The sequence below is a fragment of the Vanessa cardui genome, chromosome 8 (assembly GCF_905220365.1).
Source record: "Vanessa cardui chromosome 8, ilVanCard2.1, whole genome shotgun sequence".
Taxonomy (NCBI): Eukaryota; Metazoa; Arthropoda; class Insecta; order Lepidoptera; family Nymphalidae; genus Vanessa; species Vanessa cardui.
Window position 1 is genome coordinate 11,136,012 of NC_061130.1, and position 1,153,433 is coordinate 12,289,444.

A 1,153,433-nucleotide genomic window follows, 5' to 3' on the forward strand; every position below is an offset into this window, starting at 1 on the left:
TATATTTGAGTCAATTTAAGCAACAACAACAACAACAACAGCCTGTAAATTCCCACTGCTGGGCTAAAGGCCTCCTCTCCCTTAGAGGAGAAAGTTTGGAACATATTCCACCACGCTGTTCCAATGCGGGTTGGTGGAATACACATGTGGCAGAATTTCTCTGAAATTTGTCACTTGCAGGTTTCCTCACGATGTTTTCCTTCACCGCCGAGTACGAGATGAATTATAAAGACAAATTAAGCACATAAATCAGCGGTGCTTGCCTGGGTTTGAACCCGCAATCAACGGTTAAGATGCACGCGTTCTAACCACTGGGCCATCTCGACTCTTAATTTTTAAGCAAAGTTTTTACCAAATGTTTAATCTAGAAAATAATGGTCGTGATTTTAGAAACCATTGTCTAGAAACACCAGCCAATTTTTTTTCCTATGTTTCCGTACATTCGAGGCGAGGACCAATATGATATTTTATTACAGAATAGCTCATACCTACAGACATTTTATATTTTTTGGACGAAGTTCTTTAACGCGACTTACAATGGTGTGAACTGGCAGAAATGTATCTCAAAAAAGCGAAGAAGAAGAAAGAAAAAGAGCGTTTTGACCCTTTCAGACAGCCTTTACCGGTCATTCTAACTATTTTTCTTTATATAGTTGACCGCACGGACTAACTGATGGTACCTATATGGCCACGTTCTCTAATGACTTAGTGCTGTCAAAAATATTTTAAGAAAAAATTAAGTTTTTCTTCAACTAAAAATTACAAAGACTAAACGTAAATTTCAAGTTATTTTAACAAAAGTTAGTAGCTTTAAGTATTGTACAATAGACCATTTAGAATAAGACTCACATGCCTGTCGTAATTTAATACTTATTAATGACAAAATTAAGCGATTGCTATAAAAATATACAAAACAGTTACGAGGAACTTCATGTGCCATTAGAAAGCAGATACGACTAACATAGTTACATAATAATATCTTTAAACTTATTTAATACCCAATATTTTGTTTGTGACACGAGTGCCAATTTATTGTAATACATTATTTATTATATTTATGATATCAAATAAACGATCGCTTGCGAGCTCATATGGAATAGTAGTTAGAATACGTGAACTTCATATTTTGTATGTGTGTGTGTGTATTATTTTTCAAACTCAAACATTAGCTAACTGTAACGGAGATTTTATTTACGGACAAAAGTTTGCCGGGACAACCAGTGCACTCTCGCCAATCCTACATTCGGGAGATCGAACGCAGAGATAAGCTTTAAGCACTTACAGAGGCATGGAATTACAAACCGAACCGTAACTCCAGAAACTAAAATAACTTAAATTTTTTTATATATATATTATAATCTACTATTCACAAAAATACAATTAACAAACAAACACAATTATATTTAATAAAAATAACAACAACATAAAACAATACTTTAAACATGCAACTGAAATTGAACTGAAATCCTCTGTCTAAACTAATATGCCCGTCGCCTGCCCGCCTGTCAGATATCTTCTGTAACGTTTCGTCGTATGTCCGGTGACGTCACTTCATTTTCGTTCAACACGGCCTCTCCTGACATGAGAACGTCCTCGTTCTCTTTTCTTGAATTAGGCTGTACTTCTCTGCTAGGACCCGCTCCTGGCGAAGTACTAGATTGAACACCTCCAGTTCCAGTAACTTGATCTCGAGTGGTCTCATCATCTGATGAGACTGCAACTACAGAAAAAAAATATAAAACATCTTAGAAAATAAATTACGCTGTGAATCTATTCCTATTAACAAGTGAGATAGAGGCACAACGTGAAGCGTATCTCACAAACTAAACATAAGGGAGGAAGCACTACGTGAGGTTGTCCCAGGCGTACGAGATAGAGGCACGACGTGAAGCATATCTCAAAAACAAAACATAAGGGAGGAAGCAGGCCGTGAGGCTATCCCAAATGTACGAGACAGAGGCACGACGTGAAGCATATCTCAAAAACAAAACATAAGGGAGGAAGCACGAGGCTATCCCAAAGAGGCCATCCCAAATGTACGAGACAGAGGCACGACGTAAAGCATATCTCAAAAACAAAACATAAGGGAGGAAGCACGACGTGAGGCTATCCCAAATGTACGAGACAGAGGCACGACGTGAAGCATATCTCAAAAACAAAACATAGGGGAGGAAGCACGACGTGAGGCTATCCCAAATGTACGAGACAGAGGCACGACGTGAAGCATATCTCAGGTACATAAGACAGAGCACAGGTGTCAGGAGTCCACTCGCCTCACCAAGGAACCATAAACTCAGCAGCCGCTCGAGAAAACTTCCCATAAGAGCCGGCCAACAGCTCGAGTTCATACCACCCCTTTTGTTGACGTACTTAAGTATACTATTGCTCTCTTATTATCTGCAGGATGTTATTGTAAAAGCACCGCAACATAGCCAATTGAACTCGCATTAGTGTGGACTTCAATTGGTAACTGCGGATCATAGATCGCGAGAGTTGGTTCATTAGTGAAATATTCAATAATTTCCGCGTTCTTGGTCTTCTCCCCAGATAAAGAGAACATCTGGCAAACATGTTGTGTCTGAACGCTCGGCTGTACCTGACCCTGAATAATTGTCTAGGAAAGGAACACTTTCTTAAATTAATAGAAAATCCGGCACGTATTAAATTATTCAGTACGTTAAATACTTAAAACAATAAATTTCTCCTTAATTGTGTTACTCATAATCAAAATATCATCGATATAGACTATAAACTTTACCAGATTCCATGTGATGACGAAGTGTGTTAAAAATTATCCACTGATATACAATCGGGGCAATCGTTAACCAAACACAGGACTCACATAATCAGATACTGATTTACCAATAATCCTTTGTCAAGTAAATCCATGACATGTCCGCACGCGCAAAAACAACGCCTAAGAAAGACTGTAAGGTCGATAATTTACTGGCTCCTAACTTTTATGTTGAATGGACATAGTACCTGTTTTGACAGTTGAAGTTGCAGTTTCCGTTATAAAATAACCCAAGAACTTACAAATCACTTCCTGTAAATGTTTTAAATTCTCATCAATAAGTTCGGTTTTTAAGGGTATCAATCAGACTCAATCGTAAACACATCAGTCACCTCATTGGAAATATTTTTTAAATATTGGCGATCAAACGTACAACCATATTTAACTCCTTCACGGTTAAGTACAACAATACCTATAATTACAGAACTGTTCATAAATTCTGATGAACTACGAATAATTCAACCTCTAAAGTACTTTCATCAAACTCAATCGGTGAAGTGACATATTGAGTAGTTTCTATTTCTTGTCCTCCTATACCTCTTAAACACGAAAACATGGTTTCCGAACATAATCAAAATGTTTCAGTAAAGACAAGGATATCAAAGAAATAGTAGAACCGCTGTCAATTAGAATGTCTACTGGCACGCCACATATAACTGCTACTACCACATCACTATCGCGTGTATTTCTTTTTTCCTTACAGAAGTTAACATTGTCTCTATTTCGTGTTTCTGACTTCAATTTAGCAAAACAAGTGTCAACGCGATGACCAGACTTTTTGCAAAAAGAGCTCGCTCTTTGCTGGTATCGTAAAAGATTTTGAATTAGAACTATTCACATTAAACAGTTGACCTTGTTGACCTGACCGACCCACTTTGGCTTTCTTTTTACGAAAAATATGTCTATGTCCTGCATGGTCACAAGTAAAACATCTACCATCAACAAATTGACGTTTTCTATTATTAGTGTTATGACTATTAATTTTAGCAAAATCCTATCCTATAGACCCGGAAGCTACCACATTGCTTCTAGAAAAATCGGGTGTCACATATATAGAAAAGAATTCTATCAAATCATTAGTCATTAATTTAGCGTTACTCACGGCAGCGCGTATCTGTGGATTTCTGATACCACGAAGTATTATTCCAGAAATTAATTCATCACTTAATCCTCTTACTACCCTGAGACGAAGTAATGAACGACGTGCATAATCAGCATAAGTGAGATAATTATTTGAATGTATTCATGATATCAAATAAAATATTTGCAACATCGGGTTTTTTAGGACATAGTGGCTTAAATTCTCTCTTAAAATTACTCCAACTACGATCTGTTGTAACCCACTCATTAAATCATAATCTAGCATCACCTTAAACACAATTTCCTATACGAGGGAGGCATTCATTCCATTCATTAATTGCTATCGCGGGATCTACTTCACCGCACCAAACATCGATGTCATGAACACCGGGATCAAAATTTGAAATGTAAAATGAATGATTTACCAAAGTATTTATAGAGCAAAATGCATCTACAATGCACTCAGTGGTAGTCGTTTCTGCATCAGTGATAGCACTCACAGATTGCGTCCTCGACGAAGACCCAGCGTCTGCCCCTTCCACACCCTTTGTCATCCGCGGCGTTTGTGTGCTGTGTAGGTCCGGGAGTACCTGTGGAGTCACGGCTTCCGACGTTGGCAACGGTTGCACATTATTACCTTCTAATACATGTAGACGTTCAAGAATTAAATCCATTTGACGTCTAACATTGCTGGATGACTTGTCACAATGTCGGCCATGTCGACTTCGTCCTTTTTCTCGACTATATCTTTCACGTTTTCGGTCTGACATTACAAATACATTACCACTACTAACAACGGTAATATAACATAAAATCTGAAATCATAAATTCAAAGTAGTCATCGGGTCTTTAAAGAAAATAAATTTTAAAACATTAAAATCAAAAAAATATTTGAACAATCATATTCATTAAAAAATAGAAGAAAATGTCAGAAGGCGAGTTGGATAGGACATCAGCCCTATCCCACTTCTGATATAATCTACTATTCACAAAAATACAATTAACAAACAAACACAATTATATTTAATAAAAATAACAACAACATAAAACAATACTTTAAACATGCAACTGAAATTGAACTGAAATCCTCTGTCTAAACTAATATGCCCGTCGCCTGCCCGCCTGTCAGATATCTTCTGTAACGTTTCGTCGTATGTCCGGTGACGTCACTTCATTTTCGTTCAACAATATTTATTTGTACAAATGATTTATACATACTAATATTGTATTAATGTCAATAATGTGCGTTGATTAATTGAGTATCGGTGTAGTTCAGATTTGTCAATGTATATTTTTGGTGTAGAAATTTGTGGACGTTAGAAGTGGTAAGTATTTGACAATACTAAATCAAATTACACGAAATGTATAATGTCGTAAATATTTTCATGACGTTTTTTGTATTAAAAAAATCTTATGTTCTAGGACTTCTTAAAATGAAGAATGTGAGCAATAGTAGTTTGTAAACATCACAATTTTATGGCATTCATATAGATAAGTTGAATATTGACGAAATTCAAAATAATAACCTCACGATATAATAACGTTAAATATAATTATCCAAATAAATGGATCATGATCCACGACTATTTTATTTATTTAGTTATGATAAGACTGTCACGTTTTAATTTTGCACGTGTTCAAATGAATAACTGCCAACGATTGATATAAGATTTAATACTTTACTCTAATAGCATATTGTTGTAGCGTTCTTAATATTTAAGATTATTATTTCACAATATATTCCATTTTACGTATTCTATCCTAGATTAAAGTTGGATACATTATACATAATGTTTAAAGAAATAAAAAAAAATTCAAACAATAAATTTACTAGCAAAAGGTTTAAGCTATTGTAAGACATAACAATATTTGTTTTAACTGGGCTCTATAATTTAGATCGTGTATTATTTTCTACGAGTCAATTAATTTTTTATCTGTGTAATTTTGATTTTGCTTTCCTCTAGGAAATTTTAAATATAGATATATGTATATACATAATTATAAATGCCAATAATATAGTGCTAATTAGAAAAATCCGTTGCAATAAAGTAACAGCAATAAATCAATTTATTTTAGCAATGTCTTCTAATGACAAAGCTCACCATCAATAAAAGGTAAATTATTTGTTACTTACGATTAATAAAATTTATTTTAGTTTAATTAAGTATAAAAAAAATATAAATTATAAAAAAATAGTATCATTATATACAATAAATTTATCCATACAACTGGCAGACTAGAACAAATAAAAAAAAATAAAAATAAAACAAAAGCGCGCGAAATTGAAAAAAGACGCCATTAATTTTGTTTTTTGGGCGCGGACTGTAAGTCCGATATTGGTGCGACTTGTAATTTGTTATAAGTGTTATTTGTGTTTTATGTGGATATATAAGCGCAACTGAGTAAGTAATTTACTTCAATATGTATGATTTTGATTTATTTATGTTATAATAAATTCTAAGTTAGGACTATTTTTTGGTTTGAATATTATTAATATACATATATTTATAATAACAATAAAAATATTTATATTCTATTTTTTTTTAATATTATGTTAATTGTACTGGTAAAATCGAACTCAATGACTGACAATGACACTGGCTCTCGTATTCGATTCGATAGCCAAACAAACGGAATAAAAAACAAACAAGAAAAACCGGCGAAAGAAAACTCAAATCGAAGTTCATTATTTTTATCCTCTTCTAAACTTTTTTCATTTTCTAAAGACTTAGTATTTAAAAAAACTTGGAAGTGATCGTTACATTCCCAAGGTTTATAGACGAATTGTATAAAAACCTTTACACAGAATTATTTTTTGCACATTTCTCAAACCACTGGTAAATCACACATTTTCTCTGATTCGAAATATAAAAACTGTGCCCACTGACAACACTTGACTTCGTACGTCTGAAAATAGAAAATAATTTTAAATTTAACTTCTACGAAATAGGTATTAGAAAAAAAAATACAATAGGTAAAGTCGTTCTTAAGTTATGGCGTGATCAAAAGAATTAGGCATTAATGACTACATCTGTATATAAAAAATAACAGCTAAAATATAATAATCACATTAAAATCAATCAAACCGTCTCGAACATTCCTGATAATAACATATTTTCATTGAGTTTAATAACGACAATGTGTCGTCCCGATAAGCGTTAATTCTTATTTTTTAAATAAATCGAATTCGAAAAAAACCGAATTTAGAACGTATTCCAAAGAAGTTTAATTTGTTACAATACAATGCAATTAATCTTTTCATCTACGATTTCATTCTCACTCCTATTTTTACTAGCCATTATATATCATGGTCGAGTTTCGACCGATGGGCTTACTTACTTACTTACGTTATCTCAGTGTTCCGTCACAATGAAGTTCATTCATTCAACTAGTTTAGTAATAAAAAGGGCCTACATACTCCGATGTCATGGACGGCAGCGTAATAAATGAGTAAGGCTTCTGTTTACGAATACTAATTTTATTGTGACGAAAGACTTCATTTGAAGGATTATTTCAATATAATTATTATTTAATTCGTCTTAGGGCTTTCATCATATGTTCACCGCTAAACAGACATATTTAAAATGGTATTGTTCTGGTTTGAAGAATGAGTGAGCTAGTGTAACTAAAGGCATGAGGTCTCATCGTCTCGTCAAGGTCGGTGATGGTGATGTAAGGAATGATTAATATTTGGTATAGCACTAATGTCTTTAGGCAGTGACCACTTACCATCAGGTGCCTCATTTGCTTGTTCGCCAACTTATATTATAATATATACTAGTATAGGTAAATATTATAATGTAATTATGATATTTATATTTATTTTAGTAATTTTATTTAATAATGCGCAGAGTTCTAGTACATTACTATCTCATTATCTTTCTCGTTCGAACCTAATCCCGACAGAAACAACTGTTTCTTCTGATTGCTTCTTCTTGTTTTTTGTTTCAATGGAAGTAGCATATTTTACCTAATTGTGACTTTAAAAAAAATAATACCTTATTATGACGACCTCTGTGGTCGAGTGGTGTGTACACCGGTTTTCATGGGTACGCCACTGTGAGGTCCCGGGTTCGATTCCCGGTCGAGTCGATGTAGATTACCATTAGTTTTCTATGTTGTCTTGGGTCTGGATGTTTGTGGTACCGTCGTTACTTCTGATTTCCATAGCACAAGTACTTCAGCTACTTACATTGGGATCAGAGTAATGTATGTGATGTTGTCTCATATATTTATTTATAATGATTCGAATTCGTGGGGCTTGTATCAAAACAACATTAAGTTGCCATAGAAAATAATAACTATTGGCCCGCTCAGTGGAAAAATTTATGAGCTCTTCAATTGCTACTTATATGTTCCTAGAAGATAATTGATATATTTTGCCATACGTATATGTATGTAGAGCTGAGATGGCCTTGTGGTTAGAACGCGTTCATCTTAACCGATGATTGTGGGTTCAAACCCAGGCAAGCACCAGTATGTATATGGGATTAATTTGTATTTATAATTCGTCTCGTGCTCGGCGGTGAAGAAAAACATCGAAATGAGGAAACCTGCATGTGTCTCATTTCATCGAAATTCTGCTACATGTGCATTCCACCAACCCGCATTGGAACAGCTTGGTGGAATATGTTCCAAACCCTCTCCTTAATGGAAGAGGATCAGCTTATCCCAGCAGTGGGAAATTTAAAGAGTGTTACTTTACTTATATTTATGTATATAAAGATGCATGAAGACAATAAAAATACATTTACATTAACTATATTATTTTGAATGTTTTTTTCAGTTCTGTTAACATAAATCATTCGACGGCTTCAGAAAATTTATTTCTGGTAAGATCATATTGTATACAAATAGACTTAAGTAACTTATTACAAAAAACATTTTAATTAATAATTAACAATATTAATAAATAACACTCCTACTTAATAGAAATAAAAATTTTAAGAATAGGTATTAAGTTTTATTTGACAGATTTACATAAAAGGCAAATAATATGGCACTTCATAAAATTTATAAATAGTAAAAATTATATTTTATTGTTTTGTTAATTACAATTACTAAATTGACATTGTTATAATTCAGCAGTGCGATTCTGTAAAAATTCACTTCGTAACTCACTCATGACATGTTGACAAGTGACTTAGCGATTCGCACTTTTGTAACTTGTATCTTATAAATCTGATAGTCGATATAACATTTAACATACTAACATTCACTTATATTCTGCGGTGAGTTTCGAGTTACTTTTTACAGAATAGCCAAAGCCAAAGTTTATTAATTTTTATTTATAGGCGAATAAAAAACAACGCAATCATCGATTACTTTCATCTATCAGAATATAGCTTAGGATAAGTTGAATGTTTTTAGAACCGTTACAAGTTAAAAGATTACAATCTTTTAACTTTTAACTGTATAGCGATACGATTTCTACATGACGCCAATATGTCATGTAAAAAAGAAATCGTTCAATATTTCGTATCTACGATTTTTTTTTTAAAACTATTGAATTCATATCAATTTACCCTGCAAGTTGTTTCTACACTATTATTTATTTAATAAAGTTTCGATTGATTTTAAACCATTCATAGCATATTCCAATCGGAGAAGAAGTTAGATAAACTAAACTACAGAATGACATAACGAATGCGATTTGTAAAATATAGCAGAGCGATGTTGTGCGTCACAGTTACTGATTAAAATATCATTTTAGGTAAACAACACTAATCCAATTCGTTAATAGGACTTCTAAATTAAGTAGTTTTTTATTTGAACTGTGATACTTAATGTGTATTGTGTATATGCCATTTATAATTTATTTCCTTTCAGTCATCTGCCTGTCTTTATACAAACTTACCTAAAGAATGACGTTATACATTTGCAATAAATATATATATTTAAATACACAATATTAAATAGGTTTTTAAATAGGAATGTTGACTATTCATAAGTAAACAAATAAGAAATTAAAAATTATTGTAAGCACAATAAATCTTGATTACAAATTTACAATCGTGATTAAATATTTATTAGTTTTGAACTAGTTTCTAGGCAGAAGAAACCAAGAGAGATAAGGAAAATATTACAATGATATTAATTATTATTATAATTGATCGAAACGGAACGGAGCGAGATCATTATTTTTAAAACAATAAAAAGTATGAGCGTAAATGGGTATAATCTAAGGGTACCTAATTATTTTTTCTTTAAAACATCTCAAATTACGACGAACATGATTCTTAATAGATTCTCTCTAAAATTGTATGCTGATATAGCCAAGATTTACTAAATATTGAATTCGCAATTGGTAGGTATATGGCAAAAGATACAGCAATTCAATATCAAGATTTATCAGACACTAATAGGACAAACTAAAAATTAATAGGATAATAAGTTTAGTAATAATTTACGCTAACACATTACATTAATATCGCTTTGGCTATTAAGGAATTTCGTCAAACCTTTCCAACATAAAAAAGCACAACCAAACATAAAATATCACTTTCTCTTTCTGATACATCAATCAGATATATTTGTTTCATTCAAGCTTATCCCAACCAGTGAAGTTCGCTCCAGACGCTAACTAAGCATCCGAGGTGATCGCAGATGATTGAACTCGGGAAAGGTAGAAACTGTTGTCGCTGTTCGAGTATACCTTCGCACTGGCTATTGGAGCTCGGCGTTCTAGCTGACTCTTGACGTTTACATGTGTGAATGAATGGACCTATAATGTAAATAGTTCAAATCAAAATTACATTATTATTTTTACAACGACTTCGCAACGTAACATCGAGTTAGGTACCTATCACTCACTTATCAGTTATTCTTATTATTATGATTACTTTCTATTGTTGTATTCCAGGTTAATAGGTAAGTGAGGCAGAGTAACTAAAGGCAAATAACATCTTAGTTTCCATAGTTGGCGATTGGCGTATTGGCTATGCTGGGATTGTTTAATGTTTCTTACAGCGCCAATGTCTATTGGCGAGGGTAATCACATAACATCAGATGCACGCCCGCTTGCATATAATATGAAAAAAATTAAAACTATATTAAATTAAAACTACATATAAATCAATCGGTACATCCCTACTCGTTGAGTTAATTATGTACGTATATACTACAATCAAATTTCTATTAAGGCAATATCAATATTTATAGCATCAAATTATTAGCTGCAAAACATTAAACAGACACGAGAAATAACACCAGTAACCCACCCATATGTATAAAAAATTTACACAAATTATATATAAATTAATATATTATCATTCAAGATAATTTAATTGCATGCATGTTGTTTATACATGTGACTAGACTTCCTTCCGTTGACCTTGAAAAACTATCATATAATAATAATTAATGCGCTTGCCAAGTGTTATAAAAATTTGCCTTGAAATATTGTTGACAATTGTCCATTTTCAATCAGAAATATATTATATCACTGTGTGATAATCACAGTCGTCCACTACGTTCTAAGGAATCTTACCTTCTTTCTTTTCTTTACTCATACTTCCGGTTTCGTCTGTAATTCCTACACAGTTCAAACTGTTCGATTGTAGTATAAACTACTTGAACAAAAATGTACATATACTTAGGAATAGTTTTTTAGTTACCATTTTTCTATTTGCACTATTATTATTATTTATATATTCTTACTATAGATAATATATATTAAATGTGTGGATACTATATGTATATGTACGTATTTTCTTTTATTGCTTTAATTAAATTCAAGACAATTCCTAATTACCGCCTTCATGGATTTCTGTTTGACCTAAAACTTGATTGGCAGAAAGCGCCTTCAGGCATTAAGTCCGCCTTTTGTCACATTTAATATATGGTGATCAATAAAGTATTTAAATGAATGTCAACTTCATTCTAGATATATGTTTGCTCTGAATACATTTTCCGACTTTTTACTAAAAACAGGGAAGAATTGACGTACCTGTATTTAATGATAAAATAATTAAATATTCCTAATATATACTGAATATTATTAATTTATAAAAACCTACTTCGTAAATTTAATACATATACGTCATTATGTAAATTTATTTATCACGCATCATTGATAAAATGAATAGTTGATAAAATATTATGAAAATAATAATTTAATTTTAATTATTGCATAGATTATTATTTATGTAATTAGATTGACGAAATCTTAGTGTCCGTGACAGCTAGTCTTGACACTTGCCAAACCTCATAAAAGTTTAGTATTGTGCGTGTACAGTTTTGACAGTCTATATAGACATATCAATAATCATATTTAATATTCCATGCTACGTGTCAAATTTATAAATTAATAGCCAAAAACAGCCGTGACCAAAAAATAAATAAGGAACATAAAATGAACCCATTCAACATTAGATTACATTATTTTTTTGCCTTCTTAAAGCCTTTGTCGAACGATTTGCTAAATGGATACAAAAAATCTACTAACTAACCTAAACTAACCTACTAGGAATATTTTTATAAAACTGTTTTTGTTCATAAATCGATAGCGAGTGTTATTTGTTACAATCAAATGAGAATTTCGTATTTCACCAGAGAATATAAGCGAAACGTAATTTTTAAATAATTTTATATTTATTCCTAATTTTCTTCAGCTATACCCAATGGATATCAGTGATTTGAATATCAAACGAAATTTATCTTCAAAATACGTCGTACATTTTCCAAAGGTAAATTTCTCTTTGAAGGTAACCCGAGGTTAAGGTTTTTTATCGAGTCAGTGGCGGTGACGGATTCCTGCATAATAGCCATATCGAATACAAAGCAGGAGGCTTCACCCGAAAAAGAATCTAATTTAAAAATAAATAGCCTTCCGAATAAGACATGTATAAGATAGTGCACGAAGTGTAATAATATATGGAAACAAAGTCTTTTCTTATAAACGTGAGTGGTTGGAGCAGTACAATATACCTATACATTGTTTATTTATTATATATTGTATAATTTGCATTATATATATAACATATAACCTACGTGTCACTATATTGAGCCTCTTTAAATAGAATAGTTATTATTTGGAAATATTTTCGATAAAAGATTTTTCCGTAGGTAAATTCGTTTAGGCGATGATATGGGGCGTAAAGTGGCTGCTCAGAACATCTGCGATCTCAAATTTCATTTGTTCTACGTATTTTCTATGAATCTATGAAGGATGTAATCAAAATTTCGAACATGCTAGTAATCTTGTTTTCTATGTGTGCTAAACAATTGACATGTGAAAGGAAAGAAAAGGAAATTAGACATTGTAATGTATATGTCGAGAAACCTTTTTACCTTAAATCTTATTTTCCAAAATTACAATCTCGGTGGTTTAGTATTTCTTGCGTTACTCGGACGATGGACGACTTATATACAACCAAGACAGCCCAGTAATAAGACCACGTGATAATCCAAATCAATGTAAGCTGGGTCACCCTATTTTTATCAAATTATTTTGTATGTATATTTTATCTCGTTGAACGTTGTTAATATCGTGAGTAAACCTGCTTGTATTGGACACATTCCTGTTACGTTACGTATAATCCAGGTCGACCAACCCTCATTGAACCCACTAGGAAAGCGACACCTCATAGTAGGAGTAGAGGCAATCACTTTACTTTTTCCATCACAATAACATGCACTTTTAAAAATAACATTAAACTAAAAAATGAGGAATAAAATATACAACTTATATATTATCTTATTATTTTAATTATATTATTTACAAATCAAGAGACTGTAAAACACAAACGTACGAATAATTTATAATTCGAATCAATACATTGCAATGTATCGATAACGAATCGATTATTTATTCATCTATTGCAAATTTAAATAAGACATCATTATCTTTCACACAAATATCACAGATTTACATTTTTATTTACAATGTTAATTAATATTTGTACTACGGAATGTAACTGTACAAACATGAAAGCTAATATAATACATAGGGTAGGTAGGTACATGTGGATTTAATTAATATGTTTATATCATTTATGTATATTTTATATAATTTATCTTCTCCTGTAGAAACCTCGGTAGAAATATCTTGGTACACCTGAGCCTGTAACGAAAAAAAAAGTTTTTAATGTGTGTATGTTTATGTATAACTCGAATTCTCAATCTGTATTTTGTTGCATTTTATTCGAGTCAAACATACTAACGCACGATATTTATTTTAATAACTTTATACCACATTTTAAGTTTGAAATTAATAGGTAAGAGCGAATGTAAGCTTGTTAAAAACCTTGATCAAATACAGATACAAAAAGTACCGAATTACAACTGAGTTTTTGTTAAAAAAATGTTAGTGTTCTATTCATTAATATTCTGGGTTAAATATTATAATATTAAAGGTAAGTCAAGCGGTTTTTCAAATTGCTCAAAAGCATAATCTTTAATTTGTTAGTATTTATATTTTACAAAAGTCACTGAATCCTCATTTAATTGTTCGATTACCGTATCATAAAGTCACAGTCAATAATGTCATTGAGATAATGTTTTTATAAATATAATTAATGGTGTGTCTGTTACTTTATATTATTAGATACCTTATTTAAGTACATAAAAGACATATGTTCTCTAAAGACTATGAGACCGAGACTCTTAACATTATTTTATTTTTCTTAAAATCTTATCGTATTAAAATCGTATTGAACTAACAATACGCATAAGCTGTTTCGTAGTATAAGCTACAAACGTACTCGGCTGTTTCTTAACAGAAAGCATTTGTATTTATGTAATTTCGAATCGTTCTAAATATTATAAAAGTACGAACGCAAATGTATAGTTGCAATATTATATACAATGTTTTCTTGATGTTTTCAATCTCAGCGAGAAAATTAATTTACGTCTACTTATATTAGGTCTCGCTTAAACGATAACAATGTTTGTTTAAGCGCATTTAGGGGATAGAATTGCTTGTCTCGCGTCAAATTTCACGCTCGTCGGGACGGAAATGCACAAAGTTTCCTTTTGTGGCGTTTCTCATAACTTGATTTGTGACGGTGCAACCCTTCAGGGCGGTTCCTGTGAGGCGCCGCGGCGGCGAGACGGGCCATTTCCGCAATGCAAGACGTTTGATACATATGGCGTATTTGATACGCGATATTTGGACAGTTTATGTCACGAAAACGTTTCGTTTATGCTTTTCAATTCGTTATAGAGATGTGAAGTTTAAATGTTTGCACTACATTAAAAATAGTCATACAATTGAGCTAAATTTAACTTATATTTAGAATAACATTTATCAGCCTTGCGTAAAAAAATCAGGAAATGTACATTAGAAATCGTATTCGTATAATACTTATTCATGAAATTAATCATTGTATGGCTGCAAATATTTACATTTCGTGTAGTTTATATAAACTTTTAAAGTTTTTTCATACCTGCAAACTTTTATAACAGACTAATAATTGGTTTTCTAGCATACAATGATATTGACTTATCTAATCTTAATGAAATATTAGGCTCATAATTTGCATTCATTTTACTGACGGACTCCGCAGTCAACTAAATAGTTTTCAAACAAGACGTTCGTGGTTTACGCGTATTTTCTATCTGTGCAGATTGCATACTCAAATATGTGAATATAAAAAAAAATGTATCGTAAAGCAATTGTAATCTACTCCAATGTACTTCATTTTCGACAGCAAACTAATTGGCTTCATCCTTTGCCGGAATACGTATCCACTGCATTTCAAGGTCTCAATTTTCGTTATTAGACCGCATTGCATTACATATGTTTATTTAGTGTGCTAATGAAAGAAAATCTTGTTAAATAATTACTATCAAACACAGCACTAAAACTAATTTGAAGAATTCTACTCATTTATAGGGATATATTTTACTTGACTTAACTTTACCTGGCTTTCAACAAATTGTATCGACTTGGAAATGTTTCTATAAATTATGATATTGTTAATTAGCTTGAATTGTAATTAAATTAAAAATAAGGTTGCCTAAAACCTTGCCTAAAGTAACAAACGTGGAAGTTCAAATAATAGAATATAATATAAGTAAAAGTAAAGCATAATTAATATAGGATAATTAAAAAATAATCAAGATATCACACATTACCAAGCAAGAGATAAGTTAATACGTTCTCTAGTATTAAAATAGAAGCTAAGGCACGTTTAAGACAACTAGATTTAAGTAGCCCAAAATAGAGAGGGCAGGCGATTTTCGAAGATCCCTTTACTTGCAAGATTCCCGCGGTTAACTGATACAATTTATTTAATAATATAACATACGATTATTTGGAATAATAAAATGTTTTGGAAGCTACCAGATAAATTTAAGGACAAATATTAATTATTAAAAATAAATTATAGTATTAATATTACATACTTTATGATCTGATGGAACATGATTGATTTTGTTATATATCTATATATCTAATAAATATAATATATATAAATCGATTTTTATAGAAAAAACATATTACGAAAAAATAAATACTATTAAAATATTTTTAATTCATGTATATTTTTTATTTAATTAATAATTATAAATTTTATTTTCGAAAAACTTTCGTCAAAACTTCGATGATTTGTACACCTGTGTCTAAAATATGAAAGAAATAAATGGAGATAATAGCACGAAAGAAAAAAAATGCCTATCGTTACGTCGTCGTTCCTTCGTAATTTTATAAAGGTTCTTATAATTTAGCATCAATAAATAAAGATCAGCCATAAGACGCTTCAAAGACAACATTATTTTGAATACCATTAAAATATTTATGTAGTTAACTTTTTAATATCAAGGAGAACGTGTACCTTATTATATATTCGATTAGGCTAGTTATTGGATACATAGAGCAGCGGTTACGTAACGTTATTAGATTAAAGTAACCAAATGTGACTATCCCACTGGTAGGCAAAGACCTAATTTCCATTTTAAGGGAAGGTTTTTGAAATTATAACATACACGTGGAAAAATTATATTTCTTGCATACCGGCTTCCTCACGACGATTTTTATCATTTCCACGTACGCGAAAACTGTTCTTGACTTCATTTTTTAATTATAAAAAAATATTAAGTAAGATTTTATAAAAGGAAAATTCATTTAAAATAACAGTAATTGAACTAATTTAAGAAACAATCTAAATAAACGAATTGTACTAAAATGTATTTAAAGATATACTATGTACATGTAAATATCACTTGTAAGTCATAACAACGGCAGTGCAATTATTATGAATCTAATATCTACCGTAATTATCTTTCGAAACAACAAATCGTTTTGTTATTAAATATCACTTGTAGCGCAACAAAATTTAACACAAACACAAAATTTCTTGCAGTTCGTATTCAAGGTACAATAAATGTATTATTCATAGATTAAAAGGTGAAGTAATACTGACTTAGATAAAACGAGTAGTCGACCTCAAGCCGAAATAAAAAATATAAATATTATTTGCATCTGTTTTTTAAAATTTTGATAGATTTATAATCATTAGCAAAAACAAATCGATAATATCTATTGTAATCGATTTTGGTGTGAATTCAAAGAAAAAGTACAATATTATTTATTCCTCTGGCAGGATATAACATTGTAACATAAATGATAAATTTGTAGGTCAGTAATGCCAAGAGAGGATATACTTCCGTTTAGCCAATACCGATTAATCGGCATTTTGAACTACATATATATTTAAGTGTGTTAATAACACTAATAGTTATCGTACTCTATATTTAGGTTTTACGTTTACATCTAGAAAATAAATAAGTATGGTTTTCAAATTTATTGTAATAAATACTGATCTTAGAGGAATATTTTTCGTACAAATGTTGTAAGCCTTGAAAAGATAGATAAATACTTTTTGTTCAATAGCAGTCGTTTCTTAGAATGTGATAACGCTCGAATAGTGTGACAGGGCACAAAAACTGTCATAGAAGCGAATTACAAGATAAATATAAATACCATTTTTGTTTTCCCTACCCGAGAGGGTGTTTTTATAAAGCCTAAGGTGGAAGGTAGTACCCGCCCGCCATAACCGTATGGCAGTATGACCATATTCGTTATTATTTAATTTTGGGACTTTCGTCTTACACAGGTAGGTCAGTCCTATTCATTATTAGTTTATATAAATGTATAGCAAAACTCAAACAAATAAGAGCTATGGACTAAGCGAAAGAAAGAGAAAAGAAAATATTTAAAAGAAAAAATATCAATGTAAAATAGTACTCTCTCAAAAGCTATTCAATAATAATAAACATATAGAATAGAGTACGAGTAATTTCATCAAGACAACTATTTAAACGTCCCTACTTATTGCTCATTATTCCGACTGTATTGATAATCAAATTGCTAAATATTTAAGCACTTAGCCATTTTTCTTAAAGTTTTGCATGAAATCGGGAAACCAATACAACTACATTAATTATAACGGAACAGCGATCCTTCTTTTGTTCGAAAGTCACATCCTAATGTACGTAACAAGTATGTAGTACGTAACAAGACAAATTTGATTTACTCTACACAAATTGCACATTTCATTGTTTTAATTTGAAATCGAAAGAACAGAAGTTTATTTTATTTTACTACGATGACGAAATTCTTAGATTAAATATCTATTAACGTTTTTACAACCAAGAAAAACCATTATAATTTGAGCTCCGATATCAAGTATTATTAAGATAGTACTTTCAATCTACGATTACTGGTTATAAGTTACCAGTTTCATAAAGATCGAGTTATGATTGGGCGCTTCGCGTAAAATAAATTTTCTCCGAACGACCGATTGTAAAAAGCAAATCTTTGTCCAATTATAAGTATTCTCTATTTTTTGTTATGTTTAATAACTTAGACAGTGTTAGGAAGTTTGAACCGAAAATTTCACAATAGAAATCATGCGATGTTTTGTTCGGTTTTATTGCTTATTCCTTATTATTTTTTAATATAATTAAATGTCGAGCTATTCTATTGGTATCAATGTATTATAAAAATCTGTAATTGCCTTTATTACCAAATCAGACATTATTTTTTGCGTTTTTACTTCAGAAGTCCATCATTTCAAGACAAAATTATGCGAATTGAGCTAATCCTAATATATAATTATAATCCTAAAAGGCAGAAAAGCGACCATGAACTTCGACATATTTGGCATTTACTATTTAAACTCGGACAAAACCGCTGTTCGTAGCTAGTCGATCACAGTAATGTATTTTTTTATGTCATAATATTTTTCTGATGCATGAACCAATTAAAGTGATAAGAATTGGAAAGTATTACGAACGGTTAAGATTTGGTTGCTCGAGTGGTTAATTGGTTGATTTAAACTATTCGAAACGACCTTCTACATTGTGTACTATTGATTGGTCACTGATAAAATTGTATTAAATTTCGTACGTGCAATTATACTTAAAATAAATTTGCCTGTTCATAATTACTTTATTTTAAATAAAATACTTCAGAAACTGTAACCACTGTTTTTGCTATCTCAATACATTCAATTTATCTTCTGAATGGATTCGGCTATTTAAAAAAAAATCAAATCATATAACATAAGGTATACAAAATATGTGTTTATTTACATAAGAATTATTTATTATACATAAGACTTATATACGAAATCCTTCATTAAAAGTTTAACACCTTGCTTTATTGCCTCCGCTAGTGCCAGGAGCCCTATTCCACTTTTGTCCAAAGGTTCGGAATTGCGATACAACAAAATGTCCCTAGCATTATTGCCAGTTTTCGCAGTCATGATTTGTACAGTATCTATTTCTAATTTTTAATCGAAGGTATACTTATAATATATACTATTTTCGACGAAATTAGAGAAAATATCTAGTAACACATCATTTCTATAAAAAGTGTGTATAACATAAAAATAATTACTATAAATAAATGCAAACGAAGTTGTATATGGTGTACGTTTTAATTTAATATATAAAAAGGTTCGTCTTGATTTAAAGGGAGTGGTATTGTATTATCATGGTCGAAAACACTTTAACCCTAACGAATTTATTTAAAGAGCACACATAGCCCGCGTATTTTTGAAAGCAAACATATAAATATGCATCAGATAAACATCGCATAGGCCCGTTCCGAAATGGGTTCTAATTAATTTTACACAAACTCTTTTATTAAACCATCTATACGTTCTCAAACGATGTATTTATCTGTATGTTTCTTCTATAACATATATTGCAACACAGGTTTGATTGGATATACGTTAAACGATAGCTTTTAAACGACAGGATGGTTCGAACATTAGATATTTATTTACGGTTCCGCACCCAAAGAGTGTCAACGTTATTACTAAGAATACGCCACCAGATTTTCTGTCCCAATACTTCAGAATCGTGATTCTACGGAAGCAAAAAATTCAATTGAATGTTTAGAGTAATTAATTGATTTAATTGACATTAAATGAAAATTTAATTAAATATGTAACTATCAAATTACGTACAAAGAAAAAGGAACTAAAAGTTCAAACCGAAGGCAAACCAATCTCATATAATAAAGCACGAAAAATATGGATAATGAGATACCAATTCCTCAATAGGCCGATTCTTACTTTTTACACTGAATAGCAATTATTTGTTGTATTAATATTTTTAAATATTTGCTTTCAATCTATTAATTTTATTTATCTTAATATGTGTTTCGTGAATTGTGTGAATGATAACAACAATACAACTGGAAGATTAGTGATTAATTCCCAGAGAACCGAAATTACGAACAATTTGTGAAATTCCATTTGCACTTGCCACGTGGTCTTGATTCGCACATTTGATTCCTAAATATTTCTATATGAATTGTGATAAGCCTTAAATTAATTAATTTAATTATTAATTCATTATCATCGATCCTTATTCAATACGATTATATAAATGAAAATATAATAAAAACATCTTAAAGGTAGAAAAATAAACTGTGATAACCTAATAATCATACCATAATATTTAAATTTACTATATTTATCTTTTTTCGTTTTATATTCTAGAGATTAATTTAAAAATAAACCAAACACAATATGACTATTGTTATCTATACGCCTAAATGCATATATTTTACATAGATTAACATATATGTCTATTTATTATATCTAATTATTTAACGTTTTTTCTACTACTTCCGCCATTTATCTTGATTTCTTCTAGTTTGCTGTCATAAATATTATTAATAAAAAACAAAGTCGGCCATCAAACATAGTCGAACGTGCTACTGTTCCCCATGCTTTTGATATGTCAATTTCATAATTAAAATGCGTTTGACCGTGTTAGAAGGGTCTGTGAGATTAAGGGAGTCCAAATTAAATGTTTGGGACGAGTTAAAACTGCGTGTATAAAGTCATCGAGTTTTGCCAAATACAATTAAAAATATGCGAGATGAATAATACAAATTCAATTAACGTTTTGTTTATGAAAATTAAATTATTGTTATAGAATTTTTAATACTTATAAAACCATTAAATATATATTTAGTCAAATAATCTATCTCGACTTTAGTAAAATTCATCTCGTTTTTAACGGTAACGAAAATATTTCGAGTGAACTTACATGTGACAGATCAAGTCGTTACAAGCATGCTAAAATGAGCTCTAAGCCATATCAAGTACCGAAGAAGCGTGGAACAGCAGTGGAAAATTTATTACAAATCTAACAATATCGTTTATCCGTATCAGAACATCGGCATCAGAATGCAACTAGAATATCGTCATATGATATTTAAAGTACCTACAAGAGAAGAATATCAAAGCTACAGAGCTAAGTAACATTGCAACATCGATCAAGATTAAACAGTACTAATAAACTACATAGATTGATATCTTGACAACAAAAGGACGAAATAAGACGTGCAGTCGATAGGAATGTAACCAAATAAGTCTAGATCCTGTAATCAGGCTCACCGATCTTGTTTGTTTGTATCAAATGCGTTTCGCTTACCACGTTTAAGTGGATTTATTTGTACTAAGATGCATTATACTAATGGGTCGCCGGCTATTATTCAAAATATTTTTAGGTATTGTGAACCCAGATTTTATTTTGATTAAATTTCATTGTAAACTACAAGTCACTCATCTACATTTGGCACCAAAATAATGAAACTTTGTTTGTATGAAATTTTTAATGTCAAATATTATACAGTAGGTAGGTTAGAAGTGGGGTTTGTCAATAACTATTTACTTTAATTTTTGTTTGCGTCTTTTCCCCTGCACTTTAACCGACCAATAACATTTTTTCGCTCTCTAAAATTAATTGTTTTACAGACAAGAATCATTTTTATTTTTCTGCATATCTACGGCTAGAGCTCTTCAACATGACACCATAGCCGACTTTCTATGTGCTGCTATCGTTCCATAATCACAGGGACAAAATCGGTTTAAGCTATTAATATATGAGATACACAAAATTGACTTTGTCTGTTGTGACTTGTATGTATGACTGTTTATTTACAAACAAGCTTAAACTCCAGGACATAGATTTACTTTTTTTTCCTATAACCTGTCGACTAAGTCACCTGTAAAATTATGTAACGTCCTAATACTGGATAAATTCTATTTAACTATTTTTTTTATTTGAATAATACTATAACACATTGGAAAGCAATTATTTCTTTAACGATTTACCGTTATTATACGACAACTATGTCTAGTAAAGGAAATTCATATTTGCTCTAAAAAATTCCAAATAAAATAAAATAACAACAATTATAGCGAAAATTAGATTACGATAAAAACTCAATCAATTATATAATTTAAACGACACAAACGAGACAACTGCAAAAAACCTACAGCCGACAATGTTCCGGTAATATACTTACCTAATTTGTCAAATCAGGAAAATAACTAATGAAATATTTGATACAGAGACGTATCGAATCGTGAGCGAACAGCTGACGAAAAAAGATATTGTATACTTATTAATAAATTCAGAGGGAAACTAGTTTAGTAATACGTTGATCCGGCATTGCGAAGGTCATACTGTCGCTTACACGCTGCCGGAACGGAATTGACAAGATTGGGCGCTGCTTGACCGCAGACCACAATGATTCATAAGAAAACTATCTCTACCGTACACTTAGAACACAGAACGTCATTTCATACCGTGCACTGCAGTTTAGTTTCTAGTAGGCTACCCATTCCGATTTCACACATAGAGGACCACGCAAGTCTTTATTAATATAGATAGTCAGTCATATAGATAGTCTTTATGAAGATAGACAACCGAAGATAGAGTAAGGAACAATCGCAGACATACGCAGTACTGTTTAACTCACTAATGTTTCGTTACCAACGGTTGCAACAGCAACACAGCACACAGCATGCAATAGAACACAAAAATACAAAGAAATATTATTTATAAACTAATATAACTTATTTTATGTTTTATTATTAATTTATTAATGCAGTGCAATAATTAAAAAATAACATGCAAAGTACTTAAAGGTTCTAATAAAACAGGGTACAATTCTTATTTTTTTTATTTTAAAGTAATAAATATTTATTTACATCGATGACATTTACAGCTGTACAACAAACAATAAAACTTAAACAATATTTAACATTAAAGAAAATGCGATCAAAAACAAACATCCCATGTTATGTTGTTTCCAAGTAATTATAACTATTGTGCTACAGTTCATTAAAGATTTTTGAGTGACATGTTACATGCAATTGATTGAGGAAGGTATGGATACGGAGGTACAGGGGCAGTAACTAACATGCATTTCTATCTATTATAAGCATTCACAACTTATGTACACTTATTAAGAAAATAAATTATAAACATGCTGTTTGATATCTCCTAAGGAGATGTTAAGTAAGTGTTTGCAACAATGTTTGAAGGGCTTTAAATAATCAGAAAAAGACATAGAGAAATCACGATGAAAGAAAAAGAAATAAATTTGTAAGATACTTAATACTAGAAGTTGTAAAATTATGAAAATAAACGGGTAACAAAAGAATATACAATGAAATAGATTATACAGCTAATATGACGTTTAATTTAAGAGTAGACAAGAAGAAAAAGAGTAGAAAAATTAAAAAGCAACTACAGTCATTTAGATAGATTGTTTAGAGAATGATTTCTGAATGTCTCTTTAAGTGCATCAGCTACTAACTAGTATTTGCTACAGTTTTTGTTTCTAACGTCGGTAAATTTTACCTTGACTCGGGGGCTGGAAGCCATAACCCGATGCACCAGGGACTACTCCGCTGGTCTGAGAGGGGTCGCCGGGAGGCGAAGGTGGGAACACTACAGGGCCTGGAACAAGAGGATTATTGCTTAAAACATATAATATAAATATATTTGTAATTCGCTATATATTATTAGTATATAAATTAATTAATGTGTCGGGACGTATGTTAATCAAATTAAGTTCGTTTTATTAAATTACTGAACTAGAATTATAACGTTCAAAATTTTTGATAATTAAATTTTAGATAACTTATTTAAGCTAACGTTTATAGTTGGGTTAAATATATTAATATAGTTATGTTACTGTGTGTATCTACGTAATAATTTATGTATTATTTTATGATACTATAAAACCGTATTCCTTCAAAACTTTTACTTAGTCAAATATTTTATAGACTTTTGAGTCGACTTGAGACATAACTATACACACTATTTTTTTTTTAATTAAATCCGATAAATGCAAATATAAATATATAACAAAGAGCAATAACTTATCAGCAAATCGGAACTAAAAATCAAACATATCCAGACCAAAGTCAATAATATATAGCGTATAAACGTGAACAACATTCTTGACAATGCCCTCCAAATTAATTTATTACAAAATAAATTTAATTTACAACAAGGCAAAATTTAACAAGCTCAAGATCAGAAAAAATACACAAACACATATTTAACAAATTTAACAAATATTTTAAAAGTAAATATATAAATAAAAGCGTTTTTAGGTATATGACTTCATGGTCATCATTATTGGATATGGCATTTAACTTTTCAAATTGTCATTTGAAATCAATTAGGCTCTAAGATTTTAACAGATAATGTCAAAAAAGCTAACTGCTAAGTGTGATCAACACGATTAAACACTTTCTTCATCCTATCATATAGAACGATTAAAAAAATAATATTTGTGCCTTCTGGGCCACGAATATAACTCTGACAACTTTATTTAGTCAGTTTATTGTTCATTAAACGTTACGGTACAATCCAATTATTGTAGGCCTGTCGCGAGATTCGAACCTTAGGATCTGTATACCTCCGGACCAAAGTTTTTTTTTTTATAAAATCAACTTAACTAGCTAAATTCACTCATTTATTTCCACACGATGATGCTAATGTTAACCAAGAAAATAATTAAAGAGAGTTTTTTTAATAATATTTTGTAATTTCATATAATATTATAAGATCATTAAACAAGCAATAAAACGAGATTATTAATTATAATTTATTTGATTATATATTTTGCAAAGTATCTTGATACGATAAGAATGTATTCTTAATATCAATCTGTGGATAAATATAAAGATAAACTTTCAACGCATTATCACGATTACCAATAAATTAACTCGTAACTTACTTTTGCTATAATATGTATGTGTTAAAAACTTTCGTATTGCATAAACTTCGAAACTCGAATGCGCGACATCTTTAGTATATCTTTAGTAACGTTAAAATTTTTAATATTATGTGGTTTCTTTAGATGAAAAAAAAGTAAATGATAACATGAATGGTTCATTCAACTCGTTACGTTTTAATTTTTTGGGGACATAACTCCAGCTATTATGTATATTATTCGTAAATGTAAAATGTAAATCAATTTACCAATGACCTAAACTTTTAATCATCATTACAATAAACTAATTATAAATGATATCCCTACGCTATTTTATCTCTTACTACCTACGCCTTATTTACATAAAGGCGTAAGTGGTTTTATATATTTGGAAACATTAACTCCATTGTTAATTATATATCAGATCGATTTAGTTCAACTAAATATGATGTTACGTTACAAAATATTTAACTAGAAACAAGCCTAATTATACTAAATAAACAACGTTGTCATTCAAGGATATTAAAATAATAATTATAGCAATATTATTGCTTCAATACTAATGCAATTATAACTCTTATTATTATGCAAATAAAGGCTTAATTGCAATAATATTTTACATTCGTACAGTGGGCGTACAGTTAACATATAGACGGTAGATAATTAAAATTTTGCAACTCACCAATGTCCACTATAAAAGCTTTCAAATAGAAATTAATCAGAGGCTACTCACATTAAATATAATAAATAAATCAAAAAATGTACATATATAAATAATTAATAATAGTATTACTAAGTTTTGTCTTCAGTATATCTATTTAACTACCTAATTATGGTTTCTTTTTACGACTTGCATCGTTTTAAAATGCCATTCAATATTTATGACAATGTAATGACTATACTCTATTAAATGTGCGTAAATAAAGTTGTGAGGTGAAAATCTACCTTGAAAATAAACTGTTCATTGTAATAGGCACAAGGGAATATATTTTTTTACCTAATAACCTTTGTAAACGGTGTCGCTAGAGAACAATAGATTTAGTCATAAATGATACAGACTTTCGAACAGGATACTTAAACGCTAGTAAATCGATTTAAGTTGTTTAAAATACTTCGAGTATTATAAATATACAATTTACTAAAAACACCTTCCGGCTTCAATATATAAATATATAAAGTATCGATTATTTGAGACAGAAATTATATTTTTGATTTCGCCAAATTTGAACACACTGCGGATAAAATTTATAATACTATAAAGAAATTAAACATTCCTTACACAGCCAATGTGCCACCAACTTCAAAAACAGATATGTTATACCCCGTGGCTGTAGTTACACTGGCTCCCTCACTTTTATAAGTGGAATACAACAATATTATGTTTTGCTACTTGGTGATAGAATACATGACGAGTACTGGTACCTACCTATCCAGACGGCCTATTTTATCAAACATCCATCGTAAAGAAACCTCCTTGGTGTTGGATGAAATTTTGTTTGTTCCTTTTCTCACTTTTAGGTCATTAACGCGTTTTACGCGTTTTTTTTTGGCATAAGTAATATATTAATTGCATATTGCTATGCGAACAGCCTTCCTCGTACAATAACATAATTATGTCAGCACACGCGTGACATTGAATAAATCAAGTATCAAAGCGTGTCGAGAGATTGCAACTGAATACCAAGACGTCTCGAACTACCACTATGAATGGTCTTTAAAGGGATGAAATCTGTCAAAAATCAACACGACTTTGCATTAAAGATAATCAAATCAAAATAAAAAAAAGACTAGATTGTGGTAAATCTAGACGACAGTCACTTACATAAAAAAAAAACTAAAAGTGTCGAAAATCGAAGAGTAGAAGCAACCAATGAATAAAAATTGAATTCAATGAAAAAAGAATATGCAAATACTACAGAAGTTACGTATAGTTAAATCACTCGAGTGTAAGCCTCAATACCAGCTATTAAGACTTGTCTATATCGAAGAGAACGTATTATTGATCCTGATTTGGGCTGTTATACTCGCAACAATAACAGCTTATGGTAAGTTACACATCAAATAAAGATTTATTAGACATTTCAACAATTATGAAAAAATGCAGCTTATCGTTTTTCCTTACACTTAAATATTACAAATACGCACATTATCTAATAGTTGCTTAAAAGATCATTCTTTTTACGCCTAAAACTTAATAATAGTAATTTTTAATAATTAACTACACGCAAATAGTAGGTAATTGCTATCTCTGCAATATGTGCAATATTGAGAAATGATTGTTTTATGCGGGATCTTACAACACAATACAACACTTGTTTTGTTTTATTACTAACGGCAACTAAATTAGATCTAATTTATTTTACGATTTGCTTAAAATGCAAATTGACAGTTATTTATGTACAAATGCATAAATAATTGAAAATATCAGACGTATATTTTTTTTAAATAATTTATTGCTGGTCGTTTGAATAATATACATTATGATAGAACAACAAAAAATGATGTTACAAATTATAATGCTCAGCTTCATTAAAAAACGTAAAGAGAATCCTCCAAAAAGGTTTTTATGAGAGCTCGTCTGCCAACCATCCAAAAATATAATGAAATTCAGTCACAAAACATCAATAGCTATAAAGTTTTATCAAACTCGTTATACGCGCAACAATTAATTCTGATTGAGGGATGCCGTGTGCAAAACACTTGTGCAACGTCCTCGACGGTTTTTGCTCGGCCGAGCATGATTCTGTCATTAAACGGACCGGGACCCTTCTAACAATAACCACGTATATGATATGTCGCGCGAATATTTGCCTTCGTTATTCTGAAGTCTGATTTAATTTGACTTTTCTCTTCGGGCAAATACGGATCATATATGCATTAAACTTTTGTGTGTATTAAACATCTTTATACATACGTTTTTTTATGTCTATGTATGTGGTACAGATTGGTCTATGTTTTTGGTACAGATCAAGATCGATCTGTCTGTACTGCCTATAAAAACCTTTTATTAAGACTGGATATCAAAGATGCGATCGTCAGCAGTCAAAGCAGATTTAAACACAATGGTTGATAGATCGATATATCGGAATAACGTTATAAATCAAGCATTGGCACCATTTATATCATACAGACTTGTTTCGGTCTGGAAATTATTCCAATCTAATGCGTAACTGATTCGCCTGTAAAGGTCGCGAGGATCAGATAACTACATCTCTTTAAAAACAAGTAATACGATAGGTCTTGATGAAAGGAAGGAGTTCCAGCATTATCTATTACTGAGTGTATTTATAGTAAGAGGACGTAAGGACTTATACCGTTGAATCTGCTAATTTCAATGGAATCAGGAGCTAATAGTCCGATTTGTTTTTTTTTTTTTTTTGATTCGATAGCCCGATAGTAGATAGATTGAAGAATCTTATAAACTATAGAGCTATAAGCTATAGAATTTAAAGACATTGAAGAGAATATAGTAAAATTAATATTAAAAAATTATCAAATTAATTAAGGCGAAAATAATATATTTTATTGCTCTATGAGGAGACATAAACTTAATTAAAATATTAATGTAACGATATTACTTAGACAAATAGTAATTTATGAATCGAGCAACGGCGCTAATAGATTAAGATAAGGATTCTAAATCGTTTTGTTATCTATAATTAACTACTTAATTTATTTATTAAATAGATTGCATGTGTATGATTTAGTAACTTATGAAGGAAGTGTTTCAACAAAGATTAATTAGCAGGGCTCGATTCTTTAGAAATTGGACTAAATAAATTTAACTGGTCGGCCCCTTTCCTGCCTTCAAACAGACCAGTCTAATTTACATTGGTTTGCGTAAACGTTCATTTGGCTTCAAGTGGTTAAATTACGGAAGCCGCAACCGTGAAAAAAACTGGGGCATAAAAATGCTAAATAATTAAAATGCATTGGCAAATGTGGGAACCGATGTTGTGTCCTTCGGTGTGTAACTAGCAAAATTTGGCGGTAAATTTTGTAACATAATATTAGTCGTAGAAATCATATAATTAATTGTATTGAATGAGACTTATTCTAACTGTGAAAGTTATTAAGCCACTGAACCGACTGTAATTAAATTTGACAAAATTTTAGTCTAACATTTAGATAAGAATAAAGTCTTACCAACATTATGTTTTACATGCTAACGTGTGTTTAGTTTACATGTTAATAAGTTTATCTAAATTGGTGGTTTTGGATAAAAGGGTACCCTCATATATTTGTATAGATATAGATACCAACGTATTCTTAGTAAAATAAATTAAAAAATCTAAATAGGAAAACAAAGACAACCACGAACGATGTTGAAAGTATTTGCGAATGCAATGTTTGCTTTCGTAATAACCTGAACACATGTCGTTACAAACAATTAGTCGAGTGCAGTCGTTTCTATATTTGCCACAAAACATCAGATACCACGCCTTTAAACGTTTCTTAATATCCTTTTGTTAAACTATTCTATATATGGCTATCTAACTTCTATTCTATTCTAAATCTGACCAAAGTCAGTCAGGAATTTTCACGAGTAAATGCAATTTAATTACCAATAATATTGAATAAATGGAATATTACAATATAAACGTTACATAAACACTTTTCGTAAGTATATAAATCTGGGCCTGAGAGTTTAATTTATAGTCTATGTAACTAAGCTTTAATTTTAAAATAAATCTGAAGAAATAATTAACTGTTAAATTTGATAAAATTATTTGAACAAATCGATTTATTTATATTTTATATTATTATTTATATTTTATATTATATTTATTTATATTTTGATATAAATTAGTATGTAATATATTTATGTGAACATCTGAAAAGCCTTCCTTTTATATATTAATTGGGGTTGTAATCTCTTTAGTTGGTTAGATTAATTTTAAATCAAATTAAAAACTATTTTTATTATATGTATGTTATCGAGACAACAGACTAGTTATTGATATTTTGCAACTACATATTTTATGTTTGAAATTAATGTGTTTTTTTATTAATTTGCCTTATTTCCATTTTGAACTATAAAATAAATTCATTAAAATGATTTACACGTAACTTAAAGTAAACCTTTGTTGCATAAATTTATTATACATCTGTATATTGTTTTAATTACAGTAATTGAGCAATCATTCAATTATCGACTATTAGAATACTGAGAACAAATTATTGTTTTCTTATAAAATATATCTTTAAAACGTTTATGCATTATTTTAAGCATCGTAAAATATATTAGTGTAATAATTATATTATATTATTATACGGTCAACGTGTTCATAGCAATCAAAGGATATTTTAATTTGATATGTTTTTTTTAAATTAATTAATGTAATATACCTACTATTTGCCTTTAGGTGTCATTAAGCACAGATAGCTTTAATACATTGTATCTGTCGGATTATATAAAACAGATAGGTGGTCCGTTTGCCGTCTGCTAACCTTTATCATCTTATATTTTCGAATCCGATAGATGGCACTGCCAGTCAATGTATTGAGAATTTTCTAAATTCATAATACGTATTTCTCATTGTAAAGTAAGGTTGAATAGATCTCTGCAGTCAAGTATTTGTGACATTAAAAAAACTATTATATACTCTTACCAGATGTGAACGCAAAATTTATGGTACACAATTTTTTTGTGCTAATTTGAGTCAAAAAAAAAATACAGCCTACGTATTAGTAATGCCCGGCCCTAGGAATTACGTTGCGATTTCTTTTCGTTCATTATTTTAATATTAAATAGACTTTATTATAATTATAATGTGATAGTACCTGTGTTGGCCCTTGGATCTCTAGCAGCTGCCGCTGATAAAGCATTTAAACTCGGAGGTCCAAAGTTGGTCGCGAGGTAACCGTCTGAGAAACCAAGACCAAGGTGGTTGAACTGTGCCGTTGTGAGTAACGCGCACGCGCAAAGAATTAACGCCTGTGAACAAAACAGAAAAAATAATTAAACACCACTTTATTTATCAAAATTAAAATTAACCGCCCTATAAATATATTTACATCATAAGATACAGTTAAGAGTTGAATTGCATACTAAAAATATATAAAAAAATTATAAAAAGATTTATTTATTCCAAAAATAAATCTACATTTGTGTCGAAAAACGAATCCAAAAATAGTAATGCAATGTTGCGTAATATTTTTGAGATATTTTGACAAAATAAGCGTTGATTATAAAATCTTCTATTAAAATAAAGGAGCCTCGCTTCAATATACAGATGATTAACATATTAAAATATTTAACTAATATATTCAGTGATGTAAATATTTACACACATAAACAAAAATTTATTGAGAACCGATAAATGCCTATAAATAACCATCAAATGTATGGTTTTATCCTCGATAATGACAAATAAGAACGACAAAATTAGCAAATGTTTACATTATCAAAAAAAAAAATTCCTTGTGATATCAGATATAATACAAATCTAATATATTGAGGGTAAACACGCCTTATCTATATTACCTGCCCTCCTATCTACGCATCTGATTTTCTGTGGCTTATGGTAATACTTTGTATTTTCATGTTCCACTCTGAAAGGTGCGTGAGCCAACAAAACTACAGTCACAGGGGACATAACATGTCAGTTTCAAACGTGAACCTAGAAGATTAGTGTAAGAAATTTTTAATATTTCATACAGCACCAATGTCTATAGTAAGTTGGCCCATTTGCCCGCCTAATTATATTATATTAAAAAAAAAACAGCCAAAGACCGAGTCTACAAGCAACACGCGTGACGTTATAATCGTGTTATTATTATTAGTGCATAATTAATTCGAATTTCGAACGTGAAACATAATGAATACAACATCAAATTAATCAATATGTCGATCGTACTATTATTTGATTTCTTCCGTGACCTTAGTACAATTCGTGGCTTTCAATTTAATTGCTCATATAAAAATACATTCACTTTGTAATACTGTAATGCTATTGTTATGTTGATATTAAAACACCGTTCTCTTAGCTATAAATAATTAAAATAAAGGCTGCGTTTAAAATTAAAAAAAAAACTAGGTTAGGTTATTCTTATCATACATACTTGTCAATTAACTACACTGAAAACGGATACTGAACTACTGAACGTTAACTTATACTAGAACATGCATCGTGGTTTTGGGAGGTGTATATAATATAATTAGTCTATATATCATTATCTGTACATCGAGCTTCCCGCTTTAAAAATACTAGTGACGCGACAAGTTAATATTATCGTATTAACAAAAAATAATATTTAATAAACTTAAATTTAAGTCTGTTTTTACCTGTTACAAAAACGATTAAAATGAAACAATTATCAAATTTAATCATTTAATTTAATATATAAACACAACATTTAAACCAGTTCTCTATTCACAGTGCTAAGATTGTAAGTTTTGCAATTCCGCAATAGTGAACGGGAACCGCGGAAACTGTTATGTAATAAATGCACATGCGCAATTTGCCTCCGAACGTATGAACTTGATATGTGACCTTAACTAAGGCCTGCTGAAGGCGGGCCACTTATGAGCAGTGGGTCATAGGCCTATTAGTCATCTACATTTCAAATGTAATTCAGGTATTAGATATATAAATCATAGTTGAAATTTAGTATGAAATTAATTTAGTATAATTATCTTGTATTGAGAACTAGTGACTCAGTTGATTGAACACGGAACTTAATGGAAGGTCTCAGGTTCATATCCGGATATGTATAGTTTAATTATCATATGATTATTTATGTATTAATAATTTTTATAATCGATTAATAAAAAATATGATGAGTCAGTTGAAAATCACATATGTATATGTACATATATTCAGACTCCAAATGTCCTACTTTAAACAAAGCGAAGCCTATGCCAAGCAGTGAAATCCAAATATCTGTTTTATATTTTTAATATAATTCTATTTGTGACGTGTTAAAAAGAAAATACAGGTTATATTTAATAAAACAAAATATAAATTGAAACATGGCTGATTAAAGCAAATTATTACATATAAGTTTATTTAATTCATTAATTTTATTTTTAGAACGTATTTTTAATGTACCGTAAATCTATTAATTATTAATATAATTTTGTGTTTATTGGTTAAATTAGAACCAATTCATTTAATCTTTATAACTAATAAACATAAGCAAAACATTTATAGTATAATATATTTAGTTATACTTTATCCGTGAAAATTATTTCATAATTTATGCTAATTCAAATTTTGTAAGAGTGATAATTTGTTGCATGAAGTAAATAACATAAATCTACACGTTAAACGCCTACTCGAGTATACCAATACTGATTTACACTATAATTGATTTGAAAGTATTACTTTAACAATATTTCCTAACTTTTAAAAGGCTCTTTATAACTATACGAGTCTAAACTAAAAGGTATTGAACATGACATTTTAAATTTCTTCGATTCTTTGATTCATGGTAACCTCCGGCTTCTAAAACGTTGATCAAAGTGAGATTAACTAATTCGTTTTGAGTCAAATGGTCATTGGCCAGTAGCAGCTGACGAAATAGACAACCAATTAGTGATGACTTTTAAGTATCGATAGTTGAACATCTGGCGCGATTAGAATATCTGTGTATATAAAGCACGTAGCTTTATCTTGTTATTACTTTTAGTTTGAAAGAATTTTATTTGAATATTTATAATGGAAACAACAAGCGACCCGAGATGTCCCAGTGGTAACAAAGCGTGCATCTTAGCCGGCGATTGCGGGTTCAAACACAGGCAAGTACCATTTCCATGAGTTTCATTTGTGTTATTAATTCAGCTCCTGCACGGCGGTCGGCGTTGACAGAAAACATCGTAAGGAAACCTGCATGTGTCTAATTTCAAAGAAATTCTGCAACATATGTGTCAACCAACCAATTTTATTGAAATATGCTCCAAACAGTGGGAAATTTACAGGCTGTTGTATGTAAAAATGCAATGTATAAAAACAATATATAGTATAAACATAATAAACGAAATAAATTCGTATTGTAATTCAAAAACCTTAGTTTTAGATACGAGTAACGATAACTTATTATATTGTATTGTTGAAATGATATTTTAAATTTTAATTAACAGTATAATGTTTAGGTATGATAAAAATAGCGGAAGATATAAAATAAATTATATCAAAATTATGAATTAATTATAACGGAAGACTGATATGTCCGTACACTTTTTATACGTGTACGTAATATGTCTAGCTTGTCTACCTTCTTGGTTTAGTATCTTATAAGTTCGCAAATCCTGGGATCAAATCCCAGAGGACATCGTTGAAAAGATTTAACTTGTTTTTTTTTTCAATAGAAAACTTCAATAGCAGCCTGCCTGCACGCCAGAATGAGAATTGACAGTGTTAGCATTCCTGAGCCTTAGAAGGTAATTTGAGCCTGTCTCTAAAGCTTTTCGTTCAAGATTATAGGGTTACTACTCGAGAGGGTAGAGGGAGATACACTTAGGTCTTTGGGTACTCGCCCTTGATAGTGGCTGCTGTGGCAGAAATCAGTCAGGAAGGAACAATATCTAATTAAATAGCAAACTGATGTACCGCAATATTAATTCAATACCAAAAAGTTTAACTAAAGATAACTTTGCAACGGTATTGTATACATTTGATCTGACTAAACATGAAACCATGTCGAAGTAAGTTTACAGATCGTATCTTAACGCTGGAGGTTGTTTTATCGTTAATGCTCTTATCAATACTACACTTAGCTGAAACTTCCTAGACTGCATTTAAGTTCAAACTTGCCGACGGTTTGTTTCGAAGTCAATTTGAATATTAAGATAACCATAGCGCAATGTTTATAATTTAAGGAATAAATTATTTCTAAAGTAATCGCAATAACAGCTCCGAACTACTTTCTACGTTTCAGAATATTATTGCTAACAATTTATATTAGCAAAGACTTAAGGACTTTTTTCCTACATATATCAACTGTCATGGCGATGGAACGGTTTCGAAGTGTAGCTATATGCATGTGTGCATGGCAAAAGTTGTCAAATGCACTAATATTAAACTATAAGTATCATATATGTACATAAAATCTACGTTTAATTCTTATTGAATACAAATACTTAGATATGATGTATCCTAAGAACATGTCACTTGAAAACATAATTCGATATTATTATAAACGTATAAGTAGTTAGTTTTAAGTCCTCAAAGCAGTTGTATAATACCTTTTTTTTAATCTAATCTAATCTTAGTAGGTTATGTCTTTTTTATACACCATTTATAAAGGTAACACTACAAAACAATATGATATCGTATTTATTTCCAAAAGTCTTTTTGGTAGCTAGCCTATTTAAATGGGGCGGATATAATATCTAATACTTAGATTAATTATTTTTGTTAAAGCTTTTAAATTTTGAATGCAAAAATGCTTCGTAATAATGATGAAAAACGATAAATTATTGATTATTTTAATGTTTCACAATGCTACTTAAGATATTTTTTCAAATACATATAATGTATAAATGTCCATTATCTTACGCGATAGTTTCCTAACAATCAGCTGTTGTTACCTAATTGTAGCTTACTTCACGGATAAGTAGAGTCTAAGTTACGTAATATGCTCTTAGATTTAAAATTTTTGATCTTTGTATTAAATCAATATTAATGATTTTTTTTTTATATATTGTGAATCGTTTTGAATTAATTATGTTAAGAAATAAGCAATTTATATAATTACAAAAATCAAAGAGTTATGAACTATAAATTTCATTTAGTTCATATAATATAGTGAGTATTCTAAAAATAGTCCAATAAAATTGTAAAACATATTTATTAAAATTTAATTTTAACTACGTTAATTATTGGTCACTGGCAACACCAAAATTGCAGCACAATACTGCAGAATTTTAATATATAAAATAAAATAAATAAAATAAAATTTAATACGATTTTCATTCAGTGAACAATTGTATCAATTATAAAGTTCCTTACAATACTGGAGCAAGGTTTTATTACCTAATTATTCTCATAAATTCTTCAATCTAGGCACAATCTAGCCTGCATCCTTACAAGGACGATTACGTTAGCTACGTGCGACGCCTGCCTATTATCGAGATCACGTATAAACTAGTCAAACTGTTGAATATTTCATAACACTAAACCTTAACCGTATTAATATATTCCTTCATTTAATAGATTTCATATAAAATATATTCAAACCGAGAATATTTTTAATTACGGTACCCACTATGCTCACATACATTTAATAATTTTAGAACAAATTACATGATCATTTTATGCCAACTTATGATTTACATTCTTTAATTAATATTACTATTTATCTCTTTCTGCTAACAGCGCTTTGATATTCGTAAGACAAGACACAATATGATTGATTTTTTTATGGTATAGGTTGACAGACGAGCATAAGGGCCATCTGATGGTAAGTGGTCACCATCACCCATAGACAATGACGCTGTAAGATATATTAACTATTCCTTACATCGTCAATGTGCCACCAACCTTGGGAACTAAGATGTTAGGTCCCTTGTGCCTGTAGTTACACTGGCTCACTCACCCTTCAAACCGGAACACAACAATACTGAGTACTTTTATTTGGCGGTAGAATAACTGATGAGTGGGTGGTGCCTACCCAGACGGGCTTGCACAAAGCCCTTCCACCAAGTGAACGAATCACTCCATAAATAATATGTATACGTAAAGCCGTTGTAGGAAAACTGAACATGTGACTTTTCAAATAAAACGATGTCAATCTTTGTGTCAAATCCACATTACATAAAACACAGAAATGACAAATTCCTATGTGTATTCTTAACATAATGCTACATCGTGAATAACACATGCATTCCAGTGGTTAGTTGGGCCTTCACACGGCCGTGCAGCCGAAATAAATGAAGTGTGAACGCCTCTCCGCAACTAACGTCGATTGTAATTTGCCCATAAACGTATTAAGTTGTAACAATATCCTGTAATTTGATAATAATCTCGATCTAAAGTATAACTGTTTCGTTAAACGCAAAATTGATGTGTACAATTATTTAAAGTGATAATAATAGCAAATCAATGAACCCTCTCTCTGAGAGTAATGTAATTGTAAGAGTACCTAATATTTACTTATGAAGGGGCATTTACAGCGTAACTTTGTAACAAAACCGGATTCCAATCGTTCTCTACTCGACTACTATGCATAAAACAACTTTACCCTATAAAATCTATAGCATTTCAATTCCCCAAAGTAGCGATATGAATTACCGCGTAAAGATAGATGTTGTAATATCTTCGAAGTCTTTACGGACCTAAAATACAACTTTCCAGAACATTCTCATGATAATTTATTGCAAATATTTATAGTGCAACACAACAAATTAAATCAATGCGTAAAATATGCGTTGCAATATGCATGGACAGCAACTAATGTTGCAAAAGAGAGCGTACAATAGATGCTTTATAAAATGCGCAAAGTACATGGACTGAATAAGGGCTTAAGATAATAAGAACTTGTTTTTCTTTAAGTAGGTTGAAGTTAAGTGCCCATTAAACGTTGTCACGTGAAAGCATTGTTTTCGATACACGAAAGAAGTGGTCGGAAAATGGTTCCTTTTAATTTGAGTATTTTTTTATTAATTTTATTAATAATGATATTAAAATTTGAAAAATATCAAGAATAATAGAATTTATATTAAATTATGCTTCCGTTTAAATTAAATACAAGAAAAAAATATGTTCAATAATAAAATGAATTTAAAATGACTAGTTTTTGTTAAGAAAATATCATCAATTTATAATAAAATTTTGACACTAATTACGTCCATTTAAAATTCAAATGATCGATACAGTTATACACGCAAAGGATTAATTCATTTGCTAACTGATTAGTAAATCGGTCATAATAAGGTAAGTATGTCAAGTTCGTGCAATTATTTCAATAGTCAATATAATTTGCAAACAATTTGCACAATTAGTATGATTATATGGTGACCAAAAGGCTAGTTAAATACCTAAGTCATGCAAAGGTAGTCGTTTACACACAACTTGTAATGCAATTATATCATATATAGAATACTGTTTCTCCCTGATAATCATTCGTATTATTGGGTTCCGGCTTACGTTTGAGAACCAGTGTAACGATCGCTCAATCGAAATTAGATACGGCGATTATGATTAGTGCAAAAAATATCACAAGCCCGTGAACTCAATTATCAATCATTTTTTTTAATTGACATTAACAATTTTTATGATTATTTAAATAATTCACGAATAATAATTATCATATATCATGATCATTATAAAATAATAATCTTTTCCGCGTAAAAAAAAAACATCAAATAACTAGTTTATTTTTTTGTCTCAATATTATAATATTATATCGTATTTATTAAAGGAAGATTAAAACCAATTAATCAAAGGCGTTTAAAATTTAAACTTAAATGTGTTTTATATGTAAAGCAAGCCATAAACTACTATCATTATTATGTATTGAAGTATGTTTAACTTAGGAGTTTCTATTAATAATTAAAGATAATAATATTATTAGAATTTGCGAGTAGCGACTTATTTAGGTTGGTATTTATGTAACCATTTACATGTGTGATATATATATATTACACATCAAAAATCAGGACTTTTCAAATATATTTTGTATACTATTATGTAATATATTTGTATAACTAACATTTCACATAATTTTTATCCTTCTCTAAAATCACGGGAGATAGATTTTTATTTAATTTACGTTAAAATATATAGTTTTAGCAATAATCGTTTCATCAATTTACAGTTGTATCATCACATTAAGCATCATCTTTAAAACTTTAATCATTTAACTAAGATCATATAGAACTAGTGTATCATGATAACCTAGCTCATTAGTTAGTATTCAGGATACTATCTGGTGTTAAGCTATTTTCTTGTTCATTTATTAGTTATTGTTCGATCTAGAACAGAAGCATAAAATGTTTTATAAGATATCATGATCTTGTATTTATGTATCAATTGTAAATCTATTATTATATAAAAATCTTATATCTAAAAAACAGATCTACATTTATACTATTTATTTACTATGTTCTAAAAAATTACACAATATCTCAATGTATTGTATATACGACCTACAATTGTTTGACCTCAAATAAACTTTGTAATTTAAAAAAAGAACATTATCACTCTATCTTCAAGTATAAACAATGCTAATAACACGACAACGCTGTATTCAATGTTGTCGCCTACATAGCGAAGGTTACCCAAAGTTTTAATATACTCTGTTTCCACGCAATTGACGACCGTTATGCCACACCTAACATATTTAGTAGCAATTCAACTATAAAGCAATTTTGGTCTTGTAACAATCGGTTATAAGATTGCCCGTAAGTAAATGTACTTGAAGGCCAACCGCTGACCCCCATGTCTGCAAGTGCATAAAAAATGCCGTTTTCTGTCAGCGATAATAACAAAATGATTGACCGTGTCAACGATTGTTGACTATTATGACTAATTGCATATAAATGAGATTCATCGATGAATGATAATAATTTATAAAAAATAGCAACACAAACTTTTATGCAGCAGAACAGGCAACATTTTCCAATTTTTCCATACACAATATCAATCAAATTATCAACCTTATAATAAGCTAAACGTGAAGTATTAATATTGCTATTACACAATATACTACTACATATATCATGGCACTCGCCATGAATGGCCATCGCCTCGCCCATACGTCACAGTTATCGAAACGCCCGAGGCGATAATACATGTTAACAAACAGACGACAAATTTGTCGTAAACATCTTCTTTTACGCCTTCGTAATAATTTGACTGGACCACTTAAGCTCTACATTACTATTTAGGTATATCAATAACAACCTATACCCTTATACTTTTACGATATATTAGTACTTAATGCTTCATATATGGACAAACAATAACTTATTTGTGATCGCAACTTCGTCTGAACGAACAATTGATATACGTATAAGCTTTATATATTAATTTATAATTGTGTAGGATTGTTTTAATACACATGATACATATAATTCCCTTATTTAAATAAAAAAGCATTTAAGTTTTTATATTTATAACATATTAAAATGATATTCGAATAACTATTAATAAGTCGCTCGTCTGCGAACGCGAAACCAGCGCAAGCGCATATTAACATACTCGTACACATACGCGGCGTGTCCACAAACCGGTCGCAATAACTTCCGTCTTCCGCGATATACAAGTTATTTAATAATAATTTGCCATGATATATTATTCATAAAAAAATATGTATTATGTTGCGAACGCCTATTGATGGATTACCAAAATTATAATAATGCGATTAAAAAAACGTATAAAAGGCATATTGAACTCGTTATCAAAAGATAATATCTATGTTTGACTTATATTAATAGTGTGCTCTGAATTAAGATCTTAATGATTTACCATTTACATTACTTAAGATAATACTAGGTATAATACATCAACGCTTTATACACACAATCGCCAATTACAGCAGATCATTTAATCGAGGTCTAAAATCGTTTTATTACGAGTTTATTGAGTGCTGACAAAATGAAATGTCAATTGCTAACATTGAGTTATCATGCATTAAATTGTAACAATTTATCTCGAACTGATTATCTAGTTACTTAGTTAATCTAATATGTACCAAGCAAAAAAAATAAACAAATTAAGTTCATTTGTTGCTTTTGTTCCTCTTAGTTTCGCTTGTTTGATGATTCGGATTAATTATTCTTATTGCAATACATGCAGTCTAACTGAAAGCTTAATTAACGTTTATTACGTAATAAACTAGGACAGAGCCCCAAATTGGATTGCTCTCATAACGATATGATTATGATAAGTAAATTATTTCGACCTTGAAAATGACTTATAAAAAACTAGTCTTATAATTAATCATATGTGACAATCTTCCGCAAAATAAAAGAATTAGTTGAGGTCGACGCTTATGTAAACATGAAAACAATGACAAGGCCTTTATCAGTATTACAACGATATAACCAGTGCATTTATAGTCGCCTTGACTCTTATAGCCTGAGGTCGACCATAAGAATTAAGAAAAGGAAGTTTATACCTGAACAATGCAATGGTGCCTTTATACTTTATTCACAATTCATAATGGTTTTTTAATTTCTGACTACGCTTAGCAAAGGATGTACGGAGATCGTCATTGTAAATTGCCATTTAATTATTTAATCGATTGCACAATACTTGATATGTATTTTTTAATTGACACATGAAAAAAATATCTTGCCAATTTTATACTAATAATGTATACAACCTTTTTCTTAAAATAATGTAAAAAAACAACTGCTAAATAACCAGAAAATGTATGTAAAGTCGTACTAAAAACGCGGAAATGAGATATTATGAGCGTATGTTCATTGGTACAGTATAAGATTCGTATTAAATGATACACCGAGCACTTTCTACGTATATACTAGTAATGCGGAGTATTTTGTGAATGCGCCTTCAATATTACGCAACACTTGCAACACAAACATCTCGACTGTATCATTAAAGGCCTATTATTTTGGTCACAGAATGTAATGGCTAGTCCAAGGTAAGACATACTGTCACGTGCACGGAATAGTTCGTCCACAGTTACCAAATTTTGCCATCACCTGTCTACATTTAACTGGTCATATCTCTAACTGTACTTACTACTTGTAATACTTCGATATTTCCGTAGAATTCATTTTTCGAATTTCAATTCCATTCAAATTTTTATTTTCAATTACATGTGGAATATCAATTGGAAGCATATTATATTATAAATGAAAAATAATCGTCATATTCCATGTGTTTAAAATAGGTCATTAACCCGCTACCTAACTGAAGGTCTTTTTTTACTCATAATCACGAGTTGCTTCAAGCATCTCTCAGAAGTGTTCATTAATCTATAGTTTATTACTAAAGCAATTTAGTAAGAAATCGAAAACCACAACTTCACGCCTTATATAAGTACGTTCGATATAAATACTATTGATATGATATAAGTATGATACTTGTTTATATTTTAAATTTCGTATTTAGAAATTGGAATATATTCATTTTATGAATTATAAAATGTGAAAAATATTTACTTTTTTAAATAATAATACAATGTCTACCTGCTACTTAACGAGTATATATGAATATATGAAACTGACCGTTAATGTTCAATTTGCTCTGCAAATCTCGAATATAAATTAATGATATCATATCAAAATCAATATCATCCAACGTAATTGACAAAAACATAATTCGTGGTATCGTTTCAATATTTTTTTATATCGTAAAAAAGTCCGAATAACAATCCTAATATCGAAGCGTAATAAAAAGTTCGAAATTGTAGACTGACCAGATAATATCTAAACTGATAGTATTAAAATATATATGTACTGTAACAATGATGATGTACTTATAAAGTTAAGTAATATGTGGTCATACGATTTGATGCTATGCGATTATTATGAGAACCAATCGTCTTTGTTTCAAGCGGACACCAAGCAAGGTACCTTGGCCGTAATTAATCAACTCCTTTTGTTTGATAGATGCACATATAATATTTGACCCACTTTTTATATTTTATAACATGTAAACGCCATGCTGTGTTTGATATCAATTAATTATATTAATAAAAGATTCTTCAATGTTACTTAACCAGGAAACTTGTTCAAATTTGGGCAAGATAGTCACGTTATATTTGGCTCAGTTAATGAATAATTATTTTAGACACAATTGCAATTGACTTATAATATCGCCAAAACTCGTAATTAATAATAAATAAATACGCAAATATATTGAATAAAAAAATGATTGGAAACAGGTCCTCATTAACTCATCACGAGATATCCTTAACATTTATGTAATGCTATGACGCAATAATTTTGATGTATAATAATTACAAAAGAGCACTCGAACGAAACTGTTAACAAATTTTCAAAAGCTTAAAAAATATATATACTTAAGCATATTGTGTAAGTATATACCTATAAACTGTTACAATCGAATTTGAAGCGATAGTATGTTTTCTTACCATTTAACGTAAGCTGTGTGACACTAATATCGCCTGCTTAAGGCTAAGTTGAGATATTTGAATATTACATAAATATTGAGTTAAATTAAAAAGATTTGCATGATCTATTCTAAATTCAAATAATCTTAGCCATAGGCCGTAGCACCTTGAAATTATTTATTAATCAAAAACATATTCAATATCCAAGTAATAAAATATTAATAATTAATCTGTCATTATTGATTTTGATTTTATTTATTACATTTCTAAAAAATACCTAAGTAATTTGAATATTTAATAAATAATTTATTTTAAAAATTATAGTGCGATATTAGATGGCATCCTTTGCGCGTTAAGTGAATTACTCTCATAGAAAAGCCCGAGTATTTTTTTTTTCAAAAGATTTTCTTATTTTTGTCATTTTGACATTTCTACTATTCAGTTCACTTTATTTTATTCAATTTTAGATTATTAACAACGTATCGTCTTGACAAATGAAATATAAAAAAATCGAGTTCATGATATGCATATTCCCTTGAAACTGAATTAACAATGTAAATAGGTGAAATTTCTCACAAAAAATTAGTGCCATTGTTAAAACTAATATTAATTTAAACAATTAAAACAAAGAACAAACGCAAATTCGTAATAAACGCATATTACTTGACTGCATAGAATCAGGAAATCTATTATGTAATACGAAGTATACGATTTTGCACAAAACGGACAAATTACCTTTATTTACTTACCACTACTATAAAAAAAAGAAACATCTAATATTACGATTAATAGGTTTATAGATGGTTTGTATATAATTACCTACTACTAAATTATACTTATAGAGATTTACTTTCGTATCTCACCCGTTAATTATTGTCAACCGAATAATTATTACTATTCTAATGCTACAAATTTGTTATATGTATTTTATATAATTCTAATGTTTACATATTTAATAAATAAATTGGAATGTGATAATTATTATCTGTTACATATTAATAACTTATGAATATTTCAGTAAATATTATAACGATAAAATTCGTCTTTACGGATGAATATATAATTACTGAATTTGGATTTCTTTATATATATTTTTTTTTTACTTATACAATAATTTTAATCTGTGCCATTCGATTACCAAAACATTTTGTACATCAAGTATTGAAAGATTAAATTAATTCCTATTTTTCTGATTACATCAGTTTTAAGGAAGGAATTATTAAGAAGGCAGGAAATAGAATAAGTATTTACTCGTATTAACATACATTCCACGCAAACAGTTTCTATACCATTTCTAAACGTAATTTAGCGTTCGAAATTCAAATATTAAAAAAAATTCATTGGTGTGTGACGTAATGAATATTTTCGATTAGTAATTCGATATTTAAACGTAATCGAATTGTTTTCTTCGAACGGTATGTTTAGTTGCTGTTTGACATGAGATAGACATCACCGTAAAGCGTTTAACAAGACCACTGATTATATCAACTGGCCCTCGATTGTATCTAACATTAACGAAAGGAACATTCACCTATTTCGCTAACAATCAATCCTGTCTATGCTAGTCATAATAATACCCCGAGTTTGAGACCCTTGTTCGATCGTACTTGCCATTTATTTATAACAAGGCAATTTTATTTAATACATTTTCATAGTAATGTTAATGTAGGTAAAAAATTGAACTATTTTTAACATGGATATATTATCTTTCTAGTCGTCTATTATCTTTGAAGTTATTGTTTCTCGGTTGTTGGAAATTTTTAATTTCAATTCATTAATGTACTTGAAATTGTTCGATATTGTATTATAATTCAAATTAAAAAAAAATCGGGAGTGCACTGCTTCATTTCTATTATAACATAGTGAAGGAGAAATTTGACGGCTTTTTTTAATAATTTTAAAATTTTACTAGAAATATTTACACGTGACCTAGTTTTTTTTAATTCTGGTTTCCGCGATGTTAATTTGCTTAATCTGTATTGTACATGTACTATGTATTGCTTATAGACTTGCTGACCACATATGTTTATATGTATAAGTTCCTTCAATTTAATACGATAGAAATAGATATCTCTTATGCTATAACGGATATAAATTTATTAAGCTTGTTATATCGTCGTCGTATATTATATATTATTGTTATTTTTAAATTTTCTGTAAAATTTCTTCTACTTGTAATTTGTAATGTAAATTCATAATTAGTAATGATAATTTTTGTTGACGCCTTTTTAATGTTTCCAAAAACTACTTTTAAAAGAAAATGTAAAGGGATGTTCAATAAGTAAACATTTTAAATGTTGGGCAATATTTGTAGCAGACGATTATATTGAGTAAGGTCATGGAATATTTAACTGTTAACATTGTGACGCGAAACGTTATTATGTATTCATGAATGTATTTTTTTAAATAATTTATTTAAAAAGCTATAAAAATATAAATAAATAAATGTAAATAAATTATAATTTTTTCCTTTTATAGAATCAATTTTTAGTATATATATAAAAAGTAAGACTTACGACTGTGACGTATTTAGTCATGCTGGGGGTTATCTTGTCACTGTCACAGAATCACTGGAGCGGGGCAACGCACGCGCACTGACCGTCGGCTGCGTCCGAGTTCCGACTGACTCTAACTGCTGGAAAATCGCCGGTCTGCAAAACCAAACGGTGGTGGTACAATTACCGCACGATGCCGCACACCACACAAATCGACGGTTTTAGATCACGCGTCTAATAAATTATGAAAATCGTATCGCGTGGATGTGGAAATCGTTTCGCAATTGACCTTGACGGGGCCGATTGGATTGTAATTTTAATTATTTTTTTTCACGTTTACGTACTGTCTTAGTAGCGGGGTGTTTGCTGTTTGCGCTTGAGTCGGGTAGTACGCGCTTCAGACTCGAGATCGAGTTATATAGGACAGCGCGCGACCTCCGATTTGCTGGAAGTACGCGTGTTACCCTCGCTGAAGATTACACGTAGACACGAATAAGGTTGACAGTGTTCACTATCTGTCTTAGTTTATATTTAGATTTTAAAACGTAAATCATAATTCAAATTATGTACAGAAATATTTTTGTTTAAAAAATTATCATACAAGTGCCATAATTCTATTTAATTTTGTCAAATTTAAATGTATAATCAGTATTTGAACCAAAAATAAATTAATCTATATTTCGAATTTCCTATTTTAAAAGCTTTTGCCATATTATGTAATATACTTTAAAAAGTTTCAAGAATCAATTGAGAACATAAGAAATATCCTTTTATAAAAATGTGAAATTAGACAATACAATGGAATACGCATAGCATTGCATATATATTTAATTATTGTTAATTAAAATAAAAAATAGTTTGCTTTATTTAATTTCAGTTTTTGATAAATATTTTAATTATTGTCATTAATGATTTAAGCAATGCGAAATTACTATTCACTATACTATAACTAAAACTATTCACAACGTATAACTAAAACTATCCTAATAATAATCATATATTTAAGGCAAACATTTTAGTTATTATTTTTACCAGAGCCATTAATATTATTGCGTTAATCAAGAATTTATATTATCGTTTTTTTTAATAACTTGCAATACTTAAATGTATTGCGTATCCTTATTTCATAATTTCATATTGTAAATCCTTTATATGTAGGAGGATACGTTCTAATTAATTATCTTGTAAGTAGTTGTAGAACGCGGCATCGCTTGCGGTCTGGTTTTAGAAATAAAATAAGCCTATGTCCTTCCTTGGAATTCAAACTTGCATCATGTTAAAATTCATTGTATTCGGTTCATTAGATTGACCGTGAAAGAACTACAGACAGACAGGTGGACAGACAGAATTACTTATATTAAAATATTAGTTAGTATTACATACAGTTAGTGGTTATGTTTGTTTGAACAAACTAATCTAAGGATATACTAGTCCAATTTCAATTAATCTTTTTGGGTTAGATAGCACATTTATTATTAACAGCCATTGATTATTATTAAATCAGATTGTGACCAGAGGGGAAGGAAGGTTCAACAGTGTCATTTAACCTGAATGAAACCGCGCAGACCAACTGTTCGATTTTAGATTTTCTGATATGTTGAACATATTTACATAGGTTGATATAGGTTCCACTCTACGTTTATAATCTATACTTATAATAAATGTGAAAGCAACCCTGTCGATCTATCTGTCTCTTTAAACTAACGAACCGAATTTGACGAAATTTGCTATGAAAGCATACTTGAACTCCAAATATGGACATAGCCTAACCCATGAAAACCAACCCCCTAAGACAACACGCCGAATATATGGAACTAGTTCTATATATTCACTTCCAACAACTTTAACATATACCTAATCACTCAGATAAGGTGCTCTTTTTTAAAAAAGGCGAATAGACCTGATAACCTGATGTTCGTCATACACCTACTTACCTAGTTACCGTATACTACTAGGTACATACCTCAATACACAAACAAAATGAGGGATATTCGCTTTTAATAAAAAATATACCTATATATTAATATTGATAGACTACTTATATCGTTTTATTAAATTTTATTTCTTGTCTACAATTTAAAAAAAAATAGATTTTTTTGCATGCTAATAAAGAATATAAATATTTCTTAATGAATTTTTAAAATATTTCTTTTTTTGCAACAGAAAAATAAAGAACGCCAATTAAAAAAATGTCTAAATTTTTGCACATTCGAATCGCGAAATATATTTTTTAAGCATATTTTTTATTCTTTAGTATTGTACTTACTTATAAAAGCTACCTATAAAATTCTTGTGGTATCTTTTGAATTCATCATTTAAGGAAAGTCCATTATACTGCAGACAATGGGTTTTACGCTATTTATACAAATTGTAATTTTTATTGTTTTACAATAAAATAAAAAATTATATTATAGGAAAACCAGTAAAAAATTAGGTATCTCTCACAAGCGACCGCTAATCGAAACAAAAACTCAACTAGATTATCTAAAAAATAATTGACGTTTTTAAATTTTTTATAAAATACATACTAACTTACAACCCATTCTAATGTTACGTCTAAATATGAGACATAATTGTAATTAAAATATATTCCATAAATAACACAGATTAAAAAAAACTTGTTGTTATTTGTAGGGCGAGTAGCGAGGTAGCATTTTTGAAGCCGGAAACAGTTTTGTTTATAATTCGTAACGATTTCAGACGTCACAAATAGAATAGACGTCACCACTGAATTTACTATAGTCTACAACTGAAAGTACTGTACCAATGCCCTGGAAACCTGCATGTGGCAGGTTTTCTCACGATGTTTTCCTTCACAGCCGAGCACGAGATGAATAAACACAAATTAAGCACATAAAAATTCAGTGGTGCTTCCCTGAGTTTGAACCCTCAATCATCGGTTAAGATGCCGTGTTACACGTACATTTATATACTAGAATAAAAATATAAGCACTTATAAATGTATTTATAATACCAAAATTTATATATATTTATGTAAAATCATAATGAGTAGCAATATTTTTGCCGGGGAATTACTTATATCCCCAGAGTTGAGCGGGAATTGCCCATTGGTTAAAACAAGTAATAATAAACCCGTGAGTGCAGGTTCAAATTCTTTTTAGGGTTCCGTACGTCTGAATACAAAAACGGAACCCTTATAGGATCACTCGTGTGTCTGTCCGTCCGTCGCTTACAGGTAATTATCTCCGAATCTATTAGACCGATTAAGTTGAAATTTGGTACACATATCAATTCCTGTAACCCAAATACAAAGGTGTGACGTGAGCAGATGAAATCTGTATATGGGGGGTCATTTTTGGGGGGGAAGGGGAAAATTTAAAAAAAATTCTGAAAACTGCATCGTATGGCATATCAAATGAAAGGTCTTGTTGAGAAGATCTTAAATGTATTTTTTTGTAATTTTAAAATAAACAGTTTCCAAGTTATTCAAGAAAATAGACGAAAATTAACCATTCCCCCCCCCCTTATCTCCGAAACTACTGAACCTAAAATTTTGAAAAAATATGTAAATTAGTTGTCTCCTTATAGATGATAGGAAAACCTATAAGAAGTCCATGATATTAAAATAACATGGTAAATCACTCAATATTATGCGTACCAACTTACATTTGCAGGTGGAATGTGTGGGAGAACATATTTTAGTGACCACAAACAAATTTGGGTCAGATTTAAAAAAACATGATAGGTAACATCGTACGGAACCCTCTTCACGCGAGTTCAACTCGCACTTGTTCTTTTTTTTTCTTTATAGTTAATCTCGGAATCGCATATCAAAGGAAACATTATGAGCTGTATGGGTCTAATGAACATTTGTTACGTGTAGTGGTGGTACCCAAACCCAGCAGTGGGATATGAACAGGATATTACCACCTTAGTTACATAGGCACTATTTACTATCCAATGAAACGTAAAATTTTAGTAGGAGAAGGAAAGCAATACCCCTGGAGATCTAAACTGGAAACTACGGTTTTAATTAAAGTGTATTATTTTATTACTTCTTTACGCGCTTACTATTCATACAATAAGCAGATATTACCAATTTTACAAGTGATTCATTAAAATTGTTGTCGTAACGTAATTAAAAATATAAAAATTATTATTGGTAATTCGTATTTTTTGCACTTTGTTGCTAATTTTGCGTAATTATTACAATTCATTTGGAATTTAATAATTACTTTGATGATTGATGAAATAATTTAAGAGGAATTACTGACAATGAGAAATTATTTTCAATAGCGATTAGGTAGTTATTAAAACAATCAATAGATTTTGATTTTATTTCATTTTGGATTTGTGTAAAAGGAATATTGATTGACAAAAGAATAATTAGCGTCAAATTAATACGGGAGTCGATTGCGATGATAATGTTCTCCATAAAAATTCTCCATTCTTCTTTTTTAACCAAAAAAGCTCAAGGAAGACGATAGAGAGACAAAGCAGAAGATAAAGATTGTAATACACATGCGTTCGCAAGCACGGGTACAATCTCTATACCTTATCTGACTTCATCTGATTGGATTTTAATTTTTTAGAAAAATAATCCCGGTCTCCAAGCTGCCAGTAATATTCAAAATAGAAACAACTTAAGTGTTTTAGTGGCGAGCCCAGGATTTTAGAACGATGGGCCTCAGAATCTACAGCTTATTTCGGCAACAAAGCTTAATTTAGCAACCGTTTAACAAATTATTAGTAACATTCAAAAATATTATCGAACTGGCAATAACTTCCTACCTATATATAATAAGAATATAATAATTAATGGTTTTACTTAAAATTTGACTTGTAAATCTAGTAACATATATGTCATGTATAGTCATAATATAAATCAAGTTTCGACTGGTTAAATTTTTTTAACATTCTACCTGAAACCGTCACCTTGAAACAGGAATGGCGTCATATTTCAACTAAGATATATTAACGATCCTTCTACATTTCTATAAACTATTTGCAAAATTTATATTTTAATTTGTTATGTACATAAGTCTGAAACATAAGAGCCAAAAATTATTAAGATTATTCATGATTGGAAAAGGCAAAAACATGTTTATGATAAATAAATAGATTTAATTTTTAAGACAATAGGACCCAACATTTTACCGCATAAATTTAAAATGGAATGTTGACCATTCGCGACTAATTTTGGAAATCAAGTCCTGCCAGTAGAGGTGATGAAATTGTTCCACCTACAAACGAAAATTACATTTGTGTACCAAATCTTATACTACAATGGCGTTTTTTGACAAATAAATTGAACTTGAAAGGCCTTGTGGGATCACTGTCATTCATATCTATCCGTCTATTATATAATATCAGAAGATCTACGATTACCACAATAATATTCCAATGTATCGTAAATAGAAATTTACAACAAATAAGTAATTAAGGCACTTAAATTATTTGAATTTAAAAATTATAATAATCTCTTGTTCCGCAATATTAAGAACAGTTAACCTTCCGCCTTAAAATTAAATTAAACAAACTGACACAGATCAACAAGATAAAAGATATAGATATATTATTTGTAAGATAAATTTTTGACGTTCTTGGAACTTTATAGAGTAGTATTAATTTCAAATGGTTGCAATAGAAAAAAATCCGGCAGGTTTATTCTATTTAGTAGTAGCGCTTTGTAAGATATAGAAACCTAAAATACATAGCAACCTTTAAAGGGAATATTACGGATTTTTGTAAGCTTATCTGGATTACCGAGATTGGTACAGTATTGGAGATGTAAGGTATGGTTAATGTTTAATTTTTAGTAGTGTCTTTTGCACCAGTGGTTCATAAATTATTATTTTACAGACACTCGATATAAAGTACTATCAAAGTATTGGAAGAGTTTTAAATTTCATAGACGATCTCCTTATACTGTCCATCACAGTTATAGTTTGATTACTAAAAAAGATATGTTTCAAGCATTCTTCAGTAAACATAAATTTAAAAAGTGCACACTTTTTACCGAATCGGAGTAAGCAAAGCGATTAAAAAGCGGGGAGGGTATGCCGAGTCCAATTTAAAAAAAAGCACTGGTCAAATTACTAATACCCGTATATTTTACAAAATTAGGTTCAATTTGTCCGTTGTATACAAGATTATCTGCTTGTTATTGCATCAACGCTACGAGTTGAAGCTGATTGCCTGCTCATATGGAAAGTTCAAGATGCATGTTTGGTACTGAGATACGACGAGTGAACGCCGAATGCTTGCTCCACCTGCTTTCAGAGTGACGTCATGCGAGTAAGTGCCGTCAAACAAATGTCCGTTCCTCTGACGAAATAATAACAGCTATGCAAATGCCTCTGACTTACGATGGAAAATGTATATTATAACTTTTTATATATTTCGGAAAACTTATTATTGATAAGTTTCAAGGAACATACATGGTTATTGGTACAATGTTTCATTAATGCATCGTTTATTTATATTTAAACTCCTAATTTTTATTATGTGTGTTGTTTTGGTAACCTGTATAAATATTATTATTCAATTTATGTTTTTATCCAAGTTGGGCCTAAGTATTGATACATAAACCCGTGTTAAGGTGTAACCTTAGTTACAGCCTGGACATATTATAATTTCAAGTTGTGGAAAATGATTATTCAGATGGAAACTGGACCTGGTACGTCATCCGATCTCCAAAAACGCTGTGGTGGACGAGGACGATCCACTAACGGAAAGTGCCGTTTTACTACATTGAAAAATAAATTGTGCTGTATGTATAACTTGATAAATGACTATCACGAAGACTTGGGTTTACTTTTTTGGCGCGAACTTTGGATGCTACGGATAAACTATTTCTCACTTATGCAACATTAGTTGTTGCCGTTTTAGTTAATTTTCGGTATTAATTTTTATTTACGTAATGAAATTAATGTTATTGTTATTTGTTATTATACTTTGAGATTTTATTATTAGCCGTGACTTTTTATAAAGTTTTTTCAATTCTCACGCCCCTAAGAATATTATATAAACTACTCTGAATAAGTCTTATAACTATAAAACTCTTAAATACTTAAATGTTTTCATATCAATCGGCTGAGCAGATAAATATCAAAAGTAACGTTTTTATAAACATTCGTTTTACTATCACTACAATCTTATTTACTAAGCATTTCACAGCTTGTATAAAAAACGTGACATGACTCTTCATTTTCAAATTCAAATACTTTTTGCTTTATAAATTAACATATAATACATTTGCTAGTAAGAGTTCTCTGAATTCAATAACCGATGCGAGATATAAAAGACGTACAAAACGTACTGTCGCAAAAATGAATAAAATGAAAATAATATAAGCCGGAGATCCGGCAACGCGAAACCCAAGACGTAATATTTTATAACGTTGATGATTTTGCATACAACACATTAACATGTAGGTACATAATGCTTGTGGCGGAGCTTAATGGCTGAAACGAAATGGCTGAGTGTTAAGACCACGTGAATCTTCACCTTAGATTTTCAATAGAAGTCGGACAATCACCACTTATTTTCATATACATAATTTAGCCCAAGTGTGGGACTTACTGGCTGTTCCTGGAATAAAGAAAATTATGGATAGTAATTATTCTTGCCAAACAATAATTCATCATCCTTGGAGGGTTAGAGATAAAAAAAGGGTTAGTACGAACTTGACAACCATTTAATAGTAAAAGAATAGAAACTGGATGGAGATATTACAAGAATGATACAGTATTGACGACCTCCATGGTCGAGTGGTGTGTACACCGGTTTTCATGGGTACGCCACTCTGAGGTCCCGGGTTCGATTCCCGGCCGAGTCGATGTAGATTACCATTAGTTTTCTATGTTGTCTTGGGTCTGGGTGTTTGTAGTGCCGTCGTTACTTCTGATTTCCATAACACAAGTGCTTCAGCTACTTACATTGGGATCAGAGTAATGTATGTGATGTTGTCTCATATTTATTTTTTATTTATTTCTAAATTATGAAAATTCCCTTAAATTTAAATTTAAATTTAATCAAAAATCATTTAATAATTTTATATATTGTAAAATATTTACGAAAATCCGGTTTAATATATGGAATGCGTTTATTGATTTTTCATTACTTGTTCCTGTCAATACTGCGGACATACGCCAAATGAGTAACACTCATCAAGGCACTTTGCTACAGTGAGTGTCAAACTAATTATACGCATAAATATTTGCAGAACTGTATCGGTAAAAATATTTACATACATTAATTAGTTGAAAATAAAAGATATGATTAAAACTCCTCGGTTGCTTGTTCCATGAACTTACACAAATGTTTTCTCCATCCTACGTGACATTGGTAAAAAAATCCTGTTGAGCTAAAATAAATCTAAGAAATGAATTGAATTATCATAGAGAAACTACACTACATGGAATGGGACTTGATAGACTTACTGCTTGTGTGATAATAAATATTACTTTCTGGACTTTAAGTTACTAGCACAGAATATCCCCTAGCACGACTCTAACATTACGAGCTGATTGAAGATGCGTTTCTTTATTCAACTACTCTTGATACAAATACCTCTTTACAAACAAAATGACAATCCGTTACTTTTCCGATGGGTATGTAATGAAGACTCCTTTATATTGTTTATTAAAATTAAAATTATTGAATAATATAATTAAACCACATAAGATTTTACGTTTTTTTGTGGCCGACTGTATGAGAGATTAAATAAAACTTCCGCATGTCCATTTGTCTGGTATCGAAGGTGAATGCCCGCAGGCTGGGTCGACAATGCCACGAGACATATAATTCTTAATCAATTATACCATGATATCGCCACAGCTTCCATGTGTAATTTCCAGGTATCACCGTTTCCCCACCCGGTAATCCCCAATATGATTAGTCCTTGACGAAACAGATTGAATTTATTTTGCAAATTAAGAAAGTTACAAGTACTAAAGATTTTTTTTTTCTAATAAGGACTGGCCAATTAGGCTCCCGTTTGTAAGTTGTCAACTCATCTATAGTCATTGGTCCAAAAACACAAAAAAATATAATAAAAAAGATATTTGATTAGCGATGATAGCAATCGTATCCTAAATGTCCTAAATAGGTTCATCATTCAGCGGTTTTCTAATTGGGTTTCAGAAACCAACGCTTATTTTCAACGATACCCTATGCAGCTACATACTGTATATGACGGACTATGACAATCTGTCTTTTAATCTATGATATAAATATTTAAACATAAAATTAACATATTAATATTTATACATGTACTAAAAAATAATAGTAATATATAAAATTAAGCTTAACTAACAAAAGAAATAATTAAATATAAATTTATTTTTTATTACGCTAATATATAACTACATACGAGTCGGAAGGAAGGAAAGCAAGGTACCAATATATAGGCGTCGATTAAATATTATTTAACGTATATTAAATTACTTGTCTAAGTTAACACAAAGTAAAAGTTAATATACATTTGCTGGTTGGCTCGACGGCTCTCTTGAAAAGACGCTGTTCCAATAGGGGTTAGGTTACAGATGTCTTATTAAGCAATCAATATGAAAAAGTCATAAAACCTAAAATCACATTAAGGTATCTAATTTGAAATATAGTCATATTATTTCTATCTTTATTATTATGTCTTTCCAAATTGGTTACATATTTTTTGTCAATCGATAAATGAGTTTAATGTTCTATATTGAATAAAGACTTTGACTTTAGCTGACAAAGAATATATTTATCGTTAAGTTACGCTCAAATAAATCAAAATATATTTTACTGTTATATAACAAAAAGCGTAAATAATCTTTTCAATGTCTCTTTTTTATATTCAAAGAGAGAAACCTTTCGCATTCTATTATCTTATAAACATGAGCGATTCCTTGACCATGAAAATCGATATTATTATATCATTAATAATTCAATAACGTATATTAATATAGATATGAACTGTTTTTTGCAATGAGGTTTTGATACGTTATAATTATTATTTTATGTACGCACACATATGCCATTATATACATACACATTGTCACACATGTACAAATATATGTACATTAGCCTATGTGTGTTAGGATCCGTATAAGTAAGATATTTTCTAGTTAATTATTTGTTGTCAGAATATAAATTGGCAACAAATAGTACCTTCCTATATTTTACGAATAATACAGACACATATAATTAGTGATGCTAATAAAACTAAGAGCCTGTAAAATTCTCACGGCTGGACTAAGGCCTCCACTCCCTTTGAAACGAAGGTTAGTAGTATATTCCGCTACGCTGCTCCAATGCGTTTGGTGGATTCACGTGCCCCGTCTGTTCGTCATATGCTCTTTCATAGTCACACAACTAATCGAAATTTGGTATGAAGCAAGTTTAACACCGAGGCATTAATTTAGGTTTCAGACTGGTAAAATTCTAAGGCCTACCTTGGAGTTAAAGCTTAGTTCATAGACTTTTTTATACCTACGACCAGACTACCAAATTCTAAAATGCGAGCCAAGCCAAGGGCGTAATTAATATCCTAGTCAGAACTTATTCTACAATATATTATTCAAAGTTATAAGGAGAAATGTTACTTTATGTAGTATTAAATGAATTTCAGGAAGGGTAATGGAATTTGGCACCCATTTAGATCTCACTTCTTTAGTCGTTGAAGTCAATAACCAAGGTATATTTCATAATACTGAACTTGGCTCTCATTTTACATTTATATTTTTAATGGAGTATCACTACTTTTTGTACATAAATTATTAGTCGGTTCTTATTGATAACAAAATTAACACCAAATAGTTGTTGTTAAACTATTGTTTAATTCTCTTTGTTATGTTACATTCTATATTTTTGCACGCATTCAATATCCGGATTTTTCATGTTTTTTATTTCATTTGACCAAGTCGGTGCGGTATATCTTGCGCAGACGGTTGTACTCTACAATAGAGCTCTCTTTTGTCTTAATTTGACCTGAAACTAAATTGATAAGATTGTACCTCATTTAAGGTTTAACCTCTGAGATAGGCCAACGTAAGCCTGCCCTTTACTAAATACAGAGGAACTTATATCGAGAAGATCACTGTCAAGGCTAACGTGCGTGCGATTCGTGAATAGTAGTAGAATATGACAAGCAAATAGAGACTTGTTCCCAACTTAACATCTAAAACTTAGTTTTTACTCATTCCAGTTGTTCAATTAAATTATGTTTAAATTGTATTGTAATTTTAAGTACGCTATTGCTTTTGTCGACGTCCCAATATACCTTCTCTATTTTTCAAATGGATCCATTCACAAGTATTTTGCTGACATCAGCATTCTTGCTCGATACTCTTCTTCCAAACAATAAGAATCCCCGCTTGGAGCGCTAGGGTACATACTTCAATCATCTTAGTTACGACATACATATTCTACTACAGTCACACGAAACGTATTTGTTAAGAATATGCAATTGAATGGAAACTTTGTCGACTTTGAAGTCGAAATAATGCGCGGTTTTCGACATATTGGTAGGTGACTAAGGGCTTTCATTGGAAGACATTGGAATATTTCTCTGCGTGCTGGGACACGAAATGCTTATTATTATTATTTTTAAAAACATAATGATTTTACACCATTGATGTTTGCTAATAATGGAAACAATAACTCAATACAAAATCCCAGTTAATAACGTAATAAATAAGTGCTAAAACGAAATAAGTTAAATTAAAAAAATTAGGGTGGTATTCAACTCGTTATATATTCACGCTAAGATATAAGTTTTAATTAAAGGTTCTTACATCATTTTTACAGTTATTACAGTAAAAATTATAACTAAATGATAAAAATTTACCAGTTTCAGATTTTTCCCTTTATATTCGCCTAATTATTTACCTGTATGCCAAATTTGAACTTTTTAGGTCACCTGGAAGTGGGAAATATTTTTGATCAATTGGTCAGTCAGTGATAAAAATGACAATTTTTGGACATCTAAATAACCATTTGAGATGTGTTTATGAAATTTGGAGTACATCTGTATCTCGCAAATCTTAATATATTTCCCAAATTTGACACGTTTATGTCAACCAGTTTTTGAGTTAAGAAGGGGTCAAAAGTGGCTCCAAATGATTCGTGTCAAATTACACTCGGTGCTACTCGCCAGTTCTGTTACCTGAACTTGACTGACACGCTACCGCGTGTCTAGATACATTTGTGTAGCACACAACGACGACGAAGTAGACGCGAAATTCGAGAGTCCACGCAGAAATATCTTAAAATTTGAGAAAAAGAAATACGAAATTGGCGTCAATAATTATAACGTGTAAAGTACGCAAGCATCAAAATGGCTTGTTTATTTTAATATAATATATTTACAACATTTTACGGTCGATTTGAACATCGAGTGACTTAATTACTTGCTTTGCTACTTCCATAATGAAAAGCTTTATGATCGTTGAAAAAAAGTCACTGAACGAAAAATAAACAATGTATAATATGTATGCATACAATCTTTATTTCACCTGTTAACTTTTAACTTTTTTTGGAAGGCAATAAACACGGTAAGAGTTTTAAGAGTGTAATGTCTTTCGTCAGTATAATCAAAGCAAAATATTCAACTAAATCACACGATCAGATACTCCAAAGATAAAAGTAACAGTTAAAATTGAAAGTGTAAATATTTTATTTTTATAAAAATATATTTAGTATACAAAGTAGCGTTATTAGCTTACTCGTATCTGTTTCTTTTTTATTTAATTTTGTAGTTGTTTAAACAATAGACAATTGTGTTTTTTTATTATCTTGATCTTATTGCTTCATACTAAAGTCCAAGAACTCAACGAGTTACTATAAATTGAATTAATTTTTCTCAGTGTTTGTTAAAAAAATGCGTTCGCCGTGAAATAAGTAAAAAAAAAGCTGTTATGATATACATAAACGATTAATTTTAATTTTATTTGTTTTTCTTATATTGTATTGTTTGCATGCATAAATACTTTTTAGAGAAAACGGACAGTAAATTTAATTAAGGCTATTCAAGAAAAAAAATATGGATACAAAATTAATTCATATGTTTATTAAGAAGAAGAAACGGAAATCTGATCAAGGTTCAGCGATTGGAGGAGGGCATTAAACTGACCGTATGTATTTTTTATAAATTATTCGTTATGTATTTGCGTTCATGCCTTTTAAATTTTCCTTATTGATTTTTTTATATATTAGTATATTATACAGTCGATTATAAAACGACTATTATTAGTTATAATCTTGTGTCTTTATGATTAATTTGTGGATGCATTAAATCGAGTCAGCTATTTTTGCGATAAAATACAAAAGATAAAATATTCAAATTGCCAACCTCCTAAGCAAAGTTCACCTATCATCCAGAAGAGTCGTTCCCCCAGATTGACCCAACAGTATTTTAACGCTAGGTATGTAACCAAAATCTAACTAAACTGGTTGTATACGGTTAGATAACGTAACACTTTTTTTTTTATTCGTTCATAAAACTTGTTACAATCCTTAAAATGTTAAACTTAATATAAACATGAACATAGATTGAAACTTTCTTGATATGAACGCAGCATGCGTATATATAAGTATCATGTGGTGTATAATCAAAATTTTAAATAACTAGGCATTTATGTTACATAGAATTAGTAGTAGAAACTGGATTTTTTTATGATATAGGTGTCAAACGAGCAGGACAATCATCTGATAAACGAAAAAGTGACTACTATCGCCCATGGATATCTGCAAGGGCTGGTCTTTACGAAAATCTGTAGTTTCTTTTGAAAGTTCCCAAGTCGTATCGTTCTAGCGCAAGCAGAACCTCGAATCAATTTATTTATTGCATAATCTTATGAAATGTCTATTTTAAATAAAACTCGAATATATTACATAACAAGGCAGCGGATAGTTATGGTTCTAGCCAGGTTGAATGGCCAATTTTTTTTCGTTCAGTCAATTTGTTGTCAAATAACAAAATAATACCAAAAAACCATGAAGGTTTACAAACTAACAACAATTATTCGCTCACCTTCGTTCGTCACACATTTTTGTTCGACCTTCGCGGAACATTGAACTTGGAAGGAGTCAGTTAACATTGACCTAATTCATACGATCGATGGTTTGATAATCGTAAACACAGCGACCATCCGTCACAAATATGTCGTAACATACACGCGCATGGTAGCAGCAACTTAACAGTTGATCACAGCCAATAATATACTTGAAAAACTTCCATATTTTTTTAAAGTATCTTAAATCGAGTAAAGAACCTCACAAATTAATCCTTACCTACCTTATTAGGCTAATATTTCTACATCGTCAATATAAATTACAATCAATTATATATTTATTTCCTGAAAAGTGACATATTTCCTTGTATTTTTAAAGTACCTACATTTTATGACAAACGCGGTAGGTATACAATTGTATAAAAAAATATATTAAAGTTTTAGTACATAATCAAAGCAATTAAAGTTAACTACGAACTGCTTAAAAAAATGCTAAAAAATATCACTTAGCAATTCGATATTTTTTGCAATGACAATTATTGATATTGAATTTAATTTCAATATAATTTTATCAATAATGAATGACATTAGTTCTGTTCATTGTAATATAGCGTTTATTTCGAACAATACATGGTTTGGTTTTGATTACAAATGGCGAAGATCGTCTCACGGCTAAGATGCGTCTGAAAACCTTCACCTTGTCAATTGATCCAATGAACCATGCCGTGCTTTGTAAAAATATTACTTAATAATATTGAGGTCAAGTTCATCGGGCACGCTTCAGTTACCACAATTATAGAGTTTGCTATCTTTCGTTACGGTATTACGAGTGCCGGATATAATGTCGAAATGTAATATAATATATTTTTCACTGCGACTATTTAATGGAATGCTTTTATAATAAATGTTGTAATGACTTATATTTTTTTTAATGTATCGTTGTACATATGTTACAACGGACATTCGGATTAAGTACTGTTATTGATATCCCGTTATGACTCAACTTGTTTTTATTTTATTATAAATACAAAATATTTTATTTAAAAAAGAATAATTACACATATTTGATAGAAAACGAAAAAACTACCTAATTTGTCTTTTGAAAAAGTTCTGAGATTTCAGGGCAGCTTTTCCTTTATGGTAGGGATCTGTACAAGCTCATATGGTATGTTATAGGTTGTACCCACACCACTCACTCTTATATCCCATCAATATGCTCCACTAATTAATAGGTCAAAGGTGAATTAGCCGATGTAGTTACAGACATAAATAATGTTTTTTTTTATGATCTAGGTAAGCTTCGGGGTAAATGAGCTACCTGATGATAAGTGGTCACCACCGCTTACACAGTAAGAAATATTAGCTATCACTTAGATGGGTAATGGGCCACAAAATAATGCCAATTTCTTGTGATAGTGACCATATTTACCATGAGACAACACATTTGCCAACTAAATATAAATGTTAAAATACCTTACTATCTTATATTTATCAATTATTTTAAAAGTTAAGTGTAAATTTCTGTATTTTCTTTTGCATTATTACATTGTATAAAGTAAATTTCAATTTATTTTCACATTTTTAATTGTAAACATTCATGTGGAACAGATTGAAATAAACGGATCCAATATAATAATTGTTGAAGAATATATTGATACCTCGAGTCTATCAGTAGACTCGTGTCCATTGTTAAAACGGCGAAAGCGTGTCCCCCTCCGCTTCGAAGTGGTGGGGACACTGGAGGCCTCAGGCGACGTGGCGCGAACGCCTACGCGAGGAACGGCACGTGCGCAAACGCTTTACCGAAGCTATCATGCCTCCGAAGCCTGGATGAAACAAAAGCGACGAGTCCTTTTTGAGTCCTTTCGACATATAATAACTAAGGTTGTTAAAAATTATAAGTGTCGACGACTAGTGAAGAAATCCGTCGAGGCTCATATCCCAGAAAACGATCAAAAATATTCTATTGTAAAATTTAAAATAATCGTTAAAGAGCGTTTGTGTTCTAAATGATATTACAACAAAAATGATTACTAAGTTGATTGCACACCTTGGTAATGAGATGACACAAAGGCTGGGTCGCCTCTAGGCTGTTTGAAATAACGTAAATATATTTGTACATGAAATGAATAGTTGTTAAAATGAAATTAAAAAAATCCTGCTGAATTTTTTCTTATTTCAACAAATCTCTGCCACATTTGTAACCACCAACATGCATTCGAGTAGCGTGGTGGAATATGCTCCAAACCTTCTCCTCAAAGGGGGAGGAAGCCTTTGTCCAGCTATAGCAAAAATAGGCTTTTAATGCATAAGGTTCCATACAAGGCGACAAGTACTCAGTTTCCTTAAAAAAATACATTTTAAACATCTTCAATTACATTTCTACTAATACTTTCGGTTACTTTATCACAAGGCTGAGAACCAAATGGTGTTGCATTTCACGTAAAACGAATTAAGTAACGTTATTAAGGATATTTTTTTTATTTTTATCTATCATCTCATTTTATCTTCTCCTTAAGAAAGTATTTCTGCATAGCGTTTTTATATAAAAAAAAATATTCTAATAAATATAATTGAACATCAATTTCGTCATTATTGTATACGTCATAATAAGTTAAAGTTAGTACATAATGTAAGTTGTCATGATACCAACCAGACCAATTGATCACGGTTTCTCAATTTGTGCGCAAAAATACGTGTAGTCCCAACTCCTTTACTCATATTTCTTGACAGAAAAACCTAAAAACTTTTTATTGTGCCCTGGTTTGAGCCTAGGACTGCATCCACTAAACACAGACCACCAAGGCAGCTCAGCATATGACACATCCACAAGGAAATGTCATACTTAAACAATTTCTGACATTTCAAGAGCAGCATATGAGATAAACGATAAATGTTAATTAGGACACAATTAATATTATCTTTGGTAAGAATACATTTAAAAATAGATAAGGCAAAGGAAGGAAGCTATCGAGTGACACAGACCTTGCTCCCACTTCCGACGCATAAAGGAACTAAGATATCGACCTTAGTCTGAGTCATGACCGATATAAAAGTATTATAAATGTAATGCATGCGATTTGACAGATGTTACTATCGAGTGAAATACTTGTTTTAATAACACAACCAGATTATTTGACGACCTTCGTGCTCGAGTACACCGGTTTTCATGAGAACGCCACTCCGACGTCCCGGGTTCGATTCCCGGCCGAGATATTGACGGTGGAAAACGGTCATTAGTTTTGTATGTTGTCTTGGCTCTGGGTTTTATGGTACCGTGATTTTCAATAACACGAATGATTTAGCTAACTAGCTTACATTATTGGGATCTGAGTAATGTATTTAATGTTATCCAATGTTTATTTATTCGTTAATTCGTAAAATCGTTTGTCCCGACTATCAACGTGCAGACCCAAATAACTGATTCCAGAAAGCTGCAAGTAGGACATAAATTTATTTTATAAAATAATTTGAGATATCATTTTTAGAAATTTCAATGTTAATTGAAGCGCAAGTACTATATACAAGTCCTATGTATGAACTTAACTCGTATAAAATCGTGACGGGCAGCTAGTTCTTACATAAGTTTATATTCATAAGATACGATTTAAAGGTGAACACATGTGCTGAGTACATTGTATATAATAAGAAACACTTTTTGTTGCGTTGATGGCATTGTATTCGTATATAAATGATTAATGAGGTACAATCACGACGACGGACATGGCTAGTTTGCAGATTATTATTAGGATATACTTATTATTATATTTTTATATTACAAAAGAGAGTTCTCCGGTCTATTATTAATGGACAAACAAAGTAGGAATACTTACTGTTTCTCGGTAGTATGCGCAAATGAACCCGTAATGTCCCTGAAAAGACGGAGTAGATACTGCTGATCTGTAGTGGGTATTAGAAACGCGTAAAAGCGTTTTTCCAAGGAGGAAAAAAATGTTTTTTTTTAATCCTACTTTAACTTGAACTTACTCACACGTCAATTTATAGTGGTACTCTCTCTCTCACTCTCTCTCTCACTTTCTATTTCTCTAACTCTCTCTCTATCGCTCTCTCCCTCTTATTACAATCTCTTTGCATCTCACCCATACTTGAAAAAGTTTTTATCTGAACAATTTATTACTATCTTATGCTTAATTTTATTGACTTGCATAATTTGACAAAACGAAAACAATCTTATAACATGATTAATATACATGTAGTTACAATATTTATATATACATTCTTTGTTATTTATTCATCATACAACATTTTAATGATAAGTTTAAACAGACGTATATAAAATTTCAAATATGTTTGGTATCCATGTTAGCAGAACTACTTTTCGCCATTCATAAATCATTTACATACACACATATACATTTACACACACAAAGACATCAGGTAATTAATAGAAGAAGATAATTGAAATGATAAGTTGAAAGAGTATAATAATTATTAATCTAAAGACAGTAACGAAATCATATGAAAAACACTTTAAATAATTTAGAAATTTTTGAATTGGCAATTTTTATTATGATTTATTTCACTGCAGTGTTGCCAAACCTTGTCCCGCCAAGTAATTATTAAAATACTCGAGTTAAATACAAGGGCATTTAGCGCCTAATTGTGAAATACAAAGAAACATTAAACCCACTATACGTTGCATAAATCTTAAGCTGCTTATTTTTATTGAGAGATTAAGTGCGTAGTAAACATTGAACTCTATCAAACGTTACGACTACCGAATTTAAGAATCAAACTGGTTTAGATACTATTATACATTTAATACTATTGTATTGAATCACGATTCGTAACAAAAAGATGCTATATGCAATCTACGAACAAATATTTATAAGATTTTTGAATGAAATACGTATTTATATTCAAATATACGTAAAGATTGCATACATTATCTCAATATATGCAATCTTTGCATAGATTTTTCAAACATAATATTTATTTATTGATATTAGAACGATATTATAGATTCAGTCGCATTCTACTATAATTATCAATTATAGGTAGCCTTGTGATTGTCTCTAGTTAATTTTAATAATGAGAACAAAAAATAGATGAATGTACAACAAGTCTTATATTAATATCAATCTCGGTACATTTAGTCAAAAAATTGTTATGTAATATTTTGAATAATTATTTTGCTCATTGTGATTTAAACTCTGAATTTAATGAAGTAATCAGTGTGTTATTTTACAAGAAATCACTTTGTATCTGAATCTTGACAAATAAAATGCCGATTTATTATGTTACTAATTTAGATCTTTGTTTTATTTGTCTTCATGAGTTTTTTACGAGCTATTAAAATTCGAGGGATTAGCATTCCTTTTAAACTAGGTATGGTCATTGAATCTAAGGTATAGCACTTCGTCTCCATATATCCCAAAAATAGAATTTTTTTCATAAAGCGGATAGGCGGTTGGAAAAATGTACTGATAGTTTGTAAACACCAACGCCCATAAAATTGGCAAAACCATTCCTTCCATCGCGATTATGTCAAGCCTTGGGAACTAAGATTTTACACCTCTCGTGCCTGTTCACAGGTTCACTCATCCTTCAAATACTTAGTATTACTGTTTTATTTGTTTATGTTATTATTATGGCAAACGAGCAGGTGGTTCATATGATGAAAAGTAATTACCACCGTCTATGAACATCTGCAACACTGGGGGGCATGCAGGTACGTCGTGTGTTTTGGCGTGTGCTAGCTTGCACAAAGCACAGAACTTTGTAATAATACCACAATGGCACCATGTCAATATAATTTAGCGGCATGAGTTGGTTTGTTTTTGTCTCTATCTATAATATATTTCTATTGCTCCTGCGGTACCTAGAGGAGAATCAGCTGATTAGTGACCGCCAGTACGGTTTCCGTCGGGGTCGCTCAGCCGGTGATCTTCTAGTTTACCTTACTCACAGGTGGGCTGAAGCAGTTGAGAGCAAGGGGGAGGCATTAGCAGCCAGCTTGGACATAGCGAAGGCCTTCGATCGCGTATGGCACAAAGCGCTTCTTTCGAAGCTTCCTTCTTATGGGCTTCCCGGGAAATTATGCAATTGGATTACCAGCTTTTTGGCAGATCGGAGCATCAAGGTCGTTGTCGACGGTGCATGCTCTGACTTAAAATTCGTCAATGCTGGTGTTCCACAAGGCTGCGTCCTATCACCCACTCTGTTTCTTCTGCATATCAATGATTTGTTGCAAATCGGGAACATTCATTGCTATGCAGACGACAGTACCGTTGACACCTTATACACCGGCCGCGCTAATATTTCTCGGGAAAACGTCGAAGAAAACCGGAACAAACTTGTGTCTGAAATCGAGTCTTCGTTAAACGAAGTCTCGAACTGGGGCCGGCTAAATTTAGTCCATTTCAACCCCAAAAAGACGCAAGTTTGCGCGTTAACCGCTAAAAAAACACCATTTGTCGTATCTCCACGATTTGAGAACATCCCGATAGCCGCTACAGGTAGTATCGGAATACTTGGCGTTGATATTTCGAGCCTCGTTCAGTTCCGCGGTCAATTGGAAGGCAAAGCCAAATTGGCTTCAAAGAAGCTCGGTGTGCTCAGCAAGGCGAGACAGTACGTCACGTCGGCCCATCGCCTAAAACTTTACAAGGCGCAAATTCGGCCTCACATGGAGTACTGCTCTCACCTCTGGGCGGGTGCTCCCCAGTACCAGCTCCTTCCATTTGACCGCATCCAACGTAGAGCGGCTCGAATTATCGACGATCAAGCCCTTTCCGATCTCCTTGATCCTTTGGCTTTGCGTAGAGATGTTGGATCACTCTGCATCTTCTACCGAATTTTTCACGGGGAATGTTCCGAGGAATTGTTCGGATTAATCCCGGCTGCTGAATTTCACCTTCGGACATCTCGTCAAAATTCTAAGTTTCACCCGCACCATCTTGATGTCCGAAAATCCACAACAGCGCGATTTCTTAGACATTTTCTGCCTCGCACAACCACTCTGTGGAACCAGCTGTCGCCGGCGGTTTTTCCGAACCGATACGACATGGGAACCTTCAAGAAAAGAGCCTACTCCTTTCTCAAAGGCCGGCAACGCACCTGCAAGCCCCCTGGTGTTGCAGATGTCCATGGGCGGTGGTAGTCACTTTCCATCAGGTGAGCCTCCTGCTCGTTTGCCACCTATTCCATAAAAAAAAAAAAAAAAAAAAAAAATTCATTGGCTGAACTATGATTGCACGGTCATTGGTCATACCTAAAGGAACTTAGCACACTGATAGTTGAAATATTATTTTATAAATAAATAAATATGAGACAACATACATTACACTGATCCCAATGTAAGTAGCTTACGTAAGCACTTGTGTTATGGAAATCAGAAGTAACGACGGTACCACAAACACCCAGACCCAAGACAACATAGAAAACTAATGGTAATCTACATCGACTCGGCCAGGAATCGAACCCGGGACCTCAGAGTGGCGTTCCCATGAAAACCGGTGTACATACCACTCGACCATGGAGGTCGTCATTTAAGCATATAGTCAGCCTATATATTGACAATACGCAAAAGTAATGAAAAAAATTGACACACTAAATAATTTCCGCCTACTCGAGTACCAACACTAAATAAGTTGCTGTGCTATTGCACTAAAACCATTTCAGTAATAGATCTATTCACTCACGAAGGCACGCCCCTTCATGTTAGACTATTGAAGTGCATTAGTGATTGACGCTCTCGCTTACAAGGTCTTAGTGTGCGTGAGATGACCAATTTACGAATAAAGTCAGCGTCAAAATATACAAATTATATCATATTATGCCGATAATAGCCCAGAGGTTAGAAGGCGTGCATCTGAACCGATGATTGTGCATTCAAACCCAGGCAAGCACCACTGAATATCCTTATATGTACTTAATTTGTGTTTATACTTCATCTCATACTCGGCGGAAGAAAAACATCGTGAGGAAACCTGTGTGTATTCCACCAAACTGCATTGGATCGGTGTGGTGGATTATGTTCCAAACGTTCTCAAAGAGAGAGGAGGCCTTAGCCCAGCTGTGGGAAATTAACAGGCTGTTTTTGTTGTTTGATGTTGATAAAAGCTCATTTTTTGTCATGGAAGGGGTCGTAAGTGAACAGATACATCATAGGATTTAAGATAAGAATCACGATATAAGATTAAAAATCACGTACATCTTTATCTTTCTTCATTTGATTTTTGATAACAAATTTAATAGATAATAATAATTTTATTGAAAGAAAAGAAGGATCGCCTTTAAAAATTTAGCCGCAATGTTCTGCATTGAAGTTATGGTTTATGTAAATATGTATATATTTCTAATTTAAATAAATTATTAACATTAAAAAAATATAACTCCTTTATATTTGTCTGTCTTGTAATATTATTTAGTTTTAATCACTTTTACATCTAGAACAGTTCATTATTTAAAACGAACGAGCTCTTACCATATAGTAAGTAATAAATATACTGACTATTTATGGTTATTGTAATTTTTTAACGATAATTATTTTTATGACATCTTAGGTACATATTCAATCATAAGTACCCATTCATCTTATTTAATAAGTAAGCTGTTTATTAAAAGAGTACCTGATATTAACTGTTATAAACTTCTTTGGAATAGAATATTTGATAAATGATAGCTACCTACGAGTTAGAATAAAATTCGAGAGGGCTAAACCAAAGAAAACCCATCATCAAGGTTATAAAGTTATAATACTTACTAATGTCCAATATCCGGATTTCATGCACAACAGCAACATGCCTCCTGCAACTTAAAAAACGCAATTTCTTTTCCTTAACACAATGCTGTTCTCTTATTCTTAATAATCGTACATTAAATTTATAATTGCAAATATATGTTAATAACCAAGAAAATTAAGAACGATTAAATAAATATTATAAGATAATTCGAAAACTAGGTCAATTTAGTCAATGTAATATCACTTTCTAGAAAGGAATCATTCGTGATTAAATCACTCACGCAATTCATTTTTTGTCTCAAGGTAGGTATATTTTTTTTTTTTTTTATTCACGTAGGCTTTTATAAGCACTTTAGAATCGTCTTTTTACAATTAAGTGAAGCTACCACCGGTTCGGAAAGTAGATTCTACCGAGAAGAACCGGCAAGAAACTCAGTAGTTACTCTTTTTTAACATTTAAAAAAATACAACGTCATGTTAATTAAATACAATTATTTCAATTAATGTATCCTGCGAATGGAAGTCAACAGGTATTAACTCCACACTTTTTTATCATCTACAAAATCTTGTATCGAATAGTATGCTTTTTCTACCAATGTATTTTTAACAAACGATTTGAATTTACTAAACGGCAAAGTTAAAAATTTCTGCGGAATTTTATTATAGAAACGGATACCTTGCCCCAAGAAGGATCTATTGACTTTGCGGAGTCGGAAACTTGGCGTTATAAGTTTATCCTTACTTCTAGTGCATATACAATGATTATCACTGATTTTATCAACATGATATTGTTGTAAATATATTGCGACGCAAGAGTGAGTATTCCTACTCTGTTAAAAACATCCCCAAGAGAGTCTCTAGCTCCAAGATTATAAATAAACCGAATTGCTCTCTTTTGTAAAATAAAGACAGATTCAATATCTGCAGCGTTACCCCAAAGTAATATGCCATATGACATAATACTGTGAAAATAACCAAAATAAACTAAACGAGCGGTATCAACATCAGTTAGTTGTCTAACTTTTCTAACCGCGGATGTTGCGGAGCTGAGTCTTCCTGTTAGGGATGATAAATAAGAAGTCCACTGAAGTCTGGAATCCAATTCTATTCCTAAAAACACCGTAGTATCAGCTACTTCAAGACGGTCACCATTTAAAGATATATTATAATTTTGCTTGCTAACATTAGGTAGGGTAAAAACTACACATTTTGTTTTTTGAGCATTCAAAACTAAATGATTTACTGTAAACCAATTGTGTATCTGTGATAATGCACCGTTCACATCGTCATAGTCATTTTTTTTCCTGTCAACCTTAAAAATCAGCGAAGTATCGTCAGCAAACAACACTATATCACAAATACCCTTAACATAGAAAGGAAGATCATTTATATATACTAGGAATAGAAAGGGACCCAAAATTGAACCTTGTGAAACTCCCATTTTTAACGTAGATCCAGAAGACTTTATTCCATTAATGAAAACTTGCTGGATTCTTTGACTTAAATATGAAGCGATGAGATCAAGAGCTTTACCTTTAACACCGTAATATTTGAGCTTATAAAGAAGCGTTTCGTGTTCTACACAATCGAATGCTTTAGATAAATCACAGAATACTCCAATAGCGTTCTGTGATTTCTCCCAAGCATCGTAAATATGTTTGAGAAGCGCAATTCCCGCATCAGTTGTCGAGCGACCTCTTCTAAAACCGAATTGCTCACCATGAAAAATAGCATTTGTACCGAAATGGACGAGAAGTTGATTTAAAATATTTTTTTCGAAAATTTTACTTTTACATATTAGTTTGTGGGTCGTATGATACTTTTATTCGAAGGTTTTTTATGGAAGATATATCCTTAGGAACTGAAATAGATTTCACATAATGATAATCGTTCCTTGTGGATATAAAAGCGTTAATCTTAATAAAAAATGTGTTCAATGGGTGGTAAAATAAGAAATTCGGGAATATTCTTTACATTTAGGCAATGAAAGTTGTAAAGATTCAACAATTAAATTTAGATTATAAACAAGATATAACAACAGGATGCGAAAAAATGAACTTTTACTGATAACTTTTAACGTCATTTCACATTTGACAGATTTGACACAATTTGATATAAAAACTAATCGCGAGATTAACTTGTGTAGATAATCAAGACTATGGTATAATCTTATGTTAATCAATTTAATTTACTTTTTAGTGATTTAAACTCACAATCGTATTCTCAGGAAGTATTTTGATACGTATATTATAGGTAAGTATTAAAAACTTACTCCGACATGATATTGGTTTACAGTTACATCACTTTATTTTTTGACTTATTTTAAGCCCTTTCACTTGATATTCATATTGCAAAAATAAAGTAATAAAAACTATCTGTTATTTTGGGTACTAAGCCAAGCAATTTAGAATGACATTATATAGTCCACCCTGCACTTTCATTCAAACTGAACGTGTATAAGAAATCAATTCAATCGGTTAAGGATATTTGCTTCAGAATTGGTTTCCAAGCTTTAAAAGTCCGCAATATTGATTAAAGAGTGACATCACATTATTTTTCGAGTTATTCGTAGCAAAGACTTTTGATTGAAACCAATATTCCAGGAGCTGATTTTTCAAATATTTATTTACTCTATTGCACACCATCACAAAACTAAATTTGACATTTCAATAGACAAAATTTGCAGGTGGTGCATCAGACGGCCTCATGACTAAAGTAAACCCATCCAGGCAATCTCTGGGCATATGACTGATTGTTAAATTAATCAGAGTACAGCGTTCATAAATGATAGATTTTCATGACTGTCTTGAAAACAGTATTGACGTATTGTTGTGATCCCCGATTAAAACTCGTAGTAAAAGCCAAACCCGTAAAAATTGTTACAGTAAAATTAGCGATAGGATTTGTTTATCTATTTTGATTTATTACAGATAAAAATAGATTTAATTATTGACCGTTATTGTTAATAATTAAATCATTAGATACTAGACACGCAGTCCGGTGCTAAGTGTTAAATGTGCGTTTCATATTCACAACGTGTTTTTACATTGTTCGAAAACAAACTAACGTTTAGTTTTACCATCTGCCTGTTCGCTTATTGTATTAATATTTTCCCTCTGACTAGCACGGCCTATTTGTACAGCTCTTTAAATATTAGTAAGTAACGTTAAAGTCAGTAATTCTAAAAAGTAAATTTATAAAATTGCAAAAATATCAAATCGTGGTTACTTCGTCAGTTTAATGTCTGAGGTTTCGGAACTTGGCAAGGCTTATATTATTTAATTACCATTGTAAATGTTTCCAGAATCTCTGGTATACGGTATAATTATAATCCGTGTCTCAAGTTTTAACCCGTCTTTATTCATTTATAACCTGGTATGAGGCGCTAAGCACTGTAAGAAATACTAACATTTGCATATCGAAAAAGTGCCCAACAATATAGGAAGATATAAAACTCTGTTTCTTCTTTTCTTCTACGATTCATTTACAACACCTATAAATCATAATATAGTAACACAAAGTAAAATACATTTTCAGTTGTAAAATTATTAAGGGATTTGCCCAAATTGGCTTACAAGACAAGCTGTTCACCTTAAAGCTTTCGATTGGAGCACAACCTTTCATTAATCGATGCTTCCAATAATAACTGCAATGTTCCTTTGTGTAACCTTTGTGTAATTTATGTGGTAGTCGTATTTCCCATTAACGCAACTAACAATAATTAGCCTAAGAAACGCACATTCATTTTGACTTAAAACAAATGAAGCAAAATGAGTTTCTGCAGCGGTGTTATTTTCACTTTTGTATAATTTATTAGCACTGATTTTTATGGTATAAGTTGGCGGACGAGTATATGAGCCACCTGATGGTAAGTGGTCAACATCACCCATAAACAATGACGCTGTAAGAAATATTAACTATTCCTTACATCGTCAATGTGCCACCAACCTTGGGAACTAAGAAGTTTTGTCCTTTGTACTGTAGTTACACTGGCTCACTCACCCTTCAAACCGGCACACAACAATGCTGAGTACTGTTATTTGGCGGTAGAATAACTGATGAGTGGATGGTACCTACCCAGATGGGCTTGCACAAAGCCCTACCACCAAGTACTAGGTTACACCAAGATTAGGTGTGATCATATTATTCATTTACGTAATTTTCAAATATTATTAAAAACACACGTTCATAATATTGACTTGATAAAAACGAGGCAATATATAAATCAGTTTATTTTAATACATGTATTTGCAGTAAGAATCATGGCAAATAATACAAAATGCAAACACAAAAAAAACACACAACATAATATACTTACTAAATTTAAATTAGTTCTCTCTTTCTTTCGAATGGCAAAAAAATTGCAGCATTTTATTTGTTTTAAAATGTTCTTTGAATAACATACGATGACTTACATAATCGCTTTACAGGCCTCTTTCCGTATTATCAATTTCAAATGAAGATGAATACAATAATATTAATGAACATGTGGCTACGGATAATTTTTCTATTTGATTCTGAAAACAAACGCGGCGTGTGAACATAGAAACCCCCGCAGAAGCTGCCAATAATACATAAGTATAAACTGCATAGAAATATTCCTTTTAAGTTTTTTGTGATGGTCACATTATCAAGTACGATGAGCTGATTTAAAAAATAATGTATTATTAAAGTTCATACTAATGTAATTTAGTAAGAATTAGACGATTTATTACTGAATATCTTTTAGGAACAAACACACTAACTTCACACTTCTATTATTATATAGATTATATTTCATTATAAATTCAAGTTGAGTCGAACTGACTCGAAGTATGTAATTCGTAATTGATATTTGTAACGATCATTAAGCGCGATAGGTACTGTTTTTCATAATGATCAAGGTCGCAGATCATATCTGAATTTTAATGTGTTCGAAATCAAAATGACACCGCAAACACTTCGTCAGGTAAATCATTCAATTAATTTATTTCAAAAATATATTGTGTTGCATTTCGTATTGAATATTTTGTTGTTGTAGGTCACTTGCATTAAATGTATATAAAGTTTTAATGTTTTGGAAAACATAATATAAATCTGAATAGGTCCTTTGAAGAAAAGTAAATTTGAGATGAGTATAAATAAATGTACAAAACGTAATGAGCGCAGTGTTACACATTAAAATCTTACTTTTCCAAATATGTAATAGAGATTCGGTATGGATAGGTGGCAATTACTATCGGTAAAATGCAAGTGTATAATGTTGTTTGTTCTATAAAGTGCAACGTACAAATTATAATTTAGGAAAGTGTGCAAAATTCCTTATTTTGGGTTATATCTTATGGATGACCAGTGAAGAAAGTACTACTTATATGTGTGTTAATCATATCTACAATTACGACCCTTTGTTAGTATATATGTTTTATATGTTGGGTGTCAACACTATCAATACTACTGATCCTGCCTTCCAAATCTTAAAATGAATATTTATTTTCAGGTGCTAGTTGGCATTAGCCTAGCAATAAGCTGTATATCAGATGGATTTATTTTCGGTCAGATGTCTGGAATGATCAACGGCTTACAATCAAAAGAATCAACCATTACTTTAACTAGTGAAGATATTTCTTGGATAGGTTTGTATCTCAAAAAGTTGTAATAATGAAAATTACCGATCGACAAAAATTGTGAACGTTTTTCTATTGATACTACTTTGTGGTAGATTTCGGTGTATTAAATCTATAATTAAAAATCACTACTTAGTATTGGTGTGTTCATACATTGAATGGTTAGTGAGCTAGTGTAACAAGATACATGTACAGGTAGGTACATGTGTACGAATGACTTCTAAATTTTTAACGATACGGTGTTGACATAGGGAATAATTAATTTTAGGCAGCGCCTGTTTTTTGCTGGTAGCTATAGTCGACCAATTCATTAATCCACCTTAATATATATTTTTTACAAATTTCCAAATTCATTATTAATTTTAAAAAAAACTCAAGATTTTGGTGTACGACGATGTGCTGAAATGGTTAACATCATATTTCCTTGACAGAACTCAAGCAGTTTCTGTCAAAGGACACATCTCTAGTTTCGTCCGCATAGCATCTCGGGTTCCTCAGGCTATATCCTCAGCCCCCTTTTATTTGACATTTTTATTAATGATATACTGAAAAAAATTAAAAATCCTAACATACATACATTTACATATACCGATCGTATAAAATATTTAAAATCATTAATTTCGAAATGTTGGTTTTTCATATTTCGATAGGGAAAAGACCTTAACATATAAATACTAATAATAATTGTATAACGCGTATGTAAAATCTATTTTGGAATTTACTTAAAAATTTTAGAATCCACAATGCTGAAAGTTTATTATATAGCTGTCCAAAATATGAAGATTAAATTTATTAGAAGATTAACACATCAATTTATAATAAAAAAAATAAAACATATATACGAGTATAAACAAAACAGTTCATTTAAAATAAAACAAATAAATAAGACATTCGACGAACATATTTTATTTTTATTTTTTGATCTTTAAATTACAGTGTACATTTTCAACATCAAAGTAAGAATAGGGATATTCAAAATATAAATGATGTAAAATTTCACGCAGCTTCTGTGCGTACACATACTTACAGTTTCAATATCGGTAATATACTCATATTTTGTAACTCATCATCATCCTCCTGCCCTTTTCCCAATTTCATTTGGGGTCGGCGCAGAATGTCTTCTCCTTCCATACTTCTACAAGTAACATTCTTTCTAACCTTTTGTAACTACAAACAATTATTTAATAAATTAAAGTTATTACAAGTAATTTCTATACACAAAGAAAAACCTGCTATTCGATTAGAAAAGTATTTCTACTGGTATTATAACCAAACAATTTATAAAAAAATCGATTCCTTAAAACTCATTTATCATTAACGTGTTTTGTTTCAGCTTCAATAATTAACATATTTTCTATAATTGGCTTCGCAGTAACGGGCACTATCACAGATTTATTGGGACGGAAGAAGGCAATGACTGTTATTAATTCGACAGTCGCCGCGTGTTGGATATTCTTGTACTTTGCCAAAAATAAGACAATGCTGTTACTGTCCAGATTAATATTAGGAGTTTGCTTTGGCGGTGGTATGCTATTAGTATTTATAAATATAGGTGAATACATAACTCCTTCTATTAGGCCTATTAGCATTAACTTAATAGTATGCGTCGGTTGTCTTATAGGTACTACATTAGGGCATACTTTAAGTGTTTTATTTCATTGGAGATATGTTGCCCTTATGGATATCATTCCTTCAGGGCTAGCAACAATTTTACCATTATTTTGGGTTGAAAGCCCTACATGGTTAGCGTCAAAAGGTAAATTTGATAAATGTGAGAAAGCTTTCAGAGCTCTGCATCCCTTAAATAAAGACACTGAAAATGAATTGAAATTAATTTTAGCGTATGAACGGAAGAAACAAAACGAATCATCACATGGAAATTCAAAATTCGAAGCAATTAAAAATCTATTCATGACATTAACAAAAAAATACTATTGGAAAATATTTGGGATTTGTGTAATTTCAAACATTTACAGAATCGCAACCTGTAGAATTTTATTCAGCACTTTAGCCATTAGTATGTTACAAGACATAACGGCTAGTTCGGATATACTTCTATTCACGTTAGTCATTGATGGTCTGACAACCGTCGCTGCAGTTTCATCGTGCGCAATTTTAGTTAAGTTTAAAATAAGGGATACTCTTTTTGTATCGGGTGTAATAGCAAATATGTGCCTAATAATTTTCGCATTAAGCCTTTATCTGTGCCCTGGCAACGATTTTTATTTGTCTTGGCTTAAAGTTTTATTAATGGCTTTGTATTTTATGATCGTTACCGCTGGGCCGTACCCTGTTCTTGACATATTAATGTCTGAAATATATCCTCCAGAAATGAAGTCGTGTTTAGCCGCCGTAACAGGTTCAGCTGCTTGTATATTACAGTTTATTTGCATTAAATTTGCTTCGTCTATGATTTCAGAAATGGGATATCATGGATTATTCTTATCATACGCTACTGTTATATTCCTTTGTCTTATATACTTGTGGTTTTACTTACCGGAAACAAAGGGTAGAACGTTGCATGAAATTGAGTACTTCTTTAAAAATGGTACGTTTGATTATAACAAAGAAGCATTTAATTTGAATCAAACAAGCAATTTATTAAATGATGTAAAGTCATGAAAACTAATTAGTAGCCGGTAATTAAATATATTGGAGTTTGTAGACATAATATCAGTAAGTCTAGTAAATTAAGTATTTAATTAATTAAGCTAATTAGATTATTACTAAAGCGAACTGAACAATATTTCATTCACGTTTATCACGTTTGTTGAATGATGACACAATATTTATTAAAACACATAATGGTGTATGTGTTTTTCAAACAATGTAAAGAAACGAGAGAGACAAAAAATGCCATTGCCACTCAACTATCTACAAACTAAACCTAAGAGACAATTTTCTGCTCGAAGATCAAACACACACACCATAAAAGACTTCACTTGTAATTTGTAGAAAATAAATGCTTTTTGAATAAAAAATTTAAAGAAGGAGAAATCTGATATTTTTATTAATATTTCTAATCGTGATAATTACTTTAAAAAAATTTGGTCTTGCACTATCTTTCTTGCAACTTGAAAGCCTTACCAAGAATGGTGAAGGTGGCACAGTCTAAGATTCGACCTATCCATCTTTGTCTACCCTCAACCGCACCTAATATTTCCGTCTTCCTAAACTAGATAAAATTCTAACAGACTTTCTAATTAGAGTCGCCAATAAAAATAATCTTAGACAACAATGCTAACATGGTCACTCTAAATGACTATCTATAAACCCAGAATTATTGTGACAGTCACCATGGGCATAACATCTAGATCCTGAGATGACGATGAAGAGAGGTAAAAGAAACAATAGTTGAATCAAATCATTTAACAAAAGAACATATTTCACGCAACTTTATGTAGGTATATTCTAATCGCATACAAATATTTAGAAACCAAGCTGATTATACATAGTTGCTAAAAGTTTACACAAAAAGCTAACGTAGAAAAAAATGTGTGAAAAAATAATCATGACTATCTGGAGGAAAAACATTCTTGTTTTATACTTTATATTAACAAAAATAATGATATTGTTAAACTTATTTCTATATCTTAATAACAGATTCCTGGCTCCCGAACTAGTATGAACAGCGTGTCAGAAGTGAGCTCTTAGACATACAATCACTTTTTTTTAAATAGAATTAAAAAGGAAAACAAACCAAAATGTAAATATTGCACAAAAACATCTTAACTAATATATGTTAACGCAAATCAAAACTAGGAGGACAAAGCTAGGAGTTTGAGTTTTCTGAGACTAATATTAGGCATTAGAACAAGCTTAAATTCGAAATTACAAGCCAATTGAATTAATAGTTTAGGGTTTACGATCGATCAAAGTTACACCATTTTGTCACTCACTGACTCACTGACCGATCATCAAAAATCTAAGGTTGTTCTAGCAGACTTAGAAACTTCAAATTTTGCATCAAGATCGGTCATTAGCCACATATAAAGGAAAAATTATAAAAACATTACAAAATAATATACCATAGAAAACAATTTTGTTTAGATTTTGACTGCATTGTTAACTTTGTTCGTTGTTTAAGTATACAGTTGGATGAATACATACATAGAATAGAAAATAATAATATGAATATAATACATAGACTGAAATTAATACAAATTAATACATGAAGTTCATAATTCTTTAAATTTTAAAGCTCCATTGTATAGCGATAAATATTGTATGCGCGCTCGGGCTCCGGAGACAGCAATGGCTGAATATATTCGACTCCGAAGTATATATCGCCCAGACTTATCTACCTTAGAAGTAACGAAGCCTCAGAGAAGAAACAAAAGAGATAGAGATAGCGAATGGGTTCTACACAAGGCAGTAGCTGAAGTCCAAGAAATTATGAGGTAACCTAAAAAAAGAAGAAAGAAATACACTTACAAAAACATTAAATGTAAAAAAATGCCAAATCTCTCGATGCAGCCTTTCCATCGTAAAAAGTTTAGAGATCTCATAGAAGCCAAGTCCTATTCAAATTATTATGTAGTTATAAATCAACATTTAGTAATTGTATCAATAGTTTTCTTTATATCATAATTAAACTGACACCGCCGTATCGAGAAGCTGAGCACCGTACCCCTTTGTACGCACTGTGACGAGTATGACATTAACACAGAGGATTTCTTTTAAATATTGTAAATAGTAAACATTTGTTGCGGAATACTTTACTTAAAGGTGGCCTGTAATTTTATTATACATATACATGAACATTTTCAACAATACGCATTTATTTGAATAAAAACGAATGTAAAAAAAATCATTAATAGTAGATTATTGGCTCTAAATAAATTATTAGTATTTATTAGATTTATCACCTCGTCATGTAACATGTACTCATAAATTTAACGAGGTAGTATCGGAAAATGATACAATCTAATAAATAATATAAAAATAAAAATGTTTTATTGCGGACAACTTTGATCCATAAAATTTTTAGTAAATAGGAAATAATTTAAAAACTTATATCTACGTTAGTAGCTATACAACAAGTTAGACAATTAACTGATATTGATACCGCTCGTTTAGTTTATTTTGGTTATTTTCACAGTATTATGTCATATGGCATATTACTTTGGAGTAACGCTGCAGATATTGAATCTGTCTTTATAAAGAGCAATCCAGTCTATTTATAATATTGGAGCTAGAGACTCTCTTCGGGATGTTTTTAACAAAGTAGGAATACTCACTGTTGCGTCGCAATATAAATATATTTACAACAATATTATGTATCATGACGACCTCCATGGTCGAGTGGTATGTACACCGACCGGTTTTCATGGGTACGCCACTCTGAGGCCCCGGGTTCGATTCCCGGCCGAGTCGATGTATATTAACCATTAGTTTTCTATGTTGTCTTGGGTCTGGGTGTTTGTGATACCGTCGTTACTTCTGATTTCCATAACACAAGTGCGTCAGCTACTTACATTGGGATCAGAGTAATGTATGTGATGTTGTCTCATATATATTTATATTTATAATTATTCACAGTAACATTGATCACTTTGATAAAATCAGTGATAATCATCTCCGCAAAGTCCATAAATCTTTCTTGGGGCAAGTCATCCGTTTTTATAATAAAATTCCGCAGACATTTTTAACTTTGCTTCTTCGTAAATTCAAATCGTTTATAAAAAATACATTGGTAAAAAAGGCGTATTACTCGATACAAGATTTTGTAGATGATAAAAAAGCGTAAAATTAATACCTGTTGACTTCCACGCAGGATATGTTAATTTTAATAATTGTATTAACTAACATAACTTTGTATTTTTAAATTTTGAAAAAGAGTAACTACTGAGTTTCTTCTCGGTAGATTCTACTCTCCGAACCGGTGGTAGCTTCACTTAATTGTTAATTGACTATTCAAAAGTGCTTGTAAAAGCCCATTTGAATAAAGATTATTTTGATTTTGATTTTAATAATTTAAAACTAAAAAGGACGTATTCCTCTGTTCCATTTGGCTGATCAGCGGACAGTCTCTCCGCTGTTGGCAATTTCGCTCAGAATCTAATGTTTGTCTACTTCCATTAATGGCGTCATTTATGTAAATAAGGAAGAAAAATGATCAAAGAATAGGTCCTTGATGGACCCCCTTTTCAGTGGTATCACAAAATTAATCAAAATAATGAAATGAAACGTTTTAATTTATACTACATATGAAATTAATAATATCCTGCATCACCCGATCAAAGAGTAACTACAAAAACTGAGAACACTCTAATCATAAATAAAGTAAAGTAACAGCCAGTAAATTTCCAACTGCTGAGCTAAGGCCTCCTCTCCCATTAAGGAGAGGGAACTAACTCTAGTCATAGTTAATTATTATTCCATCCTTTGTTTCATTTTTAGTATTTTAATTTTTCATTTCATGACAATATTTTGCAATATAATTTAAAAGTTTTGTTATATAAACAATGAATGCCGTGAACTAAGTTTTAATCTAACTTTACGCAATTTTAAAAGGTCCGTAAAGATGTTCTATTTACACATTTTGGTTACCACTGCGCTTATTAAACATTTACACTAAATTAAACGAACGGAATCTAACGGAACTCCACGAACGAATGAAAACAACAATTGTGCAAGCTGTACTAGAATATTCTTCAGACAAAAAACATACAGGAAAATTTTAAACTACATTAACCGTGACATAATTAGGTACTTTTAGGTGATTGACTACGACTCGTGATTTTTTCTAAATATATTTAAAGAACAAACACGCCAATTTCACAGTTCTAATAGATATTGAATAAATTTGACACGGCTTTAAAGTACATATTATTACCGTTCAACTCAAAAGATATAATTGGTCGACGATATTCAGAAAGTTTTTATTTAAGTAGACAAATATTAACATGTTGGTTGTTTTGAAAATTTAAAAGTGCGATGCTTTACACACCGCAAACACTTCGCCAGGTATACATATATATTTGTTTTACTAACATATAACTTTCTAGTCTGTTGTTTTATATAAAAATAATATAATATAATTTTAGATAAATTTGGATAGGATGGTATTTTAAATACTTAAGGAATTTTACAATACATTTTTTCGGACAAAATTAAAGTAAATACCGTTAAAGTGGAAGCAAAATAAAATCCTAGACAATATTTTTTTATTAAAATTTAAACCTATGTATTGTAATGATATATTACTAATACAAATTATTAAGATATATTTTCAGTAAGCTCGTCTCACCCAAATACTTAACGAGTCTTTTTGTTAATAATATCGAGTTTTTAACGACTGGGTCAAACATATTTTGTTGTCATCTTCTAATTTTTTGACTATATCGTATCTACAATTTAATCCCCTTTTTTTAAAATTATATTGATTTTATCTACTAACTAACTAACTCAATTGAAACAAGTTTCATCATTGACTTCAAATTCCCGGACTGAAAATAGTTGAACCATATTTATGCCACTCTTACTTATAGTGAAACAAGTCCATGAAGATCGTGGTCTGATCGTAGTTTTTAAAATGTCTATTTAATGGTATCAAAAATAGCCAGATAAAAATAATACAACTAAAGATATTTTATTGCATTTTAATATATAAAATACCAAAAGACTCTTTCGACTCAAATTTGTTAAATGAAGTTGCCAAAACGGTGTTATTTGGAAAAGTTTATTTGAATGACATAGGTAGGTCGGGCACCTGATAGTAGGTGGTCACTATGGCGGCGCAAGATCGAATCTTAATGTTAGCAAGATGCAGTATGCGAGGTTTTGTTTTTTTCTGTACTCTGATTCCAATATTATGTTGTACTTTTTCAAATTTCGGGCGCGAGGCCCTTTACCCCGCGAGGCCGTGGCTGCTTGTTACCAGTGGCGGCGCAAAATCGATTCTTGCTTTTTTCAAACTTGCCCACACGCCCACGCCTTACGCCGCCACTGGTGGTCACCACCGCCCATACACTTTAATGCCGTAAGAAATATTAACTATTCCTTACATTGCCAATGTGTAACTTACATATCTTGGGAACCTTTTGTTGTGTCAACACTGTTCCTGCACAAAGCCAACACAAAACCAAGCCAAGCCGGTATCATTTTGGCCTTTTTAAGTATGTCCAAAATCATAGCATCAAAAATAAAGAAATAACGCTTTTTTCAATTACAATACATATTATCTTCTATAGAAGATTAATTTGAGCCAATACTAACTTCTAGGAGATTAATAACATTTAGGGTTTGGTAAATATTAAAGTACATCATGTTCTATTAAGCCTTTATAAATGTATATATTTTCAGGTGCTGGTGGGCATTAGCCTAACAATAAGCTGTATATCAGATGGATTTATATTCGGCCAGATGTCTGGAATGATTGATGGCTTACAATCAAAAGATTCACCTATTGCCTTGACTAGTGAAGATATTTCTTGGATAGGTTTGTACCTGTTATAAAACTATAATATTACATTATTTCATTTTTCTAATATCATTTCATTATACTTCTATATTTATTATTTTTCTAAGTATCAAATTTAAAAGCATCAAAGCAAACATCCAACAATAACCAAACAATTGATATAATATCGTATTAATCCAGTGCGAATGTTGTAACATATTTCGTGAAATCATTGTATACATTTGGAAATGCAAAAAACATTAAAGTATTTATATGAAAAGATCAATGTCTCAGTAACCAACAATGGTTGATTAAAATGCATAAAAGGTAAAGTTTAATGAAGCAACAAAAAAGTATCTAAGTAGTTAACATATATCTCCTATGTCGACGCAGAGCGGAGTTATCGCAAAAATACGGAATTCGACTATTATTTGCCACAAAGCCTTATCCTTAGCCTTATTTTAACAGGAATTATGATGAACAATTTGCTTCATTAAAACAGTGTTTCTATCATTATAATATAAAACAATTTCATTGTAATATACCTACAATTTACACGTATTGTTTCAGCTTCTACAATTAACATTTTTTGTATAGTCGGCTTCGCAGCAACGGGCACTATCACAGACTGGTTAGGACGGAAGAAAGCAATGACTGTTATTAATTCGACTGTGGCGGCGTGTTGGGTATTTTTGTACTTTGCCAATGACAAGACAATGCTTTTACTGTCCAGATTAATATTAGGAGTGTGCTTTGGTGGCTGCATTTTGTTAGTGTTTATCAATATTGGTGAATACATAACTCCTTCTTTCAGACCTATCAGTATAAACTTAATATTGTGTGTGGGTTGTCTTATAGGTACTACATTAGGGCATACTTTAAGTGTTTTATTTCATTGGAGATATGTTGCCCTTATGGGTATCATTCCTTCAGGGCTAGCAACAATTTTACCATTATTTTGGGTTGAAAGCCCTACATGGTTAGCGTCAAAAGGTAAATTTGATAAATGTGAGAAAGCTTTCAGAGCTCTGCATCCCTTAAATAAAGACACTGAAAATGAATTGAAATTAATTTTAGCGTATGAACGGAAGAAACAAAACGAATCATCACATGGAAATTCAAAATTCGAAGCAATTAAAAATCTCTTCATGATATTAACAAAAAAATACTATTGGAAAATATTTGGGATTTGTGTAATTTCAAATATTTATAGAATCTCCACTTGTAGAACTTTGTTCAGCACTTTAGCCATTAGTATGTTACAAGACATAACGGCTAGTTCAGACATTCTTCTATTCACGTTATTCATTGATGGTCTGACAACCGTCGCTGCAGTTTCATCGTGCGCAATTTTAGTTAAGTTTAAAATACGCAATATTCTTTTTATATCGGGTGTTATAGCAAATTTGTGCCTAATAATTTTCGCATTAAGTCTTTATCTGTGTCCTGGTAACGAATATTCTTTATCTTGGCTTAAAATATTTCTATTAGCTTTGTATTTTATGGTTGTCACCGCAGGGCCGTACCCAGTGCTTGATTTAGTGATGTCTGAAATATTGCCCCCAGAAATGAAATCATTTTTAATTATTTTAATAGGTTCTGTTTCTTTCACTTTCCAGTTTGTTTCCATTAAATTTGCTGCATCCATGGTAACACAAATGGGATATCATGGATTATTCTTATCATACGCCGCTATAGTGTTCCTTTGTCTTATATACATGTGGTTCTGCTTACCGGAAACAAAGGGTAGAACGTTGCATGAAATTGAGTACTTTTTTAAAAATGGTACGTTTGATTATAATAAAGAAATGTTTAATTTGAATCAAACAAGCAATTTATTAAGTGATGCAAAGTCATGAGTTATGTGATTATTGGCCGACACATTTAAATTTAAATAAAACTTTATTGAATTAATAAGAACTGGAAATGCTAATTACTTATGAGATTGTAAGGATTAAGACATGAACATTCAATTTTTACAAATATGTATGTATATTTAATTTTTACAAGTATGTGTATAAGTGCAATAAAGAAAACGATTATAATAACAAATATAAATAAAACGATATAATTTTGTGACATAAAAAATTAATCAAAAAGAAAAAGATGACCGAAGAAGCATTTTCAAAAATTCATACTGAATAAAATGTAATGTAAACAACAATTAAAATTATTTTAACTAATTATTAACTATGGAAAGTACTGAAAATTGTTTTAGATACCTAGGCTAATTAGTTTTTAAGTAACAAAAGCAACAAATTTTCGACGTAGGTACTGAAATGCGTCTTCATACAATCTTTTTAACAATGTATATATATAAACAAAAAATAGTGTTGCACATTTTATATCTGAATATCCAACGTAGGACTTAACAGTATGCTGAAAGACCTGCAGATTTTTTATGGTTACAACATAGCAACTGTTGGGATCAAATATTTGTTAAATATGTAGTATTATGGACCTATGTATTCAGGGCCGTCTTTAACCTTTAGGTCCTGGGCATATTAAGATAATGGGGCCCTATGAGTTTGACAGAACACTACGCGATGAAAACAGATAATTAAAGTAGAAAACAAGGTTACAGATTGTTTTACAATCACATATAATACTTATTTATTTGATATCTCTCGCGGGGCTCTGGGTACTCGCCCAAAATGTCCAATGGAAAAAAATCTGTAAGCATAGTATTTCATTATACTGATTTATCAACAGCAACATTTATCAATCCGCAAAAATTGTTTTAGCACCAGTTGCTATGCTTAAACCGTAAAAACCCTACCGATTAACGAAACCCACCAAAATGGTACACTTAACACACGTAACAACTGACGTAATAATATTATATTAGTCAAAATATATGTACCGAGTTTGTAAAATAAAGTTGCTGTTTATATAATAATCTTGATTAATCTTGTTTGTTGTATGTTGTAATTTAATGTGTGGATGTTGATACCAAAATATCGGTAATGTGGATTTTACAACCTTAACAGAACTGAAGGTTCAAATCAAGACATGTTTCGTCCGTTTATCTAATAGTATAATCATCAAACAAGAAAACATATGTGATCTTGAAACTTCGAAACGAATTTCGGTACGTATTATTGTAGACTATTATACTCGTATATTATTCAATGTTATATGTAGTCATTAAGAAAATAAAAAATTCTGAAGAAAATGTGTTTTTCCTTTATATCATTGATATGTATTGTATTTCATATCGCGGGTAAACAATTGATAAGTGACTAAATAAAATTAAATAAAATCAAACACTAGAGTATACATATGTAGGTTAGCCGAATAGTAAAAGATCGCTGTTGCCTATAATTAAGGAGATGGTGGATTTTACTGTTTCATGTGACTTATCGGGTGGTATATTCCACATATCGTAATCGTTTACCACATAAGAAATATAATGAAGCATGATTTTTACTTTGATTACATATAAATTAAAATACCAAAAATATTATAGACTAAGACTCTTTTTGAATGAAATGCCCTTAATAAATAAAATTGTAGTGCCCAACTAAGCCAATATATTTTATATACAGATAGAGCGCTATTATTATTTGTAAGATATGTTAGTAAATTCCATTCTCTAAATTTAGACTATTGAAATGTCAAGCGTGAAATTTCAAATTCATGTAGTTTGTCATATTCTATTACAAATTTAAGATTGAATTTAGTAATCACAACTCATTAACATACTTTGAAAGAGTGCCAATTTTTTAATTATCCATGGTACTGAATAGGCCTTAATTTTCAATTCACAAAATTCAATGCATATATTTGTCAATGTAACTAGCTTAAATCATGCGTTACTTTAAAGTATTTTTAAAATTTGATCGCCTCGCTTATCTTGTGACTAAGTATAAGGTCACTGATCCCGAGGTTCTAGGTACAACAGCCCATATCAAACCAATAAAATTATTGATATTTTTTTTCAATTATCTGAATGCATCTGAGATCTGTTCGGTCGTGTATGAGTTGACATCCTGACAGTTAATGAGAGTGTGGAAATACAAAGTGTGCCTATAACAACATACATAAAAATATAGTCAGTCATAAAGTCAGAATGTAATAAAAACGTAATTGAAAATAATTTTCAACAGACTTCAAAAAGGAGGAGGATTCCGCAAAGTCTATAAATCTTTCTTGGGGCAAGGTATCCATTTCTATAATAAAATTCCGCAGACATTTTTAACTTTGCCGTCTCGTAAATTCAAATCGTTTATAAAAAATGCATCGTTAAAAAAGGCGTATTATTCGATACAAGATTTTGTAGATGATAAAAAAGCGTGGAATTAATACCTGTTGACTTCCAGGCAGGATGTATTAATTTAAATAATTGTATTAACATGACTGTACTTTTTTTAAATGTTGAAAAAGAGTAACTACTGAGTTTCTTGCCGCATCTTCTCGGTAGAATCTACTTTCCGAACCGGTGGTAGCTTCACTTAATTGTTATATGACGATTAAAAAGTGCTTGTAAAAGGCCACTTGAATAAAGTATAATATTTTGATTTGGATTTTGAGGAGGTTATCAATTCGTCTGTATTTTTTTTATGTTTGTTACCTCATAACTTTTCACTGGGTGGACCGATTTTGATATTTTTTTTGTTTGAAAGGTGGTGCTTGCCGTTTGGTCCCATTTTAATTTCTGTTGTAATTCCAGTTCTGATGATGGTATACACATGAAAACGATATAAGTCTTAAACTTGCATGTTGAAAATTTTGCCAACCAATTTTGATAATTCTTTTTTTGTTATAAAGGATATACTTCAAGGGTTGTTTGGTGAAAGTTTGGTACGGTTCTAAGAATAGGGTCCATGACAAAGTAACGAAAAGGAAGGGAACGGAAAAATTGTGAGGAGCACGTTAGCGACACTCGGCCGAATCATTTATATAGGTATCTAGACATTTGTGTCACCTTCCGTAACGTGGTTATGTTCATGTAATTGTCATAGTCGAATATTATAATCAACTAGCGACCCGCACCGGTTTCGCACGGTGCAATACTATCACATTGCAAACATCTAAAATTAGCAATGTTACTTTACTATATTGTTCATATATTATATACACAAAACTTCTCCTCTAATCACACTATCTACTAAAAAAACCGCATCAAAATCCGTTGCGTAGTTTTAAATATATAGGGATATAGGGACAGAGAAAACGACTTTGCTTTATATTATGTAGTGATGGAACTTCTAAACGGCTCACAGTTAGGGTGCGATATGGGACAGAATTTCTTACGGTCTTTAAGCAAATTTTGTTTATGTGATGTAATGTTATATCGTGTACGACAAATACCTATTAGCTCTTTTGCAAAGTTTTTCTACTGAGGTCGATTACAGCTCTTTCGAAGGTGGTTCCTTGTAGTTTATGGACTGTAACTGACCAGCTTAATAATCGAGCTGTGACTGTGACTATGTTTTTCGATATTTTCGTTATAATTTTTTTTTTAATTTAAAGCTGCAATTAAACAAATTAATGTACACTAAAAAGTAATAAAAATAATTGCGTATTCAACGTATTTTTTAGACTCCTAAGTAAGATGAAATGAAAAATATTAGACTACTTACAAGTCGATTTACGATTATAAACGCTGAATATGCAATTATTTTAACTTTTTGACGCTTCGACATATATTTATATATTATTATATCCTACTTTTCCTCCGTTTAGTTTCACGTCTACCGAATGTGATGTTAAAAAGAACATTATGTCTATATCCTCGAATGCTGTTGGTACAGACTGTATCAGCCGTAATATGATACTTCCCATCCTCGATATTGTGATTCCCATTTTGACCCATATCTTAAATTTTTCCCTTACCTGCAGCAAGTTTCCTGATACATGGAAGGATGCGCAAATTATCCCCATCCCTAAAAAAGGTAATCCCTAAACAGCTTCTGATTTCCGTCCCATTTCAATTCTTCCTTTCCTATCCAAGGTCCAAGAAAAACTCGTCTCACACCAACTAAATAGTTTCCTTAATGAGCATTCCCTTCTCAATCCTCTCCAATCAGGTTTCCGAGCAGGTCATAGTACGGCTACAGCTTTAGTTAAAGTCACAGACGACATTCGATTGGCCATGGATTCCAAACAACTCACAATCTTAGTGCTTCTTGATTTTAGTAACGCATTTAATTGCGTTGACCATGACATCTTGTTGAGTATGTTATGTTCTTTTAACATATCTCCATCCGTAAAAGACTGGCTTCAAAGTTACCTCAGTGGTCGAAGACAGCGAGTTCGTGTGGACGAATCATACTCGTCATGGCGCGAAGTCCGCGCTGGGGTACCTCAAGGTGGCGTGTTGTCTCCCTTACTTTTCTCAATCTTCATTAATTCAATTACTCATGTCATCTCTTCTCTCTACCATATGTATGCAGATGATATTCAAATTTACCGACACTCAACCCTTGATAGATTAACTGATGCTGTCGCTGCCATTAACAATGATTTGTTGGCTATCCATAAATGGAGTCAACGGTATGGGCTCAACATCAATCCCGCAAAGTCACAGGTCATTGTTATTGGTAGTCCGGCCATGATGGCAAGGGTTGATTGGGCGGAGATGCCACGTGTTGTGTACAATGGCACTAACTTGTCCTACTGCTCCACTGTTAGAGACCTTGGCATACAGCTTGATAGTACTCTCTCCTGGTCGGAGCATTTAAAGCAGATTGGAAAAAAAACATACGCCTCCTTAAGTTCTTTGCGACGACTTCAAAATGTACTGCCAATTCCTACCAAAACTATGCTTGCAAACTCTCTCCTTCTTTCAATACTCGATTACGCGGACGCAAGCTATCTTAATCTAACCGAGGATCAACTTAATTATCTTGAGCGATTACAAAATCTAGCTATTCGGTTTATTTTCGGCCTCCGAAAGTATGACCACGTTTCAGAGTTTCGTTCAAATCTCAAGTGGCTTCCTATACGCCGTCGCCGGAACCTGCATACTCTTTCTCTTCTGTACTGTGTGTTATTTAATCCAAATGCTCCTCATTATCTGAAGGAGAAATTTGAATTTTTAGGAGACCAGCCTAGAATTCGACCAACACGTAGGCTCGTACTGAAAATGCCCGCTCATAACAGTAAATTTTACAGCCAGTCGTTCACTGTTCAGGCTGTAACTCTTTGGAACGACTTGCCATTGAGTATTCGACAGTCAAAAACATTACATACATTCAAAAACGCTGTTAAGAACTACTATCTCTCATCATAGTAACGATGACGACATGATTTTAATACGTCATATATGTATGTATTATGTATATTATATATGTATTTATTTATATGTATACTTGTATGTATGTATGTAGTTATATGTATTCATATGTATAAATGTAAGTATGTATGTAGGTATTTATTGATATATGTACGTATGCACATTATTGAATATTTATTACTGTTATTTATTTATGTATGTGTTTAGCTTGTATTTATTTTAAGAGTAGTTATAATTGCACCACCCTATACTCTCTTCCACAGACAACTTTCTAACCCAAGGTAGTCTGGAAGAAATGGCTAGTAAGCCATAAGGCCGCCTTTGTTTCACCATTAGTTTTTAGTTTGTGTATTCTGTAATCGTTTGTAATTGTAATTGTGGTGTACAAAAAGTGTTAAATAAATAAATAAATAAATATATATTGTTGGAATAAACATCTAAGTCGAATGACATATTAGTGACGTCACATAAAATGTTTTCAAGAAAAAAAAAAGAATGGGCGGGATTATCATTTAATACGGTTTAGGGTTATTATTGTTGGTTATTTGTGTTGCAGATTTAATGTTTTTCTTTTATGATAGATTGATTGTTTTTGTAAATTAAAGTTCATTGTTTTTAGAGGTTAGACTATTTGTTTTTTTTCTTTTTGTGATTCCTACTTCTGGTTCTAAAAATATCTTTTCTTGCACCCAAGTACCTAGTATATGACATAACGATGACGACAAAAACTTACTACTTTATATTCCGATCATGGTGAATCAATTAAAATTATAATAAAAAACGAACATGTTTTATGTATAATAATTTATTGCGGACTCGTTAAACTAACGTATAATATCGTTCAGCGTCCACCAAACGCTATATAATCTTAACGCTAGTTAAAAAATTGGCATAAAATAAAAATATATCTATATTTCACTTGAGGCACAATAACATTTTCAGTATGATACACACTTAACTATCTTAAGTAATTGTATATCGTTTACATTTGTAAGTTTAACTTAGATTTGATAAGTTTATCGATATATTCAGAAATCGATTATACAACTAAATTTGATTACAACACTAGCAGCTATTCCCGGCCTTTTTATTCTAACAATAAAAAAGTAATGGCATTATCTGGTCTGATAAGAGAATGAGTATGAGAGACTTGAACGAAAATTAAATTTAAATATTTACATACTGTTTATTTATATTTAAGGTTTCATTGAGGAGTCGTTTTCTTTTAATTCGTGTTATGTTAAATATAAATTCGATTGAAACGAATATAATTTAATAATATGTACAGTAAACTTACAAATGACGATCTCGTGTATAACACATTCTCACAGTTTCATTGAGACCATTTACCATGTTTGCATTGAATTCGATTTTTATTTGTCGTTCAAAATGTATATATTATGATATTTATCCCTTTAATATTTTTAAAATATCAAGGGCATATATTTATATAATTATATATGGCAACATCAAATCGAATCCAATGTTCGTTTAAAACATGGCAAGAGTCGATGTATGAAGTATTGGAAATAAGTAAATATTACTGAAGAAAAACAACAGCGTTCATTTGTAATGACTTGTCTTTAAAAAAGAACAATAAATCAAACTGTTTATAGATTTTTAAGTCTATACAATAGTTCAAACTCACGACTCTTTTTTTTAAATAAATATAAGGAGAAGGAAATGTTTTAATTCACGAATACGAGATAAATGCAAGTTGCACTCACACATCTAGTTACAACCAAGACTCAAGTACAGACAGTGGAAATTATCAATTTACGAAATATTCCAATTAGAAATATAATATTAATATCCAACTTTTTTTGTAAATATTTTTATTATTATAATAACAGTCCACTGTATTAAGATCGATTTTAATTCCAGTTACAAATAATGTGTTACGGGGTCATTGAGTACGGAACCATAAACACGTGAATTACACACGAGATAAGATTGTAGATCAGGACACTTGCCAAGTTTATCATTAAGCCCGCTTTTCACTATGGAATATGTTATATTATATCCTGGGATATAAATTTATATCATAAAGCAATTTTTTTACACTAATTTTTACACAGGTGACTTCTTCAACGGTTTTCAAATTTGGAACAATTTTTAAAATCTACTTGTGTATCCCTAAATTTACCTGCCATATTAATTTCATAGTTTATTTATACACCCATCTCTTTTTTAAATAAGTACTTTATACTTTTAATAAGGCCTTCGTTTAAAGACACTGTCATATTAAGATACATAAACCACTATTTGCAGTCATAGTTCGTAGAATATAAGATAGTAAGATGATGATAACATATATTTAATTCCAAACAGTAAAATTTCGGTCGTTCGAGCTTTATTTACAAATTATCCGTTCTCAAACTCTAACACACATCTCGGCATAACTATATATCTGCTAGCAAATGCGTGGTCCTAACACTCAGTTCACTGCTCGAAAGTGTATGAAATTTATATCTCGGGACAAAATATACATGAAATTCCTCAGTGAAGAGCAAGCTTTATTTCCTAGATAGAATAGTTCTCATAGAGAGGGAAATGTCTTCGTCGGTGTCAGTCGGAGTCGCTGCCCGACTCGGACAGGCACAGGTCGTCGTTGAGCACGTCGCTGGGCAGCGCCGCGCCGCCCGCGCCCCCCGCGCCCCCCGCGCCGCCCTCGCCCGCGCCTGCGCACGCACTCGTTAGCACTCCCCGCCACGCAGCCCCAAGGTACATACCATCGTAGTGCCCAGGGATTAGTTTAGGGTATTGACGATATAAGGTTCTACTTAATGAGATACTTCTTTCAGCACCGTTGTCAATGGCTGACGTTGACCATTTACCATCAGGTATAAAAACGAAATAAAAAAAAGATACATCAATTAACTGCCTTGTTGCTCTGGTAGCTTGATGTTAGGCTTCAGATCTTAAGGTCATAAGCGCAAATCCTAGGTTGAGGAGTTGAAAAATTATTAGGTTGTTCTGTCGAAAAATAGTCAGAACATTTCGAAGTCGATATACTTTTCCGTGCCTCGGAAACAACGTAAAGCTGTAGATCCTTTCTTTCTAAATTTCTATCGTATGGGATGCCATCCCGTCGAGATTATGAGTGAAGAAATGTGTGTTTGCAGACACTATAATATAACCTGCGTAATTGGCTGGTGACCAAAATATTGACATATTTTACACGCCTTGTTACTAGATACTGTCAACAAAACAGTTTTCTAAAAATGTTGCAACATGCAAGTTTGTTATCATTACTCCGATTACCGTTCGTGAGCGAGTGGTGCGCACTGGAGTCGTTGTCGTCGCTGTCGCTACCGCTACCGCTATCGCTGTCACTGTCACTAGATGAACTCGACGAGCTGTCGTCTTGCCGCGACACCTAGAAAACATTAGGTCACAGTATAGACTTATATATTATTATTATCCTATTTTGGTGCTTATTTCTAGAATGAAATGACTAAAACATTAACATTTAATTAACAAGAACGCCATATGAGACACAGATTGCGACTCGAATTGAATATCCTAAATACTCACAGCGGAGGGAGGTTGCGGAAGGGGCGCGGGGGGCGGTGCGTGGCGGGACGCCTGAGGAACATGCGCAGACACATGCGGCGGCACGTGTTGCGGGACATGCGCATGTGGGGCCACGTGAGGTTGCGCATGTGGGGGTATATGTTGCTGCGCATGCGCATGTGCGGGCACGTGCGGCGGCGGCTGTGGGGGCGGGGACCGCGGTGGCGCTTCGTCAAACCCTATCATAGGCAGAGACGCGAGGGTGCTGTTGCCACCGGCTGACCATCTGATGAAGAGAGATAGTTGATTATTAATAAAAAAATGCACGAGCGATAATTTTAATGCATCCGTCGGTGCTTGTGTAATTATAATGTATACGCTATACTTACGGAGCCTGTGGCGGAGACGTTTTGACTCGCGGGGGAGACCTGACCATGTTCTGTGATTTCGGCGCTGCATGGTTAAATCGATTCTGAGTATTCTGTACACCGCTGGGACCTGCAACGAAGAGATCAATATACACATGCACATAAAAAGTATGATGTAAATTGGCCTTTTGTAATATATAAAGATTATATAAAATACTTAAAGAGATGGGCTATAATACAAGCCCGTCTGAGTAGGTACCACCCACTCATCAGATATTCTACGACCAATTTACTAGCAATATTTAGTATTGTTGTTTCTTATTTGAAGTGTGAATGACATAACATTTGAGGCGCATTGGTGTTTTATATGGAATAGTTATTATTTTCTACAGCGCCAAATACACCAATGGGCGGTGGCGGCTACAAACAAGAGATCCATTCCGCCTACCTAGTATTTAAAAAAACAGACCTGTGTTGTTGGCAGTACGTCTGTTGGTAGCGACGCGAGTGCGAGACGTCGATCTCTGAGTCGTGTTTGTGAATTCTGTGGTCACGGGAGTCAATGGTCGTTGCTTCTGGTTTGTTTCTTGTCTGGAAAATAAATGTAACTATGTAAAAGTACTGTACTATTAAGCAGTTACAATTGTTTTCTTGTAGTTTTTGTTTTTTAAAGACCATAATAAAAAAATGGCTCATGTTGCATCAGATTTGATTTGATGTATAAGACTATAAATAGTTTTGTAGAAGTGGAAAGAGATAATTGCCAGGAGAGATGTAGTATATTGCATAATAATTAAACTTCAGCAGCATGACTATGGTTGTATAGAAAGAAACACAATCAAATAGACTATCTATATTTGGTAATAATTATTTTGAACTTGCATATAAGTACCATAATAAATATAACCATGTCTTTACACAAGTATGTCAATTATTTCTAAATGGGATTCAAAATAATTAAAATATTTCTGTGGAAAGTGCATTTTTTTAAATATCCTTAAATATATTTTTTTATAGAATCCACAGATTTAGAGTTGTGAAATTAGTGGAAACGAAAATGTTTCACTCAGATCGCGGTTCGCCTATTGCTGAACCTAATCTTGCACAATAATTGCAACGCCAATCATTGTATTTAATATATTCTGTCTCAATGATTCTTATACTGACATATATCTTTCACTCCAATATTATTGATGTTTACTGATTGAATAATTTTAACTTGTACCTATGTAAATGTAGGTGTTATGGTTGCATTAAAACAATACTAAATTATACTAAATAAAAAATACTTACCTCGTTTTTTTTACTTGAATATTACTTGAAAGCTTTTCCAATGTTATCTCTCCAGTAACTCTATCTATTATCAAAACACATTCTTTTGTATATGGCCGTTGACTTCCTTTAAATACTGTCTGTGGGACTCCAGCACCATCTGCAATTCAATATGACATTTACATAATGGGAAAATATTTTATAAAGTAAAATCAGCGAATATAGAAACTATTTTTGGACTATGTGTTATATTATACATAAAGCTTAAATAAGTATGAGGAATCATAGAAACTTATGCACACTTAACATTAGTTTTTATTAAGAAAGTAATTGCATTAATAAAAATATAATTGAATGCTCACTTACCTAAATGTGGCACAGTTACAGTCACTTGATTATTAGTCCCAACATCAACTGTCGCCATTTTATTGACATCCACCGAAGCTGGCTTGAAATCATCTTTAAAAAGTATTATAATTGTAACACATATCAATTTGAATAATATTTCATTTATTACATATATTAAAAAACAAACATAAGACAATGTTCTAGTTCAGTAAAACATATTTCTCAAACTGGTTTTAAATTTCCAGGATTACAAAACAAAACCAAAATTAAACAAACAAAGTTTAAAAAGCATTGTGAGGAAACATTATCTTCAAGAGGCTTTTATCCAATCCAGAAATGAAACCTCAACTTGCTATCCTTTTTAATTTTCATACATAAGTTAGAGAAAGCAATTTCTTTAATAGAAATTTTATAACCAACTTTTATTAAGACACATTCATTTTGAAACTGTATAAGTAATAAAAGTTTTCCTATTTTTCTATTCTTATTTGTATAAATCCTTATTTAGTAGTATACTTCTGTGAAGTTATTGCATATGTTGTTCAAATTGTGCATAGTTAAGTTATCAAGTATGACTGATAAAGTTAATTATTATTGATAAGTTAACAGTATAAACAACTAATATTGATTATGGAAAAAGAAGTTACTAGATAAGTGAAAATTTATGTTCAATTACATAATATTGTAAGAAATACCTTTTTTTTAACTGAAATTAAGAGGAAAAATCATGTAGTATATTATGTGATATATATAATTTAGGTAGTTGAAAGATTTGCTATATTTCCAATACTAATATGATTGTATAAATTGCCGTATAACTGTATTAATACTTAAGCTTTTGTTATTTCATTAGGGTAGTAGTACTATCTATTTTGAAATTGGAAAATAATTTCTGGCTTCTCTAAGTCTCATAAAAAAAGGTCAGAAATTTTATTGCTCTATTTTGGATCAATTTCTACAAAATATTACAAGTTTATCTTAGAAAATGTCTGTTTAAAATATGTGTGTTGAATTTTTGTAACAAATTAACATAGATACTACTAGTTAAAATAAAACATTTTAGTGTAAAAATTAAGTGAAGGCCAATTAGTATACAAATTAAATAAATGGAAAATTTATGTGTATAAACAGGGTAACCTAAGGTATCTAGGTACATAGTTACATGAGGGTAGTACCTTCAGCAAAAACTTAAGTAGTTAATAGGTTGATTCTTTAATTCATATTTGATGTTTTTAAATTAAAATACCAATGGTAGTAAAGGAGTTATAAAAAATATCATACAACTTACACTTAATAGTATGATACTGAGATGTCTTATTGTTGGTGAAGCTTGTGCCTAATTTCAGCTCCCTTACATCATAGTTCAGACTATGTTTATCAGCCATCTTAGCTTTTCTCTGCCATATGTTTGCACCTATAAAGAAAAAATATGGAAATGTATTTATTTGATTAGAAACTTTATATACAAAATATAGTAATGGAGAACAGATAAGTTCTATATTGTAGCTCAAAGATGTGCCTTCATGCACTAAATTGTACTTATATTCCATACATTTTTAATATATTTTAAAAGAAACATTATAAGGTACAACAGAACTTTTATTTTGTCCTAATAAATACAAAATAAAAAATGTCATTTGATTTATTTAAAATCAAACTGCTTTCTCTGAGAGTTTATATTTGTTGAATATTTTTTTTTATTTATATTACGAAATAATAATTTATGTGCTTTCACGGACTATGTCCGACACCCAAAAACTTAGAAAGGTTATGTGTCTGTTGTTTTTCTCGAGATTAGTGTTATGCATACGTATTACATTCACTTAACTACAGCTGACAAGCGAAAAAATTATTTTTGTCTAATTCAAGATTTTACTTTGATATATTTATTGTTAAAGTACGAACCATATTAATACTATTAATGCCATCGATTTTTATATCACTGACCATTTAAAAGTAATTAATAAACGATCAAATATACAAAATATGGCTAAGTAATAAATTTTTTCTTCGTACTATACCTTTGATTATTTCTTTCACCAAGGTTACACGTTGCTTATTCTTATAAAATTAATTTCATAATCAGCGAGATATTGCAAAGTTTTGCATTGCTAATGTGATTCTTTGAATCAAGAAAGATTGAAATAGTCCAAAAATTAGACATTGACTACTCTTTCGACCTAGTTCTCATGATGGACACGACGGTTGACGGCTGATCGGGTGACAATGACAATTGACATTTCAACAACCATAGACGCAGAACGTAGAAAGGTTTTTTTAGAAACGGAGGTAATACAACATTGACTAAAATTCTCAATACTTGCTAATTCACTAAATATACCAACTTATTATAACCAACTTTTTGTGTAATTAGAAGATTATGAAACGAAAATATTTCTAATGAGTCAATTAAAGATCGTCAGCATGTTTTCAATTTACTTTTAATTGGACTAAGACATCCGACAGCGAGATAATTATTGTGACAGTGCTTAACATTTTCTGTTCCAGGTACGAGAATGAGTAAACCAAAGTAAATTTAATAGAAGAATAAGGAGTAACACAATACACAAAGTATATTAATAATTTGATAAGCGCAATCTACTGTGATGTGATTGTTGATTGCTAGGTGGTTTTGATCGCTTACCGTCATATATGTCAATTGCCCATATCTATTTTATTATTAATAAATGTTAAATATTTAATAAATTTCATTTTACAGCTCAGTTTTATATAATGATGTGTTTTTTAAAACAAAGTTGTATTATTTACATTTAAAACTTATATTTACTTTTTTGTATTAACGACACACGTTATTCACAGTATTTGAGTATATTATACTCGCAAATATTTACTAATAGATTAGATTTTTATAAATAAATGAATATGTAATAAGCAAATTTTACAAGTCAAACTAAAAATATCCATTATTTGACTTCTTTTTTCTTGACATTTGACATTTCTTTCTTGTGCTGACGAATTATGTCAAAAAAGGTTTATTTTGAATTTATTTTTGCTGTATAAAAAGCAGGTATTTTAAAAATAAGGAAACTAGTATTGCTAACTTAGTACACATTTTATATTAATATTAAAATTATTTTTTTATATTTTAACATAGGTAATAGTAGAAAAGTTTTATATCAATCATATACGAGAACTCCCTAGAAACCATTGAAATTGAAAGTAAACAAAAAATGAAAAAGTCAATTACGCTCGATATTGATCCAACAATAATGGAGAAAAACATGAGGATTGTTAAGGTATATATAGAAATTAGTATAAAGAAAGAATAATAATAAGTTTTTTCAAAAGATAATTTTATAGGAAAAAATAAATTTTAAAAATATGTCGTTGTAGACATTATAAACATTCACCTTTTTGAAGTAAACTAGATAAGTATGTAATTATTCGTCTAGATACAAAGATAATATCAATTTTTTCTTAACAATTTTAGGAAAACTCTGTAGAAGAGGAATTTAATAAAATGTTGGCAGATACAGTACCGACACAAATTGTTAAACCAAGGCCAGGTAATTAACAAATTTTATGTCTTTTTCAACAAAAATAATAAATGAACATGGAATATACAGTGTGAAAGAAATTGTTGTCGCTCAATCAATTGATACTTTATGGAATTATTATTTTCATTTCAGGTTTTTGTGTCAAAACATTTACTAAACCAGACAGCAAAAAAGTATTTGTAAATGTGTGTCTAACTGAGGCTATACCATGTCCAAGAGATATAACAAATGAGGAATTAATGCAAATTTTAAATTCCGAAGACCCTTCAAGCTACAGAGTACCAATGAGTATTGGAGAGGGACGAACAGAACAAGACAAATCTGGAGCACCAGTTACTGTCTATGATGTTGCTGTGAATCCAGACTTTTTTTCCAAAATTGAAAAAGATGATCTCTTCCAAACATTTTTCCTTACAGTTGTTTTTGAAGGCTTACAAGATAAATATCAATTTGAATTGGACATGCAAAGATTTACAATACTTAAGAATAGAAAGTCAATCGGAACGCTGCAGTCCCATAGAATACAAATTCGGGATGTTAAAAATTGTGAGCAGAAAACGAAACCTTTAATTGAGGAAATACAGAAGCCAGTATTGAAAAAAACAGAAGTCTCTGCACCGAAGAAAAAACAGTTTATTTATAGGCTAAGGAGAGAGCCTCCTACGGGAGAGATAAAATATTTGTTAGCAGAATTCATGATCCCTGCATCAGTATGTATTCAGATTTGGTCAAAATATTGTACTAAATTTTCAAGTTTTCTTTTTTTTTACATAAAGTTATCATACAGTTACATAAGTTTTTTACATAAATTTTACGTAGTGTTATCATCCATTGTGTTAATATACAATAATATGTGTGAGTACATACATGTGTTGGTAAAACTTTCATTATTATCTATTCTAATATTATAAATGTGAAAGTAACTCAGTCTGTCTGACGCTCTTTCACTACCAAATGGCTGAATTTGATCAAATATTGTATGTAGCAAATTTGAAGTCCAATGAAAGACATAGGCTACTTTTTTTGCATAACACATGACAACCAACTAGCATATTACAAATTGTAGATCTAAACTTACAAGTACTACTTACTAGTTTTTTAGAAAATGTTGTCATTGCTTGTTTTAGTAACTAATATCAATCCCTTTTTAGGTTGACTTGAAAGATTTAAATTTAGAAATAGGTGAAGATCGATTAGTGTTGGCTTCAAAGGACAATTATGAGTGTGTGGACTTCTTTTTACCCTGCAGCGTTGACCAGGACATTATTGACGCAGAACTGAATAGAAATAAAGATGTAAGTACTGTGATAAAACATAATAATCTTGATTACATTAAGTATCTATAAGAATAAAAGTATGGATTTGATGCAGAATATTTATAAGCTGAGATACACAGAGGAATAAAAATATTATTTGAGTCAGCTCAGTCAGTAGTCATCACTCTAATACTTCTCTCACAGTGCATTATTACTCAAAAAACACTTTATTGCCCAACTTTAGGTCCTGAAACACTAGATATTGAGTCTTATAGTTTATAGTGTTATCTGATAAAATAATGTTTTGTCATTTCCTCATTAATTTGAAGGCTTGTGGTGACTTTGTCAGTATACATCTGTAATTCTGTATTCTGTACAAAGAACACCAAAAAAATACTAAATTATTCAAACATTAAGATACTTTTTTTTTTAAATGTAGCAATGTCCCATTTTAAGGAATTACTAATACCTTAATTACCCTGCCCACTAAAATAAAGTTAGGTACTAGGTGTGTGCATAACAATAGCCCAAGGGGTCAGGGTTGAGCCTGTGGCGTCATACATTGCAAGGCAACCAATATTATGTTTTGATTTCATTTGTAGCAAAAGGAACGGCAATAACATTTCAGTGAAATAAATATCTTTTTAATGATGATTGTATGTTTCTTAAAATACCTTTCATTACATATTTCAAATTACTTGTTTTGTTCCAGATGCTGAGTGTGAAAATGCCTATTATAAATTAATGTTACAATTTTTTCTTTATTTCATAAATTGTGTTATTACTCAACTGATTAAAGGTAGAAAAATAAATAATCTTTTATTTCCTAATAAACTAGAGACATATATTTATTATTGTTCACATTATTTATAGGGAGGATAGCTACACATGATTTTTTAAGAAACTATGGTTACCACCATCATGATTAGATACTAAGATATTTTTCGACAATGTGAGTTATTGAAAATGGAATAATTAAATATTTATTGTTATTGTTGACAACGATTGAACAATCGGTCGTCATTACATAGTATAAAACAAAGTTACTTACTGCAGCCTGTCCGTGGGTATGCTTAGATTTTTAAAATTACGGATTAAGATGCGGATTTTTAATAGATGGAGTGTTTCATGAGGAAGGTTTTAGTGTAAAGAAACAAAAAAAAATCTGTAGTATATTTAGTATCAGCACTGCATCCGTGCGAAGCCGGAGCAAGTCGCTAGTAAGCTATATTTTTAACCAAAATATAAAAAGTCTTGATTCTTGCTAACAGAAGAAATTTGTTATAAGGTTATCTGGTTTACCAGCTTAAAGCAGAAGTAAATCGCTCATGGAAAATGTGTTAAGTGGTATAATGTGGAAACTAGAAATACAATAAAACTTTATTAAAATTTTAAATCGGGTTTAATAATAAGCGTGAATAAGTATCACTGGTTTAATATACAGCAAAAAAAGGCATAAATAATATTTACAATATTTTTTTTCGAAATACACATATATTAAAAATATTGTGAAATTATGTCGTTGTTTATATGATACAAGAATAATGCAAAATGGCACATACAGGCAATATTTTTTTAGTTTAAAAAAAGGCGAAAAAAATTCATTTAAATATTTTAATTATTGATTCGTAAGTAGTAAGTAATAGATGTGCACAAAAATTTCCTCGAACATGTCAATTAAAAGAAAATTGATAACACTACATAAATACATCATATTTTGGAATAATAAATTCTTGTAACTTAAAAAAAAAAACTGAAATTTATAATTATTACTGATATGGTTAGAGGAAGTAGAAGGCGTAGTTTATAACTAATTTTTATTGTTTTTTACACTTCATTGAACAGTTAATGTAAGGGTTATTGGTTAAATTGTGATGTAAGCCCTAACAATTTATTTGTTGTTAACATTTATTGCCGTTGAGCATTGCCATAAAATAGATATAAAAAGTTAAAACTTAGGTATATGATACAGATAAAAAAATATCTTAAATAATATTAATGAATTAATGTAACGCGAGGAAAATGAATAAAGCACCGTAAGAAAATTCATACATAAAATTATTCGGTGATGAGCAACACAGTAATGTATGAATCTAATATCGATGTTTTCTTTAAATTGACTGGAACATTGCAAGTGAATTTTTCTGACAAGAACTTTCCAACTTGGAAAAAGAAGGCTTCTTTTTACACACAAACAAATGCTCTATATCTTCTGTGCCATTACATAAGCATTGAAATTAACAATAATGTCTTAGTTTCAAACCTTCTCCTCAAAGGGAGAGGAGGCCTTTAGCCCAGCAGTGGGAATTTACATTCAATTTACTTGGGCCACGATGCAACCTTACCAACATCAAGTGGTTTATGAACACTCCTTCATCACCGAACAGCGAGCGTCGTTAAATAAATTAATTTACATAAATGCAATATTAAAGGAATGTTTGTTTTTTTTTGGTTGCAAATTGAAATATGATCGATGTGCAGCCTTAAATTATTTATAAAATTATTATAATACACTTACTAAACTAATGTGTTACGATTTAATAAATAAAGAAGCAGCGAAATCGAGAATAGTTTAATTCTAACGATTTTTAGATTGAATTCTTACGATTCATCTCTAGTAATGAAAAATACCTAAAATTGACCTCAAAACGCAACTAATGAGTCTTATAAAAGTTTTCCAAAAATAAATAATTGTACCCAAAGTCGCGGATGTTCCTTTGACATATCCAAATCTGTTCATGCATTTGAAACTCATTGAGGAATTAAGAAAACAATTAAGAATACATGAAAAAGAAAATATATCACCCCTTCAGATATTTATGCAACGATATGAATACTTTTTTCTTACAGAATCATTCAGATCTAATTAATAACTAGCATTTAGCATAGCTAATTCGAAATGTTAGAATTTGTATTATAGTACCGTCATAAGTCGAAATAAATAAAGTACTTGTAGTTCTGTGTAATATGGTGCCAATAACTTAATTATTATCTGACCTTTAGTTGTAACTACTGTTAAGATATCCTTTGAGCGATTTGTAATTACGTCTAATTGGGTAATTAAAGAAGTTATTCGATGGTTAAAATACACCAGTTGAAGCTGTTGAATTTAAACATAAGAAAGAACCTTTGGTCATACAGTACGGATACGAACAGGACAGATTAAAAATTGAGATTCATAATTATTCGTAAATGCACAGATTAAAATAATATTCAAAGAAATACCTTTTCTAGAAATATCAACATATTTATCGGCTATTCTCCATTTACAATTCGTCTATCACAGCCGTAACTTACCAAAATGACCTAACCTACAATATTCATAATTTATTAAAAATGAAATTCTATCTTAGACCTTATCGGAGATTACTAGTTTGTGCTAGTCAACAGAGTCGTTTGTAGAGCAATGAAAGGGCACCGGATCGGAATACGTGTAACACAAGTACACAACTTAAACTTACTTATAGTTCAAAGTACACATTCATGTCTTTAGCATTCAACTTTTGAAGTGTGTTTTTTGTACGGCTTTTAATCAAAATAAATCATCATTAAAAAACTTACATGGTTTTATATGCAAGGAAGTACACTAAATTGTTTTTATATCATAATAAATAATATTTCATGACAACAAAATGTACATGACATTTTAATACCTCCTTAGTTATACGACAAAAGAAAGACTATTAGTATTTATTACACTAAACCCATACATATCAACATCAATAAAACCATAGTAACATTTTAGTTATTTTGTTATTGTATATAGTCATTATCAAGTTATAAATTGAAGCTGCAATTGTTATTTTACAAGTATTTACATAATGATAGGTATTATTGTAATGATCTATTAATTACGAAGGCGTCCCTTTGCACTAAATAAACGGCACAGTTAACGGCACAGTTAGAGATCTCAAAATATATATGCGTAAAATTAACATAAGAGTAAGGATAGCAAAACAGTTACAAATTAATTGAGATAATATGATTTTTAAGATCTATAGTATTTGATCATATCATATTCTGTGGAACATCAAATTAATTAAAATAACTTAAATAACTAATTATATACATATATGTTGCTGCTGGATTTATGATTTTAGAATTAGATGTAGTAAACGCATTACAGTATGCAATTATTCAAATTATAGTAAATATAATATTTAATTTCTTAAATGGAACAGTTGTAAACACTTCCCTTTTCATTGTTACGTTCAATATTAACTTGTTTGTTTATAAAAAAGGGCTTTGTATGCGTTCCATATTTAAAATTAGAAGAATTTCCTTCAAAATCTGTTATAATAGTTAATTCACTAATATTACGATGAATTTTATCTACATTTTGTAAATATCATTAGAGTTCATCTCTAAAATTTATATGACTTTTGATTTCAATATTATTTATATCCGGGATTTCATTATACCTCGTCAGATGAGGTTTAATTTCTTGTATGAGGCGAGCGTAATCCTTCGGTTGGAATGTAACCACGCGAGTGGTGCTGCGTTGGTCGCGGTTGAGGTACAGTTTGACTGTCGGGTAGCTCTGGATGTGCTCGTGCTGGCAGACATTCCTCTCGGTGATGCAGTTCACTTTGCCGAACTGCAAGCTGTTCTCGAGGTGCTGGAAGACAATTAAACTGGTATAGAAAGCGAATCGATTATGTAAAAATGACTGGTTGCAAAAAAAGATTACTTAAAATAGTAACAGCCGTTACATTTCCCACTGCTGAGATAAGGCCTCCTCTTCCATTAGGGAGAGGGTTTGGAACATATTCCACCACGCTGTTCTAATATGGGTTGGTGGAATGCACATGTGGCGGAATTTCGATTAAATTAGACACATGCAGGTTTCCTCACGATGTTTTCCTTCACCGCCGAGCACGAGATGAATTATAAACACAAATTAAGCACATATATAAAGTGGTGCTTGCCTGGGTTTGAACCCGCAATCATCAGTTAATATGCACGCGCTCTAACCACTGGGCCATCTCAGATCAAAGATTACTTGATCTACAATATTCAAATAAAACTAAATGAATCTCCAGTATATATACTTAAGGTTGGAACAGCTTGATTTTTTTTCTTTCTTATTTTTATTTTGTATCCGAAACGTGCGACTTTTCCTATAATGCAAATAATATCCATAGATTATAATGAGTATTTTCATAGACAATAATACTTACATATGCAGTGATAACAAAGTCAGGATACATGACATAGCAGTGGTGGCATCTGGGCGAATGGAAATAAATCAGCCACGGTTTCTTGGTGCTGAAACGAAAAAAGTAAAAAATTATGTTACTTAATATCGCATACTTTAGGATTATTCTTGATTATTTCTTTGTCTTGGTGTTGAAAGAATCAATCACCTTCAACAAACCGTAATAATCAATCAAATATACTTTGTATTAATAAACCTTAGTTTTTACAATCACCATAGAAACTAAAAATAGGAGTTGGTTGTTTAATGTAACATTTACCTTTTTAAGGTATGAAATGGTTCAATTTGAGTTACTTTGTTTACTTGTTCTCATTAATGGTAACCATAAAAACTTCAATAAAATATGTATATGTTACCTACATTATACATAGAATTTTTCACTGACAAAAAAAAAAAATAGAAATAAATATGTAATGTACCATCAGATTATTATATAATTAGCATTTTTTTTTTCCAAATCTATATATGATGAGTTTTCCTTTATTGTCATTAGAATATCAAGTAATCTTCGGCTTATTTTTGTAGAATATTTTTATGAATTATGTTTTAAGAACGAACAACATAGACAAAATAGATTTACGCAAATATATGATTTTAATAATGACCTAATGATATTCAGCATCGTATGGTGTCTTACCTGCTAGGATATAATTCTTCGGCTATGACGTGCTTTGTGAAAGACTGCCAGTTAAGTTTCGAAACTTTGTCGTATATGTAATCAAGCGCCCAGTCCAGGATGTAAGGTGCTTGCGTTTGATGCTGCAAGCTTATTCTATAAGAAAAAAAATGGTTAATTTCAATGAAATATCAGCAAGAATGTTAGTTAATATATATTCCTATAAACGGTAATGCCTAACACTGTTCGTTTTAGGCAGGGTATATTATATTTTATAAGTATAAAAAACTACTGATTCTCTTGGCGGTTGTACTCAGTAGAATCTACACCTAAAACCGGTGGTAGATTCACTTTATATAGCATTGTAAAAAAAAAACGATTCAAAAGTGCTCGGAAAAGCGTACTTGAATAAAGTATTTTAACATTTTAATCAACACCGCAGTAAATCTTATCACCAAAAGGTTTGAAGTACATTACAGAGTGGCATCATGCTACTCTAAACTGGTCTTGGGGATTTAAGTTGACAAATATAATACCAACGTATTAATGTGACTGTTCGCATCGAGCGGGTAAATTTTAGCGACGGGGCTGCGAATGACGTCACAGATTGGGAGCTGCAGCACGCCACAGTCGATCAGCCCCACCTTCACGTAATCCAACGGCTTCAACTGCAGACATAAAAATGTATTATTTAGGTACCTCATTTAGTTTAAATTATTTTATGACACTTCACTTCTTTGACGACCTCTGTGGTCGAGTGGTGTGTACACCGGTTTTCATGGGTACGCCACTCTGAGGTCCCGGGTTCGATTCCCGGTCGAGTCGATGTAGATTACCATTAGTTTTCTATGTTGTCTTGGGTCTGGGTGTTTGTGGTACCGTCGTTACTTCTGATTTCCATAACACAAGTGCTTCAGCTACTTACATTAAGATCAGAGTGGTGTATGTGATGTTGTCTCATATTTATTATTTATTATTCTTTTATTTTTTTTGATATAATAGTCCATTAACTCTGAGCAAGCAAATTTCTGTGGGTACCACTCACTCATAAGATATTCTAACACCAAACAACAATACCCGGCTCTGTTGTTTTGAGGCAGTGTTGAGTATTAATCATGCAATTGTCAACTATCTTATTAATTGACTAAAAAAGTAAATGCAATTAAATTAATTACAATTTAATTAATCGCAATTACACTTTTAATTGCACCTCGCAATTAAATTAATTTGATTAACGTAAGTCAATTGCAACTTACAATTAAAATAATTCAAGTCTTTTATTTGTTGCTATCATATTTATTTAACTACATAAAAAGATGGGGGGCACTATTCTACTACCCGGAACCACACGCCACACGGGTATATTGAGAGGGGACGTCCGCTCACCATCAGGTGGTCCATTTGGGCGTGCGACTAGCGAGTAATAAAATACATACCCGCTTGGCGACGAGCCTCCACTCGTGGCGGACGCGGTCGCACGCGCGCCCGCAGCGCGCCGGCAGCAGCGCGCACGCCGCCACGCGCGCCCCCCCGCCCGCCGCCCCGCCGCGCTCCAGTGCGCGCGCCTCGTGCGCCGACAGCTCCAGGTCTGCAACGCGAGCCGGCTTCTCAGTGACGCACTCGGAAGTCGATTTTGGTAACACTCCCGGTCATATTACATGACATTGATTTCCTTTCAAGTACGTACGAACAGACTTAGATTTTTATCAGAACACCCGCTGAGTTTCTTACAGGTCAGGTCAAGTTATTACACTTCTTCCGTTATTTATTCCTTGCCTGCTTCTTTCTCTTCCGAACCGGTGGTAGTATGTCATTTGAATATCAATACGGGTAATGCTTATATACTGAATAAAAGAACATGATTTTTTTACCGGATGATTTTTCCTATAAACTACCTACATCATTTTCGCATACCTAAACAATAAACATGTGAGAGTTTATCGTTCTCACCATCGGCTCTAATTCCATTTAATGAGACGAAAAGTCATTGTAAAGTAAAGTGTTGCAATAATATCAAGAATAATAGTAACCCATAATATAACTCACCGGAAGTTTCTATGAGGAGTTCTATGAACTCTATGATTTCATCTTTGTTCGAATCTCCGACATATCTAAATCTGTTAGTGCCGTTCTGTACGAGGATCACGGGTTCATCCTGTGCCACTTCACGACAGTACTTATCTGTGGTAGAAGTGCAGGACATAATGCCGAACTGAAATATAAAAAGTACTCTTTAAAATATACAAAAGACTAATAATAAAAAAAAATATGAAACTTCTGAGAAGTAGTAATTTATAGGATTATTTAAAACTATACAAAATATTTATTATATTTAGCCTTTATGTATAGCTTACGTGCATTAGTATGAGTAAGTAACGATTTTTATATAGCGTTTTAGTGTTTGTGAGAAGTCTAAAAGTAAGGTCAGCAAAAAATACAAATTAAATTATATTTTTTAAGAAAATCTTATAAAAAAAAGTCGACTATTTGATGTGGAGGGGATTAGTTACATCATATATAACAATTTATAAATTGAATATTACAAAACTTTTAAAACACATGACAAAGACGCCGAATATTCACTATTGGAGTAGAGACAGGCCAATCTGTGCTATCATTTTCTGGTGTTTGGCAAATTTAATAAGAGTAATATTATGAACTCTTATAACTTACACTGATTCCAGAGTCCAACAATTCAAAGCTAGCCTGAGTGAATGGTTCCTCCAAATGTTCCCAAGAGACTTCGTATGGTGCTATCAGTAGTACCCATGTGCCCATTTCTGAAAACAAAACAATTTTAATATTTATCAATGAAAGTAGAAGCGTTACGGTTAGCTACGCTGCAATGGAAATAATTGGACAGCAGTAGGATTTTCATAAGATGATTGTTAATAAATTAAAAAAAAATTTGATCGGATAAACACTAGTTATAAATCAAATCAAATCGAATCAATTTATTCAAGTAAACTTCACAATTAAGCGTTTTTGAATCGTCAATAATCAAATACTACCACCGTTTCGGAAAGCAGCTTCTAGCGAGAAGAAACGGCAAGAAACTCGCATAGTTGCTCTTTTCAAATAAACACATTTACAATGCTGTTATTGACAGTAATTAGCGTCTTATGATGGAACCTGAGCCTAACTCCAGGCGTTTCTTTCTAAAAAGTACTCTTTTAATGAATAGTATGATTTATTTATTAATTTAGTCTTAATAATATTTTTAAATTTTGAAAATGGTAAATTGATTATATTTTCCGGTATCTTATTATATATGCGTATACGTATATATTCGCAAACATATGTCATACGAGCAGTCTAAAGCTGGCTTCCCACGGCCTGATTTCTCACAGGTCAGACCGCGCCAGGACAGACCGATAGGCCATGGGAACCGTCGCATCTGATGTGTGGCCTGCGGTGGCCTGATGTAACCCGTTCGACCCATCGGAAGTCGGTAAGTTCAAAGGCGCGGCGCAGCGTGGCACAACGGTGCCTGTCGTGGCCTGTACGGGAGCGTGTGCGTCGGTTGTAATCGTTCATTTCACCTGCGGCCGTGCCTGAGAGTACACGCACATGATGGAATGGACAAACGAGCTGATATTTGAGTTTTTAACTCTTTATGAAAATGAACCGGCGCTTTGGAATAGTTTGTCGCCTCAACATAAAAATAAAAATGATGTCCATGATGAATGTCAGTCAACAGGCCGACAACTGCCGTGGGAACGCTCAGTACAGGCCGTGACAGGCCTACACAGGTGGGGCAGCGCCTGGTGTGGCCTGTCGCCTAGCGGGTCGTGGGAATCCACCTTAAGGTACGCTGCGTACCTGCGGCGAGCACGCGGCGCAGCTCGGGCGCGGACAGCGAGTGCAGCGCGCGCGCGGCGGCGGCGCGGCGCAGCGCGGCGGGCGCGGGGCGCGCGCGCTGGAAGGCGCCGCCCGCCTTCAACAGCGCCCAGCCCGCCGCGCGCTCCCACTGCAGCGAGCGGCACAGCTCCTCCAGCGCCGCGCAGTCCAGCACGCCTACGGGGTTACGCGACATTTATTCTATCCCGACAAAAAAAAATACAGACGAATTGATAACCTCCTCCTTTTTGAAGTCGGTTGAAAAGGGGGACTGAAACTTTGACACCGAAATGCACATAGCACTTGGGCTTCCGCCTTTGTCTAGTGGGAATTGTTATAAGGCTCCAAATGAAGAGATTTCGGGTTTAAGCCCTCCGTCAGGTTGATACAAAGTTATTGGGTAGTGTAAAATCTGAAGGCGGGTACACTCCCAGCGTTGGAGAGCACACAAATCATTGGTTCTACGCCTAAGCTCATGTTGGTATGGCGGTTTTGCCAATCCGTTAGATTATGAGTGAAATAAAGAATGCACCTGTGTTTACAGTCACACTTTTACACTATAATATGTTCATTTTAGTTGGTTTTGGCTCCCATAAAATTATCCGCCGTAACGGAAATGGAGAATGTTCACTAATTTTGATTATTAGCTATATATATAGTAGAAAGAGTTAATTCGATACGTCAATTAGTTTCCGAGTTATAAGTAAAACAAGTTGTAACGCACGACGCGGGCTGCCGGTGACGGTGTGACGTCATTGTACAACACGCTCAGTCTGGCTCACTTGCATCGCCCGCAATTGCGCGCCCGCGCCGTCGATATTATACCTAAATACTTTTAAAAATGTCCAATCCAAATACTAGGAAATCATGTGCTGTGCTTAAATGTAAAAATACAACTACCAATTCGCCGGAATAGTTGTTTTTTATAGTTCCAAAAGATGCTAAAACGCGAAAAATATGATAAAAGCTATGAAGCGATTAGATCGATTACAATAGCGTATTCATGGTATACCTCGTCTTATGTATTTCTCATCTATATCATGCACTCCCTGAGGAGCGGAATAAGAAAAACGACCTACGGTCGACAAAGTAGACTAGGCGATGGAGGTCATTTATTCCTTTCTGAAAGAAAACTTCAACTAATGTCAATTTTCTATTAGCGAGTTAATGAACCAAAAAAATTGAGATTTCGTTCCTGACATCAGAACGGTTAAAAAACACTTGCAAGAGAAGTATGGAGACGACATTCTCATAATAGAAAAACAAATCGTGATTGCATGGTGAGCTTGCGAAATACCGGTTTCAAAATACTCTTTGCGGAATGGTACGAAGAAAAAAAAGGATAATCACGAAGAAAGATTAAGAGTTATTCGCGAAGGTGCTGCGATAATCCGTGAAAAAGAAGAAAAACGTGTGACAAAAATGACCATGTGTAATTATGATTTTTTATAATTATTATGATTTTGTAGGTCGCAATAAACTCTATAAGTTTCATTACAGTAATTTTTCGATACTGTTTTTGTATCGAAATCTCGATAACGGTGATCGATACATGAAAAATGTATAGGACCTTAATTGTAGATCGTACGAAAAGCAAAAAAAAAGTATTCCATAAAAAATTTCGTATCTCGATAGGGAACCGAGTTATGATAAAAAGTGATACAAAGCGGCACGCTTCCCGCGCGGCGCGTTGTGAAATGACGTCACAGCACTCGCGTGGCTGTTAGCGGGACTCGATATGTTTCGAAACTTTGAATGCCTATAAAATCAAAACTACTAGGTTTTTTTAAGTAAAACAAAAACTAGTGTATTTGTATACGTACAGGCTTTACTGAGAAAAAAATTCAAGTGATTTGGCATACCTAGTAACATTCTCCATTGGCTAGACGACATCAATCAACTTACCAGAGCTATTTATATTTATTATATTAGCTATTAGAAAATTATACTAAAGATAAAAAAATATTTATTGATTATAAACATTTTGCACAATTTCAACCACTCGCATTTCATAAATCACAAGCTAAAATACTATTTGTGAATTTTAACTTACCAAAGTTCATTTCAGGTAATGCTATTCGCAATTGATGTAATAATAATGTGTCATCATCCTCTGGTGTGGAGAAATATAAAACCCAAGGAGTGTAATGTCCATTGCGAAGATTGTTTCTAATTTTCTGGAAAATATATTTTATTAAGCATCTATAACTTATTTGACATCAGGCATCTTTTATATCCTAGAGATGAATTCCTTAGAACTCCATGGATTCACCGCAAGGGAGCCCGTTTCATGTGCTAACAAGAGAAACTCAGAACTATTCCCAACACTTTCCACTTGGAGGTTTAAGGAAAGTATGTCAAGAAGCAATACGCATAATTCGCCTTCACTGATTGTGTTGTGAAGTATTTAGCCAAATTTAATTGGAGCCTATTTTAGATATGTTTAAATATAGAACTTTCTAAAGTTCTTGATCCTCAGTCTTATAGAAAGTCATAGAAATATTTTGCTGGTTATTTCTCTTGCTTATCGCCAAATTCTTACCTGTAAAGTTTTCAATCCGATTGTCTCTATTTTGGGTAACATTTCGACAACTTCTTTAATAATTTCCTTTTCATCTACGCTCGATATCTCTTTATGATTCTTATTGTATTTGAACACAATTACTGTTTCAGGGTTATTGCTTATACGTTGCCTAATACTTTCAGCTATGACCACAGTGGCAAGACCATTCTGAAAAAAAATAATCTATGAATAATGACTGTAATTCCATTTAAATATATATAAAATAACAATTATCTATCTTTATCTACTTATAATAACGTAAAAACTTATTGTTAAGAGCTATTAATATATTGACTTTTTTTGAGCCTTTTCTTTTGTTCTTCACATTTTAAGATTAATCCTTAATTAAATACATGTATAAAATTAAAAAAAGCTAATATATTTTGTACTTACAAGATGGTAAGCAATTCTCAAAATTGCATATTTGCCTATACTATCTTCATTTAAAACATATAATATAGGCTTATCAGTGTTCAAAACTTGAGTTATTGTGCCCACATGGACTCTACTGCGAACAAATTTTATTACAAATTCTTCAAGAGCATCAAATGTATGGGCACCATTGTAACGAAGATAATTTCCAGTCTTGCCCTGATTTAAAAAAAGAATTAAATTGGAAGACTTAAATTGGAAATCAAATAAAAAATATGCACAGTATAATTTAAACACATACTTACATTAGGATAAAATAGAAGTGTAGGATAGCTACCAATCCTCATATTATTGTAACAAAATGAATTATAATACTTGCAGTTTACAGCTCCTACATTTATCTAAAAGAGACATCATAATTGAAATTTATTGTTTTAATAGTATAGTAAATTAAATTGTAGCTAAACGGTAAAATAAGAGCTTACGATTCTCTCATAAACTTTAGCCAAAGTTTTCCAGTGTTTGGCTAAATTTTGACATGGAGGGCAGAACGGGGAATAAAAATTAATGAAGGATAATCCTTCACCCAAATACGAATCTGAAAAAAAATAACACATCAACAAAAACATGGTTATATTATTCTGAAAGGGATAATCTGGGAATATTAACATATTATATTATATTTAGCTTCTTAATCTATTTATTTGCTAATAATTAACAAATTTAGAATAAAACAAGACATTATGAAACAAGTGAACATAATGTAGAAAATAAAGAAAGAAAAAATTTAGACTATACTTACAGAAGCCATCTGCAGATAATGTTTTAACAAATGGATCCTCATGATATAGTCCATTGAAATACAAATCATTGTATTCACTTTGTGAATGGTAATCATATTTCCTAGTATATGATTGCTGTGATCCATATAAATCATATTTATGTCTCTTCTGAGGATCCTTCAGAGTTTCATAAGCCTCTGTGATTTCAAGGAATTTCTTCTGTTCACCTTTGTCCTACATAAAAATATTAGTAATAAAAATTTATAAATATCACACAGGAGATTCTTAATTTGAATTCAATGTTTTTTAATTATCATTAATATTTGTTTTTAATTTATCATTCCATTTTTTTCTATGAAGCTGTATAGTTTCGAGAATAGACTTTAAGTTAATGTGTTTAGATTGAATTTTCTGTGTCATTTCTGTATTAAATATTTTATCAGCAACAATTCATCAAGCCTCTAAGATAAGTGACCTGATTACACTTTAACGGATTCTGTATTATCATGTTTCATAAGAGTACAAGAACATGCAATATCTAATGTTCACCCACATTCTGCCCACACAAATTAAAAAACACATGCCTAATTTAATCCAGAATTTTCTAAGAAAAACTAGGAATTTACTACATTTGATACTCAATTTATAAAATATGGAGACTACAAAATAAAAAAGCAATATTTTCTATGGATAAACTACTTTTAATAAATCAATTAATTATATCAAACAAATATTATTAAAGATTTAGTTAAAATGTTTGATTTGAAGCACTTAATGATTTTTCTACAAAATTTGATTATAATCAAATTCTTTACTCACAGAATTTTTATCAGGATGTAATTTCACAGCCAGTTTTTTGTAAGCTTGTTTTATCTCTTGTGTTGATGCTCCTTTGGCTACCCCTAATAGTTCATAGTACGAGACATCGGTTAATGCACTTTTGGTTAGTATCAATAGGACTAGAATAAACTTAAGCCTGAAAAATAATAATAGGAAACACACTATATTTACAAAATAGTCCAATTTTATATTTTCCACTAAGTGTTGTTGTTTCGTACTTACATATTTGATTTACGCTATAACTATATAGGAATTGAAATCTTAAAAAAATATATATTATACGCTTATGGTACATAGGTTAATAGTTAATTACATTCAAGAATATTGTTTTCCCATTTAGGAATTAGGATTTTTTTTGAGAATAGAGAAGTACTATTGAATTTTGAAAGTTGAACTTATTTCTTTAATTTTGCTTTTGAAGTTTTGACATGTACGTTTTTAAATTATTTCTTCGTGGAAATAGCTAAGGCAATACATTATACTGCCACGTTTTATTAATTTGTAAAAAAGGTTAAAGTTTTAATCAGAATTTTGATAATTGTTATAGAATATGACTAAAACTTAATTATTTTATAGTCCAACTCCAACCATTTGCTCACTTTTTGAAGAAGTCTTTGTTAAAGCGTAACATTTATCGTTACAATCATTGACACTTATTGACATTATGTAGAATTGATTTTAATTCCGATCTTTAAATAAAAAAATAATAAATAAAAAATCGCTGTTTTGTTGGTAGTTTCTACGTATGTTTTTTTGTATTAAATAAAAGTTATAATTTTGCTGATATGTTAACTTTAAATACATTTTCATGGATTTTTTATGACAGATTTGTAGTATATATATCTTACATACACAAATATATTTTACAATTATTGAAATTTTATGATTTTTTTAAAATGTTGAAATTAAATCTTAACATTTTGTTTATAGCGTCAAAATTAAAATTAGTCAGATATCCTTCTCTTATAAATTAAACATATACGTAAATCAATACTAAAATAAGCTTTTTTTCCTAATCTTAATACATAATAATAAAATTCATGTAAAAAAGTAAAAATTTTATTTGGTTGTTCAATTTGCGGAACACAAAAGTCAATAATTTAAAAATATTATTTTTTTTCTTAAATATGGCGGTATTCATTATAAATTATATTAATAATTGATTTGCTGGAATAGATTATCCTGTTTTCATTCACCTTTGTAAAGGTTATTTTTGATTTATTAATTTGCATGTCATAATCACTGAGGCCCATAATCTAATATAATATTTATGATGTACCGAAAGATATTAATTATTGCGTTTACAAAATAAAGAACTGGTAATGTTTACGAAATTAAAATATGTAACTTATATTAAATTAAATATTATCTTACATTACTTTTTATTTTATTTATTTATTTATTTAACTCTTTATTGCACACCAAATATACATAAAGACACAAAATATATTTTCATACAAACGAAATTGGCCAAGCAAAAGGCGGTCTTATGGCTTATAAGCCATTTCTTCTTAATTTTTATACTACTTTTTTTTTAAAATGAACAGTGTGGTTTTACTGCAACTGGCAGCAAAAATCGTCGAAAATTCTGTGATTTATCAAAAGTTGTGCATTTAGTAAATTGGCAATTTATCGGTATATGTATGTCTGTATATACGCTATGAGGAGTATGAGGCAGGGCCGTAGCCAGGATTTCACTTCGGGGGGGGTTCAGGGGGTTCGTGCTCCAGAAAAAAAGCAACAGGTTTATTTTAAAATAAGCATAAATATATTAAAATTATACATAATTTATACGGATTTATTTTAAAAGACAACCTACGACATTTTACGTTATACGGGGCAAACGAACAGGAGGCTCCACTGATGGAAAGTGATTACCACTACCTATGGACATCTGCGGGGCTTGCAGGTGCGTTGCCGACATTTAAGGAAGGAATATGCCCCGTTTTTTTAAGGTTCCGAAGTCGTATCGGTTCGGAAAAACCGTCGGCGAAAGCTGGCTGAGTTGTTGCGCAAAGTAGAAATTTTCTTAAAATCGCGCTTCTGTATATTTTTAAAAATCAAGGTGATGTACGTGAAACTTTGAATTTTGACGAGATATCCGAAGGTGAAATCTGATTTTTTTTTATGGTTTAGGTTGGCGGACGAGCAACAGTGTTGGTTAGTTGGTCACCCATAGATAAGAAGCTGTAAGAAATATTAACTATTCCTTACATCGTAATTGTACCACCAACCTTGGGAACTAAGATGTTATGTCCCTTGTGCTTTTAGTCACACTGGCTTACTCACCCTTCAAACTAGAACACGACAATACTGAGTACTGTTATTTGGCGGTAGAATAATTGATGCGTGGGTGGTACCTACCCAGACGGGTTTGCACACAACCCTACCACCAAGTAATTATTCCTTGGAACATTTCCCGTGGAAAATTCGGTAGAAGGTGTGATGAGTGATTCCAACATCTCTGCGCAAAGCCAAAGAATCAAGCAAAAGGTCCGAAAAGACTTGATCGTCTAGAATTCGAGCCACTCTGCGTTGGATACGGTCAAATGGAAGGAGCTGGTACTGGGGAGCACCAGCCCAGAGGTGTGAGCAGTACTCCATGTGAGGTTCGACTTTGCGCCTTGTATGGCGATGGGCCGACATGAAATCCTGTCTTGACTTGCTGAGGACACCAATATTTTTTGAAGCCAACTTGGCTTTGGCTTTCAGTTGACCGCAGAACTAAACGAGCCTTGAATTATCTACGTCCCGTATACCGATACTAGCTGTGGCGCCTATAGGAAACTTCTGAAATCGTGGAGATACGACAAATTGTAATTTTTTTTAGCATTAAACGCGCAAACTTTCGTTATGGGGTTGAAGTGGAAGTTTAGCCGAGGGTCCGTAGCTTCTTAGTGAACCGGTGAAGGGAGCCGGTCTACTTCCCAGCCATCAGATATGTTAATAGAGTAATAAAGCAATCATATATGGATTAGTCCATTCCTAAGTTTAGCACGCCCCAGTCCGAGAATTTGTATAATGAAGACTCGAATTCAGACACAAGTTTGTTCCGGTTTTCTCCGGCCTGTGGGCGGTTTATGAGGTGCACTGTCGTCTGCATAGCGATAAATGTTACAGTAGTCACTGATATGTAGAAGAATCAGAGTGGGTGATAGACCGCAACCTTGTGGAACTCCAGCATTAACGAATTTTAAATCAGAGCATTCATCAAGTATAACGAATTCAATGCTCCGATCTACCAAAAAGCTTAATTTCCCGGAAACCCGTAGTAATTACTCTCAACTGCTTCCATCCGTCTATGAGTAAGCTAATCTAGAAGATCATCGGCTGAACGCCCCCGACGAAAACGAGAAGGAGGTGATGGCTTATAATTAATTGGACGGGTCTGGGCGGTTGCCTTTTTTAGGGATCGGATGCACCAAAGCAGTCTTCCAGAAGATACTCAATTAAACATACAGGGTTATTGGTAATTCGACGTATTCTCGTTAGGAGGTGATAGGGATGACTATTTGCAATATTTTTAACCACCATATGCATCCTGTAAAAGTGAACCATCTTTGAGTTATCACGTTTTTTTAGTTTTTTTTTCAAAATTTGTCAAAACTTCAAATATTTATTTAAATAAAATCTACTTTTGTCTTCTGATTTATAAAAACAATTAAACACTGGAAATTTTTCTATATTTAAACAATAATTATCGGTCCAAATTTAAAAATGCGTGACGGAAATCCATATTTTTTCAATTTTTCCCACATAATGCCTTAAAAACAAAAAACTTAAAAACATAAACGTTAGCTTTCCGAAAATGTATAAAAACTAGGAATTTAAAAGTTTTTTTACTTTTTTTTTTATTTCAAAACAACCGAACTTAAATGATCAGAAAGGCCGAAGGTGGAAATTCGTGCTTAAAGTAACTTTTTAAAAATCCTACAAAATTAACTAATAATAACATCCATTGAAAAAAAAAATACTTACTTATTTAATTTGATTAATAAAAAATTAAAATAAAATTTAGAAACATAAACAGTTCAATAGCAAGTCATAAGTAAGATATTTTGTAATATACCTAAATAAAGTTTTAGCAAGCGAATTAACAATGTACAGCACATACAGCACGTTCTACAGAGAATAATGCAGGATTCTATCCTTACTCGTGTTCTCACGAAGAGGTCCCTGAAAGGCGAGTTATATATATACGATAACCACGACCTTTCTTGACTTAGCGAAAAAAATTCGGGGGGGGTTTGAACCCCCAAAACCCCCCGCTGCCTACGGCCATGGTATGAGGTGGTTATAAGTAGTAACGTGGAATATTGTTGTTTCATAATATTCATTTTGAAACAACAATGTTTGTGAGTGCAAACCCTTGTCGGTAATTTTCAGTCAGTTATGACATAATCTACCCATGTTTATGGGCAATGTTGACTTGATTGATGTACATATAAGTATAGTATATCTATACTTATATGTACATTAATCAAGGACTTTTTTCACAAAAAAGCATAACTTTGCATAAGAAAATTGCATGGATTTTTTAATTAAAAGTTATTTGTTTACATCTTCGATAAGAATAGGATGTTACTAGTATTCTTTAATTATATAAACAGAATCACCGGGTTGAATTCCAATTTTATACAATTTAAGATGGTTTTACCGTAACACAACTTTCAACCACGATGTTATAGTCTTAAAGATAGAGTGCGATTTTGGAGTCGTGCATTAGTGATGTTTTTATTTCCTATGGCTGACAGCCCTTATCAACCGACTTCCAAAAGGAGGAGGTTATCAATTCGTCTGTATTTTTTTTTTTTTTTTATGTTTATCATAACTTTTCACTGGGTGGACCGATTTTGATAATTTTTTTTGTGTTTGAAAGGTAGTGCTTCCCGTGGGGTCCCATTTTTTTTAAATTTTTTTCCGATGATGGTATCCATATGAAAACGACATAAGTCTTAAATTTGCATTATGTATATGCGCGACAAATAGGTGAATAACTGAAAATCACGTTAACCAATTTTGATAATTCTTTTTTTATTATAAAATATATACTTCAACGTTAATTTGGTGAAAGTTTGGTAAGGTTCTGAGCACAGGATCCATGACAGAGTAACGGAACGGAAGGGAACGGAACAATTCTGAGGAGCACGTTAGCGATACTCAGTCGAATCTTTTATTTATAGGTTATTTGGATATTTGAGTCACCTTCCGTAATGTGGTAATGTTTATGTAATTATCATAGTCGAATATTTTAATCAACTAGCTACCCACCCCGGCTTCGCACGGGTGCAATACTGATACTAAATATACTACAGAATTTGTTTATTTACGACATCACATCGCAAACTTCTAAAATTATCATTGTTTCTTTACTATATTGTTCATGTATTATATATACAAACCTTCCCCTTGAATCACGCTATCTTTTTAAAAAAACCGCATCAAAATCCGTTGCGTAGATTTAAAGATATAGGGACAGAGAAAGCGACTTTGTTTTATACTATGTAGTGATGGAACTCCTATACGGCTCGCAGTTAGGGTGCGATATGGGGCAGAATTTCTTACTATCTTTAATCAAATTTTGTGTATGTGATGTAATGTAATATGATGTACTACATATATTAGCTCTTTTTCAAAGTTTTTTTGCTGAGGTCGATTACAGCTTTTTCGAGGGATCCTTGTAGTTTATGCCGCATGACGTATTAAAGTCGCATTTTGGAAAGTCTATTTTTGCATTATTCGCAAGTTTCCTTTGAAATTGTCCTCGAAGTAGTTTCTGACTCATATAAACGGAAAGCTCAATCTATCCATATTAAGAAAAATTAGTTAGTCAAATTCACAAGCTTCACTTAAAATCAGAAAATAAATAAAAATTTTAACAAAAAGAAAAACCGACTTCAAACAAAACACTATTTAAAAAAAAATGAATATGCACGAAAAAGTAATAAAAATAATTGCGTATTCAACATATTTTTTAGAGTCTTCCTAGGTAAAATGAAATGAAAAATATTAGACTACTTAAAAGTCGATTAACGATTATATCATGTAGTTATAATTATTGTTATATTTGGAGTCGGTGTCAGCCAATAAAACCCTACAGTATATCTATCAAAAAACAATACGAGAATACTTTAACAAATATGTTTTTTACAAATTACCTTTTACAAAATAATATACTGGATCAATCAAGGGGCTCGTATCGCTTCTTTCTTTTGATTGTTGGGGCAAGGGCACCGTGGCTGACACCGGCTCCAAATATACCAATAACTATAACTACATTATATAATCGTAAATCGATTTTTAAGTAGTCTAATATTTTTCATTTCATTTTACCTAGAAAGACTCTAAAAAATATGTTGAATACGCAATTATTTTTATTACTTTTTCGTGCATATTCATTTTTTTTAAAATAGTGTTTTGTTTGAAGTCGGTTTTTCTTTTTGTTAAAATTTTTATTTGTTACGCACTAGGGAAACATGACGAAAGCGAGATAACATTTCTTTCCGTTTTATGAATTATAATAGAATTTAAAATGATAGGATCCCGAATGATAAATATAGAGGAAAAAAAATAAAAACATAGATTTCATCAATAAAATAAATATATTTTTCTTATAACTACAAGAATAATATATATACGAAGGGATTAAAGACATTTTGTAAGCGAGAAGAGAGCGGTTACGTTCGGCGGCGTGGAGCACAATGTCATAACTCATAAGCCGATATTATGACGTTATATGGTTTTGCCATCATGGCCGCCGGCTTATGTGTACGACTCACAAAATGACTTTACCTCCAAGACACGCCAATAGATTTTTTACATCAAGAAAAACAGTTGTGTAAATAGCGGTTTCACGGTATAAAATATTGGCCGTCGTGTCCCTTGTTACGTTATCTGGCATCCGTGTTACATATCGTCCTTATTTATATTCCAAATTGTGTCACTAACTAAGTAATTGTCCATTGTGTGAAATACTATAAAAATGCTAAATTTGAATAACTAAAACTAAATTGTTACAACTACAATTATAGTATCCAAGAAAAATATTTCTACTTCTTACAGTGTCAATGAACGCTATAAATGTAAACAAATATTATTACAAATATTCAACTTAATAATACGAAAGGAAGCGAAATATTTATTAGAATATATATTGTTTTATCACAGATGGGTGATATAGAGATATCACAATTTCAGTAAAACGTGACATGGTATGTACATACACAAAATACGTAAACGTATCGTTGCACACACTAAAAGTTATGATGATTTCCTGCCTTTCCTACTACATTGCTTCATCGCGTTAAGGATGCTATCATATATCATTTTTTTTAATTCCTGTGTTTCGATTTAATTCTAAGGTATGTTTTGATTTTGAAAAAATCTCCTGCTTTTAATGTTTTTGTAGGTATATATTTTGTATGTGCGCTAATATCAAATTGTTTACAATTAAAATGGCTGGGTATTTATTAATACTAATGCTATAAATGCGAACGTAACTCTGTCTCTTTCACGCGCTAATCCACTGAAGCGGTGTAAATAAATTTTAGTCCAAAGAAAACTAGAATACCAAGGAAAACGTTTTTAACATCTGACGACCATCCCTTTAAACGAGAGTGACAGCTAGGTTGTTTAAAAACCATCAAAGCTCGAATACGAATAAAGAGAGGTTTCCTAAACAGAAAGAGCGTTGTTTAAAACGGAATCCCTATGTCGCCCTTCGACGTTATCCTCGTAAAAGTTACAATTTTCTTTTGACAATAAGTTTGTGGCTTATTTCACAAAGCGGTTCTAATACTTGTTGGCGGACAGAGCACCATCATAAAATTTTTAATTATAGACTAATATAACTATATAGTAAAGAAATTTTTAAGCAAAATATGTATCGTATCTTGATGTATAATTTCTTTTTAATAATTATCACAAAATAATTGCATCTTATAAGGTGCAGGAATAAGTGTGTACTTTTTTTCACGATTTTCCTGACAGATATTAAATGCATCAGCACATGGTCAATTTACGTTGTTTGCAAATCGCATATCATCGCTCATCATTAAAAGTTAGGCAGAAGAACCTGAGTCCGATTTAATAATAATGAAATTCTTATTACTTTAAAATTAGGACATTGACATGTGTAGTAAATATTCACCTTGACTAATGTGTGGGTTACAAGGCTAAAATATTTTTGTATATCTTATTTAATACTAACAAACATAGACGAAGGCTCTTGCGGTCTCACACACACTGGCACACGTATTTCTTTCGAAACCGCACACGGCGAAACGTACATCACAGTTTGGTCCACGCGTTCCATTTGCCTTTTGTTTTTCAATAATCTTATATAGTATACTGTTGACCATAAAAAAAAAAAAACTCAAAATGCCTTTTACCCATACTAAATTAGTGTCTTTCTTTTACCTATTCCGTTATTATTCTTAATATCTCCATGTCGCACGTTATTTAATGTAATTAAATAAACAATACAAATATTTAAAACATATTGATTCTTTAAAGCATATTTATATTTCTTTTCGACACAAAAGGCAAGTTTTAATTAACCTTAACCTAACCTCTTACTGTAAGGAATAAATTTGTATATTTTATAATTTTCAATTGCTTCTTCCACAGCTATTTTATTTTAATTTACTTTCCAAACACCATATACATTAAATTGAAATAAATAAATATTTTACATAAACGTACATATAATATAATCGTTTAGGTTTCAGAACAATCAGTTGTTTAATGTACCCTACTATATACCTAATTTTACCAATTATTAATATACATTTGCTTGTTCAACATATACATGTACAATTAACATAATGTATTAATATAATGTATCACTGCAATTTAATTAATTACATTTTAAGTCTATTTCGATTTGGTAACTTTCCTCCGTAATGTAAAGTAAACTATTATCCTCAATACTATAAGTTCCACAACTAGGATAAATATATTCATCCAGAAATTATCTTGCTTAAATCCCATTTCTTTTATAATCTCCTTTGGGTACCTGAAACAATACGGAGTAATATTAAACTACTTGAAACATTTTTAATGATTTTGAATGTGATGGTCATATTTTTGGGATTTTAGTGAAATCTTTGAACCAATTGTCGTCACGTCGTCGTGAAAGGTAAAAACGGGTTCCGTTAATTCTCAGTAAGATTTACTTTCAAGCAGTGTTAACTGTACATTTAATTTTTGCAATAACTATTCAAAAATGCTCGTTAGAAAGAGTATGGAATGTCGGTTGTTTATTTTGTGCATAGGGATATCTAATATGCCCTTCACGTGTTCCTTTCTTACTACATTTCTTGTTAACTAAACATCATAAATAAATAATGTTTTTGGTCTAAATTCCAATATTATGATGGTTTGGTTATATATTTTACGAAAAAGGTCGACGCGTTAAGGTTCTTACCTCATATGACAATACAGTTCGCTCTCCGGGCAGTCTAGGGGCGCCCTATTGTATGCGTAGAGTGACAGAGCAAGGGCCTCGAACACATATTTGAGGAACGAGACGAAAGATATGTACTGCATAAGAGGTGACATGTGAGACGTCAACACCAGAAATCCCGCGAAGACGATCATAGCACACGTCGTGATAGCACCAAAAAATGTCCCGTTCTGAAAAAGCATCAAAGAGCTTTGAAGTAGAATATTGAATACGCTTAAAAAGAGCAAACAAAGCAAAGTTTTTTACGTTTTGAGCAAATTGAAATGGTTTGTCCAATATTGATCTATACCAATAATATTCTTTTAACAAGTTTAAGAAGATTATCTAAATCTGTGAGGAGAAAAGTTTACAATACAAGTTAGCACTTACGATGGCTTGTACACACGTGCCAATGAGATTTCCTATAGCATCAGCCAGTAGAGTTACATTAGCTAGAACTAATACAAACATGGCAAACCGCCATAGTTCTGTCGGCTGACCAGATAGAAGGTACGATGGTGCTGAGTATACTATACTAAATGAGATCTAGAAAAAAAAATGAAAAATTATTAAAAACAATATCAGAATGTAATCTTATGCCGTAGTTATTATTCATAATTGTTATTCCACTTTGTTATTCATAACTTTGATAGATATGTCTGCATATCAATCTGGTATTTATGTTGCAGCCAACTAATCAAATTAAATATTCAATGAAACGCCTAGCCGCTTTATAAACTGCGAAATGACTTTAGAAAATCCATCTTTCGTTCATTAAATAGATTCGTTTGACTCCACTGTTTTATTTTTATATTGCTTAGGTGATAAATACTGACTCTTTTCAATTAATTACACTGTGTTAGGTTATTACTTAGGCGTTTAAGTGATTGACTTATTTAATTAGGTGGCGGTGACATTTATATTTTTATCCTTGCCTTGTACATTTAATTTTAATTTTATGAGATATCAAAGATTATTTACATATTAGCTGATTATAATGTTATTTATAATTGTTTAAACAATATAAGCATAAGATTAAATATTTATTTTTATAAACACTTAGATAATTTTTTACCTGTAAAGGTATACTGGTTACTAATGTAGCAGCATAGTATGTTTTGAGGTTATACCAATTATTAAAACTTTCCTTCTTTAAAACGGGTAACTCATCTGGAACTGTAAAAACAAATTTAAATGAAACTTGTTAGTTCCAATACAATTACAATTTGGACTAAAATTATAAACGGACAGAAGATTTAGAGACAAAAAATCTTTTGACAGTGAATATATTAATACGCGAGTTTTATGATGAACTATCTTGAATTGATTGAATTATCTTGAACTCGTTATATGAACCCAAACACAAACACCTATACAAATTTTTGACGTGTGACGCTAAAATCACTGATGAGTTATGGTTTTTCCAAAATTTCCAAAACGGCTTACAAGTCTTATTGTCTAAGTACTAAGTAATCTCTTTTGTATTTTTATCAATACGTTTATTTTATACAGTACTTGCTAGTATGTATGTATGTGAGATTGATATAAGAACATACGTTAGGATAAGTAAGCTTTGATCATTTTAAATTAAGTTTTGTTCGTACAAAGTTACTTACATTTAAGCACGCCAGGCATCATCGAAGTATAGCAGAGATAAGAGGCAGAGATGATGAGATATCCAAGATTACTGAAGGTCTTTGATGCATCGTTACCCATGTACTGATAGAATATACCCATCAATATTCCAAGAGCTATATGTAATAATATCTTTAGATGTGTAACTGTCTGTAAGGAAAAACGAACTCATAAAGCTTTTATATAAGTAACTAGTGAACAGTCTATATTAATATGTGTATCTCGTTTTCGTTGTCTCGCGATCAAAAAGCTAATGCAAATTTGATTATTTTTTATAGGAAGCAAGGTTGGACTTTAAGATTAGGGCATATTTTAAGCCTAACAACTAAAGAACAAATCCTCAATGCCAGCGAAGCCGCAGATGATAGCTACAATTTATATGTTCCATCGTCGAGAAGTGTTCATATATTCATAGAGTTAGCGTGACACGTCTATACACATAACAAAATTGGAGTGCCTGTTTGTAACTTTAAAATAATCGCTTCATACTCAATGCATATGTTAAAAATGTTATTTTGGCATATGTACCGTGTATGCTAAATACAAGGTACATGTGCCAAAATAACATTTTAATGTTATTTTGACATATGTACATTAAAATGTTATTTTGGCATATGTAAAATAACATTTTTATCAATTTTAGTCTGTCTATTGTTGTCTTGTTCGTTTGTTTGTTAATTTTAACGAGACTTTTACTAGCAGATAGTTCGTGTAATAAGGAGTAACTTTGGATACTTTTAAAAGTAGTAAGTTATAGTAAAATCTACGAAATAACCAAAATAATAACATTTTTATTGCATACAAAACCGCACGAAGTCGCGGGTGCAGTTACTTTGTTAATATATTTGAAATATACTAATTAGAAGTCATATTACATTTTTAAAAATGAGATTAAAGTATCCTCTTTGAACTCGAGTTTGTTGGCCGTCGCCTCCATCCTACACTGTCTATTGTGTTAGACTCAATCGCATTATAAATTTCAGAATTCATTTAAAAATTTAAATAAGTAACCATTTATATCTAACCTTTTCATATTTTTCATGAATATTTATTGACTCATATTGGAAGTTAATAATCGGAAATTTTAAGTAGGTAAAATATTTTTTATTAATCTAGAGATAAAATCAATGAAATTTCCTTTGGAGGAAATAAAACTCACCCAATCTCTATAAAGTTGAATGAGACATCGCTTAAAAAGCACATTAAATTTGTATAATTCCGGCGGATTGTTGACGACAATTGTTAATTTGCCGCATGAAAACTTTGGAGGCACTTTCGGAGATTCAATGAATGGCTTTTCGTTGAAGTAGTGGTGACTGCAGATTTTCGCCGCCAAAAACTCATTGAAATTGCCGTATTCTCCATTGGCTATCTCCAATACTACAATCATAATTATATTGAAGACGTTTCATTGTCAACAACAGTAAAAAGATCAACTAACTACAAGGTATTAATAAAATAAATGTATTTTAAAAATAATTAAGTGTACACACAAACATGACGTAAGTAAGTACTTACTGTAATCGGCCGGGTTATGATACTTAGGACACTGCAGACCTAATGACGCTAGGTATGGCACGGTGTCTTCGCTCGGGCCATCATAGATACATTTTCCTTCGGCCAATATATACACCTTAAACAATTTTAAGTTCAATATTACGTAATATCGAACATCCTAATGTAATTGTAATGTAACGTAAATTGTGAGAACTGTGAGATATATATCTCACAGCTGGGCTAAGGTCTCATCTTCTTAGGGATTGGGTTAAGTGAATATTCTATCACGCTGTATTGTGTGTATATATGTTTTTCATCATGATGAATTTCTTCAAGATCGAGTGTAAGAAGAATTATTATTTATTGAGCTTACCTGGTCAAACATTTTGTATAATGATGCTGGTGGCTGATGTATTGTGAAGACGACTGTCCTACCCGACAGAGCAAGTTCTTTAAGCATCTTCATGCAATGCGCTGAAGTCGTACTGTCCAGTCCTCTTAAAAAATAATTAATTAATTGATTACGTTTGTTTGTAGATAAAACCCCGAAAAGTGAAAACCTAGGATCGAACTCAATTTCGGGTTTCTGTACCAAAATAAATACCGCACACCAAGGAACCGGCAAACCGGGTGAAAATCAGCGAGAAAAAAATGTTTTTGTTCCACATTGATTTCAATGCAAACATTAAATTCTACCTGTGACATCAAACATATGTATATTTTATTCGGTGTGGACCCTATCAAAAAAGTTTTTAGTTTTATAATATCCTATAGCACGAACCATCCTTAATATGAGTTATTAAGCAAATATTTTATTTATGAGCACCTTTAAATGTTATAATTCAATTTGTGTTTTTTATGTTGACTGTAACTGGCTGGTCTTGTATCTTGAATTTATTTTATGTTTTATTTATTACTTAATAAAATGTAAAATATTAATTATAGGATATATCTAAACTTTTTTTAATGAATTGAATAGATAACTATGTAATAAAATACAGACAAAAACAACGTACATACAGTAATTAAAATCATTAATCAACTATATTATATTTATATATATTTTCTTATGCTAATAATTAATGTGTTTAATATTTGTATATCTAAAATTGTAATCAGTGTTTTTATTTTATGTTTTTTGTTCAAATGTATCCGCTTGTGTTCACAACAACTATTGTCAGTGATGACTTGATAACAATGAGAGAAATATTATTAGTTAAACAAAAAAAATATGTAAAGCAAGAGAAGACACGAACTAATGATAGACACGCTTAGGGTCAAATTTTCAGTTCAAAGTTTTTATTTAATTAAAATATTTACCATGGTTAGTATCAAATATTTAAAATAAAAGCGTATTTAATATGTTATGAGTCATCTCAATATTATTCCTAAATAATTTATCTTCGTATTTACATATAATAATTAATACATTAATAATTCGGCTATAATGAGAATTTTTGTCAGAATTTAAAGCCGGTCAAAATACTCGAGAACCCAGTAGCGTCCGCAAAACACTCAGACCTAACACAACGCATAATTACGAGTATATCCATGTTTTGAGCTAATAGTCTGAACCGGTATTCAAGATAATAGACCGTCAATTATATAAAAACATTTTTAATTATTGCTCGACTCAGGAAATTTCTTAAGGACTTAATTAGTATGTTGTTTTATTTTTTATAGACCATAATGTTGTTGATAAATCATTTAGCAGTTATTTTCTAAACATATCGCTTACCTAGCCTACCTAGAATCTGGTATGTGACACAATGTCTGAGTAAACATGTTTTGTAAACATAATCCAATACTCGAGCGTCACCTATTGTGCGTTGACAGTATGCAACAAACCTTCAGAATATAAGCACCGACAGCCTATTTCAATTGAAGCTGGCGTAAAGTTGAACAAGCCTTAAATATAGGGACATATTCTATTGATTTTATAGTAAAGTAAAGTATCTTTAATGATGTTTCGTCAATTCATTTGTAAAATTGTTTATTTTTATTTATCCTCCTGAGATTCTATAGAGAATCCTACTAATCCTATACAATAAGTAGGAACAACAACAGAAAACTTATACATAATGTTTTTTTTGGAAAATGCGAAAGTATCTCTGTCTGTATGTTGCCCTTTTATTCCCATCTTCAATATTACGAAATTTACACTTAAACGCGAGCAAAGTCGTGGGCGTAAACAATGTATAGGCGCATAACGGTAGATTATGTAGGGGTCCCCTGTCCAAATAACCAACACGATAGGATATTTTCGGTAGTGAAAAATAAATGATGTAATATGATAAAAACTAAAATTTGTATAAAATATGCTTAAAAATAAAGGATAAAAGCAAACTATTGCTTTATTATACATAAATTAGTAGTCTTAATTTTTAAGCTATATATCACTTGATCTAAAACACGAGCCGACAAGGTGAGACATAATTGAGGCAAAAACTGTCAGTTTATTAGCTTTATTTATAAATATATAAAGGGCAAAGTATTAATAGATTAAACATTCAATTAATCCTCACATAATACCTATATACTTTAACTACATTATTTGACTTTTAGTTGATAAGCATCTCGTTTTGTTTTAGAGTTCCAACCGAACAATCTATATTCCAATATCATCTGGCACTTTGACACACAATTTTTCTGTAGTTTTAATGCTATTATTTATACAGACACTACACAGGAACGATAGCGATTGTAAATCATTATTTTTCCAGATTTTTCTTTTTTTAGTTTTGAAGTTTTATTTAGTTAACGTTGAATGCGTGATTATTTATATATGCACGATTGTTGTTTTGTAGGAAAAAAGATTTAAAATAAGTATTTGTAAAACATTTAATTAATTGGGCAAGGAAGCGTGTTTATTTTACCGATGTTTTTCTCTTTTTATTAAGAAGATTTTGAATTACTTATTCAGATACAATATAATACCCTGTTAATCAAAAATAATTAATCATATGCGCAACATTCTGAACTTTGGAAGTAAAATTAAGTGGATACTGGATTATGTATGTTAGCTGATAATACTTACGTAGTTGGTTCATCCAAAAAGATCACAGGCGGATTGTCAATGAGTTCAACGGCTATGGACAACCGTTTTCTCTGTCCTCCTGACAGATTGCAACATCTTGTATTCTCTGTACCCGTCAAACCTAATGTTTCAAGTACATCACTTATCTAAAACAAAAATTAAAATTATTATTTTTTATGTATTTCTAGATTTTTACGTTGTTATCTGTATTTGATGTTTTTTTTTTATTATTAATTACATATTTATTTTTATGTCTACACCATAGTAGGTAACCATGGCATTAAATTTATCTGTTTATTTTTTTCTACTGGAATAAATAAGGAAGAAGAGGTAGGTTAAGTTAGAATAATCAAATAAATAAGAATTGTATTTATTGACCTATAAAATCAAATTACTTCGTTGGGCTAACAAGTACGATGCTCACCAGGTCATTGTATTAAGACTTTGAATTCGAAAAAAAAATATTAGGCATTTGTAACTTACGAATGAGCCAGTGTAACTCAGGCTCGAGGGATGTTACATCTTTGTTCCCGAGGTTGGTCGATATTGTAAGCGATGTTTCAATTTTTTTATAATGTAAATGGCCGACGGTAACCAGTAACCATCAGGTGGTCACTGGTACACTTACCACCAACAATTTTATAAAAAGGCTTGCTCGTGCCTTGGAAAGCAAATGGGCTATGCGTTTTCAAGTTGTATTGTGTTGTCGTTGCAATGGACTATACCTATGGGTTATTTAAATGACAACAATGTTTAATTGGATTTCAGCGTTATGTACGACTGCGTGAATCGTGACGTGAGGTACTGTCAAAATGTCGGACAAAATATCAGAAAAGGTATGATCACGGTCGAGACTCAAATGTAATTTATTATATACAGACCCGTTTTTTTGTCAATACATAAAAAAATTTAATGACAAATATATCTTATAATTTTGACCTCAGCGTCAATTCTTGTAACAAAGTGTTATTTAATTTAATCGAAATGTATTCGTTGCCATTCAGCCGTTTTCCAATTCTACAATCATAACCAGTTGCGATCCAGTTGCGGATCGATCAAAGTTGGATCAATAAATAAAATTGGGCCTAAATATTGAAAACTGAATTTCTCGGTGGTTCTTCTCAGTACAAACTACATTCCTAACCGGTGGTAGCTTTACTAATAGAATTTAAGAAGACTTAGAATGTTTAAACGTACTAATTAATACTTTAAAACTGTTTGTAACAGCCCACTTGAATAAAGTATATTTTGATATTGATGTTTTTTTGCAAGGAATAGTCGAATGAGTTCCGAATAGAATCGTTTCAGGAACGTATCATAACTTTAATAATACGTGATATACTCAAGCCCGCCTGGGTAGGTACCAAGATACACATTCATTACAACTTACAACTGCTGTACTAGGTGATTATAAGCTATTAAATATAATAGTGTAAGACTAAACTTATAACATTTATTATTTATTTGAATTCAACTATGTAAATTTAACGTAATTATGTAGTTAATTTTATGTGTTTATAACATATTGTGCTTTATATGATACACATTTATGTTAATATTTTTTAAGTAGGTATATGTTTTATGGTTTTTAACGTGACACATAGCAAATGATAAGGCAATTAATTACCGTCTTAAATATAGTAAGGCTATCATAATAGAGGTATGACGAAAGAAAAAATTACATTCAAATGATCTAATTCTATTTGTGATTATTACTTAAGTACCCACTGAAGTAATAACAAAGTATTTTCGATAAATAATTATCTCGGCTATCTCTATAATCCTAAAATAAAGACTATTGGTCATTGATATCGACGTTTCTAACCCTTGGCCTGCGTAAGCTGTATGTTTTAAACAAAATCGGACGTAATGGTAATATCATAATTCTAACTTAAAACAAAAGCGAACAAATTGTTACCAAATTTAAAATACCTCATTGGGCAAATTAGTAGCTTGTAAGACCGCAGATTCCTTAGCCCCTGGTAAAAACAATATCGGTTTATTAAAAAAATATTGGGTTTATCTAGAATTTTGTTTAACTTCGGAAATAACACGAAGAAAAAGCTCATTATCCCTTCGGATTATGATTTTGAGAGTACTGATAGTGAACAGTGCACTTCTGTATATCCGTAACTAGTTAATGAGTCTGGGGAATAGCCGCCATAGACTATATCGGCCAAAAGAATAGGTATTATTATTATCATCGAGGATTTTTTATGATATATATTTTGACAAGTCGTTATATCTGTTCAAGAAGTTGGCGCTTCCAGGTTTAATTTATTGGCGTGCATAAGTACGAGAGACGCTCAAACTTACAAGATTTCTTAGTGTGCGTACATATTTTTTTATTGGAAGCTTAGGTAAGATTAAAAAGACGTTAAGAGTTTAATAGGTGCTTTATTTTAATGATTTTAATTTTTTATCAAGTCAAGCATTGATTATTATTATGTATTTTTTATTGGATACTTACACGCAAACCGATCATCACATATTATCTGAATTATATTAGATTACCATTACAAAAACAATAAATTGTACGTGGACTGTGATTTTGATATACATATTTTGTATTGCTGTGAGTCCGTTATTTTTTTATAAAAATAACTACTAACAACAATAACAGGTTGCAGGCCACTTGAAGAGGACTATTATTCTTATAAGGAGTGTTCTTTGCCTTGTACTAAGAAAACCCTCATAAGTGTTTGTTTTCTATGTCTGGTTAAATATTACCCTCATTTATCATTTTTAAAAGGCTGCCTTATATAATTCCGACGTAACTCAATTCATAAAAGGTAAAATAATGTAAATATTAATTTGTAGAAGACGGTTCTCTAGTCAGACAACTAGGTATGGTGTTCGTTTAAATGTTACTTGAGCTGCAAAAATATGTAAGAAATATAATTATTATTATACATTTATATAGTTGTCAATGAAAATTATCTTACTAATGTTATAAACACGAACCTTTGAACGGTCCATTGTAATCGATCACACTAGATCGGCTGAGCGGATCTAAATGAAATTTGGCAACAAAGATAGATTATAATATTGAACTATATTACAATAATATTGCACACACGTTATAATTTTCTGTCGGAAAAATACTGACTAACATATTCCACCACCTTAATTCCTTCAAAGGAACAGAAACATGTATAGCCTATATGAGGTCAACCGCCTGTCTTTCTAGGGTAGACTTCATCTTACCGTCAATATTTTCATCGCGTTATATATAATATAAGTATCGTGACTGATAATATTAGTAACAGATCGTTTTAATTTTAGCATTCCTTTCGATGTTGTTCTATATCATTATGGCTCCGTTCCGTTACTACTGCCAATTAATCTGAAGTATATATTATTTTTGATTTGTCCTTGATAATAAATTTTTGCAACATCAACTCCTCGAAATATATATGTATGCTTATATTTATCCATAATTATTTCTGCAAGCCAATGATTTTGGTAACTTATTAACAAAATATGAATGTCACCTGAACGATTTATGATTATATTTGATGTAACTATTGGTAAATTGGATTATATAAATTCGATACGAATAATACAACACGATTTTACAGCACATTTAAATGGAAAAATTAGATTGTCAAACATTTCCTGAATACGAAATATTTGTGGATAAATTTTCCTTTGACGTGCAGTAGGTATGTGATATTTAAATGATATATCATATAATTTGAATTTTTTTATAATCATTTATTTGTGACTTCATTAGAGATACTACTAAAAATTGGAGTACATTTTGGTATTCGTTTAAAGCCAAAATAATAAAAAAAATGACCTACTATTACATTTGCTGTGTCGAATGTCAGTCTTTTGATCTTAGAATAAATTCCCTGAGTCCAGAGAGGTCTGAAAGGTGAGGGCATCGCCTTTCAGACCTCTCTGGACTCAAATGAAATTACAAATTTTAGGTATGTTTTCATAAATTTATATTTGCTTTTGTGTATTTCATGTTCATAATATTTTTCTTTCAATTCAAATAAATTTGAACATCCCTATCGATTTGATACTAATGATTTAACACTGCGAAAAAAATGCGTTCTAAAATCAAATTGCGAATATTTAACTACCTGGATTAATAATGGGATAATTAAAGTTTCGTACATCCGATAAAAAAATCCTTATCATTATTACTCTCGTGTCTGTTTTTTCCAAGAAAGGCAACGTTTACGAGTACTTATTTTTTAGGATACCCCTTATTAAGCTCAAGCTAAATTGATACCCATAATGATAAATGGTTACTGATCCCTACATGAATTATGCTTATATCCTGACATACGAGATATACATGATTATACATTACCACATCTTTTAAAATAAAGACTTAATGCTTAAAATACAAAAGCTTCCAAACTGATTTCATACGGTTTTTAACTATAGACGGAATTATTTATGAGGAAATTTTAAATGCATAATTCATTAGGTTTCGAGTACATTAAATGAAATGTGACAACGATTTTCGAATGTTTTGGAAAGACAAGTAATAAGTCTGCAATATTTTGTATTCTTATGTAAACGTTTGTATATTTCAATTACATGTTCATTACGTAGAAAAAGTATTTAAATTTATTATTATACTTACAACGGATTCTTTTAACTTTGCCGTTAAACAATTGCCAAGTTTCAGATCAGCAGCAAATTTCATTAGTTCTCCGACTGTGAACAGTGGGTTAAGTCGGTCATCCTGCAGTATATAGCAAGATTTCTTACGGTACTCCTTCAGGTCTTGGGACTTTTCGTTCCTTCCTAACTCGCATATGCTATCGCCAGCTCGAATTTTACCTTTGACTCCTTCAACCCTAGAACAAATCGATGAAAAATATTAATTTACTATTTATTTATTTTAATTTACCTCGAATATTCATGAGCTCATCGTCACGAATATAATTACGTGGAAAAATAACGATTTCGTCGAAACCAGTTTACTGACTTTTTATTTATCTCTGTCGGTTTATTCTCGTTAGTTTTAATTATTTTTAATGCAATACAAATTATTATAGATATTACTATCTGTCAACGTGTAGCTACATCCTACCTCTTTGCTCTTTAAGATCTAGATCTAGAGCAAAGTCAATGGTTATTCAAGTTATAAGCTATATAACTGAAATAAAAGAGGTTTTTTAATTACATCAATCAAATTATAAGATATAGGAATAGCATTGACGTATGTGGAGAAACAAGAATAATATTTAAAATATTCTTTATTTTATTTTATATATAAGTATTGTGATAAATTAAAATCTTCCAGGTATAATATAAAAAGAGTTATGTGATGCAAGAGATAGCATTTTTTTCTATTCAGAATAGTAGGTTCTTGAGTATACTGCATGCATATATACTCCAGAATTAAAATATAGACACATGAGAAGCTTAATTAATTGATATTCACCAACGATTCTAATATCAAAAAAAGTAAATGATTTTGATGTTTCCAGTTTTATTGCGCATCTGTTATAACATATTTGGTTATATATTTTAGCCAATTTAATGTTATGATTTGAAAAACTAAATCGGATTTGCATGTTACACTATAATTATTAAATTTTATATGTATATCATTATAAGTTTTAATAATCGGTTGACTATTACAATTACCGACAGATTTTGGCTCACAAAAACGATGAGATGTCTGTTTTTTTTATATTCAAATAGAAAATCAATATTACCAATTATATAATAAGTATATATATTTTTTACCAAGCCACGGAACTGCCTTTATAGTCCAAAGTAGCCAGATAAAAAATAATAATAAGAATATATTTATATATATGAAACAGACTGTATCATTGTAGTAAACATTATAAAGGCATATGTAATCCGCACAGCTGCTACACATGGTCATCTAGCGTGCTGTCAAATATATAGATGCTATCTTATGATAAATACTCGAATAATCTTATCAAAAATATTCATACAAATCTGTAGATAATTATTACATTTATCAAATAAGTGATATTCCATAAATTTATATTATGTTTATTTTAAACACTACTTACAATTATTTCGCTAATTTTACACCTTAGTCAAACCTGATATTATGACACGAAGGTCAATGAGTACTTTGCAATTAAAATAATTGGATATTTTCCTTTATTTTTTTAAAAGTAAAATTATTTATTTTGTTAATTGTACAAGTTCACAACTTCACTGATTCTAGTTGTAAAGACTACTCAGATCAAAGCAAGGGTATTTGAATATATACTTAATAATTTATTATTAATTCTATATTTGTTTATTTCTGTCTGTGGCGATAGCTCAGATAGCATAATCGCTACCCGCGTTTATATCATTAGTTTATTTATATATAATTATAACGTTAGAGATTTGTTTAATTTATAACGTGAATATTTTCGTCATTAGCATCTTTATTTAATTATTCTTTTTGCATTAGACTTGTTGAAGTTTATCTGTATCAGACAGTGCACACACTAGTATAAACTTGTAATAGTTAAAATATGTATTATTATACTAATTAATCTAATACAGATGAAATAGGAAGGAGTTGAATTTACTAAAATATAAAAACTATATCAGTACATTTATTTATTTTTTTCTTTTTAATGGCATAGGTGGCAAACGAGCAGGAGGCTCACCTGATGGAAAGTGACTACCACCGCCCATGGACATCTGCAACACCAGGGGGCTTGCAGGTGCGTTGCCGGTCTTTCAAAAAGGAGTACGCTCTTTTCTTGAAGGTTTCCATGTCGTATCGGTTCGGAAAAACCGCCGGCGAAAGCTGGTTCCACAAAGTGGTTGTGCGAGGCAGAAAATGTCTGAGAAATCGCGCTTTTATGGATTTTCGGACATCAAGGTGGTGCGGATGAAACTTAGAATTTTGACGAGATGTCCGAAGGTGAAATTCAGCAGCCGGGATTAATCCGAACAATTCCTCGGAACATTCCCCGTGAAAAATTCGGTAGAAGATGCAGAGTGATCCGACATCTCTACGCAAAGCCAAAGGATCAAGGAGATCGGAAAGGGCTTGATCGTCGATAACTCGAGCCGCTCTACGTTGGATGCGGTCAAATGGAAGGAGCTGGTACTGGGGAGCACCCGCCCAGAGGTGAGAGCAGTACTCCATGTGAGGCCAAATTTGCGCCTTGTAAAGTTTTAGGCGATGGGCCCACGTGAAATACTGTCTCGCCTTGCTGAGCACGCCCAGCTTTTTTGAAGCCAATTTGACTTTGCCTTCCAATTGACCGCGGAACTGAACGAGGCTCGAAATATCAACGCCAAGTATTCCGATACTACCTGTAGCGGCTATTGGAATGTCCTCAAATCATGGAGATACGACAAATGGTGTTTTTTAGCGGTTAACGCGCAAACTTGAATCTTTTTGGGGTTGAAATGGACTAGATTTAGCCGGCCCCCATTCGAGACTTCGTTTAATGAAGACTCGATTTCAGACACAAGTTTGTTCCAGTTCTCTTCGACGTTTTCCGTGTGTATAAGGTTTCAACGGTACTGTCGTCTGCATAGCAATGAATGTTCCCGATTTGCAACAAATCATTGATATGCAGAAGAAACAGAGTGGGTGATAGAACGCAGCCTTGTGGAACACCAGCATTGACGAATTTTAAGTCAGAGCATGCACCGTCGACAACGACCTTGATGCTCCGATCTGCCAAAAAGCTGGTAATCCAATTGCATAATTTCCCGGGAAGCCCATAGAAAGGAAGCTTCGAAAGAAGCGCTTTGTGCCATACGCGATCGAAGGCCTTCGCTATGTCCAAGCTGGCTGCTAATGCCTCCCCCTTACTCTCAACTGCTTCAGCCCACCTGTGAGTAAGGTAAACTAGAAGATCACCGGCTGAGCGACCCCGACGGAAACCGTACTGGCGGTCACTAATCAGCTGATTCTCCTCTAGGTACCGCAGGAGCTGGCAGTTAATAAGGGACTCCATTATCTTGGAGAGCAAGGAGGTGATGGCTATAGGCCTATAATTGGACGGGTCTGAGCGGTTGCCTTTTTTAGGGATCGGATGCACCAAAGCTGTCTTCCAGGAATTCGGGACGACGCCTAATGTGTAGGATTGCCGGAAAAGACGCGTTAATACCGGTGCCAACTCGGGAGCACATGTCCGTAGCACGATTGTTAGAATTTATTAGTAGATAAGTAAAAACGCGGATGGCCCAGTAGATTGAAAAACACAAAACTGTGGAGAATTTCATCATTCATCTTATGCAACAAGCCTAACGCGCAAATATTATTTAAAAAAAAAAAACAACATCGCAGCATTTCAAACTGTGAGTACTGTGATTGCGGACTTTTTTTTTCTTTTAAGATATTTCTTATATTTCTCTTTATATTTGTTTAGATTATTCCTGACCTGTTTCTGAAAGGTCGTTCAAAGTCCTTACTATAATTAATCACCGAATTAAAAGTTAATTTATACAAAATTTAAAGCCGAAACTTTATGTCGCTAATGGTAGATAAACAAATGTATTCCATTTATGGATCCATAATAAAAAAAAACAAAGCTATTAAAAGTTGGCGTTATTTCTGGTTTTATTTTCGCAAAGAGTATTTAGTAGTTTAATTCGGAAACAATAATATACATATATAAGGAGGCGATAGTGTGAAATGTGTTTTTTTTTATTTTTATAATATTACTATAGAATGTTATGAAAATTTATGTTATATTGAAATACTGTATTGTCTTCGACATAATAAAAATGCAATAGAACACAATATAGACACGCTACAATTGAAAAATATTTATTAAATGATATTCGTGTTTTATATAAAGGGAACAAGGTGTAGCTTCTAAGATGTCAAATGTAGTGACTAGTAATTAAGCAACCGTAAGCGGTTAACAATGTTATATTATACCAGAACCATAGCTTCGGTTGTTAATAATAGTATAGTACTTATATTACACGACAAAGATAGTATAAGTTACGAAATTGATTACCTACCTTGAATAAGGTTGTGCTTTTATTAAAATTTATAATTACTCGTAAGGACATAATATTAAAACATTCACACAAAAAACAACATTCGTAAGTCGTTCAAAAATAATTATATATACAATAAATCTTTATTTTATATTGTAGGAACCTTTTCTCGCATTTATATACATTTCGGTTAACTTTACAATAGGCCCTCTCCAAAAGGATTCTTAGAAGAGATCGCCGCTTTGGTGATAAGGCCTTATGCGCCTAATGCTTAGTACATAACGACTTTTGATTGTGTGTACTTATTATATATAATTTATATATTGTGTTACGTAAAGAGCAATAAAATATAAAATTAATAAACTTACGAAAAACCGGTGAGTGCGTTAAGAAGCGTTGTTTTTCCGGCACCAGACGGGCCCATGATAGCTGTCAACTGGCCTGATTTGAAGTGACCGGATACATTTGTTAAGATGGTTTTTTTTTCTGAAACACAAAGTTTTTTTTATGTAACAATATACGAATAATACCAATTAATTTAAGCGATATGCACATAAAAACAAATGTAGAAGTCAAATTAATTATGTTATACTGGTCTCGTTGAAAATGTCATGGTCCGCATTATTATATTTTCTTAATATGAACAATATTTAATTGAATAATTATTTACGGCGGCGTGAATCTCATTAATTCAATTCGATTTACTTTTTTGTATAACATAAATATTATCCTTCGCTTAAGAGTAAATTAATACTCTCAAAAATATAACCCAAATATATATGTAGGTATATGTTATACCTATATATAAAATAAAATAATGACGCCTGTAGTGCAGTTTAATTGTGATAAAGTTGTATATAACAAAATAAATATTCAATAATATGTATATGTAAATAAATATAATTTAATATGTGATCTGGTAATTTTAGATATGTGTATATAATCAAAACGCTTTATTATCAGGACGAGTGAATATTCGTATGTCATTGTTTATAATTACTGTTTGTCGTAATACTGAATGTAATCCTGATATTTGCCTATACGAAATTACTTAGCCAAACGCGATAGATAACGTCATGTTTTTTAATGATATACGTAGGTTAGTGGAAAATGAGCAACCTAATGGTAAGTTGTCACGATGAACCATAGACATTGATGCCGTAAGTAATATTAACCCTTCCTTCTATCGCCAATGCGATACCAGCTTTAAAATCTCTCTAAAATGTTATGTCCCTTGTATCTGTAGTGACTCTGGTTCACTTACTCTTCAAAACTGAACACAACAATACTAAGTATTGCTATTTGTCTATATCTGCTGTATGGCGGTCACAAAGTCCGACCACGAAGTAATTCCTAATATATGTGTATTATATTTATTTTAACCCGTCATACGATAAGTTACGACGGGGTTTAATGAATGAGGGACCTCGACCCCGCCGGCGGGGTCGGTGTGTGTTAGATAGAACTGTTACCTAACGTGACGCTTATACCTAAGCTTCACGTTAGGTAACAGTTCTCAGTAGTACGGGTCACAATGATTTGAACGTTATCTAGAATGAAACTAATTCCTCGTAGTTTTATATCCTTTAATATCACTGACTGGACTTGAATGACAACTAGAGGCGTTGTTTCCTAATCCCTATTCAGATTTTTGCGTTCTAAGTTACGGTCAGATGACTACAACCTATTTAGTCGAATGACAGCAAGCAAGAGGTGACGGTTGTTGGCAGCAGCGATTGTGTAGTTTGTTATAAAACTACATTTTTATTTGATGTGCACTTCGTTTACACTCTTTTATTTAATAACTACATATGATTAATAACTGTTTTTTCTTGTTAACATATTACTTTACGTAAATTACATAGGTACGAAAGACATCTTGCCATGCCAATTCGCTCATTCGTTAATAGATTTATGTTTATATAAGAAGCCAAAATCATAGTCAAAATGTCATTATCATTCAATACATGAAGAATATATATATATGTATGTAGGATAAATGGATGGATATAGAGGTAGAGGACGGCCAAAGAAACGAAGGATGGATAGTGTGAATGAAGATATTATGGTTAGAAAAAATGTTACTTGTGAGATAACATTCGATACAGAAGTATGGTAGGATAGGACATGCTGCGCTGACCCCAAATAAAATTAGGATAAGGACGGGAGGATGATGTTGATGATTCAATATCTGTAGAAGTTTTAAACTTGCTTTTTGATAATCAAGAATCTATCAATAGTTAGGAAATAAGCACCTTGGAAGAACCGGTGGGCGTAAGAAACTCAACGGTTTTTAAATATCCTATTTTACAGTTGTTGTTTTCATACAATAACAATAAATATATTTTCGTTATTCGAAGTCGCCTGGAGGCAATCATCTCACTTCCATGGTGCAATCGACCAAGAAGTCATTAGTTTGGTAATATCCAGTCAGAATCTTGGCATCCGATATAATCAATAAAACAATCTATACAAAAAACAAAAGGATTCCAACATTTTGCGCAAAGGCGCAAAAGGTAGAAACACAAACTGCATATATACCGACAAAGTGATTTTACTTTTAAATATATTTCGAAACCTCACACAAACACAAATTAGTACATTGTGTAGAAAAATAAATGACAATGAATACATATACATAATACAAATTTGAACTAAATTATAAATATTTGCATTTGGAACTATTGTTTGTTAATCACCCCAAAATAAATAAAGCCGTTGTTTAAAAACATTATAGGTACAACAAAGCGGTAATGAATAAGTAAACTACTTAAGAAATAAGATCAAATAGGATTCTGTAGGTCTATTCTGTAACAAGAAATTCGAAACTCACCTCACAACACGACTGTGAAATGTCAGAATGTGTCAAAAATGATTCAGATGCACGTATCAAAATGGCATATGACTGTAAATTAGTTGTCAAAGTATCACGAGTGACAGACGAAGTGAATTCTTAAAGAATCGTATCACTGAATCTAAATAAAAAATCTATTTGACCCAATATTTATTTTTTTTATTTTTATATATTTTTTAAATAAACTATGAAGGTTTCGTCTGAAAGATATCTTCCACAACGGCCAATCTCAAAAGAGTAGCCAACTACGCTGGATATATACAGTATTCAATTAAATGTACATATACTCTATTACTGAACTCTCATAATCCGATAGGTAGGCAAATTTTCAACCGGTAAAAGTTCAGGCGTTGAAACAGTGGCTATGCGTGCTTTCCGAGACCCCGAAGAGTACACTTACAAATTTTAGACTAAATTTTTTTTTTTTTTTTTATTTTAATTTAAAGTCCTACCTGGTAACCTAGGATCTGTGATCTTATATCTAAGCAGTAGACGAACGAGGCACTGAAAATAAGTGTTAGTAAGTGAAACTGACGCGATGTTAAACAAGTCGGACCTTTGCAACGAAAGTCATATTTACGATTTTAACAATTTTTTTTTTTTTTTGAAAATATTTAAATATTTTTGTCGCGTTTAATCAAACATTTTTTTAGGTATTTCAAATGCTATGGCAAGTTTTGTTTTGTTTTAATTTCATTGTAAACTGATGAAACCTGATAAATTTATAAATGAAATGTCAAGTAGTTTTCTATAATAGGCCAGTAACTTTTTTCCGATCTTTAATTTATTAAAGAATTAAATTTTTAATAATAATTTAATAAAAAATTAATATTTAATTAATTTATTAATTTTTTATCAATAAATTAATAATTAATAAATAAAAGAATAGTATTGTTATCGCCGTCTGATTTCCGGTCAAATTTCATCTCAACGGATGGCAGCACTGTGCAACGTGAAGTTCGTAGGAGGCAACTACAGGGATACGCTAGCTGAATCGGTTACTTCGGAATAGTGCATTGGACAGTGTAGACGTGTCTTTGTTGCCTTAGTCATTACAAATTATATTAAGTTATAAGTGTGTATAGTGTTGTATTGTGTTGATTAATAAAGTAGTTAATATCAGAAGTGGTTAAAGTAACGACGCCCAGGATGCCTCGTAAACGGCAAAAGAATACGAAACGATCACGGAGGCACTCTTCGACTTCTAGTACGATATCATCATCATCAAGTGATGAAAGTAATTATCACCACAGAAGTAAGAGGCACCGGCACCGTTCGCCTACTGTGAGTCAAAATGTTTTATTATCGTCTGTTATACCTGAGTTTGATCCCTTGTTAGATGATGTGAATATGTGGATAAATGTTATAGAAGCAAACGCGGGTAGTTTTGGCTGGTCAGATCAAATGATTAAGTATCAAGCCCTCCAAAAATTACGTAATACTGCAAAAACTTGGTACGATTCCCTACAAAAAAACGAAACTAGTTGGACCGATTGGAAATGGAAAGATTGGCGTAATAAACTAAGAGATACCTTTCAAATAAAACGTAATGCTTATCTTTTGCTTAAAAAACTTTTGGAAACCAAACCGACTGAGGGTCAATCATTATACGAATTTTATTTTCAACAAAAGAGTAGAATTGATAAATTGCATTTAGAGTTTACTGAAAATGATATAATTTCCATAATCGTGGGTACAATAGGCGACAGTAATTTATCTATGGCGGCAGAAGCAGGTAGTTTTAAAAATTGTGACGATCTGGCTTCTTTTCTTCATAGTAAAGTTCAAGTAAATTCGAATTTTAAGCAGACCTTATATAAAAATACAACTTCTTTTCAAAACCAAAAATTGCCTTACGATAGAAAAACTGAAATAAATATCGATTCTTCTACAAGTAAAAATTCGAATAATACGTCGTATAATTTAATAACTTGTTACCGTTGCGGTCAGACGGGGCATAAACGTAATTTCTGCTCTATTCAAGATAATGTAAAATGTTCACATTGTAACAAAATTGGTCATTTGGAAAAAGCTTGTAAAAGCAAATCTAAAACTAAGACTGAAAACGAAACAGAGGTTAAATTGTTGAATATACCCGCCGAAAAAAATAAATTTTATAAAACTATTTTTATTAACGGTAAAAGTTGCAAAGCTTTTATAGATATGGGTAGCGATTGTTCTCTGATTACTTCAAATATAATTAATAAGTTTGGTTTAAAAAGTTATCAACTCAATAGCCCAATTAATTTAGTTGGATTTACAAAAGCAGTTACGTTTACAGTAACGGAAGCTCTGGACACGTTAGTTAAAATCGATGAAGTTCAATTGAAGATTACTTTGTACATTGTAGAATCGATTACGGATTGTGATGTCTTGATTGGCCGGAATTTTACAGAAAATGAAAATATTATGTACATTCGCGTTGGTTATACTCTGAAGTTTGAATATACTAAATCATTGCATATTTTAAAAATTACTCAAGATACGTTAGACCATTGTAATTCCACATACAAAAATATTCTAAATGATTTATTTAAAAAATATTCTAGTTGTTTTTCGGAAGATTTATCGACATTAGGTAAAGCATCATGTATAGAATTAGAAATAGAACTTACTACTACAAAACCTATTTATCAACGTCCCTATCGAATGGCTAATCGAGAAAAAGTAATTACGCGAGAAATAATTGAAGATTTATTAAAAAACGGTATTATTCGAAATAGCAATTCTCCATATGCGAGCCCAGCATTATTAGTTGACAAACCGTCAGGGGAAAAACGTTTATGTATAGACTATCGCCAGTTAAATAAAATCACAGTAAAAGAAAAGTATCCTATGCCAATGATAGAAGAACTCATAGATCGATTACGCGACTGTAAATATTATACTTCGTTAGATTTGAAAAGCGGATACTATCATATTACCATTAAAGAAAAAGATATACACAAAACAGCATTCATTACGCCTGATGGACACTATGAATTTGTTAGAATGCCATTTGGGCTTTGTAATGGGCCAGCAGTATTTCAGAGACTAATGAATACTGTTTTAGGTGAATTACGTTTTGATCGCGTTATTTGTTACATGGACGATTTGTTAATTGCGACTAACAGTCTAGAAGAAAATATCACTTGTTTGGAAAAGATTTTAAGTATACTAAGTTCTCACGGTCTAACACTTAATTTAAATAAATGTTCTTTTTTTCAAAATAATATTACTTTTCTTGGATATGACATTTCCGAAAATAACATTCGCCCTAGTTCAAAGAAACTTTATGCTATTCAGAATTATCCTATTCCCAAAAATATTCATGAATTAAGACAATTTTTAGGATTAATTAATTATTTTAGAAAATTTATTAGAAATTGTGCGTTAATAAGCAAACCACTTACTAATTTATTAAAAAAAGATACAGTTTGGATGTGGGACACGAAACAGGATCAAGCTGTTTCAGATTTAAAAAAATATCTTATTAATAATGCGGTGCTTAATATATTTAACCCAAATTTACCTACAAATTTATATACTGATGCCAGTCGTAATGGAATAGGATGTATTTTAATGCAATTAACTGATAATGGGGAGCGACCCGTACATTTTTATAGTCGTCAAACTACAAACGAAGAGAAATCATATCATTCATTTGAATTAGAGTTATTAGCCATTGTTGTTGGACTGCAAAAATTCAGACATTATTTACTAGGAATAACGTTTAAAATTACAACCGATTGCAATGCTGTTAAATATGCGTTAACAAAGAAAGACATTATTCCACGAATTAGTCGATGGGTCCTATTTACACAAGAGTTTTCTTTTGAAATTAATCACAAAGCTGGTTCACAAATGCAGCACGTAGATGCACTTAGTAGAAATCCCGTCAAAAATGATAACGAACAAAATACAAGTAGTGTATGTACAATAATTACAGAAAGTGATTGGTTATTATCGGTACAGCTTCAAGACCCGGATATAAGTAGCATTCGCGATATTTTGCAATCAGGAGAGGCCGAGTCAAATAAAGAAATATTTAACAATTATGAGTTATTAGGGAATAAAGTATATAGACGAACTGAATACGGTAGGAGATGGTTGGTACCAAAACAGTGTATATGGCAAATTATTAAATTAAATCATGATAATATTGGTCACTTTTCCGTTGATAAAACAGTTGAAAGAATTAGGTCTCTATACTGGTTTCCGCATTTGAAAAAGGTTGTTACAAAATACATAAAAAATTGTCTTTACTGTATTTACTACAAAAACATTCATGGTAAGAAACCTGGTCAGTTATATCCAATTCCAAAGTATGCCAGGCCTTTTCACACCCTACATCTTGATCACTTGGGGCCGTTTGTAAAAACTACTCAAAATAAGTCCTATTTATTAGTAATTGTAGATTCTTTTACGAAGTTTGTTTTTATATCTGCTGTTAAAAATACCAAGAGTAAATTAGTTGTCAATGAATTGGATAAAATTTTTAAAATATTTGGTAATCCGAAAAGAGTAGTATGTGATGCAGGTACCGCTTTTACTTCAAAATTGTTTACAAAATATTGCGAAGAACGAGGTATTAGACGCCATATTGTAGCTACAGCTGTGCCACGTTCAAACGGCCAGGTTGAACGCTACAACCAAACGATATTGGAGGCTTTACGTACTATGGGTGCAAATACTGATTATAACAAATGGGATCAACATATCACAAGTATACAACAAGGTATTAACAGTACGATCAATAAGACCACAGCAGCGATACCGAGCGAAATATTTTTCGGGTACCGCTTGCGAATGGATGGCGACATTGTTGTTGATAATGATGAAGAACAGTTAATAGACGTCACACAACTGAGAGGCAAAGTTGATGCTAATATAAAAATGAATGCAGAGAAACAAAAACATGCATTCGATTTAAAACGAAAAGAAGCACCTAAGTATCAGATTGGTGATCTTGTCGTTATTAGAACGGCTAGTTGTTCAAATGATGGTCAAAGCACGAAGTTGATGGCACAATACAGAGGTCCATTTAAAATCACGGAAATACTGGGACATGATCGTTACAAAATTACCGACATGAGAGGAGCGGAAAGAAGTACAAAGCCGTATAACGGAGTAACATGTGTGGAAAATATGAAACCATGGATAAATCTGCAAAATATGACTAACTAACCGGATGTTATCGGAGGTAAAACATAGGTATTGTAAGTATCTTATAAGTGAGTATTAATTACTATAAAAAGCTTTTTAAAAATAAGATTATTGTTGTGCTTGTGTCTTATGTATTTACTGTGAATCAAACAGGATGGTGACGGTGCGGTTGGGACCCCAACTTGCAGCAGATATCTGTGATGAACACTGTTGCAAGGGTAACATGGTGATATACGTTTAGAGTGGCCTCAGGCATCTCTATTCCAAACCATGATGAACAAGCTAATCGATACTTAGTATGATTGCTTATATACCAGGGGTCTTCAACCGTTCCATCCATGTGTGTTGTTATATGAAAATATAAACACTATATAAAATATAGTATAGGGATGTGACAATTTATGTGTATGAGACTAATTGAATAACTGATTGTTCTAACTATGTTCTATTTCTGTTACAAGCAATATAACACATCTATACGCGGTCGAGGACGAACGCGTGAGCAGGAGGGCCGGATGTTATCGCCGTCTGATTTCCGGTCAAATTTCATCTCAACGGATGGCAGCACTGTGCAACGTGAAGTTCGTAGGAGGCAACTACAGGGATACGCTAGCTGAATCGGTTACTTCGGAATAGTGCATTGGACAGTGTAGACGTGTCTTTGTTGCCTTAGTCATTACAAATTATATTAAGTTATAAGTGTGTATAGTGTTGTATTGTGTTGATTAATAAAGTAGTTAATAGTATCCTAATAAAAAAATAATTCTTTATTAAATTGCAATCAAGAGTCCTCTTTATTACATCTACGGATCGAGCTCTTTAAAATAAGACAATAACCGATTTTTTATGTTCCCCTATCGTCCCATAATCGCTTAGTCAAAAATCCGCGTACGCAATTAATATAAATTTAGGAGATGGCTTTATCTATACAACTGGCTAGAAGAAATAAAAAAAGACTAAAAAAAAACAAAAGCGCGCGAAACTGAATAAAGACGCCATTAATTTTCATTTTTTGTACGCGGATTGTAAGGTCGATATTGGCGTGACTTGTTTGAATTTGTTATAAGTGTAATTTGTGTCTTATTTGGATTTGCAAGCTCAACTCTGTAAGTAATTTCCTTCAATATATATGATTTTGATTTATTTATAGATATTTTCGAAGTTAGAACTATTTTTGGTTGATTGCTAAATTATTTAAGGCAATTTATATTCTTGACTTGTTTCAATCTGTATGCTAAACATATAAGATTACATGTATTATGTTATTATATTTAAAAAAAACTAGATCACAGTAATAAATTAATTATTAATAAAAAAAATATTTCTTGTGTTAACGACTACTTAAATATTCAGAATAAATTTTTGCTCACATGCTTCCTTCATGCTTTACGATATTAAATATACATGGTGTTTTATCCTTTGTAAATAAACGATTTGAGCACGAGATCGAGCTATAAATATATTTACAGTAAATCTTAATTATTTTTATAGCATTAGTATTGATATTTGCTATAGTCAAGTTTATTTGGTTGTTTATGGCGAATTTCCCGGCTTAATATTTGGGTTACTTAGTATTGAGTTTCAGTTTGCGTGAGTGAGCTGGTAACGATAAGCACGGGGCACATAACATCTTAGACATCGCCAATCTCTATGGGCGGTTGCTGCCACTTCCCATCAGGTGGAACACACGCTAATCCGCCTATTTGAAGAGAAATGAACTCAAATTCATCATCAACAACAACAACAGCCTACAAATTTCCCACTGCTAGGCTAAGGCCTCCTCTCTTTCTGAGGACAAAATTCTGAACATTAAAAACAAAGTCTATGCATCATTTGAACTACTTCAATTATCTGTGTGACTTCTTGGATATGCACATAATTGTATCATTTATTTTAAATGTATAACTATATACCAATACACAATCAGAGGTTAAGGGGACTACAGGAGCTAATTGCCCTTGAGAATCACGCGCACACATACATACACTAACGAGTCTAACGACAAAAACGGCATGTCCCCGCGCGCACTACGCTTAGCGAGGCGGCGAGGTTACGCCTGAATATTCCAATAGATGGCGCCGAACCGCCGCGCGCCGCGCCGAGCGAAAGCGAAGCGAAGTCAATTCTATCAATTCTATCAATCATAGATTTCATAAAAATAGACAGGACAACAGAATTATTTTAATTTCTTTGTGTCATTTAAAAAAATATGATAAAATTAAACAGAATTAATTAAACTTAAATTATTATTATTTTATGTACAAAAAATAGTTAATTTAAACATTTTTTTCTTTAATTTTTACTGTATCAATTCAATTAGTTGTAATACTAAATATTAAATCGTACCTATTTTTAAATTTTGTAAGTTTGTTAAGCGATTTATTAAATAAAATTGGAACTGTTCGTAATTTGTACACTGACAAAAAGCGTAGAGTTTGTTCGTTTTACTAATATCGGTACACAAAGAAAAAAAATTAAGTTAAAAAAGTCAGCATCAAAAAGTTACTATAAAAATAATATTGTCAAGTCAGTTTAGTAGAATTATTGGTTAACTCGGTCAATCACAGTGGGTTTAGTCATAAATCTCATAAAAATAGTTTGGATATTAGAATTATTTGTATTGTTTTTGACTGATATTTGAAATAAAACTGATTCAATTAAATTCAAATATTTTTATTTATTTTTGGTTTAACAAAAAAACAAATAAATTTCGTTTCAATTTTTTTATTAAAATATTTTTTTTAATTATTCGTTCGTCGTCGTTCGTTATTAAAATATCTTGGATACTTGCAATCAATATTTCACCCACTTTCACTGAAGCTACGAGCTAAAATTTTTCAATTGTTACTATTTCCAATCTTTAAAAAATATTGAATTACGTATATGACACTTCTAAATATTTTAGTACTTTGGTTCACAAAAATTACATATTTCAAGATGGCCCAGTGGGTAGAACGCGCGCATCTTATTGCGGGTTCAAACCCAGGCAAGCACCACTAAATATTCATGTGATGTGCTAATTTGTATTTATTTATTTTTTTTATTATTAAATTTCATCCATACATAACTATATTTCCTATTATACACAAAATTGATAAAATTAAACTCTAACGTAATAGAAATAGCTTCCGTGTTATTTTTTTTCGATTTTCTTAATTCTGAAAAAATAAATGCATAGTTGTTAGGAATTAAATTTTAATAATTATAAAATATATGTATATTTTTAAATATAGTCCTTTAAAAATAATAAAATTTTAGTTCAGAGTGCGGGGATCGAACCCGCACATTCATCTTGGACTTGCTTGCATTGACCAAATACTCCATGGTGACTGTAAGAAATCTGTCGAAAAATCTGATTCTATGCGAACTAATTGCATTGTTTTTAATAAATGTTTCCAATAATCATTATTTATAATATATATATGTTTACTAATTAAATACTCTTACCTTTTCATATTATCTTTCATATGTTCGGCTTTTTAATTTATATGAACGTTTTTTAGTTTTCTTCACAGATTGTACTTTATTTCCCATGTTTACAAAATTAAACTTTATAAAAAATAACTTAACAAAAAAAATAAATGGCTAACTACAACTAGACTATTTTAACTTAATATATTTATTTACATAAAAGAATAATATTCGACAATTAATTTACAATTAAATTTACACAAAAATAAAATCTACGAGATTTTATTCGCAACGATGCGGTGAAAAGAGCGACACGTCTGTATAGCAACAGGCCTCGGCCAGCAGTGTCTGTACGAGGCGCTCACGCACACATGCTTACGCATTTTGGTCGAAAATAAGAAAATCTGATTTAAAAAAAATCTATTGATTTTACTAAATGATTAACATAATAAATTTTTAGTATATTGTTTGTAGAATAATCTGACAAAAGACCAAAATTATTGAAGGTATATAAGTGTAGTTAAAAAACAAAAAAAGACTTTTTTAGAGGTAACTTTGCGATTTTTTTCTATCGTACCAAATTAATTACATCATGTTTTCAACACAATTAATAACTAGCATCTATCCTGATGATTAACATATATTTTTTTCATTTGGTTTATTGCATTGGATTATATACTTTTTGGCATTTTAAAACTTGCATTTAGCTCATGTAGTCCCCTTAACATGTTGCTTTAATTGAATTTAAATTTACACAAAAATATACAGTAAATATTTTTGCATAACTAACTTGATTTTAATTTGTTTTCTATGTTGCTGTACGGAAAATGTTTGTCGGTATAAGGTATACGGAAGGTTTAGTTGACGTAGTTTTGTACGCACTTCAAACGTTTTCAAGTCTTTGTTGTCATGCTAAAGAGAAATGAAGCTTAATTGTAATTAGTTTGATACGAGCAGAGCATTGAAAACAAGTGTTAAAGGCAAAAACAAATATAATAATTAGTTTGGGGTATATGTGATTCTAAAACATAAATTATCTTAAGCCAGTCGATAAGAATTATAATTTATTTTAAAACTCTGATGCTGATTTGATATCTCTCGATAACATACGCGTGTAATTTTTCATAACAAAAACATTTTAGGTACATTAGAAATTATATTCCACATTTTACTTACTTACAAGTTATACATTTTGTTTACAATAAGTTTGTTTATAATAATAATGTGATATTTGACAAATGAGAGTTTCATCAATAAAGTTTATTTGAACTCAAGATATATTGTCCATATTTATCCTATCAGAACTTTTCATCTTAAGTTTGATAAATATTAGGAAAAGGACCGTGAGAACTAAGCCATATCCACTTAGAGCTTTTATCCAATAAAATTTGTTGTAGAGTCGTTTTTTTTACTTTTGAGATCATTTAATTCAATAGAGATATTTTAATTTTGATGTTTAATAAAAATAATATTCGTATTTTGATATGGCATTGCCATTGCAAGTCATACCTATGACACAATACAAGATTATATTGAAAATAAAAAAAAAAAGCTAATTGGTAACCTCCTCCTTTATGAAGTCGGTTGAAAAGTCTGGCCTTAGTATGAATTTTGTAATACACAGGATATGGAAAATGTAATTGTACTTTATTAACATACTCTGGAATTAAAGTGATGAAAATTGTAATTGCTGAGATACTTGCCGGTTCTCCTCGTGGAATCTACTTTTCGAACTGGATAGCTTTACATTTAATTTAAAACTAACATTCAAATATGATTTTATGCTGCTTGAATAACTTTATTATTATAAGTTATATATATTATTATAAGTATACTTATACTTAATTTTATAAATATATATTTGAGTTTATAATAATAATATTTTTCCACTAAAAAGAATATTAATAAAACTAAATAGTTAGAAAGATGATTAAGATTGGGAGGAAAAATTTTTTTAGTGTTTATTTCTTAAGTAAACTATTTAATTAAAGAAGAAGAAAAATGTGGAATTGTGATGTGTTGTACCGAGTCCTTATATACTATTCTAGTATGGTATATAGGTAAGCGCTCAAATAGTCCACCTTGTGGTAGGTGGTCATCACTACCCAAAGATGTAGGCACATCGCAGCCTATTGGATCTTATATGACCAATGCGTCGTCAACTTTAGGAGCTAAGGTGTTTTGCACTGGCTCACTCAGTCAGACCAGAACAAAATATAAACAATTATCTTTCTAGGCTAATCATAATTAACGTTGAATGGGTGAGGAGTATCGCACAAACCATTCAGCAAAAAATATCGCTAATAGGTTTTTGATTAAAAAGGTTTTAATCATATGTATATACTACAGAATTACAGGACCCCTTCAAATATCGATGCTTAGCATAATACATTATTTATATAGTGTATTATGTTTCACCTATGTAGCAGTTTTACCTATTAGAAACGGATACAATTATAAAAACTATAACTATGCCTGTACAAATGTAAACTAAATAAAAAAATGTTTATTTACTGATAGTGATTGTTTTTGATGATGGTTGATAAGCAATTGGGGTTAATGTATTGTGTTAATTTTTATTCAATGTTGCTTGTTAATCTATGTTGCTATATAACTAATGGTTTGTGCAAGGGTACGCAATACAATTGTCATTCACCAATGAACCCGTGCATCTGTAACACGTAACATCGGTTATATTCACGTGTTCAACCACTGGTAATCTTAAGTTAAATTTAAAATAATTGTATTCAACTTTCATTTTATTTAGCGTAAAGTACAACTACATACCTATTTTGCAGTCTAGATATAATATTGATAGGGCTTATTATTCTAAAAATAATGGCTACAGTGAAATAGTTCAATTTTAAATAGTAAAATATATATATTAATGAACAAAAAATACCTCTTTACTACATCTATATGGTTAAATATTTAGGGTTTTATCTTAAGGTTGTATTTACACTTAAAAATATAACATCAAATATCAAAAGTTAATCATTTTGATTTCGGTCAATATTTAATTAAGAGTGCGATATACACAATAATATAAACCTATAGTGAATTACTGGAGGTACTGACGAAATACTGCGAAATGATAAATAAAAAGTAAAAGGTATCAATGTAAAAAGTAATTTATGTTAAGTAATAATTTCCGTCTTTGAAAAGTCAAATCATCCTTCCTTGAGCATTAAAACAAAAGGGCACATGTAGAACACGGAAACAGAAGCGAATGTAATTTCCCGGATAGTGCAAAACGTCACATATTTTTATTATTAACTAGCTGTACCCGCGACTTCGTACGCCTTTAAATTTTACAAAATAGTTATTGTGGACTAACCTAAGTTACTTCTTATTAAATTAGCAGTCTGCCAGTTAAAGTACGGTCTAAATCGGTCCAACTGTTCCAGAGATTAGGCAGAACAAACAAACATAGACGAAAATTATAAAAAATGTCTTATTTAATTTAATTTAAATTTTACTAATTAAACGTCGAAGAAAACCGGAACCAACTTGTGCGAACAAACTGAAATCGAGTCTTTGTTAAACGATGTCTCGAACTGGGGCTGGCTAAATCTAGGCCATTTCAACACCAAAAAGGCGCAAGTTTGCGCGTTAACCGCTAAAAAAACACCATTTGTCGTATCTCCACGATTTGAGAACATCCCGATAGCCGCTACAGGTAGTATCGGAATACTTGCCGATGATATTTCAAGCCTCGTTCAGTTCCGCGGTCAATTCGAAGGCAAAGCCATACTAACTTTAAAAAAGCTCATTGTGCTCAGCAAGGCGAGACAGTATTTCACGTCGGCCCATCGCTTAAAACTTTACAAGGCGCACATTCGGCCTCACATGGAGTACTGCTCTCACCTCTGGGCGGGTGGGGAGCACACACCCAGAGTACCAGATCCTTCCATTTAACCGTATCAAACGTAGAGCTGCTCGAGTTATCGACGATCAAGCCCTTTCCGATCTCCTTGATCCTTTGGCTTTGCGTAGAGATGTTGGATCACTCTTCTACTGAATATTTCACGGCACACGTATCATACGTATTGACGTATTCATACATCGTTAATTACTACACACACTGACGGGAATAGTCGTTTATCGCTTCATTATAATATTTCGCATGCTCCATTTGCTTTTCGTTTTACGATCAAGTCCTTGAGTTTTAGGTTAACGAGTATAATTAAATTTAGAGAATACGTTTCGCTATGTCGTTTTTTAAATTAAATCTCATGTTAAAAAAGTAACTTGATAAATAACATTATAAAGCTGATCAAATTAAGTCATTTGTATATAATAGTTGAATTTGACGAATATTTTTTGTTAATTAACATATCATTATGTAATGTTATTGTCAGAAAATGGGTAAGATTTAGTTTTTTATTGTTAAAGAAAACATAATAAATTTAATTTAATCCTATAAAATTGCGACACAAATAGATTGCCTACTATGAATTTGTATGGAAGATACACTGTTAATATACTACAAGGGGCGAATCCTTCCAAACATATACATTATCGATACGTTCCTTGCCCTACTTCGACTGTTACTCAGAAAAAATAAGCGCGTTTTAATCGCAACTGAGGGCTATTTCTACGTATTGAAGTAATATTTTTTGTAGAAGTGTTCGTTACGTAACGCGTTACGGCGCCTTCGGCGTGGCTTCCGTTTTTCGTAAGCATACGGCAGTGATTAGTTTAGATATTTTTTTTATAATGATTATATTCCAATCCATCTTTGACGAAACCTCTACTGCATCGATGCGTTTATAATGAGTCGTCTGAACAGCAACGATTGCGTTTTGATTTGATTGAGATATTATTTAGGAGAATTGGATTCCAGTACATGACTACAAACACATAAAAAAGAGCTCATAACTTATGTTTAATTCATCAAATCTAGTTTCTAGTCTAACGCACAGACGTATGACGTATAGTCCAATTAAAAAAAGACATTAATAAAAATTATAGAATAATATTAAAATGTTGTAGTAGTAGTTGTAAGTTGTAATAATTATAAGTACTATTCGATTATGCATAAATTATAATTTAATAGGCGAATATTGAGCTTGATTAAAACGTCTAATAATTTATTGTAATTAATTAAGTATATAAAAATATCCGCCAGTAAGCCCCATTTTTTTTCAATGCATTTCATTCTATGTAATAATATACACACAGACAATTTATATTTAATATGTTCCGTCACAAGCCATCGCTTATATTACAACGCAACAAATAATGTTATTAAACTACAAACACGGCCCGAGTTACTATTTTAATATTTAAATTAGGGCATTAAATTAATATATATTAACTGTTATCAGGCGCGTTATCTAATTTACCACATATTTTTGGCGAGGGCAAATCTCAATGTATCTCATAAATTTTTTTATTAGTTACATTATTATTACATTTAGTTATTTTTATGGTAAAGTTTGACGGACGAGTAAATGGACCAGTGTAGAGCAGAGCAGTTTTGACTTGATGGTCCCCACTTTCTGTTGACAATGGCACTGTAACAAATATTAATTATTCCTCAAATAGGCAATGCGCCAATAACCTTGGGAATAAAGATCCTTGTGTATAACTACTGGAGTTACCCTTTGGCGGAGAATTATCTAATAAGTGGGTGGTACTAAGCCCTACTAACAAGTTACTATTTATAAACCTTACATACTTATAAACCTTTTTTTTAGTAGTTGTGACATGCATTTTTTTAGAAGCTATAAGAATTGCTATTGTTAGATTTTGGTAATGTAATTATTCTTTGTTATTAAATGTCATCATGTTATAATTTCCCAAGCATTCCGGAAGTTATACCATATACGAAGAAAAAAATTTTTGATTGAATAATTTTTGTGTTTGACCGAGGTCTTAGCCTTGGCATCGCTTTGTTCAATGTTCGGCCTAACCTTCAGCTTCCGTCAAATATATTATATCGTAGAGTTTATATACAAGTGCAACCAATCGGCCAATGAGGACTAATGGGTGATATGACAGATGTGTAGGTACATAAAAAAACTGATGAAAATGATTGCTATAAAGTTTTATTGTTAAGATAAATTCATTTTTATGTAATAGTTAATAATTTAAAATAATTTAAAAGTGAAAATAATCATTTGTTCTACCACCAAAGTCACTCAACATTTTCAGCGACTAAACAGCAATATTTAGTATCTCTTTCGGTCTGAATGGTGGTGATTCGCTGGAAAATGGATATATCATCTTAGTTATGAAAGTTGTGGTTTTATAAAATACAATCATGATTTTGATTAATTAGTTATTTAATGTTGTAATTTAAGTCAACTTAACCATATATATATATATACATTATATATTACATGAGCCCTCGACTGATGCCACAATGATCTTGACTTTAATTTGTTTAAAAAAGCTCTACCACTTACCTTTTTTTTAAATTACCCTCGAAATCAATTTATTTTAATAATTGTATAGAAAGAACGAAAAATGAAGAGTTTTCGTGTTCCAAAAAAATATTTTTTTTGAGAGACTCGAGACACTGGACAAAAGTGATAACTTAAACGAATCCAAGTTAAACTTTAAATGTTGAAATTGTTTAACTTGAAAAAACTTAAGTTTTTTAGTAATATTTCATGTACATTAATATGATAATGTGGCAAGGAAATGTTATTCATTGATAAAATCTTTTATCGATTATAAAATATATTTTATTCGTAGATACAATTCTTAAATATGTTTTATATAACGTACAATATTAGTATAATTATTGCCTGCCTAAAGCTGCCGTATGCGCATGAGAAAGGGAAGCCAAACAGATTGGCGCCGTAACGCGTTACGTAACGGAGCGGTTTACAACTTCCCATAAGAAGCGAACGCTGGCTGTCACTTAGAGATACATCAAAACAATGTAATATAAAACTGTTGCCCTTAAAGAGGCCTAAAGAAAAGTCTACACGAGCGTGTGTTTATTTTCCAAGGCACGCTCATAATAAATATTTCTGTCAATTATAGATTATTGAAATTATGTAGCCCAATGGCGAAACCATTTATAGATTATAGATGAAAGATATTTACATTATATCATTCAAATGAACACTTTAAGAGATTTAATCGACTTCAAATGACGTGCAACTAAAAAAAAAACGTTTGTTGCGAAACGGGTAGTCGAATAATTGTAACAGTAAAATTTCGACACATATTTATCTATTTTTTAACACTTCGCAAAAGTTCCTTTATAAAATCATATATAACAATAAAATAATATTAACATATATAAAATCTCCCGTGGATTAGAACGTTAGTCAGAAGGACTGAAAAAAGCAGTATCGTGTAAAGAGAGAAAAAAAGTGACATTATTTTGTAAAAGTTTTTTTTTTGCTTTTAATTATGCCAAAAGGACACAGATTATTTTGCCAATGTCACTTGTGATGGAGAAGACACGATAGAGATTGATCGGTACGGTCGAGGTAGCGAGCAAAGATTTTTAAATTAATTGAACTCTAAAACGTATATCATACTTGTATATATAATTGCCTGGAGGTATTTATAAACTATATAAGTAGGTACTTATTTCCCTAAAATTGTTTTAAAATAACCAGTACGGTAGTAATAGATAAAAAAAAATGTTCAAATAGGAATGTTAAATTGGTAGTTATACAAGACTATTGATATAACCTATTTAGTAATCAATTTATGCGGAATTCTTGCTTTGTTAATGTATAATTAATAAACGTCTTAATGAGGTTAGGTAAGCGTAGAGGAAAAGAATTTGGTAGCAAAGGTTTGTCCAATGTTTACTATACAACTTAGTTACCGAACAAAAGAAAACTCCTTATAAAACATTACAATGCTCATTCTTTTTGGCTAGAGGTAAGTATCATCTTAACTAATAGTGGAAATACGCAATAAACTCTGTCTGTAGGTCTGTCTCTTTGTTGATCTATTTGGACATGCCTAACCACAGAACTGAATATGATGTAATTTTATATTAAGCTAAATTTTTATAGTCAATAGCTGACGACAATTCTTATGTTACGACCAAATGCCTAAAACACAAGTGAACAGTACAACAACTTTTATAAAATAAATGTTTTAAAAAAACATTTAAAATTATGTACCAGAAAACTAAATATCACCGTATCGTCTTTAGAACTACGCATCTATACTTGCTAGAGTCCAACCTCTCACAACATTTGACGTGGATAAACGGAGTATCTAAAAGTGTAAATATAGATGTTTGTAAGTTTTTTATTTAAAAAAAATTTAGCCGCTACAGAAGCGAAGAAAGACGTAAGAGATATGTATCAAAAAGCAAGACCAAAAACAGAATGAGCTCCTCATAGTCGACAAGGCACTCGAGGGACACTTTGGACCCATGGTCTTGATATTGTGTATTATCAAAACCTGGGAATTCTTAATTATACCTTACGTCAATGAACTTCAAGGTATTGTCAGAGACAATCTCTTTAAGTTAACATATATTAGACAGTATTTCATGCACACCATCTCAAAATAAAATATTGTGCACACACAAACATATACATATATGTATATGGACGTATTCTCTTACTAAAGTCTACGGAGATAAATACTTATCCAGCAAAGTAATGAAGTAACTGCATCTAAATTAAGTTATCTCGACAACTTAACCTAAGATCCCGTCCTTAAGTCATGCCGTGGTTGCAATATCATATCGCAGCATATTAAAGCCAAGACGCGTTGGGTATACAGGCGAAGAGGCAACAAAAGGGACCTACCAATGAGATTTCAATCTGAAAATGGCAATCCATATCAATGATTTGATAATAAACATACTAGCCATATAAGTATGCCATTCAAAGGCTCAAGAAGACTCCATCAAGGACACAATCCGAAAGTCAGTCTGGAATCTATAACAGGCATTTATATTGCTTATGATATAATATCATGGATAGAAAATAAATCCTCAAACTTAAATTATGATGCTGTCTTACAGTAAAAATATGCAGGTATATAATAAAATACATTATTGGTGGAATTTCGACAATTAGGACAACACTTAAATTTAAATCAGTAATTTAGGGATCAATTCTATTAATAAATTTTCATAAAGTGAAAATAAATCCAATGCACAGACGTAATCCTTGAATATTTTCCTATACTACTTATACAACTATATAGTTCCGGTTTGGTCGAACTTGTTAGAATGGAAACAGGAACGCTCCGTAACTTTTATAAATTAGCGAACTGGCCCCAAAAAAGATAATAATTAGTGAGTTTCAACTTTTAATGCTATCCTATTTTAAGTGCATTCACAAGATAAGATACCGGAGGTGTATACAATGAGTCTTATTAATTTATTTAAATACTTTATTGCACAAGGTATGACTTGATGAGTACATTTTTATAACGAAAACAGGTTAATGCAGAAATAGACAGAGAAAAGAGATACAACCTTTAATATAAGAATATTTAAACTAAAGTATAATATTAAACTACACATAACTGCATCCTAATTATAATCCTAAATATAATTATTATTATAATATGTCTTATTTGTACGTCTAGAAACAACATATGTAATTACTTTATCATGAAGCCGCTTGAAGAAGCATAAACAGGTAATGAAATACTAGATGAAAATCATTATTAATTATTATAAACTCAAGTTCTATTACTCATGTAGAGTAGTTCAGTAATAACGTGATCTGTTATTTGAACATATGTTTCCTTTGAATAAAGGTTTCTTATCAATGTCATGGGCTCATGAACTCCAGAGTTCAATGTGAAATTGTGACCCAGATTTACAAATATAAAATAGCACAAGGATTTGATCGTATAGAATTGTCAATTTAGGGCAGTTCCTGAAATTATGAGTAGCGATTACAAAATATGATAAATTTTCTAATCGCAATGTTATGAAATACTTGTTTGTCGCGTATTAATTACATCATCGTCCACTTGTATTAAATCAAAATTACTTAATCTCACCTCGATCAGTGTTTCAGAAAGTGTTGTTAGTTTCGTTTGATAAAATACAACAATAATAAAATATTAGTGAACCGTTCTTGACCTTAAGGCGCTCTTTTATCAAAGTAAATTTATGAACGTGAAATAATCATGCAATGTGTCATTTAATGGTTCCGTTTATATATGTACTTATCCGTCGTAATTATCATTACATAATATAAAACAAAGTCGTATCCCGATGTCTGTCTGTCTCCGTGTATACTTAGCTCTAAAACTACGCGACGGATTTCGGCACGATTTTTTTAATAGATAGAGCGATCCAGAGGAATGTTTATGCGTATAATACGTGACCAATATAATAGAGAAACACTGATAATTTTAAAGATATTAATGTGATGTTGTAAATAAACACATTTTTTTGCCGTTACATTGCAGACGCTGGCTGAACTCTACGAGATAGATCAAAATAATCTACACAAAGTCCACGATGGTATGTATGTCTAGCTCTTCGGGATAATCCGTAATAACCATTTTAAAGCTTTTTTTTTACGGGGAATAATGAGTTATTCGTAAAAAGATTTTAAACAATACAGAATTACTTCTTATCCAATTTAGTACCTCAAATGTATAAATCTATGTATGTTGCGGTTCATATAGATAATTATGGGTCTTTGCTGCATCTAAATTAAATGAATATTTTGACAGATATTACACATTTAAGAGACAAATTCGTTTGTATTTGAACCTTGTACAAAGACATTCTGTAGTCAACTTAGTATCAGTATTGGAGCCGTGCGCAGCCGGGGCGCATCACTAGTAACTGATATAAGAGAGCCGTATTTCCATCGAAACTGTTTCGCAGTTTGTCATTATTTATTTTTAGACACAAAGGCAAATATATTTTGATTTAAATAAAAAGTAGTGTGGAATTATTATTATTGCGTTTTGGATTGTTTTTGTTAATTATGAGATAATTATTGGTGACAAATATTTATTTTCAGTACAGTAACAGCCTGTAAATTTCCTACTGCTAATTCAAGGCGTCCTCTCTCGGAGGAGGAGGTTTCGGAGCTTATTGCTAAAATGTGGGTTAGTGCATACACGTTCAGAAGCCCATAAATTCGTTGAGATTTGTCGTATGCAGGTTTCCTTTACCTTTAATTAAACACATGATTAGTGTTCAGCGGTGCTTGCCTAGGTTTGATGAGGAATAGCTGCAATTAAAATTTTGAATGAAATAACAGTATGTCAGGAACTCAGGAATGTTAACAGCAACATAATAGGCTTTTCAGTCGAAGGTAAGTACCATTCACTAATACCGCTGCAAATAGTAGTACTTAATACGTCTTATTCAATTGCATTTATAAAATAAAACTGTATGTATTGCTACTAAAGCAGTAGCAATTTTGGTTTGAAACAACATTTCGCGCTCCTTTGGGATAAACGACGATTCTTCGGGCTAAGACCTTTAAGTTATTATTATAATAAGCTTGTATTATTTTACTAACTACATATCACCTAATAATCTATGCAAGCTTTATCGCCAAACAGCAATACTCAATATCGATGTGGTCCGGTTTGAAGGGTGAGTGTGCTAGTATAATAACAGGCATATCTTAGTTTACAAGGTTAGTGGTACAATGCCGATGTAAAAAATGGTTTAATTTTTACAGTGCTATTGTATATGGGCGATTGTGTCTTCTTACTATCAGACCCATTTGGTCGTCCGTCAAAATATATCATATTTTTTTTTTAATTATTGCATATTTATTTCTTTGTTTCATTTGAAAGAAATTCTAATTATTTTTTTTTCAATAAATATTAAGTCTACTGTTGTATAATCATTGAAACATATAACGTTACAAAATATTTAAGTATAAACAAATTCAAAATAAGAAAATGTTTCCCAGACCGAATGGTGATCAGGAAACTGAATAGTAGTTATTTTTCCCTAGTCTGTAGGTACATCATATTTCATTGCAGGTCAATTATTCATAAATAAATAATTAATATCATTAATGATCATAAAATCCAATCACCTCTGTGACTTTATAACTTAATGAAGGATCTTATTAGCATTTTTTACTAGTAGTTATGATTTTGAGGAACACATATCAAAGAGTTCTGGTTAAGTTTAATAAAATATATATTTTAAGCCATATGATGTAGCTTTATATGGATATAAGGACCAAATAAGTAAATGTGTATCAGGAAGTTCCGGTCTTCATTCATTTACTAAGAAATATTCTACATAACTAAGATACATAACATCATTAAAAAAACAAGATATAAACTAATAGTTCAGTCATGAAATCAATTTAGATAAGTATCTCGGAAGTCCATATACCTACCCAGATATTTTATTTTGACATCCTTGTATAAAAACCTAAACATGGATCGCGACAGCCTTTAACTAAGGTCAAAGATCAAAGTTCACAAAAATAGGATAAAATTATCTACAATATTTGTTTGAAATATATTTTTATACCTTCAATGGTTCCCGAAATAGAGGGCAGAGAGTTCGCAGTGTTCATCTATGTAGAGGATCATTTAAGGTCAACCGGTAGTCAGAACCAAAAAACGTCACATAAGAACTATAAATTATTGATAAATTTATATATTCATTAATAATTCTCATTTTTTTTTAAATATCAACATTTTTTTTCATTAATAAACAATCTTTCTATTCAATAACACTTATAACACTCTTGATTTAATTCAGACACCATCATCTTCGTTATGCTCTATACGTCAAAATAACAGAACTAAAAAAATCCTGTTCATCTCTTCCAAAAGTTTATCAACATTTTAGTCGTGTTTATTAAAAATTTAAAACTTGGTTAGGGAATGATTTGTAGCCCCAGGAACGGGGTTGGATAATGCGTAACGAATTTCACGACAATTTGTATAAGTTTATACAAATTTTCCTGATCTGGAATTCTAAAGTGAAACTACTGAAATGACTGAAATAACAGTAAATTTTAAGTATACTTTTCATCAGCATTACTTTGTATGACTTGGACTTAATTTCTATGTTTTTGTTACCGGCGTTTGTGTATCAAAAGAGGAATTCTTCCAACCAAAACCGGCTTAGTCCGTAGATGAGAACTCTTTACAAAAAATCTAAGTTCTACTTGAAAACTCTGCGATTTGTATTGCTTAAACATACAAAAAACTATACGCATTGGAAAATACTGTAGGTACAGGTTAACAAAGCCGTGTGCATCCCTTGTGACAACAAGTTTGCAAATTGTGCATTACTTGTCGCTTATTAGACCTGGTTTCCTTACATCATGAGATTCCCTAGTGAATAGTGAGTATGATATGTAAATATATTAAAACATATATAAAAACGTGTAAATTAATTATGCCCATTGAGATAATACATAAAAATATGTTTAATAAATATCTTTAACTATATATGTATAGAGCATCAGTTCATATTAGAGAATTTATCAAAATGGTTTAACAATCTAGTGAGCAATATATAATTAAATTTTTAATTAGTTATAAGTTGGTTTGCAAATTTAATGTACGCTGGGAATGCTAATGTTTGTACATATATTTTTTTTCGTCGAATAAAAACGTTGGATATAAAATTGTCTATTAAGTATTTTGGTACGGGTATTATATTACAGCATGTCCAGTCTTTATATAAGTTAACCTCATTGACTTCAAATATTATGACTAGTTTTTGTTACGTTACTTGAGAATGAAAAAAAATATTTTTTACTGTAAAAAAACTGAAATAAACCAGTCAATTTTATTATCGTGTTGTGCGTGACAGCTATGTTTGGCACTGGCCAAGTGTCACACTACTTTACAAGTGTACGTGTACTTTTGGGCACATTTTTTGGAGGTGTTTTAGCTTGTCATTCTATTTAGGCATATAAAAAATCAAAGCAATATATAATTATTATTTTTTTGCTGGAAAAATACACAGATTGGACATCCATCATCGTATTATCGGGTTTATTCAGCTGATACATTGTGAATGATATAAATAACTACTGCTCGCCATCAGTCATCTTTAATTGGTTGCACATTGCTTTGTAGCTTCAATTGTCATATCACTTCAATTAAAACTTCTACTTAACTTGCTTAACAATCGTACTGTTAATTAATTGACGTTTTTGCACTGATGTCCGTTAATTTACACAAGCCACGCACACACTCCGTAGAGCTATTCTGTAAATGAAAAATCGAAGCTTTTCAAAAACCGAAGAATACTTTGGAAAAATGAAGTGTGTGGTAGTACATTTATGGAACAATATTGTCAAACTCATCGAAATGGTGTATCACCTTAAGTTGGTCGTCAATATTTCATGAGTGAGCTCTTAGAGATCGGTTCGCCAAATTAACTATGATCTCCCAAAATTAATAAGTCAAGACAAGATATAGGAAAGCCACAAAGCGGAAACAAATAGTACTTAATATGTTTTTTCACTTCGTTTCTAAATATTTTTCGTTAAAAATAATATTAAACAATATATGTTTAATAGACATTCACATAAATAATTTTATCTAAGGCGGTTAACTAGTGCATAGTTCTGCACTCAAGGGCTCAACGTAAAGAAATATAACGCACACGATTACCTCCGTCTCAGACGTGAACAAGCAATTTTATCAAGCATGTTTATAATTACAAGATATCCTTTCCGGTTTCATATGGGTAGAATAAGTAAATAATAAAATTATATTAATGGACTAAAAGATTATTTATTTAATTTTATCATTTAGCAACTTATTCGGTTACGCAGTATAATTCAATAAATTTCATTACAATCGGATGTATGTTTTATAAATATAACGGACAATTAGTAAGAAACATACTTTTTTGTATATGTGTTTAAGTAATTAAATTTAATTAATATTCTGTGTGTATTTATGTTATCTTGTTTTCATTTATAAATAAATGCAGCGACAAGAAAATATAAGGTGATTTTATAAATATATTATTCAAGGATACAATGAAATGTTAAAAATAGTGTGATTATATCAAATTATTTTATTACGAAGGCTTTATTCGTTTTTTGCGATACTCGTATAATTATAATTGTATGCTGTTAGATAGGCTAGCTAAATTACTGTCATGCATTGCAATGACTCTTTGAAAGAAAATTGTAAGCAATTATTAATAATGGATATTCGCTTATTACGCGTTTAGAAAACTTCTTCAAAAACCTTTACTCAAATCAACAACAGCAGTAAATATCATCGAGATTTCAAATCAATCGTGATAATTCAATAAATGCCAGTCAATAAACTTTTATTGTCCTCAAACATATTATAACTATACCTGTGTTGAATGCAATGATTTACAGAGAGAGATTAACTCAGATGCATTGCAGCCCAATATTCATGTTTTTATATCGGGCTTTTTAATATTTTAATCTTAAATCCGAAGTGGAACGTCTTTCGTCGAAGAGCGGATATGCTTAGGAAATTTATACAAGTCGAAAAACAATAAACAAGTAAAGATTACAGATTACAGAAATAAAAGCAATTTATGTTTATTTTAAATTACAGATGAATGGTTAATTGCTTAAGTTTTGTTAAGTTATTAAAAAAAAAACTCGACATATGGAAGCAGACAATTGTTTAAGTTGAATGGACTTTGCGAAGTCGGAAACTTGTTACAAGTATATTCTTTATTAATTAATTGTGTTTATAAATTCCATGTCATAGCAAACTGTACAATCCAGGCAGTCAATGGTAGAAGCATAACGATATAAAGATAACACTTCCATTATTATTCGAAACTAAAATGTATCATATAAAACATATAAGAATAGTTTTTGTTTTTATATAGCTTTTAAATGATATTTTCATTCTGCTTCCAATAAATTAACAAAACGAAGATACTTCCATCATATGTCTAAAGCCGATTCCATTGTTAGAAGAAAACGAATGAAATTCTTTATTGTTCAATTGACGCAATTTTTAAAAAAAAATATTAGTTCAATAATTATTTTAGATCTCATGTACATGATGAGATCTAAAATAATAATCTCGAATCCATTAAGAATAAATGTGGATTAGAATAAAACATTTAAAGGTCGGAAAAAGTATTATAGGATTAAATAAAATTCAGTTGGATGGTACTATTTAAGTGGAATAATATTTTATTATGATATATATTTATGCTGATTGTAGTTATCATATCAGGTATACTTCATATTTGATCATTCTGTAATTGGAATATAATATACTTGCTGTGCCTGCAGATTTATCCGCATTTATTTAAGTTTGTAACTGTAAGAGTTTTATTATTACTGAAATAAAGCTATTTTTTTATGGAATATTGGGTCAACACATTCAGACTTTATTTATTACACACAAACATTTTTCACTGTAAAACATTTTTTATTGTCAAAACATCCCCCCTTAAATAAGCAGTTGTTTTCAATAATAATATTTAAATATTATACTTAAATACAATTTAAAATCCTTTTGCCATGATAACTTTAACAAAAGGGTTTTGATTTCCAAAGATAAATTATTAATACTACTTGTATCAATTTCAAGTCTTTTAATTTAATAACAAGGATTTTTATACAAAATCCCAATATCTTAAAACATTAGGTTTGAAGTTTCGTAAAAACAAAATGAATCGTTTCCGAACTATAATTAGTGAAGAACAGAATCTGAACCGCCATAAATTAGGATTGACCCAGTCTAGATTATTCGAGGATTTGTTGAAGATTTTTACTTAAATTCTAGTCTAGTCTACGTTAAATGTTTTTTCCCGTGCAAGTTTTTCTTAACGTTAATGTACATTGTTTATCTGCAGTTAATCTTCAAATATAATAAAACGAATCGTATTCCTTTACTTAAACGGTATTTCAAGTTTTAAATTACTATTGCAATTATGTCATTTTTAAGTATTTACAGATGTTTGCTTCACCCGTCTCATTCAAAAGACTACGTAATATACTTTCCATTGCATCTAAGATTGCGCTTGACCTTTTTACCTATTTTTGATAACATTTAAAACTTGCCATCATTATGTTACATAGTAAATTGAAAAAGCACTTTCAGATATCTACATTGATGTTATAAATGAGAAAGTAACTCTATCTAATTTTCGTTTAAGGTCAAACCTCTGAATTTGTTTTGATAAAATTTGAAATGACCCAAGCTTGAAATCCAAGGATATAGATTACTTTTTATATGTAATACCTAAGAACGCCGCGACAAAAACATGCGGTAGCAGACGCGAACATTAACTGTTGTAAAGTATTCTTAATATTGTTGACGTAAATACGACAATTTAATCGAATTTCGAAAAATCTTAGGTTTTTCCAATTTCTTAGGTCTTGGTAGGTATACTTTCGTTGTATTATAATAAACAACATTGTTGAAACATTATACAGCGTATTAATAAAAGCGAGTAAAAGAGCGGCTTTAGCTGTTACCTTGAGAGTTGCCTTCAATCAATAACAATCCTTGAAATTATCTTACGCTTGTTTTTCTTTTCAATGTGGATAATTTTCCATTAAATTTATATTATTTGAAATTTCTTACTTTGAGCGTTGGACGTGCTCACCCACAAGTTAATATGAAAATAATAAATAAAAAACACGTTATGTTTTAACAATGATTATAACTCGAATACATAATTATTAAGAAAAAATTGGTCTAGTGCTTAATTAGAATCAAAGATTCTTCTCACTTCGAACGACATCCTAAATGATCCTCTGCAGTATCACAGTCATTAAATACTCTCGAGTAGATCTGACATGTTCCGTGGGATAAGATTTCCTCCATCATTCTGATTATGAATTTTAAGCCGATTATCCCATTGCAGTTAATCGTGAGCGACGAAGCTATAGGAACCTTAAATATACATATATTATGTTCTATTTTTTAGTATATGTCTGGCGACTTTGAAACAAAGAATTTAAGCACATGTTTGTTATTATAATGTGGCAATACGTTGTGAGCTAAAAGTGAACTCTTTACATAATTATGCGGTTGTTTCGTAATTAGTGAACGATTGCACATTTTTGAAATAATATTATTTCATTAATAAAATACCTAAGCGTTATACAATAGTTCATTTACTTTTACTAAATGTATTCATTTAGTTAAAGTAGAAGAGTACAATCTATGATAAATAAGTTATTAAATATTATAGGTTGTTAAATTTAACAGAGACTGCGTATGAGATTATAGTTTGTACAAACACAGATATACTTTCATGATCCGATAGGACGGCAATCTGACACGATCGGAGAGAGTAGTGGCGAGGTCAATGACCTTATATGTTCACCTTGGAATGAGTGTGTAAACTGTAAACACTACGACCTTCCGAATTCCAGGCTTAATATATTTTACTTATAATTCTTTATTGTCCACCAAAAAATACAAATGTTCCAATAAAATTGACGTAAACGTTGCATGACGTACAAGTAGCGATTTCTTTCCGACAACCTGGGCTGAAAACAAGGCCTATGAATATATATGTACATATGTATATCTACAATAAAAAAAAATGGATCATCGTATTTATAACATAAAGTACATAATAGTCCATATAATATATAACAATTGTCCGAAAACAAAGTAACAAAATACAGACGAATTGATAACCTCCTCCTTCTTGAAGTCGATTGAAAATAATTTGAGTGCTAAAAAAATTGGTGCTTTTTTAACGCATTCTATTTTTAAATCGTCTTTATACTAAAATACATCCAAGATTATCTCCAGTGAGAGCAGGTATACGAAATATTAACCAATCTCAAAAATAAAACTACTGAAATTTTGGTATAATATCTTATTACTTTTTATTGGACATACTTGGAATTTTCTGATCAGCATCAAACTTAGGTGTGTCAGAAGAATAATTACTATAAAAAAATCCACCAGGCATAAAACCGGGGTATCAGTATGAATGAGGCATAAACCGTATAACCAGGTATATGACACGACTGTTGAAAGTTATGGTGCCTTCCTTTTTTATACACATATACGTGTATATAAATCCTTTGTTCACTTACTGGCTAATACCATTGGTCACAAAGTGAAAATAATCAGTGGTAAGTTGTCCTTGATTAGTATAATCAAAATTAAAATATATTTTATTCACGTAGGCTTTTACAAACAATTTTGAATCGTCATTTAACAACTATATTAAGTGAAGTACCATCGGCTCGTAAAGTAGATTCTACTGTGAAGAACCGACAAGTAACTCAGTAGTTACCCTTTTTCAACATTTAAAAATAGTCATGTTAGTTAAATACATTTATATGTGTATATAAAATATCCTGCCTGCATAGTAAATACTAATATTACTATGATCTAAATTTTGTTGGTTTTTTTTTGTTAGTTATAACATTGCATTCAACCCTATCAATAAACAATTTTAAGCCTTTTTTGAAGATAAATAGAGCCATTTATAGAAGTTGAACACTTAGTTTTAGAAATACTACGATACGATACTACATATTATGTTTATTACTAATTATTTACTTCATAATACTAAATACTAAGAACTAAAATACTAAAATAAAATAAATACTAAAATTTTGTATATAACTCTTAGTTCCAATAATTTAATGTCTTTAAAATTCAATAAAAAAAAACAGTGCATCGGCAAATATCTTCGCAAATATATTTGCTGCACCTTCCTTAATACGAAAGGTTACTTGAGGTTGCTTCACTTCTTTTTTATCTTTTCAATTAAATTATAGGTTTTTCCTGTAGAAATATTCTTCAAAGATTTATTAGTTTAAGGCTTAAGCTTCTTTCCTTTTATATCGATATTGATCAATTTAAAGATTCTCAAGAATGTCGAAACAAAGACGACGAGTTTTGCTTTCGATGTTGTATGAGGATGTTTTGCGTCAATTAATCTACTAAAACCATTTTTATTTTTAATTAGATAAATATTCAAGTTTGGTCTCCTTTCAATTTTCTAAAAATAATTTCATGTTCTGAACATGGAATAGTACAATACGGGTGGAGACGAAAAGTAAATAAAAAAAATTCAATCAAAAACGTAATTACGGAAAATAGCACACGACCTTGATCCACAAGATACATTGATTTACCAAAAAAAGTGTTCAAAACAACTTAAAAGGAAACGCCCACATCGCGTCGTCGATCCATAGACGTTATATATCTATTACGATTAGATTAGACTTGTAATAATTGTTATTGTCGATTAATTCGTTTATTTATTTTTTTTGCTACAATCACCCAACGTTGGGTGGCCAAATAAAGGTGTTATTTACATAATATTTATCCCGAACAAGTTGAACAATATCAAGCTTGGCGTATAAACTCCAACTAAAAATTTAATTTTATATTTTTTAATAGAATACCTCTGATATTTGGAGTAGACGCAGCCGATACAAGTACGTCGAACGTTATCTATGTCTATGACGTATGGGTATATTTATTATTTCCTAGAGAAATACCTGTATTTAAAGAAATAAATAGTAAAGCTTGTTTGTTACTGTAGTGACTAGGGACACAGACACCATTTCGGCGCAGGTTTAGTAATTTTTCACTGGCAGTTAATGTAATGTACTAAAAACATTTCAATAGCCGTGTGAAAAATGTTGAAAAGTTTTTTTTATGACGACAAAGGTGTCAAACGTAAACGTGCGAAAATATATGAACTGGCCAATGTAAACATTGCAATGCGTCCTCGTAAAACGGATAAAGCTGTTCTCGTGTGTTCGCAACAAATGCAATAGGCCCAGTCTCCATTGAGGCTTCCTATCTTAGCCGACTCGTGTCAATACATTATAATAAATAGTTTATACAATTTTATTTATTTATTTATAGAATTTTTTACTGATGTTTTTAATGTTCCGATTAATATTGCTCACAAGGGATGGAGATTGGAAACTTTTAAATGGATTTTATTTAATTTGCATACATTTAATTATATTTATATTACAATTATATATAATAAACTCATATTTTGTTATTGTAACCAATGTTATAAAAACAAGTGTAACCGATTTCAGAACGTCATTCATAGTATGGCTTTATAAAATTATATAAAAGTTTTCCCGCTTAAAATTAGAAATAAAAATGACGGTTGACCGATTTGGTGTAAATAGGAGATTTTTGACAATTTTCATTTTATTTTAACCTCAAGTTACCTTCATTACTTATAATAAATTTATAACATTTAAAAAATTAAAATAAAACATTCTGTGTTCTGGTTGTATTCATTAAAATAGTGCTTGTTTATTTTAATTAAATCAGACTGAATTAGAACGGAGAATTCGGAGTTGGCATTTTACGTGTTGTTTAATGTGCTATCTACCTAATTGTATTGTTCCTTGGTGCCAATAGGTGCCATATAAAGGCAAGCTATTATGCATGTAAATATTGCTTCCTAAATATTTTTTTTGTCATTGATTTATTATGCATAGTATTTATATTTGTGGTTACCGGATAAAGAAATCTAAAAACATCAGTTATGTGTCAGAGTATAATTACAACTACCAACCGGTCCAATGTGTTGTCAACCATGACCATGTCACGTGTGTTGTGATCACAACCGTCACAACTATTATTACCAATTGGGGCCACAAAATACAGTAACACCACCAGATTTTTTATATCATAAAGAAAAATATCAAGTGGTATGTTTTGCAAGTTAATTTTCTGTGGAAATTATTAAGCTGTTTGAGATGGAACACTTTATGATAATTATAAGTTATAAATATATATATTTCCCTATATTAAATTATAAATGTATAATATATTTGTGTATATTGTTTGCCACATAAGCTACATGTATAAATAAAGATGAATGTTTGTATGTTTGTCCTCTGTGCGTTTCTAAATTATGCATCAGATTTTTATAAAACTTTAGTGAGTTATACTGTGTACGACCGAGAGGGATCTAACAAAACCTAACACATAAAACCTTCTTTTGTTATTCCAAATTTCCAATTTCGAATTTGCGCCGACTATAAAGAGAATTGTGTGCGAAGTCGAGACGTATAGTATAGTTCTCCAGATCAATTACAAAGATACCTTGCCGCCAGGTAATTTAAACAATATTTAATGATGGATGTTCAATTCAATTTGAATTTGATCTTGAGATATTTTCCTTAAATATAATAAAAATACATTTTATATGTATATTTTTATTACATATTCACGATACGTTTTAGCTTTTGAGTTTATGTGTTTTTTTATTGTGTAAATCAATTGTTGTTCTGGGATTCCCTTATTATTAAGCTTACACATAAAATTGGCGGCTGATATGTTTATATACAAATCTTTATCTACAAAATAATGTAGTTTAAGCAATACAGTATGTCTTATCTTTTAAAAATAAAATTACATAAACACTTTAATACTTTAATAAAACTTTATATAAATAATCTATTAGCTGTTGGTTGTTTTGTTTACAATAATAAGATAGTCGGAATCTGTTTTGATTTTTAACAATCATGAGGGATCAAATATCATGTAAATTATATGCAAAAATATTCAATCTTTTTTTTTGTTGAAATATAATTATTCAATGATTTTTATTAATGATGCTCGTTAGTGCTGATATTTTATAAATAGCTACACATATATATGTATGAGATGTTAAAAAAATAGTATTTTATCTCGTTTTAAGGAAATTCCTATTCCTAACTTGGCTTCAATATGTTTATGATAGTCTCACAAATTTAAATTAAGAGACAAAATATGAAACAAAAACAAAAAAGCTGTGATAAAATAGTCCGAATATATGTTAAAACAGTGGTTTTTTTATACTACTTACTTTTTGTCAACAATCCTGTAGACACTTCCATTGTGATATTGTTGAATCCAATATCAACATTAACAGGAGGCGGCACATTTATTTGAAGAGTTCTACAGTCATTATGTTCCTTTCCACGAACTTTTTGTCCTAAACCTTGCAACAAAGCTAACGCACTAGCCATATTTATAAAACACTTTTTTTTTAATGAATCAAACAATATTCGATTTCATTATTTGGAGATTTAAAATTAGATTCTAATTTTTTAATTTTTAAATGCAACGAAATTTGTTATTTCACTTAATATTATTTGTTGTTCGATTTTTAATTGACGCGGCGTTCGTTCTCGAATCACAGCAGCTTTCTATGAACGCGTGAAGCAAAATGCCGTTTGGTGCGTACATATACATTGCCAGCAATTATCTTTGGCGCTTGGATCAAATTAATTATCTGTTCGAGTAACACATACTTGTACGTATATTAAAAGAATGCATACTACATTGTTACTTTGCTTTTCCTGTGTGTAAATCCATCTCTGAATTAATTGATGCTTTGTGCAGTTTTCGTAGAGTGTTGAACCTTGCGTAAAGTTTTGTGCCAGAGACCATCAACAAACAACATGTGACGCATGATACGTGTGGGGTAAATGTATATAAAAAGAAGGAAAAAAAGCGCAGCAACGAATGCCGGTCTATTGCGCTTTTATATAATTATAAATACCAATTTAATGCAACCAATTATTATTGATAAGTAGAAGTAAAAATTATTTATTATTGTATGATGATAAATTGTTTTTATATTTGCATAATTTGTCGATCGAAATGTTGTAAATTGAGTAATTGAAGTTCATGAAAGTTGAAAACGATACGATTTGTTTCTTAAATCGTTTGCAACTATTGTGAAAATGTAATAAAATATTACGATGCGCTAATTAAAACCAGTATCATTACCACACACTTATAAAAACGACTTTATCGTTAGCTACAATTATTAGCGCTTATTTAAATTTGAATGCTAACTATTACAATTACGTAATTATCGTGATAATAACACGTTTTGAAAAAAAATTACGCCTTATACCTTATATAACGGATTGTATGGATTTGAAGAACCTTGTCTACGTTCTAACTTATACATAAATATTATAGAAAATAAAATAATTTTACGTCAAGACGAGAATCGTGCGTTAAATAGTATAACCGTTATGTTTTGTGACAAATCGTGTTTATATAATTCGTCATTGCACGGATGAGAGGGAGATATTGCGAGAATACCGCGAACTGGGATCCCCTCTCCGTGATCTACGTGAAAGTAACCCAAGAAGAGGTTACCCCAAGCAATGCCCTGATTTTATTCCGATATAGTTAGATTTTACCGACGCTATTTCTGTTAAATTATAAGAACTAAAGTAACTTGTAAATGTCCCACTGTTAAACTAAAATATATATAAAACCTCTCCTTTTGAGGTCAAGGATTGTAGTTTACAACATTGCTCCAATGTGGGTTGATGTATATCAAAGTTCGTTCTGTATTGCGGCTGATGTTTATCCAACATTTATGTAGGTTATCTGACGATATGTTCCTTCACTGCCGAACCCGAGGTGTATAAACACAAAGGAACGCTCAAAATTCAACAGTATTACCGAACCACTCCACAACCAAACTAATGAGTCAACGCCGGTCTAACAAAGCGATAAAAAATATGTGACACTGTATTGACCCTTTATATTTATATTTACTGTTATGATTGTATTCAAATTCCTTAGAAATTGCTCAATCAAATTATAAAGTGTTACAAAAAAATCATATGTACAGAACAAACAAACAACAGCCTGTAAATTCCCACTGCTGAGCTAAAGGCCTCCTCTCCCTTTGAGGAGAAGGTTTGGAACATATTCCACCACGCTGTTCCAATGCGGGTTGGTGGAATACATATGTGGCAGAATTTCTATGAAATTTGTCGCATACAGGTTTCCTCACGATGTTTTCCTTTACCGCTGAGCACAAGATGAATTATAAAGACAAATTAAGCACATGAATCAGCGGTGCTTGCCTGGGTTTGAACCCGCAATCATCGGTTAAGATGCACGCATTCTAATCACTGGGCCATCTCGACTCATATGTACAGAAAAACCTTAAAATCAGTACTTTATTTGTTTTGGCACTTTTTATAATAACATGTGAAAAAAAATCTGAACCAAAACTTTCGTTAATTTTTACCGGTTCCTTTAAACAAATTATTCGAAAAACCATGTCTGATAAAAAATAATCACTTGGAAAAAATTTTACATTACAATATTTGGTACACATGACAAGGTTAAAGGTGTTTATTTGTAGTGGGATGTACCGCTCTTCAATATACCGTAAATTTATAAATGAATATACCTAATATTGTATACTTGCTAAAAAAACAGAAGCCTGCGACTATATACCTAAAGGTGCAAACATAGTTTGAGTATCGTCATAAACATCGTGAAAGCATAGTTAAAAATGTGTGTCATTCTGTCAGTAGCTATGTATGAGTACGTGTGTATATGCGTGTGTATGTGTGGGGTTCTTATTAAGTCATTGAACTCAGTTGCAATAAACAGTATATCATGTTTTGAAATTACGAAGTATGTTGTCTAACCGCCAGTTTCTAAAACGCAGATCAAAGTCAGATTTTCTAATCTGACTAAATACTGAACGCTCATTGGTCCATTGCGTCAGCAGTTGCCATCGATCACTAACCGTTTAAAATCTGTCTTCGATAATAATTTCAGTGGGTGATAAACAGCAAAATTTTAAAATAAATATACGTACATCAGAAACCATAACCTACCATAATTGAAATGTATTAATCGCATTAGATTTTTTTTAAAAGAGTATTTTATATTAGCAAATTGTTTCAAAAGGGATGGCTTTGCTTAGTCAGCACTCACTCATTCATCTAGATGATAACAACCTGTATATTTTTATGGAAGGTTTTAAAGTCCGTTTAATGATACGATGTTAAGGTTATGATAACAGTACATTATTCACTATACATTAAGTAAAATTTTTATTTTAAAAACATTATTATGGAAATTTACCGACAAATAGTAAATATTTATTATGATAACGCTTAAACCTTATCAATGGTCAGTGTGTATAAGAGTTGAGTTGTTATACTTAAACCAATTTTAATTATTAAATTTAATTAGTTTAATTGATAAATATTAAGTTAAATATAAACTAAAATCGGCAAGAGTATGGTACTAGAAATAATGATTATCAGTTGTAGGTATATTTGGGGTGTTGTGGTTGGAAATTTTTTAATGTGAACACAAACACTTTATTTAACTTTAATTTATAATACTTGGTTTAATATTATTGGGGTTGGTGAGAATCTACTTCACAGTACATTTACCTAGAAAAATCTTATTCAATATTTGGGGTGTATGTACGAGTACATAAAGCGTCCAAAAGTGACGTTGGTGGTGGTGTTACAGCTTTACAAATGATTTGAAGTTATGTCGGTACATAACTTCCAAAAATTCGGCGGAATTTCATTATAAAAACGAATACCTATCCCAAACAGGATTTATTGACATTCCTTTGGAGTCCGAAACTTGTCTTTATAAACGACTAGTCTCGTTTTATCCTTATATCTCGTGTACACACAATGACTTACTGATTCTATCAAAATGATAAACGTTACTATGTTAAAGACATAACATAGTTGTTAATATATCATGACGCTATAGTAAGTATTCCAACAAATTATTAAAATTATCCCGAAGTGAGTATCTAGCTCCAAGATTCTGTATAGACCGAACAGCTTTCTTTTGTAAAATGAACACAGATACAATATCTGTAGCCAAACCCCGAAGTATAAATCATGCCACAAGTCCTTATACTATGAAAATAACCGATAATTACTAGACGAGCGGATCAATAAGAGTTAGTTGTCTAATTTTTCAATCCTAAATATTTTTATCTGATTCTTTCTGTTACGTACGTTAAATGTGTATTTTACTGAAGCTTAGAATTGCTTGTTATTCCTAAAAACACGTAGCGTCAGTTAAATCAAGATTATTATTCTTTAATGATGTATTATAACTTTGCTTTATAACTTAAGGTACGACACAAACTATTATACATATTTTGTTTTTTTTTTTTTTAATTAATAACTAGACTACTTGTCATGGACCAAACGTGTTATCGTGATAATGCAAACTACATTCAAATATTACTGGCGAAGATACAAGGACATATTAATAATATATATGTCAAAGACACCGATTTCCCCGAAGCTTAACATTTAGTCCAAGAATTAATCAGTCAGTGACGAACATAATTATTATGTACGCGAAAATTTGAAGTCTCGGTAATTTTCTAACAAATTTTATCGTCAAAGCAATAATCACTATATTTCATTGATTTTTCTCTACATTTCATTTCAATACACTTAAGTCCCAAAACATAGGCGAGTGTTTTGATTGCCTTCTTAAATAAATGTGAATTATAACTCAGGCTCAATTTTTGATTATGATTCCGTAAAACTTTACAGTTTTTCTTTTTATTTTTACTGAACCGACGCGGAAAAGCTGATGCGTAGATACTATTCAAATATTTGTCTCACATTCCAACATCTATTCCATTTCCGTTTCAGTTGAAAAACTTAAACCTTGGATAAGTTGTCACCTCATTTTATTCCTTCCACTAGTTACAGGGTGAGTTGGTTCTGTTTTTACAAAGAAGATCAGAACAGGGGTTCAACGAGGAAATGCTGACAGTATTTTTGTCACCGTACCCCGGCGTCATAATTTATACCATAGCTAATTTTAATTGTTACTTGTGTACATAATATACTTAAGGCCTTAATGTAAATAAAACCTTTTTTTGCAGTTGTTTTCGATGACAGAAATATCAACACTTCACATTCATGAATATTTATTAAGATTATATGTCTTTATGTTTTTTTTCTAATGACAAAGTCTTACCGCAAGAATGTAGTTAAAAAAAAATAATAAGAATAATTTTTATTCAATGTATTTAATCCTAAATAAGATTTTTCGTTATTTTATTCGGGACATATTTATGATGATATACGTATGAGACGAAGTTGAATGGTCAGAGACACACCTTTTTGGTGGAGTAGTAATGCTATGTCAGTATGCTACAAATTCAGTCAGAAAGTCATTGAATTCATTGCAAGGTACCTATTAGAGTTAGTCAGGGCAAGATTGACAATAAGATAAGGTTGTATCTGAGGAATCCGGCTAATTCGTGCCCCTTTTTGGTCTTATTATCCAGGTAATACCAGCTAATAATAAGGTGTTTTTCCTTCCTAATTTTGTTGTTTTATTTAATATCTCATATCTGCACATCTTATATTTATAACAAACTGTGCCCGCTACTTTGCGCGCGTTTGAATAGTACTGAAAATTTACAAATACATAATTGTAAAATGATTCGTATATCTTTTAATATTTGATATTTATATTTTTTCTAAGTGTTTTAATTTGGTTTTATATTTTTCCAGAATATACATCCGAATAAGCAAGGTATTTTCTAAGATTTTATGTAGACAATATTTAATACGTATTTATTGAGTACTAAGTAAATCTCGGCTGTAGCAGAACTAACAATACGTTTAAAGAAAATGGTCTAACTTTCATAGATGTAATTGTGTAAAGGAGAACCGGCATATCAGAATTTTTATTAAATAAATGTTAAGATAAAACCGCTGTTCAAAATCAGAATGTGCAAAACGTTGCCAGCACTTGACGTATTATATTTTTTTTTTTGAGCCGTAAAATCAAATGAGTCAAAAACTACCTTGGCAGGATTTTATTTCGCAGTAATGTTTTTCTTTATCTATGAACTTCGAATTAAAATGTGTTGCTCGACTTAGTAAAAACCGGTATTTTCAAGCCAACAACAAAGTAGAATATAAACAGTCGCAGTCCATTGTTTCCCGTAATTAAAGTTGACGAGTCGTATACGTACTAACAGTAAAAAAACCGAGTAGGAAATTATTTCCTACTAATTACAGTTTATTAAATAATTAATTTGTCTTGCTTACTAATTATGCTATATAAAATCGAACAAATAGTTTAAAAAAAACTTTACAATAATAAATCATAATAAAATGTAAATTGTCACACACCATTTAAATGTTAAAAGTTAATGGATTACCATAATTGTACTACATTGTCTAATCCTTTGCAGAGGACACATAATTTATTCTATAGCAAAAATATGTTATGAGATATTCTTGAAACAGACTATTAGCGGTACCTATGTACTTGACTATTGACTCACAATATCATTTGTCACTAGTTATATAACACTTTATTTCGAGATATCTGTATTTCGTTGATACATTTCAAAATTAACGTTTGACTTTAAAAAATTAAGCAATATTTGTTTTGTTTGCTGAGTTTTTTGGCAATGTTTGAATACTATTATTAAGGAGGCTTATGCAAATTTTTTCTCAAGCGTTCAAAGTCAAATAAAAGTTAAGCAAAGACAAAAACTAATTTTCATATTATTTATGTTAGTAATATGTCCATTGATTGTCAAAAAATGTATCACTGATAAGGAAATCTATCTCACCTGAGAGGACACCACCTTCTCCACGCGGTGAAAGATCTCATCGGCATAGAGCAATGGTTCTTCATATATTTATTTTTGCAACGGATTCGTTTAATTCCCAAGGTTTCCTCCCTAACATTTTTTTTTAATTTACAGTAGAACATTTTGGAATGCTTTATGGGTCCGGTTGCAGAAGTGTTTGTATTGTCTAACAAAACGAACTTTAACTTAAACGGGTAGCATTAGTTACTTATCGTGTTAAGGTACTAATACATTATTGCGCTTCTTTTACTTTTTTGCGAGCATCACATTTTTATCAATCATTTTTATTTAAATAAGTGGTGTTGATGAAGACATAACGTTTAAAAAAAGGCGAGCTGTCAGCCTACTACCACTGCTGAAGTAAAAGATATCGAAATACTTTCTCTCCCGGTGTTTGAAATGGGATATTCTACCGCCAAGTAGTAATACTTAGTATTTTTGTGAAGGTTTTCTGATAATTGAAGGGTGAGTGAACAGGCATAAGAGATATAAAATCTTTGCTTCTTAAGTTATGGAGCTTTGACGACGTAAGGAATGCTTAGCATTTCCTACAGTACCGGTATTTATTTACGTTACCATCTGTTGGCACATTTTCAAGTTCGCATATTTTTTTCCCCCGTATAATGCGCTAGGTACGTGAGGTGGGTCGGTGCTAAGAACGCCTGGTGTGCTTCACATTAGAATAGCCACCAAGAAAACAGGGGCACCGAATATGTCTCTTTGGAGGGAATCACGGGATCGCTTGCGCTACCATGAAATCTCGACAGTTGGCTTACCTTTGCGAGCCTAGCTGGAGATGTTTCCGGGGTATAGAGAATCTGACTTCTCCAACACAGTGTGACTCACCGACAGACCTATCTAACGGGTTATCGTTATCATAAAAAATGATGGTTATTTCATACCTAATAATATTCTCTGTAAAATATTAAGTCTTACTACGTATTGCTTAATACTTCACGTAAGGAAGGAATTTCATTATAATTTTCTCCCTTAAAGGTCTTCATTATCATAAATGTCAAATTATTAAAATTAGCTTTGGGTGCTGCACTTGATAAGGTCAGGTTAGTTAAAATATTAAGTTTATGTAAATTATTAATCATCACACTCGTGAATCCTGGAACGTGAACACAATATATGAATTTATTGATAATAATTTAATACTGACCGATTTTGACCACGGCATTTTTAACGGCGACTAGCAAATAGCAAAATGCGCATAGTACGTGATAGTGTACATGTTTGCAAATAAAAAAAATATTGAATTTGTAAACTCACTCTACTAACGAGAACAGGCTTCAAATGACATTGATAACTTATCCGGTTTTGTTATTGAGCGCTTGGTAACGGATTTTTATTATGTTTATTAGCATATTTTTGACACTTTGGAAAGATGTGTGTACTATTTTGGTTGTTGACGTATTAGATATCGATCTTCTATTGTTTTTTTTTGCTTTTAAAGATAATAATGGACAAACTGTATGATTTGTCTATTTGGTCCCGTTAGGTCGATAAGTCAGCGACACCTAGGACAGATATTTCGACCACTTAAAAAGAAAACTAGCCATTGTTTTCTTCAATTTACTAATTTATTGCCATCGCAATAAATTAATTTGACACGTACACAACAAACATTAATGGAAAACATTTAATAAGCTTGATGATTTTTCCATTTTTGATTTTTTTATTCTAGCATCATATAGGTTATAAGCACGTATAATACGCGAGAAAAATCACTAACTGAATCTGAAAAATCGATATATATATAGGTACAAATTCCGAAAATCGTGTACCTTAAAATTATTTAAGTGTGTTGAATAGAATAATCACGTGAGGTCGTGATTGAGGTACTCATGTTCGAATTGATGACTTCGCTCCACGAGGACGGTATATTAATTTACGTTTATTATAAATATGTTTTACATCATTTGTGTAAAAAAATCATTTAAGCGTCAGATTCAAGAGAACGCTGTCACAATTTAACTAATTAATGAAACGATTTAGATAAAAATAAAAAGACCGGGCCTAATGTCGTGCCCCAGGAGAGACCTATGATAGTGATGAATAATTAAGAAATACCTCGCAAATTGTTATCAGACAACTATCACATTACAACATATTCTTGTTTTTAACTTTTAATAACTAGTTCATTGCGTTTTAGTGATGTTACGAAATTGATACTGGTTTATTTGTTAATGGTCCATGAATTGCATATAACGTACGTAAAAATAATCCCATCAAAAACATTAAATGTAAAAAAATGCCAAGTCTCTCGATGCAGTCTTTCCATCGTAAAAAGTTTACAGATCTCATAGAAGCCAAGTCCTATTCAAATTATTTTGTAGTTATAAATCAACATTTAGTAATTGTATCAATTGTTTTCTTTATATTATAATTATAGTGACTTGGCAATGAGCACAAATTAAAAGCTGCTTGCTGCCTGGAATTATGTGCAAAGGTTACTGACGAGACCTGTGATCAGATTATTTGTTAATTTTTATCATTTTTCCTTTATATAGGCTAATGACCTATCTTGGTGAAAAATTCTGCTAGAAGTACCTTAGATTTTTGATGATCGGTCAGTGAGACAGTGAGTAACAAAATGATGTAATTTTGATCGACCGCAACTCCTAAACTATTGATTCAATTGGCTTGTAATTTCGAATTTAGGCTTGTTCTAATGCCTACTATTATTCACCGAAAACCTAAACTCCTAGCTTTGTCCATGTCGAAGATATAGGGGGTGCGAAACAGCCGCGAATCGCTTCGAGAAAAGATGGTACGGCCGTGCCCGTTTTGCTCGAGACTTGGCTGGTGCACTGCCGTGCCCCCAGATCACAATTAAATTTTGTATTCCTTTTAAAAATATAAAGTAATTTAGGCAGGTTTTAATAAAATGCAGTTAATTAAGTCGGTTATGATGTTTACACATAATTTATAAAATTGTTTTCAGACATTGTCACTCTGTAATAAAAAGTAACCAGAAATAGCAACCTCCTTCGTCTTCGTCTTTATTTACTCTGGCTTACTTAACACAAGAGTACTAAATATGCGGTGAGTGGGTTGTGCTTTGCGAAAAGCTCTATCAAGAAGTAAATCTTTAATGTAAGTTTTGTTCATTGTGTGAAACCGATTGAAAGCGTAGTAACGAGACTATTCAGGTTAATTATAATATGTCACAAATAATTTATAATTATGAAAAAGGAGTATTTTTTTATAATGCCGAACTAAAAAAATACTAAATAAATATATTATAATTAAGAATGTTTCGTTACGGAGAAGGTAGTAATTGATAATATAATTGAATAAGCCAAATGCCGACTAATGACGTCATAAGCGTAAATTTAATGTTCTAGTAAGTAATAAATAAAAGACTCGTTTAATATTACGTCTTCTGCAAATACAACCAAATAGCGCCGTCCTAATCGTAGTAAGATCTTAATTTGTGTGTGTGTTATTTATTTTATGCTTAGTGAAGCATATCGTTAGTTAACCTTCATGTCACAGATTAAATCTTTGTTTTTTCATCCTACGCAAACCCGTTCTTTCCAATTCCCGCTACACCGTCTCATCCAGGACATGACAGTGTTCCTGAAAGAGGCTTCTCTCCCTACAAAGGGTTTCCTACGGAGCATCTCCTACGTGGTTGGTCTCTTTCGACAACGTTTCATACAGGGCACGCATGTGACATATTTTGAGCGGATACCATCGTCACGTTACATCTTATTTTACCCAGGTTTCCTAAACTACCTGTGTAGGTTGGTGGAAGTGACATTCATGTCATAAAGGCATTGATAGCTAGCAGAATGGTTCGTACAACAAGTTTCTCTTTCTTCGTAAACTATTCCTTGTACAGAAGATAGCACTACGTTACTAGAAAACACCAGTGTACAGGAGCAATGTTTCCCTAACATTAGTTAGACATTGTTCCTGTACTGATATTATCTAATACTGATGGAGCATACTGGAATAAATTTGTTTAGTCATAGCTTTCTTCGCTTCGTATGGGCCGTGTCTTCGTTATTTAAATTTAAAACTTAAGACTAAAGGTGTAAAGCAAAAATTTTGTTTGTCATGTTACCTGGTAATAAAAATATGCAGGACATCAAACCAAACTCTTCTAAATTTAAGATATCTTTGTGGAGTTAAAAAGTTAAAAGTAAGAAAAAGGCAACCTGTAAAATACCAATACACCTTGTACGATTTCGGTGAATTAACTTATTTTTTTAAATATTTTTAGTTACATTTAGAAAGTATAAGGTACAAGTTTTGGTTAAGGTTGAACTGACCAGGAACTTCAATGTCAATATGGCGTTGATTAAAATGTTGATATTGACCTACTGTAGTTTGAACATTATGATGAAATAGCGATTGGCCCTTTATGTTGTTTAGTAGATGGCATCATAAAATGTATGTTTCTATGGTATAAAATTTATAAATACGGCGCTCTTATTAAGACAGTGCGTTTAAGGAGTTCAAGTTTTGCAAAAAACAATCTTATAAACCTAGAAAGGATATTTTCAAGACGAATATCCCAAGGGGCTTATATAGGTAAGTATATAAATAAATGTATGTAAGGTAAATCCATCACCAAAGTGGATCAGTTTTAGGAAGAAAATATGAGTGGAAGTTATTTTTGAAATTTTTTGTGTAATTTTAAATTCGTCCCCACCGTCCTTTAGACCTGAAATCCCTTTAGAAGCGTGAAAAATAGGTATTTTTCAAAAATTTTGTTATAGGGGAAAAAAATTCTAATAATTTTCAAATTTTAGCATAATTTATAAGAGCATTCTAGGAGAGATACCTTTTTTTTTTGTTGCGATCACACACAAAATGTTATTAAGGGGCTTCAGACGCCTATTTTCCGTGGCATTGAAAAGTGCTGCAGTTATTATTCTTTTGCTGTTGGTCTGAAAAAAAATTAACAAATGTTATTTGTTTATTAACGAGAAGGATCTACCTATAAAATGATGACAAAGTTCAAAAATGAAAATTTATTCTAAAGGTCGCAATTTTGACCTTTTTAGGGTTCCGTATCTCAAAAGGAAAAAACGGAACCCTTATAGGATCACTTTGTTGTCCGTCTGTCCGTCCGTCCGTCCGTCTGTCAAGACCCTTTTTCTCAGGAACGCGTGGAGGTATGAAGCTGAAATTTCTCAATTACTCAGGTCTACTGTCCCTTGAAGCTGTGAAAAAATCAAACTTCTAAGCCAACGCAATCAAAAGATACAGCTGTTTATGCCGCAAATTTTCGACACTTGCAAGGGAATCAAAACCTACAGGGTGCTTCCCGTGAACTCAGAATCTTGAAATTTGGTACGAAGCAACGTCTAATAGCATAGATAAAGGAAAAATTACGAAAACCATAAATTTTTAGTTACATCACATAATATATACATTTTTTTAATAATTTTAAACTTACTACCCATTTCCTCATAAACGCGTAGAGGTATTAAATTGAAATTCATACCAAATACTCAGGTCTATAAAACCTTTAAGCTGTAACAAAATCAAACTTCTATGTCAACGCAATCAAAAGAAACGCAAGTACTCGCAAGGGAATCAAAACCTAAAGGGTACTTCCAGTCGACCTAGAATCTTGAAATTTGGCATGAAGCAACTTTTTATAGCACACATAAAGGAAAAATTCCGAAAACCTTAAATTTTTAGTTACATTACAAAATATATATTTTTTAATAAATATAAACGTATTACTTTTTTCCTCATGAGCGCGTAGAGCTATCAAGTTGAAATTCATATCAAATACTTAGATCTAATTGCCTTTAACCCGTGAAAAAAAAAAAGAATGATATGTGTTAATATAAAATAAAGGATTACTTAAACGATAAAGAGATCTTTGTCTTAAATTTATGCTCCTCCATCTTTCCCCATTGTAATGTTATGAATTTCATTTTGCAATAAAAATATCATAGTTATGACTCGATTGTCGTAATGAACGAACTTTGTAAACCTTGCAGGTTTGTACGGAACCCTCGGTGCGCGAGTCCGACTCGCACTTGGCCGGTTTTTTTTAACATAATTGACCTCTTAAAGGTTTATTTACACACTACCGTTCAAACTTTAGGTACATCCTTCCGATAATGTAACTGAGTGTGATCTCCCAAAATTTCATCGAAATCGGTCGATAACTTTTGGAGCTATACCGAGAGCAATTTTTTAAAACGTTGTTTCGAGATAATCGCGTTTAAAGTTTCGACGTGTGAAAACTAGTAATTGTAGTGTCTATATGATTAATCAGTGATGCTAGGCGTGTACAGCAGACCTGAATCTGTTTTTCGGGCAACGTTTCGTTCCGTATAACCTAACTATTATTAAAATTCTTCGAAACATCTACCTGGTCAAAAAAGGGTCAATAAGGGTCAGGGTCAGGGTCGGTCAATAAGCATTGTTATGTAAAGATTTTTCCGCCTCTAACGGTTCGAGCTCGTCGCTCCGCTCTACACTATATGCAATAACTTCGCAAATATTCTTTATTTCAGGTTTTCCTTTGGTCAGTATATTTTTTGGGTATTATTTTATCGAAATTGGTAAAAAAAATAAAATAATTTATAATTCTAAAGGGATTTCTGGCCGTAAGGGGGTTACGACATTGCTCAGGCCACATCACAGTGTGTGTCAAACCCAGGTGTACCCTCAATTACCTGTCTGTCATAATCCGTTTTTAAGGCCAATCCGACAGTAGGAAATAGTCCAAGTGCAAGACCATAGTCTTGAAATGATATGCGAGTTTTATTATTCATTACAGCGTCAACTGTCTATGATGGCAAATTGAATTTTCACAAAATGTAATAAAAGGCATTTCCATTTTGTAAACATTTTTCCGCATAGAGCAGGTAAAACCATCAATAAAAACCTGTTATTATTATTACACCTACTTGTCTGTTATATATACAACCTTGGCAAGGAAATTATCTTAACCTTAAATTAAATGTGTAACTTGTCGTCTTGCTGTCGATGGTATTTGTTTAGGGCTGTCAATATCTTAAATCTGTGAGTATGAGGGTGTGAAGGAAGTATAACGTGGGTTTGGTGGTACAGTATGTCATGATCTCACTGGGCTTGTGAAAATGTAACTAACATTTTAATATAAATTGTATTGTACCAGTATATCAACAATTTTAATAGCAACTATTTTTATTTAATCATTATAACTTAAAATATATGGAACGACAGGTGACTAAAGGTCTTCTCATCGACGAGTAGAGGTCTCAATCAGTAGGTTTCCAAATATTCTCGATCCTTCTAGCTAATTCACTTTGGTTTGGTGGATTTATAAACTAAATCAACTGCTGCCGACTCGAAGACTAAACATATTCCCACGTTCTGTGTTCGAACACAAGATCAGAATGAAAAGCAAACAGACAGCCTTGATGTTGAAAGTGTGTACACCCGCAGAAAATACGTAAAACCTTTGGTCTGGTGACTGAACTCTTTAAGGATTACGCATTAGATTGTGTGATTAAGAACATAGAAAGTGCACCTTGAGATTGGTTACCGTAGCCGTATTTGGCTAAGATAATATCATCATCATATAAAGATTAACATCCTGAGTATATTGGCTTTCTCACAATGTTTTTGCATTTCGTGAGAACTGAGACGTACTATCCAAATCTCTCTAATATGAATTGTTCTTGTTTCAATATATAAAACTATTACAGTACTAGAGCAGTTCATTAAGTCAATGATTTAAAAAAAATATCAGCCCTAAAAGCAAGTAATTTCCGCTTTCATTTACATCACGTTAAACCTATCCAACCTTGATGGAATAAAGTGTTTTTTGTTTATCATTTTATTTCTTTAAACGACAACCCTCGACTTGACAAACAGGCGATGGCTTATCGGATGTTAGTCAATCTTTATAAATCTATGTTTGTCTGTGGTTTCGTAAACAGGTCGACTGATTTTAAAGTTTTATTAAATGAACAAAACAAATATACCGCATTCGATCTAGATAGATTTGATGCTCGCCGTAATTTTCTTGCTTCTTGAAAAAAACTCGCCAATATAGCACAGCAAGGAAATATTTTATTTTCATTATCCTCCTGCCCTTATCATTCCTTATTAGACGGGAACTAAATCAGAGCGTTAGCTGTAGTTTGTGCTAATGATTTAGTTTTGACGATGAAGCATGAACTTATTTCAACTCAAGAAATTAAACACTATCATCTTCTATACTTTATTTACGTAATATTTAAAATGTTTTCATATAATTTATTGAATGGTGCCACCATTATAATGTGAAATGGATGAATGAAATATAATTGAACTAATAGTATGTTTGATATTTTATATACATACTTATCTGTATTCACTGTATTAGAAGAATAAATAAGAATAAGAAATATAATATTTTCAAATTAAAGTTCTAACTCCTAAGTTAGAGATCATTGTCATCTTTGTCTAATTTGTAAACAATTATACGGTATCAATTACGTAAAATATAAAATATAAATAGCAATTTAAAAAAATGCTTAATACATATCACATTGCTACTGAATTTTATAAGGAGATAAAGTTAAAGTATTTTTTTTTTGTAAGCGTTTACTTCTCATTAAAAAAAATAGAGTATTTCAGTTCTACCGTTACATCAGTGCTGCAGAAACAGCTTGAAGGATTAATGATGTATAATGACGGCGCTATGGATGAATAAACGATGGCGCTGGTGTCGCAAAAGGAAGCACGTTTGGTTTAAGCTTTTTCGTTATGGAAATTTCGAGCTTCAGAATCAACTCCATAGACGGCCGGAGACCAAAGTGAAAATGAAGAATTAAAACCTCTTAAGAATGAATTATAGGCCACATGTGAGAGTGGATCCATCACAAAGAACTTCGGAGATGAAAAGTGAACGATGGGGACCTTATGGTTTTAGTGAATCGGACTGGAAACCATGACACAATAATGAAGGGATTTAAATCGAATAATTACTTGTAATGAAAAGTCAATACTATAAGATAATCGGAAGCGCTCGTCACAATGGCTGTTACCTAGAAAGTGCCTTCAAAGAGTTTATTGATTCTCGCCCCTATTGTTTTTTTTTAGAAAAGACATCAATTAACAAGATATGTGATTGCAAAATTGCGTAGATAACAACAGTGCATACTTTGGTGAATTAAACTAAGTATATATAACATAAATTATTTAGAAATAACAAAAAAATGGACTATATATTCTTTCCGGATAAAGCGCCAATTTCATACGTAAGGACCTAATAGTAACAAATAATAAATTCAACAAAAATTTATGTATAATATGTTGTTAAGTCCTAATTTTTGATAATTTTGTTTATATTAATAATAATACGATGACACACAGGCCTGGCCGGTGTCTTTCACATGATACAAGAATTTTGTTCATGCGAAAATAACTTAACTTTAACATACATTAACATTTGAAATTTATATATTTTTATTTTTTATTTATATACTTTGCATTATTTATAGTGACTCTTACATTTAGTGGAATTATATTAACCTTATTATGAAGACAAACATGGATTACGATCATCAGTAACACGCTTCCCTTCACGATTATTGTCCGAGGTCTGAAGTTCAGTCGTAGTATTTTATTTTTTATTATTCTGTCATTCAAGTGTAACTATTTTGTTTTGATATCATAATGTTTTGTTAGGATAAAATTTTATATTTTTTTTCTATAGCAATTATTTTCACTAAGCTGCAGTGGATATATCTAATAAAACTATTACTTCAGGGAAAAAAAAAATATTTCAAATATATATAATATATTTAGGCGTTGTTTTGTATCCAAGATGTGAAGCGTGATACACGAGCGTTGACACCAGGGTAACGAGCCAAAGCGCATCTCTCTCCCCAAGAGCACACACCGACAACAATGTTGTTGTGGAGCAGAGGACCACCGGAGTCACCTTGGCAAGCGTCGCGACCGCCAACGTCGAGCCAGCCCGCGCACAACATGTTAGCAGTGATCGTGCGACGGAGCTCCAAGTAACGCGTTCTGCATGTGTTCTGGTTTACGACCCAAACTTGGACGTGACGAAGCTGTTCAGAAGGGCGGCCGTTGAACTGAAATGTAATTGGTTATATATTAGTTACATAAAGTTTCGGGCTTATTTATCATTCTACATAAAATCCAAAATTAGTTTATCAAATATAATTTCATTTAATGTTGAGACCGCTTTAATAATTAAAACGTTGTAAATTGTCTAGTTTATATATATGGAAACATTTATATTTTTAGAAACATTATAAAATACACAGCGCACTGAGAGGGGATGATTTGAGACTTACGCTGGTATGTCCCCATCCGATGGCCATCACGGGCTGATTGTCGGCGACGTTGTAGTTGGCGCCGGCGATGCGCGCTGCACGAACGTTGTTATTGAAAGAGAAGGCGCCGTTGATTCTCAAAACGGCAACATCGTTGTCTGCCGTCTGCCTTACATAGTTGGGGTGTCTAATGATTCTGTTCGTAGTTAAAACAACTCCGCCGCTGTTGGCATTAGTGGAACCAACGCGTACGCGCCATTGGCCAACTGAAGATCTTTGGCTGAAACAAATATCTTTAGATATAGATATATATTTAAACTAAGGGAAGAAATGAGATGTCGAAATACTTAATATACCTATGTATGTAACACTATATTGAAAATATAACTAAGCACAATTACTCTTATAAACCCATCTTGTTTGAGTTGAGCTGTGTGGTGTGTCATATTGCAACTCATATAATATTTAAAAAAATAGTTTCTGAATAACTCTTTAAAACACTTTAAAAATTATGGAAATTCCAATTTTGTTTAATCGTGCCACGGAATCTTAAGTACTTGGTACTACATATTGACACAATGAGACTCATTATCCCTGAGACTCCAACTTACATATGATACAGGAAATTGAAATTTGTTTGTGAACTTTTAGTTTTTAAACTACAAGGAACTCACTCAAAACAATGGGCAGCAGTCAACACGGCTCTGTTATTTAAAATAGAAGAACCGCAAGCCTGTATGAACGTTCCAGAGGCTGACGATGATGAAATCAGAGCGGCACTGAATGGGTACCGATCGATCGACGTCACGGAGCCTCCAACGATCCTATCGGCTGCAGAAAGGAATCATTAAACAAAACTTAAATATACATAAAAGCAGATCTTGATTATTTAGAAACCAGAGTTATAAAAAAAAGATCACGGGGTAGCAATGCATTGTGATAAATTAATCTATTCAAGAAGATAACTCACCAGAAGCCACTGCCAGGCTAAGGGCTAAAACGATGAGAGCACGCATTGCAACTGTTAACAGCCTGTTATGTTGACTGCCGGGATATTCACATCACGGGATATTTATATAAAAAAGTGTCATGTTTGTGATGGATTGAAACAGATTTAGATGTAATTTATTACATTTCAATCAATAATCTTTATCCGAAGATAATATATCCTTTTTTGACAAATGACCAAATATTTTGTCATTATCATCTCCCGGTCTATAACGGTGTCTGTCTATCAGTCTGTCGTTCTTTCACTACCGAACCAATATACTTATTTTGATAAAATGTAGTATGAAGCAAATTTGAACTCCAAGGAAGGAGATAAGTTAATTTTTTGCCTAAAACATGACAAACACGTCCTAAAATGCGACCGGAGCCACGGGCAACTATTTGACTATAAATTAAAAGTAAAATATAATGTTTACAACAATAGTATTTAAGATAATTTACCATGCCAACGAGAGCGGAAGAAGCTATCAATAAAAATCGTTTTACTTAGTACTAATATAATTGTTAAACGCAGTTATAAATATATGGATATTATAAAAACAATCCAAAATATTTTTATCATCTGATTTCGATAAATATACGCACATTTGCGAATGTTTTGAAGGATATATTATCTCCGGATAAAGATTATTGATTGAAATGTAATTACATCTAAATCTCTTTCAATCCATCACAAACATGACACTTTTTTATATAAATATCCCGTGATGTGAATATCCCGGCAGTCAACATAACAGGCTGTTAACAGTTGCAATGCGTGCTCTCATCGTTTTAGCCCTTAGCCTGGCAGTGGCTTCTGGTGAGTTATCTTCTTGAATAGATTAATTTATCACAATGCATTGCTACCCCGTGATCTTTTTTTTATAACTCTGGTTTCTAAATAATCAAGATCTGCTTTTATGTATATTTAAGTTTTGTTTAATGATTCCTTTCTGCAGCCGATAGGATCGTTGGAGGCTCCGTGACGTCGATCGATCGGTACCCATTCAGTGCCGCTCTGATTTCATCATCGTCAGCCTCTGGAACGTTCATACAGGCTTGCGGTTCTTCTATTTTAAATAACAGAGCCGTGTTGACTGCTGCCCATTGTTTTGAGTGAGTTCCTTGTAGTTTAAAAACTAAAAGTTCACAAACAAATTTCAATTTCCTGTATCATATGTAAGTTGGAGTCTCAGGGATAATGAGTCTCATTGTGTCAATATGTAGTACCAAGTACTTAAGATTCCGTGGCACGATTAAACAAAATTGGAATTTCCATAATTTTTAAAGTGTTTTAAAGAGTTATTCAGAAACTATTTTTTTAAATATTATATGAGTTGCAATATGACACACCACACAGCTCAACTCAAACAAGATGGGTTTATAAGAGTAATTGTGCTTAGTTATATTTTCAATATAGTGTTACATACATAGGTATATTAAGTATTTCGACATCTCATTTCTTCCCTTAGTTTAAATATATATCTATATCTAAAGATATTTGTTTCAGCCAAAGATCTTCAGTTGGCCAATGGCGCGTACGCGTTGGTTCCACTAATGCCAACAGCGGCGGAGTTGTTTTAACTACGAACAGAATCATTAGACACCCCAACTATGTAAGGCAGACGGCAGACAACGATGTTGCCGTTTTGAGAATCAACGGCGCCTTCTCTTTCAATAACAACGTTCGTGCAGCGCGCATCGCCGGCGCCAACTACAACGTCGCCGACAATCAGCCCGTGATGGCCATCGGATGGGGACATACCAGCGTAAGTCTCAAATCATCCCCTCTCAGTGCGCTGTGTATTTTATAATGTTTCTAAAAATATAAATGTTTCCATATATATAAACTAGACAATTTACAACGTTTTAATTATTAAAGCGGTCTCAACATTAAATGAAATTATATTTGATAAACTAATTTTGGATTTTATGTAGAATGATAAATAAGCCCGAAACTTTATGTAACTAATATATAACCAATTACATTTCAGTTCAACGGCCGCCCTTCTGAACAGCTTCGTCACGTCCAAGTTTGGGTCGTAAACCAGAACACATGCAGAACGCGTTACTTGGAGCTCCGTCGCACGATCACTGCTAACATGTTGTGCGCGGGCTGGCTCGACGTTGGCGGTCGCGACGCTTGCCAAGGTGACTCCGGTGGTCCTCTGCTCCACAACAACATTGTTGTCGGTGTGTGCTCTTGGGGAGAGAGATGCGCTTTGGCTCGTTACCCTGGTGTCAACGCTCGTGTATCACGCTTCACATCTTGGATACAAAACAACGCCTAAATATATTATATATATTTGAAATATTTTTTTTTTCCCTGAAGTAATAGTTTTATTAGATATATCCACTGCAGCTTAGTGAAAATAATTGCTATAGAAAAAAAATATAAAATGTTATCCTAACAAAACATTATGATATCAAAACAAAATAGTTACACTTGAATGACAGAATAATAAAAAATAAAATACTACGACTGAACTTCAGACCTCGGACAATAATCGTGAAGGGAAGCGTGTTACTGATGATCGTAATCCATGTTTGTCTTCATAATAAGGTTAATATAATTCCACTAAATGTAAGAGTCACTATAAATAATGCAAAGTATATAAATAAAAAATAAAAATATATAAATTTCAAATGTTAATGTATGTTAAAGTTAAGTTATTTTCGCATGAACAAAATTCTTGTATCATGTGAAAGACACCGGCCAGGCCTGTGTGCAGGGCCGCCGTAAGCGGGGGTGCGACGCGTGCACCGAACGCGGGCGGCACGTCCAGGGGGCGGCAAATTGAGCAATACATCACGTACCTAATTCAAGTAATTATTATAATTCCCACAAATCCTTAAGTAAAATAAATTATTCAAAGCATTGAAAAATATCGCACTCAGTAAAGTTAAAAGTCCGTCGTCTGTAATCCTATGAAAAACAATACTGTCGAAGTTAGGAGAATCCCCTTTAAGCTTTCTTATCAATTGGTAAATTTGGTATCCGTTACTTGTAGTAGGGCGTTGTCGTAGGGCGGCTTGAAGGGTATCACGCCGTAAGTTATATTGGTGGTCGCTCGAAATAGCAGAGCTACGGGCACCGTTAAACCGGGCGCGGAGGGCATATGTTCGCTGTCGCAGGCGCAACGTGCTTAACGCAAACTTAGAGGTACACCTGTGGGCTGCACATCGTCATTTGAAAAAAGAGTTAGAAAAGGCGTTAAGTAAACAGAGAGCAAAGGGGCGCCCCTGTCGTGGTTTACGTGGTTGAACATACGGCGCTCCTGTTACGGAATAACTACCGCCAGATCTCCTGCGACTGATCGGGGAGCTATTTCCGGGAAAAAGGGCGGGTCATTCAACCATCGATGCCCTAAAACACCCTGAAGACCCGGACAATGGAGGCGGTGGTCCAAGGGAACGTAGTCCTAACGGTATCACCGGACGTGGCGCACGACTTCAATAGTCTTCCTTTTTTTTTTCTTAATTTAATTTACGGCATACACGGGCTCATAGGCCTTTTTTATATTTTACATTTATACACTTTGGCGTTTTATACTATATATTTTTACTTAACATCAGCAGATATTCGCTAGACTTCAAGCTCGCCGACTTCCATTCGAGACCATAGGACCATTTCGATATCACGAGTTGCCTTCCTATCTCAGAAGGCCGTTGGGGTATACATCCAGGATCAGGTGATCCTTTGGGAGGGGGCGATGGACGACTTGTCCGGCGTTTGAAGTTGGTTTGACTGGCTCCTGCGGGCACCGACCTCGCGCGGGATGGGTGTGTTGTGTCACGGTGACGGGGCGAACCTTTCAGATGGCGGCCCTAAAGTCGGAGTGTCGCTCACGGTGGATCGAATCGAGATGCTGGTCTTGATGGTTTCTCTAACTAAAACGGAGGGCCTCCTAATTCACGGTCCTTGCTGAGGTCTCCTCGAGGAGCGTCTACCGCCCTCCAAGAGACGGCAATTAAGGCGCAGACACATATGAAGGATCAGGGCCTCATCCTAGATTGAGCTTCGTGCAATATTTTGTCCAACTCAGCTTAAGCAATCCAGCCCATTTCCGGTCACTGCTGGATATGTCCAGTCCTCTTCAATTGCACACCACTGAGATCGTTCTTGGGCTACTCGCATCCAGCTCCTACCAGCCGTCTTGCGTAAGTCGTCACTCCACTGTGCCCGAGGATGTCCAACACTACGTTTGCCGAGACGCGGTCTCAACTCTAAAACACGTTTTCCCCAACGGTTATCGGTTCTGCGACAAATATGGCCCGCCCACTGCCACTTCAGCTTATTATTCCGGTGAGCTATGTCGATGACTTTGGTTCTCTGGCGGATCGCCTCATTTCTTCTGATGCGATCCCGCAGAGAAAAGCCGAGCATAGCCCTTGCCATAGCACGCTGAGCGACTTTAAACTGGTGGATCGGCCTTGCCGTGAGTTTCCACGTTTCGGCTCCGTATGTCATGACGGGTAGGACGCACTGGTTGAAGACTTTCGTCATAAGGCACTGTGGGATCGACGATATAAAGATTCGACGTAATTTTCCAAACGCTGCCCAACCCAGCTGAATTCTTCTATTCACCTCGTCCTCAAGGTTGTTTCTACCTAATCGCAAAGTCTGCCCATGGTAGATATATTTTTGAACAACTTCGAGGACGGTACCGTGTATCGCAATCGGTTCCGGTAGAACATGTTCATTGAACATGACCTTGGTTTTATCCAAGTTCATCCGTAGGCCGATACGCATAGAAGAATCAGCAAGCGTCTGCAAATCTTAAGTGAGAGATGTATTCACCATTGATGTTGATGCCACGTCCTTTCCAGTTCAGCGTCTTGAACATATCCTCCATTGAATTAGTAAACAATTTGGGGGAAATAACGTCCCCTCGTCTCACACCTTGATGCAATGGTATGGGATTTGTTTGCTGATTCTGTACTTGGACGGAAAATACACCTATTTGGTTGGACTCCCTTAATGCTACGAGCAAGGCTCTTATCTTACGGGACCGTGGGAACAGTGCTGCTGACCCGCTTCGCCGAAGAAGACCAGTAGAAGGGGTCTTCGCTATGGATGTCTTCTCCTCCCGCCATAATTTTCCCGGGGTTAAGGGTTTCTGTACCCTGAGAACTCCCTAGGAAGTGGAACTCCGCAGAGGTGAGCCTACCGTTAGGAAGTCACGGTAGTATGCACAAAAGATTTCGTAACATCCTCCAAAAAGACAGAGTGGGTCGCTAACGTTGATTTTTAGCAGGTATACACCCCGCCCCCCACTCATGTGGAGGAATAGTGGTATGCGTTTTTGCAGCAAAAAAAGGGCGGCATAATAGGTATTGCACGCGGGCGACAAAACAGCTAGCGGCGGGCCTGCCTGTGTGCCATCGTATTATTATTAATATAAACAAAATTATCAAAAATTAGGACTTAACAACATATTATACATAAATTTTTGTTGAATTTATTATTTGTTACTATTAGGTCCTTACGTATGAAATTGGCGCTTTATCCGGAAAGAATATATAGTCCATTTTTTTGTTATTTCTAAATAATTTATGTTATATATAATTAGTTTAATTCACCAAAGTATGCACTGTTGTTATCTACGCAATTTTGCAATCACATATGTTGTTAATTGATGTCTTTTCTAAAAAAAAACAATAGGGGCGAGAATCAATAAACTCTTTGAAGGCACTTTCTAGGTAACAGCCATTGTGACGAGCGCTTCCGATTATCTTATAGTATTGACTTTTCATTACAAGTAATTATTCGATTTAAATACCTTCATTATTGTGTCATGGTTTCCAGTCCGATTCACTAAAACCATAAGGTCCCCATCGTTCACTTTTCATCTCCGAAGTTCTTTGTGATGGATCCACTCTCACATGTGGCCTATAATTCATTCTTAAGAGGTTTTAATTCTTCATTTTCACTTTGGTCTCCGGCCGTCTATGGAGTTGATTCTGAAGCTCGAAATTTCCATAACGAAAAAGCTTAAACCAAACGTGCTTCCTTTTGCGACACCAGCGCCATCGTTTATTCATCCATAGCGCCGTCATTATACATCATTATTCCTTCAAGCTGTTTCTGCAGCACTGATGTAACGGTAGAACTGAAATACTCTATTTTTTTTTAATGAGAAGTAAACGCTTACAAAAAAAAAATACTTTAACTTTATCTCCTTATAAAATTCAGTAGCAATGTGATATGTATATGTATTAAGCATTTTTTTAAATTGCTATTTATCTATACTTATAATAAATCTGTAGGGATGTCAATTCTGTACATGAAATATTTTTCCAAAATAACTATCAGAGGTTGAAAAGGGGTCGATACTGATGGCAAAAATGCAATCAGTAAATTTTTTGTCTGTCTGTTTGTCTGTCCATATAACCGTTATAGAAACAAAAACTACTCGACGGATTTTAACGAAACTTGGTACAATTATTTTTCATACTCCTGAGCTGGTTATAGTATACTTTTCATCACGCTACAGTCAATAGGAGCAGAGCAGTGAAGGGAAATGTCGGGAAAACGGGAGAAGTTACACCATATTTTAAGCTTCCGTTGCGTGTACAACCTTAATGGTTAAAGCTACATAGAAATAGTGTATTACGGAAATGTTCTCCTTATAATTATGTAAAAATTATCCCATGACAGCCTTTGTCTATCTTTTATGGTTGACTCACAATAACTCGTGTCACTCCCAATAGCTTAGTAGTTTGAATTTTAGTAGCTTTCTGATTATATTTGTCTATTCCTGCGTTTATAACACTCTCAATTATCCCAAATTAAAGAAGTTAACAGTATTAACTATTCCTTAAAATAGAAGCATAGAAATCGGTATAGAAACACCCAAGTTATACATGAAATACGCTAATAATAAAGCTATCGCACGTGAATACTAAATCTATACTATTATATAAATCTCTAGAGTCTGTCTGTACACTTATTTTTGTCGTAATTCGTCATATGTATTCTTTTTGTGATTGACTGACATAATTTTTACCATTTTTGACATTTTTATCTGTCTGTATGTTTTGCTATAACTCAAGAACAGGTGCACCGTGCATCTTTATAAAAATTGGTATACAGGAAAAACATGTGCTTGCACAAATGATAGGATGTCTATATACAAAAGTGGATGTGTTTGTATGTGTGTCATCGATAAACACAGAAACTATTTGATCGATCATTAGGGCGAGCGAAGCGAGCCCTACTCTAATTCAACAATCTGTACATTTTTGTGGTACACTTTATGAAAAAAGTATCACGCCTTTAGATTTGAAATTTAACATAGTAATTTAGAATCATGTCTAGATGTGTTATTTATCATTAAAATATCTTTTTTTTTTAAATATTTTTTTTAAAAATACAATTTGTATATGGACACTAATGTTAATATACTACTAATTTACTAATATGCTACTAATGCCATCTGTCGAAGGCATGTATCAACTAAATTGTTTAATATACTACTACTAAAGCCATCTGTCGAAAGCATGTGTCAACTAAATTGTTTCTACTATTAGTAGAAACAGGTAGAAATAGCGTCAGCACCATAACAACAACACTACAGATTTTAAAAACAACGTCACTGTTGGTTTATTGTGTGAAAACTAATTATTATTGCGTGAAATATTATTTTATTGCTTAATTTCTCAGGTGTAATATTGATTAAGAAAAAATATTAGGTAAGTGCGTATGATCGTAAGTACCTATGATAGAATTTTATAGAAAAATGCTATCCATTATCCAGTTGTATCTGACGTAAAACATGTTGGTTTAAATGTTTTATTGTTATTGTTGCAGCGAAATGCCACGAAGACGCACGTTAACTGGCCGTAAAGAACGCGAACATAACCGTGTTTCAATGAATGATTTAAGAGAACGTCAGTAAAGATCTCGAAATATGGAATCTAATTTTCATCGCGGAAATGTTCACTTTTTAGAGTATGCCGTTAATTTCGAAACTGCTCAGAAAAATTTGGAGTTAAAACATTGCAATTTATGTCATCGTCGTTGGTTCGATTTACATACTGAAGAAGACGGACTTTGTGCTCTTTGTCGTAAATTTCAAGTAAAAAATGAAATGAATATATTTTCTACAGACAATAATATGGACCCTGGTCCACAACCTGAAGTTTTAAAAAAATTAACATTTCTTGAAGAACAATTAATTGCTCAAGTTCATCCGGTTATAACAGTATATAAACTTAAAGGTGGTCAATTTGGATATAGTGGCCAAGTTATCAATTTTCATCAAGACATTACAAATTTTACTACCTCTTTACCTCATTCTATTGATACTATTTCAAAATATATTTTTGTTAGAAGAAATTATGGTGAAGGATATAAAGATTTTATTGTAAATCGTGATAATGTTGAGGCCGCTTTGATATATCTTAAAAATAATAATCCTTGGTACCGTGATATAACAATCGACGAAAATAATTTACAATGTTTACCTAATAATGAAAGTATTTTTCAACAAATTGTATTAAGTCAAGATAGACAACAACTTTCATATAATTTAGATAATGAGGATAATGATCAAAATATATTATATGATAATGTTTATGAATCTGGAGCTCCAACGGTGACTTTTCAGTGTAATCGTAAAGCAGTGAATAGTGTACTGAACATTCAGGAAGAAAATGATAGATCTGGTGTTTTACCTTGGCCTATATTGGATCCCGTGCCAATCAATGAATTTACATGTGATGGATATATTTGCAGAGCATTTCCAACTTTATTTCCTACTGGTAAAGGTGACCTTAGAGATTCAAGAGTGCATAAAATTTCTAATAGTGAATATTTTAAATTTCTTATGATGTATGAAGATGGGAGATTTGCAAAACATCCAAGATTTAGATTTTTTGCATTTAATAGTATGATGCGTTGGACAGCTTTGCAGAATGGGAGTATTTGTGTCAGAAAAAATTCACTTTTACGTAATATTGAGACAATTGAACAACTCCGAGAATTATTACAGCGAGAACCAATATTGTATAAATCAATTTTATCATATAATACTAATTTGAGATCATCTAGCTCATATTGGTACGTGAGATCTAGAGAGTTAGTAGATATGATTGAAGAATTAGGAACTCCAACAATATTTATGACATTGAGTGCAGCTGATTTATAATGGCCAGAGCTGTATCGTATATTGGATCCAGACTATAATTATGCCGATCTCAATCAAAGCAGTGAATTTATTCGTAAATCTAAATTATTAAATTCAAATCCTATGATTGTTTCTTATTTTTTTAAAAAGCGATTAGATACTTTTATGGATCATTTTGTTAAAAAATACTTTAAAGTCACAGATTTCTGGTTCGGTATTGAATTTCAACACCAAGGTAGTCCGCACATGCATGGTCTTTTCTGGTTTGAAAATGCACCTGATCTTAAGAATCTCAATCCAAATGATATTACAAGAATTAAAGAAATTATAAACTACTTTGATGAGTTCATATCTACATGGCATCCAGATCCTTCTCAAGTTTATGATATACATCCATCAAAATTACATTACTCTGATATATCTGATGAAGATGTTGATTACAATCATTTAATACGAGCTGTACAAATGCATAAATGTTCTAAAGCGTATTGTCAAAGAAAGAAAAAAAATTCTTCTGAGACTATTTGTCGTTTCAAGTATCCGAAAGAATGTGTCAACGAAAGTAAAATTCAATTTATTCAAAATAACGAAATAGAATATATTCAATTAATTATCAAAAAGAAATAATTCATATTTAAATAGTCACAGTCCACAAATTTTGAAAATTTGGCGAGCAAATGTTGATTCGCAAGCCATTGTTTCTATTCATGCCGTTCTTAGATATATTGCTAAGTATGCTAGCAAAGGTGAACCAAGATCGGATGGTATGAAAGATTTTATTCGACAAACAGTACAAGAGTCAAATACTAATAGTAATGTTGTACAGATAATCCAAAAAATTTTGATAAAAATGTGTGCTGAACGTGACTACTCTGCTCAGGAAATATTTTGGATTATTATGGGTTGGCCTTTGTATCGATCTTCTCGACAATTTACTACTATAAATTTTAGAATATCTGAAACATGGGAATATCTGGATATGAATAGTGAAGATGGAAGTATTTTTGTTTCGAATTTTTTGGAGAGATATCAACGACGACTAGCAGAATTTGAACAAATGTCTTTATCTGATTTTTTTACAAAAACTTATAAAAGAGGTTCAACTTATAGTATGAGAAAAGTACCTTTTATTCTTAGAGTTATACCAAAAGTGAAATATGATCCTGGCTGCATAGATAATGAAAATTTTTATAAACAACAAGTTATATTACATGTTGCCTGGCGACAGTTAAATGACCTAAATCCTGACAATAATACTTGGAAGATTGCATATGAACGTCATTTTAAAAATAGTAATGATAATAGTCTTAGTTATGAATTGGATCAAATGTTACAAAATTTAGAGAATGAAGAAGATTATGAAGTAATAAATACAGTTCAAATAGAACAACTACATGATTGGATGGAAGTAGCTGCTGGACCACAAAATATTAATCAAGAAGATGATTTAGGTAGAAGAGAAATTGATATCCGATATCAATGGCATTCTATTTCAAGCAAACAACTATTGAATTCATTAGAAACATTTATTGAAAATGAAAAAATTGCAAGAAATCAAAGAAACCCTAACATAAATAATCACAATTATTTGTCAAATTTTGCTTTTTCTGGTGAACAGCAAGAAGTGATTAATATATTTGAAAATCAACTTAATTATCTACAAGGTTACGAGGAAGAACAATCTGTAAAAAGAGTGGTTATACAGGGAAAAGCTGGCTCTGGAAAAAGCACATTGATAAATTACTTTACTTTTCGATTGAATCAAATATTGGGATCATCATCTTATAAATTGCTTGCACCAACTGGTGCTGCTGCTGTGAATATTAATGGTTCGACAATTCATTCTAAACTTTTATTGGGAGTAAATAAAACGTTCAAAGATCTCGATTTACATGCACTTGCTAATTTTCAAGAAGAATTATATGGTTGTAAATTTATAATTATTGATGAAATGAGTATGATTGGATGTAGTCTTATGAGGAAAATTGATTAACGTTTACGTAGAGCTTTTCCTTCAAGGCAAGATGAACCATTTGGTGGATTATTTGTATATTTTTTTGGAGATATTAATCAGTTGCCACCTGTAAATGATAGGCCGCTTTATAGTAATAAAACTGAAGGAAGTGAATTTCTTTTAGAAGGAAAATTGTTATATACATCAAGTATTCAAAAATATTTCTTTTTATCATCATCATTTCGACCGAATGAATCTCAATAAGTTTTTAGAGATATACTTGATCGAATTAGTAATGGTGAATGTACGGTAGAAGATTACAAAAAATTAATGACACGGAGTATACAATCATTATCATTAAATGAACGGATTTTTTTCAACAATGCCATTAGACTATTTGCAACAAACAAAGATGTAAAAGAATTTAATCATCAAAAGTTAAAAGAATTACGTCAACCAGTTGCTTATATTCCAGCTTATCACAATTGTTCCAAGGCAAAATCAGTAAGTGCAGAATTATTAGGTGGACTTGAACCATTTATTATTTTATCGATTGGATCTAAAGTTATGTTACGTTCTAATTTGTGGGTTGAAAATGGATTGGATTATTGGATGGATTTATTGGATGGATTTAAAATTTGAATTTTTTTTGTCGTATGTGTTATTTATAGAAGTCCATATTAATAATTCATATATTAAAATATACTTTTAATAATATTATTCATTATTAATAGTATATATTATTAATTAATAATAATACATATTATTAGTTAATAATAAATAATATTATTATTTATTATTGTTAATAAATTATTACTAGGTAGAAATACCTCGCGAGCCCTCACAAAGCTGCGCTTTTTGCTAGTTAAGATCAAATGAATAAAGAGATTATGCTATCTGCCCATTGATCTAACTCGCCACCAGGTAGCGCTGCGATTTAAATATATCTACACCGTTCAACCCATTGTCACGAAAATGAGTACGTACAAGTATTTTTTCACGGAAAAAGTGATTATTTCATCCGTCTCATTAAAAATAACCAACAGATGGCCCTTACGAATATCACGATGCATTTCTATGCCGATCAACCGATAAGTATAAAATATGAAATAAAAAATGAAAATCATTGATCATCATTCAATCAAATAATTTATATAAATAGAAACCACCATGCCATTGAAGAAACAAATAATCGGAACATCAACAATATATGCGCAGCGTCATCCAAAAGAGCTACGGAAACAACATACCAACAAGAAAGACGTTTAGAAACAAATAGAATCCGAATTTCTATTTTGAGAGTTGCTAAAACAGTTAGTCAACGTAATGATCAAGTTCCAGATCTTCGAACAAGCATCTTCATCAAGAGATACTGAAAAACCTGACGAGCGAGCCCAACGACTGGATGATCAACGATTAAAATAGACTCAGTCAAGAACTAGAACCAATCTCAATAAATCCCGATGTGATCATTGGTTCAATGAATATAGTTTGCCCATATTGTCACGCTATGATGTTTAAAATAAACTGCTGGTATAGTGCTACTCCACTGGCAAAATGTATGTACCACAACTGGTTGAACCACCAGATCCTCTTCTTATCTACCTTATGGGAACTACTGAGGGGTCTGAATTTTTCCTTAAGCATATTAGAAATTACAATTCTTGCTTTGAAATGACATCATTTGGAGCAACAAATATTATACATTTCAATAATTTCGCTTCTACGTTTAAAGTGTATCATATTACTGGTTCACCTCTTCCAGTATCTAAATAAAATCTCCAGTTTTTGGAAATGTATTCCATGGACAACGTAGAAAAAGATTGATCTTCAATGCATGTTCAGTACCACAACTAATCGAGAAATCATCGCTAAATTTAGGATTAGGTATGCTTTTTGAAAATAAATGTTTAGTTAAAGATTTTAAAACTGCTCTAGAAGGTGAAACAACAAATAAATCAAAGTCATTATTAATGAAGATAGAACGTCATTGAATGCAGAGCATGAAAGGCGTTTTAATGCTGCCGTAGCTCCTGAAGTCACAACTGTAGTTGTCGGTACAGAAATTACAAAACAAGGTATTGTTATCATTAAGCGACAGAAAAACAATCAAGGTGTCGCTGAAACACATCAATCGTATGACAATTATTACGATTATCCAATTATAGATGGATATCATCTCGGACTGTATCAAAATATTCTCACGACAGGTTCTGTGACATCGAAGAGTTAATTGTATGGATTTTTTTGCTATCGTATAATGATTAGAGATAATCAATCTAACCATATTCTGAAGTGTCGTCAACTGTTTTAACAATTCATTGTTGACATGTACGCTATGGTCGAGAACGAACGATTAAACTACATTCGATACAACCAATCAAAACTCTGAGCCAAAGAGTACATTTATTTACGAGATACAATCTCGAATGATAAAGTAGCTGCTGATGTTAGACAAAGATCTTCGTACAGTGGAAGTCCAAGACATATGCACGAATATGCTCAGGATGCTTTGACGTAGTTCGCAAGTATTGACAAGGTTATAAATGTAATAACATCGATATTCGATAGAACCGGACAAAAGAGGACGTGTTGGTTAGATGCAAACTTTTACAGACTATAGAAATTTAATTAAAAATTTCATCGTACCTATAGAACATCGTATAAGTTTATGGGTCTTATGACCAATCTGCAGCCTATCGAGAATATCATTGAAGAAGATGAAATAGATGACGAATATTTTTTTTTTAATAATTTGATTATGTAGATCTCGAATGATTCTTTATAATGTGTACATTGTTTACGATCAGTAATTAATTACAAAATGATTTTTTTTTGCGACTACTGCCCAGCAAAGCGGGCGGGTATAGCTAGTATTTTATATTTTACGTAATTGATACCGTATAATTGTTTACAAATTAAACAAAGATGACAATGATCTCTAACTTAGGAGTTAGAACTTTAATTTGAAAATATTATATTTCTTATTCTTATTTATTCTTCTAATACAGTGAATACAGATAAGTATGTATATAAAATATCAAACATACTATTAGTTCAATTATATTTCATTCATCCATTTCACATTATAATGTGCCACCATTATAATGTGAAATGGATGAATGATTCCATTCTATAAATTATATGAAAACATTTTAAATATTACGTAAATAAAGTATAGAAGATGATAGTGTTTAATTTCTTGAGTTGAAATAAGTTCATGCTTCATCGTCAAAACTAAATCATTAGCACAAACTACAGCTAACGCTCTGATTTAGTTCCCGTCTAATAAGGAATGATAAGGGCAGGAGGATAATGAAAATAAAATATTTCCTTGCTGTGCTATATTGGCGAGGTTTTTTCAAGAAGCAAGAAAATTACGGCGAGCATCAAATCTATCTAGATCGAATGCGGTATATTTGTTTTGTTCATTTAATAAAACTTTAAAATCAGTCGACCTGTTTACGAAACCACAGACAAACATAGATTTATAAAGATTGACTAACATCCGATAAGCCATCGTCTGTTTGTCAAGTCGAGGGTTGTCGTTTAAAAGAAATAATAAATGATAAACAAAAAACACTTTATTCCATCAAGGTTGGATAGGTTTAACGTGATGTAAATGAAAGCGGAAATTACTTGCTTTTAGGGCTGATATTTTTTTTAAATCATTGACTTAATGAACTGCTCTAGTACTGTAATAGTTTTATATATTGAAACAAGAACAATTCATATTAGAGAGATTTGGATAGTACGTCTCAGTTCTCACGAAATGCAAAAACATTGTGAGAAAGCCAATATACTCAGGATGTTAATCTTTATATGATGATGATATTATCTTAGCCAAATACGGCTACGGTAACCAATCTCAAGGTGCACTTTCTATGTTCTTAATCACACAATCTGATGCGTAATCCTTAAAGAGTTCAGTCACCAGACCAAAGGTTTTACGTATTTTCTGCGGGTGTACACACTTTCAACACCAAGGCTGTCTGTTTGCTTTTCATTCTGATCTTGTGTTCGAACACAGAACGTGGGAATATGTTTAGTCTTCGAGTCGGCAGCAGTTGATTTAGTTTATAAATCCACCAAACCAAAGTGAATTAGCTAGAAGGATCGAGAATATTTGGAAACCTACTGATTGAGACCTCTACTCGTCGATGAGAAGACCTTTAGTCACCTGTCGTTCCATATATTTTAAGTTATAATGATTAAATAAAAATAGTTGCTATTAAAATTGTTGATATACTGGTACAATACAATTTATATTAAAATGTTAGTTACATTTTCACAAGCCCAGTGAGATCATGACATACTGTACCACCAAACCCACGTTATACTTCCTTCACACCCTCATACTCACAGATTTAAGATATTGACAGCCCTAAACAAATACCATCGACAGCAAGACGACAAGTTACACATTTAATTTAAGGTTAAGATAATTTCCTTGCCAAGGTTGTATATATAACAGACAAGTAGGTGTAATAATAATAACAGGTTTTTATTGATGGTTTTACCTGCTCTATGCGGAAAAATGTTTACAAAATGGAAATGCCTTTTATTACATTTTGTGAAAATTCAATTTGCCATCATAGACAGTTGACGCTGTAATGAATAATAAAACTCGCATATCATTTCAAGACTATGGTCTTGCACTTGGACTATTTCCTACTGTCGGATTGGCCTTAAAAACGGATTATGACAGACAGGTAATTGAGGGTACACCTGGGTTTGACACACACTGTGATGTGGCCTGAGCAATGTCGTAACCCCCTTACGGCCAGAAATCCCTTTAGAATTATAAATTATTTTATTTTTTTTACCAATTTCGATAAAATAATACCCAAAAAATATACTGACCAAAGGAAAACCTGAAATAAAGAATATTTGCGAAGTTATTGCATATAGTGTAGAGCGGAGCGACGAGCTCGAACCGTTAGAGGCGGAAAAATCTTTACATAACAATGCTTATTGACCGACCCTGACCCTGACCCTTATTGACCCTTTTTTGACCAGGTAGATGTTTCGAAGAATTTTAATAATAGTTAGGTTATACGGAACGAAACGTTGCCCGAAAAACAGATTCAGGTCTGCTGTACACGCCTAGCATCACTGATTAATCATATAGACACTACAATTACTAGTTTTCACACGTCGAAACTTTAAACGCGATTATCTCGAAACAACGTTTTAAAAAATTGCTCTCGGTATAGCTCCAAAAGTTATCGACCGATTTCGATGAAATTTTGGGAGATCACACTCAGTTACATTATCGGAAGGATGTACCTAAAGTTTGAACGGTAGTGTGTAAATAAACCTTTAAGAGGTCAATTATGTTAAAAAAAACCGGCCAAGTGCGAGTCGGACTCGCGCACCGAGGGTTCCGTACAAACCTGCAAGGTTTACAAAGTTCGTTCATTACGACAATCGAGTCATAACTATGATATTTTTATTGCAAAATGAAATTCATAACATTACAATGGGGAAAGATGGAGGAGCATAAATTTAAGACAAAGATCTCTTTATCGTTTAAGTAATCCTTTATTTTATATTAACACATATCATTCTTTTTTTTTTTCACGGGTTAAAGGCAATTAGATCTAAGTATTTGATATGAATTTCAACTTGATAGCTCTACGCGCTCATGAGGAAAAAAGTAATACGTTTATATTTATTAAAAAATATATATTTTGTAATGTAACTAAAAATTTAAGGTTTTCGGAATTTTTCCTTTATGTGTGCTATAAAAAGTTGCTTCATGCCAAATTTCAAGATTCTAGGTCGACTGGAAGTACCCTTTAGGTTTTGATTCCCTTGCGAGTACTTGCGTTTCTTTTGATTGCGTTGACATAGAAGTTTGATTTTGTTACAGCTTAAAGGTTTTATAGACCTGAGTATTTGGTATGAATTTCAATTTAATACCTCTACGCGTTTATGAGGAAATGGGTAGTAAGTTTAAAATTATTAAAAAAATGTATATATTATGTGATGTAACTAAAAATTTATGGTTTTCGTAATTTTTCCTTTATCTATGCTATTAGACGTTGCTTCGTACCAAATTTCAAGATTCTGAGTTCACGGGAAGCACCCTGTAGGTTTTGATTCCCTTGCAAGTGTCGAAAATTTGCGGCATAAACAGCTGTATCTTTTGATTGCGTTGGCTTAGAAGTTTGATTTTTTCACAGCTTCAAGGGACAGTAGACCTGAGTAATTGAGAAATTTCAGCTTCATACCTCCACGCGTTCCTGAGAAAAAGGGTCTTGACAGACGGACGGACGGACGGACAGACGGACAACAAAGTGATCCTATAAGGGTTCCGTTTTTTCCTTTTGAGATACGGAACCCTAAAAAGGTCAAAATTGCGACCTTTAGAATAAATTTTCATTTTTGAACTTTGTCATCATTTTATAGGTAGATCCTTCTCGTTAATAAACAAATAACATTTGTTAATTTTTTTTCAGACCAACAGCAAAAGAATAATAACTGCAGCACTTTTCAATGCCACGGAAAATAGGCGTCTGAAGCCCCTTAATAACATTTTGTGTGACCAAATATTTTGTCATTATCATCTCCCGGTCTCTTACTTTCACATTTATAATATTAGCATAAATTAATGAGTATTTTTTTTGCTGTTATAAAAACAGCAACGGTCTCCGAATGATTCCAACAACGAAAGGTTTTATTGATGTACCCCGTTCCCCATTTTATGCCATCGCTTTTCTAAATGTATCCTCTAGTGAAACCTCTCCATTAATTAATTCAGTGGTGGTAATCAAGTTAGTGGCAAGATATATCTCGGGGTTAATGAGGGAGTTTCAAAAGGATTTATTTTGGGTGCATGACTTTATTTCATTTACAAGAATTACTAAAAGTTATGTTTTTTTAAATAAAAAGACTGAACCAAAGACGATGTGGAAATACCTTTTTCTGAAATTTTATATTGGATTAGTAGCATCATCATCATCACTTACTACTTATAAATATTGGATCCTTACATATGAAATTAGTTTTACCGTACTGACGTCACTTTAATTTAAATATATCCTCTTTGGTTAAGAATTCCAAATTCAAATTTATAAATCTATTTTGTTGGCTTTTGCATTTGAGTTTTGACAACTGTCTTTCATTTGTTTGATCCTAAGTATTTTTTTCTTGGTTTCTTATATTTTACGAGTACGAGTTTTACCGAGGCAGCAGTGCTGCGGAATCAGCTGGATAGAGAAAAGTTGTGTACGGTGCTGGTGTCGCGAAAGAAAGCACAGTTTTTAGTTTCAGCACTTTCGTTCTGGAAATTTTGACCTTCAGAACTAGAGACCAAAGTGGATAATGAAGAAATAAAGGCTATTGTTATAAACATTAGATTTATATTTTCTTTAACTTTATATTACCTATCTGTGTAGTTATTCATCTATAATCTGGAGTGATTTCAGATAGCTGCAGGATTACGGGAAAGTAAAAAAATTGAACGATGAATGAATTGAGGAATGTGAGTGAGTGAATGAATTGACACGCGTCGAGTGCACAATCGACTTTGCACAATCGACACAATAATGAAGGGATTTAAATCGAATAATTACTTGTGATAACGGTGGATACTGTACGGTAGTCGGAAGCGCTCATCGCAATGGCTTAACCTTGGATACCAGGCCAAATCCTAAACGAAAATTGAATTAGTAAAAGTTATTTGTGAGTGTTTGGTGGACTAGTGCCGGTGACGATCACTACCGCTTTCTAAAACAATCCTCTAAGAGTTTACCATTTTTTTCCGGAATTTGGACAACTTTTTACGAAGAAAAAAAAATACAGACGAATTGATAACCTCCTCCTTTTTGAACTCGGTAGAAAAGCAGTTCATCTTCGATGCGGTAGTCCAAACAGCCGTCATAGAGTTAATGTTGCAAGACTTTTGTTTATGCGGAAATAACTGAACTGCTTTTTAAAGTTATGATTTTTTTTATTAATAGCCTTAATACTTTACTTATTTAATTGCAGCAACTCTCGCATTTAGCAGAATTGTATTCATATTTGAAGACAAACAAGGATTGCGATCATCAGATACACGCTTCGCTTCATGATTCTGGTTGCGGCACGAAATAACACAACCGATGTGATCAATACCTTCTTTAATTTGAACTAGCGACTCGCCCCGTCCTCGCACGGGTACAATAGTGATACTAAATATACAACAGAATTTGTTCATTTACGACATCAAACTACAATTACTAAAATGATCAGTGCCTATATATTAAAAAAACCGCATCAAAATCCATTGCGAAGTTTTAAATATTTAAGCATTCAAAGGGACACAGGGACAGAGAAAGCTACTTTATTTTATACTATACAGGGTTATTGGTAATTCAACGTATATCCGTTAGGAGGTCATAGGAATTACTATTTGCAATAATTTTAACCCCATATACATAATCCAAAATGAACCATTTTTAAGTTATCACGATATTTAGCTTTTTTCAAAATTTGTCAAAAATGAACTTCAAAAATTTATCCAAAAAAAGTATCAAATAAAATCATTTTTTTTTGGATCTTTTTCAATATTTTAACAATAATTATTGGTCCAAATTAAGAAAATGCGAAGCGGAAAACGTAATTATTTTAATATTTTTTAGATGTTTTTTCCTCAAAAATGCCTTAAAAACTATAAAAATCATTATGAAACTTGGCGCGCAGGTTATTTTAAAACCTGTATAGTGTATTTAATCATCAGAAATATTCATAAAAATGATTCTATATACACGAATCCTTCAAATGTGAGATCACTCTAGCTTGCCTGCCTTGTGCCTGCCCGCAGTCTACTGAACTTTAGTCGTTGCGTTCGATTTTTTATTTTTCTGTCATTCATTTATAATTATTTTCATTTTGACATCATATCTTTTTCTTTGGATAAAATGTTATTTTTTTTGTAATTATTCTTATTAAACTGCTCTGGAAATATGAAATAAAGTATAACTTCAGAGAAACAATTAAAATTTATTTCAAATAAAACATTTAAGCGTTGTTTTGAATCCAGGATGAGAATCGTGATACACGAGCGTTGACACCAGGGTAACGAGCCATAGCGCATCTCTCTCCCCAAGAGCACACACCGACAACAATGTTGTTGTGGAGCAGAGGACCACCGGAGTCACCTTGGCAAGCGTCGCGACCGCCAACGTCGAGCCAGCCCGCGCACAACATGTTAGCAGTGATCGTGCGACGGAGCTCCAAGTAACGCGTTCTGCATGTGTTCTGGTTTACGACCCAAACTTGGACGTGACGAAGCTGTTCAGAAGGGCGGCCGTTGAACTGAAATGTAATTGGTTATATATTAGTTACATAAAGTTTCGGTCTTATTTATCATTCTACATAAAATTCAAAATGAGTTTATCAAATATAATTTAATTTAATGTTGAGACCGCTTTAATAATTAAAACGTTGTAAATTGTCTAGTTTATATTTATGTAAACATTATAAAATACACAGCGCACTGAGAGGGGATGATTTGAGACTTACGCTGGTATGTCCCCATCCGATGGCCATCACGGGCTGATTGTCGGCGACGTTGTAGTTGGCGCCGGCGATGCGCGCTGCACGAACGTTGTTATTGAAAGAGAAGGCGCCGTTAATCCTCAAAACGGCAACATCGTTGTCTAAGGTGCTCCTTACATAGTTGGGGTGTCTGATGATTCTGTTCGTAGTTAAAACAACCCCGCCGCTGTTGGCATTAGTGGAACCGACGCGTACGCGCCATAGGCCAACTGCAATCCTGAAGCTGAAACAAATATCTTTAATTTTAGACATACATATATTTAAACTAAGGCGAGAAATGAGATGCCGAAATACTTAATATAACTAATCAAAATTACTCTTATAAACTCGTCTCGTTTGAGTGAGGCTGTGTTTTGTGTCATAAAGCGACTCACATAATATCCAAGCAAAACTAGCTTCTAGATTGCTTTAGCGACTTTAAAACAATTTTAAATTTATGGAAATTCCAACTTTGTTCAATCATGCCACAGAATCTTAAGTACTTAGTATTTCATATTGACACAATGAGACGCATTATCCCAGAGACTCCAACTTGCATATGATACGGGAAATTTAAATATTGTTTTTAAAGTTTTAGTATTCAAACTACAAGGAACTCACTCAAAACAATGGGCAGCAGTGAGCACGGCTCTGTTATTTAAAATAGAAGAACCGCAAGCCTGTATGAACGTTCCCGAGGCTGACGATGATGAAATCAGAGCGGCACTGAATGGGTACCGATCGATCGATGTCACGGAGCCTCCAACGATCCTATCGGCTGCAGAAAGGAATCATTAAACAAAACGTACATATACATGAAAGCAGATTTTGATTATTTAGAAACCAGAGTTATACAAAAAGACCACGGGTTAGCAATGCATTGTGATAAATTAATCTATTCAAGAAGATAACTCACCAGAAGCCACTGCCAGGCTAAGGGCTAAAACGATGAGAGCACGCATTGCGTCTGTTAACAGCCTGTTGGGTCGACTGCTGGGATATTCACATAATGGGATATTTATATTAAAAATGTCATGTTTGTGATGGATTGAAACAGATTAAGATGTAATTTATTACATTTTAATCAATAATCCATAATCCGGAAAATTTATTTTATTCATAAAATTCGCAAATATGCGTCTATTAATCGAAATCAGACGATAAACATAATTTGAATTGTTTTTGGGGATTGCATTAGAAATTCGCATCCCGAATTTAAGGTTGGGGAAGGGGTGGGGGGTAAGGGGGCGTGGTGTAGTACCTACACCACCACTCCCCCCGCGCGGAAATCATTAGTTTTTTTTTTTTTTCAATTTTTAAATTTCAATACTAAAATCATCAAAATTCGTACTGTTAGTTAAATTTTAGAAGGGGAGAGATATAAAATTCCAATTATTGGTATAAAATGTGATTTCTGGCGCTGCGCCGGCCGCTGCCGCGGCACGCTCGCTTCGCTCGCTCGGCTTGCGCAGCGTTTGGTCATAAAATCTAACCTAACCTAACCTATCCTTAGCTACTATAACTATCTACTATTTTTGTTGCCGGAGTGGCTTCGCCACTCCTGTGAGGGGGCTGTTAATTTTGAGTGAAAAATAGAAACAACAATAGGTATATTTTAGAAATTTATAAGAACCATTTATCTGTATATATACTTGACTAAATTTAATAATGCGATAAATGGATCTTTTTTATATTTTATGTTATATTGTATTATATTATCATGTTCGTAAAATCTTCTGGGTGATTATTATTTTCTTTACAAAAGAATCGCTTTACTACAAAATTAAATTAAATTTTTACACGTTTTTTTTACTATAAATTAATATAGTATTTGTTAAAATATAATACAGAAAAAGCTAATAAACATAAAAATAATGATTTAAGGTTAATTATAATGTAAAATATCGATCCGTTGCACGTAACTTTAAACGCACATTAAAAAAAAACTATGGGTTTCCGCAGGTTGGGAGTGGTAAATTTCGAGAGAGGGGAACAACCTCTTTAAGAAACAACCCCTACTATCATCAAATTCGGGATGCGAATTTCTAATGCCGACCCTGTTTTTGTAATATCCATATCTTGAACCCTGCTAGACAATCATGTTAGTACTATAACGCTGTGTAAAATGATTTTTATCGATAATTTCTTTCGCTCTCGCTTGCATGGTAAATTGTATGTGGTTCTATGTGTGATAATTTTCCTTGATCTGAACATTTGAAAGTTTTCTGTGATCCTGGTGAAAAAGTAAATAGTATTACCCTGCAATAATTATTAACACCATACAGTTGACTAACATTGGTACCTAATTAGAACCGGTAACGTTAGAAATCTGTTAATAAAAAATTATAATCTGTTATTCATTCAGGTTCAGGCATCAGGTTATATCTTGCAACCTGTTCTGCATCCATGATCGTTTTGACAGCAACAGCATTACTTCAGAGCAGAATACCACTTGCCCAGGAGGTTCATTAAAGCATCTTGAAATTTAATGTCGATATTATATTAAAAATAAATAAAAACCGGTAGCTTCCTAGCATGTTCTTCACTTATAGTTTTATTATATGTGTTTCTAAAAACACAGCATTGTTTAAAGAAGCATCTTATCATAAACAATTCTAAAATAAAAGTTCATCTTACCTCTCTTTCCATCTTTTGTTACCTTTTTCTTCCACACACAGCAGAGCGAGCCATCTTGTTTCGGATTTGCGGGCCAATGACATTGTCAAATCATATCGTTTGTAAATCTCAATTTTAAAATTTTCAAGTAACTCATAAGATATTTTAAATTAACATGGTTATTTTTGTTATTACTGTTAGTAAATACGGTATATATTTAAATCAAAAATAAAAATACATGGTAGGTATATATCATAACGAATGACTATCATAAACGGTGAAGGTAAGGATATGAATATGTCGGATGTCGCTGCTTCCCATGGGATCGGTTGTCTCGACAAGCATCTGAGGTGCCCAGTGAACGGAGAGGTTCTTCTTCATCTTCGGAAAATGAGGAAGGCTTGGAATCACCTCCACCTAATAGAAAACCTTAGTTTAAACAATGTGGGTCGGACCCGCGAGTGGATTCACTAGTTAACCGGATAGATTAAATATATTATGGCACTGACTCAAAATTCACAACTAAATAATAATGTGAATCCCATTGGTGTGGGTGGGTAGAACTGAAGGCCTGCGAGTGAATTTTTAGTAAATCCTTGTTCTATTAATAAAAAGTTGTAGATCGGGGATTTTAACACAGAGTTTGGTGAGAAGTGGGTTATTCCCACTTCTGTATCCAACAGTCAAATTATTAAGGAAATTTGTTAAAAAAATATCCACATATATGATTACAATATTGCAGGATCTAAAAGATAAGGGAATTTTAGAAACACAAAGGAGTTTAAATACAGGTTTCCTATCAATGGTGTTTTTGCTTCCAACATTCAATCTAAAAGGGGTTAAACCGACATATTGCAACAAAGCATTTCATAGATGATATAGATTTGTGACAAGGAAACGTTTGGATGATGAATATTTAATTTAGGTAATAGCCTAATTCCACTAAAAGCTTACCTACCCTTTGGTATTTCGGCTGCCCCCGGACATTTCTTATCAAACTAGATCGCAGAGTTCCTGCGTACCAAAAAGTATCGGGGTATTGGTCCAGCTGGACGGTTTTCTTTTGGTCAACCACTACAAAGGTAAACCATAACCACCACCACAAATATTTTGCGCTAATTAAACAAAACGTAAATATTAATTGTTTTTTTTTCAAAAAAATAGGCCGTCTAGCCTTTAGTCTAGATACGACAATAAATATAAACAAATTAATAAAGAGGTAATAATAGAATCATATGGCTTGCAATTTATTAAGATACTATTTTTTTATGTCATAATGTCGCAAGCAGCAGCAGCAAAGCAAAGCAGCCGAACTCTTTGAGGACTGCTTTGGTGCATCCGGTCTCTAAATATGGCAATCGCTTAGACCCCTCCAATTATAGGCCTATAGCCATCACCTTCTTGTTATCCAAGTGGATTCAATTATAAACTGCCAACTTCTGCGATACTGTCAGGGTCGTTTAGCCGGTGATCTTCTAGTTTACCTTAATCACAGACGGGCGGAAGCAGTTGAAAGCAAGAGGGAGGCATTGGCGGCCAGTTTGGTCGTAACAAAGGCGTATGTCACAAAGAACATATTTAGAAGCTTCCTTCCTATAGGCTTCTCGGGAAATTATGTAATTGGATCACCAGCTATTTGGCAGTTCGAAATATTAAAGTCGTTATCTATGGTGCATACTTTGATATGAAATTCGTCAATGCTGGTGTTCCAGAAGCCTGCGTTCTATCACGCACTGTGTTTTTTCTGCATATTAATGACTTGTTGCAAATCTCTAACATTCACTGCTATGCAGACGAGAGGCAGGCAGGGCGGGCGAATATTTCTCCGGAAAAACCGAAATCGTGTCTTCATTAAACAAAGTCTCGCTAAAAAATTACGTTTCGTCGTATCTCCACGATTTCAGAACATTCCGATAGCTGCCACAGCTAGTATCGGAATATTTGGCGTGGATATCTTGAGCTGCGTTCAGTTCAGTCTTGGCAACGCACTTGCAAGCCCACCTGTTTTGAAGATGTCTATGGACGGTGGTAATAAGAAAATAAAAAAAGTTGTCGGTTGTCTTTTAAATAAATTTCTGTAAATTATGTAAAATTTTGATACATTTATGCTCATTTTAAAATAAACCTTGGTACTTTTTATTTCTGGACCACGAACCCCCCAGTAAATGAAACCCTGGCTACGGCCCTGGAACAATACCCTACTAGTTATTAGTGAAATGAGGACCTATGAAGTAATTTCTAATATTAACACAACGAACTATGCGTTGGGGTAAGATCGGGTCAATAATACCAGCGAATATGTAAAGGTTATTATTTTTACGGTAAACGAGTCTAGTTCGAGTGTCTAAAATCAATAATTTTCGAAGTTATTCACACTTACATCGCACTATGCGTTTGGAAAGATCGTCAACGAAGTATATAAACAAATAAACGACATATTTTATAAACTTTTATCGCCTGGAAAAAACTTAAACCTTGTGAATTAAATACTTATAAATAAGTATAAATATTAAAATTGATAACATCGTCTTAATTGATAACGTAAATATTCAAGATATTTTGTATTATCTATTATTTACTAATTTTGTAGTACTATAGTACTACGTCTCTTCGGAATTGGAGACGCCGCACTATCAGTACATCGACATCTGATTTCGTACCTGAGACCTCTCCAAGCATTAATTCAGTGGTTTTAATCAAATAAATGGCAAGATCTCTCGGGGCTACTGAGGGAGCTCCAGAAGGATTGATTGTTGAGGCGCATGCCCTTGGCTGACACCGACTCCAAATATAGCAATAATTATAACTATTGCTATATTTATTTATATTCATTATCGTAATCGTAAATCGACTTTTAAGTAGTCTAATAATATGATAACCTCCTCCATTTTGAAGTCGGTTGAAGCCAACAGCCAACAGGCGCAGAAGAAAATGCTCTTTCAGAAATGTTTTATTGGATTAGTATATCAATAAGTCACTACTAAATAGTAAATGGACAAATGACCCGAAAAAGATGTGGGAATTTATAAGTTAGCTGATAACAAAATAAAATATAATCAACAACCTCCTAGATTCGAAATAAAATCGATAGCTTTAACGGACAGAAATGAAATTGGTGAAGCATTTAATAGCCGCTAATAAACCTCAGACCCACGGAGTGACCTCGGAGTCAAACAGACGAAATATATAACACTTTATCTTATGTCGACCAAGAACCTCAATATAAATTTGCTAATTTTGATATATGCACAGAACAAAAACATATCATCATAATAAAGTGTCTTGATGTAGACCGTAGTACACGTATTAATGGCATTAATGTTAAAACTATGTTATATTCAAAAGATCTCACTTCTTAAATTACACATTAAAATTCATAAAAATAAATAACTTACACATTACAATGTGTAAGTACACATTGTAATGTGTAAGTTATTTAGCTATATAAATTCATAGCACTGGACACATTTCCTGATAGCTTAAGAATAGTCAAAATTAAATCAAGTCTGGTTCAACAACAAACTGGTTCAAACAGAAAATTATCGTCCAATTTTAGTATTACCAGTACTATAAAAAAAATTCAAAAGGGTTATCTACAAGTGACTAATCAACGCTTGCACAAGTTGCAATATTTATACAAGCGACAGTTTGGATTTAGTGAAAAATCTAGTACATTATCACCTGTAATTGACCTTGTTCGTAAAATAAGCAAATAAATAGGAAACAAAAATATATGCTTAGGTATATTTATTGACTTAAAAAATTATTTGACACGACAATACTTCTGACTGCTAAATTATGTAACGTAAGAGTATCTGGACCAGCCCCTAATGTACTCAAGAAATATTCATAAAAATGATTCCATGGACAAAAAAGCAACTTCAAAAATGTATTTAAAAAAAAAGTATCAAATAAAATCATATTTTTTCTTTTGTTCTTTAAAAATGATTCAACACTGGATATTTGTCAATATTTAAACGATAATTATTGGTCCAAATTTAAAAATGCGAGACGGGAAACGAAATTATTTTAATTTTTTTTTTCCTCACAAATGCCTTAAAAACTATAAAAATCATTATGAAACTTGGCCCGCAGATTATTTTAAAACCTGTATAGTGATTACTTCAATCATCAGAAATATTCATAAAAATGATTGCATGGACACGAATCCTTCATATGTGAGATCACTCTAGCCAGCCTGTCTGCAGCATCTGAAGTTTAGTCGTTGCGTTTGATTTTTTATTATTCTGTCATTCAATTATAATTATTTTTATTTTGATATTTGTATATTTTTGTTTGGAGAAAATGTTATTTTTTTTCTATGGTAATTATTCTTATTAAACTGCTGGGGAAATATGCAATAAAAGTATAACTTCAGAGAAACAATTAAAATTTATTTCAAATAAAAGATTTAAGCGTTGTTTTGAATCCAGGATGAGAAGCGTGATACACGAGCGTTGACACCAGGGTAACGAGCCATAGCGCATCTCTCTCCCCAAGAGCACACACCGACAACAATGTTGTTGTGGAGCAGAGGACCACCGGAGTCACCTTGGCAAGCGTCGCGACCGCCAACGTCGAGCCAGCCCGCGCACAACATGTTAGCAGTGATCGTGCGACGGAGCTCCAAGTAACGCGTTCTGCATGTGTTCTGGTTTACGACCCAAACTTGGACGTGACGAAGCTGTTCAGAAGGGCGGCCGTTGAACTGAAATGTAATTGGTTATATATTAGTTACATAAAGTTTCAGTTTTATTTGTCATTCTACATAAAATTCAAAATTAATTTATTAAATATAATTTCATTTAATGTTGGGACCGCTTTAATAATTAAAGCGTTGTAAAGTTAAGCGTTGTTGTTGTCTAGTTTATAACTATGGAAACATTATAAAATACACAGCGCACTGAGAGGGGATTATTTGAGACTTACGCTGGTGAGTCCCCATCCGATGGCCATCACGGGCTGATTGTCGGCGACGTTGTAGTTGGCGCCGGCGATGCGCGCTGCACGAACGTTGTTATTGAAAGAGAAGGCGCCGTTGATCCTCAAAACGGCAACATCGTTGTCTAAGGTGCTCCTTACATAGTTGGGGTGTCTGATGATTCTGTTCGTAGTTAAAACAACCCCGCCGCTGTTGGCATTAGTGGAACCGACGCGTACGCGCCATAGGCCAACTGCAATCCTGAAGCTGAAACAAATATCTTTAATTTTAGACATATATTTAAACTAGGGCGAGAAATGAGATGCCGAAATACTTAACTTAATATAACTAACCACAATTACTCTTGTAACCTACTCATCTCGTTTGAGTGAGGCTGTGTTTTGTGTCATAAAGCGACTCACATAATATCCAAGCAAAAATAGCTTCTGGATTACTTTTAACGACTTCAGAACTCTTTTAAACTTATGGAAATTCCAACTTTGTTATTTCGTGCCACGGAATCTTAAGCACTTGGTACTTCATATTGACACAATGAGACGCATTATCCCTGAGACTCCAACTTGCATATGATACGGGAAAATTAAATTTGTTTATGAACTTATAGTTTTCAAACTACAAGGAACTCACTCAAAACAGTGGGCAGCAGTCAACACGGCTCTGTTATTTAAAATAGAAGAACCGCAAGCCTGTATGAACGTTCCAGAGGCTGACGATGATGAAATCAGAGCGGCACTGAATGGGTACCGATCGATCGACGTCACGGAGCCTCCAACGATCCTATCGGCTACAGAAAGGAATCATTAAACAAAACGTACATATACATAAAAGTAGATCTTAATTATTTAGAAACCAGAGTTATAAAAAAAGATCACGGGGTAGCAATGCATTGTGAAAAATCAATCTATTCAAGAAGATAACTCACCAGAAGCCACTGCCAGGCAAAGGGCTAAAACGATGAGAGCACGCATTGCGACTGTTAACAGCCTGTTGGGTCAACTGCTGGGATATTCACATCATGGGATATTTATATAAAAAGTGTCATGTTTGTGATGGATTGAAACAGATTAAGATGTAATTTATTTCATATTTATCGATAATCTGTAATCCGGAGATTACATTTCATTCATAAAATTCGCAAATATGCGTCTAATAATCGAAATCAGACGATAAAAATAATTTGAATTGTTTTTGTAATATCCATATCTTAAACCGTGCTAGACAATCATGTTAGTACTAACGCTGTGTAGAATAGTTTTTCTTGATATCTTATTTCGCTCTCGCTTGCATGGTAAATTATCTAGGTTGTAATAATATGTGTGATGATTGGTGGTGTGATAACATTTTACTATAAAGTCAAGGAATGAATATTTTTTCGCTGTTACAAAAAGCCAACGTTCCCTATTTTGTGTCACCATTTCTTTCTGTATTATTTTAAATACACATAATTATAAACATATTCTGAAGCAAATGTAAGAATATCCGTTTTATTAAAAACTTCAAGAAGGATTCGCAACTTTATACATTAAAGTAAGTTGTTTTTCTATTTACTAGCAGTTATTGATATACTAATTTAATATAAAATTTCCTACAGAGGATTTTTCAAATCGTCAGATTTTGACTAGTGTTTTTATTTGGCATAAATAAAAATATTAACAAAAGGAAAAACCGACTTCAAACAAAACACTATTTTAAAACAAATAATTTAATATTCAACATATTTTTTAGTCCTCTTGAGTACAATGAAATGAAAAATATAGACTACTTAAAAGTCGATTTACGATTATATAATGTAGTTATTGTTATTTTGGATTGTTATATGCCGGTGTCAGCCAAGAAAAGCTTTCTCGCTTTCTCTGTCCCTATATCACTATATCTTTAGAACTACATAACGGATTTTGATGCGGTTTTTAATAAATAGTGTGATTCGAGGTGAAGGTTTGTGCATATAATACATGAACAATATAGTAAAGAAACACTGATAATTTTAGAAGTTTGCAATGTGATGTCGTAAATAAACAAATTCTGTAGTAAATTTAGCACCCGTGCGAAGCCGGGCGGGTCGCTAGTTGATTATAATATTCGACTATCTGACAATTACATGAACACACCCATGTTACAGAAGGTGTTTCAAATATCCAAATAAGCTACAAATTAAAGATTCGGCCGAGTATCGCTAACGTGCTCCTCAGAATTGTTCCGTTCCCTTCCGTTCCGTTACTTTGCCATAAATCCTATGCTCAAAATCTTAACAAACTTTCACCAAACTACCCTTGAAGTATACCCTTTAAATAAAAATAAGAATCATCAAAATTGGTTGGCGCAATTTTGAGTTATTTATCACGCAAATATATAATGCAAATTTAAGACTTATATCGTTTTCATATGGATACCACCATCAGAACTGGACTTAATTAAAATGGGACCACACGGGAAGCACTAGCTTTCAAACAAAAAAAATGATTAAAAATTTAAAATCGGTCCACCCAGTGAAAAGTTATGAGATAACAAACATAAAAAAATACAGACGAATTGATAACCTCCTTCTTTTTGAAGTCGGTTGAAAACAAGAAACTATCTACGACAAACAATTTGTCATGGTCATAACAAATATAAACCAAATCATTTATATAAATGATTAAAGTTATAGGCAAAAATAGATCCTCCTGGAACTCTCTTCTTAGTACTGGGAGATTTCTTGCCACTTAATTGATTGCCAATACTGATTTAATTAATGAAGAGACCAGGTAAACCCCAGATGTAATTCCCTAATATATTCGTAGTGTTGCGTCTCTAACTCCGTAGCCTGTGTTTTATGTAAGTTCTGCTTAATATATACTAAATTACGTGATGATGATTAAGCAATATATATTTTCATTATGACCTGTTTACCCGAAGGAGCAAATAAGTACGGTATGAAAAAGTTCAATGTACTAGTGGGCTTTAAGCCCAGACCTTATTTGCACTCTGTGTTTTTATATGATAGCTTAAATGGTAGATACTTTGATACGAAATAATATTTTTTTATTATGAATGTTATTGCACCTCAAGGATCTTATAGGTAATAATATAATTCCATAATAATACGTAAATTATATTAATACTCGTAGTTAGATGATTTAATAATAAAAATTCAAATTTTACATGCATATGTTTATGTAATCATTGTATGCTATATTTGAATCTATACTTATAATAAATCTGTAGGGATGTCAATTCTGTACATGAAATATTTTTCCAAAATAACTATCAGAGGTTGAAAAGGGGTCGATACTGATGGCAAAAATGCAATCAGTAAAATTTTTGTCTGTCTGTCCGTATAACCGTTATGGAAACAAAAACTACTCGACGGATTTTACCGAAACTTGGTACAATTATTTTTCATACTCCTGAGCTGGTTATAGTATACTTTTCATCACGCTACAGTCAATAGGAGCAGAGCAGTGAAGGGAAATGTCGGGAAAACGGGAGAAGTTACTCCATATTTTAAGCTTCCGTCGCGTGTACAAGCTTAATGGATAAAAGCCACATAGAAATTGTGTATTACGGAAATGTTCTTCTTAAAATTATATAAAAAAATATCCCGTGACAGCTTTTGTCTATCTTTTATAGTAGACTCACAATAACACGTGTTACTCCCGATAGCTTAGTAGTTCGAAGCTTTCTGATTATATTTGTCTATTCCTGCGTTTATAACACTCTCAATCATCCCAAATTAAAAAAGTTAACAGTATTAACTTCGTGATTGCGGTGACTATAGTTGTAATAATTCAGAACATAGAAACACAATAACAAAATTGTACAGTGACATTGTTCAAGCTTTGATAGATGCCTCCGTGGTGGGTCGAAACAGTAGGTATCGTGTAAAGAAAATAAGAGTGATAGGTTGGAATAAACATGTAGCCGAGGCGCACAGGGAGGCAAGACAAAAATTTCAATTATGGCTGTGGTATGATAAACCAACCGCAGGATATGTTTATAGGGAAATGTGCGAGGCTAGAAGGATTTTTAAATCTCGTTTATGGTGGTGTCAAAACCATCAGGAGCAAATTAAAGCAAAGCAAGCCTTCCCTCCCTGTGAGTATCGGTGGTGAGTGTAAGCCTGAAAAGATTCCTGATCTTTTCATGGATCACTTTCGCGTAAAATCACCACGAGGGCTTTCTCAGTCAGTGATCAATGTTGAGTCCAGCGTGGAAATGTGTATTAAGTTCAAATATAACAAAGTTGCACATATAATCAAACATATGACTAGAGGTAAATCCCCGGGCCATGATGGACTTAGCATTGAGCATCTTCAATACGCTGGGCCACATCTTCCCAGGGTTTTGTGTATGCTGTACAGCTTTTGTTTGAGCCATAGTTTTATGCCTGGCGAGATGATACGTACGATAGTTGTGCCTATTGTGAAAAACAAAACTGGCGACTTGGCTGATAAAAACAACTATAGACCTATTTCGTTGGCTACGGTCATCTCGAAGGTGTTTGACAGCGTGCTCAATATAGAATTAAATAAATTCATAAAACCGCATGATAACCAGTTTGGATTCCGACCTGGATTGTCTACGGAAAGTGCTATACTTTGTGTTAAGCATGCTGTCACATACTATACTAGGCGTAAGACTCCAGTTTATGCATGTTTTCTTGACATGTCGAAGGCATTTGATCTGGTTTCGTACGACATCTTATGGCGTAAAATGAACGAGATTGGCATACCTTCGGAACTGACCAATATCTTTAAATTTTGGTATGGAAATCAGGTCAATAATGTCCGACGGGCAGGAGCATTGTCACGTCCATATGGGTTGGAGTGTGGAGTGAGGCAGGGAGGATTGAGCTCGCCAACACTCTTTAACCTTTATGTAAACGATTTTATCACCGAGCTTAGCAGCACCAGGATCGGCTGTTACATAGACGGTATTTGTGTCAATAACATTAGCTATGCCGATGACATGGTGCTGTTGAGTGCGTCTATTTGTGGTCTTAGAAAACTGATGGCCAAATGTGAGGATTATGTGGGAGGTCATGGTCTTAACTATAATGCAAAGAAAAGTGTAGTGATGGTTTTTGAGGCCGGAGGTAAAGTGCCAAGTAGTGTACCACCTGTAATGCTCAATGGTACAGCACTGCAAAGGGTTTCCCAATTTAAATATCTTGGTCATATATTGACCTCAGACCTCAAAGACGACGCTGATATTGAAAGAGAACGGAGGGCGTTGTCACTGAGAGCGAACATGCTGGCTCGCAGGTTTGCGCGTTGTTCGGAGAGTGTCAAGGGCACGTTGTTCAGAGCATATTGTATAAATTTCTACACGTGCAACCTGTGGGCCAAGTATTCGCAAAAGTCGTACAACGCTATTCGTGTTCAATATAATAATGCTTTCAGGGTGCTGATGGGGCTGCCCCGATTTTGTAGCGCATCAGGGATGTTCACGGAGGCGCACGTGGACTGTTTCTATACCACCATGCGTAAAAGATGTGGAGCCCTGGTGCGCAGAGTGCGGGGCAGTACCAACAGCATCGTGAAACTAATCGCGAGCAGGCTGGACTGCACATATGTGGGTCACTGCTGCGCTATTTCTAATGGAATGGCGCAGAGGTGACTCACATATCTTAGATTCATATTTTTTTAGGTTAAGTACTAACATAGACATTTAAGTTTATTTTTGTATTACTAACAAAAATGAGTCAATGATACTCGAAATAAATAAATATTATTATTAACTATTACATAAAAAGAAGCATAGAAATCGGTATAGAAACACCAAAGTTATACATGAAATAAGCTAATAATAAAACTATCGCACGTGAATACTAAATCTATACTACTATTTAAATCTCTAGAGTCTGTCTGTACACTTATTTTTGTCGTAATTCGTCATAAGTATTCTTTTTATGATTGACTGACATAATTTTTACCATTTTTGACATTTTTGTCTGTCTGTATGTTCTGCTATAACTCGAAAACAGATGCATCGATCTTTATAAAAATTGATATACAGGAAAAACATGTGCTTGCGCAAATGGTAGGCTATCTATATACAAAAGTGGATGTGTTTGTATGTGTGTCATCGATAAACTCAGAAACTATTTGATCGATCATTAAGATTAAATGAATAAAGAGATTATGCTATCCCCATTGATGTAACTCGCCACCAGGTAGCGCTGCGATATAAATATATCTACACCGTTCAACCGAATGTCATGAAAATGAGTACATACAAGTATTTTTTTACGGAGAAAGTGAATATTTCAAACGTATCATTAAAAATAATCAACAGATGGCCCTTACAAGTATCACGATGCATTTCTATGCCGATCAACCGATAAGTATAAAATATGAAGTAAAAAATGCAAATAATTGATCATCATTGATTAAAATAATTAATATAAATAGAAACTACCATGACATTGAAGAAGCAAAAGATCGGAACATCAACAATATATGTGCAGCGTCATTCAAAAGAGCTACGGAAACAACACACCAACGAGAAATACGTTTAGAAACAAATAGAATCCGAATTTATACTTTGGTAGCTGCCAAACCAGTTAGTCAACGTAATGATCAAGTTCTAGATCTTCGAACAACCATCTTCATCAAGAGATACTGAAAAACCTGACGAGCGAGCCCAACGACTGGATGATCAACGATTAAAATAGACTAAGTCAAGAACTAGAACCAATCTCCTATGTGATCATTAAATTCCGATGTGATTGAACCAAATTCAATGAATATAGTATGCCCATATTATCACGCTATGATGTTTAAAATAAACTGCTGATATAGTGCTACTCCACTGGCAATATACTCCATTGGTATTTACCACAACTGGTTGAACCACCAGAACCTCTTCTTATCTACGTTACGGGAACTACTGAGGAGTCTGAATATTTCCTTCAGTATATTAGAAATTACAATTCTTCCTTTGAAATGACATCATTTGGAGCAACAAATATTGTACAATACAATAATTTCGCGTCTACGTTTAAAGTGTATCTTATGATAGGTTCACTTCTTTCAGTATCTAAATAAAATCCAGTTTCTGGACATTTATTCCATGGACAACGTAGAAAAAGATTGATCTTCGATGCATGTTCAGTACCACAAGTAATCGAGAAATCATCGCTATATTTAGGATTATGCTTTATAAAAATAAATGTTTAGTTAAAGATTTCAAAACTGCTCTAGAAGGTGAAACAAAAAATGATTTAAAGTCATTATCAATGCAGATAGAACGCCATTGAATGCAGAGCATGAAAGGCGTTTTAATGCTGTCGTAGCTCCTGAAGTCACAGCTGTAGTTGTTACAGAAATTACAAAACGAGGTATTGTTATCACTAAGCGACACAAAAACAATTAAGGTATCGCTGAAACACATCAATCGTATGACAATTATTACGATTATCCAATTATGTTTATACGAGCAAAAGATGTATATCATCTCGGACTGTATGTTAGTTGTATGTACTTTTTTGCGTATCGTATAATGATTAGAGATAATCAATCTAACCATATTCTAAAGTGTCATCAACTGTGTTAACAATTCATTGTTGACATGTACGCTATGGTCGAGAACGAACGATTAAACTACATTCGATACAACCAATCAAAACTCTGAGCCAAAGAGTACATTTATTTACGAGATACAATATCGAATGATAAAGTAGCTGCTGATATTGGATAAAGATCTTCGTACGGTGGAAGTCCAAGACATATGCACGAATATGCTCAGGATGCTATGACGTACGTTCGCAAGTATTGACAAGGTTGTAAACATCGCTATTCGATAGAACCGGATAAAAGAGGACGATTTGATGCAAACTTTTACAGACTATAGAAATTTAATTAAAAATTTCATCGTACCTATACAACATCGTATAAGTTTATAGGTGTTATGACCAATCTGCAGCCTATCGAGAACATCATTGAAGAAGATGAAATAGATGACGAATATTGTTTTTTTTTTAATAATATGATTAGATCTCCCATGTTTTTTTCTTTTTATTTGTTTCTTTATTATTTGTACATTGTTGATGATTAGTAATTAATTACAAAATGAAAAAGTATTTATTTTTCTGCGACTAATGCCCAGCGAAGCGGGCGGGTATAGCTAGTAGTTAATAATATTATAATGTTACTTGTCAAAGCCAGAGCCGAGATGGGCTAAGAGGCGAGGTAGCTTAGTGGTTATAAAACGTAAATCATCACCGATGATTGCGGGTTCAAACCCAAGCAAGCATCACTGGATTTTCATGCTTGTATTTATAATTCATCTCGTACCCGGCGGTGAAAGAAAACATCGTGAGGTAACCTGCATGTGTCTAAGTTCAACGAAATTTTACGACAAATGAATCCACCAATGCGATTGAAGCAGCGTGGTGGAATGCTCCTAGCCTTCTACACAAAGGGAGATTTACTGGCTATACCGATACATGGTATTGTTATAAACAAGTGCCGATAGTGTTGCATAAAAATAACTTGTTCTCAAGCTAAAATATCATCGGTTCGACTGGCGAAACTGGAGGAGTATTTCGTTTTAAAATTTGTGCTAACATATGAATTTTACTTTCCAGTTTAATATTACAACGTTTCATCCTATTAGATACAGTACCGGATTTACCAATAGGCTAAGTAGGCTAGAGCCTAGGGCGGCAGATTTAGAGGGGCGGCAAATTTAGCCCAAATTTGTTATTATCTTACAGATATAAAAATACTTATAGACCGGGAGATGATAATGACCAAATATTTGGTCATTTGTACCAGTGTGGCGGTTCTTTAGGGGTCTAATTACGTAGAGGCAAAAAGGAAATTGATGGTCGTAGCGCTCGCACCGGCGGCCCAATCGCGTGGGCTTTAATCGAACGCATCGGAAAAATAACGAGTGTCGAAGGATTTGTTCCACAAAAATGCTTGTATTTTCAGATAGTCGAAAAAAAACGAAGTAGGCGCTAGCGTAATGCCATACTTCTCGGGTGTGGCTTACAGCCCGCCATACCGACGCGAATACATTAATTTTAATAGAACAATTCAACCATTTGTACCAGGCTAATTTTTGGATAGCTAATTATCGTCGAGTAGCCATTCACGAAAATCACCTTGTCATGCTTTTCCGAAAGTTCCCAATGGCCGTCATACCACTGCAAAGAAATATTTTTTTTTCGCCTAACGATTTGTACCAGTATTGCATTTGAATTTTTGGAAAGTATTAGGCAAAATGTGACCGTTATTATTTTTCCCATACTTCTAGCAGGGGGGAAAAGTGCTGCCATACTTGAAATACTTATTTATTTAACAGCTTTTTAAAATACGACTGTAAAATACGTAAAATCATTTTTTAAATCACGACATCATTATTTTCTCGTCATATGCATGCAATTGTATGTAAAAAAAAATATTATAGATTGTACACATGGGGCGGATGACTGTCGGACTTGAGTTAAAAGGTGAAAAAGAATAAGAAAATTGGATGATGATGATGATGATGAAGGGTAATTAATTTAAATTTCAAAAGTTTCTTTTACTTGGTGGTAGGGCTTTGTGCAAGCCCGTCTGGGCATCCCGCTCATCAGTTATTCTACCGCCAAATAATAGTACTCAGTATTAGTATATATATTATTAGCTGCTTTCCGAAACGGTGGTAGTATTTAATTGCTGACGATTCAAAAACGCTTATTTGTGAAGTTTACTTGAATAATTTGATTTGATTTGATTTGATTGTTGTGTTCCGGTTTGAATGGTGAGTGGGCCAGTGTAACTACAGACACAAGGGACATAACATCTTAGTTCCCAAGGTTGGCGGCACATTGACGATGTAAGGAATAGTTAATATTTCTTACAGCGTCATTGTCTATGGGTGATGGTGACCACTTCCCATCAGGAGGCCCATATGCTCGTCGGCCATCCTATACCATAAAAAAGTCAGTAGGGCCGGCAAAAATTGAATAGCCTACTAGTTTACTAGCGGCAAATTTGTAAATCCGCCACTGATTGGATATATAAACACAATAGTAAACGTACTTTTTTATATTAAAGATGTACTTATAGCAATATCATTTTTTTTCTGTTATGTCATGTTCCCATATAATACTTTAAGTAAGTATCTTCCCGGGTTTGGTCAAAGGTAATTACCTCATTAATAAAGCCATTAGTTCTTCAATTAATCTATTATCCTTATGCTCTACATACATTGAATATAAATTAATTCATCGTACAATCTTTAAGTTCATTTTCATGGATTGCTTTATTTTTTGAGAAATGAGGTTTGATCAAATTCTAAAGGCTGTTAGTGTTCCTCGATGACACAAATAGCCTTTTCGTTTTCATCACTACTCATCGAATGACTCCACAACATCTTGAAGAACAATCCACTGTCCTAATGTCTCGGTGTTTATATAAAAATTAACAAGTTTGCTCTTAAGTTCGCTATTTTTTCTCATAATTGATTTTATTGCCTATCACTTTCCTCTTTTTCTCGGAACAGTTTGTTCTTTTAAAGCATATCAATCATGCAGCGTCAATTTCGATTTAGCCTTTGTTTTTTTTAAGTTTACGACAACAATTTTTAATGGTTTTCTTTTTTTTCATAAACTTTTGAGTTTATGAAATACATCTAATCCTAAATTTTCACCCTCTTACTAACAATCCCTATTTTGGAATTACGATATTAGTACTTTGATAATATTTCCTCGGTCGATTACTGATCAATTAATCTCTCGATTAGTTTATCCAGCTAGGCGTGTACCTGTGTCACCTTTTATCAAGTACAGCACGGAGTAGCAACGAGAACTAAGTCAGCCTCCTGTTTTTCTCACATACTAAGTTATTTTAGTGATTCAATGTAAATCGTAATAGTACTCGGGACATGACATTTATTAGATTCCTTATTATTAAACAACAATTAGTAATTACACTATTATAATTAGTGTATTTAGTAATTAGGGCGAGCGAAGCGAGCCCTACTCTAATTCAACAATCTGTACATTTTTGTGGTACACTTTATGAAAAAAGTATCACGCCTTTAGATTTGAAATTTAACATAGTAATTTAGAATCATGTCTAGATGTGTTATTTATCATTAAAATATCTTTTTTTTTAAATATTTTTTTTAAAAATACAATTTGTATATGGACACTAATGTTAATATACTACTAATTTACTAATATGCTACTAATGCCATCTGTCGAAGGCATGTATCAACTAAATTGTTTAATATACTACTACTAAAGCCATCTGTCGAAAGCATGTGTCAACTAAATTGTTTCTACTATTAGTAGAAACAGGTAGAAATAGCGTCAGCACCATAACAACAACACTACAGATTTTAAAAACAACGTCACTGTTGGTTTATTGTGTGAAAACTAATTATTATTGCGTGAAATATTATTTTATTGCTCAATTTCTCAGGTGTAATATTGATTAAGAAAAAATATTAGGTAAGTGCGTATGATCGTAAGTACCTATGATAGAATTTTATAGAAAAATGCTATCCATTATCCAGTTGTATCTGACGTAAAACATGTTGGTTTAAATGTTTTATTGTTATTGTTGCAGCGAAATGCCACGAAGACGCACGTTAACTGGCCGTAAAGAATGCGAACATAACCGTGTTTCAATGAATGATTTAAGAGAACGTCAGAAAAGATCTCGAAATATGGAATCTAATGTTTCATCGCGGAAATGTTCACTTTTTAGAGTATGCCGTTAATTATGAAACTGCTCAGAAAAATTTGGAGTTAAAACATTGCAATTTATGTCATCGTCGTTGGTTCGATTTACATATTGAAGAAGACGGACTTTGTGCTCTTTGTCGTAAATTTCAAGTAAAAAATGAAATGAATATATTTTCTACAGACAATAATATGGACCCTGGTCCACAACCTGAAGTTTTAAAAAAATTAACATTTCTTGAAGAACAATTAATTGCTCAAGTTCATCCGGTTATAACAGTATATAAACTTAAAGGTGGTCAATTTGGATAGAGTGGCCAAGTTATCAATTTTCATCAAGACATTACAAATTTTACTACCTCTTTACCTCATTCTATTGATACTATTTCAAAATATATTTTTGTTAGAAGAAATTATGGTGAAGGATATAAAGATTTTATTGTAAATCGTGATAATGTTGAGGCCGCTTTGATATATCTTAAAAATAATAATCCTTGGTACCGTGATATAACAATCGACGAAAATAATTTACAATGTTTACCTAATAATGAAAGTATTTTTCAACAAATTGTATTAAGTCAAGATAGACAACAACTTTCATATAATTTAGATAATGAGGATAATGATCAAAATATATTATATGATAATGTTTATGAATCTGGAGCTCCAACGGTGACTTTTCAATGTAATCGTAAAGCATGAATAGTGTACTGAACATTCAGGAAGAAAATGATAGATCTGGTGTTTTACCTTGGCCTATATTGGATCCTGTGCCAATCAATGAATTTACATGTGATGGATATATTTGCAGAGCATTTCCAACTTTATTTCCTACTGGTAAAGGTGACCTTAGAGATTCAAGAGTGCATAAAATTTCTAATAGTGAATATTTTAAATTTCTTATGATGTATGAAGATGGGAGATTTGCAAAACATCCAAGATTTAGATTTTTTGCATTTAATAGTATGATGCGTTGGACAGCTTTGCAGAATGGGAGTATTTGTGTCAGAAAAAATTCACTTTTACGTAATATTGAGACAATTGAACAACTCCGAGAATTATTACAGCGAGAACCAATATTGTATAAATCAATTTTATCATACAATACTAATTTGAGATCATCTAGCTCATATTGGTACGTGAGATCTAGAGAGTTAGTGGATATGATTGAAGAATTAGGAACTCCAACAATATTTATGACATTGAGTGCAGCTGATTTATATTGGCCAGAGCTGTATCGTATATTGGATCCAGACTATAATTATGCCGATCTCAATCAAAGCAGTGAATTTATTCGTAAATCTAAATTATTAAATTCAAATCCTATGATTGTTTCTTATTTTTTTAAAAAGCGATTAGATACTTTTATGGATCATTTTGTTAAAAAATACTTTAAAGTCACAGATTTCTGGTTCCGTATTGAATTTCAACACCGAGGTAGTCCGCACATCCATGGTCTTTTCTGGTTTGAAAATGCACCTGATCTTAAGAATCTCAATCCAAATGATATTACAAGAATTAAAGAAATTATAAACTACTTTGATGAGTTCATATCTACATGGCATCCAGATCCTTCTCAAGTTTATGATATACATCCATCAAAATTACATTACTCTGATATATCTGATGAAGATGTTGATTACAATCATTTAATACGAGCTGTACAAATGCATAAATGTTCTAAAGCGTATTGTCAAAGAAAGAAAAAAAATTCTTCTGAGACTATTTGTCGTTTCAAGTATCCGAAAGAATGTGTCAACGAAAGTAAAATTCAATTTATTCAAAATAACGAAATAGAATATATATCAAAAAGAAATAATTCATATTTAAATAGTCACAGTCCACAAATTTTGAAAATTTGGCGAGCAAATGTTGATTCGCAAGCCATTGTTTCTATTCATGCCGTTCTTAGATATATTGCTAAGTATGCTAGCAAAGGTGAACCAAGATCGGATGGTATGAAAGATTTTATTCGACAAACAGTACAAGAGTCAAATACTAATAGTAATGTTGTACAGATAATCCAAAAAATTTTGATAAAAATGTGTGCTGAACGTGACTACTCTGCTCAGGAAATATTTTGGATTATTATGGGTTGGCCTTTGTATCGATCTTCTCGACAATTTACTACTATAAATTTTAGAATATCTGAAACATGGGAATATCTGGATATGAATAGTGAAGATGGAAGTATTTTTGTTTCGAATTTTTTGGAGAGATATCAACAACGACTAGCAGAATTTGAATAAATGTCTTTATCTGATTTTTTTACAAAAACTTATAAAAGAGGTTCAACTTATAGTATGAGAAAAGTACCTTTTATTCTTAGAGTTATACCAAAAGTGAAATATGATCCTGGCTGCATAGATAATGAAAATTTTTATAAACAACAAGTTATATTACATGTTGCCTGGCGACAGTGAAATGACCTAAATCCTGACAATAATACTTGGAAGATTGTATATGAACGTCATTTTAAAAATAGTAATGATAATAGTCTTAGTTATGAATTGGATCAAATGTTACAAAATTTAGAGAATGAAGAAGATTATGAAGTAATAAATACAGTTCAAATAGAACAACTACATGATTGGATGGAAGTAGCTGCTGGACCACAAAATATTAATCAAGAAGATGATTTAGGTAGAAGAGAAATTGATATCCGATATCAATGGCATTCTATTTCAAGCAAACAACTATTGAATTCATTAGAAACATTTATTGAAAATGAAAAAATTGCAAGAAATCAAAGAAACCCTAACATAAATAATCACAATTATTTGTCAAATTTTGCTTTTTCTGGTGAACAGCAAGAAGTGATTAATATATTTGAAAAACAACTTAATTATCTACAAGGTTACGAGGAAGAACAATCTGTAAAAAGAGTGGTTATACAGGGAAAAGCTGGCTCTGGAAAAAGCACATTGATAAATTACTTTACTTTTCGATTGAATCAAATATTGGGATCATCATCTTATAAATTGCTTGCACCAACTGGTGCTGCTGCTGTGAATATTAATGGTTCGACAATTCATTCTAAACTTTTATTGGGAGTAAATAAAACGTTCAAAGATCTCGATTTACATGCACTTGCTAATTTTCAAGAAGAATTATATGGTTGTAAATTTATAATTATTGATGAAATGAGTATGATTGGATGTAGTCTTATGAGGAAAATTGATTTACGTTTACGTAGAGCTTTTCCTTCAAGGCAAGATGAACCATTTGGTGGATTATTTGTATATTTTTTTGGAGATATTAATCAGTTGCCACCTGTAAATGATAGGCCGCTTTATAGTAATAAAACTGAAGGAAGTGAATTTCTTTTAGAAGGAAAATTGTTATATACATCAAGTATTCAAAAATATTTCTTTTTATCATCATCATTTCGACAGAATGAATCTCAACAAGTTTTTAGAGATATACTTGATCGAATTAGTAATGGTGAATGTACGGTAGAAGATTACAAAAAATTAATGACACGGAGTATACAATCATTATCATTAAATGAACGGATTTTTTTCAACGATGCCATTAGACTATTTGCAACAAACAAAGATGTAAAAGAATTTAATCATCAAAAGTTAAAAGAATTACGTCAACCAGTTGCTTATATTCCAGCTTATCACAATTGTTCCAAGGCAAAATCAGTAAGTGCAGAATTATTAGGTGGACTTGAACCATTTATTATTTTATCGATTGGATCTAAAGTTATGTTACGTTCTAATTTGTGGGTTGAAAATGGATTGGTCAATGGAGCTGTAGGTTATGTCGAAGATATAATTTATGAAGAAAATTGTAGTCCCCCTGATCAAATGCCGCGAGTGATAATGGTCCGATTTGAAAATTATTCTTATTCAACTTACGAAAATAGTGGTTATATTCCAATATTACCCATAACTAAATTTTGGAAAAATGGAAATACCAATTGCTCAAGAAAACAATTTCCATTACAATTAGCTTTCGCAATTACAATTCATAAATCACAAGGTTTAACATTAGATAAAGCTGTTGTAGATATTGGAGAAAAAGAAACTTCTATTGGTTTAACTTATGTCGCGTTTTCAAGAGTAAAAACATTTGAAGGATTAGCATTAAATAGAAGATTTATTTATGATAGATTAAGTAGTATTAAAAACTCAAATATGTTGAAGTGTAGAAAACAAGAAGAAATCCGTATGAGAAATGTAAATGCTTTGATACAATAAAAAATTTAAAATTTGAATTTTTTTTGTCGTATGTGTTATTTATAGAAGTCCATATTAATAATTCATATATTAAAATATACTTTTAATAATATTATTCATTATTAATAGTATATATTATTAATTAATAATAATACATATTATTAGTTAATAATAAATAATATTATTATTTATTATTGTTAATAAATTATAACTAGGTAGAAATACCTCGCGAGCCCTCACAAAGCTGCGCTTTTTGCTAGTTATACTAAATTAGGAATTATTTTTATATAAAAGCGAAGTATATACAATACACATGTTTTATAATTGTTAAAGGTAAATAAAAGCATACAAAAACAAAAACATTTAAAAACAAACTATTAAATTATTAGTGTACTGTTTTCCAGCATTAACTACTTCAGTTTGATCTTTTGATTATTTTTTACACCGAACACCGAACCGGTCACCGAACGAGTATATCTCGGACTTGCGAAATCGAGCAACCCAAAGAACAGATGGAGCAATCACAAAGAATGAGGACGTAAATGTGAGTATGGCGAAACTATGTGGATCACAGTCATAATCTGAACAAACTTAACTAAGGCGATCGGCAGAAGACATGCGGGTTTTTTCTATCTTGACACAAGGCAAATAATTAACAATGCAAACCAATAAATGGAAAATTTACATCTGATTCCTTTGTTTATCTAGCATCCGGGTATGAACCCGATACTACAGTAAATATTACGCTCATTCGAAAGTAGAGATTAGTGAATCATTTTACGGTTTAAATTTCGGAGCTAATTGGAATTTTAACCTGTTGCTGAAAAGTAAATTCGAGCATTTAATTCATATTTTTAATCATCCAGGCATCCTTCGGAGCAACAGAAATAGTAAAATGTATATGTTAAATGCTCAACAATTTTCTTCAACGTTTAAAATTAAGGACCATGATAAAATGGGCTCATTGCTCATAGGTCAAACGAATCGCTATATTTTTACAATTTTACTTAGATACTTAGTACTTTATGGGTCGTGAGGACTATAAGAAGGATATTATTAATCAAGATAAGGAAGTACAATTAATAATTTTTTTTTATTGGCCGTTTTCGTTTACAAATTCATCTTTCAGTTATAGACTTCCACAGAAAACTATAATTCTAAAAGTCTATTTTATTTGACTACCAAAATACTCACTAGGATTTTTTTGTGGTAACACTTTTGCAAATCAGCAAGTAAATATATTGAAAAAAAAATTAGCTGTGCCCGAGACCTTGTACGCGTTTGAATTTAACAAAAAAAAAAAAAAATTATTGTAGCCTAAATCACTCCTTATTATATCAGTCCCGTCAAAATCGGTCCAGTCGTTCCAGAGATTAGCCGGAACAAACAGACAGACAGACAAAAATGGTAAAAAATATTATTTTGGTATATGTACCGTGTGTATACATATGCTTTGAGTAAAAAAGGGCTACTTTAATATTACAAACAGAGAATCCAATTTTATTATAGATAAATGTACTTTACTGACATACTCTATAATTAAAATGGTGGAAAACAGTCATAATACCTACTGACTTTTTACATCGAATATTTTCCTTTGCTTTGTTAAAAAAAAATCCCGTCATCATTAGTTTCGATAGAATTTAATTTCCGAACCGACAGTAGGTAGACATTACATGCAACTGAAAATGTAACACGTGATTTGATATAAAACAAAATCATGCCGGCTCGGAAAAATACAGAAGGGCGACGTGTAATCTAATCGAATCATAATGTTTACGAATATGACAAACGTTTTATATGGAATGTTTAATCTTTAATCCGAAGCGGAGCCAGTAGCTACTAATGTAACGAAACTCCTAATCTTCGTATCACGGCGACTTATTCCTTATCATAACTTGTCAAAGCACATGCACACAATTATCAATATTTATATAATTACAAATATTAAAATGGATAATACAGTCTTTAGTTGTTATCAATAAACAACATATTATACATTATCTGTTATTATAAATCTTATAGTATTTTCTTTTGTATTAAAATATTATAATAATGAAAACACAAACAATAATGTTGTAAATATATCGAATTAAATGTATAAACTATTTTTTTTGGAAACGATTAGGTTGCCTTTAAAAATAGTCGTGACCGTTTTGTTTGAGATATACACTAAACAGGTTTTTTATGGTTGTACATTATATATCAATAGATATACTATAAAAAGTCATAAACAAAATATCAATATAGAACTTAGATACAATTCAATAATAAAACTAAATTATTACAATATTAATTAGCAAAAATGCAAGTTACAATTAAGATTTTTTATAGTCATTCTTTGTTTGTGACGCAATCTTAGCTTTATCATTTGGATTGGCGTTTTGGCGATCTGACGTGATCTTAGCGCCTTTGGACTTTGTTCTGGGTCCTATACTAGAACACATACCGATTTTTTTTGTCTTGTCTTTGGGAGATAGTTGTCTTCGCATTTAATACTAACTGGTATGCTAGTTAACAGTTGATATATGTTGTAGTCATTTCTTAATCTGTCAATTTAAATTATGTTTTAAAGAAGTTACCAAATAGTCAACAAGACTTCCACAATTGTGTAATTAGAAATATCGCCAATATTAACTTCATAATTATTATTTTTTATTTCAAAGACAACTAATAGTATATTATATAATTCGTACATTATAAAACCATTTACAACCCCAATAAAAATGTAAAAAAAAATCTTATTTTATACACAACAATGAACGTTATTTTTAATTTAATTAATAATTAAAAGCAGTATTAAAATAACATTTTAAATGTCCTGCTGCTGGTCTCCTTAATAGTTGTTTTTTTGGATAGGTTTGGAATTGATTCCTCAATACTGCTCCGATGTGAGTTGCTTAACACAACACAGGCTCCTTATAGAATAAAATTAGCCTGTTCTAGCCATTAGCCTTCGATATAATTCACGATCATTACTATTTGTATTAAGTTTTTTTATTTTATTTAATACTACTTGGCACCTAGTAAACATTTTTCGAAATCTAGTATATTTAAAATATATTGGTACGGTATTCTGTGCTCGAATGGTCTACATCCGAATACAATTCAAATAATCTACTTCTATAATGTTTATGTAGAAGTTATTCGTATAACTATTTCGTTACTAATTAGTAAATTGCATGTTTTATTTTAAAATAATTATATGTGCAATAAACTAAAGATATCGCGTACGTGAAAATTCACTAAGCATATTAATCGCATAAAAATTATAGATATCTAATAGGTTTTTTAATGTTGTGCCACATTGCTTAAGAGCTTAATTTTCAATCAAGATTTACTTATGTTAGCGGTGTGTTCTGGAATTTTCGATTCATGCGTTTATTTATCACAATAATACGTTTATTGATTAATTTCGTAACTTTGGAGATTCCTGAAAAGAAAATGGTTACTTTTGTTAATGGAATAAACTAAATGCCTTATCTATATCAATAACAAAAATTTTAAAGTAACTTGTCTGTGTGGCGCTCTTTCACGATCAAATCGCTAAACCAAATTTGATGAAATGTATGAAGCAAACTGGAAGTCCAAGGAAGGAGATAGGCTACTTTTTTACCTGACACATGGCAACCAGCACCCTGAAACGCGAGATAAGCCGCGGGCGGCTACTAATGTAATATAAATTAATGCAATTATTTATCAATGCAACTGGGAACACACTATTTGGATTCGTGTTGTAAACCTTATTAAATATTTTAATTCAAATTGGGGTCCATGTCAGTCGTGGTTCACCTGAACAACGCGGCCGGCTTGTGCTAGCTCGTCAACCACGGCATAAAACTGGTGCGGAGGTATGCCGCAAGGCCGCTCCTGGTAAGTCTCAGGTGGCACAGGGCGGAACATGTGAGTGGCATCGTTGGCGATAGTAGAGAGAGGGCTAGCTAATGGGACCTCGCAGGTGTTTTACCCCGGTGCTCAGCCATCTTATCCGGCGCAGCGTGTCAGCCGTTGACATCCAGCCTCAAGCGGCGGGCTCGGGGAGTTCGTTGGGTCCCACGTACCCGTCCCCCAACCGGCTGTCATGCATGATGCATTTCCTCCTTAACTAAAAAAGAAAGGTACACATAGGTACAATGTACAGAAACTAAGTAAAATTTAATCCAGCAAATGGGCCACCACTTCATTGTAAATTGTCACTGCCTGTAGACATTGTCACTTACATCACTAATGAAAAAAATAATGAAAACTTTGGGAACTAAGATGTTATTGTGCTTGAGTCTCAAATAAAAAATAAATTTTTGATTATGGCAGCCAGTAACATCATTTATACGTTTATGTTTCCATTGCAATGATTACATAGAAACTAATTTTCTTCATTTATTATTGAGGATTTTTCCTTGACATTTCCTTGAGGATGAGACCCCTTATGTCGTGTCGGCAAACGGGACTACCTTTATTATACTGTCATGCCTCCTTTTCGTCGCCGCATCCTATTTTCTTGGGTGCACGTAACGCGTTTATATAATGTAGGCTGTATAAATTTTATTTATTTTACTCCTTTTTTGAATAATTTTCTTTAATTATAACTTCTTCAGTAACCATCAAGGTCGATGTTCCAAGTATTCTGATGGATTCAATTTCATTCAATGGATATAATATATATGTCGCAAGCAATTAGCTTAATCAGTCATTTGATAGAACGCCTAGCCACTTTTCTAAACGGCGGTGTTCAACTAGCGGTCTGAATGATAATAATCAATCAATATATCTTTCGTTCATAGAATAAAGTAACATGCTTTAGCTCTCCTTTTTTGAAATTGGTTAAAAAATACCGACCTCTATTTTTTGTCTTCTCACCTTACCTAACACTAACCTAAAATGCTTCGTTCCTGAGATGTTGGCAAAAATAAATATTATAATTGTAAATTTTAAATTAGGTTGTTTATCAACAATTTCGAGAGTAATAGCATACATCCCTACAGAGTCAGTTTTATGACAATTTTGCGCAATAAAATGTATGAATATGAGTCTCATAGCCAAATGATTAAAAGAAACCACAAAAAAACATAGTAGTTGTTATAATCAGATATATATATATATATATTTTATGTCCACATGTAGGGAGTCCCTATTCTATGAATGGAAGATGTATTGGCTGTCATTCAAGCCCGCTGTTCGAACGCCGCCCATTAGTAAAGTGTCTAGGCTTTTAATTAAATAACTAACTTAAACATTTGCCTGCGACAAAGATATAATACTTTAATCTAGGTGATTAAACGGATGAGGAAAGGCGGATTAAATCACAAAGCCACGGCATTAATTCAAATAATTTATCTTATCTAATAGATATGTATTTAAAATTGGGAAATCACATTTTTCGTAATGATATGCATGTGTATGAAGTATGTTTATACATATTAGGTAATTATATTTACAAAAAAAAAAGTATTGGAGATTTTTCACGATTGACATAACATATTACGTTCGTTTTTATATATATTTATCGTTTGTCTATTAATTTGTCTGTAAGGTTGTTGTGTTATGGACAAATAATTTTGTAGGTTGACGTCTGGGCGACGAGTTTAATCAGGTAGATGAATGAATTAAGTAATATTAATATAAATTAAAAAAGCAAATGCCCTTGTATAATTAAACATCATTTATAAAATATAACTTATGTTCAGAATATCAGTAATCCATCATCCGCGCGATCGAAGTGGGATGCGATCTTGTAATTGGGACAAGGGCAATCCGCCTTAGAATCTCCGCCACAATAATCAAAGTTCTGAATCCGATTGTTCAATATTAAAATAGAGTATCGATTTCCATTTTTTTTCCGGACTTTGGACTTCTTACAAGGAATAAAATTCAACTCCGATGTGGCAGTCCAAACCACTTTCAAAGAGTTTATTCATTCTCGGCCTGATGGTTTTTTTAATAAAAGGATCAATGAACTACCTATGAGATGGCAAATGTGCATAGATAACAATGCTGCATACTTTGATTAATTAAATATATTTTACAAAACAAAAACTTTGTATTCTTCCCGTACAAAGCACCAATTAGGTACTTATGTAAGGACTTAAATATTTAAGGCATTTACGAAAACGACACTTTTTCACTTATGGTTAGCTCTCCCATGGTTTTATGGTTTGAATTTAAAGAAAATAGCCGATCTATCGTTAATCTTTTAATTTATTTTAAGATTTTATTTAAATACACCTTATCCAGTAACGGCAGCCCCGGCAGCCGCGGCTGTGGAAGTTTTGGTTGGTAGGAATCCCGCATTATTCGGTTTCACAGCGATTCGGGCCCTGTTGAAGCAAGGTCCGGGGAGTGCGGTGGATGTCGCAGATATTCCAATAGTAGCTCATTTTACTTAGTTGTTGTTTGTAATGCTGTGTGTGGTTTTACGTTGTCATGAAGCAGCAGTGGCCTAGAGCGTTTAAATAATGTCGGTTGTGAAGCAGCTAGTTCTTGCTTACAAGGGCTGCAGTTGTTAACAATAGATATCTGCCGTAATAGTTTGGCCAGATTTTAGAAAGCTGTAGCTAACGGTACTAGTCTAGTAGTTTGGAGCAGGATTTGGCTGGGGCTCAAGCCAAAATTCGATTTAAATCTTTTCATTATTGTGTCGTGTGTTCGATTCGCTCAATCCATGAGGTCCCCATCGTTCACTTTTTATCACTTAACCCCGAAGCCTGCAACTATCTCTAAAATTCTTTGTGATGGATCTGCTTCTACAATAGCCTTTAATTATTATCTTTCCTCTTTGGTCTCCGGCCGTCCACGGAGTTGGTTCTAAAGGTCGAAATTATCAAAACGAAAACATTGTAACCAAAAAAGTACGTGTTATTTTTTACGACACCAGCGTCGTGCCCATCAATAAACTTTAAATTTATTTCGATATTCCGACCGATATATCATGTTTTTCATTGTGCGGTAATAAGAAAAAGTAATGAGGAAAAAAATGAATGATATCAACGAATTTCTAAAATTGAATTTCGAATTTTTAATCAAAGGCGAGATACTTCAGATCAAAGTGGTAAGTAAGATAAAACGCTAATAATAATTCGTGAAAGCTGGACTTGACAGAAATGCTTCACGCGCAAGGTTTTATAACGGTCATCTCCTTTGAACATTAATACACACAAGAAACATTAATAGCATTCATTCATATATTTACTAAATGTAAGGATATTGTGTGTATGAGTCAGCTTTTATTTGAACTACAGTTATTTTGAATTGAAAGTTCGTAAACACGTTGCCAGTCTTGGACAGACAACATCGTGTAAAAATTACTAGCTATAGCCTTATCTGACCAAAAAAACAGGATATATCAACAGTATATTCGATTTATATTTATGTCCCTGTCCAACTCATAGTATTATGATATAAAACATCAAAAGTTTTATCATATGTTTATGATAAATAGATACATTTTTGCGAATTTTGGCTCATGACATAATTACATTCTGGATTATGGATTATTGATAAAAATGTGATAAATTAAATCTTTATCTGTTTCAGCGCATCACAAAAAAGACAATTTTTATATAAATATCCCATGATGTACCAGCAGTCGACACAACAGGTTGTTAACAGTTGCAATGCGTGCTCTCATCGTTTTAGCCCTTTGCCTGGCAGTGGCTTCTGGTGAGTTCTTCTTCTTCTTAATAAATAAATTTATCACAATTTATTACTATCATATATGTTTCTTTAGTATATGGCCATTTGAAGGGCTTTAATTTGAATGAATACTGCCAAAAAGAAATACTCCTGGTTTGAATGAAATTCATGAATATGTTTCGTGTTTGATGATTAAAGTTTCTTTACAGCCGATAGGATCATTGGGGGATCCACGACGACGATCGATCGATACCCATTCAGTGGCGCCCTGCTTCTATCGCCCTCAGGCTCTGGATCGTTCTGGCAGTCTTGCGGTTCTTCTATTTTGAATAACAGAGCTGTTCTAACTGCTGCCCACTGTTTCGAGTGAGTAAATCGGTACATTCTGACGTTGTACATGATGATTTATGAAATCTTGAATGGTATTATGTCTATTAAATGCTCATACATCTTATGACTCGCCTTAATTTAAATATATTTCTTACATAAGTGACATTCGTTACAGCCGATTCCCATCAACTTCCCAATGGCGCGTACGCGTTGGTTCCACTAATGCCAACAGCGGCGGTGCTGTCTTAACAACGAACAGAATCATCAAACACCCCAACTATGTAGCGAGGACCTTAGACAACGATGTTGCCGTTTTGAGAATCAACGGCGCCTTCTCTTTCAATAACAACGTTCGTGCAGCGCGCATCGCCGGTTCTAACTACAACGTCGCCGACAATCAACCCGTGTGGGCCGTCGGATGGGGACTAACCAGTGTAAGTCTCAAATCATCCGCTTTCAGTACACTGTGTACTTATATTGTTTTTGCAGTTATACTTGTCATTTAACAATGCGTTAGTGGTTAATGTGCTCTCAACAATAAATGAAATTATATTTTAATTATTTAATTTTGAATTTTATGTAGAATAATAAATAAGACCGAAACTCCATATAACTAATATATAACCAATTATATTTCAGGTCAACGGCCGCCCTTCTGAACAGCTACGTCACGTACAAGTTTGGGTCGTAAACCAGAACACATGCAGGACGCGTTACTTGGAGATCCCTCGCACAGTCACTGCTAACATGTTGTGCGCGGGCTGGCTCGACGTTGGCGGTCGCGACGCTTGCCAAGGTGACTCCGGTGGCCCTCTACTCCACAACAACATTGTTGTCGGTGTGTGCTCTTGGGGACACAGTTGCGCTTTGGCTCGCTACCCTGGAGTCAATGCTCGTGTATCACGCTACACATCCTGGATTCAAAACAACTCTTAAACTTTTTACTTTAAATAAATTTGAATTATCACTCTGAAGTTGTACTTTTATTGTATATTTCCACAGCAGTTTAATAATAATAATTACTATGAAAAATATAAAATTTTAGCTTACTAAAATTATAATGATGTCAAAAAAAAAAAAATTTAATGGCTTGACAAAAAATTCTAAGCAACTCTTAATTTGAATTTTTAAAGTAAATGTAATTATTACTACTAATTCATGATTTCATTTTACAAAAAAAGGAAATTGAAGTAGCTAGGATTGATTACAGATATAAATTGACAAAAAATTAGGTATTTCCTTAACAAACAAATATTCATATTATAATCATATCGTGATTGAAGCAGGTAGCTTTTCTCTATAGCATATCAATCGTTTATTCTATAAATATTTATGTTAACTAGCTGTTGCCGACGACTCCGATCGCCTATCTTTAAGAACGAGCTCAAAAATGGGTGTATTATAATATATATTATAATATTGGATATATTACTAATTTATAATTTTATTTGTACAACAATACTATGTATTTACGTATCTGTAAATGTATCGTCTCCAGTAGAAATATGAAAACTCTAATGCATTTATAAAATCTCGATATTTATTATCTGTATATTAAATGTTATGTTCCTCTTTTCTTGAGAGTTTTGATATTCTTGTGTCGTTCACGATTATCTATTATTGTGCTCCACTCTTTAAGCTACTTTATTGCGCTCTAGACTGCGTTGTTCGTCCCTTTTATAAGCTCTACTGTTGTAAACTATACATTTAATATCTAAATCTATAACAGCTTAAGCGAGTATCTCTATTCATAAATTTTCCGTTAAAATATGATCTTAAAAATTACAAGTTTGCATTGGACATTGAAATTTTTATTAGAAGTCGCCGAAACTGATCCATAATTATCTTTCATTATAAGTTGTAAATTTCATAACCCGTAGCTCTTTTCCATTTTTGCAAATATCTAGTAATAAACAGGGTCTTGACTGTAGGGGTAGGGTGGGTTATTTAAAATATCGAAGCCCGCCTTATCGTCGCGTTGTCGTGCAGAAGCAGCACACCTTTTGTCAATTATTTTTGTCAATTTTGTCAATTCTTAGCCAATACAAACCAGAAAATGGTTTAATGGTTTGTAAAATATATTAATGTGTATGTTTTATTATAAAAAGAAATAAATAAAAAAAATAATAATTTTCTCCGTCTTTTCTCTTTAATGGCTTCGTTTAATTCCTCTAATATATAAGCTTAGTATTTCCCGCTTATAGCTTTACCTTTACTTTTATAATTAATCGATATATATTTTGCAAAAAATCTGTTGCCATGAATTTCCCAGCTGACAGTGACACCTTCATCTTCTTTGGAGGCGTTGTTCACATTTTATTACATTGTATGGAGTCGTGTTTCGACGCAGGTTGATAATAATGAACCCAAATTTCATCTCCAGTAACAAGCCGAATTAATACACCATACTTGTCTTCGTTGCAGAGGTCCAAAAATGCATGTGAATACTTTACGTGTTAGTTTTTGTTTTTGCGGCGACATGAGCATTCTCGGCACCTCTCTTGCGCTGACCTTAGTCATGCCAAGTTGATCATACAGGATTTCAAAAATGGTTCTGTCGCATCCCAAACGTTTCTGCCAATGCCTAGCTGGCATCCCGCAAGACAGGCTTGCCTAGTGCGGGACCACTGGATGTTTTGCGACTATGTTAACTTTTCATGTCAATAAATTTATTTTTATTTTATTTTAACTGTTTCTTTTTTAATTAGGCTTCGACGAGTACAAGTTTCCTAACTTTTTGGACACTATAAAAGTTATTGATTTCGGGAATTAATTGATACTTTTTGGACCCCGGGGTCGTCTTCAAGTAAATTCCTTCCTTGTGCTACTGTACGCCATGGTTTTCTCAGGCAAGAGTAAGCCGATGATATCTCATTCAGTATGGTCGGAACTGATTTTCCTTGTTTGGTAATGAACTTTAAAACGGTACGATATTCGAAATTTTGCATATTTCTCTTTTCACTCCCAATTATTTTGCTTGGTTGCAAACAGTAATTGTTTTATAATAATGAAACCTCGTATTCATACTAATTATGAGTCACTGAACACGTTACCATCTTAAAGAGCTTAATCATCCCCTTTCAACTCTCTCATTCTGCGATCCTAAAAACACAACCTCGTATATTTAGTATCAGCATTGAACCCGTACGAAACCGGGGCTGGTCGTTATTATTTGTTTATAATTTATTATTAGTCTGCAAAAATATTATAAATTTAAGAATTGCGCTGTCAGCTTTAACACGAGATTATTTTAGATGATTGATATGTGTAAAATGTTGTTTAGAACCAAACTAGCTTACCTCGTTAATTTATAATTTTTATAATGAAGCTATACGAATATGAAAATGCACATTACTTTAACTTGCCTTTTGTAAAACGAAATAGTCATCAATATTAATCAGCGCCATCTAGCGAAGTATATAAGCATTATTATGTGTAATACAGTACGCTTCATTTATTTCTTGTGAATTAATCAATTAAGGTTATGCCGTTCAAAGATAGATGGCGCTGTATTCATTATTATTTTATGAATGTATTTCAAATAATTGGGAATTCATGCAAAGAAACACTGCTTGTACTTTCCTGCTATTAATTATTAGTAATATTATGTTACTATACACGCATGTACAGAAACAATACATTAATTCCCATTATTCTATATATTGTAAATATGTTGGCACGATTCCCAAATAATAAGACAGACTTTGAATAAGAATCTTAGCGTCATATCTCTAATTGTCAGATATTTAAATGTTCTAATAGAGTCCCTATAAAGGTTATTTGTTGATTTGTCCATAAAACTGTTATTAATTCATTGTATTAAAATAACTACATGATTAAGATGAAAAAAGATAATCCTTCTTGATAATAAATAAATACATTTAGTATAATAGATCTTAATACAAGACATTACAAAGTTCACAATACGCCGAAAACTCACTTCACTGCTGTCGTACTCCACTTAAATTATTATTATTAGAAACAATAACACGACCGGCTAATTAAAATGCCATGACAAAGGAAATTGAAGCAAACAATTTGCAAGACGCATCGCTTTGTCAACACGTACCTATTGTATCTCAATAAAGAGCATTGTTCACACCGCTCTACCGGCCGACGCATCTCATAACAGCAGTCATTATGTCCACATATTTACAAATTAGCGTGATTCTGTACGTGTAATTATTTACCATATAGACAAAAGATATCAGATAGGCAGCTGCGCGCGCGCATTCAACCGCGCGACGTATCGGATAGCGCACGCGCGTAAATATTTTTTTGTATGTGAAATAAATCGATACGTAAAAATGATGCTCGCTGGAGCTGAAATAGTGAAAGAGAGTGTAGCATTCAAGAAAGATGATCACGGAAATTCCGCGGCCGTCATCGCACCCGGACCATCCCAGCCTGGGACTACGGGCCTCACCCGGGTACCAACTAAGGAGCCCGTTGACATCCAGTTCACAAACGTCACTTGCACCGTTTCACTGGGAATAAACAAAGGTATTTATTGTGCACATACTATTTCCTTAAGTAGAGCTCCGTATTATTGTTCATATAAATCGACTGTTAATTAAATAAATAATTAGTATACAACAATTTCGAAGTAATCTTATTTTGAAGCGAATAGTATAGGAAATAGACAAATTAAATACTGATAAGTAATTTGTTATTGTCGTGTAAAGTTGACTGTCGATTTACAAATATATGATGACTTTGTTAATAAAATAAGGCTGACTAGGTTAAAGGTTACTAGAGATCAGCAAACGAAGGTAAGATTTCAGAAAAACATACGTAACGATTTCTTTAAATTCTTGTGTCATGGTTTTATTACATATAAACAAATAACTCTATCTAAATGTCAACAATAAAGTGCCGAATTAATAAATATTTATGTAAACAAAGAAACGCGTTATTAAAGCGGAACAATTGAAGACAAAAATTTTGACTTGTGTTTATATATAACTTTATAGCATTAAATCTTATTATAATTATGTAACTTATCATATACTGTTACATATAATGATGTATTTTCTGACATAATAACACTGTTATATTCTATATTAAAATTTACTATATACATTAAACAATCGTTTGATGCTGCGATCGAAATTAAGCACGTTAAACTCAGAAATAACCCTTATATGTACGTTTGTAAAGTAAGAGTATGGAAATATCCTTTTACTGGGCTCAAGCAGCCTCTACTTGGGTATCTTTTTCACCTGCAACCTGTACCAAAAGAAATTTTCATCCCCAAGTTATTTATTTCCTTTACCGAATTATTACACAAATTAAGCACAATTGCACGAAACACCGTTAGTGCGAGCTTAAACTCACAACTTTCAGCTCATATTCACGTACTCCAACAAAATGTAACTTTACTCAAAAAGCTCGCGAAATAGCTTCGATAGAACCAATACTGACTCACATTGCGTATTCTGCCGCCAAAATAGTAATATTATACAAAAAGTAATATCACATTTGACTATACATAAAGGAGTATTGTATAAATTGAGCGAATATGTAGGTAATGTTTTAAGTAGTTTTAGTTGTGTGTGAAGTTTAACAAACCGTTACACTACATATAACTATGATTGTGAGTTTGTATTGAGTCAATTATTTGATTTGAACAATTGTTTGTGAACCGATTATATATTTATAAACACGTTTGTGGGACATTGTTAAATATTTCCAATTATAGAGTAGGAAAGGATGATTGTTATTTTTAAAAGAACGAATAGCTCCAGTTCGTTAAATAAAAAAAAAAACAGATAGACAGCAATAAATATGTACATATAAAGACGCTTTCGCCGTTTCTTCTGAACTACATTTATTTCCTTCCAAAAACACATGTGTTTTTAATTAATAAGCAATTGGTTTGGCATAGCATTTTATTTATACATACATAGCGATTAGCATAGCATTTTATATAATCGCAATGAATGTATTACTTCTATTAGATTATTATATAAAATAATTTTGGAAATATTTTGGCTCAAAATGTGAAATTCTAATTCGACCAGAAAATAAGTAGCTCAATTTCAATCTGAAGTAAAAAACTAGATGTGATATCAGAACCGGTACTTAAACATTTAAGTTGGATGCGAGTACACTTCCTACTGATACGTACCTAGTTAAATATCTATCTATATATTATAAGGACAATTAATAAATAGGCTTAATAATTAAATTACCTTTGATCAATTACAACAAACTTATTTTTATTCTGTTCTATTGTTGTTGCTATAGTTCTTAAAAGCTTGTTAAAATTATTTCAAATCCATGCCGTACAAGCTATACGCCCCAACGAAGCACAGGTACAATAACTCTTAAACTAATTTTCTCTTATAATATGGCTGTTTTGTACAAAAACTTATAATCTAGAATTAGAAATATGGTCTTATCTCTCTTAAATGGTGAAGATGCATCTTGGGAGCAAGTTACCCGCATGCAAGTTTTTGAGTCGCCGTGATTTTTACTAAACTTGTTTCCAAGAAGAGCCGAGCTTAAAAAAATCCTGTTAAGAAAATATAATGGGACGAGAACTTTTCGGAAATCACAATTTATCGTCAACTTTATAGACATATTTTAGTTTCTCGTTGTCATGTGTAAAAGTATTTACTTGAAAGATATAAAAATCGATTTTTAAATTATTAAATAGTGAATTAATAATGTATTTAATAATAATAATAATTTATTAATTTATGTAATAAATGGAAATGCACAAGTAAAAAACATGATCGTTATAATATTATTTTCTTAGTTCTTATCATTATCAATGTAAATAATGTGATAATTTATCATTAAGGCCGCTAGTGATTTCAATCTTAGAAGAAAAATCGATATTATTTATCTATTTAACGATCTAATTTAGCTGTAGAATTTCCAATTATAGTAATTAATTTCAATTTAAAAAAGTAGTTATTTATAAATAGTTATAAAATGACGATGAACATTTATATAAAAAATAGAATTGCAATGATTAATATTAGCTAATTAGGATTAGGAATATTAAATAATCATAAATTTGAGTTATTCCGATAGAAGGATCAGTAAAATAATAAATATAAATAACAATGATCGATATTACTTAATTAAGAATATTAGTAACTATTATAGGCTTGTGCACATCCCATTTTGCCTTACTATTTCTTAATATGTACATTGTCCATATTACGCATTTCGCTTGTATATATATCTAAAGATATAATAAAAAAAACCGTAATAGGATAGATAAGAATTGAATATTTCAAGATATAAACAATACGTAATACTTTTCGAAGACAAAATATACTATATCTAATTTATAGTATATTTTGTCTTCAAAAAGTCGTATCTAATTTAAGAAAATGTAATCGTCAAAATAAAAATAAAAAGTAAAGTATCTGTTAATAATACTGAAAATTTAAATAAAAAAACTTTAAAATGTTGCATTTATAAATATTACTTTTGTCCTCCCTACTACATTTTATTAAAAGCATTTCTGTTGTTTACGTAACTTTTCATATTTATAATTAACAGTGATTGATTTTATTCCAACAATATTGTGTAAATCCATAATAGGTAATATTCATTATTAAAAAAAAAAAGTGTATAAATACCCGAAGTAAACAAACTTGTACCACCTGGTTCTGTCTTCGCGAATTCAATACTTTCCTTGAACAAGGAGTTCGCTTAAAAACTCCTTGAATAATTTTATCTTTGCCACATCATAAAAACGTTGCCTAAAGAGTCGCATTATTGGCCTATGTCTATTATAAAAAGTGAAGAGTTAGTATGTTTTGATTTCCATGCGGGATATGTAATAATCAAGAATTACTTATTTTTATTTATCTATACTTATAGGGTACATGTATCTCAGTAGAATATACATATTTATGTAAAACATCGATTCAAAAGTGCTTGCAAGAACCTGATTTGACATATATTAACAAAACCATTTTAAATCGAATCATTCGATTGTAATTTGTGATATCAACTTTTTGTGTACATGTTCTTTGGAATCATGTTTTAAGTTTTTTGCCTCTCCTTTACAATAAAAACTATAAAAAAACAAACGACTTTTTTATGTTGTCGTTATAATATATCGATGATAATTTTACTTTAAGATGATGCGACTTGTTGACCGTGGACTGGAAGCTGACTTTTGACTAACCTACTGACCCAATAGCAATAATAACTGATTGAACGGTTGAGAGATATTATTATGAAATGAGCCACATGTCAACGTGACATAAAAGGAATGATGCTTACTAATTAAGCTAATTTTCCTGTACTTTATCCAATCAATATAATTAAGTTAGCACAAGTACATCGTTTTATATCATTATTTTTAAGGATAAGAGTTCACTGCTTAAACCTTGATTTATTAACACAAATTAATAACAGTGCTTAAAAATATACAAATATGAATTAAAGATAGTTACTGTACAAATCTTGACCGCGTGGAATGGTAGCGAGAATGCTAGCAGCATTTCCCCATTGAATCGCAATTCCGACCCTCTGGGCTAAAAACGACCAGGCCTCCTATCACCAGTGAAGGCAATAACACGAGTTATACTTTTAATGAAACTTTTTGCACCACTACCCCAAGGCCCAAGTATTTCGATGGTAAAATTTAATACAAAATGAAAATAACTGGAAGTTGACCTCAAGCCTTTTTATTTTTTGTTGACTCTTTCGTAAATATACAATGACAATGTTATAAGCACAATCAGTCATTTCTTACGCCTTCGATACACAATCGACCATTAATAACAAGCCTCTATTAAAATTGGCTCACTGATGAAACCGGAAAACAGTAGACAAAGTATTACAGATCAATTCATTCACAAAGAACACCTCCTCCCTCCCCCTCAACGTTATATTATAATCGGTGAATCTTAGTGTGAGTGAGTTACGCTTGTGCTTACGAGATGTCGTGTGACAACCGGAACAAAATTTAGAAAAAAAAAACAGTTAGATTACATTATATAAGATTATTAAATTAAAAAACCGATAGCAATTCAACAAAAAGAAACTATAACTTGACATCAAATTTAATTGACATCAAATTTAAATTGAAAATCACATTAGAACTTCTATTTTAAATTTAAATTTTAAATCATTAACGGTTCAAATATTGTACACGTAGTATTAGCAGATTTGCTTACTGAACCTAACCTTAATTACATTGTAGGTTGTAGGCTGAGTCTCATCAAGACAAAATATCGGATCAGAAGACTAATATAATAAGTTTTTTTAGAGAGTATATTATATTATAATTTAGATATTATTTTCCATTATGGATTTAGAAAAAAATGATGTTTTAACGTCGAAAAACTATAATCGGATCTTTAAAAAATTATAGTTAGTTAGTATGTAGTTGAGTGGATTGGTGTTGTATTATGAATAAAGATATATTAATCAAGAAATATTAGTGTGAACAAAAACTGAGCATATTAGAATAGTTAAATATAAGGTTTATTTACTTTCATTCTTTCTCCTATGATTAATATTTTGTAGAGCGCCAATATTTATATTCTTTCACTATAACCTATTATTTTTCGTATGGATGTTGGTTTTAATAAAGTTACAGCAACAGAATAATCACTCGGCAGCCCATTAAAATCAGTCTCTGCCTGACATATTGAGGATTACTTTTGGTACTCATTATAAATTTCATACAAATCTGCGATGTAGATTACTACCAAACAAATACTGGAGTAATATTTTCATATATTTTAAAATTTCTCACATTCTAGAAATCCTACATAACTATCAATCTTCTTAGGTATCAATATACCGAAGATTGTTATCAATATATAAAATGATTGTGATATTTGCTTTAATTATATTATATTTCTTGCTTTTTGTTATTTTAACTTCCTACATAAGTAATGTGTTCAATATGGATTTGCAAACCAAAGTGCAAAAAGTATAAATTCGGTTCTAAATTATGTTGGTAACTATAGATTTTTTCCTCAGATTACAAATCGCCAAAGTTTTTGTTTTACATTTGTTGTTGTTTTTTAAATTAAAAATAAATGGTACTATAAGCATTTGGGTTTTTCAAATCACGTTAACACTTTAATTGCTAACAGCATCAAGCGACTTGGGACAGAAATTAGCGTTTTTCCGTATAAGTCCTTCGTACACAAACGAAAAAAAGGTTTTATTTAAATGTTATAATGTAAAATCGAAACTCGTTTAATGTTTTAACTCTTATAATATTAATAATACTATGATGTATAGAATATTTAAGGTTTTATATTAAAATATTAGTAATTCTTATGTAAATAAAGTCAATCTGAAAGGTTGGATTATCGATATAGAGTTATGTGTCAGTATCTATGTGTATAGTTCTATATTTTATCGTTATCTTATGATAATTGCCAAATTCTTATCATATAGTATGAAGCAATTTACTCTTGAAGGTCAAGTAATCAGTGTGTTGCAATTGTCTGAGTTTAAATTCATGTATCTAAGGGCCGACGCACTCGAACAAAACGTAAAGTATAGTCAAGGAATGGCTTGTTAGTATCCCACAGCTGGGATTCCCTTTGAGGAGATCGTTCACTCTCATACATACAATACTTAAATGAACCTTTGCCGCAATAAATCTACTGCACTTCCACCTAGACAAATAGAACAAAAAGGTCGCCTTGTATAATTATACAATTAATTTATTATTCAATTGCAACAACCATTTTATAGAGAAACAATTAAATAAGTACGTTGCAACATAATAACATGGAATTACATAATTTATTCTACATTTATTAACTGGAATTAAAGATTATATGAAAATACATAATATTTAATGGAGAATATTGTAATAGAAAATATGCCGATTCAATGACCTTGTACATTCAAAATAAACTTTAACTGTCGTTGCATCTGAGGTCAATCAACTCACCCGTAATAACGTTTCCTGTTCCAGCTCTCCCCACTATACTGGAAGTGGATAATTGAACCCCCCATGCTATGCCAACTTTTTATTTCCTTATTCACATATCTTATTTTAAGATATTATGCGTAACACATAATATGAATATAGAATATACATATGTTTAACGCAACTAATGTCCACATTCTCTTTGGCAATTTAACCGCGCAGATTAAATAGAATATAAATATAATAAATATTTGACGAGATCACATTACTCTGATCCCAATGTAACTAGCTAAAGCACTTGTGTTATGGAAAATCACAAGTAACGACGGTACCACAAGCACACAGACCCAAAACAAGATAAAACTAATGAATTTTGTTACATCGACTCGGCCGGGAATCGAACCCTTGGAGCAGGGTACTCGACGACGGAGGTCGTCAATTAAAATCGATATATGCAGTGTGCAGACTAAACAAATAGGCTTTTATGTTGGTTTTACACGATCGTTACAAAGGTTTCGTTTGTGCATGCTTTGCCTTCAATGTAAACAAAAAAAAAAATAGAACAATGATATTTATATGTACACAAGAAGAGCTGAAAGAGAAGAAAGAACGTTTCCTGACCAATTGATTTTTGCCTCTGCCGTTATAATAATCTGTGAACTTAAATTATGTCTGTACTTAAAACATATTCAAATATCTAAATTTAAAGACTGAGGAGGCCGTAAATTGGATGCCGTGTGAACTTATTGAAAACCAAAAAAAAATCTCATTAATATATGTCTTCATTAGTTAAATTGTAATATTAGTAAAATTAAATTCCGTATCTGAATTCAGCCTATTTATTTTTTAAAGGCCGACAATGCACCTGCAAGCTTGGTGTTGCAGTCCGTGAACGATGGTAATCACTTTCAATCCATATTCTGTACTAAAAAAGAAATATGTTAGTAGAATTCGTTTCAATATTTTGATGTTCTACTAATAAAATTAAAAATAATCATAAATTTCTCTAAAACACCAATTTCCTATGACAGACCTCGTCCACTCACGACCCAGTGGTTATTTTTTTTTTAATTTTTACTAATAATTCTATTAAGCCTTAATTAAGCTTAAACCTAAGCCAATGGATTGGTTTCGAACCTGCAACTTTACATCGATAGGTTACCATTGCGCTATCAACGCAGATTGCTCAACAGATACTCCACTTTGAAACTGTAATTTTTCATTCTTATATTATTTACTTTACTTTGTGGTAGGGCTTTGTGCAAGCCCGTCTGGGTAGGTACCACCCACTTATCAGTTATTCTACCGCCAAATAACAGTACTCAGTATTGTTGTGTTCCGGTTTGAAAGATGAGTGAACCAGTGTAACTACAGGCACATGGGACATAACATCTTAGTTCCCAAGGTTGGTGGCACATTGACGATGTAAGGAATAGTTAATATTTGGTGATGGTGACCACTTACCATCAGGTGGCCCATATGCCCGTCCGCCAACATATTACATAAAAAAAAATTATGATCCTGTCATTTTTAGTAATGTATGTAATTTCTAGAATTCATCGAGTCTTTTGAATCGAATCGATCATCGAATCTTCTGAAACCTGAATCGAAGCTTCTAGTTTGACAAACCTCACTGACCAGTAGATAGCAGTTCATAATAGTGACTTTTAATTCTATTTATTAAATACGAGAAAGGTTTTATATAGTATTTATATTTCTTAGGTATTCTAACTTATACGGCAATTTGTACTTGTTGTAGAAACCGCTGGTTAATGTTAAGGTATTTAAATATATAATTAAGTTTTAAAATTCATGTATATTCAAGTTATTCTTAAATGAAACGATTTCGTTACTTTATCGTAACATCTATTTTAGTATATAAGTTAAATATTGTTCGATAAATAAAGTTAACTAAATGTAACCAGGTCGCTGACCAGATGGTGTTTAGGGTTCCGTAAGGTAAGGGTTCATTTAAATGTTTAACTTTTTTATTTATTATTTTACTTTCAAATTGAATTTTATAACAAAAATATAAAATACTTAATTAGTTAAGAGTTTGATTTTTTAGAAAATCAAACTCTCGATACGTCATTGAACTAGTTAATTAAAATGCATAGCTTTATAGCTACGATTCTATGTAGAGTAGAAAAAAGCCGAAAAGGAACGTAATATAAATTACGATTCGTATTAAAAAAATACATGTAATAATCATACATCTGTGTAGTCAGTATGAAAATCTATAAGTAATGACTTCATGCTTTTCTATCATTTAATCATCAATCATGTACCGTATAATGATACACTTTTTTCCTATATGGTTTTTAAAAGATATTTAAAAACCAACAAACCAAAAGCTCTTACGTTATCATTTTGCCAGTATTATAAATGGTTTAGAGTAAAAAAAAAATAGTTTTTTAATAGTATATTTCGCTACTGAAGTTTTTTAATTAGGCCTATGTTGAGCAATGTGGTGTAGGCTAATATAGCTCTGTAACAGAATGCATTGACAAAATAACTTTAAATATTTACCTATATAAGGAACCCATCCGTTACGAAAGAACACGAACTTGCCCGAATCACATATTAAAGAACACGATTTCAACCTTCACACAGATAGAGACGGATTATTGTACTACTTACTACCACTGTAGGTAATATATCATTCTCTATAACGAAGTCAGTCAATCTTATAACATAATTATATGAATGACACGTTATGTATTTAGTGTTTGTTTTATTTTGAATAGTTTTATTTGAAGTCGAACGTTAAACTTAGTATTTAAATCTGCTTTCTCCATACTATAATAAGGAGATGAGTTCTTGTATATAACAATTTGATTATCTGTAGATTGGGTTTATGTTCATAAATAACTACTGGCTCGATCCCGAAAATTCGCGTTTATTCAAAAGATTTTTTAAGTATATACTTAAAATAGATAGGTAATACTTAGGTAATACGATACTAAATATAGATAAATCTGATTTCATTGTAAACTGTAGAAAACCTTTTTTAAATGAAAGAGCCGCTAGTATAAGATATTTCTAATGACATAAGGCATTATGGACCGCTTACTACCCGGAAGGCTATTTGTCCGTCAGCCTTCCAAAGCCATCAAAAATAAACAAAAATAAAAACACATTTTGTGTTTATATAACATTAATAATAAATAATTATCTTTTTCATAGTAATGTTTCCTTATTGTGAGCGGAGGACATAAATTCAAATGAGATAAACATACAAATGCCATATTAAATAACAATTTTAATTCAGTTATGCGATGTATTCCAAGCACGTCGGCTTCTGTTGGACGCGCGCTACAGTTATGATGATAAAGCCCATCACCATAGATATCATCAGCACATTAATGTCAAGTCAATAGATTATCTCCTATAGAAAGAGATTCTGTAAGAAATCACTTCGTATCTCACTCCTAAAATATTAATAACTTACGGTAATACGACTTCGCGTAAGCCCGTCCAGGTACCAGTCGGCATTCCGCCAAACAGCAATACTTAGTATTGTAGTTATACTCAATGTCTTATATAACACTCGGACATTTCAAACTCTTTATATTTTAATTTACAGAAGTATCTGTAAAGTTGTAAATTGCAAAAACATAAAATTCAACTCTAAAAAGCTGGTTATACTTCAAATAGCTACTTAAATAATGTCATAAAGCAGGCCTTATCCAAAACGTGTTGTATATAGTGTTATAAGTTTAATGTATATTGTATTACTAGATTTTTTTAGCTTGGATTTTAGATAACAAAACCGATTCTTCCAACTAATATAAATAATCTGTTAAGTATGACAATGTTATCAATGATGGTTTTCTGAAATTTGTTGCTGTAGTCGGTGTTTTTTATTATTGTAGTGACATTTTTCTAGATCTAAATAACATAATGTTATTTAGATCTAGAAAATTGCCCTGACACAAGAATTTTGACCAATAAATTACGACATTTCCCAAGACGAACTACGTCAAAAAAATTAAATCAAAACACTCTTATTGTGCACCATAAACACATGTCACTTTCAATAACGATGCACAAGATCTTATCGCTAATACAGACATCTTCCAGACAACCTTAAGGTAGAGGAAAGAAACATAGCTAAAAAAAGGGGTATGTACAGCGGAGAAAAACATACAATATGTAATATTACAGTGAATATAAATTACGACATCTTAAACATATTTCGTATATATCACTTACTACGCTACATAAGACTCGTTCAATTAATACGTAATGTAGGCTGTAATTTATTACACTATTGCTCGAAATAATCGTATACAGGCAGACTGCTGCCAGTCATCAACACCATTATCTGCTAATTTTCAAAAACCGGTCCGCTCGCGTTCCTCGTCCGTTGTTACTCCAAAGTGCAGAAACATAGCACTTTAAACGAACTTCCGCGTCTCTTTGTTCGTGACAAAGCAATTGTTTGTTTGTTTTAAAAGTAATCCATGTTGATAATGAAAAATTTGTTATTTATGTAACCGTACTAGTTTAAACCATTCATCTTACACGTGTTTGAAATATAAAAGTAACATATATGTTATTCAAGATTGTAATCTATCACTGTGCCAAATTTCAGGTAAATTCTTTCAGCCATTCTATTGTGAATAATTTTCAGAAATTTATATACCGAAACTTAAATTACACATACACTTTATATATTTTTTGTATACATACGAATTTGTGCGTTGGAAGCGTCTGATGTATTTAGGAAGTTAAGCAAGTGTAAAGCAGTCAGTTTTCCGTTAGAGGAAAATTTGTAATATATAATTACTAGACATGAGCTCATGTCGTGCGGACTCCGATTCTTTGTATCAAGTTATGAAAGTAACCTTGTAAATAATATAATGAACTTTTAACTTCAATAAAGCTGCTGGCACTAGGAAAAATAAATTTAAAATCAACTTGTAATAATGATCCTGTTCGTTTTTTGAAATTTAATACCAAGTCTGTTAAAAAAATTTTTACAAATAAAAGACCGTGAATATTTAAAAACTGTAAAATAAGTCTATAATTAGATGTGTCTTCATTATAATTTATAATTTTAATTAGGATTACATTTTGGAATCAGCGCCTGCTAAAAGTCTTTCAAGATTCAATTTTATTGTAATATACTAATTTAACAAATTTTATAAATATGAAAATTTGAATGGATGAATTCGTAAGTCTTTTTTGTTATTTGCCACCGAGACAGATTATAATATTTAATAACATTTATTTTACTTTTAGCCCTGCAAAACATTTCGTACGGACTTGTATTGACTAGCAAAAACCACTTAAAACGAATTGTTTTTTTTTAATTTTTTATTTAAAAAAAAGAAGATTTAATATAGTTCCATTCTATGGCATTGAGTGACGGAATCGAATGTATTCGCCACAAAATGAATAAATCGAAAATAAATATTTTATGAATAGGTAAATCGAGATGGTAAAAACCTTGCATTCGCTCAAATATCAATAAGACATAAAACAATCAACAATATAAAACGATAAAGACTTAATATATTTATCATTCTTGGTAATCCGACATGGAATCCGTCGGATGACGAACTCGCTTCAATATCGTACAATCGGTTCTTACTCTATTGTCGAGATCCATGTCTTCCACAATCCGAGAGTATTCATTATAAAGTCCCATAATATTGCACCGTCCATACCACAATGGTGCACGAACCGCCAGGCGATTTAAAACGTCGCAAGTTCGATCGTGACTCCATGAACAATAAACGCCCCTAGGATGTGCTTTAACTTAATCGGAATGATTAATTCCGAATCTTAAATAATTTTAAAGAATATGGCTCCTAATTCTCAAAATTCCTCAGAACGTAATTGTACTTTTATTTTCTTTTTTTGTTGATTACTCATTAAAAACAATCATATTACATACTTGTAATTATATCACAAATATACTTCCTGTATATTAGCAGCTTATTTTCTATTAGAACGGTACGATGACTTAAACGTATATAAATAATTCTCTAATAACTATGTCACTACTACAATGATACCGGTAATCAAAACGTTATCATAAATTTTACTCAAATTACTTCATGATGAACAAAGCCTTATTTATCACAATTAATGTTGACGTATTCTGTTCGTATTGTAACACATCCGGCTATACGGACTTTAGACTGAAGATTATCTTTAATTGCAGGCATAGTACACATGAGTGTAACATGTCTAATCACGAACGCAAAATAATTGCATGATTTATAAGACCTTGCTTAGGTCTTTAGGACGAGGAAAAAAAGTAATGCACGGCATCAACTAATTTATCAAAATTTGGAACAAAAAACCTATCTCACTTTAACTACGTTCAGAACCACATTTAAATCTCAATCTTACTAGAATCGATTAAAGGTAAGATTACGACTATTTAGGTATGCAGATTTTACCTAAAGCAAGCGGTAAAATTATTTTAATTGGACACATAGGGGGCATTTCGTATACCAACGAAACAGCTGTCGCAATACTGCTCGTGCATATCACCATGGATCACTTAATGAGATACACCGTCGTGCCATCGCCACAAAATACGAATATATGTAACATACAAACAATGTCCGCTTTTAGAACCAAACGATATGCACATAGAGATGATGGAGCAACAAGAAAGCCATGAGTGATGGGATGTGTCCTTGTGTTGTGTAGCCGGTAGAGCTGTTGAAGCTGGAAAAACAGCTCACGATCTTGATACTCACTCACTTCACCTAGCGGGTATAACCTTTTGGGATTGGTGTGAAAATATTATGACCGTCATCTTGATCGTAGGTCGTCAAATACCAAAAAATAATTAAAGGTTATATAAGAAACTGGTCGTCACTTCTGGCGTCCCAAGGAACCAAGGTAACGCTTACTTCACTCAAAAACTGGTCTAAGTAATTCATATTTTTCCTATCATGTATAATTTTGTGTATAACATCATTGACTTTGTTAAATTAAATTTTAAAATATATTTTTAATTTATTTACTATGTTAAATTTTAATTGAACAAAATAAAGCGATCAATCATCATAAAACATATTTTTCAAATACAATAATTTATTGCAACTTTAATAGTAATGCTAGTTAAAACTGAAACTGATATAGTACATCACAATTTTCGTAAAACCGATTACATCCGAAGTAAGATAATTCAAAATCATCAATCTTTATTTATTTCTTACGCGAAAAGGATCTTTACTAAAATATAAAAAAAAATAATATCATATAACCAAATACATTTGCCAAATTGTTGTAGTTGTTATTTAAAATATGTCGATGGTACATTTAAATGGTGTCGTATTATATCTGATGATTGTCAAGGATGCTTGTAGCCGACAATATTTCGCACCATTTATTTAATCTAATACGTGGAAGTAAAAAAGTCGTATCTAATTGCGGATGTCGGTTGATATATAATTTAATTCATCAAATGTTTATATGTGTTATAAACACATGTATGATGTCCGTATTTCGTGTTAGATAAAAATTATAACTTGAATTTAATGCTTTAATAATCTCGGTAATATTTTGTCGATGCTTAGTGATATGACTTTGTGCATTTCCGCTGGGACTATCCCCTCATCATAATTGTCTTCTACCGCTAAACAGCAACAACAACAACAACCTGTAAGTTTCCCACAGCTGGGCTAAGGCCTCCTCTCGCTGTAAGGGGAAGTTTTGGAAAATATTCCAACACGCTGTTCCAATGCGGGTTGATGAACATGTGGCAGAATTTCTATGAAATTAGACACATATAGGTTTCCTCGCGATGTTTGCCTTCACCGTCGAGCACGAGATGTAATATAAACACAAATTAAGCATATGAATATTCAGTGACGCTTGCCTGGGTTGGGACCCGCAATCATCGGTTAAGATGTACGCGTTCTAACCACTGGGCCATCTCGGCAGAAACAGCAATACTTACCTGTGTTGTTACCATGTAGTTACACTGGCTAGAGTTATTAGGTAGAATGTACAATGGTTGGTGACGCATTATTGATATGGGAAATAATGAATATTCCAAAAATAACCTATGTTAATAAATAAATATGAGACAACATCACATACTTTACTCTGATCCCAATATAAGTAGCTAAAGCACTTGTGTTATGGAAAATCAGAAGTAACGACGGTACTACAAACACCTAGACCTAAGACAACCTAGAAAACTAATGATAATCTAAATTGAACGCACCGGGAATCGAACCCGGGACCTCAGAGTGACGTACCCATGAAAACCGGTGTACACGCCACTCGACCACGGAGGTCGTCGGAGATTGCTGTGCCACCTACTTGACAAAAATTACAAAACCTACAAGTAAAGAACCTTTGCTGTCGATGCTTCCTAGTTACTATACTTATATATTTAGTAAAACGTAATTAAATTTTGTTATCAAAAGTTAGATAGTTTAAAATTGACGTGACAAACAAGCGACCTCAAATACATAATGTGTTTGAAGGAAAGGAAGACATTATTAGTGATTAGGTATAAATAATTAACTTCTCGATAAAACAAGCGTTTCCTTTACAATGAAACTTAAATTTGTTTAAATTACTTTTTTTGTCTTACGTTGCCCTATCAAAAACTTTACATTAAAAATATATTAAATATTTGTAATTTAAGATATAATTTTCAGCAAAAAAAACAAAGGAAATTTACAATAAAGGAATAATTACACTTACAAAATAAAATAAAACTAAAAATTTCTTAAAATATACATTTCTACCGTAAAGCTATGAATTTACATTACATTCATAATATAGATATTTTACTATATACATAGTCATGTCATCACCCTAATATATTAACAAAAAAAATTAAACTTTATTTCCTAATTATTTCCATGTATAGTATGTTTTAATACTTATCTGTAGTATAGGTATTTGGTATCCGAGTTGCAATATTAATTCTATAAGTTTATTTGTTTTTTGTGTATATTTTGTTGTTCTATTTGGAATAAATATTAAAGTAAGCATTTCACAAAATAATTATACCTATATTATAATGCGTACTTGTACAGAATTTCATAATAATAAATAACATGGTTAGTGAAAAACAGATATAGCTGCATTACATAGACGAAATACAGCTGACACGACGAACGACGAACTAGCATTTGAAACTTGACACTAGAAAATAGGAAAGTAAGATTATTTTGCAATTTTTAATTAGGCCACTAATTTTAATTCACATTCATATTTTGCATTCGACTTATCGTACATACGCGGAAAACATCGGGTAATTAAACCTGCATGCAGCAGGAAAAATATTACCAAATTTGCATCCGACCGCATTTTGACAGCATTGCTTTAATATTATAAAGCAATAGCCCTGTGGTATATTGTAAACTAGCCCCGACCCGGCTTGGCATGGGTAAAATACTGATAAATAATATATAAATTAATATACTACAAATTATGTGTTTATTTATGAAATATCATTAGAAACTTCTAATATTATTGGTGTTTCTATATATAAAAACGAAATAACACACACTGATTATTTACGAAATCTTAGAAACTATAACACCTACCCACTTGAAATTTGGCTGGTCGAGAGTAGAAATCCGCTAACAACGGACTTTACGGACCGTCTCTAAGGAACGAAACCTAACTGTGGTTGGTAGTATACCTACATTAAAGTCCTGAGTCATTCTCCGTCAGATACAAGCGTAGCAACGCACGGCAGCGACCATGCTGCAAAAGCGATCCCGCAGCCACTCCGCTTCCGTGCTGTTGGCGGCCATCGCATGGGTTTTTAGTGAGTACAATCTCACATAACCCGACATCTCTCCCAGGAGTTGGAAATCTATAAAGATTTACCCTGCGTCAACAAGAAAAAAATTGGTGTGGTGCCCAGGTTCACCGGACTTTCCCACTAAAAAAGCAGCGGTACCCTCTCCGTCTTTTGGCTTCCGCTACGGGATCGCTTACACATGCTAACGTGGCGCCCTGACGGCCGGCCCGCCTATGCGGGCCTCCAACACCTAGGGAGGATTCCCGGGGTACTGAGACCCCCTAGTCCCTGCGGCACCTATTGAAGCGGGGGGAGAAGGTTTTCGTCCTCCTTGGTCGTCTTCTGAGTTCAATATTACACCTACTTTATGTATTCATTATTATCTGGTATCTTTGTTTCGACCTTGTTATTTTAATCGAAATTTTTTTTCTAAGGCAAGTTCCATAACTCATTAATTAATGGTCAGTTTTTTTTCTTATTTTGAAACTTTGAGTTCAATTTCTCTCGGTCTGTTTATCGATCTTTAAATTTAGCTTATGTTAAGATTTAAAATGAAGTTATGTTATTACTCACGACTTGGCTAATAATGTAATATAACATAAATATTAAAACTAAAAATTATTCATTTAAACTGATGATATATGTAAATGTGAGACATTAACTAAAATAAAACATTAAATAAAATAAAATTATTTTATTCCATCAACCGCCAAACTACAATGTAGTATGTTTATGGATTAAAAATTGAATGAGCCATTATAAAAATATTGCCGGTCTAAGTAAAGGCTTACACTTTAGCTGGTCCATTACGGCACAAAAATATAAGAAGTACAATACCAATCGACTTGTAGTGACATACATTTCGGAATATATATTTACCGCATTAAAATCATTATCAATGTTATAGGTATTCTGACTCAATTTTGATTATGATAATTTAAACATTAATAAACTGATACTGATTGGGCAATTAGTAACAAATGATAACGATTTTACAATCGCTAATTGTTTAAGATACGATGTTATACATGGACTTCGAACAAATCCAAATTTAATTAATACGGTTTCATTGTATAAGAAGAATATTCACAGGCTTTTTATTATTCATTAGTGTTATTTGTAAATGACAAGTAATAAACAATTGTTACAGATGTCATTACAGATTATAATTACATGACGCGTATACTGAAGTCATATTTGGTTATTCTGGTTCATTATGAGCCACAATATTATTGTAGTTTATGGAATATTAACATAATTAAGCTTGTAGATAACAGCACTTATATGTCACTTTTTCACAGAACAAATAACAACAATAATTGCTTTATTCTATTGTTATTTGGGGATAGATTGATAGATTAACTAATATGTTAATGTGGTCGTGATAGCTAATCAGCCACTATATTAGAGTATTCAACTTATATGATATGTTCTAATTATATGAAGTGTTAAAAATACGAGAATTATTTATTTAGGTTCACAAATTAAGCATTATTTTATAATAATATTATAAACATTATAAACTGCTATTCGAAGGGCATTTTCAATCATTCATTAGGAAATAGAAAGGTCAAACGATAGTCGACACTAAAGTATCAACATACTAGAGTAGACAAACAGCGCGACCTTAGAATAGAGATTAATAGCAGTGACATCAAAAGTTACATAGAGGTTCAAATCATAATATTAAAAACCTCTATGTACTTTGGTGTTTTATTGAATGAATCATACCATTGCCGTATATAATTAATATTGTGAGTTTTTCTATACCTCAGATTCTGAACGTTATATCTTTTTTTATTTTGGCTCAGGTATAATTTCATATGATATTAAACTTGAATCGCGATAAGCTTGGACCACGCGATATGACAATATTTTGAATTAAATATTCCGATTTAAAAACATATTTTAATATCTCAATATTTTATTATTGCACTCGCATTGTTACAACCAGGAACAATTTCGGAATACATTCATTAAATACTTTTATTATTCCAAGGCCACTTCTTAAACTTTTTTATTTATTCATTTTATTATTAAATAAAAATCATATGAATTTTACGTCCTTATTCTTTTCATTTATTTACCGGTTTTATCATCAGATTATCTTATTTAAACAAGGAGTTTAAATTATTCAATCAGGAAAGCTTCAGCAGTTGAGAAAATTAAACAGCTCTACAAATATATAATTTCGTAACTGTAATCCAACAGGATACAATTTTTATTATAACCCTGGTTGTCTGTAGATGATATTAATGGAAATAACTTAACCAAAATACTCTTAACCTGTCTCTGTTCTATCAACTGGATATAAAGGTAAAGTTAGATGTCCTCCATTGTGAAGGACATGTAACTTTACTTTCATACTTAGGCAATCCTAACAACCCAATTTGAAACAGCAAATTTTATAGACTGTAGCTATGAACCTAAACTACATCATTTGTAGGATTTTGCTTCAATCATTTCTGCTCATAGTCCGTAAAATACGGTCATATTGAATGATTTGAAATTGGATAAATTTATCTGTAAACCTCGATGCCATTACTAATGCAATAGTTCTTAGTTATAACCTATATTGAAAATAGCAAAATGTTTTGCAAGTACAATCTATGAGATCCCGGATGTGACCTTATCGACGATTAGTGATATCTCACTTCATTCATTTTGATTACGTAGAAAATGTCACCTACTTATAATTATATTATGTTAATTATTCGAGTGTTACCCACAAGCTCATCACGACATTATGCAGTTGATAAACAAGATTATTAACTACAAAATAATCTATGTAAATGATACAACCGTTAGTTAGTTAAAAGGTTTGGTGATGATCTAATTAGGTTTAATGATCGAACACGTAATGATAGGGAATCATCGTTATAGTACGGTCACATCTGTGAGATTGCGTTCATCACGTTCTCTCTGGTGTGTCCGCTTTCTAAGTGCCGCATTGCATGCTTTAATAATCTTACAATGCAATGATTTTATACCCTAGCGACTATTAATAAAATAAGTTCTTAATTAGATGCAAATTAATATTATATTAAAAGTTTATAAACTTTATTTGCATACATATAATAAAAGTTTAATTGAAACATTAATGCTTTAAATGATGCATTTTACGACGCCGTAATTAAACAGCCCAATAAGTTATATTATTCTTTTTTTATAGACATATAATTTAAATGATTTTTTTTTATATTAGAATGTAATACAAGCACATTAACATAAAATAACATAATTAAAATATAACAAGGAATTTAATTATATAATCGTATCGATTAAATTTGATTTATCAAACACAGTTTATAAAAATGTACACAGATTTATCATATTGCCTTGTAATATGTATTTAATATTGATAGGCCTGATAATAAGTGATTAGGTACTTATTTTTATTTCTATAACACGGTCATAACTTTTAGCCATACATTGTATAATAAGTATGGAACTTGGACTTTAAAGTAGACTGCAGTAATATAAAGATAAAACTTAGGCATGATTCCTAGTAAAAATACTAAATTGCTGTTTGTAGGTCGAGTAAGAGTTTTCCATCATGCTACTGCAATGCTGGCTAGGCCTTAGAAGGCCTAATACCCTTTCTTTTACTATTTCGTTTCCAAATCTATTCCTTTCAAAATAAACCTCAGCTGATCGTAACTGAGGGCCAATTCTACGTATTTATATTCACTATCATATTATGCCGATTATTTCAATCTATCTTCGACCGAACGGCAAGTGGATTATTGCGTTTAAAGAAACGGCAACGATTACGTTTCGATTCAATTGCGATCGAGGGACAATTTGGTAGTTGAATTAGCGCCCACTTTTCGTAACAATGTATTCTTCTACCACTGAGGTCTACAAGATTCACGTGTTACAGCCATCTTGTCACTCTTACTATAAAAAAAAAACTAATATAGAAATCTATTGCCATCCCTTTATATTAGATCAACCACTAGAATAGTGAATCGATTCGAAACAAGTAGCAATATACTTACTATTTAGGGATCGAGAAGCTTATAAGCTGGTGGTACCTTCATTAATAACATAGCTTTACCAAGTCTAAAACAAACGATAAAATTATATATCCGGGCTCATACTAAAATAATTCTTATATTAATACGTTAGAGATTTAAGCAACCCTTTTTTAAGCATATTGTACGCACGTTAGAGTTTTCTAATAGTAAAAGTTTATTAAGGCGTTATAATTTTTTATTATTAGGATTCGTTATGGTCGAATATTAATGAACAAGGACGATTATTATTAAACAATACTATTATACCAATACAGTATCGTATGTATGATAATGTAAGAACAATTATTGGATAACTACTTGAATTTTTATAAGCTAATTTTTTTATAAGTTGGAAATTGGAATTATTTATTCCACGTCAAAAGCAAAACATCTGATTTTATTTAGAGTCATGCAGAACTTAATAAAGCCATTGTTTTATTAATACATTAATTATTTTCTTTTAATATTTGCTCTGTGCAGGTTTTCTGACAGCGTTTTCTTTTGCCGCTAACCACGTAATGATCGTTAAATAAATTTAGCACTTATTAAGTCTGTGGTGTTTGCCCTGAATTGAACCCGTGGCCTTAATTTAAAATCAACATGTTTAGTCTAGTAAACTATTGATACTGGATACGCTAAATAAACAAAAAGATTGTCAAATAAAAATTAATTCAAATAAAAACCTATAATCCCGTGTTACTTAGAACTTGTATTGGTTAATTATAAATATAATTGCATATGATTATTACACATTTAATTAATTAAAGAGAGTAACTACAAGTTTCTTGCCAGTTCTTCTATATATAATCTACATTACAAACTGAGAGATTTTTTATATTAAATTTAATCTTAGTAATATTGACTTACTACTTTCATTTTAGTGTCCGAATGTATAAAAAAAGTAGGATATAAAACAAAAATTATCAGATAAATACATTTTCAATACAAATACACATTTAGTAGGTGTATTGTTTGATATCTCGTCACAAGTCGTGAAGGCAATTGATAGTTGAAGGTCCTTGTCCGTTGAAGAACACGAAGACAAAGGCGCACGTGTTGAGTTTGGTCATAATACAAGTATCGCAAACTTTATCACGATGTCAGTGAACGCGTGACGTAAACACTGATAGGAAAATAGGCCGCACCGAAATATATTGACATATAAAGACTTGTTCACAACTTCACACATCATTAAGAAAGTAATAAGCATCGGCCTTTTTACTACAATTGTAGCCTAATTGAATTAGCATTTGACATCGACAAAATATATAAGTAGCAATAATATTGTTGGTTGCAATTTGCCTTCAGAAATCTTGCGGGAAGTTATCAAATCTCTAAAAATCATCATTCTCGAAACACAATTTATTAAAAAAGTTTATTAAAAAAATGAAAAGTGTTTTCAACGTATTATTTTACGTGTTGTTTATTTATTTTATATGAATATTTAAATTAATTTTGTTATGCTCTTGACCGTATATGCAAATCATCTCGTGCAATCATCTGCTATATTTGCTGCTATATATGCTCTATATCCGAAAAAATATTATAAACGGACACTTAATTTGGAAATCATAATGTATAAGTAAGTATAAGATTTTAACTTTAAATATTGTAATGTATTTTGAATATATAAATTTTATAATTTGAATTGTTTCGAACTATAAAATTCAAACAATTATAAAATTTATATAAGGACTTGGTATTAAGTTTAAAGTTTGTTAATTTTTTTATAAAATATTCATTTATAAAAATTTGCTTGCTTGTCGTTAACGCAAATGATTAATTCACACTTTAAGCTTCCTGTTTTCTTATGTTAGCCTAGTACCAGACTCGTATAATGCTGCTATTTTTCAAAAAAATATTATTAATAATAATTTATTTATAAACTGTTAAACTGCTAACGCACCTGATTAATTTGGTTTTAGATTACTTTAGATTTTACTTCAATTTGGATTGTTATCAAATTCCCAAAACCTGTATCTACCACAAATATATAGTGCTTCTCGTTAAAGTGTATCAAAGCAATATTATGAATGCAAAAAACATCTCTTTTTAACCGACTAAATAAAGGAGGACGGATTATTTTTTATTTGTTATTTCCGAACTTTTGTTTGGGTTTCGATTTTGATGATTCTTTTTTACCCAAGCAAGGTATCCATTACCGCAATGATGCAGTAGAACTTCTACCCAAGTAGATATGTAATTAAAACACCGCATTCTGATGGTAAACCCTGAGACATTGCCAATGTTGTTTCTCCTTTGCGCTTGTAATTTTTAAATTTTTACAAAAGTATTAAATCAATAAATATTGGATTCCAGTTTAATTATTTGTTCCGGGTTTAACGTAATGTTACTCAAGCAAATATTGACTCGCATCCTCGGTTTATGACTTGACTTCAAATTTGGTCATTCAAAAATAATTCTCATTCACTAGCATCACTAGCAGATCAAATACATAACTCGTTGGTCTTCTTCTGGATAATAAAGCGCGAAGGGTCAAGGCTCCAACGTCTGAAATATTTGCGGATCATGAGAATGACAAAGAGTGAGTGCACCTGTGCTTGTTTAAGTGACACATCTGAGATACTGCACATATGTCATACGTGTATCATATGTATGTACGCGTTGTTGGAGAGACTCCCTTGAAAGTAATCATAGCCGAAATCAGTTAAAATGGGGACGTACTTGTACTTTACTTGTTGGTAGGACTTTGTGCAAGCCCGTCTGGGTAGGTACCACCCACTCATCAGTTATTCTACCGCCAAATAATAGTACTCAGTGTTGTTGTGTTCCGGTTTGAAGGGTGAGTGAGCCAGTGTAACTACAGGCACAAGGGACATAACATCTTAGTTCCCAAGGTTGGTGGCACATTGACGATGTAAGGAATAGTTAATATTTCTTACAGCGTCATTATCTATGGGTGATGGTGACCACTTACCATCAGGTGGCCCATGTGCTCGTCCGCCAACCTATACCATAAAAAAACGTCAAATACGGTACACACCGTAATAGTACAGTGACTTAGTGGAGTAATTGCAAGGCTAAGGCAGTTACGTTTGTAATAGTAGTTAGTACTGTTGAATCCTTGATCCTCATTATTACTAACAGTCAGTCTTAGTCTTTATCTGATTTGACATACTTTGCTTGTTTTTCCACAAAATTTAAGGAAAGTATCAGCAATAATAAAAAGGTTTAATTTTAATGTAATCGCTAAACGGATAGTTAGTACGCTTTGATATATGAAGTGAATATTATGTTAACATGAGAAGGTTTTTAATTTGATGGCGTCCGGTATGCTGAACAGGCATTGTTTACAAACCTACTCTGACAGTTAAACATTTAACGTAAAACATAAGTAGTTATATACTATTTTAACAAACATTTTAGACGAGTTCACTGTCTCTTCATAGATATATTAACTTATTCAATGCAAGCAATACTATTAGTTATTTTATTAAACGTTCAATTAAAAAACAAAAATATGCTTAATACATCAATTGACATAAAGTTTTGGGTTAGAGTTCATCAAACTGTAGCATAAATAAATGAAAAAAAACTCAACGAACTTAGTTTCACAATAACAGTTTTGCGCAATTTTACACTATCATTATAGGAGTGGGTGTAATGTAGGTCAAAACTAAGCGATTACAAATTACCTATGAATGTAAACGTACAAAGTTCACACTTCACTCATCACTACAGCTGATCTACACTTAACATATATATATTTTTAAATTATCTGTAATTTTCCGCATTGTTAATCTTAGCATTTATGTCATGAAGATCAAAGTCCAAAGTATATATACAACATGTTTACGTTAATTAAAAAAAAAACGGTTTTTTTTACACCTAGTGACGTTGGTAACATTATACAATCGGTAACAACACTTCATTCTTGTTTATTGGCCGTGCGTAAATATTATCGATAAGATTTAAAATATTAAAAGATATTTTTTCTAGGTTGAAATTATAATTGACATTCAAGATTTAAATAATAATATACAATTGTAAATTTTAAAACATATGATCGTGTGGATTGGTGACAAGAATGCGAGCACTAAATCAATTATTTTAATATTATTTGCAAAATGGAACGTCAATTAAATAAAAAAAACATAAACATATGTTTCAATATATTACTTTAAGAAACAAAACATTGGTGGTCCAACCCGTGGTCGGCAGTGTTGTGTTAAATACACAATAGTCTTTCTCAATAAATGGTCTATCTAACTCAAAATATTTATTCGATTCGTTTTGATTATGCATCGAATATTAATTGGTATAGCTTAACGCGAATATATTAACAAATACTTCTAGTTTTATATCTTAAAACAGATTACAAATTATGCTAAAGCACTCGGATTAGAACTTAAGAATACTGTTATTAGTAGAAATATGAAGGCACACAAACTATTGCCATCTAACCACTTACGAATTATTAAATTGTAATCAAGACAGCATAATAATTGGAATAATAATGAAAGCGTCCGTGATCTACGTCAGCGAACGGTCATAATACAACAATTAAATAAAATGAGAAATATACTTGTATTAAAACCGAATCGACCTCATTTTCAAATACAAGAAATACCACGAAATCGAGAGATACGAACCGACGTATATTCTGAGAAATATGATATCCGCGAGTATGGCGAGGTATTAGTACCGAGCTATAAGTAAATTCATTATATTGCATTAAAAAGAGTAGCTAAGATAAGCTATTAAATCTCTCAGCTGCTGCTCCTTTGATGTGTTCCAACATACTGTTCAAGCTTTTAGTGGATACACGTGACACATTTCATTTGTTTCATGTAGATTTCCTTTCTCAAGCATGAGGCTATAAAGACAATTTAATTGCTAAAAACTCATACTAAATGTAAAAATTAAAACCAATTAAACTTATTGCAAAAAAACACGTAAGTATTTTTCTGTCTAATATTCTATATTCAAACATTCTGTTATCTCAGCTATTTTAGTTATTTATATATTTATTAGGAGATTAATACTTTATAAATACTGTTAATAAATTCAAAGTCATGGAAACTAAATAATAACTATATAGAAGTACATACTTAATACAAACCCATAATCACGATTTATCGTTAAGCGATTATAAAACTTCGATCCGCAGCTTCAGTTGCGTTATTATTATTTCTGTTTCATTTAGATTATATACATTTCATTAGATAGCATTGTATTCTATGATTACTGTTTCAAACCTTTAAGTCGAGGCATTCAATTAATGCCATTATATACAAAACGGGCCTATTTAACATACAAATATATTTTCAAAAATACATTTGGTGGCTGTGTTCAAGTGTGAATATACATATTCGATTGCTCACTAACAGACATCGTACGGTCTCAACCGGTTCCTAAAAACCTACAAACATCAAATTTCCTTATATACCTACTGTAATTAAGCACTACAGAAAATCATTCCACTAACTGCTAGTTAGGAAAATGGTATGGAAATAAAAATAATCAGATAGAACTGACTTCTGTTTATTAATTATTATTAGTTAGCCCTATAGAGTTATGTCTGAATAAATATCCGTGTATTCTTCACAACCGTCAAATGATAAACGGTCTTAGGGGAGGTTCTAGAATATTCATGACAAACAGGATATAAGAATACATCAAAGAACATGCTGTATATTCCTATAATTAAAAATTCACGATAGACAAGATGAGTAAAATGCAAACGAACATACTATACTACAATATAAAAAAAACTCTGACAACTTCAAAAGGTCGCATACGTCAGTTATCCCCAATAAACAAACAGTCACAATGATAAAAAAACAAATGACGAATTTATTTCTATATTTAAAATAAAACTATAATTATAACTTCTACGTATTACTAAATGAATCTTATTTAATGAAACAGGACGAATGTCATTAATATGAATATGTTGTTTTTGTTAAAGGAACCAAACAAATTCTTCATGGAGTCAACGGACGTCTTCGGCCAAAACAATTAATTGCTATCATGGGTCCATCAGGCGCCGGCAAATCTACGTTATTAGATGTTCTATCCGGCTACAGAACTACCGGTGTCGGAGGGGCTATATTTATCAATGGACGTGGAAGAATCATGAGTGAGTAATTGGTTATGTTATAATATGAAAAATTAAAAAAATTACATTTTTTTGATGACGAAAAATATAAAAGTAAAGTAACGCCTTTAAATTTTTACTCTTCCATTAAGGAGAGAGTGAAATTATGATGTTCATAAAAGAACTTATTCCAATAAGTTCTTTTATGAACATCATAATTTCAATATATGTACACCCAAAAGCCTATTCTAATCAAAGTTTTAGTGATTAAATGTCTTAGATCTTCCAACCTATTTGATAATAGATCTGTTAAGAAGATAAAATTCATAATTTATGTTTCAAAAATATATTTACAGAAAAATTTAAGAAAATGTCATGCTACATCCAACAAGACGACCGACTTCAAGGTCTTCTCACCGTCGGTGAAAACATGACAATAGCAGCCGATCTCAAACTACCGACAAAAATGGACAAGTACGAGAAGGGAGAAGTGGTAAATATAACTTAACATTTAAATGTCCTAGTACCATATATGTACATTTCGTTCTATTTGCACTAAGTACATAAATAGACAGAACAAAAGTAATGAAATTATACCATATTAATAATATATTACATTTATAAATGTTTTATTTATTAATAAGTTTCAAACAATTTTTTTTAAATGAGGTTTAACGTATTTTATTTTATTCATATTGCAATATTTTATGTGCAAATTATAAGGTTTCTGTTTTTATTTTATTGTAACTTTTGGAATTCATTTTAGATTGAAGACATTCTGACAAATTTGGGTCTATACGAGCATATGAACACACGCGGAGCTCAACTTTCAGGAGGGCAACGAAAGAGGCTTTCCATAGCCTTGGAGCTTATCAACAATCCCCTCGTAATGTTCCTTGATGAGCCAACCACGTAAGTTAGGCTGTTACTTTGAAGTCATTCATTACATGAAATAAAGTTTACACCACCTTGTATATAAAATAACACCATAAAATACTTTTTCTGTCAGTGCGCGTTTGACTATGGGATCTAAATCTTATCTATAGTACTTAAATTATACATGCATCGTCTAACTATTGAAGCAATAGTGAGTGGTATCACTCAGCCAGTCTAGTTAAATTGATACATAAAGCCGATGGTAGGACTTTAGTTAGGGATATAAGTTAAACTTATTACGTTTTAATACTGTATAAGGGCTATTTGGTCTAACTGTGTTCGTAAAGTCTTTTTTTCTTGTTTATGTATGTCTGACAGAGTAATAATATAAACGTCACAGTTAATATACTTATATTATTTTTATGATCATAAACGTACAAATCTTTGTTCGAATGATTTTTTAAAAAACACACTACCTACGTCAGACACCCTCATAATACAGTGATCATTAAAGTGTAATTTTATAAGATATAATAATAACAGCTCTAAATTTTATTTCATACGTCTCATTACTTAAACTAGAAAAGGTATTTTGATTTTAAATTGTTTAATGTTTTGTTTTCTCCAAAAGCTGGAGCCCCGCCTTGTTGAGCCAAGCCTTGGCGAATATGACGAAAGTACTTAATTTCTTATTAATTTATTTCTTTAACAGGGGTTTGGATAGTTCATCGTGTAGCCAAGTAGTTCAACTCTGCCAAAGCCTCGCTCACCAGGGTCGAACAATCGTGTGTACGGTCCACCAGCCCTCTGCCACATTGTTCGCTCTCTTCGACCAAGTTTATGTGCTATCAGCTGGAAACTGTTTATACCAGGGTACTACGACGAACCTAGTCCCATATCTGGAAGAAGCTGGTATTCCTTGCCCGATTTATCATAATCCTGCCGATTACAGTAAGCAGTTTTGTATTTGTCTTTACGTAATTATTTTAAATAAATTATAAGATTCCTTTATATATTCTTTATCAGAGAGTACATAAATTGAATATATTTTTAAACTTATCAAATGAATATTATTAGTGTCTATGAATTATTAATTTAATTCATCTTCTCGTATTTACAGTTATTGAACTGGCATGTGGTGAATACGGCGAAGATAAAATACCGGTCTTGATTACAAAGGCTGAAAATGGAAAAGCACTACAATGGTTCAACGATCATGAGACTATACCTACGATGGAGTTGCTAAGAAAACAGTATCCATTAAGTGTAATGAGGGATCAAGATACAACTACAGGGGAAGAGGAAACGCCACAATCCAATCAGAGATCAGTGCTCATTAAACGAGGATTCCTTAAAGCAAAACGTGATCCTGTAAGTAAAATGAGAACCAAACCAAACGCTAGTCAAATATTGTTAATCATATAAAAGGATGCAACTCTTCTGGTACATAAAATCGCCTCATAATAAAGTTTAACTTTTATATTCCTAAGCAAATATAAATCGTAATAAATCGCATATTTAAATAACCAACACATGTTAATATCTCGTAACTTTATTTAGAAATTTCAAAGCTTAAAAATAGTGAGAATTTGTTTTATAATTAATTTTATTGATTTGACTTGTTTTCAAATTTTTCAGACGATGACACATCTCAGGCTGATGGTGAACGTAGTAGTGGGTATTATGCTCGGAGCTCTCTTTATAAATGCTGGGAATGAAGGCTCTCGTGTTTTGGAGAACTACAATCTTCTATTTGCAATTCTCATGCACCACATGATGTCACCTATGATGTTGACCATTCTTACGTGTAAGTGGATTTTGCAAAATAAGTGTAGTTAAATAATACTATTCTATTTTCTCTATTTTATCTTTATTTTGTGTATTTCATAAAAAAAGATTTCTTTAAGTATTGAATTAATGTTTGTCAGGTATAACTTTCTGATAGTATTCACTTTAAAGGCCTTTTTTCAATATAAATGAATCAAGACCATTACGATTAACTTATGTAAAGAGATATTATTTTGAATGTAACAAATAAAATATTAAATCTTTTATTATGTAACACTTTTTGATTTAATGGTGAAGAAATGGCTTTAAATCACTTGAATTTTCTCTTTTCAGTTCCATCAGAAATGTCGATACTATTAAAGGAACACTTCAACAGATGGTATTCTCTCGGTTCTTACTACATTTCAATAACAATAGTGGATCTACCAATTTCTGTGAGTAAATAATATACATTTTCAACTGTACCTGAACTAATTGTTCCTCTTATAACCTGGGTGCCTACAAACGAAGCGTGAAGCGTCATCTTGCGGGCCGGTATAGCGAGTGCTTAGGCATGACTAGTGCAACTTAGTCTTGCTCACTGTACTGGTCGTCTTGGCATTTGGACTCCACTTCTACTTACCATCAGGTGCCATGCCACAATGACACGTGATGGTAAGTGGAAGTGATAAGTGAATATATATAAAAATAGTCAAAACTTTTAGGCTTAGTAATATTCGTGTAATGTCATTAAATTATACATATAACAAATAAATATAATTATAGTGGTATTAATAGTTGCTCTCTTATAAATTTCAGATAGTATCCTGTGCCATATTCAGTGTGATCGTTTACCTGATGTCGTCTCAGCCGCTTGACATAGCGCGCTTCTCCATGTTCTTCGCCATATCAGTTTACACCGTGCTGGTCGCGCAGAGCTTCGGACTTATGGTCGGAGCAGTCTTCAATGTTGTTGTAAGAACATCTATTATTCATTAGGATTAGTTTTTATAGTTTATTCCAATCGAAGGAGGAATCAAGATAAATAAACCAATGTCTCATATTTAAGGACTTCATGTTAATAATTCTTCATAAATATATCTGAATTTTTATGCTTCAAAAGTTCTGTTAATAAATAACTTTTGGGGCGTTCAAAACGTCATAGATTATTCAAGCTCTCGAATTTTATTGCGTCAATTCGATATCAAATATTGTTTATTTTGCTTTTATTGTCTTATGGTAGAATAGTAGTAGTGGCTTAACTAGTTTGTTTCTTGACCGTAGGAATTCCTTTTTAAAATATATTTTTATAGTTGCTACATGTTGCTTAAACTAATAAGTACAATTTGAGTTTAATAGACCTATTTGCAAGTATGTGGAACAGGAATTGAAGATTGTTTCATGTTTTGACAAAAAATCAGAATATGACATGTATAAAAAATATTTTACAGAATGGAACATTCCTTGGGCCAACATTGTCCGTGCCAATGATGATGTTTGCCGGTTTCGGTGTCACATTACGAGACCTGCCGCCGTACCTGGCCTGGGGCTCCTACGTATCATATTTAAGATACGGATTGGAGGGCTACATTGGTGCAATTTATGGCCTGGATAGACCCACCTTGGAATGCAATGAAGCTAAATACTGTCACTACAGGTAAAATTCATAAAGATTATTATTTTACTGTCTATTATGTTACTAAACTTTTGATATTGACTTCAAACTAATTATGTACTATACTCGTAATACTTTGTAAGACTCACTCTGTTGAAAGCCAACTTACCATGATTTGCTAATTTAATGTATCTTTTGAATATTATATAATAACGACTATAGTGTACGCCTGATACTCTTGAACGCGTTCTTCTGTTAGTTAGTTCCTACAAAATTGCTGTGCTGAAATGATATTCATAAAAATTCTACCTGTTGATTAATTTCCAATGAAACTGCATCAGAAACTAAATCATCTTCGTTATTAATGGTTTTGTATAGTTGGTAAGTGAAAGAAATTGGTCCAAGACAACATTTAATTTCAAATATTTTTGTCAGGTATCCTCGCACGTTCCTGAAGGAAATCGCAATGTCGCCAAACATGTTCTGGTGGGACATCCTCGCCCTAACAGTGACGCTGCTCGTTTTAAGGACTGCTTCATTTTTCCTGCTCAAATGGAAACTCAGTGCTGTCCGATAAGAATTATCAGCATTCCTTACTTATAAATTACATAAATACAGATATGTTGAAAATATTTCAATAGCATTAGTATCGGATTTTACTGCTCAATTTATTTATTTTTAACTAATAGTAAATTCAACTAATCACCAGTTTCCGAAATAATGATGAACTCAGATATTTAGCTAAATACTGAACGTTCACTGCCTACTGTGGCAGTGGCGGCAATCGGCCAATAACGAATGGTAATTGGTCGAATAAATTAAAACTAGTTAATCTAACGTCGTCATCAATCATTACCAACGTTCCAGAAACTGGTGATAAGTTGAGATTTATCTAATGAGTTAGATTTATTAACATAATTATAAAAAAAATATTATTATCATAAAATGACTTATTTCTCGCCAAAAAATTACGAATATGTATGTAGCTACATCATTCCAAATGATTGAATATTTATGAAAGATAGTATTTATATCAACCGATGAAGCGGTTTTATGATTAGACAACTTTGATTACTTCGATTTTATCAACTTCAAATGGAATTTAAGTAAGGAAGTTAAACCATTGCTGTACTTATTTCAAAATAACGATCTCATAAAAAGCGAACGAAAAACTATCTTCCATTCATTCAATCACTTGCCAAATTATCTCGTTATATTTAATATAAAAAGGCAATATTTACTGTGCCGTTTATGAAACGAATTAACATTCATATTACTCGTCAAATTGATTTGATATAAAAATAAATTAATTATAATTGAAATTAATGTTTAGCTATATAATATTATTCTATCAATTTCATTTATGAAATAAAATGAGATTAATTGAGAAAGATATTATAACGAATATATTGCTCTGGTATGTTATGTAACAAAATATTTTTTAAATTATTATTCAAATGTACAAATAAATTCGGTTGAAATATAGGGTAGTGATTTTATCAATAAAGGTGTGATAATTTTTACTCTTAAAACAAATATAAGAGGTTATTTTTCTAAAAATACCGATATCAATATGCAAATAATATCGCTATTTATTTAAGCCATGAGTTCTGTGATAAATAGCAACGTTATATATCAACGTTATAAACAACGTTGCTAATGTTATATTGACGAAAACAACGTTATGAAAGTTAGCATTTTATACAATTCGTTCAAAATAACGTTATCATTTTATTAATCATAATAATATAATACTTAATCTATATATTTTTAATAAAACGAACGTATATTGATACTTTGTATTAGAACTGTTTATCAGTAATATTAGGTACTTGTTGAAGTTGCGTAATTTATAGGATGAAATATAATAAACATGTGTATCGTTTATTTTTTTAATTTGTAAATACTATTATCTAAAATAAACAAATTTGTATGTCGGGTTGAATGTTGTTAGGATTGAAGATTTAATTACTTGCATGTGGAATTATTTTAACTAATTATTTAGTGGCTTAATTTTATGTTAAACATTGCGAGATGCACTAGATAAATAACAATGGTGGCTCAAATTAGTAGAGACGCTGCATTACAATATAATAATGAAATCCCTCCCGATATTGTATAAAGTAGGAGTTAGGGGAATTTTATGTAATTATATTTGTGTCATAATTTTATAGCAGTTAGTGACTTTTAAAATATTATAAAGCTAACATTATAAGCGGTGTATCATTAAAAATAGTATAATTATAAATGGACTAACTTTGACGGGGGAACTTGTCGTAAATTAGAGTTCAATTACATTCTGTCTTGGGGAAATCGTAGAATTAATTACGAACTAAGACCAAAGATTTTTTGTCTAAATTTATATCGGTCCGTGATCATAAAATTCCTACAATAAGTACAATACGATGCATGAATTTTTGTTTATAACGTTTAATGATATTCGAATGATTATGATAATTTTTAATGATCCAATTGGCTTTTTTGAAATTTAAAATATTTTTTTTAGTTAAAAATTTTGTAAAATATTGTTACGCTTTAAAAAAAATGTTCATTTTATTATCTGTAAGAAAATTTTATAAGACTATTTAAGGTGAAGTGAATTATATATACGTAAAATGTCAGTACTGTTAACACCGCCATTATTATTTTTTCATTTTATTGATTTATTATATCTTTTGCCCAAAATAATTCCAGACAAGTTGAACTGTTGTTGTGTTCCTGAACATGCTTAAAAATATTGTCAAAAACACAAACATGCTCGGGTATAATGTATATGAGGGTAAATGATTATTTTTTCAATTAAATGTGTCTTTCATAGAAGATATAGCTTTCTTAAAGTGGAATATTTAAAGTAGCATTTTCAATCAGTTATACAGTTCAGTAGTACACTTTTACTGTTGAACGCATACGTCCTTACTATGTGTAATAAGTCATAAAGTAACTTTTAATGTTTAGTACATGTATAATATCTTCGATACAAGAAATTTTAGTCGAATGCTTTATAGAAATAGTTCTTACATTTCAATATTCTTAATGGAAATTTCATAAAAACTATGTATATGTAGCCTTGAATATAATTCATAAATAAGTTTAGGTATAAATGTAACCTAAGCAAGGAGTTCGCAGGGATTAATACGCCATACGGCCTTAGTCGTTTAGAAAACGAGGTAAATTTAGTTTTAAATAAATATTTACATGTCCATTTACTGGTGATAATTATATTAAGGTTTTTGTATGGAATGAAAATAAAAACATTTAAAATATTTTATTTTTAGTATTAATGATTTAAAATATCACTACAATTATACTAATTTGGATAAAGCCTGAGTAATTCAAAAAAAATTAAATCATCGTGGAGAAAATTTAATATTAAATATAAAAAAACACAGAGAAGAATTGGCTAGTTACTTATTACCAAAAAACGAAACACAGATTTTTTTTAAATGTTGTTAACAATGTTAACCCATTTCCCGTAGTTATTATTTCTGCAGTACCAATTTTAGTAATCAAAATTTGAAACCAATTTTTTATTGAAGCATTACTTTTAAAGCTATCTCACTAATTGCAACTTTTTTTAAAAGTAATCAGAATGTAAGTACGAATTATTTGAGTAGCTTCAGAGTTCCAACGAGGATAATTTTAATTTACCTGCTTTGTTTGTTGAACAAAACATATGCTTGATACAAAGCAGACGAGAATACTTTTTGGCTGCCATGTTTATAGTACTAAAATCCATTTTGATGCGGAAATCTATATTGATATTTTAACGTATTTAACCATGTCAGATACATGTGTGGAAACACCGACAACTTTTGGAGCATGGTCGTCGGATCTGCGAAGGCAAAGTAAGCCCAATAAGTCCGAATGAGGGGATGGACAACCGAAACTTCGGCGAACTTAGAATGAGTTCAGAAGTGGACAACGATTGCCCTTATAACGATAATGGTATACGTAATCTACACAAAAAGATTCAACTAAAGTAAGGTAATTTGATATACCCACAATTAGTATGAATTATTTTTCATATCACAATTTTTTATGTTGTTTCTTTTTTGTTTTTGTTTTGACTTTTATTTGTGCCCAGAAGGCACAGATTATTTCGCCAATGTTACGTGCGATTTAGAAGACACTATGGAGATTAGACAGTATGGTCGAGATAATAGGCTTAATTTAATTTTGAAGGCATAATATTGGACAGAACACAAACATTCAGCATTAATAGGGCGAGGAACTTTAGGAGGGAGAACGTCGTATACGGGATGCAGGAGTTTGGGGCAAGAAAACAGTATATGGGATTAGGGATTTTATGTTGTTTTAAATAAAAATACTTTATTATTGTTAACCGTACGTATATTTCAAGGCCATTTCATTTCACCAATACCCTCCTAAACATCAACTCTTTTATTCTTCACACAACAAATAGTAGTTTAAGTCTGTTAAGGATTTTCGTAAATACTATTCTATTAAATAAATTGAAATCCAAAAGTCTTCAACAGGTCAATTATTTAGGTATTTTCTCGTTCGCACAAACACTCTTTGGAATCAGCTTCCGCCGGCGATTTTCTAGAACCGATACGGCTTAGGTACCTTCAACAAATGGTAGGCTTTTCGTGTAGGTTCTCATTTTTTTAATGTCTGACTTTCATAACTACCAATACCGAAAAGTGACTACTGTTCGTTTATCAACAAAAAATCAATATAGGTACTTCCCAAACAAGTCGTTTAAAGTTGTTGTGATGAGTGAGTTAATTATCATTAACTCTTATACACGTACAAATAATGTACATTTTGTTGTTATAATAAAATATACGTATTCGATTTTCGACATTGATCCACCAAGACATCACTGAAAGTGTCATTAACCGATAACATTGCCCTTGCGTATATTTCTGAACCCTATTATTTTTTTGTATTATGAGATATTCTTATAACAATGTATGAATTAAATTTAGATATTTTGTTTACAATAAATTTCTATAACTTACATAAAAATATAATTTTGCTATAATATAAAATTGTGTAATATCCATAGGATAAAGGCATTTTAAATTGCATACAATAACAAATATTTAAATTATATTTAATTTAATAGCTTATTATATACTTATAAAAATGTCGCACAACTATATAAAAGTACATAATTATTTTTTTGTATGATTTTCAATAACAATAATGATAGCCGACGGATAATCACATTATTTTTTGGAACATTTGCAATTTAAGCTTAGAAATTATATAATACATAAATATCAAAATTATACTACTGTTAAGACCTTTATAAAAATACCCGTGACCGCCGTTTCACCCGCAGTTTTCATCACACATACACGATACATACTATGAGTATAGTATATCTTAAATAAATACCATTGTTTGTATTTCCCTTATTAGTTAATAATTATGTATTAACTTGCTCTTTGCGATCTTTACGAGATTAGGCTTTAGCCTTTTTTAATACATAGGCTCACATTGACTTGGCTCCTTCCGTACCGATAAATAAAAACAAAATATAAATTCTTAAAAAATAATAATAAACAAAATAGAAATAACGATTTTTTCAAGTAAAAGATCTCCATAAACTTAGAGTTACTATATAATACATTTTACACATTCTAATTAAAATATATATTATGAGGTTATTTTGTTCAGCGATTATCTTTGGAGCGATCTCATAGAAACCTTTGCAAAAAAATGTAAAACAGTTTCTGAGATAAGCGAGTTTGAATAAACAAACCATCAATTTTATATATTAGTATATACAAATTAAGTAGACATCATCATCATATATCATTCGAATCCTCCCATTATCAATTAAGTTTACTTTTTTGTAGAGTGTTTTTGTTTTTATCTTCATACGTTTTACCCCAAATTAGTTCGACAATATACCACTGAAGAAAATGGAAGAACATATATACAGTTATTGTGATAGCCACGAACATTATCACCTCTAACCAGCCGAAAAGTATAAACAAGCTGTACACTGGTTCACCGTTGAATTGACTGATTAAGAGTCTGTAAGGAAAGAAAAAGAAAATTTAGTATACCAGATTTAGATACAAGAATTTCTAAATAATAAAACAAAACAGTTGAATTGTTTTAATTAAACTGATTACTAGATTACTAGAGATTCCCAGAGATAGTTAATGAGTAAATTATTAAATAGGCTATTTCTGTAAACAAAGCGGCACTGACAGATGTCTTCGGGCATAGACAAAGTCACGAAGCATAGGGATAGCTTCGGAACTTGCGGATGCGATATTCGATACTTCATCGCTTCCGCCTAATTAATTGGCCGAATGCGCTTGATCTGGACCCCAATAAATTAATTTGTTATCAACATAAAACATGAGCAAATCACCTAGCCTCTTCTCTAGCCATTATACGTTATATTCAAACCATATACAAAACCTAAAATAAATTTAGAGTATCCAATATTGCACCGTAGATAAGATTCATTGATACGAAAAAATAACAATTCTAGTTAATGCCAAACTAAAGCCTAAATAGTTCAACCCTACTCACATACCACGTCTGAATATACCAAGTCTGAATCAACAGACCGAATGACCAATTGACGTTTGATTAATGCATGTATCCTTATATGTACATACCTTTATGGACACATATGTACACACCTTTATGTACGTATGTGGAAGTGTTAAACAGTTCGTTCTCAGCGTCTAATTTTAAGTATCATTCAAGTTACTATACTTTACCCGAGTACGATTCTTACAAGCACTTTTAAGTAATAATGCTAAGTGATCTCTGCTAAACATTGACACAGATCGATTCACTAATTAATCATTCGAATAATATTGAAGTAACACAGTACAATGCGTAAAAATAAAAGACATAAACTTACACACAACCATATACAGAGCAGAAAGCCAGCATCAGCGCTAGGCCAGGTATCACGTTAGTTGGTCTTCTCCGAGGAAGCAGAAGAATGTCCATTAAAACCGCGACCCCTGACACGGTGTGCAGCGTGTGCTGAGCCCAATATGGCAGATACTTAAATACGGCCATGGGAGCTATTAATTCTGGGTCCTTCATCCACAGAGTCCAGAAAGAAAAATCGGCATACTAAAAATTAATTGACCAAAATTAATTTTATTAAGTAGGGTCGCTCTTATATATAAGCACTTTTGAGTTGTATGACATAACGAAATTAAACTATTAAAATTAGCAACCTAGATTCTGCCTTAAGCAATCAAACAAAACTACTTATTTATTAATGTTTCGTATTCGTACATCATAAACTTAGTAATCAAAATCAAAATATACTTCATTGAAGTAGGCTTTTACTAACACTTTTGGATCGTCATTTAACAAGTATATTAAGTGAAGCTACCACCAGTTCGGAATGTAGATTCTACCGAGAAGAACCGACCAGAAACTAAGAAACAATTTTTAATAATTAATATTATTATCCTTACCATCGTAGTTGGAAATATAATACTTGTCATAAAATAATCTCGAAACTTTCTCAAACGTTTTAGGCGTTTCGTACCCCATTCCCCACGCTTCTCCTTCAAATCGCAATAGAAAGCTATTGGGAAGTAAGTCAGCATCATCAACTGAAAAAGATAAAAATCAACTTTAGAAAATAATTAAATAAAAAATAATACATAAATAATCCTGTTCCTTTGATGATGTAACAATTTTCAAGATTTTATGGTAATAAACCAATAAATTTAAGTAGTTTTCTTCTTATCTTGGTGATATGGATATATGGTCCGTCGGGGTAGAGTACCACCCGCTCATCAGATATTATTAGGCCAAACACCAATACTTAGTTTTGCTGAGATTTTGTTTGAAGTGGCAACCTTGAAAGCTAAAGTGTTATTATGTCTATAGTTTGCACTGGCGATGCATTAGCTATTTAACAAATGATTAGATAATATTTAAACAGTTAACATTAGGTACATCTTGCTCGTCCGCTTACACATATAAAAAAACACAATATTAAAAGTCGTAGTGTAGACCGGCAGATTATTTATATAAAATATTAATAAGGAAATCGTATTTTTTTAATCTTTGACAAAGTCAATCAGTTGACATTATACATTCGCTGACGTCACAATATAAGACAATGTCAGACCGTAAGCAGTGACAATGGCTCTTGTAATTGTCAAAAAATACGTGACGGAACACCTAGGTTCAAATCGAAGCAGTATAATTTATAGGATTAATTAGTATTCTAACTGTGTTGGGAGGACAAGTTGTGGCGACCAAGGTTGTAATTGTTGACTTTGAATTTATTATATTCTATTGGTTGTTACTATTGATCTAAACAAAACAAAAATGATTCATATACTATGCACTCAGTACTTGTAACTTAACTTGCAACTTATTTAAAAATTATAATAATGGAATATAAGATTATTTTTAAAGATAATTAATAATTAAGATAATTAATTGTATTATACATAGTGATTTTAAACTCAAAGAAGCACTTCAATTTCGAGACCAATTAATATACGAAATAAAACTGGAAGTCTTCCGTAAGCACTTGGGGTTCCAAGCTTTCGGCAATAATTACTAGGATCGATGATCTTGTCTATTTATAATACAATTTTATTATGAAATCCGTTCATAATGATGTGAAATATATGTTAAGGTTTTTGAAATTAAAAGATTGATTTTGGTTACATAAAAATATTTTTGACTATGAATGAATTGAATGTTAAAAAAATGTTGTCAATACTTTTTTGTCATTCGCTTACCTTTATCATTTATTTGGATATACGAAAACCGCATGTTAATTATTTATAAGGCTTGAAAATACTATTATTGCTAAGATTTATTAGTATCCAATTACACGTTTAATTAGTTGTTAAACAAAAAAAAACTTTGAAATAATCGAAGCGGTTAGGCCCCTGATTCCATGTAGTTGTAATTTAATTTGTGTTTACAAGTCATCTCATCTTCGACAGTGAAGTAAAAGGTGAGGAAACCTGCATTTCAATGAAATCTGCCTCACGTGTATCCACCAACCGACATTGAAGCAGCGTGGTGGAATTAGCATTAAACCTTCTCATCCAAGGGGAAGGAGGCCCTAGCCCAGCAATGCGATATATTTACATGCTGTTACTCTATCACGAGTTAATTTGTTGAGACTCTACTAACTCAGAAACCGCTTAATTCTCTCAAAGCGGTCATTTAAACTAAAAATATGAATACAATTAAAATTTTCAATCCTAAATCTAATTCGCTATATCCATTCAATAACGTGAGCATATAATAATAAAAAGAAACGTGTATATGATAATTAGTTATCAAGTTCATATTATTTTTTTATTTTAAAGGGATTATTGTATGACTTGATAATGTATGTCATTTATATATAAATAAATGTTTAAGGTTATCATCGTATTAAAGCGATAATACACATATACAGATATAAGTTACATAATATATTTTAATCAAATCGTTTTATGATGAATATTATAATTTTTTTATGATATTTTTTTTCTATTTTTTTTATTCTAAATAAATCTTCAGGAGTAGCAAAGTAACATATGTAAGTAACAACACTAACACCGGCTCAAAATATAACAATAACTAAAACTACGTTATATAATCGTAAATCGACTTCTAAGTAGTCTAGAATTTTTATTTTATTTTACTACTACTTAAGAGTACTCTAAAAATTATGTTGCATACGCATTTATTTGTTAGTTATCATTACTTGTTAGTGCATATATATTTGTTTTAAAATAGTGTTTTGTTAGAAGTCGGCTTTTCTTATTGTTAAAATTTTTATTTATTCACTTAACATAAACTGTCAATAAAAATAAACCCCATACGTAATTACCAAAGCTAAATCATGGAATCTGCGTATACGACATGTGGAAAAGGGACTGTAATGATTGAATATAATCACGTTCCTATACTACATAATAAACGAATCGACTTATTTACGAAAATTATGCCTTTTAAGTAAGTTTTAATTTATAAAGTAATTTAAAGACAAAATATGTCGAATGCACTCATTTCATATTCAGAAGCGAACAAATTTTTGAAAAATAATTCGTTACATAGTGTTAGAGAGTACGCTCCCATACGGTGTTATGTCATTTGATTCTATATAAATAATTATGACATTATGATAACATATTATGATTATAACAGAAACTATTGAATTTATTATATACAAATATTATTATTGTAAGTAATTGATCAATAAAATTTGTACAATTGTAATTAATACTATTCTATATGGCATTTATTACTGGCATATAACACAATTTCTTTTTTTTTAAGTAATTTAGCTGTCATGAAAAAAGCAATTGGTTGGTTGCGGAGCATTGTAACAAAAGATAAATAGTTTGGAACATTATTGTAAAACGTAATTTAATTTTGCCATCAGTAACTACCAAAATTACAAAAGCTTTGTTAATAATACTTACATTAAACCAGCATGTAATTAATTTCCACCGTACACGTGAGTAAACACTGACTCTTGGGTCCTCATCCTGTGACATGTCAATCGGTATGATCATGATAACAGCGAACACGAGATGCGATATAGCAGCACCATAGTAACACAGGCGAACATTTAATAATAAGTCACTGCTTCTTATCATTTTATTAGTTACTGTTTACTTTTCACTTTAAACTTGTACAATATCCAGCGCGTTGCCACCGCGGTACAGATTCGCACATAAAATGATTCCGTCCGTCCTTTACAAATCAATTTACATTCATCACTAGTTCAAGCAAGATGAGCATGTGTGTGTTAAGGAATACAATTACTTCCGAGTGTTTATTTAATTATATATTTTTGTCTTTGACAATGTTTAATAGCTTAAAATATGTATCTATTTTCTTATGATTCATAGTTGATATAGTTTATTACAATAAAGATTCCATTTATAATCTAAGCCCGGCCACGCACGACTGTAGCTCAGTCTGATATTAAATGAATAGGGCAGTAACTAAAAGCATTCTAGATTCAACGATCAATGATATCATTTAATTTAACACAAAATTGTGTGATGTTCTATATTTGACGTAGAATAAAAAAATTAAGTTTTTTTCAAATACAAAACGAATGCACTATTTTGTTAGTTTTTCCTCTTGATTTTTGCTCTACAAAGCACATTTACGTTAACTTGAAGTAACTTAAACTGATATTATTTTTAAAATTTAATCAAATGGTATGTATTAGCGGAAAGTATTTTACATTAAAATTACGCCCGTACTTATTGTGCCCGGAATTTTTAATGAAAATTTAAAAACACACGCGCTTTTTATTTACAATCTTGCGATATCAATTCGTGTTAAGCGATCGACTACTTTTCAAGCTTAATAGGCATTTAGACACTGAAAATTATGAATGTAGATTATTTCATGAGATTGTGATAATCAAGTGCCAGACACGTGTAGATTATGTTCGATTGTAAATTGCACCTCAATAATAACAGAGGACTCTCCAGAACTATACACAACCCAGTTAATTAGTTGCGAGAATACAGGATCTAGATATTGTAACCCATAAAGCACGAGTAAATTGTTATATGTTCAAAATATACAGAGACAAAGTATATAAAAAAATTAACCTATAATTCTCAATTCATCTTTTATTTTATAAATAAACTAGCTGACCCGGCAAACTTCGTACTGCCACAATCGAAATACTTAAATAGTCCAAATGTGTTGAGCAAACCATTGCATGCAGCGACACTGGTGATCTAACAGTAACAATAAATAACTGATACTAACATTAAAAGCGACACTATCAATATTTTTTTCTATATTTTCAATGACACAGGAATCATGAGGTTGTGTAATAAATTCCCATGTCGCTATACTTAAGTCCTTACAACATAAAGTTTGCAAAACCATTTATTGTAAACTGGCTATACCATAAGTTTTAATTTGAAACTCATTTGCAATACAAATCAATATAATTTCACTAAATACAACACAGATAAATAATATAGGTGGTCAAGTTTTATTATGGTGATGTTGCCTATAATATTTTGAAAATATTGTCTGGTTTATATTGCTCATAAATAGTCACGTTACAACAATTAGATACTTACATAAATTAAAATTTTAACAAAAAGAAAAATCGACTTCAAACAAAACAATATTTTAAAACAAACTAATATGCACTAAAAAGCAATAAATATAATTGCGTATGCAAAATATTTATTAGAGTCCTCCTAAGTAAAATAAAATGAAAAGCATTAGAGTACTCAAAGGTCGATTTACGATTATATTAATGTAGTTACAATTATTGTTATTGTTGTTGTTGTTATCGAGTCAGTATATTATCGTATAAAACCAAGCCAGCCAAGAGCTGATACCGAGTCCAAATATGACGATCTCCGTGGTCAAGTGGTGTGTATACCGGTTTTCATGGGTACGCCACTCCGCGGTCCCGGGTTCGATTCGATGTAGATTATCATTCGTTTTCTACGTTGTCTTGGATCTGGGTGCTTGTGGTACCGTATTTACTTCTGACTTTCCATAACACAGTGCTTTAGCTACTTACGTTGGGATCAGAGTAATGCATGTGATGTTGTCTCATATTTATTTATTTAATTGACCTTAGTAAAAAAACTTTGCAAAAGAGCTAATGTATGTCAAAATGCAGCAACGAACGTAAGCACATTAAAATTTTACTAAGGACAATAACCCACCTATCGCACTCTGAAGCTGTTTAGGAGTTGCATTGATTATCATATTCGACTATGACTTGTTGTTGTTGACTTGTATTACTTGAACACGTTACGGAAGGTAATTCAAATGTCCAAATAACCCATATAAGATTCCGCCGAGTATCGCTAACGTGTTCCTCAGAATTGAAGAGTTTCGTTACTTTGGATCCCATGCTCAGAATTCACCCCTTAACAGATAACAGTACCCTTGAAGTATATCTTTTCTACTAAAAAAAGAATCATCAAAATTGCTTGCGTGATTTTGAGTTATTTACCTATTTATTATCGCACATGCATAATGCAAATTTAAGACTTATAAATATATATGGATACCATCATCAGAATTGGATAATATTAAAATGGGACCACAGTTTCACTGCGTGTAATGGTTTAACATCTGCGTTTTTTTGCGACTGGAAGAAATTAGTAAATTCGAGAAATAGATGTAACGAACTCATATGTAGCTCACCGCATGGACCATGTACCATATTTTTAACAACAACGTGAAATAACTCTGGATCAAGAGTTTGATCTGGAGTTTCAGCTGATATAACGTTATCAATTTGATCCGGAGTTATTTTAAGGAACTGAATTAATACATTTGCATTAGGGAATCCCCTCTTTTGCTATTTAGTGGAGTACATACGGCACCTCTCCAAATATACATAATTTTACAATTAAATCTATAAGTGCTTTCAATTTTTGCCGAAAAACACGTTCTGTTATTTCATGACGATCAGTTGTCGACTGTTCTTCAAATAAATTGTTTTTAATATCATCCCACTGCGGATTACATGTAAATGTAATGAACAGATCCGATCGACCATTATACGATTATGTCGACCACATAAGAAATTGTGTCTTGTGCATATTCGTTCATATGCCTTGGGCAATCAATAAACGAAGATGGCAATATAGTCAATCGCCCGATGTCATTTAAATTAGCATCATTCGCTATCGCATCTTGCAAATGAATATATTCTTCGGATCTTAAGTTTGCTTTGTTAACGATTAAAATTAAGACGGTCAGTTTCTATTTTGGCATGCATGTCAACGATGTACTGATGATATAGTTTACCTTATCTCGAGATATAATTTTGTGCTAGTGGACGAACCATCAATCGATACGAATAAAAATTCATGGCACTAACTTTTTTCTGCATATTTAGAAACACACTGTACGTTTAAACGTTTTCTTTTTTGATAATAATAAATTGAAATTATATAGGTATTACCTATTGAAACTGGTAGATCAGTGTACTCATTTTTAATTAATACTTACTTTTATTTTGAGAGTACAATTCCCCGTCTAAAAAATCTCCATTAACAAAATGACCCGCCATTTATTGAATTCATTTGTTACAAAAAATGTGATAAATGAAGATCCACTCGACCGATTTTGTGCAAACTTCACATAAACCATCTACTAAATAGTCCGAACAACCCCTGAAAATTTGGTTAGGATAGGTGAGCCCGTTCTTGAGTTATAAAGTGACATCGAAAATGCCACTTATTTTTATACATATAAAATCGAAAAATTGGTGTAACGATGATGTAAATAATGCAAAATAAATTTTAAAACATCAACGTTTTATTGTCTAACATCGATAATCATAGAAAATCAATGATAATCCTCTAATAAATCTATTTCTAAGGAAAAACAATTTTGTTGTTTTTATTATATTCTTAGCATTTTTGACATACTTACTCACCTTCTAAACCTTCCCTGGACTTCCACAAATAATTCAAGACCAAATTTAGCCAAATCGGTCCAGCCGTTCTCGAGTTTTAGCGAGACTAACGCACAGCAATTCATTTTTATATATATAGATAAATATATCATAAATATTGGATAACATTCGCATACATTACTCTGATTCCAATGTAAGTAGTTAAAGCAGAAGTAACGACGGTGTCACAAACACCCAGACCTAAGACAACATAGAAAACTAATGAACTTTTTCTACATCGACTCAGCCAGGTATCGAACCCGGAACCTCGGAATGGCATACCCATGAAAACGCTCTACTCAACTACGGAGGTGGTCGAATGCATCGAAGGTGGTATGTATGCTATATTTTACATTAAAAGCATTCAGTATGCAGTTACAACAAGATAGTTTTCGATTAGAAAAAAGTGTCAGAATCGATATTTTTTTCACAGAAATTTTGACATAATATATTAATTATGAACCTCCAGTTTTTGTTTTTAATACAAAATATTTTATAATGTTAGATTGTTGAAATATCAATATGGGTATATGTTTGTATCTAATATATCAAAATTTCTACATATAAAATTAATTTTTTTAAATTGATAAATCGGTTAAACCATTGCTTATACTCATTCTAAAGGCATGATTTTTCAAAAACTTAAAGTTACTCTTTTTTACTTATAAATAGTTGTTACTAATATTTACATATATATCACCACCGAATGTAACCTATTGTTTACGATTTGACATTCGCATAAAGTCATAGCTTTGTTTTATTACTACATATTATGTTTATACAGATAACACATTACAATAATAATACTTTTTTGAGCAAATTCAGCAAGTTTAATGACCTTATGTAATGCCCTTTATTTACTCTCATTAATAGTTACGATATATTAAATTAACCTTGAACAGATTGTATCCGCTAAGGACAGTGAACGTAAAATATTTTGTTTGTTCGACACGATAAGAGCTATCAATAAACTTCCTTTGTCCAATGACTAAGTCTTGAAGCGTAAGACATTTATTGACGTTTCTTTGAAAAGTACTTGAAGTACTTTTAGTTATAGCGGCAACAAAGCCAATGAGAACCAACTCGAGTGAATACTACTTTTACAAATAAAATAACACGTCCTGACTTGTTAATATATAAATAGATACCAGAAGGAATTTTGGAATTTCTACCCCTGAGGGAATGAAGGTGACGGATCTTCATTAAATTTTTGAAGATAGAAGCATGAAACTTTATTTTTGGACTACTTATAAAAAATAAGTAGAGGCATATTTTTGTCTTTCTGAAAATTCTACGGCCAAGGGTAGAATTAGGAGTTAATATTTCGTGTATAGGTTAGTCCGGAAGTCGGTTATATTTATCCCATGAAACTTTATTTTTGGGCTACTGGTAGTGACGCCATAAAATAAAAATTGCGTGAAACTTAAAATGAAGTAAACTACAAAACATTTTGAATAAACAAACACATAGTTCGTACTTATTGTAAATTAACCAAGAACCCAATCTGCTCAATACGATCGTAGACCTAGAGCACTTTTTTTTCAATCGTAGTTAGGTATACCCGCAGCGCCGGAGGATGCTGCGTTTTGCAATTGCTGTATGATTATGAATGGCTGAGCTGAACTGAGCATAGTTGCATTGCATCATAACACGGATTGTCTTCTTGAATAAGCTATTTGACAATGCGAAAAATAAATTTTGAATTATTGTAATCAGTGTATGTTATGAGTTTAAAAATGGTTATTTACTAACGAAAGTTGAGAATAATACTTAATTTACTCAAAAAACCATAAATAAAAATGAATTTTTGAAACGTTTGTCACGTGACACAAAACGCTCCTAATTTGCCGGGCTTATGATGAAGTCACTTTCTTGTAAACTTTGCTTTTCTACTATATATACCACAGATTAAAATACAGGAAAGTGGCGTCACCGACCCTATTGCAGCGATATATTGTCCAAGTAGCGTTTTTGTGCGCTATTTAAATATGGAATTTTTAATATGATATTTTTCGGCAAATATGTACTAGAAATGAAAAACACAACTTTTCCTTAACTTCTATTTAATAATATAAAATGGATTTTAAAAACCAGTCAAATAGCCTATTAGAAGTATTAGATCATAACATTCCAAATATTCCGCGACTTTATGGTAGATACCATAAAATCGCGGAATATTGAATCGGAATATTGTCCTGAGATATCACAAATTTCCCGGTATCTATTTTTTTTATACGACCTACCTCTGATAATCAGATTGCCTGACAATCATAATGACTAGACTGTGTGATAAATAATGAAGTCTTGATAATAATTAATCCATTTGCCCGACATACATACTTATAAATAACCACTATGTCTGGGTATTCTAAATAAAGGACTCGTGTATCCTATCTAAACATATATATAATGAGTAAGTACTTTTAGACTTTAATCTTTTTCCTATGTATGCATGTATACATGTAACATATGTATATGATATATCACACTGTAGACTTACATTAAATGCACATGAAAACCACAAAATAATTGTATCCAATGCCATAAAATATATAAATTAGTTTCCCTTCCAATCATGTATATCCGTACACGGACGATTACTATATCATTATTAACTACAGAGAGGCGAGATAGCCCAGTGGTTAAAACGCATGCATCCTATCCGATAATTTCGGGTTCAAACCCAGGCAAGCACCGCTGAATATTCATGTGCTTAGTTCGTGATTATAATTAATCTCGAGCTCGGCGGTGAAGGGAAACAGTATGAGAAAACCTGCATGTGCCTAATTTCATAGAAATACTGCCACATGTGTATTCCACCAACTCGCATTGGAACAGCGTGGTAGAATATCTTCCATACCTTCAACTCAAAGGGAGAGGGGGCCTTAGCCCAGCAGTGGGAAATTTACAGGCTGTTGTTGTTGTTGTTGTATTAAATACAATAACAACAAATTAAATACATACAGAACACTTGCCGAACAATTGCCTTGAGAAGGAACTGCTCAACCTTGGGTAGATTAAATCAAATTAAATTAAATCACATCATCTTACTATGTACTATTATACTCGTATATTTAATATTATCTATAATGTGTTTTTGATTAATGATACAGAAGAGAAACCAATATGATCGATTCCTGTTGAAGACAAAATAATTATCTGAGAAACGTAAAAAAGTTTTTTTTTTTTCATTATTTTAATCATTTAGCTTGAACACCGTTTAGGTTTTAAGGACGGGACTATAGTGTTTGCTATTATTATAAACTATCAATTATAAAATTATCTCGTAGTATTTGGCGCCAAGTAATGTCGGATACAAGAAATATACATTGTTTTTCTGTAACAATTATTTAAAATGATATAATTTAATAATTAATATAAATTACAAGACGATAATGTTTATGTTCGTCAGTCAGCGTGCCTTGACGGACCCCGTATAAAAAAAATGTTTGGGCGCCCTTAGCAAGGGTAATTATTTCTCACAAAAGAAAAAAATAATTGCATAAAATTAAAATAAATATTTATCCATCATAATTATCTATATAACACTTTTTCCAAATTGTTTGTATTGTATTATTATGTAAACACTGCTCTACGACTGCGGTTTATCATGGTATCGTATGTACATCGATTGTTTATTGTGGGATTCTCCCGTTGAAGTAAATGACATTAAAGGGGAAACCTCACAGCCCGCGATAACCTATGTAGGGTGTTGCCAACTTTTTAACGCAAGCTTTACGCAGGAAAAAATAAAATCACATTTTCTTCACTTTTACATTTGTGAAATGCTTGCTTACGCACGGTGGATTCCAAAGGGAATTGACATGACATTTGTGTTCTGTAAGGAGAAAATTATTGAGCTGGATAATGATTGCTAATTAACTATGTGTTTTTGGGTCAGAAACGTTATTTTATGTAATTTTTTAAATAAATTTTATATAAATAGCAGATAAAGTATTTAAATTTTGGGTAACAGCATTTTTAAATTCGATCGTCGTAATTCGCAAATAGCCTTATTAATTCATAAATAGGCAATTATTTTCAGTAATAAGTCATAGAAACACACTCATCATTTTATTTAAATATTAATAGATTTTTATTTCCATATAAACTAATAGCATTTCCATCGAACATTAGGTAACTTTCTACATTTTATTACAAATATTTCATATTATTACAAATAAAATAAATGTATAATTAAAAAAAACGAAGTTCAAGTTCGAGTTCATCGAAAAATGGCGATTTGAATGTCAAAAACATAACAAACAAAGAAACAAATATGACAAAAACATAACTTTTAAGAAAAAATTACAAAAAATAATTGTAATGTTACATATGTACATTACCTCGTTCGTTTAAACAATATAGTTTGAATTTATGTATTTGCTATTCATACACTCACCATTCTGTACAATTCTAACCATTCGATGACGTTAGTTAATTGTGACACATTTTATTATTTTTTATTTAAACTAGCCGAATTCCATATTTCTTACAACACAAATTAAATACTTTTATAGAATTCACTCAAGTGATCGCAATCTTTATAATTCACTGTACCGAGTGATTCCCATTATTAAAAGCACATTTTCAAATTTGTATTTTTATTAATGTCCTACTTCCACACAATATATTATACCCATACAATCCATTGGAAATGGAGGAGACAGAAATATTCTTAAAGCTCTTTTTTCCTTAATGATCACCCATGATACAAAAGGAATTCCTGTGTTAAATAGCCTGTTAGATCCTCCGATGAAAGTTGTACGTTTTAAAATTAGTTTAAGTAGATGTTAAATCTCAAACTTTACACTATTCTTTACAATTTTCAATTATTTTCTTTCAAATAGAAAGTTTGTTCCTCTTGATCCTGACAATAATTAATTAATTGATAAAAAAAAAATAACGAAATGGTGTAGAAATATTTTTGGCAACGGTTTTATTTAGATAAAATTTTAAGGCAAAATATAACGAAATTGCAACTTGCTATTGAATAATATCAGGCGTACAATATGTAGTTAACTACATATATATAATTTTATACAATTAAATACTTAGCTTAATGGGTTTGAATTAGCCGCCTTTCTGTATTCTGTATTCATTTACGATGTAATTTCTAAAGGAAAAACAACACATAAGTTATTATTTATACACGTGCTGTTATTACAAAGCTTTCATATAAATGAGATTTGTAAAATAAACTTAATTACGTAATAGTAACGTCCAGATACGACAGCGTCTAACTTAAATCTGCCTCTATCTGATTCAAACGAGTAAAATCATGCTAATTAAATTATAATAAACTCCACATATTGAGCACGTTCCTATTGACCGCTATCTTTGTGGATCATGCACTGACCGATATTTATGTTCGTGTTTAAATACGTCAATCATTTATCTTAATTTATGTAATTCCTATTTTTATTATTGTTAGTTAATCTATGTGTTATCTCTCGTTGAATCAAAACATACAGAGATCAATACAAGTCTAATTTTGTCCTGTGATATCGCATAGCACGGCAACCAGTTGTTTTGCCTCTATTAGGTATATTACATACCTACTTTATGTTAGATCGTGTTGATTGGACATCATTCACACGTTTTTAAAAGTATAAAACTATTCGAATGTTATTTTAACATTGCTTTAATGTCTCTTGTATAAAAAATATTTGACATCAAAATTGTTAAAGTTATCGCTAACAAAGAAATGCCTTTATTAGATTCTAGTATAAAGTATCGGCTTCGCACGGATGCATTTTAATAATGAAGAAAATGAGAAGTGCGATCAGCAAGAAAATATGAAGTTGGACATTTAATGTTAACATAAATTTATATGATGTCGTTCATTTATCAGTCTTTACACAAGTAGGTCATAAACGAGAATATTAAAATTGTTTTTAGTCCAAGCCTTCAAGCTTATTTGAAAATTGAGCACTGAATTAGAATTTACATCGAATTATAGAGAAACGACCCTTTTTGCTGTTATCATGAATGTGCCTTAGAAGAAAGACGAATACTGTCGCGGATTTTCCTGTAGTACTTTTAAGCCCTACTACCTAGTATATTGTTTTGATGTATATCCTAAGGTTTAGCCGACTAATCGAACGATAACGATAACGAAAATTGAGACAACAATGGAGCTTATTCAACAAAAAGTCTTTCGAAGCCATTTGAATTGTATATCCAATTAATATATAAAACATCGCACTTTAACACTTTGTGTGATTAATACGCGGTAAGCGTCAGATAAAATTAGCTTTACTTTGTTATTCGTAAGACGGTCGACAAAATACGACGGCGCTGTGTCTCACTGACCCTTTTATCTAATGACATTTCAACTTAAGCGACTAACGTCAAATCGAATTAAAAATATATATTAGGAATACATAGAGCAGAACATAATTGACAATAAAAAAGAAAATCTTCCAAACGAAGCCTTCTTAGTGTTCATTGGTATCATTTCGCGCGATTGTAATGACAACAGGTTAATAAAATTACAAACTTCGTAAATTAATAATATGGTAATCAGCATATTCTTAAGATAGCTTTTACTAGGTACTTTCACAATGTACTTCCTTGGTGGTAAGACTTCGTGTGAACACAGCTGGGTAAGCATACATTTTATCGCCAATCAGCATTACTTAGTGTTATTGTGTTCGGGTTTAAAGGACGAGTGACCCAGTGTAACTACAGGCATATGTGACATAACATCACAATTCCTTTTGGAAATTGTATATGTATGTGTGGTGTCTACTTGTCATGAGATGAACCATTTGCCCTACTTTACCTATGCGATAAATATACATTAAAATAACTTGATATTTTTACCATAATTAGACTGACACATAATCATTTATTATAATATCGATTATGTATTTCAAAATCGTAACGCAAGGATTTTAAACAGATAAGTAACATTGAGTAGTAGGGGTATATTTAAATAACATTTAAATATTATTTAATTTCAATATGTTTGGATGTAGCTATACATTAATGTAGTTTTTTATTCATTAGCGATTGGAAACATATATTTTTATCAACCAAATTGAAAAAAAATGTAAGAGTAAAAATGTAGTGCAAAAAAATAATAACATAATATATTAATTATACAATGAAAACAAATGTAACCTCGACTAAATAAAAACGACCATCATATCCGTGAATCCGATCAATAGCTGTGTGGTTTACAGCAAAGTATGATAGTATTCATCTCAACCCGTGGACGGGTGCCATAAACGCCGGCTAAAGAAAAGTGCCTTGAGTGCATCCATCGATACCATTAGCACTAAAAATTTCAACAACCTTGTAGTGTCGAGATACAAATGCATTCTATTCATTCCAGTGTTATAGTGAATTTTGCTGTATTATACAACACACAACCCAATGAGTGACATAAGGACAAAAAATTATGAAGATATCTAAGTGGTCTACACAAAAAAGATTCAATAAAAATCAATGAACAATATTGAATATGACGATGCATACAAGTTATCGATTCCGCCGTAAATAGAACTCGCAGCTGACTAGCGAGTAAATTAATTGTTAATTATAAATCATATAAGAAACTTGTCCTTACATTAAGAGTAATATGAACTCATAATTTCTTAACCATATGCAGTTAGTTCTGATACAGTATTGAGTTCAGCGTCCCTTACTCGTTTCATTCGAAGTCAATTTTAAAAATTTTATCTGAGAATAAGCTCGAATATAAAAATCAACAAAGAAAATTAGATGGATTATTTTTTCACTTAGTGAACACATACAAAAAGAATTTCTAACCATCTCATTTGGTTCACCTTGGTAAGCTTACCCACTAAAACCATTGCGATGGGTATTCTCAGCACGAATCAGAGAGAGTGCGTAATCGTGTTGATATGACGTATCCAGAGCCACTCCCTTTCTGTCCTTCATTCATGACTCGGTAGAACTCGCCTTAGGGATTGAAGGCCTTTAACCCCCACCACCCCTAGCACACACACACTCACACATACACACACTAATCGTTAGGTGCAACTGCCAGATATATCAGTGCTGTCTTAAATGTCACATGCAAAGCTCTCACCTCACGCATCCATAGCCTCACGGGTAGAACCTTATTATTTAATCTCCCGGTATCAAGGCTGACATACGATATGTATTCATTTACCAATGAAAATATCCATCGTTCGTATACATTAATTTTGTTGTTGTACTTTTTGTAGAACTTAATAGTTGTGGTCACCGTTTCGTCATTTCAACTTGGATGTACCGCCGTATATAACGATTTCTTGGAAGCGGTAAACAGACTTATAAGTAACTATTTCAGTTGTAATAAGATTGTAAATGACCCCCAAGAGGTTACAACGTGACGTCCCCCCTTATCTCCTACAGATATCCACTCTTTCTCAATGTCTCACAAGATGCGAATTAATATGTTTTATTAAAAGAGAGAGAAAAGTGATATTATCAAAATATGTATTAAAAATAAATTGCACATATATTATGTATATTATTCGGTACATTATAAAGAAAGGTAATTTAGTTTGGTTATTTTGTCAGAATCACTGAAAAAACTATTAATCGTGAACGACATAATTCTTGTGCTTAATAATGCTGTTTGTCATGTACTAGTCGTATTCAATATTCAAACTTACATATTGTATTAAAAATATTTAAACTTACCCTACTTTCTACCACGAAAATATACGTAATTAATTCCTGTTAATTCTTTATATTTAGAAGCCATTTTTTTCGTTTTTTTTTTTTTGTTTTCTATTTTTTTATATAGTTTTGGGTGCATGCGTGTAATGTGCCTGTATTTTTAAATTAATGAAAAAGGTTTCAATATTTAAAAATGGTTTAAGGACTTAGGATTCATCAAGATGTTTTAAATGTAACAGCACAATAGATACAACATAAGGGAAAATGATATATTCTCGTTTTATTCTCGACATAAACTTGTTCTCTTATAAGTTTCGGAGTGTTACTCATCTTTTATTCCGTATGATAAACGATACTATTCTTTCTCGGCCGATTCCGAAAGATTCGTTACATACTAACTGGTTTATCTTCCCGCTTATATTCCCGGTAATATCATTACATCGATGACCAATACTGAGGAAAGATGTATCAACGAGCAGCGACTACACGTTTGAAAACCAGCCTCTAAGAAAACCCTATCTCCAAATAAAAGCCAAGTAAATTTTACCATATTTATAACCCCAAAGGGATATAGGTTAGCCTACCTAGATAAAACACTATTAAATAGATATCTACTCAATATAATGCGGCCAAGCCCTAATTATACAACAGGAAAATCAAAGAATAAATAAATTCTAAAATAAATCGGTAAACAAACCAATTTATTTAACAACATCAAAGATGGCAAGAATGCGCGTACTTGACAATAATATTATTATTTATTATCACAGTATGCAGTCACGTTGCCCTTCACGCAATACCGTAGTACCGTTTACAGTAACTAGATGGCGCTGACAACGACGAACTTTGATAATTTTAATACATATATATAAAATAATATTAATATATAGTTATTCCGCTTTATTAAAATAGTGTTGTGTAAAAGAACGTTGTTGTGGTAGGGCTTTGTACCCATCTGGGTAGGTATTCATCAGATATTCTACCGCCAAACAACAGTACTTAGTATCGTTGCATTTTGGTTTGAAGGGTGAGTGAGTCAGTATAACTACAGGCACAAGGGACGTACCATCTTAGTTCCCATGGTTGGGGGGTCTATGGGCGGTAGTGACCACTTACCATCAAGTGGCCAATATGCTCGTCCGCAAACCTATATTAGTTCTTATAGATATATGGAGTTTATACCACAATACTGCTAAAAGGTCAATTCTACTAACATATAAAGGTTACATTCCCGATTATATTCCTAACGAAGTTCGACATTTACTCAAAAAATAAAACTCAACTTAAAAACTTAACTGAACTTATAATACAATAGGGTACTCTCGATGGTGATATATAAACTATGATAGTTGATAAAACTTAAAAGAATTTTTCAGAATTTCTGATTTTGAGTCATAAAAGCACATTATTACTTTATTATAATAAATTAAAAAGTCGTAATTTTTAATCTACATGTCACGTGACTTAAAACACGAGCCGCCATAGTGTGACGTAAGCGCGGCAAATACGGTCAGTTCAGTGTTAACTTATTAACAGAAAACTATATCTATCGACTTTAATTACAAGGATTTACTTTAAAATTAAATTAAAAAAATAAAAACAAAGTTAATTTTATTTGCACGTGTTTATTTATTAAAATGCAAACCAGATTTGTAAAAGCAGAAAGCATTTAAGAATATGGATTTATACACGTGTGACGACACCAAAATGATTGACAGCGTTTTTTGCGGGAATAAAAAGGTTTAAATTTTAATATCATTTTCGATCAAGAAAGGGTGTTTATTGTGCCAGAATATATTTTTGTGGCTTTATATGAGGATATATAACATTTTGAAGTACTATTTTAAAAACCCAAAAATACCCTATTACGATCCGATCTCCATCTACAACAGAACAATACTGGATACCGATACCTATTCTAATAACACACGCGAATAGGAAAACGACAGAAAGCTAACGATTAAGTTTCGATTCGATTGCGATAAAGTAACAATTTGTTAGTGGAATTGCAAATCAGAAAGTAGTTGAATACCCCTGTAGCAGAATTTCATTCGACACAAACAACGTAGTTTTTCTATAAATATCGTTAATAAGTGACTAGAGATCGAAACGTGTTACAGATTTTCTTAATTACCTCAACGTGTTGTGGTCAAATATAATGAATCATCGATGACACGATTTTTATTAGGTATTAGTTCGTCTGGTCAGGTAACGTTAGTTTGGTCAATCATTTTTACTGTAGGTAAACAGCTTTGCGGATGATTTTAAAATGCAAAACGCGTTGGGACGGTAAACTTTCTGCGAGCCTAACATAAATTACAAAAACGTTCTCATTAAAATCCTAAGAGTATCAAAAAATATAAACTTGCTTTATGGGAAGCTTTTAACTTACATTTACGCATAAGAATAACGAAAATCATATCTATAACACAATAAGCTCATATAAATCGTCTAGATATTACCCCTAACAAACATATTTCAATCACAGGCTTTGCAAAAAATGTATTCTGTTTTAAGAACTTATTTAATTTACTACTGTTATATATTTTATTAATAACTTATTGATTTAAGTTTAAATTACGTATTAAAGTGTTATTACTTACCATAATAAAGTAAATATCTTAAGTGCAGATGTAAGTGCAATGGTGAGGGTAATATGTATGCTACGAGTTGAAGGCCCTTCCGCGATGACGGTCAGGACTCAGGACTCAGACCAGCGGACTTGGACCATTAAACCTTTTTGAGGGGGACCGCTCGCATAACACTGCTTACTCCAAATTATTACATTAGCGAAATATGTTTAATAATAATCCCAAGGCCCTTGCGACCGAACGCTATCCTAGGAGATTTTAGTGGATTATAAACCCGTATATCCCGGTTCTCACTGGTTTCTCCTTTTATTTTGATAGAGTAAGACGCGCTTAAACGCTTCGCATATTAGTTGTTTACGCGAACATTCTGCGTTTCTTGTTATCTAAGACCGGTTTTCGACGTACCGTTTACGCTTTGTCGATAACCCTAGTCGTTCAGTTATGAACGAAATGACAGTATACCTTAAAGTCAAAGAGTAAAGATATCAATCAGGGTGACAGTTAGGATGAAATAGGTTTTATTATGGACGGCAATATGTATAGCTTCGTGGACTTATCATACTCCATGAAGGATTAATAAAAAGGAAAAAATGTGATAAAACATCTCCTCACATGTTGAATGCATCGTTCGTCTAGAATCTATCTGAAATAATCTAGAAAGTTTTGGGTTTTTTCAGTCCAGAATTCTCAGCAGCAAATGGGATTATAGAAATAGTGTTTACACACTCGTGTTTCAGAGAACATGTAAATCCATTATCCTGCACCTGAACTCCTTCTGACCGTAACGGATGCTGTCTGGGATATTGACTGATTTATAAGAGAGGTTCACTACTTTACTTTATTGTACACCACACAGAGAAAATAAATAAATACAACATAGATAAGCCCTATAACTTAGAGCTCTCTTCTCATAACTCATAGATATGAGCACTATCCTGCGCAAAACTATTCTCGCTGGAGAACCACCGTATACAAAATCGATCAGCAGGACATCATTATCTTGCATATCGATAGCGATAATGATATATCTATACATCTAATAAATTTGGAGCGTCAGTTTGTATTATTTAAATAGCCGCCTCTTACTAAATTCATATGTTTGTTTACATATACCATAATAATTTACTCTATTAAATCTGTCTGTCGGTTTTTTCCGACCTTTATTTTATAATGATATATAAAATAATAATAGTGAGTAAGGTTCACTTTGAACCTACAATATCCAGTACCACGCACAGCCTTCGCGCATGCCACTATTCTGCCAAATATATCACATCAAATCTGCCTAATACAGAATTAATAAAGTATAGTAAAAACTCGATAATAAGTCGCGGGCACAACTGGTTTTGTAATAAAGGGTCACTTATTTCTCCTTATAATGTAATTTAATAAATTCAATAAATTGAAAGGATGTTTGGTTTATTTATTAAATTTTGTTGTTTTGTTACATTAATCTAGATTTTATACATTATTAAATACAAAAAAAAGACTTGTACTCATTGGATGTTCTAAACTAAATTACAGAAAAAAAATCATTAGTTGAAATGAAAACGGCCAAATATTCAAAATTTTGAATTTATCAAAAAATAAATAATGTGATTTCAATCTAAATTTTAATTGGTCGATGGACGCAGATGACACAAAAAGAAACCAATGAGTATTCAGTGTTTAGTCGCTTTAGTTAAGCTAACTTGAGTAAATAATATTATAAAATAATTGACTAGTATATAATAGAATATTTTTGTCTCCCATTCACTAAAAAATAAAATAAAAATTACCATTCACTAAAAAATAATAAAGTTTTTTTTCCATAGAGTTATTATATTAACCCCAGACACAAAGTCAAACAGACTACTGCAAATAATCTTAAATCATTTTATGGTTGAGTTCCTCTTGAGCCTAAAGTGTGTACAGTTTCAATATTTAATGGAAGATTTAATGTTAACAATATGAAATGTTCTACAACACTTGTTATAATTACAAATAAGTATAAAGTATAATAATATTGATTGTTCTAATATTTACCTTCTTATTAAACACACATTTTATTTATTATTCAAATATATGACGAACATAATCTAATGTGCTAAATACTATTATTATTAGAAAACTTGATCACGCCGTTTTTTAAATGTTCTTTATCGTAAATTATACTCCAGACAGCAAATGATATCAAGGCGGAAATAAGTTCAAGACTTTGACCGTCAGACTACTTTCGGTGTCGTACAAGAATAGCCAACATATATGATATATCTACATATATTTACACACTGTAACTCATATTATTTTGACTATTCATATCGTGTTACGAAAGGAAAACATCGTGAGGAAACAATTCATGTGCAAAGTTAAATAGAAATTCTGCCACATGTGTATTCTACCAACCCGCATTGGAACAGCTTGATGGAATATGTTCCAATCCTCTTGCTCACAAAAAGGGAGAGGAGGCCTTAGCTCAGCAGGCAAGGCATTTAAAGGCTGTTGTTGTTGTAATGTTTGGTGTAAAATTTTATGTCAATTTTATGCTTCTCGACTTATCCCATACATAAAATTACCTCCACGTTAAAGTAACTTTGTTAAAAGTTAGTGCTAAATGGTACGAATTTTTAACAAGATATTATTTACAAGATACTAGGCTATCAAATACTAAAAAACTCTAACTGAATATAAATAACTTTAAATTAAACAAAGTAAATACTCTTTTGTAACAATTAATACAATGTGATTTATAATCAATTTATGTAATTGTTGTAATTCAAGGTTGTATTTCTAATTCTTTACAGACCCGTGACAAACAAACATAAGCATGACAACTAGTTCTCTATTTACATTAGATTAACAACCATAGTTGCAAAACTTGGATTGGGTAATACTTCGTGCTACTATGAGGATCTCAAGCATTGTTTATGTGATCATATCAAAATGAAATGACATGAAAAAAAAGGCTACGAATATACATTTTATATTAAAACTATATATATTGCTGTAATATTGTTTCTAAATATGTGTTAACATTGACTATAGTACGATTTTATATTATAAAATATACAATACAAACGATTGACCAGAATACTTCATTCATATTACTTATCAAAACGTCGCAGTCCTTGGCAACCTATTCTTATTTACGCTGTAGAAACCTTCAGATTCATCAGTTATGATTCGAGATGACCCCGTGGTTTGATCGCGTGCATTTTAACCGATTATTCCGGGTTTAGCCCCAAGCAAGCACCACTGAATTGAGAAACCCTTCATGTGTTTAATTTCAACGAAATTCGACCAATGCGCATTGGAGCAGCTTGGCGGAATACGCTTCCTCTTTCCTCTCATCAAACCTTCTCCATTTAATGTATTGTATTGTTAATGTAACATTCAGATACCACTGCAATGGCCATCTTCGACAAGAAGTCTCTAATCCGGCTGCGATATCGTATCGATATAGCTCATATCCTCCTGTGCTATCTTCGTGCTCCACTCGTGGCGTGATGAGGCTCTCCTAAGGGGGAAAAGGTAATATTGTAGGTAATTAATAATTTATTAAAAAACATTGAAGTTTGGCAGAGTTTTGATAAAGAAAATTACAGAAAGCTCATAAACATAAGTGAGACATTTAGATAAAAATACAATATATTGTATCCTAAAAACTCGAAAGTAGAGGCTTGATTTTATAATTAAACTATCCGATTTTTTGCAGCTACTTTTCTTATAGCGATGGAAAATTATTTTCCTTTGACGATTTATGAAACCCCACTTCAAATTCAGAATGATAATATCGCCATTGTTTTATTCATGAATGATAAGTGACAAGAGGGGCAGAAAATATTAAGATTCATTCATAACCTGCTAACGGGTCACGTGGGAGGCGCGTGCGCACCATGCACCTAACACGTTAGACACACATGCGCGTGTCCGATGTGGAAAATCTAAACAACACCGGGAGTGTGTAATATGAATCAGTGAGTTACATAAATATACCTATATTACAATCGGGATACGTCAATTACTACGTAATTGTACCGTTATATTACATAGATAAGGAACAAAATGATAATTATGGGTATTTCTTCTGACTCCTCGAATTGATTTATATGATTTACTATTTTAATTGTACATTTACAATATCAATTGTCATAATAATGAAAGATTAATTTTGGTCATCCTGAATATAATATATATTCAATTAATCGCAGTATTACTTACTAATTAACCTGCGGTATGTACTCTACCTATTTAATTTTTAATGAAATGTTTTAAAAATGGTCTTGTAAGCCAGAACACATTACGGTAAAAGTTGAGAGCTAAGCATACTTAAACATAAATTTATTTTAGGAAACTGATGTCTTTTTCTAAAGATGATTTCGAATTAGGGAACTCCGCCTGAAATTTTATTGAGCGCAAGAGTATGCAAACAAAGGTACAATCATCCAGATTATGAATGGATGGATGGATGGAATGTAAAAAAATTGTTTTCATATAAAGAACTGAAGAAAAACTTTCCTTGACAGTGAATTATAAATGTGAAAATATTATATAAATTTTAATTAATGGTTCGGACTGAAAACTATTTATTTTTTAAAAATAATTTTACAAATCTTTTCTTTAATGCATTCCAAAGGTAAAAATTGATCATTTCCGGTATTAATTTTCTTTTAGTTGTCGTATTATTTAATTTCGAAATAGGCAAAGGTATGTGACTACACAGCCTTGTCTTTAGTTAAAGATCCTTGAGATCAAATAAAATTAATTATAACAATGTTTAGGATAACATTAATTTGTAAAATATGTCATATACGTTTTTTCTACGAAGTCACATAAATAACATTTTAACAATAAGAATAACCGACTTCAAACAAAACACTATTTTAAAACAAATGAATATGCACTAAAAAGTGATAAAAATAATTGCGTATTCAACATATTTTTTAGAGTCCTCCTAAGTAAAATGAAATGAAAAATATTAGACTGTTTAAAAGTCGATTTACGATTATATAACGTAGTTATAGTTATTGTTATATTTGGAGCCGGTGTCAGCCACGGTGCCCTTGTCCTAACAATCAAAAGAAAGAAGGGATACTAGCCCCTTGATTGATCCAGTATATTATTGTATAAAAGGTAATTTATAAAAAACATATTTTTTAAAGTATTCTCGTATTGTTTTTTGATAGTATACTGTAGGGTTTTCTTGGCGAAAGAACTTAAGACTCAAATTCTTCATATCGTAATTTAACATGTTCTTAATATTTATTAATAATAATTCAGGTCTTGCTCGTAAGTACACGTCTTCGAATAATATTATGTCACAAATGTACCATAGCATTGTAATGGAATTGACTCTAATCTTATCCTTAAAGAAGAGTAGTCCACAGTAATTATGACATACGCGGTCAAATTACTCGTATTACGTGCTATTAATGGATTTACACTTTGTACCAAATATCACGAATTAGTGTTCTTAGGTGGCGCGGCGCTTTTTGTTCTTGATCATATTTGAAACTAATGCTATTTAATATTATAATTATTGATGAATCTTTTAAATAGCCATATAATTTTACTTGTTACTAATTTATATAAAATATGTTTTTAATGATCGGTATTGTGAGTTATTAGTCTTATCACATACACGCGTGCACATTAATTAATGTTACCAAGACTGTTTGTTTATGTTCGTTCGGTAATAAATACGCGAACAAAAGAATTGGGGCTTGTATAATAATTAAAATTATTAAAAACGATGTCTTGAAAATGAACACGAGTCAAAACAAACTTTACTAACAATAAATATACATAAAAAAATGATGCGTATTATTTATTTTGCAATGTTTTTGTTTTGATACTTATTTTACTAATTTCTATATACACATACCTACATACATAAAACCCTTATTGTAATTTTACATACCTGATATAAGTTTAAAGTGTTAAACTTGTCAACAAGTGCAAAACGTGACAATAAACGAACTTCACTTCGTTTTAAAAGAAGCAAAGCAACGAAAATGCTAATGATAACACAGCTTGGACATTAAGAAATCGCAATTCGGATAAGAAGTGAGACAACCCTCGGTGGGTCAATTCCCTGATAACCCCTACGCGACGACTCTGCAGACCTCCGACATTCTCAGACGCAAGTGAGAACTTCACCCTTTTACGCCGCTTTTAAGTCTATAAAGGCAACTGGCGCACACAAAAGAAACAGTTCGTCTTCGATCTCCGCCGATGATGTTAATCATTTACGCGTATAAGATCGCATCACATTAGTCACATAACTTCGCTTGCGATGACACACGGCGAGGTATCTGATAAAGTGTTTTGAACGATATTTTAAAAATCCCTCCAAATTGTCGCGCACGCGCTGTTGCTTCACTTTATTGTGATTGGTCGCGAATCAAACGGAATTAAGCAATATGAGTGTAACGCGAAACAGTGTCAGTCGGTCCGCGTGCAACAGCAAGGGGAGCATGATCGTCGTTTCGAATAGACTGCCCTTTATTCTAAAGAGAAATGAGAAAACCGGCGAATTGGAGAGGAAGGCCAGGTAAGTTTGTGATTTTCTATGTCTATCTTAATGCGTGCTTAACTCGGGATTGCCTCGCTGTTGTGGAATGAAACTTATTCATCTCAAAGGGCTCAGGTAAGTCCTGTAACCTATTAATCTTGATTTAAATATAGAAGACCGGTTTGTGCCCTTACTGACCTTCGCTATTATGTGTCTCTGTTAAAAAGCTAATACGTATGATAATCATTTGTGCAAACGTTTATGCAATGTGCATTTGCCGAGTAAAATTACATATTTTCAAAATATTTATAGTAGTTGTATGTTTGTGAAGCGAATTATTTATCAAAATAATAAGCCCTTATTCCAACGTCTGATATACAGACGGTTGTTGTTGGATCTTTCGCGAAACAAAATACATCGCGTAGCGTTCTATAATCCTTGTCAACTATATCTATAAACATTGCACTAAGTATTTAAGTCATTATCTTACAAATAGATCTGATTTATTAATAATAAATGAAATGAGACATAATAATAAGGAATCGTAGAAATAATAAAAACAATTTGATTTTATCTTTTGATAATTATAAGAACAAATAAAAGATATTATTTTATAAACAAACCTTCATCTTGAATCAAGGTGAACACGGAATCATGCCGTGCTATGATGTAAATAAAACTAAATTTATTCATACATGCACGCCATGCCGGCGTACGCAGTGGGTAAATAAACGCTCTACATCTAGTTAAATCGTGAGTGCGAACACAAACTTTGTCAAATGTTTATACTTTGCTATTATATAACCATTCAAAGGAACCTATTTCGTAACTAAACAAGATGCAATACGATATCTTAATAATTTGTTGTCTGTAGTAGCAATAGTTCATATTACAATTACATCATAACCTTATCTGCGCATACACTTTAAGCTTTCGCTACGTATGTTATTCGAATAATCTATAAGAGCCGAGATGGCCCAGTGGTTAGAACTACCCACATTGGAACAGCGTGATGGAATATGTTTGAACCTTCTCCTTAAAGGGAGAGGAAGAAAGGCTTTAGCCCCGAAGTATATGAAATGTTGTTGTTGTTTGTTGATACTAGTAAATATCCATCCAACCATTTATTTGTTCGCCTAAAAAAATATTCTAAACATATAACTTGTAGGTACCAAAATGGCTTGCGTTACAGACGTTATAGACAGAGTTACACTACTACTTATATTGAAACTATTCACGTTATAAGCGTGAATTTCAAGTTTCTGTATTATATTTGGGTGTTATCGAACCTTTTTTTCTATATTACCCAACGATTCGATAGATTTCCACCTGTCGTGATCACAAGCTGATAATGATTTACGATTATTTAGATACGTTTTCAAACAAATATGAATGTTACAACAAATATAGTATATACAAATAGACATTTAAAGTACAAAGCGTTAGTTGTTGAATTTTTTTATATATATTTTATTGTTTGTTCTTACGTAGAACAATAATTTCAATAAATATTTACAAACAAAAAATTAACAATAAGATGTTATGGGATATTACATGACAAATTATACAAATCACACAGAAATATATTTAATATATTACGGTATGTATCGTTATTATGTAGGTACATTTCCCCAAATAGGAGGTTAGGTTAGACTATGCAGCACATTTCGCTTGAGGAATACAGAACGCAATCGATTTTTACTAAAGTGCTTGAAAACGTAAAGTAGTAAGTGTCACAGCAATCTATAGCTCGATAAGTCGATATATTTACGACCTGAAAATAATGAAATACAAAACTAAAATTTCATGTTCAATAATGAGAATAAAAATAAGTTTTTAGCCTAATAAAATAGATATTTTTTATGATAGAGAGGTGCGAAGATTACCTCGACATTTATTGATAATTTCAGTACCTACCAATAGCAGTCTAGACCATTCTACAACAGTCTAGAATGGCTCCAGTAACACAGTGTATAAAAGCAATATTACTATCTTGGGACCGAAACAAAAATTGCCAATTCTTCTTTTATAGAGACCCACCCAGCTTTCCGCGTATGATTAGCAGAAATCGTTTAGATATTGTTCGCTCTAAATCGCACTTGAGTGATAACTCACGTTTTTCATAACAATACCAGTATTGTCTAATAAACGTGTATCATTTAAATTCTCCATTTATACACATTATACGTATTATATAATTATTATTATTCTATCCTGTCTTATGTATTCCTATAATTTAAGTATGTTTAAATTATTCAAAATTATTTTTTTTAAATTATCTGTCAATTTGTCTGTGCAATGCAAGATTGTTGATTAATCAAATGAATTAAAAAAAAGTGGATGTGTGACACTGTTGTTTACACTTCGATTATCATTTGTTGATTTTATACATCAAATGCATAAAATGCGTAGGTAATTTTATTGGTATTTATTATATACCTTATAGCAGATATGAGTCGAATAATTAAATATTTTTCCGAATTTTAAACCAGTTGGCACTTCCAACCACCAACCGAGCATTGGCTTTGTACCTACAACACCATCTGGATATGTATCACTCACTGATCGTATATTCTTCCGCCAGACATTCTTTGTATACTTTTGGGTGATTGAGCCAGTGACCAAGGGACATAACATTCAAATATTATAATATTTCTATTTCTTCATAGTGTATATTTGTGTAACTGTGACAAAATCACATTTACACTTAGAACCACTTTTCGTCTCATACACGATCATCAACAACAACAACAGCCTGTAAATGTCTCACTACTGTTTGGAACATGTTCCATCACGCTGTTCCAATGCTGGTTGGTGGAATACATATGTGCAGAATATCTATGAAATCAGACACATATATGTTTCCTCGCGTTGTTTTTAGAGATGAATTATAAAGACAAATTAAGCACATGAATATTCAGTGGTGCTTTCCTGGGTTTGAATCATCATCGGTTAAGATACACGCGTTCTAACCACTGAGGCATCTCGGCTCGTGATAACAGATCATCACAATTCTTCATTAGCTTCGATTCACAAATGATTCATAACGTTCGTTTTAATGTATATAATAATATCTTAAGTATTATTAATCTGTTAGCTATTAAAAAGCAATATCCCAATGTATTTGTCTTTTCAACTTTTAATCTGGTCACCAGATTATTGCCTGTAGTAGGTAGATAGTAAATAATAGTCACAGTGGTAAATGATGCTTCCAGACTAGATGTGAACATGAATGATGAATAATATGTTACACGATGGATATCAATATATCAATACTCAGTCTTGCCTTGGATAAAATTTTATGCATTTTAACTTTAAAGTGTCATCAGTTTAATTAGAGCAAAGAAGTTCCCACTATTAATAGCTTACACTAAGCTAATTTCTAAAGTGTCCACAAGAGTAATTTGCATTCACCTAGAGTCATTAGTGTAATTAGGCGCATTGGAATTTTCCTACCTTGTTTGAACAGCTTTCTTACTCTTGGTAGGTACTAGCTGTAAAATTAATCCTGTCGTTCGAATAATTAAAAAAAAAAACAATAAAAGTAATTTATATAACAAAGTCTGTTTACCTAGAAACTAAACCGCTGATGAATCAGAATTAATGTTTCAATTTAATTAATTGACAAGTTATATTTATACCACTTGACAACCTATTAAGATTTAATTATATTCTCAAATCAAATCACGCAACGGGTGCTTTAAACGTCTAAATTTCTCGAAGCTGAATTATACTGACACGGACAATGAATACTCAACGGATGCGTTCGTTACACAGATTATACGACAGTGTACATCATATAGACAGCATTTTCATTTTTATTTTTTCTTTTATAAACTGATCGTAATATTGTATGATTAAGCGGTATTGTAAGCAGTTTTTAACAATACGTAAGCCTACTCAAGGGCCTTAGCGCAAAGAATGGCCCAGAAGACAACGAATAAGTGATAGATAATAGCAATCATTGAATATTAGTATTCAAAGAAGCAACACAGAGAGGTCTTCACGGTTTAAGTTTAGGTAAAATACTTGAAATGATACTTATAAATATTTTATGGAATGACATGCAGTTTACTTTCTGCCCAAGTCTTTTAGCAGGTTTAGTGATTTTTAGTTTAAAACAAATTAATTCTACAAAGGTAGTAGATATTTTACGTATTATATGTTGTATATTGTACAATATAATTTACTTTGGAAAAAACTGTTCCTCCAAGTTAGCTACAAAAATGGCGAATCTAAAGTAGTGGTATGGAAACCAAGTTCACATTGTTAGATGAAGCAACGAGACAGTTAGCGAGTACATGTTAGATCGCCGTAATCGTCAAGGTAGGTTTACCCCTCCTGACTTTTCATAACTATGTACGTGAATGAAAAATACATCTCATAGGTATCACGGTAGCTAAAGTAAATTTTACATTTTCAGATTAAATTATTTACGCTTCTAAATATGTATATAACAGCTTTGGGTTAGGTTTAACAAGTGCCCTGACGGCGTCGTCAAGATGCAATACAATAACAAATCGATATGCGTTATAATATTAATGACAGACTTCTTTGCGATCAAAAGATATTGCGTCATTTTAAATCGTTTACGAGCATCCAACGAGATCTTTAGTACGTTAGCCGACAATATTGATTATTCTATATTTAAACATTGGCTCTCCTAATATCCTTCGAAGTCAGGGCACCAGGTGGAACGTTAAAATATAAACGATTCAGAGATATCAAATTATAAGAGTGGCATTATATTTATTGATATAAGTAAAGTAAACTAAAGTAAAGTAACAGTCTGTAAATTTCCCACTGCTGGGATAAGGCTTCCTCTTCCATTAAGGAGAAGGTTTGGAACATATTTTACCACGCTGTTCCAATGCGAGTTGGTGGAATGCACACGTGGCAGAATTTTGGTGAAATTATCCACATGCAGGTTTTCTCACGATGTTTTCCTCCATCGCCGAGCACGAGATGAATTATAATCACAAATTAAGCACATTCATATATAGTGGTGCTTGCCTGGATTTGAACCCTCAATCATCGGTTAAGATGCACGCGTTCTAACCACTGGGCCATCTCAGCTCAGATATAATGGATATTTTAAAGTGTTTTTCATTAAAATAATATAATTATGAGATTATAGTATTGTATAGGTATTAAAATATCTTTGAAAGCTTATAGTTCTCTCGAAATTTATTACTTGCCGTTATTTTTTTTAATTAAAAGGGTAAAGTAGGTCTCGAGACCATAACGCATGAAATGACCACAATCATATTGATTTCGAACACAATCTGTTCTGAAAATTTATTATTCAATAGGTTTTATTGACTTATATATAGATTATTGTTTTCACCCATTTTATCTATAAACTAAATTGGTATTAACTATAATACATAACCTAAATTATCATACTTCGCTATTTGTATATCAACTTTTTAAGTCAATGAATTATATTTTCAGGAAAAAATACGATATCATAAATAGTAACAGAAAGTAAGATCACTTATATGTACCAAAAATAGAAAAAGACCTAAAGTCGTTCCTTGTGAAACACTTATTACTAGTATAGGTTCAATAGACTATGCCTTTTATGGAAACTTGTAAAATTCTTTGACTTAAAAGTGTACAATGAGATTAAGACAAAACCGTTATGTATATTTAAAATAGTAACGTAAATTATAAAATAGATTTTTACATTAAAGTTTAAAGTAAGCAACCAGTAGGGAAATAATTATTTTGACTAAAACGTATTACATTTTTTTTTTTTTTTTTACCTTTAACTGAAACATTATTATGGCCTCTATATTATTAGTTTCGTGGAAGTCAGAATTTATAGGAATTGTTTTATAAGTACATAAAATCGTACTGTGCATCCTGGGTGAAGGCGCACGCGGATTCCGTAAAGCACGTAATCCTCGAACTGCTGTGCAGACTGCGAATGGACTTGCAAATACAAAATACGAAATTCTAGGTTGACTGATCCGCGTGCTCCGTTCGTCAACCAGGACGCAAACTTAGTTAACACCGAAGTTTTATTATTTATTATTTCATAAACACAGTTATCCAAAATTCATAATTACGGTAAACATTGTTTCATAATAAAAATATTCTTCTTTACAGCGCCGGTGGTCTTGTAACTGCGGTTGCGCCTGTGGTCATCCGTGGAAATGGCATCTGGGTGGGCTGGGCTGGCATACACCTGGACAACACTAACGAGAAGATTCCGGAATCCGACCCTAATGACAAGACTCCGACCGCTGGCCTGCTTTCTAGTAAGGTGAATAACTAGACATTTAAATTCTAATTTCGTACAAAGATCATAAAGATAAAAATGTTCTGTATTTTGTTAAATATTGTAGCTTTTTGAAAACATAAACTAACAACATTTATAGTGTTATTATTTGAAATAGGCACAGAGTATAATGCACAATAAGGGGTATAAGCACGTTTACTACAGTGTATTAAAATAAATAAATTAAAATTATATGGTTTTTAAAGGTACAATTGATTATAAACATTAGAAAATTATTTCCTAAAATTACCTACCATATTATGTGATGAAATAATTAAAAACAGAACACATTTAATTTGACCTAAACATTATTTCAGATAAATATTATCTATTAACTTAAGACAAAAAAAGTGTTTATAACATAAATTAAAGTGTCTAATAACGATAAGAGGTGAGCAAAACAAATTTGGCATAACGAATAGTTTCATAACATTATTACATAAACTAATATTTAGTAAACAATTCCAGCTTTATAATGAAAAGACATCAATTAAATATTTGTAAATAGGTCTTTGACCGTTGAAGTACATAACTAAGATTGTTAAATTAATAAAATTACAAACAAAAAAAGATTAAAATCCTTGATATGGGCGTGACTAATTTCAATACTTTAGTATTGTTATTTTTTAAATATACGTATACTAAAATGTCTGTTTGTCACAGTACATATACCAAAATGAAACATTTTTACAATTTTTGTTTTTCTATGTGTCTATCTGTTTATTCCACCTAATCTCTTACACTTAAATATGAAATTGCTATCCGCTCTACCATTATTTTCCACACTTTGTAAATACAACTATGTTGAAGGTAATATAATACAATAGAAGATAATGACTTAACCATTATCTGATAGTTAAAAGAACGGAGTAGCATAAAGTCAACGTGTATAATATAAACGTGTATAAAATAATTATGTAACGTTATTTTAAACATTAGCGCTATACATCACAGCTTCACTCGATGAAATTAAAAAATAAACTATAGAATCTCAGTAAGTCATACTACTAGGAAGATTCGTGCGATATTAAATTAATCTGTAATGACAGCTAAGCCTTTCCCAAGGATAAGCGAAACCCCTATTTTTGACTTATAGTAATTGGTAAATGTTCGACTTAATGAGGTTAAGATTCTAATCAATCTTATTTTAAGTAATAGAGTCGATATAAGTAAAAAATGTCATCCTTTACAAGGTTTGGTGTTATTTATTGCAAACTTACACAAATTACTAAGACGTAATATTTTTCGGTAATATTATTAAAATGTGTACTGAAATATGTACCTTGAAGAGAAATACTGATAATGCTTATTACGTCTCATGAAATCACAAATTTCAAGTAGTAGTAGCTTGAAAGGGCATTTTTCCCAGGTAAAAAGGATGGTTCTTTAAACGACGCGATTCTACATAGACGATGAATCAGGCAACTTGCGATCATCTCGTTAAAAACAATTGTAATACTTAGTTTATGGCGTCGCTACGATAGTTTAAGATGTACCTACATTGAGTGACGATCATGACATACATGTTAATATATAATGTATTAAAGTATTCCTATATTAACTCCAAGAATTTTGGTAACTGAGGCACCAAAGGTGCTAAGTAATAATGGCTACAATTACGATGACGTTTACTAGAGTTAAACTAATATTTGCAGCAAATTGTTGTATTTAGAGTACAAATTAATATGGATTATGAGGCGCGTATTTTATAGCTTCCTACTAAGCATGCGTAATGTACAACAGTCTAGCTAAATTCTACAGCACAATACCCCCGTATTGTGCTCTAGAATTCTTGGCACGAACCTCGTATTATAAAAACTTTGTATGTATTTTAAAAATCCCCATGCGAAGTCAAAACGTGTCGCATACTATAATAATCTATATAGCTACGTAGCTAATTGCTGATATTTTCTAAGCTATTAAGCTTGTCAAGTGTGGTTTTTATCTAGCGATAAATAAATTATTATATTACACTACTTTTTGACTTATTACTTTTACATCATCAATAATAATATAATCAATATAAACTATGAGTGCGTCGATTAAAAGTACAAATTAACGCTACAAACTACGCAGTCAGTGTATAAAACTTCACCATCAAATATAAACCTTGCAGTGAACCTTCTTTTATACTTTTTTAACATTTTAATAACAAAATTTTCATAAATATTATATTTGCATGTTTCCTATAGTTAGATCTGACAGGGACAGACCAAAAATACTCAGCAATGTTTATTTTTGTTACACAATTTTAGTACACATTTATATTAATGTCTCTAAATAATTTTGAAATAGTCAAGACCAACTTTGATGAAGATTATTTGCTACATACTCTAATCTCGCTTAAATTTTTACTAACTACCCATAGACAACTGACGTAACGAGTAAACTAATTGTTACAGATCGTCGCAATTCACTCTGAACCAAAATTATTTGATAGCTACTACAATGGTTGCTGCAACGGTACTTTTTGGCCACTATTCCACTCAATGCCGGACCGTGCCACATTTATTGCTGACCACTGGAAAGCCTACATTAAAATCAACGAGGAGTTCGCTGAGAAGACTGTTTTTGCACTGAAACTCCTTAAAGAAAACAAAGAGAAGAATGGCAGTTCACCTCCAATTGTATGGGTGCATGATTATCACCTCATGTTAGCGGCTAATTGGATTAGACAGCGAGCGGAAGAAGATGAAATAAAATGCAAACTCGCATTTTTCCTTCATATTCCATTCCCGCCGTGGGACATATTCCGCCTGTTTCCATGGTCAGACGAAGTGCTGCAGGGCATTCTCGGTAAGAAATCCTGCATAAAAGTCATACTTTGAATTTACAAAAAATATTATGTATTAATAGACTATTTTTAATGTTCGCAGGATGTGATATGGTCGGCTTCCACATAACAGATTACTGTTTGAACTTCATTGACTGCTGTCAGAGAAATTTGGGTTGCCGAGTCGATAGAAAGAATTTACTGGTTGAACTTGGTGGCCGTACAATTTGTGTTCGACCTTTACCAATTGGTGTACCTTTCGACAGATTTGTCTCTCTAGCGCAAAACGCAAAACCAGTGCTTTCTACAAGTCAAAAAGTCATTCTGGGAGTCGATAGATTAGATTATACCAAAGGATTAGTGCATAGACTGAAAGCTTTTGAGAGGCTATTGCAGAAGTATCCAGAACATATCGAGAAAGTGGTGTTACTACAGATTTCAGTTCCATCAAGAACAGATGTCAAAGAATATCAAGACTTAAAAGAAGAAATGGATCAATTAGTTGGAAGAATTAATGGAAGGTTTACGACACCTAACTGGTCACCAATCAGGTATGAACTAATTCAAAAACCAATTTATTTATAAAGATGAATTGTTGGTTAAAAATATTTTTATTAGGTATATATATGGATGCGTTGGTCAAGACGAACTCGCAGCCTTCTACCGTGATGCTGCAGTCGCTCTGGTAACACCACTAAGGGACGGCATGAATCTAGTCGCTAAGGAGTTTGTCGCTTGCCAAATTAACAAACCTCCAGGAGTTTTAATAGTGTCGCCTTTCGCCGGCGCAGGAGAGATGATGCACGAAGCACTAATATGCAATCCTTATGAACTGGACGACGCAGCTGAAGTTATTCATAGGTGTGTATAAAGAGAAAATAGCTACTCGGTTTTTTGTTGTTTTGTCTAGGTTTTATTTTATTAAATTTATTAATTTATCGTACAGGGCGCTAATAATGCCAGAAGATGAACGTACAGTTCGAATGAATCATCTCAGACGGCGAGAACAGTTGAACGATGTTGACAGCTGGATGAAAGCATTCCTCAAGGCCATGGACTCGCTGGAAGAAGAGGCTGATGATATTGGAGCTACCTCCATGCAACCTGTCACTATTGACGACTTCGATGAATATTTGTCAAAGTAAGGAAAACATTCAAACATATACAATAATTCGCTTTTAAAATACTAAACCAATGAACGGCGTTGGAAGGTATTATTAACATACAAATATGTATATTTTAATCTAATTCTTTAAGAAAATGTTTTTATAATTTTAGTAGCGATTAGGCTTTGTGTAAACTCGTCATTACATCAAAACAAACATCAGTTCTTGTAATGGCAATTCTTTGCAATAATTCATTTCGTTGTCAAGGATGATAGGCCATGTACACTTAATAATTAAGCACAAGGATGTCATCTTAATTCCCATGGTTAGTGTCTTGTTAGTCTGACATGATGGTATAAAAAGAGTTGTGACCATGTACTTCGTAAAACCTTTGAAATATAAGTTTTTATAATTTATATTTATAATATAAACACCAGTACACAGGATTTTTTTTTATTTGTTTTGTTTTATAAATATTATAGTTCTGAAATTAAAATAAATGACAAAATGAAATGACTGAAATAACAAAAATCTCCTGTTTTTATTATTCGAACGACTTACTTATTTACTTATTTTCATTTAACGCGAACGTCTTTTATTATTTTTAAATCCATACGAATGACGATCTGAAATCGATTATATTTATATGAAATCGGATACTATAACTAAATATGAGTTTATTAAATGTATAATTATAATAAAAATGCAACTGCATAATTAGGTACTTTTAACGTATTAATCATGGTAAATGAGACCTCAGGACACATCATCTTATAAAATAAACTCTTACTATTTACGATTTGACACATACTTGTAAAGTCTATTATTTCACTCTAACCCTTACATAAAAATTACTATTATTATTGTATTTAATATGCCGCGCAGTATTTTCAAGATAATAATATTACTTTTAATTGTTTATTTTCAGATACATCGGCTACACGCAGAAGCTCGCCCTCCTATTGGACTACGACGGAACCTTGGCTCCAATAGCGCCACACCCGGACCTGGCGACCCTACCACTGGAAACCAAACATACATTACAGCGTCTTTCCAACATGTCCGATGTATACATTGCTATTATATCTGGACGAAATGTCAACAACGTGAAGGATATGGTAAATTGATAAAATATTAGTTTTATTCTTGCTTCAAATTATTTAACAAAACATTTCAGAAGTTTTTAGCATACGCCATTTTTTTTACATAAATCTGATAATGTTAGGCAAATATTGTCTTTTTCGGTGCCAATATAATTTTATAGATACCTACATAATGAAATAGGTGCAAAAAGCAAAAAAATCCGTTTTAATAAAAAGAACAGCATGACTTGCATAATTGGAACTAGTGCACAATTTAAATAAACACAAGTGATGTAAATCTTCCTAAATGTAGAATCATTTAGTTTGTTGTCCAAGATATCATAAGTAGGCAACCAAGAACGTTCGTTACGTCAAATGTTTGCGAAATTAATAATAACAATTCATATGATAAATACTGTACCTACCTATCAATGAACTCGTAAAATTGGTATCATAATTTTATCACTGTCAATATTATTTTGACCCGTAAAAGTAAAGAGAGAAAACTTTTAACTTACTTAATGTTTTCCCTGTAATTATTTATCTCCGAGTTTTAATAACACACGATTACTTTTATACCTATAGTGGATGAACTAGTAACATTAAATCAATATAAAGAAATGTTCTGTATAAAATAATTTATTATAAACACGTTTTGTGTTTACAGTTGAATAGATAACTTAATCTTATAGCCTATGGGCACAGATATATTGTACGTATTGGCAAGTGGACCCCTGTGTAAATGTTCAGAAGCGCACATGGCCCGTAGGAAATTTAAACCATTCCTTACATAAACAGTAACAGCCTGTAAATCTGCTGCTGCTGGGTTAAGGCCTCCTCTTCCTTCGATGAGAAGGTTTGGAGCACATTCCACCACACTACTCAAAAGCGACGCATGCAAATTAGACACATGAAAGGTTCCTTACGATGTTCTCCTTCACCACCATGCATAAGATGAATTAGAAATCAATTAGGTATATAAAAATACAATTGTGCTTGCCTAGGTTTGAATCCGCAATCATTGGTTAGGATGAACGCATTGTAACTACTGTCCATCTAGGTTTCCTAGCAACGCCATCCTTAAAAACTATAATGTTATATTCCTTTGGCCATGGTGGTCTCACTTATCAGATTTCCTACCACTAAACAACATTACTCAGCATTGTAGTGTTCCAGTTTGAAGGGTGAGTGAGCCAGTGTTACTACAGGTACAAGGGACATAACATCTTAGTTCCCAAGGTTGGTGGCACATTCGTTGTGTAAGGAATGGTTAATATTTCTTACAACGCCATTATCTATGGGTTGTGGTAACGACGGTTAGTAGTCGGAAAAGAATCGGGAAAATAACTTAATCGTTATAAGTTAGTAGAATTTGTCCCCTTGTAATGTTAAAGCTTAATATCATGGAAAGCGGATTAATTAAATATATCTACTTAACTGACGTATTTGCCGCATTTAACCTTTGTGTATTTGTGTGTGATTAAACTCCTTAGCTACTTAACAGGTAATAATCTTACCCCACACCTAGAATTCCTGACTAATGTATTTGAATTAACTGAATTATTAATGATTAATGAGTTTTAATTCATGAGCTAATCTACAAGATACAGATCTCATTATCATTTCTAGATATAGATTATAGATATAATTGACAATTTCCCTTATCAGAAATGTTTTAATGCATTCGATGAGTTAAATAGTTAAGTCTAAAAAATCCTTTTTTCTGCTGTCATTTACGATGTAAATATTTCGGAAATTTTGTTTTTATAAATTATATAATAATATGCAGGTATATCTCAAATTAAATTAGGTATTGAAGGGTCATTATCAGTTGACCAAAAATGTATACAAGTGACCATGATTTAATTATAATGAAAATATGAAGTAAAAAAAATATGAAATTTATTATTTTTAAGAATCAGGTATTTCTCGACTGACAAAGATTGGAAATATTCATTTACATATAATAAACGTTTGTTTTCTTATTTTTATGTATAATTTGTTTATGGTTTAACAAACGGTATTCCTTAAGAAATATTTCGTAATATTGTACGAATAGTATTACACGAGCGATTTGTCTAAAAATTGATTAATAGGTAAATATTAGTTCTCAGATCCTGTTTACATTTTCTATTCATTCATGGAATTAAACTGCAAGAAGATAAGTCTCAGAGACATCGATGGCCTTAGATCGGTTCGCAATAACAAATCTTATCGAATGAACTTTGGCTGCTACTATCTTGAATTCGTATAAAAATATTTATATTGTCGAGTGCACGGTCAATATCCCAGCTGTAACCGGGTCTCAGTATCTGTTGGCTGTTGCGTAATAATTCTAGAGGCCGGACTGGCCGTCATCAATTATGTTGACTATTTGTGTTGTACAAATCGCGTGTATTACTATCTAACTTGTAGTTAGTTATATCTAATAATAACATATATATTTGTGCTATGTCATAGGTATATTATAAGCGGTGATTATAGTTTAGGTACTATCCTCTCCTTATTGGTTCATCCACATTCGTATTCATAAATGTTTATGAAAGAGGTGATATATGTTTATTGGAATTATTTATTGATTCTATTCATCGTTAAATATCAATTAATATTAGTATTAAGTAGTATAAAGTTATAGACATAATTTGAATCGCCCCAATTAAGAGTATATCAACACAGTTATCTCGCTTCTCATTTTCCTTATCAAAGTAGATGAGATGGCATGCAAAATAATGACAATAAATGAAACTTACATTTACAGGTTGGAATTGAAGGTATCACGTATGCTGGTAATCACGGTTTGGAAATCTTACACCCGGACGGTAGCAAGTTTGTTCATCCCATGCCAATGGAATTGCAAGATAAAGTGGTAGAACTTCTTAAATCCTTGCAGGAACAGGTGATACTTTAACTTTAAAGTAATAGTTGTTTTATGTTTATATATGTAGAAACATTATGTAACAAAATAATTATTTTGCTGGACATAATATTCACAGGGACAATATTAACTATGACAGAATAAATACATTCATATTAATAGCAAATTCAACTACTTAACCAATATATTATTGTAAATCTTCGAATCAAATCTGCGACAGGTTTGTAGAGACGGTGCCTGGGTGGAAAACAAGGGAGCTCTCCTGACATTCCACTTCCGCGAGACTCCGGTGGCCAAGCGCGCGGCGCTGGCGGACACGGCGCGCCGCCTCATCACGGCGGCCGGCTTCACGCCCGCGCCCGCCCACTGCGCCATCGAGGCGCGCCCGCCCGTCCAGTGGAACAAAGGTCATTTTACAACTTGCCATTCTTGAACACTACCTCATGAAAACAAAATAGCAATTCGATACAAAGCGTGCGCTCGTGCTTGTAAAAAGTTGCTTTGTTTTCTTTATTTGATTGTTTTTGTAAATAAATTCTTATTTAAGATAAGGAAGCCGTATTATATTCTATTTGGAAAACACGTAGATTTTTTTTGTTCTGAGTCTAAACTGTCTCCGCTGGTATTAGCATAATGTACCATCTTTTTATCGAATTTTCTGTTTTGTTTACATACCTATTTTATGTGTATTATATACCAACAAAACAATTGCTTAATTTAATAGAATCAAATTCATAATACAACAAATTCCTAAAGAAAAGTGCTTGTACCTTCATCTTCTATACTAGTAATAAATCTGTAGAGTTGTCAATTCTGTACATGAAATATTTTTCCAAAATAACTATCAGGGGGTGATCAGGGGTCGATACTGATGGCAAAAATGCAATCAATAAAATTTTTGTCTGTCTGTCTGTCTGTCCGTATAACCGTTATAGAAACAAAAACTACTCGACGGATTTTAACGAAACTTGGTAAAATTATTTTTCATACTCCTGAGCTGGTTATAGTATACTTTTCATCACACTACAGTCAATAGGAGCAGAGCAGTGAAGGGAAATGTCGGGAAAACGGGAGAAATTACTCCATATTTTAAGCTTCCGTCGCGTGTACAACCTTAATGGTTAAAGCTACATAGAAATTGTGTATAACGGAAATGTTCTCCTTAAAATTATATAAAAAATATCACATGACAGCCTTTGTCTATCTTTTATGGTTGACTCACAATAACACGTGTCACTCCCAATAGCTTAGTAGTTCGAAGCTTTCTGATTATATTTGTCTACTCCTGCGTTTATAACACTCTCAATCATCCCAAATTAAAAAAAAATAACAGTATTAACTATTCCATAAAAATTGAGAAAGTGATTATTTCATCCGTATCATTAAAAATAATCAACAGATGGCCCTTACGACTATTACGATGCATTTATACGTCGATCAACTGATAAGTATAAAATATGAAATAAAAAAATGCAAATCATTGATCATCATTGAATAAAATAATTTATATAAATAGAAACTACCATGACAAATGAAGAAACAAAAGATCGGAACATCAACAATATATGCGTCATCCAAAAGAGCTACGGAAACAACATATCAACAAGAAATACGTTTAGAAACAAATAGAATCCGAATTTCTACTTTGAGAGTTGCCAAAGCAGTTAGTCAACGTAATGATCAACTTTCAGATCTTCGAACAAGAATCTTTATTAAGAGATACTGAAAAACCTGACGAGCGAGCCCAACGACTGGATGATCAACAATTAAAATAGACTAAGTCAAGGACTAGAACCAATCTCAATAAATCCCGACGTGATCATTGGTTCAATGAATATAGTATGCCCATATTGTCACGCTATAATGTTTAAAATAAACTGCTGATATAGTGCTACTCCACTGACAAAAACGTCTTCTTAATTACGTTACGGGAACTACTGAGGAGTCTGAATATTTCCTTCAGCATATTAGAAATTACAATTCTTGCTTTGAAATAACATCATTTGGAGCAACAAATATTGTACAATACAATAATTTCGCGTCTACGTTTAAAGTGTATCATATGATTGGTTCACTTCTTACAGTATCTAAATAAAATCCAGATTCTGGACATTTATTCCATGGACACCGTAGAAAATATTGATTTTCGATGCATGTTTAGTACCACAACTAATCGAGAAATCATCGCTAAATTTAGGATTATGCTTTATGATAATAAATGTTTAGTTAAAAGATTTTAAAACTGCTCTAGAAGGTGAAACAACAAATGATTCAAAGTCATTATCAATGCAGATAGAACGCCATTGAATGCAGATCATGAAAGGCGTTTTAATGCTGCCGTAGTTCCTGAAGTCACAGCTGTAGTTGTCGGTACAGAAATTACAAAACGAGGTATTGTTATCACTAAGCGACACAAAAAAAATCAAGGTGTCGCTGAAACACATCAATAGTATGACAATTATTACGATTATCCAATTATGTTTATGCGAGCAGATGATGGATATAATCTCGGACTGTATCAAAATATTCTCACGAACTTCTGTGACATCGAAGAGTTAGTTGTATGGATTTTTTTGCGTATCGTATAATGATTAGAGATAATCAATCTAACCATATTCTGAAGTGTCGTCAACTGTTTTAACAATTCATTGTTGACATGTACGCTATGGTCGAGAACGAACGATTAAACTACATTCGATACAACCAATCAAAACTCTGAGCCAAAGAGTACATTTATTTACGAGATACAATATCGAATGACAAAGTATCTGCTGATATTGAACAAAGATCTTCGTACAGTGGAAGTCCAAGACATATGCACGAATATACTCAGGATGCTTTGACGTATGTTCGCAAGTATTGACAAGGTTGTAAATGTAATAACATTGATATTCGATAGGACCGGATAAAAAAGGACGTGTTGGTTGGATGCAAACATTTACAGACTATAGAAATTTAATTAAAAATTTCATAGTACCTATATAACATCGTATAATTTTATAGGTGTTTTGACCAATCTGCAGCCTATCGAGAACATCATTGAAGAAGATGAAATAGATGACGAATATTAATTTTTTTTTTTAAGAATTTGGCTAGATGTCGCATTTTTTTTTCTCTTTATTTGTTCCTTTATTATTTGTACATTGTTGATGATCAGTAATTAATTACAAAATGAAAAATTAAAATTGTTTTTCTGCGACTAATGCTCAGCGAAGCGGGCGGGTATAGCTAGTAAATAATATATATTTTGACTTTAATCGTATAATATGTAATATAAACATCTTTATCGTCAAAATAAAGGAATTATTGTATTAAATTATAATCATCAAAAAGTTTACATTAAGTTCAATGTTATCAATTATTTTACAGGTCGTGCATCGATTTATATCCTGAGAACTGCCTTTGGCCTGGACTGGAGTGAAAGAATAAGAGTTATATATGCTGGTGACGACGTCACCGATGAAGATGCTATGCTAGTAAGTAGATCAAAATTCACAAAAATATTTATTCACAAAACTATCGAACAGTACAAGATAATATAAGAATAAAAGGTTTATGTATCTTATAAACAATGACCTTACCACATAGCCCTGTAACAAAACAGAGGTAGTTATTTATTGAAGCAATATTATATTTCAATGGAATCTGAACTTGTGACGTCATCCTCGTTTCATTTGACAACGAGTACTAATCATAACAACTTTTTCTCTCTTAGGCTCTCAAAGGTATGGCAGCAACATTCCGCATCGCATCGTCGAATATAACCAAAACCTCAGCCGAACGACGTCTGTCGTCCACCGATTCAGTACTGGCAATGCTGAAATGGATCGAAAGGCATTTCTCGCGACGTAAGCCCAGAGCTAATTCACTAACATACAAGAATGCAAGATTAGCCCGTGATACCATGCAAATGCACATGTCCTATCAGTTACCCACAAGGTCGCCGAAACAAACGCCCCCTCGCACACCGGATGTAATATCAAGCGGATCGGAGTCAAGTTAATCATTGTTCCCATGCGTTACAAAGAAAACGTTAATTTAGATGTTTCTAAACAAATCTTTTCGAAATAACGTATTAGATTTATATTCTTACCTAAGCATATAAGCTTAGAATAGAACAGTAGAACAAAATATTTGTCTCAACTATTGTTTGAAACGATATGTATTCCACATTGGGCGCGCTTAATTATTTTAATGGTTTGTCAGATGGATGCTTGTATAGGACTGTTGTCCTATTTATGTGATAGAATAGTGATATATTGTTTCTTTTTAATTTAGACTTATTGTAGACAAAGATATCAAAATTATGCCAAATAATTTATACTCGTATATTTTCATAATTAAACAAATAATTATAAATTATTATTTTCTTTTATACTGATCTGTTAAAATGTATGTAGTTTTGAAGACATTTACTTAGAATTTTTACAAACATGTTTTGTCTGGCTTTTGTTTGAACATTTTGGTCATTTTCGTTTGTTCACTGCTTGTTAAATTACAGCTTATTATTATTTTGTGAGTGATATCTTGTATAAATGAAATGATTATGATTTAGAGATACTATTGTATATCCTAATCATTTAATATACCATTTAAAAAAACCTATTAGTATAAACGTACATACATATTACGTAGCAAGTAATAACTATCGGGAATTTGAAATTATGCATTCCACAATAAGAACACTCAGTGTTAATGTAAAATAATTAATAATATTACTCCATTTAATTTATTAAAATATTTATCGTATCTAACTTTAAAAGCACAATACATAATTTATGTCTGATAATATTTTAAATTTAATGTGTAAACACTACAACATCTCTCTCACTTGGTAATTGTAAAAAACATTTATAATATCGAACACGAATTTAATCACGTGTGGACACAAGAGAAAATAATAAACAACTAGTCTAGAATTAAAATTTGATTTAATCTAAAAGTCTGTAACTGTACTGATTGTCTCGAATTTCCATAATCTATTGTATTTTTATATACATTTATGTTTATAATATATGAAATAAACTTTACAACAGACGAAAAATATTTTTTTATTTATAAGTATAAGTATGTACAAAAAATGTTAATACAGTTATTATATAAGTGATATATAATTAATTATGTACGATACCTTTTAATGGAATGTTTTAAATTAATTTTAATGTGGACATACCACGACACTAAAAATGCAATTGGTATTTTGACATACATTTTCCGAGAAATGATATTTTATCTCTTGCCGCTTTTTTTTTCATAACGTTTAGATTAGATCAAGTTGCCATGCCCAATAGTACAAAATTCGAATTTTACATTAAATAAGGCCGGATAGGTATATCTTGATTTTATAAACAGATTGTAAAGGTTTTTTGAGTTTAATGTTACAACCACCACGCAAAATAAAATTACTTTGGATAATATATATACACATTTAAAATTAATAATTAGTAAAATTTTGTCAGGTGTAAGATACTTATCGCTTTCAATAATTATAAAACATGCATAAATTTCATATATACTAATTATGTAGTTTTATATATAAAAGGGCAGATATTGTTATAATTATCGGCAAACATATATCTGCAATCTAGATAACTTTTATAGGGTTGCAGGATCGAAAGCTACTAAATAAAAGAGAGTCACTCATCTCAGTTCATTTATCGTGGTTTAATGAGCACGTCAAAAGGTAAAATATCATTGTTAAATAGTGCATATATCGACATGAACAATAATAATGTAGCGTTTAAAAATCTTAAATATAGACTTAACTAACATTTATTCACATATTCTTCTATAAAATTCGTATCACAATAAATAAATACAGATTAGACAATTTACCTAAACATTACTGTGCGATACAACAAGCCACGATAGTATGAAATAGAATAAACATATAGGAAACACTGCAAGTCCCTTCTTCCCCTCAGGTTGACTGTCACCGAGGAACTTTGTTGCCGCTGAAAATAGTTTAATAATGATCAGTTTCTATGAATTCCAATTGAAACTTTTCCATTAAGGCACTTTATTATTCAATGTTTTGACCGAAATGTTTTAATTATATATATATATTTATCTAGTACTGAATAGGAAATAAAAATCTTACCAAATGTCGCCCAAGCAAATCCAATCATTGAAATGACGAGACGGAGGAAAAACAGGAAAGTATTTTGAGTTGTGAAGAGTATCACCCTGCAGACGATTAGTGACAATGCAATTGGAAACAGGCAATAACCCAGAACACAGACGGACTGAAAGAATGATCTGAAAAAAAAAAACTGTATAAGGAAATGTATGAATATAATATTCAATTTAAATTTTCAAATAGTATTAAGAAGATTTTTATTAAACTTTGATAAAGATTTTTTGACATTAGCATTCTACATGGACTTGCAACAATTATTTACATTTTATACTTTATCAAATACCCATTACATTATTAACATGGTATAAATAATTACTTTATTTTCTATACATATTTGGATAAAAGACATTTTAATAAATAGAGGTAACATACATATTTCCACCAAGTAATTTAGAATTTAAAGTCACAATAGCTGCTCCAATCCAGACTAATACGAACACCTCTGCAAATTCAGGGCCACCATCATTTGAATTGTCTGCTCGTTCCGTTGAACCTTGTAGAACCGTCGCCATGAAAGTGCACAGTAGCAATGGACCCCATAAATCCCCTGTAAATAAATAATATTAAATAATTAGTCAATATCCTGCCTTCAAACTATTTAAAAAAATAAAAAATGCCACAAACAGTAATAAATCCTTTTTTAAATTGAACAAAGGAATAACAAAAGACATACTCACATTCTTTCAATAAACTAGTTTTTTCTCTAGGAATGAGGACATGGTAAAATTTATTACCAACTGCTCTTAAATCACGTAACTGAAAAATATTTATTTTTACATTATCCTTAATTTTGCTTATACAATGTAGCTGGATTTACAATAATAGCTGAAAAATAAAGTAATGAATATGTAATTCAATAAATAAAGAAACCTTGCTTAACTAAGGCCAATGGCAACCCCTCTTATAGAGAAGTTTGAATTATTCTACTAAACTTTTTCGATGAAAGCTGGTAAAAAACACAAGTCAGAATAGCAACTACATACAAGTCTTTTACTGTGTTTTTCTTCACCCCTAAACATGACATGAATTATAAATACATAAAACTCTGTTGAGCTTGGTACTGGGGAACTTTGATTATGAAAATTAATCCTTTATACTATTTTTTATATAAATTCTATTAAGGAAAAATTGTAGGGTACACATTTTAATGGATAATAGTCACATTGTTCATTACATAGAGAGCACTGTAAAATTACAGTTTATATTGTGGCTTACACGCAAAGCTGCAGTAAGAAATCTGTAAATATTACATGCATTAATAGTAAATCTATTTGATAGGATTTCTCTTTTTAAACTTTTGAAAGATAAAAATACATAGACAAGAAGGCTATGTAATATAACTCACAAATGTTTCTTTGATTGGTTCATCCAATGTGTTAAATTCCATGCTATCACCAGTGGGAACCCCTCGTGATTGTACATTCATTTCTCCTTCAACCACACCCACATCACCAGCTGGATACATCTAATAACCATTCAGAAATTATAAATTAAAGTTTTGTGTCAGGTTAGTATTTTTTATCTAAGATAACAAGTAGTGTATGGAGTTACGTTCTAATCTTAACTTTTCCAATTTGTACAACATTATTGTATTTTATTTGGCTGTGCCTTAATATTTAAGTTCAAAATAATGGAAATAGCTTGCTAACTAAGCCACGCTTACTTTTATTCAGATTCAAACTCTACATTTAATACTATTGTTAACTAATTATATTTTTAAATTTAAATAAATTGAATACTTTAATGATGAAATTTCTTAAAAGTAAACTTAAATATATGAACATATGTATGATATATGATAAATTAATAATATTATGGTAAAGTTATTTCTAATTTTATACATTTTCATATCATTTGAAAAATATTGCCAACTTACATCGTACTTTGTGTCAAAACCTGACATTTTATGTCTATAATTGGTAATTTCTTAGATAAGATGTTTTCACATGAAACAAAATATGGTTAAGATACAGTAAATATACAAACACATCAAGCACAATTTACAATTTATCTTAACATTTAACAAATCATAAAATTACAAGCTGTCAAGAAGTGTCAATGACAATGACCATTGCCACATAACATTACCAGATTAAAAAACTTACACTGCCTAATTAACGTTGAAAAACCTTTAAATCATAGGATAATATTAACTTCTCATTTATAGTTTAATTATTACCATTCGTCTTGCTGGTTACTGGTAAATTATTAGTAAAAACTTATAATATAGTATAATTCTAAATATCTGCTCAACCAATCTAAAAAATAAACCTTTTGACTAGAATAATATTATTAGCGTTATTTTGACGTATATAAATATTTAGTTTTATTTCATCGCTTATGTAGAATTTTAATGATAATTAAAATAAAAAATGGGTTATTATAGCTACAATTTTTAGGATATGACATTTTCAACAGTATTTTAACTAGAAATAGGTGAATGAGCCATTGCTGCACTTAAACAGCTATTATGATCGAGAAAACTTCCTGATTATGTATGAAAATGGTATTTTATTTTAAATATAATTCGATTGACTGACAGTAAAGATCTTAATTATGTCTTTATAGTAATTACATTGTATTAAATTCCAATTTAATTCACATTATTAATAGTTAATTTACATTGATAGTTTTTTATTCACATAAGAATTAACATAAAGTCCTTGAATAATTTCATAATCATATTATGAAATTGACTATAGTAGCAATAATGCTAACAGCATTTCTTATTAATCTATATTCTCCTTTATTACCTTTGTATTTTTTACTGAAATGTACAGAAGAAATTTTCTTTTTATTTATTTTTTATTTAATTGAAATACTTTTACGATAGGTAAACTTGAAATAAAAGCGGGATCCAGTGCATATCAATTAACTGTCTAACGAAAAGGCAAATTTCAAGCAGATCAAAGACAACTTTTTTTAGGTTGCTCACAAAGTAATTTTTTTTTTATAGTTATAGTAGCTCATCGATGGTTGAGATAAAATTTTAAAAGATATCCAATTTCCAAGTAGTAAAACCTCGGAAAACTACTTTAATTGTCATTTAAAGACTATCATAACTGTCAGTTTAAGAACTGTCAACAAATTGTCGAAATTCGTAACAACCGACTGACTGCGGATTTTCGATATTTTTATTTTTAAATGTTACTATATAATAAAGAATAATTATTCGACAAGTAATGTCCATTTTACGCAATGAAAGTAACTGTTAAAAGTAAGACATGATTGTTTTGTATACTATGAATGTTTTGTCGACTTACTTTTATATTTAAAAATAAACGAAGACATTTAATCGATCTGTTTTAAAGTAAGCTTTATTTAATTCTAGGTTGGACCGGTGTAGCTACTTGGCGTTGGATAGCAAACGACGATAACTGTGGTATTTGTCGTATGCCCTTCGATAGCTGTTGTCCTGATTGCAAATTGCCAGGCGACGATTGTCCATTGGTTTGGGGTGCGTGCTCCCACTGTTTTCACATACACTGCATCGTTAAGTGGCTTCATTCGCAACCACAACAACAGTGCCCTATGTGCAGACAGGACTGGAAGTTCAACAATAAGTGATCAAGTGAGTATAAATCTTTTAACTGTTTATATTTATAAATCTATGTATTGCTTATACGTAGACTCTACTAGTGAATGCTTAATATATATGCCTTTCTTATATAAACTGCTTGGCAAGTGTTGAGTTGCAAACTAATTTCTATCACTTTCGTAATTAATTTGACACTTATATATAATTAATTTGCTAGCATAGATTGTTTATCTATAGTTATTTTTTACCTGAAACATTTGCTTTATTTATGTATTGTTTGGACGAATAGAGAAATAGTTAAAAGTTTCCTTTATACTTAATAACATACATTAACTTCTGATAACCATTAAGTGTAAAAAGCTATAATACAATTATGTATGAATAAACCAGGTAATTCTTGTTTTTTTAATCAAAATTCCCTCTATATAATAACATGACTCAGCATTCGTTTATATCATTTAATATTGTTACAAGGTACTTGTTGTATAATTGTATTTCGAAACCATGATTGCAGAACTTGCAACACTCATAATAATAATTTTATTACTTATTTACAAAACAATAATCATATATACAGAGAAATTCATTTAATTTCAAGAATTAACTGATCAGGTTGTGTTAATTATAATTATTAAAAATCAAAACTGTCATAACTGCCATTAGCTCACTAAAAAGAGGCTATGATGTTGAAAGGCTCTTTAATAAGCTAATCTGATACCACATACAATTACTGATTACATATTCTACAAACAAACAAAAATTACTTTAACATCTATGTTTTGGTTTGAAACATGAGAAATATTTAGTGTAAATGTAGGCACAATGGTTCAAAGAATGGTTACTAGGTGGTAAGGCTTCGTGCAAGCTTCTCTGGGTTGGTACCACCCACTCATCATATATTCTGACATCAAACAGTAGTACTCGGTATTGTTGTGTTCCTGTTTGACAGGTGAGTAAGTCAGTATGATCATAAGGGGAATAATAGTTTCTAAGGTTCGTGGCAAAATTGGAAATGGAAGAAATATTAACCATTATTTCTTACAGTGCCAGTGTCCATGGGCAGCAGTGATCAATTACCATTTAAAAAACCACTTCTGACCATTAGATGGTCCACTTACATGGCTACCATATTTAAGAAAAAGGGTTTTCAGGTTAGCTCATAATAATCACCTATTGGTTATTAAATTTTAGATTTCAATTTTATTTCCTATTTCGGTTACGTAATCTTAATGATAAAAAAAAGTAAGAATAAGTTAAGATATAAAAAGTCCAAAAAAAATACCATTAAACAAAAAAAAGATAAAAAAATTATATTGAAATATATGTTTGCTAAGAGAAATCAATGTTTCCTATTAAAAATACGTATAGGAAATAAGATAAAAAAATTATTGTTTTTATTATTTGTATTTATAATGCACTGGGCGCTAGCTGAACCTGCAGCTCTACCCTTCGCAATTTATAATAGTTACTTGTTTATCTTACCTGGAACACACAAACCTTATTAATATCATTTTAGCCCCTTAAGGAGTGAAAAAAAAGAAACTTATGTCTCAGAGACAAATTCATACATATCTCCTTACTTAATTTAATCTAAATCTTCATCGGTTTGAGCGTAAAGAAGTGACATACAGAGTTATTATCGCAATTAATATATCAGTAATATGTGTACATATAATAAGAATGGAGTGAATAAAATAGCCCTTTTTTACTCAATGCATATGTATGTATACACGGTACATATACCAAAATAACATTTTATACAATTTTTGTCGGTCTGTCTGTCTGTTCCGGCTAATATTTGGAACGGCTGTATCGACTTTGACAAGACTTTCACTGGCAGATAACTCATACAATAGGGAGTAACTTAGGCTACAATAATAAATATTTTTTGTTAAATTCAAACAAAGCGTGTAGGTCGCCCAGCTAGTTGCTTCCAACGTAAAATTCTCTGAAAATCTCTTCTTAAAATTTAAACATTAACTATTATCCCATGTAAAAGATAGATGATACGGAGTAGAGTAATAGAATGCATTTAAATTTCCTCTTACAAATAGCTGTTGTTACATTTGGATGAGTTTAAAACAATAGGTCACTAAGTGCTTTCAAAAGTAGCCTACAATAGCCGCCATGCAATGTGGCGTGCACCGAACCGGTAGTGTTGCGTTCGTTCTCATAGTAAACAATCGTTTCGCAGATAATGTGTGGCTCAATTCATTGTTTGACCGTCTTTTACTACGTCATAAGAAAATACACAATTGAGTTTGCAAAATAAAAATATTTTTCGGAAATCGTTTTCGGAATGTATTCGAAGTTATTTGTGGTTGTCCAATAATAAAAAAGTAGTTGTGTGCAGAGGGGCGACAATCGCGTCGCGGTGGTCGTATTAATCAGCGTATGCCGCAGTCTGAGTGGCGCACGGGCGGGGACGGTCGCGTCAAACTAGTGCTCCGAGCTTACGCGCGTGACTTACGTGATGTTAATATAACCGCGCTCATTATACTATAGTGTTCGTGTTATAGTATTGTCCGAGTGACGCCTCGTTTAAGCATGCTGATGGTACAATCAAACGCCCATCCTATGAAGACCACCAAAATAAAAGGACCCCCACCTGTACCACCGAGGCCTAGCCAGAGCATGGTGGCTGAAGCTCTGGCGAAAACGAGAAAAGCTGTAGCGGATTCAAAGGCGACGCTGTCTAAAAGTAAAACATTTACTAAAAATGAAATCAATCATGTTTCATCGAAGGCCAAAACTTTGGATAGGAATTCGACACCGACTAAACCTTCCGTGTCGCCTCGACAAAACGGGCTCGCGCGCGTCAAATCATTTATAAAAGACGTTATCAGTGATCGTAGCTCTTCATCTGATGAGAGGAAATCAAGTGGTCAGAACTCTAGGAGAAGCTCAAGTGACAGTAGCTCGATTCAATCTCCAACATCTAATAAATCAAGTGAATCGCTGAATTCCAAAGCAGTCAAAACATGTAAACAAATATTAGTGCGATCTTTATCTACCTCTAATAAATTAGATCAAGATTCAAAGTGCAAAGTTTCCAAATCTTCTAGTTTCGCCGAAAAAACTTTGCCCTTGCGCAAAGCTCCACCGCCTCCTATGTCACCAAAACCTAAGTTAAAACCAATGAAACCCTTACCACTTGTACAAAAAAATGTTAAACAGAGCAGATACTTAAAACAACCGGAAATTGGTATATATACATTGCCGGTAGACGCGAAGCCTCCGCCAAGTCCGACTACAGAAGGATGTTATGCCACAGTAGCAGAGATACCAAGTGTGGAAGACAGATTACAGAACAAGACACTGAAACCACTCAATGGCGTATCAGATATTCAAGATAATTCGGAACAAAACACACAGGATGAGGCTTTAAATAAAAACAACAATTCCCTCGAAAGAAAAACATCAAGAGTAACCGAAATGCTTATTTCAGAAATTCTCGCGAGTAGAAACAATAACAAAGACGAAGCGAATGCCGTTATAGATAAAGGGAAGGATTCTACGAACCTAACTAATGGCAACGACTCGTCCGAAAACGAAATGATGAAGGACATGAATAACCATGAAATGTTAATATATGAACTGCAAACAATGCGGTCGCAGTCAAACGTTCCCGAATGTTTAGACATTAAGGATAATGATGACATGCAGTGTGATTCAGATTCGGAGCACAACTATGCAGTATCAGTTACGAGCGGCAATACTGAAGACGATCAAGCGTATGCGTATATACAAGACGATGATCTCAAATCTAGGTATAAATAATCTTTGTTTATTATAGATGTATATGTATTACTATTTTACTCTGTTTTGTGACAAGATGACCTAAATATTGAAGTATAAAGCAATTGATTTAAACTAAACCCGTCCTCACAATACTTTATTTTAGGAATATCAAATAATCTTTTGTAAGTAATTGTTTCTAGTAATGACATTGACGGTTTCGAAATAAACAATATTTATATAAAACTCGCATTTCGAAATTAAATCTTTGTAAACATTGCTAATGAATAACATTTATGACATAATATAGAAAAAAACATCATCATACCTTATCATAATTTATTAAGTTTCATTGTTAATGAACAATTATGACCCGAATATTTATAAATTTCGACACAATATCAAATAATCCGCCAGCAAATTAGTCCGTTGAATAGAAAAAGAGAAATAATAAATACATCGCCAATCAGGTAGCAATTAAATCGATTATTATTATATCATGAATAAAACATATCTCTCTGTGCTATGAAATATAGTTATAAAAATATGGTAAAAATTAACTATCGTAGTTGTAAATACTTCTTTAAACAAATCACACGTTTTAAGTATATATTAAACTGCGATGATTTGTTGGTAACGAGCCTTAAACATATTTAAGTTTCGCTTCTATCATACTTATAATCTCATAAGTAATTAGTTGTATCTGTTTAAAATATTTCTCAAATCATAATTACCTGCAACACTGACATTTTTATTGCTCTCTATACGAGATGGCCCAGTGGTTAGAACGCGTGCATCGTAACCGATGATTTCGGGTTCACACCCAGGCAAGCACCACTATATATATGTGCTTAATTTGTGTTTATAATGCATCTCACGCTCGGCGGTGAAGGAAAACATCGTGAGGATACCTGCATGTCTCTAATTTCATCGAAATTCTGCCACATGTGCATTCCGCCAACCCGCATTAGAACAACGTGGTGGAATATGTTCCAAACCTTCTCCTTGATGGGAAAGAAGGCTTTACCCAGCAGTGGGAAATTCACAGGCTGTTACGTTACTTTTCTTTATACATTAAAATTGTATTCTTAACTTCGTATTAACAATTACCATATCTTTTAAAAGACTACCACAATCGATGTTATACAAATTATTGACTATGAAATAGCTTATGGCACGAGGTGAGCCTAGTAACATGCACTTCTAGGGACTCCCACTAGCCATGACGTTTAAATTACATTATGCAAGTATTTTAAACCCTACTTAACTATACCGGCTAATAAATATAAAATGCATATACATATAAACGTCGTTTACAATTTGTATAATTAAATGTATCCTATGTTAGGTACATGTATGTATATTATAAAATCTAATCAATTATTTTTGCATAGAATGAAGCTACAGAATGGGTTCACACGTGTATGTGTGTTAACATGCAACATTTTGTACTTGTTATATCAAAGGCGGGGGATTAACTCTCATATTCGAAAGGTGTCATACTCAGATGCCCACATAAAAGCGCTTGATCTTCGACCGAATAAAAGAGTAATAAAATACATTTGTATTTGCTAGTAGCTGTCGTTTATATTTAAAATTTTTCTAGTGTTATTTTGACTAGACCAAACAGCAGCTGATATCGGCGATTTATAAGACTTTATCAGATTTCAGTTGTCAAAATAAAAATATAAATAAAACTACCTTAAAATGTATAGTGTTGTATGCGATGAGATATTTTTTTTTTATTAAATACGATATTCTGTAAATATAAGAGAATAAAATATAACTTATATTGACCGTTATTAAAGGAGGATCGATAGAATGATCTGGAATTCGGCCAGACATACGTTAAAATTAAAATATAAATCGGCTCCTTATCTTATATGCTCGTGTATTGAGCTATCTATAAAATGTCATATTTCCACCTGGAAAGCTTATTCTTAAATATTTTCTCCTTTATATTAACTATGACCATTTCAAATTTAAATAAAGGTAAGTATATTGATGTTATAAGAAACAAAACTAGTAGTATAGAGAAATGTATGCAATGACGTTGACTAATCAGTTTTAAATTCTGGTACACTTAAAATGTCACATGCACTGTGCCCAGCCACTAATTATATCCCTTGCGCATCTGCACGGAGCCTTCTATTAAAGCATATTGTTTAAAATATTTTTATACGTTCATTCTATGAATGCTTTTTAATGTAAATGAAGCTGAGTGCTTTATGTGGAAATATTAATTTATATATTTTAAATATTTGAATTCATGTGTCTTTCAAGTCGAAGGAACACTTGACCGAAGATTTCAATATAATGAATAATCTGATCAGAACTAAGTTTCACGTGTTTGTAATTAATAACGTGCTTGACTGTGAAGGAAAACTTGCGATAACTTGATGTGCCGTATTGAACAAGCGCGGTAGAAAAACCTCGAAAGTTTTTCCACGAGTGGAGTTTATTAAACAGTTGAACAATATGCAGGGTATTACTTTCCTATTTAGTATCCTATATTCCTATTTATCTTAGATTGTCAAATCAAACTATGCTTATAAACCGAAATTTTGTTACTAGACTACGCAAGCAGTTTCGAGCAATCAGTACGATGTCGCTGCAAGGTCTGCCTCCGTTGCCAAAGAGCCTCAGTGGCTTCGCTGACGGCGAGCCTGATCTCCGAGATCCGCCAGCACCGGCACCCGCTGATGACAATCATCCGACGGATCTAGACTCGCAGTTAGTCTATTTGAAAAAAGAAATGGTAAGTTTGTTTTAATCTCAATTATTATTAACATTTAAAACATAAGAATATAATAATCATAAAATAAAAACCCTATGGAATTACTTTTTTTTAATTCCTTTTTATGTTAACGTCTTGACGTATTGTTAATCATTTTATTTAGGAAATATTATTTTATGATGATATTTGATACAATTTAGGGTAATTTTGTCGGTTTAAATGTCACAATGTTACACTTTAATCTAAAATTTAGCCCACCGGACGGAGTCAGTTTCTTACAGGAACATGTTTTAATCGTAATTAAACTATAAACATTATCATGGAGGATTGTAATTATTTACTATTTCTGTTTCATACTAATAACTTGTTAGGCCGTTGTTTCATATAAAATTCTGTAACAGATTTTTAGGTAATGTGTAAACGAATTGTAAACTTCCGTGTTCCTTTCGAAGTTTTTGTGTATAATAAAAAATTTAGCGATCTAACGAAAGCCACGTGCTACGAGAGCTAATTTTATAAAATGTCTAAACAAGCTCGTGTGTTTGAACATTCATTCACGGCTGAAAAGTCATCAAGAAATCGGTCAAGTGCGTTTTGGGTCTAGCTTGCAACTTGTAACTGACCTTTGACATTATGACACGTGTTCAAGAATTTAAATAAGTTTCTAGAAAGGTTAAGCTTAGGTTAACCACAATTTTTTTTAAATAAAGAAAAACATTAAACATGACCATACTTAAAAAACAATTTCTTCACTTTTTTTAATAGTAAGAAGATAAAATATTTTAAATTTCAAAAATCTGAGATATCTTTTTAGTTCAAATAGTAAATTGATTGCAATTATTGACTTTTTTATCGATACTATAAATTTGAAAACGGTGTAAAAACTAAAAACACATTTCCTAGAATTACGTCCCGACATTGGTGTAACAGCATACACAATGTATGAGTATGTCTTAAACAAAACTGACGTAATGTTTTCTCATTGTATATTAAATTATAATGAATACAGACAAGAATAACGTAATAATTATTGGACACAATTATCTAATAATCAATATATATTTTGTTCTAGTTATCTCAAGAAATATTTTCGATTATAATATGACATGGCTAAAACATATGCGAAGCCACCAATCGGTGGATTCTACTCTTAATTGTAATTGACATAAAACAGCATTTTGTCCTTTAGAATTCCCTCGGGGCATATTTTGAAATTGTATTATTTTATTAAGTAACCATTTGTTTTATAATGAATTATGTTGTTGTTGAAGTAAAGAAATGAGAATGGATCTAAAGCACTCCCTTTGAATGCCTCCCTGTAATCACAAAATAAAGAAAACGTAAACATTTTGATAGTATGTCAGAGAATCTAGTTTAACATAAATAATATGATTAAAATATTTGAACAGAATTCGTTAAAGATTTAGAACACGCTTCACATCCTTTCTAAAAGCAGGCCATTAGAATCGTTTTGCCGTATAGAGTTGTTTTATAAAAACTAGAACTCGTGACACGAAAATAGATCGGAAACTTGAATGCGGCTGATGCAGATGCTAAATTCCTATTGGTGTTTCTAAGCACTGAAAACATACATACATATACATTACCATACATACAATAAAACTGTAAAATGTAACTGTACATATAATCAAACGTACAAAAACTCGCTTTTAATAATATTATATGATATTTTTTTCTGCATGTAAAGGGAATTAATACGAATTAAATTTAAATGAATTGAGCTACCAAGCTATAAGACCAACGGCATTCCTTTTTGACGTGAAAATATCTTTGAAATTTAACCAACCAAGAGGCAAACCGGACTGTGAATCTAAAAACCTGCAATGACCGTTACCGAAAATTTTCTTGCGCTACAACATTGTTTTCTTGGGTCCTGATTTTTATTTAATAATATATACTATTCCTTAGTAGGCTCTTTCAAAAGCCAGTTCACGGAATTTCGTTTTTCTCAATTGTGAATGTAATATTTTTCTCAATCAATTAAAACATATATAAAAATTAGCCACTTGAACATGCACATGAAATCAATAAAATTTATTTGAAATTCTTATTTGCTAATAGATAAGTTAAACCTATTAGAACTAAACGTATTGCAACAATATTGAATTTTACAAACGGTATGAAATAAATAGTGTTTACAGAAACGAGTATGGTTGCAGTGTAAAAAACAGATGTTGCGCATTCATTATAGTTTATCGCCCGTTATCGTTGACCGTAATGTAACTACTGCCTGTACGTTTTTGGGGAAGCTATTATACGATTTTATTTGGGCAAAGGCGGATATGCATAGCTAATAAAGAAAAACAGACCTGATCTCGCCCTCTTTTGTATAGTACGTGCATTTAGAGCTACACGTTATATGTCGTAGGATGTATGAAAATGTTTTGTGCTATTTTTGTCTTCCTTCTTTATTAATAATTATCAGCAAAGGGCAAGTTGCTTAGCTTTCATTATTATTGTTTTGTATACTATTAACAAACAGACATTTGGAATCAATTATTTATTAAATGAAAATAATTGCAACACATGAGGTATTGATAAATTTATAGACTATTTCAAATTGACATTTATCTAATATGGCTAACAATAGCCAAGGCCATCGCATAACATTTTTTAAATTATAAATGATTATTGAATCACTCGTATTAACTCAGTTTGGTACTTTAGAATGGTATGAATTTAAAAAAGAATCCAATTTGTCGTAATTGAAAGTAACAAATTGGTTAAGTAATCACGTAACTAATTAACAAAAAGGTAATATTAGTTCAAGACGTTGTTACAATTTGCCTAAGTCCAGATAAAGCTTAGTTTTAATTTTTAATGCGTAAGCGGTAGGACCGATAAGTCGTAAGTAATGCGTAGGACGACGTAATTGGATCTAACGTTCACGCAATATAGCCTTCGTAATTAAAACACTTATCGGCAAATTCATGGCTTGCTTTTTTATTTAATTCATTGACTTTATAATATTGCTATGCAACCTCATTGTACGTTTATAGAATATAATAAAACCTTTTTCATCAATATCAGATTTTCATATCGCTCTTCCTCTGAGATTGGATTTAGTAGAATTCCTTTTAAATTGTTGTTCGTATCGCTAGAAATTATAACAGATTTTTTCCAATATTATTTTTAAAAACCCATTTTAAATTACTTTCTTATGATAATAATCAATACATAAATTATATATTGTCAATAATGTTTGAGCGTTGAAACTTTTAGGTTTTAGAATACAATCAACTATTTTGGAGTATGATTATATTCCATTTGAGATTTTGTTTGAATTTTGTTTCACTAAAGAAGTATTTATTTTTAATACGCGGAATAATTATTCGCTCGCCTTTGTTTTATTTGTGTCTCGTCGTTCCAGTGTTACGAGCACGTTTAAAAAAAATGGCTTTACGGTTAACCACCTGCTTAAAGCCAGCCAATCATACTGTTGCCTTTGGTAGAATGCTTCTTTCCCCCTACCACCTTAGTTACCAGGGGATAAGTGCTGATGCTATGGAATTGTAAGCAAATTTCTTATTTGGATCTCTCTATACCACTGTAGTAAACCATACTTGCTGACTTATTTTAAAGAATTTGCAAAAGCATCAATTTAGTTTTTTTTTTTTCGATGTTATTTGATATAGTCTTTATATTTATGATATAACAGCACGTGTATTATATTCTTACCCGAACCTGATAATTTACCAAGTTAATAGAATATCGTCGACTTATTTTCTCGTAAATACACAATTTTAACAATGTGTTTATCTACTTAACCTCCTTAAGTCCCCTTTTCAAGCGTTGAGCTGATAAGCGTACTAAGGAACGATGAAAATGTCTTGAATATATATTTTCATATTCATAGAAATAATCTATGTCCATCTTAATCCCATAAGCAGTAACTGTACCATAGAAATAGACATGCTTACAATATGCTGTCCGGTAAATTAACTCAATCGCAAAGTAACATAACAATTAAAGAATTTATTATTTTCTAAGCTCATCTAAAATTTTTAATTTTTATGAAAAGGGGTTGGTGCCAGACGGCCTGTCATAAGGGCCGGCTCTATTTTCTTGCAGTTTTTGAAACATGTTTAGCTGACCTCGAAATGGCAAAAGGGCAATCGAATTATAATGGTGATGATGTTAGGGAAGACCCGAAAATACATAACACGTTCGTTTTTAATAGGTTTTTTTTTTACATTACATGGCGCTGAATAATATATGACAAGAAATGATAAGACAAGAAAAGTTTACAATAGCTGATGAATTTGTTACCTCCAAGATCTAATGACTCAATGAAAACGAAGACGATTTGATTAAAACGATCCTTCCCATATTATCATCCAGCTTCACACGATGTACCAAGAATTGTATCCATTTACAATAGTATTTTTTTATTAAAGAATCCCTAGAAATTAATCTTGTTTATATAAAAATAGGTCTGCTCTCGATGCGATAAGGTTTCATTGGAGCGTGAAGGGCGTTATCTATATTAATATTATAAATGAGAAATTGATTAAGTCTGTAACTTTATTTCATTATTATGATTAAACCAGTGGACGGATAGAAGACATAGATGAGGATATGTACATAGCGGGGACATTATCATAATAAATTTTATGCCTTAAATTTATACTATTAGAACATGACAAAAGAAGAGCGTTACGTACAGTTTACACATATTGTTACCTCAAAACACATATTGTTACATAATATTGAAATAAAGAAAAAAATAATGGCAATTTAAATAAAAGCATTTTCCAACGTTGTTTAACTAAATTCACCATTTATTGTAATGGCTACTAGTGGACGAAGTGGTGAGTCTAATTTGCCCAACGCTAATAGCACACTTGAATTATTTCTTACGTATACATCAAGTGGTTATTAGATTTTTATCCAACCCTTTTGTCATTTAAGTTACCTTATTATGTTTTATACGATATTAATAATTTCTAAATATAGTTTTCTCTAATATAACTGTAGACAAAGACATGTACCGTATTGATATGAAATATCCTATTTGTGCGATACTTTAGTTACAGCTATCTTTAGTTATATCTAATCGGCTCGTCACTGCTCAGATATATGTTTCTGAACTGCCTTTATGCAAAATAAAAGTAAAAGCTACTCCTTAGATAAAGCCTCATCTACTTGTAAGAAGGTTAAACCTTATGCTACTCTGCTGCAATGCGGATTGATGGATGCTGGATACAAATAAAATGACACATTTTTTATATACATTTGCAGGTTTTATTGAAGGCATTTTGGCATTCAAGTAAGCCTTATTTTATAAACTGTTCATATTGTACAAAAGTCTAAACTAATATATCATATTATTAAGCATGACTTATAAATGTTATTTTGTTAGCATAAAAGGTTGTGTTAAAAATGTACATAACAGACAGTCAGCCGTGTACATATCAATCAAACAGTTTTATAAATTATATAGATCTACGAAATGAATAACAATTAGCAGTTTCACTATCGTTATTTAGATATGTATCACAAGGTCGAATATAACACGCTTTAGAACGAACGCATAGCGATAAATATTCGGCCATTCGGTATTATACTTTTTATTATTTTCCTACAAAACATTTGAGAAATGTTAGCCAGTATCTATCTATACGACTGAATTATTAATATATGTTACTAAAAGGCATTAAGTACCGGCAGTTATTTGTTGGAATATTTTTTGATGAAACATCAATTTTAAGTATTCTAGATAGTTCTAGGTGCTGTTTAAAAAAACCTTCGTGCTTTAAGGCTTATGTAGCTATGACGCTAATAGCGCAAAGCACTACATTCGTTGAATTATTTAACTAATTAAACAACTTTGTGTTATTAAAAATTCCAGCTATGGATACAATAAAGTTGATTTTACTTTTAGTTGTACCGTGATATATAGCAAACTGTTTTTAGAACGTTGATATATTTGAAATGACTTTATTTTTCCTTTTCCCATATCTCAGAACTGAATGTAACAGGTTGTAATTATCGTGCAACACGCAGCCTTGGAGACCTTGTAATAATTCGCATCCTACACTTACGTTCTTTATGATAATAGTCAAGTCGAAGTGCGTAGATCCGTGATCGTATATATTACACGAATGTTTATTTTTGGTACAAATCATAGACATGATTGACGTTTTGTTTCGCTTTAATATAAAGCGAAACGTATAGTGATAATGCAAAACTAATTATTATAAGTATTTAAAACGGAATATTTTTCATGATTTTTATTTGATGGAGCTTGATATTTCGACATTATCAACGAATATCTTGTTCACGAGACTGTCTGTCTCAGTGTAAACAATAACGATGGTAATTTCCAAAAGTAAATGTCTAATATTTTTTTATTTTATTTTAATTGACCACCTGAAGGATTAGTGGTCACCACTACCCATTAATATTTAATAAGTGTCGCTGATTAGCGATACTATATATGTCGAGAGGATAGTACTCAGACATTCTGACTCGGACGTAATGAGATTTAAAATTCAGGTGACCTGGATAAGGTCAGGCCAATAAATTGCGTGATTTAAGAGAAAAACTACGCTGATCGGAATGTGGAGCACAACTGTTTCAAATGTAAATATTGTATTTGAGCAATGTTAATGTGTTTGTAGAACGTTTAAAAATGATAGACGATCACTTGGCTATTGCCACTAATTTAGTCCAAAAATTTTGATGTTGGAACCTAATACTAAAATTAATTTAAATAAAGAAGACTAATATTCATAATATCGATTTGTTGTGCACCTAAAATAATAAGACAAAACGATAAGACATTAATGCAACTACATAATCTACAGAACGGTCCATTAATCTTGTAAATTGGGGTGTAAATCTTGTTACGCTTACGAAACTTCATTTACGTTAGTGGCTCCATAGATAAAACCTAAAAATATCCCTACGTCACATCTCGAAGTATATTCAAAACCGATACTTCTACGTATATATCAGTATTAAAATATACAACGTTATTCTAAAGTTAATTTCGACGATATGATTCAGCTCCAAATGCTACCTAACAGCTGTGACATTTAAAAGCTGTTACACGTGCTGCCTAACAGATTTTATTATGAATATTCGTATCATATTGAAATAGTGCAAAATTTATTGGTGTCAATGTCAGCTAAGGAAACAACACTTCTGTGATGTCATGATCCTTTACATTGAATGCTGAGAGATATGAGCAAGATTCTTTCAAAAAATCCGGGTAATGTTTTCGTAACTATAGGTTAAAAATCAAAAACAATTGGACACGACCTGACAGTTGACCTGACAGTCGGGGCAGGACCATAAGCATAGGAGTGTAAATACTGCAACCTGAATACTTCTATAGATCTTTACTCCTCAGCAGCAGCCCTATTTACATGGGATCAATAGGACATTAAAATTATTTCTTGACAGAAAAGTTTGTATCTAGATTCTGATTTGTATTCAGAAGAGATTCTGAACCTATACTATAATAAGCTATACACTACAGGAATAAGCCAATCCAATATATCTTATATTATGTAAAAAACTTAACGTACTAAGTGCTTCTCCTTCTCTCTATCTACTAGTTTTATTTTACAAAAAAATTAGGCTTTTTATTATTTCATTAAAATTCCGCTCCGTAAAAATATTATTTTGCGGTCCAGTTTCTAAATCTATGACTTTAAAAAGAACTTGTTCTATACTACATGTTACTTTCGAATTTCTTCAGCATTAACGCTAATAATACTAGTTACATTAATGACGCAATACCTTCCTTAAGTTCAATTACCTCATTTACAAGTGTGTGCTTAATAATATTAACACAGCTAAACTCCATTTTTAATAATGATATTGCAATTAAAATATTTTAAACATAGCTGTATGTATGGATATAATTTAGGTAACTTAGTATATCAAATATGGTTTTTTAACTTCTTCTCTTTCACTATCTTTACCAACGCTTGCTTTCTCTATATTCTTAAATGTTTTGTTGATACGAGATAAGCTCGATTTTCATTAAATGTCGTCTGCTACATTTTTCGCACACGATATTTACCGAAATAGTTTATCCATATTAATATACTCATGTGATGTACAAACAGATTGTTTATATTCATTATATATCATCATTACATATATTTGTATTTTCTACATATTTAAACCGGCGTTTTTATACGTATATTGCGACCTACACTTGATGGGTTTGAAGTGAGCTATACATTTTGCCTTCGTGCATTAAACTTTTCATTATCATGTTAATTTTTTCTAATACAGTAATATAAAGAGTATATGTAAATGCGTATATTACAAACATATTATCTATCCGAAAAGCATGAGACAACTTTCTAGGTGTCTTCATCCGAGCATCTTCCCACGCATTGTTTAACGGTACATTATGTATGTGAAAGGGACAAGTGCTTTGACAATTCTACTCGACCACGCATAATTCTCACATAAAATGGTATTATATTAGTTACTCTTTACATTATTCGATAGGTTGTTTAATAAATACAACCGGTTTGTTTTTACAATACGCGACGATATTGTATGTTACACGCATTTGGATGGGATCTTAACGTAAAATTTGCAAGTAATATTCCAAATTTAAGGCTCAAATATTTTTGTATGATTGTCTTATATTTTACTGTTATATTATTAAAAGATCGGACGTATATTCGTATAGACAATTTTATCATCTGTGCTTATTATACAAGCAGGAAAAACGTTACACAATAGAGCCCATAATAGCTGGTGAGTATGTATAAGATCTACATGTCTAAGGATTATTTAACACGTATCGTTAATATTTGCTTTGCGTTGGTTTACATATATCGATAAATAGGACTTTAGGATATCTTGAGATAGAATATTTGCTTTTCTAAATTTAATCAATAAAAAGTTCATAAGGATTTAAGATGTTTAAATCATCTGTTCTTTCATTAGACGGAGCGCCTGTGAATGTTATATCATGAGTGCGATGTGTGGGTTCAGTTAGAAAGAATTTATGCCGAACATTTGGAATAGCGATTAACCCGCATTGTTTAATGTCAATAGAACGCATCCGTGTTGGCAGCGTAATACGATTCATCCGAGAGGCTTCCCCGGCTTATATTGTAATTGACATAATTACGATATCGTCATTATACTATAATTGACTGATTTTAATGATATCTAATCGATATATTACCTAATACCTTTATTACACACTGTTTTTGTAAAAACTACGATAGAAATGATCGTAAAGCATTATGTAAAATTTCTTTTGCAATATAAGTTCTTTCCTTATAAAAACTTAGTAATTATATATTTGAATTTATTGATTTAACCATCATTAAAAATCACGTCACAAACGAAAATAGTTGTAAATGAACCTCAACCGAAGCTATTTTTAAATAAAAGCTAAACGATAACAGATAAGAGCGCAGGGATCTAGAACCAGGTTACTAATCCGGCCTGAAAGGAGATCGCGTATTTATAGCGCACGCGACTCCCTGGCGAGTTACGTCATAATAACTTAGATGATCAAGCGAGAAAGCTACCGTCGCAGTTGAAACTTGACTGTACAGTATTCTTTTATGTTCACCGTCTAAGAAACCTCTGTAAAGGACATTTGCATTTACCGTCACGAGATATTCATTTATTCTTTTACTTTTAAACTATCACTAGCGGCTGTCTCGGTTTTTGCACAGTTGGACATAAGATTTTTTCTTAGGCTTTTATTTCTATATTTATTTTTGTTTCATTAAATGTATTGAAATATCTTTAATGTTGAAATGAAAACTCCCTGTCGGCTTTATTTTTTTCCGACATGTTTACAAAAAACCTTAATAAATTATCTAAACCTTCCTCATGAATCGCTCTGTCTTTTAGTGAAAACCGCATGAAAATCCGTTCAGTAGTTTTGGAATTTATCGCGAACTTACAGACAGACACACGGCTGTGGGACTTTTATATTATATTCTATAATATGTAGTGATTTCAATCAAAGGCTAAATAACTTGATTTCAGAGTAAGTGTTGCATTGCGTTTTGACAATACACATTAAATTCACGTTCAAGTCTCCTATGCGCCGACTCCTCACCAAGATAACGGGGGAGGTAAATTACCAAAATGTACAATGCCTTAGCGCGACAACGAGTACAGTTGAGCGAGTGCCAAAAGTGTAAGACTGTGATTACTTTACACAAATACAAGTTTGAATTGCTTACCAGCGTGGTCTTGCTTATTTAAGCTGTTGCCAAATTAAAGAAAAGAGAAGGAAAAAACAATTTTTAAACGACGATGAAGTCTATGAACTAAGATTTTATCGAAATACGATTGAATATAAGTTCCAAGGCGAATTCGGAAGTTCTGGAGATTCAAAACAACTTGTTAAATGTAATATATGTATATAAATGAAATGTGAATAATATTTGTCACTCAATTTAATAATTACTTAATGATTTAAAATTTTACTATATTCCACGAAATTTTAAACTTTAAAACGTTTGACTAAATGTATCATTAATTTTTTATTATAAAAAATGAAGTGCCTTATATTTGCCAGTAAACAAAAATAAAACTAAGCCGGTCGGAGCTTTGATAGTGGAATTGTTTGACGACACAACTTTACTGCGCTATAAATATAACAGTCAACGGGGCGCTAGCTCAAACAAACGAAAGTAATGATGCAATAAAAATGTAAACTCATTAATATGTTCCATTCCAACCGCACCTTTTAGGGAGCAACGATACGATACAACACGATTAACACGACGTTCTATTGAAGTTATTAGTTTTCACGCTAAAATAAGGTTTTCTTTAGCGTTTTATTGATCAGCATTCTTTACTATAGATTTCAATCAATGTTACTTATTCTTATTTAAAACATTATTACACATGCTAACAGAATTTGTTAAGTGCGATCATACCATCGGTACATTAAGAAAAATTGTGTACCAATCAGTGAAGGGTCATCAACCTAGTAGCTAACTAGTGACATAACACGACTCATTTCAAACGGGCTACTACGAGTGTAATAGGTCAACAATAACTCTAAAAGGATACCACGGCTCAACGTATAAGCATGTTCTAAAACAACTATACGAATTTGACCTTTAAAATAACACTTATAGGTATTATTTTACAATATACAACTATGACGTCGGATTACAATGTGGATAAACGTAATACGATGTTTAGTATCGATTTGATTTTGAGCTGTATAAAAGTTTTGGTCATTGAATTTTTGTCAGTCATTGAAGCCTCTTAAGTGTAGCGCGCTTAGAAATGCAGTAGGTATTGTATCGTGTTACAGCCCACGTCAGTATTGTATTATAGTGATGTAACGATTGTTAATATTTAGTTATTTCCGAGTACGCATAATATTTTTAATATGGTGGTTTAATATTGTATTATCTTAAAGCTGCCTATGGTTATAGTAATGACAAGGTTACATTCAGAAAAACTTAACAATTTCGCGATAGAATTATTAGAGCGCCAAGCAGTAATGGGTACTTGGTATTTGTGCTTGTATGAAGTTGATTATGTTTTTTTACTGTTCTAGCGTCCATGAGCCAAGGTACTCTCTTGAACCAATTACTTATTGGTCTTCTCAGAACAGATAAAACTCATGTATTAACAATTGTAAAGGCGAGTTCTCACTAACGCAATTACGAAGCAATTATCGCCATCGTGTGTGGCATTTCTATTCACACTAATGTGTCTATAGTCGTCAAATAATACATAGAATATACTCATACTTATTTTAATGAACGTGGGTCTTCAATTTATAATTTGACTAGAGACTTACCCCGGTTTGGCATGGGAAAATACTGAAAATAAATATACTACAAAAGATGTTATGACATCACATTAGAAACTTCTAAAATTGTCAGTGTTTCTTTACTATATTGTCCATGTATTAATACAAAAACCGTCCTCTCGAATCAATCTATCGATTAAAAGAACTGCATCAAGCTGCATCCGTTGCGTAATTTTAAAGATCTGAACATACTTAGGGACAAATAGCGGTAAGCGACTTTGTTTTATACTATGTACTGATGATGTTAGCGGCAATCATATTCAAAAATCAATGTTATTATATATAAAAAAAATATTTCATCATATTACCTTTAATACTATATATTGCATATACTACGAGATGATGTAAATTACAACACTATTCATACGCTTTGACGTTTACAAATAGTTTATAAACTGTGGACACGTGTCAAGTCACACCTGTTATCGTTGATGGTAAAATCCATCGCCAAGAGTGTGTTTTTAGCTGTGTGTACTAAAAAAATTGTAACTATTATCGCATTCATTTTCCTTATAGCTCCAGAACCAAGTAGTTAAAACTATAAAAAGCGATGTAATTAAAGGTTTTTATAGATTAGGCTCAAGAGTTGGCTCATCAGGCAATTGCAATTCATGATGAATACATTATGAGTTACAATTTTAACAATAGTCAAAAGGAATTAAACGTTCTGTGTAATAGCTAAAAAATGTTGTTGTCACAGAAAAATACAAAGAAACGCCATATACTTAGGAAAAAAAGCGTCCTCATTTTTCATATGAGATTCGACAAACCATCCCGATAAGCCCAAATTACGTGTTCGATTGAAGAGCCCTCCTTGCTCTATTATCACCTTTCGATCGATTGTATCAAATGGTTATTTTGTTGCTCAAACTACATATACTTGCAAACTTTCATATCTATGTATACGACCATATCAAAAGTAGGTTAAAATTGACTGAATAGATTTGTTAATGTAACTTACCTCATAGTCACGCCAATTTAGATTATTATCTATATCTTATTTAGTATTATCTTTAGCTTTTCTGTTCTTGTCGGCTAATAGTTGAAAAGATTTTTTATCGTGTTGCATACACAAAACCTTGTTTTATCTCTGATGGTAATTGACAAATGTTTTGGCTTGCAACACTATTTAAAATGGTACTGTGCTATTAAATAATTTTCTATTTGCACTTTTATCGTGAGTTAACATGTCTTGATGTATTCCTTATTCCTATACGAATTAATTTCCTGTTTACATATGCATCGCTTTCTACACTATGTATATGGTCAAATCGAAGGTTTATTTTTACGAAATGTATAATGAGGTAGGTTATATATACAACTTCTCATTTCATTTGCAAAAGCTACTTATCCCTAAAACAGAGGGTTAAGGTGTTCTGTGTTGTTTTCGGTTATTCTTCGATGTGAACTATCTATCGTCATCCTTTTAATGCAAATAAAAGATCTTTTTACCATCTCAGGGGAGACATTTACCATAAGAATATAGTTAAATAAAAACAAATTGTCCTAAAAGAAATAACAACTAATTTCTTCTTATTATGTAGAAATAGTTTGTAGGAGGGAACTAGTTTGTAGGGAAGAACCCACCGATAAAACAATTTCCTATATCCTGTTATATTATATACAAATATAGTAAGTAAATGTATTTTTTTCTAAAATGTAAAATATGTCAGGAGACCTACCTTGCGTGATAACGCGCATCGGTCTCACTTCACGGCCTCCGGACGCGCGGCACTTTCACACGTTATCCATAAACAATCAATGAATTTCACCTACATTTCAGTATTCAAATTGCTAATAATGAAGATTCCGTTCCACCGTGAATGGAATATGATGGTGCTCGTTTCAGAACTAACGGTGATACGTACAGAGCTAAGAAGGACAAAGCTTATTTTGCAACGGATATCATTATATAAGCTCTCATATAATAAGTCATAATCAAAAGAGTCTTTACTGGATCCACAAAACAGCATAGTAAATCTAAGTATGAAAAAGGCGGCACTGCTTCATAATTTTTAAATTAAAGTTATTGAATGCAAGAAAAAATTAAATAGATTCTTCCACAATTACAAACGGTTTGTATGTACCCCAGAAGCAGCTTTTTGTTGATTGGATATTCTTTGCACTATATTCGAATATGTAACTTTTGCATTGCAGGAATATGAATTAAAACAGCTATTATACCCTAATTTTATCACTACTGTTCCAATATTTATGGATAGAAGAAACAAATGTAGTATTTATTTTTTACAAAAGAGGATACCGTTAAGCTTCAATTGAAATTTCTATTCAGTGTATTTACTACGTTTTAAATTGTTATTTTAATACATCAGTTTTTTCGTTTGTTTGTCGTGATTTATTAGGTATTTTCGCTCGTGATGTGACGTTGCATTTTATATAGACATGTAAGTACTTTTGTAGTAACGGTATTTTACTCGTAATTGACTAAAATACATGATTTACCGATTTGAGCGTATATTGCGTTACGTAAGTTCTCGACTGTTGTCCACTTATTCTTAACTAGGCTTAGGTAACTACTGCTTCTATTTTTATTCTGAAGATGAAATTCCGAACTTACATTTATCGTTATTTGTAACGTTATTTTTAATCTTAATGATAAGAAGTTAGGTTGAAAATGTCTTTAAATCAAAGTTCATTAAAAATGATTCACGTAATATTATAATGGTCCTTAGCTCTGATGACGTTACCTTGATTGAAATTTCTCGCTTAATTGGAATAAGAATTCCAATCGGTTGCATTTTTTTCGTTTTTCGTTTAACAAAACTTTTACTACTCGTTTCGTTTTCAGTTTGGTCACGCTTTCAATAATATCACCAAAGCAAAGATCTACTTAAGGTTTATTCGACAAATAGATGTTTGTAATCAGTGTTAACTGTAAGCGATATTAACATTTAATCGACGTACCAACCTCTATCAGCTATCACTATTATTCTCCTTATTATGTCGATTAGTTTCGATTTATAGCCCAAAAGTTAGCGTTTAAATCGAGCGTGAGATTTAACGTTAGCTAAACAATAACAAAAAATGTGTAATTTTATTAATGAAGATTGTCCAAGATGTTAAAGCAAATATTTGTGTTGACCATTACGTTTAAAATTGTAAATTATTTAAGACGAGAAATGCGTGTAAACGGTACGATAAGCTAGTGAAAGTACTCATTTACTGTTTTATCCAATCGCCTCAACTATTACATATAAACTGTATTGTTGTTATAAAAATATTAAAGTCTGAAGACGAAATGTATTAATTAATATTAAATCATCGCTAGTTGCAATAAAATAACGATCGTATTTCAAAGATGTAATAATTGCCCGTAATTGTTTTATTTCCTTGTTTTTTATCATTATTTTATTTTTCATTATAAACGAACAAAAGATTTCCGATTGCCGTTCTAGATGGAGGCCTCGTATAGTTGAATATGTAACATTAAGGTTGCGTCGGAAACAGTTAGCCAGCCATGCGTTCCCTAACGATCCATTCATGACTTCTGTTCCATAAACAGACTCTTAATGACTCTTGATATCAATATGCAATATCACATGTATCTCACATTACGTTACACAATAATCATCATTAAGGATGTATAAAGATTATGAGAGTTAATTAAATGTCCCACTTTTGTTCACTTAACTTTCATCCATGCGCGGTAACTTTACATGTATTCTTAATAGTCGAATGTTTACTTCGAAATACCGACACATGTACACGGCCTGAAGAGAAAGTACTAACTTTAGGTCACTAGCGTAAAACTATCTCCTTGTTCGCTTACATATTCGGGAAGGCACTCGAGTGACTAAAATACGTGATTGAAACCAGGCCAAAAGAAGGTGCCTAAACGAGAATTCCGTTCATCTCTTGACGACATACTAGTATCTCGAGCACCGATGTGAAAAGATTACGACGACGACGTAAAGAGACACGTAGGCAGGGCATTATTACTAGATAGATTTCCAAATAAGCTTTTATCATTTTCCCTGATAATATTCTTTCTAACAAAAAATGAGAGACCTTGCGAAAGTTTCCTTCAGTCGATAACCAAATCTTATAATGAATGATAATTACATAATCATTATTTTCGTTTTCGTATTTGTCGCCTCGGTGATCTAATCGTTGTTAATCGTGGAAAGTGTGACGTTCGATTGCATCTCTAGCGACAACTTCACCGTATGCTTATTCACTTCATCATTAGACGAATGTTGAAACAGCCCCGGGTAGACTGTGCGTCGCCTATTGTTTCTTTTCCTACATGGAATTAAGCAGAGCGCGACTTGAGGCCACGATGTCTTAACAACCTATGAGTCACCGAGGGCAATTTTACCATTATTTAACGTTTATTTCCCTGTCTATAGTCAACGGCTAGTGATGTATTTTTTCTATCGTTTACGAATCGAGTGAAAAAAACTTCCTGTCATAAATGCTTGAGTGCTCGAGGTCGTCGGCCATTCAAATCAATGTTAGTTTGTATTATTGCCATAGTCATATTATACAACAGATAAGTATTTGTGAATTTAATATTTTAGTAACATTTAATCGCTATGATTCCATGAATGGCATGAATGGTTCAATAGCCAAAGGTGTTTTGTCCAGAAAGCAGAAATTGTGAAATTCTAAATTTATTTATATTTTTGGTAAAAAATGTATTAGTGATATAAAATATATTATTAAATTATGTTATATAAAAATACTGTTATAAAGCCTATTTTTTTTAATTCTTTAACCAAACGCTTTAAATAAGAATAATTTTCCTAAAAGCTTTACTTCTGAGTGACTCGTACTGAGTTCTAAAACACAATATCATTATAATATATTAATGATAATGTTTCAATCAAATAAAAATAAAAATCAAAGTTGTTTAAATCTACGTTATAACTATCAGTTTATCAACCGACTTCCAAAAGGAGGAGGTTATCAATTCGTCTGTATTTTTTTTTTTTTTTTTTTTTTTATGTTTGTTACCTCATAACTTTTCACTGGGTGGACCGATTTTGATAATTTTTTTTTGTTTGAAAGGTAGTGCTTCCCGTGGGGTCCCATTTTTTTTATTTTTTTTTCCGATGATGGTATCCATGTGAAAACGACATAAGTCTTAAATTTGCATTACGTATATGCGCGACAAATAGGTGAATAACTGAAAATCACGTTAACCAATTTTGATAATTCTTTTTTTATTATAAAATATATACTTCAAGGGTAATTTGGTGAAAGTTTGGTAAGGTTCTGAGCACAAGATCCATGACAAAGTAACGGAACGGAAGGGAACGGAACAATTCTGAGGAGCACGTTAGCGATACTCGGTCGAATCTTTCATTTATTGGTTATTTGGATATTTGAGTCACCTTTCGTAATGTGGTTATGTTTATGTAATTATCATAGTCGAATATTATAATCAACTAGCTACGCACCCCGGCTTCGCACGGGTGCAATACTGATACTGAATATACTACAGAATTTGTTTATATACGATATCACATCGCAAACTTCTAAAATTATCAGTGTTTCTTTACTATATTGTTCATGTATTATATACACAAACCTTCCCCTTGAATCACACTATCTTTTAAAAACTGCATCAAAATCCGTTGCGTAGCTTTAAAGATATAGAGACAGAGAAAGCGACTTTGTTTTATACTATGTAGTGATGGAACACCTATACGGCTCGCAGTTAGGGTGCGATATGGGGCAGAATTTCTTACTATCTTTAATCAAATTTTGTGTATGTGATGTGATGTCATATGATGTACGAAATATAGTTGGTCTTTTTCAAAGTTTTTTTGCTGAGTTCGATTACAGCTCTTTCGAGGGATCCTTGTAGTTTACGCCGCGTGACGTATTAAATCCGCATTTTCGAAAGTCTATTTTTGCTTTATTCGCAAGTTTCCTTAGAAATTGTCCTCGAAGTAGTTTCTGACTCATATAAACGGAACGCTTAATCTATCCGTATTAAAAAAAAAATAGTTAGTCAACATCAGCTTCACTTAAAATCAAAAAATAAATAAAATTTTAACAAAAAGAAAAACCGACTTCAAACAAAACACTATTTTAAAACAAATGAATATGCACGAAAAAGTAATAAAAATAATTGCGTATTCAACATATTTTTTAGAGTCTTCCTAAGTTAAATGAAATGAAAAATATTAGACTACTTAAAAGTCGATTAACGATTATTAAATTATTGTTATATTGAAATTATTGTTATATTTGGAGTCGGTGTCAACCAATAAAACCCTACAGTATATGTATCAAAAAACAATACGGGAATACTTTAACAAATATGTTTTTTACAAATTACCTTTTACACAATAATATACTGGATCAATCAAGGGGCTCGTATCGCTTCTTTCTTTTGATTGTTGGGGCAAGGGCACCGTGGCTGACACCGGCTCCAAATATACCAATAACTATAACTACATGATATAATCGTTAATCGACTTTTAAGTAGTCTAATATTTTTCATTTCATTTAACTTAGGAAGACTCTAAAAAATATGTTGAATACGCAATTATTTTTATTACTTTTTCGTGCATATTCATTTGTTTTAAAATAGTGTTTTGTTTGAAGTCGGTTTTTCTTTTTGTTAAAATTTTATTTATAGCCATCAACTTGATGGCTTCAATCAACTACAACCACTTCCCTTATAGATTTCTCTGAATTTAATCCAAGTTTTCATAGAACTTAAGTTCAATGAAACAATAATTTATATGAATGCATCGACCTATTCGCAAGATATAATAAGTGGTAATGTTACTGAGTCATCTTCGACCTTTCCTGCGTCTAAATTTGCGTTTTGCGCTGTCAACGACCCGACTCTATTGATAATGCGAGCAATTTATAAATAAAATATTTACTTATTAAGATGAGACTTACCTGCACGCACACATACACGATTTGTAAAGATAATTTTTAAATCAATTTTATTTATATTTTATTCAATCAACGTGTATTAGTTTTATATATTGAGTTACAGAATCAAGTTATAATACAATACATATTCAGATAATGTGAAGTAACGTTCATACAAGTAAAGTAACCTTTTGAGTAACGGCACAATATTTCCAGATAAATTCTTTTAATATATTTAAATAATTCTGTATTATTTTTCATTTTATATATGACAACCAATTTTATCCCAAATGCCGATGATTTAAGCTTAAAATTAAGGAGAGGAGGCCTTAACAGAGAGAAATTCGCTCTTCTTAACTCCTGGCGGATAGTAAAGTCACCTGTTAAAGTGTCGATCAAAAAAACCAACTCAACTCGAAAAATAGTAGTACTCAATACTATTTTGAAGAAACCTTTCTCGCTGATGATTACGAACTAATACTTATTACAGTATTTTATTCGCATTTTACATTTTCTAATGTCTTAACGTTTACAACAGGTACATTGTTTTAGATTGGCCTCGAGTCGAACGGTATTTGTCGAAATGTTAATAGCTGTCGTGTCAAGGCGACTCTGTACATTTACTCGGATATTAAATTAAAAACGTATTTCATTTTTTATAATTTTTGTATATTAATTTGTTTTTTGTCGTCCTTATAAAGATGTTCAAGTATATTAGTCAAGTATGTCAGCTCATTGTAAGAACTAACTATATCTAAATTACTTGCGTCACTAAAAACCTACGTAGTTTGTCATTAATTATTTATATACACAATACACTCTGCTATTACAGCATACGAGCGTGTTTTTATTATTTATTAAAATAAACAACGAAAAGAAACGATGTATGTATGAGAACAACATATTGATTACGTACACTACTTACAATTATAAAATTCTTGCAGCAAATCATAGATATATGAGACAGTATTTTTGCATACATAGCAACCTATATCTATATATTTTATAGTGCCTGCCTTACCTGCCTTTGGGTAAGGCCGTCAGGGTATGGCACTCTGTACCAGTAAAGAGAAATACGTTGTATTGCCGTGATTTGTTTTAAACATTTACGCATTTCCCTTAAATGTATCTGATAATATAATTTCCAAATCGATAAATATAAAGAAACTTTTCTATGAAATATTTATTTAATGATAAAATGATAAATAACTTTTTATGTCTGCTCAAATAAATTCCTTGCTTGGCACACCTCGCGCTTTGTGCTATAAAGTTAAGGTCATGTTACACCGGATGACCTACCAAATCCGAAGGGAACGCGTGCTGAATGCCAACGATTGACAGTGCTTTGTACCCACCATCACAGTTCACCAGAGAATAAGACAATATGTATAAATATAAAACGTGTTCAGAGGAATATAGTTTTTATACTTATACCGATAAGGATCAAAAGTGCTCAACATAAAGCAGTGTAAGCCTTCGTAATATATTCGTGACCAAGTGTATGCACGTGGTATAAATAAACAATAACACGTAATTCAAAAAAGGTGTGTTACTTATTTTGGGCTTGAAATCTATAAGTAGTAAAAAATCTATTTAAAAGATTTTTATTAGTAAAAATATATATGAACATATAGCATTTTTATACAGCGTTAGTAAGCAGATGTGTAAATAAATAACTAATGATAAGCGGTGATCACTGCCCGTTGACTTTGGCGCCGTATATATTTTAATCTTTCCATAACCAATGCGCCATCTTGTAAAATATTGTGTCCCTCGTTACACTGGCTCAATCACTCTTCAAACCGGAATAGACAGTACCTATTTATTATCTACCTAGATGCGTTCGCACAAACTTCTAACACTAAGGTATACTATTGTATAATTTATGTCATAATTCTCTGAGTTTATCGCGATTACTAAAAACGTAATCATATGTTCGTTTACATAATCGCTGATCATTTTCACGGTCGATTGAGTGATTTGTATCTTTAATATTGTATCCATAATGTAACGACGTTACAAAATATAGTATACAACAACAATCCTTTGAGGAGAAGATTCGAAACATATTCCACCACGCTGTTCCAATGCGGGTTGGTGGAATATACATGTGGCAGAATTTTTATGAAATTAGACGCATACAGGTTTCCTCGCATTGTTTTTCTTCACCGCCCAGAACGAGATGATTTATAAACATAAATTAAGCACATGAATATTCAGCGGTGCTTGCCTGTGTTTGAACCCGCTACCATCAGTTAAGATGCGCGCGTTCTAACCACTGGACCATCTCGGCGCAATAAAGTATTCATTAGATCAAAATTCAATGCAATTGTAATATTTCAATGTCACACACCTGAACAGTGTTTAAAACGTGTTGATTCACTATCTGAGTCATGTGGGAGTATGCGGCGAAAAAATAACAATAAGTGAAGTGAATTATCAACTGAATATCAATGTCTGCCAGCTTGTATAGCTTGTTAGTGTCGTGACCTCAGAGTCAACAAAATTAAACGGATTATTAGACATATTATTGTAGTCACAATAAAAATAAATGATTAAACATTTATTCGTTTTCTGTTCAATATTAGAAAAAAACATCAGAATGTTAGTTTTTACTCAGACTTGATTTATATAAATAGTATCTACACAATCAAAGATATTATTTTTAGTCATGTTAAAACGATGGAGTTACTTGAGTTGTATTCTGTCCAGTATTTTATAATTTAAGTGAATCAGTCCATTTCTATTTGCGAATCCCTCTGACGTCACGTCTCCACACGTCTCATTGGATAAACTGATATGATGTGGAGGCACGATTTATAATTGGCATCATTAGTCATACGTTGGCATGATATGGTAACTTTGCACTCAAACAAGTTTTTATTTCCATAATATGATAATTGAAAATTGGTAAAGTACAAACCACTGCCTGTCAATGTAACTACGTCAATCTTCCTTGTGATAAGTAATAGCTAATAATGATAAAGCAGAAATTGACCAATGAAATTCAAACTAAAATGGATCAATAAAAATGCACCTTACGAAGATCAAACGGGCAGCTTTGATCATTTAATTCAAACTATGACGTCAGGACCTCGCCTTGCGAATGCCTGCGACGACCTTCACGAGACTGTAAAGATAGGTGCACAACTGGTCGGGCAACTAGTATTAGACGATGCTCCTTTATAACGTTAGCCAACAGATTTTAACAAACGAAGCAGAATATAAGTTATAAGTTATGACTATTTAATCATTGAACATCTTATAATAAGTCCATCGATAAAACCAAGATATTTCCAACGGTCGCACTTATCACACGTGATGTTTTTATAAGTCTCAAAACATTGTCAGGATAGGCAGATGTTAACAATTATAAAATGTTAAGTGTGCAGCTGCGGACGTCTTGATAATTGAGTCGGCACGCGCACTACCTGCTCTGGGCGTGGGGTAAGTTAATGCGTAGACACGAAGCAATTATAATCGTTATTACTTATCGGCGTGTGCTATGTGCTTACTTGTTTAGAATTATATTATAATTATCGACAATACCTCGGCCTGCAGATTACTCGAACGCTCAGTATACTAAAACATATATTAAATAATACATTAGTCACTAATATTGTCTTAGCGACGAGGCCGCCTCTGGTACATCTTTCTAGTTCATTTTAAGTAACTTTCGTTGGTGTGTTGTGATGGAACACACTTGTATAATGTTTTGTCCTATTAACGATTTTGTTTCATACGGAGCATAACAGCTGCTAAAGATCTGACCGGGCGAACGTGGTTTACAAACCGGATCATATGTTCGTAGATACGGGTTGCGCGTGTTTCCGAACGTGTAATGTCGGCTCGCTAAGTAGAGCATACTTGTACGTCCTTAGAGGTTCGATCTTTGCAAGGCAAAAAGATTACCTATCCGCTTATGGCCATTGATGAGAAACTGCAATTTCCGTTCGTTGGGACCGTTATGCGAGATAGAACGTACAACAGCAGCAGTAGAACGAATATAACAGATTCGAATGCATAGTTTGCAAATATTGACTAAATAAGAGCAAACAATATCTCTGAGCAAAAATAAGAGACAAAAAAATCTATACTTAGTCAAAAACAGAAAAAAAAAAAAAACTTAAATAAGGGCGTTATTTAATTTCATTAAATAAACCTTACTGTTTAACCGACACATAAAACCTAATACTTATATTAAACTTTGTAAATAAAAGACTCTCATAATGCCTCAAAAATTATTTTTTCTTGAAATGGTGATTTTTTTAAAAATAAAATCTTAAAATATGTCATAAATCAATATTAATAAGAATCCATTCAGTCTATTGAGCCAACAAATAAACATAACTTTTAACAGTTTTCACAATGACATTAGATTTCACCTGACTTTGGTTATTAGTAGACATGCACTGTATAAGAAATTTTCAGCGGTTTTTTTAGGACTAAAGTTATTAAGTCTCTTGTACTTGTGATTACATTGGCACACTTACCCTTCGTAGTGGAAGTTATAAAGACTACAACGTAAAACTCAATTTAAAGTATTTACATAAAATAATTAGTTATGTGTACATAACAACTTCAACGATCATTTATTCTTCACGTAATCCCACTAATTACATCTGTATTTTCATTATATTTCAAACATCTTTATCTACTTTTCAGCAACATTATAGTTTAGCACGAATTAAAAGTACGATTACTTTGAAACCTGCTCGAGTTTTGCCCGATTTACTCTCAAGTTTCGTAATACCTGATAAAGCATACATTCGATTGAATAAAAAGTAATCACGGTTGAGTAAGTTTACAAACTTGGCTAAAATAAGTGGACTGGATCGCGACCGTGGGTGGACTGGTCCCACGAGACCGATACGTTTTTCTAACGCCTTCGTGTATAACTGTTTCTAATGCTTGTAATTTCTAAGCATCTTGGTGCTACTTCCTCTATTATAATGTAACCTTATTTCATCGTGTCATCATCATTGTGAAATAATCTTGTATGGTCAAAATTCATGTGTATGTTCGATATACATCCGCGACCTTTTTTTAAACCTAAAAAAAGCTGTGTTTCGATAATCATATGAGTTATATTTTTGTATTAAAAAATCTTTGTATCGACGAATATTTGTCCCAGGAAGTTACCGACCAAATCATAATGGGTACTTTCTTCCGAGTCGTGTAAGTAATAAATAATATCATAACTCGTATCGTAGAGGCGAGGTATTGAATTCAAATTAGCTAGAACACGTGGGTGCAAGGGCCTCCTGGAGGCGCCGGCGCCGGTGACTACTATGATGCCTTAGGATCAAGTTACTATACCATTGTTGTAAACAGATGTATATAAATCAAAAAATCAGAATATACCTCCGTCTAGTAACTGCAATATTGTGACGGTTATGATATCTAGAATTTCGTCATATCGAAACACAAGATATGTGGCTAACCCAACCTACTTATTGTCTTCCGCGGTGAAAGAACATATTTTATGGTATAATATTCATGACGGTACATTATGTCCTACTTATTCGATATCAAAATCCCTAGTAAGTATACACAGTAAATAATTAGACATCAATTAAAGATTACTTATTTATTCGAAAGCTATTTGTTTGTGATTTCGACAATTTTATTGTTAACAGTTGAGCTTGAAATAGTTTTTGTTCCAACTATAGACTGATTCGTACACAATAGGGCGGACGTGGTGCGTTGTAATAAGGGTTTCCTTTGAACTAGCTACAATAACAACAACTCAAAACAGTTTGGTGTAACCGTCCGCTTACAAATGTGGAACTATTAGGTTTTCTTTCTAACGGATGTTTCGATCCATTGTTTTATAATAAGAGAACTCGATACCCAACAAATGCCTTCTTATAGTTTTTAAGACTCTCGTAATTTTCGTTTAGTCAGCCTGCCGTCTACGTTATGAATATGTTTATGGAATATGTTCCAAACCTTCTCCTCAAACGGAGAGGAGGCCTTTAGCCCAGCAGTGGGAATTTACAGGCTGTTGTTGTTGTTGTTTGTTGTTATTCAATTGTCATTTTTCAACTCTAATCATTAAATGAATATATTACTAAATAATAATATATCAATAACACTATTTGTTAATTAATGATTTTGTTAGCATTTTTTTTTTTATTTGAAACTATTTCATTTAGTTTGTCCAGCAAACCTAATGGGCCGTCAATGGTTAATTTAATCAAGCCGCCCCTTAGAAATCTCGTCTTAATAATCATAATTGAGTTAATAAAGAGGGGAAACTTTATGTGTTTTTAATGAAATATTCGTAATTATTTAATTGGATAAGTTATTAGAACTAGTCATCGTAAAACTACGTTTTAATTTATTTCGTAGAAAAACCGTGTCATTTGTTTCGTGGTATAAAATTGTATCTTCCATGGTAATGTAGGAATTGTACATCTTTAAACTTTCGTAGTGTAACATCACTATATGTTACATACGTTTTATGTACGTATGTATGTAAGTGAAGTCTGAAACAGTTGGAACGATTTTGATGGTTTTGATGTAGATGTTTAAATTGAATCTGTTATGTTTCACTGTTATCGGGATGCAAATAAAATTCTTATATCATCCGGGTGAAGTCAGCTAGATTTATATTATTATGTTCGGCTCATAAAAGCGCTCTGAATAATTTTGTACATTGTCCAACCTTTCGGCATAGTTAACTGTCGGCTCTTCGACTGGTCGCATTTTAAAACCCGATTTTTAATCGATACTATATATACGAAAGTAAGTTTATCATAGAAAATTTGTATTTATACAAGCAAGTCGTCTGTAGGGTTGTTCTACTTTTATATATTTTTCTTTAACTGTCTAGAACTATGTACACATCCAATAGAGTTGTATTCATAAATGTAAAATATAAAATGGATGTGGGAATGTCAAATATGGCTCCAAAGTGTCATTGCTAATAATTATATGATTTTGAATAACTTTTACCTTAAACTCGTGTTAGTATCGAAACAATCGAACTGCGCTAATGTAATATAAAGTAACAGCCACTATGTGTCCTACTGCTGAGCAAAGGCTTACTCTCCCTTTGAGAACAAGCTATTAAGATACGGTTTATATCTTATCTGTGTGATGAAACCTGCATTTGTCTTCTTTCAAATGTTTATCAAACAAATGATCAATTAGTGTGATTTTATAGCAAATGGCAGATTCATATACCTATGATTACCATCTGTCTATTCTTTAGTAGATAATTTGTCCTCTACCAATTTACTTATTAAAATATTATCATAAATAATATTATATTACTCGGCACTTTATTTAGTAATGTATATCTGTAATGAGAAATATACAGTTATAGTTTCAATCATTCTTATTAATTGATATATTTGTTTCTAGATCAATGCTCATCGAAATTGCTATTTAACAATAGATATTTCACACCATTTATCGGCTTTATAAGAAAAATATTTGTATTCGTTATCGTTCATTAAAGTGCGCTATAATCTTATCGGTTCATATGCAATTGTTAGTGGGATATAATTTTGTAATTGCTTTAAGTTTTGTAATGAAATATACTATATACTATTTGTAGGAATAGACTATATTTGTTGCACGTTATATAAATAAACTCAACCTATGTTTCTTTGACTAAACATACACAAAGACATTTGAAACTGTCTTTAAAATGTATTTCCAAATTCGTAGGTTGAACAACGGTTGTTTCGATATTTCATTGATATAACGTCAATTTAAAAAAGTGTAGTAACAGACTGTACATATCCCACAGCCGGACTAGGCTCTTATTTTGAGAAAGGTTGAATCTTATTCCATCACGCTGATAGATTTCCATCCGACATATGCAAGTGTAACTTATCATCACTAAATACGAAGTAAATTAGAAAAACCAATTAAGCACATGACAATGCACATGAGTAGTGCCTACCCGAGCCATCACGGCTCATAATTAATTATTTAATTAAAAAATACTTATCTGAATTACTAAGTCTTATGAATTGCAGAAAGTAAGAATCATTTGCATATAACGTCTATTGTGTGTTAATTATACCTAAAGCTTGTAACTCATATAGCCCACTCCAAGGGCAGAAGTATATCAACAAATCTTAGATTTACATATTCCGAGCATTTAATAATAGCTTGCTATGTAATAGATTACAACAATTATAAATGTCTTTTTTTATAATGTATTATGCAACTACCAAGCCGAAATGGCCCAGTGAATAGAACACGTACATCGTAAGCGATGGTTGCAGGTTCAAACCCAGGCAAGCACCTGCACTGCACTGAAATTTCATGTGCTTATTATTATTATTTGTGTTTATAATTAATATCGAGCTCACTAGTGAAGGAAAACAGTGTGAGGAAACCTACATGTGTCTAATTGCATCGAAATTTTCCCACATTTCAATCCACTAAAAGAACCTGCTGCTCAAAGGAAGAGGAGGTCTTAGGCCAGCCATTAGGAACTTTACAGGCTGTTCCTGTTATGCAACTAACTATGTACAATACATATATCCACTTTGATTATACTTCTAAGATTCTGTATACACATTCGCCGACATTCAAAACGCAATTTTTACAAATCCATAATGGAACCATAGGTTAATTTAGTACTGGAGCATTATTGTAGATTTATAGATTCGCGGACAAATTTGCTGTTGGTCTTTCTTTATTATAAAAAAAAAAAAAGAAAATGGCGTGGTTCAAATTTGTTTCAACACGCAACGAGTTTCGCACGAAATTTTCCTTTACCGTTTAACACAAGATAATATCAAATACAAGTTAACCGCTTGCAGAAGCCGTTTCATCTCCATATTTGAAACCACCTTTAAAGTATTGCATAGTTTTCCATGTTGTTGGCAATTTTCTGTTTCGTAATATTATGAAAATCGATTCGTAACTCGTAATATACTCACTTGCGGCCCATTAGAAAACTTAATCATTCTGACAACCGCGTGACCTGCTAACCAAGTTAACATATTATTCTATGTATGTAAATATAAATATTAATGGATGATGACGAGACTCAATATAAATACAATTTTATTTTGCGTTTTACGATGTACTCAGCGCTTCCATCGACAAATATTAGATATCGATTATGTCATAAAATGTTATATTTAATCGATACTAATATTATAAGTAACAGACTATCTATTCCTCTACGCTTTATGATCAAACCATAAAAACCGAACTTGATGTAATTTTGTATGGTTTTTTTTATCTAAAAAACTAGTACTTATAATATTTATAATATATATTTTCACACTAACTATTGACTACTACACACGATCATTACTTGAAATGACGTGGTTATGTACATATATCTGTCTTTTAACGCGTAATTCAGATTTGCATTCGAATTATGAAATGTGAATTAATTAAATTGAGTCGTAATTAAGTAAATATAATTTGATATGTCGACGCACACGTAACCTCGTTCACCGTCTTGACGCTTGGATTAACTTTTAATATAAATATTTTCGCGTCTCGCGTGAAAACGCATTAAGCTGTCACTCGACGCGCCATCTTGCGATATTAAAATACCAATATGGATATCATTATGGTTCGTATAATTTGGGAGCAGCATGGATATCGTGCGTAGCGAAGTTGAAATACTATTCGACTAATGTCCATTACGTGCTATCATGTTGGTATGATCGCATTTCCATTTCTACCGGAGCGTGGAAGATGTCAATACGCACTTTCCCTCTTACAATACACAATACGAGAACCGATTTTATCTCGAGTCTATCGAGGTGATGCTAATTATATCATTTTTAATTATTCAAGAGGAATCCGTACAGTCGACTACAGAAAAATAATGTTTCCATTTTTAAAATGTGTTAAGAATTACGTCTTAAATTTTATATTTCTTTGTTTGTATTTTATTAGTAAAAATGCAATACTTACACGTGTTTGATTGCATTCCAAATTACTACTTTTCTTTTCGATTAAACTTTCAGTATCGAACACGAATCAGATTAATAGTAATAAATATTGATATGAATAGCAATTATCATTGCCATCATATGATGAATTGGTTCCGTTATAGTATCTTTTATGAACCTAACCTAGTCGTTAAGTAGGACAAATTTATTTAAGCACCACATAAACTCTAACATTACCTATTAACGTATGTGGGCGTAACGGTTTATTGGTTTTGATAAAACAGGTTTCTGCAAAGTGAACCTTGATATAAGTTTCATGTTGGTGCTTCTATCTGTGAGAAATATATAGAGTTAATAAATCTCTAAAGAGGCCGAGACTACGCATGGAATGTTTTATGTTAAGATCTATTCTCTGTTGATATATTTATTGTTATTGCACGTGAAATAAATAGTTGTAAAATGTGACACCTAAAAAATCTGCTGAGTTTTTGCCCGTGCTGATATTTGTTTTTATTTTTTGGTATTTTCTTGGAACCTAATACCAGAATAACGTGTTCATGGAAGACTATTGGTCAATTTAATGATGAGAGACATAATAGAGCTGATCTAACACAAGAAGAACAAACATATGTGCTGGATCTGTATTGGTTATTTTTAATATACAGAGACAATGTCTTTTATCGGATCGAAACACCAACAATTTTTCATTTTAATGGTTTATCTGAGATAAACGTAAGTGGCGTAGCTATCGTAGGGCCAGGTGGTGCAGTGCACCAGGGCCCCGGAGTTCAGGGGGCCCTCTAAACAAAACCTTAACCTTCTGAAGCTAGAAAAACAGAACCCTGCGCACTAGGTTTCTTAAGAGGGATGGGAAAGAGAAGGTGAGGGTCTGATTATTTTTCTATGCATCGGGGCCCTTCCTAACCTGGCTACGCCACTGTTTATCTCCTGTGTATAAATATATCTACTAAACGGAATTTCAAGTAGTCACACGGCTTTGTTGATAAATATTTTTAAATTTATAACATATACTATCGTCTTGATAACCCTTTCTATGTATGGTTTGCGATCAGGACTATGTGGTGTATCAGGTTACTTTTATGGGTCAGCAATTATATTATAAAAACTATACTAACATACGTCGAACTCTTTGGTGTTTTCTAATGAATAAACGTTCAATTAATGTAATAAACTTAAATTTCGAACTTAAGTGACTACTTCATGTAAACAAAATATGTAGATATAAATCGCCCGCTTGCTCTGATGCCACTTAATGTGTATCGTCGCAGCATGTTTCTCTTCCCTAGCAGTTTTCCTTTTATTAACTAGTCGAGTACTCTCCTAGCTAAAGTCTTGCACTTCACTTTGCTCGCAGCCCTTTCATATTACCTACCTCTTAAGTTTCCTTGAAGTACAAAATTGATACCTGTGTAGTATAAGCGAACCAATAATTAACTAGCACTACCACGTTTTAAAGTAACTGAATAAATTAAATATTCTTTTATAGTGTATGCATGTCAAACTATAATTAGTTTTCACAGACCTTGTACAAGTTAAGAAACTGTCTATTTGGAAATGTAATGACAGTTTATGTTGACGTTTACGTTGTAAAGGCACTTATAAAAAAAAACTGAAGTAATCTATGTCGACTTTAGCGAGCGCTTACATTTTTATACGAGTACTTTAGTTAATTTAAATGTACCTGAAATGATTCAACGGAGAAGAATCATGTGGCTTAAAGACGAATGGGAGGCTTGTTAACGTAAAATACGGATAAATCTGGTATAATGTTATTTATTGACACTCCTGTCCTACATAAAAGTCGTGATCTTTCTGCATTCTTGACTAACGCAATCGAAGACAACGCGGCGGAAGGTCGCTCCAACCAAGTAGTTCTATACATTCTAATAAATTTCTTAAACAAAATAAGAAAATCACAGTACAATATTTATATATGGAATTACATAAATACGTTAATAATTAACTACACTGAAAATTTTCCTCGAAAGACACGCAGCCTTGTTATTTCTACTTTTCGACTTGTTTCACGCAGAAGGTCTAATAATCTGCAATATAATTTGACATGCGGTACCTTTCCTTGTCAAAATATATGTAAATCATGAAATTTATATAAACTGTCATTTACGACATTTTATTAATAATCTATTATAATTATAAATCCGTATACACAAAGTAAAAAATTATTGGCTTACTCATGTTCATAGAGTTATTTATAATTTGATTAAAAGAAATCTGCTTATCATGAATACCAGGTATATTAAGCTCAAGATAAATTTCACTGCTAATAGCTACCGGCTCAGTTCTCAATAACAATGCGGTCATATTGTCTTGAATTACTCGCTATTAAGTACCGGGACTTTGTACAGTTATCAATCAGGGTGCCATTCAAACAATTTCGCAATAATTTAAGACGCCATTTCTCCCTAAACAGACAATACATAGAACAGATTGATTGCACCTCGACCAAGGGCATTCGTCAAACGAATGATGAAGATTGAACTTTAAAAATTGGCAATTTGTAAGTAGATGAAAATCTACCACTTATGTATGAAATAGCATGATGAAATATGTTAATAAACTTATCCTCAAACAAATAAAAGGCCCCAGCTGCGGGGCATCTATAAGCTGTAATTTTACATTTGAATTTTATTTACATCGCATATTGCTGATATTTCTTGTTAAATTAAACAATACTCTTAAGATCATAAAACTTTGGTGGATAAGACTACGTCACTAACTCGTCAGATATCTTACTACCAAACAGCGATATTTATTATTGTTATGTTCCAGTATACATGGTGAGAAAGCCAGTATAATTACAGACACAAGGGACATAACATCTTAGTCAAGGTTGCATGTATGGTGGATGTAGGTTCATATAGAAATATGAACCTACATCAGACCCTGGAACCATATCCTTATGCGGTGGACATACTACCCTGTATCAGATCGCCTATATACCTATCTGTCTATTAAAAGAAAATAAAAATTACTATAAACACATCTTTTTCTTGTTTGGCACCATACCAATAATGTGTCTTTCTTTATATTACAGGCCAGCCTTCGTCAGTTAGATCTCTCGCTCCTGTCGGAGCTGTGGTCCCTCAGCGAAGCGATGGCATCTTGGCGACGTCAGCTCGAGCGCGGCCCGCGGCTCCGCCCGGCTCCTCCGCCCCCGCCGCCGCCGCACTATCTCAGAACATAAATATATCTATTAACAACTTAAGAAACATTTAATTTAAACCCTCCCTACCAATAGACTGTAATTTTAAAAAGTAATAAACACCCAACATGGTAATTTAACATGAACTTTTAACTATTATATTTAAAGCGTGTTTTATAGTGACGATTAAATTTACATATACTGGCACATAGTTCATCCAATCAAATACTCGAGAGTAAATCGAATATTAAAGACATTCGATTCGTTTTTATTCCCAATATAATATATAACTGCAAATACATTAATATACTTAACTCGAAAAGACGATTTCTCTTTTATACACCTATACTTTTGCAACGATGCACTCTACATTAAAAGTTGCATCATTTCAAGACAAGTTAATCTAAAAGTCCTGATTGCTTTGTAAGATTTAAAAGCAGACAATACATTGTATGTGTGTATATCGGTAATAATAATAATAGACACTGACACTGATATTAAAAATCGATATATTTTACTTAACTATATTGTATTTATTTAATAGCATTTTATTAGTATTTTTCCAAAATTAATTTATTTCTTACCTTTGTCGATGCAATGCAATACAATATGTATTATTCTGTTTTAAATTACCATTATAAGAGCAGAATCAGATATTCATTATATTATCTAAAATTCATAATAGTTGTCTAATACAATTTAATTATATGTTTATGGATTTGAATACATACTGCAATTATATTATTTATTTTTATCTCTTATGTATCAGTATTAGTTGATGTTATAAGAACGGTCTTTATAAGGTTAACAAAGTAGACAGAAATAAGTTTATCGGTAATAGGTACCTGATATTTATATATTTTAAGAAACAAAAAGTGAATAAAATAGTGCCGCAACTTCATAATCTTTAATCGTCTTATATAAATTTAGACGTGTGTTGTGTATAAAATGTGTGTGGATTGTATAGTTAATTTTAATTAATTTGTTAAGTATTGATTTTTAATTAAACAAATATGATTAATTATTTAGTTTTGACTTTACCTTAAAATTAATTATTTGACAACCTTTTTTCTAGACTTTTTGGTTACAGACCAAAAATTAATCAATTCTAATTGAATTTCCTCTTATCTTATTCTATGTAGTTATATTTTTAATGTGATTACATAACTACTAAAACTGAGACTTCTACCAATCTATGTAGCCAATAACATTTATATATTTCATTCTTCGCTCATAGATTTTTTTTTATATTACATAGCAAGACTAATACCTATAATAACATAATATTTTTAATTGTTATTATTAGAATACCGAATTTGGTTCAATTCATGCCATGAAATTCCTTGAAAATTCATCACAAACAAGATGCGAAATGATCGTCGGCGATTTCAGAAGATAACCAATAGCCGCCACAGCTAGTATCGGGATACTTGGCGTGGATATTCGAGCCTTGGTCAGTTCCGCGGTCTATTGGAACGCAAAGCCAAATTGGCATCAAAAAAGCTCGGTGTGCTCAGCAAGCCAAGACAGTATTTCACGCCGGCCCATCGCCTATAACTATACAAGGCGCAAATTCTGCCCCACATGGAATACTGCTCTCACCCATGTGTGGATGCTCCTAAGTACCACCTCCTTCCATTTGAGCGTATCCAATGCAGAGCGGCTCGAATTATCGACGATCAAGCCCTTTTCGACCTGCTTGATCCTTTGGCTTTGCGTAGAGATGTTAGATCATTCTGCATCGTCTACCGAATATTTCACGGAAAATGTTCGGAGGTATTGTTCGGATAAATACCGGCTGCTGAATTTCACCTTCGGACATCTCGTCAAAATTCAAAGTTTCACCCGTACAACCTTGATGTCCGAAAATACACAACAGCGCGATATTTAAGACATTTTCTACCTTGAACAGATACGACTTCGGAACCTTAAAAAAAGAGCGTACTCCTTCCTTAAAGGCCGGTAACTCACCTGCAAGCCCCGCAGATGTCCATGGGCGGTGGTAATCACTTTCCATCAGGTGAGCCTCGTGGCTCGTTTGTATGTATATAATTCGTCTATACCATAAAATAAGTCGTCGGTTGTCTTTTAAATAAATGTGTATAAATTTTGTATAATTTTAATATATTTATGGTTATCTTAAAATAAACCTGTTGCTTTTTTTTCTTGGAGCACGAAACACCCAATTTGAAACCGTGGCTACGGCCCTACTTTATATTGATGGTTTGGAGATAACACTGGCCTGACAAATTTCAACCATCATAGCGGTAATTCTCAAGAGAGATCATCCGACATCATCGGACATATTACAACATATTGCAAGCGTATATGCAAATCCGCAAAATAATGCTCTCTCTATTTCCTCACACATGATCTAATACGACTATATAATGGTATCGAGTAATGGTAGTTGCAGCAATAAGTTCAAGCGCAGCTTTAGCGACCTATAGTAGAGAAAAATTAGATTTGCTACAGTTTTGTATTGGCTGCACCTAATAACATAGTTCTCTTTAATTTGTTCTATTGTATTCCCGCCATATTCAAAAATACTCATTAAAGACTCAATAAAGACGATATTATAAGCTTATAATAGTATAAAAAGATGAAAAAATCAAATTTATCGACAGTCGAAAAATTAATCAAAGAAATGCAAATAAAACTTTTTTTGAGTCGGATATAATTATTTGCGCCTGAATAAAAGACAATTCAAAGCTTTCAGAAACAGATGACTAAAGTAATTTTAATGTATAGATCAACTTAAATCGAGTCGTACAAATTCGTTATTTATTTAAATAATGCGTATTTTTATTTCTAATTCTAAATCATTCTGATATAATATTTACCGAGTCGTTAAAATAAAAACAAAAATTATATTTCCTCGTGTGCGATTTTCTGACCATATGTTCTGAACGGACGTTAATTCTGTAACTTTTTAATAAACTATGAGAAAAAAATACAAACCTAAATTCCGTTCGTTGTTTCGATATTTCGTTGGGTAATTTTAGTTCATGAAATTATGTTATATATAGTCTGTAATTTATGTTGTCTGTGGATCGTAAAAGCAAAGCTCTATTTTGTTTTGACTTTCTGATTTGAAGTCTAAACTCGGAATCTAAAACCTGAATGTAATTTTAATAAAAGCGTATCCAAGTCTTTATTGCCGAAAGAATATATTTTAAGAATTATAGAGTTTTATATGTTAATAAATAGTTGCGACCGATGTCAGAAACTTCTTTACAAGGAAATCAATCCCGTAAGGAAGAGCAGCCGTCCAAAATACCGGAGTCAGTTAAGGTTAGTACCAATCAAGAAATAATTTAAAAATATATTTATTTAATCTCTGATTGAAATTAGTTTTTACATTTAATACACCTTCAGACTCATAGGACATGTATTGCGTTTCGTAGCTCATCATCATAGCATCGCATCATTATTGAACCATTACATAGCTATTACTAACAATTAGTTATTTTATTTATCTGTAACTGAAATAAATGTTGACTATTTTGCAGAAAATAATATCAATGGAAAAGGAAAACGAAACAAATGCCAATCGAAAGTCTCGAATTGATCTCAATGCACTGCCTACACGCCAGTACCTCGACCAAACTGTTGTTCCTATATTACTGCAAGGCCTATCAGCCCTTGCAAAAGAACGTCCGCCAGATCCAATAAATTATTTAGCCGCTTATTTATTAAAAAATAAGAATACATTTGACAACAACAACTCTGGGTCAAATAATAATGCTCCACAAAATCCTCAAACGTAAGATTAGAAATAGTAACCTAGGTTAATATTATATTATTCCACTGTTAAAGTATATTGATTCTAGAATTCTCTGAAATCAATCAAAACATTGTCAATATATTATTAGTAGCCTTTAGTGTTTAATTGTATATTTATAGCAACAAGACTCACTGAACATTGTCAACAAAACTTATGAATTTCAATTCTGAAGATTTCTTTCAAATATATGTTTGCTCTGCTGATTGTTTTTTTCATGTTTATGAATTTATCAATGAATCCTTTATTTATTAAACTTAATAGATAATTGTAAATTTATTTCATAATTGTGGTTAAAACAATCATTCCTAACACATATTTTTAATAGATTAAATTAATTAAAAACAAATAAGCTTTTAATTTATAAAGTACACAAAACAAAAACAATATAACTATAATGATTAGTGTGTATCAAATCATGATGAATAATTGTAGTTATTTAATAAATATAATCTAATTTGTATTTTTTTTTGCAATCTTCATCCCTAGTTTTATTGAGCACATGTTGTGAGCACAAATGTCACAATACTGATACATTCTGATAATAGAAAAGTCTGCTTTCTTGAGTGAATTGGTCTGTATAGATTAGGAACTAAGATGTTTTGTGTCTTGTGCAAGTAGTTAATGACAATGGTTGACTCGCACTTTAAATCGGAACACAATTGTTGCTGTTTTATCAGTAGAATATATGATAAGAAGGTGTTCTCTTCTTAGAAAGGCTAGCACAAAACTCTAACAACAAGTATTGGTAATATATTCACAAATATTGTTATCATAAATAAAGATTAATTAATGAAAACTTGCCTATATTTCATAATATAGAGAAACAAATGCATTGAATTTGTAAAGCTAAGGTTTATCTACTCTACTTCTTTTGTGTAATTGTATATATAGATATTTTGTATACCAAAAACAATCGATAATGCAATGTTATCTCCAGAATAACTTAATTTGACCTTTATAAAGTATCATTATTTTTGTGATATTCAAACTTAATAGCTAACAAGCAATTCATATTTAAGGTGTTATTTTATATACTGAAGATTAAATAACCAATTTTAAAAGGAAGCAACTTCACTTTAATGTATTAATAATTTTTTTTAGTCAAATAAAGTAAATGGAGAACAATAAATCAAGTTTCATGTTAGGTAATTAGATTTTTTTTTAAATATGCTACTTGTCCTACTCACTATAAGGTTTATTCGTTAGCGCCTTAATTAAGTATCTAATATTAAAGTCAAATAAACAGGCACATTTTGTTTATTCATTTTCGGTTGACGCAATGTTACTAATCTAGTGCAAATTCAAATAGGTAAGTATTTTATAAGTTTTATTTTAAAATATAAAGGTGGTTTGTTTACAGTTTCAACAAAGCAGTAAAATTATTCTTTTTGTTCAGCTTCTTCCAAAAACTGTTGGCGATGAAGAAGCCAAGAGTCATTGTCGTCACCACCCTCCTCTCCTACTATTGATGGTGGCTCGAAACGTAACACATCTGTCTCTATACTTGCTGCAGCTAGAGAGGGTATGGAGTCGTGCACGGGAAGCGGGACTGGTTCAGGGGGTAGGAATTCTGCCATATACGCTGTTACGTTGCGAGCACGCCATACTGATATTTTACCTAGAATATTTTTTAAGTATATGTAAGATTAAAATGTATAAGTCACTTTGGAGCTCATATAAATAAGACATATATGACAGATATTATTTTAGCCTATTACCTAATGTCTCGTCTATCTCGATTTCTTCCTCGCCCTCTTCTAATCTGTCACTTTTTGCTACTTTTTCTTCCTTTTCTTCTTCACCTTCTCCAAATTCTTCAGCGTCAGGATCTTTTATTAGCAAGTAGAAACCATGTTGCATGCAATTTGTATCAAACACAAAACATCCTGGGCCTTTCGGCATTCCTTTGTGCCAGGAACCATGGAATCGGACTCTGGGATACATGATCTGTCCCGGACCTTCAATAACGCCCTCTACCCACGTACCCATAAACTTTATCTATAATTTAAAAAACAAACACTAAACATTTTAAGTTTGATCAAATGATGTAATTATATTATGTTTTCTTAATAATTTGGGTCAATTTACGATTTTACCTGATTTTCTGCATAGAAATATGTTCCCAGGCCATGACGTTTGCCTTTAAACCAAGCCCCTTCGTAAATATCACCGTTTGGATAATAATAAGCTCCGAACCCGTGCTTTAAATCATGTCTCCAGTCACCTTCATAGCGCGATCCATCTGGATATGTCATCTGACCTACTCCATACTTCATAGCATGACGCCATTCTCCTATTAATGGTCTTTAAAACTTAATCACTCTTAAAATCAATAACTTGTATTTTATCATAAATAAATAATAATACAAATTACCAATTTAAAAAGGAAACATTTAAGGGTTTTGATAATAATTAATTAAACATGTAGATAAACCTTCATATCGAGCTCCGTTCTTAAACACGTATAAACCTTTTGCATTTCGCATTCCTTGATAATAGCAGCCCTGATAAAAGTCTCCATTTGGAAGCACAGCCCAGCCTTCACCATGCCGTTCTCCTTCGACGTTGCGGCCACCTACGTATACCTTCAAGCACAATCATACATCTTACGGGTTTGCCTCTAATTTTTGTATAGGCGAAAAGTATTGTAAATAAAAAAGTAAATATTTAGTTGGTATGTATAATTTTAGTTTAGTGATTATTTTTTATAGGAAATACATATATTTTATATAAAATAAATAATATTCACTCCAATAGTATCCACATCTTCAGGGCCTTCTCCTTTCTCTTCAGCCATTGTATTCGAAAACTTTTGACTATTCAATAGTTGTAAACAATATTATGTCTTGTTGGTGTTCGATTAAAAACTTCATCTCATATTAAATACAGATATGTATAGGAATAGGAGGAACTACGATCATGTAGTTTTTACTATAAATAAATCCTCCTTTTGTTAAATATTAATGTAGTAAATATTATGAATGTCATTCAATGATCTTGAATAATAATATTTGATATTTTACAAAATGAAATACAAAATAGACATTCGATCTAGATATATATATATAGGTATATAAATATAAAATAGCGTTTCTTTGTCAGTATAAGTTTCTGTACCATTTATTCGATTGAATTGCAACGTTGTATGTTAATTATTCCTGTCGACACTTGCGTGAAGGTTTCCGCACTATTATAAAGGTGGCGCGCAAGTCGTTTTATTATTTTGAAAAATAATACGCTTTTATTACAATACCCAGTAGGTATATAGAAATATTATATACGGGCTAAACTTTGGTGTAATAGAAAGAAAAATAGAATACTCGCATGGTATAGATATTATTAAACGGAATAAAATCATAATATATATTATAAGCAGTATATAATATCATCGTATTCTAGATATATTTTTATGACATTATTTTTAAGCAACTTACAATAATAATATATTAATGGTTTGATGCATAGAGTGACATATGCGTTCGAATTGAGGGATAATGTATTTTTATACTAATGTTCTAACAGTATAACCTGTTTATGTACATACATATATTTTACGCTACTAAATAAAACGCTTATTAACATTAAAAATAAAAAATGCAAACATAAAACAGAAATAATTTATTTATCAAAATCGTCAATAAATTAACAATTAATAACACGTTAGAGCAAGCTGGGCAAATGGTTCGAGCTGAACATTTGGGGAAGCAACTTAATGTTTATCATTATATACACGAAATTGATTTAATAGTTAGTTATGACTAGATGCGGTGAAACTATTAAGGATATGTTATAAATTTTGTGTATTTTTCGGCAATAACAAAAGTAATATTCAGCTCTTTAAAAGACCAATTAATCACAGACAAATTAATAAATTATTTTAGCCTCATTTAAAACTAACACTCATCAATAGCAATTGAAAAACAATTAAAAAAATAATAACTTAACACTAATACTTATCATAGCGCTAACAATACTACTGTAGACGTTATAAATTCAATGTGAGCGTTTCTGGTTTAGTTTAGTGTAGAGAAAATATTTATATCTACGTCGACAGGCTTATTTACTAATTTTGTACTTTAGGATTTCGTCATTTTTATAAAATCATAAGGCAATATTGTAAATAGTTTAGTTGTCGCTTACGAACACGTGTATTTTACGTTATATCTACTCATTATCAACTAAGTTCTGTTACATCTGTTTGATAAACAAGGCCACTACTAAAGGCACTCTGTAGGTCATGCGACTTGACATCGTTCTCCATGACCTCAATCGGGTCAGATTCCAATCAAACGTTGATTTTTATACTGCTATAATTTTACTTCCATCGTAGTATTTGTAATACTTATTCAGTTATATTTTGTTTACTACGATTGCTTCAATACTTGAACTCTTTAACGCAACACTTTATATCAGCGGGGTGGTGCTTGAGGTGGCCCCTCTTCTAATTTACCCCACACTACGTTACACATTTCTCGCACAAGAGCCTGTTCACCTGTATCCAAATCTGGAGCAGGTCTCCTTTTCTCTCTCTCTACTCTTTCTCTTACTTCTAACACCTGTAGTGCACGAACTACAGCCTCTGGTCTTTCATTAAGACCACTCCCTAAGCCCTTTTCAGCTTCTAATCGCCGCACTTTCTGTTCTAAATCTCGTACATACTGTACTGTACGTTCTGCTAATTGTGGATGAGTAATCGATACCGTGGACGTGGGAGGTCTAGGAATTTCTTCAGCATTTGTGCCGCTACTGCTACCATCACCGTCATCCCTCTCTCTTCCGGCTGCTCTTCCACAGTTAACACACGTACTTCTCTCCCTTTCTTCGTCTAAATAAAGACATAATTCTTTTAACTCCAAATTATCTCTGATAAGTTCTTGCTGCTTGTCGTCTAGCTCTCGTAATTTATTTTGATATGCTGATACTTCTTGTCGCATCACAGACGCCGTGTACCTACCGAAACGCTGCCATTCTCGTGCCAACTTACGACCTTTCTGTCGATCGTCGTCAAGAAAACAACATAAGTCACGTAGTTCTTGATTGTCGTCACTTAGACGGCGGTTGGCCTCTTTCAATGCTTTTATTTCATCTAAAAGTGTTTGAATTTGCCGTCTCTGATCTGTCGACTGCCTCGTACCATCTGATTCGATTCGTTTTGTGAACTTCAGCATATCCGCAGACCGCCTGTGAATTTGTTCTTCTTCTAAATTGCGTTGGATCCGCTGGGTATCGTCAGCACTTCTGGCACGAGCTGTAGCTTCCACTGGTTCGTGAACAATTGCTTTCGTAACAATCTCACCACCAGGCCTAAGAACACGAAGCGCTGCCGGAGGAACCGGATACCCCACAGGGTATCCTTGTAGATATTTCACTTGTGGATACGGTCCGCTTGGATACAATACTGGCATGGAATTTTGGACACCTAAAGGATATTGCAGTTTACTAGAATCAATAGGTTTTACGGAATTCGGAGGTTTGAACTCTTTCGCGCCAGCCTCTATAGTGGCTAGTTTGGAACCCGCTGCGGCAGGTGGCGGCGGATGATAGCGCGGTGGAAAGTTGACCGGTTCCGGGCCCTGTTTACCTAGTCGTTGTTTGTGCTTAGTGAATTCTCCCGTATTTTGTCTGATTGACATTGTCGTTGGCACCGATTCGCGAATAGTCATCAGCTTAGTCGACACTTCGCATCATGCAGTTTTCTAGGTTCATTTCCAAATAGTGAGGATTGCGTTCATACATCAACTGTGGCAACATGAGTTCAACGGCTGGTCCTTGAATGAACGGAGTAGGGGAACGCCGCCGGCTGCGTAGGTTGTGGACCGTGGCATTCACACTATTAACTCGGTCGTGTTGTTAAATATTAAACCGCATGAAACATTATCAATTTGTTTGAAATATGTAATACTTATTGATATGTCATGAATACGTTTGTAGGTTTTGAGGTTGTTTTTATATTGCTTAAACAAACAGGTTACGTGCAGTGCTCGGTATGGCAAGAAAACGCGGACACACGCGGGACGCGTAGTTGTGACTGGCTGCTTCGTTCACTCACTATACCTGCGGGCTGCGACAGCTCCGTCTGCGCAGCGCTCGCGACGTCTCGCTCTACCGCGCTCTCTCTTACCTGTACAATGCGACGTCTGTGTGAGCGCGTGTAACCATTCATTTGCTAAGATTACTTAGAAATACCTTTGAGTAATAATACGATTTTGTTATATTCGCTTCAATCATTGACATATCGTTACATAATTAAAATTTATTTAACACTTAATCTAGAGTTTCAGCTTTTAGATATAATTATAAATACCTACCTACATATATAGCATATAATAGACAGAAAGTCATCTAGTTACAAAAAATAATTTGACACTACTTGAACATCGCTCATAATTTTGCAGCAATAGTCAATTAAATAAAATTATTCAAGCAGTAAGTATTTAAAATAATATGTACTACAACTTTCTTAATGAAATATTTGTTCATATAAATACTTCAATAAAACATACTAATTACTTTTATAGCTTATATTCGCTTAGTTCAATTAAATATTAATACCGGTTAATTATCGTCTAATTTATTTACTTTCTAATTTTATATATATAGCTACAATTATAACGTACTTCTCTGCAAGCTGTATTCGGTATAAATAAAAAGAAATATACGAAATAGTTGACACCCGCGATCTCGCTCGCGTTTTAGGAGTTGGTCTTCGTATATTAAGCATAAAAAGGTAGCACATGTCCTTTTTAGAGTTCAAGCTTGCTTCATTACAATTTTCATTTAATTCGGTTCAGTGATTCGGCCGTGATAGAGCAACAGACAGAGAAACAAAGGGACTTTCGTTAACATAGAGTCGGACATAAATTTTACAATAGCTTTGAAAACTAATCAGAATGTTACCATCATCATTTTAATTAATTTAAATGTCACGATTACAATAAATTTAAAAATATGCACGATTTATTTTTTGTTTTTTTTCTTGTCTTGTCCTTGTCATGTAACATGTCCTTGCAAGAAACCGCGTACACATATTACACAAAAACAATATACCACGGGCACAATGAATTTTTGCAAAGCTTTTTATTTAGGTAGTTAATAATATTTAACTAGACTACCGACTACGTCTTTATTAACTTTGCCAACCTTATGAACCAAATGGGCGATAACAAATCGCTTCGTTTGTTCGTGAATTTTGCACAATTTCGTCTGATCTATGAATGCAAAGATATTGTACAAATCAGCCAAATAATGCCATAAATACTCAAAACCATTTACCTGCATGTTTTTTTCAAGTTTTGGACATGGGTACTCAATACATTTACGATGATAAAGGACCGAGCCTATACTTAAGGTAAGGTAAGGTATAAGTTTGTTTTTATAAGGTTTATTTAAGATTGATAAAATTGCTGAATATTTATGTTTCAATTTTTATTAGCCTAGTAGCTGAAGATATTAACGCGCTCTACAACTGGTACTCATATATACAATAAATAACTATTTTATTCCTCTTCCTATTACAAAATTCCTACGTTTATATTATAATAATAATCTTTTAAGTTATATATGTACTTACGTCTTTTTAAATATGTATTTTATGATGTAAGAGTATACGTGTTATAAACATTTGTAATATAAACCATTTAAAACAATAGATCAGTACATAAATAATTGCAATAAGCAGTAACAAAATTAAGAGCGTTAAGTAGAGCTTCACAATAGCCGCGAGTTACCCGTAGAGTAAAATATCTCTGTTTTACTTCTCAATATAATTCCTTTTGTCTTTCATCTCAATAGCCGACTCTGATCAATTGATGTGTACTCGTCTTCTTTTTGACCACATAATGCACCTCACTCTTCAACTACCCGCAGATTATCAGGAAATAAATCGACCACGAAAAGACCCCAAGACTTGCGGCAGGAAAGCTAACGTTTAAATCTCAGACAATCATTGACATAGAGTACTGTGAATGTGATTATGGTGATGATATTTTGATTTATTCGAGTAAAGTTAATTTATTTATGTTACATGTTAATTAATATTGTGCCTCGCTTATATTTGGGTTTTCTGTATTTCTACTTAATATACAGAAATACGATATTTTAGAAAAAACTGACGCCTCAATAAGTCTCTCCCTGGTCTTGGGCAGCGGTTCTGTTATACCATTTTGAAGTTCAAGCACGGTTCATTTCACTGATATTTCATATACCGCACATTGCATATACGTATAGGTTGTTGCTTGTAAAAGGTGGTACGTACTTGTGAGCGCCTCATTAACGTTCGCAACCTGTACTTACTTAGGTTGCGCCTGCGCCTCTATTCGGTATTGTTAGCCACAAGGATGGCACGCGTACACTTCACTCGAACGCTCCTTTTATTTGTGCTTGCGATTTGTGTTTCTGGTAAGTACATTTTTTCTAAACTTTTGAACACAATAATTGATCGATAAATCAAAAACATTTTATGAAACACTTTCATATATTTTTCCTTCAAAGATATATAAAGTTATACGTATTAGATTATACTAATATGTATAACTTTTTGATATACGTATTAGTTATATTCAGTTAACGATATAATTGATTAAATACTTTTATCAACAAATGTTATTTTAAACCTATAAATATATAAACCATAAACATAAATAACAATTATTTTCACCTTATGGTTCATAAAATATGTTTGTTTTTAGATATCAGCGCACAACGGAAACCCATAAAAGAGGCTCTATTCCTCAATAGTGACCTCTTTAACAACGCCACACTCGAGGACTGTGTCTGGAGGCGTGAACGCGAGCCGTGTCCTGATCCCAACGTCACACTAAACTTATACACTGAGGCTGAACCGTATAAAAAACAGGTATTTATAAGTATTCATTTTGGATTTGCAGTTACTCATTTTGCGGAAGAAAGGTGTTATCTTATTGCCTTCATAATAAACGAAAGGCTGAGATAGCCCGGTTTATTTATTTTTCAACCTGACTTGTAGACTTTCAATTCATCAATGATATATTGGAGAAAATTTAATTCTCCTTTTAAGAATACAATATGTTCTTGCTACTTGAGCTTCAGTAATTGGAATTAAAATTGACATTTTTAAATGCAAGTATTCTAATTCTGAATAAAATAGTGAATGACACATACATTGTTGCCTCAATAGATCAAAACTATTCGTCAGCAGGATCCGAAACGATTAACGGTTGACCAACTGTAATAGTTAATATGTGCATAAGCTTGACATAATACTGTCGTCCTGCTGGAAATATAAGAGAAAATGGAGAACCAAGAATATTAAGTTCTCAGCGAAATCTGGTGCTGAGTTTTTAACTACCACAAATGTTAAATCATTAATTCTTCGCGAATTCGCGAAGAATTAATGATTTAATAAATAAGATCCACAAAGGTTCGATGAAGGGCAATCATTTTTTAAATAAAACTTATAATAACGTGTTCATGAAAAAGATTCAAGCTTTGAATAATAATTTTCTAGTTAAGTAGTAAATCATTTTTTTAAACATCCAGTAAGTAGGTATATTGTAATATTTTATTTATACAATGTATTACTTATTCTATTTCGTTTTTATTTCATTAAGATTATGATACATGGATGTCGGAATACCATGACGAATTATCAGTTTAATGTTGTTGAGAGATTGTCTGTATAAATGCAATGTTGCTAATTAATAACTGCGCATTGAATATGTAGGCAAGTAGGTAGTTTAGCATTAATGATCATTATAATCATTAACTTCAATTTTTCCCATGATGTTTATGTTTTGTTCTTAAATTTTGCATTGATGTTATAGTGATCATTTAAAATATATATTCATATCTCATATCAAGAAAAGAGCAGTTGATTTTGTTAATTATGCATTAGTTTACATAATCCTACATATTATTTCATTAAACACTACTAAAAATACAAGAAACGATCTTTAGCAATTATAAAGTATTTTTCTAATTATTTTTCTTTTCAATTATAATTTTATACAACAAAAATAACCGTATAATATAATTTTTACAACTCACACATACTTATTTTCAAGCATATTCAGATATATTTTGAGATATTTCACCTTAGATTCTTGTTTTATATAAATGCATACTTACTACTTTATTGTTTTAAAAATTGTAATATAATAAATTTATTTTATATTTTTACAAACCTGTAAATACAATTAATCTAAACTCATAAAGTTGTATATATTTAATTAAAAATATGTTTTCGAAAAAAAAAGAATGTGTCTTTTCAAACTTCGCTCGCCCTGATAAAGATGTATGTTAAATATAAAATTACTGAAAAATAATTTACACTAACATTGTGAGTTTTGCTGCAATATATTGTATAAAAACTTGATCGACTTTTACTTGCGACCGAATGAATAATGCTTCGTAGCCTAGGGGGTATTGACAATAGCGTTTGAATTTTTTAGGTTTTTATTAAATCCTACGTGAAATAAAATCAGTAAACAATCAGTCGATGGTCCTCTTGTACCTAGTTCATAGATGTATACACTTACACGTGCGCAGGTCCGTTACACGCGTTTAAAGAATACCAAATAGATTTTTCTGTTTAGAAAGTGTCTTCTTTGTATAAATTAGATATTTTTTTAACAACCACCATGAGCCAGTTAACCTAATCAAATAACACTTTTGTTTTAAATATTCAAATAAGATATAGATAACTGTATTGTAATCAAGAGCTGATATATATTATTTAAATAAACAGTAACACTAACTGATTTAATTAAATTTAAATTACAGAAGATTTACACGCGAAAGCATTACATAACCGTATAAAAGTCTCGAGCTTCTTAAAAGGTATAAACAAGTAGGTACCTAAATCTTTAGTTGATAGAGCCAGAAACTAGGCTTTTCGAATTTTTTATGATCGCAAAAATTTTCACTGTCTAATATTTTTTTTCACTTGTGACTTTAGATATAACTCTAAATAACACTTATAATTGTACTGGTTAGTTAGAGAGTTAAAAATGATACGGCATATTTGGAAAAAAATATAACTTTGGAAGAGAAATATACATTGTAAAATAATCTTGAATTTACTTTATAATAATGAATTAAATCGCGTAATCTATGTCAAATACACATGCGGTAATTGTTACACAATACATCCTTGCGGTACTATGTTCTGTAACTTGAGCATCAAACCTTGGCCCTTGAGAGAAACCATACACTTAACTTGACCTCAAGTATTGATCGAAGTGTAGTAAGACACTGAAAAGTTTGTAAAACAAATAATTATTAATACTGCTTTGTTTATATTTTATAAATATTAACAATGAAACGATAAACGATCTTGATTTACATTGTTACTGTGTATTGAGAATTGGGCTACTTAGTAATTGCTTATGTGTCGTTCAAAAATATATGAAATATAAATAATTAACACTGATACTTCTTAAATATATAATATTTAGTGTATCACAGTTCATTATGTTTAGATATACTGTCAAAACTGAGGGACGCGTCGCAAAAAGTCAAACATCGTCGAGTTTGAAGCGTAACTAACTGCCACGCACATCAAAATAATTAAGTTGATTCGTTTGTTTTAGTTATTTTGTAATGCGAAACAATCTAGGATATATAAATGATAATCTAAGTGTTACGCATTAAACATAGGTTGTGTAACTGGCTTTCATAAAATATTCAAATTTCCACGTTAGGCCCTTTTACGTGTATTATACAGCTACTACTACTACTACTAGTTATACAGCTACAATTAAATAATAATAATAAATGTTTATTTCATCAATAACCAAGACAGTACAATAATATCTCAAAGGTTGACTTCCTCTTTTGAGTGCCGTGAGCTCCCGTGCCAGAAGAAGTCGCTCTTCCTTAACACATTCATACCTACTTTAATTCAAAGTTATAAGATGAAATAAGCTAAGAATTACAAAAATACATATCTATATATATAATACTATGATAGTAATGACGATCTAATAGATTTTAATTGAACAAATAAAAAACAAAAGACAAATCGATATTTAGCATATACTTTAAGTTAAACTATAATTAATTTACAGTATTTTTCTATGTAGGTATTTGTTGTAACATAACTGGTATATGACTTGTAGCAATTTCTTCATCTCGTTTCTTATTCGATCGTATTGATTGCGACTGTTGTGTGCCTTTTTGTTTTGCATCAGAATAGAAATGACATATTTCGTAAAGGGCTGCAAAGGTCATAGCGCATTATTTCTAGAAACCGAATAATAACGAATTTAATTGTGACTTAAATACTGTGGAAGGCCTTGAGAAAATGACGTCCCTTGCTTATTTTAAAGTCACAAGACTATAAACTATAGGTACAAGACTTTACAAGAGGTTTTTGAATGTGTGCCTGCAAACCATACAAATGTCAAGAAAAGATGTTCACACAGAATTTCCAAAGACCAGTATTGTCAAACCGTTCTTTTGTAATACCGGAACGTTCTACTAACAAAGTGTTGCGCTGTAACCTAGATGAGAAGCTTTTAATCAGGAATCTAAACAATTTCTTTAATATTCAATTTTACAAAACGAAATTTATACCAAAAATAGAACAAACATTTTAAGAGAAGAACAGTCTTGGGTCCAGGAGCTCAGAATTCTACTAAAATAGCGGTTAGTTTATCCTTAAAAAACCAACATCCCCACAGGGTCGATTAGGCTTGACCTTTGGGTTAAATAACTAAAACAGTAGCGGAAGGCTTGGTCAATGAAGAAAGATGACCACGATGAAGATTTGTAAGATATCCAAAAATGTACGTCAGATTAATCGTAACTAAAGACATTTTATTTTTATTTATACAGGTTTCGATATAATCTCGGTTTTGCAACCGCAAGTTCGTTGCGTTTTTGGAATAAACATTCGCCTGAACGGCAAATACGATTCATTATCAATAAACTCTCAATTTATCAGTGGTATTGGGACTCAAGATTGATGATTTCCTTTCTTTTCCTTAATAGTCTATATAGTAGGTACTACATACTATTAAACAAAGTCCTCGCAGACCTATCTGTCCGAATACGAAGAAATTAAAAGTACACACTTACAAAAATACTCTTACTTATATAATCTTAATAAATATATTTTCATTAAAACTTGTGCAAATAATATTCTTCAATTTTGAAATATAACTTTCTACTTATCCAAAACGAACAGATATTATGTAAATCATACATTTACCTATTGGTCTCAAATGTCGCTTGTAGCCGAAATCCGATCAAATTTTGGCACATACTGCGAAAAATATTTTTATAAACATCTAAGGCACTATACCTTTCGAATCGTTTAAGACTGATTTCCGGATGGGATCTTCACAAAAAGGATCGATAAATTTTGATGTAAACTTATTTTATAATAGCCGAACCGACGGCTTCGCTCGCTTGGGCGAATTCCATTTGTGGCGAAAATTCAAAAGCAAAAAATATAAAACCCTGCATTAAGAAACTGTATCTATGGGTTGTATATTTCACCGTAAAATTGTAAATACCGTTAGATTATTATCTGTTTCGCTTAAATGTAAACTGTCGATAGATTGTGAACGTTTATTAAATTTGCAATAAAATATAAACAATTTCGATAGTTCATAATATTTCGATTATGTTAGAGTTTTTATAATGTAACTAAAAATCAATGCGTAAAATTGTAAGCTGCATGTTACGGTTCAACAATTCACAATCTCGCGAGATAGATTGTAATTTAACGATATTTGTAATTTTGCGGTGACATACCTACTTATATAAGATTTGGACAAGCAGACTTGTGCTCAAGCATGCTTCTTTTTAAAATTCATTAAAATAGTCTAACGGACAGACAAACAAATGTTTTAAAAACATCATTTTAATTGCTCGGTAAAAGAAGTACAGCTATCTGCTTGGTATAGAGTTTTTTGTCCGTAAAGATATAAAATATTTTTCAATTTACTGAGCTGGTTTTTCTACATAAAAAATAACAACTAGTTTTAACAAAATATATGTAACGGTTATGAGTTCCTGTTTTGAAATATCCTAATGACTATAATCTAAATAGCTTTCGTGCTTTTAATTTATTTAAAACCTTTTTTTTATTTTTCAATAAATATCTATATTTATGTTCCAGGTAGATCTATTTAGCGAAGACTGGCTGCGTCAAAGCAGTTGGGAACCATCGCACGAGACGATCCTGCTGGTGCACGGTTACGCCGGCGGCGATGATACTCTACCTATTGTTGTGCTCCGAGATGGTCAGTCTATCGCAATACACTAGTACTACAGACACTTACAGTAGGCGACTATTTACATGCTAATATAGTCCAGTACAATATCAAGAAATAAGTATATGAAAATATATTTTTTTTTTATTTCTTCGTCGTACAGAAGGATTAAGTTATCATTTTGCAGATATACTCAATTGAAATTAGTTTATAAAACTTTCTTTTGTAAGGCTACTAGCTGAGTCTGCGGCTTTACACGTGACATAAACTTCTTAACCCCCTTAAGGGTGGAGTTTCGTAAAATCCGTTCTTAGCGGATGTCTACACTCTATAAGAGACCTACTTGCCAGATTTCAAGTTTGTAATTTTTGTAGTCTCTGAGATTCCGTGATTAATCTGATTTCGTATACTTCAATTTTTTTTCGATACCTATATGTTTGATGAAAGCTTTGGTTGAACGCGAATACCAGTTTCAATAGCTTTATCTTCGACAACATTTTTGTTATGCAAGTGAAAGTATTCCTGCGCCCGCGCATATGGAAGCAGATCGGCGCCATTCGAACCGGCAATGCAGTTCGCACTTCCCACGACTTTCTCCCAACGCGGTTCAATACCCCTGACACAAGGCTTAGATACTTGACATTTCCTTAAAACTGAACCTTAGTTTTAGCCTTTATATGACTCTTTTAAGTACGGATGAAAAAGTTGTGTGATACAGATTAAAATGATATAAAAAGTAACTTTATAAACAAGAACAAAGGACTTGACCTCAATTTGGAGTGGTTACGAAAATCACTATTACAAGTATATAAACAATAGCCCATATGGAACTAAAAATGAATGTTATATTTAATGATATTCAACTTTTACAGCATATCTTCGTCGCGGTGGCTACAATGTTTTCATGCTGGACTGGGGGCAGCTTAGCCAACCGCCATGTTATGTCGCAGCAGTCCATAACCTTCGACCAGTAGCCCGATGTGTGGCGGAAGCGTTAGGATCTCTGAGGAGAGCTGGCCTAAGACCAGACCGGCTTACGTGTGTCGGTCATTCGCTCGGCGCCCACATGTGCGGCATTATGGCCAATTATTTGAATTTTAGGCTTAATCGAATTATTGGTACGTATTATAAAAATTGTAAATATTGTAAAATATTTTGTTTTTTGTACCTCATTATGTCGCTTAGGAAGGCGAACTGGATAATGATCTGATAAGTAACTGATTTACTCAAAGAAATTGGTACAGTAAGCGATATAAATCATTCCTCACATAACTTCACATAGCAAATGCCCCATCACTCTTGTTTACTAAGATGTTATGTCCCGTAAACGTGTAAATGTAACCGGAACACAACAATTCCAGTATTGCTGATTGGCGGTAGATTATGTGATGAATTGGTGATACCTACCCAGACTTGCACGAAGCATTTTTAAGTAAAACTAGGTCGAAAATTCATCAATCGATAACGATTGTTTTGAAATACTCCACATTACTTTTCAATTGGACGAATTGTATTTCTACTTCTTATAATAATATGTATCTGTGTGATAAACTTCCACACGTCTAATCGGTACAATACGTCCTCTGTTTATGCATACCAAGAATATTGAATTAGTTTATACTTGTATAGTTCGCATATTTTTATAACAATTATATTCGTTATTTAAAGTAAAAGTTATTTGTAGGTTTGGACCCAGCCCGTCCTCTCATCAGATCAGCGCCCGCTCTGCGCCTGGACCCCGGCGACGCGCGCGCCGTGCACGTATTGCACACCAATGCCGGCCGGTACGGCGAAGGAGCCCGGCTTGGACACGCCGACTTCTGCCTCAATGGTGGACGGAGCCAACCGTATTGTGAAGATACACCGAGTATGACTGTTTATAAATATTTAATACCCTTAGTCTCTCTTTTAGAGTGAAGACTTTTGTTAGGAATCTATATCATCTTTTGTTAAATTAATTTGATTTTTTTTTACGTTAAGATGCTTACATTATAATAATAATAATAAAGATTGGACATCACGGACATTACTCTAATCTCAGTGTAAGTAGCTAAAGCGCTTGTGTTAGGGAAAACCAGAAGTAACGAAGGTGCTACAAACACCCAGAACCAATACAACACAGAAAACTGAGGAACTTTTTCTATACGACTCGGTCGGGAATCGAACCCGGTAGTTCGAAGTGGCGTGACCCATGAAAACAGGTCTACACACTACTCGACCACGGAGGTCCTACTAAGCCTAACTTTTTTTTCACAGATGAAGCACTCTGCAGTCACGTGTGGTCGATCTGTTACCAAGCCGAAAGCCTGTTCCGGCCGCGGCCCGCGGCGCCGTGCGGGCGGCGCTGCTCCGTGCGCGTGCCGCCAGCGCGCGCCGCCGCCTTGCCTGTCCCCTTGGGCCAACCGACGCCGATGACGTGAGTAGCAAGAAACAACTCGAGCACTAATGCAGATACACTAAACTTATAAATATACTCAAATTCTCTTGGTGGTATAGCTTTGTGTAAACCCGTCTGGGTAGGTACCGCCCACTCACCAGTTATTCTACCGCCAAATAACAGTACTCAGTATTGTTGTATTCCAGTTTGAGTGAGTGAGTAAGCCAGTGTAACTACAGACACAAGGGACACAACATCTTAGTTTCCAAGGTTGGTAGCACATTGACGATGTAAGGAATAGTTAATATTTCTTACAGCGTCATTGTCTATGGGTGATGGTGAACACTTACCATCAGGTGGCCCACATGCTCGTCCGCCAACATATATCATAAAAAAACATGAACTATTTACTTAAAATGCATCTCTTGTTAAAATTAAGGTAATTTTTTATATTAATTATTATCCATCGGTATAATAGTTTAAGAATAAGTAGTAGTAGTAGTCGAAAAGGTCGCAACCCATTCCGATAGGTCGTGGATTACATTATATATAGGGAGATGTTGAATTCAAACTTTGAACTATAAGTTATTGTTTGACTCGAGATCCTTTCAATATATTTCATTGTCAAAAAATCATTAATACTTCGAAACCATTACTACTATTAGATATAATTTCTAATATACATTTACGATTATTCATATCTTATAGCGCATCAGGCGCCTACTGCCTGGAGGATTTCACGACGCCGTTCTGCCCGGCGACGACGGGGCTGCAGCAGGGCGACGAGCGCTGTTGCCTCGACAAGCTGTACGCGGCGGCCGCCAGCGCGCCCCCGCCCCGCGCGCGCCCCCGCCCGCCGCCGCGCCTGCGCGCGCGACACGCAGCGCCCCACCACGACAACAACACTTTGGACAGTTTCAACTATTAACGTGTCCTTTCAAATGATTATTATATATTTTTAGAACCAGAAGTAGGAAGTAGGTTAACCTCTAAAAACAATTATCTTTAATTTATAATAACAATCAATCTACCACAAAAGAAAAACATTTAGTCTACAACACAAATAACCATCAATAATCACATTACACCGTAATAATTATAATTGCAATTCTCAATGTGTCAACTACAAATCTCCCGCCTTTTTTTTTTTTAAATAGGGAAGTTGTATGACTTGACGCTGATGTTGCTTGTTTATTCCAACAATATAATATAACGTCTTAAGTGTCAACGAATACAATTTGACACAAATTTCAACCCGAAACGACAGATAACTAATACTATCGCTGAAAGAAAAGCGTGTGTTCGATTTTTTTTTTTTTGAGCGACGTTTCAACGTTTCTTTAGCAATATATTTGAACTAGTATGTATATTTTTGTTTCAAATGTAATAAGTATAATTTATTCATATTTCAACTTATTTAACATTCTAACTTAAATGTTTTGCGTTGTTACAATTGAATAGATGTAGGTATTAAGTTGATAAGTGTTTTTGACTAAAAATAAGTAAGAAAAAGTACAATATTTGTGCTATAAATTGTGTTCAGCCAAAGAATTATTATTGTAAAAATAAATTATTTTTTTATAAATTAATTATGTTATTTTTTATTTATAAAAAAAATAAATCAATATATTACAATTGTGATCGGGAGAGTAATGAAATACAGTGCTAGTTAATAATAATTGTTATTCATACATCACGCTAAGTGCAATTAAAACTAAAACATTGCATGTTGTTTGACAAACTTAACGTCAATGTCAAATTAAATCTGTCAGCTTTTGTTTCCGGACATGAGGAGAGCGAGAAGGGCTGCTTTCTCCTTCTCTTTCTTTCGCACGACGTCCAGGGCTCGGTTCTTCCAGGTACTTTTCCTTAACTTGATCGGGCGACTGCCTACGTAGCGACCTATAAACATATTGGTAATAAACAAATTGTTAATCAAATCAATAAAACAAAAGCTGAAAATTGGATGGGAAGTCTTATCTAACTCTAATTAGTTCCGAGATATTATGCTTAAAACTGCGAGATCGCTTCGAAAAAAATCATTAAATCATAACAATACAAACATTTGATCATTTAAAAAGTGATGCATTCAAAATGTTACACGGTAAAACTCTGCATTGTAATATGTTCTTTCCATCCCCTATATGTTTTTATTTATGTCATCGGTTGATTGCCTGAAATGGGTAAACTGATGTGGTCACAAATACGCCACCAACATTGGAAACTAAGATGTTGTGTCCCTTATATCTGTAATTACACTAGCACAAGACTCATTCATTTTTGGTGACAACAACTACCGTCAATTAATCAACAAGTAAATAATAAGCTAAATTCCTTAAGCCCTTATCAAACTCAAATCCGACTTAATACTGACTTCATTTATTGCCCATTACATCACAACGGAAACCAACCAATTACAAGTCAGATTGAAATATAATTCGAGGTTTGACTTTTACTAGTTTCCTTAAAAAACTAGAAATACTATAAGTGGCATCAATAAGACAATAATAATCATCTCCACAATATTATCGAGCAAATGTTTTCACACCGGTTCCGTTCCATCATTCTTTGTTATATATTATTTTTAATTATACAGTTGCATAGTGTTGATATTTTTGATAGCGTGTGTCATCGGCGCCGTGGCTTAGTTGGTTAAAGCGCCTGTCTAGTAAACAGGAGATCGTGAGTTCGAATCTCGCCGGGGCCTTGTGGTTAGTTTTATACATAAGTTTTTATTTAATATTTATCACAAATTTATTGTTTTAAAAAAAATAGTCCCTGACATGAAATGACGCTAAACGAATTATCGCATTAGAGATAAAGATTTTCATTACCACATATAATATGAAATATAAAATCATAATAACAACCCTCAGTTAGTGATAGTACAAAAAACTAAACTGATTTTTAAAACGAAGTACTTAATTCGACGCAACGTTGCAAAAACACCTACTTTACTTATTGATTTCTCAGAAACGGCTTAAATAATTCTGAATTAGATTAAAGTAGATCCCAAGCGGTCCCAATCAATCCCATATTTTGTCTACCATATAATTAACTGTTCTCAGGTAAATAGGAAGTATTATATTAGACTGAATATCTATTTATTACGAATTTTATATGAAGTCTCAAAAATGCGACAAACATTTTATTATGGTCTAATCATTATGTTTTATACTACAAATATGCAATGAAATTTCTAGTTGTTTTTCATTTTACATGAATGCTTATAAAATCTATATTATTATAATATTTTGTATTTAATTATAAATAAACAATATCACCGCCCGTAGCCATGGATTTCCAGACGTTATTTTCCTTCATATATTGAAAATTACATTATCCAATCAAATATTCAAGAAGTCGGAAAGGCGTGGGAGTTGAGAGGTAGCTTTGAATTAGCAAATACAGATCTCCTACATCAACAAAATACTTGGTTTGTTTTAATATTTGATTATAACATCTACATGATGGTAGATTTGTGCAAAACCATCCGGGTATGTACCACGCATTAATTCGTTATTTTACAGGCAAATTGGAATACATAGAATTGCCGCATTCCGGTTGTTTAAAGGACAAAGCTGTACCAAGAGGCCAAGAGACATTAAATTTTTGCTAGATGACACTAGGGACTACAGAATAAATACACATTTTATTATCGACTCAATTATTATGAACGAATTGATATGTAATATTGATTATCAATATTTAAATTTCTTCAATAAAAATGGTGTCTGCTGTGATGACGATATCTGTACATTGTGTTTGTTAAATGTTTTTCATTAAATGAAAAGTGTTTCTTTGTTGACTTTAAATTAAATTTTGGCAAATAATATCGCAAAAATAAGTATCTGCTTGAGTGTCGTATCAATATGTTATACACGAATAATTTTATGAAATTTCATAAAGTTTAAAAATATCGAAATATAAATATACGAAATTCGATGAAAGTTGTATCAATGACGTAATAACAATGAATAAGAATAACAAAATAATATTGTCTTATTTAACACGTATTCATTGAAATATAACCCATAAATATTTGTTGTTCAATTTTTGACGTACATAAAATCCCACAATGTTTAACCATTTGATTCTTTGAAAAACAAATGTATTTAGAATTGTTTAATTAATATAATTTATAAATATTTGTGTAGATGTAAAAGATTCGATTACGTATATATATGCCATACAATGTTAAGATGCATGAAAGTTCTCTAGATCAAAATAAATGTGTAAACCGCTACGAGTAAATTAAATGATTCATACTTCATTCAATAAGGAGATAACACCGATTCACCTTGATATTGCACACTGTAACTATTGTGGCTCGAGTTTAATAAGTTGATATTTTTGATCACATGTGTCATCGGCGCCGTGGCTTAGTTGGTTAAAGCGCCTGTCTAGTAAACAGGAGATCGTGAGTTCGAATCTCGCCGGGGCCTTGTAAATACGTTATATTTTTAATTTCTTTTTAGATTGAATTTAACCATGTGTTTGATATTATAAATATTCACAATTTAAATAACTGTGACATGTTAGGATCTCACATGTTATACCCTTGACCTAGTGCTCAAATGGAAAATATCCATAGCCCTACTTTTAATAAAAAAAATATATGCAAATATTTTGTTATTTTACTTTTATTTTTGTAACATTTGAGTACAAATAAGTTAATTTTTTTTAATGCCTTAGCATATAGCATTTACCACTAAGTTTCAAACCTGTATCTATGTCAACCATTAACCAAAATAGAATAAGTGAGGCAACTCTTATCCGTCAAACTTTTATTAGTAACTTAGTAACTAGTAGTTAACTTAACTAATAGTTCTTTTATATGAAAAAGGTATTCCAATGAATATAAGAATGATAGGTAGTAAAATATAATAATGTGTGAAAGCTTACCGTCCATTTCTTTCATGGCTTTTATAAAGTCACCCGGGTCCTTAAAGCTGACAAAACCGAAGCCTTTGCTTTTATTTGTGCGTTTGTCCCTGATAACCTTAGCTCTTTGAAACGATGTATATTTACCGAAGGTTCGTGTCTGGAAAATTACAAAAATGAAACATTATTATCATATGGAACAATAAAAAAATTAAATTATTAAATAATAAACAAGAATTTAGCATTTATAGAACTATTTTTTTCGGTTTTACCACAATATTTTTAATTTACGTAGAAATACAAAAAGAGGTGATTTTTTTTAAATATAATTTGTGCGTATAAGAAAAGCATAAGCACAAAAGGTCTATTAAAAAAATTTTGTATTTTATAATTTCGCAGCTTGTTTATAATTTCTTGTATAAGGGTTTGTAATTTAAATCTTTAAGATATTAAGTCTGTATCAGCTGATGTTATGTTTTATGGTTTAGTCATATAATATCTTATTTGTAATTGGGACTTTCGATTTCAATATTTTTACTTTCATTACACAGATATGATACAGATATGTGTGTGAAGATAGACCTTAATTTTTCCTTCTTTCCATTGTACAGTACAGTGGTTACCCCTGTTACCCATTACACGATACGATACAGTAAACAATTTTTCTATATTACCCCAGTTAAAAAAGGACTGTGCCTGGGACATCGACAACTTCATAAGTATGCACTTATGAAGTTTTCGAAACAAATTTCGAAAAATGAGACGAATCCTTTTTGCATAACTCTTCACTGAGCTATGAAGTACCAAAAACTTAACTAACATTTTTGATAATGCTTGCGTTGGGAGCTATTATATACTTATTATGCATATATTTCATAAATGGTAAATATAATTAAAGTTTGTTGTATAAAATAGTTAAATAATTAGTATAGTTGTATTAAATTCGAGCACTGAGACCCAGACATATGTATATGCTTGGTGGTAGGGCTTTGCCTTGGTAGTAGGACTTTATCAACCACTCATCAGATTTGTTGTTGTCTATAATAGCATTATATCATAAAAAATACAAGTGCAAATTATTAAACACTGAAATGCATATATAAAATGTTAGTGTTATGCATATATTACCAAAAGTTCATCAGTCACATCATTTCCCAGGTCGCCACAGAACATACGGAAATCATCATCTGGCCAATCCAGTAAAGTCACATCTTCCCAAACTTGTCCACCGGCTGTCCTCACAACCTGAATATTCAAATTAATATAATATTAGAATATAAGTAAATAATGATAACATACTCTTCTATAATCCTGTTACATTCAAATGAATGGAAATACATTATTATATCTATATAATATAATATAATTAAATAATGTACGATACTTAAGACTGAATGTGAAAGGCAATATAATTATCGAATTTTATGTTATTATATTAGATCAACTGTTTTAAAGTTTGTTTTCATTCACAATTGAGCATGATAATAAGATTCTACAGATATTTTTACTTGGCCTTTTAAATTAAATCTCTTGACCTCCATTACATCAATTACACCCTTATCCTATCTAGAAGATTCATTCTTTATAGATAGGATGAGGATTTGCCTGCCCTTTATTGATATATTCTGTAATTAAAATGATTGAAAAGAGAACTGAGTTTCTTGATGTTTTTTCTTGGTAAAATTTACTTTTGGAACCAGTAGCTTTACATTAAATTCAACACTGTAACATGATGTTTCAAAAGTGCTCTAGTAAGCTTTTTAAATATAGAATATTTGTATTTCATTTCATAAACAATTTAAAACTCAACATATATTTAGATTTGATCCCATGAATTCCTATTCATAATAAATTTTAGTAAGGAGCTAGTGTACTAGGAAAGATTTCTGGAGATACCTTTCGATGTTTCTTCTCCTTTTTCCCCTTGGGCACGCTAACATCTACGGGAGCGGGGGGCGGAGGAGCGGGAGGCGACTTAGGCACCGCAATTCGCACCGGCGACGGGGCACGCTCACGCTTCTGTAATACATTCACTGCTTTTATATGATTCCTATATGATACTAAATTTGTATATTTCATTACTGGGTGATTATAAAATAATTTTATTGTTATAATAAAATATTGACCCTATTAAAATGAAAAATGGGAGCTATAATAGCATAACATCCCTTGATAAACTTAATTTTTTAGTTCAAGTACTGCTCCTGTATATTCTAAAGCTGGAGAAACTACACTCTTCGGAGGTGGAAAGATTTCTTTGAGCTGAGCAAATTATCCTAATAATACACAAGTCATTAATATATAGATTTCTTTTAAGCCTATTGCAATAAATAATTCATGAACAACAACAACAATATGTATATTTTATTGAGAATATACATACTACAACAACAACAGCCTGTAAATTCCCACTGCTGGGCTAAAGGCCTCCTCTCCCTTTGAGGAGAAGGTTTTTTGGAACATATTCCACCACACTGTTCCAATGCGGGTTGGTGGAATGCACATGTGGCAGAATTTCTATGAAATTTGTCACATGCAGGTTTCCTCACGATGTTATCCTTCACCGCTGAGCCAAGATGAATTATAAAGACAAATTAAGCTCATGAAACAGAGGTGCTTGCCTGGGTTTGAACCCGCAATCATCGGTTAAGATGCACGCATTCTAACCACTGGGCCATCTCGACTCTTAATTCATGAAATTCATTATTAATGAAATAACTAATTCAGTCTACGAAAACTCAACTAGGCTTGCTCAGATTTGATTCTTCTGTTATGCTTTAGGTAATGTAAGCACTGGACCATCTAGTCTCTTCTAATTATTCAAAAATATTAGCAGCATTACCCGTTTTTTACTCTCATGTTTTTCCTTTTTCAGTTCATCGTCTTTCGGCTTTGGTTTATAAAGTTTGGGCGCTGCCGACAGAACCACGGGCTGAGGTTTCGGAGGTGGAGGTGGGATCAGCTGGGGACCCGGTAAACCTGGCCTTAGAAATGGCAACGGACCAGGGTATGGATCTGGTGGTCCTGATGGTCGAAGTCTTTGTACCTGGAAGAATTTAATACACACATTAATAACAATAATATACTAGCCTAACTATAACAGCTTTACAAGCAGATAATGTAAAACAAAAAAACATTAATGCAGTTTGTTTATGAATTTTGGTCTTGGTGTGTTAAAAAGGATTAGTAGTAGTAGTAGTAGTAAACTTACAGAAGCCGGCACCATCATAGACGGTGGTGGTGGTGGCGGTGGTACATTTGGGTACATCAAACGGGCTCCCATAACCGATGGATCGAACTGAGATAGTAACGCCGGTGGAGGCGGCGGAGGAGGCACAGCACGCTCAAGCTGTTGCTGTACAGCGCCGAAGGTCCCAGCACCAATCACTGGCCGAATGACCATGTCTGACCCTGATATCTCAGCCTCAAATCTACAAAAAATATTCAAATACTATACAGATTCGTACTAAACAGATTTCTTGACAATATGAAATTACACGTACCTCGACATTTCATCTTGCATCTGTTGAAATTTACTTGAATCGTCCATGTTGCTGCGCGAGGTTTCAACTAAAAGAAATCCAAAACTTTTACGTAGTAACGTCAACTAAGTGGTTTCTTAAATAATTCCTTTAATAGTACGTACAGAATGATGCATTTTAGTGGCGTGCTCTGAGAATCTATTTGCGATATGTCGTTGCACCTGCAATCGTAATATTAACGAAAATACATATACATATCTATCAAACCTATTATTAATTCAAGATAGTTGTTTAGTTTTACACATTTACTGCTATAATTATCTAGGTAAAGCACTTTTTCGAGTTACGATTATAAGTGATTAAGGTTGACAATGACAGTTAAACGTTGACATATAGATATGTTGTAATGTTGAATAAAAATATCAATCTCTTTCGTGTCTTCTCCATCCTACGTGACATTGGCGAAATAATCTGTGCCTTGTCGGCACAACTAAAAGCCATTAAACCAAGAATTGAATTGAATTGAATTGAATAAAAATTTATTTATTATAACTCTGAATATGAGTCTTTCTATTAATGCTATTAATACTGATTACTAATTAGTTAATTACATACCTTTTACTGACACACTTTACTATTTCCTTAGGACTTTACTTTATTTATAGTATTTAATGTTTAATAAAACACAAAATTGAAGTTATTGAATGTATTTGCATTAAATTTGAACTAATTTTTTTTACTAATGCGATTTTCATAATATGGTCTAATTTCTAAATCTAATGATTGGTGAACTTGGGTCGTCAAAAGAAAAATTTACTATCATCAATTATTAAAGTATTATGGAAACTTACAATAGATATAAAATTTTATTATAATTCTTTTACTTTTGTGGGGAGTAAAACTTATGTATAATCGTAATGATTTAAAACTCAATGAATCTAGAATGCATTAAAACAAAGAAATAAACAAAACAACAAATGATAATTTCATTTCCTTATTGATTTTCACTTTTACCGTGACTAAATTAGTATACTTAGTTTTAATTGCCTCTTTTTGTAGTATGAAATTATTTGCAATATAGTAAAGCTGCGGCTGCATAATGCAATACTCACGACACTCTTTTCTTGTCCAAAAGTATAGTAACTCTGTCTCTGGTGATGTTTCAAAGTAAAAGTCAAATCAGTTTCGAAATAAATTTGATTTCTGAAGAAGTTAGGCGAAGCTGTATTTTTGCTTGCATTCATATTATTCGTATTCTATTTTAAAGTAAGACATACTGAAACAACATTTTTTTTATTACTATTTATGCGATTTAGTAATAGCATTTACAAAGGGATTTAATTAATCTTTAAACATAAAATTATATTTTATTTAAAAACAAGTTCAAGCAGTGGCTTATTATTGTTATAGGTACAATATTAAACTCATTAAATTTGCGGATATCTATAATAGTGTAAGTAAGTAAAAAAGTACATTTTGTAATGTGATAAATTTACATGTATTGTTATGTTTTACTGTATGTCTTAAAACCCTAACAAAATTATGCCTGGAGAAGTGTTTAAATGTGGAAATTGTATAACGATGTCTGGCGTAGAAGAAGGTGAAATACCGAAAGAGTTTATTGAATATGATTTTGCTGAGGATGCTTTAGATTTTGAGGTAAGAATGTTTATTAAATTCATTATCAAAAATGATATTTATGATATAATAACTTTATTAGAACATAATTGATTACCACTGTCATGTATCCATATATATTTATTATATTCCAATATAAATTATGTGCTTTACTTTACTGCAGTTGTTTTACTCGTTCATATTCAGAGTATAGATAAATGGGAATATAATTTATATCTAAAAGATGTGTCCATATTCATATTTCAATTTTTAACATAAACAAAAGTATTGTGATAATTTGCACATACTATATTCATATCATGTACCATTAAATTTTTATTGTATATAAAAACAATAACCTATCAAGTTATCATAATGAGAGAGTATTTTAAAATAATAAACAATTCTTTGTTGTATTATTTATAGTACCAACTGTTCTTATCTTTAAGTATAAAATACAGTAATCTGTTTTCACTATTTATGGTTTTTGTATCTTAAATGCAATGCATATAACTATATAAAAAATACTATTTGTGTGATTGAAAAAAAATAGTTCTGGAATACTGTTATAAAATGTTATTAAACTTTTGTTAATTCATCTTTGGAAACTTGCATCAAATATTTATCTGAAACCATGATCGTCAAATGTTTATCTGAAACCGGTACTTGAATCTGATACATATTATTTTATTATAGAGAGAGTACCTAATTGTATGTCAACAATATCCTTTATCCTCAGTTAAAAATAATAGCCTACAGAAAATAAAGTCAAATTGTTATCCTGTTATTTACTATGATATAATTTCAAAATAATCAAATAGTCATAACTGAAACTATTTGAAACAATCAGATAATCTTTATTGAGTATAAGTTTTATCCTTGTCCTGACCCAAAATTTCATATCCATAATATTCCTCTTAACCAGCCTTGACCTGAAACCTTTAGGGTTATTTCAACTTAGGTTTTGCCTTTGGCTTTGGCTTCACTTGATACCAACCTTCAGTTAGAAGACAATGCATAATTTGTAAATCTAAATACAGTGAATTTAACCATTTTTAATGACCAATTATATATCATATGATATATTATAATTTTATAAAATTCAAAATATAACTACGCTCTGATCTGATCACTTTCTAGAGTGTGTTAGTATTTTGCAGTAGTATAAAAAAGTGTAGCTAGTTTAATTATTATATTGAGAAGTAATCTTTTTTTGACATTTATTTAGGTTAGTATATATATGTATGTCATTATTCACTTAATATATGTAATGTGACAGATTACTGATGACTATAGCCAGTAAGAATATTTTTTTAAGAGGGCAGATTTTTTATCGTGACTATTTTTTGTTTAGTTATATTATAACGAGTATAACCTGTCAAATCGGGGGCCTCTTACCAACGAAATATATATGTTTCGTTGGTTAGAGGCACAGCGGAGTGATAACACGCGCGACAATATTTGGACATTCAGCGTGACTTTAATTATAATTATAAAAGAAAAGTACTTTTATTTTATGAAAATAAAAGTATATCTTTTAGTGAAAGTTTCGTCAAGATCGGTCCAGCCATTTCAGAGATTAGTCAGAACAAACAGACAGACAGAAAAAGGTGTAAAAAAATGTCATTATAGTGTATGTACCGTGTTTACCTACATAAACATGTAAAAACGAATTACAATTAAAGAACGGCTATTTTGATATAACAAACAGACACTCCTCATTTTAGGTGTATAAACTCATAACATTCTGATTCTAATAAATATTAGCATGACTATAGAAACGTACGAAAGTATATTTGCTCAAATTTATATCATCGTTCATAACATTCAGATTAAGAAAACTGGTTTAATCTAGTAAAGTTCCACACTTAACTTACATCGCTACATTTTTGCGTGGCAGCGCTTCGAATTCAAAAATAAAATATACAATGACACTAAATCATTTGTTCTTATCTGCTTTTAGCACTGAAAATTATCTGAAACAAAAATAAATTCACAATATCTGCAACATAAATGTTTCATTACAATAATTTTACATTCGAGCTGTGCAAGTGTCATGAGACGCAGTTGTTAAGAGATTGTAATAAACACCTCTACCTTGTTATTCATTTCAATGTATGATAATTATTATTTTAACTCACATCGTTGTTATGTAGTAATCCCTTTTCGATTATCGAATATTTATATGGGTTGCAGTTATTGTCAGATTGGTGTTTTTAATCGTGTAATTTAATATAAAATCCTAATTTCACGTTCACAGTCACATAGTAACAAGTTGGTGTTCTGAGATATTTCAGAAACGATGTTACAACTATGTCATACCAAGACGCTATGTCAAACCACGGAAGGTATCCTCTAATATCCATACATAAATATGCTCGTTCACTTGACTGTCGATCAAGTCGGACATCCTCAATTTCATATCGATTCGCAATGAAAATCCGTTTGTGCATCATGATGTTTGTGAGCGCATAAGATATACGATACGATATGACTACCCATGTGTTAGTTACATGATACAATCTAATGTTGACATTCTTCCTAGCTCAGTAGCTTGAAGTTACCTGGCTTATAGTAGACCCTGGTGTATGAAGCCAAAATAAATCACGTTTACTTAATTTCGGATGACAAAATGCCGGAGGACCCACACTCATATTTATCAATATTATTGTAGAGGTAAATCAGAAACATCATACTACATAAAAAAATACAGACGAATTGATAATTTCCTTTTTGAAGTCGATTGAAAAAGGAAAACATTTTTTATTATTATGTAACGTAACTTTTGGTAGAGTCAATCTTTTTTAATTTTACAAAATCTCTCTTTTCAATTTCCTTCTATTTCCAGCTTACCAGGAAACTCTACCATACCTTTATTCCTCAGTATTGTCTTTAAAAATTCTGTAAGCGACTACGTCCCTGATACGTAAGTCATCAATCAAGTCGACTAGTGCAGCATACACTAGTCGATGCGACGGACTGGTAGCTTAAATTATAATCTATAATATTAAGACTGTTATCCGAACTGTGAAAGTAAAATTAAAGTAGATATAAGTAGTTTAGCCGAAAAAATAAAAGTTAATCGATCGAATTGCATGGTATACGTAAATCTAAGATTGGTTATATTAATTCCTTCAATTGGAATAGGCTTAAGTAAGTGGATTGCCTGGCCTAGGTAAAGTAAAATGTGTTTGGTTGATGATGTTAGGAATATATAAAAATGTTTTAAAAAAGCAATTTCAATAATTACAGAAAAGTATTTAAAATGAAATAAATTATACTTTTCTCGAAACAGGAAAATCGAAATAGAAACCGGTTATTTTGTATTTGCAATTTAAATACAAATATTTCTAATGATATGTCACATCTCTGTGTATATGTTATATACCTACCGATCGAAGGAAACCTTAAACTTTGTTAGTGATTTAATTTTAATACTATTATAATTAAAATTAGAACTACGTTTTAGTCCTGTACAACCATCCCTGTACCCCTGTACTTACTACTACCCCGTAACTTATTTAAAAACATTAATTTGTTGCTTATGGATTTTCTATATGATCCCGCGGGACTTGCGGGAGTTATAGAGGAACGTGGATTATACGCGCTGCGTTATGAGAAATATTGATCAGATTAGAAAATATGATTTCTTTGGTTCAAAGTAATACTTTGATTCTTGAATATTTGATTCAGCGGGATTGAGATGATTCGGTCCCACATACCTGGATTGCAATAATCATGCGGGATTGCAATAAGGGCCACAAAGGCCCTTATTTGTCTCGTTAGTTCACAGTTTATTTCACCAATTTAATTACAAGATCCATAAATTTTGGAATCATTTTATTAGTATTAGTAAACTCATAACCTAAATCAATAAAAACACAAATAATTAGACAGATATTGTTTCTATTGTTATCGAAATAATATATATGAGCAATCACAAAACTATTTTCAGCTAAATCTCCGTTAAATTGACATGGCCTTAACAAAAAATTAAAATAGTTACTGTTAGTCCAAGGTCTAAGTGCTTTAACTGCAAATGAGACAAAGTTCCTCGAATCTTTTTAAGGGATTATTGGCAAAATATCAGTTATAAAAAGAATAAAAAAAATCGGCACTTTTTAATCTATTATCTATTTAAAAAAAATCAAAAATTAAAATGAGGAAATCATTTCAGTGTAAATTGAACGCTGTTTTACCACAAAAGGGCAAAACATTACCCATACCGCACCGAGCGTTGTCCCGTGCCACATTTACACATTACACTTTTCTTTTTTATACGTAAATTGCCTCTCAGTACAGGGATAGTGCGGCTAGCGACTGTTTACAATAACCAAATCTAAGATTACAGACAAATCGTTATCTTCGATTATCAGAAAGAGTTAATCTATCTTTAATTTGCTTTTCATAATCAAAGATAAGGTTTATCTATGTGTAAACATCAATATTAATTTTTTCCTTGTCACCTATATATTAAGCTTCTTTGAACGTTTAATTTTACAACAACTATGACACAATGTCATGCTTAAAACTTGTTTTACTGCTATCTAATAAGTTAATTAAAAACTTAATTAACTTATTATTTCAAATGCCCTAATTATTTTAAACACTAGTGAGGTATTAATACATAAATATGTTTGTTTCGTTTGAAATAATTTATTGTACTTACAATATTTATTTTCAAGAGCCGATCGGCCGATTTTGAAGGATAATTTTGATAGATTCTATTCGGTTCACCTATCTGAGAGTAACTTAATTTTTTTATTGGAGTGCGGCCATAATTTGAATAAAAAAATTAAATATAAAATTTCACCTTAGCCTAATTGCAACCCGGCCGACCAGGCTACAAAGTTTATTAAAAGTCACTGATTTACCGCATCGTTTTGTATCCTATAAAACTACCATAATTACAACAAACGAAGTGAATAAGAATAGAAATAAAATAAGATAAACATAATTTTTTATTTAAAAACATAAAGTAGTAATAATCAACCAGGGGTAACGTTGCGAACAAAAATTAGCTTATCAAAAAATTTTTGAGTCAGTTTTTCTTTGGATGGAACATAACATTTGCCAAAAATCTGTGTTTTTATCTCTGTTTTAGTTGGCAACCATTTTTATGTGGACAACTACTTATAGATACGGTTGCACCAACTTTTTCATATTTTTTAGCGCCCTTAATAAGCACGATTTTTGGATAGGTGTTTTAATCGCCTCAGTGCGCTAAAGCAAATGTTTAACAAATCAAATCAAATCTATTCTTCTATTCTGTTTTGAAGTAGCTTCATAATAGCAAATCTGAATCATTGCATCATGCTGCCACTGGTTCGGATTTTTGGTCAGACTTGACAGTAACGAAGTGCTACGTTTTAAAAGAATCAATTTTGTTATTTGGTAGTGTCTATTGAGATTCCTGATGAATGATGAATAAATCTGCAATAGACAACAGCATACTACCTGAAATGAAGTAGTGAATGTAGTGCCAAAAGTATCTGATAAAAGTGAGATATAACATTCAATTCATTAGTTTCTGAAAATAAGCAAACTTTTGCTTTTCCCAAATTACAAACCATTGTAAATCACAACATTTACACTTTACTGACAGTCAGTTCTACTTCGCGATTTTTGTATCAAAAACCGTTAACTTACTGATTAAATGGTAATTTTATAACATTTATTTAATGGCAGTAATTTTGTGTTATCACTTTGTAATTATTACGACATGTTCACTGGGTGAATATACGCTATTTGATTTTTTTGTGTCCCACAAGAAAAAGTAATATAATCTATTTCATATTTATTATTTCTCTATTTGACACTATTTTTATATTTGTAATGATGGGGGCCAGAAGAATTTCTCATTTTTTTGTGTTTTATAAGTACCAGAGAAAAATGCGTTACCAGAGGAGTGACACTACTGGCAGAGTAGTGACAATTGAACCAGGAGAGTGACACACAGTAGCTTATATTAAATAAAAGTAATATAAAATGATATAGAATATTCTTTTTATTATAAAGATACATTCAGTCTTGATGATTTCTTAATGCAACCTTATTATTATATGAATAGTTTTTCAATGCTTAAGTTTTCAAAACCAGTTTAAAATAACAGAATGAAGTATCTTCTGTTTATCAGTCTCATCTGAGATGAAAATCACAGTAAAATAATACTATTACTAATAATTTATACTTTTTTAAATTATAAAACAATAAAAAAACTAAATGTTTGTAACATTTAAGGCACTGTAATCTTAATCAACTTACTAAATAAATCAAAAATATAAACTCCTTTTCTAAAACAAAACAATAGTACTATTTAATCATACACCTATCAGTCTCGAGACTATTTAATCAACTTAAAAATTATCAGTCCACAGTATACATGAACTGTTTCATTATTTGTAAAAAACAGAATTAACAATTTTCGCGAAATTAAATGAAAAAATTTTAATACTGAACAATTTACTTTTCAAACACATCAACTGGCTTTTCAAACTTGTAGAGTATTCTGTGAGCCTTTCATAAATACATTTGGCACTAGAAATATGGTCAAGATCTGTTCCTATTTAACATCAAACATGTCATTGTCGTTTAATTTAAAAAGAGTACCATTTTAATTGGAGACCTTTAAAAATGTAACCCTGATGTCTCCTTCCTCTTCATCAAAATCTGTCGAACATACACCAGCATATTTATATTTTTTATTATTAATTTGGTATTCCACAAGAACAAAATCTCCGTTCTTGACAGACAAAGGAGTGTCTCTATTGTCTTTTTCAGATGAATTAATCAGATGACTAGACGTTTGCGCAACCATTTCATTTGGTACATCTTCCTCAGAATCAGTATATACTGCAGCAACATCCAATTTGCTTTTTTCGAAGGGGTATTTAATGTCGCCTAAATGGAAATGGGGACAAAAAATGCTACAAAAGCAACTGAGGCTCTTCATGTAAAGCATATTGCTCAAATGGTTTCCTCGTACTTGATGCACTCTTAGTGTACCAGTAAAAGGTTTGATATTTACTTTATTGTCTTCCATGATCTTCTTTTGAAAATCAATTTCTTTTCGTTTATCACAAATATTTGAATGCCGGGACAATTTCTATCTAATTTGGTAGCAAGGTTGTTGATGGTGGCAATGTCAGATCCTAAAGCAACAATTTTGTCAGCGATTCGTTTACACGTTGCTCCGATACCATCTGGAGCTCCTTTGCCATGGCCAGCTTCATGGTAATTCCATTCCATTCCATTGTCTTTACTATTGCTTTGTAAAAGATCGGACACTTTTGAGTTTGGATTTCCTGTTTTTTGATGCGCAGTAGTTTCTTTTTATAGTAACTCATCTTTTGACGTAAATCTTTGATTTCATTTTTTGTTTTTTATTAGTTTATTTCGTAGTTTCCACTGAGTTTCTGATCGCTTTTTAGCAGCCAAAGAGATATTGTTTTGTGGAAGTGGAAGTTGGTCTTCATTATCAGACTTTGGTGGTGTTACCGGAAAGTTTCTAGTTGATGGTAGCTTTACGCGATCTCTATGCTTTCTAGTCTTCTCTCCATATTTTTCTGATTGCACTTTGTTCCCTTGTCATATCATGTATGGTCTTAATTTGTCCCTTTTCTTTTTTCTTCTGATATTGCTGCCTTTCCTTTTCTTCTTTAATTCTGCTCTTTTAATTGGATCGTTTTTAATTCTTTGATAGCGTAATCTTTCAGCTTGTCGCTTTTTTTCTAACCTCTTTTCTCTTGTTTGCTTTCTTTTAACATTCTCCATGATGTCTGATTATGCTACAGTACCTTGAGCAAATAAAATAAAGCCTTAACACATTAGATATATAACAAAACATAATTTCGTCATTTCTCTGGCGTTCATGTATTTCCTCTGGCACGAAATATGCCACAGAAGTGACGCCAGAGAAGTGACAAAATCGTAAATAATGTTCAAAAACAATATCACCCCATTTTCGCACCACTGTTTGTCGTAACACATAACATCTACACACATTAAACCTTGTATTGAGAAAATAAACATACTTGTAACAATAAAATACAAAAAAATATGCTTACCATAGGAAATACTTCAACGACTGGCTCAAGCACGCTTTTCGAGAGTGAATCGCAAATTGACGTAATATTATTTAAGTTTTGCAAAAGACCGTTAGCATGCTTCTAACTTCACACTGTTGTACGCGAGTAATTAAAGGACAAAACATAAATCGGCGATTTTAAATAAAAGTTTTCTTCTTTAAAACTTTGCCAGATGAAGTGACGCATTTGTAACATGACATGAAAATAAGTATTTGTTTTTTATAATAATAAATGTTTTTACAGTGTATTTTAATTAAATATGTTTCGATGTTTATAAAAGTTTGTGACTATTTGAAAATAAATCTTATTTGCATACGTATTTAAAATATATTGCCATTAAATAATTATAACTCATTAATGGGCAGGCCAGAGGAGTATACATTTTTACTGTTTTTAATCTAACAATGCTTTAAATTAAACAATTATCGTGAATAGACTATGTGGGCCAGATTTAAGACCATGCTATTTATCGTTTACGCAAAGAAAAACAATAATATAATAAGTTTAACATAAAAATTGTCTATAGACCTTTGAAATGCAAATAGCGTATATTCACCCCACTACATATTAAAAAATAAAAAATCGGTAAAAAACTTTTAAGTTAAATAGGTTTATCTTATGTGCACTGAAAACTAGAAAATAAATAAAAAGTTACTGACCTATCAACTTACGTAGTTGGTCCCGGTCATTATTCTCTCTGATGGCAGTGGCCGTCATAACATGAACCATGTCAGCGGCGGAATGGCGGTTCATGAAAGAACACTTAACACCAGGGCTTGCTTGGTATTTTGAACTTCTAGTTCCGTTCAGAAATATTTTAGTACTAGGCAGAATAGCTTTTAGGCATATTAGACTAAAAGGTCGAACTAAATAAAACCGTTTAAAAAAAGTCTCCCGGCCGCGTCTGCCTGTCTGTATGTTCGCGATAAACTCCAACAAATAAAATAAAATAGACGAGCGATTCATAAGGAAGGTTGACGTATATAAATTACTTAGAGTTTTGTGTAAAAAGTCCGAGACGAGCCCCTATTATCGTTAATAAAACGGGCTTACTCCGATCGGTGAAGACCTTAAGCATAAAAATATATCGAAGTTGACATTTAGGGACAACCTTTTATACACGCAGACTCAGTTACGTGCAAATGTATCTACTACTATTGTGCCCTTAAAATTAATTTAAGCCTGCAATCTCGACAGTACCGTTCAATCTCCATCGCACGTGACATTGGCGAAATAATCGGTGCCTTTTTGGCACGAATAAAAGCCATAAAAAAATACATGCAAATGAGCTTAAAAATGATAGAAATTGAGACTCGTCATTTAGAATAAGCTCTTTTAACGCTGTTATTTATTTGTTCTCATTCATTTTTATAGCTTACTTTTATTAAACTTAATGTTTTTACATAAAAATGCAACATTAATAGGACAACGAACTTTAGGAGACACAAATTCTTAAAAAAGATCACGATTATTTTTATAAAATCATCAGCACAATTGACAAAGCTTATGATATTACTTTGAAGTTCAATTTCAATAATTTAAATACAGATGGCGTTGTAAGGGAATTATTTGATAAAATAACCTTTAACTACTAAATATTCTAATAGATGGCAGCTTATATAGTGTATTTTGTTAATATATTATAAATAATTATAAAAGTTATGTAATTGTTAATTATTGATTGAGATCGGCAACATATAAAATAGTTAAATATAATAAATTGTAGTCAGAAGGCGTTGTGGGGTGCGCCGCCGACTGTTTAATGTTTACTACGGCGATACGGTCACAGTTTGCAGTCACATACTGCAAGCAGAGGACGCGGTAGTTGCAATCGTAACTAGGACGCTAGCTGGTAATAGCATTGGTTTTTCGAGCGGATATTTTCGTGAGAATGCTATGTGTATCATTGTAGTATATGCATATGGTGTGCAGTGATTTAAAACTTTGTCGCGGCAATGGTTTGTGAGAACAGGTGCGGTTGCAGTGCTTTCTGCCAACGTTTGTTTTGCCGGGCTATGCCGCCAGAATGTAGTGATAATGAAGAAATACCAATAACATCGGTAAAGGAAAATTGAGCATGATAAATAAGTGGTTGACATGCTAATAATGTTGTCGTATGTTATGTGTTATGGAACTAAAACAATCTTCTATACATAATATTTTAATATACAGGCATATTTATAAATAGCCAGCGACTAATCTCACTTTATGAATGTCTTCTTATTTTAGGTGTGAAGGTTTACCTTCAGTTGTTTTAACAACTGATGTCATTTAAACAAATGCGGTTCATTTGATCGTAACAACGAAAATAGGTCGTTAGGAAATGTGTGCCCACTAGCTCGGAAAATATATCGGTTGGAAATCCATGAGATTGATCTATTTCATCTTTAGAACATTCGTAATATAGATTTAATAGTATATAAACGCTATTTTGTTTAAAATATTATCTACCTTATCAAAATCAAAGTCTAATTTCTAATCTATTCTTACTAAAATTGAGTAGGGAATGTAGGTACTCAAATATAATTTTATGAAGTATGAATATGTATAACAATATTTATATTCGCAGTACGACATGAATTACAAAAAAAAAATAAGAAATTATAAATTATAGTATCTAAACATTCAGGACTCAGGTACGAAAATAAGACTTCGTAATAACTAAATGTGAAATTTTTGGAAATACCCTTGCGTAAAATCTTATTGATCGTAACGAATCACGCAACTATTTACACGACAAATCCAAGCGAGAAACTGAACGAAGGCTCCTACTAGTTCAGTATCAACATATAAATAAAATCAAGATTAATTCCAGTTTCCGTACAGCACAATTTATTTGGGAGATTTTTTTAATTCTTGAAAACTAGAAACTTTCTGTTCTGTACTTTCTATTTTGGATTGAGAATGTTTTAAGTCTTAACATGCAATTCCATAAACAGTTCGTAAAAACAATATATTTTTGATAATTCAAAGCGTTCCTACTTAACCCTGGCACCAATTAAAGACAGCTCATTACTTTGGCTTGATGACCTCATAGCTATGAATCAACGTTTGACGACTTTGGTTAGGTACCTTGCGTGTATTGAATAATTAAAACCTAAATCGTAGCTATGTAAGTGCATGTACTTAAATGTATGATATTGTTTGCATATTTATTTGTATGTAATATCATCAAGTACTAAGTTGTTACACAAGGCGTATGAAAATGTATTTTATTATTCTGTATTAACATAATTTCAGAATCAGCTTGCTGAAGCGCGCGATGTCAAATTTACTCAAAATTTGAAAGAACCCTTATCAATAGGATCCCATATACTATGTACTGGAACGCCCTCCGACGATTTACCATGGTATGATAATAATTATATACCTGATCAGGGTTCTTAAACACATAGCTAATTATCAACATAAAATATAACAACTAATTTGAATAAAGATTCAATTAATGTCAGTCTGGGAAAAATCATTATTATTGTTACAGAGAATACAATTAAAGTAACCTCATTGCATATAAATGCTGATGATTTTATATTTATTTATCCTCATTATTGTTGTCAGGTTCGCAGTAAATATTGGATGTGGAGATTCAGAGACCGGGCGAGGTGATATCGCCGTGCATTTTAACGTGCGTCTTCCGCAGTGCTATGTTGTTAGAAATACGAGGCGTCATGATAAATGGGGCGCTGAAGAGACCACTGCCTATAGGTGACAAAATTAAAATAAGTGTGTCATGATCAATCAAAAAATGCCCCTTAGAGGTTTTGATTTCCTTCGAATTTATTTCACATAGGCGCACCGTCTTTTTCTTCAATTTCACAATCTGATGGGATGACAAATTCGTCACTAAGAACTATAACAGATACACGAAAAATTCAGTAAAAGATTTATAGTTCGCGAAAATGCATAAGACCCGTGTATATCTTCTTTGTTTATTAACTATTTAATTTTAAAGAGAAGGCCCAATAACCATTTGCATTAAAAATGAAAAATATATATTGACAAAGAATGAACTTTTGATATATATTTTAATGGAATTCGTAATTACCTTTGTTTTTGTGCACGGATACCTTTTGTCTTAAACTAGTCCCCTAGGTGTATAGTATAGTGTGTAACTAACGTAACTTTCGTATAATTACGATTTCTATTTCGTTCCAGGTTATTTCCTTTCAAAATAAATCGAGCATTTTCGATAGAGATTTTAGTAGACGAAAAAGAAACACTCTGGGCCGTTGATGGGGAACATTATTGCAGCTTCGCACATAGAAATCCAAGCGCTCTTAATGCTGACTGGATTCAAGTCACTGGCGTCAGAGATGCCAACTTGAAGATACAGAGGACTGATGTCTACCCTACTTTAGCACCAGCTCCGCTTGAAGTAAGTTCTAGGTAAACTTGAGCAAAACTTGAATATTACCATTTAAGCTTTGTTTATTTGTACGTGTGTGTGGATGAATGTATGTATTGCTATCGATCAAATTCTGTAAAAAGTTAAAGATATTAACAGCATGTATTTCCTACTGCTAAGTTGAGGCAGTATATCCTGAAAAGGTTTTGAAGTCTAGGTATTTCACTCCACTGCTCCATTTGGATATACTGGTTAATACATGTGTTTTCTTCTTATGTATATTGTTATGAAATATAGATTCAGTGGCGATTGTCCGGCTCAGGTTGAGCCCGTATACCTTAGTTAATATTCGAAGTCTATTTATTTTCGAATATATATATTCGAATAAAAAAATACTTTTTACTATTATAGATTCCTTTGAAAGACTGTTTGACTGCACCGGCCGATGATGAACCTAGTTGGAGACCAAATGTCATCGCAAGATTACCGAACGGAATTCCAGAAGGCTACCAAGTAGTCATTACGGGCAGGTAATAATTAGATTAATTTTTTTACCAGTTCATATTTTATGGAAATGATATTATTTATGATACTACTTTGAAAATTTAATTCTGTGCTTTATTGTCTTAATTTACTTCTCAGCTCATGAGATGGCCCAGTGAGCTGATATGGCCCAGTGGTTAGAACGCGTGCATCTTAACCGATGATTGCGGGTTCAAACCCAGGCAAGCACCACTATATATATGTGCTTAATTGTGTTTATAATTCATCTCGTGCTCGGCGGTGAAGGAAAACATCGTGAGGAAACCTGCATGTGTCTAATTTCATCGAAATTCTGTCACATGTGCATTCCACCAACCCGCATTGGAACAGCGTGGTGGAATATGTTCCAAACCCTCTCCTTAACGGAAGAGGAGGCCTTTCTCAGCAGTGGGAAATTTACAGGCTGTTACTTTACTTTTTTAATTTACTTTCAAATAATTTTCATCATGTATTGAGAAATACAAGATTACTCGTGGCACGATTTCAGTAAACGCTTCTTATGTTAGTAAGTCAATATAAATGTAACATGCGTAATCACTGTAAGCTAATTGTAAGTCGCGCCCTAGGCTGCGGCCGCTGTTGCACTCGTTCGCCGTGGACCTGATGGACGACGCGCGCGAGTGGCCGCGCGCCAACATACACGTGCACGTCAACGTGCGCGCGCACGTGGAGTCGCAGCAGGCGCGCCAGCTCGTCGTGCTCAACACGTGGCTGGGGGCCTGGGGGCCCGAGCGCCGACAGCGCAGCGCGCGACTCGTGCCCGGGACGGAGGTCAGTCGACTGACGACCCTACGACTACGACTACGACTACTATACTAGCAACAAATACATTTTTTAAAACGTATAGGTATATAACTAAAAAATAACCAAAGAAAAATAATGCTTTCAAAGTTTTAAAATTTCACGTTATAACTATTTTCCACCAACCGCATTGGAACAGCGTGGTGGAATATCTTCCAAAAACCTTCTCCTCAAAGGGAGAGGAGGCCATTAGCCCAGCTGTGGGAATTTACAGGCTGTTGTTGTTGTTGTAACTATTTAAGTGTAAATACAATCAAAGGACAGAATTAAAACACGTGTTATCTCCACTATCCTTTTACTTGTAGTAAAAGTTGTAAGAAAATAAAGACATTTTCTTTCGTTAATTAAAAAAAGGTTTGGAATTGAGCTATTGCTTGGCAATAATCTTGACGACATCCATGGTCGAGTGGTGTGTACACCGGTTTTCATGGGTACGCCACTCTGAGGTCCCGGGTTCGATTCCTGGCGAGTCGATGTAGATTACAATTAGTTTTCTATGTTGTCTTGGGTCTGGGCGTTTGTGGTACCGTCGTTACTTCTGATTTCCATAATACAAGTGCTTCAGCTACTTACATTGGGATCAGAGTAATGTATGTGATGTTGTCTCATATTTATTTATTATTTATTATTAATAATCATTATTTCTTAAATTTTGAAGTAATACGTAACTCATTCGGTCCGCAGACGACGCTGCGCATAGTGCGCGGGGGGGGCGAGTGGTCGGTGTTCGCGGACGACGTGCTGATTGGCGAGCTGGAGGCGCGCGCGGCGGCGGCGGGCGTGCGCGCGCTGCGCATGCGCGGCGACCTCTATCCGCGCCGCCTGTTGCTCTGCCCGCTAGCCGGCACCCCCGCAGAGAACATATAAACCGATACTTGGATACCGCACTGTTATTGGACGCTATATAAAAAAAAAAAACAGAACATATAAGCCGATGCTTAAATACCGCACTGATATTGGACGCTATATAAAAAAAAAAAAACCTATATAATAAATTTCAACAATTTTGACAGTTTTGAGTAGGTTGATCTACTTTAAGATGTGATGTTATTGTTAGTCATCGTAAGTAAAAAGTGCTACTAAATCTTGGAAAACTTTGAATGTTGCTTGAGATCTGTTGTTAGTAACATAAGTTAAAATGAAATAGACATACACTTACTTATCATGTTGTATTAAAGACTCTATATGGCGGTGCATTAACAGTATACATATTCACAATATATTAAATAGAAAAATCGTATAGAAAATTTGACTGTAATTATTTGTTATGACAAGGAAGGAAGCTTAGCAGGCGTCCAGGGTCAAATTCGTATGTCATACATTTCGTCTGCAGGCAATCGCGCGTATTTGTGATCTGTAATTGGATGTGATATCGTTAACTAAATATATAAATTTATTAACTGAACTAAAGATATTAAAGTTATTAATGAAACAGATTTTCAGATGATACAGATAGGTACGTTTTCAGGTGCTAGAATAAAAAATGTCAACATTCATTAGTTAAAATGTTGATGATCGTTGAGTGGAATTGTGAAAAGTATTAGCTACACCAGTGTTGCAAAAGGCCGTGCCCTGGACTATTATAGCGAAATTATAAGGCTTAAATAAAATATTTTTATATTATAAGAATGAGATTTGTTTTTGATTAAAAATGTTTTGTCATTTTAAAATGAACTTAATAGGACAGAATATTGTAATAGCATTTAAATTTGTTTTAATAGACTATTTTAAATCATTTATTTATATGTTTTATGTTGTTTTCAATTGTATATGTGATAGGTGCTGCCATGTTAGTTGGGTGTAACCCACAACTTGACAAGTTAATGAGAAGAGAAATAATTATTTGTATTTATGTTTAGATACTAGTATTAAGCATATATACCAGTAATCTTATAAAATAAGTAAATCCAAACATATTTAACTTGGATATAATGTAATATGTATTATGGATAACCCATATTAACAAATATATAATTAGTGAACACATGACACATAATCCGTGTATATAAATAAATAATCTTACATTCTGACTAATTACAATGTAGGTACTAAGTAATCAATGTGCGAAGTTAACTTTTAAATGAAGTACAAAGCAAGATGATAATTTCGTTGTATTTAAATTATTTTGATAGCTGTGATACATTTTTTCTTTTTTTAAGATGCTTCAACATTCTGCAAATCAATGTTTATATTTATAATTTCTAATGCCATTAATCATAATTCCTAAAACAATAAATTTCATTAAAGTTTTGGGAATAACTGTTTAAACAATATTATTGGGTTATCCTGTAAGATAAATATTAAAGTATTAATCAACAACATTAATTGTAGCCGCTAGATCTTGTGATTCAAAATCATAAACGTCATAGTTTTTATAAATAACGTAAAGTCAGTTTATGTTAGTATGGATATCAGAAAAAAAAATTATATACCGATTACTTTCAATAAATTACTCAATGTGTTTTTTTAGGAAGTACATATATTATTTTGACAGGCAATAACAAATTCATTTTTATAAACTTACATTATAAATTTCAGCATTTATTGAATTTGTCACTAAGCATTATTTTTATTAAAAAAAAGGTAAGTTTTTAGATATTTATTTATGTTTGTATATAATCTTTTATTACCATTTTTGTTCATCAGATAAAAGGAAAAATTAAATTATTAGCAATATTGAACTTGTTCAAGCAATGTTTGTTCTTTGTTGTTTTTTTTTTCAATGTATAGTTTAAATAAATGTGCAATATTTATAATACAATTATACATATGTAACATATTATAACTGGCTGTCAAAATTCAGTTGAATTGTTAAAATTTGTTATAAGTCTTCAAAACGCTAGTCTGCTTATATTTGTTAATGATTGATTAGATTTTTTATAAAACTAATGATAAAATCATGGAATTAATGTAATGAAGATTTCGGCTAAAATGCTAGTTATGTATGGAAAACTTAATTATACACCGTCCTATTACATGAAATTTATATCTTTAATCAAGCTTAAGGATAATTGATGACTTAAAATAAGTGCTTTACTAACATAATTAAAAATTATGTAAATTGACTAAATAAAAATAATGTTGAAATCAAATTATTCACTTTTTTTCTAAGATTTATGTTTCATTTACCATATTATCTCAGTTGTAAAACCCTAAAGAGGATAGGAACCAAATAACGATATATACAAGATAAATACAGATTAATAATAACATAACTAATGATGATAAATCTAATATTATACAATGTTTCTCAAAATATTTGATACAAATTGTGTTACTTGTGAACCAACCACATTAAGAATGTAATGTACTTTTTAATGTCTTTGTTATGGGCACATAGGTAAACAGTACCCATTGAAAACATTTGTCTTTCATATATAGCTTAGTAACAAAAGACAATGTTGACTAACTAATCTTGTATGATGCGTAATGGTTTAATGTTTTATAGAAATATATTGTTTAACAGTTTATGGAATTACTTTGGGGGTCCGTTTTATAAGAAGTTGAAAGTGAAGCTATGATACCTTCAAATAAAACTAGATGGAGTTACTTTTTATTATTAAAAGTGAATAAAGTATCTAATAAAATTTATAAATTTTATAGACAAACAAACATTTGACACAAAAAAATTGAATTTGATTATATTTATTATATGTATATTTTGTGTAATGCAAGAAGTGTCCTGTAACTTTGCAGTTTGAAAAAAACCAATCACCAATGCACCACTAAAAGTATTGTATTGGTGACCAATCACCAATGATTAGCTTTTTTTAAATTATATATGTGTGCGGACGAGCTAATTACAATGAAAATTTCCAATTTCATACATCAAACCGGAACACAACACTCCTGCTTTTTAGCAGTAGGTGTAAAATGATGCGGCTGATGAGGGGGTGGTACCTAACCAGACGGGCAGCAAGAAAATGTCAATATTTAAGCAATTACATAACTAAAAAATATTTTAGTATCTTTACACACAATTTACACGCTTAAAATAATAATATTAAATTCCTTTTTAAACGTAGCGTTTAAATTCTCTCGAAAAAATATATTCTAAGTAAAAACTAAAAAATAAATAGATTTATATTGAAAAGGATAAAAAAGGAAATCGGAAATTATAAAATGATTCCCGACTAATGACAACAGACTTTGATTTTGTATTTACTATTTAGTGTTTACGACAATTTCAGTTTGACATCGCGCAGCTGTTAATTTTTGTTTATTTGACAATGACTTTCTTTTATTTGACATAATATGTCACAGAAGATTATAATTCCTATGTATTTAATTGGAGTATATTTTTCTGTAGGCACCTTAAAAATCTTATATTTAGGAAATCATTCAAAATTATATTACTACATATAAATAATAGAAAAATTGTAGAACGCATAAATTGTGTATGACTGATACAGATAACAAACGTCAGATGAAACCTGTGGAAGAAACAGTACAGTTGCTAGCGGTCGAGTTTATATGTTTGACCTTGTGAAGGTGACCGATATCGCGGTAAAATTATTCAGTCAGGTTTTGGCAGCTATACAAGTCTGTTTTGTAGGCTGAAGCAAAATCGGAAAAATGAGCGTGCAAACAGATTCAGACAAGCGTAAGCAAATATCTGTTCGAGGTATTGTTGGTGTAGAAAACGTAGCAGAGGTGAAAAAGGCATTTAACCGGCATGTCCATTATACGTTAGTAAAGGACCGAAATGTTGCGACCCCCAGAGACTACTACTTTGCTCTGGCGCATACTGTTCGGGACCATCTCGTATCCCGTTGGATTCGAACACAACAGTATTATTATGAAAAGGACCCCAAGGTAAATATTTTTTAAGTTAATTTTTAGTTATTAAAACTTCATATTTTAATACATATAAGAAATAAATTTAATTAAACTAATTTGATCTAACAATTTAAACTAGGTATTTCTTGACTTCCACGGTTTTATTATAACAAGTAAAAAAAGATAAAGGATTTAATAAATAGATAATAATTATTACTATGAAATCAAATATAATCCATTCAATTTTTGTCTTATAAAAGTTCTTGTAAAAGTACAAGTTTTATTATTCATATTAGTTCAAATAAGGGTAATAAACTCAATATAACACTTGTTATTACTATTTAAAATTTAATTGAATTTTAATACTTAATTCTTTAAGACGTCCAATTGAAAAATCTAAAATTAAAAATAATGTACACAAACACCGAACGCAGATAGTGTTTGTAAAGTAAGTCAATTTAATAAATGGAATATACATACAATCACAAAAAAGGTACCTATATAGTTAATACTTTATTTGTTTCATTATTCAAGTTTATTTTAGACACTGAAAAAAATTATTTAAACTTAAGTATTTATATATTTATTTCAGCTTACTTTCTCTATCTAGCTTCAAAAAAATCAATTAATCAATCAAATGGAATATAAATCCAAATCCATTTTTTTTGTATTGTTGCGCGCCTACTATCTTATTTTCAATATACATCTATTGAATCAATTATTTCTAATGTATGTATGCTATCATGAAAAGTTATAAAAATATTGATTTTTTGGAACAATAAATTTCTGTATGTATTTTAATTTAAATATAGCAAGAATCTGTTTCAAAATCAAAAGTAGTTTTTATACAGTAAATTATTTTTTTATAAGGTAGAACAAGCTAAAAATAAAATAGATTTTTATACTATAGCAAAATAATTCAAACTATGTACTTAGTTATTTTACAGCATGAAATATATATTTTTCATTTTATTTAAAACCAATTCCACACATAATAAATGACTAATAAAATTATAATAAATTTCAAAAATAGTCGATTTTATCTTATTTTAATTTTTTGTTTCAATTTCAACTGATTTATGAAATACCTTAAACAGATACATATCTATGAATATCTTGTATTGTATTAACTCTAAGACGCGTGGTATTGCACTTAAGAAAATTTGTATTCGCTTTTGTTGCTTTAATGGAATGTTGCGTACGTTCCACCTTTCTTTTGTTTTATAATTTAATTGTGCACACATTAAAAGACAGTTGCTTGAAATTTGTATCGTACGTCGGTAACTGTTTTTAATGGTTTAATTTTATTCGATTTTGCCTCAATTTGGCCCTGCGCATCTCCAGTCAGCTTACGTATTGCTAATATGATGAATATATATTTATAAAGCACGCTCTACGTTTCTAATTATCATGAATTAACTTTACTGCATAGTAAACTGAAGTTTACCTCCGTTAAATAATAATAGAGCCATCACCAGAGAGCACTTAGTTAATATAACAGCAAGTAGGGATTGAGGCGACGTCTGCTTCAAGCAATAATGTATACTATTTATTTCATTAATTTGATATGCATGATTTAGGTATTATTATTTATTAATATATGCATTATTTAATTAACTATCAATTTAACATAGAGTATTTATTAAATGTAAACAATACCGAGAATCACGTAGCAATGTGCCAATCCTGTTTTAATTTAACCTGCCGTAAAGACAAGGGCGAATTTCGTGTGTATTTTTAGAGTTCCGAAATAAAAGTTTAAGATTTAAAAATATGTATAAGTACGAGTATAAAACTATTTACGATGAAATAACCATGTGGACCTGATTGCACGTAAAGCCTGTTTCTACTCATACGAACTCAATAAAGCAATAAAATGATTAGGAAGTGTAAGTATGTTATTATAATTATTACGAGTATGTAGTTGTAAGAGTCCAAATCTCTTCTCCCGCCGATTTACCATTATTTTTATACTAATAACATTTTTTAATATTGACGTAGATCAACCAAATCATTTCATGATCAATAATGATCTCTTTTTATTAAATATATAAATAATTAATCTATATAAATATATGTCTAAATAAATTTAATCTTATACCAGAATGCAATTTAGTGCATAAAATATGGCAGATGACAGGCGATATTGTTGTTTGTATGTACACTATGCAATTAATATATAGCTGAAGTGAATTGTGAGTATCTAAAGTTTTAGTATCACGGTAAAGAAATTCTATGTCAAATAGAATTGTAGTTACGCGTGAAACCGGAAAACCAAACGCAACTTTCCACATGTGACATTAGTTAGATAAAACAGAGGAAGAACAACATGTCAAGGAAATAAAACATAAGCTATTAACTCTAAAGACAGGTCAAGTTGCGGTTAAGATGATTATAATTACAATAATAAAAGCATTAATCTTTTGTTATTAAAACTATAATATTATACAATAAATAAGATTATCGATAGTTATTTACAGTATCTCGTGTCGCAGATATAAATAATCTTTTATTTTGCTATTTTAAATTAAATTCGATCTAAATTAATTCACTATTTCTAACTCATCTCATCATTTGTTATTATCTGCTTTTTTAAATATATTTAATTACAAAGAACCTAATTGTTTTGTATTATATATAAGGGCTGTGATGTATATAGCTTCTCTTTAGTTCCTATATAAATAACTGTTTATGTTAGATGCGCAATTTGAAGCAAAAACGTGAGCGTATCTCGTTATGTATTATGTTTTGAGCCAATTTAGTAATCATAAGGAGGCTATTTTATCCGTTGTAGTTGTCAACTACAAAAGAATCTTGAATTACACACAGGAGCGATCGCAGCTGAAGAGGGTGTTTATATGTCTTAAACATTAGGAGATGGAGGACAAATTGAAGTCTTCTAATCTTATCGGACAGATCATTATATTTGAGACATAACATGCTTGTTCGCAACCAAGTTTTTGGCGTCTTAACAAATATACGAAACATGATTCGAATTTAAATGTGTAAGGTATTAATAAAATTTCCGAAACTTGACGATTTTTTGTAGGAGTTTGACGTATACGTATGTTTGGAGAGGGGTCATGACCCCTATCGGACCGCACCTATACTCGATATATAGTTTTGTTAATTTATGTTTGAAAGAATAGAGACTATCGAATTACGAGTGATATATTTTACAGACGTTAATTACACTCGTTTTGATTATTTGAGTTTTTCAACACACAACAAAAATAACCCATTTGGACCTAGTGTCGCATCTATAGATGTTCAATTAGCGGAAAAGCTTAATTTATCTCGAGTTTTAACTGTACTTCAAGGTCGAAATAACCATGTAATAAGTTTTAAATTTATTTCAGCGAGTATACTATCTCTCCTTGGAGTACTATATGGGAAGATCCCTTCAGAATACCATGATCAACCTTGGTATCCAAGGCACTGTTGATGAAGCCCTCTATCAACTAGGACTCGACATTGAAGAGCTTGAAGAATTAGAGGAAGATGCTGGTCTCGGTAACGGTGGCCTTGGAAGACTCGCTGCGTGTTTCCTTGACTCTATGGCAACACTCGGTCTTGCTGCTTATGGCTACGGTATTTACACTTACTTTATTCTATTACAGTATCTATTACATTTGTGTATGTATTATTCATGACATTTTAAATATAAAGCTGCATCGTGGCAACAAGTGTAATTTTAAAAACGATTGAAAGTAATTGTACAATAACATTAACGTAATTGAAGCAAGTGGACAAAACATCGTTGGGTCGCCGCCAATTATAAATACGCGAACATATCACAACGCCATAACGAACAGAGCATTTATAAAAATATCTCTTGAAAGTTCGTTAAGTGTTTGTAAACAAAGAGTACATGAAGATGTTGGATGGAAGTTAACATTTTATTAACACATGACATTTATCTTATACGAAACTTCGCAAGGTGACTCAGAGTTCAATGATCTATGTTTATAGATTAAATTGTTCTTTTAAATAAATTCGACATGAAGTGTTTTAAAATGTTGATAAACATTAAAAATGAGATATTTTTAACCATTAAATTAATGTATGGTACCCCTAAAACTAGTTGAAATTTGTCCGCCGCGTTGAGAATGCCTAGGTAGGCAAAAATAAAATCAATTTAACTATGTAGGTCGTAATAATGTCTTTACTTTCGTACTTATCCATCTATGGAATCTTAACGTTCTAAAAAATAAATAAAAATGACAATTATTAATAGAAAATTGAAATACTCGATACTCTATAAATACTTTACTATAAAATTATTATCAGATGCGTTACGTAAAATATCATTTGAAAAATAATGATTAGTTGGGTTTGATTAGAACATAAACATTAAAAATTAAACTTTATCATTCAGCACATTCGCAAGTAGCGTGCTTGTCACATGATCTGCTAAACGATATTTTTGCAGAATAAGATGTTTGTCACCTGAATGCTTTCCGAAACTGTTTTTGTACAATTGACTTTTGTCATTGTTTTTATTAACATGAAATCCGAATCGATTGAAGCATTAATATCTAAAATATCCCGTCTCCAAAGCTAACGATTTGTTGAGGTAGGTAAATTGACGACCTCTGTGGTCGAGTGGTGGTGGACCGGTTTTCATGGGTACACCACTCCGAGGTCCCGGGTTCGATTCCCGGCCGAGTCAATGTAGATTATAATTAATTTTCTATGTTGTCTTGGGTCTGGGTGTTTGAGGTACCGTCGTTACTTCTTATTTTCCATACCACAAGTGCTTTGTCTGCTTACATTGGGTTCAGAGTAATGTATTTGATGTTGACTCATATTAAAAAAAAATACATATAAAGGTAAATAGCTTTTTGTTTTTAACTTTACACAGGTATCAGATATGAATATGGTATCTTCGCGCAGAAGATAGAGAATGGCGAACAACAGGAGGAGCCGGACGACTGGCTAAGGTACGGCAACCCGTGGGAGAAGGCGCGCCCAGAATTCATGTTACCAGTTAACTTCTACGGTCGTGTTGTGGATACGCCGCAGGGGAAGAAATGGATCGATACTCAGGTAAAATAAAGTTTTTTTATGGTACTACTTTATTTTCGTTGTAATTTATTATTTATCTAAAATTAATCTATTTATAACAGATAGTCTTCGCCATGCCTTATGACAATCCAATTCCTGGCTACAATAACAACGTCGTTAATACGCTACGTCTGTGGTCCGCTAAAAGCCCCATCGATTTCAACCTTCGCTTCTGTAAGTTTTAATTGTCATAATTTTTTGGTATTTAATTTATTCGTTTAATTAACTTACATAATATTTTTTTTAGTCAACTCTGGAGATTATATTCAAGCTGTTCTTGATCGTAATGTTGCGGAAAATATATCAAGAGTTCTCTACCCTAACGATAACTTCTTCGAGGGTAAGGAACTGAGACTCCGACAGGAATATTTCATGTGCGCCGCCACACTACAGGATATTCTTAGAAGATACAAATCATCTAAGTTTGGCAGCCGTGAAGCAGTTAGGACTACCTTCGACAGTCTCCCAGATAAAGTAGCCATCCAACTAAACGACACTCACCCGGCTCTCGCCATCCCGGAACTCTTACGAATTCTGATCGATATCGAAAAATTACCATACGACGAGGCTTGGAAGCTCGTCGTTAAATGCTGTGCTTACACCAATCATACCGTCCTACCCGAAGCCTTAGAAAGGTGGCCGTGCTCTATGTTAGAAAATGTTCTGCCGAGACACATGGAATTGATCTACCACATTAACTTCCTCCACCTCCAAGAGGTTCAGAAGCGTTGGCCCGGTGACATGGACCGCTTACGTCGCATGTCTCTTATTGAGGAAGAAGGAGAAAAACGAGTTAACATGGCAAATCTCTGCGTAGTCGGCTCCCACGCCGTCAATGGCGTTGCCGCCATTCACTCTGAAATTCTCAAAGCGACGATATTCCATGATTTCTTCGAAATGTGGCCGGAGAAGTTCCAGAACAAAACAAACGGTATCACACCACGACGCTGGTTGCTGCTATGCAACCCGGGTCTCTCTGACATAATTTGCGAGAAAATTGGCGAGGACTGGACCGTGCACTTAGATAAGCTGCAAGGTCTGAAGCGCTGGGCGAAAGATCCAGCTTTCCAGCGAGCCGTTATGAAAGTAAAGCAGGAGAATAAGCTGAAGCTCGCGTCTCTCATCGAAAGAGACACCGGAGTCAAGATAAACCCGGCGTCGATGTTCGACGTGCAAGTGAAACGCATCCACGAGTACAAGCGCCAGCTTCTGAATATTCTGCACGTGATCGTCCTCTATAACCGAATCAAGCGCGACCCGACCGCTCCCATGACACCGAGAACTGTTATGATTGGCGGAAAAGCTGCCCCTGGATACTACATCGCTAAGCAAATAATTGCCCTGGCATGCGCTGTTGGCAACACGGTGAGTTGATTTGATTGATTGATATATTTTTAAGTATCGCTTTTGCGATCCGCCTTTTAAATGCCGTTTTTTATGTTCAATGAAAAGGTTTTTGCTCTTAACTCTATCTGACTGATACACGATAACCGATAGGTTATACCCATTCGTTTATGACCTAATTTCTGTTACTAAATCGCGATAAATGACGTCGTATAACAACGATAAAGTGCCTTAACAGTTACACGAGGAAATTAAATTGCATTAATCGTTTATGCTTTATAAACATTGAATAATTAGTTTTTTTAATTTATAAAAAGAACTGGATACAAATGTATACATAGAAATATAATAATGTTTCAATTGGTAATTTTTTTCTCGCTATACATTTACCTATCTGTAATCTAATAAATAATTATAGATAACAATGTATTTATAGATATGTTGCCACGCATATGAATATTACATTTTGCCGAAATAAAATATCCAGAAAAAAATTAAATTGATTCTAAATGAAAAAATATGTTTTTATTTCAGAATAATTAATGTAAATTTTAATATCTTCATATATTTACTTCGAATGTACCCGTGATTTTTTCACGCAATACATTCGCTCGCGTTTATTTTACATGCATAATAATTGTATTTGATTCCTTGTCATTTACTTATGAAATCGTAATGTAAATAATTAAATAATAAGCCGTGTAGTTCCTATTTGAAAAAGTCACTTCATCTCAACCCACCGTAATCATCGTGCCAGCCTATGGATTATTAACTTAGTCAATTTCAATAACCAAATCGGGGAATCAATCACATGTGTGGTTGCAGGGAACTTACTTATCAGGCAGTCGACCGTAAAGGTCTAACGAATTCTTTCAGTGTAAATTAATTATCAGTGATTTCGTTGTATTTCTTTGCATACGTCATATAATAGGACGGATGATCGAATAACGTGAAATTTTCTTTTAGGTCAACAACGACCCCGACGTCGGTGACAAACTGAAGCTCATATTTTTGGAGAACTACCGCGTGACGTTGGCGGAGCGCATAATGCCGGCCGCCGACCTTAGCGAGCAGATCTCGACTGCGGGGACCGAAGCCTCCGGAACCGGAAACATGAAGTTCATGCTCAACGGAGCGCTCACCATCGGCACCATGGACGGCGCCAACGTGGAGATGGCGGAGGAAGCCGGCGAGCACAACCTCTTCATCTTCGGCATGCGGGTGAACGACGTGGAAGCCTTGCAGAAACGCGGGTACGTGTTTTTGATCTTTGTCGATAAACAATAGATGCTATAAGTGTTTTTGATCTTTGTTATTGTTTATCGATTGCTATAACGTTGGACATGATTTATGTGACCTATCCATGTCCCCAATTCAAATGAAAAATTATCACTTTATCACAAAGAGTCGAGATGGCCAAGTGGTTAGAACGCGTGCATCACAACCCATGATTGCGGGTTCAAACCGTGGCAAGTACCGCGGATTTATGTGCCTAATTTGTCTTTATAATTCATCTCGTACTCGGTGGTGAAGGAAAACATCGTGAGGAAACCTGCATGTGACAAATTTCATAGAAATTCTGCCACATGTGTATTCCACCAACCCGCATTGGAACAGCGTGGTGGAATATGTTCCAAACCTTCTCCTCTAAGGGAGAGGAGGCCTTTAGCCCAGCCGTGGTAATTTACAGGCTGTTGTTGTTATCAACAAACGAATCAGCCGTTTTCTTATCATACAAACGCTCGGACTACAACTGTCGGACTTGTATTTTAACTAATTGAAGTGAGTGCAATTAAACCGCTACGATTAAGTTAAGGAAAATTTAAGTTGGGACTTATCTTTTCAAATTAGTCGGTTCAGATGAATATTCACTTAAAAAAATGTCTCAATACAGTGAGGGAATAAAGGTTGTCAATATTTAAGGTCACCTCGGCTTAGTAATAAAATGAGTAACGCTGTCGCCAGGTACAACGCGTACGAGTACTACGAGCGCAACCCGGAGCTGCGGCAGTGCGTGGAGCAGATCCGCAGCGGGTTCTTCTCGCCGGGCGACCCGGGCCGCTTCTCGAGCGTGGCCGACGTGCTGCTGCACCACGACCGATTCCTGCACCTCGCGGACTTCGACGCCTACATCGAGGCGCAGGACAAAGTCTCGCGAGTCTACCAGGTCCATTCACTTCTTCACAACTTTTTTTTTTTTTTTTTTTTATGGTAATGGTTAAGCATATGGGCCACCTGATGTTAAGTGGTCACCATTACCCATAAACAATGACACTGTAATAAATATTAAGTATTCCTTAAATCGTCAATGCGCCATCAACCTTGGGAACTAAGATATTATGTCCCTTGTGCCTGTAGTTACACTGGCTCACTCACCCTTCAAACCGGAACACAACAATACCGAGTACTGTTGTTTGGCTGTAGAATAACTGATGAGTGGGTGGTACCTACCCAGACGGGCTTGCACAAGCCCTACCACCAAGAAACTTTATTACGCACGTTAATTGACTTTAAAAACGTAAGTTTAATCGTTTCGCCGCAACCGGTACGTAACGGCCTTACATGAAAGTTAACTAATAGTTCAAATTAAATTAGTGCGTTTACGCTCTATTGAATTTAGACTATGAAAATAATAAATCTCGAGGAATATCTATGATGACTAATAGTACGTTTCGTGTGTAGAACCCATCGAAATGGGCGGAGATGGTTATCGAGAACATAGCGTCGTCCGGCAAGTTCTCGTCGGACCGCACTATCGCGGAGTACGCGCGCGAGATCTGGGGCGTCGAGCCCTCCTGGGAGAAGCTGCCCGCCCCGCACGACGTGTAGAAACCCCCCCCCCCCCGCCAGCGCAGCTTAAACATTTACCTCTCACATAATATGGGTATGATGTTTGGGATTATTACACACTTTGGTATGTTAATAGTTTAAAATAAATAATGCCTTCTGTATAACCTTTGTTCAAAAACTTATTGATATATGTATGTTGTCTATAAAGTCAAAGTTTTAACTTTAAGTGCAATCAAATATATTTTAAAGATATCTCATATATTGAAACTGTCTTGAACTTCTATACTTAGTCGAGTAAGAAAAATAGGTACTAATGTCAAATGTATGTACTATCAATTCAATACTAGATTAGTGATTTTATATATTTTAATTAGTTATGATTATATATATGCTTTATTAAATATATTTTATTATTTACCCACTAATCTTTATTAACCATGCCATAGACTTGCCTAAGGGTGCTTTTTAATGATTAATACTTGCTTTTTGACACGAGGATGCAAATATTAATGGTATTATTTTTGGATCTTTCTACAGGGTTCAAATATTGTTATGTTTTAATTATATCAATACACATTTAATTTGATTATAATTTTTTGCACCTTTCTAAACATTGTTAGATCTATGAATCTAGTCGATTCTATTGTATGTCTGTACTTTTGTAGACATTAATTCTCTAATCCTAATAAGTTATATATTATATAAAATAATATGTAATATTTAATTAAATTATTAATCAATTTAAAGTTTATTAGTAAAATTTTAATGTTTAAAAAGTAAAGTGTTTTATATCGACTTGTTTAATTGGAAGTTAATAATTAGCAATAAATACAAAGATGTATTAATAAGTTAAATTGTAGAAACTGAGAAAAGATAGAAATTTCGTAGAGTATATTATATTACTAGAAACTAAAGCCATTGTTTTTGAGATTAAAGTAGAAACAGCTTAAGTCCGTATGTGGTTCCTATGTATTATTATTATTACTGTTGTTACAAAAGAAATATATAGATATTTTTTTACATATACGATATATTTTTGATGTGTGCCATATTATATGATCACCGTATAGTCGTTTATGTGGCTTTAAGTGTAATATCTATGTAATGTTAAAGAAATGAAAACCCATTATAGTGTTTTAAAATTTCAGTGAGACCTTGTATTGTGGTCTGAACGATCTCTTAACCTGTTAACTACCGACGTGTGGTAACCGCGACCGATAGCTATATTCATTGTTATTTAAAATAAATATTTTTTTGTTTATAATTTTTTGTTGAATAAATTTATTAAATTAGACTATAAAGCCATGTTTAAATCCTAGGTTTTATTTTAATTTCATAAACGAATGTAACTAATAGTACTGGAGCCTGAAGACGGAGTGTTAACCTTTTTTGTTATGAAATATTTTCATAAATAAATCATTTTATAATTTTTATTATAGTGGTCTTATGGGCCACATGTCGATGGTAAATTGTATCTCAATAAACAAAGACTTATCGGATACATTACAAACCTCAAGAACCGCATTACGTTCAGATCACAATACACGATACAATTAAAGTATATATAGAACGCGATAATTATGCTTCTCATTATATCGTAACTTTCACACTCACTGGTGTGCTCGCCCAATAAATATGTTTGTGTTTTCTTTTTATTTACTTTGCAACTTAAAGCCACACCAACGAATTTTACATTATATCAGAACTGTTTCATATTAATTTTTCAACACTTAACCCACTGCCGTTAATGTTGTATGATGAAAATTTATATTTTTATTGTATAATCGATTTTATATATAATGTTTTTGAAATTTTCCTTTACCGCGTATTATAAAATTTAATATCATAAAATTTAAATAAAACTTGAATTACTAATAAAGAGTTTCATTTTATTGTATATAATGAAATATAATTTTGATATTTACATATATGTACAACTATTATTGATATTCAGCAGAGCTGTTACATAGAGTAGCGAATCATTTCTGAAGAAACATAAATGTACTTTGGATGCACATTTGATGGTTAGACCATTTATTATAAAGGAAGTGGATAACGATCTCGACAACGAATGTCAATTAACTTCCTTGACGCCATCTTGAATTTACGGACAGGGAAGGGTCCGGGAGCTCGCGTGTGTACTCAATCTATTTCTCGATTCAAGATCGGCACGCAGGACGCGGTGAATCCTGCGTGCGCAATTCACGTGTCTGCTCCTTTTATGTCGTTGACATTCGCCGGCGCTCGGCAAGGATCGGCCGATCGGCGGACGGACGGAGACGATAGCGCCGTCTCGCTCGCTCGTTGGATGTCATCGGCCGTTCATGCGGGAGCTACTACAGAGTACAATAGTACTTGGTCATTCGGCGTCTTTAGCTTGGGCGGGTCGGTATTGCCGCTCGTCTTCTCGCGTGTGTTGTGGTGAATTGTGTTGTGGGAGCTACGCTGAGCCACCGCTCGCCTTTCTCAGGTAGTACAGATTCATTGTATTAAACTCGATTTCATTATACTTTTATGTTATTCAAGAGCACTTTTGGGAAATGCCGGCCGGGGAACGCGCCATTGCGATCGATAGCGATGTTGTCCTAAGTGTAGGTAGAGTCGCTCGCCTGGGCCTGCTTCAATTTTCTTTTCACTAGCCAAAATAGTCGGAAGTTGATACATGAATTGCAACGAGAGCATATAACACATACGTATCAAACATAATTCATGTTTGCGATAGATGTGTGTGATTCATTTAAAAATATATCGATACAGGTGAATTAGGAAGCGATTAATTGTAATCAATTCGCGATAATACCGATAAACATCGTCACAACAAACATTCATTGCAATTTATGTTTAAACACTCGTCCTTCGCAGTCTCTTACTATACAGTTGTAGATAATTCATGAATAAAGAATTATATAGAGAATATAATAAACATTAACATTTAATTACTTGTTTTATTCATAAAAAAATATCGTTGTTATAAGTTACGTTGAATGGATTGATTAGCTGGAAATATAAAGCATGGTCATGTTTTGCTTTATATAGTATTCGTTACTCATTATTCTATGCCCATGTATCCAAACCATAGTTACTTGCGATTTATGTTAATTTAAGCTTAAATAAAATATAAGTGTTCATAAGTATAAGGTGACTAATAGTGATTCATAGTAAATGTTAAAAGTCGAACTAAAATAAATTGAAGTAGGTACTTGCATTTACGGTGATATTTTTATATTGTTTAGGTCGTAGGATAATTAATTGACCACGCCTAAGGACTATGTTATACTCGTGTTTTTGATAGACCGTTAGTAGACGTTCTATAAATAGTCGCAATAGACCCAATTCCGTAAATACTGTTATGTTAAACGAAACGTTTTCTTGATTATTTGCAAATGAAACTGGAACCATATCATCTTAAATTTAAAACGCCCGTAAACCCTTATAATGAGATGAAAATGAGTTATCAATTTACAATATTAAATTGCACTATTATAATTATATTTTATTTAAAAATATGTAACTCTCTTTTCTAAAAATAGTCACATGGTCGTAGTTCTCGGATCTAGATGCGAGACGTTCACTCATAGACATCTTCGTATGTAGCTATGTACAGCCGAAGGTATGAAACCCTCATCAAAAAACCATTTGTCAATGTCCTGGAAAAATTGCCAAAATCAATAACACGGCATAGCCACACTCATTCAACTATACATTAATGTTCAGTTTAATTTTATAATATCTCGTATAGAATTGTGAGCAAAAAAGTTTTCTATTTCGATTAAAATATTCCGAGCACGTGTTTTCGTATTAAGAATTACTGTTAAGGACCTGCAAATTATTATCGATCATATTTAAGTGACATGCTCTATCTTACATTGCAATGTATTTTTTTCTTAAAACAATTCTGTTAAATATAATTATTATTTGACAAGAAATTGGAGGCTGGGTTTTTTCAATAGATGTTATTAGTTGAGCATATGGCAGGCTCCATTCAATGAGCCTGTTTTCGTTCAAGGGCAGGTGCAATCCGAAAAGCGGTTGGAGCAAGATGGTTTTGTTCTAAAAGATGTCAGGTAGAAAACCTTTCATCCGTTTAATTTTTTCGCAGTATGGTGTCTTACATTTTTTAAATCCCTACAGATTAGTCTTATACTTTTGCAGACAATGTACTTTTAATAAAATGAATGTTAAAATTTGTGGTTTAAGGTTATCCTAGAATAGTGAAAATATTTCATTCTAAGTTACCAACTACCTATTTCCTACCTACGTGTTTGTAACAAGACACACATTATCCGGATGTAACGCGATATATGTTTTACTTCGAAGAAATGCCCGTGCTTAGATGAACTTCATGGTGCTTTAATATTTAATCATTTTATGTCAGACGACAGAAATAAAAAAAGAAAACCTTTTTTGCTTCGTAAAAGTTAGGTTGCACGTGGGACGAGAAGTTTAAACTTAACATTACATTAAATCTTATTTTAGGTCTGTAATAAAACGTGCGACTTATATCTTTCTTCAGTCTGGTGTTCAGCAGAGATCGATATGTCTAAAGAGCATTATATATAATAGTACATAAGAGTATCGAGTTTGTCGTTCCGTCTGGAAGACCGTTCATTCAGATTCAATATTATTTTAACGCTACTGCACCTTATGCAGTTGAAACAAGGTTCAAATTTCGAGGTTGGATTTTGTCTATCTCGTAGAGTTCACCCCCACACAGTACTGCAATTGACAAATTCCTTCTCACGTCTCTTACACGCCCTCTCTGCAACCGTTGATATTTTAATGAGCACTAACTCAATATTTTTTTATTTAACTATCTCTTTATTTTACGTTTCTCTAATTAAAAAATATGTCTTATAAATAGATAATAATGGGACGGCTTTGTAAAATAAAGAGAAATATTTTTCAGAAGTAAATCATAAAATGTATTTCCATGATACATTTTTAATATACTATGAAAATGTGTTTCCTACACATAAACATGAAAAATATATAAAATTCAATTATTTTCAATACATTATTTTCTTGAATTCCTAATACTAACTATCTCTACTCTACATAGTATAGAACAAAGTCGTTTTCCGCTGTTGGTACGCTTAGATCTTTTAAATTACGCAACGGGTTTTGATGCGGTTTCCATCAATAAAAGCTTTTCAAGAGGAAGGTTTATTTATAGAGCATATAAATATAATAGTAGACAAAATCCAAGAATGTATGTTCTTTAATGTAATATTTGTATATAGGCCCTTATAATATTCACATGAAGCCGAGATAGTTAGACTTATTATAATACGAAAGTCACGCAATAAGACCACCAGTTTAGCAATTTTTTACCTACAGTGACAAGAGTTGGAGACTAGATGTCAGTCTACGAGACAAGGCACCCATTACGTCGTATCATAAATCATTATCGCATAAATGGTGGAGTACCAAGCAAGGTAGTCATGCAATCTCTACGCCTGATGACCTTAGTCGTCATAATTATAGTTAACGTTTATCTACCACTACCAACAGCTGCCGTAGTAATTATAACTATTACATTATCATATTATCACGTTACAAAATATTCATTGCAGTAGTCATTGACATTTGAATCGCATACGATACACAAATATAAAATTCCTAATATTGAATATTTATAAATATAAATTAAAGTTTATTAATAATTCATTAAATTATACGAATATGACTAGAGATCCGAATGACTAAATTATTATAGAATGTATTCAGGGTTTTCAATCAAGTATAAAAGATCGGGGTGGCGAAGAAATATTAATAATAAAAAATATTTTAAGATTCTTGTTTTTAATGTAAATGATTTTGGTCAATAAAAACGTTCGCTCTCGTGAAATCCAAACATAAACTTTGTGTAGCCATTTCTGGATAATGGAAACCGAAAATAACTCTACCGTCACTCACGCGCAGCTTTCATGTTCCTTACTATAGAAACTGGGGCTGGGGAACCACAAACTAAACACATATAAATGTATAGCAAACAAGCTGATAAATATTAATATCATATATTAATAAACTCTTACATTTAAAATATAAGACCCTTAATTTTCAGTTTGTTAAGATATATTTATTATTGTGGTGTGTTCAAAATATATATTTGCACATAATTAGAAAACGACGATAATCATTTTGGAATACGTAAATTAACATCGAACATACTTTCTTACTTTGAAATTAGTAACATCAATAATTGTTGTTGTTTTTGTAACATCAATTGCCACCAAACAATAATTCGCAAACAAAGAATAAAAAGGTTTTAACTGTTTTGATTTAACTCATTTATACGACCTGGTAAGTATATTCATTACTGTATTTGTGTATCCATGTCAATTTGTTTAATTTAAAGCATAAACACAAACCCGAACGGATCGAATATTTAAAAAGGCATGCAATCGAATTATATGATGATGTCATAATAGTTAGTTACTCATAACGGTGTTAATTTTATAAACTCACGCTACAAACATTGTGTAGAGAAACAATGAAATGAAAAATAAATGAATATATATATATATATATATATTATGAGTCGGTTTAACAACTAACATACATTTTTCATATTTATACGAAGTAATTAATTTAAATTTCATTTTTATTTATTTTTTGGATTTATTTAATAAAAGAGCGTGAAATGTTCGTATCACCAATTGTCTAGAGGAAATGATATAAAAATTTGAAGTACTGAGTCAGTATATTAAACATAACTGCTGTTTATATATTCAAGCGATTATGTCATTGCGTGGATAGAGCGGAGGGTCGATTGTATGGAACTTCCGGAATCCTTTGTAAGTAACGAGCTGGTTATGGAGTCAAAGTCACGAGCTCGTCGTGCTCTATCGAATAATTAATACACGTGTAAGATTAAGTATCCAAAATTATATTTTGCGATATAATTGCAAACAAAAACATTGCGATTGTGTGCGAAGCTTTGCACAAGGTTTTTTCGTAGTTTTTTTTTATTCGACATGAAATAACTCTAGTCATAATAAATACCTGATCTTCTGATACCTTTCCATTAGCTACCGTTAATGACATGGTGACGTGGATTGATATATAGCCCAAACCGAGTGCTCGAAAATAATAAATATATCTTTTCCGGATGATTATCTTTATTTATGTGTCTATCTTTCGATATATCAAAACTGCCAAAAATGGAAATTAAATATATTTTTTGGTTCATTTTTTTTAGCTAGATCTAACTTTTTTTTAATACGTAATTTAATTTCAATTTTATATCTCACTTTCATTTTAGAAATGTAAAAAAATTTTGTATAGATAAATTAATGCCAGCTTGTTATGTAGAATATTCTAAAAAAGGGATACAAATATTAATTTGAGGGTTGTGCACCCTAAATTAATAAATAGTATTGGGGATTAGAGGGGCCTGTGACCACCACCACTTTTGCAATGAAATATGCTTAAAATTATCCGAAGTGATCGTATGTTACGCGTTATAATAACAACATTGTAAAAGCTTTTATTTAAAATAAGAATATCAATTGAAAAGGTTTAATATATTATAATTCACGTGTCAACTTCATATCAATTTATAAGTGCGTGCCTGTGTAATTAACAACTTTTTTTTCTGTTTCAGATTCGGGCAAAGCCCGGCCGCGTCGCGGCTAGTGCATTTCGCATTTGTTTTGTTTTGAGTGAGAAGTGATCTCTAATCAGTGAAGTGTTAAGTGACTGTTTACCATGGCGATAATCACCGGATTTACGGTCCTCGTCGCGCTGCTCGCTATAGGTAAGCGAAATTTTTTTAAATAAAGTTTTTAACGATTTCTTCTTAAAAGTAAACTCATAAACTATTTCTATGTAAAGCATCGTGTGAGCATTGTCACATTTCTATGTGAGAAATATAAACACTTTCGCAATTATAACAGCAGTAGAAATTATTTCTTTTCGTAGAAATTTAAATTTTATAAAATGCCGTACATTGCTCACAGATTAGAACCCAAAATTAAAGCTCGTATTTAATACCTCTATACCGTATCCGATAGTAGACAAGTAACGAGTAAAAATGTGAGATACTCGCAACCACCCTTCACGGTGCAAAAGCTAGCATTTCGTTCCGTAACTGCATTTTCAAATAAACATATCGATACGAAATATTGTATTTTATTTTTAATCTTAAACTACATACATATATATCTATGTAAATTTTAATAAAAGTTATTAGTATTTTATCATTGTCATACAAAATTAAAGTTAAAAAGATAGAATTTAAAAGAAAACCTAATATTTGATTTGTCATATTAATTGTGTTTTTTATAAACTTACTCCTATAATCATGTTAAAAACTAAGTATGTATTCCTTAGTAGTAAAATGATAATCATGCATTCTTTGCATTCATTCTAAAAAGTAAGCAAATAAATAAAATCGTACATAATTTTAATCTCGTACGTTACAAGAGTTTTCGGCTCCCAGGAATGATGTTGTAGCCAGCAAATTCCCTCGATCAATACAGCGAAACCCGTGAGACACATGACGCTGAGATGCTGTCTCATCGACTTTCTATTTCACCTGGAATAACTTGGTTTTTGTGATTTACAATTTCATCAATTTCAAGCAGCCATTGTAATGCTATTCTTGTTTATTTATGAAACAAAAGACAGTTATAACGCGCGAAACATTATTGTGTAACAATAAAAGCGAATACAAATTAAAAATAGTTAGAATACATAAAAGTGAATACGTATTTCCCGCTGTTGCAAAAATATGCCCAATAACGTACCACTATATCCTCTACCACCAAACAAAACTTAGTATTGTTACTTGCTGGTTGTATTAAATTACTACCATTCAAAGTGTAAAAGAGAAAAAGAAGATTGAATAATACAATTGACCTCTCATCTAGTTCATCGAAATCCCTAAAATACACTATTTTTTATACACAGTTTATTATTTTGTATAATACTTGCTGACGTTTTCAAGTAAAATATCTAAATATCTAGCTAGCTATGCGTTAAGTCGATGTTAAGTCGACATTCAGAACGAATTAAGAAGTAAATCGTGAAACTAAGTGAGAGTGCTCACTTTAAATAAACTGATTTCATCTGTTAAATATTCATACATTATTCTTAGGCCATAACTATTGAAATTAATTTAAATGAGTCCAGGCCAGGGCAGTTGAGTGTTGAAATAAAGTTTTATTTTATATCTCACCTGCACTCAGTATCTTAATATCATTTTTTATTATCTCCTTGCGATAAAAATACGACCAAGCTCTATATGTGTCTGGCTGTTATAAAAAACATCGATTTCGATCGATCGTTAAAACAAAAATAATAAACAATATGGAACGAGAATATTTGTATATTATATATTTTTCCTATATTTTTTTCATATCCTACATTTTTTTTATTTAAACGATCGAACAAATTTATTTAATCAAAATTCAATGATAAATTGATAAATGTACAATGTTTTATACAACGTCGTGTGTTAATCTGATACAGCTCTACACACTAATATCGTCAATTGGTAAAAGACTAATGAGGCTTCATTATATATAATTGTTACCATCTATTGAGTAATATGGGCTTAAATAATATTAATATTTCTTACAGCGCCAATGTATTCTATAGGCGGAGAGACCAGTTACCATTAGGTTGCCCATTTGCCCGTCCTCCTTTAACTGGAATAAGTAGGTACTTTTAAAAACACTTCGAGATATAAAAGCATGAAAAAACATACTCGAAGTGTTGTTTGATATACTGACACAACGAATAAATAGTTGGCTATTAATTTAGGATTATATTAACTTACTCGTAGTATACTCATTTGTAAAAATATAACAATTTACCCATGCGAATAATATAAAGATAGATAATATACTGGTATTTTACATTAACACTGATTAACTCAATAAAATCTTTTTAAGGTTTCTTGGTTATTTAAATTTAGTAGTTCGTAGAGCTGTGATCGCGTCTTATAATAATATGTAACGTGAATAGTCCATATTGTAAATATTTTTTATAAAAATATATCCGACATGAAAGCGTGGCCGAGGCCGTCAGGTTCACGAGTGTATCTTAACGTAAATATACCGGAACATTGGCCTTTCAATAATCGAATAGAATGCCGCAACCGGCGATGATATCCTATTGTGTCTGTCCGTTGTTATTAATTCGCACATTCGCACGTTAATATTGAATTGCTCATCCTTAAATGTAATTTATAAAACTGACGAAACCGCCAAATTTAGATTAAGTAACAGTTTCAAACACAATGGCGTGTTGGTAAATAAAAATACAGTCATTAAATAATTGAGACCCACCCGGTTTCAATCGGTATATGTGTTCAAACGAAACTGACAACGGAGGCCATAATGTCACCGAATGCTCACCACAATGTATTGGATTACTACGTCCATACAATGAATAGATACACGATTTTGTTTACCGGCACATTTATTAGTTATACATTGGTATCATTAATATTGATATCAAGTCATATGAATAAAAAAAAAATCAAAATCAAAATAAACTTTATTCAAGTAGGCTTTTATAAGCACTTTTGAATCGTCATCGAATGAAACATCAAATCCGTTTAACTAAAGGTACTTAAATAACACTCCAAAATTGGTACTTAAATTTCATTTTGATTTGTCGTATAAAAATATGTATACAAGAGGCCTGCCCCGCCTTCGCATGGGTGCAATGTTAATAATAAACATACTACAGAACATTCACAGCTATTTCAGTCAGTTCATGGCCATATTGATTAGATAAGGATTAATGGTGTATTTCTTAAAATCGCTTCCTAAATAAACCATTATTTTTCGTAACAAGTAAAGGTTATTTTTTATATTCTGGGTTATCCCTAAGAAATAGACATATGCGATCGCGATCTTTTTAATATTACTTAGCGTTAAAAAATTATGCTAAGTTTTTTATATTTCAATACAATCATAGAGATATCTACATATATGTACATTGTATGGCAATTAGTGGTGTTAGAAGATAATTTACTTTAAATTATTACAGTTATTAATTATGGGATATTAATGATGTTTTTTATTTTTATTCGGTGGAACTCAATATTTCGACATTATCTACGAATGTCTTGTTCACGAGACTAAAGCTTGTGGGTAGATGTAAAAACGTGGTAAATATCCCGTAATTGATAACTGTAATAATAAAAATGACCATGTTAATTTAAAATCTTATAATTTATTTGAAAGTTATGTCTACAATATATCCTTAATAATATTACAAGGGCGAAAGTTTATATGAATTGATGTTTGTTACTTTCAATCAAAAACTACTAAATATACGTTATACATCAGAATTTAGAGGAATAAAATATTGTTTGAATAATATTTGATAACTAAGCTCTATATACGAGAGAAGCTCTATACACGAGCCTGTATGTTGTCCATAAAATATTTCATCTCTTGGTACTAAAGTATAGTTGCACTTTTAAGTCCTAATAAAATAAAGACATAACTATTAAAATATTTATTTAAATATGGTTAAAATAGCTTCAATAAAAATTATTTACACTTCTGAGATCTTAACGGGGAGTAAAAAGGAAATGTAGAGTAGTAGTAAATTCAGTTTTTATAAAATAATACACTTAAAATATTGGACACAAAAGCTTAACATTGCGTAAGATTTATTTTGAATTTGACTATGTCATGTGTTTGTGTGAAAAGATCATTTATTTGCCAAGGTTACTGATCTTCGATTGATCGAGGTAGGGGACTCAAAACATTATACTTAGTTATAATATGTTATCACTAAACCAGTATTCACAAATATTATTTGAATCATTCATATATTTTATGTAAGAACTTTAAAATATTGACAGTGTCGTTATGACTCTTTTTTTTTGTTTAGTTGTTCACTAATATACCATAATAGTATATCCTTTGATAAAATCAGATGCATTATAAATATAACCCAAAATCGTATACGTTTGTCTGCGACCTCGTAAACATGGCGTTAACCATCCTAATAGTGTAATTTATTGATTTCTTCCTTATGATTAGATTTATTAAGAATATATGTTAAAAGGTTTTGAATAAACGATATAAAAGATTACAATATGGTATTCCGTATTCATCGCTTCAAGAGTGATATCAATCTGTTTACATATGTAAATTTGTTTCCGTATAGTTCTTGTTATCAAAATCAAAATGGCGTATAAGACTTTAACTTTAAATTAAAGTAAAACGAACTTTACACGTGTTCAATTTTTTTTTCATATAAGTTCAAAAATTACAGGCAATTCTGATATTTACGCTACCTACCAAACTTACTATCACTCCTATAGAACCTAAGCTGACTCCTATATAACCGTGAATATGTGAACCGAACGCACAAAATACGTTCAAAAATAAGCATTCATTTTTGGATATATTTAGGTAACCAAATCTTATTTAGGGGTGGTAATTCAATAATGTGTAATATTTTTCTTTCGAATCTCAAATCAATGATGACAGAAAGAGATAAATAAGTGTTTATTTATTCACCTTGTATAAGATGTTTAAAAGTAAGGTCGTATAAGTATTATACGTAGCCAAATTCACCGCATTAGGTCATGCGAGAGGATTCTTGGCCACAAAGAGTTTGAGGCCGTTTTAAAAAGCCATATTAAAAAAAAAAAACTTCTAAGTTTCATTGCATCTCAAATTGCTGCGATAAAAATATGCTCTAAAATTAAAAAGAAAAAATGTTGCGAGATGTTTAACTGAAGAGATAAATATGAAAGATAACAATTTGGTAACCGTTGAACTAGGAATCTGGCGAGGTGAATGACCGTAACGTTCCATGTTCCTTGGAATTTAGCCATAAACTTACACGCACATGTAGCCTCTTTACAAAATTATGTAAATAAATGCTAAGTAAGTACTAAATATTTTTGGTGCTAAAACAACGTTTCTTTCTGTTCAAATTAGTAATTATATTTGATTAACACTTCATGATCTCCAACAATCGATTATTTATTGACGACGAAAGACACAAGAACACCAATTAGCGTCTTCGATGGAATTCAAAACATTGAACGACTTTTTTCGATTGTCGATCGATTCAAAGAAAATGTGCTCTGAATTCCAGTAAAACTGAGCATTTTCATAATTGTTACAACAATACTACGATATTTAAAATAAATATTACTAAATTTTCTCATGCTTTTTGTGATTCCGATAAACGCGTTTAATAATCGATTTATTAAATTTCCTACAATCGAATAATTATTACAATAATAAACAGTTCAAACACGTAACATTTATAGTTTTAAATTATTTTAAAAACAATCATTATAAAAACAGTATGAAAATAACTGTATTATAATACAGTGTATAAATATAGGGTGTTATATTGCAATTGCTTTTTATGCGTATTAATATACTTTGTTAATATTTTATTCTATTGCTCTACAAACACCAAGCACACGCTAATTATTTTTTTAGATGTAAAACGATTTTAGTCTTTAAACTTGCCTTAATCAGTAACACGTGTAGTTATAATAAATATAACAAATGTATGTTTACACCAACACGTAGATATTATCTTATTTTGAAATCTTTCAAAGGTCAACGAACTTATCCCAAATTACAGTATTTGCTCATGATCGTAATCTTTCAAGACGAAATGATATAAACCGGAGATGTGCCTAATCTTGGTGGTATGGCTTCTTGTAAGCCTAACTACCCCTTATTCGACCGACAAGCAGCAATACTTAACTTTGTTTTAGTTTGAATAGGACATGTTTTCTTTAATAAATAAAGGCAAAGTCGATTGCTAAATCTGTTTCAATTGTTATCGAATATCGTAAATTACCCCTAATATTATCCGTTTGTTTTAGTCCCGTTGCAAAGAGTAGTGCACACTGCCAGTGTTTAAATTTTTTCACGATTTGCTTTATTGTAAAGTTTATTTGAATAAAAAAAGATTTGATTTGTTTTGATTTGAAATAAACACTTCATTCAATACCCACACAATATTAGAGTATGTCGCAAATCTCAACCAAATTTGGCACACTTGACTAGATTACGTAAAATAAACTTTTCCTTTCTTAAAAGAAGACGTAAGTTGATAGTAATATTTTACCATTAATTATTGCTGGAAATGTTTGTTCTATTCTGGTCTGTTTACAACAGCAACACTTACAACAGCCTGTAAATTTCCCAATGCTGGGTTAAGGCCTTCTTTGAGGAGAGGGTTTGGATCACATTCCAGCACGCTGTTCCAATACGGGTTATTATTAAACAGGTAGAATGGCAGAATTTCCATGAAAATTAGACACATGCAGATTTCCTTTCGATGGTTTCTTTCACCGCCGAGCACGAGATGAGTTATAAACACAAATTGAGTATATAAATATTCAGTGGTGCTGCCTGGGTTTGATTTTTCAGTTGAGATGCACGCGTTCGACTGGGATATCTCGTCTTTTAACCAGTATGGTCTGTTTATACTTAAAGAATTTTAAAACTAGCTGCTAAGCATGATTTCATGAGGCATATCTTTATAGCCTCTTAGCTGAACTTGCGGCTTGATTTGCGCAAATATTTACATATATAATATTCTACACGTTCGATAGGATAAATAACAGCAACAACAACAACAACAGCCTGTAAATTCCCACTGCTGGGCTAAAGGCCTCCTCTCCCTTTGAGGAGAAGGTTTTGGAACATATGAACAACATGCGGGTTGGTGGAATACACATGTAGCAGAATTTCTATGAAATTTGTCACATGCAGGTTTCCTCACGATGTTTTCCTTCACCGCTGAGCACGAGATGAATTATAAAGACAAATTAAGCACATGAATCAGTGGTGCTTGCCTGGGTTTGAACCCGCAATCATCGGTTAAGATACACGCGTTCTAACCACTGGGCCATCTCGATTCGTTAAAAAAAAGCCTATATTTTAAACCCGGGACTCAAATGATCTTCAAACTGATTTCGTTTAAATCGGTTCAGCGATCTTAGCATGTAGAAACAAACAGAGTTATATTCGCATTTATAATATTAGTAAAGATTAGGATAGTCTTACTATAATCTTTTTCAATAAATGGACAATTGAACATGAACGAGTTAAAATACAATCATATCCTTCAATTTTATGAATATATTAGAATTTTAATTTTGTAATAGGTTTGTAGGTGTATGTTGTAAATATGCATGAACATATTTCGTTATTTTTTGCTAGGAGCAATCAACTGTAAATACCCCATCTATATGCATTCTTTTTTTCTTTTACAAAATGTTTAGTGTACTAATTTTATTAACTCATAACAATTTATTACGTCTATATGTATATAGCAGAAAACTCCCACGAATGATAAAATACCGCGTGACCAGGTGGTAGAGCAGGTGTCGACTGTTAGCGCCCACAATCACATTCATCGATTACACCATTACTCCCAGAAGTCTTAGCCATTTAAAATGAAAATCAATGTTTAACATTTGATATTCTATTAATAATTTTATTGATTTTCCAAAAAGAGAAAGTAAAAATATATTTATAAAGTATTTGTTTTAATTGGTTTTTATCAATACAACTGGCTAGAAGAAATTAAAAAAAAAATAACAAATAAAAAAACAAAAGCGCGCGAAACATAATTACACCGCCATTAATTTTTCTTTTTGGGCGCGGATTGTAAGGTTGGCGCGACTTGTAATTTGTTATATGTGTTATTTGTGTTTTATTGACCGACTTCAAAAAGGAGGAAGTTAGCAATTCGTCCCTTGATTGACACAATATAGCGTCGCAGAAAAGGTAATTTGTAAAAAACATATTTCTAAAAAGTATTCATGTATTATTTTTGTTAGATAGGTACATATATTGTAGAGTTTTCTTGGCTGACACCGACTCTAAATAAAACACAATAATTATAACTAAATTATGTAATCGTAAATCAACTTTTAATAGTGTAATAATTTTCATTTCATTTTACGTAGGAAAACTAAGAAATATTTTGAATACAATTGAATACAATCATTATTTTTTTACTTTTTAGTGCATGTTAATTTGTTTTGAAATAGTGTTTTGTTTGAAGTTGGTTTTTCTTTTTGTTAAAATTTTTATTAATTTGGATTTGTAAGCTCAACTGAATAAGTAATTTACTCCAAAATGTATTATTTAGTGATTTATTTATGTTAAGATAAATTCGATGTTAGAACTATTTTTGGTTGATTAGTAAATTGTTTAAAGTAATTTATATTCTTGCCTTGTTTCACTTCTATATGCTAAAGTATACATTATGTTTATTGTTTAAAAAAAAAAAAAACAAATGTGATAGGTCGAATATAAAAAAATAAAAGTTTAAAAACAGAACGAAACAAGTTCTCCGCTTTTAATCTTATTCAAAGTAATGGCCTCGGGCCTCCGCTCGTGATTCCTATGCACATCTGTCAGCTAGTTGACCAATCACGAGCGCGGGCGCCTTAACATCTGTCGCACATACATACATGCCCGCAGTTTTTTGCTCACTGACTTATCATTTTCGAAACTCTAAGGATAAAGCGCTGAACGATGGTTTTTATGCTAACATCAGAAATACCGCTTTTGAATGGTGCTTGAGAAAAGTATTGCCACAATCATTGTTATCTATTTTACATGGTGTTTGTCATTTCTAATGCCGTACTTAGTATCACAGGAGGGCCGAAGTGCGACAAATCTGTTGGAGTGGTCAGTGAGCTCTAAGTAATCGTACTATCAGCTTACTGTGTGACGCGAATCGTGACGCAGGATGGTGCGTCGCCATCTGTCTTACTGATACAAATTACACCTTATAAGTGGGTTAGCAGTTATAAATACATTTAAACGGTTATCTGTTTAGTCCAGAGTGCTCTGATCCTTATCAGATAAATACATTTAGTGATTATCCGTTGTATACCTTTTAGCACAGTTAAATGATGATTAACAATGATTAAAGATCGTAGTGTTTTATTATTGATTCTGTTTTGTTTATTATAATTAATACCTAGGTTTTTTATACACTTTTTGGCATACGATGTTTGAAGTTAGTTTCGACTATTTTTTTATTTTATTTTAAGTTTATAGTTTGACGCTCAACAATTTTATATCCCGCTTTCTAGTTCCACTTTCGCCATGTTCAAACAGGGTTGCCAGACGTCTGCGTTTGGTAGTCGCCAGAACCCAGGGTGGGGAGGAGCCCAAAATCGCTGCCTCATACGATAATGCAGAGTAGCCCAAAATCGACGTGAATTCGATCGGATTTTGTTAAAATTTGGAACGAACTTTTTATTTTGTTAATAATAATTGTTCAAAAAACTTTGTGTGAAATCGTGAATATCTAAATTCTGTTTTATTGTTTTTTGCGTAACAAACGTAACTTGCTTCCTTATCGACTGATCATCTGTTTGACAATAGTTATAAATTTTGCCACTCAAAATATTTGGTAAAATAGTCAAAATAAAATCTCATGTAGCCCATTTGGGCGAAGTAGCCCAAAATCGTCAAAATAAAATCTCATGTAGCCCATTTGGACGACAAGCGATTTTTCATATTTTTATATCGCCGTTTCGTCGGCGAGGTAGCCCAAATGGCGATAAATCGCCCAATCTGGCAACCCTGTGTTCAAAGCATCGCTAAGATAAGATGTTACGACAAGAACAGCGAACTTGATCTCAAGTTTCCAATTTCCATAAAGAATAGAGGCCTGTTTTTGTACAATTTTATAATATTGTATTTCCCATAAAGAGAGATGTGATCTGAAATACAGACACAAGATGTATAATGTTTATTTTCATCTCGTACCTGGAATATTTTTCTTAACCCTTGCATTTGAATACTTAGGTATCTTCGTATTTTGGATATTTGTATTTACATATTTTTTACGTAACATTACGTTACAGCATTATGAAAACTAAACGCATTCATAAAAAATAAATTTATTAACCTATATCAACAGACAAGATTGTAAGCACTTTAAAAAGCAAATCGCTTTTTTTAAAGGCTTGCACGTTGCGTCCTTTGCAAAGTACTAAGGACTTTGAAGAGCAACACACTTTAAAAAGCAATCTAGAGGACGTAAAAAAATATGTATTAAGTGGTAATATTTTAAGTGGCTACAACCAATAAGCGTTACTAGCAGAATTGTCAATTATAGAAACACTTCAAACATTTATTTGTGTACAGCATCTGCCAAAAAATTTAAGGAAGTAATTAGTTCTGCTAAGGAAAGACTCTTACTTTCATGAAAATAAGACATTAAATAAAAAAGCAATCAGATGTTTGTAGAACTGGTTTTACTTAATTCTCAATTTCAATTACAACAAATGTCTCCTAGGTCACAAAGAAATGCTTAAACGAAAGAAAATATATTATAATTGATATCTTGTTCTTCAGATACTTTTATGAGCTAATGCATTTCGGCGTACTCGGAAAATTTATTATTTCGTATAAATAATTACTCACTTGCCCTCGACTTAGGGCCGTCTTCCTGACGCCGACTGTTCTCGGGAAGGCTTTTGCAGGTAAGGGATATTTACGGGTGTTCTGTGCTGACGTATTACACAATAATAATATTTTTCTGATTTTTCGTATATTGGAATGAAGCCGTTTTCGTGAATACAATATCCAAATAAGGAAAATCGGGACTTAAATAAAAATTATTGGAAACATTTGACATTGATTATTTGACAGTACTTTTTGGTAAAATCATGCATTACTTGATGATGTTAAGTTATATAGCATTTCTGGATACAGAAACTTTTAATTTTGATATTGATCTCAATAACAATAGAACTTGCAAGTAGACTAAATCAGGCGATGATATATAATTGGATTCGAATATTATTGATTCTACTAGAAGTCTAGTTTCCAGCCAGAGCTATTCCTGCCACATAAGGGCGAAACACCGAGGTCGTTTTGGTGTCATTCTAGGCTGCATAAAAACTGGGTCGAGTCTTGAAAACTCGTGCGGGGAGTGTTCTCGTAATGTACTTAGCTTTGCTTTGTTGCTTACGAGATATGTAAAAAAAGTCCTGAATCGATACGAGTAAACATTTTTGACAGTTGATTTTTTTATTTGGGTTTAATCTAGAATTAAAGATATAAATAAACAATTCGCAACGCTATACGAATGACCCGCATGACGCCCCCGGCGTATATACATATGTACATGACATACGACTAACACATGTGGCCTATTAAATTATTTGTTTCTTATTAAAATCAAAACAGCCAATGTTAGCAAAGATCAATGCAAAAATATGTAATCGTTACAAACAAGTTAAAAGGTATCACATCTCAATGGCTGTTGCTACTATCATTTTTGTTCATTTGCTATTATTATCATCTTAAGTTATATTTTAGCAATAAAATATATATTTATATATTGTACCTTAAATGGATGTTGTGGCCGCCTTAAAGAGTAAAAACAGTTTAGTAATACTTAATAAAACATATTAAGTCTTAATATTAGGTTGGGGAAAAAGTCTTTTCGCATATAGTATGTATGAACTTGTAATAAAATATCTTCGGCTATACCATTTGTATCTGGCTGGTTTTGGTATCATTAAAAAGTTTTAATTTTAAAGAAGGCACTTCCAGATTCAAATTACTAATTTTTGTGATTTTCATTTGTTTTTGTTGTTGTTAAAATGAGTGAATCTAAAGAAGATATTCGATACATTTTAAAATTTTACTATAAAAAAGGTAAAAATGCAATTCGAGCCGCGAAAAAAATTTGTGATGTTTATGGACCTAATGCAGTATCTGTGAGAGTAGCGCAAGTTTGGTTTAAGCGTTTTCAAGCCGGAAATTTTGATATCAAAGATGCATCTCGCTCTGGTCGCCCTGTTACGGACAAAATTGATGCCATTTTTGAAAAAGTGGTGCAAGATCGGCATATTAGTAGTTACGATGTAGCTGAAGAACTGGCAATTGACCACAAAACGGTTTTGACTCATTTGAATAAAGCTGGGTACACAAAAAAGCTCGATATATGGGTGCCTCATGAACTCACTGAAAGAAACCTAATGAACCGTGTACTCATTTGTGATTCTTTATTACGACGTAATGAAACCGAACCATTTTTGAAGAAGCTGATAACTGGTGATGAAAAGTGGATCACATACGACAAGAACGTGCGAAAAAGATCGTGGTCAAAGGCCGGTCAAGCTTCACAGACTGTGGCAAAACCCGGATTAACTCGCAACAAGGTAATGCTGTGTGTATGGTGAGATTGGAAGGGCATCATTCATTATGAGCTGTTACCGCCCGGCAGGACCATCGATTCAGAACTGTATTGCGAGCAATTGATGAGATTGAAGCAAGAAATTGAGAGAAAGCGGCCAGAGTTGATCAACAGAAGGGGTGTGGTTTTTCACCATGACAACGCTAGACCTCACACATCTTTAGCCACTCAACAAAAATTACGAGAGTTTGGCTGGGAGGTATTAATGCATCCGCCGTATAGTCCTGACCTTGCACCTTCAGATGTTCATCTGTTTCGGTCTCTGCAGAATTCCTTAGGCAGTGTCAGGTTAACATCACGAGAGGACTGCCAAAACCACTTGTCGCAATTTTTCGATCAGAAGCCCCAAAATTTTTACAGCAATGGGATCATGTCACTACCAACAAGATGGCAAAAAGTTATGGAACAAAATGGCACCTACATACTTTAGTCAAATGTAAATAAACTATAAAAAAAAACTTTTTGAATTTTCATATAAAATACGAAGAAACTTTTTCCCCAACCTATTATGTTTTATTAAGTATTACACGAGTAAGTAGTGACTGATAATGGCCCAAAAAATAAACTAAAGAGTCTATCTCTAAAAAAGTGACGATGCTTAAATAATGTTTCATTAAATTTTATTGTTTCTTTCTAAATTTATAATGTAAAGTACTTTTCTAAATTTATAAATTTTTTTCTCTCCGTTCTCATATTTATCTCAATAACTTATCATCAATACGAATATTGTGCGGATATGTTTAAGTACGTAATAATGAGATAAGATACGATAAATATTACAATTGCGTGAATGATCGACATTATGTCAAATACCTATGCCTAAAAAAATCAACAAGGAAGAAAAATAAGCTTTACACAAAGTCATTCATGTGTTGCTATTAAAAAAAATATGTAATTCCTATACAGTTTTTTTGTTTAGAACATAATATTGCTCGACATCTATAATAATCATTTAAAGCTTCGCTGATTGACACAGATAAAGATGATATATTTTTTTTAAATATATAACGCAGTTATTTCTAGACTAGTACACTCTTGACTATTTACAAAATTTAATGCAACAAGAAACAAACACATATACATTATATCGTATTCAAGAATAAATTAATTATATAATAATTGTTAAATATATAATAAATGATAGAAATATTAATTATATAACAGTTGATATTAATATCGTTATAAATATTAATATGTTTAAGTAATGATAAAATTAATCATTAATAACTGAATTATTTATTCATAAAACAATTCATTAATACTATTAGCTTAATTGATTAATTTCATATCAATTTGAGGTCGAAGTTGTTTATCTTTTTTCCTATTGCAAACGGGAATATATTATTATTATATATATGTATATACTATATGTGATAAACGTTAACCTTCACACAATTTCTTTTTTACCTTTTTCAGAATAATACTTTACGATATAACTTAGTTGTTTTTTTTATTTCGCAGGAGCAGTGCATTGCGAGGACGAGACTATCGGCCCTATATTTATGAAGGAACCCCCGAACCGAGTTGACTTTAGCAATACGACTGGAGCCGTTGTGGAATGCGCCGCCCGAGGATCCCCCACCCCCGATGTCATTTGGGTACGAGCTGATGGAACCGCTGTTGGTGACGTTCCTGGACTGCGACAGGTAAAGACAAAAAAAAAATCAAATTTGAACGAGATTCATCAGTCAATCAGCACAAGTAATTTATCACGTTGCAAAAGTGCCACACACTTTTGGACGCAACATTGCGTACATTGTATAAAATAAATAAACTGAAAGACTGCTCCTCGAGCCTTCGAGTATCATAGTTGACAGAGGCACAATGTAGAGATGTTAAGCGAACTATAACTAGCTGGATATTTGGTATAAAAGCCAACAAATTGGAAGTACGATCTAGTCTGGATGGTAGATAGCCTGAGACAGATTTGTATTGATAGAAGAAAGTAGGATTAAAGAAATACTGGGTGGTCAAAAAAGGTACCTACTGCATATTGTAAACATTAACAGGTTTATAAGCCATTTATAACTTCTTGCGACCTAACTATTATGTCAATGCACAATCGCTCTCTCGAGCATTCGACCGCAAGCTCACTAGCACCCGGGTAATTCTACTAACACATATCGGTTACGATACATGCTAGATAATGTTTAAATCCAACTTCAAAGCAACTGGATACGCAACGCAATTGCATACTCGTATTAGGACAATAGGAAAACGGCGTTTCGATTCAATTGCGATAAAGTGACAACTTGTTACGAGAATTAGTGCCTTGGCTCTACACCCTGATCAATCTGTGCAGTGCTAGTATTTTTTAAGAGATAAGAATATTTTAAATTACGTATTATATTCAATATACTCCTTCATTATCGTCTAAAGATAATCAGAGAATTCATGATCGGTCACTTTTTCATCGTTTTGTATAACTTATAAGGTTATCTACCTTGTTTCGATGTACTTATTGTAGATATTTTATAAAATGAACGCTACAAGCAAAACGCAAGGATCCTACAAACAAGTCTGTTCTGGAAAAAATATAATAAATAACTCATTGGAAACAACTTCCATGTGTGCATTATTATATATTTCCGTTATTTCTTACTGGTTTTTTATGCCCTTCAAATGATACATAAAATTAATTTGATAAGAAATCGTATCTTGTTATATGTAATATAATTATTATTGTATCAAAAATATACCGAAAATACATTCAGATATTCTCACGGATTGGGTTTTCGCGTTTGAATAATCTTGTAAAAACTCGAACATAACAAAATTTCTCATTGAAAACAATTATAAAAAAGGAACGTATTAATTACCGTTATGAATCAATTTAAGTGTTATTTTTATTTCCGCAGGTTCTCCCGAATGGAAATTTGGTATTCCCCCCATTCCGAGCTGAAGATTACCGTCAGGAAGTACACGCTCAGGTTTACGCTTGTCTTGCAACGAACCCTGTTGGAAGCATCCACTCGAGAGACGTTAACGTGCGAGCTGGTAAGTTGAAATCAAATCGATATTCAATTTTTAATTAAGATATTATTGAACATAACAAAAGGAAAATGAAAGTTCCATCAAAATTAATTTATCAATTGTTGGAATAGTGTACTTGTTTTGTACACCCTTTCACATATAAAAATCGATAACTATTGAGCCGGTTAATACAAAATTCGAGTTATGTACATAGAGCTTTATATATTATATAAAGCTCTATGTACATAATATATTTAGTTTAATAATATCACAGCATTAACGCAAACACTTATGTTTATGAATTTTCATTAAATATTTTCTTCATTAACTATCCATCGATTCGTTTTGGAAACTTACAAATATGTGACTTAAACGTAAGCGTTTGAGATATGCTTTAAATTGTAGAGTTGTAGAGCGACTATTTAATTATTGTGTTTTGTGTTCAAATGACACTGTAGGACTAATTTTCATCATGATGTTACAAATTTAATATGATACGTGTCACAATCTGCCATACAAAAGCGTGCAAAGCATATAATACTTATTGTAATATGTATTATTGATGATATGTTATAATATACATTTACTGTCAGGATAGGTTACTACTAACTTGTCAGATTTTCAACTGATGATGATGATAAAAGAGTGTGGAGCTAATACTTGTTGACTTTTAGGCATGCTACATCATATGTATATATTCGTAAAGTTAAACTGAATAAGTTTCTCAAATGGTTACTCTCGATGGAATTTACATTCTGAAAGGATTACCTTTACGTTATAACAGTTGTCCAAAATGACGATTCAAAGGTGCTTGTGAAAGCCCACTTAAATAAAATATGTTGTGGTTTTGATTTTGATTGAAGTGTGACCGAGCCTATGTAAATACAGGCACATTGAACACAACTATAACATAATACAAATAGTAATAGGGTCTAAACCTACATAATATTAAAAAAAGGAAAAGTCAAATTGTCCAAACTAAAAATAAATTATAGAAACACGATATGAATCAATTCAATTATTACATCAAGTTATATTATATGAATTGAATAAATACTAAGCTAAATATAACCCTCATTACCTTTAGTAACATGTATGAATATCAGGCATTAAAATATCGTTTTTCATCAACAGTCATGCTCTACTTCACTATTTGACTTATGACCCTGGTTCGTTTGACACAATAATACAGACAAGCTATAGTGTCGATAAGACTTTAAATGTGTTCGATTTATTTTATTTTAACATCTCGATCGGTGTAAACTAAAAATTAATATTACATTTATGCGTCTAGATTAGCTATACTTATTCAGATAAATTTTACGCCCTTTTGATATATTAATGTATTCAAATTACTTTATTTCAATGTATTTGAATAAATAAAATATTTACAATAATAAAAAAATAATAGATTTTGACTACTGGCCAACTATGCGTCAATATTAAAATAGGGCAAAGCCCTTAACGTTTTTTATGACTAATAACGCTGTAAGGTCAATTGGATAAACAGGCAGGGACGATTGAGTAGACATCAATTTGTCAAATGTTGGTTGCATCTGTACTAACTGTAACATAATTTAATAACCTCGTCTAATGGTGAGAACGCCTTATTATGTGAGTTCAAGACGTGAACCTTATAAATTTAATTACGTGCTTTGAAAATTATGAGACGCTCCATAACCTGAGAGCACTTTACTCTGCACTCATAGGAAGCTTTTGTTATACTTAGTTATCTGCAGTAATGCGTAGTTTGATTAACAGTCTGTATGTATCCTACTGTAAGCTTAAGATCTCTCTATTATAGAATACCTTAGACTTAGATTTAGACCTTATTCTACCACCTCCATAGTTGGAGGGTTGGTGGATTAAGTGGATTTTATTGATCATATTGTATATGATGAATTCAATTATCAATTACGTATTATTACAATATTATATTTAATAGTCGCTCTGGAACTCTATACACATAAGGTAAATACGAATTGTATATATTGCTATTTTTTGTAAATGATTTATTTTTATGTGTGTGAAGATTTTAATATTTCAATTGAATTATGATTAAAACTGAATCAAAAACTTCGTGTACTCGTCCCTGTTAACAATCAGTTGGATGCGTGTGAATTGCATCGAGAGCAATCCAAGAGTAAAACCTAATCCTGCAAATTTACGACTAATGTATCATATTTTATAATTATTTAATTAGTTGAAAATTTGCACGTTCTGTGTTCCTTAGTTGAACGTAAAACATCAGCAACAGTAGATTTTTCTAGTAATATACATATATGAGCAAAATTAAGGTGTATAAAAATATGTTATGTAATAAATACTGAAAGGGTTTCAATTTCCTTTACGATGTTTTGTCTTTGCGTAAGAAATTCAGAACAATTGAAATGATTTAAAAATATGTATTTATTAGTAACAATTAATTCATACTTTGGGTGAAATTCAATATCTCATTTTTAAAAGTATTATTAATAAATAAGTTTATGTATAGTAAAAACACTAGTTTATATAGGCGATATGATTTAAAGCCTTGATATTTTTCTGGTAAAAAGTTATCTTTAAGCTGGTCTGATTTGCAACAATTTTTTGCAAGATTTGGTTGGTAATGAAAACCCTATCGCCTCATGCGAGATATGATTTATCAGCTAGATATTTTATTCTGACATATTTAGTTATTAGTAATTTTCACCCAGAATTATGAATATTTTCGTATTATCGTACATTTATTTTTTTAAGGAGAATAATGGCAATAATTAGTCTGCTAATTGAAATTATTTTTTTAATTCGTACTATAATAATATAAATATGGAACAAAAAAATAGCTCGTTTGGACGTATAAGTATATGAGATAATACAGTTAATTTTAAACATCTTTAAATGTTCCCTAAATTGAATTAGTGGTCGCGCAGCAATACGATACCGACGTAAACAAGGAGTATGTGATAATGGGAAACAGCATTATACTTAAATGCCAGGTCCCATCGTTCGTCGCGGATTTCATAGAAGTTCTATCCTGGCATACAGATGAGAATGAAGATTTTTATCCCGGAGAAAATTACGGTTAACCCGAATTAAAATTTCAAGCTTCTAAATCCTTCCAATCCTCCTTTTCCAATAATAATTGAGAGAAAAAACATATTCACAGTTGTCCAGCAGCAGTATGAATCTGAAGTAAATAACGAATACGTAATCCGAGGAAACTCAGCAATACTTAAATGTTCTATACCTTCATTTGTCGCCGATTTTGTAAATGTAATATCATGGCATGATGAAGCAGGAAATTCATTTAATTTCAATACGAGCATGGACGGAGAGGGTAATCTGTCCAAAGAAAAATATGCTCCCGATCCTCTTACCAAAATTCCTTTCTAAAAATGTAAATACTCCAATACATTACAGTTGTTACACAGTATTATGAGGCGGAAGTAGTGTCTGAATATGTTATAAGAGGGAACACAGCTGTGTTAAAGTGCAACATTCCGTCCTTTGTTGCCGACTTTGTTAAAGTAGAAGCTTGGGTTGACTCCGACGGCGGTGAATACTTGCTAACTGATGACATCGGTAGGATAATTATATTGTATAAGAAGAACCTTTTCCAATATTATTCCTCGTCGCATTCCTAAGACCTAACCTAACGTTACCATCCCTGTAATTTGATGTTACGACGGCAATTAAGCGAGCAAACAATGTTTCAGTTGTCAATCAGTTTTATGAAGCAGAAATTCTAACAGAGTATGTCATACGCGGCAACGCTGCTGTTTTGAAATGTTCCATTCCTTCTTTTGTCGCGGATTTTGTGAAAGTAGAAGCTTGGATTGACGAAGAAGGAACAGTGATTACCGATTCAGAAAACTTCGGTAAACTAGCTAAACTAAACATAACTAAAGTCCATTATTAAGTGTCACTCCTGTCACCTCCATTCACTTACCCGCTTAGAACTCTAATTGTTATTCTTTAGTTGTGTCTCAGTATTACGTGACTGAAGCCGAAAATGAGTACGTGATTAGAGGCAACGCTGCTATTGTTCGCTGCAAGATCCCTTCCTTCGTTAGTGATTTTGTTCACGTGGATTCGTGGCTTATGGATGATGGAGAAATACTTACGATAAATAATACTAATACACTTGAGGGTATATATTTGCAAAAAAAAATATAAATAATTTCTATTATATTTCCACATTCCATTCCAAATTTCCAAACACCTTGTTAAATTTTAATGTCTTTTGAATAGTGGTGTCACAACCATATGAAGCTGAAGCTGACAACGAGTATGTTATTCGGGGAAATGCAGCTATAATGAAATGTGAATTACCAAGTTTTGTATCGGATTTTGTATTTGTTGAAATGTGGACGGATAGTGATGGTGGAACGTACTACCCTGGAAATAGCGAGGGTAACTTTACCTGAATACCACATGCCCAAATCCTATACATCCTAACTTTGATCAATTTGTAACAGCGGTGCTTCAAGTATACGAGGCTAGAGTCAACGATGAATTCGTTATGAGGGGGAATACAGCAATTCTGAAATGTATCGTGCCATCTTTCGTAGCTGACTTCGTTAATGTCATGGCATGGCTTATGGATAATGAAACAATTGTATCCGATGAAAATACCAATATTGACCCTGGTAGTAGATAAATAATGTATTATTAATTATATTTATCCTATTTCCCGTCTTCATTATTTTAGTCACGTTTTTATCAAGGCTACTTAAATTACATCCACAGTTGTTCATCAAAACTATGAACCACGCGTCATAGACGAAGATGTTCTCCGCGGGAACTCTGCGATAGTCAAATGTCTCATTCCGTCATTCGTAGCCGATTATGTACACGTAGTCGAATGGGTTACGGACGATGAGTCCCTCTCTGCATTTTCGTTGAATGACTCCGAAGGCAATTATGGTAATCGAGATCGCCTGTGTGACCTCAATTGTTCCTATCCGCTCTCCACAAAATCCTCGGCCTAATTTATAATTGTAGTACGGTTTAGTTATAACCTCTTTTTTAAATATTTCAGCCGTAAATCAATTCTACGAATCTCAAGTTTACGATATTTACGTAATTCGAGGTAATGCAGCAGTTTTCAAATGTCACATCCCATCGTTTGTTACTGATCACGTACAAGTTATTTCTTGGCATGATAGTGAAGGTGGAGAATTCTTGTCCAATGAAAATTACGGTACAATAACAGAAACTGTCTTGAAATATATTCCCTTCGCATCCTTATCCAACTAAAAAGTCAACGTTAACTATTCGTAACAAATATGTATTTCGAAATTTCAGTCGTATCTCAGGCATATACTGTTCATTTAGTAGAAGAAAACGTTTTACGAGGAAATGCTGCAATTATTAAATGCTTAATCCCAAGTTTCGTTACGGAGTACGTATATGTTGCTTCTTGGATAATCTTAGAAGGAGATGACGAAATAGAAATCAAATTTAACGATACATCTAATAACACGGGTATCTCATTATTTCGACTTTACAATCCCAATCTTTTCCAATACTCAATCCAATCTCAATCCCATTACTTGTCCATATCTAGTATTAATATTGCAATTTTACTTGCAGTCGTTACACAAGCATATACCGTAAATTTAATGGAAGAAAGTGTTTTGCGTGGCAATTCAGCTATACTCAAATGTCATATTTCAACCTTCGTTACTGAGTACGTCAGCGTATCGTCTTGGATCATTTCGGAAGCAGAAACAGATGTGTTAGAAATTAAAGCAGAGTCGAACGATTTGGGTATTATTTCAGTTGAGGGTACTTCATCATTGTCCTGTTCCTCTTTCCTATTTCAGTCGTTTCGCAAGCATACACTGTAAATTTAATGGAGGAAAATGTTTTGCGTGGAAATTCTGCAATCGTGAAATGCCATATACCCAGCTTTGTCTCAGAGTATGTAACTGTCTCATCGTGGATTATATCCGAAGGAGACATTGAAGAAAAAGAAATTAATGGCACACTCCATGATTACTTGGGTATATTAAGAAGTCTTTAGGTTTCTATTCTCCAATCCTACCCATGTAGCATTTAGATTAACTTAACCATTAACGTAGGGCGTTACAGTCTTTATAGCTAGATATATTTTTGCAGTTGCATCTCAATCTTACACTGTTAATCTATGGGAGGAAAATGTTTTACGAGGCAATTCTGCAATACTGAAATGCCATATTCCAAGTTTTGTTACTGAGTATGTTACGATCACGTCTTGGATAATATTTGAAGGGGACAATGAAGAAATGAATATAAACATGAATTCAAATTTCAGTTTGGGTAAAACATAAAAAAGCATATCGATTTTATGTATTATTAATGTCCTTTATCCTTCACATTTTTATTTCAAGAACTAATTGCGCTACCTTAAGGTTATAAAAACAACCCTGAGATCGATATTCCAAAGACATTATTTTCTCAATAACTTCATTACAGTCGTATCTCAAGCTTACGACGTGAAGTTTTGGGAAGAGTACGTTCTGCGTGGAAACGCTGCTATATTGAAATGTCAAATACCCAGTTTTGTCTCTGAATATGTGTCTGTTGCATCGTGGATAATATCCGAAGATTCTATTGAAAACGAAATAAAAAATGACAATTCTACAAGCTTAGGTATTTCAATAATTCCCTTAAGTCTATCTAAATGCTACCCGTTATTATCCTGTTTTATTTCCCTCAATCCTTGAATCACAGCCCCAATATATGGAAATAGCAAAAAAGAAAAATACACACGACATAAAAATGATTTAGTCAATACTTCTTTGGCAATAATGCCCGTGCTTCTTATTATACTAGGTCATATTGTTTCAGTGGTTTCACAAGCATATGCTGTTAATCTCATGGAAGAATATGTCCTTAGAGGGAACGCTGCTATTTTAAAATGCCATATACCAAGCTTTGTATCGGAGTACGTCAATGTCGTGTCATGGATTATCAGCGAAGTAGAAGAAGAGGTTGAGATTAAGCTTGAGTCAGATAATAATAATTCAGATGGTATGAGTTCTTTGAGGTGTCATTACTGTTTCTTCGTATGCCTATACGTGCTTTTTATTGCTTAGTTGTTTAGGGCGTTGTTAACATAATCGATTAACCTGACTCCATAGGCCTCACGGTCTACCATAATCCTTTTTCCTCCTTCCTTAGATTAATGCATGTTTCAATGAAATTTATAAGTAAATCACAACCTTATGTTGTGCTGCATAAATGAATTAAATTGGATTATTTTTTAAACGAAGTTCTACAATACTTTTGTAATATTTCAGAGGGAAAATATTTAGTACTACCATCGGGAGAGTTGCATATTCGTGATGTTGGACCTGAGGACGGATACAAATCATACCAATGCAGGACTAAACATAGACTGACTGGAGAAACTAGATTATCGGCAACTAAAGGACGTCTTGTTATCACTGGTACGTAAAAATATGATTTTATAATATCAAAACATATTGCGCTCTTAATTCATGCCATTTTATTAATGCTCATTCATGATTTTTATTTCTTTATATAAATTTTAAAATTACTAAAGTTTTTAAAAATCAGCCAATTTTATGTTTTATGAATCAATAGCGCTACTAAAATAATGTCCAACAGCGAAAAAAACTTGATAGTAATCATATAACTGCTACCACATATTCTTGTAGCATTTCAATAGATTCATATCATAATTATTCAATATTTATGTATATTTTTTTACTTTTGCAACAAAATAAGTCAATTTTTGATTTTCACTGTCGGATATTTTTTTAATTTACATAATGTTGTGAAGTCACAAATTTTAACATTACATTAAACAAAATATTTTCACCAGTCAAAAATAAGTATTGTTTGATTATAATTTTTTTTATTAAGAATCTTAAAAAAAGATAGCAAATTTGAAAATGTTTTGTTACTTATTTATCAAATTTTAATATTTGTAGAGAATTATCATCTTTCATTATCATAAAGGTTTTAAAAAACATGTTATTCAAATGTTATATAACTCAAATTTTGCAAACCAGACAAAGATGATATTTCATTTAAAAATAAATTGCAATAAATAATTTTGTAAATATAATATTTAATTTATATTTGCAAAGTTAGTTTGAAACAAAACCTTGCCTGAATGTTGGGATAGGGTACCCTGCAGAGCCTTTATCCGCGCTCGTAAACTTTAGACTCACTGACATGATTAGAGAAATGTAGGGGTTATCATATACCTTTAGGGGCGTATTCGATCTGTATTATTTTGTCGTTGTCGATGTCCACTCTTCGTAAACCCGCCTTCTCCCAACATGCGCAGAGCCGGTGGGCCGAGTGCCTCCCAAGTTTCCTAGCTCGCAGACCACAAGCGGTTTCCAGTTTAAAGAGACCGTCAGTCTTGCTGTACTGTGTCCAGCACAATCCTACCCATCACCCACATACCGGTAAGATGATGTTTGAAATTAAAGGTCTTATGCGTCATTTCTCAGAGCCGATAGGGCGAGTGCCTCCTAAGTTTTCTTCAACGCAAGTGGGTGCGTGGTTCGTAGCGAAGTTGGATTTGACATTTACATTGCAATGTCCAGCTCAGGCTTTCCCTGTCCCCGTGTTCAGGTAACTTCAGTAAATATTTAGTTCCGTTATTACATTCATTTTAAAATAAATTGTAGAACCAGTTGGACGCGTCTCTCCTAAGTTTGCTACAGTTTTAACTGGCACAATGTTCGAAGTTAGGAAAACTGACAGTTACGCATTGCAGTGTCCTGCTCAGGCGTTCCCGACCCCATTATTCAGGTAAAATACAAATCTTCAGACATTTGTATCATAATTACTTTCTATAGAACCCGTCGGACGTGTACCTCCAAAATTTGCATCTGTTGTTATGGGTACGATGATCGGAGTAAGAAAAAATTTTTCGTTTGCATTACAATGCCCCGCGCAAGCATTTCCAGTCCCAATCTTCAGGTATTTATTGTAAATTTCTATTTCGATGTTAAACGTATTACTTAAATCTATATCACACTTCGGTTATATTTTGCTTCAGAACCTATGGGAAAAGTCTCTCCAAAATTTCCAACTTTAGAAAAAAGTAGACTCTTTAATTATGACACTGCTCAAACTATGTCGCTTCTTTGTCCCGCGCAAGCATTTCCTGCCCCAATGTTTAGGTAAGATTTTAAGAATATTTAAAAATTATGGTTTTCTGGTAAGTGTAAATCAATCGTCCAATCCTCATTATTATTTTATTTCTGGTTAATTAACAGAGCCTATGGGCAAAGTATCACCGAAGTTTCCAACTATGGAAACAGGACGCAGTTTTACTTTTTCTTCAAATACCTGTGTGACTCTACTTTGCCCGGCTCAAGCCTTTCCAACTCCACTATTCAGGTACTTTATTTATACATTCATAACATTATGCCCGTAGAGCCAGTTGGGCGTGTTTCACCCAAATTTCCTTCGATGGATAGCTCAAGAAGCTTTAGTGCGATGTTAAACACCAGCCTGACAATTTTATGTCCAGCCCAAGCGTTCCCAGTCCCACTATTCAGGTAATCTTAAATGACTGTTCAAATGATTTTATTTATTCATTTATTCATAGAACCCGTGGGTCGCGTTTCGCCTAAATTTACAACTACTGATAAAAGTCGAGCGTTTGATGCAAACGAACGAGAAAATATCACACTTTTGTGCCCCGCCCAAGCTTTTCCTGCCCCGGCTTTCAGGTATATTATTACTAAATATACGTTTTGATGGAAATATTAATTCTTCTTAGAGCCAATGAGCAGCGCCGCACCAAAACTGGCGTCGAAAATGATTGATATAACAGAGGCTATGGTTAATCAAACATGTTCGTTGCTTTGTCTATCGCAAGGCTATCCTGTCCCAATATTCAGGTAAAAAGAATTCGCATACTTTAACTAAAAGTTGTATTAATGAAATTGGTATGTTTGTGTAGAACCTGTAGGCAGAGTTCCACCGAAGTTCCCAACAATGGACAGTGTTAGAGGCTTTGGTTCCCTTATTAATTCAAGTGTGACATTGTTGTGTCCTGCTCAAGCATTCCCAGTTCCTTTGTCAAGGTAATTTGTCAATAAACCGTCGTTATTTTCTTCTAGAACCAATTAATAGCGCCCCACCGAAAGTCCCAACTAAAACAATAGAATTTTTGGAATTTTCTATGAAGTCCAGCGTTACATTACTTTGCTTGGCCCAGGCGTATCCTGTCCCTATATTCCGGTGAGTCGAACAAGAAAGTGATATACGTTTGAGTTGCTGTACGCCCTCACATTGTTCATATATATATATAACTAGGAAAATATAATTGACGTGTTTTAAAAAAAAAACTATTATTAAAACAAAAGTTAAAATATTATTCATTTTTAGAACCGATTGGCTCCAAGAGTCCTTCGTTCTCGAGTGGTTCAAAGTTAGCCTGGTTTGAGATATCTAGCTTGCAAGACTTTGCTCTTTTATGCCCAGCGCAAGGGTTCCCTGTACCGGTCTTTAGGTGAGAACTAATGAACTTTGTTTTCCGTACATTTTCAGAACCCATAGTATCCAAACCGCCGACATTGTCAAGCGATGATAAATTTGCGTGGTTTATTCATAGACCTGTAGGAAATAACTTGGCTTTAATTTGTCGGGCGCAGGGATATCCTATACCTATATACAGGTATTTTATATTACTTTCTTATCTTTTTTGTAATATACCCCTACATTCTTAATTTTAGAACCCATCGGATCTAAATCGCCCACTTTTTCGACCGATGACAAAATGTCTTGGTATGTAAGAACAATCAATCAGAGCCTAAATCTTTTGTGTTTGGCCCAGGCGTTTCCAGTCCCGGTTTTCAGGTGATTAAATAAAGCAATTTATTTTTACTTATAGAACCCGTTGGCTCTAAATCCCCTACATTCTCTAACGACGTCCAATTTTCTGGAATAACTCGTAAAACAAGTCAAGATTTTGCGCTTTTATGCCAAGCCCAAGCCTTTCCTGTCCCGTTATTCAGGTAAGATTTTAATAGTAGTAAGTTTTATATGACTACTCAAATCTCATAATCGTTGATACAGAACCGATAGGATCAAAGGCGCCGTCGTTTTCTCTGGAATTTAAAAGTACAACGCTCACAAAAATATCAGGGCAGGCAATTGTTTTACTGTGTCAGGCTCAGTCGCATCCTCCTCCGTTATTCAAGTGAGTGCTCTTAATATTTTTTACTCCTTTTTTTTTTAATTCAGAGCCAGTATCGGCCCGAGCGCCCACTTTTCCTACTTCTGCGTCGTCCTACAATTATAATATTGAAGCACACTCTGGGGGTTCTGTGCTATGTCAGGCACAAGGGTATCCACAACCAATGTTCAGGTGGGTTTTCTACTCGATATATCTTGTTACTGAATACTTTTAGAACCTATCGGCGCAAAGGCTCCTTCTTTTTCTTCCGATTCTAAAGGCAGTATATTTATCCGAGAGACAGGGCACAGCTTTGCGTTACTTTGTCAAGCCCAAGCTTCACCGATTCCCATTTATAGGTAAGTTAGAAAAAAATCAATAGTTTTTTCCTTCTACAGAACCCGTTGGTTCAAAACCGCCGACTTTCCCTAATGATTTAACTTCTTCGGCTGTAACAAGACATAAGGATCAAAGTTTTTCAATGACGTGTCAAGCGCAGGCATTCCCTTTACCAATTTTCAGGCAAGTGTTTAATTAATTAACCGAATCTTAAACTTAATGTATATAAATTATATAAAACTTTGGTGTTATAGAACTATGACATTGCTATTTACTTGGTTCTGAATAAACGTCGTCGCAATATTCACATTTATTATTCTTCATATCTTTTGTCGATAGATTTTAAAATTCCAAAGGTTTACATGTTGTATAGCTTATCATAGATGATTATTTCCTACAGAGCCCGTTGGATCAAAGGCTCCATCTTTTTCATCCGAGTCTGCTCTTTCATCTCTTAAAAGACATGAAAATCAAAGTTTTGCACTTCTTTGTCAAGCTCAAGCTTTTCCTGTACCGATATTCAGGCAAGTTATCTATTTTTCAAGTATTCAATACATAAAGGCATACACATTTTATAGAACCAGTTGGTGCTAAATCTCCAACGTTTTCATCTGAATCTATGGGAAGCATATTTAGAAAACGCATTGGACAAGGCTTCGCTCTTCTTTGTCAGGCTCAAAGTTACCCTGCCCCAGTTTTCAGGCAAGTGTGAAAATTTTTGGACCATTATTAATATTTTTTTCAAACTGCAGAACCAGTTGGCTCCAAAGCGCCCACTTTTTCGTCGGACTCTCGTAGTAGTACTTTTATAAGAACTGTCAACCAAAGCTTTGGCTTATTATGCCAAGCTCAAGCATTTCCTGTACCATTATTCAGGCAAGTTTTGTGTAATATTTTATTTCAATATTATACTATGACATGACATTTGGAAAAAATATCCTTCGATCTTTGGTTCTTTGTCTGGGCTCATTTCTTTATGTATAAATTAAAAGTGCTGTTTTAAGGGCACCTTCAAATGTAAGGTACATATTTCTTCAGAACCTATTGCCAGCGCAGCACCCAGTATAACTTCAACTCAAAAACCTGCTGTTTATTTCTCTCAAAACACTTCGTTAGCTCTCTTGTGTCCAGCGCAAGGATTTCCTGTGCCACTTTCAAGGTGCGTTTATCAATTATTTACATATTACAGAACCTACTAATAAAATTGCACCTCGAAGCGACAAAACCCGCAAATTTGAAGGTGGTGAAATATTTTTAGTTTCTATAACAGAATCTGTATATCTTACTTGTGAAGTAGCTGGATATCCTCCCCCGATTTTTAGGTAAGTTAGTATGTTATACTTGGCAAAAAGTATTTTTAATTTTTGTGTAGGTATTAAAAACAGCGGCTTGAGGCGTCGTCGTCGTATTTTATGCTGATTCTGGTCATTCTATTGAATCTGATAATATATAAATCAGTCTCTGTCATTTGCAGAGCCAACAAATAAAATTGCTCCTCGAAAAGATTCCACCAAACACTTCGAAGGTTGGGAAGTATTCTTCGTGCCGCAAAATGATATCGCATATTTGACATGTCAAGTAGCTGCTTTCCCAGTTCCCCTATTTAGGTGAGTGCTAGGGCTACTCTAGTCATCTTTGTCATGGTGGGTTTAAATTCCAGAACCGACGGGTAGGACAGGACCCAAAGTGACCGGAGACGGACTCAACCGTCACGTAGGGCGGCTTGGCAAAAATCTCGCACTTCTTTGTGAAGTACAAGCGTTTCCGGCGCCTTTGACAAGGTACGGCCTCACGCAAGGACGGTCGGCCGCTGGCACCTCACGCATTCATCTTTCACGTAGACATCATACCATCCCAATGTATTGATATGCGTTGTTATTGCAGTCTGCCGCGGCGGGCGCCTCGCCCCCGCGAGACATGAAGGCGTGATGAACCGCGGCCGGCCGCGCGCATTTCCGATCCCCAGCCAAAGTAACGATTGAGCGACGTAGACACCTCCTGGTAAGTGTCAGGGTGTTCTTGCTTTCATTCAGACGCTTTAATCTTTACTTTGTGCTTCACGTGATTCGTAGTTACGCTATGTTTGACCTCTGGCATCTGGATCTTCGGCATTCCATATTGGTTTTATGTGGTAGCTTACCATATCGCAAGCTTCCATTTTTCGTACTGATAGGAAATAGGAAAATTGCTTTTTTGGAGGTTTATATACTGTCTTCATCGAAACATGTTCTGTTTTGGGAAATTGTCTACAACGCGTGCTGTCGGCTAACTTCGCTTCTTTTTCGATAATTTTAGGGAAGGTTCTTTTATGCAATTTTTTTATACATCCGAAAATAAAATATGTGATAGATATGAGTATGTAGTATTTTCATTAGTTTTTCCTATTTTTATAACGTATAAGTAATTATAATAAGAAATTAAACATTCAGAGACTTTTTGTATTTTTAAGCAATTAAATATACTAGACTATAACTTTTTATGATAAAATTGACAATAAAAGACATATATAAAGTAAAAAAAATGGGCTTATGAAAACCTTCGTATTATGTAATACTTACTTTCATTTGTTACAGATGGTATAAATTTATCGATGGCTCTGCGAGGAAACAGCCTGTTGTCCTTAACGATAGAGTAAAGCAAGTATCAGGCACCCTTATCATCAAAGAGGCTAAAGTTGAGGATTCCGGAAAATATCTGTGCGTTGTCAATAATTCTGTTGGAGGTAAGTGTTTGCATTTGAACTACATATAAATATTTTCGGGAACAATATTTTTATATATACTTTTTGGTTTAATTTATTCGATTGACGTGAATTTTGTCCTCAGGTGAATCTGTTGAAACCGTTTTAACTGTGACTGCACCATTGAAATCCACTGTCGAACCAGCTACCCAAACTGTTGACTTTGGTCGCCCAGCCGTCTTTACTTGCAGATACGAAGGCAACCCCGTCAAAACCATTACGTGGCTTAAAGATGGCAAGGACATGAACCATCACGACCCTATCCTCAGGTGATTTATATTGAAGTACATAATTATCTTCTTTTTTATTTGAAAAGTGCCAAGTTTGTGTTATATTTATTCTATATTTGTATGATATTGTATGATATGACTTCACTGTATGATAATTCATAAGAATTAGTAATGTTATTAAAGTAACCAATCTGAATTGTAATTCAAAAATATTGTTATAGTGTTCTGTAAAAATGTTTTTACTAACCAAATCTAATTTTGCTTATATTGATGTTTCAGAATTGAATCGGTTAAGAAGGAAGACAAGGGAATGTACCAATGCTTCATCAGAAACGATCAGGAAAGTGCCGGTGCTAGTGCTGAACTGAAACTCGGAGGACGATGTATGCATTTTGTTGTACTCATATTTTTCATATATGCAATTAAATTATTATCATTAATATAATTGACATAATCCAATATGAAAAAAATTGACTCCTATTATTAAATATTCTAGTTTCTCTTACATTAAATGTTACTAGGAACCATAATGTTGTTGTTGTTGTTGTTGAATTTGTGTGAAAGTGTTAAAAAGGAATATTCTCGATGTTTTCAGTCGAACCACCTCAGATCCGCCATAGCTTCGGCGAGCAGACCCTGCGCTCCGGCCCCTCCCTGCGCCTCAAGTGCGTGGCCTCCGGAAACCCCACGCCCGACATCGCCTGGCAGCTCGACGGCGACAAGCTCAACAGCGGGGAGAGGCTGCAGATCGGACAATTCGTCACCGCCGACGGCAACGTCGAGTCGCACCTCAACATCTCGTCCGTGCACACCAACGACGGAGGGCTCTACTCCTGCATCGCATCCAGCAAGGTACCTGATTACGTCAAATGCTTTTTGTTGTTAGCTTACCAGTTAGCAGCTTTTAGTGTCTGAACCACTTGTGACCGATTCTATAAGTTCGGGAATAAATAGTGTATACCGTTTAAATCTCGTTTCTGAAGTTTTTGGTTACGTTTAACGTACATACATTATTCCTGACTGGGAAACCAATTTATCGACTAAAGAATCATTCGGGAGAATTGATCTAGATCGGCTTTTTATCGTAGACGATAGATGATGGTTTTGGACTTGAATGAACCGTATATATCAGAATGTGTGATTCTGCGCAGGTCGGCAGCGCGTCTCACGCGGCGCGAGTGAACGTGTACGGGCTGCCCTACGTGCGCGTCATGAAGAAGCGCCCCGTGGTGGCCGGAGACACGCTGGTGGCGCACTGCCCCGTGGCCGGGTACCCCATCGACTCCATCGTCTGGGAACGCGACGGACGGTATGGCACCACCTTTATAAAACCACTATCGATTTGTCCTAATTGCAATAAATTGCCAGGACCGGATATATGCAGCCTAGTTTTGTAAAAATTGCAGCATCGATCCTGACCCCTTAGGCTATTGTCCTATTCCACATATATCTGCCACTATTCCACATTATTTACTAGATTCGGATAATTCTAAGAAAAGTTTAATACCCATTAGCCTTCTATGTATCTCATTTGTTTCCAATCAAATGTCATGCATGCATGTCATTGACCATTTTGTAATGGCAAAATTACGTATTTTATATCTTATAAAATAAATTAAATTTGCTGATACCTCAATCAGCTGTTCCTTGTGCATCGGTTGATTACAGTAACGTATAAATGAGAAATTATATTTTCAGTGTGCTACCTATCAACCGCAAACAGAAAGTTTTCCCCAACGGCACCCTCGTCATCGAGAACGTCGAACGTACCAGCGACCAAGCGACCTACACCTGCGTGGCCAAAAACTCGCAAGGGTACAACGCCAGAGGAACTCTCGAACTGCAAGTCATGGGTAAGATACTAATTGATTACCACCCGAGGAAGAGGAATCAATTTATCGTGACGTCATTTATAATCATGTATTCACTGCGAAAATAGTTCCTCTGTTCTCGGTGTCTTTATTCGTGAGTTAATGATCTTTGAAGTCGTTTCCAAATACAAATCAAATAAATACCACTAAATAGACATAATACTAATACTCTACCTAAGTATTTTTTATTAATATGGTAACTGAAAAATTATACATACATGATTAATATACAGATTGTTAAATTGAATTCGACTCCAGAGATTATCTAATTATGTAGACAACTTGTTATTTACTTGAAAATGCAACAAATAAAATAAAAGTATAAATTGCACTCATAAAAGCTTAAATTAAATGGTTATTGTCAATTTTAAATATAGTAAACTATTATTAAAATATTTGTTGCATTTGTAAAGATTACTTTTTAATAATTTGGAAGAGTCAATTACTTACTGCTCCAAAACAAAAATATTATTAAAAAAACGGAATTAAAAATTAATATTAGATCTATACTGATGATGAGTTCCCATGGGCCGAGACTAAGTAACGCTGAAAATGTTCGGTAGTTTAGTATCAAATTGTATAATTATTTTTATAAAGTAATTCGACTGATGAAAATTAATTTGTGTTTATTTTTTAAGTCAATAATTTCAGCAATGTTGTTAAAACCATGAAATTAGTTATGGAAGATAAGTCACCCTCTACAGATTCAATAGTTTTATTATCCATTAAAAGTCATATTAGGGATATTAACATATTTAAAATAGCGTTCTAGGAGGACATTCAGATTTTAGAAAACTGGAGACTGGCGTTAGCTTAGTGACGTTAGCCGAATCAAAATATCGTAAAAAGTTGTGTGTATGTTATGAATTTAATATTATCGATGGTTCATTTTATTATCATATAAAGTGATTTGAATTTGATGCACCATATTTTATGTTTTTTGTATTGAAAAAGTTATGGAGTAGAAAGTAATATCACTGATTATTTAAAATCTATACAAATGTTACCATTTTATTGAATAATGTAAATATAAATTACATAAATTAATATTAAGATAACTTATACAATTTTATATGGACTAATTAAATTATTATTATTATATTACATTACGGTAATCAGTGTCTCTTCTACGAGTAATGTCATAAGTATTTGAATTAAAATCTGATAATTGTATCGCACATATATTCATTAAGAAAAACTATTTATTTCGAAGATTACATTATGACATTACCATGACATAGTTATTTTAAGAAAAACTAATATTTTCTTACAGAGGGGTTATTTTGAAAGTTTGAATTTGAAATTTCGTTATAAATGTTTAAATATTTTCTCCAAATAGTACGTGAAGTTAGAGTTTATGCCCGCCAAAGATACATCGTTTGCCACACACACTCCTGTCTGTAGTTTTAATAATAAGAATTTGTATACAGTACCGCCACAAATATTGCCATTCGAGTTCGGTGATGAACCCGCGAATGCCGGAGATATGGCTTCGATATCGTGTGCCGTAAGCAAGGGCGACCAACCTCTTAATATCACATGGGTTTTTAATGGAGAAATTGTATCTAAAAGAAACGACCTCGGAATCGTTCTCACCAACGTTAATAGAAAGACTTCCATTTTAAACATTGATTCTGTGAATGGAATACACAGGGGCACATATTATTGTGTGGCTACGAACCAAGCTGGTTCCGTCAATCACAGCGCTTTACTCGAAGTGAATGGTACAAGTCCAAAATTGTCAACTTTATTTTCTTTTATTTATAATAACATTCCCGAAAGACCTTTTACCTCAAACTTACATAAATACGATGATGCTTTTTATTAGTTCCACCACAAATTACTCCATTCGAATTTGGCGAAGAAATTCTCAATGAAGGTGAAACAGCTTCTGTGTCTTGCGTTATGAGCAAGGGCGATCTACCTGTAACCTTTACGTGGCTCCTCAACGGAGAGGAAATTAGACCCCACAATAATCTCGGCATCGTACTAACTACAATAAGCAAGAAAACGTCCATTTTAAACATCGAATCTGTCAATGCTGTGCATAGAGGCTCGTACACTTGCGAAATAAAAAACCAAGCGGGCGAAACGAATCACACTACTCTTCTAAGTGTTAATGGTTCGCTTATTTCTTTATTGATATTTTTATTTGTTTTAACGCTTTTCTATTACTACAGTACCTCCTCAAATATTACCTTTCGACTTTGGCGATGAACCCGCTAATGCTGGCGACACTGCTTCCGTTCAGTGTGTTATGAATAAGGGTGATCTACCGGCTAACTTTTCATGGAGTTTAAATGGGAGAAAGATTGCTCAAAGCAATACCATGGGAATCGTAATAGGCAGCATGAGCCGGAAGATGTCCATTCTTAACATAGATTCCGTCAATGGAACGCATCGAGGACAATACGTTTGTCATGTAGAAAATTTCGCTGGACACGTCAATCACAGCTCGACTCTGGAAGTCAACGGTCATCTGATATGAAATATAATTTGCTTGTGTAGTTTTTCTTACGGTTTTTTACTTACAAGTTTTAATAGTAGTTTTTAAAAACAGTTTTACCTCAAATCCACCCCTTCACCTTCGGTGACGAGCCAGCCAATGCAGGTGATACAGTCGGAATACAGTGTATGGTGACAAAAGGCGATGTACCGTTAAATATAAAATGGTATCTGAACGAAAAAGATGTTACCACGGTTCAAGGAGTTTCTGTTACGAAAATTGGCCACAAATCAAGCACTTTATCGATAGAGACCGTTTCGTTCATTCATAAGGGTTTATATACTTGCTATGCGGCTAACCAAGCGGGCCATGCAAACTATTCGACAGAATTAGTAGTTAATGGTAAACCGCTATTTCTCATGTATAATAAAAGCTTTTTATGAACACCGCATCACAATATCCTGTCTGTTTTCCTTTTTTGTTAGCATTTTCCCAAATAGTTTCTAAAAAATGTTAGTTCACTAAAACTTACGATACAAAATTGCTAGTTCTTTAATACATCTTTTCTATTTAGTTGTACCACAGGTCACACCATTTGATTTTGGGGACGACGTATTAAATGCAGGTGATACAGTATCATTAACATGTACAGTAGGAAAGGGCGACTTACCCCTAAAAATCCATTGGCACCTTAACGACAAACCTCTGAATTCCGGTAATGGTCTGTTCATAACTAGAAATGGAAAAAGAATATCAGTTTTGAGCATAGAGAATGTGCAACACGAACACATTGGGAACTATACTTGTATTGCGGAGAACGAAGCCGGTCGCAGTAGTCACAGCGCGATTCTCAACGTAAATGGTACTTTTAAAACACAAAAACATAAATATTGCTTATGCTCGCACGACATTTGATTAGTGTAAATAGTTTTAAGTTATTTATCTTCTTTCACCAATCCGTTCCATATATATCACTAAATATAATTAATAATATATGTCGGAAAAAAATGTGATTTCCTAAATTTATTAATGATGTTTTTTACTATTACGTTCTGTAGTTGTCCCGCAAATTATGCCCTTCGATTTCGGCTCCGATCCTGTAAACGATCAAGAAATGATTGTGGTAATATGTACGGTTACTAAAGGCGATTTACCCCTTAGTATTCAATGGTATTTCAACGGAAAGCCTTTAAAGTCTGATACTAATGGCGTTTTGCTAACCAATGCGAAAAGAACAAGCCAACTTACTATTGAGTCAGTTTCGCATCTCAATCAGGGAAATTACACATGTGCGGTCAAGAACCAAGCAGGAACAACGAATCACACAGCTGAATTATATGTGAACGGTACTTATATGAGAATACTTCATGTTATTATATTTTGTGCTAATTAGCCTTATTTTTTCCTTGCTTAGTCCCTCCACAAATAATGCCATTTGAATTTGGCGAAGAACCTATTAACGCCCAAGAAATGGTTTTGATCACATGTACAGTTGTGAAAGGTGACCAACCTCTGAAAATAGATTGGTATTTTAATGAAAACATTGTAAAACCTGGTGACAAAGGAATATCTCTACTGAATAGTAAACGTGCAAGTCAATTAAGCATCGAGTCCGTTAGCCATCAAAACCAAGGAAATTACACTTGCGTCGTGTCTAACCAAGCAGGCGCTATGAATCATACCACCCAATTATTCGTTAATGGTACAATATTTATTTTTGGCTTGACCTTGTAGAATTAGTACATTTTTCTATGTTGCTTCTTTTTATATCCTATCCTCAGTAACTTTGGCGGGCCATAACAGTTAAAAATATTCTTAAGAGACATGGTAACAATTAACGTACAAAAATATAAACTATATACTATATTTAATAACAACAGAAGTAGGTTAATCAGGAATAAAACAAAATTATTTCAGTGGCACCAGTAATAATACCTTTCGATTTCGACGAATCTGTATTTTTTGGCGAGGGCGTTCAAGTTATGTGTCATGTTCCAAAAGGAGATAAACCATTAAAGTTCAAGTGGAGTTTCAGTGGAGGAGATGTGAGTTTACTCTCTGGGGTGAATATAATGAATGTCGGGGATATGGGTTCAGCTCTCATAATACCAACCGTGACAGAAAAACACGCCGGCAATTATACATGCACTGCATCCAATGTTGTCGCCAAGGCTAGTCACCATGCAACACTCAATGTCAAGGGTATTAATTCACAGTGAACAATCCGTGCTTTTCGTGTTTTGTTATCCCTTGCATCCCTGCGTAAAGCATTAAGATATTATTTTAAAAACAGAACGTTGATCTTGATCTTACAGTGGCGCCTATTATATCAGTTTTTGAATTTGATGAAGCCGTCTTTTATGGAGAAAGTATTCAAGTTATGTGCACCGTACCAAAAGGAGACCTGCCAATAACAATATCATGGTTATTTCAAGACCAACCTTTAGAAAAAAAACATGCAGCAATTGTAACTAAAGTAGGCGATAGGAGTTCTATTTTGGATATACCATCCGTAACAGAGAAACATACTGGAAACTACACTTGCACCGCTTCCAATATCGTAGCGAGCACGAATCATACAGCTAAATTAAATGTTCAGGGTACACAACTATCAAATTTGCGTGTTATAATTTTATTTTAGTTTGTTTCATTTTTCCTATCAGTTCCTCCGCACATCGTTCCATTTGAGGCTGAAGAGCCAGTTTTTGCCGGCGAATCTGTACAATTGACGTGTCACGTATCTAAAGGTGACACGCCTCTCACCGTTTCCTGGAGTTTTCATGGAAAGGAACTATCCTCTCATGAAGGAATAACTACAATGAAAATTGGCCACCGAACGTCGCTTCTTACAATTTCTAGTGCAACAGCTAGTCACAGCGGCGAATACACATGTCACGCTTTAAACGAAGCCGGTCTAGCTGTCCACTCTACCACAGTTAATGTCCACGGTATCTTAAAATTTCCCACTACAGTGCTTGCCTCTGCCGCACGCTGCACGCTTGCATATGTAATAATAATAAAGGGCTTTAACTTTCTGGATTAACAGTTTTACCGTACATCGTACCATTCGAAGCAGATGAGTCAGTATTTGCTGGTGAACCTGTTCAGCTTAGTTGTCATGTATCAAAGGGTGATTTGCCTCTTGATATCAAGTGGCATTTCTATGGGTTTGAAAATACATCATCACATCTCGGCATTATGACAACGAAAATGACGTCGCGCACTTCATTTCTTTCCATTGCCGCGGCTACTGCCGCTCACAGTGGCAATTACACCTGCGTAGCTAGCAATAGTGCTGGTTCTACTAATCATTCCACTGTCCTTAACGTTCATGGTCAGTTTCATTAATTTACACCATTTATATTATGTTAACACTTGCGGTGAAAGGATATGTTAACAGAATAAGCATGTATTCTGTTCACATGTCCAGAAGAAATGTTAGCTTATTATTTTTTGTTAATCATGGTTTTTTTCATTCGTTTATTTTATCTAATATTATAGTCACACCAAACATATTGCCGTTTGACGTCGACCAAGCTCTGTTTTCTGGTGAATCAGTTCAGATGATGTGTCATGTATCAAAGGGAGATATTCCATTAGAAGTATATTGGGAACATAATGGCCAAAAATTGCCCCACGAGTTAGGAAAGTCTACTAAAGTTGGGGAAAGATCATCCTTATTGGTGCTTCCCTCTGTAACCGGTGCTCATAGCGGCAACTATACATGCATTGCGAAAAATCTTGCTGGGACCGCTTCCTACTCAACGGTTCTAAAAATAACTGGTACTTATATATAAGAGTACACTTATATGTAAAGTTATGCTAGGAAATATATACATAGCAGTTATAATTATTTAATGTTTTGTTTCTTTTAACGTAGTGACTTAATTTTAATATTTTAATTGCAAGTGGTTCCATACATAATCCCATTTGAAGTCGAAGAATCTATTTTTGCCGGCGAATCGGTGCATCTTACTTGTCACGTATCGAAAGGAGATCGACCACTCCAAATAATGTGGAGTTTCCAAGGAATAGAGATTCCTTACCACAACAATATGGGCATAACTACTACAAAATTAGGAGAAAAAGCGTCCGTTCTTAGCATACCAACAGCAATGGGTCAACACAGCGGAAACTACACTTGCACAGCCAGTAATCGTGCCGGTCGCACACACCACTCCGTTCTCGTCAACATTCATGGTATTAGATGTCGCCCTATTCCTCTTCCTTTAGAATAAATTCTGAACGTCATAGATGAATATTGCACGTATAGACTTAATCTTAGCATTATCTTTTTGTTCGTTTTGATTAGTTCCACCCCATATAATGCCATTCGAAATCGAAGAATCCGTGTTCTATGGAGAATCAGTACAAATGACATGCCATGCTAGCAAAGGAGATCGGCCGATGTCTATTTCTTGGACTTTCGAAGGTCAAGATCTCGTCTCTGTTTCTGGAATCAAGACACTTAAGATGGCGGAACAAACATCTTTCTTATCGATAGCTTCAGTTACCGGTGCTCACAGTGGCAATTACACTTGTATTGCGAAAAATAAAGCCGGAGAACATAGGCACTCGACCACCCTACACGTTAATGGTATTTTTAGTTATATATCCCAGCATGTATTCATGTAAATCACTAATGTAATATATATTATTTTATTTGCTCAGTCGTCCCTCACATCAAACCTTTTGAATTGGACGAAGCCGTTTTTGCGGGCGAGTCCGTACATCTTGACTGTCACGTACCGAAAGGAGATATTCCCATGAATATTACTTGGAGCTTCCAAGGGTATCCTGTCACACGTAGAATGGGTGTTAAGACAACAAGTTTGAGCGAACGTGTCTCTGTGCTGGATATTCCGTCTGCTTCGGGGACAAACAGTGGGAACTATACTTGCACAGCTACAAATAAGGCAGGCACTACCAACCATACAGCAACCCTCAACGTCATCGGTATTCAATCCAAATAATAAACAGGTGTTGCTTGCTTGTTGTTTAGTTCCTCCTGTCGTCCAACCATTTTCATTTGGAGAAGTTGCAATGAATTCTGGACAAGTGGTAACCGCAGCTTGTTCGGTTATTGAAGGAGACCATCCGCTCCATCTGAGATGGCTTTTTGACAATGAACCCATTAAACCAAGATCTGGGGTGGCCGTCTATAATATTGGAGAAAGAAGCGCTATTCTTAGTATTGGTTCTGTAATGCATAGTCACGCAGGAAATTACACTTGCATTGCGGAAAATGAAGCAGGAATCCATTCGCATACATCGTCATTAATTATAAACGGTGCTTGGCCTCTGATATTTAACAAATATGATTTTGTCATTATTATTTCTGTATTTTAAGTTGATTTTTTTAAAAATATATTAATCGTCTAGCAAGATAATGATATACTTCCAGTACCTCCAAACATTCTACCGTTCTCGTTCGGTGAAAAACCTGCAAATGTCGGAGAATACTTACAAGCGGCGTGTACAATAAACTTTGGCGATCTTCCACTAACTATAACTTGGACGTTTAATGGCCACTTAATTTCACAAAGAAACAATGATTACTCGTTGACTAATTCAAAGCGTAGTAGCTTACTTATAATTGAGTCTGTTGATGCAAAACACGCTGGTTCATATACTTGTATTGGTGAAAATCGCGCCGGGCGTGCGACATACGCAGCAGATTTAGTTGTTTATGGTTAGTCGTAAAGTTTAGTGGTAGCATCCTATTATTAGTGTTATAGATCAAGTTTGTTTCAGTTCCTCCCAAGATTGCACCTTTCACTTCCGGTCCAGAACCGGCTTTCTTAGGGGATTACTTTGCGCTACAATGCATTATTACTCATGGAGATCAACCAGTTAAAATTGAATGGACAATTAACAATCAATCAGCCAATATAGTCCCAGGAACCCGTGTCAGTAGCGTCGATCGAAGAAGTAGTGTACTTACTATAGAATCCGTACAAGCTAAACATGCGGGACAGTATAACTGTACTGCCAGCAATAACGGAGGCGTTGTTTCTCATACTACTGAATTAATTGTAAAGGGTGCGCCAAAAAAAAATACTTTAAAATAAATTCTGTTTCCGCTTCAATATAAGATATTTGTTGTCCCAGTTCCGCCTTTGATAGTGCCATTCAGTTTTGGGGAGGTGCCAGCTAATCCTGGAGATGCTGCGGTAGTGAATTGCGTTGCCACTAAAGGAGACCTGCCACTAGAAATATCTTGGACATTTAGCAGCGAAACAATAGACTCAAGTTTGCACCGAGACATCATGACTACCCCGCTAGGTTCGCGAGCCTCTGTGCTCACGATTAATTCAGTGAGTGCAAATCACCAAGGAAACTACACATGTATCGTTCAAAATGCGGCCGGGCGTGCAGAACATGCTGCGACTCTTGTTGTAAATGGCACGTTTTTATATATTTTTCAAAATTGTATCGTTAAGACAGGGAACTAACATCACAGTCTAGCACCTACAAAGGCCCAGTCCAAACATTATCTTTCAGACACGTTTCTATAATCCTCACGAATTACTAACAATGCTTTTCGACAATCTATCTAACAGGACCAACAATGGTTATTTCCAGTTTTACCCCGCATTGTTCCATTCTCATTTGAAACTCCTCTGTACGCGGGTCAAGCGAGTCAGGTCACTTGTTTAATTTCCGAGGGTGATCTTCCACTTGACATTCAATGGTACTTCGAAGAACGGCCACTAAAAGAAATAGCCGGTGTTATGGCAACTAAAATCGCACAGAGGGCTTCACTTCTCCTCATCGACCCAGCAGGGTGGTCACACAGTGGCAGATACGTATGTCTCGCACGCAATGCCGCTGGTTCTTCCAACTATTCTGCCACATTAGAAGTACACGGTACATATAATAGCGCATAAAAACCTATATTCCTAGCACGGATAGCTTTGCGTAGCTACAATGTCGTGAGCTTTTATAATCAACCAGTTATATTGATTACATAAATCTGCCTTTCTAAAGAGTTATCTACAAAACCTGCTAAATAAAGTCTTCTGTTTAATATACTAGAAACCAAAATAGTTTCCGTTACGTAATAGAGACCAGAATATGAACAACGTAGGTTATTCGTTTATAGGAACCGGCTGCGGCTATCATCGACGAAACCATTTCTTCTTCCAATCCTTTCTTGCATATAGCTATCCTGCATCCATCCGTATCCTGTTTTTCCTATCTGTATTTTTTATTTTTTCATTCTTTATTTGCATACTCTATATTCTCGTTGCCTTGCTTGCTAAATAAACTGTTATTTGAAATAATGTGATATTTGAACCAAAACAGTATAAAACAAAAATATTTTCTATATTAAAATTATAACAAAAAAAGAAGAATATCATAAATAGAATACTCCACATTGTTTCAAATGATAGATAAAAATATACTTTGCAACGATGGTTTAACTTGCTTTTTATGGTTTGGTTTTTCAGTCACATTTTATTATTTGGTTTGTAGTTAGCTAAAGCTATTATAGTTTAATTTGCATTCATAAAATAAAAAAAAAGCTTCTACAGCATTGCTTTGCTGTACATGTTCCTATTAATAAAAATAACTTAAAGTTTCAATGTTTCATTCAATTTAAAATATTAATTATTATCGATTGTAGTCTGAATGTTATAGAAGCTTTATAGATGTATGTATTTTTAAATAACCTGGAAAATATTTATTTATAATAGTAATATTTATAAATATTTATTTATAATAGTTTAAAGTAAAAAAAACTCAAATATAAGAAATGTAAGGACTTGTTTTGTTAAATTTCATTAATTCCAGGTTATTTATTTACTTTCTAATAAAGGATGAGATTTCATTTTAAATTCAATAATTATTATTAAAACAATTCCCACTAGTATTACTTGTTTTATTGAGGAATCTGTTAAAAAACAAAGTATTATACTTTGATCTCATCCTAATTGAAAATGTAATACATAACTTTCAAATCATTGAAAAAACTACTGTATCGTTTTAATAATATATATTTACTGAAAAAGCTATTGAACTGATTCAAATATTTAGAAAAAAAAAAAAAACTAATGAAATGCTTGTTGCTCAGTATAAAACGTGTATCACGTAGGATCGTTTTAAAGAACTCGTAACATTTTAGTTCCCCCACGTTGGATTTTGGAACCAACTGATAAGGCATTTGCACAAGGCTCTGACGCTAAAGTTGAATGTAAGGCCGATGGCTTCCCTAAGCCTCAAGTTACCTGGAAGAGGGCTGAAGGTAGGTATCTTTTATATAGTCACAATAATTTATTTCAAAATCGAACCATATAATATAATTTAATTTTTAAAAGCTTTATTAAAACCACAATTTTAAATTTTTTTAGGAGATACGCCTGGCGATTACAAAGACCTTAAACCAAATAACCCTAATGTGAAAGTTGAGGACGGAACACTGACGATTGCGAATATTCAAAAGACAAATGAAGGATATTATCTTTGTGAAGCAGTCAATGGAATCGGTTCTGGATTATCTGCTGTTATTCTGATTAGCGTACAAGGTAGGGAATAAAAGACAAAGTTTTTAATTTTGATAAAAAACCGACCAAGATATTCATATTATTATGCATACAATTTTAGCTCCACCCCAATTTGAAATCAAGATGAGAAACCAAACAGCCCGCCGCAGTGAACCAGCTGTCTTGCAATGCCAAGCTAAAGGTGAAAAGGTAAATTCCATAACATAATGCATTTTTTTTACAATTTAGGTATGTTAACAATTCCGAAAGCTTAAATCGCCATAATTAGACGTAAGACTTCGATCTTAAGCGATGATAGTTATTTAGCCAAAAAACTCTGAATTGTGATTATTATTTTATAATTCTTCCCTTGCTCGATGGAATATTGTAAAACAATCTACATATTCCGAATACATATATGTATTCACTAACTCGCATTGTTAGTAGTAAAATTGAACAAAAGGATTTATGGAAAACTTCTTCAAAAAAAAAAAGAAAGCTTATTTTTTTATTTGCTATATATATAATTTACCGAATTAAAAAAAAAGAAAAGAAAAAAACACAAGTATTTAACACTTAAGTTACATTATGACATTTATAAATTAAAAATATTGAAAACATAGGATATATAATCTTGTAAGTTTCATTGTATGATAATTTTTATTGCATACAAAATATCTAAAAGTTTATCGATTTCTCCAATATTAATAGCCAATCGGAATCATCTGGAACATGAACAACAAACGTCTCGAACCCAAATCGGACCCCCGCTACACAATCCGCGAAGAGATTCTGCCCGGTGGTGTTGTCTCCGACCTGAGCATCAGAAGGACTGAACGATCTGACAGCGCTCTATTCACCTGCGTCGCTACCAACGCTTTTGGCTCTGATGATACCAGCATCAACATGATTATTCAAGGTAAATGTTATTTGTACACTAACATTAATTTTTAGACAGAAATAATTGAAAAATCAGGTAAAAAGAATCGTGGTGATTTTTCCCATTATATGGTTCAAATAATATAATTTTATAGTATGACATATTAACGAAAATTCGAATAAAACAATTTTAAATATTGCCGCATATTTTTAAATGTTTATTATTGCTTATCAGAGGTACCCGAGGCTCCCTATGGCTTAAAAGTTTTGGATAAATCTGGAAGAACCGTTCAACTTTCTTGGGCTGCACCTTACGACGGAAACTCGCCCATCAAGAAGTTCCTCATTGAATACAAAAGGGCTAAGGGCAACTGGGAAAAGGATATCGATAGGTAAATATCAATATTCTATAAAATCATTTTATCCACAAGGTGTATCGGAAAATTAATGTAAATAAAATTTACAGAGTTCTCGTACCTGGAGATGCGACTGAAGCCGGAGTGTTCAGCTTACGACCAGCAACTGCTTATCACATCAGAATTGTAGCAGAAAACGAACTCGGAACATCAGAACCATCGGAGACTGTCACTATCATCACCGCAGAAGAAGCACCCACTGGCATGCCACAGGACGTAAAAGTTGACGCCGTTGACAAGCACACCCTTCGAGTCACCTGGAAACCACCTCAGCCTCAGGATTGGAATGGTGAACTCCAAGGGTAAATTTCTAGAAGATTTTCTACAGATTTTATTTACAATAAAAACTGATTTTTCCCAATGTAATAATATCAAAACTTTGTTATTTTATATTTTCGTGAAGTTTTTAAAAATTGATAAGCCGATTTGGGGGCTATTTTTGAATTTGATTTGTCTGTACCTAAATTAAGTTGATATAATGAGGAGTGTAAACTACAGAAAAATCCATTAGTCTAAAATACACCTTTCACGATATCTTTTACTAACAATTATAATTTATTTTCAGATACTATGTTGGTTACAAGCTCGCTTCAAGCAACAAATCTTTCGTCTTTGAAACTGTCGATATCTCCAAGGAATCTGGCAAGGAACATCATCTTGACATCTTCAATCTGAAGTAAATATGAAACGATATAAAAGAGTATTACATGAATTTATGTTTTTACAACTTCTCAACATATAACATACATTTATATAATTTTAGAACTTACACCCAATACGCCATCGTTGTTCAAACCTTCAACAAGATGGGATCTGGTCCAGTGTCGAATGAAGTGCGAGCTTACACTGCCGAAGGCGCCCCCTCCGCCCCTCCCCAAGACGTTCTCTGCACCACCCTCACCGCGCAGACCATCAGAGTATCTTGGGTATCCCCCCCTCTTGCCGCCGCCAACGGACTCATTAAGTCGTACAAAGTTATCTACGGCCCCAGCGAGACCTGGTATGGTAAGTCAAACACTTAAAATTATTTTGACCGAAGAAATCACTTTTTTATGAATATAATTTTTAATCGGATTTTTTAAATGAAATCAACTTAAATTGTAGACGAGAAGACAAAAGACACTAAGATCACGGCCAGCAGCGAGACCATTCTTCATGGACTTAAGAAATTCACGAACTACTCCATGGAAGTACTGGCTACCACCAACGGAGGCGACGGAGTCCGGTCTGTTCCTATCCACTGCCAGACTGAACAAGACGGTAAGTGAAATTTCATTTAGTTAGACTTATGGATTTTTCAAGGCAGAATTTACTCAAAGACAACAACGCAAAATCTTTAATGTGTGAGACCAATTTGATAAATTTTGGATGAGATTGCTCATTTGTTGACGTTATTAGAAGTGTTTTCTACGATATCTGCTGGAATTGAAACAACAACAACAATAGCCTGTAAATTTTCCTCTATTTTGCTAAAGCCTCCATTCCACCACTCTGTTTCAATGCGGCTTCGTGGAATACACACGTGGCAGAATTTCTATAAAATTAGATACGTGCAGGTTTTCTTCACGGTGTTTTCCTACATCGCCGAGCACAAGATGAACTATAAACACAAATTAAGTATATGAATATTCAGTCGTGCTTGCCTGGGTTCGAACCCGCAAACATCGGCTAAGATGCACGCATTGTAACCTCGGAGCCATCCCGGCTCCGGCTGCTGGGATGGCGCCGCTGTGACCCCATGTGGTGTGTGCGCGCAGTGCCCGAGGCGCCGCGCGCGGTGAAGGCGCTGGTGATGGGCGCCGACTCCATCCTCGTGTCGTGGCGCCCGCCCGCGCAGCCCAACGGCGTCGTCACGCACTACAACGTGTACACGCAGGCGCAGAACGCCGAGCCGCACCCCAACAAGGTGACACTTCGCCCCTACCGCCTTCCTAAACGTGCATGTATCCTGTAGGGCTTTGTGCAAGCCCGTCTGGGTAGGTACCACCCACTCATCAGTTATTCTACCGCCAAACAACAGTACTCGGTATGTTGTGTTCCGGTTTGAAGGGTGAGTGAGCCAGTGTAACTACAGGCACAAGGGACATAATATCTTAGTTCCCAAGGTTGGTGGCGCATTGACGATTTAAGGAATACTTAATATTTCTTACAGCGTCATTGTCTATGGGTAATGGTGACCACTTACCATCAGGTGGCCCATATGCTCGTCCGTCAACCTATACCATAAAAAAAGCATTAAAGTGATGTTCATATAATGTGCTAATTTTAGGTACCCGCATCTCAAACCAGCTACTCGGCGACTGATCTTAAAGCTGGCCGCTACGACTTCTGGGTGACCGCTTCCACGATCATCGGCGAGGGACAACCCTCAGCCACTGCCTCCTGCAGCCCCAGTGATAAGGGTAATTAAATACATAAATACGTGACAAAATAATTGGTTGCGGGTGGATTATAAAATTAATTTATATTTTTCTACTTCATAGTACCCGCTAAGATCGCATCGTTCGACGAATCGTTTACGGCCACTTACAAGGAAGACGTCAAACTGCCCTGCCTCGCTGTCGGTGTTCCTCCCCCTAATATTCTGTGGAAGGTAATGAAAAGACAAAATTAACTTGGTGGTTGGGCTTTGTGCGAGCCCGTCTGGGTAGGTACCACCCACTCATCTGTTATTCTACCGCCAAATAACAGTAGTCAGTATTGTTGTGTTCCGGTTTGAAGGGTGAGTGAGCCAGTGTAACTACAGGCACAAGGGACATAACATCTTAGTTCCCAAGGTTAGTGGCGCAGTGACGATGTAAGGAATAGTTAATATTTCTCACAGCGTCATTGTCTATGGGTGATGGTGACCACTTACCATCAGGTGGCCCATATGCTCGTCCGCCAACCTATACCATAAAAAAAAAAAAAATCTATGATATGACTTTTATAAGGTGAACTAAATGTACTTTGAATACGATGATAACTGTTCGTTCAGGTCAAAGGTCACCCGCTGGAAGCGTCGGAGCGCGTGCGCCAGCTGCCCGAGGGCTCGCTGCAGATCGCGGGCGTGGCGCGCGAGGACGCCGGCGAGTACTCGTGCCACGTGGACAACCAGTTCGGGACCGACACCGTCACGCACACGCTCTCCGTACTCGGTGAGATACCATTATCCTCATCGCACATTCACATTTTCTTTTAAATAAAAGAATTTTTCTTACACAATTTATATAAGGAAATACTTGATACGAATTATTTGTGTTCCCGTCCCCGAAGTATTTTTCAAAATCTCGTTTGAATACTTAAATATATCTTCTTTTTTTCAATACTTGTTTCTATTATATAAACTTAATCAACCAGTATTCGGACTTTGCGTCGGCTTGTCTGAGTGGATACACATTCCACTCGAAATTATTTCAGTAAATAATATGAATACTTTGTATAATATCCTACTCTGGTTTATTCAGTAAGTGCACACATAATTAACTTATAACACAGTGATGGCATAAGAAATGACGAAAGCTTTGTACAGTGCCCGTGTAAATGAGCAATGCGGCGATTTGGTCAAATGGCTCATTATCTCGTTTGTTTCCCAAGATGTGAGTTTAAATGTTTGGTATCTCCAGCCCCGCCGTTCCCGCCGCAACTGAGCATCGCGTCGTCGTCCGTGTCGTCGCTGACGCTTCGCCTGAAGCCTTCGCTGGACGCCGCTCAGTCGCCGGCCGCGGGGTACACCATCCACTACAAGCAGGAATTCGGCGACTGGGAAACCGTTCAGGTTGCTTATTTTTTATGTTTTATATATGTCGGATCGACAGCGACATCAGTACGATCGTCAGGCATCATAGGGGCGTATTACTAGGGTGATCGAGCAAAGAGGAAACCGCGAATACAGAAACACGTTTATTCTACGTTTAAAGTACTTAATCAGTAAAACACTGTATCACACTTGGCAACGAAGCGAATGACAGTTCCTAGGATGGAGGTACTGATCTTCACGAGAGCGGAATCGTAAGTGAGTCGTCTCTGAGCGCCTCCACCGGGCAGGCTCCGTCGTAGCACGAAGTTAGTCGCGTCGTGACGTCACGACAGTGCTGCCGCGCTTCGTTACGCTAAGGAATTCATGACCGTCTCCGACATATATATATTGAATGTATCTATGTTTCATATAGTTCAGTGTTTCTTCAAACTAATAATTAGTACAAACTGAAGAAAATATTTTAGAAATATACTTTGTTATTTCATTATTTTCGGGAATCAATCAGTACAATATAACAGTAATATAAAAAAATAACAACAAAGTAATACCGAAACCAATCAAGTTTCCACCGATATTTCATGCAACTTAAAAGCATGAAGTAATAAGGACAATAGATAAAATAAGAATTAAAACACAAAATTATTAATTATAAAGAAAAAAATCAATTAATACTAGTGAAATATTAGTTTACCTATCACTAAAACTTAAACTCAGAACAATTTAAGTATAATGGTACAGTAAATGTAGTAAATGAAATACCTTTATTAACATGAACATTTTTGACCGTAATAATCGTTATCTTTGCAGATTCCAAGCAACACTGACACGTACACACTTGAGAACTTGTTCTGTGGATCCAGATATCAGCTCTACGTCACTGCCTACAACGGGTATGTGCTATTATTACAAAAAGGAGCCTTATGATAATTTAAAATGATGTATTGGTATTTTCAATAAACGCGTGGTATTTTCAATAAACTTTCAACTTTATAAAAAGGATAAAAAATAAACCAATTAGAAGGCAAATAAAATGAACATATTTGTGTCATCAAGCACCAGTTGGTTTAGTCAGACCTGTTGTATAGGTTTAATAGGTTATCTGGCAAAAAATATTCATATGACATACTATTATTTGGCTAATTAAAAGCCATTGATGTTTTCATTACCTTACAACGATACTTTCTTGTATTGTGTTTTTCAAATATTCAATATCACTACTGAAAATAAACTATCACAGAATTGCCAATTGCGCGCTGCTTAGATACTGTTATTATATTATCGTTTATCATAATAGTATAGTCGAGATGGCCCAGTGGTTAGAACGCAAGCATCTTAACCGATGATTGTGGGTTCAAACCTAGGCAAGCACCGCTGATTCATGTGCTTAATTTGTCTTTATAATTCATCTCGTGCTCGGCGGTGAAGGAAAACATCGTGAGGAAACCTGCATGTGACAAATTTCATAGAAATTCTGCCACATGTGTATTCCACCAACCCGCATTGGAACAGCGTGGTGGAATATGTTCCAAACCTTCTCCTTAAAGGGAGAGGAGGCCTTTAGCCCAGCAGTGGGAATTTACAGGCTGTTGTTGTTATATACCTAAAATGCGTAACATAGAGTCTATGGTCATGTCACAAGGTCCATATTACTTTGTGACGCCGATGCCTATCGATGTTGGCTCGTGTAGCAGCAATGTGTCCTTAGCATCGGCACGGGCGAGGCGTCGGACGTGGTGATCGCGCGCACGCGCGGCTCCAAGCCGCCCGTGCCGCGCGCCGCCGACTTCATAGAGGTGGGCTCCTCCTCCGTCACGCTGCACCTCAAGCAGTGGCTCGACGGCGGCTGCCCCATGAGCCACTTCGTCGTCGAGAACAAGAAGAAGTACGTACCGCACGCACACACGCGCACACGCACGCACACACACGCACACACATATACCTGTTATATTGGAATAATCGTAATCATGTTTGTAAATCCATCCATTGCGTGTTCAGGGGAGCTGCTGAATGGAACCAGATCTCGAATGCCGTTAAGCCGGGCGGAAACTTCGTCGTGCTTGGTAATTAATATTGAGTAACAAAGAGTACATCAATACTTTGATAGAACTCTCTTCAAATATAACCTTTTATTAAACAAAATACGAAGTTTCTATACAGATCCATTTTATCATTGTAGACCTCGAACCAGCCACTTGGTACGTGCTGAGGATTACCGCCCACAACAACGCCGGATTTAACGTAGCCGAGTACGAATTCGCAACTCTGACGATGACCGGAGGTGAGGGCTCGCTCGTGTCGATCTTGTACAATCGCTCTGTAATACGGATATATAAACACTCGATTCAACGGTACCTGAAATGCATCGCCGTCGCACAGTAATTACATATAACAAAGACCGAACCGAAGTCAGTCGCAGTCGTAACGCGCCGCCCGGCCGCATTTCAGGTACCATCGCGCCGGTGCGGGAGGTCGGGGACGGGGCTCTGACTCCGGAGCAGACGCTCAAGATCATCCTGTCCCACCTCAACCTCATCGTGCCGGTCGTGGCCGCCGTGCTCGTGATCATAATCGCGATCGTGGTGGTGTGCGTGGTGCGCGGCGCGCGGGACCACCCTCACAAAGGTGAGCGCTTGCAGGCACCGTGGCGCCGCTGCCGGGCGCCGGCGCCGGCCGCGACCTGCCGCCCTGGCTGCGCGCCTGGCTCGAGCCCGAGGTGCTGGTGCCCATCCTGGCCACCGTGGTCGTGTTCATCGTGGGCATGGTGGTCATCTGCCTGACGCTGGCGCGCCGCAACACGCCGCACCGCCTGCGAGGTCAGAAGGACGCGTACTGTATGTATGGTGCCATGGCCGCCGCTTTGTTTATTATTTTTCATCATTGTCATAATAATCACTTTCTTGGGTCAAACATTATTCTTAAAAAAAAACATTGATAGATGAGTATTAGAGAAACTAAAGAAAACTGATGTATAATCATAATAGTCTCATTATTTTGATTTGTCCTGCTTAGTTCGCTGTTAGCATATTTAATAGAATGTAACGGCAACCAAGCTTAATGTAGTTCCTAGAAGATAAATGTAATCATGCATATCCCAATACATCATACGCATGCACATGTAATGTCAATAATTTTTAATTACTCATCTGTTTTTATAGTTTGGCTATAGCCCTTGAATGTATAAAACATCTTATACCTAATCAAAACATTTTTTTCAGGATATAAATAATATTTGTAATTGTTTTTAGTAATGTTTTAAAAATATCAAAATGCTTTAATTAATTATAATATAAATTGAGAGGAGGTGTATATATGCACATCATAAATTTACTTAGTAGCTTAGTGGTGCAAGCCTGCCTGTGTAACCGGGCAATCATCACATATTCTACCGGCAAACAGCAATAGTTTTATATTTAACAATGTTTTCGTGTCTCAGTTTGAAAGGTGAGAGTATGTACCTAACAGGCACAAGAGACATGACATCTGAAATATTTACTAATATTATAAATGTGAAAGTAACTCTGTCTGTCTGTCTCTCTTTAACTACCAAACCGCTGAACCGAATTTGACGTATTTTCGTATGAAGTAAACTTGAATTCCAATAAAGGATATAGGATACTCGTTTACCTAACACATTACAAGGAAACCTCTAAAACGCAGGCGAAGCCGCGCGCGACAACTAGCTTACTACATACACATATATTTCTCATGACACCAATATCTTTTGGCGATGGTGGTCACTTAGGTGGTGTATTTTGGTGAGTGAGCCAGTGTAACTACAGGCACAAGGGACATAACATCTTAGTTCCCAAGGTTGGTGGCCCATTGACGATGTAAGGTAATATATCTTACAGTGTCATTGTCTATGGGTGATGGTGACCACTTTCCATCAGGTGGCCCATATGCTCGTCCGCCAAACTATAACATAAAAAAAAAAAAAAAAACTTAGCGTCTGGTGGCCGTCTGGTCGCCACTCCCTCTACCATTAGGACAAATACACAAACTCCATAAATGTGGGAGCAATAAAAGGGCGCGGTGCAAGCCAATGCGTGCGCGTTGCAGACGACGCCGTGTACAGCGCGGCAGGCGCGCTGGGCGGCGCGGGCGGCACGCTCGACAAGCGCGGCGGGCTGCGCGACGAGCTCGGCTACATCGCGCCGCCCAACCGCAAGCTGCCGCCCGTGCCCGGCTCCAACTACAACACCTGCGACCGCGTCAAGCGCCAGGCCGTCATCAGTGAGTGCCTCTGTTTGGAACGCTACGCGATAATATAGACAAAAATTATGACAATTTTCGTCGAGTACACAGATGTTATATTTTTAGATGTTTAACATTAAATAGTGGATGTAACAGTATTTGTAGTAACAGTCTTAGGGTACGCGGTACGATAACAAGTATCGAGGTTCAGGATTAACAACCGGCCGGAATGGACTTCTTAAGTTGTAACAGGTACCTTACGAGTTGTAATACAGTAGATGTATGTTACGGCTTCTTCCAACTTTCCTTTGTGCACGTTTATCTCTACATTTGGCTTCATCCTCGATTTATCTTGTTTTATCGCTTCTTCATTATTTTCGACCTAATTTAGATAAAATTGGACCTGCGCGGAAAAATATTTTAATTTATTCTCCTGTTTTTCTTACGAAATCCTCTAGTCAATAATTAATTTGTATTTTCATTTTTACCCTTTATTAAATTATGTAGATTCAATATACGGTTCGTTAATATTTTTTTATATCAATGATTATGAATATTTTAATTTGTGGTGGCAGTTGTAGTGCATGCATGTTTTGGCCGATTCCTCTATCTTATAGTTACTTGTATTTATTTTCTTACTCATTAATTCCACGTCTAAGCAATCATTTTGCTCACAATAGAGGAAACGTCGAAGCATACAGGTAGCCCATAACGTAATGTAATTCGGTGTACGGTATCCCCACTGCGTATCTCACCATTTGACCGTGAGGGGTCAAGCAGTGAGGTACGGCTTTCGCGTAACGCGCGTGTGGTGCAGTGGGCGCGCACTCGACGTGGGACCCGCGCCGCCACCACTACGAGCGCGTGCGGCGGCTGCGGCGCGCGGGCTCCGGCGACACGCTGTCCACAGGTACCATTGTGTCCGACACGCACGTGCACACTCACGTCGTGTCCGACACGCGCGTGCACACTCACGTCGTGTCCGACACGCACGTGCACACTCACGTCGTGTCTGCGAGCCCCGCGATCGAAACGCTTGCCTCGCTTTGCTGAAGATGAGAATGGTTAAATTTTAGTCCTGATCATTGGAAGTTATTCTGAGGCGACTTTGTTTTAATGACAGTAAATATGTAGTAATAAATCAATTCAGACCATTGATCGCTCTAAAATTTAATAACTGTTACTTATTATATTCTGTATATAACTATAAAAAGCTCCTCAGCTATTAAATTGCCGTTTATCATACAATTATATTTGTTATTTGTTTATTTGTCAAATAAAGCCATATCACGGAAAATTTTAACCTTAAAAAGAAATGAACAACTGTTTTTTTTTAATTAGTAGTAATTTGCATTTAGCTAAGTCAAATTTAAATTCTAAATCTAAATGAACGATACACTATTGTCCTCCGACTCTCTTTGAAAACGGCGATTTCATAACTTTGGATCTAACAATAACTTATACTAACAAAGCGTAGGAATCCTTCACAAGGTAAGAGTATTTTTTTTTGTTTTTGGTGTATTTTACTGTTTTATTGCAAGTTGTTAATCCCTGCTTTATTTCTAACACTTGTTAACATTTATTTGCTGATGTTGCATCTATATACGTATAATATTTTACGGTGTACTTATGTATAATGACAGCGATTGAATACTATGTATTAATATGTAAGTAGAAGTAAAAAGGGTTTGTTTTATTATACCATAACTGTGTTGTTTGTTGTTACTAATACTTAAAAATATATATCGGTTATAAATATAAAGTCAAAAATTAATACTGGAAATACTCAACCACCCACTCATCAGTTATTCTAGCGTAAAACAGCGGTACTCAGTGTTCTTGTGTTCCGGTTTGAAGGCTGAATGACCCAGTGTAACTACAAGCACAAGGGACATAACATCTTAGTTCCAAGTTTGGTGACGCATTGGCCATGTAAGGCATGGTTAATATTTCCTACAGCGCCATTGTCTATGGGCAATGATGACTACTTACCACGTCTTTTACTCATCCGCCAACCTATATCATAAAAAAACATAAAATATTAATAAATAGTTTTACGTTGATGATGAATTACCTGTATGAATGTCAAGTTGTAACTGGTTTAATTTAAAATGATTTAATCCTAAGTTTAAAACATATGTTGAACTACTTTAAAAGTTTCGTAACATTTCAGCGTTCATCGTCGAATAAGTGAAGATAGTCTAACATTGGTCTGCACGCAGGCATGGAGGATGAGATCTGCCCCTACGCCACGTTCCACCTGCTCGGCTTCCGCGAGGAAATGGACCCCAGCAAGGCCATCGCCTTCCCGCACCACCACCCGTCGCACGCCGGCACGCTGGCGCACCCGCACCCGCACCCGCACCCGCACCACCCCGCGCACTCGCGCGCCGGCTCCCAGAGCATGGTCAGTGGCCCGGCCCTCTCCACGACCGGTCGACATGTGTTTTATTCTATTACCATTACAGTCAATTTTATCATGATCTAGATTATTCTCTACTAATAATTTATCAATTTTATCATGATCTAGATTATTCTGTACTAATAATTTGTCAATTTTATCATGATCTAGATTATTCTCTACTAATAATTTATCAATTTTATCATGATCTAGATTATTCTGTACTAATAATTTGTCAATTTTATCATGATCTAGATTATTCTGTACTAATAATTTGTCAATTTTATCATGATCTAGATTATTCTGTACTAATAATTTGTCAATTTTATCATGATCTAGATTATTCTGTACTAATAATTTTTAATAAATAGCCAAGAGCCAACAGCCGCTACGCCCGTAAGAACTCCCAAGGAGGACAGAGCGCCATCTACTCCACCGCTCCCGAGTACGACGACCCTGCTACCTGCGCTGAAGAAGACCAATACGTATGTCGCAATACTTCGTACCCATTTGTCGAACTAAAAAGCGGATGCGACGGCCTCGCACTAGCTTGCCCTCATCCCACAATCTCCACATTTTATCTTACGCCATAGTTATCACTATCCACACTAACAGTTAGAGTCCATACTCCGTAATATATTCCAGTATATCAAAGTTTATCGAATTTCATATCAATCATTTAAAGCAAACAAATTGTAATCACTCGTCCATGCCTCGAAGCGATTAACAATCCGAACCATAGAAATAAAACTAGCTATAACGGATTTGAATCGCGTATATTTATTATCTTTAACATCCCGACTGCAGTCTACCCGTGACCACGGACGCTGTAAAGTGCTCGAAACGTCGGGATGTCAAAAATAATTAATATACGCGATGCAAATCAGTTATAGCTAGTATTATTTCAATGTGTAATCGCGAAAATTTAAGACAACATTAATCCAAACCATATCTTCGTAACGACACATATCCTATTTGTTTTTAATTTTTCGTCTGTAAAAAGTCATGTCAAAGGGGAGTTGGGAGTCTCGGTGCACAGGTGTTATTAACTCCGACGTAACGGTGTGTGTGTGCGTGTGCAGCGCGCGCGCTACTCGCGGCCGATGTACGCGTGCGGGCCCGAGTACGACGAGCCCGCGTGCTGCGCGCCCGAGGACGAGCAGTACACCGGCGCCTACGGCACGCCCTACTCCGACCACTACGGCTCCCGGCCCAGCATCGGTACCGCCTCACTTCACTCGCTGCCCTGCCTGTTATCCACGAGCTTAACTCGGGATCAGCTTACTTGCTTATCTACACTAATATTATAAAGAGGAAAACTTTGTTTGTTTGGTTCTAATGAATAGGCTCAAAAACTACTGGACCGATTTTAAAAAATCTTTCACCATTCGAAAGCTTAATTAATCCCGCGTAACATAGGCTAAATTTTATTTTGAAAAAAATAGGGTTCCGTAAGATATTTTGGGTTTTTCGGACAAAAAAGGAAAAAATCTACCAAAAAAGTTGATTTTTTGCGTATGATGCCTAAACTATAAAAGATAAAACTATAAAATGTTCTAACTCCGGTCCTTAGAGGGCATAATGGCCTCCGACCCTAAGAATCTCATCAGATTCGTGGCTATCTACGCGGGCGAAGCCGCGGGCGACCGCTAGTAGGAATATAAACCTATTATTTTAGATGGAAAAATCCGGGGTATTGATATCCCGATAAATATTTACACGAGATATTTTAAATTACTCGTCTCCTTACTATTTATGACATGCCCTCCAGCCTACCTGAAAGAGTATTTTCAGCTATCATGACGTCACCACGGTATTGTTAACGTAATCATTCAGGAACTCGCAAGTGCGGATCTCCCGAGCCTCCCCCACCACCACCGCGTAACGCCAACACCGAGAACAACTGCTCCTCCTCGTTCAACGAGAGCAAGGACTCCAACGAAATCTCCGAAGCCGAATGCGACCAGCCCCGTAACTACCCCGGTACGTACCACGCGCACGGAACGTCATAACTGCCATTACATAACTCATATCATATACCAATATATATACATATATAAACCAGTAATACTGTGTATTATATTATATATTATATCATATATTTAAATAAATATAATTCTAAATATATATTATCCAATTCCGGATTAAAAAACAGAACTGAATGTACCGTAGAAAAGTTTTCTTAAACATAATTATATTTTCATCTTTAAAATATGTTTAGGATTTAATATAAATACTGAGATATTTAATTATCATTGATCTCAACGATTTTGAAGCATTTCCATTTAAGTGATTCGTTTGAAATTAATTCTGAAATTGGTCCATGCGTACTGGGGTGTCAACTGAACAGAAGACGGTAAAACGATTTTGAATCCATAATATTATTAATTTCTTTTAATTATGTTAATACTTGTGACTGACAGCATGCAAAACTCTCCGTAATAACAAGTGAAAATGTTCCAAGCTTCTAGAAGTTCTGGCAATTGGCTTATACTTTTATTTCAAAATTTTCTTATAAATGTTTTTTATTTGTTACTTGGTAAAATTAAGGTTTCTGCAACAATTTGTTCAGTTCCAATTATTTAAGACATCTATATTATTATTTTTTTCAATTGTTGAAATAAAAAAGACTTAATTTTTCCAAGTACTATGTTTATAATAAGGACGTTGATATTTTCTTTAATCGAATTTTCTATTAAATATCGCTTAGACGTGATTGTGGTAACAACATTTTTCTATCTGAAGTGATTCATTAGATTTTTAGATCATGTGTTTTAAAAAAATATTTCTAAGCGGCGTCCACTACACTTTGACCTTTACTAATATTAATAACCATGAGTATATACAAATAAGGTAAAAAGGTCTTTAAACAATATGCGTTGAGTAGTGGACGCGGTTTAGAAGTATTTGTAGAGGGCGGCTCCAGTCTCGTGCCTAGTGTAGACGCGTCGTGACTTGTGTTGTTGCAGTAAGGGCCCACACTGCCAAGGACGGTTTGCACAGCGACGAAATGAGGAAACTCATTGACAGGTCAGTTCAGCCAGGCCTATTGCACTTGCATATAATATACTATGTTTTGAACAATGCTGAATGCAAAATACGAACAAATCTAACATTTATACTTAAAAATATATTGATTTTCATCTTACATTAATTTAATATGTAAAAATATTGAATGTTTTTAACTTCCTTCGAAGGAAGAACTTGTAAGCACTTATCACTTTGAATGATTAACGTTTAACATGATACACGATGTACTAATTGCCGAGTCCTTGTGTGTGCGCACTGCTCGAGCGCAGTCGTCCACCGCGCAAAGTTCTAGCGATGTGTTTGCATAGTCCGTCGATATTAAGCATGTACTATGTTCTGCATCCATAATCAACAGGAAACAGTAAGTCATGTATGTGAAGAAAAATAATATCAATTTGCTGAATGTCCTTTAATTTTGCCTGAACTGTTTGATTTTTGTTGTAAAATATAACCTTATGTGGCTAACACTTTTGATTAATAATTGCACTAAATTTATATGTTTTGCTATATTGGTTATCATATCCGAGTATTATTTTTTTCATTTCGAACGATGTAAACAATAATCCGCCTACACCCATAATCATAAATATATTGGAAAAAACAAAGTTGATACTGCAAATCTGTAATAATTTGGAGCTTTTTAGCATATTCATAACATATAGATGGCCCACCATTATATTCATAAAGTTATCGATTGAGCCGTTAGAAGTCCATTTTAAACACCAAATTAATTAAAGTATTGTCAATCGGACGGCAAAATCGATGATTTTAGGCGCGCCTTGAAAGCTACCCCTGATTGCTCTATTATATACACTGCAGTATACCTAATAGTTTAGTTACCAATATATCGGATACCTATATAGCTATCACCCGAATATAATAACTTGCGTTGCTTATAAAATATTATAAATAATAAAACAAAAATGTTGGTGTCATTTAAATTGGCATAACATAAAACTTATATATAAAGAAAATTTGATAAAAATACAATATAATTACTAATAAACGAAATAAAATTTCGAGAACATTTTCTAAAAAATATATGTAATATTACAGACCAGAATCCAACACCCCAATCCCCCAGCAAGCAGTCCACGGGCGGGGGGGACTCACAGCCTACGATACTGTGGCAGTGTAACCTGTGAGCCGCCGACGTCTCCTCACTTCCGTAAGCGTCCGCAGCGGCCGACCACGCTCGCCTCTCATTCATTTCCCATTTAATCTTTATTGCACAATTAAATAGATTCGCTTCGCTTCCGTGTTCCCGCGAGACCGTGGCCGTGCAGAATGCGGATATATACTTGTCAAATGATTTTTTTTAACAAACATTGTATCGCTATCTCGTAGCGATTTCACTTTAAATGTCAAAATAAGTTGTCTAGATTATTTTTACTTTTATTATTAGTGCACACGAGTGCCATTGAAGTTTGGATACCAGTTCGCCCGTCGACCCGCAGTCTACTTACAAAGTCGGATGAGTTACGCCGTGCATCCCTCCCGTAGAAGCTGTCACGTCACTTTGTATAGTGTTACCACTTTAAATGTGAAACAGAAAATTATGGTTGTGGTAGTTAAATCAAATGATATATTTTCTTTAGAGAAGTGACGTGCTATCACTAAATTTATCCAATGCGAAACAAACGGTCACTTATCCGACTTTGTGAAATTTTCTACAAATATTATAATGGGGTGTTTTTATTTTTAATCTTATTTGTTTAGCTTAATTTAAACGTTGGAGCGTCCGGATATTGTGTTGGCTCTAGAAGTGTAATACTAATGTTTAAATTTAAATTAAGCTCAACATGTAATCTTGTGATATTTTGAATTTTTTACCCATTTTATTTTACGTTAGATGTACTGACAGTAACGTTATTTATATTTGTGTATTTTTAAGACGATCAGTTTATAAGTCAACCGCCAGCCGCGAGGCTGGTCCAATATGCTTCCTTTTTAATGTTACACTTTTGTGATGCTTTACCATTTATGTTATTGCCATGTCAGTTTTTGTATTATTATGTAATGTTTTTAACGTTTTCATTGCGATTTAAATAACTCTTAGATAAGGCTAGACGTAAGGCATCTTATTAGTAAATAATCAACTCTTTAAATAAAAAACTATGTAATCTGTAGCTAGTTATGTAAGGACGTGCATTATTGAAATTTCAGGATATAACACTAAATACCCGAACGATAATATTTCGACTAGTACCACTAACCCGACCTCGTCAAGGTCATATAATACTATATTATTGATATGGAATTTCGAACGCATTTTATATAACCTAATGTAACCCTAATGTAATAAGGTGCATTTTTATCATTCAGTAATAGTTCTTATCTCTATATATGCAAAAGATTAGATTTAAGACACGCGCGTGTCATTTTCTAGACGTCTTCTTATATGTTGTGGCATCGTCGTGTAAGCTTTGCAACGTAGGCTTGTAGATAGGTTCTCGAGACTTCCTAGCAACCGATCTCTTCTTTAAACCTTCCAATTAGATTTTTTGGATTTATAATAAATTATAATTAAAAATTTAAATAAGGATTTTCAAAATTATAATATTAGCTATTCGACGGAGATTAAATTATCTACTCGTTTAAGCGTTTAATGAGAAAAATATCGCCAAATTGACGGGATTGATTTTAATTAATAATTTTCGATGTTTTTGCTTCTTAGTGTTGTGTCTGCGGCTTGGATTCATTGATTTATTTTCATGAACGCAAAACGACATTGCTAATTGCAATTAACTGTTTGTACCAAAGTGTTTGAATTGTGTTGAATAAAGTACTCATATTTCAACTACGAATTCGCATTTTATTTCGACCACATGCCCTTACAATCACAAGGTATACTTAAATATATAAAAAAACGGAATACACTATGGCCATAAACTTTAATAAAGTGTAGGTGAGTTTTATCATTAAATAGTTGTTATGCTAAACATTTTAGAGAACGGTAAGAAGTTTACGCTGACACCGCTTTGACGATTTCTTCAGCGACTTCTACGGCAATCGCAGCTTCAGCTTTGGCCTGAAAGTAATTTACACTTTGTGAGTTCAATGTTACAAATATATAAATAAATAAAAAGTTAGCAATACGCCTCTTCTAACGCAAAACTAAACAACTGTGCAAAAGCTTCTGAAGCTAGAAAACCACGACCCTGCGCACGAGATTTCTTATTTGGTATCTATAATTTTAAAAGGTAATTTATTAGTTAAAGAGGGATTGGTGAGGACCCAATTCTTTTTCTATGCACCAGGGCCCTTCCTCATCTAGCTACGCCCGTAAATGAACAGTGTCATGATCGGATGGACGATTGAGGTAGACTCTGCATATAACCCATAGCTTTTCTCAATTTATTATTAAATTAGGCAAGTATTGTTCATCAAAAATTTCCTGAGTCTTAAACTGCTACTGAAAATACCTTAACAATAAAACCCTATAGCTTTTACTGGCTAGAACTGGGTTTCGAAGGCTGTCTCTTATGATCTGGAGACAATCTGATATTTATTTGATTCTCTATAACATAGCGACGGGTAAGAAATATCTGATATAAAAATATACTATATAATCAATATCAGAAACATAGCATATTAGAAAAGTAATAAGATTGTCTATTTCTGAAACCATTATTCTTTCAGTCGTCGATTCTTGCATGTATGCCTAGAAGGCTACGCCGAGTGACATACTGTAATAATCAATATACAGTGTAAATAACAACTGAAAAAGATCAAGCACTCGATAGTACATACTATACAAGAAAAGCAAATTAGAAAATGTTAATAGTAATATGTCCCAAACATCTGAAGTGTTGCTATATTAAGATTGGTAAAATAAGTTAAATTATGTTTTTTAAGTTTTAGCTCATAAAAAGTAATATTAAAACAATACAAAATTATCTACATTTCATGCAGAAAAAAATATTTTTATTCAACTCATGTTCGTTCACTAAGAAAATGAAATTCAAAATCTGATAAACTTGTCCCATATACTATATGGATAAAATGGATTATATTAGCATAGTGACTTATTGACAATAGTGGTATACTAAGCTTCACTAATGACGATTTTGATCAGTTGACTGATACAAGCCACAACTACCATACCCAAAACCACATGCACAAATAATAGACAATTGTGTGCACCCTCTAGCTGTCTGATTCTCATCTTTAGATTTGCTCCAGGGCACTGCTAGCTTACTATTTATATATGCCTAGGATTCTAGGCCCTAGACCAAGTTCTGCACCAGCAAGCTAGCCGCACAAGTAACACAATATGATTGTACCTGTTCATTAGCGGCAGAGTTAAGTTCGGACTGGGCCTTGCTGAGAGCTTCCTGCGCTGCACCACGGTCCAAATTCTCCAGGGGATGTGCCTCCTCAGCGAGAACCTATAATATTAACACATGTTTAAAACATATACAAATAATCATTGTATAAATAAAAATATTATACAGAGGAAGAAAAATTGCCAGCCACTCAGATTAACCAAAAAAAATATGGGTATAAAAATAAGACTGACTTTAAAGGTAAGCATGTGCTTATTGGCATTGTTGTTAGTTTGATAAAATTGAAATATGTTGCCATTTATTAAAGAGTACATTTTATATAAATCTGGGCAGACATGTTTCTTGTAGTTTGGAGGCTTGTGTATAAGTGGATTAATAACTATTTACCTTTAGTAAATTAGATATGTATATTTTCAGTCCATGCAGATAACATATTATAAAATAAACTAGCAATGAATTCTTGAAAATACTATGTGTATATACTTCACAACATTGAAACAAATGTCTCTTATTTTATTTCCAATATTTAAAATGGATGATTTCACTACAATTTATGATATTACTATTATGATATTTCAAATTTGTTTGTAATATCATAATAGTATTATTATTAAATAATAATAATATTACCTGAACTGAGGAATCGTCGTTCACAGTGATGGTACCAGAGGAAACAAAAATCTTGTTTTGTTTACCATCATTTTCGGTAACTGTTACCACACCAGGTTTAAGGACGGCTGAAAGAAAAATAATTTAAACTTATAAAATATTATGCTAAACGATTGAATCATTCAAAAAACATTTTGACTTGGCCAGAAGGATGAATTTATAATCACTTGGGCCAAAGTCTACTCATATCTCCGAAACTATAAGCCTAAAATAAGGATATTTGCTGATTACAATGTTTATATATTTCGAATTTGATTTCTGAAATTTAAAATAAAAATTTAATTGTTTTTTATTTATCTGCATTTCTTAATAAATATATGTTTTTTTGCTTTGACCTAATTTAAGTATGGCATAAAGAAAATCATGGAAAGATCATAATCACAATCACATCTTCCAGAATCTTCTTTTCTTTTATTACTACTTTCAATAGTTAACAATAATAAGCCAACCTTTACTTAATTAATATCTAAACCATGATTTTTGTGGGTATAAAGTTTTAAAAATAAGGTAAGCTGTGGCTACTTAGCTAAAGTTAAATTACAAAATATGAAAATAATTACCCAATGTGGGAACATGCTTTGGTAAGATACCAAATGCACCGCTGAATGATGGTACATCAATCTGTTTCACAACTTGTTTGTCGTAGAATACCTACAGAAAAATTGAAAACATATATTGAATATTGGTCTACAAATTTAAAAAAATTTTTACATACAAATGTTATTATGATTAATATTTATGTAATTTCCATAACATCCTATAAAATAGTAATAATTTTTTTATGGTTAATAATTTTTTTTTTATTAAATAAATCATGCAAACCTCATTTCTAAGCCCAAAACTTAAGAAGGAAAAATAATATAATATTTGAACAATTTTATATTTAAAATAAGTGTTGTGGTCACAAACAGAATAAAAATTTAATTATAAAGGTCACCCTTTAACATTTGAAGAAAAATATTGGGATCCACAAAATCTTATTAAAATATCATTCATAGATTTCATGAATGATAAATTAAGTTCTTAACACTACATTAGAATAAAAAAAAATTTTGTATACAAGAAAAAAATATCTTATACCTTGTTACCAGCAGCAAATGTAAATGCCATTTCTCCTTCTTTTGGGGCTTCTGCATAGCCACGTACTTGGATCTTCTTAGCGACATTTCTTAACATACTGCGCACAGCGAAGGCCATTCTAAGAGTAAGAGTAATAAGTTATTATTACTATATAATCTTTTAAATATAGTAATACTTTATATTTCAAAGTACTAAGTCGTAATTATTTTGATAATTAATTTTATTATTTAATTATTTCTATATGGTACTTTTTGCACTGTTCTAACCTAACTTTGCAAATAAAAATTAAATCGTTTAAATGACAGTTATAACGCAAACTGTAAGAAATTTAAGAAAACTATTGTTTAATTAAGATATTATACGAATTATAGCTTAAATTTAAAAGAAATATAGCGAAAAACAAAGATTATGTAATAATGTTCTCATTGCCTTAACGTAATATAAAATTAAATTTAAAAAGCACAATTGTTTCGATAAAATTCTACAGTTGACAAATATACATTGAATACTTACTTTAATGATATATTTTATTTATTTTTTGCAGTCGAAATTCAATGATAATGAAGAGGCCTTTTCGGTTTTGGACACCCTTTTTAGCCTGATAGCCGAAATGTCAACTTCACAATCATAGCTCTTAGGCTCGTCGAAAAAATATCGATACATCGATATATCGATATTATTTTTTCAATGTATCGATATTTTTGAGCGATATTTAATGTTTCGATGTATCGAGATATCGATATAAAATTACGAGTATTGAAAAGGTATAAAAATCGATATTTTTTATAATTAAAAAATCCTAAAAAAGAATACTTTTTTTATACTAACATTTTTTAACAAATTACATTTTTTTTGTCTTTGGTCGACTTGATTTACTGCGTTTTAATTTGGTACTTAAGTTGGCTTTTAAGTTGGCAACTCTGTCTGTCAATGTCATTTCGGTGTCAGTGTCTGTGCTTCAACTATCCGTCCGTCTGTTATCCGTATTATAACCTCAACGCGAGCGTATTTCTGCCTGCATTTGAGTTGATTATAGTTCTCAAACAATCTAACTAATTAAATCAATAATTAATTCACGTATGTGAACAAAATAATTCGAGCATTCCAGTCATGTCTAGTGTTGTATGGAACTTTTTCAAAAAAATAGACAGACAAAACGTTTCATGTAATGTGTGTGGGAAAATATATAAAACCAGTGGCAATACGACGAATTTATCTACACATCTTAAAAATAAGCATCACCATGCGTTTTTGCAACTTAAAAATAAAAACTCAAGGTCAAGTGAAGTGAATATTACACCAAGAACAAGAACTAGTTCACCTGTTTCGTCTACTAATTCAACTATTACCAATACTAATAAACCTGCTGAGATAGAAAATAACTTCATGGAATTGTCTGAAATTGCGATTTACGATGATACTGGTGTAAGTATTTTATTTGTGAAAGATCAAACGTAGCTTTAGAATCTAAATATCAATTGTTCATAACCAATAACCAGTCAACTAATGATGTGTAATTACTAAAAGTATCGATATCGATAAATTAAAATTTTGGTGTTTTCACTTAACCTTAATACTATTTATGACGACAAGTGTAATGAAATATATACAAAATATTCAATAATTTTTTTCAGACTGAATCCTCCAAAGATGGTCAGAGTAAAGACTTGTGGAAACAGACTACACTCATAGATATGTTTGAAAGAAGTTCAAGCTATGAAGGTATTTTTTTTTTATATTAGATTACTGTATTGTTTACATTTTAGTTCTATGAGGATGTTCTAATTTTATTATTTTTCTCAATTTAGCAGGGGGTCATAAAACTAGCCAAATAAATCAAGCTTTGATCTACATGATTTGCAAAGACAACATGCCTCTATCTTGTGTAGAAAAATCAGGATTGAAAAGATTTATGAGCGTCATTTGTCCACGCTATAAAATTCCATCACGAACTACTGTAAGCGAACTATAATATTAAATTATTATCTTATCCTTTTTATTTTTAAATGTTATTTTATTATTCATTTCTCATTCCAGATAACTGGCCTCATGGAACAACGATACGCCACTACCAAAGCCATTTTAAAACAAAAATTAAGTGAGATAAATAATATTGCTTTAACAAGTGATATATTAACTCTTACTAACTCGACACGAAGTTTCATCGTAGTGACAGCACATTTTCTTAACACAGCTAATAACTGCACTCCTGAGCATGAGATGGTGACATTGACAGCACGAAGAATGTATCAGGTAAGTAAAGTATAAAATAAATGCATCAAATTATAAAAAATAAAATAAATAGTTAATTATAATAAATTTAATAAAGTGGACTAATATTGGTCTTCTTTCCTGCAGGCGCACACAGCTGATTATATAAAAGAATGCTTTGAAAATATTACCGACGAGTTTACAATAGAAAAGGATTGCATCTTATCAATTACCACTGATGGTGGTGCTAACATGGTTGCTGCAGTGAAGAAATTTTTGGAAGATGGAAAAAGAATTCCTTGCATGGCGCATTTGCTGAATTTAATAGTGGATGGCGCAACAAGAGATAATGCACCAGTTCTTGAAATTGCCAATCGTGTCAAAGCCATTGTTACATATTTTAAACAATCTGTGAACGCAATGGACGATTTGCGAGCAGAACAAGAGGGACAAAAGAAAGAGGGAGAAGTATTAACACTTATACAATCAGTAAGCACAAGGTGGAATTCTTGTCTTGATATGTTGGAAAGATTCAATACATTATCAGCTATTGTGGCTAAGATTTTAGCAACTAGGCGGAATGCACCTGATATGATAACTTCTTCAGAGTTAAGTGTCATACGAGATCTGATAATATTGCTTACCCCATTTAAGCAAGCTACTGAAGAAATTAGCGGCGATCAGTACGTGACTTCTAGTTTGGCGATTCCCATTGCAAACTTACTTCAGAAAGGACTTGAAGAAGTAAAACCTTTCACTGAATTTGGTGTTGCTGTTCAGAAGAGTTTGCTCAACTTAGTTATTGCCAAACTAGAACCACTAGAGCGACATTTACATCTTGCTATAGCAACAATTTTAGACCCTCGCTTTAAGCGTATTCATTTTAATTCAGCACTAGCTGTTTCCACTGCAATAACCGCATTGTCAAAAGAAATACGTTTAGAACATAGACGTAGAGGACAACTTTCGCCTGAACTCAGACCCACAACCACTACCATAATTCCAAATTCAGAAAATTCTTCGCCGTCGTTGTGGTCCGGACATGAAAAAATTATGATAGATATTGCTGCAGCAACCTCCAGTTTACTTTCAACCTGTGATGGTATGCCTAGCGAACTAAAGCAATATCTAGATCAGCCTATAATACCCAGAAAAGAGAATCCTACAAAATTCTGGTTTGATTGTCGTCATTTTACTCCAGTCCTTTCCGACATAGCTCTAAAGTATTTGATATCGCCTGCGTCCTCGGTTTCCTCAGAGAGAGTGGCATCTGCTGTAAATCTCGCAGTACCCAATAACAGAAGTCGGCTTACAGCCGAGCATGTAAATCAAAGAGTTTTTCTTATGTCTGTATCAGATAAATATTGGTTTGATTAATAAATAATTAATATTTTTTATTGTTGTCCTTGATTTAAAAAATTTAAAAATGATGTCTATTGATTAGTATTTATCTAGTAATGTAAGATGATTGAAGTAGATTAGGCCAAATAATTTTTTTTTCCTATCACACCGATATATCGATATATCGATATTTTTAAATAAAAATATCAATATCGATATTGATATATTCAAAAATTATCGATACAATATATATCGATACTTTATTGCATTTCCGACATCCCTAATAGCTCTGCAAAATTGACTTTATACCATTACGTACGAAAATTTTGTTTAATGTAAAAATAATTTAAACATAAATATTAATAAGATTATTTCATTATATCTACATCTTTAAAATAATAATTTTATGATACAGTAATGTGTATTCATAAATTTATTGTTTCATTAATTGTAAATTAATAAAATTTATTGTTATATAATAATTATTTTTATACTAAAAAATGTGTAATACAATGATAAACACATTTATTCATAAAATTTATTATGAACCTAAATAATAATATGAATTGTTTAATTTTTTTGTCTTTCGGAACGCATTAATTTAATTTCAGTCAATTGACATGTATTGCAGTCATGTCAAATGAACAAAATATACGAAAACTCGAAAAGTCAAATGTGTAAACCCGCGAAATGTTTCTGATGCATTTTTACCTATTGTAATAAATAATAATATATAAAGTGTTTATCTTTTGATAGCCATGATTTTCAAGAATTTAGATATTAATAAATTATCCAGATTATCCTCACAACAAGTAGACCATGTTACTTGCATTGAATGGTAAATACTCATTAAATAACTTATTTTACTACTCGTTTGGCTATAATAAACATATTGAAAAACTCTTATTTTCTTTTACTTTGATTTTCAGTTGTAAATATTATGTTATACCTACGACAGCAACTTGTGGACACACATTATGTCATTCTTGTTGGCGCGGGAGACGAACTTGCCCTTTTTGTAGCGTACAAGTTGAGAAAAAAAATTTAAAATTAAATTTACCACTACAGACTCTCAAAGAACATGTTCAATTACTGGCAAATGCATTTGAAGATCTTTTTAATGTAAAATGTATGTATTAGTGTTGTTTTGTGTACAATATATATATTAAGACAATCTAAATATACCATATTCGTTCATTTGTTTTAGTGGATGAATTTTCACTTGACCCACCAATTGATAAAGAATCCGAAGATTCCAATAAACATGTCAAAGAATGGTTGGCAAGTTCTCAAAATCATTTTTCCGCACCGGTAACAGATTCTCAACAGTCAATTATAGGTCAATCTATTGAACAAGTTACTAGTAATATACTAATTCATTCAGAAAAGAAGGGAAATCCTAAATCTATTGATGTTGTTCATGTCCCACCCGTACAAGTTGATTGGGATAAAATTGAAGAAATGCCAGAAATAGCAAGTACTAACAAAAATTTACAAAATCCTGTAGGACCTATGGACATAGAACCATTTGACTTTATAGATGATGATGATAAAGACTATTCAACAGAGAATCCTCGAAGGAGTTCAAGAAACAAAGAAAATAGACATAGTCATTCAAATAAAGCCTCTACCGAAATAACATCCGACAAAAATAGTGGAAAAGGTTCAAACTTGGATTCTGATAATAAGTCTCACAAGCTTGGGAAAAATTGGAACAATGTTAAGAGAATGAAAAAAGAATTTAGTAAACTAAATAAAAAGAATAGAAACAAACTAAATGTTTCTATTGAAATGTGTAAAAAAACTCAAACTATTGCTAATAAAGCAGTTATGCCGAATTCACAGCACAACATATTATATGATATTGATGATAACACTCCTGAAGCTAATTTGTGTCATAAAGAGAATAGCAAACATAAAAATATTATTGAGGAAGTGACAGAAGAAATTAGCATAGAAAGTAATAAACAAAAAGACAAAGATATAACAAATAGCTATTCTAATAATTCCAGGCATTCAAAAAAAGAACAGATTTGTGTTGATATTAAAGACAAACCTGCAGAGGATGAACTCACCACAAAAACAATGCATAAAGATAATGTAAATAATCAAACATTAGAATCTCAAAGAGTCTGTTTCTTTAAAAAAAGTGCCTTAAATAAAGTGGAAACATTAGGTGAAAAAAACGTAGAAATTGAGCCCAATGAGAATTCAAATGCAAACACTGTTAACAATGATGACATTGAAATAACGATTAAAATTGGGAACACTCTAACTAATATATGTATAAAGAAAAAAGATAATGATGTCCAATTTAAAATTAATTCTGAACGTGAAATTCAAACAAGTCCTGAAAATGCACATAACAATAACAATGTTGTTATTGGCAATCCAATAATGGACTGTAAATCACAAAATACTAACATTATTGAAGACATGCAAATTGATAAAGTTCATGATGATAATAATATTATTAAATGTACTTCATCAAGGATACAAATTTTAGAAAAATCAACATCTACCAAGAAAAATACAGCTTCTGCTGATACAGCTACGGGCAATTTTGAAATTACAGAAAGTGTAGAGAGAGAACTAACTGATATCTTGGACAATGCACAATGTATTAATAACCAAAATAAAAATTCTAACAGCAATTCAGCATCTGATAATAATGGCCAAACAAAAATAAATCAACCAACAACAGCAACTAAAGTGCTTCAAGGTATTCCTGAAGATATGGAATATCTGAATGATTTGGATATATTTGATGGAGAATCTGTTAAAGAAGGAAAGGTTCAATCACTAAAAGCTTCTAAGAACACTCCCTCTGCAATATTGATGCCTACGGTCAAAAGCAATATAATGAAGTCCTTAAAAGATAAGAGAGAAAGAGAATCGCCTTGTTTAGATGATATTCCAAGTACTAAAAAAATTAAATTAACACATGAAAGTGTGAATATTGATGACAAACCAATAGATACATTAACTAGTGATCAAAATAAAGTTTTAGATCAAGATAGTGAAAATATTAATTATGATGCAATAATGAGCCAAGTATTTGCTAATATTGATGCAGATATGGGTCACACCACTAAGACTTCTGGGCCTAAACAAGCTACCCAGAACTCTAATAGTAATAAAAGTAAAATTGCACAAACTGGAGATACTTTACATAAAACACAAGACAAAAATGACAATAAACACGACAATAGTAATAAAGACATTACGAAGGAATATGCAAATCAAAAATATAGTGAAAATGTATTTTCAATTATTGAAAAGGATATATCAGATTCAGAATTATTGGTGTCATCTAAAACTAAAGTATGAGATCTTCTAAATATATAATTCATGTTGTATTTTTATAATCTTTCAGAAATTATAATAGTATATTTTTTTTAGATATCAACTCAAATTCACAATGAAAGAGAAGATTCTGTAAAGACAGCAAAGGCAGTAAATGTGGATAATATTAAATCATTTTCTCAAGAGTCTGATATAGAAGTTGTAGAACTCAGTACACCATTACATGATGATGATTCTGACAAGAGCATTGTTGAAGAAACACCTCAAAAGTAATTTAAATACTATCCAAGTATTGTATGCATATAGTTGTCAAATATTAATGATTTTTTTATTTTCAGGAGTACATCTTTATTAAAAAATAAAAGCAAAAATGAAATAACAATTGTCAGTAATACTCAACAATTATTATTAAAAGATAATAAGAAACCCATTACACAGTTACACAAAACATGCAGCAATGTAAACAGAGGCAATGAAGATCCTGTTAATGTATTAAGTTTGTCGGATACTTTAGGTGATACAACAAAAACTAGTAAGAATGTGACTGTTGTTGAAACAGTACAACCTAGGCCGACAATGGAGACACCTCTAACGATTACGAAGTTTGTTGATCAAATTAAACACAAATCAACCCCCATGGCAAGAAAATCACTAAATTTCAACAGCCAAAATGCTGAGGAGGACCCAGAACAGACCCTGTGTCCAAGTTCATTTGTTGCAGCTAAAACTACTCAAGAGAAAGAATTCCTACAGAGAGCTTTTGATCAAACACAAAATTCTCCAATTCAAAGTTTGGAGACTGGGAAGAATTTCAAAAGACCTGTCAAACTTTGTGTTGGTGGATCTTGTTTGTCTTCCTCGGAGCATGCTAACCTTAAACTATTATGCCTTCGGAGAAACTGGACTTTCGTCGATAAATATTGTAAAGAGCTGACACATCTTGTTGTTGGAGTTGATGAAGAAAATAAGTCACAAAGGTACATCTTTCTTACACAATTAATCATTATTTCGTAATCTTGCATTTTAAATTTTAAGCTTGATTTGTGTAAATTTTTTTATGAACAATTGCGTTTATTGGAACTGTATTCAACAATTCAGTACCCAAAGAATAATATCTTTTTGATGGTAATTTTTAATGTTACAGATCTGTAAAGTACATGTGTGCTCTAGCCGGAGCGAAGTGGATCGTTTCCTATGAATGGGTCGAGAAATGCTTGCAAACAAACAATATTGTTGATGAAGTAAGTTTAATTTTTATCATTTACAAGTGACCAAAAACTCTGCAATGATTGATATTCGAAAAAAATCCCCATAAAAAAAATTTTTATGCTATATTACACTGACAAAAATAGCCAAATGTTACGATGCATTCTTATAATACTGATTACTTAAATTTAAAACTCTGTTTATTGCTTTTTCATAGCGAAATCACTCAACGGAATTTAATGAAATTTGGTTTCATACCAAATACTACTACTTACGTATACCTATAAACAGAGAGAACATCCTCTAAAATGCCTTTAAAATATAATAATTAAAACTAATAATGTCGTAGGAGCCGTTCGAGGCGCTGGACGGCACGGGCGAGCCGGGCCCGCGGCGCTCGCGCGTCGCCCGCCTCAAGCTGTTCCAAGGGATCACGTTCTACTGCATGCCTCCGTTTACCGTGCTCGATGTCCAAACCTTAAAGGTATGCCGCCCTATAAACAGGTAAATACCTGAAATCTGTAGCGAGTGCTGTTAAATTTAATACAATTACTTTTGTATGTAACATTCATAGTCTGGAAAGAGGAAATTATAAATTTAAGGAAAGTGTAACACTTATCATAAAATAACTTTTTTATGGCGACACAAAGGTGTTGTCTATTAACTATATACTGTAAACTAGATGACAAATTGCCTGCCAGCCCTAAAAAAATAAACTCGGATTTCACTTAAGCTTAATTTTTTTCATATATATAAGCTATCGTATCTTATCCCCTATAATTAATTGGGGTGTAAGAAAATGTTCCATGTAAACAGTATCACTGCCCGATCCCAACAGGACATCCTGGAGAGTGCGGGCGGGCGCGTGGTGAGCTCGCCGCGGGACGTGCGCGCCGCCGCCGCCCCCGCGCTGCTGCTCGCCGAGCCCGAGCGCACGCAGGACGACAAGTTCACGTGTGAGTACTCCGCCGCACCGGCACACACGCACGCAGGACGACAAGTTCACGTGTGAGTACTCCGCCGCACCGGCACACACGCACGGAGCGCACGCAGGACGACAAGTTCACGTGTGAGTACTCCGCCGCACCGGCACACACGCACGGAGCGCACGCAGGACGACAAGTTCACGTGTGAGTACTCCGCCGCACCGGCACACACGCACGCAGGACGACAAGTTCACGTGTGAGTACTCCGCCGCACCGGCACACACGCACGGAGCGCACGCAGGACGACAAGTTCACGTGTGAGTACTCCGCCGCACCGGCACACACGCACGCAGGACGACAAGTTCACGTGTGAGTACTCCGCCGCACCGGCACACACGCACGCAGGACGACAAGTTCACGTGTGAGTACTCCGCCGCACCGGCACACACGCACGCAGGACGACAAGTTCACGTGTGAGTACTCCGCCGCACCGGCACACACGCACGGAGCGCACGCAGGACGACAAGTTCACGTGTGAGTACTCCGCCGCACCGGCACACACGCACGCAGGACGACAAGTTCACGTGTGAGTACTCCGCCGCACCGGCACACACGCACGCAGGACGACAAGTTCACGTGTGAGTACTCCGCCGCACCGGCACACACGCACGGAGCGCACGCAGGACGACAAGTTCACGTGTGAGTACTCCGCCGCACCGGCACACACGCACGCAGGACGACAAGTTCACGTGTGAGTACTCCGCCGCACCGGCACACACGCACGCAGGACGACAAGTTCACGTGTGAGTACTCCGCCGCACCGGCACACACGCACGGAGCGCACGCAGGACGACAAGTTCACGTGTGAGTACTCCGCCGCACCGGCACACACGCACGCAGGACGACAAGTTCACGTGTGAGTACTCCGCCGCACCGGCACACACGCACGGAGCGCACGCAGGACGACAAGTTCACGTGTGAGTACTCCGCCGCACCGGCACACACGCACGCAGGACGACAAGTTCACGTGTGAGTACTCCGCCGCACCGGCACACACGCACGGAGCGCACGCAGGACGACAAGTTCACGTGTGAGTACTCCGCCGCACCGGCACACACGCACGCAGGACGACAAGTTCACGTGTGAGTACTCCGCCGCACCGGCACACACGCACGCAGGACGACAAGTTCACGTGTGAGTACTCCGCCGCACCGGCACACACGCACGGAGCGCACGCAGGACGACAAGTTCACGTGTGAGTACTCCGCCGCACCGGCACACACGCACGGAGCGCACGCAGGACGACAAGTTCACGTGTGAGTACTCCGCCGCACCGGCACACACGCACGCAGGACGACAAGTTCACGTGTGAGTACTCCGCCGCACCGGCACACACGCACGGAGCGCACGCAGGACGACAAGTTCACGTGTGAGTACTCCGCCGCACCGGCACACACGCACGCAGGACGACAAGTTCACGTGTGAGTACTCCGCCGCACCGGCACACACGCACGCAGGACGACAAGTTCACGTGTGAGTACTCCGCCGCACCGGCACACACGCACGGAGCGCACGCAGGACGACAAGTTCACGTGTGAGTACTCCGCCGCACCGGCACACACGCACGCAGGACGACAAGTTCACGTGTGAGTACTCCGCCGCACCGGCACACACGCACGGAGCGCACGCAGGACGACAAGTTCACGTGTGAGTACTCCGCCGCACCGGCACACACGCACGCAGGACGACAAGTTCACGTGTGAGTACTCCGCCGCACCGGCACACACGCACGCAGGACGACAAGTTCACGTGTGAGTACTCCGCCGCACCGGCACACACGCACGGAGCGCACGCAGGACGACAAGTTCACGTGTGAGTACTCCGCCGCACCGGCACACACGCACGCAGGACGACAAGTTCACGTGTGAGTACTCCGCCGCACCGGCACACACGCACGGAGCGCACGCAGGACGACAAGTTCACGTGTGAGTACTCCGCCGCACCGGCACACACGCACGCAGGACGACAAGTTCACGTGTGAGTACTCCGCCGCACCGGCACACACGCACGGAGCGCACGCAGGACGACAAGTTCACGTGTGAGTACTCCGCCGCACCGGCACACACGCACGCAGGACGACAAGTTCACGTGTGAGTACTCCGCCGCACCGGCACACACGCACGCAGGACGACAAGTTCACGTGTGAGTACTCCGCCGCACCGGCACACACGCACGCAGGACGACAAGTTCACGTGTGAGTACTCCGCCGCACCGGCACACACGCACGGAGCGCACGCAGGACGACAAGTTCACGTGTGAGTACTCCGCCGCACCGGCACACACGCACGCAGGACGACAAGTTCACGTGTGAGTACTCCGCCGCACCGGCACACACGCACGGAGCGCACGCAGGACGACAAGTTCACGTGTGAGTACTCCGCCGCACCGGCACACACGCACGCAGGACGACAAGTTCACGTGTGAGTACTCCGCCGCACCGGCACACACGCACGGAGCGCACGCAGGACGACAAGTTCACGTGTGAGTACTCCGCCGCACCGGCACACACGCACGCAGGACGACAAGTTCACGTGTGAGTACTCCGCCGCACCGGCACACACGCACGCCGGACGACAAGTTCACGTGTGAGTACTCCGCCGCACCGGCACACACGCACGCTGCTGCTGACAGCACAGCAAATGCGACCTGAGTGTGGCTCCTGTGGAACTGGATCTCGGCAACGTCTGCATGTACACACGAGTCGTAATGAATAATGAACTCGAACCCACCGGATGGGTCAATGTGTGTATAGAATAACGTGCGTTTGCTAACATGTTAATGTTGTCAGCGTGAGTCGGTCGACAGGATCGTATGGGATGTGCTTAGGTCACCTACGGATCGGAAAAGGTAAACTAAGCAGCTATACTTACTCTCTTCGGCTGTAAGCGAGTTGGATTGTGCGACACTTCGAAAATCACGTCGAAATATCTGCTTTGTTCCTTATACGATTTATATGAAACCTAAATAATAGTCGCCGGTCTAGAATTACACCTAGACATTTTACCTTAGGTTGCCAGGAGATTATCTCGTTATACACGGTTATTGACACCGGATGACGACGCGTTGAATGAGAAAAGTACTGTTACGCTTTTATCGGGATTGAAGTATAAAGGCCCAGGATGTCTTTCATCAAAATTCATCATAGTTATTCTAGATTGTTGCTAACATTTTCCGCAATACGCTGTTGTGATCTTCTAGTAACAAAAATTAATTTAGTCTCCTTATAAAATTAAATTTTCGACAGCTAATTGCCGCTGACATGGTGCGCTCGCGAGGTACTGCCTCCGAAATAAAAAAAAATATGCTTTAAAAATATCGTTGCTTCATCAAAGCTGGTTTTCTTCAACCAAATCAGAGACTCTAAAAATAGCTGGAACTCTGTAGGTACTCTATACCATCCAAAGTAAACGGATTTTGTAGCGCCATTGGAGGCTTAAAATCGAGCTAAACACGGCTGGAACCGCGATTCACTCATGTCCCTGCACGTGTACCTTCGATGCTGTGTGACAATTTTGTTATGAAGACAAAGTTCAATCAGTTCATCATTCGCTTATCGCATTATTTGGGGTCAGTGCAATGTGTAGGTAAATTAACTGAAAAAAAAACTAAAATTTTAAATTGTAAACAATCAACGCACGGGGTAAAAATGTCGGATGAATGTGATCGCTTGCTTGTACTTTGATCTTATTATAATAATGTTGTTTTAAACAAGCACGCAAAACATTCATATTATTAATTCATACATATAATTGGAAAAAGCAAATATTTACAAAATAGAATTAAAAAAAACGCTCCAATAATGTACCACGATTTTATTTTTTTTGTCTTGTTTCAATTTTGACAATGAGACTTCTAGAAAATACGATAAATTTATTTATTTTTTTGTTTATTAATCTTCATATTTTTTTTTCTGGTCAAATAAGCATTGCTTGTACAAAGAAGGACAAACGAAATAAATACATACAAATGGCGGGAAAATCATCAAATAAATTTTAATTTCTAAGGCAGAAAACCTAGGTGTTTGGCTTCAACCATATAATTAAAATCAAAATATTCTTTATTCAGCGCAGATTCATAAATGCACTTTTTAGTCGAAACGCTATAGCATTTAATTATGATTAAGGTTACCGCCGTGTATTCAGAGAACAACCGGCATGAAACTCAGTAGTCATTCACTTCCAATAATTAACATCGATATGTTAATGTATAATTAACACTAGAGATCTTAGTCTAGTTTAGTTATATTACAAACTATTTATTACTATATAGTTCTTGTGGCAGAGACTCTCTTTTTTCACGTAGTGGACGCTCCTGCTGCCGTCCTCCATAGGACCGTCTGAAATAAAATACGCAAGGCCCTCACCTCACGCATTCACGGTTCCAAAATTGCACTCTCTCTTTTAAGCCTTCGGCGTCGGGACTGTGGGGGCGAGGGGAGGCATTCCTCGTCTCCGATGATCAGATGAACCCATTCTCGACAACGAGCACGCTTTCGTTCTCGCGATCATATCCGCTAAATATGAAAAGAGCGCTTACACTGTTGCCACCCAGTAAAATATCGTACGCTATCTTCGCTCGATACGGCTGGTCACTCTCCGATGTGAACTTTGGACTTTATTCCTGCAGTGATGGACGTCCGACGGTCTGTGTAGCTAAACGGGTGTGTAGAGGGCCAAAGATCGCACGACACGGGCATAGCAAATTAATCCCAATAGCAGCTGTGTGGGCATAGTATCTTCTCCCTTTTCGATCCGGGGAATAAGGCGCTCGGAGTGATCTTAATAGCCCCAAAAACAGTCCAAGATGAGTAGGAATAAGTACGTCGCGTATTTTTCGAAACGTCGCATTTGAACTGCCCCTTAAGATTTATTAACGCGAGTTTAATATAAAACTATAATACTTAACTGCCAAGCATTAAAAAGATAATTATTTTTACCTTAAAAAAACGTAGTTTATCCCTAATGTGACACGTAAATAAATAATTTTCCTTCCTTTTATTATTTTATTTTGTTTTGTCAGGTTAATGTAGGATACAAGTACTGTGTATAGCGTCAGTTTCAAATTAGATTACCATAATAGGTAATAAGAAATAGTTATCCTTTCTTATGTTAAAATAATTCTCGGTTAGTGATAGCTTTTAATGTGAGAAATATTCCGTTTTCGCGTGATTCTGTAAAAATATTAAGACAAAAATTTCGGAATACAATGAAAAGTTAATTTTATACCGTAGCGGGTTTGTAGCGCAGTAACAACATATTAATATACCTTAATTAAAATTTCATAAATGAAACAAGAAGGGCATAAGAATTATTTACTGTACGGGGTTTCATTTGTATGTATTTAACGTAATGACGTTTAAAAATAATTATATTGTTTTAATATAATTAACGTAACGTAAACGTAATGTGACGAAAATACCAACTCTGATATCTATAACCACAAACCAATATTTGTTCCAACCCCGTCCAAAAGTAAATAACAAAATAACATTCCATAACTTATATTTGATATTACAAACGTTAGAAATTTTCCTAGGAGATATTACAAGATGGATCTTAAATGAAATGTACTCAAGCCAACGAAATGACCTCTGAGTCACGCCACTGACGTGACGTGGACGAGTTATAGTGATGCTTATGAAGCATCAGGCCACAATGGACCTTTAATAGTGTAATGATTATTTTATGGTATTAACCAAAACAATGTATGTGGTTATTTACTTTCAAGCTAGTTAAATATTACATTTATATTTAATATCAATTAAATTTATGTGAATTGGTTTTCTGCTTCTTTCGCGTTTCAGGAGTGAATCTTCAGATTTTATGCATAAAAGTCTCATATATCCTTTAGAGTTTCAGAGGTTTCGCCGTCAAAGGACAACAGACAGTCACTTTCGCATTTATAATATTAGTATATTTTTATATTGAGACTGGTCTGATCATATGCATGGGTGTTAAAATTTAAAAATAGCTCCATTGACTGACAAACAATAACAGAATAGTTAGATAAAAATAAGTTTGTTTACCAACTGCAAATGTTTTCGATTGTAGCTTTGGCATTATTGATGTAATTTAGTCTATACATTCGTAATGCATCGCTTATGTATAACAATATTTACTTCATAAAAATTCCACAGTGAACTTTGTACCCGTAGCTTATTTTAAGTTTATTTAAGATAAAACAATGTTCTTTATTTCTCATTCAATTACCGCTTTTAATTGTACTTCAGATATGTATTTAAGAGATAGGGACCGTGGGTAAATTAAAATTATTAAATAAAATATTTTATTCGAAAAAAGGTTGATGATGTAATACGGGATATTTGCCCTTGTATAGATAATCGAATTATAGGTTTTTTTTTTCAGATCTTGCAATGGAACTTAGTATTGTGCCTGTGAACTACGAGTGGGTGCTAAATTGCTTGGGCAGTTACACTTTGGGATCAATATACGAACTATTACTGTGTCCAGCCTCCTTGATACCCCCTGTCACCTCTAGCTGGCCACCTGAATTGATATCTCGTGATTATGAATAAATATCATTTCCTTTTATTATTTTATTTTATTTCCTCTTGTACAAACTACACTTTTTGAAGTAGAATAATATAATAATAAGAATAAATAGAATAATGAAATAATATTTTACAAAGCAAACGCGTCAAATTTTCAAACCTAATAAAGATACTTAATGTTTATGTATAAATTCCTGATGAAATAATAGAAATTATTACTAAATCTTGTAAAAATCTAAAAGATTTAAAGTTATTTGTGTGCAAGAAATGTAAACAACTAACACATTATGATGTATATTATACAATCTGTATTAGCGATTTACTTCCTGCGCACATGTTTGATAAATTGTTTTTGTTTTTCGAAATTAAAGTCAATATTAATAGCGTAAGCCGATTTTTATCCCAATGATTTTGCGACGATAGCTGCAAACAAAATATGTTAATTCTTGATTGCAATTTACTTGTATATCGATTTAACAAAGAATTATTTTTAGAGAGTTGAGAAATGTTACCGGCCGGGAGAGAGCAGCGCTATGCCTTTATAATAAAAAAAAACAAATGTAAAACGTGCGAACAAACGTGACATAGGATTCGTAATTTGTAAAAATCTGTTGAATAAACGCGAAGTTTTGCGTGCGACCCACTAGTCTTTATTAAATGTAGATAGAGCATTACACTTGCATATTGGTTCTCATAATTCTACCTGCAGTTCGAAAATTTCAAATCAAATCAAATCAATTTATTCAAGTAAACTTCACAATGAAGCGTTTTTGAATCGTCAATAATCAAATACTACCACCGTTTCGGAAAGCAGCTTCTAGCGAGAAGAAACGGCAAGAAACTCGCATAGTTGCTCTTTTCAAATAAACACATTTACAATGCTGTTATTGACAGTAATTAGCGTCTTATGATGGAACCCGAGCCTAACTCCAGGCGTTTCTTTCTAAAAAGTACTCTTTTAATGAATAGTATGATTTATTTATTAATTTAGTCTTAATAATATTTTTAAATTTTGAAAATGGTAAATTGATTATATTTTCCGGTATCTTATTATATATGCGTATACCATTGCCCAAAAACGTTCTATTTACCGTATGCAAACGGAAACTGGGGGTTACAAGTTTATTCTTATTTCTTGTATTAATAGTATGTACATCAGCATTGATAGAATAATTTTTAATATTCTTTTGTATAAAGAATATATTATCATAAATATATTGTGAGACAGCCGTTAATACACCTATTTCTTTAAATTTTTCGCGTAATGATGTCCTGGAGCTAATATTGTAAATAGATCGGATAGCTCTTTTCTGTAGAATAAAAACAACTTCAATCTCTGCTGCATTACCCCATAACAACATTCCATATGTAATGTAATTAACAAGTAAAACACATCAAACCTGAAAGGAAACGAAAAAGAAAGACAGCGAGCGTATTTATTAATTCCATAATCGATGTTTTCCTTGTTCATAACTTATTCTATCTTTTATATAATCTCAGCAACACAAACGCATATTTTTTCGTCAGTATTCTTTCAATCAACTCAAAAATTACATTATTTAAAAACCTTTAAACTTGCTTCCTTTTGCCTATAACCCAATCTTACAACAGCTGGCCAAAAGCTCAACTAAAAAGCAGGTTTATAGGTTATTCCAACACGCTTCTTCATTGTGATATCGTGCAAAAAATTCTAAAATTCCTGTAAATTACTGCAAAAAGAAATGTGCAAAATTAGCACAATCTTTGGGTTCACGTGATCACGCCCTCGATCAATTATATCACGTAAGTTCGATATCAAATGTTGTTTATTTGTCTTTTACATATATTGAAAAAGTCTATAGAAGGTACTTAACAAATAATGGAAAACCCTACGTCAGTAAAATGTAAATTATTAACGATGTGCGTACTCTATAGGCATTAGGATCAATTAAATAATACATATTATGTTTCACGATCATTAGGTACATAAGTACATACTACTTTATCTATCGTCGTTATTTCTCAGAATTTTAACCAGTACCTAATGATTTTTTAACACTTAGCATGAGATGCTATCCAGACACATCATTCTAACACTACAATGATGTAATTATGGTTCGTTTATTTTTACTAGATCAACGAAAAATTACTAATCCGCAATCCGATTTATACACAACTTATTAAAGCATACTTAGTATCCGTATTAATAAGTTACATATTATATATTATCATTATATATTTTTAAACATAGCTTTAATTGTTGGTCTATCAAAAATGAATAAAATATTTGTAGATATCACGTATACAATGTCAAGTATTAATCCTTATCAAAATAAATAACATAAATATATGAAATATATTTCCTATCACACTTTGCAGTTCAAGTAGTCTTAGAATACTACTTTAAAAATATAACACGAATTACGGGGGCGTTTTGTACAAAGCTTTAGCGAAATATCAGTTGGCGAATGTTTATAGTGTAAATCTATCTCATTCACAGTCATTAAAAAAATTACATTACAAATATCTTATATCTTAACCCATTCAATGAAATCCTTGTTTAACCTCTATGAATTATTTTTTACTGTAGCTTAAAAAACTATTTATACCTAATTAGGTAGATGCGGATTTTGATTAATGATTAAAAGACAATAACGTATATTTTCTATATGAAATAAGCTAACTATGATTTAGTTAACTAGTGAGCTGCATTATCATTTAACTTATTTATCAACAAGATAAAAGTCAATATATGTTTTAGGGAAATTACGAATATTCCTAATTACACTCTACAATTAAAAGTAGGACGTCTATAGCAAACGCGGTCAGGATCGAGCCTACTTTTCCATTGCTAGACGGCACGTAAACGATATCAATAAGGCTATTGAAATAGGCTATCAAGAAATGACTAACAATTTTAATAGGTATTAAACGGTCTTCTTTAAGTTTCGCGATTATTACATCATGTACAAATTTAAAGCATGCTTTTGTCACGCGTTCACATCCACTTTCTAGCTAATATATAGCTTATCACAAATAAAAGTACAATATTTTATTAAAGAGTGATTATAATGTGAAATGAGTAATTCGTTTTGAAACCTATCACTTCCAGAGAAACATTGACTTATCATTAAATATAGACTATCTATTGCAAATTATTGTATGTAGTTTCCCAGTCCACTTGTGCTCATTTACCTAATGTTAAAGGATATACAATACAATATTAGGTATTACCTATATTCCAATCCTAACTCATCAATTGAAAAGAAAAATAACAAGAGTCACATCATTTAATAGTACCTACCTACTTGTAAACAAATATATTTTAAACAAAGCTAGCTTTTTCATTTTCTATAGAAAACAACGTGCCTGTAAATGCTTGTAAACCACATAGGTATAAATCTATAGGTAGGTACTTTGGTATAAAGTTCCCCAGTGTAAAAGGAAAAATCGAACGAATGTGCCAAGTCTTTGAGTGTATTTTTCAGTTTGTTGCGAAATCGTCCGATCACAAATACATTTCGTGGCTGAGCGATGGTTTAGCGTGACGTGGTCCTACTATCGCGCCACCTTGCTATCCAATCCACGGGTCGCTTGCCGCATTGCCTTCCACTTCACTCCAAACCGCTAGCGACTGCACATAACGTTACCGCGTCGAATCAAAAACACGTGAACAACTCAATCGCCTAGTTATCGTCGTTTTTATTCATATCACATAACATCGCCATCGAAATAAATAAATAAACCTTGTATATAACTATCGGCGACCGTGAAAATATTTTATTACTTATTAATACATCATTGAGAAAACACTTCGAATTTGTGCAATAATTCGGTACGTTATTCTTGAATTTGGGTGAGTGAAATATTTTTTTATATTTACCCCAATAATTACGAAAATGTCAAAATAGTTTAAAAGAAATAATAATATATTTTAAATCAATTAAATTTTATTCTACTTCGGTTTAAAGTGATATATTTATTGAACTAATATATATTTTATTAATATTATAGTTAAATATAACTCTAAAAGTAGATCGATATAAAAGCAACACATCAAAATATGAGGTTTTTTGTTTATTAAACTTATTTTTCTGTACATAGGTACGCAATAATGTGCCGGTTTTATCTTATTATACTCAAACCAAATATCTTTTAGTTATGTAAAATTCCAAATATGTATAATTGTAGGTAGATGTCGAAAATAACTAATGCTTACACTTAAATATAAAATGTATAAAAATTGACTGTTTCCGATGTCAAGAAAAAATTGTTAATCGTAAAACTAGGTTATTTATGGAGGCCTCTTATGCTAGTTATTTAAATAAAACTGCATCTCGTGACCGTACGTAATTTTTTTGGCTATGGAAAATGCTTTTTGTTTTCGCTGATCGTAACGTCATGTTTATATGTCAATTCTATATTCAGTGATTCAGTCCGTGCCATCGTTATTGTCACATTGTTGCAAGTTGCGATACTTTTGCAGCTCATTTTTCTCAGTAATATAACTTTTCTTGTTAACGTTTTATTTGTTAATAATAATTTAAATCAGATTTGAGATTTCAATGGAAAGCTTTGATGATGGATAAATATTATGGAAAAATATTGTGAATCGAAGTTATTTCAAAGTGCCGAATTAAATTGATCGCCATAACAATTTTTTCGCAACACATTAGTTATTTTGAAGTTATAGTCTTAAATATAATAGAATTGCATGTCAATTTAATGAATTCTGCAATTGTTTATTATGTTTAACCGATAACTATTATTATTTGTTTTTTAAAACAAATTTACAAGCGTAATAAAAACTAATCTATTTTTTGCAGAAAAACAAATTTGTAAACATGCCTCCTAATTCGGTTGACGCAAATGGGATATTATTCGAATCTGAAGCAGCTACTCCTGATATGGCACTCCCCACTGTGCCAGTACAGCAAGCAGACAATTATCCTAGGAAATATGTTTGGCGAAACATTATAGCCTTCACATATCTACATATAGCGGCTTTATATGGAGGATATCTTTTTCTTTTTTCAGCCAAATGGCAAACGGATATTTTTGGTAAGTTGTTGGTGTTTTAAAAAATTATTTGTTTAACCAGTACATGGAATTATCTGGTATTTCAGTTCCTTAGATAAACTGCATATGTGATGACTGCATATCTGTAATATATCTCTAAGTGTTGTTGCTGTTATCTTATGGATTTAGGCTTTTACATAGGTGGTTGAAAGGTTTATCTAAAAGTACATACAAATAGTGACGATAAAGTGGTTACTTTATATATAAATTGGCTGGTTTATACAATAAAATAAATTTTTAATAATTTTATAAGTGAAATAAGTTTTGTTTTATTAAATTTTAATGTTATAATTATAATGTATATAACATTCGAAAAATATTATTCAACATTGTATAAAAAGATATTAAAATAAATTATAGGATCAGAAAATCGTTAATTGAATTAATAAATTCTGATCGTAAATTAATCGGAAGAATATGTATATCATGTCACATGTTTGTCAGACTAAATAATTTCCAAATTTAAGTTATGTTTGGGTTTTTTAAATTTTCTTGGTTTATATTTTAGAAGAAAAGCTTATAAATTTCTTAAAAGTAACATCAAATTTCAATGGTTGGTTGTGATTCTTATAATATAGAAATAATTTCAAGAATATTTATAACAAACAAATCAAGCAAATTTTTTCCTTTACAGCATATGTTCTGTATGTGATGTCTGGACTTGGGATCACAGCAGGAGCTCATAGACTCTGGGCTCACAAATCTTATAAGGCAAAGTGGCCACTCCGACTCATTCTGGTCTTTTTCAACACCCTCGCTTTCCAGGTAAGATTTTACTTTTATCTACACAATATATTTATTAACGTACAATTTAACAATATTAAAATTAAAAATACAGATTTTCTTTAAAATATTCCTATAAGATATCTGCTAGATATGAAAAGCAAAGTATCTTATAAGTGTCTTATAAGACATAAATAAAATAGTTTAGAGATATCTCCACGTAGTATATTTGATATGATTTTATAATATGGTTTTCATCAATAAATAGTGATTCATAAGGAGAAACTGAGAATTTCAACATTTATATATGGAAAAAAATCTTTTTTCTTTTTCAATCTAATATTGTAGTATAGAATCTTATTGCACTCATTTGAAACTGGTAGATATGGGTATGGCTAGTTAATAAAAAAATACATTTTGAAATGTATTTTTTATTTTACCTACACAAAATACATACACTAGCTCACAATAAAAAACATAAACTAAATAACAATAAGATATGGTATGTATACAAATAAAATGTTAAATTTTGTTGTGTTAGAATTAGTATTGGCAGGTCAACAATGATTTTTAAATGAGCATGAACTGAATTTAAAGCATAGGATAAGTAGATATCCTTGCTTATTTCCTCTTACTCGTGTCTCTAAAGCAAATGAACCATCGATCAATATTTACTAATAGCCTTCGACATCCTCTGAGTAATAGTAAAGATAACAGATATGGTGTCGCATCCTCTAACCTTCAGAATAAATAGACGAAAAGATATTTTGAGTATGTCATCATGATATTGCAAAAACTTTGAATTTATTCTAAATTTGTTTTTACCTTACATTATTTACACTCCATAATTAACACAATCTACATTCAAAAAAGGAAGATTCACTATTTCCTTACACTGTGTTAATATTAATGAGGACAGTATGAGTACAAATGTATATAAAAGTAATTCTATTTCCTGTTTTTTCTTTGACTTCTAAGTAAGAAGGTACTCGGTTTTCTATAATTATTATTTTACCCTTTATTAACTTTTTGCTGGACCAAGTATAGCTCCAATGTGTTGTTTGTTTATTGGTATTAGATATTATTCAATTTTTATTTGAGACATGTAAAGGCAAAAAAGTTTGTACAATATTTTCGGTTTCTATGGCAACAAATGAATAACTCAAGTAAATTTTTTTTATAAGTGACCTTTTCTAGTATGATTTTTACCCAACTGCGTCAAACCAAAAGGAGGGCTATATGTAAATATTAATATGTTGCCGCTTAGTATCTTCTAAACCTCATACCAAAATTTTACTAATGAGGTATTGTTAGAGGCGTCCTTATCGACCGGTGTGTTGTAAAAATCAGAACACAAATATCGTTTTAAAAAAAATTATATGTTATGTTACAAAATACCAAGATTTTGTGACTATTACATTTATATAACAGCTTTCTACTTTGTTTTTATTACATATTATACTTGTAAAATCACATCAGATGTGATGTTGATGATGATAAAGACACCTAATCATAGTTCATTTCCATATTATTTTAATGAACTATCTTATTGGTCTACTATAGCATAAGAGTATTGTAGATTTAGGAAGGTGTTTTATATTAGTACGTAAGTCGATTCTCCTGAGCCTCTATGACTCTCGGATTGCCCTATCACTAGCCTATAAGCTTGCCCCGTGACCACGAACGCTGTAAAGTGCTCGAAACGTCGGGATGATAAAATTAATTAATATACGCGATTTAAATGCGTTAAAACTAGTTTTATTTCAATGTGTAATAATCGCGAAAATCTTAAGACAACATTAAGCTTAAATATAAATATGAGACAACATCACATACATTACTCTGATCCCAATGTAAGTAGCTGAAGCACTTGTGTTATGGAAATCAGAAGCAACGACGGTACCACAAACACCCAGACCCAAGACAACATAGAAAACTAATGGTAATCTACATCGACTCGGCCGGGAATCGAACCCGGGACCTCAGAGTGGCGTACCCATGAAAACCGGTGTACACACCACTCGACCATGGAGGTCGTCTTGCCCCTGTGTTAGGTCTGACTGTTCTATGTTTGTCTGTGCAAGTCTCATGATCTCATTGTCAAGTAGTAGTAACAATCGTTTGTCGGCCAGGACTCGGCCCTGGACTGGGCTCGCGACCACCGCATGCACCACAAGTACTCGGAGACGGACGCGGACCCGCACAACGCGACCCGCGGCTTCTTCTTCTCGCACATCGGCTGGCTTCTCGTCCGCAAACACCCCGAGCTTAAGAGGAAGGGCAAGGGTCTCGATTTGAGCGACCTCTACGCGGACCCGATCTTGAGATTTCAAAAGAAGTGAGTAGTTTTTTCTTATCTTGGTGGTAGGGCTTTGTGCAAGCCTGTCTGGGTAGGTACCATCCACTCATCAGTTATTCTACCGCCAAACAACAGTACTCAGTATTGTTGTGTTCCGGTCTGAAGGGTGAGTGAGCCAGTGTAACTACAGGCACAAGGGACATAACATCTTAGTTCCCAAGGTTGGTGGCACATTGACGTTGTAAGGAATAGTTAATATTTCTTACAGCGTCATTGTCTATGGGTTATGATGACCACTTACCATCACGTGGCCCATATGCTCGTCTGCCAACCTATACCATAAAATAAAAAAAAATAAATAAAAATAAATATGTTAACGGACGGAGATGGTTATCACCGCCTATAGACATTAGCAATGTAGATTTTATGTCTCTTCTTCTGTAGTTACACTGGCTCACTCAACCTTTTGGCTTACACAAATCCTATCAAGATTTTATGTCCCACTCATCCTTTAGACTTACACAGATCCCTACCAATCCTATCACCAAATTAACTGTTGTTTATTACGCTAAAATCTTTCCTACTTCCATCTACCATCGTTTGTGTAAATAACATGAAATTTAAATTTATCATCTTAACTTACATTTATTTTATTTAAAAAAATATTTTTTTATGCATCTTGACTTATAAAATATTATTGAGCAGTTTATTAATATATTCTATAATTTTTGTCTTGTAATAGAAATAGTAGTATATTTTATACATATAATTGCGTCAATAGCTCTATGGTTTACGTGCCGCCTAGCGATGTAAAAGACGCAGGATAGATCCTGACCCCTTGTCATTGTCGTACCAACTCCTAAAACAACCGATAAGCTTAAAGCATTGCTAGTATTCTTTACCCATAGTTTGTATTGGTGTCCTTTCCAGATACTACTTGCTGCTGATGCCAATCACGTGCTTCATACTGCCAACAATCATACCGGTCTACTTCTGGGGCGAGACCTTCATCAACGCCTACTTCGTGGCCGCCATGTTCCGTTACGCTTTCATACTGAACGTGACGTGGCTGGTCAATTCCGCAGCTCACAAATGGGGGGACAAACCCTACGACAAGAACATTCAACCTTCCGAGAATATATCCGTGGCGGTGTTCGCGCTTGGTGAGGGCTTCCACAACTATCACCACACTTTCCCGTGGGATTATAAAACAGCAGAACTCGGGAACAACAGGCTGAACTTTACAACGACCTTCATCAACTTCTTCGCAAAGATCGGCTGGGCCTATGATCTGAAAACCGTATCGGATGAGATTGTGAAGAATAGAGCGATGCGCACCGGTGATGGAACCCATCACCTCTGGGGCTGGGGCGACAAGGATCACTCCGTGGAGGAGAAGAAGGCAGCCATCAGAATCAATCCCAAGGATGAGAAAGATGATTAGATGTCACGCCTACACGGATACCATACATTAGTGTATTAGTATATAGCAAAGCGTATAGTTTTAACTTTGTTGTGATAATAGTTATCGATATCTAAAGATATCTTTTGTTAACTTTCTTCTTCACCAGATCTGCTTTTCCTCAAACAACGTTGTCGATTTTAATGAGATTGATAGTGAGTAACGACAGTTCACAAGCATTGTGTTAATGTTCTTCCGATCGACAATCGTTAGAAGAAATTTAAATGTCTATGTATGTCTTATTATTTATCGATTATAATTCGATATGAACTCGAATTGAATGCGAATATTTTTCAAATTTAATTATTAGAATTGTTATTGAATAGAATGTTATCAGACTAATACAATTATAGAGAAACTCTTAAAGATGAATGTAGATCTATTTTTAATATGCACTGATTGCTTGAGCTAATTAAAACTTTAATGCTAATTTATTTATTCAAGATTTGTTGGCACAATCATACCGGGCACAACTGTAATCGTATTGCTTTTAATTTTTGCGACACGCACGCCACCTGACATAGATTGATGATACAAATAACGTTCGCGCAAGTAAAAAATAACTACAATGTTTTAACTCAATCGTATGTATGGTTCAGGAACGTATACGAACAAACAAACATTCAATTTTATGGTATGACGAAACGGTATGCATGTGTAGTGATAGGTAACACATCAGTATTATAAACCACATAGAATACATTAGTTTGTGTACCCACTAGTCGATTGCATTTGTGAGCCAAACCATTTGTTGAGCACATATTAAAACCCAGTAATATATTTAAAAAAAAAATTTCCTATTTAATATTTTAGTTTTACGGAACGTAGGGTATGAATATGTGGTCTGTAAGAAATATATACATTGGCATTGTGAGGGAACTCGATTGTAAATAGGTGTTGTTTAAACAATGTTATTCTACAAATAATTATTACAATTTTATATTAATCCCTTATTTAAAGATACTGTGTCTTATTTACAAGTGTGAAAAGTACAAGAGTAAAAGAGATATGTATATCTACACAACTGCGCGTCAAATGTTTGGTTGATGCTTCCAATAATATGTAGACAGAGGACACTTGTTATATCTCATTCCCCTATACGTAATAATAACATTGTTTTTATAAACACCTTTCAATGTCGACAATGCCAATAACGACTGATGTGTAAAGGGATTGTGATATTTAGGATGGTAAATAAAGTAGATGGAAAGAGAAATTTAATACAAAATAATATTTTGTCTCTAATATTTATTTTTCATTTATAAGCACAAATAAAAAAATATTTTATAATTATGATTCAAATTTTAATAGATGTTCTATCTGACATCCCATAGTATCTTCAGTGTTGCTAGCTTCAAACGGTGTGTTAAATATACTAAGCAGCTGGTTAGAAATTCTTAATTCGATTTGTATCGCATGCTAGAGTACGCCACGTGAAGAAAGCGTCATAGTTCTAGTTAATAAGTGTTAACTGTGTCGAACTAAATAAACTCCAGCCCTTATTATTCTAAAATATAAGCGCAAAATATTCAATGTTGTTTTAATTATAATATTAAATCACAAACTTTACCTTACGTATATTTTATTAGCTTACAATAAAGATTTTTTTAACTTGATTGATCTTTAGAGATCATTTATTTTTGTCTAAGCCAATATTTTTTTCAAATATAATTTACGTCGTTATATCTAATGCTTATGAAATGAATCGATCGATCGCTCAGTGGTCGAATTTCTCATAAGCATTAATGAGATTTCATGAAAATATTAATTTGATTGTTCTAAACTTGTTTTTCTAGTCTTACTGCAAAAAATGTCCTAAATTAATCTAGACAAAAAGATCCTCAACGGTTTTATCTTTGCCTATTTGTTTATAAACATTATTATTCGAACAAAGTTTTAAGTCTCATTAAATATTATATTTTCTAAAAATTTTTACTATATAAATATAATCTCGAAGTGACAGTTATGGTCTTATCTTTGTATTTATTAATGTACAATGATAAATTATATATTATATACAAAAAAACGTATTAGTTTCTTAGCCAGCTATGTAATATGATAGCATTAGTATTAGTATGCAAAACGTTGAAACAAACAATTATTTTTATCCAAAAATGTTGGTGACCAAACTCGTCCAATTCCAGGAATTTTAACGTGTGCAATTATTAATTTGTGCTAGGCTAGTCTAAGAACGTTTTAATAGAATATGTATGAAACATCCATTTAAATTATTTAGTATTTTGTATCACTTGTACGAATCTTTTGTACATATATATATGTCTAGATGACGTTTCGTGACCTTCGCGAACCAAATGCGAAGTATCAAGTTACGCTTTTTACAATAATGCTGTTAGTCTGGCGTTTCGCTGATATTAGTGTTTCAAGTAGAACATTGACAATTTCGTTCAATAAATTTACATAAACACACAATAGCACATGCGACTTGTAGAAGTAGGGTGAAATAATATTGCCTTACCTATAGGTGCTTTGGAGTTTGACTAATCTTATACAAAAAAAATAAGATGGATGTATAAAGTATACATCATGATGATCACAAATGAGTATATTATCATAATTCATTAATTAATCACTAATAATGTAGGTTCAAATTGAGTAATTTGTCTTATGAGTGATAGAATTTTCTACGAGACGTAGCAACGCGTCGTAATAAAAGACGTTTCATATTCTCTTTAAGTCGCAAGTGTGTCTCGAAATCCTATCAACGACTTTAACAGATCATGATTCGTAACCCAAACACTATTATACTGGCGTATAATATTATTCGCTTGATAATATAACCAGGATAAATTAGTTTTACTTCCAAGTTCGGTATATACTGTCTGTCGAGACAGTATTATTAGTCACAATTTTGATTGGTACAATCATGGCACCTACGCGCATTAGGCATTCATAAAAAGCATAAAGGTCAATGTGTTTTTCACAAAGAAACATTACTTTGCAAGTTATAACGCAGTTCAAGTTTAACTTTCCCACTCTTTGTTCGCAAAGGACTCGACCACACGACAACGTCATGCGACTTTTTCGTCGTGCTCACGTCACTTTGTCATATCGACTCGCATCATATGTTTTCTTCGTAAAACAGATCCTGTTCATCACACTTGTCCGGAAGGCAGACGAAGAATTCGATCAAATTCATAATTGGACCTCGCGAAAACGGATTCTGATATCGGCCCCTCTTATCCCTCAAGTAAGGATACCGTTTGTAATTGAACATTTCGTTTGTGGTCAAATTCATACACGCGTGTAGGACCTGTAACAATTAATCAAATCAATATTACGACAAGCCTGTAATCTTGTTTGTGTATTAATGGGTGATTGGAGGTCGCCTTTTAACCAAACATTGCAGGTTTAAAACTCAGCAGACACCACGAACTATACATGTACTTGAGGAGTTTAAATTTATTTTTATCGGTTAAAAAAAAATCGTGAGAATTGCATGTGTCGGAATTTCATGAATATCTTTTACATATACTACCACTAACCCGCATTGGCACATGGTGAAAAAAGGTCCAAACTTTATTTCACCTTTTAACAGAGAGACATTTACGAGCTGTTAGTTTTCTTTTAATAAAACTATAAACGAATCCATAAGGATCCTTTATTTTGTCGTTTTGAAATTAAAAGGGCCTGTGCAGGGACTGGGTGAGAACAACGAAAGCAAGAGATATGACAATCATTAGGTAGCAATAGCTCTATAATAGGTATTTTGGTATATTTTTTTTTGTTTCACTAACCATTTAGGTAAAAACAAATTATATTTAATTCTAAGTTAACCCATCTTATTGATCGTGACTATACTCTAATCAAACATAAAGAAGAGAAAAGCCAAACAAACAACGATTGACGCGATTTCTATAGGTAGAGCTTGATTAATCAATACATTACATTCAATTTGATTTTCTGAATAAATGACATTTTGAACGTCGACGAAATTGGTTTCGAAATTTTGGTACCGGATATAAGTAGTTAAGTGTAATAGTCTGTATTATAAATAATAATTAATTAATCATAACACCTTAGTAGTCTTATTCTGTTGATACTGTTTCTACTCATTACCTACGATTATAAATTTGGGCTTGGCTACGACAAAAATGAAGTTTATGTTCATAAGGAATATGTAAATTGGATCGCAAAAGAGATGGAATCGTTTCATAAACGTTAAAATTTAGTCCCCATATCTATATTTAAGCCACTATATTAACATTAATTGAAATAATTGTATTTAATTAACATGACGCTGTATTTTTTAAATGTTAAAAAAGAGTAACTACTGAGTTTCTTGCCGGTTCTTCTCGGTAGAATCTACTTTCCGAACCGGTGGTAGCTTCACTTAATTTTAAAATGACGATTCAAAAGTGCTTATAAAAGCCTACTTGAATAAAGTTTATTTTGATTTTGATTTTGATTTTATAGTTTGATACTTACGGAAGTACATGTCAGAATCCAGCCGAGGGCACAGAACGTAATGGCTTCCAACAAGCCGAGCAAGTAGAGAACGCCGAAGCCCTCAAGAAGCAGGCAGTAGCAGGCGAAGTATATGGACAGCGTGCAGTTGATGGCCACGCTCATCACGAACAGGAAGAACCACATGCGGTTCCGTACGCCGATGCAGTTGTAGATGAACGGGCAATGGTGGTCGAAGTACGCCACGCAGCGTTTGCAGATACGACAGTGCTTTGCTCTGAAACATTATTTTTTTTTTATGGTATAGGTTGGCGGACGAGCATATGGGCCACCTAATGGTAAGTGGTCACCATCGCCCATAGACATTAACGCTGTAAGAATTATTAACTATTCCTTACATCGTCAATGTGCCACCAACCTTGGAAACTAAGATGTTATGTCCCTTGTGCCTGTAGTTACACTGGCTCACTCATCCTTCAGACCGGAACACAACAATACTGAGTACTGTTGTTTGGCGGTAGAATAACTGATGAGTGGGTGGTACCTACCCAGACGGGCTTGCACAAAGCCCTACCACCAAGTAAATTAACATTTTATAATCATTTTTTTATATTTCTTTTTATTTTATTAAATTTTAGGGAAACAAACAATAAAATGGACTTATGACTTACATTTGTTAATTAATTACAGCCTAAATATTTATAGACGTCAGAACAAACTTTATGATTGATACATAAATTAATCCTATTTACTTTATTTTTAAAATAATATTATATTTATAAAAAACATTCTAATAAAATAAAGTAAATAAAGTTTATTTAGATATTGATATATCTAAATAAACTTTATTATAATTTTGGCAGCTACGGTATAAGAAGATATTATTAGCACTTTTCGTTTTACAAATCGGCACATTAAATAATGAATTATCTAGAATTTATTCGTGGACAATTAAATTTTAATATTAAAAATGTTAAGATAGGAGGAATTTATTAGATATTTATTTTTACCTAAGTGGTCTTAAGCATCGGCAGGTGTGACAGAGACGGGATAGTATAGCATTCCTCTTCTTCCACTTATCATAATAGGGTATTTGCCGAATGGCTCTGTAGTACGTCTCCGAGTTCTGAGGAATGTATCCGGGGTCTCTTCGATTGGCAATCACCCAACTCAACCACATTATTGCGTTCCAGTACAAGAAGCAGTAATGGGAAAGACGCAGCGTGTTCCACGTTAAGGGCATGCACTACAAACACAATTGTTATAGATAAAATTGAAATATATCATACAAATATCTATATTTTATCGACAACAGAATAAAAATAGTAGTCATGGATCAACTTACCCTTATAATATACATAGGATAACCCCACAATAGTACTGAGATTAAGAAAAATAGCAAAGGTCCTTTCGAATCTCCAGCTCCACCGAAAAGTAGCGCCCAGAGCTCAGACAGGGGCGGCATCCAGTGAGATTTACGCTTCATCTCTTTCTGCAATAGTTTAACGACTTCCGCGTGGCGGTGACTCTGGGCCAGCATTAGAGGAGTCTTCCCATTCTTATCTCGAGGCTCCAACTCGGCTTTGACCTGAAAACCAATTTAGTATTTCTTTATGTTGTGTATCTTTATATATAATGTAATTTAGTAATTTGTCATCCTACCGAAAGAAGTTAAAACTTAGTCTTGTAAAAATTTTTTTTTTATTTAATATCATATCTTCAGCCCTCAATATTTAGTGACTTATAAACCAATATGGCGGCTGGGAATTAACTCAATATCCTTGAGGGAGGGATAGGATCATGCTGATGACCAAATTTAAAAATAGGCAATATTTGTATATCTTACCTTTTCACAAAGCAGTCTAACGCACGTTAGGTTGCCTGACAGACAAGCTAAATGCAATGGTGTCGAACCAAAATTATCCGTACAGTGTAATGGAACGCCAGAGTAAATTAGCAAGCGAACTAAATCCGCGTGACCCTTGTATGCAGCCCAATGCAACGCCGTGTCGCCGTTAATGTCCGATAAGCGGGTCGCAGCGCCCATCCCGAGAAGGTATGCCGCGGTAGCCGTCTTACCATACATACAGGCTGTCATCAGCGGAGTCAAACCTGAAACGATTCAAGCTATTTAACAATGCAATTAATTTTAGTTCAATTGAACGAATTATTAAATCAAATAACCGGTTACCTTTAAAGTCTGCAGCGTTAACAGCTACTCCCGATTGAAGTAGTACTTGTACTACTGATGCGTGTCCCTTTCGGCAAGCCCAGTGAATTGGGCGTGGACCCTTAAATAAATATTACGTTATAACTTGAAATCTATTATTATTTCCATATAATTAATAATAACAAGATATCCATAATTAGGTAATTAAATACCTGAGTGCCTAAACAGGATAGATCAAGCGGTGCGCCCCTCTCGACTAAGTATCTCATAACAGCGACGCTTCCATCCAGCGCCGCCCAATGTGCTGGAGTGTAGCCATGCTGGTCGCGAGCGCTTAGAATTTCCACACCAAGCTTTTCTACTAACCGTTCGATTTCTGATACTTCTCTAAAAGAATATATATATTTCAATGTGTATTCGAGTGCTCATACGATACCTAGATTGTAAAGCGTTATTTTGGTGAAAAGTATTACCCGGAACGGACTGCTTCAAAAATCAGTTGGTGAAAGTCTGAATGGTGACTTAGGTTAGTTGTAATGCGAGGTTGTGCTGCGGGCGCGTCTGGTGACATCGGCGAACATGGTGGCAGAGACTCTTCTGCTGCCATGGTGCAGGGGGGCGGCTGCGGCAGCGCCCACACGCCGCGCGCCGCCCCCGGACTCGGATATACCTAGGGTAGTAATCATTTTTAGGTTATAGAAGAAATATTTATGTATTACGTAATGATTGTATTAATAATAAAAATGGGAATACAATTAACATATACTTAAACCTGTCTGTATATCGTTATAGTGCCATGATTATTGATATTTATTTCGGTAGATTAGCGTGAAGAATATTTAATATAAGTCGCACCAGTGGCTAACAGATATATTGGTGATAGATAATATGTTATATAAATTATTTCACTTATATATAACGTACAAAAGTAAGCTGTAATTATTTAAACATATCACGTGTTCTTGTTATTATGTATTGTTTTTATTAAGAAATAAATGTGTAGCCGAAATATATAAATTGTATAATTGTGAAACCTGTTCTTTATATTATGCATTCTTATCCGCATTGCAGGTGTTTTACGTTACAAAGCTAGTAGTTATCAAATTTGGTGAATTAATGACAAAACAAGTAATGATCAAGAGCATTAATTTCTTTTTGGATATAATTTTCAGCAGTAAATGAAGATATATCTACCTTGCTACTCACGGTGAGGCCGACGCCTCCCGCCACTGCTGAACCCTCACTCTCCGCCACCGCCACTTCACACACACGGAAATATATTTTAATCAAATGCCCGCTGGTCCTGTTAGTCCACAAAATAACACCAACAAAAAATTTGCTGCGAAATTGTCGTCCCAAACTCTCCGGTCAAGATATTGATTAGACTCGAAACAGTTGAGAGCATGCGCCCTACATATCGAAATGTACCTATGCGGCTTTTGTTTCTACTTAAAAAAAGAAAACAAGCGAATAACCAAAATACAAGACAACTTATAATTTACTGTTAACTGTTAAAACATGCATTCGCGCTTTTGACAAAAAACGCGACGTTATTTTCGCTAAGAAATCTTTCCAAGATAGGTACATATATTTGTCTAGGAAATTATAATAACGAGGATACGTCTAGGTTATTTATACTCAAGGATTTTTACTGACCTACTACTGGGTAGGTTACTGACACACTTTACATTTAACCCATCTAATTAATGAGATCACAAAGTTATCCACGCGGTAGACATACATACCTATACATATTTAGATTTAGTGATAGATTCGGTTTATCCACCGTCATATTTAAGATATAGAAACATATATTGTTTATTTAAAAATTGGAATAGGTAACCGATTACATTTCATTAATTTAATTCCTTAAATATTATTAGGTATTTGATACAATTATGAATTAATGGTAAATTGATCGTTTTGCTATATCAATAATATGAAAACTTTAACCGAAGATTTTGCGATCAAATTCAGACAACAGAGATTATCATGTGTTTATTCTTATATCTGGCATTTGGCGATTAAGGAAAAGGGTATATATATAAAATTTACCCAAATCTGTATCCATCAGTACGAGTTGGAGAAGCGTGGTGGTCTAAGCTCCAAATCATATCCTTAGATATAATTTTGTTCGATAGAGGGATATTTTTCATTTATAATGAACAAGTATATACTTTCATTAAACAGTTGAAATTCATGAATGAAATTGGACCAAATTATTTAATTACGTTTATAGGAAATGTAGGTCAGCGTTACATTAGAACAAAGTTAATTTAATTACCAAAGTCGGGCACGAAGAATACGCTTTACCTCGAACTTTTTACGAAAATTATGCTTTTCCATATTATTTAATGTTTGATCAAAGGAACTCCCTTATTTAGAGACTCAAAACAATGAATTAATCTATTGAAGTAGTCGCAACTCTTTTAGGCCAATTTTGCAGAAAGAATGTCGCTTATAAGTTGCTCTAATCTACTTGGAATTAATTATGATAACTATCTAAAATAAATTTTGCTTGATTTTAATATTAGTGATACAAAACAAATTTCGTTAAAACATTTCAAATTTTTTTTATCGCCAAATAGAGATCTATAATTACCATTTTTTTACGCAAATGCTCCATTAAAACATTTTCTTTTCAAACTAGACAAATGTAATATTGTCACGAGTTATCTATTCGCGCGTCATTTACGTGATAAAATGCAATTTACTACACGTAACTTTTATCTAAATCATGTTTATTTATTAATGACACAAATTGGCTAAGATTTGGGACGAAAAATCGAAAGCTATGTTTCATTAATCGACTGTGAATCGGAATCACTTCTCAATGCGCCGTCATTATGTTCTGTGATTAACATTATTTGTAAGCATGTTATATGCAGTAAAATATTGCATGCAAGAAGTGAAAATTCTTGATTAATTGTTTTAATTCACAACACTATAAAAATTCACAGGACACTTTCGCTTAGGTTTTTTTTTTATAGTGTATACAAATATAAAATGTATTATACATTTTAAAATTTATTTCATTTTTAAGGTACTAAATAAATAATAAAACAAAAGTTAAACATAAAAATCTCAGTTAAATAAATGTACAATATATTTCAAATAAATATGTCTATAAAGTATATTTAAAACATTGACTATAAAGGTATTAAAATATTCTTGAAATTGAAAAATAACAAAATCATAATATATTATAAATGTAAGAAACTACCCTAACCTACTTCATAACTGTAAAAAAAAATCCATTTTATTAACACTGTTTGTTAATTTCTAATAAATAAGAAAATAAAAAGTATATATATCTAATATTTAGATGAAAACACATTTTAAAATTGTGAAAATGAATTTTAATTCAGCAAATTTTATACTAAATGTATAAATATGATAAAATCTAGATTTTGTTTTCACTACCTAAATAGACATCATGTTATAAAAAGTGTACAACTAAAACTAGTAGCTGATTAAACATCTCAATGTGGCTTATATTAGTAAGATCTTGTAAAAGCACATTTTAAAATGGTATATTATACTTAAATAATAGATAAAATAATAATCAAAGCACATAAGCTCACAACTGATGTTGAACTTCCAAACAACAATCATTTTCAATACAAATCTTAAACTTCTAGTAAACTTGAAACATTTAACGAGCAAACTGAATAAATTATTATTCATAATAAGAAACAAACTTAACAATATTGATAGCTCAAAGTAATATAATATTTTTAACAAGAGTTGACAGACTGCACTTAATATAATCTTGTAAATGGGATTATGTCTCAGCACTATTTACTTACATTGTGTTAATTGATGTGTATCAATGAAAAGGAGTCATTTTGTCTATGTTACTGTACTGATATTGTAAAGATAAGAGCAAATTTACAACATTATCTCTTCTGCGTCTTAAAGCTAACAGATAGAGGCTGGCCGTGGAGCACGTAACCATTTAATGCTTGTATTGCCATCGCGGCCTGGTCATAGTTTCTCATCGTCACGAATCCAAAACCTTTACTCTTATTAGTTAGATGATCCTTTATTATCTTAACGGATACAATAGCACCATATGGACCGAATAATTGCCATAAAGTCAATTCTTCTACTTCGGGAGCAATATTATAAATGTATATAGACCATGTGCTAGGAGAATTATGGTCTCCTATAGCACTCACATGATTAATCCAATGATAAGGTTTCACAAGAGAATTCTTCGAAAAATTATTATTATTATTTTTGTGTTTGTTAGGATTACTCTTATTAGCATACTTAACAGTTAAAGGGTGTAGAAAACCTGGTGGAGTAGTGCCATTAACATTATGGATGGCTCTCTCGGCTTCGAACTGGTGTTCATATAAAACAAAAGCTATGCCTGAAGCAATACGAGAATTAACTATTTTACCAAATTGTGCGAATAGTCCATGTAAATCTTGCAAGGTCAGTTCGTTAGGCAGGTTACATACGTAGAGATTCCAGTCTGCTTCCGGTTTTGAGGGTGGCTTCATTTCTGGATTGAGTAAGGCGTGTGAAACTTTTAGTGTCTTGTTCTGCATTAACAGACCATTGAACGCCTTGCGTGCTTTAACCGCATCCTCTGGGCGAGAGTACTCGACGAAACCATACCCTCTGTTCGCTATCAATTTACAACTTTCTAATTTGCCCATTGTCGAGAACAGTGAGAACATCATATCCTGCGTCATAACTTCAGGAATATAATTAACAATAAGCTTCGTAGGTGATTCATCAGGTCCAAATTCATTATTTCCATGACAATTACCGTCTTGACACGATTCCGACATTTTTTAATTGTTGTCTAGGAATGACATTTTATACATAATGTTGCCAGACCTTAGTTTTCGTCTGAAAACGTTCATATTTTCGTCTTTTCGAATTTCGTTCATTATTTTATACATATATTTTTTTTTTACATATAAAATTTTCATATTTTATTTCCGCTACGTTTTTATAGTTACAAAATTATGTTTAATTTTGCATTTAATCAATCAATACATCTTTGGTAAGTATCTCGTTTTATTAATAAAGACCATGTTCACACTATCAATAAATTTAACTTAAAGTAATGAATGAATTTGAATGATGCTTCATAAATTAAAGCAGTAATTAACTAGAATCCAGTTATGGTACCACAGACGTCTCTATAATAACATGAATATCGCGTGTTAATAAAATAGGACGGTGCTATTACGTGCTCAAATTATGTATTTTAATATCACACTCGGCGGTTAAGGCTATTATCACAAGACACCTACTTGTTTTAGACGTCCAGTCCATGTTGCACCGATTGCCATTCGTATATAATACCTACTTTAGATTTATTTAAATAATTTCATGATTGATATATTATGAAATAAGATGAAAGAAAACAAGATAGCATATTAAAGCGATTTATTAACGTCACAAAGACTACAGGATGCAGATATATTTATTGCAGACATTTATTTGATTACACAAAAATATCGTTACTACACCGATTTTATATAATTATAAGATTTAAAAGGGGGTTGTATTAGATATTCTAGTGTAATGGGGTAAATAAGTCTAATATTTGTTTTACATTAACAGAAAAATAAATGTTACATTTGGTGTCATTGCTGCAAAATAATATAACCCGAGCCAATAAAGATTTATAAACAACAACTAATTTTGAGCCATCTTGCTTCTTTACATACTGTCCGCATAAATAAGATTTAAATATAGTACATAAACACTGTCATAAAAGTGGATCTTATTTTCTTTTAATAATTAATTTGACCTTGAATTGGATTTACTTGAAACAAATTATAAAAATTATTAATTACATAAATAATTTGAATTTTGGTATTTACTTTGTACTTATAAATATATTTTCTTTATTGGCACGTGTTTTACTAAAATATAAACATAACTAATACTATGGAATAATTAGTACTAAACTACACAGATACAAAATTAAAGATTTTTACATATGAAGTTATACTTAATTTTCTAGGATTCAAGCAACATAGTTTATATGAGTGGTTTTTATACAAACGCAAAATTTTAATTATATTATCAAAAATTATTTAGTTACAACGTCAGTAACTAAAATATAATAAATTTTAAATACTGTTCATAGCATCGCAAGTATGCATTATAAGATATAATTCGAGAAAAAAATGTATTACATAAAAGCAATATCTGCAATCTGTCAATTTTTCCCGCCAAAAGTAATTTACAGAGTTTCAAGGTCATCATTTGAATAAATCAATAATTAGTGAAACGAATGTAGAAAAATTTACTAATACTGATTGTCATTACAGTAGTAGCATGATTTTTTTTAAATTAAGTTGTGCAGTTAATATTTTAAAAATATAAATATATGTATTTGTCTATCAAAAAACTGTACTTGAGTTACACATATAGTAACTAATAACTGTATTGGGAACATACATAGCCTCTTTATTGTACAACAGAGCCATATTCTAATAAAGAATATTATATCATTTAATAATGGATTTATACATTATTTAGAAACTCTTTCATAACTAAAAATAAATAACCATATATTTTTCTATAGTTTATAAGGGTTTCGATTGAGAAATATAGTTTAAAAACTCTATTTTAAAGGTCAACTATACAGACAAAACATCTAGGATAAAATACATATCCCATACATTATATGAAAAATTTGTTCATTGAAACTAGTAAATAAAATATTATATTTTTAATAATTTCCGTTAAATACTTATTCTATATTCTCGCCATTTGTAAGTAATTTCCAATTTTATTTTATTTAAAACCATTGTTTTAAATAAAATTAACCATTGTTTTAAAACACCTAAAATATTTAAAAATAATATTCATTAATTATCTGCACAAAAACAATATTACAAATGTAGGTAACCAATAGTATATTAAAAAGCATTTTATTCAAAATCATCTTTTTTACAAATGAGTAATAAAATAAATAAAATATACTATGGCAAATATTTGTGTGATAAGGTTGATAATATTTTTTAGTAAGCCAGTGAGTTGTTCGATTGAATTACAAATCTTATAAATCTTATGTGTAGCACCCTCATTCTCCTCACAAATTTGATTAATTACTGATCTAAACTTACTTACTCGTCATCATTATGACATAACTAAATCATACACAAAAATGTTCACCGGCTCTCTAATCATGGGTATGTATGTTACGGTTTATGGAAAAGTTAACAAAAATTACCATAGATGTAACGGGCAGAAGTGAATAATAAATTACATGAATGGTGTTAGTTACAATAGAATAAGGCCAGTGTAGAAGTGGCAGACTATTTTATGGATTATATAGACAAGGCAGATATTGAAAATATAATTATAGTTGCAGTTGATTGAAGCGACAGGGATGATGGAAAGCATTGGTGATAGATAACAAAAATATATAATTTTGTTAAGTCTTACATGCATATTCTCTATGGTAGTTATTAAGTCATATTTGTATTTGGAATGATTGGTAACCATAAATTAAAATTAAAGCTTCTTTAAAAACAATTTAAGTTTAAGTAAAATAGGTACCTCTTATAAAACATATCACATCTTTTTATAATCATAATATAAAGTATGACATAAAAATATAATAAAAAGACAAAACAAATGTAGAAAGTAACGTAAAAATGTCAACATCGATTTAAAATAAGCTATTGTATAATTTGTGTTTTCAACTATTTATTATAAGACAAATATCTAAGTTACTTTGGTGTTTTTTAAATAAGGTAAATATATTATTCATGATAAAATTTTCAACTATGCTGATAACAAAATCGTAAAATATACTATAACTTAAATTTAATTAGTAATAAAAAAAAAATGTAAAACATAATCCGTTCCTTTGTGCATTAAATATTAGCTATTAGTAAGCATCATTGTGCTTATTTACCCATCTTAGCTCGTCACATTTAACACGAGTTAATATATATAAATGCCGCGAGAATGTATTAATAACTATTTTAAAATACTCTTTAGCTATTAAACAAATTATATAAAGAACAATAGCTTATAGTTTTAATACTAGTATCTCTTAGAATAAATTAATTATATGATCACTTCATTTGATTCTACACCTATTGACTAAAATAAAATATGTATAAATATATTTTAAGTCATTTCTATTTAATATTATTGTCATGGTTGTTGAGAATCAGTTTTTTTTTTTTAATTCATAAAAAATAGCATTGCAATAGTCAGATTGTATAGCCAATGTGCTATCGTCCGTGGCAAGAAAAAATGTTGTGTCAACTATATAACGCCCTCGATACGGGCTGGTACAGTACCTGGCAAACATCTTGACATTTGACGTTAAGTGAGATCCAACTGTGATTGGTGGTCGTGCGGGGAGAAAGGGAACAAGTTGCATCCTATTGGCTCATTTAAAACTGGTAGTATCGTTTCGAGCACGCGATTGGTAGATTAATGAACCCTTTTTTAACAGATTATTTTTTCTTTTAATAATAACGAGACACCGCTTCTATATATTAAAAAACTATTGGCACTTTAGAAAATATTAACAATTCACTGCACCAACTATATAAACGAAAAAAAAAATAAATATTTTGGCTCATTCAGTGAAGGATGGCAACACAGGGCGTTACACAGTTAAACGTTCAAGATGTTTGTCTGTCTGTATGTATTGCTGACCGCCATAAGCGCGTGTAGATTGTACACGGAACTTTTAGAGAGGTGGTAAATGCAACCGTCACCAAAGCACCAATACATTTTTCAAACAGAACAATTAATCACTAATTTAGATATTCGTTTGGAAAAACTTCGCTTTCTTTAGTTCAAAAATAAATCCTAGTATACACTGTGACAAAGTATTTGTAAAACATTTCTGGTTACGAGCGGACGACGCTAGCTTTACTGTTTCACGGAGCATTGTTATTTGGTTGTAAATTAACTCCAGATGGGACTTACCATCAACAGAAACGTATCCTATTTTCTGAACTGAATGCCTAAGAATGTTTCAAAATATTTTCCAAACTGGCGTAAGTACCGAAGACGAAACCCGTTATACCGAAAATTATAATGGCAAGGTCCTTCCAGAGTATCCAACCTTTAGTTCCCAGTCGTTCCGGCCAGAACGTTATTATTTCGATGATCGGTGGGAATATCAGCGCCAAAGCGGAGCTGCTGAACGCGCCAACGAGAGAGATGATGCTGCTTAAATTCGGAATCAGAACTGCCGCAACGACTGAAAAATAGAAACATACTTATATATCACTATTCATTAATGACCCCCCCCTTTTGAACCAACATCTTAAACTATAATATATATACTAACAGCATCAACATCTACCCGTAAATTTTAGTTTCGTGAACAAAACATTCATAGATAATGTCGAAATATCGAGCTCAACCAACTAAAAATAAAAAAAACATGGTCAATATCCCTTATAAAACAACTTTTTTGGTGGTAGGGTTTCGTGCAAGCCCGTCTGGGTACCACCCACTCATCTACTACTTTTATTATTTACGTTATTCTACCGCCAAATAACAGAACTCAGTATTGTTGTGTTCCAGTCTGAAGGGTGAGTGAGCCAGTGTAACTACAGGCACAAGGGACATAACATCTTAGTTCCCAAGGTTGGTGGCACATTGACGATGTAAGGAATTTTACCTACCATCTTAAACTATAATATATATACTAACAGCATCAACATCTACCCGTAAATTTCAGTTTCGTGAACAAAAAATTCATAGATTATGTTGAAATATCGAGCTCAACCAACTAAAAATAAAAACATGGTCAATATCCCTTATAAAACAACTTTTTTGGTGGTAGGGCTTTGTGCAAGCCCGTCTGGAAACCACCCAACAACAACAACAACAGCCTGTAAATTCCCACTGCTGGGCTAAAGGCCTCCTCTCCCTTTGAGGAGAAGGTTTGGAACATATTCCACCACGCTGTTCCAATGCGGGTTGGTGGAATGCACATGTGGCAGAATTTCTATGAAATTTGTCACATGCAGGTTTCCTCACGATGTTTTCCTTCACCGCTGAGTACGAGATGAATTATAAAGACAAATTAAGCCATGAAACAGCGGTGCTTGCCTGGGTTTGAACCCGCAACCATCGGTTAAGATGCACGCGTTCTAACCACTGGGCCATCTCGACTCGAAACCACCCACTCATCAGTTATTCTATCGCCAAATAACAGATCTCAGTATTGTTGTGTTCCGGTCTGAAGGGTGAGTGAGCCAGTGCAACTATAGAAACAAGGGACATAACATATTAGTTCCCAAGGTTGGTGGCACATTGACGATGTAGGGAATAGTTAATATTTCTTACAGCGTCATTGTCTATGGGTGATGGTGACCACTTACCATCAGGTGGCCCATATGCTCGTCCGCCAACATATACCATAAAAAAAAACTGTAATACTAGAAATAACCACGTTAATTTAAAATCCTAAACTTTGTTATATCACATTAGTTTCAAGTAGATCTCGTGGTTTCGCTCTCTGCTTTTTCCAGTAAGATAATAAGACTATCATATCGTACGATCACATCGCTCATTTATTCAGAGAACCATACTACTTAACGCTACGACTCAAATTTTGTTGCGTCACACTTCACATACTTTCGCATTTTCTAGATGAAACTACTCTAACAGACATTGTAATTACTGACACCTACTTTTCGGGGTGAAAATAAAAGATCAGTAATGATGAATTTTAGATTTTTCTATTAAGAAATATTGGAACGATAATATTTTTGTAAATTTAAAATAAACATTTTAGTTTACTAGTAATTTATCATACGTGTTTGTTTATATTATATGTTGTGTATGTGTGCTAGTTTTGAGAACGTGTTAATGAATGCGTTAGCAATTATGAATAAAATTCATTCATTCGGGAAGTTTAAAAAAATGTACAAATATCGTAAATCAGCTTAATTTATCCTAACGTGATTTTCAATATTATGTATCATTCAATAAAAAACTCGACCGGTTACAGATAATAGATCGATGACACATTTAATATAATATTTTCAAACATATCTCCGTAACTACAATAACATTCAGATTTGAACACGCGCCAAATTAAAGCTGACGACCTTCTAAAGCGGGGGACAATTCTGCTAACTTAAAACGGTTAAACATCGAAGTTACCGTCTGGCCACGGGACATTCGCGGACGCAAATATTAGTGCGGTGCGAATGGTGCGAATGAAACAAACGTATAGCAATGTTCATGCTTTGCCGTTCGCACCGCGTGAAATTTCGCGTTGGCGAATTTCCCGTGGCCAGGCGGCTAGAACGGACTGGAATTGGGACTGTTTCGATCCAACTTTAACAAACACAAAATAACGTCAGCATTATCTTCGATGTTCGATTATGCCTTACAAATAATACCAATGATGTTGTAGTAAACAGATATGTTATTAACGCGCAAAAAGTGAAGACTAGAAAACGTCCTAATTGGGACGTTTACCTTAAGTCGTTTGACGTAGTAATACGTTATAATACATCATAATTACGTAGTAATACGTTTTGCGTAATTAAAACATCTAGTTATCCCTTTTACTTATTGTTTTTATCAAGCTATCCTTTTTACTTTTAACGAAATGTAAAAATAAACAAAATGACTGATGAATTACAGTGAAAAATAAACAAGAATAAACGGCCCCCAGCGCGGCACACTTTTTTTTTTGTTTAGTATGGATATCCATACTCAACATATCTGTTTATTAGAATATCATTGAATAATACCCTCAATTCAATAATTAAAGACTAGCGTCCCGCCTTGGTTTCACACGGCTACTTGATGTGTATCGTTATATTAATATTTAAGACATAAATTAAATTACATAAAATTGTTATAAATTGTAGTCTATGTGTTATTCTGGTGTAAGTATAACCTTTATTACTGTTTATCACATCAAAATCCGTGCAGTAGTTTTTTCGCATTTATAATATTAGTAGCATTCATTCTACATATTTATATCAGTTATGGTTTAATCCCGAATATATTAACGATCCAATTTTGATTAAATAAATTAAATAAAATTGGAGTAAGTATTTTTGCATTTGTGGAATAGTAAAACAATTGAAGACCAAGTTATGTTTCGATCAATAGCGATAGTATCAATTCGTTAGTAGGATTGGGCCCCTGACAGTATCTTTTTACAGCCGCACATCGATATCGTTCGCAACAAACATAATGTTGACCTCATAAGCATATCATCTGGTTTTTTATACAAATTAATTCATTTATTCGAGTAGGCTTTTTAAGCACCTTATTATCGATATTTTATAATAATATATTGAGGAAACCGGTTCGGCGAATAATTTAAAATTCTTAAGAATCGTTTCTATGCAAATGATTTATTACTATTATTATTTGTATTAAAGTAATTTAGCGTGTTCATAGATAATACAAATCGAATCGATTGTATTCTAGTTTTTATTGATTAAATAAAAATAGTACACAATTAGTAAATGTACTGCTTTGTTCAATAAGGGAATTCGAATATGGAACATAAATTCAATCATAATAATATAACATCTCTAATCTAGTAGTAGTTGTTTCCGTCAAATTAATTATATAAAAATAAAAAAATTTGGCTTTGACTATTTCACTCTTATCGTCTATGGTCATTGGACATCAATAAATCATAACTAAAAAAATAATCCGTAAAAACATTTGTACTAAAAAAAAAAATTCTTCATATTTTTTTTTACGATATTTCCTAATTAGATAAATTTTCATAATCCGAATATCTAATTAATATCAATCGTAACTAACAAAACGTTCATACGCGGAAAGCATTTCTATGGTTTGACGTTGAATAATGAAACATATTTTAAAAACAGTTATTTAAAAATTGATAATATATTGAATGGCGTGGAATGAATCACTAAAACAATCATACAAATAACTATTTATCAGGTCCTGGGTCTTTTCCGCGAGTGGAACAATTACTATTATCGCTGAGTAAATTTCCTAATTGACGAAGCCAACAGAGGTTACCATTTATCTTAATTAGAAATTTAATTAAAGGCGTGAGAATTAATAAAATTATTTAAAATAGACTTTTTAACTTACAGAATTGAAATCTATCTTTAACAGCATGATAAATCTTTGTCCTACTAAAAATTTAAATACGAACATACATGTAGGCTATGTCCAGACTGAAACCTATTTTTAGGTTATCGGCTATCATAATTTTTGCCATCACGATAAATGCTTACATAACTCTCTCAAGTTCAAAGCTACGTCAATACATTTAACGTAGGCGTTATCCATCCATTCGGACGGGTTCAGAGTTTGTATAAAATATTGAAGGACGAAAGACTAAGCAAAATTCTTGTTCTTTTTTATTATTATTCGCTGTCTTACGCAGAACCGCTCCAACAATGTTTAATAACAACCACATAGTTTATTCAAACACTCATTTTAATTTACATAATAATTGAAACGAAGATCAATCTGTCTGCTTGTACTCAAAAAAAGTTTTTACTCGACTTCATTATTTTCAACTTATCTTGAATTAAAAAAAAAGATCGATACGTTTTTTTGGCACATAATAGCAGTTCCATAACCTATAATATTAAAAAAAACCAACGATCAATCTGCCTTGAAAATATTCAAAATTATTATTCTTAATCAAATTTAACGTTATTATATTCGAATTATCGTCAATTAAAATTATATTTGATATGTGATTTTTGCACATTATAACAGTACGAAAACCATTAACGGAATATTGGTCAATCGGCCCCAATCAGTCCAAAAGTACTATTGGGCTATAGGTAACTTATACTTAACTAATAATACGTTATTTGTGCACATTATAACAGTTCAAAAACTATTACTGAAATTACATGTGCTAATTGTTCAAAATTATTATTCTTCAATCAAAGCTAACATTATTTGCGTACATTATAACAGTTCTAAATAAATTAACGGTATTTATCTTCGCGGGCGAATGTATTTTTTTTTATCAAGTCATTACGATTTTAATTGTAACCATTTGTTGCAATAAAAACTATAGGTTAAGACTATCAACCAGATAAAGTGACCGCTGTTGAGTAACCTACACGATTATTGTGATCGCTATGCACTTCAAGAGCAGGACGATTAAATTATCAAAGTACGTGTAAAACAATTTATTATGTTTGCCTTAACAATTAACACTGCCCTACTTTAATGCAACGTCTTCAGCAGAGACAGAACTAAATGTAAATGTCAATTTCCCTTTTCACATAGAAGATTATTTATTTAAGACTCCTGTGGCGGTATTCCGTAACAACTCGAAACGCACCGCAGAATACGTGCATAAAATGTCATGTCACGGTAATAATAATAAATAATTATAAAAATTATAAATCATATCAAATTCCTTAATTTAATAAAGGAGCATTACACTATAATTTATTGTCTTATATAACCACAACAACAGCCTGTAAATTCCCACTGCTGGGCTAAAGGCCTCCTCTCCCTTTGAGGAGAAGTTTTGGAACATATTCCACCACGCTGTTCCAATGCGGGTTGGTGGAATACACATGTGGCAGAATTTCTATGAAATTTGTCACATGCGGGTTCGCTGAGCACGAGATGAATTATAAAGACAAATTAAGCACATGAATCAGTGGTGCTTGCCTGGGTTTGAACCCGCAATCATCGGTTAAGATGCACGCGTTCTAACCACTGGGCCATCACGACTCGTCACTCGTCGATATTGTCATATATTAAGCACTACCATCAGTTCAGAAATGAAATACTTCCGACTGATGACGATGCGAGTGACTTGATTTGAGTAAAATTGTAAGAAGTATGTACGATATATATGTTCATATACTTTTTTTCTTATTCCTATGTGTTCCTGCATAGTCGAGATGGTGTTATTTTTCATCTTACGATTCCAGATTCCTTGGACGGTCTGGATGGAATTCGGCCAGTATGTTTATTACTGGATCATCTCTACTAAGAATCGTAATTGAATGTGTATAATATTCATACATTTAATATATTTAACATCAAAATATTACCTACTCGAGTTGGTATCATATACAAATCTTCATATTATTAGACTAAATTGAAAGATACAAGTTTTTTTTTTATGAGATAACATCACATACATTACTCTGATCCCAATATAAGTAGCTAAAGCACTTGTGTTATGGAAAATCAGAAGCAACGACGTTACAAACACCCAGACCCAAGACAACATAGAAAACTAATGATAATTTACATTGACTCGAGAATCGAACTCGGGACCTCGGAGTGGCGTACCCATGAAAACCGGTGTATAAACCACCACGGAGGTCGTCAGTTTGCAATATAAATTATATGGAAGATATAATAATGAATACTTACATGTAATCGTGATGAGAACGAATCGAGTCACAATCTCGCCGTATTCGAGCGCCTTTTCGGAATTTAATTTAGTTTTAATATAAGGCCAGACGATATTCATAGGCACGTAGAATTGAAGGCCGTACGAGAGGAATATCGCCGCCGCCATTACGGCCCTGACGCTTTGTGCTAACCTTAAAAAATACATATTATATTTTAACAAAACACATATTAAAGATATATAAATAGTTTGATATATCATTTTTATAATCATGGTGTATTTTCTTTGAAAAAAGAAAATTTTTGGAATTGTTTAAATATATGGACTGGAATATAAACCAAAACTCAAGGTACATGAGATCTTGGCTCCCAAGGTTTATGGGGCTTTGGTGATTTAAGGAGTGGATATTTCTTCTGGTGCCAATGACTATGGGCGATATTGGTAATTTACTGTATCTCCTTTTGCCAACCTATTCAAAGAAAAAAAAATAAAACTCTTTCTACATAGACGATTATATTGACTCGGATCTTTTATCTTTCCCTCTTCTGTATTTTTATTATTAATACTATTATATAAATGTATATGTAAATAGCAATAATTGATTATATGACTTAAGTTAAAATTTGTATTTTATCAAAGAAAATTTCAGCCAACCCGGGGCGAGGTAGCTAAATCTAAAGGCGTTTTTATAACCGTACGTAGTGAAACGTCGTAAAACCACACTACGCTATAAATATTTTACGACATAAAGTACATAATTGATACTCGATACTGTCGAGATGACGATATAATGCATACTTTATTACATTTCGGCCCTGAGATGTCTTATACTTCAAAATAACGCTGAAGTTTGCGAAAATAATATCAAATTACACTTAGGAATCATTTTAATAACCAATTTTCCCCTGATACTTATTCATCGGTAACAACATCGTAAATATAATGAAAAGCCGTTAGAAACTATTCTTGTTATAACAACAACAAACAACAACAGCCTATAAATTCCCACTGCTGGGCTAAAGGCCTCTTCTCCCTTTGAAGAGAAGGTTTGGAACATATTCCACCACGATGTTCCAATGCGGGTTGGTGGAATATACATATGACAGAATTTCTATGAAATTTGTCACATACAGGTTTCCTTACGATGTTTTCCTTCACCGCTGACAACGAGATGAATTATAAAGACAAATTAAGCACATCAATCAGCGGTGCTTGCCTGGGTTTGAACCCGCAATCATCGATCAAGACACGTTCTTACCACTAGGTCATATCGACTAAATTTCTCTCAAACTCAAATCGAATTCTTGTTATACAATTTTGTTATTTTTTATCATTAATCTTTCTACTTGGTTGGCACTGTTTATCAAATACGTTATTCAAACCTTTACATACTCGAACAAATATAGACAAAACAATTGTCTATATAAAATAGATGTGGCCTCGTTATCTCGATATACGCAAGATTAAAATGATCGCACACTTGCAACACCAATACAATAGCGTCAATCATTTGTGTCGCGGACATTTTGCTAAACGTATTTTTTATGATTAGGCTGACTACACATTATGTCTATAAATTTGTGTTCCGGCAAATTTTACTGACTCATTTTTGTGATTGAGCTATGTATTCATTAGACAGAGAATCGGCTAAATATTTGTAAAGAAAAACTTAAGTCTCTTGCGAAAATAATAATTGTATTTGCAGAAGTTTATGACTCAGGACGATATAATTTCGCTATTTATATTTTGATATGTAAATATGGGACAATATCACATACCCAAGTCCAGACCCAGACCCAAGTCACCCAAGACAACATAGAAAATTAGTGAATTTTCTTCATCGACTCGCCCGGGAATCGAACCCGGGACCTCGGAGTGGCTTACCCATGAAAACCGGTGTACACATTACTCGACCACGGAGATCGTCAATTAATATTTTAAGATTTTTCCGACTGTGCGCATTTTAAAATGTTGCAAATTTGCTCAAATTATTTAACAATGTCACATTGTATAGAATCACATTTAAATTCCAAATATATTTATTTAAATTAACTAAATGATTTTACGCGTATAAAATTATTACTAGGTGTTGCTCGCAGCTTTGTTCGTGTTTTTGGGGGTTGGTTGTCACCTGTTAGGAAAAAGAAGTAGCCTATCTTTGTTGACGTTTGTGTTTAATCCATTTTGCTCTTTTCTATGTAAATATGTGTAAATATAATAAAATTAAGTTGTGAATAGTCCAATTGAGTGTTATATTTTAGTATATATAGTTTAGAATACTAACAATTTTTTTATTGTAACTTATTATTAACCCTTAATGTTTGTGTTGTTCTAGGTTGAGGATTAACAAGGAAATTACTACGACTATCTATGCTAATCTTCAAAATTTAATTAAGTTTGTTTCCTCAACTGTACCAATCAATCTCTTTCGTGTCTTCTCCATCCTAAGTGACATTGGCGAAATAATTTGTGCCCTGTCGGCACAACTAAAAGCCATTAAACCAGGAATTGAATTGAATTGTGCCTTTTCTTGGAGTTCTAGTTTGCTTCATAACAAATGTAATCAAATTCAGTTCTTTGGTTTGGTCGTGACAGACAGACAAACAGATAGAGTTACTTTCACATGTATAATATTAGTATAGAAGTACACATTATTAAAGCAAATGTACTTACAGGTCATTTGGTAAATTGAGTGTAATACTGCCGGATACAGATTCGCCGTACTTCAAGTAGCCAAAAAAGCCAATGGCCGTGTACAAAGCTGCCACGATCACCATTCCCGTGTTTAAAACGCCCGTCCAGCCGCCGAAATCTTCCGGAGTTTTCATATTATTCTCCAAAGGTAAAACCTATTTTGTGAAAATATATAACCCTTTAGCTTCGTCGGAAAGCTTACATTATAATTATAGCCTAATAAACAACCTACAGTCTAATCAAAACGTAATACGAAAAAAGTCAAATAATCAAAATTTGGCGGCATATTGACGCGATATCATTGGTCGAGAGCTTGATTAATCTATGATATTCACTATGGATTTGTAAAAAATGAACGTCTGTATAACTGTTATCGGAATTTCGGAAGTAAAATTAAAGTGGAAATAAGTTAAATGCAATAGTGTTGTATTATAAATAAACACACATTAATCATAAACTCTTAATAAAGTGCTGTAAATGCATGTAGTGGTGTATCACACTGCACTGGTCCGTGTACTTTTATTACATAAGTGTTTTTGTGAATATGCCGATGGTGTTTCAAATAAATAAATAAAGTTTTGTTTTTCTTACTTCCATTGCCATAGGCTGTGTATTACAATATTATTTTACGTTCATTGTCAATATTCAAGCTCTAAAAATTTATGGTGATGTTAAAAATAGCGTTTTGTGAATCTGAGCGAAGTAGGTAACGGGTAACTTTATATAATTTTATTTACTTAATATTAATAGAAATAGATAAACTTTCTGTTCGCAAAATATTTCTTCACCTTTAATGTTAAGTATATAGGCGGCTGCGAAAATGGGCCAACTGATGGTAAGTGCAAACATTCCTTATATCGCCAATGCACAATCACCCTTCGGAACTAAGATTTTATGTCCTTTGTGCCTGTACTCATTATTATATTGGGCAGTAGAATGTCTAAGAAAGGATGGAATCTACCCAGACGGGTATGCAGAAAGCCCTACTACCAAGTATATTACAATATTACAAAAAACAAAAGCTACCTAGTTACAGTATATATATTTATACCTATGGACAAAGTTTACTAACTATAATAAATATAAATATTTATACAACTATTTTATGTTCAATGACAAATAAAAGTTATTTGCTAACATAAAGATTCTACATAGATTAATCAAGACGCTACATTGCATGCAAGACTTTGGTATTTACTTTAAAAGCATGTTTAGCTAAACAATATCTCTCTCTTTCTGTCATAACTGATTTCACATTCGAAAGAACATGATAGCATTGTTTAACCAATCCTCCCATAACGCAAATCCGAAGAAAACAAAATTGAAAAATGTAATTATTACGGTTTATTTGTTAGTTATTAATTTAGGATGCATTAAAACAGTAACAACATTGTTATTATAAGCAAAAGCTAAAATGTTATCATAATATGCCAGACGAGCTAGAGGTCGGTTGATTTCATTCGATATTTTCACATTGAGATCGAATTTCGTATTTTCATTGTTTAACGTTATTTACATTTGATATAATATCGTCTGTAATCGAAATAAGTTAATTTTTTACACTTTTGTAATGAATACTATATTGGTAATAATATACAAAAAAATCAACGTCACAGATAAAGTTACAAGGAATCGGGTCTGTGACCTTGAGATTTTAATAAAATGATTGCCTATTTCTATATCCAAAGATTTATTCATTCGAAGCGTTATGAACGTTAATTTTTTCTATCAATCAATCCATACATTATGTACTCCGTCGTTACCTACATGTATTAACATTTAATATTAGTCCCACTGAGTTCTTGGGTTAAGATTAATCTAATTATCTACTGCAGATTTATTGATCGGTACATACACGAAGTATCATAATAACGCATTTAATACAAGAAAAGTCTATTGGATGAAGGTAACGACAAAAGTAAGTTAAGGTATATTTTGCATTTAGAACGTACAACGATTATTTAGTGAGGACTCTTGAGCGACGTTTCACTAATGTAATAGGCTATTTGAGAATGCGAAAAATACATTTTGAATTATTGTAATCAGTGTATATAATGAGTTTAAAAATGGTTATTTACTAACGAAAGTTGAAAATAATAATTAATTTATTCAAAAATCTATCAATCAAAATGCGTTTTTTCAAACGTTTGTCACGTGACACAAAACGCTCCGGCTTGGCCGGGTTTATGATGAAGTCACTTTCTTATTAAGCTTGCTTTTCTACTATATGTACCACAGATTAAAATACAAGAAAGTGACGTCACAGACCCCATTGCAGCGCTATATGGTCCAAGTAGCGTTTTTGCGCGCTATTTAAACATGGAATTTTTAATATGATATTTTTTGGCAATATGTACTAGAAATTAAAAAATCAAATTTTACTGGGTTCCTTAACTTAATAATATAAAATAGATTTTAAAAACCAGTCAAATAGCCTATTGTGTTTTGTGACTATCATCAGTATAGGTATATAGTAATGGTTGCCAAACTTGAAGGCTAGTGCCTTCAAGTTTGGCAACCATTACTAATAAAGTAGTAAGGTAGTTTTAGAATATGAGACTGATTTTGCTTAATTTGCAGAGAAACATAACAGTGAAAAACGTTCGCTCGGAACATCAAACATAACAAAGCCAGTCTTGATAATCGTCAAGTAAAAAAATTGTAAAGCATATTCAACGATGTGAATACATTTTGAAGTTTCGAATTTCTACCGTTATTGAAGTTAAGTTAGATTAAAATATCAACATTAAAATTCTATAAATTATACGTCGGTAAATAAACAAATCTATTTATATTGATAAATTTTTTTTCGAGACCTTAATTTTTACTGTTCCGAAAATGTGATATCTTATCATGGGATTGTCCTAATGTAAACATTCCATTAAGATTTACCTTGTAATAATTAACTAACTGCATTAATATTAAATAAAACAAACAATCGATAAAAAATGCCTTGTCTTTTGAGCATGCAACCAAAATCTATAATTACTTTACGATATTCAACTAGCCATATAAATACAAAATCATCATAGTATATCAACGACTTACCACTCCAATGCCTTCAAATGCATATATAGCCGTGCCAAAGTATAAGGGTAACTGATGCCAACTCGCAAAGGCCTTGACACTGCTAGTGTGAGGCAAATCTTGCAAAATATAATAGAATGTTATAACCAGGCCCCAAGCGGTCATTATTGATGCTATTAAAGATACGGGAGTCAAATATTTTAAGTTTTTCACCATACCCAAAGCCAACATTGGCACATATAACATTGCCAGATAGCTGTGTACGCTTAGTTTTATGCGAAAAAAACGCATCGTATCTTCAAGGTTAGTAGCAACGAATAAGAAATAAACACAGCAAAATCCTAGTTGAGTCATTACTAGAAATATATTGACCACATTCCTGAAACAACAACGTTCGTGCTATTAATTAGGTTTTTTTTTTAATGTAAATTATTCGATTTAAACAATAGTATTATTAGGATTTGTTTTGATTAATCTGTACTAGTATGTTTTATCTGTATTCTGTAACAGTTAAATGTTATTGAACTGTATGTTGCCCTCGAAAATCATAAATAAATAAGAGTATTAGCATATTATTTTTACCAAAAATATTTTTAAATTTTTTATTGTACAGATGATGGCAAGAATGTTTATCTAAAAAAAAAATACTTGTAGAAGGGAAATGGTACCACTTTGTTTTTATTGGCTACATCTATGATTTCTAAATTATATTTTCGTGGTTCGCGGGTTTTCGTCGATATACACAGAGTGTTACGTTACATGGTAACAAACTCACTCAAGTTTACTAGTTCAATGTAGGCGAATATTAAAAAAAACTATAACTATCAAAAGTATTTCCAGTTTATAAAAAAAAACTTTAAAAAAAAATTCTATGAGGGCAGCATGTCTACTTTAAAATTTATTCCAGCTTAAGTTAACGTCTGAATTTCGTATCTTAGGACTTGGCAACCATACATGCAGTTTCATTTTATCTAGAGCTGCCCTTGAAAGATAATTACCCTATACACACAGCTATCAGTATTAATGGGAAATCACTTTTAAGTAATATATTTTATCAGGGACAGATACAAGTGAAGAAACAAAAAAAAAAGGAATACGAGATTTTTTTTTTTATTTCAATCAATTAGATAAAGCACTTTATATAAAAATATTGTATGTTTTCTTTTAAAATGAAATTTAAATCTGACTCCACCGAGAGTGATTTAATTTTTTTTTATTATTATTATTATTTAATTATTTATGCAAATGATTCCTTAAGAATACATGTAAACAGACAATTTATATGTAATATGTAAATATATATATAATTAAAATACAGATTATTTATTGAATTATAAAAAGCCAGCACAAATTAATTGTACTACCCATATCCAATTAGATATTGCTTCGGAATATTTATGCATTAATGAGCAAACACTTGCTGTTTTACTGTAAGTATTTGTTAGTCAATACAGTTATCTCAGACATAATTGTCTTCATTTTAAAAATCAATAGTATCTTTTATCTATAAAAATTGGTTTTTGTAGTAATATTCAAGAAAACCATGAAAGCACAATTCATAGTTTACTGTATTTATAATTACGTACACATTTACAAAATTGCACTAATAGAAACATTTTTTTTGCCACTGACTTGCTTTTTTACCAATTTAATATAAGGCTTAGTTAGTAATTCATCATCAATAAAAACTGTAAGCATGAAACATATATGGTACTGGTTGAAATAATTAAAAAAATATATATATTTTTACTTATTCTACTACATAATACACAATGTAAAAATTGCACTTACCTAATTTTCTTTGCATATGGCCTCAAAGGTACAGGTCCCATTGCAAATGCGTCTTCTACTACTTCTGCAAAACTCATTGCAGGTCGCTGGTTTCTGATACAAAGCTCACGAGAACAAGCAACTAAAATATGCATACAATGTGTGCATATCACTCCCATAAAAAGTGTTCCAACTACACCTAAGATAAAAAGAGCGATCATTAAAATAATATATTTCAACAAAACACAAGACACCAAAAATTAAATAATTATACAGTTAATATTTACTATGATATAATATTATTTGTATGAAATCATAGTAATAGTTTTTATATAAAAATATTTATTTTTAGCTTCACAAATAAATATACGTACCAATAAAAAGACCAGCATTTTTAAAAGCATCAGGCATTGCCAAAATACCTGTCCCAATATTGCCTTTAAGAAGATGAATCAGTGTGTCAAAATTGGAAGTAGGATGTTCTAAGTATCGTTCGGACGTAGGGTTGTAATCCGTTTTTTTCGGCGTTTCATGTTTGAAGGGCGATACATGGATCGATGGACTTGCGACCAATTCTACAGTTTGAACCTCCGCATTGTCTATCGGAGTATTAGGTCCAGTAAGAAGCGGCTGCTTTTCATCGCTCATGTTTATATTTAACGCTTAATACTATCGTAAAAATATATCAGGTACTGTTGAGTAAGACTATAAACATTATAAATTGCCGCGTCTTGTCAATAAGAGATTTAAATCAAAATACAGACAAATAATAAGAATTTATAAACATCTAAAAAATTTGTTATTATGTTGCCACACTGGTATTTTATTTGGTGCTGTTATATACTTCTATATTTTGCAATTCCGTTAGTCAGGTACTTTGTTTTTCAAAAGTTATAAATTAAAAACTTATAAATAAATCAATTATTTCTAAAATTGCGGAGCAACACGTCAATTGTGAACTGAACTCGAGAATTTTTAACTGCCATTAGGCAGTTAGCAATGTCAATCTCGAAATTGTCAATTTGTCAATACCTTTTACTATGACAACTAACAGCGAATGAATGGGAAACGTTGGTCTTTAATGCTACTTACTATGTTACCGTTGAATTATTCTTAAAATTCATTTAATTTTCCTTTTTTTATATATACATCTTATGCGTATATAAGATATATAAATAATAAAGAAATATCGTAAATTTTTTAATACAATAAAATGTTGATAGTGTGTAAATGCTTTATATTGATTACTGGAAAACGTATAAGTCTGTAATTAGACTACCAAAGTACAAGAGAACATCTACATATGAATAGATAAATGATCTACTCATTATTTTTGGGGATATATGAAATGTAGGAAGTAAAATGTAGTATTTCCCCTTTTGGCATAGTGCTATTGAATTGTGTACCATTACACAAATAAAAAAATAAGATTGTCAAGATTACACTTCACAATGACATTGACACAATTTTTCAATAAAGATAAACTGAAATAATGAAATTGTTATTGACTATTGTAAAGTCAGCTTAATTTAATGAATGTTTTATATTATTCATGGTCTAAACTTGGTTATCAATATTTTCGGGAGCAAGAATTTAAGTGATCAATTTTAGCCCTCATAGGTAAAATTGGTATTCCTTTTATTTATCCTTGAGATTTAAGAATTTAAATAAGAAATGGGAAATGCAGGAAGTAATCATCCCAAAGAGTGGCACAAAGATCAGTCCACTAAACCACAAGATGTAGGTTGCTCTTCTCCAGCAAAGGAAGGAGAAGCTTTTACTTTTGACAAAAAAATTGACGACGACCGATGTATTCGAGACGACGATAACAACATAGAAGATGGAGCTCCTTATTATACCAAAGCTGTACCTGAACACGACGTCGAAGAAACGATTATGCGTGAAAGATCTAATACTTTGACAGAAGACAACAAAGATGCTGAGGATGTTAAAGTATTGCCAACTGTTTTTAAATGGGAAGGTGGAGGAAAGCAGGTTAATATGTATTTTATTATGATTAATTTTTAACCACTAAATGTAGCATACTGTACGTTTTGAATTATTTGAAACATGTATTTTTTGTATATGGGGGTTAGTATTAATTACTTCTGGGGATTGCATTAGAAATTCGCATCCCGAATTTAAGGTTGGGGAAGGGGTGGGGGGTAAGGGGGGGTGGTGTAGTACCTACACCACCACTCCCCCCGCGCGGAAATCATTAGTTTTTTTTTTTTTCAATTTTTAAATTCCAATACTAAAATCATCAAAATTCGTACTGTTAGTTAAATTTTGGAAGGGGAGAGATATAAAATTCCAATTATTGGTATACAATGTGATTTCTGGCGCTGCGCCGGCCGCTGCCGCGGCACGCTCGCTTCGCTCGCTCGGCTTGCGCAGCGTTTGGTCATAAAATCTAACCTAACCTAACCTATCCTTAGCTACTATAACTATCTACTATTTTTGTTGCCGGAGTGGCGAAGCCACTCCTGTGCCCCTCACAGCTGTTAATTTTGGGTGAAAAATAGAAACAACAATAGGTATATTTTATAAATTTATAAGAACCATTTATCTGTATATATACTTGACTACATCTTATAATGCGATAAATTGATCTTTTTTATATTTTATGTTATATTGTATTCTATTGTCATGTTCGTAAAATCTTCTGGGTGATTATTATTTTCTTTACAAAAGTCACTTCACTACAAAATTAAATTAAATTTTTACACGTTTTACTATAAATTACTATAGTATTTGTTAAAATATAATACAGAAAAAAGCTAATAAACATAAAAATAATGATTTAAGGTTAATTATAATGTAAAATATCGATCCGTTACACGTAACTTTAAACGCACATTAAAAAAAAACTATGGGTTTCCGCGGGTTGGGGGTGGTAAATTTCGAGAGAGGGGAACAACCCATTTAAGAAACAACCCCTACTATCATCAAATTCGGGATGCGAATTTCTAATGCCGACCCTACTTCTGAATACCTTCATTTTGATACCCAGGTTGAGATGGATCAGGTCTATGTTATTGTGCCAAAAACCAAACGAAGTTGATGAAACTCATATTGAGTTTCATCAACTTCAATAATATTTTGAACCTATGTCAATAAAGCTAAGCTAATAAAGATAATCAGAGAAGTTTTAAAATATTTGTTATAGGTTTTTATAAGTGGAACTTTTACCGAGTGGAAAACCATACCTATGGTCAAGTCACATGGAGATTTTGTAACAATTATTGATCTGCCAGAAGGAGAGCATCAATATAAGTATTTTGTTGATGGGGAGTGGCGTCATGATCCAACGGTGGTAAGTTGAACCATATATTACTATAAACACCAAAGGTTATATGTATTATAATTTTAAAAAATAATACCGATTGTATATTGTTAATATTGATTGATTTCAGAAAGTCGTAGACAATGGTATGGGTTCTAAGAACAATTTGGTTACAGTGAAGATGTCTGACTTTGAAGTGTTTCAAGCACTCGCTAAAGACAGTGAGGGAATACATAATTCGGCCCAGACTGAATACTCTCAGGTATATAATTCTAACAACATAACAACTACTAACTAAGAATTTTACATTTTTTTTTTAAGTTAATTGAAGCTAAAATTAAGTAGCATATTAGTAACATGACTATGTTTTTTTTTTAGGAAATACCACAGTCTAAGCCATGGGAAAAAGTTACGGGTCCACCAATTTTACCTCCACATCTTTTACAAGTTATTCTGAATAAGGATACTCCTTTATCTGTAAGTATATATATAAGTATAAGGACAGAATTTAAATTTAAAAAGTATAAATATAAATTTATGAGACAATGTTTTTGTGTAGAATTTAATTAATACTTTACAGGACAAAGAATGCCTAGACACATAATAATAATTACTTTGTGTCTATTGCCTGTAAAAGTCATAAAAATAGGTCAATATATAATGGTGTTAGTAACCAAAACATAACCAAGGGTAGGTCAGTTACTCTTTGAAAAATTCAAAACTTAGGTATAAAAATATTATTGGTTTCAAATGAACCAAAAATCTAAACCAAATATTTTCAATCATTAATGGTTTCAATTTTGATCAGACTAATTTGTAGTATATGTATTAAAAGTAGGTAATTTAAAAATTATTTTTATGTTTAAATAAATATACTTTGAATAGTTTAGTTACTAAGCATTGACTATTTCCTATCTACTGTTATCTATTTAGTGACTCAATGGCTATAAAATAATAATGGACACACAAAATACAATATCATTGAGAAATTTTCATTGATTTGTTGAATGTGTATTGGACGACTTTTTTAAAATTCTCCAGCCTAATTTTTGATTGTTTCATCCACAAGGTTAAAATTGTACACAGTAAAAGTCATCAACACATTTAGTTCTACATAAAATCATATATAGCTGTTGCAAAACACTCTGATGATGACATAATGATGATTTTTATTTATACTTGGCAATACCTTCACGAACTACATCAAACATTACTGGAAATTAGCCATTTACAATGTTGATACTCTGTAAAAAAAATATCCCTATATATGATCATTCTCTTGTTTCAGTGTGAACCTACATTATTACCAGAACCAAATCATGTGATGTTAAACCATTTGTATGCCTTATCTATCAAAGATGGTGTGATGGTATTATCTGCTACTCACCGGTATCGAAAGAAGTATGTCACTACTCTTCTGTACAAGCCCATCTAAGAATATTTCCTCCACATGCGCCTTTATTACCATAAAAATAAAACTATATTGTTATTGTGATCATTTCGTAGAACATTTTAGGTAAATGAATTATGTATAGGTAGTTGTAAGTAAAGTAAATTTGTGCAATACAAGAAATACCTAAAAAACTGATTAAATCATTGATAATTTAAGTGTCCTCCAGTTTCTCTAAGTTTTATTTTAATAGTGCTCTTATCTGCATAAGAGCACTATTAAAATAAAACTGTAATAACAAAAATACTAAATATTCTATAAATTCACATTAGCTTGCTCCGGTATGGTGTTTAATTTATTGACAAATATTTGTATTGTATTTTTTAACATGTAATAGATTATTAACATAAGATTCAAATGTTTTCCATCATAACTTATTAACCAAATCTTTAACATTAGGTACCAATGAGGCAGAAATATCATTGTCATAATATAAAAAATGGCCTTAAATTACTTTTGTTTTATTTATTGCAAATAAAAATCTGCCTTATATCTGACTACTTCAATAAACATGCATAGGCATGAGTCACATACACTTCTGTGATAGATATGATCAGAATTTTACAGATAAATCAGTTTAATAAAAATAATACCAATGAAATTCCTAGTTAACTTTATTAATATTTGATGAGATTTCATTATGGCATAATACATAATACTGAAAATTTAACAAATTTTTGACACTGGTTACAATTAGGCATATGTATAAAAAGTAGTTTTTGATTACATTATATGAGTATAACTTTTTTTTTCTTAGTCAAATAATAAATTAACAAATATCAAGATATTTTCTCCAAGCTTATTTTTAATATCTGGTAATAGTACAACAATCTTTGTGGAGATTGATGTATGATTTTGTACTGAGAACCAGACAAGATTTGAGTTATTTATATCCCTCAAAAAATATCACAAAATAATTCCAAAAATGCACTAAATTATATCTTATATTCTAAAACTGTGACCTGCCCTTAATATGAACAATGATGTAGTTAATGTCTATTATTATACCCATACATTACATATTCGAGAATGGTAACATTTATTTTTTAAAAATATTGCAGACTCCACATACCTATTGCTCTGACGATATGCAACAAGCAAAAATAAATAGTTTATTAATTACTCACTACTTCTAAAAGTGGTTTTTTATCTTTCGTGTCATCTTGGTTAGTATTGGCATTGTTTACTGGATTCTTTAAGTACATAGCCACTGCAATACTTACTAAGCATATTGATGTCACAGTATACCAAGTGATAATTATATTAAAGAGTATGTAACAAACCAAAGCTGTGATAACAAGTTCAAGAGCACTGGCATATGTCTTTAAAATTGAATTTAAATTCTTCAAAAAAAAGCTAGTCACTATACCTACTATTGCACTATTCACTGTAATAAGTATTACAAATACATCATTTAATGATTCAAAATCTTTAAATATTGTGCCTAATTCACCTTTACACATAAGAACAAAGAAATTACATATAACAGAATCTAAATACATGAATACATTTTGTAAAAAAATATCAACATTAGAACCTTTGGTTTTAAGGAGGTACTCATTATATGTGCCTGCCAAGCAAGAACAAAAGTTTTGAAAGTTAATTGACAAGAAATATATATTAAATATATTAGACCATATATCTGATGCCCCTGTTGATTGCACTGTGGCAGAATCGAAATTTTTTATCATGCAACCAAAAGTTAGAATACCCAAAGAAATCCATTGCATGAAGGTAAGTTTCTTTCGAAATAAAAACTGAAACAAAGGATTACAATATATTAGAACTTCAAGTATTTTTAATTGATTATTAAATATTGAGTATTGACCTAAAAAAAAAGAAATATTATAAAAAAATACTTACCTGAAATATTAATGCTGTTATTACTACTCTGAATTGCAGGAGAACATAGTAGGATGTGGGATCATAATGAGATAAGTTTATAAATGCTAAGTTATTGTAGAAACAATACAAAAGTGATGGTATAAAGTAGTATAAAAGTAAGCTATAATTTTTAAATACAGCTTTAAAAATATTTGGTTTGTTTCTGAAATAAAAAATAAAGAAACATTAATATGCAAGCACAAAATTGCATGTAACTTTATATATTGTACAGATACATACCCTTTCTTTAATGTATATAAGACAGCTGAAATGATAAGCTTTAAGAACTCTGATAAGAACACAACAAGTGTTGTATTGTAGTCATAAATTCCATTTTCAGTTTTCGATGCTGTTATGAAAACACCTGAAACATTTCATTTATAATTTATTTACATACTCTATTGGATCTTTAAATCCCTTTAAAATTTTTATATAGCTTAGATTTTTTCGATAAAAATATTGTGTACCACTTAAAACCTGTATTTTTTGTAAAACTTACCTTGAAATACAAATAAAACAATATACAAAAGAAAAACGATAAAGGCTTCTTTATTAGGAAATAATTTATACCAATGCATTTTTTCGAACGTCAATATAAACTAGAAATTTTAAAATGTAATATTATCGTTAATTTAACACCACTCGTACTTTTCCTTTTTTTACTTATTTTCTTTTATTACTTAAGCCTTACACTTCAAAGTAAAAAAAGTATAACGTTGTTTTTAAATAATCTAGTATTTTCCTCTTTTTAGGGTCTTATTTTTAATTTCGTATACACTTTTTGTTTTGGGCGGTATTGAAAGTATTATGTATTGATTGTTTTTATAAATTGTTTTGACTTCTTATATTGTCATTAACAATTATTACTATTAGTTGTCAATGTCTAGTCCAGTACTGCCAACTTTCTGTTTTATTTGATCGAGCCTCTAAAAACCACTAAAAGCCATAAATAATATTAATGTTATGACGTGTTACTTTTATGTCACATTGATATGAATCAGTTTCTTTCCAATCCAATCCAATCGGATTTAATCAGTTTCTTTACTATAATTATTATTTTTTATATACAGATTTAATTAGTAGATAAATTAGTGTAATACGGATTTATCATTGTTTAGTTGTGTAGTATTATTAATAAATTACATTCTACTGCACAGCAAGAAATAATAATCAAAATTAATTAAAAAGTAGTTTATTGGCTTAAGTAACATAAAAATAACATCACCTAACCTGTATCATAATGATTACTGGCTGACACCAATGATGTTCTAGTAAACAGATATGTCATTAACGCGCAAAAAGTGAAGACTAGAAAACGTCCTAATTGGGACGTTTGCCTTTAGTCGTTTTCATCATAATTATGCCAGTAATACGTTATCATAATTATGTAGTAATACGTTTTGCGTAATAAAAACATCTAGTTATCCCTTTTACTTATTGTTTCTATCAAGCTATCCTTTTTACTTGTAACGAAATATAAAATAAACGGTCCCCGGCGCGGCACACTTTTTTCTGTTGTGTCTGTGTTGTCTGGCTGACACTGATTGAATGACAAATATTCTATATTACATATTTTTCTTCAAATTGAACATTGTAAAAATAGTATAAAGTCTACATTAATTTGAATCTAAATACTATCGAAATATAATTTTGGGAGTCTCCAATTAATGTCAGCGAAACTACTTTTTACTTACAAATAATTACAATTGTTTTTATGTTATTAGCGATTATCAATCTAATGTCTGGCTTACATTTAAACAAGTTTAAATACCAGACACACTTGATTTGCAAAAATATAGTTATCATATGACTGACCATTTTTGAACGAAAAGGTAAAAAAATCTATGGTAATTTGTCAATTTGAATTGACGCAAAAATGAAATGTGAAGTGTTTATTGTAGAAGATAAATATTGCAATTGAGGATCATGATTTTTGCGAATTCTACCTGTTTTTAATGGACAAAGTTATTATTTTACAAATTAAAAATTCGTAAACTTAATTACTTAGTGTGTACGTTAAGTTTTTTTTAAATCAGATTAAATTGATCGTTCAAAAAGAAATTTAACAATGACTGCTGAGGATGACAGTACCTGGTAAGAAAATAAATAAGATTTTATTTAAAGTATCATTTTACTATATAATAACATATAGCGCAGTGTTAACTTATTTGGCTATGAGAATCGAAAGAGTCATTTCGTAGTTATAACAATAATATGGATGTTATTAAACAATGATTAACAAATCTCATTGGATGTTTTTAAAATTTCTTAGAAAGAAGTCTAAAATTTATAGATTTCCTCTCTATATTGAAAATATATATAATTAGATTGCTATATGTACGCTTATATAATTAGTGTCTGTTCAATGTTTGTTTTTTATGAATGTTTGAGTATATTAAGGTCAAGGAAATTAAAACAATTGTGCCATTTCTAACTTTAAACTGTTAAATGTAAATTCTTTCTTCAGTTCACTATAGAAAAGTGATAAATCTATAAAATTAAATTAAACATTTACTAGAAAAAACTTATTTAAACATAATTTACAATAAATATAAATAATTGAAGTAATTCCTTTCATAAGTTACAATTTTTATTGCAATTAATTTTATAATCGGTAATTCATTTCAAGGTTGATTGAACTGGAGTCAGCAATCCTAGATGGCTGCACGCCTCAAGAGATCAATGCAATCACAAAAGGGAAGAAGATACCAGAGAGCTTGAGACCGGACGTATGGCTTGTTTGTCTCAACTGCCATGATATGGGTAATCAATTACTTATGTTTGATGAGATATTTGATTTAACAAATCAGAACGAATTACGGGACAATGTAAAAAAGTTTGTAAGGAAGCTTGATAATGATGATGATGAAAAATTATCAGTTATTTCAGATATTGAATCAATTCTCACTTTTTATTGTAAGTCTAGATCTATTACCTATGCTTCTAACAATGGTTGGATAGAAATACTTTACCCTCTTCTAAGTTTAAAATTGCCGAGATCAGATACTTATAACATGTTTGAAAGAATCTTGAAGCTATATATTCCAAATGGATGCACATCAAATGGAGTACCCTTTCACATATTGAGGTTAATAATTCAGTATCATGATCCTGAACTGTGTTCCTTTTTGGATACCAAGCGTATAACACCTGAACAATATTGCATGCCGTGGCTAAAATCTCTTTTTTCTGGAACTTGTAATTTGGAAGTGGTGCTCTTCATGTGGGATTTGTATTTCCAAAGATCTGACCCTTTCTTTATATTCTTTCTTTGCTTAATTATGATTATTAATGCTAGAGAGCAACTATTGCAAATGAAGAATGAAGATAAGGCTACCATAGTTCAGATACTGAGCAAAATGCCGAGTGACCTTGAGGCCAATGATGTCTCAGACTTTTGTTCATTAGCACATTATTATTCATTAAAAACACCTGTGTCGTTCCGAGAAGATGTTCTAGAAGTATTATTCTCTGAAAGTGGACTGGAAATCAATTCTAAACTATATTCTCAAGCTCTATGTCTCCCTGTGGCTGTACATGAGTTGATTGAAAGTGCCACCGTGGATGTGGCAGATGCTGATGCAGTTAAGTTCTTTCTAGTCGACTGTCGCCCTGCCGAACAGTATAATGCTGGACATTTATCGACTGCTTTTCATCTTGATTGCAATTTAATGTTACAAGAGCCTAATGCATTTACAACGGCTGTTCAAGGATTACTGAATTCCCAACGTCAAGCACTGGCTGCGGGATCATTGGCTGCAGGAGAACACTTGTGTTTCGTTAGTTCTGGTAGAACAGAGGAAGACAGCTACGCTCATATGGTCGTTGCATCTTTTCTTAAAAAAAATATAAAACACGTTTCGATGCTGGATGGGGGATTTGTGGCAATACACGACTATTTTGGTCCACATATGACTGATTGTTTGGAAGATCATAATACATCTGTTTGTTTGGTATGTGCGCCTAATAATAACAACAACGATAATGATAATCAACAATCAGCTAATAAGGCAAGAGATAACATACCGGCTATTCAGCTATTCAGCAAGCTTTCATCCGCTATGAAAGCAAAAAGTCAAGAAGTTAAAGGAAAGTTAATAGAATATATCGTGAATCCAAATTCGAACATCAATAACGGTGAGTGGCACGTTTCGGCGAATGATCGGAAGGAGCAAAGATACCGCAACGTTCCTCCCGTCTTCAGTATCAACGACGAAGACGAAGACACGCATTCCGATTACCGACGAGATTCGAATACAGATAACGTAGACGAAATAGTTGAACTTCAATCGTTCCTCAAAAGCCAACATGTTGTGGATAACTTCTCGTGCCAAGAAGTTCTATCGAATGGATACATGTTTGATTCGTATCTCGTAATAACGGAAACGCACTTAGTTATATTGAGAGAAATACCAAATAAGAAGGGTGCTGTAAAAGTTTTATCCAGGAGGCCACTTTCAACGATAGTCAAAATTACCGCCAAAAAGAGGCACCCGGAGTTGATAACTTTCAAATATGGCGTACCAGATGGCGATAATTTATTAATTAAAGATATGGACAGGTTTCTGATTCCTAATGCAGCGGTTGCTACTAAAATTGTCTCCAATCAAATCGTTTCTCAATTGGATAATAAATTACAGTAATGGCATGTTAGTCATCCAAAATTAGCAGCGATAGTGTCTCAATTACGAAATTTGGAGTAATCTATGTCGTATTCCGTTATCTGTTACCATTATGTACTTATCTTAGTGATAGCGATTTACTATTCGAAATACAAAATTATCTATTGCAGCCTGAAACGCATACACCCAGGCTTCTTAATCCAATTGGAATGTATAAAATTATTTATATATAAGAAAATTAATTATTTTTAATAAATTATGTAATTAGTTAGTATAAAATTTATAGTACATTGTGTTATTATGTTAGCCTTCATTAAACATTAAAAATAAAAATATGTAGATACACATACTGTGCTTGCTTCGACTCGATAGGTCATAAAATCGATTTTTCATAGTTCATATTTATCATCAACTTATGCATCTCTATTAGCTTTTGTATATTTGCACCAACTACCAAATCGTATGGCTAGAAATCATAATCATATAATGTATAAGTGTAATTGTATAAATAAATAATCCTAATTTAAATTACGATATATTGCGTAGTAGTAATAACACCTGTGTCCCACCACTCGCGATGTTTGCCTTTACTGAGCACGAGATTAATTAAAAACACAATTTGAGTAGATATGTAGACACTGAGTGGGGTTTCTTTGGACATAAGCCCACGATTATTGAGTAAGGTCAGCGTATTTTCTTCACTGGGTCATCTCGGCTCTTTATCAATGCTAATGATCTCTTAATCATTTTAATTTAGGGCTTGTTGAGGCAATCGCGATAAAAAAAATTCCAGCATCTTGGCGAATACACTTTTTACGTTTAAACTATTATTGTTTCGATCCTATTTTTTTTAAATTAATACTTGCAAGGTAAACGTGCAAAATGCCATCTTCTTGGTAGGTTAACTTCACCAGAAATTATGAGTTAAGTCGTATAGTAATCTTTATGTTCAAGAGTTCCTCTTAATCAGAATAATATAAACTGTAACTAAAAGTAAAGTTGTTGATAATGTATTTTATATCGTTTATTAAATGCAAAGGAAAGGAAAAGATATGATAAGATTGAAAAGTAACGATTAATTTATCTTCTGAAACACGTGAGACTACATTATCAAAGTAGCACAATATTTTATTGTAATTATTTAATTTGCTTCCGATGGTTAGCCTTTCCGTCCTAATTACACCCATAATCAAATCATGTGGCATGAAAATAGAGTACTAAAAGTAATTATAAAATAGTCGTGTAAAATATAAATATAACTATCTTAAAATTACCGGTGGTCCCGGATCTTGGGGTCAAACCGGTGTATTTGCCCCGAGCGACAATTAAATGGCGCAAAATTCGTGTGCTTAAAATATTCCTTCAAACGTTATACGTTATATTCGGCTTTTAAACTTTTGATAGTAATCATATTTTTTACATGAAAGGCGCTTCATCCGAGTTCTAAAAGCCGAATAGTAATTCCTCTGGAAATGTTAAAGTGTATAATACTTCGCCTCATATAATATATATATTGTATTGCAATGTTTGATACCCATACATAGCAAGGGAAAGAAGTAGATCCAGGGTTGTTTTCTGGTGTCCGTAGTCATTAGTTGTATGGAAATATTTATTTTGAATAGTTATTAATTTCATAAAACATTATATCTATATAAATTACATTGCATAATCGGGTTATTTCAACTGCCTGTAACCACGATCAATGGAAATTTGAACTATTATAAAACATATATGCATTTATTAAAAATCAAATTAAATTTGAATCAGATTCATCGCACCACATATTGAATATTTTATTAAATAAAGCACCTTATTTTATTTCCTTAAAGCATTTCTATATATTATCATTTAAGATTGTAGGGTTCCGTAATCGAAAGCAGTACTGTGATTACTCTGCGATTAGTTGCTGTGACCTTCATATTGGTCCTAAAGAATTAGGTATGAAGTAGATACTTAATTCTATATGTTTGTTCTTGACTTTTTAACACGGGGTTAACAAAGCTATAACTGTCTAAGCAGCATGCTAAAGTCAAACCTTAGATACACCTTAAATTTCTTAAGTCGTTAATAAGCACTAAGAATTTCCTTTTCAATGACGGTCTCCTAAATTCATTATGGAACATTGCCAAGAGGATAGGATATAGATTAGTTGATTTTTTATTTTTAATTCAAAATATTTGTGTGAATGTAGATTTTTTGTACAAAAGATTAGGTAAACTCATAGACGTATGATCGCAAATTGTAATTTCAAAATGTAGTTTTTTTGTTGTAAAAAAATAGTAATAGCACAATTTAGTTTTTATAAATTAAAGTTTTTATATTTTACGTTTATTTTGTGATTTCGCTTATCAAATATATGGCACAATTCTAAAAGTAGTTGCTTGTTTGATTTATTTTTATGCAATTATTAACGAATTTTAATAAATAGGCATTGCTTTTATTTTTTTTATAAAACAAACACATACCTAGTATATAACGCTAGTAATAAATGTTTAAAATTTATTTATTTATTAGTATTATAAAAACACACAGACTGTATTTTATTTAAACAAAAATAACTTATTCAAACCACAATAATTATTGTTTTGATTATATGATAATGAATTGTAGTTATTGAAAACTTAAAACAATATTGTATGTAAATGAATTTTCCAAAATTACCTTCACGCTAATAATTTTGTCATTAAACGTTATTTAATTAGATCGCTGTGTGAAACACGCATTAAAATTATCAATTATATTGCAATTAATTGTTATGTAAGGCTTACTGATAGCTAATTTTAAGTACTATTGGTATGCTATAAAAAGGTGAAACGAAAAACAATATTTATATATTTTAAAGGCATTCAAGAATTACGATATTATCCAACCGTGGAAAATGGAAAAACACTTCGTATCAATAACAGAAATAGAGCATTAGTATCGGAAACGTGAATAATATCGTAGTATCGGTGACTTTCCATAATAGTTGTAAAATACAAGTATTACTTGCTAGCTTAAGTCGCGCTATTAGTAGTCAGTATTACAATATTTAATGTAGGGTACTGTTGATAGTACGGCATGGTTCTTGTATTGTTTTGATTTTCTTCCATATCTTATCTTAAGTAAAAATCTCAGTATCAAATTGTTATACGTTCAACGTTGCAACGTTTGCGGTCCTTTATATGATTCTTAAATGTTTGTTCTCACGATAATAGTGAGATATATTGCTACATAAATTTGATAGCAATTCGTGTCCAAATTACCGCCGCGCCGATTTCAGTTTTGTGTTATGATCCAAAAAACCATTTTTGCATGGTACGCAATCTACCACAGTCCCCCTTTCCATATTCTCAGTTAGCCATAGTTGGTTCAATCATTAATGAAACCGGTAATAAAAGTTACGGTAAAGTAAGGTAAACTTTAAAATCCTATTAAGGAACAACGTTTATCTGTATCAACTGACTATTGATAGAAATCCCCAAAGCATTGATAGTCATCCTCGTTTATCAATATTTTTTCTATTTTCCGATATCCGTGCATTCTATATAAAATAGAGATAGCCGTTTGTAATCAGGAATAAACAACTGGCAATTCATCGCAAATGAAAAAAAATGATAAGTCACAATGTGACATTGACTACAAAAATTATATAATTTATAGGATACACGCATCAAAATGGCGTATAGTAACTGTAAGTCGGTTATCAATATTTTGCGGGTGAGATACGATATAATTTCTTACCGAATTGTATTGCCGCCTTGCTGTTCCGTAAGAACTCACTTCATAAATCAACAACAACAGCCTCTAAATTTCCCACTGCTGTGCTAAGGCATAGGATGGAGATAGATAACCCTATGAGAAGGTTTTTAACATATTCCACAACGCTGTTCCAATGTTGGTTGGTGGAATACACATGTGGTAGAATTTCTATGAAATTAGACACATTCAGGTTTCCTCACGATGGTTTTCCTTCGACGCCGAGCACGAGATGAATTGTAAACACAAATTATTAATTTGAACCCGCAATCATCGGTTAAGATGCGCGCGTTCTAACTACTGGGCCATCTCTGCCTTCATAAATCATTCGTTTAAAATCGATTTACTGATACGTGATTTTGATGCGCGTTGTGTATTTTTGTTGTGTCGCAAATTACTTTTGGACATTTTACGGTCGTGTTCGCTGTGAGTTTCGAGTGAGTCCTACCAGAATAGCTCTACTGTACCGTGCAAAACTGATCTGTAGCTAAAATGTAAGTAGTATTATTTGCTCGTATTTATTTTTCTACATCTGAAAAACATTTGTTTCAACTTTCATGTTTGATATGAAATAATGAAAACAGTTTGGGTTTACGTTTCGTTTTGTATTTGGTAAGATATATCGAAAATAACATTTTATGTTTACTCGTTTTAAAATTATATTTGTAGAGATATCTAGTTATTAATAATGTATTATATTCATATTTTATTAATATTTGTTTAGTTGTTATGAATGTAATTACTATAGTATATGCTTTATCGCGATATGTTCTAGATTAGTAACAAATTTCATTCCAATAAAGTATTGTTTTTATGAAATTGTTTTTATATCACATCCAATTGTATTTAACATAATATATGAAGTCAGATGGATAGTCTTTTAGGCATTCTGGTTTTGTAAATGATATATGATGATAACATGGGAATTTTCAGAAGAATACGGCGATGGCTAGGATTTAAATTATTATAGTTAAACCTGTGCGCCATTTTCTTTACGTAGGTATGTGTTATTCTGTTTGTCTATTTATAGGTATGTTATCACATTATTTAACATTGGAGTCGATGATAAAAGAGTATTTATTTAATTTTTAAATGAAACTGCGTGGAAAGTATTAGGTGTTTTTTAGCGATAACGTAAGTATTATCTATTATTACAAGACCTAACTTTTTAGCTGTTTACCTCGTAACAACTTTTCGATTAGGAGGTTCGAATCGAATATCGGTCAAATTTAATGTAATGGGCTCCATTATAGTTTCAAAAGTATTCTTATATTAGCAGAAAGTGTTCAATATTTTTTTATTACATACAGTAATAAGAAAGTGCCTATATCAACTTCAGAATGACTGAAGAAAATTCAATTGAATTTTAAAATTGATATCGAAATGTCCATCATGTAACATGTGTGAAGCGCGTCCACATACCACAAAGTGCGAACGTAAGCATCCGAGAAAAAACTTGTTAATGGTGTCGACGGTGGCCGAGCCGATCAGACGCAGGAAGAAATTACATTTTTTTGACCTGTAGTATCAGAAAACGCACAAGTGAAGACTTTCGTACTGTAATTATAACTTTTTTCGATTTTTTGCACTTTACATTTACATTATTTCCTAAAAAAAATAATGATATTCTGTTTTTGAGTTTTAGTGAGACTCCAATTGCAGTTATTTCTATAGATAGATTTTATCCTGTCTGATCGCCAACAAGTATTATATCCACGCTTTTTTATCTATATAATAGTGCGTTGCCTATAGAGCCTTATGTATTAAAGTATTTTTTTAAGAAACCTTTTGAAATTATGAATAGGCAAAACTCAAAATAAATGTCGAATTTTATTATAGAGATGAATACTTTGCCAGGAAGGATTTATTGACTTTGCGCAGTCGGAAACTTGGCGTTATAAGCTTATCCCAATTTCTTGTGTTTATACAATGGTTATCTTAACTTTGTTGTAAATATATTGTTATATATAGATATTTGATTGTGGGAATACATAAATAGAGAAGAAGGGAGTACATGAATACATGTCTCGCCATTTGACGCGTGCGGCTTGTTTTGTGATGCATACGCGTTACGAAGCGTGTACATACATATATGGATGGAGCATTCATATTTAATATGCGTAAGAAATGAGCTTCACGTGCCTATCGAAAATGTTTTGTCGCCTGGGCTTGGCTGAAGATTGTGTATACCTACTTAAATAAAATATATACGTTTAAAAAAAAACAAATTATTAAAATGGCCAGTTGTAATTAGAGTTTTAATATCTTTATCTATATAACTTTTTTTCTAAATAAAACAAAGTTTAGAGAGTAAATTGAATATATGTAATAATATATTATTTACAGTAGTCAGTAGCTGAGACTTAAATAGTTATTTTATTGTAAGATTTTATACATTAGACAATTTACAGATATAAGATTAAATAATAATAAGCAGTCGATGGCTACAGAGTAAAACAATTTCAAACAAAAATAGTCCATTAGGTAATTTTATAACATTGACAATAGGAAATATGCACATTCCATTTACATTTTTAATATAAAACAAGTGGCTGTATGTTGAGATGATTATATACAAAATATTTTTGGTCCATCATTCATAAAAATCAAAACATACAAAAGCTTAACAACTACATTTCACAAGGCAATATTTTACATTTGTCGCGATTCGTTTGACGCGATTTAATATGCGTTTAATAGCTACATGTTTTTGATTGCTGCGTACAAAGGAACCCTTTTTATAAACAAACTATGAAATGTACAAGTTATTTAATTACTACCCTTAAAATATAATAATAGATAAATTAAAATATAAACTGGTACCTAAGTATATAATATATTTTTTATCATCGCATGCATATTCCCTATTATAGTAATAGCCCAAGAGCTAATGATCGGCAGACTTTTGTTATAGGAGCAAGCTCCATATTACTGTCGGGTATACTGCTTCATCTGCTGTTGGTGAAATGGCTGTACATTATTCCCATCAAGTGCTCCTTTGAGCGTGCCATGGAGTCGAAAAGCATAAAAATCGACTTTTAAAACGTGATTGATATCTTAAAATATATATAAAAATTTTAGAAAACTTCAATGGTAGACACTCCGGTTCCTTCTATATCTTCTATCTATATATATGAAATAACAAGTCCTGACTGACTTATTCATAATCGCCGAGCGTAAAGTATTAAAGTTAGGGACTTGAAATTTGGTAAGTAGAATCAATTTATTGAGTAGACAGCCACTAAGAAAGGAATTTTGGTAATTCTACCCCTAAGGGGTTGGTACCTGACAGTAATATGGAGCTTGCTACTATAAGGTAAGTCTGCCGATCACTGGCTCTCAATCTATAAGGACTCATTCAAATCACCTTTATGTAATGCAAATGGATAAAACATAAGGAGCGCACGGGATATTAAAGTGGAGCAACAAAAGCGAATATAAATCAAATGCGACTCTGAATTCCTGTGGAAATTATGCGTCTTTTTGTTAATACGTCATAAGCAGTTATAGTATGATACAACTTAGATGTAGCATCGGCAAATTCAATAAACCTATTGGTACCGATTTACACAACCAATAGAAATAGTTCCCTATCGCGTCATTCGACGCTATTCGTCGCTATAGATTTTTGCGTCAGTTCAACCCGAGAAAGCAAGTGCATGTAAATCGACGTGTTAAATTGACGAATATATTAGGCGATATGATATTACAAGTTTTTACGTTTGTGCAAAGATCATATTCACATGAGGAATAAATATTTATAATTGGGGATAGCGTACTTAATTCGGATGTGATCAATTTTACGAATTTTGCCGATGCTACATCTAAGTTGTATCGTACTATATATATGTACTTTAATTATCATTTATCGTCATATTAACAAATTGTTAATTATTACGCACACTACCGAGTCCCCGAGCACTCCATCTGCGTTTTGTTTTGTAATCTGAGGCAAATAGTATATATTATAATGGCAGTTTAAATGAGTTAATTTATTAATTGAAATTGTACTTAATTAAAAATTTACAATTCACATTTTATGTTCGTTATGAATATTACTATCAGGTTTATTGGCTTCGTGAAGCATGTGACACACTGAATGATTTATATTTATTTACAGTACATATTTAATTTAAAATTATGTATATTCATTTCATTTCGTCAGTTGTAAATTAAAAATGCTTATCTATAAATTTTATTCGCATATAAGTTATGACTGTATTTTTACTAGTGAGAAAAATGCATAGCAAAGACAGGCTGACTAGATGCTAGACTAGGGTGATAGGTTCTTTTTCATAAAAAATGAAACGAGATTCTTAATGTTATAAATCAATTAATTACATTTTTCTTATATATCTGTAAAAATGTATTTTTTATGCAACGGTTTGTAAACTATATCTGTATAAATAGGCTAAATAGGTAAACAAATAAGATTTATGTCTGTTTCTCAATTTACCAACGAGTTTTTTTTGTTCGCTCTTTATTTATGAGCATGTGTCGATAAAAAAATTGAAACATTAACATATTTGACACTTTAAATTTTCAATAATTTGGAAAGAAAATAGAACTCAAGACTAACGATCTGTTATAATTAGGCGCATAGTCATATACATAGATAAAAAAGGTTTTTTTTTAATATGATGAATATTATCCGCCGTTGCATGTATTTATATTTGTTTTAGTAAATATTTCTTGTTTAAATTAATTCCGGCATCCAGATTCTTAAAGATAAAATTCATATATGTATGTATATAATATTTCAGTAGTTTAAGTAGTCAAATTAAAACAAAAGGATTCATATAATGTACATATGTAGCTTCTAGTTCTTTATTAGTATTTATTTGTGAACCTACTTTTATTTTTCTATGAGATTTTTGTTAAAACAAACCTATTTTCGTTTGATTTATAAAGCGTTATTTTAGATATTTGTAATTATAATATAATTTTAAATAGTGAGAAAAGTTTTAATTACTTACTCTGTTTAACAAATGTAGAATAGTATTTTAAATGTTAAGTGGAATATTTTTCATAATTATGATTATTTTATTATTAAATGTTAAGGATCTTAGGTACCATTTATCTCATACAAATGACTATACTCCCTTGGTCCATAATTATATACACACAGATAAATAATAAAGCTCCTAAATTCACCGACATAGCCTTAATGAGTTTTTTTTTATATTAAATTATTAACTAACTCTAACCGTACCTGGCACTATGTGGGACGGACAAGAGCAAACATGGGAGGCTAATTAAGTATTACGTAAGTATAATTCCATTGAATTTGATCTTAATTCTTTACCCCGAAGGTGGAATATTAATATAGATTATTTATGGTAAATACTTGGAATCTTACAGAATAAATCAAAAGAAATTAAATCTATGTAATTTTGCTTTAATAAAATAAAATTTTTCTACATTTTTTTTTAAAACCTTCAGCAATAAGTTAAATAAATATAAATGTATTGTACGAGTATGAGAGTCGAAATGGCCCAGTGGTGAGAACACGTGCATCTTAACTGATGATTGCGGGTTCAAACCCAGGCAAGCACCGCTGATTCATGCGTCTGCTTGATTCGTCTTAATAATTCATCTCGTGCTCGGCGGTTAAGGAAACCGGCATGTGTCTAATTTCATTGAAATTCTGACACGTGTGCATTCCACCAACCCGCATTGGAACAGCGTGGTGGAATATGTTCCAAACCCTCTTCTTAATGGGAGAGAAGGCCTTTAGCCCAGCAGTGGGAATTTACAGGCTGTGGTTGTTTGTTGGTTGTTGTACGAGTATACGTACGTAAGCTTGAAAATCATGACATTATACTGTAATAAAAAAAATGCATCGGCCTTTTATTAATATCTGTATTGAGGCTTAGTGAGCTATTAATAAACATTTGTCATACGTTTAATACGAACATCGCTCGAATTCCTAGCCGTTATCACGGACATAGTTAGTGTTTAAGCATAATTTGTATTTAATTGTAAAAAAATAGCTGGTTTTTCAATCTACGATTTATTATTTTACATAGGAATTTAGAAAACTATTCCAACTATCAAAAAAAAATAATGTTGTTATGATTTTATTTAAAAAGTATTTTATAAATACTAATTAAATATATAAAACCTCTTTTCCCGGAATCATCCTTACGTAATACTTGAATAGCTTCTTGTCCTAGTTTCGTGTTAGAGGAAATCGAAAGAAAATATTTAATGTTCGAAATTTTCTGTAAGAAAAATATCTTAAGTATAACTGAAAACTAAAAAACATTAACATATCAGAACATTTGAAAACTAATTACGTGTTTAACGTATATTCAGTATGTATAGAAGTAGGTAAAGGTTATTTACTAAGGTTATTTAATTTTATCAATAAAAACGTAAAATGAGATACCCATATATTTTTATTTTATTATAGTTATAAGATATGAGCTAGGTTAAGGATTCCTAACTATAATAGTAGGTATTGCTTTATATTTTGGTCGTATGTAGATCGACAGCATAACTCGTAATCCTTATCTTAGTCTTCGTGTAAATTTACCTGAATTTTAATATGATTTCATCTGTATTCGGTTTTTAAATCATATTAAATTACTTCAATAAACGAGTATTTAATTGACAGAAACGCAATATTTATAACAAATGTGTGTCTGCCATTTACAAGCGGTAGAAGCGAATCTTAACTCCATATTTATTTTGCTCATTTCTTGATTGTGTGAAATCATGATTATTGAAACTTGCGTAGTTTTTTTTATCTCTCGTTGTCTTGCAATGGACGGATGCAAGCAAACGGTTTGGTAACCGTTACCTTTATTAAAAAAAAAAGATATTTTGTTAAATGATTGATGCTCTGTTTTGATCATTTAAGGAAGCAAATATTATCCGTCCTCATATTTCATATTTTATGTCAATTATTTATAAGGCTGTTTAGCTACTATATTTATTATGTATTTTCTATATTATCTATATAATAATTTTCATGATATTGATAACGTAATATTAAATATTTTATCGAATAACATTACAATATTTTGAAACTATACGGTTATACAACGATCACGAACAATCAATATATTTATTGGAAATTTCCATGTATTATTATTGTTTATTAGTACATTAATTATTTTATGAAATATATACCGTATATATACGGTAGAATAGTAAGTATCTAAATACGTAAATAATAGATTGTAACCAGTGACAGAATTTATAATAAAACGTATACAATTTCAATGGCTTAGAACGTTTCGGTTAGGTTAGTGTTTTTTATAAGTTAACTGAAATTCACTACGACCGATTATATTCTACCGAAAAATTATACGTTAAGTAAAAACCATTATTTTACGCTGATAAATTAAAAAAAAAAAAGAAAATATTAGTATTTTTTTTTTAAAACGATTATTGGTATATTACATTTTATTTAAACGTTGTTTTGTTTAGTTTTCTGCGGTAATTACGTTATTGCCTATATCTTTTGTTTTTTACAATCATTACATAGCTTTCAAGTTCAATTAATTCCATGTGTACTTACGTCTTTACTTGGGAGCATCCACTTGCATTTTTAAACATAATTTTGATCACGGACACGACTTTGCTACTACAATAGTGAAATAAACAAATTAAACCATATTTATTATAAACAATTATTGACATTGCATATTTTGCGACAGTAGCTGAATAATGATAGCAACCATTGGCAAATAAAAAAAAGAAAGGATAAGTTTATCTTGATTATACTTTTTTCTAAACATACACTTTTTGGAGATTCATTTATTTTTTAATAGTCTTGTATTTTGATGACTGTGTCCTTGAAATTTTGTAATTATATTCACTTTGTAGGTATAGTTTTTCGTGTAAAGAACGATTTGTCTAACTTTTTGTTGTTTTTTGGTGATTGTTTGTTCGATTGAAATTTATACTTTAATATAACTATAGCTTATAGTGTCAGTAAATTGTTTATACTACACGTTATAATTCTAAAAACCACTTTTAGGTATACATGCGAAGTCGTGACGTGATTATGTTGTTATTTATAATTAGTAGATTAGTTAGATTAGTTGTAGTTTTTTTATAATAAGGTTATTATCGTTTTACGTAAAGGATATTTGGTTGTCATTTTTGTTTTGGACAACATCATTTTATCCCAAACGTGTTCGAATATCTGTCAATACCTGCTGTCAAGTTAATATTTATTAAGATAATTACTGAATAATTAAACCCGCGGATTATGATCTTATCATGTATAGGATTTAAATAGCTCAAATATTAATTATTATGATATTTTACTATAATCATATTTATAGTATAACTGGAGTTGTTTATATTAATCGCCTTGTATTTTGCTTTGTTTTCGATACAATTTAAAGCAATGTTTGTTTCTTGCCACCACAGGTACTGTGGGCATTTAATGTTTCTGATGTATATATGTATATATAACCTACCGTAAACATGTAATAAGTCGCGCGTATCGTACCAGAAATATGTTTACAAAAATAAATAAAGAGGCATTGCTAGGCATTTCAGATTAGCTAGTTAGGAATAAAATTTCATATATTTACTTATCATCTAGGTCTCCTAGGGAGAATGATATGTATTACTTTGGCGATTTCAATAAAATCTAGGCACGATAATGGTTGTCATTATTTTCTTAAAAAGCATATTTAATTGTCTAAACCGCAAATTAGTACCTACGTACTTTAATTAATAAAATATTCTATTCATTTGATTTAACTAGCCTTAAAATTAGGTTCAATTCATTCTGCCAAAACCAATATATTTATTTTTTATAAAAGATTTGAAACGATAAATTCGAATGTACGCAAGAAAATTGACAAATAATTTCAAGAATAAGAATTCGTGATTTTGATGTCATTTTTTTTATAGAGCGAACAGGTTCAGGACCTTTTTTATATTAAATATAAACCTAGCAAACATAAATATTCTAAGAGTAATTAAGGAAAAATACCAGAAAAGAAAATGTAAGAATCATTCACGCTCGTCAACATAGGTATCATTCTCGGTATCATTTATCTTGGTCATTATATACCATACTTGACACAAACAATGTCTAGTGAACATTCTTAACATCGTGTTCTAGAGTTCGTGTTAAGATATATTATCACAGCCCCTTTTAATGAACATATGTAATGATCTGCTAACAAATTATATGTAAATAAATAATTATAATTTTTATAAATAATGACGTAAACCACGCTGTAGCTTCGGAGGTACTCGCACCGGTCGTTGTGTCGTTGGTCGAAGGTTGAATGTACGTTGAAGGTCTTATAACGTCCACTGAAACAAATGTATGTAATGAATATTGTTAGAATTTCGGTTGATATGTATGTATGAGTATGTATATCTTTTAATCACCAGTTTTTTTTCAGGTTAACAGTTTGGGTTGAAAACGTCGTCGATAACCATACCGTTTTTTGGGATACACATGGATTTATTTATTATTAATGTCTGTACTGCTTGTTGTTTGTTATTTTTTTATGTAATCAGTAGGCAGGCGTCTGATGGTATGTGGTCACCACCGCACCTAAACATTGGTGTACCAATGCGCCGTCAATCTTAGGTGCTAAAATGTTGTTCTTTATGTCTCATGCACCCTTCAAACCGGAATACACAAAACTAAGTTTGGCGGTAAGGTATGGTGAGTGGATGGTGTCTACTCAGATGAGCTAGGACAAAACCCTACTAATTAAATAATAAAAAAGATAATAAACATTAATTTTCAAACTTGTATAAACTTTGAATTATTATTGTACGTAGTACACTTTTATTCTCATAATACTTGTATAAACAAATTAATTTAAATGAAAATTGAAAGCGTTGACAATTATCAATTTTCATTTAAATTACTCGTCGAAATTCGAAGTTTCACCGACACCACCTCGATGTCCGAAAATCTACAACAGCGCGATTTCTTAGACATTTTCTGCCTCGCACAACCACTTTGTGGAACCAGCTTTCGCCGGCTGTTTTTCCGAACCGATACGACATGGGAACCTTCAAGAAAAGAGCGTACTCCTTCCTTAAAGGCCGGCAACGCACCTGCAAGCTCCCTGGTGTTGCAGATGTCTATGGACGGTGGTAGTCACTTTCCATCAGGTGAGCCTCGTGCTCGTTTGCCACCCATATTATAAAAAAATAATAATAATGAAACGAAAAAGAGGTCTTACCTATAACTGTATCGTTTCTGAGATCAGCGAATTTGTCTTCAATATTTCTAAACTCAGGTATGGTGCTGACGCAAGTTACTTCCAGCCGTCCAGTTGCTACCAGCTGCAGTTCAGACACAGTGATGTACAGATCACGTCCGCGGTTAGGCCTTCGACTCCTATGGCGGCTTACTCCGAGAACCATGTTCACTTCGTCGTTTTCTAATACGGAATCTGTCTGAAAAAATATTATTTAGTATCAATAAGTTTTACACTATATGTATGTTACATTTAATATAATATTAAAACAGAGGCAGTTCAGTGGTGTGAAAACGTAACCGTGTTGGATGAAAATCAGCCGCGTATGTATAATGTATTCACCAACCGGCGTTCGAGCAGCATGATGAATTAAGCCACAAAAACGGAGACTGTTGCAACTGTTGGACACTTACAGGCTACTTACTAGTACGTTAACTTACTGAATAATTACTATCAACGCGCGACTTAAGCGTGACTTTGTTAAGTTAAATGAGACTTGAAGTTTAAAGAACTTCGTTATGCACATAAGGGCTAAGGCCACTTTTAAAAGGGTTTTCTTCGCTCCCTACAATCTTCAACTTCATTTTATCAACCTTTTTATTTAAAGGCGTTATAGCACACCAAGATAACTGGTGAGAAATGATGACGACGAAAATATATATCCAGACATATATTATTTATATACAAAAAATTAAATATATATAACATATATATTTAATTTTTTGCGATTCCATGACATATATGACTATGGTATAAAAACTACTGTATTAAGCATTTGAACTTTGTAATGATAGTCTTTGTTACCGGTTATGATCCATGTGTTCTAATCATCAAGACATTTTCTCAATAAATATGATGAGATGTGACCTTTGAAAATTGAAAACGCTAAATCTTTCGACTAACGACATGAGGCACCAAACATAATTGTAAAACAATATTACGAACGATTCGAGTAAAAGCCTTTCCCTTAAATTTTATGAACGAATCAATTAATTTAAATTTAATTAACCAAAATGTTCTGTGTAAACTAATAATTGTAGTATTATGAAATTTGGAATCGGATATATACTTAAGCCCTTAGGAAGTGATTCAAAGTTTAAATTACAGATATCCTAAAATAGTTGTTCACTTCCGAAAGGTCTTTAGCGCCTGTATTTATTTTCATATAATTTCGAATGTTTATTTTATACAAATTCACAATTATTTCTCTTCGCATAATAATAAGGCACACAATGGGATAAAATATGATAATATTGTTGATAAGAAAGTGTTCGCTCATTTTCATAATGGATGAATAAGAATTTAATTAATTTTAATTGACTTACTTATGTATGCATATAATTTTATTTGTAATGTAATTTTCTTATGTAAATAAAATTACATTTAATTGACGTATTAAAGTATATCGGAATTTCTTCAGGGCACAGAAACCATGTCTCGAACCGATGGTAACTTTCAATTTACTTTAATTGTGTATAACGCATACTTTGTTTTTTATTCAGAAGAGTCTCATTTATTTTGTGGTAAAGCAATACATATTAATCTTCCATTTATCGATATATAGTAACTTTCACAGTTAATACATGTCATCACAGACACAGATTTTTTACACATATGTGATGTAATATTAATATAATTAATATAATTAATAATATAATTAATATTTAAGATATACGATGACCTGAAACATTTACAAAGAAACGTGTCGAACTTGTAGATAAGAGTATGTATAGTACAGAAACAGTGAGTGTAAGATGTCTCATTACTAGACCGCTTCCTTTTTGGAGGAAAATACTTTTAGCTCATTCCATCAGGCTGCTGACGTGCAGGTTTCCTTACGATTTATTTTTACATCGCCGATATCGAGATTTATCACACAGATTAAGAACATGAAAATCATTAAATGTTACATTTATCCATGTTACAATCTGTTTGTTAAAATAAATTATGTGTTTAATTTAGTATTTATTATGTAAACTGCAGGTATATATGTCATATAAATTTCTTGACAGTAGACATTAAAAATATTTAGCGTGCCATTAAATAATGTAAAATATCTTTTCAATAGAAGTTACTTTCATCAGCTTCACAGACAGTCATTAATAATTACTTGGTGGGGGTGTTCCTTGATGTTGCAGCCGGGAGGTCTTGTTGCGACATGAGATATATGAGTAAGGGCGAGAATTGGGGGAGGAGAGCTACGATCAGACTCTTGGTCTAACGTTCTTTGAAGACCTCTTCTTCCATTGCGCTCACTCATCGGTACGCGGAACTTGTGAGAATGGGCTACCAGTTCATCCATCTGGAATTAAAAGTTACATCAGTTCTTAACTTAGCATTTACCCCTAGGTTTAGTGGCTAGCAGATAAGGCTGCAGGTATTGTTCCTAGGTTAAAATCTTGGGACATAACAGAAAAATAATTATTAATAATAAAGAATTTATTCAAATAACAAATAAAGAAATACTAGATTAAGGATTGAACTATCGTGGAAGTATGTCAACTGTTCGATCTGTATCTGAACTGGAATTGAAATGATTAAATTGACGTTACATAAAAATAGAGAGTTCAAAAAACTTACAATACTACCAAATAGTAATATGATTATTGAAATCGCAAATACGCAAATTAATCGCGAGCTAAATTAAATTTCGCTCATAATAATGACAACGTGTATTCATTTGTTAAATAAATTAAGATATATGAGCAACACAAACAGCCTAATGAACTGTTACAATGTTAATCCAACCACACATAACATTGAAAAGGATATGCAACCTTTTTCCCATTAATAAACCATGTGATGTGCGGGGCCGGGAGCGCAGGCGCGGTTGTGCAGTTGGCTTTTAACGTTTCGCCAAAGCTCAGGTACCGAGTCGGGAAGTCGATACGAGGATGATGTTTTTGGGGATCTGTAAAGAAATTTAAAAACTATATAATTGTATATGTTTGAACTAGAAATTTATAAATTAAGAATGTAATAGAAAAATATACAGAGGATGGATTGCCTTATCTTACCGATATCAATAACATGGAAGTCTGCATATTTGACACATAAAATAATAGATTTTATAAACATAAATAAGTGGCTTGACCTTCAATTGGTTAAAATCTAAATGATAGATGGGATTCATAAAGGAATTTTTTTATTGAATTCAAAGTAAAATTGGAGGAGTAATGTGAACATATAAGTCTTAGGTAAAAACATATAATTACTAGTTTTTGCTGAACGATATTAGACATCTAAAATCAAGTTAGATTTAGTGTAGCACCTCACCTTATTGCCTCCACTGGTGACAGGAGAGATGGTTCGTTTTTTTGCGTTTCAACGTGGAAATGTTGCTAGCATTCTTGCTACTATTCCACGCTACCACGATTTATAAAGTAACTATTTTTAATTCATATTTATGTAAAAGGTTAAGTGTTAATAGTTCTTATGTAGATAAATGTATATATTTACAATTCGATTTTTGCATTTATGAAATATATCATAATATAAAATCATATCATACATGTATAATGAAAAAAATATAGACGATTTGAACGTATGTCTTTTAAACGAATAAAGAGGTTTGCATCATAAACCGACATTCGAAATAAACAGACTAAAAAGAGTAAATAAATAAAAAGAAGGTTTAGCGACTTTGTTTTACCCGCAAGTTAGCACCGATATAAGGTTTATTGAGATGTTGCACTAAACCATGTTACGATTTGTCGAGGAATCCGTGAACTCGTAAGTCTATATCAAGTGATAGTTTTTATTTGAATGCTAATTGAATTTAAAATAATCATATTACTTAAATCGCTTTTATTATTGTTACCTAATCAACATTTAATGTAATCTTGTAATCAGTAAATTTAATGAAATTCCTTTTTATTTGGATTTTTTAGGAAAATTAATGTATATTCCATTGAATTCGTTTTTATTAAAATTTTGGTGTTGAAATGAAAATAAAAATGACAAGGCATAACATTATTATTAAAAGCTTCAAAATTGTCACCAAGGTTTTCGCGTCCATTAGAGCATTTCCTGAAACTATATTCTTTTCGTCTTCCGGTTGTACTGCCCCAATTACGAAGCAGCGCTCTATAAAACTGTTTTACAATGTTGAGAAACTGTCGTTTAGAGAAAATTTAGCGCTCTCGTTGTCTTGTTTAAAAACTAAACTATTATTTTCCTTCAATTATATTTAATACACATTTTAATTATTCCATTATTAGAATTTAGTGTTATAAATAAACTCATAAAGTCTGTAAATTAAATATATTATCAATTGCTTAATATAAGATTTATGTTTAACAGAGTATTAGTAGGCGTAAATTAAATAATATTATCTATCTAATAAAAAATTATGTATGCATAATTATCCAGTCGAAATAACTGGTTACTCTTGCAAAAGCTGAAGGGAAACCTAATTCGCAGCCATCGTAAGCTACAAATGAACTGACACCGATAACGACGTCTGTACCACGAATATTAAACGTAAGTGGCCCTCCTGAATCTCCTTGACATATTCCGACTCCTCCTGTTCCACTTGTACAAATATTAGAATCCAAAACAATACTTCCAAAAACTGATCTACACTGCCTCAGTGATATAGCTTCGAGGAAAATATTTCTAACTTGAGTGTTCGTAGTTGGGTTTGATGAATCTGAGTATCTTCCATATCCTGAAGCTTGTAACCACATACCAGTAAAATCAAAACTTGCCCAAGATTTGGCTGGTATCGCTATGGGTTGAATTGTGCTGCTGAAAGGCACCCTAACAGGCAGATACAGCATAGCAATGTCATTAGCTAAAGTTTGAGGTTGATAGTCAGGATGTATAGCTATTGTTGATGACTGTATTCTTGTTCCACCGAAATATAAATACGGTGAGCCGAGTACAGCAGTCATTCTCCATGCTTGAAATCTACCGTCACTCCAGCAATGCGCCGCTGTTAAAATTCTTGTATTCGTCAGAAGAGATCCACCACATGCTGATGGGTTATTAAATCCGATAACATCTATAAGTAAACCCGCCAAGTAAGGATGGGAGTACACCGGTGCTACGGTTCCGCCGACGATCAAAGGTAATAAGTGACGTGCATTTTCAGCTTCCCTAATTCTCTGAGCTTCTTTTATTCCAACTTTTAGATGCCATCCCAAAAGTCCTTCATTTTGGCACCAGACAGAACTGGCAAGTAATAAAGTCACAAATAAAACGGACATCGTGTGTTATCTATGAATTGAGTAATGATGTCGCTTAATATATAGCTTTGGTTTTTTAGTTATCTAAAGCTGTCTGTATAAATGATATTATATTATCTTAAAATAACATTTTAATCCCAGCAATAAAAAAATGTTTGTTTTGTTTTTTTTTTTTGAAAATTAACGTTCTAGTTTATTTAAGGTAAATCAGATTGTGATTTTTTTGAATACTACTTTAACTTATATCTATTATTGTTAGTTCTTATGATGTGAGTAGTACCGCAAATATGTCTATGTAGTGTACAAAAAAGTATTAAATTGAGATTGTTACTAGATTTATGTGTTGTATGAATTCGGTTACGTTGCTCTTTCAGCATTGGTTTGGAATGAAATTACGATTCGAAAGTTAAAGCTTCGTTCCTAGATCAGGTAGAGAGAAGAAAAGAAATAGTGTCATTTAGGGTGAAAGGGATCGGTCTTTGTATTGTCAAAATCAAAATAAACTTTATTCAAGTGGGCTTTTTAAACTGTATGCAAGCACTTTTGAATCGTCATTTAACAATTAAGTGAAGCTACCACCTATGAGTCAGTTTTTTTCCTGTCAACCTTAAAAATCAGTGAAGTATCGTCAGCAAACAATACTATATCACAAATACCTTTAACATAGTAAGGAAGGTCATTTATATATACTAGAAATAGAAAGGGACCCAAAATTGAACCTTGTGGAACACCCATTGTTAACGTAGATCCAGAAGACTTTATTCCATTAATGAAAACTTGCTGGATTCTTTGACTTCAGTATGAAGCAATGAGATCAAGAGCCTTACCTTTAACGCCGTAATATTTGAGTTTATAAAGAAGCGTCTCGTGTTCACAATCAAATGCTTTAGATAAATCACAGAATACTCCAATAGCATTCTGTGATTTCTCGCAAGCGCAATTCCCGCATCAGTTGTTGATCGTCCTCTTGTAAAACCAAATTGCTCTTTATGAAAAATAATATTTGTATCAAAATGGATAAGCAGTTGATTTCAAATATTTTTTTCGAAAATTTTACTTAAATGGGATGGGAGTATTGAAATAGACCTGTAATAACTGGGATCGCTTATATTTCCATTCTTAAAAAGTGGTAAGACTTTACTACATTTTAACAAGTTAGGAAATGAACCCGTGCCCAAGCTCTTGTTAAAAATTACTGCTATATACGGAGCAATATCGTATATGATGTTATTTATGAATTTTACCGAAATGCCCCATATGTCGTTAGTTTTTTTAATATTGAGTGTTTAAATACTTTTATAACATCTATTGCAGAAACTGTTTCAAAAGAAAAATCAATAACGAATTTAGAAAGATTTTTATTTAATAATCTAGCTACATCTAATTAAATTCATCAATCAATTAGGGATATCTATGTTTACTTGGTGGTAAGGCTTTGTGCATGCCCGTATAGGTGTATTTGTGTTTTAGTTTGCATGGTGAGGGGAGCCAGTGAACCTACAGGAATACGGGTCATAACGTCTTAGTTCCCAAGGTAGGCGCATTGGTAATGTAAGGAATTGTTAATATTTTTTACAGCGCCCTTGTCCATAGACAAGCCCAAAGGCTATTACCATCAGGTAATATGTTCCGAAATATTTTTGTCAAATGATGGATTGGTTTTTAGTAATGATAATTAATATAAATATTAATTAGGATAATAAAATAAGTATATTCGTATTTTCTGATAAAGCATGCAATAAATCCAGTCAACTATAAAAATGTTTATGACAAAGGATAAAGATTGGAGAATGTATTAACCTAAATATTACAAGATAGTAAAACGTTGTTTAAAATATGTACGAATGTGTTTTCAGTGTAGCGTATTGATATTATTATAATAATTGAAATAGTAAAGTATTGAACACACATTTCTTCACCCAATATTTAGGTGTCAATGTGTAGTACGTAAGTTAGTTGTTTCTACGTCTCTAAAGTTTTACATTGGAATCAAACATTTATTATTGTAGGTATGCGTTATACTTTATAAGCGCTGTGTACTTTTCGCCAACTTATATGGAAGAAACTCATTACAACTATTAGGTGTTTAAAAAGCTAGAGTTATACATGATTTGTTAAAAATTTCTCGCCTATAACTGTTTTTTATCTTTTTTCATGAAGAATATCTTTATTTTAAAGGAAGCCCCAATCTAAGGTAGAATGGTTTATTATGTCTGAACGGAGAAAAGTGTTACAAATTACAAAACACTTTTATGTGTCATAAGATCTGACAAAAGAAGTATTTGTCAAAAAATGCCTAAGAGTAAGAGCTTCAGTCATCTGTACATACACAGAAGGGTTGACGTGAGGCAGGCTTCCTATATGTAATCTTATCTACAATAGTCCTATTCTAACGACTCGTCCAGTCGTTACGAAGACCAAGGTAGATTATACTTAGAAGCTGAGATTTTAATACTAATCTGTTTCTAAGGCAAATATTCCAATATCAACGTATTACGCATGGCTAAAATGAAAATATAACAAATTCAAATGTACAAACACCTTTAAATTGACTTTTTGTTGTACATACTACCACGTGTTTGAAATGAAGTTTCAATCGAGAATAACAGGCGTTATTCGTTGATGATTTAATATTCATATCAATCGAAAATATATTTGAAGAGGATTAATATCCGATAATCTGACTATAAATGTTTATTTTATTTACAATAAAGACAAGAACTAGTCAAAAATAGAATTTCGTAATTATTCGCATTGGGCGAATAATAGCGATAAGATACTTTTTAAATGCTGTAGTAGATTTTTGCTTTCTTATGAAAACGTGTTTGTTTTTTTTTGTTTAATAAATCTGGAATAACGTCTTTTTGAATGTATTTATGTAGGAAAACTCTAGTATATTTATTCCTTACTTCTTTCAATGTCTGAGAATGTCGCCATACTTATGATTGATGATATGATTTTCATTTAAGGTATTTAATACTTTAATACATTTAATCCTTACAGACAATGATTTGACCTGGAATTTTATTGGAAAATCCGAGTATATTGACTACTTACTTCAAAAACAAAAAAAATCGATCGAAATTACGCGTAGATTAAAGTCTTAACTGAATTATAAGCTAATTTATTATATCACAATGACAGTAATGACTATTATCTTAAATTTTTATAGATATTTTGAAATGATCGATTTACTACAACACACATATCTTAAACTGTAGGACTTAGACTTGCAATTTGTAGGATACCTTCGTATATATTTAGTATTGTCTAGAAGGCTGGCACATCCAATTTTAAAGTTATCTATTACGATATTATATATTTATTTAAACGTATCGAGACAAATTAATACAGTCATTGGAATGTCTGTATAGTGTAAGACAAATGTTTGATAATAAAATAAACTGCTCAAGGGTTATATGGTAAAATTACTAATTCTATGAATATTAAAATAGTGTGTGTAATTAAACTAATCGCTAAGCTGGAATTGAAAGTAAATTCGAAATGTCGAATTCGAATGTCGTTACGTTATTTAAAATACTAGTTTTTATAATTGTTCAAGTATTAACATGTTCGCAATTATAAAATCAAATCAAACTGTCGACGAAACATAGAAAGCGGATGCATCGGTGTGATAAATAAAGCTGAGAATAAATAAAATAGATTCCAATGTCCTCGACATTTGCTGACTATAATGCCATATATGTATTTACATACTTGATTTAAAATATATATATTGGAAAAAGGCATTTGGAGGAATATAAAGATACAATTCGTGCTTGGTTTATTTTAAGCAAAATATTACAGGAGTTTATATTTTAATTGTGCTCCCTAAAAACACCTTAACATTTACAAAAGGTAGCCCTAATGGCTTCCGGATCTTAAATTGACTTTGTCACTAAAATTATATCGAAGGAGTAAATTATTCAGACTTTGTCTTTTGCTCTATAATTGAAATGAATTTTGCGGAATATCGACGTAAATATAAAACCGTTATGGTATAAATAAAATAAAATTAAATTTGAAATTAAATTATTTTAAAAAATAGTACCAAAATAGCCCAGTGGGTATTTTATGACTATTTCTAATGAGATGAAGATGATTTTTTCCGATGATTGCAAACTCAGTTTTCCATTTCCAATCCATAAATTAAACTGATTAGTTCGGTAATGGAATGGAATACTAAACTTGTTTAATTAAACAGACGTTGTTTCATTCGGGCAGCCCTTATAGAAATCCTAATAAAATTAAATATATAATAGTCTTATACTGTGATTACATCAATGTTTCACTATAATTAAGAAAAGGCAACATGATAGCTAATTAAAGAACCTTTATTGGTAGTCGGCTTACCTATACTTTGGGGTTAATGTTTGCAATACATCAGGGCTAGTTGTCGTTGCGGCTTCGCTTGCGTTTGAGGTTGTCATGTGTTATACAAAAAAGTAACTCACTTGTTTTATGGAGGTCAAGTCTGCTTGATATCAAATATCGTCAAATTCATTTCATTGATTTAGCAGTTAAAGAACGAGAGATATACAGAGCTTTCTACTTTTATATTTATTATATTAGTATAGATTACGCACATAAAATACTGTATGCAATTTAAATAATTTTAAGTAAATAAAATATACAATGTTAAGTATATAAATATTGTATCACAGATTGTTTATTGAAATCTTCATTGCAGTTAATAGATATAGGCACTGTAATATTATTATTACTACATCATACACATGGATTAACATACCTTATGTTTATAATTCAGCTTCTATACTACCTGTACCTGTATATATACATATGTACATTTGCCGAGCAGTGAAATATATCCTGTATATATTTTACTGTTCGGAAAATGTCTTCTTTTCTAAATGTCAATGTATTCCTTCACAGCCAAGAAGGAGACGAATGGTAAACAAATTAATCCATTGTTAATTAATTATTCTTTTGCCGCCAATGAACTGTCAATCATGAGATTTTAAATGTTCTGTCACTTGTGTTTGTTCGCTCACGCTCACCTTTTAAACTGTACTATCATTAGTCTCTCATCACTTAAATAAGTGATGATAGAGTGATGATTAGAGAAATAAACTTAATTCATTCTAGAAACTCGTTTTATCCCGTTTTTAAAGATTTAACTCCTTAAAAACAAGAAAGTATTAGCTTGGATAATCTTCCTATTCTTTAATACTAATGGTTCCTCGAGAAAAGATATTTTTCTTGCAGAATTTTCTTGTTTAACTCAGTCGCTCTACAAAATGTTTCATTGGTAGTGATTAATCATTTGATTAAAGGGAGTTGAAAGAGAACAATATGCTTTCACGTTCAATGAATGAAAGAATGAATGATTGATTTATTTGTTACTTAAATCTTAATTCATAGTACAGAATCAAAATTTGTGTATTGTGACACCTAATCGCTAACTTTACATTCTTCTCAATACAGATATTTTAGTTAATATATTTCTATTTAAACCCTAATATTCCACTTAACTATTTATATCCTCTTTAATTTCACTTCCAAAAATCCGATAGCAAATTCAACGGAATTTAAATTACCCAAACTTATTTAGATCTTGAACAATCAAGTTATGTTATTTCTAAGGTTAAAGTTATTTGTTAATTCATCATTCTTCTGATATTGAATCGGTTTTTATGTTTATAAAAACCGATTCAATATCATTACACGTATTTTCAAAGTATTGATTAAAAAATATATTTAAGGAATGAAATTATAAATCTATTTTGTTGAGTCACTTTTTCGGTAGCATATATGTTTGTTTGTATGTATGTTTGTTATCAATACGTACGTGATGCTATCGCGAGATCAGGAACGAATTCTCAATAGAAAGGATTCCACAATATTTGTTGTTCGACCCAAAGCTTGAAAAATGAGCCCGGCCGAAGAAATAAACCATTGCAACGTTTTCTTTATGGGAGAAAATAATTCGAGCGGATTCGATTCGCCGAAATATTCCGTTTCACCTGATACCCATTTAAATTTTAATTAAAAATATATACGACTTCAATATTCTTTCATAAGCATCAGTCTAACGATTACTAACGGGTTGTCTAAATATTCATTTTGTTTTTTTTGTAATCAATTATTCAAAATTGGTTATTGGTTTTTTTTTTTATAAAATGTATGTCAGTCAGTTCCTCGTTTAAAGAAGCCCTTTAATTTTTTGGTTTGAGTTTGTGAAATACTAATTGTGGTAAGTAATTATTGTGTGCAAGTATTTCAAGTCTTTTTTAGGAAAAATTAAATAAAGTGTTATAAAATTATAGGTGTGTATTGTGGAAATCATAATTGATTGATTCATAATAATCACCTTTTAGAAACCTTATTTAGATCAATATACGAAATAAAGATTTTTTTTTTAAAGTTTTTTGTGTACGGACTATACGAATTGTAGGGTTATGTTGTTTATTATTATATGATAAATCTTGTCCTAGACCAAGGATTTTATCTATTTTAATGCAAGATGTTTTAGTGAAAATCTTTAATTAATATAAATACAAGTAAAAACGACGTAAATACGTCTTCATCAAATCTTAAATCCAGTGTGGCAGGGACGGTATAAGTAGTGTTTTATATTTTTATACGACCGACACTAATACCGATAAGCTATCGAGATTAGCGTGTTCGTCTTTTGAAATTATTTAATATAAGGAAATAAATATTGTATTTGAAATGAATGCTGTATATTGACTCCATCCTTACATGAACTTATATAAAATTTTTAGATCTAAAGAAATAAAAAGATTCCATGTAATGATAAAAAAGAACTCGAATTCAATTCGAATGACTTCGCGAGTATATCTCGTTTATCAATAAGCCGTTCAGTACAAATGTATACCGATGTCGTTCCCATATTTATTCGGGATAAAATTTGCCAAAATTGCGCCATTCACCGAACGAATTCAAAACTAATGAACGTAGGTACAATTTCTGATTCGAAACAGCTACATACCATTCTGATATCCGTCAAGTAAGGTTTGCAACCTTTGTATTTTATTATCAGAGCTATAGAGTTACGTTTTGGAAGATATTTGTTTGCCACCAGTATTAACAGTTGGAGTCGATTCATTTGTCATGCAAGGCAAGATTAGCCTTAATCATAAATGCAAATTGGATGTTAATGATTTTGTTTTGATATTGATGCGAATATTTCCCACTTAAATTATTGAAACGAGTATACCTCCAATATGGTTATAATTTGGTTTTTCATACAAGAGATTAATTGAGATAGAAAATATAAGCTATGAATAATTACGCATTTATGTGTTGCAAAACATATTGTGACGCTCGAGAATAATTGTATACTGATGATGACAATGATTACGGTGATAATATATAGCATCAAATTAAAATAACTTGAACAATATCTACACCAATTCTATTAGTATGAAAGTCACTCAAATTTTGAGCTATTTCTAGAAGGAAAAATTTTAAACCTATTTGGTTTAAATATGATAGACGTAGTTAGGTTGACTTGGATAGTGGCAGGCGGCCAAACTTAGATTCACTGCATTTAAATATTATGACGATTGAGAAAATTACGAATTTAACATTTACATCGTAAAATTCGGTTCGAAAAAAATACATAATTTATAACCCAACTCAAAACAGATTTGTATAAAAAATTTCATATCGCAAATTGTTGCTCTACACACTGGAAAAACTTGGGCTTACTCACGAGAATATTTTGCCATAAACAGAATTTTTAAAATGTTGTTTTAGTTTTTCTTTTAAATCGGGCATCGGTTAAGTTTCAACTATTGCCTGAGCTGAAAACTTTTTTGCTTTTAGTGGGACAAACATTTGAGACGGACGACGATGTGAAGTCTCTTGCGGGTCTGGGCGAGTCGCAATCGATCGAGAAACTTGAAGAAAACACTCTAATTCCTACAAACAATGTAACTATTTGATTTGTCACGTAACCAGAGATTTACGAAAAGAATCTTTTGAAAAAGAAATTTAGAGACTTTTGTCTAAGATAACTATGCTGCAATTTTTCAAACCTCGACGAATGACATTTTCAGTATGTCAGAAAGGTTTTATCGTCAAAATATCATACGAATAGTATTACGAATGGTATTACGGGCTATGGCGAAAAGTCAATTTTATTTTGTGTCTCTAGAATAACATATTGATCTTATTTAAATTTCTAACTTTTTAATTAGGATCACAAAGGTAGACAATTTTACTTTGTACAATTTCATATCAATTAAAAGACAACTTTTTACAATTGTAATTTCTAGTTCAATTAAAACTATTTAAAAACAAGCAGTTATTTAATGAGCGGTTTACATAAAAAATAAACTTTTACACTAAAACTTTTGCCCATATTGTAGGCGTGAATAAAAAACATAGCCGCCATCTTGGGTGTTCTGCCATTCTGGATTTAGAATGACGTCACGGAGTTAACCATGCATTTACATATAAACTAAACGTGGATACAATATTTCAGTTCAATCGGTTAAAGATATCTGCTACAAAATTACAAGTTTATTAATAGCTTGTTAAATAATATAATGCCGTCTGTACTTGGCTTTCCAAAACTTTTAATCACTGTTAGTTTTATGTTAGAGTTTGTGCAAATGTATTTCATCGTCGAATTATGTTAATCCTGCTATCGGCCTAGCATAGAAACTTTTTTAAATGTTATCAATATCTATTAGAAAAATACACTAGACTTTATATGTTCGACTTTTGACTTATAATTTTTTATTGTCTTTTGAAAAGAAAACCTTTTATTTCCAACAATTATTATTTTGTTGTGAGTTTTTCTGATGTTGTTATGCAAAACATGGTTTATAACTAAGTTTTGGTTAAAAGGATTAGAATATTATAAAGGCTTTATGCAAATACATACGGAAAACTGTGAGTTGTTTCTCGGTCGATGCCTTTGTGTAGATAGGCGTGTCAAGCGACACTTCGCAAGAGTAGCTCCCGCTAGCAGCGAAGTCCAAATTTTGAAGGATTATGGAGTTTTCGGTGGCTAGCGCAATCTGCAAACAACATTGTTCATAATATTATTGTGTATGAACAGAATTTAACAATCATAAATAATATTCGATTAATATATTTTGTTAGAGTCATTAATTGCAGCAAAATACTCAGTGATAATGTATATATTCGTTACATCTTTTTAAGTAAAATATTTTTTAACTCTGGACACACATCCAATTAATAACATGTTCTAGTATTACCAAAAATAATTAAACGATTTTGTGGTTATCAATTTAAAAATGAACGGAAATTGGAAATTTTGTAGAATATCCAATTAGCATCAATAGTCTGGAATTTCTCATTCCCTGGTTTGACCTGAAAGGGGTTGACCTATTATGCCATTTTAAGGTAAATGAGTTTGGGGCGTTCAATATAGTGTGAGACATAGCGAATATAATCTAATTCTATTGGAGATCGAGGTTGTACTCTATTATTAAAAAGGGATATCTGCTTAGATTATCGACAGTGCTTGCCCAATCACCATTGAAATGGCACATAAATGGTTATATACTCAGAAGATTTTTAAGCTATCCGAGTTATTGAAACTCACTAGTTTATGAATTTTGAAGCATTTTCAATCAAATAAATATACGTTTATTGTATATCACTAGTGTTCGCAAAGTGGTCTTATTCGAGAACAATAATTATTGAAAATTATAATATAAAATATACAAAATATAAATATGCATGTTTTGATCAGTTTTTTTTACTCTTATATCCCTATTATTTATTGATGCAATAAATCGTCTATGACACAAAAAGTAATGAATAGTTGTGAATTTATATTTTGTATAAGATGTCATAAGTACGTTTTTACGATGTTACTAACACGAAAAAACAGTTTACAAGACACTTCCTACTACAAAATCATTTACGTGTTCACTAAAACTTAGCTAAACGTTAAAGTTTTCTAAGTTAAAATAGCTGTTATAATGCATAAGCACCGACTATACCTACGCATTAATCAGTCGGTCATCTTAACCAACTTTGTGATCCTCGGATGACTTGCTTATAATGATCGACCACAAGGAAAACCGCCTTTGTGCCATATGTCTTAAGACTGAAATTAATAAAACAACATATTACAATATAAACGCTGATCGTTTAAGTTTCGCTGAATTCAAGCTTGAGTAATACATATATTACATGAATACGACACGGATATATGTGAACTTTACCTAAATATTATGTATATATTTGTGTTTAGAACAATTAGTGAACAGTAGTAACATTGTCTATGCCTAAATCTCATTGTCTTTGATTATTTTTTAGGGAGTATTTTTCATTTGCATGAACCCTTAGGGAATGGAAGCGCTTTAAGCTGCGTTCATCTATTGCCGGTGAGTGGTGCTACGCAGAATGTAATTAGCGACCGGTACGTTGCATAGTAAATGAAACAAATTATTCACCAATCAGGTCGGTTTTAAATTGAACATTAATAATTTAATGACTATTTCTGGCCAATTAGCGACGGCTATTATTATAATCATAATAATAAAGCAAAGCAAGCAAGCATAATGCTATATTTTTTTAATCCTCTGGTACTTTCATAATTATATTTTGTTGTCTTATCTCGAATAATATTGCCCGATACTGCTCGTAGTTAAAGTTAATTCGAAACTGCAGCAACGATAATATTGTCGTTTTCGTAGAATAGCTTTCATTGAGCATTTCATTACGATCAACTATAAAGCACCAGTAGAGTAGGAATGAAATTGAAACTCATAGCAGAATACGATTTTGGAAAAAATAAATATGCTACACTGGCTTTATTCTTCACAACGGATATCGTATCACTGTAAGTCGGTTATCTACATTTCGGTGCGATATAAAGTGAGTTCTTACAGAATATTTAGTTCTTAATTTTGTTTAAAGACTTAGGTCAAGCCCGTTTGTGTTAGTACTCCTTATCCATCAATCATTCTACTTATAAGAAGGGGGAATAAATATTGCTGGATATGAAGGACACGTGAGCCAGTTTGACTACAGATGTCAAAGATCTAATGTCATATCAGTATCTAAGGTTCAGTGCCCATTGATGATCTGGTTAATATTCCTTAGAATACAAATGTTTATGGTTGACTTTCCAATGATTGGCTCAATAGCAATTTTGCTTAACTATTATAAATTAAAATAATAATAAGTCAATGTTTTTAACCAAAATTATCACTTCTAAAAACTCTTAAAATGAAACCAACTGTAACATTTACAATTATTGGTAAGGCAATAAAAACTAAACTTATTTTCTTCTAATCTATTTATTGGTTACTAATCAAAATGTGATATGTACCCGAATTGACATACAACATTACACTTGAATATACAAGATACTGCAGCTGAAGTTCGAAGAAATATGAGACATAGGTGTCTAGTTTAAAGTGTGGTTGCCCTACTCGCAACACTGACCCGGAAAATTTTACTCCGCCCAGATCATTACTTTTTAACGTAACTTTTAAGGTGCGCTTATATATTTTCGAAGTCGATATTATAAAGTTTTCGAAGAACTAGAATACAAGTAAACGATTTAAAACATATGATAAATAAACTATTACTGCAATTTACGACCAATAAATCAACAAAGATGATATACTCAACTAATTCGATTTAAAAAGTTTCAATTACTTTTTTTTTTAATTCTATTCATTGTGCGTTATCGTACAGTTCTGTGCCAAATAACACAAGCCCTAGTTTATTAAATTATGCGCTGTATTCAAATCTAATAAAATTTTGAATCCAATAAAATTCTGTAGCATAACGTTTCAGTTGAACTATTAGAGTGCTTTGAGATGAAGTAAAATGTTGTTGAGATATCTATGGTTGCCTGTCAAGGTGGATGTACTCCGAGGAAGAATTACTGTCTCGAGAATATATCTTCAGTATTAAGGTATTCAAAAATATATTTTCAGTTTCGAGGAACGATTGCTAGCTTTGCGTAGTTGTTAAAAAATGGACGAGGTTTAAAAACATTTTTCTAATTTTCAAAACTGCCGTGTACTGCAGCAGCAGTGTACATTTTTCAAACAAAGATTTTTTATAAGATTTTAAATTAACATGGTTAATTTTCTATGAAATCTACCCGTGACCACGAACGCTGTAAAGTGCTCGAAACATCGGGATGTTAAAAATAATTAATATACGCGATTCAAATCCGTTATAACTAGTTTTATTTCAATGTGTAGTAATCGCGAAAATTTAAGACAACATTATGTGAACCAGTACGGACTGGAAACATCAAATAAAATTTGCCAGTTGGAGTACCTAAAAGTCAAACATGCCTGATTCGTAACGTCCATGGTTATTTTTATTACTAAAGGTATTAATTACGGGATACTAAACATTTTTAAACATGGTATGTTTAATGAGAATCTCGTGAACAAGACATTCGTAAATAATGTCGAAATATCGAGCTCCACCGAACAAAAATAAAAAATATGGTAAATATCCCGAAATTAATACCTATAGTAAGGTTTTTTATTCTAGTAAATAAGCTTTTCCTTGGCTCATATTTTGTCAAATACTTCATTCTTAGCATTATTTTGCAGCATTGAACGGCTAATACATCGTTTACTCTTGACACGCTTTTGTTAGCTTGGTAGCTTGGTTACGGTACAGCATTTGTTTTAAAATAATGTGTCAAAAGGTAGCCGATACAATCCGATGTTGTAATAGTTCGTTACAATCCTAAGCATAAGCGGTTTCAAATCTGGTCGAGCTAATTAAATCCTTAAAATGTTTACAGTTAATTCACGACTAGAGGAGATAGCGCTAATTCCCAAAGTATATTTTATCTATCATTCTGCGTTACTTAAAATACTTTTGAAAATTAACTCCTATACAAAAAAATATTAACATCTCCCAAATAAATTGGCTCCATATACAGTTGTCTGATATTTTTCTTTGACTGGCATCTTTATAGAGTGTAATACAATTGTGTTATATTTTTATTTTACCCTTTATTTGAAAACTGATCATTTTTATATTCTATTGAATTTTATTAGCATAAAAATTAGACTATAATCATATGAGTGCGCGTAGCAAATAAAAAATAAAATTATACGTTTACGTTACGTTACGTTATTAGTATTTAGAGTCTTTGGGGTCTATTTTCGAGAATTTCTTTTTATTTAGAATATTTTTTCCCTTGTTAATCTATAAATTTTTTTAGCTATTATTACCTAATTAAAAAGAAGAGGAGACCTTAGCCCAGCAGTGGGATATTTACAGGCTGTTGTTTTTTTTCTGTTGTTGTTGTTGTATGCGAAAGTACGAATATCATTGTTTTGACTATTTTCCTAAAAGGAATTTCAATTAAATTAATCATGACGTCGAGATGACCCAGTGGTTAGAACGCGTGCATTTTAACCGATGATTGCGGGTTCAAAACCAGGCAAGCACCGCTGATTCATGTGCTTAATTTGTCTTTATAATTCATCTCGTGCTCAGCGGTGAAGGAAAACATCGTGAGGAAACCTGCATGTGATAAATTTCATAGAAATTTTGCCACATGTGTATTCCACCAACCCGCATTGGAACAGCGTGGTGGAATATGTTTCAAACCTTCTCCTCAAAGGGAGAGGAGGCCTTTAGCCTAGCAGTGGGAATTTACAGGCTGTTGTTGATGATCTTGTAATCATGACAGTTATAATTACTTCGGCTCTAATGAATACGTTTTTAAGAGAATCAACCAAGGATAAAAGTATATGTATAATATTAAAATCATTACATAAGAAAGAAAGAAGTAAGGCATGTATTGTCATACATAATATTTGATCGTATAGTCAAACTATTGGCGGATAGAGCGCGAAGTCAAATTAGTAGTAGTTATAAAACTAATTTTACGCTTGAAAATTTTAGTCCATCTCGTCCCAATATAGTGTTGCGTTTAATTAAAAAAAAATATTCCATTTATTTTTTAATATTATTTGTAAAAAGAACATTAAAATATCTATATCTATATCTATATCTATGCTACTATATATATATCTCTTGAGTCTGTCTGTACACTCAATTTTTTGTAGAATTTCTTCATAAGTATTCTTTTTTGGCTGACTGACATCAGTTTTACCATTTTTGAAAATTTTGTCTGTCTGTGTGTATGTCCTGCTATAACTCGAGAGCGGATGAACCGATATTTATAAAAATAGGTTGCAGGAAGAACATGTGCTTGCGCAAATGATAGGCTATTAATATATATAAAAAGTATGTATTTGTGTGTAAGCCATCTACAGACTCTATTTGATCGACCATTTTGAAAATTGGTAGCCAACCTCACCTACCCACGGTGCATCCTAACGACAACAAACGAGGCTCTGGCGCCGACTGATGGCGGTATTTGTACAATGTTAATGACCAAAAATTCATTGCAAGATGAAAATTTAAAAATTTATTACGCCTCGACCAATGGTTGGAATGCGTGCATCTTAACCGATAATTGTGGGTGCAAAGCCCGGGCAGCTGGGCCGAATTTTCATGTGCTTAATAATTCATCTCAAACTCGATGGTGATGTAAAACGAATGAAATTCGGCTACATGTGTTCCACCAATCCGCATTGGAGCTGTGTGGTGGCTCCAAAACCTTTTCTTTAAAGGGAGAAGAGGCCTTAGCCCAGCAGTGGGAAATTTACAGGCCGTTAATGTAACGTTAATTGAATGCCCAGCGCAGCGGGCGGTTAAAGTAAAATTAACAAGGGTTATAAAACACATATATTTATTATGACAGTTAACTATCTTGTAAAATCATATTTATAGAAGATAAAACGAGGAAAGCGCGGCTACTACTTCAGATAGGGCCCTTGTTTATGGTTGACGGTCTTATAATGACGGTTTTAGAGGTGGCGAAATGAAATTATTATTATGAAAGTGGATGATATTTTTCCTGTAAGAAGCCTCGGTAATATACCTTTATATATACTTACGTGTTTATGTTGTTTTTGTAATAAAGGTAAGGGTGAACTTATAAATAAGATAAGAGTGCTTGAAATACATGTCATAGTAAAGGATTTTGCAGGTAGGTCATATTTTTATTGTGATATAAGTAAAGTGGATATTTTAATAAAATAAACTGCACTTTGATTATACAAGCATATTTAAATCATTATTATTTATCCAAGATATATTTAGATATAATACCTACCAGACTACCAGCCTAAGTGAAGTAAAAAATAATAGAAACTTATTTTCATGATTCATATACAATAATCATATGACACTATATTTATATATTCTTACATGAATATTATCAAATAATTCCAACCTTTTTATTATATCTATTTTCATGTACAAAATGATTTGCCTTATCTTTTTAGAAAAGAAAAGAAAGAAAAACATTCATGTTTATATACGACACAGCGCAATTATTATAAAAAGTATAACAAACAAAACAAAAACAAAAAAGTAATTTGGCCAGCAATGACAGTAATCGTGTCCTCGTCGTTTCAAAAATCTAACGCTGATTTTCAATGGTACCTCATGTAGTTATGACTTATGATAATAATTTACGTAACTCATTTTGAAAATAACAGCTATCAAAATATTCTATTCCATTTATTTGAGGATATTGCAGCCGTTATATATTACTCGCTCGCTCCAGACTAGGAATTATGGGAAGCGACCCCGGTCACGACCCTCGAACACGGTGGTCGGTCGCTTAATGACGCTACTAGATCCATTTAGCAACTCGCTTAACATAATTTTTTGTATTCATATAAATAAAGTTTTAGTATAAATAATAAGATTAGTGATGGAATTTATCACATTATTTTAAGTATTAGAGTTTTAGTAACCTGTGATCCCAATCTCAATCTATAAAATATATAAGAAGAAGAACTTAATAACTTTGTTTTTCTATTAAATTCCCTTTCATAGACAATTAATTTTAAGAATTTTGAAAGGCATTTTTTTTTCTTGAGATGTGTGTTGTAACTTCTCTTGTCATTTAACTTCTTTTATGTAACTACATAGAAATCTATTTTTATAAAATTTGAATACAAAATAGTTAAGATATTTTTGAGCTGTAATGGCTAACTGTAGCTCCCGGATTCAAGCCCGAATTTATTTTCATATGTTTAATTTGAGTTTAAAAATAATCTCGTTTTTGCTAGTGGAGTGAAGTGGACGTCATGAGTAAATTAACATATTACTATGTTATATCGCTCGCTTTCTTCAATATTTATTGTAAATATCTCTATCTCTTTCTCCATTCGAACCAGAGTTCGTAAACCGTGGTACCTGACGCGTGCTAAGCTCATATTCATAATAAAAAAAACAAAAGCCAAAAACAATTAAATTTGACAATTCAAACTTTAAATGGAATTTTTCATGTTGCAATTCATCGAAATTAAATATTTATTTTTCGATCTTTTTTGATTGGATTTTTTTTGCTGTGTGATTTATCGTGAAATGGGTATAATAATAATATATGTCTATGCCCTTCACTCGAATGTTTTACAATAATGTAAAGATAATATTTTTAAATGAGCTTCGCTTTGTTATATAGTGTGAAAGGATTTTGCGATACTTTGATTCACGGGAGTTTATGATTATTTCAGAGAGTGCGAGCTTTATAAAGCTTTGATGTATTCTTAGTTACTCCCTATTATATCAGTTATCTACCAGTGAAAGTCCCGTCAAAATCGGTCCTGCCGTTCCAGAGATTAGCCGGAACAAACAGACAGACAGACCGAAAAAGATTGTAAAAATTGTTATTTTGGTATATGTAATTTGTACATACGCATTGAGGAAAAAGGGGCTATTTTGCTGTTACAAACAGACATTACAGAAGCTATGTTCCAGTGTTATTTTAGTATATGTACAGTAGACACATGCATATGCATTTAATAAAAAGCGGTTATTTTAATAATACAAACATACATTCCAATTTTATTATATGCAGGGATAGAAAATCTTGGACTTGTGTTGATTGATTGATTGATTCTATGCAGGCTAAATAAATAAATATGTTGTTTACTGACATACTAAAAATAATTAGTATGTCAGTTAACAACATATTAGTAACTAATTCAAATCGTGGGAAAGTGTAACTATATATGTAGTTTCTTGTCGGTCCTTCTCTATAGAATCTACTGTCCGAACCCTGTGGTTTCTTTAAATTTAATTCAACACTGTAAGATGAAGATTCATAAGTCTACTTGAATATGTAATAATATTTAGATTTTGAATACGCTAAAAATATTATAAAGGTCAGGTTTTTGGGACGAGTTTTTTGTTTCATTTCAATTTTGTTTTATTTAGTAGCGCTAGTTTTATGTTAAAAATTATTTCATCCTCTCGAAAATGTCGTTTCCAAGTCAACAACAAAGCTGAAAAGCGGAAATAAATTAAAATGTATACACAAGTAAACACTTTATTGCTATACGTAATATAAGTTAAACCACCGAATTATTCGTTGACTCGAGTTTTCAGCGATGGTAACAAACTTTCTAAATAGAGTTACTTCCATTGCAATATTAGTTATGTGAAAATTCGTTACGAGCTCTGTCCCTCGTGACTTTATTCAAATGAAATAAGTATATTCATATTTTATTTAACACAGATTTTAATAAACTCTAATCTTTTCCTCAATGTTTACCCCAGCTATTTACATTTTTAAGTTTTTTTGTACTTTGAGATATTTATAACTCTTTTAGTGCCACGGCCTTTGGTTTTATCCGTGCTTAATTCATGTTTGCTTGTATTGTAAACTACTACTTTTTCAGCTTTACATATAACAATTAACACACTAAACGCGAGCGAAACCACGGTCGACAACTTGTATATATACAGGGTTATTGGTAACTCGACGTATATCCATTAGGAGGTGATAGGGGTGACTATTTGCAATAATTTTAACCCTCATATACATCATCCAAAAGTGAACCATTTTTGAGTTATCACGTTTTTTTCCCTTTTTTCAAAATTTGTCAAAAATGCAACTTCAAAAATTTATTCAAAAAAAAGTATAAATTGAAATCTATTTTTTTCCTTTGTTTAATAAAAAACGATTTAACACTGGATATTTGTCAATATTTAAACAATAATTATCGGTCCAAACTTAAAAATGCGAGACGGAAAATTTATTTCAATATTTTTTTGATGATTTTTCCTCAAAAATGCCTTAAAAACTAAAAACTTTCCTTTGAGATACTTATGGATAAAGTATATAGGGGTTAAAATTATTGCAAATAGTCACCTCTATCAGCTCCTAACCGATATACGTCGAGTTACCAATAAACATATGAGATATATACCGAGGAGTTAAACAACTCATTAGACATGATGATATTCAAAATATAAGTCTAGTTCCCGTTCGTAATATCTCTTTTTTTCGATATTCCATCAACTATCATAGTGTCAAAAATTAACAAATCCTAATTATACATTTTTATGCTTCGACTTATATAGATACACGTACATGGAAATGCACATTACTCAGTGGGCCTATTAAAAGCTACAGTCTTTATATTCCGACTGAATTATTTACATCAAGATTTCTCCTAAAATAAACAAACGTCCTGTCTCTTTACAGCGTTAGTATGATAAACTGGGATCTCGGGGCCGCGCACTTGTACCAAGCTATATTCACCCGAAAATTTCGCACTTTTGTTTCATCAAATACTCTAGGGTCACTCCTGAAAGTACAAGAAGCGTGAAATTCGGCTTACACTCAGCGTTGAGGAAAAGACGGAAAATTTTCATTCATTTTATCAATGAGACTAAACTCGAATACAAGAACCATTTCCTAGCCACCAGTGCTGTTGAAACGTTGAAAGAATTCTTAAATTATTTATTTTATTTACGTTCGAAACAATTTGATTAATTTTTTTGTTAATAATCGAGTTAATATTATTAAAAACAAGCGACTCGCCACGGCTTCGCACGGGTACAATACTGATACCAAATGTTCTACAGAATTTAATTTATTTACGACATCACATTAGAAACATCAAATATTATCAGTGTTTTGTTACTACATTGTCCATGTATTATATACAAAAACCTTCCTCTCGAATCACTTTATCTATTAAAAAATCCGCATCAAAATCCGTTGCGTAATTTTAAAGATATAATTTTAAATATATATGGACAGACAGCGGTAAGCGACTTTGTTTTATACTATGTAGTGATGATGGTAATATCTGTTCATGCTTTAGCTTGTAGTTTCCAGGTTGCGAAACATATGTAAAGTACCACCACGACGTCAAGACTTTTACATAAAATCTAATATAGCCGAAACGATAATGTAATGTCAAAAGTCAAACTCAAAAATGTATATATATCAAGTGTAACGCTAGAAGCGTTCAATTCGCTCCTGGCGTTGCAATTGCTTGTCGATTGACAAAAATATACAGTACGACACAGCTTAGATGTAGCATCGGCAAATTCTATAAAAACGATCGAATTACTACCGATTTAAACAAACAATAGAAATAGCTCCCTATCGCGCCGTTACCCGAGAAAGCAAGTGCATGTAAATCGACGTGTTAAATTAACCTATATATCAGGTCATATGATATTACAAGCTATTAAGTGTGTTTATATCATATTCACATAAGAAATTAATATTGATAATTTGGGATATCGGATGTGATCGGTTTTACGAATTTGCCGATGCTACATCTAAGTTGTGTAGTACTTATACCACCTGGTCGCTACGGCTCTGCAATGTTTCTATTTCGACCCTGATTATTCATTATAAGTAAATATATTGATATAAGATAATGGTAACAGTCATTATTTTGAAATCAAATTCGTTGCGTCAGAATAATAATTAGGTCATTAGGTCGTATTTCAAAATAAGTTGAATTAAAATCATTTGATTTTAGAATATTACTAATAAATATAAATACAAAACGCCAATCAAACACCATCTCGTTTATCGAATCTAAGTTGGTAAAGTGTTTAGTGTCGAGTATTACAAAAGCCTTGGTGTAAAAAGAGAATAGTTCAGGTACTATTCTCATTTTTTTTAACAAATGTTAAATATTTCGTAAAAAATTAATTTTCGCCTTTATATATTTAATTTTTTATTAAGAAGAAATATTATTGAAACAAATATCTCTCTTTTGTTTTATATAATCGTTGCATTGTGATCATGTAACATCTAATTTGATCTGGTGAGATTAAATGAGATGTTATATGTTATTATCTTGCCTATATTAGTTATCCGATATGTAACTCTGTACACAAGCAATTAACCAATTCTAAATTTACTTACCCAAATAACCCTTATTTATAGCTTATTATTGCAATAGAGGCCGTGACTTGAAACATTGATAAATAATTCGAATATTTATATAATAAAAATATGCTAATTAATACCCTTATGGGTATATGTATTTAGTACTCTATAATATTTCCAATTTCCAAAAATTTATACCAATAGCTTTGAATTACGATATTGCACCATTAGAACGCGAAGCGGCGTGTTTGTGCTCTATTATCGTCACAAAATAAAAAAAAACGCGTTTCGCTGAACTTTTTTACTATCCCAATTAACGAAAAACTGTAATGACTATCAATATTATGCAATATGAGTAGGTTTAACTTTTTTATGTTAATGCTTTGATTGTACTTTAAAGTACTGTTGCCTGTTTGTAATTCTGTCTTAATATTGGGAAGGGTTACCTACTATTACTAATTTTTTGATAAACAAAAAAGATACAAAGATAATTTTACAAATAGGTTCTTTAAAAGTGAGTCGAGATGGTCCAGTGGTTAGGACGCGTGCATCTTATGCATGATTGCGGGTTCAAACCCAGGCAGGCACCGCTGATTCATGTGCTTAATTTGTCTTTATAATTCATCTCGTGCTCAACGGTGAAGAAAAACATCGTGAAGAAACCTGCATGTGACAAATTTCATAGAAATTCTGCCACATATTCCACCTACCCGCATTGGAACAGCGTGGTGGAATAAGTTCCAAAACTTCTCCTCAAACGGAGAGGAGGCCTTTAGCCCAGCATTGAGAATTTACAGGCTGTTGTTGTTTTTCTTTAATGGTATATTTGATGGGATTTACTTACATTTAGTACAGCGCCAGGTGTGGTGAAGTTTCTGTAGGGAGGTTTTCGGTCTCTTATATATTGAAAGATCTTAGTGCCGTGACGCAGGAAGACGACCTTATCTAGAAGATGTGGAGGCACGTCGTGCACGCAACGCAGACGGACAGACCCACCACGCGTAGCCCATCTCTCCATCTGCAGTTCAACTCTGACTTCTGTGTGTCCTCGGGCTGAAAAAATACATACTCTTTAATATATATTTACAATATAGATGGGGGAATGAACAAGTGGGTCACTTGATGGAGTTTGGTCACTAGACATTGGCACTGTAAGATACATCTAACATTATTTTCGTCACCAATGTGACACCCACTTTGGGTGCTATGATGTTATATTCCCTGTACCTGTAGATATACTAGTTCACTTACCATTTAAACCGAAACATAACAATACTAAGTGTAGAATAGAATATTTGATGAACAGGTCGTACCCAGATGGACTGGCGTACCTAAACTCCTAGCATCTCTAATAAACCGTCTTTGTCTAACTTTATTTGCGGAAAAAGGTTACCCAGCAAGATTTAATCCACACTGGACATTTCCGATAATACTCGTAACTTCCATTATATTCAGTATAAAAATTGTTATTATATTGTTTTTGCCAATAAAGTATAACTAGCGAACCGCCCTGGCTTCGCACGGGTACTTGATATCATGATATTACCAAATGTCATAAAATCATTATAAAATAAACTATGTTTCATTCTGATAACCTATATTACTGTAAAATTTCTTGTTAATCTGTTCGGTAGTTTTTTTTTGTAAAAGAGTAACAAACTTACATACATTCTCATACATAATTGCTTAACGGAAATTCTCGGGGTCAAATCCACGTCATTCTCTAGTTAACATGAAAAAAGATATTTGGTTTTGTTGTTTTTGAGCCCTTAATTTAAATAGCCAGCGTTGTTTATTAACTCAAGTCGGATTAAATTTTGGGTAATGTGTTACTTAAAGTCAGCTTTATGGTAAGTAAAAAGTGTTATATCATACTGTAAATTTTTGATATTTTTTATTTAATACGTTGTAATAACTTGGAACTTTTATCGTCCTCCGTAGAAAAATATACCTGTTTAATTTTCGTAATAGCTCATGTTACATTTTGCAATATTGTTCTTAATAAAAATATTTCGATTTATCGAAAGCGGCTTGAATTGTTATTGATAAGACACGTACAATTCGTACAATAGTGTTAATTAATTGTAAATTTAAATGAATCAAAAATAAAACGACCATTACTTTTTTATATATGTAATATATTGAAATAATTGAATGCATTCGTTATTTATTTATTTGGATATGTTTCGGTGCTATGTTTTTGAGATACCATTTACATGGTTTTAGTTGTCTATTATATCTTATATAAAAAAGTCAAGCAACGCAAATAGTTATATATATTAGTAATACAAAGCAGATAGTTATATATATTAGTTAAGTGTTTGTTTGTCTTGTAAATTCATTTCATTCTGTTGCAAATGTATCGCTTGCATTTTCTTGAAATTTCTAAGTTTGGTTGAACCATGCACTTATTTCTGAAAAAGCACAGATTTAAAAAAAAAGATAGAAGAAAAGAAAGACGCTATTTTTATAAAAAAATCTTTAGAAAATTCCTAAAGATTTTTTTATAAAAATAGCGTCAAAGTTTATTTCAAACTTTGACTTTTTTATTTTATATGTCTTATCTATTTTATTATATATGTCTTGATTATAGAAACGACGAACTTTTGTTGTTAATATAACTTAAGTATAATCCTATTGAACTTTTTACATGAAAGTCACTGGTTCGAACGATTGTTATGGAAAAAGTTCTTGAAAAGTATTTCAGTGAACCGCAACGATTAAGAGTACTTTCCGTTTCTTTGAACAGAAAAAAAAATAAAATAAAAGACCTGCGAATTACATCAAACACCTCACCGTTTTTATGTGTAAACTAATGATCTGTTTAAGATCGTAGCAAAATGTAATCATAAATAAACATATCCTGTGCTAAAATTCTGCAGTAGGTTAAATTACATACCAGTAACAATTGGGGTTATCTTTTCCTTTAGATTTTTGCTCTAGTTATTCTTATGGTTGACTAGCTGAATCTTTATGTGAAGGTTGAATAGAGGTTCATTTAACCGGGACTCAAACAATCAAGATGCCAAATTTATAATCAGTTCAACTGATTAAGCGTGAAGAGATAACAAAGTTAATTTCGAATTTATAATATGAGTAAGATACATAGTATAAAACAAAGTCGTTTTCTCTGCCTTTATATCGTTATGTATGCTTAAATCTTTAAAACTACGCAACGGAATTTGATGCGATATTTTTAATAGATAGAGTGACACGAGAAGAAGGGTTTTGTATATATTTATTAAAACTTACACCCTGAGTAAAATTAAATATTATATAATTAAAAATTATAATCTCAATACAACTTTTAGCTTTCGAGAAATTCGTGCACAAACGTACACTTATGAATGCCTTCCTACGATAACCTCATTTTTTTAGAAGTCGGTTAAAAAGAGGACAGAATCATGTATATTCTCTCTCTTGTTCAATCTTGTAACAGGACGCTTCAAAAGCGCTTGTAAGAGTCTACTTGAATAAAGTATATTGTGATTTAATGATGCGAGAGTGTCTTTAATAGAATTGCTTAATCCGACAGAAAGCCTTAACTTCGAAAAATCTCAAATTATTCCGAGATTTTGCAGTTAACTTACGGTACCGGTGAACGTACGTTTTTAAAACAAAGAGGTGTATGCTTGATCAAAAAAGGGGTGACGATTGCAATTAGCGCACTCCTTGCGCTTATTTTTGATATATTTTTGCGATAAAAGTTAGCGCAAGAGTAAGAAAATCTGCAAGACAGTGTTAAAAATTCACGGGACAAGATCTTTAAAAATGATGTACTTACAAAATTGTTATGACATGTTCTGTAAATTTGAATGTGGAATATGGTTTCATTTGTATCCATAGAACTACTATGTTGGATGGTCATGAAACGCTATTTGATTTTAAAAAAGTACTAGTTACTACTAATTCTAGTTGTCTTTTTTTTATTTAGCTAACAAGCTAAAAGACATTATGTTTTTAAAGCTCAATTAAAGCCCATGACTGTTAGCCTAATAGCATTAGTTGACTACACGCTATTTCACCTTTTATTTTCACGAATTTCATTTACGATAAAATATATTTACATTTTACAGTTACAGTATTCAGTGCAAAATATATTCTTTTCTATACATATATAAACTGTTTTAGTAGGAACACTTAGAAAAATTCATATTAGATTTTTATTTAATCTTAATTATCTCTGCTTTATATTATAATAAATGGGTACAAAAATATTAAAATCCGCTTTCTTTGTATAAAGTCTGCCATTAAAGAACTCGAAAAATGTAAATTTTTAAAAGTAAAGAGTGATGAAAAGTATGATTTATTTATGAGTGTTCTGTCTACATTACAGCAGTATTTTGCCTGGTGAATTAAATGTCTTTCATTAAAAATATATAAAATAGAATTATATTTAGAACATTATTAAGTCAAGTATGGGTTCAGGCGTTTGTCATACTGACATGTTGTGGATACCCAAGTTTCTGATGCCTGAAGGATATTTTCTTACTTTACTTGTTTTGAGCTAGTATTATTAAAGGATTACACTAATTATACTTGTATACAGCATATTTTTGGCTTATATGGGTTGTCGGACGAGCAAATGGGCAACCTAATGGTAAGTGAGCGCCCATAGACAATGGCAATTAATATTAAGCAATCCTTAAGTGGATGGGCCACCAACCTTGAGAACCAAAATATGATATCCTTTACTTTTCAAATCGGAGCACGACAATACCGAGTACTGCTGTTTGGCGGTAGAATATCTGATGGTATCTACCCCGTCGGGCTTACACAAGCCCCATGAAAGTGAATCAGACATTTTATGATATAAAGAAATGCAAATTTTTAATTAGTTCATTTTCAGATTCACATACCTTGACAGATGCACAGAATTTAAATATTTATAACTTAAACATATGTCTATATAATTTGACTCGACATTTTAGTAATGATTTAATGTTATTTGAAATTAATAAATTCATTCATAGATTTAAGTTGACGGAATAAAATATTTTAAATCAACTTCTCATCAATTTCGGTACTGATGCTATTTTTCAAGGTGAGAAATTTGGTTGTAGAAGAGGTCGCTGGATAACTGATGCGGGAATAGGACTTCTCAAGCATATTTACGATGCTTGGGAAAAATCACAGAATTCTATTGGAGTATTCTGTGATTTATCTAAAGCATTTGATTGTGTAGAACACGAAACGCTTCTTTAAGCTGAAATAAAACGGTGTTAAAAGTAAAGCTCTTCATCTCATTGCTTCATACTTAAGTCCAAGAATCCAGCGAGTTTTCATTAATTAAATAAAGTCTTCTGGATCTTCGTTAAAAATGGGAATACCACAAGGTTCAATTTTGGGTCCCTTTCTATTTCTAGTATATATAAATGATCTTCCTTTCTATCTTAAAGGTATTAGTAATATAGTGTTGTTTTCTGACGATACTTCACTGACTTCTAAGGTTGACAGGAAAAAAAACTATGATGATGTGAACGGTGCATTATCACAAATACACGATTGGTTTACAGTAAATAATTTTGTTTTGAATGTTCAAAAAATAAAATGTACAGTTTTTAGCTTACCCAATGTTAGAAAGCAAAATTATAATATGTCTTAAACGGTGACCGTCTTGATGTAGCCGATACTACGGTGTTCTTGGGAATAGAATTGGATTCCAATGTTCAGCGGAGTCCTCATTTATCATTCCTAACAGGAAGACTCAGCTCCGCAATTTACACGGTTAGAAAACTTAGACAACTATCTTATGTTGATACCGCTCGTCTAGTATATTTTGGTTATTTTCACAGTATTATGTCATATGGCATATTACTTTGGGGTAACGCTGCAGATATTGAATCTGTCTTTATCTTACAAAAGAGAGCAATCCGGTCTATTTATGTTTTTAACAAAGTAGGAATACTTACTGTTGCGTTACAGTATATTTATAACAATATTATGTATATTCCCAGTGGCATTGATCACTTTGATAAAATCATTGATAACCATTGTATGTGCACTAGAATTAAGGATAAGCTTGTAACGTCAAGTTTCCAACTCCGCAAAGTCAATAAATCCTTCTTGGGGCAAGGTATCCGTTTCTATAATAAAATTCCGCAGACATTTTTAATTTTGCCGTTTCGTAAATTCAAATCGTTTATAAAAATACATTGGTAAAAAAGGCATATTATTCGATACAATATTTTATAGATGATAAAAAAGCGTGGAGTTAATACCTGCTGACTTCCAAGCAGGATTTATTTATTTTAAATAATTGTATTTAACTAACTTGACTTTGCATTTTTTAAATGTTGTAAAAGAGTAACTACTGAGTTTTTTGACGGTTCTCGGTAGAATCTACTTTCCGAACGGGTGGCGGTTTCACTTAATTGTAAAATGACGATTTAAAAGTGCTTGTAAAAGCCTACTTGAACATAGTTTATTTTGATTTGATTATGTATTTCCACACTTCCGAAAACTTAGCAGAAAAAACTATCCAATGAAGTAACAATAATTGGTGCTATAAAATGCTGCTAATAATATTATCACTATTTGATTTTATTATATCGTTTACATTTTAAAATGGCACATAGTATGCAAACCCAAACTTTCCTTTTCTTTCTTAAAAATTGTGTGTTCTGTTTTTAGTCCGCCTTTGCGTCGCTCTATATGACGAGGTACTTGTATTGGAACTCAAATAAAAAAAAAAAACTATGAATACAAATTCAAAGAATTCTTATTTAATAGCATCTGTTAACAAAATATACCTTATGAACAATCTATTTATGTTGACACAGCAACGGAACTGCGAGTAAACTGTGCTTCTGTCACATTTGTGGAAAACCAAATCCTTCCTCTATTTTCCTGTTTAAAAGGAATTCAAAGGCCTTTGGCTTTCAAAGCGATACGTTCATACAAGTTTGACCGCTTTATTCTTAGTAACAGAATACAGTTATTTGGTCGTAACTTTGTCAGTTGTGTTGTATGTTTACTTAACGTTTATGGCAACATCAAGATTTGATTTGCTTCTAGCACGGGCACTCATGTTTCTATTGCTTAATTCGTAAACTTATCAACGACATGTTATGCTCTGTGAACATGCATTCAATAACTGCGGAAGTTACAATACAGTACATATTAATATATACAACACAATACAATAGATAGAAACTTATAATTTATGGAGCTAATATCTTGGACAGAATACTATTCCTTTTAAGCATTGCTTCCGGAATACACGGGTAGTTTCATTTCATAAATTATTATAGGATTTCTCAAGTTGCTTTTTTTATTTTCCTTTATTTGCGAGCGAACCTATACTCTTTGCTTAAGATTCTCTTTTAACCACTGGGTTACCTTCGTTACTTAAATATAAAATTATATGAGCTCTAAATTTTTATTACGAAAATTCCTCAGACATATTAAAATAAAAGTCTGAAACATTGTGACTTTTATGAAGATTACGTTGCCGTAGACGCTTATCACGAGAACTGAGGAGCCATCCAGTATATCGCTCACGGGTAGCGGTAGTTTTCTTAGTTGAAATGCGGAAAAAGGGTGAAATATAATATGCAATCTAGTAAAATTGAGGCGCCACGTGGAATCGCCTCGCATCCTTCTTGCGTGTCGTAAACCATTCCTGTTTTTATGGTTTGCACGCTTTACGAGTTTCGACGCTACTATGCAACTTTCAGTTGGTACGTAGCGGTACTACAGAACAGACTATCAATGTTTTGATTATAATGTAATTTGTTTAATTGTTTGAGATTAAACAAAATGGCATCATTTTGATTCATTATTTTCAACGTTGTAAGTTGCAGTATAATGTCATAGAATAATTTTAACTTTTATTTTATTTTATTATCTTAATCTTAGGGTACATCGTCTATACCACTGTAGAACTAATGTTCATTTAAAGTAATTACTTCAATTAATAGGCTATTCTCTTCAATTAATATTTTTGGCGGTTGCTCTGAAACAAAATCAAACTAACAATATTTAGTTAATCTAATATTGGTTGTATTGTCTGCTCACTAAAATCGTAAGTAGTTCTCGTCGAATCAGTTGGCTGGAACTCCATTTGCAAGATTTAACCCACTCACTATATAGGTTGTATAAATTCGAAATAGATTTATCTAGAAATAGCTTGTCGACAGAGAATTTGTATTCGAATAAAATGTTTTAAAATTACATAATATATAAAATTCAATTTAGCAGGCCGTAGCCCATTTTTTTTAATAATGGCTTTGCAATTATAGGAATAAGGGACTAACACCTAGTTCCCAAAGTTGGTGGTGCATTGGTGGTATGAAGAATTATTAATAATTATTGCAATGCTAATGTCTGTGGATAGTAGTTCCCACCTACCATCAGGTGACCCATTTCTGCCGTCTAAGATTTAAACGTATGTGGCAGATGTATCTGCCACAGATAGAGGTATAGGACCACACTCAGAGAAGCTCCAAAACTAACTCTTCCAAGAGGGAAAACCTTAGTCCAGTGGTGAGATGTTTACAGGTTGTTACTTAAAAAATGCTACAAAGATGTAGTCTTGGAAGAAGTTGGGCTGCCATTGGCTGGCATGCCATATTTAATATTACAATATTCAGAGATTTTTTATACCACAGAGATATACATTCAGAGAAAGAATATTTAAATATGGTTATCTTTTAAAATGTAAGAAAGCATTCCTTTGGGTATCGCAAACACTTCGAATGAGATTTCTGTCACAGTTTTTTAAAAGATATTGCTGAAAGTAAGTTTAGTTGAAACAGTAACTATTACATGTCTTATCTTATTGATATTCTTAAAATTATATCACCGTGATGTAAAACGATGAAAATTTACTTGTTATTATAGTATTTAAGTCTAAATAAAAGTATTGAGTGAAATACCAATATATTGAAATTAAGGAATAATGGTGGTAAATTAATAAATTTAAATAAAATTAAACTGAAGTTTACATCGAAAATTTTTAACATGTTTTAACCAGACTGATGTAGCGATGCGTCTTTTGACATATTCATAAATTGTAATACACTTCCAGGATTTTCGCTTTTTCATATTCGCGATTTTATTTGCTCGTGTCTTTATAAACAAAAGTTTGCTAGGTATATATTCTAAGTTTTTGATTCGATATTAATTATTACTAGCTATTATTATATATATATATATATATATATATATATATAATATTTTGTAGGTTGGCGGACGAGCATATGGGCCACCTGATGGTAAGTGATCTCCATCACCCATAGACAATGGCGCTATAAGAAATATTAACCATTCCTTACATCGTCAATGTGCCACCAACCTTGGGAACTAATATGTTACGTCCCTTGTGCCTGTAGTTACACTGGCTCATTCACCCTTCAAACCGGAACACAACAATACTGAGTACTGTTATTTGGCGGTAGAATAACTGATGATTGGGTGGGACCTACCCAGACGGGCTAGCACAAAGCCCTACCACCAAGTAAATGATTACCATCAAGTATATTATTCGATTTAACGCCTGTTTAACTGTTCTCATCAGTGATTATGTGATACACCTCGCGTTTCACGTATTACTCTTTGGTGGTACCATACCGGAAACCATCACTCAAGTGTCGACAACAACTGTACGAAGTTTCAACTCAATCAGGGAAAAGACGTGTGAATGTATAGAATACAAACAAAGACTATTCTATTATCATTGACCTATCAATTTTAATGGATAGAATTTCTACAATTCTACTTTTACAAAAATACAAGAAAATTAACTAACAATAAAAATGCGTCTCAAAGTTAATTCTAATATTATCAACAGTAAAATATTATGAACTAGTAGTCGCACGCGGCTTCGTTCATATTTTATGGTGTTGGTTGTCATTTGTCAGACAAACAAAACCTACCTATATTCTTTCTTGGAGTTCAAGTTTGCGTCATACCAAATTTCATCAAATTCGGTTCAGCGGTTTGGTCGTAACAGAGCGACAGACAGACAGAGTTAATTTCACATTTATAATATTGATGTAAATTACTAAACGGTTTTTTGTCGTCAACAGTGAAATTGTATAGAAAGCAATGAATTCGCGAGCTTCCCGCGATAGTTTTTGGCTAATGTAAGCATCACATGAAAAGGCAGACTGTAGGTGTTACGCAAATACACACAAAATACCTTTAGAATATTAACATTTACGCCACTGAAATAGAATTCAGAAATATTGGTAAGACTTTCAGGAAGGTGGAAATACAAAGCGGGTCTCGGCAGAATGGCGTGTACGTGAATGGTGTGAAGATTATGTATTATGTATGATATTTGTACCTTCGTTCTGATTCTGGACCTCTTGTTTAAATATTCTACGTAGTTCATTGCTCCTTTGCAGTAAAGTTATAATGTTGCCAGTACACAATCTGTACATTATTATTCATTCAAAATTATCTGGATTATTTTCATAAAGAGTTCCAGTATTTTGTAGTAATGCTTTAAGCTTCAAGGCTGTTACTACGATTTTAAATGCGGAAATTTGAAATTTAAATGGCTGGGTTAAATGCGACCGCGGTCTGTTGCTACTTTCGTTAAATTTTCATCGAATTTGTCAATATTATTATCGAGTTGAATTATGACATTTATCCAAAGGCATTTTCAATTATAGTTGAACTGTTATACGATGGTATAAACTTGAAGTTTGATCTATTAAAAAAAACAATTATATATTATATCAACTATTGTAATTTAGAAGTCCAAATAATACATTATGTCCATATCTAAATATCTATCAGTGTTTCAGAAGAGCTTTCAGATGCTGTTACTGAGAGTATTTCGTTGGAAAACCCCGCCCTCGGATTTGAACTTGGAACTTTGAGTCCTGTATCTAGCGACTAGACTAAAGAAGAAGTCGGTATGAGTTTTATAACAGTTATGTACCCGTAGTAAAAGATTATTCTACCAGGTTATCGTAACCTGGTAGAATAATCGCGTAAATCTTTTCCTTAAGGGCATAGGGATCTTGCTGATTAGTACGACATTTATGGGCTATTATTTTCTATTATTACTGTTATTTACTGTATTATATTAGCACTATCCAGTTTCCTTACTTTATAACCTCATAATAAAAGTTGTCGGTAAGATATTGCTTGAAGCAATAAGGCCGCCTTTGTAGACTCTCTTTCATAAGTTTATTTGTATTTAACTTTTTGTTTTTAACTCGAGTGCAATAAATAGTTTTCTTCTTTTATTTGTTTTATATCGTTGGTGACATTGTTTGGGTCGAATGAACTTCATATTGTGTTCTTATTATGCGAATAAAACTGTAACAATTATTTATGTTCTTCTTTCAAATTTCATACTACTCACGATAGGAAAGGACAAAGGGTCGGAACAATTCACCCGCTATACAAAATTTATTAGTAAGCTCTCACTGATAAATGTTGTAAGGCCGTAGATCTTATTAATAATTAATCGTAACTGTAACCGTTACATGCCAGAAATATCAGTGTATTGGTAAGTAATGTAGCCTGTAAATGTTCGCAGCTAGGAATGTCTTTATTTGAAGTAAAATTGGAGCTTATTTTAGCACTCTGCTCATTACTTCAGTGGACAAATATATACCTACAAGGTATTCTCCAACTTTTATACAATATTTCTGATTCCGATATTCCCCGTCCCGTATGCATGTCCCCCGTTGTTTCCGATTATCCCCGAACACGATATGAATTATAAACACACATTAAGCACTTGAAAATTAATGGGGTTGAACCCGTAATAGACGTTTAAGATTCATGTGTTCTAATTACTGGGCCATTTATTTTTAGTTCTATTTAATGTTAAGGGTAGTAAATATATTACGAATACTTAGGAAAAAAGTTGGTGTAATTATTTGTGACATTTGATTAATTTTAATGTTTACAAAACGAAACGTTGTAAAGTCGTGTAGGCCAGTGTAGTTCACTCGACCTATTTTTGGAGTAAATACAACCACGCATTGTATCTGCTGCTGACGAAAATATTCCGTGCAGTCTTTATCACAATGGTAGATGCCAGTGCTCTTGTTAAAAGCGGAATTTTGTTCGAGTTATTTGCAACACCTTGCTATTATTTTAACTCGGATAAACCTGTGGTCTAAACCGCTTTACGATTTTGTAACTTGTACAACAACATTAGTTGTTACAGTTTTCGTTGATAAAACACAGAGAGTTGGGTTCCTTTAAGGTTTTAATGTTCACACTTCAACCTTTAATGTATTTATATTATTATTTAATATATAGAAAAGTAAGCTAATTTTTATAGTTACTGAGCCAGTGTTAAAGCGGAGAATCCATTTTTGGCTAAATATCATCTATCATAAAGATGTGATGTATATTTTATATTATGAAGCTACATAGCTGCTGCACTGTACGATATTAAATGGAGCCTCCAGGTACTTCAATTAAGTAAAAAGTATTTCAATCTGAGATGATCCAGTGGTTTTCTTAGCCGATGATTTCGGGTTTAATCCCAGGCAAGCACCACAATATAAATTTGCTTAATTTGTGTTTATAATTCATCTTGTACTCGCGGTGAAGGAAAACATCTTGAGGAAAGTTACTTTTGCTGGCAGACTATAATTATCCCAGCATATGGATAAGGCTTTACTTTTAAAAAGTTCTTTAGAACATATTCATATAAAGAAAATTAATCATGCTTGCCCGGATTTGAATTCGCTATCAGGTTAGGATTTCCGTTTGTAATCAGTGGGTCATATCCCCATTAACAATTTACAATGAATCCGAGCGTTCAGCTCTTAGCATTGAGTACACTTTGTCCTTGACCTAATGAGACATTAAATGTTTTAGAACCATCTTGTTTACACTAATTGGCTGAAAATTTATGCCAATAAAAATACGCGTATTGTATAGTAAAAAACGTTGCATTTTATATGGCGTTTTACAACGTAATTAAATTAATTGCATTACAAGGTTTTATGGCGACGTTTTAATTAATTAGAAAAAAAATCAAATGCTAAGAATATTCGTTGTCTGTTAGAAGATTTTTTTTTAATAAAATTGATGATTACTTATAACAGAAGCACTTGGTGGTAGGGCTTTGTGCAAGCCCGTCTGGGTAGGTACCACCCACTCATCAGTTATTCTACAGCCAAATAACAGTACTCAGTATTGTTGTGTTCCGGTTTGAAGGGTGAGTGAGCCAGTGTAACTGTAGGCACAAGGGACATTTATTTTATTTTTTATTTATTTATTTGAATGGCACATCAACAGTACATACATTAAACACTTAAAATTAGACATATAAAACTGACACTTATCTGATGTATGTACCAATTACAGACGTACACAGCACTGCTGAAGATTACTGTCTAGCTGGTTAATAATAATACTTAACTATTGAGATTACAAAAATATTACAAGGGATACAATAGGGACATAACAACTTGGTTCCCAAGGTTGATGGCACATTGACGATGTAAGGAATAGTTAATATTTCTTACAGCGTCATTGTCTATGGGTGATGGTGACCACTTACAATCAGGTGGCCCATCTGCTCGTCCACCAACCTATACCATAAAAAAAAAACAGAAACCGTTGAATTTACGTGTGTATATTTTCTGTCTCGGGTACAGTACAGTAGGAAACGCTGAGAGAGAATTATGATTGTATGTTGGACTAAAAACTACACGGTTGACAAAGTCAAAAGTCAAATGTTTATTCTATATTGTCCCATTCTTCCAGGTCGAAAAGTCCTAGCGTAAGTAAGTGATTGCAATTATTATTTTGAATTTGATGTTCACGATTAATACATTTTAATTCGATTGAAATGTCTCGAGGTTATCGTTTTATTACTAGTAGGTAACCTTTCAGTATCATTTACCACAAAACATTCCTAGACATATTTTTAGAATTTTACCATTGAACATTTCTGAACGCTTTCTGGGATACTATTGTAAAAGCGTGTACATTTTTCCACAAAAGAATTATTAACCCTGTATTTTCGGGTAAAAGTCGTAACTAGCTTATGCATGTTCCTGGTGTTAATAGTACGTACCTGTATAGCTTTACAAATAGTTTGTATATGATACCTTAAATTACTAACTTTTATTGATAAAACGAACCACACTCACTATAATAATAATTAGGTACTATTTAATGATGCGACCCATGTAAGTATGTATAGTTCTTCAATTAAATGGAAAAGTAACTACTTATTTCAATTAAATTCTAAATTGAATTACCTTCTAAAATAATTGAAGTTCCTCTGAAACTAAAGTTCATATATAAAATAAGACTGAACATTAAAAGATTTTGTGTACAATAAACGTTCTTCTGACATCAATTGTTTTTTAGTCGAAAGAAAGAAAAACATTAAGATGCGTAAAGGAGTATAAAAAGTTTTTAAAAACCTAAAAATAAATAAAACCTGAAAAAAATTAATGAACTTTAAAAAGCGAGGAATGTTTTCTTCTTCCAGTTCAGCGACTGCGAATATCTCTAGCGTTAAACAATTGAGACGAGACATTAAAACCGTTTTTTTTTTAAATTAAATAATATTACCTGCATATTATTTTATAGTTTTTTATCCATAAAAGCAACTTTCTTAACATATGTTTTAATGAATGTCGTAGTTACTTTATACGTATATAAGTTACTGATTATAATAATATTATCATGTCACTTTAAATATATTTGTAAATCTATAAAATTTAATTTAAAAATTTCATTTTAATAGACATATTATGCGTTGAATTTATTATACCGTTTTATTGACATAGTAATTATTCAGGATGTTCCCTAAAGGTGACACCAATTAGTCTCTCTCTTTGCAGTGCATGTGACTCTGGAGTTTTGAGCACATGAATTGTTACACGCTTCGCAGAAAATTGTCAAAGAACCTTTAAAATAGAAAGTTATTTAAGTGTCCAAAAAAATCAAAAAACAAAATAATGTCGGTAAAAATGGCTTTAAAATTCGATAAAGTATAACATATCATGTACATATTACTGATTTTTGTTTGTTAGGTAAGTTCACGTTGGGTTCAAATTTAACATAAATATTTTTTATGAAAATAACCATCGCATAAATATATATTTTTTTCAATATTCCCCTGAAACTTACTATATCATATGTAATAAGTTACAGTGGAATATTAGAATATAATACGAAAAAGTAATGTTACTGGATAAAGTTTTTTTCCATTATTCTGCTATATTTTGTGTTGGTCATATTCATATTTTATCTCTATCAGTCTATTTATGAATGTATAAATATAAATTCAACAAATAATAACTCCATGGTTCCTAGATCAGCATTAAATACCTTCTATGGGTTTAGGTATGACGTTATTTTTATTTCGTAGAGTATAACTTCAACTCCATAAATAAAATTATCCTTTTTTTATTTGATGATTTCACACAAATAAGTCAATGAACTGTCCCTGCTTGAAAAGTTCAAAATTATTTATTTAATATTGAATCTTTGCACATACGTATTGATTCCTTTGGTTTGAATAACCACAATTTACCACCGGCTTCAGAAACAAGGTAACAAAGATCAGATCCTTCTTTTTAAACATGTAAAACGTTTATGGAATTGAATTGTATTGAATTATATATCGTGTTAGATACAAGTAACCTATATGTCTACCGTTTAGATGTAGGTCAAGTGTCTGGGGGCGTCATTGTCATTGTCTTTGAACATAAAAATATCATTCTTGTAAAAGTGACGTTCCCGTCGAAGAGTTTGATTGAGTTTGATTTTTAAAGTTCCATATTCAAAATCGATTGGATGTTTCCGTTTGTCATTCTCTTATACTTGAAATGTTGTTGTTTTTTTTTCACTACTTTTTAATTTGTACAAGATACTCTAAGTACAGCCGAAACCAAAAACTTATAATCATTTATGTATATATAAATTTATATTTAAAATTACAATGGTACTTAAAACCTTGGGTTACCAGTGGTTAAAGTTAAATAGAGGACAGCAATGTGTTTGATTTTTATAACTAAACAAAGGTTTAGGGAGTACCTTACCAAATCAGTTATTTTTAGTCGGTGTCAGCCAGAGCAAGGCAAGGCAAATTTATTTAGATAAATATTTCAGTAACCAGACTAGACTAGTCGACGAAGATTTAAGAATCCATACAAATGTGGAATTGTAAAGTATAAAAAAATCATTTGATTGTAACCTCATTTTAGAAGTCGTTTAAAAATTAAAATACGATGATGATTGAAGGAGTTGAATTGATTACAATAATTTTAATGATAAATAAACACAATATCTATACCATTATGCATGTTCAGTTTTATAAATCTATTATTTAAATATAATCAATGGGATGGATTTATGTTATTTTAATTTACCTTCAGTGCCATTAAACTCGCCATATTGTTAAATGACCTGTAAGCTATTTTTATTAATTATTTGATGGAAGAGGCTATTGCCCTTTTCGATAGAAACCTAACCTAGCATCACATATTGTGAGCTAGTGAAACTTGCACAAAAGCATAATATATAATTCCAAATAATGGTGGCGTATTGGTGTTGCAGTAAATGGTTAATATTTTCCATTTACCCCAATCATTTTATAGAATAGAAACTGCGGGTAACAACTAGTATCTGAAATATAAATGTATCGTGTCATAAATTTCACCATAATTACGTAATTTCTTTTTTTATGATTTTTATTCATTCCGAAGTGCTATTCGTGTCACTAAGCAATTTCATATCTGTTAGAAATGTTTCCAAAATTAGTTTTATTTATATTATGTTTAAAAAAATTGCAGCTTTATAATAACGAATTTCTTTAATTCTTTTATATACTGGCTTGCATAAGTATCACTTATTACTGCATATATTTATAGGTACGTACATGAGTAATCTTTGCTATGAAGGAACAGAAAAATAAAAATTAAAAAAAGTCGCATTCATAAATAAAATCATAATATAAAGCATGTTCTCCCTTACCAGACTATTATTCTTTCCAAGTAAAGCTTATAAAATGCCATATGTAGAGCATTTCTCATAAGAAAAGTCTTGGGCAGACTTGTTCCATTACAATTCGTATTGAATTGGATTTGAAAGATACCGGTTTCATTCATAAAAAGATTTATGTGAAGCAAAATAATGCAACTTAAAGGTTTTGTGAGCCTATATGGATGAAGAGATTTTCGAAATTTGAATTACACAGTACGATTATCATTTAAAGCAGGCGGAAGCAAATTGAAATTTGGAAGTCAATGAATATTTTGCTCTTTGTTTATTTTGTCTGGAATATTGGATTTATTGATTGTGAATAAATATTTATATACCTAATATTGGTGTACTTTAAATATATTCAAATAAAATTTATGTTCTATACTATTTTATAGGTCATGTGTATCCAAAATTTATTCTTAAAAATGTATGATAATTATGGAAGAGCTACGTTAGGCTAGGGTTTTCGGGCTTTCCTAATTAATACGACCACAATTAAAGTGACGGTTAATCTTTTCGCATAACCGTCAATTTGCATACTCTATTGATTTTGTAGTCACTTATTGCTTCACTATTACGTTCCACGTGCTCCATCTGCCTTTTATGTTATATTTGAGAGTTGACATATAAGTCTAAGCCTATCATACTATCGTAAAGTCAAGACGAAATACAAATTATTATATAAAATATAGTTTTATCTGTTACGCAATCTTTTCTCAATTTTTTTTTTGAGGAATGCATACATTTATTTGATAATGAATTATATGAATATACAGGATTATTGGTAATTCGACATACATCCGCTAGGAGGTGACAGGGGTGACTATTTGCAATAATTTTAACCCCCATATGCATAATCCAAAAGTAAACCATTTTTGAGTTATCACGTTTTTTAGCTTTCTTCAAAATTTGTCAAAACTTAAAAAAATTATTTACAAAAAAATATCAATAAAAATCTATTTTTGCTTCATATTTATAACGAATAAACACTGATATTTGTCTATATTTAAATAGTCATTATCAGCGCAGATTTAAAAATGATAGACGGAAAACGATATTATTTCAATACTTTTTTAAATTTTTTTCCTCACTAAAATCTCTACTAAATCCTAATCCTCTTTATGCCTTAAAAATAGAATACTTGTAATATATGATTTTCTTATAAACATGGACCTATATTCCAATACATGTATCTCAGATTAAAATCACTATCAGTACCCGTATATTGCATCGACACGCTACTAAAGTAATTTTAAAAGCGATAAAGTTCAATCTGCACACAAAGCAACCTTTAAGTACTTTTAACGTCACTTGTCTTTATAATATATATGTTATCATACTATTCAAACACGAGGATTATTATTTTACATACAACTCTAAAATAATAGTAGCCTCGGTTATTCATTATTACATCAGCTATCAGGCTTTGAAAGTTCCGCCAAAATCAGTCCCACCGTTTCAGAGATTAGCCGGAACAAACAGACAGACATGAATTGTTAAGTGTTATTTTGGTATATTTATCGCATCGTACATAATATACATTTACGCGTTAATTTTAATATTACAAACAGATAATTTAACTTTATTATAGATATTACTAAATTTAATAAAATTGGTGTTATGAATAGATTTCAATTATTTCAATTGGATTTTCAATTGGAATTTCATTTAAACATGAAGATTTCTAATTTATCATTAATAAATTTTTGAACGGTAAAAATAGAAGTAAATTGACTTATATTTTCACCGTCTGCACCAGCAATAGTCAGTCTGCCTTGTGAAATACTATTGTTAAAGTTAATAGCCGTTACCAAACGTCTTTTGTAAGAGATGAATTGAGTTGAACAATAATACACCAGGAACGTGCATTGTAACAATTTAACTTTGCACCCTTTGAGCAAGCGCAAATTCTATCGCCAATAACTATTCAGTGACACTTTTAATTAAATCACAATTGATGAAAATCATTAAGTTCATCTGACAAAATGTTGTTTACAATCCACTTCCACTTTCATACGAGCGAGTTCTTATATTGTCATAATAATTTTATATATTAACCAATTACATATTAATGATTGAATTTTTTTTTAATGACTTTTGTTTGTACCAAGAGGGCACAGATTATTTCGCAACGATTGAATTATTATTCAAAATGTCATTGTCTTTTTTGACATAAGTCCACGATTGGTAAATCTAGCTTTATTATATTTCATCTATTTTATTTTTAATATTGGTATATAATTGTACTGCCACTCAGTATTATATTCCGGATTATTTCACGTCTCGTGCGAATATTTTATCTATTCTTAGGTTGACGCTGAAAAGATAATTATAAACGGTAGCGAGGGAATATCTTGCTACTGACAAAAGTACTCATCGTTATCTTATTTCCATTTCTATTATTTGCGAACTGTCAATCTTCTTTTACTAAAACTTTTTTTTTAATTAGTTAAACTAAAAAGTAACAGAGAATACGACTAACAAAATATTATTAGTATCAATTGCAATGATGCAAAGTTGTTTATATTCTTCGAGGTTTTTTATATCAAATTTCTTTCATTTTTCGTATTTAAAAGTTCTCAAGTAAATGCCTTAATAACGATGGCGTGATAAAAGGTTAATATATTATTCAGTTTAAGGTTAATTAGTGCTTGTAGTCTGCGCGGAATTGCTGTCAGTCATATATATTGATAATAAATTTAAATTAGATACTAATTTATATTTGAAAATGTGGTTCTAAAGAATATTTATTTATTATTTACATAATTATAAGGTTTTATAATAAATTGTAATGGAATGTATTTTCATTACAGATTTTTGACTAATTTTATCCGAGTTAAAAATAAAATGAAATTAGATCGATTTTTAATATTAAGGTATTTATTCTAGTAGACAATCAGTATGATGAAATTCATTGTTTTGATCAGTATTTATATTTTAAAATGATGATGATCCATGCAAGTATCACGTGATTTTTTTTTAATTTAATTTGTAACAAAAATATGGAAATTAAACCTACATCACTCAGTGTCACATATGCTTTAGATATGAACAATAAATAGTTGGTGTTCTATAAGATTTATAGAGTTTGGATATTAGGTGATACTAATTAAATTACTATTAAGTAGATTATTCTCACGACACATATCACGTTGGTGGGGATTCACTCAGCAGCTGCGCCTAGTAGGCAAACGCCACGAATTCTCTTTTACTACATATTCAGGTGACTCCTTATAGTTACTTGGTTGTTACACATACACCTTGCATTCTTAGTTAATTTATAAGGCTGTAGATCAGTGTTCCTTGGCTCAAATACGGTACAAATTAAAAATGTAGGTATATTTTGGTTTAAGATATAACAATATTTCATGCTATCATGTTGACAGTATTTACGTTAGAAGGAACGAATGAATATCAAAGACAGAAGAATGAAAAGTGAGCGCATAAATCCTAGAGGAGCAAAATGAAGTGGTTATCTGTGCAAACACATGATCACAATATACACTCTTGTAGTTAGCCGTCGTTCAGCTCGCTCGTGAATGAAAGTTAGCATCAAGTTTTTACACGTAGCTTCGTGTGCTCTTTCACAAATTAAAAGAGCAACCAGCCCGTTGGAATACTAAACATAATTTTCACTTACACCATTGGTAATTTTCATAATCAATTACGTCATACATAAATATTACACGCTGCAAAAATATTGATCTTTAGATGATCTAAAAAGGTTCTTGTAACCTATGAAAATTATTTGTTTAAATTTATGTTTTTTTTTTCTCTATGACTTTTTAAACCATTGAATTGATTGTGCGGATACTTTGGTGTAGTATTCCTAGATCAAAATAACATAGATATTTTCTTTGTTTATTCACTCAATCAATGTAAACGATATTATATGTTTCATTCCACGCGTGCAAAACTGGGTAAGTTAGGTAGTTTAGTGTAAATATGATAAAAACATAGAGGAATATAATTTTATATTCATAGTTAATTTTTGGAAAAAATGTTCAGTAGAGAGAAAAATATGTAGTTGCTAGTTTTAATGATTTCAATCTTTACACGAGGGACAGAGCTCTGCATACATTTTATTTTAAAACGGCGAGGTAGTGAGTCTGTTATAATAAAATGTTTTAGTTTTTGTATTACGTGTTTAGCTTTACATTGTTTTAAATAGGTTTACAGGCAACGCGTCGCTTATAATATTAAATCCCTATGGAACACGGCCTTGCCCTTTGTCCCTGTGCTTCTAATTAAATAACAATATTGGTTGGTATATTACGTTTATAAGCCACGCGAATGATAAATTACATGTGCCGTTTAATTTTTACTACCGTATTTGACTTACATCTTTTTAAATTTGTATACAAAAGATGAATGAAGTATACAAGACTCCGCTTCTGAGTAAACACAGTATATTGAGCAGAATGGTGGATATTCCACTATAATGATTTAGTGCGAGTTGATGCGACGAGGTGCATGCAGGTTAACTCGCAAATTATAGCTTTACAGTCTTTAACTTACTAAACTTATAACATTTATGTTAATAATAAATCTCTTACAACTTCCCTCAGAAATCAGATGTTCTAACTACATGACCATTTTGTTTCACACAGTATGAAATGAAGAAAATTTGGTGATTTCATTATAAAGCAACATAGCTACGCTTTACCGTAAGCCAATAAAGAATTCTAAGACTTTTGAGATAAATCGTATGTTATTGAGTATTCTATAACAAGATAGCTGCTTCGCACGATTTCCAAGTCACTGTTGCATCCCCGTGGGTCATATTATATTTTTAATATAGTGCAGTAGTGCAGTACATGTTGGTATACGCTTAGGTACAAGGAATTCGGAAATAGCACCTAATTTATATTTTACCATTAGAATTAATTATTTACATTTCAATTCATGAACGACCTTTTAAACCACTAATGACTTTTTTGTCAGTTTGATAGTTGATCCGATGGTAAATTATTGCAATGTACGAATGAATGAATGAATGAATGAACAAATGAACATGTTTTCATTCATGTGACTAGAAAGAGTTGAGAAAGAATATAAAAATGCGTGTGAGTTTTGGAATGCTTGACAGAACTTGTAACTTAAATTAATCTAAGTTGCACTATGTAATATTGAAAAGAAATGTTGTCGCAATCACCAGTTCCTTTTGTCAAAAATCGATTGGCGCTGTAACGCGTTACGTAACGAAGAGCTTCACCTTTCCATAAGAAGTTATCGCTAAGTACACTCACATTATTAAAGAAGTAGTTGCTGTCACACATACCAAGATGATACTTTTGGTTCCTTTGTTTTAGTTCTTTCGTAGTTTCTTTCATTCTTCTTTCTTAGTTACAATAGCCTATAACTGTTAACAATAAATAGATCTTCTTGCACACTACGATTCAGTTTTATACTCCTGTTTTTGTGATATCGATAGGTACATGTGCAAAGGAAGCGCCTTATAGGAAGTAGTCTCCACCGCAAATACACTGGCTCCGATACAACCTGTCCTTACATCACAAATGCGCCACCAACTTTGCGAACTATGATGTAAAGTCCCTTGTGCCTTTAGTTACACTAGCTTACTCATACTTCTACAACAATGTCTAGCGGGAAAATATATGGGATACACCGTAACCGTCACAGTAAACTATACAAACGGAAAAAGTAGGTACCACAACAAGAATAAACATAGGGTATGTCATTTCATGTAAGTCGGAAGAAAAAGAGCTAGATCTGCTTAAAAAATATAACATATTTGTATAACATAAATAACTGGTCGTAAATAATTACTATGTATAAGCATAGGTTAAACAACTTTAATAATATTATAGCGTTTAAGATTTCTATCTACACGCGTGTATGACGCGTTCCGGAGAATTTTTGGTTGAAATATTTTTACATAACGGCTGTATATAAAGTTGCTTTTATCTCGAGTGCGTGACTGAAGAGGCGTACAGAGTGGGGTCGGAAGAGATTACATTTTAACCCGTCGTTTTACATTAAGATAAACTATAATAATACTACAAAATGACATTGTCGTCACATTTAGACTGTATTTATAAATATTTTAAATTATTTTTTATTTAATTAAATATATATTTTATTTGATGTTCTTCTGTACTAAGAGCGATGTAACAAAACCTTTCTTGAATTTATCCGTACATCGGTTTCTTTTTCAACACTTACAGGCTTAAACTATACAATATTAACAAGACAGTAATATAAAAAAGACCGAAAAGGTACATAGCAAATAAATAATGTTAGAATTAGTTTTTTTTCCTAAAGCAATGATACGTGGATTTTCGCGGTGACTATTCGTCATCCGGCTTAGCACAGCATCATTAGTCCATACTAATATTATAACTGCGTAATTCACTCTGTCTGTCTGTCTGTCTGTCTCGCTTTTACATTAAAACTACTGAATTGATTTAAATAAAATTCTATACACAAATATTCTAGAGCCTGAGAAAGGACATTGATTACATTTTTTGGAAACAAAGAGGTAATACCTCTTTTTTTATGGATGATGGTATACCTCTTTGTATACCATCATCAACGTAATATTTAAAGTAAATTTATAAAAATATTCATATTATACGCGAGGAAAGCCGCGGGTAACAGCTAGCATAGTATGTAGAGATGTTCCAGTAATAACTAGAGTTATTACAGCATGCTATAATAACTATAGTTATAAATATTGATCATATTTTGTTGCTAAGACTACCAAAATATGTCATCCTAGACTATTTTAAGCGAGGCCATATACACGTACAGTCCCTAGGCAATTGAATTATCGACGACATTTCAGTTTTAAAACTTTATACTAAAATTAAATTTGAATATCGACACAAATAAAGTACCTAAATTTTGTTATTTCTGTTCTTTCTATTATGTCTGTACTATAAATTTACGGCACAGCAGTACTCAGTATTACTTAGTATTAGTATTATGGTGTTCCAGTTTAAAGGGTGAGTGAACAAGTGTAAGGGACAAGGAAAATAATATTTTAGTTCCAAAACTTGGTGGGGCATTGGCGATATCTGAAATGGTTTATATTTTTCAGAGTACCATTATCTTTGGGTGCTGGTGACCACTTACCGTCAGGTGGCCCATTTGTTCGTTGTCGTTGTGAGCCAACTATACTCCAGGTTAACCGTCATATTACTATATAGTAATTATATATGTTTTATGAATGACCCGGCTTCGCACGGGTGCAATGCTGATACTAAATATACTACAGAATTTGTTTATTTACGTCATCACATTAGAAACTTTTAAAAATATTCAACGTTTCTTTACTATATTTCCTATGTATTATATACAAAAACATAAAAAAACCATATCAAAATCCGTTGAGTAATTTTAAACATCTAAGCATACATAGGGACAGAGAGCGGTAAGCGATTGTGTTTTATACTGTGTAATGATAATGATAAAAAAATAGTTTATAAATTTATATGTATCTATTTTGATAAAACAGGTAATCGATAAAGAGTTATTACTTTAGATACATGTGACCTACGGTCGAATAAATTGCAATATCTCATTCTAGACAGGTGCTAAAAGAGTAATGGCTAACTATTTCACGGGTTAGCTTTCTCCTTCGATATTTCAAATGTTACTTCGGGCTATCTATCAGAGCTACCTTGAGCTTTCGTGCCTTTTATCATTGAGATACATATAAATAATAATGCATATAAGTTTTATGTTTTGGATAATTTGGACTAAATTACGGTTGTTACCGAAATGTGAATGAAAATTGCAAAACTATTGTCAGTAACGACAGCGTTTGATTTAACCATATCAAATTACTTTTTATGTTGTCAGTTACTGAATTACACACGGAACGATTTGTCACCGATTTATAAAATTTAAAAATGTCATATGACATTAAATATTATAAAGTATTTATTGGCTATGAACATTGATAATAATAGTAAAATATTCCCAATTTCCCAGTGCTGGGCTAAGGCCTTTGAGTAGAAGGTTCGAAGCACAATCCATTGCGCTACTCCTACGCGAGTTGGTGCAATCACATGTGCCCGAATTTCATTGAAATTAGACACATGCAGAATTTCTCATGATGCTTTCTTTCAATGCAGAGCGCGAGATGAATTATAAAAACAAATAAGTATATAGAAATTCTAAAAGAAAGTGGTGCTTGCCTGGGCTTTAACGCTCAATCATCGGCTAAGATGCACACGCTGTAACCACTGGACCATTTCGGCTCTTAAACTAAAACTCCTAAACTTACTAGTAAACTGAGTACTTAATCACAAATCGAAAATGTATTCACGCCTTATAAATTTAATCTTCTAAAAAAATCAGCTAAATCAAAACATTTAACAATCGTAATATACGAACTCTCGTAACGATTCTATATATATATATATTTGATTCTGTATATATATATATATATATATATATATATATATATATATATATATATATATATATATATATATATATATATAGAAAATGGTGCACTTTTGGATTATATCATATAGAGGTTAAAATTATTACAAATAGTTATCCCTATCACCTCTTAACGGATATACCTCGAATTACCAATAACCCTGTATATACTATATAATGAAATATATATAATAGTAACAAAGTTGTTATAGTACATCTATGCTATATATATATATATATTATGTAACTGACCTATTATGTCTACATTTGTTTGCTTTGATACGTAAAAACGCAATTATTAGTGTATTATTTTATTGCGTGTCTAACGTATTTATTATTACTTCTTTCATGAAGTAAGAATCTAACATTAAACAGCAAAACAGCTAAACGACTTGAAGTTGAACGTAGTTGGAATCCAAATAATCCGACATTAGGACGCAATCAATCAAAAAAACACAACTGCTAAGACAAGGGAAAGTAGTCGATCGTGACATATTATGTAAGATTGCAGTGATTATAAGGTATACTTGTAAGATATTTGTTTTTGTAAGATATTTATAACACGAATTATTTTGAAAGTAGTGTAGGAATAATACTGTGTATTGTAAGATATGTTGTCTTTATTTTATGTGCATTATACTACTATTTTAATCTTGGCAAGATTGTCAAATTACGATTTATGTTGTAAGTGTTACTTTTATGATATGTCGGAGAAATAGTTAAAAACGATAACGAAGTAGGAAATGGAAACTCTCTAACATTGCTAAGTTGGCATCACTGGTTCCAGCCACTATTTTCTGGCAAAATATTTACAGAAATAATAGCAATCTGTACTGGGGATTTTCGTTCAATAAGAACTACTGAAAAATGCGAAACACGTACCAGCATAATTTTTTTTTATGCCTAAGAAACAGCTACAATTATAAGGTTTATCAAATGCTATAGATAATTTATCTTTAAAAATATATATTGCACAACATCACATATGTACTTGTGTTTGAGTTATTCTTCTGGTCCCAATGTAAGTAGATAAAACAAGCAAGTAACGACGGTACCACAAACACCAAGACCCAAGACAACATAGAAAACTAATGACCTTTTGCTACATCGACTCTACCGGGAAACGAATCCGAGACCTCGGAGTGGCATATCCATGAAAACCGTTGTACACAACACGACCACGGGGGTCGTCATCGTCTTTTATTTATTTGTAATTATTAATTAATATTCACCGAAATATTTTAGCCTAAATTTGCTGCGAAATGTGGAGTAAAATTAATATCCAATATTATATAAATAATACGTTAAAATACTTAAAATACATATTTGCCATATAAAATACATTTGAATTAAAAAGGATCAAGTAAAATCAAATTATACTTCATTCAAGTAGGCTTTTGGGACCTAAGTTCTTAGGATCAGTTGGGCTCTTTCGAATCGTTTTTTACAGAATAATAATAAATTTAAAGCTACGATCCGTAATATAGATTCTAACGAGAATAACCGACATGAAACTCATCTGTTACTATACATATTCTGAAAACCATGTAAATAAGTATATAATGAGTTATTACACTCGTTTTCGAGGAATGTACTTTCCATATCACGAACAATATCCCATAGTATGTATAAGTATGCAGAATCATATACGTACATATATGTACGTAATATAATGTATTAGCAAAGTAAAGTAGAAAAATATGCAAGATAAAATCCTCTGCGTAATATATATAATAATGAATCCGTAGTGATATTGTGTGCAGTTTTTATAGATGTCGTTATTGTTATTGTATATGTCAATAACCATTAAATATAAATTAGAAAATCGTCAAAAATTATTTTATATCATTGATGAAAAGGCGTGAGAATTTGTCAATATTCTTCGCTTGTGGCTTTAAAAATAAAAATATAATTTCAAGTAGAGTCATAAAAGCACTTTTGAATAGTCATGTTACTGTGTTGAATTAAATAGAAAGCTATCAGCTTTTCCGAAAGTAGATCCCGCCGAGAAGAACCGAAATGAAAGTCTGTAGTCACTGTTTTACAAAAATGTGCTAACAAAGTATAATTAAATTTATATATATCTTGCTTAGAAATCAGCTAATACTAAGTTCACACTTTTTATTAAAACTAAAAAAAATATTGAGTATTGCCTTATTTATCAATCTTTTTTTAGCATGAGCTTTAAATATTTTAAACGGAAAAGTTACTGTGGAATCTTATTATAGAAACGAAAACCGTGCCTCTAAAAGGATGTATTAACTTTGCGAAGTCGGAAACTAGGTGTTATTAGTTTATCTCTCCACTTCCCTACATAATATATAATATTAATAATTGATTCAAAAGCTAGACCACTTCGTAGATTTCATTATGTTAAATGTTACTAATCAAAGGCAGAACTGATATAGTATTATTAACAACTGCTGTACGGTATAATATATTGGTCGGAGCGCTGATTGCGCGGACTAAGCAAACACGGCTGAGTCCAAAGTCAAATAGACAGTCCGGAGCCGGTCCGTTCCATTTTACATTAAGCTGTATTGTGCGAAGATACGTTCGCCATACGTTTGCATTTCCATGGTATGGTGGAGACATAAACTTTCCACTATTTAAAGATACACTATGACTAATTTAATATTGGATTAAAATTATCCAATAAATTATTGGTCTCAAAATACTGAAAAGTAAACATTACCCGAAGTTTTTTTTATTATTGACTTAAGTCCAATAATATTAGTCCTTAATACACATTTATACTAATTATTTTATACGGAATTACTTTAAACTTTATTGATAATCTTTATTTAATTTATTTAATTATGTGAAGCTGAAATAGGGTGTGACTAATTTTTACCTAAATTTCCTGAGATTGGACCTGATCCTCAAATATGTTATTTAATTTTGGCAACCCTATATATTCGAAGCGAATATCATAATGGAAATTGTAGCAGCAAGATATTTCAGTTAAAGAGGTTACATAATAAAATTTATGTTGTGGACGTAAGTAATGACAAAGTCCTAACTCCTACCTACTGAACTTCATAGATTATTGACAAAAACGTACGCTTATTACGGAACCAACTGGAATTGCATAAATTGTACCTATACCACTATTATTAACGCGAAAGGAACTTGTCTATTTTTTGCTCTTGCAAAGCTTTGGGCAAGCTGTTAAAGCGTTTTGGTGAAATTTATATAAGTATTTATATCATTATTTTCATTATAATATATATCATTATTTAGTAAGCTAGAATACCAAGGGAGGGTAAGTTTTATACTTAAACCACGAAGACAAATTTCTATATAGCGAGCAAAGCTGCGGGTGACCATTACTGTATAAAAGCTTGTATGGGCTTTAAGTATGAAGTATTCTTCTTAGTCAGTTTTATGGACTTGTATGAGAAAATATGATTAATTATTTTCTATTTTTCAGTAAGTTTGTTTGATTGTTTGAGCCTGGGGCTCAATAAAGTGTCAAGAGTATATACGTCATTGGTGAGTTAGGTGAAAATCGATCGCAAAATTTGTATCGAACGCGCGAACGAATTAAAAGAAAAGTGTTTTTTTAATTCAAATTCACATTCCTGTAGTATACATAATAATTAGATGGAATGTTATATTTCACTCTATATATTTGTGCCAAACCTGCAAACTAGTGCAGTAAACGGTAGTTCTTGAAATATGCTTTGAAAATTTTACGTTTGGAGAAGTTCAGCGTTAGCGAACAGTCAGATACCTAAGTTTTCTTATACGAATGTATATAATAAATATAAACAGGAATTATATATGAACATATGATGATGATGATGATGAACAGATGAAATAATTATTAAAATATATTTAGAATTTATGTAATCCAACCAGACTAATTAAACGTGAAGATTTCCAGTTACTAAGTCGTATAATATAACGATATATCAAGCAAGGTACAGGCAATATTTATAAGGATGACAAATTTTATAGTACAAGTTCAATCGTTAAATATTCTAAAACATTTTTATTTGCGAGGAAGTATCTCTTTTATTACGGTTTCACATAATAATATTATAGCATTAAATGTAATTATATGAACTTCACACATATAAACTGATTGTTCGTAGCTATAATAATGTTGTTTAACTATATGCCCATATTTCTAAGAATAATCTGCGTACATAAATACAAAGGAGACAGAGCATAAATTCCTCGTGCTAACATGAAATATATATGCGGGGGTTAAGACGATGACCTTCTATATACATGCGAATACTTGCGTAGCAATATATAACAATAAATAATGGGAGTCGGTCGGATTCGGATGCCTATATCCGTATCCACATGACACGGCGCTTCCTCGACAATGAACGGCGGTAAGGTATTATATACCTTTAATATAAAAAGTATCTGTTTACAGTCTTTGGTACGTTTACCTCAATTTGAATATGTACTACATCTAAAAATACTTTGCTTTTCATTTAGATCTCAGTTTTGAGTAACTACTAAATTTATAATTAATTTTGCAAACGAAATAATGTTAGTCAGTTAGTTAGTCGTAATTATTTTTGTTGATATATTTTTAACTCTAATGTAAAACATTGTATAAAGATAGTGTCTGAATACTTTAACAATATAGTTTAAATGTTTAGTATTTGGGGGGACTGCGTCTTCTGTAACCTGAGCTATTAAGCACCGCCTAGAGCCATAGGCTTTCGAGGAGACTAGAAGTTTAGATGGTCAAAGGTTTTACTAGGTGTGATATAAACAGAATTGGTGAAATGCTGAAGGTCAATGAAGATCATCTATTTTACGAACGTTAGAACTTTTATTTTTGTATTTCGATGGGTCAATAACAATGTAGATTTTATTGAATTATGTATTTATATCTCTTATTTACGGATCTACTGGTTATTTGGCTAAATAATGTAAATCGATTAAGTATTCATTGCAAGAAGAAAATGTCTTGTAAAATAGGTTAAACATATTAAAAAATTAAAGAATTTTATTTAATCTTTGTCACGGTTGATGCAAATATTCGATTTTGCTTTGGCTGGATTTCTTGTGTCTGGAATGTATTTTTGGTTGACGTATTTGAAGATACTTATGTAAGTGTATGTGTGTGTATGAAGCGCATTCATATTGCGACATAGAAATGTGTTACATAGTGAAATAACTTTACAATCTGCAAGCTGCAAGAATATAACACTAAATTATAAATTTATTATATGTACGTTTCTAGAACTTTTTAAAGTCAAGATAATTAAAATTAAATGCTATTATGATGTTTATTAATAATGTATTTAATATAAGTATTATTATCAAATTTTCAAAATAAATTTGTAAATAATCAAAACATTTTTTACTCAATTTAGTAAGGTCATAAAAGCACTTTCAAATTGTCATGTTACATTTTGGATTAAATGTAAATGTAAACATCTGGGTATGTGTAGACGATTAATAAAAATTTTAATATTTTAAACATATCAGCACCGAGTCAATTCAAACTTATTGTCACTTAAGGTTTTTATAAAAATCGATAGTTCAAGTTACATTACACTTGTATATGCTATACTCGTAGTAATCGATGTTGTTCTAAGCAGGTTGATAAATAGTCACCGCGACAATCCACTTATTGTTGTTTATGGTTGTTTAATATTTTTTTTTATATGTACCTTCTTTTTTATTTTGTACTAGCGACAGGCCTCGGCTTCGCACGCGTGCAATAATAGTATTACTAATAATACTACAGATTTTGTTTATTTACGACATCACATAAGAAACTACTAAAATTCTCAGTGTTTCTTTAAAATATTGCTCATTATAAATAAAAAGTTTCCTCTTGAATCCGCCTCCGCTCTATCTATTAAAAAAACCACATCAAAATCCGTAGCGTAATTTTAAAGATCTAAACATATATAGGGACAGAGTTTTATACTATGCAATGATAATGATTTTTTCTTGTACTGGTGTTCTGTGACAATGAAAAACGATGTACTGATAAATCCAATATGGTTTATGATACATAGCTTTGGATACAGTAGAACATAAAATAAAATATATATTTCATCAATAAATATTGTAATTAACAAATACGTATTGATCGCAGGAATGCTATGTCTTTAAAACAAAAATTATCACAGTAATTTATTTTGAAATTTACTTAATTGTATATATTCAGATTATCCTATTTACTTCAGATATTGGGCTTTGAAGTGCACTTGGTTATTGTTAGGTTTACATACACTTATGATGATGATGTCCTCCTGACCGATGTAGGCCACGGCCGCTCTCAAAGACGAGACGACTGTGGAGGATATATCAAAGTCAGAATCTTTATTTAATATAGAATCACTTCTATATTCAGTAAAGATTTAATATAAAAACAATATTGACTTATTGAGATATATTTGCTTTATTGATTGCGAAAAATGTACCACTGTCTCGTAACGAAATAAATTTAGCAGTTTTATTTTTGTTACAATGCGAATGGATTTGCTCACACTTGGCAGAATTTGTACTATAAATGCAAGTTTCCGCACATTATTTTTGTTCAGACAATACCAGTCAATTCCAAATCAGTATTATGGGTAGTTGAAAAACTCGTTCTAAAATAAATTTTACAAACGCTCTATGTTTCATAATTGTTGATATTTATATTTTAATTAATGCAATTTATATAAAATATAATTTCGTACAGATCATTTATTTTAAGGTTATTTTTGATTGATGCCTATTATTTGTTTTATTTTTTAATTAAAACATTGAATGTAGAAGTGATGTACAGTCGGAGTAAGAAAAGGTTCGTCTTTTCGTCGTATTTTCGTGTGGTCAGTATGAGCGATAATCTGCTTTACCGATTGAGAATGATTTTCTTACTCTGACTGTACAATCACTACTCACTTATGTTGCTCTTACAGCTTATAAAGATTTATTTTTTCTTGTCAATGTCACATATAATTTCAGATTTTACGATCTTGATTTACGATTTTTGAGTAGGTACTAATCCTAAATATGTTTATAATATATAATTTGTCAACATCCACGGGTTCACAGTTGTTCGTGCTTTTTTTACATTCTATTTTAATACATTTGACGTTTAATATTTTTACTGAACATCAGCTGATCTTCGCCGGACTTCAATCTAGTCGACTTCTTGGAAGACGTGGCCCTCACTGTCTTTTATATTTTTATATTATAGTTGCTGGTCACGTCATTGGTTTAAATTTAAAGCGGGTGAAACCGTGAATCGCAGCTTCTTATTATAATAATTTTATATACTAAAACCTCTGAAACGTTCTTTTTCTTCTGAATGTTCAAGTACTTTAGTGTAGTTTAGAAAGAAATAGTAGGTTAGTTAGGCGCTACAAAAACAGTAAATTTTCATTTATTAATATTAATTTAATATGTTTTAATATTTAATAATCGAGTTTCAAATTATATAAATAAAATTTCTTTCAGTATAATGGTAGTACATATTACGTTACACATATAAAATAAAAAACTTTGCCAGATTTTACATCATATAAACTTATACATTTCGTAAAATACTGAAATTCTATATGAAATAGTCTGGATGAGATTGTTTTATATCCGAGGTGTGCAATCAGCTAGAATGCAATTAGCTTCGTAATATCCTTTATATAAATGCTCCTTAACGATTATTTTATATATAATTGATACACCCGTTGTTTATGGATTTATGTTAAACATTAACAAATCCTCTTTTGTTTGATAAAATTGTACCTCCCTTGCAGTGTAATCCACCTGTCAGCCGTTCCGATCCCTTTGCAGTCATAACAAAGCCTACGTATAACGGTAATTACGCCCAAAAATTAATATATTTATAATAATTTAACGCGCTTTCTTGCGCAATTACATTTTATTATTTTATCTTTTTTTATTTCCTTAGGATTAAACTCACTTCGTATGCTACGGTATAAAAGTCACCTATTAATTTTTATCAATAGTTTCAACACGAATGCCCGTGCGTCTATTGACTCAGGGGATCAAATATATCTATTTTTAATTTTATTCTTGTTTTTTGATTTTAAGTGGGCTATTCTATTCGGTGTTTTAAACATAATATTGTGTAAGCTGCAAATATTTGACGTAGATATGAATACGGCTGGTACGTGACTGAATTACAAATTTATAATACCTTATATGATTACTAAAGTCTAAAAATACCTGGATCATATCGTTATCTAATTAGGCTAAATTGTACAAACGGTTTACTGAGCATATTTGTATTCTATACGTTGAATTTGATGATTTATATATTTTACTAATTTTGTTTTACTTTTTTTTTTGTCTTTCTTTATTTCTATTTGTGGTATACAATGAAGTATATTTCATTCATTTTATTCATTCATTTACTACACGTGATGTTACTGTGTACATAAATATATGTAATTTATAAACCGGAAGAGATCTCTTGTAAGATAAATCATCCCCTATACACTTTTTATTTGTATCATATGTTCTATGAATAAAATATTTCATGGAAAATTTACGAGAATATAGTAAATGTGTTCCATATTCTTCTTCAAGCATTTTTTTCACAACTTAGAGACATAAGGTTTACCATAGGACACCTTCTCATCTCCGCACTGTTGAAATCATATTTCTGGAACCGGCCTGGTGCATGCAATGCGGGAGCCTGCATGAGGGTGTTGTGCTACGTGTATGATACTCTGATAAATTGAGATATTGCTACTCTTGGATAGCATTGGAATGTTGCCCTCGAGACCTTCTATATCTCTAAAACAGAGACCCATATCATCCACGATCCACATATAGGAACCTTCGAGGAAGCAGAGGTATCGCTTGGAAAATAGTATTAAGCTATTATATATTTCGACAAAAATGAAGGCATAATTAAAGTATTTCAAAAAACTGAATGTACAATGAACTTACAAACATTATTTTTCCTTATACTTTCGAGAGTTGAGAATTGAAGTGGTTTTGTTCCGTCGATATAGAAAGTGTCTGCAGTACAGAGCCCACATATGACGTAGATAACCACTCCTGCAGCTCGACAAATACGTACGAAGTTATATCATCAAGACAAGGACTTGTGACACATTTACAAAGCTAACATTTGATATTCAATACAAGACAGGACTGTTAGAGAATTTAACATATGTATTCTCTGTATCTTAAGGTGGATAGTTTGATAAACCATTTTAATAATATGTTTCTATTTACTTGGTGGCAGTATTGTTCTGATCCGGTTTGAAGTTTGTGTGAGACATTGTAATGACGGCCACCGTGCTCGAGTAGTGTGTACATCGGTTTTCATAGTTGGGCTCCCGGCCGAGTCGAAAAAGTTCATTAGTTTTCTATATTGTCTTGGGTCTGGGTGTTTGCGATACCATCGTTACTTCTCATTTTCCATAACACAAGTTTTAGTTACTTAAATTTGGATCAGAGTATTGTATGTGATGTGGTCCAATATTTATTATTATTTATAAACTAAAAGCACCAGGGACATAGCCTTTTAGTTCCAACGACTGTTAGCGCATTGGTGTGATGTAAATAATTTCCATTATTTTGTACAGCGTCAATATCTATGGGAGGTGTGACCACCTACCATCAGGTGGTCCATTTGTCAGCCCGCCTACCTATTACATAAAAATCTATAACTTAGGTGTGTAAATATTCTATATTATCTACATATAGATAGCTCCACATAGATAGAAATTGATCATATATCACGCATTATACAATTTGCAAATAATCGAAGGCACAGTACTCATACGTGCAGTACAACGAATATTTCATACAGTATTCAGTTGTATGAAATAGGCCAAAACAATGGGAATTATGAAATAAAAATAAAAATCTTTGCCAAAATAAATTGAAGTATTTGGAAATTTTAAAACGCGTACAAACTTTCCTGTGTGTAATTTTTATTTTATTTTATGTTTTATTAAAGGATCTCCAACAGAGGATACACTCGAGTAAATTACATCGTGCATACTGGAGATCACATCAGGCTTTTTAAATATTGACTAAACTGCATTTAAATAAAAATAAATGTTACAGAGTTGTACTTAATTTATTTATATAGAAACTACAAAAATAAAAAAACCGAGATGACACAGTGTTCACCCAGGCAACCAACACTGAATTTTCTAAAACATCGTGAGGAAACCAGGGTCTAATTTTAATGAATTTCGCCCTCATGTGTATCCACGCCGCATTGAAGAGGCTTGGTGGGATATGCTCCAAACCTTCTCCTTAAAGGGAGGATAGGCCTTAGTCTAGCTGTGGGAAATTTACTGACTGTTAATGTTATGTACGTAATGAAACTACAAAAAAAAATCATTCTACAAGCCAGCGTACAACTGTTAATGTATTCATAAAATTAAGTTTTATTGCAGAATAAATTCTAAAAATCCTTAAAATATTAATAAAAATAAAAATAACTAAATTAAAATAACAATAATAAGAAAAGCATAAATTAAACATAACTGTGGATTAATGAGCCGGTTATGAGACAATATGAGAAAAAATACAAAATAAAAATATAGAAAGTAGTGACATAAAATTATACATTTAATTTAATTTTAAATCGTGTTTTTTTTTGTCTTTTCTTTGAAATCTGCTTCCTCATTACGGAGATAAATATCCTAGAGATGCGATGTCTAACTTTTGCTGGACATCGCGTGGAAAGTTTAAATTATTCACTTCTGCGAAATCTTTGTACAGAAAAAATACTCTTTTCGTCTTGGTATACATAAAAGATTTCACTAAGTTGGTAATTTTAAACTATCTTTATTGAATTTGCGATGATGTAATGGTCTTCTCTTTTCAAAATGCTGCCAAAATTAGGGTAACTTTACTTTTACTGATATTTTATCTAAATACTGACTATTGACAGCAGTTAATAGTCAGTATTTAGACTTCATTAGTTTGCTTTAGTGTTGCATTAGTTTGCTTGATTTTTAATTTTTATTTTTTTTTAACATAATATAAAATTAATATGAATTTATTTAATATTGGTATCTTCAATTCTATTCTTAGCAAGCCTTTCAGCATGTATATGAATGTGTTAGTAATTTTCTCAAATTGATTTAGTCTTACTCTTTTTCGAATTTAGCGTGTAACGATGGGCCGAAATATAAAGCCTATATGCTTATAAAGGACCCTTAAAACACAAGAAAAAAAAGTAAAGAGGAGCAGTGTCTGACAATTATTTGTTATTTTACTGGTCATCTTAAACTTGAAACGTGTCTTATCTATTATCATTACGTAATAAGTGTTAAGTATATGTTTATTCATTTTAAAATACAATAATAATTTAATCAAAAGAAACAATTACTTGTTTTATTGATGTTTTTTATATGCATATAAAAATAACTGAAAGAGACTAAAGTCTCTTGTAAATTTGACGAATTTGTTAATTTGGAGCGGAAAATTCCGAATGGAGCTATAATTGTTCTAGTAACGTTGCTAATGACGTTTTGACGCCGTCATCATGTATGCCGCGCCCATAAAATCATTGGCTCTAAATGTATGCTTATAATACTATTTTTTTTATAATTGGTTGTTTGGCTTAATATTATGATCTAACTTTAAACTCACTTGTTCGTTCAATTCGTTGATAGTTTAGAGAAAACGGATCAACAACAATTATTACCACCTTTCGACAGCGGTTTTTCCGAAAGATTTGACTTCGTTTTGTCCATTTCCAAGTCAGCAAATAACAATAAAAAATTAACGTTTTAAAAATCGAAAACAAATAAACGAAAATCATTTGTCAATTTATTCGACACAGAGTATTTAATCCCCATCCAATTAAAAAACAAATTAATTTTAAACGTTGTCTATGAACGAAAATAGCAGTTTATATTTTGCGATTTGCACTCGTAGTTTTAGAGATATATTGATTACTTCCTAAGCGATATCGGGCCTGGCTGACATTTAAAACGGAAACCAGCCAACTGCTGGGAGGGTATTATAGTTTTGAAGTGTGTGCTCGAAGACAATGGGCCAATCTGATGCGAGCGAAGAGAGTTGAGGCGCAAAAACATCGGTTTAACGAGCTTATCGAGACGGAACCACCGATTCCGATTTACAACCCAACTCAGTATACCAATTATTTATTAACAGTGCAGCCAGAAATTATAATATAGTAATTTGGTATTTTTAATATATTTTATTAAAGTATATTTTCAGGCTGTTTTATAGTTAATAAGCTTAACATACATAGAAATAATATAATAAATAATAAACTTACATAGAAACTATATTCATTCTTTGTCCGTTTGCAATCGCATCACTTGATTAAAAGTAGATTAACGAAAGATTTGTAGATTAATGAGAGTCAGAATTTGATATTCTGATTTTTCAATTATTGCGAACAATCGACATTGAGATTAAAAAATATACAATATTTTACTTGTTATTTAAAATATCACACAAATAAAAGTGTACTTAAGATATAATTAATTTAATTAATCCTTTAATTTATATTGTACTTTAATTCATTAAATACACACAATATTGATGAGTACATTATTTTTTATCCACAGAATTAGTCCCTAGGCGACGAATAAAAGACAATTATTTAAACATTGTAATATGCTCGGAAACTTAATTGTAACGAAGTTTCACTTTAATCCCCTATAAACAAAAAATGAAACAAAATGAATAATAAAAGTTAAAATAAAAAATTAACTTTTATTATTCATTTTGTTTAATTATATTGCTAACTAAATAACATATTATAATTTTATAAGAATCTAGTATACGACCACGGCTTTGCCAACCTGGGTATTGCAAGTAAGGAATCCGTTTACAATGATTTCCCAAAAAACCGTTAATTTTCCAAAACAAAAGATTATGCAGACTTTATTTTTGTGCTACATTTCTTTCAGATCAAAAGTATTTTCTCTCCACTTTTTATCTTTACAACAACAAACAACAACAACAACAGCCTATAAATTCCCACTGCTGGGCTAAAGGCCTCCTCTCCCTTTGAGGAGAAGGTTTTGGAACATATTCTACCACGCTGTTCCAATGCGGGTTGGTGGAATACACATGTGGCAGAATTTCTATTAAATTTGTCACACGCAGGTTTCCTCACGATGTTTTCCTTCACCGCTGAGCACCCGCAATCATCGGTTAAGATGCATGCGTTTTAACCACTGGGCCATCTCGACACCTTTCATTTTAAAATTGTACTAAAAGACCTCTTTGGTACAATTTTTGTTCATCTTAAAATTGTAGTAAAAGAGGTCCTAATCTATAAGGATGTCATACTTGTTACAAAAATAATTCTTCTTCCTTATGATATAGGAATTTGTTTGAGGCTAACAGTTGCCGTTTTTCACGCAACAAAGCGACGGATTAGCTTCATTTTTGATGTGGAAAAAGAAATAGGTTACGCAGCGTAGAGTAGCTTATTAATCATAGGAAAAGCATGACCTGTGTATAATAATATTTAGTAATTATTCTTAGTATATTAAGTTGAAACGCTTGAAAGATGAACCAGCAAATGTAAGTTAAGCCCTGAAATAAAGATGTGTAGATATAATTATCCATGGTCGAGTGGTGTGTACACCGGTTGTCATGGGTACGCCACTCTGAGGTCCCGGGTTTGATTCCCGGCCGAGTCGATGTAGTTTTCTATGTTGTCTTGGGTCTGGGTGTTTGTGGTACCGTCGTTACTTCTGATTTCCATAACACAAGTGCTTCAGCTACTTACATTGGGATCAGAGTAATGTATGTGATGTTGTCTCCTATTTATTATTATTATTTATTAATTACCGCTTCTTAAATTTTTATTTCTATTATTAGTATAATTATAGTAATCGTAAAACATTTTTGTCATAATCGAGAACATTATTATATAAGTATTATATTATATCCATATGGTCGAATTTTAAAATCTGATTAAAGTTTTTTTGCTAATATTTATACTTAGGGGGGCTAATCTTCGTATCCATTACCTATTATAAAACTTACAACGTTCTTTTTAGATTTTGTTCTACATATTTAATCGTATTATTAACTTACACTTTCATAGTATGTGTCATCCATCCAACCTTCGTGTTTCACGTTTATCCCATTGGGAGTTGATTTACGTAAAATCCGGATAAAAGTAGTCTTAGGTATACCTGTCAATTTTAAACTTTGTATCTTCTATCGTTTCAAGGACCTTGTAATAAAATGAAGCGACTGAGTGAAATTATTCGTATATATTTGTTATTATATGTATTTAAACCAATATTAGTTGCTAGCGGGTTATATACATATACATTAGTAGTGAAATATTGGAAAAACAAACTACTTTCATTTTTTTTTTATTGTAAAAGCTACACCATTGTCTTATTACTAAACACTTATGACATTCAAGGTAATACATCTTTATAGGTGTAAAGAACATTGTAACATGAACATGATATACTATACCTAGCTTACTATATATTTGGTTTAAACGAACGGATAAAATTCTTTGATAAGGAAAGTTCTTATTTTTTTATTAATTAGGTATATTGTTTCATCAGCGTTTATAACAAACAAAATTTACATTACAATATCATCAGAAACGCAAATGTAAAATTGTAACTAGAAGATAAATAGTTTTGTTTCTTTCAGTCTATGTATATGGAATAAGAGCAGTGAGTGTAATGTATTAGGGCTTATCACGCAACTATAACGCCTTCGTAGTTTACGCAAAGCGAACAAGGTTCTATAGTGGGTCAGTTAGTAATTATTACTGAATGTACGGTGCACGAGTATTCGTACACTTGTAATTTGCCTACATTTAAATTTCTTTGTAGTTGACTAACAATTTTTATGTTATATACACTAATTATATACAATTTAAATTTAAATAAACGATGTCATAATATACCTAATACTCCGAGTAAATTTATTCTTAATAAAATTCAAGAGCTAAAATAAATAAAAATTGAAATGGAAATGCATCAAGAAAAATGACGCCAAAAAATTTTCTAAATCATAGAATGTCAAAGTTATGGTAACAAAGAATAAAATGTAGGCGATTTGATAAACTCTTTCGTTTTTTGAAGTCGGTTGAAAAGGATTCCTTTCACCAGAGACTTCGAAAAAGTTACATTATAACTCACCCAAAATAGTTGCCAGAAGGAAAAAGCGAGCCCTTCAAAGTTTATAAGACCAGATTTACCCGAAGATATAGCCCTTTGGAAGTTTTGTCAGACCAGACTTAAACCAAGATTGGATCAAGTTGCAAACTTCAAAATTGGGCTTTCAAATAATTCACAAAACGATAAGGATTCCGTTGAATCCTCGTCTTACGAAAGGTTCCTTTAGAATATAAACAAAACTACAAATTCTTTTACATATTCCGGGTTCTATTGTCAAACAGTAACTCTTATTATTGTTGTGTTGGCAATATGAGGAAAGTTTAATATTGCTTTCAGCACTAAATCTTGGACGATAACCACTTATCATCTATACCATTAGTCCGTTTGCCTACGCATACTATATGAAACAAGTCTGGTTAAATAAAAAAAAGAGCAGATGAATAATGACTTCAAATTAAAAATAAATAAATTGTGTACATATGTACGTCTGTTAACCTAGTTACTAACCCTTAAACCTTACAGGCATACGATGACGGCCCTTAAGGGTTATTTGCTGTTTGATATTATTGAACACTTTCATTGTCTGTCTCCGAAGACCTGAGGGATATGATCCTATAATATAATAATAAATAGTATTATATATACTAAAACCTTCCCGGTAAATAGACATTTAAAATTAATATACACAGTTTTTGGAAATATCGCGAACATTTCTATGTTAAAAAGATTAATAATATGTTGATTTATTAAGTTTATACCTACATAAATATGTAAGGGTATTAAGGAAACTCCTTTTTTGAAGTCTGAACCAATAAAAGCCACACGTTCTATAAGGTGTGTTTCAATTTTAAAAAGTTTATTTGTTATTATTTTTGAGAAAAATAGTTTAACTTCTTAAATAAATAATATTAATAAATATTTCACAATTTCAGTCACGTGCATTTATTATGAAAGAATCAAATTGTGCATTCATTATTATCAATATAATTCGTTTGCATTTCATCCACGAAATGTTATTGGGGTTATACAAATGGGCTTTTGAGAAAGCAAAGTCTGTCGGGATTTTTACGGTCGGTAATCTGCCTGATGTCAACCTTTTTTGCAATTGATTTTGCGGGCGGCTTGGTTCATGCTAACTATCTAAATAAACCCTTAACCTTTAAGATAAATCTTAATGTTAACGCAGTCCAGATCAGTTTCATTTAATTTAAATTCACATATAACTGATGTAGTTTTACTTGGTGGTAGGGCTTCGAGCAAGCTGGTCTGGCTAGGCACCACCCACTCATCAGTTAATCTACCGCCAAATAACAGTACTCAGTACTGTCGTATTCCGGTTTGAAGGGTGAGTGAGCCAGTGTAACTGCAGGCACAAGGGACATCGCATCTTAGTTCCTAAGGTTGGTGGAACATTGACGAAGGAATAATTAACATTTCTTTCACCGTCATTGTCTATGGGTTATGGTGACCACTTACCATCAGGTGGCGCATATGCTCGTCCGCCAATCTATACCATAAAAAAAAAACAAAAAAAAGATCGGTAGTAACGTAAACGTAACTGAAGATTGCGAATTCAAAGCCGGACAAGCATAACCGAATTTTCATATTCGTTAATATCATATTCAGCGTTATTTCAAATAAAGTTATTACAATAAGAATATGGTTGACGTAACTCATTTTAAATTGGGTTTGAATCATTAGTTATTGCAAAACAGAAATTAAATTAAAGATCTAACTTATACATCTTTACTTAACAATAAAGGAGGAAGAGAATTCTTACTGTCTTGTTTTATTTCCGTACTTTCAATTACTGATTTTTTTATTACTTCAATAATGATTTTTTGAACACTTTGAAATCTCTCTCAATTAGCGTGAGATGACAATTCCAAATATGCTCACTCATTAATGCGATTAGAAATAAAACGTGATCGTATTTTGAGGCAATTCTGTGAATTTTATACATCCATTTTACGATGCCGTTACATTTCAGATATGAACTCAGAGGGTTATTCGAATCTTAGTTGGAAGGGTAACCTTTTCCTAGCAAGTTATGGTTACGAACATATTTGCATAATGGTTAAACCTATTCACTACTCTAGATATTGATATCGTTGTACGTTCTCTTTTTGTTACTTTCGTATTACGTGCGCGTTACTCTGACAGCATATCCTATACTCCATTCATTCGTGAGGAAAATACTATTCGAATACATTACTCGTCGACGTACTTAAGTCGCATTCAATAAAAATGTGCTGATGTATTGTACAGTGAATTAATGCAAACAAAATGCTTTCACGAAGCGAACGCAGGATTTGTTATACTACAATGATTACGTAGTACAAAACAAAATCGCTTATCGCTGTCTGTTCCTTTTTATACTTAGATCTTTAAAATTACGCAACGGATTTTGTTAGTTAACTACTCACCGGTCAAGGTGGAAATCATTGGAAGAGGCCTATGATCAGCAGTGGACGTCCTATAGCTGAGATGATGATGATGAACGAATTTTGATGTGGTTTTTTTAATGGATAGAGTGATTCGAGAGGATGGTTTTTGTAAATAATATATGGACGATATAGTAAAGAAATACAGACAATTTTAGAAGTTTCTAATATGATTTCATAATTAAACAAATTCTGTAGTATACTTAGTATCAATATTAGGTCGCTGGTTTTAAATAAACAAGATAAATTAAAAAAAAAAAAACTCTTTGGTGATTTTTTTTTGGCTTTAGTCAGCTATTCAGCCGTGTGTCAGAATTATAATACGAAAAGAACTCTATTTGCAAAACGCATTGATAAATTGACGTTTGATGGAAACCTGGTTTTGAATTTAGGGCTATTACCGAGATTGTAGAGGCAGTGTAGCGTCAAAATTTATCTCGCATGTAAAAAAAAACTTATGAAATATAAATATCGTATAAAATAAAAAGCTATATTTACCGATTAAAGTTGTATTTAAAAAAGTGTGTATATGAAAAGTTACCTTTTTATAGTCCAGATGTATAGAATTACTAAGAGGTTGAATAGACTTTTTGTGAGAATGTTAAACTCAAGAACTATTCGAATAATAAGAATCAGAAATTTCTAGCTTCATAGACTTGTGGATTGAAAAAGTGAGAGATTGGTTAAAGCTGTGCCTATAATAACTATAGATGTAACATACAGTTATGTTAAAAAGTTGTAAAAATTTAAAAATTCAATATGCAGAAAAGCCTTTTTTATAAAAAAGTCGAATGAATGAAATCGAGGCTAAAATGAAATTGCTGGCAAGTGATATTTGTTCATATTTTGGACTTTACAAAAAGGTGTTTCATTTTAAATTGTAAAGATTTTTTTAAAGGATTCAGAATTATTTTAGGTTAATCTTTTTGCGTCTACGCCGTCTACGCTGGTTAGTTTAAAACAAAATACTACTAAAATTATTTACAGTAAACAAACTAAGTAACTTTAGTATAATAGACGAAAAAAGTGAGCAAGCTGAAAATAATTGATTTTGTGGCTTAGTTTTGTAGATATTATATAATTAAATTCATATCTTGTCATAATTTAAATGAGTTGCAATCATTGAACGCGAATAATACATCGATGTATAATATATATTCAATTAATATTGCTGTCATGGAGGCGGGGCTTACACTGCAAGTTTAGGTCAACTGTTGCTATTGACGTGCACCTAATTACCGCTGTTATTTCTTATAAAATTTCCTTTAAATATTTTTCACCTGTAAATTAAAACATGTTACTTGGTGGTAGGGCTTTGTGCAACCCCGTCTGGGTAGGTGCCACCCACTTATCAGTTATTCTACCGCCAAACAACAGTGCTCAGTATTGTTGTGTTACGGCTTGAAAGGTGAATGATCCAGTAACTACAGGCACAAGGGACATAACATCTCAGTTCCCAAGATTGGTGGCACATTGACGATGTAAGGAATAGTTAATATTTCTTACAGCATTGCCTATGGGTGATGGTGTCCACTTACCATCGGGTGGCCCATATGCTCGTCCGCATATCCATAATATAAAAACAATAAAAAAAACATGTAAAAATTGTTGCTCGGCTAAGGCTTTCATTCTCTGGCGAAGGCTTTGCGGCTTATTCGATCAAGACTCTACTTGTAGAGGCTACTAATACAGATGTGCTATTTATTGGCAAAATCAGCCCAAGCTGAAAGACTTCCATGTAATACTGTCGTTTATCACTGCAATTAAAAACAAAAACAAATCTCAGCGGATCACTGGGTCGTGTTGACAAATATGTATGAAAAATAAAAAAATAACTGTGAGTCAAAATTATAATTCAAATAAAAATAGAATTATGATAAATGATTATAATGACTATGCTTCTTATAGGTATCTATCTCAACTTATTATATTATGAAGGTTAACTTATTAAAATGTCAGCTATAAATTAAATTAAAATGTAATAAACAACAGAAAACTTTCTTTATATATTAGTGCTATATTGCTTAATTTTCCAAAACTTCCTATTCAATAGTCGTAATGGAATCCAGTGGAAATACAAAATAACGATTAGATTAGACATCAATAACCTTATAATTCCAGCTTGCGACACTTTGCTATGCGTGCATTAGCTGGCGATGAGTGACTATATACAGAATATACGAATACAAGCAATTAATTAAACAAAAAGTTTCTATTAAGAAGTTCTGTTTTAAATTGTCTGATACATTATTTAGTTTTCGTCCAATTAGCAACGACTAGCTTCGTCTCTATGTGATTGTTTAAGACATTGTGTTGTTTATTGTTTTACTTAGCGTTTGAAATTATGCTACCAAGCTTTATTCGATCTTTTTATTATGCCCACAGGTTATAATAGATTTTTCATGCTAATAAAACGCGCGTTATACTATACTGAAAACTTTTTGCGTCGGAATAGTTTTACATAAATATAAGGTAACTATTGAGTAGTAATACTAGAGCAATGTCGGGACTTTGGCCGCTGTAAAGAGAGAGGTTTTATGTATTTTTTGTCCATTTTTGTGTCCCAGATAACGTCTCTGCTATATACGTCTATGTATGTATATTAGTAATCGTTATGCATTATTAAATATTGTAAATATTGGTCAACATCATATACTTTACACTGATCCCAATGTAAGTAGCTAGAGCACTTGTGTTATGGAAATCAGAAGTTACGACGGCACCACAAAGATCCAGACCTAAGACAACATAGAAAACGAATGAAATTTTTCTATATCGATTCGGCCGGGAATCGAACCCGGGTCTTCGGAGTGGCGTATCCATGAAAAACGGTGTAAGCACATACTACTCGACCACGGAGGTCGTCATCAATTATTATCGTTTCAGTATTTAAAACGTAAACGTGTAACAAAAAAATAAACAAAATATTTTTTGCAATTAAAAGTAAAGTAAAAGATAATTCTTTAATCTTTACCAAAGGTTCGTCATTGACCTTGAAGTTTTAAACTCATATCGCGCTTAAAAGTTACAACTACAAAAAAAATATGAACTATTATTTGATATAATTTTAACAAAGCCTCTAGTTAATAGTAAAACAATTCATACAGCAAGTTATGCATTCTTGTTATAATCTTAACCCCAAGTAGCGCTAGAGCGCTTTGGTTCTGTTATTCTGTAATATTTCATTGGAGTGACCTACATGAGTAGGAAGCGAAATTTCTTATTCGAAGCGCTCTCAAAGTATGTAGTGAAGTTGAACTCGTGGATATTAGCGAATGTTAAGTGGAGCTGAGTATCGAAATCTAAGTTAAAATAATAATCTTAATTTTAATTAACTATCAATAAATAAACACAATTAATAATTATTATGAAACAGAGTCCTCTCGCTGATGAATGAGATTAAAAAGGTGTAGTATTGATTAATTTTGTGTAAAATTGTTAAAGATGTAGGAAATAATCATACTGATTGGGAGCTTTATTACAATTATAAAACTATTGCGATTATACAATAGGGTTATAACTATTGCGATTATACAATAGATATTCATATCTTATGTATAAAGGTGAACAAAAAGTGTTATTTAATTCAAATGTATATTTTATGTTTTAAGTATTTACAACGCATGATTCTGGAATACATTCAGCGGTTCTTACAAGCATTTGGGAATGCATTAATACTATCTCGTTCGTAAGTATCTTTTCCGATACTCAGGGGGACGATAATATCATTAATAATGTAGAATATGACATTTGAGAAGACGGCTCTTACACGAAGTACGCGCCAAGCTGTTTCACGTAAATGCTCGGGTAATAGCTGTTTCCAAACGTTAGTTGCAGTTTCAAGTACTCTGAAAAGACATAGATGAAGACAACGATTATGTCTAGTTTTCGAATGGCTTCGCATCTTACATAAAGACTTTGATTTCTAAGTATGACACTTAAACTTTCTCGGATTTTCCGCACAAAGACATAATGTCTAGGGTTTATTTTTATAATAGAAAGTATTTGACTTTACAAGGTTTGTATTACTTTTGCTTATCAAAACTGAAAAAGAGATTTTTCCATTCCAGAAGTTCTAGAAGTTTCCATTTGCAATTTCGATGAAATAAAAGAAAATGATTATGTTATATTAAAAGTTAATAAGGTTTGGCCTTTCTAGCGAGTATATAGAAACAATTGTTTCACAAGGTATTGCTCTTCATGAATCAACGATGATGTCAAAACATTGTTAACACTTGTATAACACCTATAAATATGAAGTTACTATACTATATAATATTTTGGGATAAAGATGAATGGAATGGAAAAATATTCAAAATTTTATTTTAAAAAAACATTTTAACTTCTGGTCTGTAACAATACAATAATATTTCAAAATAAGTTTATACGTTAAAATTTGTAACGGTTGTGTACATTTTCAATTGAAATACATATCAGTGTATGTTCGGAAATCAGTGTCTCTGTTCGATAGTCTTTTTATTTTTATTCTCTTATAAACCGGCAATGTACCTTTCTAGACAAATAAAAAGAAATACAAATATCCATATAACTGGGGGCTATTAAGCAAGCAATATAAGTTATACAAGAATGTATTGAAGTTGATAAGAGATACGTTTAAGTTGAACGATAAACAAGAATGTTACGTGTTGCTAGCATGTAAAACAAGGAGGGGTTTCGGGAGCGATAAGCTTCTCCGATCGACAAGCGGTCACGCGAATCTCATTATGTATATATAATGCTGTAGACGGAAGTCTTCTATCCATAATAACTGACTGACTACATAAATTAAGCCACTTAAATCATCATTATTATGTAACATTACAGAATTAGACTTTACGCTGTATGTACTATAATATGATATTTAATGCTATATGCCGAGATGGCCCAGTGGTTATATCGCGTGCATCTAGGCCGATGATTGCGAATTCAAATCCAGGAAAGCACCACTGAATATTCATGGGCTAAATTTGTGTTTATAATTTATCTCGTGCTCGGCCGTGAAATAAAACATCTTGCACAAGTCTCACCACCCCGCATTGAAATATGTTCCAAAATTTCTCCTCAAAGGTAGAGGAGGCCTTAGCCCAGCTGTCGGGAATTTACAGGCCGTTGTTGTTGTTGTTGTTGTTGTTGTTGTATGTTCTGTTTTTGTTTACAGTTGATATGGTATAGTATATTGTGTGTCATTCTCTACTACACGTATACATATGAAACTATGACCTTTCCGAACGGAATTATCCGTAGATGATTGTGTTTGTTTTTAATTCCATCACGTCTTTTCTTTTTAAATGTAATGTTCACTGAAGCCGACGGGTAACAGCCAGTCAATTAATAAAACAAAGCCTTAACAATACTTATTTAATTAATCTGATTTAGTTTTATTGATTGCGTTATTTTTAACAATTACATAAGAAACTTTTATTTAAGAACTTGTCAATGAATCTATTGGTTTTGTAGAGAAATATACTTGCTTTAAAAATGTTGGAAATGTTGATTGAAAAACTTAAAATGTTTTTTTTTTACTTTAAACTGAAATTATTAAGCAAGAGCCGTCTTTACTTACCTCTTTGTACATTACCCTGAAGCGGGTCAAGTTTTAGCACGGCATAATGAAGGTCCCGGTAATATTTTAATTGTATAATGTTATATGACTAAATTATAAATATTATATAACAATATATACATAGTAAAAACTGATGTATATGCTTGCTCGTCAATAAACATATTTCTAATACAAGTAACACATTATAGGTTTTAGGACTGTTTTTTTGATGCAGCGCCAAGCTTATAGAAGTGATTCCGAGGTGCTGGGTTCAAATCCCGGATCGGAACGGAGTTATTGAAGTTATCTGCCAAAAACACTTCCAGTAGAAATGTAGGATCTGGGAGATGATGTGCCCACTTTGAAATCGAACGTGATTATCATAGGAGCTTTAATCGACACTGCATCCAATCAAATAAATTAATTATAAGTATAACAATAATTAGGTATGGTTTTGTATCAGACAAATGATTATATTGTGTCGATTTACCTTACAATATTCATATAAAATATTTACAAACTAAATATTTACTAGGTAGTTAATATAAAACAGCATCGCTGGGCGTTTGTTGCGATATAGCATTATCGAGTTTGACAGGAATTGACATATTGGAGTGTCATAAAGATAAAAGTTTTTAACAATAATACCTACGGGCTTTAAATATACACAAATGTAACTTTAACCTCTCACCTCTTATAGGTGTGACATACTTGTGCATGGAGTCCGTGTTGGATGTCTAGTGTTGTTTTATTAAGGAACTATTCATAAGAAATGTTAAGTCTAAATATTTTCTTTGTTTAATATGTTATTCGGTTAAGTGTAAGAGTTTATCTGTGAAAAAGTCTATAGTGTGTTTTTTCTGAGATCTCTCTCATTAAAATAATAATTTTGTAAGTCTGTATATATATTTAAATGTATGTTGACACAACAAGCATCTGTGTAAGAAATAATATTTCTTAGATAGTAAAAGTGTTTTTTTAATCATGTTTATAACGCCTATTTTTTCTCAAAAGTAATATATATATATAGCATACTAATATCTACTAACTAACTATTAGCTCGCACATTACGTCAACCTACTTCAAAAATAATAGAAACTGCACTACAGAAAATAATACAATCGGTTTTGTATTAAAAAAGGTTTTGTATGTATTAAAAGGTTGTTTGAAGTCGGGAGATGAAATAATAATGGAAAAAAAAAATGTTTATCTGTTACGTTGAAACGTAATAGTCAATTGAACTTTATAATAGGCTATTTATTTAGTTATTTTGATATTGCCGTCCAACACTTCGATTTGTTTATTGTTTTTGTTTGTATATTTAGATGTAGAGCTTTAAGTGTAGTAACGGAAATATGCTAATTGAACATAACTAAATAATAGTCAATTTAACAAAATTAAATAAAAATAAAAATTATAAACTATGAGGTAATATTTTTATAGAATTACGTGCTTAGAATACTATTATCACGTAATTCATATGGTTTATTTTCAACCGAATTGAAAAAGGAGGGGGTTATCAATTCGTCCGTATTTTTATATGACGTCTAGGGTTTGGAAAGCTTACAAAATATGGTCATCATAATATAGTTTTGTAAAATGTTTATTCAAACGTGTTTGTATAACCAATATATTTTAAGTATATTTTGATTATGATTTTAAACGTCAGTTAGGTCCCTGATTGAACGGCACCGCTTAGTTAAAATGTTAGTATCTTAATTGAATGACTAATTAAGGTAGTTTCCTGCGACACGTATATTAAGTTAGTATAGCAAACTACTAAATCAATATACATAAAACTTATGCTACAAGATACAGCGCATTTTGGATAGTTTTATTACGCGTATAATATTGTTATACAAGATCATAAATATATATAAATATTCATGTCAATATTATATAAAATAATATTTTCTTACAGAATTCACTCATTAAATTATTAATTATAAGAATTTGATAGAGTTTTAAGAATTATTTAACTACATGTATGTATATATAAAGTATCTACTAAACTCGATTTGGGCTAGTTCTAGTTGTGTACTCTATATTATTAATAATATTTGATTCTTTTACTGCAATACGCTGAAATTAAATATTACTATGTAGCTTTAAAAGACTTCTGAACTTACAAAGTAGGCAACCAACTGCAAACATTATTATAAACTCAGAGTAGATTGGCTCGTAGGAGATTCTAAGGATGTTGGTTTAGAACCACAGCTTATTCGTTCGTTTCGTATATTCTGTGTCGCGAGTTAAGTTCGCAGCGTGAGCTCATTGTTTTTTAAAGTAAATGTTATACATTTATTAATTATTAATACATATAATACGAGAAAACTCACTACCTCTTATACAGTACTCATTTTCATTTGGAATTAACAAAGTCTATGTTTAAAGAATGAAACACATATTGTTACGTTCATACTGTTAAAGACAGTGTTCTAGCTTGCTTTCCTATTTTCCCGCAAATATTAATCCCATATCCCTTTTCCGCTATTATTCCCTCGGCCAGCGCAGCATTTAGTACCACCGAGTGACGCGAGCGGCGCTACTGAGACACTTAATCGAACGACGAAGCTAATCCGCCGCCATTGCAGCGCGCGCGCGTTAAAAACGAAATTAAAACTCTTCTAAAACAATACTAAAACCTCAAAATACTCAAAAGGCCTAGTGAAAGTGTTACCAGGACATATAAAAGATGTCATCAGTGATATAAACTGAACTTTATAAGAACTTTAAACAAAATCTGTGTTGTGCAACCAAATTTGCTATTAACCGGCCGAGGTAAGTACCTACAAGCCTACCTCTAATCCTTACATTATTCTTACTCCTTGCAACTAGAACATTTAACTAAATTTTACATAAACGGGTTTCGGATATTTCGATTTTTAAACAATTTAAAACATTCGAGCGGCTTATTGTTCGAGATTTTCGCCATTCAAGTCCCGCCAGACAGCATACATCATGTTAAATTAAAAAAATCAGTAGCGTATTTTTTTCCAATGTTGGCCTGATATTCCGCCTAGCCTATTTCAGCCTCATTTTTCCTGTCACTCGAATCAATGTATCTTATGAGTAACGAGCAATACTTCGGCCTAGCTCGGGTGCAAATTATACGGTGCGGCTGTTTAGAAGACAGAGAATTATGTAGCTTTTTACCAGTGTTTTTTTTTAATGGAATTAGCTCAGTGGTTAGAACGTAATATTTTAACCGAAGATCGTGGGTTCAAATTTATGTATCTCTGCTTTTAAATGTGCTGAATTTATACTTATTAATGTTGTTGTTACGTTTTGACATATTTTTAATAAATATACCTAAACTAAACCACGTTGTGGTCGAATTAGCACTAACTCCTTTTCAGGACAGAGATAATTGCTCCAGCTATGAAAAATATACTGTTCTTAATTGCTGCTATTTAAGTAGACGTTTCATTTATATATGTATATAATAAAATTGGAGAGTCTGTTTGTAATATATATAGCCCTTTTTACAATTTTTGTCTGTCTATCTGTTTGTTCCGGCTAACCTCTAAAATGGACCGATTTTGATGGGACTTTTACTGGCAGATAACTGATATAATAAATAGGGAGTAACTTAGGTAGCAATAATTTTTTTTTGTCAGATGTAAAGGCGTACAAGGTCGCGGGCACAGCTAGTTGAAAATAAACACAAATCGCTATCAATCTTTGCGACAATTGCTCAAATTGCATGCAAATCGGATGCATTGCATGCTCCAAAAGCGTAGCTTTGATCGGTAACATATACGATATTCACCGATCCGTATTGCCCCAATACGTAGTGGAATAAGCATCTTTTTCTCAAACGAAAAGGCTATTTTAACCTGTCAGCGGGATATCGACCTCTTATAAAAATCTACTTAATTAAATAATACTTTGACGTCATTTTACACTGTTTCTTTAAAATGAGACTACATTAATAAAAATACATTTAAGAAAGGAATATTAAAGTATAAACTGCAGTTCAAAAACAATTTTTTTACGTGTAACATTTATACGTGTAACAGATAATAGATAATAATAGCGTCATAAAATTAAACGTACATAAAGTCTGGACAGTATATACATATGAACCTGAACGAATGTGTTTTTGATTTATTTACGTAGTAGTTCCTGCTCACACAATAGGTGTACCTACGATAACAATATACCGATGCTGTGATACTGGTATAGGATATCGAATCGATTGGTCTGTGGACTGCTGCGAACATAAAATCGGTGACATTACTGTCCTTGCCGTTTTTCTCCAGATATCGCATTGAAAATAAGGAATGGTGTGGTTTTGCTGGTAAATTGACATAAATCCGAACGTTGCCGCAACAATTTCACCGAGTCGTGAGCAAGACTAGGTTTCCGCAGGGAAAAATAAAATGTGTCGCTTATATTTTCTCGTTTCAGTTTCGAATCGTATACGTGTATATATAAATTTAGAATCTGCACATGTATAACGAACGAAACATTTTAGCCTTTGGCGTAAAACAATTAACACAGTAAAGCGGTTTGCTTTTATTTTTAATTTTATAACGTGTTTTCGAGAAATACACGCCATAAACTATTCCCCGTGTTGTTGTAGACTATATATACAGCCGAGTAAAATAACCATCGAATAGTACGTATACACCACAGACCGTGGTGCCGTAAAAATATATACTTACCATTTCTTACATCGCAAATGACCTATCAACCTTGAGAACTAAGATGTTATGTCTTTGCTCACTTACATTTGAAAATGGAATCACAACAATGATAAATAAAACTGTCTTAAATATTATTTAAAAAAAGAATGTAGTAGAATAAAAAAAATCAAAAGAACACAATAAATCACTTGAACTATTTTTATTGAAATAACATTTTAAATAATACATTGTCTTCATGTCGAGATACAATTCTCGTTGTTTTACCTTTTTGAATTATTAAAACAAGTCAGGCTGAATAAAATGTATGAAAATTTAAGATCCAATTTCAAGTTACATAGTACAGTTGAAGTCAAAGCGCTAGAACGCTATGTACTTACTCTAGACGAAAGTAATATGTTGTTATCAATTATGTATGCAAATATAACAGTTCTTTCTTTAAGAACCTCTCTTCTGAGATGAGAATTAATTAATATACTGGTTTGAAAATAAACAACATTCCAAGTTTATTTAAGCAATGCACTTGCTGGTTGATAGCTATTTAACTACCTTCGTGTATATGGTAAGATCCTTCATGATGCATTTAAGAAAAAACAAACTCTTCGTACATTTATATTTAAACTAGGTACGTTATTTTTTTAATTCACTTAAAAAATAATTGTCATTAAAATGCACGATTAGCTCTTTCTGCACGTTTCATAATTAATTGACTGATTACTACACTTATTTTTATTATCATTACTTAAATAAAAAAATGAATCCGGAATAAGCTAAACTTCTTAACGAGCCAAACGTTCAGTACTCCTACTAATTGAGTGTTTGTAACACTGGTTGGTTTGAATGTTTAACGCAGATACGATATTTATATTATTATAACGTCCAATATTCAAATCAAACCAGTGTAACCAGTGTGTTACATATACAGAAAGCGGTTATTTTAATATTACATATATGTCACGTGATTATAGATTATTTCAAAATAAAACGATATGAACAAGCTCTACTTAAATCGAACGTATTTAAGACAGTAAAGGAATGTATTATATAATATAACACAATATAAGTAAAGAGTACGAATAGGTAACATAAAATAAATGACAGAATAAACGATGTAGGAGCTTTTATAGATATAGCGTAGAGGCGCTACTCCGTAAGTAAGTAAAAGTAGGCACTCCATCCGTCTCTGCAGTGCGCGCATAACAAGTTGTGTATCGTTTACACGAGCTATACATTATTCTACCTCGAACGCTGCAAAAGTAATTCAATCCAGTCTTCCGAACGTTTCCTTGAAACAAACTCAGTTTTCTACATGTATAAGAACTACCTTTGTACACGGATGTCTATTTACAGGTAACTGTGGCAGGTAACATTACCTAATACAATTTTTGCTCGACACACTCGTGAAATTGAAACAGAAGTGTCCCCCTGAGCAATTTCGGTACGTATCAAAGAGAATCCAATATCTTCATTTCGGTTTCAGTAACTACTTTCACTGTTCAATGCGAATTATTAACGCATCTATTTTATGCAATGAAATGTTTTACAGGGTTAGTTTTGTATTGTTCCAGATTTCATAAGCTTAAAGTCCATTTTATTGTTTTCAATATGAAATAAAAGTAAAGTTAAATTAGGTCGAATTTAATTGAATAGTTAGTTATGAAGATCGTTACAGCAACAAGATGTAGAGCAGAACTTCCCTGCCAGTGGGACGCGTTTCCCGAGGGGAGAGCAAACACTGGATGTTAAGGGGGCACATATCGTGCGGACTGAATCAAGATTATTTTATCTTTTTAAAAGGAAATTTCTATTTGAATTTAAAAACACAATGTTCTCTGCGATCAGCATATAGCACTGATATGTGTAGGTTATTGGCTACACATTCCTATAAATATAAACTTGGTTATACATTTGTTTTGTTTTAATCTTAACAGTTTGATTACTTTTAACTTTTCTTCATGCAATTGAAATCATATTAAAAGGTATTTTAAGGTATTTTTTTAATTTTCTATTCCTCTTGTGATACTGGTTTTTCGCACGTAGAGCAAAAATATATTTGTGAAAAAACAACCAAGTTGCAGTGCTGTAAATCACTTTTTTTTATTATAACATTGTTAAAAGGAAATATATTTTAAAGCCCGGGGATGTCTGATGCAAAATAGGTCGGGAATCCCTGATGTTAACGTTTAATACCTGTAACATGACGATTCAAAAGTGCTTTTATGAGCCCACTCGAATAGAGAATATTTTGATTTGTAAAATAGTTTTTGTTCCTTAAAAATTTTTCAACATATTTTATTAATGAAATCAAATTAAATTAATAATAAAATACTATCATAGTTAAATAAGTAATGTGAGTAATTACGTTACAAAAATAAAAGTCTATAAACATTGTTATGGAAAAGTTTCAGCGATAAGTAATTTATAATAATGGCGTGTTTCTTTCAACTTCTTATAAACTATATTAAATGCATTTTCCTTTGCATTAGGTTTCGCGAACGTTCTAAGTAAAGGCAGTATGACCTAGAAAACACTTCAATTAGAGCGCAAAAATAAAAGTTAGGTGCGGGTGATATACTGCTGACGATAAGACCTGACTACTTTACAATTAAACGAAACTAAAAATGTATTTAAAATAAAACATACGAGTGCATCGTATGTGGAGAAAGTGAAATAGAAAACAAAATATAAAATATACATTCAGGTCATGCAAGGTTGCATACATTATTCATTAGTCAATCGTTAAACTTGTATACCTACAGATTAACAGTGCAATCCATACATTCATGTTTCATGTTTATTTGATATATGTAAGTGGGCAGTCAAATAGACCATTTGATGGTAAGTGGTCATCACTACACAAAAAAATTGAAGAAATTAAAATTATTCACCACATCAATGCGCCACTAGCTTTGGGAAAATTTATGTCCCTATTCTCTGTAGTACACTGTATCCTTCAAACCGGCATACAAAAATAATAAGTATTGCTGTTTCGTGTTAGAATATATGATGAATGGTTGGTACCTCTCCAGATGGGACTTGCACTAAATCCTACCACCAAGAAAATATAAATTTAAATATATATTATATTAAAATACGTATTACAATTCAAAAAGCTAGTATTTTTTTATGTTATAGGGGGCAAACGAGCAAAAGGCTCACCTGATGGAAAGCGACCACCACCGCTCATGGACATCTGCAACACCGGGGGATGCAGGCGCGTTGCCGGCCTTTAAGGAAGGACCACGCTCTTTTTTCGAAGGTTTCCAAATAGTATCGGTTCGGAAAAACCGCCGGCGAAAGCTGGTTCCACAGAGTGGTTGTGCGAGGTAGTAGGGTATGATGTTTTTATCAATGTACGTACACTTAAAGTTTTTTTTTATGTAATTTTAACTGATGTTTTTTTTATATAGATGGTCGAGTTTTTAAGGCCATATGACGGGATCGCTCAGGAAAAATGGCACTGTAGAATATATTAACTATTTCTTACATCGCTACCAACCGTGAAAAACTAATATGCTATGTCTCTTGTATCTGTAGTTACTGGGTCACTCACACTGCAACCCGGAATACAACAATACTTTGTACTACCTTTTGGCGGTAGAATATCGGGTGAGTTGGTGGTACCTACTGAGCCCGCCTCAGTAGGTACCACCAACTCATCAATTTGCACAAAACTGGGTCATATTACGTCATCAGACGACATAATTACAATATTTATATGTTATTATAATGATATTTATATTATTATTTAAACTTCAATAGCGCATTGGTGGGAAGTCCAACGATGAAAACGGCGCAGGTTCGAGCCTCACTTCGGATATCGTCGTTCGCACAAGAAATAAGCTTAAAAAGAGAGGTAAATTGGAATATTATTTATTTCTTAATTCATTTGGAGCATTGTTATATTTTTTTTGTATCTCATATTAATATCGTTGAATTCAAAACGGGAAATAATTATTTATGAATTATTAAATTACAGGGTAGCACTAAGTATTTAACCGTTAATCTGCTGAGTTGTTACCCCGCCCATGTTGTGTTTGTCACGAAACATGGCGTCGCTGTACTTTTAGCAATTTAATAATTTTCATAAATCATTCTTTAGGTATATACATTTAAATGTCATTAAATTTTACTGTAGAACGTTAAAAATTAACGTTAAATAAAAAATGAAAATTTACTATTTGTAAATATTTCTTTTTACTTTAACGCTTATAACTGTAATAGTCAGCAAATCTGCTACCCTTTACACGTTGTTAACTTGTAAAGCCGTAAAATAATGTGGTCTTACTTATAAAAGTTCTATAAAATACTGGTTTATTTTATATCGCCATCAATAATTTCATATTTGAAATAAATATAACATAATTTGATATGTTCGAAAAGAGTAACTTTTCTCGGTAGAATCGACATTCCGGTAGTAAATTACCGGTCAATACAAGTGTTAATTCAAAAGTGCTTGTAAGTTTTAAATAAAGATTATTTTGATATTGATTATGAATTTGAAACAAGTTCTCCTTGATCAAAATTTGTTGAAGAAAGTCGTTATTCCTTTAATTAGCAATTAAATTTAAAAGCGCGGGTCACTTACACGTAACAGAAGTCTAGACATTATAAATATGTAAGTACGTGAATATATTTTTCTTACAACGTACAGGCGAAACTAATTGTATCATGTTAAAAATATTTTTAACTTTTTATTTTCATTCAATTTCCAGTTTTATGCATGCAATGCATTAATAATGTTTTTATTTTTAATAAATGACTTAAAGTAAAAATGCATATTTGTTTCATTTTATTTTACGAAGAAATTTAACTTTTGGTCATATAACAATGTATATAAATTTTGTAATAGTAGGTTTTTGAAGAGGAATATTTTCACGAATCCGCAATTAGTATAAATAATTTTACAACAATTTACGCCTAGTACGTGCGTAGCCTCAGAAATGATTAAGGTATTTAATTGCGGTGTTTGGTACAAAATGATACCGACGAACTATTAAAGTGTTTGATAACACAAAAGTCACCTGCCATTATTCAAAGGTAAGTAGCTGAATATATTAATATTAAATTAGTAATTAGCGTAGCTCTGTCACTGAAGACGAAGGTATCTTGTCATAATGATATATTATTATGATTAAATTTTAACTCGGAATACTAAACTAAACACTAGCATGTTAACTGTGCATAAATTAACCTTATTATACTTGTGTATTGTATAGTTCCGAGAATATGAATTTTAATATGTCACTACTTTCGTATGATTGATGACATCCATATATATTTGGAACGTAATGATGATTAATTATATATTTATCGATTACATAAAAAACCATATAAGTATGCTAGACATTCTGGATAGTTTTTACGGTAAGTTTCATTTATATTTAGTTTTAGTTTAACAATACATTCCTTGGCGATTCGTATATACTTTATATGTTATGTTTAAAGACCTTACAACTGCATAAGAAGTCCGAGAGTCGGACGGCAAAGTTGAGGCTCACTTGTTTGACAATCTATACTATGTGTAGTTTACATTTGGAAAGTTTATTTGTTCTGAATATTACAAAATATCATTTCAGTTTTTGGTCTCTCATCGGGAGATCTCGGCTGTATTTTAACCGTTCAGATTTTAGCAAAACATAATTGAAGAAGAAGGATTACGGGTTGCAATGTAAACTGTAATTATATAATTTGTAACATTACTGTGATATGAAAAATTAAAAATCTGAATGTCTATGATGTGATTTTTGTTAAAACAATTATGATAACGAGTTCTTTTTTAGTTATATAAAGTTATACAGAAGAGCTTAGGCCTACGTTTTAGGAGCAACAACAGTCTGTAAATTCCCACTGCTGGGCTAAAGGCCTCCTCTCCCTTTGAGGAGAAGGTTTGGAACATATTCCACCACGCTGTTCCAATGCGGGTTGGTGGAATACACATGTGGCAGAATTTCTATGAAATTTGTCACATGCAGGTTTCCTCACGATGTTTTCCTTCACCGCTGAGCACGAGATGAATTATAAAGACAAATTAAGCACATGAATCAGCGGTGCTTGCCTGGGTTTGAACCCGCAATCAACGGTTAAGATGCACGCGTTCTAACCACTGGACCATCTCGACGTTTTAGGAGATGGTTTGATACTTATTTCACAACACGGTTTGGTAGATACATATGAGACACTGGCAGATAGTCATTCGGCACTTACTGATTTTACTCTCAATGTTTTCCTAGTATCCTGAATAATATATAATACGTCACCAGTGATGTATTATAAAACAAAATACCCGAGCACGTAAAAATTCAGTGTTGTCTAGACTTAAACAAGCACATAGCATTCTCTGCATCGAGGCCAGTTGCGGACAAAATTTGTTATTTACATGAAAACATTTGACAGACTTTTATCATCCCTGAGAAAATTTGGTTGTTTCCCATTACCATTTGTGTATGTACTGATATAAATGTTGACGTGTACGATATTTTTGGTACATTTTGTAATTATAAATAAGTAACTATTAGACATCATATATGTACATTACTCTGATCCCAATGTAAGTAGCTAAAGCACTTGTGTTATGGCAAATCAGAAGTAGTACTGGTGACAGTTACTTGGTGGTAGGGCTTTGTGCAAGCCCGCCTGGGTAGGTCCTACCCACTCATCAGATATTCTACCGCTAAACAACAGTACACAGTAATGTTGTGTTCCGGTTTGAAGAGCGAGTGAGCCAGTGTAACTACAGGTATAAGGGACATAGCATCTTAGTTCCCTAAGTTGGTGGCGCATAGACCATGTAACGAATAGTTAACATATCTTACAGCGTCATTGTCTATGAGTGATGGTGACCACTTACCATCAGGTGGCCCATATGCTCTTCCGCCAACCTATTCCATAAAAAACACAAAGACCCAGACCCAAGACAACATAGAAAACTAATGAACTTTTTCTACATCGACTTGGCTGGGCATCGAACAAGGGACCTAAGAGTGGCGTACCCATGAAAACCTGTCTATATACTACTCGACCACAGAGGTCGTCAAAAAATAATTTTATTTTATTGCAATATACCTTGTCTACGATTGGTGTTTCAAATAAACCTTTCTTTCTTTTTCCTTCTTTAATTTTGTATGTCAATTTTGTACTCATAAATATGTAAACACATAGATAAGAAACGAGATCGTATACATATCTGTAAAGTGTACGCTAAAGTGCAAGAGTGCAAAGAGGATATTATATTCGCATTCCATTTTTAAATTTTAAACATTATAGCCTAGTTTATTACGCCTATGGGTTGAATTAGGTCAATTGAAATACATTTGTAAAGATATTTATTATGTCTTGAAATCTGAAACGTAACTTATAATGTATTCTTTTTTGCATAAAATATTTTAACAGTACTTTTTTCAGTTTATAATGACCTCACAGTTGCTGGTCGTGGATTTTGTGTGACCAAAAGTTTTGCTGAGATTTTATTAATAGATTTACTATTTATATAACGAGTTTACAAATATCGTGGTAATTGACGACGACGACGCAGAATTTCAATATTTAGCTTAGAGTTTTGTCGTTAACTATGACGGTAGTTAGTAGTTTTGATATTTATATATTCAGTCGTGTTAATTTTTTAATTTAATAATTAACAAACTCATATTTATAATACTAATACTTCATTAATTATTTTTTTTAAAATAATTATAGTTTTTTATGACTTTGCTTATATGATTTATTGTTCGTAGAAATTCGGATGATTTATGCCATTTTTTCCTCATTACTTGTAATACTTTAAACGTTGTCAAACATAATATTAACATTGTTATCGATTTAATAGAATATTTAAGTGTTAAATCTTGATTAAATACTGATATGTATATTGTAGAGTTGAGATGGCCCAGTGGTTAGAACGCGTGCATCTTAACCGATGATTACGGGTTCAAACCCAGGCAAGCACCGCTGATTCATGTGCTTAATTTGTCTTTATAATTCATCTCGTGCTCAGCGGTGAAGGAAAACATCGTGAGGAAACCTGCATGTGACAAATTTCATAGAAATTCTGCCACATGTGTATTCCACCAACCCGCATTGGAACAGCGTGGTGGAATATGTTCCAAACCTTCTCCTGAAAGGGAGCGGAGGTTAGCCTAGCAGTGGGAATTTACAGGCTGTTGTTGTTATTGAAAGTATATTGAAAATTGGAATAATTTTACGCAAATTAAAATTTAAAAAAAGATACGGTACAAATCATGAACTTTGGATGGTGTAAGAATGCTCGCGGCGATTTTTCGTTGAAGCGCAATCCAATCTCTCTCTACTAGTGTGCCCTCCCGTCACCAGTGGAGACAATAAGACTTTATACGTTTTATAAGGGTGTCTCGCACTCCTATAAGACATAAAAACTTCAACGGGAAACGGGACAAAGATGCCATTAAGAAAATCATATAAAGCATTTACGTAAAGTGATTTACTTTGAAAACCTGAACGCACGCTATTAATATTTTTGACATGGACAATTACTTTTCAGTAAATATATTTATTTATGAAAATGATTATTAAGAAAAATAATAGTGCGTAAACATCCCACTGGTGGGATAAAGCCACTTCTTTAAAACATACAGCTTGGAGCATGAAACCCGACTTTTTCTCAGCGCCGAGTTCATTTTAGAAAAATATCTTTTGATTGTAACGAGGTCAGGGCCATTCGTGTAGACGAGCGTATTATCGTAAAGTGTATCTTAAACTTTAACGATTGGTCGGTTACAGAGATAGCCGTCTTCTTGTGTTCAGACGTAAATGTGAAGACTGCGAAATTTTCCGCCAACCTCCCAAAGGAATCATTCAAAGGAACCGCGACCGTTGGTTTGTACTTACCAGGGCTTGTACAGGGAATTGTAAAAGTTAAATTAATTATTTTATTGTATATGTGTGTATAGATATATATTTCTGTAGCTCATATTTATATTAAATTTACGGTTATAAGGTTATTATTGTACGTTGATTGAAATATTTTATGAATAGTAAATATTAGACTTATTTTTGTACTACACTCGTAGACATATTGTTTAAGACTTGTAGAACATATTTAAGCATAACTAATTAATTATAGTTCTAATACCTATAATAAAGGACTTAAAATACATGCACTTTATTAACAAATCTCTATTTTCTGTATACAAATTCGAAATGATTACAAAGAGGCGAGAAAATATTTTGTATTGTACTAATAATTTAGTCTGCAGAGATTTTAACGATGTTGTAAAATGCGACATCGTTTTAATGTAACGTTGTAAGATTAAAAAAAAATAATCTTAAATAATATAACAATTATCGTATGCCAAAACAAAGGAACGAAGTTGATTACAATTAACTGTCGTAATCTGAAACTCTGGAGAATATTCGTGTGATTCGAGTGAGAATACATTAATTTGATATAATCTTACTGATCTAGTGATGTAGCTAGGAGGTATTACTGAGATAAACTTTCGAGTAAGATTTCTTTTAGTTTTATCAAGTCACATAAATTATAATAAAAAAGGCGTTTAGTAAATTTGTTTAATAGTAATATTGGAAAGTACTTGATAAAAAGTGGTATATGACGTCATATTTGCACATGAAGTATTACGTCACGTTATATGTATTTCTTATTTTCAGATGGGAAGGAATCGACAGCAGCACGTTTTACCAAATAATTGCCAACGCCAAGTCACAGCTTATATTGGTATTGTAGAATAACATTCAATTTTTAAATGAAGCTTCACATTAGATACAAATATACTGGAATAAATATAAAGGACTTAAAGATCCCGAGTTTGTTTTGTCTGAAATAACTTTACATTATTTAATAATTAGTCTGTGTCACGAAATAAAATACATGACGTTTTAAATGAAATATCATGTAGTACATGAAACAGAGTAATAAAAATATGTGATTAGAAAAATAAAGGTTGAAAATTAAAGTTTATTTTTTTTAAATTAAAGTAGGTTTGATTGTACGTGAACGGGCGTTTGGTTAAGTTGCGTGTTGTTTCGAATTACATACCTTTTTTCTTCCATGTCTTTGTGTTCTAATTCTTATAGAAGATATATTTAGACATGTTTTTGTAAAATTATCTTAACGATATTTTATCACTATGTTAACAAAATAAATATGCTAAAATTGGTCGAATATGTATTTACTTAAAAAATCCAAGCATCTATTTAAGACTTTTTTTTAATAATAAAATAATTTGATAGAAACAACATAAATAAAATTAAAATATTTACCGTCACGTTTAAATAATATAATATTAAACTTCTATCCCACTGCGATGTCGCACGGGTGCAATATACAATTAAAAAAAAGGATATAAATATCATTTATACTCTTTACCACTCAGGAATATATATAATATATAGCTTTCTACTAGTGAAAATATTTGTGATCGTTTTTCTGAACCTACATTTTACCTCATTTAAATATACAAATGATTTTAATATATTCGACTTTACGCATAAGGTCTAAGATATAAAAATGCAGAAAAAAAAAACGAATGGGCGAATTTATACCACAAATGATACTGACAATAATAATAAATATCATCATCCTCCTGCCCTTATCCCAATTTTATTTGGGGTCGGCGCAGCATGTCTTCTCCTTCCATACTTCTCTATCAGACGTCATATCACAGGTAACATTCTTTCTAACCATATCGTCTTTCACACAATCCATCCATCTTTTCCTTGGTCGTCCTCTACCTCTATATCCATCCACATCATGGATGTCGAGATGAAATGTCAAGGCCTTCCTCACAACATGTTCCTCTTCCTCCGCATTTCATGCCCATACCACGATAGCCGCCTTCCACATAACTCATATTATTATATTGTGTATGAATTGTAAAAGTTGCAAAAGTGTCAATTTAAAATAAATTCAGGCATCAACAACAAAATTCATTGAATCTCGTTAAAAGATATCATGCGAGTTTCAACCACGTGATATTAATATAGTTAAATAATCCAAGTAATATTCAAAGCGGAACTACGATTATTGCTGCAATTTAACCCTTAATGTAGTGTTAATGAGGACTCGAACTAATCGAGGTCGTAGTTTACGTGCGATAGTTGGATCCAAACAAACTTTAATGACTTACCTCCTGACATGGATCTAGAGAATCTAATTATACGCCATTAATTATTTACGAACTTCAACGATATCTTTTTCATCATACTTTTAGTTCTGATGCTGTTTCTTGTTTATAAATTAATTTAAATAGCAAGGTCGTAGTTTACGAAATGAATGTTTTGAATATTTGTTGTAAAATTAATATTAGGTAGGTCATGAAAGGACGAAGAAAGTATTTTTATAGCCACTTAAAATTGTCCATTTAACAATGAAAATTTAATTTTAAGTTTTATATAATTTATTTTTGGTAAAAAGGGCACTATAAATAAGGCTCTTATTTAGCTATGACTCGTATGGGAATAAATTGTGTGAAAAATAGGCTACAGAGGAAGCATTATAAGGTTAAGTCTTGTATTCCCTCAATCTCATAGATCGATTGAAATCCAAGATGATCGGTAACAGGTAAGGCTTAAGTCAGCTTAAGGAATGATAGTAACAATCAACTTAATTGGCCCGTCCCAGAATTTTACTGCCTGTTTGTTGTCGTGCAACCTAGACATACGCGATAGATTATTTATATTTATTATTATTAATGAAAATCGACGCCCATAGATATTGGTGATGTTAGAAATATTAACCAACTCTTACATTGCCAATACGCCACCAACCTTGGGAACTAAGACCTCATATCTTTTGCTTGTAGTTACACTGGCTCACTCATCTTTCAAAGCGGAACGAACAAGTATCGCTTGGTGGGTGAAAGTTCGATGAGTGAGTTTGTAAATAACCTCACTCTATCTATTATTATTAATATTAACCATTGCCCACAGACATTGGTGAAGTTAAAAAATTTAACCAACTCTTACATCGCCAATGCGCCACCAACCTTGTTAACTAATATGCCATGTCAACCAGAACAGCAATATCAAATACCAAGTATCGTTGCTCGGCGGAAAAATGTCTGATTAGTGGGTGGTACCTACCCCGTCGGGCTTGCACAAAACCCAACACTAAGTATATTTTTGTCCATTTCGTAATAAATCGTTACAAATGTATTATTAACGTTTTGTTTTTTAACATTTTCCACGACATTATCGTTACGTCAGGGTATGTTTTCGCACGCAATATACCGCTTGGCCTTGATGTTAATTTAAATTTAAAGGTACTTTTTCAAATTCGATTTAACTATTGAACGCTAAGCTATAACTGATGAGCCAAGATGCCACAAATAATCATACTGTAAATAGCAGAGGTCATCGATCGATGTACTTTTATGACCTTTGTTAAGGTGACGCGCTATATATTATAAAACAAAGCTTCCTCCGTGTTTATCTATCTGTCTGAAAGAGCTAAACTCAAAAACTACCGAGCGTATTTCATACGGTTTTCAATATACGGAGTGTTTTATGAATGATATATTTTTTTAAGATTGTTGAAGATGTATGAATAATGCCAGGACGAATGTCTAGTTCTAAAAATAAAAAGGACTTATTTATATTGAATGTATTTCTCTGCCGTGGCTGTTTCAGTTTGTTTCTATGTCTGCGTGACCACGGCTTCCTGTACCGCGGAATTGCTTAATGATTCATCCTGAGAGGTCTACTAAATCTACTGCGGAGCATTAGCAATGTTGAAATATCTAACCGCTTGAAATAACTTTTCAGACCTTACTCCTTGTTTAATTTATAACACATTTTTATACGTTGGTCTAAAGTTAAATCAAAACAGTTATACAAATATACATATATATAAAAAATCATTTATTTATTTATGTGTGTATTTGAATTATATAAATAGTAGTTAACATATATGTAACCTAATTAATATCGATACGCTCCAGGCTTCAGCCTATTAGCGAATTTAGTTGCGATAGTCATACTCATTGAAGAATTCTCAATTGCACAGAAAATATAGTTACTGCCTATGAAAGTGTTTTTTCGTAGTTATAACTAGAAGAAGATCGGGCATTAACAACTTTATACATTCGGACTTGAGGAATTTTAATACTGAAATTACTTAACAGTAAACTCATTTTTTTAGTTATATATGTATTTTTATGACTTCGATTCGATCTCTTGACCTTAAGATATACAGCTACATAAAAATAAAATTATGAACGAGGTAGGGTATAAATAATAATTAAAGTATTCATCAGTGTCACTATAAATATCTTACATGATTGTCGGGATGTGTGCAAGCTCTGGATAGGTAGCACTCACTTCTCACTTATTTTACCACACACCACTTCTTTATATAGTATTTTCCTGTCTCTAAAGTGAATCAGCTAGTGTATATACAAGCATGAGAAACGTCGCTTTTTAATTCTCAAGTTTGATGACGTATTGGCGAGGTAAGAATATTTTTAATAAATATCTATGGACAGTATATATATATACATACTTATTTAAAAAAATATATAGAGAATAGAGAGAAACTTACCAGCAATAGCGCGCCCCAGCAGCAGAGTGCTGAACAGGATGGAGAGAACTCGTCTGTCATATCTGCCCATCATCTTGCCCTTCCAACTTCTCTTATCATCAACTGGAATCGTCTGAACTCATCATCTCACTTCAAACCTTAACTCACACAAGTCATTTGAGTTAACGAAACTATATTCACTGAAAATCACATCGTCTGTCAAACGTAACACCCATATTAATAATATAAAAGGAAATTAACGTTTTTTAATAACACAACTAAATGCAGTTCAAGTTTGATAGAATGTGTTCTATTAAACTTTATTAGGTTTTGTGTTGTCTATGTGAAGTACTCGTTGTGGATGGCGAGCTTCGAAAAATAATTCGTCTAAGTGTTCTACACACATAATTTGTTCGTCCTTGCTGTATGTAGTAATAATGTGCGTGTTTTTTGAGTTCGATATAATCAAAATGTCATTACCCTACTTGAATTATTATTCATTGGAACACTATCTGACTACTTTTATTAAAGCAAAAATTGTTGAATGTATCGTATTAATGTTTAACAGCTTATTTTTTACAAATTTTAAAACTATATATAATGCGCATGCGTATTTTTAAAAGTACCGTTGCAAAAATAAATAAAATAAAATGTTTGTGTAGTATTCTCGATCGAAGTTCATATGCAAATGAATGGTTTCTTCTTTTTATCAAACACAACAAAATAATTACCCTTGCATATAATTTAACTAGAAAAAAAGAAACAGTTTATTCTTTACCACAGTAAGAGAAGGAGAAGGGTTTATATTGATTTGAAATATTTTAATTGACTTGAATTTTTTTTTAAATTGTCACTGAAATTAAAAAGTTTTAAAAATATATTTATATGACTATAATATCGTATCATGAATATTGCTTTCGTTTCGCATGAACACAAAGAAGAGAGTCAAAAGAATATAGTAGAGGTAAAACCTTTTTAAACTATGAAAGAAACATTAAATTTCATTTATAAAGTTTTCTAGCAAAAACTGTATAAATAGCAAATTAATATTATGCTTAACCCAAATACTATGTAAACGTCCATCCGTAACAATTAATTACTAATTCATAGTGGTTTCATCCGTAACAGTCAATATATTAATGAGTAAAATAGTATATTTATTTTCAAATAAATTTAAAATGTATTTTTTTTATATTTTATTTTACTTTATATTTACATAAATTTTCTGTTCTTGTACTTGTCATTCAAATCTAAACGATTGAATCGATTTTATTGAATTATTTTGTATGTGTTTGAGTTCCTGGATGCAATGGCGTCGTAGATTTTTTGTAATAATGAATTAGCTGCCAGCCCTGAATTGGGACTGGCAGGGCTGGCAGCTAGTTCTTTGTTGTATCGTAAACTATTCATTTTTATCTAAAAAAAATTTACTGACACATATATTTATATATATTTATATGTATATTTATATGTAGTTTAAATTTGATTACAAGAGATTGAAATTTTGAAAAGTAATCCTGTTAAATTGCTTATCGGAACTGCATTTAATTTCAATTCATACAATTTTCCACGGCTGGATTAAAGTGGTGTTATCTGTATCTGCTGATAAAAAAAAACGTCATGAACGATTCTAAACGTAAACTTTTAGTATGAACGAAAATAATCAGTTATTACAAACAAGAAAAAAACGTTATCGATTGTTTTTTGATGTATTTTACTCTCAATCTTCAATATATCGAAAATATGCTTTAAATAATTTACTTTTAGTAATTTTGCAGTCGAACCGTTCTTATTTTTTTGTATGTTTCATAATTACTAATAAGATATACTTGATACTCAAAAGACAATTCTGTCATTAAGAAATCATAAACTACATTAGAAGTCCGACCCTTTCTTATATCCTCGTAGTTTATACGGCTTTAGTTCAAACATTGTGTCAATTGTTTCAGATTGATCAAGAAGTTTCAACTTATTTATTTACAACGTACGGAACAGGAATAGCATATTAGCATGTACAATTATATTTACCAAACATTAATCAGTATGTATGGGTACGCCACTCCGAGATCCCGGGTTCGATTCTCGGCCGAGTCGATATAGAAAAAGTTCATTAGTTTTCTATATTGTCCTGGGTCTAGGTGTTTGTGGTACCGTCGTTCTTTCAGATCCATAACACAAGTGCTTCAGCTGCATACATTGGAATCATAGTAATGTATGTGCTGTTGTCTGATATATATTTTTTACTTGAGAAGTATATAGTAAACAATAAAATAATAATAGAATTAGATCAGAAAGAAAAGGAAGTCAAGTGTTCCGTGTTATTCGTATCACGGAAACTTTATCTTTTAATTTAACTGTATTTATCATGCGTTGTTTAAATGACCAGCGTTGATTTATTGTTGTCAAAAATTACAATAACTCTGAAGGAAATTAGTTTATTATTGTGCAAAAGTTATTTTTATGTTGAATTGAGGAATGGTCATTTAGTAAATTGAACGGGCATACGTGCGTGACGAAGCAGCCGTAGGCGTTGCCGATGTGTAGGATACAACACGCTTTTAATACAAGATATAGATATAGTATACGACTGACGTGAATACATAACTTTTGTAAGGAAATATGCTTGTCATATATTTTTAGGAAATCGAATTATTGCTACGTAATATACATATACACACATATGTGTGCGTGTGTATTCTACTCAGGTGAAGTGAGTCAGTGTGTTTTGAGATATTAGTAGCTATAATAATAATATAGCTTTATTTATTCCATACTTGCATACGTAAATGAACAAATAGATCTTTAGTGGTAAAATCAACTTTAAATACATTGTAATAATAATTAAAGTACATAAATTAGACATTTGATTTAAATAATCTCCCATTCAATTGAATAAAAAACTACCATCTATTAAAAAAATAAAAACAAAAAATAATAATTGATTGATAAACATTGCAAAAATGAATTAATGAACATTGAAAATCATTATCAAGTATTGAAATTCGATAATTAAACATTGAATTCAACGATTGATCACTAAAAATAAATGATTAAATATTTAAAAACAAAATGAGATATTAGTAGTATTCGAAATAATCTGTATTAATATTACAAATGTAAAAGTAGCTCTGTCTGTCTGTCGCTCTTTCACGACTAAACCGCTGAACCGAATTTGATGAAATATGGTAAGAGGCAAATTTGAACTCCAAGAGAGGATGTAGGTTATTTTTTCGCCTAAGAGTCGAGATGGCCCGGTGGTTACAACGCCTGCAATTTAACCGATGATTGCGGGTTCAAACCCAGGCAAGCACCGCTGTTTCATGTGCTTAATTTGTCTTATCATTCATCTCGTGCTCAGCGGTGAAGGAAAACATCGTGAGGAAACCTGCATGTGACAAATTTCATAAAAATTCTGCCACGTGCATTCCATCAACCCGTATTGGAACAGCGTGGTGGAATATGTTCCAAACCTTCTCCTCAAAGGGAGAGGAGGCCTTTAGCCCAGCAGTGGAAATTTACTGGCTGTTGTTGTTGTTGTTTTGCCTAACACATAACAACCAACACCGTAAGACGCTATCGAAGCCGAGGGTATATAATACCGTTATTGATATATTTATAAAATTATACAACGATTATAATAGCCTAGTTAACACTGCTTCCTTTTTGTCTAATCGTGTGTATGCACTTATATTATGGTTGACCTAGTAATTGATATTTATATAATCAGTATAAATCTCTGCACTTTTTATAATTCAAGTACGGAATTTATTGCACAGCTTCATGACTATAACAAAATAAACACAGGCTTATTTCCGGACGAATTATTTTATCAATAATTTATAAGTGTTCGACCGTACGCTCGGTTTCGGCTTCAGCCAAAATGAGCTGAAGTTTTGATTGAGAAATTAACTCTCAATAGTTTAAATTTAAATGAGTACAACTGAAGTAGAAGCGTCTACTTATATACCAACTATATAATGAAACCTTCGAAACGCATTTCAACTTCTGGGTTTAAATTGGTATAATAATTTATTTTGTTAAGCATTATATATAAAGAGGTTTTACATTTGTATGTATCTATTATCTACTGCTTAAATACTATATGCTGATATAATACACGTAAAGAAAAAGAGTATTCGTGAAATATGTTATAGTTTAAATCGAAAGTGTCTTTGTTGAAAGCTTTTCAATTTGTCCGAATAAATTCATAGCGACTGTACGAAACCGCGGCATGCGGTTTCCCGAGAGACTGACATTATTTTTATATTTCCGTAGATATGTTTCATTTTCAACGTTTTAAGTAATTAAGGTTAATAATTATTATTAAACTAGTAGTCGCACGCGGCTTCGCCGGTGTTTTACGTTGCTGTTTCTCATGTATTAGACAAAAATAGCCTATGTCCTAGCTTATAGTTCAATTTTGCTTCATACCAAATTTCATTAAATTTGGTCCAGCGGTTCGGTCGTGAAAGAGCTACAGACAGACAGAGTTCCTTTCACATTTATAATATTAATGTAGATATAACATTTCACCTGGGTATTCATGCCTGGTTTTAAAATTCGCATCTCATTTTATGTCTTCTTTCTTTTTCACTCTTTATAATATTTACTTTCGAATGTGTTACATCGTTTATTAAAAAAGCAAAGGCTTCGTCTCCTGTTTATTATGTGTTTTGGACATTTGCTGCCGTAGTTTCACTATATTTTCATAGATCTATCAGCAAACGTCACATTCCTGCTCCTTAAAGCGTATCGTTTGCCCTTCGTGTTACTACGAATTGGATTGAACGATCTTAACTTACAATACATATTCAGTATACAATTCAATTCTATTCTAAAAAAATAAACATCAAAAACTTTTAGTTCAGATATTCATATATAGAGTAGTATCACGCCCATACATACACACATACAAATATATAAATACGCACACACATAGAAAGAGATAATAAAAACGGCAATTTTAATTTAACACGACTGAAATACGCATTATATGGCTAACATGAACGAGTGGAGTCGTAACTGTATAATTTATGTCGCTTTTCAAATTCTCACCCGTTACGTCCGTATTCGTTTCACATGTTTATAGAGGAGACGATTGTATTTAAAAGGAATCAAGTTTTTTATTTATTCGATGTCATTGCGATAACTTTTGTTAATGTTTCAATATAAAACGCTTAAACACCAATAATACTATCAAAACAAGCATTTCTTTATAGCAAATTTCAAGAGCAGTGAATATTCTTGATGAAAATAAAATGACTAGTTAAATAATAATTAGTATAACATCAATAGCAAGAGTTAGTTATTGATAATTGAAATATTTTCAAGGATTTGACCAAAAGTCACATGAAAATTTTTATTTTACCATTGAACACAAATCATTTCACGCGAAATCTCGCCCGATCAAAACAACGCGATAAATATAATTACATTATCAAGTATAATGTAAACCTTAATAAATTATGCATATTTGATTATAATTCTAAAACAGATCATTATGTTAACCGACTTACTACGACAAAGGCGGAAAAAATAAAAAAAATATATAACGATATTATTTTATTTTTGTTTTATTAATTTCACTTTACTGTTCTGATAAACACAATCGTAAACGTTGCGTGTCATATGTTATAAAATATATTATGCAATTTAAATCAAGGCTCAATGCTATACAAACACACAAGGGTTACGTTTCTAACTTACTCTTGTCACTACATATTATAAAAAAAGTCTAAACCGCGTCTGTCTGTCTGTATGTTAACGATAAACTCCAAAACTACGTGGCGGATTTTCATTAATAGATAGAGGGATTCAAAAGGAAGGTTTAGATATATAATTTATTAAGTTCTTTGTGTAAATAAGTTGAAATGGAACGACAATTCTTGAACATGTCGGGAAAAAACTACAAAAAATATAAATAAAAAGCAAAAATATTAAAAAAACTTATGTTCCGTGCGAAGTCGGGACTGGCTGCTTATAAAAATAAATAAACTTAGTGTAAATATATATTTTTCGCAAAGCGTTCTTTACATAAGTCAAAAAATATTATATATCAGTATTTAATAAAATGTGCTTTATATAAAGCATCGGTCGTGCTGTGTTAAACTAGGGCACAAAATTTCATAAATACAGAGGTGTAGCTCATTCATTTCTATCGTAATTTATTTCGCTTCGTTAAGAATTTTCCCTCCATTCAAGTTATTAAAAAAACATAAATCATACGTAAGTAATTAACTGTATTTAAAAACTTTCACGATTTTCATATGTTTTAGTTAGCTTGTTACTATGGGACTTTGTCCGAGTAAATTTTATTTTATTACCGACTCCTTATTTCGTATTCATTGTATTCGTATCTGATTTATCGCTATATATATCGTCATTGTGACGATGAAATATACCAGATTTAAAGAAAATAGTTTAACATATTAATAGTATACCCTATAATCAATAAGTTTCTTGTCGGTTCTTCGCGATAAAATCTACATTCTGAACCAGTGGTATCTCAATATTTTAATACAATTATCTTGACGATTCATAAGTGCTTGTGAAGGCCTACTTGAATAAAGTATATTCATTGATTTTGATTTATACATTAAGTTCGAAAAAAATAATGATTAAGACGAATTAAAATTTTGGTATTTTTAATTTAGTAACAGCCTGTAAATATCATACCGTTGGGCTAAGGCTCCTCTCCCATTAAGGAGAGGGTTTGGGACATATTCCACCACGCTGTTCCAATGCGGGTTGGTGGAATGCACATGTGGGAGAATTTCGATGAAATCAGACACATGCATGTTTTCCTTCACCGCCGAGCACGAGATGAATATAAACACAAATTAAGCACATATATATAGTGGCTCTTGCCTGGGTTTGAACCCGAAATCATCGGTTAAGATGCACGCGTTCTAACCACTGGGCCATTTTTAATATAATGTATATTTAATAAGTTTTCATGATGTGATAATTATTGATTGGTTTAAGTTTGCCAAACTGAACATTTCATTAGTTATGCTTACAGTAATAAAGTAAATATATAACAAAAAATGTAGTATGTGTATACGACTTACAATATATTACTCGTACTAAACAAACCGTTTCTTAACGTGCTGTGCACATTAAATCAGAACTGCCCTACTTGGGATTAGCAGAGTTATGCAAATTGCAATATCAAATAGCCTATAATAATTTTCTTGTATGCGGAAAACGCTTGTTTTTCTCAACATTTATTATGATTTGTATAAATTTTAACAGAATTATTATTTAAAATTACTAGTTATTATTTAAAACAATAAGATTTGACTCAAATGCTGTTTTATTTTTTGTAATTTTACTTTGAAGAATTTGTTTTTATTTTCTATAATTATTATATCAGCACAGGCACATGGAATAAGACCTAAGCTATGTTATAATATAATTTCACGATTATTAATGAGTAAGGCTAAGCAAATAAAATTGTAGCTTTAATTAAAGAGCCGACATTTTTGTTTTAGTGACGTTCGCTTCGTTAGCGATCGGCCGATTGACCGCATCTCTCTGTTACTCTCATTTTCTTCCAGCGACCGGATGTTGGACTGATTGTAACGAACCTAAATAAATTACCTGATTTCCGACTATCGTATTGTTTCCACTTCAATAAAACGAAGTTTATAGAGAGCGTTTACGTTGACCTTAATATACCACTTTTATTTCTAGTCTGGATTCGTCTAATTTAGTACACGTCATTTAGGATGTGATATCCGTATATAACAGTTCTGTCAAGTGCTTTAATTTGTGCTTTTATGCTACAAATACATGTATAAATATGGATAAAAGAATATATTACATTTAAATGTATCCGTTTAACGCTTTTAATATATATGTAACAAACATATATATTAAAAGCGTTAAGATTTGGAGAAGTTATGTTGATTTTGTAGGATATCATAAATTGTAGGATATAATCATCCTTATCATATATTCTTTTTTCATGATGTAAATAATAATTTATTTTAATCAGTCATTAAATTTTAACATGAGGAGTTTTATATCATTCAGCTATTTATTTTAAAGCACGGAATTTAAGGAGTACCTTACGATATTAATACTATAAATAATATTATTGAGAAAAATAGTATCCTCTTCCACGGTATATATATTTTAGTAAATTATTATTTTAAATCTACACTGTTACTCTATTTTATGTAAAATTTATTAATAAATCTTATTTCAAAAGTAAACGAATGAAACAGTGGAAATACCAAAAAAAGCGAATAATAAGCTGAAACAAATAACGTTAATATACATACGTACATAAAATAATATGAAAGCCGTTTCATAATTTGAATTTAACATATGCAGAACATTTTTCATAATTACAATAAGGAATTTATGCGCAGCAGTCTCGGCGTTGGGATTAACTTAAGGCAGTACTTTAAAACATTTATAACTTAGTTTTTATTCTCTCACCACAATTTCCCCGGCATATTTCATTTAAGCTTTTTATTCAAAGCGTGTAGTTATCTTGTCTAGAGGCGGAAATATAAAAACGACTTACTGGCATTATTAATCCGTTTATGAGTTTGTGGAAAGGGTCTAAATAAATAATGATTATTTTATTTGATTTGGTGAATTACTCATCGTTATATATAATGTATGTTAGCAAATATATATATATATGTAGTATATTATAACTACCTATTTTTTAAAGATTATTAGCAATGCCCACAAATAATACAGTCATTATTAGTGTTCCTATTTACCCCTATTTTTAAGCGTATCACTTGTTGTAGAAGTTGGGACGAGTTCAAGCCTCAGCATCGATCCTGCGACTTTTTACATCGCAAGGCGATCCATAAACCATTGCGCTATTGAGGCTTACCGTAATATTATTTTGTTTGTCATTATCAATACGTGATGTATTATATAAACTATATCAAATGTAATATGCAATAATTTTAAAGTACAGTTTCACTCCATCCAAGATATGAACCAAAGATAAAATTTTCAATTCTGACTTGAAGTTCTTGAGCTGTGTACTTCCAACCACACAAACTCCCGGTTTAGTTATATATGTATAGATTTAAATTTTGTTGCTTCATTGGTATACTAATTGATAGCTTAAATAAAAGATAAAATATTAAATTTTTATCATAAATAAGTATTTATTTAAATTGTAAAAACTTAAATAATAAGTTATGTAAATAATAGATTATCTTCAAATCATAGATTGCCAATGATTTTAAGGCTCCATTAGATCTGAAGTAAAATCATTGACACTCTATTTAATACTGAACACAAAACAACAAAGCTTTAAAATATTAAATCGAGTGTGCTAATCTCGAGAACTTTCAGTCTGAATTGAAAATTTTATATCTGAGTTATATAGTCTGTTTATCGAGGAAAGTTATAAAACTATATGCAACGATCTTTAGGATAGATTCAATTACCATAAAAGTAGTATGTATATGTAAAGTGTTGTAAAAGGCGTTGGGCTATAATTCAATGAGTGGGATACAACTACTCATGTATAAGATTATTAGGGATTATGCGCATGTTTCTGGTATGAATAAAATCCGTAGCACCGCTACGTATACCGAGCTACATTTCTACTTATTTCTGATCGCTACGATACGTTAATCCAACTTTTACCGACAAGCAAGAGGTTAGTTAGTTAAACAGAGAAATGCTTATTTGTTGAGTTTCGATTTAATTACAATGAACTGACAATTTGTTAGTAGAATTGCTCCTGTTAGCTTATACATAAACGATTAGAGTGTAAATGGTGTCGAAAGAAGAGTAGCTCGCGAGCTTGTGAATGCATTCGCACGGCTGAGCCATCAAGCTGTATAAAAAAGTGTCCTCTATATTAAAAAGGCATTCAGATTCACTTCATACGGTCACTATATTGAAGGAAAATTGTAAATGGCTACTGAGCCTGATATTATGTGTTATATAACATACATAACGCTTCTGGTATAGTTAGTCAGTTTTCTCTAAAGGCCAGATCGATTTTGATGTATTATTTTGTATAGTAAAGGGTAGTTTAGGTGAATCAAATCAATGTAAATAATAATAAAAGTTTCCTTTTAATTAATGTTAATTTGAATAAACATAAGAATATTAATTAATATTTCGTTCATAAAGGTACTGATGTAAAATCTACCTCAGGTTTTGTCACCGTCATAACTTCTGTATTAATCATTCTTATCAACTCGGCAACTACAAATATTGCTTTAAAAAGTATTTAATATTAACATACACTTTAGCGTTTTCTTTTTATTTATTCATGTGAATGAATTTTAATTCAACTAATAAATTACGAAACTATTACTTTTTATTGATTTTATAGTGTATAGAGATAATGAAAATAGAAATAATGGTTTGATATAACGCATAACTTTTATATGTACATCAAGGTATATAATAATCTAATATCGAGTCAATCACAACTTAATTACTGGTTAGTATAAATTAACCTCGTAACACTAAGATACTAATTATAAAGCTGAATAGCGATATGATTATTTCAAGATTTAAAATTTTAAAATGCTTCCTCATTTCCGTAGCGCATCTTGAATTCTAGCATTTTCTCGTATTCAGATTTAGAACCGTTTTGTCAGCGTTCGTTACGAGATCTAATATTGTTTTTGATTTTATTTTAGAAAATATATCGCAAACTGCGTATACTGTGCACCGATCGCTTGAATACATTTTCAATTTTAAAAACAATATAACGTCTAAGACGATAGAAAATAAAGGAAGCAAATTTAAATTCGTTCGAGACTAGCGGGAAACTAAAATTAATTATTAATTGTTTCGTAATGCAATCAGCAACACTAAAGCAATCAGGATGCCATATTTCGATATAATTAATTAGGAACAGTAGGTGTTCATTAAACATTCAATTTTCCGAAATTACTTTGGACTATGGAAATTATCGAATACATTATTATGTAAACTTTCGGTGTTTTTCATATCTGTATTAATGTTTGATTATAATTAGCACTATTCACGCATTTAATTTTGTGGTGTCAGTATTACTTATTACTTGTTAAATTATCGATTTATATCCATAGTATTTTATAGTTAAATATTTAATGGGATTATTTTATTTAATTTACTAAGAACTAACTAAAAAAACTTATTTGAAATTAATCAGCACACTTCAAATAAACATAGCTGCTTAAAATGAAAACGGCAGCTCGGTTAATGTTTTTTTAAAATCACTTTGAGTCTTTTATTTATTCACATTAGTGTCCACAATTATTTACCCGAACTGTATCTGTGGTTAATGTATAGGTCCACTTGTTGAGGTCTCCGATCCTCTATCAACGTTCGCGCGCTCGACGGAGCGTGGGCGACTGCGCTTCCCAGCCATTCATTGTATAGGAGATGGATACTAGGATTTCTCGAATTTAACTCGCTTCGCGTATAATGGTACCATGAATATAATATTGGATATAGCACAAAATAATTTAATAATATTTAAATGAATAATTATGGTATGAGAAACAAGATTTTATAAAGCTAATAAAACTACAAAATATGTGACGATTTAATTATTAATTATAATAGAGATACAGGATAATGAATCGCAAAAAATATATTTGTTAATGAATTTCCAAATTTAAAAGTTTCGTACATATTTGTTTCTATCACAGATTGATGTATGTCACTGTCTTTATTTGTCAGTTGTGTATCATCGTCTACGATTTTGTTAATTATCTTATCAATAAATAGGACGACGCCGAGATATAACCCTCTAAATACTGCTAACATTTGGAGAACATTCTAGACTTCTTTTCGAACGAAAAATATCATTACAGACTATATCTCACATAATAAATAACTCATGGTGGTGAATATAATTTTTGCAATAAGCACATATTTTATGCATAAATTTTTTGCAATGCCATAAAATACGTATATCTAATTTTTACGAATAAGATGGTTGTATTATACCCAAATGTTCATTATTTTAATTTGTACGAAATATCTGTGACTTAATATTACTTTAAAAAAATCCTTTATTTAATATCCATTAATGATAACTATAAATCAATGAACATAGCTATCTTTTTAACCGACTTCAAAAAAAGGAGGAGGTTCTCAATTCGTCGGGGCCTTTTTTTTTTTTTTTTTTTTTTATTTTTTATGTATGTTACCGAATTACTCGAACATGGCTGGGCCGATTTTGACAATTCTTTTTTTGTTTAAAAGGGCATGTTTTACAGGTGGTCCCATTGTCAGGAGATCAGGATCTGATGATGGGATCCTGGAGAAATCGAGGGAACTCCTCAAATTTTATAGGCACACCTATAGTGATTTCGGTTTTATTCAAAGTGCCTTGGTCATATGCTCACGAAAAATGACATTTGATGAAGTAGAACTGATGATGAAGACCACAACTGGTAATCAGAACCTATTAGTAAGTAACTATTTTACGGGTTTAGTTCTATTTATTTAAGATAGTCGTCAAGCAATTGATGTTAGTAAACATGCCTATGATGAAGTCTAGCTGATGGTGGACTACCAAGAGAACTCCTCAATGATTAACGGCATTGCATCGGGAAAAATGGTATTGTCTAATTGGCGATGAGCAGTTAGCATTAGGCTATTGTAACTTAGGTAACGCTTAATTTGAGTTGCAGTCCACATCGTATTGAAACGGCGTTGAGTTATGTTTAGAGTCGAAAGCCGAAATGTACTGAGTATAATAAAGTGAATGACAAACACTACCAATTGTAATTATAAATAACAAAACAACACTGAAAAGCAGTAAATAAATTTTTATAAATAAAAAAAAACCGCCTTCAAAAATGAACTAAAAAGAAAAAAATAATCAGTTACATCCATATCCAATTTACGATTTTTTAATCACCTTTTGAAGTCGGTGCCAACAAAGTAAATAAATTCCTATATTGAAATCATTTAATTTGTATCGATAGTAAGGTTTTTCTAATGGTGTCATCTATACAATAAATAGATTTAGGTTTGTATGTATGTATTATGTATTATGTACCTATATTAGCAATTTTGGCACCGACTTTGAGAGGTGATTAAAAAATCGTAAATTGGATATGGATGTAACTGATTATTTTTTTCTTTTTAGTTCATTTTTGAAGGCGGTTTTTTTTTATTTATAAAAATTTTAAATATAGTTATTGTACAGTCATCTTTGGTTAATGGGTGCTTGATTTAAATGGCAATTATTCAATGTAATCAACTAATTGAAATGTTAATTTTTATTTTAATCGAGAACTGGTAGTAGGGGACGAAATGCGTTGAGCAGAGAAAGAATTTTCTCATATTTCATACATGTTTTAGCTAAGAGCACATTTCTTTATATAAAGATCACAAGAATAGCAATAAAAAATCAACAAATTTATATTAATGTCCCAATAAAATGTTTCTTGACAAATTAGTTTAAAAATTTGTACTCAATTTGAGGAAAGCGGTCACGACTCAACCCCACTCTGTAAGGACTCTGTTATTTGCAGTAGTGAGTATTTTATGAATAGCTTCGAAACTACGAAGCGATGTTGACTTACCGCTAGGAGTGCAGCTTTAGTATAATACTTTGACACTCAATTAATATAAAGAATTGCTATGGCATTATACAAACTTGTGAATGGTATAGTTTTGGAAATTATTTTATTGTATATAACGAGAATTACAGACATATTTTAAACTCAGATTTATTATATACCACTGCAAAACTAAGACAAAGTGCCAATTCTATTATCTTGGTGGCCGTGGCAGTTATGCTTGTCTCGTCATATGTCATATTACTTTACTAGTATGTGTATACTTAGTGTCCAACTATTGGCCACTATTTCTTTTCAGATGCATTTTCAACTTTTACTGTGTACCCAGACATATATAAGTAATAAAAGATTTCAAAGATGTATTCAGTAGCTTAATTTGTTTCATAAAAATAATCTTAACTATACTTACTGCATTATTTCAGATTATGGTGTATAAAAATCTTACATAGAAAAATAAATAGGAGATTCACAGTTGCGCTATTTTTACATACCGAATATTTATGATCACGGCAAGAGAAAGGAAACGAATACAATTATTAATTATCTCAAATTTTGGGCAAAAATAAATCGTTTTAATAACATTCGAAAACCCTTTTAAAATGTCTGAATAGCGGATTTGCTTGATACCTAATGGCGGGGTGTTCAATACATTCATCTGTTTTGTTATTGGGGTCAATGTGACGATGCAAAAAATCCTATTTCACACCCGTTTCCTATGAATGCTGCGGTGAAATCAAATGATGACCGTCAATTTTATTGTACGCTTTCAATTACGTACTGAACTCAAAAACATGGTTTAGAACTACCTCCATTTATTCATGCTTAATTTTAATGAAACATCTTTCATTATCCTTTAAAACTTTCTAAGTAATTATTATTCTAATAAGTCATTAAAAAGGAGCAAGTATAGTTCTGCCATGGAAAACTGACGTAATTATTAAACTTCGCTTCGTACTGACTAAAGATAGTAAAACCTGTTAAACAAAATACAACAGTAACGATATCGGTGATATCATTTATGTATTAAAATTAAATGACTTTTCATTAACAGCTTCTTTCGTTTATTGACCTTTACATAGTATTCAGTAAAGGTTAAAAATGGGTTACTGCAAAATTCCACGTCGGTGCTATAAATATTGACATTGGTCTTAGATGGAATGTTTACCATGCCGCACGCCGTCAGTGTTCCACTTTTTTATCATTTTTTATTCGTGGGTAAACTTCTCTTGCTAAGGCTAAAGTCAAAAAGTATATTCAATGTTGCCACTTCACCCTACTTTTCAGGCTGTCATCGTCACGTGTATTATTGACACATTTTACTAAAAATTCTCCAAAAATTCTTCCTTTCACCAGATTTCCACTCAGTTTTTATGTAAATAATTTATTTACATTGGGAGTTATCGAGAACTTAAATAAATATACAAATCCAAATGAGACCACTGTACAAATTCGCGTGTTACCGGAATGTTGGCAATAATGTTGGCAGCATTTCCCTGTTGAATCGCAATTACGATTCTCTGAGCGAAAAATAAACCGGTCCACCTGTCACCAGTAGCGGTAATAAAGGATATGTTGTATGTTTCAAAAATGGTTTTTAAACTATTACTATGTCGTAGTTGCAAACGAATATATAATTTTGAATTAGAGAACAATATTTTCACTATTTGTAGCTTCAGCATTAAAAGTTCTCTTAACATTTTTTCACGCAGTATAAATATAGAACTCGTTTCTTTAGGCAAATTCATGTTATGTCTCATACTTTGACCCATTCCCGTAAAAAGTAAAAAGTGTTTCAGTAAAAAGTAGTAATAAGTAGTCCAACGGTTGTTTACTATCATCAGGACTAATTCTAGAAAACTCAATAAGATAAAATATGTCAGTTGGTAGGAAGATCCATTTTCATTTTGACAATGAAAAAACTAAAATTACGGAATAAATCGGTGAATGAGTTGGTAACCTATTTTTGTAGTACACCCTTTGACTGATAAACCTAGAAATTAAAAAACTTTATCCAAGTTTCATTTACTTGTTAAATGTTTTGTAACGTGTACCAATGGCGCATCCAAAAGTTTTTGTTTGGTTACTTCCTTAGGGAAATCGTCATTGAGACATTCAACCTTCCTGTTTTCTGTCGTCTCTGTAACATAATCTGTTGTATCTTATGTATCAAAGTTATAAAACATTTAACAAAAGATACATTATAGATTGACACGAATTAATACTAAGGTATATATGATATCATAAGTGACATCGTATTTATAATACCATAACGGTAATCACTATATTTTACAAACAATATATGCTATGCACATAATATGCCCTATGCTTATGAAAATTGTAATAATTTGAACATAAATAATGTAAAAAACCATAATACAAAGAACAACGGAGCCAATCACTACGATGACTTTCTTTACAAAGATTTATCAATTAAATTCACTAAAATATTTGTAAATCTTTGTCTTAAGAATAATTGTTACAACACTACACATTTATTAGTGCTAAAAACATTACAAAGTTCAAATCCAAATACAAAGCGATACTCACAGAAGGCAGAAGCGAGTGAATGAAGAAAGGTAAAGCATAAACATTTGAAGTTAATCAAATCCATATAATTATCAAATCAAATTAATATAGAACAATTTATAGTATTACTTGACTTGACTTTGTTTTATAACGTATTTAAATGATAAACAAGATCGAAAATAATTTAGTAAAGATATGTTCTCGTATCTATTCGTAGCATCATACAGAATTGTAGAGATAGTTTAGTGGATAAAATATATAGGCCTTTGTATGTATGCATAAGCTTATCATAATTATTTTGCAAAATTTGTGTATACAATTCATTCAGAGTTCTCGCAAAGCATCGAGTGAGTAATGTGTTTAAAGTTCTATATATATTTTTAGAATAAATCCCAAGAGTCGAGGATTCGGTTAGGTATCCCAGCAACTATTAAATGTACGATAGGACAAAAGTCTGTTTTGACTTTCAATCAAAGTAAAAATGGATATAAAGAAACCTTACATTTACATACGGCATGCAATTTACTAATAGCTATCTTTATTTATAATACAATACTATTATTATATACATATACACAATGTTCCTACTACTTATATTTCACTTCCAAAGATCCGCTGGAACTTCGTCGATGTCGATGAAACCATAATGATTATCATAGATTACTTAGGCCACTAATGATATCGGGTCAATTTAATGTAAAATATTGTTTATTTGGGTTTTATGTTTTTATGTTTGGATTAGACCACAGGTAAAATTATTTATAACTAATGGACTATAATTATGCTTAAGTTAGTTTACTAGGTATATGGGTTACGAATAATAAAAAAGTTAGTTAGGAACGTTTATTAAATCTTAAATATTAGGCTATCACATTTGACCAAGTCTTCTTTATAATATCCGCAGCTTTTTCACCGATTACAATTTCTGCGACATTTGTACGTGCACTTATCGGTTGTGGTAATATACTGCCATCAGCGACCCTTAAACCCTCGATACCATAAACTCTTAGCTCAGGATCAACTACAGCTTCGGGGTCAGTGGAGGGGCCCATTTTACATGTAGATATGGGATTGTGAAGAGATACGACCATAGTTTTAATCGCACATTCCCAGTAAAGTTCAGATCCTAAAGGATACGATGAACATGAAGGATATGTTGGTAGATATAGCGAAGCATTATATTTTCTAAATGAATCAGATTCTCCCAATCCAATAATGTACTTAACGGATTCTTTAATTGTAGCCATATCTCTTGGGTCAGTTAAATAATTACCGAACAATTTTGGATGAGAATAAGGATTTGTATCACGAAGCTCCAGATAACCTTTCGATCTTGGTTTCAAAAGAGTAGGTATAGCTTGCCATGTGTCAACATCCTTAAGGGCCCCGAATGCTTTGAAGTATGTCCTATCTGTTATTTTCCAACTTCTTCTAATTGCGGTTCCAGAATCCGAAGTTATTGAGCCTCCCATACTTATTAATTCAATATCTGGCACTGATTCCGGTTCATCAGAGAAACTGGTTTTTAAATATCCAACAGCTTCTACTCCACCCGGGGTCGTTAAAAGGCCATCGCCGAATTGTAGCCACTGCATAAAGTTTGGCAACGTAGCAACTTTATGTTCCAAAAGACTAGCGTTAGTGGTATTCAATTTAAAAACGATACCGGGAAAACTTATTTGATCATATAGACTTCTTCCGACTTTTAAGTCTACAATCGTTGGTATTCCGAGCATTTGCAAATTTTCTTTTGGGCCGACTCCAGATAACATCAGCAATTGAGGAGAGGCTATTGGACCAGCCGATAAAATGATTTCCCTCCTGCACCGCACTACATGTTTGACGTAGTTATGACTGTATTCAACAGCATATGCTTTTTTCGTTTCTGGATTTATTAAAATTTTAGTGGCTTTTGCCTCAGATAAAATGTGTAAATTTCTGCGGCGTTTATGCGGGTGAAGAAATGCCTTTGCAGTACTTAACCGATGCCCTTTATTTGAAATGGTCTGCACATAGCCGAATCCTAATTGATCAGGATCATTGTAGTCTATTGTAGGATGTCCAAACGATCTTCCAGCTGCAAGAAAAGCTTCAACGAGACCAGTTCTGTGGAAAAGAAATTAAATTGATCGTTAAAATTTTATTTTATAGTTTATAGTAGTGTTAAGATAATATTATTTTTCTTAGTTAAGTTGTGCTTAAAATATTATAAATAAATATTTATATAAAGATTGATGATGATTTAATAGATCCCAATGCATAATTTATATAACAGGGCAGGAGTGTGTAAGAAACACAAGTGCACTCCCTAATCCCACAAATCCCGCGATTAATAAAAATTAAAATGAAATTACTTTTGTACTAAGTTATGTTGAAATTAATGAGAGATTTTCAAAACTAATTTATTTTTAATCTGCTTATACTTGTATTTCGGATTCAAATATTTACAGCGTTAACGTCAACTGTATATAAATAATACCATTAAAGTATACTTACTTAAACGGGACATTCTCAATGGTAAGTTCACCATCCCGACCATGATATGGCTTCGTTTTGTATTTCTTTAATTCCGATTTTTCAGACTTCATATAATAAGGTAAAATTTCATTGTATGACCTAAAATGAGAAAAAATATTTTATAAGATACTTTATTTAGATTATAATTTGTTTTTCTTACCTTTTATATATCGTTATATAAGATTTAATATTAAGATTGAATAAATAATGCGGAGAAGAAACAGAAAATATTTAATTTGTATTCCGTATCAAGAATGCGACGTAGTTGAATGTTACAATGTGGGCGGGTTCTGATAGAAATTTACGGCAAGCCCTTTTACGACATCTGAGCATAGCTCGCGTTCGACATAACGCCGAACGAGAAACTGAATAATAAAGTAATATCGAGCGAAGCTGTTCTATGAGTGAAGTGACAAAGAAAAATAAATAATAGCATAAATCAATGTCGTATTAGCTACAGAATGTATTTGTCTTACTGTTTAACTAACGCATTCTGATCTTGAAAATGATTGGAACTTATTCCATCACGGAATGACATGATACAACAGTGCTAAACCAGTTTTAAGTTATATATTCTAACGAACGTCAATAACTAACTTTATATGATAAAGATTTGTGGAAGATGAAATGCAAATGTTTCACCAGATGATAAGTGATCATCTTCGCCCATAGACAATGTCACTAAGAAATATGAACCATTCCTTACATAACCAAATACGCCACCAACCTTGGGAATTATGTATGAGGCACGAGGGGTGCCTGTAGTTACAAAAGAATAATTTCATACCATCCGTAATTTCCTGCAGCTGCAATTTTATCCCAATCGTATGGTCGTCCCCTTGCGTAGATCATACTATTGGTGACGCTAGAACCGCCGACAGCTTTCCCTCGCGGAATATAACAACGTTCTTCTTCGCTTCCTGAAAATTGTATTCATATATTTAGTACTTAATTATCAAACATTTCACAAAATAAGTAGGATTAGGATTAGCCGATAATGAAAATAATGCTAAAGTTTATTCAACAGAATCGTTTGAAATTCAAGATAAATACCATAAGATACGTAATACTTTGCTGTACTGTTGAGGTTTAAAGGGTAAGCATGTCAGTTCTAATAAGAATACAAGTGACATAGATAAACCAATTCGAAATGTCCAGCTACCATCAGGTTGCGATAATAAACTATTTTATATGTTAAATAAAAAATACAAAAATAATAAAATGTAGTTCACAATTGTTAGCTCTAAACCATGTGCACTCTGCATTACCTAATAATTCGATAGGATGACGAATTGTGTCATTTATAGTATGTGAATCACACGTTCAAAAAGAGTTCTGACGTAGGGCTAATTGCTAGGTTGTTTCCGTGGTTGGAGTTTGGAGGTTTTCAGCGTAGTCTTCTTCAAATTCTGAGAATTTGTTATTTTTTTAGTAACTAGGAACTGAACCTACGATGTCAAAGTTGCAACCCTATAAATCAGCCTTTACACCTCTAGGCAGTTATCATACAAATATATTTTGTATAAGTCATAACAACAACCTCGGTGTGTTTGCTCTTAAGTGCATTATGCGAGTTATGAATGTAAATGATTTGTCTACTTATGTTAATTGCTTTGCTTTGCCTTCATGTGTTGAATAACGTTTAATTTAATACTTGGTGTACTTTGTGCAAGCCCGCTTGGGTACCCCACTCATTAGATATTCCGCCGTTAAAAAGAAATATTTAACATTGTTGTGTGGTGACTGACACTGACTCAATCAGTGTCTCGATAGACACTAGGGCCTATAGATTTTAGTTTCTATGGTTGAAGGCGCATTGGTAACATGAGGAATAGCTAATATTCCTTACAGCACCAATGTTATATTACTGGATTAGTAAGCTGAAGTGGCAGTGGGCGGCCACTTCAGCTTACTTATGTGTCGTAGAACCTTTGGGGAAACGTATTCTAGAGTGGCGACCGCGTCTCGGCAATGTAGTGTAGGAACTCCTCAGGCACGGTGGAGTGACGATTTACACAACAATACTGCGTACTGTTGTTTAGCGGTAGTATATTTGATGAGTGGGAGGTACCTACCCAGTCGGGCTAGCACAAAGCCATACCACCAAGTAAAAAAAAAATATAATTATAAAATAACATGTCTTGACTGACTGATTCATCATCACAGGGCGCACACTGTTAATGTTGGGGTCATAAAATTTGATGAGTAGTAGAATTTGAGTAGACGCCCGTTAAGGAATGAAACTTTTAAATTTAACCTTTAAGGGTTGGAAGGCTTATAAATTTGTATGGAGGTCTGTGATTTTTTAAATAGAAACATAAAACTTTGTTTTGAGGACATTGATTAATAATGAATAGATACATAGGTACATATTTATACGTTTCTGGATATCTATCCTAAGGGGTAAAATACACATCAATGTGGTATACAAATATATTTAACATCCATGTAATAAAAGCCATATGCGTAAGCTTTTTAAAAATAAGAATGTTGAGTTAAATTACATTATTATATAGTTATAAAATTTTACTTGATGGTTTGACAAATTTCTACTTTAGAATATCTAATAAGTGTGGGGTACTAACTCACCCACGCGACAAAGCACTACCATCTGTAAATGCCATTATTTGCATATAAAATGCAAACACTCGTCACGAACGAGACATCGAAACTGCGACCTTATCAGCAACAATATATTATTAACAAAATATAAATTAACTACATAATATTATATTCAAATGCTATGCTAATAAATAAAAGAAAAATGACTCTCTAAAAGAAGGAAGGAACTAATGTAAAACGCACAATAAAAAATATTTATATAGGAAGTTTTACGTAATAAATAAATTGCATTAAATATACACCAAGTTCAATCGTTTGTAAATCCATTCGTAATCCCTAAAGTATTGCCATCTCCTGTTCGTGGCATTTTAGTTATCTCCGGAGATTTTGGTGATATGTTTATATTTTGGACTTAAACTGGGCTCAATGTAACAGTGGATTGCGTTAATGATTACAACGCGAATAAATCCCTTTCCGACTATACAAACTGTACTGATTTAATGCCGTCCACGCTTAAATATGTCACACGGGACTACTTCGTTTAACGTATTTTTTAATAAATGTATCCATAAAAACATTTTTAAAATGAGCTTTTGTATAAAAAATGAGGAGTTTCTTCGTGAATCAATCGTGGCATGTAATTACGCCGATTGACCTTAAAATGAATTGTCATTAGGCTTGAAAAACCTCCATGAAATAAAAGTATGTATGTCTTATTAAGTAGACTTAATAAATAATAATAATAAGATTTGACCTAAATTGTTTAACTAATAAAAATTGTAAATTAAATACATATTTTTATTAAATAAGTATAACACTATTATTTACATGAGTAAGTACTAGAGTAACTACAGGCATTAGGGACATGTCATCTTAGTTCCCAAGGTCGGTGACACAATGGCCATGATCTTTAAGCGTTGAATGCGTTTTTCCAGCGAGAAAAAAAAGACGGTTTTGCATAAACCATATAATATGAATGCCCCTTGTATTTATGACACAAATAACATTTTAGTTGCTGTCGGGATTCAGACCATCATCACCACATTTAATACCAGTCGTGGAGAGTGTATATACATGTATATATATTATTTATATTAGCAAGAATTAGAGTATCTACCGTCATTAGGGACATCATATTAGTTCCCAAGACAGAATAACAGGCTTAGGAGAGTATTCACCATCAGTCAGAATACTCACCATTTGCTAGGCTCAAAATGTAATTTTTATATATTTTTTTTTTCATCAAAACATTACCTAATAATTATTATTATTTGCATTTTCTTTAATTGAAAGCATTTGTTAAAGTTCGGAGTGTTTCGGAACGCTAGAGAAGGATTTATACGGATAGGGTCAAGTGGGGGACAGTGTAACAAGGGGCACAGTATAACATCAAGGTTAGCTCTGTCATGTTCTTATTTGTCATGGCAACTCTTTCCGTGTTTTGACAACCTCATGTGCCGCCATCTTAATCAAGTGTCATCGGACTTCGAATTGCCGAGTTAACGGAATAGTCATAGAATTTATGTTTTGTGGAAAAAAATTGTGAAAAATTTAACTACTGAAGTTTTGTTCTTGTTGGAAAACTAATAATATCTGGTAAGTAAATATATGTTTCATTTAATCTTTAATTACTTGGTGTTTAAATAAAAAACAAAGTGAATTGCAATTTCTAACCTATAAATTTTTATTCATTTTTACATTTAAACAATAAGGTGTGGGGTACAGTGTAACGGGGTACAGTGTAACATGTTATAGTGTGCCCCTTTTAACATCTTTTTTTTTCAAGGTGTGCTCGCAGTAATAAGATGGTTCGGAATCGGAAAAGGAAGACGGAAATTGGTCTACACGATGCTAATGATATGAAAGAAGCAATAGAGTTGGTAGAAAATGGAATACCCTTGAGAAAAGCAGCCGAAAGAAAGAACGTAAATTATGGCACTTTGTATCGTTATGTTAAAAAGAAAAAGACCTGTTCAGCCGAGGAAACTGAAAATCTGCGGTTGACTCCTAATTACGCGGTTAATAAAGTTTTTTCAAATGATCAAGAATCAGCATTAAAACAATATCTTATAACGTGCTCAAAAATGTGCTACGGTCTTGACACGACTGAAACTAGAAAACTAGCTTATGAAATGGCTACATACCACAAGCTAAAGATGCCAGCATCTTGGGAAGCTAAAAAAATCGCAGGAAAAGATTGGTTGGATGGGTTTCGAAGAAGGAATCCAGATTTAACTTTGCGCAAACCAGAAGCCTGTAGCCTTTCAAGAGCTACATCGTTTAACCGGTATAATGTTGAAATGTTTTATAACAATTTGGAAGAGGTAATGAAAAGGTGTCCTAGTTTTGGCGACGGTACTAGACTATTTTGTCTTGATGAAACTGGTACGACGACAGTACAAAAACCAAAAAGAGTTTTGGCATTAAAAGGATCAAAACAGCTCAATAAAGTAACAAGTGGTGAACGAGGAACCCTTGTGACAACATGCTGCGCAGTTTCTGCCACAGGCAATGCCCTGCCACCGGCGATGGTATTTCCTCGGAAAAATTTCAAAACTCCCATGTTGAAGGGCGCCCCTATTGGTACATTGGGCTTAGCGCAACCTACGGGCTGGATGAACACCGAGTTGTTCCCTCAGGTTATAAAGCATTTTGTAAAAGTAACTGGAAGCTCAAAAACAAACCCATCGCTTTTTATACTTGATAATCACGATAGTCACTTAGCTCTTGAGGCTTTGAACATAGCTAAAGAAAACGGCATGACTCTGCTTACCATTCCGCCTCATTCCAACCATAAATTACAGCCACTCGATGTGTCAGTGTTTGGTCCTTTACAGAATTATTACAACGCCGCAATAGATTCATGGCTTTTGCGTCATCCGGGAGTACCTGTGACGATATACAATATTGCAGAACTACTAGGTGAAGCATTTGAAAAAGCAATGACACCCATAAACATAAAATCGGGTTTTAGGAAAACCGGCATATTTCCATTTGACAGGAACATTTTCACCAGTGAAGATTTTATGCCAAGCGAGATTACAAACAGAACTTTAGAATCTTCAGCTTCATTATTACTGCAACATGAACAGACAGCAAACCAGACTACGGCTTCCGAAATTTCCTTGATGCAGGAAAATGAGCAATCTCTAAACCGGCCTTCGACATCTAAAAACTCTGAAGAACAGAACGAACAGCTCTCAAATCAAAATACGGCGCCTGAAACTTTGTTGTCGCTTCAACAAAATTTCGAAGAAACACAAAAAGTCAGTGATCCGATGAAGCAGCAAGAAAATATAAGCTTAATAACAAATGATGTTAATAGAATGGAAGACATTTTAGCCAGCCCAATTGAATGCAGAGAATATCCAAAGGCTGGTCCCAGAATCTCTAAAAAAGGAAGAAAAAGAGGTAAAAGTTGTATCGCTACCGATACACCAATTAAACAAGAATTTGAAGAAGCATCCAAAGAAAGAGAAAACAAGAAGCGTAAAAAGAAAACTCCCAATGAGGGAAATATAAAAATAAAGAGAAAACCAAAGAGAGTCGAAAAAGTTACCAAGGTTTTATTTGCTAGTTCTGAGAAAGGCTCCGAAAATTTAGATGAAGATTCAGATATTGTATCTAGCGGTTCAGATGATATCCCTCTTTGTTTGTTGAAAACTCCAGAAAAAGATGATTTTGTAGTTGTAAAATTTATGGGAAAACAGACAAAGCATTATATAGGAAAATTATTGACGAATAATGAGTTAGATGAATATGATGTCAGTTATCTACGCAAAAGTAGTAAAGTTGATAATGTCTTTTATTTTCCTTTAGAACCGGATCTTGCTATTGTCAAAAAGGATGATATTGAGCTTATATTGCCTTTACCTAAAACGAAAAAACAAACGAAACGTCAGGCAGACTTCTATTCATTCCCAGAAAAAATTCTAAGGCAGTTTAATCTATGTTAAGAAAAGATTTTTCATAATATTATATTTTTTTATGTTTGTTTTTGATTGCCAAAAATATGTTTAGATCATAATTGAAGTTAAAGGATGTTATATTTTTGTTTCTTTTTTTATTTGTATGTTTATTGATGTTGTTTAGTTCACTGTTATAGTGTACCCCATCTTGTTATACTGTACCCCTATAGCTGTTAAACTGTACCCCACCCCTGGGGCACACTATAACAAAATTGTGATCTCAGAAAACTAAAAAAAAAATTGTTTCTATGTATAATTTTGATATTATTTCAAACCTAATATGGAGGTAAAGACTGTTGATTTTAAGGTAAAAAATAAGGAGACATTACAATAAACGGTTTTATTTCTAAAAAGAAAAATAACTTTTTTGTTACACTGTCCCCCACTTGACCCTATATATTTAACATAAATTATTCAAATTTTACACGTAGCATGCTAATACGAGTTACTTGCAGCAAAAATAAATAGAAACACCGTTGAAGTTTTAAACTAGGTAAATATTTTACAGTATACAACAACGAAGCAATCGTTGATTATTTATAATGTGTTTCCCTACTTTAAGTAATATTATTATTCATCTTGAAATTACATAGATTCTACGCATACAGTTTAAAAGTTAACGACAAATACTTTAAGATTACTGATATATACATATCAGTAATTTTATACCACCTACCTGGGCCAGGTAGGTGGTATAAAATTTTATAATATTTCTTACGCAACCTTCGGGAACTGAGATGTTATCCTGGGTGCCTTTACTAACAGTGGTTCGCCTTTTGAAATCAGCACACAACGATACTCAGTAGCAATAGGTACTTAGCTATAGAATATCTAATGAGTGCGTGGCACCTACTCAGACGTGCATAAAGTCTTACCAACTTTAAACAAAAAGAAGCATATAATACGCTTCTTTTATTTCATAATATTTATATATTATCCATGCTAAATGCATGTAATATAAATCAAGAAATTGTCCTTTCGGATAATTGTTATATCAAGCATTACAAATAATATCTAACTTTTCTACCTGATATAAAATAATTAATTCGTAATTATGGAATAGAATATGTCAATCCTAACAGGGATAACGGTTGCTTATTTATATTTAAAAGTACAGGAGACGCAATTCAGAATGTAACTAGCGCTAACATAATCGAATTGGCAACACAACCCCTTCCATGCTCTGTTCCGACCCTAAGTATTAAAGTAACCTTTTTTTATATCGCTGGCAAAATGCATAACGCTATTTCCCCCACGAGGAAATGTACCCCCAAACTCCCATATACCCCTCGTATATGGGGCACACCGGTGGGACCCGGTATACTGAAATACCCACTAAAAGAAACCGTAGTACCCTCGTCTCATCGGCAGGCGCAACGGGATCGATTTCGCATGCCATCGTGGAAGTATCAAAGTACTTAGTTCAAATAAAATTAAACGAGGTAATTTATGAACATAAGTAAAATAAAAAACTTTTTATTACCGGACAATAGCGCTAAATGATTTTAAATAGCACGTGACCAAATATAGAATTAGAGGCTCATGTAACGGTATTTTAAAGAAATGCATGCATTGCGGCGCGTGTTGATTGTACTTAAAGTCAATGTTCGCATAACTGTTAAAGCCTAGGTCAGCTTACGTTTAACTTGTTGACTCCTTTCATTATTAATGTTTAGTATACCCTCGATACTTTGCACTATATTATCCTTATAACGCTGCATAGCTCTTAAATGACAAGATGTTTGTCTTTTTCTTTCAAATATCAAATTACTGAAAAAAACATTCACATTTCATTTCATTTATTAATGACACCGTATGTGTAGATAGATTTAACTGTTGAACCTTAATAATTATAACAGTACTTATGAACTAGAAATGATCAATTATGTTCGACACCTTTCTACTTGCATGTACAACCGGTTTCGTTTTTGTGCATTTAAACGGGGTAATGTATTCGATAATACAACATTTTTTTGTACTTTAGTTTAAAAAGTTTAAAAGTTTAATAAAGAATTTTATAATCGAGAATATATATTAAAAGAATGAAGAATCGTATGGTGCTCCGGGGCCTGCTAGAACAGATAACTCTATGACTTAAAAGGTGCTCCTCAGTTGCATATAATGTAACATAATGCTTTCTTTTTGCTTTCGTAAAATGTGTTCTAATAACTTTGTATTTTTAAAGTATCAATTATAGAAACATTTGGTATTATTTAATATTTGTACATATACACGTTTATCATAAAATCTTAATGATGAAAACTATGACAATTATTCCATAATCACAAAGGATTACGATAAGCTTATATGTAAGAATTTCGCAGTCTATAGTTCCTAGACAAGGTACGCGCTTCTATAATCCCATCACACTTATTTTTAAACTTGGCCTATCAATAAGGCATTTTAATAAAAGACCGTATATATTAAAAAATGTTGGAATACGTAAAAATATACGTAATTGTCATGCCGCGTAAATATTAAATTAAATTGTGTTCAATTAAAATATAATCTCATACGTTTATGTTAATTGTTGAAAAAGAGGGTCTAATGAGTTCTTTGCTAGTATTTATCAGTAGAACCTACATACTGAACCAGTGGTAGCTTTTCATTTAATTAGAGTAACATAACGATACAAGTGTTTTTACGAAAGAAACTATTACACATACATACATAAATAATATATTTATATATAGTATACTAAATGCAAATACTAATAATGATTGTACACAATTACATCGATAATGTATTTCTATCTGATACAGATCAATTATGGTATAAATATTGTTCTTGCAAACTGCAACCCAAATGTATAAATTATATAAGGTAAGAATTCTATTTAGGGAGCTGTTTATTTATAAGTATCCCTCAAAATAGCCTCATAAGTAGTTTGCGAGTTGACCGGTCGTGTTTAAAAAGACATAAAGTCCTATAGAAGCTAGCGTGTTTTTGACTTTTTACGTACTTAAAACTCAACGTAAGTTATGTTGTCTGTGGGCAGTAAAACGTGGATTATCTCCATATAAAAGATGTTTTACTGGTACGTAATTATTTTTCTTAGCTTTAAGAAATGCAATATAGCTTATTACAACAGTTCAAGTATGTAAGTAAGTAATGAACTAGCCTTCTATATTTAAACTGCGGTTACTTTTATTCATATATTTAATATCTTAAAAGAGTAACGTCGTTGTTTTCTTAAATATAACACAAACCTTCTTCGAAGTTTACTTTACTTCAATTTTATTAAGACAGTTTTTATTTTATCGGAGGGTAATAGACAACTTTTAATTTTAAAGCGCTTTAAAAAGTCTTCTTTAATTAGATTTAGGTGTTTTGGGAACATTTCAAAAATATTTTTTCGTATAAATATTTAGGCTTATAAATTACCTTATTGGTGCTGTTTCGTTCTACTTTTCGATTCAAATAAAAAATCGCTTAAAAATATTTCACCAGTTTTTTTATCGGTAAGATTGAGGAGAGAATATATTTTTGTTAAGAATTTTGCATAGAGGCTGTGTGTACCCTGCCATCTGCGTGGGCTGGCACTTTGACCTTCTTTCTTTGTTCATTTTGTTCGATCATTTTTAACCGACTTCAAAAAAAGGAGGAGGTTCTCAATTCGTCGGGGCCTTTTTTTTTTTTTTTTTTTTTTATTTTTTATGTATGTTACCGAATTACTCGAAGATGGCTGGGCCGATTTTGACAATTCTTTTTTTGTTTGAAAGGGCATGTTTTACAGGTGGTCCCATTGTCAGGAGATCAGGATCTGATGATGGGATCCTGGAGAAATCGAGGGAACTCCTCAAATTTTATAGGCACACCTATAGTGATTTCGGTTTTATTCAAAGTGCCTTGGTTATATGCTCACGAAAAGTGACATTTGATGAAGTGGAACTGATGATGAAGACCACAACTGGTAATCAGAACCTATTAGTACCTATTTTACGGGTTTAGTTCTATTTCTTTAAGATAGTCGTCAAGCAATTGATGTTAGTAAACATGCCTATGATGAAGTCTAGCTGATGGTGGACTACCAGGAGAACTCCTCAATGATTAACGGTATTGCATCCGGAAAAATGGTATTGTCTAATTGGCGATGAGCAGTTAACATTAGGCTGTTTAGAGACGAAAGCCGAAATGTACTGAGTATAATAAAGTGAATGACAAACACTACCAGTTGTAATTATAAATAACAAAACAACACTGAAAAGCAGTAAATAAATTTTTATAAATAAAAAAAAACCGCCTTCAAAAATGAACTAAAAAGAAAAAAATAATCTGTTACATCCATATCCAATTTACGATTTTTTAATCACCTTTTGAAGTCGGTGCCAACAAAGTTTATAATAAATTCCTATATTGAAATCATTTAATTTGTATCGATAGTAAGGTTTGTCTAATGGTGTCATCTATACAATAAATAGATTTAGGTTTGTATGTATGTATTATGTATTATGTACCTATATTAGCAATTTTGGCACCGACTTTGAGAGGTGATTAAAAAATCGTAAATTGGATATGGATGTAACAGATTATTTTTTTCTTTTTAGTTCATTTTTGAAGGCGGTTTTTTTTTATTTATAAAAATTTATCTTTGTTAAATTTTTATCTTTCATTGATAATATTTATATTTCAGTTTAACGAGATCTGATGTTAAATTTAAATATTCTCAACACAAAAGTTTTACTTTCGAAGTCATAAGACCCAATCACATAACAACACTAGATATTTTTGTACTTTTAGTCCAAATATAATATTAACTAAGTATCTTAAAACAATTTTCCGTAATATTTTTGAAACACGCATGGTCTTTGCAGAGGTATTCTATCGTACCAGAACTGTGAATATTATCTATCTGACTTTATTAATTTAATGATCCATATTAATATTACAAATGTGAAAGTAACTTTGTCTGTCCGTCTGTCATAACCTAACCGCTATACCGAATTTGACCAAATTTGGTATGAAGCAAATTTGAAGTCCAAGAACTACTTATTTGCCTGACGCATAACAACCAACACACTAAAACGCGACCGAAACCGCAGGCTACTAGTGCTTTACAAAACAAAATACACTCACCGGAACAAACGCCAGGCTGGTGCTCCATTGTATACGGCCAAACATAATCCGACCTCTGGATATGATTGACAAGCGCTGGAATATCCGATAGCACCATTTCAGCTTTCCCTGCTTCTATGACCAAAACTGTGGCTCTAGGTTTGTCCTCAGTGAGCCGAGCCGCTATCACAGATCCAGCTGTACCAGCACCCACAATGACGTAGTCATATTCCTCAAGAGGTTTATCATAGCCTTCAAAATAATTTTAGGATATTAGTGAACTCATCTTATAAATAATTTACTATTGAATATGTTTATTGTAAATAACCGAAATGTCATCAACATAACAAAACAAAAATGTTTGTACAAAATATAGGACACTTGTTCTATATTTTGTACTATTTAATAGTATTGAATAAGCAGATTCATTTTTTACTGGCTTTAGTATTTTTTTAATGTAATGTAAAATCATAACATTACATTAAATTTATAAAAAAATACATAGTCGTATTTTTTGAAATGTTTCGTATTTTCAAAAATGCTTTGTATTCGCAAAGAAACGCCACAATGAATAGCTTACAAAATATTCAATTTAACTTTTGATACTTTAAAATTACTTAGGAAGTTACTTAATTAACTTAACAAATGTAATATAATCTGTGCTACACTAATTGTGTAAAACAATATGCAGTTAATTAGTTATGTTTTGAACACGGGTGTAACAAAAGTACGGAACTATAAAAATCATAAACGTTATCTTTTTAATGGCATGTGAACTCTTATATCTAAATGTATATATCTCATTCATATATCTCTTACCTTTAGGTAATGCGTATGTATCTCTTAAAAAATTGAATGGATCGCCTGCTGATGTTGGGGGGTAACTCATACCCATTGTTTGCATCACCATTTCAAGTATGGGACTGTGGAGATACGGCCCGTAACCGAAACGCGCTTTCCTATTATGACTCTTGAGTTTAGATAAATGTGGTTCATTTTCCTCTGTTCCATATTTGTCATTATCCTTTATGGAATCGCTTCGGTTGTTAAAAGGGACTGGCCAAAGTATACGTGCATTTCCTAAACCTCCAACTTTAGCATTGCTTTTGCTATCAACTATATCATTCGGTTCATTTTCAACATAAGCGAAACCTTCACCGTCGTATATGTCTATCGCTTTAATGCAATGTGACACGTATAGGATGTAAAATGTTGCGTAAAATAAACGCGACATTGTTCCTGTAATTGTAAAACATGCAATTATACGTCACGAAAGCTTATGATGTAGACGTTTATTTTTGTAGAAAATATAAAATAAAAATAACACTATGACTATGTAGCTAAACTTAGATTAACTTAAAATATTTCGTTCAGTACGATATTATTTTTATTATTATTAAATCGTAGGTTGACTAATGGGTTAGCTAATTTTAAGTGGTCTCCAGCGCCCTCAGATATTGCTGCCGTACGAAATATAAACCGTTACTTGCACACTTATCCGATACACAATAATACGACGTAATGTTATTTAGCTTCCAAAAGCCCTACCGTCAAGTAATTCATCAAGCGTTGACACAAAAATCAAACACGGTGTAAAATATTATCTTAGATGATTAAGGAGAAGATAATGAATATTTACTATTTGAGTAGCTGGTTTTGACCTACATACTAACGAAAGAAGTTAAATAAAAAAAAATCTAAATAAGAAACAAAAGTAAAAGCAAATCGAACCCTAATAAACAATATCGATATTTCAGATTATTTATTCGTCTCGATAGAGGTCAACGGTTGGCCACTAAGTACACGCACACTAGTAAAGTGGTATGAATTTTGGCGAGTGCCAAGCGGTACTGTCACGCACACCAAAACAATGAAGATGGCTCGTTGGTTTCAGTACTTTTGTAGAGCGACACTCCATCTGAATCTACGTATAACTAAACTAAGATTGACGTTATTGAATTGACATGTAATTAAATAGTTTATAGATTCCTCTCTTTACGATCTCATTACGAATCAGTGTTAGCTTTAAGTTTAATTAATCTTGTAGACCAATGATTTAAACGCGCTTTGCAGTGCCTCATTGAATATTGTTTGTTTTGGTTTGAAGTTTATGTAGTGTTAGTTATAAAAGTCGAAAGATTAAGTTTGTTATAAATAATTCAAATTTAGAATTACATCGAATATTTTTACTAATTACGATGCCCTATTTTTGACTATTTATTATGCCGTATAAATTGTTGTCATTTAAAAATAGTCATCTTTAAAATAATATCCTATTTATCGGATGGTAGGAAAATATTTAAATTATTTGTGTATATAAATTAAAAACAATTAATTATTTAAAAATCTTATAAATTTGTGAAATAAATTAACTATAAAAAAAATCGAGAATATTTTAATGCATGTACATTGTACATTGTACACTTACCTATTATTGTGAGCTAATGTTCAAATATTTTAATATCACGTATTGATCGATCTTCTGTATCTCACTATCCACGAGCCGCGGCCACAGCGGACGGTCAGCGAGTGACTGATCAGATTAAGTGGTAGCCTTACAAGCCTTGACCGTGTACTTGAGATACCGCTATGTCGTTGAACTATTTAAAGTACAATCGAGGAAGCATTTTTATCATTTTATTGATAAGTGATCTCTTTCGTGATATATTATTGTTTTATTTAAGGTGAAATGCATGAAACGGATATTATGTATTTATATTTTATTGGGGATATGGTTGGTTAATTTTCACCTGCACTTTATTCTAGTTTTTAGGTCAATTAGCGTGTTCGAAATATTGTATTTATAAATGATATCGGCGATTTCAGTAGTGCTTATTTAAATTTTTCACGATGAGTAATGTAAGGTTTTGATAATTTATTAGATTTGAAGTTATTGTATACATATATAACACACCAACCAATTTCATACATGACCTTTTAAATAATTAAGTAGAACAATATTCTCGTAATGTTCTATAATAGACAAGTAGCTGTATTAGTATAGCGTTTGATTGGACCGTCATTGTTTACACGGACTTCCTATAGCTAATTGATTTGACGCTTTTTAATTAACGGGATTCATGTTGTTTATATTAACTTTGATCAGATTAATAGTAAAGCATTAAATTATATAAATTTTATAAAATGTAATCTTAGGGCTAAAATTAAATTACAGGCTGCGGAAAATCGCCAAATAAAATGTTTTAGGGTTTTCTGTCAAGTCATTCTCACTGCGCAGGATTACCTCATAGGATTGTGACTAAAGCCGTAGAGAGCGTCCTTGTTGTCGTGTTAGACCTGTCGTGTCAGCCAGTGTACAAAATTTACTTGCTATTATTAACCTTATGACCTGATACAGATACTAAGTCGCACGCGTGTTAGAAATAAGTATGCTCGTCTGAAGTTTACGCTTTCTCCAGCGAATGTAAATACATAGAGAGCTCGCTATAAATTAGCGTACTATTTCTAATAGCAAACACGCATACATATAAGTACATTGTATATGGACTCGTCGTGTCGCCTATGTCGGTCTGTCATAGTTTGTTCTCCAAGACTATAACAAAAAACATGTATAGTTAGGAAACTCAAACTTCTGAATAAAGGGAGTTTAATGTTTGAGAGTTGGGACGAAAGTGTGAATAATAGTGAAATGTTTAGTAGGAAATGAATTATGTAAGAAAAATCGTTTTTTTTTTTTTCTCATTATTTCTCTGAATTACGATTCTACGACAATTTAAATCCTAAGAAAAAAGGGGAAGAGAATAGTCATAAAAAATACAATATTAATAAACAGGCAGATGGTCAGACAGTAAATGGACTCCCCGGTAAATGATTATAATGTCCATATACACTGCCACTGTATGAATAATAAATTAATTAATTTACTATAAAGTAACAATTAAATGAATTTCTGCACTCTTTAAGTGTAGGTGACAATACTAAAAAGTCTCAGACTATTGATGTCATTTTATCGAAAGAAAAACGTAATTACATTTTATATGCACCCTGAACTTTAGGACACGGTCTTGTATGTAGCCACTAGACCCCTTTGCCCAAAGGATGACAGAAAGAGATCACTTTCTTATGGATAAGATCGGGTGTATATATGTATTTTGAGCTGAGATGGCCCAGTGGTTTGAACGCGTGTATCTTAACCGATGATTGAGGGCTCAAATCCAGGCTCAAACCCAAGCACCATTGCATCTTTTTGCGGGTCCAAACCCAGGCAAGTACCGCTGATTCATGTGCTTAATTTGTCTCTATAATTCATCTCGTGCTCGGTGGTGAAGGAAAACATCGTGAAGAAACCTACATGGAACTGATTTCATAGAAATTCTGCCACGTGTATTCCAACCCGCAGGGAAATTTACAGGCTGTTGTAGTTTGTTCTTGTCGTGTATATTTTCTTTTTTTTTGTAATTATTCGTAAATTTGGTGTACAATACAGGTGAGGATATTAATTGACTAAATTAAATGTTCCCTTTAATTTGACGAGTGATATATATATATTTTCAACCGACTTCCAAAAGGAGGAGGTTATCAATTCGTCTGTATTTTTTTTTTTTTTATGTTTGTTACCTCATAACTTTTCACTGGGTGGACCGATTTTGATAATTTTTTTTTTGTTTGAAAGGTAGTGCTTCCCGTGGGGTCCCATTTTTTTTATTTTTTTTTCCGATGATGGTATCCATGTGAAAACGACATAAGTCTTAAATTTGCATTATGTATATGCGCGACAAATAGGTGAATAACTGAAAATCACGTTAACCAATTTTGATAATTCTTTTTTTATTACAAAATATATACTTCAAGGGTAATTTGGTGAAAGTTTGGTAATGTTCTGAGCACAGGATCCATGACAAAGTAACGGAACGGAAGGGAACGGAACAATTCTGAGGAGCACGTTAGCGATACTCGGTCGAATCTTTTATTTATAGGTTATTTAAATATTTGAGTCACCTTCCGTAATGTGGTTATGTTTATGTAATTATCATAGTCGAATATTATAATCAACTAGCTACCCACCCCGGCTTCGCACGGGTGCAATACTGATACTAAATATACTACAGAATTTGTTTATTTACGACATCACATCGCAAACTTCTAAAATTATCAGTGTTTCTTTACTATATTTTTCATGTTTTATATACACAAACCTTCCCCTTGAATCACACTATCTTTTAAAAAAAACCGCATCAAAATCCGTTGCGTAGATTTAAAGATATAGGGACAGAGAAAGCGACTTTGTTTTATAATATGTAGTGATGGAACTCCTATACGGCTCGCAGTTAGGGTGCGATATGGGACAGAATTTCTTACTATCTTTAATCAAATTTTGTGTATGTGATGTGATGTCATATGATGTACGAAATATAGTTGGTCTTTTTCAAAGTTTTTTTGCTGAGTTCGATTACAGCTCTTTCGAGGGATCCTTGTAGTTTACGCCGCGTGACGTATTAAATCCGCATTTTCGAAAGTCTATTTTTGCTTTATTCGCAAGTTTCCTTTGAAATTGTCCTCGAAGTAGTTTCTGACTCATATAAACGGAACGTTTAATCTATCCATATTAAAAAAAAAAAAATAGTTAGTCAACATCAGCTTCACTTAAAATCAAAAAATAAATAAAATTTTAACAAAAAGAAAAACCGACTTCAAACAAAACACTATTTTAAAACAAATGAATATGCACGAAAAAGTAATAAAAATAATTGCGTATTCAACATATTTTTTAGCGTCTTCCTAAGTTAAATGAAATGAAAAATATTAGACTACTTAAAAGTCGATTAACGATTATATCATGTAGTTATAATTATTGTTATATTTGGAGTCGGTGTCAGCCAATAAAATCCTACAGTATATCTATCAAAAAACAATACGAGAATACTTTAACAAATATGTTTTTTACAAATTACCTTTTACACAATAATATACTGGATCAATCAAGGGGCTCGTATCGCTTCTTTCTTTTGATTGTTGGGGCAAGGGCAACGTGGCTGACACCGGCTCCAAATATACCAATAATTATAACTACATGATATAATCGTTAATCGACTTTTAAGTAGTCTAATATTTTTCATTTCATTTAACTTAGGAAGACGCTAAAAAATATGTTGAATACGCAATTATTTTTATTACTTTTTCGTGCATATTCATTTGTTTTAAAATAGTGTTTTGTTTGAAGTCGGTTTTTCTTTTTGTTAAAATTTTATTTATTATAATAATACGCAACCCTCTCCATATGAGTCCGAGTTCGCACTTGACCGATTTCTTTTAATAACGTGTATTTTTAGATGTTTTAAAACAACCTCGATTCTCTGTTATATTACAAATGTATTTTAAAAAGTAAAAGTCGAAACTATCGATTAGACTAGTTTGATAATGATCGGAACTTTCTTGTTTTAACGATATACGTTTAATTTATTTAAAAATATACAAATGACCTCACACCACCAACGCGAAATTACGTTGCAAAATAAATTATAGGTATAAAATAAAAATAGCGCATTTCTTAGCTTTTACTAAAATTTGCCTTCTAATTAGATAATTCTGGAGTCTATTGAAAGTATATGAATTTGAAAAAGTTTATTAATTCTTTAAAACATTTGATGCTCATAGCACTAATACTGTAAAAAAAAACTTAGGAAACAGTTAGGTTGACGTGACTTCTATGCAAGTTCAACATTATAGATTAAATCATCTTTGATAATAATGCACTGCTGGGCTAAGGCCTCCTCTCCTAATAAGGAGAGGGTTTAGAACATAAATCACGACGCTATTCCAATACTAGTTGGTGGAATGAACATGTGGCAGATTTTCAACGAAATTAGACACGTGCAGGTTTCTTTACGATGTTTTCCTTCACCGCCGAGCACGAGATTAATTATAAACACAAATTAAGCCCATACATATATGTATATATAGCGGTGCTTGTCTGGGTTTAAGCCCGAAATTATTAGTTAATATGCGCGCGTTCTAACCATCTCAGCTCAGATCAGATATTTTAATACCATCCATGAAATTGTTTGATTAATTGAAAAAACTGAGGAGGATTTGTTTCCCACTGAATTGTAAGGCGCGTTATTGTAGCTCTTATTAGATCGTTGCAAAGTGCTGCTCTTGTAGACTTGAATGAGATTCCATTTGTGGGTTAAGGGGATAAAACGTACTTGATTTTCTCTAATAAATCAATAAAAATGTTTGTTTATCTTTGCTAAACGAAAATATACTTTGAAGTATTAGGCATAGTTGATAAATTTGAAGCTCGTTCAAATGGTTGGTTTCTATATATGTATATAGGAAAAAATCCAATGGGATTATCGTATGAATTTGAAGATTAAAGAGCGATAGAAATTCTTTTTAGTGAATATTTCGCATTAGTTTGTCAGCTAACAGCTGTGCCACGCGTTGAACGGGTTACGAACGCATAACAGATGAATAATCGCGCACGCAACTTATTATAAGTTGATCTTGGTGGTGGCACCTTGTCAGACCTTCACGCATGCACCAACAGTAATTGTTTTTCACCATTAATTTTTATGTGTAAGATAAAATGGTCAAAAGACACAATATTTAATTACGGAACTGTTATCTGATGGGTAATTCTTTTTTATGTTAAGATTGTAATTGATTGATTATAATAATATGTCCTTGCTGTTTTAATGGAACATTTAGTGAAATATGTATATGTACGTTAAATAAGTGATTGGTATTGTCGTGTACCGGTTTGTAGGGTAAGAGACAATGTAACTTGGGCACACACACAACATCTAAATTCCCAAGGTTATAATATAAGCTCATCGGTTGTATTAGAGATGATTACAACGTTATATGCCATAGTCTATGGGCAGTGGTGACTTACCTATAGGTTGCCCATTTCGGCAACCAATAACATAAAATACAACAACAACAACAGCCTGTGAATTCCCACTACTGGGCTAAAGGCCTCCTCTCCCTTTGAGGAGAAGGTTTGGAACATATTTCACCACGCTGTTCCAATGCGGGTTGATGGAATACACATGTGGCAGAATTTTTCACGATGTTTTCCTTCACCGCTGAGCACGAGATGAATTATAAAGACAAATTAACCACATGAATTAGCGGTGCTAGCCTGGGTTTGAATCCGCAAAAATATGCACGCGTTCTAACCACTAGGCCATCTCGACTCATAAAATACAATACGGTATGAAGTTGTTTTTTCTTAATCTATTACTTAAAAGATATGTTAGCATAACGAAACGATTTGTATGATTACGTCACCAATACATGTATCTAAAATAATAGTATCAATCAAAAACAGTCACGCAAAACACATAATATAATAATTACTTAAGTTAATCTTTGTATTTCGTGTAAGCACTGCAAATTCCTAAATACCAAAAATTTTGACAGTAGTATCCAATTACTATTAAACGGAATCGAGGTTTGGACTATAAAATTCCGCAAAAGCAAACCACTATACAAAGCAAGATGACCGGAAGTTCATCAGCAGAATCTTTATTAATTATTCTCTAGTAAAATTACGACTACATTTAATGGTTGAGGCGTTAAAACGTTATTAATGAAACTCTTAATCTATCTATTTGATTGCATCAATATATAAAATGAAAATTTAATTAAAAATGTGCAATAACTAAAGAACAGCTGACAACGAAGACCTCGAACACTCTCCGGGCGGTAGCGAATTAAAAATTATTATCAAATTATTAACATAAACATCCTCATAAAGATTTTCGATATCCGTTCTTGCTATCATATTAAAATTATGACTTTTATCGTTGAAGACAATATCAAAAGGACAAGCCTGTGTTTAAATTACTGCATACATAATACCATTACCGTTTCAGAATTGTAATGGATACAAAAAATGTCTGGTTTTGTACGCGTATACGTTGAACAATATATGAATTAATTTTAATCGAATAGACCGATTAAAAAAAATATTCAGCTCAATTTCATAAACTTTTGAGATGTAGACTTCAAAGTAATGATGTCTTTTACAGAACCATTAGGTATTTTTATTTGTTTTTTTTAATAAAATAGAAAAAAAGCATTATGTATACAAAGCCAGAATTGTATACCAAAAACATTGGTTCAAGGAATTCCAAAAAAAAAGAAAAAGAGAAACGATTGCTTTAACGCAATTAATATCTTACAGTATTTATCCTAACCAAAATAAATAGAATATACGTGAACTCATTATTATAATTTTCTGTTATTTAAAACTTACAAAAATTACGTTTGTAGATTTTTTCCTCCTACGAATCTCTAATACAAAGTTCATCTACGTTACATATAACACTGGTACGCTCGATGCAGTATACATAAACATATACAAAGAGAGATCGTCGTCCCATCGAAATATGACAATACAGACTGCATTTCTAACAGACAGAAACCCTTATCCGGAACAAGAATGGATAAAAGTATTAGTCTTTTATTCTTAGTTGAATACGAGCACGCTATTCAAAAAACGCGAGATGGCTAAGTACTTAGAACGCTTGCTTAATAAACAACACTGAAAATCTGTACTTAATTTATGTTCATAATTCATTTCGTGTTTGCCACCTAACCCGCATTAGAAAAGTGTGGTTCGTATAGCACTCCCCAAATGGGGTTTGGCCCAGCAGTGGGAAATTATAGGCTGTTACTTTCCTATATCATTCAAAATACAATATTTAATTGATTCGAATAATTAAATTTAAATCAACGGGAAACTATTTAACTCTACAGTATTAAATACGTAATAAATATTTTTTGAAAAAGAAAATATATTCGAAATATTTGACCTGCATTGATAAATCTAGGTAAAAGCGATTTTTGTCTCTCGGTCAGTCGGTTCAGTTGGCTGAGGCAACGGGATTAATTCGCAAACAAGTTTTTGACGGCGAGAGTGACGATACAAAAAGAAACTCGACCGCGCTACAGATAACAAATTTATCTCAACAGAAATGTCACTATAATAAATAATAAAGTATTTAAATCATTCATCTAGCTAATTTCATTAAATTAAAAAAATACTTTCATTATCTGTACTACTATTATGAATGTGAAGTCAGTCTGTCTGATTGTCGCTTTTTCACGACCAAACCACTGAACCGAATTTGATGAAATTTGGAATGAAGCAAACTTGAAGTCCAAGGAAGGACATAGGATCCTTTTTTTGACTAACATATGACAACCAACCCCCTAAAACATGAGCGAAGCCGAGGGTGACAACTAGTACTTCATATATATATTTTTTTATTTAATAAATAATGATAGATTAGAATTTTATCTCATGTTGAGTGATCCCTGTTGCCGATATTTATGAGCTTTTTAAAATATGCTAACCATTCAAGTTTATTTTGATTATGATTTTTTTTTTTTTTTGATTCCTTTCACGAGCAATGAGCAAAACTAAGATGTGCATATACTTTGTGCCCGTAGTAATTGTTACAGACAAAAAATCAGACTTCTGACTCTTACAAAATAAGTCATAGGTATAACGAAAAAGCAATCCACAAGTATACTTTACTGATATAGATGTAGATACGTCATAGCTTTATGACGTGTAATCTTACAGTTCAAAGAAACATAAAGAATCAGCAAAAATATTAATTGTTACATAGTTGAGCCGTCACCACAAATATAAATTAGTGTTTTGTTTTATAGATTAAACATGTGCACTTATTTAAATTTGACGCCTATTGTGAGTATAAAATAACAAAATAAGTACAAAAATGTAACAATTCGAAAATGTATCGATAGAGGGATGCAAAGGCTTTAAAAGAAGTAAGTTTTAACGTCAGTCGGCAATACCGAAGTTGAAATTCCAATTAATCTATAGTACCTCGCTGACTCGCTGCTTTATCTCGTCCTATACAGCTTTTGCAAAATGTTCAGTAAAGGTATTAACAATATTTAAAAAAAAAATTAAAACATCGTGAGGACAGTTGCCTATTTTATAGTGGTAGTGCTACACTATATACCTCTTTGTGCAGAATTTGGTGTCATTACCCCAGGAGGGTACCATCAGCGACTGCGGTGGAGAATCCCTCTGTGGGCATCCATACTCGGAGATATAGTTGGGTTGTCAGATTCCATTGCAATTAAACGCAACCATTTAAATATTCTTTATTTCATGATATTAACAATTTTATAAATTCTTCGAAAAAGTGTCAATGCGATGTGTCGTTGCTAAAACAATCTTCGTTTCTAAAGCGTTCTTCTAGATATTCACAACTACAACTTTTATAATAAATTAATGCAATTACTGCAAATTCTTGAAATATACTTTAATATTAAAAATGGATATTTATTTGATTCCTATTCTTAAATACCGCTCTCAATCAATTACAATTGAATTACTTACTTAGTCCGTTATGACACATTATAGGTGGCGCTGCATGACGAATCCACATATTAGTTTTACTTATTATATTGTAGTGTTTTAGAAATGTACATAATAAAATGGAATCATTTAAATGATAATTAACAATGCATAATTATTAATTAATGTCAATAATATTTTAAAACCATTGCCTATAAATGGCGACATGAGCTCACATCTTCCAAAGAATAAAACAATCAAATCTCTATTAATTATTAGAGCCTGATAAATAATATCATGTTTACAAATAGCTGTTAAAATACATATTTACCCTTCTTAGACATTTATCTAATAAAATATAATAATATAAACGTTAACTTAAAATACAAACATCATTATTTGACAATCATTACCGATAGATGGCGACTTGCGCCCATATATGCATAAATGATATTTTAAATGTGTTGATGTGCATGCTACGTATATGTGTGCCTGTTCAACTGTGTCATGTGTGGCTAATCTCATAAACTCATTTCATTGTGAAATGCCTGTACATACATACGTCTATAAATCATTCTCTTTTTTAGTACACGCTTTGACTTGAAAATGGGCTGTTAGTAAGCGGTCTGTACTGTCCATAGATAGTCGTACTGCAAGTAACATTGAATATACTTTAAAAATTTTTATTTATTTTATTTTATGATATAGGTTGGCCGACGAGCATATGGGCCACCTGATGGTAAGTGGTCACCATCACCCATAGACAATGACGCTGTAAGAAATATTAACTATTCATTACATCGTCAATGTGCTACCAACCTTGGGAACTAAGATGTTATGTCCCTTGTGCCTGTAGTTACACTGGCTCACTCACCCTTCAAACCGGAACACAACAATACTGAGTACTGTTATTTGGCGGTAGAATAACTGATGAGTGAGTGGTACCTACCCAGACGGGCACGCACAAAGCCCTACCACCGAGTTTTATCTTGGGAACTAAGATGTTATGTCCCTTGACCTAATTACACTGGCTGTTCTTTTTGTTCTTCGTGCGCCTATTGAAGGAATTCTTTCAACGATGCGGTGACTAGCTTAATCCACCACCATCCACGTCTTTGGCAAGGCAGTCGGAACTTTGAATCCCGTTATATTTTGAATCTGTTTGGACGAGCGTATAAATAATCGTCCGCTTGAGCTTTTCTCTTCGTTTTTCCCTACTGGTTTATCCTGACTGTCTGGTTGTATTCGGACAATATAACCAAAATAACTGAGGGTTCGTTGGAAATAGGGGTAGTGATTTTCACTTGGTCGAGAATAGACTTGTTTTGTTTTTTGCTGTTCTCGATATAGGTAAGCAGCATTCTTTTTAACACCACATTTCGAATGTCCTAATATTTTTTCGTACACCTGCACAGATACGAAATATTGAGTAGATATACTCAAATCTAGCTGAATTATTCTTCAAACCGAATCATAATAATACTTACAGAAGCATTACTTTTTACTTTACTTTTACTTTGTTTGTAGTACCTACCACGGGCTACCACAAGGGCACAAGCCTTTGCATATCAAATGTACATACTATTGCTATTAATAGCGTGTTACCTTCTTTCTAATTTTTAAAAAGAAATTGTTGGATTATCTCGGGTCTTTAAATTACGAATAGCCCGAAAGGCTAACTTTTGAGGAACGAATCGTTTCTATGAGAAAGCGCTACTTACGCTAGAACTTTTTCTGACCTTGGTCCACTTAGTTACAGATAATAATTAATCTACTATTCTTACATTTTTAAAGTATTACATCGAAAAGCAAACTTCAAGATCAAGGTGCTATATTTAACTTTTACAGCAACTATTTTTGTATATAGTTAAGGCCTTACTGTCAGTAATTCTTAAGAAAAGAAATGTTTTTATTGTTAAAAAAATGTGAATCTAAGATTACTCGCGCTGCTCAAATGAAACTGATCCGATTGGACAGAACGGGAAAGAATTTAGCCGCAGCACCAACGGCTTTCTATGTACGGGAGCATACACACTTTCAATATCCAGAATACAAACTCTGTAACCGAGAAATTCTCTAGAAAAGCCCAATATCTTTTCATTAGCCCAATCCTGCAGGGGGGTAGACAAATTCTTAAAATTTACTTTGTTGAAAATTGAATTAATATATAAACAACACAAAAAAAAACATACATGTCTGCTCTTATTTCACTCCAAAGTCGTGGTAATTTTTTCTTTTAATTTAATAACCCAACGAGTCAACCAATTTGGATACAGCATGCTCAAATACAATAGAAGGGGGAACTTTAATTTAAAATTAGGTTTAAAGATTTATAACACTCTCTATTTTCATCCTATTAATCATAAATACGGCAAAAGTGTTTAACAGGTAACTATAATTATCCTGAAAAATGCACTTTCATGTAATCTTTTTTAATTGCAGATCTATATGATTTCCCTATAGAAATCTCTTCAAATGGCACCAACAAATATCTTACTTGCTAAAGCATTTCGTAGTATTGCTAGCTTGATAAAACAGTCATGCTTTAATTTTAAAAAAGTGTTGAGCATTAACATAAGCTGTGCCGATTAAAATACGTCTGAAATATGATAAAAGTTCTATAACTTTTATAGAATGACGAAATGTTATTTTATAGTCGTCGTAGTAGTCAGTTTAGTACTTGACATAGTTTTCTCTATACTAAATATATTCGTTTCTATCTATTAAAATTTAATTTTAATAAAATATAATAAAATTTATATAAATTTAAGATAACTTAATAGTACATAGTACGTTTGTTTGTTTTCTGGAATGTTTATTTCAATACACGCGCTTTGGAAATATTTTTGAAAAAGGCGGTATTTTACCTTACAACCTTGGAGTACTACTCCAGCAAGGAACTCTACAAAGTTATTTCTTTAAAATTTTGTTATTTTATATTTAAACTAGCTGTGCCGCTGACCTTGTACCTATTATATCAGTTGTCATTGAAAGTCCCTTCAAAATCGGTCCAACCGTTCCAGAGATAAACCGGAACAAACACACAGATAGACAGATAGACAGACAGACAAAAATTGTAAAAAATGTTATTTAGGTATATGTGCCGTGTATGAATGTATGTACATATGCATTGAGTAAAAAAGATCTATTTTAATATTACAAACAGACACACCAATTTTATTATGTGTATAAATGAAAATAATGCATTTTTTTAAATGTGACAAAATCCGCCATCTAGCGGTGAAAGTAGGAACTTTTACCAACTTTTATGGTTGTACTAGTAAGCTCAACATTTCATTTAACTTTCACATTTCATTGTAGATGGCTCTTAAGGTAGTCGTCGAAAGGCGAAAGGCTTACAAAGACGAGCATTGCAAAAAGGATAATAGATTTTAGTAAACGCAATAGTTTAAACAATGTTTTATAATTAAGTGACAGCAGATATATCCTAGCCCTTATTTATCAAAATTGTATTTTTTCACTTATTTATTTTCGTGTAGCATAATTTATCGGTAACTGTTAACAATTATTTTAGGAAACTATCGAAGGCAGATTTTATGTCCTTTAGTATTTGTAGGTATTTATTTATAAGTGTAAACAAAACTATTTAAAATACCTTTTTTAAAAAATCCTTACGTTCTTATTGTTCAGATTATAACATATACCTCCTACGTGACATTGGCGAAATAATCTGTGTCCTGTCGGCACAACTAAAAGCCATTAAACTAAGAATTGAATTGAATTATAACATATATCAATAACTAACTAATATTGTAAATGAGAAAGTATATCTGTCTGTTAATTCTTACGCCCAAAACGCTGAACCGATTTAAAAACGGTTTGAGTCCCAATGACATGGATTTTTTTAATCAGCTCTTGATGCAGTGGAATAATTTTTGTGAACTACCAAACTTTTTTTATAAATTTCGAGCGCGTAAATCTAGCGTTTTGTTAGTAGTCTTTATAATTTGCAACGTTTTACTATCTGGAAATTGTATTCGCTTTTGTGGCTTCACTTTATTTGTATTAATTCTCTCTGTAGTGAATGTTTTCTATCAAAATGAAATATTTTGTATAAGTTAACTTATAAGTTATTTTGTATACACTTTTGTCTATTCCTATAAAAAATAATAGTATTATTATGTTCATTCGTAGCAGGAAGTAAATATGCAGCTTTAAGCTAAAATAAATACCTATACATAAATATATATTCAGGGGAATATGCAGATAAATAGAGGCGGGCGCTTACCATTAGTACTTGTAGAGCTTTGTACACGATCGTAAAACGTCAGATTTAAGCTGGGACTGGTAGCTAGTATAGCTAGACCTTGTATTTTCAGAGCCTTGGTGTATGCAGACTACCTGTGTTCAGATTTTCTATCTCATCACACTCGAATAAATAGTTTAAGAACATATATAGATGCGCAACACATTTTGTTTAACAAGAATAAAATATTATAAAAGCACCGAAATTATTACAGTAATTCGGTATTAAAATTTTCCACGAGTGAAATAATTAGTGTGTTATACAAAATAAAATTGCTAATTTAGGCATAATGAAACAATAAAACAACATCAATTGTTTGTAAATGCACTTTATTACATAATTTAAAAATAATTAGGACCATGCATTCATGGCAGAAATCACTCTAAAGTGTTATTTATTGATGATACTTGTTGTTATGATTATTAAGAAAATACGCTTTAATTTAATTTCAATTTTTTCTTTCAATTGACGTAACAATTTTATCCGGACTCAAAAATGCTTCCAAGAATTTAATTGAATAACTTATATTATGCCTTTGATACTTTCGGTTATCCATATTCCAGAATACCTACGTATATATCAAACGGACCACGAATAAACTTTGACGTCGAAATTTCCAAAGTTGAAGTCAGTTGAGTTGATTTTGTTTCAGACTTCAACTCATCCTTTGCTCTATATATTATCAGCTACATTTCAGAGCACGTACGACTACGTGGCCTCCAAATACTTCCCGTTTTCCCTCATTTTGCCCATTTCCGTGAAGCAAAGTGCAATTAGGTACTTATCAACAAAGATACTCGTAAATAAACTCGTTTCGGAATAGTCGAACAGTCGTTCGGTTATGAGGCGCCTTCTGTAAGTATGTTATAAAGTATTTTCAATTGTTGTACATGACTTCGAGTTCTTTGTAATACTTAGGAGGTCTGCATAAATACATAGACGGGAGGAAATGAATTCACTGCGGAATAGAAATGAAATGTGTTCGTAAGGCGTTGAAAATATATTAATGTATATTATTATAAGGTTATTGAGTACTGAGTATTTTGTATATAGTATTGATAGATTACTAAAAATATCGTGTGATTATTATTTTTATAAGATTACGAAACATAATATGCATTTGTTTTGGACTCTTTTTTGCTATTGGCAGCGTCGACCATTCAGTAAAGGTAATGATATTCTAATAAACAGATATGTTATATCTATACTAAACAACAGAAAAAAGTGTGCCGCGCCGGGGACCGTTTATTTTAGTTTATTTTTACATTTCGTTAAAAGTAAAAAGGATAGCTTGATAAAAACAATAAGAAAAAGGGATAACTAGATGTTTTAATTACGCAAAACGTATTACTACGTAATTATGATGTATTATAACGTATTACTACGTAAAACGACTAAAGGCAAACGTCCCAATTAGGACGTTTAATAACATACATATCTGTTTACTACAACATCATTGGGTAAAGGAGTATTCTTCGAGCAAGATATTGACAGTTCACTAAAATTCCCTGAACAGGCATATACTGAGGGACGGGTGTCCCTATGGGACCAGCCCTTGGCTTAGAACGTTGTCATCGTAAATAGGAAGGTTTTTGTTCAACTTTACAGGATATTATATTAACACTGGTTATCTACACCGGTGTTAATTTATTTGTATTCCTTACTTTTAATAATATAGCCAGGACGAATACAATAAATGTATACGTAAATATAAAAATGTTAATCTTTATAATAAATATGAGATTCAAGTTAATGAAATATATATAATTTAAAGGTGAATTGCAAAAGTATTTTAAGCTACATGTGAATTACACTTGTATTATTTTACACCTACAAGCTCGTTAGAGAAACGGATTATATACACGGAATATCCCACAGATAACAGTAATTGTATTGTTATTTCATTAAGTTACCTTTTTAATGACTATTGATACCAATTAAAATTATCTTGATTAGTTTATACATCTTGATTTAATCACATAACTTAAAGGCTAACTTAATTAATTATTTAATTAGCTAAATATGAATACAAAACTAAAATAGTTTTATCTTACAAGGCATTGAGTACAAACTATTATTCTAATTAATTAATAATTAAGATAATTATTAAAATAATATTTATAAAATGATTTTATATTCAATAGTATCAAAAAAATTACCAAAAATTTTTGATGTTATTTATCTTTTCAAGTTTTCTGACTTTTATCATACATAAGTCAACAATTGTTGTTCAAACCGGGTGATGAGTGAGTTGAAGCACTGAGAGAAGAACGCCTAGCAGTTGCGCTATAGAGTGTCTCGATAAAACACTGTTGCCTATAAAAGAAAATTTTTATTGAATATTCAACTTATACAAGGTCTTAAAAACTCCTTGGTAGAGTCTTGTACGAGACCGTCTGGGTTGGAAGCACACTCAGATATTCTTTCGCCAGACAGTAACACTCGTTGTTGTTGTGTTTTGTGTTCCAGTTTGTGAGGGAACCACGGGGACATAACCTCTTAGCTGGCAAGGATAGTTCATAATTTAAACATTGGTTAAAGCATCATGGTCTAATACCATTCATTACATACATTCATTTGCCAGTCCACTTATATGTATATCCATGTATATCATAAATAAAAATAAATATGGGTTTTACGTTAAAAAAACTTAGGCCAATTTTTGTTCCTATAACAAATAATAAAACTAAAGTAAAAGTTTTTAATATCTATTCGGTATTTAAGTATAAGACTTATCAAAATATGCATAACACAAAAACCATTGTGAAGTATTCGAAACCTACAAGTTATTTTAATAATTATTTTCTGTCCATAAATTTTCAAGAAGCCGCGAAACTATGAATAACTATAAAAGAATCCGGGACTTAAAATTATATTTAATACAACGAATAGCACAGATAGATACAAATATAGTCCTGTCAATAATATCTATAAAATTTTATAGATCTAATTTGAATTTTGGAGTAAAGTTAGGTAGTCCATTTAACGGAACAGAATATATGGATTTTAAATGAATATGAGTTATAAGTTATTTGTTCAGCTAGCGTAGTTAGTGCGGCCGAGGTACATTCAAGTAGACTAAGTGTTAGTTATGGGTAAGAGAGATGGCTCAGTGGCTAAAACATGTGAATATTAACCGAATATTAAACCCTGATTAGTATATTTGGATCATCTCGTACTGGCTCTGTAGAAATATATCGTGAGAATACCTGCATAAAAAGACCTGAAAGAAATCCTTACAAAAAGCTTTTTATTTTATAATTAAGATTTCTTACCATTGGCTTGTCGTTCTTGCGGCTTCTGGATCTCGTAAACAGCTATATAAGCTGTTGGCATCAGTCCTAGACAAAAAAACCCTTTAGTTTTGGTTTCTTGTTAAAATTTTAATTCAACATCAAACGCTTAGAACATGGATTTCGCAACGAAGCCATTGCAAAAATTCGAAGTTAGTAAACTAAAACTATTGAAACATAACTCACACATGCTATACTTTGATAAACTCATAATCAGATTGGATTGATTGATCTGACATAAGCAGGGACATTTCTGGAGCAAGTCCAACTTTAACAAAAAGTTTAAGAATGTCTCAATAGAAATACTTAGTTGATTTCAACAGTCAAACATCGATGCATGTTCAATAAGTAAGAATAATTTAGAATGAAAGCCTAAAGAAATCATTTGTTTAGTTCAAGCGCATCAACCATAAAGCGTCAAGCACTCATTTTTTCAATCAACCCAATATTCTAATGGCTAGACTATCAAATCAACTATATCATGTCATAATAATCAAATTTATTCAACGAACTAATCACGAATTCCATAGATTAATGGCTTAGTAAAATCCTGCGTCAGAGCAGTTTAGTCTTTTATATTATTATATACTTATATAGTCATCCCAAGATCGAGAGCGGGAAATGGATTTTTTGTACTAATTTTACCCGTTCGAAGTCTGGGTTTTAGGGTCACTAAAATAATACTAATATTTTTTATAATGATTAGATAAATACCAGGGTAATAAATGGTGGTTCGGTTTGCGGTATAATTCGCTGCGGGCAAGCTGAGCGTACATGTGTACTCCTCGAAGGGTTCTGTGACGTCATCATCGTGTACGACCGCTTTTGTTACCACAGAGTACAGTCCCCACGAATCCATTTTCATTTCCGATACAGCTTGAGTTAGAGGTCTCCTAAAATATATTCAAAATTAAGATAAAGCAGACAACTATAACTTTATATACTACGCTTAAATTTATTATTTTTAGCTGTTTCGACTGGAATAAATTTAAAACTCGCTGCAGGCCCAGATCATAAAATGTGAGAGAGTGATGTGCCACATTGACTATAAAAAACCGACCAAGTGCAAGCAGAACTTGCCCGCGAAGTGTTCCGTACCATTATCTATAAAAACGTTAAAAATAACATGTTTCTCTTATGGGAGCTCCCTTTAACATTTTTTATGTATGTTTTCTTTTTATATACAAAAATACTTTATTTGTGCAAATTTCAACGGTCTAACCATTACGGTTCCAGAAATACAGCCTGATGATAGACAGAGGGACGACGGAGTCTTAGTAATAGGGTATCATTTTAACCTTTGGGTACAGAACCCTAAAAATCTTAGAAAATATATATCTAAAATTATCCGAAATATAAGTATTTAAAGAATACCTACACGCATCACAAAAATAGCGTATCAAACAGTGCCATCGTAAGGTTTTCAAAATTTACTGTTAAGATAAGAAGTACGTTATTAAACTGAACTGCAGATTCCAATGTCGACGTTAGTCTTCCCATGTCGAGTATTTCTCGATACTTCATTGAAATATAAATGTTTTCGAAACATATTTAATAAAATTATTTTTAATGTATATTATTTTATTTTTTATTTCATATATTTACATAAAAAATCGTGGATCGTTCAAAATAAATATATTTTATGTTTAAAACCAGATCACATAAAGCGTAGAGAAAAGCACAGAGCAGCAAAGAGCAGCGTGGAGCAAGGTATGCTTGCTAATTTTCAGTGCATGACTTATCTAGAAATATTGACGATGTAAACTATATCGTTATTTGAGTCGAGATGGCCCAGTGGCTAGAACCCGTGCATCTTAAACGATGATTGCGGGTTCAAACCCAGGCAAGCACCGCTGATTCATGTGCTTAATTTGTCTTTATAATTCATCTTGTGCTCAGCGGTGAAGGAAAACATCGTGAAGAAACCTGCATGTGACAAATTTCATAGAAATTCTGCCACATACCTAATTATATATACATAGAAGGACAAAGCCTTTAAATTCACCAATTTGTAATAAAATGGCGTGTTCCGGTTTGTGCTATTGGTAAAGTTTTATAAATTTCTTGCGGGTAATGTCGCACGTTTTCGTAACACGGAATAACAAAATAAACATCCATAATTACTTACCCCTGTACCGATATTATTATCTCTGGCTTTGGATACAAGTCCTCGGCAACACATATCAATGTCACCAGAAACACGTATTTCTTCTCTTGTATGAAATGAAAATTTTTACCAGGACCTAAAAATATATACACTCGAAATCAAACATAATACGTAAAATTTTCAAAGCAACGACAGTATAAGAATTAATTTGATTTTATTAAATAATATAATCTGAAATCTAAAAATATAATTTAAAGAAAACCAGGAATTTCGTTTTGATCATAATTAATATCATATTCCTACCTACCTAAACTTTTTAAGTGTCTTTAGTCAATTAAATAGCTCGTAAAGCTACTGACTCGAATTCTATGTACAGTGTCCTGTACATAGAATTAGAAAGAGACGTATATATGTATATGACTCTTGACTAAATAAACAAATAATCCTCGCTTTTTTAAAGTATATAAATGTACAATGATTGATAAGTTTTGTCTGTTAATATTTTTTCAGTAAAAACAATAACTGACTTTAGCATTTCATAAGCGGGTTTAGCCCAGAAAACATGAATCTTAACTGGGTTGCTGGTTCAAACCCGGACTGGCACCACCGGATTTTACGTTCTGAAAGAGATGATTCTTTAGGGTTTGAAACAGCAATAATCGGTTTAGATGCACGCCTATTAACCAATGGGCCATCTCGGCTCTGAAATATAAGCTTTTATTCATTTTTACTAACCCCTCTATGGATGTTATTTATCTGAAGTAAAAATTATTTTTTGTGAGGGTGAAATTCTGTTGAATATCTGTTAATGTATAAATATAATGCTATAAATCTTCTTACAAAGTGAGACTACCTTTGATTTGCACAGGGGCATCTGCTATGCTTTTTACCTTTTTGCTATTATTCATAAATATATGTTAAATGATTAAAAAATTATATTTCATGTAATACACATTAAAGTACTGATTAATTATCTCAATTCATAACAGTACCAAACATAAATAAGATATTATCCTAACGATTGGAATAAATGGGAACAATTAAAATGTATTTTAAAAGTAATTTAAATAATGTATTTGTATGTTCTATAAATGTTTGAAAGGAAAGCTAAGAAATGTAACAGGAAACTCACAAAGATAAAAAGCATGTTTTATATATACAGCATATAGATACACTACTTGTATATTACCTACAGAGACTCGCAGGTAATGTACGAGTAGAGAACTCGTATAACCTTACATTCAATAAAGCCTTACTGTAAATAAGCATTGGTCGCGTTTGGCGATCTTCCTCCATGAAAGTTGATACTACACAAGTATAGATGCCACTGAGATCTGTGGTGGGTTTCATTATTTTTATAGCACGGTAGGCCTGTAAGGGCTCATCTGAAACGATGGACAAAATAATTAAATATCGATTTCCTTATTTTAGGCAGCTAACTTTTTAATAAGAAATTCTCTCATTCGGCTATAACTTTTACGGTATAGCTCCTGAATACCAACATTTTTATTTGTCATATCTTAATTTAAATCTTATATTTAGATTTATTTATATAATAACTTTACGAATCTGTTTATTTACTTTTGTCGATAAAAATAAATGCTCGTATTCATGAGCTATATTACTTTGATATTATTTTATTTTCGATGTACAAATATATAAAACGATCAATCCAAAGACCGCTACTACCAAAAAATTTTCAAAATCAATTCAATCGTCTGTATAGATAATGCAATGTTATAGGGGGAAAAAAGCGAATTATTATACAATTCGGAAGAAAAAGATACTTTAATATGCTATGGAATTGTTCCATATTGTTCTTTATTTATAAAAAATCGAACAAATGCATTTCGGAAGTCTGACTTACCAGATATTCTAAAATTTAAGTCGACTCTACCCTTAAGCAATCCTACGACCTGCGGCTTAAGAGGTGGTATCCATTGGTACACCAGGCTTGCAGATCCGTTGAAGAACCACTTCATCACCAGTCCCTGTGTGGTTGTGTGCGTACTGAACTGACAGTCAAGAACAACAAACTCTGTGCCCATTTCAACGAGAGATGGTACTTCTATCCTATCAATATTTACAGCGACACATTCTGTGAAAATTTACTGATTTTTTATTATATGTATTGAATTGTAAATTTATTTATTTCCAGTTGTATTCACATTATTATATAAGTATTTATAAAGGTTAGTCGATAGAACATAATAACAAAAATAATCTTTTTTTTTAATTTCGAAATGTTGATCGATCAAGAATTTTGTATATATTTTCAATAGAAATGTAAAAATAAATAAAAATAGATTAACAATAGAATAGAAACAAAAAATCATGTATCAAATCGAATAACTTACCCTACCCTTATATATATCCAACTTTATTTTTACTACATAAATAAATAAAAAAAAAACTTTCCACGTAGATATATTCCATTATGACAAATATTGTTTTGTAAGATATAGTCGAACACACGTCATGAATAATGAATCAAATGTGTACAAAATATGTACCGGCAATACAAACAAGCTTTTAGTAGAATTGGTCTTTTTTCATATTCTTTATTCATTAGTTACGAGCTTTATGAGTAACGATAGTGCATTAGATATTGTCTTTTAGTATCTTGGTTCAATGATTATGTGAATGATTCATTTAGTTTTTAAATCTCAAAACAGTTATTGTGTTATGATTTTAATCATTTATCAAGATCATCGAATACAGAATTTCAAAAATGGAAAGTTGACAAATTTGCATTTCCAATTTTTCTATGAACATTATGTATGTATATGAGAAAAAAAAACTATATAATTATCAGTGTCTAATAAAAATTATATAGAATTGAACCTGGGTTAATTATTTGTATATAATTAACTTAACAAGTAATAGAGAACGAGAAAAACAAACGATAATCAAATCACGAGTTGAAGAGAAAATTAGAAAAAGTTGACAAACTAATCCTAAAAGTTTTACAAGCTTTTATTTTATTACGTTAATAATGTGAACACAACGTACAATTTATAATGGATTACACACGAGCACTCAGCAAGAGGAACACGATCTTCGTATACTCCATTGTATTACATAGCAAGTTATTTAAGTTCGTGTAAAAAAATCAACCAATTCGAACTATACCAGTCATGCTGGTCGAATCGTAGCGACTGAACTTAATATAATCGTGGTACTCTCTGCGCATGCGTATCAGCCTGTTGATTTACTTCACAAATAATGTTTATCATTATTTTTGTATAGGATGCTCGCACATTATTATCATAATTTGATAAACATAACAATATCCCGCTAGCGAATTTATAATACCGATTTACGTTGTGACAAAGCCGAGATGGCCCAGTGGTTAGAACGCGTGCATCTTAACCGATGATTGCGGGTTCAAACCCAGGCAAGCACCGCTGATTCATGTGCTTAATTTGTCTTTCTAATTCATCTCGTGCTCAGCGGTGAAGGAAAACATCGTGAGGAAACCTGCATGTGACAAATTTCAAAAAGAAAATCTGCCACATGTGTATTCCACCAACCCGCATTGGAACAGCGTGGTGGAACATGTTCCAAACCTTCTCCTCAAAGGGAGAGGAGGCCTTTGGCCCAGCAGTGGGAATTTACAAGCTGATGTTGTTGTGACAAAGCTAGGGCACATATAAGATAGCTTACAAACCTTATAATTAACAATTTATTATTATATACATTATTGTTGAATACATAGACATCAGGCTATTATTATTTTGAAATACTTTTTGTCAAAGGTGGCTTGGAGGATATTGTTGAAGCAGTAAGACCGCTTTTCCAAACAATTGTATCTGAACTTAGTTTTATATTTGAGTGTTTGTAAATATTGCTGTTTCAATATCTTTTTTGCTTATTTTTTTTGTATGAATTAAGAAAAAATTAAGCATTCCTTACATCTCCGATGGAACCAAGATGTTACGTCTTATTCAAACACTGACTCACTCACTCTTCAAACCAGCGAACAACACACTGAGTACCTACTGTACTTTGGCGGTAAAATATCTGGTGATTGGGTGGTACCTACCCAAACAGGATTGCACAAAGCTCTACCATCAATTAAAGTGTTGTCTGTATACAACTTTGATTGATGATTCGGTTTGAAAATTAGAAATTATCGACTTTTCACAACTTTTTTTTTTCTTTTGAGACAACATCACATACATTACTCTGATCCCAATGTACGTAGCTAAAGCACTTGTGTTATGGAAAATAAGAAGTAACGACGGTACCACAAACACCCAGACCTAAGACAACATAGAAAACTAAAGATAATCTACATTGACTCGACCGGGAATCGAACCCGGGACCTCGGAGTGACGTACCCATGAAAACCGGTGTACACACCACTCGACCACAGAGGTCGTCAACTACTATGTTACGACATACAAACTACTACTACAAGCAACTACTATTAAAATATCAGCAAACTAAACAAATACTTTAAATATGTACTCGTATGTATTCTATAAATAAGTTATCTCTATAAATTAATGTTTTATTCTTTACAAAATAAAAAAGGCTACTACATACAACTGCTAGTTAATAATAGAAAAAATAATGGTGTCGATAAAGTTAGAATATTGTTTCATACGTTTTAATATTTGACAAGGCGAGGTGGGCAGAACGCTTGCTGACCCGCGACCTAGCTCCAGGGCTGCCTGCGTTTAAATTATCGAAGACCAAGTTTATTGTGAAAATCTCAATAATATCACCTTCATAAATTAACATCAGCTATACACCTCATAAATGAGAATATACATCGAAATAATTCCAGTAATATAATAGTCAATAATTATTTAAATTGAGAGTACTTTTAACATTGTTACTACTATTAAAATATCACCAAACTATACAAATACTTTGAATACATATTCGTATGTATTCTATAAATAGGTTACCTCTATAAATGAATGTTTTTTACTGTTCGGATTAATCCCGCCTGCTGAATTTCACCTTCGGACATCTCGTCAAAATTCGAAATTTCACCCGCACCACTTCGATGCCCGAAAATCCACAACAGCGCGATTTCTAAGACATTTTTTGCCTCGCACAACCACTTTGTGGAACCAACTTTTGCCGGCGGTTCTTCCGAACCCCTTCGACATGGGAACCTTCAAGAAAAGAGCGTACTCCTTTCTTAAAGGCCGGCAACGCACCTGCAAGCCCCCTGGTGTTACAGGTGGTAGTCACTTTCCATGAGGTGAGCCTCGTGCTCGTTTGCCACCTGTGTCATAAAAAAAACATTAACACAAAGAGTTGTCATGTCGTTACGCACTACCGATAACTTTCATTTGTTTTTATTTTTGCATTCGCTTTTTGTGGCTAAACTATAATGCAGTAGATTTATAAAAATGATGATCAATTTTTCCATGGCTTAAAAATAGCACAAACATTTTCCTCTAAATACGAAATGCTGCTTGTGTTTTTTTAATGAAAATCAATTTTTATATATGTTTGTTATCAGCGAATGGATCTAATCCAAAATTAATTTAAGTTAATATTTCAGCGACGTTTTTCATTATTTACTTTTAATATTATATACTCGAGATAAAATATTGTTTATATATACTAAGCTTATAAACATTTTGATATTTAGCGCTATAAAGTTTCATTGCATATAAAATCGAAGTTGAAACAAATTCTGCACTCGTCGCGCCTCTAATCCAATTTTCATATATGTTCCCATAGAGCGACGGACAGCAAGCGCCCCTGCCGCATACTGAGAACTTTACTTTTTAATAATAAAGTGCTATAGCGGCTAAAGTTCAATAAAACAGCGTCGACCAATAGATATCCACTTTAGAATAAGTAAGTATTTCATTCTGAACTAAAGTACCGTTCTTTATTTTACGTAGCTCGTTGATGTAGTTAACCCTGGCTTAACCCATTGTGAAAATTGTTCTGGTTTTGTACACACTCATCAGATACTCTATCGCTGAGCAATAATAGTTATTTTTGTAATCTAGGTTCCCAAGATTGGTGGCGCTTAGACTAAAGGAATGGTTAATATCTCTTAAAACGTCAATTTCGTCATGTAACTATATCACATAATTAAAAAACTATAAGGACTTTGATCTGTTTATGAAGTTTCGGTAACCGCTTGAAGTTTGAAAGCGAACAGTGTCACAATCTCGTGTATCAGAAAGCAGGGAAAGACGTTTTGCCGACATCGGATCTCTCTCCGATCGTGTCAGATTACCGTTAGACTATGACACTAAGGAAGTATATAGTACACTATCATATAATATTTCCAAGTACTATATACTATTAATTATATGTATAGGCTATGCTCTATTATCAACAGCGACCGTTGTTGAATCAGTTAAAACGTCATTAATTAACCATTTCAGTTCCAAAACTTTGAAGTATTAATAACAACTTAATTTATTATATCTGTAAGGTTTATAGCCTTATAGTACGTAACTCTGTTACCTCTTCAAGCTTAAACTGCTTTACAGATTTTGATGAAATTTGGTATGAAAATGGTTTTAGAGCAAAGGTAAGGCCAATCTTCACTCTTCGAAGGTGTGAAATGGAAGTTGACAGTTTCATTGCATTAAGTAAAATTTTATAAATTTCGCGCGGATAATGCCGCAGGAACTAGTAGTAGTACTTTTGAAGTGCATGAAATGAAATTATGTAATGTTAGTCCAGGGATTCAGACTAACAAAATAAATTTTCATCTGTTTTCTTATTTTTAAATTTATTTAACAAGAAATAGTCAAATACCGTTTGAAACACATAAAAGGAATATTAATTTTTTTTTTACTTAAAATAATAATTTATGTACTTATTAACATTAACAAATCACAAATTAGATACGTACACAAAAATATATATAAAATTACATTCTCAAAAGCAAAAGCTAAAAATATGCTAAATTATCTTCAATTACAAATATAAATTAATTATAAGAATTAATTTAAGTATTGCCGATAGAAAGGCACGGGTAAGATTTTTTAATAAGTTAAAATATTTAATTCTTGCACACATGACATCCCTGGGGTATTGAAAAGTTTACATATTATTAACAAAATGCTATACTAGTGGCCGTTCAATAAAACTACCCTCGTCAATTTATGCTCGCATTAGGATAACTAACAACGGCCGCGAGTTACGTCTGTATGTTACTGTAAACGTGGTACGATGCTAGTGTTAATTTTTTAGAAATCAAATGTTTATACCTATATGTATTTGCATATATTAAAAACATACAAGTACAATGTAATATTATTTAAAAATTTAGATGAATTATTGTAATGAAATGGCTTTTTTAATAGACAAATTCAGAAATTTAACACTCAATAATTTATTGATTTAATTTTGAATAATATTATGGACCAAGTATGTATAATACATAATAAGTACCAACTTAATCTAAGCGTGTAAGCTGAAACGATTTTATACACTTTCGATATTACGTTACACAACTTCAAAGTTCATCACCTTAACTTAAACCTAACTTTAGAGATGTGATTCGATAAAGTTCTATTAATTTAACAGAAAAATACAGGAATTTGTTACATATCATAATTATTTAAATTATACCGATATAACTATTCTACCGAATTTGAGGAAATTTGGTATGAAGCAAGCCGCTTCACATGTGGAAAAGCCACGAGCAAACAATAGCTTTTTTTTATTAATATTATCATATTTATTTATATAAAAAGGATTATATTTAATAAGTAAGTTATTTAATATTAGTTAAATAAATGATTTAATAATGTATGTCAAAGTGTATCAAAATTATGATATGAAAATATTTCGTGCTACACGCAGGCCCTATATCACGACATTTTAAAGTCACAAATTTTGAATTTTAATTGACGTCGCAATGCAAAACCTTGTTTATAATTTTGTAAACTACTTACAGTCACACAAATTAAATACTGGCAGGGTATTTGGTTGATTATAAATTTAATATTAAAACGTCATAAGTTATTCTATTCACTGTTAAGAAAGAAATCCTTTCAATTCCAAAAACTTTTTTTAAATTATTTTACTTAAAGGAATTATATAAAGCTAAAATATACAGTCGAAAAATAACACAACCTCATATAGCGATTAAGTTTTTCGCTCGTATGTATGCATTGTAGAGGCTTCCACTTACAGAGGCTGTTCTATTTTTCCTAAGCAAATAAAAATTGTCAATGATCTGAATCTAAAATTATTTTTTCAATTATAAATGCTCAAGCCTCGTCCACGACAACTGTATAGTGTCATTCCACCCTGAATTAGCTTGAATTATGAAAACGATTGCTACTCAAAGAAAATCCATAGTTCCCCTCATATGTAATTACGGTCTACGAGCCAACAATAGCCACTCGTTTAAGATTCACTTTAATTTGAGCTTTTATATGGACAATATCATTCGTTCATTTATAGATACTTTATTATGAGTGAACTGTATTCATTCATTCCATTCGTAAGTATAAGAGAAATGTACTTAAAATTTGCTTAGGTATACATTTTATTTAAAAGTGGAAGTCTGTTTCATCGAATCTGATGCTAATTTTCGTTTTATCGATGCCGAAGTTGAAAAAACAGAATGAACTGGCCACATTGAGCCACGTCCACATCTCCCCCACAAAAAAGTTTGAGGGCTTTAATTTAGCTCGCTGTTAATTCGTACACGACTGATTCAAAGGCATTGTCGGCCATTATTGAAAGCGTAAATTGTCAAACAGATGCTGCGAACGACTTCGGTTACGTCCTGCCTGTTTTAAAACGCAATGAAAATTTTATCGACAACGTCATGGATACATGTGTAAATGGAAGAGCAAACACGACATTTATTAATATTCACAAATATTTATTTAATAGTTTCATAATCGACTTACATTAACACTTCAACTAAATTAAATTATAATCATCATAGTATAAATAAATTCAAGAGCGCTGGATTAGTTTTCGCCCAGCAATTCTGTCACCATTCAATGCGATTATGCATAGCCATTTTTATTTTTTTTTATCTTGTACAATTACAACCTTAATGTAAATACATTATGTAAATTAAAATAGACATAAATAATTTATAATAAATCTAATATTCGAGTAACGCTCTTAAAAATTCATACATCAAAAATATATATAGTTTTGTATGTTATAGCAATGTCATACACATTTTACACAAATATATAATAATATTATAATCGCTAACATAATCGATGTCTTCATGGTCATGGTCTTCTTAGGGATCCTTTAGGATTGGAGCTCATTCTACTTCGCTATTCCAACGCATGTCTTCGCATGTAAATGTGGCAGAATTGATTCCTAAACACGCATGCTACCTGACAATTTTTCCGTTGCCGTAAATAAATTATAATGAGGACGAATTAAGGACATGAAATTCATTGGTGCTTGAACGCAAAGGCATGAATGGGTTAGTAAATAGGTTGAAAATAAATGAAATCAAAATCTTGTTACATATAATATTTTTGTATGTGTGTATATTTCACTTAGCTACTTCTACAAGTCTAGTAGGATTTGTTGTTTCTTTTAGTAAATGAGAGAATTGATTCAAAGAATTGGACGGTTATTTTGCTATATTTGAATAATTTTTCCGTATGTGTTTATGCTGATAGAGCTGAGATGGCCCAGTGGTTAGAACGCGTGCATCTTACCCGATAATTGCGGGTTCAAACCCAGGCAAGGACCACTATATATATATGTGCTTAATTTATGTTTTTAATTCATCTCCTGCTCGGCGATGAAGGAAAACATCGTGAGGAAACCTGCATGTGTCTAATTTCATGGAAATTCTACCACATGTGCATTCCACCAACTCGCATTGGAACAGCGTGGTGGAAAATGTTCCAAACCCTCTCCTTAATGGAAGAGGAGGCCTTATCTCAGCAGTGGGAAATGTACAGGCTGTTACTTTACTTTTTTTACTTTATGTAGGCAACTCTTAAACGGTTGGACTGACTTAGTTGAACTTTTTTGAGATGATAGTTTAGAGTAGACCCGATTGATGGCGACGTGATTGGGAAGTAAATAAAATAAATTATCTTACTTATTTCACCGGGATGATGTCGGGATGGAGAGCTAGCATAATTATTACAAATGTTAATTTTATTTATATCCCTTGAATTGTTTAAGATATATTAATGATGTATATACATTTGGAATAAGTTAAAAAGCAGCTATTTAATCCTTAAGTGCTTAACGATTTCGGCGGGCTCCTCGTGAAACTTCAATAAATGATTAATTGGTCAATTTTTCACGAGTCACTCTTGTGCGATGTTAAAAGATGTTTCTAATGTTACTCACATTAAATAGAAATGGAAATGTGTTCGCCAGAATACGCTGAGCTGATGAGCTATGAATAATAAATAATTCTTGCTTTCTTATTTTCGCTTAATTGATAGTCAATATTTATTAAATCTGTCTACTTTTAATAAAAATCTACCATGTGTATCTAGTCAATTGGAGCAGCGTGGTTGAATTAGCTCCAAGCTTCCACCAAGGAAAATAAGGCCTTGGCGAACCAATGGGCATTTAGAGGCTTTTATAGTATTTATTAAATAACATAACTTATTAAAATTACATAACATTTTTATTCATAAATAATCTAAAAATCCTTTCAGAAAACTAATAGATATTTTTTTAGTTCTATTTATTTCAAGAGCGAAATCATATTATTTTTTGTGAATACCATGATTGTAGTTATTTTTGCTGTAATTCCCGAAACAATAGGTCGAATTGATTTTGAATTTAGCATAGTTACACCTTTCGCAACGTAGACACTCACTAATAAAGGATACTTTGCATCAATTGTAACGAAGTTGAGACAGACAGCTTGTCAATAAATAAAAATAATTAGTGGCCCGTAACACGTAACACGGCTTCACACGTGTGACATCATTTAATTTTTTACATATTTACCTTATTTACATACTTCTGTTGCTTTTTTCCGATATTTAACAATTGTCGTTCTATTTAAACCAATTTACACAAAAACTTTAATAAATCATATACACAAACCTTCCTTATGAATCTGTCTGCCTATTAGTGAAAACCGTATGAAAATCCTTTTAGTAGTTTTGGAGTTAATCGCGAAGATACAGACAGACGCGGCCGGGGGACATTGTTTTATATGTAGTGACTAACAAGCCTAGCTACGCGTTGTTCGTTATACGCTAAATCATATTGTATGATAATATTTAGGCAAAACCATCCCTGAAACACGCTGAACATAATAGTACAAATTTTATATGAAAATATTCACCGGATTTTGCGAAATTCGAGTACAAATAAATACAGCGATGTTTTTGAAGATATACATTATACACATATATTTTTTTATCACTGAGTAGGAGGTGATTAGGTCAAATCAATGGAGACATGGAGTTTAACTATATATGCGCGAAACAATATTTATAATAAAATACAGACGCATAATTTATGTATTATTAAAGACCTTCTCTTCCAATGCCATAAGGTGATTCAGATCTAGTCACGAGATAGTAATTTCCTGGACGCCTGTAATCAATGAAAACATTATTTTAAATTAATACAATTTCATTAATATATCACACGTTCATTGAAGAAAGTATTTTAAAAGCTTAAAACAAAATTAATGTGTAATGATGTAATAATAATCAATGTTAAAAAATTTTGTACTTGAGAAAATGTACGTTTTTTTTTTTAAAGTACTTAAACGTTATTGATTGCGTGCATGTGTGAGTTCATAAACGTGTGTGCTTGTGTTCATGTAGGTGTTTATAAGTTACTTATTTGTCATTCGCATGAAAAGTACTGAAAATAATTTAAGGTAACGCTTCAGAAAGGAACTAATGTTTTACAACTAGAAGCGTGACGCTAAACGTATATTATGTAAAATAAAAGGCTACTTACAAGTTTTTATCATATTTGCCAAGATACAGCGTCACAGCTTCCCTCTCAACCTTAGAATAATTCTTCCAAGTCCTGTAGTTCCTAGCGTAAGATCCTATTAAAGTTCCCGGATATTTAATTGCATCCACCAGAAGTTGCCAACTCCTATTGTGACTGCATAAATCTAGAAGAAATTCCAAATGTATAAAATATTTATAGTATAGTTTAGTATATATATAATAAAATGAATTTGTACACAAAACACAAAAAAAACTATGTGGGACACCCGTTTGGAACAGAGAAGTCATTGCTATATAATATTGCAGATACAATGAATTACATAAAATTATTTGAGAAACAAAACAATAAGAAAAATTAGGTTATATAATGCTATATGAAACCGTATATAGTAAAAGAAAGAGAGTAAAAGTAAGAGATGGAAAGGTCGCATGGAGGAAGCCTGACGCTTTTCCTTATGTGACGATTCCTCTCGGTTTAATATACTGTAAGCCATGTTACCAACTTAAAATAAATTTAATAAAAATTAAAAAGTAAGTAAGTAGTAAAAAAGTTTTTACTATAATGTGTTTTATTCCCTTGCCTTGCTTTACTAGCATAGATTATTTGCTGCTGATGTTGAGTAAAAATATAAAACGCCAAAATGAATAAATGTAAAAAAGACAAGGGCAACTGGAAGCCCGGGGTCGTTGTAAATTAAATTAAAAAAAAACATAGATTCCTTATATTGCAGTATGATTGCATATTTATCTGAAAAAATCATCACTCACCGTCTTTAGAAAACATTGGTGTCGGATGATGCGGACAGCCTGGTTGCTTAACAATGGGACCCATCTTGAAGTTTGGCCAAAAGTCTACCGTGCCTGTTGACGTCCTCATGCCGTACTTGTTATAATCCGTATGAATAATATCTACGAACGCAGCCGAAGAGGTGTCAAGTTTTTGACTCCGTTTCTTCTCAAAACCTGCAGCAGCGGGATCTAAACCCGTGATTCTAAAATATTTTAAAATAATGTACATTAATCTATATAATCTATAATACAAAAACAAACCTTCTTCATTTATCTGATGTTAAGGATGAAAAAGTAGCTTGTGTTCTTCCTTAGTAATCAAGCTTCATATTTCATTTCATCAGTTTAATCAGAATCGGTTTGGCAGTTTGCAGTCTTGTAGAGTTTTTCTTATCGGTAACTGAAACTAAATTATGATAATATATAGGGGAAAGTAAGTTTACCGTGGCAACACTATTCCTTTTGACGCCAAGTTGCTGCCAGTAATGCCCCAAATATGCGCACCGAGTGAATGACCAATGAGATGAGTTCCATTCAAATTTAGTCCAGCCTTAGCGAGACTAATAAAAGCATCGACAAGATCAACTCCCAGCTAAAATACACATAAGGTACAATAAAACAAAGATTATCAAAATAAAATATGCGACTGCTGGACTAACGGCGTTTGAAGAAAATTCAATGCTGCTCACATGAACTTCTCCCTATCATAGTTAAGATACAGTTGTTCCCACCACTGAGCTAACTCGGCTCAAAGGCTATTGAAACTAAAACGTGCAACTACATTCGAAAGCGTTTGAAAGAGTTATAAATTATAAGCAAGTCAGAAGAGCTGACCGATTTTAGTCGATGACCATTCTTAATGAAGACTAAACAAGGCAATGCAACGTGCAGGAGATATAACAGACACGTGTGGTTTCGCCACCGTATAATGCAGGGTCTTGATGAGTTGGATGGATGAAACGGACGCGACAGTAGTGAGTCGGGAACATACATTCTTAAGTAAAGTACTACACTATCAAACTGCTCATCTGCTTGATCTCGAGTAAACCTTGTAACCAGTGAGGCAGTTAATATTATTATTATTATACAAACGATATTGTTATTTTAAGTGGTCAATACTATGGGTACTGACCACTTGGGCGCTATGGGCGTCATGTCAAACACGCCAGCAACATTGGGAGATGTTTTACTAACGCACCCTTAAAATCGGAACACAGCAATACTAAATTACTAAATGAGCGGCTGGTGCCCAGGGATGCTTGTACAAAGTTGTTATTTATTATGAAAACGTAAGTAAAAAATAAACGCGCGGTTGCAGCTATTTGCTTGTGTACTAATTGGCTACGAGTAAAACGTTTTGTGTTCCTTAATTAAGCCTCGGTTAACTCGATTTGCGAAAGTATCTCCAATACGCAAACAGTGAACAAAACACAAATACATTTTAATCATCAATTGAGAAGCACAATTATATAAAAACAGTAAATTAAATTACGTTTTCTTTAGCTCGCGTTGCGGGTTGATTACAAGTATAACTATATATTTTACCTATTATTTGTATAGTAAAAAAAAGAAACCATCCTATCCTCATGTCAAGGAAAATATTTGTTATCAATCCGCCAAGCGACCCGACATGGTTCAGTGGTTAAAACACGTGTATCTTAACGGATGATTGATCTCCATGCGCCAAATATTTATTTATAAGTAAACCTGCATGTCTAATTTCAATGAAATTCTGGTGAATGTGGTTCTACCAGCATCGAAGTAGCGTGGAATGACAAAAACTCCTCACCTTAGTACATATAATTAAACAAGACAAGTATAGATAAGGCTTGTATAAAGTTATGTAACAAAGTTTAATACGGACTTTCCGAACTGGAGAACTCTTTCCTCAATCGCGATGGCAATAGAAGTTTTGAAACGGCACACGCGAAAGACTTGGGTTTTTGTGAAGGCAATTCACGCGTTATTTACCTGTCTGGCATTGGGGGCAGCCCAGTTGAGATAGGAATTGGCAAGATTTGACGTTGGCGCCGAAGCCAAGTAGTCCCAATTGAGTAATACTACATTACTTTCTCCTTGGTTTAGATATGTGGTGATGACTTCTGTGACTGCTGGTCCAGTTGGCTTGCCTGAAATGTGATATACTCGTATGTTATACGTTACAAAGGCAAATTCGTCAAACAATATCTACATTTGGGTTTACCTTATTTGATTTTTCAAATAAGCCTCCGGACTCCTCCCGTACTGAGAAGAAGGCTCTATCTAATAGCTGATCTAAGGTTGGCAGTTTTACATATGGCAGAATTTCATCCGGCACGAGAATTTTCTCACGATTTTCCTTCAAAGCCGAGCACGATATGAATTATAAACGTAAATTAAGCTCTTGAAAACTCAGTGACGCTTGTCTGGGTTTAGTCTACTCTAAATTCATAGCGACTGAATATATCTCGGCCGCGCTAACTGCCTTTAAGATAGTCTAAATTACGCGCGCTGTCTGTTTAGTTTAATAGCCAGCTTATACGGCTTCGAATTCCGAAGTCCCAGGTACGAATCCGGCGTCCAACTAATAAAGTTGTTTCTAAGAATGTTTCAGCGTTAAAGACCGACAAAGTGCCCTTTTATTATATATTGCGAAATTGACTTAACTTAGACCAAGCAACGTTTTGGTTTGGTAGTTTTACTTGGATTTATAGTAGTTTTTGGTTATTTTGTGGTGAAAAGACCGTCGTGAAATAACCAGAACGTATCAAAACATTCTGACGTATAGCCTATTAAAATGGAAGAACGAGTTAAACAAACCTTACAATACGTATTTCATGCGATTTACTAATAGCTCAGCTATGTTGTTTATAATTAATATATATAATTATAATACAACACAATTACATTTAACTGTTTATTTCCACTAAATTTACTTCTAAAATTCCAATAACAGTTTCGCCGAAGTTCATAACACTATTTTTTCGGAAATCAACCATCATATAATAAACATCATAGATTATATACAAGCTTTCGATCAATTATATCGCATCAATTTGCCTTCAAATGTTGTTTATATTTCTCAATTTATTACCCAATATTCTAAAGGGTGATTCAGTAAGCCAATGCTTCTTCTCAATAGAACATTCGTATAATTTCAGCTGTGCGAACCTAGCGCTACTTTTTTTACCGTTCTTAAAGCGCTTAATTAGGTTACCTAAGGATGATATAATATATATACATACATTTAGAAAGCACGTCGTAGATTTATAAAAAATAGGGTACCTGTAAATCCGTGAGCAAATATCACAGTCCCGTGATGCGGCTTGTACCACGACGTGAGAAATATCTCGTGAGCCTCGGATATTGAAAATTCAGTGAAGTTGTTGAATGAACTGGAAGAAATAGGGTTTGGGGTTATAAAATTTTATGTAAAAAAATACTTAATACATATATAATACTAAATAAATTGCTTTATTTCGTCAATAACATTTGGCTCGAATTCAAACCTGAGCTGAGATGGCCCAGTGGTTAGAACGCGTGCATCTTAACCGATGATTTCGGGTTCAAGGCAAGCACCACTATTTATACCTATGTGCGGTAAATCTTGGTTTTCAATATCATGAGATATTGAAAACCAAGATTTCTCTAAACGTATCGATAAAATCATGCGTACTAAATAATATTAATACTTAATGCTCCAGTTTGGTTATCAATTATAGGTTTACGAAATATTACTTAATCAAATTATTATATTGTGTGTATTACAAAACCTGGAAATACAAATAAATTTATACTTACTCGAAATAAAATCTTAACTTTGCATTTCGATCGTTCGCGCCACAGAAAGCTGTAAAAATAATAATAAATACTTTAAACAACTTAATAGAAAATCTATACTAATATTAAAAATGCATTAGTAAATGGTTGTTAGACAGGTCTTTTTTTGTTTTTTTTCTCGCTGGAAAAACGCTTTACGCGCTTCCCCCACGTGATGGAAAGTGGGCGGTGTGTGGGACTCCCCGAAACCCTGGACGCCGAGTGCGCCCAAGCACACCGGGTTTACCCACTAAAAAACCAGCGGTACCCTCTCCGTCTTTCGGCGGACGCCACGGGATCGCTACCTTACGGTCGGCCCGCCTATGCGGGCCTGTCTGGTTGTAGTAGGCAGACATGCCTGGAACTCTTTCAAGGGCAAATCACTGAACCCCTACATTTTGTTATGAAACAAGCGTCAACTCTTAGAAAGGACATAGCTAATTTTTTATGCCTGATGCCTCACGACCAACCCTTAAAACACGAGCGAAGCCGCGGGCGTTAACTATTTATTAGTGTATAAAACGGTAATATCCATTTACAATAGGTAATTATAATATAAGCTTAGGTATTTTCATTTCGAGTCCAACTAAATACAAAAATAACGAAAGGATTCATTTAATTTTTGAAGATGTCATTTTAATATTTGTGAATTATTAAATCGAAATATATGGCGCCTTTGAAAGCTTTCACGTTGAGCGCTGTGTGTTGATTAAGATACATCATTATAATGTATTAGTTAGCGGATGTGAATCTCGCAAATTATTTAAAATACAAATATATGTTACTTTAATATTTCTGCCTGTGATGATGCCGTGAATAAAATAGGTTTTTCCATAAAATTATACACTGAATCATGTTTAAATAAAACTGAAATAACTGTTTAGTCAATAAATGTCACAAAATTTACAAATTAATCATTTAAAATATTTTCAAGAAGAAAAATTAAATCAATAAAAATAAATTTAAAGAATAACCTGTATTTTGGCTTTAAAATCAATAGTTAATAATTCATCCTGACTCACAATATATATAGGTACTCAATATTACATATACTCGTTGAAAATCAAGCAAACATAAACCGTAAATAATAAATGTTCAAAACATTATGTCATACGAATTTCACATAAAGATTTTATTCCATAAAACATCAAAATAAAAATATCCTGAGCAATTTGTACAATATTGATATCGTACAAAACAAACATATTTTATTTACCGAATTCAGATGGCTAAGAGATAACCTAGTTACCTAAAATACACTGAAAAAACCATCAACAACGCGTGTTTCAATGTTTGCACAATGAGTCACTGGCTAATTGAAACTTAATTATAATATTTTTTTAACTATTTGTTTGTTAAAAATTTTACTTGAACAAATTATTTCGACAAAGTCTATCTCTAACGCATAACATATCTGTACAAACGATTCATAGCAATAAGTTATTGTATATTAAAATAATTCATTACCATAAGATGAAATGACAAACTATATTTTAGAGTAAACCAAATAGATTAATCGAATTATAAAAATTACACGTCGCTATGACAACCTTTAAAGATAAGAAAGCACTATCTTCTTAGTTCTTAGTGTGGTACAAGACTAGTTTTATAGTCCAAAAGTCGTTTGTTATATTTATAGCATGTGACCTACGACGATTACTGGAATATTGTCCATTATCATAACTTTAATTTGAATTTCTGATCTGAACTGTTACCATATAAAAATGTTACAGTATAAAAATGTTACAGTATAAAAACTTTGATTTAAAATGCCTATAATTCATTTCAGCAACAATATTTTGCCAATTCTAACAGTCGTTTCTTTAAAACAGCAAAGATTAACAAACTAATAAATACATTTCTGCACTACATATAAGTATCTGTATATAACTTTAAACGAAGTCGGACGAAAACGAGTTTCTGTAAAAGCGGCAGGATGACTTTTTAAAGAGAAATTTTGATAAACTCGCGACGTCATACAATGTGTTGATATAAAAAAGATGATATTTTTCTGTTTCTTTTTTATGTTAGCAGCTTGTAGCTTTATTACCTCGTATAAAATAAAAAAGTCTATCACGAGTCATGTCATTATGTTTTATTTAAAAAAAAAACACACTTTCTACATTACTTCATTTAATATTCACCAGAAATGAATGTGTTATTAAAATTAATTCTAAGATTATTAATAGCAGTTATATTGCTTTATTAAATAAATATGTAGTAATTATCTTACTCACCAAGGATCACGAAAAGATACAACCCAAACAGACATGTGTTCATTTTGCGTTTTTTGTAACTAGTCGTTCTTTTGTTTGGCTCCTTTTGTTTATATAGGGGCTGATATCTGAGTGTCCTTGCGGTAAGCCTATTCGTCACCTTGACATTATGGATGATTAAACAATGATTCGATTTACGAATTACACATTTAGGATCTATTTTTGAAATAAAATTTTGCGCTCGTGGTGTGTTTTGACTCGGTGTAACCCGCATTTAATTAAAAGCCAAATTTAACAGTGTTAATGAAACCAAAAAATAAAGCCTTATAACATCCTGACAATCGATTTTTTTGTGATTATAATTACTTATATATACGTATGTACGTCTAATTTTGAAAGTGCTTCAAATCGATAAAACTTTCTACAGACTGATTTGAATGAAATATTAAAAAAAAAAATTCATACAACTATTAATAATCGGGACAGATAAACAGCCAATAAAATATCTATATATATTCTTTATTTAAAAAACTTTCAAACAACCTTTAAAATAAAAGACAATTTTGACAGATACATCAATGTACATATGTATATGTTTGAGTTACATAGGGTTTGAATTGGCCCGTCCGGTACCGCGCCCATTAGCAATTATTCTGCTACCAAACAGCAAACATTTGTCAGGCCTTGTTCCGGTTTGAAGGGTGATTGAGATAGTGTAGTATGCACAACTCGTCTTCGATATAGCTTTGTAGGAAGTTGTTTGTACTTCTTACGGTCAAAACAGTTAACAATCAGATGATCAATTCGATCGTCTGCACTCATTTAATATGACAAAAAAAAATACTATGGAGTATCAATACCGATGCCACTTTTATTCTCATTTTAAGTATTGTAAACAAATATATAATACAACGTTTCGCCCCCGGCTTCGCTTGCGTTTTAGGGTGTTCGTTGTCATGTCAACACATGTAAAAACAATAACCTATGTAAGGACATAGACACCACGAAAGGTCTTGGTGTTCAAGTTTGCTTCATACCAATTTCATTTAATTCGGTTCAGCGGTTTCGTCATGAAAGAGCGACAGACACAGTTACTTTCACATTTATAACATTAATATAGACTAATACTATACATAATACGACTTATCTTTACAATCAAATATAAATCGCACTCAATATCACTAATGTAAATACTAAATAGCAACACTCATTATTTAAGTATTTAAATTTTGGAACACACATTTAATTTCTTTATTTAAATTCAGAACGTAACCAAGATTAAAATTGTTCATCATAGCCACTTACCTATAAATACTTAATAATTATATTTGTACTATTTTATATCTTTCCTTGAAGATAATTGAAAGCAAACGGGATGTATAGTCTTAAGATGTTTACATACACTAGTAATGACATACAAATGAATACATTCCATTTATTACAACGAGCATTTGTTCTAAAGTATATTCTCAAACTATGCAACTATTTTTTTATATCATGTTTTAAAATACCTATATCGAATCGTAATTTAAGATAAGATACGGGACAATATAAATACTTTAGGAAAACACAAACTTATTATGATTACAATCTATTTAATCATATATATATTATGTTTATTTGAAGCTCTATTCTACATTTCTTATCTTATTTATACAGGTCGTCGTAATTGAATCAAAAAATCAGAATAGAAAATTTGCAAACGTTTTTAAGATATAACACATTCGTATAAAATAATGTTGTTTATGTAATAAGATTGCGAATGAAACAACAAACAGACAGATTCACTTTCGCATTGAGTTTCGGACAGCTTTGCAATTCGTAAAAAATCACTTCGTATCTCACTCCTAAAATATTGACAACCGACATACGCCATTTTGATACAAGTAACCTATAAAATTTATAATTATTATAGTCAATGCCGTATATCACATTTCGATATTTCAAACTCGTGTTCTGCGGTGAGTTCCGAGTTTCTTGTTTCAGAATAGCCCTACTGAACAAAAAATTAACCAACGCTCCTGTTACTTCTCTGCATACAATAAATCGTGTTTATTTATTCATTTTTAACAGTCTTATTAATTTTTCACTATAAATTATTCAGATTAAAAGTATGCACAAAATTTTTAATATAACTTTTATTTAAAAGTGAAAAGTTTCAGTCTTAATAAAGATTAAAAAACAACAAAACAGATATAGACTAAAAGTTATAATAAATCGATTTTTATTTGTGGTTCAGTTATTTCTTTATTTGAACAACGACTTAACTATTTTTCTTCTTCTTAGACACCATATATCGCCTGTATGAAGGGCACAATCAAAATACAACACTCTATATCATCTTATAAAAATAATACAGGTTTGAATTTTTTTTTTTTTTTTGATAATTTCTTTAAAGTGAGTCTACGCTTAAAATTAGAATTAGATAGGAATTTATATTTTGGTCACTGCAGCCTCGTGTCTGCAACGAATTTGAAGTCGATAATTCTACAAAATGACAGCCCAGTAAATTTCACACCGCTGGGCTAAGACGTTCTCTCCCTTTTGGGAGAAGATTAGAAGCATATTTCACGTGGCCGCACCAATGCGGGTCGGTGGATTCACAAGTGGCAGAATTACGTTGAAATTAGACACATACAGGGTTCTTTCACCGCCGAGCACTAAATGAATTAATGCAACCAACTAAGCACATGATAATTCTATGATCTCCTGTGATCTGTGATCTCCTGGGTTCCAACCCACAATCATCGGTTAAGATGTACGCGTTCCTTCCACTGGGCCATCTCGGCTTATATCTCTATTTTAAACATTTATTCAGCCTCCTAGCTCCAACCGTGCTGTCACGCAGCCCTAATGACAACTATTCATATATACTTTAAAAGATTTCCTTTATATAAAAAAAAACTAATTATGGAAAAGAAAATGTATTCAAACAGTACATAGACTTTTTAAATTATTCGCTAATCAATTATTTTTGGTGGTGCTATCTTAGATGGTATAGTTATGGTTTTTTATTATTAATTATAACAAAAGCAAACCCAGGCGTGCAATAATATTCGAACAAAGTGTGTATGCAGATATATTTTTGCAGTCGTCTTTTTTCTTTACCGGCGGCGGTAGAAGAGGTTGTATCCGACGTGTATATTTTTTAAATGTATTTTCACTGACTTCTCGGAAGCGGCTGACCGATACAAATTATTTAAAATACATTCTATTCAGGTAGGTCGCAGACTTCTCCTACTTCTACAAACAGATTTTATATATTATATTGGATCTTTGAATAACGTCGTTAAGAATAAAAGTACTATTTAAGTCTAGGTATACCTACCTTACCTACCTTGTCTAATAGAATTTGTCAATGAAACACGTTCAGTACAATTGATGGCTCTGAGTAATCGTGTTGTAATAGTCGAAACTGATTATCTCATTGAAGGCTTTGCAATAACATAGTGCACATTTAAGTAACTTTTTGATATTCTGAATCATACAATACTTGTTTCCTTTTATTTAAATCGTATATCCGTTCCTGACAAAGATGTGAAAGCCCAACGTATTCATCTATAAGTACTGAGACGTGATACTCACTGACTAGAAAAAAGACAATGCTATTAATTGCCATGTATCAAGCTGACAAAATATACGGTCTGTATATGTTTAAATGCAGTATAAAAATGCACTTTGCAAATGTTTGAAATATAAATTCTGTTAATTAAGTAGGTAGTTGGGTAAGTTTCGTTTTTTTAAATATACGTTTGTCAATGAACTAATTTCACGTTGAAGCCGTAAAACTGTTTGCGATAAAACTTGCGAAACGCTACAGATATATTCTTTTTTATAAAATACTAAGGTATGTACATATTCTAAAGTAAAAGGCAAAGACTGAAAATCAGCGATTAAAAAAAAAATAAAATGTTCACATGAAACTCTGGTCTCAAATTAAAGACTACCAACGTAATTAAAATGTTATTTTAGTAAATAAAAAACTTATAAATACGTTAACAGATGATTATTGTAATAAATAAGTAAAACACGTGTAAATAATTTATTTTATAAACCCTTAGACGCCCTCCTATTATATGACATAGTCGCATCGGCGAAGGTTAGTAATAAGGTTTGTGATCTAGGGTTAACCTGTGTCTAAAACCATTCCACATTTTTTTTAAGATTCAATGTTATCTTTCTAACTGTTTATATATTTTTTTATGTCTGTTTTTGATGAATTTTTTTTTTTTATGGCATAGGTGGCAACCTAGCAGTAGGCTCACCTGATGGAAAGTGACTACCACCGCCCATGGACATCTGCAACACCAGGGGGGTTGCAGGTGCGTTGCCGGCCTTTCAAAAAGGAGTACGCTCTTTTCTTGAAGGTTCCCATGTCGTATCGGTTCGGAAAAACCGCCGGCGAAAGCTGGTTCCACAAAGTGGTTGTGCGAGGCAGAAAATATCTGAGAAATCGCGCTGTTGTGGATTTTCGGACATAAAATTAGTAATAATTAATTATTTTTAATATTATGCAATGCTATAATATAATTTTGTAGTTAAATTATAAGTAAAGTACCTACTCTTTATATTTTAATATTTTACTAAAATATTTTTAATCTCAATGTATGTATACCTCAGATAACAACAAAATACTTTGAAAAAACATGTATGTATAAAAGTAGTAATTAAATGAAATGTTTCACGGCTCGAAAAAGGCATCCTCTTCTGTAATCTCCTAGAAAACTTATTCGGTCACGTTGTTTAAATAAAGTTCATCAGAAACACGCAGGTTGTCCACAACAAGCACAAATAAACATAAGTACGTGTAGCACATAAAAAATCTGTATTGCTTTTTAATAATTACTTCTTTACTAATATAGGTTCTGTATCTTCGGTAATTATTGTTTATTATTTTCAAAAAACTCCGCTGTGTTTCTTTCTTTTCATCTTAGGTCAAGATATTTTATTTTGAGAACCAGTGTAGTCTTTTATTTGACCATTAATAAGTGTAACAGTTATTGTACTTATAATGCATTTATATCTTGTTAAAATAATTAATTAATTGCATATGTATTATTGTGTATTTAATAAGGGAATTTGATTTGACTAAACATGAACATTGTTTAAAGAATTGAATAGCATGTTACCACAATGTTGCCTTTAATTACAATAGATGCTTCAACGTCCTAGATCAGGAGAATTCTAACTCAAAGCGCAGGACACAGCAGTTACGCCAATTAGCTCTAATTGTATGAATAATGTCAATGGGCCTTTGTTCCTCGGATGCCGCGATGATAACAATGTACTTACAACTTCGCTGTACTACTTCATGCGAAGTATACTCGATTGCCAAAACATGGAACATTGCATAAATATTTGAATGAATGTCTTGTATTTGAATGAATGAAAAGTCTTTCATTTAAATCAATCGTATTCTATTTTTGAAATATCCGTTTTTAGATACACGTTTTTTTTTAAAGTGACAATAAATTTATGACAGACCGCACAAGATACATTTTAATAAAAAATATATTATCATTTTTATAATATAATATCTTGTCAAATCTAATTTGACGATTTACTTTCTAAATTTTTATGAGATCTAAAAGCGTTCCATAAATATGTTTCAATGACCACGGAAACATAATTAATTAAACATAAATCTATCATATTTTGACACAAGGATGTGAAAGTGATGAGATAACCCGATATCGTCTTTGTGAGATTGTTACTGTTTCTTAATACGTTGCTAGTTTTCTCACATAAACCAGGAGATATATTTTTAAAGTATTTACCACATACATATATCATAAACGCACCAACCTTGTGATGTAATTTGTTATGTCCCCTGTACCTACAATACTCAGTATTGATTTGTTGTCGGTACCTCATGCGATGAGTAGGTGTTACCTACCCTAATGAACTTGAACAAAACCGAAGAAAGAAAAGAAATAAGTGAATCCTTCAACAATATCCGGATATAAATAAAAGTACTATTATTTATTATGTATATCTTACCTAGATAGAATAAATCTAAATCTAATATTGTTCGCAAAATTATAATTTAATCAGTTGTCTGGACCTGGTTTTTAATATAACTTGCTTTTGTGACGCAGGGACGGTCGTCGTTGGAATCTTTGGAGTGATGATTGTGATGGCGAGTTGATAATTGAGACATCTGTGATTTTAACCAAAATTATGCTGACTTAACAATAAGCAATTAGGCATAACAATTACATTTCGAATACAAGAAAAATATACTTTTTTTTATATATTTATTTTAAAAAATTGTACAATACGATTTTAAGGAAGATCATGGTCACTCGTGACGGAGTGACGTTCGTTAAAATTTGTAAAAATATTACATATATAATATTATATATTCAACGCTAAAACAGCTACATTTAATATTATTGTGTCCTGGCTTAAAAGAGAAGAAGTATGAGAAGTGACCTAGAGTAACTCTACTATCGGAAGGCACAAGGGACATCTTAGCACCCGAGGTTTTTATTACAGTTAGGCGTTGACAATGTTGTTGTCAAAATACTTTAAACTTCCAATGTTCATGGGCGATCCCTTCTCCTTACATATATTATAAAAATATAAAACAATATAGTGTGAAACCATTTATTTTTAATATATAATGGGTATGATTTTTCTTATAGTCGTACTCTTATGTTCACTTCATTACTTCTCTTTTGAGATCAATATTGAATGATATCAGTACAGTCAAGTAAACCACGTAGACCATCATCAAAGAGGCGCCCCACAGCGCGTGGCGTTTGGTTTTTGCAACATATGCGCTCTGAACGAAGACGGATGTTACTGGATTTTTTTTTAATTAATTGTTACCATGAAAACAGTTAAAGAACAAATATGTATATCATTTGATTACTTTAATAAAAGTCGGAAAATAATTATTACTTACGCCAGTCAAATCAGTAGTTTAGATTACTCAAACATAGTCACGAAATTCAAATATTAAGACTAAAAAATAAATATAAACAACTAAAAAAGGTTTCATGGAAATGAAAGATTTAAATATTTTCAGATAGTTTATTTTTTTATTAATAGATATTCTCCTAATCATGTAGTATTTATTTTCGCTTACAATTCTTAATTTGGAATGGTATTATTCATATTGTTTAGCTTAAAAAATAATTAAAACATAAGTTGCCTGTATTATCTGACGCATGCAAAGTTACAGGCTCACTAAAATCATAAGGAACATTACAAAGAGTTAAGATGAATGAGACTCTTTGGTTTGAATATCGCTTTTCTAAGTATAATTAGTACATAATCTATTATAGATTAAATGTATCGTATTATATAAATCTGAATGAAGACAACATCTCTTCAAAAGCATCTATCAATATAAAAAGTAGCGCAAAACTTAACCGTCGCTTGTAATGTCTACGGACATTGATGATCTTAAAACTAGGTTAATTTTTCATTGTTATTTGTACATAAAAAATAAAAATATTGCCAACAACCATGATAAACTATTATAATAATTAAGTTATAAATGTAATAATAAACACAAAACAATATAATGATTTACATACAAAACTTACAATATCAGCCGACGAATCTCTACAACTGACAAATCACCGAATCATCTAACTGTTACAGATTATGTTAGCGATTCGGTTATTCTGAATGAAGCTATTCGAAATAATTGCACCAATAAATATTATAGAGAGTAAGACATGAGAAACAAAAGAAGATCTACAAGTAAACGAAGAAGATGAAAGAATTGAACGATAGATATCAGCGATGAAATAAGTTCTAAGTTAAGACCTAAGAAATAGTAAGTATGATATATTCATTGGCGCAACACACAGGTACTTATAGGTTTTACTTCAAAATATAGCCGACAAGATAAAATATAGTTTGAGGCCAGATTTTGAAAAGAAGCAGACTTAATATGTTAAAATGAGTCTAAACTTATCCCCCTATTTTATTCAACAATCCCATTCACTTTAGTAATAAAGTTATGTACAAAGTGACTGAAAGCGCAAATAATGTAAGGACTAAATCGAACATTAAATATCTATTACATAACTACGTAATCCGTTGTAATATCAATGGCGAACAAAAACATATTCATATCACCACAAGCTAATTCCTTCGAGAAAGAGCAAACACGTGTATATATACTAAAACTACATAAAATAATAATAAGCTCATAAATAATCCGTTTCATAAATAGATAACCTTCCGATACAGTGAGAATTCAAATACGTACGCGATCATTACACACTAGGGCTCGAGGGCGAACACTCATCCATTTGTAATCGAACGATCATATTGGCGCTCGTCGTACTTTACCGCTACCTTAAAGTACTAGCACGATGCAGTCCGGTCCCGAAGTTCCACTAAGACTATTTGACACTGTCCATTCATAGAAAGTCCGGCAAGAATATCGAATCCGTTCCCTCCGTGTCGCGTCGTCACGAGCACAAGACTAGTATTCTTTTATATAAATAAGCACTTCAATACTGACGGTCGTCGTAAATGTAGATGGCCTCCCCCGCGGACTCCTTGAGGGGGGGCGGCGCCGGTGGGAAGTCCAGGTCTCCCGGTCGGAAGAGCTTGGAGGCGTTGGGCGCGGGGGAGGCGGGCGCGGGGGAGCTGCCCGGCGAGCCCCCGCCGCGCCGCTTCACGCCGCCCGGCGACGCCGCCGCGCGGAACGACGAGCGCCGCGCCAGCCTGCGCACGACACGGTTAGCGCTCGCCTCCAAACACAACAGAAGTGCCAGAAAAATTGTATAAATAATTATAATGTTTATTACCTCGAAGCCATTTCTTCGGGCGTTTCTTCTATTTCGAGAACCCAGCTGACCGAGTCGTGTTTCTCCACGACTCCTTTAACAGCCGGCAGCGGGGGCGTGTCCGGCGCCGGGGACGACGCAGGGGATGGGGGCGAGTCCGGTGGGGGAGACGACGACCGCACAGATTCACCAGAGGATGTGCGTGTTCGCATAGGGGTTCGTTCAATGTATCCTCCGCCCGCTAGGAGGGATACCACCTGAGGATAAACAAAATGTTTATACTGTTTTAACTCTGAATGTAACCTAGGAAAAATTAATGAAATGTAAAAGCCGCACAAATATAAAAGCACAATAGCACCACAACGCACTTGAGACTTCTGGCGAAGTTTGTAGCGCAGCTCCTCGTTGAGCGCGGCGATCCGGGTGGCGTGGTCGCGGTCCCGCGCGGCCACCTCGCGCAGGCGGCGGTTGTCGTCGCGCAGGCGGTCGGCCTCCCGCTGGCGCGCGGCGGCGCGCTCGCGCAGCTCCTCGGCGGCGTGGCGGGCGGCGCACGCGTCGCGCTCGGCCCCCGCGCGCCGCTCGCGCTCGGCCGCCAGCTCCGCGCGCGCGTCGCGCAGGGACGCCATCTCGGCCTGCTTCAGCTCGATCACTGCTCTCAGGGATCGCACCTAAAACAAGCACGCAAATCAAAATTATTTAGAGTCGAATGTAAACTTGCAGAAGAAATCGTTTCTTGTTCCCTCCATTCATTAATACACATCCCATTAGGATACACTATGCCTTGTAGAAACAAACAAAAAGGATTTGCCAAACTTTTACGCCTGGCATCGGCCAACCCTTCTTCGAAAACTTTTGCTGATACTTGGCTTATACCATCATATGCGCAGTCGTTATATTGCGCTAACATGTGAAATTTTCCATTGTGTGGCTTTTACGACCACGGGTCGGGATAGAGTGTTGAACCGCGCGATTATTATTTTAGTTTCAATCTCACGTACCTCCGCTGCTAATTCCGTGGCGTCGGAACTCAATTCCTCTTTCGTGTTTAACTGCAACTCGTACGCTTCCACTTCACAGTAGACGGGATCGCAGGCCGCGTCGCACATGTTGCACAGCGCGTCGCGCGGCGGCTCGGCCGTCGAGTTGCGCAACGTAGCGCTCCGCTCGATTTCGGCCCGCGCAGCTTCGAGCTGCGCGCGCAAGGTCCGTTCGATTTCACTGTGTGCGTGCAAGCGTGCTCTGCTTTCGGCAACCTCCTGTTTCAGGGTCTCTATTGTACCCTAAAAAATTAAATTCTTATCAATAAATTTTACCTATGCGTAACAACTTGTTTTTATAAACTCTATTTTTTTATTATATAAATAATGTAATCTTATTATTTTACCTTTAACCCCTTCACGTCGCTCGCCAAGGCTGACACCTCTTCAATGTGTGCGGCTTGTAAGCGCGCATTAGCTTCCTCCTTGGACGATACCTCCATCTCTAGCTCTGAGATCTTGCTCAGGCATTCTGCGACTGCAAATATTGATTAATAAAATAATTATTCTAATGAATTACGACTAACAAACAAGTGAGATAAACTTAACTTTGACTTTTATTTTTATTTAACTGATGCAGAGAATTATTAGATAGAAGACTTTTATAAATTTTAACAAGTGATAATTATGAAAATATCCCTAGAGAAACAGGCGGGTAACCACCTCGTTTGTAAAACTGACTCAAAATGAACACACTATTATGTATTATGTCACTTTTAAAGTATTTCATATTAAGTCAACTGCTTGTTGTCTTACGTCTATTTGTACTGTAAAATATTCAAATTATGATGTCGAAATTTTTATTTTTGAAATGAAAATTTGCATGATTGCATGAATTTCGAGACGGTATAGTACGCTAGTTACAAAAATAAGATTTTATAGTATGATATTCAAAATCGTAACGTAATCGTGATAATTATAAATGCATTTCTTATTTTTGTTTCATTTTTTTTATATTTATTATTCATCTAAATCGTTTTTGCTTCCTGCTTATTAAGGAAAAATATATCGTTTCAAACGTTAAAAGTTTTGGTGTTAACGACATGTGCCTTAACTTCAAAACTTTGATGTTTTATTTCTTATTTTAAGTAATAAAAAAAAAATTATAATCTAAATGTCTTGGAAAACTGTAGTTGTTATCTCCTGGCTCTTTGCTGGCGTATGTTTATTGGATAAAAAAAAATTATAATAATTTATATTTCGTTAATCTTTCGATCAACAGATGACGGATACATTTATTTATTTATTTATTTACAACAAGCACACTTACAACATACATATTGAACATTTACAGTTAAAGTGACTATATTAAAACATCAGATATGTACGTCAATGAGGAACATTTAGAAGGAAGCGTTCGACTAGGCCACTGTACTGAATATCACCATTAAGTATTTTATGTAAGAAGCAGAGACCCTGCACGCATCGTCTGTCACGAAGAGACTGCATTTTGAAATGCAGAAGCCTTCGAATACATGGTGATACATAATTAAGAATTGTAATTATACATACTGGTATCGAGATCCTTTTGCGCGCGCTGCTGACGATCGCGGTCGGCGCGCGCAGCGCTGTTGCGCTCCGACGCCGCCACGCCCCGCCACCTCTCCGCCTCTTGCCGCCATGACCCGCTGTTCAGAGCGTCCAACTGGAATAATCGAGGTAAATTTATTAATGGATTATTTAATATCACATAAAAATCGTCATGTATTTAGCACAAATATTACATAACTAAAAAGAAAAAAAAATAGTAAAATTAAGCAAATTTTTGTATACTATTTAACGATTACAATATTTTAGTACGAGGTATACACTTAAACGAGACACTGGATGGTACAATCCTCAGGATAGTTGCTCCGTTTTTATGGGTGAGTGAACCAGTGTAACCACAGAAAAAGGGCCATAACATCTTAGTTCTGAAGGTTTGAAGTGAATTGGCGATGTAATGCTTGATATTTCTTACAGCGCCATGTCTATGGGCGACTGTGATCAGTTACCATCAGGAGGTCCATTTGTACGCCACCCCAAATCATAATACATACATATATGTTTAAATTATATTTACTCTTTTCATTTTAGGCATAAACTAACAACAAAGGTTAACATATTTAAACTTACTCGAAACACTAGGTACTGCACGAGAACCCCTAATGCTTCAACGCCTTTAGTAGCATGCGCGAGCGCAACTGAGTGTTCGCGCGGCTGAGCGGGCGGCGGGGCGGTGAGCGCTGCAGGCGGGGACCGCACGGGCTGCGGCGTCTGCACTCGCTTGCTTCGCGGCCCCACAGCAGCCGACACGCGCGGAGGCTCTATAACAAGGCAAAATGATTTTTATTGACAACTATCACAGACACACACACACAACATTATTATATAAATAAATTTAAGTATATGCTATTAAATTAAGTTACAGAAATTAAGGTTATTTGACCCAGTAGTTATTTTGAAACAATTGTTAATACTTGTCCTCGATGTTCAATGTGTATGTATTTATAGATTATATAATAAAATACAAAAACACTGCATTCTTTATTAATTTATTAAATATAAACTATTTCAGTTTTTGCAGCATTTACTATCCTATACACTTTTTATTGTTTCATGACATGATATATTTAGACATGACGATTTACGTTTGTCATATTACGTAATATAAATAATCAAAAATGATTTACATTCCAAATACTTGAATCATACAATCAAAATAACATCATACATCGAAAATAATTGTCCGTCTTTGTTTTTTAGCTACAATCTCTTTTCTCACGGCGCTGAAGAAACAATAAGACGATCTGTAGGTACGTACACAATAGCACACAATACGGTAAACAGATACCGATTTTCTCAGTGTCGATGCTATCGTAACACATAAAGAGCTTTGTGTAGCTGAATCTTTATACAAAAGGTTATTATCGCTCGGAAAATCAACCCTCGCTATGGACTAAACTCGAGGTTAAAACAAACAGTTTACACTTTCACGTTTCGTATTATTATAACTTCGAACAATACTCTCTAGTATCAAAACGCTTAAAATAGAATCACTTAAGACAAATTGTAACTGTAAGCGTTTCGTCTATTTGATTTGTTTATACTGCGAATGATATACAAAAATTTAAAAGTCTGTTTGCCTTAAATTTGTATATTTAGATTTAGTTCAATTTGTTATAAATAGTTTGTAAAGTTGTATTTTAAACTTCAATCCGTTTTATACTAAAACAATTATGCAAATGTCAATGAAGCTTATTCATCTATGCCATAAAATATCTTTATTCAAGCAAGCATTCCACTTGCTTATTAATTGTTAAAAACCATGAATCTGGAAATAAATACCTCAAAGCGGTGAAGAAACAGTGAAATGAAACTCAACTGATAAGAGTCAACACTCAACAATCTTGTTTATAGTAACAATTTATCATTTGAAATAGCCTGAAGGCGATTCATTCCCAAAGCGCTATAATTAAACTTGTTAGTTTTATAATAACCTTTAGATACACCCGTATAGCAATAGCATCAATTTGTAAAAACACAACGTATGTTTGAAGAAAATTTTCTATTACGAACATACTTCATATTATGTAAGTTATTAAGTACATCAATATTTTAGCTCAGGCCCAGGTTATGAATAATTCTTATATATTAGCACAAAGTAAGATACCGTAAGACATTATGCTATGCATTTGCGTGTTAAAATATACTTAGAGAGTCGTATTAACATCAATTAATATTCTTATTTTTAACCGAGAAGGCTGCTGAACTGAATCATGTTAGTTCGCTATCTAAAGACCACAAAACAGATATATTATGTCAAAACGGTCTTGTGTTTTAATCCTTTTTAAAAATACATTACATAAAAACATCATATTAAAAGGCATATGCGTTCTATTTGTATAGTAGCTGCTTCTTACATATGTTTTGAGATTTGGTTAATGTTTATTTGTACTCAACTTATAATCTCATAAACATTATCTAATGCGAAAGTATAATTAGTTAGCGCGTCCAACCATAGAAACCCTCCAGCTTTGTAACATAGATTAGTACGGTCTCCAACCATGAAATCAACCGCTTGATTCTACGATTACTCAAGGACAAAATTAGATAATGAGGCCCTTCGTACCAACACGTGACGTCACGAGGAGAAATCGTCGAGAGCCATTTTATAACATTCACGAATATTAATCACTTTACGTACTTTCAAACGTGCAATGCTGACATGTAACTCTGGACCTGATACGACTTTAATGAGAACTTAGTTTGTACTTTAAAAGGGCATTAGAATGCTTCTCGTATTCCCTAATAATCCGACTAACACTTTTCTTTTTGATTTGCATACGATTATGGTGTATTGAAAGTCATGAAAAAGTGAGAGACATTTCTATTTTTAGATAAGACTATGATATTTCTTGATACGTAATTAGACCACCAAACATCGCCAAAGACATTGATGGTGTTAGACGTATTACATCACCAATCCGTCACAGTGGACATATTAGCTCATAAGATTAGGAGCTAATATGTTATGTCCCTCGTGCATGCTACACTGGCTCACTCACCATTCAAACTGGAATACAACAATATTGAGTATTGCTATTTGGCAGTACAGTATCTAATGAGCACAAAGCCCTGTTACCAAGTAAAGATATATAAGAAACATGCTTCCTAGAATTCTCAGAATTTCCTAATATAGTATAAAAATAAATAGCGAAAAAAGGTGAATGATCAAAGAGTCAACTAGCTATAAAAAGTCGCACCATGTCAGATATAAACTTATAACTTATATGCAAACGATTTTACGAAAATTTTGCATTGTCGAAACATTGAAACATTGGGCACGGTTACTACTTGATTTAGCTTTTCATTGTAATAAACAACAATTGTTTTTTTACAACTATGAATGGATTCCAAATTTAAATTATTTAATATTACATTGCTCGCCGCTTTCAATCACTCTCTCCCTTCCAATTCAATTATAAACTAAATATAAAAAGGTTATTTAAACGTTTCCCACGCGCTCCATTGACTGTTCCTGTTGAAGTTCACGCGTCACTAACCGTAAGATCCAATGGCGCTCATTTCCGTTTTTAAATAATAGATAGGAAAGAAACATTTAAACATTTCTGTTATGGTGTATGTTTTTTGTAGCCAAAATTTACATTTGGACATTTACTTGACTTTAAATTTCAGAGAATCATGTACTTAGCATAATGTTTTTTTCACCCTATAGCTCTCAGTAATATTTTAGTTTGGAATTGGATCAATGGTTACAGAGATTACCCTCAAAATACAAAAAAAAAAAAAACAAATTAATCTATTTATGATATAGGTATAGTATAGTATTAGATTTTTGTTTTGGAACTTTGATTATTTTTCTTGCTTTTGAAGTTGGTCCTTATTCCAAATCAAATAAATAGAATAGATTACTTAATATAATTAACTCAGCGTATATCTGTTTAGTAAAACCAAAAAATTATACATAATTAGTAAAGATGTGTTATGCGAATGGCCGTTGAGGGTCAGGCACTGAGCAACGCGCCGCGTGGGCTCCAATTGAGAACGGTGAAACGTCAAATTAACAAACAGTCAGGGATGCCATTCCTATAACGGGGACAATACCCATTCATAAGACGTATTCGTATGACTTGAGACATTTATTGGGATCACGAGATTCAACATGGAAAAAGACATTCGAAATACAAAATATTTTTGATATTGGAAAATTATTATCTTTGAGGATATATTTTATTGAGTTTTTGACAACCCTACACGATTAGGGAATCAACAAAATGCGCCTACGCCGGAATTTACTTCATACGATATCTGTCCTACCATGACGTTGAAAAATGACGATAAATTATTCAAATTCAACAAAGTGCAAGTAAGTACTCAACATTATTATATGAAATACGCGAGATAAGTATATTTTATACTGCTGTTTGCTACAGAAATTCTGAAGTGAGAGAGAGATAGATATAGTGTGCTATTAAAAATCAAGTATTTATACGGTTTTTCCTTAATAATATCAATACTATATTACTAGACCGGCGAAGGTTGTCCGTTCAAGTTCAGCGAACTGTCTCACTATCCTACATAAAGACTGGGGTAACGGGTTCCCGTGAGCGCGAAGTGAATACGAAATTAATGTAAAATAAAAATACGACAACGTATCGTCGTGATCTTAAAAACACTGAGGACTGAGTCCCGCTGACCATTGAGCTTTCACTATAAAGTTGGGACAGATCAAGAAGATTAACGAGTATCTGCGAGAAGCCAGGCTGGTTAAAATATGATGTCGTCCTGACCGATTTCGGCATCTGAAGCGAATCTAAACAGACCAGCCAACAGGCGGCACGTGTTAGAGTGGACAAATATGTGCGCATATTTGACAGACAAACTCACACAATCGGAAAAAAATCAGGACCTAAGGCTTTATGCGCTTTTCGGCAAGGAAGTGTGCAAAATTCCAAATTCCTGACACTGTTACTGAGAATTTGTCGTCAGAAAAACCCAATAACTTTTTATCGACTGGTTTTGAACCCAAGACCTCGATATCTGCCATATATTTTGGCCCAGTGTCTAATAGCTCGACCAAAATATATACTAATGACATTGAGCACCTGTTAATAATATATAAATAGATCTAACAGACTTGACGTTAATATACGTTAAACAACGTATCTATATAAACTTAAAGCATCTGCGGAGTTATTCTGTAATAACTCGAAACTAACAATGCAACGCGATCATAAAATGTTTATCAGTGATAAGTGACATTATATATAATAATAATTACTAATAACATTTCAGGGAAGCCCATCAAAGTACATAATATATTTATAATATCACCGTAAATCGTTGTAATTTGTATGATTTTATTACTATGTCAACTCGCCTAAAAACATGTCGTAAAATATACGTTTTAAAGGACCTGTTTGTTAAACAAATTCATTTATTGACACAGAAAGATGATCACTTCCTGAATTGTTTTTACGAAACGAAATCTGAATTGTCCTGTCACCAATTTTGTAATCAAATTTGCATGTTATACAACACTCTATCCGGATTTGAGAGAAATTCAATGATTTCATTATTTTTAATAAATTAAAGACTATTAAGTTTTAAGAAACTAAAACAAAAGTTTCTCTTTATGTAAATATATAATATTTAAATATCTATATATTTATATAACCTTCAAAGTTTGTCATATATGTTATTCGAAATTAAAATCGTTTTAACTGACGATTTCCGCTGGTATTTTTAACACGTACCTGAGCTATTAATACTATAAACCAATAGTTGCGTCTAGCATGTAGTGAGAATCACAAATCTAAAATTAGTTTGTTTGTATGTATGTCAGGGGGCCGAGCGTGAACAGCCGCCCGCCCTAAAAGGGTCACCGTGACTGGACAACTGTCAGGGATAGACGAACAAACAAAACGTCAAATTGCAAAAAAATATATATCTGCTTGATCTCTTATTAAGACTTGAAGTCATATTACCAAACCCACAATAATCTAGTAATATAATACTTACACCAATGTATATTGTGAGTGTAATGTGTTAATGGAATCAAATTAAATTGAGAGGTATTTCTGAGTAACTCCTGTGGTTTTAATTGTATTATTTAAGCAGACTGACAAGTCGACCACCGCATAATAAGTGTTGACTAGTGATAAACATTCGAATTTTAAAAATATAAACCAACCCTTTGATCGCCAACGCGCCACCAACCTTGGCGACTAAGATGTTATGTCCCTTACACATAATTATGTTTTCACAATGCTTAAGCATCACATATGAGTGAAATCACTTCACACAATTATCAAGGGTTATATGATTCACTTAGCAAATTTTAACGTCTACAATAAACCTGTCATCACGCTCACGACACAAAAGCACATTATTCCGTCCCCGGTTTCTTGGAATCACATAAAGGGTAAGTATCACTTACAAAGGTAAATAATTTAATAAGCTCTTATTACCTTCTACTTCCTGATTTATGATCGAAGATTAAACATCGCGATTGATATTTACAAAATGAATATTTTGTAAATAAACGTACTGAAATATTGTAAATACGTAAAAACAAAAACATACTTGATTATTTTACGTGCTCAATTCGTAATGTTTTCGTATAACATTAGTGGATCGTTTCCTACGCTCATTTTTTCAGTTATAAAAAATGTAAGCGTATATGGTCATGCAAAAGTATTTTCTTATTGATTGTAATCGTATCTATCTTCGATGTTCTTAGAGTGCAGTCATTTCGGACTATGATGCAGGAATTGAAAGTGCAACTATGTTTGCGAACATACGCCAACACTGTAACATTGCGCAGTTGGCTAATCTCCGTTAAAAACAGCCGCCGTCGACGAATTCAGTACGTTACTCGTTTTGAATCAATATCTTACCCTATCCGACTTATAATAATATTATAAGAGTGAAAGTTTGTATGGATGTATGTATATTTGTTACTCTTTCATGAAAAATCTACTGGACGGATTTGGAAACGGACTGAACTTTTTACAGTAATATAGGATATACATCAGAATAACAAATCGGTTATGAGTTATAATGATTTAATGTCATTTGTTCATAATATTAAGTACCCGTTCGAAGCCGGGGCGGGCCGCTAGTGTTGTATATATTATACTGATATATCGAATAGTATGATTTCGAATTGAGTTTGTAATCATACTATTTTTACTTTATTGTAAATAAATAACATAATAAAAGCTTATAAATGAAATGAGCTCTTAAATCCTTTTTACGATTGTGCGGTGAACGTTTCCGGTTAACGATTCTAGCTAAATAATTCTAATTCGTATATAAAAGAAAATAAAACCAAAAACCAAGCTTATAAAATTAATCCGGAATGCACTTAAGATAGACCTATTTATTCAAGATTAGAGTTTGAGAAAAGTTTTATACGAATACAAGTGGAAAGTTATTTTAAAATTAGTGTAACATCACTCGATTGTTTTTGATGTATTTGTATTTATTGAATTGCTTTGCACATTTTTAAACAATGTTTTCTTTACTTTATTAGGTCGTTGGAATACTTTTTTTGATTAAGACCTAGATTATATAGATATTTAATGTTAGTCTTAAAAATATCGATGTTTCACATAAATCAACTTATTCGCATAACTCATTAATGTTGGCCAGAGATACATTTTGGGAATTGTATCTTCCCATGGCATTGACAGTGTCATCTGGCTACTCTAGACTTCGACTGTGGGATTCTGTGAGAATACATTTCGTATCTCACTAATATATTTGTCAACCGAGTTACGATAATAGGATATTATAATACAGTTATCCTATAATTTTTATAATCTTTATATTCAATATCAAGTATGAAATTTTACGCTCTTGTTCCGTTGTAAGTTTCGAGGTTCTTTTTCCAGAATAATTCCACAGATACAAAATAATATTGACGACAACTTGTAATCGTCTGTAATCGTCACCCGATTCGTTATTTTTTACATCATATACCTTCAGCATAGCATGTTATAACAAGAAATATCTTAATTATGATGAAAATAATACGTATTATATATATATAAGTAATCTCAGTTATCCATGTGACAACCTTATTAAAAAATTTGATTTTTTTTAAATAAATTAAATTTTTATAAATTTAAAAGCAAAGGTCAATAAAACAATACTTTAATACGTGTGTGAAACTGTTTTTTCTCAAACACAAAATTAAATCATTCTTTGTTCTCCTACACGAAATCGCAGTATTAGGAAAACTAATAACAACATCAAGTTAATTAAATTTATTATATTAAAGTAGTTGCTGTAATCATAAATTAAAGACTGCCTTGTAAAAAAGATGTTTTTGACATAGGTATTATTCTGATTAAAATATAATTTACTATTATAACCATCAAAATAGTATTTTAAAAAGCTTTCAGTAGTGTTTGTAATTTTATAACTTAAAACTCAATTTCCTATTCAATTTAAGGAGTAAGAAACGCAATCATTGTTTAAAAAAAAACAAACACATACATGTGAAAATAAAAAAAAATACTACTAATATAGCAATAGCTTGATCTAAGTAACTATGTAAACATAGATTAAGTAAATATGAAATAAATATATTAATATATAATAAGTATAGCAGATATTAAGTTACTTGTAATTTAAATAGCGATACTATATATTAAGTGGAGACACTTTCATGCGTGAGAAAAGAGTGAATGTGGAAATATACTTAAAAGGACAAGTTGTAACAATGCGGAAGTTCGACGTCAAGTTTGTCGAACCTAATGTTAGAAAAGCGAGAGAAAAGTTGTATAACTACGTCGCACATACATATTTATACACGGATACTTTATCCAACATTACCTAATGATGTGCAATGACTGATAAATATTTTGAAAACGATTATCACACTTATACTTGATTTGGTTTATCCAAGCCAGGCTGGGTAGGTTAGGTACAGTATTGTTATGTTTACGTTCTTTTGTACAGGTTGGATGAGTGAGCCAGTGTAATATATAAGGGACATAATATCTCATCATTACTTACTCTTTACGTTAACTCTCCTTACGGTCAAACCACTGAATTAAATTGACGAGGAAAACTTGAACCTCAAGGACATAGGCTACTTTTTGATACTTAAAACTAGCGAGCGAAGCCACATGCGATAAATAGTTGTTTATATTTCTATGAACTATCATCGTATCTCATTCTTGAAACGTTGAAGCGGACTTACGACGATATGGGTATCCTTTTCGAAATTCATTCATGTACAAAAGTTTTATGATTCGATTTCTCTTACTTTTTTTATCAATTAATGATTGAATCGGTTGATCAGACCAGGACATGTGATTGACGCTTCGCTTCCTGCAGATAGAACCCTCGATAAAAACATTGAACATCCGGATTACTAAATAAATTAATCTCATGATATTAATTTATAACATGAGTTAAACAAAATATATATATAAAATTTAAAGTTTATCTTGCGTTTAAAAAAATATGTTCTTTTAATATTGATGATCAGTTTTTAAATGTCGAAATAACAATAACATTATCAAAGTGGCCTCGATAACGAACGGGCAGGTATTGTGTGCCCTCGTGCCCTGGCAGACGTCCAAAGTTAATAAAATTCAGCGACGACAAACCGGCCAAAATTAATTTAAACATACAGTCAGTTTTCGACAATTCAATACCTTATTAAATCAAATCTCATTGGAGGACCTCTACTTCATGAAAGAGAATATTCAAATGTTTTCAAAATTGACTATATGTAAGAAAATTCATAACATAATGATGTTCTATTAACCAATTTCCGCTTTGGCGGCCATTTTTAAAGGACACTAATCCAAATGCGCATGTCACATTGTAGTGTTCAAATGTATGCACAAAAATGTAGAGTCATCTTGTTTACGTCCGCACTCTCCTAATTCAACAGCAAATTCGAAAAGACATTCCTCTTCAGTTCAGGCCGAGGAATACCTACAATACCTTTACAAGCCCAAAGACAGAGGAGTATACAACCATGAGAATCAAATAATCCAACCACTGCACCAATGACACAGAGCATTAAACTTTCTGTACATTTACATATTTTAATCAAACGAAAGTTTTAATACCAAGGTGAAGTCGTACAGACTAACAATGGATTTATGCGACTATAATTATTCCAAGACAAGGCTAAAACATTTCACGATATATAAAACACGCTATGTGAAATAAATTGATTAGACTTATTATTTCATACAACGGAAGTTATCAGAAATACTTGTTGATATTCCAATATCTGGAACTGCCAGTCATATTTGAAAAAACCTTTTGCATTTGATAGCCCGATTCGGCTATACTACTTTAACGTTACGACTTACGGAAGAGCAGCAGATATGTAAGGCGACTAAGGCGAATAGCCTGCGGCCCACCTAGTGTAAATTATTAGTAGTTTTTTAGTATTCGTTTCAGTCCGTTTGGGTAGGTACCACCCACTAATCAAATAATCTACCAGCAATTACCAACCTGCATTTCAATATACATATATATGTATGTATATTTTGGGTTCTTGGAACCCATTTTGGAATTGAATGGTACACTTTTTAAGACACGTTAGTTATCATTGTTTTGTTTTGTTGTTGTTTTTTTATAGATAAAGTTAATCAGTAGTTATAATTAGTTAATATGTTTTTGTTTATTTTTATTGTTTTTCTTTTTTTTTTAATTTTTTTTATATATTTTATTCCTTTTTGATTGTGTCTCGTGTCCTAATAAACATTTCTTTATTTCTTTCTTTAGTTAGTTTAATATTGAATGAACATGAAAATCTATGTTGATATTTTCGGTCGGTTTATCGAGTGTGATTACAATCTCAGGCCTTGGCAAGGTCAAGGCTTACTGAAAGTTTATAAAACAAAGTACTACCATGGTAATCAGCTATTGTAAGGCTTATAAGGTCAAATAACAAAGGAAATTTAAACGTATATAATATATGTAAATAAGGCAACATCCAGATTGATTTTTCAACGTACCTGCGTTTTATTAATACAAAAAAAAAATCTAAAATTCAAGGGGTGCGAATTAACCTTTCAACCCTCAATCTTCAACTATGTTCAATCATATCATTTTAAGTGTCATTATATTTAGCACAAATAATTTCACACACGGCTTTTGCAATTACGTTACTCTATGCTGAGATGTCTATCATATGTAATTTTACTAATAATTTTATCATAGAACATTTTTTTCTTTAAATTAATATTTCCTCGGAAATATCGTGTTGTATAAATCATAACAGTATAAAGATGTAAGTTTTGTTTGTTTTTCCAGTAGTTGAGGAGAAAATTGTAGGACTAGTGCTTTAAACGACGTATCAAACGAACGCTTGCGAAACTACAACGAATAAATACGAAAACTTCGAATTAGTTTAGTATGTCTTCAAAATTACTACAGCAGTATACGCTTTACTTATCTTTTACAGATAAATCACAGTTTATAATTTATGATCCTAAATATTTAGTATTACATAGTACTATAACTTTATCACACTGAAACTTTATATTGAAGATATTAAAAGAAGAAAAATATATCAACACAGTATTAACGGATAAATTATCTCACTTAGTGCTTATTGTATTTTATTATGATACATATTTTGTTATTTAACTTAAAACACAATGCATACATGCATAATTGTGTGTGTGTGTGTGTGTGTGTGTGTGTGAATGGGAGAGTGTGTGTGTATGTGTGTGTGGGTGTGTGTGTGAGTGTGTTTGTGTGTGTGTGTGTGTGTGTGTGTGTGTGTGTGTGTGTGTGTGTGTGTTCGTAATACAAGTGCAAGTTATTGAAGATGAATGTTAAAAACTCAAAGTTACGTTGAATTAATTCTCAATCAACAGGTAATGTTAAAAATGAACAGATATCGATTGTCATATGTTTTATAGACCGAAAAGGAAAGGAAACAATCGTAAGTTATAGTTCTAGGCTAGGTTGGCGTCTATAAAAAGACGAACGAAAGAAACTATTACTTCATAGGATATCATTGACATTATCTTACATAAAAATTTGTTATGAAATAAAAAATATATATATAAATATTCCGAAATATTCATGTTCTGTCTATCTATGCACATATCAAATATAATATAACAATACGCGCATTTTAATTATGTTCGAAACAATGAGATCATCAATACAAAAACTTTATATTTCGGAAAAGATATAAAAACTGAAGAATAAGTCGTAAAACTATCGCAATAAGGACCTACTTTAAGAAACCGAAGCCGTAAAATACATATTAATTGTCAAAGATTATAAGAGCTATAAAAACGGCCGTTCTCCCATTATTTGTAAAAATTAAATGGGGTCGCCTTAATCGAAAATGAAAGTAAATATCGAGAAACATTCCGCTATTAAAGTATAGCAACAGAAGGTTTGGAACTCATTCAAACACGCTGTTCCAGTGTTAGTGAATTCACATGTGGCAAATTTTCATCCAACACATGCAGGTTTCCTCACGTTATTTTACCGGCACCGGAATCTTAAACACACATTTGCGGGTTTGAACACGCGCAATCGGCTAAGTTTCAAATGTTGAATGCGTTTATATTTTGTAATCTAAAAACAAATTTAATGAATTCACATTATAGCGGTAAAGAATTGTAATAATCACAACTTGCAATTCATTTGTTTTCTTACGAAAGTTAATTGAATACGCATGAAATGTAAAATAATGAATGCATCGAAATTAACATAGCGGCTAGTGCGATGTTCGTATTTGTAAATCAAATTATACACTCGTCAGTAAAACTTCTCGTGTAGTTTTTGCATCATATTCGTATATTAATTATTACTTATTAGTTTCTGATAAATTATCAGAAATCAATAATTTAATATTAGTTCAAGATTGGCTGGACAAACATTAATTTAAATAAGTATTCATCAATACGTAGTACTTACAGGCGTATTATATATTTTTACATTTTTAATATTAGCGCTATACATTATTAATTCGATTGAGTTCGTTCGTTAATCGTCGTGCGTTTCTATATTTTATTAATTGCAAAACACAATATATAAACAATTGTATTATAATTTGAACTGTTCAGTTTATATTGGTTTAATATTTATTTATTTTTAAATGAAAATAATATAAACACACGAAGGACTGTAAAATTATAAATGTTGTCATAAATAATAAATATAAATTAGAATGCCTTCTGTATTTTATAAGGTACCTTAAAATAATTTGCTTATATAAAAACACACATTAATGTTACTATATGCTACTAATTTAAAAAATGTATCATAATTTACTTTCTGTAAACGTAATACGATGACAATCTCACCGGAATAATTAACAACACGATAACATATCTATCTTAGAGCGACTAGTTTAAACAAACTTCATAAGATTTGATCTAAACGTAACTAATGAAATTACTTAATAAATCAATTATTTTTTTGAAAAAAAAAACTGACCTCGTCCGTCCACAAACATTTGCGAAAAGTTGCGCTAACTCATATCATACAGCGGGGTCAATCCAATCACAAACATCACTACACGAAATATGAACCACATTCTGCCAACATTGGCTCACACTTGTGTCCAACAAGTACAACGCAAATAAACGTATCAGGGGCGTACGGTGCGTGTGTCCAGAAGCGCGCTATATGTTAGACTGGCGTATTCTGTATATTCCGAACGTCGTTTCGTTGATTACCGAGCAGCAAAAACCAGATCGCTATAGGATTTATTTAAAAAAAATCTCATTTGACTTAATGACGAAATATTAATTATATTTATAGAAAACTAAAATTTCTTTTTAAAAAAAATTCATGCGTAAAGAAAAAGAAAATTTGAATAAATAATTTATAAATTGGTTATTTAATTTCCATAAATATAAACGCCCAGGAAGCCATTACAATATTAAAAACATAAGATATTTTTTATATATTTTATTGACTCGCGTAAAAATTACGAGGAAATAAATGTTATTGCTAATTAATTGATATTATTATTGAAAAAAATAAAAGAATATTTATTAAAACAAGTATGTCGTATTGACCATATGTGACATTACGACTTGGGCCTTCATGTCATAAAATTAAAGTAAACAATTGAATAAGTCATAAAGAAATTAGTATAAAATAATACATAGTATGTTTAATAGTGAATGCCTGTGGTGATGCCGCATTTTCCCATTTGAAGTTCAACGAACCATCGTGGAAAGTCGACTGAAGATAAGAAAACTGACAACTAATGCGTTTTTTTTATTGATGTGACAGTCTTTGTTGTTTAGTTCCTATTTCTTATGATCGTTTATTATAATCTGTATCTTAACACTGAATTATCTTTAAATTATATTTTACTAGCGACCCGCCCCAACTTTGCACGGTTGCAATGCATATCACAGAAACTTCTAAAACTATTAGTGCTTTTTACTATATTTTCCATGAATTATATACAAATCTGTCTCTCGAATCACTCTAAAAAAAGCCTCATCAAAATCCGTTGCGTAATTTAAAAGATCTAAGCATACATAGGGACAGATAGTGGTAAGCGACTTTGTTTTATACTATGGAATAATTACACGTTATAACTTTACAGACATTAAATTTAAATTTATTAGTTTTACGTTTTGGATTAAAGAACCGTATGTACCAACATAATCTCGAAAGTAGGTACTGCCACGGTCTTTAAATATTAAATGCGCATATTCATTTAGCTTTAATGTGGCTCCCCCTATGATTAACATGACTATCGTTCGTAATGAAATGACCTACAAAATAAAAGAGGTTTTATTTAATCTTAAATTACATTTTAATTACATTTTTATCTACATACACACACATATGTACCACGGTGATATAATAATAAACAAGTTTTTAAAATATCGCTTACAAAATAAACGAGAGCAGACAGGCTTATATGCCCTCAGTAGATTATTTAAAAACAACCTGTAAAGTCACTGCGAAACGCGATCTTGAAAAACAAAAAAACAATATCCGCTAATGACAATAACAATTATAACACTAAAGGATACACGTATCAAAACAGCGTACGACCGTAACTGACAGCTTTAAACATTTCACGAATGAAATATCAATTGGGTTCTTACAGCAATACAATAAATAGCACAGCAGAACACGATCGTGAAATCTAAGAAGGTGATATTCTGAAAGTGACATGCGACATTGACTATAATAATTATAGCGCACATACACGCAGCAAAATAGCATAAGTCGATTTTAAACGTTCGCATTGAATGAGAAACGGAGTGTTCTCGGATACCGGTGGTGACAATAATTGGTAATTCATAGCAATTTGAATAGTAAGAGGTATAATCAAGCATTACTATTTCTTAGATTGTCAATGCAAGAACCATTCAATTTAAACTACTGCTATTGGACTAAGGCTTTTTCTCACATCGACGAGAATTTTAGGAACTACATCCACCACGCAGCATTACTATTGTGTGTGGAAGATTTTCATGAAATAATACAAGTGTTCTCATGATGTCTTAACCACCGAGCACAAAAATATATTTCATATTAACATAAATTAAGTTTAGTGGTGCTTGCCCGGATTTGTAAAATAATCTTCAGTTAAAATGTTGATATTCTATCGTCTGTGCAATTCAGCTCTCGTTTTTAACCAGCCTATAACAACACCAGTGTACTGTGCTGTTTTAAAACGGAACACAACACAAAGTATTAATGTTGTTGTTAGGCGCAAACTATTTGATTGTATGTAGTATTTTGATCATGTATTATCATAAAATGCACGCGCACGTGCCCCTAATTGCGATGCACGTCGAAACCGAGACCGGATACAATCTGAACAACAACCCATAAAGGTCGAACGTGTACAATCGGCAACAGCAGTGATAAAAAAAAATGCATGTCAATAAATCCACTTCATAATCATATTCAAGTTGGTACTTACGAGCACGTTATTTCATTCCTCGTAAATTATAACTTTGGTAATACATCATCATCAATCATTTGGGGTCAACGTATTATATGTATATCGAAAAATATTGGCAAGCTATTACGACCAGATTACTGGAAGTTAAGTGATGACAGACTGATAGTGTTGAATCAGTATACAATCTTAATAAGTATTTTACAATCCCCGGGTTACGACATATTGGTTCTGTATCACTATGGTGCTAGTCAAATGTTATATATACGAACAAATAAAACTATCAAAACTAACTACAATATTTAACGAAGTACATTAACATAGACCTACATATCGCTCACCATCCCGCTCAATCTGCGATGTGGAACGCATTTTTACACTTTCTTACAAAACAGTAACTCTTGAATATATATTTATAATTATAACCATAAAATGTATTGTCGCCTCAATTTATGGCGAACAATAAATACATCGTGCTATTCAAACAAAAACAATCCAACCGGAAGATATTAATGACGTTTAAAGAATGTATGCAAGTACTTTGACTAGTGTATCCGTTAGTTCCGTACGGATACGCATATTTAACTCTAGATCAAATTATTCTAATCTCTATTCCCTAGTCAATAAAGTACAAATTAAGTCAGCTATATCTAATTCTGTTTAAGTGACAGTAACTAATTCATACTGCAGCGGAGGCATTGAGTTTATAATGTCAATTTATGCAAAAACTTAATTACTCCATATAAAAGACACAAAAACTATTGCGTATCCACATACACCATACTAAAATTCTCAACACACACGCAACTATAACAACTATTCCTATATAATGTCTATAAAGATATTTTGAAAGTGTGTAAAACACATTTCGCTTTCTCAATCGAAATGGCAAGTCACAAACCACAAAACTAGAATTTTTAAAGCAAAACCAATTTCTAGATAAACTTATTGCATAAATTTATTTAAGCGTAATGAAAGAAAGTTTGTTAACGAAATTTCATAAAATATTTTTTATTATTCAATGAATTTGAATAAAGAAGTCACGTGTTATTAGTTGTGTGCAATTAATGAACAAACAATTGTTCGGATCGAGATGAAGTTAAAACAACAGTGTTACGAGTGGTTTCGGTCCGCCGCTCTCGTCTAGCGAACAGCATACATATGCATGGCATGGAAACCTGACTTTCTTTGCACTTAGAATGTTTATTAGAATTTCGCAGATCGAATCTTTTTGTCCGCACGCACCCATGCGTATTAACGTCCAATTGTTCATCATTATTCGAGACACGTGCTTCGTATTTCAACTACGCATCTAATCACGCACGTCATAGTTTTTGTTACGTAGGTTAATAAACTTATTATAAACGGACCCTAGAAGAAATACGTGACAAGTGACAAGCAAACCACTCGCCTTTATCTGGACACACGTAATTAATAACGTATTGTTATTTATTCGATGGAAAACTCGAATGATTATCATTAAATGCGTTTTATTTATTTATTTATTTTATTTAATTATTAAATTTTGTTTGGTAATATACTTAGAATATGTTGATATTTTTAACAGTATAATAGTTTCAAGGCTTTTAATTGACAACTGGGTAATGTCAGCGGTAACTTTATACTATAGACATACCCATTTATTTTGTAGGTCATGTATAATTAGTAATATATATATTTTTTATCTAAATTTATTTAATGATTAACTTTCTATTCATAAGCAAAAACAATTACGCGTCCAGTACGCGTAAAAAACACGCCTACAGGTTAAGTAATCTACGCTATAACAATTAGAAACTGGCTGATATTAAAAAAAAAACTTAAAAATGGAACAATGCGGTCTATTTAAAAACTTTTTTTTTTGTCTGACAGCAAGCATATAGCTGATGATTAGTGAGAACTCCAACCAGCGACAGTGACACTAATAAATAAAATCAATAATACTAACACCAGCAAACAACTGAAATGATATATTCATGTCTTTTGTGGCTGTATACATTGGCTCACTTGTCATTTAAACCGGAACAGAAATATTGACATGAAAAAAATATATTTTTGTACGTTTTTTGTATTTTTCATTTGTTTTCATATCATATCGTGACATTTAGAGCTATCCTGTAAGAACACACTAGATTCCCAAAGCAGAGCTCGATCATGTCAGTAAGTGCAACATTAAAAACAACAATTATAACACTTAAAATCTACTCTCATTGAAATTGTGTTTCAATGTGCGAGTAAGTTTTCAAAATTTCAAACGCGATATGTGAAGTGAGTTACAGAATAACACTTCCGTTTCTTTTAGTACCAACCGAAAATCCGCACGAACTATCCTAACGACCTTTCAGATCGATGACTGACCAGCGAATACATAACAGAAGTAACTATTAATATCTGTGATTCGGGCAGAAGGAACATTTTATTACGTGGGCGCTATTGGTTAAAATAACTCATCTCTATGCGTACAAATAAAAGTCCCACTTACCTCAATCTATGTGCGCCTTTGAATTATTATTAAAATTAAATTACTTTATTCTCTACATTTTTATTTTATCTTGTACGTCTACTATACGTATGCAAAAATGCGTGGTGGTCGAATGGTTATAAGACGTGAATTTTAACCGATGATTCTGAGTTCAAACCCTGGACAAGCACCATTGAATTCATGTGTTTAATTTGTGTACATAATTCGTCATATCTTTCTTCGTCATCATTGACGGCAAACACGGCGAAAGAATGAATCGAATGAAAATCTGCGAATTTTGTATCCGTATTGAAGCAACGTCAAATTAAATTTGAAGTTAAAGCTACGCTACTATATACGATAGATTAATAACAAACACAAATTAAATACATAAATAGTCAATGGCGCTTATTCAGGTTAAAACTTGATAAATATATAAATAAATATGATAAATATGAGACAACATCACATACATTACTCTGATCCCAATGTAAGTAGCTGAAGCACTTGTGTTATGGAAATCAGAAGTAACGACGGTACCACAAACACCCAGACCCAAGACAACATAGAAAACTAATGGTAATCTACATCGACTAGGCCGGGAATCGAACCCGGGACCTCAGAGTGGCGTACCCATAAAAACCGGTGTACACACAACTCGACCATGGAGGTCGTCGTACTTAAACTTGTAATGTTCGGCCAAAATACGTGTTTTCCGACCACTGAACCATCTTGATTCTTCATTGTATAATAACATAACATAATAATAATAAATGTAAGTTAACAGTTCTATAATTGTGTAATACACAATAGTAAACAATAGATCCTTATAGGATTGCATGAACGTAGCGTGTCGGTGCGGCGCTGGACAGTGGAACAATCAATCAATTTATATTATAATATTATTCGCATTACCATAATTACGCTAAATACAGGTTTTTATGTTCGTTAAGAACCATATAAGAAAGAAGGTATGGTCTCAGATTTATGAATTTTTATAAAATAATTACTATACAAACGTATTGTAGGCCGGGGTTCCCTCGCGTCTGGTTTTATTTATACAAAATTACCCTGTTCTTCCTTCCAGCTTACTTAATACCAGATTTAATTATATTCAATTCTGACTGTCTGTCTTTCCATTGTTCTACAAACTAATAAAACGAATTTAGTGATTTTTTTTTTATAATAATCTCAAGGAAGGACACAGGCTGTGTTTGATGGCTAACACGTGAACACCAAAAGATAAAACGCGAGCCGCAGGCGACAACGAGCTCCTAATTATTATAAATGTAATTATCTCATCCATTATATGCAAGACCACGTAAATACGTTTCTCCGTAGTTGTATGAATGACAAATCAACAAACACACTTACGAAATAACAAAAGTAGGGATAAGTATTTGTATTTATTACTAAACATTTTGACATGAGGCGTGAGGTCTAGCAATCAAAGTCGTATGAGATTTACAAACCAGATGAAAACGGCTTTAAATAAGTAATTAATACTGTGGCGTTACGTAGAAATAAACGTCGCACGAAAAAGATATAAGCATGTTTTTTATATTTATAAGGACATGCAAATGGGCCACCTTATGGTCATAGGTCACTCCATTTCCCATATCGATTTTGGCAATGGAAAAAATATGTAAACTTGGAAACTAAGATATCGCTTGTACCTGCAGTTACACTGGCTTTGTAAACAATCAAAAAAACGATGTCCGTGATAAAAGATAACGTATGGTATATGTTCTTGGCGATCGTTGAATAGTATAGAAGTTGATGTACAGCAACGCCATCTTGTGACGAGTTGCAATATTATTGTTATTATAAAAAACTACATATTTAATTTACATGGTGTCAAAATACTACTATTCTTCTCAAACAGATACGAGTATAGCAACATCAAGTGTTTATATAAAAGATAACATTGTTAATATAACAAACAGCTTAAGTAACCAGTTACAATGAGCAACTAGATAAAATAGTCTTATTGTGATAAAGTATTAGATCGTGTGAAAATGTATTATCATTCAATGGTTTTAATTCTATACCATACTTGCCTAATAGCATGTTAAAAAAATAACTTGGCTTATTTGCACTGAATATTCAAACAGTTTCACTTCTTTACGCTTAGTAGAACATTTCATTTTATCTTTTTGTATCGCATTTTGATGCTCCTTATTAATCTTGTTTTATCCCATAAATTAGAAAATGTACCATAGACAAAAGGAGAATTAAATTAATATTTAATTTTAAAAAGGTGAATCGGCTCATTTCTTAGAATACCTACTTATTAACCGATAATTGCGGGTCCATATCATTAATATTAATAATATTAATATGCAAAAAATGCTAGGCAGCATTTTATTTTATCATAATAGTATTTGAAAGTATACCTATTTTGGCGCGTTATGTAAAAATAATGAGGAAATTTTACAATGCACACAAAGAGTGGCATTTAATACTACACGATGAAGTTGCTCGATAAACCACCAACTATTTGACAAGTCACTCGAATAGACAACATACCTCATCTTATTTAACTATGAAGACTTTAATAGAAATTTAAATAAAAAATATTAAAATTTGTTAAGCGTTATATTGGTGATAAAAATTATAAAGATTAATTAATTACATTATTTTTGTAAAAATACGCCGATGATGTAGGTTGTAGAGCTTGTCAATCGTTTATAATATTTTTTTTATGGTATAGGTTGGCGGACGAGCATATGTGCCACCTGATGGTAAGTGGTCACCATTACCCATAGACAATGACGCTGTAAGAAATATTAACTATTCCTTAAATCGTCAATGCGCCACTAACCTTGGAAACAAAGTTATTATGACCCTTGTGCCTGTAGTTGCACTGGCTCACTCACCCTTCAAACCGGAACACAACAATACTGAGTACTGTTGTTTGGCGGTAGAATAACTGATGAGTGGGTGGTACCTACCCAGACGGGCTTGCACAAAGGTCTATCACCAAGTAAATGAAGTATTTTTTAATAATTTAAATAAAATAATCCTCTAAGATTTATCCCGGCCTCACTTGCTTGGATTTTGTTTATCGTAGAATCCATTACGTATGTATCTGGAGTTTTTATTGGTGCTTTTATTTCTCATCATTTTACATCTCCGGCTACGATGACGGCATCGGAGTGAGATAAAATAGATATTAGTTCATCCACATTTTATATAAAATCATTCGAACTTTATCCAAGTGATTACAGGCAAAGAATACGTTTTCATATTACTTCTTGCATTAACTACTTAATTAACATATTAACATTAATTAGCATGTGAATTATATACATTGAAGACTTTAATAAGTCTATAACAACAAAACAACAACAACAGCCCGTAAATTCCCACTGCTGGGCTAAAGGCCTCCTCTCCCTTTGAGGAGAAGGTTGGAAGATATTCCACCACGCTGTTCCAATGCGGGTTGGTGGAACCAACTTCCACAAATAAGTCTATACAAATCAAAATTAAAAATAGACATTGTTCAAATCTTGACCGCGTGGAATGTTAGTATGAATGAATACAGTATTTCTTCGTTGTATAGCAGTTTCGTTTCTCTTAGCGAAAAATCTACCCCCTCTGTCGTGTGGAGGAAATAACGGGGTGTTATATTTTAAAAGCGTTTATGCATCAAACATAAAAAAAATAAGATCGGCCATGCAGAGGTATCCGAAATTCGGAAGTAAAATTCGTCAAGTGAAATGATGCTGTATTATAAATAAGGATGAGATCAACAATTGTTATTAGTGTATACACAGTAAATCTGATCTATCTGGATTATAGTAATCCAATCGCACGGAACACGTAAATCTAAGGCTTTTTTATCTTCATTCCTACTTCGATTGGAATAGACTTTATGTACATATTTACGTTTTACAAAAAAAATTACATTATACAATAATTTTTAAATTAATCATAATGAAATCCTAGTTTTAGTAACCATAGTAATCATGGTTTATATAGGCTTTTACGAGTATTTTATTTTCTTGATTCCGTTAATCGTATTCTCTATTTTCATTTTATGGTCAGAGAAGAGGGTTGATAGCAACTAATTAGTAAGTGATATACCTACTTCGTTCTTATTCCCTAGTATTTTTGCATTGTGTATTTTGTGTTTATTCACACGCCGTATAAACACACATTATTTTAGAACCGACGCACGCTCTCGGACGGATGTGTACGAATACCTATCAGAAATGCTCTTACTTACTCCATAACTCAATGTAATTTCAATTAAGGTTCAGATAACTCAAAACAGTGAAGTGCGCGGATATACTTACGTACGTTCAGACCTTTATGTGCACGCTAGTACTAGTCGTCACGGCTTCGGCTGCGGAAACTTAATAAACAGCGATTTTAGCGCAATACTCTTGTCTAATCACAAAACGCACACATAAGAATATGTAAATAGCGTATGTGAAAATCCGATGAAGTAAAAGTACTACAAATTTAAATTAATATTTCGGAATATACTTTCTCTATCCATTACTTCCATTATGTGTATATCTATCTCTCTCTTTCAATCATATTTGTGTGTACAGACAGTTTATTTTACATAAATCAACCCAACCCGTATTTCTTTTGCTTCGTGTTATTTTAACTTACTTATGACGGTCAAATAATTCTGTATTAAATTATTTAAGACTATCGAGATAATATAATGATGAAATCATAGACTAGACTAGACTTTGGGCAATTTATAATATTTTTTAAAGATATATTATATGTACTGACAAAATGAATATAATTGTTACATTTCTACGCTATAGTCACGTTGAATAGTACAAATCAAAAATAAAACAACAACCAGACCGTTTACTGAGAAGACAAGGGACAAAAAGGGAACAAATAAGAGTTTCCGATACAAAAACTTAAGCACTTCCTCGCGGGTTTGCTTCTTAGAACTAATGAAAGGTACGTAAATAGTTACCGGGGTGGACGGAACCACGCGTCGGCGCCAAAACACCGTGACGAACCAATGATTGATTGAAGTGACATTGAATCAACTCACTGCCAACTGCTTATGTACATCCCATTGAACTTAGTATTTTAAGAATAATAATTATAATAAAAGCATTCACGAAATATTAATATATTATTTGATACCTTTTATATATATTTCAAGAGTAACTTATTCATCTTAATTGTGAAAGGTTGGATGTACACAGAGTTATAAATGTATAGAAATATAAATAATATTAATACACACCATGCGATATTTCTATTCTATAATAATAAGAAAGACAAACCAAAGAGGTCAAGTCTACGGAGAAGACAGACAGTCGCAATGGAATAAATTTAAGGACTGTTTCACACTATCAATTTTAATAATAATGAATATTAAATAACTGTAACACTATAGATCACGTATATTATTACCACTTATTTTGCGACGAATATGTACATAATATGTACGCATGATTAAAAAACAAATGATTAGCAACATACTGTATATAGGCCAGCGAGTTATTTACTGTTGGTGAGAGTTCACAGCCGCTCGTATATATTAACAATGGAAGTAATTTCAACTTTTCCGTGTACCGTTAATGCACCACTCACCATAGAATATTCAATGTTATAACTCATGTCTATTACACCGGCTCACTTAGCCTTCCAATCGAAAAACAACTATGTAACTGTAATACCTGGTAAGTGAACCTATTCAGAGAAACTTCCACGAAGTCCTGTCATTAGGAAAATGTATCTATAATCTTTTCCAACGATAATAAAGAAAAGAAAAGTAAGCAACATCTGACGTTAAACTGACGCGATATCATTGTGAGAGCTTGAGTAATCGTAAGTCATTCATAACGAATTTGCGAAAACATGGCGTTTTTTAATGTCATCGAAACTACTATCAGAACTTTGAAAGTACAATAGTACAATGCGAAAAATAAATTGTGAATTATTGTAATCAGTTTATTTTATGAGTTTAAAAATGGTTATTTACTAACGAAAGTTGAAAATAATACTTAATTTATTCAAAAATCCATAAAAACGCTCCTGATTGGCCGAAGTTACTTATGATGAAGTCACTTATTTATCGGCAAATATGTACTAGAAATAAAAAACACAACTTTTACTGGGTTCCTTAACTTCTACTAAATAATATAAAATGGATTTTAAAAACCAGTCAAATAGCCTATTAAAGAGGATATAAGTAGTTAAGTGTAACAGAATATATTAATAAACAACTATTAGTGCAATATAGCTGAGCTATTGGTGAATTACAAAGCATACGTATATCTAAGATTTGTTTATCTTTATCGTGCCTCGATTGGAATACACTGCATGTGTACATAAATAAAAATGAAAAACAAATAAAGCAGTTTATTGCACCTATTACTCATTTAATAAAACACCTAATGGTAACACTTTATATCCCGAAACGGTAGCTGAAGAAATAAACGATTGTACAGTTGCCCGTAACTCTATTCTTGACCGATTTGTCATATAGCGGGGTGCGCCGTGAAACCGTTGCATTCCTTGAACTTGTTTAGGTAATTACTTTAATTTATTTGTCCTTTACACTCATGGCGTGGAATTGGAATCGAAACCAAATGCAATTTGATAGGCAATAAAACGAAGAAATATTTAGAAATACATATATGTTTCCTGTGACTCCGCGTTAAATTTTTCCCAATATATGGTTTAGAAGTTATAATATACGACAGATTTACTTATCCATTCATTTTATTAGTAAAGATTTTTATCTATATCTTCGAAAATATTCATTTATAGAAAATTTTTACGCTTTTAAGAACAATATTGATTTATGTTGAATGAACAATGTATTAAGGGTACGTTCTTGGCTAAGAATTAATGCCGTATTGCTTACAATCGCTTTGAAAATAAGCCATATCTCTCGTAAAAAGTAAAGTATAAAAATGGTTTTTGTGACAATAAATACTGTAGTACATTATTTTTGTCCATCTCATAGAGTTAAACCCGCGTTTGCAATGTAAGCGCAAAAAAAGTGTTTATTTACGACATCAAACTATAACCCCTAAAATGATCAGTTTTTCTCTACTATATTGTGACTATATCATGCATATATTCCATTATCTTGAACGGTTGTTTACTTTTAAGGACCTGAACATACACACTCACAGGGATAGATAGAAAGCGGTAAGCGGCTTTATTTTATGCTACGTAATTATGAGCATTAAATGTTATGCTAACATTACAAAGGGTTAAAATCGTTTATGAATTACATTCAAGAAACTTTAAAGCCGATAAATAGTGTTTTCAACGGGTTTACATTACAATACACAGACATGATCGTTTATGACCCAATTTTCTAAACTTTTACATTACGAAACGAAAGAGTTTCATGTAACTCATATCATTCGTATTACGCAATTCTTTGTATGCACTTACTACTACTGGCAGGTGCGTGCGTGCAATCATATTATTTTCATTATACAGAAAACCGATGTCTGTTTGGCATTTATATACGCTTGTATATACACACACGCACTCATAGTCATATGTGTGTGTGTGTGTTTGTGTGTGTGTGTATATTACACATGTAAGTAAAAACAATCGAATAATAATATCATAAGTCGATTCGATGTTTGAATTTATCTCAGCTTTGAATTGAAGCCGCTGGATACATTTTCATAATGTTATTCTGATAGCCTATTAGATTGGATGTGTGTACATTTCTGATTAAATAAGGGACCCAAATTGCTACCATATAATATTGTGAAAAGCTTGTCACTTATTGATCGACTTATTTTATGTAACTTTTAGGATAATTGTTAATCCTGATATATTTTTACGAAAACGACTTCTAAAATAACTAATTAAGCATATGGCAAGATATCATGTTATATTTTATAAATGCTATAATTACGGATTTTTCTTTGATGATTTGAAATATTTTAATGTTTATTTTAATTAAAAATATAAAAGTAAAGATAGTGAAACTAATCAAGTTTTAATGTGATTTGTGCGTTTGCATGCTCGTCACTTTTATTACTCAACCAATCGATTCTGGACGTGTTCTAATAAAACTTGGTCTAGAAGTTGATTTCGTTGTAAAATAACATGAAGGATAACTAATACCAATGAGTTGATTTCTAGTCAACTCTAACAAGTCACCACAAAGCAAAGACATAAAAATTCTAAAGACAATTACATAAAGTTACTATAACATCGAGGGTTATTTCCGGTCCTGGCTATATATACTAATAAAGATAACATAATCTAAGCCGGAGTCTAATTTATCTTAACCCAGGCAATGCAAAAAATGGACTCGCGTTGCATTGAAATATTTTTGGAGATAAAGGGAAAATCGCTAAGACATGTATTGTGCTCAAGAAATACTAAGAAGAAACCGAAGATGAATTAACAACCAATATAATCAAATTATCAAGTATAAAAGTGGATTGAAGTTCGTTGGAAATAAAATAAAGATTGGATAATGCCTCCGGATACAACTATGACTAGTCATTCATTTAAATACTAACTAACATTCAATTTAGCCAAGCACAGTGACAGCTCGTAATAAATTCGACTATAAGCTAAATATTGGACTTACATTTTAAGTGTCTTAGTTCGTGTAATACCGTAATTATGCAATATCTATTCCGTCCAGATCGTATCCGATTATTGTACCGGTATTAATTTATTAATTCGAATAAATTAATAATTACGAAATTAGAACGTTAATTTTTTTACAGAAATCAACAGTCATTACTATATATGTTTACTTGCATGTAATTAATGTGTTAATATAGCCAACATAACGTTACATAATGTACGAGTAGATGCTTAGTATGTGTTTATAATTTTATATAACATTAGTAGTTTTAAACATGTCTATCGTTACTCGATTACGATTGCGATTTAATTTGCATTTATTGTATTGCAATTTATTTAAATAACAATTGAATATCGTTCGTTTTTCAAAAGTATATGAAAGTGAAATTTGAATATTACTCTAGCAACACTGTCAACAATACACTTAATAACACTTGGCAACAGATAATAAAAATAGATATGTACTTCATAAATATAATTGAAGGAATAAATCGTTATAACTGCGATCAATAATATATATGTGCGGAATAATCCAGCTCGCTTCAGTCTTAGCGAAATCATTAAATTTAAAAGCAAAAAAACAGATTGCCAAACGATTTAGAAGATCGATAATATGTATGTATATAAAAGTAAATCAAAACATATGTATTTGATAATGTAACTTCTCCAAGCGCCATACAGACTAAAAAAAACTAAATGATTTTATTTCTTTATATGTATTTAACTTCTTTGAAATGTTATACTTTCGATTAGGCTGTTTATGTCGCCGTAAAACTGTAAACATTGTTAGATTATAATCTCGCGAGTTGTTAAACAGTCAATAGATTGTAAAAACGATGATACGACTTACAATAAAACGTATAAAAATCCAACAGTTATTATCTTTCGTTTCGATTCAGTTTTATAAAAAGTTTTTATAAATAAACTTCCTTAGATCATAATCGATAGATTATTGCTTAGATTTTTTGTGGTTACTTATCTCTAATGATATTTACACTTTTACGGCAACATATACAACATGTATACAAAATTTAGGAGTCCGGTTTCGTGCAAATATATCCTTATCTGGGAGTTATACACATCGTATAATATTCCACTAATGGGTTTTCGGCACTTGAAAACTAGCCAGAAATGATAAAACGCGCATCTGGTTACTCACGAGCGTCCAGTTTGATGTATTACTACACTTTAGTGCTTTTAGTGCTAAAAATTTGCTGCACAGTTATATCATCTTGTCTTACTGGCTTAACCTGTGTGTGTGTGCGTGGTACTTGAATTGTTATGGGATATGAATTAAAGTATTTGAATAAATATATTTATTCCAAAATTAAAGTTTGTTAAGAACGACATTTATTTAAAAGACTTCTTAATATAAATAAATACGTCCAAGTCTGACCACGGTTACTCTTAGACTAAGTAATTATTATATAGTGTATTCATTATAGTTTAAAAGTAAGTAAAGGTAAGCATTTTAAGTATCGAGTCCGAGTTCCAACAAAGCAATAAAAATTACTGAAAATCATCTATCTGATAATATTAAAAATTAATGAAATATTTTCATCAACTGTCTGTATTTACTTTAGATTTTAAAATAATCACGTTACTATTACATTGTGAGAAAGGTGTTCTGTTAGATATTTCTTGTTCATAGGCTGTCTGTCTGTATAAACGGATGTCTCTCTTGCATTTCGTCTAAACGGACTATGTTATTACGGCATGGAACTCACATGTATTCTATATTCGCACATACACACACACAAACCGACATCAATGGCGATAATTCGGTCAAGAGTACAGTACTCCTTTGTTTAGTTAGAAACATACCGATAAATTTGAAACGAACACATAAACATCACTATTAATTTGAATAAAAAGCCTTTCCAAGTAAACATTGCAACATGCACAAACACGAGTAATCACACGTTTAATAGCTGAAAACAATTGACAGACGTACGCGCAAATTGCGTAAGCGACTTAACTATTAGTATCTTCAGGCATTAAATCTAGGTGCTGTTGACCTCTCTTACCTAACACGGCCACACCTCGTGGTTCTGTGTTGCAATACTTGACATTTACGTATTCATGCAGAATAAACAGTTCCTGTACTGTGTGATTAAGGAGCACTTATAATGTTATACGTAAGGTGTGAGATATCAACCAACGTTACGTTATGTACTTACGGAAATCCGTTATGATTGTAAGAACGTTCAATTTATTCGAAAACAATCCACATATCATATATAAGGAGTCCAATGCGAATTGGTGAATACAGAAGTAACCAAATTTCATTGAAATACTAAATTAAGCTCACGAAAATTCAGTAGATCTGGGTCTGGGACTCATTACGATGGTTTAAACCACTGGACCAACTCGGCTGAGCATTAAAAGAAGCAAAAATTTAATATAATTTTTCTAACAATCCTAGATTCTAAATTATATCTTTATTACAAGTGTTAAACACATTAAACATTAATCTTATTGTTAGGTCGTTAGCCTTTTAAATAAACTGGTTCCCCAAAAAAATTACTAAGCATTAATATACCTATCACTGTTAGAATCTTATTATATTCATTGGATTTTGTTTGAAACAATATATTTTTGTTTGTAAGCCCGTAAGACGAAATTTATGTTTTATGTACATTTTCAATTTCAAAGAAAACAGTCTGATCAAAGTTTACATATCTTTCTAAATACTAATCGTTCATTGGTCAAACATGACGTCATCGACTATCAACCAATTACAGTTAAGTATTCAAGCACGAATTTTTCATTTGACTTTCATCAATGTTTCCGAAACTAACCTACAATTTTTAATACGTATGTAGGTACTTTCTTACGTGTTATTATGTATACAAAGAACAGTAAGCAACTGGAATATACAAAAATAGAAAGGAGAGAAATTTTTGATGACGATACAACTTTAATATGACTTTGGTCCAATTGTAATGTTTATTCTACTAGATAATATTACGCATATGTTACAATTACACTTGATTTTTTTACAATAAATCACGCTTCATTTTTGTACAATGATTTCTTTATATTTCATTTACTTAAACTGAGCTACAGGACCATTATAGAATCTGAGGTTCTAAAGATGACATACGTACTCAAATTATTAAAGTCTTATTGTCTATTGTTTTTTTTTTAATATTTAAATATAAATTAAATTCCAAAATTTTAATTGACGCCAAATTCAGACAGAGGGTTGAATACAAGTCAAACGCCAACACTACACTTTTAGCATACAAATCTTCACGGAATTTCCATCGACAAATATACAAAGTTCTCAAGTTAAGCATAAAACGCATAGAATACGAAAAATCATTTATTTAAAGATAAAATTTAATACTTTGGAATTTGTTACATTTGCTATGTAAATAAAAAAAAAAAAAAAACAAACCCGTTCCTATTTAATTGCTTAAAGTCAATACGAATTGTATTTATATTATTTAGGGACGCTTTGAAGACGAAAAAAGACCGTAAGACGAGACAAAAAATGCATTAATTGATGTGGCGAGAGTGGGATACACCGAATATAACCATACAGTCTACTGAAGTACACGCCTTGTTTAAAACACAACCTTATTCATATATATTTAAAGACTATATTCACATGACTCGTTTTGCTATTACTTATATCATGTAATATATATCATTTAATGTAATGACATTACTTAATAAATTCGTGTAATTACTTTTTAAACAGTCTATACCAACATATTTTAAGAACTATTCATAAAAAAACCTATATCATATACGAAAAGTCTAGACACTTATTCAATTTCATTTTAAATTATACTTTTTGATTTCAAAATATAAAGTAACACATAATATAACGTAATTATAAAAAAGTTACATCAAATAACATTGTAACATAAACAAAATACATATGTATATTATAAGAAATTAAAACAAAAACAAATCTATATATGTTTAGAAAAGTTACAATTATAGACGTTTTTTTGTCATTCTTGGAACAATTATAAGGTGAGGAAGCAATAAATAAGGCGTGGGAGTGCCCGACGATTGGGTTCCTGGAGGTGGGCTTTGAACGTTAATGGAGGAAGAGATCTGACGACGCGATGACATCGGATGGAACTACGCAATTATAATTGAGTTACTATCGCTAACTGTCTGTTGAATATAAAAACAATATAAATAAAATTAATAATAGTTTATAAAAACACTTACATTATTCTATCGAACAGATCTCATGTTTAATCGTAAAAACTAGTATGAAAATAGTTTAATATTAGCTGAATCAAATATATTTGGAAAAGTTTAAAATAATAGCTTTCGAAAGTAAGTTAAAAATAAATTCTTTTTTTTAGTTCAAATGCTTTTAGATGACAATAAAAGTGTAAAATTATTGGTGTTAATAAACTCAATTTATAAGTCTCTAAATCTTCTAATATTGCTTAAGCTGTATTTAATCGTTATTTAATTTAAATATATTAAAAACAGATCTAGAAACATTCAGAAATGACCCGCATACAAATATTATCTAATCTATGTTTATTCGAGTGCACTAAAGTATTCTAAAAACCACATTTTTTTATTCAGCTTCCTGTTATATTGAATGTCTTGTTCTAATTTATATCCTCAATGACGAAACACTTGTAAGACTTCATGACATGTTTCTCATGATAATCGAGTAAGATATAATTTGATAGATTATAATAATACTTTATTTTTCTTATCAAACATTTTTTCCTATCACAAAGTAGACTACAAATACAAAACTTAGTGTGTTTTAACTAAGATCAATGTTTATTTCATCACGTTTAATTAAATTATTCAACACATTACACTTGAGAAAAAAAAGAACACATTTCGAAATGATTTTTCTGTACATTACAAACGTGTACCGCTTAAATATAAGTGAACGTAAACATTCATGAAAAAAAACCTGTACTGGATGTCGTAAGTATGTCGTAAAATAATTATTTTAATAATTAAAACTTCATCAAAAGCTGCTTAAATAATCATAGATTAATTAAACCTAATTAGATTTGCATACGCGAAACTATTACATATATAGTGGTGGTCAGACCTCACCCACAGTCACCTAGTAATCACACTTGAACCTTAATCAAAGGTTGTGTGATAAAACCTAGAGAACAGCACTGAGTTTTCATGTCAGTTTTTGACTAGAAATTTTTATACATTTTTTATAATTCTACTTGGTGGTAGGGCTTTGTGCAAGCCCCTCTGGGTACCACCCACTCATCAGTTATTCTACCGCCAAATAACAGTAAGTACTCAGTGTTGTTGTGTTCCGGTTTGAAGGATGAGTGAGCCAGTGTAACTACAGGCACAAGGGACATAATATCTTAGTTCCCAAGGTTGGTGGCACATTGACGATGTAAAAATAGTTAATATTTCTTACAGCGTTATTGTCTATGGGTGATGATGACCACTTACTATCAGGTGGCCCATATGTTCGTCCGCAAACCTATACCATAAAATATATATAAATAAATAAATATAAAGGTACGGTATGGTACATATACCGTATATTAAAATGTCAGAAACATAAGAAAGAAGTACAATGTCTCTCGCAGGCGACCTTTACTTTTCTTAGTGTCTTTCTATTGTATACGGTTTAAAATAAAATAATTAACCTTACTTTATTCAAGCTTCTATTCACGCGGATTTTTTAATAACAATTGTATTTCTTGTCATTGACATTTTACTTATTGCCGGGTGTCCCACGAAGACACGCTTCATTTTTTTAAGTTTATCTAGTTATTAGTGTTGTTTGTCTATGACGGAAATCGTGAGAGAACCTGCACGTGTCAATGCATCCGCATTGGTGAAGCTTGGTGGAATAATTTTGTATCCTTCTCGTAAGGATATAAAGCGTAAGTCCCACTGTGGGATATTTACTAACTTCCAAGAACGAAATCGAAATGAGTCGCATCATTTATTAGGAAATCTTGTTGCACAGTTTGCAAAATGTTTTTACAGCCCACACATAACACACTTTCTTCTATTGAAAGAAACATCCACCCACGAGTGTATTGACACGGTTCGTACCGGTTTCAAAATCTCATGATTTCCGAGTTTTGATAAGTTACGTAACTGTTTCAGATAGATTGTCCGTTATGCTTCGCGCATCACACATCTAGTTATTGCATTTGGACATGATAATGCTAACTGTTTTAACGAGTGTCCGTTGAACTAAAGTATTTAAGCGATTTATTAAATCACTAACCGCCCCGGCTTCGGCACGAGTGCAATACTAATACTTAAAAATACAATAGATTTTTTTTTATTTACGACATCATATTATAAACTTCAAATATTATCAGTATTTCTTTCCAATTATGTGTATGTATTATGTATACAAAAACTTTCTGGAAACTGTTTACAATTAACATATAACAAAATAGTGTATTTAGATAATACACAAGATTAAAAGCCTTGTTGGCACGCATATGGTTGGCTATGTTGGCACAAACATAAGACCTAACTTATTTTTTGATTTATTGATTTTCTCATGAAGATTTCTAAAACCGACGAATATGAAATGCATAATTACATAACCAAATTAAGCATAAAAAAATTAGTGATCTGGATTTGAAACCGCAAACGTAGGTGTACTAATCCAGTGGCCTTTGGTGTGCCGTCTTATATCAAATTATGATAGAAGTGTAAGAAGTGTTAATAAAATTATTTCGCATAGGACATGTAATCATTATATGGTACAGCTTTTATACAGGTTAAATAATTATTCAATTCCTTCCAATAATTCCTAAAATAAAGAGTGTTTAACAATACAATCCCTCAATTTAACATGGAAGATATTATGACAAATTACACTATAATTTTATGAATGTATTTTTAAACTTTCACGACGTTATCAAATCTTAATTGTTAAACTGAACGTCATAATTGATTGGACTATTAAAAAGAAATCGAATCGTGAAACGAAGAATCATGAATGCGTTGCGTTGGAAATACGGAAACGTTTAAGATATTTTCGCATGTCGGAATTATTGTTACATATGTATTGTACGATTTAATTTTTAGTTACTATGTACAATACTTTAGTTATATTCATGTAAAATGTATTTATATTTATGAATTACGTTGTTTGTAAATGATGAAATCATTATTGCATTAAATTTTGAATATAAACAATATAATTATTTGTATAAGAAATTTCAGTTTCAGTGTTTGGTAAAAAAAAGATAGGCCAGTGTATAAAACAGGTTAATCTTAGCTAATGATCGCTGGTCACTTCGCAACAGCACATTTTAGGCCTATTACGGCCCTTCCCTATCAGTTTAACTTTTACGAACGTTTAGACTGAATATCGATACATTCTTTTGATTACTTCAATCGTAATTACAATAATTATTTCAAACTATTCATTTGGTCGTCATTTTTTAGACAAAAAAGTAACCTGTCATTCCTTGGAGTTAAATCTTGTTTGATACTCATTTCCATTGACAGAGTTACTTTCGCATTTATAATATCATAAAAGATAACATTACAGCATAAAGTTAAACTACATTGAACAAGTTATAAAGTACAACAACAATAACAGAATAAATCGATTCGAATGATCGATTAAAGTTGATGCCACACGCATTGTTTAGTGGCGTTTATAAAACAGCGATGCGTTTCCGCTGTGTGACGGACACTTTGATGCATTAACGTCAAATGTAAGCTATATTAGCAAATGTGAGAACGTTTTAAGTTACTCAAGGATTTCTAAACTTATCCCTCTCTGATTCGTATTTAAATCATACTAACCATATCAACCTTGTTTTTTGTAATACTAATAAAGTTTTGTATAAAATAATAGAGTATTATTTATTGTTATTAACAGATTTAGTTACCCGGTAACTCCATAATAACAATAAGTTATTGTTTTTTTTCAGCTAGGAAAGTTGAAATTCTAATTTTTTTCTACTGCATATAAAACTTATTGAATCTTCACTTTATAAATGAAAGCTCTCTTTATTGACCTAAGCCTACAGACAGCTGTATGCGACTTTGTTTCATACTACGATGTAGAAATGATAATTCAGCTCCGCTTATGTGCTAAATTAAATTTATACATCAATTTCAGTTAAAATTTTAATTTTACAGTTAAACTTTTACAACAATTATTCTAAAAATAAAAAAGACTTATTTAACGTGATAATTATTCTGAGATTCTAGTTAAACACTAAACACACTTTTCATAATTAAATCACAAACTTTAGACGTAAGCCCTTATACTGTGTATTGTTAGACTAAAATTATTCTTCTCTTCCATGAAAGACCTAAAAGCCCTCAGGAATCGTCCACCAAAAATCGATTATGAATGCTCAGCTACGTTATATAAGTACTTCCTGTGCAAAATTTCCTGCTTCTAGACAAGCAACAATCCAATGAGGAGTTTTGCGTTGCATGTCAGTGTTAAGATAAAGCAAATTCAATTGTATTTTATGTACGAGCGATGATCTGTTTTTTACCTCACACACTAGCCTGTTAAACGGCGAAACAATAGCAAGTTGCGAATGTATTTAATGGCGCAAATTGCAACATTGTTTGTCCGCTAATGTACTGAGAAAGAAGGTGCTATTTCAGCTACGTTAATAAGAATACCTTTTAACTATTGTGTCGCATCCATTGTATTTTATACATTTGGATTCAATATTGGCGGTAAAACCACAGTTTCGCTTTAAAAAATAATTGAAATAAAAACTTATTTGTGTGGTTTTTTTTTAGGAAAATTGCACAAACTTAGTTCAACTAAATTTTCGAGATGCATGATTTTTAAATATAATAAGCATTTTATTATATTTCTAAAACAATTCTCTAAAATTATTTTGTGATCCAAGTGTGATTTATCATTTCTAGAAATGCTTTGTTTTACAATTACTTTACAATAATATTACTTTCTAGTGTTTTACTTGACTATTTTACAGTTATGTTATTGTTACTTATAAGTGTTTTCAATTAATATATATACATATAGACAACATACCTTTTACTCGATATCCAATTAAAGTACCCCATTGATTTTTCAAATCTTCAATTTCGGTTCGTATATTGAGTTCACTTGAAAATATTTTCTGCTGACCGAGCAAATTCTTGCGGTTACTTTTGTCAGGTTGAAAAAACGAAACGAATTTATGGAGCGGGCTCATTTTACTAAATCTTCGCGACCGTTCTAAAAACTTTTTTGCACAGTTTTACCGGCGAATCGAGCGTCTAACGGTGATCGGATACGAGCATGTCACAGTCGGATTAATTTAAAGCCTTAAAGTTGAATAACCAGACGCTTTATTAATCGTTATTACAATTTCATACGTCTTTACATTTTCGACGTCACTTAAAAACAAATCACTACAATTGTCAGAGGCGAGATTTTTTGTGTTAGCTGGCCGAACGCTCGCGCAACAGTGTCGCTTGCCCTCGTCTAAGCGTCTATCGCGCACTTTCTTCAAGCTGTCAAGAGACTTTCAATGAGTAACGCTCACCCTCTTTGTAATAACAAAACCGTGGGATTCTTAATTCGAATCATCAATTTATTTAAAAAGTAACTCAATTAATACAGATAGCATTAAATTCAAACGAACCTAAATAACTACAAACGACCGTATGTCTGCTTTTACTTAACCGTACTACGTGTTTATATTAGTAGTATTAATTATTACAGTATTATTATTCTTATCGCGTTCTTGGAAATGCGTTTTAAGCAATTAATTTGGCCTGATTATGAAATACATGAATCGTTGGTTTTAATCAAAAAATGCACATGAACGGAATGTCACAGAAGTATACTTATTATGTAAACTTCGTACACGTAACTTAGCAGACAATTAAAATTTATAAGCGAACATTATCTGAGTAATTATATGTAATAAAACGAGTGCCAGTGTATTAGTAATTAAGGTACAACTTTGACTCAGCTGCACTTTCTTTTTAACGATTAAAATTAAAATATCGTTAGTTTAATCTATAAAAAAAACGTAAATATATATTTTTTGTACGTTTTTATAACATACAAACCAAAACTATTTTGTCGGTTCACTTTACATAAATGTAACAATATAACATAACTTACATAAATATAATAATACGAAGAATAAAAAATTAAACTGGATTGTTTAAGAAATAATTCAACGTTGAAATAAGGTTATTTTTATTAATGAACTCAAGTTGCTCCAGATTACAAAATAAAAATACGCAAAATAACCGTTCGTAAGTTGATTTAACAACCTTAAAAGGAAGTAAGCAATATTTATGTAATTAAATATTGAACAGCATTAATATGTGTGTAAAGGATATAGTGTTACATTTGTCAAGATTAATAAAATTATATATTATTATATATTTAAAAAAGAGCTGAGATGGCCCAGTGGTTAGAACGCGTGCATCTTAACCGATGATTGCGGGTTCAAACCCAGGCAAGCACCACTAGATATGTGCTTAATTTGTGTTTATAATTCATCTCGTGCTCGGCGGTGAAGGAAAACATCGTGAGGAAACCTGCATGTGTCTAATTTCATCGAAATTCTGCCACATGTGCATTCCACCAACCTGCATTGGAACAACGTGGTGGAATATGTTCCAAACCCTCTCCTTAATGGAAGAGGAGGCCTTTTCTCAGCAGTGGGAAGTGTACAGGCTGTTACTTTACTTTACTTTTATATATTTAAATACTGAAATGTATAGACTTAACATTGATTACCAACGTTTATTTTATATATTTAAGATGTCGTGAAATGATGTCATCGTGAAAGTTTTAAAACATGAAACATACACAAGATGGCGATTTTGCTAAGATTGTTCGTTTTGTCCAATATGTACTTGTGATATTATAAGCCGAAGAGATTTTCTCTCGTTTGCTTTAACGCGTTAATCTTGGGATCAAGCAGCCCAATTTTTGCGTTACATAGCTTAATTATTGACAAGGGCTAGAGATTATAATCTTATATGACACACGGCGGAGTATCACTAAGGTTCTTACAGTTATAATCATTAAATAAAAAGGCTCAAACAAAAAAGTTTTTAATAAAATTTTGAAATAAGAATATTTATGTCATATAGTTGTATTTAGAAGTAGTAGTAGCCCGCGGCTTAGGGTCGCTCGCGTTTCAGGGCGCTGGTTGTCATGTGTCAGGCAAAAAGTAGCCTATGTCCTTTCTCGGAGTTAAAGTTTTCTTCATACAAAATTTAATAAAATTTGGTTCATGCGTTCCAGAGATTAGCCGGAACAAACAGACAGACAAAAATTGTAAAAAAATGTTATTTTGGTATATGTACCGTGTACACATACATATGCATTGAGTACATTCTTAATGTTACAAACAGATACTCCAATTTTATTATATGTACAGATAAATAACAATATTATTTAAAACATTTATTACGCAGGAGATATTAATTGCGATCTGTTCCCTGTGTCTCATAGTTCGAAGAGATACTAGTCAAGGTCATAAACAGGACCAACGATTTTAAGCTCTTCCGGAGGCAGAAAAGTGTATTAACCTGTGCCTATACGAGTTGATATTAAGAATTTTAAAACAAATAACTATTTCTAAATTTATTCTTTCACTGGCCCAACAGCTGCTAGGACCAACTTCTAGATTATAATATTATAATTGAAATCCCTATAATTGTAATGTACAAGACGTAGAATCGAATCAGAATTAATCTCTTTATTTTACAAATAAGGCTTTAGAATTAGACAATTTGTAGTCCTCATCTGTCCAATTAATTATTTCTTCAGGTATTATGGCATGTCTTAAATGAAAAAAACACGCCCTGTAAACTTTCTATCTTGTAATTGTAGTATTATCACAGTTTTGTTCATGATTTTGTTATCTAATATCACAGTAACACTGATTATTTATTACTACAGAATCCTTACCCGGTCCTAGAATAGCTCATATACCCTTCTCTAATGACGCCTTATGGCGTACTGCGAATTATTAAATATACTCAAAGACAATGAGATTAAAACATAGACAAAATTGGAATCGTGACAGATCTCTGTATCTGAGTAATAATAAAGCGTTCATGCATTACATATATAAGGTAGCGAGCACGGTGAATTAATTTCTTAATTCGCTTAAGCTCCTCGGTCAGAAATACAGACGTTTAATTAGTGGTAGGACAAGTTTGACAGACGTCCATTAACACTTTGTCAAAGTAATTATTTTAATTATCTTCTCGTTTCATTTCATTTAGTTTCTTCCACTCAGAAGAATTACGGGTCTCTTTTAGAATAATATTGTTTAAATAGGTATTTCATTGTTCAATGATACTTATCAATGACTTATCAAACGGAGTTTATTATGATTTATTACTAAAAATGTATTCAATATAATATCCTGTGTAAATTGAGAATTCCCCCCTCCTCCCGGACTTAAGAAACTTTATTGTTATCGTAAGAACAATCTAGACTACATGACATAAACAAACAGATTAATCTAAAACGTCATATCTTATCTGTGAAATGACATAAAAAAAATTAAAAAAAGTGTGTGAAGAATGTACCCTATTCTATCACTATTTATAATAAAACCTGAACATACATCAAAATATATCTTTACATTCCAGTATGGGATACGGAACCCTTTCAGTATTTCTTAAAATTATTAAGAACGTTAATTAAATTAGCCACTTGATAGTTAGTGCACTCAAAGACACTTTAGGCAAGTGATTATAAACCCAAATTAGTAGTCCTTCTATCTATTTGCAAATAATATTAAAACGAGAAAGTGAGTTTGATAATCTGTTTGTTTGTTACGCATTCGTTAAACCGGTCATAGTGAAATTGTGCATAACAAAAAAACTAACATTATCTAACAGGATACAAGCGTACAACTAGTTCATAATAAATTAAAGTATCCCATAGCTATACTAATATTATTTATAGTAAAGTATCTCTGTGCGCTCTTACGGCAAAACTCAGTGATTTGGCTTTAGGAGCCGAAGAAAGGCTACGCTAGCTTGAACTCTGAAGCTCCTACCATAAAGTTCAAACTTGATTCATACTAAACTTATAAAGAGTTTTTTATACCTTTCGGCCAATCCGTAAAATGCGAGCGAAGCCGCCGGCGACAACTAGTTTATCATTTGTGAATATTTTTTTACATACTGGCTGATGTTATGATGATAATTGTATAATTTGAATAAATCAATAACAACAATTGAAAAGCAAATAGACCTTCGATAAACAAAAAAAAATCAAAAATTTAACAACAACGATACAATTTCCAAAACCGTATTTTAAATTATATTTCATCCTTATCATTCATCACCACCCTTTTGTTTTATAATTGTTTTTGTATTGACTACGTTTACATCTAATATTAAAAAACAAATTAAAACTTGTAAATTTTAGATGAAACATAAATATTCCAAAAAGCGACATCTAGTGTTCAGTACCCGAATTAATTCGTTGAACCTACCAGTGTAACCAAACTATCATTTTCGAACATCGTCAAGAGATGGCACTACTAGCGCGAATCTCTACTTTTCAGACTCTATGTATATCTACTTAAAATTATGAAAGTAAATACGTAGTCACGCCGTATGCCATCCGTAGGTAATAACAATATAATTAATGCTGCTGTTTGTGTAATAAATATGTCCTTCTCATATATATAACTAACAGTTTGTGGTTAAAACACAATGATAGGATTACAGAGCAAGGTTAGATTATCGTATCAGCTTACCTTTGCTAGTCGAGAGTGTGTTAGGTCTTTGCGCAGGTGCTCTGTGTGGAACGGGTTTCCGCGGTGAGGGGGGTGGAGCAAGGGAGGTGCGCGCGCGCATCGCCACGGGCGACGACGACAACTTTTGAACCACTCCATTTTTCTTTGCTGAAAATTTTACGTAATATTTAATTAACTTGCATTTGTCACAGAAATTTCTTTATTGAAATATCGTTGATCGATCTAGATTGATATTTTAATTTAAATTTATTTGTTGTCTTTACATTTGAATAAAAGTTATGTAAAATCCGACGACATACAATATTAAAAACGACTGAAACGCCTTTTCAGATAAGTAAAATATTTAATTAAAATGAACCGCCTACATAACACAAGAAACTAGAAAGCGAGTCACTTTGACAACACACTGTGTTACGTTTCCAGTTAAACCTGACAAAGGTTTTGTTTTCTAAACTATAACTTCCGAGTTAAATGCATAACAATACAATTAAAAAGGAAAAAATATTGAAATATCAAAACTAGATTCGGGAATCTAACACGAACATTTTTCGAAACGAGAATTTTGCTTAGTAAGTAGGTATATTTTATAGGGATAATTGACAGTGTCCAATACTAAATAGTTCAACATATAAATATCCGAACCCCGTTTCTATAATTCAAAGGAAATGCTTCGTTTAAGTAGTTTATACAAATCAGGAAGATTTGTTACCTGTTATAAGAGATTACAGAACAACTATGTCAATCTGACGTTAGTCTGTCATTTATCTTCACTTTAATTTGAAATTGGAACACAGATAACATATATTCTAGTTTTATAAATGGGACAAGTTCTTTTTATTTTGGTGTCGTGTTCAAGTAATAGTATATGGAATGATGCAATACAGAGTAAACCCTGGATTACTATTGATCTATTGTCTATCTATTAATTTAAGTAATATATTAAAAAAAATACGGTTTGGTTACGTCAACACTGCGCCTAACTTAGAATTAATCAGTTTAGTCATATAAAAAATATGATTCATTTTCAATGCCTGTTAATCCAATTATATCTTAAGTGAATCTAGTAAATAATATTTTAATTAGAACTTGAATAATAATGACAAGTAATCTTTACAAGAAAAGGGATTGTTGTTGTAATATAATTTTCTATGAAAAGACGCTTTTCGTTGAATTTATTTCAACACTTTCAAGGAAATAAGGTCAATACACTCGTATACTCTCATAAATTTTTACGACTTTTTAATAATCTACTTCATAATTCATAGTGGCTACAATGAGAAAATAAGGACGTGAATCTTCCTCACGATACTTATATTATTATAAATAGCCTCATTCTTGCGAAGAAGAAGAAATAAACAAACGTAAGAGACATAATCCAAACCATTTTGCTCATAAGTCTGCTGCATTATGCACTGCAAAGAGTTCTTAATCTATATAGATTTATTTATAATACATCACTAGGCCATTCTTTACGTCGTAATACATCATTAACCTTACAAAGGCTAAATCACCCTTCAAACAAAATACCATAAGAGGGCGGTACCTATACAGACAGGCGTAGGTACACAAAGTAAAACCTTAGAAAGAGTTACGATAACAATACCGCTTTTTTTTTCACCGGTTCATAATTAATACATATCAGCGGTAGTTTTTCGATCGCGTCAAGCATCAATTCATGTTATCAGAAAAGGTATCCTTCATAATACTATGAGATTCTTCCTTCGTAACGATGAATATTTATATTATTGCGTGTCAACGAATGTAACCAATCGAACTAGTTGCTATTTGACATACATTTTTAAAGGACAACCTCAGCTGGCTATTGTTTAAAGTGAACAGAATAATGGCGCAATGTATTATGAAACACGTATCGCTAGGGTTGCCAGGTCTTGGATATAAATTCGGACACTTCCGTTTTTTAATGTTTTATTCGTATGTGGGACGTAAAAACCTAACTATGCTCACGGCATGTTCATATCAGTATTTTGTAACTATAACAAAATAGATTCCATTGAACAGACGACAACTTTTAATTGAGTTACAATATATATTAATTCAGGCAACTTGAAGGCAATAGAAATTTTATATTACATAAATAATAAACAAATTTATGTATGTCAAATAATTTCATGTTTCCCTTCTCTTTACGTTTTTTTTATATTACGTATGGTAGCCCTTATTATGAGCAGGCGTCTACTTTTGCACTTTTCGTATAGAATTAAATTAAGATAAAGCTCAAAACAATCAAAACACATGCTCATTACGCTACTAAAATAAATAATAAAATATTATTTTTACTTCGTACAAAGTAATGGCTTCTTTGTTTTGAGATTACATTTATTGTATATTATTCAAAATGTTTTTATGTTCACAACTGTTTAACGACTTATTAATGTAAATTTTAATTACATATGTATATGAATACATCCTCTTCGGGTAATGGGTAATTTTTTGTTTCGACAAAATAGTTCTTAGATGCGAATAAATTTGTAAATTCTCTATCCTATAATTTGTAAACTATATTATTTTAGTAAGGTTTAAACTGAATCACTTTACTGGAGAAGAATTATTTAAATTTGACTGTTTCGCATTAACAATGCATAAATATTTTTAATTAGACAAACTTGAGTTTATTTAAGATCAAGTTACACAATACAGGGATAAAAAAGCCTACGAAATAATTCACACTTTAACACTCAATAATATTAAACTAAAAATATTTATAATAAACTTTACAAGTTAAAAAAGTTTTTTATTACACACAACAATATATTATATTAAGTAGACGTATAATTAGTTTGCTTGTATGTAGAGGTTATCTCTAGAACTAATTTTAAAATATATTCCACTGGTAGAAAGCTACGTTATATCATTTTCATTAATAATAAATTGCACCCGTTCGAGGCCGAGGCGTTTCTCTAGTATGTGCAGTACAAATTGTTTACGAATGGTTGTATAGTATTAACAACACCGATTTGCGACAAACGCGCTCTTGATGGTGACAAAAATATATTCTAGATATAGTTCGAAACTAAAATAGACCGCACTCTAACTAAGGCTTGTAACACACAACGGTACATTAAACGTGAAATATTTTTTTATGAATACGATAGGTTGCAGTCATAGTTCATAAATAATAAGTTTAATATTTAAAATTAAATGGTAATTGCAAACTCACTAACTTGGCACTTGCTTTAGGCTTGTACTAATATAATAAGTGTGAAAATAGCCCTATCTGTCTGTCTTTTAAGCTATTTTAAGATAAAAAAACTGAATCGAATATGATGAAATTTAGTATGAAGCGAGCTTGAAGTCTAATGAAAAGCATAGGACATATATTTCTATGTATAACCTTGAAATCAACCCCTAAAACGTGAGTAAAACCTCGGGCGATAACCAGTATTAAATACATTGTGCCGCATGGTGTCGAAGTATATTGAAATCCCTGTACAGTCTACTAAACAGCTGTAACAAACAATATATTTCTACTTATCCTAAGTCTATAGATTTACAGATACTGAAAAATATATGATATAATTATAGAACATAACTATTGTATTTATAAAATTATTTTTACCTGCATTATACAACATAAATATAATTTATATCCTTTAGCATTCAGGACTAATTTATACGTACAATTTATTTTTCTAAAATATTAATACAGATAGCAATTACATCGATGTTCCTTCATGCATGAGGCCTGTTCGTTAGATATCGCGGTGAGTGTAGTTTAAGGGGGTAGTAAGATGACTCACCCGTCGCAGCTGGTGGTTGGGGTGCAGGCGGGGGACGACTAGGCGTCGACGGCGTTGGTACGCTTTCCCTCTTTTTCCCATTTCCTGGAATAGATGGATTTGAACGTTAAATGAGATTTTAAAAAAGGAACTAGTTTGTCGTTCACTTTCATATTTTTTTTTTACATTTACATTCAGAATTAATATATTTGATACCAGTCAATTTGTTACCATTTTTTTGAATGTATAAATAGAAAAGTCTAAAATATTTTTTATATTTACTTTGAACTTTTATTATAAATAAAAACAATATTGGTGCTTATCACTTTATTTTTTGTTATAAATAAGCATCATAAATACGTCTTCGTATTTATTTAAAATAGTATTTATTTACATTTATTCTTAAATGTAAATAAATACTATTTTAAATAAATCTGCTAAATTGTCTATAGTTAGTATAAAAGGTGGTATCACGACCACAAGAAAATAAAAAAAAACAGACAAAGACAGTACATTCACATTCTTTCTTCCAATTTAGCATTAATGTAGTAGATATTATATTATTTTATATAAATATGACTTTAAAATAACGTGGCCAGATGCGTTATACATACCATATGTAGGTACATATTATATAGTAGTCAATACTTACCAATACTATATTTTTATTTAAAGTATACACATATTAGTAATTTGTTTATTCCACTATGACAAATTATGGAATATTAATAATAAAAATATATCAATCGCAACACCTAATTAAAAAAAGGAATTTTAATTTATCTACGAGTCACTGAATCTTTTTTGCGAGCACCATTATTTTTCTGACGTGAATGTAAACGGACAAAAAATGTGAACGGGGCATTCATTTTAGAAAAAAAAAACGTTCCAATACATACGCACGCAATATAGAGTTTATAATTATTAGGATAGGTTAGGTTTAACTGTATTGTAATTTGTTAATTGAATGTTACGTCCCCAATATTTCGTAACTAAAATCTTTGGTTTATTGTAAACCGTCGGTTAATCCGATACGATACGATGACGTAAACGCAGATCTTATTACACTTTTATTTGAAATGTTTTTAAAGTTAAACCAAAATTTAAAAAAAAAATCAAGATATTAAATATAATTCTCTCGTAAAATGTCTGTTTTGAAGCGAGAATATTTTGGTCAGTCAACTATGAAATCTATCAAAAAATTCTTATTTAAAATGACTAAAATATAGATGTGTTACGCTAAAAGTTTTTAACAAATGACAATCTAATGAAAGTTATACCCGAGCACTAGATTTATGTAACTACCTATGATATACACTTTCAAATATAATTTGAACGCGTCTGTTAAATCGAATTTTAAAAATAGAATTTTGCGAACGCATTATTTAAACCATACAAAAAGTTCTGTAGCCCAAAAAAAAACGTGGTCGCGTCCTCAAATGTAACACTATATGTAAGACAAATTTGCACGCAACGTTATGTTCGTGGGAAGGCGATTGCACAATGTCTTTATACCGACGGTAAAAAACATGAAAATGTAGATTTTTCATTGGCATCGTGCAATGATTACTATCATAGTCCCACCAGCGCATTCAACATGAATACTGCATTGGAAAGTTAGAAATGTGTTGGATGTATCATTAAACAGGTACATAATTTAGTACTTATTCACAATATCCATATTATTAAAACGTTGTGAACATGTCAACTCGGTATTTATATTTTCTTATAAGACACGCTTATTTAAATTATGTACCTTTTTAATTATCGTTTGAGACGTTTCTAGTTTATTGCATATTATAATATCATGGAGATCAATTACTGCGATACTAAAGTGGATGTATTATAGCTGAAATAGCATAGGATAATGGTACTTACAGGTTATTATAAACAGTACTGTCGTATTTTAACTGACTACAAGAGGAACGAGATTACCAATTCGTCCTGAGTTACTTATTTTTATTTTACTCTAATTTAAAAAACAACCCTTTTTTACGATACGTTTTAATCATAATGCAATTAAACGTACGTTGGAAGCTGATTCCATGTATATATAAAGAAATAATCTGCCACTTGCGGAAGTATAACCGTGGTAGTCGTCTATTTTATGAAAATGATATATTTTATCTTCGCCTTTTGTAAATTGGCCTTTTGTAAAAAATATTCCTTCAATTAAAATCAATTTACATAGAGAAGTTCTCGATTAAAATATATATGCATATAGTAAGGTGTGATTTAAAAAAAATCACAACTATATTTCATTCATCTCTTATTTCTCTAACTAACCTTATTTATAATATTAAAAACAGGAATATAACCATTATTGCTAGTATAAAGTATCTACGAAAAAAAAACAATGTCCTGATAAAACTAATAAACCAGAACAAAAGTAAGGTTATTTAGTTAATATGATACAACTGTTTAAAATTAAAATCGATTACATTACGTTGAGTTATGAAAAAAAAACTCGTCATGGTGAAAATTATGAAACGTAACAACCCGTTTGCATGATTTACTTTATCCGTAAAAGGTTGATTGCATATATGTATTTTTAATCTGAATTATTACTTAACAAAGCAATCCTTAAGCTAAAATTATTATTGTTATAGTGTTTCTTTATATCGGTTGTATGCGCGCGGTGTTTGTGTGTGTATGAACGCGTATGTGTGTGTATGTGTGTGAATCGACAACAATAAATATAATTGGAGAAATAATTTAAAATAAACCGTAAAACGTGTACTCACCTCTGGCACCAAAAGATCCGAACCTCTCTCTATTCACAGCTAATTTATATTTTTTCTCAGCTTTGTCACTAGGGACGGGCAGTTTGGACGGATACTTTTCAGAAGTGCTCCTATAGAGCTTTTCCTTAGACCCGTGTGCCCCCATTTTCAATATTTTCAAGAACTTCATTAAATCGAAGACATATTTATTTCATTAACAAATAATTAGCATTATCTAGTTTCCAGGAACTGGTGTATCAATTATATCACATCACTAACTTTCCTCTCAACTTGCTTTGGTTCGTTTATTATATTTCTTATCATCTGCACGCACACATGCTCATCACTAATAATATTTAGTTTGCACATAAACTCTGTCTATTTAAAATAAAAAAAAACTTGGTTGGTGTCATGACTTTAATAAAAATATATAATGAGACAATCACTTAATGTTATCGGTCTGTGGTTCGGAACAAAGTTATATACGCTGAAATAATTATTACAGTGCTTTTGTCTATTTCGGTAGTCGACTCACAGCGACGACCACTATAGGAAGACACATCCACGGACAAAGTTACTATTCATGAACAACTAATATTATCGTAATAGGTAGGGGCTGAGGGATCAACATTAAATGGCAACTTGATGCATACAGAGCCAAGCTAAAGATGATCATTTTCTCAGAACCGTACCCTGCTTGTTATTTGTGCAAGATATATTATTTAATTGGACTATAAACTGGCAATACTTAAATTTATCAATATATTTAATAGCCGTATAATATAACATTTATGATTTGCACTTACAATTTTAGACAAGAAATAAAATGTCCGTGACAATTTTAATAGCCGGAATGTAACTGTTATAATATACGTAATAGAGAAACTGACATAAAACGGGATAGCCAACTGTTATATTACATAGTAAATCAGAGAAACTCGGAGACCGTCGACTCAATTTCCGATTACGAATGCCTCGCTCGTTATCTAGTCATTGGTGAAGCTTATCAACATTTGTGTCAAACAAAATTATAATAACCGTTTACATCATAGAACAATATTTTTTTTAAGTGATCTTTAAGCAGTATACAACAAAGTCGGTTTTTGTGTATGCGATTTTCGGTAGCTCCTTCAAATTGCGTTTCTAGATTATAGATTTTTACTTTTATTCAGATATCTCCAAGAAATGTAACTTAATTTATATCTACTAATAAATAAATTTAAAGTAACTATATCTGTCAGTTGCTCTTTTACCGCTAAAGCACAGAACCGATTTTGATGGCTTTTTTACAAAAAGCTTTAAATCTACTACCATTATTTCTTATTACGACCTGACTAGCAACCCCTAAAATGCGAAAGTACCTAGTCGCGGGGCGCGCTGAATAATATTAATATTTTGTTATAAAACTTTAAAAATATAATTTTAGTATGCTAACAGAAGCTAAGCTATACGTATAAAACTGAGCTCTAAGAGATACGTCAAGTATACGTCATTTATATATTTTTTATTGATAACATAGTTACCGGTTTTCGTTTAAAAAATAGGAAAACTACGCAGTAATCCAACATGGCGGATCTAACTGACATAATTAACGAACAAACAGCAAAAAACATGACATTATTTTAAGTTAACAATGATCTCATAATTCGGTATTCATTATATTTGATTACAAACAGTTTGACTTCGAAATAAAAACAAATAATAAGCGCCGCAATTCAAACAAATAGTTCTCGAAAACAGAAAGAGAAAAAAACAAAACGTACGGCACTATATTGTCCCGTAATAATCTGTATTAGTCACTGATATATAAGCAAGTGTTACCAGTTCCCCGAGATTTGCGTCTATTTCGGAACCATCGGTTTCAGGGTTAAATAACTTAAAGACGCTGCGTGTCCTTTCAAACGATATTTTAAACAGTGTTCTAGTGTTACGATATATTTAGTGCTTGGAGATAAATGGGCCCAATATAAGTGCGGCGTTTCTATAATGTTGGCGCGTGGTATTTTAAAACTTTAATGGTTTTTTTATTACCCTAAAATGTATCTTCAGCTGATTTATGGAAACAAACGTTCGTTCTGTATAAGTACATTTGACACTTATTTTAATGTTATAGAGAGTAAATTACTCTTAGTTAGTCTCGATCGTGTGTCCATTAAGTCTAAGTCATTATTCAATGATACTAAATTATCAACGTAACGAGCACTCAAAATAACCATTTATATTAATTTAAATATATTAAATAATTAGCAATGTTTTATTCGTAGTATTTAAAACGTTATTCTATCTTTTAAATTTATTACAGGTGTAAAAAAATTTATAAAGACTAATAGACCCAAACAAACTATGAATTAGTGCCTTTACAGTTAAGTACTGAAAACTTGTACAACGCAACTTTTGTTTTGTGTCATGTTTTAATGTAGATATATTCGTGTACAATATCTACACTAAAACATGATATAAACAATTGCATTATCATAAAAGTTTATTTGCGAAGAAAATTCAAGTGATAGTGGTTTGTATTTTGGCGTGACACGAGCGCAGTTGCGCTTCGCAATACGTCGTAATAACCATTTATTCATACGCTTTGAGATGCATGCGGGCGTGAAATATGGGATACGATTTTGTAACACATTTTAGCTTTTAAGCAATATCTAACTTTTAAGTAACTATCTGCTTAAGTTTTTTAATTTGTTATTCACATTACACAATCTTAATTTACGTACTTAAACGTAATACGCTATGAACGTTTTGAATTTTTAGTTGAATTAAAATTTAATTTGAAAATAAATACTAGACACAATATAAGTTCCGAATTGAAAAGAATTAATTAAGTTAATGTCATGTATAGACTATCCATAAATATACGTGTAAATTTTAAAATTAATACATATACAAATAAATGTTTCATGACAAAGTAAAAATAAAAAGAAAATACCCTGACCTAAGAAGATTTGCAGTTTATCTTTATTCAATCTTTGTAATTGTTTACTACTTTAATTGTTACAAATAAAATCCTACCCATCCTATACTCTGAAGGTATGCTATTATACAATGGATTTGTAAACTAACGTTTCTTTATTTTTTTAACTATTTATCGAATCCAGTTTTTGGAGCCCTATTGTCAAGCTGTATGCATTGCCCATCAAAAGAGTTATCGAACACATCGAATACAACTGAATTCAATTTCATGAAATAATATTGAATTTAAAAAAAAAATGTACGCGTAAAATATTTAAAATCGATAAACTTCAAAACATCACAAACACTACCTCACTGTTTAATAAAACAAAACACCGCAAAACTTTTCCAGACACAAGTATTTAGCGTTCAATTAACATAACCACAGTGTATAAATGACAGGTGACTGTCAGTAAGTACTATAGTCTACGATATGAAAGAAATCATTCTCGCATGTGTTATCCCCACCAGCGAATATTGTGTAACAGAACTAAAATATTTGAGAACAGAGTTACAGAGTTAATAAAACAACGAAAAAGTAACTATTGCAAATACGAAGACGAAAATATATATGTAATAGAAGTAGTTTAATAGCCTAATATTAATTTAATTTACGTAAAAATATTTACTTGAGGCAATTCATTAATGAAATACAAATTCAAAATAGAATTAGAACGTTTTACGAGCTCTGTGTATAAGCGTCAAAATATTATCAATAAGCAGTAACTAAATCAGTGTAACTACTGGTATTATAACAGTAGGACTGAACATATTATTTCTCTAAATTAGTTGCGCATTGGCCATTATGTTTATGCGACGGTGGTGATCGCTTACATTCAGATTTAGACTAATTTACCAGTTCACTTACCTAATATAAATTTAAAAAAATAAGATTCTAACCGAGTGTACCGTTACATAGTGAACGGTGGTAGTTTTTCCTATCTGTAATAATAATTTCGTGCAGGTCAACAATAGACCCGATCGAATTCGATATTTTTTTTAGATCGTTAAAAAATGTATTTTTAGTCGATAACAATAAGTACAACGGCCAACAACGGCAATGTTTGACATTTACGGATGCGTACAGAAAGAATCCGAATAAATTATTTAAAATATTTTATTTTTATTTATTTTACCCGTGCGAAGCCGAGTTGTCATTTAGTATGGTATAATTTTAGTATGTGTATTTTTTATATCTTAATAGAAATTTCCTCTTAGTCAGATAAACAAATTTTGTATGTATTATGTATGGCCGCGTTTTAGACTAATGCTAACAAAACAACAATTAATAATCCAATGTGGACTTAATAATAATATTAACGACCATTATATTTGATTAACATAACATTCTATTGACGATGAATAGCGTTTAATAGCGTTATATTTACCGTTAGTCGTATACTTAACAATTCAGTTTATTAATCGTTATCGAAATAAAAAACATATAAATTTATATTTAAAACAAATATAAAATAAAAGTTTGTTTATAAAAATCGTGTGATAATTAAAGTTGCTTCAAACAATGGCAGGATGTCTGCGTTTAAGCAAGGAAGATTATAAGTATTTAAAAATATCACAAGATTAAATCATAATTGCAAATGTGCACATATTGAATGTTTATATAACTTAGTGTTAAATAAAATCGGTATATTTTTGGTTATTTCAAAACTTGAACCAGTGTTGCAAACATAGCTTATTTAATTACCTTTTAAAATTTAAATATTATACTCGTGCAATGGATGGATATACGGCATATAATAAAACTTTACGACAAAATGCGCTCATCTGTGATCTACTTAAAATGTGCAGGTGGTTATAATTGTCATCAACTCATAATGTTTATAAATAATACAGAATACGAAACATGGCATCGCGACTGACAGTATAATCTCGTTCAAACAAAGGTATGGATTTATTTAAAACCTCCTTTATAACTTTAAATTGACGTACTACAATAATATTCAACACCCAATATATAAGAACTATTTTGGCAAAGATTTTGATATTTTTCGCGTATATAATACGTACGGTCCACCAATGATCGTATGTATAGACATAAACGAAACTTTTACCAAATATGGGGTAATTGTTAGTTATTAAGTTAAGTATAAAAATAATTTCAATATACCACTTTTAGTCGGTATAAGGTACCTAAGGTAAATAAGGCCCAGGGTGTAATAAGGCCCACATTTAAAATTTCGTGGTAAAACATTTCTATGACACTTCACTGTTTACGCACACGTGCAAATTGTCGGTATGAATATCTCGGTATCCGTCCGCAGTCGCTAGCGCCGCCATCTTGCCAGTTACATGCGATGTGTTGACGAAGTGACCGGCGACTGTGCAATTTTATAATTTTTTTATCAAGAAACTGTAAGTATTTTTATGTTTAATTCATTATTTGACTAATATTGCTGTATTAATTATCTTAAGTATGTGTTGTACAATACAAAGAATATGATTTTCCCTATCTAGCGTAAGAGTTTTTAGGTTTATTAGGTTATTTTGTAAAAACGTGGCATAAGGTTAATAAGGCCCATTATAAAGGTAGTTGGGCCTTATTGGCCTCTGAATATTTGAGTATCAGATTGTATTTTTTTTTGTTCCAGGTCATGTTACTATGTAAATTTTACTGTCAATAAGTAAGCATATGTTTAATATTGTTGCATATTTTGATTAAGATGCCTCCGAAGAGAGCCCAGTGGACAGAAGACAATTTAAGGGCCGCTTTAGCGGCAATAGAACGAGGGCAACTGACGCAACGAGCTGCAGCTGAACGTCACAACATTCCAAGACCCACTCTCCGAAATCATATTAAATCAAAAAGTAATATTAGGCGCTTAGGGCGTCGTTCAATATTGACAAATCACCAAGAAAAAGATCTTGTACAGCGGATCATACGATTTGCTAACATTGGTGTACCTGTTACTCCAAAAGTCATACGCCATATGCCTTTAATTAAAGTCTGATTTTAAGTGTTATAAATTAATATGAAAGTAATATCTTGTTTGTTTAAAAAGAAAAGAACTGATTATTTAAGTTTTCAAAGTTACAAAACATGTTGTGATTCTAATGTACCTTAATTAAGACCACTAGTTCCTTGAATTTAAATTGTCTACGAATAATATTAAGAGGGCAATAAGGCCCATGTTAAATAAATAAAGGAAAATGATTAAATTAGTTAAAAACAACAATTGACTTTTATTCTAACTTATTTCTAGGTAAATTTATGACGATTTACTGTAAAAATAAAGCAAATTTTTATATGGGCTTTAATATACTACCGTAGTATAATAAGGCCCCTAAGAAGGGTTTTTAAAAAGTGTATCTTCTTATTAAAAAATATGCTTTTCTTATTCTTTATACACAATTTATTACAGCAACATATACAACCTATGTAAACAATATGTTTTTGACATCCTATACACATTATACTCCGATTTAAAGCAATATTCTTTTAGGTGGGCCTTAATTGCCGCAGGTACCTTAATACAAAATTGTACGGTTTACAAACTCACCCATAAAACAGAGACCAAATATGTAACGCGTGTATTCGATACACCGACTTCCACGGCATTGTCAGATAGGCTATAGGAATATTGGAATATATAAATTTCATGAATAGTTTATCGTAGTCATGATTCCCGGCTGATAAGTTCGATGGTTAATAGGACAGAAAATTTGCTCAACCGAATCGTATGATCCAATTCACTAAGACAAGATTCATTCTTCTCTATAGATACTATAGATAGATAAAGAGGTCTTAAAACGATCCGACCGTAACAACGTGTATATAAAAATAAAGTAATTTATAACTATAAAAAACTAAGAGTTTCATACACATTTATAATAGATTTATCATTATATAATAATCTTTCTATTAAATATAACTATAAATATTTGTTGAAATATGAACAACATTAGACAAGAAAAATAATAAACATCTACACAATTTATATCAATAATAATAAATTGTAAACATAAATAAATGGCGTACACGAGTAAGTGATAACTCTCTGTAATGAAGTTGTCAATAAAAAATTAAATCGTTGTGTAATTAATTGTTGACGACTTTAAGAAATTCAGCTGCAGAGATAGTAATTGACAACTATTACCAGTTGGCTAAGGGTGTATCTCTCTATCCTTATCTACACAAATAAAAACGTGTCATATAAAATATGTAATGTTGGGTAGAATTTACACGATATCTCAGTGGAAACGCACCTTAAGGATTAACTTTGATCACATAATATATTGATACATTACTTCTATTTCAATCATAATGCGACTGGCTCATATAAACATGGTGGCTTATATTGAGGTCGTTCTATTGCAACAGTTTTGGCGGAATTTCGTAATAACAAAACATAACCGAGACCGTCTTGGCTATATTCCAAAATGCAGTCTCGGGAAGGAAATAGTCGCCTGCGCCGACGGTGAAATAATTACCAAAATCTCATCAACGTTTTATTTACGTCGTTTGTCGTAAATTATAATAATTCATTCGTAAGACATTTATTCCTACACCACTTAACTAATACATCATCTAAGTTAAGTCGAAGAATATATTCAGCCTTATAGTGTATCTGTGTGTATCCACAGACTAAAAATAAATCTTGAGATGTCACTGAAATGTTTATCTGTAGCCCACACACGATTTGATCGTCATAGTTTTTAATTAATGTAGGTTTAAATTTAATAATGAACCAATAATAAAGTACTAATTAATTGATTTTTTTTTTTTTTTTTTTTTTTATGGCATAGGAGGCAAACGAGCAGGAGGCTCACCTGATGGAAAGTGACTACCACCGCCCATGGACACCTGCAACACCAGGGGACTTGCAGGTGCGTTGCCGGCCTTTCAAAAAGGAGTAGGCTCTTTTCTTAAAGGTTCCCATGTCGTATCGGTTCGGAAAAACCGCCGGCGAAAGCTGGTTCCACAAAGTGGTTGTGCGAGGCAGAAAATGTCTGAGAAATCGCGCTGTTGTGGATTTTCGGACATCAAGGTGGTGCGGGTGAAACTTAGAATTTTGGCGAGATGTCCGAAGGTGAAATTCAGCAGCCGGGATTAATCCGAACAATTCCTCGGAACATTCCCCGTGAAAAATTCGGTAGAAGATGCAGAGTGATCCGACATCTCTACGCAAAGCCAAAGGATCAAGGAGATCAGAAAGAGCTTGATCGTCGATAACTCGAGCCGCTCTACGTTGGATGCGGTCAAATGGAAGGAGCTGGTACTGGGGAGCACCCGCCCAGAGGTGAGAGCAGTACTCCATGTGAGGCCGAATTTGCGCCTTGTAAAGTTTAAGGCGATGGGCCGACGTGAAGTACTGTCTCGCCTTGCTGAGCACGCCCAGCTTTTTTGAAGCCAATTTGGCTTTGCCTTCCAATTGACCGCGGAACTGAACGAGGCTCGAAATATCAACGCCAAGTATTCCGATACTACCTGTAGCGGCTATCGGAATGTTCTCAAATCGTGGAGATACGACAAATGGTGTTTTTTTAGCGGTTAACGCGCAAACTTGCGTCTTTTTGGGGTTGAAATGGACTAGATTTAGCCGGCCCCAATTCGAGACTTTGTTTAATGAAGACTCGATTTCAGACACAAGTTTGTTCCGGTTCTCTTCGACGTTTTCCCGAGAAATATTAGCGCGGCCGGTGTATAAGGTGTCAACGGTACTGTCGTCTGCATAGCAATGAATGTTCCCGATTTGCAACAAATCATTGATATGCAGAAGAAACAGAGTGGGTGATAGAACGCAGCCTTGTGGAACACCAGCATTGACGAATTTTAAGTCAGAGCATGCACCGTCGACAACGACCTTGATGCTCCGATCTGCCAAAAAGCTGGTAATCCAATTGCATAATTTCCCGGGAAGCCCATAGGAAGGAAGCTTCGAAAGAAGCGCTTTGTGCCATACACGATCGAAGGCCTTCGCTATGTCCAAGCTGGCTGCTAATGCCTCCCCCTTGCTCTCAACTGCTTCAGCCCACCTGTGAGTAAGGTAAACTAGAAGATCACCGGCTGACCGACCCCGACGGAAACCGTACTGGCGGTCGCTAATCAGCTGGTTCTCCTCTAGATACCGCAGGAGCTGGCAGTTTATGAGGGACTCCATTATCTTGGAGAGCAAGGAGGTGATGGCTATAGGCCTATAATTGGACGGGTCTGAGCGGTTGCCTTTTTTAGGGATCGGATGCACCAAAGCTGTCTTCCAGGAATTCGGGACGACGCCTAATGTGTAGGATTGCCGGAAAAGACGCGTTAAGACCGGTGCCAACTCGGGAGCACATGTCCGTAGCACGATTGGAGGGATACCATCGGGTCCGCTCGACTTATGAATGTCCAAGGAAAGAAGTGCTTTACGAACTGCACTTTGCCGGAATTTAACCTCCGGCATCGTGGTATCACATCGCGGAATTGTTGGTGGAGATTTTCCTTGGTCATCCAGAGTCGAGTTCGACGCGAAGAGAGAGCCTAAAAGATCAGCTTTCTCTTTCGCGGTATGGGCCAATGACTCACCGTCTCTGTGCAGAGATGGAAAAGATGGCTGACAGAAATTCCCTAAGACAGCCTTAGCGAGAGACCAGAACGCTCGTGTTCCTGAAGGGAGACGCACCAGTCTCTCGCCAATTCTGCCAATGTACTCCGTCTTCGCCCTAGCAATCACGTTTTTGAGGGACCTAGAGGCAGAGTTGTATTCCTTTTTAAATGCGCTGGTATTTACATCACGAGACGCAGATGCATTAGCCCAGGTTTGATAGCGTTCCCACTTTCGGCGTGATGCCGTTTTGCAGAAGCGACCAAACCAAGGCTGGGACTTGCCACCGATGGGTACTGCAGAGTAAGGAATGAATAGTTCCATACCCTGAAGCACCACATCGGCAACAGATTCAGCAGCAGCGTTCGGATCATCCGGCGAGAAACAAATCTGCCCCCATGGGTAAGATGCAAAAAAAGACCGCATCCCATCCCAATCTGCTGACTTGTAGTGCCATACTCGGCGGCACCCAACAAAGCGAGGCCGTGAGTACCGCACAACCGGCACTGTACTCCGGACGAGACAGTGGTCAGATGAGCCCAGAGGGGGATCGACGATAACCTGATAGCCATCCGGATGTGAAGTCAGCAGAAGGTCCAACAGGGAAGGTGTATGATCCTCCACATCCGGTATTCGCGTTGGCGAGTTGACCAGTTGTGTCAGATCATATGCTAGAGCGAAGTCCAGAACAGATCTACCCGCATGATCGGTGGTGCGTGAGCCGAGCCATTCTGCGTGGTGAGCATTAAAGTCACCCAGAATAATGATCTCTGCGGATGGAATCTGCTGAAGCACGGAATCTGTAGCCATTTGGACGTGCTCAACCAGTCGGTCGGTTTCGGCATTACCGCTATGGGACCTATAAAGGCACGCATAGATTCGCGGATGGTCATCGCAGTCTACACGCAGCCAGATAATCGATAGGTCCTGTCCTTCAAGGCTGCCGAGGCGTCGAGAACAGATATCATCTCTGACGTAAACGCATACCCCAGCTCGTGGTATAAAAGAATGTTCCAATTTGTACCCGGGGTACGAGAGAAAAGTCGTATCGGCAGGAGAAGATATCTGGGTCTCGGTTAGAAAGAGCAAGGCCGGCTTCGCCGTTTCCAGATGGTAGTGAACGGCGTTGAGGTTGGAGTTGAGTCCCCTTATGTTGCAGAAGTCCACAGCGAGGGTGGCAGGGGTTGCCTTATGATGCCTGCTCCGCTTGCCCCGAACAGTGGCGAGCGCAAAATTGCCCCCCCCAGAATTCGGAGGGCAGCCTGGGCATCCCTGCTCAGGTGGTGTATGTCCTGAGCATGGATGCCCAGAGAGGGATTCTCCACCGCTGTCGCTGATGGTACCCTCCTGGGGTAATTTAACCAAATTCTGCACAACCATCAAGTTTTGGGGGGGAGGGGGATTGGGCCTCCGGAACTCTCACTTACCGGACGAAACGCGGTAGCATAACTACCACTTTACGCCGATAATATATGAGGATATTTTATTTTTGGCACGAAAATGAGGATGTAACATTTGTGTCTATACTTAATGATGTGTTACTTTTCGGTGACATTTTTAAAAACGTTATTGTTTTTAACTTATATTTAAATAACAATTTAGCAAAGTTACATTAAGAATGAGGGTGAAAAGCGGGCGAAATAACATTTACAAAATCTACTTCAGATATTTTTCTATGTGATATATGATATAATTGTGGAATCAGACTATTTTAATATACACAAAATAAAAACCGTATGTTAGGTACTGTCCTAAAAAGTATATGTACTTTAACCTAAGAAATAGATTTTTGTTTATAGTTAAAAAAATCTTAAGTAAGCTTTAAATAATTGATAACGTACTTTGTCACAGATATTTAAAAACAAAGTCTCTGCTTTTGTGTACAGTAATTTATAAGTATCAAATTATGATTATCATTTATAGTTTTGGTTGTAAAGTAATCAGGTATCAGTTGAAATATTCTCAAAAATAATAATGGAATATACTTATTTTCAGTATAAAAATATGTAACAACGAATTATGTACGAGCCACACAAGGGTACAAAGCGACGGCGAAGAGGGTGCACGACAACTTAAGAGCCTCACATCACGAGTAGGTCTATCTTGGAGACGCGCCTATGTGTGTCACATCAAGTCTCTTGAATGGTCCACATTGCTATACCTATACATTGGTTCAATAAACACCATCGTGTTACAAACAACAATATAAGAGGATGCGCAAATTAACATCCGGCTTGATGTTCGACATCGCTGAGGGCCGTGCCACGATTTTATCTTAATAAATTTATCGGTTCTTTTTACAGTATTCGGTTAGCTTGCTAGTTGGTATATGGTGATTTAAAATGTTATATTACATTCTTCTTCACTTTAAGAAAAATATTATTGTATTGCGCATTGGCTTCGTAAGACATATTAACCATTCCTTATTCCTTATATTTGGTGGTCGTGTGGTGTGTACACCTGTTTTCATGGGTACGCCACTCCGAGGTCCCGGGTTCGATTCCCGGCCAAGTCGATGTAGATTATCATTAGTTTTCTATGTTGTCTTGGGTCTGGGTGCTTGTGGTACCGTCGTTACTTCTGATTTTCCATAACACAAGTGCTTTAGCTATTTACACTGGGATCAGAGCAATGTATGCGATGTTGTCTCATATTTTATTATTAATTATATCGCCAGTGCGCCACTAATTTTTGGAAGTAATATGTTATAGTACTCTGTTATTTTACCGCATCAAATAATACTAAGTATTACTGTTTGGCCTTCGATATCAGATGAGTGCTTACTATCTACCCATACGGGTTAACACTAAAATCTACCAGCAAGAAAGGTATTAAGTATATTTATTATAAGTTATCGAAACAAGTGATCAAACCAAACCATAGCTATTTGATATTAATGAGCAGATGACGGCTGTTTGATAAAACCAAATATAAGTGTGTACCATATACGCAGGCGAAGCCGCGAGCTGTAACAAGTAATAATTAACAAAATTGATTTGGTCACATGTCTTCAGACAAATACGAAAATCAGTAATTCCATACGTGCTACATACAAGTATGAATTTATATATCTAATGGAAAATATCACAGTGTTCTGTAATAATAACGTTTTTTTTATGACGCGGCCTCATGCGCGAACGCATGCGCTGCCGAACTTCACATGGTTATCGAATAAGACGATCGAAAGTGCTATAATTATTGAAGTCACGTAACATTAAATTACAAAGTCGAAACGCGTTACCATTAGTTACGCGAACGTGCTGTCTCCGAGCATAAACAGCCTAGCCCATAAAATTACAACCATGAAACAAACTACTTAGGTTTTATTAGCAACATACAGTATTGTATGGGTCTCACGACATTTACAAAATATTAATTACTCACAAAATATAATTGCAAAAATTTTCTGCTTTTGTACACGTGGATTGTCGTTATTGAAAGACTATTGATACCAATACATGTAGTATTGGAATCTGTTTCATTTGTGTTTATAGTTCATCTTGTTTTTAAAAACAAGGGAATTTCCAACAACTTCAATAAAAAAAAATGGAACGAGCGAGGCTACGCTCGTGTTTAAGGTATTGATCGCAAAGTATTGGCAAAGAAGTAGTATGTCCTTTCTTAGAGTTCAAGATCGCTTCGAATCAAACTTCATTAAATTCGGTTCTGCGGTTTGACTGTGATAAAACAACAAACAGGCAGAGTTACTTTACTTAAATCACCTTTGCCGTAAAGATTAATGAAATATTTAAAAGGAAAGTAGTTTGCTCGCCTTGATTACCACTTCGTTCTGGATTCTGTTTATATTGAAAGTTATAAAATTCATTTCAAAACTTGAAAATATAAAACTATTAACACATAAATCTTAGTTTTATTGGTTACGGAATGTCTGATAATGTTTTTGCCCATGGAGTCTTGCCACCATTCCACGTGGTCATGATTTGTACCATAGCTACTTTCAATTTATATTTGTAAAAACGTGTTAATGTAATCGGTGAATATTATACAAATATCTATATATATATATATAACTTCATAACATTATATGTATCCATTGGTGACGTTGATATGACGTTCAGTTGACATATGACAGAATTTCGGAATTGCTTTTAAATGGAAAAATCCAGCTAGTATTTGTGTCACTATTCCATGATTCGTAAAGTAATTCGTTTTTACTTTTCTAATAATATCACATATGTAAATAACTCGTAAGTAATAAATATATTAAAAGAAAAAATAAAACACTATATAATATTCTCGAGTTTTATATATTCAACAAACAGTGCAAAACTCTTGCACTTATGAATTATAATAATTATAATTCATAAATGCAAAAACAAAACAAGTTATCAGCCTGCGTTACACGTTAGAACATTAATTATAAGCGCAGTTAATCGATCATCTACTTTCTAGTTCAACAAACACTAACGTTAAAATTATTCAATGAGATATCTTGAAGTGAGAATCAGAAACATAACAAGAATAAAACAAGTATGAACAGCGATATCGTTTAGCTTTCGAACTTCATACTAATTATGCTGCTTGTAATTTAATTTTAAATAGTAATTTTACTTTTAAGATTAGAATGTTCTTTTTTTAAAAGAGATTTGACTCGAAGAATATTTTTTTAATTATTGTTATGTGGCTTAACAAAAGAGGTAGATTTCATTTAATTAATTACATAATTGCAAGATGTCTATGGAGTATTTATTTTGATTTTTATATAGTACATATATTATTAAGTCTATATTTAAACTTGTAAATAAATGATGACATAGATGTCTGTCTGAACGTGTTATTTATAATTACAATTAAAATTAAGGAGCAATTAACCCAATTATTTCCATTGATATTTCCTCCAAGTAAAAGTAGACTTGATATGGTTAAGCAACATGGGTTCGTTTACCGCTTATCTACATGGTATTTTTAAACAATTTGGAACCAGTTCCAAAGCAACCACCTGTATAATATATTGTAACCGGTTTCTTGCGGTCACAAAACCACGAATAGGTACTCCTCATACAATTGTCTGGATGCAATACTATCCTGCATTGTATTGTTGTGTATATTACAGCGAGCAACTTAATTAGTAGTGGGTTTGCTATTCGCTTGCTCGAGCGTGATCTCTAAGTGATCCTTTATCGCTTATCGTAAATAATTATATCTCGTAAAAATTATTTAATATGTTGCGTTTCCCTGTAATTGCGAGTACATTTAAATTAACATGTTGTAAATATGCTTTTAAGATAAAAGTATGTTCAACTTTGTATAGACGTAATAACTTAAAGACAATTTTTTACTTTTTTATTGTATGTCAAACATGGTGAACATCTATCACTCATATTGTAGTAAAATAAGAAAGATAGATAGATAAAATTTGCTGCTAGAAAGAGAAGACACTAAAACAGTTTGAGTATTATATTCGCGACCTGTTTTTTGCTTGTCGAATTCTTGATTTCAAAGTTTCGTTTATTATAATTCGTATTGGATTTTAAATAGTAAATTTCAATAGTTTTAAAGAAATAGCTGTAGCAAATCATGACCTCGCTAAGTCCGAACACCTTGTCACAAGTTGTCGTTGACTTTTACGGATTTCTAAGCTGGTAGTTTAGTCATTTCATCATTTCGCTTTTTCCATGGATCTTTGAAACCTTTAAATTTTTGAATTCCGAAAATATTTTACAATTTTTCTGTTTTATTAGCGAAGCGGACGAGTAACGGATGGCAAATATTTTACATTTGAAAGTGAATTTGTTTTTGCTTTCTGCCCAACTCAACCGATCACCATGAAATTTGGAATCAAGTTGTCATTGTGTTTCAGAAAAGGACAGTTATCTACCTTAGATACCTAAGACGTTGCTCCCACCACTCACATGTTCGTTAAACCGCGGGCGGTAACTAGTCAACATATGTATATTGCAGACATACGTAATATATACCAATAAAATGGATTTAAAATTTCAGACGTTCAAACAATAGTTCGATTCACTGTGATAAGTGACATTTAACTTTGATTTCAAAATATATTGTTTCATTCATTATTAAGTTACATATTCTGAGAGATCCGGTATTAAATCCTATACCGACGGAGCTGTTTCTTGGAAACTATTAAATATCTTTTGTAGGTACATAAATAGTTACGTCATTAAATACTTTTGCGATGTTTGATTAACGACATCTTTGTATCTCCAGCGATAAATACTAAATCAATATGTATATTCGAAATAAAGATGACAATTTCACACTTAACTAAATTGTGAATGGTAAATTTTATAAATTACTAAAATAAGTTTCTATAGGAAATCTAAGTGCACGATTTGATGTGGCTGTTTTTGTTTAATATTGAAATATAAAAGTAACGAAATGTTACGATACGATTTTTAAAATATAAATCCAATTTGATTTTCGCTTTCTTTAAATTGATTTCTAATTGATTATTGATTGATGATTTGTTAATTAAATAGACTATAATAAAAGAAACAAATCTGCATAGTAATTTAAAAACTATTTAGAGATTACTTAAATTAGAAATATATCTCATACGTATCCAACTGATTATGTATTATGTCAAAGTTAAATTTCATAGTGTTAAATAAATAAGCAAATAATAATGGCCCTGACACAAACACGCGCAGTAACTGACACGAAGCAATCTATTAGCAAAAGCTCTGATAAGGCTTTGAGTTTATATTCACAAAACTTTAAAACACCAAACTCTTTAATATATACGTCCAAATGGTTAAAAGAAACACGTAAATCCCTATGAAGTCAGAAATCTTTAACAAATAAAATAGGACACGTATAAATATAAATTGCGTTGAAATAATACTACAGTCAATATGCGTGGTGTTGCAGTCGGAGTAGAATAAAACAACACTAATTGAATATTATCCTCTGGCTAATATAAGAGCTAATTAAGGCATTGTTTTATTTACATAACATCAATGTCACCTTATAAGGTTGTCAAAAACCAACTCACAAAAACTTCCCTTTTACTTGCATTGTGAAACATATTTAATGCCAAATATAGTATAGCATCTTGGAAACCGAATGATTATATTAATATTAAATAATATTAGCCTTTATAAAAACGTGAGATTTTAACATTCAGTCATCAACGAGTAAACAAAACAAATATTTTTAAAGTAAACGAAACTGTTAGTATTTGTCAATGTCACTCGTAAACCGCAGTGGGCGAAATGACGAGTGTCGTGTCATTTAGATAAAATAACTCTCCTCAATCTATTATACTATTCGGTTATAAGGTCATATGTAATTTGGCCTCACATGCAAAAAGCAGTAATATTGTTACGCTACTTTGTACAGAGTCATATATAAGTACAGACTCTTGCTTTACTGATTTTCTGACTTACAAGGTTGCAGATCTCGAGCTCTATTGTTGATTATAGGAATTTATCAAACGCTATTGATCTGCACCTGAATTTTGTTCGTTCGTGTCACACAGCTGAGCTATCGGATTATGAGAGTACCTAGTGTTTGCGCACGCACCATATCCAACTTGTGTACTTTGCAGGAAAAGCAAAATAATTATTTTCCCTTTCGTGTTTTCCATTAAACCTTATTTATAGTAACGTAACATTTAAAATATTGAAACCATAGATTTAAAAAAGCCATTGGTACGTCATTTCACAAGTATTCAATTGGCACTTAATTTATTCATACGACCTTTTTCATTGAAATTATGCGATATGGAAAAGTCAGGCGTATTTCACTTTCATTGTTCGATAGGCTAACTGTACTTGCAATACTTCAAAACATTCCGACGCTTTATTTTGGGAAATCAAAATTAGTTAATTTATTATTTTGGAACATATTCTGATTCGCGTTTCAGAAACAGGTTATGTCTTATAATAGATTGCCCAACTATTCGTCGTGAGCAATAAATACAAATAATGGCATCTAAATGTAATACGGGTCAAACTAGTAATCTACTATATATAACAATAGAGAGCTATGTCACGTAGGCTTTTACCCCATTATGCAATTGTATCAATTTGTAATTGTATGTCAACAAATCGAATATTATGCATTGAATTAAGTGATTGTGTTGTTCAAATATTTATATTTTTCTTTCGTAACCATAAGCGATTTGATATTGTTGACATTTTAAGCTCCAATCTGTTAATGGTAAAATATTCAATAGAACATACTATCATCTAATTGGTAGTTGGATATATTGGAAAGTAGCTAGCACTAACGATACTTTTTCGATGTTTAAAATATTGTTATATTAACGTTTTGTGTAACATTTAAAAAAAAAGAGTGTTAATCCTTAATGCTAAAACATCAGCAACTATGTGTACAATTTTATGATTTAATGTTTTGACTATTTTTCATATTAAAAATTATTAAATTATGGTGTATAAATCTACCTAGTAAATATGTCTTTTTTATGGTCTAGTAGTGTGCTATCAAAATACAATTGACTGGTAACTCTGATCCCAAGATTACGGCATAAAACATCTCTTGACTTTATCAATAACACCACAGATAGCAAATCGCTATCAAAAAGTTTGACACCTGATAAAGGAACTAAACCTTACATAGCAGTTTGATAGTTCACAGTGTATTTGGTTTCGCCTTTCCGACGGGGTCAACGTTTCTCGGCTCGTCAACAAATCCATCGACGAGAATAACCCGTTACACTGCATCGCCTTCCAGCGGATTTCACTCGCGAACATTGCTTGCTAGACCATTAGACCATTTTATACCAACGCCGCGGGCTTTATGGCTAATCAACGCTGCAGTTCCAGTTTCTACACAAGTAGCAGTAATAGTCGATCACCAGGCCTTAAAATACTTGCCAATACTAATTAACATTACAAGGAACTATTGTATTTACATATTAAGTATATGTACCCTCGAGAATTGTATTGAACACGAATGTATTCTAGAATACATTACATTGTTATACCTACTATATGAAGTGTTGCTTTGAAAGGTCGACAGAAGATAAATGTACGACATCTATCACGTTTATATTATAACTACACATGATTGGACGTCAGGCGTTGATCTTTTATATCTCAATGATCGATACCTTTCGCGATAAAGACGCCGGCTATCTGTGGGTTAAAAATCTTGTAGCATTTATGTTGTAATATTAATCTCATTTTTATTTGAACGTTTTAGCAAAAGTTGCCAATTTTTTGCGGTTTTTTTTTATTATAGGCGAATATTAACCTCGTGCGGACGATGGAGAAATTATATTCCATAAGAAATATTTTCACAGTTACTTTTTGCGTGTTCATTGATACACGATCGGACGTGTAGTGAAAGGTGATTTTGATTATTGTATGTTTGGAATGGGACGAGAAATAATAATTCAATGAATATTTCGAGTAGTTTGCATTCTATAGACTTAATTTTAATGAACTTTCTGACTATGATTTACGGGTAAAAAACAAAACAATAAATATTTGCTCCCGGTATCTATTACGATGAAATGCAATCCGAACTTTCACATTGTTCTGTTTTTTAATTGTTTTTGTATTCCTTTGAAACAAAGCGTAAATACACAATGCATTCACTTTTATGATTTTTTGTTTTTGTTTTTTTAACCTATGCAATATTTTTAATGTTGATAATTAAGGTGAAGCTACTCAACAAATAACAAACGGAACTAACTGTAGACTTGAATTCTACTGCATAATAGAATTCTAAGGTCGACTCGAAATGATTTCTGTTTAGCGTATAGCAATTGTTTATTCAACTGTTTCTTAACTTGAAAAAAATATATTAAAAGTATGACGGATTTAAAACTGCGTTAACACTGTACTGTCAATATGATTACGTGGTCTAGATGCATATTTCTTGGAACACACTAATTTAATTTAAATACTACGTTGTCGAACTTTACGTAACATTTAACCGTCTATTTTTATGATAGCTGGAATATGTGTATATTTATCGCAATATTTTGACCGTAAATGAACATTTCGTTTTCGTAAAACTTTTTGTCGTTTTTTTTGTTTGTAAATAATTAGACGATTATTTTTTATTACATTATATATGAATTAAAATTATGACACCACACAAAAACATGTACATTAAAGAAAAACGTTCACATGAGGAACTGCTTTACGTGATCTGCTCATTTGACATTGAACTGTAGTTTTTAACACTTCACTGGCATAGGTCACATTTTCCTTTGATAAAAATGCGGTATGCGGTTAACCTTAGGGACGGAGGGGAACCATTGATTTTTCGTGTAGTACGATGACGTCACGACCGCGACAGTGTGGCGCAGACGGCGCGCGCCGGCTCGCGTCTCACCGGCGACTGCCGAGCCAACTCAACTACAGTAACTTCGCTAGACGGCCAAGAGGAAATGCCAGTTGCCATGCGGTCCTCCTCGTGTCACTTCTCTAGCGACCTTTTGCATTGATTTGTGCAGGCCCAGCTGATTATAGGAAACAAACAGCAGCGCCTCTTATATTTCATTATAATTAACGTAATCATTATATCCTATTATAATGTAACGATTTCTATCCTGCGGTATATAGCGGTAGAATTAACACAATTGTTTATGTTTCGAGATATAAACAATTCAATACGACTGTATTAAGTAATGGATTTTTATTTTTTAATAATATCTACGGAGACTGATGGGAAAATTTTACAACGGTGGAAAAGAAAAGTTCCACTAAAACACGTGATCATCATAATTGGATACATGACATTGCAAAACCAGTTTCATTACCATCGTGACTTTGTTTCCTTTTTTTGCTTTTACTATGAAAATTCATGAAATACTTAATAAATAAAATAAGCTTAGAATGCAACCAATTCCTAAGAAATAGAATTAGTAGCGTATGTTTGTGTGTTGGTGGTGTTATCACTGGGTGTATAAATCAATAAACTCATTATACCTAGTTTACGGAAGGTTTTATTCAACTATATAATGATTTAATTGTCTTGCTATATGTATTTACTATATGCTAACTTATATTATTCTAAAGTTTGTCTGTGTAATTTTAACGCTAAATAAATTACTTTTCCGTTAACACGAAAGTTTTGTTTTCACAAAACTATATAGGGACTATTAAGTTTATTTCTTCTTTTAAAGTTGCCATTATCGGTGTTTTCCAAAGTATCCTAGCAGAACCAACGACATTATCGGCTAAATATATTTATGATATAGTTCTGGGACACATGCAGCCTCTCTAAAAGATCATTTAAGATTAATTTAATCAACAGTCATGTAATTTTATATATAAGTTGTATTTACATTGTGTTGATAAGACAAGTTGTAAGAGAACAATGGGACTGACATATTTTTTATAAATAAAAGTCCCTTACTTAAATAAAGAATAAAAAAAAAAAAGTTGCCATTTTATATTAATCTATATATTTGCTGTATGACAATAAATTTATTTATTTCACACCTAATTACAGCTTTTATTATTGAATACATTTTCACACACACACAAACTTTTCATATTTGGGCTATTATGGAACGTGGATTAAGTATATTAAGCAATAACTAGTAACCTAAAATATAACTGTTGATAGAAAAGAAGAAATTTCTTCTAGCTACGATATTGCTCTTAAAAAAAACCAGGCGCTTCAAACGTGAGAATACTACACGAAACAGAAAAAGAATTTGTTAGTTACTAATTGTTTTTTGGAAGGGTTTCCCGTGCTAATTTTTATTACAGCTATTTAAGGTCGAGATAATTGCTTGCTCGATTATGGAGAAGTGGTTTAGAATTATCCTGAACATAAACTTACGTAGCAAAGGGAAGCGGTTGTTGGAGTGTTTTCCTAGAGGAGTGCTGGTCGCGCTGATGTCACTTTGAGAACTGTGCAAGCTGCTTTTTCCACTGCCATTGGCCGATCCCAGTTCCATTCGCATTCGTATATGGCGACTGAAAGGAATATACATATTTAGTATTATTAAGCCTTTTAAGTTTTTTATGAGTTCCATTTACAATTCATTATATATAAATTGCAAATTTTATTTGATTATTTTCTCCTGATCAATCATGATCATGAGGATCCATCTATGTGGGTAATATTATTATGAACAAGTTGGTAAGTTAATCCACGACCGGTAAGAGTTTAGGATCATAACAACTCAAGATTTTAATTTAACATGGTTATTTTTATTAGTATAGTTATTAATTTTGATTATAATGTTATTTATTATTGAGTCTCGTGAACAAGACATTCGTAGACAATGTCGAAATATCGAGCTCCACCGAACAAAAATAAAAAACATGGTAAATATCCCGAAATTAATAAATTTACTCTTAACAACTCAATAATAAATAACATTTTATAGGTCTGTCTTAGGGTTTGAGCCCAGGAATTCGGAATAAGAGTATTTCATAAACATTGCAAATATAAAATAATTATTACCTTTTAGGCTTGGTATTGTTATTCGTTGATTTTGAGCTTAGCATCCTGGTTACACTACATGAAGTTTGCGACCGTTGTAATGTAAACGAACAATCTACCTTGGACTTAATATCTTTAAACGATTTCGTCTTGTAATCAATCTTAGTATCAATAGAGTTCTTCTTCGAGAAATTGTCGCGTCTATCCGGCTTTTTCACGGATTTTGGACTGTTCTGTACACTATTAGTTACCTCAGTCTTTCTACTGGCCAACATTGTTTTTAATTTACTGGGTACGTCTCTCTTAGGCATCTTATACTTCTTTAATGTGAAACTTCTTTTCTCTTCTTTGCCTTTTTCAATACATCTAACATCTTTAACGCTATTAAGAGAATTTCTTTTGCTTGTATTTTTTGGGGTTTCATCGTCATCAATAACATGAGATATATCAGAGTTTTGTTTTTCTAATACGTCCTCTACAGGCGTGAAGCATGTTTTAATCTTACCACATCCAGAACTTTTTTGGCTGCATTCGGAATGTGTAGATGTCGTTGAATCAGGTGACATATCATTAATAACATTTAAGAAAACAGGCGAGGCACGCTGATTCTCAAAGTCTGTGTAAACTCCACTTGATTCCATACAAGAATCTTCACTTCTATTCACTATTAAAGGAGCATTCCCATTCTTGTTTTTTCCACCGTAAAGAGCTCCATCAATAACTTGTGCTCTCCGATCGCCACGTTGCATATGTTCATCTAAGCCATCCGCGTCGCTTTCCGTAAAGAAATCAGAATCTGTCATTGGATCGACTCTTCTCGGTACAGGCACATTTTGCCAGTCCATTTCAATAGCGTCTTCCCTTGGTCCAATATTATGTTCGGCACTTCTACTTACTGGTCTTGACATCTCCCCATCTCCTTGATAGCCGTCCAAACTAGTAATACTAGTTATGCTTGTTATAAAACTATTAGACACTTTCGAAGTTTCCATAGACTTATCATTTTTGCTGTCCGAATAGGTTTGAGAATCGTGTAGAGTAGAAGCAGAAAACTGTGAATATGTACTGATTTCGCCATTCAACTCTGAACTATCAAGCGGTAAATCCTCGGGCGAAGGGGTTTGATCTATTCGATTCGATGCCAAAATATTCCCATGCTTACAATCCAAAGGGATATCTAAGTTAACAGTTGTATCAGCAATAGAACTAGCTGGCTCCAAAATACTTCCGTGAATGGATGGTAAAAATTCTTCCTCGACTAGATTAGATACACAATCTTCTTTACATACATTAATGTCATCTTTAACAGAATTATTATCTCGCTCGGATGATTCTTCAACGGAATAACAAAATGCTTTGAAATTGCCTTCTTCACTTACAATGGGGTCCATGGCATCCAAAGTTGCTATCGGCGCAAAAGATTCTCTTAATTTGTTGCATTTGTTACTTATATTTTCAAAACCATCATTTTGTATGGTAGACGCTGCCGAGTTACTATCAGTTCTATCAGTGGAAGGAGTGTCTCCATTATCTGGAGATACCTTATAATCATTATTATCACAAAAAATCGGTAAACCTTCAACTGTTGGGGAAAATGCGTTTTCTAAATAACATATATCGTCCATTTGATCTGGTGTAAGAATTCCTAAACTATCGTCCAATGAATTCTCTTCGTTATTTCTGCTTAATGAGTTATCGTTCGGGCTTAAGTTCGTTTCGTAAGTTCGAGAATGTATATGAGATTTAAGTTGTAAACAAAGATCTGACCTGGATTGAGTGCAAAACGGTTTTTTAGGAAGAAAATTAAATTCTTTTTCACATGAGTATTCAAATTCCTTCATTGGCTTATCATCAAAATTTAGAACATTTGGTAATCTTTCCAAGCTTTTATTAGCCAAATTGGTGATTCTGCTGGAGTTTTGAGAATTGGATTCAAAGCTTTCATCTAACCCCTTTGAGCTCCACGAATCTGGCCTCATTTGCTTCGAAGATGTTGAGGGATTTGTTTGTAGATCAAATAACAAACTATACGGTCCAGATTCATCTCCGTTTTTATCATCAACCAAATGTTGAGTTATATCGTTAATAAGCCCTTTAGTCATTTTGTCAACGTTTCGCTCTTGCTTTCTGGATATATCATTTAACTTCTCTCGCAAATCCAGAATACGAGGATTCTTTTCAACCACCTTTTCTGTGCTGAAACTCATTTTAGGTATTAATGATGTATACGGTTTAAAGTATAACTTTTCTTTTACTTCATTATTTCCTTTTGATTCTGAAGTTATGATTTTTTCAGAATTTTCTCTATTTTTAATATCACTGTACTGTAGGGTTCTGATTTTAGGAGGCTCATTTGAATAAATACTGCGAAGACTTAACGATCTTGATTTTCCATGTCTATCGATAGGTATCTGAAAAATAAGAAAAACAATACATTAAATAAGTATAAATTGGTATGTAGATACTTATTTATAGAGAAATTACATTGAATATGGACTATGCGAAAAATTAGAGGCCTTATCAACATGGTATATTGAGTGTTTAGTTAAACACTACTTTCCCTCATAGATTTGACAAACAAAAGAAGACACAATTTTGTTTAACTAATCGCTCATTAAAAAGCGATTACAAGTATAGATACAGGTATGTTTTTATAGACATAGAATCTTGTTTGCAAGAACGGTACGATCCAATCTAATTAATTCATCATGCGTTAAATAGGTAGATTGTGTATGTATAAGATTACAATGTAATGTTTTATACAAACTATTCTACACTTCAGAATTTTAAACAGGGAATTATTTATTCTAGTAACAACATCAATAATAATGTATTTATCTTACTACGATTATTTATAATTGTTCCTTGTAGAACTGCCATGATAATTCGAAATTCATATAGATAAGCTATAATATTACACCAGTCATCATTATCAATACATAGTATAAAACAAAGTCGCTAACCGCTTTCTATCCCTATGTATGGATAGATCTTTAAAAATACGCATCGGTTTTGATGCTGTTTTTTTTTAATAAATATAGTGATTTGAGTGCAAAGTTTTTGTATATATACCTAACACAAGGACAATATAATAAAGAAATACTGATAATTTTAGAAATTTCTGAGGTGTCGTAAATAAACAAATTCTGAAGTATATTTATTATTTAGTATCGGCATTGCACCCGTGCGGTGCACCCGGGCGGATCGCTAGTCACTTTATATTTTATAAAATTGAGTCATTTTTATTAAATAATAACGTACTAAATTATGACTTGAACTAATATGTTCCGTACTACGGTTCGCAGATCCGTCATGGGTATGGATTTTAAAGTATTGCGCATTAATAACGAAGGTGCTGATTTATATTTTTGTCATATGTCGTAGTAACCAGTGTTTATTAAGTGATAGACCTTTAAATTGACCTTCATTATTAATGGGAATTTTTATACCTTTTTTTTATTTATAACACTAAATTTCGCCAGTAACAGTTAAATAATAAACAAGGAATATCATTTTACAGAGGATAAAATTGTACAAAAATCTTCTATCTTTGCCCATAATAGACTTTCATTTATATTATTATTATGTCTCTTCTATATCCAAATGGAGATCAATAACTTGTACTTTAAAAAAAACACAATCTAATAATAAGTACGTAAACAAAAAACATCGAATCATCGAATAGTCCAAAAACGTTTCCCGTCAATCAAGTGAATATAATGAATACATTGTAAATTGCAGAAAAAATTACTAATCATTACTTTTTTGGTAAATACATTTATAAAAGTAATTCTGGCAAATGCCATCTTTCTCAGTGTCTGTAGATCTATAGATATTTTGTGTATAGTGTATCTATAGATATTTTTTTCGTTTCTATGACAGATTTTTTCACTCTCTTTTGTTTCTTAATATACAGTCGAGAAAAAATCAAGCTAAGATACATATGTATCTCAGCGTGTCTTTTCCATTGTATGTCAATATGGTAATTTATGTCGTATGGAAGTAACATGATCTCAGTATTGGAAAGTTTAATGAAACTATACCTGATTATTTCCAACGAACTCTCAAGAATGTTATGTTACTTTTTATAGAATCGGTATCCGCAAAACCAGAGACAGTACCAGGAGACCAGAGATGTAAAATAAACATTAGAGAGAAGACTCCATGGAGACTCCAAGTGAAGACCCATCTGTTCTTATCTCCTCTCTATTTCGACTTTGTAAGATTCCTGGCCGTTTGAAAATACAAATTTTGAAAGATGTTTTTTCTTAACAATAGAAAAGTTGAAATAGCTATGACATTAAAAAATATAGAAATGTCATTAATAATATAAACTAATTAAAAAAAATCGGCAAGTGGTATTAGAGCGCAAAGTCACGAATGGATATAATAATCGGAAATGTTTTTCAATTATTTTCTCAACAGCGTAAACTTCTCAGCCTGATTGCTCCAGTGGCTCACTTACACTCATTAGAACATACGGATCCGCACCTATACGCATTTGTATCTAATAACGAGCTATGTTGCCAGATGTCATTACCACTAATTTAACGTACAAATATAAAAAAAAAGAAAATACGTGCCACAGATAAAAAAAATCACAGAGTTACTTCAAACTTTTATATTAAAAGGCTGACTAGCAAACGTACTCCTACTGGTGAGTGGTAATAGATATAAATGTAGTACTACAAATTAATAATTCCAGTACTAACATAACCTATACAAACCACTTCCTATAACGTCACTGTACCGTAATCCAAGGGTTCAAAGATTTTGTATCTGTTATATGTATCTATAATTACTCGCAACCTTCAAACCGGAACACAAATAAAACTATAAAAAAACTTATTTTATTATAATTATGTTGTCTGCCTAAGTTTAAAATTTTGGTGGTTATTTAATTTAGTATATATATTTTTTAATTATATCGATTTTTATTTTAATCGATATAGTAACCGACTTAAAGATACAATGAATATTGTGTCTGTCGACCATCACGGATATTCGAGTATTTAGCAACCTCGAACCTCTTGTTTCCGTAAAACAAGGCAAATGTTTTGAAAGTAGCAACTGACTGCGAACGTGAAATACGGACAGACGTCGTGGCACTAATGAGCACGAATCAAACCAGGTTATGAGTATCGTGATCATTTGTTACAAAAAACTGTGATACAAGAATTGCCGACGATGTTTCAGCGAAAATATGGATCACATACATCTTAAAGTTATGAGAATGTCTTATAATTGAAAAATATGACAAACGTAGGCTGGCTATCATTTACATTTTTCAATTTAGCACATTTTCAATAATGCATTCATAAACAAATGGGAAAATGACAAAACTGTTCAGTACTTCTTCGTCCTAGTGATTGTCAACTGTTTTTTTTTTTTATTGGAAGAAACAACAGAGTTCATTGTGTACTAATAACGTACATATTGGTCCAATTTCGACCATGGTGCGATGAGTATATTATTTTAAATTCACGTATCCTACACAATACTAGCACTTTACTCGTATGATGCGTAGAAGTTATAGATATTTTAACTAAAAATTAATTAATGTAGTAATTCTTTTAAGATTATCTATGGTGGGATTTATAGTATGTCATTTTAACCTATATAACTCTTTTTTGTACCATTGAATGTGTAAAATACTAAAATTCTTCTCGGAACCAGCCACTACGGAGGTGACATTGTACCATTTCCTAATTTCTTTATATACATATATTAATCCGATAACATAACTTTTCATATCGAACGACGGGTCATATGCCCTGAACATGAGCTAACAGTAAGCTAATCGTCGTCAAATTAATTGCAAATTTTCTGTACATTTTAGTTTGTATACCCCGCTACCGAGTAATAAACATACCTTAGATTTAAATATTCCATGTGATTTGCTTATTCTATTACAAATACACTTCATATCAATCAATACATCTACACTAATATTATAAAGAGGAAAACTTTGTTTGTTTGGTTGTAATGAATAGGCTCAAAAACTACTGGACCGATTTTAAAAATTCTTTCACCATTCGAAAGCTAAATTAATCCCGCATAACATAGGCTAAATTTTATTTTGAAAAAAAAATAGGGTTCCATAAGATATTTTGGGTTTTTCGGACAAAAAAGGAAAAAATCTACCAAAAAAGTTGATTTTTTGCGTATGATGCCTAAACTATAAAAGATAGAACTATAAAATGTTCTAACTGCGGTCCTTAGAGGGCATAATGGCCTCCGACCCTAAGAACCTCATCAGATTCGTGGCTGATATTGGTCTGACTGAGGTGTTGTGATCACGAATTTGAGGTTTATCACAATAGATCCAAGCGCCGGTTGCAGTAATTCTTCAAATGTGACCGTGCCTCAGCAGTAGGGATATTAAAAGACTGATTATGAACCGTTATCTAGTCTTTAGATACAATAAAACACTAATTCACCTCTAAAATCCACTTTTATTGTAGTCTCAAAGAATTAATGAATATCAGAAATTATTTAAGATCTTCCACTCCACTTCCAATTGATCAATGATGTCATGTCAGTTAAATATCAAAGTTGCCTTTATTCCTCTTGCAATTGAAATAGACTTAAGAATGATTAAATAACAGAAGTAGAGAAAAGGTTACTTGGATCTTATAAGATTAACATTCAATGATATTCTAATCAAAAATCAAAATCAAATTAAAGTATACTTTATTCAAGTGGGCTTTTACAAGCACTTTTGAATCGTCATTTAACAATTAAGTGAAGCTACCACCGGTTCGGAAAGTAGATTCTACCGAGAAGAACCGGCAAGAAACTCAGTAGTTACTCTTTTTCAACATTTAAAAAAATACAGTCATGTTAGTTAATTTTTAAGTTAATACAAATTATTAAATTAATATATCCTGCCTGGAAGTCAACAGGTATAATGAATCTAATCTACTAGAACACCATTGTTAACATTCTGAAAACTTTACAGTTATTATTAAATCTGTTTATGTTTAGATAATGTATATATGCTTAATTTAAAATTTAAATATGTATATCATATTTCTTGCGTATTTAATATATCACATTACGGTACAAGGTCATCGTGGTCAACTTCTTATCTAGATTAAATAATTCTTAAAGACAAGATAATTACATACATTTTTAGTATGTTTTGAGTTTGTATATATTGTTCAACGTTCAATGAGCTGAGATGGCCTAGTGGTTAGAACGAGTGTATCTTAATCGATGATTTTGGATTCAAACCCAGGCAAGCACCACTATATATATGTGCTTAATTTGTGTATATAATTCTTCTCGTGCTCGGCGGTGAAGGAAAACATCGTGAGGAAACCGGCATGTGTCTAATTTCATCAAAATTCTGCCACATGTGCAAATCCGCCTTGGAACAGCGTGGTTTGCTATTACTGTTCAACGTTAGATTCCATACAACCAATCAATCTACTATAACATATTATTAAAGCTAGTGAATACATTATTGTTAACATAATATTAAAATATGAACAATAACTGAAAACAACTCAAAGAAGTTACATATATCTTGTATTAATAATTCGTTTCGTGTACTGCTACGAATGAAAATAGTGTGGGAACCAGAACCATGTGTCAGATGAAATTCTATTACGTTTGTATTCATCAAAACATAGGAAGAGTTGATGGAAGAAACTCCAAACCTGATTTTATTAAAAAATTACCCGCTCTTCTGCCTTCCCGTATATTTCGCCGGTTCTTCTCAGGTCAGGGAATTTTCTTTGCAAAACCAGTGGTAGTATTTGATTTGACAATCAATTAGTGTAATGCTTCTATATTGAAGGAATTTCAGTTTGAGTTTCAGTTTTATAAGAAGAGAACAAACATGAAATAAAGGCGTCATTGTAGTTATTTCTCAGGGATGATGTGACCTCCCTTTTTGACAGCAATTGATTACAAATCAGCATTGTTTAACGAATCACTCTTAAATATTGATAAAGTAGCAAGACAAAAATAGCATTCCAATAAAAAATAAACAGTGTTGCCGTTGAACTTAATAACGTATCGGTAATGAACCCATTCTAATACAAATAACTGAATGCAATCACGGAAATCTGACATTAAGTTTTTCAATCCTAGAAACATAATCAAGATATAATTCAAAGTCACTCGAACGTGATATTTTAAATATGAATTGCAGAAACGTAAATTTCAATCAATGCAGCCACAATGAATGTTCTAATATGGCAGCAAATTAATTACTCGCTTACGCATAAGCTGTATATGGTTGCGTAGTTTTTCTTAAAAGATATATGTGGTGTATATACGGAAATTGAATTCTCGACATTGTCGTGATTACGTTATAGCGCAATGATGAATGCTAATAAAGGTACGATTCGTTTCAATTGTGTATGAAATATTTATTAATAGCCAGATAAATTACGTACGTAGTTAACAGGTTTACGAGTGAACCATGAGTATGTACGTAAAGTATGTACCTACATTAGTCAATACAGTTTGCCAATTAATGTAGACTACATACACAAATGGGTATGGTATTTTAAACTAACATGGTTATTTTTATTATTAAAGTTATTAATTTCGGGATATTTACCATGTTTTTTATTTTTGTTCGGTGGAGCTCGATATTTCGACATTGTCTACGAATGTCTTGTTCACGAGACTGAAGTGTGAGGGTAGATGCTGATAATGTTAGAGGTGTCCGTACAAAAATAAAAAACATGGTAAATATCCCGAAATTAATAACTTTAATAATGGGTATGGTATTCTTTAAAATTAGAGTTTATAGTTACGAAAATTGGACAGCACGCGCTACACATATGAATCATTGAAGGATATTGAAATCTACATTAATATTAAAAATATGAAAGTAACTGCCTGTCAGTCTGTCTGTCGCTCTTTCAAGATCAAACCGCTGAAACCAATTTGATGAAATTTTGTATGACGCAAACTATATTCCAAAAAAAGACATAGGCTACTTTTTTGCCTAACACGTAATACCCTAACAGACATAGTATTTTATAAGTTTATAAATTTTGAGTTAATTTATTAACTTCTTCAAAAAAAATAAAACAAAAGAGCCAACTGTGATAGCCTGGGTGCAAGACAGCTTGACACTTGCCAAACGACATATTACTTTACTTAGTGTGCGTGCACTAGTGTGGCCAACCTTTGGGCACTATTTTTTTCGACTACTTAGTTCTCAGCTTCGGCAGTCTAGACATATAAATAATCAAACGAAGCATTATACACACGAAAGAGCAAAGTTTATAATATAGTAACCATCATAGTTCGACGATCTTAAGAAATATATTTTAATGTATCTTTTTTTTATACCGCAATAACTTTTTGCACACATAAGAAAATATTTTGTTATTGCCAAACAAAAAGTATAATTATATAATATGTATATTTCATATTAATTAAAAAAAAATAAACAATTTAATCATACTTTCAGTTATGTTTAACGTTGCTTCATAGTTTTCCTAATACAAATTCACGTCCATGAGAATAATTGATAAGAAAATTCAAATACCGAACTTGAACGTTTTCCAAATATTTTTTGTAGGTTGTTGTACAAGACATTCAAGGTACAGTCGGGGTAAGAAAAGGTTCGTCACTTTAAGATCTATTTTCGTGTGCTCAGTATGAGCGATAAACCGCTTTACCGACCGAGAATGAAATATTGCGTCGCAATGATTTGATTGTTTAGATTCAAAAGGTACTAAGAGTTTAAGATTTGATAAAGGAATAAATTTGAAAACTGACAAGCTGACTGAAACTGAATAGCTCACCAAACTGCCAAAGCAGATTATATGGTATGCTCTTCTTTATGGTGTTATCTGAACAGATCATGATATTAAAATCAGTTCTGTTTACAGTTATATTGCTTGCGAATCGAAAAAAAAATAATTACGCAGAGTTTAATTATGTAAATACTTTATAATTTAATCGATTCCATCAATTTAACTCGTGCATATCTGATATCGATATCTCGAAAGAATCGAATATTGTAGGCAATGGCTTTCAGTCATGCCTATTCTATAAATCTGTCATCTGTCACATTGTCTTAGATTTGTTGTACCTACTAAATCATATCATTGTTATTTCGTAATGCGTAATGCGTTATCTATGCAAATAAATATAGAATCAATAATTGTTAATTGCATACATAATGCATGGAACGTCTTATTATAATGCAATTACATTTCAAACCGTTTGTTTCATGTATAATTGAATATCGTAAAATGATTCAAAATTATTAGTAAGAAGTGAATATACTACCATAATAATGAATAATAATATACTACTCGACGGTACATTTAGGTAATCTTTTTTACGTGTCACTAGTCAAAGTTCACTACGTAATTCACACGTTACAAAATCAAATAAGCCTGTCGTATAACTACTTATATACGTATGTACAACAATGAGTAAGTTATCTTTATCTATACTAATATTATAAATATAAAATTATGCCTGTATTTTATTCTTTCCCGGTTAAAGCAATTTAATCAAATTTCGTAGGAACGAGCTTAAAATCAAGGAAGGACTATATATTTTGATGGCCTATTACTTCACAACCAATCTCTATAACATTTGAACAACAGCTACTAATTGACAATTCGATAATCACAGCGTTGCTCCCGACACTAGGCAGATAAATAAAGTATTTTAATAGTAATTTTCAATACGATATTTATATAACAAAACATTTGCATTCTTATCTTATCTATTGCGTACTGATGCATAATAGCCAATAGGTCACAACACAAAATTATTGCACAAAAATGATTAGTACGCTTTATTCATAGTCCTTATCAGTTAGTTTGTTTGGCGCTTGTGACGTAGTCTGATAAGAAACGAAGTTAACGTTTGTAGGTGAATGTCTATTTGTTAACGATATTATCATATCGCACCTTTAAGTACAAACCATTACTGAACGAAAATATAAATCATAAAATTAACAGCTATACACGAACAATATAAGTATACTTAGTACCTTGAACCATATGTAGGCTAAGATTTTAATAATTTTCATAAAAAATTGACCATAAATGGTTCAGTAGGAAGAAAACTTGTATCTTAACCGAAGGTGGTCCTACTTTCGAGTACTACAAATTTTTCTACTGCTCTAATTGCTAAAACTTTCTCAGTAGGGAGGAAAAATATCTTAGATCTTCAAGTTATGTCTAAGTTCTGCCACTTGTGTATTCATTATACTGAAGATGGATGGATAAGCATAGCACAATAACCTCCAAATCTTTCTTCTTCTCAAATATTATTGTGCTTATAATTGTACAATTTACAAAAGAGTAACATATGTCCTTCTTAGGGAGCTCAAGCTTACTTTATACCAAATTTTCATCACATTCAGTTCGGCAGTTTGGTCATAAAAGCGTAACAGACAAATTTACTTTTGTATTTATAATATTATTATAGGTTTAGTTAGTACGGTTTGTCTTCAAAGGTACGATACTCTTTTGTCTTAAATACGTACGTAATTTATTTTGACATAACTGGAATTATTTCATATAAGTATATAAATTAGTTACAAAAATAATCTTATTCACTTTTATGGTTGACATTATTAAACACGAAAACTACATTTATTTGAGTTATCAACTTCAACGAAACGATTAATTTTACGTAGATAAAATATTAATTTTTAATACTTTACATTTATAAATAATTAATTATATGGTACTAAATATATAATAAAAAATCACACGAGAAGACCTTTATTAAACGCGCATTTGGCCTCAGAATTAATGTGAAAAGGTCAGCATTACAAGTAGGTATTAATAAAAAAATAAACCTGTTCCAGTTTTGTTGATTCGGTCCGAGCATTCAAGCGCCATGATAAAGGAATTCTTGTGATAAGATATTTTCAATAAAGTTAATATTCTATAATTTAAAATATTTGTGTAAAATTTATATAAAAATGGATAATTGTTCTAAGTAAATCCATTTTTATTTCGATGAAATAATATGTCACTAGGTACTTATCATCAATAGATATTTTTTGGTCGTCATTTACATTTTATTTCCTCTCGGTTTATATTACCTAAATCAAATACATTAATTATAAACTGTATAAGGTTTGTTATAATAACTATGATAATTTTATATGTAGGTTACTATTAAACATGTGGTTTGGAACAATAGAGATTATTTATCCTAATTATTTACTTAATTATGTAAACAATAGATGACAATAGAGTAACAAAAATTATACGTAATGGAAAAACTAAGATAACAATGTTAAGCTACAACATAAACGCTTTTCCATATTGGAAAGGTTTGTCGATTTCAGGTTATATACATAAATAAATTCAGTTAAAATAGTGATACAGAGTAATTACTGAGTATCTTTCCGGTTCTTTTCGACTCGACTACTTTCCGAAAAGATTGTAGCTTTGCATTTAATTCTACATTGTGATATGTTAATACAAAAGTACTTTTATGAGTACTTCAATAAGGAATATTTTGATTTTCATACTAAATGTTAACTTAAAAAAAACACAAAGAGCATCTCGAATCCATGACCACGTTTTAAAACTCATCAGACGCTCGAATGACACGACTATAATATAGTTCCTTTGAAAAGAAATGTTATGCTTTCTTTATGATTTGATTTGTGATAATTTGGCTTAATTTAGACTTCCATCGACCTTGGGAACTAATATGCTATGTCTCTTGTTAGCTACACTGGCTCACTCACCAAATCAGAACACAACTATAGTACTATACTAAGTATCGCTGTTTTGTTGTCGTATATCTGATAAGTAAGTGGTACCTACCCAAACTTGTACAAAGTCGTTCCGTCAAGTAAGTCTCAAGAAGATTCTTTAACGGAAACGTCCAACGTGTTTTGTAACATTATTTCTAAGAAATTTTGTAAAAAATCTTGAAGACACGGGTTGAATTCCTTTTCTTATTTACAAATCAAACATTTTTGAATGCACCTTAACGAGAGTACAATTGTTTTATAATAACGCTTCAAATAAACTTTCTACATACGAGTACGCCCTTACAAGATTTCGATTCATTATGATGCAGGAAGTGACGCCTAACTTTGGAGTCACTGTTTTTCTCAAGTTTAATCCAATTAAACTCATGTATGGTACTCAAAAGATTCGTTACCAACATTTATGATCTACACATTCTTGTATTGTGTAATAAATCTACTCTGAATTGGCAAAGTTACAAACTGCGGAAGCTTATTAAAGGAACGTACATTCAAATAGTACGTATGCTGAAGTCTACTCTAATTCATCTTATAAATTATCAAGGGCACGGTAGGGATGCTTACATTTACTCCGCAGCGGCGAACAATTTACATTGACTGGTGATGTAACCGACGGATGATATTAATGTTCTTAGCCAATCATGAGCAATCTACTATGCGATAAAACTATTCGGATGGAGTGATCACGTTTTCATATCTATCTATAATATTAAACGAGGGCATTTGTTATGCTTAGCCGAAAAAACTCTAAACCAATATACATAACACTTTACCGGGAGATCCTGCGTATTTCAAAAGAGGTTTTATTACATAATTTTATTATGTTCACCTAGTTTAAATTTAGACTATTGGCGTGACAAGCTTGATTGTCGTGTTCGAACACGTCCATATAAATTAAACGCTAAAAAATGAAATCGACAATATTCCAAATTTGAATTTAAGTAGTCATAAATATAAATAAATAATTATAAAGTAACAATTTGAATTGAAAAGAAGGAAGTTGTCGCATTATTATTATCATGGTTAATACAAGTTGTTTGAGTTATTCTCTAATCGTTGCGATCAATTTGCACATTCTCGTAATTAATTTACAATTATCAATCCTAGTCTAGAATGAACAGAATATTAATTCAAAAATAAGCGTCTTGGGCATTCTTATTGATGCAGAGGTCAATGTATTTTTTTAACGTCTCACTTATCTGTCTATACATGCTTCAAGGTGAAATCAATAAATTGGTTTTAATTCTCTCCTCATTGGTATTAGCACGATAGCTTATCCTGCTTATAAGATACGTACACGTAAAAAATACTTTAACAAAGTAGTCTCTAGCAAGGTCTTTAAAATAGTCATTATATAAAGTAAGTTAAATCTAAAGCTATCAATTTGCTAAGTGCTTAATGATTGTTACAATTACTAATGAGATATAACTTATAGTATTGGGGTCCAAATTACGAAACATATGTATATCGAAATAGATGTATATGTGTTTGTATCCCTGTGGGCAATTTTCGCAGTTCGTGTTGGAAACTTGAGTTTTTTCAGGTCTACCTGCAGCAACTTCGTGTATGATATCGTGTATGAACATAGGACAACAAGCGGAAAACCACTATCGAGATAGCCCAGTGGTTAGAACGCGTGCCTCTTAACCGATGATTGTGGGTTCAAACCCAGGCAAGCACCGCTGATTCATGTGCTTAATTTGTCTTTATAATTCATCTCGTGTTCTGTGGGGAAGGACAACCTCCTTCCTCTTTCCTCCTCCTCCATGTGACAAATTTCATAGAAAATCTGCCACATGTGTATTCCACCAACCCGCATTGGAACAGTGGTGGAATATGTTCCAAACCTTCTCCTCAAAGGGAGAGGAGGTCCAGCAGTGGGAATTTACAGGCTGTTGTTGGGAAATATATCGGTATAAGACTGATGACCAATCTCCGCGAAACCATGTAATGTTTTTAATTTCTTTGATTCCTTTTTCTTCTCTTTCGTTTCATGACCAGCCAGGCGTGTGGGTAACAGATAGCTGAGATAATGTTTGTATGGTGACTTAGCGAAGATTAATTACGTAAACTTGACAAAAAATTATGTTAATTAGGTAAATAATTTTTAGGAACTGAATTCGGATTCATTACAAAAGACTAACGTCGAATGTACACTGTTTCATAATCACTAAAGTCAAGAGATGTTACGCTGATGAAACTCTTTACATAATATATGCTGAAACTGTATTGTTTGTTTTATTAATTATATAAATATAACTAAATTGTTATCTTGAGATTTATACACTATCTATTCTAAACTAGAAACTAGTTACTGTTTTAATAACAGGAAGAATATAGCAAATTGCATATCAAAGTAATTAAACTGTGTTTTCGTGAGAACTTTCAATAAACCAATGAATAAAAGTCATCTAGCCGTTAGATGACTCCCGAAGAATTCAGACTTTAAGATCGTGCGAAAAAATTGCTAACGTTGTAGGTGAGTGGAACAATGAAGTCTGAGCATGAGAGAAAATACGAAAACGTTGGCGCAGTATTTAGGTAGAGGACTACTTTAGATGCCGTCACGATTAACAATGCCTCGCTCAGTCATTGTTTTTGTACGTGTGACCTCATATGTTATATTACAACTAAAAAATCTCTAGGTCTAATATTATCGTCCCAATTAGCTCCTTGCTGTTAATTCTCTCCTCATCGGTTGTGCCTAGTTTGTACGGTAAAAGTAGAAGGCAAGGCAAGCACTCCCGGAGGAGAAAAGTAGCGTGTTTCAAAATCCCGTGCCTTGAAAAATAAGTCAAGTGGCAGGACGGTTCTTTGCTTGATCTCTTATCGGTATCGGAATATGAGACAATCTGGTGCTCTTATGTTCGCTCACAAATCAATGGACAATAAAATCTCCTGCGCAAATGATCTCCTCTGTTAAGCACAGTCGCTGAGCATAGAGGTCATAAGGAAATCAATCTATCAAGTCTTACAACATTTTTGAACTTTAAGTTAAACTTTAACTAAACTTTCGTAAATATATATCCTTAAATGTACATTTTCTCACGTGTTGAAGTGTAAATTCAAATAATTTTAAAATTTCATTACAGAACGAGGAATGCACTCACGCACAAATTATTCAATAATTCAAAGAAATTAGTTGAAATTAAAAATAAATTCATTTAAACTGTAAATGTAGGCGAAATGAAATCGAAACGCTATACAGTTCTGTCTGTGTTTTGAATAGTCGAAAGGATTACGAAGTGAAATCACGCGAGTTTCTCGAATTAATGATTGGAAGAGTAGCTGCTGCTTGCAACGTCAATCGAACTCACCAATGTGACATTCGCACACTTGCTATTTTCTCCCGCAGCAAAGACTACATTTTGTTTTTTCATTGTACATATTTATGGTAAAGGTACTTTTTAATATAACAATCGTATCGTATCGTATGAATTATACGAGTCCTACAATTTAAAAAAATGCAATAGAAAACCTCCAAGACAGTTGGGAACTATAGTTAAAGACCAAGATACGAATTCTACAAAATATAGGTGCTTTGGTTATGCATGCTATATATATATATATATATATATATATATATATATATATATATATATATATAGTAGTGAGTAGGCCAACCAGTGACGGGAACAGGGTCTAAGCCACCGGTGGTCAGGGCTCCAAAGAGAGGAACTTCCTCACAATACGCGCCGTGCCGAGGAGTACTGCCTTCTGCATCAGGCCCTTGACCCAGCCGTCTAACGAGAGTCTCTTAAGATGTTGGTCGAGGCTCTTGGCCATTAGGCCATTCGCTGAAACAACTATCGGCACAATAACTGCTGTATCCACATCCCACATGTCGACAACCTCGTGAGCTAAGTCAAGATATTTTATTTGTTTATCCTTCTCAGCTTTCACGAGATTCTCATCATGAGGGATGGTGATGTCAACAATTATCGTGCGGCGCTCTGACCGATCTATCACCACTATATCAGGCTTGTTGGCGACAACAGTCCTGTCAGTGATTATAGATCGGTCCCAGTACAGTGTGATATGACCATTCTCGAGAACTGGGTCGGGCACATACTTGTAGTATGGTACCTCTGATACCACAAGACCGTATCGAAGTGCAAGTTGTTGATGGATAATCTCTGTGTGCACATATATATATATATATATATATATATATATATATTTATCCCGCAAACAATTGGCCGTCCACTGAAGGCGAAAATGCATTTAAACTGGCGTCCACCTGCTTTTGGCGTCCGTATACCGGACGCCACTTTTTTAGCCGGTGGCACTGAGGTCCTATTCATCCTATCTAGCCGTAGTACAAAAATCGCCGGAAGCTAAAATTCGCTTAAAATAGTTGAAATAAAATATTGAAAAGTTCCCGAAGAAATCACCGCGCAGGTGAGGCGCTGCCGCAGCGCGTATATCGCATACAGTATATCGAGGGGAATTCCTGACTACGGATTCGCTTATTTGGCGTCCAAAATTGCGACGTTGCCATCTCGCTCATTTCACTTACGACTTGCATAATACCTATCGATGCTTGATTATTGTTTGTTTTACATCAGTGTGTAGAAATAAACTGTTATTGGAACTTATTTAATGTTTATTAAATATATTAATAATGAATATATGAATTCCCGAGGACTTCGTGGAAGAAATTTTTTAAATATTTTACAATAATTAATTAGTTATTTATATTAATTATTATTAATAATAACATAAAGTATGTCTGTCTGTCTGTTATCTTTTCACGCTTTAACCGATTTAGATGAAATTTAGTATGGAGACATTGTACAGAAGAACATAGGATAATTTTGTCTCCAAAATCATACCCTAACGAGATAAAAAAGGAAAGTAGAAGTTTGTACAGGGAATCTATATCCGCTAAATATATATACGAGCCATATACGGACGCCCAATAGCTGTGTACGGACGCCCAATAGCTGTATACGGACGCCCAATAGCTGTATACGGACGCCCAATAGCTGTATACGGACGCCCAATAGCTGTATACGGACGCCCAATAGCTGTATACGGACGCCCAATAGCTGTATACGGACACCCAATAGCTGTATACGGACGCCCAATAGCTGTATACGGACGCCCAATCAAAAAAAACATAATCAAAAATTAAAATAAACTTTATTCAAGTAGACTTTAACAAACACTATTGAATCGTAATTTTACAATTAAGTGAAGCTATCAAGCTACCACCGGTTCGGAAAGTAGATTCTACCGACAAGAACCGGCAAGAAACTCAGTAGTTACTCCTTTTCAACATTTAAAAAATATAAAGTCATGTTAGTTAATACAATTATATAAATTAATATATCCTGCTAGGAAGTCAACAGGTATTACCTCCACGCTTTTTTATCATCTATAAAATCTTGTTTCGAATAATATGCTTTTTTTACCAATGTATTTTTACAAACGATTTGAATTAACGAAACGGCAAAGTTAAAAAATATCTACAGAATTTTATTATAGAATCGGATACCTTGCCCCAAGAAGGATTTATTGATCTTGCGGAGTCGGAAACTTGGCGTTATAAGCTTATCCTTAGTTCTAGTGCATATACAATGATGATCACTGATTTTATCAAAGTGATCAATGTTACTGTAAATATACATAATATTGTTGTAAATATACTGTGACGGAACAGTGAGTACTCCTACTTTGTTAAAAACATCACGAAGAGAGTTCGAAGAGAGTCCCTAGCTCCATAATTATGAATAAACCGGATTGCTCTCTTTTGTAAAATAAAGATAGATTCAATGTCTATAGCGTTACCCCAAAGTAATATGCCATATGACATATTACTGTAAAAATAACCAAAATATATTAGACGAGCGGTATCAACATCAGTTAGTTGTCTAACTTTTCTAACCGCGTATGTTGCGGAGCTGAGTCTTCCTGTTAGGGATGATGAATGGGAAGTCCACTGAAGTTTGGAATCCAATTCTATTCCTGAGAACACCGTAGTATCGGCCACATCAAGACGGTCATCGTTTCAAGATATCTTATAATTATGCTTTCTAACATTGGGTAGAATAAAAACTAAACATTTTGTTTTTTGAGAATTCAAAACTAAATTATTTACTGTAAACCAATTGTGTATCTGTGATAATGCACCGTTCACGTCGTCATGGTCAGTTTTTTTGTCAACCTTTAAAATCTGTGAAGTATCGTCAGCAAACAACACTATATCACAAATACCTTTAACATAGAAAGGAAGATCATTTATATATACCAGAAATAGAAAGGGACACAAAATTGAACCTTGTACAATAGCCGAGCGATAGTAATCTTGAGGCATACAGTATTATTTGTGGTGGTATATGTGGCTGCAAGCTACCAACTATAAAATGAAAGCACTGTTCCCAGTAAATTCATTTTATTATAAATACTATCATTTTATTATTGTAAATATGAAATTTGGTAGGTAGATTTTTATGACATATAGGAAAAATAAAACACAGGAGATAACAAATACAACAACAAAACAATATGATAGAGAGGACATAATTATTCCGATGAAGTTTTATGGGCAGAGCCAATTGTGCTACGAGCGAAAATGAGAGACACGATTATATTTATACAAACCAAATATGAATCCAATTTAGAAATTTTGAAATCGACCAAGTTTTTCCCTGATCTTCCGTGAGATGTGTATAACAGTCGTCGGCGTAATCCAGGATAACAAGCAAAAGATTCGTATTTACATATTATAACATATTGGGCATCCGTATAATATGTATAAGCCTTACTAATATTGGAACAAAATAAACGTTGAACTGTTTGTACAGAACAGCGATAGGAAAAGAAAGAGACAACAAACCTAAAGCTGGCAACGTCGCACTTCCAAATACAGTCCATCCTGTGAGGACGCTAAATAATCGATGCCATAGGTAAATTATGATCAATATATCTAGGATGCCTTAAATGTATCATCATGGTTAGGGGTTCAAAAATGTTTGGGCACGACTAAAAGACGAATATCGCGGATTTTCTTTTTATCGGAAAACAACGTATCCCAAGGACCTGGAAATCAAAAAACTAAGCAGTATTCATTAAGACATGTTAAGTAAAGTAAGGCGAAGTTGGGGACGTCGTAATAATGCACCACGTACATGACGCCAAAAAGGTTGTAAGATATATATATATATATATATATATATATATATATATATATATATATATATATATATTTATCCCGCAAACAATTGGCCGTCCACTGAAGGCGAAAATGCATTTAAACTGGCGTCCACCTGCTTTTGGCGTCCGTATACCGGACGCCACTTTTTTAGCCGGTGGCACTGAGGTCCTATACATCCTAGCTAGCCGTAGTACAAAAATCGACGGAAGCTAAAAATCGCTCTAAATAGTTGCAATAAAATATTGAAAAGTTCTCGAAGAAATCACCGCGCAGATGAGGCGCTGCCGCAGCGCGTATATCGCACACTGTATATCGAGGGGAATTCCTGTCTACGGATTCGCTTATTTGGCGTCCAAAATTGCGACGTTGCCATCTCGCTCATTACTTATGCGTTACATAATACCTATTCGGTGCTTGATTATTGTTTGTTTTACATCAGTCATTTAATTTTTATAAATAATGAATATATGAATTCCCGGGGACTTCGTGGAAGTTTTTTTTTTAATATATTACATTAATTAATATGTATATTAATTATTCATAATAATAATATAAAGTATGTCTGTCTGTCTGTTATCTTTACACGCTTAAGCTGCTGAACCGATTTAGATGAAATTTGGTATGTAGAGAAGAACATAGGATAATTTTGTCTCCAAAATTATACCCTAACGAGATAAAAAAGGAAAGTAGAAGTTTGTACAGGGAATCTATATCCGATAAACTAATTTAAATTAAATTTGGTATGAAGATAGGATAGTTTCCATCCACGAAATCATCCTCTAAGGGGATAAAAGGGGGTGAAAGTTTGTACAACATCTATATCAATCGTGATTGGTATCTGTACTGTTAAATCTTCTGTTATCTGTGATTGGTTGTTTTTATTATTCGGGGTAAACAAACCGGCGTAAAGCTTAGTAACTTTGTACAGGCGCCAAATAGCCATATACGGACCCCCAATAGCTGTATACGGACGCCCAATAGCTGTATACGGACGCCCAATAGCTATATACGGACGCCCAATAGCTGTATACGGACGCCCAATAGCCGTATACGGACGCCCAATAGCTGTATACGGACGCCCAATAGCTGTATACGGACGCCTAATAGCTGTATACGGACGCCCAATAGCTTTATACGGACGCCTAATAGCTGCATACGGACGCGCAATCAAAAAAAAAAAACAGAAATCAAAATAAAATTTATTCAAGTAGGCTTAAACAAGCACTTTTGAATCGTCATTTTACAATTAAGTGAAGCTACCACCGGTTCGGAAAGTAGATTCTACCGAGAAGAACCGGCAAAAATCTCAGTACTTACTCTTTTTCAACACTTAAAAATACAAAGTCATGTTAATTAAATACAATTATTTTTTATTTATTTTTTTAATTTATTTATCAGAAAAAAAAAACAATATAACAGTACTGAGTACAATGTGTTGATTAGCACTATAAAAAACCACAAAGGTTTGTCCCTAATGCTAAAATTTCACTGCGCTTTATATAAATTAGGCAAGTATGATAAATAATTATTTTAAACGATCATTCTTAAGACTGTTGCAAATTATAACGACGTTTATTTTTATATTTAAATTAATATATTCAGCTTGGAAGTCAACAGATACCTCCACGCTTTTTTATCATCTATAAAATTTTGTTTCGAATAATATGATTTTTTTACCAATGTATTTTTTACAAACAATTTGAATTTACGAAATGGCAAAGTTAAAAATTTCTGCCGAATTTTATTATAGAATTGGATACCTTGCCCCAAGAAGGATTTATTGACTTTGCGGAGTCGGAAACTTGGTGTTATAAGCTTATCCTTACTTCTAGTGGACAAACAATGATGATCACTGATTTTATCAAAGTGATCAATGTTACTGTGAATATACATAATATTGTTGTAAATATACTGAGACGCAACAGTGAGTATTCCTACTTTTTTAAAAACATCCCGAAGAGAGTATCTAGCTCCAAGATTATAAATAAACCGGATTGCTCTCTTTTGTAAAATAAAGACAGATTCAATACCTGCAGCGTTACCTCAAAGTAATATGCCATATGACAAATACTGTGAAAAAAACCAAAATATAATAGACGCACGGTATCAACCTCAGTTAGTTGTCCAACTTTTCTAAACGCGTATGTTGCAGAGCTGAGTCTTCCTGTTGGGGATGATAAATGAGGACTCCACTAAAGTTTGGAATCCATTTCTATTCCTGAGAACACCGTAGTATCGGCTACATCAAGACGGTCACCGTTTAAAGATATCATATAATTATGCTTTCTAACATTGAGTAGGGTAAAAACTGCACATTTTGTTTTTTGAGCAATCAAAACTAAATTATTTACTGTTAAACAATTGTATATCTGTGATAATGCACCGTTCACATCGTCATAGTCAGTTTTTTTTGTCAACCCTAAAAATCAGTGAAGTATCGTCAGCAAACAACACTATATCACAAATACCTTTAACATAAAAAGGAAGATCATTTATATATACCAGAAATAGAAAGGGACCCAAAATTGAACCTTGTACAATAGCCGAGCGATCGTGATCTTGAAGCATACAGTACTATTTTAGGTGGTACTATGTGGCTGTATGCTACCAAGTATAAAATGAAAGCACTGTTCCCAGTAATATCATTTTATTATAAATACTATCATTTTATTATCGTAACTATGAAATTTGGTAGGTAGATTTTATGACATACAGGAAAAATAAAACACAGGAGATAACAAATGCAACAACAAAGTAATATGATAGAAGTCATAATTATTCCGATGAAGTTTTATGGGCAGAGCCACTTGTGCTAAGAGTGAAAATGAGAGACACGATCATATTTGCGCAAACCTAATATGAATCTAATATAAAAAATTTGAAATCGCTCAAGTTTTTCGCTGATCCTCCGTGAAATCTGGATAACAGTCGTCGGCGTAATCATGGGTAGGAAGCAAAAGATTCGTATTTACACATTATAATATATCGGACATCCGTATATGTATAAGCCTTACGAATATTGGAACAAAATAAACGTTGAACTGTTTGTACAGAACAGCGATAGGAAAAGAAAGAGACAACAAACCTAAAGCTGGCAACGTCGCATTTCCAAATACAGTCCATCCTGTGAGGACGCTAAATAATCGATGCCATAGGTAAATTATGATCAATATATCTAGGATGCCTTAAATGTATCATCATGGTTAGGGGTTCAAAAGTGTTTGGGCACGACTGAAAGACGAATATCGTGGAATTTTTTTTTATCGGAAAACAACGTATCCCTAAAAAACTAAGCAGTATTCATTAAGACATGTTAAGTAAAGTAAGGGGAGCTTGGGGACGTCGTAATGATGCACCACGTACATGACGCCAAAAAGGTTGTAGGATGTATATATATATATATATATATATATATATATATATATATATATATATATATATATATATATATATATATATACAAAAATAGGTTCGATAATTAATGAAATAATGCTTCAAACGAGCATATTTTATGGTAAGCTATTATTTATGACGTTTTAACGACATCCTTGAATTGCTGGCTATTTTATACAACTGCTCGTCCTAGCTACAAATCCGCAGCAGCAATCTGAAGTTAGGGCGTTTGACTCCAGTGTCGGATTGTCGGTACACTTTATCATTAAGTTCTATTTATTGCAGCTTGTAGCTGAGATGTCTTAATCAATCCATTGATAAGTAAAATAAAAGAACCTCGACTACAATTTGTACATCATCATTTGAATGCTTACAACAATGTAAACCCAAGAACGATTACGTAAGTTATCTTAACAAAAATTATCACTGTCATTTGGAATATAATTAGGCATTCTTACTCGCAACAATGGATTTTTAAATGAAATAGTAACAATAGATTAAGCACATGACATTTTTAAAGGTATCTTACAATGATGGAGGACTTATGTGCTACAAAAATTGCGTCTTCAAACAAAAATCGCAATTGTAAGTAATTTTTATATTGTATAACCTTTAAAATCAGTCTTTCATTATTTTTTCAAAATCATCAGTTGTTTAATAAATGTGTCTTTTTGTTTTAAAATGCTTGTATATCAACTGACGTGTTCTTTACGCCTTTGGTCTATCTTTCTATTATTTTCATTCAGTTCGATGTTGCTTCATGGTTTCTTTTATCTTTATTTCCGAGTTTTTATAATCTTTTGCTGTGTGTCTTTAACCTTGATTGTAGGGGTGTGTTATGGACGTCAGAGGGATTTTACATTCCCAGGCAAGTTTGGATGGCATTCGTCGAGCTTGTCCATGTTGGGTTCAAATTTTGTGAAGGGCCATAAACATTGACCAACAAAATTGGTAACAAAAGGTGTTAGGATATGTTGAGTAAGGTTTAAATTTTTTCGAATATACTGTGTACCGGGTGACACCGATAGCCGAGAAGTTATGTGGAAGGCGGCTATCATGGGCATGTAATTCGGAGGAATGAGGAACATATTGTGAGGAAGGCCTTGAGCATGGATGTGGATGGATATAGAGGTAGAGGACGACCAAGAAAACGATGGATGGATTGTGTGAAAGACGATATAGTTAGAAAGAATGTTACTTGTCAGATGACGTCTGACAGAGAAGTATGGAAGGAGAAGACATAATGCAAATAAAATTGGGATAATTGCAGGAGGATTATATAATGCGAATTGGTGAAACAAATACGACAGAATTTCAACATAATGTTATAATACATGTAACACTTAAATTTTCGTAGTTACAAGAATACTAGTAACATTAATAAGTAAGAAATTGCTTTAAAAAAAAAGTATACCAATATCTATATTACTTCATATTTTGCAATCGCAGGATATGGGCATAAAGCGAAATATTGCGTTAACCGCAATCATTCGAGTAAAACGAATTAGTTTGATTTAGCGTGTATTCAAGTTACTTTGGTACTTTTAATATAAAATATTTGCAAATTATTTTAACGTAAAAGTAATATTAAAGAAAATTATAAATGTAACTTTCCATTTACCTACACGTAGAATAATTAAAAATTAATAAATAGAATGCACTGCGTGAGGTATGAATCAAGCAAGGGAGCAACTGCGGATACAACTATACATAAATTTTAATGAAAGGAAAATATATATTACGCCGGTCCAACAAATAGGATAAGACCAAGGAATGGTGATAATAATGAAGTCATCATAAATCTAGTAAATTTCTCATGAAACTCACATACAGATAAAAAAAACAGACATAAAATATTTTTTCTTTGTTAATTTTTTACAAATAACAATTGATGTAATTTTCATATACCATAAATGTCAATGTTAATTTAATTTAGGAAGGAAGATGAGCAGATTAAACAAATACAACAAGGTAGCTAAATAATGGTAAGGGGTGACCTTCGCTTTCAAGTATAAATACTCTTTACACGGTCAAATTAAAAAATAAATGAATGATGTAGTTTTAAATGGCTGCCAAATATATTTTCAACATTGTGCCCGGTATCTGAAGTACATTATCGGTAGTTTATCTTTGATCTAACGCCATTGATTTGATAACTTTCGGATTGCGTTTCTAGATACTCAAATGTCTGCTAACAAGAGATTAAACTCGCTGTATCTAGTGCCAACGACTTTTTTAAATGTAATTCTGTTCATTTGTTAAATCTTTTTACCGTTTTATTTGTTAGATACTTTTGAAAGGGCTCCGATATAAAAAGACACTCTTGATTCTAGATATTTTTTAATTCTAGATACTGGCATTGTAGATTTTTGACGTTCATTAATGATGTAGTTGGTAAAAAAAAATACTTTAATAATCTATAAAGCTACTTACATGGTAATAAATTATATGTAGTAATATTATACATACGATTGTAACTTTCTCGGTCTGTCTGTTGGTCTTTAACGGCAAAACCAATGAATGAAATGTAATGAAATTGTGTATAATTAAGTAAGCTTGAACTTCAAAAAACAAGCTATGCTACTCTTTATACCTAACACCTGACGACCAACCACTAAAACGCAAACACAACCGCGTTTGACAACCACTTCGTAATATAGCAGCTTGTAAATTAAGTCAAACAAAGTTCTTTATAATATACACTTTCCAAAGTTGCCAAAAATGATCTGAATGATAAATCACCAGAGAAACATTCTTATAAAATAAAGGAATGAACTTTAGGAAATTTTAAGACTAATATTTGAAGAAGATACGACGATAGTCCAAGGAGTCAGCATGGATCCTGCGACATTTTACATCGCTAGGCGGCCCGGCCCATAAACCATTGTGTTATTGACGCTTAAAGTATAGAAAAGTATCTTATATAAGTGGTTAGTATCAATGATTATACAAGTATGTTTATTTACCTTATGTCAACTGCTGTTGTGATAATTTAAGCCGTCTTCAAATATTTAGACACGTTTAAAAATAGGTTTTATAGAAATATAAATGAACGCTCAGTCACAGAAATGAGTAGTTCTAGTTTGCCATTTACAGCATCGAACATGTTCGACCTGTTTATTTCCAATCCATATGTATTATGATGCACAGATAAAATCGAGTATGTAGGCAATAAAAAAAAAAAGTTTTCTTAAAATATTGATGTAAAAAATAACTTTTTGAAGGCTATCGTTGAGAGTCGATACGTAATTACACTCAACGATCCAGTCACGATTTTTCCTGATAGCGTTAAAAGGAGATTTAATTTTCGAACTCTAGTTCGAGGCAATAAGTTCCAGTTTGACAAAACCACATAGCAATTTTGTGGAAAAATTACAAGTAGTTGCTTCATACTTGTTTTATGATTCTCAGAATTAACACAATTTATTATTTACAGCCAGTATTATAAAAGCAAAATATTTAACAATATACGAACATATCACTTTATTTAAAGAAAAATTGATTTTAAGAACATATTTAATATGTTGCCCTTTTTATGTAATTCTTTGAACGAATGAAATTAAGCTTTAGATTCCGAATTCCATAGTTATTTTTCATAAAACGATTTTAAGGTAAAGAGGTTTTAAGTCTGACACTTTTATTTCTTCTTTATAATAAACAAAGTTAAACTTTGTTAAGCATTGAGGATGCAGATTATAATGAGTTCTAACTATTTAAGCGAATTTCCAATCTCTGATTATTTAGTTTCTCGTATAAAAATATAATTATGAAAAAAACATCTCCCATCCCAATAGGTATTATTAGCTAAGATATTAAGTTTACATTTATTGCACGGTATTTTGATATAATGCAAACATAAAAATCAAAAACTATTTTTTACAATATTTATTTTAATTAATTTTACATTACAAGAATACAATGTTTTATATTTTTTCATATCATTAAAATACCGACCCTAGACACGATTATTCTCGGGTGGAATATTTACTATTATTAAGGATTCGTTCTCTTATAAAAATATTCACAAATGATAGTAGGTAGTTGCCAAGTTTGAGGAAAAATTGGCAGACGACAAACATGATACATTCAGGAACATAAAAATTATCTATTCAAACTCCGAAGTAGTTCTTTAGAGGTTTTTTTAATGGAAGTTAATAAGGATAAGGAAATAATACTAATCTACTCTTACGTAATCATAATTATTTTGTGAGACTTATATGTCCTTGTGTTATTGTTAGCACAATCAATATATTATAAACAAATGTCGTGTACAAAGTTCAATGATCCTAAGGCACACAAAAATTCGGAAATGTGATTTTACTAAAATTATTCTTTATGAAATTTTTGAAGTCAAATATTCCTCATATTAGAAAAAGGTATTATTTTCTTAAAAAAATGTAGTTAGCAGCATTTAAGTATAATATACGTATTAACCAATTCATAAAGGTTCTTGAACCTTTTAGATTAAATGAAAAAGTAATAAGTTACAGCAAAGTAAAACACAGGCAAAACTCCAAACACAAGAACGGCAGAAATTTGGAAATAGATTTATTTTATTATGTAGGTTTTCGTTACGAAAAGATTTTTTATTTAAATGTTAGGGGATGTAGTAGAAGTCGTAATCATGTATAAGTTATAACCGAACGAAGTCTGTAATGGTGTTTAGTAGTCTATATTTCGTTCAATATTATCTTTAGTACCTACGCTCTAACCTTCAGGCCTTTCTCTAGGATTGATTACATAAAATGTCTCCCGAAATATTAATGTATACATAATATACATAACATTGTGTTAACTCTAAACTAAACATAATGTTATAATTAAACATAAACAACGTATGCTCTAATAAAATGAATTGCTAACATTGTATTTTACAGCATCTTCTAACTTCATAATATGGCGATGTTATTGACCCTTACTTAGTTGATTTTTTGCAACAAACTGTGAGATGTATTTGATATTTATAGAGTAAGCGATGAGTAACCAAAGCAAGTGAATGATCTCCATCACAAAGCGGGACTCGTCAGAGCAACTTTTTTTTTAATCCAATTACTGCACCTTATGTCATTTATATTAATAACACAAACCAAATGTTAACGCGTGAAATGTTCATTAATTTAGACTAACAACAAAAAAAGAATTAATAAAAACCAAAGCGTTCTGACGTAACCATTTTCTGACTACATTTTAATTAAACGAACTCACTTTGTTTTTCAAATAATTCTTTCAATGTTACCATTTTTTATCGCCTAGGCACTAGACACCTAAACATGTTTAAGCCCGTAACCGACTGTCAGAATAGAAATAATTTATCCGTATTAAACATGGCAACATATTTCCTTTTAGTTCAAGCTAAATAAAATCAATAATTCCATTCGTATAAATGTATATTGAGTCGGTTGGCCTGAATTCATAACTTTTTAAAAGGACTGTTTTCAAGTAATTACTCAATAGGTACCCCTTTTTCCCCTCTAGTTAAGCGTAAAGTTTGTGTGTCCGAATTATGGATACGAAAATAGCCCAAGGGGTCCGAATAGAACCTGTGACTTCCACATCGCTAAGCAGTATATCTATGAAATATTAAACCTTAAACACATAATAAAGTTTTCATAAAAATATAATATTTGTATACTGTCATCCGTATTGATTGGATATTAAATGCCCTACCTAGATTATTAGGTCTATATCTAGTATGATCTATTTTAAACTGACACGTTTATTAAATTGAAAAATCGTTATTTACCATTGCCGTAAAAAAACAAAAACTAAGCATGCTCCATGAAATTATCTATTATGTGTGCATATACACTTATGTACACAACAAATAAGAACCAAAGAAAACCTTGTACGTAAAAAGATACCCTAAACAATAACCACAAAAAATCACTAAGCTGCTTAAGAGTTCGCACTTCATCTTGCTTAAATCCTCATCATTATATTTAAAAAAAAAAAACTAATTTTTTGTATTTATTTTACAGATTCGTATGTTACATGTAGGTACTTATATGTCTATTGTGAACTACTAACTTTTAACTATTTTATATATTATATGTGTGTATACCATCAATTCCTGAACGGTATCAAAATAATAGAGGTCGCAATTTGAAATGTCATTGTACCTAGTGAGGTAGTGAGATACAATTTTTTTATGATGAAAGTTAATTGATCTTTTTAGGTATATTTATTTTCTATTAAGGTTAAGTTTCTTGCTTATTTTATAATGTATTATAAATTTTGTGTTCATTTAATTTCCATTTAAGTATACATTTATCTGGTAAAATAATAATTAAAATAGATCATACTATATCTAGTATGATCTATTTTAAACTGACACATTTATTAAATTGAAAACTCGTTATTTACCATTTCCGTATAAAAAGAAAAGCTAAGCAAGCTCCATGAAATGATCTATTATGTGTGCATATACACTTATGTACATAACAAATAAGAACCAAAGAAAACCTTGTACGTAAAAAGATACCCTAAACAATAACCACAAAAATTCACTAAGCTGCTTAAGAGTTCGCACTTCATCTTGCTTAAATCCTCATCATTATATTTAAAAAAAAAAAACTAATTTTTTGTTATTTATTTTACGGATTCGTATGTTACATGTAGGTACCTATATATCTATTGTGAACTACTAACTTTTAACTATTTTATATATTATATGTGTGTATACCATCAATTCCTGAACGGTATCTAAATAATAGAGGTCGCAATTTGAAATGTCATTGTACCTAGTGAGGTAGTGAGATACAATTTTTTTATGATGAAAGTTTATTGATCTTTTTAGGTATATTTATTTTCTATTAAGGTTAAGTTTCTTGCTTATTTTATAATGTATTATAAATTTTGTGTTCATTTAATTTCCATTTAAGTATACATTTATCTGGTTCACAATTAATTAGGAATAGATTAAAAATCAAAATCAAATTAGCAGATTATTTGAAATTATGCGTCTCAACTAAGATTTACCGTGCTTTTAATATAATTTAATTCTTTCAAGTATAAAGTAGTTCAGAAACAAGAAATTTTAGATGTGCATTAGTTAGTTAAAGAGTAGGTCGGCTGACTGAGGGCTTAACTGCGGTCGTCGTCTTTTGTTTATGCGTTGTGTAATGATATCATACATGAAAAGTATAATACTTACATTCATTATCTCTTCGAACCAAAATTAATGAAGTACAATTGTCATTTGCATATAGTTCCAGTTCGTTAATTAATAAATTATGTTTCTAATGTATGAAAATATTTCGCTAATAAATTACTTAGTAATAAAATTCTATAGGTTTCATTTCCAATTCGTTTTGCCCCATCAATAGAAATGAGATAAATCATAAAAATATTAGAGAAATGTCCTTGGTCATGATTTCGGAACTACCTACATACAAGAGCAATCTTTGATTGCGGATTATTGAAGTACACGTTATACGCAGTGACACTTACCTTCGACATATCGATAAGTTTAACGGAAACACCACAAAATAGCCATCATTTCACTTCCGAACTTGTAACATTGTTTATAAATTATTATTGCGATGAGATACTTGATGTCTAACAATGGTAGGCGGCGGAAAATTCGTTTCGCATTTTCGAGACGCCGTTTCGCGGCAGAGGCCCGATCAATACTGGGTTTGTCGTTGCCGGCGAATAAGGTAAAAATTATAGCGATACGTTACGCGTGCGCGCGCAAACTGTTGTTGACTGACGAGCGCATGTGTGTGTCGTTCGGATGGCACGGCCGGCAACTCCGCCGGGCTGCAGGCAGAGCGGCGCGGCGGCGGGTGTTTAGGAACCGAACCGTAGCCGGTCGAGGTCACGCCGACAAAAGAACTAATTGTTAGGTAATAAAAGCACATTATATTGCAACCACTGTTGCAACTGATGACATTTTATCAACAAACCGTTCCAATTGCGGAACACGTGCGGAAGCCCGCTTTTCAGATATACATGTAGTGCAGGAGTGAATGAAAAATGTTAGCGTTGTGGTCCATTTAAATGAAGGAGATCAACCTTGTTTTATTGTGATGTATTTGATAATACCAATAGTTAAAACAAAATAAAAATGCAAATAAAAAAATGTATATAAAAATTTATGATTAACAAATATCAACGTTAGTATTTTTCTAAGATATTATTACGCTACGAAACCTCTACAGACATGGCTCCAGACAAAAAGTAACTAAACGTCTGACGATTATTGATTCAAAGCTATAAAAGCGGGTTAATTTGTAGACTGTAAAATCTGAGGTTCTATCTATCGGAAGTTTTATATTGAAAAGGTTTGCTTTATTTAATTTCTAGGTACCAAATTTTTCCAAGAATTTTCTGTCATAATAATTTTTGATTTTTGGTATGTGCCTCTTAACTTTTATGACTTGCCATAAGAACGAAATGGAATAAAATGAGTTATAATAATAGATAAGTAGTTATTAAATTATATTTTTTTAATATAATGTGTACGCTGTTTAGTAGGAACTAAAGTTGAAAAAAAATACTGATGTCATACTTAGGTCAAGGGCGCTAAATAAACTGCGGCATTTCACCCCATTGCCTAACAACAAACGAGTCACTTTATCGTCTATAACCTGCTTGCTTGCTTAAGCTATGGCAACAAAATTGGGATGCAGCAAAAGCTCGCATTGTCGTGTCTGGATATGTACGATCCTGATAACTTTTAATGCTAGGATTCTTATATCGGTCGCCAGGCCTAACCCCCATGACAACGGATTCATCCGCTTCTGATAACTATATTAGTTGCAGAGCATGTTATGACTTTATTATATGTGTTGCAATATTGTGATCATGTCTTTGTTGTTCTAAGTGGCCCTGTGACCAGTCAGACCGATTGGCGGACGAAGCGGTACCTTAAATATCACATCTTCGGATAATATGAGTAAGTCGTGCAGCACACAGGCTACAGTGCCAAGTCTATTATGTGTGAGAGCTCAAAAATGAAGATTTTCACGTAGTGAGGCGCACGACGAGGTAGTATGGCTCTGTGGTTTGATACGTCTATTAGTGATTAGACGATTAAGTTCCGATCCTGGCTAGTCGAAATAATATTGTATTCTTATTGGAGACAACTAAAATAGATACTCGTGTTCATAACCAAATCCGAATTATGCCTATTGACAATGTTCTTTATTCGCAAACACAACAATATATCTGTTCTGTGTAGTTTGAATAATGTGCAGAGTGTCTGCTCTCCGGTTTTTTTTTTTTAAAATTAATACATTTAAAAAAAAGCACTCATAAGCTATCATCGCTACATAATGTATATACCTATCTAATATCTTGTAATCAAAATAACATTTCGCCATTAATTAATGAAACTCTAAAACAGTTTCGAATACATGTAACGATAATGTTAATTTATGTTTGTTATTAAATCTATATTTTGTTACATGTTTTCAAACATGTTTTAAACTAATAACCTCTTCGTACATTAGTGAAGATAAATAACTTTGACCTTGAATGACGTTATTGATGGTGATCTAATGTAATACACCATTAAATTATAGGTATGGTGTTCATAATGATTCGTGAAAAATTTGCGAAGCTGATGTACCATTTTTTTTTTTCGTAATTTGCATATGGTGATAAATGTAACACATTATTAATAGAGACATAATATATATTGTTATTTATTTTATTTAGAAATTTACAATTTTACTCAATATTGTCGTTATAATAATTTTGTTCAGTATTTTATTTTTAATTAATTTGAACGTATTTCGAAACACTAATATAGCGTTCAGTGACGTCAATCCTGTTATGACTTATTTGAGATGATAGTTGTAAAAAATTGAACATTGAAACGAAAATTAATAGCTTTTTTCGAATTAAACCCAACGTCCATCGTTGGGTTTGTCAAAGCAGGATCCAGATTTCTCTTTTCAGCTTGAAACCACTTTTATTTCAATTTTATGTCAGAAAGGAAGAAAAATGTATTGAAGTAGATGATCAAATTGGTACAAAACATACGTCAACAAAGCTTATTTGCGTAGTAATGATAGTCCGTTTTAATTTTTTACAAAAAAAGTATCTCAAAGGTCGAGAAAAAATGCATAAGTATGAAAGCCAGCAAGGAAAAATACGATCAGAGGGGCAGTTGCAGACAACAGTGACGTCAAACGACAACTAGTTCCGTTTTGAAACCGCATTCTTTGCCGTAAATTACAGTATTTTAAATTTTTAATATAGTTGTGGTCTATCCTATACGGCGTTCTTTAAAATAAACACAAAAATAAAAAAAAAAGCATCTTCCCTATTATACCTCATAATCTTAACTGTTTGGTAGTGGCAACTCGATGGAAATGTCAACGCTGTATGGTGTAATACGTTTGACTTTTCTAAAACGAAGTGTCTAAACCAACCAAAATATTAGGAATATGAAATGTCATAATGACAATCACAGGGCGAAACATATTTAATAATATTAATATTCTATAAGTGAAACGAAACAAAGTTTAATGTCAATCATGTTTGTTAATTAAACATATATCGTAACTCGTAATTATGGAACGTTAAAAAGTGTATGGTTATCAATAAAAATCAGAGGGATTTCGATAAAATAGCACGACTATCAACACTCAAAATGGTAACCACAACATTGACCATTCAGGATATCCTACCATACGGTTCGACTAAATCGAACTATAAAAAAGTGGATATGGATGCTGTTTTACCATTTGTTATATTGCCACTCCTGTTGGTATTATCAACAACATCAAAGCTCGTAACCATTATTGTTATGATTTTTATTGGTATGGGCGCTCTGTATGTTCAATCTCGTCCGCGACAAAAAAATAGGTATTACCTTAAGTTCTCTAACAATTATCTGTATAATAAGTATAGAGTATTATTTTATTAGTTTAAACCTTTTAAGGTCCCCATTCTTCTACTCTTGGACATTGTCATCGGGAATTTATATGTTTCTAATTTTCGAACTTGGAATACTAAGATTACTTGAAATCACACAACTAGAAAATTTTGTATTCTTACTGCTTTTAGCAAGTACATGTTACTTTTTTTACAAAATGAAAGCTGTAGCTGACTTTGAACTTGCTACTGGAACTTCTAAAGGAAAAGAATACAGGTAATTATAGCTTACCTAAGATCAAATACTTTAGACATTGATGCATAGTATTCAATATTATGTAATGAAACATTTACACACCAAATGAGTTAAAATTTAATTAAAAATCTTATACTTCCAGCCCAGTATTGACATCAGATTCATATTACTGTCAAATATGCCAAATAGAAGTTAATGAGAGGTTTTTTCATTCAATATGGTGAGAATTGTATAATTATTAGTAATTAAACTATTTTTGAAGCTAAATCTGACCTCAAAAGTTAAATAGTTTATTTGCTAGAAATATTACAGTGAAATAATACTTACCTAATATCTTTCTAGGTGGGACTGTTGTGTTCTTAGGCCAAATTACATTTATTTTGTGGCAGGTCAAGTGTTTGCATTTGCAACTCTCCTATATGGAACTAATCTGGGCCTTACAACAGTATGTCAACCGTTTATACTTTATGGTACAATACTGATGCCTGAAGATTGTAATGATGTATATTATGAATTTGAGTAAGTAAATCTATTGAGCCTATTGATTTAATTGACATTCAGTGTCTCTTCCTGTTAGTTTCAATAAATAAAGTATATTATATGGAACAAGATAGACTGATAAATTAGTATTCTTTGTTGTCACAATTTGGGTATTGTGCAAACATGTCATATATTCTACCTCCCAACAGTAACTTAGTAACAATACTAGTCATTCAGTTTGAAGGGTGAGAGAGTCAGTTTAACTTTAGGCACAAGGGACATAATGTCTTAGTTTACAAGTAAATGGTTAGTATTTCTTACGGAGCAAATCTCTATCAGGTGATGATATTTTAACATTGGGCCATTTCTGAGGTTGCCTACCCGTTTCATAATAATATTAATTTAAATTTTTGCACAGATTACAAAGTTTAATATACATGTCTGATAAAAAGAGTAACGACTGAGTTTCTTACTGGTTCTCTTGTTTATATTAATCTTGTAAAATGTCAATTTAAAAGTTATTGTGAGTGAGATTCAAATAAGTATGTTTTGATTTTGTTGTGTCTAATAGTTTTCTATATATTTTTCAGCCTCGCCTTATGTTTTGTATCCTGCATCTATGGATTGGGATACCTTTTAATTACGGCTTTAGTATTATTAAGACAACTATTAATTTACATTCCAAAATATAGTGGTAAGTATATCCCATAGACAATCATGTTTTTAATCATATTAATATTGAAGGCTTTAACAAATGGGTGTATATGCAAATCGGCCATTTTATTTTTAGTTGCAGCAGTAGATAAAAAAAAACTCTTTCCAATAGTAGTCTTTTTTGGCATAGTAAATAAATAAATAAATTATGTATTCACAATAAAAATACTCATAATAGCTTGACTGTACTGTCATAAAATTAAAACTGCTATTTAAAAAATCTGTAAGTATTTACATGTATGTCCTCTTAAGTTCTTTATAAAATATTTAATTATAATTAAAAGTCATAATATAATATTCATTTATTTAATTTAATAATTAAATTTCCTAGTGTTGAGATTTATTATAAGATAAAGTAGTATAGTATTTATGGAGAAATTAACTCAAAATAAATAAAGGTTTAATGTACCTAATAAAATGTGTTTTGTCCTTTTTTTGTTGTTCTTTTGAACAGGTAAAATAGTGCAGTGACATCTCTTATTTTACTATATTTATAAGACTATATATATTAGAAGTTAAAATCAAAATAAGAATTTAAAATCATAAGTCAATTTTTGTTTATGCACCTATATGTTATGAAATCCTCTATAATATGTATGTAAATTAATCACTAACTTTTAACCAATATATAACAAACCGGTACCAAATAAGGTACCGGTTTTTAGGCAATCATTTCATTAGTCCTAATACCCTTCATTAGGCAAACTTGTACCGCCCTCAATTCAAGACTACATAAGGTTTTAAGGCTTCATGTTCATAATGATATATATTTATATATCAAGATCATAACACTCCCATAGATTGGGATGTTTTAGATCTGATCTATACTTGGATAAATAGTTTTAATAAAGTATATGTCATCAATAAATTAATAATTAATACTGAACTTAATATGCTTTATAACAAATCTACATTAAAAAATAATTGTTGATAATTTGAATGTTACTGAAATTCTGATTAGTATACTAAAATCCCAAAAAATTTGAGGCAGTTTTTGCCAATATCATACATAAAATCATTTTATTATTTATGAATATCTTCATATTGTAGCATTTATTTATTTTCAGAACCACAGTGGAGAAAAATCATAAATGTGCTAACGGTGTAATCATTGATCATACAAAGATTTACACACATACATAGCAAAGCTAATTATACTAAAGTAATATTTATTCTTAGTTAAGGTTTAAAATAAAAGTATTATTTATAATCCACCAAGAGTATAACATCCAACACAACACAAGCATGAACACCATCATTCAGTGTGAATATATTAAAAGCACTTTTTATTATAAAAATTATAGCACAGGTTTATTATAATTATTCAAACTTAAAAAAAACACTTAAAGTATTTTTGTGACGGTACTCTATATCTATATCTAAAATAACCAGCTACACTTAACATATCTATTACAATCTCTTAAGTGATAAGCAATAATTATGTTAAGTATTAGTTTAATTAATTATTTTGGTTCCAATCAAGAATACAATATAAAAAAATAAATATGTTATTGATGAAGAATTCTATAATTTAATCTTTTGTTAAAGTTTTTAATAATAAAGCATTACTAAAATTGTACAAATGCATATTAATGACTACCCGTCCCAATTCTGAACTAATAAAATTAAACCTATATTTTATGCTTAATCTATACATACAATAAAATTGGAGTGTCTGTCCGTAATGTTAAAATTACAGATTTTTTACTGATTGACTAAATATAATACTGCATATATTTGTTACCATGTACCAATTACAAAATAATATTTTTTTTCAAATTGTTTCTCTTGTTTGTTTGTCTGTCTGTTTGTTCCGGATTTTTGGGACTTTAACTGACAGATAGCTAATATAATAAGGAGTAATTTAGACTACAACAATAGGGTTTTCAAATGTTATTCATTCAAACGAGCACGATGCCGCGGGCACAGCTAGTCTAAACTATTATTACAAATGCAATAGTAACTCTGCCTATCCGCTCCTCTTTCACGAGCAAGCCTCTTAAACTGAATTTGGTACAATTTCGTATAAAGCAAGCTTGAACTCCAAATAAGGACCTAAGCTAATCATTATGTCTAACAGCTGACGACAAGGAGAGCGCAGCCGCAAACGACACAGTTTTAAATATTTTTACAATAATTATAACTAATGCCCAGTCCGGTATAGTTCTATCGTAATTCGTATCCTCCCCGATTTCATCCTCCACGGTGATAAATTTTCAGAAACGATGCAAAAATTGAATTTTATTTATAAACACCGATTTTTATGTTTCAATTTCATTTAAAAAATCCGCTTACATACTGATATCATTTTTTTATAATAAATTTAGGTTATTTTGAGATTTTTTTAGAGGAATTCGTTTGGAGGTTTTCTTTCTCTGATATTATACTCATGGCACAAACTAAACTTTATCAAATGACAGGAACTATAACTTTATTATGATCCTTATACGAATTCAAAATGTTTCGTTCTATTCAGAGTCGGATTTAAAGGTCTGGAGTCCCCCGGGCCACAAAGCAGTGGGGGCCCTAGACAAACAGAAGCGTGAACAACCTAATAATTATATTATCATGAATTAATTACTTTTTAATTTCAATCACTAAGCTACGATTTATTTACTTGTATCGATAACTTTTAAAATATTAAATAATAACATTATTATAATTTGACTATATCTCGGTATTTGTTAACTTGCTGAAAAATGTGGCCCCCACTAATGTGCAGCCCCCAGGGCAGTTGCCCCGGTTGCCCTCCCCTAAATACGGCCCTGGTTCTATTCACCAAACAAGTAGGATGACACCTTATAATTAAAAAAGTTCAGTAATTTTTTGTTAATCTTCTGGAGGAATATAATCCGGAACGACTAGCAATACTTTTTCTCTCCATCTCAATTTTCTTGCGTCCTGCTCTCTCTTCAAAGCATTTAGTGCCGGTAATGTTCGCCAACAAGTAAACGTTTTAAATAAAATATTGCTGAAATAAAACAAATCAATGATACGAATATTCTTAAAATGACCAAAATTGACCGAAAAACCGGTTGAGCGTTACTGGGTCTGTTTTAAATATTTTTTATAGTTCTTTAAAATTTGGTACAGCTCTTGGTTAAATACGCATTGGTCTAAGAATTTCCTAAAATTTCTTACAATGCCTATGGATTATCGTGACGTATATACTATCACGGAACCCATTTGTCTGATTGGAAATTTCTTATTCATAATTTGTAGGTACTGAATCGAGTTATTGTAAAAAGAGCTTATGGTAAGTACATATAACTTTTATAAGTACAGTACAACAGTAACAGCCTGTAAATTTCCCACTGCTGGGCTAAGGCCTCCTCTCCCACTAAGGAGAAGGCTTGAAACATATTGCACCACGCTGTTCCAATGCGGGTTGGTGGAATGCACATGTGGCAGAATTTCGATGAAATTAGACACATGCAGATTTCCTCACCATGTTTTCCTTCACCGCCGAGTATGGGATGAATTATAAACACAATTTAACACATATATATAGCGGTTCTTGCCTGCGCTTGAACCCGCAATCATCGGTTACGATGCACGCGTTCTAACCACTGAGCCATCTCAACTCAACTTCTATAAAGAATATAACGAAAAAATATTATCAATATATATTGAAAATATTTTGTTATGTTTGTGCTCATTTATACCTGTTATAATACGTGACAGCCTTTTTCCATTTTACTTCAAATTCTTTCTTAACGACGTCAATGCCCTGGACGAATTTCCTAAATACTACTTGCGTTACATACAAATCATAATAATCTTCTGCGACTTGTTTTTTCAATACGTACTCATAATGGTTCTGTAACAAGAAAACTAGCATTAGGAGGTATGATATTTCTATAGATTTCCATACATTTCAATATGCATGAAACACATGTATGACCTTTTTAAAACCAGTAAAAGCTTTTTTCAATAAATTTTTCCTATTGAAGTCATCGGCTTTATAATTTCTATCGAACCACATGTCTTCAGTATACCACATCCAATGTAAAAATACATTCTTCAGCAGCTGAAATCTGTAATGAGCTTTGGCTTTTTCGATGTTTTCATGTCTAATATCGATTAGTCTTCTTAATGGTCTTATTCCATATTTTATAACCAAATATTTTTCATAGTGTAAATCTGCCATTACTATCAATGCCCTCAACTTTTCGACGTGTTGTTTTTTTCTTATGTTTTCAATTCTTTCTCTCTTCCTTTTGTCTCTTAGTTCTTTGATCCTCTTCATTTTTTCTTCTTTATCAATCTCTAATTTCGCTAGTTCTGCCTGGAAAGTATAAAATAAGATTTATATATAAATTGTAATTCACTGCTTCTGATAAAGCCTGTTGACACTGCTTGATACTTTTGAAAAATCTTATCATCTTTACTTCTGGTTATCGGCGCAACAACAACAACAACAGCCTGTAAATTCCCACTGCTGGGCTAAAGGCCTCCTCTCCCTTTGTGGAGAAGGTTTGGAACATATTCCACCACGCTGTTCCAATGGGTTGGTGGAATTTAATGTGGTAGAATTTCCTCACGCGTTCTAACCACTGGGGCATCTCGACATGAGTCGAGACTATAAGATATAGGAAGAGATAACCATGAGGTTATCGGCATATCTCGGCCATAAAAAGCTCGAAGCTTTTGAAGTAAGAAAAACACTACCTCTAATACCATAACTACATATACATAAATTATCAGAGGTATTTTGAAGAGCTACTTTTCATTATTATAATTTCCTAACTACCGAAAATGAAAAACTGCAATCTAATTACTCAACTGTGTAACACTTATTTACTACCTGTTGTTTTTGTTTAATACGTTCCTCTTCTAGTTGTTTCCTTCTCTCTCGTATCAGTGCGTGTTTCTCTTCTCTTTCTCGTGCTCTTCTTTCCATCCTTTGAAGGAATTGCGGTACTTTCAAACAGTGCAGCACCAATGATGGTTCTGTAATAGTTCACAATTATTATAAACACTATACTATGCGTCTAAAAAATAAACTGTTATTTTTTTTAAACCTTCAAATTCTTTTATTTTTAGTTCATTCGTCAAACATTTTATTTTTGGTTTCAAATGTTTGTCAATCTCGTAGTAAGTTTTTCGAATGTCTTCGCGCATTTTATCAACTGAGTTTTGTGAAGATTCAATGATTTTGTTATATTTCAGTTGTTCTATAACTTTATTCTGCTCTTCTAATTTATTTTTTTGAAGCGCAATTATGTGTTTTTGAACCTTGTACCTGTCAAATGTGTGGAATAATAATTATTTTATAATGTACCAATATGACATATTTTTTATTTAAGCTACTTTTTTATACCTATGCTGATAGGTGTCATAATCTCGAACGCTAAATCTCGACTTAGGAGTGGATTCTGTTTCGTTAATTGCATTATTTTTCTTCCTAGAAAGTTTATCGAAAAAATTATTGAGTGTTTCCTGTCTCTGTTTTAAAGCAAAATTTTCTTTCCTAATTGAAACGTATAATTTCCATTTCTTTATGTATTTCTTTGAAATATATTTTTCGCGAACATTTAATTTTTTTCGTACGGAAGAAACATGTAAAAACTTTACTAAATCCTCTGATTGAAAATTATATGGTAGCTCTAATTGATTTGAAGTTTTATCCTGTGTGAAACATTGACTGGAATCTCCATATAAGTTTTTGTCTTGTTCTACAACATCATCGGACGCAGTATTATCATCCATATCCGAATTGATGGCCATCATTATCAACAAAGATTGTAGGTCACGTTTAACTTCATTTAACGGTGGCGCTGAGTTATTGTTACTTATTACATTTTTTTGTTCAATATTCTTCACGATACCCTCATTCAGTGCATTTTTCAAAACATCTTTTGCTTTTAACTCTTTATCGACAAAATCAGTATTAATTTCATTTTTATTTCTGTCTATGTCCAATCTGTTTGAGTGAGTACCTCTAAAACTACGAGTGCAATTCGTATTTTCGAGTAATTTAGGTTTCTCCTTTACCTCTAATTTAAAGTCGACATCGTTTTCTATCGCTAAATTTACTTTAGCATCCGATGACTGTTTTAAGAATAATGCTATTTCATCGTCTATCAATTGGTTGTCTCCGCTAGTAGGCGGGAAATAATTTAGTTTCTTTTGTGATAGAGATTGTATTACACTAATTTTTTCAACACTTTTAATCGTGGATTCATTTTGCAAATTCATATTTTCGAAATACGCACGTAGATTAACTATTTCTTTTTTTATTTTATGACAGCCTTTAGTCTTTTTTATACTTTTCCTTAAAAAAAAACAATAGATTTTTAAATACATCACATCCCAATTTATTGCATAAAAATGCTAGATATAAATTTGCGTTTATGTTTCGGAATGCACGGATAATTCTTTAGTTCGGTTTTAAGTCTAACTACTAAGATATATTTTTTTTAGTGAAAAACTTAAACAAGTTTAAAATTTTGCTATGCGATCAAGAATAGTCTAAATATACACATCAACGCCGTCTAGGGATATTTTGTATAAAATTCTTAAACTCAAAAAATCATATCCGGTTTTAAAATCTTTTGATGAAAGACTATTTTGTAAACCTTCTTGGACGTTTCTAAATTTGAATAAAATAAATAAAAATAAAATTTTTACGCGACATAATGGTAGCGATGGCCGAAGGTTTCGTTTACCTACCGTCATATTAAGATATTTTTTGTGTCCAATTTAAGTTTTATAACATGTTATCGATTAATTTCGAGTTAAACCTATTGTGTGCATCATGCAGCGGTGCCATTTAACGAGAGAAGAAATGCTAAGGGCAGGAGGCTTGCTCCAAGCTAGGGCTACTCAACAGAGAATTGCTAAGGAGATTGGAACAAGACAAAACGTCATATCTTGGTTATGGTCACGCTACCGTGCTACTAGTGAAGTGACTGAAAGATATCCAGGTGGGAAGCGCATAACCAATCAACGACAAGACCGATATTTGCAAGTTGCCGCGAAAAGAGAACCAAATGTTACGGCACTTCAATTGGTTCAGAGGCTCTAGCCAGAGGACCAGTTGCTTGTGAGTGACCAAACTGTAAGGAGAAGGCTGCATGAAGCTAACCTTCATGCTCGCAGACCGTTTCGTACTCCAGCACTATGCCGAGGAAATCGTGGACGACGACTAGAGTGGGTTCGTGTAAATTTGCTCTCGGATGATAACCAGTGGTCTGTAGTGCTGTTTACCGATGAGTCCCGGTTCTGTTTCCATTCCGATACACGTAGAGTACGTGTTTGGCGATTCCCTGGTCATGATAGCCGTCTGCAACATCTTCAGAAAGTCCATTCATACCACGGCGGCATAATTATGGTTTTGGCGAGAATTTATCTTGGTGGAAGAACAGACCTCGTTTGGATCAGAAACACCATGGCGGCCAAAAAATGCCGTAACGAGATGCTTGTGCCAATAATTTAACCCCATAGACTAAAAATGGGCCAAGAATTCACGCTCATGCACGATAGCACCCGTCCGCACACAGCGGGAGTGATGACGAGATCGTTGTAGGAACAAGACGTATCGGTCTTAGGCTGTCCCGCTCTATCACCTGACCTAAACCCCATAGAGCACGCGTGGGCCATACTCCAAAGAAGGGCTTCGAGGAATTTTCCTGCAAATATTGCGACGGATGAGTCACTTTTTTGCATCTTAGTCGGACCTGGGACAATATACCGCAGCAAGACTTGGATAACTTAATCCAAAGTATGAAAAATTGTTGCAGGACGGTATAAATGTCCTAGAAAGTTTTACAGACTACTGATTTTTCATATGACTGTTAAAAACAATAACTTTTCTACATTTTTCACATTTTCTTATGACAAACATTAATTGTTAGTTTTACCATTATTTTACGTTTTTTCTTTATTTAAGGATAAAATTGTTTACGCAAAATAATATGGTTTATTTTTTATTCTGGAGTATAGTCAGATAAATGGGTTTTATAAAAATATAAACATGTTGCATGTTATCTTTAATAAATTTTGAAATAATTGAGTAAATTCAAAATATCCCTAGACAATGTTGATGTGTGTAATAGTGTATCTAAACAATAGTATATTATTTCAATATCGGCAAAACCTGCTATATTTGAGATATCCAGAAAATCCCTTCGTATTTTTTTTTGTATATACTTAGTTGAAAATAATCAAAGAAATAAAAGTTCGGATATAAAAACAAATATAACAAATACTCTTTAATTAAAAAATACTTATAATTACGCACTTTGAGTTATGTCTTAAGCCACCAAGATTATGAGTATCCCGCGCCTGGCAACAAAACAAAATGTAAGGGTACATTTTTCATTTGTAATAATAATAGATTGCTTTAAAAATTGTGTACTAATTACAAAATTTCTTACCATTGCTCGTCTCAACTGCATACGTAGAAATATATCTTGTGGACTAAAATCAGGAGAAAGTTTTAATAATTCCTTTTCTTCAAAAATGTTTTTTCTCAAAATTTCTTCCATTATATAGCCTTTGAAAATATTTTTAATCAGCTATTACATTTTACTAAGAAACAAACGTTACTAGAAATATCTTAAATGCTTCTCCCGTATCTCAAACAATTTAATAACACACCATAGTAACAGATAAATCGATAAAAGTATATTAAACGTCTTTCTTTTCACTGCAAGTTTCGACGCTATAAAACTTTTTTACGACAAACCTAAAGTTTGAATTAAAAATTAAAAAAAAATTGTACAATATGGCCCTAGTCAATCAAATATTTTTTTTACACAATTATAATGACGATGGTCTTCGCATATTTTACTATAATAAAAAAAGAGCATTTGATAACTTTATGAAATAGCTGTTTTGATTAAATATAGTTTTTAGTAAGTGTATATTTTTTTTATAGTAATATTTATAACTAATTTTTAAACGTATAATATGTAATTACTAATTAACAAATATAATATGAATATTTAATCTACTAGAAGCTATAATACTATATTATAGAGACTTACGAACAAAAATTTATTAAGAATATTAGTATAGCTTATTAAAATAATTATACAATATAGCTTTATAATCTAAAACGAACAACTAAACATTAAATACAATATCAAAACATGACATTGACACTGACGGCTATAAATTTATGACAAAATACAAATGCCCATTGGAAACGAATTTAACTAAGTTATAAGTTATGAAAATCTCTAAACAGTAAAAAAATAGACATAAGTAAATGTATCTACCTCTGCATAATGCTTCCAACAGAAAATATTTCATTAAAATCCCTATTAAAAAATTGGGTTTGTGTACAGTTTCGCTGCCACTATTTGCGTTCATAACTTGTGTTTTTATTACACTGTACAAAGATTTCGAAGTTGCAAATAATACGCATTGCAATGTGCCAAATGTCTTCCCGTCCATATCAGCATCTATAGGAAGTTACGAACCACAACGCACAATATGGAGACTCGCTATATATATTCACGCACCACTAAGGTTTTTCATAATTTATTTAAGATGGGATTATTATAGAAAAACAATTAGCCAAAATTGTATATTTGTAGTAAAATTAGCAGTATTTTTAAATATTATTGAAAATTTATCATTAATAGGCTTGACTCATTGGACGTCCTCACAATATTACCGTAAGTCTGTTATACTTTTTGCCATTATTATGTGTAGGCAATAGAAGTCTGTAGTATTTAAAATAATATATCAATTTTATTTTAAGCTTAATATTATTTATATCAACTTTTGTATAACTAGATTGCTTTCTTATTGGTTGATTATTTACTTTGGGTTTTTTAATTATCAGTGTTAGTTTTATAGCTTTAAATGTTCCAAATATTTATTAATTTGTCCAACTTGCTTTAATTACAGTTTATCTTTAAAAAAATTTAATCATGATCCCTAACTGTTCTCAAGTGGTTACCTTATATATACTATAAATTAAAGAGGCTATTAGGGTCTGTAAAGGCATGAGGCTTAATCAAAACCTATGAAAACTAGTTTCACCTCAATATGTTCTATTTCATAATTATTATTGACAAATTATTGTAGTCTTTAAAAATGCACTTTCATATACCTAGCTAGATTTGTATACTTTTTACTATCAGTAAATTAAATAATAATTGACATTTATTTTGTGAAAACATATCATTTTTTCTGCCAAAGAGGTAAAATATCTAACTACTATTTCTTTCCAGCGTTTCATGAAGCATGTTTTAAAACTTTTATTGGTACTTCAATATTTTACATGTTATTTACATGCATGATGTTAACAAAATATAGGCGGCGAGCAACACAGACAGATCTAGAAATTTACTCAATGAAATTAAAATGGAGAGCTTTTTTTGTAAATGTAGCTTCCTTTGCATTTGCAGCTTATTTTTTCTTAAGACACAATCGCCTTTGTGAACCCTATGGTAAGTTGTATGTTTAATAATACAGCTGTAATATAAATAATGTTATCTTTTTTAATACTATTTCTTTTTTTGCAGTTTATTCAATGTTTGGATTTTCAGAATATATTGTTGTAATAAGCAACATTATGTTCCACATGACAACAGTATATGATCTCCGATCTCAGTACATTTACTTTACTCGAAAAGGCTTTGTAATTGACTGACTTAGGATTATAAATAATATTTATTTAATACAAGAAGTGCTAATTGAAAATGACATAAATCAAAGACTACCAAGTATAACATGATATTTTTATTTTTTATGGTGCTTGATGCTTTAATATGTATGTATGTATATATTAATATGCAAAACCTTTATATAACTTCTGACATAGACTATAGAACTGTATGGATACAAATATATATATGTATATATTTATTATTAAATAGAACCCTTTCACAGTAATAATAAATCTTAACTTAAATAAAACAAAATAGTCAATAAATTATTATTAGTGCATTCATTACAAATGTACTTATTAACACCTACCAAACTGCATCTTGTACTTTGTTTCCTTAGTATAATTTTCTATTAGTAAAAATTCAAATCTACTTTATATCTTAAATAAATCTCAGTATAAATATTTATTATTGTGCCAGTGGAGAGTTATGTTTTAGTACAGCAATATGCCATTTAAGACAAGTCATGCCATAATAATATTGTAAAAAAATGTATAAAAACAGTTCTTTATCACAGTACAAAAAGTGCACAAAAATAATAAACTTATATAGAACAGATAAAGCAAATATTTAACATAAATACATTTTATGGAAACATTTTACATTACATGGAATTAGTTAAAAGAAATTAGCATTAAGTAAATATAGTCTTAATTATTATTTAAATTGTTAAAACCACTATAAATAACTCTGTGAAATTCAATAACACCAGCCACCAGTCTGGCAGATTGTAACATTTTAACAAAATTTTTAAATACATAACAGTAATTTGATTGTGGTAAAACATTAACAAGCCACATTACTAACTAATTATAATTTAAATTCATCTTTCATCTTATCAGCTATCATTTTGGCAATGGCCAAGGATGATGTAGCACCTGGTGATGGAGCATTTCGGCAGTGTAAAACTCTGCTGCCAATGGCACCAGATCCTGGCTTGGAGTCAAATACAAAATCTTCTATCAAAGTACCTAAAAGTATAAATAAATAAATTCAATTCAGGAAAAACAGATGTTCATAAAAACCCATTTGTGTACCATATATTTTTCCTTATTGAATGATTATAAAAATAATGTTATGGAAAATGATTATGTAATGCCGACTCACCATCCTTTCCCATGGCTTGAGCTCTTACTCCAGCAGGTCCTCGCTCTACATCGCTTGTTGTTAAACCTTGAATATATTTTTGGACTTGCATCACTTGTAATGGCATCAAAACTGATCTTGTCATTTCTTTCAGTCCAAATCCAGCATATTTAAAAGCCATTTTGCGGAACCCAGAAAATTTTAGTATTTGTTTAAGCTCTTCCATATTCACATCACTCCATCTATGAAATAAATATATAATTTAAAACATAAGTACATACTCTATTAAATGTATAATATTAATTTATTTCATTTTACTTACTTATAACCTTCTTTGCAAAATGCTAAGATTGCATTAGGACCTACAATAACTCGGCCATCTATTCTTGGTGTTACATGAACACCCAAAAATGGAAATCTGGAGTCCGGAACAGGATATATATTTGCCTTAGTTAGATGACTTTTCTGAGGAACTAAATATAAATATTCACCTCTAAAAGGGATAATTTTTGGTTCTTCAGGGCAACCAGTTAACACTGCAACTGTATCAGATTGCAAGCCACAGCATGTCAGTACATACTTAGCTTGTATTGTATTTTGTTTGGAGTCCGTTATGGTTACAGGGTAGTCAGAACTTTCAGACTCCATAAACTTTTTAACCTCAAAATTCAAGTATGTTTTGCCCCCAGAGCGGATAAAATCATGAACATAAGAATTTGTTACTTCTCCCCAATCCACAATTCCGGTGTGAGGTGACCATATTGCTTGAATACCATTACAATGTGGTTCTAATTCCTTGATTTCTTTTGAATCTAATAATCTGATATCTTTCACTCCATTCTTAAGACCACGTTCGTATAAATCTAATAGACGGGATACTTCTGATCTTTCTGTAGCAACAATCAATTTACCACATTTTGAATACTTGATTTCCTTTTCGTCTAAATATTTATATGACAGATTAAGACCTTCAACACATAACTTTGCTTTCAATGAACCAGGTTTATAGTAGATTCCAGCATGTATTACTCCACTATTATTACCACTTTGATGAAATGCAAATCGATTTTCTTTTTCAATTAGAGCAATACTCAATGTGGGATGCCTTATCAATAGTTCTCTGGCAGACGCAGAGCCCACAATACCTCCTCCAATAATAGCAATATCAAAATTTTGTTTATCTTTACTGTATCTGAAAAGTACACAACTCCTTGATATGTACAGAATATTCAAGTGCTATATTTTTTTTAAACAAATATCACTTACCTTCGGTAATTATTCAGTGCTAATGGTAGTCGGTAACGTTTGCAAAGCACCGAAGATGATTTACTTATAATCGACATTATTTATATTTATAATAGTAAATAATAACGATCAATTTGATAACTGAATGTTACTTAATTTATTTGTATATTTAGCCACAGTATTTCACAATTTTTCAACACATTCATACATAATTACTAAAAATATAGATTTATTTAAGTCGATTTAGTTTATCAAACGAATTTTTCCGACTTGCCAAGAGGATAAATTTGATTCGGTATCGGAAATTATCCAATACAGTCAGTATACCTACTTAATTATATAAAGCCCCACATTCTATGAAATTAATGTAATAAAACGTCATAGCAATAAATAGGTAAATGAACGAGTGACTGTTTGTTTTTGTAAAATGTGTATCTGTCGTTGTTTACATAAACGTCAGATGAAAAAATATGTAATATTTTTTATTTCAATATTCAGGGCTGCCAATGCCTATTCACCTAATTCCCCAAAAGTCTTAGCGAAATTCCCTAAATTGGAGAAAAAAAATGTACCAATAAAACAAACAAAAAAATCATGCTATTTTTTTTTTCGTTGAATCAGACTAGTCATGGCTACTATCTGTATATAGTGTGTTAACTAATAATCGACTACAGTTTAAATTTTCGTACTAACTAAAAAACGGGTAAACAATTACCGATCGTTTTGGTAAAAAACGCATAGTATAAATTCCCCTTATTTTCCCCCATAGGACAAACCCCATACCAATCCACGATCGCATCGATTCCCCGCAATTTGGAGAATTCTCCACACATTGGCAACGTTGTCAATATTATACTTGCAATGCAGTATTGCCAGATCTCTGGAATAGGGTATTTGCGGTGGTGAAATATTAATTATAAAGGTTGATAAAACTTAACGATTGTATATATTGTTATAGAAATATACCTAAAAATTCTGATCTTGAGTCATGAAAGCACAACTAACTAAAATAAGCTATTCCAGTGGTATAAATAAATGAAGATGCTATTCCTAAAAAAATCGCACTGTAGAGTAATGTAATTAAATTATTACTGTGAACCAATCGTGTATCTGTTATAATTCACTTGTAAACAACAACAACTACTTTACTAATCATATATATCGTCATATTAAGTTTTTCTGCTGTCCACCTTAAAAATTAATAAAGTATCGACAGCAAACAATACTATAACACATATATATTTAAAATATAAAGGAAGATCATTGGCTTTTTATTGCGTTTTTGGGCTATTGATACAATTTTACTTGGTAAATATTTCGTCTGAAATCATTTTTCTTTTTTTGAGCCAAGAGGACACAGATATTTTTTTTCTTTTTGACAAAATGACAATTGTTAACTGACATGTGTCATAATTCCTGCTTTTTACTGTTTGTGTTATTTACCTACTGTAATATAAATCTAACAAATTATTATAATGAATCGAATTAAACACCATAAAATTAAGCAAGAGATGCCGGAAACATCCTCAACCCGCACAAACGACGAACAACATGATCTAGCCTATTACATTCACGATAGAGTCGAGTTGATGCATCAGGTGTTTTCTATTATAAAACCAAAGGAATTAAAGGCAATGGCACCGGAATGTGTGCAAGACATATCCATAGATGATTTACAGGAGCTGTGTACAGAAGAAGTAAGTCGTTGACACATTAATATATTTAAAAAAAAACAATAATGACTAAAATTTACGTATTTTCCATTTCCCTGTTACTTTTTCTTTTTTTATGATAATTATTAGCAAGAGTGAAGTCTTGTTAAGTTAGGAAATTTTAGAAGCAATTAAATAATCCACATCCAAGATAAATAAGTTATATGTCATTTAAGTTATATTTAACTTGAATATAGTAAATAATTAACACCAGCCTTAAACATTGGCACAATAAAAATGTTTTTCTATGTATTTTTATTAGTTATATGTAACTTATTTAATTTGAATAGAAAAAAAAAAATATTGTGCCAATGTTTATGGCTAGTGTTTACTATTTACTATCAGGTGGCATAATTGCCAGTTTGTCTTCTTAAACATAGATATTTGCTTTTTTTTTAAATTACCAATATTTTTTATGTTAATTATTGTTTATTAAGTATAGAGTAGACTATGTCATTTATTTATAATTTTGGATAAATAACAGTACAATAACAAAATAAATTATATTAAGACTTCTATACTAATACTACTTAAACCAATCAACTTTCCATAATAAGCAGTGCATTAAAGGAGCAGAAAAAGTACTTGTTAATGTGGAATCTTCAAAAATTCAATTAAAAAAAAAACCAAGCAGAAAAATTAGTAAAAAGTATGTCTTGTATTATAAGAAGTATTTTAATAGTTCAATTCATTTTAGCTTTTAGGTATTAGCTCAAAACGTCTGTGCGCAATACTAGATGGAGCAGACCCACCTACAGATACAGAGTCTTCAAGTTCAGAGCCATTGGAGACCATCTCCCTTGACAGTATATCATCTGATGAAGAGATACTCAGTCAGCCCTGTGCTAAAACAAAAAAGGTTAGAAAAAGGACATGTGTTTATTTGTTGGTAGATTAGTTTGTATCTTATATTATTTCGCTGAATGCCTAATTTCATTGTTGGGAGATCTTTTTTATAATTTTTTATTTTGTTGCAATTGAAAATATAATTTTTAACCAGTTTTAAAGGAAGTAATTTTGAATAAAAAAAAATAACATGTAATTATATATATACACAGCATAAACACAGAAAGCACAAGTCAAAAGGCAAGCATAAACGAAAGAACAGTGACAGCAGTAACAAGGACCAAGAAATTGAAGATAGATCTAAAGCATCCAGAGCGGGTTTGACAGTATTGGAGCTCCTGGAATTACAAGCCAGGGCTAGAGCTATAAGAGCTCAACTACAACAAGACAATTCCAATAGTATGTTAAAACATAATTATTAATTAAAATATAATCAATATAAAATATCTTGAGATCTGATTGAATCTGAAAGACTAGAAAATTGTGTAAGAAATAATATAGTACAATTATTAGTGCGAAATCATAAACCAATGGTGTACTTGTATGAATCAATCTTGATTGTTATTAACTAGCATTATGATCATATTTTCAACTTTTAATAAAGTGTCATATACCATACCATATCATTTTTTCAAGAAATTTACACTCACATTAATCCTAAACTTTTTAATAATTCTCTTTCCCAATATTAAGTTGTTGATTTATGTGTTATTTTTTAATGTCCACAGAACAGGAGACTGTACCAGAAAAGCATGATTCGTCTGATGAAGTAGAGATAAAAGAAGAACCACCAGAAGTTGTAGAAATTAGCAGCGAGGATGAAAAACCTAAGGCAGAAAGTCTAACTGGTAAAAAAACTACTTATAATTTGTACATTCCTATTATAAAATAAAGATATTCTTGTGCCCAAGTGCTTTGAATAGGGTAATATTTCTATTGTACTGGTATTGTATACCAAGATTATACAATAAGTAAGTGCCATAAGAAATATTATATTTCTTACATCATTAATGAGTAATAACTTTGGAAACTACACAACAATAATTAGTGTTCCTTTAAACAGAACATGTGATACTTGTTTGGTACTTATTCAGAAAGTTTTTAGTTTTGTAAGAAAATAAGAATGCCTGTATTATAATATATATTATTAATTTCAGCAAAACCTTCATCGCCGAGCATAAATACTACAGGTTCAGTTGAAAACTCAGCTAGTGTGAAAAGAATAAATAATTTAGTAATAACAGTACCACAGACAAAACCTTCACGGAAAATTAAACTGAATAGGACTAAATTAGTACGTATTTCTACAAACAGTGATGTTGTAGACAAGGAAAAAGAAAAAAATTATACTAATAATGTCTGTAACCAAACAGCTGTTCCTAAGCCTCCGGTTGAAACATTATCTGTACAAATTTCTAACAAAGAAGGACCTAAGCCGGAACAAAGTAAAATTCAAGGAAAACTAAAGAAGAAGCAAAAGAAGAAATCGAAAAAAAATGAGAAAGATGGAAGTGACCATGATGAAATAATGTTACAACTTTCGGACACAGAAAAAATGGACTTACTTGAAAACTTTAATAGGGAAGACTATGATAATTTCACGAGTTCCAGTTCAAAAGATTCTGAAAGTAGTTCTGAGGATGAATCTGTGAAAGATGTTCCAAATAAAGAAATTGATAAGAATACCGCGGACGGCACAAAAATTGCTGAATCACTTTTAGATACTACAAAGACGTCGGAAAATCATGAAATATCAGATGATATTAATGTTAAAGAAATGAACCATTCAATTGAAATCCAAGAACAAGAGGTGCAAACTAATAATGTTGCGAAAAACATTGAACAAAAAGAAAGTCCTCAAAAAAGTAATGCTAATGATATTGATGAAAATGTCCTAGTTTTGTCTAATAAAGATAACTTAACTAATGATTGTAATACAGAAGAAACCACACAAGTTATGAAAAATGGCGAAATGGATACGGCAGTAACTCAGAAAAACGAAGAAAATAAAGATGAAAATATAAATTCAGTCAATGTTCAAGAAAATAATAATGAAGAGCAACTCGAAGAAGGTGAAATATTGAGCAAAACAGAAGAAGTAAAAGAAGACTTATCTGATGGTGAAATTCCCAATAAAACTTGTGCAGAAATGGAGTCGCATGATGCATCCAGCAAAGTTGTTTATATATCGGATGAAGAAACTGCCAATGCTTCCAAAACTACAAAAAATAAAAAGAAAGAAAAGAAATCGAAGAAACAAAAAAAGTCAAAGAAAAAGGATTTTCGTGAGAGCGGCGATCAGAACTTCTTAGAAAATAATGAATATAAAAAAAACTTAGAACCAGATAAAATAAACGTTGATCAACATCGCACAGTAACAACAAATGATGATAAATCCGTTAATGTACTTACAATAGACGACGATGATGATATTGATGATATATTTGAAATTTTGGAACTATCCGATGATTCGTCACATTCAGAAATAGAAGGAGATTCAGTTTTATCAAAAGAGCCAACAACTGCAGAAATAGCAGCACTTTCTGCTAAAATTGACGAAATACACAACGAAGATATTGTGACTAAAGAAAAAGAGTTAATAGAAGATCTTAATGAAGAAGAAAACATATCGTGGCGAGATAGGTACTTAGACAGCAAGAAAGTAAAAAGGGTTTTAACAACATCTAACATCCTGAATGCTCTAAGAAAGAAAAATAAGGATATTAAGAGAATGTTGGAAGCAACTAAAAATATTACGGAAGATGTGAGTCCTAAAGCATGTGAATCTGATGTTGTTGTTGAAGGCTCTATTGAACACTTCAATACCCTAGAAGCGTCTACCAAGTATGTAGACCCTATAGCGGATATAGAGGAAAAGCAGCAAGTTGAAGGAAACAGTGACAACACAATAGTAAGTAAAGAAATGGAAAAAAATGCTAAGCTCTTATTGAAAATGTATAAAAAGTTATTAAAGTATAATGATATAAACAAGCAGAAAGACCCCAATAAAAAGAAAAAGAAGAAGCAAAAGAAGAATAAGGATAAGGATAAAGAGAAGTCTGTAGGCATTGTCTCATAATGTGAATAATTGTTTAGTATTTTAAGGATATAAAATAAAATAATAATAACAAATAATTATTTATAAATTATATTAATTATTATATTCTAGATTGTAAAATAAATACGGCTCTATTTTTTTTGTTAATACATTGTTTTAGAATTCTATATACACATATACTGATTTCATTAACGTAAATGTATTACTGCAGTAAAATTATTTCAGAAGTTGGGAGATTTTTTTATCATCGATCAAATCAATTTTTTTTAATTAAAAATATCTTTGTTCAAAAATTACCCATTTTTTGTTATCTACCTACAGTTTCTCGTCCAGGAAGGCGCACTCCTATCCACTGAATTATAATAACGGCGTGCATTAGTATGGGTGAACGATGCTATTGCTTACAAGACATCCTAGTCTGCGTAAGGTGTAGTCGTATGCACAATAAGTCAACTTATATAAAGTATAGAGCAAAGTGGAAAAAATGATAATTAAATTATATTTACAAAATTACAGACGATTGGAATGAAAATATCTATAAAAATATGGCCGATTTAAGCTATAGTTATTTTATACTCTAGGAAAACCCCTGTAGAAAAGCAATAACCAATACTAGTATTCTTTGTTATATTTAGATTTATTTATTAAATCCCTATTATGTCTGAATAATTAAAGCTTTAATGATTTTTTTTCAGGATTTTGTTTGTTTTCTTTTTGCCCTAAAATAGCAGCAGATTCTTCGAAAACTCATATAAGTATTATGTTGTTAATATATGAATGGTTTAAATTATACAAATTATAATTTTCCTTTTTTTATATTCAATAATATCAACCCGGCTTCGCACGGGTGCAATAGTGATACTATTTAGTATATTTATATTACGGAATTTGTTTCTTTACGTCACATTAAAACTTCTAAAATTATTACTATCTATTAAAAAAACCCGCATCAAAATCCGTTGCGTAATTATAGAGATATAAGCAAACATAGGGACAGACAGCGGTAAGCGACTTTGTTTTATACTATGTAATGATAAAGATATTAAATACATCAAACAAATAACCGGGAATGCATTTATAAAAAAATAAACTGTCTTTTTAAAATTGTGTACTGTTCTCCGGTTTGGTTGTTACATATGTGGAGAAATTCCATAGGTTTTCTTTAAATATCCTGCACCATTTGGCACGAGATCATATGATTATCGATGTTTGTCCGCTTGGTTTGGGTTGTCTAAACTTCTAGCCAATGATAGATTTTTGTCCCCAAGCTATACTAAGCGTTATTTTATAATATTATTTTAAAATTATTTTAAATACAAATTAACTATACCTTATTGACAGATCAATAAATTTCCCCATCGTTTAATGACATCTGATTTGAAGAAAAACAACATGACGGAACGCTGGTCTTTTTCTTTACTGTCAAAGTTGCTAGATTTAGCTGATCTTACACAAACCAAGTATTGTAAAAGAAGTCTTCTTAAGTGATATTGTGTAAGTTGAGGGATAATGGGCCTCTATAACCCTCGCAGAGTCGTTAGTGTCATTGTTTACGCGAACCTAATTTTGTTTTGTTCAGCTGAGCTACTTGTTTAAAGAGATTGGATGAAATGGTGTGAGACGATTCGAATTTACGGTATATCTGCTATGAATGTTATATAGTTCTTGGGTCCATTTAGGTAAGGCTATTTATTTTATGTAGGTACAGTTAACTTATCTAACTGTTATTTTTACTTTTTTTTAAATATAATAGTACTAGTGGCGAAAATTAACCACAATACCTTTTTTCTGTGCACGGGTATGGTACTGAAATCATCTTAAGAGACTGTACCAATTTTTTTTCTGTGTTTGTGGGCCCTTGTGGCTTTGATAATAGATTGGACCCGCTGTAATCGTGTTTCGGGACTGACTTTATCAAGAAAAATAAATCATATTTTACCCGTATGAAGTCGGGACGACCAGCGGCGGGGAGGAAGGGTCTCGGTGCATAGAAATAGAATCGGGTCCTCACCCGCTCTTTCCCACCCCTCTTTAACTAATAATTACCCTTTATAATATAAAATTATAGATACCAAATAAGAAATCTTGAGCGCAGGGTCGTGATTTTCTAGCTTCAAAAGCTTAAGGTTAAGTTTAGAGGCCCCCCTGAACTCCGGGGCCCTAGTGCGGTACACCTGGCCCAGAGATAGCTTCGACACTGGCGACGACCCGCTAGTTTAATATAATTAATGCGTTAATAAATATTATACACTATATTCTATGTGTTTTATCTATAAAAGTGCATATCACTACTACACTATTAATTGTAATAATCATCACAATTTTTTTTGTGAATCAACATAATTGTTATTCAATTTTCAATGATAGATATTCTCACATTTTTTTTAATATTTAACGCAAAATATTATACATATGATGTTAGTATTTCAATAATACTTGTTTCCGTCATTAATATAACTGCATCTGAAAAACTGTGGTAAAAAACTCAAACTCAAATTCCTTTCCTTTAATATGGAAGTATTACACTTACTTATTTATAGTCAAATTAAATACTACCAAGAAATGAAAACACCTGCCGTGCGAGGTACTAGCGAAAGAAACTCAGCGGGCAAGTAACGCAGTGCAAGCAAACAAGAGCAGAATTAATAGTTCAAAAGCGGTAGGTATACCTACTAAACTGCAATGAATTCAATGCATAAATCTCATTTGAATTTCATACTACCTAAAACAAAGTGAATATTTACTTTGTACGTAATTACAATTCGGAAGTGGCAGAATTTACTGGAATTTATGTTCGCTGTCTGCACGTTAAGATAAATTTAATCTGTTCTAGTTACGGATTTACTTACTCTCAAGTAGGTATAGGCTGTTTAATGTTACTGCCCTAATATTAGGCTGTTGGTATTATATTGGTGATTTACAAGCGAAGCGATCGCAACGTGCTCGCAGCGAGCGCGCTGTGGACATGCTGTGTGATAAATTCAGTACTCTTTCTTTTAAAAATGTATTTTATTCAGATTTTTAGGCAAATAGGTCATTCAGTTAGGCCATGTGTGTAGAAGTTAAATGGTTGCGGGCCAAATGCTTAATGTTTTAACATACAATATAAAAACAATGCGCTATCATTTAAATTGAAAGAAAGAAAAATAAATAATCGAGAAGATGTATTGACAATTTATTTCCGTCTGACGTCAGTAATCCGTTTTACAGATTTATTTTTGATGTTCGAGCAGTCTCATTCGCGTCTGCCGTCCTAGGATAAAGTCTGCTTAGTGAGGTAGTAAATCCGCCACTGATCTGTTCACGAAAGGGATACGAGTTCGTACAAAGTTAATAAAGACCAAATCAAAACATAGGTATTACTAAATTCTAACATTTACTTTTAAAAGAAATATCTTTAAGTTAAATGTAATCACACTAAGTATTTAATTTCGTATAACTCTTAATAATCAATACAAAAATATCTATCCATTATTGTCCATAGACAATTACTACTTTCAAAAATTGTATCACATGTTCGTTATTCGTAACACCTTACACGTTGTTACTCAATTCGTTACTAAATCAGTTCAGTTCATTTTTTTCATAGGAGGAAACGAGCAGGCTCTCCTAATGGACAGACATCTGCAACTTCGGAGGGCTTACGAGTATCTTTAACAAATGTATACGTTCTTTTCACAAGATTCTCAAGTCACATCGAAGACGCAAATTAAATAATTCAAAAAGACGCATAAGTATCTTTAATAAAAATATACAAATAATAATAATTAATTATACAAAGTTTTTAAGTCATTAAAATCATTATTTAACAACTTTTGCCTACTTCTTTTTTAATATTGGAAGATGACATGCGATAACGACCTATTTACAAACCTGTTACCGACATTACCCTTCCGAATTCAGCAACGAGTATCCGATTTTATCGAAATAAAAATGATGTTTATCTTTATCTCTATATTGTAGAAAGGTTTTTAATAATTTTAAAACATTTGAGTTTATTTTATCTTCGAGGATTCATTTTCGCTTGACGCTTAAATGGAAATAGATATTCACCATAATAACCTGTAATTTTCTTTATCATTTTTTTTATCAAAATCACAATCTTATTAAATGCAGCCAAATAATATTTGACAGAAGAAATATTGCTATGCGAATAAAAATACTTCCCATGTATTAAGTTATTATAGTACTAAGAAATACATATAAGCTAGTAAAGTATAAAGTAGTTTATTGATATGAGCTCAAAATACGAATACAGCAACATAAATATCTAGAATACCTGTAGCACGTCTAAGTTCGCTCTGATACCAATATTTACGTAAGGTGTGCATAAGTTACGAAACTAATGTTTTAAGTAAACGTACCTACAGCTTCTGAACTTCAACTAATTTTATTTCAATCTGAATTGTAATTGGTTGAGACAATAGGCGACCAATGATAGTTCAGTAATGAGTTAGATTAGCAAGTTTGCCTTACCTTTTAATTTTAGAAACTGGTACTTTTCTGTAGTGTAGTCCATACGAAGATAAACAAACCTTTGATAAGTAAATTAGTTGTGATTCGCTTATAGCTTTACTATAATATTCTACATTGTTCTTTAGTTTTAATACAACATTATGCCACTTGTTTACTTATCTTTTATTTTACTTCCAAATTAACACTTGAAGTTGCTCATTATTTAATCGACAAATCATACTTATATGTCGAAATAAATTTAACACGATATAAATAACACGTATAGTTGTTACTAGAGTCGGATTTAAAGGTCTGATGGCCCCCGGGCCACAAAGCAATGGAGGCCCTAGACCAACAGAAGCGTGAACACCCTAATAATTATATTATTATGAATTAATTTGTTTTTTTTTTTTTAATTTCTATCAGTAAGCTATGATTTATTTATTTGTATCGGTAACTTTTAAAATATTTAGTAGTAATATTGTTATAATTTGACTATATCTCGGTATTTGTTAACTTGCTGAAAATGGCCGCCACTAATGTGGAGGCCCCAGGGCAGTTGCCCCGGTTGCCCTCCCCCAAATACGGCCCTAGTTGTTGCAAGATAAATTTAATAAAATGTATTAATAATGATAACATTTAATATAGTTTAATGCAATTTTTAATTTTACGAGTTGTATCTCGTACACGAATCTAGAAATTGACGGATAATTTTTTAAAATTAATTATAAAAATCGGATAAAGAAATCGAAGCAGTTACAACTACACTGGACTCTAGGGCACATTTACACTACAAACAAATAGTTGTAAATACATCTAAACCAATTTATACATATAATTTAATTGGAGTGTTAGTAATATTAAAATAGCTCTTTTTACTCAATGCATATGTATGTATACACGATACATATACCAAAATAACAAATAAATTGTCTGTCTGTCTGTTTGTTCCGGCTAATGTCTGCACCGGCTGGACCGATTTTGACGGGAGTTTAACTGGCAGATAACTGATATAATAAGGAGTAACTTAGGCTACAATATTTTTTTTGTTAAATTCAAACGCGCACAAGATTGCGGGCACAGCTAGTTCTTAATATTAACAAAGAAGCACTCTATTGGGTTGTATGTACGTGAGACGGTTCGTTTTCGATCCCGTTACGGTTGAGTTGAGGTTTAGTTTTATGAGCAATTGTTGAAGTTGGATTGGAAACGAACCCTTAACGTATTGTAACTATTGTAACGTTGAACGCTGTAAATAAGTAGAATTGGCCTTGTGTCATATCCATCTATGAACGGCAGAAGAGCAAAAACAATGTTAACAACTTGATGAAAAAAATGCTCATATATGTACTGTACCATAGATCAACATAGATAATTTTAATTATTTTTATAAAAATATTTTATTTTATTTTTTATTATATACATAAATGTTACTAATAATTTCCTCCTCTGTCTGTAGTCAATGTGCGAATGAAATAATTCCTTAGTCTATTAAATTTAACGTATGATTTTATCTATAAATATACTGGCCTTAGAAATTGGAGTACGAAAATACAACTATTACCATTGTTTCGGTGAAATAATTGTTCTACGTGTACTCTATCCTTAGTATTTTCTTGGTGTTCAGTGATCTAGGCAAATGTCAAAGTTTTTCATGCAATACACAACACATGCTTTGATTTTCAAAGATATTTCGGAATTAAATACAATCTTGATAAACGCTTTTTAATTCATACAACTACAACAACGTTCTACTATTTAGGTATATCAAACAAAATCTATGTAAGTTCCTTGTTACGTATGTATAATTATCATGTAACGAATGTTAGCAGTCACTGCCGTTTCAACACTTACATGAATGCAAGTTGTTTTTACATGAAAGTTTAAGTATCAAAACGTGATGAGCCAGACACGCGTCTAGGCTATTGTAAGCAGCCGTATTGTTACATCAGTATGTTTGTTATTCCTTAGGAATGTCTCCTCCACAAAGTCGAGTTTCTACTGGAGACTTATTAAAAGAGTGCCGCTCTTTGCAAGGATTTCTCATTTAACTTGAAATTCTTGTTTTCAAAGCGCCGGCCGTGCCATTAAATTGATGTTTCATGGGGCTCTAAAGTGCAGCCTGGTTGTAATGAAAGTTGTGGTTTTTGTCTTTAGAAATATATTGTCCTTTGTAGCTTCTATTATAAATTCTTTGACGGTATTTTAGCAATTTATGAATTTAAATTCGTTTTAAGTTAATATATTTTAAAGGTATTTTGTTGTTTCTAAATTTAAAATAATTGTTTTTTCTTATTTTAAAAGATAAAAGAAACGGAATAAAAAAGAAACATTATAGTAATAAATTTAAAGGGTTTTTATCAAGACACGGTAAATTAAAATATATTTGTAAAGCTTAGTTAAGGCGCATTACTATTTCAGTGCATAAATATACACTACGGCTCACACAAAGCGTTTTATTTACAGAAGAATAGCATTTATTCAAATGTTTTTCCTGATTCTTGGTATTTTTAGAAAGTTAGTTTGCTACAAAAATAATACATTAACATATTTTAAATAAACGATTTTGGCTCGAATATATTAAAAAAAAAAACGGAATGAAAAAGATATTTGGTTTATGTTTGAAATACTTCATTTTATAACAAGGCATTTGCGTAAATACAAGGTTGTTGTGTTTTAATTAATATGTATGTGTAATTTCATATAGAAATTGTAGTTCTTATTTATGTAATAATGTCTATATTGAATATATTTTATATAAAAGTACAGTTCATTGCTCTTTTTTTTTCTGCCAAAATTGTGGAATGCAGTCCATTTTTAATTATTTTAAAATAAATCCAACTAATTATCGATGGCGTCATACATTATTATTTTATAATTATAGTATGTAAATCAAGATTAAATTACAAGCAGCGTACAAAATTTTTGCCTTTGTTTCGAATATTATCAGTTATTTAAAAACAAAATTTTTTCATAATTCAATTTGTAAAAGTGGTCTAATTTATAAAGTTTTTGGCTACACTAAATTAATTTTTAAAACTTTAAGTAGGATTACTATCGAATAATACGATCGAATAACTATATTTGCAAATACATATTTATTCGGTTTCCTGAAATTTTAAAGGAGACTATAATTTATGTGGGATATAACTTGATTTTAGAAATGGGAAAGCTCCTGGAGAGGACGGCGTTACCAAAGAGCTATTAAAAGCGGGAGGTAAATCGGTACTTAGGGAACTTCAGACGCTTTTTAACTCTGTCCTCTTCGAAGGGAGAACTCCGGAGGCGTGGAGTAGGAGTGTGGTCGTCCTGTTCTTCAAAAAGGGAGACAAAACCCTGCTGAAGAACTATCGTTCCATATCCCTACTGAGCCACGTCTATAAGCTGTTTTCAAGAGCGATCACGAACCGTCTTGCGCGAAAATTCGACGAATTCCAACCCCCGGAACAGGCCGGGTTTCGGACCGGATACGGCACCATACACCACATCCATACAGTGCGGCAGATTATACAGAAGTCCCATGAGTATAATCGGCCCCTGTGTCTTACATTCGTGGACTATGAGAAGGCCTTTGACTCGGTTGAAATCTGGGCTGTTCTGGAGTCCCTGCAGCATTGCCAAGTCGATTGGCGATACATCCAAGTGATGAGATATTTCTACGAAGCTGCCACCATGTCCGTCCGAGTACAGAATCAGGAAACAAATCCCATACCATTGCATCGAGGAGTGAGACAAAGGGACGTTATTTCTCCCAAATTGCTTACTAATGCAATGGAGGATATGTTCAAGACGCTGAACTGGAAAAGACGTGGCATCAAGATCAATGGCGAATACATCTCTCACTTGAGTTTCGCAGACGACATCGTCATCGTGGCAGAAACGCTGCAGGACCTACAACAAATGCTGAACGAGCTGGCTGATTCTTCTATAACATGTTCTACCGGAACCGACTACGATACACGGTATCGTTCTCGAAGTTGTTCAAAAATATGTCTACCTCGGGCAGACTTTGCGATTAGGTAGAAATAACCTTGAGGACGAGGTGAATAGAAGAATTCAGCTGGGTTGGGCAGCGTTTGGGAAGTTACGTTAAATCTTAACATCGTCGATCCCATAGTGCCTTAAGACGAAAGTCTTCAATAAGTGCCTATCCGTCATGACATACGGAGCCGATACGTGGACACTCACGACAAGGCTGGTCCAACAGCTTAAAGTCGCTCAGCGTGCTATGGAAAGGGCTATGCTCGGCGTTTCTCTGAGGGATAGCATCAGAAATGAGGTGATCCGTCAAAGAACCAAAGTCATCGTCATAGCCCACCGGATTAGTAAGCTGAAGTGGCAGTGGGCTGGTCATATTTGTCGCAGAACCGACAACCGTTGGGGAAAACGCGTTCTAGAGTGGAGACCGCGTCTCGGCAAACGTAGTGTAGGACGTCCTCAGGCACGGTGGAGTGACGATTTATGCAAGGCGGCAGGCAGGAGCTGGATGCGAGTAGCCGGAGAAAGACTACAGTGGCGTGCACTTGGAGAGGCCTAAGTCCAGCAATGGACGGGTACGGGCTGATGATGATAATGATGATGATGATAGCTAGATTCAATGCACAACACGGTTTTTTTAATTCAGACACAACACAAAAACTGACAGACGTTTCTGACATTACAAGTTGCCAGTCATTATCAAATACATAATATACTTAAAAATTACATGAACTATTTCCACATATATACATATAATAGCTCACCGCTCTCAGCTAATTATAATATATTGAATAACATGTTTAGTAATTCTTTGGTACAATCAACTTAATGAAATGTTGAAATTAAGCACGAAATAACATACCTTTCCTAAATTTAAATTTTATTCATCTTATATCATATTATAATTTGTAATCAGTGACATATACGACATGAATTAAAAACATATTACAATAAATTGTCTTAAATAGGTAGACAACATTGATGTCGAAATATAATTTTTTCAATACTTTGTGTACAACATTCCTGGCTAACCTGTCTTTCGCCAACACGAGGGGTTTTGATGGTTTTCCTACAATTGAGTAGTCAACATATAGCTAGCTGTCTATGTGAGAAACACGGGTTTTCCAAATCCAAAACGCAAATAGATATGATTGGTCTTAAAATTTATTCATGATCATCACAAAAGCTAAACAAATCGGAAATTGGAGCATTTTAAACGTATTGGAGATTCTGGCGCTATCAGTAGAATACGTGGCAGGGGGACAATATCTCCTTTAAATTTTCCCGTCAAAATTGTTGCTTCTAGAATATTTTCTCATTGGTTACATAGTGAGGTGAAGGTGGGTTTAAATTACGTAGAAGAATAAATTGTAAACCTGATTGATTCCTGACATTTCCAGAGAATTCAAAAGTTCTCTCATGAGCCTTTTACGTTTCTCACAGCAGTGGTATTGAACTTCCCACCGATTAACAATTTTCACTATATTTGTAGAATTTGACAGACGCATTGTAAATATGTGACCACAATTCTCAGGATATCTACGTCGATATAATGGATCACTGTTCATACACGTACCGGTAGTTTCATCGCCGATTTTTAAGATTTGACAATATTGAGATGTCTGGTGCATATTAGAACGCAAGGCGAACGAATGATTCACGTGTAATGTAATGCACGGTTGCTTTATTGTCGCTTTCTGACGAGTTCTCTAAATGTGGCTATGTACCATTGTCGCTCCGATTTTACTCCCAATATGTTATGTCGTAGACTTTCAGCACACAGTTCTCGAGATTCTTGTCTGCGAATTTCTGCTGTTCTGGTTCGTTGAGCTGCGTTTCTTCCTGCAATTTGTTCTACCAATTCATGAATTCCATTAGGAGGCACACGTCGTCGTTTTTACTCTACTGATTGTTAAGGTCTGCGTTATTATACTGACATTAATCTATACTTATAATAAATCTGTAGAGATGTCAATTCTGTACATGAAATATTTTTACAAAATAACTATCAGGGGGTGATCAGGGGTCGATACTGATGGCAAAAATGCAATCAGTAAAATTTTTGTCTGTCTGTCTGTCTGTCCATATAACCGTTATAGAAACAAAAACTACTCGACGGATTTTAACGAAACTTGGTGCAATTATTTTTCATACCCCATATTTTGAGCTTCCGTCGCGTGTTTAGCCTTAATGGTTAAAGCTACACAGAAATCATGTACTACGAAAATGTTCTCCTTAAAATTATACAAAAAATATCCCATGACAGTCTATGTCTATCTTTTATGGTTGACTCACAATAACACGTGTCACTCCCAATAGCGTAGTAGTTCGAAGCTTTCTGATTATATTTGTCTATTCCTACGATTATAACACTCTCAATCATCCCAAATTACAAAATTTAACAGTATTAACTATTTCATAAAAAAAAATCATAGAAATCAGTAAAGAAACACCAAAGTTATACATAAAATACGCTAATAATAAAGCTATCGCACGTCAGTACTAAATCTATACTATTATATAAATCTCTAGAGTCTGTCTGTACACTTATTTTTGTCGTAATTCGTCATAACTGTGTTCTTTGACTGACTTAATTTTTACCATTTTTGAAATTTTTGTGTGTCTGTATCTTTATAAAAATTGGCATACAGGAAACACGTACTTGCGCATATCATAGGCGATCTATACATACAAAAGTATATATAGATAGCCAAAAGGATGTTTTTGTATGTGTGTCATCGATAAACTCAGAAACTATTTGATCGATCATTATGAAAATTGGTATGTTTATCTATTGTGTTATGGAGAAGTAATTATTTCATCCGCATCATTAAAAATAACCAACAGATGGCCCTTACGTGTATCACGATGCACTTACACTCCGATCAACCGATAATTATAAAATATGAAATAAAAAATGAAAATCTATTCAAAAAGCGTAACAACTAACTTAATGTCCGTCATATGCCAATAAACATAAAATAATCACAACAATAATAATTGTCATTTTAAAATGAGATAATTATTATAAATTACATATATGGGAAGAAGTGATTAGCTGTTCTGATTATAAGAAAGTAAACAATAATCGTTATTGGTAAGTATACTCATAACTCCAATAACAATGAATCTTTAGTATAAAATGTAAACGTAAGACACATAATCAAAAAAAAAAAACAACTTATTTATATAAATTGAAACCACAATGCCATTGAAGAAATAGAAGATTGTAATATCAACAATATATGCGTAGCGTCATCCAAAAGAGCTACGGAAACAACACACCAACAAGAAATACGTTTAGAAACAAATAGAATCCGAATTTCTACTTTAAGAGCTGCCAAAACAGTTAGTCAACGAAATGATCAAGTTCCAGATCTTCGAACAAGCATCTTTATCGAGAGATACTGATAAACCTGACAAGCCCAATGACTGGATGATGAACGATTAAAATAGACTAAGTCAAGAACTAGAACCAATCTCAATAAATCAGCCTTCAATTACTATATAGGTTATGATAACAAGATGAATCCCGATGTGATCATTGGTTCAATGAATATAGTATGCCCATATTGTCACGCTAAATAAACTGATGGTATATGCTACTCCACTGGTAAAATGTTTTTACCACCACTGGTTGAATCACCAGAACCTCTTCTTACCTACGTGACGGGAACTATTAAGGAGTCTAAATATTTCCTTCAGTATATTAGAAATTACAATTCATGCTTTTGAATGACATCTTTTGGAGCAACAAATATTGTACAATTCAATAATTTCGCGTCTACGCTTAAAGTGTATCATATGATTGGTTCACTTCTTCCAGTATCTAAATAAAATCCCCAATCTCTGGACATTTATTTCACGGACAACGTAGAAAAAAAATGATCTTCGATGCATGTACAGTACCACAACTAATCGAGAAATAATCGCTAAATTTAGGATTATGCCTAAAACTGCTCTAGAAAGTGAAAAAACAAATGATTCAAAGTAATTATCAATGCAGATAGAACGCAAAGCATAAAAGGCGTATTAAAGCTTCCATAGCTCCTGCAGTCACAGCTGTAATTGTCGGTGCAGAAATTACATAACGAGGTATTGTTATCACTAAGCGACACAAAAACAATCAAGGTGTCGCAGAAAAATATCAATCGTATGACAATTATTACGATTATCCAATTATGATAATGCGAGCAGAAGATGGATATCATCTCAGCTGTATCAAAATAATCTCACGACTGGCTCTATGACATCGAAGATTTAGATTTTTATGCGTATCGTATTATTAGAGATAATTAATCTAACCATATTCTGAAGTATCGTCAACTGTTTTAACAATTCATTGTTGACATGTACGCTATGGTCGAGAACGAACGATTAAATTACATTCGATGCAACCAATCAAAACTTCAAGCCAAAGGGTACATTTATTTACGTGATACATACAGATGACAAGGTTGTAAATGTAATAACATCGATATTTGATAGAACCGGATAATAGAGGACGTTTTTGTGTGATACAATTTTTTCTAGACTATAGAAATTTAATTAAAATTTTCATCGTACCAACTTTACACCAACAAAAACATTCTCATAAATCATATCTGTTTCCGGATTCAAAAAAAGAAGATATGATCTTGATAAATAAATTTATGGGTGTTATGACCAATCTGCAGCCTATCGAGAACATCATTGAATGAAATATTTTTTAAGTATTTGATTAGAGCTCGCATGTTTCTTGATTATTTGTACATTCTATCAGTAATTAATTACAAAATTAAAAAAAATATTTTTCTACGATTAATGCCCAGCGAAGCGGGCGGGTATAGCTAGTAAATATATAAAATAATTTATCATTTGAATAAACAATTTAGATCAAAATGGACAAAAATAAAAGGCCATCAAGAAACACTTACATGTTTTCGAGGTGGTATGAAAATTCATAATAACAGTAATAAATAAAACTCTATTTTATTACTTGTAAGATTAAAAATATTCAATCTAAACACTGCACAACAATAACATAATTCAAACTATAATTATGAAAATGAAAAAATTGTTGTGGTATTATTATGTCGAAAATATAAACGAAAATGACTTGGAATGAAACAAATACTGTTATGTATACGGATATATGTGCAACGTAGATGCTAAACCGCCATCTATTTGGAAATTCATAGAACAAACCGATAATAAACATTTAATGTCGAATAATAAACATTGAGAACAATAATTAAGATAACAATAACAACAACAACAACAAACCTGTAAATTCCCACTGCTGGGGTAAAGGCCTCCTCTCCCTTTGAGGACAAGGTTTGGAACATATTCCACCACGCTGTTCCAATGCGGGTTGGTGGAATACACATGTGGCAGAATTTTTATGAAATTTGTCCCATGCAGGTTTCCTCACGATGTTTTCCTTCACCGCTGAGCAAGAAATGAATTATAAAGACAAATTAAGAACATGAATCAGCGGTGCTTGCCTGGGTTTGAATCATGGGTTAAGAAGCACGCGTTCTAACCACTGGGCCTTATCGACTCTAAAAATTAAGATAAAAACTATTCTATCTTTTAAGTTGGACCATATTCTAAATGGTTACAAAATTTTATCAAAATCCGTTCAGTAGCTTCGGAGTTTATCCCTAACATAATTATGTACATCGTGACACGAAATTTTTATATGTATAGTTAAACATCTTATTTACATATCGTTGAATAACATTTAATTTTATTCTTGAAATATCAGTTAATGTTTTCTCAATTATGTAATACACACTACAATCGACGTCTTATTCTACATTTTTTTTCTTTATTTGATTACTAGCGATGGCTAGGGTACAAAAATTTCAATCCTATAAAAATCATTTGTAAATACTCAGAATGTTACTGTAAACGAACGGTATATTCTCATTTTTTATTCCTTGGACTCGTTACTAACTGAATCTCCAAGTCGCCTTAGCACAATTGCCTATTTTTTATTTCTATTTCGAATGCAAATTGAGTTTGGAACTTTCTTTGGTATTTTGTAGGCGTGGATGACATTTGAGTTTTTCTTACGAATTTCAGTCTTGTCGTTTGAATTTTATAGTTTTAATATATACTAGAATATGAAAAAACATGATCGCATTTTTTAAAATAACACTATTGAATAAATTTGTAAAAAAATTAATAACGCAATGGTTTAAGGGTTGCCTAGCGATGTTAAAAGTCGCAGGATCTATCCTGGCCACCGTCGTTTCCACTCCTAACACAAGTTTGCATTGTCAACTTTTCAAATCTGAGTTCAAACTGAGAATTTCGATACAAACTAGTAATCATTATTCGATCTCGAAAAATTAGAACCTTAGACCGTAGCACCTGCATCTATATAAGCTATCTGCTAGATAAACGAGACAGTTAGTATACACGGCTATTAAGCTAGCTTAGAGGATAATTAGCTTTGTGATATATTGAACTACCGGTAGGTTGAGTCATAAATTCCATTTTTATGATTTAGTACCAGCGCAGTTGATTGTTTTTTGTGAACGTATTCCATTAGTAAAGCCTGTCAAGGGAAAATATATTTTTTATGAATTTTAAATTGGTATACAAAAAGTATGCTAATAATGGAATTAATAAGGCCTAAGCTATAATGAGAAAAACATTGATAAATATTTAAAACAAGTTGACACACATCTTTATGTTTATAAAGTAACTTTACCGTGTAAATTGAAATTTTTTTTTTTTTTTAGTTTTATTAAAAAAATGTACGAATATAAATGTTCCAAGAATATAACAATTGCGTGACACCAATATTTATATTTATTTAAATCCGGCTTAATGTAACATTTTAAATGCTAACAGAAAGTGACAACGGTAAATACATTAATAATTATACGTGTACCTACGATAACAGCAAAAAATTCGACTTGTATTAAAAAAGTATAAGCACATACCTTATATCTTTTGACAAACACCATTTCATATACCTTGTAATATTTACAAGATTAAAATATTCCTTAGATATACCGATTATACGATGCGACTTGAATTGGTAAGCAGAGTTTTCAGATTATTATTAATAATTAATGGTATAATTTGAAAAAGATGAATTAATTGTAGGATTTTTATATTAAAACATTTTTGGGTTTTTTTCTCAGTATCCCGAGTTATGAAGTTACTAGTATTAAATCTTTGATGATTTTGCTCACCGTTCTATTAAGTATGTTTTACAAAACCCTACCTAGGTAATTGTAATAAAATTTGAATTATCCAATTGGTCGACAAACAATAAAAAATAAGCGTCTAACATAAAACCTCCTTCATTTTGAAGCTGGCCGAAAATACAAATTTCAGATTACGTCTCTTTAGATGAAAAGTTGCTTACAATATCTGCGTTTTCGTTTTAAAAGGCAAACTTTACCGCTTCTGATCAGGTGTGCATCTGATATATACAGTGTTCTCGTTTTGATACGCCCCGGTTCAGTTTGGCCTATATATACCATCGACAAACTAATGTATTAATGAATTTAGTTATATATGAACGGGTTAGTGCTAACTCGCTTATCGCTTGAAAAAATATTTTTTGCTGTCAGGAAATAAATATATTGAAGCGAGGTTTGAAGCTAAATCAATAACCACAAACAGTAAAAGTACTAATGCACTAATTACATATCTTGAAAAAATTAAATATTACTTCTTCAGCTGTTCAACGCTAATAAAGTCACCAAGTTATCACCGGTGGTATTGGTTAGGCAGCCGTATGGGTCGATACCAACCTCTCATCAATTATTCTACCACCAGACAGTAATTGCTGTGCTCCAGTTTAAAAGGTGAGTAATGTGTAATCAAAAGCAAAAAGGATACATCTTAGTTCCGAGTCGGCGCATTTATTACACTTAGAGTGAATTACATGTTCTGTATATGTATTTATCTACTTATAAATAATAATTATTACGGTAATTACTTTTATTTTGCTATGTTAAAAGTATGATTATTTTGTACATATATTTTGAAATAAACAAATGATAATCGATACATTGAAATGCTACGAAAAAACATTTAAGGACGAACACAAGCTAATATAACCTTTATTAATTTATTAAATAAATACAAGGCAAATTTTATCTTACCTTTTTGAAGGAACTCGAAAACAAAGAACGAAAAATAGCACTAAAGCAGAGGATTTATAAACAACATCATAACATTTATTTAATAATTTAAATATAATTGGAATGTTTTGGAGAAAAAAAGAGATAGCATAATGCGATGACATGAGATGTAAATATTAATATTATTGTTTAAAAACAAATATTTATTATTATTTATACATATAAGGTTCTTAAGGGTACAAAGATAACGAGTCTTTGGGTCAAGAAGGTCCTTATAAGACCTCTAAGCCGATCAACGAGTACGGGTTACGTCTCTTGAATGTAAGTAACCTAACAACACAACTAATAGTTAGGAAGAGCCCAAGTTTGTCCAATCGGGTATTTTTGGTCACAGGATTTATAAATAATAAAGGTCAACTACAAATTGTGCATTGATCATTAAATATTTACCACATATTCAAGTTTCAAAATATTATACACAATAAAAAAAAAAACAAATTTTATCATTACAAAACGCATAGTATTAGTACGCGTAGGCTTTGTTCATCCTAAAGGCTCACGACACTACAATAAGCTTCAATATTTCACGAAAGAGACAACGGAGGTTTTCTTAACAATATTTATGTAATTAAAGCGCGTGGAAGTTATTTTGCTTAGTTTATTTCTCTGTATATATCAAGTAGACAAGAATGAGCTACGAAATGTCGTAAGAATTATATTAGAATGTTAAAAGAGGATATTTCTTCGAGATATTCAAATTGTATTCGTGCAAAATCGGAATAATTCATTTTTATTTTCGAATGTAGAATCTAGCTTACACGGATTTTTAACGGTTTTCGCCGAAATCAAATGGAAGCGCGGGTTGTTTTAATAATAATGGGCAGAGTTGAAACAGATTTACGTGTAAAATTTTCCATATGTCTAGCAATAAATTTCCTATAAATTTGGGAAGGTTGACATTTAATAGCGCACGTATAAAATGGAGTCATAAAACGTTAAATTGATTTAGGCATTTATGTGCCTTTGGTGAACAGAGATTCCCCTGGAACGATATGAAAGGATTTACATGGAATTTTATGATAACATATAAAATTGATTAAGTGAAACTAAACTCGGCTGAAACTGATAAGATAAGTTATTGGGATTTATTGATGAGTACAGTTATAATTGGAATGACCGATGTTTACATTCTTTATGTAGCTAATGATAATAATTTATCAATTTTAAACTTAAACTCTGAGGCAGAGGGAAGGTGTAGGTATTATTACATACTACGTTATAAATATGATACATAATAAATACATAACGTAATAATAAACTCAAAGGTTAGTATTGCTAAAAATATATTATACAATTAAATTCCAATTAGCTGGTAGCTGTACTCAAAGTTAGGCTTTTTTTATTTTTATGGAATAGGTTAGCGGACGAGCATATGGGCTACCTAATGGAAAGTGGTCACCATCATCATCATCATCATCATTATTAAATATTTCTTGCATATTTAATGCGCCACGGACCTTGGGAACTAAGATGTTATGTCCCTTGTCCCTGTAGTTACACTGGCTCACTCACACTTCAAACCGGAACACAACAATAGGCTATTTGACAACGCGAAAAATAAATTGTGAATTATTGTAATCAGTGTATATTATGAGTTTAAAAATGGTTATCTACTAACGAAAGTTGAAAATAATACTTAATTAATTCAAAAATCAATAAATAGAAATGCATTTTTTCAAACGTTTGTCACGTGACACAAAACGCTCCTGATTAGCCGGGCTTATGATGAAGTCACTTTCTTGTAAACCTTTGTTTTCTACTATATGTACCACAGATTAAAATACAGCAAAGTGACGTCACCGACCCCATTGCAGCGCCATATTGTCCAAGTAGCGTTTTCGCGCGTTATTTAAATATGGAATTTTTAATATGATATTTTTCGGCAAATATGTACTAGAAATAAAAAAACAACTGTTACTGGGTTCCTCAACCTCTACTAAATAATATAAAATGGATTTTAAAAAACAGTCAAATAGCCAATACTGAGTTTGTTTGGCGTTAGAATAACTGATAAGTGGGTGGTACCTACTCAGACGGGCTTGCACAAAGCCCTATCACCAAGTAAAATATGAAGCTATATGTACTTTTTTGTTATAAATCATTGATTTTTATTTGTTGTCTATTTGTGGGCTAGTTACAGAATCTATAATTCACAACGTGTTCGAATTTTAATGCGAAGATTAATATTACCTTATAATGTTAAGATTATACTATAATATTACCATTAAGCACAACTTTATTCGTGTTTTTAGTACTACTTTATCTCAAGACAAATGGTTCTTTATAATCACTTCCCGCGTCTATTAATTCTATGTATCTCTTACAAATTTTTTTTTACAGTAATGATATATATTTTTAGAACCAGAAGTAGAAAGTAGGTTAACCTCTAAAATAATTGTCTTTAATTTAAAATAAAAATCAATCTACCACAACAGAAAAACAATTAGTCTAACACAAATAACCATCAATAATCACATTACACCGTAATAATTATAATTGCCATCTCAATGTGTCAACCACGAATCTCCAGCCTTTTTTTTAAAGGAAGTTGTGGGACTTAACGCACATGTTGCTTGCTTATTCCAACAATATGTATATGAAATAGAATTTAAATGTAAACAATTAAATGACTGTATACGTGGCGTGGCATCGTTCGTATTGCTTCATATAAATTAAGTTATACTGGTATTTACGAATATTCCCGATCGGTTGCGCGTAAGTTGTAATTTAGTAACCAAGTACGTTTTACTTGATTTAACTCTAAGATTCCAAACATAACAGCTCTCTTCCTTATTTACTTCAAAATGCAAGACATGAAAAAAATAGTAACATTCTGCTTGGGAAATGATTTTTGTCATATTATGTTCAAAAATTTTCTCCGAAGATAATGTGACAAGAAGAGCTATGATATGATATGTTGACACAATGCATGAAACTCATTGAAGTTTTTCTGTAGTTGATGAAAAAATTCAGTATCTGTGGGGAATTATAGTATCAAAATGAAATATTGATGCTAACGCTGCAGCTGAATGCTGCAAGCTGGATACCACAGATTCCAATTCTCATGACAAAGTTTGCTGAGATGCTGAATACGCTTATTGTGGGCATGTCCGCAAAAAAGTCAAAGGTCGAGGTAACACGAAATTTTTTTTAAATGTTTTTTTTTTACAACTATCGATTTCATCCATTAACAAAAACAGAAACAGTTTGGAGGCAATCGTCTCATTCCCAAGGTGTACCATTAACTAAGAAGTCATTATAAACAATAAACCAAGTTCACTTCAAATAAGTTACGCATGATGGAGGAGTAAGTACTTTAGTGGAAGGAATACAAACAAAGCAAAACAAGGCTAGGCTTTACCTCTATAGTTTTGTGGAGGAAATAACTAGCTTAGGAAGTCGACTTTAAATCGGCTTCAATCGACCCTTCCTTTAGAAAAACAACTCATAAGAAAATTGTGATTCATAAAGTTCTGGAGGATTCATGAAGAGTGTTTTTAGTACTCTTATATATGTAAGTACATCTTTATTTATTCATTATATATTCTATAACCATAGCGCAATAACTAATAAACAAAAAAAAATTTTGAGTTTCTCCGGTTCTTCTCAGGTCAGGGTACTTTCTTTTCCGAACCGGTCGTAGTTTTTAATTTGACTATCAATAAGTAAGTAGCATTATACTTCCATATTGAAGAATAATGAAATTTGTTGAAGTTTAATTGTGTGGACATATACCTCGATATTTTGGAATCAAAACCTGATTCAGGCCAAGAACATTCTATTGAATATTTTACAAATAAGTGTACTTATAAAGAATAGCTATAATAATTAATATAATATTTCAATTTTCAGTACTTTCCAATACTAACTTATTCAATAGATTACAGTTTCTCTAAAAATATTGTACTTATTTCAAGTATGTTGATAATTATGTAAGAAACTGTGATTATATGATTTTGCGCTACCGCGAAGTTTAAAGTCTTCTCAATCAAGGAATATTTATACATTTTTTCTCGAATGCAAATGTTGTTTGGAACTTTCGTTTGTTCAATTTTCTCGAGTTTTCGGCCTTTTTATAAACTTCGTATCCAACGAATATTAAAACCTTATTAGCAGCTTTTTTGGAATAATCTTTTATAGCATTTTCAGCATTACCTTAATTCCTTTTTCGCAAGAAGGTGAGATGACGGAATTGAATTGAATTTACAATACAAACAAAAACGCACCCATCTAAATTAGTAAATATAAAGTAATACTTACAGGTACTATAAATTTACATAATACAATAGTGGTGTGTAACTTGAACATACTGCTAAATAATTAGTGGTGTTATTTAGTATACTCATTAAGTTCAACTTACCTTTTTTATGCAATATGTCCAATGTTTCTCTCCTTATCCTATATCTTAAAATGTATTTCTATTTATTGGATTTTTTTTATCCATTGTTATTTACGTATGATTATTTAGTATTTGAAATGTGTTTAACAATTATTAATTATTGTAGTTTTACCACTGCTTTTGGTCTCAATCAACGACGGATATCGTAATATATTACGACACCACAGTGCATCTTTACTTTCTATCGCGGTCTATGTTAGCCTCGTTATTCAATGGCGTCGGAAACCATAAAAACCAAAAACATCTAATAATCACAGAAGTATAGCGCAAGTCATAGTCAATAATTGAGCTAAATCCGTCCGCAGGGCTATTGGCAATCCCTGACTAACACAATGTTCGTTGGCTTATTTTCTAAAGTTAGGTTTATATGTATCATTTACTAATTGTTCTACTATCACTATTATATGATTATATATACCTCTATCATTTTTTATTATTTAAAAAAAAATTGCTTCTAGAATATTATGGCGGAGACAAAAATAAACATCTTAATTTTTTTTGCGTTCGAAGTCCTCTTCCAATTGTGAAACCATTTTAAGGATGAGCCGAGATTCGAAATATGTACAGTTAATTTTTAATGAGTTACGTTACAATTTTAAAAATTAAGTTTATTGATTTCTATAGAATTATAGACGATTTGTCTTTTGTCATGCTTAGTTGTCCTTACCGGATTAAGCCATGGATACCTAATATATGAGTCTTAGTCATAAAATTCGATTTATTTTTATCACTTAATAAATAGTTGTTGCTATTGTACGATTTTGTACAAGTCTACATCAAAGTACCCATGTACGACCAAGTTTCCCAATCAACGTCAACTCGGCAACCGTTAACTTTCCAATTCCTAGGAGGGTAGTTTAACGATCCGTGGCATCGGGTATCATGGTATTAAAGTTACTAAGTGCTAGGAGAATATATTCATTTCGGTGTTACATATGTATATGTTATTTTATTACAATAACAAGCTACCCATCTCAGTAGGGGTATTCAATTATACATATACGAATTTATAGAAAAATTGTATGTTTTTCTCAATCGGATTTATGGACTAGGGACTTATACACAAACATACATTTTAATATACATAGAATATAGATAAAATAATGAGTCTATTAATTTTTGCTTATTAAATAAGTGAAACGAAACACTGTAAATGGAAAACAATCAAAACAAATTACAATATTGGAAAATATTGCTGTCTTTTGTAATCAAATTAATTAAATATCCTCATTGATCGTTCACATTTACATTTAATTCAACGCAGTAACGTGACGATTCAAAAGTGCTTTTATGAGTCTACTTGAATAAATAATATTTTGATTTTGTTATTTTTATCAATCTTTCTTTGAAATTATAAATGATAATAAATTATTACAAACATGGAAATGTTGTTTTTTGTTTCTGTTTTTTTTTTGGTATGAATAATCTAGATTGAATATATAAATATATGTATATACATGACGTGTGTCGAAGATGCTTAATTCCGTACATAAGTGCGTGTCAAAATGCTCCTTTATTCCGTTATTAATGAGGATTTTCATCGTAGCCAAACGAATATTACAGGTTCAAAACTTATCGCTACTCAATTTTCTGCTTATTCTGTATTTTTTACTTTAATATCTGTGGCGTAGGCAAAAAATGCAATATCTACCTGTATAAGACTGTATGAACAAATGCTAAACTGTGAATTTAAAATTCCGCATTCAGGGCTGGATTTAGGGAATGACCTATGGCCGCGAGCCTCCACAATCCCACTTCCGACGACTAAACACTTTTATATTTAATACATTATTTGTATGCATATTTGAGAAAAAGTTCAGTTTGAAACATAGACAAGTAATTAAATGGTTAGCAAGTATAAAATTTGGTGTAAAAAATTGTTCAAAGATATTGGCTGCAATAAAAAATTTCGAGCAACATTTCTTTTTCCGCAAATAATTATAATTATGGTCAAAAGTTAAACCATAAATAGGCAGCAGACAATATCATATGTTTGCATAATAAAGATTCAGTCTGCAAAATAATTACTTGGTCAGCAAGATTTAATGATTGAGCAGCAGAAAAAATATGTCTTTAAGCAGTTTATTTGATTGGTATGCTTATTTAAAACTTTGTGAGCAAAATAACTAACTGGATTACGTTTTTGCTGAAAAATCGGTAATGTTACAAACGTTAAAAATGTTTGAGTTTAAAACTCATCATGTATAAGAAGTTGTTGCTTTTTAATTTCAATGTTGACTATAATGGGTTAGGTTTAGAAAATTCCTCCACGATTTTGGGCAAACAAATTGTTGTATATGTTAGAGCATTAGTCACTGATTACAAAAATACCACTCGTGTCCTGCAAAATTCCACCATTTTCGAGAAAATTAAGAAAAACTATCATAACCTATACACGCGGAAATATGTCAAATAGATCGTAATATCAGTGTAAGAGCAGGCTAAGTGACATATTTTATTCAAGTTCAACAAGGATGCAGCATAACAGGCTTGTCATATGTCAAAACGCTTAATGAATGCGTCAAACGTCAAGATTGTGTTCTGTAATAATTCGAATTTAATTCCATTGTTTCTCTTTGACTCGCGATAAGTACTTAATTGTTTTATACTTTGATTTATCTCAATTATACTCATTACGAATAACAAAAAATGTTTTATTGCTTTATACGACTTTATAAATAATAGGTACATACATACCCCAGCAAACATTAACTTTTTGCGCCTGACAAAACGTATCGTATTTTTGCCACTTTTATTTATTTATTTATTTATAAGGACAACTTACAAAACATACACCATTTATAAGTTTTAAAATAAAGGTAATTACATTTTTAGCTAAGTGTTGTTTCAATTAAAAGTTATCACGGCATGGAAAAGGACATTATTTTCTATTAACCTAATACAACTTTTTTTTTTTTTTTTTTTCTACTTCTATTATACAAACAAAAAATACTACCAATAATGATACAATATAAAATGTAAATTACAAAAGACAATAACAAATTACCAACTTATTACTAAACAATTGAAAATTAAACATAAATAAAATGAAACTTTTTTTTTTTTTTAGACAACATAATATATTTTATGGCAAACATAACAAACAAACAACTGTAATACAGAATGTGTTATTATTTTGCAGACTGAATCTTTATATACAGCACAAAAATATTTTTTTGCTGACCCTCCGAATGCTCACCAAAATTTTATTGGACACTGCTAGCTCATTGCAGCTTAAATGTAAATAAGATGCCGACCGACCGAATGACATACATCGGTGATTGATATTAAAATGTAAGCTGACCATGAGTTGCTTACTAATTAGCTATTTCTATTGACAGATTACCAAATTTTAGTATCAAGATTACGGCTCGCATGAAACCAGAGAGGCAATTATAAGGTTAGACTGTTAGATATTAAAATTCGATAGAAAATAGTAGCTTTCATAGTTCATCCAACAATAATATTTTATATTATACACAATAATTGTGTCTTATACACAATGACGCTACACACAAAATATACAAAATTCATTTAAATATATGAAATATTATTTAATATCACTTTGAAAATAAAGTCAATACTATGCTTTCCAGTTAATGAAAACTCTTTGAAAAATTGTTATACTTTGTTGTTCCAGGGCCACCGACGCTTTAAATAATGCTCTGTACGCGAGCAAACCGGTCAGGAGGCTCACTTGATGAAAAATGACTAACATATCTCGCGGATGTGTTGCGTTGCATATAAATTTGATCTTTGTATACAACAACAACAACAACAACAACAACAGCCTGTAAATTCCTATTGCTGGGCTAAAGGCCTCCTCTCCCTTTGAGGAGAAGGTTAGGAACATATTGGAATATGTTCCACCAACTACGCTATTTCAATGCGGTTGGTGGAATACACATGTGGCAGAAATTCTATGAAATTTGTCACATGCAGGTTTCCTCACGATGTTTTCCTTCACCGCTGAGCACGAGATGAATTATAAAGACAAATTAAACACATGAATCAGCGGTGCTTGCCTGAGTTTCAACCCGCAATCATCAGTTAAGATGCACGCGTTCTTACCACTGGGCCATCTCGACTCTGATGAGCTACCTCGAGGGAAGCCAGTTGTTGTCAAGCTGGTCTGAATTGACAAATCGTTCAGATGAAACTCGAAAGAGTTTACCTTTAAATTATGTCAGATTCTGATCTTTGTATATAAACTAAAATCTGTATTACAAAGTTATATCCTCTTGAAATGGTGGTAAAAATGTAAGCAGCATTTTCCTGTTGCATCGGAAAATATTTATAAGTATAAATAAAGAACATTATGTATAAAACCATTTTCAATACACTTTACATTTCATCTCGAAGACTTCAAGTAAAGACGGTGGTCACAGTCAGATAGAATATTCATAATAGATCTCTGGAACATTTTACTATAAATATTTTCAAAGTAATATTAAATAATATTTCATATATTTAAATGAATTTTGTATATTTTGTGTGTAGCTTCATTGTGTATAAGACACAATTATTGTGTATAATATAAAATATTATTGTTGGATGAACTATGAAAGCTACAATTTCTATCGAATTTTAATATCTAACAGTCTAACCTTATAATTGCCTCTCTGGTTTCATGCGAGCCGTAGCCTTGATACTAAAATTTGGTATTAATAATTGAAGTTCTTTCTCAGAAAGAATCCACATGTTACGAGATATTACTGCCTCTTTCTTCTACAAGTTATAAGAAGGTAGCAGCTTTTGATTCGGCAAAGCTTGGCAAATATTTGAAATAAAAATAATTCGTAGAAAGTGTAACAGAATCCTTTTCGGGTATCCTGCATTGAGGAGATCCACTATGGGAAAGTCGTTGTTATGGAGTAAAACTAATTAATTTATTTAGTCTTATAAATAAACTTTCTTTTCTATATTTTTTTAATTATTTTTTGTTAATCATAATGTATATAAAAAGGCATCACTCGGAGAATAACTAATGCTTGGAAAAAGTTTTGGTCACTTATGGAAATATTTAAGAATAAAGATATGCCAATGGCAGCAAAAAGAAAGTATACGATATGTGTATTATGCCATGCTTACTATACGGGTGCCAAACATGGGCGTTAACAGAGTTACAAGAAAATAAATTAAAGTTTGCCAAAATTCAATGGAAAGTAGCATCTTGGGAATAAAACGGAGGGATAGAGTAAAATTACAAATAATTAAAAAAAAAAGACTAAATTTAAAAATACATACACAGCCTACAGGCAGCTTAAATGGCGTTGGACTGGTCATATGTCGAAAGAAAACATAGAAAAATGGAGTAGATTAGTAACATCTAATGGTATCCAAGGGATGGGAAAAGAAGTAGAGGCAGACAAAACAAAAGATGGGAAGATGAATTGCGGAAAATTGCTGGCCTCTTATGGAGCCGATAAGCAAGAGACAGGAATACCTGGAAATCTTTAGAGGAGGCCTTTGTCGACAGACAAGCTTCTCAATAAAAGCAACCAGTTGCCGATCACTTCAATGTAAATAACAATGTATATTTAGTTATGCTTAGTATAGGTATAGTGCAAGTTAGGTATAGTGCAAATTAGATGTAGGCAATAACCAAGTATTGTAAAATAAAAAGCTGCAATAAAGGCTATTTTTATTGTTATTTTATTTTTTTTTATTTTATTATTTTTATTATGTATAATTAATTAAAATTAATTTTATAATCGTTTAAGATGGTATAATTTTCGGGTTACTTTATTTTTTAACGAGACTTACTCGTTTGCCGCAAATGGGGTTGTGAAGAGTCATCACCGCAATGTTGTTCAAGTTTTGCTTGAAGAAAGCTATTGCATATCATATGCGAACCTTTTCATTGCTTCACTTGTGTAAAAATTCTATCATAGATGAGACAACTAATATTGTTATTTGCAAAAATGAAACTTGCTCATTCGTAGATATCGCACCTATATTGATAGAATGAACTAAAGACACTCCTGACAAAACCGCGTCTGTTGTGGCTGATATCAAAAATCAAATTGTCATTGTCAAAACCTGTCTTCTACCGTGACAAATAAGAACGGTGAAGTAATTGAAATTACTCATGACCTACATTCTTTTATTTGAATAAATAGTATATATACAAATATGAACTAAAACTAGTTACTGTATAAATCTTGACCACGTGGAATGGTGGCAAGAATGCTAGCAGCATTTCCTCGTTGAATCGCAATTCCGATCCTCTGGGCAAAAAACGAACCAGCCCTCCAGTCCTCTGTCACCAGTGGAGGCAATGAGGCGAGGTGTTATACTTTTGATGTAGCTTTTTGCACCACTACTCCAAGGGCCAAGCGTTTCGACAGTAAATGGAACAAAAAGTAATTAGATATGATACACGAATATTTAGTTCTTTTTTTGGCTTCAGCTTTTTCCGCAGCGTCACCGGCTCTTAACATTGTTTCTCGAATATGAGATGGCGCCAGTGTGTCAACACATGTAGCGTCCCACACAAGGGCCCGACCTCGTTCCCAGGGAACCAATGTTAATCCTTCAGGTCTCTTAGCATCTTCACGACTAATTCCACGAGGCTCAGTAAGAGCCGGAACGTCGATGGTGGCAAGAGCCCTTTTTATTATGTCATTAAGAGAACCGTGGCGGAAAAGCCTACCTGAACTCCTTGGGCAAGAGAGACCATGTAAACCGAAAGAGTCCACCTCCTTTCCACACGGGCATCTGTGCTCAGAACACAGAGGTGTTCCCAGTCGGAGACCAATCGATATGCGAAAACATTCATTATCTAAAAGTGTCCCAAGATTTTTAGAGGGTAATGAATTCAACCAGTGACTAGACTCTTTAGATGATAACGCTAGAAGCCTGGCACGGTCTTGAGCACTTGTTAAATTTTGTGTTAAACTGTGTAGTGTAGCGTGAACCAATGAAGAATCCCAAAGTTTTTGTTTTGTAACTTCCTTAGGGATATCATCATTAGGGCACTTTACCTTCCAGGTCTCTATCGCCTCAGTAACATTCATGATTTTTACTAATTTTGATTTTAAAATTTCTGAACAAAGGTCTGAAATGCTATGCTAATGCTGTACAGAAGAAAGAAAGGCCGGGAGGGCAACACTTGAAATTTTTCTCACGCCGATGCCACCAAAACGAATGGGAAGTGTAGCTTGAGTCCAAGAGTATTCATCAAGAGATAAATTTAGAATTTTTTCTAAAGCTTTTTTAAGGGTGGCATCGATTTGATTGGTAAGACTAGGATATTTCCAGATTGGGCTCGCACGTAGAATGTACATTAATTTTGGAACAAAAAGGCAATGTTTTAAGATGGTATAAGCTATATGAGAATTTAAAATGCCCAGTCTGTCAAAATTGTCCGAAAATATTTTAATTTTATCGTTAAGAATAGGCTCTATGCCCTCATCAAATAGTGGTGCACCAAGGACGCAAAGTGTATCTTTATGAAGAATTTTTATATTAGGTGCAATTTTATTAAATTTATCTATTGCCAAACTAATATTTTTGTGAGTTAAGTTGTCCGTAAAAAAACATTTTGAAAAATTCAATTAAGGACCAATTTTATCAAATTGTTCTTTAATTCTAATTAAATCTTCAATAACGTCATCTACTTTACCTCCTATAGTTCCATCATCTAGATACCAAACGTTTAATTTAGATTTTAAATTCGAAATGCAGCTATGAATACCTAAGCTAAAAAGAGCAGGACCCAATGGATCCCCTTGCTGAACGCCTACATTAGAAGGAATTGTATCTTCACCAAAAAATAATTTGGAAGATGAACTATAACATTGCCAAACGTATGGGTAAATTTCAGGTAGATTAGAGAAGATTTCGTTAAGCAAGGTTCCTCTATCTAAGGAGTTAAAAGCATTCTTTACATAACTACTTTTAATACTTACTACTTTTACCTATTTTAACCATGATTGATGGTAAAGTAGCACAAGTTTTAACTGAAACTCCTTCGAACGCTGTTTGTACAATTTGTGGTGTTACTCCTTGGTAAATGATAACTTAGAAGCAGTTAGGAAACGAGATGTGATTTCAATATGGACTGTCAACACTACACGCTTGGATTACAAGTATGGAAATGATTTTACACATACACACCAGAAAAAAAAAACAAAGACAAAAGGAAAAAAAACTGGTACAAAAGCGGTTTACGAAAGAATTGGGACTGCATATCAATAAACCTCGATATGGCACTGGATATAGTAATGACGGAAACACAGCTCGGAGATTTTTTCAGAATTACTCTTGCTCTGCAGACATTGCACGTGTAGGCGGACAACTTATAAAACGAATGTACATTATACTACAAATTATGTCATCTGGAATGGAATTCATAATTCATAACGGTACGTGAATATTTATAATTGATATTGTATGCCTTCCTCTGTACATAAAATACTCATTCACGGAGATATAAATATTGAATACTCTGCTATCTTACTTATCGGATAATTGTCCGAAGACGCTCAAGAATCCCGCAACAAGGATTACAAAAATTTTAGACTTCATCATTCTAGGTAGAAAGTGTTCAAGACTTACCAATACAGACGTGTTTCCATACCTTCTAATTGATATATATCAAGTTTGAGAAATTCCTTAAAAACAATATCGAAAGAACTTTTCGATGAAGCCCCTTATTGTAGTATCTTCTTGCTGTCAACGAAAATCTGTAGGAGCTTGTTGAATTTTGTACATTATTTTTTTCTCGTTAGACACTGCTTGTACAATGATATTTAATTCTATTTTATGTAAGTAAATTACAAAAAAATGAATTTTTCTATGGAACCTATTTTTTTCACGTATACGTGGGCAAAATTACAGATTATTTAGTTTTGAAATAACTGATATACGGAGTTTTGAGACGAAACATATGCGATTTTCCCATAGTAAGATCATTTAATACTTAGTAAAGTCTTGTATATGTATATTCATGGCTTTATCACTTCAGAGTATAAATTGTATCATCTATAATGTATAATATAATCATGGTACTGAAATGCAAGGTATTGGCAGGGCAATGATCAAATATTAAATTAAGATATTTCGATTAATTTTATTTTAACCAATTCGTAAACTTGACCCATGAACTCATTAAGAAGCGGTGCCACGTGAACTGCTCATTATTTTATGTAGTATTTGTATGTAGTCGAATGACATACTATATATGGTCTTTTTTATGGTATAGGTTGACGGACGAGTATATGGGCCTTCTTATGGTAAATGGTCATCATCACCCATTGGCAATGACGCTGTAAGAAATATTAACTTATTCCTTACATCTTTAATGTCCCACCAACCTTGGGAACTAAGATGTTATGTCCCTTGTGCCTGTACTTATCTTACACTGGCTCACTCACCCTTCAAACCGGAACACAACAATACTGAGTACTGTTAATTGGCGGTAGAATATCTGATAAGTGGGTGGTACCTACCCAGACGGGCTTTCACAAAGCCCTACCACAAAGTGTATCAAATTGGTCATTGGTGTGGTCAAATTGAAAGTTAAAAATCATTATTCAATACGAAAGTGTTACACTTGCTTATTGATGGATAAAAATCTACCAGTGGTTCGGAAATGACATACCTATAATTTAAAATAAAAATAATGGTTAAGTTAAAATTATTGTTTAAGAAACTTAAGTCTAAGAAGGGGCAAGTGCACCTTTGAATTTTCCAATGATAGATGTTTCTGATGATACAAGGCATCTGAACGAAGCCGTATACCCTAATTGTTGTACCTACATGTATCATGGTAGTATTATAGTTAGAAATCTGCTCACAAATAAATTAAAACCAAAACCAATTAGATTATAAATATTTTAAATACCATATTATATTTAATAAAAGGTTTAAAAATGTGTAACTGCTAACACACTAAATTAAATTTATGACAACTAGACGTTTGAAATTTATTACAAGAGAAAAAAATATTATAAATAAAACATTCGTAGTATTTTGCTGTTAAGTTTTCAATTAAACGTCACAATTTTCCTCAAAGAAACTTATGTAAATTATTAACATTTAAATATAATTCTGATCCAGCTCTCTATCAATGTGACAAATGGATATGTTTTCCGAAACATTTCTAATTGAAGCGCAGCTGGTTCTCTTTGCATCATCACAGCTGTAGCCGATTTCAGTGTCGGTAACAGTAATATTACATTGTTTAAGTTAATAGCAATATTCAAGAATTGATGTTATTAAAATGATGTCGGTTTTAGAAATATTTCATTCGTTCTTTTACTTAGACAGCTAATAAATAAACTTTGAATAAAATTGAATAATTTAAGATTCAACACGATTAGTAATGGAGCCGATTTAACGTTTGGGTACTTAAATATATGTTTTCTATATCATTTTACGTTTTCAACTTATAGTTATATGTTGCTATATTTCTATGTACTTAACCATATTATATCCATAGTTTGAAACTTCCACTTACCTAATGAGACTTGTTCTCTAATAGTTTGTATGAATATCCTCTCCCTTACTTCTGTTTTATAATAACTTCTATCCATTTTTTAAGAAAAAATATGTAAACATCATGATTTAAAAATAAGCTGTGGATTGAAGATAAAGGATAATCATTGTTTTATAGAAATAAGGATTGTCCTCATTACAATGATAAAAGTGTCTATATGTCTATTAGAATGAAGTTTTATTTAATTTTGTTTTTTATTTGTAGTCATTAATATCACTCTTTTTTATTTCGTCAAAATAACTAATGTTCCCGTTTCCCCCACATGGAGTTATGGGGAGAAGGCGTATGTGGGACTCAACGGTGTTGAGGATGCTGAGGGCGCCATGGTACACCGCAATATCTTCTAAAAAACCAGCGGTATCCTCTCCGTTTCTTCGGCGGGCGCTACGGGATTGCTTCCGTATGCTACGATCGAGATTCCTCCAGATGGCGGCCTTCATTTGGGGCGGTCCTAGTGTCATTAATATGACCTATACTACTAAACTATACTTATAGTATAGATGCGAAAGTTTATCTGTTTGTCCAAACAAGTGAACCGAATTTTATTAAATTTGGTAAGCTTGAACCCCAGGAAGGACAAAGGATTTTTTTTTAGTAGCACCTTTGGACTAAAACACAAACGAAACCGCAGGTACAACTAGTTTCTCAATAAATGTGTTCCTTTGGTATGTGTGGTTTGATACAAAACAATGCATTTGATTTACGCTTTTGATGAGTCAGCATGTTTTTGTTACCAAACCGAATGATTCTAAATATTACAGATGACTATATAATTTTAATTAGACTTTAATCTTGGAACATTTTGCTATAGGTTAAGTGATTGATAACGATAATGTATTAAGATTGTAATCCACAACAGCGCGACTTCTTAGACATTTTCTGCCTTGCACAACCACTTTGTGGAACCAGCTTTCGCCGGTGGTTTTTCTGAACTGACACGACATGGGAACCTTCAAGAAGAAAGCGTACTCCTTCCTTAAAGGCCGGCAACGCACCAGCAAGCCCCCTGGTGTTGAAGATGTCCATGGGCGATGGTAGTCACTTTCCATCAAGTGAGCCTCCTGCTAATTTGCCACTTAGTCATAAAAAAAATAAGCAAATTATCTACCCTGTTAAAAAAATAAAATTAAAAACACATGATATATTTATTTTTTGAACAGAGATATAATTTTCTTCTATATTGATTTTGACTGCCCACATACCTGCAACTAAGTAAAGAGTTTCATTATCTTCGTTTGACTTATCAACAGAGGTTCGATATATTTCTATGCCGCCTTCATTGAGGGATACCCTCGGAATCATATCAACTAAATAGTAAGATGATACTAAAATATTTTCAAACGATACGACGGTAAGTTTGGTAATTTTAATGAACGTAAAATACTTGTGGGTTGGGAAACGATAGATGTTAAACTATTATGAAACTCATATTATATTCAGCCACACACCTAATGATGAGTAGCGAAGTTTGTAGCCTTGAAAGTTAGGAACTAAGAATGTTTGACAGCAGGTGGCTTCCCTTAACGTTACGAAAAAACATTATTTCGTATGTATCATGTTATCTGAGTACATTATGTGAAATCGAGGTTCTCAAAACATTTCCAACATCCTTTAATTTATCTCAAATATACACCAAAAATAGAGAGCCGAGATGGCCCAGTGGTTAGAAGGCGTGCATCTTAACCGATGATTGCGGGTTCAAACCCAGGCGAGCACCGTTGTTTAAAGTGCTTAATTTGTCTTTATAATTCATCTCGTGCTCAGCGGTGAAGGAAAACATCGTGAGGAAACCTGCATGTGACAAATTTCATAGAAATTCTGCCACATGTGTATTCCACCAACCCGCATTGGAACAGCGTGGTGGAATATGTTCCAAACCTTCTCCTCAAAGGGAGAGGAGGCTTTTAGCCCAGCAGTGGGAATTTACAGGATGTTGTTGTTGTATACACCAAAAATGTGGAGTTGTGTCAACGGTCGCTGTGGAACAGAGGACATGAATAAATTATTTATGGCCTATTACTAATTATTTATGTTCGTAATATTTTGATTTGCGATTAATCTTTTATTTTCAAGTGTTAGAATTTGGTTTTTTTAAACATAAATATAACTATTCGTACAAAACTCTTTATAAACAGTGTACATTTACTATATGTATACTTTAATTGAGGTAAACTAGACGATCAGACGGTAAAGTGCCGATCCAAGTGCTGGATACCATGGCTTACCACCACTTGATCACGGACTGTAAAAAAATGCATTACTTATTTATATATATTACCGTTCGATGTATACGAACTAAAAAAGTAAACCTTTTACTTTTTCAACCGACTTCCAAAAGGAGGAGGTTATCAATTCGTCTGTATTTTTTTTTTTTTTTTTTTTTTTTTTTTTTTTTTTTTTTTTATGTTTGTTACCTCATAACTTTTCACTGGGTGGACAGATTTTGATAATTTTTTTTTTGTTTGAAAGGTAGTGCTTCCCGTGGGGTCCCATTTTTTTTATTTTTTTTTCCGATGATGATATCCATGTGAAAACGACATAAGTCTTAAATTTGCATTATGTATATGCGCGACAAATAGGTGAATAACTGAAAATCACGTCAACCAATTTTGATAATTCTTTTTTTATTATAAAATATATACTTCAAGGGTAATTTGGTGAAAGTTTGGTAAGGTTCTGAGCACAGGATCCATGACAAAGTAACGGAACGGAAGGGAACGGAACAATTCTGAGGAGCACGTTAGCGATACTCGGTCGAATCTTTTATTTATAGGTTATTTGGATATTTGAGTCACCTTCCGTAATGTGGTTATGTTTATGTAATTATCATAGTCGAATATTATAATCAACTAGCTACCCACCCCGGCTTCGCACGGGTGCAATACTGATACTAAATATACTACAGAATTTGTTTATATAGGACATCACATCGCAAACTTCTAAAATTATCAGTGTTTCTTTACTATATTGTTCATGTATTATATACACAAACCTTCCCCTTGAATCACACAATTTTTTTAAAAAAAACCACATCAAAATCCGTTGCGTAGATTTAAAGATATAGGGACAGAGAAAGCGACTTTGTTTTATACTATGTAGTGATGGAACTCCTATACGGCTCGCAGTTAGGGTGCGATATGGGGCAGAATTTCTTACTATCTTTAATCAAATTTTGTGTATGTGATGTGATGTCATATGATGTACGAAATATAGTTGGTCTTCTTCAAAGTTTTTTTGCTGAGTTCGATTACAGCTCTTTCGAGGGATCCTTGTAGTTTACGCCGCGTAATGTATTAAATCCGCATTTTCGAAAGTCTATTTTTGCTTTATTCGCAAGTTTCCTTTGAAATTATCCTCGAAGTAGTTTCTGACTCATATAAACGGAACGCTTAATCTATCCATATTAAAAAAAAATAGTTAGTCAACATCAGCTTCACTTAAAATCAAAAAATAAATAAAATTTTAACAAAAAGAAAAACCGACTTCAAACAAAACACTATTTTAAAACAAATGAATATGCACGAAAAAGTAATAAAAATAATTGCGTATTCAACATATTTTTTAGAGTCTTCCTAAGTTAAATGAAATGAAAAATATTAGACTACTTAAAAGTCGATTAACGATTATATCATGTAGTTATAATTATTGTTATATTTGGAGTCGGTGTCAGCCAATAAAACCCTACAGTATATCTATCAAAAAACAATACGAGAATACTTTAACAAATATGTTTTTTACAAATTACCTTTTACATAATAATATACTGGATCAATCAAGGGGCTCGTATCGCTTCTTTCTTTTGATTGTTGGGGCAAGGGCACTGTGGCTGACACCGGCTCCAAATATACCAATAACTATAACTACATGATATAATCGTTAATCGACTTTTAAGTAGTCTAATATTTTTCATTTCATTTAACTTAGAAAGACTCTAAAAAATATGATGAATACGCAATTATTTTTATTACTTTTTCGTGCATATTCATTTGTTTTAAAATAGTGTTTTGTTTGAAGTCGGTTTTTCTTTTTGTTAAAATTTTATTTATCTTCTTACCAGTACTTGACGCCAAATCAGGAAAAAACCATATATAGCTGATATCAACTCTCCACTATGTTTTAAGAGTATCTGTTCGAGGTATTTATAGTGGAATACAATTGATTTACTTGAGTCAATATAATGTAATTTACATGTACCCATGTTCATTATGTTTTAGCCACAAGCTGATGCACTGAGTACAACCATATCATTGCGTAACCGCTATTGATAACTCTATTAATATGATATACAACGTGCTGCTTGCTGAGTGCATCACTGAGCTCGTTAACATAAAGATGGAAGAGCGTAGGTGAGATTAGCCTTCCTTCTCTCACCTCACTCCCTTAGCTGTTCATAGATAATCAAATCAATTTCCATAGTCATTTGAAGCAATAGTATACTAAACATTTTAAATTTTGTAATATTTTATGCCAATTATTATAATTATTAAATATATGTGTTAAATTTTTAAAAGGTCAAAAATGTACTATGTAGGATCGCTCTAATTTCATGACAAAAAAACTCGAGTAACATCTACGAGATGAAATTTTTACTGTTCATTAAAGGAGGCAGTTCCTCTCAAATGTAAAGGGAAGGGGAGTGAAAGTTAATTAGTGAGGCCTCTAATTTCTATAATGTCGCTCGGTAACTCTACTGAAGTTAATTTCTATTATATTATTCTTTGTAAGACGCTCTGTTCTTTTTCAGATCCATTTCAGCGATTAATGTAAAAGAAAAGCACGGATTATTTAATTGAAATATATATCATTTTTTAGTTATGATTTCCGTCATTTTATTTTATAGATGTATATTAATAAAAGTTGTAAATTATTAATAAAATCTATCTTATTTTAAATAAAAGAACTTGTTCAATAAAATTATTAATCAAATTTAAGAAGGCTGATTAAAGTCAGTATTTTTATAAACATACTATACTATATACTAGGTCCATGTTCCCTGCGACTCGAAGATCCAATTATTTTTCCGTAATCCAGGTCCCAAGCTACTTTTATGTCAAATTTCATTACAATTGATCCAGTGGCTTAGCGTGGTGAGGTAACAAAGAGACAGTAGGAGCTACTTTCATATATATGTATAGTACAAGTACGTAAGTGCAGTTGGTACTGATTATATATATTACTGATGGTACATCATTATATGACTTCGCTTCGAGAATTAAAAATATAAAAACGTTTTATCGTGATAAAATTAACTGAAACCAGACACTTACATATTGAACTGTATCCCCAAACGATAACTTTCATGCTTGGCACGTCAATAATCTAAATTTAAAGCGACTGAAGCTGTGAAGCTCAGCTACTTATGTAATAATACTAGGTTACCCGGCCACGCGTTGCTGTGGCTACGTAATATGTTGAATGAGATCGTATGATCATGTTCAGCCAAAAAATTTCTCTGAAACAAGCTGAATGATCTAGTACAATTTTCATGTCACTATATTTAGCGGTTTTTCTGTGATGCACGTTATAGAAACAACGACCTTTCTGGTCTTCTGGTATAACTTTTATGTATTTTGTCTTAGGATAATTTTTAGTTAGGTATTGTAATAAGGGATGATTTTTAAAATAGTTATGTATTTCTTAATACCAAAGCCCGCACGCCATCTTATCCGAAATACAACATCATTCTCCTGCCCTTATCCCAATATATTTCGGCGCAGCATGTCTTCTCCTTCCATACTTCTCTGTCAGACGTCATCTCATAAGTAACAGTGAAAGAGGATATGGTTAGAAAGATCTAACCATATCCTCTTTCACACAATCCATCCATCGTTTCCTTGGTCGTCCTCTACCTCTATATCCGTCCACATCCATGGTCAAGGCTTTTCTCACAAACTCTCGTATCCGAAATACAACAACATTGAATTTTTATGTGCTTTACTTCATGTTTGTAATTCATTTTGCGCTCAACGGTGAAGGTGAATATGATAAGGAAATCTACATGTGCATAATTTCAATGTGTATCCACTGACCCCTCAAACTTCCTCCTTTAAAGGAGAGAGAAAGTATACCACCTTTAAGGATAGTATCCTACAATCATGCTACAAAGCAACCTACAAAATTCGTTTATCTGTTTAGAATAATGTTAATTTATGTGGATTAATCCGTTTAGAAATAATTAAGTTTCGGCCTCAAGGAATTGGTTTACATTTACAAATCTAGTTACGGGTCAACCTTTAAGCAAACGAAACGTTTTGACTTAAATATTTTGTTATAAGAAAATAATGAAGTACTTACAATTTTAACTAAAGGAGTTCAGAATAATAATAATATGGCATTACCATAACAATTATGGCATTATTTAGCTGCACTAATAGATCCATGTGTATCTTTATATACAGAATGGTAAATTTGTAGTGCAAAAATGTTTTTTTTTTTTGATACAATCCTATGCCAGCACTCAGCTTTTATCACTGTTAATGGACCCTATGTACATACAAGACGCCACTATGATATACTTATGTGTATATAACCACCAGTCTTGTCAAAGCATTATAGATAAAAGGCATTCGCATTACATACATGGTCTATACGCCACTTTTGGAACAAAGTTAATTCTATTGTACCTATAGTTTCACTGGCTCACTTATCCTTCAAACAAGAACAAAACCATACTAAGTATTGCTGTTAAGCGGTACAACATCTGACGGGATAAATACAATTTTGATACACATATTTTTTTACTTTATTCCTGTACTTGAAGAATTCGGAACATTTCGATTTAACTAGAATTTTTTTACTCTCGAGTTCGAGGTTCGAAGGAAAGTTTGTTTCGATCGTGTAGCGACTTAGCTTCAAAGCCTGAAACTGTTCGGAACTAGTGAGATGAATGTTGATGATCCGCGTCCTACATTACGGAGTTTTATGAATTAATAGTAGATGTCGCTTGGGACTTTATATTACGAACCTTTTCAACTTCACACCTTGCAATTACATCGGTTGTGATTTGAGTTTTATTTATTTCACACCAACGACCCGCCCCGGCTTCGCACAGGTGCAATACTGATATTAAATATACTACAGAATTTGTTTATTAACGACATCACATTAGAAACTTTTAAAATTATCATTGTTTCTTCACTATATTGTCCATGTATTATATACACACCTTTTCGGCTAACGTCTGACGCTTATATTTATTTTATTTTTATTTATTTTATTTTTTTGACACATGCAACATTATATTACGCTACGCTACTTGTCTTAAAAAAAATTTGATATACAGTTACAACATTATATACAAAAGCCTTCCTCTCAACAACAACAACAACAACAGCCTGTAAATTCACTGCTGGGCTAAAGGCCTCCTCTCCCTTTGAGAAGGTTTGGAACATATTCCACCACGCTGTTCCAATGCGGGTTGGTAAAATGCACATGTGGCAGATTTCGATGAAATTAGACACATGCAGGTGTCCTTACGATGTTTTCCTTCACCGCTGAGCACGCGATTAATTATAAACACAAATTAAGCACATACATATAGTGGTGCTTGCCTGGGTTTGAACCCGCAATCATCGGTTAAGATGCACGCGTAATAACCATAGGGCCATCTCAGCTTATCTATTAAAAATCGCATCCAAATCCGTTGCGTAATTTTAAAGATCTAAGCGTACATGGGGACACACAGCGGTAAGCGACTTTGTTTTATATTATGTAATGATTGATATTTTTAAAAGGCTTGTACACTTAGGTTTTTTAAATGTACATTCGTATGTAATGTAATGATTGTAGTAGGAATAATTTGGTCAGTGCGTGCATTGTTATGTTCACTATGAAATTCCTATTTGTAACGCATTACTCGCGGATGCTCTCAGTAAACTCCTATAGGTACCTACCTACCTACATCTGTATAAGCAATCAGCTTGCTGCGTTTAATTAAAATCCATTCGATTGTTTCAGTGTTATGCATTTTTTTATCATTTCGAAATGTCTGTATTGTATAACCGGCGGGTGGAATCGGGTTCTATGAAGGTTTTTATAGTGATCAATAAACAATACGCACCGATTTCGCTATCTACAAAGTGTTGTATATCTATGCTGTTGTATATATCTAGTACACGTTTCATAATCTCGTTGTCATATCTTCAGTTCAATGTCATATAGCCTTCATAATAGAGTTATAAATATATTTTTTAATATCTATTACTCATAACATTTGATTATTTCAATTAGATGTTAAGCTTCTAAAATTAAAAATTAGAAAATGTTTTACTTTTATGTTTTTATAAACTCTTATATTGCGATTTAAATTTCATTAAAAATTGACTTTAATTAGTCCAATATTTAATCGTAGTGAGAAATTGGCTATCTGAAAGAAATATTATAATAATCCTTTGTTTAATCTAGAAAACTAATATGTAATAACTATTTTTCTTTCAATTCTTTAAAATTTTAGAGTAATTTTAAGTTCATGTGCTTTTATGATTAATAACTGATAAGCTCTTTTGAATTGTTATGTTACAGAATTTAATTTAATGTACTACCAATTCGAAATATCAATAAATATTGCAATTTTTCATGATTATTTTTGTAAAGTGAGGTTTCATATGGAGATAGTACCCAGCAGAACTACCAAAAAGCTGACTATTAAACTACAATGATATTTATAAATCATGTTCACAGTTGATTCAAATGTACTTTTAATTGAATGTCCAACATCAGACGTATCAGGATGTTAGCGGTTCAGGATCATTTAGGTCATACAAGTGTGTATACAGGAAAGAAAATCACTGAGCTGTTACTAGAGAAATACTTAAATCAGAGTTTGAACCCAGTGCGTTAGGGTTGTAATTCTAGTTCTCCGAACTACATTACATTAACGAAAAACAGACGAGCTGTCTCCACGGGAATCTGTCATGTCTGCCCAACTTCAGCCTCATTTCATTTATGTTGAGCGTATCGATCAATCGAGTTCGTAAACTTTTCAACCTAATGGTGGAAGGAATTAATCTATCAAGAAAAGCATCACCAAGAAAATAGCCAGGAATGTGAACTTCAAATTCATTTTTATTAAACATAACACAGTTTTAACTTAAAACACAAACCACTTATAATGACGTCCATATTATGATGAATTATTCGCAATAATATTTTAACATTTCGACAAACTGAATAAAATGTTCATTGGAGTTATAAGAGATCACGTGCCGCTAATTGTATTTCGCAGTAATTGTTAACAAAACTCTGAGACGCTTTGATACGAAGGTTATTTATCTTTATTATTACCACGGTAATTTTCTGTTTAATTACCTACTGTTGAACTGGGATTTATATTATGAACTTTACAGTGACTAAAATCTTGCCCTTAACACTAATTGATTGGCTGAATTGATCTGACTATCAATGTTTAAAATTTAAAATTAACGTAACTTTTCTAGAGGGTTTTTGTAAGACCTGTTTGAACAGAATTATCATTAAAATGTTTTGATATTATGATATATATTATATTATATGCTATAGAAATTATAAATATATTGTAAATACGGATTGGCGCGCTTTTTAGGTAAGATAAAGATGTAATACTCTTTTCTCCTTCTGATGTCACTCCCTCTTTATTATAAGTATAAATACTGTCATTTGACGGTCAATATCACAATTTTCTTAGGTCTGGATATTCAACATGTGGTCAACAGCCTACTCGGTATTCAGTACCTAATGATTTATCTCCGATCTAAGGAGACTAATTTATAGCAGAGTTCTCCCGAAAAAAAAATGTATTAATTTGAGCACAATTCATTATTAAAGGACATATATTAACAAGTTTACTAGATGATCTCGACTTGCTGTTGTTATTGTTTTAGTTAAGTGTTGACACATATATACGACACTAGTAGTAGCCCGCGGCTGCGCTCACGTTTAGGGTGTTGGTTAGTAGGCAAAAAAGTTTGCTTCATAGCAACTTTCATCAAATTCAATTTATCGTTCTGGACTTGAAAGAGAAACAGACAGAGTTACTTTCACATTCATAATATTAATAAAGATTTCCCAAGAGCCATTTTTATATTTACTGTAATTATATTTTATCTTAGTAAAATTTATGTAGCGCTACTACAAAATACCTTTAGCATTAATAAAGTATATTTACCTCGCTATCTAAAGTAAATTAAATTGCCTATATCAGCATCGAGGTTTATTTTAAAGGTATTTTACGTGCAAGCGCCATGTCATTAAGTGGAGGGTTGAGAGGGTGAACCGAACAGAGGGGCACTTGTTTCACATTCTCTACGTCTGTTTAATTTGCGCTACACTTACCTACACGCGATTTTGAACAACAAATTCTCCCAAACTAGTAATTATAGTACCTTACCGTTACATTCATGTGAGTAAATTTAACATAATGTCTTGATTAACAGTGATAGCATAACGAAGTCACGTTGAAGTTAAATTTTATTTTCAATTAACACATAGATACAATGTAGACAATGTTATGTTGTCATTGAGATAGGAAATGGTTATTGAAATTTTAAAGTACAACCCGAATGAGTCAGGTACGAATTGATATTGATACAGATTAATAATAATTAATTAATTTGTTTGATTGTAATAATTGGGTATTTAACTCGCCATTTTTGTAACAATTTTTGCTGAACCCTACATATAAAATAAAATAGTGATGTAATCTGGTATTTGGTTTGGTACGATTTATGTTCGTTAGAAACATTCCAGATAACGTATAGTAAGTGTTTTTTTTGTGATATATTTTTTTTTGCGTAGAATTGTAGATTATAAAATAAAAATTACTATATTATTTAATTACAAAAACTATTATCAATTTATAGTTTTCGAAGATTATGTTAACACTTGTGGGTTTTCAGAAACAAAACACTTAACACACTCTCAATTTTATATACCTACTCGTGCAGCGTAACGTTGTACAGGTATATTTTGAAAAAACAGAATGGCGTCCCTTTTGGCGCGTCCTATCTCATTTAATAAAATAGTCGGAAGTCAGTTGACGAACTAGTGAGGTTAAATTACTGTTAATTTAATAAACATGACGAATAACGTAATTATAAATAATACATTATAATAATAATAAAGTATAGGTAAATAAATCAGGATATAATATATTATTGAGAGTTGTTATTATATGCCTCCTCAGCTGGGTGCCTATGTTCCACTTGTTAACAATTATTATAAGCAGTGTAACTATGATGCCCCAGACCACATTTAATAGTACTTTCTTCCGCCAAACGTGAATAATTTAAAACCAATCTTGCGTAATGACGTACGGAAAGTTAGACTAATTCTCCTTATAATATTATAATATATCTCGATAAAATATATAAAACTACACAAATACGGTTTATCATTTACTTTTCATATAGCATATAACTTTTTCATAAACGATGGTCTATAATTTATTGTGGGTAAGTTCCCATCGAGTCTACACCTGCACGGAATTGTTATTTTGAGCACACATTCTGAACGCACCCTTTAACGTCAAACATGGAAGCTTTGAAGCGTTGAAGTGTTATGTCATTTAATTTTTTTGGTTTGATATCGAAATACCTCGATTATACTAGTTTTATGTTGACTCAAATGTCAACAACATATTTCCAATCATTATATTTTAACGATTTATAATTGTGGATACGTTTTGATCGAGTCTATATCGTAGATCAGTAATGTATATTAATATTATAAATGTTAAAATAAACTTGAACTCTAAGAAAGAACATAAGCTACTTTTTTTTTTTTAATTTTATTTACTACATCCACATGCTCGCAGCACGTGCCTTTTTGCACATTTATATGAAATATTTTGGCGTTTTATATTTTATACTAAACATCAGCAGATCTTCGCTGGAAATCATTCTTGTCGTCTTCTTGGAAGACGTGGCCCACACAGACATTTTTTTTTTCGAAGCCGCGGGCGTCTACTCCTTATTAATAAAGGAATTGTAGGAATGTCTAAGACAAAGCTTTTATTAAAAAAATAAAATAAAGAATACAGTATTATGTGTTGACGTGCCTAATATGTTATAATTTATCCCAAGCTCAGGGCGAATGAAAATATCACGAGGGAATCTCAACGTGTCGGATAAAACTTTGCTACATAACACCACCATAGATACCAGAGTATTCACAAGACCTTTTCCATAAGAAGAAAGGAGGCCTATTCGATTACTGGGACATTTACAGTTGTTACATAACATTCTCTTAGGCTTAGATCTTTGAATGTAGTTGAAAAACCATTATGGTAGGCTAACGGGTCCACTCTTTATTTAATAATTATTTATTAAAATCGGGGACTATGGTTGTGTACGAGGGTCGAATCAAACAAAACCGGCCTTAAATAAACTCATATAATATTTATCTGAAAGGTAGCAAACATTACATTCTTCACATATCCGGAAATATTTAAGACATGAAATTCACATTTGTCACGCCAATCGTGTTAATTTAAAGCGGCGGTCACTTCAAAACGCAACTACTTATGTAATATTGTTACGAATGCTCTATGTTATAAATGCAGAATTGAATAGATAGTCTACGAAAAAGGAAAAAAATCTTAATATGTTAAGTTGCTGGATCGAAAAAAATCTATAATATAACTCAAATTGAACGACAGACGGCTTTAATTAACCTCATACTTGTAAAAAATTACTAAAATCATTCCAAAAATGTATAACTCCCATATTTACTATAGTCTCTTCATTTATAGTAAATATCAAAATAAAATTTATTTCAATATTTACATTTGCTCTGATACATAAATTGTTAAGTTTTTAAAACATGCAATTTTTTCAAGATAGGTAAGATCTGATTTATATTATAGACAGTTATCTTAAATATATGTAGATCAGATATAGAGTATTGTTGTTATGTATATAGTGTGATATACCTACTTATAATAATATTATTGGTTACTACCTAATGTATGAAATTGTTTTATATAAAATATCACTTTAAAATCTTTCTCATTTAATTTATACTTATAGCTTATTAAAATTAAATGAATGAAAATAATACGTAAAATTATTGTATAATTAATAAAATAAATATTTATAAAACAATTATACAAATATTATATTTGGTAGAATATATTATTATTGATTTACAAAATAATTAAGAAATGCAAAAGCATGCTATTAAGCAAAAATCTTTCAAAATTTCAATAGGTTTACGAGTAAAGTTCTGAAGTTAAAATGATTTATCGGCCCACGAAAGACTATAACTAAACAAAATTACAAATAATTTGCGTTGATTTTAATAATTAAAAGTTTAAATAACGGCTTTTGGTAACAAAAATACGCGATCGGATAACAAACATTTGGTATTATCAATTTTCAAACGTTTTAGTTTTGTATTGAAATCAAATTGTCGACTATTGTTTTATATATAATGTCAATATTTTCTCTTGAAATAACTATTTGAATTGGAACTACAGGCCATTTTTGAATTCATATCGATCACAGGGTTTAAAATTGTATGTGTTTACTTGGTGGTAGGGCTTTATGTAAACCTCACTGGAAAAGTACCACCCACTCATTAGACCTTCTGTCGCGAAACAGCAATACTTAATATTATTTTATTACGTTTTGAAGGACGAGTGAGTCAGTATAACTAAAGGTACAAGCGACACAAGGTAAGGAATAGTTAATGTTCTATGGGCGGTGGTGACCACTTACCATCACAGGTGGTTTGCCCGTCTGCCAACTAGGTACGAGCTGACTGAGCACAAATAAACTTGCGTCATTTGATGCAGTGTTTAGAGACCAAAGACTCATAATTTGTCAAATAATCATGGTCCGATAAAAATAATTCGCAATTACTTTCATCCCAATTAGAATATTGTTTAACATAGTTTAATAAAAAAAAATCGATTTGATACCCTCCTACTTTTTTGAAGTCGGTTAGTAACAAAATCGTAAATAATAATGTTGCCAATTTGCTTGAAAATAAATCTTATCATATGTTGCTATTTTTTATCAAAAAATGTACATAACATTGATCATTAATTAAACCGAGGATCTTACCGTACTGCGGTTGTTACAGTGACGGCATTTCTTTTGTCAGGAGCAGAAACGAACGGCACCTCATAGAAAGTCGTCCTTTGTTCATACAAATTTATTGTTAGTACAAAATGTTACTGTACAAACTCAGGCGTGACTTCAGTGTTTATTGGCCATGTTCTGCAGTCTTAGCACAAAGGTGCCAACAAAAGCTCTTATGCTTTAATTATAAGTCAAACTTATTAATTAATCATTATTCAAATCAAATCAAAATATGCTTTACTCAAGTGGGCTTTTATAAGCAGTTTTGAATCGTCATTTAACAACTATATTAAGTGTTCACCGGTTCGGAAAATAGTTTTTACCCAAAAGAACCGGCAAGTAAAAGAAGAAACTAAGTAAAAATCATGTTAGTTGATTAAAAGTAAGCAAAGAGTAAAATTAAACATGTGGGTATGAAAAGCAATATATATAATTTATATAGGTACTACTACCAATACTTTTCATTAATAATATTAACATATAAATATATAAGCAATCACCACAGTACACTTTAATTAACAAAATCAAAAACAATGATAGCTAAAAGGAAGCTGGTTGCTAATTACATAGTTATCACTATTTACACAATCATTAGTTAGTAGAAATGTTAATAATAATATAATACCGGGAATAACTATTTATATGTTTCTATATGTATATATTTAAGCATTTAATGTTATTAATTCTTATTTTAATTAAACAAAATAACTTTCAAACAGAAAAAAAGAATAACTCAAATCATAACAAAATGTTACATATTCAAGTAGACTCATAAAAGCATCAAGCATCATGTTACGAGGTTGAATTAAATGTAAAGCTATCTATATATATTATTACATAAATCACAAATAACATTATATTCTTCGTATTATATACAAGGTAAGGTAAGGAATAAGGAGTGCAGCACGCGTCAGAATATCCAAGCATCTGAACACATAAACGTTCTGAAATGTATATTCAGAAATATCGGAAATGGATTCCGTAATATCATATACATGCATGAAATATACAAATTGTTTTCAAATATAATATCTACAGATCATATAAATAGTTCTACAAAATAATAATCTGTTTTAGAATATATGAATTGAAAACTTTTCCTTAGAAGTCGAATTTGCAAAACATTTGTTTTAAATTATAATTAAACCAAAAATGGCAACAGAGTGAATAATTCTATATTATGTAATATGCTATATATCTACATATGTAATTGGAACTATAATATATATATATATCACACAAGAATTACATTAAAATAATTAATATAAATATTACACACGCTGCTATAGTTTTGACAATCACAAATAGGTGGTATATTAGGTGGTATATAGGAGTTAATAGTGCTACCCACCCATTTTTGTTATAAAAAGCCGTCGGAGCGGTCGGACCTCCTCAGATTCGAATAAATCAGAGACGAATATTTCTTGAGTTTAATTTAATTTCATGCCTCCGAGGGTGGATAGAGATCCAAACCCTGACATTCGCGACGTTAGCAATGCTGACGTCAGTTTTTTACAAACGAGCTTGGATAAGCTGCTTCGTCATATCTTAAATTTAGTCAAAAGTTAATAGTGGTTGAATTTTGACCAATGAGCAACAACTAATCACATTAAACAGATAATGAAATAAATCCTGATAGGAACATTAAATATTCACGCTAAAAATTCATAGAATAATAATTGAACAGCAGCTCACGTTAGTTTCAACGCTTCTATTAAAATGCAAATGTTGAACATGCTCGCGTAATTCTCAGAAGTTAAGGAACCAAGGACTATCTTCTAACATCTACTGAAGCCCATGTACTACTTGAAAAAGAAGATTATTCGTATTCATCTCTATAAACAACATCCTTAGCAGGAATGAAATAAATTACTTGTAAGTTCAATCGTATCAAACAATTTAAAAATAATACAATCATAATTTTTATTTTTCTATTATAAGCTTTTTTTATTAATAATCTTGACCGCCTGGACTGGTGGCAAGAATTCTCGCAGCATTTCCCCATTGAATCGCAATTCTGATCCTTTGGGCTAAAAACGAACCAGCCCTCCTGTCACTAGTGGCGGTATTATACTTTTTTAGAAGCTTAGCTGATTTGGAGATCATAACAGAATTCCATTCGAATTTCACATTTCCCATAACATTTTACCAAGTTCTTTTATATTATTTTTCTAATTTTGCTTCATATATGGTCGTATGATATCAATTTTGAACAGCTCGATATGTACTTTATTTTATTTAAACGTTGAAAAAAAGTTGAACTTTACTGCCAATTGCAAATTCTATCGATAAATTTCGAGCGCACTATATGCTATTCCGGCGTAAAGTTTGAAAACTAGTAGGAGTACTGTAAAGCAAAAGTTTGTCACCGTTTCCAAGTATACGGAACATCATCAGTCAGCGTTTGCATATTGAGATGTATAGCAGAAAGATATCCAACATGATATAGTATCGTGACGTCATACTAATACAACTAAATACATAGTGAAAGGAAAAACAGCTGAATCAAAATCAAAATCAAAGTATACTTTATTCAAGTGGGCTTTTACAAGCACTTTTGAATCGTCATTTAACAATTAAGTGAAGCTACCACTGGTTCGGAAAGTAGATTCTACCGAGAAGAACCGGCAAGAAACTCAGTAGTTACTCTTTTTCAACATTTAAAAAAATACAGTCATGTTAGTTAATTTTTAAGTTAATACAATTATTAAATTAATATATCCTGCCTGGAAGTCAACAGGTATTAATTCCACGCTTTTTTATCATCTACAAAATGAAGCGCCAAAATTCTACTTTTCGAAAATGAGGCTTAAAACTATTTCTTTAAATCGCATTTCCCAGTGATGGCTTATTCTCTAGAAAAGGAGATTAATTACACTTCATTTCTTAGACGTACATCAAAGTCTGATACTGTATCTGGATACAAATGTTGATAGTTATATGAAGTGTAGGTATACACCTACACTTCATCACTTCATTACATAACTAACTATAACTATTAAGTGAGTGTTGACCGCTATTAATAATAAAATTTAAGTTAACCATTTAATGATGTTGGTATTTTTTTTGTTATTGGATGTATTTTTATATAATACATAACATGACTTTTTTTTCTATTGGGTATTAGATAGGATATTTTCTTTCATATAAGGTTATAGATTATCTGGTGGCATCGGGATTATCGCTGGAGAGAGATCCAAGTTAAGACCATTATCTGATAAGTACAGCGTAGGCTGGACTCACATTTCTTGAGACATTTGTGATTACTCATGCTCATCATATGTACTAAAAGCTTTGATTAGTAACATGATAACACTGAACATTTTGATAGCCTATTGAAGCGTTATCTGGCTAGCACAGTTTCCATTGACTTTTATGTTGTTGAATTATTTATGCCATCAAAGCCACTGTTAGACAGAAATATATATTAAAATAGATTGAAAACTCAACTAAGCTAACAAAATTTAAACTTTAATAATATTGAAATTCTCTTATCAAACGAAAGTTTACACTCATTTTTGTCAAACGATTTCCTTTTTCTATTGTTCGGTAGCATAGTGCTATCAATAAAAAAATCGAACTATTCTAAGCATTATTTATAGTATGAACAAAAACGTTCTAAATATGAAAACAATATAATTTTAAAAGCATATTTAAATAAACCATTTAGATTTTCCGTTGATGTTAATCTCGCAAATTTTGTACAATTTCTAATAAAACTTTACAAATATGTGCATTGTGCATACACATAAAGTAACAAGGTCAATATATTACCCGAGGTGGCTTGGTAATTAAGGATCCGTCTAGACATGTCCTTACTAGTTGAATTGGTCCCACCTGTATTAATGTCGATGCCTTCAGGAATGTAGACGTACTATTAGATCTACTATATCTTTCTTTACACAAAAGTGCACCCTTTTATGTTAGAATATCGGCGTGTATTATTAATTAACAATTACAATGTAGTTTTATTTCTTGTCTTTTTCGTACATTAGTCATCTCTCACACACAAAGATATCTTGTAAGTACGTGTCTCACTCATACAAATGCACGCTGCTAATTACTAAATAATAACAATGCAGTAATCAAACGTAGTAGAAGGGCTTTGATAATCTACATTGAATAAGAATTGATGCCACAATACTCTAAAGTAATGCATGCTCTCATAATTTTAGTTGCATGTGTATTGCGCGTTATTGTTGAATGGAATGGTTGTTATTTAATAATCTAAAAAGTACGGGGTGGTGGTAATTGTAGGGCGAGTCAATTGCCACTTCGTAATGAGTATTGAGTAACTACTGAGTTTCTCGGTAGAATCTGCTTTTCGAACCGGTGCTAGCTTCAGTTAATATAGTCTATTAAATGACGATTCAAAAGTGCCAAGCCTAAAAGCCTACGTTATTAAAGCATATTTTATTTTATTTGTTTTTATTTGATTCTATAAATAAAATTATATTTATGTTATTTTAAGTTAGGAATTGCAGATTTTTGATTTCTGTTATAAAATGTATGTTTCAATATAAGATTAAAAAGATAATGAAGTAGCCATTGACATATAATATGTTTTTTGTGTTTTATTTTACGAACCGGTGGTAGTGTTAAACTTGACCATCATTACACTTAAACTTACTTATGTAAGTGTAATGCTTCCACATTGAATAAAGGAATTTGAGTTTTACATAATATTAAGCTTAAAATGTATGTTAGTTATTTTTAAAATAAAATGACAATTATAATAACGAATTCAAAGCGAAAATTGTCTGTCAGGCACTTTTGTGGCGAACGCAGGCAAAACTATGACAGATATATTAAAACTTTGCGGGACCGCGGATCGCATAATCTCTACGAAAGATTCGAAGGTTTATGTCCAACATTTGCAATAATTACTTTTACAAATTATACTATTTTATTGATAGTCAGTTTAAGTGTTGTATAAAAATAATTAATTGCCTTAAACTAAATACCGACGAGACTATTCATTTAAAATTGGTTTCCAACAAAGTATTTCACAATATAATAAAATGAATCATTCACTCATTCACTATTCAAGTTTTAATAAATTCAATAATTCAAAATAAACATTTATTCAAAAATGTTTAATAATTCATACTTTTGATGTTTAGAAAAGCATTTTCAATAACGCTTTCTTTTTCTCATCCTTCTAAATTTTCCGCCTTGGGCACTAGACCCGAGTGCCCCAAATGTAAATTCAGCGTAATCCTGCATGTGATTTAATATATTATCCCATGTACACATACACTCATCGGAATACAGTAATACCAAGATCAGATCTAAACAAAGCCCTTCCAGCAATAGTCGGTCGTTAATTTAATTGCTTTACGAGTATACTAAGAAATAAATAAACTTATCCAAGTCTGTTCAAAACTTAATACCAATAAATAAATTAATGAAGTGAAATTAAAAATAAGAAGTCATAGAGAATATTTATTTTGATTGGTAAAAACATTATTGTTTATTAACAAAGTTAATAAAGTCTCTATCATGGAAGAATAAACACTAGCTTACCATATTTATGGATTTAATATTTAGTTCCTACCTATACCTTATACATTATACTTTACTAAGTTTTTTGGTGGTAGAATATATGATGGGAGGGTGGTACCAACCCAGAGGCGTTTGCATAAAACCTTTTTTGTTCCGGGTGAATGGTGGCAAATAGCATATACCCAATATGAAAACAAAACTTTTCCCTGTTTGATTTGTGTTGAGGAAGACCATTGGGATTTCATTCGTATACATTAGTGTCTCCTTTGTAAAGAAGAGGTACGTGTACGTATGGTATGGTCATGAGCTCATTTTATTGATAATTATTGGTCAAAGTACGAAAATCTTTTGAAAAATATTTATCGGTATCAGTTTCCTGAAATTAGCTTCTGTTTTTGCAAAAATATATATTTTATTTTACGTTCTAGGAGGTCAACGAGCAGGATGCTCACCTGATGGAAAGTAATTATCACCTCCGATGGACATGTGCAGAACCGGGGCGTTTGCAGGAGTACATTCTTTTTTTTTCTTTTTTTAAATGTCTTAAAAATTGCGCTGTTGTGGATTTTTGTTCATCAAGGAGGTGCGTGTGAAACTTCAAATTTGGGCGAGATATCCGAAGGTGAATTTCAGCAGCTGGGACTAATCTAGTTAATCCTAAAATTAATAATATCAAGTCTTGAATTTACATCACGATGAGATTTCTCTGAAAAAGAAAGACATACAAACAATATCTGCGATATTTGCATCGATTTTTTCGTTCTTGTAAAGTCAGGGTAAGAAAAGATTCGTCACCTTAAGATCTATTTTCGTGTGCACAGTATGAGCGATAATCTGCTTTACCGATCGAGAATGGTACATTGTATCGCAATGTCATTATAAGCTGCATGCAAATAGCAAACAGTAAAATAGAAAAAACCTCATTGGCCTTCGTGAATGATCGTGTAGCATCAGAGAATAGGACATTGTCTTATCACTTATAAAAGAGAGTGCATAGTAATTATGTTACTTCCTACTTATATTATTAACGCAAGTTTTGTGATGTTTCTATCTAGCTAATTTCTACGAGCTATGGATGGACGTTTGTTACTCCTTTCAGTTACAAAATAGTAAACGGATTTAGATAAAATTTGTCATACAGATATAATATGTACTGTAATACCTAACAATAACATATGGGACACTTTTTACCCGCAAAACATAAAATCTCTCGGGAATGCGGTTAAAACCGTATAATGAAGTAGGCAGTAAATAAAAAAGTAAAAATAACTTGCAATTATGGTATTTTTTTTCATTTAAACAAATCTTATTTATTTAATTAAAAACGAGCATATCCGTGATTCATATCAATCACAGCTTGTGGTCGCGATCGCTTAGATCGAACAAGACGAGAGCATAAGTCGGTTCTTCCGAAGTCCTCTCAAACACTTCGGCAATGTTCTACAAGAGCTGCTTTGGTTATCTCGTTATTATTTATCCACCGTTGCACCATTAAACCCGATGGGGTTTATGCCAATGAATTACCACCACTTTACGAATAATATTACAAGCGTTTTTATTCTAAGATTGCATGATATTGCAAGAAAATATATGATTCTGACAGACAGACTGACAATTGAATACTAGATACGTAAGTTTAATTTTATATGCAGTTGTCTGTTAAGTGCTAGTTTCAAAAGGTACTAAGAGTTTACTACTTGATAAAGGAATTAATTTGAAAACTGACGAGGGTTTTCTTACTCTGATTGTACATTTTGTTTAAAATTTTTAACTGTACAGTGAGGTAGAAAGTCCGCTAACACCTGGACATTTTTAATAGTTGAAATAGCTAAATGTATATTCAAGTAGAAAAATATTTAAATACCTTTGGTAATCGTCCCATAAATGTCTCCAAGGTATAAAAAAGGGGGCGAATAATGCGAGTACGGCTCCGCAGTCAGGCTTATCAGGTATGAGTTAATGATTTGGCGCATTTACGACAACGTTTAGGCCGTTAAGTGCTGACAACATCAATATTAATGTTATTGCGTGTACTTTTTGTGTATTATACGCAAATATTTCTTTTATTCATTTAAACGAAAAAAAAGGGATTTATTAAATCAGATGACGTTATTCACAATTTTAGTCTGGATAGGTCTATCGGAGTTTGTATGGGGCCTGTGAACTTGATAATATTGCCTAAACACATTGTTTCAAAGTTAAATAAGCCTTAGTCAATAATGTATCCTATGTTGAATATTTAATGCGATAAGTTTGTTAGTCCGGGGTCTGGTATCTCGAATACTGGCAAAACTTTAATTGACGTATAAAACATCCTCGGAAGAGGCAGAAATGTTTACGAACGCATATATTTATACTTTTAGATAAACAAACGAATAGATAAGTATGTCTTTACGTGTTATATAACACTACTAGCTGTCAAGGTAAATAGTACTGTACATGTTAAAGAACACATGAGACTGATATAAGTACTGGTTTTTAAGTATTAACATTGGGTAGGTTTATAATTACATAAACTTGTCAGACTGTCAACACACAGTCAAACCTATTCAATCTAGAACGTTGATATTTGGACAAAAAGGTTTATTTTACGTTTAACGAAAGAAACCATTTTTGGAAATATTGACTTTGAATTAATTTTATCCGTAAAAACCGTAAAAGATCTAAACAAGCAGCTAGACTACTTTTAAACTGATTCCATTTAAATGTATGTCGTTTAACGAAAACAAAATAGTGTACAATAAAGTACATAATAATATACTTGTTTTTATAACAGAGAACTAGAAAATAAATCTAACTTTGAATTTAAAAAAATATTTTATTTGATACAAGATAATTGCTCATCGCATACATAGGAACAGTTAGGCAGTTACGTGTGGAGTAAAGTCATGAAAAAGTTAACGCGTCGCATCACCGCTCGTCGTGGGGGACATGAAGCGTACTTTGTTATCGCGTTTCAACTTTTAAATAATGAGAATTCTTTTAGGGTACTGCTAAAATAATACTAGGTAGGTACAACTAAAATAATAGCCTGTATATATATATCCTACTACACGGCCTAGATTTCTTCTTTTTCAAAGAGAAGGTTTACAGCTAATACCACAATGCAGTTTGTGCATTGCAATGTGATTTTCACCTAACGAAAGTGCTTGTCTAGAGGTTTGAACTCACAAGGCTTTGCCTAGCTTTTTTTACTTAACCTTTCGGTAAGATACCTAGATTATCTGGATTTTTACCTACTCAACCCACTGTAATGGCCATCTTCGACACGTATCGAAGAGGCGGCGCGATCGTGTCGATATAACGCATCTGCGGCCGTGCCTTGGCCACGCAAAGCCCTCCGCAGGAGACGTGTTTTAACCTCTAGGCTAACTTGGCTTTACCGACTATGGTCATCTATTTCAAAATATATAGAATAGAATTAAAAATTCAAAACAAAAGAGAGTTTAAATTAATTGACAAATAGTTTTAATTTTTTATGTATAAAATTTGTCACTAACAAATACATCATAGTAGCAGAATATAGTGCTGAACAAAAGCAGGCAGCTTTAAGCGACCTGACATATGACAAAAACTTAATATATTATTTTAAAAAAATAGGGCAAGTATATAATGCATATTTACATAATAACAAAGAAATGATGTATAAAGTATTAATATAGTGCTATTATGTACATTTTCATATCACAGTAATATCAAGAGCCTTAAAAAGATGAATTTATATCTTGTAAATATGTAATCAAATCTCTTTATAATCTTTAGAAAATATCGGAAAGCTATTTACGTATTGACATAGGCATTTCGCGCAGGTGACGAATAACAGGAAATGAAGTCGCTTCTACGTTAGGACATGGAAACCTTAGGAGGTTACGTTACGTACACACACGGAAGCGAGTGTATAAATCACGTACGTAGTGTAAACGTGTATGAGTTTGACGATACAATGTACATAGGCGCTTTGTGTATCGTTGCATTTACCCTGGGTACATATTTTGTGAACGTAAAGCAGAAAATTGAAACGCGATGACAAAAAATATTAAAAGCGAAACGTTATAGGAGTGCACTTTGATGTTGTATGTTCGATTACGAGCTTAAGTACACATGTAGGGTGCTTTCGCGAATCGTTTTGAATACTCAGAGTTAAACTTTAAGTTTAATTACACACGCAATAAACAAACCAATTAACATAACATTTTAGTACCCAAGTTTGGTTGTACATTGGTGTTGTAGGGACTATTTATTCCATCACCATACAAATTTTGAAAAAAATATTGAAATAGTAATTATAGTTAGTTTTAGTCAATATTATATTAATATTGGACAAATGCTTACTCTGTTAAGGCGTTTGTGTGTTGATAGAATACTCACACACACAAAACGCCGTTTCATCTTCGAATTCGATTGGTAGTTCCGTTTAATACCATTATGTAAGCCTGTGATCTTCCTTTAAGGTTTACGTATTCTATTTAGCGAACTATCTCTATCTCTTCCTGGTTTTTTTGTCTCTGTTTCATCCGACGACGTAGGTGAATTCATTATACGCCTTAAGATTCAAAATTGTGATCTAAATAATTCTGATTTTGTTCTTGCTACCATTTCATAGAATTATAAGGAAGAGTAATGGAATATTATTAGAACTTCCTCGAGATGGATAACGAATTAGTCAAAGGTCTATAGCCACTTTCTTGCTATTTTAATGAGATATTAGTTGCAAATGTAACTTTGATTTTAAATATGACGCCATCTTGAACTTCATCTATGGTAGTTACTCTCCAATGAAACCACACTTTCACAAATAAAGAAACACTCAGTGTTCGACATTTTTATATTAATGGTTTCGCAGGAAGGCGCGAATGGAAAAAGAGCAAACACAGGATCGACGGTTTAAGACCAGTAGTGCGACGTCTTCAAAATTTTTGGTTTCTAATGAGAATTTTAACAGAAAAACATCGATTATTATTCGTCCGGTTTTTAAAATATTCTCTCTCAAAGTCAAATGGTTACAATAAGACAAATATTTAACACTGTGAATGTACGTGTACGATACCCAGGTGTGCGTAACGATACGATTACACTGGGTGACAGGTGAACGACACCTAATCGAAGATTAATGCGACACCGACGGCGAGAAGTGCAAATATTGTTCGGGAAAGATCGAGAGGTTCGCAAATTCGTATAACTCGAACTGTCCTAAATACATAAAAATTATCAGCCAAAGTAATATTTGTTAAAGAAATTTTATAGATTATCATATATGCATTGATTGATGACATAGATTTATAAATGTCATGTATTTTTTTACTTAATATATAACCTTGTTCAGCCCAATTAGTGAAATAATGTAAAAACTCAGTAGTTGTGCCATTGTAGAGCAAAAATTACTATTACAAGGATTATTGTTTAAGAGCATAACTCTGCAAATCCGCTTGTTACAGAATATTGATAAGCATAATATTAAGATGATAAAATGACCCCTTTGGAATTTGGTATCAAAAATCGGACAAATAATGGATTAAAAAATTCAGTTCATATTCTTAATTTATTTGTCTTTTATATCAGTTTGGATGGTTAAGGTAACATGTTTTCCCATCAAACTGCACTGACGAATTATTAGGGAAAAACACCACAAGTAGTTTTCTTAAGAATTAATTAATGTCTACGTTTAATAAAATCAGACATTGAGGAGCCGTTCCTTTTACATAAATAAGTATTTTAAGTGTTTTGAACGCGGAACTACTGAATAACTCCCATTTAAAAAAAGCATGGCTAGTGCGCTATGATTAAGCAAACATAAAAGTGAAAATAAGCAACGGAATTGTACTCTTGCAATTAAGTCCCGTGTGTAGACTCGGTAACGCAGCACGCCCAGATTCTTCCAATAAATGGTAGAATGTACTTGGACTACATCCTTGTCTGGTTTTACGCAAAGCTCCGCAAACCGCAAGTAAACATCGCTTAAATCTAAATTGAAATCCTACTTGTGTTTATTCAAAGCTAGTTCACCGCAGCGGTTGTGGGTTGACTTTGTACGATCGCCTAGAGTTGGGGGTTGGTTTACGTGTCCCCTGGGCAACTTTGGAAATTCGGTATTTATCCGTAATAAGTCTGTTTGTATCATCGATACGTTTGAAGATCTACAGGATATAGGATGAAATATATTCCTCTATTGATATTGAAACAATTTTCGAAATTTACGAAATATGTTGTCTGGGAATTCAATTTTAAGAATTTGAATTTCGAAATCATTAGTAAAATTACATATGTTTCCATCACGCTTTTATGTATGAAGCGTTTCGAATTAAAAATCTTTGTTTTCATAAACTTTACTCATTACTAAACCTACTACTACATGCTTTTGTAATTTATGTTACAATTTAATTGAGAAATATATAGTCAAGTTTTTTTATACTATTATATATAATAAAGAGTTGCGCATATACTTGTCATCAGATATGATATTCAAAATATAAGTCTAGTTGTTCTCATTTATAATATCTTTTTTTCGATATTCTATTAAATAACCCTTTTTTCGCTGTCATACATCATTCGTGTATTACGTCACACATACGTCGTCAGTACGTAAAAAAACTTTTGACGCTTCGACATACATATACGTTACACACACAATTGTTATAATTCTATATTACACAGGTAACTTTATGATTTGGTTCTGAATGTGATTGGTGTTTGTTTATCGTTTCCTAACCAAAAAACTACATTTCATTTACACACGCATTTGTATGTCAGTTATATTATGTTATGTCTGTTCATATTTGTCGTTATGTTAGTTTTATAACACAAGATAAATGGAAAACAAAGATTTACTTCTGTGATCTTTCATTAATCTATCTAATTTCGAGGTCAAGCAATTAATTTGATTGCTGAAGCAATAAAAGTACAAAGAAAACATCCTGAACTCCTGTACGTAATATCAGATAAACAATACATTTAAATAATCAAGTTTACATAAACATATAAACATAAATATGAGACAACATCACATACATTACTCTGATCCCAATGTAAGTAGCTGAAGCACTTGTGTTATGGAAATCAGAAGTAACAACGGTACCACAAACACCCAGACCCAAGACAACATAGAAAACTAATGGTAATCTACATCGACTCGGCCGGGAATCGAACCCGGGACCTCAGAGTGGCGTACCCATGAAAACCGGTGTACACACCACTCGACCATGGAGGTCGTCAAAGTTTATAGCATAAGCAACAGCTTAAGTAATAACAACAGCTAACAAGCTTCGTTGGACGCAAAATCTAGCTTAGTCTCGGGAACGATTCAAGGTAATTAATGGTTTTTGAGATAAAAACACAGCTGGGTCTATAGAAACCGAAAGATTAACTTAAAAAATGGTACGGGATAGGATACAATCAGAAACTATGAGCATCTTTTTACATATTGGTAGGAATTAGAAGAATATTTATAAAGAAAAAAAAAAACAGTTTGGTCTTGTACAGTGCCCCCAATACAGAAAATATATTGTAAAAAAAATATAGTAGTATTTAACAGCGATACTTTTTAACTTGTCATTAAGTATATAACTATTATTCCACTCATATCAAAATAACTGATAATAATCAAAAGTGTTAATATTGATGCAATATAAATTCTGCTTTAAATTGAACTTTATTACTATTGTAGTGGCGATAGAACATTCGAGTGCGATAAAATTGCCCGAAAAATGAACGTGAAAGAACGATTGCGTATCGCAATGGTATATTTCTACTTTTGATTTGCTTCGCGTACAAAATGAAAATTTCATTCTATTTTGGTCCATATTTGTTATCTTGCGGAAGAATTTAGTGTTTTATTAAAGATTTTTCTCTGATATACGTTTGCACTGCATGTATAAGCACTAGCAAGAATAATTCTAATTACATAATTATTTGAAGACTAACAACCTGCCCTGGCTTTGCACGGTTGCAATGCTGATACTAAATATACTACAGAATGTGTTTTTGCGACATCACTTTAGAATCCTCTAAAATTATCAGTATATCTCTTCTATATTGTACATGTATTATCTACACATATAAAAAATCCAATAGGTAATAAAAGACCCCTTGAATCAAACTATCAATTTAAAAAAAATCGCATCAAATTCCGTAACATAATTATAAATATCTAAGCATACATAGGGATAGACAGCAGTAAGCGACTTTGTTTTATTCATTGGAAAATCAAATTAGCTTCACTACCAAGATGATCGATGCAGAAGTTCCTCAATTACTTTCATCTGCTCAATTTCAGAAAAGTCAAGTGAGTTATAGGTTGGTACAACTCAATATTTGAATCAATTATGCCATTATGCACTTGTACTCGTATTAAACTTGCCGGTGGTACAAAGGACGTCTCCAGATTTAACAATAGCTTACCCGGATTGAGCTTTGAAATTTAGGTGGCAAGCTATGAATGAGAATTCAGTCAACGATTCCAAAATGTCTCCACTAACTAGTAGAGAAGTATTGTAATCCTGTGAAGACGTGCTTTGAGATTGCTAACATAACTTATAGGACAGTTAAATTAGGAAATCTAATGTAAGTATATAAAAAAATCTGGAAAGGATTAATCACTAAACAGCAAAGGATGATGAAAGATGCATGGATTTTTACTATAAAAAACCCTCCTCTCGAATAACTATGTATTAAAAAAAACGCATCAAAATCCGTTGCATAATTTTAAAGACGCATAGGGATAGACAGCTGTAAGGGACTTTGTTTTATTTTGTTTTATTGTTACTTTGTAATGATAATGATGCAGATAATTACGTTATTATAACTGGGCAAAAATGCTCGGTAGATCTCGGATTTGTGCATGACTTTATCGACCAGGCTGCATTTTATTAGACATATGCGTCTGTCAATCCAAATGAATGATAACTGTGAGAATAACAAGGATTGGAATTGAATAGAGTGACTGCTGAATAAACTTTTTCAATATATGCCGATAACAATATTGTTGAGCATATTTTATCGACTAGGAATTTCGACATGTGAGACTTGTGTTCTGTTGTGATGTTCTGATGTTTTTCGATTAACTTGAACTATGGAATAGTCACGATGTCGGCGTATTTTCCCAATTATGTGTTTAATATTTGAAAAAAAATTTCCCAACAAAACACGTCGCTATTCTGGGTTACGTACGACAAAAAAAATTCTATATGTTCATAGATTGTGCTATTTTCTGTCAATTAATTGATATTTTATACTTTTTTTATGAACCGTATTTTTAAAGTAAATAAAAGTTCGTATTTTGTCAAAGTTTATTTTCAATGACGCGTTCTTGTAATTACTGATTATATAACATTATTTATAAAAAAAAACAAAAGAAATTCGTCTATTATTCTTTTCATTAATATTTTAAACGTGACCCTTTTAAAACAAATATCATACTATCCACAAAAATTACGAACTTTTAAAAACATACAGACTCGTATTTCCATTTGCAAACATAAAGCAAAGAATTATAAAAATGAGTCGAGTGACTGGTGTGGGAAATAAGTTCTTGAGGAGTTTTTTTTCAGAGAACCATAACTATAAAGTACCTATAAAGTACCTATACATAAGAAGAAGTAAAGTAGTACAAGTAGTAAGTACTACGAATGAACTGAAATTAAATAACAAATAAATTTTGGGTAGCACACATTACTCTGATCCCAATGAAAGTAGCTAAAGCGTGTGTTATAGAAAATCAGATGTAACGACGGTACCACAAACACCCAGACCCAAGACAACATAAGAAAACTAATGAATATTTTCTGCATCGACTAGGCCGAGAGTTGACCTGGGACCTCGGAGTGACGTACCCTTGAAAACTGGTTACTATAAAACACATTACCACGAAGGTCGTCAAAATTGTCAAAATCGCAATTGACTTGTATAAATTAAGGGTAGTGATTCGTAAAATTGATACTATAGAAATATCATAAGTTGCACTATTGACTGAATGATGCCCCTTGCGCTAGCAGTGACAATTTGTTAAAACACCAACATTGCTGCACTTAGATGTATTTTCCTGTTAATTAATTGATGAAATCCATGACCGGATATTCATGGGTGTCCAAGAAAATTTTTCTTTCAATTAGTCAAATCACATAATTTAGTTAATTTGATTTGCAAATATTACTATAAACTTACTGATACATTATTATATGTATGGCCACGCTGTCAAATATTGTCCTCACTACAATTTATAACAAACATAACTCTACTGCCGAACAAATTTAAAAGCTACATTGCATTATTTTACAAAAGTATTGCCATGCTCATGCACCTTAAAAAATGTGTTATAATTAAAAAATAATGAACTAACCTTTAAGACATCACCATAGCGTCTGTGATTATAACAACTAAATGTTTCATTTTTTTCATTCATCTGTTGTGAAATGTATATTGTCTTCGGGTAGGACCGACTTGTATGTGGTGCTAGCGAACTGTAATAATATACTTATATTCCTTTCTCAAATTTAAAGTACATTAGGGACATCTTGTCCATATTTTCCTAAAATACAATACAAACTTTACCTAAATATGTTTATAGAAATATAAAATACGAAATTTCATCTAAAACGATCGAGTTTAACAATTCATACTTGTACGAGTATGTAGTTCTCGACAACTTAGAGTGGTATTAACTTAATAGTTGTTTATGTACTTTTCGGTTACTGGGAATTGTACAAGTAATATGAATACAATTTTATTGCGAAAATTTTGAGTTTCCTTATTTGTTTTTTTTTTTATGTTTATTCAAAATAAGTTTTATATTTTGTAACATTAATAAATGTGCCACTGGTTAAGAATTAATAACTTCAGATAATTAGTTACTGTTGTATACGAATTGAATTGTAATAATATACGATTAATTACTCATATCATTTTAAATTTGATAAAGTTATACAATTACAAAGTTTTACGAGGTTACGTGCATTGCATATATATTATAATATTGAATATGTCTTATGTGTTTTTAAATCTGTTAAATACAAGTTTATATAGTATTGTTGTACTTCCAATTACTGGAGAACAACATGTGCTAATATATACCTATATATATTGCTCATGTATAATAGTAGGATATAATGCTAATCCCTCTATTAATATGGAGTTTTAGAAAATTCTTTAATCTAACAATATTAACGAAGTGTGTTTAGCCGCGCAGTTTGGAAAACTTCCAAAAATTATTTTGTGATAACATAATAATTACCTATTTATTTCTCTAAATATATGAAGGTAATTTTTCGTTAATTTGACTACTTCACGTAAGCTTGAAGAGACATTTGATAGACAACTGACTCTGTTGAAATAACGATTAATCAGCGCCTTAGAATTTTCCCTTTAATTATTTTCCAGTTTCAAGATTAATCTTGATAAATAAGTAGACAGAAAAATAAAAATAATAATTGTTAAGATTGTATAGGCTGTTAAGAACTAGATTTATGATCTAGTTCTATTAAAAATATTAACAATTGGGGATATTCTAAAATTTGATTATTCTTAGAAATATTTCTTTATGCTAGTGCATTTATATTGTAATTATATATTTAATAAACTCATGTTTTGTTAGTGTATCCGATTTCATAAAAGTTTAATCGATTTTAGAACGTCATTGGTATTGTGGCTGTATAAAATAATGTATGAAGTTTTCCGCGCAAAGGGATTATTAAAAAACAAAAGAGAGTCGCACATGGAACGGCAATTGGTGATTTTATTGTTAATTTGATTTTTTAACTTGAGGGTAATAATCACTACATAGTACAAAACAAAGTCGCTTTCTCCGTCCCTATGTCCCTTTGCATGCTTAAATCTTTAAAACTACGCAACGGGTCTTAATAGATAGAGTGATTCGAGAGGATGGTTTTTGTATATAATACATGGACAATATAATACAGAAACACTGATAATTTCAGAAGTTTGTAATGTGATCTAAATAAATAAATTCGATAGTATATTTAGCATCACTATTGCATCCTTGTGAAGCCGGGGCGGGTTGCTAGTATTTTATTATAATAAAACAACTAATAAATAAATATACATTTTTTTAAAATATGAGACAACATCACATACATTACTCTAATCCCAATGTAAGTACTTGTGTTATGGAAATCAGAAGTAACGATGGTACCACAAACACCCAGACCCAAGACAACATAGAAAACTAATGGTAATCTACATCGACTCGGCCAGGAATCGAACCCGGGGCCTCAGAGTGGCGTACCCATGAAAACCGGTGTACACACCACTCGACCATGGAGGTCGTCGTACATTCCACTGGTGTATTCATTGCTTTATAATTTGATTAAGTTGCTGGTATGCATATTAGTTATAATGAAATCTTTTACATTAACTCTGCTTAAATCTATAACAATAACTATTAAACTGTTAATATCAATATTCATCAACACACATATCTCGAATAGCTATTGCATTTAAATTTAATATCGCTATTAGTTAATCAATTTTGTGTACATTGGAAGCTAATTGTGTGAACTATTGAGGATATGATATGTTGTGGACTACATAATTATATTTATTTTATTATTGTAGGTAATACGCGCACAATTTTGAGACAGAGATAAGGATGCCTTACCTGGTTTTTCCTGAAAAGCCTCATTATTGACTTTAATTCTTCCTCCTCTTCAGACTCTTCGACGACCATAGTACGTAGTGTGTTCGAAATTCTACGCGATCAGTACAGAGATCGTGAACAAATAGTATTATTTTTAGGATGGTTACAAGTTTAAACAACGATATTCTTCCTTCCCTTTATTAACACTATTTTCATATTTATTTCACCCACTAATCCAATAAATAACAAAACACTGCCGCCGCGTTCGAATTCTTTATATTTTTTCTTACCGGCCAGTATTAGACATTCGGTCAGTATTAATCTTAAAAATTAAAATATTAAATTAAATGAAATAAAAATTGTCAATCGACTCAATCGAAATTAAAAAAATAACTCTAACATTATTTACAATTAATACACGTATTCTTTATTTGGTAGACTTTGGTAGTCTGGCGCTGTCAGTTTAAGTAAAAATATTATGTAGTAAGTTTTGAAGTCAATGGTTTTTTTTTAAATATAAAGCAAGTTCCTTAGGAAATGCGACATTATGAAGTACAATATGTTGTCGCTACGGTTTTTGAAGTGGGCAATATTATAAAAAAAAAAAGAAAACATTGGCGGGAATTTGAACTTGCTCTCGGCAGAATACGCTGGAACCGGGAACATTGTGATAGCTTTAATTTTCATTACTGTGTCTCTTTATATATTCTTTTCTTAATTTGAATTAAGAAGAACGTTATTAATTAATATCCAGAGTTATCCTTCAACAATTAGTTAACAAAATAACTTTAGCTTATAAATAGATATAACAAATAGAACATTGATAATTTCTGCCATACTTTTTCAACTACGTCGAATGCTATAGAGTTGAGTCTTAGTTAGAAATGTTAAATAGGATTTCCACTGCAGTTACGAATATAAAGTAATAATAATACTTTGGTATCCTGATCGAATTAAAAGATTAAAACAATAAACTATTATTTAGTGACAGCTGGAACGTTTGGTGTAAAATGCATACAAATTAAATTAAAATTTTAAAATTGGAGTGTCTGTTTGTATTATCAAAATTACTAATTCCGCTTATTACTACATTCCATATTACACCAAAATTATTTTTTTCAAATTTTGTGTTTCTGTTTTTTTCGGCTAATTTCTGGAAGTGATCGACAGATTTTGACGGGATTTTCACTGGCAGATGCAATAAACAAATAATATAAAAAAAAGTTTTTGTTGTAGGCTAAATTATTCCAGGCTACAACAATAACTTTTTTTGTTAAAGAAAACGTGTACCGCTAAGCTAAAATAAAGGAAATACTTCACAAGATATTTAATTGGTGTTAGTTTACGTCTGATTTTAATTAAAATTAAATGTACAACTTACATTAATTAACTTATTTCTTTTCAACTTGGAAATTTTTTAGACTTGTTCGCACAAAGGAAATATAAAACTTTTTACTAAGTTAAAGGAATTGGAAACGAAGTGCACTTTTAAACTTAAGAAATCAATACTTGTCGTCGCGATGTGACGTGGTCGACGCGCGGCAGAAAAACTTACGAAGCCGAAATAGAGGTTTATTTTCGTAAAAATGTATTTCTGATGTACCAATTGTAGATCTTCGTTGTCACAATCGTGGACTTGTGACAGGAAGTAAAATAAAGTAAAGTAACAGCCTGTTAATTTCCCACTGCTGAGATAAGGCCTCCTCTTCCATTAAGGAGAGGGTTTGGAACGTATTCCACCACGCTGTTCCAATGCGGGTTGGTGGAATGCACATGTGGCAGAATTTCGATGAAATTAGACACATGCAGGTTTCCTCACGATGTTTTCCTTCACCGCCGAGCACGAGATGAATAATAAACACAATTAAGCACATATATATAGTGGTGCTTGCCTGGATTTAAACCCGCAATCATCGGTTAAGATGCACGCGTTCAAACTACTAGGCCATCTCAGCTTACACACAATCGGATTTTTCGGAAATATATTGTTGGCACGCGTAATTTAAAGTTTTCATGCATTCCTTTGATTTCAAGACGGACTATCAAAGCTGAAAGCGCGTTGAAAAAACCTCTCTAATTTAGCATGGTCTGATTACGATTTTTATGTTTTTACGAAATTTCAAATGATTACTATATACTTTTTATAACTGTTTACCAGAATATAGCTGATTTGATCTACCGTTTTCAAATATTAAAAAAAAAGATACCTACTGTTCATTTTGGTGTTAACTAAAATATTGAGATTTTATACGTTAATGTAATATAATAATAATTGCGTAATTATTGAGTGTAATCATATTTCGAATGTATTATATTTAGTGTATTAAAGTGTGCTGGAAATAAGTAAAAACGTATTTATTAAAAATTGTAAATAATTATAATCTCTAACAAATAATAAAATGACCAATTTTCTGGCATTGGTTTTACCTCTTGTTAAGTTATTCTATTTCGAAGTAGTGGCCATTTTTGCTTCGGTTAGCAATGTGTACGCTTAAAAGGAAGTTAAATTTGAAATTTGTGAACCCAAACAATTGAAATGTATGCGCAATAGAGGTCGGGTGCCTTTTGGATGATTGTTACTACGCAAAGTCCACTCCGCATTTACCCGCTTTAATTCCTAGGGTTTATGTACCCACAAAGTCCGAAGTTAATGTAGAAGAGACAACACATCTTTTAGTTTTTATGTTTATTAAAATTAAGGCCTGCAATAATATGTATATATATTTGTAAATAAAAAAATACTCTTGTTATTTTGCTTAAACATCCTCATGGCGTTGATATCAGAAATATTATAGAACATACGAAAGTGTGCGCAAGCGCAAGCACGTGTCTGATTGGATGGTCGGCAAATCTTCCCGGAAACACTTCTGTCCCAAAGTCCAAAACCGAATGATTTATATGGTTGAGACACAGAACCGTTAACAGCCAACTTATATTTTTATTTGATGCAGTACAAAACCATTAAAACAACGAGGATATTTGTAATTCCAAAATGTTTTTGTTTATATCGATTTCAAACACCAGTTTTGTGAATTATAAAATATATCAAAACCTCTATTATTACTCAAATAGGGAAAAATCATTAATATTTTTGCTCAGTATCATTTTTTAATATTGATTCAAAACATTCGAAATAAAACTTTTCTGAACTGATGTGGAAAATATATTACTTGAATAAAACCAGCGGGAGGCACGCAGAGCACATTTTTACAAAATTAAATATTACTTACACATGTTGTAACCGTAATATAAATTGAATTATCGTTCATAGCACCTGTTGTACTCACTGGCTCAATTCCCATACGCGAATTCATTCAACGTTTTAATGTGAACAGGGTTATAACCCTGTTATAATAAAAAGTAAGTCGTTGAAGCCAGGAAGGGAAAAAATGACAAGCTTCGTATTTTAACCCGCTAGTACTCAGGACAATTCAATTTCTTTTAATTCGTATCGTTAGTAATGGTCCGTTTCTAATAGGCGATCCTTGAAGTGTTATTGTATTTTGCTTTTCGCTTACGTAATTCCTCGTCGTTGTACTAGCAAAATTCACTTTCATAATTGAATTTTAAAATAGATAACTTAAATGAATATAAATGTATTTACTTTTAGTAACAATTTGAATTAAATCTGAAATGTTTACATATCTTTCTTTAATTTTTAATTTAATTATCGGTCATGATTTGTACGGTAACTATTTTTAATTTATATATAATGAAGTTCTTATATAAAAAATGCATTACATTCATAAAAAAATACATTAAATACCGAAAACTAATAAAAAAAAAAAACTTAAAAATGCTAAGTACGGTAATAAATGTAATGTACGTTATCACAACAAGAGTAAATCGCAAAAACAAGCAGAGCGTGTAAGTTCACAATGAATAACAAGAATGATGCGGGCCGTAATGAGATTTTCGTCGGGACGCGCAGGATAGAAACAAAGAGGTCAATTTGTCCTCCAAACGCCTCAGTGATCCACGGGTTATCCCATGAAGCTGGAAATACGAGTGTCTATATCACTCGAAATCTGGTGGGACTGTACAAGATAAAGGTCGGATACTCGAACTCGGAGCGACGAAATATAGGCTTTTTGAATTCTTATATGTTTTTTCTTCACTTGTTCATTGGGTTAAGGTGAATTTATTTGAGTTTTATTCCGCACTTGGCTTTGTAACAAGGCTGAATTATCTATCGGTAGGCATTTGAAAATGTATCGGTTTCGATGAAAAAATTAAAATTATAAACTAAAAAGAAAAATGAGATAGTCATTTTATTTCCTACTATTAATTGGATAGGTTTTTGTAATGTTAAATAATGACTTTTCTAATGCTTTGCTTTTTCATAAAATGGAAATTTTTCGTTTATGTGTGATTCCTACCCTCTAAAATAATAATGTAATAGCAACAAGCGACCCGCCCCGACTTCGCACGGGTGCAATGCTGATACTGAATATACTACAGAATTTGATTATTTACGACATCAAATTAAAAACTTAATTAAAAATTATTTTTTTACTATATTTTCCTATAATATACAAAAACCTTCCTCTCGAATCAGTCTATCTACTAAAAAAACAGCAAAAAAATCCGTTGCGTAATTTTAAAAATCTAAGCATACATAGGAAAGACAGCGGTAAGCGACTTTGTTTTATACTATGTAAAGATGATATGTTCGAAATCGACTGTCGAGTTTACGGGATTAACATACGCGTCTGTGGCCCGGCAATTATTCCAATAGTGGGCTGAGGCTTTATAGCACACTCAGTGTCATCTATATAATTGAAACGAATCTAATGACACATAATCTGTCAAAATCACTACAGCACTTGTCAATAAAATATTGACAATGTCTTCTATTTTCAAAAAATCCTCCCCCTCGTGCGGATGTCAGCAGTCATGTAATGAGATGATCGATAGGCTTTTAGAATATTGATCAAATATTTTTTTAACTTATTGGGATTGAGTGATGCCTAAGCGTACATTGGTAGTAAAATAAAAATATTTGTTAATGATTATTGCAGTAATGAGTGTTCTTCAATGATTTAAAATTGAAACAAATATTTTTTACATAACTTACAATATTGTTATTAATATTTATGATGTCTGATATAGCAAGCGATTAATCTACAATTAAAGTATTATAAAATGATATACTACAAATATCAATTTCAATAGTTTTTATATTTTTCATAAATTACAATAGTTCATTACGATTATACTTTCATTGGTGGTTATGAAAAATAATACCTAATAAATTATATTTTTGATCAGTTACCAGTTGATCTTAATAAGTTCCATATTAATTCTGCTCTTTTTACTAAAGATCAAATTTGAGTAACTTATTAGTATAATTACATTTAAAAATAAATACTTATTTTGCAGACATTACAATTCCATGTAGAAATTGTAGCGTCTGCAAAACAAAAGAAGATAAAATAAAACACGTTGTCTTGTGTAAATTGAACGTGTAATACATTTATATTATAAAGAGATAAAATTTCACATTTTGTAAATATTAGACATTTTCGTACAAACACAGCTGACGCACACGAATGAATAATGCCATAAACATTCATTACTAATGCTATCCAAGTGTCGTGTCACTTACATGTTATTTAATATTAACATCGATTTACATGCTTCATAAAACGAATTTCTCCTACAGCTTAGTACATTTATTGAGGAGATTTGTTTAAAAAGTTACAGTCAGCTACTTTAACTTTCAAATAAATCTTACATGTTTTTTTTATAAAAAAAAACTCACAGTTGCTTCTATAAACGTATGTAAAATTATTTATCTGTACATAAGATACTAAAAATAACTTAAAACAAAACATAACCGGAGGCCTTCACGAGTCTTAATAATATGTTATTTTTTTGAAACACACTCATAATCTTATTAAATATACTTGCTCATCATTATAATGTTCTTTTATAATTTTAAACAGAACATGTTTTGCATTCGCAAAGACCTTTATACATATATGTATGTTTAACTTATTGGTTATATATAATACATTTATTTCACAAGTACAAGCAATGTGACTATGTAATGCCTTAATTGACAAACAACAGCAGTACAAAACAACGAAAAAATAATTCTCATCACCACAAATATGGTGAATAAACTCAGGACAGAGAGTAAATTAGAAATGGTATCAATCATAATTTGTTAAGACGCAAAGATAATGAACCCTTTTGAAGTATATAGTAAATGATGAGGCTAATTATATTTATATTAATTATTTCGTCCATTTCTACGATAGACGCAAATTAACTTTCACAATTATCTGTCCACAATTATAATTCAATCAATGAAATTTAATGACGTGACAGTTCAATGGGCAGCTTAACGTTTACGTATGACGTCATAGACGCTTAACAATTTATTTACGTTCATGAAAAAGTTATGTGTTACTTGAAAAATAAATGAGAAACCGCATTTGTTTCGCATTTGTTCTATTTATAATATACGAGCGAAGCCGGGTTTTCATCTAGTTTCAGTAGTATAATATTTAGCAGTAAAATTATATTTGCGCCAGACCTTATGCCATTTCTACAGTACTTTCGGTTCTGAGCAACTAACTATAGTCTAACTTACAATAAGGTTTATATAAGAGTGTATAGCAATAAGGAAGACATCGATAGCCTGCATGAATTTTCTCACAATTAAGATATGTAATTCTATATTTATATTTTATTTTAATACAAAATATTCACGAACTATGAATGGGTAGAAATGCCAGGGAATTAAGTCTAAGGAAAGATACAATTAATGCTCAATTAAAACGACATTAAGCAGAATTTTCAGATAATAATTTTCAAAAATATCATTTTGCGTACCTCGTTAGTAAAGAAGTAAAATAATGTTTCCGTCTCTGTATGTTAAGAGACCTCTGGGGACCGCAAACATTGTGTTACATTCATACAGTTAAAGCAAATAATTTTCTTTTAATAAAGATAATGTAAAGGACTACATAACAAATAAATACCTAATTGTATGTATAATCCAAAATAAGTTAAAAACATTTCAATCATATACCACTATCTACACAGATTGGAAGAAATATTCCACACATATTGCCCGCAGCAAAGCAAAGTGGAATAAACCACAAATCTTATGAATAGTAAAGAAGGCCTTTGACCAGTTACTACTTTTTATATAAGCACACTATTAGTTATATACAAACATTTCACGGGGTATCAAGGCCGTGGTATTATAATTTCACTAGTGACGTAGTTTCACGAAATTTTGTCAATTTTCATAACATCATATTACGGATAAATTATTTGGATTATAATAACAGCATTGTTATTCTGAAATCACTGCTGTGACGGCGGCGATATATTAAAGTATATAATGTAAAATAATTTATATATACATTATATGTTTAAGCTTTTAATTATATATGTCTGCAAAGATTATGGAATCTGAGACCACTTCGATCTATAGATCACTGAGTACAAGTATACTAGCATGACGTATGACATATGACGTGTGACGTAATATGACGTATGGCTTACTCGCGTATGACGCTTGGCGAATGCCACTCGCACAAATATAATTGAGTCGTTTCTTTTGTGTACTTATTTTGAGCGACTACTATACATATAAATAGTCTAATATACATTTTATTAAGTATTTAATTATGTTCTTCATAATTATATAGAATTGAAAAATTACCACACTTTCAGATGTATGTCAGTTTGTTTGAATTGGACTATAAGTCAAGATATTAATAGGTCTTATTAATTAAGATTTATAGGTAGGTTTTAGTAAAAAATGTACCTAAATAATTGACTATTTTAAGATTTATGAATGTATGTATTGACTGAAATATTTAAAGATCTCGACATAAAAACAGCTCCCTAAAAATGTCATTGACCTGCTTAAAACTTTGCAAACAATTTGTCCGCCTCTGTTACATTTGGCATGTGTTTAATTAAAATAAGAATTTACCAAATTAAAATGTACTGTCTCGTGATTAAAATTTTTACAAACTTTAGTTGGCTATAAACTAAAATTCCAACATTAATTATGCATGACGGAAGTTACGAGAAACATGACGGAAATGAAATTGTAGTAGGTAATTTAATGCGAAGTCGCATTTCATGAAACTTTTTTCCTTGGGCTTTTCTTAAAGTGTGATATTATTCTGAAAATATTTACAAATAAAGAGCAAAAAAGTAGATCCTCATTTATTGGAAAATAATAAAAAAAATTGTAAAATTAAATACAAAATATTTTTATATATATATATACGCACACAAGCAAGCTAAAATAGTGACATAAAAAATGGTACTTATGCACACAGGGTGACTCTCTGCCGTTTCCTGTCATTTCATACATCTGACCCCTAAGTCGTACTAATAGATGTATACAAATTATAAGTATGAAAATGACGATGAAAGCCACTCATGAAACTAGAGCTAAAAAATTATGCATATTTTTTCATTAATACAAGCTTGAAGCCATCTCGCACAACATTTATATATCCTTATAATTTTACATCCTAATATGATATGTTTTAGTTACGCCATTATTCCTAACATGATTTGCTATGCAACGACCATCAGTAGCGCCATGAATGGATAGATTTATTCTATCTATCTCGTTCTTTCGCGTGTCATTTATGTTATTCGTTCCACTCGGCATCATGAAAGAAAATAACGCAGTTACGTTTGAAGGACGCTAATTCTCTTTGAAGGAATACAACTTTGTGAAAGCGTTTGAAAACGTGCCCGGGATTTCTTAAATGAAGTTTGTGTTACTTTGAGTTAACTTACAACCCTTCGGACATATCGATATTTAAATCTGCATACAACGACAGAATTAATACAATAAAGTGGTTAAATTTTTTCTCTAATTGACATTATGTGATATTTCTCAATATCATAGTAAGTAGAATCAAACAATATTTATATTTTACATCTATGTTTATATATACGTTCTGTCCTAGACTCTCTAGGGAGTTCGCACTTATAAGTTATGAAACATAAATTACATAAAAGTTTAAGTGCCATGTTTGGCAGCAATTTGATTTGTATAATTAAGGATTTATATTTTTAGCCAATGAGAATTATTAGAAACAGTGCCCACTTACACTCAGGTGGCTAATTACATGAACAGCCTTCCCTTTTTAATAAAAATAAATGCAATAGCTTAACAAGATATATCAGTTAACTCTATCCACTTAAATAGCATTCACGTTTCTCCAAAATTCATTAACACTCTAATGGAGTCTACACACAAAACCAGACTCACCAACCTAGCCAGCATTACTGAACAAAAAAAGACCAGTACGCAACGTACATTGGTATAAAATTATCAGTTTTTTTTAAACAGTAGCTATCAATTATAACCGTTTTACAGACTATTGTTATCCAAAGTTTCAACCAAATGATCGTGACGACATTTTTTCGATAAACATTTTGAAGTTTATTTTTTTTTAATTCTATAAAAGAGTTATTAAGACTAAATTAATAAATAAATCATATTATTCATTAAAAGAGTACTTTTTAGAAAGAAACGCCTGGAGTTAGGCTCGGGTTCCATCATAGGACACTAATTACTGTAAATTGCTCATTTACAACAGCATTGTAAATCTGTTTATTTAAAAAGAGCAACTATGCGAGTTTCTTGCCGTTTCTTCTCGCTAGAAGCTGCTTTCCGAAACGGTGGTAGTATTTAATTGTTGACGATTAAAAAACGCTTCATTGTGAAGTTTACGTGATTAAAATTTATTTGATTTGATTTTATCCATATCATCTCTGTACTATCTATGCTGACATGACAGCGGATATTTTCACGACTTTCAAGTGACAGGAAGTAGAGAACTTAAGTAGGGAACACATTGTCGCCTCTTAACGGCGGCGGATCAGTGGTTTTGTTGTGTTAAGATAATTTACGTTAAATAAATATTACATGCAACAAACTTTTTATCATTCTCACGAATAAAATTAATTAAAGATAAGTATTACGATGTTATGCCAAATTTGATTTGTATGAAATCGTAGAAGTATAAAATGATAATTAAAAATATTATCTATATTTTTAAATCTGTGAAGTGTATTATAACTGCAAATCAATTATAAAAATTATACCTTATTCGCGAAAGAACTTTAATTGACAAAGTTTCTATATTTTTCTAGTTATATATATTTTAAATAATATAGATAACATTTGACTATCAACAATCTACAATTAAATATCATTCGCTCAAACGTTATCACCAGTTAGAACGAATGAATGTAAACTAACACTTTAATGTAATGATAATTATAAAATATTAATAATGGAAATTACGAAGAGTATTGTGATGGCGCTACTCAACTGGTCATATTTTTTATCAATAATATTTAAAGAGCCAACTATGAAGTCTAAGAGCGTAAAGGTAAATCGCAATTGTAAAATATAATATTATCTACAAAATAATTTTTATATAGAATTCTCTAATACAGATACGTTATAATATTTTTTGATTTCATGGTATATATTTATATTGTAATATGATAGACTTTTGAATTGAGAAAACAGCTAAATTACTCAAAACATTTTATAAATACTCCAAAGTTATTTTCGATATCTTATACAAACGTACGTTAATATTTTATTTTTCGTTTAAAACAAATAATTTATGCGTACGCGTTTAAAAAAATATAGACGCTACACGACTTGTTTTTTTTTTTAATTATAAAGTTTAAGAACAGACTGAAAACGACTAAATATTCAATATTAATTGTTTTGGTACAAGTGCTTTCATGTGACTCATGTGAAGTATCTACCTACGGGAACGCGATTTATAATATTTTGTTTTAATTAAGAAGGTTATTTAACGATATATATTCAAAAGAGATTTTAAGGGCTCTTAAGTTTTAACGTAGTTTGCACTCCCTAGCAACGGTAGTTAGCGGGTTAAACGACCCCTAACATCCTAATTCAGTCTCATAATTGCGTACATAAGTAAGTGAAAAATTGAATATACAAAGGATCCAAAGAAGCTCCGCATTGTGTTAGGATGAAAAAATCAGGAGTAAAAAATCGTACTAGTTTTTACATCAATATCAATCATGCTTCATGACTGTATCTTCGTTCAAAAATTGCCTATCAATTTATATCAGACATTACAACCTGCGCACACAATAATACGAGCACACGATCTGTATAATATACTGTCAATGTAGGAGTTTCACCACAGTCAATCACAAGGACTAGGTACACTGCATCTGTGCACGCCAACACAAGCGCATTATATTCTGGTAGATATAAACTTTACAAGTATTTATACCTATCAAGAAAATAATAATTTTTCGACTTAGAATAATTTCTGTTTTCAGAAAGAATTAATGGACCATGTCAAACTATTTACAGATAGGTTTCATTTACATATATCTTCAAGCGTAATGAACGAAAACATCCTGCTTATTTTGTTGGTAAAAACTATCGTAATTTGTGGCCGCTCAAATACCTAGTCCTCTATCATTGCTAGAACCTTGTCCAAATACGGGATATATACAAATAAACTGTGGCACCATCTTGTTATTCTGTTCGTATATTGTGCGCAGGTCTTATTACATACAATATCGACAAATAGATTCTTTTAAGCTCTATTGGACTATAATAAATTACAAACATTTATATTTGGTAACATTCTATACAAGTAGTTAATTTTATATTGACTTAGTTTATTCTATAAGTATAATATATTTTATAGAAAATCGTTACTATTACATATTTATTAAGGTTAAAGAAAAAATATATATATACAGAATTTTCAAGAAATTTTGTAACGTTAAAAAATGATATGTTTTATACAGTTTCACAAAATAACTCATTATAAGCTGGATAGTTGGAAGTTTATTTGTATACCTTAACATAATATTAGAAAGTAAAATTACATAAAAATCGATAAACAAAATGATGTCACTGGAATTGGCAAAATAGAAAATACTAAGTAATTCTTCATTTTTAATACAAAAAGAAAGAAAATCGTACTCATTGTGATATTGACTTCTGTCATTAAAATATCTTATACAAACAATATTTTTACAATGTTATATCCAGTGCTAACTCACCTTAAGCAATCAAAAAGTCGAACATAAATACGAACGTTGATTTTAAACAGATGCCAGTTACACGAGTATTAGTTCGCTCGTAAAAATAACAAATTATTAAATTTATTCATAAATTTTAACATACAGTTGGAATTTCAAATAACTTTCATCCGTTAAACTTACTATTTCAGTAAACACTGAAAAGTTATTCACGGTGTGAATTAAATCTACGTTAAATTATATAAAATATTAGAACATGGGTATATTACAATATAATCTGGATCTACGATAAAAATACGACGTCAAATTTTATAAAACATTTATAGCAACAAAATAATCGTGGCATATACTATGTACACGGCTCTACATATAGTTTCTCATCGCGTTTATTACAGCGATAATCAATATTATAATAATACTATGGCCTATTGTTAAATCGTTCGAGAGATTATGTTCTAGAGTAATTATCTTAACAGGTAGCTGTGTTGGCGCTGGTTCCATTCGGATAACGTTCACTGTGGAATAAAAATAACATATTAATAATGTTACACTACGATTTACATTAATTATATGTTGAATGAACTCGCAATCACTATAAATAAGTTTAACAAACTAAATACAATATATACGGAAAAATCTAACACGTGCTTCTTTTGCTTTTAATTTATGCAAATAAGAATTATTAACACGAAGACCTTAATTATTTGCAAATAAATAAATGCTACTGTACAGCTTCTAGCTGGTATGCTCCAGTAGTTACAACGCGTGCATCTTAACCGATGATATCGGGTTCAAACCCAGGCACCATGCACCATGAAGATAAACATCGTGAGGAAGCCTGCTTACGTCTTATTTCATAGAAATTCTGCCACATGTGTATTTCACTAACTCGCATTGGAACAGTGTGGTGGAATGTATTCCAAAACTCCTCCTCAAAGGGAGAAGAGGCCTTAGCCCAGCAGTAGGAACTTTACAGGCTGTTGTTTTTGCTGTTGGTCTACAGTTTTTTCCCGTCGTATCGCAATTCTGATCCGATGAGTAAACTAATCCTTTAATTTAGTGTTTATTTTTTTTAAATATTAGGTCACGGCCCATAGACATCGGCGCCTTAAGAAATTTTTACTATTCTTTACATGAACAAAATCGACTAGCACAAAATGTTGCTACCGAGTACTCGTTATTAATTTAACAAATGAAACATATTATTTTACTATTATTATTATACTGAACTTACTTTACTTTTATCATACTTTTAAAATAATTATGTAGATGATCAAATTTATTTTGAAATGAGATTGCTCAATTTTAAAGACTGCCTTTTTGTAATTACAGGCCCAATCACCCAATTATTATCATTATCAGTATTCAAAGGCATTGAAACATAAAACTTAACTGAAACAAAATTGATAAAAAGTACTAATAGCAGCAGATGTTCTTTGAATCATGACACTGATTCCTTTTTTTATTGTTTATTTAGTTCATTATATATCTAGATAGTGTCGGACTACAAAACAAGCCAACACTTTTTTTTCTTTTTACATATATGGCTTTTATTTGTGCCAAGAGTGCACAGATAAGCCAACTTAATTACCTTTGTGTGCTTGATAGTTATGAATGACACTCGTCAAACGTCAAACCATTATATTAATAGTGTGCGTGACCTTAGTTAAAAACTTTTTTGCTGTTTTCCGTTTTTTCAATTTTGACAGTCTACCGTATAAATATGAAGATGATTACAGGTTCAAATCCAGGAAAAACACCACTGAATTTTCATGTGCTAATAATTCATCTCGTACTGAGCGTAAAGGAAAACATCGTGAGGAAATCTGCATGTCACTCATTTCAAGGAACTTCTGCCAATATGCTCCAAACGTTCTCCTCAAAGGGAGAGGAGACCTTAGCCCAGCTGTGGGATTGGAACTATTCAACGGGGAAAAGCTGCTAGCACTCTTGCCACGATTTTACGCGGACAAGATTTATACAGTAACTAGTTTTAGTTCATATTTGTATATATTTAAGCATTTAAATGTTACTAATTCTTATGTTAATTAGGTATTATGCCCTTTAGTTATAGGCCCATCTAGCTTAGCATCAATATGTAATAAGGTAATAGACTGGTGCTGGTGACCACTTATCCCAAGGCAGTTAGGTAATAACAGGATACGATTATAATAAAAAACCCATAAATACGACATATAATATGTATAGAATGAGACTTTTCGTTCAAGTCTCATTCTATAACGCAAGTCAGGCCTAGGAATTCCTAATAAATATTAAAAATAAATGTAAAAATAATAAAGCAGAAAAAAGAATATCAAGATTAATTAAACGATTAGTAAAAAAGATATAAGTCATTAAACCATTTTATTACGCATTAATTAAAGTATCTATATATTGACAACAAAGAGAGCTATACGAGCTTGTAACTTCCCCTTACAGAATACAGAGATAAAAAAATCAAATATACTAACTTACCCGTAACTGTATGGTTTTGAACATCCGCAAAACCGTCGTTGAGGTTTGCGTAGCTGGGTATGGTGCTGAGACAGGTGATTTCAACCGTTTGATTCGGGAACAGCTGCAGGTTAGTGAGGGGAAACCGTAACGAGGAGTTGGTCAGTGATAACGGTATACCGTGATGATGGCGGTGGACGTTAACCGTCCCGTGAGGAATGGTAAGCCTTTCATCTACCTGGTGGAAATAAAACAAAAAACATTTTAAATTTATTCCTTAATAATAAATAAAACTACGAAACTAATTTTTGGTAAAAATTATGTCACAGAAAATAAAAGTAGTGATTAACCATTTATTTACAATCCCTTTCTTTTGAGGAATTCAAAATTGTTGTCCATAAAAATACTTATTGTATTTTATTACATAAAAATAAATAAATAATCTTTATATTAAACCTTTTTTTACAAAGAGTTAACGAATTGTATTTCAGAGTCTTTTAATCGTCTATTTTATATTATATTGAATAATACGGGCTAACTATAAATCTAAGCTTCAACTAATTGAATTCTAAATATAAAATGTCTGCGGTATCTTGTTACAGAATTGTATAGCACGTTGCTGAAATGTACTGACGTTGCGAGGTCGGAAACTAGATGGTCTTATTTAAAAATATAGAAAAAAGAAAACACAATAATAATCCAATCACTTAAAAAAATAATGACACGAATGTTAATATTCATAAAAAAATTACAGCATGTTTTACTTATTATCAAGTAAGTAGTCGCCCTATTTCGCTAGCGTTTTAGGGTCATGAGGAATTGTCATGTGCTAGAAAAATGGTTTTATCAAATTTTATCAAATTCGGTTCAACGGTTTGGTCGTGAAATATTGACAGACAAGCAGACAGAGTTTCACATTTATGATATTAATATTAAAATATACATTAACAATCTATTGATACCCAATACGTCAAAACCTGATTAAGGATTTGAATGTTATTCTATTGTAACAAATTCATACACACATTTTTTCTGTAAAAAATGTATCGTAAAATCCACCTTCTAGATGATCACGTGTATTTTTTTAAATTTATCTTGCTTTGTTGTTTCATTGTGACGAACAGACGTCGTAGCAATGTGTCTCGACATTACTCGTATCAATTGTGGTGGTCATTGATTATTATTTGTTTGTCTAGTTAGACTGTCAAAGCTGAGGACGCGTATAATCTAAAGTGCTCAAATTCGTAAACTAAATAGATATCAAGTGTAAGATTCATTAGGATTTAAGTCCATTGTTTACTGGGTATTATTAAATAAATTTGTATAAATTGAAAGTTGTTTGTAATAATAAACACCAAAACAATCAAAAAATGTAAAAAATAAAATCCTCTTCGCAGTAGAACAACGTAACGTACATGGGTTCATTAAAATCAGTTATTTGTAGCAAGGCGTCGATGACATCCACAATTATTCCGCTGTTGCCGAGATGGCCCAATGGTTAGAACACGTGCATCTTAACCGATGGTTGCGGGATCTAACCACGCAGGTACAACTGACAATTCATGTGCTTCATTTGTGTTTATAATTCATCTCTTGCTCGGTGGTGAGGGTAAACATCGCGAGGAAGCCCGCATGTTTCTAATCTCATAGAAATTCTGCCACATGTGTATTCCACCAACCCGCATCGAAACACTGTGGTGGAATATGTTTCAAAACCGTCTCCTCAAAAGGGAGAGGAGGCCTTAGCCCAACCGTGAGAAATTGAAGGGCTGTTGTTCTTATTGTTACAATAATGTAATTTTTTAAACGGGTTAATTTTTATTAATAACACATTTACAAGCTTGTCCGCACATATATAATAATATTGTACGTGGTCCAATCTCAAGTAACAGATAAGAAAAAGAAGAAGGATTAATCATAGATTAAGTAGATTTATTATTATTAAAATGACTCGGCAAATATTTTAACATCATTATTTCTCAAAGGAAATGGTTCGTCAATTTTACGACAGTAATTGTGTAAGCGAATGAATCCCGCACGATTCATTGTCCATTGCGGTATTGTTTCAAAGCAATAGACGCGTGTGTTTTGTTAACACGGAACGTAAATGAACGCAATCGATATCAACGTGTGTATTTTGAAACATGGCGCGGTACAAGTGGTTTTGTCATTTCCTTGTCAAATGGAGACTGGAGTACTATATTATAATGCTGTCTTGCAATACGCTTTTGTTTTTCTTCAATTTATGTGCCAAAGATGTTTTTTCTGGTAGATTAAATTTAGACAATTCTTTCTTAGTTATTATTCTTTGTTATTTTAAATTAAAGTTATATAGCATATACCATTAAAAGTAAAACTAAATATGCTGCAGAGTATTATTATACAATGTTTACAGTTTTTCAATCATTTTCTACAATACTCTGCGTGTATTATACATATAAACCTTGAATCAACAGACTCTTGAATCAATCTATCTTTTAAAAAAACCGCTTCCAAATCCGTTGTGTAATTTTAAAGATCTAAGTGACTTTGTTCTGCCCTATGTAATGCTGTAATTATTTTTATTATGTTTTCTGCGATATTAATCTTAACATATAACTGAAACTAATTTTAATATGAAATGTGGACTGTGTATATTTTGGCAACGCAATCAACGTTACGAATGTGCCAAAAGCGCGATTTCCTTTTATATGGTCATTAATCTATAAATTTTTTATGGTCGTACACCGCTGTAACAGTGGTAGGCTGTATAATTTTAACAACCTCGATATCTGACGTTTTGTTTGAATAAATCAAGAACTGAAGGGATGTAAAAATTTAATAGTTTCCGGCTTTGTTCGTAAAACGGATTACTGGGATCTGATCTCATTACTTACACAATACCCGGCTGTTGCCCTGTGCTAACGAAAAATTAAGATTTATTCATTAGAAGATAAGTGAAATGTACAATGTTCACAGCTATTCTTATAGGAAACCTTACGTTACGTTAACAGCCTGTAAATTCCCCACTTCTGAGGCTAAGGTCTTCTCTCCTCTTGAGGAGAAGGTTTGGAACATATTCAACCACGCTGTTCCAATGCGGGTTGGTGAAATACACATGTGACAGAATTTTGATGAAATTAGACATATGCAGGTTTAATCACGATGTTTTCCTTCATCACCGAGCACGAGATGAATTACAAACATAATTTGCACATGAATTGTCTGTGGTGCTTGCCTGGGTTTGAGCTCGCAATAATCGGTTAAGATGAACGCGTTCTAACCACTAGGCCCATCGACACTTATAGTATTTTGTTGCGAATTCATAACATTCAGGGCATAAATAGGTATAAACTTAAAATAAATTCCGTTCGAAACAAGACCGTGGGGAATGGTTGCAATAATCCTAGCAGTATTTCCCTGAATCGCAATTACGATTTTCTGGGCGAAAAATGAATCAAATCCTCCTGTCACCAGTGGCTGCAATACGTTGGGGTGAAACCGGTTTATTTTTATGATATATATATATTTTTTTTAATGTCTAACTCTGATACATTGGCGATGCAGGGGATTGTTATCTAAAATCAAAATATACTTTACTCGATTATTCTTTTAAAAGAACTTTTACAGAGTAAAGTTACTATCAAGAGCTCTTTATAACCACGCCATAGCAGTGGTAACATACCAACAGACTGCACATTTGCCCGTCCAGAACTTATATAATACAAAAAGTATTTCGAGTAGGTTTTTTTATGGTATAAGTTGTCGGGCAAGCATATGGGCCACCTGATGGTAAGTGGTCACCATCGCCCATAGACAATGACGCTGTAAGAAATATTAACTATTAATTACATCGTCAATGTGCCACCAACCTTGGGAACTAAGATGTTATGTCCCTTGTGCCTGTAGTTACACTGGCTCACTCACCCTTCAAACCGGAATACAACAATACTGAGTACTGTTATTTGGCGGTAGAATAACTGATGAGTGGGTGGTACCTACCCAGACGGGCTTGCACAAAGTCCTACTACTAAGTAAGGTTGCTTCTTTAATACAGAGAATACTGTAGTTATTGTGAGATCAGTTGATTTAATAGGTCAGTAATGTACGTTGAAACACATATTCGAGTAAAATTATAGCGAACATGCAAGATTTAATAAACATTTAATGATTTTAGGATATGAGTTGGAAACGCGATGCGACGAAATAATTAAACGGACAGCAGTGATAAACGTCCGATTGATTTCAAATTAAAACAGTTGGTTTGAGTTATAGAGTACAGTAATTACTGCATTGCTCGAGTTATTTCTATATAACAACTATATATAAAATGTAATGCGTTTAATTCTAGTGCGATTATCGATATTTTATATGCGTTACATAAGTTTTATTTTTCTATTGATTTTAATATTAAAAAAATCTGCCCCATGTGTATCCGCATTGGAGCAGCGTGGAATATATTCAATCCTTCTCCACACAGGAAGCCTAGATTTAGCCCAGCAGTGGGAAATTTAAAGGGTGTCGATGATTGATGACTCACCCTTCAAAATAAGTATTTTTGCTTCGCGTAAGCCGACATACAAAATATAAATAAAATGATAATTATAAATATAATTCTAGCTTAGGCTTTAAGTTGTACAAAAGTCATCCGGCTTAATTCCAAGGGACCAATTTAATTTCAAGTTAAAAATAAGTGTGTAAGAAAAATAAAATGAAATAGTTCTTGAAACTTAGCAGTATTTAGTTTTTAATGAGGAGAGATTACACTGTTTTCAAATATTTAACCCCTTGAAAGGTAAGAAAGAGATTTCTCCTAGGGGTATTTTATGAAACTTGTACTAATAATAAAGAATGAATATAGACTAATATTATAACTGCGAAAGAGTCTATCTGTTAGTTCTTAACGTTTAAACCGCTAAACCGACTTAGATGACATTTTCCCTTTTTTTAATTCAACCCTCGAGGGGTTAAAAATGGTTATATAACAGTTTGTGTGATAGGTAAAGTGTTTTAGAATTGGCGCGTGTAAAGCGGCAGACTCAGCTAATGATCAAATAACATAATGTGAGCAGTCACAGTCACACACACAAAAACACACAGACTTTATTCAGGTACATTTCATTCTGAATATCACACAATTACATATATTACATATAAACCTACAATCGGTTAAAATGTATTCTAACGAAAAAACCGGCTAGGTTTTCGGTAGTAACTCTTTTCCAACTTTACAATGAAAAATTAATTTCATCAAGTATAAATAAAATATACATATCTTTCCCTGTTATCGACAAATACTAACTCCATGTTTTTGTATTATATATGTATTGGTTGTTGTATTTTATATTAGACGTTTTAACTTATCACTACATAGCATAACACTCTGTCTGTCCATATGCATGCTTAGATGTTTAGAATAACACAAAGGATTTTAATGCTGTTTTTTTAAATAGATAGATTGTTTCAAGAGGAAGTAACTTAGCAAAGGTCAAAAACAAGAATGTTTTTAATTAATTCGTGACGTATTTGCGTTGATTATCTATATAAAACAATTTACGTTTCTACTACTCGCTTGAGTTATCACAATGCACAACGTCATTACACTGAGAAAAGATACGATACGTATCTTAACAATCTTCATATTGTTAACTTAAATGCAGTTTCAAACGAAGCCGCGTTCGAGAACTCGTTTATAAAGACAACCTAATTTAAGGTTTAATTCGACTTACCTGCTAAAATACGAGTAACTTTATTACATTTATTTTATTATTACATTTTCGGTAACGCTATTAAAAATAAAAAAGAAAAAAGGTCCATTTATTTATTGGACTAGCTAATGGACGGTACGTGTTGCATTGGCATTTTTATATATAAAATTAATAATACGACTCAGTCACCATGCTGCGTTGATGTTACTGTGCTAGAAACCTCCATAGAAATGTTTTGGACTTTTTTGGATAAAGGTTCATAAATACATCGGTATCTTAAGCGGTCTACGGCGCGGAACTACTGAAACCCTTTCTTACTTTTATATTGATTACCCTAGATCCAAAAAGGCTCTAATCTTTGAGATCAAAAGTAGGTGTACTCGGTAATGAGGAAAACTTCGATGCCTGTACCCAACTACGTTTAATAGCAGCAGTTACTGCAGTAAGTGTTAATAACTGATTTTAGTTTTAACGTAATCGTATGAGTTGTTTAGAAATACAAATTAATAAACGTATATTTATTAATATCTTAAGGCACACTAACAATTATTTTACAAACATATCATAAATATGTTTGTAAAAATAGGCGAAATACTTCGTTACAGTTACAGAACTAGATAGAAGTTGATGCTTTTGTCCAGTACTATATTTACTATGTAATTTAATCATATTATAATACAAGCAAGTGAAATAAGTTCACATAACTAATGTAATAACTAATGATTATAAGTGTTTTTAATAAAATATAAGAACTATTACAACGTATTACATAAAAGCAGCCTTATAGTGTGAAACAAACTCCGTTACGACCTTCTGTCTATAGAGACAGAAGGTCGTAACGGAGTTTGTTGCGTATACGCAACTGATTTTGATGAGTTTTTTTAATAGATAGAGTGCTTCAAGAAGTGATTTTTTTGGATGTACAATATAGTAATGTTACAAGAAAAATTCTAGCTCGGGCGGGTCGCTATTATTGGTATATTTCCAAGCTTAACTGAACAGCACTTCCACTTAGATTATTATTTATTATGATCGATTTATCACAAGAAATATAATACCAAAATTTGAGTGAAATCTTTGAGTGTTTTTTTCACTTTTTCGTGCATATTCATTTGTTTCAAAATAGTGTTTTGTTTGAAATCGGTTTTTCTTTTTGTTAAAAATTTATTTATTTTTTGATTTTAAGTGAAGCTGATGTTGACTAACTAATTTTTTTTTAATATGGATAGATTAAACGTTCCGTTTATATGAGTCAGAAACTACTTCGAGGACAATTTCAAAGGAAACTTGCGAATAAAGCAAAAATAGACTTTCGAAAATGCGGATTTAATACGTCACGCGGCGTAAACTACAAGGATCCCTCGAAAGAGCTGTAATCGAACTCAAAAAAACTTTGAAAAAGGCCAACTATATTTCGTACATCATATGACATCACATCACATACACAAAATTTGATTAAAGATAGTAAGAAATTCTGCCCCATATCGCACCCTAACTGCGAGCCGTATAGGAGTTCCATCACTACGTAGTATAAAACAAAGTCGCTTTCTCTGTCCCTATATCTTTAAATCTACGCAACGGATTTTGATGCGGTTTTATTTAAAAGATAGTGTGATTCAAGGGGAAGGTTTGTGTATATAAAACATGAACAATATAGTAAAGAAACACTGATAATTTTAGAAGTTTGCGATGTGATGTCGTATATAAACAAATTCTGTAGTATATTTAGTATCAGTATTGCACCCGTGCGAAGCCGGGGTGGGTAGCTAGTTGATTATAATATTCGACTATGATAATTACATAAACATTACCACATTACGGAAGGTGACTCAAATATCCAAATAACCTATAAATAAAAGATTCGACCGAGTATCGCTAACGTGCTCCTCAGAATTGTTCCGTTCCCTTCCGTTCCGTTACTTTGTCATGGATCCTGTGCTCAGAACCTTACCAAACTTTCACCAAATTACCCTTGAAGTATATATTTTATAATAAAAAAAGAATTATCAAAATTGGTTAACGTGATTTTCAGTTATTCACCTATTTGTCGCGCATATACATAATGCAAATTTAAGACTTATGTCGTTTTCACATGGATACCATCATCGGAAAAAAAAATAAAAAAAATGGGACCCCACGAGAAGCACTACCTTTCAAACAAAAAAAAAATTATCAAAATCGGTCCACCCAGTGAAAAGTTATGAGGTAACAAACATAAAAAAAAAAAAAAAAAAAAAAAAAAAAAAAAAATACAGACGAATTGATAACCTCCTCCTTTTGGAAGTCGGTTGAAAATCAAAGAAGACGACGTAATCACCACCATATCTCAAACACAACTACATATCCAATCACTTCAAATGTATTCAAGTAAACTTCACAATGAAAAATTTTTGAATCTTCGATATTTAAACACTACCATTATTTCGGATAGCAGCCTTTAGCAATACTCGCATAGTTGCTCTTTTCAAATAAACAGATTTACAATGCTGTTGTCACAATAAATTATGTCCTGTGATGGAACCCGAGCCAAAGTCCGGGATTTTTCTATAAAGTTTTTTTATATAATTAAGTAATTTAACAAACAGTAAGTAAAATCTTGGCAAATGTTTCCTTTTCCTCTTGGTGAGTGATCCAGCTTATTCCATCACGATACTTAAATGCAGGTTGGTGTAATTTCATCAAACACATGCTCCACTTTACTTCTAAGTTCGAGATGAATTATTAACGTAAATGTTTACATGTACTTAGCATGATAACGTCATGTAATGTTTCATGAAACACTCAAAGATTTCACTCAAATTTTGGTATTATATTTCTTGTGATAAATCGATCATAATAAATAATAATCTAAGTGGAAGTGCTGTTCAGTTAAGCTTGGAAATATACCAATAATAGCGACCCGCCCGAGCTAGAATTTTTCTTGTAACATTACTATATTGTACATCCAAAAAAATCACTTCTTGAAGCACTCTATCTATTAAAAAAACTCATCAAAATCAGTTGCGTATACGCAACAAACTCCGTTACGACCTTCTGTCTATAGAGACAGAAGGTCGTAACGGAGTTTGTTGATGATTTTGATTTTGATGAGTTTTTTTAATAGATAGAGTGCTTCAAGAAGTGATTTTTTTGGATGTACAATATAGTAATGTTACAAGAAAAATTCTAGCTCGGGCGGGTCGCTATTATTGGTATATTTCCAAGCTTAACTGAACAGCACTTCCACTTAGATTATTATTTATTATGATCGATTTATCACAAGAAATATAATACCAAAATTTGAGTGAAATCTTTGAGTGTTTCATGAAACATTACATGACGTTATCATGCTAAGTACATGTAAACATTTACGTTAATAATTCATCTCGAACTTAGAAGTAAAGTGGAGCATGTGTTTGATGAAATTACACCAACCTGCATTTAAGTATCGTGATGGAATAAGCTGGATCACTCACCAAGAGGAAAAGGAAACATTTGCCAAGATTTTACTTACTGTTTGTTAAATTACTTAATTATATAAAAAAACTTTATAGAAAAATCCCGGACTTTGGCTCGGGTTCCATCACAGGACATAATTTATTGTGACAACAGCATTGTAAATCTGTTTATTTGAAAAGAGCAACTATGCGAGTATTGCTAAAGGCTGCTATCCGAAATAATGGTAGTGTTTAAATATCGAAGATTCAAAAATTTTTCATTGTGAAGTTTACTTGAATACATTTGAAGTGATTGGATATGTAGTTGTGTTTGAGATATGGTGGTGATTACGTCGTCTTCTTTGATTTTCAACCGACTTCCAAAAGGAGGAGGTTATCAATTCGTCTGTATTTTTTTTTTTTTTTTTTTTTTTTTTTTTTTTTATGTTTGTTACCTCATAACTTTTCACTGGGTGGACCGATTTTGATAATTTTTTTTTTGTTTGAAAGGTAGTGCTTCCCGTGGGGTCCCATTTTTTTTATTTTTTTTTCCGATGATGGTATCCATGTGAAAACGACATAAGTCTTAAATTTGCATTATGTATATGCGCGACAAATAGGTGAATAACTGAAAATCACGTTAACCAATTTTGATAATTCTTTTTTTATTATAAAATATATACTTCAAGGGTAATTTGGTGAAAGTTTGGTAAGGTTCTGAGCACAGGATCCATGACAAAGTAACGGAACGGAAGGGAACGGAACAATTCTGAGGAGCACGTTAGCGATACTCGGTCGAATCTTTTATTTATAGGTTATTTGGATATTTGAGTCACCTTCCGTAATGTGGTAATGTTTATGTAATTATCATAGTCGAATATTATAATCAACTAGCTACCCACCCCGGCTTCGCACGGGTGCAATACTGATACTAAATATACTACAGAATTTGTTTATATACGACATCACATCGCAAACTTCTAAAATTATCAGTGTTTCTTTACTATATTGTTCATGTTTTATATACACAAACCTTCCCCTTGAATCACACTATCTTTTAAATAAAACCGCATCAAAATCCGTTGCGTAGATTTAAAGATATAGGGACAGAGAAAGCGACTTTGTTTTATACTACGTAGTGATGGAACTCCTATACGGCTCGCAGTTAGGGTGCGATATGGGGCAGAATTTCTTACTATCTTTAATCAAATTTTGTGTATGTGATGTGATGTCATATGATGTACGAAATATAGTTGGCCTTTTTCAAAGTTTTTTTGAGTTCGATTACAGCTCTTTCGAGGGATCCTTGTAGTTTACGCCGCGTGACGTATTAAATCCGCATTTTCGAAAGTCTATTTTTGCTTTATTCGCAAGTTTCCTTTGAAATTGTCCTCGAAGTAGTTTCTGACTCATATAAACGGAACGTTTAATCTATCCATATTAAAAAAAAATTAGTTAGTCAACATCAGCTTCACTTAAAATCAAAAAATAAATAAATTTTTAACAAAAAGAAAAACCGATTTCAAACAAAACACTATTTTGAAACAAATGAATATGCACGAAAAAGTAATAAAAATAATTGCGTATTCAACATATTTTTTAGAGTCTTCCTAAGTTAAATGAAATGAAAAATATTAGACTACTTAAAAGTCGATTAATAGCTACCCACCCCGGCTTCGCACGGGTGCAAAACTGATACTAAATATACTACAGAATTTGTTTATTTACGACATCACATCGCAAACTTCTAAAATTATCAGTGTTTCTTTACTATATTGTTCATGTATTATATACACAAACCTTCCCCTTGAATCATACTATCTATTAAAAAAAACCGCATCAAAATCCGTTGCGTAGATTTAAAGATATAGGGACAGAGAAAGCGACTTTGTTTTATACTATGTAGTGATGGAACTCCTATACGGCTCGCAGTTAGGGTGCGATATGGGGCAGAATTTCTTACTATCTTTAATCAAATTTTGTGTATGTGATGTGATGTCATATGATGTACGAAATATACTTGGTCTTCTTCAAAGTTTTTTTGCTGAGTTCGATTACAGCTCTTTCGAGGGATCCTTGTAGTTTACGCCGCGTGACGTATTAAATCCGCATTTTCGAAAGTCTATTTTTGCTTTATTCGCAAGTTTCCTTTGAAATTGTCCTCGAAGTAGTTTCTGACTTATATAAACGGAACGCTTAATCTATCCATATTAAAAAAAATAGTTAGTCAACATCAGCTTCACTTAAAATCAAAAAATAAATAAAAATTTTAACAAAAAGAAAAACCGACTTCAAACAAAACACTATTTTAAAACAAATTAATATGCACGAAAAAGTAATAAAAATAATTGCGTATTCAACATATTTTTTAGAGTCTTCCTAAGTTAAATGAAATGAAAAATATTAGACTACTTAAAAGTCGATTAACGATTATATCATGTAGTTATAATTATTGTTATATTTGGAGTCGGTGTCAGCCAATAAAACCCTACAGTATATCTATCAAAAAACAATACGAGAATACTTTAACAAATATGTTTTTTACAAATTACCTTTTACACAATAATATACTGGATCAATCAAGGGGCTCGTATCGCTTCTTTCTTTTGATTGTTGGGGCAAGGGCACCGTGGCTGACACCGGCTCCAAATATACCAATAATTATAACTACATGATATAATCGTTAATCGACTTTTAAGTTGTCTAATATTTTTCATTTCATTTAACTTAGGAAGACTCTAAAAAATATGTTGAATACGCAATTATTTTTATTACTTTTTCGTGCATATTCATTTGTTTTAAAATAGTGTTTTGTTTGAAGTCGGTTTTTCTTTTTGTTAAAATTTTTATGTCTCGACTAATCTCAAGAGAACCCAGTAAACTAAACAGGATATATTATGTACCCAAACACAGGTAAGCTCACTCTTACTTTCATATCAGATAAAAGGACAGCAAATCTGCCGCGACCGGATAGAGTGAACAACTCCAACTCAGCCTTTGGGTTTTTACTGAGAACTTTTAGACGGAAAACTCCATTTATAGGATTTTATAGCTTGACTTAGGTTTGAAGTTTTGAACCCAGAACGTAACCTTTGCATTTATATCTAGTCATCAATGAGGCAGTTAGAGGTATCATTGGAACCCGAATCAGGGTATCAGGGTTAAGAATTGAAAAGATCATTTAACATTGGTTTATATACATTCATTGATATAATATAATAAAAGCAAATCACTTTAAGTGTTCAAATGTATCATGGCTGTTTATGCACATAGCTGGTTAAATTTCGCACATTATTGGAATATAATTTCAATAAAAACAATTCACAGGCCTTTTTTTGCAAAATTTTTAAAGTCAATTAAAATAGTCTAGTCTTCAAGTAAAATAATTAATAAGAACTGATATATTTTTTAACATCCAGACCACACACAGATTAAGACGACTATCTATATACAGATCAGTCAGAACAGTCAATACTACTGATGTTAAAAAATGGAAATATGGTTTTATTACGAAAACATTTTTTTTTTTAATTTTAAATTAATGGTGTGTTATACTGTGCTCAGTATTAGCGTGGAATAGTGTCATAAGTCCATAGGTTTTATTAATAGCCGAGTCCCACATACCCCCCCCCACATCCATCACGTGACGGCAACGCAAACCGTGTTTTCTTTATTACTTTTACTTCTAATATATTTAAAAAAAAAAAGATAACAATATATAAGACATAGGGTACAATTTCTAATAACGAAAATAATAATAACCAATATAACTTCGTCTATGAATTTAATTCCTACGAGATTAGGACAGCCAGTAGGTAATATTGTATATATTATACTTACTTTTACATTATTGATGAGCCACGTGAGGTGCGGCGCGGGATGCGCCGGTGAACTCTGACAGATAGCCTCTAGATCGTCATTGGATGAAAGTTTTTTATGTTTAATCTTGATTTTTGGACGGTATTTTTGCCGAACTGAAATCAGACAAAAATAAAATACAGATAAAACAACGGATAATCACAAACAATAATAATGTATCTATTATAATAACTATGTTATAGTAGCAAATAATCCTGAACTCAAACAACGGAATTCTAAGGTTTTGCATAATAAACATTTTCTTTGTTTAAGTTGGTTCATTAACTATGCTATGAAAAAAAAGACGAGTCAATACATGAACAAACGTAGTCTTTTAAAGAGCGGCTCATAGTAAATACTAGATGCATAGTGTAAAATAGCACAAAGGCTATCACTGGTCCATGCAAAACTCAAAGCCGATTTTACGAACGTGCACTTTTATTCCCCTTCTATCGTTAAAAACGTGCACATTCTATTCACAATAAAGAGATTTAAAAGCTTTCATTTTTTTTTATATTTAGTCTCGAAAGTGGACCTGATGTTGACTAACAGCGGTATTGTGATAAGTAATCATTCAGTGATTACTGATCTTCCTACTTTTAACATCTAAAATTTTATTTCGATGGTATGAATATTAAATACAAATTATTTGTAAAAATATTAGTAAGAAAAAGCCTATTATTCAAGACTTCCAGGCAGGATACATTAAACAAATGTATGTATTTAACTAACATACTGAGTTTTTCAGGTAGAATCTACATTCCGAACCGGTCGTAGCTACACAAAATATAGTTTGTAAAAGACGATTCAAAAGTTGTAAGTGTAAAAGCCTACGTAAATATTAACAATGGTAGTATTTGATACCTTTGGTTTATTCACAAATCGTAAGTTGATATGTGTGTATCGGATGAAATTCAACTACCTGGAAATACACAAATCCATAGTTAACTATTTGCGTATGGAATGTGCTCTGATACTACCATGTAAAACGAGAAGTACGTATGTAGATTGAGCATAAGTGGAACATTTCCAGGATAGTACTGCTAAGAGTAAAATTAATTCTGATATTTTATTCTTATGTAAATAAACGATACAGTTCAAATAAATTAAACTCAGCAATCTTTTCAATTAATACCTTTGTATTCAAATTTATTCAACGATTTTCAATTTTCTTTAAAATTTTAGATATAAATTGTCTTTTTTCGTAACATTATATTGTTTAAGGAGTCATTAGTTTAACTGTTTCTTTTTTCTAAATGTCAAATCAGTGATAATAAGTAAGTAATGTTAATTAAAAACTACTTTGTTACTCTGAGAAATTAATATACTTCATAAAATAAACTATGGTCTCATAATAAGAACTTTTTTGGCATTTTCCTGTGTAAGTTAAATTAAAATTCAAACGATAGCGTCCGATTCAGAAATGTATACCAGTATCTCGTTAGTTTTCGTTTTCCGTGTGGAGCTAAAATAACGTTTACATACATATGTCTACATAAAGAATTCTAAATGAACTTCGAACAAGACTAGCGCAAACATTGTGCTGTGAAACGCACGATATTTACGACTATAATACCCAATTACAGCGGACATGTATTGAAAACACATGCATCAGTTTAAAACAGTTGAGACAGTTCTCATTTAATTAACATTTCCAATATTCTGATAAAACAGCCAATCAAAATGCGACGATTGCCGACACGGCATAAAAGTAATCTTCCGTATTACGATAAAATCAAAATACTAACAAACAGTATACAGATGCGACTCAAACAATACTTTTGTATAATTGGTTTGTCGGCGTATTGTGAAGTTCCCTTATTACAATGACGCCATCCAGTGATGTCAACTTCTTATTCTTAAGAAATCAGCTGACTGCGAATAATAAGAAAATATACACACCGGTATTTGATTCGTAATTTAGAAATGTGAGGCGCAGTCGACGGGATGAGGTAGCTTTCCAGGCTGATTAGTCTTGGAAGGAGGAAAGAAATGTGTGATGTCGGCGGCTGCAGCTTACATTTTTAAATCATGAGTCTAAAGCTTGTTGCTCTTTTAACCTACTTCAAGAAATGGAGAACGTTATATTTTGGAACGCGCCTTAGAGAACCTGAGTGAACTGACAAAAATAATCCCGTAAGGAAAAACCTTTATGCTATTCAGGAATTCTGTCCCTTTCTCTCTCTTTCTATTTTATATTATGGAGTTAAAAGCCTGATTTAATAATATTGACTGGTTAGTTTTACTCATGATCAAACGCATTAAGCTGCCTTTCGATTTTCATAGTTGAGCAATGGGCTCACGTTTAAAGAATATAATTAGATTCTTCACTGATAGTTTAGATATACTTCCCTTGCAATCATATTTCGAAAAATATTTGCCTTTAACGCAAACTAAGCACATAAAAACTGTTGTATTTAATCGGAATTAAAACCGCAATCTTTGGTTTCTTAACGTATTCTCTTAATTGGCTTATCAATTACATAATATTATACTAATTGTAATATCCAGCAAATAATCCTTTACTTTAATCCTGACTATCCCATCCTGTCTCCACTAAACTAACACAACTTTAATTAAGGAAGAACATTCGTAACTTCTAAAAACAATAATTGCTAAATTCCTTTTAAATAAGCTAAGGAAAGTCATATCGTCTAAGAAAGCAGTCTAATTTTATAATATTGCAATTTATTATAACATTTAATTGAAGGCCTTGGGTATTTTGTCCTTGTTTTAACATACCATTACTACCCAATATTATGCCGAATACATATCGTTTTCGATACATATATATGCCGAATAGTATCGAAAACGATACGTATATTTTAAAATTCAGTATCAAACAAACTTGGAGAGCATGCTTATGGTCTTTTTAACATATTCCCACTAAACAGTTGTCTGTCTCTCTGTACAACAGCACACATTATTATTCCGAGGTTTACAGTTGCATTGACTTCTTAAGGTACACCTCATTGGGCTTTATTATTAGTTGCGTCAGTATCTACGGATAATGGCGACCTAAAACTAATTAAAACAAAATTAAAACGTTTCAAAGATTTTCTTCGTTCAACAACAAATTAGTGAGGATGGTCGTTCGTGCTTAAGTTCCGCAGTCAGGAGATTGTCTAGTTTCTAAGAAATAGTGACTCGGCGAACTACTTTGATCAATGTGTAGTGGTCTATAACTTTGTAATTTAAGTGCAATTTGTTTGAGGATATCAAGTGTTACATAATAGGTTGCAAAAGGTTCTGACGTGCATCCTGATTCTTGGAAGATGGTCACATTTATTCTCAAAAACAATTCTTGTATTGTTTAAAATTTAACCCAAATTTTATTGAAAAAATGATCTGAGGGTTGAACTGAAAACTTTTAGCGGACAAAAGCTATAATTATCCCTTTTCGTTGTTATTCCTAAAAACCAATTCAAGCCTTTTATGAATTTGCCGGTCACATTATATACACCTAACATTTTTGATGAATAAACAATTTTTAACATTACACTTAAATTGTTATATAATTTATTTCAGCGTAATGTTGTCTTAAATTTTCGCGATGATTACACATTTAAATAAAACTATTTATAACGGATGAATCGCGTATATTAATTATTTTTAAACATCCCGACGTTTCGAGCACTTTGCAGTGTTCGTGGTCACGGGCAGACTAAGATGACATTTGTCTATTTGAAGAACAAAGGAAATATTATTAACAACTACCGCCAACGATTTCTCAATTGATATCTTGAGTAACGTTCCGGTTGCACGCAGAAGGCACTAACTGTATCTTTAGGTCTTGCAGTCTGTTGGATTTGATTACGCAACAATAAAGACATTACAGTCCTCCGAGCAGATAAGGGAAACGCGACCGTTGTGATGGATACGTGTGATTATAACCAGAAAATTTCCGCGATTTTATCGGATGTAAAAACTTATAAAAAAGTAACTAAAGACCCTACTAATAACATTCTTAAAAAGACATCCGCATTAATATCGAAACATCAAGAGAAACTAAATCTGGATAAAAAATCACTCGTGCCTACATGTGCAAAGCCGCCAAAACTGTATGGGTTACCTAAGATCCATAAAACTGGTGCTCCGCTGCGTCCTATTGTAAGCCAAATCGATACACCAACATATAGATTGGCTCAACACATAGCAAGGACATTATCACCCCTCCGAGGACACACTGCGGCGTATGTCAAGGATTCTTACCAGTTTGTTGGTGAAATCAAAGACCTTAAATTAACCAACAACGAGACAATGGTTAGTTTTGATGTCCAGTCATTGTTTACCTGCTTACCCATACAAGACTGCATCGAAATTGTCAAGAGGAAACTACAGACACACAACATGCCTATTGAATATGCAGAGCTGTTACATCACTGCCTCACATCTGGTTATTTATTGTGGAATGATGAATTCTATGTACAAGTTGACGGGGTAGCCATGGGTTCTCCAGTATCCCCCGTGGTCGCCGATTTATTCATGGAAGACCTGGAGGAAAGGGCTCTTCGCTCCGGACCTATAACACCTAGGTTTTATAAACGGTACGTAGATGACACTTTCACAATATTACCTAGTGATCTGACATCTGCATTTTTAGTACATCTTAATTCTATAAATAAAAACATTCAATTTACTATGGAATTAGAGGCAAATAATTCTTTAGCTTTCCTTGACATCCTTATTATCAAGAATCCTGACAATACATTAAGTCACACAGTTTATAGGAAACCCACACACACCAACAAATACCTCAATGGTGACTCGCACCACCACCCTAGCCAGTTAGCTACCGTTGGCAAATCTTTGTTTCAGAGAGCCCACCATCTCTGCGATGCTGAACACCTAGAGGACGAGCTACGTCAGGTCAAGCTTGCACTCCACCAGAACAAGCTGCCCGTACCTCGCCAGCATCGCAGAAGCCGTATCAAGCCACCCACAGTTGAGCGACAACCTGCATTTCTACCATATGTGAAGGGAGTTACAGACAGGATTGGCAACATCTTGAAGCGAGCTTCAATTAAAACCGTTTACAAGCCTCATAAGAAAGTGAGCCAGTTCTTGAGACCTATCAAGAGTAATATTCCTTTACAAACTGCAGGAGTATATAAACTCGAATGTGAGTGTGGTTTATCTTACATAGGCCAAACAAAGAGAAGTATCGGTACCAGGGTCAAGGAACATATAGGAGATGTCAAAAATAGGCGTTCTTCTAAGTCTGCAGTCTGTGAACATGCTCTGGATAAACCTAACCATTTTATCCGATTTGATAAACCACAGATCCTCGCTAGAGAACACAGATTCATTCCTAGAATGATACGCGAGGCTATTGAAATTCAAAAACATCCGAACTTCAATAGAGAAGATGGTTGGAGACTTTCTAACACCTGGGCTCCACTTATTAAAAATTTAAAATCCCAAATCCAACAGACTGCAAGACCTAAAGATACAGTTAGTGCCTTCTGCGTGCAACCGGAACGTTACTCAAGATATCAATTGAGAAATCGTTGGCGGTAGTTGTTAATAATATTTCCTTTGTTCTTCAAATAGACAAATGTCATCTTAGTCTGCCCGTGACCACGAACACTGCAAAGTGCTCGAAACGTCGGGATGTTTAAAAATAATTAATATACGCGATTCATCCGTTATAAATAGTTTTATTTAAATTATTTCAGCGTGTTTCTTAAAAAGAAAATATGATTATGCTGGTACAAATAAATGTTATCAAAATGAATACTTTATTATTATTTCATGAAGAACGAAATATGGGGTAGAAAGTAGTTGGATGCTGTCGTTATTAAGGAAGGGGAAATGAATGTGTCAAAAATGTGTTATACGTCTTTATGTACAACTAACAACCTGTCTTGACTTCATACAAATGAGATAAGATCTTTCCTGGAAACACATTTTAAAAGAGAGAACGGATTCCATTTCGTTCGATATTAAGTTTCGCTTCAAGCAATCTATGATTTTACTGAATTTATACGATAAACGTCTCTTTTTCAAGCGTTTAAATTTAAAAAGCGAGCCTTACATTAGTAATATGATATTAGTAATATTTGTTATATTGACAGAGTTGGATTATAACACATAGACATACAATATAATGGTAATTATTAAACTTTGACTATTTATCCTGTCGGAAAATGGGTTAATATCATCTGACGTCAAATCAAATAGCGCGCGTTTTCTAATTTTCCTATTACACACTTCCGTCCCTTATCACATACTTAATTTTTTTTTATTTCGTTCTTAAAAAGCAGAAATATTGGACAGTAACAAACTCGGATCTCTCAGCACCTTGAATTATCAGAAGGTTATATGCGACAACAACTATAATAATTATACGAAATAATATTTCTACAAAATATCGAATGACGTAAGTCAACTTTCAATAATATCACGAGTCAGCAACAGAGTCAGTTCTATTGGTGACATAGCTTCAGCAATGTTTTTATTATATATTACAAAAAAAATCTGCAGTTTTGAGAGAATGCAACGTAATTTTAGCAAAAAATTAACGCAAATGTTACTCACATATTTTGTTTATATATTTTAAATTGCTATGTTTACACAATATCTTATTTACACAGTAGATCTAAATCTTTGATCCAACTAATGATAATATCATGTGTATTGTTCATACATCGAAATATTCACGAATTCATGAACTTTCTATCATTTCTGTACCTACATTTGCTACGAATTATGGTACCATTTCATTTCTATAAATCGGGGTCGCTTCTTGCACCTGACGCCTTCGTAGGCACGTGATAACTTAGTATGCATCAAATGCGCTCACCTGTTAACTAGCACGTTTGTAGTGATAATATCCAAGTTTTAATTAAAATTAAATATAAATGAGTGTGTCTCTTACTTATTAAGTTATTTAAAGCAAACTGATTAAAAAATACACTTACATGTCAATTATAATAAAAATATATTTAAAAAATTGAGTCTCATTCTATATTTTGTCACCGATATCTTATTTTTTCTTAATATATAAATATGACTTAACAGAATGTATATTTTAACGTTTTTTTTCCAAAACCGTTCATAAATGACGGTTATTTTGTAATAAACATAATACAAAAAAAATACAACTGAATTGAGTACCTCCTTATTCTATAGTCACCGAGTCAGTTACCAACGTATTATAAATGAGATACGGAGTGAGTTCTTAGAGAATAGTTCTGTTGTCGAGAAATTGTAATCTTGACATAAACATTATACAGACAAAGAGATTTTAACAAAGGAATTTATGTTATAACAAATTAACTTCGTTTGGGAGTGCTTGCATTAAACCTAAATTATGATAGTTAGTCTTTTAGCTTCAACTAGCACGTAACAGGATTTTAAACTATAATTAACAAGCTATGCTTTGTCTATTTATTTATTGATTTTGTCCGTTTGTCCGATTTCGGCCACAGCGACTAATTTTAAGGTGACAATGAACTACATAGGACATATAGTATGGATGTATGCAAACACAGATGCAATCCCTATTCCCTCGATCAGGTAATCCGATGTGACGGCAAATCGTACACGTCCGGTAAGATTTGAAGCACCAGGGACATAATTTCTATGTTAATGTTAATTTACTTTATTGCCACAAAAAAAAATAATGCTCAAAACAAAAATATTAACAATTGTTTTATGTATTGTGGGCGGAATGAGCGGAATTATGGTTAATTAGCCACATTTCCAGACCCCATCTGAGAGACATATTTAAAACCAATGGGGTAGGCAGTATAATTTCTATATTCTTATTATCTTTTGAATAAAGAGTTATCTTATTATCTTATTAATAAAGAATGTAATAATCAATAATGGTCGTAACATATTTGCATTATAAGATGTACTGGCATAACTTGCGTTGTCAACATGACGCCTTTTAATTGATTATCGCATACGAAAAATATCTGATGATATTTGTCAGATACCGATTAAGAATAATTACCTACCCCGCGATTCATCCCCTTTTGTATGACATGTGTTCACGTCATACCATTTCTCACGTTGGTTAACATTTAATTGTAGTTTTAATGATCGTAACGTGAAGATTAATAGCCCAGAATCTTCATTTACTATTCAGACTTTTTTTACGTAAAATTAATTGTTCACTCTTAAAGGCGCGACCTTAACAAATATAATCTAACTAGTATATAAACTTAACAAATATAATCTAACTAGTAGTCGCCCGCGGCTTCGCTCATATTCTAGGGTGTTGGTAGTCATGTGCTAGGCAAAACATTAGCCTGAGTCCTTTCCTGAAGTTCAAGTTTGCTTCATAGCAAATTTCACCAAATTTGGTTCAGCTGTTTGGTCGTGAAAGAGCGACAGCAGACAGATAGAGTTACTTTCACATTTATAATATCAATTTAGATTTGCTGTCGTCTTACGCACACAATTACATCTCGTAAACACTAATGTCACAAATATCAATGCATGCCGATAACAATTGAAAGTGAGGGGCGGCGCGTTTACGTAAATAAATATCTATAGAAGCTCCTGAGATTAGGGCACTCAATCTTACAAACTACAAACTTGCCTATAAAAATTTAATATGTTAAAAAAAATTACAAACAAATAAAATACAATCGTATATCGTCAATTAAACTTTAGTGTATATTAAACCTACTTTAGTTTCGTTGTACCTTACAAACCGTGCGTTAATGGTCTATGTATATAAAATGGATGACTAGTAATTCAGAAAACAACGCATCACTCAAGATCCTTGCATAGCTTTTAGTGGCAAATAGCCCGAAATAAAAGAAAGTTTTACTCACCAATAACGCTCACTTCATGTATTTTGGACGCCTTTGAATATAGAGGTATTTCCAAGGCGATTTCGCACGCGTAAGGACCGGACGCCGGAAAATCCATTTTCTCTAACGTTATGGACGTTGGAGTCATCTTTGCTAACTAGAACAAAAAATAATTTTGTAATAATGTATTATGAAGTCTGTTGTAATTTTTTACACTTTTATTCTAATATTAAAGTATAGTACTGATTAAAACAAGAACAATATCATCGATTAAGGCGATTCTAGAAATAAAACGTCGAAATGCTTTTCTTTTCTTATTGTCATGTCCAATACCGCCAATTGTACTTAAAGGAGAATGTATGTATTTTTAACTCTGTGGTAGGGCTTTGTACAAGCCTGGGTTCCAACCAAACAGAAAATACTTCGTATTATTGTGCTCCAGTTTTTAGGGTAACGTCTAAGGAATGGTGTTATTTTCCTTACAGCCAATATCTTAAGTATATAGTAAGTCACTATCTATGGGTAGGTACCACTTACCATTAAATGATAAATTGTACAATGGTATATTGACCTATTACATAAAAAATGTTATTGTAAAATATATCATACGTAAATTGTATTTTTCTACGTTTTAGTTGACTTTTTTAATACAACTTGGTATAACTTAATACTAACTCTATTAATTTGCTTACGAGTCTAACGATGACCTTAAAGTTAAACTGAAAAGGTTCAAATATCTGTGAAATTTTAGTCCAAGAGGCAGTCTCTTTTCTCCCAAGGTACGCTGTAATTTAGGGACTGACTAAATTAATAATAAATAATATATCTTAAAATTATCTCATGTCTGGCTATATAAAATACGTTTTACATTCTAAAACCTCCGAAACGCACTGCATTTACTGTTATAAGTTGTATGCACATACATATATTGGTTTTATATACATGTTAAACACAGAATCAATATACAAAATCCGTGTTTTTGCTAAACACACATTGCCTTTCAAATAATTCATCAAGTTTGTTAGTATAGATGTAAATTTAATACAAGAAAGCAGCATGTAGTGTACTACCACCAAAACATGAATTAATGCTTAATTCTTAGAACGTCGCCAAGTATGATATTGCAAAAGCGTTATTTATTTGGAAGTTGGAATGCAGATACATGTGAAACATGTCTGTGCATTGTGTTTTAGTTATATCACACTGAATTCTAATGGAATTTCATTGTAGTTCGAAACATCTTATTTGTATTCCCGTATTCAGCGTATTTCGTAACATATTCAGCATTTCTCTAGCTGTTTAACATTCGTTCTTGGGATAAGAATATTAATTCATATTTCTGTAACAATATTTTTTTCTTAACAATGATCAGGTTACTTTCTGATCTTATCCTCGATCATAAATTTTTTCGATTTAAGTGATTTCTGCGTGTAAATAAATTTGTATATAAATTATGTAAAGTGTCAATTATAATAAAAAATATGTAAAATATAAAGTATTTAAAAGCTCATTTGTTTTGGACCATTTCAAATATCAATTTTGACGACCTCCATGGTCGAGTGATGTGTACACCGGTTTTCATGGATACGCCACTCTGAGGTCCTGGGTTCGATTCCCGGCCGAGTCGATGTAGATTACCATTAGTTTTCTATGTTGTCTTGGGTCTGGGTGTTTGTGGTACCGTCGTTACTTCTGATTTCCATAACACACGTGCTTCAGCTACTTACATTGGGATCAGAGTAATGTATGCGATGTTGTCTCATATTAAAAAAAAAAAATTAATCAAAGTTAATCCTTTGTAAAATCGTTTATAAATTTGATTGTTCTTGAATGTATGGAAACTCGTTGTAAAATTACAGTTCTTTGATAATGTTCGAAGTTTGGTCAAAGTTAAAATGTAAGTGTATTCGGTAAATCGGCTGAGTTGTTTTACTTTCAACCGATTTCGTCCTTTTGATATTGTATCATTTAAATAATTTAAGATCTTAAGTTAGACTAATGAAAATAAATCTCTGCAATTTTGCAATTCTGCAATGCAAAACAGACAGTTTTCATGGATTCTTATATATAAATTTTATATTAAATACTAATAATACATATGTTATGTTATGATATTATAATTTGTTTTTTTTTTTATGACATTGGTGGCAAACGAGCAGGAGGCTTACTTGATGGAAAGTGATTACCACCACCCATGGACATCTGCAACACCGGGGGGATTGTAGGTGTGTTGCCAGCCTTTAAGAAAAAAATTCAGCAGCCGGGATTAAACCAAAAAATTCCTCGGAACATTCCCCGTGGAAAATTCGGTAGTAGATGCGGACTGATCCAACATCTCTATGCAAAGCCAAAGGATCAAAGAGATCGGAAAAGGCTTGATCTCGCTTGAAACTCGCCTTGTTGAGCACACCGAACTTTTTTGAAGACAATTTGGGTTTGCCTTCCAATTGACCACGGAACTGAACGAGGTTCGAAATATCAACGCCAAGTATTCCTATACTACTTTTTTTTGGGATTGAAATGTACTAGATTTAGCCGGCCCCAGTTCGAGACGTCGTTTAACGAAGACTCGATTTTGGCGCTTTTTTAAATATTAGCGCGGCCGGTGTATACGGTGTCAACGGTACTGTCGTCTGCATAGCAGTGAATGTTCCCGATTTGCAACAAATCATTGATATGCAAAAGAAATAGAGTGGGTGATAGAACGCAGCCTTGTGGAACCAGCACTGTCGAATTTTAAGTCAGAGCATACACCTTCGAAAACTACCTTGATGCTTCGATCTGCCAAAAAGCTGGTAATCCAATTGCATCATTTCCCGGGAAGCCCATACGAAGGAAGCTTCGAAAGAAGTGCTTTGTGCCATACACGATCGAAGGCCTTCGCTATGTCTAAGCTGGCTGCTAATGCCTCACCCTTGCTCTCAACTGCTTCCGCCCATCTATGAGTAAACTAGAAGATCACTAGCCGACCGACCCCCTCGGAAACCGTACTGGCTAATCAGCTGGTTCTCCTCTAGGTACCGCAGGAACTGGCAGTTAATAATGGACTCCATTATCTTGGAGATCAAGGAGGTGATGGCTTTAGGCCTATAATTGGACGGATCTGAGTAAATAATTATAATTGTAACATTAAATATTTATTGTTTTGTATTCAAACTTAAATATTAAAAATAAAATACTATAATATATATATATATATATGTTAATGGAAAGGTATGTAATCCGTCATTGTATGCAATTCCTAGGAAATCTATACATTTCCTAAATATTTCGGAAATGTAAGACATTTAAGATATCAAGCTAATATAATATCTAACCTAACCTAAACTAACCTACAATCCACTGGAACCGGACAAGGATTTAAAAAGTGCCTTTGCAAGATATCTGTGCTATAAAAATAAACTATTATGTACTTCCAAATGTCATTCCAGCTTTCCCTGCAAAAATTAATTATCATATAGACTGTCTTTTTGCATTTATTAACTTAGTATAAGAATAGAGAGTCTTTGCTTTAATATTGTGTCACATAATTACTTAAGTTACAGACTGATTAAATACCAAATGAATATTTGAACTTTGTAATAATAATGTAAAAAGATTTTGTGATACATGCACCTTAAAAATTGTTAGATAGTTGATTTTTGAAGTTTTAATTATTAACATAGGTAATATGAAGATACGAGTATTATAGAATTTATCGCTTTGATTTTTAGCTGTAATAAAAATATTACTCTCATTTGAACAACGTGTTTTATTCCAGAGACTATTATTCTTATACATTTTCTAGTTCGATATATTCGATATAAATAAATATTACTTAGAAAGAATATTTTACCTTTTTACCAATGAGTGTTGTAACAATTTCGTCTTTTTAATTACCGTATACTAATTATAACAATTAGTATTAAGTAATTAAAAAGTTCGGAACTGCTTGGAAACTCCTAGGAAAGTTTTATTTGCATACGTTGGCAAAACTATAAAAAATTCAAAAAGTGTGTATTTTATAGTCTATGGAAGTTGTTGATGTGACAAATGTTGATTACAATAGAAACTAAAGTGGAGAAATATGAATAAAGCCCTTTTTCAGCTCTAGTTTGTAAGCGCCGATGTGGGGATATTTTGGCTCATCCATCACTCGAGCATGTAAGCGCCTCAACCAAATAAACCAATTTCCCTATGAAACCATTTTCAAGGATATAACTTTAGATACGTCGGAGAATTCTGACAAAATCATTTAGAAACAGTGCATTGCTCGGATACTAAATGAACATGCATATTTAAGCGGTAATAAGGGTAAGAAAGTGAGGTAAAAAAGCTCATAAAATTACGAACAGAATTAAAGAAAGAATTTTACCATTATTGTTTCATTCTTACGTATAACCCATGGCACATTTTATATAGAAGATAATTCCTATTATTCGGTTTTATTAACATATCTCTAAAACTTTCATTTGTATATATATCAATATACTTATACGTAAAAGACGCTATCCCCCTTAATACACATTTTATATCGATATAAACAATTTATACTACGCCAACTCGAGAGTGTGCGCACACTCCGCTAATAATAGTAGCGTAATTCGATTGATTTCAAAAATAGCCTTTATATAGCGTTGTATTAAATCTGTAACTTCTTTAATTCTGTATATTTCATCACGATTTTTTAATACATATAAAATAACAAATTTTAAGCAACTTGGTATAAAGATACGTTTTTCACTAAAATTTGAGTTAGCGTAGTATAATTTGTTGGTTTCGATATTATCATTATTTTAATTAGGTCCTGCCCTTAAGTATAGCTATATCTTCATAATAAAATATGAAAGGGAGCTATGAAGGTGATGCAAACGACTTGACATTTCATAAATCGCGGTAACTCAAGACTCATGCACACAAAAATACCTTTACATAATAAAACAAAATGACAGCACTAAAGAAAAACGGCAATAATTATATATAAAACTTATATCAAGATGCAGCGCTTTTCGTAAAAGATTTATAATATAAATAGCAAACTCAATCTTGAGTGAATATCTATCAAAGAATAGCTTAAACTACAACATGTAGAGCTGCGATGTATAGAAGATCCTGACGTCGTTTTATTATGTAAATTTTTATAGAGGTAGCGCACCTCGAAAGGATTTTTTAAAAATTGGACTTTAAGAATCGTAATTTACAATTATATTTAATAACCCAACATGAGAGCAGCGCCATACCCTTTGTGGTATATTTACGAGTTGATATTCTATGATGTATTTTGAAACCTTATATTTTCTTATACGTTTTTTAATACCATAGAATAAATATACTTTCTTTTATATTTTATATGTGTGTTACGGATAATATTTGGTAAAGCAAAGGTTGCAAGCTATGACGCATAGGCTGCCTATGTCCATTCTTGGGGTTCAAGCTTTACACTAAATATCATCAAAATCGGTCTAGTGTGATGTCCATAAAACAACAACAGACAAAGTTACTGTCGAGTTTATAATATTAGTAGGTTTAAAAGCATATTAAATTTTTTAAATTCAAATCGAGATTAATAAAATTATTTAATCTGTCATTAATGTAATTATTTTTTATAAAAAGAACTCGATAGTATATATTAATATTTACTAAATATAATGTTGTACAACGTATCATTTGAATTCTTAAAAATATCTTATTTCGCGATGTGATCGAGTCTTTACAAATTGTTATCGAATATAGCCTTTATGTCAAGAGTGATAAAAGCTACAAGCGCTTACAATGTATTAGGTAAAGGCAATTTTCGATCCGTGACGGTTATGGGTCACGGATAACGTGATACTCCTAAGACCTGGCTTTTTCACGTGAGGTAAAAATAGGTTGATATTAAAAACAAATTGGTTTATAAAAACTTTTGCATTAACTCTGTATATATACAACGACGATGTACATTTTTATTTTATGTGGATCACAATTCGATTTTATATAAAATAAGACACTTCAAAATCAAAAGCCTTCTGAGAAGAAGAGCCTTTTCCTAGATATTGTTATCAATCAAGTTATCAATAAAAAATACGTTTTTTTATGATATCGGTATGTGGCGGAGCAAATGGATCACCTTGTGGTATGTGGTCATTATCGTCTGTAATAAATATTAACCATTCCTTACATCACTAATGCGCCAGCAACCTTGGGCACTAGGATGTTTTATCCTTTGTACTTGTTACATTGGCTCACTCATCCTTTTAAATGAAACAACAAAGAACACTTTTAAATAGAACAACAACAATACTGAGTACTGCTGTTTGGCTTCAAAATATCTGATGAGTGGGTGGTACCTACCCAGACGGGCTCGCACAAAGCCCTACCACCAATTGGCTACGATTTCTATTTGGTTCTGTAAATTGTGTTCTTTGAAGGAACAAATCTTAGCGGGAACTGGATACTTAGACTGAACAACTTGTTTGGAAGAATTATTATTAATTTATTTGTATAAATATATACTTACACTTATGTTAGCCCCTGTGAAGTTGTACAGCTCGAAGGGCGGATCTCGACCCTGTACGTATTGCATGATACGTTGTCCGTTCTTGAAGAACACCACCTGCATTGAAAATAAATTCGTTACTATGAATTATTAATTGATTATTATTATTTATTATTTAATCTTTTAAGTAAATTGTTTCAATTGTTTGATATCCACCGTTTTGGTTTATTAGATACAAAGAGAAAGAAAGAAAATAAAATATTTTGGTTACGTGCTGTGTATACACACATAACCAAAATATTACATTATATTTATATTATATATTATTATTATATTATTGTATTTAGTAATAAGTGTTATTTAATATGACATACAGGCACTCGTATTTTATTATGTGTACATATATAAGACCACTTGAAGGTTTGTTTGGAGATAATAACAAATTTAAAGTTTATCTGATGATTTTCAATAATTATAAGATAATGTTTATGTGTGTTCATTAAATCTTTAGATCTGAAGATTTAATGCGAAACTTATTATTTATTTTGATAATTTTATTAATCTATTTTATCACTTCATTCTGTAAAACAAAGTTGCGCCGTGTCTGTCTGTCTATTTATTCGCGAATAAATTCCAAAACTACTGAAAAGATTTTCATGCGGTTTTTACTTATAGACAGAAGGTTTTATAAGGAAGGTTTATAATTTAATGAGGTTTTTGTGTGAATATGTTGAAATAGAACGATAATTTTCAAACATTTCTTCATAAATAAAAGTTGAAAATATAAAAAAAAGGTAATGTCCACCCATGCGAAGCCGGTACGGGCAGCTAGTATTTAATATAATTTTCTGACATTTCAAGATTGTGTCCTTCGGTGTTATTGTGTAAGAAAACATTTCGTTATTTTGACAACCGATTTAAATGGATGCACTATTTTAATACGTGTATCCTAAAAAAAATTGAATTATTATAGTCAATGTCGCTTAAAAGGATGAATTGCAATTGCGTGTAGGAGATGAGAATGTTGACAGGAATGTGTGGTGTTATTCGAATGGATAGAGTAGACAATAAGTACATAAGAGAATGTATGAAAGTGGCACCAATAGCTAAGAAGTTATTTAGAAGGCGGCTATCATGGTATACGCATGTCCTGGGAAGGAATGAGGGACATATTGTGAGGAAGGTGGATGGAGGTAGGGGACGACTAATGAAACAATGAATGGATTGTGTGATAGATAATATGGCTGGAAATAATTTTACTTGTGAAGTGATGTCAGATAGAGAAGTTTGGAAGAAGAATACAGGCTGCGTCGACCCCTTAGTAAATTTGGATAAGCGCAGGAGGATGATGAAGATGAGTCAATGTCGCTTATCACGTTCTGACATTTGACGTTCGTGTTCTGCAATGAGTTTCACCATTCTTAGTATAGGATTTATCAACCGAATTGAGAGTTCGTTCTTTAAGACTAGAGTATCGTACAGGTGACTATATGGTCTTCTCATAATGAATAATCGCCCCATTTATAGATAGTGGCTATTAGGATAATTGAAATTGCATTTATCAGTCTCAATGCTGACCTTCCCAGGGTATCCTTTTGTCTACAATAATTGCGGTTTACGTAACCTTGAAACAGAAACGTGGAAATATGGGGTATTTATTGTAACGGAAGAATTATTAATCGTCATTGTCATTATCATTACATAGTATAAAACAAAGTCGCTTGCCGCTGTCTTTAAAATTACGCAACGGATTTTGATGCGGTTTCTTTTAACTATCTATTAAAGAATTATTCGAGAGAAAGGTATTTGTATAAAATACATGAACAATATAAAAAAGAAGCAAGAAAAAATCTGTAGTATATTTAGTATCAGAATTGTACCCGTGCGAAGACGGGGCGGGTCGCTAGTATAATAGTAGTATGTATTAAAATGAAGACTCATGCATGCATGTTTAGTATTAATACATTTGTATGTTTATTTTAACAGCTACTTTTAATATAAATTAGTTTGTATACAATATACATATTTATAGTTTACTGATATGATTTGATGCAGTTGTTTTTGCAGTAATATTAATAACTGTTATTTTCTTCAGTGGCTTGAAAAGTAAAATTAAAAGTTACTTGAAGGTTTCGTAGTGAAAACACATGCACTGATGTTTATACATGGAATTGTGGTTTCTAGAATCGTGCTAATTGAAGCTGGTAGCTAAAAATAAATTTGTATATTCATTGCGATTTTATTTCGTTGTTTATAAGACCTAGGGTTTATTACAATGAATAGTGAAAATAATGATTCCGCGATATCACGCTCGATACGTATCGTACGTACATAATAATTTAGTGCACAATTGAATAAGCTTTATGGTATGTTGTTTATAATTTAATTGGAAAGCAACGGAATTTGTTATGCAAAACAAGGTTTTGAATATTTTTTCCTTTGCAGATTAGTGGACAGCACAAACAAAATTACAATATTTCCAAAAAAGAAGTTTTTATAGGTACCAAACCTGTATAGTGCGAATGAAATACATAGTTAATATAAAACAATACAATTTAATCATCTTCAAGAATATTTTAATTCAAATTAAAATCGGTCTAATAGTCTCTGTAGTAAGAATTTTCAAATAATGAACAATCTCCAGCCTTACAATATAAAAATATTGATAAGTGTATAAAGTAAATAGAAGGCAATCAGGCTAATATCAGCTAAGTATAGGGCTACGACTGCAAGGAGCTGAATCTGACAGGCGATATACCTCGCGTCCCGTTTATCTCGGTCCACTAGTCTCTTTCACAGTATAATACACACTATACTCAGCTTGTTACGCTTCATGGTGTACGAGGAATCAATTATATATGTTATTTGGAATACGTTTTATTTTAACCACCCTATATAATATCTTAAGGTAGATGAGGGAATTAGATATTTCATGATCATTGGTAAGTATCGCTTTTAGGTTATCATTATATCATTTTATACTAAAAAAACACTGCAGGCTACCCCCACGCAATTTTAATAGATTTTATGTTATTTATTTTACGAATATAACAAATCATATTTAGCATGGGAAGTTACTCCGGGCGTTTCGGCCAGCGCTAAAAATTTGCCAAAACCTCAGAGAATTAATAGATATGTTATTTTTAAAATTTACGTGGAAATGTCTTTGACATATTTCAAATATAGAGATAAGTCACAGTAACCAATTTTATATGTACAAAAATTGATTAAATTTTACGGTAATTTTAGCTCGATATTTAATTGCTTTCCCAGTAGAAAGCAATTATGGTGGTTGGGCTGTGGTACGATTTGTAACCACAGGAGTTACAAAATTGCAGTACCCAAGGTTGGTAGTACATTCGTAAGGTAAGTAATGATAAAAATTTCTTACGGTGCCAATTTCTTAGCAGTATGACCTCTTGTCATCTGGTGACCAATTTGTTCATCAATCGAGATATATATTTTACATAAAATATATTATTTTCGTACACATTAGGAACACAGTAGAAAAAAGGTCTGGGTACGTACAGCATATTATTATTGGAGTTTAACAGCGAACAGATTATACGCGATACTGATTGTATTACTCGTATATACATAAAGATATCTTTCTTTCACTCGTGCGAAATCATGCGAGAGAAGCTGAATATATCTTCCACTGTACACAGTCAACGATCCACGTCTACGTCACAACATCATACCTCAAGTGATTATAATATAATTGTGAGTTTCCCATAGTATTTTTTGATATACCTGACTTTTTTGCTATTGTCAGAAAATCACGGTAATTAGTAGCCATTTTAAATATTCAACATACATACGCTTGGTATATACTGCGTTCAAATGAGTTAATTTTACCAGCACATTGAACAGCCTTTTTGAAATTTCAACCATATTGAACAAAATATATTGATTCAACATAATTATGTTTCCGTTTTTCAAGTTTCATTGGAATGTTTCATATTTTAATTTTCAACTGTTGTCGGTTTATACAAACCGCTAAATTTAAATAATTGTCAGCTATCTAAAAACGACAAAGTGAAAACTGGTCGTATCGAGTTATTTCAAATGAATTCCAATAAACAAAACATGTTATCCGTACAATATTATATATAAACCTGTGAGTTGCCCGCGATTCTTCGTGTTTATTCAAAATATTTTTTAAGAAATTTCCAAATCTATGACTGGTTTTGTTTTGATTTATTATGTATACACTGCAAACCACTCATTTACTTTTGGCGTCAAAACAATGAAACCTTCCATAAAAATGATATTTTTATACAAATAATTTCATTACTTCAGTTAGAATTGGACTTCGTCGATGACAATTTACGTTTTTATTTTTTTTCTTATACAGCCGTAGTAACTATAGCCGCTATCCGCAGTATCCTTTTTCCGCTCTCTAAAATTAATTATTTGTATTGTAACAATTTAGCAAATTGCAATTAAGGATCTTCTTTATTTTTCTTTTTAAAATGAGACTTACTATTTTATATGTGCAGCTATCATCCCATCATCACTGGGATAAAAAGCGGCTCACGCTACTAATATATAAGATATTATTACAGCGCAAAGCAACTTATGAGGGGAAATAAAAAAAAAGTGACAAGATATTCGAATTTTTATTTAATTTTTAATATCAATTAGTTCCTAATTTCATATTGAATAACGACATTTACATTGAAGCGATAAGTTTTTTATTTGTTATCCATCTTGAGGTCGTTATTTAAGGAAAAACTCGTTAGGAAATTTACATGACGTGCAGATAAACTTCTGACGTAATACGTGTATTCTGTAACACGGCCTCTCCTCCATAAGAGGAGATAATCATTAATCAGTACAGGAATTGTTTCAATATTATTAAAATAAATTCCAACGCTAAAATTTATTTTTTAAACATTTATACGTTGATGTATACTTTTAATTAAAAATAAGTAAGTTTGTAAATGTCTTACTAAACTCAGGTAGTAGCCTGGAGCTTATTTACTTTTGAGGAAACAAAAAATAAGTTTAAAGGGATGATGAAGTTTGACTGACAAATAATTATTTTGAGTTTAATTAGTTTCATTTTTTATTTTTAATTAACATTCGGCTGTGCGCTAGCTGAGTGTATCTACCAAGTAGTTGTCCGTAAAATATGAAGTAAAGATACTTCACATTTTACCATTTAAAACTGATATTTTCAAAAATCTTGGTGAGTTTCTAGGTCGTGGAAGGATTGAATATACTAAATTTCTTAATTATGTGAAAATATTAAGTAAATTTGAAAATATGCTGTGTTATGTGAATCATAGACTTCACTATGAGTGACGTTTCGCTTATATATTTATAAATATATAAAAATAACCTTACATAATATGTACATTTTATGGTGATTGCTAGCTTTAATTCTATCTATTTTATTCTAATCCTTTATTCTATTTTTAAGGCTATTATTATCAAACAGATTTATCAAAATAAATTTTTATTATCTCTTGTTTTAATATATTTTTTTATTCCCTTTTATAATCATTATATAATTTGTTAAAGCTATCTATTTATAAACTAGACATAGACAAATTATGTCTTTGTCTGTAATTGCTTACCATTTTTTTATTTATAAAAAAATAAAAATGTGGTACTACTCTGGTCGAGTATTACATGGGTATTCATGTGTCGATGTAGGCAAAGTTGATCGGCTTACTATGTTGTCTTGGGTCTGCGTGTTTTTGGTACTATCGCTACTTCTGATTTTCCATAACACTAGTGCTTTAGCTACTTATATTGGGATCAGAGTAATGTATGTGATGGTGTCTAATATTTATTTATTTAATAAACATGTTGCCTTTTCAATGTAAGTAATGCGTAGTGTGAACGTTGTCTGTCGGCAGGTTTTTATCACGCATTTCATTTTCTACCCCGTTACAACTTTTACGCTTCACTAGCAATAAACGCGTCTTCATCTATTCTGATATCGACTAGCGAGATACGATCTACATCATAGTGTATACTTTGCTGGTGTCTGGATGAAGATAAGGCGAGCCGGGGTTCCTTTGTCACACTAATAAAATATATAGAGTTTTTCTATCAAAATATATCATAGTAAAAGAATCAGTAGTGGTAATTTATTTAAAACAATCTACCGACAAAAATCGTTTATTTTATGATTTATCGAAATAAATTTGATCATAACTTTTATTACACTAAATGGCTGACAATAATAACAATTAGCGAAATACAAATTATCTCACGTTTCGACAGCACGACGACCGTCTAGCGCGAGATGGTAAGTGGGCTCTAGTCTTGGAATCGCACACCTTATATAGCCTGTAGCAGGTAGGATGGTGTGCATGACACTCCTTACAATATATTTGTCAGTAAACACTGAGGGTGTTTATAATAATACATTCTTGGAAAGCACGTTAATTCATTGACTCTTTTTTTGTTCTATGGTCGCCTTTGTTACCGTTTTATCACACTAAGTCTTAGTTAGTCTATTAAACACTAAATTGGTAAACTAATATTTATCGAAGTTTAATATGTTTTGACGGTTGATTTTCTGTAGGTCAAGTACCAACGGATCTACAAAATCTAGTTTTTGAAGTGATTATTTTTCCAGGATCAAATTAAAAAAAAAAATAGTTTCTATAATCTATTTTATTACATAATCAATTTTTCCGATTTTAGCTGGCAGACTTTTAACATCGTCAAAAGTTTAAATTCGAATTTGTACACGTCTATCTCATCCAAATAGGTGATTTCGCTGACTATATAGATTCACGTGTAGATTTGATTTGATTGGAGTTGAAGTCAAATTCAAAAATCTTTATTCAATATGGAAGTGTAACACTTGCTTTATTATTGATAATTCAAAATCTACCTTTTTTATTTTACGCGCTGATACAGATTATTTATATCTGTTTGTAAATAATCAGGTAGTCTATTGATTTTTACTGGAACTCTTACGTAACTTGTAACTTCTCGTTAATTAATTCATTATCTATCATTAAACTAAGGCCTTGCTGAGATTATTATTTTATCAGAATCATATAGGTTTTGTCTCCCGATTTTGTCCACTGATGAGATATATTTAAGGCAAGCCACAAGCCTTAGAACATTGGAGTTAGAACTTTCAAAATTAGTTTAAAATTCATATACTTTATAATATTCTGAATAATTTGTCCACAAAATATTTATGAAAGCGCTTTCAGTTTTCGTCTAAAGTAGAGGAGTTTTATGTTCTTGTGTAGCTAAAACATTTTGAGATTCCCACATACAAAACTACGTTTTATGCAAAATAATTTACAGTTTACGCTAAGCGCGTTTGGAAGTCACTATCTTAATGTTTTTTAAGAGAGATCTTTTATATTTATTAAGTACATAAAAAAACAAGAACAAACAAGAATCACTAAACAGTTCAATTTAAGTTAAAATCACATTTTTGTGTCTACATTGAAGTAATGAATGTTTTTCAATAATAATTCAATAATAATCATTTTTCTTTCTTTCTTCGTGCCTTTCCTATTCACTTAAGTTATTTGGAATCTCAAGGTGCTACGCTATCATTTATACAAACGTTTGCAGTGTGAATTTAATAAAATGAACTTTGGTGAATTAATGAATAAATAAATATAAAATAAACTTCTCCATCCGCGCTATTTAATATAATCTTCTGATTCATAATTTTTCCATTACGTACAATGATACATTGTTGATTTTATTTATGATATTCAAATATCAATTCACTTTCAAAGTATAAGTTGATTGAATAGCATTCCGTCTAGTGGTCAACCGGTTTTTATTTATGTAAAAATAAAATTAGAAGAGAGAATAATCCTACTGAGCATATCTTGAATGTTGTTTCGAATTTGTTTTCAAATTGAAGGAGGTGATATGCTCAGCGCGCGATTCACATCTGTAGACAAAACGTAGCGTACGGGCTTGTTACGTCACTTCTGTAGAGGCGATGTAGCATACGCGAGCTACGGCGAGGAAATTGTAAGTTTATTTTAAGTAGCGGTAGGTTCTGTGGCAATGGACGTCTTTGTTTATCCTTTCATAATATTTTTTTTATTCGATCCGAGTAGACTTCATAATATGACTCCACTCTACCTGATAGTTTGTGGAAATGGAACCAAAGTACACCCAGTAAGAATGTGCTGCACTAGTCGCCCTCGCCATGCCAACAAGCAAAGGTTCCTCTTTACGGCTCGTTTGTAGGTATGTTATAAGGGGAGTCATAATATCATTGTTTTCGTAGTTTTTTTAAGTGTATTAATAACGACAAGCTTACCTTATACAAAGTTTGGGGGTCAACGTTGTGTTCGCAGCGCATCACAGCGCTGTGGCCGTGCACCACAAACCGTGGCGCTCGGAGCTCTACCCAAACGTCTTCCATGCTCTCAACTGAGGACAAAAATGTTAAAAATTTATAACAATTTCAATAAAACAGTTTGTTTATGACATTTTTGAGGCTAAATTAGATATATTATTTTTTTTAATACAATAAATATTTTCATTTCCTATGTGACGGTATGCTTGTGTTACATTTACACAAATTTGATACTTATATTGTAAGTATTTTTAATTCAAATTGGGATTCGAATTGGGGAAATTAGGAAAATTGGGAATCGGGAGAACGGTCTGTAGGTTTTGGAAACAAAACCTACGCTAGTATTTTCACGTTAAAACTATATACCAATAACCGATAACTATATAATCGCAGAACCGATAACCGTTGGGGGAAACGTGTTCTAGAGTGGAGACCGCGTCTCGGCAAACGTAGTGTAGGACGTCCTCGGGCACGGTGGTGTGACGACTTACGCAAGACGGTTGGCAGGAGCTGGATGCGAGTAGCCCAAGAACGATCTCAGTGGCGTGCAATGGAAGAGGCCTATGTCCAGCAGTGGACGGAAATGGGCTGATGGATGGATGGATATACCAATATACCTATATCATAATTTATATATAATGATAACATCACTAAAACCATATTATTATATATGTCAGTTGAGTACTAATGTTCCAGACTACAGTGCTTAGTAACATATAATTATGATTGGCATCATATAGAACACTACAAACTTTCAACTACGACTTTGAAAATAACAAATAAAGAGTAATTATATATTATTGTTCATGTATATTTATTTAAAAAAAACATTGGAATTTAATAATGCGTTTATTTAATTAAAACCACTATTATTAAAATGTCTATTAATTTTAATTATATGATAGAATCGTCGTTAGCTGTAGCTATCCAGTATATATCTTTTAAATTAGATTTATTTTGCCTCGACAACAACATTTACTGAAATATAAGATTTTTCTTCTATAAAATGTAATTTAAACGTAAAAAGCAATCCCGGTCCTCTTAGGACTTCCAAAGAGAATCCTTCATTATTTTTTTGATAATTAATTATTTTACCATGTACTTAGAACATATTCTTGTTTACATAATTATAGATAGTGTTTTGACATAATAGAATTTATAGATTTAAAAATGGTTATAAACAATTTGTTTTATTTGAATACATTTTTTTTGTATTCCTTCGCATCAGGGAAACATTAGCGATGTTTAATGGGTTGTTACGTAATGAAGGAAATATGCTCTGTTATTATGGTGATGATAATGACTGCGACCATGAGCGATTTAGCCAAACACTGGCGTTGTGCACGAGTGTACTATAATAGTATATTGTACTAGTATATACGAAAATAATAGTAACACATTAACTAAACATTAACTATATTATATCCCTTTTTTGGTTCTATGGGATAGCAAACCGAATACAATCTAAAAGCACTTTATGTAATATTTGAGGTACGAGAATGTAAACATTACAATTGACTATTTACCCAAATACCCAATAAATTTTATTTAACTACATCGTGTATTGATTCCAGACCTTGAAATTTGGAGTATTATTAGCTATACACTGTATAATGTAGATTGATCTCCTTCTCCGATCCGATCTCTTGACTCCAATTGATTAATACGGACTGGGAATGGGATGAAAACGAAGACGAATATGTCTTCCAACAGTTTGAAGGAGATCAAGTATCATTAGTCACCAGTATAACGGATAGCACGGAAAATATTGGCGGTATGGAATTTTTGCCGGTGACACTTTCTTTCAGCTTTCTAGTAGCCTAATTTTAATCATTGACATCTCGCTGTTCACATGTTGCATTCACAGTTCAGTTTAATCAAGACGAAGGAAACGATTTTCAGCAGGACAGTTCGGATGATTATTCGTCAGAGAATGATGACGAAAGCGATACCTTTGACAACGAATAACTTTTGCGATCTTTTTATTTCTATATTTCGACTTTGTTTATGTAATATAAATTCATTTTATTTTGGGTTCATTTTATTTTACACTCGATTTTATTTCATATCGTCTATTTTGTTACAAATGAAACGAAACAAAAATATATCGAGAAAGATTCTGTCCATTGCTAGAATAATCTTTACTGCGTCAGCTGACGGTCTTTCCAATGCTACACGCAGCTTATTGTTATTTTCGTAATTTTAATTATTTAAACAACCATGTAGTTCACTTTCATCCGGCCTACTATGACTATATATTTTTTATTATAAGTTCAAGCGACCAGCTGACACAAAAAAAATCGTCAGCGCGGCGGGGGGGGGGGGGGGGGGTCTCGACGATGCAGCGGACGATTTTTTTCCAGCTCAGTATAATATAAACTATTCATGGAAAAAGTTTGAGCTGGCGAACTCTTACTTAATTATTTATTTTTTTCACTCTTCTGCAACCTCCCAATTCCAAACCCACCGCGGTTAGCCAACTGACGATTGGTTCAGTTATAAGTATTTCGAGATAAATAGAAAAATAAGGCAAACAGTCAGCGTAAAATCACTGCCGAAAATGCAACTCTACCTCCCGGACCATAATTGATCGTATATTGATATTATAAATGTGAAAATAGCTCTGTCTGTCTATTTGTCGCTCTTCCACTACCAAACCGCTGAATCGAATTTGATGAAATTTGGTGTAAAGCAAATTTAGAGTCTAAAGATGGACATAGGCTACTTTTTTCTCCTAACACATGACAACCAACCCACTAAAACGCGGCCGAAGCCGCGGGCGAAACTGCTAATGTTTGTAAATACGTTAGTTTATTAATACTGTAATTTACAGCGAATTACTTGTTTGTTATACTTAGATGTTTTGTTACTATTCGGAAAGACTACTCAATGATAAGCTCACTTTCAAATTGTAATCTAGTCCATCAGTATATCCGCTCATTGATTTGTCTGTTGCCATAGCAGCCTTCGTATAAACGTTAAACAAAGTTTTAATGATAGATTATATATATATTAAAACAATTTGGTTACAATTTGAAGTTTGATCGAAAGAAGAAGCCGTCAGATCTTTTTTAACTAATACTAAAATTACTCTTACTATTTCGTAACAGTGGTACATCTATGATCATATTTTTAGCAAGATCCTAGGTTCAAACCCATGTCAGGCCAGTGAAAAAATATATTTTTGTAGTCAATAGCTACTCAATACCAGCCCGGCAGGCAGGCAGGAGCTGGATGCGAGTAGCCGGAGAAAGACCACAGTGGCGTGCACTTGGGGAGGCCTATGTCCAGCAGTGGACGGGTACGGGCTGATGATGATGATGATGATGATGACCAGCCCGGTCTCTTAAAGTTGAAGGCATGTATGTGTGTATACTCCCGTTCATCGGGAAGCACGTAAATCAATTGGTCTTGGGCGTAACACTTTTCGTACTCTTGGACTTGCGTTGTATATAAAATAAGTCCTGTGTATTGTGTCCCTTCCCTTGACAGTAACCGCTATGACCAAAATAGGTCAAAATGTAATGATCATTGTCATTATATTCGTTGTCATCATATACATCATCATTATATTCATTATCATTATGTTCATCACCATACTCATTATTATATTCTTCCTCATAATATTGCACATGCATTTAAATAAAACTATTTATAACGGATGAATCGCGTATATTAATTATTTTTAAACATCCCGACGTTTCGAGCACTTTGCAGTGTTCGTGGTCACGGGCAGACTAAGATGACATTTGTCTATATGAAGAACAAAGGAAATATTATTAACAACTACCGCCAACGATTTCTCAATTGATATCTTGAGTAACGTTCCGGTTGCACGCAGAAGGCACTAACTGTATCTTTAGGTCTTGCAGTCTGTTGGATTTGGGATTTTAAATTTTTAATAAGTGGATCCCAGGTGTTAGAAAGTCTCCAACCATCTTCTCTATTGAAGTTCGGATGTTTTTGAATTTCAATAGCCTCGCGTATCATTCTAGGAATGAATGTGTGTTCTCTAGCGAGGATCTGTGGTTTATCAAATCGGATAAAATGGTTAGGTTTATCCAGAGCATGTTCACAGACTGCAGACTTAGAAGAACGCCTATTTTTGACATCTCCTATATGTTCCTTGACCCTGGTACCGATACTTCTCTTTGTTTGGCCTATGTAAGATAAACCACACTCACATTCGAGTTTATATACTCCTGCAGTTTGTAAAGGAATATTACTCTTGATAGGTCTCAAGAACTGGCTCACTTTCTTATGAGGCTTGTAAACGGTTTTAATTGAAGCTCGCTTCAAGATGTTGCCAATCCTGTCTGTAACTCCCTTCACATATGGTAGAAATGCAGGTTGTCGCTCAACTGTGGGTGGCTTGATACGGCTTCTGCGATGCTGGCGAGGCACGGGCAGCTTGTTCTGGTGGAGTGCAAGCTTGACCTGACGTAGCTCGTCCTCTAGGTGTTCAGCATCGCAGAGATGGTGGGCTCTCTGAAACAAAGATTTGCCAACGGTAGCTAACTGGCTAGGGTGGTGGTGCGAGTCACCATTGAGGTATTTGTTGGTGTGTGTGGGTTTCCTATAAACTGTGTGACTTAATGTATTGTCAGGATTCTTGATAATAAGGATGTCAAGGAAAGCTAAAGAATTATTTGCCTCTAATTCCATAGTAAATTGAATGTTTTTATTTATAGAATTAAGATGTACTAAAAATGCAGATGTCAGATCACCAGGTAATATTGTGAAAGTGTCATCTACGTACCGTTTATAAAACCTAGGTGTTATAGGTCCGGAGCGAAGAGCCCTCTCCTCCAGGTCTTCCATGAATAAATCGGCGACCACGGGGGATACTGGAGAACCCATGGCTACCCCGTCAACTTGTACATAGAATTCATCATTCCACAATAAATAACCAGATGTGAGGCAGTGATGTAACAGCTCTGCATATTCAATAGGCATGTTGTGTGTTTGTAGTTTCCTCTTGACAATTTCGATGCAGTCTTGTATGGGTAAGCAGGTAAACAATGACTGGACATCAAAACTAACCATTGTCTCGTTGTTGGTTAATTTAAGGTCTTTGATTTCACCAACAAACTGGTAAGAATCCTTGACATACGCCGCAGTGTGTCCTCGGAGGGGTGATAATGTCCTTGCTATGTGTTGAGTCAATCTATATGTTGGTGTATCGATTTGGCTTACAATAGGACGCAGCGGAGCACCAGTTTTATGGATCTTAGGTAACCCATAAAGTTTTGGAGGCTTTGCACATGTAGGCACGAGTGATTTTTTATCCAGATTTAGTTTTTCTTGATGTTTTGATATTAATGCGGATGTCTTTTTAAGAATGTTATTAGTAGGGTCTTTAGTTACTTTTTTATAAGTTTTTACATCCGATAAAATCGCGGAAATTTTCTGGTTATAATCACACGTATCCATCACAACGGTCGCGTTTCCCTTATCTGCTCGGAGGACTGTAATGTCTTTATTGTTGCGTAAGTTCTTCAGTGCAATAGATTCATCACGAGTAAGGTTTCTTTTCGGTGGCCGGCTTCGACGTAAAACACTCGAAATGTCCTGTCGAATAGCTTCCGAGTCTTCCTTTGTGATGTTATTTTTGAAAAGACACTCCTCCACATTGCAAATAATGTCTTCAAACGGTATTTTGGATGGAGCCGGTGCAAAATTTAGGCCTTTGTTTAACACCGCAATAGTCAAAGGAGATGTCAAAAATAGGCGTTCTTCTAAGTCTGCAGTCTGTGAACATGCTCTGGATAAACCTAACCATTTTATCCGATTTGATAAACCACAGATTGCGCACACACCTGTGCAGTACGACACGAATTGCGTAGTTGGCTAGTGTATATAGTGTATCATATACATCATCATTATATTCATTATCATTATGTTCATCACCATACTCATTATTATATTCTTCCTCATAATATTGCACATGCAGATGAGATTGCGCACACACCTGTGCAGTACGACACGAATTGCGTAGTTGGCTAGTGTCTCTTGAGATTGCTGCCGCGACCGGAATCGGTAAGGACGACAATAAAATGATCGTCATGCACATTACTCCTTTAGAGATTATTGGACAATTATTGAGATTTCCAACTTGTTTATTTTAAGCTTTCTTCTTATTGTTTCAAATAAATACACTTGATGTCATCAGATTATAATTGTTATTGTATTAAATAGGTACATTTTGTAATCCGAAATTTAGAAATTAGAATTTTTGTTTTATCAGATGATAAGGGCTCGTTGTTTATGTTTAACCTTGATGACAAGAATTTATTTTTGCTTTTTTGAAACAGGTATAGACTAGCTAGACTGGCAAATGAGCCACCTGTTGTTAATTCCCCTTCGTCAACAGACCTTGGCACTAAAGAATAACTAATTTCTTATTTTTTGTAAGATACTGTATCACATCGTGTCTATATAGAAGGTTTTTCCACGCTGCTCCAATACGAATAGGTATATACACACTTATGGCAGAATTTCGTTGAAATAAGACACTTGCAGATTTTCCCATGATTTTTTCCTTCACCGTATGATGAAGATGAGATGAATTATAAACACAAATTAATTGTATGAAAATTCATCGGTGAGTGTCTCGGTTTGAACTCGCAATCATTGGTATAAAAGCAAATGAATAATCTTGTTAATTATTTAGTGGATACTATTTTTTATATAAAGCCTATTTGAACTTTAACGACTTAAGTCAGTAGTTAGATCCTTATATGTAACGAGTTAAATTATAACATAAATTTAATATGTTTTATAGAATACTTAAACTATATATATAGTTTAGATATAGTGTAATTTAATAGACCCCTGTATGTGGCCTTCATAGACTACAGCAAAGCATTTCATAGCATTAGCCACTACTCAATTTGGAATGCATTACAATGCTCAGATGTGCACCAAAAATACATCAACATCTTAAAAAATATCTATACAAATAGCATAAGTAGAATAAAACTAGAAACTAGAGGTGACGTAATAAAAATAGAAAGAGGTGTCAGGCAGGGAGATCCTTTATCGCCGAAACTCTTTATTGCGGTACTCGAAACCATATTTCGAAAGTTAGACTGGTCAAACAAAGGGGTGCTAGTAAACGGAAAATATCTAAACCACCTAAGATTCGCTGATGACATAGCTATAATTGCCGAAACTCCAAGGGACATTGAAGAAATGATGAGGACACTGGATCATGAAAGCTCAAAAATTGGTTTAGAAATGAACTTAAATAAAACAAAGATAATGACTAACAGTTATGAGCGACCTATCATAATAAAAGGAGACTACATAGAATATGTCCAAGACTATATATATCTGGGTAAACAAGTATCATTCAACAGGACTAGCAACGAAGAAGAAATAACAAGGAGAATTAATGTTACATGGAAAAAATGTTGGTCTCAGAAAGAAATTCTAAAAGGTCATTATGGATTGCATTTAAAAAAAATCGTATTTGATACTTGCCTCTTGCCATGCTTATTATATGGATGCGAAACATGGGTATTCACAAACAAAGCAAAGCAGAAAATCAAATCCACCCAAACAGCAATGGAAAGGAGTATGTTGAAAATCAGAAAAATACATAAAGTGAGGAACGAAACTATCAGACAAAAAACCAAAATCACCGATGCTCTGAAACATGCACTCACACTTAAGTGGAAGTGGGCTGGACATATCTCACGATATACTGACAAAAGATGGACTATTGAGACCACAAGATGGAACGGCCCTGGGGGAAAGAGAAGTGTTGGTAGACCAAGAAAACGGTGGGCTGATGATATCACCAATGTCACAGGGAGCGACTGGCTAACAGTAAGCAAGGACAGAGAGACGTGGAAAAAACTGGAGGAGGCCTTTACCCAAAAAGGGGTCCATATTTCACACAATGGAGACTAACCGCACTAACAATAAATTAAGAAAACCTACTAACAAACTACTAATTTCATTTGAAATGTTATATTGAAATATGGAATAAATGGCTTTATTATTATTATTATTATTATAGTGTAATTTAAAAGTAGGCATGTATCAAGTATTGTAAAAAGAAGCAGCAATAAAAGGCTATTTTATTTAATTTATTAATTTATTTTATTATAGAATACTTATTTAAATCAAGGCTGTAATTATATGCAATAACATTAAAAAATAGCTGCCTAGAATGGTGGCAAGAATTTCCGTTGAATTACAATTTCGATCCTTTGGGCAAAAACCGTCACCAGTGAAGACAATAAAACGAAATGTAATACTTAAATCATCTTAAATCGAAAAAACAATAATAATAAAACATTTTATTCAATACAATACATAAATTTGTATTTAAAATGTTGGAAAAAGTTTCTTGCTGGTTCTTTTTCTAGGTAGCATCTACATACCCCGGGAATACCCCCTAGGTGTTGGAGGCCCGCATAGGCGGACCGACAGTCAGGGCGCCTCGGTAGCATACGTAAGCGATTCCGTGGCGCCCGCCGAAAGACTAAGAGGATACCGCTGGTTTTTGAGTGGGTAAACTCGGTAGACCTCGGCGCACTCGGCGTCCAGGGACCCGGGGATTTCCACACCCCCCACTTTCCATCACGTGGGGGAAGCGCGTAATGCGTTTTTACAGGGAGAAAAAAAGGTAGCATCTACATTCCAAACCGGTGGTAGCTTTGCTTGATGTAGTTTATAAAATTACGACTCAAAAGTGCTTGTAAAAGCCTATTTAAATAAAGTATATTTTGATATTAAATTGAATAAAATAATGAAAAAATTTATTTACACACTTATCAGTAAAGGAAGTGTACGACTTGTGCTAAGCTAAAACAATACACACAATTGTTAAGTAAATGCTTAAATATTTTTACAAGTTGCATGCTAGCTATAAAAAAAAAACAACTCTAATAATTTACACCTCGTAAAAATATGTTCCTATTTATAGGCAACATCAAATCGCGTGATCGTAATAGCTCGCACAACATAGTACGAGTACTGCTATAATTTATACAAAAATATCTGTACTTAATATATTTTTGGACATTATGTATATGATGTTTTTTTTTTTGAACACTAAACAAAAACAACAAAAAATATTTACGATATTTACGAAATAAACTGATACGAGGTCGGTTAGATTCCAGTTCAAGTCATTACAAAAATAATGAGCATTTCTTAATAAAATCTGTGTACCAGCTAAGTCTACTAACTACTAAACTAAACTAGCATGGCCGTCGACATTTTTTGGAAAGTACGTAAAATAAAAAAAAAAAAACCATATCCGTCCTTTCAAGACAGCCGTCTCACATGTCAGATTGTCTTGTTGAATAGCAAGTGTAGCTGAGTTCTTACAGACTCACGTGCAACGGGGTTCCGTTGGGGGGGAATAAAAATATGCTGTACATTTTACTTTAAATTGGAATATTTTCTTTTGGATATTATGGATATTATTATTCTACTGTGGAGCGGCACTGGCAAGAAACTCAGTACTGTGTTACATAGCGATTTTCCAAGAAATTAACTTTCTCAATAATACGGATATTTCAAAAAGTGTTATAACTTCTGTTTTAAATACCAAAATCTTTATTTTAAGAAAAATTATGTGAATTATGAACTATTAATATTCAATTTAATATTAAAGTGCAATTGCCGTACCATCCATTCACACGACCAGATGCACCATTTGCCGTGGCTTTTGGCTGTGAAAAACACCTACACTTGATATATAATTTCATCGTGATAAGACATAAAGTGGTAAATTAAAAAGGTCTACTCTACTATCTAAAAACATATGTATTCATCGAAATATCGTATCACTTTTAGACAGCATCATTTGCCACATACTTCAATTTCATTCTAGTGAACCGTTAAATTTTAAATGTACCTTCTATTATACATGGCATTTATTTTGTTCTTATCTGTTTATATTGGACGTCGCTAGTATATGTTCTCGCTAGTAACCACATTGCTTTTGCTGTTTTACACTTATCGTGTCGTATCGTTATCTTGTCGACAACAAAATCAATAAATCTTCAAGGCTTTAATGAATTAATGTCACATTCAACCATCAATAATCAATGTTTATTTCCTTCAAAAATATTGGAGAAACGTAAATGTACAAACCTATCGAATTGGCAATATTCATATAATTAAATTTGTAGTAAAACATTATTTAGTAACCCAATAACACAGAACTAAAAGCAAAATGAACGATAATACTTATTTACCAATCTAGTGAAATTAAATACTCTTTAAACGAAGTCTGAAAGTCAATTAGAACATAAAAATATACCGGCTTTTCCAGAGAACAGTTTACGTAATTACAAAAGCAGTACTTCATTTATTGTGTAAACATAATTTCAATAAATATTGTTAGGATAATGACTCCACTAAAATTTGAATTTAAAATATATTTCTACAAATTACAATCAATACGCCATTATACGTTCTCATTTCGAAAAAAAAGACAATTATTTTTTATTTATATTTTTTAAATAGCGAAAGACCAAATCATTTAAGATTTACCATAACATCACGAGAAGTACCAGAAGTACAGCAATGCAACAGATTTTTGATGATAGAATTGTAAATGAGTGAATTGCAAACCAAACGGGGACGAGCAAATCTATTCCACAGGGAAAGCATTGAATATCGAGGCAATAAATTTCAATATATTAAGCACATTCTTGAAATTTTCAAGCTGGAACATTCGTTGGCCGCTGAAGAAATAGCTACCGCGGATTCTAATATTCTATCGTGGTCAAGGTATTAGTGATTTTTCTGGAATCATAATAGATTTAAATGTAAGCGAATGTATGGATGTTCCATTCTGCAAGTTATTTTTAGGCATGTGGTGCAGAGGAATGTAAATTGCTTTTAACTTTTTGTTTCTTGTCGCGTTTCCGTTTGTGCCTTTATTTTTTCTTACTATTATTATATGTATTAATATTATACATATGTGTCGATCGAATGTTTTTTTATATTGTTCTCAACAAAGAATAAGTGTATAAACATATACAAGAAGACACAATGTACAGAGTTGAACTTTATACGTTTCTGTTGTGAAGTAAATATCAGGTCTTTAACGGAACAGTTTTATTTTATATAGCTCACACAAACTGGCGACTAAATTTGAACTGGACTCAAAATGTAATTCTTAACAAGCAAAGAAGCCTTACGAGTAAACGTATAACTTTAGCTTTGTAAACATCAAGAGCAAAGTTTTAACAAACAACTTGTTTACTTGTACTAGAAAACTTTATGTAGTTTTTTTTTCAGTTTTATATTAAATTGTTATATAAGTACCAAACATTTTTTTTCAGGTATATATAATATTTATAAATATGTTCCAGATCAAAGGAGAGCGAGTCGGTTTCTATAATAAGTGTTGTTGGTATAAATCCAGAAATATATGTTGGAATAAAGACTTTTTAGGCCATAGTTACGGACAAATAAGCAACCTTCAGCCTTTAGATATCCGTGGAAACTAATGTCCATGTGCAAGGTTATGTTCCTTGAACCTGTAGTTACACTGGCTCACTAACCCTTTAAACGGGAACACAACAATAAGACTAAAAAGGTATTTAGCGGTAGAATATATGAAAAGTAGGTGGTACCTACCCAGACGGAGTTGCAAAGAGTCTTGCTATAGTCGTAGCAATAGCTTTATATGATAAAGCTTTTATTGATATTTTTATGAGGTTTATTTACAATTCAACTAATATAAATATAAAAAAATGTTAAAATAAAATATTGATAGCGAAAACTGACTGTACTAACTTATTACTATATACAAAACCATAATATAGTTCATTCATACAGCTAATTTTAGTTCCGAAGCAGTACTAAATGAATTCAAATTCAATTTAAAGGTGGGATGTCCAGCATTCGGCATATTTCTCCAATTCTGGATAAAAATATGGCTTACCTATATTGGCCTGGGTAGGTACCACCCACTCATCAGAAATTCTACCGCTAAACAACAGTACGCATATTGTTGTGTTCCGGTTTGAAGGGTGAGTGAGCCAGTGCAACTACAGGCACAAGGGACAAAGCATCTTAGTTCCCAAGGTTGGTGGCGCATTATCAATGTAAGAAATAGTTAATATTTCTTACAGCGTCATTGTCTATGGGTGATGGTGACTACTTACCATCAGGTGGGCCATATGCTCATCCGCCAACCTATTCCATAAAAAAAAATCATTTGACGTGCACACGTGACAGTTGTGATCCAATAAACAAGAAATTCGAGTTTTCTGAAAAGGAATTCTTAATAGCATCTCTATCTTTCTCTCTATTCGTAGGTGTAAGTAATTAAATATATCTCGTATCGCAGATGGCAAATCTGCAGGAGATGCTCCTGATGGACCACTACCACATATCGAACAACTGCATTACTGGAAGTCTTGCATTTGCGCTGTCAGCCTTTGTGATTAGTCGACAATCGCTTGGCCGAATATTCACGTAGTCATTAACATTATAATTTACATAATTGTTATTTAACGATACAATAATTGCAGTATATATTCTGACAGTCACGCGATGCTACAATGCGAAGTTCGAGCGAACATCGAATGTTTAAAAATGTTTGTGTTGATACCGCAACGCACTACATCAGTTAAGGGTAAGGGAGTTATTCAGTTCGGATTTGTTTATAAGAGATAGGGCGCGGACCCTACGTCTCAGGACCGCCATAAATTAAGAGATAAGTGTATATTACGGATCCCGAATAAGCAATGTGGGTAAAATTATAATTCAATATAAATACGCAAACGTCATGCGAATTTTCAAGTGAAATCATTTTCGTTGCAACTTATAATAAAAACTTAACTAATAATTAAAATCATAATCGTGGTATATCTGTTCTTTTAAATGAATGTGTAAACTGTTAGGTTAAGCTCTTGATTCTTGAAATTATTTAAATTTTTAACTTCTAAAGAGTCCAAAGTAAAATAAATTTATATTATATTAAGTAATTTTACCTATCCCACCCATATAATTAACTAGCGACCTAATATTTATCCCTGGGTGTCAGAGACAATAGGTTAGTGGAATTACTCTATAAGTGAAACTACATTGCAGGTCCCTTGAAGTTTCACTTAACCAGGTTTCACTGTATCTTGTTTAGAAGATCACTGTGAACAACTTAGATCATATCCGTTGGCCACCTATGCACATTTTATGCGATTCTGTCGACAAACTTACGTCCAACAATATTAATCTGTTAGGAAACACACATAGACCCAGGCGACAGGGTCGAGGTAACTCATTCGTTATGACTTGTCAACGCCGTGGCGTATGAAGATGTACAAGTACAATGTACACGTCATTCCACCCGATTTCGACATCATCCTAAGGCAAGGATTGGCTTAGAGGAGGCACTTACTTCTTCATCAGGTGCTGCTGTAAAAGGATAGTCATACATAGTCCCGAGAAAAAAGATATAATAACAATAAGTAAGTATTTATGAATGGTGAACGCTACGTATGTTATTTGATAAAAAAATAATTAAGTATCTCATTGAAAAGATAACTCAGGTAGAATTAATTCTTTATTATAATAAACTCGCGCTGTTGCAAATAGATTTGACCAGGTTCTAATAGGTCAAAATGCAAATAAGAAATTTAATATGTTATTAACAATACTCATAATGTGCTTTAACATAACTCTGGAAAATGTTATATAACCAGTGCAAACTAAACTTTCAAATCTGTCGGTCTCGGATTTGGTCACACATACACATACGACAAACATTCACACATACATGAGACTATAATGTAGGTATTGTTTTATAACACAGAACAATATTTCTATATTCATAATATAATATTTACGATATCAAACTCGCAAGGGAATCAAAACCTAGAGAGTACTTCCTGTTGACCTAGAATCGTGGAATTTGGCAAGAAGAAATGTCTTATAGCACAAGTAAAGGGGAAATGCTGTACGGAACCCCAAGAGCGCGAGTCCAACTCCAACTTCACTTGCCTCGATACCAGTTTGGTTTATGTAGATAGTCATATAATATTGTATGTATTGTAACGTTTTCCATGCACATATAGGTGTTTAAATAAATGATCTGTATAAGAAGGCATGTTATTATTTGCAGGACCACTTCAACTTATACTCAATGGCTGCTTCTGAGAACTGCTGTTGAGGTCTACTCGTCTGTAAGGACTAGAGGTTCCTTTTGTAAATTTTGTTCTCCCGTACAAATCATTTTGGTTGTCTTGTTTACATGATTTTTCATCAAGTTACATGATTTTTTTATCTAGACACGTGGAAGCGTGTCAGTCAAGTTTTATTTTAGACTTACGGTATGTCCCATATGAAGATAGCTACAACCATCTTATTCATACAATGTTAATAATAATTCATACTTCAGATAATTTCATTAGTAACAATCTCTTTTGCTAGGATTTGTACTGCTAGAAATATTTATTTATGTAGTTACATTATATTATTATTATAACAAACTCATATTTTATTATTGCCCCGATTTCATAAAAATGTAATCGATTTCAAAACGTCATTCGTATGGCTTTAAAACGTAATACAAAATATTTATTCCCGCGCAAAAAAATTAGTAGAAAAATAAAAGAGAAACGCGCAATGACAATAGGAGATTTTAGTTAATTGAATTTCTAACTTTAGGACTTCAGGATATTGATAAAATAAAACAAACACTGCTTATTATTACTGCAGCGCTGTTCCTCTAGAGATTTCATGGCCATGGTTGATATGCATTTAGTGAAATACAAGGCGTCAAGTCTCCTGGCGATCATGATAAAGATGCTGTTGGGTGACACTGCATAAGCCACGATGGATAAAATAATTATCTAAATAATAAATATAAATTTATAACATATATGCTTATTTCGAACATCATTTTTATATACCTACCGTTTGTTTTTTCATTATACTGTTTTATAAAATAAAATAAAATTCGAATAGATATAATATTTAATTTCAAGGTCTGTAAAAGATACAATAAAATAATTACTCGCTTAAAGCATTTTTTAATTAAAAAATATAATTAGGCTTTTAACCATTCGGGGTTAGGAACAAATTAGCCTGGAATTGTTAATTTAAGATAATATGTTTTTAGAACAGTATAAGACAATGTAACAACAAGCTTAATTTATTTCAACGTTATATGGTTAAAGATTATTGAGGGTTATTTTTTTTGTGTATGTCCAAACGTCGCCTTTTAAAGACGGTATCATAAAAACTTTTATTATAAGTGGACTGGCAAATGGGTACCTGATATTATGCGGGTTCACATCCATTTATTTTTTATTTTTTTTATTTTTATTTATTTATTAACACCAACAAGATATACATTAACAAAAGCGAGTAGAGCATAATAAAACAACTAATATTAAAATCTAAATGTTATCTTAATTATAGGTGTTACACACATTTCAAAGCAAAATAGACACAACATGCAGGTAAAATTACAAATTGAAAGAAACAAAAATAGGAAAGAAAATCATCAACATAAACATTAAAATAATAAATAATAACATATCCTAACAAATTAGATAAAATTGAGCATATTTATAAATTTGTACTTTAATATCATTAATAAATATTAAAATAAATAATTACAATGTCCAATAAAATAAAATATAAAACAAATCAATTGAAGAATAATTGAGTAACAAGGTTTTCCGATATTAGGCAATAACAAATTAATAAGTTAATGCATCACAACCATCATAATTATTAGATTACTCTAAATTAGAATTATATGATGAATAAAAATTTAATAAATTACATTTAAATTTCACAAGGTTATCACAAAATATGTCAATATCCATCTTTCTATCTAAATTCTTTTTATCTATAGTGGGTGACGTAGTAGAAAGAGTACAATTATTTTTTGTTAATTTATAGATGGCATTGTAACTCAACATTAATCTATTAATTGGAGAGTAGCGTCTTTGACGTGAGCGTGTAGGTTTTTCAACAAATGGAGTATAAGACGACGGTCTTAGTGTCCTCACCGGTGCACGATTATTTAACTGTTTCAATAAACAGGGACTGTCAATGACACCATTCACCAATTTATACAGGAAGGTGAGATCATGGAGCTGTCTTCGATCCGAAAGTGAATGAAGTTTAAAGAACTTAAGCCTGTCTTCGTATGTCCTAAGAGTTTTGACTAGGTTAAGATCAAAGCACAAATGCCAAAGAAATCGTTTTTGAATACTTTCTATTCTTTGTGAATAAATATTGAAGTGAGGATTCCACACAACACTGCAATATTCTAAAATGCTACGTACCAAGGCTGAATAAATAATTAATTTAGAGCGTGAATTCTTAAATTGCTTGCAGTTACGTAAAAAGAAGCCAAGAGTCTTAAAACCTTTGTTTGCAATATTGTCAATGTGGATATTATACCGAAGTTTATTATCGAGTATAACTCCTAAATCACGTATGTGAGGAACTTCGGACAGAGCTGTACCATCAATTAAATATGTTCTCGCAAAAGAAGTCTTTTTCCTGGAAAATTTTATTACATGACACTTCTCAGCATTCAAAGTCATGCCATTATTTCGACACCATAAGGATAGCTTATTCAAGTCCTCCTGTAGGAGTTCTCTGTCGGTATCTGTAGAGATAGGTCTAAAAATCTTCAGATCATCAGCGAACAAGTAGCATTTACAGTATTTAAAGCAACTACTGATATCGTTGATGAATATGTTAAACAGCAAAGGACCCAGGTGAGAACCTTGTGGTACGCCGGTTTGCGTAAAAAATGGTTCCGAAGCATAACCATCAACGATAACAATTGAAGACCGGTCGATAAGATAAGACCGAAACCATTCCAGTAATGGGCCTGAAATACCTATAATTTCTAGTTTAGTAATTAAAACACCATGATCAACTTTATCGAAGGCCTTACTGAAATCTGTGTAAATTGTATCAACGCACATGCCAGTATCAAGAACTTCAGTAATGTCTTCAACAAAGGACACAAGATTAGTTGCTGTGGATCGGGCTTTCACAAACCCATGTTGTTCAGGTGCAACGAATTGTTGGAAGTGCCAAGAAACAACAGGATATAAAAGTACCTCAAATACCTTCGCAAAAACAGACATAATTGATATAGGTCTATAATTCCTAGCATCCTCTCTATCACCAGTTTTGAACAAAGGCAATACAAGGGCCTTTTTCCACAAGGTAGGATAAGTGCTAGTTGACAGAGAAGTATTGACAATTAGTGTCAGTGGTAAAGCCAATGTTCTAGCGCAAGTATGGACAAAAATTGATGGAATCCCGTCAGCTCCCGCTCCCTTATTAGAATCCAGTCTTTTTAAAACATTGTAAACCTGATCTACAGTAAAAGATATTTGACTAAGGTTCGTAATATTACATAAATTTACAGAAATGTCTCCATTATTGGTAGCATGGTAACCATCATTCTTATTATAAACTGACGAAAATTGCTTAGCAAAAACCTTGCAGATGTCCGTTCCGCTGGACGCAATTATGTTGTCGCCCTTAATTTTTGATGGATAAGAACTCTTCCCCTTTTTTTGTTTTAAAAATGACCAAATTAACTTAGGATTAGACCTTAAAGATAACTCAAGACGATCTATATATTTAGAATAAGAATATGACAAAAGTTTTTCGCACCTTTTCTTTAATAAGTCAAAAGTTAGTTTATCGCGAGGATTGTTGTATTTTCGAATCTTTATTCTATATTTATATTTTTCTTTAATGCACTTAATCAGACACGAAGTAAACCAAATAGGATATTTATGACTGCGGGGTTTCTTTTTTGGTACATATTTTAATATCAATTTACGAATTTGGGCATAAAATAATGAGACCATATCATCAACACAGGAGCACTTACTCAAAATTTCCTTCCAATCAATTTCGCTTAGTTCTTTCTTTATATTCACGTAATCTGCCTTGTGAAAACAAAATTTGGTAATGTTGCTATTAGGGATGAGCGCCGTAGAATTTGTTAAATCGAAAGAAAGAACTAAAGGCGGATGAAGGGGATCGACACATGTTAGAGGATCAAGGCATGAAGTAGTATGAATTTCAATGTTCGATAAAACAAGATCAAGAATTTTATTTTTATTGTTCTTTATATAGTTGAATTGATACAACTCATTGCATGAGAGAAAGTCTGTTAAAAGGTTTTGTAAATAACTGTTGGAGGGTTCTGCACAAAGATGACTATGTGTATCCAATGACCATGTAATGCTACTGAGATTAAAATCGCCAGCGATAAGTATATTATCGGTAACGGACTCTAGTACTCGATTCGAGTTATCGACGAAATGATTAAATATATGCTTTTGTACAGGAGGTGGAATGTACACAGCGCAGATGTAAAGTTTTTCAATCTTTTCTTGGGCGTTTAATACATCTACACAAACCCAAAGATCCTCGCACTCGGACTCGAAACTGAACATTCGCGAAGAATTGTATTGATTAGATACAGCTATGAGTACACCACCTCCATTTTTCGAAGCGTGGAATCCACTACTCTCCCTATCACGTCTATAAACAACATAACGACTATCGAAGATTTCAGAATCAAAAACACTCCCAATCAACCACGTCTCCGTCATAATTACAACATCGTATGAGTTACAGATTACGTTATTAAATAAATCAATTGTCTTTGATCTTAACCCCCTGACATTTTGATAGTATAGAGAAATATTATTTTGTAAAGGGCCCTTAAGTAAAAGTAAATACAATAATCAAACTTAGCGTTATTTTATGACAAATTACTGACAGTGTCATGATTTCGTATATATACATAGTTTGAACCTTCAGATTTACGCACAAAAATTTTTCCATCACGAACCCAGACAAAGCGGAAACCCAGCTCCTTTTTTTTTATTTAGGAGAATCACCTGAATTTTAACGTGCTTAATCTGTCTATCTAGACGGATACTATATATAGACTAGATGAATAATCTTATTCATCTCATATTCGATGGTGAAGGAAAATTGTCCAATGTTTTGATCAAGTATTGGAACAGCTTGAGGGAACAACTCCAACAATTCGGGATCTTACTTCAGCGGAGGGTCAGGACTCATAACAACAATCTACACGATAACATAAGTTCTATTATGCTAAGGCTAGGCTAGGTTTAGAATCAAACCTGCATCTTTTTATTTACATAGACGGTACCGTACCGTTGAACTATTGAGTTCAGAGTTTTACTTAAAACACTCACGTCTGTTTGAGGTAAGTTCAATTGCTACTAAACACTTTACGTTGAAACTTAAAATATCTTTTAAGCACAGAAAGTAACGCTCTATGTAAGGATAGCCTTAATCGTATCAACATAATTATAATAACTAGCACACATATTATTTGAAAACTGTTGTGATCTAATCTTCGATGAATTATGTATAGAAAAAATGGTAACGAATAAAATCAATTTGTCTGTTCCAGCTAATCACTAGAACTGCTGGACCGATTTTGACGGGAGTTTCACTGGTGAATAGTTTATGTAATAAGGAGTAAATACGCGAACCCGAAGTAGCGGGCACAGCTAATATACATATGTATAAGAAAATATAGCTGATGCATGCCATGCCAAACCATAATAATATCTGTTTTTTTTCAACAACCCAACAATAAATTTGTTTACAATATATTCGAGACAGTGGTCTCAAATATATTGTACGTATATAATATACACTGTTGATTAAAAGTAACTTTTATTTAAGCTGTATACAAATTAATAAAATGTAATACATTACATTGAGATGACCTCTGAACTGGCTTAAAATTCAGTTGGGAAATTTTGACAAGTTCCATAAAGTAGGAGATATATATTTTCATTTATTAATAATAGAAATATTATTAGCTATTTTGCACATGACACATGTATAATATACGAATTGTTTGTGGAGAAATTAATCATGCGATTTGAAGGATGAGTTAGACAGTTTAAATACTGACAAAGTACATGATTAATATTACTTGCAGCGCGGCGGTAATCACAAGCTATCAGCTTATATCGTTTGCCAGACTGCCTACCTATTATAAATTTTAAAGTACAATAAAGACCGTAGGAGACTCAAAAAATAAAATCATCGTCATCATCCTCTTGCCTTATTCCAATTTTATTTGTGGTCGGCGCATGTCTTCTTCTTTCATACTTCTCTGTCTGACGTCTTCACAAGTAACATTATATCCCGCCATATCGTTTTTACGCACAATCCAATGCTTAGATAAAATTGAAATCCGTATTCTATATTATATTCTATACATATAATATAGTAAAGTAAAGTAACAGCCTGTGAATTTCCCACTGCTGGGATAAGGTCTCCTCTTCCAATGAGGAGAGGGTTTGGAACAAATTCCATCACGCTGTTCCAATGCGGGTTGGTGGAATGCACATGTGGCAGAATTTCGATGAAATTAGACACATGCAGGTTTCCTCACGATGTTTTCCTTCACCGCCGAGCACGAGATGAATTATAAACTCAAATTAAGCACATATATATATAGTGGTGCTTGCCTGCATGCATACGTTCTAACCACTGGGCCATCTCAGCTCTACATATAATATAATAAATGTTAAAGTACCCTGTCTGTCTGTGTGCTGCGTACTTTTTTGCCTAACACATGACAACCAACGCCCTAAAACGGGAACAAAGCTGTGGGCGACTACTAGTTAAGTGCTATTAAATTATTGTTTCTTTCATTAAATGAAATTATTAATTAAAATATTCGCCGAATGTTTTAACGTTTCCCTCGTAACTTTATCCATTATTTATTTCGAAAATTTACTTCGAAACTAGATTTAGCTTAACTAGTAAGTTTAAATATTTGTAATTATCGAGTACGTTTCACGGAAATTAACTTCTCGTTGAGTCTCAAAGATGAAATACTCATTTTAAAACCTGAAATATAAACAAACAATATTTACCTCATTATAATATTAGTCGAATAATTAATCAACGTTTCAGTGCGATTAAAAAACTGTTTACTTAACCGGGAAAAATAGCCGTAATTATTCTAAGATTACGACGAAAGCAGCACTAAATTTTTATGTGCTTATATTGTTTTTATATTTAATCTTAATGAGTGTAGTGTTTTGTCTCAGTCATATTTTCTACGTTACCTTTCTTTTTGAGGAGTGAGTGAGCCACTATAACCGGCACAAGGGATATTGCCATGTATCGTGTGGCGATGTAATCAATGGTTAATATTCCAGGGCCAATATCTATACGCGATAGTAGTTAATTTTCATCAGGTACCTATAAATAGGTATGCCTATCACCTAGGGAGTGTTCTCAACAACAAACAACAACAACAGCCTGTAAATTCCCACTGCTGGGCTAAAGGCCTCCTCTCCCTTTGAGGAGAAGGTTTGGAACATATTCGACCACGCTGTTCCAATGCGGGTTGGTGGAATGCACATGTCGCAGAATTTCTATGAAATTTGTCACATGCAGGTTTCCTCACGATGTTTTCCTCCACCGTTGAGCACGAGATGAATTATAAAGACAAATTAAGCATATGAAACAGCGGTGCTTGCCTGGGTTTGAACCCGCAATCATCAGTTAAGATACACGCGTTCTAACCACTGGGCCACCTCGAGTGTTCTCAGTACCCCGGGAATCTACTCTATGAATTGGAAGCTCGCATACGCGGGCTGACCGTCAGGGCGGCACAGTAACATGCGAAAGAGCTCCTGTGGCGCCCACTGAAAAGACGTGATTCCTGAACGCGAATAATATTTCTTCTGTCGAGAATAAGAAAGTTATTCTTATCATTATATTAGAAGCCAATTATCACGGTTGGCGGTAACAAAGCATTCCTTTTGCAATATGACATATAGACTATACATGGTGTTCCTTAAACTATATGTTTAATACAATTTAAAAGTGACTTACTGGCATACAGCCTAAATCTGTGAGTCTAATAGGATTAAATTTTCCACAGGAATTCCTAATCAAACGTTGGTATGCATTAAGAAAAGCATTTTAAAAACGTGTATATATATAGTAGTATAGTATCTTTATAGCAGAATTTTCTAATTATTTCACTGCAAACATTTTTGTTAGTGATCTAGAAAAAGAGGGGTAATTCAGGTTATAAAAACAATCTACTACTTTGGACAGTTGGGCGTAGTAATACGCTCGTCAGTACGTTATAATATTAGTTAGTAAACAAAGATTAAAAACATTGATTTGATTGTTTTAATAAATATCTAACTTATCTCCGCACAATATGTACCTGATATATGTATTTAGTTTGGTCATTTATCCAACTCAAGTGTAATATAGTAACCCTTTATATGTATCATGTTTCATATTCCGTTAACCCTCTTATGTATGTATGTCTTTACACTAAACGGAGTCGTGGAATTTCCAGATACAATCATGTCTTAACGAGATTCTATCAAGGAATACAAAATACCATCAGTTAAATTTAAAGATTTGTAAAATTATGTTATAACAAAACGTATATTTACATGTTAGTAATACTCCTTATTAGGGGTTTCGCTATTAAGAGGGTTGACTGACTTAATATTTATACTCAGCCTAGGGACCGGAATAGTTGTTTTATGAAGTAATCTCCATATTACAGCCGTAATAAATTCCGCCTTAAGATAAAGCACTCCTTCTAGAACAATGCGATGATACTTAATTTCGACAAATTTATGAACATTAAAATGGAAGGACGCCTTCAACTGTGCATGTGTGTTGATATCGATTTTTGTATATCTATACACACCTTTAAACAGTTACTCTATATTAGTAAAATCCAATGACTTTTAAAGTCCATCGATACCGGAAAATCAAGATCTATAGTCGTAGAATTTGGGTACTAGATTAATGAGATAACTATCATAAATCTTGACATCTACCAAACAGAGTATATTAACAAGTCCTGGTATTATTCATAATTCCGTATTTAAAGTACCTTTTGGTGAAATTTTCATGTAATGAAATAATAAGAAAATATGTTAAACATTGAATAATATTGTTACTCGTAACATTTTCACCCACAACAGTCCTTTAGAAATTTACTTTGAAGGTTTTCGGAGTACATTTATCGAGATTGCAAAGGTGTTTCAGGTACTTTCTTATCGCTTCATTTAATTAAATTTGACGTCGTGATTTTAATATTTTATTATGAATGTTTTCATTCTTATAGAAATATAGATGAAATTGTTATTTATGGTCTTATTTATTAAGTATACACATAATAAGTAATTAGTTTACTTGCTTGATTCTACAAGAACAAATTTCTTGTTTTTTTTTTTTATAATAATAACAAAGAGCTTATTGGAAATTTTAGCAGAAACTCCAAAATTACAACAGACCACGACCGTGAAATCTTGTGTGATATGCGATGACTAATTATAAAATTTATTTCAATACACTTTTCAAAATGTTTTATCGCCGTAAGTCGATATTTCATAATTGAATTGAAGAAGTGATCTCTTACAGAATCGTACGGAAGGCCCGGCCGCAATGTACGAAATTAATGTGTAAATTATTGTGTATGCAAATGTTATACCTACGTGGTATATGTATATTTGAAATCCACAGGAATGGACTCCATTTATTATTACATTTTCATTTAATTGAAAAATCCAGCCATAGAGAACGATTTTGTTATTTTAAATTAGTTAGGATATTTTTTACTGCCTGATAACATCTTACTAATATTATTATAGATACGAATGTTTGGGTGGATGTTTGTTATTGTATACAAATCTGAATGAATTTTGGCACAATTTTTATCACTAAAACCAGCAACACCACCGCCATTCCCTTTTAAGGATATATAACAATACCTGTCAGGATGAAGAGAATCATAAACTGAGAAAATATAACGGCCTTTTTATTTTCTACAGCTGTTCATTAAAATCGTTATTTTAAAAAAAATCTTCAAATACAATTTATCGATTAATAATTTAGACTAGTAATTTCGGCTAAGTATACTTAATTAAAGTTTTCTTTTTTAAATTTATTTATGATATACACATTTTTTTTAAACATATTTATAAAATAATTATCTTTTAAAATCATCAATGCTTAAGAGAAGCGTCTTTCAAGCATAACGAATAAATACGAAACCTTTGAAAGCATATCGTTTTCAATGTAATGGCGAAAATCGTAGTCAATTTAAAATCAAAGTACATCAGATAAATAAAAGACGTCGGGAGTGTCCTGAAGCAATATCCGTTTCCGTAAGATCGAATTCTATCTTGTTCCTAGGAAGCAAGGCGACCTGAATTTGCATTCCTACGGTTTAACCCCTCCACTGTCTTCCCTTTGAACAAACAACCCGTTCAATGCGGACTACAGAGATAAAACACGGAATGTGTTTTCGTATTCAAATCGCAAGTAAATATTATTTGTTGATATACATCTTAAATTTACGGTTATAGAGACTAATGTTTCGTTTGTTTCTTTTTTAAATAGTCAAGTTTCCGAATATCGTTGTTATTAACAGACAGCTCGAGATTTTCTTTGAGCATTTTTGACAAAATTGGTACACTTATCTCTTCACAATATATATATATATCTCATTATTCTTTATTGCACAAATAAAACATGTACAAAGGGCGGACTTAACGCTATAACAGCATTCTCTGAGAGCCAACCCAGAATAGTGTAGGAGAGTAGTCAGTAGGATGTGCACAGAAGTTAAAGAAAAATTAAAATATATACATAGCAATAGATGCCTATAAATAAATCAATACGTTTGCATCAATGTATGTGCATAATTATATTGATTATTTTGATAGACGCAGTAGCAGAAGTAAAGGATAACTTGCAACTGGTTTAAATTCGTGCTTCTTTGGTGTTCGTTTCTATAATAGAATTATTTAAATATATTAGCTTTGCCACTTATTAAGTATCAATGCTAAAAAAACTTTAATTAATAATTATTCGTTCCTTTCGTTGTGGTATACCTTTAATTTTTTTATATATATATCTATATTCTACAGGAGGCAAAAGCGCAAAAGGATCACATGATGTAAAATTACTACCACCGCCATATAATAATATGTTCTAGGGCGACATTTACCAACCGGGATTTAAACTTTACGTAAAAAATTAAATCTATACGTCAAAGAATTAAGCATGTTGGAAAGGGCTTGACTGGGAATAATTCGAGCCTCTATGCGTTGAATTTATTTATCTATGCAACCAAATGTTGGAAAAGAGTAACTACTGAGTTCTACTATTCTTTTTCGATAGAAACTATATTGTAAAACAATAGTAGCATTAAATTCAATCATGATGATTCGATCTACTTGTATAACGTATATTGTTGAATGATGTGTATTACCATCTTTATTAAAAATTCATTTAATTACTTTTCTGTTTCTAGGAACGCAATAATAATATATAAATTATACAAATAATAATATCAAAGAATCATTAAATATAATATATGATACTTACAAATAACTTGCAAACTTTAGTTTGAAAATAAAGTTGGTAAAACAGAACGAGTCCAGAACAAATTCAATATATTCTAACAGCAGTAATCCTACCCCTATTATATCATCAAACCATTTAGGTAATTAATAAGGGTGCTAAAGTTGACTGAAATTTATAACTCATTTTTCCTAATTACGTGTCACACCAATTACTGTTATTGTACGTAACCAGAATGACAAAATTAGTAATTTCATAATTAATAAATATTTATGAAATTTGCGCGAATATCGTTCCAAGCTTTTAATACGATGAATAAATAATGATATAATTTATCACATACTTTAATCGAATTGTATAAAACGTATGAGGGTTGTATATATTCTTGTAACAAAAGTATAAACCCTCGTGACTTGAAGATTATAACCTTTTTTGATATTTTCGTGTAGTATTGTTTTTAAATATTGTAAGTAACTACTTACAATAATTTGAACTCAAGCTCTTGGAACTTGAAGTAATGGCAGATAAAAACAACAACATCGTCTTTTTATCTCCCCGGTGAGAAGCGGGTTAGTTCATTTTTATTCAGACACGAGATTGTGATAGAACTATATCTAAGTTCTAGAATGCTAGGATCTTGCTCTGATTCTTTGAGGTTACGATTTGTTCAGAAAATTAGTTTTAAATTCTTACCTATGTATTTGTATGTTTATATATATTATTATTTATTAATAGCTGTATCGTGCGTTTCTATATGTGAAAAATTTAGTACCTATTCCAAACAAATGATTGTGTGTTTGTTTCTAAGTTTACCGAGCTGGTTGCCGTAGGCTGAGTAACATCAGTAAGTTTTTGTTTTCCATATTATTTTATAGACAAACAAGCGAATTACCGCAGCTTCGCACGGGTGCAATGACATGACATCACAGTAGAAACTTCTCAAATTATGAGTGTTTCTTTATTAAAATTTTCATGTATTATAATTGTACAAAAACCTTACTCTCGAATCAATCTATCAATTAAAAAAACTGTATCAAAATCCATTGCGTAATTTTAAATATCTATAAGCATACATACGTAGGAACAGACAGCGGTAATGATAATGATGATATGTTCGTTTTACTATAAATTTTAGTATCTACATGACAGACTATTTCCTTATTTAATTATAATTTAAACACTCTCAGAAAATATTTTAGTTCAACCTTAAAATTGTCATCCAAAAATCAATTCGTTTATTTTAACTTTACGTCTACCGTTGAGTCACCAACTATAAATGAATAACAATTTTCAACTAACTGCTTCCAGTAGACGCAGATAATATAAGCTGCAATTGTCGGTCCGTCTGTCCGAGAGACACAAGATTGATCCCACAAGGATTCTGTTTGTTCATTGAATGGACAATACTAACTAACAAGGGTTACGTTAGTTATCTTGTTGTTTATGTTCAATAAAAAAAGAGATATTGTCAAATTTATTTAAATATTCGGTAAGAAGTATTCACTCTTTGATGAATTGACAACGTGTTTACGAAAATTTAATTTCTATTATACAAACTATTGGTTATATGATATTAACTTCTTCTATTATGATACAGTATTTATTTGAGCTACTAATTTATATTACGTGGGCTGAAAAGTCCCGGGCCTAACACACTTAGGGCGCTTTTTTTCATTCGCTTCTTTTTCGAGTAGTTAAAGCCTTAACAAGACAATTGTTAAAATTTTGTGACATTCTATTCATTAGTTTGTGCGTTATAGTGCTAAGATTAACGCCACTTTTGTTATTTTCAAAGCAAAGGATCGAAAACAATTTCGTGTTTTAATTGGACGCTGCTTTTTGTTGGGAAAGAATACCTTCAGGCAAAGGAATGGCTTGAAAAGTGTTATGGAGACTCTGCTCCTTCAGAAACAATAATAAAACATTGGTTTGCTGACTCCAAACGTGGTCGCAGAGTCACCGATGATGCAGTACGCAGTGGGAGTCCAAATGAGGTGCTAACACCAGAAAACGTCAAAAAATCCACATAATTGTTTTGAACGATCGAAAAATGAAGTTGAGTGAGAAGAGTGAAAGAGTGAGTTAGCTAACATCGTAAAGATATCAAACGAATGTGTTGGCTTTATATTCCATCAGCATTTGACTATGAGAAAGCTCTGCTCAAAATGGGTGCCGCGATTGCTCACTGTTGACTAAACACAATAATGTGTTGATGATTCTAAGCAATGTTTAGCCATGTTTAAACGTCAAAGCCGGAATTTTTACGTCGATATTTAACAATAGATAAAACACGAAACTATTACTTTACTCTGGAATCAAAACGATCGTCATCTAAGTGGACAGCAACTGATGAACCTCGTCCAAAGCGCCCGAAAGCACAACAACCGACTGGGAAGGTTATGGCCTCGGTTTTGTTGGGATGTGGGTTGTCGACAATCCTGAGGACGGAAAAACATCAATACTGAATATTAAATAGCGTCACTGGAGCATCTGAAGGAAAGACAAACAAACGAAAACAAACAAACAAAGGAAATTAGAAAGAATCGTCCGCATATGGCGAAGAGAAAAATTTGTTTCATCGAGACAACACACTGTAATTCAAGTCAATCAAAACAATGGCAAAACTGACATGAATTGAACATAGAATTGGTCTCACATCCACCACATTCGCTAGATTAGGCTCTCAGGGACTACTGGCTGTTCGCAGACCTAAAGAAAATGGCTGCTTTTTGAGACAACATTTTTTTATTATAATTAGATTTTCTCTGCACATTTTAAGAATCATTTGCAAAAAAGTCGAATGCAATCTGCATCAAAACATATATTAAAACGAAACTTGTCTCGGACTATGGAAATAGCTTTTTTTTAATTCAACATATTGGCTATTTGACTGGTTTTTAAAATCAATTTTTTTTTATTTAGTAGAGGTTAAGAAATCCAGTAAAAGTTGATTTTTTTTATTTCTAGTCCATTTTTGTCGAAAAATATGTTAAAAAATCTCTCTATTATTTAAATAGCGTGAAAACGCTACATATGGCGCTGCAGTGGGGTCGGTGACGTCACTTGCCTGTATTTCAATCTGTGCTATATATAGTAGGCAAGCAAGGTTAACAAGCAAGTGACATCATCATCGGCCCGGCCAATCAGGAGAGTTTTGTGTCACGTGACAAACGTTTAGAAAAATGCATTTTTATTTATGGATTTTTGAATAATTTCCATAAATATATATATTATTTTCAACTTTAGTTATAAAATAATCGTTTTTATACTCATAATATATATTGATTACAATAATTTTTTTTCGCATTGTCAAATAGCCTATTGATCACACGCATATGTTGCTTTTAACTTTCCCGTGTAAATGTCTGATCACAATGTTTTATCATTGAACCATCGATTTCCAATTCGGTGTCCTCACGGTAAGGGGCCATTAATTCTCACCAGACCAGTTTACCAGAGCATAATCCGTTGTGAGTAGCGCCATGTTTCCTGCCTTAATGGAATGTGTTTGAATGATGTACAAGCCTTAAGCATCATTGAGATTATATGTGTAGTATTAACGTACTTTACGTAATTTATCAAATTAAAATTAGATTTTTCCAAATATGCATAATAAAATGCGTAAAATAATACTTCATATGATGGAGTTGAAATTTGTTTCTTAATACAGTTTTACTTCTTGGTAGGTCTTCCTTCAAGTCCGGCTAGGTACATACCCAAGTGGAACCTACCACTCACTTATCATATATTGTACCACCAGCATAATAATAGGTTGGGGAAAAAGTTTCTTCGTATTTTATATGAAAATTCAAAAAGTTTTTTTTATAGTTTATTTACATTTGACTAAAGTATGTAGGTGCCATTTTGTTCCATAACTTTTTGCCATCTTGTTGGTAGTGACATGATCCCATTGCTGTAAAAATTTTGGGGCTTCTGATCGAAAAACTGCGACAAGTGGTTTTGGCAGTCCTCTCGTGATGTTAACCTGACACTGCCTAAGGAATTCTGTAGAGACCGAAACAGATAAAAATCTGAAGGTGCAAGGTCAGGACTATACGGCGGATGCATTAATACCTCCCAGCCAAACTCTCGTAATTTTTGTTGAGTGGCTAAAGATGTGTGAGGTCTAGCGTTGTCATGGTGAAAAACCACACCCCTTCTGTTGATCAATTCTGGCCGCTTTCTCTCAATTTATTGCTTCAATCTCATCAATTGTTCGCAATACAGTTCTGAATCGATGGTCCTGCCGGGCGGTAACAGCTCATAATGAATCCCACCATACACACAACATTACCTTGTTGCGAGTTAATCCGGGTTTTGCCACAGTCTTTGAAGCTTTGACCACGATCTTTTTCGCACGATCTTGTCTTATGTGATCCACTTTTCATCACCAGTTATCAGCTTCTTCAAAAATGGTTCGGTTTCAATACGTCGTAATAAAGAATCACAAATGAGTACACGGTTCATTAGATTTCTTTCAGTGAGTTCATGAGGCACCCATATATCGAGCTTTTTTTGTGTACCCAGCTTTATTCAAATGAGTCAAAACCGTTTTGTGGTCAATTGCCAGTTCTTCAGCTACGTCGTAACTACTAATATGCCGATCTTGCTCCACTTTTTCAAAAATGGCATCAATTTTGTCCGTAACAGGGCGACCAGAGCGAAATGCACCTTTGATATCAAATTTCCGGCTTGAAAACGCTTAAACCAAACTTGCGCTACTCTCACAGATACTGCATTAGGTCCATAAACATCACAAATTTTTTTCGCGGCTTGAGTTGCATTTTTACCTTTTTTATAGTAAAATTTTAAAATGTATCGAATTTCTTCTTTAGATTCACTCATTTTAACAACAACAAAAACAAATGAAAATCACACAAAGTCCTAATTTGAATTTGGAAGTGCCTTCTTTAAAAATAAAACTTTTTAATGATACCAAAACCAGCCAGATACAAATGGTATAGCCAAAGAGATTTTATTACAAGATCATACATACTATATGCGAAAAGACTTTTTCCCCAACCTAATATATATAATAATAATATGAAACATCATTACATACATTACTCTGATTCCAATGTAAGTAGCTAAAACCCTTGTGTTATTGAATATCAGAAGTAACGATAGTACCACAAACATCCAGAGCAAAGACTACATAGAAAAAAAAATGGTAATATACATTCACTCGGCCGGAAATCGAATCCGGGACCTCGGAGTGGCGCACCCATGAGAACCGGTGTACACACCACTCCTCGGAGGTCGTCAATATACTTTATATTGTTGTATTCCGGTTTGAAGTGCCAGTAATCACATGCACAAGGGGCATAATGTCCCAAAGTTTGGTAACTAACGTTAAAAATGATACTTAAAACATAATTAGAAGAAAATATAAATAACATCAATAAACGTTATCACTACAATTTGGTAAATGGATTATTATAATTGACTGTAAAATCATTTTCTCATTAAAACATTAACAAAGCCGAAAATTGATTTTATAAACCGGTCTTAGGAAGACAAAACAAATTAAATTAAATATGACGTCGAACGGAAAACGTAACTCAAAGCGGGAATATCGCCCGACCAAATAATATCATAAATATAAGTAGATTTACAAAGTAATATTTAGCCTGGATCCACAACGTTTTCTATCGTTTCTAGGTAAACTTGGGCCGCTTGTTTAATTTCAAAGATGATTTAATGTAATTCTAACCGATTTTATTTCGGAGATATGTATGTATTATATTGTATACATATCTGAACATACATAAATATGTGTCTGCATCTGTGAATCTGCCAAGAACAGAAAGAGTTCAAGCGCAGTACCAACCCCAATAATTAGTGTTCTTATATCTAGCCGATAGACCATCGAGGCACTTAATGAGGTAAGGAGCGTTCATGGTTCAATACATCTATTACATAACAGTGTAGCTACCTACATTTTTTTTATTTTAAGTAGCTATTTTTAAGGTATTATTAATATAATAACTACTAGTATTACTGGTACTGAAAAGGTAACGTGACTTGACTTCTTGACTATTTCATAATGATACCTAAATAAATGACACAATTCAATTATCACCTGATCTTGAAATATTTCATCTTTTATTTTGTATGAAATTATCAAATATTGTGATTTTTCGAAAGCATGTGATTGTGTAGAATATGATATTCATTTATAAACGGTAATTCTACCAAAAAAAGCAGGCAAGTATGAATCGAACTCGCGCACTGAAGGTTCCGTATCAACAAACAGATACTGATGCTAATAAAAAAATACGATTTAATTTTATGATTCTAGTTGAACAAAAGTTCCCTATAGGTTTTGATTTCCTATTAGAATGTATGGGAAATACAGAATAAACAGTCATATTTTATGATTGCGTAGATTTTTTAAAGCTCCAGGGGACCGCAGAGCTCAGTATTTGGTATGAATTTCAATTTCATACCTCTACGTATTTCTTGTAAAAATAATCTTGGTGGAATAACAAACAGACAGACGGATAACGAAAACATATAACATGTATTCCTTGTTTTACTTCATAGGTGTGAAACCCAAAACAAACTGTTAAGAAAATTTACTTTTTAAAGGAGCTAATATGGCTCATCTTTTAGAACGCGTACATCTTACCCGATGATTGCAAGTTCAAACCCAGGCAAGCACCACTGAATTTACACGTGCTTAATTAGTGTTTATAATTCACCTCGTACTCGGCGGTGAAGGATAATATCGTGAAGAAACCTGCATGTGACTAGTATCAAATAAATTCTGCCACATGTGTATCTACCAACCTGCATTGGAGCAGCGTGGTGGAATATGCTCTAACCTTCTCATCAAAGGGAGAGGAGGCCTTAGTCCAGTGGTGGGAAGTTTATAGGCTGTTAATGTAAAGGAAATTTCTAATTTTCGAGGTAGACTCTATCTGAAATTCTGATAGGTAGCGATACTTACGCAACGTTACGATATAATGTGTATCCACATCAACAAGATTCAATTATTTTGATAGAAACAGCGACATTCTATAAACATGGGTAGACAAAGTTGGTGTAACAAGTTTATCTTTCGCAAAGTCTACACATCCATCCTGGGGCAGTGTATTCGATTCCACAGAGATCCCTAGATAATTTGTCAGTTATTAGCAAAACCGTATACAGACGATAAAAAGAATTGCGAGTTATTTTTCGGCTTAGGGATATATGATGTTCTCGATAAGCTGCAGATTGGTCATAACACCCATAAACTTATTTATCAAGATCATATCTTCTTTTTTTTTAATCCGGAAACAGATATGATTTATGAGAATGTTTTTGTTGGTGTAATCTCGATGTAAAGTTGGTACGATGAAAATTTTAATTAAATTTCTATAGTCTAGAAAAGTTTGTATCACACCAAAAACGTCCTCTATTATCCGGTTATATCAAATATCGATGATATAACATTTACAACCTTGTCATCTGTATGTATCTCGTAAATAAATGTACCCTTTGGCTCGAAGTTTTGATTGGTTGCATCGAATGTAGTTTAATCCTTCGTTCTCGACCATAGCGTACATGTCAACAATGAATTGTTAAAACAGTTGACGATACTTCAGAATATGGTTAGATTGATTATCTCTAATTATACGATACGCATAAAAATCAAACTCTTCGATGTCACGGAGCCAGTCGTGAGATTATTTTGATACAGTCCGAGATGATAATTAATCGTAATAATTGTCATACGATTGATATTTTTAGCGACACCTTGATTGTTTTTGTGTCGCTTAGTGATATCAATCCCTCGTTTTGTAATTTCTGTACCGACAATTACAGTGTGACTTCAGGAGCTATGGAAGCTTTAATACGCCTTTTATGCTCTGCGTCCTATCTGCATTGATAATTACTTTGAATCATTTGTTGTTTCACTATCTAGAGCAGTTTTAGGCATAATCCTAAATTTAGCGATGATTTCTCGATTAGTTGTGGTACTGGACATGCATCAAAGATCAATTTTTTTCTACGTTGTCCATGAAATAAATGTCCAGAAATTGGGGATTTTATTTAGATACCGGAAGAAGTGAACCAATCACATGATACACTTTAAACGTAGACGCGAAATTATTGTATTGTACAATATTTGTTACTCCAAAAGATGTCACTTCTAATTAGTAATTTCTAATACACTGAAGGAAATATTTAGACTCCTTAAGTTCCGGTAACGTAGGTAAGAAGAGGTTCTGGTGGTTCAACCAGTTGTGGTAAATACATTTTACCAGTAGAGTAGGATATACCAGCAGTTTCTTTAGTGTGACAATATGGCATACTATATTCATTGAACCAATGATCACATCGGGATTCATCTTGTTATCAAAACCTATATAGTTATTGAAGGCTGATTTATTGAGATTGGTTTTAGTTCTTGACTTAGTCTTTTTTAATCATTCATCATCCATTAATCGGGCTTGTCAGGTTTATCAGTATCTCTTGATAAAGATGCTTGTTCGAAGATCTGGAACTTGATCATTTCGTTGACTAACTGTTTTGGCAGCTCTTAAAGTAGAAATTCGGATTCTATTTGTTTCTAAACGTATATCTTGTTGGTGTGTTGTTTCCGTAGCTCTTTTGGATGACGCTACGCATATATTGTTGATATTCCGATCTTTGTTTCTTCAATAGCATGGTGGTTTCTATTTATGTAAATAAGTTACTAAAGATTCATTGTTATTGGAGTTATGAGTATATTCACCTATTATGATCATTGTGTACTTTCTTATAATCAAAACAGCTAATCACTTCTTCCCATATATGTAATTTATAATAATTATCTCATTTTAAAATGACAATTATTATTGTTGTGATTATTTTATGTTTATTGGTATATGACGGAAATTAAGTTAGTTGTTATGCTTTTTGAATAGATTTTCATTTTTTATTTCATATTTTATAATTATCGGTTGATCGGAATATAAATGTATCGTGATACACGTAAGGGGCATCTCTTGGTTATTTTTAATGATACGGATGAAATAATTACTTTCTCTATAAAACAATAGATAAACATACAAATTCTCATAATGATCGGTCAAATAGTTTTTGAGTTTATCGATAACACACATGCAAACACATCCTTTTGGCTATCTTTATATACTTTTGTATGTATAGATAGCCAATGATTTGCTCAAGTACATGTTTTTCCTGTATGCCAATTTTTATAATGATCCAGATACACAAAAATTTCAAAAATGGTAAAAATTAAGTCAGTCACAGAACACATGACGAATTACGACACAAATAAGTGTACAGACAGACTCTAGAGATTTATATAATAGTATAGATTTAGTACTCACGTGCGATAGCTTTATTATTAGCGTATTTTATGTATAACTTTGGTGTTTCTATACCGATTTCTATGATTTTTTTATGGCATAGTTAATACTGTTAACTTTTGTAATTTGGGATGATTGAGAGTGTTATAAACGTAGGAATAGACAAATATAATCAGAAAGCATCGAACTACTAAGCTATTGAGAGTGACACGTGTTATTGTGAGACAACCATAAAAGATAGACATAGGCTGTCATGGGATATTTTTTGTATAATTTTAAGGAGAACATTTCCGTAATACATGATTTCTGTGTAGCTTTAACCATTAAGGCTATACACGCGACGGAAGCTCAAAATATGGGATAACTTTCCCGGTTTTCAGACATTTCCCTTCAGTGCTCTGCTCCTATGGACTTTAGCGTGATGAAAAGTATACTATAACCAGCTCAGGAGTATGAAAAATAATTGTACTAAGTTTCGTTAAAATCCGTCGAGTAGTTTTTGTTTCTATAACGGTTATGGACAGACAGACAGACAGACAAAAATTTTACTGATTGCATTTTTGCCATCAGTATCGACCCCTGATAGTTATTTTGTAAAAATATTTCATGTACAGAATTGACTTCCCTACAGATTTATTATAAGTATAGATAGATTACCTAAAAAGTATATTTTATTTTGATCCATCAAATGTCATATTTTACAAAAATATCGATTTTTTAAAGCTTAATAGCTTAGCTAATTAATAGACGTAGATATTTAGTGAGTATTATTTGGCGTCGGATTCACAATTTTTTATACCGTGGTAGGTAAACTCGGTAAGACGAGATCAAATAATGTTGTTTTCGAGATTAAATAAAAAAGTTAATCATCAAATCTTGTTAATATTTTTACTTAAAAAATATCTTAACACCGGCTTCGTTAAACAAACTTTTCACCTTGAAAGCATTAGGCAAATTGCGAACGAACTTTGAAAACATCTATAAAATTACTAAGGACGATATCTTCGATTATGAAATACTAGTTGCCGTCCGCTATTTTACTCGCGTTTTAGGGGGTTGGTTGTCATATGTTAACAAAAAAAAGTAGATCATGTCCTTCCTTGATCATGACTTCAAGTTAGCTTGACACCAATTTTCATCAAATTCGGTTCAGTGGTTTGGTAGTGGAAAAGCTACCGACAATCGGACAGAGGTACTTTCACATTTATAATATTAATATGGATTGTGTGTGGTTGATAAACAATATTTAGTGTAAATATTATAAAGCTATTGTAAGCAAGATTTCTATTGTCTTGGTTCTGATGTCAAATTACATTAAAAGTCTTTGTTGAAATTTCAATCTACTTGATAGGTAAAATCTCTGTAATGACACCAACCTTGAGATCATTGAGATATGCTTTGCCTTATTAATAATAAGCATATCTAAGGTGTGTCGTTTTTCTATCACTTTGGTATGTAGGCCAAGTAACCTTACACTAGTATCGTACATATGTATTAACCTTAAAAAGCGCCATCATTCTATCCTTGGAAACTAAGTAATTATTATCTTCGTGGCTGTATCTACACTGGCTCACTCATCATTCAAACCGCAACACAATCTTAAGTATTGCCGTTTCGCGGTAGAATATTCAATGTGTGGGTGGCACCTATTCACACAGGCTCGCACCACACGGGACGTTACATCTCAGTTCTTGAGGTTGGTGGCGCATTGGTGATGTAAGGAATAGTTAATATTTTATACAGCGCCTTTGTCTATGGGCGATACCACTTACTATCAAGTGGCCTATTAGCTTGTCCGGCTACCTATATTAAAATAAAGAAAATCCGTTATGCCGTAAATGGCACCAAGTGTAATAAGTCACTTGTCCTATAATGAAATTGCATCAGCAAGCATCTTCTCAAATTGGTGTAACAAAATTGGAAGGTAAAATAAACAGAAAAAAACCATATCAATAATTTTATACTTCACACCTTTGATTATCTTTATTTATGAATTTAATTATAACTAAACAAGGAAAACCAAAGTTACTTAAACTAATTTTATTGTACCAAAAACTTAATATTACTTGAACTTTACAATCCCGATTTGAACCAACGTGTAGTAACAAAACAAACAAACTGTAACACAATTTCATTAAAATTAACTATGAAAATTTTATGCAAACTATGGCTTTGAATTAGTTTTGTTTCCAAGATTCAGATTCGATATGATCAATACATATTTATATTACCTCCTCAGTACAAGAGCAGAAACATATCGGACGAAGAATGCAATTGAAATTTACGTATTTCATTTTTCATTAACACAAACAGCAATGTGGTATTGTTAGAAATCACTACGTATCTCATTTAAAAAAAAAATTAGATTTATTATTTTATTTATATAATAATTATGTAATGTAGCGATGTGGTCGCCCAAATTGTACGCCTGTTTTATTAAGGTCAAATCTATGTTGTATTTATTTTAATTTCTCCGTGTGGAGAATGAAATAAAAAAAAAACGAAAGAAAGAAAGAATTTTGAACATTAAGTCCTTAAATTAAAAAAAATATATTAATTAAAAATAGTTACTGTAGAAATCTTGAACGCGTGGAATGGTGGCAAATGCTTGCAGTGTAAAATAGAATTATAGTTAATAAATAAAATTTATTTACAAAAGAATTATTGACATTTATTGACAGTCAGTTATGTATAGTTATTGTACAAATCATGACCGAATGTTGGTAAAACTGCTAGCAGGCTTTTGCAGTTGAATCGTAATTTCTATCCTCTGGGGAAAAATGGAACCAGCCCTCCTGTCACCAATGGAGGCAATGAGGAGTGGTGTTATACAGTTAATGAAGCTTTTCTCACTATTACGTGTAACAGACAGTTGACAAACGATTTTGATACGCCATTTTGATATATGTATCATATATTTTTTATAATTGTTTTAGTCAAAATCGTATACAGCATATTGACTTTTAAGCTCATGTTCTGAGGTGAGCTTCGAGTTACATGTTACAGAATCGCCTAAATGTTTTTAAAACAATGTTCGCATTTTAAAATATGATGTATTTAGCCTAAGAGATGTGCAATTGTGACTACAGCGAAGAGTTTGTTTGTTTTACGAGGCGTACAATTTTAAATACTTTGACAGTAGTTTTACTTTGAGAATATTTCTTGCATCACAGCCGCTCAAAGGGATCATAATCGGAATAAAAAGTAATAACAAGAGTATTTTACTTTAGACTTCCGAAGGTTATTTTTGTAAAAATATTTCAAAGACATTGGACTAGACGTTTATTTATATGGAACAACTATATTTTTATTTTCTGTATGAATGTTATTTTATATTTTCATTTTTACATATCAAAAGATTTTTTTTTGGACGAATAATCAAAAAAATATAGTCTATCTTAAAGAGGTCATATTCGGCCTTAGACCAGTGTCTATACACTGTAAGATATAAAACCCCAGTTAACCTAACAAGTAGCAGCCTGTTATTGTCTGAAAAGTTTTGTAATGTACTTCGTAACGAATTACGAAGCTGCACAAGAAATAAATATACACATTTCATTTTGAACAACTTCACTTTAAATGCACTGACAGTACAATCAATATTATATTAATTAAGAAAAAGTCATTCTATCAATAAAAATCCAAAAAAATTATGTGGCATTTTCCAAAAATACCATTTTTGAGCTTTTGATTTTGATTTGATTGGAAACAAAAAAAAAATAGTTTATAAGCCTTGTCAACATCAGTGAGTATCATACTTTAAATTTGTTTTTATAATCTATGTTGTGTTAGGCGGTGAAGGATTAGATCGTGATGCTGTATGTATATTTAATCAAGAATTGGCTTTATACAAAACATGTCCTTCTACAACAGGAGTCAGAAATGTAACAAAAACATAAATATCTTTAAGGGGTGTTGTTAGACTATTTCGATTGATTAAATTTAATGTACGATATGTTTTGGACTTTCTCAGTAGTAACTAGTCAATTACGTAGGGGATATGTGCTTATGTGTGCAATTACACACACTGAATCTTCTCTTAGAACTAGCGCGCACTGGCAACTTTTGTCACGGTCACTTTAAAGTGTTTGTCACTGTCACGTCACGTTTCCAAAGCGGAGTGTCCTCATTAATAGAGTCAGTGATAAAAAAATTTCGAAATGGAAGAGTCATTTGCCACTATGGATTTCGAAGAGACGGTGGTTCTCTGTGAACTCGTGAGACTCGGCAGAAAAAGACTTTTTTTTCTCACGTGAATATCTGAATATTCTTTCAATTTTTTATCATTTAGAGTTGTTTTTTTCCACTTCTTCTATTAGAACATCATTATCGTCTTCACGAATGTTCACGTTTTGAATAGATGGTGACACCATTTGCGCGAGCCAAAGTCGGCAGTCAAAGTGCAGATAGCGCAAGACTGACGACGAGAGTGACAAATTTGTCGCTAGCGGACACAAATGTCACCCAATTGTCACGTCGTAACCTGCGCGCATTTCCATACATATTCATGGACTCGACAAGAGTGACGAAACAGTCACCGTGACAAAATTTACCAGTGCGCGCTAGTTCTTACTCTTGTAGTCTATTTAAATGACAAAACAATATAGGTATCGTTATATGCGATACGTCGCATGCCAATTTTCAACCGATGGATGGATGGATTGGCTTACATTTTATGTTTATAAAATATATTTATCTTAATCTGAATAATTCCGCGGCTAGTAGCACTACTATTATTTTTTATTTCAATAGGCTTCAATATATTTGATTACTTCGTATCGTGTCAACGTGACAAGCGTACATTTGAAGAATACGTTTCAAGTCTATTGTGTTTGAATACAATACATCATAATTATGAGAATTTTACAGCTGTGTAAAAGTTCTTACATACAAATACAAAATATTAATTAAATAACGTAGTTTCGCATAGATACAGGTATTGTTGTATCTTGTACGATGTTTCGAAAATGTTTTCTTATTTACTTGCACTTGCAAAAGGACCATAGCTCTTTAAAGTGACAGATGTGTGATTTTCATGTTTCAAGAAAGTAATCTTTTGAGATACTGAATAATTAAAATAATGAACGGAAATAAAAGCATATGAACAAAATATGTAATTAATAATGCTTGAGAATGAAACTTAAGATTACAGAATGGATTGCAATGATAATTTGATAACGTAGAAGACGTATTTATCTTGGTCTACATGAATAATCAATTAAGAGCTGGTGGAGCCCAGTGGTTAGAACGAGTGCATCTTTGCCGACGATTGCGACTTCGAACTTAGTCAAGCCCAAATATATATCACAGAATTTGCATGTGCTTAATTGGTTTTTGTAATTCATCTCGTGCTCGGCGGTGAAAGAAAACATTATGAAGAAACCTTTGTGTCTAATTTCAACTAATAAAAATTTATATATGTATCCACCAACGCGCATTGGTGCAGCGTCTTTGAATATGCTCCAAACCTTCTCTTCAAAGTGAGAGGCTTTAGCCCAGCAGTGGGACATTTACAGGCTGTTAATATTGTTTATGTTGTTAATGATCAATACTCAGTTGTGTTGGACTGGTTTAAATCTGGAATCTTTGGTTATGGTTATTCATATTTTTAAAAGATATATAATGTTGACATATAATGACTGCACTTTTTCAAATCTCTTTTACTTTTCTTAAAGCGCTGGTTAATTATTACAAAGAATTAAAATTACTATTCAGCGAGAAAAGGCTACCGGCGTTCTTGCCACTATTCCACAAGAACATAATTCGCACTGCAATTATTGCTTGGAACACTTCGTTTGAATTTAAATTTATAATTAAACTAGCTGTTACTTGCCCCTTTATTGGGCGTGAATTTGAATAATTTAATAAAATAGCGTGGCATTCATTTTTTATCATTTATTTTTTATCGAGGAGATGTAATATAAATATTTTATTAATAGCGTATATCATGACGTTATAATTTTGTGCTAGGGTGACTTTTGACTTTTTGTCCTTATAGCTCTACAGCGTCATATTTTAAATAACAACTGGTCATGGCAGGTAGAGGCCATGAAAAATATGGGATGTCTCAAACGGACCGTTACTTGGGTACCGGGCGGGCGTTTCTTCATGCGTTGCTAATTGTGGGATTTTATGGAACATGACATTACGAAGTATTGATGATTGGCAATCGGTTTACTGATTAGTCGATTTTGACACTACCACACGCATAAAAACCTCCTATAGTAAAATGTATAAAATAGCTGAAATTTCCATTTCAATACAACATCATCTATGCAAACAAAGTTGCGGAGACTATATAAATATATATATAAATCTTTAATAAGCATTCATCAGATTGTGATGGAACTTTGGTCTGCAGTGTGCATACGCCCAAAGGGCAAAGGGCCAAGCAAAAACAAATGTTTTCTTTCAATGTTTATCCTTTAATATATGTATATTTCGTTTGCATAGCCCCTTATTTATCGGTGCAAACCCGGAGCTCGTAGCCAATACTCGTAGCATATAAATGTAAAATTCAGACTTTGAATATTATATCAAAAGTCAAATATAGCAATATTCAAAAATCATGGTACGATTCTCATATTTGAGCAGCATACTCGTATATCAATTCAAGCTAAACTAAACATAGTTTAGCTTGAATAGCACAAGGGATGCGATTCCCGGGAGAATGCGGGCTGTTCGAACTTCAATATCGTTCGAAATTTTGATACGATATTCAAATTTTAAATTTATTTTCAGCATATATTATGTTTTATCAATAGTTTAATACATGGAAGTAGATTTATGTAACTTAAGGGTAAAGTAAATACGCGCTCATAAAATAGAACTTTTAAAATTAATGCCCCGCTTTTAAACGACGAAGTTCGTAATTTATACCTTCAGACAGAATAAAACAGATGGTTCGATTCTAAAATTATTATACGGAAAGAACTTACGAATTTTCTTTCATATATCATATCAAAGGAGTTAAAGAACGACTGAACGAATTTACGACTAGTATTAGTAACTTAAATCACAATCGATATAAGATTTTTATTCTTAATACGATGGCTCATTGACCAGACCAAAAGAGTCCTATCTGAAAGTGAGTCAAACGCGAGGCATCACCATCGAATATTCACGTGTTTCATTTGTGTTTATAATTCATCTTGTGCTAGGCGATGTAGGAATCATTCTGCGATTTCTTAACGTGGCCTATTAAAACATTCTCATGTCAAAAAAATATTGATAAATAAGGCATAGGTATTACTCAATTTTGTTGACATATATAAAGATGTATTACCTCGAATGTCACCCATATAAAATATATTTTTTAAGTGTTTAATGATAAGTCGATGGTGTAACTTTTTACAATAAAAGTATGAGATTATATTAAAGATAAAATATGTATATGAATTTAGTTGAAATTTACTGTCAACGTACTTTGTAATTTGAAATGGTGGATAGTACTGAGTTTCTTGCCTAACTTCGACTGTCTACTTTCCGAACCGGTGGTAGCATTACATTTAATTTAACATTGTAATATGACTATTTAAGAGTGCCTGTAAGAACATAATTGAATGAAGAATATTTTCATTTTGATTCGATTTCGAGCATTGTGAAGAAAGTTTTCACTAACAATTATTATAATATTATGGATGGAATAATCAACAAACATCACCTTAAGAGAAGACTCATTATCCAGCATTGGGGTGTTACTAGACTGTTTCTTTTCTACTTGAGACCATGCGACGCGAGTATCATATTCATTATAACCTTTAATAAAACATAAATTCTTAAAATGATTGTGGGTCGTTCACTAGAAATAAAAGAAAATCCAACTTTTAATATTATAAAAGTAAAATTTCCTTTTGATTTGTATTTATTTACTTAAAATTATGGTGTAAATGTGTGTTTGTTAGATTGTCCTTCTTTCGCGCAGCAACAGAGGAAGAGAAAGGATTATTTGTTCCATACAGACTTTATGGACCGCATAGCGATGTACGTTAATTTATATACTGGAAAATTGCAAGGAAACAAAGCTGTGAACTTAGCGTGATAAAATATATTGTCTTTCGTTATATGATATTAAGAATTCCAATTATTATATATTTTACTTGGTGGTATGCACGATGTTTTCCTTTACCGACGAGCACGAGATGAATTGTAAACACAAAATAAGCACATGAATATTTAGTTGTACTTGTCTGGGTTTGAAACCGCAATCATCGGTTAAGATGCACGCGTTCTGACCACTAGGTCCTCTCGGCTCTATATTAATAAATGCAAAGACACTATTTGTTTTCCCCGACTGTATAAAAGTACTAAACCAAAACATATAACTATATAAATATACAATACCTTACCTTATTGTCTTCTCTGGTGACAGGAGGGCTGGTTCGTTTTTAGCCCAGAGGATCGGAATTGCAATTCAATGGGAAAGGGCAGATCAGATCCGGGTATATCCTTTCCTGAATCGATGGTAGGTTTTAATTAAATAATCAAGTAAAAACATCTACATTTAATAAATCATTAAGTTTGATGATCATGTTTGGTCCAGTAACAGATTATTTAGCAACGAGTATTAAAATGCGGATCACAGGAACTCCTTGAAATACAGCATGGATTAAATTATGACAAGATTGTTTCTCGAATGGAAAACTTTACGTTAGTTCCCTCAAAGTGAGTTTTTCGAGCAGCTCAGTCATTCTTGCTCTAGGTGAAAGGGCTTCCAATGTCTTATATAATGAAGTTCTCGGATAATTTAAGTTTAAAAGTTTGCAAGGTTTTTCATATCTAGTGATACGTAATATCATGTTACTTAAATATATTTTTTATTTTAACTAGGTTATATATTTTGTTTTAAATTAATTTACCGGCCAGGATTCACACTATTATTCATATAACTTTTAGGTTAAAGAAAAAACATAGAAGAATCTTGTATTTTTTTTCTGCCACAAATTTTGAAATTAATTCATCTTCTCTGTGTACATGTATACCTTTCACATATAAATATGAACCTTCGTCTTGTACATTGAGGTTTTAAAATTCTTTCGTATTCAAAATATCTAAAGGTACGTAAGGTGGGAAGTGACTTTGTTTTATACTATGTATTATTATAAAAGTAGGTACTAATAAAATTACTTCTGTATATAAATACGCAAATTGTTTATCCCTGTACTTTCGTTTTGTTTTCAGAATAAAATATTAAGTTTACTGTCATAAGGTTTGAAAATACTTATGCAATTATAACGCCCATAATATACAATATCTTTTTTTCAAAAATAAATTTATCACACCATAAATATCCAATTTAATAAAGGCAAAACCACTTAAGAACTGGAGGCAGAGTCAAGATATAAGACGTTTTGGAAACGCGGTAATAACTCGTCATTGTACCTTTAATAAACATTAATAAAAGTATATAAAAGAAATATACGTTTTGGTATAATTTATTGAACACGGAAGAACAAAACTCCTTATAACTTTGTATTGTTTCTTAACATATTCGCTAATAGCTTTTCCTTATCCGTAATATTTAACTAATGTTTTTATTTCGCCAACGAATTTCAGTCCGTTCACGTAAGGATAATATGACAATAGATCTTGAGGTTGGGGTTTAACGAGAGTTTTTGTTTGAACACCACCATATGAGGCGCACATACCTGGACAGACATACAGTTAGACAGTCAAAGAATGACAGGCTGACAATCCTAGTTAAAATATTAGTACAAATAATTTAATACGCAATTAGTTACTTAACGAATTTTAAAATCAGGTATTTTTTATTGTACCTGTAGTGTAAAGCATTACAACTAAGCACCTTTGTTAATTATTCATGAAATTGAATGCGAAGTGATTAAATAGTTTAGTGGGCAGTTTCACTATGACAAGTAATCTTACAGGTAAGGTCGCGAAATATCGCGTGTGGCGCTAGCATTACCCATATATTACGAGCCCATATCAAATTCTCAAGTAGCTTAAATCTTATCAAGGCTTAAAGGCCTCGAACCGGTGATTTTATGTAAATTTAACACAATTTGGAATTCGTTTACAAAGTCGTTGAGGATAAAATATTAAGTGTTTCTATTGAAATCACTTAAAAGGAAAATACTCACGCTGAAAGTAAGGCTTTTACAGTCTCTTCAATTTCTTACACTAACCATAATAATAATTATTTTATGGAATGTGTAGTACGAATATGTAGATGAAGAAAGTTGTTGATTTTGATTTCATTTTATGTTCAAAATCAAAAATCAAAATAAACTTTATTCAAGTAGGCTTTTATAAGCACTTTTGAATCGTGATTTTACAATTAAGTGAAGCTACCACCGGTTCGGAAAGTAGATTCTACCGAGAAGAACCGGCAAGAAACTCAGTAGTTACTCTTTTTTAACATTTAAAAAATACAACGTCATGTTAATTAAATACAATTATTTCAATTAATGTATCCTGCTTGGACGTCAACAGGTATTAACTCCACGCTTTTTTATCATCTAAAAAATCTTGTATCGAATAGTATGCTTTTTCTACCAATGTATTTTTAACAAACGATTTGAATTTACTAAACGGCAAAGTTAAAAATTTCTGCGGAATTTTATTATAGAAACGGATACCTTGCCCCAAGAAGGATCCATTGACTTTGCGGAGTCGGAAACTTGGCGTTATAAGTTTATCCTTACTTCTAGTGCATATACAATGATTATCACTGATTTTATCAAAGTGATCAATGTTACTGTGAATATACATGATATTGTTGTAAATATATTGCGACGCAACAGTAAGTATTCCTACTCTGTTAAAAACATCCCGAAGAGAGTCTCTAGCTCCAAGATTATAAATAAACCGAATTGCTCTCTTTTGTAAAATAAAGACAGATTCAATATCTCCAGCGTTACCCCAAAGTAATATGCTATATGACATAATACTGTGAAAATAACCAAAATAAACTAAACGAGCGGTATCAATATCAGTTAGTTGTCTAACTTTTCTAACCGCGTATGTTGCGGAGCTGAGTCTTCCTGTTAGGGATGATAAATGAGAAGTCCACTGAAGTCTGGAATCCAATTCTATTCCTAAAAACACCGTAGTATCAGCTACTTCAAGACGGTCACCATTTAAAGATATATTATAATTTTGCTTGCTAACATAAGGTAGGGTAAAAACTACACATTTTGTTTTTTGAGCATTCAAAACTAAATTATTTACTGTAAACCAATTGTGTATCTGTGATAATGCACCGTTCACATCGTCATAGTCATTTTTTTTCCTGTCAACCTTAAAAATCAGCGAAGTATCGTCAGCAAACAACACTATATCACAAATACCCTTAACATAGAAAGGAAGATCATTTATATATACTAGGAATAGAAAGGGACCCAAAATTGAACCTTGTGGAACTCCCATTTTTAACGTAGATCCAGAAGACTTTATTCCATTAATGAAAACTTGCTGGATTATTTGACTTAAATATTAAGCGATGAGCTCAAGAGCTTTACCTTTAACACCGTAATATTTGAGCTTATAAAGAAGCGTTTCGTGTTCTACACAATCGAATGCTTTAGATAAATCACAGAATACTCCAATAGCGTTCTGTGATTTCTCCTAAGCATCGTAAATATGTTTGAGAAGCGCAATTCCCGCATCAGTTGTCGAGCGACCTCTTCTAAAACCGAATTGCTCACCATGAAAAATAGCATTTGTACCGAAATGGACGAGAAGTTGATTTAAAATAATTTTTTCGAAAATTTTACTTAAGGATGGGAGTATTGAAATAGGCCTGTAATTACCGGGATCGCTTCTGTTTCCAGTTTTAAAAAGTGGTAAAACTTTACTACATTTTAAAAAGTTAGGAAATGAACCCGTGTCCAAACTCTTGTTAAAAATTACTGCTATATACGGAGCAATATCGTATATGATGCTATTCAAAAATTTTACCGAAATGCCCCATATGTCGTTAGTTTTTTTAATATTTATAGTTTTAAATACTTTTATGACATCTATTGCAGAAACCGTTTCAAATGAAAAATCAATAACGCATTTAGAAACACTATTATTTAATAACCTAGCTGCATTTGATGTAGATGATTTTAAATGAAATGTTATTTTATGGGGTACTTTATCAAAAAATTATTCAAATAAATTAGCAACCTCTAATTCAGAACTCGTGTATCTACTACCTGTGTTCAATTCTATTGGTATCATTTCCTTTTTGGGTTTTCCACTAACACTACTAATAACATCCCATGTGGCTTTAATTCTATTATCAGAATTCAGGATTTTTTTCTTTAAATATAAGGACTTAGCAGAAATGCATACTGTTTTAAAAATTTTGGAATATTTAATGACGTATTCTAAAAAGGCTACGCTTCGATTCCACCGCCTCATATCATATAAGTCGTATAATTTATTTCTACTTTTATAAATACCAACAGTAGCCCAGTCACTAAACTTTAATTTTGTGTTACTATGACATGATTTCATTTTAAATATATTGTTAAATTCTTTCAGTATTACTTCAAAAAATGAATTATAAAGCTCATTTGGATCCTGTGTCGTAAGATCTAGATTAGACAATTTATACGCCACAATATCTTTAAAACAATGTAATTTGTTAGCCGTTATTGGCCTGTATGTTATTTTTTTAAATGATTTATTTCTTTGTGTTTTAATGAAAACTTCTGACCACAATGGTCAGAAGTTAAATTATTTATAATTTATACTTCACATATTTCACAGTCACAGAACACATTATCAATACACGTAGAAGTGCCGTCGGTTATTCGCGTCGGTTCATTAACTCTATGAGTTAAATTAAATGACATAAACGAGGCGACCAACCGAACACTTAACGTAGTTTCTTTAAGTAAGTCGACGTTAAAGTCCCCACATACAATTATATATTTATTAGTTTTACATAGCTTTTTAAGAATGTCCTCCATAGTGGTTTCAAACAAATAATAATCTCCCGATGGGGGCCGGTACACGCAGACTATAATGTACTGTGGAAATTCCACGCAGGATAGTTCGATAGTACGTTCGATAGAGAGGGCCACAATATCTTTTCGAGATTTACAAACGATATCATTCCGTACTAATATTAATGAGCCACCACGAATAGCACTCCCTCTTACGAACGCACTTGACGATTAAAGTTTGAAATATTAAATATGTCAAATTTTTTAACCCAATGTCCTGTGAAACAAAATACTTGTATTTTATAACACTCCGAAAATAATTCTATTTCATGATCTTTGCCACCTATGCCCTGTATATTTTGATGTATAATATTTAAGTAAGAGGGCGCAGATGTTATCGTTTTATTTAGTTTAAACTATTAATTTGAGTATTTTTAATTTTGTCGGTGTTAATATAAATTAAATTATTATTTTTATTATACATTGTTCAAAACAATGTTGCTCAATTTGTGCTAAAATACATTATTTGTTATTTCTAATATTTTTTTTATATACACACTACCTCGACAAAACAACAACAGCTTATTTTTCAAGTATCTTTTCTAAAAGCGAAATCACAATATTATTAACTAGCTTCCTGTCTACTTATACCCCTATGGTGTATATAAACAACAAAGCTATATCAAATACAATATGGATACATCTTCCTTATGTTAAATTTTAGAGATTGGAGCTTGGAGAGGCCTACGTCCAGCAGTGGACGAAAAAAGGGCGTTGATGATGTTCAATTGCTAGTTTTTACAATATCTAATTTTGCATTTTTTGACAATTAAAATTTTCATATTTTTCGCTCGGTCTGTCAGTCTATAGCGACAAAGTTGTAAGTATTTTTACCAATTTTTTTATTAAAATAGGTAGAAATACTTGCAAATTATCCAAAGAGTTGTGGTAAAGTAAAGTGGTCATTACCGCCCCTAGGCATTTGCAGTATAAGAAATATTAGCCATCTCTAGTGTCTGTTATTCCACTAACTTAGTCGACTTTCAAAACGGATTACAACAATATTAAATATCGTTGTTTTGTTGATTTTAGTTGTAAGCTATCGTACGAACAAATACATATAAATTGTGGACAGACCTTCTTCTCTCAATTATTTCACCTTTCATCTATTTTACATAGACATAAGTAGCAAGTCCTGATTTTGTCTTTGCATTGGAAATGCATTTTATTTCGACACAGTTCCGCAGCACTTGCGATCTTTGAGTACCTTTTGACGCGAAACGATGTCGACATTTTCCGCTATGATTGCTGTTCGAATGGCATTTTCGCCTTTCACTACCTGTTCTCCCATATTAACTATATGATAGACCAAAAAAAAATGTAACAGCTTACATATATCTTCCTGCTGGTCTACCTCTTCCTTTGAGGATAAGGTTTGGAGCCGTGACCACCACTCTGCCTCAATGTGAATTGTAGCAGAATTTCAGTAAAATCAGACATAACTTCGTATAATCATAAACTAAATATTGTGTGTTACATGCAGTTTCCCTCACTGTGTTTGACTACACCGATGAGCCTACATAAATTATAAATACAAACGAAAGTTCATAATTCAATTAAAACAGCCTTAATAGATTAAATCTGTAATAATAATCCGTTTATTTTATCGACGAAGATTTTTAGAGATTATTTTCTATTTGGATTATAAGTCAATTTAAGAAAGCGTTTCATGAAAGGTGAAGAACGTCTTTTAAACTAATCTAAAAATGTGTAATTCTTTTTCATGGAAAAAAGACATAAGTCTACGGTAAATACTGCTTAAATAATAAATATATATAATTATGCTGATTAAGAATTTGTCCTATTTGCTGTTAAAACACTTGGTTCTTGGAGTAGCAGTACAAAAACCTTCATTAAAAGTATAACACCTCGCCCTATTTCCTCCACTGATGACAGGCGGGCTGGTTCGCATTTTGCGTAGATGATCGGAAATATGATTCAGCTGTAAAATTTTGCTATCTGTCTTGCTATAATTCCACATGGTCATGATTTATATACTAACTATATTTAATTGTGCCAATAATTCTATTCAGAAATTTAATCATAATAATTACACTTTTTATTTACTAATTTATTTAAATTTTAACATAATTGTACGTAAGATGTGTATCGCTAAATTATAAGTTTGATGTTAAAGTAACGTACACAATTTTAGCGTAAGCCGTAATTTCCTATAATTAAAAGTGTAATTAGTATATAATCACAAATAATTGTTCCTGTTTTATTATAAAATTCGATGGCTATTCCTACGATAATAAGTAAATAAATGATCAAACAAAACATTTCTACAGTGACCTTAATATTGCAATATTAAAAGAGCAAAAAGTATCAATTGCGATTTTATAATAAACTTCGCGATTACATTCTTAAGTTGGAAACAGACTCTTTATTATTGTTATATAGTTGTATTGACTGCTCCATTAGTCCTCCTTAATCTAGTATTAAGAGTTAGTTAATAACCCCGGAAAAATCTGCAGTTTGAAAGTTGGTGTATTTATATTATTCCTGTGCCTCTGAAAGCATGTAAAGCTCTTAGCCATATGCCTGAATTATGTCGGATCAAATTTTCCGTCACATAGGATCATAAGAGTGATGAAATGGAGAATATACACTCTTGTATACCTAATATATTAAGAGTTTGTCTTGTGCAGTTGGCTACTTACTCTTGTGATTGGTACGACACGCTTCTTACACATGATAATCCTAAATAAATATTCCATTTAAAAAATAAAGTTCTTAGTGTATGTAAGTAGAGTAGTAATGCCACTTTAAAATAAAATTCAAAACCAGATTTTTACTTATTTCAACAAAAGATTTTAAATATCTCTTTCTTTCAAACTTTCGTCGGTTTATCAATTTATTATACAATTTTTAAAACAAATCATTCCTTTAACATTCAGTTTCATATCTATGAATAAATCCGTTTTAGATATTGTGTGCCCTCAATAAATTGTACTTTATCTATATATGTAAGTAATATACAAATCATTGATTAATCACGAAATCTCATAAACTATAACACCTACAAACTACTATAGAAATTTGACAAATTTATTCCTCATATTATGGTGTAGAAATCCGCTAAGAACGGATTTAACCCTAAAATTTTGGATTGGTAAAAACAGGGATTTAAAGCTTATATATTATATAATTATCGTTATGGTATTGTATAGTCTACTTTTAAAAATTGCAATATTCTCAAAGTAGGCTGCAAGAAATTCACCGCTCCTTGAGCTTTTGTGAAAATGAAGCTTCATCGAGTAAATAAATATACGCATACGAAAATATCCTCTATGGGATACACTTTATCTACAAAATTCAATACAGAAAATTCATGGTAATTTATATAGTCATGTAAAAATCTTCAATGGGGTTCTACCGACCGCTGCATAATAAATTTAGTTTTGGAATTGGCGGTCGAGTAAACCGACGAGCTGTGTTTGTATGTAAATAACATACATATAAAGCTGAATGTCAGTATATATATATATATTTGCCGGAAATTCACAGGTGGTAAGGTAAAGATGGTTATGCTTTTCAGTTTATTGTAATTTACCGCTAGATGCCGCTGCATTACGTCGATACCCGTTTCAGTAGGTACTTATATAATTCACTAAAAAATATGAATTTAATAATCAAACCGTTTTAAATTATTAAAATAATCAATTCTGGACACGTGTTTTTCTTCAACTCGTGGTTTCGACCCACATTTATAATTTAACCTCATTACATTAGATTACTTCTAGCATAAAATCCTGAAACTTTGTGGACGACAAAGTATAATTTCATATAACTATTTTTTAAAATACCTGAGAGTTCTCTGTTTGGTACTTATGAATTTTTCACATATATTTTTATGGCAATGCCACCGCACTTCAGGAAAGTTCTTCAAGTTGGCACAAAAGTTTGCCGTCGTTTGGTCAAACGTTATCCCAATAAGTGGGAGAGAGACAAAAACAATAAACGCAGATTGAATATATTTTCTTAAGTTCAGTTAAAGTAAATTAAACATAAGTAATGTAAGTAATCAAAGATATAATTTTTATACATTCCGATTTTGATCCAACGGGGTAACGCATATTCTTGGTGGTCATAACTTGTATATTTATCAATTCTCTCCCTCCAACTTAAACATTTTACAGACTTCACATCACAAGTCTTCATCACAATAAGTGTTATTCTCGATATAAAATAGCGCTTCCCTCAGCTTTTTCTTCTGCAATGAATTCAAAAATACGACAAAGAGAAAGTTAATAAGTATTTTTTTACACCAGCTATATTCCTCAGTGTAACAAATAGTTTGGATAGACGCCAAACTTAGCGGAATATTTAATATAAAATTACTAATTACGAGCTGTGCGCTGCGCTTCCTGATACAAAGGGTCGGTTTATCTGTAGACATTTTCCTTTGCTGTTGTTTTTTCTTATTACTGAAACCATGTGTTCACGACTTTGATGAAAGTTTTATTAAATTGCATGGCAACTCGTTTTGCATGCAATGTATCGTTGTTGAGTCGTCGTTTTGCAATATTTCGTTTTATTAAAAAATATGCAGAAGTTCGAGTGTAATGGATGTAGTTCATTATGTTCTTGCTGAATTATTTTTTTACAGTTATTGGTGTATACATATTTTGTAGTCAGTGATATGCGAATTCATAAGTAAGTTTGTGTGGTTATAGCCATACATCAATACATTATTTTGCTATATTTTTACTTGAACGCAACAACAAACTTCCGGAGATGACCTATAGTAACCGATTATCATAAGAACGCTCATTTTTTTCGACGTTTTTCGTAAATAGAATAAATAATTAATAATAATCCCTTATCCTTAAGATGTCACATGGTCTTCAAAGTAATGAAGAGAAGGTGATATAGAATAATAAATATTTGCCATCAAATAATCGAACGATAAATGAGATAAAGTTTTGCAATAGTGGATGTACAGCGAGTTTTAATTTAAACATAGCTGTTTTGTACTTTCATTTAAAGTTTGCCTCGCGGCAAACAACCGCGGCTGCTGTGAAAAACAATAGACGATTTTTGCGAAGTTTACGCTCCAACGCGGATTAATAATACGTAATTTTGAGTATGTTCTCAATAACAAAACCTTTATGAGACTTTGGGGAAACAGACCATATTATATTAAACGCTTTGTTCCTTACTCTTAAGTAATGCATAAATTATGCATTTTTATAGGAATATTATTACACAAAAGACTTAGACAAACCTGTATATTGTCATAGTTACAATGATAAATTGTAACTCCCATAGATTATATCGCTTTTTAATTGTAATTACTTCTTAATATGAATATTCTGCAATAAAATATTTATTATTGCTATCATAAAGAGCTAACTATAAAATCCTGGTAAAAAATTCTTACAAAAACATAAAACGGCCAGTAATCTAATTTTGAAAATATTGTATATCTGTAAACATGATATAATATTTTAAAAACCATTCAAACTAAACTAAAATAAGTCCATTATATATTAAGAAATACTATTAAAATAACTTGATACTTAAATTTAGTGTATATATAGAGTATACGTTCCGAGTGCTATACAAGAATGTGCTCTGTAAGAACTATTTTTTAAGAACTAAGTCGATACTAATCGCACTACACATTCGAATATTTTCATAATTTATTAACCGACATTGTCCATAATCTTTAAGAATATAATAAAATAGAGATACGCTCGTTTCGCTTGTAAGTAATTTTCCTTATTTTTCGTTCAAGATACGAAGTGATTTCTCACAGAACAGTACTGCTGAATTCAAAATTTAAAGCGTTGTACGAAAATATAGAAAGCGACTCCGGAAAGTCACACCTGCAATTCGCTATGTTGTTTTTACATAGCGTGCTATTTATATGGTGACAATGAGAAATGGTTCACTCTTCCGACACAAAATTTATAGCTGAAATTAAAACGGTATTCAAAGTAGGATTCGTAGGATGAGACCCATACTACTAAAAGTGTTGTAAATAACGATTAAGAAAAATCCACGAGAAGACATCTCTCTCGAAGACATGTTGAGAAAAATATCGGATCGAAGCAGCAACACAAATGGCTTTTTTGTTCGCCTTAATTTTTGTTTTTTCAATAATATAGACTTTAAAATTAATTCCGGCAATGGAAACATATCTTAAACTTGTTTGGAGATGCTGATTATAATGATTAGTGCTAACAAATGCTTTGTAGGCGCTTGTTACCTCATGAAAAATATTAAACAAAAACTTGAGAAAAAAGTCCCTTCTTTTACTAAAAAATCTATATACGATATCAAAATATGAAGATAATTAGGAATACACACTCTTGAGACTGGCCGAAGCTGAAAAGGATTAAAGTAGTGACGTCATCCCATAGTAAATAAAGACCGGTTCACACTATCAGAAAGGTTAACGCTTTGTAGAATGAATTTCTCTTCTAAAGTTAAACCAAAGGGTATTTATTTCGTTTTCTAATTTTTTAACGATTTATATAGTGAACAAAAATCGAAACTGTTACGTACATGGAATGGAGATTTTGAACATTCTGGAAATAATTCATATCTTAGTGCTAATAGCCCTTGGGTGTTTTCCATATCATGTCCTAATAGAAAAAATATTTTTAAAAATCTCGTGGATAAAGGTCAAATCAAATTTTAGAAACAGTGACCAATTAAAAAAAATAACTGTAATACCTGCTTTTTTTACTTGATGTTATTCAGTCGATTCGTCGAAAACTTTTCACTCACGTATTCTAACCTAAAAAGTTGACGTACGCGAGGTTTTAATGAAATTTATTCGTACGTCTCGGCCATTAGCGACTTTATCTTAACAAACATAATCTCTTTAATTCGCGGTACAAAACTTCGTGACTGAATTTCAACAGCAGATTATGGTTGTCGAATTACATTTGAAAGATTACCTTAAATACCTTCTTGTTAACAAACTTTGCTAAAGATTATAATTGTCGTACAATCATGAGTAGATTACGCATTTAGGGATAATTGGTTGGTAATTTTAATGCTCTCCAGATCCGTAAAGTTCAAAGGGGTTGGGTTTTTCTCTCGACAAATTCTCCAATAGCACAGAGTTTGGAAGTTGCCAGAGTGCACTCCCTTGAAAGCATGCACTTGTTAAGTCCTTCTTGCTGGTTGTGCCCATGAACTCTTCTTGGTCATGTTGTGTTCGTCTCCTCGGATAATCTCCGTGAAGGTATTAGGGGGACACATATATTTGCGCACATACTTCTGCACAGTTTGCTAATCTCATTGGAAAGGTCGTGGTCTAGTTTGTTAGAGTATTCCAGCGCTTGTGAGTCCTACTGTCAAATCTCACCCGGTCCATTATTATTACTAGTATCATTCAATCTCTGATTTAAAATTAATACTTCCTGATGTACCTTTTACGCATAAGCTAGCTATTTTGAAGTTATCCTTTACGTTTGAGCTATGTATTAGTACCTATCTGTCAGGACTCGATTATAGGAAATAAAATTGCAAGTGTTCTTTCCTTTCACACTAAGATAGAAAAATTGCAAATTAAAGCATTTTCGTTTCTCCGATGTTTTAGAGTGAGAAAAATGAGGACTAATAGGTCTGACAAATCGCCATTCACAAAACAGAGAAAAAAATCTCAAATGCGTTTATTATACTGAATGAAATTTAGGTTTGTTAACTCAAAGTAGGAGTAATCTTACATTCTCGTGCTTAATGGACAAATTAAACTGTTGCTCTAAAACATTTTGTTTAATGAATTCCTTTTGTATTCTTTGAAATTTATTTTATTTCCTTTTAGTTTTAAATGTTATGTTTTACGCATATTAATAATTTCGTGGGTTCTTCTAGACTATTTGGGTAGCACTAGTGACTAACATGCCTATTATTAAGCTATTGTTAAAAGTTAGCATGAAAAGAGAAAAGGTTTCAAAATTACCTTCGTGGTGTAAGAACTTTGTAAGTTTACTAATAAAAATATAACCTAAAAATATTTTTACTAAGAAGTAGGTGATCTTAAATTTGAAATATATTATTATAAATAAGTTTCTTTCTAAAATCATTATTATTATTCTGACATTTGCTAATTGTCTTGATTTTTGTAATTTTCTAACATATGTATGTCTACTAGCATTCTACTAATAAATTTATAAAAACTTGGTCGATTAAAGACTGACCTAAGAAAAATATATAAGAGCATAAAATAGTCAGTCAATAATGGTAGAGCACAGTATGGCAATTTTGATTGTCGTATAAAAAATATTAAGGTACAACAAATTCCATAAGATAATTAATCAAAACTAGAAATACAATACAAGGTAAGTACGCTTTAGAAGTAATGCCAAAAAAACTTCGCTTGTTATTTAAAACTGGTAATAACTGGTGCCGTATTTTAAGAAGACATACCGCATTTATAGTATTGAACACATTTATCATATTTTTATATAATAATATGCGTAATGTCATGTCAAGTAAACGTTGTTCATTTTTGAAGACATTTTTTTCAATGATAAACTATAACACGTCCTATGATCACCTACCAAGGTAGCAGCGGTATGGAGAGATCACGAATCGAAATGTATTGTTTGCAAATATTTAGTCGTTAATTCGAAGTACCACAGACGTGGTCACAGTAATATCCAGATATTATCTTTTATCGTCCCAGTCGTGCATCTAGAAATGTTTGTTCAGGAAGTGATGGCTAATAAAATTACGCCCAATTTATTTCCTACTGCCCATTTGGAAAACCTGGCGTCGACTGAAACAGGAAAATCTTTCGAAACTTAGCTCTTTAGCACCGTCTGAAAGCATTTTAACTTTTATAGTGGAATTAATGGCTTTAAATTCTTAATCTTTTTTGGATTCTAAACTCGATATACGTAATATTTTCAATATGTTTTAAAATTAAATATATACCTAATAAGTATCCATTTGATAAGTTTTTTTTAATTAAATCACAATAATGTATTTATTTTTGTTCTTCCTTTATCGGTAGCTAGCAACTAATTTTTTTTTAAATTTAGATTAATTAGCCAGGTATCATACTATCGTAAAAAAATTAATTGCAACCAGTACATAATGATGAAATACAATGAAAAAGTAGTTAAATGAAAAAAAAACCTATTTAATTGTGATTTTTAGATTTTAAATTAATATTGTTATTTTTATTATTAAAGTTTTTGATTTCGGGATATTTGCCTTGTTTTTTTTATTTTTGCTCGGTGGAGTTCGATATTTCGACATCACCTACGAATGTCTTTGTAAAACATGGTAAATAGCCGGAAATCAATAACATTAATTATTTTTAGATTGCTAATTCAGATTTTTTTATTTTCCCTTTTCCTCAAAGGGAGACGACAGCAGCGGGACATTTACAGGCTGTTATTGTTCTTTACTTACGCTGTTTAAATATTTCTAAAGAAATTAATATTGTTAGAGATACGAGCGCCACTTCTCAAATTACCCATTCTATATAATGACCAAATTTTAGACGTCCATGCTGATGTAATCGGTCATTTGTGTATCAGTATTTAATTTGCCCTCCATCAAGTTTCGTAAACTTTCTTCCCTCTTTGTCGGAAGGGTCGAGCGAACCCTTTCACTTTGGGAATGATAAATGGCTCTTTATTATATTAGTACATCTCCTGTTGTTAAATAAGACCTTTATATTATCACATAACATTATTATTAATACTATATAACACTATAATGTACTATAAATCTTTTCATACTTTTATATCAACTAGCTTTAATTGAATAGTGTTTGAAAAATTTTGTTGACTGTTCCGTGCTGTACACATAAACACATGGTGAGGTTTATATGTGCGTGTGTGATAAGCCGGGAAGAAGCAATAGTACTTTACGTATCAAATTATTCATATATAAGCGCTGTTGAAACACAGTCTCGGGATGAAACGTAAAGATTTATACTATTTGTGGAGATACAGAGAGACATTTTTTATCGTTTTATTAAGCAGATTCTAGTCTCGAGCAAAGTTCTCAGTCTACATAAATCAAAACTGTCTGCGCTACTTCGTCCATGAGAAAAGTTTACATTTAATAACCGCCTAATCAATGAAAGTTTTAATTTAAAACAACAATTAATTACTCAATGCATTATACAGGGATAATAAATACGCCTTTTTAATAACCAAAATTTGAGTAAATTATGAAGCCTTTTCGTGAGCGTGTTTCTGTTTTTTTTTTTAATTAACATTTTTTTAGGAAGAGATTGTCACATCACAAAAGACAAAAACATAGATATAAAGAATACATGTGCACCAGGACATGTAAGTTTTAAAATAAATCTTAGTTCTTTATTTTTGATTTAGTAAATATATCAAGTGGGTAGACACCGAGGTACCGACCAAACCTCTAGCACAATTAAAATATTATCCATGCAAAATCGTAATATAGGCTGGAGAAGCAAAATAAAGCGTAACACCGAGTAGAAAGAGAAAGAAAGAAAATGGCATGACTCTTATCCCTTATGTGCCGGATTCTGTCAGTTCACTTTACTGCAAGCTGTAAAATAACTTCGTTCAATAAAAAAAAGTTTATCGTAATTAACCATAATTAGTATATTAATTTTACTGACTTGACTCACGCTATTTTATCGAGAAATGCCTTTCTATTTATTAGTTTATATTCTTTGTATTAGGACATATTGTAATATATTTATTTATATAAACAAATTTCTATGTATTTAACTATAACTTTCAGATATTAGTATATCGTTTAAATAAAAAGAATATTCATAAGTAGTAATGTAGTAATTTTTATTATTTTATCACCCAAAATTTATTCAATAATATTAAGATATCAATGATTCCGAAGGAAAACTTATATTATTCCCTAAAAAGTAAGTACTACTAGTACTAGTAGTATCCATTGAATATATGTATGTATCTACTCATTAATCATTTGAATACAATTATCATTAAATAATTTTTTATCAAACCAATTAGTTGTTTCATCAAAAGTATAACACCTCGCCTCATTGCCTCCACGGTGACGGGAGGGCTGGTTCGTTTTTTGCCCAGAGGATCGGAATTGCGATTCAACTGGGAAATGCTGCTAGCATGCTTGCTAACATTCCACGCGGTCAAGATTTATACAGTAACTAGTTTTAGTTCATATGTGTATATATTTAAGCATTTAATGTTATTTATTCTTATGTTAATAAAGTAGATTAGTTGTTATTCAGTTGGCACTAAGTCGCACGTAATGAGTAATAAGTTAAAGCGCAGTAAATATTTATAGTACTGACTGACTATTAACAAGGTATAACGACGAGCAACACGTTCAAAGAAATTCTATGTAAATAATGATGTTAGAAGCCAGTTGTAAAGCTGACAATAATTTAATGGCTGAAACTTATAATCTTGGTAGATTATACGAGTTTAACCTGGTACAAGCGATCTTGTTAGCTTAGAATGCGTTGTAACTTGCAAGCCATTGGATTATATGCTAGTGAATTTCTGACATATGGCTATTGATAGCGATTTTTGTGGCGGCATATCCGTCTGGCTATCAAGCAGTAAACATTGTCTCAATGTATTCCGGTTTGAAGGATGAGTTAGTGTTACATGGACAAGGAGTATACAACTATTAATCGAGTAGGCTCATAAAAGCACATTTCAATCGTCATATTACTGTGTTCGCAAAGTAGATCCTATCAAGGAGAATCGATAAGAAATAAAATAAATAAATGTTTACATACATTACTCTTATCCCAGTGTAAGTAAATATAGCACTTGTGAAGACAACACAACATAGAAAACTATTGAAGTTTCTCTACATCGATAAGGCTGGCAATCGAACTCGGGACCTACGACACAACTCGATCACAGAGGTCGTCGAGAAACACAGTGGTTACTCTTTTCCGTAAGTTAACTACAGAGTATGTCAGTAATGTTTGGGGCGGTAAGGTCGTTTTTTCTATGGCAGTATTTTTCTATAAGTAAAAGACGTGTGTAATCAACAAGGTTTAATTGGTCACTAGATTTTTAATACAATATTTTCTAAATATTTTAAAACGCTTAATCTATTGTAAACTGTATTCCTAATATAATAAAGCCGTATTTATTATAACTATAGTCGCTTATGTATTTGTTGTGGACTGTAAGCATTATAATTATATAGGTGTAAGTATGTATTTAGACATTCCGCCCGCCAAAAGACGCAGTCCTTTAAAATAACAAACAAATCAAATATAACAATAAGAAAATAATTAAAACAAAAAAGAAACTAAGAGAGCAGAACTAACTATATTTTATATAATATTTTACGATTTTTTTTTTATAAATTCTATACAATAAAGTAATAAATTGTAACTTCTTAATATTTAAGAACATAGTTATCCTTTATTTATTTTTATTTTACAATTCTCTCATGATGTTACGTTTATACAATTATTAAATTAAGACTCACTATTTTGCTTCGTCAAAATACAAATTTTACTCACAGGCCTCTTATATACGCCAGTTTTACATTTAACCGATACAACACGTGTGATATCATCGGAACCAACATGTTTTTGTATTATTTTACCTAATATCCATATACTAGGAGGAATATTATCTTCTCTCAAAATCACAATATCACCGATTTCTGGTTCAGCGTTTTTTGTATTCCATTTATAGCGTTGATTGAGATTTACAAGATATTCTTTAGACCATCTGTTCCAGAAATCGTTGACCATTTTTTGTGTTAACCTCCATCTATCCAGACTAGTAATATTACACTGCATATAATTCTCGTCAGCTAGTTTCAATAACGGTTCTCCAACCAAGAAGTGACCAGGTGTCAGAGGGAGAGGATCATTGGGGTCGTCACTAAGCACTGTCATAGGACGCGAATTCAAGCAGGCTTCAAGCTAGCTCTTCATACGTTAATGTAACATCCTTTATCACCCTCTGAAGATGTCCCTTTGTAGAACGGATTCCTGCCTCCCACAAACCCCCAAAGTTAGGTGCATGAGGAGGTATGAAATGCCAGGTAGTACGTTCTAACGTTAGCAACTCTGCGATCTCACCTGCAAAGCTCGATTTCGCACTATTGAACATGTCTCGGAGTTGTTTGTCTGCTCCCACGAAGTTAGTGCCATTGTCACTATATATATCTTGACAATGGCCTCTTCTGGAAGTAAATCTTCTAAAGGCGGCGATAAACCCTTTGGTTGTCATATCTGTGACAGCTTCCAAATGGACTGCACGAGTTGTCATGCAGATGAACAGGCAGATGTATCCCTTATAGGATTTTGAGCCTCTTCCTGGTGAAAATCGAATATTAATGGGTCCAGCGTAGTCTACACCTGTTGATCTAAGAGGTTTACTGGGTTTTACTCTTACACTTGGTAATTGACCCATTAATTGTGTCGTATTATTCTTTGAATATCTGATGCAGGTGACACATTCTCGATAAAGCTTTTTTGCTTGATCTTTTGCTCGCAGTATCCAATATTTTGACCTCAAATAATTTAGCACTACTTGAGGTCCTCCATGCATAGTTTTATAATGAGCGTCTAAAATTATTAACTTGCTAAGATGACTCTTAGCAGGCAATATTATAGGATGTCTGGTATCATAATTTAATTTTGACTGCTGGATACGTCTGCTGACCCTTAGAATCCCATTTTGATCTAAAATGGGACAAAGATTGCGAAGTTTATTCCTTTTAAGAACACAGCCATGCGATTTTATCTGCTTTATTTCGTCTTTAAATTCTATCCCTTGAACTTGCTTCACAAATTGTTTCATTAATTTCCTTTTTAGTATTAAATTTAGTATATATTTGACGTTCACCTTTTGGTAGTTTTAAATTTAGAAATCTTCTACAATAAGAAACAACCCTCAACATTCTTGTTAAACTAGAAAATTGATCTAAAATTAATTGGCTGTCAGTATGTGATAAAGCAGATAAAGATGTTACTCGTTCCTCTTCATGTGTGTCCTCAACGTCATATGTATTACTATTTATATCTATTGTGTATAACCAATTCGAACCACTCCACCAGAGTGAATGATTCGATAAATCTAATGCTCTTAAACCTCACGAAGCGCAATCTGCTGGATTCATGTTAGTTGTAACATGACCCCATTGCTCATAATCTAAAATTTGTAATATTTCCGAGACTCGATTGCTAACAAATGTGTTCCATCGACTTGGACCACCCTTCAACCAGGCCAGTACTATAGTTGAATCCGTCCACGCGTGTAAATTTATTTTGGGTATATTCATTATTTGCGCCGTCTCTGAAATTAATTTAGTTGCCAATAATGTTCCACAAAGTTCTAGTCTCGGAACTGTAACTTCTCTTTCAATTGGAGCTACCTTCGTTTTTGCTGTTACCAAGCCTACATAAACTTTATCTTGTGTAGTAACTTTTATATAAACTACTGCTCCATATGCCGTCTTAGAAGCATCTGCGAACCCATGCAATTCTATTTTTGATATATGAAGGCTGTGTAGCCACCTTGGTATAGAAACATTTTCTATATTGCTTAAATCATTTCGGTAATCTAACCACTCCTCTAATAACACCTTTTATAACATCATCCCATCCTAGTCCAGTTTTCCATAATTTTTGAATTATTATTTTTGCGACAACAACAACCGGTGCTATCCATCCTAAAGGATCATACAACTTTGCTACCTCAGATAGAATTTGTCTCTTGGTTATTGGATATTTTATCTTTGGTAAATTAAGATTATATTGAAAAACATCCTTCTCTCGATTCCAACTAACTCCTAGTATTCTAATTAAATTATTAACCTTTAGAGTTAATTCATGATCATTGCTTTTGTTGTCGCCTATATATTTTGATAATGTCTCATTGTTGCTGCTCCATTTCTGGAGCGCAAATCCTCCTAAGTTCATTAGTTTTGTCATATCATTGTAAATAGTCATAGCTTCATCTATTGATTCACACCCAGTTCACAAGTCGTCCATGTAAAAATATTTCTTTGTAATATTTGCTGTAATTGTATAATTTGATTGTTCATGTTCAGCTAATCTCCGTAGTGATTTCACAGCTAAATATGGCGCACATGCTGTCCCAAAAGTCAACCTTAAAAGCTTATAATGTTTGATTGGTTCATTTGCTGAGAATCTCCAAAGGATTCTTTGAAATTCTGTATCTTCTTGGGCAACACGAACCATTCTATACATTTTAATTATATCTGCTGCGATGCAGATTTTATGGCTCCTCCATCTCATCAGTATATGGCGTAAATCTTGTTGTAGCTTAGGGCCTACAAGAAGATTATCATTTAAAGAAAAATTATTGAAACCCTTACACGATGCGTCGAATACTACGCGGACCTTTGTAGTATCTTTATCTTCCCTTACCACAGCATGATGAGGTAGGTACACAGCTTTGGGATTATCTATATTTTCAACCAATGTCATGTGATTTAAAGTTAGATATTCATTCATAACCTTATGATATTCTTCGCGTAGCTTTTGATTTTTTAATAATTTATTTTCTAACAACTCAAATCTTTTAACAGCTATCTCTCTTAAGCCGCCATATTGGCACTCTGGATCTTCATTTGTAAATGGTAATCTTACAACAAACCTTCCTTCTTCATCTCTTTCTGTAGTGTTATCATAAAATTCTTCACATCTCTCTTCTACCCTTGACAACCTTTTTTGAACACTGTTTGGTTCATTTTCCATTTCCCAAAATTGTTTTAACATTTCGTCTTCCTTTACCCCAACATGTAAACTCGTAACTCTATTTTTTGTTGGTAGTGAATCCTGTGAAATCCTTCCTGATAATACCCAACCAAAGATAGTGTTTTGTGCTACTAAATTTCCCTTTGGGTGTTTAATCATACCATCTAATAAAATTTCTCTATACACATCTGCTCCAAGCAGAACATCTACTCTACCTGGTGTTGTATATTTCGGATCAGCCAGTTTCAAATTTTTAAGATCTGACCAATCAGGCGAACTCAAATTAGCGGTTGGAAGTAATGTTGTTAAAGAACGTAATACGTACGCATTGACTCGAACTGATACCTCGGGATTATGGCTTGATTCCACGTAAAGCGAAACCATGTGCTTGATTCTCGTTTGCCCCTCACCCAAGCCTGACACCCAACCACTCACCGATTTACGTGTAAGATTAAGAAATTGAACCGTCGCTTCCGTTACAAATGATGCTTGCGACCCTTGGTCTAACAAAGCTCTAACAATATGTTTTTGGCCATTTTTACTACTCACTAATATTGTAGCCGTAGCTAATATCACATTATTCGTATGTATATATTCACTAGAAAAGTTTGTGACCACGTGAGTCTTATCTAACACAGGTCTAGACTTACCTTTACAATTTTCACTATCTTTACCTAACGATGAACCAGCTCATGTAGCAGCAGACACACCCTCTTTCATTTTCTCCATGTTTTGCTCTTTCTCAAAGTGAAGAAGGGTGTGGTGTCTTCTTCCACATCTTCTACAGCACGCTGATTGCCGACACTTAACCACAGAGTGCGTTGGCGCAAGACAATTGAAACATAATTTGTTGGCTTGAACAAAATCCTGCCTTTGCTTGGAAGTCATTTCGCCAAACTTCTTACAGTGGTACACGTAATGGTCACCACTGCACATCGCACATTTGATTTCACTAACTTTATTATTTTTATTAACATTCGAGTGGAAAGCTTTCGGTTTGACTAAGGATTTAGGTTGTACCGTTCGCATCTTATTACTTTCAATCATCTCTAACGATCTGAATCTCGCTTCTAGAAAATTCTTCAATTCAAACCAAGTGGGTAGATTGCAGTTATTTATGCTGAGATTTTGTTCCCAGTGTTTCATCGATTCGGAATCCAGTTTTGATACAACTAAATAATTAATAATCATGTCCCAAGTATCAGTTGGTACTCCCATATTGTCCAAAGATTTTAAACATGTCGATGTGGTATCCACTAACTGTTTTAATAAAGTCGCCGATTCTGTGTGGATAGGCTTTTGAGCGAATAAAATTCTTAAAATCGCATTACAATTAAACCTTTTGTTATTATATCGCTCGGTTAATTGATTCCATGCTTCTTCATAATTAGCATCGGTTGTAGAATAATTACGGATCAATATTTCTGGTTCCCCTGATAAATTTCCCTTTAAATAATGTAATTTTTGTACGGGCGATAAATACTTATTGATGTGAATTAGGGAACAAAATAAATCGAAGAAGGTTTGCCACTCTTCATATTTCCCACTAAAAGTAGGTATTTGTATCGTGGGTAACTTGAACTCACTAGTAACTGGCTTAACATCCATTACAGGCGGTGACGATTGTAGGGGTTGAAAATTCGACGAATCTAAAAATGGCTGCAAAGCCTCTTTCAAACTTGTTTTATATTGTACATATAATTCTTCAAATGCTTCGTAGGTGTTGTCGACAAAATAGCTATCTTCTTTTTCTTCTTCCTTAGAAATTCGTAAAATTATATTTTTGTGTCCATCTTTAAAGTCTTTCCAAAGTTGTTCTAGAATTTCTATTCTCGTTTCTAAGTATGACCTTTTAATTCTCTCTTTTGGTGTCATTTTATAATTCTTCTCCGCTTTTTGTAAATTCTGTAATAACTCTTCTTGATAAGTTAACAGATCTTCCATTGTATCGCTTAGTATCTCAGTAATAGCCACACCCAACAAATTACTCACAAATGTAAAATATTACTTTGTATTTTTCGCGTTATAATGTTCGTTACAACTCGATCACTAGTATAAGTAATAATTTTACTTCGATAAAAGTTTTTGAGCGCGCACTGTTTGTATCTAAGGTTTTAAAATCACTTAATAACATTTATTCGTAAGCGAATGCACTATATTGCACTAATAGAAAAAACGGACGATCCTTATCGCAATGCCTTTTGTTCTCAAGCTCGCTTCTAATGTATCCGCCGCCGGTATAATTCGGATCGATTAGGACCATATGTTTGAGGCGGTAAGGTCGTTTTTTCTATGGCAGTATTTTTCTATAAGTAAAAGACGTGTGTACTCAACAAGGTTTAATTGGTCACTAGATTTTTAATACAATATTTTCTAAATATTTTAAAACGCTTAATCTATTGTAAACTGTATTCCTAATATAATAAAGCCGTATTTATTATAACTATAGTCGCTTATGCATTTGTTGTGGACTGTAAGCATTATAATTATATGGGTGTAAGTATGTATTTAGACAGTAAAGTACAATTAAATAATTATATATTCTTCCTAAATCAATGAATACTAAATCCATGCTATTTTATCTTTAATAAAATTTGAATTAAATAGGAAGATCCTACTAGTAAAAAAAACTAATATAAAGAAAAAAAATGTAATTTATGATTCGAAGAACAATGGTTCATGGTAATCCTTAAATATTTTGAACGGATAACAGTAATCGAAGTGTAGAGACATACGTGCTTTCTCCGACACGCAGAGGATCAAAGAGTAAATGTAAATTATTCAAGCAACTGTTTACAGCCTTCATCATTTTAACTAAACCTTCGGATCTTATGTTTACAGAGTAACTACATGCCATAAAATAACTTAGTATTTGAATAAGTTCTGTATTCTTGCGAACTATAAGATTTAAAGTCCTATCACAAGAAAATTTTATATTAAAGTTATTGTCTATCGAGACGTTTTTTTGTGTCTCTAAACTACTCATACATAGTATGTATAGATATAGATACTCTGATGTATAGCGATTAGTTTTCGTTCATTTTAATTAATTGTGTTATATGTTTCTTTTTTTTAATTAATCTAATATATGACTTTATTGTTTGTATTCATATAATATAGAAACGAAATTTCGGGTTATGTTTTATTAATGTTTTGTATTCTACTCAATGTAATTACACTGGCGAGTTTTACATACGTTTTTCCAGCGAAAAAAAAAAATAATTAAAAAAAAGGCCGTTGGTTTCTGAAATTAATAAAATTTACATTAGAAAATTTTTTTAAAGGAAAAAATCATAACCAGACTTTCGATGTATTATTTGTGTAAGTATGTGTTTTTGTTATGATATTGCCCCAAACGAGTTTAATACATAAAACTGAAAACTAAACACAAAAAATTCTATGACGAAGCCTTACATCATTATGTAATTAAACATAGATCTTTTTTGGTCAATTTAAACCGTAGACTAATTCAGGCTCGCGTTATTTTTATATTACTGTTTAACTTGTACTACTCGATGCAGTATTGCTCCCATCTATACTTCGTGTAAGGGTTTTGGAAAGGTACCACTCACTGTCATACAAATATATTCTTATACCATACAGCAGTACTCAGTATTGTTGTGTTTATAAGGATAAGCCAGTGTAACAGGCACAAGGAATACAGCAACTTAGTTCCGAAGGGCGGTGATCTATTAGCAATGTGACTTAATATTTCTTACATTGTCTATGAGTGGTCCACTTGCCATGAGGTGGCCTAGTTCATCCATATGTCTTGTTGTATAATTGTACTTAAAACTTAGTTCTCTGTATAACTAAATGAAGGCTCGCCTTTAATTTCAAGTCTCTATGTGTTAACGTTTAAGATGTATGTAAGTCAGTCAGAACATTTCCATTTGTATCTGTCGCACGGTTTTAAAGCCACGAAACTATAGTTTGGTGACATTACGTTTGTACGGAACTTAGAGGACACGATTAATTTTCATACATGGCGTGGGTTAATTGTAATTGGATGTATTCAGTGCTTGTATTATTCTAAGTTATTGTTAATATTCCTTAATTTAATCAGATATTCTACTTCCAAACGGCAATACTTAGTATTGTTGTGTTCTGGTTTGAAGGGTGAGTGAGCCAGTGTAATTACCGGTACAATAGATATAACAACTTAACAGAGGTGTAACATCGGCAATGTGCATATTTGCATGTCAATTTAATCAATCAATAAATAAAATCAGTCAAAAGGTTAATGACCTTCGATTTTGAAATTATAACTTTTCAAGAATCGACCATTCAAAACGGCTTTGATTATTTGTATGTCTAAATGATTATTTGTATGACTGTCAAATCGGAGAATGTAGTACGACGTTGGACGTGTGTGAGTTGTGTTGCTACTATTAATGAATATCACTAGACATATTAATAATGTCACTGAAATCGTGATATTACAATTTAGATAAAAAAATATTCTTCACTTAATTATATATTCATTTAATCAATTAAGCTAAATTACAGGAAACGATTACTTAAATGACGGTGCTAATTTTAATTCGGTTAGACTAAATCTCGCCTTTAAGGTTAGATAACATGCAGATCCTAAGACGGTAAGCAGGATAAATGAGTGTACAAGTAGGTATATTATGTTCTTGAGAGATTCTGCACATATACATATTAATTAACGGATTCTAACGTTCCTTGTTAATAAACACTTCAATTAAGAAACTTATACGCAGAATAAATTTTGTAAAGTTCAACATTTATCTTGATAACGAAACTAAACGAAAACGACTACTAACAGTATTGATTTTGTGAATATTTGTAAATAAATAACTTATAATTTAAATAAAAAATAATATTCCAATAATTTGAAAAATATTTATGTATGAGGTAAAACTGAAAAATGCCAACATACGATTAATAAACATGAAGAATTTATGACTTTATTCGAACTTTGAAAAATGTTTGCTCCGAATTTGAATGTAGAACTGTAAAAAAAAACCTATAAAAATACTCCAACAAGTAATAGCAGCGGCTGAAACAGCCCTCGAGCTGCAACAATTACTCGTCAGGGAATCCAAGCGGTATAAAAACATAGTCGACCTGCTTTTATCCTCATTTCCTTATAGTAAAAGGGTTTATTTAATTTCAAACTGACGTCTGCGTCAAAGGAACGATATTACAGGAACAGTTTTGTAATTACTTGTTTTATTTAACAAGGCAATTAAACTAACCGGTCGCTTTGCGTCTACTTATTTTTATAACTTTATTGTTTGCTAGATGTAGATCGTGGTTTCGCTCTTGTTTTAGTTTGATATAAAAAGATTTTTCCTTCCTTGTGGCGTCAAGCTTGCTTCGTACAATTTTATCAATTTCAGTTAAATGGGTTGGTTGTATGAGCGTATCAGATAGACCGAGTTACTTTCGAATTCATAATATTAATCAAATCGATTATAATCAAATATACTTTATTCTAGAACACGCTTTTACAAGCACTTTTGAATCGTCATTAAACAACTATGTTAAGTGAAACTACTTTTATCGAGAAGTACCGGCAAGAAACTCAGTAGTTACTCTTTTTCAGCATTTAAAAATACAAAGTCATGTTAGTTTAGTGCAATTATAAATGTGTGTAATATATCCTGCCTGGTTGTCAACAAGTATTAATTTCACGCTTTTTGTCATCTAATCCTTGTTTATTTAAAATTATTTTATATAATATAAAAGAAAACGTTATATGTAAGTACAATCATATAATTAATTTTAATTGAATATATGTAAAAAAAAGCCTTGGAATAATTTCAACGAGCACTAGTAAAGACAAATGTAAGTAAAACTTAAATTTGAATCGACGAATACAAAGAAACATTTTAGTTATAAGGTCATAAATTATGTATTTTATATTTTTGTTTACCTTGTATGAATTTTGATTTAATTCGTGTGTTTTGTAAAGATATAAATACATTTCACCAATGAGATAGACTTGACGCGTCTAAAAATATTACCGGTAAGTTTAATTCTTATGACCCAATAAAATTAATGTATTCAATCGATTCTCACGTTTTCGTATTGTGTACTCTATTAAAAGATTTTAATACTGGTGGTATTTTAGCTATTTTATATACTACTCATATAAGTATTGTTCCATTTCCAATTAATATTCAGTTGAAATGACTAACTCTTCAGTTTTTTGGCAGTTCTTTTAGGTAGATTCTACATTGCGTAATAGTTTTATGTTCAGTTTAATACCGCGCACATCAATTTTAATTTTTATAAGATCTTTCTGAAACAAAGTTTTTGATCCAAATTAGTATTAACTGAATGGCATTTTATATACAAAATCAAACCTTATAAAATTTTAGTTCAGCATTAAGATTATTCGGCAGAAGGTTGGATGATGAACGATGTTTATATCATAATGATTTAAAAGTAATTGCGAGCGTCTAATTGTACGCTGTCTAATTGCTTTGTTTTTATTTGTCATATCAATATAAAATTTCCATAAATGCATTTAATTATGTTGTTTTTGCATTTTTATTTTACTGAGACATGCAAGCAATGAACTGAAATAAAGAAAAACAAAAAAGGAATTACGTAAATGAGCCAGTGTCAGAGCCAGCCAGACAGGCACAAGGGATACAACATCTTAGTTTCCAAATTTGGTGGCGCATTGGCTATGCAAGGAATGCTTATTATTTCTTATAGCGCCGTTGTCTATGGATCTGGTGAGTACTTACAACCTATGCCATTAAAATACCAAATTATAGTATTAGAAAAAATGTGAATAAACAATTTAAAAAGTTATTTAGTATTAATAATATTACCTTATATATTACGATAGAAGTAGATCTTATGTATGAAAAATTAATGAATTTGGGCGTAAATCATAAAATGTAAAAAAAAAATCAAAAACAGACTTTAATGACTCGAAATTAAAGTTAAGATCTAACATTTCATAATTTGATGCAAAAAAAGCTTTTATTACTCATTAAATTGGATTCGAAAACTTTCTTACTTCGCGATTACTCTAAGAGAACTTTGTCAATTATTTATATCTGCGATGTTGATAGCAATTTATTTATATTTGATTTTTTTTTCAACAGCATTTGGTCTAAATAATCTTTTTCTTCAATTATTTCGGTTTAATCCCTGTTATATATAGTGACTATAGTCAGATTGTACTTAATATAATTTCTGTTATCTGTGAATTAAAAAAAAATTCGAGACGTCACATTGCAATTTTGTATATTGCATGTGCGTTGTACAAGTAGGTATTCATTCTTTGTCGAAAACCTGCGGTTTTACCCGCATGATATTTGTAAAACCTTACCTTAGCATACAAAATTGCAACACCAAAAGTTACGTGAAGGAGTGATTGAAAAATTAGCCAATAGTCTTCTCCGAGACTCAAGTCATCTCCATACTAAATTTTATCTAAATCTCCAAAGCATTTTAAGCGTGTGGAGGGAGCAGCCAGAGTACTTTGGCATTTCTAATATTAGTATAGAATTTACGGTAAGTATACCTATGAATAGTATTATTTTAAATAACTAATATAAAGAGGCTTTGTTAAATTCCTTGGTTCCACAAAACCAAGTTACTTTAGATATTGATGAACCTGACTGTACCAGGTTAATAACTAAAAATATTCAGTAGCTCTATAAGATTTTAAATTAACATGGTTATTTTTATTATTAAAGTTATTCATTTCGGGATATTTACCATGTTTTTTATTTTGTTTCACGAGACTCTCGTGAACAAGACATTCGTAGATAATGTTGAAATATCGAGCTCCACCGAACAAAAATAAAAAACATGGTAAATATCCCGAAATGAATAACTTCAGTAGCTCTGCCGAATTTTTTATAGTATATCGTCGACAGCGCTGTTATGTATAATTAATTTCCTTTATATCTTAATATTTTATTAATATAAGAATTAATAACGTTAAATGCTTATATATATATACAATTATGAACTGAAACTAGTTACTGTATAAATCTTGTCCGCGTAAAATTGTGGCAAGAATGCTAGCAGCGTTTCCCCGTTGAATTGCAATTCACTTTCCTCTGGGCAAAGAACGAACCAGCTCTCCTGGCATCAGTGGATATTAATAATAAGTGTAATATCTTGATTAGATATTGTATGAACAGATGCTTCCGACTTAATTTCAATATTTTTTACAATTAAAGATAATAATTATTATTAAAATATGCACCTTAAATATATTATTGCAAATAAAAACGCAACAAGTTTTCTTTGTAAAATATTATAAACTTGGTCATTATTAAAAATAAAATATAATAAACTATGAGATAAGATTTAATGAAACAACTTACCTGAGACGAGTCCGCAGGAAAGAAACAGAAACAGCCACTTGAAAGCACGTAACCTCATTTCGAATGGATTTCACGAACGGCTCACAGGAAGCGACAGTCAAATATGATCACTATTATGCTAAAATAGCACATACTTCTTCTCGCCACGACCTGCAAAGATGAAAAGATTTTATTAGAACAATTTGTTAAGTTGCCAATTCTATACTGACATAGGTTTTAGTTTTAGTTATTACGTCAATTTGCGAACTTGCCAAGTCCAACCTTATGTAGGCTATAGCTTTACTTATTGCACAAGATTAATATACGTTGGTTAATTTTAATAAAAAGTTAAGAATTGTTAGAAGGTGTCATTTTTAATAGCACGATCGAATTTGCCGAAGCGAACTGCTACTAAATAAAAATAAAAATACTTATATTTAAATAATTATATTTAAAGTTGAAAAATGTAAAATATTTCGAAATTAATTAGTTTAAATGGACGAACTTTAGCTATTCAGAGTAGTGTAGTTGTTACGCTTGTAGTACCAAGAAGTCAAGACTGAGGATACTAGACAAACAAAAGCTGAACTCGTGCCATTAGCGGCTATTTACGTAACATTACATAATTATTAAACTAAGTACTATACTAAGTACTAACTATTTACATAAAAGTTTAAAGGTTAATTTCTATAGCTACAATTTTAATATGAATGTGCGGACGGATTGAACTTTATGCAATTAATATATTTATAATACGTAAGGAGTTTTAAATGTTCAGCTCTTATGACAAAAAAGTTGCATGAGGTACAACAGGCGTCCTATGATGATAACGATCTTTTCATGGCAACCTATGAGTAGAGAAATGTTTGTAAAATAAATGTGGGAAGGGGTACTATTGTTTTGAATAAAATCTTATACATTTATATTCTACACTAGTATTCGTCCGCGGCTTGTCATTGTTTGCTTCATACAAAATTTCATCAAATTCGATTCAGCCATTATCGTCTAGAAAAGTACCTTCATTAATGTTGCGACGTATAAGGTGTACTTCACTTGTGATAATACCACAGTAATCAATCCTGTATTTGTATCGATCGACCGAAATAGGGTCAGTAATTATTATCACTTTTTGTGGCAGGTCTGAAATTATAAGAATTTCCAAATAACAATGGTAATAACTTTTTCTTGAGAACCTTTTTTATATTTTCCTTTATTACCTTCTTATTTTTTGAGTCTGTGTATTTCCTAGAACTTCAAGATAATACTAATCTTCCTCCTTCCTTTTAATTTCCTTTTTTATGGGCTAAGAGTCAGTAGTTTATTAACTGCCAGTTAATTTATTTTATTTAAATTAGTTGTATTCTTATTAAGTACATGACTTGCTTGAAATGAAAAATGAAAATGTTTAAATATTTTCAAAATCAAATCGGGTATTTTAAGGAGGAACCGCTGCTTGGCAAAACGTAATTTTCTTTTAATTATTTAATTTTTCTACTATTTTACATTTCCATTACCAAAATTTCATATTCATAACCCACTAATTAGCAGAAACAATTAGTCTTTATAATTAAAGAAAAATGTTAGACTTTTAACTTTAATATTTATTTTTAATTTCTGTTTTCTTTACAGTGTGAACCATTATCTCATTTGCAAATACGGGTTTAAATAACATAATTAAATTTTTCATTCAATCGGCGCAGATACTCAAAAATTAATTTGCTCAAAAATATACTGAAAACAATGCGAGCAAAATTGATAGACACATAGTTCTGAAGTCGGCCTTATAATAATATTTCCATCGCTTTATTTACATGACCCACATAAACACGTTATAATGTATTTAAAATCAAATAAATTTGACGAGAAGGTACTACATAATTCATAGCTACGTTTTTAGTATATTCAAATACACAATCGATTTAAACAAAATGGTGTGACAATTAGGGCACCTGATGGTAAGTGCTCGCCAAAGCACCTACAAACATTGGCGTTTTAGGAACTTATTTAATATCTGACATCGCCTACGTACAACCAACTGTGGGATTCAAGATGTTACACGCATTCTTATTTAACCTTCAAAATAGTGCATCGCAATATATTGGTGGTAAAATGTGTAATTTGGCGGTAGTTTGTTTAATTGTGTTCAATTTTAATTTTGTGTACCTAATAAACTAGGGCTTTATGCAAGCGTGTCTGGACAGGTGCTAAACACTTAATACCGATACGTTTAGAACCAATTTTGATTAAATTTGGTATGAACAGGGATTAAAAATACTAGTAAAGAAGGATTTATACGTAACATCTGGCGATCAGTCCCTAAACAAGCCTGAAAACAATTAGTTATTAACAATTTAAAAATAACTCAGGGCTGGAATATTGCTTAAACTATAATTACATTATACTAACTGTATAAATAATTATTATATCATACATATTGATTTACATCTATACATACGCGCGTACAAACGCATATACGACACAAACACACTTGTACACAAATGTTATAAATAGTCAACAAGACAATATTATAAGCGTTTTAATTTGTCATAAAGATTTGTATATGTATCTTGTTTGTAAATATTAACAGGAAAATTCAAAATCTCATGAGAAATACGTCTTTATTTTTCTTCGTGAAGACTGCTTGTAAAATACAAAAGGAGATAAAAGAGAAAATCAGGTAAGGAGATATTCAAATTGGAGTTGTATGAACAAACTTCGAGTTGGATTTGGTGATCTTGGATTCAGGAATTATGTAAATCTACGGGGCGCCACTAGCTCGTTCAACGCATTAACTTTTGTATATGTAGAAGAATTGAATTCAGTTTTAAAATAAATTTATAAAAGGAACCTTCTAACATTTAATACCTGGTCGAGATCAGATCATTACATGCTGATAAGACTGCCACTATTGTGTAACATACATTTAGAAAGGTTTAAAAGTGTGAATACTCAATAATCATATCTTAGTGAATAGTATATAATATATTTTTGTTTCATGAATGGAAATGAAACCAATGAAATTTACACACTCATAAATAGTCACGCACACAAAAACATTTACATAAACGTAAACACACATGCACAACATTTACTTCAAGAATATTAAAATTAAAGACACGCATTTCATTTTCGGATAAAAATACATTTATAGTTTTCAATATTTATCGTATGGAATACGAGCATTGTCACGTGTATTATTCATAAAAAAGAACAAAAGTTATGATCGCAAGAAAATTAAATTAATTTTCAGTATTTCTATACATAACTTTTCTCTCGAATCACTCTACCTATTATAAAAACCGCATCAAAATCCGTTGGATATTTCTTTTAAATCTAAGCATACATAGGGACAGACAACGGTAAGCAACTTTGTTTTATACCATGTAATGATATCGGTAGGTGGTCACCACGGCATAAGATTTAGGCTTAATTTTAAAAATTTGAGCCTAGACACGGCTCTGTAAGAACAATTAAAATATTCATTATATTGCCATTGCGCCGCTTACTTTAAAAGCTCAGATCTTACATTAGGTATAAATCCATTGTGCTTGTAGTTACTGCCTCACCCACTCTTCAAAGCGATAGTCTGGGCTTGATGTTTGGTAATAGGTTAATCTAATGAGTGGATTGTACCTACCCTAAGCTTCCACAAAGCCCTACCTACTAAATTTTTACAGAATCCCTCTACTAGATCTTTGGATAAAAACAATCTAGTCGTAAATTCAATAAAGAACAATTTCACAACTATGTACAATTAAGTACTTAAAATATGATTATAGTTTGTTGTAAATAAATATACTTAGTTAAAACATGGTTGTAAATTAATATGATGTTTGAATTTGTTTTTTGTTATTGTGTTATATTCGTATTGTTATTTTTTAGAAAGTATAGTTGATTAAATGTGTTATTGTTTTGATACGTACAATATCAACATGTATTTTATAATTACTTATCCCGAGACTTGTTGCCATGGAATCAGTGTTGCCCAGTAGAATAAATGTAATTACAAAATAGAAGCCTTTGTGAGTGATATCAACTCACTCGAATAAAGGCCCTTTTATACTAGGGCTTTGAGGGCGAATTCGAAACAACCTCGACAAAAATTGTCATACAATATTAACGTAATCTTTCAGACAGATAAATGGAAAAAATCAACAATACACAGTAATTGTGACTTATATTTATTAGTAATAAAATAACATTGTTAAGGCCCGCTTATTATCCTGATTGTAGGATATTACGTTAAATGTATAATACGGTAAAAAATAAAAGAACAGAACGTTTCATATGCTTATCAGCCTATAGATGAGTTACTACTACTTACGCATAATGGACTGTTTAGTTTACAACGATCAAATCGACGTATTGTTTGTAAGTCATTGTGTTTCGCTAGTGCGCTATGTGTCGTTCAAATGATTTGTATCTTTGCTTATTTACACTCTCACAAAACGCTAGTGTGAAAAGGCCGTAAAATTTAATTTCGCGGTCGCACGCCTGACTTTGACATAATAGTTATTATAAGCTAGTATACAAACTTGTGTAACCTCTTTAGATACTTTGTTGCTGTTTCATATAAAGCAATTTAATGTTTGTTTAAATAAAATGAAGATGAATCTCCATTTTATTTCTAATAAGCATATATCTTATCCTCTGTGTGTACATGACATAAGAGTGTATTGAATCGCTGTTGTTTTCTTTTAATATTTGACGACTTCCGTGTTCCAGTATTAGGTACTGCGATTTTCGTAGGTACACCACTCTGAGGTCCCGGGTTCGATTACTGGAGGATTCGATGCAGAAAAGTTCATTATTTTATATGTTGTCTTGGGTCTGGGTGTTACTTCTGATTTTTCATAACGCCTAAAGCAGTTTTAGGTAATTAAATTGGTATCATAGTAATGTATGTGATGTTGTCCAATATTTATTTCATTATTATTATTATTTACTAATTAATTTGTTGTTTTTTTAGTATTTAAATAAAGTCACATAAATAAAAATAACAACTTTCAACAAAATTCAGTGTGTTTTAGTATATCATATGTTAATGCCACCAATAAACACCTACGTCACCATATTTTGTGATTGCTTGCCGCGTTTTGTGTTTGAAATACGAACTGAGTTTTAAAATTATATATGTATGTATGTTACATGTGTGCGTACGTATTACGTACCATTTTAGACGTTTAGTATAACGGGCTTAGTATGAATATTAAATACCAATATATTTCAACTGTTATATAAAGTTAGATTAAGTATATAAAATAAACTTCCGATTTCGACGAAGTATAGTATATATATCGTATGATTTAAGCTACATCTTAGATTGTAAGCTCTATCTTAAGTAAATAATGGTAATATATTTGATTGTGACATATGGCCTATATCACACCCAGAACCATCATAAATTCTTATCAAAAACACATTTAGAAGATTTGTCATCAAATGTTGGTCGTTCAGTAACAATAAATAATTTTAAATGACATTCTATATAATATCTAAACTTTAAGTTGAAGTCTTTCATTACTATTTATTTTATTAAATTCAGACTCATTTTATTTTATTACTTTCCCATTATTATGAAGAATATTACAATTATTCTTTTTTGGTATTCATATTATTTCAAAATCTATTGTAACCTTATAAGCACATGATTATATTTTTTTATTACGTTCACTTACTTCTTTAAACTAAAAAAAGTAAAGTAACAGCCCGTCAATTTCGCACAGCCTCCTCTCCCATTAAGGAGAGGGTTTGGAACATCTTCCACCACGCTGTTCCAATTCGGGTTGGTAGAATGCACATGTGGCAAAACTAGACACATGCAGGTTTCCTTACGATGTTTTCCTTCACCACCGAGCACGAGATGAATTATAAACATAAATTAAGCACATATATATAGTGGTGCTTGCCTGGGTTTGAACCCGAAATCATCGGTTAAGCTGCACGCGTTCTAAGCACTGGGCCATCTCAGCTCGTACTTTCTTATCACGTTTATATTTGTATGCCTGAAAAGTTAAAAAGGTTTGAAGCGAATTAATAGTTACACATAGTACATGTAGGAATATGTTGTACTTGTTTAATTTTTATTAATAATTGGGGCATTAGTTATCATCGTTTAATTAAGGTTCAGAATATCCCGTTAGTCCTGTGGCTTTTTGGCGGCAATTCCCGTGATCCTGGGGTCGATTGCCGGGTCCAATCAAAGCTATTGGGCTTACTGTCAAGATTATTTTAATAGCAGCATGGACTTAGATATATTAACGTTATACGGGGAATATAGTGCGTTTGAGAAGTGAAATCATTGCTACTACGTTGATAGCGTTAAATTTTAGTCCTCTACCAGGATATTTTGTAAAGAGAGAGTGCTCCTTGTTTAGTGTTCACGAATGAGAGTCTTACATTCATTATTGAAGGTCAATAGCTATGCTCTTTATGTAACGCAAAATATTTATAAAATGTTTAATATATATATCTATTATAATCTACACAAGTATAATAAATAATATTAAAAAATAGCACGAAACGTGTAACCCTTTTCAGTACTATATTTGTATATTTCAATTTAATATTGCATTTATTGAAATATGTTTAATTTAAAAATATCAATACAAAAAATTTGTGAATGTATGTATGGACACAAAATGGCGTGCATGCATTAGTCATTGAATGGCCGGTTAACTATTTCTATTTTTGAAACAAAATTTTTCTTTATTAATATTGTTGTACATGTTACAAGGAAAATAAGCTTTAAAATGACGACAAAGATGGCACAATCTTTAATATTGTTTTGTGCACAAAACACATGACATTTTAGATAACATGTTATGAAAACAACGTTTTTACAAGTGCTTTTATCATTTTTTAATTTATAAGTAAAATTTTGTACATTGAGAATTATGTAACCTAATAAGTATGAATGATTATATGAATTAATAATCATTATCATTTATAGCAGGGTCACTTGGGATGATATAATGATTCTAATGATTCTCCAAACATAAAATTCTGTGTAGCTATTAAAGTTATAGTTGAATAAGGAACCTCCTACACATACGTACATGAACCTTGAAAATATGACACTACTTTTTGGGCAGTCGAGTAAAAATGTTTAAATTTAAAAATATTCAGAAAGATTTATATACAGATACAGAACGATTTATAGCGGCAACTATTCTCGAAAATATTGTTTTGAAGCTTGGTTTTAATAAAATAGGTTATTTACAAACTTTATTCCTGAACATGCTTTAAATGTGGTCGTATGGCCGAAGCGAGAGCACGAACACAAAATATCCACACATAGGATTTTTTCCCCTTTAATATTTTATTTTACCTTTTGGAAACTACAATTTTGTGCCGGCAAGGTTGCTTTTTAATATCCACATTTGGGAGTCTACTAATAACGATTGCGCATGATCTATTTTTGTCGTAATAATCCTTTGTTATCAACAACTAAAATATACTTATAATGATTATGCGGTTTAAGTGTAATAAAATAAAGACGTCTGTTGGAAATAAACAAAATCATGTTCCGAACAACCTAATGGTTAAATATAGCATCACATGACGTCACGTATAACGTAAGTTCATACGTCATGTAAAACGTACTACTGTACTTTTTCAACGTTAAGTATTTGTATAACTACCAACCCACCCCACTAGGTTATACGGGTAATATTCGTAGCAGGTACCTTTTTATTTCCACCCTTTAGAAATAAATTTTCCAAAAATGTATTCTTGGTGAATACTCAATTTATAAACAAACTTATGTTATAATCTAAGCTTTCTAGAACCAGTACTTGTGCATTTATGTCAGCCGAGATAATAATAATTATTATTATTATAGATATGAGTATGCATGCGTGATCGATGAACCAACGATGAATTGTAACTAATTTCGACACATTGATAGCATTTATAAGATTTGACGATTCATCTTTTATTTACGAATAACAACGATCACATTACTGTACCAGTTATTGTACGATAATCATTATATGTACTTTTTTGTTATGTATGGATTTCTCTTATGTATTGTTAACATACATACGAGATATTCCTTTGAAAAACTTCCTTTGTTGCCTCTCCATTTGATGTCTACTATACGCATTAATTTACTAAAATATTAAACTTAGTTATTAAATCAGCTATATTATTTTTCCAGAACTCAAACTCCATCATCTCTAGGCGAAATTTCTTTAAAATCGGTTCTGCGTTTTTAGCAAGAAGAGGTAACAGACAGTTAATTTCGCATTCATAATTATACTATTTTTTAAAACATTTTATTACTATTAAGAAACCAACATGTTACATGTATTACAATATGAGATTGTCCAAAAGGACACTCTCATATTGTAATACATGTAACACTTGTGGGATTTGTAATTACATTTTGTGACTAATATGGAATCCGGACTGTAATGAAATGTCCGGTTTTAAGTCTGGAATTTTCATATTAAGAATAGTTACTATTATCAAAATATACTTATACCCTATACTATAACTGCTCATAATAGCTCTTTAATTAAATTTTCACGTCATTAAACTAACGATATTGGTACAATAATTATTCATTGCGTCGTTCCAGTCTCGTGCACATATGTTACAATGCAGGACTTAACAAAATGCCATTTATCAACTTAATTAAATCCTTAAAACTTAGCACAACTATTTTATACAAACATTATTCTGAAAAAGCATGTAATTACATGCTAGTTTTACACGCGATTAGTGAAATAGTTGTGTCAAAAATGCTTTTTAGGGTTCCGTGTCTAACCGGTTAAAATGTGCCCCTTATTAAAAATTAATAAGACTCCGCTGTACATCAGTCTGTCCGTCTGTTACCAGCCTGTATCTCATGAACTCTGAGAGAAACTTGGATTTTTCACAGATGATGCATTTCTGTTATCGATATAACACTAAATATTAAAAACAGAATAAAATAAATATTTAAGTGAGGCTCTCACGAAGCAGACATTTTTTTGCCGTTTTTTATAAATAATGGTACGGAGCCCTTTGTGCGAGAGTCCAACTCGCTCTTGAACAGTTTTATTTATTATTAAGCTCTTTAAACAATGTAGATATTATCACAGGAATAAGAGAAATAGCTTCTTAGTTTAGGAAGCTGGTAAAACATTGGTGATGTAAGAAAAAGTAACGCCAGTGCTCATAGGTGGTGGTGATTATTTACCATTAGTCAGTTTACCAGCCCATTTACCAGTCTGAATAAATAAAAAAAAACGAGCAATACATATGAAAACATTTTCATGTTCAACGAGTATGTAACAAGATTTCTTGTTTGTTGATCGCAATGGGATTTCATAAAAGGTGCGTTCATGTTTTCTTACTTTTCATTTATTCATAAAATTTATCATCGTTGTATTTATATATAACTATTTGAAGAAAGTGGTTTTTGTTGATAATATAATAAAATATGTATTATTCTGAAAAGTAATAAATTTTCACTAATAAAAATATATATGAAAATTGTTAGTGTACACGATAAGTATGTTCATATGTAGATGTCTATTAAAGTAATTTTACTATATTCAAGTACGTATATGACATCATTGATGATTACATAATTATAATGGAGAGGAATGTTACATTAAAAATTATTTTCATAATTTTAACTTTTTTTTATAATTATATAAAACGTCAAAAAAGTGTCAATTCGCTAAATTCCGTGCCATTGACCCATTTCCCACTTAATTTATGTCGGTGTTGCTAGTATAACGCTTCAACTTGGCATTTTCTAAAATTTTAATTAATAAAATAAATTACATTTATTTTAAAGGTGCATTAAAACAATTATTAAAATAAGATTTTAATCATCTAATTCGTTTGTTGAATTTTATTAGAGGTCATTTCACATCGTTTCAGAATAATTTAATAGCTGTCTTCCAGTTTATAGGTTAGTTCTTCGATGTAGGTGTCGGAGTCTAGTTATGATAAATTTACTTTGCCTCATTTTTGACTTTTCTTAATTTTAATTATTATTCCATAATTATTTCCTTGATTTAATTATGGATATATTCTTTTTTCATTAAGGGTATTTTGGTAGTGATACTGGTCACACTCGCTAACCTTTCAAAGGTTCGTGAACTTTCGATTTCGTTCTTTTTGAATTTTGGAACTATCGGCTTCACACCGAATCCAAATTCTAATTCGATATACTGAATATATCGGTGAGTTGTCTTAATAATTGAGTTTCTTAATTTGTGGTTGTTTAGTATTCAGTGCTTTAATAGCAGTTATCTTTTCAGAATTTATATTAACAATGAAGTTTTGAAGTTTGACAGAACTTTATATCATGTTTACCGACTCGTAAAAAATTGTAAGTCTTTATTCTTGTTTTTGGTTAAATGCATTGGTTTACAATTCGAAAAGTCGTAGTCATGTGTAAATTGTGGTTTCCAGTGACCCTTTGAAATGGTTCTCCGGAGTTGAGATCGTCAATTTGTGTAAGCAGGACTTTGAACCTCCAGAAGGTAAATTCGTGCTTACATCTCTCGTTAAAGGTATTTATCATTTGCTTATTTGCTTAACTTATTGAACCTGTATATTTCGTATTACAGGAGGTTTTTTTTTTTTAATCGGATTTACCCACCACGTGGACTTCTTGAATGGAAATATTAAGAGTGAACAGCTTCAGGTTCCTGGTTGAGTGTGCCCAGATAGCGGCTGGTGCAACTCCAAGGATAGCAGGCCTGTTCCCTGAGACGTTGTCGGTATCCACATGTAGCTGGAAACTTTGGTGATGTACCCCCTTTTAATTATGTTATAAATTTCGTTTACACCGGTCTGGCGAACGGTGTATTCTTTCAAACCACATCAACTAATTTATTCGTCAGTGGCGCCTAATTTTCAACCTTAAATTTTGGATTTGTTAATATTGAATTTTCAAGCTTGCCTTTTATCCCAAGTGACCCACGCTGAGTCTAGCTGGCATAATTTTATATAATAGTTATTATAAGAAGTAACATAAGTAAGTAGTAAATTAAGTAATTGGTTGTTTATAATACTATGTTACTGGGCATTAAAAATCTTATAACCTAATATTGTTTCTTTACATCCCACCACCACCAGAAAGGTAACAGGAAATAAATAGTGTTTAGCCTGTTGAAATTCTTCAATCATAATCATTGTTAAAAATTACAAAACACTATCACACTACTCGGCTAACAGCTATACAACTATACAAAATCTATACTAATGTTATAAATGTGAAAGTAACTCTGTCTGTCTGAACTACCAAACCAATGAAACGAATTTGATGAAATTTGTTACGAAGCTATGAACTCACTCAACTCAACTCAACTCATTTGAACTCCAAGGAAGGAAATGACTACTTTTTTTGCCTGAGACAACCAACCGAGTGAAGTCTCGGGCAACAACAAGTAGAAAATAAAACAGGCAGACCAAACGAGAATTCTGTAATAGTCCGTATTAAGAAATATTTTGTTCAAATATACATACATTTATTTTGTTTTTACACTAAGTGATTAATGAGACTTGACTGAAGTTAAATTAAATTTAAATTGCTCCGTGTTTACATTTAATAGATTACGCGCTGGAAAAATTATGTCAGAGGATACACAAAATCCTGTCGAAATATATGACTAATGATGTTTGCCGAGATCTAAGCCCCGATTGTCTTCTTTGCATTCATTCCTATGTACTAAAACAAACGAACAAAGTATGACATACAAATAAAAACAATGTACAATTGTGAAATATTGTTGGCTTAAATATTGGCCTGTTAATGTCACTTTGATTTTGGAGCTGATTCCATCTTGCTGCTCCAGTGCGGGTTGGTGGGTAAATACCATTGAAATTGGACACACATAGGTTTCATCACGATGTTTTCCTTCGACGTCGAACACGAGATGAATTTCTCCAAAAAAAAATTTACTCGCATTTATAAATCCTTTTAGAAAATTAATTTATTTTAACGTTGCTTTCATTTCGGCAAGAAAATAAATATACTTCCATTAATTTACATATACTATATGACCAATAAAAAGTATATAAATGTCACATAGAAAATTGTTATAAAACAACGTTCTGTATTCTATCTAACGCAAACTATGTGATCGTCAAAAATAAAACTATTCTAAAATATCGTTTGACCACTGTTTGTGATACAATGTTTGTTACAGCTCCGTGTGAACTTCTACTACATAAAACTCAAACCTTTGCGTCATTTCAGCTGTTCCACGTGTTTTATTAGGAAATAAAACATATAAATTATTATTTAATCCCGCTTATAAACTTGCTTTATTAAGTTTTCCAGCAGTTAAAAGTAATTTTCTACGTTTTACATACAACGTTATATTACCGGATGATCAAATTTCCGCTCATTCTCCACGTCTAAACGTTTTACCCGCTTAACCTTATTGAAGTTCTTCTTCAGGCGCGTTGAGTGATTTTTGTTGGAGTAATCTTATGGGACCTCTATGGGTCGTCTATGAAATGATTATACGTTCACAGTATATATCTATAACTATGAATGTGATGTGATTAAAATGGTCAGTAGTGAAACTTTATTTAAATAATCTCGTATCTGGTTTGAAAACCAGGCTATCTACACAAATAATAAATCTGCTCCCTTATACAGAGCTATAAAAATCTATAATTCTATTTTTAAACAAGCTGATATTGATATATTTAGCAACACTGAATTGAATTTCAAGAATAAATTAAGGAAATATTTTTTACCATAACACTGTTTTAATGTCACAGTTGTATTTGCTATAGAAGAGGTATCTATTTATAAATTTTGTTTTCTTTGTTTTTTTTTTGTATAATGTATTTTTTATGTTTATTTTATAGTTTTAATTAGTTTTTTACTTCTTTTTTTTCATTTTTGTAACTTGTTTCTTCTTTAATAAGCGCAGTAGTATTTTTTGTCTGATTCTTTTCTTTATTTTTTCTTTTTTTACATGATGAGTTAGCCTGTAAGAGTGATGTACATGGTAATATTTTTTTAAGACAGGATGTATCTTGTTGAATTAGACACTTTGTATACCACGTTGGCTTCCCAAATAAATAAATAAATAAATAGTATAATTGGAGTTTCTGTTTGTAACATTAAAATAGCACTTTTTTACTCAATGCATTTGTACAGGGTACATATACCAAAACAACATTTTTTCTAGTCTGTTTGTCTGTCTGTTTGTTCCAGCTAATCCCTGAAGCGGCTGGACCAATTTTGACGGGACTTTAGGGAATATTTTTTTTGTTTATTAATTGTTAGTTAGTAAACATGTACAAGGTCGCGGCCACAGCTAGTATAAAATAAATTTTGATATTAGATATTAAACATAAATTAATATGATTATAATATAAGAAGAAAACCTTTAATATTTTATGGTTTCATTTTTGGTGGAAATGAAAAATAGAAAACAAAAAAAACCGAAATGAAAAACATGACTGTAATCAGTTTTTTTTTTTTAAATATATTTTTGTGTTCTTGTTTCATCGTTAAGGCCAACGATACTAGGAAGGTATAAACAATACTGGTTATTTTTAACCAATCATTATCAGGCAAAGTATACGTTTCACTAATGAATGTAGGCGGCATTTTATTGGGCGTTCATTTTATTGTTTTATTTTGTTCGTTTTAAATTGTCGTCCTTATTATTAGAAATGGTAGTCAGTGGTATTTATATAAACGGTACCACCACCTCACCCTACACAATCATTGTATAAGAGGACGATTTCGCTATAGAATAAGATTAACAATTATACTTTTTTATTGTAAAATAGCTAATGTACTAGCTATTAGTAGCCCAAGAACGATCTCAGTGGCTTGCAATTGGAGAGGCCTATGTCCAGCAGTAAACGGAAATGGGCTGATGGATTGTATTGAAGAATAGCTAATATATCAAATGTTATATCTTGCGATAAACGTTATCTAGAAATGATAAATTAATTTTAAAAAAATCAGCAATGTGTCACAATATTGTGTGTTATATGATGATTTTTTATGAAAGTATGCAAATCCTCCGAACGTAATCTTAGCCTTATGGTTAGCCTCAGTGAACTTGAACAATTTTTCTCAAGAACAATATTAGTCGAGTGGCTTATGCAGACAAGGATTGATCCACCGCGTTTCAACCAGTGGGAGTTGTTAAAGACAAAGTCCGAACACAGTATTCAAGAAACGATTTGTTTTGCTTACAGTTTATAGTATTGACTACGGAGTATAGTTCAAGCGTCTGCTGCAGCGTTCCAAAAATAAATTGTAAGTTACGAAATTGCATGTATGACGCGACACCTTATATGACTCTTCATTATCATTACATAGTATAAAACAAAGCCGCTTACCGCTGTCTGTTCCTATTCTTAGGATGGTCACAAGTTTAAACAACCATACTTCCAGATTCATTTATTAACACTATTTTCACATTTATTTTACCCACAAATCCAATTTTCATAATATATCCTGAATTTATATCCAAATCTGGTCTATGATTCTAATTTTATTTTTAAATAATAAGATTTATAATAAAACACTGCCGCCGCGTTCGATTTCTTGACATTTTTTTTCTAACCGGCCATTATCAGACATTCGACCAGTATTAATTGTGAAAAAATAAAATATTACATTACAACATATTCTAAAAATAATCAATCGTCATATAATTACTTAAATCATTGTAATAAATTATAGTTATACAATGTGGAAAAAAATCTATAAGTATGTATGCTTAGATATTTAATATAGTGCAACGGATTTTTTTGCGGTTTTTAATTAATACGAGAGGAAGGTTTTTTTAATGTTATGTGGGAAATATAGTAAAGAAACAAGAAAAAATCCGTAGTATATTTAGTATCAGCATTGCACCCGTGCCAAGCAGGGGCGGGTGGCTAGTTAATACTAAAAAATAATCATTACTGATGTATAACAACTATATAATATAGCTCGATAAAAAAAATCTCTTTTTTTCACTTGCTTAATATGTTGACATTTTTTTTTCATTATTATATACCTATACAACGTGTTTCGTGTGAAAAAAAAATAATTTAAAAAAAATACTTGGTAAACATAGGAATCGAAGGCAGAATATTTTAAAAAGCGCATATGAGTATCATGTTGCTCTACCAGTAAGGTCCAGGAATGACTACAAGTATACCAAGGAGCCAATTCTTTTTCAAGCAATTTTGTGACTCGTCGGTTTAAAATTTATTACTAGTAAAATAAAGTAACAGCCCGTTAATTGCCCACTGCTGGGCTAAGGTCTTCTCTTCTATTAAGGAGAGGGTTTTGGAAAATATTCCACCACGCTGTTCCAAGGTGGGTTGGTGGAATGCACATGTGGCAGAATTTCGATAAATTAGACACATGCAGGTTTCCTCACGATGTTTTCCTTCACCGCCGAGTACGAGATGAATTAAGAATTAAATTATTAATAATTATTAAACACAAATTAAGTACATATATATAGTGGTACTTGCCTGGGTTTGAACCCGAAATCATCGGTTACGATGCACGCGTTCTAACCACCGGGCTATCTCAGCTCTCTATTATAACTATCAGTTATAATTTATTTTTAACAAGAACATGGATTTCACGCTTGTCAAATTGAAAGCGAGTGAAATTACGAAGCGCATTAACTTGTATAATAATATGACGTACTAAAAGCCTTCTCCAACAAGTGCATTTTCTGGTACAAGTTTTATGTATATTGGTTTGCATTTTTAGTTAGGGATTACCAGAAAAGCCTTTTCTCTTTAGTATAGGCTTTTGTTGTCATTTTATAATGAAAAGGCAAAGTAATGAGACGAAAACTATGTCAATGGGTTACTATTATATAAAATAAAACCTTGAATTCTATCCATCTTTAAAACTATCAATATACTTAATTTAAAAAAAAACTGCATTAAGTTAATCGAACCGCTTTCGTTTGACCGCCATTTTGAACTATTGTTCTGTCCACTCCCCGTGAAAGCATATTACCTACATTTGACGATAAAGAGTTATTGAACGTTGTGATGAAAAAAAAAAAAAAACATTTTCATACAGATACAAATACTAATTATAAATATCACATATATTACTCTGATCCCAATGTAAGTAACTGAAACACTTGTGTTTTGGAAATTCAGAAGTAATGACGGTACCACAAACACCCAGACCCGAGACAATATAGAAAACTAATGATTTTTCTACATCGACTTGGCCGGGGACCGAACCCAGTACCTCGGAGTGGCGTGCCCATGAAAACCGGTGCACACACTACTCGACCACTTAGGTCGTCAAATGACGTCATTCGAAATTTATTAAATTAAGTGTGGGGCATATAATAAAACGAGCTTTTGTTACTATCGAAGCTATTATTGAGCCCAGTGGAATTAGTCGTGCTGATGAAGATACCTAATAGACTGACTTTGGTTTCCTGTGGATGAGAGTAGGATGTAGTATAGGAAGCTGCATTCATTGATACGATAACACCATCTCATACGAGTAAAACAGTATTCAGTCCTGAAACCGCCACGAGAAAAGTAGAAGCTAACAAACGAAGTAAATATTTTTCTTTCATTTTAAATGATGTCTTATCCAATTTGCAGCTAAAAATGTTTAGTGTAATTAACTTTATAATTAATATAGTAAAAACTTTTCAGTTGAAATGTATAATATAAGTATCAAATAAAATATTTTTTTTAAAAAAGAACACCGTTTCTGTATTTAAGACACTTCAATAAAATATTTAAAAAAAAAAATAACACCGACTTCAAAGTGATCATAAAAAAAAGTAATAAATAATAATTTTTTAAAAAAATATTTTATTGAAATCTCTCAAATGCAGAAACAGTTATTTCTAAAATTCCATATGTTAATGCGAGACTAATTTTTCTAAATTTAAATGAACTGAAACTTGGGTTTAAATAGCGTTTCAGGTCATAATTCCAAACCACAATATTTTCATAAGCCACCCTTGGCACCTGATCCCAATAAAATTAGTTACTAAAGATATTATAAGAAATAGAATAACCAATAATTTTATTTATGTGCTTACATGTCTTATCTTCGTGTTCTGAAACAAGATCGATGCTGTTGTCGCTTTCTGGCAAATATTCTCTCAACACCTGAGGTTGTTTGACAGGAACCTCGTGTTATTAGTTTAGTTCTGCAAGTTGATCGGATTTGCGATTCAACGGGAAATTTCTGCGAGCATACCTGCCACCATTTCCATTTGTACAGTAGCTATTTTTATTTGTATATATTCAAGACCTTGAGGTTAATAATTCTTATATTATTATAATATTCGTATTTAAATACGTATTTTCGACAAGTACGCATTTTCGTAGTTACAAGTACAAATATGTTATACTTAGCTTAAGAATTTACTTGCAAATGCAAAATCATATCTTATGAGAATCGATCCAGTTTTGGTAGATATTGATACGTTGCATAATATATAACCCTATCCAATAGGCATACCATATGAATTACATAATTGACTTAGCAGGATTGCTATTTCGTTTAACAATGTATAGAAGTTTATTTGTGTGCAATTTCTGGAGTACCTACATATTAAATTACATCTATTATAATAATGTCTCTTTTTATAATGGAAGTTCGTTGGAAAAATTAAACATTACGTAATATGATGTCTAAATTCCAAACAATATAAAATTTAATATTGCAAAAATCTGTACTGCATGTGTTTGAATAGTAGGTATAAATGACAATGTAGGTATCTCGTACTAAGTATAATTAAACTAGTTGTCGATCGCAGATTCGCTCGCATTTTAAGAGATTGGTTGTCATGTGTTAGGCAATAAACGTACCCTATGTCCTTCCTCGAAGTTCGAGTTTGCTCTACACTTAGTTTCATCAAATTCGGTTCATTTGCAATATTAATATAGATGTGTAAACAAAATGCATTGTTATATTTTGACTATTTTATCATAATATAATAATGATATAGTTTCTTAAATAGGTATTCCATAATTTCAAATACATATCTCGATAACCTCGTCGTGATACCTGCTAATAATAATAATAGCTTTCAGCGAACTATTGTTTGACGTTGTTGCCTGACACTAATGTCATATCGGTGTTACGTGTTTGTTTCAGGGCGTGGGCAGAAATAGGTCGATACGAGGGCGCAACAAGTAGTAAAAAGAGAGGTCCAAGGATTCCGAACAAAACACCTGTGACGCCCTAAAGAAGATTTGTAGCTAAACCCCCAATGATTGATAGGCGACGCTACGACATTTGAGGGACGGACGATGAGAGTAAAATGTTTTTCTAACCGTATTGTTGTTTAAAAATAATATATAATTTAAATTGTATATATATATACTATCTTTCATTATATTCTAAAATATACATTTTTAATTAAATTTGGCATAAGTAATTACATCGCAAAATTAAGAAAAAATGTTTTCACTTCTTTACTTATATTAAATATTTGATTAAAATTTTCGACAAATATTTTTCAAACCAATATTCATCATAAAATCCAATCGCACGCTAATCTAAAAAAAAATAACAGTTGTAATGAATATTATAAAATCGCTGATAAAAAGTAGGTGTTTACGAGCATTTTAATTTTTTATGTTTTGTTATAGCGTTACTTGTTGAACGCGTGGCAGCAAACACAGACGATATTTGGGCATTCTATAAGTATTACAAGATTCGCTTATAATTTCTCAGTTTCCTATGTCGGATATTGAAATGCTTAGCACAAATTTATAAATGAAAAGTAAAATAACATCCCTGTATACATTCCAGTGCTCAGCTGCTCCAATGCGGATTGGATACACATGTGGCAGACTTTCAATCTACACACGCAGGTTTCCTCACGACATTTTCCTTCGTCGACGAGCACGAGATGAATAATAAACACAAATTAAGCACTTGAAAATTCAATGACGCTTGCCCGGGTTTCAAAGCGCTATCTTCGTATCGTATTTGGTTTGTTTAAAAAAAATGGCTTTTACAAATAGATGAAATAAACCGGGACAATCAGACGATTCGTTTTGGAATATCTTCCGCATTGTCTGGGTATAATGCTAATACCATTTTGACTAATACGATTGATTGAGAATTGAAAGATCAAACCTGAGGGACGATTGTCGTCAACAAAGAAAACCTCATCACAATATGGGATAATTGCTTAGAAGAGAAAAGGAAAAATTCGTAAGTACCAATACAATTAAACTTGAATATTGTGAACAGAAATATATATAGGTAGAAGGTATTCTACCATTTATTTTTATTATTCTGTATATTTAAATTTAGATTTTATTATATAAATAGACAATACAAAAAGTAGTTAAGATACTCTAAAATTGAATTATACGAAAGCAATCATAAAAGGTTTCGTTTTTTCCTTTCATAAACGAAATCTTGAAGCGCTTGAAGCGATTTATCATTTACAGTTTTTAATTTTTTAATTTTATAGAATAGGTTGGCCGACGAGCATATGGGCCACCTGATGGTAAGTGGTCACCATCACCCATAGACAATGACGCTGTAAGAAATATTAACTATTCCTTACATCGTCAATGCGCCACCAATCTTGGGAACTAAGATGCTGTGTCCCTAGTGCCTGTAGTTACACTGGCTCACTCACCCTTCAAACCGGAACACAACAATACTGAGTACTGTTATGTGGCGGTAGAATATCTGATGAGTGGGTGATATCTAACCAGGCGGGCTTGCACAAAGCCCTACCACCAAGTAAATTTTTATATTAATTTTAATATTAATAACAATACAATTTGACCGAAATTTCTAGAAAAAACCGGTTCACATTCAATATTCTTTATTTATAAGTTAGGTAATCCGAATAATTGCGAATAGAAAGGAACTAAAGAGGATAAGTGCTGTCAAACAAGAAAGAGTCCTCGGCAAAACAGGATGGACTCAAAAAAGGAAAAATATTTGCTCAAACAATTAACTTTTGATAACGCTTATAAAAAAGGGCGTAGCCTTATTCCAATATGATTTTTGCAATCTCGTTAAATTCATTAATATAATTTTTGTTTAGCAAACGGTTTTTCGAATTTTCTAGAATTTCATATTATTTAATTAATATTTATTTTTATATGTAAGAGAATGGACAACAAATTAAATTATAATGACGAATTAATTATTCTATCCTGTCATCCATAGAAAGTCTATAATATTTAATGACTTATATAAACGAGTTTATTCGTAATCAGGCTATAGGCACTTTTGATAGTTGCTATGACAACGAGCTTCCATGCTTGAAATACACAAGTGTCTTAGTTTTGAATAAAATATTTGCATCTGAACACACAATTTGTCTCGATAACCACTGAAAAGCTTGTACGTCGTATTGAATGAAATAGACATATATACTGCTTTAATTTTTTTTCATACCGGGTACTTGAGATCACTCCAGTTGATGGTAAGTGGTGGTCTAAACTAGAAGCCGGTTAGGGAAAATATGGCTAAGTGGTGGTGCAATAAATGGGATTGAAAAGACACAAAGGGTTTAGTTACCAACATACCGCTTGAGGCAGAACAGGCTGATTCTTCTATGATATAATATTTTAATTAAACTTATTACTGGCTATATGTATATGAGTTTTGTTTTTGTTTTAAAGCATACTGAAAAACGAAATGCTGTCATAAATATATCAAAGGAATTTTGAATTTGTAGTAGTTAACGAATAACACAAAAATCGTCGTTGTCAAATAACCGCTTGTTGTGTGAACATTTTCCAGTTAGCGACAACAGCATCGATCGTGTTTCAGAATATGAAGACTAGATAAGTAATGTATACATAAATAAAATGAGTGTATATTATTAATATTAAAATAACTCCTTTTTACTAAATGCTTGTGTATATCAATATGGGACAAAAGAGCGTTTATTAGAATTTCTGTCTGTCTACCTGTCTATTTGTCCCAGCTAATCTCAGTAACAGCTGGACCAATTTTGAAAGAACTTTCACTGACAATTACTTAATGCAATAAATAGTAACTTAGGCTATAACTATTTTGTTAAATTAAAACGCTCACGAAGTCGCAGACACAGCTAGTTAATAATATTTTTTCAAGAAAAAAATCCATAATATTTAAGTGACACAACGAAGTCTGGAATTTGGAAGTGTACACTCACGTATGTCGGAAAGCACGTAAAGCCTTCGGTCCTGAGCCTGAACTCTTTCCGGTCGTGACGGATTTGTCGTCCCTTCCAAACTAGTTGTAGATTATTGACATTCAAAAAGCAAGAATACCTCTATTATTTAAAAATATTGAATAAATATTTTTAAGAAGAAAATCAGTGGTTTTTTTCAACGTTTAAAAATACAAAGTACAATCTGAAAGTTCTGTGGTATATATTTTTTTTTGTATTAGAAAATTTTGTTTGTTGTAACTATATGTTGTGGTACGTGTGGTGTTTCAGTAAGTGCTTATACGACGTATTTTTTGCATGATGAAATTTAGAACCATACACACAAATATATTTTTATCTGTCTGCAGTGTGTATCATGTTGCTGATTTTTCTTTGTATTATCTTGGGTACGTGTAATAGTCTTATGTCAAATATGATATATATAAACTTGGTAAATGAAGGAATCCTCGGGGACTAACTCGTATAACCGGATCGTCACGATATATCACATAAGAACAATATTTTGAAATAAGAACTGTAATCGTTAAAGTATATTTTAAGGAAAAAATTGACACATTTAATGCTACTTATATGTACTACTTTTTTACTTACTTGGTCACCATTACCCATAGACAATGACGCTGTAAGAAATATTAAGTATTCCTTAAATCGTCAATGCGCCACCAACCTTGGGAACTAAGATATTATGTCCCTTGTGCCTGTAGTTACACTTGCTCACTCACCCTTCAAACCGGAACACAACACTACTGAGTACTGTTGTTTGGCAGTAGAATAACTGATGAATGGGTGGTACCTACCCAGACGGGCTTGAACAAAGCCCTACCATCAAGAAACTACTACTTATATATATATTTTAGTGTTATTAGTTCATTTATTTAAAGAAAATAGTTATATGACAAAGTAATAATTTTTCGCATAACTACATTATATCCATACGTTTATGGAACTTAAAGATATCTTCAATATGAAATGTCAAAGTAACATTTTAATAATTCACGGTCAGCGGTACGTGGGCTTTAATATGAATACATTTACAAAGGACGATATGTTTCCGTGACTTTGTTCTGTGGTCTTTGAACATGGGATGTACTAACCCTTGGGAACCTTTTGATTTCCCGAGGTAAACTACTTCGTGTGTGTACGCCCTAATCATGTCAAGCTTCATATAAAAGTATTTAGAAGTTTCGGAGGCATAAATCCACTTTAAGGGTATGAAAATTGGAAAAATACCTAAAACAAAACATGTTTGTAGTGGAACTGATATCATTAATAAAGTATATAATTCAAAAAACAACGTATCCTTTCAACTGGGCAACTAGAATTATTGGCAAAAAAATACAAAGGAATTAAGAATATATTTCGATGAAAAAATCATGAGAGCGAACTATTCGATCCACAGTATTGATGATAGAAAAATATCTGAAACGCTTTTTCGATACATGTAGGATGAACAAATACGTCAGCTGGTTAAAGATAGTCACCAACGCCCATTTAAGCATTAGAACTATAAGAAATATCAACCATACCTTACGAGCTAGGATTTCATTATTTAGGACGAACAAAACTTAAGTATTGTTGCGTTTTAGCTCTAGAAAATCCAATGAGCTGAAGTTACCATACGGACTTGGACAAAGTCAAGAACAAAAACAAATTATGACAAATTTCTGTCTGACTAAAATAGATCCCACTGCAGTTTTTATTTAATATGAACGGGATTTTACCAAACGGGAGTAATTGATAGTTTGGTCTATATTCTTTCGAACTGAATATTCGTTTGGATTGAACGCGCCTCTTGGCATTTTATTATGCCATTCGTCTGCGGTAAACCATTGAAAGCTGTTCTTGCGTCTTTAAATAGAGGCAAAAAGTGGATAATGACGTCACTTATATGTATATCATATAGATGTAAGATAAATAATATTATTAGATAAAGAGAGAGACAAAGGAAAATTTTATTAGAGCACATAATTTCAATCGGGCAATTTGGAAGTTAATGGAAAAAGAAGAAAATGTTGCGCGGTTTGACGCTGTGAATGCATGTCACCAATAAGAGAGCTTCTTCTAAATCAGAAGCACTCAAGCATTCAAGCTCATTCCCAAATAAAAATAGAATTTAGAATTTAAAAATACCAACCATAGCATGATTCTTTTTAAAGGAAAAAAAAATATAGTGCAATGTATATTCCGGTTTGGAAGTCAATCATTCTTTCGAAAGGTCAAGAATTTAGAAATTTTCAGCTTCGATTTACATTCGTCAAATTTTCGACATTTTAGTGACATAGTCGACCGAATGCGAATCTTCTATAAATTAAAAATGCCGACATTCGAACGAAAATTGACGGTTCCGAACACCTCTAAGATTTTAATAATTATAGGTATAACTTCTTCTTCGTTTATCATCATGTTGTGACACACATATTTATTATGTTTTGTAACAAAATGTATGCTATATTTTATTTACGTACAATAGTTACGTTTAGCGAGCGAACAAGTAAAATAACTTTACCGATAAATGAGTGAACTTTGTATAGACGCTTTGGGCATAGTTCCCAAACATCGATTATATTATTATAATATTAGCGAGTTCTGTTCGCCTGAGTAAATAATCAATAGTATCAAACGAGACGTTGGATATCAAATTATTTTATTAAGTTACGAGCAATAACCAGTTTAAACTGGATTTAAGTAGTTTGAGCTTGTTTATAGATTTATCTATTTCCTAACCTAATATTTCCTAACTAAAATCCTCTATTTTAGTTTGCAATGAAGTATTTTCCCATTGAATTACAAATAACGATTCTCTGGGTGAAAAATGAACCAGCCCTTCCGTCACCAGTGGAAGCAATAAGTCGGGGAAATCAAGAAGAACTGCTTAATTGAATTCAATGAAACCTACACCTGATGTTTATTATGCTATTACGCGTCGAATGTAATTCATTCTCATGATATGCGAGACGTAATAAGCGTTACGAACATGTGTAGTTACTGGTTAGTAAACGAGCATGACGGTATATGCTCATGTTTCAGTATCCACGATACGAGTTGAGAACAATATAAATCGACTCGATCAATTAAGGATCTACGTCCCTGCATTTTAGCGTTACAGAGATCACAAATATAATGATGATGAAGATTTTTTTATGTTATTTGTTTTATTATAAAAATCACAAAACCCATTTTATAAAACTGAATGGCTCGGTGATCTATATATAATGTATAAACTGAGGTCCTAGGTTCAAACCCCTGTCGGGCTGATAGAGTTATTAGATTTTTTCTATTGAAATATTTTGAGTAACTCCCAGGATTCTGGCGTTGGTACACTCTGGTGCGTCGAATAGCACGTAAGCCTTTGGACATTCGCCTGTATTTTTTCCGATCATGTTGAATTCGCCGTCCCAATGGATTATAAACGTGAAGGAATAGAGTGCAAACTTGTGCACAATAATATGTCCTGCGTAGTTTGTAGTCTCCCTTGAGATTTACCGCCTTGGCTGAAATCGGCCAGAACGACATCCCTAGAAGAGACAGTGCGTTATAGAAGTCTTAGTATAATAATAAACATACAACCTCTACCAACGGTTTTGTTTAAATGATGTAATTGTTTAAGTATTTGTTATGAAAGTATTAAATATTACGATACAAACGTAATTATTAAAGTAATGAACCTTCATAAGTTATTCTAGGTATACCTTATAATAACAGCTTATAATAACTGTATCAAATTTAAATTGCTACCGTAATGAATAATGTATAAGGAAACATTAGATTTTGTATCGTATGATTAATTCACTTTAACCTTTTGTAGCAACTTGCCCCGATTTGGCACTCACGATTTGACATTATTTATTTAAAAAATAAGCTGTCTCCACGCTTTCTTATCGCAACCACTCGTAAACCAGTTCCTTAGAAATACACAATACACCATGAGCCCCATGAGTCCTGTATATGATTAATTTTATTAACTTTAAAGAAATACTTTTAATAACATTTTATACATAATTGAAACAATTAACATGTTGTACGTTTTATCTTACATATAAAATTTAATGTTTGTTTTTAAGTCCCGAGCATTAACAAGTACTTTATAATTATAATAATTAATGTACATTAATTAATATCAGAGTTTCATCAAAAAAAAATAATAAATTGAAATTAACAGTCTAGATTTTATTTTAGAAGGTTCGAAATAGGAATCTCGGTGGCGTTGTCAACGATATTGACGGTTATTTGAATAATTTATAATTGTAGAATCACTCAATTCCGAATCTTAAAACAAAGTGGAAGATTTATATCAATCTTAGTAGAATATTACAAGAACAGAATAGAGAGAGCTGCAGCAATTACTAAATTAAATATGATTCTATTAGATATTGGTGTTTTCCAAAGTATCCTAGCAGAAGCGACGACATTATCGGCTATAACTATTTATGATATAGTGCTGTTACACTTGCGGCCTCTCTAAAAATATAATTTGACATATAGCTAATTAGTACACATGTTGTTTATAGAAATAATTTGTAATTATATTGTATTCGATACGGCAAATTGTTTGAGAACAATTGCACTTTTGTATCGATAAAAGTACCTCACTAAAATGAAGAAATAAAAAACAGTTAAGTAATTTATAGTTTCAGAAAAATAATAAACACAATTTTTTGTTGATATACTGTACGGTACGTACTGTATGTACTCATTGTACAGAGCGGTGGCAAAGAAAACATATGAAGCCACTGCATAAGAGAGCATCTTGTCCGTTTGCTGTCACAGAATACGTCTCGGTCTTACCCCCAAGGTGACCAACATGCTTTCCTTTTTTTCGAAGGAAATTTATTAGCCGTCAACCGATGATCAATTATTTTAGCTGCTATTGCAAGGAGTGAGGTTCACTCTTGTTTATTCAACCTTTAAACCGGAACAACATTACTAAGTATTGATGGTTACCGTTAGAATAATTTATGAGCGGATAGCACCCACTCTTGCCTAAACAAAGCCATACAGCATATCCCTTTTATTACTTAGCACTTTCCAGTTATCTTGTAACTTCTGTACTTCTTCCTACTGACAAAGTTAAGGTAACTATTTTTATTTTACGGTTTTCATTATGGTACTTTGTTGTAAATATAGCTAACATAATTTATTTATTCCTTCATTTACGAGACTCGTGAACAAGACATTCGTAGACAATATCGAAATATCGAGCTCCACCGAACAAAAATAAAAAACATGGTAAATATCCCGAAATTAATAACTTTAATAATAAAAATAACCATGTTAATTTAAAATCTCGTATATATATATATATATATGTCTCTCCAATCGTGTTGTTCGTGTCTCTGATGGCTCTTTCTTTTACTTTAACGAGTTTATTAGTTTGATGCACATACGTCACATCAGTTCAAGGCGGAATCACTACTAAAATTTCAAGATTATAATTTAAATCGTCTGCTGTGATATTTTTGCGATTACTACCAGATACCGAATTATAATAACAACTGAGAATCATAAATATTAAGGTTGATTTCAGTTCCCTATTCTTAAGCTTATATCAATATTTTGATTTAGTCTATATCCTAATATCATTAAATGTATCTGTTGAAATATTGTCACTGACTTCGCACGCAAACGAAAGATAACACTATTTAGGACATCAACTATGTCTCAAATGCGTAATATATATAGTAACTTCTTCTACGCAGAATTTGAATTCCAAGACTCTCATTATATTTCACTTGTAAAACTACTCACTTTCCTTCGCCACTTTGACGTATGACGTATTTTAGTATAGCTGTTATAACATTCTGCTTTCTGACATTTCAAGCTCGCTTCGTCAATCCACTTTTAATAAATGAAAACTAGGTTTTATTATTGTATCAAAGAACATATTATTTCTCAATCGATTTAGATGTTATTTCTAGATATACTTTCTGTTTGATATAATTTACATTTAAGGTCAGTTGTATTTTCGTTAACATTTTCTGTAAAATGTTTTGTTAGGATGCGAATAAATACGCACATATTAAGGCACAAATGATTTTTCTCCCGAAAATCTTTAGAATTGACTCTTTCGAGAATGGAGGACAAACAGTAATATGAACTCAAAAATAATCAAAAGCAATACGATCACTAAATTGTGACATTATATACAACTTTTGTTTCATTAAATATTTATAGTATGAAAATAGTTTGGTAATACAGTTGCTCTCTTTTCGTCTTTTAATCTGTTGTCTATGACTCTGAATCCATTTTTCCCTATAGAGTCCGCCTGTTACGCCTGTTTTATCCAGGTCACAGACTAGCATTCTGTCAATTTCCATTAGGTACGATCGGTTCAATGACTCAGTTATGGTGAGTGGTGATATGGTGATATGCAAGCAGACAGATAAATTTATTGAGTTTTAATTAGTATTACTAGCAAATGCGATTCTATCGCGATAAAACATTTCTTTTTTTATGCTATAGGTCGCAAACGTACAGGCCTCATCTGGAGGAAAATGACTACCACCGCCCATCGACATTTGCAATACCGGGGGGCTTGAAGGTGCGTTGCCGTTCATAAAAGTTGATGCGTTTATAGTGCATGTTATCTCAAACACTAAAATAATCCTAATCAGAATGATGTGTACACCTTGTATGGATCAATTGGAGAACGTAGAAAAAAACCCTAATTCAAAATTTTAAGTTCAAAGTCGTATGACAAAAAATCTTAATCCTTATAATGATAGTCAATCCACCATAGTGTACGGCTTTTTATATAAAGATCAAATTTTATACAAAGTATATAACCGGCGTAGTTACAAGATAAAATAGAAAATAGTTTTAAGTGTAATTATTAGTTTATCAGCAAAAATGTTTCATCAAAATAGGTCTAGTGTTTTTTGCATGATGCAAGTACTCACATTCTATGTAAATAAGTTTCTGTGATCAAAATCACAGGTAGGCGAAATCTCATAAATAGATATGAGATCACAAATTCAAATTTTCTGTGATTTTCCCAAACGAACCAAAACAAAAATTAACTTCGTTATCTTAAACGTGTGTTGCGTGATAACTGAAATGTATGAGCGACAGTTGTATTAGTCCTGACGAATTTTATAACTTCATTACATTACCAAAGATATATTTGGGAAAATACGGACAACTGAAGTAATAAATGTTCAAAATATTGTATGAAAATCTTGTAAGAAAATTTTCAGATCAAAAACATAACAGGAAATAATCAACCAGTGATATGAAATAATAAATTAAGTAGCATAGGTATTATTAAATCCAGTCGTCAATGTTTTTGTTCAAGTTTCGATGTTCCACTACATAATTATAACTTGTAAATAAACTGAAATGTTCGTCATCGTTAAAGGCGTTCGTAGCACAAAAACCATAAAAAGCTCCACAAACCACACCACTTAAGAGTTGATAAACATTCACGCAAATAAATACGTATACAACGTAGCGTGCAAGTAAAAAAACTTTGAACGAGCTATAAAATAAAGAGCTGAAGTGAGAATTATTACACGATATCACCATTTAGTGGAGTAACAATAACGACCTGTTGAAAACTGGGTTGCTGTCCTGCTCTAGCGTTATCGGTCACGTATGTGCGTCTCGTTTTGTCTTTACGGGGTAAGCACGACGCGTCCGCACGAGCCGGCACTTCGAGTCTCACTGAGCGCCCTCCGATCTATAAGAGAGCGCTCCGCCCGCCCACGGAATACGAGTCCTGAATAAGGGGAACGGTAAATAGAATCGGTCACCTGCCACAATGACACGCATCAACAATATTGCTTTAAAAAATATATTACGTATTCCTTTAGAATCTTAAGTGTGGTAATTATATAAATTTCGATATCAAGACGATTCTACTATTTTCAATATTGTTATTAAAATTTAATGATTTATTGAATAAAAGTAATTTTGTATAAATTAAAAGTTTAGATATACTTGTATACATTTACTGAAGATAACCCAAAGTAAGTAATGTATTTTATCACAGTGTTAGTTTATGAGAGCTGCGTTAGATATACCTGTGGACTTATTACCCTAAAACCAACTATTGTAACTCCATTACTTAGTATTGTTAGCTGGTCTCCGAATATCCAAAGAAAACACAAAAAAAAATAACAAAATAGTCTACGCCAGACTTTAGCAGGCATATTATTTTTTTTCCTGTACGAGTGTGCTGCGTGGGGACCCCAGAGGCACATCCTTGCAGCGACTATGGGTGGAGACCTCTCGCTACCGAGCGTTATCAACGCCATGCTCAGTAGCGAGATGTGCTGGTCAGAGATGCGCTCCTTCTGCGAAAGTGTCATCCCAGTACCCCGGGAATTCCCCGTAGGAGTTGGAGGCCCGCATAGGCGGGCCGACCGTCAGGGCGTCACGGTAGCATGCGTAAGCGATCCCGTGGCGTCCGCCGAAAGACGGAGAGGGTACCGCTGGTTTTTTAGTGGGTAAACCCGGCGTACTTGGGCGCACGAGGCGTCCAGGGCTTCGGGGAGTCCCACACACCCCCCCACTTTCCATCACGTGGGGGAAGCGCGTAAAGCGTTTTTCCAGCGAGAAAAAAAAAAGGCATATTATTTTGTATATAAGTAACATTTTGTATATAAGTAACATAGTAACATTCTGTTTCATAGTCAACATTACTTGGAAACTTAATTAATGGTAGACTTCAATCGAAATTTTAAGCATAAAAAGTTTAACGTACACTTAAAAGCGCAAATTTTGAGTCACTTTCAAATGATGTCGGCATTGCGAGAACAAGGCATCGACACAGGCAGCTTGGTAGGTTTGTAACGCAAAAGCAATAATTTTAAGGGCAGCAATCATTTCTACCGGCACGAAGCAAGGCGCGTTTAAAGTATTCATCTTAAGATATGAAACAAATCGACAAGTCAAGGTGTTCTTTTTAAAATTAACATTACGTGACCATAGAAATATGAAAATATGAGCCGACATGGCCCAGTGGTTAGAGCGCGTGCATCTTAACCGATGATTGCGGATTCAAACCCAGAAAAACACTACTGAATATTTATGTGCTTAATTTGTATTTATAGCTCAGCTCGTACTCGGCGGTGAAGAAAAATATCGTGAGGAAACCTGTATGTGTCTAATTTAATAGAAATTCTGCCACGTGTGTATTTTAACTAACCCGGAAAGAGGAAGCCTTAGCCCAGCAGTGTGAAATTTACAGGATGTTGTTGACCATAGAAAATTCATGTCTTTCTATCATTTACAGTGTTAATGATTGAAAAAAAAACGTTTTGTATACCTTGGGTACTCGTGCCTAATTTATATAACTATATCTGAACACAAACCGTTACATAACAAATTTCATGTAAATCGGTTCATCCGTTTAAAAGCAAAGAGGAAACAGTAAGGTTTTCTTTCGGATTCATAATATTAGTAAAGATTTCCGGACGCCAATGATATCTACATTTTTTTTACTTCAAATATATTTCATTTTCAATTTTAAGTACATCATATTTTCATTTATATAAGAAAAGTTTTCGCAATACAGGAAAACATATTTTTTCAACTAATTAGAAAGTATTTTAGTACTTAATTAAATTAGAATTAAGAGGATCATTGGCTATTTGAAATATGAAGAAAGCATATTATAATAAATTTTAAGAGGCTAATATTTCTAGAATAAAAACTGATTACGAAATTTCCACGAAGTAGTACTGAGGTCGATGCTAAGTGGCGCTTAATCGGCGCTTTTAAATTGACCATTCAAGAGAATTGGCACTAACTAAATCGGATTAGAAATAAAGCAATAAGATTAGAAAACGAGCTATGATTGATTTATATAAAGCGTGAAAATCGTGTTAATGTTTACCTTTGTTTCTTTTATAGTCAGAAAGATGTCAAATTTTCACCTGATCGTAAGTGATACCTTTATATACATTTTTACTGTAAGCTAAATTAGCACCACACTTGGGAATTAAGATAATATGTCCCTTGTGACTGGCTTGTCCTTCAAGCCGAAACATTATAATATTAAGTATTGCTTTTTGGCGATAGAATATTATGATGATTGGGTGCTAATACAGTAATGTACTACAGTTAATTTGTGAAATAAGAATGTCACTTTTTGTCCCACGTATGCTTATACCGAGGCTATCTGAATTTACAAGATAAAGATCGGGTAACGGAACAACGGCTTTACGTGCATCCCGAAGTAGGGAAACACACAAACTTCTTAATTCGCTCAACTATTATGGAAAATAATATGAGATTTTAATTTTCTAGTTTCTACATTTTGGGCCCCAGATTGTAAAATCGGTAATTGTATGTAAGAACAATTAGGGTAGGAAATAGCTGGGATCAAGGCAGCTATTTTTATATTAAGAAAACAGTCTTAGCCCCATATTTCGTAAGTAGGTAGTTGAGTAGATTACAAAAAAACATCCCATAAAATTTTGCTGTTTAAGGACACATCTTCATCAGCTGCTTCAAAACGAATTGGTGGCCGCACATATCGCCGAATTTTATTTGTCACACGCAGATTTCCCCTTCACGATGTTTATTGACATTTCTTTCGTCGACGCATGAAATTGTTTATGAAAACAGACGTGCTTATCATAAAATCTCAGTTTTTTTTTTCGATCATCAGAAAGTGCTACTACGGCCATGGCATGTATTGAGCAAAAGCCATTCTTTAACGTATCAATAAGCAAGACGATTTTACACACTGACATAGCCTACGTCCAAACTGAAAATGAAAATTGCATTTAAATTTATTTAATACATTAAATAAATCAGAATCTTCAAATATAAAGAAATATGTTTTCTAAGATAAAATATGATAAGACGATTAACTTCCGCGTATGTTAGGTTAGCAGTAAGTAGGCTTCGCCGGATCATGGAAAGATCACTTGGTACCATTCTTATCAGATCGTATTACAATATATTTTATTTTAATATGTCTGTCCGACTTGTTACTTCATTGCGACTAAACCGCTGAACCGATCGTAATGAAATTCAACATGAGGTAGCCTGAGTAACAACATATGCATATAAATTACGGAACTTACGGGAAAATACAGGTGTAAGATAAATTTTACGTCGGCGTGGTTCTTGGATAATTTTCCTAATAATTCCTACATAAATTAAGCGCAAGCATCAGCTTTACAATAATTAGTAACCGAGACTAGATTATGTATATTAGACTTATTACATCTATTATTATTAATTGATATGAAATTTATAAAAAGTTAAAACTGCCTGGTAGTTTCAAACTGTAATTCAATCTATAAATATAGGATTTTAAATTAACATGGTTATTTTTATTATTAAAGTTATTAATTTCGGGATATTTACCATGTTTTGTATTTTTGTTCGGTGGAGCTCGATATTTCGACATTGTCTACGAATGTCTTGTTCACGAGACTGAAAAATCTATAAATATAAACAAAATGTCTCTACAAATCCCATAAAATCCCGATATGCTGTAATATTGAGCTGTGATCTTAGGAGTTGTTTCAAGGCTGATCGTGTTGCCGTATGGAACGGCACTTTTAGCAATTATCTTCCAATTGGTTTTAGAGACTAATTAATACGAAGTGCGACCACAGACTATCATACTATAACTAGTCCGAATTAGTAGATCTAAAACAGGCAAATGGCAATAGCATTTGGTGTATCTTTTTTGTAGCACGAAGAGACAGATCTTAGTCATCCAAATTTCCAGGGCCAATAATATTTTGAAGATGTCAATAGCACACAATTTTTGTTTATAATAATATTTTAGTAGTAGTAATAGCAGTATATTAAGCGTCATGTTAACACAATTAAGGATTTACATACACAGCCGATTTGACCATTACTGATTGATTCGTATCTCATCTGGTATGGTTTAAGTTGATTTTGTTGAGCAAAGTACGACTCGACTATGAATTTATTCACATAAGCGTCAAAAAATTATAGATATAGGAATACAATGATTAAAGATTTTATTTTTAATGGTACCGTAAACAATTATTTTAACAATTCATGTAAGGTAACGTAACGTTACGTACGGTAACAGCCTGTAAATTTCCCACTGCTGGGTTAAGGCCTCCTCTTCTATTAAGGAGAGGGCTTGGAATATACTCCACCACGCTGTCCAATGCGGGTTGGTGGAATGCACATTTGGTAGAATTTCGATAAAATTAGACACATGCAGGTTTCCTCGCGATGTTTTCCTTCACCGCCGAGAACGAGATGAATTATAAACACAAATTAAGCACATATATATAGTGGTGCTTTCCTGGACTTGAACCAGCAATCATCGGTTTAGATGCACGCGTTCTAACCACTGGGCAATCTCAGATCATTCATGTAATGCTCTAATTCAATTGTAACAGAAAAAGTGATACGCTAATAAACATGCTTTCAGCAAATTTGTCCGCCCATTGCCAACTGTTTTTTGGTCTTTAATGTTCACACAGTTTTGTCCGCTTAATTTAGTTATGAATTTCTTTAATTTTATAAAATATAACGACTTCAATAAATATAACAAGATTGCTTTTCCTAAAGTTCATACAATTTATACACATTTAAGATACGGCCAGAGCATAAGGTCTATATTTTGCTATGATATTCTAATTTGGGGTACTGAATGCAGACGATATCAACACGACCTTTATCTAAGGTGAAAGTAGGTTACAATAACGATATATAATGACATACGATAGACATCAATAAGCAATATGTCAAACTTTATTGTATTTATAACATTGATTTAGTTACTTAAAAACAACGTTTTAACATGTCTGAAAACTTAGACAGATTACCTATCTATATTAATATTTTAAATGTGAAAGTAACTGTGTCTGACTGGCAGTCTATCGCTCTTTCACCACCAAACCGCTGCTCTGAACAAAATTTGGTTTGAAGGAAAGTTTAACTCCAAGATAGGACTACTTTTTTGCCTAACACATGACAACCAACACCCTAAAACTCATGCGTAGCCGCGGACGACTACTAATTATGCACATATAAAAGAGCTGTAAATGAAAGTTTGAGTTAGAAAACTACTCGCGAAAATTTGCCATAATGTATATCATATTTGAATAAAATCTTTAATACCTCATAATGTCGTAACTTTTCTTTATTTATTCCATTATTAACTACAAAACCAGTGGATTTGTCTACTCGTAATTCAATTTGTGACAAAAATGCTTCAAAAGGGCTTGTTTCCACCCCTTACATTACCCCTTTAAAAAGTGAAAAAGGTAGAATATATCCGTACTTGTATATTATTTATTAGGGGTTGTATCACATTGGAGCCAAATGGGTCCGGGGAAATACTAAAAATTGGAGTAATAAAAATTGGCACCTACTAGAAGTACAAAAATACAGAGAGTTTTTTAAACCATTTTTTACCTCTTACAATAATTTTATAGAACCAACTTTAGCCGACGGTTTTTCGGAACCGATACGGTTTGAGAACATTCAAGAAAAATATTTACTTATTTCTGTAAAGCCGGCATGGCATCTGCATGTCCTTCGATTTTCTTTATCAGGTACCTAAGCCTCCTGGTCGGTTATACACACTACACATCAAATAAACAGTGTCCGAAGCCCGAGCTTGCTTCAATATTAGTATAAATAAGAATTATTAATATTAGGGCCGTATACTCGTATATATAGAAATATGAATAAAAAATAGTTGCCGTACAAATCATGAAAGTGTGGCGCGGTGGCAAGAATGCTAGATTGAAGGTACATTCTGAGAACATTATAAACATAGTATTGTTAATGCTATCTTGTTATTATAATTATAGATACATGCAGCATTGCGGATGTTTCCGTTTATAATGAGGATCATCGACACATCTAGGGACTAGCTATCCCTTAAATAAGCAACGTATCTGGGTATTTAATCATAATGGTATGCTAATGTTGATTTGGTAGTAACAATTGTTTCTAATTATTATCGTCTCTATTTTCACATTCATGCTATGGATATCATTGCAAAACCGAAATACGTATATAATACACACCAACGTTAACGCAATTTTATTGAAATTAAATATTCTTTTTCGAATCTTCCACATTCGTACTCAATTATTTTTCTGGTTATTTTCATTTCATCCGGTTCACGGTGTAATTTATATACCTTTATAAATCGTTGCAACTCTACCGAAGAGGGCTATTCGCACAATTTATGACCTCTATAGCTTTATTTAGAAATAAATAATAAATAAAAACTCTGTATAGTGCACACGATACACATACTTTGTTTGTAGCCCAGAAATGATGTCGCAACTTCTATGTATTATCCGCCTCCAGCATCACTTTGCTGAAGGCTTTGCGATCGAGATTAAAAGTAAAATAAAATTTTGTGATTTAAGCCTAAACTTAAAAATACATTTATATTATCTGTCATATTACGGAATTACTTGCCAAATCTTAAAATAAAAAAAAAAATACAGACGAATTGATAACCTCCTCCTTTTTGAAGTCGGTTGATGATATAGAATATAGATATTTAAAGGTGTACAATTCGCTACATTTTTTAAATAATTATTGGTACTTAAACGGCACTGACCCACAAAATAATAGGTACCAACTGACAGTTAAAAAAAGGAAACATTATATAAAAAATAAAAACTTTTTTCCGTAAGACACATTGTTTTCTCTTTTCACATTTGATTGACAGGAAAGTTATTTTGTTGACGTGTCTGTTACACTAACATTATATCAAAATAAAAGTCAAAACAAAAACACAATACATTAAATCAATGTTATTCAAATAAATTAATGTTAACAATATAACAAATATTGGAATAATTAATTAATAAACATACAAATATTTTATCTATGATACTTACGGTAGCAATATAATAATTGTTCTCAGTGCCAATATTGAGACTTTTTTATTTCAACGTTGTAGGTACCCCTTCATTTTTACTTAACATTCTTATTTACTCTATGAGAACGTCGAGCAATATGTAACTGTATAATATTCTGTGTCAGTTTAATTTATTATTATTATTATATATCTTACATTATTAATTTATTATTATTATAATAAATATTATATACGAAATTGACTATTTATCAAGTATTTATTGTGAAAAGATTGATATTATGACAACCAATTAAGGGTGGTATAATGATATATTATAAAAACAAAAGAAATACACATTTATTAACCTAAACCTAAACAAAAAGGTACTTTTGTTCTTAAAAAAATATTAGGTACCATTTAGTTGGTACTTGAAATAATCGCTAGTTGCTATTAGTATTATTAAGTAGCGCTTACTAAATTAAAAATAGGCACTTTCATAATTGTAATGAATATAATGACATACCGTTTTAATATACCTATTAAGTACTTTTATGTCGTTAGCGAGTTATATTGTTTCTTATATTATAGTCTGTAACGAATTTCAAGTACTCAGTGATGTTTATAAGTGACAGCACCCAAGTTGTTACTTGACATTTGACAACGATTGAACTGCGAATGATAAAAGTTTGTTTACATACAATAATAGTATTGAAATTTTATATATATTTTATGTTCAAAGAAATTAAAAATGTCGATTTTATTTGACCATAAACCGTCAAATTGTTCTGACTCATGTCGTATATGCTTGGATAATGACTCAATTGGAGGAATAGATCTTAGTAATGATCAAAACATACTACATTGGTTTGAATATTGTGTTGGCATATCTGTGAGTATTATTAATTTTAAAACTATACAAAGTTCTAGAACATTTTATTTATAGACTACAATATTGTTTTAATATTCAATAGAAAAATTAGTAATGTAGAAGATACTTGTTGAATAGTAAAATTTGTTTCATAGTTTACAATACTGAATACCTGCACTACAATATAAATACTGTAATTTTAGATTAACATCCAATGTCCTCCAAAAAGGTTATGTTTTAAGTGCGCAGATAATATAAACAATTATGTAAAATTTAAACAAAAATGTCTGGAATCCGAAGAACATTGGAATTCATTGTATGAGAATAATCAGGTACGTTTGAATTAATAAATAATTGTTGTTTATTTAATGGTGCTTACTGGATGTAGCTAGTGGTAGGTATGGTAACGACTTTAATGAACAAAATATTATGAAAAGTGTGTATGAGCGTTATTCATTATTTTAGTGGAGTACAAATAGCAATGACTGTTTTAGAAATGCAATCTAGTGGTAAAGGAAGAAGTTATTAAATGTGAGAATACTGAAAATATATTTCATGAAGAAAATCACATTAATGGACATTTTGAGCATGACAACAAAATATCAAAACATGATATTCCTCAACATACTTGTGATTCGGAGGGTAAAAATATTATCACTAACATGATTAATGATAAAAGTGTAGTTGAAAATGATAATAATAATCACCAAAGAACAGATGTAGGAAATGATACAAATGATGAAAAAGGATGTTTGCAACTGAATGAAAACTCATTTCACTTAGACACTAATGATATTTTAAACAAAGTAAAAAAATATCAATGTGAAAAATGTAAGAAGGAATACAGTAAGTTATATTCTCTTTATATACATTAATATTCTTAGTTCTGTATCCAACTGAAATTTTCCTACTTTTTTCGGTGAATTTTGTGTGAGTCCCTGGAGGGTTTACGACCTTGGGTATCTGATATATCATCTGACTTAACCATTAAATTCCAGAGGTTTATAATTTTTTTTTATCAATTGTGTAATCTTGTACTTGTTTAAACAAGTAAAAAATACCTTATAGCTTTGTTTTTATTAAGTTCTTTGCTCTTGCTTGCTTGCTGTAGTGTGCTTAATTTGTGTTTATAATATGCGGTGCCGGTCCAGCGGTGAAGGAAAACATAGTGAGGAAACCTGCATGTGTCTAATTTCATAGAAATTTTGCCACACATGTATTCCATCAACCCGCATTGGAACAGTGTGGTGGAATATCTTCCAATACCTCTCCTTAATGGAAGAGGAGGCCTTATCCCAGCAGTGGGAAATTTACAGTTACTTAGTTGCTTTTAAGGTCTTTGTAGCTTGTTTGTTATCAAATTGTGTAAGGCTTAAATATTCTTACTTAATTCTAAAACAGTTCCCCTCGGGAACTATTAAGAGGTTGTTTTATGGTTTTTTTTTTCAGATAAAAAGACTTTGTAAATAAGAGTTGTGTCAACAAATTGTTTGAATAACATATTCTAAAATTAATTCCAACAAATTTTAGCATATTTTTAGCACAGATACCATAGATCTTCGATTTTTATTATAAGTACATACTTAGTATCTTTTATAAATATGTATATGTATGTAGGACCTTAGAATGTGACGTTTTTTAGTGCTGTTGGCGACACCTTATTTTTTTTTGTTTTATGTAATGATATACTTTGCTGTTATTTATTTAACAGAATTAAATAATGTATGTGGAATTAATTTTTTTAAGTAGTACATTCTGCTTAATATTGTTGATGTGAGTGGTGTGAGGTTCTGTAATTAATGTATAGTCAATTTTTAGGAAATCACAAATGGCTAGTGACACATATGATGAATGTATGTTATAAAAATGACATTAAACATATAAGTATAGAAGTGAATAAAAATAAAGAAACAAAATTAGAAGATTCTAAAACTAAAAAGAAACAAATATCATTGACTATGTGTGGTAAGTTTTGACTCATATAGATATCAATAAATATTTTTTAATTTATACTCATCTACATCCTATCACAATGACATCTGACAATGTAGAGTTACTACCCATTAAATCAGGTATATTGACTGTTGTGAACTTTAGTAAGAATTATTACTTCTTAAGTTTAGAGATACTAACTTAAATTTAGTGTTACTATGACACATGTCGAACACGACATGATGTCGAAATGGCCATGAGAATCGCCTCGATCTAGATCATTACCGGTAAATAGCAGAATTGATTATGTGCGAAGCTAGGTTATGTAGGGGCCTGGATTTGTTATACAAAGATGATTTCGTAGGCTCTATTGTCTTTGTAGAGGCCACACCACAGAGACCACAGAGGTTTTAGTGTGTTAATATCGCACTCAACTTACGAGCCCATGGAATTTCGAAAAAAAATCTCGTAACTTTAAAAACCCATTTTATAAGTATTGATTGTTTTCGTGCAATATAATATAATAAAATAGTTCTTATAATTTTTGTGATGTCGTATATATACATATATTGCGTTACAATTTTTTTTCATGCGTCATGAAAGTATTAAACTCTGACCAATTTATATCCAATCTTCTTTACCGTGCTTTAAATAAATGTTATATTTTTGCGATTCATGCACTCTCGATGTTCGTAAATACATAATGAATTGCTGTGCTATTAGCTCCGGAACTCCTTCTCAAGAGGAAAGAGTTCCAGCTTTGAGACGTTTCCATGCGTTTATAGTCATAATCCCTTGATCTAAGAATCCTCCCCTACTCTGGGTGCCGTAAATTTATCTTAATGCGAATGACCACAATAACTAAGCTAAGATAAATAAACTACCTTAATGGTAGATCCGTAGATATTTTTACATAAGAAATAAAAGCTCTGAAAGATTTTATTTAAATAAAAGTATTATAGATATAAAAGGAACTAATTCACAAAGAAAAACCATAGTGGCGTGACGACGATGTTTTTTTATTATTCGTTGACAGGATAATGCTGGCTAAAACCTCTTTTTGCTTTTAATAATATTAATAAGTACACGAACATCAGAAATTGCTGTTTATCTTTTGTTTTTCTATTTAAAAAAAATAAATGATACATCGTAATGATGTATTTGACGGCGCATGGTGCGCCATCTTGTTTTTCGTACTGGCTGGAAAAGAGTGTCAATGGAAGTCGAACGGCGCTCTAGTGAAGCGTCGCGGCGCTGGTAGCGAGGCAGCCATCTTGAATGCAGTTACATTTAAGATTTCCCGCGCACCACGTATGCGACGAATCGCTAATTTCCAACAGTCTGTATTTTAAATAGATTTAGTGTTTATATGTGTTTGTGATATTTTAACATAAAGATATTTATAGCTACTGTGAAATTATCTGTGATTGATTTGCTTAATTAAAACTTTACTGAATTTGTGAACAATACTTTGAATATACGCCCACTTATAATTAATTATTCTGATATTGGCAGTAAAATGTCTATATATTTATTATCAATTTATTATCATTACTAAGCGTACAATTCCGTAGGTTTGAAAAGAAAAACAAAAATATTTAATTGTCCAAAAGCGGACTAACTTTGTCTAGAACGACATTAGTAGTAAATTGTATATTTAATTATGGCAATACTTGATTAAAGTTATTTAAAAAAAATTAAAAACAAACTTTGCTTTGCCTATTGCAGGTCAACTGTAACTTTATGTTACATTTTTAATATGTATAGTATATATTATAATAGTTACGTTTTTAACCGACTTCCAAAAAGAGGAGGTTATCAATTCTTATGTATGTATAGTATAGTACCCCCCAACTTTCCCTCATGTGGGGGAAGTGGCTAATGCGATTTTCCAGCGAGAAAAAAAAGTTAAAAATCGTGCGGGTGAACGGTCGCATGTCTGTATTTGTATTGATAAATAGCATAAGAGGCGCGGGCGCGTGCGATGGGGTTTTACTCGCGCGGCAAGTGTCTTGTATCTCTAAATCTGTTAATCGCTACCGTGTCGCCATGTCTCAGGCTTGGGTCGGACGTCCGCGCTCTGAACCAGCGTTTTAAACAGATGCCCTTATTTATTGTAAGTAGGTATATATAGGTAGGAGTAGGTATAATCTGTAAAAGCGTTGCTAAAAGCATCCTCGCCTTTCTAGATGAAGATGCAGTCATCACAGGCATATATAGTAAGTAATAGTTACTAATATTCGTGATAATGTTTTAGGTTTATGTAACACGCCCTTTACCTCCGACATCACGAATCACATGGATGAACATTGGTCAAACAATGATTTGCAATGTCAATTGTGCAATTATTGTGGCCGAGACTTCGCAGATATGATAACCCATAGGTATAGTAAGCTATTTTTAATTGTTCCATGTCAATGTGTTAGTTTTGCCTAAAATATATTATGCTAAAGACACGTGCGATGATTCCCAAAATAAAATCACTGAATACTTCAGTTTCTAGATATAGAAATATCTTTAACATTTTGTTCGTCGAACCAACAGCGATAAAATTACCATTTTTATTTTGCATTCTGCTCAACGTAGATTATGCAAAAAGTACTTACTGGATTTAAAAAAGGATTTGCTGTAAAACATGTTCAAGTTGGTCGAAGTGTTGGGAAATAGTAATTTGTAGGTATTGTAAATAAATATCTTGCTACAAATCCACTTGATTTCGGAATCTTTTTTTTACGTATTTTAATATTGTAAATGTTTATTTAATCATTGAAATGAATTTGAACTGTTCGTAGTCTATGTAATTGAAATTTTTAATCGCAAAATAGTTGTTATTTTCATGAAAAGGGTTTTATTATTAATAATTCATAAAATGATTAGCTAATTATATTTATACGAAAGGAGGTCAAAAGTTAGCATAATGGAGAGAAAAGACTTAGGGGGAAGGTATCTTGCTTGGTATCATTTTAATTGGGAATTCATTTAAATTATACAGTAAGTTTTGACTTATTTTTTGTTTTGACGGATTATGAGTAGAACGAGATACATATGTTATATCAGCCTAAAGTAATGAAACCATCCGTTTGGGTCATTGTCAAAGCAAGCTCCCATGCATAGGTACATATGTATGTCAAACCATTAAGAATCTGAAGTTATTGAAAAGAGCGAGAAAGTTAGCTACAGTTGAAAGGTCATGTAGATATTTTAATAAACGATAATAAAGAAAAGGACACTGAAATAATTTTAACAAGTAAAATAAACGACAATAATTTCCTAAAGGTATTTTGCTTTTGGCAAGACAAAACCCGGATTCGCAGCAGTTGCATTACACAAATACGGGTTGGAACTGCTTTTCGTCCACCGTGTAGTCCAAATGTCTACAGTGAATATCTTTTTACTGTAAAAAAAATTTCAATTAGCTTTTTTTGGTGGAAAACTTAGCCCAGGAGGTGTTTTCAGCAAAATCTGAAAGGGATCCAATGTACAAAATGTAATTGATAGAATAATTGTTTGTTTATTTACATCAACTCCTAACACTTTCAGTCTGCGTGCTTTTGGATCTCCTTTCGTACCAAAACGCACCAAAGATAATGATTGGTCCCAAGCTACAGTTACAATAGTGTTATAAAAAGTTAAAACTGTTTTTGTTAAATTAATATTCGAATCAAGTGGAGCTTTATGACTCTAAAACTAAAAGTATATGTTGCAGTTTTTCTTATAAAACTTTATTACACTATTTTTTATTTTCAGTTTTGAACATTGTCCCAAAATGAAATTATTCTGTCACGCTTGTAAAAAGAAGAAGGCTTCGGTTCCATCCCTTCAGTTTCATTTCAGATCGGTACATTTACAAAAAGCGGGTGGTCTTTGTTCTATATGCAATAAAACTTTTAGAAAATTCAATACTTGGAGGAAACACGAACGACTTCACAACGAAAATAGTTTGTTTATTTGCGATCACTGTGGAAGGAAGTAAGTAGCTGTGTCGATTGGTTGGATCTATTTTCTCATTCATAGAAACCTCATACAATACTAGGGCAAGCCTCACTGTGGAGTACAACTATGGGAAGGTTGAGCTAGTCTAACTACAGAAATATTAAACGCTGAGTAAAGGATGGTCAATATTTCATACAATATATGTAAATATATTTTAGTGGTGGTAACTACTTACTTATCAGATGACTCATTACCTACCTATATTATAAAAAATAGATAAAATTGTTACTAAAATGGTATGAAATATACTGGTTTTACTTATCCATTTACTGTAAAAAAATGAAAATACCGGTTTGATTTTTTTACATGAAGGAAGTCCATCATTAACTCAAATGTTTTCAACGAATACAGCATTATATCGCTTCACTCTGGTTTTGACGGGATAAAAATATAATTTACATCTCCTCATATCAACTCTGAACCTTATCTACTAGTTAATAAAGTCTAAACCAATATTCGTGGGTAATTTACCTAAGTTGCACGTTACAAGATGATCAATTGGGAAAAATTGTTGGGGAGAAAAATAAGTCATAAATAATTTGTGTCATAAACACTACACTGTACAATTCATAAGAACTGTATATAGAATATGAATAATTGGGTTGGTTCCTAGGTGCTAGATACGTAAAACGATAGTGAGCTTTCATATACGGAAATACAGAATGTATAAAACCAAACAATATAGTCTTAAAAAATTTCTTGGTGGTAGGGCTTTGTGCAAGCCCGTCTGGGTAGGTACCCCCCACTCATCAGTTATTCTACCGCCAAATAACAGTACTCAGTATTGTTGTGTTCCGGTTTGAAGGGTGAGTGAGCCAGTGTAACGACAGGCACAGGGGACATAACTTCTTAGTTCCCAAGGTTGGTGGCACATTGATGATGTAAGGAATATTTAATATTTCTTAAAGCGTCATTGTCTACGGGTGATGGCGACCACTTACCATCAGGTGGCCCATATGCTCGTCCGCCAACATATACCATATAAAAACGGTTTCTTTTTTAGTCCAAAATTTGCCTCATGTGCACACATTTTGCCGTGCCATTTTTAATCTCCTCAAGACTTGACACAAGCATACGAAATATTATCTATGTATATTCCTTTTTTGTTACCCATGTTCCTTTTAAATTCTATTAAATATTCCTTGAGATTTTATTGAATATTTCTCACATATTCCGTGGTTATTACTGCGAAACTAAATCGTAAATTTTATTAGTACTTCGTCTGTTATGATATCATTCGGATGTTCTGGGCGTTCAACATCACTCATGCTCTTACGACCGCAACGTCATTCGGTAACCGTTCGTAGAATAATCTACGTGAAGAGCAGTGTTGTCATATAATATTTCTTTAGACGATCTTAATTTTAGTCTTTAAAAATAGAAGCGTTATTCTCAGATTGAGGAGATAAATATTTATTAAACTAACTCGAAAAAAAAATTTTTGGCAAAGTTTTTTTACCCTACCAAAATTTCAATGGTTAACAAACAATTTCTAATGAAGATTATTAAACAGTATTAAAAAATAAAATACTAAACATTAAATCCGAAAATATGTACACCGTGCATGGTCCGTCGTTTAAATAATCGAACCTTAGCTTTTCTATGAAATTACGCAGTATAGTTTACATTTTGACAGTAAGAATATTATCCTCTAAAATAATTAACAGGTAACTCTAATCATATCAGAGTCTACGATCGACCTTAATACCTAATTAATTCTGATAGGTCATGACCTACTTTGTCTCAAGCTTTGATATTATTGAATTTAAAGCACACTGCCAAAATTCTTGTTCGCAGATTTTTATACAAAAACGAAATCAAATCACATCTAATTTACCACACGGATGTGAGGCTATTCGTTTGCGAAACATGTGGGAAAGGTTTCAGGAGAATGTCCGGTTTAAAGGTACGTTCCATTTCTATTTTAAGTGGTTTTCCTCAACTCAATATTTTATTGTTCAAAGCTGGCATTTATTATTTTAGCTCTCGCTTATCTTGTGGCTTAAAATAATGCCTTTGTTGAAAACTCACTGTTTTATTTTGATATGATAGAAACTCTTTTGATTACTGGTAGGGCGTTGTGCAAGACTGTCTAGGTATGTATTACTACAGAACTTTACGTAGACAGAATTACTTAGCGGGTTTGTGTTCCATTTTAAGGGTAGGCAATAAAAGGCAACATTTTACTTGGAAAGGTTGGTGGCGCCTTAGAGATTTGAATGATGGTTAATATTTCTTACAAACTGCCAATATCTATGGACGGTGGTGACCACTTACCATCAGATGACATTTTATTAAAATAAACTTTTGTTATTGCATCCTATCGAAAAATATATTGTAATTTCTGTATTTTACTACAATCTTTGTTGATTGATGTAGCTTTGGTTGTTGTAAAACCATTGATAAATGGGCTCGCCATTGGTGTAATTCGCTATAACGGCTTCGTGTTAATCGAGTTCATACCGAATCAATTTAAAACCTTCCACTACACATAGATACAAAATGAATTTAATCGATACAATTACTGAAGCTATAAACTAATTAATTTAGCGTATCGTGTTCGGTATATTGGTCTTTAATTTATTGGCATTAGCAATTAGACAATAAAGATTGTTTTAATTATATGTAAACATATCATGATCATGTATTTCAAATAAACTAGGGCCTGGTGTATTTAGATATCCTCATAATGTTTTCCTTCAGCGCCACAGATGAGATGAATTATAAACTCATATTAAGTACCGAAAATTCCAAACTTATTGCTCGGGCTTTAAGCCGCATTTTTCGGTTAATATTTGTTTGTCCTTATCATTTGGCCATCTCGCGCTAGCTCTTAAATATGAAGCATATTATCGATTATTCACGCTAAATCTATTTTTAGGACCATATAAAGAATTTACATACCGTGATTCATCCGGTGAAATGTAACCACTGCGATAAAACTTACAAAAGTCAGACGAAGTTAGAACTTCATTTAAGGAATCTCGCAAAAGACAAACCATTCACATGTGAAGTGTGCTCCAAGCCTTTTGTATCGCAGAAAGTATTAAAAAAACATATGTTCTGGCACACCGGCGAGAGACCTCATACTTGTGAAGTTTGCGGGTCGCGATATAAAGCCAAAGGGCAGTTGAATCTACACATGCGAAGCCACACGGGTTTTATGCCCCATAAATGTGTTGATTGCGGCAAAGGTTTTCCGACGTCGACGCAGTTGAGGAGACACCGCAGCGTTCACACGGGTGTCCGAGCGTACAAATGTGTGCACTGCGAACGATCTTTTCATCAAAAGAAGACTTTGTTGGAACACGCAACGCAACACAAAAGCACTCATGGCGCGGAATCGGAAAACTAGTCGCTTCAAATTTTTAAATGTCAGTTTTTGTATGAATACTGTTGAATAATGCGGTAAGAAATGATTTAATAAATCCGTTTTAAGTGCATCGTTTGTTTTATTTTGGTTTCTAATAATATCCTTTATAATTTTCTTTTATTTATATATTTACTTTACTAATAGTCTAAGTTTAAAAATAAAACTTTAATCAATAGATTTGTTTATGATTACAATTCGTAATATTATTTTATAAAGCAACCAAATTCGATTTAATTGTTTGAACATTATCCTTAATGATAAGGGAATTAAAAATAGAACATGAATTATTTCTTTACAAAAAGTTTATTATTATTATTTATATCAAGTATTTCATTTGAACCACAAAATTTTTCATCTCTCAGACGACAAAATTCCTAATTGAACGACATTAGTCTAAATTAATTACGTCACTTAGTTGGAGCCAACGATAATATTAAAAGAGCCGTATGATTTATCAAATTTTCAAATTAGTTTCATTAAGAGATTCAAAAGTACCGAAGTGTTTTAATTGAAGTGTTTCCTAGAAACTTCACTTTTGATAAAGAAAATTAGAAGTGTTTCATGTTTTATATATAATTCAACAAGCACTTATCCAGAGCGCCTCCATATATTTAAGCTGGCTCGGTAGTTGATTACACATACATTCGTACTTATTGGTTTGTTTTGTCAAAGGAGAGCTTAGTTTATGGGGTAGATGTCGCTATGCGTGACTACTTCTTCCAAAGATTTTCCCAATCAAACCTTCCCTGTGCGGCAATCTTCGCTTGACCGGAGGCAGTGCCCTAGGCACTCTGGAGGCTGCTCGTTTAGAAATTACTTTGTAACGTACATTTTAGTCAAGTTCGATACGATATTCCATTAATGAAATTCTACTTTTTGCTTATGCTGCGTAACAGAAAGAATATAAAAATAAAGGCCAGCTTAAAAATACATAGAATATTTGCTAATAAGCAATTTGAAGAAATGGGTATGGGATTTTGCTGGATAATCAATTCAAGGCAGTATGACTAGTTTGACAGTTTATTAAAAACAATAATAATATTAAATTATTTATTTAATTACACGAAATATTATTTTTAGTTATATAAGATTATTTTAGGTTATATTTCGTACGGTACGTTTAATTACAAGGAAATTATTTGGAGTGGCAATATTTTGGCGGTATGTCAAATTTCAAGGTCGAATTTAACAGCAACGTTCCGTGGCGTTTTTACACAAATATGTTACACTGGATGTTGGATACTGTTGACTGAGTTGGAAAAAAAAGATAATATCTTAACTGACTAATTATATATAAGCCCGGTATAAGCTATAATTAACTACCGAATTAAAATTAAAAGCCGATTTCTTTGATCTCCAACATTATTATGACTTCCGGGTATGATACATTTTATTTTTCGGTTAGATAGATAAAATATATTTATTTATTTCGTTTTACTAACCCTTGTTGACATTAATTGACAAAACAATACTTCAGATTAATAGTAAAACATCGTGCAATAATAATTAACATTTTTTTTTAAATTTCAGCAAAAGCTGAATAACCAATCTCTATAATTTTTACTTCTATTCTATCAAATAAATATCAGACAGCTCCTTTGATGACTTTAATATAATAATAAGAAGTAAAGATTTAAGAGATAAGAAATTTAAGATTTTGTATCCATGGAAAAAGTCTATTTAATTTTCAATGAAGACATACCATCATAATATTCTGAGACTAATACTTGCCAGTAACTTATTTACCGTAATTGAATACATAGACATAGTTATGTTTTTATGTTGTTTATACAATAAGACATTTTCTAATATTACAATAAATTATAACAGTTGTAAGTACAGATTTATTGCAATCAGATATATAATAACATATTAATGAGTATAAGATTAATATTGTTTATGAATTTTTAATAATAAAATAAATATTTTTGTGGTTATGCATCTGTCATATAGAATGACACATGTTGCAAAGCGCGGGAAAATCAGGATATATGAATTGGCGCGCGGCGAAGACAGTGGGTGCACAGCGAGGCGATATTCTGTGTGATACATCAACCTTACATGTGAACATAACATCTTGAGAGATTATCTTACGAACCGTAAAGGATATAACAATCAGTAAGAAGTATTAAAATTGTCTATAAATATATCTCGCTAATAATAGTATACTGTGTAATTAGTAGTCAAACATAGAGAATAACTAAGTGTGTCCTCTGTGGTCTGTTAAAAAGAATTAAAATATTATTCGTTAAGTAATTTTCATATATGTAGGCGGACGAGCATATACTTTACCTGACGGTAACTGGCACTACCGTCCGTAAAAAATGGCGCCAATACACCAGCAACCCTGGGAATTGAAACGTTACGTCTCTAATGCCTGTAGTTACTTGGCTCACTCACCCTTCAAACCGATACAATAATACTGAGCATTTTGCGGTAGAATATCTAATGAGAGGAAACCAGAGAGACTTGCAAAAACGCCCTAAGAGAAAATTAGTTAATAGTTTGAACAACAAATTATACCAAAAATAACCCTCTATTCATGGAACATACCGATATAACCACAAATTCAGTTTTGACGTAACTATAGCGAAACCGAGCAATTAATTCGATCGCTTAGGCATTACACTCGAGCGATGATCATAATAATTGTTCTAACCGATATCCCTACGTAATATAAGTACCAAATACACAACATCGTTATGTATCACGTTTGATTACTGTGGTTGAATGTTCGCGGAATTTATGAATTTAAAACTCTTCGCGTGTTTTGGTAAAATTTATCTGTTCTTTTTTATGATTATTTTCGGCTATCGTTAATATGAGTGCTCATTATAATGGTTTAAAAGTGAATACTGTAATATTTTCATTTCAATTTATTTATGGTAATATAAATTCTGATTACAATAAATTAAAAGTGTTTACTGTAAATCATAATCGTATACGTTTAGACCTGACGTTTTAAAATATTTTGTATGAAGACTTTAAAATAAATGTAATAAAAAAATTGGGACGTGAAGTTCACGCGATTAGTGAATATTATTAAAAAATACATAATTATGTTTACCTTAATTTTTGTTAGAGTCGTCAGAATTTCTATAAAAGTCATCATTGAATAAAGCTTAATTCCCCATAAAAATCTTCTTACATCACGTATCAAATAATTTACAATAAAATATTCATCATATCAAATCTTTGTTCATCACGTAACAAATAATTTACTATAAAAATATTTAGAAATTATTGAAAAAAAACCTCCTTATATTTAAAACTTAAAACTAGACAAACAATGAAATCCTCATCCAAATTGGAGTAGTTTTTGTATCATATAAACTTCAGACACATACAAACATTCTCACATACATAAGGTGGGAAACAGAACCTTAATTTTTGAAGTCGATTTATCACCCTTAAAATAACTTTATTCAACCTATTTTAGTGGTTTGGTATTTGCAATCGGTCGCGAATGGCGTCGAGACTGTTATATGAAATTTTTAAATTAAAATTCGTTCATCTAAGTTTAATTAAAAATACTTTTTAAATTCTCCGAGTGCTTTTTTTAAAGTAATTAAGAGGTAGAAATCTAACACTTCTATTATAATGTTAATTAAAAATGTTTGAGTATGCATTATGTAAAGACTGAAGTACGATTGTCTTCATATGTATAATTTGATCTAATGCGTTATTACATATTATTTTCATTCAATTCAAATGGGGTTTGTATATGGCGAAGTTTACTTAGATATTTATTTATTTCTGAAAAGCAAAGGAGGAAATTAATTATGTGGTAACTGGTGACCATACATTAATACCATATGTAATTTAAATCACCACGTAAATCTAGCACCAATCGCTGGACCTAAAATATTATGTAACTAATGCTATGGTGTAGTGGGCATAACATATTTATGGTTCCAGCAGGAACTGCTCTCCTACCACAGTTTGGTGTTAGAATAACTCATTTGAATGCCTTAATGCCTTGCCACTGATTAAATCGCAAGTTGCTTGTTAAATCGTCCCAATTATACAGTTTAATAATTTACAAATCATTTTTGATGACGTATGATGTTTTCGAAAAAGCCTTTTGCCTAATAGGATTGTGAGATCAAATGACCACAACGCTCCATTGTTAATTGTCGGATAAACATAGATTGTATATATATTTAACGATAGAAACTAACTTGTAGAGTCATGTTCGTGTAATAATTATTACAATTGTTTCGAAAAGTTAATGAAGATTACTTACTTACTTGGTGGTAGGGCTCCGTGCAAGCCCGTCTGGGTAGGTACCACCCACTCATCAGTTATTCTACCGCCAAATAACAGTACTCAGTATTGTTGTGTTCCGGTTTGAAGGGTGAGTGAGCCAGTGTAACTACAGGCACATGGGACATGACATCTTAGTTCCCAAGGTCGGTGGCACATTGACGATGTAAGGAATAGTTAATATTTCTTACAGCTTCATTGTCTATGAGTGATGGTGATCACTTACCATCAGGTGGCCTATATGCTCGTATCGAACCACTAACCACGTTTCGAACTATTTGTGCAAGTATGGCTAATAAGTTTTCCCCGATGTCGCCTATTAGTTAAACGTCAAATTTATCAATCAGGAAAAGTATTTACGTTTTCCGTTCTTTTTTTTTGCTTAGTAGAATTTTTCGTAGAATCAAAAACGTGCACCGTTTTTCGAAATTTGTTTGTCAATTAGATAATACGTTTTTGATTTTAGAACTATTCGTGATCTTTAGACATTTTACCGTTTGCTACCGTTATTTTTTTATAACATGTAATATTATCAACATATTGTGTTTTGTCCGTATAAAAACGACATTATTTTCTTTTTCTTCGCAAAATCGGCACTCGAACAAGAGTCCACAACCAACGTGGTCTACGTGTTCCATCAACTGCGTCGTATTGGCAATTTCACGGAGGACTTCGAATGCTACTTTATTAAAACTTTCGATAAAATATTATAACAAAACTCCCCATTAAATTCGGTTAACTGATCCACTTTATTGTGTACGAACGTCCATGATATCCAGTTACGTCTAAACGTAATTGGTTGATATAGCTGGAAGGTGTGGGGTCTATTTCAGATTATCATTAATCAATTTAACTGTTTTTGTTGTTGAGGAAAATCTGTTTTAGGGGAACATTTTGTGTAATTTGAAAACTCGTTATTAAAACATTTTCTAGATACCAAATATATCTAATTTTCAGCTTGTAGCTCACAATATAAAATTATTAATAAGGCGTATTACTCATTCAAAGCTAATACACAATAATAAATGACGATTGAACGTGCTTAGACGCTTGCAAAGATCTACTTAAATTGGCATATTTTTATTTGATTATTTTTTTCCGCGACACTAAAGGCACTTATTTTGGTAAAACTTTGATGAGTTGCTAAGCGTAAACCAGTGAAGGTTCTGCTCCAAAGAAATACCTGTGCGAAACCGGGTAGCTAGTTTTTAACAAAAGAGTCACCTATTTATAAACCGAATATATATATAAATAAGTTTATTCTTTAGAGATAGGAAAAACTCTTATCTCTAAAAGATATCGGGTAAGGTAAAAAAAGGTTTGTAAAAAAGTTACTTAATGATGACATTTGAATTAAATTATCTACATTCTTTATAAAAAACACAAAAAATCAAATGTTTTTATTCAAAAATGATCAGATAAAATAATAGAAAATTCAGAATTAGTTAGTAAATACGTTTTGGATTGAAATATATTTTTACTATCTTCAGTAATAAAGCGAAGCCAATTATTTATACTAAATAAAATATACATATAGAAAAAATAATTACAAGTATTTTATTATTACAAGTTGCTACAACATTATTCGTGAGGGAACGACGACTGTGTAATGTACATCCCAAAACATGTGCTCTAACTTCTCGTAACAAGGTTTCGTGAATGTTTTATCTTGATAATGAGTTCTTAACTAAAATAACTGTCCTTATTTCGAATTCCGCCTTCAATAACACGAAGAGCATGGAGCATGAAACACTTTACTCCTACACGTAAATATACAAAGTATTCAATGGTATGCCTTTTACCTATTGCAATACTCCTGGGAACCCGAATAAATATATAATTTATTTTCCACCGTCATTTGTTTTTTTTTTTAATATTCTTCTCTCAATCTTCTTATTAACGGTTCTGTGATAAGGTAACATCTGTACGCTATAAGGAATTTAAGTTTATATGATACAAGAAATATATGCATACACATTTAAAATAGCGAGGCAAGAGTTACATGTCAACAAATGAATTAATATAGGAAGCCTACTGCGTATTTATTTCTCTCTCAGTTGGGTTACCTGGATGACATGGCTAGTTAGCCATAAATTTTGCTTTTATTTTTAGTAATATTTCTTTTATAAGTAAGATCTTTGTATCTTATATGCGGTGTACAGAAAAATATATTAACATTAATATGAAATCTAATATTACCAAACAAAATTTTGTATTATAAGGCTTTTCTACTTGTTCGCTTGTCCCCACATTACGTCAAAAGGAGTAATCTATCACTGCCGACCGCAGTGTCTCGTTAACATAATGAATTAGCTGTTGACGTGTGATCATTAAACAAACTTGTTCCGCTGATTCCTAGACACTGTCTTTGTCAGCCATTGTGGGCATTTTATTTCGCCATTAAATTAAATCTAGAATAAAACGATGTAACCAAAGTACCTCAGTCGTGAACAATGGATTACAACCGGTAGATGTAGTTTTCAAATTCGTTTAATTCCGAAGTTTGATTTTATATTTTGTTTAACATACATTGACTTTTGGTATTGATTATTACTTCTTATTTATTATACATATATATATATATATATATATATATATATATATATTAACATGGTTATTTTTATTAGACTGATACTCTCGTGAACAAGACATTCGTAGATAATGTCGAAATATCGAGCTCTACCGAAGAAAAATAAAAAACATGGTAAATATCCCGTAATTAATAACTGTAATATTTAATATATGTAACTCTGATATATATATATATATATATATATATATATATATATATATATATATATATATATATATATATATGTAGCAGGGTAGATACCAGAAACCGTTCGGCTAAGCGTACGCGAAGACTGTGCTGTGCCCCAATTTGACGCGCTACTTTAGTTTGCGTTCTTGTTATTGTGCCTAAATAACCTAAAATTTTTCCATAGTAAATAGATGTGTCCATTGGTAAGTAACTTTGATTCTCAAATAGTTGAAAATTAATTTAAAATCATCAAGGGAGATAAAGATATGCGGTATCTCGTTTAATCTAAAGCTATGAAAATTACAAAGTTACTTTATTGTTGATTTGAAACAAATTTTCTCGGAAAAAACCTTTAAAAGTAACTTAACTTTGAAAAACATCTGCCATAATCGCATCGTCATGAATATAAACAGATTAAGCTCGGAATGCGAATGTGAAATTCCAGCGTTATTTGACATGAAGGAAAATGTATGTGTCTTGTGGTAAGTGTGGGAAGTAACACGTATGTGCCAGTTTGATTTGAACTTATGTTCCTTTATTTTTTCAGATAAAGAGAAAAATACGAAACTTGCGGTGTGGTATTTGAACTTATTTTTATTTTCAGAGACAGATAAAGTTTATTTTACGATGTAAGGAATTGAAAGCAATGTATTTGTACAATTCTTAAAAGATATAATAGGAAATTACGAAGGCAAATTTTGGTAAATGATATCATATAATTAAATTTACTCTACAGACTCGCCCCGACTTCGCACGGATACTTGATATGTATCGTTATATTATGATCAATTATACATAAAATCATTATAAAATGAAGCCTTTGTGTTATTCTGATGTATAATCTATATTACTGTAAAATTTAATTCAAATCCGTTCACTAATTTTTTCGTGAAATGGTAACAACAAGCAAAAACAACAACAAATAGCGGTTGCGTGGACAAAAATAGTAAAGTAATAATAAGTAATATGTCGTTTGGTGAGTGTCACTCATCTACAACATACCCAAACACCTTTTCGGTTCATTTGTAGGTATTTCTCAGCCAGATTTTTTTAAATATAAATTGATCTATCAAGCATCACAGTATTTTCATTTGCTAAACTCGTGTGCGTGATTCATTTATTGCACGGTTGTGAAATATTTACTGTGAGAAAATCTACATTGTCGAATAAATATCTGCCACGTTATGTTCACTAAACTGCACGGGTCAGTGTGATGGAATAAACTCCAAATCTTCTCGCCCATAGAAGAGATACCTGTAAAATTGGATTGATACCTTTACAGTATTACGTTATGTATATTTATCTAAATGTTTCTTCAGACCAAATATTTGCATTACTTTTCATTTGCATATTGCATATTGGAAACAGATAAATATTTCATTAAATATGCATTTGTTATTACTTTTTTAAATTAACTTTATCAGCACCAAATAGGAATTTGATAATGTAAGCGGTTACCCCCCCAAAAATGTTTGAATATTGTATTATAGATTCATAACAAAATTTTATTTTTAATGAGTTATTAAATTTTCACATGAAATTGGAATCAGAATATTTAGAAAAACTTGATGATATTTTGAGAAGACGGTTCTGATGTCTGATAGCACGCGGGTACGGAAGGGATGAGCAGGTAACATAGACTGTAGACTTTCATCACGTTTGATACAATTTTATCTTATTTATAGATGTACCAGCTAGCTCGGCTTTGCAAGGAATATGGCTACATAAAACGTCAATGCATGTGTATGTATTAGGATTTTATACGACATCCTAGATTCAAGGCGAATGTTCCCATGAAGTATTATTCTTCAATATTCAAATCATTTATACTGTTTTTTTTTTTGGTTCAACAAGTTTAAACAGACAACGTGGTAGCTCGACTTTGTTTTATAACATACTCGAAACTCGCCCCGGATTCGCATCGGTGCAATGTTGATACTAAATATACTACAGATGAGTTTTTTACGATATAATTTTAGAAACCTCTAATATCAGTATTTCTCTAATTTATTGTACATGTATTACACATATTAACCTTTCTCTTGAATCAATCTATCTATTAAAAAAAACGCGTAAAATCCCGTTGTGAAATGTTTAAGATATAAGCATAGGTGCATAGGGAAAGACATCGGTAAGCGAATTTGTTTAATACGATGTAATAAATAATATTTATATTACAAATATGGAGAGAAAGTAATCTAGTTAGGAAATCTTTATTAAACCCGCGCAAAAACGGCGAGGATCGTTAGTATACTGTAATTATTGCTGACGCTATGGTAGTGCCGTCAGGTTGGCCCCGCCCACGTACCAGCTGCTATTCTATCGCAATGGATTATATTGCTCAGGAATGAAGGTTGAGTCACGGTAATTACTGGCATTAATGGCAGGTCCTGCGGTTGGCAAACGACTGATGTTCTTATTACCAGTGTCTATAGTATATTCGATTAGACGAATAAATTGCCTTATTTGCTTTTCTGACTCATAAAATAAATATTAATTTCTGTTATAACATAATATAATTTCTGTTATAAAATATTAAAACTATTTATCGTCTTTCCATCAAACATAGATTAAATATCGAATAAAGTTTCTGTTCAATCCTGTATCGATTAAATTTACTGTAGCCTTAACAGTTCCCGAGATCCTGGGTACAAATATGAGGGCGGGCTAGTATTTACTTAGTTTTATGAGTGAAGTTGTTATGTAAGTAAATAATTGCATAGCTTGGAACATATTGTCATAGCGATTGGGTGAAGGGTTTAGAAGTTGGCGTGATACAGCATTGCGTTACAATATAGATTAAAAATCAGTGTCAGTCTATAAATCTCGAACAGACTTCCATTCGAACACCTAATATCGATTTATTTTTTAAAACTAGTACCAACGACATCGTACGTGTTTGAAATAAAAAAATAAATTGTAAGTTATTCATGAGTACACCAGCTTTCTGCCGGTAAAAATCTTGTAAAAATCCGTCCAGCCGTTCCGGAGAATAATCGGAGCAAACAGACAGACTCACAAATAATAAAAAAATATATTGGTATATGTACCGCATATACATACACATAATATGACTTTAGTAAAAAGCGGTCATTTTAATATTACAGCCACTCCAATTTTATTATATGTATAGTTTAAACGTCACGAATTTGAATTCACAGCTATAATAGTCTAATAATTTGAACGATGTCCAGAGCTTGAACCCTCGGGATAACTTTGAACAGGATACGTATTCCCAGGACATGTTGCTTGAACAATGTTAATGTTCAAGATATAAATATATTACTCAATGAGAGACAGGTTTGTAATAATCCACTGCTTGATGGTTTTAATCGTAATATTGTTACAGTATGTATTTATAAATATGTGTCTATTTTTGTAGAGCAGATACAATTTTATTAGTTTAAATGTTCGAATTTAAACCATATTACTCCATTAGTAATCTCATTACGTACTAAGTTAACTACTAAATTTCTTGCTGGTTCTTATCAGTAGAATCTACATTCCGAATCGGTAGTAGATTCAATTAATATAGTTTGTCAAATGAGTTAGTTTGTTTGCCTATTTGAAAAAAGTATATTTTGATTTCGATTTTTTGTTTCCTTTTCCCAATGTTTATCTGGGAGAGATCGCTCATTAATACCATCTCTTCGGGATGTTCTTAACAAAGTAGGAATACTCACTGTTGCGTCACAGTATATTAACAACAATATGATGTTTATTCACAGTAACATTGATCACTTTGATAAATATCATTGTATGTGCACTAGAAGTAAGGATAAGTTTATAACGCCAAGTTTCCGACTCCAGAAGTCAATAAATCCTCTTTGGGGCAATTTTTTAATAAATTTCCGCAGATATTTTTAACTTTGCCGTTTCGTAAATTCAAATCGTTTGTAAAAAATACATTGGTAGAAAAATCATATTATTCGATACACGATTTTATAGATGATAAAAAAGCGTAGAGTTAACACCTGTTGACTTCCAAGCAGGATATATTACTTTAAATAATTGAATTAACTAACATGACATTGTATTTTTTAAACATTGAAAAAGAGTAACTACTGAGTTTCTTGCCGGTTCTTCTCGGTAGAATCTACTTTCCGAACCGGTGGTAGCTCACTTAATTGTAAAACGACGATCCAAAATGCCTGTAAAAGCCTACTTAAATAAAATTTATTTCCATTTTATTTTGATAAACATCCCTTAATGTAAAGTTTTTCAAAAAATCCTTTTTTGGTAATCGTCTAGGTCCCAAGAAGAGTGATAATAAAGTTCAAATAAAAGGACTTATATCTTGTGATGCGGAATATTTCACATACATACATAAGTTATGCGAAGATTAATTATTTTTGTTTATAACGGTATGTTTTATCCTCTTTTTGTATACAATAAAGCATATTTAAATTGTATTCTATTCTATTTATTGCAACACTGAACTAATTTCGAATTCTGGAAATGGAAATGATACTGTTATTAATAATCATTTCTATATCAGCAAATGCCAAGTGTAAGTCACTGTCTCCTGGGTATGACTAAGCATTCCAATTGTAAAACATATTAATTATTTCTCACTCTGTCAAAGTGCCATCAACCTTGAGAACTAAGATGTTAAGTCCCCTGTGTCTGTAATTAAGACGGTTCACTCACCTTTCTAATCGGAACACAGACATGCAAATTACTACGTTTTACAGCAATTTGTTTGTTAGTAGAGTTACTGATAGGTCGGTAAAAACTATTAAACGCCCATCCCTCTTCGACGAGAACCAGTAATGTCAGTGCATCAAGTTTTTTGCTCTTAGAACAACTTGTTCCAGAGGTTTCAATGAGATTGGGTATTATAAAAGTATTTTGATTATAACTAAGTACAGAACTGTCGTACTAATATTTCTGTGACTAAAACACTGTATAGCTATATTATACCTACTGAATCTGATCCTAATATTTACGATAAAAACACAAGTAATTGTTTGTCTAACGCTATGTTCATTGTTAAACTCGGTCATTTATTACACATAACAAAAACAAAACATGCTTTACAATTTGATTATCAAAATATCTAGTTAGAATGTCGCAGTACAAAAGTACTAAAACAAACGAATCAACTTTTTTTTTATTTTCTACGCTTCACATTGAATTATGTCACACTACTTACTAGTGTGTATGCGCGCGAGTGTTTGTGTTTGCGCGCGTGTGTCTGTGCGTGTGTGTGTGTGCGTATTAAATTACCTAATAATTATGTGTTTTTTTTCGGTGATTCTACTGTAATAGCTCTTGAAAAAGACAATACCTGAAGCTATAAAAATATATTTAACAAGCTTGTCATATACCTGTAGCATTTTATTGCAAGATGATAACTAAAAATAAATAAAAGTATGTTGCCATTTATTTATTTAAGCTATGTATATGTTTTTTTACAATATTTATAGGCGGTCAGGTATAGTAGCTAGTAAGTAATTACCACCGTACACAGACAGTAGCGTCGTAAGAAACAGCAACCATTCCCAACATCGCCCATGCGCCACCCACTTTAGGAGCTATGATGGCGCCTTGATTTACATTTCGCCTTTGTGTTAATTGTATCCTGCAATACATTAACAAATTCGTTCAAACACTAATAACAACACTTTTAAAATAGCTAGTAAAAACAAACTCAAACTAGACATACAGCTAAATACGGAAAAGCAATTGATTTAATGTTTTGTTTTAATTGTTGTACTTTTAAATGCACAGAAATTGTGCCTTGGCTGTATCGTATATATATATATATATGTATAATGTATATATGTATATATACACTTTTAGGCTTATTAATATAATGCCAAACAAAATAATCATTGACTTGAATGGATGTTATTTGTCAATATGAGATTCTGGAGACCTTAACCGGTCTAAATGATATTCGGCAAGTATATTTAAAATCGGATCAACTTAGCTATGATCCTCTGAGCCTTCCTTCCCCTCCCTTTAGCACCAGATTCAGAAACGATTGCTGCCAAACAGTATTAAACTTTATGATGTCTTTCAGTTTGAAAAGTATGTGAATGTTAATTAATCAAAACTAAGCTTCCTTTCTCATCAATTCGGCAGTTATATTTATAATAAAGAAACTGTTTAAATAGAACATTATTTTTTCCCTAATTAGATGTTGTATAGAGGATTAATATTTTGGAACTAGACATCAGTCTACAAGTCTGGATAGTAAGCGCAACAATAAGGTACAACATCAACCGGTAAATTTCCTACTGCTGGGCTAAGGCCTCGTCTCCCTTTGAGGAGAAGGTTTGGACCATATTTTACCACGCTGTTCCAATGCCGGTTGGTGGAATACGCATGTGGCAGAATTTCTATGAAATTAGACACATCCAAGTTCCCTCACGATATTTTTCTTCACCGAGCACGAGATGAATTATAAACACAAATTAAGCACATTGAAATTCAGTGAAATTCAGTGCTTGCCTGGGTTTGAACCCGCAATCATCGGTTAAGATGCACGAGTTCTAACTCACTCACTGGGCCATCTCGGCTCAGATACATTTAGCTGTTATCTGTAGCTTGTCTGTGGCTTTGTTAAGTTCTTGGTATAAATATTTATAATGTTTTCGCTACGATTTTTGAAGTGGGTATCATTAGAGAAAAAAGAAAACATTGGCGGTAAGATTGAAGTCTCTCTGCTGAATAAGTTGAAACCGGAAACATTGTTATATCTTTCATTACTATATATTTTTTTACATTAATTGCTAAACTTTACTAATAAAGAAGAACTTTATTCATTTATATGAGGAGTGACTCATCAACAATTAGTAAACAAAATATCTTTAGCTTAGAGTAATTTATATAATATATTAATTTATTCTTATTACTATACTAATATTGCAAAAACTGCAAGCAACGTATTCACTAATGTTGCGTTTTCACTCAAATTTTAGAATAAGAAACGCCTTATCTGAGTGACGGCTATGTCATTTTATGAATATAATTCATTAAAGGAATTACGTTTTACGATAGGACAATAAATGAATACAGATCAAAATCAAAAAATATTAAAATTAAATAATAATTAAATAAATTCTGCGTAAAATAAGCTCGTAAAGACGGTGGAACGAATGTTACAGTTCGACTGCCTATATTAAAAAGTACACCGTAAAGAATAATTATGTTATCATCCTTTTGATAACTGAAACAAGCGTAGCAAGGTATAAAGCTAAGTCACTGATCGTTTTGTTTTTCATAGATTTACTTGGTAGTTTATTATGTGTTGCAGTTTTAAATATCAATTAAAATGTATGTTTCTAAATTGCTACTTTTTGATATAAACAATATTTTCATGTAAATGTTTCTTTGTTGAGAATTTCTTAATATCATTCATTATTCTGTAACTAAAGTGATATGTTATTGACTACAAAATACGCAGAATGCCTAAACTACAGTTTTATGTAGTTTAAATATTCTGCGTATCATCCCATATGCCTATTAGATTAATTTACCAGGCTTTTCATGTATGTGGACATTCTGAGAACTACCGCTTCCGAACAGGCTGAATATAAATGTAATCATGCACGTATCGTTGGAATTGGCGTTGGTTCAGACTCATGTGTAGTAGCGACAACATTGGGTAGACACTCTGTATCCTGTGTTGCTATTATTAGATTATTGTTACTAAACTGGGTGAGCCAGGGTTAGGGTGGATAGCGTCTTCTAAGACCATGGACCGAATTGAACAAAGTGACTTTTGGAGTTTTGATGAGAACTTCGAGTGCCAAGTCTTTAAAACTGAGAACACAGAGAATGTCTGCAGCCGAATCTGGGTGGATGCAAGAGGTAGTTTACCGTCACTACGTTGGTGTCGTAAATGTCCGTTTGACTTCTCAGACTTGGGGTCTGCCGTGCAGAAATGAGTTCGCAACAAGTGTAGATGTCTATGAATACTCCGGTAAACTTGAATAAAAATAATTTAGTGAAAAAAATGTGTAATACATCAAAAAATAGAACTGACAGAAACATTTTTAAATATAAATTCAAAATAAAAAATAGTAATTGAATAAAACCTTCTTTCACAATTGATAGAAATAAACCAACATAGAAAAATAATTTTAACTAAACAGTAGTTGAATCTGTTGTATTGAAATTGTACTGTCGATCAAATAGACAAAAGATGGATCGAAAATAGTATTTTCTCAACATGGACGCGAATAAAAAAGTATATCAAATATTTATTTCTTTGCCGAAGAATCATCACACTGTACACATCTCGCGGTAGTATGAAATCTTTAAATGCGAACATTTAGATGCATTGGATCAAGTTGGTTATTTTTATTCGAATCGGACGTGGCCTGAGTTTCAACCTACGTATCCACACATTGATAATCTTTTCCCACTGTGTACATCGCCGTAAACTCTTACGATAATCGATATTAAACGTTAAGCGGTTCTTATACGATTACAACGAAACAGTTTTATTTATGGATGGATTACTATTTACCTATTCGATTTAGTATTGAAAATAAATTTATTTATATAATTATAGAAATAAGTAAATGTGAAAATAACAACAACAACAACAGAATTGTGGCAGAATTTCTATGAAATTAGGGGTATGCAGGTTTCCTCATGAAGATTTCCTTCGCGGCTGAGCACGAGATGAATAATAAACACAAATTAAGCACATAAAAATTCAGTGGCGCTTGCCTGGGTTTGAACCCGCAATCATCGGTTAAGATGCACGCGTACTCACCCCTGGGCCATCTCTCTCTTTAAAATAGCTAATATAGAAAAAATACTAATATTTAGAAATAATATTATTCAAATATAGAAAAATATATTGCAACTTTTTTGGATGTAAGGGGGAATTGGGATGTAAGGGGGCGCAAACTACATCTAAGTGCCCCAAGCCAACCTCACCTGCCCGTGGTGCATCCTGCCGACCAGCAAACGAGGCTCTGGCGACCGACCGACTGATGGCGGTATAACCATCAATATAATAGGCGTAGCTAAATACCACAGGCCGGTGACGGGCAGCAGCGTCACCGGTGCGAGAAGCTACGCCCTGCGATCGCTAACCCGCCTGCCCAGCGTGGCGATTATGGGCACAACCTCCACATGCAGCACACACGCAAGCCACGGCCCCCAGTTCCCGGCAGCCCCGCTATTCCTCGTCATGGTGGCGACGATGGTAACGGCGGGACGGGGGGTGCTAAGAATCACCGGGCTACGGGAGGCCACCACAACCGACTGACCCTTGCGACGTACAACGGACGCACGCTACGGCTTGACTCGCATCTAGCGCAACTTGAGGTAGAACTTGGGAAAATTAGGTGGCACATATTAGGGCTATGTGAAGTCCGTAGAGAGGGAGAGGACACCGTAACCCTCGAATCAGGCCACCTAATGTACTTCCGAGAGGGTGACCAACAATCCCAAGGTGGCGTTGGGTTTCTGGTAAATAAGTCCCTAGTTGACAACGTGGTGGAAATCTCCAGTGTGTCGAACAGGGTAGCGTACCTCATTATAAAGCTCACCGAGAGGTACAGCCTCAAGGTAGTGCAAGCGTACGCACCGACCTCGACACACTCGGACGATGAAGTGGAAGAATTATTCGATGACATATCGAGGGCCCTCCACTTCACCACGAAAACCCACTACAACGTTGTCATGGGGGACTTCAACGCTAAAGTGGGAGTACAGAACTGCAGCGAATCGGTAGTAGGACCCCATGGATTTGGAAGCAGGAATCATAGGGGGCAAATGCTTGTCAACTTCCTCGAACGGGAGGGGCTCTTCTTGATGAACTCCTTCTTCAAGAAGCAGCCGCAAAGGAAGTGAACGTGGCAAAGCCCCGACACTATGACAAAAAACGAGATCGACTTCATAATGACGGACAAGAGGCATATATTCAGAGACGTCTCAGTGATTAACAGGTTCAATACCGGTAGTGATCACCGACTCCTCCGAGGCTCTCTGAATATCAATTTTAAGGCCGAGCGCGCCCGTCTGATGAAGTCCACGCTCCGACCAAAGCTGCTCCAAACCATTGCGGGATCTGAAACGTTCCAGTCAATCCTGGAGAACCGATTCGCTGCCGTGGAAACCACAACTGACGTAAACCAGAACCTCGAAAATGTAGTTCGAATTCTCAGGGAAGAAGGCACGAGATATTGTGGCATGCAGCGTAAGGGCAGGAAGTCGAACCTTTCGGAAGAGACTTTGGGGCTCATGAAGAAACGACGTGAAAACCCACCTGTCACTTCGTCAGAGAAACGGCAATTAAACCAAGAGATCAGCAGGCGCGTACGACACGACCTCCGGTGCTCCAATACTCGTGCAATAGAAAGAGCTATTGAGCAGAATCGGGGGTCTAAGGTGTTCGTACAATCTCTTGGAAGGAGCCACCTGACGAAGTTGACCACAGCAAGTGGAGAAGTCGTTTCTTCTAAGCCGGCAGTACTTTCGGAAGTAGAGGACTTCTACGGCCGGTTATACGCATCGCATGCATCTCGACCTGATCCCGAAAATGAGGATCCTAGAGCTACATTAACACGCCATTTCTCCGAAGACCTGCCTGAAGTCAGTATTGGCGAAATCGAGACTGCTCTTGGACAGCTTAAAAATGGAAAAGCCCCTGGAGAGGACGGCGTTACCACAGAGCTATTAAAAGCGGGAGGTAAACCAGTACTTAGGGAACTTCAGACGCTTTTTAACTCTGTCCTCTTCGAAGGGAGAACTCCGGAGGCGTGGAGTAGGAGTGTGGTCGTCCTGTTCTTCAAAAAGGGAGACAAAACCCTGCTGAAGAACTATCGTCCCATATCCCTACTGAGCCACGTCTATAAGCTGTTTTCAAAAGTGATCACGAACCGTCTTGCGCTAAGATTCGACGAATTCCAACCCCCGGAGCAGGCCGGGTTTCGGACCGGATACGGCACCATAGACCACATCCATACAGTGCGGCAGATTATACAGAAGTCCCATGAGTATAATCGTCCCCTGTGTCTTGCATGCGTGGACTATGAGAAGGCCTTTGACTCGGTTGAAATTTGGGCTGTTCTGGAGTCCCTGCAGCGTTGCCAAGTTGATTGGCGATACATCCAAGTGATGAGATGTCTCTATGAAGCTGCCACCATGTCCGTCCGAGTACAGAATCAGCAAACAAATCCCATACCATTGCATCGAGGAGTGAGACAAGGGGACGTTATTTCCCCCAAATTGTTCACTAATGCAATGGAGGATATGTTCAAGACGCTGTACTGGAAAGGACGTGGCATTAACATCAATGGCGAATACATCTCTCACTTGAGATTCGCAGACGACATCGTCATCGTGGCAGAAACGCTGCAGGACCTACAACAAATGCTGAACGAGCTGGCTGATTCTTCTATGCGTATCGGCCTTGGAACTTGGATAAAACCAAGGTCATGTTCAATGAACATGTTCTACCGGAACCGACTACGATACATGGTACCGTCCTCGAAGTTGTTCAAAAATATGTCTACCTCGGGCAGACTCTGCGATTAGGTAGAAACAACCTTGAGGACGAGGTGAATAGAAGAATTCAGCTGGGTTGGGCAGCGTTTGGGAAGTTACGTCGAATCTTAACATCGTCGATCCCACAGTGCCTTAAGACGAAAGTCTTCAATCAGTGCGTCCTACCCGTCATGACATACGGAGCCGAAACGTGGACATTCACGACAAGGCTGGTCCACCAGCTTAAAGTCGCTCAGCGTGCTATGGAAAGGGCTATGCTCGGCGTTTCTTTGAGGGATCGCATCAGAAATGAGGTGATCCGTCAAAGAACCAAAGTCATCGACATAGCCCACCGGATTAGTAAGCTGAAATGGCAGTGGGCTGGTCATATTTGTCGTAGAACCGACAACCGTTGGGGAAAACGTGTTCTAGAGTGGAGACCGCGTCTCGGCAAACGTATTGTAGAACGTCCTCAGGCACGGTGGAGTGACGATATACGCAAGGCGGCAGGCAGGAGCTGGATGCGAGTAGCCGGAGAAAGACCACAGTGGCGTGCACTGGGAGAGGCCTATGTCCAGCAGTGGACAAAAATAGGCTGTTGATGATGATGATGATGATGATATTGCAACTTATACATTTGTACAAATGTTAATTTAAATTATACGATTTTTTTATTATGATAACATATTCTTACAATGTTTTTTATCTACATGAATATTAATCCGTTATTATACAAAAATGTGATGACAATCCCAGGTTTTAATCTGTTACTTTTGATATTTCTAATAAACTTAAATACTTTTCAGTAATCGTTATCACAAGTTCTATGAAAGAATTTAAATATTAATAATTTTAACTTCCGCTTGCAATTCATAAGTTGGTATCTTGAGTAGCTTTTGAAACGCGAGCAAAAGGTACTCCCGTTATCTTGAGATTGTTCATCTTGGTCTTGGGATTTTAAATCTTTAGTAAGAAGATTCCAGGTGTAAGAATTACTCGAACTTTTCTATTTGTGTGAATTTTGATTCGTTTTATATTTCAATACTCAATACACGTCTGTGTACATGTCTATGTTTTAAGCGCTAAAATCTGTGCAACTGTATTGTCTAATTATCTACTTTCCTAATTATTTAAATTCGAAGCCTGCAACAAGTTAAAAACAACCATATAGTAGGATTTAAACTTCTATCTTTCATTTTGTCCAAAAAAGTCTGCCAATTAGCTCATGTTTAAGTATGCCTTGTAAATCAGGTTCTATACAATTTTAGAACTTAAGAAATTATGGCAATTTATGAATATATTATAATATAGAACTCCATTATGTAGCTGAGTAGGCTCTTAAAGAGTTCTCTATTGGTCCATATTTGCTAAGAAAATAGCGAAAAGAGAAGCATTAAAATATATCATGATTTACTCATGCGTACTTATAAAATTACCTACAGAAACCTGAAATTTGACACAACGGCTTATTACGCAAATTAAAAGGAGAAATAGGGGGAAAAGTATATAAGTATGGATTCTTACCTTATAAAATTTTGAATGTGTTTTACATGTTATTAGCTTGTCGCAAGAATTAACTGTTTGAACTAAAAAATAATATTATATTAACTTCACACTGATATCGACGATCATTGTGAATTGAATTTTATTATGACGTCATGTTGAGATGACAGTAAAATACGTAATCGGTCTTTGAGAAATGTTGATTATCCCCAAAACATTTTCTGTATTAATTCTATTTATACTAGTCATGTCTCAATTTATTTAGTATTATATGAATAGAACAACACTTAACTAGAATTCAATGTTTGTGTATAATAACACTGGTTAAATTCGAAATACGAAGTACAATTAATCTTGAACCAAGCTTGTTTCGAATAACATACTACAAATTTAATAATCCAACTCCGCATACTACGATCACGTATAGCCAGTCTACTTAGATTGAGTTTCATCGGCAAATAATTCGAATGAAAATAAATCAAATTGTACTTGAAATATAAATTTATTGACTATCTGACTTTCAATTATTTATTTTACTTATATTTAGATACTAGTTTATTATCATATATTTATTATGTTATATATATTACCTTACCTTACCACCTTACCACCAGAGTCGAGATGGCCCAGTGGTTAGAACTCGTGCATCTTAACCGATGATTGCCGGTTCAAATCCAGGCTAGCACCGCTTTCATGTGCTTAATTTGTCTTTATAATTCATCTTGTGCTCAGCGGTGAAGGAAAACATCGTGAGGAAACCTGCATGTGACAAATTTAATAGAAATTCTGCCACATGTGTATTCCACCAACCCGCATTGGTACAGCGTGGTGGAATATGTTCCAAACCTTCTCCTCAAAGGGAGAGGAGGCCTTTAGCCCAGCAGTGGGAATTTATAGGCTGTTGTTGTTGTTGTTGTTGTTGTTACCACCTTACAATAATTATCTGTTAGATTTACCTGACTACGAATTGTATGATGTTAATGTTGTTGTTAATGCACAAAATCCTACCACCAATTGCATCATATCATATTCTATTAAACAACATTGTATCATATTGTAAAGGTATGTATGTTGTTTTCTCCAACATAATTCCTATTCTACTCATCATAATTTTACAAATGATGCATCGTCGGAAGAGTCTCAATCAATTATAATCCGCAAATAACCATAAGCAAAAATGAATATATTTTCGATTTATAAATATAACCCGCTTCTTACCAATCTAACCTTGACAGTTTTTTTTTCATGTTGTGTATTCTGTATTTTAATTCGTGTGTTTATATCAATGCTAATTGTATACGTAAGACCTACATGATATCAGGATATCAATCGGTATAGATTGCTAGTTACTGGAGAACAGACAGCTTAATTTTACAAACGTCAATCATCTTATAATATACTTTAAAAAATAATCTTAATCTCTTTTCTTAATTGAGGTACTTCATAATCCTGCTTAATCGCTTCAAAGATTGTTTATTATCTTTTCACGATGAAACGGAGAACTGACCAATCTTCTGAGAACAAAATTCGTTCCCACAAACGGTTGATTTTTTATCAAAGAATAATTTTCAAGGGAAATTAAATGTTATATTTAGGACCGAGATTGCCTCGGGAAATAGACAAGATCGTCATCAAAATCCGAGCATACACCGGAGAGTTTTTATGTGAATTTTGTTGGCCTTTATTGGTTTTGTATAATTCATTTATTAGCGAATAAGGAAAACCTCTCTAAGAAACCTGTATGAGTATTTTTTATAGCATTTTTAGGCGAATTGGTGGGATGGATATATATCCCACCGGATGGTAAACAGTTACCATGGGAAATGGATACCAATGCTGTAAGAAATATAAATCATACCTTACATCGCTAATAAACGCCATAAACCTTTAGATCAGAAATGCTGTCCCCTGAAAACTACAGGTTTGCTCACCCTTCAAACCGGAACAGAAAAATAGTAAGTATTACTGATTGGCGGATAAATATCAAAGTGGATGGTTCGTGCCCAGACGCGCTTCTCAGTCTTTCTTTTTATGATATAGGTAGTCGGACGAGTTAATGCCACCTGATGGAAAGGGACCGCCACCGGCCAAAGACAATGGCAACGCAACGCTGTAAACCATTCCTTAGATCACCAATGCGCCATTAACCGTGGGAACTAAGATGTTATGTCCCTTGTGTCTGTAGTTACACTAGCTTACTCACCCTCCAAACCGGAACACAACAATACTGAGTATATATATAATATGTGGTGGTACATACCCGGAGGAGCTTGCACAAAATCCTACCACCAATTGAATCATATAATATTCTAGGTTGGTTACTCATTGACCTTAAATAGTGTAATTAAATTTTTTTTGGTGTCCCAGAGCGATGGTGACCCCTCACCGTTACTACCAATTGCTAATCGAACAATATATGTATGTAGCAGAAAGTCAGTTGAGTAGCAGTTAATGTTAAATTGTTCGCTCTAGAAGCGTTGAATCAAAGACCAATAAAAAGTACTTAATACTCAATCTCGAACTAAGTTTAAAATAAATAGAATACTTCGATTCGAGATATAAAATGGCTCTGTATTGTATGTATGAGGTGCTACAAACTACATTGCAATTTAATCCAGAAAATATTTGTCTTTATTTGCGCCATTTATATAATTTTATTTGTGTTCAAAACAACACGTCAGTCTTAACCGAAAAGTTTGGATTTAAACGTTCAAAAATTTAAGTTTTTCATTCATTTCGCTTTCTTTGCTAAAAGAGATCTAACCTGAGGTGACATACCTATTCGAATGAAATCAGTTCCAAATCATTTTGAGAGAGCTGGAGGTTCATTTATTGGTTGGTTTGAAATGTTTAAATAAATAATTATGCTCAAAAATATTAATGATATGTTTCTGTTATTGTAAGTGCCTCAATATTTCTCAAGCTAGTTTACTTAGATTTCAAAGTCTTAGGTTCAATAGTTTGTCAGGATGTTTAAAGTTATATGGTTTTTCTGTTAAGTAAATCTGAGGTGCAAGATTGCCTTACTCTATCGCCTAATCTGAGCTAGCCACGCCAATACACGCTTCTCATAGTTTCAGGCATGAAATATGAAATAAGTTCTTACATAATTACTCTATAGCAGAGCTGAAAAACTCGAAACTCACTACAAGTAACGAGAGTGACTTGTCAGAATATGATATGCGACATTATAACGACTATAATAATAATAAAATGTATAAGATATGGATGTCAAACTGGCATAACAGTCGGTCGTCAACATTTAACAATTGAAATACAAAGTAAATTCTACAGAATTCTTACAGAATAGCACCGCTAATGTTAAATTGTCATCCTTCTGAGCTTTTGAGACATAATAAGACCCTTTAGACATTTCTTCGTCGTAATAGTTGTGTAAGCTATTAGAATTGCACTTATGCCAATAAATTGGATGAGTTTTGTCAATTGTTTACATATCAAAAATATTAAAGATTGTTTTAGTTAAAATTTAATTTGGATCAATATTATATATAAGTTTATATAAGTCATTGCTAGGGTGGTACTATTTTTGCATTAAATGGTGCACAATAAAAAACAAAAAACACAGCACAGATATAGTAACACAATTAAAAACTCAAAACATTGTCATAATTGATCAATCAAAGTCAACTAACATTAAATATTAAAATTCACTTACAAGAGACATATTTAATTGAAACAGATTAAATTTAGTTTTAAATAATATATCGTTTTTTTTATAAATAAGTTTAATATATAGCTACAAAATTTGTGCAGATTTATTGTTAAATATTTATAAATTGATAGAAAAATTAATAGAAGAAAGAAAAGAAAGATAGTTCAACTGACTGCAAAAAATTAACTTATCTAAATTAAAAATTATTAATATTTAATTACATTTACCGGAACTCGTTTTAACTTAAATAACTCAATGTAAATTTGATTAAATGGTCACTTGATGAAAATCCAATAACATAACATTATTGATACGGAAATAACTCGTTTCCTGCCTCTAGCGTCAGCTAAAATATTTTCAAAGGTAATTCAAGCATAAAATTATCCTTTAAATTATATTCATAAGTTTGCGTGTGTTTTTATATAAATTACAGTGTTTGATAACTTTGTTCCAAACCCACTATAGCCTAATGATTTAATATTTTACACATTGGTACAAGTTCATTTGATAAAGCATAATTATTTATACCTTTTTAAATAATAATGATCTCTTTATTAATGGTAAAACCAAATAAAAAATACAAAGGAACCACTCAGGAAAAATGGCCATTATGTCAATTAGAAAAATAAAATAAACGAATAAAAATTGACAACAACTAATAGCAATTGTTGTTGAATGTTTTTTTGTTAATCATAACAAGAAGATAAAAAAAAAGAATTCGTAAATAGTTTGAAATCTGTTATATTATTCAAAATTTTCGGGATATTTGTAAAATATTAATTAATATATACTGTTCAGGCAATCATGTGAATTATCTTAGAGTACGTTCCTTTGTTTCCAGACGAGTTTAAATAGTTTTATTCTAATTTTTTGCACTTAATTCTTGATGATACCATCGATTGATAGCGCAGACTGATATTTTTTTCATAAAAACGCGGCACTACTACGCTTGAATAGGTTATAAATACATCACTGCTTGACTGTTTGCTTGATAGTATAGATTTAAATCCGTAATCTTTCTTTATTTCTATCATCACTGTCCGTCGGGTATTGATAAAGTATAATAGTCTTTTTAAAAATCTTTTCTAAATGAAAGTCTTAAAGTGTTTAAGCTTTATGAGTACATCTAATTGAAACCCGCGGAAGCAAATGTAGAATAACTATTTCAGATATATGTGATATGCAAAAAATGAAAAGCGTGGGATACTTCTAGCGTGGAACCTGCAATAACATTATATCAGCCACTAAGCTATTTGAGGGCTGTGATGTTGTTGTTATTGTATATATTAGCTTTTCTTGCGGGTTCAATAATCGACATTTTAAACTGGTTGTAGACTTACAATAACTTTATTACTGTATCCTGACGATTCTAAAATGCTTTTGACAATCTATTACATTGACTTATGTAAATATATACATTATACATATATTAATTAATATTTTATATCGGGTTCGTGCAGGTATCAATACTCTGCTTAGTTATTCACAGAATTTGGCTACTTATCCCGTTTCTGACCAGAAAAGCACGTTCTTCCATAAGCTTGCAGGAGCTGACGTCGTTAATGTCTCTCGACTTCTATACGATACTCACCAGCGATAATTAGCATACTTATCCATATAATACTCATTTCTAGACTATATTAAATGTACTATATTAAATTTACTTGGTGGTAGGGCTTTGTGCAAGCCCGTCTGGGTAGGTACAACCCACTCATCAGATATTCTACCGCCAAATAACAGTACTCAGTATTGTTGTGTTCCGGTTTGAAGGGTGAGTGAGCCAGTGTAACTACAGGCACAAGGAACATAACATCTTAGTTCCCAAGGTTGGCGGCACATTGACAATGTAAGGAATAGTAAATATTTCTTACAGCGTCATTGTGTATGGGTGATGGTGACCACTTACCATCAGGTGGTCCATATGCTCGTCCGCCAACCTATACCATAAAAAAAATGTTTCTTGTTGTAATATGTTATAAATATGCATATGTCTACAGTTGTTTTTTTAATTTTTCTATTATGTATTAAAAAACAAAATTGTCCACCCAACAGCAAGTTGTTGTAAGGTAATCATTTACCATTGCAGATACTACCGAGAAGAAGTAAATGTAAGGTATTGCCAGTACTACTACTAGGTAATTAGTTACTACCAGTTCAGATAGTAGATCGTACCGAGAAGGACTAACAAAAATCTCACTGTTAATGTCCATCTGTCCACAACTGAATCTAATTTGATAAAAATTGGCATGAATGAGAAGCTGAAATCCCAAGATATGGGCTATTTCATATATAACCCTTGAAAACTAAACCCTAAAGCAACTGACTGCAAGCTAGGTCGTGGGTGGCTAATCTTTAATAATGAAAATACCTGTATACGCAGGAAATGTGTCTTAATTAGAAACAATCATATAAGTACTGAATTCGTTATGATTATATTACGTTTGTATGTAATTATTGCATTTATTACGTAACACAGACAAAAATCGTATGTTTATTTGATTACAATTTTAATAAGATTAGAATAGTATGTAGCTTAAAAATATATATTTTGTATCCCTGAAAATATGTGAAAAGGTAACTGAAGTCGTGATAAATTTGATTCTGAAGCCGATTCCTCGAAACCTTATCGTATGAACAGACTTGGTCCGATAATATATTATCCACTATGTGCACTTTACTTATCAATTTCTAAGAATCAGGATGGTATGTGATCCTTACCGATACTGAAATCTAAGAATAGAATGAAAATTACATTGCATTTACACCAGTATAATATCATAATAAGCTAAACCAGTTAAGCAATTAATTTGATTAAAAAATATTCATTTCACATTTAAATTTAAACTCAAATATCGAATTAAAATATGAAATTAATAGCGTCTACAGATCCATATACACTAAAATATCAAATAATCCTCAAAACGTATTCAATTTTAAATGCATAACGTATAAAGTGTAAATTACAGCGACAGACTGGGTCAGCTATTAAGTTAGAATTGAATCGACTGAAATTCTAATAGCCTACCAAGAATCAATTTCTCCGACCCTAGTAAATCCTTTCCAAACTAGTATTTATGGGCATCAAGTTAAACGTTCGTTGTTTGAAGTCAGAAACTTTCGCAAACGGCCAAAGCCTCAGGGTGCTATCAATAAGAGATAACCGAACATTATACATCGACAAATCGATACTGATTTTACACTTTAATATTTTATTCATGGAATAATAAAATTTTTTGACGTAAATATAATATCATTATAAAATCAAAACGTAACTTATTCAAGCAGGCTCTTTTAAACACTAAAATCATTACGTTGAATTATATCGATCCGGATTTTTTATTTTGTATTATCCATCCATCCTCTCTGCCCTTATTCGAATTTTACTTAGGGTTGACACAGCATGTCTTCTGCTTCCATAATTGTCTTTCTGACGTCATCTTACAAGTAACATTCATTCCAGCCATATCTGTGCCTTTTACAGAATCTATCCATCGTTTTATTGGTCGTCCACTTCCTCTACATCCATCCACGTCAATCTTAACTCAAAAAATTAAACTCCATGCTATTTAAAATTAATTATCTTTCTTTAATATTTACTCGAATAACACGTTAAATGTTATAAATACTTCTTTAATTAATTATTAAAATAAAAAAATCTAGAATAATCATAAAACGTTAGCTTTGAAAATAACTTAAAAGTAATCATGCCTGGCAGGAAGTTAAAAGCAGCGAAGTTTTAAACTATCTACAAACTATCTGGTAATTAAATAATGAGCGAGCGAAGCTCCTTTTAATAATAAAAAAATTTCAAGCGCGAGACAAAGTAGAAACAGCGAGGGGATTACAATTTAATTTCAGTTTGAATTTGATAGTTAAAACGACTTGTTCTTGATACTTCGTGGATAATAAAGTAGCTGATACGACATTTACGTAAAATCCATAATTTCTTCAACCATTATTTTTATAAATTATAAAAGTAATTGCCTGTAAGTAATCCCTTTACTGTAAAAGCCTATTGAGTTGGTTTGAGCATATTACGCAAAGCCGCTCCAATTGTGGTTTCAATGCTGAAGTGGTAGTGGCATAATTACGACCAAACTAATTTTTGAAAAAATTAATTCCTTTGTTTGGCCGGGTTTGAACCCGCATTCGTTGTAGACATATGTATAAGTTTGTGCTTAAAAAAAAATATATAGTCTATACATCCAAGCGATCTCTCTGTGTATAGTTCGTGTCAATAAATTTTATAGCTGGTATTTTCTTTATCATATGTGTATTCAATAGTTCTTTATCGCACGACTCATGACGCGGAATATCAGAAACTGTTTGACGATCAAAAAGACTTTTTCGTCTCATATCGCCAACTATTTTGTTATTATACTCTTCTTCATGGAAACGAGATAGTTCGCATGCCGTTATAAAGATATTTCAATAGATATAAATGCTTTACCTACATTACAAAAATTAATTTATCATTATATAAAGGTAAGAGTAGAGTAAGATAAAAGAACATCAAAATAGTAGTCATCAAAATAATTTGCAAATGTAACCGGAACTTTTTGTATTCATCTTTGAAATTTGTCATTTTGTTGAATTGCTTGTTTTTGATTCAATTTGGTTGTATAATTATAATATTTTCGTTTTAACTGCCTCGGTAGTCTAGTAGCCTAACTTATGAGGTCGCAAGTCCCGAGGGCCTGGATTTTAATTCCCGGGTCAGTAAAAGTTATTTGGTTTTCTGTACCAGCCGGAGCTTCGAGTTTGACTCTTATCCTTCTTATCTATTAGTTTCGGTTGAGAATTAACACTGTTACTCATTATTAAGAAGGTCATTGTCATCATTATAATTATCACAAGTAAATCTTTCATTAGATGCTTCTGGGTGTATATACCGTGACTGAGCAAACATTGACGTTGGAAGAAGTGATTTTATATTTCTCATAATGCCAGTATAATATTTATGGTAACCTACGAGTTAGCTTATATAATAAAGTTTTAATAAAAATATAAATAATAATTAAATTTAAAAAGTACAAATTATATCGAAGCTCAATTATAAATTGTACACGGAAAAATGTTTCGTATAATTTAAACGAATAAATTTTCAGAGATAATATTTTTTTTCAAGCATCAAAAGTGTTTCACGACTTGTTCATCGTCACAGTTGAAGTGGTAATAAAATATTCTTGTTTTATTTTATAACGTGTGCCTACAATATTTTAAATTTATTTACAAATAAGGTGTTTTAAGTCTACTTTGAAAGCCTTGCAGTCAAGTTTCATATAGAGAGAAAATTAACATTATCTATTTTTATAAAGCTTGCGTTAGATTTGATGTAGGTATGACTTTTTACATTTTTTATATATGGAAAGATAGGTCCTTCAACGCATAATAGATGGCGCAATAATCATATCAAAGAGTTAAATTTTCGCGTCACTTACAAAAATAAATTGTTGAAAGTCAATACGTAATTTTATTAAGATAATATTGGATTACTCGCTTGTGACATCTATGAAATTATCGAAAATTAATGATGTGCATGATATTGAACTCGACACGCTCCGGTATTACATGAATATCAATAAGCTTTCTACAATATGAGCTTACCTTTGGTAAGCTGTTGCGATAAAGTGTAATTAAAATATATTATGTTTTTAACATTCAAAATGTTTAATCATATTGAACACTTGAAAATAGACAAGGCGAGCTAAGCTGAAAGCTTTCTCTACCAGCTTAGGATCTAGGATATAAAAGAAAGTACATTTGTGTGTCTTCAATAAATAAGGAAAAAATATCCACTAAAACAATCGTTGATACTTCTATATTGATTATTTAGCTTTGCTTTTAGCGAGGCGTTTACTCTTTTGAATAGTCTAAGAAATAATTTTCACCAGGAATTCAATAGGAAGCTAGATTACTTTTTGATTTAATTATGTCATATATTACTTATTGTCGCTGTTTAGTTATGATTGTTTATAATTTAAATCTGTATGTCTGTTTACTTAAGAGTTAGTTGTAGAGCTTATCTTTCTTAATCCAGTTTAAATGTAGAGCAATTAATAAACAAAGGAGTTACTGTTTCGCTAGTGTTGTAGGACTCAGTGTAACATCCAAGTTGTGATAAATTCGTAACGTAATGTTGACGTACATATAAGTAAAACGATTTTGCCCGCGTTAAGTAAAAATATAATTGCTTATTTAGGTTTTTAGTGATCAATAAGAAATTAAACATTTATTTACAATTCTATTTATTTTATTTAGTTTTATGTCATAAAATGGATTGTATTATAATAATGAAATTGATACAATTTTAAGGGGGTTATAATAAAAAACCGCTATTGTTTGGAGGAGGTGATTTGACATTTACATTTCAATGTAAACCAAATTATAGCCCAAAAATATTTTAATAGATTCATTACCTAACAAGCTTGAGTCTCTTGAATAAGAACATTTATTATTTTGAAATTTTGCACTTACTTGGAAGATTCCACTGCAATGGACTAAAAAAGTTAGAACTAAATAAAGTAATTTATACTTTTTAATAAATATGTCAATTTTTATGAGATCAATTTGCAAAATTATTCTGATGGTATCTTCCTTTGAATCGTTGCTATTGGAGCTGCTTCATCGGTCGATGGTATCACTACGTGCCCTTTCTTTGTGTATTTTAAAATTAGACATCGCTGACATTAAAGTTTGCTTTGAACCAAAAGCCGGTGGTTAATTTTACATTCCCCTTTACATTCCACATTTAGTGTTCAATAGTTCGAAATAATTACGTTTATAAAATGTTAAGGTTTTTTTTAAATTATGAAGTATGATAATATAATCAAGATTTATGTTTGTTTTATTCATATTCAGGTTTAATTGTTACCGGTATTTCTTTTTATCGTAGTCAATGTTATAGAACCGACCCGACCGAACCTCTGATTTTAAAGGCACAATTTAATTTCTGTCTACAAAACATAATTGATTTTTTTAATACTTCTTTGTAATGCAATTTAATATTTCTAAATAATCCCGTAAAAACTTAGGCATATAAAACAAACTAAGTAAGAAGACGATCTAACAATGTCGACCTTGTAATTTGATGTAGGTACTTGTACAACGGCGTACAATCAGTGTTCGGTGATAATTTAATTTCCTACGAACGTTATATTTGAGCTCTGCAAATATTGCATAATTACATTGTAGGTAACAAGTCACTAATTGATTAATTTATACTAATGCTATAAAGCTGACGATATGGTTTGTGTGATCCAGCTTATCGCAGTCCAAATTCAAAACAATCTTAATCCGTTTTATAGCCCATTTATTGAGAAAATATTTAGATTGCATATGTCTGCATACCTTTAATGCAAATTGCAACACCATTGATTGCGAAAGATTGTACAAAACATAATATCAGGCTACAACTCGGTTTAATTATATGCACACTGCCAGGGTTTGCATGATCGAATGCGCTAATCGAATAATAATGTATTATTGGTAGTTTGATTTGAAAATTATTGTCAGATAGATAGCCCATTTATTGAAGAATATTATCGGCTATATCTTCATACGTTTTACAAGGGTAATGAAATGAGTTGATAAAAAACGCAAATTTTGAAACGGGTATGTTTAATAATATTTAAATTTTACTCGTGTTAAGTTTTTCTTTATGATATAGGTGAAGGGACTAGCAAAAAAGCTACCTGGTGGTACCACAGACCATATATATGACCTTTGTGTATGTTGCACGTGATACACACACCCTTCAAACGGGAACACATGAATACTATTTGGCAATAGAATATCTGATGGATGGGTGGCAAAACTAGTAATTAACAAAAGGTTTCAGCTTGAAATAACATTATTATTATCGGTTCAATCGTGATAATAGAACAGATATCTTTCAAACAATAGACTGAAGTTTCTATCAGTATTGATTATGCAAATGTACAAACAGATGATCATTCATTGTTGTTGTTACATTAGGCGCAATTATGTTGACGTGTATTCACGCGCTTTACATAAAGACAATGTATATATTTGATATATGTAGGAGATGTGTAACTTAGAACATGTTATCCTATAGCCTTATAGTCCTTATTGGATTATAGTCTTATTTTTGTACTTTGAACTTTTTTATGTAGCCGGTAGGCATGTATGCAAATGCGCCACCAGCTTTGGGAGCTAAGATATTATGTCCCTTGTGCCTATTAACTATAGACACAAGCAGGCCCGCCGCTAGCTGTTTTGTCGCCCACGTGCAATACCTATTATGCCGCCCTTTTTTTCGCTGCAAAAACGCATACCACTATTCCTCCACATGAGGTGGGGGCGGGTTGTATACCTGCTAAAAAACCAACGTTAGCGACCCACTCTGTCTTTTTGGAGGATGTTACGAAATCTTTTGTGCATACTACCGTGACGTCCTAACGGTAGGCTCACCTCTGCGAAGTTCCACTTCCTATGGAGTTCTCAGGGTACAGAAACCCCTAACCCCGGGACACTTATGGCGGGAGAAGACATCCATAGCGAATACCCCTTCTACTGGTCTTCTTCGGCGAAGCGGGTCAGCAACACTGTTCTCACGGTTCCGTAAGATAAGAACCTTGTTACGAGCATTAAGGGAGTCCAACCAAATAGGTGTATTTTCCGTCCAAGTACAGAATCAGCAAACAAATCCCATACCATTGCATCAAGGTGTGAGACGAGGGGACGTTATTTCCCCCAAATTGTTTACTAATTCAATGGAGGATATGTTCAAGACGCTGAACTGGAAAGGACATGGCATCAACATCAATGGCGAATACATCTCTCACTTAAGATTTGCAGACGCTTGCTGATTCTTCTATGCGTATCGGCCTACGGATGAACTTGGATAAAACCAAGGTCATGTTCAATGAACATGTTCTACCGGAACCGATTCCGAAGTTGTTCAAAAATATATCTACCATGGGCAGACTTTGCGATTAGGTAGAAACAACCTTGAAGACGAGGTGAATAAAAGAATTCAGCTGGGTTGGGCAGCGTTTGGAAAATTATGTCGAATCTTTACATCGTCGATCCCACAGTGCCTTAAGACGAAAGTCTTCAACCAGTGCGTCCTACCCGTCATGACATACGGAGCCGAAACGTGGAAGTGGGCGGGCCATATTTGTCGCAGAACCGATAACCGTTGGGGAAAACGTGTTCTAGAGTGGAGACCGCGTCTCGGCAAACGTAGTGTAGGACGTCCTCGGGCACGGTGGAGTGACGACTTACGCAAGACAGCTGGTAGGAGCTGGATGCGAGGAGCCCAAGAACGATCTCAGTGGCGTGCAATTGAATAGGACTGGAAATATCCAGCAGTGACCGGAAATGGGCTGTATTGGATTAGATTTATTTATTTACAATAAATAAAAAATACAATGCCATAGAGCGCACGCAGGCAAGGTGTTTGGTTTTGGAGGTCCTCCTACGTTGGCATTGATGAGCTTTAAGCTGAGTTGGACAAAATGTTGCACGAAGCTCCATCCAGGATGAGGCCCTGATCCTTCATATGTGCCTGCGCCTTAATTGCCGTCTCATGGAGGGTGGTAGACGCTCCTCGAGGAGACCTCAGCAAGGACCGTGGATTAGGAGGCCCTCGAAATGGTCCTATGGTCTCGAAAGGAAGACGGCGAGCTTGAAGTCTAGCGAATATCTGCTGATGTTAAGTAAAAATATAAAGTATAAAACGCCAAAGTGTATAAATGTAAAATATAAAAAAGCCATGCCTTTGCCTATGAGCCCGTGGATGCCGTAAATTAAATTAAGAAAAAAAGAAAGGAAGACTATTGAAGTCGTTCGCCACGTCCGGTGATACCGTTAGGACTACGTTCCCTTGGACCACCGCCTCCACTGTCCGGGTCGTCAGGATGTTTTAGGGCATCGATGGTTGAATGACCCGCCCTTATCCCCGAAAATAGCTCCCCGATCAGTCGCAGGAGATCTGGCGATAGTTATTCCATAACAGGAGCGCCGTATGTTCGGAGCTCCCCTCGCAAACCACGATAGGGCGCCCCTTTGCTCTCTGTTTACTTAACGCCTTTTCTAACTCTTTTTTTAACTGACGATGTGCAGCCCACAGGTGTACCTCTAAGCTTGCGTTGAGCACGTTGCGCCTGCGACAGCGAACGTATGCCCTCCGCGCCCGGTTTAACGGTGCCCGTAGCTCTGCTATTTCGAGCGACCACCAATATAACTTACGGCGTGATATCCTTCAAGCCGCCCTACAACAACGCCCTGCTACAAGTAACGGATACCTAATCTACCGATTGATAAGGAAGCTAAAGGGGATTCTCCTAACTTCGACAGTATTGTTTTTCATAGGATAATAGACGACGGACTTTTAACGGACGATATTTTTCGATGCTTTGAATAATTTATTTTACTTAAGAATTTGTGGGAATTATAATAATGATTTGAATTAGGTACGTGATGTATTGCTCAATTCGCCGCCCCCTGGACGTGCCGCCCGCGTGCTGTGCACGCGTCGCACCCCCGCTTACGGCGGCCCTGGACACAAGGGACATAACACTAGGTCATTTACCTTTTTGACCGGAATACAAAAATATTAAGTACCTACTGCTTTTAGGCGGAAGAATATTTGATGAGTAGTTGGTACCCATCCAGTAATATCGTAATATAGTATTTTTCGAAGTTTAATTAAATGATAGATCAGTATCATAGAGAATAATCTGACAGTAGTGAAACAGTTTATTTAATACGCCAAATATTATTTAACTAACATTAATTATTAGCTTATCAAATTAATATGTACTACACTTAAGAAACTGTTGCTCAGTGATCAATCAATCAATCGTTGTCACCCTTCGTGAACGTTTAGTCCATATTATCTGACCCTGTTAAATTTCAATATCTATAGTACAGTTAACACGCCGTTAACGTCTCTTTTTTAAATTTTTGCTTATAATAACCTACAACGCGTTTTTACACGTGTGAGTTTTTTTTCACGCATACATAAACACACAATCACACAATTTTTAATACAAAATTAATGGTATACACAAGCAAATATTTATTTAAATTTACGTATTCTATTGGATCAACTAGCTCATTTAACATTTAATTTTTTCTTTCATATTTAGATCGATCGTGACGTAATCGATTTAAAAAACATCATTATGATCACCAAATGTCCATCAAAGCTAAATTTATCAATTACTTTTGTAAGTTATTAATATCTTTTTCATCTCATAATCATAAATTACAACATTTATATAATTGATGGTAAATCATTTTGAAATTATAGTTACAATTTTATTTAAATACTTTCACCCTGTCATCGTACGGGTGCAGTTAATTAACAAACAGATTAATATATTATAAGATATCGATATAATTTATGCCTTATAGGACTCAAACTGTATAATGTAGCTTTTTAATAATATTAGTATAAATTTATGTACAATTTTAAGACTTTAGTTTAAAAATCATATCAGTCAATAGTTTATTTATTATCAATAGTTTTCCTTGTAATTGTGCTAAGAGCGAGCACAACAATTATTAATCCTAAAGGATCCGAGTTGGTACACATCGTATCGCCAGCAATTACACATTTTATATTCTATTCTATTTCATTACTCTGGTATTTAATTATAAAATAATGTACACATTGTATACTCTGTGGTTTAATTGTATAAAATGTAAACGTCGTATGAGATGACTCAGATTTGGATCAATCAATCTGTGTAACATTAATTTGTCGGTTTAATACGCATCAGCTACCACAGTGTCTATTAACGTAAGAGCTTTAGTAAAATAGTTCTTATATGTATGGAGTAAGATGAGTGTTAGGATATCCATATAGCTAAGTAATATAAAGCTTTATATGGATGATATATAGAGTTTACTAATTTTTATTATTTTTTACAAAAGAGGCGGACGAGTAAACGCAGTTCACAAAATAGTGGTCACTAATGTATATACATAAACATTGACACCGTACGATATTGTAATCATTCCTTACATCTCCAATGCGCCACCGACCTTGGAAACTATGTTATACTGTCTGTAGTGCCTGTAGTTACATTGGCTCAGTCAGTCATCAAACCGGAACATAACAGTGCAAAGTTTTGCTGCTTGGTAGTGGAGTCTGGCAGTCAAAAGGGCCCAACCATAAAGTAATCCAGTTTTAACGTCTAAATTAAGTTCTGCATTAACATGTGATTGCTTTAGGCTACAAACTATTAAATGTATAATAGAATGGTGCAGACTGGTAATTCCGATAAAAATAACATCACTCAAATTTATATTACCACATCGATCAATACCCGCTCGAATGTCATGCACAAATATAACATAGATTGTTAAAAAATAATTATTTTTATTATCCCAAAATTTGTTAAACGAAATGTTTCATAATATGACAGACCAACGGGCGACCATGGTTTAACGTTCGGAAAGCTGTGTAAAGAATGATTTTTGCTTGTTTTCAACACATAAATAGAAAATAAAGTATATAAAAAATGTATTAATGAAAAGTTAATGATAAACCGTATTTGTTTAGTTTTATTTATTTCATATACATATGAACAGTAAAAATAATTATATTAAGTATTAAATATACTACGTACTTACGTAAAGTAACAGCCTGTTAATTTTCCACTGCTGGGCTAAGGCCTCCTCTTCCATTAAGGAGAGGGTTTGGAACATATTCCACCACAACTGTTCCAATGTATGTTGGTGGCATGCACATGTGGCAGAATTTCGATGAAATTAGATACATGCAGGTTTCCTTACGATGTGTTCCTTCAACGCCAAGCACGATGTGATTATAAAGACAAATTAAGCACATATACATATATAGAGGTGCTTGCCTGGGTTTGAACCCGAAATCATCGGTTAAGATGCACGCGTTTTAACCACATGGCAATCCTTCGCTCGTTTTCTTGACCAAAACATCAAATTATTTATTAATTATACGATATTTTATATTAGATTATATTTCAACTCACTAATATCGGTGATATAATCAAGCAAATTGTAAGCCAATCAATCAGCCGAGGCAATGACAAACACCTGTTACTGTAAGCTTGTTTCAAATTGAATCTTCGACTTTATTTCTCTCTTAGATTTATGATTTGTAATTTAATTAATTTATCCATATTGAATCTAATAAATAACTTTAAACGTCAACATGCTATGTATTTTTTTAAGGTATAAAAATCCTTTTTTTAATTATGACTACAAGTAACTCCGAGATAAATTGAGTATTTAAACTTAAGTACATCGAACTTTTCATAGAGAAAACAAAGGATATATAACATCCTATTAAGATTCTAACTAATATTTTTCAGCCATAGTTACAGAATTTATTAAAAAGGTTTTAATGGAACGCTAATCTTGTACGCTGAATATAAAAAAATAAATAAAAGAGCTCCGTCGCTTTATTGTGGAAAACTGTAACACAATAAGCAAAATTTTCATTGGAATTATATTGAATAAACTTAGCGGATAGTAAAGTTACTAATGAGTTATTTTACAACTAGTAATAACAAAAAAAATTACTAATTATAATTGAACAGACTCTTTTTCTCGTTGCTCTGATTATAAAAGCTTATCTGCTTATCAGTCGCGTCCAAGGATGCTTTTGCTTATCATAGATTTCGAATCTCACTTATATGTTAAATATTAACAATGTCTTAATTAAATGCCACTTTTTGCAACCATCATATCTATCTCTAAAAAATCGGGCCTAGTGTTTAGAACACGTACTTCATAACCGATGGTTGCGGGTTCAAACCCACGAAAGACTGAATTTTCATGTGCTTACTTTGCGTTTATAAATGGTCTCGTGCTCGGCGGTGAAGGAAAACATTGTAAAAAAACTTCGTTTGTCTAATTTCAACAAATTTGTGCCACATGATAATCCAAAACCAACTCACATTGGAGCAGCGTGGTGCAATATGCTCCAGACCTTCTTTTCAAAGGCAGAGACTTTAGCCCAGCAGTGGGAAATTTGCTGGCTATAATATATGATCATATCTAAATAAATTTTACCTCACCTTGCTTTAGCTAACGATAAAAACATTTATTTTATTATTTTCCTTAAGATTTCAAAACGATCTGCCTGTTCTTTTTACGTCATTACTTTTATGAGGATTTTTTTAATGAATAATAAAGCATAATGTTATTTTCGTTATAAATATTTTCCTAATTACATACTAGCTCACAATGTCTTGCAAATTTTACACGGGCTTCAATATTTGTAAGCTATAATCTTATACGAATCTTCAACTATTGTACATTATATCAGCGGAATCGATTGTTGGTTACCGCGTTAGTCATTTTCAAGGGGACTATACTATTTAAATAAGACATAGTATACATGTACTATGTATATATGTGCGTAAATACGGAAGACCCCATTTTATTACCGCACTCTCGCAATCCAACGAGACGGCAAATTCGAAACGATTCGAAGAGTTCAGGCGCAAGATGCACGAGAGTGTAAACACACTTCGAGACTCGTCTGCTATTGAGAATTATTTGCCGACAGTAAAACCCCTAGAACTTTTTTAATTGGCTTACATTTGAAATCGGTTTTTCGGAGTATATAGCCATATTAGATAGCCAAGGGAGTAACGAGGCTATCATTACTACTACGAGACACTTATTTTATTATATTATACAAGTGGTCACCACTGCCGATAAATATTGGCATCATATTATTTTTTAACTAATACTTATTGCCAATCCACTACACTGGCTTTCCCAGTCTTCCAACAAATCTGACAATACTTAGTATTGCTGTTGTGACACCTACCTATACGAACTTGCGCCTTAATTGAAGTTTGTACTTAACAAATTTTTCATCATCATCATCGTGTCAGCCAAGGAACGTCCACTGCTGGATATATCTATGAGGGGGCCCAAAGATTGCCACAAAGGCCGGTCTTGTGCAGCCTTCAACCAGCGGCTTCCCACGACCTTGTCACCAGCCTACCCACGCTGCGTCTTCCGGGCCGTGGTCGCCACTCGAGAACTCGTCTGCTCCATTGGTCGTCGGTTTTTCGAGCGGTGTGCCCCGCCCACTGCCACTTAAGTGTAGCAATTCTTCTGGCTATGTCAGTGACGCTATGTTCTTTCTGCTGTGGAGAAACTCCGAGCATAGCCCTATCTATTGCCCTTTGGGTGACCTTGAGCATTCATATGAGGCCCATTGTGAAGGAACACGTTTGGCCGTAACTCATCACTGGCAACACACACTGGTCAAAGACTTGTCTTGAGACACTGCGGTATATGAGACGAGAAGATTTTTCGTAGCTTCTCGAACGCTGCCCAGCCGAGTTGGATTCGACGGTTGATCTCTTTTTCGAAGTTGGACTTACCTAATTGGATCGTTTGTCCCAGGTATATGTAGTGATCGACAACTTCGAGTGTAGATTCACCGATTTTAATGGGAGTGGGCACAACATGGATGTTCAACATAATCTTCGCCTTACCCATGTTCATTTTAATACCCCCTCGTTCGGAGGCTTTACCGAGGTTATCGAGCATTGTGGTTAAGTCTTCCACAGTTTCAGCTATATACTATATCGTCAGCAAACCGAAGGTTAGTCATATACTCGCCATTATTGTTAATGCTGGATCCTTTCCAGTCCAGAAGCTTGAAAACATCTTCCGAAGCAGCGGTGAAGAGTTTAGCAGAAATAACGTCTCCCAGTCTCACACCTCGCTGCATCTGGTATGAATAGTTTTCGTGTTCTTGCCCTGTAATCGGAATGACATAGTGGCGTTTTCATACAAGCATTTCAGCTCTTCGATGTACTGATAGTCAATTGGGCAGACCTCTGGAGAGACTGTAGCACAGCCCTAGTCTCGATCGAATCGAAATATTTCTCATAGTCCACAAACGCTAAGCTTAATGGCATGTCACACTCTTCGGTCTTCTGTATAACCTGCCACAGCGTATTTTTGTTATATGGTGTTAAGCCTTTACGGAAACCGGCTTGTTCGGGAGGCTGGAAGTCACAAGTCTGCGTGCGAGACGATTCGTAATAACTCTCGAAAACAACTTATAATCGTGGCTCAAAAGTGAGATGGGTCTGTATTTCTTCAGTAAGGTATTGTGGCCTTTTTGAAGAAAAGCACCACCACACTTCTGCTCCACGCTTGTGACGTTTTGCCCTCGAGTATGACAGAATTAAAAAGTTTCTGAATGGCTATTAAAATTGGCTTCTCATCTACGGCTCTGGCTCTGGCTCTGCCCGATAGACAAATCTCTAGCAAACACCTTAGATGTTCCGCTCTATAGTCTCTTTGATACATTTGGTATTAAATTGGCGAAGGTCACGAGTCAAAAAAATGTAACAAGATCAAAACAAACACTATTACAAATATTTGGACCTCATTTAACGAATTATAATAAATGATGATTAATTTATTTATTATTAATATTATTTTTTTAATTCATCCTTCGAGGAGTCAAATGAGGGGCGAATTCTTGTGTACTTAAAAGTTTCCTTAAATTCGCTCGGGTATAACCGGGGGTTTAGCTAGTGAGTATATATAAATCGAAATTAAAAAATAGCTGCTGTACAGATCGTGACCGCGTGGAATGGTTGCAAGAATGCAATGCCGTTGCATGGCGTTGAATATAATATATTAAATTTAGATGAAATTAAACATGCCATTCAATTATGCTTTGATATAATATGCAAATATTCGCAAAATTATTTAGAATCGTTTATTTTTTATTATTATATATGAAGTAACATTGTCTGTATTTGACTTACTATCTTAACGGATTTATGTCTCAAAATAATTCCAACTAAAATATATGTATATTTAGTTATTCACAAAATGTAGTACTAGATTCTTAGTAGGGACAGGCAGGCAGTAGTCAAATATTCATTTTTATTTAAAAAGTTTATACAAGAATAGAATAGAGGTAAAGTTGAAATTCATTCGATAAATAATTAAAGACAAAAGGGCTAAGGATCTCGAATGATTAATTCGAAACCGACTTGTTCTAATATTGAAGCTTAAATCTGAGAAAGATAAAATCTTTTATTCCGAAAGGGTTCAAAGTCAATGTTATTGTTTAAGTTATTTATCGTTTTCTCTGATAATAATAAAATTGTTTTAATAATCATTTTTACTTTGGCAAGTGGATGACAAGACACTCTACAAACGAAAAAGTAAAATAAAATGAAAGTATAAATTGTTTTTTTATAAAAAAAATCTGTCGCAAAATAATTATATAAAATAAATACAAAATAATTTTCTTTACTTTATTCTCGTTTAGTACTCTTTGCTTATAAACAAAGCATATCCTGAGCTTCTAAGATACATTCCCAACTCAAGCCACACAAAGTTATAGGATTCTTCTGTCAATAAATTAGAAGGTAAGAAGTTGGTATATTTACAGATCCGTAGCGTTTAAGCTGGTAAATCCGTTGGTCCAGTACGATCTTCATCTTTAGAGGTATTAGATCGGTGACTCACCAACCATGTCACATATGCTACCTATTCATTAAATAGTAGCTTTGTTCAAAGCAATCTCCTGAATGTATGGTAGGGTATCTAGTTTACCAAATAATTGCCTCTAGGACGCAGTCAAATTGAGGGTTTCTTAAATACCATCATCATATTGTTCAAATGAATCATTTAGTTTCTGAGCTTAGTGCATACAAACGTACAAAATCTCCAGTATCATAATATAAGTACACATTAAATAGACGTATGACAATAAAGTCATTATACGTAACAGTTATTAAATGTTCCATTGTCGGTATGATAACCGCTATTGTGATACGATCAGGTTATTCCAATTAGCAATTGAAATCGATTCGAAATACCTCACAAATCGAGACGAAAACCAGGTAATTCGTATTGAATCTCTCGCTAACTTCGTGAAATTCGTTACCCTCTTGGAAAAGTGCCAGCGCTCCTATTAAACCTTAATTCTGTTGAGTTAAAAATTTAGGACGCCTTATCACATGTATTAAGACTTCTAAATACTTTACATTAAAGTTCTTAAGCAAGTATGTTTTAATACTGTAGTACGAATTCATTTTATAGCATTAACATTCGATTTCTTTAAATCATGTTACTATAGAAAATAATTTAATTATACAACTTATCGTAAAACATCGAACAATATCAAATTATCTGTACAGTATCGGTTACACTAAGCGAGTAAGAGCAATATCTAATACAAAGATACTTTGTGGTGATAAAGCTGTTTGGGGTTGCAAAGTTCCGGCTGTAGCTTGATTTTGTAATGCTTCAATTTCGGAGTTATTCGACCCTTAAAGTTTGCACCAAAGTTGGCAAGGTAGCGAGTTGTAACTTTCGCATTCTTAGCCGTTCATTCTGTTTCGGTTCTCTCAGAACAAATTAAGATATTCGTAGCAATTCTTGAGTTGCGAGAGATATTTTAACGATTACAAAACAGGTGTTCCCATCATGTTGGGCACATATTTATCCTGTCTATAAAACAGCCTTCCAAGTGATTTCCACATGATCTGTGCACTTAGGGATAGATTAGAACATTATTAAACAAAGCCTGTTACTAATATCATATTACTTAGAAATTTAGGTAAATAATTAAAGTAAAGTAAAGTAACAGCCTGTAAATATCCCACTGCTGGGCTAATGGCTTCCTCTCCCATTAAGGAGAGGGCTTGGAACATATTCCATCATGCTGTTCCAATGCGGGTTGGTGAAATACACATGTGGCAGAATTTTAATGAAATTAGACACATGCAGGTTTCCTCACGACGTTTTCCTTCACCACCGAGCACGAGATGAATTATAAACACAAATTAAGCACATATATATAGTGGTGCTTGCCTGGGTTTGAAATTTGCCCGAAATAATCGGTTAAGATGCACGTGTTCTAACCACTGGGCCATCTCGGCTCTCGGTAAATAATTAATTGTGATTGAATCATTTCTTCAAAGAGGATTCGGACGATGTCTTCGTAACCACAAATGTTTCTGTCAACATCAATATTTAAATTGCTAAGATGGATAAACCGAGGCCTCCATTGTTAGAAGTCACAAATCAAGACTACAGTCATCTTATTTACTTCATTAGTGTTCTCTTAAAATATATTTCAGATTTTTGCTGACACCAAACTTGATCTTCGCTTCTGGGTCCTTTCTAATATAAAATTGCTGATGGGGTAGCTAGCTCTACTTAAGACGTAGTGCCTTGGCTGTAACGATACCCAAGTAAAAATTACAGTCCTACAAATGGGAGCTTATCTTATATTTTCTCACCATCATCTCACCTGGATATTTCCTCGCTATGTATTTCAATTTATTTACATAGACATTTATGCTTTAAAAATTTTTTTTTCTATAGTTGTATTGGATTTTTTTGGATATATACAATCCAAGGATTCAAAGTCGATTGTTAAAAAGGTTTGACGGAAAGATTTTGTATATTAACATATATTATTTAGACAACAAAATAAACAAATGTTTGGTTAAATTTATATGAAGATGAGGACACACACCTGTTTGAAGCCGCCTTCTATACTGATACTGGTGCTCATACATGGCGATACAGGCATAAAACTAATCAATCAACGGCAACCCTAGGAGCCTTAGCTTAGCAGTTGTCATTGCACAAGTGACATAACATATTAATGACTCATATCATAATTATTGGCCCAAAAAAATGTCTTCAGTGAGCGTCACGGGATCGCTTTCGCATTGTTACAGTGATCCTGTACATCTTTATTGGCCTGCAATAAAACAAAAGAGCATGCTAATGCTTCTGGATTTCCCAATTTTTTTTCTATTTTAAAATTCGAACAGAGATCGTTTCTCTTTTCTCGACACTAATACACTTCATTTGTTCACTTCGCTTACGAAAACGTTTTAAGCTCCAATTACTTATTACGTTTCCTTAAAACGTCAGTTTTGTAAAACTAGCTCTTACGTTACACTGTTGTATAGTATTAGACTGTCTTTAATCTCGTGTACGTGTTTATTTCCAATATATATTTACTGGACATACAAAAAATATTTCAGAAATATTTTCCCTTTCAGTATAATTTTCGTCAAATTTAATTCTGTGATCTTACATGATTTAAGTACCAAACAATGACTATATGGTACTTAAATCATGAAAATCGTAAATGTAAGGTTAAAGGTCGTGTTTCAAATCAAATATTAAATATATAGATAAAATTAATAGTAATAATACATGCCTACCTAGGCGTAATTGAAATTAAATAGATTTATTTGTTGATTTGCAAACAGAAAAATAAATTAATTGTATTAACTTATTTAATGAACATTAACTACTGTTTCAATAGAATCTATATGATGAACTGTGTTTACCTAAAATTCATTGAAATACCACTTTATTTAGAAAGCGTTTTTTTATTAAACTTATTTCTCTAGTGCTGGGTCAACATGGTATGTTGTGATTGATTTCAGAATTGTTTTACCAATCAGGTGGCCGATCTAAGTTTCATGGACTAAGTGACAGACACCTGCCCCTCCAAGAAGTTCTAACTCAATGACTTCAACGCACATCTTAAACTGAAAAATATAGAGACTTAAAATACCAAAGAGGCCCTCGTTTTGAAATATTAGGGACACAATAAATTTTTATGGCAG

The 1,153,433-nt window shown here is 32.2% G+C and overlaps 46 protein-coding genes, 2 long non-coding RNA genes and 2 other non-coding genes across 102 annotated transcripts; 25 read left to right on the top strand and 25 right to left on the bottom strand.

Annotated features, from left to right (window-relative positions):
* Positions 1 to 13,564: 13,564 nt before the first annotated feature.
* LOC124531903 lies at positions 13,565 to 46,326 on the bottom strand. Of its 2 annotated transcripts, XM_047106472.1 has the most exons (5): positions 46,189 to 46,326; positions 45,866 to 46,000; positions 31,143 to 31,296; positions 23,993 to 24,091; positions 13,565 to 13,937 (listed from the first exon to the last, which is right to left on the bottom strand). In XM_047106472.1, the coding sequence occupies exons 2-5, from the start codon at positions 45,884 to 45,886 to the stop codon at positions 13,888 to 13,890; spliced, it is 324 nt and encodes a 107-aa protein (XP_046962428.1). In that variant the 5' UTR covers positions 45,887 to 46,000; positions 46,189 to 46,326; the 3' UTR covers positions 13,565 to 13,887. The 2 variants fall into 2 exon arrangements, with proteins under 2 accessions (XP_046962428.1, XP_046962429.1); XM_047106473.1 differs by lacking the exon at positions 13,565 to 13,937 and having other exon boundaries at positions 23,294 to 24,091.
* A 27,051-nt stretch (positions 46,327 to 73,377) lies between these two features.
* LOC124531782 (facilitated trehalose transporter Tret1-like) lies at positions 73,378 to 77,041 on the top strand. Its single transcript, XM_047106308.1, has 3 exons — positions 73,378 to 73,457; positions 73,986 to 74,121; positions 75,446 to 77,041. Exons 1-3 carry the CDS (start codon positions 73,434 to 73,436, stop codon positions 76,732 to 76,734), a joined length of 1,449 nt encoding a protein of 482 aa, XP_046962264.1. The 5' UTR covers positions 73,378 to 73,433; the 3' UTR covers positions 76,735 to 77,041.
* A 5,391-nt stretch (positions 77,042 to 82,432) lies between these two features.
* On the top strand, positions 82,433 to 84,523 carry LOC124532071 (facilitated trehalose transporter Tret1-like). The gene is made up of 2 exons (XM_047106709.1): positions 82,433 to 82,555; positions 83,087 to 84,523. The coding sequence occupies exons 1-2, from the start codon at positions 82,480 to 82,482 to the stop codon at positions 84,373 to 84,375; spliced, it is 1,365 nt and encodes a 454-aa protein (XP_046962665.1). The 5' UTR covers positions 82,433 to 82,479; the 3' UTR covers positions 84,376 to 84,523.
* A 6,020-nt stretch (positions 84,524 to 90,543) lies between these two features.
* LOC124531672 (ell-associated factor Eaf) lies at positions 90,544 to 97,482 on the bottom strand. Its single transcript, XM_047106161.1, has 9 exons — positions 97,282 to 97,482; positions 96,549 to 96,674; positions 95,279 to 95,371; positions 94,934 to 95,072; positions 94,110 to 94,231; positions 93,662 to 93,770; positions 93,294 to 93,558; positions 93,021 to 93,135; positions 90,544 to 92,437 (listed from the first exon to the last, which is right to left on the bottom strand). Exons 2-9 carry the CDS (start codon positions 96,643 to 96,645, stop codon positions 92,325 to 92,327), a joined length of 1,053 nt encoding a protein of 350 aa, XP_046962117.1. The 5' UTR covers positions 96,646 to 96,674; positions 97,282 to 97,482; the 3' UTR covers positions 90,544 to 92,324.
* Positions 97,483 to 97,582: 100 nt separating this feature from the next.
* On the top strand, positions 97,583 to 100,846 carry LOC124531673 (PIH1 domain-containing protein 1-like). Of its 2 annotated transcripts, none has more exons than XM_047106164.1 (6): positions 97,583 to 97,768; positions 98,376 to 98,517; positions 98,712 to 98,787; positions 98,911 to 99,488; positions 99,930 to 100,073; positions 100,747 to 100,846. In XM_047106164.1, the coding sequence occupies exons 2-6, from the start codon at positions 98,452 to 98,454 to the stop codon at positions 100,777 to 100,779; spliced, it is 897 nt and encodes a 298-aa protein (XP_046962120.1). In that variant the 5' UTR covers positions 97,583 to 97,768; positions 98,376 to 98,451; the 3' UTR covers positions 100,780 to 100,846. The 2 variants fall into 2 exon arrangements, with proteins under 2 accessions (XP_046962120.1, XP_046962119.1); XM_047106163.1 differs by lacking the exon at positions 97,583 to 97,768 and adding an exon at positions 98,157 to 98,288.
* Positions 100,847 to 102,525: 1,679 nt separating this feature from the next.
* Positions 102,526 to 173,276, bottom strand: LOC124531784 (dnaJ homolog subfamily C member 10-like). The gene is made up of 27 exons (XM_047106309.1): positions 172,899 to 173,276; positions 139,170 to 139,287; positions 134,486 to 134,702; positions 129,880 to 130,025; positions 127,216 to 127,339; positions 126,864 to 126,978; positions 126,505 to 126,725; positions 125,327 to 125,495; positions 124,786 to 124,886; positions 124,101 to 124,256; positions 123,693 to 123,901; positions 114,245 to 114,401; positions 113,446 to 113,659; positions 113,129 to 113,241; positions 112,949 to 113,044; positions 112,665 to 112,862; positions 112,251 to 112,439; positions 111,762 to 111,885; positions 109,691 to 109,885; positions 108,542 to 108,648; positions 107,875 to 108,080; positions 107,819 to 107,826; positions 107,305 to 107,456; positions 106,409 to 106,536; positions 105,890 to 106,024; positions 105,215 to 105,302; positions 102,526 to 104,652 (listed from the first exon to the last, which is right to left on the bottom strand). Exons 1-27 carry the CDS (start codon positions 173,059 to 173,061, stop codon positions 104,386 to 104,388), a joined length of 4,116 nt encoding a protein of 1,371 aa, XP_046962265.1. The 5' UTR covers positions 173,062 to 173,276; the 3' UTR covers positions 102,526 to 104,385.
* A 15,946-nt stretch (positions 173,277 to 189,222) lies between these two features.
* Positions 189,223 to 190,771, bottom strand: LOC124531872 (trypsin CFT-1-like). Its single transcript, XM_047106435.1, has 4 exons — positions 190,713 to 190,771; positions 190,417 to 190,573; positions 189,764 to 190,022; positions 189,223 to 189,538 (listed from the first exon to the last, which is right to left on the bottom strand). The coding sequence occupies exons 1-4, from the start codon at positions 190,756 to 190,758 to the stop codon at positions 189,242 to 189,244; spliced, it is 759 nt and encodes a 252-aa protein (XP_046962391.1). The 5' UTR covers positions 190,759 to 190,771; the 3' UTR covers positions 189,223 to 189,241.
* A 719-nt stretch (positions 190,772 to 191,490) lies between these two features.
* LOC124531877 (trypsin CFT-1-like) lies at positions 191,491 to 193,041 on the top strand. The gene is made up of 4 exons (XM_047106444.1): positions 191,491 to 191,549; positions 191,689 to 191,845; positions 192,240 to 192,498; positions 192,724 to 193,041. Exons 1-4 carry the CDS (start codon positions 191,504 to 191,506, stop codon positions 193,018 to 193,020), a joined length of 759 nt encoding a protein of 252 aa, XP_046962400.1. The 5' UTR covers positions 191,491 to 191,503; the 3' UTR covers positions 193,021 to 193,041.
* A 17,779-nt stretch (positions 193,042 to 210,820) lies between these two features.
* On the bottom strand, positions 210,821 to 212,301 carry LOC124531785 (trypsin, alkaline A-like). Its single transcript, XM_047106310.1, has 4 exons — positions 212,256 to 212,301; positions 211,961 to 212,117; positions 211,325 to 211,583; positions 210,821 to 211,117 (listed from the first exon to the last, which is right to left on the bottom strand). Exons 1-4 carry the CDS (start codon positions 212,299 to 212,301, stop codon positions 210,821 to 210,823), a joined length of 759 nt encoding a protein of 252 aa, XP_046962266.1.
* A 6,065-nt stretch (positions 212,302 to 218,366) lies between these two features.
* On the bottom strand, positions 218,367 to 219,866 carry LOC124531786 (trypsin CFT-1-like). Its single transcript, XM_047106311.1, has 4 exons — positions 219,820 to 219,866; positions 219,525 to 219,681; positions 218,885 to 219,143; positions 218,367 to 218,663 (listed from the first exon to the last, which is right to left on the bottom strand). Exons 1-4 carry the CDS (start codon positions 219,863 to 219,865, stop codon positions 218,367 to 218,369), a joined length of 759 nt encoding a protein of 252 aa, XP_046962267.1. The 5' UTR covers position 219,866.
* Positions 219,867 to 223,844: 3,978 nt separating this feature from the next.
* LOC124531787 lies at positions 223,845 to 224,495 on the top strand. Its single transcript, XM_047106314.1, has one exon. The coding sequence runs from the start codon at positions 223,845 to 223,847 to the stop codon at positions 224,493 to 224,495; it is 651 nt and encodes a 216-aa protein (XP_046962270.1).
* A 13,214-nt stretch (positions 224,496 to 237,709) lies between these two features.
* LOC124531907 lies at positions 237,710 to 239,360 on the bottom strand. Its single transcript, XR_006966612.1, has 2 exons — positions 239,198 to 239,360; positions 237,710 to 238,851 (listed from the first exon to the last, which is right to left on the bottom strand). It is a non-coding gene; the product is annotated as an uncharacterized LOC124531907 (long non-coding RNA).
* Positions 239,361 to 242,292: 2,932 nt separating this feature from the next.
* Positions 242,293 to 243,679, top strand: LOC124532083 (trypsin, alkaline C-like). The gene is made up of 4 exons (XM_047106722.1): positions 242,293 to 242,402; positions 242,585 to 242,741; positions 242,881 to 243,139; positions 243,345 to 243,679. The coding sequence occupies exons 1-4, from the start codon at positions 242,357 to 242,359 to the stop codon at positions 243,639 to 243,641; spliced, it is 759 nt and encodes a 252-aa protein (XP_046962678.1). The 5' UTR covers positions 242,293 to 242,356; the 3' UTR covers positions 243,642 to 243,679.
* Positions 243,680 to 246,913: 3,234 nt separating this feature from the next.
* Positions 246,914 to 280,924, top strand: LOC124531695 (ATP-binding cassette sub-family G member 4). Its single transcript, XM_047106193.1, has 11 exons — positions 246,914 to 247,208; positions 273,275 to 273,445; positions 273,760 to 273,896; positions 274,170 to 274,315; positions 274,992 to 275,230; positions 275,400 to 275,650; positions 275,918 to 276,086; positions 276,401 to 276,501; positions 276,866 to 277,021; positions 277,498 to 277,703; positions 278,097 to 280,924. Exons 1-11 carry the CDS (start codon positions 247,013 to 247,015, stop codon positions 278,236 to 278,238), a joined length of 1,914 nt encoding a protein of 637 aa, XP_046962149.1. The 5' UTR covers positions 246,914 to 247,012; the 3' UTR covers positions 278,239 to 280,924.
* A 2,215-nt stretch (positions 280,925 to 283,139) lies between these two features.
* LOC124532099 (androgen-dependent TFPI-regulating protein-like) lies at positions 283,140 to 300,148 on the bottom strand. Of its 2 annotated transcripts, none has more exons than XM_047106781.1 (4): positions 300,125 to 300,148; positions 285,098 to 285,238; positions 284,524 to 284,744; positions 283,140 to 283,673 (listed from the first exon to the last, which is right to left on the bottom strand). In XM_047106781.1, exons 1-4 carry the CDS (start codon positions 300,131 to 300,133, stop codon positions 283,469 to 283,471), a joined length of 576 nt encoding a protein of 191 aa, XP_046962737.1. In that variant the 5' UTR covers positions 300,134 to 300,148; the 3' UTR covers positions 283,140 to 283,468. The 2 variants fall into 2 exon arrangements, with proteins under 2 accessions (XP_046962737.1, XP_046962736.1); XM_047106780.1 differs by lacking the exon at positions 300,125 to 300,148 and adding an exon at positions 288,074 to 289,205.
* Positions 300,149 to 309,464: 9,316 nt separating this feature from the next.
* On the top strand, positions 309,465 to 328,952 carry LOC124532098 (alpha,alpha-trehalose-phosphate synthase [UDP-forming]). Its single transcript, XM_047106779.1, has 11 exons — positions 309,465 to 309,825; positions 315,901 to 316,057; positions 318,475 to 318,868; positions 318,949 to 319,396; positions 319,464 to 319,706; positions 319,792 to 319,986; positions 320,880 to 321,069; positions 323,792 to 323,929; positions 324,129 to 324,315; positions 327,278 to 327,384; positions 327,624 to 328,952. Exons 1-11 carry the CDS (start codon positions 309,695 to 309,697, stop codon positions 327,909 to 327,911), a joined length of 2,478 nt encoding a protein of 825 aa, XP_046962735.1. The 5' UTR covers positions 309,465 to 309,694; the 3' UTR covers positions 327,912 to 328,952.
* A 712-nt stretch (positions 328,953 to 329,664) lies between these two features.
* On the bottom strand, positions 329,665 to 332,130 carry LOC124532045 (protein YIPF6). Of its 2 annotated transcripts, XM_047106672.1 has the most exons (7): positions 332,076 to 332,130; positions 331,924 to 331,973; positions 331,393 to 331,512; positions 330,725 to 330,803; positions 330,420 to 330,594; positions 330,009 to 330,166; positions 329,665 to 329,862 (listed from the first exon to the last, which is right to left on the bottom strand). In XM_047106672.1, exons 2-7 carry the CDS (start codon positions 331,948 to 331,950, stop codon positions 329,744 to 329,746), a joined length of 678 nt encoding a protein of 225 aa, XP_046962628.1. In that variant the 5' UTR covers positions 331,951 to 331,973; positions 332,076 to 332,130; the 3' UTR covers positions 329,665 to 329,743. The 2 variants fall into 2 exon arrangements, with proteins under 2 accessions (XP_046962628.1, XP_046962627.1); XM_047106671.1 differs by having other exon boundaries at positions 331,924 to 332,124.
* An 886-nt stretch (positions 332,131 to 333,016) lies between these two features.
* LOC124531735 (probable serine/threonine-protein kinase DDB_G0283337) lies at positions 333,017 to 372,820 on the top strand. Of its 2 annotated transcripts, XR_006966604.1 has the most exons (4): positions 333,017 to 333,264; positions 333,379 to 333,618; positions 339,898 to 340,081; positions 371,685 to 371,851. XR_006966604.1 is itself a non-coding variant. In XM_047106247.1 (3 exons), exons 1-3 carry the CDS (start codon positions 336,133 to 336,135, stop codon positions 371,832 to 371,834), a joined length of 1,557 nt encoding a protein of 518 aa, XP_046962203.1. In that variant the 5' UTR covers positions 335,740 to 336,132; the 3' UTR covers positions 371,835 to 372,820. The 2 variants fall into 2 exon arrangements, 1 of the variants encoding a protein (XP_046962203.1); XM_047106247.1 differs by lacking the exons at positions 333,017 to 333,264; positions 333,379 to 333,618 and adding an exon at positions 335,740 to 337,355 and having other exon boundaries at positions 371,685 to 372,820.
* Positions 372,821 to 374,796: 1,976 nt separating this feature from the next.
* Positions 374,797 to 376,828, top strand: LOC124532063. The gene is made up of 2 exons (XR_006966620.1): positions 374,797 to 375,086; positions 375,305 to 376,828. It is a non-coding gene; the product is annotated as an uncharacterized LOC124532063 (long non-coding RNA).
* A 25-nt stretch (positions 376,829 to 376,853) lies between these two features.
* LOC124531788 (radial spoke head 1 homolog) lies at positions 376,854 to 378,376 on the bottom strand. Its single transcript, XM_047106315.1, has 5 exons — positions 378,329 to 378,376; positions 378,014 to 378,164; positions 377,676 to 377,872; positions 377,298 to 377,577; positions 376,854 to 377,197 (listed from the first exon to the last, which is right to left on the bottom strand). Exons 1-5 carry the CDS (start codon positions 378,374 to 378,376, stop codon positions 376,959 to 376,961), a joined length of 915 nt encoding a protein of 304 aa, XP_046962271.1. The 3' UTR covers positions 376,854 to 376,958.
* Positions 378,377 to 379,182: 806 nt separating this feature from the next.
* Positions 379,183 to 381,745, bottom strand: LOC124531910 (coiled-coil domain-containing protein 85C-B). The gene has a single exon (XM_047106479.1). The coding sequence runs from the start codon at positions 381,240 to 381,242 to the stop codon at positions 379,989 to 379,991; it is 1,254 nt and encodes a 417-aa protein (XP_046962435.1). The 5' UTR covers positions 381,243 to 381,745; the 3' UTR covers positions 379,183 to 379,988.
* A 1,792-nt stretch (positions 381,746 to 383,537) lies between these two features.
* On the top strand, positions 383,538 to 393,744 carry LOC124531645 (pancreatic triacylglycerol lipase-like). The gene is made up of 7 exons (XM_047106114.1): positions 383,538 to 383,976; positions 384,267 to 384,433; positions 389,684 to 389,807; positions 390,650 to 390,895; positions 391,462 to 391,644; positions 392,034 to 392,193; positions 392,863 to 393,744. The coding sequence occupies exons 1-7, from the start codon at positions 383,916 to 383,918 to the stop codon at positions 393,080 to 393,082; spliced, it is 1,161 nt and encodes a 386-aa protein (XP_046962070.1). The 5' UTR covers positions 383,538 to 383,915; the 3' UTR covers positions 393,083 to 393,744.
* A 76-nt stretch (positions 393,745 to 393,820) lies between these two features.
* Positions 393,821 to 401,693, bottom strand: LOC124531646 (RNA-binding protein 42-like). 5 transcript variants are annotated; one of them, XM_047106119.1, is made up of 8 exons: positions 401,633 to 401,693; positions 400,542 to 400,741; positions 400,250 to 400,469; positions 399,881 to 400,084; positions 398,935 to 399,057; positions 398,167 to 398,283; positions 397,060 to 397,198; positions 393,821 to 394,056 (listed from the first exon to the last, which is right to left on the bottom strand). In XM_047106119.1, exons 2-8 carry the CDS (start codon positions 400,586 to 400,588, stop codon positions 393,923 to 393,925), a joined length of 984 nt encoding a protein of 327 aa, XP_046962075.1. In that variant the 5' UTR covers positions 400,589 to 400,741; positions 401,633 to 401,693; the 3' UTR covers positions 393,821 to 393,922. The 5 variants fall into 5 exon arrangements, with proteins under 5 accessions (XP_046962075.1, XP_046962073.1, XP_046962072.1 ...); XM_047106117.1 differs by lacking the exon at positions 401,633 to 401,693 and adding an exon at positions 400,822 to 400,903; XM_047106116.1 differs by lacking the exon at positions 401,633 to 401,693 and having other exon boundaries at positions 400,542 to 400,608; positions 400,685 to 400,897.
* Trnat-agu lies at positions 394,788 to 394,861 on the top strand. The gene has a single exon. It is a non-coding gene; the product is annotated as a tRNA-Thr (tRNA).
* Positions 396,526 to 396,599, top strand: Trnat-agu. Its single transcript has one exon. It is a non-coding gene; the product is annotated as a tRNA-Thr (tRNA).
* Positions 401,694 to 401,759: 66 nt separating the features above from the next.
* Positions 401,760 to 416,893, top strand: LOC124531647 (galectin-4-like). Its single transcript, XM_047106121.1, has 7 exons — positions 401,760 to 402,179; positions 413,465 to 413,574; positions 413,783 to 413,929; positions 414,380 to 414,599; positions 414,981 to 415,099; positions 415,679 to 415,883; positions 416,598 to 416,893. The coding sequence occupies exons 1-7, from the start codon at positions 402,063 to 402,065 to the stop codon at positions 416,778 to 416,780; spliced, it is 1,101 nt and encodes a 366-aa protein (XP_046962077.1). The 5' UTR covers positions 401,760 to 402,062; the 3' UTR covers positions 416,781 to 416,893.
* Positions 416,894 to 420,349: 3,456 nt separating this feature from the next.
* On the top strand, positions 420,350 to 430,041 carry LOC124531681 (glycogen phosphorylase). The gene is made up of 8 exons (XM_047106178.1): positions 420,350 to 420,728; positions 424,052 to 424,283; positions 425,557 to 425,741; positions 425,822 to 425,933; positions 426,007 to 427,124; positions 428,070 to 428,356; positions 429,069 to 429,270; positions 429,786 to 430,041. Exons 1-8 carry the CDS (start codon positions 420,489 to 420,491, stop codon positions 429,930 to 429,932), a joined length of 2,523 nt encoding a protein of 840 aa, XP_046962134.1. The 5' UTR covers positions 420,350 to 420,488; the 3' UTR covers positions 429,933 to 430,041.
* Positions 430,042 to 432,217: 2,176 nt separating this feature from the next.
* On the top strand, positions 432,218 to 497,777 carry LOC124532092 (Down syndrome cell adhesion molecule-like protein Dscam2). Of its 40 annotated transcripts, none has more exons than XM_047106736.1 (44): positions 432,218 to 432,363; positions 437,500 to 437,652; positions 451,548 to 451,732; positions 452,945 to 453,083; positions 459,876 to 460,058; positions 460,328 to 460,477; positions 462,070 to 462,193; positions 462,290 to 462,413; positions 462,625 to 462,748; positions 462,982 to 463,105; positions 467,112 to 467,260; positions 467,364 to 467,547; positions 467,788 to 467,891; positions 468,104 to 468,360; positions 468,660 to 468,817; positions 469,207 to 469,361; positions 471,940 to 472,227; positions 479,954 to 480,073; positions 480,180 to 480,353; positions 480,433 to 480,521; positions 481,023 to 481,230; positions 481,426 to 481,582; positions 481,657 to 481,908; positions 482,172 to 482,282; positions 482,370 to 482,611; positions 482,711 to 482,866; positions 483,364 to 483,512; positions 483,876 to 484,008; positions 484,090 to 484,199; positions 484,584 to 484,743; positions 485,212 to 485,363; positions 486,153 to 486,235; positions 487,051 to 487,227; positions 487,341 to 487,405; positions 487,522 to 487,623; positions 487,791 to 487,967; positions 489,405 to 489,578; positions 490,357 to 490,449; positions 491,762 to 491,946; positions 492,312 to 492,425; positions 493,023 to 493,161; positions 493,777 to 493,923; positions 494,910 to 494,970; positions 496,027 to 497,777. In XM_047106736.1, the coding sequence occupies exons 2-44, from the start codon at positions 437,604 to 437,606 to the stop codon at positions 496,106 to 496,108; spliced, it is 6,309 nt and encodes a 2,102-aa protein (XP_046962692.1). In that variant the 5' UTR covers positions 432,218 to 432,363; positions 437,500 to 437,603; the 3' UTR covers positions 496,109 to 497,777. The 40 variants fall into 40 exon arrangements, with proteins under 40 accessions (XP_046962692.1, XP_046962688.1, XP_046962693.1 ...); XM_047106732.1 differs by lacking the exon at positions 487,791 to 487,967 and adding an exon at positions 487,982 to 488,176; XM_047106737.1 differs by lacking the exon at positions 471,940 to 472,227 and adding an exon at positions 472,400 to 472,687.
* Positions 497,778 to 497,845: 68 nt separating this feature from the next.
* LOC124532095 (ATP synthase subunit delta, mitochondrial) lies at positions 497,846 to 501,637 on the bottom strand. The gene is made up of 6 exons (XM_047106774.1): positions 501,522 to 501,637; positions 501,009 to 501,126; positions 500,489 to 500,579; positions 499,890 to 499,996; positions 499,257 to 499,361; positions 497,846 to 498,001 (listed from the first exon to the last, which is right to left on the bottom strand). The coding sequence occupies exons 2-6, from the start codon at positions 501,123 to 501,125 to the stop codon at positions 497,936 to 497,938; spliced, it is 486 nt and encodes a 161-aa protein (XP_046962730.1). The 5' UTR covers position 501,126; positions 501,522 to 501,637; the 3' UTR covers positions 497,846 to 497,935.
* An 80-nt stretch (positions 501,638 to 501,717) lies between these two features.
* LOC124532094 (E3 SUMO-protein ligase ZBED1-like) lies at positions 501,718 to 504,616 on the top strand. Its single transcript, XM_047106773.1, has 5 exons — positions 501,718 to 502,433; positions 502,643 to 502,730; positions 502,817 to 502,965; positions 503,046 to 503,261; positions 503,367 to 504,616. Exons 1-5 carry the CDS (start codon positions 502,119 to 502,121, stop codon positions 504,594 to 504,596), a joined length of 1,998 nt encoding a protein of 665 aa, XP_046962729.1. The 5' UTR covers positions 501,718 to 502,118; the 3' UTR covers positions 504,597 to 504,616.
* A 570-nt stretch (positions 504,617 to 505,186) lies between these two features.
* LOC124531633 (breast cancer type 1 susceptibility protein homolog) lies at positions 505,187 to 516,609 on the top strand. Its single transcript, XM_047106093.1, has 9 exons — positions 505,187 to 505,398; positions 505,490 to 505,689; positions 505,768 to 507,884; positions 507,963 to 508,135; positions 508,205 to 508,843; positions 509,011 to 509,107; positions 509,422 to 509,556; positions 509,911 to 510,028; positions 516,424 to 516,609. The coding sequence occupies exons 1-9, from the start codon at positions 505,319 to 505,321 to the stop codon at positions 516,591 to 516,593; spliced, it is 3,729 nt and encodes a 1,242-aa protein (XP_046962049.1). The 5' UTR covers positions 505,187 to 505,318; the 3' UTR covers positions 516,594 to 516,609.
* A 3,537-nt stretch (positions 516,610 to 520,146) lies between these two features.
* Positions 520,147 to 527,644, top strand: LOC124531630 (acyl-CoA Delta-9 desaturase-like). 3 transcript variants are annotated; one of them, XM_047106090.1, is made up of 5 exons: positions 520,147 to 520,404; positions 521,375 to 521,609; positions 522,262 to 522,392; positions 524,483 to 524,688; positions 525,580 to 527,644. In XM_047106090.1, exons 2-5 carry the CDS (start codon positions 521,393 to 521,395, stop codon positions 526,091 to 526,093), a joined length of 1,068 nt encoding a protein of 355 aa, XP_046962046.1. In that variant the 5' UTR covers positions 520,147 to 520,404; positions 521,375 to 521,392; the 3' UTR covers positions 526,094 to 527,644. The 3 variants fall into 3 exon arrangements, with proteins under 3 accessions (XP_046962046.1, XP_046962047.1, XP_046962045.1); XM_047106091.1 differs by having other exon boundaries at positions 520,148 to 520,383; XM_047106089.1 differs by lacking the exon at positions 520,147 to 520,404 and adding an exon at positions 520,944 to 521,047.
* A 1,197-nt stretch (positions 527,645 to 528,841) lies between these two features.
* On the bottom strand, positions 528,842 to 535,499 carry LOC124531629 (probable protein S-acyltransferase 23). The gene is made up of 9 exons (XM_047106088.1): positions 533,901 to 535,499; positions 533,180 to 533,376; positions 532,919 to 533,093; positions 532,728 to 532,827; positions 532,383 to 532,648; positions 531,882 to 532,124; positions 531,547 to 531,782; positions 530,558 to 530,813; positions 528,842 to 529,382 (listed from the first exon to the last, which is right to left on the bottom strand). Exons 2-9 carry the CDS (start codon positions 533,311 to 533,313, stop codon positions 529,191 to 529,193), a joined length of 1,602 nt encoding a protein of 533 aa, XP_046962044.1. The 5' UTR covers positions 533,314 to 533,376; positions 533,901 to 535,499; the 3' UTR covers positions 528,842 to 529,190.
* A 543-nt stretch (positions 535,500 to 536,042) lies between these two features.
* On the bottom strand, positions 536,043 to 537,540 carry LOC124531632 (ELAV-like protein 2). The gene has a single exon (XM_047106092.1). It carries the CDS (start codon positions 537,509 to 537,511, stop codon positions 536,606 to 536,608), a length of 906 nt encoding a protein of 301 aa, XP_046962048.1. The 5' UTR covers positions 537,512 to 537,540; the 3' UTR covers positions 536,043 to 536,605.
* A 563-nt stretch (positions 537,541 to 538,103) lies between these two features.
* LOC124531868 (proton-coupled amino acid transporter-like protein pathetic) lies at positions 538,104 to 556,491 on the bottom strand. The gene is made up of 6 exons (XM_047106427.1): positions 555,894 to 556,491; positions 555,541 to 555,718; positions 553,771 to 554,128; positions 550,702 to 550,877; positions 548,049 to 548,221; positions 538,104 to 541,920 (listed from the first exon to the last, which is right to left on the bottom strand). Exons 1-6 carry the CDS (start codon positions 556,165 to 556,167, stop codon positions 541,682 to 541,684), a joined length of 1,398 nt encoding a protein of 465 aa, XP_046962383.1. The 5' UTR covers positions 556,168 to 556,491; the 3' UTR covers positions 538,104 to 541,681.
* Positions 556,492 to 556,961: 470 nt separating this feature from the next.
* On the top strand, positions 556,962 to 560,458 carry LOC124531837 (5'-AMP-activated protein kinase subunit beta-1). Its single transcript, XM_047106377.1, has 5 exons — positions 556,962 to 557,514; positions 558,689 to 558,835; positions 558,936 to 559,067; positions 559,184 to 559,282; positions 560,094 to 560,458. The coding sequence occupies exons 1-5, from the start codon at positions 557,194 to 557,196 to the stop codon at positions 560,238 to 560,240; spliced, it is 846 nt and encodes a 281-aa protein (XP_046962333.1). The 5' UTR covers positions 556,962 to 557,193; the 3' UTR covers positions 560,241 to 560,458.
* Positions 560,459 to 560,777: 319 nt separating this feature from the next.
* Positions 560,778 to 563,067, bottom strand: LOC124531836 (UDP-galactose transporter senju). Its single transcript, XM_047106376.1, has 4 exons — positions 562,639 to 563,067; positions 562,380 to 562,503; positions 562,119 to 562,302; positions 560,778 to 562,012 (listed from the first exon to the last, which is right to left on the bottom strand). The coding sequence occupies exons 1-4, from the start codon at positions 562,715 to 562,717 to the stop codon at positions 561,371 to 561,373; spliced, it is 1,029 nt and encodes a 342-aa protein (XP_046962332.1). The 5' UTR covers positions 562,718 to 563,067; the 3' UTR covers positions 560,778 to 561,370.
* A 930-nt stretch (positions 563,068 to 563,997) lies between these two features.
* On the top strand, positions 563,998 to 567,295 carry LOC124531651 (TBC1 domain family member 23). Its single transcript, XM_047106125.1, has 2 exons — positions 563,998 to 564,233; positions 564,769 to 567,295. Exons 1-2 carry the CDS (start codon positions 564,208 to 564,210, stop codon positions 566,780 to 566,782), a joined length of 2,040 nt encoding a protein of 679 aa, XP_046962081.1. The 5' UTR covers positions 563,998 to 564,207; the 3' UTR covers positions 566,783 to 567,295.
* A 12,088-nt stretch (positions 567,296 to 579,383) lies between these two features.
* LOC124531892 lies at positions 579,384 to 673,137 on the bottom strand. Its single transcript, XM_047106460.1, has 7 exons — positions 672,648 to 673,137; positions 606,923 to 607,131; positions 594,766 to 594,901; positions 583,476 to 583,609; positions 582,809 to 583,000; positions 580,681 to 580,897; positions 579,384 to 579,790 (listed from the first exon to the last, which is right to left on the bottom strand). Exons 1-7 carry the CDS (start codon positions 672,718 to 672,720, stop codon positions 579,651 to 579,653), a joined length of 1,101 nt encoding a protein of 366 aa, XP_046962416.1. The 5' UTR covers positions 672,721 to 673,137; the 3' UTR covers positions 579,384 to 579,650.
* Positions 673,138 to 689,510: 16,373 nt separating this feature from the next.
* On the bottom strand, positions 689,511 to 705,366 carry LOC124532087 (glucose dehydrogenase [FAD, quinone]-like). The gene is made up of 6 exons (XM_047106725.1): positions 705,212 to 705,366; positions 703,603 to 704,022; positions 702,805 to 703,035; positions 691,986 to 692,118; positions 691,178 to 691,297; positions 689,511 to 690,787 (listed from the first exon to the last, which is right to left on the bottom strand). Exons 2-6 carry the CDS (start codon positions 704,015 to 704,017, stop codon positions 689,542 to 689,544), a joined length of 2,145 nt encoding a protein of 714 aa, XP_046962681.1. The 5' UTR covers positions 704,018 to 704,022; positions 705,212 to 705,366; the 3' UTR covers positions 689,511 to 689,541.
* Positions 705,367 to 720,310: 14,944 nt separating this feature from the next.
* On the bottom strand, positions 720,311 to 726,908 carry LOC124531914. Its single transcript, XM_047106483.1, has 7 exons — positions 726,792 to 726,908; positions 725,626 to 725,856; positions 725,015 to 725,143; positions 723,780 to 723,894; positions 722,366 to 722,544; positions 721,634 to 721,699; positions 720,311 to 720,674 (listed from the first exon to the last, which is right to left on the bottom strand). Exons 1-7 carry the CDS (start codon positions 726,829 to 726,831, stop codon positions 720,589 to 720,591), a joined length of 846 nt encoding a protein of 281 aa, XP_046962439.1. The 5' UTR covers positions 726,832 to 726,908; the 3' UTR covers positions 720,311 to 720,588.
* A 7,897-nt stretch (positions 726,909 to 734,805) lies between these two features.
* On the bottom strand, positions 734,806 to 742,625 carry LOC124531908 (phospholipase A1-like). The gene is made up of 8 exons (XM_047106477.1): positions 742,465 to 742,625; positions 740,210 to 740,258; positions 739,694 to 739,803; positions 738,401 to 738,558; positions 736,873 to 737,021; positions 736,409 to 736,632; positions 735,642 to 735,804; positions 734,806 to 735,266 (listed from the first exon to the last, which is right to left on the bottom strand). Exons 1-8 carry the CDS (start codon positions 742,505 to 742,507, stop codon positions 735,197 to 735,199), a joined length of 966 nt encoding a protein of 321 aa, XP_046962433.1. The 5' UTR covers positions 742,508 to 742,625; the 3' UTR covers positions 734,806 to 735,196.
* A 6,842-nt stretch (positions 742,626 to 749,467) lies between these two features.
* On the bottom strand, positions 749,468 to 853,708 carry LOC124532116. Its single transcript, XM_047106819.1, has 12 exons — positions 853,412 to 853,708; positions 822,699 to 825,088; positions 822,069 to 822,205; positions 798,113 to 798,196; positions 794,355 to 794,501; positions 754,352 to 754,542; positions 753,749 to 753,881; positions 752,584 to 752,714; positions 752,198 to 752,479; positions 751,568 to 751,867; positions 751,221 to 751,456; positions 749,468 to 751,137 (listed from the first exon to the last, which is right to left on the bottom strand). The coding sequence occupies exons 1-12, from the start codon at positions 853,418 to 853,420 to the stop codon at positions 750,921 to 750,923; spliced, it is 4,257 nt and encodes a 1,418-aa protein (XP_046962775.1). The 5' UTR covers positions 853,421 to 853,708; the 3' UTR covers positions 749,468 to 750,920.
* Positions 853,709 to 856,300: 2,592 nt separating this feature from the next.
* Positions 856,301 to 859,557, top strand: LOC124532060 (palmitoyltransferase ZDHHC23-A). Of its 2 annotated transcripts, none has more exons than XM_047106689.1 (6): positions 856,301 to 856,780; positions 856,842 to 857,066; positions 857,188 to 857,265; positions 857,388 to 857,564; positions 858,116 to 858,219; positions 859,307 to 859,557. In XM_047106689.1, exons 1-6 carry the CDS (start codon positions 856,506 to 856,508, stop codon positions 859,345 to 859,347), a joined length of 900 nt encoding a protein of 299 aa, XP_046962645.1. In that variant the 5' UTR covers positions 856,301 to 856,505; the 3' UTR covers positions 859,348 to 859,557. The 2 variants fall into 2 exon arrangements, with proteins under 2 accessions (XP_046962645.1, XP_046962647.1); XM_047106691.1 differs by having other exon boundaries at positions 856,304 to 856,780; positions 856,857 to 857,066; positions 859,307 to 859,546.
* Positions 859,558 to 861,068: 1,511 nt separating this feature from the next.
* Positions 861,069 to 863,969, bottom strand: LOC124531791 (golgin subfamily A member 6-like protein 22). Its single transcript, XM_047106318.1, has 6 exons — positions 863,563 to 863,969; positions 863,264 to 863,484; positions 863,047 to 863,192; positions 862,144 to 862,527; positions 861,905 to 862,059; positions 861,069 to 861,210 (listed from the first exon to the last, which is right to left on the bottom strand). The coding sequence occupies exons 1-6, from the start codon at positions 863,967 to 863,969 to the stop codon at positions 861,069 to 861,071; spliced, it is 1,455 nt and encodes a 484-aa protein (XP_046962274.1).
* Positions 863,970 to 867,336: 3,367 nt separating this feature from the next.
* LOC124531769 (post-GPI attachment to proteins factor 2-like) lies at positions 867,337 to 868,927 on the top strand. The gene is made up of 3 exons (XM_047106292.1): positions 867,337 to 867,868; positions 868,430 to 868,648; positions 868,724 to 868,927. The coding sequence occupies exons 1-3, from the start codon at positions 867,457 to 867,459 to the stop codon at positions 868,849 to 868,851; spliced, it is 759 nt and encodes a 252-aa protein (XP_046962248.1). The 5' UTR covers positions 867,337 to 867,456; the 3' UTR covers positions 868,852 to 868,927.
* Positions 868,926 to 871,645, bottom strand: LOC124531768 (L-2-hydroxyglutarate dehydrogenase, mitochondrial). Its single transcript, XM_047106291.1, has 4 exons — positions 871,220 to 871,645; positions 870,276 to 871,145; positions 869,975 to 870,195; positions 868,926 to 869,838 (listed from the first exon to the last, which is right to left on the bottom strand). Exons 1-4 carry the CDS (start codon positions 871,294 to 871,296, stop codon positions 869,678 to 869,680), a joined length of 1,329 nt encoding a protein of 442 aa, XP_046962247.1. The 5' UTR covers positions 871,297 to 871,645; the 3' UTR covers positions 868,926 to 869,677.
* A 938-nt stretch (positions 871,646 to 872,583) lies between these two features.
* On the top strand, positions 872,584 to 877,511 carry LOC124531886 (glutamic acid-rich protein). The gene is made up of 5 exons (XM_047106455.1): positions 872,584 to 872,895; positions 873,608 to 873,769; positions 873,969 to 874,155; positions 874,485 to 874,604; positions 874,914 to 877,511. The coding sequence occupies exons 1-5, from the start codon at positions 872,674 to 872,676 to the stop codon at positions 876,833 to 876,835; spliced, it is 2,613 nt and encodes an 870-aa protein (XP_046962411.1). The 5' UTR covers positions 872,584 to 872,673; the 3' UTR covers positions 876,836 to 877,511.
* Positions 877,512 to 950,913: 73,402 nt separating this feature from the next.
* On the bottom strand, positions 950,914 to 1,091,861 carry LOC124532032. Its single transcript, XM_047106658.1, has 8 exons — positions 1,091,760 to 1,091,861; positions 1,063,113 to 1,063,262; positions 991,418 to 991,530; positions 983,167 to 983,262; positions 976,710 to 976,845; positions 967,900 to 968,033; positions 954,978 to 955,194; positions 950,914 to 953,017 (listed from the first exon to the last, which is right to left on the bottom strand). The coding sequence occupies exons 2-8, from the start codon at positions 1,063,168 to 1,063,170 to the stop codon at positions 952,866 to 952,868; spliced, it is 906 nt and encodes a 301-aa protein (XP_046962614.1). The 5' UTR covers positions 1,063,171 to 1,063,262; positions 1,091,760 to 1,091,861; the 3' UTR covers positions 950,914 to 952,865.
* A 7,778-nt stretch (positions 1,091,862 to 1,099,639) lies between these two features.
* Positions 1,099,640 to 1,109,221, top strand: LOC124532007 (gastrula zinc finger protein XlCGF46.1-like). Of its 2 annotated transcripts, none has more exons than XM_047106623.1 (8): positions 1,099,640 to 1,099,881; positions 1,100,064 to 1,100,192; positions 1,100,355 to 1,100,706; positions 1,101,679 to 1,101,825; positions 1,104,050 to 1,104,176; positions 1,105,540 to 1,105,761; positions 1,107,583 to 1,107,691; positions 1,108,667 to 1,109,221. In XM_047106623.1, the coding sequence occupies exons 1-8, from the start codon at positions 1,099,741 to 1,099,743 to the stop codon at positions 1,109,138 to 1,109,140; spliced, it is 1,701 nt and encodes a 566-aa protein (XP_046962579.1). In that variant the 5' UTR covers positions 1,099,640 to 1,099,740; the 3' UTR covers positions 1,109,141 to 1,109,221. The 2 variants fall into 2 exon arrangements, with proteins under 2 accessions (XP_046962579.1, XP_046962580.1); XM_047106624.1 differs by having other exon boundaries at positions 1,099,741 to 1,099,881; positions 1,100,326 to 1,100,706.
* The last annotated feature ends 44,212 nt before the right edge of the window (positions 1,109,222 to 1,153,433 follow it).

Coding starts and splice junctions, on each gene's coding strand:
- LOC124531784 (XM_047106309.1), bottom strand. CDS start 173,061: ATGGCTAGTGCGTTAGCTTTGTTGCAAGGTTTAGGACAAAAAGTTCGT. Junction 124,887..125,326: donor GATGCCTGGCGTGCTTAAAT/GTAAGTAACTTT, acceptor TTGTTTTTACAG/TTCCAGATGAGTTACCCGTT. Junction 112,440..112,664: donor TGAGAATTGCTTACCATCTT/GTAAGTACAAAA, acceptor ATTTTTTTTCAG/AATGGTCTTGCCACTGTGGT.
- LOC124531872 (XM_047106435.1), bottom strand. CDS start 190,758: ATGCGTGCTCTCATCGTTTTAGCCCTTAGCCTGGCAGTGGCTTCTG. Junction 190,574..190,712: donor TAGCCTGGCAGTGGCTTCTG/GTGAGTTATCTT, acceptor TCCTTTCTGCAG/CCGATAGGATCGTTGGAGGC. Junction 189,539..189,763: donor TCGGATGGGGACATACCAGC/GTAAGTCTCAAA, acceptor ATTACATTTCAG/TTCAACGGCCGCCCTTCTGA.
- LOC124531632 (XM_047106092.1), bottom strand. CDS start 537,511: ATGTCGGAATCGTGTCAAGACGGTAATTGTCATGGAAATAATGAATTT.
- LOC124532071 (XM_047106709.1), top strand. CDS start 82,480: ATGTCTGGAATGATTGATGGCTTACAATCAAAAGATTCACCTATTGCC. Junction 82,556..83,086: donor TGAAGATATTTCTTGGATAG/GTTTGTACCTGT, acceptor GTATTGTTTCAG/CTTCTACAATTAACATTTTT.
- LOC124531877 (XM_047106444.1), top strand. CDS start 191,504: ATGCGTGCTCTCATCGTTTTAGCCCTTAGCCTGGCAGTGGCTTCTG. Junction 191,550..191,688: donor TAGCCTGGCAGTGGCTTCTG/GTGAGTTATCTT, acceptor TCCTTTCTGCAG/CCGATAGGATCGTTGGAGGC. Junction 191,846..192,239: donor ACTGCTGCCCATTGTTTTGA/GTGAGTTCCTTG, acceptor TATTTGTTTCAG/CCAAAGATCTTCAGTTGGCC.
- LOC124531782 (XM_047106308.1), top strand. CDS start 73,434: ATGACACCGCAAACACTTCGTCAG. Junction 73,458..73,985: donor CACCGCAAACACTTCGTCAG/GTAAATCATTCA, acceptor ATTTATTTTCAG/GTGCTAGTTGGCATTAGCCT. Junction 74,122..75,445: donor TGAAGATATTTCTTGGATAG/GTTTGTATCTCA, acceptor GTTTTGTTTCAG/CTTCAATAATTAACATATTT.
- LOC124532007 (XM_047106623.1), top strand. CDS start 1,099,741: ATGTCGATTTTATTTGACCATAAACCGTCAAATTGTTCTGACTCATGT. Junction 1,099,882..1,100,063: donor AATATTGTGTTGGCATATCT/GTGAGTATTATT, acceptor CTGTAATTTTAG/ATTAACATCCAATGTCCTCC. Junction 1,105,762..1,107,582: donor TGCGATCACTGTGGAAGGAA/GTAAGTAGCTGT, acceptor TCTTGTTCGCAG/ATTTTTATACAAAAACGAAA.
- LOC124531787 (XM_047106314.1), top strand. CDS start 223,845: ATGGTGCTGTTGAGTGCGTCTATTTGTGGTCTTAGAAAACTGATGGCC.
- LOC124531633 (XM_047106093.1), top strand. CDS start 505,319: ATGATTTTCAAGAATTTAGATATTAATAAATTATCCAGATTATCCTCA. Junction 505,690..505,767: donor AGATCTTTTTAATGTAAAAT/GTATGTATTAGT, acceptor CATTTGTTTTAG/TGGATGAATTTTCACTTGAC. Junction 509,557..509,910: donor TCGATGTCCAAACCTTAAAG/GTATGCCGCCCT, acceptor CGATCCCAACAG/GACATCCTGGAGAGTGCGGG.
- LOC124532032 (XM_047106658.1), bottom strand. CDS start 1,063,170: ATGAGGTTACGTGCTTTCAAGTGGCTGTTTCTGTTTCTTTCCTGCGGA. Junction 983,263..991,417: donor ACCCCCAAACTTTGTATAAG/GTAAGCTTGTCG, acceptor TTTTCAATGCAG/GTGGTGTTCTTCAAGAACGG. Junction 976,846..983,166: donor TCACAGGGGCTAACATAAGT/GTAAGTATATAT, acceptor TTTTTGTTCTAG/TTAGCAAAGATGACTCCAAC.
- LOC124531786 (XM_047106311.1), bottom strand. CDS start 219,865: ATGCGTGCTCTCATCGTTTTAGCCCTTTGCCTGGCAGTGGCTTCTG. Junction 219,682..219,819: donor TTGCCTGGCAGTGGCTTCTG/GTGAGTTATCTT, acceptor TCCTTTCTGTAG/CCGATAGGATCGTTGGAGGC. Junction 219,144..219,524: donor ACTGCTGCCCACTGTTTTGA/GTGAGTTCCTTG, acceptor TATTTGTTTCAG/CTTCAGGATTGCAGTTGGCC.
- LOC124532116 (XM_047106819.1), bottom strand. Junction 794,502..798,112: donor CCAACCACCAGCTGCGACGG/GTGAGTCATCTT, acceptor TAAAATTTTCAG/CAAAGAAAAATGGAGTGGTT. Junction 752,480..752,583: donor GCGACGTGAAGGGGTTAAAG/GTAAAATAATAA, acceptor TTAATTTTTTAG/GGTACAATAGAGACCCTGAA.
- LOC124531837 (XM_047106377.1), top strand. CDS start 557,194: ATGGGAAATGCAGGAAGTAATCATCCCAAAGAGTGGCACAAAGATCAG. Junction 557,515..558,688: donor GGGAAGGTGGAGGAAAGCAG/GTTAATATGTAT, acceptor TATTTGTTATAG/GTTTTTATAAGTGGAACTTT. Junction 559,068..559,183: donor CCCAGACTGAATACTCTCAG/GTATATAATTCT, acceptor TTTTTTTTTTAG/GAAATACCACAGTCTAAGCC.
- LOC124531903 (XM_047106472.1), bottom strand. CDS start 45,886: ATGACTAAATACGTCACAGTC. Junction 24,092..31,142: donor AGATCCAAGGGCCAACACAG/GTACTATCACAT, acceptor CTCTTGTTCCAG/GCCCTGTAGTGTTCCCACCT. Junction 13,938..23,992: donor CTTCCAGCCCCCGAGTCAAG/GTAAAATTTACC, acceptor TTTTCGTTACAG/GCTCAGGTGTACCAAGATAT.
- LOC124531630 (XM_047106089.1), top strand. CDS start 520,958: ATGTCAATTCTATATTCAGTGATTCAGTCCGTGCCATCGTTATTGTCA. Junction 521,610..522,261: donor ATGGCAAACGGATATTTTTG/GTAAGTTGTTGG, acceptor TTTCCTTTACAG/CATATGTTCTGTATGTGATG. Junction 524,689..525,579: donor ATCTTGAGATTTCAAAAGAA/GTGAGTAGTTTT, acceptor TGTCCTTTCCAG/ATACTACTTGCTGCTGATGC.
- LOC124531769 (XM_047106292.1), top strand. CDS start 867,457: ATGTATCTACCTCTGCATAATGCTTCCAACAGAAAATATTTCATTAAA. Junction 867,869..868,429: donor GACGTCCTCACAATATTACC/GTAAGTCTGTTA, acceptor ATTTCTTTCCAG/CGTTTCATGAAGCATGTTTT. Junction 868,649..868,723: donor TCGCCTTTGTGAACCCTATG/GTAAGTTGTATG, acceptor CTTTTTTTGCAG/TTTATTCAATGTTTGGATTT.
- LOC124532098 (XM_047106779.1), top strand. CDS start 309,695: ATGAGTGTAACGCGAAACAGTGTCAGTCGGTCCGCGTGCAACAGCAAG. Junction 319,987..320,879: donor TTCGATGAATATTTGTCAAA/GTAAGGAAAACA, acceptor GTTTATTTTCAG/ATACATCGGCTACACGCAGA. Junction 321,070..323,791: donor TCAACAACGTGAAGGATATG/GTAAATTGATAA, acceptor TTACATTTACAG/GTTGGAATTGAAGGTATCAC.
- LOC124531886 (XM_047106455.1), top strand. CDS start 872,674: ATGAATCGAATTAAACACCATAAAATTAAGCAAGAGATGCCGGAAACA. Junction 872,896..873,607: donor AGGAGCTGTGTACAGAAGAA/GTAAGTCGTTGA, acceptor AATTCATTTTAG/CTTTTAGGTATTAGCTCAAA. Junction 874,605..874,913: donor TAAGGCAGAAAGTCTAACTG/GTAAAAAAACTA, acceptor TATTAATTTCAG/CAAAACCTTCATCGCCGAGC.
- LOC124531629 (XM_047106088.1), bottom strand. CDS start 533,313: ATGGCAGCAGAAGAGTCTCTGCCACCATGTTCGCCGATGTCACCAGAC. Junction 532,125..532,382: donor TTAGACTGCTTTGTGAAAAG/GTAAGATATACA, acceptor ATTGGTTTTCAG/GTCAAAGCCGAGTTGGAGCC. Junction 530,814..531,546: donor CGATGCTTAAGACCACTTAG/GTAAAAATAAAT, acceptor ATAATGTTTCAG/AGCAAAGCACTGTCGTATCT.
- LOC124532099 (XM_047106780.1), bottom strand. CDS start 288,250: ATGATAAGAAGCAGTGACTTATTATTAAATGTTCGCCTGTGTTACTAT. Junction 285,239..288,073: donor TAATTACATGCTGGTTTAAT/GTAAGTATTATT, acceptor TATCTTTTTCAG/TTGATGATGCTGACTTACTT. Junction 284,745..285,097: donor TTATATTTCCAACTACGATG/GTAAGGATAATA, acceptor ATTAATTTTTAG/TATGCCGATTTTTCTTTCTG.
- LOC124531910 (XM_047106479.1), bottom strand. CDS start 381,242: ATGACTATTCGCGAATCGGTGCCAACGACAATGTCAATCAGACAAAAT.
- LOC124531673 (XM_047106164.1), top strand. CDS start 98,452: ATGAAAAAGTCAATTACGCTCGATATTGATCCAACAATAATGGAGAAA. Junction 98,518..98,711: donor AAAACATGAGGATTGTTAAG/GTATATATAGAA, acceptor TAACAATTTTAG/GAAAACTCTGTAGAAGAGGA. Junction 99,489..99,929: donor AATTCATGATCCCTGCATCA/GTATGTATTCAG, acceptor ATCCCTTTTTAG/GTTGACTTGAAAGATTTAAA.
- LOC124531908 (XM_047106477.1), bottom strand. CDS start 742,507: ATGAACACATGTCTGTTTGGGTTGTATCTTTTCGTGATCCTTG. Junction 740,259..742,464: donor GTATCTTTTCGTGATCCTTG/GTGAGTAAGATA, acceptor TTATTTTTACAG/CTTTCTGTGGCGCGAACGAT. Junction 737,022..738,400: donor CTGCCCCCAATGCCAGACAG/GTAAATAACGCG, acceptor TGTGTATTTTAG/CTGGGAGTTGATCTTGTCGA.
- LOC124531647 (XM_047106121.1), top strand. CDS start 402,063: ATGCCTGGAGAAGTGTTTAAATGTGGAAATTGTATAACGATGTCTGGC. Junction 413,930..414,379: donor GAAGAGACCACTGCCTATAG/GTGACAAAATTA, acceptor ATTTCGTTCCAG/GTTATTTCCTTTCAAAATAA. Junction 414,600..414,980: donor TAGCACCAGCTCCGCTTGAA/GTAAGTTCTAGG, acceptor TTACTATTATAG/ATTCCTTTGAAAGACTGTTT.
- LOC124532094 (XM_047106773.1), top strand. CDS start 502,119: ATGTCTAGTGTTGTATGGAACTTTTTCAAAAAAATAGACAGACAAAAC. Junction 502,966..503,045: donor AAATTCCATCACGAACTACT/GTAAGCGAACTA, acceptor TTCTCATTCCAG/ATAACTGGCCTCATGGAACA. Junction 503,262..503,366: donor CAGCACGAAGAATGTATCAG/GTAAGTAAAGTA, acceptor TCTTTCCTGCAG/GCGCACACAGCTGATTATAT.
- LOC124532083 (XM_047106722.1), top strand. CDS start 242,357: ATGCGTGCTCTCATCGTTTTAGCCCTTTGCCTGGCAGTGGCTTCTG. Junction 242,742..242,880: donor ACTGCTGCCCACTGTTTCGA/GTGAGTAAATCG, acceptor CATTCGTTACAG/CCGATTCCCATCAACTTCCC. Junction 243,140..243,344: donor TCGGATGGGGACTAACCAGT/GTAAGTCTCAAA, acceptor ATTATATTTCAG/GTCAACGGCCGCCCTTCTGA.
- LOC124531791 (XM_047106318.1), bottom strand. CDS start 863,969: ATGGCCATCAATTCGGATATGGATGATAATACTGCGTCCGATGATGTT. Junction 863,485..863,562: donor TATGACACCTATCAGCATAG/GTATAAAAAAGT, acceptor CACATTTGACAG/GTACAAGGTTCAAAAACACA. Junction 862,528..863,046: donor GTATTAAACAAAAACAACAG/GTAGTAAATAAG, acceptor TATACTTTCCAG/GCAGAACTAGCGAAATTAGA.
- LOC124532045 (XM_047106672.1), bottom strand. CDS start 331,950: ATGTCAGGTTTTGACACAAAGTACGAT. Junction 331,513..331,923: donor GTTTTGACACAAAGTACGAT/GTAAGTTGGCAA, acceptor AATGGTTATTAG/ATGTATCCAGCTGGTGATGT. Junction 330,804..331,392: donor AACCAATCAAAGAAACATTT/GTGAGTTATATT, acceptor AATATTTTTCAG/TTACGTGATTTAAGAGCAGT.
- LOC124532087 (XM_047106725.1), bottom strand. CDS start 704,017: ATGTCGCGTTTATTTTACGCAACATTTTACATCCTATACGTGTCACAT. Junction 703,036..703,602: donor TACATACGCATTACCTAAAG/GTAAGAGATATA, acceptor ATTATTTTGAAG/GCTATGATAAACCTCTTGAG. Junction 691,298..691,985: donor GCTGCAGGAAATTACGGATG/GTATGAAATTAT, acceptor TTCTCATTTTAG/GTCATACAATGAAATTTTAC.
- LOC124531646 (XM_047106119.1), bottom strand. CDS start 400,588: ATGGACGATTCAAGTAAATTTCAACAGATGCAAGATGAAATGTCGAG. Junction 400,085..400,249: donor CTATGATGGTGCCGGCTTCT/GTAAGTTTACTA, acceptor AAATTCTTCCAG/GTACAAAGACTTCGACCATC. Junction 394,057..397,059: donor AGCCATGAAAGAAATGGACG/GTAAGCTTTCAC, acceptor ATATGTTTATAG/GTCGCTACGTAGGCAGTCGC.
- LOC124531836 (XM_047106376.1), bottom strand. CDS start 562,717: ATGCATTGGTATAAATTATTTCCTAATAAAGAAGCCTTTATCGTTTTT. Junction 562,303..562,379: donor TTATATACATTAAAGAAAGG/GTATGTATCTGT, acceptor TTTTTATTTCAG/AAACAAACCAAATATTTTTA. Junction 562,013..562,118: donor TAACAGCATTAATATTTCAG/GTAAGTATTTTT, acceptor CCTTTGTTTCAG/TTTTTATTTCGAAAGAAACT.
- LOC124531892 (XM_047106460.1), bottom strand. CDS start 672,720: ATGATGGGCAGATATGACAGACGAGTTCTCTCCATCCTGTTCAGCACT. Junction 607,132..672,647: donor GCTGGGGCGCGCTATTGCTG/GTAAGTTTCTCT, acceptor GTATTTTTTCAG/CCCGAGGACACACAGAAGTC. Junction 579,791..580,680: donor CAGAAACGATACAGTTATAG/GTAAGACCTCTT, acceptor CATTTGTTTCAG/TGGACGTTATAAGACCTTCA.
- LOC124531914 (XM_047106483.1), bottom strand. CDS start 726,831: ATGGAGTATACGAAGATCGTGTTCCTCTTGCTGAGTGCTC. Junction 725,144..725,625: donor CTTAAATTTTAGAATATCTG/GTAAGTCAGACT, acceptor CCATCGTTTCAG/ATGAGCCCTTACAGGCCTAC. Junction 722,545..723,779: donor ATAATAATATCGGTACAGGG/GTAAGTAATTAT, acceptor AATATATTTTAG/GAGACCTCTAACTCAAGCTG.
- LOC124531768 (XM_047106291.1), bottom strand. CDS start 871,296: ATGTCGATTATAAGTAAATCATCTTCGGTGCTTTGCAAACGTTACCGA. Junction 871,146..871,219: donor GCACTGAATAATTACCGAAG/GTAAGTGATATT, acceptor TGTACTTTTCAG/ATACAGTAAAGATAAACAAA. Junction 870,196..870,275: donor TTTTGCAAAGAAGGTTATAA/GTAAGTAAAATG, acceptor TTTATTTCATAG/ATGGAGTGATGTGAATATGG.
- LOC124532060 (XM_047106689.1), top strand. CDS start 856,506: ATGGTTATCAATAAAAATCAGAGGGATTTCGATAAAATAGCACGACTA. Junction 856,781..856,841: donor CGTCCGCGACAAAAAAATAG/GTATTACCTTAA, acceptor TTATTTTATTAG/TTTAAACCTTTTAAGGTCCC. Junction 857,565..858,115: donor GATGTATATTATGAATTTGA/GTAAGTAAATCT, acceptor TATATTTTTCAG/CCTCGCCTTATGTTTTGTAT.
- LOC124531651 (XM_047106125.1), top strand. CDS start 564,208: ATGACTGCTGAGGATGACAGTACCTG. Junction 564,234..564,768: donor GCTGAGGATGACAGTACCTG/GTAAGAAAATAA, acceptor ATTCATTTCAAG/GTTGATTGAACTGGAGTCAG.
- LOC124532092 (XM_047106729.1), top strand. CDS start 437,604: ATGGCGATAATCACCGGATTTACGGTCCTCGTCGCGCTGCTCGCTATA. Junction 467,548..467,787: donor CATCACGACCCTATCCTCAG/GTGATTTATATT, acceptor TTGATGTTTCAG/AATTGAATCGGTTAAGAAGG. Junction 469,362..477,936: donor TCTCGAACTGCAAGTCATGG/GTAAGATACTAA, acceptor TTGTTGTCCCAG/TTCCGCCTTTGATAGTGCCA.
- LOC124531785 (XM_047106310.1), bottom strand. CDS start 212,301: ATGCGTGCTCTCATCGTTTTAGCCCTTAGCCTGGCAGTGGCTTCTG. Junction 212,118..212,255: donor TAGCCTGGCAGTGGCTTCTG/GTGAGTTATCTT, acceptor TCCTTTCTGCAG/CCGATAGGATCGTTGGAGGC. Junction 211,584..211,960: donor ACTGCTGCCCATTGTTTTGA/GTGAGTTCCTTG, acceptor TATTTGTTTCAG/CTTCAGGATTGCAGTTGGCC.
- LOC124531645 (XM_047106114.1), top strand. CDS start 383,916: ATGGCACGCGTACACTTCACTCGAACGCTCCTTTTATTTGTGCTTGCG. Junction 383,977..384,266: donor GCTTGCGATTTGTGTTTCTG/GTAAGTACATTT, acceptor GTTTGTTTTTAG/ATATCAGCGCACAACGGAAA. Junction 390,896..391,461: donor TAGGCTTAATCGAATTATTG/GTACGTATTATA, acceptor AGTTATTTGTAG/GTTTGGACCCAGCCCGTCCT.
- LOC124531735 (XM_047106247.1), top strand. CDS start 336,133: ATGCTGATGGTACAATCAAACGCCCATCCTATGAAGACCACCAAAATA. Junction 337,356..339,897: donor GACGATGATCTCAAATCTAG/GTATAAATAATC, acceptor TTTTGTTACTAG/ACTACGCAAGCAGTTTCGAG. Junction 340,082..371,684: donor TCTATTTGAAAAAAGAAATG/GTAAGTTTGTTT, acceptor TTTATATTACAG/GCCAGCCTTCGTCAGTTAGA.
- LOC124531681 (XM_047106178.1), top strand. CDS start 420,489: ATGAGCGTGCAAACAGATTCAGACAAGCGTAAGCAAATATCTGTTCGA. Junction 425,742..425,821: donor AGAAATGGATCGATACTCAG/GTAAAATAAAGT, acceptor TATTTATAACAG/ATAGTCTTCGCCATGCCTTA. Junction 429,271..429,785: donor AAGTCTCGCGAGTCTACCAG/GTCCATTCACTT, acceptor TTTCGTGTGTAG/AACCCATCGAAATGGGCGGA.
- LOC124531672 (XM_047106161.1), bottom strand. CDS start 96,645: ATGGCTGATAAACATAGTCTGAACTATGATGTAAGGGAGCTGAAATTA. Junction 95,073..95,278: donor TGTAACTGTGCCACATTTAG/GTAAGTGAGCAT, acceptor ATTGAATTGCAG/ATGGTGCTGGAGTCCCACAG. Junction 93,559..93,661: donor ACGTCTCCGCCACAGGCTCC/GTAAGTATAGCG, acceptor TCTCTTCATCAG/ATGGTCAGCCGGTGGCAACA.
- LOC124531788 (XM_047106315.1), bottom strand. CDS start 378,376: ATGGCTGAAGAGAAAGGAGAAGGCCCTGAAGATGTGGATACTATTGGA. Junction 378,165..378,328: donor AAGATGTGGATACTATTGGA/GTGAATATTATT, acceptor TTGTGCTTGAAG/GTATACGTAGGTGGCCGCAA. Junction 377,873..378,013: donor GAACGGAGCTCGATATGAAG/GTTTATCTACAT, acceptor GACCATTAATAG/GAGAATGGCGTCATGCTATG.
- LOC124531868 (XM_047106427.1), bottom strand. CDS start 556,167: ATGAGCGATGAAAAGCAGCCGCTTCTTACTGGACCTAATACTCCGATA. Junction 550,878..553,770: donor CATTTGAAGGCATTGGAGTG/GTAAGTCGTTGA, acceptor TTCACAAAATAG/GTTTTACCTTTGGAGAATAA. Junction 541,921..548,048: donor CGTTCTCATCACGATTACAT/GTAAGTATTCAT, acceptor TCTATTTTTCAG/TCGTTGCGGCAGTTCTGATT.
- LOC124531695 (XM_047106193.1), top strand. CDS start 247,013: ATGATGCTCGCTGGAGCTGAAATAGTGAAAGAGAGTGTAGCATTCAAG. Junction 275,231..275,399: donor TCATAATCCTGCCGATTACA/GTAAGCAGTTTT, acceptor TCGTATTTACAG/TTATTGAACTGGCATGTGGT. Junction 276,502..276,865: donor TAGTGGATCTACCAATTTCT/GTGAGTAAATAA, acceptor TATAAATTTCAG/ATAGTATCCTGTGCCATATT.
- LOC124532095 (XM_047106774.1), bottom strand. CDS start 501,125: ATGGCCTTCGCTGTGCGCAGTATGTTAAGAAATGTCGCTAAGAAGATC. Junction 499,997..500,488: donor AAAGCATGTTCCCACATTGG/GTAATTATTTTC, acceptor TTTTTCTTTCAG/CCGTCCTTAAACCTGGTGTG. Junction 498,002..499,256: donor ACTCTGCCGCTAATGAACAG/GTACAATCATAT, acceptor AATTACTTTCAG/GCCAAAGCTGAAGCTGCGAT.